Source organism: Ascaphus truei, chromosome 3 (genome assembly GCF_040206685.1).
Source record: "Ascaphus truei isolate aAscTru1 chromosome 3, aAscTru1.hap1, whole genome shotgun sequence".
Taxonomy (NCBI): Eukaryota; Metazoa; Chordata; class Amphibia; order Anura; family Ascaphidae; genus Ascaphus; species Ascaphus truei.
The window spans coordinates 246,855,423-247,989,522 of record NC_134485.1 but is presented as its reverse complement, the minus strand read 5'-3'; the positions used below and the strand labels follow the sequence as shown (position 1 = coordinate 247,989,522).

At 41.6% G+C, this 1,134,100-nt stretch overlaps 3 protein-coding genes, 1 long non-coding RNA gene and 1 pseudogene across 4 annotated transcripts in view; 3 read left to right on the top strand and 2 right to left on the bottom strand.

The window, feature by feature from the left end:
• Window positions 1-170,389: 170,389 nt before the first annotated feature.
• On the bottom strand, window positions 170,390-897,741 carry GABRG3 (gamma-aminobutyric acid type A receptor subunit gamma3). The gene is made up of 9 exons (XM_075590563.1): window positions 897,409-897,741; window positions 894,792-894,940; window positions 835,123-835,190; window positions 462,406-462,626; window positions 455,482-455,564; window positions 316,801-316,938; window positions 178,800-178,952; window positions 177,072-177,268; window positions 170,390-170,988 (listed from the first exon to the last, which is right to left on the bottom strand). Exons 1-9 carry the CDS (start codon window positions 897,459-897,461, stop codon window positions 170,710-170,712), a joined length of 1,341 nt encoding a protein of 446 aa, XP_075446678.1. The 5' UTR covers window positions 897,462-897,741; the 3' UTR covers window positions 170,390-170,709.
• Window positions 468,130-471,146, top strand: LOC142489563 (uncharacterized). Its single transcript, XR_012799884.1, has 3 exons — window positions 468,130-468,471; window positions 470,022-470,182; window positions 470,998-471,146. It is a non-coding gene; the product is annotated as an uncharacterized LOC142489563 (long non-coding RNA).
• Window positions 897,742-986,973: 89,232 nt separating the features above from the next.
• GABRA5 (gamma-aminobutyric acid type A receptor subunit alpha5) lies at window positions 986,974-1,126,310 on the bottom strand. Its single transcript, XM_075590562.1, has 10 exons — window positions 1,125,689-1,126,310; window positions 1,124,110-1,124,259; window positions 1,118,398-1,118,519; window positions 1,113,900-1,113,967; window positions 1,113,566-1,113,786; window positions 1,064,657-1,064,739; window positions 1,028,937-1,029,080; window positions 1,020,310-1,020,462; window positions 990,940-991,151; window positions 986,974-989,020 (listed from the first exon to the last, which is right to left on the bottom strand). Exons 2-10 carry the CDS (start codon window positions 1,124,193-1,124,195, stop codon window positions 988,691-988,693), a joined length of 1,419 nt encoding a protein of 472 aa, XP_075446677.1. The 5' UTR covers window positions 1,124,196-1,124,259; window positions 1,125,689-1,126,310; the 3' UTR covers window positions 986,974-988,690.
• The window catches only part of GABRB3 (gamma-aminobutyric acid type A receptor subunit beta3), a 463,256-nt gene continuing 349,862 nt past the window's right edge, over window positions 1,020,707-1,134,100 (top strand). Inside the window, exon 1 of the mRNA XM_075590560.1 lies at window positions 1,020,707-1,021,111. Coding sequence (XP_075446675.1) covers window positions 1,021,011-1,021,111 — 101 coding nt within the window. The 5' untranslated portion in view covers window positions 1,020,707-1,021,010. The remainder of the gene's footprint in view (window positions 1,021,112-1,134,100) is intronic.
• Window positions 1,059,447-1,059,965, top strand: LOC142489560 (small nuclear ribonucleoprotein F pseudogene; annotated as a pseudogene).

Here is a 1,134,100-nt window from a genome sequence, read left to right as displayed (position 1 = left end):
AAAAATACAGTACTCACCATACTGTACAGTATTGTACTAAATTTCCCATTCAGCTTGCGCTGGCGCCGGCCCACTTCCAGTCCAGCTTTCATCATTTTGCAGAGGGACTAGCCCACCTGTAGTCAGCGGGAAATCGCTTAGGTACATGCAAGCTTCATCAAAACTGGCTGCGAAATCCATCTCAGAGTTGTCACCGACGGCGGGACCATGATGATAAGCTGGTGCTGCTGCTGGTTCTGATTCTGGTTCTGGCGCATTGCTTGGCAGGGACTGTCGCTTCTTATTTCGTTTTAACACGACCCTTCGCCTTTTGCCGCCTCCATTATCATAGATACGGGAAAAACCCTGTGACACACACCAATACCCTCCAACAAATTGGGGCTCAATACGGTGAAAACAGGGGTCACTACATAACCTTTTCCTTATTGCATGCTTCCACAAATGAGGAGTTGGCGAAAATCTGTAAAAGTCATAATTTTCGATAAAATACTGATAAATTTGAACAACTGTTGCCATCTTATCCTCTGTTGCATTTATAGCGGCCCATATCAAATAAGCATAACTTCTGTCAGGTTTTTGGAACACGGGCTCCACTTGAACACTCATGTCTCTGTAGAATAGTGTAAGTGAAAATGATCTTTGTCTTTATTTAATACATTACTGTATGTAAAGCCTAAATTGATACATTTTTTGCAACTATTCCTTCAGTCTCAAGGACAAGTTACACAATAGCATACTGTACTGGGATAAAGTAACTTTTTTTTGGAAACGAAACAACTTGCAAAGGCCACACATTACTTAAGTCATGAGTTTATGCCATCTGGTGGACAATCGAAACATCGCAGCCTAGTAAATCATTCTCATTATCATTTAACAGATCAGGCCCCCGTCAGCCAGGCATGAACCGTGGCTGGGAAGGCAAACGCAACGAAGCATGCAAGAGGTGAGCAGCGGCGGATTCCAGGTTTCTGCCAGGTACAAACCAGGCATTTGCTCGAATAAAGTGTGTCGGTGCAGTACTGTACTGCTTTACTTACTTATTGAGTAAAGCAGTATGTGTTGCCAATTCTATGAGAGAATGTTGTGCTCCCAATAGCTAGACTTCCAAAGTAACAGTACATTTGCAAATCTATAAACATAAATTATGAAGCAATGGATAAAATGATAGAAAATGTGTTTTTAGTGCATATACAAATGTCGGACGACTCGGAATAGATGAGAGCTGCAGGAAGCCACAAGAAGTCAATGTTTCTTTATGTCTGGCTACCAATCGGTAGATCTGTATACCAATTTACAATATTGTATATTAAGGTACTGTATATACAATTTACCAATTTACCTGTATTCCAATTTACAATATATTAATGTTTACTTTACAAGCAAATCACCTTCACCTTTAACTATTGTCATGATATGTTAGAATACATATTTTCAAATGTGTTGGATATAAATGTGGACATACAGTATTTTAATTTTAATACTTTCCTATACTGTATGTTACCTCTTTTTCAGTTTCTGTTATGGATATGAAGATAATGAGTAAACTGCAAATAAAAAGTCACAGTAGCAACTGAAACACAAGAAACACAACAACATTTATATAGAATAAGCAAAATGCACATAAAACTTCTTGTCATAACTTAAATGGTAAAATAAGTTCCATAACTGTTAACATTATGGAGCTCAGATTAAATCTAAAGCGGGTTTCAACAGAAAACATTAATAAAAAGCATAGTCGCAAATGTGAATTAATTTGCTTTCTTCGAAAATAAAGATTTTGATTTGCCTGTAATAAAAATACATGCCACGACTGCTTTGAAATATGCAGTTTATGAAATAATAGAAAAGTTGGATAGCACTGTCTAGTTTCCTTTTAAAAGATTGTTTCCAATACTTATAATCACATTCATCATGAGATATACGTAGACAACATGACAGCTGCCATATCTTGATCATTCTGGAGGAATGTGTAAGTTTGTAAAAATGTAACACAATTTTAAAGTTACTAGTGCAGTATTGGAATTTAAAAATGCAGCAGCAGAATAAGATGTTTTAATGGACAGAGATACACCTCTCAAAAGTCATGTGTTTTACTTGACTTATATGTTGTTTGTCCTGGCATAGCAGTAAGTAGATTTACAATACGGTATCATTGTTTGCTATCATGAGTTTGATGAGTCTGTGTTATCAAAATAAAATAAAAGCAGCTTCATTACCTTAGCAGCTAGCTGTTAAGGTAATAAAGGGGTTAAATCTGAGTACCAGTTTTTTTTATGATAGAGAGGGTTTGGGAAGAGGGAAGGTTGCAGGAGGGGTTAACCCCTTCATTACCCTAGTGGTAGTAAGGTACCCACTACCTACCCGACAGGCCTTACCGCTGACCCTAGGGTCACTAACACCTTCACCCACCCCCTCTACCCCTAATAAACACTAAAATACAATACAAAAAACAATACGATCAAATACACAAGTCAATATCCTCCTCATCTTCAGTGTTCACCGACAGTAAAATAAAAAAAACTAACTACTGGCCTGTAACCCCTTAATCATCTTAGTGGTAATTAACGCTATGGTAATTAAGGGGTTAACCTCGCTCCCACTACCCACCCAGGAGGCCTTACCACCCTCCCTGGGGCAACTATCCACCCCCCTACACCCATTGATTGTCACAGTTGTAAACCATGCCCACAATATGGGCATCGGATGCCACTATGGAAATGAATAGGCAAACTAAAAAATTAAAACCACTAAATAAAATACATTACATTTAAATAAAATAAATAATTTGCAATAAGCCCATTGATTGTCACAGTGGTAAATCACACCCACAATATGGGCATGGATTTCCACTATGGCAATGAATGGGCAAGCAAAAATTTTAAAACAACCACTAAATAAAACACATTACATTTAAATAAAAAAAATATTTGCTTATAAACCTATTGATTGTCAGTGGTAAACCATGCTCATAATATAATTTTTGGTGACATCACTCCGAAAAAGAAAAGGCATCACATAGTAAATCCACCAATTGGATATGTGCTGTACCCTTTGTCAGTCAAATGTGACATCACAGGGTCAATTGGATATGGGCTGTACCCTTTGTCAGTCAAATGTGACATCACAGGGTCACAGATCTTATATAAGGCCTAGCATGTCTTATTTAACCCCAAGAAGCAATCAGATAAACATCTCCTGCACGTGGAGAAGAAGAAAAGAAAGAAGAAAAGAAAGAAGATCTACTCACAGGCTACTCCTCCTGAAGCAACTGAGCATCATGGACTTCTTCACATCATGCTGTTGAAGATCATTGTGTCGTGGGGCAAGAGTTGGTGCTGCTGTTGGATGAGGAGGATGAATGTTTATCCCGGCAAAGGTAAGAAACACATTGATTTTATTGTATTGTGTATTTCTGTTAGGATACCCATTGACTGGCAATGTGGTTATCCATGCCCCTTTGAGAGTATAGATAACCCCATTGACTATCAATCCATTTTTTGGCAAATGTTTTAGCTTTCCCATTCACTGCCATAGTTGCAATCCATGCCCATATCTTGGGCATGGATTGCAACTGTGAAAATCAATGGGTTTATTGGCAATTTTCTTTTGAAATTTAAATGTAATGTATTTTATTTAGTTGTTGTTTTTCATTTTTAGCTAGCCAATTCATTGCCATAGTTGCAATCCATGCTCATATTGTGGCATGATTTACCACTTTGACAATCAATTGTTTTATTTTAAAAAGTTTTTTTTTATTTAATTGTAAAAAAGTAATGTGTTTTATTTAGTGGTTGTTTTTCATTTTTAGCTTGCCCATTCATTGCCATAGTGACAGTCCATGCCCATATTGTGGGCATGATTTACCACTGTGACAATCATGGAAAGGGGGTTGGGGTAGTTGTCCTAGGTAGGGTGGTTAGGCCTCATGGGTGGGTAGCAGGAGGGGCGGTTACCCCCTTAATTATCATAGTGGTTTATAATTGATGCACGTACGCAGCACAAGTCTTATGTGTTGGGGCCCCGGCAGCCAAAAGGGGGGACAAGGCATAGAGCAGTCATCCCAGCAGGCCGGTGTGTGAGACCAGCTGAGTGCAGAGCAAGCATCTCACGCCATACTGCAGTGGGGTGAGATCAGCAGCAGTGTGAGACCAGACGGACACAGCATAAGGGTCTCCCACCATGCTAATTGCTGGACACATGGGGTCCTCAGCATTCAAAGCTAGTGGGATGTCTGACAGTCCATTTTTATATGGCTAAGAAATCACAGGGCAGGCACACTAAACCTTTAAGATGAGGCAGAGGCCCCAGAATGGGGATGTTGCCCCCATAAGGGCTGATATGCCTCAGCGATTTGTGTGTTGGCTCCCTCCTGCCCCCTGTCCACAGAGATATTGGAACATTGGACACATGCCCACTGGGAGGGGGGAGGGAGAAGGGTTTATATACCCTGTGCCCCATCCCAAAGTTGACTGGTTGTATATTTTCCCCCTCCATTCCCTGAAAATGGGAATGTTATTCTAACCATATCTTTTGTTTCTGTTACCAGATCCATCATCACAGATTTGGTGGAACTGTCAGGCCTGCCAGCTTAATGGCACTGGGAAATACCAAAGAACTAAGGCACCAATGTATGCGATTGGACCCTGTATTATAAGTTACTCAAAAATATTGGGCATGGCCGAAGGTGCCAACTTATGCGGCCGGGATGTATCCCTGTCCAAGGCTTAGGAAGCTGTGCTCAATCAGCCAAAAAGGGGACTAGGCCTGGAGCAGTAGTCCCAGCAGATCAGTGTGAGCTCAGCAGAGTGCGGCATAAGCATCTCCCGTCATATTGTTGTGGTGTGAGACCAGTTGGAAGCAGCGTTCTCCCGCCATGCTTTGCAGGACACACAGGGTCGCCTGTGTACAGGACTAGCAGGCTGGCTGGCAGTTTCATTTTTCAAACGTTGTTTATATAAATAAAGCTGTGACCTTATTTTACTTCCAAAAAACTGGTATGTCCGTTTTTATGTGGGGGTATGAAATCACTGGGTAGGCACACAGCCTTTAATAAAGAGCACAGAAAAAATACTACCTGGTTATTCTTTTTGGGAAAAGGCTTATTTGTTCCCCAGAAGAAGGTTTTAGTTAACCGGAGGAATTCAACTTTAAAATAACATTTGGTAAATTGCCCCTTTTCCTCATTTATTTTTTCATTGCTTTCTCTATTATAACTGATGTGGTGTAGTTTATTTTACTTCTTTTTATTCTTACTTTATGACTATTCAAAGTATGGAACATGAATATAAACAATTAAGTTGTTTTAGTCATAAGTATTAACAAAGCATTTAGCAATTACCACTGCTTGTGTAGTTCGTAAACTAATCAGTGTTTGATTCTATGCCAAAGCTCTTTGTTTAATATGTCATTGAATGTCTCTGTAATTTTCCACTGCACATATAACATTGTAAAAGTCAGCACCACATCAAACTTACTTGTTTTCTTTTTCAACTGATTTTTCTTTTTCCTAAACATAAAAGGCTGGAAGCTCTATTAAAATGCACATTTAAAGAACAATCTGTTTCATGTACGTAATACTAATTTCTTAACTGGAAAAAATAGAGATTTAATTCATTTACCCGGGCAGTTCAGCTTGCATTTTATTAATAAAAACTAGAAAAATTATAGACCGTCAGATTACCAGATTTTGCTTTGACTCAGAGAAGAGACAATATGACTGTTTCTGAAATTCTCAAGAGAAGGTATACAGTAGATGTAAATAAAAATAAAAATTGTACTGCTTTAGTCTAAAAGATGAAAACATATCTGAAAAAAATATCCTAAATTGCAATACTGTATTTTCAAAATGCAACATTTACCTGTAATTGCATCATTTTTAGAAATGTGCCAATGTCTTCAAAGTTACTCACATTTCTCTTACAGTATTGAAACGCTCAAAAGATGACCAATTTTGAGAAGTTTGCAAGAAGATGTGAAAATGAAAATCATTTTTTTTAATGTGTATGAATCTTTTTTTGTCGACACCATTTTCGCATTAACTTTTGTTAATTCTTGTTAATTCTTTTCAGGGAATCTCGTTTGGTTCACGAACTTCAGAGAAAATATTTACATCTCAAATTATTTTACCCCTTTTACTAACATCAATTATTTCCACCAGGTCCACCAAAATTATTTTACCCCTTTTACTAACATCAATTATTTCCACCAGATAACAATCTTGCTTATCCGTTTTCGTACATAATATATATATATATATATATATATATATATATATATATATATATATATATATATATATATATATATATACTGTGTATATATATATAATGTACGATAACGGATAGAAAGATTGTTATGTTTGATGCAGCTTCAAGCAGAAAATGTTAATTGTATCAAAACAAATGTATCTCTCTGTCTTGATATTTGAATCCATACTACAGTGCACAATGTAGCTGAATCGCATTGTTATTCTTCTATTCTTTTGGGAAAGAACATTCTGGATAAAAATATTAATTGTTTGTACAGTGAACGGGCACACATAAATGCACAAAGTACTGGTTAGTAAAAGATTACATAATTTAGTAAGAAAGTATTTTTTTTTTTTTATAACTTGTATTTTTTATTTTTGTGAAAATACAGCATATATACATCTTATTTACAGTATTGTGACATGCATTATTCATATCTCTTATGTATGGTAGCTGTACACAAACATTGTCATCAAAACAGAGTTATAAGCAACGACATAGACTTAAATAATAAATAAACATAAAGTAAAATTAGGTGGGGGGGTAAGAGGAAGAGGGTGGGGAGGGGGAGAGGAAGAGGGTGGGGAGGGGGAGAGGAAGGGTGGTAGGCAGCGGCTCTGATCAACGCTTCCGGGACCGATGTCTGGATTAATTTGTTGCTGCTGGGAGGTCTACTCCATTACCGGAGAACGCATCTAATTACTATTAAAGCAAAACGGTGGAACTCTCCACCCCAGGGATGTCTGTCTGGGCCAGCCAAGGCGTCCAGACTTTTAGGAAATTTTCGCCAGTGTCATTGACTAAACTTGTCAATTTTTCCATCTGGCATACGAACCAAATTCTATTCCGGATTTTGGGGATAACAGGAATTTCATTTTGTTTCCATAATGCTGCAATCTCGCACCGCACGGCTGTAGCAAAATGTGCTATTAGTTTAAGAGTTGCTTTTGAGAGGCCCTGTCGTGCTCTTCCCAAAAGGAAGAGACCGGGATCAAATGGGATGTCGAGGCCTAAAAGCCTCTGAAGCCAAATAATGATTTTTTTCCATAATGGAATCAGCCGGGGGCAGGACCACAGCATATGTAACAGAGTAAGAAAGTATTTTTAATCATTTCCTCAGTTCAGGATGCCTTGGAGTGTGTTGGTCTGTTCACGCTGAGGGAACAAATGCTGGTTATTGATCTTCTATCTGTAGTTCTGAAAAGAAATTATTTTCTCTTTGAAGATCAATTCTTTATACAGCATCAGGGGACTGCTATGGGGTCTAATGTCGCACCCACATATGCCAACATCTTCAGTACCTGCTCAGAAGCGGCTATAATCCCAGTAAGGGCCCACAGTAGATGGGGTTAAACAGATGTTACTCTGAAGGGGGTCCGAGTCCAATGCAAGTAATGCAACCAAGTACCAGTATATGCGCCTCCCTTTGAGTGTTAAGAGTAGGCACCTAGGAAAGCATCTTGTCAATAAGTAGCCTAGAGTATACAAAGCAACGTACAGCTATGTTGAGTACAGTATGTGTCCCTATGCCTGGGGACATGAATAAAGACTGAGTTGTACTACAAAAGTTCCTAGCATCCATAATTTTCACCCTTACTACCTCATCGTCCAGCCGCCTTAATCCAGTACCCTGAAGTGAAGTAAACTATTCTAAATTGCCAAATACTGAGCACCGATGTAAACTCCCTAGGAGCCGAACAGTTCTGTTTGTGACTTCCTGGGCAAAATGCTATTGCTATATCATCAGTTTTCCTGATTTGAATACAAAATGTACATATCACACAAATGCAGAATTGCATAAAACAAATGGCACCATGTTAATCAAAGGAAATTAATTAATTAAAGTACTGGAGTTATTGCCTTTTAATAACACTACTATATCTTTATTTGTTTCCCATGAGTTTTGCCTCATTTTTGTAGCTGGCAGACAAAACTTGGCTCTTTAACTTGAAGTGACCCTTGGACAGTCTGTCTCTGCTAATATAATTGCAGTTGCTCAGGCAGTAAAGGTTCATGTTTACACACTAACACTCACTATGAAGATAATGTAGTATAAATATATAATATAGATGTTATAAATCATTACAAAACGTATGGACATTTTTAAGTCTTTTTAGATATACAGTATTTAAAATTATGAGATGGTACAATTTTTGCCTTTCTACTTGTAATTTTTTTCTAAAATTGAAAATTCACTTGAGCGCTGCTTTTTGCATGATGCCTATGGTAAAGGTCAAGATTCAGGTCAGATATCAAGGGACACATAAAATCAGGGGAAAAAAACTGGTAACCTTAGCTGATTTATGTGAGTGTTTGAAAAGTAAAGAAGAACATCCCTGTCTACAACCTTTGGAGTATTTTGGCAAGTCATCAATATATCAGATGAATGCAATTCTCATACTGTATACTGTAACGTGATTCTGACAAGATGATACAGACTTCTGGATATACTTCCAAGAAGTAAATACCAGGTGGTACTTTAATTAAACCATGTCCTGTAACTATTTTTCAAAGTACAATTGCTTTTATAGTCACAGTTAAATCTATATCATCACTCTACATAATAAACATCATGTGATTGAAACAAGTCACAATAAAATCAATATAAGTAATTTAGGTCTTTCTTAAACAAACAAATGTATTTTCAAATGGATTTTCTGTATGCTTTATAAAAATGAAACGACTGAATGGTACCCTTCTCATATTATGTAGTCTTCCTGTCAACATTGCAAAATTATACAAACTGCTATGGGGCATTCTTATCCATGAGGCCTGCTGTTAAAATCATATCAATTTCTATCACCTCAAATGCTATACTTGTTGTTCCTAAAATAATAAAATAAACAGTTTAGCCCATATTTACAAAATGATGCAATGACACCTTTTAGCACCCGAAGACACCTTATGGCCAATTTAGTTGACTAGCCTGTAACCTGTCTTACGGTGATCCATTATTTAGTACTGTAAATATGGCCCTTGATTCTGTACTGAGAGAATAAAAATCAAGTAATTTTTTTGTTTTATCTAATGTGGGTGATATTAGATTCTAGTAGTATGTTAATTTATTTTCTTTTTACATTTGTTTTCCTCATGATGTGTATACTGTCAATTTTGAAATGCAAAATAGCCTACGTAAAGGTTGACATGAAAATGTACATGAATGCTTGCCAATGACTGGTAATGTCTATCTAAATTTAGAGAACAGGATTTGTGGATAACAACTGTTAAATACTGTATAAATATTACTTTGACAGATTTTTTTTGTAAATTGTTATCACACTTCAAAAGCTTAAACTTTAATGCTACAATTCTCTAAATTGGTATAGGCAAACCTGTTCCCAAAGCAGCGCTTGGATTATCACCATTGTCACGGTAGACCAGGCCTTTTAAAACATTTATATTTAAGGGATCAGTCACAAGGCAAAACAAGGCAGTGAAATTAAATTAGGTTTATTTGGATAAGACCTCAGAAACACACAGGAACACAAAATACAGAGAATATAAACACTTACTGGGGTCTGGGGGTTGAGATCTAGCCCTTTCCTAGTTGCAGGGTGCATGTTTCATCAAAAATGCATTTCTCTGTCTGTTCCGGTTGGTTCCAGCCTGCTGGCTAGGCTTCGCTATGCTTCTCTGTGTGAATAGCCCGCCAGATGCTCCTTGTCTCTTCAAATCTACACAGAGAGAGAGAGAGAGCTGCTACACTGCACTCCTTTATATAGGGCTTTCTCCATATCTAAATCATTGAGGGGGCTGTCAGTCAATTAGAGCATGGATTGTGGTTGTGTATTTAATGATAGGAGAGGAAAATTGTATTGTGTCTTTATTCAAAACTTGCCAATAGAAATTGTGCTATGCGTTTGAAACTGCAGCAACCATTTTCCTGGCTTGCCCCATACCTCCCACTGGGTAGGTTCCGCAATGTCTAGCTAGAACAAAAGCTTTCTACTCCAGATATCCTGTTCACAAACCTTCCCCCTCAATATGTTGCAATTAACACAGGAAATCACTATACTTGGGCTGGTGGCATTGAAATGCTAATTCACATCTGGCTGCTTTTTGTCCTGTATGCAGTTCAGCTCACAGCACAAACACAAGATGCATTGTAGTTTTAAAACACTTTAAAACAAACATTTGGTCCATAGAGCTTGCACTCTACAATTTGGGCCTAGAATGTGGGTCTGGGAACTGGGGTTCTAAAACCTTTTCTAGGACACCAGCCCCTACATCCAATATAGTAACAGTAACATTTGATCCCTAGAGCTGACACTCTAAAACTAGGATCTGCGAGCTGGGGTTCTAAAACCTGTGTTAGCATACAAGCCTTCTAGACCCAGCTCTCATACCTTGCTGGCAGGCAATACAGGTTAACCTTGTTTTCCCCCAAATATCACCTTTATCCCTCATGTTCCAGAAGTCTCTATTTCTCATAAGGGGCCACCCATACAAGGCTACCCACTTATAAGCTTGCACAAGCAGCCAAGGGACCATGAATCAAAGGGAATACAGCACAGAATGCATTAATTAGACCACTGGACATACATAGTTAACCCCACACACACGGTTCCTAGCTTAAAACCCTACGGGGGACAGTATAAAGGGAACATAATTAAAGGGCAACATGGTAAGGTACAATATTAGACCCAAGAGCTGACACTGAGCCCTTTCCATACAGTTTCAGGGGCAGCCAGCCGGGCTCCATCGTAATTAATGAAGGCCGGCTACCCCCTACCATCACAACCATACTGTGTAAATAACACCTTTGTGGCTGAATATCTAATGCCTCTTTTGTTGCTAATTATTGATAATAAAGTCCCTCCTGAGGGATTCCCTAGACATGTGGGCATTTAATTTAAGTCTATTCTATCAAAGCATCATAACTTTAATATTTAATTAATTAAATAAAGTGTTAATAGTGTACAATGTTATTTTCTTGTAATTGTTCTGTCACGGGGGATTCCTGTAGCGGGTAGAACCTCGGTGGCCGGAACAGTGGGAGCAGGCAAAGATTGTTGGGGTCACGGGCTGAGGTCAGTGGCAGGTGTCAAAACAGGAACATTGGGGTCACGTGCAGAGGTCAGAGGCAGGCAGCATGTAGGAACGTCGGGGTAACACGCAGAGGTCAGGGGCAGGCGTAAATGGTAACGTCAGGGTCATGTGGGGTACGGCAACAGGAAGGCAGGACCAGGACAGGGGAGCATGAACTGAGACTAGGGAGCAGGGACAGGTCTGGGACTTGCTAGCAGGAAACAGACTGGGGCAATCTAGTTAAATAGCAAGGGCCTTTAATATGAACAGGACTCCAATATAGAACAGGACTGGTACAGGAACAGATCAGAGACAGAAGCATGGGCATAGGAGTCTGACACAAAACAAAGGCAAGGGAGGAACAGGAAACAGAAACTATAAGGACAGAGAACAGGAGCAACAAAAGACAGACAGAGGAACCCGGAGAAGACAGAAACCAGCAGCACACCCAGTGGACAGAGAGAGGAACTGAGAAAGAGGTAGAACATGTTCATAAACAGAGTGATTTTCAATAATTTTACAGTATATGTGCAGTAATTTACTGGAACAGTCATTAATTTATTTTCCATATTTTGTACCTTAATAACACTCTTTTCCATCCAGTCTTTCAAGCATACTCATGAGAAAAGGAGGTAGCAAAGGTCCTAGGTAGACTGCAACCCCAAAAGCCACCACATCCTTGATTATCATACATTTTGGGGGGTTGTTTATGAAACCCCAAAAATCTGTGGAGGATGCTATATTCCAAAGCCTCCTAATGAATATGGTAAACCCAATGTGGGTACTGTGTGAATGACAAACAGCAACAGAGTCCGAAGCGCACTCTCATCCAGATGGGTATGAAAAACAGAGAAAAAGAAAAAAAAAGAAAATAGTGTAGCACTGTCAGAATTGCTAAAAAATCAGTAAGAAATATTTAGTGATACTACACTGGCGACACACTTTATTCGAGCTCGGCTAGTCCCACGAATTCGGGTATACTCGGGTGTATTGAGGTTTGTGACTGTTTTCTGCCCGAGTGCATTGCGTTATTTTCCAGGCAGGGATTGAAGCATTTTATTCCCGCTGGCTGCAATACTGCACAGTATATATATATATATACTGCATTACAATTCATGAATTTATGCCATCTGGTAGACACGCGAAGCATTGCAGCCTATTAAATCCTAATCATTATCATTTAACAGATCAGCCGCCCGTCAGCCAGGCATGAACCATGGCTGGGAAGGCAAACGCAACGGGGCTTGTCTGAGGTGAGGAGCGGCGCATTCCAGGTATCTGCCAGGTACATACTGGGTATTTGCTCGAATAAAGTGTGTCGCAGCAGTACTCACATTTTAAGTGAGAAATAGGCGTTATGGTTCTTCCGAGTAACCTACTCATATTGTGTAGTGAATCATCCACTGAAGGTGCAGGACATTCCCAGAAAGACAAGGCAGATGACAAAGGGATAATGTAGATAACTTTATGTGCAAAATTTTATAAAAACAGTAAACACTTAAAAGCAAATAAGTGACCGTGAGCAGTGGGACCCCCTGGGTCACAGAGTGGGGGTTAAAGTCCAGGAGAAGCCGTCTTACAGCAAGTTCTCATGGTGGCCGTCCACAAGAAGTCACTGCACTGCAGTTCAGACGTCATTGGTAGTCATCCACAGCTGCCTCTGCTCTATCAGCTTAGTCCAAGCTTGGTCAGTGTTGCTCCACACGTTTCGTCTGAATAGACTTCCTCAAGGGACATTGTGATACAAACCCTAATGTCCTCTCCTTCATATACTTGAAATTGGCACCTTTTTCGCCTGCTTTGTGGTTTGCGTCTCAACCGCTGCATTACTTCCGCCATTGTGTGCGTTCCAAGGGCATAAGACATCATTACCCCGGCCCACTAGCTCCCAGCCAATTTGTGTGTGATTGCCAAATACTGCACCGACACACTTTATTCGAGCAAATACCCAGTATGTACCTGGCAGATACCTGGAATGCGCCGCTCCTCACCTCTGACAAGCCCCGTTGTGTTTGCCTTCCCAGCCTGGGTTCATGCCTGGCTGACGGGCGGCTGATCTGTTAAATGATAATGATTAGGATTTAATAGGCTGCAATGCTTCGCGTGTCTACCACATGGCATAAATTCATGAATTGTAATGCAGTATATATATATATACTGTGCAGTATTACAGCCAGCGGGAATAAAATGCTTCAATCCCTGCCTGCAAAATACCTCAATGCACTCGGGCAGAAAACAGTCACAAACCTCAATACACCGGGTATACCCGAATTCGTGGGACTAGCCGAGCTCGAATAAAGTGTGTCGCCAGTGTACACTGCTCCACTGCTAGAGTCAATGTAGGGGAAGGTATCATAACAGATGGGAGTACATATGTGGCGCGCATCACCGGGCGAGGACACAAATAGGCAGAAAAAGGGGGCATACATAAATAAATGCCAAACCAATAAGCTAAAAGCATACTGTACATATAAAAGATAAGTAATAAGATCTCAATAACTAACTATGGTATAAAACTACATAAAACTTGATAAATCCTAAGATAGCCATAAAACATTTTGACAGTTATAGAAACATTATAAATGGACCCTAATAAAAGCGGGGGGAAATATAAATATTATAAAAGATACAAATATAATACAAAAAACACAATCTGGTAATAAAAAAAAGATCACGTTAGGAATGCATTAACATGAAATTCCACATTTAGGGCCTCATGCAGTAAGCGTTGATAAGGCTTTTTTCACCATTTTTCCGCCAAAATTGGGTTTGAGATTCAGTAAGCGCCGATAATTGCTTGATTTCGCCAGTTTTCGTTTCCGATAAATTTGTTATGGCCAGTCGCCTGCCGATAAGCCGGTTTTCGGCACTTTTCGCCACTTTTTTAATTAGGCTGTATTCAAGTAGCAAAATAAGCTTAACGGGGCTGATCGGCACTAAGAAATTGAGACTTCATGGCCAATTTGTCCCGCCAACTAAAGTTGGCAAGTTGGAGGGGAGAACGATCGCTAAGGTTGCCAGAACGGCACTTAGAAAAAAAAACTCTTCTGTACATCAATGGAGTCAATGGATCAGGGACGTATAACATTATAGTACTGTTTACGTTCTATTACTCACAATACAAATGTGTTTAGCATTACAGTGTGTGGGGCGTTCACTGCATTGTGTCACACCTGACGTTTATTATTTGCATAACATTGTACTTTTATATGTTTTCATCATTTGCGTGTCACATTACTCATCATGTGATGATGTGTCAATGGAAAAACCTATACTCAACTCTTAAATGAGAAGATCACATCATATCATACATGTTACTGAACTGTGCGACAATTTATTATATGATGTTACCCATGTCACACATCTAACACATCCACCGTATATTCATGTTGCTTTACATTAGACAATGCTTGTAATGTGTAACGCATCATCAAACGTTCATGTACATCTTTCTTCTCATTGTTACACGTTTCAAACTGATTCAATAGCAACTATCCTGATGCCATAAATGTATACATATGCACACGAGAATTAATTGTTGTGAACATGTGACACTAACATGGCAAATTAGACATGTTGCAGCAAACTTTTTCTACGTCAATCTCATGGTTTTAGCATAATTACATGACTGAGTGTTGCGTTCAGAAGTGGTACATGCATTACACATCACACTAATAATTTACAATGAATGCTTGTACAAAGCTTCACGTTACATCATTGAGAAATATCAGGATTGGCTGCTGAATACACAGAAATAATACTTCTTAGATCAAATGGATACAGCTGGGGAGCCAAGTACTTTAATATGTTAATGTAACACGTTGCATTTTACAAAGTCACCTGACATCATCACATAGCTATTTAAAGGACGGCCATTACCTGTTCATTCACAGCTACAGATTTCAAAATGTTGCGCATGTTTAGGAGACGTCGTAACATTCTTTTGCACGAGTGGCTTGCTGAAGAAGAGAATGACATAGGGCAAGGGAGGGACAGAGCCAGGGACAGTGACAGGGACAAGCACGCGGACATGACAGGGACAGGGAGAGGGACAGGGAGAGGGACAGGAGATGAGAGGAGAAGACAGAGGAGAGAAGTTGTGGCTCGTCCGCGTGTGTACAGGGAGAGAACCCTGTTAGATGGGATGAGTGAGGAGGAGATAGTAAGTCGCTATCGTTTGAGTTCAACAGCAATCTTATCTCTTTATGAAGAGATAAGGGGAGATTTAGATTTTTTGACAGCCAGAGGTTGTGCAGTCCCTGGGCTTGTTAAAATGCTGTGCTCATTACATTATCTTGCTTCCGCGTCATTCCAGACAACTGTGGGCATAGTGGGTGGGGTCTCGCAATCTACATTCTCGCGGGCCTTTACCCAGTTTCTCTATGCACTCAATAGACGCGCTAGGAATTATATTCATTTTCCTAAAGAGCAGACAGAGCGGCTGGAAGTCAGGAATGGCTTTTATACCATACCATGTGTGATGGGTGCAATCGATTGCACCCATGTTGCTTTGATTCCACCTAGTCAGAGTGAGCATGCTTACCGCAACCGTAAGCACTACCATTCCCTGAATGTACAGGTGGTATGCGATGCCACGATGAAGATAATGCATGTGGTAGCCAAATTCCCTGGTTCCAGTCACGATTCCTCTATCCTGAGGAACTCATCAGTCTTCCATGGTTTAGAAAAGGCCATTTTGGACCTGGTTGGCTGCTGGGTGAGTACATATTTGGATGTTGTAACACAAACCTCATTTTTGTTTAGGAATGATTTTATTTTAGAATGTTATCACTAATGTTACCTTATGTGTGCTCCATTGATTATAGGTGACTCAGGATACGGAATTAGGCCGTGGCTGTTGACCCCGGTGCTAAACCCTCAAACTGAAGCAGAGGAGAGGTACAATGCTGCCCATATATCTACGCGATCCGTTATAGAGAGGACATTTGGCCTTCTCAAAACAAGATTTAGGTGTCTCGACAAAACTGGTGGGGCTCTTCAATATAAGCCACAAAAAGTGTCTGATATTATCATTGCCTGTTGCATTGTGAACAATGTGGCACTCAGACATAATGTACAAGCAGACATAGGTCAGGCTTTGGTAGAGGAGCATCCCACCAATGTACCAGCTGAAAATGAACAAACAGCCAGTGGTGCGAGACACGCCAGAATGTCATAAATACTTTTTTTTCATGTAAGTAAATACATATATGTTCCTAGTACTACTTTTATATATTAATTATGTTATATTAACACTACATTTTTTAACATAACCTTCTGTTAGGACACAGATGAATATGGGTCGCACACCTTTCTCTTCTCTGCTGTGTGGACAAAGGCATGTGGCACCGGTATGTTATTCTTGCACAGGTTATATAATCCTTCTTCGAATGTAAATTAGTTGTGTGTATGTGAATACAACAGGTGTTACAAATGAGTAATTTCGTAATATTGTGTTGTTGATTATGCAAACACAATACACATAGTATGGCCATAGTCATTCATTCTTGCAGTATGGTTACATACAATGTTATTGTTACACTGTTACATGTGCATCAATATGATGTGTACACCAGGCTGCTTTTCATATTTTATGTGACAAAATATACATGGTGTTTCATATGTAACACCAAATAGACACTTTGGTGTGTTGCTTACGTTAATGAAGATGTCATGTCAATGTTTGCAATTTATATATTATTCCATTTTTTTATAGGTATGTCTCCTCTATGACTCATCATGGTATGTATATGAACTGACATCTGTCATAAGATGTGCCTACCTCTATATACGTATAATTATAGGATGTATAAACCCAACATAGTTGTCAACTTCAAATCTTACATACATCTTGTTTCTGTATCATGTACATGCGTTTAGCTACTATTAAGGTTTCATGTGCATTGTATTTGAAAATGATTAGTGACATGACAATACATTTAATGTATGTTCCCTTAAAAATTCCATTAATCTAATATAGGGGTGGGTGGAGAGAAGGGGATAAATGATGCTAGTTTTTTTCCTTAGGGGAGGTGATTAATCACGGATGCACATGAGTGATCATAACACTCCATGCATGAATGCCTGTAATCACACCAATGCTTTGTATATCTTATATGTTGCAATGTATGTGATTAGTAATGGTATCAATTAATTGTAAAGATTAGTTTTACATTGTCACATGTGTATGTATAAGTCACACATGTGTGTTGATGTGACCTACATGTAACAAGTGTCAAACTGTTAACACAAAGCAAAATATTTCACACATTTATTAGTAATTTTGCATAATTCATTTCACCCAATGACAATGTTGTTAATATACAGGCGGTCCTCGGTTATCCGACGCAATGCGTTACTCAAAATGGCGTCGGATAGCGAAGCGTCGTAAAGCGAAACCCGTTTTCTCATAGGAACACAGTTTAAATTAAACGTTCCGTTCCTGAAGGCATTTTTAATGCTAAAATACACAGAAAATGTTACTCAAGCAATAAGATATGCAGCACACACATAGATTATGATGTAAACATTATATTTATTGATTACAGAACTGTAAAATAAAACTATAAAAATAAAACTATGCTGTATTCTGTACAGAAATGTACACGAGCAAAAAAAAAAACACATCAATTATTGGAGGAAGATGATGGGGGGGGGAATCTTCAATAGACAACGGACTTTTTGGAGGTGATGTAGGTGCGGTTGAAGGTTTCGGCCTCTTGAAGAACCTCTTCATTGAAGTCTGGACAGATCCTTTCCTTTTCTGCGTGTAGATCTCTCTATAGCAGCTGATTTGGTTAGACACCCCACGACTGACTGTTGAACTCCGTTCAATGTTAGGGTCATTGTCCTCAAATATGGCCAGTGCGCTATCAATGTGCTTGAATGCCGCAGCCAACATTTTGCTAGACAAAGATTTACGTGGCTGTGGCTGTGCCACATCAGCAGATTGGTGGGCCTCCTCTTCAGCAATTTTTTGCTCCTCTAATTGCATGAGGTCTTCATTGCTCAACTCGTTAGAATGTGAGGCGAGCAACTCCTCAATATCCTCGGTTTCCACCTCCAAGTTAAGATCTCTGGCCATTTGCACAACAGTTTCTGTAACTTCTGCAACAGGGTAAGTATGTTTGAGGGCCTATTAGAGTCAGCTGTGTCCAATTTGGAGTTAACATCAAACAAGGCCTTTTGTGAGTTTACAAGGCCTGTAGTGTTACAACATATAATATATCTATTTATTCCAGTTCTACACTGAACATATTGAGGTCAGTAAGTAGTACTTGTATGAAACCTATTTAAATGGTGATCAAGGTGAGTGAATTATGTGCTTCATAATATTAGGCCCATATTGTTAAAGGGTCAGATCATGTATATTTCACTAACATAAGGCCTGTTTTCTTTCAATACTGTGTTTTCACAAGGCAGCATCATATATATATTGTGATAAAAAAACTCTAGACAAATTTACATGTTTAAAACATATATATTTTTTTAACTTGCATGTGAATAATATTAACATGCAATGACTACCTAAATTACCTACCAAACACACCCAAATACAATCTTTTGCAGCTAAGTGAATGTCAGCTTCTCTAAACATTGCAACTGTGTAATGTTGGACCATTACTGAACAGATGATTAATACATAAATATTAATAACATTATGCATTCATTCGGACTGTGAACATTTCCAAATCTTCACATGTACAAGGACATACTTGAATGTTTGGAAACAACAGGTCTTGATCATACATACAATATTCATTAGATAATCTCAAGTCAACAACACAAGGCCAAATACAGATTTACTTAATTAGAAAATTTATTCTTTTTTTTTCCTTTTTTGAGACCGAGTCACAGGCCTGCTTGTTGTCGGTTGGGTTTTTTTTTCCGTTTGGCAACAACTTTAAGCAAAACAGAGCCAGTTTGACTGGCCTGTGGCACTTCACGGGCAGGGCTTGTGGCCTGTGGCACTTCACGGGCAGGGCTTGTGGCCTGTGGCACTTCACGGGCAGGGCTTGTGGCCAGTGACACTTCACGGGCAGGGCTTGTGGGCAGTGACACTTCATGGGCAGGGCTTGTGGGAAGTGACACTTCACGGGCAGGGCTTGTGGGCAGTGACACTTCACGGGCTGGGCTTGTGGGCAGTGACACTTCACGGGCAGGGCTTGTGGGCAGTGGCAGTTGTGAACAAGTTGGTACACAGTGCACAACTGATGCTTGCTCCGTTTCATGTTTGTGTTTTTTAGTTTCTTTCCAAAAACTGGTCAGTAGTAACTGCTTGTGCATTTTTATTTTTGGTGCCTCCTATGTAGGTGTCAGCTCCAGATTTTCTACAGATGGCAGCAGTTGGATGTTGAGAGGAACATGCACAGAACTTTCAGCTACTGTACCGGTAACATCCTGACCTGGGGAATGAAGATCAGATGCATTGGGTGAAAAAGTAGCAGCATGTAAAGATCCATCCTCTGATGGGTTAAAGTTGAAATGATGTGCTGTTGTAGTCATTCTCAAGTGATTAGCTTGGGTTAGCTGAACAACTACTGCTTCTAATGTCGTGTTTAATTTTTGTATCTGTTTAGGAACTTCAATGAAGACTCTGTGGAGATTTGTGACAATTGTGATATCGTTTCTTCCTACAGTGATATCATCCTTTCGTGCACTGACATCATATCTGAATGGCGACGATTTTCTGCTTCAACAATTTTTTCTACAGAAGCTGCTATTGCTGCGTATGTGTTACTTGCTGGAGGAATTGCCTGTGTTACTCTTTGAATGGGAACCTCTTCATGCTCACTTGATTGCATTTCTGTGTCTTTGGCATCATCATGTTCTAAAAATAAACGAACACATGATGAAATGGCATGCTAATGTCTGCTGTTTTACTATGTAATTATACACTGTGATAACAACTAACACCTAACATGTTTCCATACGTTTTATGACGTCACATTAAAATGTACATTGACTTAAGAATTATGTTTCGACTCAGTGTGAAATAAGAATGAATGAAAGGTTGTTCAAACCTCACAACTCCTACATGATACTTTACATCACAAACACAATACATGTTCTCTTAAAAAAAAACTTCATTTTCAGTGACACTAAGTGATCCAATTTAAATAACATGTCAAAAACAATTAATTAACATGACAACATAACATATAGAAATGAACATATTATATGTCCTGCACCTCATACACTTCCTTCCAGGTGCGATGAGCTGCATGACCCCGGTGAAGACACTTGTTCAGTCTCAGGTGACACATGTCCTCCAAGAGCAACTATATAGAACAATAACATTAGTTGTTAATTGACATGTGTACATAATGAACATTGAGTTAGTTTATCTTGAGTATTTATGGCTAACTAACATCATCACTTCATGAACTGAAAATATGTGTGTGGCAAACTGAACATTATTCGTTTTAATAACAATGTACATGCCAGTGTACTTTGGACTTTTACTTCACTAACATACAACATACAATGTTTATGCAGTAATGCGTTTGCAAAATATTATTAATATTGGACATACAATGCATATGTTGTGCAGTAATATCACAATAATAATGTACATCACTATCATGAGATCAACGTTGACAATGCTTATCATTAAGTAGGTAATATTGGAAAAGTTATTGTTTTTGTTACAGGATATGTGTGCTACATTAATAGAAGCTGTTGCAGGGCTGAATGTGGCTGCCACTCAACAACACAACACATGCAGTGTGTCGCTCACAGATGCTACTGGTGTGATAATGTGGTGTTGATATAAGTTGAACAATAGATCTGAGTGAACGAATGTGTAACGTACGGTTTGATACATAATGGTTTGGTGGGTGAATTTGTACATAGAGTTACCATTTCAAATGACTGTGATTAACTTCTGTTTAGCTTGTCAGGTTTTAATAACTGTAGTCCCTCCCCCAAAAACTAAAATCACCCTGACCTTTCAATTAATTCAAGCAGCAGAAAATGGTGTCAACAAAGTTGACCGTAACATGACCCTGTTATTTGGCTGTGTGCACAACCCCACCCCCTGAGTTCACGTGTATGCTGTGATGACATATTAATTGCAGCTGCTTTAACACAATGGTAGATGAGCTAAATAGTAGTCTGAAGTGTGCTACCTATGAACACAATTACATAACATATGCAACGTGTGCCTCATTATGCTCTCTGTATATGACATGAAGCAAAAAAGTACCTTTTTATAAACAAAAGCAAATGTGTTAGTGCAAGTGATGTTTGTTGGCCGTTGCATGCAATATCTTCGATGCATGATTTGAAGAGGCAGTAATGTCGTGTTTGTAGGTGTTAAATAAATTAAATATAAATTACTATTATATATATGTATGTACTGCAACAGTACATAGTAATGTTTGCTCATTAGCATGTCTTAGACATGTGTGCTACCCTGTTGTTCCCCATCTTCTGGCAGCATAAATTGCTTCCACTGCAGCAAAGGATTGTGGGAGATGACATGCAAATGAGCACGCAGTGCCACGTGATATATTATTTACTGCTTTTAGTAGGACAACGAAATATAAATATATATTGTTAGATATATATATATATAGAGAGAGACATATATACATATATAGATGTAGGTATGCTTATATTGGTAAGAAAGTATAAATAGCAGCGGAAATTTCGAAAATAACTGTAACCAACGACACGCCTAGTACAGTAACATTTCTCACCTGGTGGAAATTCAGAGGAATAAATTCCGATGTCTCTGTCACCGGCCAAACCCTCCACGACGACGGGAAGTAATTTTTCCCGAAGCTGCTCCTCCAATGGAGTTAAGATGAGACGTTGAGCTGGCGGCCCACCTCCAGTGCCAGAAGCATGCAAGTGTTGTTCTTGTATTTTCCTTTTTAATTTTGCCCTAATATCGTCAAATCTCTTGCAACAATTATTCTTGTCCCTGACACAATTCCCACACGCATTCACACCAATTATTATTTCATTCCACTTTTCTTTTTTGCTTGCTGAACTTGTCCGCCCTTGAAATACATACAAAATATATGACGTTAATTCATAATAATAAAACAAACAATTTCCTACACTGCTAGCTGTTCCAAGAGATACCAAACATGCTGGTTTAGGTGTAATATGTGAAGCACATGAGCATTCACTTGTAACCATAGACATGTAAGGAAGCTTGCATTAATATTGTATGAAGTATGCGCAAATTGAACGACTGAGTGTTCTTGTCGTTGTAACGCATGATAAAAATATGTGTTTACAAAATAATTTACATTGATAGATATTATGGACCCATATTTGCATATTAACACACCTCACATGACCTAGGATCACATGTATTTGAAGAATGAATGCAAAGGTAAACTTACCTACTAAATGGCCAAACAGACTGTCATAGTGCTCCAAAATCCCAGTGACAAAAGCTATGTTTTCGTTGTCATTAAAGCGAGGATTACGTGGCTGCTCCACACGTTTCTTCCGAGCAGGTTTAGGCACAGAGATTGGCTGGTGCTGACTGGACTCTCCTTCTTCCAATGGAAGAGACTCCAAAAGCGGCCCACCAGCAAGCATGCCACCACTAGACACCCCATCAGCAACTGACCCACCAGCAGCACTCACAGTCACATCAACAGCACTCGCACTCCCAATAACAGCACTCGCACTCCCAGCAACAGCACTCGCACTCCCAGCAACAGCACTCAGCTGAACCCTAGGTTCACTCATACGTGTACTCACACGTCTAGCAGTACCACTCACACCAGCATCACTCTTCCCACGTTTTGCGTCCATACCTGTAGCACTCACAAAGAACAGAAAACAAATGTAAAGCCAATCACACTAAACACTTACACATACAAAACAAGACAAAGATGTAAACAAAACAACAAAGGACAAAGCTCTCACAATACACAACAACTCTCTCAGTCAATATGCAAATATTAAATCGCCCAGCTCTGTGCGTCTCTCTCTCTCTCACTCCCAACAACACAGAGAATGATTAACAGTAGACGTTGCCTTTAAATAGGCCGCGCTATCCAATACATGCTTGCTTCGCCTGATTCAGCAAGAAGTTTCATTGGCGAACCTAACAGCACCCCGCCATGCACGCCGATACACCTGTGTGTGATCGGCAAATCATCGTGAGAGTGGGCGGAAATGTTTTCGTCTTGATTCTGAAGGGATTCGGCACTTACTGCATACGGAGAGGGAAAATCGCCAACATCATGCCAAATCGGTACGCTTGGCCATTGCACTTTTTCGGCGCTTACTGCATAGAGCCCCTAGTCCTTTAGGTTGCAGTGTATTCAACTTAAAAATTCAAAATGACTCTTTCTGGGACAGTTGTAATCTTGCATCCTCTCCAATGGGGCAGAACCTGTTCTATCCCTAAATATATTAGCCCTTTGGGACAGAGTTGTGATATTTATTAAAATGCAGTGGGACGCAGTGGTTTTCTACACTTAATGTGATGTTTCTAACGTGTTCTAAAATCCTAGTTCTTAATGGCCGAATGGTCCTCCCTACATATTGTAGCCCACCAGGGCAAATATATATATATATCAACATGCGTACTTCTACAGTTAATAAATGTATTAAACTTGAATGTGTTGCCTGTAACATTAGATGTAATTGAATCAGTTTTCTTGTGAACATTTTGGCATGCCTTACAGGTAATGCATTTGTAAAAGCCCTTGAGTTTGTCTGTTAACCATGTCTCTTTGTTTTTGTTTATTCTTTTTAGAGCACTTGGTGCGAGAGAGTCTTTCAAGTTTGACCCCTGTGAAAACTACCTGTGGCTGTTCTGGAAGAAAGTCTGGAAGGAAGTCCTTAATAATTGGATCCTCCTTTAGAAAATGCCAATGTTTTTAATAATTTGTTTTATCTTATTAGATTCACAGATGATTCCTGTAATGAATGGGGTGAAGTTTTCCTTTGTTTCCTTCTTACCTGCATTCATAACTAATAGACTATCATAATTTATCTGTTCAACACTATTTTTAGCTGTTTTTATTAGTTTCGGATAATACTTATTTTCAATAAACCTCCTCCCCAGAGTCTCGGCTCTTTGATTATGTATTTCTATTTCTGAACAATTGCATTTTATTCTTCTTAGTTGTCGTCTGGGAATATTATTTAGCCATGATTTATGATGACAACTATTGTTTAGAATAAAATTATTGCAATCAACAGATTTAAAAAAAGGTTTTGGTCTGAATAGTTTTGTCTTTAATATATATGACCAAATCTAAAAAAGGAATCTCTGTCCTGCTAAAATTTATTGTAAAGGAGAGGTTAAGAGCATTAGTATTATGATAACTTAAAATAGATTTCAGTGTCGGTTCATCGCCATTCCATATTAAAACAATATTATCAATGTATCTCCGCCATGGGACCAGGTTCACGCCAAAGGGCTTATTGTGTAGGATAAAGTAATTCTCCCAATCCCTAGAAAGATATTTGCGATGCCACATTTCTGAAGATAAAAGTGATAATTTTAAAAGAAAGTAGTTGGGGCGTGGCCAAGACTCCGAGTTGAACAGCCGCAAGTCAGCTCAGCTCCGTTGGCACAGAGCAAATAACACTGCTCGCGCCGTCGAGCTCGATCCTCGGAAAGCCTCACAACCCGGGAGAAGGTCCCGCGTCTGGATCCCGACTCTGCGGGCAGTTTTGGGGGGTTACTCAGCACTGAATTGGCACTCGGGAGCCACAGATACATCCCGTGAGTCCCACAGTGCCAAGATTCAAGATGGCCACCGGACTAACAGTGCCACACTAACCCGCGGCCCGACCACACACAATTTCTATTGGCGGAACCCCTGAGGTGAGGGAGGATATCGCTCATAGCGGGGAGCTGAACAGGCCTAACAACCGCGCTATCTGCGCAACGGGACCTGTAGAGGCACAGAGGCGCGCTTACACTCTGACGGTGGTGAGGTAAGGGGTGGAGGAGAAAGGGATCGACGGGACAGTGGACACCTGACATTTAAAAGCTTCCCCTCCAGAGGCACGCAGCTATTGAATAACTGATTAGCCCAGAGTGACACACAGAACTTGTGCCGGTCCTCTTGTCATCGCAGCACAGCCCTGCTGAAGCTTTGGGTCGCAGCCCCCCACTCCCTCCCCCTCCTGAGTACAACCAGTTATTTAAACTGGAATACAGAATCACACAGCACTCATACTCCCTCCTCCCACCTCCCATCAAGATCGCAATTACAGAAACATTGCACACTGCTGGGGCCAAACTGAAGCAGATATTAGAAGTTGTTGACCGAAAACTGTGGGCTCACAATTGTGCAATCCTAATCCTGCATAAATCACTCTGGGTAGGACACACAAGAAAACAGTATACTCTAAAATGGCTGCCATAAATCTCTGAGCAGCTAACACTGCAGGACTGAAAAGTTACACTGCCACGCACACCAAATCCCCACACAATTCGAGAACACTCAAATAAATTCATGTAACTGTGGGACGTATGTGTGAGGGAGTGTAAACGTGGTTTTAGTAAAATTGAAGATTCTGGACTAGGACCCCCCAAGGAGACTTAAAATTAAAGTGTTTAAGTATAAAACTAAACAAGAGCGATTCGGTCTGTTTATTTTTTTTGTTTTTTTTGTTCAAGATATGCCTGAGAAATGGCTCCACCGAAAAAAAAAACGCCAAAGCCGGACGCCTCTTTATTTTTCAAACAAAAGAGCGATACACATTGGAAGAAGAGACCTGTTACTTTGCGTCTCAAAACGCGTAGGAAGTGTGGCACAACGCGGACACCATAGTGGAGTACTAGCTTGATGACGTCAGTAGGAACAGCTAAGCAGTGGTGATTCGAAGGTGTCAGCGTGATGAGGCAGACCAGCTTGACCGGAATCAAGCACCCACAGAAGAAAGAAGATCCGAGACGCATGTGAAAATTTCCACATTAAGGAACATGACCTAGCCACTTGATGTGAGTAGGTTTTCCATTTTTACCCATGGCGGAAGAGTGTTTGACCGAGCCAACTGCTGTCAATTGTATTTTATGTTGTGTTATCTTTGGGTGCACATAGTTGTATGTAATATATACAATTTTTTGTAGAGTGATATCTACATGTTGGTCCATATGCAGTATTAAATATTCTACATTTGCCAGTGTACCTGGTGTATATCGGTATTTTGTCCCTGGGTAATGCACTGTGTAGTGCGTATTATGTTTTTGTCTCCCATCTCTTGAGGTACTCATTATTCCCAGGATTCAAGTTTTTCACCAGAGACTACAACCAAGACCAACTGTGGTATATTTAGTCCTAAGCGCCAGAGAGGTCTGTTTTGTTCACAAATCCTTATCATCATACTAAATAATACATTATTTTATGCTACAATGTAAGTTCCTTGTCCAATACAGTTCAGTGTCCAAGGACAGGGATATATTAGTGATCTGAAGCTGCATTTGGGAGGAATGCAAAGACAGTGAGACAAGTAACATACACTATTTTCTGCCCCATCATTAGCAGCAATGCTTTGTGACAATAAAAGCCCACTTACCCCTTTTCATAGTCAGCATTCAGGGTGCTAGGCTTCCTCCCTGCACAGCACACACATGCAGTGTGCTGTGAAATCAAAATCGGCCAATCAGAGAGGCTCTGTCAGGCAGCGAGCATGCTTGGAGATGTAGTCTTTGGGTGTCAAAAGCCATAGGGGAAAAGACGGGCAACAAGAGCCCTATTTAAACAAATTCCTCAACACACAAACAAGCCGCCACCCTCCCCCACCCACCCCCCCAGAAGCTGATGAAGTAGGGAGAGAGCTAAAGATGCCGGGTATGTCCTCGCGAAACCCCTAATCGCAACCACCATTTTGTTTTAATTTTTTTTTATCGCGATCCCGGTTATAACGCGGTCTCATTCTGTGGCCCCAAGCACCGTATTATAACGGAGTTCAGCTGTATGTGTCAAGGAAGAAAGAAAGGAGCCCTAAGGGAGGAGGTAACAGCCCTGGAACTGAGTGTGCATTAAAGAGACCCTGGAGAATATTCAAGATAGGCAAGTAGATCTGAAAAACAGACCCAGGTGTAATCTCCACATAAAAAATATACTGTTCCAGAGGATGCAGAGCATGCAGATACTGTATATCCATTTTCCTCTTCAAAGAAAATTCATACATTTTTCCATGATAAAGAACAGGAGGAGTTTCTAAATTTAGTTAAGATTTAGATTTAGTTATCTAAATCTCAAGGCCCAGATGGCTTTTCAAGATAGTATTAGTGGAGCTTTGCAAAAACATATTGGGCCTCGTTCAGAGAAGGTTCATAAAAAAAAATTACCGGACCATTTAAATCACCCTGTCGCTGTTGATCGCCTCTTCTCCCTCTACCACTTGCCCTCTTGACCCCTTTCCCTCCCATCTCCTAAAACCTCTTGCTCCTACTACTGCTGCGGCCGAGTTTATTCGAGCATTTGTCCGGTCTCGGCCGCAGCAGTAACCTGGCGCGCGCCGGAGGGTGCCGGGCGCGCGCCGAAGCCGCGGCGGAGCGCCCTCCGATCGGGGCTTTCTCCATCCACTCGCCGGGTCCGCCGGGTCCCCCGGAACTCCCTGCCGCCGTCCCCCACATCGCGGGACACCAGGGCTCCCTCGGAGAGCCCTGGACACGCGTGCAGGGGGCGCAGGCTCCCGATGAAGCGTGACCGCGCGTCGGTGACGCGTGACCGCGCGTCGGTGACGCGCGGCACGCCGAGGGAGCGGGGCTAGCAAGCCGGGACATGTCCCGGCTTGCGGTACTAACCCTACTCAAATTAAACATGTCGCCAGTGTATAATACCTACACTCACGCATATTTTTAACTCCGTCCTCTGCTCTGGAACCTTTCCATCCTCCTTCAAACATGCAACAGTCATACCATTACTCAAGAACAGCAAGCTTGACCCTACCTGTCTTACTAACTATCGACCTGTCTCCCTCCTGCCTTTTGCCTCTAGACTCCTTGAACGTCTTGTATTCTCTCGCTTGCTCCATTTTCTCAACACCTATTGTCTCCTAGACCCTCTACAATCTGGCTTCTGCACTGCTCACTCCATGGAAACAGCCCTCACTAAAATAATGGAAGACCACCATGCTGCCAAAGACAGAGGTCATTACACTCTGCTCATATTACTCGACCTCTCTGCAGCATTTGACACTGTGTATCACCCTCTTCTCCTTCACATTCTCCATACTCTTGGTATTCGGAACAAAGCTCTATCCTGGATCTCATCCTACCTCTCCCATCGTACTTTCAGTGTCTCTTCTGCTAACACCTCCTCCTCTAATGATCTCTCTGTGGGGGTACCCCAGGGCTCTGTCCTGGGACCTCTTCTCTTTTCTCTGTACACACTCTCTCTAGGTGACCTAATAACATCTTTTGGGTTTAATTATCACCTCTATGCTGACGACACACAAATATACTTTTCAACACCTGATCTTACACCTGCTGTACAAACCAAAGTTTCTGAATGTCTCTCTGCTATATCATCCTGGATGCCCTCCGTCGCCTTAAACTCAACATGGCTAAAACAGAGCTCCTCATACTTCCTCCCAAACCTGGCCCTATTACTGCACCGACACACTTTATTCGAGCAAATACCCAGTATGTACCTGGCAGATACCTGGAATGCGCCGCTCCTCACCTCTGACAAGCCTCGTTGCGTTTGCCTTCCCAGCCTGGTTTCATGCCTGGCTGACGGGCGGCTGATCTGTTAAATGATAATGATTAGGATTTAATAGGCTGCAATGCTTCGCGTGTCTACCAGATGGCATAAATTCATGAATTGTAATGCAGTATATATATATATACTGTACAGTATTGCAGCCAGCGGAAATAAAATGCTTCAATCCCTGCCTGGAAAATACCTCAATGCACTCGGGCAGAAAACAGTCACAAACCCCAATACACCCGGGTATACCCGAATTCGTGGGACTAGCCGATCTTGAATAAAGTGTGTCGCCAGTGTAACTCCTTCCACATTACTGTTGAAACTACCATCAATCACCCAGTAGCCCAAGCATGCTGCCTAGGGGTCACAATCGACTCCTCTCTCACATTCGCCCTTCACATTCAAAACATTTATAAAACCTGTCGCTTTTTCCTCCGCAATATAACAAAGATACGCCCTTTCCTCTATTGCTCGACTGCTAAAACTCTGACTCAGGCCCTCATTCTCTCCCGTCTTCATTACTGTAACTTCCTGCTGTCCGGCCTTCCTGCCTCTCACCTGTCTCCCCTACAATCTATCCTAAACGCTGCCAGAATCACTCTACTCTTTCCTATAGTAGATCTGTCTCAGCATCTCCCCTCATGAAATCCCTCTCCTGGCTTCCGATCAAATTCCGCATCTCACACTCCATTCTTCTACTCACTTTTAAAGCTTTACACTCTTCTGCCCCTCCTTACATCTCAGCCCTAATTTCTCGTTATGCACCATCCAGACTCTTGCATTCTTCTCAAGGAAGTCTTCTTTCTACCCCCTTTGTATCTAAAGCCCTCTCCCACCTTAAACCTTTTTCACTGACTGCCCCATACCTCTGGAATGCCCTTCCTCTCAGTACCCGACTAGCACCCTCTCTATCCACCTTTAAGACCCACCTTAAGACACACTTGCTTAAAGAAGCATATGAATAGCACTGTGGATACTCTGAACACGATACATAAAGCTTGGGCCCTTGCAGACGCACTTACCAGAACTCCCTCCTACTGTGTCTGTACGTTCTCCCTACCTAACAATTAGACTGTAAGCTCCTCGGGGCAGGGACTCCTCTTCCTTAATGTTACTTTTATGTATTAAGCACTTATTCCCATGACCTGTTATTTATATTATCTGTTAATTATTTGATTACAGGTTCGTTCGCAATCCAGGGGAAGCATATAAGGGAAAAAAAACAAAAAACAATCTAAGTGTAGACAATAAAGCAAGTGTGAATTCATTCTGTGATATATTTTGGCTCTTATGCACAGCCTACTCACAAGATTCTAGTCTTAAACGGGCAACAGGGAGCAGTGTATGGACGAGAAGAAGAGCTCCTGGTTCAGAGCAGATGAAGACCTTCAATCTCAGCAAAACAGTGATGCATGAAAAAAAGAAGAATTATCCATAGTGCAGACCAATCATAAAAAAACTAACTTTATACAGTAGCGACATACTTTATCGCACTAAATGCCGGCGGCATGCCGGGATCTACCCCAGCTGCCGCCAGTAATATCCGCGCGCCGCCGCGTTTCCTACACGCACCCCCCCTCCACCTCGCGCGCAATTTACTATCCTTCCGGACCCCGAGCCCGGCTTCTGCTCTGCCCCTCTGCTTCCCCGCACCCCCGCTTACCTTAATTTGATGTCCAGGGGTGTCGGGGAAGCCTGGGGAAGCCGGAGAAGACGGGGAAGCCGGGCGCGCCTGTGACTGTGACGTCACAGTGCGCCGCCACGCGCCGCGGCTACCCGCTTCCCAGCCTCATACAGCCAGCGGCATTTGCTCGAATAAGAGCTGCCGCTGCTGTAGGACTTAAAAAATGCAAACTTACAATAAAAATAATCAAATAATACATGTATCACAACAGTGTCACTGCTTCTCTCTCCTGTGGTAGCCGCCCACAGGAGGAGAGAAGCAGTGACAGAGATTGCGGACCCCGAATCCGAAACCGGAAGTGACGTTTCGCGAACAACCGGATGTGACGTGACGCAACGCCTCTGAGAGAGACCAGGAAGCAGTGAGCTGACTACAGAGGCGCCTCATGAATCGATTGCGGACCGGAGGAGGGGGGTGAGCAAGGTGTCCACAGCAACTCTCTTCCATCACACTGTTGTGAGAAACCAGTCCCTGCCAGCTGGGTTCGAGCAGGGGTCTTAATTCAATTTATCTTAATATTGTCACGTTTTTGTCACGTTTTTTTATTTATCACCATCTTTATATCACTTGATTATTAAGTTTATTTACTTTATGTTTTAATGATCACTATTAGTGTAAGCGCCTTTTTCTTTCACTTTAACACAGCAATTATTTGATTACCACATGTATTACTACAGTGAAGCGCTATGTACATTAATGCGCTATATAAATAAAGACATACAATACAATACACCCTTTTTTTAATGAGCGTTGCTATCACGGTATTCAGAAAGCTTTCATTACCTGTCATAGCAAAATTCACAAAACGGGTGATAAGCCGGTGATCTGATGAACGACCCTCTGAAAAGGCCTTACCCGGCGAGTTGTATCTGCTGCAGAGAGAGCTTCTCTGAGAGAGCCGTGTCTCCCTGTGCAAATATCTGTCAGGAATCGGCATCCTCCGCTCTTCCCACACAGAGCACTCTCTCCCCTCAGGGAGTCCCTGGATACACAAAACAGTACTACCTTACCGACCTCTGAGGCTCCCCGCCCCTGCCGCAGTCGCGGGATCACTCCCCTCGGCGATTCCTCTGCTCAGCGCCGGGTGCGCCCACGCCCTCCCACGCGCACACCTGCACCATCCACTGGCTCGGTCCACGTGCGTACACGCGTTACGGAGCGCGCTTATTCTGCACACTCTTCTTCCCGTCCCCTGGACCTCAGTTTCCACCCCCGCACATCACACGAGCATACTCAGGTTACCAACAAGACTCTCAGTCTTTGCTCTACATAGTCTCTGTATGGAAGTACTTCTGGATTCTCTCAGTGTTTTCACAGGTTCTGACGCGGCTTGTACGACTACCCCCTCTGGCTCTCGATCTCGACACTCCTTGGACAACGCTCACTCTGGTTACCCCTTGAACACGGCTTGGACTACGACCTATCTCCGCTCTCCACTCCCTGACCTCGGCAAGGCATTCTTCACTCTATTTCTACAACCGGTACCGGCAAGTATTGTCTACCTTACTACACCTGGCCTGGCAACACTTATATACCACACTCCGGACACACTCCCTTTGCTGCGGGTGCGTGTATTACCACTTCCCCCTTCAGCTCAGGGGACGGGTCTGGTCTGCGGGCAGCACCGGCGTAACATTATTTCGAGCCCACAAGATGCAGACCAGACCGAACTTCAACAGTTTCTCTCCAATCTGCTTCAGCAAAACCAGGCCATGGCAGATCAAATTGTGGCACTTACACGCCAGGTCGCAGTACTCTCAGACCGAGTACCGACCGCGACCTTGCCAGATGTAAGCACCCACTCCGCAAGCGCAGTTAGCAGCTCCGATGTAAGGATTCCTCCCCCCAAGCCTTATGCAGGTGAACCGCAAGAATGTAGGGGTTTCCTAAACCAGTGTGAGGTGCAGTTTGAAATGGCTCCCCATCTCTACAATACTGGTCGCAAGAAGGTAGCCTACATTTATAACCTCCTCACTGGCAGCGCCCTAGCTTGGGCTTCCCCGGTGTGGGAGCGACGTTCTGATCTTACCCAAGATTACCCGGCATTTAAAGCAGAGTTCCAACAAGTATTCGATTCCCCCGCTCGTCGGGAGATAGCATCTATTTCTCTTCTCCAGATCACTCAAGGACGGCGAATGGTGACACAGTATGCTGTGGAATTCCAGACTCTAGCAGCCGAGACTAACTGGGGACAAGAGGCTCTCGTCTCCGTATTCTGGCAAGGCCTGACAGATCCCATCAAGGATGAACTCTCTCGCCAACCCAGGCTGGATAAATTGGAGGTCCTCATTGATTTGGCGCCCGAGTGGATCAACGTATCCAGGTACGCCGCTAAGAGCGTCAGCGCACTCGCTTCCATAACTTTCAAGTTCCGTTCTCCAGTACTCCGAGCAGCACTCCTGCTCCCCCAAGTGCTACCACACCTCTTCGTCCTGCACTAGAGTTGCCAGAGCCAATGCAATTGGGGGTACAACGCATCCGCACACCGATACGGCAGTTCCGCCATGCCGGGGGATTGCGTTTCTACTGCGGATCCATGGAGCATCTGGTTCGGGAGTGTCCACTGCGTCCGGGAAACGGGAACACCCAGTGAGTACAGAGGGGCTCTTTCTGGGTGTAATGTCTCCACGTCCCCTTCATAAAGGTGAACTACCTAAGAAACTTACATTTCCAGTCTCCCTTTCAGGCGATAAGTTCCAGACTTCTACCGCAGCTTTCATTGACTCAGGAGCTGGAGGAAACTTCGTGGACCTTGAATTCACCAGGTTAAACCGCATACCGCTCGTGAGGAAGAAGGTTCCCATCGCACTCGTCAGTATCGATGGATGTCCTCTTACCACGGCCCACATCTCCTTAGAGACGACCCCCTTGCTTCTGTCCTAACATCTGCACAAGGAGATCTTAGTTCTCGATGCCATTCACGCTCCTGGGATACCCATCACCCTTGGTCTTCCTTGGCTACAGCTTAACAATCCTCTCATTGACTGGACTTCCTCTGCTCCCATCTCCTGGAGGCCGAGGTCAGACAAGACTCATCAACTGCTGGCCAATACCTCTGTTCCCGAAGTTATTCTACCTTCTGTTTACCACCTATTCCGGGACGTTTTCAATAAGGTACATTCAGACATTTTGCCGCCACACAGGACTTACGATTGTCCGATCGATCTGGTTCCAGGTTACTCCCTACCCAAGTCCAAGACCTACCCCTTGTCATTACCAGAATCTCACGCTATGGATGAATATATCCAGGAGAATCTCAAGAAAGGCTTTATTCGTCACTCCAATTCCCCAGCAGGGGCTGGGTTTTTCTTCGTCAAGAAAATGGACGGGTCGTTGAGGCCTTGCATCGATTACAGGGGTTTGAACCACATAACTATCAAAAATCGTTACCCCCTTCCCCTTATTACCGAACTGTTCGATAAATTACAGGGTGCCAAGATTTTTTCCAAGTTGGATCTACGTGGTGCCTATAACCTGGTGCGCATCAGGAAGGGGGATGAATGGAAAACGGCCTTCAACACTAGTGGACAATACGAGTATCTTGTAATGCCTTTCAGCTTATGTAATGCTCCCGCTGTCTTCCAGGATTTCATCAACGACGTCTTTCGTAAGTACTCAATATTTTTGTTATAGTATACTTGGATGATATCCTGATTTTTTCCAAAGATCTCCAGTACCATATACGCCACACCTCCTACATCCTTTCCCGTCTCCGTGAACACCATTTGTACGCCAAACTGGAGAAGTACATTTCATCAGACCTGTACTACGTTCCTGGGGTACATCATTTCTGATGAGGGGTTTATGATGGACTCTGGTAAACTTCAAGCAGTCACTGAATGGCCAAGACCCAATTCTCTCAAGGCCATAAAACGTTTTTTAGGGTTCGCTAATTACTATCGTAAGTTTATACGGAGTTTTTCTACCATTGTGGCACCCCTCACTGCGCTCACCAAAAAAGGAGCTGATCCTTCTGCTTTGTCATCCGAGGCCATCTCCGCCTTCGAGACACTCAAGGAAGCTTTTATATCCGTACCTATTCTCCGTCATCCCAACATTGAACATCCCTTCGTCCTGGAGGTCGACGCTTCTGATTGAGGCGCTGGAGCCGTTCTTTCTCAGAGATCCACGCCTCAAGATAAGTTACATCCCTGTGCATATTTTTCCAAGAAATTCTCATCCACCGAGAGGAACTATGACGTGGGTAACAGGGAACTTCTGGCCGTGAAGATGGCTCTTCAAGAGTGGAGACACCTGCTGGAGGGGTCGAAAGAGCCGTTTACTATTCTCACGGACCACAAGAATCTTCTTTACATAGAGAACGCTCGACGCCGTGGTCCACGACAGGCTCGTTGGGCTCTTTTTTTTTCTCGATTCGATTTTCACCTTTCCTATATCCCCGGGACCAAGAACATAAAGGCAGACGCACTCTCCCGAATACATTCTTCTGAAGAGAGACCAGAGGAACCTTTGGAAACTATCCTTCCACATGAGAAGATTCTTGCCACGTCTTCTTTCAAGAATCTTGACAAGATTTTGCACTCCCAGAGACGCATTCCCAAGGACTTGGTCGTTCCCGACAACAAACTCTTCGTACCTTCCAAATTTGTTCCAGAGTTCCTGTTTTGGGGTCACTCCTATAAATCTGCAGGTCATCCAGGTTTTTTTTTTTTCCAACTTAAGTTTTTATTGGAAGATACATATGCAAACATTGTGTCACAACCCATTATGTCATTTCCAATTTTTTGGCAAATACAGTTATAAACAGTACGAACGCACTTCTACATACAAAGACACAGATACGACAAGACTAATGAGACGGGGGGAATGGGGTGGGGGGGGAGGGGGGGTAGAGAAAGTGATTCCGTCTATTTTGACCATCCTTGACCACCTCAAGATGGCAACCCGTACCTTGCTGACTCTAGACGAACCTACCCTTCTATCCCATTTCCATGCCTACTCATGGGGGCTGTCCGCTGACCGTACGTCTCTATGTCCTGTCACCTATCTGACCTTCAAAGGAGAACGCACCTGGATATATTAGTGCAATATCGTGGTGGCATCAACCCCCGGGATATCCACCTGGGCCAACCACGGTGCCCAGACTTTTAGATAATTTGCGCCGGAGTCATTAACCAAACTTGTTAATTGTTCCATCCGGCAAACACGCCAAATCCTATTTCTGATCTTTGGGATAATTGGTATATCTTGCTGCTTCCATAATGCTGCGATCTCGCATCTTGTGGCTGTAGCGAAATGCGCGATCAATTTATGCGCTGCATTCGACATACCCTGGATCCGTCTGCCCAGTATGAACAGCCACGGGTCCAGGTGGATCTCCAAACCGAGAATCCGCTGAATCCAGTCTCTAATCTGTTCCCAAATAGGGGCCACTTTTGGGCAAGACCACAGCATGTGTCGCAGATCCGCTGCCTCCCCACACTGTTTAGGACAGAGAGGGGAGTAGCCTCTCACAAATTTAGCTAAACGTGTTGGGGTGTAATACCACCGCATCAGGACTTTATATGCGTTCTCCTTTAATGTGGTGCAGATTGAGCTTTTCGCAGCCGCTTGTATAATGCTGTCCCACTCGTCGTCCTCTAGAGTCTCCCCGAGGTCTGCTTCCCAGTGTCCCATATAACTCAGTCTATTGTCGGTGGTCGTCTTCTGGCAGATCACTTCCCTGTACATTCTAGATGTGAGTCCCCTTGTGTCCGTGTCTCTGGAACACAGCTGCTCGAAATTTGTACGTGCCGGCCTAATTGGTGTTTTATTATAGAAATCTCTGATCTGGAGATACCTAAAGAATTCGCTATTTGGGATGTTTTTAGAGGATTTAATTTGGTCAAAGGATTGTATATACATGATGCCCTCCAGATCCTTAAGACGGGTTAACCCCTTTTGGGTCCAAATCAAGAAATTTTTGCTAATCAGGCCTGGAGCGAAGTCTGGATTGCCCACAATTGGTGTCATTAATGACGTTTTAGTAGTCAGCTGACAACGAAATTTCGTGGCCTCCCAAACTTTTAACGAATTGACCATGGACTGCAACGGTATTTCCATCTTGCGTATCCATCTTTTGGGCAGCCAGATTAAATTTCAGGTATCAATTGGTGCACAGCATTTCCTCTCCAACTCTACCCATCTCCGTAAGCTTGGGTCAGTGTGCCATTGAAGAATCTGCCCTAATTGGTCTGCTTTATAATAAGCTTGCAAGCAAGGCACCGCTAGCCCTCCTCGTATGGGACGTTTTAATATTCCCTTGGAAATTCTTGGGCTTTTCTTGTTCCAAATAAATTTCATTATGTGAGACTGTAGGGAGCGGATGTCTGCCTGTACCAACGGGACTGGGAGACTCTGGAAAAGATATAACATCCTTGGGAGGAGATTCATTTTCACGCTTTGTATCCTCCCAGGAAATACTCCCTTTCATCCAGGTCCTGAGATCCTCCCCCAAAGTCTTTATTACCCTGGGAAAGTTAGCCTTATATAATGTTTTGTAATCCCTTGTGAGATAAACCCCTAAATATTTGATAGCGGAGGGTTGCCATTTGAAATTAAAATTGAGGTCAATCAGCTTTTCCGTTTCTTTTGGGAGGTTGATGTTGAGGGCTTCCGATTTAGACTGATTGATCTTAAACCCCGAGATTTGGTTGAAAATACCTAGGATATTGAATAGATTTGGGAGAGATGTGAGAGGTTTGGCTAGTGTAAGAATAACATCGTCCGCGTATAAGGCGGCCTTATGCATTTGGTCTCCTATTGGGATCCCAGATATATCGGGATTATTTCTGATGTGCGCTGCTAAGGGTTCTATGCATAAGGCGAACAGCAAGGGCGATAGCGGGCACCCCTGCCTCGTGCCGCTTTTGATTTCAAATTGTTCTGAGGGGAAACCTTGGTATTTTACCCTTGCTGAGGGTTTCCTATACAGCGCTAGTATGGCCTGCAGGAGGCGTCCCTCAAAGCCAAATGCTCTCAGTGTTTCTGTTAGGTAGGGCCAGTCTATCCTATCGAAGGCTTTCTCTGCGTCCAGACTTAACACCATGGATTGTATGTTCTTCTGTTGGGCCAGATCAATGAGGTCAATAATTCTCCTGGTGTTATCTGCCGCCTGCCTGCCTCCGATAAACCCTACTTGATCCATATGGATTAACCCAGGAAGAACTCTACCCACCCTGTTGGCTATGAGTTTAGAGTATATTTTGATATCCGAATTGATCAGTGAAATGGGCCGGTAGCTCTTACAGTCTGCCGGGTCCTTTCCGGGTTTGTGGATCACAGAAATAGAGGCTTGGAGCATTTGTGCTGGGAATGAGGCCCCTGACAGAATTTCGTTGAATAACTTTAACAAATGGGGAGCTAATATTTTAATATATTTCTTGTAATATAAGTTTGAAAAGCCACCAGGGCCCGGGGCTTTAGCAGGTTTTAGCGCCTTTATGACCCCTGAGAGCTCCTCCATCGTGAAGTCCGACTGGAGTGCCTCCCTGTCACCTCTCTCCAATCTTGGAAGATTTGCCTCCCTTAGGAAGATCTTTAACGACTCCCTTGTTTTCAGATTATGGGTCACCTTGTCTCCATTGTAAAGAGTTTCATAATATTTCTTAAACTCCTCTACAATTTTCCCAGGGATGGAGGTAAGGTCCCCCTTGTGGTTACGGATTGCGTGAATGTGATAATTTGGAAGCTTATTTTTTAGCTTATTGGCAAGTAGTGTGTCAGGCTTGTTTGCTTTTTCATAAAATTTCCGTTGAGACCAGGCCAATTCCTTCTCAGCCTGGGCAGAAAGGAGGAGGTTAAGACTGGTTTTGGTGTCTAATACTTGACTCAGCGTGTGGGCACTTTTGTTTACTTTGTGCAGGGAGGAAAGCTCCGCTAGTTGTTTTTCTAGCTTCTGGATTTTTTCCTCCCTTACTCTTTTCCTTTTCGCGGCCAAATTCATTATGACCCCCCTGAGGGTAGCCTTATGGGCCTCCCACAGTGTGGAGTGTGTTGCCACACTCCCCTCATTCTCCTCAAAGTATTGTTTAATTTTTTCCCCGATTTCCGCCTGAAGGGCTGGAATCTTCAGCAATAACTCGTTTAATTTCCAGTTCGCTCTAGGTCTGTCTAGTGGGAATAGTGTGCACCGCAGCTCTATAGATGCATGGTCAGACCATGAAATATCATGGATCTCGGAGCGAGAGACCCCGGGGACCAATCTATTGGATACAAGGAAGTAATCAATCCTGCTATAGGTGTCGTGCGGGTGTGAGTAAAATGTAAATTCTTTCACTCCCTGGTGTTGTTCCCTCCATATGTCGAGTAGTTGGCAGTCCCTTAAACCTTTTTTAATTGTTAGTACGTCGGGTCTGTGTGATCTATTAGTAGTCGAGCATCTGTCAAGGTCGTCATGCAAAGCCCGATTCAGGTCCCCCGCTACAATAATACTGCCTCTGGCCACTTTACTAAGTTTCTCAAAGAATAAATTGAAGAAAGCTGAGGCCTTGTCATTGGGGGCATATATAGTTGCCAGAGTGACCGGGAAACCTTGTATTGTACCTCTTACTATGAGGAACCTCCCGTCTCGGTCCTTAAATGACTTGTCGGTCACAAAGGGGATACGCTTATGAATCAAAATGGCCACCCCTCGCTTTTTAACTTTCGCGGAGGACAGAAGGTGTGTCGTGTAATCCCTGTCAAGATATTTGGGACAATTGCCCTGTGAGAAATGTGTTTCCTGCAGGAATAAAATCTCTGCCCCTCTGCGTTTATAGTCCCGGAATGCGACACTTCGCTTCGCGGGGCTGTTAAACCCCTTAACATTGTGGGAAATTAATCTGAGTTCCTTACTCATTATTTCGTGTAAGTCGACATTTCTGCCAGTACCTTTTCTTGTCTCGGGCGGCTGGGTCGGGTCTAACGCCTCTTCTTTGTTTTATACCGATGCACTTCACTCTCTCACCTACAGAGATACAAGAGGGAATACACACACAAGGGAACACCGGGGAACACAAAAACCAAAACAACACACAGCATATTTTAGCACATGAAGACTCTTGCCGTCTCAGCGAGGAAGTCGTCCTGCCGAGGACCTTGCCTTTGGGTGCCCGGACTCCATGCCTGTCATCCGGGAGTAACTTGGGGGTGTTGTCGGCAACCCCCAGAGTCTTGTCCCAAAGGACTTCACCAGGGTCTTGGGGAACTCCCCTCCTCCCTAGTGCGCGGCCCATGCGGAAGTTGAAGCAGGTCACCTCCCCTCCCCCTGCCTCGCTTAACACCAATGTAAAATAATGAAACCTAACTCAGAATTTTGCTGCCAATGCCCCCCCAACCCTTAAATGCCCCCTTTCCTTTGCACTCTCCTACCCCTATCCGCGTCCTGATGTTGCAGATACCCTTGTCACTCTAACTGCTATCGTTTTCTGTCTATTTTCCGTCTGTCTACCCTCTCTTTTACTGCTTCTGCCATCTGCCTTTCTTTTCCTCTCCCTGTGTGACCTTCTTTCCTTCCCCTGCTCCCTTCCTACCTGCACCTATCCCTCTATTCACCTACTCTCCCCCCTCCTTATTCTCTACACCAACTCTGTCCCTCAACTCCTTCTGTCCTCCATCATCACTTCCTCCATTCTCACTTCTTCCAGTCTCCACTCACCCCTCCATCCAATCTCCTTCCCCTTCCAACCATCCTCTATCTTAACCTGCTCACTTCACCGTCCTCATCTTTCCCACCTCCTTGCCTATATCTCACCCCTTCCCTGCTTCGTGCTTTTACCTCATCACCCCATTCTTCCACTTTGTTCAGTTCCTTCCCTTTAGCCCTCTTTACCCAAGCCCCTCTAAACCTTCTTTATCTCTCCCTCATCTACCCTATCCTCTAGCCAGACCGTCTGTTTTCTCTGTGTCCTGAGTGCCCCTGCCCTCTATAGCTGGCCGCCACTACCGCTATAGACTGTGACCGGCTCCTTAACTTTAGATTTTTCAAAAGTCCCGCTTCCGCTCGGTGCGGTGTCTTTTTCTCGCCGGTGGGGCCTCTCCGGCACCTTCCAGCCACCTCATGGGGCCTCCGGCCATTATCCACCCCGGCGGTGACGTCATTTGCCTGCGTCGCCTGGGTCTGAGTCTCTGCCCCCTCCAAGATGGCGTCGTTCCATCCAGCTCCTTACTGTGTCGTGCTTCCGGGCGGCCGCCATTTTGGATTTCACTTTTCGGCCATGCGGATGTGTTGGTGCTTGCTCCTGTTTCCCGCTCTCCGCTCCCTTCCGGGTCCTGCGCTTCATCGTGGATTCCCACCAGCATGGGGATCATCGCCATCTTGAGCGTGGGGATGCCGCCACGAGGAAGGTAGGCCAAAAGTTTATGTTTTGTTTTAGCAGTGGTATCGTCCAGTGACTCTTGTGGATCGCTTCCGAGGATCTTTAACTTCAGTGCTCTGCGGTTCAGGGCTCCGCTTTCAGGGGGTGAGGGTTTGTTTGGGGGGTTACGCCGATGGGGTCGGGGGGCACTATCTCTGGCAGTTCAACCGGCTTTTCTAACCAAGCCATAACTTTAACTTGATAGTGAATTTATTTTATTAGTTGCGTATTACGCCTGCTCCGTGGCCCACTTCTCCCTGGGGGACTTCGGACGCTGCTCCCACGTGGGCTCCGGGTGTTGGCTGGCAGGCTCCCCGGCTACCGGGGCTTCTCCCAGGTCTAGTTTGTGCAGGAAAGCTTGACCTTCCTCTGCCTCCTTTAGCGTGTATGCTTTCCCGCCTCTGACTACCTGCAGACCGAAGGGGAAGGTCCACCTGTACCTAACCCCTTTGTCCCTCAGGATTTTTGTTACTGGTCCCAAGGTTCTGCAGCGGGCCAGCGTTGCGGGGGCTAGGTCTTGAAAGATGGACATCCTCGTTCCCTCATGTTCCACTGCCGGTAGTGGCCTCGTCTTGTGTAATACGGCCTCCTTAGTGCGATAGTGGTGCAGCCGTAGCACTATATCTCTGGGCTGTTCATTTAGGAGCGATTTAGCTCTTAGGGCTCTGTGGCACCTATCCATTACTAGGTGCTCCTTGGGGACCGCAGGGAGCAACGCTGTCAGCCACTGTGAGATGAACTCATCACAGTCCAGGACAGTTTTGGGGACCCCTCTGATCCGGAGGTTGTTGCGCCTGTCCCTATTCTCTGTGTCCTCCTGGCGCTCCCGCAATTCGTTTATCTGCTCTTGCAGGCCTGTGTACCTTCTGTCCTGTTTTTTGTATGCTTTGATCGATTGGTCCATCTTTGTTTACAAAATTCATGTACGTTCCCCCAGTCCTGACACCTCTCTCTTCAGGTCTTTAATCTCAGCCTGGAATAGAGTTTTGAGGTTGTTCCAAAGCTTATCTATGTCGCACTGTCTCACCGGCCTCTGTGTAGAGTTGTCCCGCTCCTCTCCTTCGCCGTCCTGCTCCGTTTCTGAGCCTGCATTTGAATATGGCACCATTTCTCCTCCCGCTCCACTTGTCCCTGCCCGTCTGAAATATTCCGGCAATACCTTCTTTTTGGTAGCTTTGGGGGCTTTTCTGGACATCCTGCGCTCTGTTTGGTATTTTATAGGTTTATTAGGTTTCAGCTGGCTTTGTTTCTTAAGCGAGGCACGGAGCTCCTAATCTATGCGACCATACTCCTTGCCCTCGCGCATGCACCTCCCGGTCATCCAGGTTTTAAGAAGACTACTGATCTAATTCGTCGGAATTTCTGGTGGCCAAGGATGTCTCAAAATATTCTGGAGTTTACCCGCGCCTGTCCCATGTGCACTCAAAGCAAGACACTCCGTCAAAAGCCTCAGGGTTTTCTGTTACCTCTTCCAGTTCCTGACCACCCCTAGTCCCACATTTCGATGGACTTCATCGTGGAGTTGCCCAGGTCCAGAGGAATGAACACTCTCTTGGTGGTCGTGGACAGGTTCTCGAAGATGTCGCATTTTATTTCACTTAAAGGATTACCCACCTCCCCCACCCTTGCTGATATCTTTACGGAGCAGATTTTCCAGATTCATGGGATCCCTTTGTCCATTGTTTCTGACAGAGGTTCTCAGTTTGTATCCAAATTTTGGAGAGCTTTCACGAAGAGATTGGGCATCTCTTCTTCTTTCTTGTAAGGATTATGGAGACACGCCGTTCACGGCGTGCCTCCCACTTACCTGCTGCCTCGCCTGACATCATCCTGACTCGCAGGGATGCCGGAGAGAGGCGCGCGAGCCCCTGCACTGTGCGCGCGCGCACACGTTCTTCTCTCTCTTCTGCCCTCGGATCAGGGCGTGGGGGTGCGCACGCAGCCGCAGGCGCTGCTACACAGAGGCGCGGCCACACGGAGGCGCAACCGCCTCTTAAAGGTACAGGTCCCAAGACTGTTGCTGCTATTGAATGCAGCCAGATTGCTGCCCTTTATGCCTCATCTCCTGGGACTCATAAGGGACCTATCCCTGCTACAGCTGGCTCCTTCTACACACCCCTTTATGGCTGCAATCCTATTGGACCCTCACTCCTTTATATACCTGCCAAAATCACTGGTTCTTTGGTTGAGCATAGTACCAGTTGTCCTTACCATTCTCTGCCTCCCTAGTTCTATTTTTACAGATCTCCTCGTGTATCAAACCGGCTTCCGCTACGTCTTCCTGTACCTCTGGCATCCCGAACTCGGCACACGGCAATTCGACTCTCCGCATCTCTGGCATCCCGACCCTGGCTTACGGTAAACAACAACGTCCCTCTCTCTAACCCTGGATTTGGCAAACGGCACTCTCTACCAACCGTACCTCTCCTGCCCCGATCCGGAATCCCCGACCAATCTACTTTCAAGACGTGTCCTCGTGGCTGTGGGTGGTGTTCCTACCTTCCCACCTCAGCACCGTGGTCCCGTCTCGTTTGTGGTGAGCACATCCTAACATTATGCTCAACCCAACAAACATGGACCAAGCTGAGGTGGAGCGGACTTTAAATGCCCATTCTGCTCTGTTTACCAGATTAGAGACTTATTTGGAGCAATCCGATAGACGCTTGGATACCATGCAGCAAAGCCTCCACTCTCTTACTCTTCAGGTCCGAACCCTCACTCGGCAATCTCCTCTCGTGGCACCTACTGCACAGCCTAACCCTTTTTCTTTATCTCCGTTCACTCCGGAACCACGTATTCCGCCACCAAGACATTATGCGGGGGATCCTCAAGGATGTCGGGGATTCATTAACCAATGTCTTGTACAATTTAGGCTCTCTCCCTCTCGCTTTGTGTCTTCTGTCTCCAGGGTCGGCTACATCTACTCCCTTCTCACCGACCAGGCACTGGCGTGGGCCTCTCCCATCTGGGAGCAACAGGGGGCGCTCACACAGGACATCGATCTCTTCGTTGAGGAATTCCGAAGAGTTTTTGACACACCAGCACGAAAGTTAACAGCAGCTTCTGCTCTTCACCACATTAACCAGGGAGACCGTTCGGTTGCTGTATATGCGGTGGAATTTCGCACTCTTGCTGCTGAAACAGGTTGGAACGATGACGCCCTATCTTCCGCGTTCTGGCAAGGATTATCGGAGACCCTAAAGGACGAGCTCGCCGCACGAGATCGTCCTACTAACCTAGAGGACTTAATCGCTCTGGCTATTCGGGTGGATCAACACCTGCTGGAACGTAAATATGCACGTTCTCATTATCGTTTAAGGGTTCCAAGAACTCTTGCACCCTCCTTCGTGGCTCCGTCACCTTCTTCCGGGGACATTCCTGAACCCATGCAGTTGGGGGGCAACCGACTATCTCCGGCTGAGAAGTTACGTAGGCGCACGGCCGGTCTTTGCATGTACTTTGGCAATTCCACTCACGCCGTGGCCCAGTGTCCCCTAAAACCGGGAAACGCCAGCTCCCACTGAGATCCGGGAGAGTTTCATTGGGAATACTGACCCCTTCTTCCATCCTCCAAAACATCCTTCCCACCAGGATAGTCTTACCTATAATACTGTCTGGAGAGGGGTTCCACACCCGGGCACGGGCGTTCATTGATTCCGGTTCGGCAGGTAATTTCATTGATGAAACTTTTGCTAGACAGAACAATATCCCTTTTGTCAACAAGGAGACGCCTGTAGGTCTGGAGGCCATCGATGGTCGACCTCTTAAGCCAGCATTTATCACGCTTCAGACAGTACCTCTCCTACTGCAGTTCGTGGACGTCCATACGGAGATCATTACTCTCGATGTCATCCACACGCTCTCTGCTGAGTTGATTTTGGGTCTTCCCTGGCTTCAACTTCATAATCCTCGCATCGACTGGACGGATCGGGAACCGGTTCAGTGGGCTCCTTCTTGTGCCAAGACATGTACCAGGGTTTTCCAGAGGATTGGAGGAGTGTCTACCATATCCGAGAAGATCAACTCCTTACCTTCTGTGTACTGGGATTTCCGTGACGTATTTGACAAAGCACGGTCTGAGGTACTACCGCCGCACCGCCCGTTTGATTGTCCCATTGACTTACTTCCTGGCGCACCTCTTCCCAGGGGAAGATCTTATCCTCTCTCTCTCCCAGAGACAAAGGCTATGAACACCTACATTGCCGAGAACTTGGAGAGGGGTTTCATCAGGAAGTCTTCCTCCCCGGTCGGAGCAGGTTTTTTCTTTGTCAAGAAGAAGGACGGATCTCTCCGTCCATGCATAGACTATCGGGGTTTGAATAATATCACTCGCAAAAATCGCTATCCCCTGCCTTTGATTCCAGAATTATTCGACCGCCTCCAGGGAGCAACCATCTTTTCTAAATTGGATCTGAGAGGTGCCTACAATTTAGTAAGGATACGAGAGGGGGACGAGTGGAAGACTGCTTTCAACACCCATGACGGCCACTACGAGTATCTTGTTATGCCTTTCGGGTTGTGCAATGCACCAGCAGTTTTCCAGGATTTTGTCAACGAGATCTTTCGGGACATTCTCAACACTTTTCTTATTGTTTATTTAGATGACATCCTCATCTTTTCTAAGACCGCTCAAGATCATATTAAACACGTTCAACAAGTACTATTACGTTTACGGGAGAACCATCTTTTTGCGAAATTGGAGAAGTGCCAGTTCCACCTTAAATCCGTGGCATTCTTGGGTTATGTTATCTCGGATTCCGGTTTCAAAATGGATCCGGAGAAACTTAAAGCTATCTTGGAGTGGCCTCTTCCGACTACTCTCAAAGCCGTGCAACGCTTTTTAGGTTTTGCGAATTATTATCGACGGTTCATCCGCAATTTTTCTGATACCGTATCCCCGATAACCGCCCTCACCAAGAAAGGGGCAGATCCGTCATCATGGTCAGGGACCGCTAAAGAAGCGTTTGAGAGTCTCAAGAAGGCTTTTGTGTCTGCTCCCATCCTCACCCACCCAGATCCTGGACTCCCGTTCACTTTGGAGGTAGATGCCTCGGACATTGGGGCCGGGGCTGTTCTGTCCCAGAGAACTTCTCCGTTAGCCAGACTGCATCCCTGTGCTTTTTTTTCTAAGAAATTCTCTTCCGCTGAACAGAATTATGATGTCGGAAATAGGGAGCTTTTGGCGATCAAATTGGAGTTGGAAGAGTGGAGACATTTCTTAGAGGGTACCGAGACACCTATTACCATCCTTACGGACCATAAGAACCTCCTTTACCTGGAGGGGGCACGTCGGTTGAATGCTCGACAAGCCCGCTGGGCTTTGTTTTTTTCACGATTTCATTTTCTTATTTCTTTTATTCCTGGCTCCAAGAACCTTAAGGCGGACGCTTTATCTCGACAATTTCTTGCGGATGACCGGTCCGAGGAACAGCTTGAGTCTATTATCCCCTCTAGTTGTATCTTGTCTGCCAACTCCTTTGAGGTCATGAGCAAAATTCAGTCGGAACAGTCACAGACTCCGAGGGGACTCAAGGTTCCGGAGGGAAGACTCTACACGGCATCTCAACACCGCAAGAAGGTTCTCGAGTGGTGTCATTCGTCTAAATCAGCAGGACACCCAGGGATACGGAAGACCAACGATCTAGTTCAACGTACCTTCTGGTGGCCAGAGAGTGCTAAAGACGTAGAGGAGTTTGTCAAAGCATGTAGCATTTGCGCTCGTAACAAGGTACCTCGTGTCAGACCCGCTGGTCTACTCCTTCCATTACCCATTCCAGATCGTCCCTGGAGTCATATCTCTATGGATTTCATTGTGGAACTTCCAGAATCCAAAGGGAAGAATACTATTTTAGTGGTCATTGATCGATTTTCCAAGCAGACGCACCTTGTTCCTTTGAGGGGTCTTCCAAATTCCCCCAGGCTGGCAGATGTGTTTATTCAGGAGATTTTTCGCCTTCACGGAGTTCCTTCTACCATTGTCTCTGACCGGGGCTCGCAATTCGTGTCAAAATTTTGGCGTGCCTTTTCCAAAAGGTTGGGAATCGCTCTTCACTTCTCCTCAGGATACCATCCACAGACAATGGGCAAACGGAGAGAGTCAATCAAAGCTTAGAACAATATCTCCGATGCTTCATCACGGATACTCAGGAGGACTGGGTGGATCTACTTCCTTGGGCCGAGTTTGTCTTGAACTCTCTCCGCAACGACTCTACCCAAGAATCTCCGTTCTTTATAAATTATGGATTCCATCCTTCCCGGTTACCCTTCTCTTCACTACCATCTGGGGTGCCAGCAGTGGACAAACACGTCTCTCACCTAAAGGTTTTGTGGTCTAAGATACAGGAGAACTTGAGGGTAGCTACAGGGAGACAGAAACTCCAAGCAGATCGCCTTCGACGACAAGTGCCGGAGTTCGTTCCAGGGGACACGGTGTGGCTTTCATCTAGGAATATCCGGTTGAAGGTTCCTACCATGAAGCTTGCTCCCAAGTTCCTCGGTCCCTTTCCCGTGGATAGGAGGATTAACCCTGTGGCTTACGAACTACGCCTTCCACCTTCTATGAAGATTTCACCAGTTTTTCATGTATCTTTACTCAAACCAGTGTTTCGCAGCCCTCGCTTTTCCAAGAAAACTTCTTCTCCACCTCCGATTATGATTTCGGGTCAACAGGAGTACGAGGTCCAGTTTGTCCTGGATTCAAGAAATTCCAGAGGAGGAGTACAATACCTGGTTCACTGGAGGGGGTTCGGTCCAGAGGAACGTTCTTGGATTCCTTACCGGGATCTTCACGCACCTCAACTTCTACGAGCTTTTCATCGAAGAAACCCTTCCAAGCCTTATCATGGTCGCCCGGAGGTCGCCCCTGAAGGGGGGGGTACTGTAAGGATTATGGAGACACGCCGTTCACGGCGTGCCTCCCACTTACCTGCTGCCTCGCCTGACATCATCCTGACTCGCAGGGATGCCGGAGAGAGGCGCGCGAGCCCCTGCACTGTGCGCGCGAGCACACGTTCTTCTCTCTCTTCTGCCCTCGGATCAGGGCGTGGGGGTGCGCACGCAGCCGCAGGCGCTGCTACACAGAGGCGCGGCCACACGGAGGCGCAACCGCCTCTTAAAGGTACAGGTCCCAAGACTGTTGCTGCTATTGAATGCAGCCAGATTGCTGCCCTTTATGCCTCATCTCCTGGGACTCATAAGGGACCTATCCCTGCTACAGCTGGCTCCTTCTACACACCCCTTTATGGCTGCAATCCTATTGGACCCTCACTCCTTTATATACCTGCCAAAATCACTGGTTCTTTGGTTGAGCATAGTACCAGTTGTCCTTACCATTCTCTGTCTCCCTAGTTCTATTTTTACAGATCTCCTCGTGTATCAAACCGGCTTCCGCTACGTCTTCCTGTACCTCTGGCATCCCGAACTCGGCACACGGCAATTCGACTCTCCGCATCTCTGGCATCCCGACCCTGGCTTACGGTAAACGACAACGTCCCTCTCTCTAACCCTGGATTTGGCAAACGGCACTCTCTACCAACCGTACCTCTCCTGCCCCGATCCGGAATCCCCGACCAATCTACTTTCAAGACGTGTCCTCGTGGCTGTGGGTGGTGTTCCTACCTTCCCACCTCAGCACCGTGGTCCCGTCTCGTTTGAGGTGAGCACATCCTAACATTTCTCTTCCGCCTATCATCCTCAGTCCAATGGGCAAATGGAGAGAATCAATCAATCCCTGGAGAAGTACCTGAGATGTTTCATATCCGATTTCCAGGATGATTGGGCTCAACTCCTTTCTTGGGCAGAGTATGCAGTCAATTCTGCCAAAAACAAGGCCACCCACGAGTCGCCCTTCTTTTTAAATTATGGGTTCCACCCTCCCTGCCTTCCCATCCCCAACATCCCTTCTGGAGTACCAGCCATAGATGAATGCATTTCTTCCCTCCAAACCGCATGGTCCAGGATTCAGTCTACCCTTCTCGACTCCTCTCGCAGATCGAAACTACTGGCCGATCGTCGTCGTCGTTCGGCGCCCAGTTACAAACCAGGGGATTTGGTATGGCTCTCCTCTAAGAATATCCACCTCAAGGTACCATCTCCTAAACTGGCACCTAAGTTCCTGGGTCCCTTCCCTATTTGTGAACAAATCAATCCTGTGGCATACCGGCTCCAACTACCACCCAGTATGAAGATTCCCAATGTCTTTCATGTGTCCCTCTTAAAACCATTTATCTCCAGTCACTTCTTTCCGGATCAGACTCATAAACCGGACCCCATTACTGTCCAAAATAACGAGGAATACGAAGTTCACTCTCTTTTGGATTCTCGCCTATCCAGGGGCGAGCTCCAGTTCTTGGTGCAGTGGAAGGGCTTTGGCCCTGAAGAGAGATCCTGGGTACCTTTAAAGGACATTCATGCCCCGGCCCTTATTAAGTCCTTCAGGAAAAAGTTTCCAGAGAAACCGTTCATGGACCGTCCTGAGGCCATTCCTGAAGAGGGGGGTACTGTCAGGAATCGGCATCCTCCGCACTCCCCACACAGAGCACTCTCTCCCCTCAGGGAGTCTCTGGACACACAAAACAGTCCTGCCTTACCGACCTCTGCGGCTCCCCGCCCCTGCCGCCGTCGCGGGATCACTCCCCTCGGCGATACCTCTGCTCAGCGCCAGGCGCGCCCACGCCCTCCCGCGCGCACACCTGCACCATCCACTGGCTCGGTCCACGCGCGTACACGCGTTACGGAGCACACTCATTCTGCACACTCTTCTTCCCGGACCTCAGGCTCCGCCCCCGCACACCACACGAGCATACTCAGTTTACCAACAAGACTCACCTGGCCTGTTATTCCTGCACCAATCTGCAGTATCTCCCTGTAGCTCTTCCTGTCCCGCCTCCGTTCCTAATTGGACCTTCCTGCTTTATCTAGCTCCTCTCTGCTCTCAGTCTTTGCTCAACATAGTCTCTGTATGGAAGTACTTCTGGATTCTCTCAGTGTTTTCACAGGTTCTGACACGGCTTGTACGACTACCCCCTCTGGCTCTCGATCTCGGTCTTGGTGCAAATATTAATGGATATCAGCTCTAGAGATTCCCGGCATCAATCCTATGAGGGGAAAATGCATTTTTTTTCTAAGTCCCATCTCGCCACTTCTCTGCAGGTTTCCAACACCTTTACACCAACTTTTTCTGGCGTGAGAATTTTGTGATAAAATCACCATTCTAGAGCGGTGATAGGCATTCATAGCCAAATCACTGCTACTAGAATTGCACGAGTTTATGAACATGCAGAAAAGTGGTGATTACTAATGTGCACATAAAAGGTGAAAGGGGACATCACCGTCAAGTCCAATTGGACAAAGGGACCGGATCGGAAAAAATGCCAAAATTGCTTTTATAGAGTTACCTTAGTACTGTATCAAAAAACCTCCTAATATTCAAACATATACTGCCAATTCAGTCAATCGAATGCTTTCTATGCGCCAGAGGACGCATAAGACCAAGGGAGTCTTTGTAAGTTGTGCGTAGTGTATCAAATATATATTTTTTTCTTGTCTTATCTGCGCTTGTTGTTTTGATACAAATCCAATCTGGTCAGGAGGTGTGAGATGCAGGATAATTTTGCCCAATCTTTAAGCCAAGACCATTGTATTTAATTTTGTGTTGGTATTAAGCAAGGAAATGGACCTATAGTTAGAACAGAATGTGTGATCTTTCCCTTCTTTAGGAATTGTGAAAATGGATGCCTGTAACATCTCTATAGAGAATTCCATACTGTTATTGAAAAGATCTGCAAAATGAGGAGATAATGGGCCTCATTCAGAAAGCGTTCATTAGCCACTTATCAAGCACTTATCACCCAAAATTCCTACTGCTATTTAGTAAGCAGTGATAAGTGGGTGATAAAAGACTGAATTGCTCAACAAAAATTGGTCATAAAAAAAATCACCGAGGCAGCGGTGATAAGCCAGTTATCACCACTTTTCAGCATGTTCATAAACTCGTGCAACTCTAGTAGCAGTGATTTGGCTATGAACACCTATCACCGCTCTAGAATGGTATTTTATCACAAAATGCTCACGCCAGAAAAAGTTGGCATAAAGGTGTTGGAAACCTGCAGAGAAGCGGCGAGATGGGACTTAGAAAAAAAAATGCATTTTTCCTGCATAGGATTGATGCCGGGAATCTCTGGAGCTGATATCCATTAATATTAGCACTAGAGACGCCTGGCATGAATCCTGTGCAATAAAAATGCATTTACAGTAAACTTCATTACCATAGCGGATAGCCTCAGGGACCCCCTACTTCCCGAGATACAGGCCCCGTTATGCGGGGCCAGTGTCACAGTAACTTATGACAAGATATAATATACACCAAATAACTGGGTTGAACTGAACGAGGCTTAGATATAATAAAGTATATTTATTCCTTAAATAGGTGAACACAGCAATATAGTACAATTAACAGGCAAGAAGATAACACTTACTTAGGGGTTGGGATGAAGAAGTATCAGATAGCAATTCTCCAGCAATCAGGTGACAATCAAGATGTAATCAGAAGACAAGGACTGTAGGGTTGACAACAGTTGATATACCTTTGTAACCCTATTCTTAACATTGAATACAGACTATTGGAGAACAATTATCTGTATCCAATCTCTAATGTGGGAACACAGTTTAACCCATGCCCCCCAGCTAGTTAGCCCATGCGTACTGGGACTCTGAGGGTCTCATTTCTGTAGCTCCACATTTAAATCAGGGGCGCCAGCCAGTCTACCAGTTGGAGTGTCTGCAGGATCATCCTTGTTTGTAGGTGTAAGTTATAACACTTACAAACCACTCTAGCTTCATGCTTCTCCGCCCTCATGTAAACAGTTAGAGTTGCGGATTCTTTTGATCAGTACTTGGTTCCTAGACTTTGGGTCACCCCCCTGACCATTTGCATTCCTTTGTGTGAAGGAATCTTCACGGGTTTTTGTCCCCGCTTTGGAAAACAACATTAAGGTTAAAAAACAAACATATTAAAATATCCGGTTCCCAGACCTTAATGCTGGTACTGGGACACTATAGGGTCCAAGTTTCAGCCCGCTGCGACCTTCAGAATCAGAGAAACACAAATACCACTTAAACCGTTTCATACTTTAACACAAAATTCTCCGCCGTAAAATAAATCACAGTTTTTCACTAAATCCCCATTGAAAACAACGGCTCTGTCGCCATAGACTTTCAATGGTAACCTGCCGCCATTGGCGGCTATGGGAGTCTGCCACCATAAACTTTCAACAGGGCATCGCCGCCATTGAAGCCTATGGGGTTTCTCCGCCATAGCCGGTCAATGGGAAACAGCCGCCATTGAAGTCTATGGGAAAAACTCACGAACATTTATGGTGGTCCATACTCCGTCGGGTTGGTCAGAGAGGGTCAGGAATGGTTTTGCAGCCATGCCGGAGCAGTGACTACAGGCACCCCAAACCATGGCCCTCTGGACCTTCCAGAACCGGAGATATGGGCTTATGATTTGTAGGGTTTCGGACTTAGCCGTTTTCTCGTGCTGCTTCTGCCGCCGCCATTGTAACCTATGGCGCGACCCGCTCTGCCAGCACAACCCTTTCCGGGGGTCCTGAATTCTTGGACCCAGTGGTGGTCGAGTAAGGGGAGGCCTAGGAAACTGGGGACAAAAAGAATTTTATTTCTGGGTGCCCTAGAACCTAAGATTCCCACGCCACTTGGCACTGAACTTGACCTAACAGTGATGAAAGCTCTTTTTCAGAAAATGTATCCGCTTTGCGGATTTGCGGTTTGGACGGCTGCCAACTCGTTCCTGGAAAGCGCCGTTGACGAATCTCCATTGAAGTCAATGAGCCCATTGACTTACAATGGGAAACCGCCGCTCCTCCTCTCGGACGCCACCTGCTGGTCTTCGAGGGAAACAGGTCCAAAACAGCTAGATCCGCCATTGAAATGAATGGAGCTCCAATGGCGGCCTATGGGACCCTGCAAAATGGTGCCTGAAAAGGCGGGAAAATTAAACAAAGGGCTATAATCACTATTCAACTATTAACCCTTGCCCTCCCGGATGGATCCCAGTGTGTGTGTGGTGCAGACACAGACATTATAATAAAACAAGGGAACAGGGGGAACATACATTTTCATGACATAGCAAGGTGTAAACCACATTCCTGGACCGCAGTCCAGTTAACCCCTTGCCTCCCTGGTTAGATCAGGGGGTGGCCATATGGGGTGCAACCCTTTAATACTGGGCCAATCCCCCTCTCCCTCTACACCTCCCCTTCTTAATGGGTGACCTGTGGCCCACTGGCCCTAACGGGGAGTGGGGCACTGCTGGCACCATTAATGAATTCAGTCTCAGAGGGATAGTCCTGATGTGAAAGTCCATCAGCATTGCTGTTTTCACTACCCTTTTTGTGCTGAATAGTAAACTCAAATTCTTGCAAGGCCAAGCTCCACCTTAGCAGCTTGGCATTCTCCCCTGATGCCCTCTGCAGCCAACTCAGGGGGTTGTGGTCTGTGAGGACCGTGAAAGCCCTTCCATACACATAGGGCTGGAGCTTTTTGAGTGCCCACACAATGGCCAAGCACTCTTTCTCAATGGTGGCATAGGCCACCTCCCTGGAGAGTAGTTTTCGACTGAGGTACACCACAGGGTGCTCTCTGCCGTCTTCCCCCACCTGGCTCAACACAGCCCCAATGCCATAGTCCGAGGCATCAGTCTGTATAAGGAAATGTTTGGTATAGTCCGGGGCAGCCAGTATGGGGGCCCCAGCAAGCGCAGTTTTCAGTGCCTGGAATGCAGTTTCACAGAGTCCAGGTGATAAGCACAGGCAGTTGCTTCTTAGTCAAATCAGTCAGGGGTTTGGCCACGGCGCTGTACTGTGGGACAAACTTCCTATAGTACCCTGCGGTGCCCAAAAATGCCATGACCTGTTTCGTGGTTTTGGGAACAGGCCACTGAACTATGGCTTCTACCTTGGCTGGCTCTGGTTTGAGGTGCCCTCCACCCACCCTGTGCCCTAAGTACAGTACCTCTGCCATCCCTACCATGCACTTAGTGGGTTTCAAGGTAAGCCCAGCCTCCCTGATCCTATCCTGCACCGCAGCTACATGTCCTAAGTGGGAGTCCCAGGAATTACTAAAGACAGCAATGTCATCCAAGTAAGCCCTGGCATAGCTCTGCATCCCTTCCAGTAACCTATTGACCAGGCGTTGGTAGGTAGCCGGGGCATTCTTCATCCCAAATGGCATCACTAAAATCTCATAGAGGCCACTTGGAGTGATGAATGCTGACTTCTCCCTAGCCTCCAGGGTCAGTGGGATTTGCCAATAGCCTTTGCTCAAATCCATGGTGGTCAGATATTTTGCCCCCCGCGAGTTCATCCAGTAACTCATCCATGCGGGGCATGGGGTAGGCATCTGACACCGTCCCAGCGTTGAGCAAGTCCACACAAAACCGGGTGGTCTTGTCCTTCTTAGAGACTAGAACTACCGGGCTTGCCCAAGGACTCTGGGACGGAGTAATTACCCCTAGGGTCAGCATCTCCTCTATCTCCCTCTCCATACTGGTCTTGACCTCTGCTGACACTCTATAAGCGTGCGAATGCAGAGGCTGCAGATCCCCTGTGTGCACTGGGTGTTTTGTGAGATGTGTGGTCCCTGGCATGTCAGTGAAGAGGGCGCTAAACTTAGCTAGCATGTCCCTGGCTTCTTCCTGCTGCCTAGCACTCAACTGTGCCCCTATCTCCACCTGTTCCACAGTGTTTCCCTGCCTAGCCTCCCCTAGGAGATCAGGCAGAGCATTGCTCGCCGGATCCTCCAGCAGTGGGCTACAAATGGCCATTAATGCTCCCATACTCGGTGCTCTGTATTCCTTCAACATATTAACGTGATATGTCTTATGCCTCTCAGGCTCTACATGTACAACGTAGTTGCGCTCATTCACCTTTTGGATGACCGGGTACGGTCCCGACCAGGCAGCCATCAAATTGTTCTCCCGAGTGGGTTTGAGAACAAGCACCTGCTGTCCTGGGATGAATTCTCTGCTACGGGCATGCCGGTCATACCATTGCTTCTGCTTGGTCTGAGCGGCCCTGAGGTGGTTCTGGGCCACCCCCATGAGCATTTCTAACTGGTCTCAGAGATCTACTACGTACTGGATCACTGAAGCATCAGTAGCAGTAGCCTCCCCTTCCCATCTCTCACGGAATAGGTCCAGAGGTCCACGTACCCTGCGGCCATATAGTAGCTCGAAGGGGGAGAAGCCTGTAGATTCCTGCGGTACCTCTCGGTAGGCAAACAGCAGGTGCTGTAGATTAATCTCCCAGTCTTTCCCCTCCGCCTCTATAAAGATCCGAAGCATCTGCTTCAGGGTACCGTTAAACCTCTCACATAATCCGTTTGTCTGGGGATGGTAAGGGGTAGTGCGCCGGTGCTGTACACCGCAGGCATCCCAGAGACAATGTAACAGTTCACTCATGAACTGCGACCCCTGATCAGTTAGGATCTCACTAGGGAAACCTACCCTAGAAAAAATGTTCAGCAATGCTGCTGCCACTATCTTGGCATCTATGGTGCCAAGCGCTATCGCCTCAGGGTACCGGGTGGCAAAATCCACCACCGTGAGGATATAGCGCTTCCCTGACCTGCTAGGAATCATAAGGGGTTCTACAAGATCCATCGCTACCTTCTGGAAGGGTTCCCCTATTATCGGTAGGGGTTTCAGGGGTGCCTTCACACGGTCGCCCGCCTTACCTACTCGCTGGCAGGCATCACAAGAGCGGCAGAAATTGCCCACATCTCGAGATGCCGTCGGCCAGTAGTAACGCTGTAATAACCGGGATCGCGTCCGGTTGACCCCCTGATGTCCCGCTAACGGAATAGAGTGAGCTACCTGTAACAGTTGCTGTCGGTACCCCTGGGGCACTACTAGCTGTCACTTACTGGTCAATCCCTCCTCTATCCCTGGGTTGCCTTCTTCTCTATACAGGAGTCCCTTATGTCATAGGCAGTGCTCAGTGCCCTCCCCTGCCTGAGACTCAGACGCCCGAAATCTCACGCCGCCCAGGGTAGGGTCTGTCTTCACTGCCTCCCTAAACTGGGCTCCTAATTCTGGCCACCCCCCAGTCATGTCATTGTCGGGAGAATGGGGAAGGGTGAGGGGGAACAGTAAGTCACTCTGTGCTTGCAACTGATCCTGGCTTACCTCCCCGGGCTCCTCTGCACCCTCCGCTAACGTTGGTCCCAAAGGCTGGGGGATTTGTGCCGCCGCCATTGCCGCTGTCTGGCTCTGGGTAACCGCCGCCACTGCAGCGGGTTTGGGCACTCGGTCGTAGGTGCAGGTCATTGGTCCCAGATCGTTGCCAAGAAGAACTTCAGCATCCAAACCGGGTAAAACCCCCACCTCCTGCACACCCTGGCCCTCCCCCCAATCCAAAAAGATCCTGGCCACTTGCAGGAAACGTGGCTCTCCGTCGGCCACAGTGATCTGCATCCCAGGGCATGGGAGCAATTCCTCTGGCCAGACCATATCAGGTCGGACCAGTGTCACTGCAGCTCCTGAATCCATCAAGCGACTGCTTGCTGGTCACCAACTGTGACCGGGGTGAGATGTCTGCTCAGGCTGTCCGTCTGCTGCAGGTCCACGCTGAGATGTCCTCCGCTCCTGGCTGTAGGCACCGATGAAACCGGGACAGGTGTTGCATGGGACATCTCGCTGGGAGTTGTTTCCATGACCGGTCCGGCCTCCTTGGTGGAAGCCAACCGCACGCGGACTACTGGATTCGCAGATGGCGTGCGTTGCCCCTGATGGGGTCCACCGGAACGCAGGGGTTCCGGGCAATCTGGTCTGATGTGACCAGGGCGGTTGCAATTGTAGCACCGGCGCTTGTGCCGGAGCTCCCCCGCCTTCGGTGGCCTGCTGCCCGCAGGCAGCCTCTGAGTCCATTGGGGGGAATTGGCAGACTTTTTGGCCAGGGCCGCCGCCATCTCCGCCTTGGCTACTGCTTTGGCGGGCATAAGGGCTCGGCTGGCCACATAGCCGCTTCGCCGCCTCATGGCTGGCCTCGCCGCCTCCTGATAAGTCTTGGGCTTTTTGTCATACACCCAAGACCTCACCGCCGGCGGGCACTGCTGCATGAGCTGCTCCTGAAAGATGAGGTACAGCAGGCGTTGGTAAGTCCTTGCCTCATATCCCTCCACCCAGTGTATCCCGTACAAAGCCATGCGGGTCACGTAGGTAACATAGGACTCTAGGGGCTGCCTCTCTTCCAGCCGGAATTTACAACAGTAGGCTTCAAGGGTAAAACCGTACTGAAACAATAACAGTTCTTTCAGGTGGTCATAGTCATCAGCATACTCATCTGGAAGCGCCATCATCGTCTGCTTAGCCAAGCCGGACAGTAAGGGGTCCAAACGTGCAAACCGATGCTGGGGAAGCATTTTGTACCGCCGGCACTGTGTTTCAAAGTTCTTTAAGAAACTGTCGATCTGATCAGTACCTTCCACGAACTTGGTGAGACTGTGCTGGTCCAGTTTGAGTTCATCTTTGTCGGGCTGGACAGGGGGGCAATAAGCGGGTCTGTTCACTGCCATAGTGATAAACTGCAGCCGCTCCTCCGGTGTCCCTCTGTCACCCCACGCAGTAATCAGTGCCAACATTTCAGGGGTGAACGGACTGGTAGACGCAGCAACCAGTACCCCTCCTGTTGCACTGCTCCCAGGAGGTGCACTTGTTCCCTCCCCGGGATTCTGCCGCCCCGGCACTGGGTTCCTTCCCTGATATCCGTGTGGCTGTATAAGGGCCAGCTGAGCTGTATCCTGAGGCTCTGCAAGCCGGGCTTCATTGTCACCGATTGCCTCAATCATGTCTGCGACCTCCTGGTTCTCCCAGGGCAGTTCATATTCACGGCACTTGTCTTTCAGCTGTGCTCGGCTCCTGATGTTGGATGAGCCTTCAGCCTTGCTCATGGTCCACGGTCACAGCAGTGAGGTGATGTTACAACTTGTGTTAACTGTTGCACTACCGTGTGTTCAATATCTTTAGTCCCAGGAACTCGCAATTCCCCTCAAGTTCCCAGTATATTACAAGGTCCCGCAGTACACTGTAATACAGGTTCAGTTCAATCCTGCCGCTGCCACCAGTTATTATAGAGCTTGTCACGGTAACTTATGACAATATATAATATACACCAAATAACTGGGTTGAACTGAACGAGGCTTAGATATAATAAAGTATATTTATTCCTTAAATAGGTGAACACAGCAATATAGTACAATTAACAGGCAAGAAGATAACACTTACTTAGGGGTTGGGATGAAGAAGTATCAGATAGCAATTCTCCAGCAATCAGGTGACAATCAAGATGTAATCAGAAGACAAGGACTGTAGGGTTGACAACAGTTGATATACCTTTGTAACCCTATTCTTAACATTGAATACAGACTATTGGAGAACAATTATCTGTATCCAATCTCTAACGTGGGAACACAGTTTAACCCATGCCCCCAAGCTAGTTAGCCCATGCGTACTGGGACTCTGAGGGTCTCATTTCTGTAGCCCCACATTTAAATCAGGGGCGCCAGCCAGTCTACCAGTTGGAGTATCTGCAGGATCTTCCTTGTTTGTAGGTGTAAGTTATAACACTTACAAACCACTCTAGCTTCATGCTTCTCTGCCCTCGTGTAAACAGTTAGAGTGGCAGATTCTTTTGATCAGTACTTGGTTCCTAGACTTTGGGTTGCCCCCCTGACCATTTGCATTCCTTTGTGTGAAGGAATCTTCACGGGTTTTTGTCCCCGCTTTGGAATACAATATTAAGGTTAAAACACAAACATATTAAAATATCCGGTTCCGTTGGGTCCAGCGGGTCCAAACTTCCCAGATCTTAATGCCGGAACTGGGACACTATAGGGTCCAAGTTTCAGCCCGCTGTGACCTTCAGTACCGGAGATACAAAAACACCACTTAAACCGTTTCATACTTTAACACAAAATTCTCCGCTGTAAAATAAATCACAGTTTTTCAGTAAATCCCCTTTGAATACAACGGGCTCTGCCGCCATAGACTTTCAATGGTAACCCGCCGCTCCTCCTCTCGGACGCCACCTGCTGGTCTTCGAGGGAAACAGGTCCAAAACAGCTAGTTCCGCCATTGAAATGAATGAAACTCCAATGGCGGCCTATGGGACCCTGCAAAATGGTGCCTGAAAAGGCGGGAAAATTAAACAAAAGGCTATAATCACTATTCAACTATTAACCCTTGCCCTCCCGGATGGATCCCAGTGCGTATGTGGTGCAGACACTGACATTATAATAAAACATGGGAACAGGGGGAACATACATTTTCATGACATAGCAAGGTGTAAACCACATTCCTGGATCACAGTCCAGTTAACCCCTTTCCTCCCTAGTGAGGTCAGGGGGTGGCGATATGGGGTGCAACCCCTTTAATACCGGGCCAATCCCCCTCTCCCTCTACAGCCAGTATCTCCTATGCATTTAAATGTCCCACATAACCATGGGAATAAAATGCATATTAGATACTGGCACCCCATAACGGGGCCTGTATCTCGGGAAGTAGGGGGTCCCTGATGCTGAAACCAATGCGGTTCAGCTCAGGAGACCCCCTGCTCATCTAAACTTTTTACATATAAATTTCGGGCAATATTTGCACAGGGAGACACGGCTCTCTCAGAGCAGCTCTCTCTGCAGCAGATACAACTCGCCGGGTAAGGCCTTTTCAGAGGGTCGTTCATCAGATCACCGGCTTATCACACGTTTTGTGAATTTTGCTATGACAGGTAATGAAGGCTTTCTGAATACCGTGATAGCAACGCTCATAAAAAGGGTGATTTAAATGGTCCGGTGATTTTTTTTATGAACCTTCTCTGAATGAGGCCCTTAGTGTCTCTCCCAAATCTGCCAAGAGTCTTAATTGAATTTAGTGCAATTTCAGACTTCAAAATTAACTCTGGCAAATCTAATATCATGCTGATGGAAAGACTCTCTAGTATTCTCAATGGAACTATCGCTAAATTTAAGAACACCTGATCCTCATGGATTCTATCTGAAATGACCCCTAACAGTGTAAATTAAGTGGAGGAAGTAGAGATATTCATGTACTGTATTACAAAATCTGTATATTTTTCTTATTGTAAATATGACTCAATGTGACTTTTGCATATTTGCCTTGTTCCCTGAATGTTTTCATTGTCTATACGACCAGTTGAAGCAATGTAATGAAGTTCTAATGTGCAACTATAAAACTTTTATACTTAAAATGTATCTTGTCCTTACAGCCCCTCCTTTTCTTTCTGCACCAATTCCCCTTCTTTTCCCTTTTTTTGATTAACTTGTATTAACATTTTCTTAAATCTTTCAATAAAAAAACAGTATAAAAAAGCAATTAATAAGATTAAACATGCTAATTTAATTTTATGTTAAAAAAGTTGTATATATTTATAACTCTGTTATGCTGCACACAGTTGAGTTAAGAAGAAGTTACATAACATAGTCTCTTATTCTGTAGGTTTCCATTGAGTAAGACATTGAAATTAATTACTGTAAAGTCAAGATTGCCTTAAAAAAGATTAATGTTGCTCAGACAATCAAATCTGGCATTTAAAGTCCAAGAAATATGTTTAACCTACATTAATCTAATTCACACAGGATTAAGTTAAGAATATATTTTATAAAGATTGTGCCAGAAAATATAAAAATGTTCCTAAGAAAGTTAATGTAATTTGATGTTCATTTAAATAATTAATTCTATTACATTCTAGCAATTAAATTCAGATTACCATATGTAAACTTTAACTTTAATTAATTAAGTAATGACACTTTCAAGCCTCTAGGCAATATGGAATATATTATGAAGAAAAATAAATCGGGGAATACTCTAAAATGGAGGTAAGTAGCACTAGCAATATCATATAAACAAAAAATATTTTTTATTTTAAAATGAAACCATGTAACCTTAATGTGATATACATTTTCCACATACAGTGTCTTGCTACATTACACTCCAAGTCTTGTTTTGTCTTTAATGATTATGTAAAAAAAAATAGTTTCTACTAAACTCAGTTTTAGCCTAATTTATTAGATTGTTTAGTGTGAAAGATGAGCGCAGAGAATTATGCATCGGAAGACCTCAGTCCTATTTACAGCTTCTTGTTCTTTTTCTCCATAAAGAGAAAAGCATATTTCTAAAAGATGAAGGATGAATGTACAGAGGCACTAATAGTATGTCATGTATGATGTAAAAAATGAAATTAAAAATACTTTTTAATAAGAGGGAAATGTCACATTCATTAAATATACACCCACGTTTTATTCCTTCTTAAATAAGGGGGAGATAATGTACAATCTACATTCATTCAAATTCAACTGTCTGCTTATGAATTTACAATTATGACTTTATTGCATCTGTACTCCCATTAGGCTCTGTAATAATCCAAATTTAGATATAAGAGAACAAGGTGTGTTTTAATCACTTTCAGAGACAAGCTAGGGCAAATACTGTATATGATCAATTTAACCGGAGTGCACCAGAACTATTATCAAATTAACATCTCTTTGGTATGTCCCTCTGTCTGTACTGTATATGAAGCTGATTTAGATTCTAACAATTTAGCATGAGTGTAACAGAACTATTATAAAATTAACATCTCTTCAGTATGTCCCTCTGAAGCTGATTTCACTTCTAATAATTCAACCGAACTACAGATATAGAAAGACCTACCGGGGCCTATTCTAGTGCTTCGATAACCAACTCATCAAGCTTTTTTGGCACTTCCTTTTTGATTTGGCAGATTTGCTATTCAGAAAGCTATGATAACCTGCCAAACTAGTATGGGGAGTGCATTTTCCCAAGCGGTCTGGCTTCAGGCCAAATACATTGAGCGAGGGCTTCAAAAAAGCCAAATAGCGCCATTTTGATAAGATCGTGCTATTCTAGTAGACACGATAATCTTATTGAGGCTCTGAAATAAAGAGCTTATCATAGATAAGAATGGATTTGAGATTTGGGCTTAGAGAACAAAATGCATTTTTACGGCATCTAATTGAAGGCGGGAGTCTCCGGAGCTGATACAAATTAATACCAACTCCAGAGACCTTCGGCTTCCATCTTATGCAATAAAAATACATTTACAGGCAGCTTCATTACCTTAGCGGCTAACTGCAAAGGCAAAAAAGGGGTTTAACTACTAGTGCCCAGTTTATTGTGGGTAGCAGGGGTGTGTGAAGGTGGTATTTGGCCCATGGTTGGTGTTTAGGCCTTGCGGGGGGTGGGGGTTGTGGGAGGGGTTAACCCCTTCATTACCTTAGTGGTTGCTACCACTAAAGTAATTAAGGGGTTAACCCCTCCTTCTGCCCACCCGGTAGGCATAAACACCCACCACGGGCAAAACACCACCTTCAGCCACCCTGTTATCCACAAAAAACATTAAAACACAATATTAGCCAATACACCCATTCATTACCATTGTGGTTAACTATGCCCTCAATGGGAGCAACGATAGCCCCAATGGGAATGAATGGACACCTCCTCTACCCACAACAACCATAATATTACAGTGCAGTATTGGTCAAAATTACCAAAATTACCACTATCCAGATCTGGATAATAGCTCATTTGCCCATTCAAAAGAAAACATTATCTAGCCAGCATAAAGTAAGTAAAAGCTCTACTTACCCTAGCCAGCCTCATCACTGTCCTCCATGTCCATGTCCTCCATGGGCAGCAACAGTATACAATTAAAATACAAACAAATGGGCACTAACCCCTTAAGTACTTTAGCAGTTAGTAACCGTTATAGTAATTAAGGGGTTAACCCCCCTCTGCCGCTACCCACAAGGCGGGCCTATCCACCCTAACCGGGCAACTACCACTACCAATTGAGGGGCAAAATGGTACAACATGTGCATGATTAGCCACTATGACAGTCAATGGGCAACCTAAAAAAAACAGCACCAAAAAGACACAACAATATTTAAAAACAAGCACCTAAAAAACACAACAATTAAATAAACTAAGCACCTAAACAACACAACAATTAAATAAGTCAAGCACCTAAACAACACATCAATTAAATAAACCAGGCACCTAAACAATACAACAATGAAAAAAGCACATAAAAAACACAAAAACAATCCATACAAACACATAACAATTAACTAAAAACTAGAAACAAAAATAAAAAACATAACAATGAATTAAAAACAAGCATTTGGCAAAAAATGCATTGCCTGTCACTATATTTATCTATAGCCCAAATTGGGCATAGATAAACACATTGGCAGTCAATCGTCAATCTAAAAAATCCAACAGCAAAAAAACTCAATTAAACAAACCAAGAATAAAAAAAACAGAATAAAAAAACAAGCAACAAAAAACACAATTAGAAAAACAAAGCAGTAAAAAAACAAATTACAAAAAAACAAAAATAAAAAAAAACACAATACAAAAACAAGATTCAAAAATACGCACTGAAAAAAATACCATCAATGTTTTTCTTACTTTTGACGTCTTCACCCTCCGATTCCTAGTCCATCAGCCACAGCATGAACATCTTGACACTTGACGCAATGATCCTCAACAGCCGGTAAATCCATCTTCTTCTTTATCTTCTTCTTTATATTCATCTTTATCTTAATCTGTATCTTCATCTGTCCATTTTTATCCATAGTAGTCCAAGAGCTGGTTGTTGTCTCGTCGGCTTCTTAAGGTCAAATGAGATGGGACAGGCCTCATACAGATGTCGCGGCCTTTATCCGATCATGTTATGGGTTTAATCCCATGGCACACCCGGGCTTGGTATGTGATTTCTTGATATTTAACCGCGTTAAGATGCAAGTTTACTAGTGTTTTAATCGAGTGCAGAAAATTGAATTTTAGCGTTGTCTGCAATACAGTCAAGAAACTCAAGTGGGCGGTTGCGACTTATTGTCTTTAAAATCTAATTGCAATGGAACTTGTTTTCATTCCCATACAGTACTTCAAGTGTGTGTGATTGTAATTTGAAGATTAAAAATATGAACACACCAAAAAGAATTTTTAATGAATTAAAATATTTTAGTTTAACAGGAGATAAAATGAATAATACAAAAATATAACGCTGCTTCTTCTTCCGAATGTAATATGTTTATTCCGCACATGCATTTATGTGAAAATGGAACCATGTAGAAACGCATATGCGTGTCATCAAATTTGTGTGCATGCGTGTCATTATGAAAGCTTGCTCAGAATAAAAATACTGTACTGTAAGATACTGTGCATTTCCACACAGAGTCGCTAGATATCTGCTGTACAATAATACTGCTGTTAGTGTATATAAATAGTAAAAAAAACTTTTATTTTGTAGTTGTATATACTGTAGTGCCCACTATTATTCTAACACAAATCAGTGGCAATCGCCAAAAAGACCCAGGTACACCCAGGTACATGCTGGATACATGCCTTAAACTTGCCTTAAACTAGACCCAGCATTTCTGCATTGATTAATGGCCCATACTGGACACCTAACAAGCTCCTATTGAACCCCCAAAATAACCACAACATATATATAAGCATATGAGTGTCACAGAGGAGTGCTACTGAGCATGGCAATATATATTTAAAATCAGAGACAGAACATAAAACACAGACAGAGCTCAGTTTTTAGCACATCCAGTGAAACTCATACACGGTTAAGTGCCTAAATATATATGTATAAATATCAAGTCAAATGGTCTTTTAGTTTAACATTTTTGGCCAAAATTGTTGTAAGCCCCTGAGCCAACTGCACGGCAGACCACAATTCAGGGGTCCCTAACGCTAATATAAATTCTTAATAACCTGTGTAGTAACAGGAAGAATGATTTATAGTAAATCTGTCAATATTAGTTGCAAAGTTCTAAGTCTGATTGAAGCTTTTATTAACCTGTACATTACCAGGAAAAGCACTCTGTATTAGAGTTGTCACAACCATACTGCAAGCCAGCAAGTTCCCCTGAGTGGACGATGCTATGGAGTGAGCCCTTAACCATTTAAATGTGGGAGGGGGTGAGCTACAATTAGGTAGGAGGTTGCCACCCTCCAATCAGCCAAGACTAGCTGAACAACAATTGTAAAACATACTGGACACCTAACAAGCTCCTATTGAACCCCCAAAATAACCACAACATATATATAAGCATATGAGTGTCACAGAGGAGTGCTACTGAGCATGGCAATATATATTTAAAATCAGAGACAGAACATAAAACACAGACAGAGCTCAGTTTTTAGCACATCCAGTGAAACTCATACACGGTACAGTGCCTAAATATATATGTATAAAGTAAATATCAAGTAAAATGGTCTTTTAGTTTAACATTTTTGGCCAAAATTGTTGTAAGCCCTTGAGCCAACTGCGCGGCAGACCACAATTCAGGTGTCCCTAACGCTAATATAATGGCTTTAGACACAAAATGTATAGTGCTACATTAAGCGTATGTAAACAGTAAATGCAACTTATTTTATAGATTTTTATTGTGTACAGAATTTCAAATATATATTTAGATACAGTATATTTAAATGACATTAGTTTTTATAGTACTACTGTAAGTGCATTAAAACACTAAAAGTAACTTAATTTCAAGATTTATATATATATAGAGATATTTGTCAATGAGATATTTATTTAAATGCCTTTACAACTTTACATTGCAGTATGTATAGTGCTACAGTACAGTAAGTATATCTAAACAGTAAATGCACCTTATTTGCAAGATGTTTATACTGTATACAGTACTGTACAGTATGTCAACAAGATATTTATATACAGTATATTTAAATGCCTTTAGTACTTTATGTATGTACAGTATAGTATAGTAGTAATAAGTGTATCTAAACAGTAAACATGCACACATCAAAAAGTATATTTAAAGAATGCTAAGTTTTATTTGTACAGGATAATAAAGGAAAAAAAAGAATAATAGAAAAATACAACATCGCCTCTTCTTCAAAATTTACAATTTTGTATTTTTCTTCTTCACACTGGCTGTGCTTCTTGGACATCTTGGTCTGTAAAGACAGAGACAATATTCTATATTAATAATCACACCATACATTATGCAATCCAGATTTTTTGGGTGTTTGGTGAGAAAGGGAATGACATGGGGAACAGTACATTATGACTACATTGTGACTACACATGAAAACTATTCAACCATGACGCCAGTACAGTACACTATTATACAGTATTTTCTGGGGGGGTTTTTGGGGTGGGAGGGGGGGTTGGCATGTATGGCAAGGGGTACAGCACTTTACATTAGGACTAGAGGTTTACATTAGGGTTTTTGAGGGTATGGGGGGAAGGGACATGGCTTGCATGTATTTGAGCACTGTGTCTTAACTGGCAGTATTGCTGGGAGAGTTCCCTGCACCAAGAGTGGGTTTTTACTGTGCGTTTTCTTCACCCAGCTCCAGACATGCACATGCAAAATAGAAATAGAAACAAATTAATCAACCATTACACCAGTCAAATCCATTATAATATCTTATGTTTTTTTAGGGGATTGGGGTAGAGAAAGCATGCATGGCATGGGGTACAGCACTTTGCATTAGGACTAGAGGTTTACATTAGGTTTTGTGGGGTTTGTGGGGAAGGGATATGCCATGCATGGATTTGAGCACTGTGTCTAACCTGGCAGTATTGCAGAGAGAGTTTCCTATACGTTGTCTTTGCCCAGCTCCAATGCGACAGAGGATAAGTGCTGCACACCAAGTAATGTAATAAGAAATGATACCGTGCTCCCATCCATGAACGAAAGGCTGCATCCAATCCACGGTATACAAAGAGAGATGAACAGGGCACACGGATTTGAAAATAGAAAATATTTATTAAAGCTAACACGACGTTTCGACTACAATGGTCTTTATCAAGTGAAAAAAATGGCTTAATGAACAAATCACAAGTGAACTCTTAAATAGCACCCATATTACCCACAATACTCACTGAACACATCAAACTTGATGCAACACAAATGCCTTTGGCTGCCTTCTCATCATCCATCGACATAAGGTAAGCCACTCCTCTCTTGTTATCATAATGTCCTGCATGGTAACCAATGAAAAAGTCCTGACTCAAAAGAGTCACGTGATCTGGATCCCCCGACATGTCATCTACTGGAACGCATGCATTGGTACCACCTGAGACTTTGGGGTGATACGCTGGTAATGGGAAAACCCCTCCAGTCCTGCAGATAGGGTCTGAGGAAGTAAGTTAGCCCTTACAATGGGATAGGGGTGTGTTATTTTGTATGTTTTAGTATGTTTTTCCTTGATAAAGGAACAGACGCAATAAAGCCAAGATATAATTTCACCCTATCGGTCTCCATTAAATGCACCTCTGTTCACATCTCTTACAGGTCATATGGTGTCAGAAGTTGGGATGAGATGTGGGCCATGAATTTCATAGGGGCCCAGAGAATGCCTGTGAATTTTTTGTGCTTTGGCTGCATACAGTTCCTGCAAACAGCCAGAGCAACAAAACAAAGAATCACGTGTAGAAGTGACAAGATTTAAAGGGCTAGTACATCCAGACAGGAAAATTACAACTGCACTGGAGAAAGCCACAATGCCACAGTTTGACTGGGAGGACTGTAACAGACGGTGACGCACACAAGGGACTGATGCTGTGACCAGAGTCTACCCCACCACTTGTGAAAAAAAACCTGCATGGGATTTTAAAATGGTCACCCAGCTGAAGTCAAACACAGACTCTGCAAGAATGGCAAAGAAAATGTGTTCCTGGTGTAAAGAGCCCAGCCACATTGAGCAGTGTCCCCTCAGACCTTATTCAGATGATGAGGATGATCTTTATGTGGCCCCAGAAAAAGGGCTGCAGCCAGAGGAATATTTTTTTTCAATGTGCCAAGTAACTGCAGCAGCATGCAATGCGCAGTGGTCACAAGGAAGGTATAGAAGGTTTTGTTAGCATGTGCACATCCAGTACCACTGATGAGAAAGAATGTGTACACAGAGCTGCTGATGTTTCAGAACCTACCAAAGTAAAGAAGAAAAATAATAAGTCTACAGAGACACCTGTGAGAGCTACAAACTCTGCAAGCAAAGTCTGTCCACCTGTAGGACTACCAGCTGGGGTTCTAGATAATACAGAGAAAATAGCTGCAATACTACCTCTTAAGGTCAGGAAGAAAAATACACCTGATAGCCCCAAAATGGGCGACAAGATGTGGTGTTCCTGTAATGAATCCTACCCCATGGAAGAGTGGCCCTTCCGGTCCTATGAGGATACGGATAAGGATGAAGATATCTCTTATGGGGAATCCGAACCGAGTCACACCCACAAAATACCCCAAGAATAGGGGAGGTGCCTAAACTTGGTACTCACTAAACAAACAGGTCTCTATGACCCCGAATATTCCTGCCAGCTAACGCAACAAAAGCCTGGTGGATACAGTGAAGCTGCTGAAGTTTCAAATAATGACAGAGACACCAGTATCCCAGACAGGGCCACCAACAGAAATCATGGGGCCCAGGACAAATGAAAGGAGCAGCCCCCCCCCCCCCAACCATATCGCAACTACCACGAAAAAAAAATATTTAGCAGCGCGCAACTTTTACTGTTTTCTTCTTATTGTAATATGGAGAAAACATTATAATGTAATCTGTTTATTTTTATATTTTCAACAAAAGACAGGGGACTGCCTGCCTTGACTGACTGCCTGGGTGGGTGACTGACTTAATGCCTGGTTCGGTGACTGACTGCCTGGGTGGGTGGGTGACTGACTGCCTGGGTGGGGTTGACTGCCTGGGTGGGTGACTGACTGCCTTGGTGGGTGACTGGGTGACTGGGTGACTGAGTGACTGGATGACTGAGTGACTGGATGACTGAGTGACTGGGTGACTGAGTGACTGGGTGACTGGGTGGGTGAGTGACTTTGTGCATGACTGGGTGGGTGAGTGGGTTGGTGACTGAGTGACTGGGTGGGTGACTGGGTGACTGGATGGGTGGCTGTGGGTGAGTGACAGGGTGGGTGAGTGACTGGGTGGATGAGTGACTTGGGTAGGTGAGTGATTGCCTGGGAGGGTGGGTGACTGAGTGACTTGACTGAGTGACTGGGTGGGTGGGGGACTGAGTGGCTGAGTGACTGGGTGGGTGGGTGAGTGACTTAGTGACTGGGTGGGTGACTGAGTGACTGGGTGAGTGAGTGAGTGACTTGTGTAGGTGAGTGATTGACTGGGAGGGTGGGTGACTTGACTGAGTGACTGGGTGGGTGACTGAGTGACTGGGTGGGTGGGTGAGGGACTTAGTGACTTGGTGGGTGGGTGACTGAGTGACTGGTTTGGGTGACTAAGTGACTGGGTGGGTGGCTGAGTGACTGGGTGGGTGGTTGACTGGGTGGGTGGATGGGTGGTTGACTGAGTGACTGGGTGGGTGACTGGGTGACTGGATGGGTGACTGTGGGTGAGTGACAGGGTGGGTGAGTGACTGGGTGGATGAGTGACTTGGGTAGGTGAGTGATTGCCTGGGAGGGTGGGTGACTGAGTGACTTGACTGAGTGACTGGATGGGTGGTTGGGGGACTGAGTGGCTGAGTGACTGGGTGGGTGGGTGAGTGACTTAGTGACTGGATGGGTGACTGAGTGACTGGGTGGGTGAGTGAGTGACTTGTGTAGGTGAGTGATTGACTGGGAGGGTGGGTGACTTGACTGAGTGACTGGGTGGGTGACTGAGTGACTGGGTGGGTGGGTGAGGGACTTAGTGACTTGGTGGGTGGGTGACTGAGTGACTGGTTTGGGTGACTGAGTGACTGGGTGGGTGGCTGAGTGACTGGGTGGGTGGTTGACTGGGTGGGTGGGTGAATGGTTGGGTTGTTGACTAGGTGGGTAGGTGACTGGATGAGTGGATGTGTGGGTGACTGAGTGACTGGGTGGGTGGCTGACTGAATGACTCATTGGGTGGATGGATAGGTGGGTGACTGAGTGACTGGGTGGGTGAATGACGACTGTGTGACTGTGTGAGTTTCTTGAGTTAGTGAGTGAATGGGTGGGTGGGTAAGTGAGTGACTGGGTGGGTGAGTGACTGGGTGTGTGGATGGGTGAGTGAGTGACTGGGTGGGTGGTTGTGTGAGTGACTGGATTGGGCATGAGTGACTGGGTGGGTGAGTGAGTGACTGGGTGGATGTGAGTGAATAACTGAGTGGGTGAGTGAGTGACTTGAGTGAGTGACACTTGAGTGAATGACTCCATCAGTGGGTGAGTGAGTGACTGGAGGAGTGAGTGACTGGGTGGGTGAGTGAGTGACTGGGTGGACGTGAGTGAATAACTGAGTGGGTGAGTGAGTGACTTGAGTGAGTGACACTTGAGTGAATGACTCCATCAGTGGGTGAGTGAGTGACTGGAGGAGTGAGTGACTGGGTGGGTGAGTGACTGGGTGGGTGGGTGGGTGAGTGAGTGGGTGGGTGAGAGTGTGAGTGGGTGGGTGGGTATGTGGGTGAGTGGGTGGATGGGTGAGTGGGTGGGTGAGTGAGTGTCTGGGTGGGTGAGTGAGTGACTGGGTGGGTGAGTTGGGTGGGTGAATTGGGCAATTGGGTGACTGCCTGGGTGGGTGACTGACCTTGACAGGTGTGTGCTGCTTTCTGCCCAGCCAGACGCTACCCCCCTGCCCCCAATATCCCCATGGCTCCTGCCCAGGGTGGGTGTGGGCAAGGCGGGCGCAGGAGGTGGGCAGATGGCAGCGGGGCGCGGGATGCTGGTGGCTGGGAGGGGGGGCGAGACTGCAGATTTCATGGCTGGAGGTAGGCGCGCAGGGGAAGCTGGGTTGGCGCACGTGGGCCCACCATGGCACTTCCCCTCCATCCCACGTTAGGAGCGGGGGGGAGTGGAGTGTGGGAGCGGGCCCACAGGCACAGGTTGGACACCCTGCTTGCCCTGTGCATGAGCACCGGGACCTTGGTTCTGCGCATGCGCACAGGGGGTCGCAGTCATTGTTTTTTTTTAAATTAAACAGGCCTGGCTAAGCAGGGGCCCCCTGATTCACCGGGCCCGGGATGCCAACACTGGCAAACCCCCCTGTTGGCAGCCCTGATCCCAGATGGGTCGGAGTTGTCCAAAATAAAAAGGTGGAAAAAGAAAAGCGGTGCTTCACTTGCCATGGAAGGAACAGACACTTCCCCAGATCCCGCTGAGAAAAAATGGGGTCTGAGATCCACTGCAACCTAGAGAAAATAGAGGATTAGTCACGCGGATTACAGAATATCCAGAGGGCTCAAGTCAGAAGTCGTGTAATCCGAAGAACTGTCTGTCCGGTGCAAACAGTGAGGAACCCTCAACCAACCATACCAAGGAAGCGGAGCCGGAACCAGTGAGTGATGATCCCTTGAACATCTGTGAAGATGCACTGCGCACTGCCAGGCATAACTCTGATCTGCTTTGTGAACGATTGAAACAGGAGATGGAAGCTAATGCCAGTCTACAGAGTGATCTGTTCTCAACCGCCTTTGACTGTGGGACAGTGATGAACACGGAGCATTGCTTACATAGTGACTTAGAGAACCGGATGACAGAGCTAAAGACAGCAAACGTTACTAATACTGCCATGGATGAAAAGCAGAGCCAATCTGATAGAATGATTGCTAATGTAAAACAGAAGTATGAGGAGGCACTGAAAAATATTAGTCTCTCTCAGCAAGAGGTTCGTAATTGTCATAGAGAGGTGGAAGTCTCTCAGAATGAGTTTTATGCTCTCCGCATAGAACTGAATGCCTCTCACCAGGAGGTCCGGACAGAGGTGGACATGTCGCAGAATGAAGTTCATACTCTCAGCATAGCACTGGATGCCTCACACAAGAGATCAGCAGTTGAATCACAGAACTGGAATTCTCAGACTCGCTGAGGAGGTGGACATCTCTCAAAAAGCTGTCTACAGTCTTAGGGCCTCATGCAGTAAGCGTTGATAAGGATTTTTTCGGCATTTTATAGCCAAAATTGGGTTTGAGATTCAGTAAGCGCCGATAAGTGCTTGATTTCGGCAGGTTTCGTAGCCGATAATTTTGTTATGGCCAGTCGGCTGCCGATAAGCCTGTTTTCGGCACTGATCGCCACTTTTTAAAATCGGCTGGATTCAAGTACCAAAATCAGCTTATCGGGGCTGAACGGCACTAGGAAATTGAGATGTTATGGCCAATTTCTCCCGCCAACTAAAGTTGGCAAGTTGGAGGGGAGAACGATCGCTAAGGCTGCCGGAACGGCACTTAGAAAAAAAAAATCTTCTGTACATCAATGGAGTCAATGGAGCGGGGACGTATAACAGTATAGTACTGTTTACGTTTCATTGCTCACAATACAAAGGTGATTTGCATTACAGTGTGGGGGGCATTCCCTGCATTGTGTCACAGCTGACGTGTATTATTTGCATAACATTGTACTTTTAGATGTTTTCATCATTTGCGTGTCACATTACTCATCATGTGATGATGTGTCAAGGGAAAATCCTATACTCAACTCTTAAAGGAGAACCTCACATCATATCACACATTTTACTGAACTGAGCGACAATTATTTATATGATGTTACACATGTCACACATCTAACACATACACCGTATATTCATGTTGCTTTACATTACACAATGCTTGTAATGTGTAACGCATCTTGAAACCTTCATGTACATCTTTCTTCTCATGTTTACATGTAGTTTGGGTCCTCCCTTTTTTCATGACGTCACTTATTGGACACTCAATCACATTGCATGTTTACATTGTAAACGTTGCATTACAAGCACTTCAACCTAACTTCTACACACATCTACAGTAATTAATCATTGTGACACCTTTCAAACTGATTCTATAGCAACTATCCTCATTACATAAATGCATGCATATGCACACGACAATTCATTGTTGTCAACATGTGACAATAACATGGCTAATTACACATGTTGCAGCAAACATTTTCCACGTCAATCTCAGGCTTTTTGTCTAATTACATGACTGACTGTTGCGTTCAGAAGTGTTACATGCATTGCACATTAAATTAAGTTTTTTAAAGCAATGTTTGTACAAAGCTTCACGTAACATCATTGTCAAATATCATGATTCCCTGCAGAATACACAGAACAAATACTTCTAAGATCAAGTGCAGACAGCTTGGGACAGAAGTACTTTAATATGTTAATGTAACACCTTGCATTTTACTATGTCACCTGACATCATCACATACCTATTTAAAGGACGCCCATTACCTGCTCATTCACAGCTACTCATTTCAAAATGTTGCGATTGTTTAGGAGACGGAGGAACATTCTTTTCCATGACATGCTTGCTGATCAAGAGAATGACATAGGGCAAGGGAGGGACAGAGCCAGGGACAGTGACAGGGACAGGCACGCGGATACGACAGGGACAGGGAGAGGGACAGGCCGAGGGACAGGTAGAGGGACAGGAGATCAGAGGAGAAGACAGAGGAGACAAGTTGTGCCTCGTCCGCGTGTTTACAGGGAGAGAACCCTGTTAGATGGGATGAGTGAGGAGGAGATAGTAAGTCGCTATCATTTGAGTTCAGCAGCAATCTTATCTCTTTATGAGGAGATAAGGGGAGATTTAGATTTTTTGACAGCCAGAGGTCGTGCAGTCCCTGGGCTTGTTAAAATGCTGTGCTCATTACATTATCTTGCTTCCGCGTCATTCCAGACAACTGTGGGCATAGTGGGCGGGTCTCGCAATCTACATTCTCGCGGGCCTTTACCCAGTTTCTCTATGCAATCATACGCGCTAGGAATTATATTCATTTTCCTACAGAGGCGACAGAGTGGCTGGAAGTCAGGACTGGCTTTTATAATATAGCAGGGATACTATGTGTGCTGGGTACAATCGATTGCACACATGTTGCTTTGATTGCACCTAGTCAGAGTGAGCATGTTTACCGCAATCGTAAGCACTACCATTCACTCAATGTACAGGTGGTATGTGATGCTACGATGAGGATAATAGAATCGGTGGATTGGTCAGCGCACGGGTTTTTCGCTCACAGGATGAAAAGAGAAAATGAGGGACACGTGATTAGTGTCAAGCCATACAAAACATTTAACTAGTAATATAATCTGGTTGTTTAAATTGAATAAAAAATGAATAAAAAATGCTTGGATAAAAAATCTTTTAAAACACTTTGTTAAAAGACTGAATTGGGGCTTGGATGCAGATGTCTAAGTAAAAATACTTCAATGGAAAAAAGGTTTCTGTGGTTGGTGGTGGTGTTAGCGATGGGAAATGGAAAATATAAAAATAAAAAATATATAAAAATATATATAGGGACTGTGGGGGCGGGTGATTGGCGCGCTTGTGTGCAGCCTGCTGCCAAACAGGGAAAGTGATGCTGCTTATGCAGTAAAAAACAGCCTGCTGTCTGGCAAAAGTGGTGATGCTGGTTTGGCAGTAATCGTTATGTTTGAGTGTTTGCCAGAAGCAGTGGTTTCCTCCTCCTCCTTCTGCTGGAGGTGGTATGCGGTGCTTGGTAAATGAAGTAAAACGGAGTTTTCTGGTGTAGGGGTGACTACCTACTCCTCCTTATGGAGGTGGTATGTAAGTAACTTCTCTCCCGGGTGCCCGATTCAAAGAAAAAAGGGCCGAAACCGGTGAGTGGGTTTAAGGTGAGTTTATTAAGTCATATACAGCAAAAAGAATAAAAACACTTACGATACAGCTTGGGCAATAGCCCAGCTACAGCCTGATCGTCCGATGGCGCTCCTCCGACCGGTGTATCCCCCGTGACCGCGTCCGATGGCGGGAACCGGAAGGGGAGGGCTTACCGGATGTCAACAGGTTGGCTGGGTCCTTCAGGTAATGGGCTCCGGCAGGGAACTACGCGTTTCGCAATGATGCTTCGTCAGGTTCCTGCCGGATGCCCTGGATCTTCCCTTTTTATAGGTCAAAGAAGCTGGTTAATTGATTGATTACAATCACTTGGTGTTCCATATAATTACGATATTAAAACAGCTTATACATCAATTGGTGGTCTTGTTTGTTTTATACATTGATTGTAATGAGCGAATGGGGGAAAAGAGGTAAATGCAATAAAGATGCAAAGTTTACACAGTAATGTAAAATGAGTCAAACAGTTAATTGTTTACATGTGGTGTCACTCCTCCATATATGATTGCCTTGAGCTTGATTGTTTCACATGTGGGTGTGCAATTAAGCACTCAAGAAAAATAAGAAATACAAAATACAAAATGCTCATAAAACAGTACATAATTCTTTATACAAGTTCATAAAAATGGGTGCTGTGACATAGTTACATTGTACTGAAGCCTTGTATTCGAATCCTCATATAGATATACATAGCTTTATACTATGCTTGTAGGTGGTTTAATAGTTAAGGGGATATGCGGTAAAAAGATATAAAATATAATTTAATATGGAATGAAGAAATTTGTCAGAGTGCATGTATGGTGACTGAATCACATCATACGTCTCTTCATTAAAATAAAATGCTTAATGGCTTTATATAAAACATGAAAAAAATGTATGCTAAAAAATGTATAAAAATTAGGGATAAAATATATGGTATCAGAATTGTGTGTTCCCAGGGTTCAATAAGAAATATGAATTTCAGGGATGTCTTTAAAGTGTATGAGTTTGTATTCATTAAAGACTTAAAGACTTAAAATACCTGGGTGTTCATGTACGTGCCGTGTCGGGGATTCGATTCCAGGGTCACAGTTATTAGTCACTCTATATCTGTGTGCTTAGTGGGTTAGGCTACACAGATGCTGATATTACAGTGCATGTTTGGTGGTACATTGAGAGGTAAGTTGTCACAAGTAGATCCTCATAGTTGCGCCGGTACTAGTGCAAAAGGGGGGGAAGAAAAAAGAGGGGATGCAGGGTGAAAAGTAGAAAGAGAGAAGGGAAATAAGGTATGGAAGGGGGAGGGAAGAGGGAGAAGGAGGGAGAAATGGAGGATAAGGTGGAGAGAGGGGGAGAAAAGGAGAGAAAACATGATTAGTACTGTGTATCTTGAATGAACGTAATCTTTACTCTAAAAATGCCCCAATATCTATATCAATGTTGAGTCCTAGGGGTGCTAGCGTTTTCAATTTGTAGATCCATAGAGTTTCCTTCTTGGCTAGTTTGGTTAGTCTATCGCCTCCTCGCCAGAGGGGTGGGATCTGTTCTATGGCTCTATAGGTGAGGCCGGAGGGGTCTCCTTGGTGTTTTATTGAAAAATGTTTGGACACGCTATGGGTCATTAGCTGCCGTCGAATGTTCCCAATATGCTCTAGTATTCGAACTTTTAAGGGTCGGCTGGTACGGCCGACATACTGTAGTCCACAGGGGCAGTTTAATAGATAAACTACGTGATAACTCTTGCAGTTGATGAACTGTGCAGTCTTAAATTGTTCACCTGTTGCTCTCGATGAGAAATTTATTTTGTCGCAGGAGCCCTGTTTGCAAGCTTTGCAGGTGCTGCACTTGAAAAAACCTTTTGCTGTTGATAGCCAATTGCTATCCTTTTTTGAGTTGTCTGTTCTGAACAGACTAGGTGCAAGCTTGGTTTTTATATTATCGGCTCGTTTAAAAATGACTCTTGGTCTTTCTGGGAGGTAATTTTTGAGGGTGTCATCCCCTAGTAAAAGATGCCAGTGTTTGTTTAATATTTGTTGAATTTTGCCCGAATCCTGGCTGTATTGGGTTAAGAATGGGGCATTGAAGTCTTCTCTTTTTTGTTTATTGGATGGTTTAAGAATGTCAGTTCTTTGCAGGAGGCCTGTTTTGTTAATGGATTCTTCTAATGTGTTTTTATTGTACCCTTTATTAATGAACCTATCTTTTAGGATCCCTGCTTGCTCTCTATAGACGTTATTGTCACTGCAATTTCGCTTAATTCGGCGGAATTGGCCTGGGGGTATGTTGGAAAGCCACTTTCTGTGGTGGCAGCTTGTTTTCAGTAGATAGTTATTGCAATCTACTTTCTTAAAGAATGTTTTTGTTTTGAGTGTGTTATTCTCAACATAGATGGTGAGATCTAAGAAGTCTACTGAGACTTTGTCTGTGCAAGCTGTGAATTTTAGATTTAGTTCGTTGGTATTGATATATTCCAGAAAACGTTTCAGATCTACTTCGCTTCCCTTCCAGATGAAGAGGATGTCATCAATATATCTTCGCCATAGCGCTAGATCTGCGCTGAATTCGTGTGGGGACCAAATAGTGTCTTGTTCCCAGATATCCATAAAAAGATTAGCGTAGCTGGGTGCGAATTTTGTACCCATTGCCGTTCCGCATTTTTGGAGGAAATGTTTCCCGTCGAAGTTGAAGAGGTTATGTTTTAAAATGAAGTTAATGCTTTCTAAGATAAATGTTTTTTGTTCTATGTGCATGTTTGGGTCGTTACTGAGTGTCCTATCTATAGCTGAGATGCCGTCTTCGTGGTTGATTGATGTGTATAGGGATGTCACATCGCATGTGCAAAGTATAAAGTCTGGGCTCCATGTTACTTGTTCTATCAGATTAATAGTTTGTGTTGTGTCTCTAAGATATGACTTCATCTCCGCAACATAAAATTGTAGGGAGATGTCTATGTATTCTGAGAGTCTTGAAGTGAGAGAGCCTATCCCCGAGATGATAGGTCTACCTGGGGGCGCTGTCAGGCTTTTGTGTATTTTGGGTAGGAAGTAGAAGATTGGCATCACGGGGAATTTTACATTTAGATATTGGTATTCTTTTTGATTAATAACCCCTAATGTTTTACCCTTGTCAATGTGATTTAAGTATTCTATGCAGAAGTTTTTGTGGGGGTTTGTTTTAAGATTCTCATATGTCGTAGTGTCCGAAAGGATCCTGTCTGCTTCTTGTCTGTAGAGGTGTCCATGATGACTACTCCCCCCCCTTTGTCTGCCTGTTTAATCGTTATTGAATTGTCATCTTCTAGTTGTTTTAGCGCGTTCTTTTCTTTGAGTGTTAGGTTGTGTTTGATTTTACTTCGGTTATCTTTAGTCAGTTTGTCGAAGTCTTCCTGTATTTTTTGATGAAATGTTTCTATGTTATGGCTTTTAGCCCAGCTTGGGTAGAATTTGGATTTTTCTTTCTATGGTGTTCATATTCCCTTGGTATCCATTCCCTAGAGGGAGCTTGTTTTTCATCGTGTCTGAATTTTACATACTTGCTGCTTCCGTTTTTGGCGCTTGATTTGGAGTAGTCTGTGTTGGATTTGTGGTTTGAAGTGTTAGGGACATTATCCGTGCTGGTGTCTCTGCTCTTATACTCGAATGTTCTCTTGCGCTCCCTTGGTGTGCTTGGTGTAATAGGAGTGATTTTCTGCCATCTTGGGTTTGAGCCGACTAGATAATCCTCCTCGTCTCTCGATGAGGATAATGCATGTGGTACCCAAATTCCCTTGTTCCAGTCACGATTCCTCTATCCTGAGGAACTCTTCAGTCTTCCATGCGTTCGAAGAGGGACATTTTGAACATGGTTGGCTGCTGGGTGAGTACAGATTTAGATGTTCTAACACAAAACACATTTATCTTTAGGAATGTTGTCATTGTAGAATCTTATCACTAATGTAAGCTTATGTGTGCTCCATTCATTATAGGTGACTCAGGATACGGAATTAGGCCGTGGCTCTTGACTCCGGTGCTAAACCCTCAAACTGAAGCAGAGGAGAGGTACAATGCAGCCCATATCTCTACAAGATCTGTTATAGAGAGGACATTTGGCCTACTCAAGACCAGATTTAGGTGTCTGGACAGAACATGTGGGGCTCTTCTATACAAGCCTCAAAAAGTGTCTGATGTTATCCTTGCCTGTTGCATTTTGCACAATGTTGCACTCAGGCACAATGTACAATCAGACCTAGCTGAGCCTTTGGTAGACGAGCATCCAACCCATGTAGCTGCTGAAAATGAACAAACAGCCAGTGGTGGCCAGACACGCCAGAATCTCATCAATTCCTTTTTTTCTTGTAAGTAAAAACATATATGTTCCTAGTACTACTTTTATAGATTAATTATGTTATATTAACAAGAATGTTTCTTTATATAACCTTCTGTTAGGACACAGATGAATATGGGTTGCACACCTTTCTTTTCTCTGCTGTGTGCACAAAGGGATGTGGCACCGGTATGTTATTGTTGCACAGGTTATATAATTCCTCTTCAATTGTACATTAGTTGTGTGTATGTGAATACAACTGGGGTAACAAAGCAGTAATATTTTAGCATTGTGTTGTTCCTTATGCTAACACAATACACATAGTATGGCCATAGTCATTCATTCTTGCAGTATGCTTACATACAATGTTATTGGTGCAGTGTAACATGTACATCCATATGATGTGTACACCAGGCTGCTTTACATTTTGAATGTGATTAAATATACATGGTGTTGCATATTTAACACCAAATACACACTTTGCTGTGTTGCTTACGGTACTGAAGATGGCATGTCAATGTTTGCAATTTATATATTGTTCCTTTGCATTATAGGTATATCTCCAGTATGACTGATCATGGTATGTATATTTGCTGACATCTGGCATAAGATGTGCCTACCTCAATATTCGTATAATTATTTGAAGTAAAAACCCAACATATTGGTTCAAAGAAAAATGTTACATATATGTACTTTCTGTATCATGTACATGCATTTAGCTACTATTGAGGTTTCATGTGCATTGTATTAGAAAATGATTACTCCCATTTCATCACATTTAATGTATGTTCCCTTATAAATTCCATTAATGTAATATAGAGGTGTTTGGAGAGAAGGGGATAACTGTACTTATTTGTTTACTTACGGGAGCTCATTCATCACGGATGCAATTGACTGATCATAACACTCCATGCATGAATGCCTGTAATCACAACAATGCGTGGTACATCTTATATTTAGCAATGTAGGTGATTATTAATGCTACAAATTATTTGTCAACATTAATTAAAATGTGTCACATGTGTATGTATAAGTCACACGTGTGTTGATGTGACCTACATGTAACAAGTGTCAAAGTGTAAACAAAACCACAATTGTGTCAAAAATTTTACTGTAATTTTGCTTTTCTAATTTCCCACAATGACAATGTTGGTAATATATTTGGAATGTCATTGACGTCACTTCATCATTATCATGATGATAATTATCAAGTATTCTCAAAATATAAACGTCAATCACGTGCACATTAGCATAGGCACACTTTTTAAGACAACTGTTTGTGTCTGTATCAATTTGTGTATGATCCATGTATAACACCGACAAATGATAACAGCAGGTTTATTATGGTAGCTTATATCATCATATTGACTGTAGTATGTATGTGTTGAACGTTTAATAAACACAGTAAACTATAGTTAGTTTGGTACATGAAATATACAAATAAACGTACTTCATTACATGATGTTGATGTAATATTCAGAACATCATGCATTGTAGGGGACCACAACATCTTGCCAATAACATTATTTGCTACAGTCCCAAACCATTTTATCAACATACCCATGTAACAAGAGATTTTTAACAAGAAATGGCTAGTTGGTTGTAAGTGTCCTTTACATTGGGAGAAGGAGTGGCTCAGTGAGTAAAGACACACACTGGCACTGAGAGAAGCAGGGGAGTCTGGTTCAATTCCCGGTGTCGGCTCCTTGTGACCTTGGGCAAGTCACTTTATCTCCCTATGCCTCAGGCGGCAAAAAAAACATTGTAAGCTCCACGGACCAGGGACCTCAGCCTGAAAAATGTGTTTGTAAAGCGCTGCGTACAACTAGCAGCGCTATACAAGAACATGCTCATATTATTATTATAATTATTATTATTGTTACATAGTTTCGACAGTCATACGTTCCATTACACAATAGAATACACAAATGTGTTAGCAGAGTGGGAATGGTTGTTATATATAAAACACACCATGGCCTAAAATGTTAGTAGTAATTAAAGAACACTCAAGAAAATTTCTAGTTGCACTCTTTTGCAACATCATTATGTTAATTAAGTGCTTATGCAATATAGGCATAAGGGTATCACATTTTTAATTGTTTGTTAATAAGCGCTGCAAGCAATATAAAATTAGTTCCAAATGTAGTATAGTAGTCGGTGGCTCCTCCTCACAATCATCTCATATAAAGGTAGACTCTTCTGAAATCATACATTGATCCGATTGTATCTTACCCGACATCTCTGAAATACAGCAAACACATGATGGTCAAAGATGGCACCTTACTATATATGTATCCGTGACAACGCGTTACACAGCTCTATATGATTGTGTACATACACACGTCAGTCACTTATATGTTAGAACTACAAGTGTACATCATAATGTAATGGTTAATTAAATTAGTAGCAGGCATAATTATGTATATGAAATTAACGTTGCCTGTATACTGAAAGATGTGCGCGCACATCTTAGTGTGCGCACGCACTTCACGCTTGGGTCGACTAACTGTTAGCGCATGCGCAAAGCAATGCGTACATTGTGCGTTCAATACATGATGAAAATAGCATTAACCATTAAATATTTATTTCAAATACAATTAAGGCGAAACTACATTCGTTCTAAACGAGCACATCTGTATTCTTTTTAAACAGACGTGTGTGGACAGAAAGCACGGCCTATAACACAATGCGCAAATGCAATACGTGTGACGTCATGTTAAGCCAGCGTGAAGCGCACGCAAACACTCCTCCCACTGAATTAACATTCGGCTAACGCCCAGTGTACGCCCACAAACACTGAGGCGCACGCATGACACAGTGCAGTTACCGTAAATATAACAAAACAACACAGCCAATAGGCTTTGACGCGCGAACGTCGCTTAGGGGCGGGACTTACATCCGTAATCCTTTTTAAGGACGCCTTGTCACATGACAAGGGTCCCACGTCATACGTGGTCGACCCGGTTTGTTTTTTGTAGATGTTGCATGATAACAAAACAGGTGTGTGTTACAGTTATGGTAACATGTTTATAATATGTTTAAAGGGATAGGAAAGTACATATATTTATTCCGTGAGCAATGTGTACTACTCTTTCAGGTTCTACTATATTGTAATAGGAAACAATGTGTTTGTGATCGCTACATGTTATGCAGTCTGCAATGTTACGCTGTATCCACGCATTTAAAGTCAAAATGGTGGTTACAAAAAAAAAACTTTTAACGCTGAGTCAACGCATAACGATTGTTATATTTACCATTCTTGTAGAAGTAACACTTCGTCTGCCTGCAACTGGTCGCTCCAGAAAACCAAGGCATTTGCATCCACGGTTGACCCAAACGCTGAATCCTGTATGACACACATCTCCTCCATGAAGCGCTCATAGGAATCGCCACTGCTTTCTTCAAACAATTGGTCCGGAGGTAGGTTCATTTCTTCGGGTACCCATTCAAATGCGTTTGCAGCAGAAAGGCTTTGTACAAAATCATAGTAGTTATGTTCTTGTAGAATGTGTGTTTCAGCAATGGAGGGTGCAGATATTGCAGCAGGTATCGATTCACACGGAACAGTAGTAGCGGATCCATTGCTATTGGCATTAGGAATAAATATGCCATTTAGCACAATATGTGTGCCGTCTTCCACGGTGAATTGTTTTTCCTTAGCAATCTTCCAAAAACCATACCTTTCTTGTAGCTTATCCTGCACACGTTCAAAACAGTCATTAGTTGATAAAGTGAATCTTACTGAGGATTTAAAATTTCGCGCACACCCAGGTTCTTGGTAATAAGGATACTTTGCTCTAATCAAATCATAGATTTGTCCCACGTTGGCTTTCTGGTCCGGACTTGACACAATCGCTTCTGCAATCATCAGTTTGTACCCCTTGTGTGGATGCATATTTGTCCATAAATCATCAGCCATTGCAGAGTATCAGAAATTATGTGTGCAGTTCTATGTTCTTTGCTCATAATAATGAAATGGTTCAAATGCTTACTATTTTGTGTCTTTCCTTTTCAAGGTCACACAATGTTTCAACTTGTACTCCTTGTTTCAAGCACCAATTGTAGGTCTAGAAATAATTGGTTTCACATTTGTGGTTTCTGACTGTGCCATTTGACTGACCAACATGTAGCAACTTTTATCTACTTTCTCAAAACATTTGTAGACTTTTAATTAAGAAACATTGTGGGTTGAGGAGAAAAACATTGTCCACTTTATGAAAATAGTGCTTACACAGCCATATAATGAAATACACACACACCTGCAAAAGTAAATATTTTTTTTTTCACATAAATTTCTGTGTCTATTTGAAAGTCTGGTTAACTCCCTGTCTGCATCAGAGTTTAAGTACGTGTGTATATGTAGATATATATATATATATATCTCTCATAAATATATCTATATATATAGATATATATATATAATGTCAGTAAAACCAAACTTTTAATGTGTGTGTATATTACAATATTTAAGGGTTTATATGTAAAGAGGGATTTTTTATACACTGGCGACACACTTTATCGCAGTGCGGCCAGATCCGCAAGCCGGGAGATTTCCCGGCTTGCTAGTGGCCGCCCCTCGGCGTGCCGCGCGTCATAGACGCGCGGTCACGCGTCTTCGGGAGCCTGCGCCCCCTGCACGCGCGTCCAGGGCTCCCCGAGGGAGCCCTGGTGTCCCGCGATCTGCGGGACGGCGGCAGGGGGTTCCGGGGGACCCGGCGGACCCGGCAGCGGGAGGGAGAGCGCCCCGATCGGAGGGCGCTCTTCCGCTGCTTCGGCGCGCGCCCGTCACACTCGGGCGCGCGCCAGGCTACTGCTGCGGCACAGAACGGGCAAATGCTCGAATAAACTGTGCCGCAGCAGTATTGGTGTGATTTATTTAAAGGTTTAAATAATAGAGGCTTAAAATTTGTTATGGCCTATTGCATTGACCTGTCTGGTAAATGTGATTTACCATCAAACAAGGTTTTTTTTTAATTTAGAAGGCCTGTAGTGTTACAACCAATAATATCTCTGTAATGCAGGTGTACACAGAACATATTGATGGCAGTAAGTAGGCCTTGTATGAAACCTATTTAAATGGTGATAAACATGAGTGAATTAAGTAATAAACATTTGTTTTAGGCCAATACTGTTATAGGCTCACAGTTAGTATAGTTCACAAACATTAGGCCTGTATTATTAAAATACTGTGTTTTCACAAGGAAGCATGAAGTGTATGTTTTCTGAAAATACATCTATACCAGTTTAGATAGTACAAATCATATAAACACTGTGTGTGTGTACATATTTCCATACATACTACATATATATTAGTATACATTCACAGATATGTTCTTGAAACAAGTACACATAAATGATTAAAGGACAACATTACAATGGGCAAGCAAGGTGAAGGTAAGTAATGTTTTACACTTAATCCTGCTGTACACGGACAAGAAAGATGTTTGCAGTTAAATAGATGTGTGTTTTTAATTGCATGTGAATAATATTAACATGCAATGATTACATCAAGTAACACACCCAAATACAAAGTTTTGCAGGTAAGTCAATGGCAGCTTCTCTAAACATAGCAACTGGCTCCTGGTGGACCATTACTGAACAGATGATTAATACATCAATATTAATAACACTTTTCATTAATGAGGACTGTTAACATTTCCAAAACTTCACGTGTACAAGAACATACTTGAAAGTTTGGAAACAACAGGTCTTCAGCATACATACAATATTCATTAGATAATCTGAACTCAACAAAACAAGGCCAAAGACATATTTAGTGAATTAAAACATTTTTTTTTTCCTTTTGAGAGCGAGTAACAGGCCTGCTTGATGTCTCTTGGATTTTCCTTTTTTGTTTAGCAACAACTTTAGGAAAAACAGAGCCACTTTGGGTTGCCTCTGGCACTTCACGGGCAGGGCTTGTGGCCTCTGGCACTTCACGGGCAGGGCTTGTGGCCAGCGACTGTTCACGGACAGGGCTTGTGGGCAGTGACTCACCGACAGGGCTTGTGGGCAGTGACTCACCGACAGGGCTTGTGGGCAGTGACTGTTCACGGACAGGGCTTGTGGCCAGTGACTGGTCACGGACAGGGCTTGTGGCCAGTGACTGGTCACGGACAGGGCTTGTGGGTAGTGACTCACCGACAGGACTTGTGCCCACTGACACATGTGAGCAAGTTGGTAGACACTGCACAACTGATGGTTGGTCCGTTTCATGTGTGGGTTTTTTTGTTTGTGTCCAAAAACTGGTCAGTAGTAACTGCTTGTGCTTTGTTGTTTTTGCCGCCTCCTTTGTAGGTGTCAGCTCCTGATTTTCTACAGATGGCAGCGGTAGGATGTCGTCAGGAACCTGCACAGAAATGTCTGCTACTTCACCGGTAACATTCCAACCTGGGGAATGAACATCAGATGCATGTGGTGAAAAATTACCAGCATGTAAAGATCCTGCCTGTGAGGTGTTGAAGTTGAAATTGGGTACAGTAGTCATTCTCAAGTAATTTGCTTGGGTTTGCTGCACAACCATTGCTTCTAATGACGTGTTTATTTTTTGCATTTGTTTAGGCACTTCAATGAAGACTCTGTGGAAATGTGCCAATTGTGATATCGTTTCTTCCTGCAGTGAAATCATCCTTTCGAGCACTGTCATCAGATCAGAATGGCGACGATTTTCAGCTTCTACAATTTTTCCCTCAGAAGCTACAATTGCATCGTATGTGTTACTTGATGGACGAATTGGCTGTGCAACTGTTTCAATGGGAACCTCTTCATGGTCACTTGGTTGCTTTTCTGTGTCTATGGTGGCATCATCATCATCTTCATCATCATCATCTTCATCATCATGTTCTAAAAATAAATGTACACATTATGAAATGGCATGTTAATCTCTGCTGTTTTACTATGTAATTATACTGTGTCATAAGTAACAACTAACATGTTTCCATACGTTTTATAACGTCCCATTAAAAACTACCTTGACTTACGAATAATGTTTGGACTCAGTATGAAATAAGAATGAATGAAAAGTTGTTCTAAACTCACAACTCCTACATGATACTTAACATCACAAACACAATACATGTTGTCTTAAACTTAATTTACACTGACACTAAGTAATCCTATTTAAAGAACATGTGCAAAACAAATAATGAACATGACAACATAACATATAGAAGTGCACATATTATATGGCCACCACCTCATACACCCACCTTCTAGGTGTGTTGAACTGCATGACCCAGGTGAAGACACTTGTTCCGTCTCAGGTGACACATGTCCTCCAGGGGCAACTATATATAACAATAACAGCAGTTGTACATTTACATGTGTAAATATTGAACAAACAGTTATTGTATGTTCTGTATTTATGAGTAACTAACAGCTTCAGTTCCTTAACCGAAAATGTGTGTGAGAAAGTGAACATAAATAGTTGTAATAACAATGTACATGCCTGTGTACTTAGAACTTTTGAGTTCCCTAACATACACCATACTATGTTTCTGCAGTAATGCGTTAGGATAAATTGATTACATTTGTAGATAAAAAAAATTGTTGTGTAGTCATATCAGTATCATAATGTACATAAGTATCATGAGATGAACATTCACAATGGTTATCATGAAGGTGGTCATATAGCAAAAAGATTCGTTTTTGGTAGAGGATATGTGTGGTACATTAATAGAAACTGTGGCACACCTGAATTTGGCTGTCACTCAACAACACAACACATGCAGTGTGTGATAATGTGTTGTTGATATCAGTTGAACTATAGATATGAGTGAACGAATGTGTGACATACGGTTTGATAAGTAATGACCTGTTGGGGGATTTAGTACCTAGAGTGAAGCTTTCTAATGAGTGTGATTACCTTCAGTTTTGCTAGTCAGGTTGTAAGAACGGTATTCCCTTCCCCAAAAACCCTAATCAGGCAGACCTTACAATTACTTCAAACAGGTGAAAATGGTGTGAACTAAGTTGACCGTAAGATGACCCTATAATTTGGGTGTGTGCTGAACCCACCCCCTCTGTTGACGTGTATGCTGTGATGACATATTCATTGCAGCTGCTTTAACACAATGGTAGGGGAGCAAAATAGTCGTCTGAAGTGTGCAAGTTATGAACACAATGACATAACATATGCTACGTGTGCCTCATTATGCTGTCTGTATATGACATAAAGCAAAAATGGACCTTTAATAAACAAGTAGACATTTGTTTGTGCTAGTCATGTTTGTAGGCCGTTGCATGCAATATATTCGATGCATGATTACAATAGCCAGTAATGTCGTGTTTGTATGAGTTAAATAAATAATATACAGAATAATATTATACATATTTATGTTCTGTAACAGTTCCCCATCTTCGCCCACCATAAATTGCTTCCACTGCAGCAAAGCATTGTGGGAATTCACATGCAAATGAGCACGCAATGCAACGTTGTATATTAGTTACTGCTTTTAGTAGGACTACAACATATATGTCTTATTTGACACATATATATATATATATATATATATATATATATAGAGAGAGAGAGAGAGAGAGAGAGAGAGAGAGAGAGAGAGAGAGAGAGAGAGAGAGAGAGAGAGAGAGAGAGAGAGAGAGAGAGAGAGAGAGAGAGAGAGAGAGAACAGACATATACATATATATATGTAGGTATGCTTATATTGGGAAGTCACTATAAAAAGCAGCGGAAATGTTTAAAATAACTGTAAGCAACGACACGCCTAGTACAGTAATATTTCTCACCTGGTGGAAATTGTGAGGGATAAATTCCGATGTCCCTGTCACCGGACAAACCCTCCACGACGACAGGAAGTAATTTTCCCCGAAGCAGCTCCTCCAATGGAGTTAATATCAGACGCTGTGGTGGCGGGCCACCTCCAGTGCCAGTAGCATGCACGCGTTGGTCTTGTATTTTCTTTTTTAATTTTGCCCTAATATCATCAAATCTCTTGCGACAATTCTCCTTGACCCTGACACGATTCCCACACGCATTGACACCAATTAGTATTGTGTTCCACATTTCTTTTTTGCTTGATGAACTTGTCCGCGCTTGAAAAACATACAAAATATATGACGTTAATTAATAATAATACAACCACCAGTTTCCTACACTGCTAGCTGTTCCAAGTGAAAGCAAACATGCTGTTTTAGGTGTAATATGTGAAGCACATGAGCATTCACTACTAAACCTATACATGTAAGCAAGGTTGCATTAATATTGTATGCAGTTATCGCAAATTGTACGCATGAGTTTTGTTGTCCTTGTAACGCATGATAAAAAGCTGTGTTTCCACACTAATTAACATAGAAAGATATTCTGTACCCATATTTGCATATTAACAAAACTCACATGACCTAGGATCACATGTATTTGAAGAATAAATGGAAAGGTACACTTACCTACTAAATGTCCATAGAGACTGTCATAGTGCTCCAGAATCCCAGTGACAAGAGCCCTATTTTCTTGGTCATTGAAGCGAGGATTACGTGGCTTCTCCACACGTTTCTTCCGAGCACGTTTAGGCTCAGAGCTTGGCTGGTGCTGACTGGACTCTCCTTCTTCCAATGGAAGAGACTCCAAAAGCTGGCCACCAGCAAGCACGCCACCACCAGACACCCCATCAGCAACTGAGCCACCAGCAGCACTCCCACTCCCAGCACCAGCACTTCCACTCCCAGCACCAGCACTCCCACTCCCAGCAACAGCACTCACACTCCTAGCAACAGCACTCACACTCCCAGCAACACCACTTGCAGCAACAGCACTCCCAGCAACAGCACTTCCACTCCCAGCACCAGCACTTCCACTCCCAGCAACAGCACTCCCACTCCCAGCAACAGCACTTGCACTTCTAGCAACAGCACTCCCCTGAACAGTACGTTCACTCTGACGCGTACTCGCACGAGTAGCACTACCACTCCCACCAGCATCACTCTTGCCACGCTTTGCGGGCATACTTACAGCACTCACAAAAAACAGAAAACAAATGTACAGCCAATCACACGAAACACTTCCACATAGAAAACAAGACAAAGATGTAAACAAAACAACAAAGGACAAAGCTCTCACAATACACAACAAGTCTCTCAGTCAATATGCAAATATTAAATCGCCCAGCTCTGTGCGTCTCTCTCTCTCACTCCCAACAACACAGAGAATGATTAACAGTACACGTTGCCTTTAAATATGGCGCGCTATCCAATACATGCTTGCTTCGCCTGATTCAGCAAGATTTTTGATTGGCCAACCTAACAGCACCCCGCCACGCACGCCGATACACCTGTGTGTGATCGGCAAATCATCGTGAGAGTGGGCGGATTTGTTTTCGGTTTCATTTTGAAGACATTCGGCACTTACTGCATACGGAGAGGGAAAATCGCCAATAACATGACTAATCGGTAAGCTTGCCGATTTCACATAATCGTCGCTTACTGCATGAGGCCCTAGCTTCTATTTCTCTGATTATCAGGTACAGAGTAATTTAACCCCTGCAGGTCAGCCTTATGAACCTCCCTTGGTAAATCCTTATAGTTCGTCAGTCAAGGTCACCTCCTTAGCTTCAGAGGATAAACCCCTTATGTCCTCTGACTCGGCTAAAATTCTCAGGGCTACCCCCCCTGAACTTTCGGCAATAATATTGGCTCCAGTTAAGAGTATTTTGGAGCCGTTTGTTTCTCTAAGTCTGTTCACAGAATCCCTACTCCTAGGTATTTCACTGATCCCGTCTGTTACTCAGAGAGCTGAAACCCCTGCTTCTGAGCATAGACCCCTTTTTGTGGAATCTGTTGTCGTTTCTGATGTCCCAGACACTCTTTCCCAAATACTCACTTCAGAGACCAGCACAGTCGTGGTTGCCCCACTTGCACTGTCTATGGTTCCCTTTTCTCAAATCCTAGGGTTTAAAGTGAACAGTACATATTATGTCCCTTTCCAAGTGACCCCTTCTGAGATCAGCATATCTGCTGTTGCTCCCTTTGAACAATTAAAGTCAGGGTTCCCCTTTTTGAAGGATCAAGTTTTCAAATGTAAAACTCCCTTTATCCCTTATTTTGTAAACCTGCAGTCCCTTCTCACTGTAGTTAAAGGTTCTCAAGCAGCCGCTGAGTTAAGCTCTGCCGCTGCAAAAACTTCTGTTGTAGAAGCAATCTTGCCTAGCTTACTTCTGTCTGTCCTTTCTGTGATGCCTATCACCTTTACTAAAATTTCTGTTTTGCAAGGTTTTTCTCCTATTAACTCTGTGATACCTGCAATTCCTTTAATTGGTTCCGAAAACCCTGTCACTAAGTTTCCCATGGAGTCTGATGCCCTCACTAGGGAGTCTCTGGGACCCAATTCTGAAACAAGCGCAATGTTTTCTGTTTTCATTACAAGCAAGATGTCCCTTGTTTCTATTGGAAAGTCTACCTCAGTTTCTCTCACGGATCATGCCACAGCCTCCGGGATCATTAAAAAATGACTTTAAGTCTGGGATGCCCATTCCTGTAATAATACTGTTTCACGCTGATTCACCCACAGTATTCGGGGTATCCACTAGTTACTGTATGTCTACTACCACGAACTCAGGGGTATCGCATTTGGAACTTTCCCTTTTTTCAAAAGATCCTGTCTTTAAGATGGACTTATATTTCTCTGTGTCTTCCACAATACTTGGGGTACTTGCTATTGACTGTCCTGTCCCAAAACTAGGGTTACCTCTCAAGTAGGTGCCTGGAGCTACCGATGTTAAAAACCCAATGTTTAAAACAGTAACAATTTGCATTGCTTCTCCCACAGTATCATGTGAAACCTGGGTACCTGGGACCTCCACTCCGAAGCCAAGCTCTAGTTCTCTGTCTTCTTTCTCTGTGTTGAAGGTACCCAGCTTTAACCCCAAGACTTTTTTCCCTAAAGCTGATGCACCGTTTAACTGCCTGCCTTTTTTTTGGATAAGATCTGTTTTCTCACCTTTCAAACAGACTCCTTACACGCAGGTCTCTGTGCGGTGCCCAAAGTGTCCTTTCTGGATGGCATTTGGCCTTTCTCTAAGACGAAGATACCCTTACTGGACCTCGTCACTTTACCTGAAGCGTCCGTCCCTATTCTCTATGGGTCCATTATGGGTATAGACATGCTTATTATGTCCTTCACCAAGGTCACAATTTCGGAGTTGATTCTCTCTAAAGATCACAAACCAAAGGAAGCGGATCCTTCTTCAACTGCCAGTACCATGACCACGGGTTGCATACACACTGCTACAGACTCTTCCAAATTGCCTAGGATAGCAACCCTGTTTTGTATCAAAAGTACCGCTGCTATAGTGTGTAGTGAACCCTCCCGCCCCATTCCCTCGCTAACCATCACCCGGATTTCCTTGGAAGCAAAAGACTTTCTCAACTTCCTCCGTGCTGATTTCACTAAAGACATTGCCTTCTCTGAAGACTCCTCTGCCAATTTTGTCCGACAATCTGTGTCCTGTGTCCCGTACTCTTGGACTATTACTATGCACCGGACACCTGGCTACTGTCCTTCTGATGTTCCCATTCCGGAGCCCTCAGGTCCCATTGTCCATGTACCAAGAACTGCAGTGCCACCGCTGTCTTTTTTGGCACTCGCCAATGTAGACCTGGATTGTGGACCTAATTCTCGCCGGAGACACTTCAGGAACAACTCAATGTCTCCCAGACCTATGAATGTTCCTGTCCACCAAGGCTTCTCACCCAGTGGTGGGGGTACTGTAAGGAATCACAACAAACTATGGTCTTTCAACGCCACCTCTCGCCTAAGGAAGTTTAGGAACAATTCCATGTCCCCCAAATCTGTGATGGTTCCTGTTCGTCCGGAGGTCTCACCTGAAGGGGGGGTACTGTAAGGAATCCACTACTGGCTTTGACTATAGCCTTGCAGAATCATGCAGTTGCAAGCTTCCCCTGGCAATCTAAGGCACATGTGCTGCCTCTCATTGCAGCTTCTGCCCTGTGCTACTTCATTGGAGGAATACTCACACACCCTCCTCCTGTGATTGGATCTCCCCCCTTTATATTCTAGGCGTTGGCACTGAACCAGTGCCGAGCATAACAATTCCTACCTCTATGTTACTGTCTCTGCCACAAACCACCTCAGGCCTCTCTCCTAGTGTTCTTACCTTCAAGTTCCTGAGTATCCAGAGGCCTGTTCCTGGACGTCTGTGCTGTAGCGTTGTTGCCAGCACTGGCCTGCTGCTATCTCCTTGCAGTGGCCTGCCTTGGACGTCTGTGCTGAAGCGTTGTTGCCAGCACTGGTAACTGCTGCATTCCCTCCTAGCAGTGGCTACCCTTCCTGTCCTGCGGCCTGCTGCTATCCTCCTGCAGTGGCCTGTTCCTGGACGTCTGTGCTGAAGCGTTGTTGCCAGCACTGGCCTGCTGCTATCTCCTTGCAGTGGCCTGCCCTGGACGTCTGTGCTGAAGCGTTGTTGCCAGCACTGGTATCTGCTGCATTCCCTCCTAGCAGTGGCTACCCTTCCTTTCCTGTGGCCTGCTGCTATCCTCTTGCAGTGGCCTGCCTTGGACTTCTGCGCTGAAGCGTTGGTTCTCCCCGACGCTGCCCTGCGGTGAACTTCGGCCAGCCTGCTGTCATGGGCCGAGGCCGCTCCTCGCGCAGAAGCCACTCCCGCGCTCACGCTCCTAAGCTGAAGCGGGGAACTCCTGTCTGCTTGTTGCCGATTCCTTCCTACGACTACGACCACCCGGATGTCTTCTATCCTGACCCTGCTTCGGCCATCGATTGTCCTGTCTTCTCCTACCCCGACTTTGGCTTCAATAACGCCGATGCTGCCTTCTCCAATCCTGACCCTGCGATGTACGACTACGAACTGCGCACTCCGGATCAGTCTGCGTGGACTAAGGTCGGTGATTATATAACCCCACCTCAGCCCCGCGGTCCGGTCCCGGTTTGTGGCGAGCATCGGCGTAACAGTTTATTTATTTTTAATATTACAGTAGGGCAACTCCGGAGCTGAAACACATTGATTTCAGGTCCGGGAACCTCCTACTTCCTGAGTTACAGGCCCCGTTATGGTGTGCCAGTATCCCGGTGGCCATGTTAAATTCTCCCACGTTGCAACCCACGTGATCGGGGCATTTAAACAAACCAGAGGGATACTGGCACCCCATAACGGGGCCTGTAACGAAGGAACCTGGGGTCCCCAGACCTGAAATCAATGTGGTTAAGCTCCGGAGACCCGCTGCTACAATACTGTAATATTAAAATAAAATAAAAGCAGCTTCATTACCTTAGCGGCTAACCACTAAGGCAATGAAGGGGATAGGGCAGACTCCCAGGTTTATTGGTAGACGGGGGGGTGAGTGAAGGGGATAATAGCCCCAGGATGGGTGGTTAGGCATACCTGGATTGTTATGTGATGGGTTACCCCTTCATTACCTTAGTGGTAGTAACAGCTAGTGTAATGTAAGGGTTAAACCCTCCCACTGCTCATCCAAGAGTCCTAACCAAACGGTATTACCCCTTCACTCAATCCCACTACTCCCAAACATTACAAAACAAGACTTCAATAACATACATTGAACATTGATCCTTACATTTTCCAGCAGCAGCAGAGAAACATATCAACACATAAGTGAGTTTTTGAAGTGAAACTTCCTTAGTGGCACCTCATTCGTGATGGGGCAAAAATGGATTGTGGAGACAGAAATGAAACGGATGTGACGTCAGTGCTGGCAGTTGAGGCCGGGCTGTGTTCTGGCTCAGCCCGACCCCAACACTGACATCACACCCGCTCCACAAATCAGATGCGGCGGCGGCGGCGATAGCCGCCGGCGCCCCCCCTAACGGCTGCTGCTCCCCCCACATGGCTGATCACATATGCGGCGGCGGCGGCGGCGATAGCCGCCGGCGCCGCTCCTAACGGCCGCCATTCCCCCCGCACATCCGCTGCCAAGCCGCGCATGCTCAGTAATCATGGGGACTGGGGGAAAGCCACGCATGCGCAGAAGCGGTTGGCAGCGGCGCTGTTCCCCGCCCGCTGCCACGGCTGTTGACATGTGTTGCCGTTCCCCGTCTGCTGCCCGGGACAGCAGAGACCGCCCGACCGGGACAGCCCCCCCCCACCCTTTCCTAACCTGAATGGGATCTCCCTCCCAGCCCACACATGGGCCCGCCTAACTTCCACTACCGCTGCCATGCCGCGCATGCGCAGAAGCGGCTGGCAGCGGCGCCATTCAGCCCTCCAGTGACGTGGGCGTTTGCGGGCCCCCCCAGGAAGCGGTGGTACAAAAACCGGGCGCAACCCGCGCGGACCCCCCCCCGGACCCCCCACACACTGACGGACCCCCCCGGACCCCCCACACACTGACGGACCCCCCCACACACTGACTGACCCCCTCAGACCCCCACACACACTGACTGACCCCCCCAGACCCCCACACACACTGACTGTCCCCCCCAGACCCCCACACATACTGACTGACCCCCCCCAGACCCCCACACACACTGACTGACCCCCCAGAGACCCACACACACTGACTGACCCCCCCAGACACACTGACTGACCCCCCCAGACCCCCACACACACTGACTGACCCCCCCAGACCCCCAAACACACTGACTGACCACCCCAGACCCCCACACACACTGACTGACCCCCCAGAGACCCACACACACTGACTGAACCCCCCAGACCCCCACATACACTGACTGACCCCCCCAGACCCCCGCACACACTGACTGACCCCCCCAGACCCCCACACACACTGACTGACCACCCCAGACCCCCACACACACTGACTGACCACCCCAGACCCCCACACACACTGACTGAACCCCCCAGACCCCCACACACACTGAATGAACCCCCCAGACCCCCACACACACTGACAGACCCCCACACACACTGCCTGACCCCCCCAGACCCCCACACACACACTGCCTGACCCCCCCCAGACCCCCACACACACTGCCTGACCCCCCCAGACCCCCACACACACACTGCCTGACCCCCCCCAGACCCCCACACACACTGACTGACCCCCCCAGACCCCCGCACACACTGACTGACCCCCCCAGACCCCCACACACACTGACTGACCACCCCAGACCCCCACACACACTGACTGACCACCCCAGACCCCCACACACACTGACTGAACCCCCCAGACCCCCACACACACTGACTGAACCCCCCAGACCCCCACACACACTGACAGACCCCCACACACACTGCCTGACCCCCCCAGACCCCCACACACACACTGCCTGACCCCCCCCAGACCCCCACACACACTGCCTGACCCCCCCAGACCCCCACACACACTGACCCCCCCAGAGCCCCACACACACTGACTGACCCCCCCAGACCCCCACACACTGACCCCCCCAGACCCCCACACACACTCACAGTCACACGCACACTCAGTCACACACACTCAGTCACACTCACACGCACACTCAGTCACACGTACACTCAGTCACACTCACAGTCACACACACACTCAGTCACACTCAGTCACATGCACACTCAGTCACACTCACAGTCAGACGCACACTCAGTCACACTCACAGTCAGACGCACACGCACAGTCAAACGCACACGCTCAGTCACACGCACACTCTCAGTCAAATGCACACGCTCAGTCACACGCACACTCTCAGTCACACGCACACTCAGTCACACGCACACTCTCAGTCACACGCACACTCTCAGTCACACGCACACTCTCAGTCACACGCACACTCTCAGTCACACGCACACTCTCAGTCACACGCACACTCTCAGTCACACGCACACTGTCACACGCGGAATTCACACTTAGTGCAAATAGCTAATACAGGGGATGTGTGCCGAGCACGCGCATTCTAAGTCAAATTTATTTGCGTTTTGTCATTGAGATTGTATTTTGATTTTTAATTAAAACATCACCAACACCAACACAAATACAATTTCTGTGACAAAAGTCAAAGAAGTTTCACTTACTATGCGCGTGCACAGCACACACAGCTTTTTTTCTCTCTTTTCTCTTTTTGGAGAGGTACGGATCATCGTTGGTAGAAGGTCAGGAGTTTAGAAGAGCGGAGTCCAAGAGATAGCCGGGGTCAGGAATAGAATAGCTAGGAACCAAGATTCAAGACAAGACTGTGGAGCCAAGGTAGCAGTGAACACTTCGAAACAACAAAGGTATATGCTCAGCTGATTTGCTAAAGGGCCGGCTGAACAATAAATAGGGGAGAGGAACCAATGAATAGACAGCCAGAGTGGAGGCGCGTCATCAGTGCAGGCTGTGATTGGATGTAGGGGTGCAGGAGACAGGTGTGGGAAGGTTTGCTGCCGAAGATTGAAGACGCAGTACATGCGCACGTTGAGTGCGTGCCGCACGCTGATGGCGCCACTGCTCAGGTGCAACATGGAGACGGAGCACTGAGATTCCACATTTACTACTGCACGTGATGAGCGCGCGCCAGTAATATGGCGGCTGGTGGTGGCTGGCCCAGATGACGTATTACAGGTGGCAGAAGAAGCAGAGCCCCCGGGGCAAGCGGGGAGCATTCCGAGAACGGCATGACACACCGATCCTTACATTACCTTGATGATCTCCTAATCTATTCTAAAACCCTAGAACAACATCATCAGCAGGGGAGGGTGGTCCTAAAACACCTCCTGGAGAACAATCTGTTTGCTTAATTCGAGAAATGCGAATTCAAGAAATCCTGTCTTTCTTTTCTCGGATACATCATCTCTGCCCAGGGCCTAGAAATGTATCCTGCCAAGGTTGCTGCTGTTCTGGACTAGCCAGTACCTAAGAGATTAAAAGCCATTCAAAGATTCTTGGGATTTGCAAATTATTACAGGCGATTCATTCGGGATATTTCCAAAATCGTTGCACACAACACAACTATGACAAAAAAACATGCAGATCACATGAACTGGTCTCCGCAGGCTCAGGCAGCTTTTCTGAAGCTCAAGAAACTTTTTTTTCTGCACCCATCCTGAAACACCCTGATCATCATCATCCTTTTATCGTCGAAGTGGATGCCTCTGACGTTGGAGCAGACACAGTCCTGTCACAGAGAAGTGAGTTTCAGGGTTGGTTACATCCACCTTCACCAGGAGGTTCTTTGATGTGGTCAGTGGTAACGCTACTCACAGCTCTAACAGAGAGTTCCAAAAAATAGACAATAATATAATATAAGTGTAGGCTGCTGAGGTAAGCAACGAGGGGAATCAAAAATTTTTACACTCGATACATTAATTCCTAAAGGGTTGAATACAGAGTGGGACCTTAAATACTTTTTTTAACATGTTCATGAATTTAGATTCAAATTGCATAATGTTTATGAATATTTACATCTGTTTTTTTTATTCAGCATTTGTTATGACCAATATAGTTTGGTAATCCTGTTGTTTATTTTAAAGCAATCACTTGTGATTATTATGATTATTTGTCTTATAGACATTAAGCATTATTTTTATGACTGCCATGACTACCCTTTGTTAACCTATCATATCACCCAATCAATCCCTTGTTATAATTCCTTTCCCCTCTTCCCCTCCCCCCTTTCCCTTTGTATTAATGGACTATACTATGTCTTTTTATAAACGTTATCATTATTATATGGGATTGCACCACTGAGAAATTACTCAAACATAAGAATTGTCTTTTTATGTTTTTGTAATTATATGAATTGTCTTATTCTTTATTTACTTTGATTATGATCAAGCATTTTGGTATGTTCCCTTTAATACTCATTGGTCGCCTTAACATCTACAGGTATATAAGCTGTTAAAGCTAGCCAATTAATGTAATATCAATCCATTCCAGCTGTGTGTTAATTGAACAGGAGGGGCTATATATATTAGATGTACCTTCAGTCCCCATTATCCCCCTTGAGAAAGGGCTCTGAGGAGCCTGAAACGCATAGGGTTGTTATGTATTAGTTTTTTGTTTGTTTCCTTATTTTCATTTTATGTAGTCTTATTAAAACTTTTTTAGCCCTCCACTTGGTGAGCTGATGGTGCATTTTTTGGGGGGCTTTGGCGATTCTACCTTCAAATCTTCATTACCATGCGGTTCTTTGATGTGGACATGAATCCAAGCTCACAGGCCACCCGGGGGTTCCTGAAAAATGTGAGCTCCTAGAGAGGACCTTTTGGTGGCCAGAATTCAAACAGAGATACAGCATCTCTGCCTGCAGTGTGTGTGCCCGAACTAAGGTTCCTTGAATACTTCCTTGTGGGCTTCTGCAGCCACTGCCTATTCCCCCCAGTCCTTGGACGCACCTTTCCATGGACTTTATTGTGGAACTTCCCCCCTCTCAAGGCATGACTATGATTTTGGTTATTTTGGATCGTTTTACTAAACAGGCTCAATTTGCACCCCTTAAAAAGCTTCCCTCCTCCCCGGAACTAGCAGACATCATGACCAAGGAGGTATTTCATATGAATGGAATGCCTTTAGCGAACGTTTCAGACAGGGGGTCTCAGTTCATCTCAAAAATTTGGAAGGAGTTATGCAGGCGATAAGGGATTGATCTCCATTTCTCATCTGCTTACCACCCACAATCTAATAAGCAAACTGAGCACACCAATCATTCCTTGGAGCAATACCTCAGGTGCTATACAAATGAACATCAGAATGATTGGGCAGAGCTCTTACCTCTTGCAGAGTTTGCCTGCAACAGTCTACCACATGACTCCCTGGGCTGTTCCCCATTTTTCGCATCTTGGGATTACCATCCTCGTACCCTTTCCCTTCATTCTCCACAAGCAGATGTTCCAGTGGCAGATACCAAGGCACAGAATTTACAGGCCCTTTGAAGGGCTTCAGTCAACACTTTGCTCGGCTACCGAGAAACAAAAGAAATCAGCGGATTCTGCACCGGAAGCCATCACACCCATACTGTGTCGGGGATAAGGTATGGCTTTGAACGCGAAACATCCATTTACAGTATGCCAAACTTCTGCTAAACTCGGACCACGGTTCATTGGTACAACATCATCCGGAAGAGAAATGAAGTCACCTTTCAGCTGGAACCCCATCCTCTTTAAAAATTCCCACCACTTTCCATGTGTACCTCCTGAAACCTGTGGTGAGGAATCACTTTTCTGAGGATCCTCCCCCTCCTAGTCCGGTAAATTTTGAGGGTCAAATTGAATACGACGTGCGGCAGATAACTCGTAACTCCAGAGGATTGATTCAATATCTGGTTGATTGGAAGGGGTATGGTCCTGAAGGAAAGGAGCTGGGTGAAGTCTCAGGATCTTCATGCTCAAGCTCTAGTCAAGACATACCATCGTCGTCAGCCAGAAAAACCAGTACCTGGCCACCCCAGAGTTTGACCCCAGAAGGGTGGGATACGTTTTTATAGAACAGTGATCAAGAATAGCAATTCAGCTGTCTTCAAATTCTTTGTAAGAAAACAAAAGGAAAGGGTATTTTTTATTCTCAAGCATCTGGATATTCTCTAGGACTTAATATAATTCTCTAGAGTTGTTATATCCCACCAGAAACAGACATTATGACTAAGCAACTTTTCAAATTTGGTAAAGAATAATGATGTCATTCTGGTCCTCATAAGAAATATAATTTACATTTTCAAAAACATAAACTGACTTCATTCTCCCTGCTGAGTCATCAGAGCAATTGAAGTCGTGTCTTTCTTTTGTATGTTATCCACATTTGTTGAAAAGGTTGAATCAGAATCAGCCATGATGTATTTTAGAAGAGAGATGGAAGCAAAGTCAAATACATGTACAAAGTCCTGTGGCAGAAAAATATATATTTATCTTATTGGTGGGTCTAAAAAATGCATGTAAAAAAAATTGTAGTAATGGAAAAACTGAACAAAAATGTACAGTATATATATATATATATATATATATATATATATATATATATATATATATATACATATGGAAACAACAGAGGAAAAGCAACCTTTAAATAGCACACGGACATAGATAGAAGTGTAACAAAATAAATTTATTAAAGTGAATAAAACAGGGATAAAGTTAAAAGGTGAGGGGGGCTCAACACTACCTAGACAATGTGGATCTGATTAGGACTCACAGAAAAAGAATGATGTGAGAAACAGGAGAGAGATTCCTTAGCTCACATTTGGGCTGACATTAGGAGAAAGAGGACTGCAGAGATTCCCTTAGCCCACAACTGGGCTGATCTGAAGAAAATATGATGTCATGATGCACACAAAAGGACATTATGCTGACAGCAAGACAAGGGGACAATACCTCTATACTTGGACACAGAGAGTGCCATAGCACACAAGGATGCTGACCCGGGAGAACAGTGAGGCTGTCCCTTACAGCTGCAACAACAGAAACAAATAAAACACTGCCTATATATGTATATATATTATGACACACAGAAATATCGCTCAACACTTAAATAAATTGTGTCCAAAACACCTGTTAATAAGTCATGAATTTTAAGAATAAACAGTGGTGCTAAAGGTTAAATGAATATGGAAACAACAGAGGAAAAGCAACCTTTAAATAGCACACGGACATAGATGGAAGTGTAACAAAAGAAATGTATTAAAGTGAATAAAACAGGGGATAAAGTTAAAAGGTGAGGGAGGCTCAACACTACCTAGACAATGTGGACCTGGAGGCAAGGGTCTAAGTTAAGATCCAAAGCAAGACATATACAGAGTACAGGTGGCTTTGTCTAAGCACACCTGCGTGACAATCAACCTGTACTGAGATCTTGTGACCACATATAAAATTATTAACCATATAATTTGATGCAATGGTTACATGTTGTGGGTACACAAGTTATAGAGGTAACAGAGTGCAAAATACGTCACCGCTCAGTAAGTAGATGTCACAGACAGAAGGTAGGTCAAAACTCCATGTCAGGTGGAAAAAGGTAGGGGCCCCCCTCAGCAAGACTCCCTCTCCAACGCGTTTCGACGGGAAACTGTCTTCTTCTGAGAGTGGTGAGGGGAGAAATGAACTAGCATTTATAGTGAAAATCATTACAGCAAAAATCGCGCCAAAATTGCAAGAATTGCAGGCAGCTGTGAGAGAAAGGAGTATTTACAAGTATGGCAGCGTCATAGGGTCTGTTGTACAAAGATTGCTCATCTCATTGGACTATTCTAGTCACATGTGCACACTAAGGTCAGCCCCTATGTAAATTAGGTGATGACGCGTGTGACGTCATCGCGTCACGAGCGTCATAGCGCATGGCCGAAATATCACCTCCCACTGAAGCCTATAACAGCCGCAAGTAAGGGAGAAAGTGGCAGAGATGTCAATTGCAAGAGACTGACTGTGATGTCCTTGCTTGCCAGGTCTAGGGGGAATAAGCATGACGTCATCACGTTGTGTAACTCCATACATGCGGTTGTCATGACAACCATGTAAACAGCAAAACCGGGCGATCTTACACCAGATGCAAGTAAAAAGGCACTCTAAAAGGCCCCAGGCAATGAATAAAGGAAGCTGCTGCTGGTAGAAACATTAAACAGCATGCTGTCCTGAGTTGATAAGACATATAAAGATGAGTATATGTGCAACAAACATCAGTATGATATATGTTTGTTGCTAAGTCTGGAAAGGTACATGCTTTATAAATGTCATATGCCATTACGTGAGGGTACCCCAATAAAGTGTTGTGGCAGCAATGTCAACAATGATACTTTCATGCTCCTAAATAGGAGAAAGTACGGTGAGCCAGGGGACTTATTAATTGAGGCATATGCATGTGCATTTGTGATCTAGTTTTTGATGAATACGTGCAATAATCTGCATATTTGATTAACACAGCAAGAAAGGCGCAGTTCAGTCATAGAAGCAGGTAAGTGCAAATACATATCCACTATGCTGAGCATGAGCCTGCAACAGATGCAATATCTAACGACCGTGCCGGGTTGCTGAAGTCTCATCCGGCTATCATCACATTATTAAGCCATAGGTAATTCAAATCTGAGATCTATGAGACTGCACCACAACTAAAATGACAAAGTTGCATAAACCAAGTGTGTATCACAAGATGAGACAATCTGTGGCTCTAAGAGTGAATGCAGACCAATGATTGTTCGAAAGCATTTTCAACCGTGTAATACGGACATAGTGGAACTGGAAAAGTCCTGGATAGAACATCACTGAAATTGGATCAGCCGGTGTGCAAAATTAATGCACTAACCAAAATCCATTGGGAGTTTTCTTGTCCTCAGCTGGATGAACAAACAATTGTTGAAGTAACGGAGCAATTCCCATAAGTACAATTCCCATAAGATGTAGAAGGAATCGTCACAATGCCTCTTGTCATGGGTTAAATATTAAATGAATAATTTCCACGGCTGTTCTTAATGTGGGAAGATGATCTCCATATGGTGTTCTACAGCAATCACTAGGGGGAACGAATGAAAAGTTTGGATGGGGGAAGGGTTATTCCAGCGGGGAACATGGTCTGGGCTTTTTGAATACAGTGAAGAATCGTAATAGCGAAACACAATCTTAGATGAGGGAATGATGGGACCTTGTCTGTTGAATCAGTGTCATCCATCGAAAACTGGTGTGATAGAGCATCCGCTTAAACATTCTTGGAACCCAGGCGGTAGGAGATGACGTAATTAAAGCGACAAAATGAGTGCCCATCTACCCTGGTGAAAGTTTAACCTGCGTGCCCCCTCGAGGTTTTCCAAGATTTTATTTTCCGTAAGAATCGTGGCTGGCACTGTAGTTCCCTCAAGGAAGTGTCTCCATTCCTCCAGTGCCATTTTAATGGCTAGATGTTTACGATTGCCCACATCATAGTTGTGTTCCGCAGGAGAAAACTTCTTAGCGAAGAAGGAACATGGATGTAACCATCAGATCAGCCCAGTTGTGGGCTAAGGGAATCTCTGCAGTCCTATTTCTCCTAATGTCAGCCTAAATGTGAGCTAAGGAATCTCTCTCCTGTTTCTCACATCATTCTTTTTCTAAGAGTCCTAATCAGGTCCACATTGTCTAGGTAGTGTTGAGCCCGTAGTGTTGAGCCCCCCTCACCTTTTAACTTTATCCCTGTTTTATTCACTTTAATAAATTTCTTTTGTTACACTTCTATCTATGTCCGTGTGCTATTTAAAGGTTGCTTTTCCTCTGTTGTTGAGCCAGGTGGAGTCTTGTTGATTGCCTGTGTGTAATTAACAAGAACACTGCTGGATTTAGAGGCAGTTTCTCTTAAACAATGATAAGTCCCTGTTACATACCTCCCCTGTTTGTGGGAAGCTTGGGCTTACCACAGCCAAATATATCCTTCCACTCTCACTAGATATATCCCTGCATCTCGAATGCGAGTGGATGGAGAATGAGAACCCTCAGTCCTGCTGGGATTGGAGACCTTTCTCCAGGTTAGTAATTTCTCCTCAAGATGGTGCTTGAGCTCAGCACTCTTCAGTCGCTCGAGGAGGACTTTTCCCAAGCACTGTCTTCAGACCACTTGCTCACGTATTTTCCCCTGCATTGAGCAATCTTTTCTTCCCTAAATTTAGGGTGACCACCTGCACCGGGTTCTCTAGCTATATTCACGGGTGGTTCAAGCTGGGTGAAGTTTTTACCCATACCGATTGACTCCCGTGCATCTCAGTTTGGTTGTTACCTAGTTTTGTACCTGTAGTGGTGTGAACACCAAAACAGTTCTGCCTCAGTCTAGCCAAAGACTGTATCTTTCTAGTGGCTATCTTCATTGTGATATGAAGCTTGGCCCTGGGGCCAAAGTAGAGTAGCATGACTGTATTGATATTGCACTTCTCAGTGATAATTCGGTTCTTCTTTCCTAATTTGTGTGGAAAGCAGATCGTAGTACTGAGATGGCATTGTGGGTGCGCTTATAGCAACGTACAACCTGTTTGGTTGTGATGTAGAACCTATATCTGGATTGAATCACACCAGCAGCTTCCTTCATTTTTTTTTTTTTTTTTTGCTGTATCTTTGCTGCAGACACTTCCAAAGATTTGGCTGGAGTAAGATTACAAACTGCTTCAAATGTCCATAATTCTTTCTTTGACGTTGCATTCTCCATATGGATTAGAGAAGGTACAGTAGGCTGCTTTATTCTGGCTTTTTAGCTGACAAGTTTTCATTCCTCTGTAGGCAGCTTGTATGGTGAGCGCTGCAAAGTGTTTGCGCATATTATATATATTTCTCATTCCAACCTTGCTTGGACAAGAGCTTTGTAGTACTTCTGAATAACTCTGCTGCTTTTCTCCCTTTTTAAAAAGTTTAGCTCATCAGCGACAGAATCCTGTTTCTGGAGATTGCTCAACAGATTCTTCATTATATTTTGGAGCTCTGCGGATTTCTTTGCTTGGGCCACAGCTGCTTGCCTAATTTTCTGGACCTTCTTGTGCTCTCTCTTGTACCGAGTCACCTGGCCTCTAAGCTTGGCCTCTAGCGATGCTCTGGTGAGGCTCAGGGTAGCCTTCACTTTGTCATGCTGCTTTGCGGGGCCAGACTGGGTAAGCAGACGTTCCTGCAGCACTTGTACTTCTTTAGCAGCCTGCAGATTTTCTTCCTTCAGACATCGCTGATTCTCTTCGGCAATCTGTAGGTATGCACGCAGACCTTGCAGTTGGTTCTGCAGTAGGTGATCTGCTCGTGTGCGTTGCTCCAATGCTTCTAACTGTTCATATTCAAATAGTTTCATAATTTTTTCAAGCTCATGAAGCGTGTCATTCTTTTCATTGATGTGGTCAGTCAAATCAGAATTTTTTGCTTTCAGCATTGTATTTTCTCTTATTACACTCTAATATTCAGGGCCTCCTTGTAGTTCTCCTTCCATTTACTCACGTCTGAGTTGAGATTCCCGGTCTCCTGGTATGAGACATCTATCTCTAGATTGATGGTGTGAAGCTCCTTCTGAGAGACTTTAAGATCCATACTAAGGGCCTCATGCAGTAAGCGACGATTATGTGAAATCGGCAAGCTTACCGATTAGTCATGAAATTGGCGATTTTCCCTCTCCGTATGCAGTAAGTGCCGAATGTCTTCAAAATGAAACCGAAAACAAATCCGCCCACTCTCACGATGATTTGCCGATCACACACAGGTGTATCGGCGTGCGTGGCGGGGTGCTGTTAGGTTGGCCAATCAAAAATCTTGCTGAATCAGGTGAAGCAAGCATGTATTGGATAGCGCGCCATATTTAAAGGCAACGTGTACTGTTAATCATTCTCTGTGTTGTTGGGAGTGAGAGAGAGAGAGACGCACAGAGCTGGGCGATTTAATATTTGCATATTGACTGAGAGACTTGTTGTGTATTGTGAGAGCTTTGTCTTTTGTTGTTTTGTTTACATCTTTGTCTTGTTTTCTATGTGGAAGTGTTTCGTGTGATTGGCTGTACATTTGTTTTCTGTTTTTTGTGAGTGCTGTAAGTATGCCCGCAAAGCGTGGGAAGAGTGATGCTGGTGGGAGTGGTAGTGCTACTCGTGCGAGTATGCGTCAGAGTGAACGTACTGTTCAGGGGAGTGCTGTTGCTAGGAGTGCGAGTGCTGTTGCTGGGAGTGGAAGTGCTGTTGCTGGGAGTGGAAGTGATGTTGCTGGGAGTGCTGTTGCTGCGAGTGGTGTTGCTGGGAGTGTGGGTGCTGTTGCTAGGAGTGTGAGTGCTGTTGATGGGAGTGGGAGTTCTGTTGCTGGGAGTGGGAGTGCTGGGAGTGGGAGTGCTGGTGCTGGGAGTGGGAGTGCTGGTGCTGGGAGTGGGAGTGCTGCTGGTGGCTCAGTTGCTGATGGGGTGTCTGGTGGTGGCGTGCTTGCTGGTGGCCAGCTTTTGGAGTCTCTTCCATTGGAAGAAGGAGAGTCCAGTCAGCACCAGCCAAGCTCTGAGCCTAAACGTGCTCGGAAGAAACGTGTGGAGAAGTCACGTAATCCTCGCTTCAATGACCAAGAAAATAGGGCTCTTGTCACTGGGATTCTGGAGCACTATGACAGTCTCTATGGACATTTAGTAGGTAAGTGTACCTTTCCATTTATTCTTCAAATACATGTGATCCTAGGTCATGTGAGTTTTGTTAATATGCAAATATGGGTACAGAATATCTTTCTATGTTAATTAGTGTGGAAACACTAGGACAACAAAACTCAGGCGTACAATTTGCGATAACTGCATACAATATTAATGCAACCTTGCTTACATGTATACACTGGCGACACACTTTATTCGAGCTCGGCTAGTCCCACGAATTCGGGTATACCCGGGTGTATTGAGGTTTGTGACTGTTTTCTGCCCGAGTGCATTGAGGTATTTTCCAGGCAGGGGTTGAAGCATTTTATTCCCGCTGGCTGCAATACTGCACAGTATATATATATATACTGCATTACAATTCATGAATTTATGCCATCTGGTAGACACGCGAAGCATTGCAGCCTATTAAATCCTAATCATTATCATTTAACAGATCAGCCGCCCGTCAGCCAGGCATGAACCCAGGCTGGGAAGGCAAACGCAACGGGGCTTGTCAGAGGTGAGGAGCGGCGCATTCCAGGTATCTGCCAGGTACATACTGGGTATTTGCTCGAATAAAGTGTGTCGGTGCAGTAGGTTTACTAGTGAATGCTCATGTGCTTCACATATTACACCTAAAACAGCATGTTTGCTTTCTCTTGGAACAGCTAGCAGTGTAGGAAACTGGTGGTTGTATTATTATTAATTAACGTAAAATATTTTGTATGTTTTTCAAGCGCGGACAAGTTCATCAAGCAAAAAAGAAATGTGGGACACAATAGTAATTGGTGTTAATGCGTGTGGGAATCGTGTCAGGATCAAGGAGAATTGTCGCAAGAGATTTGACGATATTAGGTCAAAATTAAAAAAGAAAATACAAGACCAACACGTGCATGCTACTGGCACTGGAGGTGGCCCGCCACCACAGCGTCTGATATTAACTCCATTGGAGGAGCGGCATCGGGGAAAATTACTTCCCGTCGTCGTGGAGGGTTTGTCCGGTGACAGGGACATCGGAATTTATCCCTCACAATTTCCACCAGGTGAGAAATATTACTGTACTAGGCGTGTCCTTGCTTACAGTTATTTTAAACATTTCCGCTGCTTTTTATAGTGACTTCCCAATATAAGCATACCTACATCTATATATGTATATGTCTGTTTCTCTCTCTCTCTCTCTCTCTCTCTCTCTCTCTCTCTCTCTCTCTCTCACTCTCACTGTGTCAAATTAGACATATATGTTGTAGTCCTACTAAAAGCAGTAACTAATATACAACGTTGCATTGCGTGCTCATTTGCATGTGAATTCCCACATTGCTTTGCTGCAGTGGAAGCAATTTATGGTGGGCGAAGATGGGGAACAACAGGATAGCACACATGTGTAACACATGCTAATGAGAAATTATTACTAGCTACTGTTACAGAACATAAATATGTATAATATTAATCTGTATTTTATTTATTTAACTCATACAAACACAACATTACTGGCTATTCTAATCATGCATCGAATATATTGCATGCAACGGCCTACAAACATCACTAGCACAAACAAATGTCTACTTTTTTATTAAAAGGTCCATTTTTGCTTTATGTCATATACAGACAGCATAATGAGGCACACGTAGCATATGTTATGTCATTGTGTTCATAACTTGCACACTTCAGACGACTATTTTGCTCCTCTACCATTGTGTTAAAGCAGCTGCAATGAATATGTCATCACAGCATACACGTCAACAGAGGGGGTGGGTTCAGCACACACCCAAATTACAGGGTCATCTTACGGTCAACTTAGTTCACACCATTTTCACCTGTTTGAAGTAATTGTAAGGTCTGCCTGATTAGGGTTTTTGGGGAAGGGAATACCGTTCTTACAACCTGACTAGCAAAACTGAAGATAATCACACTCATTTGAAAGCTTCACTCTAGGTACTAAATCCCCCAACAAGTCATTACTTATCAAACCGTACGTCACACATTCGTTCACTCATATCTATAGTTCAACTGATATCAACAACACATTATCACACACTGCATGTGTTGTGTTGTTGAGTGACAGCCACATTCAGGTGTGCCACACTTTCTATTAATGTACCACACATATCCTCTACCAAAAACGAATCTTTTTGCTATATGACCACCTTCATGATAACCATTGTGAATGTTCATCTCATGATACTTATGTACATTATGATACTGATATGACTATACAACAAATTTTTTTTATCTACAAATGTTATCAATTTATCCTAACGCATTACTGCAGAAACATAGTATGTTGTATGTTAGGGAACTCAAAAGTTCTAACTACACAGGCATGTACATTGTTATTACAACTATTTATGTTCACTTTCTCACACACATTTTCGGTTAAGGAACTGATGCTGTTAGTTACTCATAAATACAGAACATACAATAACTGTTTGTTCAATATTTACACATGTAAATGTACAACTGCTGTTATTGTTATATATAGTTGCCCCTGGAGGACATGTGTCACTTGAGACGGAACAAGTGTCTTCACCTGGGTCATGCAGTTCAACACACCTAGAAGGTGGGTGTATGAGGTGGTGGCCATATAATATGTGCACTTCTATATGTTATGTTGTCATGTTCATTATTTGTTTTGCACATGTTCTTTAAATAGGATTACTTAGTGTCAGTGAAAATTAAGTTTAAGACAACATGTATTGTGTTTGTGATGTTAAGTATCATGTAGGAGTTGTGAGTTTAGAACAACTTTTCATTCATTCTTATTTCATACTGAGTCCAAACATTATTCGTAAGTCAAGGTAGTTTTTAATGGGACGTTATAAAACGTATGGAAACATGTTAGTTGTTACTTATGACACAGTATAATTACATAGTAAAACAGCAGAGATTAACATGCCATTTCATAATGTGTACATTTAATTTTGAACATGATGTTGAAGATGATGATGAAGATGATGATGATGCCACCATAGACACAGAAAACCAACCAAGTGACCATGAAGAGGTTCCCATTTGAAACAGTTGCACAGCCAATTCGTCCATCAAGTAACACATACGATGCAATTGTAGCTTCTGAGGGAAAAATTGTGAAAGCTGAAAATCGTCGCCATTCTGATCTGATGACAGTGCTCGAAAGGATGATTTCACTGCAGGAACAAATGATATCACAATTGGCAAATCTCCACAGAGTCTTCATTGAAGGGCCTAAACAAATGCAAAAAATAAACACGTCATTAAAAGCAATGGTTGTGCAGCAAACCCAAGCAAATTACTTGAGAATGACTACTGTACCCAATTTCAACTTCAACACCTCACAGGCAGGATCTTTACATGCTGGTAATTTTTCACCACATGCATCTGATGTTCATTCCCCAGGTCGGAATATTACCGGTCAAGTAGCAGACATTTCTGTGCAGGTTCCTGACGACATCCTACCGCTGCCATCTGTAGAAAATCAGGAGCTGACACCTACAAAGGAGGCGGCAAAAACAACAAAGCACAAGCAGTTACTACTGACCAGTTTTTGGACACAAACAAAAAAACCCACACATGAAACGGACCAACCATCAGTTGTGCAGTGTCTACCATCTTGCTCACATGTGTCAGTGGGCACAAGCCCTGTCGGTGAGTCACTGCCCACAAGCCCTGTCCGTCAACAGTCACTGGCCACAAGCCCTGTCCGTGAACAGTCACTGCCCACAAGCCCTGTCGGTGAGTCACTGCCCACAAGCCCTGTCGGTGAGTCACTGCCCACAAACCTTGTCCGTGAACAGTCACTGGCCACAAGCCCTGCCCGTGAAGTGCCAGAGGCCACTCAAAGTGGCTCTGTTGTGCCTAAAGTTGTTGCTAAACGAAAAAGGAAAATCCAAGAGACAACAAGCAGGCCTGTTACTCGCTCTCAAAAGGAAAAAATAAATAAATGTTATAATTCACTAAATATGTCTTTGGTCTTGTTTTGTTGACTTCAGATTATCTAATGAATATTGTATGTATGCTGAAGACCTGTTGTTTCCAAACTTTCAAGTATGTTCTTGTACACGTGAAGTTTTGGAAATGTTAACAGTCCTCATTAATGAAAAGTGTTATTAATATTGATGTATTAATCATCTGTTCAGTAATGGTCCACCAGGAGCCAGTTGCTATGTTTAGAGAAGCTGCCATTGACTTACCTGCAAAACATTGTATTTGGGTGTGTTACTTGATGTAATCATTGCATGTTAATATTATTCACATGCAATTAAAAACACACATCTATTTAACTGCAAACATCTTTCTTGTCCGTGTACAGCAGGATTAAGTGTAAAACATTACTTACCTTCACCTTGCTTGCCCATTGTAATGTTGTCCTTTAATCATTTATGTGTTCTTGTTTCAAGAACATATCTGTGAATGTATACTAATATATATGTAGTATGTATGGATATATGTACTGCACCGACACACTTTATTCGAGCAAATACCCGGTATGTACCTGGCAGATACCTGGAATGCGCCGCTCCTCACCTCTGACAAGCCCCGTTGCGTTTGCCTTCCCAGCCTGGGTTCATGCCTGGCTGATGGGCGGCTGATTTGTTAAATGATAATGATTAGGATTTAATAGGCTGCAATGCTTCGTGTGTCTACCAGATGGCATAAATTCATGAATTGTAATGCAGTATATATATATATACTGTGCAGTATTGCAGCCAGCTGGAATAAAATGCTTCAATCCCTGCCTGGAAAATAACTCAATGCACTCGGGCAGAAAACAGTCACAAACCTCAATACACCCGGGTATACCCGAATTCGTGGGACTAGCCGAGCTCGAATAAAGTGTGTCGCCAGTGTACACACACACAGTGTTTATATGATTTGTACTATCTAAACTGGTATAGATGTATTTTCAGAAAACATACACTTCATGCTTCCTTATGAAAACACAGTATTTTAATAATACAGGCCTAATGTTTGTGAACTATACTAACTGTGAGCCTATAACAGTATTGGCCTAAAACAAATGTTTATTACTTAATTCACTCATGTTTATCACCATTTAAATAGGTTTCATACAAGGCCTACTTACTGCCATCAATATGTTCTGTGTACACCTGCATTACAGAGATATTATTGGTTGTAACACTACAGGCCTTCTAAATTAAAAAAAAACCTTGTTTGATGGTAAATCACATTTACCAGACAGGTCAATGCAATAGGCCATAACAATTTTTAAGCCTCTATTATTTTAACCTTTAAATAAATCACACCAATATAAAAATCCCTCTTTACATATAAACCCTTAAATATTGTAATATACACACACATTAAAAGTTTGGTTTTACTGACATTATATATATATATCTATATATATATAGATATATTTATGATATATATATATATATATATATATATATATATATATATATATACAGTGTTCGACAAACCTATACATTTGCTCGCCCCGGGCGAGTGGATTTAACCCCCGGGCGAGTAAATATTAGCCCAAGCAGCACACGTTTGGTACTAGGTGGCGAGTAGATTTTTTTGTGTGGCGAGTAGATTTTTTGGTGATTTGTCAACCACTGTATATATATATATATATATATATATATATATATATATATATATATATATATATATATATATATATATATATATATATATCTACATATACACACGTACTTAAACTCTGATGCAGACAGGGAGTTAACCAGACTTTCAAATAGACTCAGAAATTTATGTGAAAAAAAAATATTTACTTTTGCAGGTGTGTGTGTATTTCATTATATGGCGGTGTAAGCACTATTTTCATAAAGTGGACAATGTTTTTTTCCTCAACCCACAATGTTTCTTAATTAAAAGTCTACAAATGTTTTGAGAAAGTAGATAAAAGTTGCTACATGTTGGTCAGTCAAATGGCACAGTCAGAAACCACAAATGTGAAACCAATTATTTCTAGACCTACAATTGGTGCTTGAAACAAGGAGTACAAGTTGAAACATTGTGTGACCTTGAAAAGGAAAGACACAAAATAGTTAGCATTTGAACCATTTCATTATTATGAGCAAAGAACATAAAACTGCACACATCATTTCTGATACTCTGCAATGGCTGATGATTTATGTACAAATATGCATCCACACAAGGGGTACAAACTGATGATTGCAGAAGCGATTGTGTCAAGTCCGGACCAGAAAGCCAACGTGGGACAAATCTATGATTTGATTAGAGCAAAGTATCCTTATTACCAAGAACCGGGGTGTGCGCGAAAATTTAAATCCTCAGTAAGATTCACTTTATCAACTAATGACTGTTTTGAACGTGTGCAGGATAAGCTACAAGAAAGGTATGGTTTTTGGAAGATTGCTAAGGAAAAACAATTCACCGTGGAAGACGGCACACATATTGTGCTAAATGGCACATGCCTAATGCCAATAGCAATGGATCCGCTACTACTGTTCCGTGTGAATCGATACCTGCTGCAATATCTGCACCCTCCATTGCTGAAACACACATTCTACAAGAACATAACTACTATGATTTTGTACAAAGCCTTTCTGCTGCAAACGCATTCGAATGGGTACCCGAAGAAATTAACCTACCTCCGGACCAATTGTTTGAAGAAAGCAGTGGCGATTCCTATGAGCGCTTCATGGAGGAGATGTGTGTCATACAGGATTCAGCATTTGGGTCAACCGTGGATGCAAATGCCTTGGTTTTCTGGAGCGACCAGTTGCAGGCAGACGAAGTGTTACTTCTACAAGAATGGTAAATATAACAATCGTTATGCGTTGACTCAGCGTTAAAAGGTTATTTTTTTGTAACCACCATTTTGACTTTAAATGCGTGGATACAGCGTAACATTGCAGACTGCATAACATGTAGCGATCACAAACACATTGTTTCCTATTACAATATAGTAGAACCTGAAAGAGTAGTACACATTGCTCACGGAATAAATATATGTACTTTCCTATCCCTTTAAACATATTATAAACATGTTACCATAACTGTAACACACACCTGTTTTGTTATCATGCAACATCTACAAAAAACAAACCGGGTCGACCACGTATGACGTGGGACCCTTGTCATGTGCCAAGGCGTCCTTTAAAAGGATTACGGATGTAAGTCCCGCACCCAAGCGACGTGCGCGTGTCAAAGCCTATTGGCTGTGTTGTTTTGTTGTAGTTACGGTAACTGCACTGTGTCATGCGTGCGCCTCAGTGTTTGTGGGCGTACACTGGGCCTTAGCCGAATGTTAATTCAGTGGGAGGAGTGTTTGCGTGCGCTTCACGCTGGCTTAACATGACGTCACACGTATTGCATTTGCGCATTGTGTTATCGGCCGTGCTTTCTGTCCACACACGTCTGTTTAAAAAGAATACAGATGTACTCGTTTAGAACGAATGTATTTTCGCCTTCATTGTATTTGAAATAAATATTTAATGGTTAATGCTATTTTCAAAATGTATTGAACGCACAATGTACGCATTGCTTTGCGCATGCGCTAACAGTTAGTCGACCCAAGCGTGAAGTGCGTGCGCACACTAAGATGTGCGCGCACATTTTTCAGTATACAGGCAACGTTAATTTCATATACATAGTTATGCCTGCTACTAATTTAATTAACCATTACATTATGATGTACACTTGTAGTTCTAACATATATGTGACTGACGTGTGTATCTACACAATCATATAGAGCTGTGTAACGCGTTGTCACGGATACATATATAGTAAGGTGCCATCTTTGACCATCATCTGTTTGCTGTATTTCAGAGATGTCGGGGAAGATACAATCGGATCAATGTATGATTTCAGAAGAGTCTACCTTTATATGAGATGATTGTGAGGAGGAGCCACCGACTACTATACTACATATGGAACTAATTTTATATTGCTTGCAGCGCTTATTAACAAACAATTAAAAATGTGATACCCTTATGCCTATATTGCATAAGCACTTAATTAACATAATGATGTTGCAAAAGAGTGCAGCTAGAAATTTTCTTGCGTGTTCTTTAATTACTACTAACATTTTAGGCCATGGTGTGTTTTATATATAACAACCATTCCCACTCTGCAAACACATTTGTGTATTCTATTGTGTAATGGAACGTATGACTGTCGAACTATGTAACAATAATAATAATTATAATAATAATATGAGCATGTTCTTGTATAGCGCTGCTAGTTGTACGCAGCGCTTTACAGACACATTTTTCAGGCTGAGGTCCCTGGCCCATGGAGCTTACAATTTATTTTTTGCTGCCTGAGGCACAGGGAGATAAAGTGACTTGCCCAAGGTCACAAGGAGCCGACACCGGGAATTGAACCAGACTCCCCTGCTTCAAACTCTCAGTGCCAGTTTGTGTCTTTACTCTTGTTACATGGGTATGTTGATAAAATGGTTTGGGACTGTAGCAAATAAGGTTATTGGCAAGATGTTGTGGTCCCCTACAATGCATGATGTTCTGAATATTACATCAACATCATGTAATGAAGTACGTTTATGTGTATATTTCATGTACCAAACTAACTATAGTTTACTGTGTTTATTAAACGTTCAACACATACATACATCAATATGATGATATAAGCTACCATAATAAACCTGCTGTTATCATTTGTCGGTGTTATACATGGATCATACACAAATTGATACAGACACAAACAGTTGTCTTAAAAAGTGTGCCTATGCTAATGTGCACGTGATTGACGTTTATATTTTGAGAATACTTGATAATTATCATCATGATAATGATGAAGTGACGTCAATGACATTCCAAATATATTACCAACATTGTCATTGTGGGAAATTAGAAAAGCAAAATTACAGTAAATTTTTTGACACAATTGTGGTTTTGTTTACACTTTGACACTTGTTACATGTAGGTCACATCAACACACGTGTGACTTATACATACACATGTGACACATTTTAATTAATGTTGACAAATAATTTGTAGCATTAATAATCACCTACATTGCTAAATATAAGATGTACCACTCATTGTTGTGATTACAGGCATTCATGCATGGAGTGTTATGATCAGTCAATTGCATCCGTGATGAATGAGCTCCCGTAAGTAAAGGGATAAGTACAGTTATCCCCTTCTCTCCAAACACCTCTATATTACATTAATGGAATTTATAAGGGAACATACATTAAATGTGATCATTTTCTAATACAATGCACATGAAACCTCAATAGTAGCAAAATGCATGTACATGATACAGAAAGTACATATATGTAACATTTTTCTTTGAACCAATATGTTGGGTTTTTACTTCAAATAATTATACGAATATTGAGGTAGGCACATCTTATGCCAGATGTCAGCAAATATACATACCATGATCAGTCATACTGGAGATATACCTACTGCACCGACACACTTTATTCGAGCAAATACCCAGTATGTACCTGGCAGATACCTGTAATGCGCCGCTCCTCACCTCTGACAAGACCCGTTGCGTTTGCCTTCCCAGCCTGGGTTCATGCCTGGCTGACGGGCGGCTGATCTGTTAAATGATAATGATTAGGATTTAATAGGCTGCAATGCTTCGCGTGTCTACCAGATGGCATAAATTCATGAATTGTAATGCAGTATATATATATACTGTGCAGTATTGCAGCCAGCGGGAATAAAATGCTTCAATCCCTGCCTGGAAAATAACCCAATATACTCGGGCAGAAAACAGTCACAAACCTCAATACACCCGGTTATACCCGAATTCGTGGGACTAGCCGAGCTCGAATAAAGTGTGTCGCCAGTGTATAATGCAAAGGAACAATATATAAATTGCAAACATTGACATGCCATCTTCAGTACCGTAAGCAACACAGCAAAGTGTGTATTTGGTGTTAAATGTGCAACACCATGTATATTTAATCACATTCAAAATGTAAAGCAGCCTGGTGTACACATCATATGGATGTACATGTTACACTGCACCAATAACATTGTATGTAAGCATACTGCAAGAATGAATGACTATGGGCATACTATGTGTATTGTGTTTGCATAAGGAACAACACAATGGTAAAATATTACTGCTTTGTTACCCCAGTTGTATTCACATACACACAACTAATGTACAATTGAAGAGGGATTATATAACCTGTGCAACAATAACATACCAGTGCCACATCCCTTTGTGCACACAGCAGAGAAAAGAAAGGTGTGCAACCCATATTCATCTGTGTCCTAACAGAAGGTTATATAAAGAAACATTCTTGTTAATATAACATAATTAATCTATAAAAGTAGTACTAGGAACATATATGTTTTTACTTATAAGAAAAAAGGAATTGATGAGATTCTGGCGTGTCTGACCACCACTGGCTGTTTGTTCATTTTCAGCAGCTACATGGGTTGGATGCTCGTCTACCAAAGGCTCAGCTAGGTCTGATTGTACATTGTGCCTGAGTGCAACATTGTGCAAAATGCAACAGGCAAGGATAATATCAGACACTTTTTGAGGCTTGTATAGAAGAGCCCCACCAGTTCTGTCCAGACACCTAAATCTGGTCTTGAGTAGGCCAAATGTCCTCTCTATAACAGATCTTGTAGAGATATGGGCTGCATTGTACCTCTCCTCTGCTTCAGTTTGAGGGTTTAGCACCGGAGTCAAGAGCCATGGCCTAATTCCGTATCCTGAGTCACCTATAATGAATGGAGCACAGATAAGCTTACATTAGTGATAAGATTCTACAATGACAACATTCCTAAAGAAAAATGTGTTTTGTGTTAGAACATCTAAATCTGTACTCACCCAGCAGCCAACCATGTTCAAAATGTCCCTCTTCGAACGCATGGAAGACTGAAGAGTTCCTCAGGATAGAGGAATCGTGACTGGAACCAGGGAATTTGGGTACCACATGCATTATCCTCATCGTGGCATCACATACCAGCTGTACATTGAGTGAATGGTAGTGCTTACGATTGCGGTAAACATGCTCACTCTGACTAGGTGCAATCAAAGCAACATGTGTGCAATCGATTGCACCCAGCACACATGGTATCCCTGCTATATTATAAAAGCCAGTCCTGACTTCCAGCCACTCTGTCGCCTCTGTAGGAAAATGAATATAATTCCTAGCGCGTCTATTGTGTGCATAGAGAAACTGGGTAAAGGCCCGCGAGAATGTAGATTGCGAGACCCCGCCCACTATGCCCACAGTTGTCTGGAATGACGCGGAAGCAAGATAATGTAATGAGCACAGCATTTTAACAAGCCCAGGGACTGCACGACCTCTGGCTGTCAAAAAATCTAAATCTCCCCTTATCTCCTCATAAAGAGATAAGATTGCTGCTGAACTCAAACGATAGCGACTTACTATCTCCTCCTCACTCATCCCATCTAACAGGGTTCTCTCCCTGTACACACGCGGACGAGGCACAACTTGTCTCCTCTGTCTTCTCCTCTGATCTCCTGTCCCTCTACCTGTCCCTCGGCCTGTCCCTCTCCCTGTCCCTGTCGTATCCGCGTGCCTGTCCCTGTCACTGTCCCTGGCTCTGTCCCTCCCTTGCCCTATGTCATTCTCTTGATCAGCAAGCATGTCATGGAAAAGAATGTTCCTCCGTCTCCTAAACAATCGCAACATTTTGAAATGAGTAGCTGTGAATGAGCAGGTAATGGGCGTCCTTTAAATAGGTATGTGATGATGTCAGGTGACATAGTAAAATGCAAGGTGTTACATTAACATATTAAAGTACTTCTGTCCCAAGCTGTCTGCACTTGATCTTAGAAGTATTTGTTCTGTGTATTCTGCAGGGAATCATGATATTTGACAATGATGTTACGTGAAGCTTTGTACAAACATTGCTTTAAAAAACTTAATTTAATGTGCAATGCATGTAACACTTCTGAACGCAACAGTCAGTCATGTAATTAGACAAAAAGCCTGAGATTGACGTGGAAAATGTTTGCTGCAACATGTGTAATTAGCCATGTTATTGTCACATGTTGACAACAATGAATTGTCGTGTGCATATGCATGCATTTATGTAATGAGGATAGTTGCTATAGAATCAGTTTGAAAGGTGTCACAATGATTAATTACTGTAGATGTGTGTAGAAGTTAGGTTGAAGTGCTTGTAATGCAATGTTTACAATGTAAACATGCAATGTGATTGAGTGTCCAATAAGTGAAGTCATGAAAAAAGGGAGGACCCAAACTACATGTAAACATGAGAAGAAAGATGTACATGAAGGTTTCAAGATGCGTTACACATTACAAGCATTGTGTAATGTAAAGCAACATGAATATACGGTGTATGTGTTAGATGTGTGACATGTGTAACATCATATAAATAATTGTCACTCAGTTCAGTAAAATGTGTGATATGATGTGAGGTTCTCCTTTAAGAGTTGAGTATAGGATTTTCCCTTGACACATCATCACATGATGAGTAATGTGACACGCAAATGATGAAAACATCTAAAAGTACAATGTTATGCAAATAATACACGTCAGCTGTGACACAATGCAGGGAATGCCCCCCACACTGTAATGCAAATCACCTTTGTATTGTGAGCAATGAAACGTAAACAGTACTATACTGTTATACGTCCCCGCTCCATTGACTCCATTGATGTACAGAAGATTTTTTTTTTTCTAAGTGCCGTTCCGGCAGCCTTAGCGATCGTTCTCCCCTCCAACTTGCCAACTTTAGTTGGCGGGAGAAATTGGCCATAACATCTCAATTTCCTAGTGCCGATCAGCCCCGATAAGCTGATTTTGGTACTTGAATCCAGCCGATTTTAAAAAGTGGCGATCAGTGCCGAAAACAGGCTTATCAGCAGCCGACTGGCCATAACAAAATTATCGGCTACGAAACCTGCCGAAATCAAGCACTTATCGGCGCTTACTGAATCTCAAACCCAATTTTGGCTATAAAATGCTGAAAAAATCCTTATCAACGCTTACTGCATGAGGCCCCTAGTCTCCAAAAGGGAGGTCATAGGGGGTTCTGCTTCTTGCCCTAGGGACCTAACATTAGACTGCGGAATACTAGGGTTAGCAGTAGGGACCTCACAGAGCAGACTAGCAGGGGTTAAAACAGAAAAACCCTCGGAAACAGAGCTTAGAATCTTTGGGTTAGAAAAAGAGGGCAAACAGGATTCATTCTCTGGTGCTAGGGAAGACACACTGACCTGGGGAATGCAGGGATTTACAATGGGGGACTCATAGGCCTGACTAGCAGGGGTTAAGACCGGAATAGCCATGGGAACAGAACCCAGGGAGGTTAACTCATGATTGGGGAGTGTGGCAGCTTCTTCCTTAGTGGGCAGCGACAGAGAGATGGTTTGACCATTCTTAGAAGAGGGAGGTACCCCTACAGGTTTAGCAACAGGACTGGCAGCATAGAGAATCTGCCAAGCAGCAGCGTAGCTGGCAAGGAGGGGATCCTGTTCTATTATGTGAATATCTAGTGTTGAGGAAAGTACATGGAGTGTATCTTGAGACTGAGCCAACATGAGGAGGGCGCCCTGTTGTACTAGATGAATGTCCAGTGATGAGGCCAGGGCATAGAGTGCCTCTTGGGCGTCGGCCAGTTCCATAGGGTACACGTTATCCCAGGTTAAAGGGGAATCGGGGAGCGAACACAAGCGGCCAGAGACTGTTTTAAGTTCTGGATGCAGTAAGCCTTAATAAAGAGATCACAACGGCATTGTCTTTGCAAAGGGGTTAAACCTTCATACGTACACAGTTCATCAATCAGGGGTAGTACTTCACACAGATACTGGTCTTCAGAGTGGGACTGGTACGCAGGCCGGGACATAACTTCAGTTGGAAAATTGCCATCCCCCGCAACAGAGCGGTCCGGTTTTAATTGGCCGAGCATACTGTTACGCCGATGCTCGCCACAAACCTGGACCGGACCGCGGGGCTGAGGTGGAGTTATATAATCACCGACCTTAGTCCACGCAGACTGATCCGGAGTGCGCAGTTCGTAGTCGTACATCGCAGGGTCAGGATTGGAGAAGGCAGTATCGTCGTTATTGAAGCCAAAGTCGGGGTAGGAGAAGACAGGACAATCGATGGCCGAAGCAGGGTCAGGATAGAAGACATCCGGGTGGTCATAGTCGTAGCAAGGAATCGGCAACAAGCAGACAGGAGTTCCCCGCTTCAGGTTAGGAGCGTGAGCGCGGGAGTGGCTTCTGCGCGAGGAGCGGCCTCGGCCCATGACGCCGATCTCAGCATTTGGAGACAGCAGGCTGGCCGAAGTTCACCGCAGGGCAGCGTCGGGGAAAACCAACGCTTCAGCGCAGAAGTCCAAGGCAGGCCACTGCAAGAGGATAGCAGCAGGCCACAGGAAAGGAAGGGTAGCCACTGCTAGGAGGGAATGCAGCAGATACCAGTGCTGGCAACAACGCTTCAGCACAGACGTCCAGGGCAGGCCACTGCAAGGAGATAGCAGCAGGCCAGTGCTGGCAACAACGCTTCAGCACAGACGTCCAGGAACAGGCCACTGCAGGAGGATAGCAGCAGGCCGCAGGACAGGAAGGGTAGCCACTGCTAGGAGGGAATGCAGCAGTTACCAGTGCTGGCAACAACGCTTCAGCACAGACGTCCAGGGCAGGCCACTGCAAGGAGATAGCAGCAGGCCAGTGCTGGCAACCATGCTACAGCACAGACATCCAGGAACAGGCCTCTGGATACTCAGGAACTTGAAGGTAAGAACACTAGGAGAGAGGCCTGGGGTGGTTTGTGGCAGAGACAGTAACATAGAGGTAGGAATGGTTATGCTCGGCACTGGTTCAGTGCCGACGCCTAGAATATAAAGGGCGGAGATCCAATCACAGGAGGAGGGTGTGTGATTATTCCTCCAATGAAGTAGCACAGGGCAGAAGCTGCAATGAGAGGCAGCACATGTGCCTTAGATTGCCAGGGGAAGCTTGCAACTGCATGATTCTGCAAGGCTATAGTCAAAGCCAATAGTGGATTCCTTACATAAACCCCCCACGATCACCTGTTAGAGCTGCGCAGGTAGAGTGACTGATTCAATCTCTCTCTTAATGCGCATCTCTTACAGACAGGCAGACCCTGGTAGGATTCACACAGCAGGGACGTGCTGTGCTAATCCAATGGGTCACTATAGTCTGCTTCGGCCCAACTCTCGAGATATTGTGGCATAGTGCAGTTTTCATCTCGAGATGTGGTTGAATGTTGGTGGCTGCATCTGTAGATGAGATTGCCGTGATCTGGTCTAATAAGATTAAACTATATAGCATCCACACAGAATAATCCCAAAAAATACCATCAAGTTAAAGTTATGGCATTCGTTGAAAAACTAAGTTAAGTTGCCAGAAAAAGTACCCCCAGACCCCGCTGGTTCAGCGCCCCAAGCAAGCTGCCAGCCCCTGAAAGGAGAGAATTGAGCCCCACATCTCAGGAGTAACCGGTCCTCTGAAACGAGCCACAGCAGTCACCGGACGCTAAAGCTGTAAAAAAAAATAATAAACTTTCGGCCTACCTTCCTCATGGAGGCATCCCCACGCTCAAGATGGCGATGATACCTGCGTTGGCGGGAACCCACGGTGAGGCGCAGGACCCAGAAGGGAGCTGAGAGCGGGAATCAGGAGCAAGCACCCACACCTCCGCACTAATGAGATGCGCGATCCAAAATGGCGGCCGCCCGGAAGCGCGTCACAGGTTGGAACCGGAAGGAGCGGCGCCATCTTGCAGAGGGCATAGAGGTGGCCCCCGGCGGCACAGATGTATGACGTCACCGTCGGGGTCGGAGCTGGACGGAGGCCCCGCGAGTTGGCTACGAGGCACCGGATAATCCTCACCAGCGAAAAGAAGACACCCCACCAGGCGGGAGCGGGGTTTTTGAAAGTGAATAATACATTGAGCCAGCCATAAGACATAGCGGCAGAGGCAGTCAGACATAGAGGGCAGGGGCGCACAGGGAGCAACGAAGGCAGGCGGTCTGGCTTGAAGATAGAGTAGGTAAAGGAGGGATAGATAGGGAAAGGAGGGGCACTGGCTTTGTGGGATCGGTAAAAGGAAGACAGCATAGCAGAAGGTGTAGGAGGAGGAGAGAAAGCAGGTAGTAAGGAAGGGGAAAGACATAAGCAAGTGTTAGAGAACAAAGGGGAATGTGAGGAGAGAGAGGGAATAAGAGTAGGTAAGGAAATAGGGTAGAAGGAATGGGAAGAAGAATAGATAGAGGGGAGAGTGGTGACTGGCAGAAGTGAGACAGGGGGAAGTGATGTTAGGCGGCATAGGGGGTTGAAGGACAGTGATAGAGAGCGGAAGGTAAGTGGTTAGGGAGAGTAGATGAGTGGAGGGTCAGGTGCAGTTAGGAAGTGAGAAAGGGAGATAAGGAAGGTTAAGCAGAGATAGAATAGAGGAAGCCGATAAGAGCAGCAGGAGGGATGGGAAGACGGACAGGAAATGGAAATAGAAGGATGGCAGAGAGCTCGACAGGGGTTACAACAACAGTGGAAAGATAAAAGGGAGGGGAGTGTGCTGGGAGCTGGGAAATTTAAACTTTGGGGGCAGTCACTGGCAGAAAGTTAAGAGTTAGGTTTCATTATTATACACAAGGGTTGAGCGAGGCAGGAGTGAGGGGAGGCGACCTGCTTCAACATCCGCATGGGCAACGCACTAGGGAGGAGGAGGGTGTTCTCCAAGGCCCTAGTGTTGTCCTTTGGGGCAAGACTCTGGGGGATGCCGGCATCACCCCCAAGATACTCCCGGACTGCAGGAGGCGAGTTCAGGCACCCAAAGGCGATGACCTCGTCGAGAAGGCTACTTCGCCAAGACGGCGAGAGTCACCATGTTATAAAATATGCTGTGTGTTGTTTTTGTTTTTGTATCTCCCGGTGTTCCCTTGTGTGTGTACCCCCTTCTGTGTCTCCTTAGATGAGAGAGAGATGTGCAATGGTACAGGGCAGAGAGGAGGCTCTGAAAACGGCCCAGCTGCACGTGACGAGAAAAGTTCACGGCAGACACGTCGACCTACAGGCATCAATGAGTAAGGAACTCAGGTTAATATCCCACAACGTTTTAAAGGTTTAACAGCCCGGCAAAGTGAAGGGTCGCCTTCCGTGAATATAAACGTAAAGGGGCAGAAATTTTATTCCTGCAAGAAACGCATTTCTCACAGGGCAACTGCCCCAAGTTCCTTGATAAAGACTACAAGACACACCTTCTGTCCTCCGCGAAAGTTAAAAAACGAGGGGTGGCCATTTTAATCCATAAGCGTATACCATTTGTAACCGACAAGACATTTACGGACAGGGAGGGTAGGTTCCTCATAGTACGGGGCACAATACAAGGTCTCCCTATCACTCTGGCAACTATATATGCCCCTAATGATAAGGCCACAGCTTTCTTTAATATATTCTTTGGGAAACTTAGCAAAGTGGCAAGAGGAAATATTATCATAGCAGGGGACCTGAATAGGGCACTACATGAGGACCTTGACAGATGCTCAACCACTAATACATCACACAGACCCGACGTACTAACAATTAAAAAAGGGTTATGAGAATGCCAATTACTCGACATATGGAGGGAACAACATCAGGGAATGAAGGAGTATACATTCTACTCACACCCACACAACACCTATAGCAGGATTGATTACTTCCTTGTATCCAATAGAATAGTCCCCGGGGTCTCTCGCTCCAAGATCCATGATATTTCATGGTCTGACCATGCATCTATAGAGCTGCGGTGCACATTAATCCCACTGGACAGACCTAGAGCGAACTGGAAACTAAATGAAATACTGTTGAAGATCCCAGCCCTTCAGGCGGAAATTGGGGAAAAGCTCAAACAATACTTTGAGGAGAATAAGGGGAGTGTGGCAGCACACTCCACGCTGTGGGAGGCCCATTAGGCTACCCTCAGGGGGGTCATAATGAATCTGGCCGCTAAAAGGAAAAGAGAAAGAGAGGAAAAAATCCAGAAGCTAGAAACGCAACTAGCGGAGCTTTCCTCCCTTCACAAAGTAAACAAGAGTGCCCACACGCTGAGTCAAGTATTAGACACCAAAACCAGTCTTAACCTCCTCCTTTCCGCCCAGGCTGAGAAGGAATTGGTTTGGTCTCAACGGAAATTTTATGACAAAGCAAACAAGCCTGACACACTACTTGCCAACAAGCTAAAAAATAAGCTTCCAAATTATCACATTCACGCAATCCGTAACCACAAAATTGTAGAGGAGTTCAAAAAATATTATGAAACACTATACAATGGAGATAAGGTGGCCCACAATCTGAAAACAAGGGAGTCGTTAAAGACCTTCCTAAGAGAGGCAAACCTACCAATTTTGGAGAGAAGTGACAGGGAGGCACTCCAGTCGGATTTCACGATGGAGGAGCTCTCTGGGGTCATAAAGGAGCTAAAACCTGCTAAAGCCCCGGGTCCGGATGGCTTTTCAAACTTATACTACAAGAAATATATTAAAATCTTAGCCCCCCAAATGTTAAAGTTATTCAACGAAATTCTAGCAGGGGCCTCATTCCCAGCACAAATGCTCCAAGCCTCAATTTCTGTGATCCATAAACCCGGAAAGGACCCGGCAGACTGTAAGACCTACCGGCCCATTTCACTGATTAACTCGGACATTAAAATATACTCTAAACTCATAGCCAACAGGGTGGGTAGAGTTCTTCCCGGATTAATCCACACGGATCAGGTAGGGTTTATCGGAGGCAGGCAAGCGGCAGATAACACCAGGAGAATTTTTGACCTCATTGATCTGGCCCAAAAGAAAAACATACAATCCATGGTGTTAAGTCTGGATGCTGAGAAAGCCTTCGATAAGATAGATTGGCCCTATCTAACAGAAACATTGAGAGCATTTGGCTTTGAGGGACGCCTCCTGCAGGCCATCTTAGCGCTGTATAGGAACCCCACAGCAAGGGTGAGATACCAAGGTTTCCCCTCAGAACAATTTGAAATCAAAAGCGGCACAAGGCAGGGATGCCCGCTGTCGCCCTTGCTGTTCGCCTTATGCATAGAACCCTTAGCGGCACACATCAGAAATAACCCAGATATCTCTGGTATCCCAATAGGGGACCAAATGCACAAAGCCGCGTTATATGCGGACGATGTCATTCTTACGTTAGCTAAACCTCTCACGTCTCTCCCAAACATATTCAATATCCTAGGTAAATTCAATCAAATCTCGGGGTTTAAGATCAATCAGTCTAAATCGGAAGCCCTCAATCCTCAATATCAATCTACCAAAAGAAGTTGAAAAGCTGATTAACCTCAATTTTAATTTCAAATGGCAACCCTCCGCTATCAAATATTTAGTGGTTTATCTCACGAGGGATTACAAAACATTATATAAAGCTAATTTTCCCAGGGTCATAAATACACTGGGAGAGGATCTCAGGACCTGGAATAAAGGGAGTATTTCCTGGATTGGGAGGATACACAGCGTGAAAATGAACCTCTTCCCAAAGATGTTATATCTTTTCCAGGGTCTCCCTATCCCTTTGGCACAGGCAGACATCCTCTCCCTACAGTCACAAATAATGAAATTTATTTGGAATAAGAAAAACCCAAGAATTTCTAAGGGAATATTAAAACGTCCCACCATAACAGGAGGTCTAGCGGTGCCTTGCTTGCAGGTTTATTACAAAGCAGCCCAATTAGGGCAGATTCTCAAATGGCACACTGACCCAAGCTTACGGAGATGGGTAGAGTTGGAGAGGAAATGTTGTGCACCAATAGAAATCCGAAACTTAATCTGGCTACCCAAAGGAGGGGTACGCAAGATGGAAATACCGCTGCAGACCATGGTTAACTCATTAAAAGTTTGGGAGGCCATGAAATTTTGATGTCAGCTGACTACCAGAACGTCATTAATGACGCCAATTGTGGGCAATCCAGACTTCGCTCCAGGCCTGAATAGCAAAAACTTCTTGATTTGGACTCAAAAGGGGATAACCCGTCTTAAAGATCTGGAGGGCATTACGACCATACAATCCTTTGATCAAATTAAATCCTCTAACAATATCCCAAACAGCGAATACTTTAGGTACCTCCAAATCAGAGATTTCTATAATAAAACGCCAATTAGACCGGCACGAACAAATTTTGAGCAGCTGTGTTCCAGAGATACGGACACAAGGGGACTTACATCTAGAATGTACAGGGAAGTAATATGCCCGACGAAGCCCAACGAAGACAGACTGTGCTACTGCTGCGGCCGAGTTTATTTGAGCATTTGCCCGTTCTCGGCCGCAGCAGTAACCTGGCGCGTGCCAGAGGGTGCCGGGCGCGCGCCGAAGACACGGAGGAGCGCCCTCCGATCGGGGCTTTCTCTCTCCCGCTGCCGGATCCGCCGGGTCCCCCGGAACCCCCTGCCGCCGTCCCCCACATCGCGGGACACCAGGGCTCCCTCGGGGAGCCCTGGACGCGCGTGCAGGGGGCGCAGGCACCCGATGACGCTTGACCGCGCGTCACGCCGAGGGAGTGCGGCTAGCATGCCGGGGCATCCCCAGGCTTGCGGAGCTAGCCGCACTCAAATTAAGTGTGCCGGTAGTGTACATGAGACGCTGGGAAGAGGACTTAGGGGAGACATTAGAGGACGAGGAGTGGGACAGAATTATTCAGGCAGCTGCAAAAAGTTCAATCTGTACCACATTAAAAGAGAGCGCATATAAAGTCCTGATGCGGTGGTATTACACCCCAACCCGCTTAGCTAAATTTGTGAGAGGCTACTCCCCTCTCTGTCCTAAACAATGTGGGGAGGAAGCGGATCTGCGACACATGCTGTGGTCTTGCGCAGGAGTGGTCCCTATTTGGGAACAGATTAGAGAATGGATTCAACGGATTCTCAGTTTGGAGATCCCCCTGGACCCGTGGGTGTTCCTATTGGGCAGACGGATCCGGGGAATGTCAAATGCAGCGCATAAATTGATCGTGCATTTTGCAACAGCCACGAGATGCGAGATCGCAGCATTATGGAAGCAGCACGAAATCTCAATTATCCCTAAGATCAGAAACAGGATCTGGCATGTCTGCAGGATGGAACAATTAACAAGTTTGGTTAATGACTCCGGCACAAATTACCTAAAAGTCTGGGCACCGTGGTTGGCCCAGTTAGACATCCCAGGGGTGGATGCCACCACGATTTTGCACTAATATACACAGGTGCGTTCTCCTTTGACGGTCAGATAGGAGACGGAACGTAGAGACCTACGGTTAGCGGACAGCCCCATGAGTTTAGCCTAGGAAAGAGGACACAACGGAAGGTCTTGATACAGTCGGCGACAGTCTGGACGGCATTCCGATACTGTCAACTACGATCAAAGAAGATGGAAGCACTCTCTCCTCCCCCCCCTTCCCCCCACCCCAGTTCCCTCGTCTTGTTAGTCCCGTCGTATCTGTGTATTCGTCTGTAGATGTGTGTTCGTATTGTTCATAAATGTGTTTGCCTATAAGTAGAACTGATATAATGGGCTGTGACACAATGTTTGCACGTATATCTTCCAATAAAAATTTAAGTTGAAAAAAAATAAATATATAGCATCCAGATAGAACCATGAATATTTGTCTACAAATATTAATAGTGCTTACTTGTCAAACCGCAGTTATAATCCCTAGAGTAGCAGAGATGGCACCCATTTTATTCTAATCCAGTAGAGTGAGGTTGCCTATGATCTGCCAACTTTTTTTTAATGTCACCTGGCCTCAGTAACTTATAGCCCACAGAACAAATTATTACTTTGTGTTTGAAGTGCTTTTAAGGTTACAAATACAATCAACAAAATAGATATCCCTTTGAGGTATGCTATTCAGTGTCTGGAACTGGTTAATGGAACAGTGAATATTTTTGTCCCTGTTCTGTTATACCGTAGTCAATTTTGTGCATATCCATCATGTAGCACCAAAATGAGGGCATATACCTGTAGTAGCTCCCTCCTCCTGACTTCCTTGGATTTTTCATTGCCTCTGAAAAAACAAATCTGCAATTGCGGATTTTCCTTTTGGACAGTGATCCGCGGATCAAAGGAACTGATGAATTTGAGGCGGATCAAGTTTACAAAAAATATTCCCCCATCCCTATTTAATACTCTTATCTCAGCCTATGTCAAGACTCTACTCAATATATTATGTATCAATGTTGTTGTCAGGATTGCCTAGACCTCCTGCCTAGCCATAGCTTCCTTGTCCACTGGGTGTGCTGTTGTCTTCTGTTGGCTCTGGGTTCCTCTGTCTGTCTGTCTTCTTGTTGCTCCTGTCTCTGTCCTTTATAGCTTGCTTCCTGTCTGTTGCTTTTGCCTTTGCTTGCTAGTCAGACTCCTACAGTATGCTCATGCCTGTCTTTGATCCTGACCTGTTTCCTGTACCTGTATTGTAGTCTGCTCACAGTAAAGGTCCTTGCTAGTAATCTGGCTTGTCCCTGGTTATTCCTGCTCCCCGGTCTCAGTCCCTGCTCCCTGTTCTTAGTCCCTGTCCTGCCCCGCCTGTCCTGTTCCAGTCTCCTCGTTGCCGACCTCTGCTTGTACCTAACTTCGCTGCCTGCCGCCTGCCTCGGACCCCTGCTTGTGACCCCTACTACGCTCGTGCTGTTCCGGCCACCGAGATCCTACCCGCCACAGGAGTCTCCCGTGACAGAAAGCAAAGGCCACTTCTGGATCTCGCTGGAACAGATTCTTCTTCTGCCTGCACCCTTTCCTGCCTGCTGCAGCAGACCACATCCGCATGGTTGAAGATAAGTACTTTCGTTTCTTTTTTGGAAATCCAAGTTGGGATTTTGAAAGTTTTTTTTTGTTGCTGCTAAGTGTTCTGCAAGAATTATTGCGTTCATAACGAAAAAACATTTTTTCTGAGACTAGAACTGTTGCTACCGACTATTGCAGCTTTCTTTGAGATGTTTATTTTTGCAAAGGTTTCTGCAGGGTTTTTTGTGCCACTTTCTCCCTGAGAAGAATTCCCTTTTACAAAAAAAAAAAAAAAAAAAAAAAAAAAAAACCCTCCCTGCAGTACCTGTTTTTGCCATTTTCAGACTTTCATTACCTGGACAAGAATTGTCTCTGCATTGTGGGTGGGCCACTGCAGATTTTCAGACGTACATTTCTATTTAAGACGGTTACCTTGATTTACTGCTGTTCACAGGGTCTTTATTTCAAAAGACAAAAGTGCTCCCATTATTTTGTTGCTACATGCTTTGATTTTCTTGCATCTATAGTTTTTCATATGATTGGTTCTAAGGTTTCATGTTTACCTGCAAGTTCCCCTAAAGTTTGTTTCTCTGCAACTTATGATATCCCTACGCCTGATATCAAAGGTTTCAGATTTGACTGCAGGGTTCTCTGTCTGATATTCCTATGTCAAAAGTTTCAGATCTAACTACAAGTTTTCTCTGGATTCGTTTCCTGCTGTCTATGATATTTCTATGCCTGATATCAAAAGTTTCAGATTCAACTGCAGGTTTTCTTTGTCTATATGATATCCCTACGCCTGATGCATAAAGATTTAGATGTAACTGCAGGTTTTCTTTGTCTATATGATATCCCTACGCCTGATGCATAAAGATTTAGATGTAACTGCAGGTTTTCTCTGTCTGTATGATATCCCTACGCCTTATGCCTAAAAGATTCAGATATAACTGCAGGTTTCTCTGTCTATGTTTTTTCCTTGCATTTATAATCTCTGTGACTGATGTTAAAGTCTCAAAGGGTCAGCTCTCCTATCTTGTGTCTCTCTGTGTCTAATATTCCTGTTGTTCATTCTAATGCTTCTGCTTTAAAAACACATTTCCTCTTTACTGGTTTCTTGGGAAGTGTGGTTTAATTATGGCTCCCACTCAAACAGTCTTGAGCAGTAAATGTGAACACAGTACCACTGATTCTTCAGAACTTCTCAAAGCAAGGAAGAAGAAGAAGAAAAAGAAGGGAGGCATTACTGTGGAAGTTGCAGAAGAAATTAAGACTGAAAATTTAACCTCAGAGTCTGCATTTGATGAAAGAGATATGCTGCAGCTTAAGGCAACTCACAGACGTATCCCAAGAATAGTGGAAGAAAAGAAAGATGCCCCTTCTCAGACGCTTCAAGCCGCACAGAAAGCGATTGATTGTCTTTATGAACGTTTAGATAAGGAGCAAGAGGCCAAGACTGCACTACAAAGCTGTCTATCTTCAGCAATTGCTAAGTGTGTTCTCCAGGAGAAAGAAAGAGAGCAGTTGGAGAGGGACAGGGTAATCCTGTCAAGTAAGCTGGAGAAGGCCTATGCTGATAATGCGCAGTACCAGAGTTTCATGGCTCAAGTTGGCGCAAAACTGGAAGCCTCTGAGGAGAAGAATTGCCACTTCAACACAGAACTACGTTCTTTGAGAGAGATCTTCGAAGGGTTAAATAGCAGTTTTGAAATGGTAACCCAGGAGTGCAAGAATCTCTATGTCCAAGTCAGTGAAGGAGATAAGAAGCTCCATGAATTAGGAGAGGAGAAGAAACAGTTGGCCCAGGAAAAGTTAGACGTGCAGACAGCACTGCAGAATGCAGAGAGAGTGCTGCAAGAAGAACGTGTCTCCCTGGAGCGGCGCACACAAGCAGAAAATATGCTGCAGAGTCAGCTGCGAGAACTGCGTACACATCTGCAGGACACCAAAGAGAAATGGGTAAATGCTGTAGAAAAGCAGCGAGTTCTGCAGGAAGAAAGTTTCCAGACTGCCTACAAAATAAGTATGATGCAAGATTATTTGAGTACCCAATGTGTCCCCAAAGAACAGCATGAGGAGCTGAAGGCCACACTGAGCATAACCAGAGCCTCGCTGGAGGAAGAGCTAAAGCTAGCAGCTGAACACACATCTCAGCAGCTCACAGCGCTGCAGGCGCAGATCGCTGAGCTCAAGACACAGCTTGCCAAAAAGGAGGAGAGAGAGAAGGTTTCCGTCTGTCAAGTGGCTGGCCTGACACAGCGCTATGAGGTCAAAATGGCCGATGCCTGCAAATTATTGGACCACACAGCCCGTGATAAGGTCTGGCTGCAGCTGGAGCTGGACAATGCCCGGAAGGAGTACCGGCAGCTGCAGATCAGAAATGAAGAAGATGAAACATATTTAAGCTTTACTCCTGAGTCAGCTGGGAGATATGGAGTCGCGACTCAACTCCAAAGAAGCCGAACTGACAACTGCATTGAGTGGGAAAAGAAGTGCAGAAGGACAGCTTCAAGAGCTGAAAAATCAAATAGCTGGTCTTAATGAGACTTTAGGTGATACCACAAAACGGCAGTCACAAAAGGAGACCATGGAGCGTGAATTCTATGTTCCCACTTACACATGTGAAAAGTCTGCATCCGTCATTGATGCCCACATTCCTGATGTCCATGCCTCTGCAATGGAGTTGAACGTATCCATTGAGAAGTTCCAGATTCCAAAACTAAAAGAGATATATTGGTCACAAAAAGAGACCACGGAAAGTGAATATGTCCCCTCTGCCGCATGTGAAGAGCCTGATGTATCTGTGTCCGATGCCCCTGCTATGACGTTAGACGGATCCCTGGTGAAGTTCCTTGCTATGCCTAATATTCTTGATGCTGATGCCAACGCTCTTGCGATAAGGATAAATGCACCTCTCACAGATTTCCCATCAGCGCTTGACGTACACATTAAGTTGGCCTTCCATCAAGATGTCCCTGAAGAGCCTGGAAGGTTGTCCGGAGTTGTTGCTGATCCCTATGTTCCTGCAAAACTTGGAGTGTTGTCCGAAGGCCATCGTGAGTCGGCCTTCCATCAGGGACACCTTGCTAAACCAGGAGGGTTGTCAGGAGGATCTACTGGCTTCTCTGCCCCTGCTTTTGGGTTGAACGCACCCATTTGGAGGTTCCTTGCTGCACGAAATGTACCTGTGGAGTACCCTCTGCCCACTGACAAGCCACCAGAGGTGGGTCACCTTGAGTCGCCATTTCATCAAGGCCTCCGGGAAGAGCCTGGAGGATCGTCCGGAGAACGCTCTTGAGAGGGGGGAGTAATGTCAGGATTGCCTAGACCTCCTGCCTAGCCATAGCTTCCTTGTCCACTGGGTGTGCTGTTGTCTTCTGTTGGCTCTGGGTTCCTCTGTCTGTCTGTCTTCTTGTTGCTCCTGTCTCTGTCCTTTATAGCTTGCTTCCGGTCTGTTGCTTTTGCCTTTGCTTGCTAGTCAGACTCCTACAGTATGCTCATGCCTGTCTTTGATCCTGACCTGTTTCCTGTACCTGTATTGTAGTCTGCTCACAGTAAAGGTCCTTGCTAGTAATCTGGCTTGTCCCTGGTTATTCCTGCTCCCTGGTCTCAGTCCCTGCTCCCTGTTCTTAGTCCCTGTCCTGCCCCGCCTGTCCTGTTCCAGTCTCCTCGTTGCCGACCTCTGCTTGTACCTAACTTCGCTGCCTGCCTCGGACCCCTGCTTGTACTTGACTTCGCTGCCTGCCGCCTGCCTCGGACCTCTGCTTGTGACCCCTACTACGCTCGTGCTGTTCCGGCCACCGAGATCCTACCCGCCACAGGAGTCTCCCGTGACAGTTGTTTCCTCCCATTTCATGTTGTCATCCTGTCATGGCATTGGACTCTGGAGTCTAAACTTACGTCCCCTTCTGGTTGATCCTTTTTTGTATGTTCCTGTCTGTACCTCCATAAAAAAGATGAGATAGAGGGAGAGGATTGTTAGGATGAATATGTATTCCATTGTTCTCTAGGTTAATTAGATCTTAATTTTACTATTTTGTTCTGTTTTACAATACAGAATGTGTATTGTCTACCTCATTTGTTCATTCAAACAAGTTATAAACCTTATTTTCATAATCGACTGCGTCTCTATTAAACTTACATTATATGCCCCTATCTTTTTTGGAATTTATCAAGTTTTTCCTCCAACGGGGTTTTTAATGCCAGCACATCCGCAGTATTTAGGTTTTTTTTGTATCTCATTTTCAAGTTTCATAATCAGTTTTAATTGTTTTTGCAATGTTTCTATTGTGAGGATTATCAAGTCAAAGGACATTTATTAAAGATACAATACCATTTAGTACGGAAATCCATATTTTCTTTACAGTCGTTCGGTTGTAAACGGACTCTTAATCATTGTGGACTTCATTAGAGATGATGATACTCGGCTAATGTACAGTATTGCCATGTAATTCAATATTGATCTCTTTCTTAAGTTCTTTCTCAGGTTTATTGGAATAAATTGTTACATTTTCTTGTAAAAGAAAATCCCTTGAATCTTTTAGAGCTGCTGTGATAGTAGTAGCCTCCAAGGCACTGTATGACAGAACATTCATGGAGCTTTCAGGAAGGACCGGATGTAGGAAGGACATTTTGACTTACAAAAACAGACACATATTCATTAAATGAATAAAATATGATAAACCAACAAGCACTATATTACTTCCTAAATGTAAAAATAACACTTATGGGGTGCTTTCAGGGTTTAAGCAGAGATTTTTTAAATACAAGAACATAAAAATCCCTGGACAATACCACCCTCCTTATGAATACAACAAAAGACTGGGGTGCCCAATGCTACATCCAATTGACAAAACATATACAGTGGCGGTCGACCTGAGTCTAAGTCCGCTAGATCCGCGGCTCTCAGATTATCCCGGTTTGTTTCGCCCAGAGTGAACTGCGTTATTTTAGCGCTCGTGATTTTAGCATTTTATTCTCGGCGTCTGCAATACTGCAATGCCGTGTAAAAACTCAGGGGGGCGTTTGAGAGCTGTTGTCTTGGAAGTCTAATACCTTCGCGGTTCAACCTACGTCAATACACAGTCTGTGTGTGCGCGCGCAGTAATTGTAAATTTGCATATTTAAAGTATACATGCATTTGCAGTGCTGTGCTGCTGTACAGTATGTCTCATTTGAAAATTGTTGAAACGCATAGGCGGGTACAGTACTGTAAGAGTGTCACATTTCGGCATATACAGCGCTCTCCCCTCGCTCAGGATAATTAACTGCACTGCAGGGTATTTCAACTTCTTATCTTCTCTAAAATGCAGTACATCTCTCCCACACCATTACTTGAAAGTGTGTCTGGTTTCAATCACATTCCTGCTTGACAGCAGGTGATTACTACGCATGCGCCTGTTACTTCGCCCTCCACTGCTTGCTTGCTTGAGTGAGTGACCAAAAATAAATTTTAATTTTTTTTTTATTGTTATTTTTTTTTTTCTCCACAAGCCTGCAAAAACCATTTTACTGTATTACGATATTCAATCTGTGCTGTAGCTTTTGACTGCGACCCTGTGCGTTTGACTGCACATGGTTGATTTGTGTGCTTTTTACTGTACGTACTGTATTTGGGGGTGTATTATTATGATGAACTGTCTTTTGAAATTAAAGTATGTCTTTATCTTTGAACTTCATGCAGCTGTACCCTGTAGCCCCCTCCCCCACGAACACACACAAGACTAGCTCAAGGATTTGAAATTCCACGGAGTCATTAATTTTCTGAATCTTGACATTGTGTTCTTAATCCGTCCATAGCCGAGCTATAAAGCCTCACTGCGCCTGCATGTAATCCTTTTTGAGATGGGAGCTAACTGCTTACTGCGCATGACTCACCCAACCTCCCCCTCTCCACAGAGTCGTTCATTTTCGGAATCTTGACATTGTGTTCTTAATCCGTCCATAGCTGAGCTACAAAGCCTCACTGTGCCTGTGTGTAATCCTTTTTGAGATGGGAGCTAACTGCTTACTGTGCATGACTCACCCAACCCCCCCCTCTCCACAGAGTCATTCATTTTCGGAATCTTGACATTGTGTTGTTAATCCGTCCATAGCCGAGCTACAAAGCCTCACTGCGCCTGCGGGTAGTTCTCTTTGAGATGGGAACTTTGAGGCTTTGTTTAAGGCAATGCTTTGGAAAATCCCTTCTCGAACTTGATTTGCACAGAGCATCACCTCTCTATGCGCCTGTGTGTAATCCTCTTTCGGATGGGAGCTAGTTGATTCCTGCTAATGCGCCTGTAACTTCACCCACCACTGCTTGCTTGAGTGTCCCCAAATTTTTTTTTTTAATTATGATTTTTTAACTGTTATTTTATCCACAAGCCTGCAAAAACAATCTTGATATTACCATATTCAATCTGTGCGTTTGCCTGCACATGGTTGATTTGTGTGCTTTTTATGTACTTTATTTGGGGGTGTAGGGATCAAATTACAGTACTATGATGAACTGCCTTTTGAAATTACTGTACTGTACTCCACTCTATGTAATTTCTTTGAACTGCTGCACAACTAATCCTTCATCCCTCCCCCACGCACACCCAACTCTTATCGACAGACACCTCCACAGAGTCATTCATTTTCTGAATTTAGTCATTGTGTTTTTAATCCGTCCCTAGCCAAGCGTCAATCGCCTCACTGCGCCTGCGTGTACTCTAATCCTTTTTGAGATGGGAGCTTGCTGCTTACTGCGCATGAGTCACCCAACCCCCTCCACAGAGTCATTACTTTTCTGAATATTGCCATTGTGTTCTTAATCCATCCATAGCCGAGCTACAAAGCCTCACTGCGCCTGCGTGTAATCCTCTTGGAGATAGAAGCTAGCTGATTACTGCACATGACTCACCCCACCTCCCCCAACCCTTTGAGGCTTTGTTTACAGTAACGCTTTGGAAAATCCCTTCTCGAATTTGAAATGTAAATCTGGTTTGCACAGCATTGTGAGAATTGAGAGTTAAAAAAACCATTAACTGATTCATGTTGTTTTGTCATTCATTCTTATTCATTGGTGTACTGTAGGTGTGTGTGTGTGTGGGGGGGGGGTGTTGTCAATGATTATGATTAGCAGGAATGTAAATAAATATTTATTTTATTTTACCAGGAACCAAAAATACAAATAATACATAATGCAGTCTTTATTAAGTTCTTCTGGCAGATTGAAATTGGATAAACATTTAGAAAACATTTGTAAAACATGGATAAACATAAATAATGCACATTTATAAGAATATTATTTAATAATATATACTGTAATGTATAATATATATATATATATATATATAGTAATATTATTTTTTCCGTCTTTATCTTGTTCCTCATTCTGTGTACAGTACAGTAGTTCATTGAGAGAGGAGAGGTTTTGTGTACATCATTACTGCTGTTTATATACTGTACATTTGACTGTACAAACAGATTAGACTGGACACAACACCCCACCTCCCCCCAGGCCACACTTTTTCCTGAAATGACAAGAAAACAAAAATTAGTGCAGTTATTTGCATACTGTATTATGGCGTTGTGTGATGTGTAGTACTACTGTACTGTAGATGGCTGGTGCTGCTTTCTCTGCAAAGAAAAAAATTGAGCAGTTAGTAGGCAGTTACTAAACTACTGTCAATCTTGTCTATACTGGAACTAATATATGCTCTGACTACTGTTAAATACTATGTAACCAGATGGCTGGTGCTGCTCTCTCTGTAAAGAAAAAACTGTAACTACTGTATACTCTGACTATTAGGAACAAAAAAATCTGTGCCATACTTACCTGTATCATACTGTACTTACAATACTACAGTACAGTACTACTTTCCTGATGCTTGTCCATTACACGCGATCACAATGGGCAACACAGTCGCAATATGGTCTATATATTTATTGCAGCGTTCCACGGTGAGTACATCGTTCCAAAAACTCATTATCCCTTTCAACAACTCGTCCATTTTGGAGGGTTTCACCACTTTCCGGATATGGTCCTTCAGCTGATGCCAGACCATTTCGATCGGATTGAAGTCTGGTGATCTGTCATTGGAAAAAACGGACAATTACTTTCAGAGATACAGTGGGAAAAAAATGAGACACGGTTACTGCACTTACTCCGCTGGCGTCTTTACCAAGTTGATACCGCGCTCAAGGATATGCGCTGTTGACGCGGTGTGCTTCGGATCGTTGTCCTGGTAGAAACGGTGACCATCCGGGAACTCGCGTGTGATGTATTGCACTATCTCAGGGACAATGTTGTCTTGGAAGAAAGCTTTATTCATGATTCCTATAGCAAGAAAAGAAAAGTGCTCCAAAAACTGCACAATAGTACAGTACAGTGCATACAGTGAGGCTACACTAGGAAAGTACAGTGCATAAGGCTACATTATATTTTATATATTTTACCTTCAAAGATGACAATGCATCCTGGTCCACGCCTAGAGATGGCACACCGCACATGCAGCTTTACGGGGTGTTTTGGCCGCGGCTTCAAAGATATGCGGCCTTTTATGTGTAATGCAAAAGTTTCAAATCTCTCCAGCGACACAGACTCGTCAGTGAAGATGCAATCCTGGAAAGTTTCTCCACTGTCGATCCATGCCTGGGCCTGGAGCACTCTTTTTATTTTGTTTACGTCCCGTATCATGGGGTACGCTCTGTAATGACAAGGAATAAATAATTTTAGCGGTACAGTACAGTTTCCTAAACAACACTTTTACCTCCTGTACTGTCCTGTACTAACCTCACACGTCCTTATTTCCATCCAATGCTGCGTCTCATCTTCTTTATGCTGGTCTTGGATACAGTAAGATTGTGATTTTCCTGCAGAGAGTATTTGACCCTTAATGCACTCTTCTCATCATTCTCCTCACTTATTTTGTCTTCCAGAAGAGTTGTCTCCCTACAATGTAAAGAAAAATAATCCGGTAATTAAAAATATTAGAGACAGTAGATCAACAGGATACAATATATTGTTCTATTAATATGCAGCAATATAAAAAATATATATACTGTTGTAATATAAATATAATATATATATATACAGTATTGTTGTAATATATATATACAAAATATAGAAAATAAAAATACTGTTGTAATATAAATATAAATATAAAAATATATATACTGTTGTAATATAAATATAAATAGACAAAATATATATACTGTTATAATATAAATATAAATATACAAAATATATATACTGTTGTAATACACTGGCGGCACACTTTATTAGAGTGCGGCCAGTTCCGCAAGCCGCGAGATTACCCGGCTTGCTAGTGGCATCCCCTCGGCGTGCCGCGCGTCACCGATGCGCGGTCACGCGTCATCGGGTGCCTGCGCCCCCTGCACGCGCGTCCAGGGCTCCCCGATGGAGCCCTGGTGTCCTGCGATGTGGGGGACGGCGGCAGGGGGTTCCGGGGGACCCGGCGGACCCGGCAGCGGGAGGAAGAAAGCCCCGATCGGAGGGCGCTCCTCCGCTGCTATGGCGCGCGCCCGGCACCCTCCGGCGCGCGCCAGGTAACTGCTGCGGCCGAGAACGGGCAAATGCTCGAATAAACTCGGCCGCAGCAGTATAAATATAAATAGAAAAATATATATACTGTTGTAATATAAATATAAATATAAAAAAAATATATACTGTTGTAATATAAATATAAATATAAAAAATATATATACTGTTGTAATATAAATCTACAGAAATAACAAAAATATTAGATACAGTACTGTAGATCTACAGTACATTATTTAATATAAAAAAAATTTTTACGTTGTATAAATATACTTACGCGTTTGTTACCTTTGGTGCCCTTTTGCGTTCTCTGTTTTTTCCGTGTGCATGATAGCTCACGGTGGTTGCTGGCACAACGAGGCCAGAAGTAGCTAACCAGCGTTGGATAGCAGCAATTCGGTGTCCGCTCGTGTACATCTCCTTAATTCGCATGCTGAGATCCTTGGAAATCTTTTTAACAGACATTGCTGCGAGTAGAAAGAAATACATACACAAGAATGTATATTCGATGTTTAGTCTGTGTATTCAATGTGCAGTGAATCCACAAAATGGATGGTGTATTTATACGTTAATGACTCTCATTAGAGTACGCCCACTTTCAACACATGTACCTCGCCGCCATGCATAAAAGGTTACACACTTTGCATAGCCCACCACTCGATGATCTTTATCGGAACTTGCCCTTGTCCAGATACTGCATTATGCCATCTGCTTCCATGGATCAACCCCGATTCTATGGACGCAGGAACCCTCTCGCCTCTGCCGTGCCTGTCATGCAGAAAAGTGAAAGGCGGTTGCCATTTCCACGCCAAGGCAAAAGCGACAGGCTAAGGCCAATAAATAAAACCTTCTGCTGACCCCAAAGGCTAAGGGTTTTCATAGACGTCAGCCTAATTATGTCAAGAAGAAATACGGTGATGTACTCTCGACGCAAAATGAATGGCAGCCAACGCATCGAACCCGCAGACCACTTCCTCACATACGCTTTGACGACTCTGCCACCGCTGTCCTGGAAATCTTCAGCCCGTCTTCTCCACCCCTCGTCCTCGACGCTTCCGCCACCCTCCCGGAAACCAACAGGCCATCTTCTCCAGTTCTATCCGACAACGCTGCCGCTGGTGCCTCTGAAATCCATGGGTCACTTTCTCCTTTGCTCTTAAACGACTCTGCTTCTCGCCCGGAAATCCAAAGGTCTCTTTCTCCATCCCTCTTCGACGACGCTGCCGCTTCTCCTCTACCGGATATCCAAAGGTCACCTCCTCCACCCTTCTTCGACATCGCTGCCGTTTCTCTCCATGGAACCTCCATCTTATCCTCCGTTGCACCCATCCACCCAGATGTCCACAGCACGCCATGCACAAGAAGCAGCTCGTTAGACCGGATACTGAATGGGATAAGTGTGGATATCCCCGGGAACTCTATTGTGCTGGTAAAGATAGATCTGTTTCTGGAGTCCATGCTAAATGTGGAGCAACGGATGCTACATATGGATCAACGGATGCTAGATATGGATCAACGGATGCAACATATGGATCAACGGATGGATCGACGGATGGAGAAGATAAGGGCTGACATAGCGGGTATACATAATTTGCTCGCTGTTCATGCCTCTGTTTCCCCGACGCCGAGCAGGAGGGTGGCATGGATGTGCTGAATGGGAGCATCGACCCCCTTCCATCACCAAGCGCACCCCCTCCCCCAGAAGATGTCGTGTACATGTATGCCATTGAGGACGACATGACAACCCTGTCAAGACCATGCCAGGAGACAACACGGCAACCAAGCTGGTGCACCCCACAAGTATGCCTTGTTACTTTTTAAGCACCATGTGCCCTATTCTTTGTACTGCGACTGGGCCTTCAGAGTGAACTACGAAGGAAATCGCCTAAAAAAGGCGCTTCCAGACAATTTAAGAAAGACTATTCTGGGGGAATTGCGGCGCTTTTATACAATTACAGATCCTGTAATGAAAGGCGTTCGAGACTGCATTAATGGCGTTTTGCGCCATGCAAGGAATCGGCCATGGACGGACAATCTGGTGGACTTTCTGGTTTAATCACGGGTACTGTAAGACCATACTGTTGTGCTGAACTGTACTGTACATGTTTTGACCTGCTGTACTTAAATAAAGGAGATGTTGTTGTGTGTTTTTTAACTTGTATTTATACAGAAATGTTTTAACTTGCTGTACACACACACAGGACCTGCACAATTCTAGTCCCTGAGGGCCGCAAACAGACCCTGTTTTCAAGTTTGTCCTGAAAACCGGGTCTGTTTGCTGCCCTCGAGGACAGTCAGTGGTGCAGGCCTGACTGACTGTTTTGCGCACCATCCCACTGTACTGTATATGTTTCTTTAATAAAGGAGATGTTGCGTTTTGAATACTGTATTTTATGAATAAAGATTTTTTTAAATCATAGGTAAGACCATATTGTTGTGCTGAACTGTATTGTACATGTTTTGACCTGCTGTACTTAAATAAAGGAGATGTTATTGTGTGTTTTTTTAACTTGTATTTATACAGAAATGTTTTAATTTGCTGTATACACACACAGGACCTGCACAATTCCAGTCCCTGAGGGCCGCAAACAGACCCGGTTTTCAAAGTTGTCCTGAAAACCGGGCCTGTTTGCTGCCCTCGAGGAATGTACTAGTGCAGACTGTTTTGCACACCATCCCATTGTATATGTTTTGTTCTTTAATAAAGGAGATGTTGCGTTTTGTATATTTTATGAATAAAGAATTTGTTTTTATAACATGTGACTGTAAACCATACTGACTGACTGTAAATGTTTTTACTTTCTGTACATAAATATTTCCACTAGCAGTAAACCATACACCTGTTGATGTTTTGAATTGCTGTGCACTTAAAATGTTTCTACATTGTACAGTATTTGTAAATAAATGTTTTTGTACTTACTACACCAATAAAAGAACATGTTGATTTGTTTTACATTGTTCCATTGGCTCCTTTGCTACTGTAACAAAATACAGTGTTTCTAGAATGTACATTACTGTCCAGGCATACTGTACTGTATACTGTAGACATGTCAGTACAAGAGTATTAAAAAACATAGAAGACACACTGTACTGTATTGTATGTACTGACACTGTATAGAAGACACATACTGTATGTACAGTACTGTCATACAGAGGCGACCAGATTTATTTGAGTGCGGCTAGCTCCGCAAGCCGGGGGATGCCCCGGCATGCTAGCCGCACTCCCTCAGCGTGCCGCGCGTCATCGGCGTGCCGCGCGTCATCGACACGCGGTCACGCGTCATCGGGTGCCTGCGCCCCCTGCACGCGTGTCCAGGGCTCCCCGAGGGAGCCCTGGTGTCCCGCGATGTGGGGGACGGCGGCAGGGGATTCCGGGGGACCCGGCGGACCCGGCAGCGGGAAGGAGAAAGCCCCGATCGGAGGGCGTTCCTGAGCGGCTTCGGCGCGCGCCAGGCACATCCCGGCGTGCGCCTGGTTACTGCTGCGGCCGAGACCGGGCAAATGCTCGAATAAACTCGGCCGCAGCAGTACATGTAGAATAAATGCATAGTTTTTATTTTTTCAGGTTTATTACACAGTATACTGTATATAAAAAAGTATTGTATACTGTACGGCCGGAAAACATCAGCATACTGTTTCAGGTACAGTAGTCTATCCAAATCAATAACAACGGCCACTAAACTGTACACTCCGGTAAGTGGGTTATTAAATCCGATTCAGCAGGCATTGTTACACAAAGCGATATTATCCATCGAAATCCCTCCATTAGCCGTTTTCTTTTCTGAGGAAAAACAAAAAGAAAAGTTTTACTGTAATGGTCAGCCCCCTAAAGAAGTTCCCAGCCAGTCCCACCAATAATTTTCTCGGAGGGGCATCTCCTGTTCACATGCGCATGCACCTATCGTCGATGTAATGACACGCATATACGTTTCAAGAAGGTTCCAATGCGCCTGGCGTTCCACCAATTGTTCAGTATCTGCAGCACAGTACTGTAGAAGCCGCTCAGCCAATAATATTGCTTATAGGAGAATCGCTTGACTTTTGAATCGCGCCGATATTGATACTGTATTGTCAATATAAAAAAAACACAGAAAATAATACGGCAACAATACTCACCATAGAATTTCCCATTCAGCTGGCGCCGGCGCCGGGCCACTGCCAGTCCAGTGTTCTTGATCATCCACGTCGATAGTTTGCAGCGGGACTAGTCTACCTGTAGTTAGCTGATGAGGCTGGAAATTGCTTAAGTACATGCAAGCTTGATCGAAACCGAAATCCGGCTCAGGCTTGCTGGATAGACAGCAAGGGTTGTCACTGACGGTGGGACCGTTATTGGAAGCCGGTGCTGGTGCTGGTGCATAGCTTGGCAGCGACTGTCGTTTCTTAGTTGGTTTTAACACAACCTTTTGCCTTTTGCATGATCATAGATACAGGAAAAAGCCGGTGATACACACCAATACCCTCCAACAAATTGTGGCTCAATACGATAAAAACAGGGATCGCTACATAACCTTTTCCTTATTGCACGCTTCCACGTATGAGGAGCCGGCAAAAATTTGTAAAAGTCATAGTTTTCGATAAAATACTGATAAATTTGAACAACTATTGCGATCTTATCTGTTGCATTAATCGCGGCCCATATCAAATACGCGTAACTTCTGTCGGGTTTTTGGTAAACAGGCTGCACTTGAACACTCATGGCGACAGCTCTCTGGAGAATACTGTAACAGAAACTGGTCTTTGTCTTTATGTAATATGAAAAGCCTAAATTGATACATTTTTGCAACCTCTTCCTTCAGTCTCAAGGCCAATTTACAATAGCACACTGTGGTATCTTTTTTAAATTAAACACCTGCAAGTCGACACATTACTGAAGCGCATGCGCATTACAATTCATGAATATCTGCCACCTGGCAGACACGCGAAGAATTGCAACCTATTAAATCCGAACCATTCTCAATAAACGCATCAACCGTGCGTCAACCGCGCATGACCCGCGCACGACCCATGGCTGAGAACGCAAAATGAATGCGTCATGCTCCCGGTGAAGTGCGTCGCATTCCAGGAAAAAGCCAGGGAAAAACCGGCGATGTGTTAGAATAAAATGAGCCGCAGCAGTATGGTAATAAGTATAAAGTTTAAATACTTCAATAATAATAATAATTACTTGTTATTTAGTTAAACCCTTTGGCCAAAATGTCATAAGCCTGCATACCAAAGTCAAGGTATAACCAAATTAGTGCAGGTCCTACACTACACTGTGAACCCTTCCCTTGATGTGGTGGGTGTAGGAGCTTGAGCTAGCTGGGAATATGTGTTAATCAATTTCTGACTGGCAACAGTTGTTTGGAGATAGGTGGCACCTCCCCCCAGAGCTCACTCCTCCTCACCTTTTTAACTTGGGAGGTCTTTTCACTTTGCTGCAAGAACAGGATCTACTGTACTATGATTCTTTCCCCTCATACAGAGGTAAAAGGAAGGGTTCACAGGGTAGTGTAGGACCTATTCAAGGCTGAAGTCCACCAACGGTGAGTGAATGCCCCCCAAAGTCTCTGTAGTGCAAGACTCTACATGTTTCGTCTATTAGACATCCTCAGGGGCTAATCTAATGAAGTATCTGTCCCCCTCCTTTTTATGTGTACTGCCGCCATCCGAAATGTACTTGCGTCGCATCATGATTGATGTCATGGCGCTCTCCGACGTCCGAAGCATCATCACGTGTTGACGTTCCTGATGTCACGACGTTGCCTGAAGTTGTAAACATCCCGAGCATGATCCCTCGGCGAATTCCTCAAGGCAACGTTAGTTGTTTACAATTGTTTACAATGGTGTCATGGGAACTAGAACTAGCCCCTAAACTACCATAAGTACGCTACCTCATTATGCAATAATAGCCATAAATGAGGCTGCTGAACCACCAATGAGAGTAGAGTTATCCATACACAAACAAAGCAGCAAAATGTATACAGACATATAAGAAACATCACTTACTGTAGATGTTTAGCATATATTACAACACAATAAACAAGTAATTAAATTATTAAGATCTTCTAGTATACTACACTTAATAACTATTTTGGCTAGGAATAACATGTAAAACACAAAAAAATAGAATGTTAAAAGGTGGCTCTTCAATTAGAATTTTTAGAATATCTGAACATTAACGATCGGAACCTTAAATTTACTGAGACACCTACAGTAGTACCATTTTTAGATTTAGTTATTTATATATAATCAAATGCAATACACACCATGACTCACTTTAAGAGTATATACTGTAATAATTTCATTCTCAAAACTAGCTGTCATCATGAGAATTGGCTTAAAAATGTTCCATATGGCCAATTCAGGCGTGTTCGGAGAAATTGTTCACAGATCAATACATTTCAGGAGCAAGATAATAAAAAATGCACAAATGCGCACCAGGGATTAGTGGAAGGTAATTTATTAAAAATACACAAAAACTCTGAGGGGATCCAACCCCACCTCAGAACAGCTGTGCAGCTGGATGGCTAAGTACTACCAAGGAGAACACCTGATGGTGACTAAACCCTAAGCTGCACAGTATACAAATACAGTAAAATTTATATAAAAACACATGAAAGAAAAAAACAAACATGAAAACAACCTATCAACAGATTTGTATAGAAACCGCCATAAGGTTGGGCACTGGCAAGGGGAAATGGACACTCACACTGAGACAGTCAGCAGACTCGCGGTGGCTGCACAGGATCCGGATCTCAGCACCGCGGAGATGGAAAAAACGCTGCTGTCTCCTGCAGGCTCCGTCTCAGCTTACCAGCATACACGCGCAGGATGACCTGTCGTGACCTCTACGCGTTTCGTACCAAGTACTTCGTCAGGAGGTCACGTACAGCGTCATCCGCACGTATACTGATTGAATAAACCAGCCCCCTCAGAGAAACACCCTTACTTTGCCTAATTGCTACACTGATTAAAACACCTTGAAATAAGGTTACTAGGCAACAGGGTGTATGACAACTCATGTGGGGGATGTGTGCAAGTATAAATTAATCATTGCACTCACCCCTATGAAAAAATACAGGAAACAGACCTCTAACAACATAAATGATATACTATGTAAACAAATCATGCTGAAACCTGCTGACACCATGACTCACTTTAAGAGTATATACTGTAATAATTTCATTCTCAAAACTAGCTGTCATCATGAGAATTGGCTTAAAAATGTTCCATATGGCCAATTCAGGCGTGTTCGGAGAAATTGTTCACAGATCAATACATTTCAGGAGCAAGCACAAGTACTAGAAAATAGGTTTCTAGAGAAAAAATATAATTCTGTACTAGTTAAAGAAGCCAAAAATAGGGCTTTGCATCTAGACTGTGGTGGCTTGCTAGGTATCCCCCAAAAAAGAGAATCTAAGATTAATTGTATTCCTTTTATAACAAAGTATAATAGGGAATCCTACCAAATATAGAAAATAATACGCAAACACTGGCATGTCTTGAACCAGGATGATATTCTTAAAGACTCAGTGAAGTGACTGCTTATTGAGCGTGCAGCAGAATAAAAGGCTATGTGGGAGTGCTGTTTGTCCAGGTCCTGTGTTGTGACCCAGGGTGGTCTGGATGCCTACCTCAAAGACACTTATCTACAGTAAGTGCATTACTTTGTGTTTTGTAATAATTAAAGCAATTTATAGTATATTTGCTTTGTTTTTCTTGTATGTGGGATTCCGCTCCCTCTATTTTCCTTGTGGATCATTTGGGAAATCGTTTCTGGCGGTGTGATGCACTTTACCTGGATGATTTCTGAGTTAGTTACTGTACTCTATACAACCAAACTGCCTGATTGCCACGTGGAACACGTGAGTCTAACATTCAAAGATTAATCCAAACGTGTTTCAGATTGATATTCAGTGTTGCACTATTGATTGTTATTTATTTTTATGTTCCTGGATGAAATTTGCGCCCCTATATTTTCGCCAGCAAACCACACAGGACAGCTTGCTGAGCACTGCCTGCTCGCGGAATCCCTGCGACCAGCTTAATTGACATCAGAGTACTGTACACTATGACATTGAGGATATTTGGAAGAACTACAGGAGGACAATACAGATAAGATACTGATTGGGTGAGATGGTCCAAGGTCCAAGCCTCTTTTCTCTGATTTGGGAAGAATCAACAATAATTAACACAATAGAATGCTAAGGAAATTGAGCACACTAAATAATGTTGCTCCTCGCGTTTATTTTCTGTTTTTGATTTTTTTTTGCCACTTTGCACAATATTATTTTTTTGTATGGACTATAGTTGATTTCTTGTAATTATTTTGAGTTCTTCTTATACAGTACCTTTAATAGAGTAATTAAGGGCTTGTTACCTAATTAATAAATGTGCTTTATAAATTAATTATTTAGTGAGTGCTCGTTCCTACTTTTTGGTTATATTTGTGGATAATATTAGTGTGATATGATATTGTATGTGTGAGTCTATTCTGTTGAATTTAGGCTGTTGCTGCAGTGAGGGAGAGAGAGATATATTTTAGTTAATGTATATTAAGATAGTTTATATATATATTGAATAGTTTTGATTTTGAGTGGGCCTAAAAGGGGTTGAAAACAATATATGATATTTAAATATAATACAAATAGAGTGGAGGGTACAGTATTTTAAGAATACTGTATGTAAACACTTGTAGGTCAGTTACTATTTAAATTGACATTTTAATAGAGCATCATTTGTGGCTGAATTTCCCAGTCAGGAAAATGAAATGAAATGTCATCTAAAACAAAAGTCTACCAAAACTGGATTTTGTTTATTCAAAATATAATAAAGTTTAATACTAAAAGATGAGTTGTGTGAACAAACACAAAATGAATAAAAATAATCAGACAAGCAAAATATGTGTAAAAGTATTTTAAATCTAATGCACGGAATCTCAAATTAAGGACTATGAAGTAAATGTAATGTAGAGACTTTACTTGTAACCAGATATGTTACATTAATTTAAAAGTGCACAACAGTTTTTTTAAACAAATCACTTTACGTATATAGCCATGCATAATAATGGTATACTACTTTCCTCTCTGTTGGCAGTAAGTCCTGGTAAGTACAGGTATGCCAGCAGTAGTTATGGAGCTTTTCCCTCACACCCTGGTGAGGTGCCCTATGTATGGAGGGGAGTGGCTGTATGCTCTGAGTCCCTGGATAGTGACATCAGAGATGCGCCTGCCCCCTGAGGTATAAAGGGCCCAACACTGTCAGTTAGTGTTGTGTGTGTGAAGTAGTTGTAGAGTGTATGCTCCTGCATAAGGGATTGTAGGAACACTTTTGTGACCCTAGTGCAGTAACTAGCGGTCCAGGTTGACCAATCAAGTCTGTCTAAGCCACTCTGTGTCCAGGGACCTGGCACAGGGGTGATCTCCCTAGGAGAAGAGGGAGTCCCACTTCAATACGGGAGGGCGTACCTGGCAAAGGGACAGCACGAAGAGATGTGCGGCTAGAGCCGGAAGCTGCATGGGGCAGTCTGCTACATCCCAAGCTACAATAAAGATGGCCTTGTTAATGAAAATCCCACTGTGTGAGTGTGAGATTACTCTACAGTGGCAGTCACCACCGAGAAGGAGTTCCTCACCAGGACCATCTCCCTGTGGAAGCATAGATCCTGATGAGGTGGAGGCGCTGCCCATGATATAAGTTGGACTCGCACCCACTACCTCAGCTACCTGTCCTGATGACATCCCCTAATGCCATCAAGCGGGAGACTCAGGAGTCCTGTTACTTGCAGGTGCACCACCATACACGATCACGTAATGGGGACCGGTTAGACCACACGGGCCAATGTGAGATTGGGTGGGTCAGACAAGGGGGTCCAGCCATTACATTTGGAGGCGCTGCTGAGAGACCTGTCAACAGGACAGGCTTTTGCTAGGCACATATTAGGAAACAGGGAGAGTGTCTGCTGCCACTTTGTGCTGCGTGGGACGGAACCAGGGGTAGGCGGGGAGCTGCTGGAGCTGCAGTCCGCACAGACGCCTTAGGATCCTGCTGGGGTTAGTAGATCTGGAGCGGGAGGCTATTGCTGTTCTAGTCACCTTGAGGTAGCGCTAGCGGGGGACGCCTGAAGGGGTAAACTGGTAACTTAGGGCAGGAATTCTGGAAGGGTCCGCACTAGGCTAACCAACAGTAGGTAGACGACAAAAGTACTGCATGGAAGAGCCAGAGTACTCTAGTCTCCATTCCAGATCGCTTGACCAAGGAGCACAGACTGGAGGAAAGCCATACAGTAGACACAGAAAGAGTGAGCCTAGCCTGAGGTAGTGCAAACACGAGTCAGATCTACGTTAGGTACACAAGGTGGTGCACAAGGCATGTTTATTGTACTGATGTGGTAGCTGCCCCGCAGAGAGGAGCTCCATGTACAATAATCCAGTATACAGTGATCGAGAGAGAACCGTCAGAATGGAGGATCTGCAAAGAGCAGAAGGTCCAGGATGCCGGGCAGAGAGAACCATCAGAATGGAGGATTTGCAGAGCGCAGAAGGTCCAGGATGGCGGATAGAGGAAGAACACGCATATGACCTGTGCGTGGAAGAAGAACAAGCTACAGAAGAGACTTTTGTGAGCTTGTTGTGGAATGGCGTGAAAGCCGTGGCTGCGCCGTGTTTGTCCTGTCTATGTTCTCGGGAAAGTACCCTCGAGACTAGTGAGGACGACAGTGTTGCTAGATGGGAGGAACGAAATGGACTTTGTTATACACCAATATACAAACAGCCAGACGCTACCTCAAATATGAAGAAAGACAATACGAACCAAAACCAAGATGGCGGTTCCCACGTTCCCGAGACACCGCGTGGTCCAGCTGCAGAAAGTCTTGCAACTTTGCAGCTTGCTAATTGTTGGCCAGGATTGGCGCCAACGAGGAAGCCCCACCTTGCTGGGGAGTTTGGCGCAAAAGCTGGAGCCGCGCCCTCATGGACTTTGACTCACTCTGCACCTGTGCTGGGTCAGCCTACAAGTCTACGAGACATACCCCTAGTTTCAACCAGGGGGAGTGGTTTGCAGTTCCACTGGATGCCGATGGAGAAAGTAGGAGGAGGGGTTGCCAAACCAGCCCCTGCCCTCCAGTTGCGAAGAGCCATTGACCAGTACAGACCTCTGAAACGAGTGCCTCCGCTGGTGAATATGGCTGAAATTTCTGAGAAAATGGAACAGAGTCCCTTGATCTCTACACATCCCTACTCGGCTGCAGGAGGCTTCCTGATCATCCGTGTAGAGGTTGTGGAGACTGTGGCGTGTCTCTGCCTGCAGTGCAGACTGCCGGGCGGAGCCGTGGGCAGCGAGGCTCGATGCCCTCACTGTGGACTGCAGTATATGTGGCCCATGACAACTTTTGTGCCAGTACAAGCCGTGGGAGTGAAAGGAAATGTCCCGATGTCGGCAGCGGAGCTTCCGGGTGCACTATGGAGTGAGAGTGCAGGTTCCGAGGAGCAGGAATTGGGTCTGGTTCTCAAGACGGAGAAAAACAGCCATCGGAGGGGTGACCGAAGAGGAGCCCATCGGCGGTCTCCTACTGGGATGTCCCGCCCGAACTGTAAGTTGGAGTCCTCGGACGAGGAGTGTACAAGATTGTCTGATGCGCAGGACTTATTGTCAGGGCACCATACAAGTGGTACACCTTGGCGAGATGCTATCCCTCGTGGTGTGGAGACACGGAGTCGAGTGTCTCCAGTACCGCGACAACCCGCTCGCCGGAGTCCCACTGCCGTGGTGACTAGCGGGTCGGAAGGAGGTCGATCCACCCCGACACTGCGAAGTAGTAGGCTAGCACAGTGCTCGTCGCAGACCCAGGGGGTGGAGGTGAAAGAAGAGCGGGTCCAGGGCCAGACTGGATCGCGTGCAGACGGGCGTTGCCAGATGTCCTCGTGGAGGAAGAGGTCTCGATTTGGGACCCAACCCAAGATGGCGTCGAAGCACGTGTGTGCACGGAGGAGATTCCAGACGACCAGAGCGGCATCGAGTGGGAGATGATCGTGCCTCTGCGGTCGAGCAGCGGAAGTCGATCTCCTACTACCAGAAGGAGCGGGCGTTCGAGTCAGAGAGCAAGAAGCCCAGCTGCAGGAGAAAAGAAAGGACTTTGTGGCGTTATCAAGTCAGGTATTGCCGGGGAGCAGGTCGTAACCCTGCCAATACCTACAGTCCGGCCCCGTCCCCCAACCCTGTCCACTCCCAAAGTTAGCCTCAAGGCCCTAGATAAAGCTCCTGTCCCCGTCACTTTTTCATTTGGGTCCACTTCTAGCCTAGGGATGTCAGGGGATTCCCGGGGTCCTGCCGAGGATCGGACTGAAAGCCTGGACTGGGGAACTTCAGATGATGGATCGGAGGGAGGAGGGAGGATTTCCCGACAGGGGTCGGTACCTAGTGATTGTCCTAGTGTGTTAAGCATTACGGGTGGGAACAAATCACAGCACCGGGGAAAGGTTACGCCTTCTGAGGGTACTTCGGGGGTATCTTCGGGTGGGCCTGAAGAGGAAGAGCCACTAGAATCCAACTCAGAGGAGATACGGGAAACTAGATGGTGGGTGCCCCTATATGAGGGGTATGTCGCATGGATAGATCGCACCCGTTTCATTTTAGAAAGGGATGGGATAGTTGACCATTGGTGGGCTCCCGGGGAGTTTAGTGATGAGGCGTACCTCCAAGAGTTGAAAGTGAGGTGGAACCGAATTAACGGGGGGTTTATTAGGCCCAAAGGTTCTGAAGGATTAGAGGATCCTGTGGAATCAGATGAGCCCCTGTCAAGGGTGTTGCCGGGGAGGGCTGGGCAAGCTAAATTGACCCGGACCTGTCGAGCTGAGCGAGCTATTGCAGCAAAGTATAAGAGGTCTCATGGGCTTGAATACCCTTATGTCCCCGAACCTCTGATGAGAGAGATACACTGGCGACACACTTTATTCGAGCTCGGCTAGTCCAACGAATTCGGGTATACCCGGGTGTATTGAGGTTTGTGACTGTTTTCTGCCCGAGTGCATTGGGTTATTTTCCAGGCTGGGATTGAAGCATTTTATTCCCGCTGGCTGCAATACTGCACAGTATATATATACTGCATTACAATTCATGAATTTATGCCATCTGGTAGACACGCGAAGCATTGCAGCCTATTAAATCCTAATCATTATCATTTAACAGATCAGCCACCCGTCAACCAGGCATGAACCCAGGCTGGGAAGGCAAATGCAACGGGGCTTGTCAGAGGTGAGGAGCGGCGCATTCCAGGTATCTGCCAGGTACATACTGGGTATTTGCTCGAATAAAGTGTGTCGGTGCAGTAGAGGATAATCGAGAGAGGTGGCTCCTTACTGACATAGAGTACTACATTGTCAATAAGGGAGGGGCCATTAAGGGAATTCAGGCTGAGCAGAGGGTTTCCCAACTGATGAGGGTTTGGAAGATCGGGCGCAGTATTTACATGCACAAAGTGGTGTACTGTAATGAACGAAGCCTGCCCCGAGAGTATAGTGTGACAATCACCGATGCAGCGGGACGGGAGGTGAAGAAACCAGACCCTCGACACTATTATTAGGTCCCGAAATAGAGTGGTCTGTCTTTTCTTTAGTGCTCCCTGCTGGTCAGTGAGTGAAATGTTCTTACATTATTATGAAAATGTGATAAGGTTTGACGTGTAATTTGTGTGTTCTTTTGCAGTGTTTCCTGGCGCAAGGTACACCAAATTTAGGTCCCAGCCGGGACATTGGGGATTCACCAGGGGGAGTATATAGCCATGCATAATAATGGTATACTACTTTCCTCTCTGTTGGCAAGTACAGGTATGCCAGCAGTAGTTATGGAGCTTTTCCCTCACACCCTGGTGAGGTGCCCTATGTATGGAGGGGAGTGGCTGTATGCTCTGAGTCCCTGGATAGTGACATCAGAGATGCGCCTGCCCCCTGAGGTATAAAGGGCACAAAACTGCCAGTTAGTGTTGTGTGTGAAGTAGTTGGTAGAGTGTATGCTCCTGCATAAGGGATTGAAGGAACACTTTTGTGACCCTAGTGCAGTAACTAGCGGTCCAGGTTGACCAATCAAGTCTGTCTAAGCCACTCTGTGTCCAGGGACCTGGCACAGGGGTGATCTCCCTAGGAGAAGAGGGAGTCCCACTTCAATACGGGAGGGCGTACCTGGCAAAGGGACAGCACGAAGAGATGTGCGGCTAGAGCCGGCAGCTGCATGGGGCAGTCTGCTACATCCCAAGCTACAATAAAGATGGCCTTGTTAATGAAAACCTCACTGTGTGAGTGTGAGATTACTCTACAGTGGCAGTCACCACCGAGAAGGAGTTCCTCACCAGGACCATCTCCCTGCGGAAGCATAGATCCTGATGAGGTGGAGGCGCTGCACATGATGTAAGTTGGACTCGCACCCACTACCTCAGCTACCTGTCCTGATGACATCCCCTAATACCATCAAGCAGGAGACTCAGGAGTCCTGTTACTTGAAGGTGCACCACCATACACAATCACGTAATTGGGACCGGTTAGACCACATGGGCCAATGTGAGATTGGGTGGGTCAGACAAGGGGGTCCAGCCGTTACACGTATAAACGTAGTAATACATTTCAAATAGCACTTTAAATAGTGTATGAACACGTACCGTACAATGCTGCCTTTCTAATCATGTAAGGCCAAACATGGAGGTCATGTACCAACCTGGGTGTTAAAGCTATTCAGATCTTCATTTCTTCAAATGTAATGTGATGGCAAACCATTGCAAACAGTAAGACAAAGTGGTGCTTTATTAAACCATAGAGATTGCAGGGTATATTTACCAGTCTCATGGTTACAAAACTTAAAACATAATCAGCCACACATGTATTAAAGAAAATAACTCCTATTGAAAACTATGAGATTCTTTCCCTTGATAGAAATCTAGTACAGAACCTATTTTTTTTTTTTTTTTCCAAGTTCACAAAAGATCCAGGAGGCTTTCATATATAAACCTTTATATATCACATAATCAGTGCAGTTGAAATGCAAATCAAATAACCAAATAAAGAAAATGTGAAGGGATTAACAATTTCTCTTCGTTTGCTTTAGAGGGAACACAGTGCTAGGTAAATTATAGGCCACAGAATTTCAAGCCCAAGTGCTGTGACAGCGAAATGATGACATGTAAGGTGGCCAGACTTACAGTAGTATAGAGATGTGTGAACATTTTGCTCAAGTTTGCAAACTAGGTATAAAGTCATTTGTCCTTTTATTTTTTTTAGAAAAAGTTAATTATTTTTTTGAAGATTCGAGAAAACTATTCCCCAAACATTAGGTCAAATTGCAAAACACGACAATAAAAAAAAAGGTTAAAAACATATTTTATAATGTACTGTACATTGCCATTTTTACACTATTATGGCAACATTATTTTATTTTGAGCACTGTCACTTTTGTAAACATTTTGTGAAAATGCAAAATTTAAGAGAAATTCACCACCATTTTTGTCAAAGCCCATTTAAAGATATTCACACATCTCTTGCAGTTAATACTGTGTTTTATGCAGGTTATTGTTGAAAAAAATGCGTCTCCGATTCTACATATACTGTAGTACTGGAAGTCCAATGGCTGTCCAATGTATTTGCAGTATATTTCATGTAAATGTGATTAAAAAAAAGAGAAATTCAATGATTTTAATCTACCCTCCTATCAGATATCCTAGCTCCAGCAGTCACTATAAGTAGATGCTGTTATTAAGTATTAAACTGTGGAATAAGCATACTGTCTTTCTTCTATCTTTGTTTGGTGTATGTATAGTGTCTAAACCTTCCTCCAAAACAATATACTGTACTACTTTATATCATAAAATTAGGTTTTGTTTCTAATGTATTATTCTACAAAAATAGATACATCCTTCAAACTTGTTTACTTACCTATTTAATAAAAACAATTATTGAAAAATTTACATTAACATAATACATTAAATGTTGTTTGAACCCTTCAAATGCCAGATTGGTGTGCATTACAGCTTCTCTCTAGCACCAAAATGGCTCAAATGCAAGTGTTGACAAAAATGTATGTTTCGGAATTTAAATTTTTTTCATTTTGCACAACAGACATTGGACAAATGCAAATCATAATTTCATATTACATGTTAGCCATTTACAAAAATGGCACATACCAGACATAAAAAGTATCACATTCTGATAGGAACACATTCTAAAATTGTGAGAAACATCAATACCTGTCTTTATAATATATAGATCATATGAAAAAATACAAAACATTAATAATTTTAAATGTAAAATTATGCAATAAGACAACAGCATTAAAGAATGTCTAAATATTTTTTTTAAATAGCATAGATATGGATTTTGTGTCTCTTCCCTTAAGGCTTATAGGGGTAATTCAATATGTTCTAAAGCAGCCAACGGGACGTTATTGTCTGAAAACTCCCAAGAGTTCTTGGCCGATAACGGCGGGAACATCTGCTTCGTACTATATTGATTAACCCCCCTTAGATTGTCCCTGATGGAGAGCACTGCACCTCTATTGATTCACCATACTAAAAATAGTCTTTCATTCTAGTTTGATTAGTAATGTGATCAATGACATTTTAATAATGGAGTTTTAGCTACAAATGTAACAGACATTATTACCCCATTAACGCAGGTTAACACACAAAATAACCTGTGAAATAACTGCATGTTATCTCCTTAACTACTGTTTTCAATAGCACTACTGCTAAATAATGCAACAGCATTAACGCAACTCAGTGCGCTAAAAGGTGCAATAACATCTGGTCCATCTGTAATTCTTGTCTGATCGCTGTACTTTCAAATCAACGTTTATTCACTTATCGAGAACAGACCTTTTTCTCATTCATTATACAGTAGAGTTTTTTTCTTCAGGTTCTCACTTGTCTTGATTCAGATTTGATACTGACCCTATTGTAAATGCACTCAATTGACAGACTGTATTCACTACAATTAGTGCACTCTGCATTATCTCAAACTGCACTTACAAACAAGAGTTTTCTAGAGTTATTTTACTCATGCTTGCAATACAAGTTATATTGATAATTTAAGTGTAATTATAGGCATGCTTAGGGCCTCATGCAGAGAGCATCGTTATTTCAAAACTCGCCATTTTTTGTTCAATTTCGCGCAGAAAACGGCAGAAAATGGCGAGTTACGAAAAACGCGCCAATTTTTTTTTCCTATGTCTAAAACTCGCCTCGCGGCTGGCGAGAACCTCCATCTCGCCATTTTTAAAACTCTCCGAATGCAGGGCCTCATGCAGAGAGCATCGTTATTTCAAAACTCGCCATTTTTTGTTCAATTTCGCGCAGAAAACGGCAGAAAATGGCGAGTTACGAAAAACGCGCCAATTTTATTTTCCTATGTCTAAAACTCGCCTCGCGGCTGGCGAGAACCTCCATCTCGCCATTTTTAAAACTCTCCGAATGCAGAGAGGTGCGAACGGCATGTAGCGGCTGTTCGCGCCAAAAAATGGCGCGATTCTCGCATTTTTGCCGCGCCAGGAAAAGATGGCAAGATGGCGCTCGCCGCCTATAGTAAAGGGGGAAAAAAAGGCGCGAATTTGTTTTTACACGTTTCTGAAGCGCGCATCTCGCCAATTTAAACTCGCCACACGCATCCATGTTAAACATAGCAGAATTCGCACTTTTCTGCATATGGAGAATAAAACTCTCCAAAAAAGCTACTTTTTATGAAATTCGCCACTTTTAAAATTCTATGCTCTCTGCATGAGGCCCGCAGAGAGGTGCGAACGGCATGTAGCGGCTGTTCTAGCCAAAAAATGGCGCGATTCTCGCATTTTTGCCGCGCCAGGAAAAGATGGCAAGATGGCGCTCGCCGCCTATAGTAAAGGGGAAAAAAAAGGCGCAAATTTGTTTTTACACGTTTCTGAAGCGCGCATCTCGCCAATTTAAACTCGCCACACGCATCCATGTTAAACATAGCAGAATTCGCACTTTTCTGCATATGGAGAATAAAACTCTCCAAAAAAGCTACTTTTTATGAAATTCGCCAATTTTAAAATTCTATGCTCTCTGCATGAGGCCCTTAATATCATGTAATGAATAATTTTCTTTATCAGGATCTACTATTGCAAGAAAATTGTTAAATGCTGATGTGCATGTTTTGAACAGTGTAGCTGCAGGCAGAAGTAATTTACTGTTTAGACTTTTAAAGGGGCTATAGCAATGGGCCCTATACACATGTACAGAACTAACATGATATAAAGATTTCATTGTTTTGTGCTGTCTTGATTTTCTGTGCAGATAAAAAAATGCGAAGGGTGAATCTCAATGGGAGTTATTTTTTTTCAAAACACCTATCTGCAGATGCAAAACACTCCACTAGTCATAAAGGAAAAACATTACCATTCAAAGTAATGAGATTTACTTATTTGAAAACAAAATCAGTTTTGCAGATGGAAGAATTAAATAAATTACCTCTAATATTTCTATTTGGCAAAATAGAATGACTTAATTATTTTTTTTATTATTATTATTATTTTTTTTTAAACACCTAAAGAACAGACTAATGTATGTAGACAACCTGTAATGTAATATTTTGGTGTACACAGACTATTTAGTTCTAATTAGTTAGCAAAACCTACACACACAAAAAATTCCCTTTGCTCACATACTGTAACTAACTAAATTGCCCCCTTAAATGAATATACTGTAGCCATTTAGTTCTGTCTCTGTGTTGCTTTTTAATTACATTACATGTTAATGTAATGTGTAAACAAAAAGAGAAGCTGAGCTCAGAAAAGGCAATTTATGACATTTAGGGCCTTTTTTTAATATGACTCGAAATTTCCAATTGTGCTTAGATCGGGCAATGCAACTGGACATTGAAGTCAATTGTTAGAATTTCGAACCATTACTGGTGTGTGTAATATTACTGTGTCTAATTACTGTCCAATCTTTGATAAGATTTTGTACGTCAATCTGAATATCATGGAAAACAATAGAGAAAACTATAAGAATTTGTGCAGAATTATTTTTTCTGATTTATGCTCGTTTTACTTTAGCATTTGAGAGATACTGTATCAGCTTCTATAAAATAGCATGTTCGTTTCGTATAGGAAGTAATATATTTTATGTCTGTTGATTAAAAATAAATTTTAAATATATTAGCAAAAAATATGAGGACTTGTAAAAATTCTTTATTTTAAAATTGTGCTACTGCTGGACAGGGCATTTGTGAAAAGATTTGCACAAAAGATAATTAAAGATCATTAATAAATATGAAAAGTCAACCTTATCAGAGTTTCTCCTTTATAGCATACTGTATACACCAAGTTATATAAGAAGCATTGTTAGTTGGGATGTGAGAATATGTTGTTTTAAAAAAAAAACCTGAAACATAGATGTGTTTGAAATGTAGGTCTTAATCATTGTAGCAGGTTGGTCTAAATATTATCAACAAGTTACAAGGTAAAAATGATATCTTTATCATGTGACTGTTGACCTTGATGAGCAAGGGCCATGTACCAATATTCTAAAAACGTACAACGTATTGAGACTAATCAGAGTAAAGAGATCCCCCGACTGCTCCGGGGAGGGGCAGAATGACCTCATGCCAAGGTTAAGGGGGTTAATGTGTGAGGTGATGTTCACCTGTGTGAGCAGTAGGTCGGCTGCCATGGAGCTAGTGTACATAAGGGACGTCATTGGAAATTATGGCCTTTTCCTTCTGGAGCCATAATAAGGAGCTCATCACTCCCTAGGTTTGGTTGGTGAGATTTTCTTGAGATTCGCTGCTTGGCGGGGTAGTGTGCTGTTTTTAGTGTGGATCTTGGCTACATTATGTTGAGGTTGGTGTACAGTACCTCATATGAGGTGTTTAAGGTGAGAGGTGCTATGCTAGGTCAATGCAACCAATAAGTTTACCTCATGAAGTATGGTGTGTTTTGTTGAATCTTCTGTCTTATAGCAGAAGGGGGCACATTCAATGTGATGTTTGAAACATGGGCATCCCATTCACTCTTATGATACAGTGGGTGGAGTAAGCTAGTGTTGGGTTACTGCTTTGTATATTTGCACCTGTTGCAAGCCATGTTTAATAAAGCTGTGACAGTTTTCACTTCACGTTGTATCTCCCATATTTTGAGTGGCTATTGGGGGTGGGGAATAACACGAGATGTTGGAAGAGCAAGTATTGTGCACCAAAAATACATATGTGCAGGACTTCCAAATGTACATACAGTACTTGAATATTTTTTACATACCGTATGAAAGGTGGTTGTGTTTTTTTACATACTGCTACTGCTTTCCCTTACTGCTCTAGGTTGATACTTAAACAACTTGAGTTTCGTGATTTTCTAGTTTTAGGAAAATGAGCACATTTTAGAATTCTCATTTACATGTACTGTAAGTCAATTCTGTTATTATTGGGAACATCAACAATTAATAAGTATAAGTATATTTTACTGTTTACATTAGGCAGACTTTTAATAAAGTTTGCTGAATTTGTTCATGTTTATCTTCATTTTCTTTGATTAAGAAACATGCTTTTCACTTATGAAAAAACAAAGATATAAAACCTTAAAGGGTGCATCTACATTTAGGTATACAGATTATTCGAACAAATCACGGAGCCGCTTTCGTGTGCTCTGCTGTACTTCACGCGGCATTAACGCGGCGAATCGTCTCAGGCACACGTGTTTATCGTGATTGCTTTGTTTGAATTTCATGGATTCTGTTTCTTTGGGTGCAATGAAATGAATGAATTGCAATGTGTACATTACTGTGCTACTGTGTAAATTTCAGATGTTTAAAAACCAGAACACTAAAATGCCATTTTCTGCACTCGCCTTCACTCGCGTCTTAAGGCGGTACGGTTGGAAGAAATAACGCGCTATGACATGGGTATTCAGAGGTACACAACGCGTGAAGTGTTCGAATAATGTCCACTGCATCTGTAAGCTCTTCCTGTAGCTATAACAAACTTATTTTGGGTTAGGAAAAAGAGAATCACATACTCTGCTCATTGTATTGAAAGATATTGACATTGCTGAACAAAAATAGCTTACCAATGCAACTTAGAGTCCAAAAGTAAACATTTTAGACCCTGTGTTATATTCTACGCAGCCAATTTCTCATGCTTTAGAGGAGTTACAGTATGTTGAATGTAAATGATTGGGTACAACATATTTTCAAGGGAATAGATTAGGGGTTCATAGCCTAGTGAATGAAGGCCCTTGTTGAGTCATATTTTTGCTTTTTTTATTTGTTACTTTATGTAATTATAGATATATAACTATTGCTTCCAATTAATGTAAGAACTTATTATTCTATAAGTAAGCCTTGTGGCAGAATCCTGGGCAAGAAACTCTGCCTAGTCAAAAGCATACAGTTGTATCAAAACTCACTGTCTTCGGTGCCGTAGTCAAAGACGCAGAAGTCACTGGTCTTTAAAAATGTACCAATGTGCAAGTTCCTTATACAGATCTCCCTTGGAAACACAACAACAGATACTTTGATATATGTAATGCATATGCCATAATTCTGATGTAAAGCCGCATCTTTATGTTAGGGAAACTTCTGAGTTGTTTTCTAGTGAATGGATCTCAGAGACTTCTGTGCCCTGGTGATGCATCTTCACAGCACATTGAATTTGGACCTTAGAATGAAATATAGGGATAGATTCACTGAAAGCTCCAGTGGAATACTTGTACTGTATACAAGAAAAGAGACTGGAAGGCACAAATTGTAATCGAGTGTTCAGTGACTAATACATAAATGTAACCATGTGAAAAAAGATTGAATAAAAGTGATGCACACTAGAAACACAAAGTGAAGAGTTATAAAATCAAAGTGTGAGTGAAGTGCAAATCTCACTTAAAGTGATACACACAGATTAGTGTAAAAGTGCAAACAGTTAAGGAGTTATATCAACTCAAATAGTCATTCTAATTAAAGTGATCCAATACATGATTTTAAAAATCCTTCCTTGGGAAAATTAGTCTGCTGTTGTTCAATAATGATGGCTAGGCATCACAGATCAAGGATGAATACAAAAAAAATGCAAACACTCTCATAGTATAAGTATTTAAGTGTATAGTGTTATGCACATACAGCAAGATTAAATAAAACAAGCATTTGGGTATAAAAATCATTAAGGTGAATTCTCCAAAACTCCTCATGAAGTAGCATTAGGGCCACAAAACGTGTTGGATATCTTTGGGCACTATTTGTTACTATATGTAACTCGGGACATTCCATAACATTGCTGCACTTTTTGGCATTCAACATTAAGGACAGTTTTACTATGCGATCCTTCCTGGGCTTTTCATTTGGAGAGTTTGGCGGTGATGTGCGTCCCCGGGCGGGTTGCCCGAGGTGAAGTCATCTCTCTGGCTGTTCAAGTGGTGGGTTGTGGTGGATCCCCTTTTCTGGACTACAGGTGATTCCTTGAGAAAGATAATTGCCCAACACTGCTCTCGTGATTGCGGTCACCAGTAGTTTACCTCCGACTGCTATTGGGTTCCTGAATGGTTGCCGGCGTGAGGGTTTGCCCAATCCTGGAGAATTCACCTTCACGGTTTTTATACCCCAATGCTTGTTTACAGTAACTAATCTTGCAGTACGTGCATATCTTACCATTACTTGTGACCAACATTTTACTCTTAAATACTACAGTATACTATGACAGTTTTTGTACTTTTTTTCCTCTATTTTGTATCCACTTGTACTGTATATTAATATGTTGGCAATATGTTTCTTGCAAAACATGTAGAGTAGCATGTAATTGAAGAATATTCACAAAATTATTAATTAACTGAATTCCAGTTATGTCAGATAATCAGTTGTGTGAGAAAATATTGTAGCCTTACCATGTGCGTCAGGCTAGTAAAATAGATAGCTTCACTTTGTAAATATTAGCTACTTTATGCATAAGAACAAAGAGAGCGAAAAGTTCAGCCCTTGACTGCACTTACTTTCAATTCAATTAAAATTGGTACTCAGACTACCTCCTAAATAGATTAATTAGTTTAATGCACTTTAGATAGAAAATCTGTTCGTACAGTGTGGGTGTAGTCCCAGTTACAGATAAGCCACAAAGGGGTATACTCAGTATACTGTAGTTAGTGCAAAAGAGGATAATGAGTGGAAATAAAATCAAATTTATTTTAATCAGAATAAAATCATTAGTGCTTAACTAAATGGACATATGATTAAAACAGTTAAAAAATAATCAAAGGAACAGTGTGTGGAGATCCAGGTATACAGAACACAGTTGGGTCAATAGATGTAATGACTAGGATAGTTATCTATTATTGCTTGGAAGTTGAAGCAATAATAAGTGAATAGTTATCACAGTCAGCAGAGGTACTGATAATGACAATACTCTTACAATAATATTAATATGAGATGACAATAGTTGGTTGCTTCTGAAAATTAAGCAGACGCTGAGAAATAAGTCTGAGCAGTTTAGAAAATAGTGATATTCAGAGCAACCAGTCACCAAAATCAGTCTGAGATAGACCTTGTTTAATTGCCATTAAATATCTCGCTACTTGCAGATCTGGCTCTAATCAGAAGTAGTTACTGCAGTAATTTAAAAATTGTTGGGGCTCAGTGGATATTCAAAGTATACCATTCACTGAGTGTGGGAAATTCCCTGGCCCACTTGTGTGGCTCAATAGCTTAGTGAGAAGGTATACTTGAATTGGCTAAAATCCTGCCACTGTAGTACCACTACAGTGCCACTAAGCGCAAAACAAGAAAACAACCTTGGAGATAATTCCTAATCATTAGAGATAAACAAGCAACCGGTTTAGAGCAGTGGTGGGGAGAAGACTTTGTATCCTTTTATCTGGCAGACACATTGTTGCTGAATATCAATTATCTCACCAGATGCCGGTTTCCCACAATATATAGTAGGGACAGAAGCTGCAAGCATTTGTCACGCTTTGACAAAGCACTTTGGCATGAAACGCGTTAGGGAGCTCCGATGCCTGGCACTGTTACAGTATGTGTTTTTTGGTTCATTAAAACTTTTTTTTATCTCGATTCATGCCTCACTACTAATTTTTGTAGTGCTCCGCTACCACCACTTTCTTTATTACTGGATCTACTTTTTTATCTTAGATTGCGAGCTCTTGGGGCAGGGATTTCCTTTCCTATACATCTGATTTTGCTGCACTTATTGTATAATTATAATTCACTGTACTGTATTCTTTGTGAAGCGCTGAGTACACTTTTGACGCTATATAAATAAAGACATACAATACAATACAATACTTTTGCTGGAGCACACGCATGGAGGAGTTCCTCAGACGCCGCACCACAAGGAGAGTACACCATACTCAGTAATCATGAGTGCCTCATTAACTTTCTGCTTGTGGGTTACATTCGGGCCTGTGTGGTTACCGGGTTCCATCTGGGGTAGTTGCGGGAGAGGATTGAACCAGAGACTCACCTCGCCAGCGTGTCTCAGACGGCTTTCTCTCTCCCTCCCCCTAACCAGAGACGCTCGCGTCTCCACACTTGTTTGGCCATACCCTGCTAATTTTCCACACAAGATTTATACTCCTCTGGATAATGTGGAGACACCCCTACTTAGTTGAATGAGCTCCAGTCACAGGACATTCTTTATCTACTATTTATATAGAATCATTTGCAATTTTATGTATAATTATCAGGTGATCAGAAATTAACTCTAATTATTGTCATTAGAATGCTAATATGGCAATTCATGTACTAAGCCCAATCTAAACATTGACCCAAAGAAAAATGGGTGGGGGAGCTATTATATTAATGGGGATTTTTTCCCCCTCTGCAAAACAGGGGGTAGAGATAGTTGGTAAAGCCAAACAGCCAAAGCGTCATTGTCATATAGATTGGATTGCATACTGAACCAATATAGACAATAGTGTCTATACAATTGAGAGTAAAAGTGAGCTAATAATCACATAGCCAATTCAAATACGTGCTCAAAGGGTGTCCATATTTTCAGGTAATGGTTTACTAATATCAGATAAAGGGTGAAAAGACAAAGCCTTTGCTGAGTCTCTGGGCTTATAGTGTTTTGGGAGTGACTTTATGCATAGCCTAGCTGGGCACAGCCAGCCAGAAAAACCGATGTAGCAGACATTATTGAAGGAAATGTTATTACTTGCCATCCAAATCATGCAATGCTGTAATTCGCAGATCCATTTGTTTAAATAGAGCTGCTATAATTTGTATGATAGAACTTGTGGCAATGGTAATTTGTAATGACATGGTAAGGGGTACAATAACGTCTACATTTGTAGCTAAGAATGAAAATAACATACATATCAACTCTATAAAACATAATAATCCCTTTGTAGCCCAAGTAGCCAGAAGGGAATAGACAGTATAACTATTAAGGGGCTAACATGAGACGTACACAAGAACCTTTAATCTACAAAATATGCTGTACTTAATTCATTGGCAGAAGCATTTTAAGACCTTTAAAAGTCTCTCCAAGCCCATATAGACTAACATGTATAATAATCTATTTTCCATTCATAAGGGTGGACTGGGTGAATGAATCAGACAAAGTCTAAGCTAAACCACTATGTCTAAATGATATAGAACACATACAGTTGGGACCTCTATGACAAACAAACATATTATTAAAATAAATAGACACAGAGGGCTGCTTAAAAGATCCTTTAAACATTTCACATTTGTTTAAACCCCATCAGTGCCATCAAAGATGATTGTGCACTGGTTTAGCGTACTGTGAGGGTCTAGTTGTCCTTAATGGAACTGGAGAAGGTAAAAAAAATAAAGCCTACTGTACATTCCTCCAGATATCCCCCAGTGTGATGGGGAGGAAAGGGTTAATACCTGATTTGCCATTCATTATTGTTGTTGCCCCATCCCCGCCATTTTTATTCCCCATGTGCAGGTCATTCCCTGTCTGCGAGGGTAAAAGACAAGATGCATTGCTTGCCATACCCTCTAACCAACACATGATTGCAGATCTTAAATGTAAGGCAGGAGGTATTTTTTTGTAAGTCCAAGCAGGAATTACTTGGACCTCCAGCTGTGATATAGGTGAATGAGCTTCGGTATTTTTATGACCAAGCCTCAAAGGGCTGTAATTATTTTAATGATGGAGCCTCAAAAGGCTCCCACAGATTTAGAGTCCCCCTGTCTAAAAGAGTGTCAATTATGAAGAGACCCAGAGACCCATAATGTATACAATACTGGCATACTGATGCACAGCAGATGTCAGGCTAGTGACACCTTTAAGTCAGAGATCAGACACAGTGGCCTCAATAAATTGGTGTAGCCCAGGTATGCTAAGTGGCATGGGCGTCAACCTGACCCATGCGCCCTGCCCACCGGGCAGCCCTTTTGACCGGTCCTATGAACTGTGGGTCACTTGGCTATTTGTGGGGTTTTTTTTCCCCACGAGGGGATTGGATCCACATGTTAAAGATAGCTTTGGCCAGTCTATAACTGTGGCTCCCCAGGTATTTCCCAGTGTGATTCTTGAATTTTAATCCATGATGTAAAGATGCAAGGCTTTGTTCCAGTACAGCAGCAACCAGTCCAGGAGTGAAGGGGTTAACAACCACATAACCACAGGACTTTAAAAACCAAGGCTGCATTTCTTGCACTGGCAAGCAAAGGACAATTTCTTTCATTCCAAGGACAATTTCTTCCATTTCCTTATCCCAGTGAGTGTTGTTTTAAGTGTATTCTGCAGATGTCGTGTGTTTGTCTATTAAGGAAATAAATCACAATTTATTTTGCAACATGTTCTGTTCAATCAAGTACCCAGAAATATAAATGTGTTGATAAAAGTTGGTGTCATCGTGACACCCAGTTCTACACAATTTTACAAACCTCAGAAAACAAATCCAACAGATTGTGAAATCTTCTGTGCCCTATTGCCATGTAATCCCAAAGGGAAAAAAAGGAAAAATAAGACACATTTTCCCTGCATGAAAAACAAATTAATCTTAATAATAAAACCTTCTAAAAATGTAAAATACAGCCTAATCCACTCAGCCAGAGGGGCTTCTGCAATCTGAATCCATTTGTGTCCCTTAACCAAACTATCGTTAAAATAAATATATCCTCTCTCTTCTCAATTTCTTCAATAAACATTGAGTTTGGGATGGGACAAAAGGGGTCAAGATTGCCAATTTAATTTGCCTTCAAAAGGTGAAACTAAATAAAACTACTTCGGATTAGGTATTATTATTATATTATTATAGGTTTTATATTTTCCATTATTTCCTTTTATGGTACATGTCTTCATTTTAGATTACAGGTTCATTGGGACCAAGAAGATTTGACAATATGATTGATAAGTTGAATGGGTTTTAACACCCTGAAGAAATGATAGTACTGTCGTAGTTTAAATTCCAATCTTTAGCATTTAAGGCAACCTAATCCTTCATTTAGAACATCAATTAGACCTCGATGGGACTGAAAAGACTGCAGCCAATGTAAAATGTTTCTTGTATTTTGTAAACATTTCCTGATATCTATTGTAATGTTTTGTTTGTTTGCTTCAGGGATCTGTTATCTAGGGATGGGTGGAACAGTCCAAATCTGTTGCCCAGATTGTTTTGCCAAAACCATCCTGCCCACAGAGTGGATACCTAATACTCTGAATGGATTTATTTAAATCCATCATTTAACACAATCCGGTGGATTTTTAGGTACAGAAAGTTGGGGACAAAGAAAGAAATAAAGGCGTGAGAGGGGAGGACTATCTAATTTAATAAGTGTTGTATGTATATCCCCTCTAGTGTTCCACCAAATAAATTAGGGAGATATGCCTGTGCTGAAAAATGAGCACACATAAGGTCCCTGGCCGGTGAAATATGATAATGTTATGCAACGAATATCTAAATGAGTCCCATGATACACTTCCTAAAAGGATTTTCATAACAACTATGTAGTGTTAATAAGCCTAAGGTACCAACCATTTTAGTGGAATGGTGTGAGACCCAACCGGACTAGAACCCACAACCACTGCTTTGTGAGACCCCAGCACTAGCTGTATGAGCTAAACTAGCTAATGGCTAGCACCACACACTGTCTACTAAAGCATTCCTAGAGATATCTATTGTGTTGATTGAAACCTTGAAAGCACTTCAAGTACTCTACGAAGTAATAATATGTAATGAGGGCTATAATGTCCTGAGGTCAAGTGAGATTCAATACAATATGAACAGAACATGGGCTACCTCACTCTACTGGGTTATAAGAAAAGAGGTGCCACCTCCACTGCTGTAGCGATTACACAGTTATAACTGTGGTTCAATAAGCAAGCACTATTATTATTTGTAGTCAAATATTCTTGGCACTATCTGGATGTTATACATTTTCACCTTATGAAACTAGGTTTGTGCAACCTCGTTTATATACAGTAGATTGTACAGGGGGAATTAAATCCCTTCTATGTACTGTGACAACTCAGCCACTCTGCAAGGTCTTTTCTCCCAGATGATAGGCAGGAAACGTATGGTTTGCTTTACAGGTTTATTATAAACAGGGCAACAAGAAAACAAGAACAAATACATTACCTAACTCCTCTTTGGAGTGCTAACTAACACTTTGTTTGCAACTGTCTACAAGCTGGAGAGCTAAGTCCTTTCCCAGCCCAGAGCCCCGTACCTGTATATCAGCAGCAATCCCTATAGTCTCTCTCCCTCTCACACTGTCGGGGTGTGACTTTTGTCAAGGAAAAAGGCAGGGGTAATGAGCTGCCTGAACTGTTTTAAAGCCGCAGCCCATTTACTAGTCCTCACATGAGGATAAAAGGTATAATCCTTGGAAGGTGCTGGTCCTAAATACCTCCCTTCAATCACTTCACCTTTGGGTACATCACAGTGCCTATCTATTTAAGCAGATAGGGTCTCTTTCAGGTTTACTGCACCTCTGATGAAGCCAACATATGATTTGATGCATTTTGAATTTTCAATCTGCATTATCAAACAAGTTCTTAATCAGGAGTCTTTTGTTCTACAAATATAAACACAGGCTTTATTCATTCCTTATCATTTTTCATAAATTACAACTAAGCACTAGGTATCACTACAAGGACCAGTATACATTGTGGTTTGATCAATCTCAGATCTTGTCTTTTTATTCTTCACTTCATTCTGTCTCTTAATAAATGTATAACTTTTTAACTCAGTTAGGTTAATACATCACAGATACATTGTATTATGTTAATGTATGCTCTATTTTGCAGCTCTTTGGAGGTCCTTTTTCATTCGTTTTAATTGTATATGTATTGAAGTTACTTTGTCCAAGTCATTATACATCTCTAAGGGGTATTTTACCCAATTGGAGTATTTAGGAGAAAACGTCCTCTAAAAGATTATCTTTTTTCTCTCCATATTCTAATAGAGATTAAATAAAACAGGTTTTCTGACACACAAGTAAAAACAATGTGAATCACTGCAAATAATGCAGACACAGAGATAGCATACTATAAGAAAGGGAGCTTGTGACTTGAGTTAGTACTTCTAATCTTATAAAGACAATGGGACAAATTTACTAAGCAGTGTTCTCAATAAGCCATCTTTTGTTCTGGAATACATTACAACCTATTCAAATAAATGGACTGTAAGATGTCTTCCAGCATGAGAAGTTGTCTCATGGCAGAATAATGATTATTATATATGCTGCTCTATTCCTGAAGAGGATAAAGTGATTTGTACAGGTACTGTATGAGCACTCAATGAGAAGAAAAGCACAAAACTAAATAGGTTGTGGCATTGGTGCTAGCCATCAGCTGGCAGTGCTCACACTGCTAGAGCTGTTGTTCCGAATAACAGAGGTTGTTTGGGTTACATTTCTGATCCTGTTGGGTCTTACACCATACTCCATTCCTAAGGTGCCTTAGACTTCTCAGCCTAATAAAACTTTCCAGCAGTTTGTAGAGTTTTATTTCTTTTAAAATAAAGTATGTCCATTCAGTATTGGTCTGGCACTCTGGTATTTGGCACAGTAAATATTTGTGTCCCTGTTCTGTTACCCTGTAGCCACCTTTGTGAATAGCCTTCATGAAGCATCAACATGAATGCATATACCTGTAGTAGCTCCCTCTCCCTGGCTTCTTGTAAAAGCAGACCATTTCCACTTCCTGGTTGACATTTAATGTTCCTTTTGGAGCATGCCTGAAATACCTGTGAGATACACCAATAGCTAGAGTAGCTACATGTGTGAGCAGTGAGCAGCTCAAAAGTAGCACGTGACAGCAACAATCAGCTGGTTTAGCTCACACTTCTAGACGTGTGACCTAGAAAAGCAGTGGTTGCTGTGGGTTGTAGTCTTGTTGGATCTGATAGTATTCAAGTCTTTAGGTTAGTTTCCTCAATTTATTTGTGTGGATGTTTGAGGGGGATATACATACAACTGACAATCCTCATTATCTCTCTCTCGCAAACTGTGACTTAGCTATGAAAAGGGATCATTTCACCTGATTCACGATCTTGGGCAAAAGGATCACACATTTCTAATATGGACCTAAGAGTATCTGCAAGTAACAGTAGTATTCTAAACATTATAATGTGAAATGTAATGTTTCCAATTTTGGGAGCACTGTCACTGTGACACATTTTCTGTGCATATACTGTAGAGTCAACTATGGCTTTCATTTGTAGAAAGAATGTGTACATATTACTGCATATCCAGATGTATAAATTCAGTGTTATCTAAATTAGTTTTGTGCACAAGGAAACACTGCTGAATGGAGCCTGACTGCCCCAAAGTCAAGTAAACAGACCGCCCTGAAGGTATAAACACAGCAGGTCCCTGTTTCTGAATGGGACTCCCACTGCGTTAATCCTACCGGGCTGCCACCAATCTAAGAGCTCTGCAGAGAGATCAGAGAGAAGCAGTCCCTCTTTGTACCACTCCCGCTTCAAACCGATGTACTAAAAATAAACTAAAGCAACGCTTCATAACCTAATGGCTAACCGCTAAGCTAATGAAGGGGTTCAGCTCTCTGCCACACACCCCCATATCCCCCCCAGGTAACCATTAGCCCCCCCTCTAGATTAATTATCAAAATCCCTATTAGCCTAATGTGGCTAACAGTGATTTGGGGCATTAACCAAATTAAAATACACATACACTACAGTACAGTAATTACCAAAAAAATAAAATCCACTTGAAACATAAAACCATTGATTGTCACGTGGATTACTAGAGCCTCTCAATGGAGAGTCTAGATATTTCACACATTGGCAATCAATATTTAGCTTTAATTACCACAATGGTAATGAAGGGGTAACCCTTCTGCTACACACACACACCCTCCAGGAGGCCTAACCACCCTCCATGAGGGCAAGTTCCCCCATAACCCACCCTCTATGCCCCCAACACACACAGTAATGTGTCACAGCCCTATTAGCCAGATATGCCTTGTAATTCACAGTGACAATCAATGGTTTTATGTTTCAATTGTATTCATTTTTTGGGTAATTACTTTACCGTATGTGTATTTTATTTTGGTTAATGCCCCAAACCACTATTACCTTTTTTGGTCACCTTTCATAGCATTTCTGGAGTGTTCATATTCATAAAAAGAGGGTTTATGTAACTTAAAAAAAAACATGAATTTAGTTATTACACGTTGCAGTAAAATGAGAATTAGCATTCTATACTGAATACTGTATATATGTGTGTGCATCTTATCTCTTATCTCTTATATTTTGGGTACTTATTTGAGATGTCAAGAATTATTACAAATAAGTGCCAAAAGACATGACATGCTGTAAGTGCTGGACATACTGTATGTAAGAGACATTGGCTGTGGTGTCACAAAGAAATTTTAAAAATACCATAACATGATACACTGTAATGTTGTGACATGCTGCTGTACTGTATATCTCTCAAACACCACCATAAGCAATTGGGCAAATCATATCTATAGCAGCATACAATAATACATCTGTGTTAAATATTGTATGTTCCAGTTTGCAGTTGTATGTTAAAAATACATAGAATGGGGAGCATAATCATCCCTGAGCAATTCTGTGTACAGATAGTCTTTACATCCATCTCCACTGTTGTGTATGTTTAATTCCCCATAAAAAAACTGAAATTGATTAATCTAAGAAAGTGAGAAAATTAAGTTAGCTTAGCCACTTCATAGAAATTCTAGGGTGGTAGAAAGGTACATTTACTATTCCTTGTTTTAAAAAACCAATGTACAGTAGTCAATGAAAAATATGGATGAATTCTGTCAAGATTTTTATACGTTTCTGTCTGGGTTGTTTCCATTAGAAATAATGGAAATATACTCTTTGCCCTAAAGCTAACAACATATTTTCTAGCATTGTGTTACAAATCAGGTACAAAGGGTAAAAATGCTGACATTGACAGCATTACTAATATGTTTTAATGAATCCGTCCATGCCATCAGCTTTCATTTTGGAAAATGTATTCATTTTAATATATAAATTAAAGACAATTTTGAATAAAATGCGGAATTGTAACTTGCATGACTTTTTTCTTGACTGATGTTTTTCCAGTATAATTTTCTATGCCAAATATATATTTCAATATATAAGAATTTATAAGCATTGTTTTGTGGTAAAAAAATTATTTAGGAGTTACTAATAACATAACATTTCACAGTTCTCTCTAAATAAAGAGTTCTTTATTTACTGTATCTTTTCTTCTTTTCTCAGTTCCCATGAAAGTAATCCAATGCGTTTCCTGGTTGATTTGAGGTGAAATAGTCTTTTGTATTCTCTGGTATTACATGTTTGACTATTTGAAAATAACTCAGTCTTTGCCAGGACGGACTTTAAAGGTAGAGATATCCAACCCAGTAGACAAGGTTAAATAGCAGGAATGATGTTGGAAAAAATACTCTGGAATATGAGTCCAATTCTAAAAGGTCTATATGAATCCGACCTCTCCTCCATGAGCCAGATTTACATTCATCATAGCAACAAAAGAAGCTCTGACAGTCTTTACCATCCAGACACTCATAGACACAAGCCTCCTCAAACTCCTGCCAGTACATGGAATTGTTCAAAGTGATGATAGTAGGTGGTGGTCCCATGTCCAGAACAGAATAGTTCTGAGGAGAAGAAAAAACATTAATGAGCATGTGAAAGTACAGTAATCATCAGAATTGGCATGTTGCAAATTTAGAGTAGTCTACCAAATGAACAGATATTTAATATGGTGATCTAATATCAAGTTATTCTTTGCAAACGTCAACCATTTGGTATTTGCATTGTACGAAAAGTTTCTGTCCCTACTATTACAAAAAGGGACCCATTCACAGTAATATTGATGGGCTAAATTAGACAAATAAAAAATGTGAAACTTTTAAAAAATTTCAATGCTTTTTTTTTTTTTTTTTAACTTTTGTTGGCAAGCTACATTTTGGGAGTCATTCCAATAACTGTTCCCTTTGTGTGGGGATTTTATTTAAGGAAGTCAGTTATGTTTAAAGTAATTAGTCTCTTTCAGGGTCAAGGATTGTTACCCTCTCTGTGAAAAAAAAGACCAAAACATACAGTAGTTGGAAGGGAGATATTCTAGCACAGGGTTTTATACACACAGTTCTAGTAGTTTAAATGCAGATGTGAGAAGAAAAAATGGATGGAAATGATTACGATGCCTCCATATTTTATGCCTGGCCTTCTCTTTCTTTTCTTTCTAAACAAATGTACTTGTCAATCTTAGGTATTTTCCCACAATTCTCCTGATGCACTTTTTAAATGGATGTCTTTGCGTTGAACATTCGATTTTTACTGTAGAATAAGAGTCAAGGATTCCACGCTCGTGCTGTCTCAGGTATCGTGTAATTATACAGATCCCCTTGCTGCTGGAAGCATGGAGTCACTCCCCAAAGTCTCCTAAATCTCAGAAAAAAACGATAAAAATCTGCACGCAGCGCACTGGGGGTCGAAACAAATTGAATATTTAATACAGATCCCATGGACCTAACGGGTTAAAATAGCCAGCGTGTAACAAAATACTTTCTAATCTAAAGAAGTTACAAGTTGTGACAACCTAAGACTATAACAAACAGAATGAACATATATGTGACCACATGCAGTGACTACATAAGCCAATACAAAAACATAAACATATCAGTGCACTACAGTAATTCGAAAGGCAAATGAATGCCTGGAAAGATACAAGAAAGACCACAGAGGGGGAGGACAGATGCAAACTGTAAAGCTAAAGTAGCAGTAGGCCAAGGAGGGTGCTGGTGTAACAGTCCAAAATGCACCTTCACTGGGTAGTGGTCATGTTAGAAGCTGTCCACATGCATTAAATATCTCCTTCAGCCAATAGAAAATGGCAGTGGGAAAAAGACAAGCGCTGACACGGAGCTACTGATGTGTTCAAAGGTGTCAGTACTATGCATTAAGCGCAAGCACCGGGTAGCACTTATATATTTATTGTGTTGTTATTCAGCTTCCAGCAACATACAGTATATATGTATATACTTTTTGGTTTTAAAAGTCTTTGAATTATTTTGTGCTTGTGCTTTGTACATAGTACTGACACCTATGAACACATCAGTAGTTCCATGTCAGTGTTTGTCTTTTTAACACAGCCGATTTCTATTGGCTGAAGGGGATATTTAATTCATGTGGACAGCTTCTAACGTGAAGCACGCTGTTGCGAAATGCGTTGAGGTCACGTGGGGCTTTTCCAGCGCGCACACCCATTAGCTGAGGCAGAGACCGGCAAGCTGAAGAGGAGGTCACACACTACCAAGTGAAAGTGCAGTTCGGACTGTTACACCAGCACCCTCCTTGGCCTCCCGCTTCTTTAGCTTTACGGTTAGCATCTGTCCTCTCCCTCTGTGGTCTTCCTTATTTTTATCTTTCATGGCATTCATTTGTCTTTCGATATAGTGCACTTATATGTTTATGTTTTTGTATTGGCCTATGTAATCATTGCATGTGGTCAGCTTATGTCACATATATGTTTATTCTGTTTGTTATAGTGTTAGATTGTCACAACTTGTGACTTCTTTAGTTTAGAATGTATTTTGTTAATATGCTGGCAATTTTAACCTTTTAGGTCTATGGGACTTGTAATAAATATTTAATTTGTTTTGACCCCCGGTGCGCTGTATGCAGATTTTTACTGTAATAAATGTTATTCTTCCTTTTAGTAACACAACATCTAAATTTTGGGCTGTTCGTTTTACAAATCTGTAAAAATTGTTGCCAATCTACAGTATTATATTTATTGACAAACAGTCAAGGGGGGAATATGGCCATCAGTAACCTTGGAAAAGATTGATAAATTCCCTCCATAGATTTATTCCTACAGGTATGCTCTATAATCAAAGGTACAGTATATGTGCTTGTACAATATACTGTGACTAAAGAAAACTACTCCCACATGATAATAAATTATTCATAGACTCACAAAACTTCATTTATATATTTAGGGCTGTGTGCTTAGAGCATTCAGTGAGATGCACTGTATAAGAGTCTGTTTAAACAGTTTGATCCGTATTATTTCATAAATATTTTAACAGATAAGTATACAGTAGATGACTTTTAAATTGCTACTCTTGTCACTAAAAGACCATGTAAACAATAAATTACTTGAATTCTTGCTGGCTTCTGTCTTGAAGCAGTACATTTAAAATAAGAAAAGGAGAGACTATAATTCGTTTTTTTAACTTCTCTTAAAAGGTAAGGCATACGTTACTGTATTGTTTGCAAAATTGCATTTGAAAGTCTTTTTTCTGATCTCTATGAATGAAATTACCCTTTTTGTTTTAATTTTTTACATTTGATTACATAGCGTGTTTCCTATTTCTGTACAATAATGTTATCATGCATTATTACATAGAATATTAGAATATGTCAGATTTACACATTCATTAGATTGACACATGCAAAACGATGTTTATCTGCATTACTAGCCCTACACGAGTGAATGCTGCACTAGAGTAGAAGCGGTCCCGCATAGGATTATGGTTCCTTTTCTTTTCGTTTTGGTGCTTGTCTCGATATGTTTGCTAGATGTTGTCTATGGTTTTTGTAATGTAATGAGTAGAGCTGAACACAATGCTCAAAAACAAGACTTTGTACTGTAGGGCACTTCAATTTTTATCTTCTTGAAAACTAATGTCTGCCCCATTTTAAAATAATTATTTGTCCAGTACATGTAATTGTAGTTGCTAAATACATTAGTACTTTTTCTAAATTTAATGTACAATTACATATATTTTCAAAATTCCTCATTGTGATGTATTTCTGCGATTCCAATTTATCTTCAATTGTCTTTATCCTATAGCATAAAGGGTCATCATAAGAAACAACTGGTACTATACTTTCAATCCTATCTTCAAAACGTTATGTTCATTGACCAACAGTGTTGATCATGTGCAATTCCACTGGTAAGATTGAATGATCTGCAGTATGTTCCATTAAACCAAGTTTTAGCTAACAGTACCAGTTAGGACTATTACATATTAGAAAGTATATTTGTTAACAAGAAATAGAACAATAACACACTATAATATTCAATTTTTTATAGTTATATAACATCTTATTATGTCGCTTCTCCAGGAGCAGGTTTGAAGCAATTTCTGAATGCACCATAAATGACCAGTCTCAAAATGGTTTAAGACTTGTTCAAATCCCAGCATCAGCACCTTGAGACTTCGGGACAGTCACTGCATCATCTGTGCATTAGGCACCAAACCTTTAGACTGTAAGATCTATGGGACAGAACTATAAAAAAAAGTTTCTTTCTGGTATAATAATATCAGACAAATCTTGTCACTAATAGTAATTCATGACAAGGACATATACATCATAACAGATTTCTGGTCAGTCTCCATATAATTGATTTTTGAAAGGGTGTATCAAACCCATACGGTACATTAAGCAGCTTGCATAGTCAGCAAAAGCCATGACCGGGGGGGCATGGCACGCCGGGACATGATTGGCCGCTGATGCGGCCGTGGGCGGTACAGGGGAGTGGCCTAGTAAATTAAGCTGGCAGCTGGGAGGGAGGACGGGCACATGCTCTGGCTGCTGTTGTTTGTCATTATTGTATGTTCTGTGTGGGTAATGGGAAGGGGGGAAGCTCAAGGTTCCTTGGTCAAAAAAATTCCAGAAATTTTGTTTATCTTATTTGTAAAGCAAAACAAGCATATGAATATCCAATTGTACCCATCAAATTAAGCAACCCAGTAATCCTGGAAAACAGAAATTGCTATGCTGTACTCTCAAAGAAATAGTATATATATATATATATATATATATATATATATATATCAGAACCTTTCTTGAAAGCAATCTACAATTATGGCCTTAGAGATAATATACAGATGTAGCAGATGTTATTACCCCTGTTAAGGCGTTATACCATTTAAAAAAGGCTCTAGGTGTTACTATTTCGCATGTCAGCTGTCGCGGAGCAGCTATGTTCGTTATCGCAAATCTCCATTGTGCTGCAATGCCAGAAATGAACACGAGGTGGTAAAAAAGCTGCATACAGGTGCGACCACGAGTATTCTAAAACATGCCTTGGAAATTCTGGGGCAATATCCAGGTAATGCTGCCAACATTTCAGTGAAATTGCTGCAGACAGACTAATGGCCCATCGGATTAACACAGCGGGGGTCCCTGGCTGTCCCATTCAAACTGAATGGGACTGCCTGGGACCCCTGCTGTGTTAATCTGACGGGCCATTAGTTTTTCTGCAGAAATGTCACAGAAAAATTTGCAGCATTACTGGGGTATTGTTGGTGATTGACCCAGATTTTCCAAGACAAGTTTTAGAATACTCGTCGTCGCACCTGTACATTGTTGAATTGTAATGTGGGAAACCGAGTATGATCTGTGGAATGCATGTGCGTTCTACCGAGACACGTATATTCAATTCAATATTGTTAGAATTAGTAAAATGTACAGTTAACAATACATTCATGTGCATTCACTTGAATGGAAATTACTGCATTAATAATTGCAGCTTATCCTCTACTCCCACCATTTTCAATAATAGCCTCTGTCTCTGCTTGGGTCTATTTCTCACAAATACTATCATCTTCACCATGAATCTACAGTATTTATTAGATGACTAATAAATACAACATTTTCCTAAAGTTCCAGCTAATAGTACAGTATGTGTTGCAAATAAAATCCTATTGTGCTCTGCATCTATGACTGCATAACAAATACTAGAGGAGTAGAGATAGACAAACATTCCCCCAAAGATTGACTTCACTGGGGAATCAGTATATCTTTTCAAGTTCAAATGGTCATGGACATGTCTGAGTTCAGAAAAATCAGAGGCTCTTGAAAATAATACAGCTGAACCCATTATAACGCGGTGCTTGGGGTCCACCCGATGTGATTGCATTATAACTGGATCGTGGATTTTTTTTTGTCTGTTTCAGCTCTGGTTCCTGTCCCTGCCCCTGTTTGGATTCCCTTGGTTTGAACTTGAACTCTGCTTTGGACTTTGACTATGATGCCTTCTCCTGCCCTTGTACCCTGGCTTTCGGACATCACTACGCTGCTCTCTCCAATCCCTGGACTCTGGCTCTTGGACAATACCTTCTGACCTCTGGCACCCCGGACTCAGCAAGTATAACGTTAACCCTTACTCACCAGGCCTGGCAATACAACTACCACACTCCGGGCACACCCTCACTGCTGTGGGTGCATGTTATATCCTTACCCACCTCAGTACTGGGGACTGGCCAGGTCTGTGGGCATACAGGCATTACAGTGTGTGTAGAAGAGAGAGAGGAAGAGTGTGTTTGTAGAAGAGAGAGGGAGCATAAGGGGTAGATTGTGAGAGGGGGAGAGTGTGATAGGGGAAGTGTGAAGGGGAGAAGAAAGATGGGGAGAGACAAGAGAGACGGGGAGAGACATGAGAGCTAGGGGCAGAGACACGAGAGACATGGGATGGACACGAGAGACTGGGGGAGGGACAGGAGAGACAGGGTAACGAGAGACAGGAGAGCATGAGAAACAGGAAAGAATGAGAGATGGGGAAATGAGAAATGGGGGGGAATGAGACATGGGGTGAAAGGGTTGGGGTTCCCCAGAATTTCACAATCTAATTATTGGGTTCCTTAACCAAACAAAATCTGAAAAACACTGGTATGAGAGTTTACATTTCCGCCTGGCAAAAGTCTGAAAAACATTAACATCTTACCGATTTCTTCTTCTTGGTACATCTAGGCTTTTTGCAATTGGAATAGTAATTAAGTGCTGCATACTCCATCAATGCAGCAAATACAAATAAGAAACATACGGTCACAAATAGATCCATGGCTGTGACATATGAAACTCGTGGCAAGGATTTTCTTGCTATGGTACTTAGGGTTGTCATTGTCAGTACTGTAGTGATGCCTAAATATAAAAAAATATATAAAAGTTGGTTCAAAGGTAATGTTAATCATAAGAACAAACATTCAAAGTAACAAGAGATTTTATCTATAATACATTAAAACGTACAGTGCCAATAATATTCTTATGGAGTAATGAAAATCAAAACATAAAAGTCACAAGAGTAACTTAAAATATAGAATTTCACATAATTGGAAACCGCCAACGGGGTTATTAAAAAAAACTGTAGTAGTGCCACTAGTGGTACTCTCTCACGGAAACTCACAATTCACGATCTCATTTTAATGAATAACCCCTTAAATAGTTTTTAATGTAAAATAAATAAGACATTTTGAGTAATAAATGCTACTTTACCAAATTAACCAGATGACCAAAGAAGTGCATCACCTGAGATTCCAAAGGAACATACAAGTTTTACATGGGAAATGTGCTAATTTAAATAGTTTCAATACGTTTTACATATCTGAATTAGCATTTTCCCCAGATATCTCAGTTGTGTTCCTTTTTGTGCACAGATACAGTATCTCCATGTATTGTATAAAGGTGTATTTGGGGAGGTTTGCATTGTCATGGGAGAGCAGACTATTACACTGGAATCGCAATCACCAGACAGAACATAGGAGTTAAATAAAACAAGGTTTATTTTGTCCAAAGCCAACAGGGAGCAACACTACAAAAACACAGTTCCAACTCACCAGAAATGTTGTTTACGGGGCTCCTAGATAAATTTTATCTAAAACACTTCCATTTTGTTCTTGTTTTCTAATCTTCAAACACTTACTTAAGATTAGCCAAATTCTGTCTCATGCTTCCTCCCTATTATAATGCCACTTTTTTATGATTAAGTTTAAATTGTATTTAACATTTAATAAATTACATTCAATATAACTATGTGTGCATCATTTACTATGATAGGTGTTGATGATACTAGCAAAATACAGTATTAAGTGTATGGTTATAATTTATTAATAGGAAAGCAATAAATTAAACAGCATGTTACATGCAAATTGTATTTAAAATAATTAGCTTGGTGAAGTCATGCATTAATGCTGACCAGTTGATGTAAATGATAATTTCTAATACAAAAAAAAAATGTTATTTTCAATATTATGCCAATTTTCATATAATTGTGCAATACACAAATAAGCCATCCAACATTTTAAGAAAGAACAGATCATTAAAGGATTTGCATATGACACTGAGATTTTGAGAAAGAACATAATACAGATGTAGCAGACTTTACCGCTCCCGGTAATGCTACCTCAATATTTAAAGTAAAGATTAACGTGGCTGAATTGAAAACCATGGTAACGTGTGCATTATTTTCAGTGTTATTTCTTGCATCAACCTGCGTTAACGGGAGAATAATGCTTGCTACAGATGCAGTTTTTTCATGTCTCTGAATAGAGACATATATTCAATTTAGATCTTTGCTCTGAACATATACAGGTATTAATACCACTCAGGTTGGTTTCCTCAAGACATGTTTATACTGTATAACTACACATAAAATGAAATTAGGCAAATTCCTTACCTAATGCTGTCCGTGCTGGTGTGGCATCTTTTTTTATCCAAAATGATACCCAGGATAAAACAACTGTTAATATGCATGGGATGTATGTTTGAATAGTGAAGTATCCCATTCTTCTGCTTAAATCAAAGTATACAGTCATGACAATATAATCACCTGTTGAAACAAAGGAGAAAAACTATATTTTGTACACTGTTTTTACATAACTACTATAAAAGACAATTAGAAAGCACCTTCATAGAAGGGGTGATAATTCTTCCACCTTGTAGCACTCTTACACACTGTGTGAAATGAATTTCTAAATTAAGTATTCCTATTCCATGACATTTAGTTGAAGACATACTTGGGATGGTTGAGAACAGAGAAAGGTTTCTTGACATCTCTATGTCATCAATATATTGTAAGTTAAAGGAAGACTATTGTGTGAATGTCAGGTTTCTTGAAAACAGAAAACAACAAAGTAAAACACTTCAAATATAACAGAAAATTATCTTTTGTGACTCTCAACATGAAGCATACTGTACATAAGGAAAAAAAAAACTGAACAACTGGAATGATGCATCACTGGCTTAATGATCATGATGATAGAATTCTAAGCAAGCTGTATACCATTATAGCCCTTGTCCCCTTACCAGCGTGGGTCCCCGGCTATGGCGCGCTTCCCTGCAAACCCCCTTTCCCCTGGTTAGGTGCCGCGCGGTCAGCGAAGACGGTGCCGCGAGATAGCCGGCAGCAGAAGACGCAGGGAGACTTTGGCGGATCTCCACTGGTTGGCACTGCCATCCAGGCGGGCGCAACCATGTTGAAATGAACTGCTCGTGCGCGAACGTACGCGCATGCGCGGACGACTGCGGCAGCCATCTTGTGTGTGGCAAAATGGCCGCGCATGTGCAGCAGAGTGCCGGGAGTTGCGGCGGCCATCTTAGAGGTGGCAGACAGAGCGCAGGGGAATGTAGAAAGGCAGGGAGACCCCCTAGATGTTGCACATGTGCAGGAAAGTGGCGCGGCAGCCACTAGGATAGCGCAGGTGCAGATAGGAAAAGGAAGGCGCTATTAGAGAGGCGCCCATGTGGTCTCCATAGGCAAAAATCTCCTTTGGGAACTACAGTTCCCAGGAGGCATAGCTGCAGGCAGTCAGATGCTTTAGCTTAGCCAATAGGGCTGAGGAATCCTCCTGTTTAGGGGAGTATCTAGTTAGGGATATTAGCAGGCTTGCAGGAAGGAAGTCATGGAAGTCAGGGATGGGAGGAAGACAGGGGAGGAGGTAGGTGTGCAGGGGTCAGTGCCGGTTGCATGCGGTGATCGCAGCCTGCGTCTGGACTCAGACAGGCTATACAGTAAGAGATATTCTGTGGGTGAGACGCTCCACGAGGGAGACACCTAAAAAAGAGGCGGGACACCGTGGAGGCGGATTCCTGTTCCTTCATCAGACCCTTTTAGAAGATCTTTACACCCGGGTGCGGACGTATGCCCGGGCAGGTATCTATAAGTGCAACAACCATAAACATGTGAGCAGTGCTGCCACACATTTGGGGTGGGAACGAGCCAGGACGCTGGGATGCTGGTGCCGAGCACTCAATTATTGTGGGCACTGTGTGGTTAGGTTACTTTGGGGGCGGAAAGGCCAAGGGCCTGTACAAGGGGATATCGGTGCCCCTTGCACCCAACATATGTTATGTTATGTATAGAGCTGTTAGTACTCTGTATTATGTTATTGTGATGTATTGGGCGACCTGCCCATTCTACGGATGAGTGTTATAGACACTAACTATTACCCTTAGTAAATATAGTTGCATATACTTGGTGTGAGTGTTTACATATGGTGTATTCCCGGGAGGGACTTTCCTACAAACTGTGTGGATCCCTTCTAGATGGAGGCGCTATTGCATCATCTACACACCCAGGCTCCCAGTGGCAGAGGTTCAGGCCTCCAGGTTGCCAACAGGTAAAAAAGCAGTATCAGTAGTTATGGAGTATACTCCAACCTCACTTAGGGGGGGTACAAGGGCTACATTTGGAGGTGCTGCTGAGATCAAGACCTGGAGTGCCCTATATATATTTTTTTCCCAAATTTCCAAAAATGTTTGTAAAGTCCGGACACGAGGTCCTCGCCTTGGCCTTGAGGCAATATCTTAACCCCCGCAGTGTGGTGGCCTAGGAGGCCTTCCCGCAACTATACCCGTCATAAAGGTCTGGGATCATATGCGTAAAATTCCTGGGTGGCCGTACGCCTGTATCATAGATGAAGAACAAGATCCCACGTCCACGGGGATAATGATACTTTTCGTGGCAACCCACACTGGAGATATATGCCTATCAGAGGCACTGTCCACACTGTTTATGCCAGGGGGCCCGCCTGAGGTTTACCCCTTAGTCTACACTGACCCAGCGCCATGGCAACTTTCCCCAAGTCGGAAAAGTGCACATGCTGCTGCGCACAAGGCAACGCCAAATTGCCTTGCAGAAAGCTGCCGGGATTGGCACGAAACCCCGAGCCCCACACCCTGCAAGTGGGTGATTCAGTGCCGAAGCCCTTCATTTCTACTCCCCCTCAGATTTAACCAGGGGGAGGGATAACCATGAGGCTGACTTTGCCAATTCTGTCCACACAGAGGAGGGTTCCAACTGCTCTGACTTTCACCCTCGACTGTATAGAGTCATACGGGCCCCAAAGTTAGGCTCGCCCATGGTGGTATGTCCATGTGTATTAGAAGATTGGAATTTGTCTTGTGGCTGAATAGCCGACTTATCTACATTACCAATAGCACTCACGACAACAGGAGTAGATGGGAAGAATGCCTGCACTTCTGCCTGGTCGGTTGTGATTGCCCAGTCGGTGAATTGACCCGGGGGCCCAAGTGTACCGACTGCGAGGCGCAGTTCCTTAAACCCAGACTGCCGCAGTCTACAGAACCGACAGAAGAGGAGGAGGAGCCTGAACTCTCTACTAAAGTGAGTTACGCTGTTTATCAGTCTGTCCTTATCCCAGAGGCTTCAGGGGGCCCGTGTGTCCAAACCGATGTTCCAGACACTGCTCCAGATACTGTTGCAGACACTGTTACAGACACTGTTACAGACACTGTTACGGATACTGTTCCAGACCCTCTCCAAAGGGACGTCCAAGTTCTAGGACCGGAACCTCTACCCAGGCGGTCGACGCCGCTGCTAGTCAGCCTACCTCAGCTAGGGAGGTTGCAGAGGTCCCGTGCGCCCAAATGGACATTCTAGACTCGGCTAGAGAGCTGGAATCACCGATGTTGGAGCCACCGAAGAGTCACAGATGTCGGAACCCCAGATGTCGGTTCTGGACCCGGTTCCCGAGCAGGAACCTCAGATGCCAGAACCGCCGGGTGGGGTGACTGCCCAGGAAAAGTGGGGTGCACTTCCGCTAGTGTCACTGGAGAAAGACTGCTTACTGCTGATAGCCAACGGCGAAAACAAGGTACAGTACCCAGATGCTGTCCCCCTGTGGAAGTGTCTCTTCTCTCTCCTATCACTGACACTGATCAACCATCAGTGGTGTTGCGCCAACCAGCGGACCACTGCTGCAAAGACCAAGATCCAACTATCTCGGCGGATACAGACCCTGCTGTGGGTCCGTGTCCCCTAGATGAGGTGTATCCAGACGTGGCCGCGTGCCCTGCGGTGGGGCCGTGTGCCACCATAAGTATTACTGCGACTGAACTAAGTGTGATCCCGTGCGCTCCAACTCAATTGGCCCCAGAAGTGTCAATAGCAGGTCCCCAGGAGATTGAGGGGTGTGATATCCCCACTAGCCAGGCAGCGGTGTTTCCCACAGATGATCACTACCAGGCGGTAGAGGATCAACAGTATGTACCGGCCATCTACCAAGTGGAGGGACAATTCAACTCTACCCTGATCTCCAGTGCAGCCGAGGTGGTAACAGTCAGCATTCCTGATGACCTGCTGGCTACCGTGAATCAATGCAGTGGTAAGGTATCAACCCATTACCCCCTACAGGATGTGACAGGGACTTTGAGTACAGAGACATTGCTAATCACTCGCTTTACAGTGGAAGCCTCTCAAATGCTTATGGACAAAGACTGCGTTGTGAATGCCCCAGTGAAATTGGCCTCCCCTAAGCACAAAATGGTGTGCTCTATCTGCCATGTGGTGGCCCAAGGTAAGAGGCAGAACCTCCCGGTCTCCCATTACAAGGATACGGGTGACCAGGCAAGGGTCAATACCAAGGACCCCTTGCTATTTTCCCCACCCGGGGGAGGAAGTGACTCTAAACCAGAGACTACCATTCCAGTACTAGTGACTGACCAGGCAGTGATTCATAGCAATCAGAGGGAGGTACCCTCACCCAATCTGTTAGGGGCACTCCACTATGGGACTCAGCTGGCCTCGGGTATCACTGTGGGCTATCTTTTATGCACCATGATTGTCATTTTGATGTATGCCGCTGGTGATAAATTCTGCACATTAAGATGTATATATATTGCAATGTACTTTGTTTGTGCAGTCTTGTACTGTGCGATGCTCTTCCCCAAGCGGGGACGTTGGGTTTTTAATCGTACAATTTCCAGTTTCTCCATTAACAATTGTTCTTCAGGTTTACTTGCAGAGTTATTTTTTTTTATCAGAGAACAGTGTTTAAAAGGGTAGATTTGTTTGATTCTATGTATTTTATCCCCCCACAAAATAATATTTGACAGTTCAGTGCTAGAAGCAGGTTACAGAACTAATCATATCACACAATTATGTTTGAGGTGAGTCATTTTATTTCATTTGCAGGTGACTCTACAGATGTAAAAGGGACCATGTCAAAATAATAACAAGGAACTAGCTGAGAAGAAGAGGATGATGGCAGGACTTGCCAATTTTAGTAATGTCTTATATCACACCTCTTCAGCTGCAGCTTTACCCTTTTTCTCGATTCTGTTTTGATTTTTCTTTTCATCTCTTCCACATTTGTAATTCTTAGCACTCAAAGATTGTGGTTACCTAACTTGTGACTTGCAATACTACATTATATCATTTCTTAAAAATCCACTGACGTTGGGTTACTTTCCCAGATACAGCTTCTCGTTGGATTATAATAATTCTTTCCTGCACTTGTTGGTCCTCTTTGACCCAATGATGAAGCATCAACAAACAATAGAACAAGTTTCTTATATTAAAGAGTACATCAGAATACATGAAATTGAAGGAAAAAGCAATATGTTAAGTGGAAATGAACAAATTAGATATTTAATTGATGCAAGAAAAAGGGGAATAATATTGTATATATTTTTAAAAATCAAACATTGGTTGTGGCAATTTAGATGTTACCGTTAGTCATGTGCATATAGAATATTTCTTCAAAACTAATCTTACACAGCCATTAACGTTTGCCATTAACAAGAATGGTCATTGTGCGTACCTGGGGTCCAGGGGTCAGAGAAGGCAGAGGTCTGGGTACAAGCTGAGGCCAAAAGGTACAAGAAAGCAAGACAGAATGCACAGAGCAACAGCAGGGCAGCAGGATGCTTGAGGCAAGCACTACGTACATAAACAAAGTTTATTTCTCAGCCAGTTTGCATCAGGGCTGGCTGAGCATATAAGGAACAGGTAGCCAATGGGAGAGTAGCAGGGTGAAAGAGGATCGTGTGACGTCCAGACCTGAACAAACAATGGAACTCACCAGCCAAAAATTGAATAAAAAAACTTTATTAGGCTACATAAAAAATGTGAACATCCACAACCAGGAGAGGCTCAGGAGGAGACGTCAAAGCGGGGAACTGGGAATCCTGGATGAATGGTTTGATTAAAGAGGTGTGGAAGACTGAAGGAATCCTCATAGATGAAGGAATCCTCATAGATGCTGGCAACCATAGCCGGTAGGCCACCGGATTGACTTTTTCGATGGGCCAATATTCTTAGGTGTCAATTTTGCTGTGGGAACCTTCAGTCGAATATTTTTAGTGGACAGCCAAACTTTTTGTCCTTGGCTGTATGTTGGAGTTTCACGACAATGCCGGCCGGCCTGTTTCTTCTGTAAAGAGTCTGCCGTTCTGAGATTTTGCTGAATCCTTCCCCAAGACGCTTGCAGATGCAGAATCCTTTTATCCGCTGCTGGTACCCTGGAACTAGGTCCTGCAGTAGGAAGAGCCAAGGGAAGGAAGCCGTAGTTGGTGAAAAATGGTGAGTCCTGTGTCGTCTCATTACGAAGGTTGTTGTGGTAGAATTTGGCCCAAGGCAAGTGATCTGTCCAGTTGTCCTGGGTATCCGAAATGAAGCAATGGATTAACTTTTCAAGTGATTGATTTGTCTGCTCTGTCTGACCATTAGTCTGAGGATGATAGCCATAAGAGAAGTGAAGTGAGATCCCTAGTTGTTTGCAAAAGACCCGTCAAAACTTTGAGATAAATTGAGAGCCAGGATCAGACACAATAACTTAGGGGACCCCATGAAGACGGAACACCTCCTTGACGAAAATCTCAGATAATTTGAGGGCGTTAGGTAGACCCTTGAGGGGAATGAAATGGGCCTGCTTGGAAAATCGGTCAACCACCACCAGAATGGTATTCCTGCCTTTGGATACAGGAAGTTCAACGATGAAATCCATGGAAAGATGAGTCCATGGGCGATCCAGAATCGGGAGGGGTTGCAGTAACCCTGATGGTCTGTTATGGGGAGTCTTGTTTTGGGCACATGTCGAACATGCGGTGACAAATTTCTTTATGTCCTTACGCATTTCTAGGCCACCAAAAGGTCCATTCCAGAAGATCAACAGTTCTTCTTGTACCTGGATACCGGAGCTCTTAGACGAATTGCCCCATTCCAATACCTTTAACGATATGCTGGTGCAGTGAAGAGACGTCCCTCTGGAACTCAGAGACCCTCCGGAATATCAGACTGACCTCGCGCAATGTCCTCCTTAGAGTCAAATGTGTTAGCAGAGATTATACATGATGGGGGAAGTATGGTTTCCTCTCGGTCCCCAGCCTTGTCTTCCAAAAGAAATTGATGGGAGAGGGCATCTGCCTTCACGTTTTTAGAACCCGGTAGATATGAAAATATGAAATTAAAGTGAGAAAAGAAAAGTGGCCATCGAGCTTGTCGACCCCAATCAATGAGCGCCTTCAATGTATAGGAGGTTTTTATGATCCGTCAGTATAGTGATAGGATTTTCAATACCCTCGAGCAAATGCCCCCATTCTTCCAAGGCCATCTTGATGGCAGGGGAGGCGCTGAGACAGGTTTAGGAAAGAGTAGAGTGAGTCTGGCAGCAGCGTTTAGGATAGATTCAAGGGAAGACAGGTGAGAGGCAGGAAGGCCGGACAGCAGGTGGTTACAGTAATCGAGATGGGAGAGAATGAGGGCCTGAGTGCGAGTTTTAGCAATCGAGCAACAGAGAAAAGGGCGTATCTTTGTTATATTGCGGAGGAAAAAGCGACAGGTTTGAGATACGTTTTGAATGTGAGAGGAGAATGTGAGAGGAGTCAAGTGTGAATACCAGGCTGCGTGCTTGGGCTACTGGGTGAATGCGTAATGTTACCTAACAGTAATGTGGCAGGAGGTAGTAGGGCCAGGTTTTGTAGGAAGTATGAGGAGCTCTGTTTTTTCCATGTTAAATTTATGTCGGAGGGGGGCAATCCAGGATGATATTGCAGAGAGACATTCAGAAACGTTGGTCTGTACAGCAGGTGTAAGGTCAGGGGTTGAAAAGTAAATATGTGTGTCGTCAGCATAGAGGTGATATTTAAACCAAGAGATGTGATTAGTTCACCAAGAGAAAGTGTGTACAGAGAAAAAGAAGATGTCCAAGGACAGAGCCCTGGGGTACCCCACAGAGATATCAATAGAGGAGGGAGAGGTTTTAGCAGAAGAGACACTGAAAGTACAATTTCACAGTGTATTTTTGTCATATTGGATGTGCATTGGGCTTTTTTGTCTTTTGTTGTATACGTTTGACCACACTCAGTAGCACTCATTTTGAACAATTATATACATATATATATATATATATTATGTGGTGGGGTTTGGGGTTTCTTGAGCTTGCTGGGATTTTGTGTATTTATTAACTTTAATTTTAAGCCGGTCTCAGCTGTTTGGACGTTAGTGGCCCCTCCTCCCCAGGGTTTAAGCTCGTCCCTCCTCACTTTTCTAAGGTAGCAGGTTTTTTTCATGTTACTGGGTTTGGACAGATCCAATGTGGTCATTCTCCCTAAATAGAGGTAAATCAGGTAGTGTTTGGACCTGCTAATGGTCATGCCTTGATGTGGCTAGCAGGATTATAATGCTTTGGCCAAAGGGTTTAACTAAATGACCCCTTTACAAGAGAATATATAGGTATTTCCCTGTCTATTTTTGTCATATTGTATGTAGCATTGGGCTTTTTTGACTTTTGTTGTATACATTTGGCCACGCTCAGTAGCACTCCTTTTGGACACACACAAACACACACTCACACACATACACACATACACACACACACACACATACACACATACACACACACACATACAGTGGCGGCCGAGCTGAGTCTTCAGCGGCCGCCACCGCAATGTGCGGGCAGGCTCCGGGCAGACGCGGATGGTGACACGCGGCTGGTGACACGTGCCACGCGTCACTGTGGCGCCGATCACACGTTCCGCCGGCATCCCCGGGTAAGGGGACATGGGACAGGGGAATGGAGGGGAGATGCGGGAAGAGGGGGAGCAGAGGCAGCCAGGGGGTCAAGAGGGGAGAGGAAGACGCCCGAAGCTGCCGAAGCAGAGGCAGAGCAGCCAAGCAGCCAGGGGGTCGCGAGGGGAGGGGAAGATGCGGCTGAGCGCGGCCAAGTTATATATATATATACACACAGTATATCTATTATATATATAATATAAAAATATGGTGGGTTTTGGGGATTCTTGAGCTTGCTGTAATTTTGTGTTTATTAACCATATAAATGCAGCAATATTAAAACCTCAGTCTAGGCCACGAAAAAGTATGATCAATGTTAGTGGACTATAAATTGCCTCAAAGTTAAACATATTTATACTGTATATTACTATTTATACTATTAACATACTGAGTATGCAGGAAGTGGGTCTTTCTGTCTGTAAGAGCAATTCTGTATATATTTTATTTTAATTGTATTTTTAATATTGATTTTTTTAAATATAATCTTTATGATATACTACATTATAATGATTGTTCAAAGCACCCCTACTGAAAGTTTTTTTTTTTTACCTAATTCTTTATAAGGAAGCCAGTTATATTAGCAATTATTTATTTATTAGCCTAATAAAACAGATTTTTTTTTAAAGTTTACAGTTTAAAGCCATGTGCCATGTGCTTTGAAATGTCTACATTCTTTTTTCCTACAGTGTTTGTCTAGCGCTTCCATTCTCTCTGCATATTTGTTTCTCATCATCTTTTGCAAATGTCTCTGAGTTGAAATTAGTCTTTATAATTGCAGATAAGCACAGCAGAAGAATATCGGATGAAACGTATGTGCACCACAGTGGGACACATTCAAGGGAGAAAAAAGGAGAGAATAAACTGTATTTAAAATGTCAATGTTTAACAAAAAGTAAATTAAAAAAAAATACATTTACACTCTCATAGATATATAGTATATCAACATAACAAGTGAATTACACAGCAAAATAGTTTGCCACAGCGAACTGCCATTTGTCACTGAGGCTGTTTGTATTTACTCCTCTAGCGATTAACAGGCTTGCTCCTTTTCAGCAGATTTCTCAGAGGTACCCCGCTCTCTCATGGATCCATGTATCAGCTCTTATTCACAATAAAGAATATTGTACCTTTTTCTTCAGTAATTAAGAAGATGGAAACTCGGACACAGCCTACTTGTAATCTTCTGGCACGGTACTGTTTCACCAGTTTGTCCTGGTGCCTCTCACACACTGGTGGTGTGTTTTCCACTTTGCATTCCTGGAATCTGCGCCGAAAGCCTCTCTTTTATGTGAAAGCAGGATTAGTGACTGAAAATGAGACTTGCAGCACAGACCCCTGGAACACAGAGTGGAAAACACATGAGCAGTATGTGAGAGGTGCCAGGACAAACTAGAGAAATAGGAGCATTCCACAAGATTACAACTAGGCTGTGTCCAAGTTTCCATTTTGACTGGACTACTGAAGAAAACCTACCATATCTTTTATTGTGAACAGACACATGGATACGTGAGAGAGAGGGGTATCTGAGAAATCTGATGAACAGGAACAAGCCTGGTAACAGCTAGAAAAGTGAAAAAGCCTCAGGTCACTGTAGATTAGTTTGCTGGGTTATAAACTCCTTATGTTGATATACAACATATCTATGAGAATATAAATGCATTTTTATTTATTGTTTATTGACATTTTAAAAAGTTTTTTCCCAAAAAAGTTTCTCCTCCCCCCCCTCTTTTTCCCCCCTTGAATACAGTATGTACATTGTAAGCTTATTCGTCCTTGATTTTTGCTTTATTGGAAGCTACAGTATCTGTGGAAATCAGCACCTAAAAACATATTTTTCTATCTTTGACAATATTTTTTTTAAATAATATAATTCAGTTTTTATATTTGAAAACTTTGATATATGTTCTTTTATGCATTTTTATCACGTGTGACATAAATATGGATTTGTTTTCCCAAATATATTTCTTATTATTTTTCACAATATTTTTTAGCGCATTTACCCCTAGATTACACTAAACATAAAATGTTTCACTTAAGACTAATATTGTCTATAGAGTATAAATAGAATCGCTCTAGAGGAAGTTTTTGTTTTTCTATATTTGTGTATATTATGCCCAACAGAAAACAGAATAAGATGTTGTGGTTATTGACCATGGCCCAGATTCACGAAGCTCACGTGACATAACGTGATGTTTACCTCACGTTTTGCCACATACTTTATCTACAAAAGCCCAAAACATAATGTTAACTTGTTTTTTCTCTTGTGAAGAGTACTGCATTAACTATAATGGCTGTTAGTGATAATGATATGCAAATTAGATGTTCCGATACAGTAATGTTAACGCATAGACTTAATGTTCGGTTCTATTTTTCTATACTGTATACCATTTGAGTCCATAAGCACATGTAGACAATGTTATTGCACCCGCTGGGGTACTGCTGTGGGAAAAAATTGCGCAGAAGCCCTGCCCCCCTTCTCATGGGTAGCTAATTCAAAACAATGGGTGAATAAAGAAAAATTGGAGGCGCTAATGTTTATCTACAATATGGTGGTCAGGACGCACAACATTATAATTTGGTTGATTTCTGCTGCTTGGTTGAATGGTAGGGGATTCTCAATTTCCTAGAACAAGTGCAGAATGGATAGGAATAGAACACCCTAGCGCATGAAACTTTACCTACTAGTTTAACCCTCAATGTTCCTTAGAAACAATTGGTACAGAGATTTCCAAGGACAATACAATATGCAGATTCAAATATAAAATGTAATACAATTCAATAATTATACAAAAATTTATGACAAGCACCAAACGATTGGTTTTGTAAACATAAACCTTGTTCAAGCTTGAACACAATCATCAACAAACAGCAACAAACAGTAAATAAAATATCCTTATATTAAAGAATATCCTTATATTCTTAATAATAGAAGAACTATTAGATGCAATTGAATGGCATGTGGAAGATTGATTACCAAAAGGATCCTCAAAAGGTTAGGTTGCCTATCACCCTACGCGTTTCACTAAACACTTGGTTTTGTCAGGGGTTCAATCTACTGCAGTATGCGACACCTTTTTACTGATGCAGCGGCCGTTATTCGAACACATCACGCGTCATGTACATCGGAATTCCGATTTTAAACCGCGGGATGAATTCCAGCCTTCCCGCACTAAGATGCGAGCGCAGCGAGAGCAGAAAAACGAATTTTAGTGTTCTGGCTATTAAAAACATGAAATTTACACAGTAGCTCCGTAGCACAGTACTGTACACATTACAATTCATCCATTTTATTGCAAACGAAGAAACCGAATCCATGAAATTAAACAAAACATCCGCGATAAGCGCGGGTGTCTGGGGCGATTTGCCACGTTCATGCTGCGTGGGGAACAGCAGAGAACTCAAAATCGGCACCGAGATGTGTTCGAAAAACGGCCGCTGCATCAGTATATTGATCACAATTAGAGTATAGAAAGTTTTCTATACTGTACATAGTTTATTCTGTATTTGGCGTTTTCAATTATATGCATTTGGATGTTGGTTCATTAAAGCACTGGAATTTTCCTTCACTGGTTTCCAGCTGTGGAGTTAGAATCTCTTCAAAAACAATTAATTGTGATTGTATATATATATATATATATATATACACATATATATATATATATATATATATATACATATATATACACATATATATATATATATATATATATATACATATATATACATATATATATATACATATATATATATATATATATATATATATATATATATACATATATATATACATATATATATATATATATATATATATATATATATATACATATATATATATATATACATATATATATACATATATATATATAAAAATCAAAAATGAATAGACAATACCGTTCTGTGGCTAACGAAATTATTTTATTTTTGCGAGCTTTCGAGATACACTGATCTCTTCTTCCGGCCGTGTTACAATGAATAAAGCAAGAAAGGTTTAACTTTAAAACAGTGCATCTTGGAATGTTATCTGTAACTGAAATCTATCCCTCCCCCGTGTGCTGTATGTGATTTATGATTTGAGGTGTTAAATGGTCCCTGAATATTATTGATGTAAGAGTGTGTGTATGTATGTAAATGTAAATGGTGTGGGTAGATGTGGAAATGTAAAAGGGTGTTGAATTACTAAAATTGTGTGTAGATACTATGTGGTCCCTATTGGTATATTGGAATGGAATTACATAGAGTCTTTGTATGTGTAAGAGACAGCTGTGTGCATACATATAGCACAGTATGTATAAACATGGCCTTTAGCACTTACTGTATGGGAAGAGAGTTCTCTTGTGTCAGTAGTGAATCATGAAACTGCGGGTCTCGGTTTAAGCCATCGCTAAGTGTCCTGAATGATATGAATGATATGAATATGATTGCACACACAGCTGTCTCCCACACATACAAACACTCCATGCAGTTCCATCCCCACATACCAATAGGGACCACACAGTATCTGCACACACCTTCAGCAATGCAAACACCCTCCCACATCTCCACACCCAACCACACCACCGGTATACACACCCACTTAACACACCCCCTGCAAAGCGCTGCATACACTGTGGGTGCTCCATACATTTACACCTACATACAGTACATACACACACACGCACACACTCTCACATCACCAACACCCAGGGACCATCCAACACCTCACGCCACAAATCGCATACTGCACAGGGGGAGGGATATGTTTCTGTCACAGATACATTCCAAGATGCACTGTTTTCATGTTAAACCCTGCCTGCCTCATTTTCACTTGAAAACAGTGCATCTTGGAATGTATCTGTAACGGTATCGTCTATTCATTTTTGTTTATTGAAGCTCGGCTAACACGTTACTGATACATATATATATATATATATATATATATATATATATATATATATATATATATAATTATATATATAATTGTGGCAGGACGGCCTGTAGCCGAGGTCAGGGAACAGTCCACACGTATAGTTTCAGGATAATGAAAACGTTCAGTGGCTTTATTTCTCCACAGCATACATAACATGCGGGTACACTGTCCCTTTAAACAAAACAAATCCTGCTCCACATTGGGAGGACTGACTAACACACCAGACCTATCTAGCAGGCTGGCTGGCTAAACCATAACCAAACCGTAAGTGTCTTTGGAGCAGTCAGGAAAAACAAATGAACACGTCTCTTACTTTGGTTGCAGTAGTTAGCTTGATGTATCCGTCTGGCTAGCAGCACATATTGCCATGTGCTCTGGTCTAGGGCAGGCAGCTACTGCCAGTAACAACATCATCTTATACCTTGCTGCTTCTCAGGTGTCAGCTTACATCCTGATTACCTAGGTTCCACCTGAGTTAACCCTTATGAGTGCTGGATGAAGCACTCAGACATATGTCTCCCAGGCATAACTGATAGGGGTTGACTTCACCCTGTCACATACCTCCCCTGTTTGTGTGTGGCTAGTGTCCCACACGGCTGAAGCCCAACCCTCCACTCCTTCTCTTGACAAAAAAACAGCATTTCCATGGTCCTTTCCAGGTCTATGCTGAATATCAAAAGGGAAGGGTTGGAGGGCCATATACCACCTGGTCAACCTTGAGTTTGTGTCCTTCATGGTGTTTAACCACTTCAAGGGCGCATGGTCAGTGACCAGGGTGAAGTGTACTCCGGTGACATAATGTCTCAAGGCCTCAATTGCCCATTTTACAGCGAGGCACTCCTTCTCAATTACGGAATACCTCACTTCCCTTGGGAACAGCTTCTGGCTGATGAACAGTATGGGGTATTTAACACCATCAAATTGCTGGGACAGCACTGCTCCCAGTCCTACCTCTGAGGCATCCGTCTGGATGATGAAGGGTTCTTTAAAATCTGGGCTCCGAAGAGCCTGGCCCTCTGACAGGCACTTTTTTAGCATGTCAAAGGCATCTTGGCACTCCCAAGACCATTTAACTTGGGTCGAGGCACTCTTTTTTGTCAGATCTGTTAGGGGTGCAGAAATTTCTGAAAAAATGGGGATAAACCGCCTGTAATACCCTGCTAACCCCAAAAGGGAGCGGACCTGTGTCTTTGTCTGTGGGGTGGGGACTTCCGTTATGGCGGCCACCTTGCTAGCTAGTGGCCTTACTATCCCTCCACCAATAGCATAGCCCAAGTATTTTGTAGTGGACTTACCCAGGGCACATTTTTTTGGATTTGCAGTGAGCCCTGCTTCTCTTAAGGACGTTAGGACTGCCCTTAACCTTTTTATATGAGACTGTCAGTGTCTGCTATAGATGACAATGTCATCCAAGTAAACCGCGGCATATGCCCTATGGGGTCATAGTACCTTGTCCATTAATCTTTGGAACGTGGCTGGAGCCCCATGTAACCCAAATGGCATAGTGAGGAATTGGTATAAACCGAGAGGGGTAGCGAAGGCAGTTTTGCATTTGGATTCTTCCGCTAGAGGTATCTGCCAATATCCTTTCGTGAGATCTAGGGTGGAGATATACTCTGCTTTACTAAGCGAGTAAAGCAACTCATCCACCCTAGGCATTGGGTATGCATCAAATCTGGATACAGCATTTACCTTTCGCAGATCCACGCAAAACCTCACCTTCCCATCTGGTTTAGGGACCAACACTATACTGTAGGGCTACACCATTCGCTGTGGGACCCTCGATCACGCCCAATTCCAACATGTCTATTATCTCCCTCTCTACCAGGTCTTTTCGGCCCTCTGGCAATCTATAGGGACGGGACCGTACTTTTACGCCAGGTTCTGTCTCAATCCTATGGGACACTAAATCAGTCTGCCCTGGCAGTTCAGAAAAAACATCTGGGAACTGGTCACATAATTCTAGTAGGTCTGATCTTTGTTCCGTTGTTAACTGCCCTCCCATGGGAACCTGATGGTCATTGTACGTACTACCCTTTGGAAGCTGTGGACCCAAATCTGTCTCTCCTTCCCGAGGGTGGATGAACAGCGATCTCATCATTTTCCAGGGTTTTAGGAGGTTTACGTGGTAGATTTGTTTACCCTTCCTGGACCCTGGTTGAGAGATCTCATAGTTCACCTCCCAGGTGCGGCGGAGAACTTGGAAAGGACCCTGCCACTTCACCAGTTTACTTTCGGATGTGGGTAGTAGTTGCATCACTTGGTTCCCAGGTTGGAAGACCCTCAAGCGAGCATTTTGGTTGTACTGCCTTTGTTGACGTTCTTGAGCAGATTGGAGGTTTTCCTTAGCAAACTGACTTATCATGTCTAGGCGGTTTTTAAGGTCCATGACATACTGAAGGGTATTCTTGGAGGGGGAGGACTCCTCCTCCCAGGATTCCTTCAGTAGGTCGAGAATACCCCGAGGTTAGCGTCCATATAGGAGCTCAAACGGGGAGAAGCCTGTGGATGATTGGGGAACTTCTCGTACCGCAAACAACAGGAAAGGGAGAAGTTCATCCCAAGCTCTCTTTTCAGTGTCCACAAACTTTCTAAGCATGGTTTTTAAAGTACGGTTAAACCTCTCTACCAATCCATCAGTCTGAGGTTGGTAGACTGAGGTCCTGACGGATTTTACCTCCAATAACTTCAGGACATCCTGCATTAACTTTGCCATGAAATTTGTTCCCTGGTCAGTTAACATTACTTGGGGCAGTCCTACCCTAGAGAACAGTTCTAACAGCCTGTGAGCAACCTGTTTAGCAGTGGCTGATCTCAGAGGGAAGGCCTCAGGATATCTGGTGGCATAATCTACAAAAACGAGTATAAATTTATGTCCCTTCGCAGAGGGTTCTAAAGGTCCGACCAAATCTACCCCAATTCTCTCGAATGGGACGGCTACCAAGGGCAGAGGGACCAAGGGAGCCGGCTTCTGTCCTTTTTGGCTAGTTAACTAGCATTCAGGACATGTCTCACATAGTTTCATGATGTCACCATTTATGCCTGGCCAGTAAAACCGGGACGAGATGCGGTCCGTGGTCTTATCTCTGCCCAAATGACCACCCCATGGGAGAGTATGGGCTAGGGTGAACACTGTTTTAATCAACCCTTTAGGGACTAGCATCTGTCGAATGACCTCCCCTGTTTGTGTAACCTTATTCACACGATATAGAATGTCATTTAACAGTTCAAAATGTGGAAACACTCTTACACCTTGTTCGTCCATTATCTTGTTGTTAATCTGTACCACCTTCTCATATTGTCTAGCCAGAGCTGGGTCTTCCCTCTGCCTCTGACAGATGTCAGGAAGATCCAGGTCTGGCAAAATTCCCGTATCTATCTGTTCCCCACCCTGGTCATCTTCGGCAATGACCTGCAGTCTTTTGGGCTGACTAATGTTACCAAGAGTCCCAGCCTTTCTTAACCAGTCCTCTTTTTCCACACGTCTCTGTTTACGTGTCTTTGGAACGTGGTGTCTACGGGGAAAAATCTCTGGGGAAAAAGGAAACAAGTCTCCGGGCTTCTCCGGAATCAGAGAAGTAGGCTCCGTAGGAGTAGGGGCCAACAATGTTTCGAAGTAGGGCCAGTCTTGGCCAAGTAGAACAGGAGCAGGTAGCCAGGGAGCAACTCCCACTGGCAGGCTAGCCTCTTGATTCTTGATACGCAGTAGAACGTTCGTGGTCGGGTATCTCTTTGTATCCCCATGGATACATTCGATATTTCAAGGAGAGTCATAGGATAGTTTGTTGCTTGGAATAAGGCCCTCTAGGATCAGGATTTTTCCAGATCCCGAGTCCAGCATGGCTTTTTCTATTTTCCCCTCCAAAGATGCTGGGACTAACCATGGATTGTGGTCCCCTCGGAGAGAAGCTGTGGCAGTGGTTCTGCCATATGAACAGTCCATCTCATCATCTCCTGAGTCCGCAAACTCAGTCGTCAGCGGAAGCTCTCGACGGGGCTCGGTGTTTGGACCTCTCCGCTGTTGGATGGGATCCTCCCTTCTGGTTGGTGGAGGTATCCTCTCCACCGGCTGGGTGATGGAAGTCCAGGTTCTCGGGGAATACTGTGGGTGGCGGGCTCCCTTGAGTGATCCAATGGCCTCGGACCCGGGACGGGCGTCTCTGCGGGAATTTGTATCAGGAACCCTCCGAGAGGGGAAAGGGTCTTCCGATCAGGTTGACTGGACCTCCCGAGCTGGTGGGTTGTAGACCCCTCGATTGTCTGCTCGCCTGCCTCTGGTATCACCGGAAGCAATTGGTGTTTGCACGGACCGTTCCCAGCTATCCTGTTGGGTGTCGTCGCCAAGGAAGTTTTCCACCAAGCGGACCGCTGAATCCAGGGAAAATGCAGCGTGTCTTTTTACCCAGGAGCGGGAGGAGGGGGGCAGTATCTGTATGAACTGCTCGAGCACAAACTGTTCAAGGATCTCTGCCTTGGTATGCTTCTCCAGTTGTATCCACCTGGTACATAAGTCTACTAAGCGGTGGGCTACGACCCGGGGTCTGTCTCTCTTTGTATTTTTGACTGTCTGGAACCACTGACGGTAGGTCTCTGGAGTAAGGCCTAGGCGATCCAGAATAGCAGCCTTTAGTTGCTGATAGTCCATGACCTCGTCTGCTGGAAGAGCTTGATAGGCTGCCTGAGCTTCTCCTATGAGGAGTGGAGCCAGAGTCGTTACCCAGCGTTCAACTGTCCAGCCGTGGGCCGTGGCTACCCTTTCAAAAGTGAGGAGAAATGCCTCTGGGTCGTCGGTTGGCTTCATTTTGGGCAGCATCACTGGTGGGTTATTTGGAATCTCTGGTCTGCCTGGGGCTGGGCCTTCGACCAGCAGTTGGAGTAGCTTTTCCTCTCGCCGGGCCTGTTGCTCATCTTGCTGGGCTTGTCACTCAGTTTGCTGAGCTTGATGTTCTGCTTGCTTGGCCTGCCATTCTATTTGCTGGGCCTGTTGCTCAGCTTGCTTCTCTGCTAGCTGGAGCTGTTGCTCAAGGAACTGAAATGGAGACATTTTTTTTCCTTCTGTGTGGCCCTTCAGATACAGGGGCCGTCCGACATCCCACTTCTGACACCACTTGTGGCAGGACGGCCTGTAGCCGAGGTCAGGGAACAGTCCACACGTATAGTTCAGGATAATGAAAACGTTCAGTGGCTTTATTTCTCCACAGCATACATAACATGCGGGTACACTGTCCCTTTAAACAAAATAAATCCTGCTCCACATTGGGAGGACTGACTAACACACCAGGCCTATCTAGCAGGCTGGCTGGCTAAACCATAACCAAACCGTAAGTGTCTTTGGAGCAGTCAGGAAAAACAAATGAACACGTCTCTTACTTTGGTTGCAGTAGTTAGCTTGATCCGTCTGGCTAGCAGCACATATTGCCATGTTCTCTGGTCTAGGGCAGGCAGCTACTGCCAGTAACAACATCATCTTATACCTTGCTGCTTCTCAGGTGTCAGCTTACATCCTGATTACCTAGCTTCCACCTGAGTTAACCCTTATGAGTGCTGGATGAAGCACTCAGACATATGTCTCCCAGGCATAACTGATAGGGGTTGACTTCACCCTGTCCCAATAATATATATATACATATATATATATATATATACTTAGTTAAGTTATGGTGAGTAAAAAAAGTGCTTTTATATATATAAACCATGCGATACCGTTTGAAGCACGAGATCAGGAGACAGCACTCTGGTAAGTTTGATCACAAGTTTTTGTATTGAAAAAGACACATAAACTGACGTTTCGGTCCCCCATTGGGACCTTTCTCACTGGGGGACCGAAACGTCGCTTTATATGTCTTTTTCAATACAAAAACTTGTGATCAAACTTACCAGAGTGCTGTCTCCTGATCTCGTGCTTCAAACGGTATCGTATGGTTTATTATTGCTTTATAGGACAAGCACCCAATTTTTTCTACTTGCAAGTGGAGTTCAGGCTGTTTCTGTGGATTATATATATATATACAAGCAGTCCTCGGTTATCCAACAGAATCCGTTCTGGGAGTAGCGTTGGGTAGTGAAACCGTTGTAAAGTGAGTCCCATATTAATCTGTGGTGGTGAGCGTGGGATAACGCATTCCAGCGCTGGAAAACGGCCCATACGGTTGTGTTGGATATGCCATTCATTGTAAAGTGAAACGTTGGAAAGCTGCAACTTTTTGTATATAATATATAAGCATTCTACATGGAAGATTTTAACCATGGTAGTCATGGCACCGACGGAGTAATGTTGCGGGGGTCCCATTTGGAAACATGGACCCCCCACACTATGTCTCCACAGACTTTCACTTTTGTGTCTGTGCCACTGGAGGCCGTAAGTCTAGCTACATCTGTAGGTCATACCTAAACTTGGAATTACTCACATCCAGTCCCTGAAAAAGTGCTTTTGCAAGGTCTACAGTTACAGTATTAATTAATATTAATTAAATAATATTATAATATTATTATAATAAATAAATAATATTAGTGATTTAATTTGGCTTTATACCCCTGTCATATTTAACTGTAGTTAAAATCCTATTTTGGGGTCTGGATGAAAGTAACACATTTTTAATGTCATGTTACATGAAGCTAATGCAATGTTCTGCTACAATTACTGTACATGACGTTAAGTTTATATTAATGAGATGTTTTCGGGCCGTTCTTATAAAAATAGCATATAATTAGCTTTTGGATTTGCATTAACTTCAGGAAATTTGTTACTGTTTTAGGCAACCTCACATTATGAGACCTGATTTATTGGAGCTTTGTGGATTTAGTCCTAAAACTACAGTGGCCAGACTTACTGTTTTCAGTGCCGCAGACCAACATGCGGAAATCCGCATAACTAAAAATAGTACGTTTTGCGGTCCAGGTGAATTAATGCTGCAGGGGTTCATGCTTTGGAATGGGACAGCCGCAGTGTTAATTCAACCCTGGTCAGACAGTCTCAAGGAGCTGCACTGAGGTACACTGCACACAGAAGCAGTCTCCATGAGTGCAATGTCTCCATGGGCAGCTTTGGAGTAAGAAGCAGTCTCTGTGTCTGTCCAACCCCTTGATAATATAGATGACCGAGTATGGTTATTTATGTCATGATGGAGAATACTATAGGACCATAATCTGTCATCCACGTCATTAAGGGGATGTTCAGACAGTGTTAAATGTCGTGTCCAACCCTTTGATGATATAGATGACCGATTATGGACCTTTAGTTTCCTCTTTAAATAGTTTACCATATTCAATCATCTACATGATCAAGGGGTTGGACAAACACACAGACTGCTTCTTACCTTCAGAGCTACTCTGGGAGACTCTGCACTCATGGAGACTGTGTGATGATTTGTGTTTCTAACGTGGATGCCTCCTGAACTCACGGCCTGTTCGAAATGGCCAGCTATTCAGGAAGCCAGCCTCAGCGTGAAATTATAATTTATTTCCCCTGACTGCGCCCTTTAAAAGACCTTCATTCTTGCTCAGTCCTTGTCTGTGCAAAGTACTATGTACCTTGACTCCTGCTTTGATTCCTGTTTGCAGTTCTGACTCTTTTTGATCTCTGTTTGCCTTTGGACTTCTCTGCCTTGTGCGATACTTCATTCTCTTTCTGTTCCTCCATGGACACACCTGTCCATATATTTAATTATGGAGCTTCCCCGGAAGGTATCCCACTGCATGGCTTACCTACGCAGATTATCTCTGACAGGGATTCTCAATTCATTGTGAGATTCTGGAAGGCTTTCGCTCACAATTTGGGGATTGACCTCCACCTTTCTTCCACCAACCATCGGCACTCCAATGACCAGACTTTGATATGTCTCCCAGCACTAGGATGATTGAGTGGACCGCCAGTCTCAGGCAGATTTCACAATAAACTCCCTGTCCCAAGAATCTCTGAAGTGCTTTCCCTACTTTGCAGCACTAGGGTAACCAGACTACCCTTCCCTGCGACTCCTTGGCATTAGGTATCCCTGCGTCAAGTACCAGGCCGACGATCTGCAGGACCTCTTGAAGGGGATCAGGCGACTCTTTGCATGGCGGCGGAGATGCAGAGGAGAAGCACAGATAAATGCAGAAGGCCTTCTCCTGAATACTAAAGCAGGGAGGAGGTCTGGGTCTCGACGCCTAATTTGGACAGTTCTTTATAGGTCCTTAGAAGATCTGCCAAAATGTGAATGAAGTGGCCTTCCTAATTGGAACTTTTACCCTTCACTAAAAATATCCTCTTCTTTCCATATCTCTCTCCTAAAGTCGGTTATCCAGAACCATTTTAACGGTTCCATCCCCTTCAGTATCATATCATGGATGGCAAACCAGAGTATGTCGTTGAGATGATCATGGACTATCGTATCTCTAGAGGGTGCCTCCTGGTCAACTGGAGGGAGAACGGCCGTGAGGAGAAGAGCTGGTTCAAGGCTTGCCATGTGCATCCTCCTGCTGTGGTCAAGTTTTTCCACTGTGCCTTTTCTACCAAGCCCATCCCTAGGCATTCAGAGTGTGCCCCTAAAAGGTGAGATATGGTGTATTCGTATTCTCAACAAGCCTCCTGACCTCACTGCCTGTACCACGATGGCCACCTACAGAACTTGAAAGGGCAATTTATTGCACCTGACGTGTCCTTTAAAAGACCTTCATTCCTTCTCAGTCATTGGCTATGCAAAAGGATGTGTACCCTGGCTCCTCCTGTGATTCCTGTATGCTGTTCTGCCTGTTTTTGATCCCTGTTTGCCTTTGGACTACTCTGCCTTTCTCCTACCCAACCTAGGAACCATGACCTCAAATTAGCTACCACATCCTGCTCTGACCACAGAACCAGACTCCACTATGTGTACTCGTTTAGGATCCATATCCCAGGCACGGATCAGACTATGCTCCCTACGTCTGCCTAGCAAACACAACAGACTGCTTATGAGTGTGCCCTGAACCTCTTTGCAGCTCCTTCAGACTGTACAGTTGCTGTGTTAATGGTCTGATGGATTAATGCTGCAGGGGTCCCATTCATAAACAGGGAGCCCTGCCAAGTTAATCATTGCAGTTTTCTGGGCCGTGATCATGCGTTGTAATGGCACCACAAATGAATTTGGTTCCGAAAATAGTAAGTCTGGCCACGTTTGTGCATAGGTATAATAAGAGCAACAGGGGGTACTCATTAAACTACAATAGTGGGGATCGCATGGAAACTCTGACCCAAATCAGCCATATCACAGTTTAACCACTGTGTAGAGAAGACATCACAGTGGAGGTTGGGAGGTGTCCTGTGCAGAGGTAGCTAGTGACATTGTTCCTCCAAATAAAACCACATGTTCTGTCATAACATAGAATATGAAAGCGTTTCTATAGGATTCAATGGCAGTGCTGGGGCCGAGTATCCAAACATATCCTATCATAGTGCACCAAAGGGCAGAATAAAGCATACTATATCTTTACTGCAGTTAGCAAAATAAAATGATAGCAATATAATTAACCAGATATTTCAGGTATCTTTGAGGACTAGCAACATTGGGTAAATCCAAGGCAGTCAACAATAAATAAAATAAAATAGCGAGTATATCATTAAGTTGTCCTCAGACATTTTTTCAACTTTGTTTTAATTTCATTTCTTTTTTGTTTCTGAAAAGTTTCCAATATAATGTGATTGTTAAGAGTATTCGTATAGAAAACATGTCCCAGTTTAATAAATACTTTAATATCCTATTGGTGATTAATCACTCTGACAGCTGTTTACTGCAGTCAAACAGTACTTTCCTGATGCTATGTTGTCTCTTGTGGTTACTTGGTAGTTTACTAATAACACTCTCAACTGGCCATGACAACAGATGCTTTAAGGTTGAATGTATTCAAAGCCAACAGTGACCAACCATATACAAGCAGTTTCAAGCACAAATGTCTACTTTCAAAGCATACATTTTGTTGTAGCAGCCAATTCCAGATGATATACAGTATAATACAATACTAACAATAAATACATAAGTAAAGCAACAGCTTAAAAATGCATAATTTAGTATATGAATGTACTAATGTTCATGCAGGCTGTCGTTTGTTAAGCAAGACATGTGTCTGTGTGCTGAACAAGAATGGCCAGAGCCCATAAGGGCCCAGTCAGTGCAGGAGGGTGACCTTGATAAAGCAAGGGCCCCAGCTAGTCACCCAACCCCTCACCCCCTTTGTGAGGCTCAGGATGGCTGTCCTACTGTAGCTCTGTCCCCTTTTGGTTGTCTTGATTCCATGTATTGATGTCTATATTGTAAGCCAGTAAATAATCATGGCACGGTGTAATATGTCATGTGTTGTATTTACCTAATTGTAAGACCTGTTAAGGTACAGTTGATTGTTATTATCTCCTGATATGTTAAACCATACAATTCAAAGAGGGAAAGGGAGAGAGAGGGAGAGAGGGAGAGAGGGAGAGAGGGAGAGAGGGAGAGAGGGAGAGAGGGAGAGAGGGAGAGAGGGAGAGAGGGAGAGAGGGAGAGAGGGAGAGAGGGAGAGAGGGAGAGAGGGAGAGAGGGAGAGAGGGAGAGAGGGAACGGACGGATAATTAGCAAGATTAGATAGATAGGATAGATAGACTCTGTATTATTCCCTTTTACGCTTGTGTCTCCTGATTGTCTATGTCACTGATATATGTCTATGTCACTGGTACAATGCGAGTAGTCTCTTATGCTACTGTATCTCTGTTAATTTTCCCACTAGCCTTTCTGAATCCACCCTGTTATTATCTAACTTCCTCTCCATGGTCCTTATTCTGTAAGGTGTGATAGTGCAGGTGACGTGCTCTGGCATGAAAAACCTTATTAAAGTCAATGGGAATTTTCATGTGATAGCAGGTCATCTGTACTCACACCTTACAGAACAAGGGTCCATATCTATTGTAAATAGATACCTCCCCTCTACAATACTGTATATAATAGCCCCTGATGAAGAACCTAAGAGGTTTTAAAATCTTATAATGGATCAACTTGCTATTTGGTCCAATTTAAGGAACTTCATACTCCCTATCCCTCCTTTGTTACTTTACTACCATATTCATATAATTTAGAAATGTATGAATGTTTAGAGAGGTAATTTCAGGGATACAAAAACAAAGATTAAAAAAAGCAAATGGCACGGACATGATGAACCACATACTAAAGCAAACTACTGGATGGCAATGTGTACAATTGAAGACAGTATAAACTTACCCAGTTTGATGAATGGGCTTTCTATAAGAAAAAAAAATAGAGCTACTTCAAAAAGTGCTTTTTCATTTGTAATGACAAACTAAAATACCTGAAAATAAGCTTTAAATTGATTTGCTGCGAACTAAGGTGACATCAATAAAAAGTTGTATATTTTGTAATAGCAATCAAACAGGGCTTTAAAATAAGTATTGTATTTAGTAATGGCAAGTAAGTTTTGTGCTAATGATCTTTTCAAATTAAGCCAACCCCAATTATGAGGATGTGTTGCTCTAAGAATGCAGTGTCAAAGTAGTGCAAACCTTGGGTAAAAATGTATTACACCTGTATGATGTACTGTATGAAGCACTTTAGGAACCAAGAGTTTGATGAACACCTTGCTTGCCATCAAGAATGCAAAGGGAATGCTTAGGGTTGCCACATTTAAGCTGGTATAATATAGGACGCTGAAAACTTGTACTAGTGTGATGTTATAATTAGTGATGAATCATTTGCAAATGCATTGAGCTGAATGGTATGTCCTGCTTGACTGCTTTATTACTTTGTTTTTATCATCTCTGCTCTTGGCAGGGCGTGGAAAGACATGCGCTGAACTAACAAGTACAGTATAGGTGTGAGTGTCCTGTTATTATAAGATGACCATGCAGTGTCCTAACCCTATTATTTTAATAATTTAATAAGGCGCCATCTATCAGAAAAGCTAACTATTAAACTCAAGTAGAAATCAATTACATTTTTCTGACTGATTTCATCACAGTCATTTTAAGTTCAGGCATGTCATGTCAAGTTACTAAAATATGGGACAAGTCAATGAAATAAGGGACAATCCTGTATATACGGGATGTCTGGCATCCATTGGAATGTTGCACGTCTTTTTTTTTATCTGTTCATTATAGATGTGTGAATTTTTCATTGGCATTTCATTTGCCCTTTGGAAAAAAAAATAGTTTAAGCATACATGTTAAAGTTAGATTGTTTTCTTTGCCAAGCATTAAAAATAAATCTGCATTGCAAATGTGTCCGAATTTTTCTTTGTTTGTCAAATTTCTCTTAAATTTCACTCTAGTTTCTCTTACTACCGAGACTATAAATAGGGCACACGCCATTTGGCTTGTGAAGTTGTAATGAACTTTGAATTAGAGATGGGCGAATGTGTCAAAATTCGAATTCATTGCAGTGTTTTGAACAAAATTAGATTTGCAGTTAGAGATGGGTGAAACTTTTAAAATCCAATCCGCAGATTTTCCGTACTGGTTTGACCAAACTGTGATTTCCACACAGAAATCAGAAGGTGGTTAGGGCACTAAAGAAGAAAAATGAGAGAAACTTATTTGACTAGAGTCTCAAGTTCCTAAAGGATTTCCATAAGGCCTATATTGTCAAACATTAGGCACTTTGTGAGGATGATGGTATCCTGGTATCCTTGGTCAGGTCCAACACCATCAGAACCCTCAACTTCTGCTATTTCCGGCAGCAGCGCTATCAGTGTAAGCTAAACCAGCTGAGGAGTAGCACCATTGTCATAAGCAATTATTATATCTCCCAGGTATTACAAGTGTGGTCCTTTTTGGTACCAGCAACATGGAACTGGCAACCAGGAAGTAGAAGTGGTCTGCTTGTAAAGGAAGCTAGGGGAAGGGAGCTCAAAATTATATTTTGACAATGATGCTATTCAGCAGCTGGTTTACAGCTACTGCCTAGAATAGCAGAGGTTGTGGGTTCTGATCCTATTGGGCTTGACACCAGCACCCTATTCCTTGGAAGGTGCCTTAGACTTACCAAAATAGTTCTTAAAGAATTCCTTTGTGGAAGTGTAGGATGTAAGTCATTTAAATATACTTTGCATATCTACCAGGTGAGGTCCTTTTTGAGCCCATCTGCATATGTTATTTGGAGGGAGGTTTGAGGAGAGATATTTAAAATTTGAGACACTAATAAAATCTCTCTCTTCCGCTCTGCCTCTCCCAGGCTGGTAAGAAATGCCACAATCACAGCAAATTTGAATGTCGACAAAAAATGTGTCCATCTCTACTCTGGATGTGTTAATACCGACATATACAGTAGATGGTGAAAATAATACTACAGTATGTCTGAAAAAGAGGAGGATTGGGAAAGTGACATGGTGGTGGTAATCATCGGTGTGGTCCTGGTTATGGCAGGAAAAGACTAGTATGAAAATGGAGTAAACTGCTGGTACTAAAAATTAGGCATTGTAATTTAGCCCCAGCAACCTTTTCATAGTTACATAGTAACTTTTCATTTTAACAAAAATTAGCTGGAAGGGAGATTTTATTGTGATAATAATGGTTCTCAATACCAGTATTAACAGCTGTATGACCATTACTAGCAATCCCACTCTCTCCTCCTAAAAGTAGTGGTGGTGGTATTGTGGGTGGAAAACAGGGCTTCAGGATGGAACATGTTGTCCAAAAGAGAACTGTGTGTTGCTGGTCTATATTGAAGTGGTTCAAAGAGATTAGCCATCCATACCAGAATAAGTACAGTACACTGTACATTTGATAATGTGTGTCAGAAGAGAGAACTGGCACATATCTGAATGTTCTAGAGTTGAAACACCATATAATTATAGACAGACTGATACAGAGACTGAGAGGAGGACTCAGAGGGGGAATATTTTGCAAGCACTATGTGGCAGAGGCACCAGCAGAACTACTTGTGATGGAAGTGTCAGGGTCTGAGTCAGAGACATATTCCTCAGGAAAATATACAGATACATGTTTGGATTGCTGAACTGGCTCTAGGTCCTAAATTGCAAGACTCAGAAGGTGGAGATTGAAGGGATTCAGACAGAAATGGAGAAGGTGCAGTAGATGCTGTTGATGATGAAGATTGTACTAAAAGTGTGTGACGCTTAAACCGCCCGTGCAGGGGAGTGCAGCGACTGATGGTTATAAGGGAATAAATTATGTGATTTTACTACAAATGTCAGTTGTGTTGCTGCAGCTGAGAAGAAGAAGAAGATGATGGTGCTAGCTTTGTGATCAGCAGGTAGCCATGGCCACCACAACTAGTAGCATTAGTACTCCTGCTTATAAGCAATTAAAAAAAAGCTGAATTGTCACACCTATATATTCTATATTTCAAAGTAAAAAAAACACAGACACATGCCAGCGACCAACAATATAACTGCTTGCTGCAGAGAGTACGCACTTCTTGGCAGCAGCAGCCAATGCCATGTCATTTGCCATCATCAAGAGTGCATGGCCCTGGAAGTGGCAATATGGGGAGAGGTAAGAAAATCCTGTCAGCATCAGCAGCAATACATACAGTAGAATTACACAACATAAAACAGTTGAGGAGGAAGAGGATGAGGAGTATCATGATTATGAGGAATTTATTGCTGTTGGTTGTTGGTACAGCAGTGATAGCAAGAGCGAGATGTCAGCTATATCTTTCCCTATGATAGCTCTTCTATACCATTTTATGGGGTCCCAAATAATTCAGCACTTTACAGCAATGACAGCCTAATATGTAACATCCATGTTGGTACTGTACTTGTATGTCCAACTATTCCAACTCTGATCCAAGGGTGGGATAAAGAGCCTATAGAGTAAATGTGAATGAGAAGTCAGAGTCTGAGACTGACTGTACAAGCTAAATTATTAGCCAACCGTAGAGTGCATGGCCCTGTGGGTGACACGGCAGAGAGAGGCAAGAAAATCTGAGCAACCTCATCAGGACAAAGTATTACACAACCCAACTAAAGAAGTTGATAAGGAGGCTGATGATAAAGAATAGGAGGTTTATCGTACAGTAATTACGATATATATAATAGTGTTTTGTGTAATTGCTGCCACGGCAGCATTTGAGGTAGCATGTTAATATGAGGATTTGCTGGTTTTCTCTGTGTTGGAGACTAAGATTTGGCGAGGGTCAACTATGGTAGTAGCAGTCTTATCTATGTAATAATCCTCAGTTGATTCTGTACAGTATGTGTAGTGTCATTAGATGTTCGTGCTCTATCTGTCCAAGCACATCTGTTATTTGGACCGATGTGCGCAGGAAATGAACAGCTTGAGTTGCAAGTGGATACAGGGCTCAGTTCTAGCCTATTCCCAGTTCTAGCATGTTGTGGAACCTAATAAAAGATTTTTAATTGGTGTCCCTGTCGCCAACATAAGATGCACTACCTGACTATTCTACACCCAGCAACATCACTGCTGCTGCTCTTTCTGCTCCAGCTTCAGATGAGGAACCATGGGGTGGAGGTGGTGATGTGATGGATGTTCGAGAGGCAAGGCAGGAGGTTGAAACTGGTAAGAAAGCAGCAACGAGTACTTCTGGCTGTTACACAACTGCTAGAAGCTTGACTTAGTAAGTTGTACAAATCATTGCTGGAGTAGTTTAGGGTGATTGTGGTGGCTGTTCTAGTGAGCTTAGTGAGGATCATGCTTGGTAAGGTGAGGTGGAAGAGGACAGTGGTTTCTCTCCCAGACCTCACAGTTGTAGGCCAAAAGCTGATATTTAATTATGCTAACTTTGACAGCAGGCATCAAGTGGGTGTAGGCATGCATCCAAAGAAATCCATCCTTAGTGTAGGAATTCTTTGGCATTATGAGTGACTCTGTAGTGGTGTACTGTGTCCTATGTGATGCAGCCTTCTAGGAGTTCTGCTCATTGGATGAATTGTGTGGGAAGTTCCTGTCTGCTACTCCTGGATCGATTAGCCTGTCTGTTGAACCTCTTCCACACCCCACATGCACCATATACACCACCCCAGAAAGGACAGGGCAAGGGAGTGATAGCAAGACAGAGTGTGCAGCATAGGGTCTGGTGCCCATGAGGAGACTTTGAGCTCTATAATATGGAAGTACATAGTTTTATATTGTCTGTGCTGCGGGGACACAGTTAGTAGAGATGGCCTACAGTATATGAAGATGTGTGTTCAGGGGCTCTCATGAGAGACACCATACCCCTAACATTTCTGTTATTTGGAAGAGGGCAAAGCTAGCCTTACAGCACGGAGTAGCTAGTTTTTAGTTTTGTTTTCTTAGGCCTTGCCCCCGCTGCCTGCTACAGCGTCCGCTGTGGCGGACGCTGCGCTCACGAGAGCCCTCCCTGCAATGGCGCCGGGCCCGCTGCGAGGGGGGGCCGCAGCGCTCGCGCGAGAGCTACTCCTGCTCTCAATAGAATTGAGAGCAGGAACTCGCGTCGAGCGGCTAGACACGCCCCCCGGCGGTTCAGCCAATGAGGGCGAACCTGCCGGGTGACGTCATGGCCGCGCCCCCGTCACTCCTCCGCCACGCCCCCCCCCCCCGGTCCAGTGAGCTGCAGACCGGGGAATCGCCGGAACGCGCAGCCAAAAGCGCGGGCGCGCATTACAGCGCCGTTACCGGGGCCTTAGCCTTATTTACATAGGTGATGATAGAGATCCAACATTATCTTAATTTTCACCCTGAAAGCATTTGGCTCAGTCCCAATTTAATTTGTCTGGATTTCTCTGGTCTTACTCTTACTTTTTGTCCCTTATTGTTGGGGCATTGTCACTAGAGAGAACATGGAATTTGTAGCCAATCATGACAAATATGTGTACTATTTACTGATACTAGTTGCATCTTGCCCATTTTCCAGTCTTGGATTTTATTTTTATTTAGTTAGATGTAATTTTAATGGTGTTTTAAATAGTTTATTTCAGGGGCGTAGGGGGTGCTTTCTTTGTAATAGTGTCCTCTTTTTGGTAGTTAGATTTTGTCTGATGGTGGTTACTTTGAGCTTTCATTTATTTCCTAATGTTTTGGTTTTGGTGTTTTAATTGTGAATTGTGTTATTTATTTTGGATTGGATAAATTGATTGTTGGTAATTTATTTCTGTTTACTTATTGCTTTGTTTTTATTTTATTATTGTTTGGATGGCATTGGATCTTGTTTGTAATTGTTTCTTTCAGTTTAAGCATTGAATGGCATAGTGTTGCATGATGCACAGATTATTTGCATCATATACTGATGCAGCGGCCATTATTCGAACACATCTTGGCGCCGATTTTGAGTTCTCTGCTGTTCCGCACGCAGCATGAACGCGGCCAATCGCCCCAGACACCCGCGCTTATCGCGGATGTTTTGTTTGAATTTCATGGATTCTGTTTCTTCGTTTGCAATAAAATGGATGAATTGTAATGTGTACAGTACTGTGCTACAGTGCTACTGTGTCAATTTCATGTTTTTAATAGCCAGAACACTAAAATTCGTTTTTCTGCACTCGCCGCGCTCGCATCTTAGTGCATGGAGGCTGGAATTCATCCCGCGGTTTCAAATCGGGATTCCAATGTACATGACGCGTGAAGTGTTCGAATAACGGCTGCTGCATCTGTAACCACTGTACCATTCAATTGTTTCATTGGCATTTGTAGTATATTTAATTGGCTATGTGTTGTATTTTATTTTGAGATGTGCTGTATTTGATTTTGCAACGTGCTGTGTTTTATTTAGCTATGTGATGTTTTTATTTGGGCATGTTTTTGTAATACTTACACATTTCTTTGTATATTGGTTAATCATGCCTATATTACATATATTATAAATGGGCATGATGTACCCACTGTACAAATGAATGGGGGAAAGGTGGGGGTATTTGCCTGGGGATGGTGGTTAGGCCTCCCGGGTGGGTAGCGGGGCAGGGTGGGTTAACTCCTTAATTACTTTCACAATTATTAACCGCTAAGGTGATTAAGGGGATAGGGGACATTAGATTGTATTTGCTATGTATTTTTCTGGCAACGGAGGACAGGGACCTTGCATTATCCTGACGAGGACGCCCATCATACTGTAGGGGTAAGAAGAACGGTTTTATTTACCTTATATATGCTGGTTAATGTGTTTAATAATGGGCAAATAATCTATTATCCATATCTGGATAATAGTTATTTTGCCAATTACTGTACTGTATGTGTTTGGTGGTGGTGGTGGGTTGTTTGGTGGATGGGGGTGTATGTATGGAAATATATGACATGTTTATTTTTTAACATACAGGATTGGTACCTCAGGGCTGCGGGGACCCATGGAGACCACCTGAGGACCCCCGGACGCCCACGGGTACACCCTGCAGACCCACGGGGGACACCTGCTGGGAAAAACTTGGGTCCCACAGCTGTGGGGGCCCCGCGGACCTGCAATAACCACCCAAGGGCCCCAGATCCCCATGGGAACCACTCGAGGGCCCCCAGATCCCCAAAGGAACCACCAGAGGGCCCCTAAAAACCCATGGGTCCACCCGTGGACCCACGGGGACCACTGGGTGCACTGGACCTGAGGTGCACTGTGTGGCCTGCGAACACCCGTTGAGCCCACCGGGGAACCCCATTTGCTTGGGGTATTTAGCCTGTATTTTAAATAATAAATCATGTTTTTATTGAGGGCACAGGGGGTGGGTGGTGTATTGTTTATTAAATATTGTAATGTTTATTGTGGGGCCTAGGAGGTGGGTAGGCTGTTCTGTGTATTGTTTTTATTGTAGGTAGTGGTGTTGGGTGAAGGGGGTATTGTCCCTAAGGATGGGTGGTAAGGCCTACAGGGTGGGTAGTGGGGGTGGGTGGGTTAACCCCTTAATTACTATAGTGGTTACTAACTGCTAAGGTGATTAAGGGGTTAGGGGACATTGTCTTTTTTTATTCTTCTGTATTGTTTGTCACACCGGAGGGCATGGAAGGGATGAGGATGAGGACGGACTTCATCGTGGCAGCCTTGCAATGGTGAGTGCATGATTTATTTACTTTATTTATGCTGATTAATGTATTTCAAATGGGAAAATGCATTGTTATCCATATGTGGATAATAGTAATTTTGCCCATTACTGTACTGTATGTGTTAGGGGTAGGGGGGCGAGGTGGTTGAGGGTGTATTTATTTAAAACTATTTATGTATTTTTTATTTATTTATTTGGGCACAGGATTGGTACTGCAGGCAAGCGGGGACCCTCGGACAACTGTGGTGACCACCCGGGGGCCACCGCCAGCCTATTGTATAATTCCTGTACATCCCCACAAAAATTAAGCTATTTTATGTATGTTAGGGTAGATATAGGGTTGTTGGGGGCACAGGGGGTGGGTGTGTTGTATATTGCAATGTTTATTGGGGGCAATTGTCCCCATTAAACATGTTATTGTGCCTTAACCCCTTCATTGCCTTAGCAGATAGCCGCTAAGGTAAAGAAGCTGCTTTAATGCAATTTTTTTTAATAGTGTGCGGGAGCAGGGGGTCTCCTGAGCTGAACCACATTGATTTCTGGCTCAGGAACCCCCTTCTTCCTGAGTGACAGGCCCAGGGTCATCGGATGCCTGTGTCGCTGCCATCTTTATAGCGTTCACGTCATGTGACGTGTGGCATGTAAATAATGGGATAATTGCACCCCATATCTGGGCCTGCAACTCAGGTAGCATGGGGTCCCCGAGGCTGAAATCAATGCGGATCAGCTCAGGAGATCCTCTGCTCCCGCACACTATTAATAAAAATTACATTAATGCAGCTCCATTACTTTAGCGGATATCCGCTACAGTAATGAATTATTGTTTATTTATATGTGTGTTTTAATACTAGTGTAGATGTGTAAGGGGTCAAATGTGGAGCTTAGTTCATAGGCCCCCTAGAGATGGATATTTGGACTGTTTTTTTCCAAAAGGGTTTTTCTTTTCTATTTAAAATGTAAGGTTGTGGTAGATTCTCTGATTGCACACACCCAGCGTTGCCCACATCTAAAAATTATTGCTTTTATTTTTCATTTTATATTTAAAATTTGAAATTGCCAATGCAACATTAGCAACATTTTATGCTGGCAAATAATTCGGTAGAAATCAGTGGAAAAATTGTATTTCTAAATTATCACAAATTAGTTATTACTGTCTGAGGCAGTCATGTAGGGGGCAATATAAGTGCAAAATTGGGGCATATTCTTCCTGCCTCTTGTATTAAAGTATTTTGCTCTAATTTTTCACCCGTCTGTCCTAGTTTGCAACTTGGGGAGTTGGGAGGAGTGGGGAGGAGTTACATGGTGCACATATTATAATGAGATGTATCACATTGTGCATCTCTGTGCACCTTTCCTTTCGCCTTTTATGTGCCCCGAGAAACACTGCATATCTATAATGGTGTAAGGTTAAAATTCTGAGAAATTGTTTTTACGGTACATAGTGTATGCCAATGCAATTTTCCAAAAAACAGAGCAGTGCCTTTTTACGTTAATGCATAGACTCCCGAGTCTCCACTCTGTTATTTAATTTCTTTATTCCATGTAGAGATGGGAAAACCAGTCCAAATCTGTTTCCCGGATTGTTCTGAATTTACCATTCTAAATCCGTTCGGCGGTGTAAAATCCACTGACAGATTGTTACAGTTTCATACCCTTGCGGCCCGAGGACTGTAAGCACCTGTCATGGGAGACCACTTTTAACACCTTTACTTTCCGGGATCAATTCACTTGGCAGGGCACAGTAGTAGAATCAAATTGTTTTTTTTTCTGGTAAAACCAGCAGACAGACAATGGAACACAAAATACAGGGAACACACGCTTAACTGGAGACTGGGGGGAGTCTCTAGACTCACTATGTGCAGGGTGCCTGCTTCAGGAAGGATTACCCTGTCCGCTCCATGTCCAGGAACCACACAGCCCTTTCAATCGTATAGATACCTGGCTTACCCCGCTGACCGGGTCCTCGTTCGTATCAGACCTCGCTAGCACTTGTCCTCAGCTTGGCTAGACTTCTCCGGCACCTCAATGCCCAGTGCTTTGCTATTGCGAGCAAAGCACCTTTGAAAAGCCCACCTCTGCTTCACCGGACCAGGCCTAGGAATAATCATGATTGTCTCGTTTTCTTATCGGGGTGTCCCCTTACATAGACATCGGTGAGTCCCCTTACATAGACCTCAGTGTCCTATGTCTAACATGGAACAGGGACTGCTGACCAACCAGGGAACGGATCATAGTGAGACCACCACTCACAAATGGAGGTGACTTGTTGCCCCCGTCAGAACATGGGGGCATACCGAGGGGCTCAGGTAGCTGGCAAGCGGGAAATTCGAAATGGCCAATAAGAACTGTGCCGAGCAATGGCTTCCCCTGTCCAGCCCCATACCTCTCACTGGGTAGGCTCCACAGTGTCTGAGAGACCAAAGAGTCTCCCTCGTGGGGAGCCTTTGTTTCTGGACCTGGTTCTCCACCTTTCTCGCTCAAACAGATGGCCCAACGCCTCGCTATTTCCATCCTCCCTTTTGATCTATCTCTATGCAGACATCCTGGCTAAACGAATTACCAGGACTGCCTCCTAGAAATGAATACACATTTTAAAAACATATTTCTTCCTCTAACCTCGGCTTTGGGAGTTGGATGATAAACTTGGCTTTGCTTAAAGCTGCAGTTCAAGCTGCCGTTTTTTTTTAAGTGTTGTTTTTTTACTTCAATAGTTAAATGTTATAGTAATAGTTAATACCAGCTTACCCACTGAAGATCAAAGGTCAATCCGTTCTCGTTTGATTGATCAGTGAAGATTGGTGACATCATTACAAGTTGGTGTCTGATAAATGCCCCCTTTTTCAGTGTGAGTGAAATGCTTATGAATATTCATGAGCACTCCACTGACATGTGCAAGAGGGAGGGCAGGGCTCACAAAGGGGTGTGCCAGGTTTTGTGACAGGACACGAAGGGGCTGTGCCTTAGCAAATGGTTGCTATAGGAACGACATGCTTGTTAAAATAGAATACAAAAAAATTGGTCTTTCAAAGTTGTTTTTTTATAAACAGAAAATGCTAAAAGTATTTTTTCTTAATACAGAAGTAATTTATTAAAAAAAACACACATGCAGGATGCTGCTTGAACTGCAGCTTTAACATGCATAAGCGTACCCGCAAATCACACGTGATTCGCGGGTAAAATTGTGGGACAACCGGAAACGTTGTCCCACAACATTTTATACACATCTTAACACTTTTGCCCCCCAGTATCGACTATTAACGTCCCGTTCCCGAAGTCCCAGTTTTATTCAATAGCTGAAACACATAGAGGGTGATAACACACAAATTGCCCGGCTTAAAGTGCTGATAAACTATCGGGGAACCACATTTTGTTTAGGGGTAGCTAGCCAGACTTCACCTTTATTATAAAGGCTGGCTACCCCCACCGTCACAGCGGCCCAGGAGGATTAACTCTGTGGGGCTCCATGCCTCTGAATAGAACCCCACAGCATTAATCCTTTTGGACCATCTATAAGGAGAGCGTACCTTTCAGATGAGCTTTGCAGCCATCTGAAGCCATGTCTGCATCACTCTGTCTGGATCTGTATCCCCTCAACGCTGAACGTAAGAGATGCAAGGCTGTATTTTAATTCCTTCCCCCTAGATAATAATAATAATAATAGCATGTTCTTGTATGGAGCCGACACTGGGAATTGAACCAGACTCTCCTGCTTCAAACTCAGTGTCTTTACTCACTGAGCCACTCCTTCTCCAAAGGCCTGGCCCAAATATAGGGCTCTTCTTCATGAGGGGGAGGATATATGACCATATTTTGTCATCTACATTATCAAGGGGCTGGACAGTGCTATGTGTCCTGCTCAGCCCACTTGATGATGTAGATGACCAATTATGGACATATAACCTACCACTAATGATGTACTACATTATCCAGCGGGAAGGAATTACAATACAGTCCTGCATCTATTACCATCACTGCTGCAGGGACACTGATCCAAATGGAGAGATGCAGACACGGCTGCAGACGGATGTGAAAGATGATTATTGGTATCTCTCCTTACAGATGACCCATTCAAGCAGAGAATTAACACTGTGGGTCCCATTCAAAAGCATGGACCTCAACAGAATTAATCTTCCACGGCTATGGAAGGTCCACGATCGAGCCCTAGTTTTTTGCCCACAATCGGCGGGCCATTTATATCGTCATTTTTTGGAGCGTTGCTATCACGGTTTCAGAAAGCCTCAATTACCTGTCACAGCAAAATTCTCAAAACGGGCGTGTTGCCGCCAGCGATAGTATCGACCCTCTGAAAAGGCCTAATCTGGCAATTCATTTCTGCTGCAGAGAGAACTGCTCAGAGAGAGCCGCCTCTCCGAGTGAAAATCTCGCCCGAAATGTATGTTTTTTAATTTACATTTTATTCCTAGTGTAGATGGGCAGGGGGTCTCCGGAGCAGAACCGCGTTGGTTTGAGGTCGAGGGATCCCCTACTTCCCAAGATACAGGCCCCGTTATGGGGTGCCGGTATCTCCTATGCATTGGATTTCCACGTCACAGGACTGCGGGAACCCATGGAGACCACCTGGGTGTCACCGGATGCCCACGGGTACCACCTGAGGACCCCCGGATGCCCACGGGTACCACCTGCGGACTCACGTGGTCTACCTTTGGGGAAGAACCTGGGGCCCCACAGCTGTGGGAGCCACGAAGACCCAGAGGGACCACCCGAGGGCCCAAGACCACTGTGGGAACCGAGGGCCCCCAGTCCCCCGTGGGAAACACCCGAGGACTCCCGGACACCCATGGGTACCACCTGTGGACCCACGGGGAACACCTGAGGGGAATAACTGTGGGCCCCACAGCTGTGGGGGCCCTGTGGACCCAAAGGGACCACCCGAGGGCCCCAGACCCCTGTGGGAACAACCTGAGGACCCCAGACACCTGTGGGGATGACTCGTTGACCCCCAGACACCCGCGGGACCACCCATTGACCCCATTGGGCCCAGGGGTGCACTGTGTGGCCTGCGGACACCCGTTGGGCCCATCGATTGGCCTGGGGTATTAATCCTGTATGTTAAAAAATAAACCATGGTTTTAAAGTATGGGGGGGCACCGGGATGTGTGGTGTATTGGTGTTTATTAGATTTTGAAATGATTTATTGGGGGCCTAGGAAGTGGGTAGTGGGGCTGTTGTGTGATTGTTTGTAATGTGGGTAGCGGGGGTGGGTGAAGGGGGTATTAGCCCAAAGGATGGGTGTTTGGGCCTTGTGTGGGTGTAGCAGGAGGGGTTAACCCTTCATTACTGTAGCGTTATTAACTGCTATGGTAATGAAGGGGTTAAGTCCACCCGCAATCCCTCAGCAAGGCCTAAACACCCACTAAGGGCCAAATACCCCCTTCACCCACCCCTGCTACCCACAATAAGCCTGGCATGGGTGTTAACCCCTTCATTGCCATAGCGGTTAGCCGCTAAGGTATGCCTGTAAATGCATTTTTCCTGCTTCTGATTCATGCCGGGGTCTCCGGTGCTGGTATTAATGGGTATCTGCTCCGGCACCAATCCGATGCAGGAAAAAGGCCTGATTTTTTCTATCTCCCGTCTCACCGCTTGTTGCCGATCATCGCCAGCTTCTCCCCACCAACTTGCCATCTTTTCCTGGTGTTTGGATTTGGGGAGAAAATCGCCAGTCTAGTGCGTCGATAGGCGTCGATAACCTACTTGCGGCTACTAGAATTGCGTAAGTTTATGAACATTCAGAAAAGCGTCAATAAGTGGCATATCGTCGCTCCCTCTGCAATTTTTTTTGAACAAATTTTTGGGGGGTGATTCAACCTTTTATCGCCCACTTATCGCCGCTTACTAAATAGCAGTAGGCATATTGGGCGATAAGTGCTCGATAAGTAGCTTATGAATGCTTATTGCATAGTCACCCCAGTCTTTCAACATCTGTAGTACCAGTACTAGCACATTTTGTTGCAGTACAGCAAACAGTGTACTGTAGTAGTGCTGTTTTATTTTTGGAGGTAGTAACTAAACTACTGCACCGACACACTTTATTCGAGCAAATACCCAGTATGTACCTGGCAGATACCTGGAATGCGCCGCTCCTCACCTCTGACAAGCCTCGTTGCGTTTGCCTTCCCAGCCTGGGTTCATGCCTGGCTGACGGGCGGCTGATCTGTTAAATGATAATGATTAGGATTTAATAGGCTGAAATGCTTCTCGTGTCTACCAGATGGCATAAATTCATGAATTGTAATGCAGTATGTATATATATACTGTGCAGTATTGCAGCCAGCGGGAATAAAATGCTTCAATCCATGCTTGGAAAATACCTCAATGCACTCGGGCAGAAAACAGTCACAAACCTCAATACACCCGGGTATACCCGAATTCGTGGGACTAGCCGAGCTCGAATAAAGTGTGTCGCCAGTGTATAAGCAGCTAATGCTAAACAATGCCCCTATCTCTCTGTCATATTAGTACTACTAGTGTTGTGGCATTGTTGTGGTACTAAGCCAACTACTAGTATACTGGAGTTACTCCAATTAAGTGATGGGGGAGTTTTGGGGGGAGTTTTGGGGGGAGGGTGGGGGTTAAACTGTCACCTTACATATATACAATATCCCTCCCATGCAGTGTTTGCAATTAATCTGCCTTGCTATTGCAAATGCATACTTAGTAGAGATTGGCAAACCAGTCCAAATTTGTTTCCGTAGAATTTCTTTGGTCTTTCTTTTCAAAATCCGTTCCGTGGGGGAAACTCCGCACATGGATTGTTTAAAATTCAAACCTGTGCAGATAAACTAAAATTCCCCCATGTGGCAAGGTTATGCAGCTTTAACATACCTCCCTGGTGGGATTAACCTAAATCCATTCGGTGGATTTCTAATCCTTCGTTGTAATAGGAAAGAAAAGTATGATGGATTAATCCGTCGTAGGAAATTTACAAAAACCGTAGTGGATTAATTTGTTGTTAAAAATTACATTTGGAGTAGATTATTTTTGTAACAAAAATGTAACATTATCGATCATGAGCACATTTGTTTCTGTCACCAATCAAATAAATGCTATGCACATTCCTACACTGAGCTAGAAAGCATATGACTATTAATTAAATACAGTACATGTGATAGACAAGGAATGTGTGTGAATCATGCTGTACGTTGCCTAGTTTCACTGCTGCACCTAGTTTAAACCATTATCCCGCCACATACCCAACCTCTAATGCACTGGGACTTGGAGGGAGAGTGCAAGTTAGCAACCGCTCTATCACATTGTGTAATATTTTTAATAAAACATCAGGACTCCGAGCTGATTTTTATCAAAACTATGCATGCATACATTTTCATATCTATTGAATATGTTGCTGATGCAGATGCGGACTGTTTTTTTACATACTGAACAACATGGACGTTATGTAATTAGTAGGTGGCTGGCAGATGAAAAGTGTCAATTCTGACAGAGATGTTAAGGACGGGTGTAGCACTGCCTGCTTGGCCCAGCACAGATGGAACTAAATGGGCTGGATTGTTACCCAAAAGTCAACAAAAAATAGCAGGTCAACATTTAAAGACATGCAAATGGCTTTAGGTTAATGCCACCAAAGGTTTATTTTGAAGCTACACAACCGAGTCACATAAGGGTATTTTAACTAATCCACACGGATTGAAGTTGAAAGAATCCATCTGCGGATTTTACCCTGGGGAATGGATTTTGAAGGGAAAGCCCGTAAAATTCTGAAGTAATGGATTTGAACTAGTTTGCCCATCTTCAGTGTTTAGAGCCTTTGACATTATGCATGCTACACCATTTTTAAATGCAATCACATTTTGCTAGAGAATGTTGTTACATACAGACTTCAAGCAAGAATAAAATATGAAAATGAAAAGGCCATGAACCATAAAAAGGAAATTCAGTAAATTAAAAATAAAATAAACATAAGGACCCCTTATCCCCCCTGTTCCATTCCATAACTCTCCTGATCCACCAAGGATGCAAAGGGAAGCAACGGCATATGATTGTGCTACGGTACCTGCTGTGGAGTTACATATGTAGCATCCATTATTGCTCCCAATTGTGCATTGCAGTGGAACACGCACACAATGAGCCAGCAGGAGAAGACACCACTAGACATAGACGAAAAAGGGGAAGGCTACAACTTTATTGCACCTGGTTGCGCACATCAGCAGGTGTAATAATGTCTGCTACTGTAAATCTGTAAGCAATCCAAAGCTATGTCCTTTGTCCCACCATTCCCTTGCTCTACACCATTACTCACCAGAGGCCCAGGAAATAGTGGATAACCTATGTCTAGGTATATTGGTTAATCATGCCCAATATTATATGGGCATGATGTACCCACTGTACCAATGAATGGGTGAAGGGTGGGTGTAGTTCCCTGTGGAGGGCGGTTAGGCCTCCTTGGTGGGTAATGGCAGAGGGTGGGTTAACCCCTTAATTACTTTCATGGTTATTAACCGCTAAGGTGATTAAGGGGCTAGGGGACATTAGAATGTATTTTTGCTATGTATTTTTTTTGGCAACAGAGGACAGGGACCTGCAGTATCCTGATGAGGACACCCTTCACATTGCCAGGGTTAAGAAGAACTGTATTTATTTGCTTTATTTAGGCTGGCTAATGTGTTTAATAATGGGCAAATAATCTATTATCCATATCTGGATAATATTTATTTTGCCCGTTACTGTACTTCATGTGTTTTGGTGCGAGGGGGAAGGTATATTGATTTAAATGTAGGACATGTTTTATTTTTTACATACAGGAATGGTACCGCAAGGCAGCGGGGACCCATGGAGCCCACCTGAGAACCCCTGGATGCCCACAGGTACCACCTGAGGACCCACGGGGGACACCTGTGGGGAATAACTGGGGGCCCCACAGCTGTGGGGGCACCGCAGACCTGCAAGGACCACCTGAAGGCCCCCACACCCCCATGGGAACCACTCGAGGGCCCTCAGACCCCTGTGGGAACCACCTGAGGGCCCCCAAATACCTGTGGGGATGACAAGGGGCCACCAGACACCCACGGGAACCACCCATGGATGCAATTGGGGCCCATGGTGACCTGAAACTACCACCCGGAGGCCCCAGACACCCGTGGCACCCCTGAGGTGCCTGTGGACACCGTCGGGCCCACCGGGGACCCTCATCGGTCTGGGGTATTAATCCTGTATGTAAAAATAATCATGATTTTATGTGGGGCACAAGGGGTGGGTTGTGTATTGATGTTTATTAAATATGGTAATGTTTATTGTGGGCCTAAGAGGTGGGTAGTGGGGCTGTTATATGTATGGTTTTTATTGTGGGTAGTGGGGGGTGGGTGAAGGGGGTATTGTCCCCAAGATTGGGTGGTTAGGCTTACCAGGTGGGTAGTGGGTTACTAACCGCTAAGGTGATTAAGGGGTTAGGGGACATTAGATTGGTTTTTTTTATTCTTCTGTTTTGTTTGTAGCAACGGAGGACATGGATGGGATGAGGATGAGGACAGCCTTCATTGTGGCAGTCTGGCAGGGTTGAGTGCTAGATTTATTTACTTTATTTATGCTGCTTAATGTTGTATTTTAAATGGGCAAATGCACTATTATCCATATGTGGATAATAGTAATGTTGCCCATTATTGTACTGTATGTGTTAGGGGGAGAGGGGTGTATTTATTTAAATGTATTTATGTCTTTTTTATTTTTGTGGGGGCACAGGATTGGTACTGTAGGCAAGCGGGAACCCCCAGACACCTTCGGGACCACACAGGGACCCCTGTGGGGCCCCAGACACCTGCAGGGAACACCCGAGGGCCACCACCGGCCAATAGTATAATTTCTGTGCATAAAAAAAAATTAAGATATTTGATGTATGTTAAGGGGTATAGGGATTGTTGGGGGCACATGGGGTGGGTGTGTTGTACTGCTGCGACACACTTTATTCGAGCAAATACCCAGTATGTACCTGGCAGATACCTGGAATGCACCGCTTCTCACCTCTGACAAGCCCCGTTGCGTTTGCCTTCCCAGCCACGGTTCATGCCTGGCTGACGGGCGGCTGATCTGTTAAATGGTAATGATTAGGATTTAATAGGCTGCAATGCTTCGCGTGTCTACCAGATGGCATAAATTCATGAATTGTAATGCAGTATATATATATACTGTGCAGTATTGCAGCCAGTGGGAATAAAATGCTTCAATCCCTGCCTGGAAAATAACGCAATGCACTCGGGCAGAAAACAGTCACAAACCTCAATACACCCGAGTATACCCGAATTCGTGGGACTAGCCGAGCTCGAATAAAGTGTGTCGCCAGTGTATATTGCAATGTTTATTGGGGGCAATTGTCCCCAATAAACATGCTATTGTGCCTTAACCCCTTCATTGCCTTAGCGGATAGCCGCTAAGGTACTGTAGTGCCGACGATTATTCTAAAACAAACCTGGGGCAATCACCAAAAAGACCCAGGTACATGCTGGGTTCATGCTGGGTATAAGCTCGGTACATGCTTCAACATTTCACACATTTCTGCAGACAGAATTAATTAATAGCAAACTGAATGGGACTGCCAGGAACCCCTGCTGTGTTAATCCGATGGGCCATTAGCTTCTGCAGAAATGTCACTGAAATGTACCCAGCATGTACCCAGCATGTACCTGGCTAGTTTAAGGCAAGTTTAAGGCAAGTTTTAGAATACTCGTTGACTCGTCTGTAATAAAGCTGCTTTAATGTATTTTTTTTTTAATATTGTACTGGAGCAGGGGGTCTCCTGAGCTGAACCGGTTTGATTTCTGGCTCTGGGACTCCCTGATTCCCGAGTTACAGGCCTTGGTACGGGACATCGGATGCCAGTGTCGCCGCCATTTTTAAAGCGTCCACGTCGCGTGACATGCGACATGTAAACAATGGAGGAGATACTAACACCCCATATCTGGGCCTGTAACTTGGGAAGTTGGGGGTCTCCAAGGCTGAAATTAAAGTAGTTCAGCTCAGGAATCCCCCTGCTCCTGCACACTATTAATAAAAATGACATTAATGCAGCTTCATTACCATAGCGGATAGCCGCTCCGGTAATGAATTATTGTTTATTGATATGTGTGTTTTTATACTAGTGTACATGAGCAGGAGGTCTCCTGAGCGGAACCGCATTGGTTTCATTGAGTTGGAAAAATACCCTTGCGCTATCTCTGTATGGTGTGTATAAGTTGGTAGATAAATGAAATAAATAAAAAAGTATAATACGGCCTTTAGAATTCACGTGTTTTCTTGTGATGCCCACCTGTGACTCGGACCCCAACAGGATCTATCCAGGACCCTTAGAAGCAATGGAACACAGAAAGATGGGGGAGCACAGTGTGAGGCAGATAATGAATGGAGGAAAATTAATCTTCTTAACTGGTGACCAATGGGGTGAAGTCACCTCAATTGGTTCATCAGCTTGGGGATGTACTCAGTGAGCGGGAAAATACATATATGTCTATATGGAAATAAATGTATCACTTACACGGCCTTGTGTAAGTTCTATTACATCAAGGTATTTTTAATTTCCGGCTCTTCTGTGTTCCACCGCATTGGTTTCAGCCTCGGGGACCCCCTACTTCATGAGATACAGGCCCCGTTATGGGATGGGGTGCCGGCATCCCCCTGCAGAATATATATCCCCCGGTCACGTTATCGGGACATCTCCATGCATTGGAGAAACTGGCACCTCATAACGGGGCCTGTACAGTATCTCAGGAAGCTTGGTTCCCCGGACCGGAACCCAACGCAGTTCATTTCCAGAGAACCCCTGCTCACCTACACTAGTAATAAAATTGAAATCTTCAAATATTTTTATTTCTGACGCGATTATCACAGAGAGAAGTGGATCTCTCTCTGCAACAGATAGATCTCGCCGGGGGAGCCCTTCTCGGAGGGCAGGTCATCTCGGCGCCAGCAACTCGCCATATTTGCTAATGTTGCTCTCACTGATATTCGGGCCTTTCTGCATACTGTGAGAGCAACTCGGCAAAAACATAGCGAGTTCAAAACCCTGCCGATCATTTTTTTCAGCGCTTATTGCATGAGGTCCTTATTCGACTATTAGGCTATAGAGAAAGCAATCAAAGTAGCGCCTCAGAAGCAGTATAGCTAACAGCTGGCTGCCATATTGTTCTAGTCAAGGTCTTGAAGAAAAGGTACATTTTAATTTTGACAAAAAAAGATCAGACTTAGATTCAGGATAAGAATACCACTGCTATGTTAAATTAACCCTAACAAATCATCACATACTGTAGAGAATGTCAGATCACTTTGTGCACCCCAACATCTCAAATCTTTAATGCCTCCATTTTCACTACCACCATCACCCCCATAACATAGTGCACAAAAGACAAAAAACTACCTCAAGACATTGTCAAATAAAAGAAGCTGGATCACTTTCTGCACCCCAACATCTCAAATATTTAATGCCACCACCACAGCTCTGATCCATAACATTGCTCAGACAGGTGCAACTTTATGTACAAACATTGTCTAATTGAAAATATTTTTTTAGCCCATGTGTTTACCATGAAATATATGTTATGTCTTATGAATACAGTAAAACACCTTTGTGTTAGCTTCTTATTGTAAACCTGTGGACATGTTCAGTGTACAGTAATATGTATAGTACTATGTATAGTTTTTATATATTCGTTTGAATCCTAAACTACAACACGAAGGAGTAGGGAGTGATCACAGGACCATACTAATTGAATAAAGTAATTAAATACATGAATGAGGTAATCAAATTGTGGGTGCAAACTGTGAACTGAAAAGTGAATCAGAAAAAGGGAAGGGAAACACAAAATGAATGTGCCCCCTAAAAGAATTCACTAAGCTGCACACCAACAAAGTGTAAAAGTTAACTTTTAATAGATTTACTTAAAACATATATTACCAAAGATTTGTGTACTGTGAGTTTAAAAATAAATTAAATCAACTCTACCGAGCATCCGTGTCATCAAATGTATGATTATACTATCCCAATTAGCAACTAGATGTTGGTGGGATATAGAGGACAGGGGATGCTGTGAGTCAGGGTATTAACCCCTCTGGAGCAACTATGAGACCAGATGGTAAGTGTATATATATATGTACAAGTCAGCGACCAGTTGAAGGAATAAATATCCAGCTATCCTGCTATATTTAATATCACTAGGCACTTCAATGAAAAATTAAAAGTGTGTTGAAGTACATGTGCTTAAGTGATAGAGCTGACACATGCAGTGATAATGATAGTAAATTCACAACATGATGAAGCTAACACACACAGCAGTATTGAAGTGAGTTCACAGTAAAAGTTCTGTGAAAACACCTATCATGGAGAGCAGGAAACGCAGGCTCACTGACTGTAGAAATAGATGACTAACTACTAGGGTCTACACAGATAGAACCAGGAGACAGCAGACACTACATTAAAACAGCTCCAAGTAGGAGACTGATAACATTGCGCGTCCAACGCGCGTTTCCCTCCAGCAAAGGAGCTTCTTCAGGGACAAATTTGTTGTGAATTTACTATCATTATCACTGCATGTGTCAGCTCTATCACTTAAGCACATGTACTTCAACACACTTTGAATTTTTCATTGAAGTGCCTAGTGATATTAAATATAGCAGGATAGCTGGATATTTATTCCTTCAACTGGTCGCTGACTTGTACATATATATATATACACTTACCATCTGGTCTCACAGTTGCTCCAGAGGGGTTAATATCCTGACTCACAGCATCCCCTGTCCTCTATATCCCACCAACATCTAGTTGCTAATTGGGATAGTGTAATCATACATTTGATGACACGGATGCTCGGTAGAGTTGATTTAATTTATTTTTAAACTCTCAGTACACAAATCTTTGGTAATATATGTTTTAAGTAAATCTATTAAAAGTTAACTTTTACACTTCGTTGGTGTGCAGCTTAGTGAATTCTTTTAGGGGGCACATTCATTTTGTGTTTCCCCTTCCCTTTTTCTGAATCCTAAACTAGTGCATTTAAATTATACATGATATTTAACCTTGTTTATTCCTTAATATTAATTTAATTCTACAGTATTTGATATATTGGTTCAAAGGCTGATTTTGTCATATGCGGCTGCATGACATTTTGGTTTTTCTATTAACCTTCATTCTAATTTTTCCTAAATTACCAATTTTTGGCACATATCCAACTATAGTTCTAAGTGATTCCGCATACAGTACATTCAAAATGTAATTGTCAAGTTTCTAGTCAGCCCGTCAAAGGAATCGGCAGCATGTGCAGATAAATCTTATCTCATTACTGAATAAGCATTTTTCAACAACATTGAATTGACATTAGATAAATAGTCTAATAGATTTCATCCACTGGAAACTTCTGATTGGTAACTAAGTCAGGCAGCATCTACAAAGCAATGAAATCACACAATGTTCCTTGAAGCAAAATAATTCATGACAGATTCAGTATAACTAGAAAAAGATAATATCTTAAGGCAACAAATCTTCCAGATGAATAAAAATAGAAAAAATTCCTTCTCCTGAACAAAGCACATACAATGTATTTTCATTATTACTAATACAGACAAATAAAATAAGTTCGCTTAGTGAGGATATCACCTCTTCCGACATGAAACAAATAAACATATTACAATAATATACATTGTTTACCTATTTATGTTTGGTAACTATTGTGAATTGCACCTTTTTTGCAAATATTATTTTTTAATTCTTATCATCTTTCATTTAGACACAAATGCACTATTGATTTCTGTTTTTCCAAACAATAAATGGTTATTTAAAAATGTTGTTTGCCTACTGCGGTCTTTATCCATTATTTGGCTGATCCAAAATCAAAACCAGAAATACTGTAGACTTGTGAAAACAAATCTTCCAACTATGGATGTGCTTTGCCCTGTGGGCTACTAAGGGGTATGTACTGTAATGTATTTCAATTACTATTTTATCATCTATTTCTGGTTTAGCTTATCTTGTATATATGTATATTGTTCATTATATGCATAGTTAAGACAGGGCTAATGCCAACTTGGAGTAGGTTATAAAATATTTGCGGTATTTCTGGCGTTAGTTCCGTTCCGAAACATAATGGAACTTTAATAGCAAAAAATTCAGTATTTGGCATCTTTTTTTATCTGATCAGATATTTTTTACTTTTCCGATAAAATGTGTGTTATTTTTGGCGATGCAGTGTTGATGTATTGCATGATAAAAATAACCCACTTTTTTGTCAAAAAAAAGAGACACATTTTTGACTGTTTTGTTGTGATTATTTATACTGTGTATGCGTGTGTATGTGAGTATTGAATATACAATTTACTTGTTTTATTGTGGGATAGTTTTTGTATTGTTGATATTTGAGTGATAATGTTTGATTATGAGTGTATTTAATGAGGGGGTAGGAGAACAGATATATAGGTATAAAACAGATATATATATATAAAACAAAAAGAAGACAGCGCGGCTCCCATAGTATAATACTGTATAAAATAGTTTAATAAAAGTAATTGCTGCTAGATTTTGGACACTTACAATAGATCAAATAGTAATAGCAGTGGTTAAAAAAGATCTTGACACATCAACCGTAAGACCATCCGTTTGCCGATCCACGTGCAGTATGTCCAACAGACTCCCGTTGCGGATGCCAGGAAAGTGCGTGCGCACTCAATCTCTTCCTGGTATTCAAATCTCGTGAGAGTTGGTGACCGGGTGATACACAAGATCCAGGCACAGTAGAATAGGCTCCGTGCACTACTCCAATAGAAAAATGGAACGGACGGGCGCCAGAGTGATGGCAAATTAATTGCAAAAGTACTTTAAATGGAATTGATGTTTAAAGTCCAGTAATGACTCTTTCCCTACTCGTTTCATCGCTGCATGCGACTTCCTCAGGGGTACCATTTTTCTATTGGAGTAGTGCACGGAGCCTATTCTACTGTGCCTGGATCTTGTGCAGCACAGCCTCCTCCTCTACATGTTTCACGCACACAGGCGCTTCGTCTTCTTGGAGTAAGGAGGGTGCCTGCAAGCCCCATATTTAAAGCACAAACCCTCCAAGCAGGAGGTTAATTAAAATCATAACAGCTGTGAGCATCTAAGTGGAGAACTAATCTATTAAGCTAGCTGCATGGTAAAAATAGCAACATTATTAATATAAATCTCATTGAATCATAATATATTAAAGCACATATCAGAACAGTCTCTAAATGATGCTCATTGTATACAAACAATATAAAAGTTGAAAAAATAATAAAAACACATGTTGTAAATAGATGCTGCAAAGTGGATCTATGTGAACACAATCTGTCATTTTGTACTATAAATTGTGTTGTACTATTAGACTATGATAAACATGTATCACTAAACCCAAACGGAGACTGAAAAAGTGTGACCTAAAAGGAAAGAAAAAGAGGGATGAATGAGAAAGAGGGGAGGAGGTAGGAAAGGGGGGAGGGAGGGAAGGAGGGGGGGAAGGGAGAGGGGGAAAGGGGATAGGAAAAAGAAAAAAAAAGGGAAGAAGAAAAGAAAGAAAGAAAGAAAGAAAGAAAAGATTAAAGGAAGAAAAAGAAGAAAAAGACAAAGAGAAGAGGGGCAAAAAGAGCAGAAATAATTGTTACACTTAGAGAGTAAATAATATCACATTTGTAAAAAACGATGTTTATATGAACTTTGAAAAATGCAGTCATAAAAAACATCTCAGATCCCAATCAACATTCAGTCCATTGGGCTGTAACTTATTAAGGGTGAAGGTCCAGTGTGCTTCTCTTTGCTGAAGGATTTTTAACCTACCACCACCCCTTGGGGGTAAGGCAACTTGTTCTATTGCCACTCACTGGAATGACCCGGTACAGCCCAATGGACATGAATTGAGATGCCTAGACACAGGATGTAACATGTCATGACTACGGATCAATCTAAGGTGCTCTAGGATCCTAACCTTAGGCATACGACTGGTTAAGCCGACGTATTGTTTCGTGCACCGGCAAGTCAAAAGATAAATCACATAGTCAGAACGACATGAGATGAAAGAATAAATCTTAAATCTACGTGTCCCATCAGCATTGGAAAAATGAGTAGCTTGCAACATGTTTGGACAGACTTTGCATCTCCCACACTTATATGAACCCACAAGTTTGGAAAAGAATGTCCTAGTGTGCTGAATTGGTTTAAGCACACTAGGTGACAGTTTATTGCCCAAAGTAGGAGCCTTGCGGAAGACAATGCGTGGAGTACAGGTCCACGCATTGTCATCCGAAAGGCTCCTACTTTGGGCAATAAACTGTCACCTAGTGTGCTTAAACCAATTCAGCACACTAGGACACTCTTTCCCAAACTTGTGGGTTCATACAGTGGCGACCAACTTTATTCGAAGTTGGCTAGTTCCGCGAATTTCGGAATATCCCGGTGATGTGCGGTTTAGTAACGTTTTCTCCCGGGGTGTATTGCGTTATATCGCGCCTGTGATTTAAGCATTTTATTCCCGCTGGCTGCAATACTGCAATGCCGTGTAAAAACGCATGGGTGCGTTTGCGAGCTGTTGTCTTTGAAGCCGAGAAATTCATGAATTGTAATGCAGTATATACTGTATATATACAGTATATACTGTATAACAACAACCCCTATAACCCCTAACATACACATACAGTACTGTATATGCACATCAATGATACTATAGGCCGTCCCCTGGCGAGATGTGTTTGCAGCAGAGAGAGAACCGCTGCTCTCTCTGCGCAAACATCGGCACATTAAAAATTATTTAAAATACATTTTTATTCATAGTGTACATGTGCAGGGGGTCTCCGGAGCTGAACCGCGTTGGTTTCAGGTCCGGGGACCCCCTGCTCCCCGAGATACAGCCCCCTTTATGAGGTGCCGGTATCACTCTGCATTTAAAGGTCCCGATCACGTGACCGTGACATGTAAAAAAAGCAGAGGGATACCGGCACCCCCTAAAGGGGCCTGTATCTCGGGAAGCAGGGGGTCCCCGGACCTAAAACAAAAACATTTCTGCTCAGACCCTCTGCACATGTACAGTATGAATAAAACACATATATAAATAAACACTCGTTCCTTACCTTAGCGGCTATGTGCTATGGTAACGAAGCAGCATTTCTGTATTTTAATAATATTGTACAGTGAGCAGGGGGTTCCCTGAGCCAGAAATTAATGCTCAGGGGACCCCCTGCTCCTGCACAATATTATTAAAATACAGAAATGCTGCTTCATTACCATAGCTGATAGCCGCTAAGGCAATGAAGGGTTAAGGCAGAATAAACAATAAATACATTAAATACATATTTTTAATGTGTGTGTTAAACCTCCCTGCCTTGACTGTAACCTGTGTTAGACCCCCTCCCCCTATTGTGTGTGTTAAACTTCCCTGCCTTGACAAATCTATGTAAAACCCCTCCCCCTATTGTGTGTGTTAAACTTCCCTGCCTTGACTGTAATCTATGTAAAACCCACTCCCCTTATTGTGTCTGCTAAACTTCCCTGCTTTGACTAATCTGTGTAAGCCCCCCTCCCCCTATTGTGTCGGTTAAATTTCCCTGCCTGTGTTTCTGAGTGCAGTGTACTGTATGTAAATGTGGGGAGGGGGATCCCGTGTAAATAACCACACCCACACCCACTACCCACTACCCACTACCCACTACCCACAATAAAAAAAAATCACCCACAGCAGCAGCACAAAAAATAAATAAATAAATCTAAATAAATAAATAAATGATTATAAATAAATACATGTAAAATACATTTTTATTCATAGTGTAGATGTCCAGGGGGTCTCCGGAGCTGAACCGCATTGGTTTCAGGTCTGGGGACTCCCTGCTCCCCGAGATACAGACCCCTTTATGAGGTGCCGGTATCCCTCTGCATTTCATGGTCCCGATCACGTGACCGCGGCCTGTAAACCAAGCAGAGGGATACCGGCACCCCCTAAAGGGGCCTGTATCTCGGGGAGCAGGGGGTCCCCAGACCTAAAACCAAAGCGGTTCAGCTCCGGAGACCCCCTGCACATCTACACTATGAATAAAAATGTATTTTAAATGTATTTATTTCTATTCATTTATTTATTTAGATTTATTTATTAATTGTGCTGCTGCTGTGTGTGATTTTTTTTATTGTGGGTAGTGGGGGTGGATGAAGGGGGTATTAGCCCCATTGGTGGTTGTTTAGGGCTTGCGGGGGGGTAGCGGGTGCACTTAACCCCTTCACGACCGTAGCGGTATTAACTGCTATGGGCGTGAAGGGGTTAAGTGCACCCGCTACCCCCCCGCAAGTCCTAAACTCACACCAAAGGCCAAATACCCCCTTCACCCACCCCCGCTACCCACAATAAAAAAAATTCACGCACAGCAGCCCCACAATTAATAAATAAATCTAAATAAATAAATAAATACATGAAGATAAATATATATATATATATATATATATATATATATATATATATATATATATATATATATATCAACAATCCCTATACATATATCTATCTATCTATATCTATATCTATCTATCTATCTATCTATCTATCTATCTATATATATATATATATATATATATATATATATATATATATATATATATATATTACAGTATATACACACACATGATGAACCATACTGTCCAACAAATAACACTTCTCCATACAGACACACTACATTACAATGAATTTCCTTTAATAATCCTAACTGATCTTACAATCTAAATCATCAAATGACAAAGAAAAACCTCCCATTCCAATCAATACATTGCATTTACATTGTATTTATGATGCATAAAATCTATGCACCATATACATTCTGCAAATGAATGTGAACAATATCATTGCAAGCAAAATACAGATAACTCCAAACAAGTCAACTATTTTAACTAATCAAGTAAACAAAAATCAATATATAAGTACCAACCAGAATACAAAATTTAAAACCAACGCTAACCCTTACAATACCAAGGATTACATCTATCTAATTGTAAAAACATTATACTGTACACACATTGAAGCATTGCAATAAACAACATACAGTACAGTACATCCCCTGTATCTCCCTGCCTTGAGTGTAATCTGTGTAAAGCCCCCTCCCCCCTAATGTTTCTGTTAAATCTCTCTGCCTTCAGTGTAATCTGTTTAAAGCCCCCTCCCCCCTAATGTTTCTGTTAAATCTCCCTGCCTGTGTTGCTGTGAGTGCAGTGTATGTAAATGTGGGGAGGTGGGGGGGGGGCCGATGTGCATACTATGAGGTGTAACCACCCTCACCCCCTACCCACATACCGTTACCCCCCCCCCCTATCCTGGCCATGGCCCCTCCGCTTCTGCAAAACAGGCACAAAAATTAAAACATCCAAAGTAATGTCCCCTAACCCCTTAATCACCATAGCGGTTATTAACCGCTACAGTGATTAAGGGGTTAACCCACCCTCACCCACCACTCGGGATGCCTACATACCCTCCCACACTAACCCCCCCCCATGAGGCCTAACCACCCTCACCCAGTACCCACAAGGGAGGCCTACCCACATACCGTTGGGGAAACACCCCCCCCCACCCCCAGTACCCACAATAAAAACAACACAGTGACCCACAATAAACATCATTCTATTTCTTAAATACATTACCCACCCCCTGTGCCCCCCCATAAATACAAGATTTATCCTTTTACATACAGGGTTCATAATGCAGCCCCACGCGAGTACCCGGTGGGCTGGCGGGGCACCTGGACAGACCTACAGGGTACCAGCAGCCCTTTTTAAACAGGTTCTGGAGGCCTGCTTGTGGGTCCCGCCAGCACCATGGCCCCCAGGTGGTCTCCTTGTGTCACCGTGGGCCACAATTGGGTCCCCACGGTAGGCCCAAGGATGTCTGGGAGCCCCGGGTCAGACACACAGGTGTTTGCGGGGCCTCGGGTGGTTCCATCGGGGGTCTCGGGAACTCACGGGTGCGCACTACGGGTCGGTGGTGCCCCCACAGAAGTGGGACCACACAGCTTCATCCCCGCAGACTACAGGTTGGCGGTGCCCCCACAGAAGTGGGACCACACAGCTTCATCCCCGCATGTGTCACCCGTGGAACCACCAGCCTGATACCCGTGGGATACCCGAGGAAACCACAGGTGGTCTCCAGAGGTCCCACGCAGAACCACGGAACAAACCCTGAATGTAAAAAAAATAAACCTGGCCTATACATTCAATACATACACCCCCCCCCCCACCCCAACACCTACAGTACAATAATGTGCAAAATAACTATTATCCAGATATGGATAATAGATTAATTGCCCATTATTAAAAACATTAACTAGCATATTAAAATAAATAAAGTACTACTGACCTCATCAATACGAAGTGTCCGTCGCCAGCAACATCCTTGTCTTGTCCACAAAATACATTGCCAAAACAAAGCCAATACATTGCAATTACATTCAGATATCAATTAACCCCTTAAACACCTTATCAGATAATAACCGCAAAGGTAATTAAGGAGTTAAGCCACACTGGCCCGATACCCACCCTTCACCCATGAATTTGTACAGTGGCTTCATCATGCAACTATATATACAGTATATACACATATATATATATATATATATATATATATATATATATATATATATATACAGTGGTTGACAAATCACCAAAAAATCTACTCGCCACACAAATAAATCTACTCGCCACCTAGTACCAAACGTGTGCTGCTTGGGCCAATATTTACTCGCCCGGGGGTTAAATCCACTCGCCCGGGGCGAGCAAATGTATAGGTTTGTCGAACACTGTATATATATATATATATATGTATATATATATATATATGTATATATATATATATATATATATATATATATATATATATATATATATATACATGTATATATATACAGTGTTCGACAATTGTATACATTTACTCGCCAGGGGCGGGGGGATTTAACCCCCGGGCGAGTAAATATTGGCCCAAGCAGCACACGTGTTTTTTTTTTTAAATTCCCCCGTTCGCGCTGAAATTTCCCTGCTCGCGCTGAAAAAAAATAAAACTCCCCTACCTGACTTCTGATTGGCGCGCGCTCCAGGCTTTGTGGGCGCGCGGCCAGGCTCAATATGAGCCCGCCCCCAACGAGCGGCCATTCTGCCTGGAGCTCTGTTGGAGGGTAAGTACTCTCCATGCTGCGGCCCCTCTGCTCCTTCCCTGCGATCCCCCTTGTCCCCACATGGCTCCCTACTCCCCACCGCGGAAGCTCTCCTGTCCCCTGCTCCTGTCCCATTGCCCTGCTCCTGTCCCCTGCTCCTGTCCCCTCCTCCTGCTCCTGTCCCCTCCTCCTGCTCCCTTCCCCTCTTCCTGCTCCTGTCCCCTTCCCCTCCTCCTGTCCCCTTCCCCTCGATCCACCGATCGATGTCAGGGGCGGGAGGTCCCCGCTGCTGCAGCCCGGTTGGCTTGCGGGGGGGCTCGGCCCTCACCACGTGCCTCCCATGCGTCCCCTACCTTCATGATGGCGCAGCCGCCGCATGAGGTGGGGGGATGTCGGCCTGCCCCCCCCCCCCCCACGAGCGTCATGCCGCCGCGGGCTGGGGGGGAAGAAGCAGCCTGCAGCTTGGCCATGCACTGTGACATGCCGACGAGGGGAGCAGGGCAGTGGCGGCCACGGCGGGGCTGACTGTCACCTGGGGTGTCAACAAAAACACATAGAAGTTCCTCCTTGAATGCACTCAGAAAGGTAAATAAAGATGATATGGTAAATATAGTTAAAAACCTTTTAATCACATAAGTAGTAAAACATGTTTGTATAGAGGGGGATGGTAAAAATTCCAAGGCCAATCCCTACTAACAGACCAAGAGAATCTTCCAAAATATACACACGGAAGATAGTGTAAATGACAGTACATCACCTAGATGTGGATACGTAGACTGCAGGAGTCACCATGTACATCCTCAGACTTGGAAACCTGTCCTGTCCACAGTGTTCCTATTTACAAAACACCGTCAACCTCAAGAATTGAGGCTGATTGTACAGAATCTGAGGGGGTGATAAAGGAGCAGTCGATACGGTAATGAAGTATACCTACAGAATGTCAGTGAACCACATGAAGGTATAATGTATATCAACTCCAGAACAGGATAAAATCAACATAACATAAGGAAAAAGTAACATACAGTGAGAACAAAAAACCACACAAAAAAAAAATAGCTACGTGGCTTAGTGGTATAAAACTCTGCAAAAGGGCATGCACAAAGTGCGCTCTGCTGATGCCCAGAGGCACGGTTCTGTGACCGTATCCAGTTATAGCCTCATATGCTCAATAGGACAGTCAGCGCAGAGATGCATATATGGAGTCTCCTAGATAGAACCCACTGACTCTAATGGCAAAAAATCCCCCTTAGGTCACAATAAAGCATGCAGTGCAAGAAGTGTAATCCGTACTTTATGAAACACAGTTGTAATGTCACCATGTATATAAACCCCCAAGTCAGGTATACAGCGGGGGCCCTTAGTAAGGTAATGGCTATATGGGTGATATCCTATCCCAAATTGACAGGACACTGAAAAAGCGTGCTCATGCGCGAAACGTGCGTCAGGTGAACGGAACGTCATGACGTCATCATACTGAGTGGATGCCTTCCACAAGCGTTATGGGATCTCTGAATAGCTGCAAATACATCCGCTGACTCTTAACTCCGGTATCCTCCATGCAGGCACCCTGCCCCTACACTCTCCCTTACTACGGGATTGAGTTAAGCAGCACCGGACCTACACAGCATGTGCCGAGCTAAGTATACAATTTCTAAAATAGACGCAACAGTTAAAGGTGACTGTACCTTGTTGCTGTATACTACTGCTGTATACTCCTCAGCTGTGAGTCCAGACGGGCTTGTATGATAACAGTGTCCTGTCAATTTGGGATAGGATATCACCCATATAGCCATTACCTTACTAAGGGCCCCCGCTGTATACCTGACTTGGGGGTTTATATACATGGCGACATTACAACTGTGTTTCATAAAGTACGGATTACACTTCTTGCACTGCATGCTTTATTGTGACCTAAGGGGGATTTTTTGCCATTAGAGTCAGTGGGTTCTATCTAGGAGACTCCATATATGCATCTCTGCGCTGACTGTCCTATTGAGCATATGAGGCTATAACTGGATACGGTCACCGAACCGTGCCTCTGGGCATCAGCAAAGCACACTTTGTGCATGCCCTTTTGCAGAGTTTTATACCACTAAGCCACGTAGCTAGTGTTTTTTTTGTGTGGTTTTTTGTTCTCACTGTATGTTACTTTTTCCTCATGTTATGTTGATTTTATCCTGTTCTGGAGTTGATATACATTATACCTTCATGTGGTTCAATGACATTCTGTAGGTATACTTCATTACCGTATCGACTGCTCCTTTATCACCCCCTCAGATTCTGTACAATCAGCCTCAATTCTTGAGGTTGACGGTGTTTTGTAAATAGGAACACTGTGGACAGGACAGGTTTCCAAGTCTGAGGATGTACATGGTGACTCCTGCAGTCTACGTATCCACATCTAGGTGATGTACTGTCATTTACACTATCTTCCATGTGTATATTTTGGAAGATTCTCTTGGTCTGTTAGTAGGGATTGGCCTTGGAATTTTTACCATCCCCCTCTATACAAACATGTTTTACTACTTATGTGATTAAAAGGTTTTTAACTATATTTACCATATCATCTTTATTTACCTTTCTGAGTGCATTCAAGGAGGAACTTCTATGTGTTTTTGTTGTTACTACAGTCTCTATCTTCTTTTGCACCTGATTTTGGTTGTACTTTATTCAACATTACTTTATGCATGATTGTGCTGATGTGGGAGCCACCCTTCCCTTTCCCCCTCCCCTCTTCCCCACTCCCTGAATTACCTGTCACCTGGGGTGCCCAGTGGGGGATACCTCGCCACGTGCCTCCCACCCACCCTGCTGATTGGGGGGGGGGATGTCGGCCTGCCCCCCACACGAGCGGGAGATGGGCGCGGGTGGGTGGGGGATTTGCGTGGTGCTGGTCGCGGCCTTTCCTCCCCTGTGTGTGTGAGAATGTGTATGTGTGTGTGTGTGTGTGAGAATGTGTGTGTGTGTGTGTGTGTGAATGAATGTATGTGTGTATGGGATAATGTGTATGTGTGTGACACCAGAGGTCCCCCCCAGTCAGTAACCCCCCCCCAGTCAGTAACCCCCCCAGTCAGTAACCCCCCCAGTCAGTAACCTTCCCCCCAGTCAGTCACCCCCCCTGTCAGTCACCCCCCAGTCAGTGTCAGTCACCCCCCACCCCCAGTCAGTGTTAGTCACCCCCCACCCCCAGTCAGTGTCAGTCACCCCCCACCCCCAGTCAGTGTCAGTCACCCCCCCACCCCCAGTCAGTGTCAGTCACCCCCCCACCCCCAGTCAGTGTCAGTCACCCCCCCACCCCCAGTCAGTGTCAGTCACCCCCACCCCCAGTCAGTGTCAGTCACTCACCCACCCAGTCACCCCTGCCCCACCCAGCCACTCACACAGCAAACCACTCAACCAGCCAGTCACTCACCCAGCCTCTCTCTCTGTGTATCACCCACCCTCTGTGTGTGTCACCCACCGTTTCTCTCCTCTGTCTCCCCCACACTCTCTCTCCCCCCACACACTCTCTCTCCCCCCCCACACTCTCTCTCTCCCCCCCACACTCTCTCTCTCCCCCCCACACTCTCTCTCTCCCCCCCCCACACTCTCTCTCTCCCCCCCACACTCTTTCTCTCCCCCACACACTCTCTCTCTCTCTCCCACACACTCTCTCTCCCCCACACTCTCTCTCTCTCTCCCCCACACTCTCTCTCTCCCCACTCTCTCTCTCTCCCCCACACTCTCTCTCTCTCTCTCTCTCTCCCCCCCCCACACTCTCTCTCTCTCCCCCACACTCTCTCTCCCTCTCTCCCCCACTCTCTCTCTCTCCCCCACACTCTCTCTCTCTCCCCCACACTCTCTCTCTCCCCCCCCCCCCCACACTCTCTCTCTCTCTCCCACACTCTCTCTCTCTCCCACACACTCTCCCTCTCTCCCCCACACTCTCTCTACCTCTCTCCCCCACACTCTCTCTCCCTCTCTCCCCCACACGCTCTCTCCCTCTCTCCCCCACACTCTCTCTCCCTCTCTCCCCCACACTCTCTCTCCCTCTCTCCCCCACACTCTCTCTCCCTCTCTCCCCCACACTCTCTCTCCCTCTCTCCCCCACATTCTCTCTCACTCTCTCCAACACACTCTCTCTCACTCTCTCTCCCTCTCTCCCCCACACTCTCTCTCCCTCTTCCCCACACTCTCTCTCCCTCTTCCCCACACTCTCTCTCCCTCTTCCCCACACTCTCTCTCCCCCACACTCTCTCTCCCCCACACTCTCTCTCCCTCTTCCCCACACTCTCTCTCCCCACACTCTCTCTCTCCCCCACACTCTCTCTCTCCCCACACTCTCTCTCTCTCTCCCCCCCACTCTCTCTCTCTCTCCCCCCCACTCTCTCTCTCCCCCACACTCTCTCTCTCCCCCACACTCTCTCTCTCTCTCCCCCACACTCTCTCTCTCTCTCTCCCCCACACTCTCTCTCTCTCCCCCACACTCTCTCTCCCTCTCTCCCCCACACTCTCACTCCCTCTCCCCCACACTCTCTCTCTCCCCAACACTCTCTCTCCCTCTCCCCCACACTCTCTCTCCATCTTCCCCCCACTCTCTCTCTCCCCCCCACTCTCTCTCTCCCCCACACTCTCTCTCTCTCCCCCACACTCTCTCCCTCTCTCCCCCACACTCTCTCTCCCTCTCTCCCCCACACTCTCTCTCCCTCTCTCCCCCACACTCTCTCTCCCTCTCTCCCCCACACTCTCTCTCCCTCTCTCCCCCATACTCTCTCTCCCCCACACTCTCTCTCTCTCTCTCTCCCCACACTCTCTCTCCCTCTCTCCCCCACACTCTCTCTCCCTCTCCCCCACACTCTCTCTCCCTCTCTCCCCAACACTCTCTCTCCCTCTCCCCCACACTCTCTCTCCATCTTCCCCACACTCTCTCTCTCCCCCCCACACACTCTCTCTCTCTCCCCCACTCTCTCTCTGTCTCCCCCACACTCTCTCTCTCTCCCCCCCCACACTCTCTCTCTCTCCCCCACACTCTCTCCCTCTCTCCCCCACACTCTCTCTCCCTCTCTCCCCCACACTCTCTCTCCCTCTCTCCCCCACACTCTCTCTCCCTCTCTCCCCCACACTCTCTCTCCCTCTCTCCCCCACACTCTCTCTCACTCTCTCCCCACACTCTCTCTCACTCTCTCCCCCACACTCTCTCTCACTCTCTCTCCCTCTCTCCCCCACACTCTCTCCCTCTTCCCCACACTCTCTCTCCCTCTTCCCCACACTCTCTCTCCCTCTTCCCCACACTCTCTCTCTCCCCCACACTCTCTCTCCCTCTTCCCCACACTCTCTCTCCCCCACACTCTCTCTCCCCACACTCTCTCTCTCCCCCCACTCTCTCTCTCTTCTCCCCCACACTCTCTCTCTCTATCCCCCACACACTCTCTCTCTCTCTCCCCCACACTCTCTCTCTCTCCCTCTCTCTCTCTCTCCCCCACACTCTCTCTCTCTCTCTCTCTCCCACACTCTCTCTCCCTCTCTCCCCCACACTCTCTCTCCCTCTCCCCCACTCTCTCTCTCCCTCTCCCCAACACTCTCTCTCCCTCTCCCCAACACTCTCTCTCCCTCTCCCCCACACTCTCTCTCCATCTTCCCCACACTCTCTCTCTCCCCCCCACACTCTCCCCCCCCCCCCACTCTCTCTCTCTCTCTCTCTCTCTCCCACACTCTCTCTCTCTCCCCCACACTCTCCCCCCCCCCACACACTCTCTCTCTCTCTCTCCCCCACACTCTCTCTCTCTGTCACTCACACTCTGGATCTCTTATTTACCCTATATATCTGAACTGCCCTATACTACACCGAAATCTTAACTACCCTATACTGCTTTCTTCCAGATCTGGCTCAAGCTTCACACGGAAGACATCGGAACCCCCCCTAACCCAGAAGACAGGTAATGAACACCTCCCCAATGTATAACATTGCGGGAATGAGCATACCTGGACATTGAGGGACTGCGGATCAGGTAAGATCCCAGGTGGGATTGCTGCTTTAGATATTGTGAAGCGGGACATCCAGACATTGGTTAAGGGGTTCAGGAAACTAGTCATTCACATATGGCTTTTATTTCTAGATCCGACATTTACACACACAGATGTAACAAGGACTAATTGTAGTATAATGTAATACAATAAATACATTTGTCAAAAACAATGTTGTTCTGACTAGGAATTTATTAAATGTATTTTATTTATATATTTTATTTTAAAGCGGGGTTGGGGGTGGGGTTGGGGGTGGGACTAGGGGCGGGGTTGGGGGTGGGACTAGGTGGCGAGTAGATTTTTTGGTTGGGCGAGTAGATTTTTGGGTGATTTGTCGAACACTGTATATATATATACAGTGTATATATATATATATATATATACAGTATATACACACACATGATGAACCAATATACAAATAAATGTAGAAGGGTTATCAAAACCATACTGTCCTACAAATAACACTTCTCCATACAGACACACTACATTACAATGAATTTCCTTTAATAATCCTAACTGATCTTACAATCTAAATCATCAAATGACAAAGAAAAACCTCACATTCCAGTCAATACATTGCATTTACATTGTATAAATGATGCATAAAATCTATGCACCATATACATTCTGCAAATGAATGTTAACAATATCATTGCAAGCAAAATACAAACACTTCCAAACAAGTCAACTATTTTAACCAACTAAGTAAACAAAAATCAATTAGCAATCATTATTTACATCCCTAAACAATTGACAGTCCATCCCAAACAATGAACCAATTAACTAATTCACGCCTGGAGCAGAACAATTCAGCATGTGAAAAAAAATATAAGTACCAACCGGAATACAAACTTTAAAACCAAGGCTAGCCCTGACCTCCCTCAAACACACAATACAATATCAACAATGACATCTATCTAATTTTAAAATACTTTAAACTCACAATAAAGCATAGCTGCATAGTCAAATTAATTTAAAACACATCAAATCAAGCTTTTAAAACAACATCATTTCTTACCCTGTATGTATATATCTCTCTAGACATATATACATACATACATACAGTGGCAAGAAATGATATACCACAAAAAAAAAAAAACATGTTAAAAAAGCTTTAAAAAAAATTAACAAGTTAAATAAAATACATTTCTTTAGTTCACTTACCATTACTTGCCCCCACCGACTCCTGTTGCGCACCTTACTCACGAACCAATCCACGAACAGGAACCCATAAAATAATAAACCATACAAAAAAATAAACATTAAACTAAAAATCCAAATCAATCCACGGGTCTTCTATTTGTAATCCATCTTTATCTTCATCTGTATTCTTCTTTCTTCTATCTTCTTCCGGGCGGGGCAGGGTCTGCTTTCCATCTTCGGCCACGCCCTGGTCTTCTTTCTTGTCCGGAGGTCCTTCCTTCACGGCGTCTGGCTTCAAAATGAGACGACATAGGCTTTTAAAGGCCTATGACGTCACATTTTCGTCATATAGTTCCCACGGCCCTGATTGGGCCGTGAAAACCATGTTTTTTGGCCGATAAAAATAAAAATGATGACGTCACTTAAAGGCAATGACAGCACAGCCAATCAGAATTGGTTTTGCTTCAATTGCCTTTAAGATGACATCTTGAAAAGACACATGGCCGCCCTCACATGGTATGGTAGCCAATCAGAGCATGGGAACTCCATCCCTACTCTGATTGGCTCTAGTATACCATGTGACAGAGGCTTGGGGGGGAAAAGGATGTGACGTACTACAGCCAGTCAGAGTAGGGATGGAGTTCCCACGCTCTGATTGGCTCTAGTACCATGTGACAAGCTTTCAATGACGTCACATCCTTTTCCCCCCCAAGCCTCTGTCACATGGTATACTAGAGCCAATAAAGTATATAAAAAATATATATAAATAAATATAGCAGCCTAGTAAATCCTGAACCATTATTAATTAACACATCAACCGGGCATGACCCTGGCTGAGAGCCCGGCATGCTCCGGGTGAACAGTGTGACATTCCAGGAACATGCCAGGTACAAGCCGGTGATTACTTCGAATAAAAGCTGCCGGAGCAGTATAAGTGTGGGAGATGCAAAGTCTGTCCAAACATGTTGCAAGCTACTCATTTTTCCAATGCTGATGGGACACGTAGATTTAAGATTTATTCTTTCATCTCATATCGTTCTGACTATGTGATTTATCTTTTGACTTGCCGGTGCACGAAACAATATGTCGGCTTAACCAGTCGTATGCTTAAGGTTAGGATCCTAGAGCATCATAGATTGATCCGTAGCCATGACATGTTACATCCTGTGTCTAGGCATCTCAATTCATGTCCATTGGGCTGTACCGGGTCATTCCAGTGAGTGGCAATAGAACAAGTTGCCTTACCCCCAAGGGGTGGTGGTAGGTTAAAAATCCTTCAGCAAAGAGAAGCACACTGGACCTTCACCCTTAATAAGTTACAGCCCAATGGACTGAATGTTGATTGGGATCTGAGATGTTTTTTATGACTGCATTTTTCAAAGTTCATGTAAACATCGTTTTTTACAAATGTGATGTTATTTACTCTGTAAGTGTAACAATTATTTCTGCTTTTTTTGCCCCTCTTCTCTTTGTCTTTTTCTTCTTTTCTTCCTTTAATCTTTTCTTTCTTTCTTTTCTTCTTCCCTTTTTTTTCTTTTTCATATCCCCTTTCCCCCTCTCCCTTCCCCCCCTCCCCCTTTCCTACCCCCTCCTTCCTCCCCCCTTTCTCATTCATCCCTCTTTTTCAGTCCTTTTAGGTCAAACTTTTTCTGTCTCCATTTGGGTTTAGTGATACATGTTGATCATAGTCTAATAGTACAACACAATTTATAGTACAAAATGACAGATCATGTTCACATATATCCACTTTGCAGCATCTATTTAAAACATGTGTTTTTATTATTTTTTCAACTTTTGTCTTGTTTATATACAATGAGCATCATTTAGAGACCGTTTTTATATGTGCTTTAATATATTATGATTCAATGAGAATTATATTAATAATGTTGCTATGTGTTACCATGCAGCTAGCTTAATAGTTTAGTTCTCTACTTCATGCTCACAGCTGTTATGATTTTAATTAACCTCCTGCTTGGCGGGTTTGTGCTTTAAATATGGGGCTTGCAGGCACCCTCCTTACTCCAATACGAAGTGCCTGTGTGCGTGAAACATGTAGAGGAGGAGGCTGTGCTGCAGCCTGCTGCCTCCACTGTGTGTCTCCAATAAAGCTTTGATGTTGAATTTTGGATTGTGACGTCATTGGGCTGTTTTGCTGTTGCTCCGGATGCACCTCTCCCTAGTAACAAGATTAAAGTTGCTTTTAGTTGAGGTTACATAGCTAGGTAAGTTAATTCATTCAAGTTAGTTATTTAAATATATCTAGTCATAGTTTGATATTAGTTAGTTTACTTGACATTTTTGAAGTAATTTTTTTTTTATAAAAAAATCAGAGTTACATAGTAGATGATGTACAGATGTACTGTATGAAGACTTACTGTTTGAGCCGCGATTTTCAACTGCAACTGCGCTGCCCTGAGAACAGTAAACGGTCCAGGAGGATTAACTCTGCAGGATTCCATAATTGGGACCCCGCAGTGTTACTCCATTTGGGCAATCTCCTGGGAGAAAATACCGGTTCTGAGCTTTCAGATATACCATTCCACAGTGTTGTCACAATGATGGGAACTGTTCGCTGTAATTGCAGAGTTTAGCAAAGGAACCACCCCTGAGGAAGTCACATTAGTGACGTAACATGCATGGGACGTTTATTGTGATTTTGCACATTGGAATCCTGCAGATCATTGCCACTGCAGAGGTTAGCGGTGACTGTGACATTGGAATTTAGCTGTCAGTGTTTTAAGCTGTTGATCTGTATGGAGGAGAGAGAATGTGGATTTTTGGAAATCTTCCTTTTCTGAACTCTGCGATTACAGCTTGCATGTGCTTTTGGGACACTTCCCTTCATTGTGCCATCACTGTTAAGTGGTATATCTATACATCTAGTATCTCTACCTAAGACTCTGACACATGAAGCTACAGATGTAGCACGATGGTTGTTGGGCAGTCGGCATGGAATTTGCCACGTTACGATCAGGATTAACACAGCAGGGGCCCCTTCTTTTGAATGGCACTACCGCTGTGTGAATCGTACCGGGCTGCATGGTATGTAAAAGAGCGAAGTGAGAGTAAATAGTATCAATCCCTTGCTCTGGGCATCTCTAACAGGCGATCACATGGATTTTATTTTAATAACATACAGTATTATTGAAGCATGGGTCTCCGAAGAAAAACTGCATTAATTTCAACTCGGGGGACACCCTGCTTCCTGAGTTACAGGCCCTGGTATGGGGTGCCAGTATCTCCACAAAGTTTAAATATCCCGGTCACATGACACGGGAGAATTAAACATGTAGGGAGACACTGGCACTGCATACCGGGGCATGTACCCTGGGAAGCAGGGGGTCCAAGGGGACTGAAATTATACCATTACATTGTAGATGAGGTTGAAAAAAGACGTGTCCATTAAGTTCAACCTACAGCTGCAGCGGCCATTATTCAAACAAATCATGGCGCCGATTTCGTGTGCTCTGCTGTACTCTACGCAACATGAACGCGGCCAATCGCCCCAGGTTGCCCTGCGCTTATCGCGATTGCTTTGTTTGAATTTCATGGATTCTATTTCTTTGGGTGCAATGAAATGAATGAATTGCAATACGTACAGTACTGTGCTACTGTGTCAATTTAAGGTGTTTAAAAACCAGAACCCTAAAATGCCATTGTCTGCACTCGCCTCACTCGCGTCTTAAGGCGGTAAGGTTGGAAGACATCACGCGTCATGACATTGGTATTCCGATGTACACAACGCGTGAAGTGTTTTAATAATGGCCACTGCAGCTGTATGCTAAATTTAGACAACAGATACTTTATCCGATATTTATACTTACTTATTGATCCAGAGGAAGGCAAACAAAAAATCCCAGTGACATATCATCCAATGATATCTCATAAGGGAAAAAATAAATTCCTTCCTAACTCCAAGAATTGGCAATTGGATTACTCCCTGGATCAACATCCTTCCCATGTTTACTTATTTGGTATATCCCTGTATACCTTTCCTTTCTAAAAAGATGGCCAACCGTTTTTTGAACAAATCTTTTGTATCTACCATCACAGTCTCCATGGGTAATACATTCCACATTTTAACTGGACTTATTGTAAAGAACCCTTTCCTTTGTTGCTGGTGAAATCTCCTTTACTCCAACCTTAAGGGATAACCCCAAGTTCTTTGTACTGCCGTTGGGATAAATAGTTATTTTGAAAGCTCCTTTTACAGTCCCTGAATATATTTGTATAAATTATACAATATAATGAAAATTAAATAAGGGACACAGGGACTGTGTGATGTCACAGACACAGCTTGTCACACCAAGCCTATGGCGTAGAGGTAAAGTGTTGGTACCAGTATATGGAAGGACCTGAGTTTGATCCCTGCATGTTTATTATCTAAAATGTATTAATGTTCTATTTCCACATGGTGTAGTTGTGTGTATGTGTCCATTAGTCAATAAAGCATTGAGTTGAATGTTTAAAAAAAAAATTAAGCCGCACACGAGAGCTGATGGCTGCTGCAGAGAGGAGAGCATGTGGACACAGCTCTATGAAGTGAGGAGAGAGATGACAGATCTAGATGCCGGTAAGTCCTTGCGCGGCAAAATTTAGTTTTTCAAATCGGGAGCCACACTCAGACCGCGTTATAAGCGGATTCTTGTTTTAGCGGATCGTGCTATAACAGGGTTGAGCTGTACTTATTACCCAAGGGTATACACTGATAAGTGTGCTTTTCTAACAATGTTTTAAAGACTGCCCATTTATCGTCTAAATTTTCCCTGCAAAAACATCATCCTAATGTATTGCTTGTAGATTAGTCCTCAGTTTATTAAAACCTGCCTTTCTAAAGTTTAAGGTTTTTGTTGAACCCAAGTAATTTTGTTCAACTGGTAATTAATGCGGTTCAGCTCCGGAGACCCACTGTTTCAATACTATGTCAATACAATAAAATAAAAGCAGCTTCATTACCTTAGTGGCTTGTAGGGTGCAAGGCTAGGCATTCTGGGAAGGCTACGGGAGGGGTCAACTCCTTCATTACCTTGACTGTTGCTACCACTAAGGTAATGAAGGGGTTAACCCCTCCCACTACCCACCCGAAAGGCTTCATCACCTACCCCAGGGCAAATACCCCCTTCACACATGCACTCTAACCCCAACAACCCCCCCCCCCACATGCACACACACACAAAGAAATTGGCAAAAGCCCTAGTAGCCAAAAACAGTAAAATACATTCAGTAAAATACATAACAAATTAAAGTAATAAATGTTTTACTTACCCCGGCTTGGATGAATTTGTCCTCCTCTTCTGTCCGAACATGTAAGGGCCAATGTCCAACCATTAAAACAACAGTAACCCTTTAATTACCTTAGCGGTTACTACAGCTAAGGTAATGAAGAGGTTACTGGTGTTTTAATGGGAGGTGGAGGGTTGCAGGATGGGTAAACCCCTCCCTTACCGGTTTTAACCGCTAAGATAATGAAGGGATTCATCCCTTCCACAACCCACCCGGTAGACCGAACCACCCAACTACCCCCATCCCCCACCCCATCTACCCCATCACCATACACAGAAATGGGCAAAAGCACTAGTACCCAAATGGCTAATAACATTGTTGCCAATTCGTGATGGAAAAAAACAAAAAATACAAAATTAAATAAAAAAAACATTCTAATACAATATAACTAAAAATACTAGCCAAAAAAACAAACTGATTGAAGCTGTGGTTACCTATGCCCTCAAAGGGAGCACAGATAAAAGGGGGGGGGGGGAATCGCCCTTCTCTGCTGCTTGTGGTCTTGTATGAGTGCTCTGCTCCCTAACCACAGACAACCTAGCAGATTTGAGGACAATGAAAAGAGAAGACACAAAATCCTGTTATATTGGGAATTCACCCCTTGCATCCTTTTGTAGTATTTTTCATGTGTCAGTGTCTTTGTGTTTTTAGGCAAACTTTTAATCATGTTTTTTGCAATGTTTTTACTCATGTTCATTCATTGTTATATTTTTTTTATCATGTTTTAATAGTCATTTAAGTTCTGTTGTGCACTTTGACTCAGGGTTATTTTTTTAATCATTGTCATGTAATTTATGTGCATCATCACACTTGACATAAGCATTTGAGTGAGACTTTTATCATGCATAGTTTCATTTTCAAGTTTCTATCTCACTTTTCTATATATTTGTATATATATTCATCACCTCCCTCACATTCACCATCATTTATTATTTTTCTCCTTTGAATTATGTTATTGGTCTCTTGAGTTGAGATATTTACTAAATATATTTATGAATTATCACTATTAATTAATCACTTATCTATGATTAAATTATTTATCCATTCACTTACACTAATTTTTTTTATATATGAATGTATTATCTTTCACTGTATGATCAGTGATCAGTGATGTGTGTATATATTATATATATATATACTGTCACAAACTAATAGTAATGCAACACCCTCTTACATTTCTACACCTACCCACACCATTGTTACAGTATATACTTCCACTCCACGCATACCTTTTGTAAAGCACTATATACACACTGTGGGCACTTTATAAATACACACACACACACACACACACACACACACACACACACACACACACACACACACACACACATTCAGGGACCATTTAACACCTTAAGACATACTGTAAATCGCATACTGCACAGGGGGAGGGATAGGCTTCAGTCACAGATACATTCAAGATACACTATTTTTAAGTAAAAACCTCTCTTGCTTTATCCATTGTAACACCGCTGGAAGAAGAGAGTGTATCTCGAATGCGGGCACAAATGAAAGCATTTCGTTAGCCACAGTACGGTATCGTCTCTTCGTTTTTGATTTTTTTTATATATATATATATATATATATATATTTATTAAGGTTATGGTGGTTAAAAAAAGTGACTAAAACCCTCCACAGTAAAGCATAAAGCAACTGTAAATATTCCTGTATATTCATTTGCATGTCTTAGACAGGTCTGCAACCCTGTCTTTTACCATTATCACCCAGCACACAGCACTTCCACTGCAGCAAGGGATTCTGGGAAATGAAATGAAATGCAAATGAGCACACAGTGCCACCTTTTATCTCATGCTCACATTACATGAGCAACCCTTAGCCGATGCATGCTGCTTTAAACACAGCTTTTAAGCAAGGGCTTACTGACGTTGCATCTCCCAAGCCCTTGCTTAAAAGCTGTGTTTAAAGCAGCATGCACCGGCTAAGGATCATGTCACGGGAGACTCCTGTGGCGGGAAGGATCTCGGTGGCCGGAACAGCACGAGCGTAGTAGGGGTCACAATCAGAGGTCCGAGGCAGGCGGCAGATAGCGAGGTCGGCAACGAGGAGACTGGAACAGAACAGGGGAGCAGGGACAGGTCTGGGAGCAGGGACTGAGAACGGGAGCAAACAGGAACAAGCCAGATTACCAGCAAGGGCCTTTACTGCGAACAGACTCAAATACAGGTACAGGAACAGATCAGGATCAGAGGCATGTGCATAGGAGTCTGACTTGAAACAGAGGCAAGGGAGGAACAGGAAATGGAGGTTTATATATTCAGGCTGAGAGGGAGCACAGGTGCAGAGGTGTCAGGTATCAGAGTCTGGAATGTTCCTTAGTTTAGCAGCAGCAATCCCGGTGGACAAGTATAGGTACTGCAGGCTAGAACAAGACATTGAGAGTGGCAGCAGTCCCGGTGGCCAAGCATGGGTACAGCAGGCTAGAGAATATGACACATAGCACAGTTGCGTGTAAAACGCATTGAGGCAAACATCTTACATCCAAACTGATGTCCTCTGCGTCGAACCAGAAGCACGTGGGCTGATCCGGGACCCAGTGCAGAGGGTCTCCATTGCATAAACTTACAAATAGCAGGACCTTGATTGTATTGAGCGGCTTGTCTAGTTCTGCAAGATTGAGATACTTGTTGTTTTGGTGCACTGACTGTGCCTTCTGTTTTCATTGTCCCGAGATCTGGTTTGTTCTCCCTGGTGAGTGAATGGAGCACTCAAACAAGAACACTAGCAGCAGACAAGACGAGTTTTTACCAAAACGGTGTTGGAATCCATTTTTGAGAAACAACTAAGGAGTATTTCGCACGTGGAACTTTTCATTTACATATATACACACACATACAGTAGTAAACTTACTCACAGACAGCTGTTTCAACCTTTTGGGTCTCATCTGTATAAGGATGGTTACTGGGTTTGTAATGTGAAGCTGGTAGAGGGTACAACCAGACACAAAATATGTTTTGGCAGAAAAGAAAGATCAATGCGACTGCTTCTTCAAGTGAAAAACTCACCAGCTGATTTAGAAGTTAAAATCCATTTATTCAGCTACATAAAAACGGAAAAAGATAGGACATAACTCCTCCTCCCACGCATTTCACGCCCACTGCAGCGCTTTTTCAAGGAGTGTGAAATGCATGGGAGGAGGAGTTATGTGCTATCTTTTTACGTTTTTATGTAGCTGAATAAATGGATTTTAACTTCTAAATCAGCTGGTGAGTTTCCAACATTTTTTCACTTGGAGCGGCAGTCACATTGATCTTTCTTTTCTGCTGAATCTACTCTGATCGACGGACGCCACAAGGGGTATAGGAAGGTGAGATCTGACTCATTCAGAATCGCAGCGCGGAAGGAGAGGCGAGGAGGTGTTCCCTATTGAATGCGTGACTCCACACCACAACTGGCCAGGAGAAATGGGGTAAGAGGACTATCATAGCATCTATAGGGGTACACATACAGTATTAGTGGGGATCACCTGCTCTGTGTAAGCACCCCGCTACATTTGCACTATTATTACCCTCACCTTATGTCTCTCCATCTCCTAGTACTGGATATATTACTTCCACAACCCAGAACAAGCTCCAGCTTTATATATTTTTTATTGTGAATTATTATTCTTACTACATTCTTAAAGCTGATATTTGGTTTCATTTTCACAAAAAAAAGTTTTGCTGAGTAAAAAAGTGACAAAAACCCTACCCCATACAGTGTACAGCAAATACAAATTTCACTTGTTGTAATAAACTGGGAGAGGGAGCGGCTCAGTGAGTAAAGGCAATGAGAGTTTAAAGCAGGGGAGCCTGGTTCAATTCCCGGTGTCGGCTCCTTGTGATCTTGGGCAAGTCACTTCATCTCCCTGTGCCTCAGGTATGAACAAATAGATTGTAAGTTCCATGGGGCAGGGACCTGTGCCTGCAAAATGTCTCTGTAAAGCGCTGCGTAAAACTAGCGGCGCTATACAAGAACATGCTATTATTATTATTATCTGTATAATTTATTTATTTGTTTAAAATAATTGTAGGATATTTTTCTAACAGTTGCCATGATACAGACGCAGTAAGATTTTTTTAGCAGTATTCCAATGAAACTATAGAGGAAATTCCCATGGCCAGACTAATTGCCGATCAGGATTAATATAGTGGTTGTGCCTGCATCATAATGGGAATCCCGCTGTGTTAATCCTACTTGACCGCCAGAGACTGGAAGAGCTGACAGAAGCAGTCCCTCTCCCTGCACAACTCTAACAGGCAATCACACTGTAATATTTTATTTTAATTACATAGTATTGAAGCAGTGGGTCTCTGGAGCAGAACCTCATTCATTTCAGCTAAGGGGACTCCTTGCTTCCTGAAGTAAAGGCCCCAGTATGGGATGCCTAAATCTCCTGCAAGTTTAATTCTTCAGGGCCATTTAAATGTGCAATAGATAATGGCAACCCATACTGTTGTCTGTAACGCTGGAAGCAGGGGGTTCTCAGACCTGAAATTAATGCGGTTCAGCTCCAGAGACCCCCTGCTTCAATAATATGTAATTAAAATAATAATTCAAGTAGCTTAATTACCTTAGTGGCTAGTCGCTAAGGTAATGAAGGGGTTGACAGCATACCCCTGATGAAGTGGAGTAATCCGTGAAACGGGTAGGATGAAGTTACCATATCTTTACACCATCACAAGCCAGGGTGCATACTGTACACTGGCGACACACTTTATTCGAGCTCGGCTAGTCCCACGAATTCGGGTATACCCGGGTGTATTGAGGTTTGTGACTGTTTTCTGCCCGAGTGCATTGAGGTATTTTCCAGGCAGGGATTGAAGCATTTTATTCCCGCTGGCTGCAATACTGCACAGTATATATATATATACTGCATTACAATTCATGAATTTATGCCATCTGGTAGACACGCGAAGCATTGCAGCCTATTAAATCCTAATCATTATCATTTAACAGATCAGCCGCCCGTCAGCCAGGCATGAACCCAGGCTGGGAAGGCAAACGCAACGGGGCTTGTCAGAGGTGAGGAGCGGCGCATTCCAGGTATCTGCCAGGTACATACTGGGTATTTGCTCGAATAAAGTGTGTCGGTGCAGTAGGTGTGCACTTTATCCTCTTGGAGGATGCTTTGAACTAACTGTGCTATACCCGGAACCACCTTTTTTCCATCTACTCTTGTGAGAGCATGAGCGTGATCCAAGGCCAGCAGCAGTTCAGTCGTCGATAGTAGGGGAGAGAAGCGGCACCTGCACTCCGGCAGCCATAGGAGGACCTTTGCACACCATCGAGTCTGGATTAGATGCACCCAGGACTCCAAAGGTGTATGCATGAGAAGAGAGGCAGCTACTCCCTGTAAGGGTGCTTGCCTTAAACTACATGGTTATGTGCCGGGCTTGTTTAAGGCAAGTTTAAGGCATTTCTGCATTGACTAATGACCCATAGGATTAACCCAGCAGGGGTCCCTGGCAGTCCCATTCAGTTTGAATGGGACTGCCAAGGATCCCCGCTGTTAATCTGATGGGCCATTAATAAATGCAAAAATGTTGGTGCTAGTTTAAGGCAAGTTTAAGGCATGTATTCAGAATGTACAGAAGAACCAGGGGAGCGATGGTACCTTTAAAATAAAACAAAAACTACATGGTGCAATATTCTTGGATATAACACAATGATGTGGCTTCCAAGCAACTACCCACAGAGCTGGATGGGTGCTCAGACAAGCAGAAAACCAACAGGGTATACAGTCACAGACTTGAGCCAGTAGGAGGAGGTGCAATCTCAAGCAGAGAAAGAAACACACAGAGCCAGGAATAAAAACATACGATTTATCCACAAACAATAAAATTGAAGGCTTACAGGATCCCAATGGGATAACAGCATAGGATGTAGGTAATCACAAAATCACATCACACCGCCGCTGCCACTGCAAGCCGCCATACTGCATCTCTGTCAGGAGCCGATACGTCACTTCCGGTGTTCCGGCCGGTTGGAGATGACGTCACGGAATCCCCAGCAGTCTCTCTCCCTCTCAATCGTAGGGTCACGCTCTATGCGTTTTGCCGTTCTGAATGACGGCTTCGTCAGGAGTAGCAGTGACCTGCTAAAAGGGTCTTTATATAACCAGTAAAACAATCAATAACCCCTCCTCCTAAAGGTTAATTGATACAAACCATCCCTAGCTAATGGGTAGATGAACTAAATACCCTATTTTGCCAGAGGTAACAAAGTAGTCACAAAAATTTTATACAATTCTCTTAAAATAAATCAACCACAAATTAAAAAGATTTCTCCTTTCTTTTAATAAGGAAATAATCATGCTTTTAATAAAAATAATTGTACCAATACACAAAATTATTATATCAAAGCAATTATCTAAAATCAATATAATTAATACAATTTTAAACATAAACACATATTAATCCCTAATCTTATTGGCTCTTAGTATATTCCAAGAGACGACGATTGGTGAATCACGGAAATTAAATAAAGAAAATTAGTCAAGAAACAACATAAAAATTCTAATTCACATTACTCATATTATCTATATATCAAAACCTACATAAGAAATACATCAAACACATAAGTGTTGTATCAAGCACAAAGCAGATCACAAAGATGGATTTAAGCAAATATAGATCAATAAACATTTAAAGAAAAACGCCCAATTCAAAATCCACATTTAGGCCTTGAGGAACTAAGGTTTTTAATGAAAAAATCCAAAAGCTCTCTCTTTTCTTAAGTGCAACATTTCTGTCTCCACCCCTCCAATGGGGCAGCACATGTTCGAGCACTGTAAACCTCAGGCCTGATGTGTCACCCTGATGTTTTAGGATGAAATGGTGCGATAATAAATGGGTAGTAACCCCTCTTCTAACATTACCAATGTGTTCAAGAATACGTGTCCTTACAGGCCTGGTGGTTTGGCCTACATACTGTATTACTGGGCATTGTATGAGGTAAATTATGTAGTCCGTCTTACACGTGATATGTTGTTTTATTTGGAATTTTTGTTTAGAAATATTTGACATAAATCCAAATTTGTCATCGGCTCTGTGCCTGCATGCCGTACATGTTGTACAACCAAAAAATCCTTTTATTTGAGGTAACCATCTATTCCCTTCTTTTCTGATTTTTGGTAAGGCACTAGGTGCTAACTTATTTTTTAATGTATTAGCCTTTTTAAAGATTACCATTGGTAGTTCGGGAACTATGTCTCCCAATATTCAATCATTTTTGAAAATATGCCAATGTTTGCGTACTATTTTGACTATCCTTTCTGACTGTCTATTATAATTTGTGAGAAAAGAAAAATCTAAATTTTTATTGGACTTTATTTTGTCTTTCAAAAGGTCCTTTCTTTCTAGACCCCCTGCTTTTTCTACCGCATCTTGAATAATCTTATCCTCATAATTTGTTTCTTTAAATCTATTCTGCAAAAAAAGAGACTGTTTCTGAAAGGTGTTTGTATCAGAACAGTTTCTCCTAATTCTCCTTAGTTGTCCGTATGGCACACTTTGTAACCATTTGGGGTGATGGAAACTTAGAGGTGATATATAGTTATTAGTATCCACCTCTTTGAAGAAAGTCTGTGTGCTGATTGATCCATTATCAATGAGAACAGTTATATCCAGGAAATTAACCCTTTCTCGACTGTACTCACAGGTAAATTTAAGATTAAGTAGATTATCATTTAGATAATGGATGAATCTCCCCAGACTCTCTTCATCTCCTCTCCAGATAAAAAATATATCATCTATGTATCTCCGCCACAGGCACAAATCCACACCCAGCTCAACAATGGACCAAATATAGTCCTCCTCTCATGAACCCATGAAAAGGTTTGCGTAGCTGGGTGCAAATTTTGTGCCCATGGCGGTACCACACTTCTGGAGATAATATGCTCCCTCAAACATAAAATAATTATGTTCAAGAATAAACTTGATTCCATCCAGGATGAAGTTGGCCTGTTCATGGGGCATGTCAAGATCTCTCGACAATGCCCTATCTATAGCTTCATGTCCATCTCTATGACTAATGCATGTATATAAAGAAGTTATGTCACATGTTGCTAAGAACCACCCTTCTTCCCATACTTGACCATCCAAGATACGCAAGATGTCTGTCGTATTTTTAAGATATGACGGAAGCTTCTTGACATATTTTTGCAGGTAAGTATCTATATATGCAGATAGATTAGACATCAGGGAATCAATTCCCGCTATTATGGGTCTCCCAGGGGGGTTGGTAAGACTCTTATGGAGTTTAGGGAGGTAATAAAAAAATCTGTCTAATGGGGTGTTCCCTATCGAGAAAATTAAATTCACTCTCATTTATTACCTCCTCAGCTTTTTCTCTGTCTAGCAGTACTTTAAATTCATTCAAGAAATCTAATGTTAGATCCTTCTCTAATGACATATAGGTATCTTTATCACTTAAAATCCTATTAGACTCAATAATGTAGTCATCTCTATTAATAATAGCAACTCCCCCAACTTTATCGGCCTGTTTTATAACCACACTGGTATCTTCTTGAAGGGTTTTGAGTGCTTCTCGCTCACTTTTATTTAGATTGTTGTCAAATTTTTTTTATGACCGAGCTAATTCCTCAAAATTCCTCTGTACCAACTGGGCAAAAACTTCCAAATTCTTCCCTTTCATATGTTTTGGGTAAAATGTGGATGTCAGTTTTAACCCGGAGTGTACCAAAGTTGGTTTTCCTACCAAAGGTTGATCAATACTGATCCTCGGGAATCTATTTTTAAATTTTCATTTGTTCTCAGTTCTACCTCTTTTTGTCTAAAGAATGTTTTGATCGTGTTTCCTTAAAAATCTCTGAGCATCTATAAAGAGGCCGAAGCTGCTTGGACCCACAGTGGGGGCAAACTTCAGACCTCTGGAGATGAGAGATTTTTCAGATAGTACCTTAGAACTCAGATTAAAAATATTGTTGCCTATCTCTTGCTTTTTTTGAGGTATTTCTTTTTTTCCTCTTCCCCGTTTTTGTCGTTTCTTCTTCTTTTTTTCTTTTCCGAGGGGGGGTCCCTTTCCTTCATTGGAGCATAACGATTTGCTCCCTGAAAAGAAGTGGACCCTCCCTTCCCTAAAAAATCCTTATTATTTCCTAATTTCAGACCACCTTTTCGGAACATTTTATCTCTTTGAGCTTCTCTCTATTCCCTCCTATTGCTAATATTTATTTCCCCTTCTGAGTCACAATCTGTACTCATAGTTCTTTTAAGAGTTAACTCTATGCTTACCTTGGCTTTAGCCTGTCTCTAATATTAGAAGAGGGGTTAGAAGAGGGGTTACTACCCATTTATTATCGCACCATTTCATCCTAAAACATCAGGGTGACACATCAGGCCTGAGGTTTACAGTGCTCGAACATGTGCTGCCCCATTGGAGGGGTGGAGACAGAAATGTTGCACTTAAGAAAAGAGAGAGCTTTTGGATTTTTTTCATTAAAAACCTTAGTTCCTCAAGGCCTAAATGTGGATTTTGAATTGGGCGCTTTTCTTTAAATGTTTATTGATCTATATTTGCTTAAATCCATCTTTGTGATCTGCTTTGTGCTTGATACAACACTTATGTGTTTGATGTATTTCTTATGTAGGTTTTGATATATAGATAATATGAGTAATGTGAATTAGAATTTTTATGTTGTTTCTTGACTAATTTTCTTTATTTTATTTCCGTGATTCACCAATCGTCGTCCCTAGGAATATACTAAGAGCCAATAACATTAGGGATTAATATGTGTTTATGTTTAAAATTGTATTAATTATATTAATTTTAGATAATTGCTTTGATATAATAATTTTGTGTATTGGTACAATTATTTTTATTAAAAGCATGATTATTTCCTTATTAATAGAAAGGAGAAATCTCTTTAATTTGTGGTTGATTTATTTTAAGAGAATTGTATAAAAATTTTGTGACTACTTTGTTACCTCTGGCAAAATAGGGTATTTAGTTCATCTACCCATTAGCTAGGGATGGTTTGTATCAATTAACCTTTAGGAGGAGGGGTTATTGATTGTTTTAGTGGGTATATAAAGACCCTTTTAGCAGGTCACTGCTACTCCTGACGAAGCCGTCATTCAGAACGGCGAAACGCGTAGAGCGTGACCCTACGATTGAGAGGGAGAGAGACTGCTGGGGATTCCGTGACGTCATCTCCAACCGGCCGGAACACCGGAAGTGACGTATCGGCTCCTGACAGAGATGCAGTACGGCGGCTTGCAGTGGCAGCGGCGGCGTGATGTGATTTTGTGATCACCTAAACCCTATGCTGTTATCCCATTGGGATCCTGTAAGCCTTCAATTTTATTGTTTGTGGATAAATCGTATGTTTTTATTCCTGGCTCTGTGTGTGTCTTTCTCTGCTTGAGATTGCACCTCCTCCTACTGGCTCCAGTCTGTGACTGTATACCCTGTTGGTTTTCTGCTTGTTTGAGCTCCGTTCCAGCTCTCTGGGTAGTTGCTTGGAAGCCACATCATTGTGTTATATCCAAGAATATTGCACCATGTAGTTTTTGTTTTATTTTAAAGGTACAATCGCTCCCCTGGTTCTTCTGTGCTTATGACTATTCTTGGACCTTGAAACAGTCCTTCTAAGGGTTTGAGTGTCTTTTTGTCACTTTGCACTTTTATTATATACCTATTATACACTTGTTCATTTGTGTATTAAGTAGTATTCACTTGCACTTGTTAGAGTATTAGATCGCCATCATGTGTTGTTTGATGTATTCAGAATGTACCTGGGTCTTTTTGGCGATTGCCACTGGTTTGTGTTAGAATAGTCGCAGTCTCTGCTGTATCTCCTGTAAGTAAGATTTACATTTTCGCTGGAGTGGATTATATTGTGAAAAATGTACATGTTATTTTTTTAATGTTTATTAAATGTATCTTTTTAAATACTTTCTTGACTATTTCCTTAACCAATAAGTTCATATTGTTCTTCCTGTACAGTGTCACACTATGGGCCTCATGCACTAAAGTCCGATAGAAAAAATTGCCAGGGTTTTTAAATCGCCATTTTTAACAGCGTTGGTATCACGGAATGCAGAAAGCCCCGAATACCAGTGATAGCAACATTTGCAAAAATGGGGAGTAGCCGGCAGCATGAAGATCGGCCCTCCGAAAATGGATTACCCGGCGAATTGTTTCTGCTGCAGAGAGCGAGTCGTCTCTCTCTGCTCAAATCTCTCCGGAAATTAAAGTTGTTAAATTTTCATTTTAATACTAGTGTAGAGGAGCAGGGGGTCTCCATAGCAGAACCGCATTGATTGAGGTCTGGATTTGAGGTCCAGATTTGAGGTCCAGGGTCCCCCTGCTTCCCGAGATAAAGGCCCCATTATGGTGTGCCGGTATCTCCTATGCATTGAAATGTCCTGGTCACGTGACGCGGGGCATTTACATGCATAGGAGATACCGGCACTCCATAACAGGGCCTGTTATTTGGGAAGCAGGGGGTCCCCGAGGCTGAAATCAAAGCGGCTCAGCTCAGGAGACCCCTGCTCCCGCACACTATTAATAAAAATTACATTAAAGCAGATTAATTAACTTAGCGGATATCCACTAAGGCAATGAAGGGGTTAAACACCAGTGCTATGTTTATTGTGGGTAGCGGGGGTGGGTGAAAGTGATATTTGGCCCTTGGTGGGTGATTAGGCCTTGCAGGGGTCTTGCGGGTGGACAAAACCCCTTCATTACCATAGCAGTTAATACCGCTAAGGAAATGAAGGGGTTAACACCTCTCGCTACCAGCCGGTAGGCCTAAACACCCATCCTTGGAGCTAATACCCCCTTCACCCACCCCTGCTACCCACAATAAACACAAACACACAGAACAGCCCCACTATCCACCTCCTAGGCCCCCAATAAAATTACAATATCTAATAAACAACAATTCCCAACCCACCCCCTGTGCCCTCACATAAAACCATGATTTATTTTTAGACACAGGATTAATACACACAGGCCGGCGGGGGTCCCCAGGTCATCCCCTCGGGTGTCTGCAGGCCCACAGTTTACCCCGGGGGGTTCCCACGTGTGTCTGGGGGCCCTCAGGTTGTCCCAGCGAGGCTCCGTATGCCTCCTGGTGGTCCCTGCGGGTGTCTGGGGTCACTGGGTCATCCCCACGGGAGTCTGTGGGGCCCTCGTTTCCCCCCGCAGATATCCGTGGGTCCTCAGGTGGTCCCTGTGGGTCCTCACGTGGTCCCTGTGGGTACCCACTGGCCTGCGGTACCAATCCTGTATTTAAAAAAATAAACATGGCCTCCATTTCAATAAATACACCTCCCCCTTTCAAGCACACAGTAGAGTAATGGGCAAAATAACTATTATCCAGATATGGATAATAGATTATTTGCCCATTATTAAACACAACATTAGCCAGGCAGCATAAATAAAGTAAATAAAAACCATTCTACTTACTCCTGTCTATGTGAAGGGCATTCTCATCAGCATACTGCAGGGCCATGTCCTCAGTTGCCAGAAAGCATACATAATAAATACAATCTAATGGCCCTTAGCCCCTTAATCACCTTAGCGGTTAATAACCGCTATAGTAATTAAGGGGTTAACCAACCCTCCCCCCTACCCACTGGGAGGCCTAACCACCCACCCCGGACCCACTACACCCACCCGGTACCCATTGAGTGACATAGTAGTACATAATATCCATATAATATTGGCATGATAAGCTACTATAGCAGTCAATGGTCACAGTAATATAAAAACATGAATGTCAAAAATACACAAGATAAAACAGATACAACAAGCCCATAAACACCTATAAGGAACAATTCAAAGCACTTGCCAACCAAACAATTAACTAAATAAAACCACTAGCCATTCAATTAAAAAAATAAAACCACTAACAAATCAATTAAATAAATCACACCACAAGACCCAAATTAAATGTAATAGCTAAAACCACTGACCAACACTACAATTCATTAATACAACCACTAGTCAATACCTATTTAAACCATTAGCCAACAAAATACATCATTAAATAAAAACACAAAACAATCTAAACTTAAAAAAATAATTCAAGCCATCACACATCAAAAGAATTGAATCTAAACAATACAAATAAATAGAAAATATAACAGTCAAAAGAATAAATGCATTTGCAAAAAAATGCATTGGCTATTACTGTATTCATCTCTACCCTAAACAGGTACAAATTAATACATTAGCAGTTAATGGGCAAGGAAATACATTAAAAAAATAAAAATCCAATGAAAAAACCTGTAAAAATAAAAGTACATACATTCAATATTTTTTTTTTTTTATTATTTTTTTTTTTATAACTTTGATTTTATTGGGTGAAATACATCATACATGGTAACACCATCCATTGTCTACAGCGACATAACCGCATTTAGTTTTCTTTTTTATACAATCAACCAAAAACTTGACATACTAGACTCACAAGACGAACAGGGGAACATGACACACCAGCTAGCTAGCAAGGAGGGAAGGGGGGGAGGAGAGGGGGGGGCGGGGAGGCTCGAGGGGTGTTCCACCTATAATCTTCCATTCGGACGCTGTGTGTTACGTTAGTGTAGACCTCTCTCTCAGAGAACAATGACCACTTCGCTCCTACTGCTTCGGCTCCGACTGCCTCTTTCTGGGGGGGCCTATTCTAGCCTGGATCCCGCTCACTCTCCGTGTTCTCTGTCTCTAAACTGTCATGGATCCATTTCATTACCGGAGAATGCATTTACCGCTTATCATTGCAGGATTGTGGTGATATCTATTCCCGGGATGTCTGTCTGTGCCAGCCAGGGCTCCCAGACTTTTAGAAAATTTGAACCGGTATCGTTAACCAAACTCGTCAACTGTTCCATCCGGCACACAAACCAAATTCTGTTTCTAATCTTGGGAATAATTGGAATATCCGGTTGTTTCCATACTGCCGCGATCTCGCATCTGGTGGCAGTAGCCAGATGTGTGATCAATTTATGTGTGGCGTTTGATAGCCCCTCGACTCGTCTGCCCAATAGAAACAGCCACGGGTCTAAGGGGATCTCCACTTCTAACAGTCGTTGAAGCCAATCTTTAATTTCCTCCCAAATCGGGTTCATCTTCGTACAAGACCACAGCATATGGAATAAGTCCGCTCTGTCTCCGCACTGCTTGGGGCAGAGCGGAGAGTAGCCTTTGACAAATTTAGATAATTTAGTGGGCGTGTAATACCACCTCATCAGGACTTTATATGCGTTCTCCTTTAATGTGGTGCAGATAGAGCATTTGGCCGCCACCTGCAGGATCCTATCCCAGTCCTCGCCCTCTAATGTCTCTCCCAGGTCCGCTTCCCACTGTCTCATGTAGATAAGTTTGGGTTGGTCGTCCGTCTCCGGGCATACTACTTCCCTGTACATTCTAGAGGTTAGTCCCCTTGTGTCCGAATCTCTTGAACAGAGCTGCTCAAAATTTGTTCTCCGGGGCCGAATTGGGGCCTCGTTGTAGAAGGCCCTGATCTGGAGGTATCTAAAGAATTCAGTGTTTGGTATATTTTTCTCCTCTTTAATATGATCAAATGTTTTTATATATTGCCTGCCCTCCAGATCATTTAGACGGAGATACGCTGCTTGAATCCACTTTGAGAAAATAGAGCTATCCACGCCTGGAGCAAAGTTTGGGTTCCCCCATATGGGAGTCATCAGAGAGTTCAGGGATGTGAGATGGCACTTAAACTTAACAGCGTCCCAGGTCTTCAAGGAGCTGACCATGGTCTGCAGTGGAGTCCGCATAGCTGGCCGACTTTTTTTTGGCAGCCAGATTAGGTTCTTAATATCTACTGGTGCGCAACATTCTTTTTCTAATGCTACCCACCTCCGAAGATTCGGGTCTGTGTGCCACTGCATAATCTGGCTCAGCTGGGCTGCCTCGTAGTAGGCGAACAAGCATGGCACCCCTAACCCTCCTCTCATTTATTTTACCTTTAGAAGTGTTAGCCCTCCGAATCCCGGTGAATCAGGAACCTCTCGTCCGGTGACGTCACGAAACTCAATCCAACGCCATCGACCATGAAGATCCGGACCAGGTAACCAAAATCTTCTTTCTTTCAACTTGTATCATCTTCTTCTTTCTTCATCTGTGACTATTTCGTTCTTTTCTTTATCTTCTTTCTTCATCTGTCAATCCAATAACCGAATGTTAAATCCACGAGGTTGAAACGACAGCTTCTTGAGTTCAAATGAAGCATCACGGCCTTAAATATGGCCTGTGACATCACATTTGATTGTAAAATGGTTCTCACATCTCTGATTGGCTGTGAGAATCATGTTTTTTTTTTAAGTGACGTCATGTAAAGGAAGTGAAGCCAGCCAATCAGAATGGCTGTGCTTCCTTTCCCTTTAACATGACATTACTAAATCAAAATTGGCTGCCCTCACATGGTACTTCAGCCAATCAGATTGTGAGAACTATATCCCAATCTGATTGGCTGAAGTAACATGTGAAGCAGGCCATTTTGGATTTAGTGGTCATGTTAAAGGCAAAGGAAGCACAGCTATTCTGATTGGCTGGCTTCAGTCCATTTCATAACGTCACATAAAAAAAAGTTTTCACATCCAATCAAATGGCGTGTGAACTATTTACCGGCCAAATGTGATGTCACAGGCCATATTTAAGGCTGTGACGCCTCATTTGAGCCCAAGAAGCCGATGAGACAACATCGTGTTGTGGATCTACAATTGGGTTTTTGGATTGACAGATGATAAGAAAATAAAGAAATAATTACAGAAGAAGATAGAAGAAGCTGATTGAAGATCAAAGAAAGAAGAATTTGGGTACCTGATCAGGATCTTCATGATGGATGGCATCAGATGGAGTTTGAGGCCTTCCCGGTACGTGAGCATCCTGATTCCCTGAGAGTCGGAGGGCCAATGCTTCTAAAGGTAAGTAAAATATTGAATGTATGTAAATGTATTTATTTCCAGTTTTTTCGATTGGATATGTATTTTTTATGTTTTTCATTGCCCATTGACTGATAATGTATTAATCTGTAAACCATTAGGGTACAGATAAAAACATTATTAACCAATGCATTTTTTGGCAAATGCTTGCTTTGTATTGAGTGTTATTATTACTATTTCTGCTTTGTCTGTGGATATAATTCTTCCTTATATTGAATTTTTTTGTGCAATTGATTTTCATTTTTAATTAATGATGTCTTGTGTTGGTTCCTGTTTTAATGGATGTGTTGGCTAGTTGTTTTCTTCATTAATTGCTTTGATGGTTACTGGTTAAATTAATTAATTGTTTTGTTGGTTAGTGTTTCAATTAATTAATTGTTTTGTTGGTTAGTGCTTATATTAATTGCATTTGTTGGCTAGTGTTTTTATTTATTGAATTGGGGTGTTTAGGTGTTTGTGTATATTTTATTCTTGTGTCTTTTGGACATTCATGTATTTTGATTAGGGTGCCCATTGACTGCAAATGTAGCTTATCATGCCCATATTATATGGATATGATGTACTACTATGCCACTCAATGGGTACAGGGTGGTTATTGTAGTCTGGGGTGGGTGGTTAGGCCTCACGGGTAGGTATCTGGGCACTAATTACTATAGTGGTTATTAACCGCTGAGGTGATTAAGGGGTTAGGGCAATTAGATTGTATTTATTATGTATGCTTTCTGGCAACGAAAGACATGGACCTGCCGTATCCTGACGAGGACGTCCTTCCAATTGGCAGGGGTAAGTAGAACGGTTTAATTTACTTTATTTATGTTGGCTGGCTAATTTTGTGTTTATTAATGGGCAAATAATCTATTATCCATATCTGGATAATAGTTATTTTGCCCATTAATATACTGTATGTGTTTTGGGGGGGGTGTATTTATTGAAATGGAGGCCATGATTTATTTTTTTTAAATACAGAAATCACACCGTAGGCCAGCGGGGACACACAGGGACCACCCGAGGAACCTGGATGCCCACGGGGACCACCCAAAGACCCCCGGACACCCATGGGGACCACCTGAGAACCCACGGACACCTGCGGGGAGAACCGTGACCCGCAGGGACCACCCGAGGGCCACCAGATACCCGTGGGAATCACCCGAGTGCCCCCAGACACCCGTGGGAACCACCTGAGGGCCCCCAGACATCCTTGGTAACCCCCCTGGGCACACTGTGGGGCCTTGTGGACACACCTGGGTAAAAAAATTACTAATGGTTTAATGTGGTGGCACAGGGGGTTGGTGGGTTGTGTATTATTGTTTATTAGATATTGTTATGTTTATTGGGGGCCTAGGAGGTGGGTAGTAGGGCTGTTGTGTGTATTTCTTATATTGTGGGTAGTGATGGTGGGTGAAGGGGGTATTAGCCCCAAGGATGGGTGTTCAGGCCTACCGGCTGGGTTGCAGGAGGGGTTAACCCCTTCATTACGTTAGCGGTATTAACCGCTATGGTTATGAAGGGGTTAAATCAACCCACAATCCCCCGCAAGGCCTAAACATCCACCAAGGGCTAAATATCTCCTTCACCCACCCCCACTACCCACAATAAGCCTGGCACTTGTGGTTAACCCCGGTTAGTCGCTAAGATAATGAAGTTGCCTCTAAATACATTTTTATTGCCTGGGGGCTCCGGTGCTGATATTAATGATATCAGCGCTGGAGTCTTCCAGCATCAATCCGATGCAGGAAAAATGCATTTTATTTTCGAAGTGCCGTCTCGCCGCTTCTCCGCACCTTCTTGCCAACTTTTTGTGGCGAGGCAATTTGGAGAGGAAATCTCCATTCTAGAGCGGCGATCAGCCTCGATAAGCTGATCGGGGCTACTAGAATTTAATCGAGTTTGAGAAGCTGCCGATAAGCAGCGATAAGTGGCAAACCACAGCGCATTTGGCGTTTTTTTCTCTGCAAAAATATGTGCCGATTTGTACTCTTATCTAATCTTATCGCCAGCTTATTGGGTCTTACTGAGTCGCTGTAGGTTTTTTTTTGGTGAAAGCTGGCAATAAGAGGCTTATCGCTGCTTATTGCATGAAGCCCTGTGTTTTTTATGTTTCTTTTTTTCATATGTTGAGTTCAACCACGATTCCTTCATCAGCCATGGAGTAAATTGGACAATCACTTAAGGACAATGTTCACAGTTGTACTCGTTAGATTTAATGTTTAGATAATTTTTAATATGAATTATATTTGCACATTGGTTATATTAGCACGATTTGTATTTGCATACATTGCATTATTCACACTAGACGCCTCACAGTACTGTTTTTTCATTAATGAAGGGGTTAAACTGACATTTTGGTTTGTTGGGTAACAAGGGAACAACTACCCCAGGGTGGGTGGATAGGCCTCCAGGGAGGGATGTGGGGGAGGTTAATCCTTTAATTACCTTAGCGTTAGTAACCGCTAAGGTAATTAATGGGTTAACCCCTCTGGCTACCTACACGTGGGGTCTACCTGGGGCAATTATCCCCTTCACCTCCCTCTACCTCCACTCCCACTCCCCAATAGGAATAGCCAAATGCCCTAGCAGCCCTAGTAGTCCAATGGCGTTTTTGCACAATCAAACATACAGTAAAACAAAATACAACTTACCCCATTTCCCACCCGCCCCCCTACCACCATCACCGCATATACAAATTGGCAAAAAAAATAGTAGCCAAATGGTTATTATCGCTTCTGCCAATTTGTGATGCAAAAAATACACAATGAAATAAAATAACCATTAAAAGACAATGCAATTTAAAAACACACATTGATTGCCACTGTGGTTACCTATGCCCTCAATGGGGGGGCACAGACAGCTATATTGGCAATCAATGGGTGCCCTACTTCCCACACCCTCTACCCCCCCACAACACCAAGTAACTGATTAAATCCCTATTAGCCACATATGGCTTATAGCACTTTTGCCCATTAAAAAACAATTTTATTTAGATATTCTGTCATTCAAGACTGTATACATAAGGGGCAATTCTTTATGAGATTTATCATTATATCGCTACAAAGTACCCATTCTGTGACAACAAAAAGGGCTGGAAGAATTGTATTCGATACAACTTAAGCATTAATTGTTTTATTAGAATAGCATGCCCCGGCATGAGAGGCGACTACTGGGTACTACACATATCATGGATGGGTATGTTCGATTATGGCAATTGATTGAATAGACCTTTCCAAACCAGTCACTCTGATCTGCCCCCACGCAAGTACCTGTCCCCAACTGAGTACGTGCTCCAGTACCAATACCTGTATAGATCAACCAACTCTGTGTACATAATCAACTCGAACAACTTCGGGCACCACACTTCATCAACTCATACAACTTCTACAATGGGTTGCTGCCACCCAATTTTCAGCTTCTGCGTGAGAATAACTAATGTAAATGTAAGTTTGCATAGAACAGTCATTCCCAAATCACCCACATATGATTTCCATAGTACACGCATGGGCCTAAATTCAATTACCTACATACATGTATGCATTCCGTAGAACACACATGCGCCTAAATTCAAAGACGCATGCACATAAGTGGGAGTGATTAGTGTTCTTTAAACTGTTACGATTGTGCTCGCCACAAACCGGGACCGGACCGCGGGGCTGAGGTGGGGTTATATAATCACCGACCTTAGTCCGCGCAGACTGATCCGGAGTGCGCAGTTCGTAGTCGTACGTAGCAGGGTCAGGATTGGAGAAGGCAGCATCGTCGTTAATCAAGCAGGAGTTCGGCAACAGGTAGTCAGGAGTTCCCCGCTTCAGCTTAGGAGCGTGAGCGCGGGAGTGGCCTCTTCATGAGGAATGGCCTCGGCCCATGACGCCGGTCTCAGCAGGGGGAGACAGCAGGCTGGCCGAAGTACACCACAGGGCAGCGTCGGGAAACCAACGCTTCAGCACAGAAGTCAGGAACGGGCCCCCGCATGGAACTAGCAGGCGGCCTCAGGAAACAATGCTTCAGCAGAGAAGTCAGGAACGGGCCCCCGCATGGAACTAGCAGGCGGCCTCAGGAACTAGGGGCAAGAACCAGAAAGGTTAGTACACTAGGATACAAGCCAGGGTGGCTAGTGGCAGAGACAGTAACGTCCAGGGTAGGAATTTATGCTCGGCACTGTTTCAGTGCCAAAGCCCAGGATATAAAGGGCGGAGATCCAATCACGGGAGGAGGGTGTGTGAGTATTCCTCCAATGAAGAAGCACATGGCAGAAGCTGCAATGAGAGGCAGCACATGTGCCATTGATTGCCAGAGGAAGCTTTTGCAAATGCAGAAGTCTGCAAAAGCTATAATCAAAGCCAGGAGCATATTCCTTACAGTACCCCCCCCCCCCTTCAGGTGAGACCTCCGGTCGAACAGGGTCCATCACAGATTTGGGGGACATGGAGTTGTTTCTAAACCTTCTTAGGCGAGAGGTGGCATTGAAAGCCCATGGTTTGTTGGGATTCCTTACAGTACCTCCACCACTGGGTGAGAAGCCTGGTTGGACAGGACCATTCATAGGTCTGGGAGACATTGAGTTGTTCCTGAAGTGTCTCAGGCGAGATTTAGGTCCAAAATCCAGGTGTACATTGGCGAGTGCTGCAAGGAACAGTGGTGGCACTGCGGTTTTTGGTACATGGGCAATGGGACCAGGGGACTCTGGAATAGGGACATCAGAAGGGCAGCAGCCAGGTGTCCGGTGCATAGTATTAATACAAGAATACGGGACACAGGACACTGATTGTCAGATAAAAATTACATTGGGGAATCTGGGGCAGACAATGGCCTTGGTGGAATCAGCATGTAAGAAGTTGCGAGAGTCTTTAGCTCCCAAAGAATTCAGGGTGGTGGTTAGCGAGGGTATAGGGCGGGTGGGTTCACTGCAAGATATTGGAGCAGTAGTCTTGATACGAACCAGGCTTGTAATCCCAAGCAATTCGAGAGAGCTGGTAGTAGTGTTTACGTAATTGTTGGTTGTGGTACATGCAGTTGCAGGATCCACCTCCTTTGGCCTCTGAAATTTGGGGGGAATCAAATCCAAAGTTATGGTCTTGGGGAAGGGCATAGAAAGCATCACAGAGACAGTAGGGGACAGCACGTCCAAACCCATAGTGGGACCATCAAGAACAGGGATGGATGCCTCAGGCAAAGCAACGAGGTCCAGCATGAGTGTCTTCGTCCTAGAGAATGAAAACATGCAATCCAGAAAGGGCACTACAGACACCGCACAGAAACCTGCGAGTAAAGACTGTTTGAAAGGTGAGAAAACAGATCTTATCCGAGAAAGCAGGAAGCCAGGTAAGCGGTGCAACAGGTTTAGGATTAGAAGTCTTGGGGTTAATGCTGGGTACCTCCAACACAGAGAAGGGAAACAGAGAACCAGAGCTTGGCTTAGGAGTGGAGGTCCCAGATAACCAGGTCTCGCATGATACTGTGGGAGAAGCAATGCGAAATATTACTGTTTTAAACATAGGGTTCTTAACATCGGTAGTTCCAGGCACCTTCCTGAGAGGTAACCCTAGTTTTGCGACAGGACAGTCAATAGTAAGTACCCCAAGTCTTGTGGGAGACACAGAGAAATACAAGTCCATCTTAAAGACGGAGTTTTTTGAAAAAAGGGACACAGCGGGTATTACTGAAAGTTCCAAATGCGATACCCCTGAGTTCGTGGTAGTAGACATACAGTCAGTAGTGGATAACCCGAATACTGTGGGCGAATCAGCATGAAACAGTATTATTAAAGGAGTGGGCATCCCAGACTTAAAGTCATCTTTAATCATCCCGGAGGCTGTGGCATGATCCGTGAAAGAAACTGGGGTAGACTTTCCAATAGAAACAAGGAACATCTTGCTTGTCACTGAAGTGGGTGATTGAGAACCAGCAGGAACTGAACTAGCTACTGTAATAAGATCAGAGAACATTGTGCTTGTTTCTGAATTAGGTCCCTGAGAATCCCTAGTGAGGGCATCAGACTCCATAGGAGACTCAGTGATAGGGGTCTTAGAACCCATTACAGGAATTGCAGGTATCACAGACTTAATAGGAGAAATACCTTGCAAAACAGGAATCTTAGAAAAGGTGATAGGCATCTCACAGACTACCACAGAGGTGGAGAGCAGGCAGTCAGGCTCTACCTCAGGAGTCAGAGAGAAGCCAAGGGTTAACACAGGGAGTGCTGGGGAGACCCTAGAAGCTATAAGGGGAGACTCAGAGCGTAGTAAGGGATCAGGGACAGATAAGCTGATCTCTGAAGTGATAGCCTGAGGGACCGTAGAAGGGAGGCTAATAGCTGTCACCGGTCCCAAGGAGACAGACTTAGAGTCAACGACAGGAATAACAGATAGGAAAAACGGAAGTGAGATAGGGAAGGTTGCTTCTACAACAGAAGTTTTAGCAGCGGCAGAGCTTAACTCAGCGGCTGCTGGAAAACTTTTAACTACAGTGAGAAGGGACTGCAGGTTTACAAAATCAAGGGAAAAGGGAGTTTTAAATTTGAAAACCTGATCCTTCAAAAAGGAGGGCCCTAACTGTAATTGTACTAAGGGAGCAACAGCAGATACGCTGATCTCAGAAGGGGTCACTTGGAAAGGGGCATAATATGTACTGTTCGCTTCTAACCCTAGGATTTGAGAAGAGGAGAACACAGACAGTACAAGGGGGGCAACCACAACTGTGCTGGTCTCTGAAGTGGGTATTTGGGAAAGAGTGTCTGGGACATCAGAAACGACTACAGATTCCACAAAAAGGGGTCTATGCTCAGAAGCAGGGATTTCAGGTAGCTGAGTGACAGACTGGGTCAGCGACATACCTAGGAGTGGGGATTCTGCGAACAGGCTTAGGGAAACAAACGGTTCCAGAACACTTTTAACTGGAGCCAGTATTATTGCCGAAAGTTCAGGGGGCGTAGCCCCGAGAATTTTAGCTGAGTCAGGGGACATACGGGGTTCATCCTCTGAAGCTAAGGAGTTGTCCTTGTCTGGCGGACTACAGGGATTTACCATGGGAGGTTCATAGGGCTGACCTGCAGGGGTTAACATAGGAAAAACCTCAAGGGTTAAGTTAGGCTGTACCGGAGAATCAGGAAAAGATACGCTAGTCTCCGAGAGTGGGGACATAGGGTTTTCAGCTTCTTGCCCTAGAGACCTCAGCTTAGTCTGCGGGATACAAGGGTTAACAATGGGGACCTCAAATAGCAGACTAGCAGGGGTTAAAACCGAAATAACCTCCGGAACAGAGCTTAGAAATTCTGGTTTAGAAAGAGAGGGCAAACAGGATTCAATTTCTGGTGCTAGGGAAGACCCACTGACCTGGGGGATGCAAGGGTTTACAGTGGGGGACTCATAGGCCTGTCTAGCAGGGGTTAAGACAGGAATAACCTCGGGGAAAGAACCCAGGGAGGTTAACTCAGGACTAGGGACCGTGGCAGCTTCTTCCTTAGCGGGGAGTGACAGGGAGATGGTTTGGCCTTTCTTAGGAGTGGGTAGTAACCCCACAGGTTTAGAAACAGGACTGGTAGCATAGAAATTGTGATTAGAAAGTGCGTAGGCAGCGAGAAGAGGGTCCCGCTCACTTATGATTAAGTGAAGATCTTGGCATAACACACATGTGGCATCTAGAATCTGATCTAGAGTCTTTTGTTCTGAAGAGGACAAAACCCAGGACCGTTGGGAGAGCAGGGCCTGTTGAGACTTTCTTTCCTCATTAAATTGCTGAGATCTAGTAAGGAGTTCTTAACGAATCTGTCTTTCCTGAGGGGCTAAACCTTCATACAAGAACGCACTTTCAGGCGGAGGCAGTCTCTCAAACAGGTATGGTCTTCCAAACAGGGACTGGTCCGCAGCCTGGGACATAGGTACAGTAAAAAATGTACCCACCCCCGCCATGGCGCAGTCCGGTTTTGTGGGGCCGAGCATACTGTTACGATTGTGCTCGCCACAAAACGGGACCGGACCGCGGGGCTGAGGTGGGGTTATATAATCACCGACCATAGTCCGCGCAGACTGATCCGGAGTGCGCAGTTCGTAGTCGTACGTAGCAGGGTCAGGATTGGAGAAGGCAGCATCATCGTTATTCAAGCAGGAGTTCGGCAACAGGTAGTCAGGAGTTCCCCGCTTCAGCTTAGGAGCGTGAGCGCGGGAGTGGCCTCTTCGTGAGGAATGGCCTCGGCCCATGACGCCAGTCTCAGCAGGGGGAGACAGCAGGCTGGCCGAAGTACACCGCAGGGCAGCGTCGGGAAACCAACGCTTCAGCACAGAAGTCAGGAACGGGCCCCTGCATGGAACTAGCAGGCGGCCTCAGGAAACAACGCTTCAGCAGAGAAGTCAGTAATGGGCCCCCGCATGGAACTAGCAGGCAGCCTCAGGAACTAGGGGCAAGAACCAGAAAGGTTAGTACACCAGGATACAAGCCAGGGTGTCTAGTGGCAGAGACAGTAACGTCCAGGGTAGGAATTTATGCTCGGCACTGTTTCAGTGCCAAAGCCCAGGATATAAAGGGCGGAGATCCAATCACAGGAGGAGGGTGTGTGAGTATTCCTCCAATGATGAAGCACATGGCAGAAGCTGCAATGAGAGGCAGCACATGTGCCATTGATTGCCAGAGGAAGCTTTTGCAAATGCAGAAGTCTGCAAAAGCTATAATCAAAGCCAGGAGCGGATTCCTTACATAAACATTTCTTCTTGAGTTTTTATAAATTACAATCTCACAATTATTTTACAGATAAAAACTATACGAGAGACAGACAAAAGAAGAAGCTGTCAATTGAAGTCTTTTTTTTTTAATCTCTCAGTTCTAATTTACGCTATTAAAATTTTCAATAAAATTCTACTAACTTCTGTTACTTGCACATTATATTCAAATACATTATAGGCAAAGTGTAATATTTTCTACTCTTTTACTATATTAATACAGTAGTACTATATTAATCGAACTAGGCACATAGATACATGTACATTATTATACTTTTATACTATAAGAGCTTCACTGAAATATAAACTGCAAAACATTTTAACTGCAATATTGGGTTTCCTGTGTAATAGTGTATTACATGTATTGAGTACTGACATTAGGGATTTGGTCACAATACTGAAACAACGTGCCTACAGTATCTATTGCATAGTACCACCCCTCTCCCACTCCCTGCTTCCCCCAAGTTGAAATAACAGTGAAACAACAGTGACAAAGGTCTCAACAGTTTTTCCAGACTTTCGTTAATGTGAAGGCAATCCCCTCCATCTCCTTAAATTCAAAGACCTGCATATGCATTTCATAAAATACTCATGAAAACTAGAATACAATAATATTTTCTACTTTTTTTTACTATATTTATCAGAGTAGGCACATAGACATTAAAACAATGCTGTACATTGCTGTTTAATGATATAAAAGTTTAAATTAAGAGCGTTTCACTTAAATAAAAACCAATAAAATAATAAAATCAAATATTTTCAAATTTTTTTCCACAGAATTTTTATTGAGTTTTCAACAGAAATATACAGAAATAAAACATTCAAAGGTGGATGTTAGTGGAGAGGGGGGAGGAGGTTGGATACATAAAAGAAAAAAGGGGTATACAAGGGTGTAGTGGGGGAACAGCATCAAGGAACATCATCAAATCTTACTACTATATACATTTTTAGGGTTGAGCGGTGAGTACGGGTGTCGTGAAGCGACCTCCCCCAATGGTATAGAGAGTCGGACGGAGAAACTGGTTAAATGAGGAGAAGACGTCTTGGGTGGCCTATGAGAAGTTGCCCAGGGGATGACTGGGCTAATTATAATCAAAAAGTGGGACTGGTTGGTCTCGGGGGCTATAGGCTCAGAGACTCTAGGTCTACATGGGCAACCAGACCTTCTGGAAATTATGGTATGTGCCGTTTAGGAAGCTCGTCAGTTTTTCCATCGTATATATAAACCACAGCTTGTTTCTAATAGACAAAATTGGTGGCAATTTGTCCTGCTTCGCAATGGTCCATCTTGTCGCTGTGGTAATATGGTATATTCATTTTTTGCGGCCCTAGTGTGTTCTTGGAGAGACTTGTTTAGGAAAAACAGAAATGGGCCCAGGGGATCTCCGAGCCCAGGATCCACCGGATCCAGGATTTTACCTGTCTCTAAAAGTCCTGCACAGAACATATGCAGAAGGGAGGCCACTTCACCACAGCCTTTGGGACACATAGGGGAGTAGCCCGGGACATGTTTTGCAATATTCTAGGGTGTGTTGTACCAACGAGTCATGACGTTATATGCGTTTTCACAGATAGTTGAGCAAATAGAGCTTTTTGCTATGGCCTCAAAAATCTCCTCCCAGCCGTCAGACTCTAGCTCCTCTCCCAGATCAATCTCCCATTTTTTCTTAAAACTAGGCTTTTCTTGGGGTTCTACCGCTGAGAGGGAGAATTGGCCATAATGCCTCGAGATCAGCCTTTGGTGGGCGTCCGCTCCTAAACAATGTTTCTCAAATAATAAGATAGGTTCAGTGGGCTTAACTCTAGCATAGAAGGCCCTAATCTGAAGATAGTGGAAGATCTCACCCGATGGAATTCCTTTGTCCTCAACCAGTTTGTCAAAGGGAGTAATCCTAAAGTCGTGGCAAATGTCAAAATGTCTGTTAATGTTTGCTTGCCTCCAGTTTGTAAACAATAGTTTGGAGAACACTGGAGAGAAATCTTTGTTCCCAAATATGGGGTCATTAAAGAATTTGGGCTACTAAGCTTGTATTTGAATTTGAGCCTTTCCCACATTTTGAGAGAGTGTGTAATCGTTGGCAGGGACGGGTAAGTCAGAAGGCCTGCCCTGGAGGGAAGCCAGATAATCTTTTCTATAGGGATTGGATGTATAAGATGCGCCTCGAGGGAAACCCATCTCTTCTGAGTGATGGGTTGGTGTGCCAAGCCACCCACTGTCTGGCCTGTGCTGCCCTGTATTATGAGATGAGGCAGAGGAGTGCCAAGCTCGTGCTCTTGTGGGTCTAGTTAGCAACCTATGGTTAAGTCTAGGTCTCTTATTATTCCAAATTAATTTGGTAACTAAAGATTGGAGTTTGACTATGTCTGAGGGTATAATGGGAATAGGTTAACAACATAGAGAAAAGAACCCACTTAAAGTACTCAATGACCCCTATGAAGTGTAATGATAATATTAAAAATAATCTTTAATGCTAAACTAATTAAAATAATGGGTATTAAAATACATCAAATGACACACATATATGTTAACCCTAAGATGAGTATATATGACACTCCGGGTTAATGTAATAGAGGGACAGTTTGAGGTGAATTAGATCAAACGTGTCCAGAGAACTGATATGCAGTAGTCCATAATAGTGGTAGTTAGGTATGAGCAAAGGTGGGGGGGGGGGGCTGCAAAATCACCTATCTAGGTAAAAAATAGGTCTCAAGGTGATAGTAGTGGAAATGTGAGACTGGTCAAAACGTAGCTATATATAGGCACAAAATAAATGCACACCAATCAGTTTGTGCTCACTAGGTATATAATATATTGCTTCAATAATGGAAGATCAATACTGTATATTCTCCCACAAGTGACCACCTAGAAAAACAGCTAATAAACTCCAAACGAATAAAGAGATGGCTGTAATACACAGAACACAAATACTATGGCTAATAAGTTCCTATAAACGGTGTGGCTGTTGGTATACCTATGCACATATTCATGAATGTGCTACCACCGTTAGGAATGCTACTGCCACTAATATAGCTGTGTACAGTATAAGTATAACGAGACCTGTCTAGAGTGTCAAACAAGTCCCAGGGTGGACAACTGGGGAAATAGGAGATATGAGACTAATCGTAGTCCTACTAATAAGCAATATGTACACACTGATCAAAGGGTGCACTCAGCATATAATATATTAATCCACAAATGGATAGTCAGTCACACATACCCCACAAGCAAAACACCTAAAAATCAGATGATAAACTCCAGGATGTTATATAACTAGCTGTCAACAATTACTGTAACATAAATACCATGGCTACTAGATTCCTATGAACGGTGTGGCATGTGTATACCTGTGCACATATTCATGAATGCGCTTCCACCGTCAGGAGTGCTAATACTACTAATATAACAGTGTATCCAAAGAGTTAAAGCAGCCCCAACCTCACCTAACGCTGCCGAGTCACCACACAGACTCCTGCCCAGGATAGATGGGAGTAATGTGTGCAGTCTAGCAGCTGATTGCTCTGCAATTCAGAAGGCTGCCATGGAAGTCCTGACTGTGCGCGTGCATGTGACAGATGCCGACGCGCGCGTTTCGTGATTAGAAACACTTTCTCAAGGCTCAGTGTGAGGGGGAAATCCCATTGATCGTAATAAAGTTTATATACACTGGCGACACACTTTATTCGAGCTTGGCTAGTCCCACGAATTCGGGTATACCCGGGTGTATTGAGGTTTGTGACTGTTTTCTGCCCGAGTGCATTGAGGTATTTTCCAAGCAGGGATTGAAGCATTTTATTCCCGCTGGCTGCAATAATGCACAGTATATATATATATATACTGCATTACAATTCATGAATTTATGCCATCTGGTAGACACGCGAAGCATTGCAGCCTATTAAATCCTAATCATTATCATTTAACAGATCAGCCGCCCATCAGCCAGGCATGAACCCAGGCTGGGAAGGCAAATGCAACGGGGCTTGTCAGAGGTGAGGAGCGGCGCATTCCAGGTATCTGCCAGGTACATACCGGGTATTTGCTCGAATAAAGTGTGTCGGTGCAGTATGCATGGGTGTGTTTCAATTGGTTGGGAGCTTCACCCTAGTGGTGTGTCTATGCAGTGCTGCTGTATAGGCTCTAATACAGCACCATCAAGTAAACGCAGGCTGAGAGATCCTTCCCCTCCTTGTGGATAAGAGAGATAGAAGCCTGTAGCATGCTTGTAGGGAAAACAGCTCCTGCTTGGTGGCATTGTATAATGAGAGCAGGTAGGGGGAAAGAATATCGCAAAAATTTTTATAATATAAATTTGAGAACCCATCAGGGCCTGGGGCTTTGAGGATTTTATATTTTTAATTACCATTTGGACTTCTTTTAAAGTTATTTGCTGGTTGAGGGCTTCTTTTTGAGCCTCTGATAGAGAGGACAACTTGGCGGATTGAAGGTAATTTGCTATTTTAGCCCCTGTTTGGGTGTCGTGTAACACTTTTTCCCATTGTACAATTTGGAATAATAATCTTGGAATTCTCCCACTGTTGCTTTCGGGTTTGAGGCTAGGGAGCCTGATTGAAGTCTGATTGACTGAATACTGTAGGAGGGGTATCCATTTCAAAATTTGGCTGCCAAGAGAGAGTCCGCTTTATTAGCTTTCTCGAAGAACTTTCACTTTGACCAGTTAAGATTCTGCTCTGCGTTAGCAGTTAGAAACATATTGAGTTTCGCTCTAGAGTCTTTAAGAGTTTGCAAAGTGGCCATGGATTGGTTATTTTTATGCAATATAGAGAGAGCATCAATCTTGGTTTGGAGGGTGTCAATCCTCGTTTGTCAGGCTCTCTTTCTATTCGAAGCCAGAGATATAAGGTAGTCCCTTATTGTGGAGTTGTGCGCCTCGCACAGTACTGCCAATGATGACACAGAGCCTGCGTTGGTCAGGAAAAAAGCTTCTATTTCCATATTGATTGCTCCATGTACCTCAGGGACCTGGAGTAGAGATTCATTCAATCTCCAGGCAGACCTGGGAATTTTGATGTTTAGGTTTATGATTCTGTTATCTACTATTTTCTACTTTTTAACTATATTAATCAGAGTTGGCACAAAAAAATGTTTAATCCTTGTACTCCTCCTTTTTTTTTGAAGATGTGGCAGGCTGATCAACATCAACACCATGTTTGTGCAGGGAACACATTCAGAGATAATGGAGAATGAAGGTAATGCATTCTATTCAATTGGCAATACCTGTACTGCAATTTACTGTACTCTAATTAAAAAAAGTCATACTTTAAAAATACTTTTTCGTTATCTGAAATTTTTAGAGGAAAAGTGGTGGGTTACATTGAAATTAATGGGATATCATATGAAATGTACAGGAATAAGGGGATGGGTTACATTGCATTTAGATTAAAGACACACAATAGCACACTAATGCCGCCTATCATTACTGCAGAGTACTATGGCTGCTGTTAATTTCTATTTTTGTGGCCGCGGCTCATACGTGGCTGAGTTACGGTCACTGCATCTGCAAAATGCAAATAAATACGCCATTACAGGGACAGTAAGTCCCATAATCCCTTGAGTATAGGGCCCCTAGAAGGAGGTTACATGGCAGGCAGCAGCCATTCAATGTAGAGGCGGCTTGCCATGCAACCTGCTCTGTCTGTATTTGTTCCCTTGGAGGTAGGACATGTAGCAACTGCCCCTCTCTGTCCCCTGCACCCACTTACCCCTTCTTTTACACCCCCTCTGTCTCTGCAGCACTCACTGCCATCTGTCTTGCACCCCCGTCTCTCCCCCAATTCTGGACCCACTGCCCACTCTGCCTACTGCACTCCTCTCCTGCACCCACTTACCCCTTCTCCTTCACCCTCTGTCTCTCTCCGACATCCACTTCCCTCTGTCCACTGCCCCCCTGTACTGCACCCTCTTACTCCCATCTACACTCCCTTTCTTTATTGTACCCTCTGCCCTCTCTTATTCACCCACTTATCCCTGTTTTTGCAGTCACTGCTCTCTCTCTTTTTGACCCCTCTCCTGCACCTACATACCCCTGTCCTACAGCCGGTGTCCCTCTCTCTGCTCACTGCACCCACTGCCTTTTTATCCTTGCCAACTTACCCCTTCTCCTGCACTCCATGTCTCTTCTGCACTCACTGTCTGTCTCATACAACCACTGCCCCTCTCTCCATCTGTCGTGCCTTATTGATCTTTCTGACCTTCTGTCTCTGCCTTCTCTCCCTCTGTATCTCTCCTGAACTTCCTTCCCAATGTCTATGCTCACTGCCCCTTTCTCAGTCTCCCTTCATCCTGCAACCACTGCCCTTTATTATTTTATATTTAAGGATGAAGTTAATATAATATAAAAAAAAGGAAACTAGACTTCGTTTAGTAAGTTGAAATAGTAGTTTATTCTTTGTGTGCAATAATAAATACATAAATATAGCAGATATGTTGCACATTGATTTATTTATTTCCAAAACAAAAACATTGCACCCCTGGTTGAGTATATTCATGTGATCTAATAGGGAATATTTAACATTCCTATTGAAATGAAATATGCAACTAATTACTTTATAGTTATGGTTCAATTAATGTAAAGAAAAGAGGAAACTAGCGCACAGTCCAATGAAGTGGGTCCCAGGATAACAAAAATAAATGTTTATTGATGTGAAAACATCCAACAAATGGAGGAGAGCAACCTCCTATGCGTTTCGAACAGTAGTTCTTTGACATGGAGTATATTATGTTAGGCATGGCCTGTAGTATACTTGAAGAATAAGGGATATTTAATGTAAGCATGTCCCATATAGCTTATTGTGAGATTTACCCAGCACATCAACGAAGGAGTGACGTGCACATAATATTGTGATGTGTGATATACAGATGCAGCCACCAGTATTCAATGACTTGCCTGGGAAAATACTGTGGCTATCTCATAGTAAATGCTGCAACATTTCTGTGAGATTCTGCCACCAGACTAATGGCCCATTGGATTAACACAGTGGGGGTCCCTGCAGTCCCATTCCGTTGGAGCATATTGTAGCCCACAGGAACATTGTAGCAGATAGATGACAAACACAGAATGGCAGTCAATGTAAGAGCGGATATTATAAATCTGACGTGTTACATTAGAGGTAAGCGTGACTTGATTTGAACTGTGTTTACAGGCTGTGCAACACATACAGGTGAAAAAAACTTTTTTGCGAGATACCGCACCTGATGTTTTGTGTAAATTAGGGCAGCTAAGAGCTAGCCTCGATTGTAGATTAGAGGCTTTTTTAAATACATTAGAAAGTTTAGGGGGAAGGATATGAACCAATGTTGGATCTCTTAAGAGAATTGGCCAATGTTTACACAAGACCCTCCTAATGTCGGGGCCACAGAATTGTATTGCGTAATAAAGGAAACAGTATTTTTCCGACTGGGATCAACCCTATCCTTTTTGTACTCCAAAAGACTAGATCTCTCGATGTCCTGCACTTGTAGCAGGGTTTGAGAGAGTGACTCCTCAGAGTATTGTCTATTCAAAAATCTGGCTTTAAGTTCACTCGCCAGAGATGCAAACGCCTCATCACTTGAGCAATTGCGTCTCAGGTGAATGAACTGACCCTTAGGGATGTTACACAACCACTGTGGGTTGTGCTGACTATTGGCCAACACATAATTATTGGCCTGTACAGACTTAAAATGGGTTTTGGTATGTATATGTGACGATTCAGGGGATTCCTTCCCCTTGTTATGCTCCTGACATCACCCTCTCTGTCCCTTCCCCTGCCAACCTCCCTTCTCTTACCCACTCCGGTCCCGCTCTGGCAGCCTCTGACGCCATTCCCTTGCCTCAGCGCGCGCCCCACAAGTCTCGCGCACCCGCACGTTCCCTGAGCCCTGCGGTGACACTCCCCGCTCTCAGGTCCCCTCAGTGTCCGCTTCCATTCCCTCACCTCTGGTGGCTGTCCCCTCCGTTTCTCCATTCCCCTCCGCAGGTGTGTCCGCGGCGCGTCTCGTGACGCAGCCTGTGTGCGCGCACTCTCAGTTTACAGAGGGCGCGCGCACACGCTCCTTTTCTAAAGCTTGTCAGTCTCTGAACTCCTCCTCCCATGCCCTGCAAGCAATCTCTCTGTCTGACTCCCCTGTCTCCTCCTCTTCTCCTCCTGACCTATCCCTGCTGTCTCCCACTTCTTCCTCTGCTCCTCCTCTCTCTCCTATTGGTGTTCCCTCCTTTATAATCCCTGTCTGTCCTCTCTATCGTTGCTCTGCATAGTTCCTGTTATCCCTCTGTGTGCTGTCCTATGCTTTGCTCTCTCTGTGTTCCAGCCTGTACCTGTTCCTGCTTATCTTTGGATTCCCCTGCTTTTGACCCCTGCTCGTCCTCGACTACCCTGCTCTCTGTTACCCTTGAACCTTGCTACGAACTCTACTTTGCTGACCTCTGGAACCCTTGGACTTGGCTTACGAACTTGACTACTCTACTTTGGCGCACGAACTCGACCATTCTTACGTTAAACCACAAAGCCGTTGCAAGTATACTAACTATCTTCCAACAGGCCCAGCAACACCATACCACACTTCGGGCTTGCCCCCACTGCTGTGGGTGTGTGGTAATACCGTTCCCACCTCAGTATTGGGGTCTTGCCAGGTCTGCAGGCATACAGGCGTGACAGTATACAATTATCTGTAGATGTGATATTTAAATACAGAAAATTAATAGAACTAGAGTCAAAATGACAAGTAAATTTGAGATTCATATGTTATTATTAAGATAGGAAATTAAGTGATGTAACAAATCAATACTGCCATTCCACACAAACAATATGTCATCTATAAAGCGAAGCCAGAGCACCAGGTTTGCACCAAGGGGGCAGTTATTCCAAATGTAACTCTCCTCCCACTGCCCCATAAACAAGTTGGCATAGCTTGGTGCAAACCTGGGCCCTTCTCGTGCCACAGACCTGCAAATAAAACATTAAATTAAAAGAAAAATTATTGTGTGTTAAAATGAAATGAATAGAATCCAAAAGAAAATCCTTCAGAACTGATTACATGCTATTGTCCATATCTAGCGTGTGGCATATGGCTTGACAACCGAGAGTGTGGTCAATCGCCGTGTATAAAGATGTTACATCGCCGGTGACCCACACATAGCCCGGGAGCCACTCCAAATTGTGCAATGCTTGCAGCACATGGGTGGTATCACGCAGATAGGACTTCAAACGTAAAACATGAGGTTGTCAATAAAAATCAATGAATTGTGACAAATTGGAGGTTAGTGAACCAATGCCGGATATGATGGGTCTACCTGGTGGTTCTTGTAGGTTCTTTGAATTTTGGGAATGGTATAAAACAAGGGAATGCGGGGATGAATCATGTTTAAAAAGTCATATTCATCCTGTGTGATGGCTAAATTTGCCAGCCCGCGATTCAGAAGTGAGGTAAGTTCAGCAAGGAATTGAGATGTAGGATCAGCGGGTAAGGGGAGGTAAGTGGTGATGTCATCAAGTAGTCTCTTTGATTCCTGAATATAATAGTCTTTGTCCATCACTACTATACCTCCACCTTTGTCCGCTGATTTGATCACTATGGATTCATTTTTTTCCAACTGAACCAAAGCCATTTTTTTCCTGTTGGTTCCAGGACCACCCCGTGTACCTGTGCTATACTGTGATGTCATCAGCAAACCGCGCGACCAGTGGGTCTGTGTGCGCGGCAGTGATTTCTGTCGCAGCAGTGTGGAGTTCCGGATCATACGTGTGGCACCCCCCGTAGACCGTGCGGGCCTGTGAGTGCGGAGCGGTGCTTGTTCTGGTACCGTGAAGCTCTGGAGGACACGCAATTTCATCTTTTGCAGAGGTTTCCTGGTCTGGGAAGGAAGGACAGCTACTCTATGGGTCTAATTTATTCAGCCTTGCTGTAAGTAGGATTTCAATTTTACTTCTACTGGATGGTACTGCCTCATCAGTGTCTTTAGCCCAACGGACATTTGTTTGTTGTTTTATATTTAGTAATTGCATTTTATTAAAATTGTAATAATCTTTTAGTTATTCTTTTTCATTGTTTGTTTTTTTGAGTTGCACTATGATTTTTCCCTTTGTCTTTTTTGTTGTTTATGTGTGTTTGTCATCCTCGTGAGACTTCATTGAAGATTTCCCTCAGGATTGCTTGCTATCCCCGATTGGACTCTCTATTTGGACACTGAATGCTACTGTACAGTGTGGCTCAATGTCTGAAAAAAGGTGTCTAGACTGGCAGATAAAAAGTTCAGTGTGTACACGTACAGTATACAATATTCCATTGTTAAATGGCCTTGCTAACTCACAGACTTTATCTCATGGATGTGTTTAACATTTTATAGGAAGTCATAATGTATTTAACATTGACGTCAATTCTAGGTGTTGCATGGGACAGTACAGTACTGTAGGTGACATGATGGCTACCCCTATAGCACAAGACGGGTGTTAGTTTTGTGTATGTAACACCCTTTCCCCTATCCCTATTGGAAACAGCAGTTATTACAGTACTGGTGCTACACTGGCGACACACTTTATTCGAGCTCGGCTAGTCCCACGAATTCGGGTATACCCGGGTGTATTGAGGTTTGTGACTGTTTTCTGCCCGAGTGCATTGCGTTATTTTCCAGGCAGGGATTGAAGCATTTTATTCCCCCTGGCTGCAATACTGCACAGTATATATATATATATATATATACTGCATTACAATTCATGAATTTATGCCATCTGGTAGACACGCGAAGCATTGCAGCGTATTAAATCCTAATCATTATCATTTAACAGATCAGCCGCCCGTCAGCCAGGCATGAACCCAGGCTGGGAAGGCAAATGCAACGGGGCTTGTCAGAGGTGAGGAGCGGCGCATTCCAGGTATCTGCCAGGAACATACTGGGTATTTGCTCGAATAAAGTGTGTCGGTGCAGTACCTGTAGGCGTACAGAAGGCCCGTGCCTCCGCTCATATGGGAGCCTGGGGTTCTATATATATCTATATGGTGCAGCACCTCCAACTATTATAATCCTGGGTAATAGGATGGCTCCTCATAGGAACTCGTATACCTGGGTATACCTCAGTAACACACACAATCAAATACAATATAACTCCTTTACTGTGGTCCCACAGAAGGCATAGAATAATACCCACAACACAAGACACAGAAATAACAACAATAACAGTAATATATTCCTGGGGTAGCTGGCCCCAATAGTACCTAGGGTGCTCGGGCACCTGTAACCCAGTGTCCAGCAAGCAACCCCTCCCACTGTGTGTGTGAGGGCACTACCCTCTCCCTTTGCGTTGGTTCACAATACCTTCCTGGCTTAAGGCTCAGCCAGGCCAAACTTACCAGCAAGGGCAAGAATATCAGCAGGGTCCCACGCCGCAGGGTCTCCAACAAGAAGCCCCTCATGCCTTAAGGTCTGGTGATGGCTGATCCACAGGCCACCATGAGAAGCCTCCCTCTGAATTCCTATCTGCTCCTCTGTGCTCCCTCCCTAGCAGGAGCTACCTATTCATAGGGCCAGCCCTATACACTTCTCTGTGGGAGGGAAATCTATCTGGGGCTTAGGGGCAGGTTTGGGCCTAGTCCGGGAGCTTGGCAGGCTCCCTGGACACTAACTTCCTTTTTCCAGGCTCCAGATACTCTGGAAAGGTCACCCCTGTCTCGCAGAGGAAATCCTTTTTCTCTCAGCCCCTTCCTTCCGGTCGAGCCAACCCCAAGATGGCCACCGCATTACACAATACAGTGTCTGCAGGGCCAAGCCAACCATAACATGGCTGACACAATGCTGCTGCTTCTCCTGCTTTACGAAGCTGCTCTCCCCCAGGAGGTAAAAAGGTGGATACTTGCTAAACGTACATGATATTTTCTGCAATTAAATTTGAAACAGATAAGAAGGCAACACTATCTGAGATCTATGACTATATCATTGACAAGTATGAATACTTCAAATATTCACCATACGCATGGTTGGAATAATTGTATCCGGCACAATCTGTCTTTAAATGATTGCTTTTTTCATACACCTCCACGTCCGAGCAACAAAGTAGGTTGTTGGTCACTGCACCCATCTTTGTGGGTATGTTTGATCATGGCAACTTCAGAAAGAGAAAGATCGGGACCATCAGATTGAATAATTGTACTTCCAGAGCCGGTCCTTCCCGGCGGGTAGCTGTACCTCATTAGTGTTCAGTAGAACTGTTCATGATATTAGTGTTGTCCATGGTTATTTCGGTTTATATGCTGATAGTAAAATATTATTATTTAATACGTTGTTGTATATTATTCATATATGTTACTGCACAGGGTTATCCCACATAGTTAGGATCCCGAACAGGTGGAGGCGCTGTCATCTATCAAATCAGGTACACCCCAGGCTCCCAGCGACGGAGGTTCAGGCCTCCTGTGAGCCACAGGTTAATGCACCACAAACACCGTAGTCGCCTTATTTCCTAGGGGGTGGGGGAAAGTGCGCTACATATAGAATATATATACTCTAGAGATGTGTACATAACTATATAAAATAGTTACGGTGGACACTTATTCGGGTCACACGCAGCGGCACTTTCGGTGCGGGCATGTACATAATCAGGTAATATGGCAACGGGATATCTATTTTTTGACAAATGCGAAATGAATAAGAGAGACTTTGCCTCATCCTCTATGTGGTCATGAGCTCAATAAACTTAATTTGTTACTTTATTTGTGCTTTCCCTACTCCACGTTTTGCTGTGCACTGCCTTTCTGCTTTTTGCTTCATATTCTTCATTTAAATATACTTTGCATAACATTTAGCATATCATCCAGGTTACCTCAGGTGTGCTAATCTATGAGCACGAGTGTTTCACCTTAAGTTCTTTGGAGGGAGGTTTGAGGGGATATATACACAACTGGAGACACTAAAATTAACAACTCCTCCTTTCAACTTTAGCACTGAAAATTCTTGAAATTGTGCAGTTGGCCCACTTCTGCAATTTCAAATATAGTATACCAAAGTAGAAAGATGGAGAACATAGTCAATTAAATTCAACCAAATTACATATTTATGGTGTAATATAAATGTAATCTTACGTAAAACATTAGGTTTTTTTATTTACTTTGTAGATGCTAAATTGTTTACATTTATCTTGAGAGACATTTTCTTCATTAGCGTACAGTCACTGTTTTTGTTCCAGTTTTGTGTTAGAATACCGGAGTGTGTAATTGTCAGGATCACGCTGAAGCCCCGCCTCCCGGACTCCACCTTCCCAGGCACACGCGCAGTCCCCCTGCTAAGCGCGCGCACGGCCCCAAACAGACGCACGCCATGATGATGCCCAATCGCCCAGCTCCGCCGGCGCATCTGCTGTAAGTCGTATGTCACCTGCGCATGCACGCAGCGCACCTGCCATGCACGTCGCATGCCTTCCATGCATGCATGTCACACGAGATCTAAGACCAAGAAGACTCTCAGCAGCTGTGCCACACCTGAGTCATAGGTAACATCCTCCAATCGGTTATCCACTTCTAGTCCACTCCTCCCTGCTCTTTCCCAATTGGCTGCCTGTCCTTTCTTATATCCACTCAGCCCCCTGCTGGTTGCTGAGCATAGACTTTTGTTTTTGCACCATGCTCATTGCAGCCTGAGTACCTGTTCCTGTTGTCTTGAACTTTGTTGTGACCCTGCTTGTGCCTTACCCGTTCCCTCTGTACCCTGGACTATGGCTTGTCATCGGATTTCTGCTCTCTCCCTCCCACGACCTCGGCTAATGGATCACGACAATTCTACTCTCTCCAACTCCGGATCACGGCAATTACCTTAGTCTATGTATACTCTCCTACCCTGACCCGGCTACTCTGCTATCCGGACCAGTTCCCATGGTTTAGGGCGGTGGTTATATACATTCCTCACCTCAGCCCAGCGGTCTAGTCCAGGTTGTAGTGAGCATCCGTGACAGTAATCATTTAAGATGCTCTAGCATATTGATTCCATGGGTTTCAGTGGAGCCTACAATACACTGATTTGGAGGTCCTACAGTATCTGCTCTATTTACATGTCACCAATGGGTCAAAGGTGTGGGTACTATTTATATGTTATAAATTTACAGAACATGACATCAATAAAGTACATAAAAGCTAGGCGTTTTAAAAAGGTAGGTGGCATACTTTACACTATAACTGGCTTAGTCAATGCACTTTCAAATTATTGTTTCCAAGTACATTATGACTGTATAATTGTTCAATTGTAGATTAATTATGAGATATCTCTGGAATTTATTGTAAAGTTAACTAACTAGTGTGTCACTAGGTAGGGGTGATTCTACCTCAAATAGTGGGACAATTGTTATCCCAGGCTAATTTAGCTATTAATATTACTTTGAGTGCAGTTAACTGGGTTCTTTTCGTTAATCTTAGAGTTAACGTGTTGTGCCAAGTTAACTAACTAAACATAATGGGTTGTTAAAACAAATTAAACAAATTTACGAAGCACTTTTGAAGATATTTGCACAAATGTCGTAATATGACCCCAGGTCAAATTACCCTTTTCAGTGCCATTTCAACATATGTTTGCACATTTTAAGTAAGATTGAACCATTGCAAATAATACGTGTTAGAGAAATTTACTTAAAAAACATTGTGAAACACATTTGAAGACATTAACACATCTCCAATAATTAGTTACCAAAGTACTGTCTATTTAATATTGTACGATATATACCAGACTTCTACCATATACAGTATAACACTAAGCTATGTATTTTCTGAAACAGCAAAGAGGAATATGCATCATTGTTCTTCAATTGACTCAATGGGCATTTTTCCAGAAAACATATTCAGTATGCAAGAGAAAAAAACAATCCTCTCAACCTGATTTTATACAACTAATACATTGTGCAAGGTTTTTTTCTGGGCAGGAAAGAGATAGCGAAGGTGAAAATATAATAAAGGGCTGCAGATTATTCTATTTGTAAAATGAAAACAATACTGTATGTTGTGCTTAAATAAGGATTATTTAAGTAAACAACTATAATTGAACTCTAAGGGTACATTGTTCCCACCATAATGAATTACTGACGTGTGGCTTGACAGAGCAAAGTAGTTTACAGAATGGCTGATCATTTTATTGTTACCAGAGGTATTTTATGAGATTATTTATACATTTTCAGCTACTACAAGGAATGTATGTACACATGAATTAATTAATGATACTGTTGTTCATTCTAAACCTCACTGTTTTTGAGTTGTAATTTTACCTATTTTCCAAAATCACATTGTGGGCCTCATGCAGAGAGCAGCGAATTTAAAAATTGGAGAGTTTAATAAAAAGTAGCTTTTTTGGAGAGTTTTATTCTCCATATGCAGAAATGTGCGAATTCTGCAATGTTTGGCATTAATGCGTGTGGCGAGTTAGAATTGGAGAGATGCGCGCTGCAGAAATGTGTTAAAAAAAAATTGCGCATTTTTTTCCCCTTTCCTATAGGCAGCGGGAAAAAAAATTGCGCATTTTTTTTCCCCTTTCCTATAGGCAGCGAGCTCCATGTAATTGCCAACTTTTCTTGGCGAGGCAAATACTAGCAAATCACGCCATTTTCTTGGCGCGAACAGCCGCTAGATGCCGTTCACGGCTCTCTGCATTAGGATATTTTTAAAACTGGCGAGATGTAGGTTCTTGCCAGCCGCGCGGCGAGATTTTGAAAACAAAAAAAAAAATGGCGCGTTTTCCGTAACTCGCCATTTTCGGCAGTTTTCTGCGCGAATTTCCCAAAAAAATGGCGAGATTTGAAATAGCACTGCTCTCTGCATGAGGCCCTGTGTCTTATACAGTCAATTAAAACTGCTTAATGATACAGAGACACTATACAAAAATTATATTTACAGAGTACAGATCTCTAACCCTAATTTGCAAGCACATGTGAGACAGCAGCATGGTATTTTTCAGTTTACCATGTGTGGCAACTTCTTACATTACCACACATGGTAAAAATCCAAACTATGGGCCTCATGCAGAGAGCAGCGCTATTTCAAAACTCGCCATTTTTTGGGGAAATTCGCGCAGAAAACTGCCGAAAATGGCGAGTTACGGAAAACGCGCCATTTTTTTTTTTGTTTTCAAAATCTCGCCGCGCGGCTGGCAAGAACCTACATCTCGCCAGTTTTAAAAATATCCTAATGCAGAGAGCCGTGAACGGCATCTAGCGGCTGTTCGCGCCAAGAAAATGGCGTGATTTGCTAGTATTTGCCTCGCCAAGAAAAGTTGGCAATTACATGGAGCTCGCTGCCTATAGGAAAGGGGAAAAAAAATGCGCGATTTTTTTTAACACATTTCTGCAGCGCGCATCTCTCCAATTCTAACTCGCCACACGCATTAATGCCAAACATTGCAGAATTCGCACATTTCTGCATATGGAGAATAAAACTCTCCAAAAAAGCTACTTTTTATTAAACTCTCCAATTTTTAAATTCGCTGCTCTCTGCATGAGGCCCTATATTCTATAGGAACAAGGCCTAATATATGTAGACACATGTTGTATCTGCCCATCATATTGTAAGTCCTAAATCAGAATGTTAGAAATTGGAACTGAAGAAATATGGTAATGCTTTATCCTTGTAAGACGCCTGATTTGTGATGCAGTTGAAAGAGACAGCAGCTAAGGAAGAGCAGAGCATATTACAGATTAGCGAAAGACAAATAATGTACTTCAGACACTGCATATTGATTTTTTTATGCTTTAGCACATAAAACAACAGGGTGGAAAAGACCTTCTAAGCTAGTGCTCTGATCCTTATAACAACTTTTCTATGTGGGTGGACATTTTCATGTTCTGTGCATGCTAACAAATTGACCAAGTGTAATGAAATATCTTCTTCCTTGACCATTACATTACCATTAGATTGTGCTTCTAACGAAAAGAAAACTGCATCATGTGTCAAGCGTCTGCAATAAAATTGTGGCAATGCAGAGAAGCAAACCCACATTTGCCCCTTGTAGAATTTGAATCAAATGGCATTGTGACTAATAACTGTTATTGTACTCTATCTAAAGAAAAATATGTGGGGCTGCTTATACAAGTTCTTTTGGTACAAAGAAAAACTAACATATTTAATGGAAAGAGGGGGGGGGGGGTTCCATCAGAGTCTTTCCATTTTGTTGTTTTGTTTGGCTAAAACAGATATATTTATTTTAGGAAAAAATGAGAAAGAACAATACACATGTGAATTAAATGGGTCTAAAGAAAATAGAAACTGACTACTTTTTACATAATAAGTGAACATTTTACATTTGGAAATATTAAATCTTTCTACAGAAATAAGGACCATATTTACAAAGCAATGCTACTCCAAAGAAAACTGCTAGCTAGGCTTAGTAAACGTTTTAAACATTAAGAATATTCATTTTTTGTCTGTTTTGTTTAAAAAACTGGTTATCATATATTTATATGAATAAACACATCATTGCTCTTCATTTATTTTAATCTTAGACACATTTGCATCTTTAAAATGTTATAATTGTCCTACTTACCTCTTTTGTTACCATCTATTACTATACATTCCACCCAACATCTTGGTTTATGGGACTCTTATACAACATTATCAAATATTGTATTTGGTAACTATAGCAACTTTAAAAAAATTGTTTATAGTGTGAAAGGGCTGCTTGCACTTTTGTAGAAGTTAAATGCATGTTTGCTTTCTGGCATCAAGTGCACCACTTTTCTCTCTTTCTTTCTGTTTCTGTCTTTTTTTGCTGGGCCCAGCGATCTTTTTTTTTTGTTTGTTTCCTTTATCTGAAACTTTACTAACCTTTAATGTGGTGTCCTGAGGTCAGTCAGTACAATACAGGTCTAGTTTGTGTTAAACACTGTTTGATGTTACACAGCCATGGGCAGTCTCTGTTAAAAAGGAAAAGGGCGTTTTTTTCCTGCATACCATCCAGGGTGGATAATACTATGGTATGGGGGGGGGAATTAAAGTAAGTGATAATGAATGGAATTTATTTTGTAGAGTAAAGACATGCATGGGATGTTTGTAAAAGGTACTGTTTTTGGGGCTTGCTATAGAAAATTGTATGTTGTGTGAAGTGTATTATGTTTGCTAATTGTGTGAGTTTTGGGAGACAATTCCCCTGTGTGGTTTACCTAATTTGGTTTGGTCCAAATTAACCAGTAATAAAAGAGAGGGAGGGGGGGGGGGAGGGGAGGGGAGGGGAGGGGGAGGGGGAGGGGGAGGGGGGGAGGGGGGGAGGGGGAGGGGGAGGGGGGGGAGGGGGGGGGGGAGGGGGAGGGGGAGGGGGGGGAGGGGGAGGGGGAGGGGGGGGGGGGAGGGGGAGGGGGAGGGGGGGGAGGGGGAGGGGGAGGGGGGGAGGGGGGGGGAGGGGGAGGGGGAGGGGGGGGAGGGAGGGGGGGGAGGGGGGGGGGGGGGAGGGGGGGGGGGAGGGGAGGGGGGGGGAGGGGAGGGGGGGGGAGGGGGGGGGAGGGGGAGGGGGAGGGGGAGGGGGGGAGGGGGAGGGGGGGGGAGGGGGGGGGGGAGGGGGAGGGGGAGGGGGAGGGGGGGGGGGGGAGGGGGAGGGGGAGGGGGGAGGGGGAGGGGGAGGGGGAGGAGGGGGAGGGGGAGGGGGAGGAGGGGGAGGGGGAGGGGGGGAGGGGGAGGGGGGGGAGGGGGAGGGGGGGGGGAGGGGGGGGAGGGGGAGGGGGGGGGGGAGGGGGGGGGGGGGAGGGGGGGAGGGGGAGGGGGGGGAGGGGGAGGGGGGGGGGAGGGGGGGGGGAGGGGGGGGGGAGGGGGGGGGGGGAGGGGGGGGGGGGAGGGGGAGGGGGAGGGGGAGGGGGGGGGGAGGGGGGGGGGGAGGGGGGGAGGGGGAGGGGGGGGAGGGGGAGGGGGGGGGGAGGGGGGGGAGGGGGAGGGGGGGGGGAGGGGGGGGGGGGGAGGGGGGGGGGGGAGGGGGGGGGGGGGAGGGGGAGGGGGAGGGGGAGGGGGAGGGGGAGGGGGGGGGGGGGAGGGGGAGGGGGAGGGGGAGGAGGGGGAGGGGGAGGGGGGGGGGAGGGGGAGGGGGAGGGGGAGGGGGGGGGGGAGGGGGAGGGGGAGGGGGGGGGGGGAGGGGGAGGGGGGGGAGGGGGAGGGGGGGGGGGAGGGGGAGGGGGGAGGGGGGGAGGGGGGGGAGGGGGAGGGGGAGGGGGAGGGGGGGAGGGGGGGGGGGGGGGAGGGGGAGGGGGAGGGGGGGAGGGGGTTCTTTCCCTGGTGGCTTGCTGCTCGCCTTATTGCTGCTATGTGATATGAGGTTGTCTCTTTCTGCACTCCTTATTGCTGTTATGTGATATGAGGATGTCTGTGGGACTTCAGTGAAAGGATGCAAACTTTCTAATGCAGATATTGCTGGCTATTCTGTGGCTGGAGACATCACGCTGGGAGAACTGGTTGTTATACACCTGAATGTGGAAACCCTAATAAAAAGAAGGTTCAGAGAACAGCAAAAGCCTCTTTCATTCTTCTCAGGGTCTGATGCTGCTGCTCTTTAAATAAAGGCTGGGACTGACTCAACCTTTCACATATAGTACCTTATATTACATTAATGACATATTCCTTAATTGTAAAAAAGTGTAGAAATAGTATTTATTTTCTCTTATGGTTTACTCTTAATGTATAAAGATAATTGTACATTGATAGATTGTGTGTTCTATTTTATTAGCAATACGAATATTGTATAAAATGCTTTTTGTATAATTTAGTGTTGTGTCTCAGATTCCTCATTCACTCTACCCTCTACTGTTTTTCACTTTTCTTTTTATTACTCTGCGTTTTTCAGAAAGTAGTTATCAAGAGGATACTGTAATAGATTTTTGTAGGAGGTGCCATTTCAATGCACTTCTCAAGGTTAAAGCATGGCAGAGCTGAAATGCTTTCCGAACAAAACAAACCACTCACCCTGCTCTTTGATGTATAAAATACTGCAGAAGTACAGGACAGGCTAAGCTACTGTAATGTTTCTTCAGTGCACTTTGCTGTTAATGAGCATCAAATCTAGCCTGGTGAGACCCAGTCTAATGACATCTGTTAAACATTTCTGTACTCCCACCTCCTCAATTTTAGTTTTATGGCCAATATTTTTGACACGCTGAAGTTTTTCCAAACCTGTTTCTATTGCTGTTGGATGCCCAAACATGTATAATGCATTTTCTTGAGTTGTCAAAGCAAAGCAGTATGGAAATTTAGCTGAACTCCATTAAAATCTGTCCCTTCTCCTCCACTGATAAATAACAGATGACAGTGAAGAATCCAAATCTCCTGTCCAAAACTAATAAAAGCTGTCAGAAAAAAAAACAACACTTCTGTTTGTATTTATTGACAAAAAAGTTTTGGAGCTCCCTCTGCAATAGGTTGACCTGTATCTCTTTCAAGAACAATGTAGCATTAGAATGATGTGAGGAGGTGTTTTACTTTAGTACACTGACTGGATAATGACAGATAATGACAGATTATGACTTGGATTATTTTCCAAGAGGAAATGCAAAAGTACTATTTCCAATTAGTATTTTGTATTAATTAAAGAAGCCTCTCCTCAGTTTTTTTCTGAAATTATATATTATTTTTCTAAGGCCCTCTGGGAAACTCTTTCTTGTCTGGTAACTTTAGAAAATATAAAAGTCCAACTGTGAGCCAATTAATAAGAGGAATAACACATAATGCTGTGATACACAGCATTCTCCTCAGTGATATTTACTGCACTTTTGTGGCTTATCCACTTTAAGGGATCCATACTGAGAGAATTTTAAACATACATTTGGGGGCTGATGGGGGAGTTTAGCTAATATAGAAATGACAAGCCCTTTCACATGCTGTAAACCTTAAATAGAGTTGCAATATGTCTAATATGGATTGTATATGATAGAAATTACCAAGCCATTGCACATGTATATGCTTAATAGCTTTGTGTTAAATTCACTATAGTACATTGTCACAGGGCCTTAACCCCTGTCTAAATAGGGCTCCAAATAGAAAGTCTGTATCTGATTGATGAGTTCAGCAGGCAGCTGGTTAATTGCAGCTACAGACTATTAGCCAGTCTCCACCTGGCTCATCAGTCGGGTAGAAAGGCCTCCAGCTAAAACTACAGGGGATCTGTCTAGCACTAAGTAGGTGTGTGCTGTCAGAGAGGAATCCCAAGGAACAGAGCCTCTATTCCAGGATGCAGTGGACCCTGGAACCCGGTGAATAGATTTTCACCTGGCATTCTCGTGACAGTGTGAATTAAGATGGAAAACGTACTAATTGCCGGGAAGAGTTCATGTGATACAAACAACAATAAATTCAACAAATAATAAAGAAAATAGTATATCAACCAGTGTAATGCTGCTCAACCTTCACTGGACCTTCCCTAGTGGTCCTCAATGGTTGTTTTGGAGCGAGAATTCAGGGAGCGCAGATGACCGATAAATGCATTTTTAGCACTCTTTCCCCACCCCCTGAGAGATGTGTGGCTATGGTGTATGTATATGGTGCAATACCTGTAGAGCACAGGAGATCTGAGTCTCCGCTACTGGGAACCTGGGGTATACCTGAGTCGATATTCGGTCGGTAGCACCTGTACAGGATTCTATGATGTAGAATTTCGCCGTTACAGGACCCACATACAATAAAACACACACTTATGAAAGATAACCGTTTTACTGAACATAAATAACCTAGGATATATATATATATATATATTTATATATATATATACCACCAACCAGGACACACACGTACCCTCCAATGTTCCACTCCCCCACCCAAGGTGTGTGTGACAGCGTTGCCCCACTAAAATGTTTGAGTTGGTGCACTGATAGGGATGTTGTGTACCTGCCGGGTGATGCCACACCCGGGCGCGCTGATGCCACGATGCTGATACTGCGAAGCCTCCGCCTCTACGTTGGGTGGGTCCCTCGTGTCTTGTACCAACGTAAACAATGTCTTTATTAATGTAGGGCGATCTGTGTCCTGGACCACAGGCCGCAGCCACCGTGCGGTGTCTCCGTGTCCCTAACACTAATATTGCTTAGCAGGGCAGGGCCCCTATCTGAGGGCAAGTCCCTATAGCAGCCACAAACTATGTGGGAGTCGGGGCCAAGCTGGGGCATAATAGGGGGTATCTGGCCTAGATGTCACTGACATCTGCACATATAACTTACTCCTTCCTTGTCCCAGATTCAACTGCCACTCTCCTAACTGTCAGCTCAAACTTCAAGCACACCCAAAGTTCCAATCTCACCTCAGGAGTTTCTAGCAGTCCTATTGGCTGTACTGTGTCATGTGTTGTGTAGCCCCTGGGGCTGCTGGAACCTTTGCATGTGCAAACCTTTTCTGCGCATGCAAGCGCAGAAACAAAACGGCTACGCCCTTAACGGCTACCCGTGCCTGCAGCGGAGGTGGGGAGAGCTAAAGGGAGAACCGGGCTACATCCCCTGGTGGAAACCCAATGCCCTCACTTGGGAAAGTGTAACACAACAATACAGAAAGTTATATAATAAAAATACAATAAACTACATACAACTTAACACAATATGACTCTACATAATGTTGTACATTGCCGTAAACATTACTGTAACAGATTTCACTTTGCTACAAGCCCACTGCTGAGCCTCATAATGGGGTGCCCCGATTGAATCATAGGTCATTTCAGTTGGATGTGCCTAATTCTTTGACTCCACCAGAGCGGATCTTCAGCAACTCCTTCTAGGGAGTAATAAACAAAGTGATGAGGCTCAGCCTCTCCCATTGAGGGTATAAATGTCTCTGAATAGTCTCTCTGGGGCACGAAGCACAGGCTTCTAGGATTCAGAGGTTGACTCGTTGGAGCCACCCTGGTAGGTGTTGGTCGTCGGGGCCCTTTACCCGTAGCTCCCTTTGGGAGGTGCTCCATGACTTTGGGGTCCCCTTTGAGAGGGTCCCTCCACAGGATCCTCTACAGTCTCATTGACGGTTTCTTCATCATCTGTGTTTTCTTTGGTGGACTTATGGTTGGTGTCTTTGGCAACCTCCCCTTGTTCTGGCTCACCATCCAGTGGCATAGTCGGCATTTCGGACTCATCATCTTCCACTTGTGGAATAGGGAGAAGGTGGTTATTGTGCCACACACTTACCCAGCCATCTGCGTCTTTTTTGCGTAGACCGGGAGGCCCGGCATCAGCAATTCGACTCAAATACACCATCACGCCAATGGTCGGCTAATTTATGTTTCCCGGGGATGCCCAGGTTGTGGAGAAGCACGGCATCTCCAGGACGGATTTCCGGTGTCTGACCTTGTGATCATAGCACCTCTTGTTATTGGCGTTGAGCTGAGCAGAGAACTTCTCAGCCAGCTGGTAGGCCTGTTGCACGTATTTGAAATGCATCAGGTTGGCTACCCCCATCGGTTGATACCCTCAGACGCACACCAACGGGTAGCCTGGCTTCTCGCCCGTACATGAGAAAGTACGGGGAAAACCCGGTGGACTCATGGTGAGTACAGTTGTACGCATTTCCAAGGTTTCCACATGTCGGCTCCACTCAGACTTCTGAGCGCCTTTCAACGTGCTGAGCATAACCAGCAATGTGTGAGTATTTACCATTCTGGGGCTTCTCTCCCCTTAACCCTCCCGCGCCCACCTGTTCCCCATGGCACTCATGAGTGGAACGTAGCAGGGTCACTTATGCACGGCACGCGGGTACTGCGTGGGTTCCCTCACCTTCTCCTGTTCCTGGGCACAGGGCGCCCTCCCGATCTTCCATCCGCGTCGTGGTGCGCGACCCCTCCGCCGGTCTGCAGTCTATCCCAAGGCCCCGCCCCTGCTCTGACGTCGGGAGTTCCTCACGTGGTTGTGTTCTGCGCTCTGCCTCCGTACCGGTGGGTCCCGCCTCTGGTCTCCGCCCCTGCACTGCAATGGCATCGTGACGCACGGTGACGTCGCACGACCGGGTCGCCAACATTATGCGCGGGGTGTTCGCGTCACGGGCACACGCTCTGACGCGATATCAATAGGCTGTGCTATAGGACACTCCTACGTGCTCCAGCAGCCTATCAAGAACCGCAGTCCCACTTCCTGGTCGCCTCCCATTGGTGGGAGGTCCTATAAATATGCTCACAGAACTCTCAGCCTTTGCTGAGCATAACCTTGTTTGTGTGACGCTGTGACTCACTGCCTTGTGCCTGTCTACTCCTTGCTGCCTGACCCTGCCTGGATTCTACTTGTGACTTCTCCTGCACTGACCCTGGCTTTGGAATACGACAACGCTGCTCTCTCCTACACTGATCCTGGCTTTGGCATTATGACAACTCTACCTTCTCCAACCCCGACTCTGGCTATGTACCCAACGATCCGCTCCTCTACATCCCTGGACCTGGCAAGTATCACGTTAATGCTGTTTTCTGTAACCCTGATCTCTGTTTTCTGTAACCCTGATCTGGTCTGCACGACTATCCTACACTATAGACGTGCCCCTGCGGTTGTGGTTGGCATTATAAACAATTCCCTACCTCAGCCCAGCGGTCGCACCTCGTTTGTGGTGAGCTACGTGTTACAGTATGCTCGGCCACACAAACTTCGACCCCGCTGAGTTAGGAAGAATCCTGAGCACGCACGCCAACGTCCTGTCTAGTCTTGAGGATAAATGGGAATCTAACGACCAAAATCTGAGAACCCCCTGGGAGGACTTTAGAACTCTATCCCTCCACCTACAAGGGCCACTCATTAATCCCGTACCACCGGTCGATAGTAACACCACCATGTCTGCGTATCTGTCTGAACCATGTATCCCCACGCCTTATCGTTATGGGGGGAAATCCTCACAAATGTCTGGGTTTCCTTAACCAATGCTTTATTCATTTTTAGATGAATTCTTCTCGCTTTTCTTCTTCCTGCTCCAAGGTAGCTTTCATAATTTCTCTCCTTGTTGATGATGCTCTTGCCTGGGCTTCTTCCATCTGGGAGCGAAGATCCGATCTCACCCAAAGCATCTGAGCTTTTACCAAGGAGTTCTGCAGGGTGTTCGACACACCAGGTAGGAAAATCTCTGCTGCTTCTGCACTATTCGTTATTTCTCAGGGTAACCGCTCTTTTCCTTGTTATGCACTCGAGTTTAGGACGATCTCCGCGGAGATGGATTGGAACAGAGAATCTTTGTCTGCTGCATTCTGGCAGGGATTATCAGAGACTGTAAAAGATAAATTCGCTACCTATGATCGACATACCGACTTGGAGAATCTCATTGCTGTCTGCATCAAAGTAGACCATCGCACGAAATCTTCCAGGATAAACCCCAACCAGGTGGGTCAGTTTGAAGTCCCTGCTCTAGATCCCCCTGAACCTATGCAATTGGGAGTCACTGTGCTCTCACGCACTGAAAAACAACGCCGCATAGATGCTGGACTCTCTGTATTGTGGGGGTCCTGGACATTTCGCTTTCTCTTGCCCCAACAAGGTGTGAAATGCAAGGTTCCCATGAAACCTAGGGGAGTCTCACTGGGAACGATCTCTCTTTCCCCTATAGCTACTTCTAATCCCACAAAGATCCTTGTGCCCATCTCCTTGTCCGGCAAAAGATTTTCCATCTCCACTTTGGCCTTTCTTGATTCAGGAGCTGGGGGTAACTTTATTGATCAGAGTTTTGCAGAACACCACAAGATTCCGTTAGACCACAAGAAGAACCCTATCACCTTGGAGGCCATTGATGGTAGACCACTTCATGGTAGACCACAGCCTGCATTCATTTCGTTAGAGACCCAGATTATTCAGCTAAGGTCTGTAAATAACCATGTGGAAAATATCTCTTTGCATGCCATTCACACTCCCTCTATTGCAGTGATCCTGGGCCTACCCTGGTTACAGGTCCATAATCCATGGATTGATTGGTTGAGCAAGGAACCTATTCACTGGAGCCCATACTGCATTCAAAATTGTCTGGAAGCTTCTAACAGCGTTTGTGCCACCACCGTGTCTGCAGAAAAGGAAAGGTTATGATTGCCATAGGAATACTCAGACTTCAAGATGTCTTCGACAAAGTCAAGTCCGAAATACTTCCCCCGCATCGCCCTTACGATTGCCCCATCGAATTACTCCCGGGTACAACACCGCCTAGAGGAGCTTCATATCCCTTGTCCATGCGAGAGACAAAAGCCATGAAAGAGTATATCACTGAGAATCTTCTTAGGGGCTTCATCCGCAAATCCATATCTCCCGCTGGCGCCGGCTTTTTCTTCGTCAAGAAAAAAGATGGAACTTTGCGCCCTTGCATTGATTATCCTGGACTTAACAAAATTACTATTAAAAATCGCTATCCGCTTCCTCTCATTTCGGAACTTTTTGACCGCCTTCAAAATTTTCTCCAAACTAGATCTACGAGGGGAATAAAACCTTATCCGCATCCGCCAAGGAGACGAATGAAAAACTATGTTCAATACCCGGGATGGACACTATGAGTACTTGGTCATGCCTTTCGGTCTTTGTAATGCCCAAGCTGTGTTCCAGGATTTTGTCAATGAGATATTCAGAGACCTTCTCAATTCTTTTGTTATAGTATACATGGATAATATTCTGATTTTTTCCAAATCTCTTGAGGAACATGTAGCACATGTCAAACAAGTACTGCTTCTTCTACGAGAGAACCATTTATTCACTAAACTTGAAAAATGTCACTTTCAGCAATCCTCAACTGTTTTCTTAGGATACTGCTGCAGCACAGCTTGGTCTAACTAAAGACGGGAGCTGGCCGGGCACGTGACGGGCATGTCATTGAAAATTGCGTGCGCGCTCCCCGCACGTTACCCGGTCTATCCCGCGTCTCAATAGAAAAGCGCTATGGCGCTTTCTATTGAAAGCGCCTGAGGCGCTGGAAAGCGGCCGCGAACCTTCCCGATTCGCGGCGAAGTACTGCCGCACGGCGCCCGCATTTTTTTTTAACCGCGGTGACGGCCATATGAGGATAAACTCTGCCGCCACTGTACATCATCTCGGACTCTGGCCTCACGATGGATCCTGCCAAGGTCAAAGCAGTCCTGGATTGGCCCCAACCCACCACCCTCAAGGCCGTATAGCGCTTCCTGGGATTTTCCAATTATTATTGCAGGTTTATCCAGACATTTTCTTCTTTATTAGCCCCCCTGATGGCACTTACACAAAAAGGAGAAGATCCCTCGTCTTGGTCCTCTGCTGCTATGAAATCCTTTGATCTCTTAAAGAAGGCGTTCGTATCCACCCCGGTTCTGGTCCATCCTCATCCTAAGCTCCCCTTTACCCTTGAGGTGGATGCATTTGACAACGGCGTAGGCGCTGTTCTGTCTCAGAGGAAGGATCCTCAAGCCAGGTTGCACCCTTGTGCTTTTTTCTCCCAAAAAAAATCTGCGGCGGAATGTAACTACGATATCGGTAATCGCAAACTTGTGGCTATGAAACTTGCATTAGAAGAATGGAGACACCTTCTAGAGGGTACAGAGATGCTTACAACAATCCTTACAGATCACAAAAATCTGTTGTACATCGAAGGAGCTCGTCACCTAGGATCCCGCCTAGCCAGATGGTCACTCTTCTTTTCAAGGTTCAACTTTGTCATCTCCTACCTTCCTGGGACAAAAAATATAAAAGCGGATGCCCTGTCCCATCAATATTCACTGGAAGATAACTCCTAGGATCATCTCATGTCTATTCTTCCTTCCAAACTCATTCTTTCCTCCACTAACTTTGAGGCTTTATTGGATATAGTTCTACAGCAAAATCAGATCCCTGATAACCTTATGATCCCCGAGGGTCGCCTATTCACTTCTCCTTCTCTCTGCAAACAAGTCCTAGAATGGGGACACTCTTCTAAATCGGCAGGTCATCCCGGGCCAAAGAGGACATTGGATCTCATCTCCCGGAATTTCTGGTGGCCTCGGATGCAGAAGGATGTTAAGGACTTTGTACTTGCGTGCCCAACTTGTGCCAGGACTAAGACTTCTAGAAACCTCGCTGCCGGATTACTTCAGCCCTTGCTGGTCCTTGTTCTGCCATGGACACACTTATCCATGGATTTCGTGGTGGATTTACCCAATTTCAAAGGTATGAACACTATTCTCGTAGTAGTAGATCGGTTCTTCAAATAATCACATTTTATACCTCTCAAAGGTTTGTCTAGCTCCCCCAAACCTGCTGAAATATTAATCAAGGAGATCTTTCGTCTACATGGGTTTCCCACAGCGATTGTATCTGATCAAGGATAGCAGTTCATATCTAAATTTTGGTGCTCTTTTTGTCTCCAGTTAGGCATATCTCTTCAATTTTCTTCGGGGTATCATCCGCAGAACAATGGACAGACGGAAAGGACTAATCAGTCTTTAGAGCAATTTATTCGGTGCTTCGTGTCTGATTCCCAGGATGATTGGTTGGAACTTCTTCCTTGGGCAGAATTCGCACATAATAAGCTTCGTAGTGAATCAACCACGGAGTCTCCCTTCTTCATCAATTATGGATTCCATCAGGCTACTCTTCCCCTTACATTGGCTACCTCAGGGGTCTCTGCTGCCGACGACAGGATCAGGGAACTTCAAGCGCTATGGAGAAGGACCCAAAGGAACATCAAATCAGCTGTCGAGCGACAGAAACGTCAGGCCGATCGCCATCGCAGGCCAGCCAGTAAATTCAAGCCTGGTGACAAAGTCTGTCTGTCTTCAAAAAATATTAGGCTTAAGGTTCCGTCTATGAAATTCGCTCCCAGATTCCTTGGTCCATTCTCTATCTCTGAAAAAATCTTTACCTCCCTCCATGAGAATTCCTTCTGTTTTTCACGTATCCTTGCCCAAGCCGGTGATCCAGAATGCGCATTCTATTTCCGTTCCTCCCACCATTCCCGTTTTGGTACAGGGTCAGCCCAAATACGAGATCCAGTCCATCCTGGATTCCAAGTTCTCTCGTGGCTCCCTACATTACCTCGTCCACTGGAAATGATTCGGTCCTGAGGAGAGATCTTGGGTCCCCAGTCGTCAGATTCATGCCGCAAGGATGGTCAGGAATTTTGTTTGTTATTTTTAAGGGCTCTTAACTTAATTTGTTCCTGCTGGGGCATGTTGTTAGGATGATAGGTGGGAAATCTGTATCCTTGTGTCATGGTTTATAGGTCTCTTCTACTAATTTCTCTACAAGTTTCTATATGAGCCCCTTTGGTATACGTCAGATAAATAGTGGATCTTGTTCTTAAGCCTGAATCAACTGACCCGAAAAGAAAGGAAGATACATCATCATTGTGATGGTAGGGTGTAACCAGGCTCTCAAATGTTAAGCCCATTTTGTTACTTATATACTTGTAAAGTTCCCCCGCTACAGCTAGTGAATGTGCATAAAGGGAGTGGTGCTGCAAGGGGCAAATAAAGTGATATACTTTATACCGATAAACCACCAATTCTACTGTTGGTGTAAGAGGACATCATTGGGTGCATATCAACCTAGATTTGCAATTCACAAATCAATATCATACTACTGACTGCAACAATAGCAGCAAAGTAGAGGTACTGTGCTAGTGCACCTATTAGTATTTAATTACTGTGGCACTTCATACTGTATGTGGTCCTAATCACCATTCCTACTATCATACCAACCTCTAGTATATCACTCTATATGAGGGAAACTAGGGCCAGTGAGAATCCTAACATTGGACATTAATATTAATATAAACCATACACATCTCTGGAACTATAAATTCCACGAGTTGGAAGAACTTGGTACCATTTAATAATTGTTTTAACCCCATTGTTTTAATAAAGTTGTTTAATAAAGATAGTAATTTTAAATTAATCATCATCTCACACCGGAAAAGAGTGCTATCTACAGGGGTTCTGTCCACCTTCAAGTATATCCCATTTTGTTACCCCTGATCCGTGAAAAATTAGCTCTTGGTCCCAGTAACATTGTACAATGCCAATGTATGAATGTAATAAAAGTATTATTTGTGATTTCTCCTTTCTGAGCATGCCAGCAAGCAGGGTATGAGTTGCAAGGGGAGGGCTGCGGAGGAACCGTTGACAGAATGTGTCTAGGAGGTTGGGGTCAGGAGTTGGCAGTTCCCCCATAAATGTACCCGGGAATCATGTCTGACCCTTGGATAAATGTAGGCACATTGTCCCGGCAATAACTCCCTTGAAAACGCAAGCGCTACTCCCCACTAGGGTACCCTGCTTCAGATCACCCTCGAAAGGAGAAAGGGGCACCGGGATAAAACAAATATTTCTGTAGCTGAGGGAATCCCTAGGTTAAGGGGGGTACCCCAGCTAGTACCCAGGTGCCCCACAACCAGTATCGCATTTGTGGGTACCCCAACCATATTTAAGGTTGAGGGGGGACTCAGTAAGTCTGCTGGACATTGGAGTTCAAAGCAGTCAGAGGATGCCAGAGGTGAGAATAGCATTTGATCAGTGGGGAAAGGCAGAGTACCAGGTCTGGAGATCAATGGGAGTCGTCCTGGCTGCTACTTTTTCTGCCAGACCTGGTGGATCCTGTCCCAGCGGGTGGCATTGAGATAGCCAGGGAGAAAGGTGGCAAGTTTGTGCATGTCTCTTTGCTATTTAAGATTTCCCGCTGACCTGGCTTTTCTAGCGACTTGGCTCTGATTGGCTGCTGGGGAATTTTCTCACGAGTTGATTGGCTGCTGAGTTTTGTGAATGAAACTCAGAATATATTAAGAATCGATGAGCCAATCAGATTTGTAGTCTCCAGTAGTAAGAGCGTGGGCGAACTTTTCAAATTTGCTTCGGCGCGAATAGCAGAGCAACCAGATGTGATTACATACATATACGCTGTGCTCGACAAATGCACCCCCCTGATCGCCTGGGGTGAGTGCATTTAATCCCCTGGTGAGTGCATTTAACCCCATCGAGTGCCGCTGCTGTGCTGCGGCTCAGTTCAGGATGCCAGGATGTGATCAAACGGGTCACCTAGCAACGCGGGACGCCGGAAGAATAGCCCAGCCGCAGACATCCCTTAGAGGCACTGCAGTGACGCTATGCCACGCACCAACGCAGGCATGCTCTCCCGCACTAAAGATCTCCTAGCAACTGCCGGGACCAGAGGCAGAGAGAGGCCTGGAGATCGTGGCTTTGGCTGGATGTGTCTGCGGAGCGGCGCTGTGTGGCTGGAGGAAGTTGCTGCTGCTGCCTCCGTGTGAATCGTGGGCCAGGCGGACGGAGGGAGCTCCCCAGGCTGGATTCCCTCACTCTCATGGCAGGTAAAGAGGGAGGGGGGAGAGAGGGAGATGCAGCATACCACTCCAGTGAGCCGACTTCAGCCTTAAGAGCAGCCCTGCGGTCACTGCTGTATTTCATCTTCTGTCGGCACTGCTGATAACAGGGATAGAGGAATTTGTGAGGGTGGACACTCGCTCTCGCAGAGGGGAGGGGGTTGGTGTCTGTGTGTGTGTGTGTGTGTGTGTGTGTGTGTGTGTTTATGTGTGTGTGTAAGTGGGAGGGTATGTGTGAAAGTGGGAGAGTGTCACCCACCCTGTCTCCCTCTGTCTCCCTGTCTCCCTCTGTCTCACTTTCTGTCACACACTGTCTTCCTGTCAACCCCTGTCTCAACTTATCTCCCTCTGTCTCACCCTGTCACCTTCTGTCTCACCCTGTCACCCTCTGTCTCACGCTGTCACCCTCTGTCTCACCCTGTCACCCTCTGTCTCACCCTGTCACCCTCTGTCTCACCCTGTCACCCTCTGTCTCACCCTGTCACCTTCTGTCTCACCCTGTCACCCTCTGTCTCACGCTGTCACCCTCTGTCTCACCCTGTCACCCTCTGTCTCACCCTGTCACCCTCTGTCTCACCCTGTCACCCTTTGCCTCACCCTGTCACCCTCTGCCTCACCCTGTCACCCTCTGCCTCACCCTGTCACCCTCCGTCACGGACACTCTCTCTGTGTCACACACACACACACACACACACACACACACACACACACACACACACACACACACACACACACACACACACACACACACACACTCTTAACAAGGACTAATTGTAGTATAATGTAATACAATAAATAAACATATCAAAAACGAATGTTGTTCTTACTAGGAATTTATTCAATTTTTTTTAAAAGCGGGGCGGGACTAGGTGGCGAGTAGATTTTTTTGTTTGGCGAGTAGATTTTTGGGTGATTTGTCGACCCCTGCATTTATGTATATGGTTACTTTATGCTATTGGCTTTGCATTTTTCCTATGTTCATTTAAATGGTATTCATGCTGTGTTTTCTAAATCCTATTTGTGCTTCTTCAAGTGATTTTGTTTTGAGACAGTTGTTCTTTTGTTGAGGATATTATGCATTCTTCTAAGTATAATATTATTATAATAATTATTCACTATACAGTCATTTGTTTTCATTATTATTTTACATTTAATACTTCACTCAGCCATATAATCTATAATCAATATGTAGATTGAAATAACAATAACATATTTTTTACTTATTATTTGTATATTATGAACATATTAAATAGTCATATCATCTTCAGGTTATTTTCCCTGATAGTTCTGATGTACTATCTGTTCTTACTGATGAGTGTTGCTTTGAATTATTTCTATGTTAGTATGTATTTCTATCTGGGCATTGCGACCTCCCACCAGAGGCGCCGCTACTGTGCTCCCTATCATCATCTTTGGTGTCCCTTAACTTTGGGGACTCCCTTTAGAGGAACACAGGAAGCTGAGCTTTCTCATTGGGAGCTCACGCTATTTATTGGACCATCTTGCTGATATCCAATACTCGTTGACAAAGCGCTGCCAAGCATGAAACACGTAAGAGTCTGCCCATTGTGTTTTTTTTTCACTTGTTATGCTATTCATTGAGCAATAAACTTTCTCATCGTTATCTAGTCTACCATCTTTTTTTGCTGTGCACCGTGTCATCCCTCCCACAGGAGAGGACTTCCGCTATTGTTCCCAGCCAAGTGCATGCAGATTCTGGAGCAGTGGTGATCAAGGAGACGGTGTGTAATACCCCCTCATAGATCACACACATATTCAATTGCTTTTCAACTTGTGTTTTATACTCCAGGAGACTTCACACAGGTATCCTTTAGCCATGGATAGAGTTATGCTTGTCACTTTAGGGTGACTTCATCACTGTCCCCCAGTGTGTTCTGCTTAGGATGTGTGTCTCTCTTTCTTAGGAGTTGAACCATTTCATGACTGATGGACTTTGAAATGAACCGGAATTGCCTTTACATGCCTACATGTTTTTCTACAATTGGGTAAATCAATTGCATGAGTTCTTCACCCTATAAATACATATGTGCGCTGTTGTGTGGACTTGTTCCAGCTTCTTGTAAAGTAAATAAAATGGGCATTTACCCCTGCCAGGGTGAAGATCGTCATCATCCTCATCACAATCCTTGTCCTCAGTTGGCAGCAACATAATCAAAAATACAATCTATCCCCTTAATCACCTTAGCAGTTAGTAACCACTATAGTAATTAAGTGTGCGGAAGCAGGGGGTCACCTGAGCTGTAATTTGTGTTTGTTTTATTGTGTAGATTGTCAACAAAATTTAAGAAATTGGACATTAAACATTTGAACGTTCTGCAATTGTACAAAACTGGGAATATTATAATGCTCACCGCCGTTCCTGACTGTCACAAGGAGACTCCAGGATTGGGTAGCTACTTGATGGCCAGAACAGCAGGGGCAGGCAAAGATCATTGGGGTCACAGGCAGGGGTCCAGGCCAGGTGAGAAGGTTACGTGGTCGGGGTCACAGGCAGGCGGCAGATATCATAGATGGGGTCACAGGCAGAGGCCAGCAGCGAGGAGACAGGAACAGGACTTGGGAGCAGGACTGAGACCATGGAGCAGGAACAGATGGGGACAAGCCAAATTGTAGGCAAGGACCTTTAATGAGTTACCAGGACTCACACAGGAACAGAAAGGAACAGAAGAAGGGCAGGGCAGAAGGAGTCTGGACACAAAACAAAGGCAACCAGGAAATAGAAAACGGGAAGATATAAAGACAGGCAGAGACAGTAGACAGGAGAACCAAGAAGAGACAAACAGAGGAAAACCCAGAGCAGGCAGAAACAGCAGCACACCCAGTGGTCAGACAATGAACAGAAGTGGAGCTCCTAAACTGTGTCAAAATTATTCCTGACAATGACCCAGTGAGTACTATTGGTTCATAACCACTGGTTCACTTTTAGAAATAGACTATTAGGCCTGCCGCACCTGACCATGACCTAAGACCTCAAAATTACACACCTAGGCAAAACAGACCTCTCCAGTTATAACAAAAGTAACATCATCAACCATTACCTTTCCACCATACCTTATTTCTCATAGTCCTTTTTTAATATTTTTATTTTGCTCTCTTTTCCTTTTTTTACAATACAATACAACACTTCAAACAATAACATTACCCATCATCCCTTAACCCCCAAAAGGGATGTGTGGACAGTAAGATTATGTGGAGGTGATCTAGAAGAGAGAGAGAGGCACAAGGAACTCGCCTCTTAAATAGTCTACCCCTTCCTTCATCCTTTTCCTCCCTTCACTTACAGTAGACCTCTCCTTCCAGGGCCCCTTGGACCAATGGTCATGCCAGACCCCACCATTGGTTAGGGTTCCCTTTACAGTGCATTGCACAGTTTAGTCATTCAAATGCTTCCAAATGTCACATTGAAAATCAGCAAAACAAATTATAGGATGACAAAGATAGATTTTAACTAACAGGGTGGAAAAGCAAAATTATATAATGGACAAAACAGATTAAATATTTTTTCATTTGTAAGGGATTCAAAATGGGCTTCTACTTGTCCAAATACACTACAGAATAAAAACATTTAGTTACATTACATTGGTTGCAGCTGGCAGAACTCACCAACATTATTACTAAAATTATTTTTATTTGAGATACAGTATGTGTCAGCTCTCAACTACTTTAACGTATTTCCAGTGTCCCTTGCTGCGGGACCCCTATTAACCACCTGGATCTGACTGAATTAACTGTCAGGACAGTATGACATATTGGAAAGAGCAAATGTTTTGCCTCTTTTTTTCCCAGTGTGTCCTGAAAGATGTCTGTTTCTGGAAGGGTGCCAGAACCTGTAACTAACCTTGTCTGAAGTCAAACTTTGTATGTTGATTTTAACAAAAACATCTTATTAAAGTAGTTTCAAAGTTTATAAGGTAGATTCGCATAGATGATATTGTGTCTGTTGATTCAATCATCTGCTTTTGTCCCAGACATCAATACACCTTACTTACTGTATGTACAGTATATATGTGTGTATGCTAGTGACTCATATGCATATATTGACCATAACATCCATTGTTTTTAATGTTATGCTTTTAATGTAACGTTAAAATAATGCTAATGTCACTTACATTAGTGAGTACAGCTTTACTATTAGCTGCAATTTAAAACATGATGTGAATTGAATTTTTGGAGATTTGTGTTTGTAATTATATCTATATCTACTAACCCCCTTGTAAGTGCAGGTGGCTGACACACATACACTGCCCCTTTGCTGCAATAGGAAACTACAACTCCTACCTTGCTGCAGCATGGAGCCACATCCGGAACAAGAGCTTGCCATGGACAGGGTCTCAACCAATGAGATTATACTCTGCAGAGGTGGGAATAAGGAAGGAGCTCTCTAAGAGTCCCTGGCAGAACTGCAAAGGGAGAGCAGCTATAGCATAGCTGTACGAGCCTGAAGGTCTTCAGAAACGATTGCCTCTGACCCGGGGCCAGTGTGTGTCCCGCTAAAGAGAGCAGGTATTGACTGAAAAAAGAACAGCAAATCATGTAGGGAGGCCCAGGAGATTGTCGGAGTGAAAGCAGCATGGAGGAGCGAGCCCCACCGAAGGGAACTCTCAACGGGTTAAGCTAAAAGTGGTACTGAAGCATTTTGCGAAGTACAGGCCTGCTACACTTATTTGCATTAGTGAGCTCGAACGGTGTCAGCACCATCACACAGGCCATTATACAGCCTCACACACTGATACACACCAATGCTGCGTATAAAAGGGAGTGTTATGTTGATATCCATACTTGCTATATAAAAATTTTTTATATTACAAACATCATTGTAGTTGGTCTCCCAATTTCTAACCTAGCGCCATGTGCGGCATACCACCTAGAAATAGAGGACTCGGGCCCACACCCCAGCAACAGATAGGGGTCTGGGGCCAGGATAAAGATATATATAGACAAAGTCGCGGGCTCTGTATGCTGGAACTAGGGGCATGTGTGTGTTTTCCAGCATACAGTTAACCTGCTCCTGGAGAGGCTAGCTTCAGGTGTAGACAGTTAAGCCAGCAAGTCTAAATGAACAGGGATTTAAAGGCAGGAAGGAAGCTGTCACAAAGAGAATTTGTTTTTCCCCAAGAGGGTAGAGAGACTTTTCCCAACCAGGAGGGTCCCTGGTTGCTCTGGCCACTAGAACTGCCAAAGCAGGGCTGCTGGAATGAGCTGGGAATCACACCCAGGAAGAAACTTTGGCTGAAACTTAATAGGCCTGACTTCAAGGAACCAGCGTTCCACAGAATGCTGAGGGAGTAGAGCTGTCCTGTCAAGGTTGCTATATCCAGGGGGATTTTCCTAGACTCTTTTGAGACCGAGTTCCCACAACCTATCAGATAAGGACTTTGACATTATTATATATATTATCTTAAAATGTGTGTGTGTTTTGGGCAGGTAACCAGTTTAGCTGGCCAGGCAATTCGACAGGGACCTGCTGTGTAGTCAGTCTCCTAAAGTAGAGTAGGATTTTATTTTATGGTTTGGTTTTCTTAAAGGGACAGTGTGCTTAATGTCTAAGTGTCTTATTGACCCTGGCATGCCACTTTTTGGATTGGTTAGCGTTTTAAATTTTTTTTTTTTAATGGCTAGTGGTTGAAATAAATGAATTGTTTTCTTGGCTAGTGCTTTTATTTATTTAATTGATTGGTTGACTAGTGGTTTTATTTATTGAATAGTTTGCAGGGATAGGTGTTAATTTAATTGTATTGTTATGTTTTGGAATAATATAATTTTAATTATTTTGCTCTTTTGTGATAGATACATTTTTGTGATGTGTACTATTAGGCTATTTAGTTATTTTATTGTTGGGGTGTTTAGGTGCTTATTATTGTGTATTTTTGGCCTTAATGATTATTATTAGGTTGACCATTGAGTGTTATAGTGGCTTATCATGCCCATATTATATGGGTATGATATACCACTGTGCCAATCAATGGGTAGAGGATGGGTATAGTAGGTCCTGGGTGGGTGGTTAGGCCTCTTGGGTGGGTAGCAGGGTATGGGGGTTAAACCATTCATTACTATTGTGGTTATTAATCGCTAAGGTGATTAAGGGTTAGGGGCCATTAGATTGCATTTTTTATGTACGCTTGCTGGCAACGGAGGACATGGACCTGCAGTATGCTGATGAGGATGCCCTTCATGATGGCAGGTGTAAGTAGAATGCTTTATTTACTTTCTTTATGCTGGCTGGCTAATGTTTGATTTTATAATGGGCAAATTAGCTATTATCCATATCTGGATAATAGCATTTTGCCCGTTAATGTACTGTATGTGTTGTGGGGGGTAGTTGGGGGTAGAGGAGGTGGGTAGCAGGGTTGTTGTGTGTATTTTTGTTTATTGTGGGTAGAGGGATTGGGTGAAGGGACTAGTAGCCCCAAGGATGGATGTTTAGGCCAACCGGCTGGAAGTGGGAGGGCTTAACCCCTTCATTACCCTAGCAGCATTAACCGCCAAGGTAATGAAGGGGGTTAACTCCACCTGCAACCCCTCTGCAAAGCCTAAACACCTGCAAGGTCCAAATACCCCCTTCACCCACCCCCACTACCCACAAAAAATCATGCACTGGTGGTTAACCCCTTCATTGCCTGCGCGGTTAGCCGCTAAGGTTATGAAGTTGCCTGTAAAATATTTTTTTTTTCGCTTGGGATTCATGCCAGAGGCCTCCAGTGCTTATATTAATGGGTATCAGCTCCAGAGACTCCCAGCATCAATCCCATGCAGAAAAAAGTCATTTTATTTTAAAGTCCTCTCTCGTCGCCTTCTCAGCAGGTTCTCCCCAGGCTCACGCCAACTTTTCCTGGCGTGAGGATTTTGGTAGAAATTCACCATTCTAGAGTTGCGATTAGACTCAATTAACTAATCGAGACTACAAGAATTGCACGACTTTCAGAACCTGCCGATAAGTGGCTTATCGCCGCTCGCCCAGTGATGTGTCCTTGATGTCTGCAAAAATGAACGATGTATCGCCCACTTATCGAGGCTTACAAAATAGCAATAGGCATTTTGGCTGAAAAGGCCTCGCTAAGTTGGTTATCGAGGCTTATAGAATAGGCTCCTTAGACTCAATCTCTGTGATTAAACACCTTGGTTGTGCATTACTTAAAACAGAATGTAATGTGGCTTGATATTCCTTAGTGGGATCCCGGGGAAGTTTAATATATGATGCTGTGTCTGACAATAGGCGAACTGCTTCTTTAATGTACACTAGTCTGTCCTGTAGGACTATATATTTAACATAGTAACTACATGCCACATAATCACAATTAAGTATTTAGCAATCATTACTATATGGTTCATGCCCAATACACTGCTGTAAGAAATTTTAAAATGCATTGCTCATCAGTTAACATGTTATATATTTTTCTTTTTTAATTAGTATATATAGTCCATACAGCACAGGATAACATGGTGGTAATTAATATATAAATTGGGGGGTATAGTGGGGCATTGCAAGCTTTTTTTAGAGAGTTCATATCATTGCAACTTGTTGTGCAATTGAGTTATTTGATGTAAATGTATAGGGGATCTTAAGGACATTAAGAACATGTAATTGTTATTAATATTTAATGTTAGATCACTTACCAGCTTCCCCCTGATACCGTTCAGACGTATCTATAAGATTGGCAGATCAACTACTTGGGAAGTTTAACCTCAATCATCCAGCGTTGATGTAGCTTTAGAGTGAGTTCTTACTGTGGATCCTTCTTGCAGCTTTCGCATATTTCAGACATTTTTCTTTAAATTTCCTAATGTTGTCTGCCCATCTCATCTTCAGTATATCTGTTGTTCTCGCAGCATGGTAGAAAGAACCCAGCTAGTAGTGCACTCAAATGCCCATACAGTAGGTCAAATGTTGAATAGTGAATGAAATAAAAATAAATTTTTAATAGTAGTCCTAATTAAAACAGGTATTTCAAAACAGACGACAAATACTATGCTAAAGAATAAGTGCCTGGGTCTGCACAGTGACACAGTTACAGTACTAGCGGTAATTAAGTATCAAGGGTAAATCCCTCAGAGAGTGTATACTGTTACATCCGTAGAGATGATGCAAACAGCGGAAATATATGTCTGCATAGTTAGATATATACTGCGGATCTTATTAAATGTTCACTGAATAGTTATTCTACATCCTATGCTGAAGCAGAAACACCCTTTAGGGTGGACGTTAATAATTCTATGAACTGTAACATAGATCTAGATTAAATCCGTAACTTATAACCAACAGTAAGGAGGTAAGCTGCTGGAGTGAGCTCATTCAATGCAAATAAGCGTCAATGTTGCAATCATAGTGCTAATATGTACTGCTGCGGCCAGCTTCATTCTAATATTTATCCGTGTCTTCCCGTGGCTTTTTTCGGCTGGCGCCGAACTTGGCCGCGAGCCAGCCGCATCTCCCCCGCATCTTCCCCTCCCCTCGCGACCCCCTGGCTGCTCTGCCTCTGCTTCTCCGGGTTCCGGGGGCGCACAAACGCATCCCCCCCTTACCCCGCCACCCCCTTCAACCTTCGGGGATGCTGGCGGTTCCCTGGCACACGCGCACGCACCCTGGCACGCGTGACCGGCGCACCAGTGATGCGCGGCACGCGTCAGAAAATAAAAATCAGTCGCGTCTGCCCGCACATTGCGGTGGCGGACGTGGGGAATGAAAGCGGCCGCCACTGTAGTTGTAGTGAAACAACAAATATTCCAACCTATTCAGTTAACATACAAGCTAGTGAAGCAAATAGGCGTACCCAGAATGGCAGCTAAATCATGGTTAAAAATGTGATAATGTTACCATTAAATCAAGCTGGAACCATAGTATACATACTGTATGCCAGAGCTCATTGTAGGAATGGTGGTGTTAGCAGACCACTCACATCAAGGTTGCTACTTTTAAGTTAGCTGCCATATGGGTATTTTAGAAAGGTAGCTCTTGATGCCTGCAGCCTGTAGACATAATCACGGACCCACCAGGGCTAGTATAATAATGTGGTGTTAGGAACCACTAGCCTCAAAAAACGCCGCATTACAGTGAATTAACTGGCGTCTGTGTTGTTCTATTAGCTACATAAGACTGTCTGTCCACCCTCCCCCACCTTTCCCACTAGGTATATCTCACAGCATGACCAAGAGAATATACTGCCCCCAGCATATTTCTTTATATCCCATTTTTTACGGATGTATTGGTGCAATAGAAAAGTTACCCAAAAAGCTTTGCATAGTTGTCTATTATGCCTTTTTTGAGAATATAAATCTCCTCTGCTATAAACCTCTGGATCCTGATCCTACAGTACCTGTCTTCTCAGAGGGACCACTAGAAGATGCCTGTCATATCGTGCCTACAGTATTTCAAAAAGGTATTCGCTTGGAGTACTGGGCACAACTTCTGTTTATACTCAATTTGCCCATGTTGATTGTTTGTGATTTAGCACACAAGTGTGTTAAAGAAAGCTAGCGTGCGTGTGCCCTATCATTTGTATTGAGCATGGGTTGTATTAAATGTTAAAGATGCGGCATACTGTACGTTGTTAATGTGCATGAGTGATATATTTTGTCATTCCGCATGTGCAGAACTACTATATGGTTTAACGCACATGTGCGTTTGATGTTAATGCTAACATGTTTAAAGCACATAGGTGCAAAAGCCTCTTAAAAGAGACACCAATGTGTCTGCGAGTACCCCATAAAAATGTCCAACATTGAACAGACACATATGTCACATGCAGTATGTCATATATGTCACATATGTCCCAGCATTGCATATGCACATATATACAATGTATTGGAGAAAAGGAGGAAATACATAGCTAATGACCTTAATTATAGGAAACAATTCACCACCATTGTTTGTAACACCTTGGAACTTTAACATTATCTTACGAGCTATAGTAAATGTAAATACAACTTAATTATCCTATAATTCACACCATGACTGCAAACCACCTACCTAGCCTACAGACTGTAATAATTAGATCCCTCTCTGGTTCGTCTTTTTAAGCTAACATGACTTCCTTACCTCCATGAAACTATTAATCTTTTGTACTTAAGAAATCCCCTCTGCTCTCTACCCTATACCCTCTTTATAACTGTAACACTACTACTCCTCTCATTCAATGCAAGGACAAAGGTGGTGCCCCACATGCTACAGTATCTGTTGTACTGAGCAGTTACCATTCTACTGCTACCTCAACCAATTATTGCACTCATGCAGGCTCTCTGATCTCTTTCTATAAACATAACAGCACACTCCTTAAAAAAGACCCAACAAATGGAACGGCATTTAGTAATTATCTCTTAAACTTCCCATACTGACTCCAGCTTTGACTATGTTATACACCTGAGTTTGTATATTTAATTAGTACATCTGTGACAAACTGCTACAGAAGTTCCTGCTACAGAAGTTAGAGTGCTCCTCCGTGAGGAACTTTTCTATTTTGTATGCTCCGATGACCTACTGTAATAAACTACTTTTAAGTGACCCAGCAGCATCAGCTTGTCTTTCGGCGATATCACGGCGGCAGTGCACGGCGCTACTTCCCTTGGCTGGAATCTCTCCTTTCCTACAGAAGTTCCTGAAGTAATGCTTTTAGTTCACTTATCTGCTATGGACAGTGCAGATGTATGACTCATATGTACCAGCATCCTCAATTCGTGCCTGGAACATATGATTTACTATATTTAAGTGGAATTGATAACACTGCTTTCAAACAAATGTGATGCAGCTACTGTAAGTACGGATGGGGTGGACCGGCTGGGATGTTTACGGGGCTCTGTGCAGGGACAATTGTGGGGAGCCTCGGCTCTTACCTTCTCTGGCAGCATCTCCTCAGTGCCCCGGCATCATGGCTCCATGACGTCAAGTGGCGTGATGACGGAACCCTGCATGAAGAAATGCAGCCGGAGAAGGTAAGAGTTAAAGGTCCTACCCTCTCCCTTGGCAATCAGTTTAATTGTTGTGGGGAGAGCATGGGGCCTCTATAAGCATGGGGTTCAGTGCACAGGCACCATCAATGGCACCGTACCAAGCCGACCCTGGGCAGAACAGTCCAAATCTGTTTCCTCAGAATTCCATGGATCATTTTGACAAAATCCGCCCTTCCCACTAAAATCCATCTGCTAATTAGATAGGAGAATATAGGAGCACACCTGGGAGATATTATAATGGATATGCAAAGCATATTTAAATGTATCACAACACACACTTCTTAAAAAGATTCCCATACCAACTACTGTATATAGTTGATAAGCCTAAGTTACCAACCAAATTACTGGACTGGTGTCAAACCAAACAGGACTGGAAACCACAACCACTGCTTTTCTTTGCCACTACTCTAGCAGTGTGAGCTAAATTAGCTGATGGTTAGTATCACTGTCACATCGAGCTTTTGAGCTGCTCATGCATGCAGCTAATCAAGCTATTAGCGTTTCTCAGGTGTGCTCTACAAGGAACATTAAACTGCCAAACAGGAAGTTGAAGTGGACTGCTTTAAATGAAACCAAAGAGAGAAAGCTACAACTGTATGCCCTTTTTTTGGTACTACATAAAGGATATGCAGAAAGGTGGCTATGGTATAACAGAACAGGGACACAAATATTCACTGTGCCATCTGCCAGAGTTGCAGAAACATACTGAATTGAAATACTTTATTTAAAAAAACAAAAAACTTTAGAAACTACAGGAAAGGATTCCACTTGCTTTCCACAGCACAGAAACTGTTATTAGGTTAACAAGTCTACTTAACCTTAGGAATGGGGTATGGTGTCAGACTACAGGTGTTAAAACTACAGTATCTAAAAGAACATGAATAAGGTAGAGTAAAGCACTTGAAATTAATTTCTACCAACCGTGCACTTGCTTCCTTGACACTGAAATTCATGATCTAACCAGAAATTCAAGCAATGATTTTTTTCTTTGGCTATGTATCCACCAAGGACGCACGTTACACATATTTCTATATGTGTATACATATCTGAACACATATACTGTCATGTGATAAAGTATACCATATGTATATATTTTCCAAACTACAAATGTTGATTAATTTGTACTTTATCATTTAGATACTCAATCCTATGAACCTTGCTAGCAGCTACAGAACCAAAGAGAAAATATTTAATTACATTCACAAAAATAAGTACTGGAGTTCCCCTTCCCCCATTTTCCTTTGTTGCTCAACTAGACTTTCTCAGACTCTCTGATAAATGACCCCAACACACCAACCCACTGTATAAGATAAAGGCCTGTCTATCCCTATGATACATGAGCCATAGTCAAGACTCACAACTTTTCATCTAACAGTAGTTACAATCCAAACCCCAGCCACTAATGCCTATCTGGAAAAGACCAGAAGAGGCAGTTGAACGCCAATGAATTCCCACCTCCCCTGTGAGAATTGTTCCAAAGCAACCCATGACTAATGACCCCACGTGATCGTGGCTCAAATCAGTACCCAGCAGCCCCCTTCTGCCAACTTCTGCACCTGAGATGCTCACTACACCTGCTATTCGGTAGGGAAGAGAAGACAGATGCTGATATGTGCCAGACCTTCTCCTGGGCATGAGAACTGAAGAAGGTTAGACTGCAGAGCCTTAATCCTCCTCCCTTATCTCTGCTCAAAATTTAACACTCCACTCCCCAGAGAGGGTAAAAGGGGATGAGGGTTTCACCCAGGGGTCAAACGATCCTCTCCCCTATTGTGCAAGGGATACCACTAGTTGGAGTATGGTGGTAATATGGCAACCAAAATTAATCATTTATATAGTGAAAATTAGTTCAACATTTCCTGTCTTTAGAAAAAGAAAGTCAACTGAAATCAATTATTCAAAGTAAAATATGAAAGTACAAAAATTAAAAAATAAATCAAGTGCTGTGGGAGATTATAGCAATAAACATCGTCAAACAGATAATGAGTATGCGACATTCCAGAACTGAGATAATTTAGAGAGGTGAGAGAGAATAAATGGAATAGAGAGTAAGAAAAAAATGATGTGTGTGCAGTTTTGAAAGTACTGTATAATAATATAACAATATTTTCTTTCTATTTTAGGTGTTTGTTGTGTTTAAACCAGTAAATATATTTTGGTAAATTTAATTGAAATCACTTCCCTGTTATAAATGGGTTAGATTGAGAAACAAATCCCACTTCTTCACTTTGGGTCCTGGTTCATGAAGCGCAGTAGGAGATTAAATCACTGAAATATAAAGGCTCAGATACTGTACAGCTTTACTGGCGGTCAGTGAAAGAGAATTATGTTACTGTAGGTGAGATTAGGCTCTGTTTATATTTTGTAAAATGCAATAGGGTCTATGTACTGAGGCAATTTTTAATTTCCCCCCTCTATGCATCTAGGTATCAAGCATTTTGTTTTTGCCCATGATTGAGCTTGAATTTTGCCAGACTATAGAACAAGTGGTGAATATAACAGAATGAACCACATCCAATTTGTACAAGAAGTGCTTCCCTATAATAATGAAAATGATCTATCACTTATCGTAGAATTTGTATGTTATGGAAACACAATTCATTCTGTCTTTGCCTGAGTTGTTTTAAATACTGTACATAAAGACAAAATGTTGAAGTGTACATTTATACTATAAGGAACATTTACAAGATACAAGCAAGATAAGGGTTAGCAAAGGTATGCGACAGGGGACACCATGTCACCAGAGAAAATTGTTGAAGGCAATGAAATGGGCAGAAAAATGAATCAAAGACAATGGTGAATACATTAGTCAGCCATGTTTTCAAACCACAATGTTATTTTTTTTTAAATTTGCCACAAGTCCAGGAGACCTCCAGCGATAATCAGAGGATCAATAAAAAAGGTGGAACTCTATTTGAACCTCAGTAAGACCAAAGGGAGGACACTAAATATGTGAAATCTACAAAGATAAAAGTAGAAGAAATTGAGAATAGATAGTTTGAAATAAATCAATAGAAAAATAAAGATGGTTGGAGCATATTTAGAAGAAAAGGGACAATCTTTAAAGGGACCTTCCACTGTGCCTTAAGAGGAAATTATTTGACCAGCTTATTCTGCCTGCTCTCATGCATGGATGTGAAACTTGAACCCTAAATGTTGAGATAATTTAGATGCTTTAGAAAACTCCAAGTATGGAGAGATGTATGCTGGTTATTACCCAAAGAGGCAGGAAAATAAATAAATGGGATTGGAAGCAAATAAAAGTCTGTGAAATCATCATAAAGGGTGAACAAATTAAAATGGCATTGACCCGAACATATCACAAGATGAAATGACCATCCTAGGACAAAGATGATACTCAACTAGATTCGAAGGGGCACCAAACTAACAATATGAGGACCAAAACTAAAATGGAAGAATGAAATTAGGAAATTTGTTGGAGCCATGTAGAGAAGAAAGTCTTGCAACCACAGTACCTGGAGGATCATTAGGGAGGGCTTCACCCAGCAAGGAATTGACAAGGACTGATGATTGATGATGATGGTGATGGTGATGGTGATGGTGATGGTGATGGTGATGATGATGATGATGATGATGATGATGATGATGATGATGATGATGATGATGATGATGATGATGATGATGTATGGTATAATATTACCCAATAAGTTCCAGGTAGAATAACGCAGTTCATTAAAACAGGTGTAAATTATTGGACAAAAAATCACTCATCATCAACATCATTTATTTTGCTTTTTATTATTTTTGCTAAACATAAACCATATTATTTTATCATGCTTATCAAAATAGATTATAAATGGAATAAGTAAATATTTTACTACGAAGCAAAAAAATAAATCCATATTAAACTATGTTATTTTTGTACTTGAACTAATATTTTGGCCATAATTTAAAGACAAAGTAAAACCCCTATAATCAGAACCAAAACGTCAAATAGTTTTTGTGGCAAAACCAAAACATAAAAGGCTTGTGAGCCTTTTCACTCCCTGTGCATATCCATGACATGGCCAAAAATATAATTGTGGCAATTTTGGTCCCTTATTTTATGTGAAAAAATGAAAAGGAAAAATATGGGTAGTACTGTAGGATACCTTTTATTGGACTCACAATAGTTTGCAGTTAAACAAGCTTTTAAACCTCACAGAAGTCTTCCTCATTTGAATACATCTCTCTATTAATTCCTCATTTCTCAATTCTACTTTCTTACCTGCTGATGTTTTTATGATGTCAGTGGTGTTCCTGAGACCCATGAAGTCAAACTGATAAAGTCTCCAGGATTTCTGATTTGAAGTTTCCACTGAATTTTTTCTCCATCTGTAGATCATTTCATCCTTTGGATAACCATCTGTAAACACATAAATGTGCCCTTTAACAATCACATCAGGGAAATATTTAGTGTGTTTTTGTCTTCACATAAGTACCTTATGGAAGCTATGTTGTATAAAGGCATTCAAATGTGCATTTAGACATACAACATCATGAGCAAGAAAAGGTGTCCTATGGCCTATTCACTTAAATGGGCCATATGGTGTCTTCTGGCACCAGAACTTATACTTACCCCTCAGTGCTGCAGGTGCCCCTTACAGTCAATGAGCTAAACAAGTGTATTACATTTAATGCAGGTTAGTTTGAGTCAGTCAGATGTTTCTGACACACAGAATAGGAAAAAACATTCTCATTATGTACGTCTGCTAACTCCTCTTACTGTATACTGCATATAGTATATATTTCCTCATTGACACATTAACACTTTGAGCACATTTATAATGTAAGGGGGTAATTCTATTTGTTCCAAAGTGGCAGATTGGACCGTGTTCGGCCTAAAATCCACACTGACTTCAATGGGGATTTTTGGCTGAAAATAGAATGAAAGGCCACTTCGAACAATATAAAATAAGGCCTGTAGGGAAAGATTCCCTGACCTCCAGTATAGGTTAATGCCACCCCACATTTTCTGCTATTTAAGTTAGTGGTAGTTAAAGCGGGATCCCAATGTGTTAAATACTGGAGGTTAGTGAATCCCTTCCTAAGCATCGAGTTTATGGCAAAGAATCCAGTCTGTCTCTTTAAACATAGCCCAGCACGAGGGAGAATTTTGCTGGAGAGGAGAGTAAGAATATTTTGCATACCTGAGGGTTGTGGTGTTTCTGTCCATGACATTTCGTGCAATCTACCAACTTGCAACTTAATGAATACGGTGTACCACGTTTGGCCATTTCGCCGCAAGGAAGTCACTGCTGGCGTTTAGCCACCACTCACTTCAGGGACATCTCCTCACCGCCGGCTGCTTCACTGCTACGCCCCTAACTTTAGCCCTTAACCTAAAAACCAGTTACCCTGAGAACCTGCCCCCAGTCCCCTTACCATAAAAACCCCTGACCTTTACCTTACTCCAGTCCCTTTACCCTAACAACGTAACACCCTTAACCTAAAACCCCTAAGTTAAGCACTTAGATTAGTGGCTGCAGCGAGATGTCCCACTCAGTAATGAATAGTCCATTAATATGTAGTTTTGCTAGTTTGTCTCATTTGCACACGATATTTACATATCACATGGAATTTAATAGCTGGAACAATGTAAAAAAAACTATTCTGCATGGTTTGGACATGGGATAAGAGCTTAATGAATATAATGAAAGGCACATCATAAAGGCACACCAACCACAATTTAACAAATAGGCCCCAGAATGTACAGTAATAATTGCATTTTAAAAGGAGTATTTGGGGAAAAAAATATTTGCCAGAAGGTACATTGCCTATTTAGTAGCACTGTGAGCATGCAGAAAAAGCACAGGGATTTTAGAGCAACATAATTTAATGTGGGTGCTTTTTGGATAACTTTTTGAAATACATTTTTATTTATAAATGCAGCAATTATAACAAAATAGCCATAATTACAAGCCTAGAAAGATTTGTAGCCTTGGGTTAGTGTTCTCTTTGTGAAATGGTAATGTTTTTATTAAAACAAAGTGCAGCGATTTGCATAGAAAACCTTGTTATAACACATTTTTAGGGTATTACAACTTAAGACAAAACCATCTTCTGCCTTTATATCTTCTTTTGAGGTGTATTGGAATCCTTAAAGGCATATACATTTATATATTCTAATTTAAGTTTATGTATTAACATTTGTTCAAGGCCATGTGGCCCATGTGTGCAATTGTGCTGTTTGATGAAGAATGGTGTATTTATTTACAAATGTAGCAAGTAATGCAAAGAGTCCTCATTGTACAAAATTCTCACTCAGTTGTAGATGGAAGAGAGATGGTTTCGATTAAATAATTTTGTGCTATCTGGAATGCTATGGCCCTGGACAAACTGTAAAGCCATAACGTAGCTTTGTGCTTCGGACTTTGATGCACCATTTTCTGTAAAGGCAATAAAATAGGTGCATCAATCACAAGGGTTTTCCACTTTTGCAACAAGAACCACTGGTGATACATGAGGTACATAATGTGGTACCCTATACTATCATGGTATTTAAGAGGGTTATTCATTAAGGTTCCTTATGGGTCAATGCACCCGGTCCAGCATCAACTCCCATTCAAGTAAATAGGTGTGAACCCTAGATTGGGTACCTTAACCCATAACAAACCTTGACATACAGTATAATAGTGTCCTGTTGCTGTGGGAATAAAGGAAGGAGGCATAGAGAAAAAAATACAATATTAAGATTTTATTTACAAATAGTTCAATTAAAACTAAAGAAACATAAGCAAATACTGTATGTGCATAGGTATTGTACTCTGACACAAAACTTTGGTGGTACAGAACATTAGTTTGAACAAAAAGTATGTGTAGTACTCCACAAAGTGAAAATTGGAAATGATGTACTGATATCATGGTGCAAGAGAACTGGGAGGAACCTCAAACCCCCCCAAAAAGTCACATATACAATTGTTCCCAGCACGCAATGTAGAGGAGAATCAGGCAAAGGTCAAATGCAAATAAAGAATATATTGAATGAACATAAGTACATGCAACAAGCGGGACATCTCGCCTCTAGATAGGCTATGGAGAGTACAACTCATCAAGCAGAACTTGTGTACTGCACCGACACACTTTATTCGAGCAAATACCCAGTATGTACCTGGCAGATACCTGGAATGCGCCGCTCCTCACCTCTGACAAGCCCCGTTGCGTTTGCCTTCCCAGCCTGGGTTCATGCCTGGCTGACGGGCGGCTGATCTGTTAAATGATAATGATTAGGATTTAATAGGCTGCAATGCTTCGCGTGTCTACCAGATGGCATAAATTCATGAATTGTAATGCAGTATATATATATATATATATATATATATATATACTGTGCAGTATTGCAGCCAGCGGGAATAAAATGCTTCAATCCCTGCCTGGAAAATACCTCAATGCACTCGGGCAGAAAACAGTCACAAACCTCAATACACCCGGGTATACCCGAATTCGTGGGACTAGCCGAGCTCGAATAAAGTGTGTCGCCAGTGTATACAATATCAAAAATAGGGGGAGAGGAGGAGTGGAAGGAAAAGGGGGTGAACATACAAAAGAAAAAAGGGGAGGGAAAAAACTACATAAAACAAGCCTAAAAGATGAAGTGAAATATACAAGGGGGGCGACGTTTCGGGGCCTAAATCGCCCCTTCTGCATTCCCGTTCCCATAGACCTTTTGAGTCTATGTACTTACCTTATGAACCTCCATCCAAAACCTCTCATCTATATAAAGAACTAATATTTGAATATACTAACGGAATGGACTTGATACATTTAATGTAAAGAATGATAATCTCCAAAATACGCATGGAGACACAGAAAAACACCTAAATGTAGCACAAGTACACTTACTACAGTACTAGCAGAGTAAAAAAAAATCTTCTCTGTGTATCTCAAAACTACATAGACCAATTCAAATGCTAAATATAGCAATTGCACAAAATTACTCTTTATGGAACAAAACGTCTTTAGAACACAATTGTTAAATATTGCTATGATACACAATAATTTCTTAAATCACAAAATGCTATTAGAGCAAGAAAAGAGTAAAGAACATTACAAATCCTCAGTCGTACAGAGTAAAGAGCTGTCAGGTAGTCATCGGTGGCAGTCTGTTCTCCTCTCCGCCTATTTTTGATATTGTATACAGTAGTTCTGCTCGATGAGTTGTACTCTCCATATCCTATCTAGGGACAATTGCTTGTTGCATCTACTTATGCTCATTCAATATTTTCTTTATATGCATTTGCCCTTTGTCTGATTCTCATTTACATTGCATGCTGGGAACATTTGTATATACATAGAACATTAGTTTGTGTTTCACTGAAATGTTACAATAGAATAAATTAAGGTTGATTACCATTGTCAGAGTATGATGCAAACACAGGCTTTGGGCATTGACAAGTTTCACAATTTGTACAGTGTGTACTTTTGCTATGTTTCCCAAGCTTAAAGACCGTCTCCAAAGAGAACAATATATTATACACAGCACAACTGCATAAAGGTTACATTATGAGAATTGGCAAATAGAATGAAAAATTCCTAGCAGTTGTCCAAGGTGCAGAAATCTTGACTTGGATTTAATATAAAAAGGGAACTATGTGAAGGCTATATTATGGAAAAGTGAACCAAAGTTTTAAATGCTCTGACCTTGAACCCGTTCAATGCATTGTGTTTCAGTGCAATATTGATAATCCAGAGATACTCCCTTAGCCTAGGAGATGTATTCAATTAACACTATTGTGGGGCTAGCTAACCCGTCAGAGTCCCTATGCTTCAAATAGAGATGTGTACATAGTCCAAAAATATAAAAGATGGAGGTATTTACAACTAATTACATTGCAAATTTGTGTATGCATCCATGTTTTATTTTGTTCAATAGTATTTACTGTATGAGCACAAAATACAGTATTACACTTCATATGATATAGATATTTTTACATTGTTACATAAATCTGTTGACACTATAAGCAATATTATTGTTGCTTTTATAGTATTATGTTTTTATCCATCCAGAGTTTAAAATATTTGCTGGATAGAAACTTTAAATCATTTATTGATCCACATGTTTCTGAGATAGTAACTCTCTAGCAGCCCCACCAGTTCATTTGAAAGCCTAATTTATTTGTTATTCAGCAGACTTTTATGATAGCTATTTAGCTTTATATTCCAAATCTGATTTTATTTTATCTGGTTTATATTAGGAAACCACAGTGAAAGCATTAGCTTTGAAACCAAGACTAGAAAGAGCAGTTAATGGTTTGGAAAGAATAAGCTAAATGTTATCTGCATAAAGAGCTACTTTGTCTATGTTTGGCGTGAGTATTCTTATGATGATATTATTGTCACTACGTTTGAATGAATAGGTTCCATTATATGGTGACATAATTTCAGCTATGTCTGGCAAGTCCAAGTGAAATAGATGAGAAGGATGTCGGCCAATCTTCACTCTTGGAAAACTACAGTATCTTATAAAACAAAAATCAGTCCATTACAAGCTGTGATCTCAGCTGTACAGCCTTTTGAGTTTGAAAGCAAATGGATGCTGTTTCTTGATTCTCAGAAATGGACAGAGTGAGGTGTTCAGATGTTAATGGCATGTACTAAAAAAGAAATGGTATGTATTCCCCATCTTTGTGCCAACAAAAAGTAGAAGGTGCGGCAACATCGTCCTCTAAGTTGAACCTTGCATAAACCCTACAAAGTCTATTTACTGTATATTGTTATTGCATACTTATGTTGCTACTGTATGTAACAACCAAAAATGTATTTGACGCACAACGGTTGTTTCATTATATACTGTAAGTTCACAAAATGTATTATTTTTACAATATGGCTATTATAAATATTATTACAACAATAATTAATGTATATTTACAATGTACTAACACTGGTTATCAATTACAAATGCACATTTTGATTTAAATTGTATCAATTCGCTCTTCAACATGAGACAATGAATACAAATTAATTTAAAATAAATTATGCTTAATATGTATGAATGCTTCATATACAGTATACGATGCACATTTTATAGTTTGGATTATTTTTCAGAATGAAAATTGAACATACAGTAGAGCCCTAAATCTCGCTCTAGTCTGGAGATATGTGTTTTTAATGAGATGTTCCCGTTTCAGTAGAGGGTGGTATTAAATGTGTTTATTTTCCCTAATTTGCATTTTACATAATCATATTAACGTAATACAGGTAAATCAGACTGAAAATATCTGAACTAAATACATTCTATAAGATTTAAAAAAAATACTGTACACAATTTAACGACAAACAGCAGAAACCTTATGCCAAAACAGCTTTAAATCCCACAGTAACAAAAATGTTAAAAAGAATACAAGTACAGTAGCATTTAATGCATTTTATAGAAAAGATCTATTTTATTAGATATTGCTCATTGCAGCATTATATGGTCCTTTTATACAATATACAGTCAGTCATAAAAACGTGCGCTTTGTTTTAACAATAAACAAGAAATAGAAGGAGCACACAAAAGACTATGGTAGTGTCAAAAGACTTCAAAGTGTATTAAATCATCAGAGCCAACAACAAGGTAACGTTTCTGGACAAAGAGTCCCGTCTTCAGACCAAACACAGGTGTTTTGGTCTGAAGAAACGACTCTTTGTCCAGAAACGTTACCTTGTTATTGGCTCTGATGATTTAATACACTTTGAAGTCTTTTGACACTACCATAGTCTTTTGTGTGCTCCTTTTATTTCTTGTTTATTGCTATTACGTAGGATCCAGCTTTGGGACACCAGGATCAGCAGGAGGTAAGCACCAAAAGTGAAAACACTGTTAATTTATTTTTAAACAATGGTGTGCCATTTATACCTTCTCTTTTGCCGCTTTGTTTTAACAACATACTGTACTTCTTATACTGTAGTTATTGTATTGAGAACAAAAAACATGATCATGGTCACAAGGCATCAATGTTATTACTCTTTGAAAAAGCTTAGTGGCTTTAGGCAAATGCTTTACCGAAGCCATATTGTAAAATCGTCTCTACAGTTTTTATGGGGTACATGCATACCTACTGTAGTATATTTGCATTACAGTTCCAGTTAAAGCATTTGGTGGAGGAGGTAACTTTTTTGGTAATTCCTGGATTTAAAAAAAAAAAAAAAGCCAACAGTAGTTTCTAAAATAAATACAAATTTGATATACTGTAGGCTGTAATACATTTTAGGGGACCAACATTGGAGTTCTACATAGAATAAATTATATTGTATAGAGCTTTTAAAACCTTGCAGGTATGTTTTTCCAGTATACCCACCCCGGAATCCAGAGGCGGATTGGGCACTAAAAAAATGCAGCCAGAATCTGCCTTGGGATCCATCTGAAATACTCTTCCAGATTTTTAGAAAGAGAAGAGCAAATTAAATTATAGAGAGTTAATAGCAAATAATGTGCCGCTACCTAAATACTGTAGGTAACAGACATTAGCTTCCCTGAGTTTAACAGAAATTCTCAATGCTAATCAATCCCATCCCACACTTCCTAAAAAGATTTCCATAGTAGTGACCAGTGAGCAACTATAAAGTATGCTGTGACAGTGGTGCTACCCATCAGTGGATTTAGCACACAGAGCTGCTGTCCAGAATAACAAAGGTTGTGGTTTTAATTCTGTTGGACCAGACACCAGTACCTCACAAGCTACAGTACCTTAGACTTGTCAATTCAATACATTTTTTATGGACATCCTTTTAGGAAGTGTGGGATGTAACATTTAATTATACTTTGCATATTTCAATACCATATGTCCAAGGCTCCTAAGGTGTGTTTTGTTTTTTTAACACAGGGGTCTCTGTTATTTAGAGAGAGGTTTGAGGGGATACATAATCACACACACAAACACACACACACACACACACACACACACACACACACACACACACACACACACACACACACACACACACACACACACACACACACACACACACACACACACACACACACACACACACACACACACACACCTTGAGAGAGACTCTAGTAAATGCATGCACCACTACACCACTACCAAAGCCACAGATTTGTGAGGAGCTGTAAATCTGTCAGGCAGATTTTTAGTGATTGGGAAAGATCTGAATCTGCCTTTTTAAACTGAACTGCGGAAATTTGTGGATGAAAGGAAATGGCTAATCTGTGGCAGATTTGAATTCCGGTGAAAATTTTGCCCATCTCGATCGATGAAGAACTCTTAAATTAATCCACTAAAAGGTATAACAACCTACGTCCAATCTACTTTTCTCCAGGACTAATGTGGCTACTATAAGTAAATTATTGAAAAAAGGCAGTATATACATATACTGCACACATACAGTACACTGTATTTATTTAAATACCAGTAAATTAAATACAACACATTTCCATTGTAAGCACATGTTTATACTGTATGTTGATAAAAACTGACAGCATTTGTTTCACATATTTACAGTATAACACCTCTAAGAATAAGATGAAGACATAGATTTTAATGTGCATTCGAAACACTTTCATGGATATTTGCTAAACTAATATCAATTTTTAAAGAGCTAATTTTACAATGCATGCTTGTGGCTGAAGCATTTTAATACATAGAAAATCCCTGCCAAATGTTTATGTGGAATAACAACCGCTTAAGTACTGTACCACAGCAAGCACTGTGCTTTTTATACTTATTGCTAAGTTTAATTTTTCAATCATAACGAAATAATTTTCTGAAAACATTTACTAAGGGTTGTATCAGTAATAACAATAAAAATTAAATAATACACTTTTTAGGCAGAAAGAAAAAATATATAAAATGTATTAAAATATAATCCCCCTGGCATTTATGTGGAAGGTATTGAGCATTAAATCTGTGGGTAGGAAATAACAGTTGTCTTGGAATTTTAAAGAAACAAATGATGAGAGAAAGTTTACAATGTACAAAAAGGAACTCACCTGGGAACAAGGAAATATGCTAATGTAAATCATTTGAAGATTACATACATAGGAAATATGCTAATTTAGATATGCATGTTAGGTGTTTTCCTTTTTGTGCACATGTGTCTCTCCACGTATTGTATGAAGGTCTGTGTTGGGGATACACTGGCGACACACTTTATTCGAGCTCGGCTAGTCCCACGAATTTGGGTATACCCGGGTGTATTGAGGTTTGTGACTGTTTTCTGCCCGAGTGCATTGAGGTATTTTCCACGCAGGGATTGAAGCATTTTATTCCCGCTGGCTGCAATACTGCACAGTATATACATATATACTGCATTACAATTCATGAATTTATGCCATCTGGTAGACACGCGAAGCATTGCAGCCTATTAAATCCTAATCATTATCATTTAACAGATCAGCCGCCCGTCAGCCAGGCATGAACCCAGGCTGGGAAGGCAAACGCAACGGGGCTTGTCAGAGGTGAGGAGCGGCGCATTCCAGGTATCTGCCAGGTACATACTGGGTATTTGCTCGAATAAAGTGTGTCGGTGCAGTATATATACTGTACAGTATGTCACTTGGGACTTCCCAAAATTAGGCATTAAGTCTGTGCCAATAAAATACAGCAGGGGGCGTAGGATTCTCTGATGGGGGCGCGTGGGTTACAGAGGTCCTGCACGATTCCGGAAGGCATTTAAATTAAATGTCGGGGAAGCGGTGAAGGCCTCTCCCTTACCTTTGTTCAGACGTCTTCTGGTGACGAGTCACCATGGCAACGCGGCATCATGGCGCCAGAATGCCAGAGCCACGGAAAAGCGGGGGTGGGGGGGGAGGGGCACAGTGAAAAAAATATTGCATTCCCCTGAGATACAGTATACAATGAATGTGGTTTTACATACAATGATCTTTGTGGATATACGGTAATCTGAGTTTACCCGGCTTCAACATTTTTGGTCGATCTGTCGCCGTCGCACTTACTATAAGCGCTTGCGACGGAGTCAATGTATTTGTTTCGGAGCGACGTCACATCGCCATCGCAAGGCACTATAAGCGCAGCCTTACTGTCCAGGGCTGTCAGGGGCAGGGCATTGTGGAGACTAAACGCAGGAGCTCCGCGGCGCACCCAACAGGGGGGACACCATTTTGTTTTGCCAGGCGCATGCGCCGTAGCAGTCTTGCGCATGCGCAGTATGGCCTTGAGCGGCGGCCAGCTTAGAGCAGCCTCAGGGGCTGAAATACCACATGGGCACGAGAGCCAATAGGGCTCAAGGAGCCACAGATGCAGGATAGAAGGTTTCTGGCAGTTGCGACAGTTGCTGACAGTTGGAGCAGGGACACCAAGGGAGAAGATAGTGTCCGGGTGCCTGTGGCTCCCGGATTAGACCAGACTCCCCCCTAAGCCCAATATAGGCCCTAAGTCCCTTCCAGGTTTTAATTGCTGCAAGTATGGCCCCCAGATAGGGACGCTTCCCCGTAGCCACTACGCTAGTGTTGATAGTGATATTGAGTATCACCGTTGGTCAGATGCCACGCGGTGTGTGTGGCCTGTGGTCGTGGACCAGACCACAGGCACAATATAGACATTAAGGGACACCCTCCAACTGGAACTCCCTCAAGAGACGGATGCAGCAGGCGGAGAGAAAAGATCCGTATGGCCGCGTCTTGGGATCACTGTGCGGTTCTGCGGCTCCATCATCTCCATATACCCTTGTTTGGACAGAGACCAGGAAGTTACCCACGTGCACCAACAGCCACACACAGGGGGTAGCGCTACTCCACACACTTTGAGTTGGCTTGGTTCTGTGGACACCGGGTGGTTAGGTGCTCAGGGCGCAAATATGGTGTGGGTACTGTATGTGGGACTGTATTGTTATTTTGTTATAGATATATGTGTTAGTAAAGATAAGTAGTCATACCAGTGTAGGTGTACAGCAGAGACTGCGACTATTCTAACACAAACCAGTGGCAATCGCCAAAAAGACCCAGGAACACCCACGTACATTCTGAATACATGCCTTAAACTTGCCTTAAACTAGCCCCAGCATTTCTGCATTGATTATTGGCCCATCAGATTAATAGCGGGGGTCCCTGGCAGTCCCATTCAAACTGAATGGGACTGCCAGGGACCCCTGCTGTGTTAATCCTATGGGTCATTAGTCAATACAGAAATGCCTTAAACTTGCCTTAAACAAGCCCAGTACATACCCTGCACATACCCAGAATGTAACTGGGCTAGTTTAAGGCAAGCTTTAGAATAGTCGTGGTCTCGTCTGTATCTTTATTCATTAATGTATTTGTCCTGAAGAGGGGTTATCCTGCAATGCTAGGATCCCTCTCAGGTGGAGGCGCTGTATAGTGATAAAACGCGATCACCCCAGGGGCGGAGAATTAGGCCTTCTCTATACCAAACATGTATTCATTTCGCATTGTTCCCTTAGTCACGGGGAAAGGGGGCTACATATTTATAAAATCTGTGCAGCCTCTACTCTTCCTTTCTTGTGAATCCTCAGAGATGTACAGTACTATCGTGGGACATCATGAATCTGGCAAAATGTACCTATTTTTTTTCATTCAGCCTAGTAACAATTCCACAGCTGAGTTGAAGTTCGCAAGAGATTCACCAGGCATAAAGTCAATATGCTTAGATGATATGCAATGCAATTTCAGCCATTTGCACTACAGATGTACAGTAGCAAGACTTACTGTTCTCAGTGCCGTGATTTTGACTGTTCTGGTGCAGCTGCGCTGTGGCTACAGTTCTCGTGGCCTCAACGACAGTAAGCTGCCAAGGAGGATTAACAGCGGGATTCCATGCTTTTAAATGAGACCCACAGTGTTAATCCTTTCGGGCCATCTGCTGCAAGAGATATTACCAGTACCGTCCCTGTCTGCAGCCGCCTGCCCGCCGTGCTGAAGGTAGGATGCCGGGCTGTATTTCCGTCCCTATGGATGATGTAGATGCCCTAAATAGGTCTCTACATCATGAGTGAGTGGCTATATGGTCATATTTGAACAACAGGATCAGGAATGGACACAGTGTCCAGCCCTCTTGAGGCTGTAGATGACCATATATGGCCATATGGCCTCCCCCTCACGATGTTTAGACCAACTCAGGGGAGAGGACAGGGGCAGCAAGATCCAATTTGTTGAAGATAGAGAAGACTCTGAGGTCGTGAACAAAGGGTTTGATAAATTAGCTAAATTATTAAAAAAAGAAATCAGGAAACTATGGAATCTTACGTACCTGGAGGAATATGTCAAAGTTGGTAGGATACCTAGAGGGTTAAGGGTTTTCAAGAAAGCTTCCTTCGATTTAGAGGAGATTGAGTACAATGTTATGTGTGTGAAAATCCTAGACACCTGTGGGTTAGACTTAATCAACTCTTAATAAAACATCACAAACTCATCCTGACGCAACTAGATAAGGAGATTAATTCCATGAAATTAATATTGGAACCTCTAAAAGGATGCCAAACCTTTATTGATCGTAATAAAATACTATCAGAGGAAATTGACATTTTGGAAAAGAGTATTATGACCACAAAAAAAACAAAAAGTTTAAAAGAGATGAAGAAGACTATGCAGGGGGAAATAACAGAAAATGGGATAAGAGTAGTTACATCAGCGTCACGGCAGCAAGAAATGAATCAAGTCACTGTACACCTAAAAGGAATAGGTATGGGTCCACTAATACTCAGAAAGAGAAGAAACAGGAAGAAGGGGCCAGTGCTTGGTATCTTTCCCCCAAGGATAGACACACACGAGAAACTACACCAAGTAGAGACTCTAGAGTCATAAAAGAAGTTAGAAGATCTCAACAATGGGAAAGAGAATGGAATAGAAAAAGGCCCCACTACTCTAGACCTTATCAACAGGAGAGAGGTCGCTACGAGGGAGAAAGATACAGGCAAGATAACCAGGGGGGTTATGGAGGAGAATTCAGTAGTTATGGACGCTTTAAGGAACATGAAAGGAGTTATAGACACCAACAAGAGGAGAGAAATGAGCGACCTTATAGGCGGTATGAACAAGAGGACTTTAGAGAAAGGAGAGAGAGACCAAAAAGAAGGGAGTATGGCGAGGAACCCAGAAGGAGTCAAACACCGAATTGAAGTCCAATATGGGAAAGAGCAAGGAAAGGAACAGGGTGTCTTTTTTATGCCAAGGCCAGCCACCAATCACCCAAATACAAAACCGTTATACGAATCTAGGGGATCCAGGCCCTTCAGAGAACACACCAGTAAGAGGGAAAAAAAGAGAAAGAGAGGAAGAAGGAGGGCAACAGAAAAGAGTAACGAAGTAAAAGGAGTGTTTAACATCAGCAAAAGAACATTAACCACCACAGAAAACAATCTAATCAGGAAAGGAATACATTTGGCACTTTCATCTCAACTGAGCGGATTTAATATGTTTCTAGGTGCCAATAAGTTTCAGAGACAGCTCACTGTCAAAAGGTTCTTCCTAAATAGAGATGTAGCCAGTAGGGAAGTAAGAAACAGAGGGCAAAATTCCCAGGATATAAATCCTGAGGCTCGGGAGGAGTTCACACACTCCAAACTTAAAAACAGATTTAAATTCTATCCCAGTAACAACAGGGGCCATCACTTGGAGGTCTTCCACAAGCTGATCCAGAAAGACCTAGAAACATTAGCATGTAACAAATCTCAAATTAGAAGCAATTTAAGCAAAGCAGAAAAGGAATCTCTCAAAATACTAGCAGATGATTGGTCCATCACCATCAAGCCCGCTGACAAGGGTGGGGGAGTGGTAGTGATGAACACAGATTACTACCTCAAAGAGGCCAACAGTATACTGGGTGACCCAGATGTTTACCAAATAATGACATGCAATCCTTCTGGGGATTTTAAGATTGAATTGGATGATATCCTAAAAAGAGGTAGAGATAAGGGTATCTTAAACGATAAGTAATGGAGTTACATACAGAGTGAACATCCCATCCTAGCTATTTTTACTTTTTACCAAAGATCCACAAGTCTTTAGAGAACCCACCAGGTCGACCAATCATTTCTAGTATAGGTTCTCTAACACAAAACTTGTCAGAATATATTGACTTTTATCTCCAGAAATATGCAATATGCAGTAGGTCTTATCTAAAAGATACTACCCAAATTTTAAACATTTTATCTCATATTGTATGGCAGGATGATTACATCTGGCTACATGCGATGTGAAATCCTTGTACACCTGTATAAAACACAAAGATGGCCTAGAAGCAGTACAAAGGACCACGGAGAAGGATCCACTGATTTTAAAGGAACAGAGGGATTTTATTGTAGAAGGAATTTATTTTATTTTAACACATAATGCATTTTGGTTTAATGACATCTTATATCTACAGAAATGCGGCACCGGCATGGGGACCAGGTTCGCACCCAGTTATACAAATACAGCAGCGGCAGCTCTTATTCGAGCAAAAGCCGCTGGCTGTATGTGGCTGGGAAGCGGGTAGCCGCGGCGCGTGGCGGCGCACTGTGACGTCACAGTCACATGCGCGCCCGTCTTCCCCGTCTTCCCCGGCTTCCCCAGGCTTCCCCGACACCCCTGGAGATGACATTAAGGTAAGCGGGGGTTCGGGGAAGCAGAGTGGCAGAGCAGAAGGGGTACAGGGGTCCGGAAGCGTGTGTAAATTGCGCGCGATGGAGGAGGGGGGGTGAGTGGGGGAACGCGGCGGCGCGCGTGCATTACTGGCGGCAGCTGGGGCAGATCCCGGCATGCCGCCGGTATTTAGTGCAATAAGATATGTCGCTACTGTATATTTATGGCAGACTGGGAGGAAGACACCGTGTGGTCTCCTCACCCATTCAGTGCGAACCTGGTCCTCTGGTAACGCTTCATAGATGACATCTTTTTCATTTGGAAAAGGAGGAAGGAGGACCTGGATGTTTTTATTAAATACATTAACAAAAATAATAAGAATTTGAGTTAACTTCAGAAATAAGTCACGAGAGCATTAACTTCCTTGACTTAACTATATACATAGAAAATGACACTTTTAAAACAAAAGCATTCTTTAAAAATGTAGATGCAAACAATTATTTATTGAATAAGTGTTGGCATCACCCTAAATGGCTACGGAATATCCCTTATGGACAATTCCGTAGAATCAAGCGGAACTGCACTGACAATGAGGTATTTATTGAACAATCAAAAGTACTGGAAGAAAGATTTCTGGATTACCAAACTGAATTAATCCAAGCAGCATTTTCAAAAACCAAATCATTGCCTCGAGGCGAATTATTGAAAACCAGAACTGCCACAGAGGAGAAAAAGTGTGAAGTACTATTTATAACACAATATAATACTGAAGCCAAGAAAATAATCAACATCATTAATAAACATTGGCATGTGGTCAAGGCGGATCCAGTGCTAAAGGATTACTTGCCAGATAAGCCCAGAATTATTTTAAAAAAAAGCTGCTAGCATTAAGGCCAAACTGGCACCCAGTATACTACAAAAAGAAGCAACAGATAGGAGCCAAAATTGGCTCCCCAAACCAATTGGTTTTTATAGCTGCCTTACATGTAAGGCCTGTAAACATGCCTCCAAGGAAAATAATGAGTTTATATCTAACCAGACGAAAGAAAAGTTTAAAACTAAGCATTTCATAAACTGCAAAACCACATTTGTGGTATATCTGTTAGAGTGCCCATGTGGACTCCAGTACGTGGGACGCACCTCAAGACCTTTGAGGGTCCGCATACTGGAGCACATGGGCAATATTAGAAAGCAAATGCAGACACACAGTGTGTCCCGGCATTTCAGCACTGCACATGAAGGTAATCCACCAGGCCTGACCTTCGAGGAATACAAAAAGTTGAGAATCACTGGAGTGGGGGTGACAAACTTAAGAAACTATGCCAACAAGAAACTTATTGGACATACAAAATGAAAACTTTGGCCCCACTAAGATTGAATATAGATATAGACCTCAGGCCTTTTTATAGTTTCTAGCCCAACCAACCACCCGTGACTTGGTAGGGGTCACATAGGGTGGCTATTTGTCCCCATCCAGCACGCTGCTAATAGATATTTTAGATTACATGTATAATCATATTTCCTATTTTTCTGTATTTTATAAGATTTTATTTATCTTTTAATATATCATATATACATTTTTTATTTAATTTTACACTTTTTTATTCCAATTGATTTTATAAATAGACTCTCCAAACAATATTGTTTCCTATTATAATTGTCTCCTACAGTACATTAATCATTTTTAATCAGTTTTTATATTCATTTTTTATATCCAATTGAGCTCTAGAGGCAAATAAATTCGCTTGCTGCAATCCGTTTATACGGATACGTGTATAAGGTTTTTATGCATTTTTAGACAATCTTCTTATTCCATTTCCATTCTGCCTATTTCATATTTCTGTCAATCTAGAAACATTTTCTTTTACATCTAGGAATCAACATCCTCACCAACAACATCAAAGACCTGTGACAGCCAATATACATGCATTAGCACTATCAAGGGGGAGGGGGGCGGGAAGAGCCGTCTGTGCAATTGCTGAGTACATTTGGAATGCCCACTACAATCGGAGCTTCTACCCGGCAACCAGTGACATCAGTTCTTCGACGAATGCCGATTGGCCAGCATACATTTAAATACGCCAACAGAAGGGGGAACATTATCTACGAGCCTGAGGAAGCCTGAGGCGAAACGCGTTGCTCAGTTTTTTGGACCAGTGCGGAACCCGTAGTAACAAGCCTGTGACGCAAGCCCCAGATCTGGATGCGTATGAAGGGGCACAGACCTATAGCGAACACAGACTTGGACTCTCGGGGAGATCTGCACGTTTTTAACCATCTATGTAAGTGTTGTTTTTCTATTTGTCTTAATAAAACTCTGTCATTTCATTTGAAATTGACTTGTGGATTATCTACACCGAGGGGAAGTGAGGCTGAAGGAGCGCTAGCTGACACAGACCTTGCAGGAGGAGTCAAGCAAACCCTAATGTGCACTCACTCAGGGCCGTGTGAGTGTTTGTATATCCGTTTAACACATCCCTTATCCCTCACCTCACCCCACCCACCATCTATGCACCGGTCTTAGAAGTTTATCCAATCACCACCATGAAGCTAAAGATACCAATACAATTTGGGTGCTCACACAGGCCCATGTGAGTGTTTATTTAGTTATTTATATATTTCCATCCACCCTTTCCTATCCTGTGTGGAGTCCTGCACATCCATCAGAAAGCGTGTCATTCTACACAGAAATCAATGCATGATTATATTTTTTGCACCTATTGAAGAGTGTCTCAGTATCCCTCTCACCCTGTGCTCCCCCATTCTTTTCTTGTTTTCATTGTATGCTAGCTGGGCTGAGTGAATAACCTGCCCACCCCACAATGGAGCCTTATTACATATACAAGCAGAGTACACAAGGGAAAATAAACTGTTTTAAGGGGGGAAAAAAAACAAACATACTGTATACTTGACAGCCATTTTGGCTACATAAGATGGCCATATCAACCTATATCATAGGTCACCATCTTGACTGGTAGGGGCAACCAGCATGCTTAACCTTTAATATGCATGCCAGGCTGCCTCTACCATCACACTAGGGGGCCTATACTAGTAGCCTTGATGAGTTCGCTGCTACCTTGCAAGGTTTGGCATTTTCACGACTAACGGTTTGTTAGTTGATTTATCACGGTATTCAGAAACAATCTGAACCCAACTCAAACCATGCGGCAGGAAAATGCCTAAACCGCTCGGTGAAACAGAAAGACTCATCTCAGCCTCTCTTAAAGTTCTCACCATGTGATCTGACTGCAGAGCTGCACAGAGAGCCGCCTCTCCCTGCTCATATCTCAACAGCGATCGCAGTGTTTTTATTAAAAATCTATTGTGAGTGTATGTGAGCAGGGGGTCTCCGGAGCAGAACCACATTGATTTCAGGTCCGAGGACCCCCTGCTTCTCGAGATACAGGCCCGAACCTGAAATACACGCGGTTCTGCTACGGAGACTCCATGCTCACATAAAATACTATTACATTTTTTATTAAAACAGCTTCATTCTTTTGAAAGTTATTTTGATCTAATGTCACTGTTTGTTTCCAGAAGTTTGAATAAGAAACATTTTAAAAGTGGCGTTTAATGTGCTGTTATAAAGATAATTCCTTTAACTCCTATGTTGTTTTCACCAAAAAATAATAAAAACATTTGAAATAAAAAATATAAAAAACAGCTTCATTATCTTAGAGGCTAACCGCTAAGGCAATGAAGGGGTTAAACATGAATAGCATGTTTATTGGGGGCAGAGGGGGTGAATGAAGGGGGTAGTTGCCCCGGGTGGGTGGTTAGTCCTGCCAGGAAGGTTGCGGGAGTGGTTAACCCCTTCACTACCATAGCAGTGGGAACCGCTATGGTAATGAAGGGGTTAACCACACCCACAACCCCCCCGCAAGGCCTAAACACCCACCATGGGACAAATCCCACCTTCACCCACCCCCGATTCCCACAATAAAACGGGCCCTGGTAGTTAACCCCTTCATTGCCTTAGCGGTTAGCCGCTAAGTTAATGATGCTGCCTGTAAATGCATTTTTCATGGATCGGATTTATGCCGCGGGTCTCCGGTGCTGATATTAACCATCTGCTGACGAGAAGAATCTAGGATAAAATCGCAATTCCAGAGCCCCAATAAGGTAATTGAGGCTACTAGAATTGCACAATTTTATAAAAATTGAGATTTGGGGCTCCTCGCCAACTACCGCACGGCATATTTGGTCAGGAGCCAGAAATCACCATAAAATGCTTTCGCCACATGATTTAACCAACATATCGAGGCTTTCTGAATAGCTCAAAAGCCTCGATAAGTTAGTTATCGAGGCTACTAGAATAGGCCCCTAAGTATTAAGGCTCACTCACGCAGTCTAATGTCTAATATTGAAATTCAATCACACCACTACAGTCTCTCTCCCTGTAAATCTCTCTAGTCTCTTCTTTACCCTTTCCCTCCTGCTTCTGCAGAAACCAACACCCAAGACTCAGAAGGAAATCCAGCTGGTCATATGGCTCTTTAATGTACTTCTGTTTTTGCTCAATTTTGCACACTTACCGTTAATCCAAATTTGCATTTCTGGTTCTGCAAAACTTATATGATGCTGTTTCACTCGCTGTCTAGTAATGTTTAGCTGAAAGGTTAATAATTTGGCTGCATTATTAGCTCTTGAGGCTTGGAAAAATGTGTAGCAAGCAATCATATTAAAGAAAAAAAAGTGAAGAAAACATTCTGCACATGCCGACTTACACTTAAGACAAGATACAACTTTAATGTTTTTTTTCTTTGAAAGCAGGTAATACTGGATGTTCAGCGCTCGTGCTGCAGTTGATTGATAATGGAAAATCCCTTTGCTGCACGTGTGTGGAGCATCTCCCTAAGCAGCTCCCACCACAAGGTGGTCCCCCCTAAAAAAAGGGAAAAACACCCTGAAAAAAAAAATGCACACGATGCGCACCAGGGATAAAGTAATTGTCATTTATTAATAAAAATACACAAATAATACTGAGGGGATCCAACCCCACCTCAGTAACAATTGTTACACAGCTAGGTTACAGTGACCATATATATGAACCCTGAGATACCTATATCCCTAAACAGTATAACAGTATAACACATAAATTACAATAAAAATGAACAGTAAATATAAAACAATAATCCAAGATGGTTTAAGGAAAAACCGCCATAGAGGACTATCAAATAGCTGACAGGGGGAGACGGTTACTCACACTGAAGCAGAGATGCGGGTCCACGGTTACCGTTTGAAGATCTGGATCATGGCACCGCAGAGATGGAAACACCGCATGTGCTTCCTGCAGGCACCGTCTCAGCCCATCAGCAAACACGCGCAGGATGACCTGTCATGACCTCTACGCGTTTCGCACTACGTGCTTCATCAGGAGGTCACGCACAGCGTCATCCGCGCGTATTTGTATGGGCGGCAACCAATCGAATGGGATGGCCCAAGGCAAATACCCTGTGAGTGCCATAGACTGGCAAAAGTGATGTAAGCTCGTAAATAGAGCCATAGCTTTTAGGCACAACCCCCATAGACTACATGCATTGATCATGAAGTAATCAAAGCAAGGCGGATGGTGGTTAGCAAATAAAAAGCTACAGAGCATAGGACTATCATGCATAAAAAGGAAGAATAATATATATTATAATGGAAAAATCACACAGTATTAGTACATATACCAAAAAATATATATCATTATTAAAAAGGACTTCTACAATAAAAATTCTCAAAAAGTATTCATTAAACATTTCATTCATCACCTTAAAAATGGAGTTAATTCAATAAGTTCATTGAAACCAGTGGGGTATCTTGTTTGCATTTCATAAATCCAATACTGTTCCCGTTTTAATAAATGGTTTTCTCTATTTCCCTGTCTGATATTTAATGGTACACTTTCTAGTCCCTTAAATTTAATACAGCCAGGATAATAAATGTGAACCTCTTTAAAGTGTTTTAATAGCGGAGTAAATGGCATACCGTTGGCTATTATTTTTGGTATGTTTTTTACATTTCTTAAATGTTCTAACATACGCATCTTAAGTGGTCTTTTAGTCTTACCAATGTACTGTAAATTACAGCTACACTGCAAGACATAAACCACATGCGTTGTCAGACAATTAATGAAACTTTTCGTATTGTAAACAGATTTAGTAACACAAGACGTAACAGTTTTCTCTGTTTATACATTTATTAATAAAAATACACAAATAATACTGAGGGGATCCAACCCCACCTCAGTAACATGTTGGCCCCAAGCCAAGTCATCAGCAATACCATAATATCTGGTGATATTAAGAAACGTCTGGGAATTATGGGCACATATAAATCCGGAAAGTGCAAGGCGTGCAAACATATTAGCAAAGAGAAAACTGTTACGTCTTGTGTTACTAAATCTGTTTACAATACGAAAAGTTTCATTAATTGTCTGACAACGCATGTGGTCTATGTCTTGCAGTGTAGCTGTAATTTACAGTACATTGGTAAGACTAAAAGACCACTTAAGATGCGTATGTTAGAACATTTAAGAAATGTAAAAAACATACCAAAAATAATAGCCAAAGGTATGCCACTTACTCCGCTATTAAAACACTTTAAAGAGGTTCACAATAATGATCCTGGCTGTATTAAATTTAAGGGACTAGAAAGTGTACCATTAAATATCAGACAGGGAAATAGAGAAAATCATTTATTAAAACGGGAACAGTATTGGATTTATGAAATGCAAACAAGATACCCCACTGGTTTCAATGAACTTATTGAATTAACTCCATTTTTAAGGTGATGAATTAAATGTTTAATGAATACTTTTTGAGAATTTTTATTGTAGAAGTCCTTTTTAATAATGATATATATTTTTTGGTACAGTATATGTACTAATACTGTGTGATTTTTCCATTATAATATATATTATTCTTCCTTTTTATGCATGACAGTCCTATGCTCTGTCGCTTTTTATTTGCTAACCACCATCCGCCTTGCTTTGATTACTTCATGATCAATGCATGTAGTCTATGGGGGTTGTGCCTAATAGCTATGGCTCTATTTACGAGCTTACATCACTTTTGTCAGTCTATGGCACTCACAGGGTGTTTGCCTTGGGCCATCCCATTCGATTGGTTGCCGCCCATACAAATACGCGCGGATGACGCTGTGCGTGACCTCCTGATGAAGCACGTAGTGCGAAACGCGTAGAGGTCATGACAGGTCATCCTGCGCGTGTTTGCTGATGGGCTGAGATGGTGCCTGCAGGAAGCACATGCAGTGTTTCCATCTCTGCGGTGCCGTGATCCGGATCTTCATACGGTCACCGTGGACCCGCATCTCTGCTTCAGTGTGAGTAACCGTCTCCCCCTGTCAGCTATTTGATAGTCCTCTATGGCGGTTTTTCCTTAAACCATCTTGGATTATTGTTTTATATGTGTCGAGCCATTTCCTTCATGTGCACGGTAAAGATCCTAAAGGTCTAATATGTGTAGCCATAGAGGCTGTTATACCTAACTGGCGTGGAGGGGATAAGACAAGCATGTTAGGTAAGAGAGAATCCTTTTGGATTTACGAACTACAAACTTTAGCACCGTCTGGACTCAATATAGAATTTGACCTGAAGCCGTTCCTTCTTGACAGATGAGATAACCAGTCTCCTGGGCTGACAATGTAATCGCTGCAATGTACTGTAACCTGTGGTTCATTCCATTTTATGGTAAGGTCCGGGCATTCATGATGAGGATGGTTCAATAAGTAGGTAGTAATCACCATCACCTTTCTATTATTATTATATTATAATATTTATCATAATTTTATTATAATACTATACAACATATTTTAATTACTTATTTTCACCCAACACCATTCTTAGATGGTTATATTTCCTTTAACACTATTAATTTCCACTTCTAATACGTATCACTCTTATTTCCATCAGAAAGGTACGTTTTCACCATCACTAATAACTTTCACTTTCAATTATTTATTATTCCTATTTACAATATACACTCACTTATAAACTTCAAAGTATAGATATATACACAGTATTAGTTCACTTTAGGGATCATATTTGTGGTATATACTATCCCCTAGAAGGTCAAGTTCTGCTCAGCATACTTCTACATATCCCTAGCTTGGCCGGGTCTTAGCAATTTGATATACGAATAATAGGGTTAATAATTTTTTTTTTTTTTTTTTATATATATATTTTTTGTTAATCATATTTTTTGTTAAGCATTTTGTTTTATTCATATGTATACTATTAAATTTCTTTTCCTATCCATGAGGATATATAGGTATCAGATACACATCTGTATTTTATGTATTGCACTAATTGTTATATTCTTTTATTTCCTTTATATATGTTTTTTCTCTGTTGTATGTCATGTCCATGAGTGTCCACACGCTGAGTGTCCCAGTCCTTTCATCTGCGCATGATCAAGATCACAAGGATGCACTGTCTCTTTAAACCGGGACTATATATTTCGGGACTTACAGGGACTACTTTTCATTACTTTTAACCCCTGAGGAAGAAAGCAAGACTTTCGAAACGCGTAGGGTGGTTCTGTGAGGTCCCCAGGAAGCACATGCGGTGTTTCCATCTCTGCGGTGCCGTGATCCGGATCTTCATACGGTCACCGTGGACCCGCATCTCTGCTTCAGTGTGAGTAACCGTCTCCCCCTGTCAGCTATTTGATAGTCCTCTATGGCGGTTTTTCCTTAAACCATCTTGGATTATTGTTTTATATTTACTGTTCATTTTTATTGTAATTTATGTGTTATACTGTTATACTGTTTAGGGATATAGGTATCTCAGGGTTCATATATATGGTCACTGTAACCTAGCTGTGTAACAATTGTTACTGAGGTGGGGTTGGATCCCCTCAGTATTATTTGTGTATTTTTATTAATAAATGACAATTACTTAATCCCTGGTGCGCATTGTGTGCATTTTCTTTTTTTGGATTTTTTCTTTGATTTATCTGGGCAATTTTGTTTTTACTGGGTATTTATTTCTTGATATACTGACCCTATTCTTTCTATAGATGTTAAAAAATAAATATTCAAGGGAGAGTAATCAAGTAGCAATAGGAAGCAATGTAGATTAAACAGAAAATGTATTAATTCTCATCAATGAAATGGTTTCATATTTCTTCTGTAAGTAGTATCACAAAATGCAGCTGTTATCAATGTGGACGACTTATCATTGTAAGTATCCATTTTTGCCAAGAATATATGAGATAGCGGAAATTGCAAATGCTTTGCAAAGTCACTTTTAATGCAACTGTGACATACTGTATATACGGTAGCACTATCTGCAACAAGTTATCTGTGAATCACTTTCTACAAAAATTGTCGTTTTCTAAAATATGTTTACAGATTAAAGCAGCCCAGCTTCATTATGTGCATTTTTTTTTTAGATATCTTACATTTCTTAATGACAGATTCATGTGGTATTATTTGTGTTAGTAATGAGTCATTCAATTACAAATGCAACCGGCTTTAACACAAGATTTGGGTTAAATACAGTATATCCTAATTTTTCAAATGTAAAATGCATACAATAGTTGTACTGTATCACTTAAACACATCAGTTAATTTCAGTGGGGAATCTATTTGACAAGGGTGCAAAATGTATTTGACAAAGATCATTTTCAGAATGTACTGTATGATTCATTGAAGCTACAGTTACCGAAACGGTCTGAGGCAATAAGGTTAGAGGGCCAAGTGGTGAAGAGGCAAAGAAGAGCTGTAAAGTCACTTCCTCCCTTGAAATAAAAATAAAAGTGTCCAGATTGATAGAAAGAGACATTGGAAGGAAAGGTGTAGAAGAAGAAAAGGGTGGATAGTGAAAATAATCTTTTTTAGTCTACAAGTAATTATCTAGGCTTGGTGTAGTTAACAAAGAGAAGTAGGTTATGCATGGAAGACAGACAAGGGAGTCAAAGACAGATAAGTGGCCCAATTTAACACTGTTTGTTAATGTATTTTTTTGCAGTTTCTTTCTACATACTACTTCTGTCCCATAGTAAAAGAGTAATTATTAATAGTAAATTACTAAAATACTAAATGTCTAATCTAAATAATATTGACATCGTAAACAATTATTTTAGCTATTAAGAAAGCATGTTATCAAGGAGCAGTACAATATTCATTACCTAATACAAACTGATATTTTTGCTATAAGTGGACAGAACACACATCACATTTCAGAAGACCCCCCTAGTACTGAGGCAATGGTTAACATGACAGGTTGCTGAGCCTTAACTTTCACCATGTTTGAGTCCAACAGTAGATAGCCAGATTGTCACACCTAGTGCAGGTGCAGAAAGAAAGCATGTTGAGAGATCAGGTAAGTGTGTGAGGAGGTTCACTGAGAGCAGTAGAAAGGAGAAACCACTATGTTTTTTCCCCTTTCTAGCATGAAAAGAGGAAATAAACAGGGAGATACTGTACAAGTTTAAACTAGACTCATAAGTCAGCTATTCATTTTCATAAGGTATTATTTGAAAGATGTTCGTCACTGGTGTTTGAGCGTGTCTTCCAATGGTGTTGATGGTTAAATGGTTATCCATTAGCTGTGAGTGTGAGAAGCTAATGCTATGCTATGTACTTTTAACACTGGATTGTAAAGATACAGTATGTGATATTTTTGCACAAGTTTCTAAAACTGGTGAAAATTGAATGCGTAATGTTTTAAAACATATTGTGACATTGTCTGCATTCACCATGATTTACGTGGCCTAAAAATTCCCTTTCTATCTCTCTCCTTTACAACATTTTAAACAGCAATATATTTGCACCTCTACAATGTGCATAGTTACGGTCATTAATAGTTCAATGCATGTATGTTTAAAAGATAAAAAAAACCTATGACTTTATTTCTTTGTTGTTTGTTTAATATTGGGTTTGATAAGGAGACGTATGGGGAAGCAAAGACCTTCCTAGGTCATGGAAAAAACACTATCTTCAGCCCCTTCTGTGTCAAAAGTTTTTACAACTGCCAGGCAAAACGTTTGCATGGACCAGAAGAGGAGGAGTCCTCTTCTTCAGTCCCACTTAAAGCCAGATCGTGTTCTGCACTCCACAGGAGCGCAGAATGTGATATTCCCTAGAAACAGTAGCAGGGCCTTTAGGACATAGGTACTATGTCACACACCACTCATTCTAAACAGTATTACACCCAGATACAACTTATTTTTTCTAAAAAGGTGAATTAACGGTTTAAATATGGCATTTTCAATTTTTGTATGCCTGCTTACAAAAAGTTAAAGCAGAGCACACAAGCAGACACATAAAGTGGGGGTTCTTCCCCTTTTAATATTTGGGGTTTGCCCTCAGAACTACAAACTTCTTATCATCCCAAAGTATGACGATGGAGTAATCCCCTCCTTCAGAATATAGCAGTCTTATTGGAGTGAGAAAAGTGGGGGTATGTCATAAGGGCTGACTTGTATGAGGTTCATTGTACATCAATAGGGCACTTAATGGTTTAAACGAGATTCGTTGTACCATCTATATCACTACTGTATATGTGAAATAAATTCCATTCCACTCTAGGTGCCACATAGCATAAGGCTTGCACATGGTCTTCTTGATGCTGTCAGATGTACTATCCACGATGTTTTATGTAAAAAAAAGACTCACAATCAATCACTTCACCATCAAATTTAATTAAATAAAAGTATGTCAGCTAATTTCATGACTGGCATATTACATTATGTGTAGACCTTCAATTTTGAAAATAAAATGTCTAGGTACCTTTGCACCCTTTAACTTGAATGACAGCACTATAATTTTAACTATATTAAATATTCACAGATCAAACCAACAATTTGCATTTCTTTGTTACAAGGCTAATAACAAAAATACAGTATTTTCTGTCTTCCAGGAAAGCCATGCACCCACAACCTTTTTATCGTGTAGACAAATGCCACAAAAAGTACATTATCACATGAAATAAAAGGGATTTTATCAGTAATTTACAATCACCACTGTATGTGAGATCAATATAAACATGTTTTGGAAATGATCAGTTCACATAAAAAAAAATTATTTTTTTTAATTGACAGTAGATCTTTTAATAGTACTAGCTGGAACAGAAAGCATCTTCATAATATGCATAAACTTATCATGTATCTATGATATAAAATATATCTGTCACTGTTCAATGGGAAAATAAAGACATTCAAACTAAATGACAACATAAGATACTGTATCAATATAATATATTTTCAGATACTGCTAGATATATAGATAGATAATGTAAAGAGTTCCTTCTTCCAAGCAACCAAGCTACCAAAATATGACCTTTAAGTATTGGAAGGTCATACAACACATTACCTTATATCACTCTGCAGCCCCATTCTAGTATTGAGTAGATTATTGTAGCTTTGCACCTTTAAATGCTCTACTTCAGCCCCGAACTCACACAAGTCCTAACACAGGTAGGGCAGACACTGAAGTGGAACCTTGAAAGATAGATGGGGGATATGTACTGCATATAGAGTGTCGCAACCAGTAGCATTGCTCCAAAACTGGTGCAAATTGCGACATTATTTACTGTGTCTGCACAAAAGTGGTTTGCTCAATTTTTTTCCACAATTTACTCCCCTTGCATTACTGTAGTGCCGACGAGTATTCTAAAACAAATCTGGGGCAATCACCAACAAGACCCAGGTACATCCTGTTACATGCTGGGTACAAGCTGCAACATTTCAGTGACCTTTCTGTAGACAGACTAATGGCCTATCAGATTAACAGCGGGGGTCCCTGGCAGTCCCATTCAAACTGAATGGGACCGGGACTGCCAGGGTCCCCTGCTGTGTTAATCCGATGGGCCATTAGTCTCTGCAGAAATGTCACTGAAATGTTGCAGCATGTACCCAGCATGTACCTGGGTCTTGTAGGTTATACTGTAGCCCCCGATTTTGCAAGGCAAGTTTAAGGCAAGTTTTAGAATACTCGTCGGCGCACCTGTATGTGCTTTGAGGAATGGTTATATGTTATATAAATAAAGTTATTATTAAAAGGCGTTAGGGGATGATTCTCTGCACAATATTGTAATGAGATGTATCAAAAGTTGCACCTATAACTGATGCAGTGTATCCCTCTCTTTGCGCCCAAAAAAATCCATGAGGTTTAGGTGGCGTTAGCCTCTCCTACGGTACAATTAGATCTGTGACAAATGTAAGAAGCAAGATTTGAAAGATTCAAACAATGTGCACATTGGTACAGAGGCTCTTTGTTTGCTCAGTGTTTGATGCAAATGACACCAATTTTCTACATAATGTATCTCCCTTTGTATCAACTGCAGCAATCCTTTGTATTTAAAGTAGAAATGTTCTTGTGTTGGTGTCACGGGAGACCAATGATTTTAACACCAAAATACCCGGATCCTTTGATTGAGCAAAGAAAGAGATAAAATAAATTTTATTTTTTTTACAGAATGAACACAAAGAGATAAAATAAATTTAATTTTTTTTTACAGAATGAACACACACGATTATTTGCTTATACGTCTTAGTTACATATGCATTGCTCACCTCGCAGGAATTTCCTGCCAAACCTTTCCAAAGTACCGCAATTACAACTTGAGTGTTTCCCTCTGTTCCGGCCGTCTGAATGAAAATCCCCTTATGCCCATAATGTTGGAACCATTAAAATAGGGGGACTATCATTCATCAATTTTTATGAAACTTTATAAAAATTGCGTTATAACCTTTTTCATGATTTTACTCTCCCAGCAAATCTCAGCGCTCTAGGACCTTCCTAGCAGAAGTTAGCTAAACGCTATGCGTTGTGCTGTGGTCTGCTGGGTTTTAAAACCATTTTTCCTTTGCGCGGTTACAGGAAAACACTGCTATTGAAATACATTTCACAGTAGAAATAACATTGTTCTCGCCACCTTATACCTGGTGGGAGACACACAGACATTTTTTTATTAAAAACACAGTGTTATTGACATTACTGGGTTGAAGAGCTGACAATCACAATTCCCCAATATGGCTCAGGGGCACCCAGTCGGTCATAATACCTTTATTTACTGGCCTGGGTACCTCTTCACCGTTAAACCTCCCCACCTCAAAGCGTAGGGCTGTTACAACCACCCTGTCCGGTGGTTTAATGGGCCGGACAACTCTTGAGGTTAATTGTTTAACAGGACTGTCCTTGCGGGATAGTCCGTCCGCATTGACATGCTCGCTGCCTTTCTTGTGCTGGTTGGTGAAGTCAAATTCTTGCAGAGTAAGACTCCAGTGCAGCAGCTTGGCATTTTCCCCGGACACCCGTTGTAACCAACTAGGGGGGGTTATGGTCTGTGAGTACCGTGAATGAGCAACCGTATAGATAGGGCTGCAACTTGCGCAGTGCCCATACAATCTCCAGACACTCTTTTTCAATGGTGGCATAAGCCACTTCCCTGGGCAGCAATTTGTGGCTCAGGTACACCACAGGATGCTCTCCTCCCTCCTCCCCCACTTGGCTAAGCACAGCACCGATACCAAAGTCGGAGACATCGGTCTGCACCAAAATCATTTTGGAGTAGTCTGGTGCAGCTAGAATAGGGCACTGGCCAATGCGGGTTCTTCAATGCCTGAAACACAATTTTACAATCTGGAGACCAGACAACCAGAACTGAGAGTCGCTTCTGTGTCAAGTCAATCATGGGTTTGGCCACTGCACTATATTGAGGGACAAACTTCCTATAATAGTCAGCGGTGTCTAGACAAGCCATAACCTGCTTCTTTGTCTTGGGGATGGGCCACTGCACTATTTCCACAACCTTAGCTGTTTCAGTCTTCAGATGCCCTCCACCCACCCTGTGCCCTAGGTACAACACCTCAGCCATTCCTACCAAACACTTAGTGGGTTTCAAGGTAAACCCTGCTTCCATAATTCTGGCTAGCACCACTGCTACATCAACTATATGAGAATTCCATGAATTAATAAAGACAGCAATATCATCCAAGTATGTCCTTGCGTAACTCTGCATCCCTTCTAACAACCTATTGACCAGGCATTGGAAGGTAGCCGGGGCATTCTTCATCCCGAATGGCATTACTAGAAATTCATAGAGGCCACTCGAAGTGATGAAAGCTGACTTCTCCCTAGCCTCCTGGGTCAGGGGGTTTGCCAGTACCCTTTACTTAAATCCATGGTCGGCAGATAATTTGCCCCCGCGAGTTCATCTAGTAACTCATCTATGAGGGGCATGGGATAAGCATCTGAAACCATCCCTGCATTGAGCTGCGGGTAGTCCACACAGAAGCGGGTGGTCCCATTCTTCTTAGGCACAAGGACTACCGGACAAACCCAAGGGCTCTGGGATGGTACAATTACCCCTAGGGCCAGCATCTTTTCTACCTCCCTCTCTATACTGCCCTTCACCTCTGCAGATACCCGGTAGGCATACTAATGCAGAGTACGCATATCACCTGTGAGCACAGGATCCTCTGTAATATGCGTCCTGCCCGGCTTGTCCGAGAACAGAACCTTATGCTGTTCTAATCTAGCCCAGGCTACAGCTCCTAACTGCCTACTTGCCCGGCACCCTAACTCCACTAGCACCCCTCTAGGAAAACCTATCCTAGAAAAGATACCTAACACTGCCTTAGCTACTCTCTGAAACACTTTCCCCATTACCGGTACCGAGTTCAGGAGTATCCTCACATAATCACCCACCTTACCCACTTTCTGGCAGGCATCACCGGGGCGGAAGAACTCTGCAACTGCCCCTGATACCTCAGGCCAGGAGTAAGGCTGCAACAGCCGGGCTCTTGTCTGAGGGACCCTCTGATGCCCCGCTAGTGGAATTAAGTGGTTTACTGTACCTGCAATAACTGCTGCCTATACTCCCTGGGTACCACTAGCCGTCTTCTACCTATCCAGACTCTATCTAACCCGGTAGATCCTGGCATCCTGCACCAGAGCCCGCGGTACCACAGAAAGTGGTCTGTCCCCTCACTTTCCCGAGACTCGGACGCCCAAAGTCTCATACCTTCTAAGCTGCGGTCAGCTTTCACCATATCCCTAAACCCTGTTCCTAACACTAACCACCCACCCTGAGTCTCTAAGTCAGGGGGAACAGGAACAGGTAAAGGGAACAGTAAATCAGTCTCTGGTCGCGACTCAGTCTGGCTTACCTGTCTGGTGTCCGCAGAGACCGCTGGAACTGTTGGTCCCAAATACAGTGGGACAGGGATTTGTTCTGCTGATCCCTGATGACTGGTTCCTAGGAATTGCTGCAACATGAGCCAGCTCTGCTGTGAACACACAGGTTAAATGCCCCAGGTCATTGCAGAGCAAAACTGTGGCATCTAACCCAGGCAATACCCCCACCTCCCTCATGCCATGTCCGGCACCCCAATCCAAAAAGACCCAGGCAATCTGGAGTGACCACGGTCCTCCATCTGGCATGGTCACATGCATGGTCACTCAATGCCAAAAGTTTGCTATACATTTTACCTTTTGAGTGTTGGAGCGGTCACAGCACCATATTGCCATTACCCCTCAGGCACTCGCGATAACGTGCCCGCTTTTTCTGAGTAATCATGTGATCACTCAGTCAAGGTCACCAGAAGAGAGGAAATCCTCTTCTTCAGTCCCACTTAGTGCCAGATCGTGTTCTGCACTCCACAGGAGCACAGAATGTGATCTTTCCAAGAAACAGTAGCAGGGCATTTAGGACATAGGTACTATGTCACACACCACTCATTCTAAACAGTATTACACCCAGATGCAACTTATTTTTTCTAATTGTCATAAAAAGGTGAGTTAATGGTTTAAATTTGACATTTTCAATTTTTGTGTGCCTGCTTACTAAAAGTTAAATCAGAGCACACAAACAGACACATAAAGTGGGGGTACTTCCCCTTTTAATATTTGGGGTTTACCCTCAGAACTACAAACTTCTTATCATCCCAAAGTGTGACGATTGAGTAATCTGCTCCTTCAGAATATAGTAGTCTTTTTGGAGAGAGAAAAGTGGGGGGTATGTCATAAGGTCTGACTTGTATGAGGTTCATAGTACATCAAAAGGGCACTTAATGGTTTAAACGAGTCTCATTGTACCATCTATATCACTACTGTATACGTGAAATAAATTCCATTCCACTCTAGTTGCCATTTTGTGTGAGTTCACATAGCATAAGGCTTGCACATGGTCTTCTTGATGCTGTCAGATGTACTATCCACAATCTTGTATGTAAAAAAGACTCACAATCAATCACTTCGTAATCATATTTAATTAAATAAAAGTATGTCAGCTAATTTCATGACTGGCATATTACATTATGTGTAGTACTTCAATTTTGAAAATAAAATGTCTAGGTTCCTTTGCATCCTTTAACTTACCATCAATGAATGACAGGCACTATAATTTTAACTATATTAAAAATTCACAGATCAGACCAACCATTTGCATTGGTTTGTTACAAGGCTAATAACAAACATACAGTATTTTCTGTCTTCCAGGAAAGCCATGCACCCACAACCTTTTTATCGTGTAGACAAATGTCAGAAAAAGTACATTATGACATGAAATAGAACAAATTTTATCAGTAATTTACAATCATCACTGTATGTGAGATCAATATAAACATGTTTTGGAAATGATCAGTTCACATAAATATTTTTTCTTTTTTTTAATTGACAGTAAATCTTTTAATAGTACTACTGTAGCTGGATCAGAAAGCCTCTTCATAATATGCATACAACTTATAATGTAACTATGATGTAAAATATATCTGTCACTGTTCAATGGGAAAATAAAGACATTCAAACTAAATGACAACATAAGATACTGTATCAATATAATATATTTTCAGATACTGCTAGATATATTTATAGATAATGTAAAGAGTTCCTTCTTCCAAGCAACCAAGCTACCAAAATATGACCTTTAAGTATTAGAAGGTCATACAACATATTACTTTGTATCACTCTGCAGCCCCATTCTATTATTGAGCAGGTTATTGTAGAATTGCACCTTTAAATGCTCTACTTCAGCCCCGAACTCACACAAGTCCTAACACAGGTAGGGCAGACACAGAAGTGGAAACTTGAAAGATCGATGGGGGATATGTACTGTATAGAGTGTCGCAACCAAGAGCATTGCTCCAAAACTGGTGCAAATGACATTATTTACTGTGTCTGCACAAAAGAGGTTTGCTCAATATTTTTCCACAATTTAATCCCCTTGCACTGTGTGCTTTGAGGAATGGTTATATGGTTATATAAATAAAGTTATTATTAAAAGGCGTTAGGGGATGATAGTCTGCCGAATATTATAATGATATGTATCAAAAGTTGCACCTATAACTGATGCAGTGTATCCCTCTCTTTGCGCCCAAAAAAATCCATGAGGTTTAGGTGCTTTAGCCTCTCCTATGGTAGAATTAGATCTGTTAGGATCCAGGGCAGGAAGGGAGCGATGTCATCAGGAACACCCAGAAAGAAAAAACATATACAAAATCATGGTGCAGTGAGTTAACTAAAAAGAGTTCTGCAGTGAGAAAACTTGGCTCTTATAGATGGCCTACTTACAACAAGTAAGATAAAAAACAGCAAGTGGTTTAGAGGTGGTTCTTGGAGACTCCAACTTGCAGTGACAGGTTAATATGGCCGCAGCACTCAGCAGTGAATACTGGTATAGGGCTGGATGATATGTTCATGAAGGTTTCAACTCCCAGTCAGATACACGCAGTCATGCAGGAATAGAGAGAAACCATAGTGTTGACCAGAAAACACCAAACTTTATGATTAAAAATGCATAGGACATGTACTCACAATGTGATATACGATCAAATTCACGTAAGATTTTACTTGAGGCAGTTGGTCGGTACTCGGGAAGTAGTAACTCCAGTCCCTTCAGTATCCCTCCACGAGGGTGCCCCCTCGTCCGGTCGCGGATGGAGAGCGTCTGACGTCACGTCCGGGCCTTGGACTGACGACTTCCGGTTGGAGCGGATGGTAGAAGGGATGGTGGGATCGCAGTGCCGACACGGTGCCTTCGGTGATGGAACAGCTACCCAGACTGTGCTTCAGCTGTGCTGCTACTCGGCTCAACGCGTTTCGCTGTATGCAACAGCTTCCTCAGGAGCAATGATTACATCCCCAGTGGGTTCATATTATATAGTACACACAATTAAGTAAATAATTAAGAACAATCAAATAATTAATTACACACAGGTTCTCCCCATAAAGGGGTACATAATCTCTGTGGTCCAAAAATACGGCGCTTAAAATCTAAAAATTACATAAAATAAATTTATTAACTCGAAAAAATATATGCACAAACAAATATAAAGTCCCCAGTGCTATAAGTCCAAGATACCATGATCCTAAAGGAAGTCTCTGATCTTTAAGATGGTAGTTGGGCTTGGATAAAGATGCTCCAGATGGGATGGTGTCCTTAATGCAGACAGATACACCTTCTGAAATACAGATGACAGACACACCTGATTGCGCAGCGTATTTCTACAATCAGAGCCCTATCTAAGATTATGAAGAATCCTACTCACATAGTATACGCCAGTATGTTCAATGGAGAGAATCTGTAATGGCTCCCCTTCTCCTCTACTCCGCTCACGAACCCCACGTGGAGACAGCTTGCTGGGATTAACCTCAATCCTCAATGGCGTCAGGGATGGTTCCGTTGCGACACCCCAACAGATGTGAGATAAGATAGGCACAATATGGTGTAGTATGAAAAGACCTTTATTATATATATTATATATATATAGAAAATATTAGAATATTAAAAAATCATTAAATTAGCATAACTCAGTTCGTTGGGGGGAGGGATTGGAAGAGAGAGAGAGAGAGAAAGAACTAATTAGTAAAAGTATTGTCAAACACATAAAAATGGACTAGGAACAGCATATAATACTTAAAAGATATAAAAATTTAAATATATAAAAATTAGTATAAATAAGATATATATAAGTGCAAATAAGGATAAAATGATGATTACTAGAGGAAGGGTGTAATTTCAAAATCTACATTAAGACCATTGGGCATTAGAGTATTAAGTCTGTGTATCCAATACATCTCTCTTTTGCTAAGGTCTAAATCTCTATTGCGTCCTCTCCAGTGCTGTGCAACATGTTCAATAGCAGTAAACTTTAACCCTTGTGTACTGGAGTTGTGAAAGTTAGAAAAGTGCTTTGAAACATTATGTGTCTGGACACCGCTTCTAATATTACTTAGATGTTCTAAGATGCGTTTTTTTAATCGCTCTTGTTGTCTTTCCCACATATTGTAGCCCACATGGGCATTCAAATACATAGATTATATATTCAGTGTGGCAATTCATATATTGTTTTATTTTATAATCCTCATTTCTGTTATTACACTTAAATCCCTTTTTATCTTGTTGTCTATATTCACAGGCTTTGCAGGATGCGCAACCGTAGAATCCTTCCAATTTTTGGAACCATCCATTCTTTTTTATTTCCAATTTTTTTATTGCACTAGGCGCAATCATATTTTTCAAATTTCTTGCTTTTTTAAAAATCACCTTAGGATGTTTTGGGATTTCGTCCTTTAAAACTGGATCATTAAGCAGAACATGCCAGTGTTTGTTTATTATTTTACTAATTTTATTTGCTTCTTTATTAAAAGAGGTTAAAAATGCTGTGTCAAAGTTTGTGTTTGTGTTCGTATCTTTTTTCTTAGGCACTTTTAGATCCTTCCTATTTAAACGCTTGGCTTTTACAAGTGCTGTATCTAAAATGTCTGTTTTATAATATTTTTCTTTGAAGCGTTCTTTTAGTATATCACATTGATCATCGAATACTGCTTGATCAGTGCAGTTTCTGCGCATCCTTCTGAACTGGTTATAAGGAACGTTGTCCATCCATAAACGATGGTGACAGCTAGTGCGTAGGATATAATTATTGCTGTCAACGTCCTTATATATATTTAAATCTAAATAGTTTAGAGAGATTTTACTGGTTGTTGAAGTAAACTGCAGATTGTACGTATTGATGTTCATACTTGATAAGAATAACTGCTGTGGGGGTCCCGTGGACTCGTAGGGACAACCCGAGGGCCACAGACCCCCATGTGAACCACCCGAGGACCCTCAGACACCTGTGGGGTTGACCCGGGGACCCCCAGACACCCACGGGCCCACCCGTGGAGACCCCATTTGGGGCCCACGGTGACCCACGGGAACCACCTGGAGGCCCACGGTGCCTGGCGGGGACCACCCGTAGGCCTCTAGACCCTGTGTGAAACCCTTTGCTGGGCCACTGTGGGGCCTACGGACACCCGTCGAGACCACTGAGGACTTCCGTAGGTCTGGGGTATTAACCCTGTATGTGAAATAATAAATCATGATTTATGGGGGGGCACAGGGGGTGGGTGGGTTATGTATTGTTTATTAACTATTGTTATGTTTATTGTGGGTCTGTGTATTGTTTTGAATGTGGGTATTGGGGGTAAGGGGTATTGTCCCCAAGGGAGGGAGTGTAGGCCTCCCGGTGGGTAGGGTTGAGGGTAGTTAGGCCTCACAGGGGTGGGTAGTGGGGGGAGGGTGGTTAGGCCTCCCAGTGGTAGGTGAGGGTGGGTTAACCCTTAATGACTGTCACGGTTAATAACCGTACGTTGATTAAGGGGTTAGGGGACATTACATTGGCTCTTTTTATGCTTGTGTTTGTTTTTCAGCACCCGAGGGCATGGACGGTGATGAAGATGAGGATGGCCTTCATCGTGGCTGGCGGCCAAGGGTGAGTGCAAGATGTATTTATTTTATTTATTTGGATTTATGTATTTTAAATGGGCAAATGCACTTTTATCCATATGTGGATAATAGTTATTTTGGCCATTACTATTACTGTATGTGTTAGAGGGCGGGTGTGGGGAGGGGAGTGTATTTATTTAAAGTATTTATGTGTTTTTTAATTATTTTTTTGGGGCACAGAATTGGTATTGCGGGCAAGCGGGGACACCTGCAGGGAACATCTGAGGGCCACCACCAGCCTATAGTATCATTGCTGTGCATCCCCAAAATTACATAAATGTACTGTATGTTAGGGAGGTTTAGGGGTTGTTAGTGTATTACATATATATATATATATATATATATATATATATATATATATATATATATATATATATATATATATATATATATATATATATATATTGTGGGTAGTGGGGGTGGGTGCAGTGGGTATTAGGCCCAACAGTGGGTGTTTAGGCCTTGCGGGTGGGTAGCGGGAGGGCTTAACCCCTTCATGACCGTAGCGGTATTAACCGCTAAGTCCACCCGCATCCCCCCCGCAAGCCCTAAACACCCACCAAAGGCCAAATACCCCCTTCATCCACCCCCGCTCCCCACAATAAGCCTGCCCACAATAAGCCTGGTACTGGTGGTTAACCCCTTCATTGCCTTAGCGGTTACCCGCTAAGGTAATAAAGTGGGCCTTTTTCCTGCATCGGATGCATGGGGGGAGGGTGGGCTCCGGTGCTGAAATTAATGGGTATCAGCTCTGGAGCCCCCCGGCATCAATCCGAGGCAGGAAAAGAGACTGATTTTTTCAAAGTCCCCTCTCTCGCCGCTCAGCCCCAGCATCTTGCCAACTTTTTTTGGCGGAGCGATTTGGAGAAAATGTCTCCATTCTTGACCGCCGATCAGCGCCAAGATGCCAATCGGCACTACTAGAATACAGCGACTTTGAAAACTGGCGAGATAGGTCTTCTCGCCAAACGCACGGCGAGTTTTATTTTCCGCCCCCAAAAAACAGCGGATTTTGCCAATCTCGCCAGCTTTTCGGCATTTACTGAATTGCTTTAGGCATATTTGCAAAAAAAATGGCGAGATAGGGCTTATCGCCATTTCCTGCATATGTATGTTTGTTTTTTTCATATATTGGCTATAATAATGATTTAGATATTTAACTTCGTTATGCAGTCTGTTTTTAAAGCTGTTTGTTTTTAGGTCACTGCTGCACCATTTTTTCACTATTCTTATGAGGATGATGGTGTTTCATGATTGATGCAGCTGGCAATCAGGTATTTTTTACAATGTTAAGGTGTATAGGGTGAACTTTATCACTGTGCTTATTGGTGTGATCTTACTGTAGATACAACCATTAAACTTGATGATGTCACTTTTTTGGGCGGTGATTAGATACGTCCTCTTCACCTGTATCATGTAAAGCAGTTCACTTTAGTCATAGATATAAGGATAATTGTATTTACACCATTTTATCTTGACAAAGGTCAGTGTATTTGACCAAAACGTTGATCTGTGTGGATTCAAATTATTTTTCTTTTAAGAACTATGGAGTGCCAGTTCCTTCTTGTTTTAGGAGGATGTGTCCTGTACTAAAGAAAGCAAGACCTATTCTATAACACGTCATATACAGTAAAGTAGGCATCAGAGACTTACATTTCACACCAAACTACCAATTTGTTAGAGATTTACTTATTTAGCAGAAAAATCATTCCAAAATATATCCACATATTTTCAAGCCTATGCCCCTCAAATATCCTGCTGTTATTGTAATAGATATATGTGAGCATTTTATTCTCACTGCTGATTGAGGCATTATAGCATTAAAAGCCTGTTTGAAGGCAATAGGAGTTTCCACGTGATAGTGTCCTAATTGCACTATCGCAGTTTAATGACTAACCCCCTCTCTGTTATATTTAGGGGATTTAATAAGCCCCATGGTGTTTTTTTTATAATGTCTAATTTACCTAGATAATAGAAAAGACAGCTGTATTACAGTAGCAATCCCCCTCAAAATATTTATTTTCTTTAAATATTACCAAGGCTGATCTGAACCGCCCAATCATCTGAAAGTTCCTGATTCCCAAAGGTATTGTTGTATTGTTTTGCAGTTTTTGGACAAATGAAAGCCCCAACATCAGTTGGGATTCAGAGGGTGACAGATCTACTCCAGAGAACCTGAGCAGCGCAGAATGATGTATAAGAAACTGCCAGCAATTAGCAGTTTTAGTATAAGAACGGACTGTTCATTCTGTACAAAAAGAATGGCAAACAAGATAGGCTTAAACAGAAAGCCCAGAATGCAGAGTAGGATCAGTCTTATAGCTTTGTGCCAAATTTTCTCAGCATCTCCTCTTGGGTGTTTATATTCTACCTTAGAGTTGGTGTAGTCATGGCATGAAATCATAAATACAACTCATTGTTACTCTGCATTCATAGCATGTACACTAATTTGACAAAACAGCTTTAATTGTAGATATTCTGGTATACAATTTTCTTCTCAAATTCTTTCTATTTATTAAATACACTCTTGTATCAAAACTGCAAATTATAAAAGTAATGTATCTCATATTGTAAATCACAAAGTCAACTCTCAAATATTTTGGGGTAGATTGTATTGTATGTCTTTATTTATATAGCGCCATTAATGTACATAGCGCTTCACAGTGGTAATACATGTGGTAATGAAATAAATAACAGATAGTATAAATAAAGGTCATGGGAATAAGTGCTACAGGCATAAAAGTAACATTAAGGAAGAAGAGTCCCTGCTCCGAGGAGCTTACAGTCTAATTGGTAGGTAGGGAGAAGGTACAGAGACAGTAGGAGGGAATTCTGGTAAGTGCATCTGCAGGGGGCCAAGCTTTATGTAACATATGTCCAGTATTATCCCCAGTGCTATTCATACGCTTCTTTAAGCAAGTGTGTCTTAAGGTGGGTCTTAAAGGTGGATAGAGAGGGTGCTAGTCGGGTACTGAGGGGAAGGGCATTCCAGAGGTGTAGGGCAGTCAGTGAAAAAGGTTTAAGGCGGGAGAGGGCTTTAGATACAAAGGGGTAGAAAGAAGACATCCTTGAGAAGAACACAAGAGTCAGGATGGTGCATAATGAGAAATTAGGGCAGAGATGTAAGGAGGGGCAGAAGAGTGTAAAGCTTTAAAAGTGAGGAGAAGAATGGAGTGTGAGATGCGGGATTTGATCGGAAGCCAGGAGAGGGATTTCATGAGGGGAGATGCTGAGACAGATCTAGGAAAGTATAGAGTGAAAACTACAGACTTTAATTTTTGTCTCATGGCTCAGTTCTTTGACGGGGGAAATAAATAAATTGATGTGCCCATATGCTGACTGATATTCTTAACATGCACAGTAAATAAATGAACATTCCTTTAATCCCAAATTGAAATGTTATTTTATTTATTTATTTATAAAAATATTTTACTAGGAAGTAATACATTGAGAGTTACCTCTCGTTTTCAAGTAAGTCCTTGGCATAGAGTTAAAATGACAAATAGTACATGGCTACAAATACAGTTACATAAGTGAACAGGGTATACATTATATACAAGACATTGCATGCACAGTTAAAGATAATATATATTATGGGCGTATGTAACAGTTACAGATCAGATTAAAATGTGAGACAGGTTTGGTTTTGAAAGAACTTAAACTGGTGGTGGATGTGAGAGTCTCCGGTAGGTTGTTCCAGTTTTGGGGTGCACGGTAAGAGAAGGAGGAGAGCCGGATACTTTGTTGAGCCTTGGGATCATGAACAGTCTTTTGGAGTCAGATCTCAGATGATAAGTGATGCATGTGGTAGGGGTAAGGAGCTTGTTCAAATAGACTGGTAGCTTGCCCAGAAAGTATTTGAAGGCAAGACATGAAAGGTGAACTTTGCGCCTAAACTCAAGTGATGACCAATCTAGTTCTTTGAGCATTTCGCAGTGATGTGTGTTGTAGTTGCATTGGAGAACAAAAAGGCATATTGAATTGTAGAGGGTGTCAAGTTGGAAAATGGGTAAAAAAAACACTAGGATACATTGATTGTAACAAGTGAAGTATAAAAAATCTATATCTCTTTCAGCATTAATTTAATGATAAATATATTATTTTGTGCGGCTGACAGTATACAGTATAGACCAGATTCTGTTGTATTTGCCAATGTAACGTATTCTAGGTGGACAATTGAACTTGCAGGGAAAGGGTTGATAGGAAAGCAATAGGGAAACAGTGCACTTAATTAAGTACGTGTCAAGCTATACCTTTGATACAATATATACATAGTATTTCTCTTTACTAAAAAATGTAAGATAATAGACAACATATTTAATAATACTTACTGTATTATCTTCAGTATACATAGAGGAAAACTACCAAGTATTTATATTTCATGAAAAAATTCATGAAGTAGATCCTAGTTTGTCAAAGGACACACTGAATGTTACTGCTTCCTTGTGTCAGTGTGATTTATATGAGGTTTGCATTTGGCACAGTGCCTGGCAGATGTTATAAAGTCACATAGACAGATAGTCAGTAAGTGTTTGTAGATGTTTTGTTTCAAGTTATGAAAGTGTATATGCACAATGTTTCAAGAGGTGCATGTAGTAGAGGTTCTGACCATTGTTAAAATAATAATAATGTCAGATTTTTTTTTTACAGTAAGTGAGGTGCTACATTAATAATGGATTATTTAAAAAAAATGTTTTTTATATACTGTATAGGTTTGGATTTAAACATTTTTTTTGGACCATTGTGTTTCTCGCTGTAAATGCTACACAAGGTGTAAAATACTAACTGATTTGGGAGAGGGAGAACACATCCCCAACTGTGCCCTAAATACTGGATATTTGAAGTTGTGTTCATCTTAAAAATTAAAAAAATATTTGCATCTTAAAATTACAAAGAAAATATATGGTGTTTAGCATTGAAGTACATACATTCATCAATGTAGGTGATTAGGTTTTAACCATGCACCAAAAGATACAGAAACACATTATTCAACCAAAGTTCAAGTAAAACACAGAAAATGTACATGGGAGGATGGATTTATTTGCCCAATGCTGCGATTTATTAAACTCCAAAGTAGAGAATTGCGCCTGATCCAACATTAACTGACATTCAAGTAAATGTTGGATCTGGTGTGATACCATGCAACGGAGCTTGGCGAATCTCCCACTAAGAGTTCTATATATTTGTGGCTGACATCATGTCCACTGCAGGGTCATTATTTGATCAAATGTCATGCAATACAACAGCTCCATATACAACTAGTATTCAGCTTGGTGCTTGTGCAAATACTAATCTAGTAAGTAAAAGTACTTGTACCACTGGGGTAAAAATTGCTGAATGATCTTAAAACACGGCTCAGAAAAGTACTAAGGGTCATCATTTTCTTCAAGATAAGAGACAGCTATTGTTTTGAAAAGTCCAAAGACCTAACAACACATATGTATGTATGTATGTATGTATATATATATATATATATATATATATATATACAGTGTTCGACAAACCTATACATTTGCACGCCCCGGGCGAGTGGATTTACCATCGTGGCGAGCTCCTATTGGCCCAAGCAGCACACGTGTGGTACTAGGTGGCGAGTAGATTTTTTTGTTTTGCGAGTAGATTTATATACACACAGTGTGTGTGTGTGTGTGTGTGTGTGTGTGTGTGTGTGTGTGTGTGTGTGTGTGTGTGTATGTGTGTGTGTGTAGGGGATTATGTATAAAGTGTTGCTATAAGTGATTTTGTCATAAAACAGATGTACAGAAGAAAAAGCAAGTTAATGCCTTTCTGTGCGCATCAATGTATAAAACCTTATTTTTATGTGTTGTGAGCACATATGTATGTGCGTCAACATCTTTTTCAAATGGGAAAAAAAGCTGTGCACTGTTTGCACTTCCCACCACGGGATACCATCTCTTTGAACTAACGGAACAGTAGCACACTGACTACAGGACATATTACTGCCAAGTGTGAGTACTTTAAACTTCAAGCAGTTGATATTTTTTAAGTACTCTTAAGCCTATCTAGTCTAGCACCAGGGGAGTGATTTCAACATGAGGTTTTTGGTGGGGTCCGGTTATCCATTCAGTTTGGTCAGCTCGGTCATCCCACCATATTGCCTTTTATCCTGTCATTCCTCCCCTTAATTGGAGAATTATAGATGACTAGACAACTAGCAAGAATATTATTTGAAAGATACAATACTTGTACTCGTTTTTGACACTTTGTTACATTATGATGATCTGAAATTGCTACATTATTTTTGTTTTATGATGCTTCATGCTCACTTTTGAGCACAGATTCGGAGCTCCGCTCTATTTTTTCTCCTTGGGGTGACAGAGAGACTGCTTCTCTCTGGACTGCTGTACGAAACCCTTACAGGCTAGCTGACCTGGTAGGATTAATGCTGTGGGGTTCCTGCTTTAATCTTCACAGGTCACAAAATGTATTGTTTTCGGGGGCCACTTATTTTGGCATGTTGATCTGCGGCACAGGAAACAGTAAGTTTGGAAACATCTGTAGTTACTTGCATGCAACAAGCAATCACAAGAAAAAAATACTGATCAATATACCTTTAAACCAGTTCAATCCTATTACTGCTGCGGCCGAGTTTATTCGAGCATTTGCCCGTTCTCGGCCGCAGCAGTAACCTGGCGCGCGCCGGAGGGTGCCGGGCACGCGCCGAAGCAGCGGAGGAGCGCCCTCCGATCGGGGCTTTCTTCCTCCCGCTGCCGGGTCCGCCGGATCCCCCGGAACCCCCTGCCGCTGTCCCCCACATCGCGGGACACCAGGGCTCCCTCGGGGAGCCCTGGACGCGCGTGCAGGGGGCGCAGGCACCCGATGACGCGTGACCGCGCATCGGTGGTGCGCGGCACGCTGAGGGAGTGCGGCTAGCACGCCGGGGCATCCCCCGGCTTGCGGTGCTAGCCGTGCTTCAATAAAATGTGTCGTAGTGTAAAATAAATTGTTTTGCCGTGTCTGAGTTTTTGAAAATAGCCCAAAATTCTTACAGAATGATTAATAGCTAAGAGCTATAATAGTGAATTTGATTCTGAAGTCTTATTAGCTGACTATAAATAAGAGTAATCTTAAGAGTAATGTATCCTACAGATTGAGTATACTGTATAAGTGGTTAGAAGAGATATTAAGATCACTGGTAACCAAGCACCTCGCAAATTTATCACTGGTTAAATTTAATCTGTTTTTCAAATTCTGAGGATCCTACATAGTGACTGAGATATACTTTTGTGTGATCCTTTTTGAGCCTAGATTTATCTAGAAAAGTTCCTGTAGTTTAATAAATGCTATACATACTGTATCGAGAGCATGTCAGGACACAATAAAATTAAACACGTGAGTGCCTCAACTCCTGCAGAAGACCTTAAACTATGGGGTCATTTTTTGTTGCGGCAGCATTTCATTAATAAACAGCTATCTATTCAAAATAATTTTGTTTCTTTCATGAATGATGATAACTTCAAGTCAGGAGGTCCATCAACTGTTTGATTACTCATGTTGTATCCATGCTTTTTTGTGCTAGTGGACTACAATATTTGGGGTGGACCACACCTACCCTTAGAACTAGATTTTTAGAGCATAAATGAAATGTTCAGTAGTTAATGGAAACCCTATTCATAGTGTGTCCAAACACTTCACCCAGTGCCATAATAAGGACCCTAAAATCTTGAGAATTATTGGACTTGTATGTTTCCCCTTGCCTATATTGGGAGGAGACAGGTTCAAATCTTTATGCAAAAGAGACTCCATTGGGATTTTCAAATTAGGTACTCTTTGCTCCCAAGGTTTTAATGAGTGTCTTGACACTACTACTTTGGTTTGAATTCTCTCTCAGTATACTGTACTGTATTCTCCTTTTCATGCTTTTTTGTATTCATTTAGATCCACCATTTAAATATATCTTGTATTTTAATGTATAATTGTATGTATAGTGGTTTCCCTCCACTTTTTAAAAATTGTATTGAGGTATTTTATATACATTGTATGTCTATTACTTCTATTCATGTTTTATACATTACATCTAATTTTTCGTGTTTGGTATATATTATTTCTGCATTCATGTTGCCCTTATGACTTGCAATGATGGAGCATTTTGTTTACCTTGTTGCTGGGTTACCAGTAATTATTTAAATGCACTGGGTTGATTTTATCATAAAGAAGTCACCTAATTACGTGACCGAACGCGTTGGGTTACGTTACTGTTGTAACCAGGCCAACGTAAAAGAATGAGGTAACTGTTTGGGAGCTTTGTCCATGCAATATGTGGACTGTGAATACTACTAATGGGTCTTGTCTTCAGCAGTTTGACTAATGACGCTGTACATCTTTCCAACAGATTATTTATAGCTGAACGCTTTTACCTGACCCCTTATCAGAGTACTGCATATCTTCCTGTGTTTGGAATGTGCTGGCTGGTGACAGATTTTTTATCTCTCAAAATGTATTTATTCTAGTCTTTTGATTGCACCTTTTCTGTTTTGTTCTGTAGTAAATGTTGTACTAATTTACACTATTGAGTGTACACTTCTTATGTTTGATACAGATCGATATATAGTGACTGTCCCAGGATATTTTGCAGCTTTCGGTCCTATTTAGATCAGAAAGTGCAGCCAGAGTGTGAATGTGATACATCCCACAGTTTCAGTTGCTGAAGCTGGTGGATAGAAAAATCCAGACCAGACTTCACGATTAGAACAATTTCTCTCAGCTTTCCTCCTAATTGAAGAACAGGTACCTAAGCCAGTTAGCCTACTGCCTCTGCCTCACTCCTAGAGCCTGGTGCTGCCAGATCCCATGCAGGGGATGGGGGAGGGCCTTCCCTTCAAAGGTAAAAAAAACCCTTCTAAAGAAACCTATTATGAATGTTCTGTATTTCATATAAATGTTCTATATTTCATATAGTTGGAAAGCGGATAAGCCTAGAGAGGGAAATCTCTGTCTAGTAAGTGCTCCAATTGAGCAAGGTTTATTTTGTGATATATTTCAGTTAAAGTATCGCAGTCATCTTCTGGGACAGAATAAAGCAGGCAGAAGATGTTGTGCTGTGTATTATCTGTTTAGTTACCCTAAAACACAGTGTCATAAAGAGCCTGGACAGATAGCACGACAATTTAGAGAAACAGGTTGTCACAAATACACACACACAGACTGTGATACAATCACTAGCTCTAGGTGCAGGAATAGTGCAGCAAGTGGACTTTCCAGCATGCAGGGGGTTAAAGTCCTATGTAGAAGCATGCTGCAGCTGCAACTAATTGAGCAGAGAAAATTAGAGCACATGGGCTCATGTCAGTGCTCAAGAATGCATATCAGATATCAATAATATGTTGATAATAAATACATTTTGTATATATATATATAGAGCCCAACTCCATTATAACGCGATCCGCTACAATGCGTATTCACTTATAACGCAGTCAGAGCGTGGCTCCCGAATTAAAAACATCTCCAAGTTGTTTTTTTTTTAGCAAAATGGCCGCCGTGCGAGGATTTACTCTACATCTGCAGTTCTCTCCTCTCTGCAGCTCTCTCCTCTCTCCCTTCTTCATCAGGTTGCATCCACATTCGCGGCGCACATCTCCAAGGTTTTTTTTTTATAACATTCAACGCTTTATTGCTAATAGATGTCATTGACTCTGTTATCAAACTCAAGAGAGAGGAGAGAGCAGCAGAGAGGAGAGAGCAGCATATGCAGGGTAAGTCCTTGCACGGCGGCCATTTCGCAATCCTGGTTATAACGCAATCTCATTATGTGGACTCCGAGCACCGCGTTATAATGGGGTTCACACATACATATATATATATATATATATATATATATATATATATGCAAATCTCTTGATATAGAGAAATAATGATTCTCAGGTTAAGAAATTAAAGTATATGGCTAATGCCAAGTCATATGTGCTCCACAAGTGAGAGAGAAACACACATATGTACGACACCCTAAGGGGATGCCTGGGTCCTCCATGAGATAAGGACTATCTGGACCCTTTTACTGGCCTAGTATATCTCAACTCTAGGAGCTAGACTTGTACAAAGGTAAAAGCACTAAAAGTCCAGAACCAATGAAGTACTCACATCTAGATGAATGCAGCCCAAGATATGTGCATGCTTGCAGCCCAGATGAGTATCACAGAGGTAGCATTCCAAGGGGGGAAAGAATAGGCATTGCACTGACTGTTAAAAGCCAGAAAATAATGGAAGGAACAGGCTCAATAAAGCCAAGATATATTTTCTCCCAAATTGGTGTACATTATATATACCTCTGCCCACATCTCTTACATACGGTGTCAAAAGTTGGGGTGAGAGGTGGCACTAGAATTTCAAAGGGGCCTCAGAGACTGCTTGTGAAAATGTTTGTACCTTTTCATACATACAGTTCTTGCAACAGCCTGATAAATAAAACAAAGAATCACGTGCAGAAGGGACCAGAATTAAAGGGCTACACACCCAGGCAGGAAAACTACACTGCACTGGAGAAAGCCACAACACCAAAGTTTGACTGGGAGGACTGTGACAGATGGTGACTCATGCAAGGTACTGATGCTGTGACCAGAGTCTACCCCACAACTTGTGTGAAGAAAAAAATCCCATGGGATTTTTAAATGGCCGCCCATCTGAAGTCAAATACAGACTCTGCAAGAATGGGTAAGAAAATGTGTTCCTGGTGTAAAGAGCCCAGCCCCTCAGAGCAGTGTCCCTTCAGGCCTTATTTGGATGATGAGGATGATCCCTATGTGGCCCCAGAAAAAGGGCAACAGCCAGAGGAATATTTTTTACAATGTGCCAAGGAACTGCAGCAGCAAGCAATGCACTGTGGTAACAAGGAAAATGAAAGTTTTTCTTAGCAAGTGCACATCCAGCCTCACTGATGAGAAAGAATGTGTGCACAGTACTACTGATGTATCAGAATCTGCAAAAGTAAAGAAGAAGAAAAAGTCTACAGAGACGCCTGTGAGAGCTACGAAGTCTGCTCACCTGTAGGACTAGAAGATGGGGTTCTAGCGAATACAGATAAAACAGCAGTAATAGTACCTCCCGAGGTCAGGAAGAAAAATACACCTGATAGTACCAAAATGGAGGACAAGATGTGGCGTTCCTGTAATGAACCCTACCCCATGGAAGAGTGGCTCTTCCGGTCCTATGAGGATACGGATAAGGATGAAGATATTTCTTATGAGAAACCTGAACCGAGTCACACCCACAAAACACCCCAAGAATGGTGGAGGTACCTAATCTCGGTACGCACCAAACAAACAGGTCTCTATAACCCTGAATATTCCTGCCAGCTAACGCAACTGCAAGAAAAGCCTGGCGGATAGAGTGAAGCTGCTGAAGTTTCAAATAAAGACGGAGACCCCAGTATCCCTGATGGGACAGAGTCGTCCAAAACAAAAATGGCGGAAAAAGAAAAGTGGTGCTTCACTTACCGTGGAAGGAACAGACAAGTCTGCACATCCCACGGAGAAAAAGGGGGTCGGAGATGCCCTACTGTATATCCTAGATAAAATTGAGGATTTGTCACGCAGATGACAGAATACCCAGAGGTCCCAAGGCAGAAGTCGTGTAACCCAAAGAAGTTTCTGTCCAGTGTCAAAAGTGAGGAACCCTCAATCGACCATACCAGGGAAGCGGAGCCAGAACCAGTGAGTGACAATCCCTTGACCAGCCCTGAAGATGCACTGCAAGCTTCCAGGCATAAGTGTGATCTGCTCTGTAAATGATTGAAACAGGAGATGGAAGATAATGCCAGGCTACAGAGTGATCTGTTCTCAACCGCCTTTGACTGTGGAACAGTGATGAACAAGGAGCAACGCTTACGTAGTGACTTAGAGAACCGGATGACTGAGCTGAAGACCACAAACGCTACTATTACCGCCATGGATGAAAACAGAGCCAATCTGATAGAATGATTACTAATCTGAAACACAAGTATGAGGAGGTACTGAAAGAGATTAGTCTCTCTCAGCAGGAGGTTCGCAATTGCCATAGAGAGGTAGAAGTCTCTCAGAATGAATTTCAGAAAGAGGTGACATGTCGCAGAATGAGGCTCATACTTTCCGCATAGCACTGGATGCCTCACACCAAGAGATCAGCAGTTGCCGCACAGAACTGAAATTCTATAAAAAGGAACTTCCTAGTCTCGCAAGGACCTGGACATCTCAAAAAAAGCTGTCTACAGTCTAAGTATGGATCTTAAAGTCTCTCAGATGGAGCTTCGCACCCTCAACCTAGAGATAGAAGTCTCTCGCCAGGAGACCAGGAGTCTCAACTCAGAAGTGCGTAAATGGAAGGAGGACTACAAGGAGGCCCTGAATATTATAAACACTGTAAAAAGAGAAAATGCAAGGCTGAAAAAAGAACATTCTGATTTGACTGACCACGTCAATGAAAAGAATCAAAAGCTGCACAAGCTTGAAAAAAATAAAGAAACTATTGTCAGATGAAAAGTTAGAAGCATTGGAGCAGCGTACATAAGCAGAGCATATATTGCAGTGCAAGCTACAAGAGCTGCGTGCACATCTACAGAATGCCGAAGAGAAGCAGCGAACTCTGCAAGAAGAAAATCGACAGGCTGCTAAAGTACAAGTGCTGCAGGAACGTCTGATTACCCAGTGTGTCCCCGCAAAGAAGAATGAAAACTGAAGGCTACCCTGAGCATCAACAGAGCATCGCTAGAGGCCAAGCTTAGAGGCCAGGTGATGAGGTACAAGAGGGAGAACAAGAAGGTCCATAAACTGAAGCAAGCAGCTGTGGCCAGAGCGAATAAATCCGCAGAGCTCAAAAAATAATGAAGAATGTGTTGATCCACACTCAGAGCAAGCTCCAGAAACAGGATTATCTTGCTGATGAGCTAAACTTCTTAAAAAGGGAGAAAAGCAGCAGAGTAATTCAGAAGTACGGTAGAGACAGAAGTTAGCCTAAAGCTAACACAAGAACCCCAATTGCTGCACTCAAAGTGTGATATGAATACTGTAATGATAGGGGTATACAATAACCCACTAAAGGAGTAATTTATTTCTCCTTAAATCAACACATCAGGGTGAGTATTCTTTTCACAATTAAAATTAAATAACAACATTTTATTTCTATAATACACAACACTAACGTTTAAAAATATACACATAAAATAGATAAGATCCCCGGGTAGGCGGTAGATTTTTTGTATGTTTGCCTGGGTTATTCAGACATACTACAAAGCTCTGGTCCAAGCAAGGTTGGAAAGAGAAATGTATCTGTGCAAATGCTCTGCAGAGCTCACCATACATGCTGCCAACAGAGGAATTAAAACTCGTCAGCTAAATAGCCAGAAAAAAGCAGCCTGCCTTCTCCAATCCATATGGAGAATGCACGACAAAGAAAACAATAATGCAGTGTGCAATTTTGCTCCAGTCAAATGTTAGGAAGTATCTGCAGCAAAAATGCTACAAAAAAAATGAAGGAAGCTGCTTATGTGATTCAATCCAGATCTAGGTCTTATGTCACAACCAAGCAAGCTGTGCGTTGCTATAAGGGCAAGCAGTCAGAAGAAAGATTGTGCTTGGAAAAAGTCCTCCTTGAGCCACTGAAGAATGCTGAGCTCAAGCACCTTCTTGGGGAGACATTACTTACCTGGAGAAAGGGTTCCAATCCCAGCGGGACTGAGGGTTCTCGTACCACATCCACTCTTATTCGAGCTGCAGAGATATCTTGAGTGAGAGTGGAAAGCTTCGGCCATTGTAAGGCCAAGATTCCCACAAACAAGGGAGGTATATAACAGGGACTTATCCCTGTTTAAATAAAGCAACCTCAGAGGTCTAAGAATCCATCAGAGAGATATTGCAGCCACAATTAACTAGTCTCCACCTGGACTAATTATAGCTTGTAAAAAGCCTCATGTGAGACACAGGAGAGGTATTCCTTAGCTCACAATTGGTCTGACAAAGGAAAGTAGAGAAGCCTGCACGCAGACACTGTCTAGAGCGCAAGGGTGTGCTGAGATCAAAACACCCAGACACCCAGAGACCTACATTTCCTGGACACAGAGGACCCAGGAACCTGCCAGTGACAGACAGACAGGGCCACCTGCTTAAGGTACTTCCTGAGACTTTGGGGGGATAGGCTGGTAATGAGAATATCCCTCCACTCCTGCAGATATGGTCTGGGGAGATAAGTTAGCCCTTAGGGATAGTGGTTTGCTAGATTGTTGTTTTTGTATGTTTGCCTGGAAAAAGGAACAGGATCAATAAAGTCAAGATATAATTTTCCCAAATTGGTCTTCATTATATGTACCTCTGCACACATCTCTTACACAAACTCACAATCTCACAATCTTTATCTTTCATAATGCATTAATTTGTAAGTTCAACATTTCCAATACTCTATGTAAATAATTAGACTTAATTTTATTTTTTGAAACCCACATAAATCATTAAAATAGTAACCATATTGAACATACGGTAGGAAAGGTTAATGTTGCTTAAGCCATTATCATTATTTAGTCATTCATGCTTGCATGAATGTTAAAGGTAAGAGGGAAGACAGCCATTAACAACAACAACAACAATGTAATTTACGTTAATTCCACACTTATAGATTTCTCTGTCAGTAAGATGTTTGAACTTCTTGTGCTCAAAATTTCCCAAGCTGCAGATAACATCTCCATGAGGAGAGGTACATATGCGGCTTTATAATTCATATCAGTTCTGTCTTTTAAAGCAGTATTCTTGCCTATTGATTCTATTTGTTTGTTTTATTTCCACAATATTGAACCAGGAGACCCTATGTTTGTAGTCCCAGGGATCCCCAGTTCTTGTGATACTTACAGGGGTTCCTGCCTGGATTTTCAAAAATTTCATATCTTGTCCTCAAATAAGAATCTGCAACGCCAACCACTCCCCACTCGATGATGTTTAAACTCAATAATAGCCCTCAAAATAGGATTGGCAGCTATTTTGATTTCCCAGATCGAAGCGGACACACAGGTAATTCATTAAACTGGTAAGTATCTCAGGATCCGGGGAGGTTCTCACCTTCAGAGCACCTCCTGGTTACAATTCTGTAATAATCAAAAAAAAACAGTAGGGGGGATTGCTACTTCAATTTTTATAAACAGATAAGACATGTGCAGTAATTCTATTGGTAAAGAAATAGCAATTACAGCAGCTACTACTAATAAAGCCAATCTGTTTACTACATCTAGAATGAGCAGATCTGTCAGAAAGAATGGGGTGGGGAAATGTCTAAGTAATTTGTCTATATACCATTGTATACTGTATAAACAGTAGTTGACAAAATACTCACAATGGAAGCGCACAACTGTTTCAGCTTTACCCCATATGACAAACCACATAATTTAAAATATAGCTTTAAATTTAAAAAAAAAAATTACACTATAGAGTAGGTGATTGACAAAATTAGATCATGATTAAACTGATTAAAATTAGCTAATTTTGAGACAGGAGGTAACAATCCTTGAAACATCCTCCTTGGCGAAGAGTCAGTTACAGGCAGATACAGTATCTGCACAAAAAAACATCTCTGCAAGCCGCAGTTTGGGGCAGAACGGAGGGAAGAATAAACTCCTGACTGACAGCCCGATTTGTGGGCTCTCCTGCGCCCGAGCCGCTGCACAGAAAGCCTCAGGAAAGCTCCCATCTGCCTAGGCTCCCAGAAGCACCCAAGATGGCTGCCGACTATCGATCCCAAAACTGGCAGCACTTCCCTTGGCGAGACAGAGGACTCCGGTGAGGATGGACGCCCAAGGGAAGGCAGCAAAGCATGGACGTGCTCCAGGACCGCCGCAGGTGAGCGGGGTAGACAGACGGGAGGCAGAGCCTCACTGACTGCAGCTGACGGTGCAGAGCGGCAGGTCTAGAGTCCCGATCGCGGCACAAGCCTGACCTCCCAACCCTCCCCTGCACCCCTGCACCCCTGCCTTCCCCTGCCCTCCCCTGCCCGATATATGTTTGAGACACTTAAGGTTTTTGGAGTGAGAGGCAAATTTATGAACGCTATAGCCTCGCTACACAGGGAACCTACAGCTAAAGTATGCTACCTCAAATGCAAACAGATAAAATACATATCAGAAACGGCACACGACAAGGATGCCCTCTGTCACCCCTGCTTTTACCCTAGCGATAGAATCTTTAGCAGCTCAAATCAGATCGAACACGGATATCGGGGGGATAGAGGAAAAACAAAAAATATACAAGCCGTCATTGTTCGCCGATGATATATTATTAACGATATCAAGACCCCTAAACTCTCTGCCAAACCTATTCAGTAATCTATCACAGTTCCAGAAATGATCAGGGTTTAAAATAAATAATGACAAATCCTAAGCCTTAAATATAAACCTCCCAAAGAAACAATTAAAGCCTATAAAACTAAATTTTGATTTAAAATGGAAGACCCAAGCCATAAAGTACTTGGGTTATCCAATACACAGGACAACATATATGAGGCAAACAACCCAGCAATGATAAAAACATTGAAAAAAGAGTTAGAGGAATGGTCTAGATATCATATATCCTGGATAGGTAGAGTAAACACTATTACAATGAACCTACTACCAAGAATCTTTTATCTACTGCTGCGGCCAGCTTCAGTCTTACATTTACCCGTCTTATCCCGTGGCTTTTTTCGGGCTGGCGCCGAACTTGGCCGCGCGCCAGCTGCATCTTCCCCGCATCCTTCCCATCGTTTCCCTCCCCTCGCGACCTCCGCCTCTACTTCTCCGGGTCCCCCTCTGCTTTCCGGGTCCTCCACATCCCCCCTTACTCCACCACCACCTTCGGGGAACCCTGCCACGTGCGCCACGTGCGCCACGTGCGCACGCACCCTGGCACGCGTGACCGCGAATCAGTGACGCGCGGAACGCGTCGGCAAAAAAACCAAACCAGCCGCGTCTGCCCACACATTGCGGTGGTGGCCGCAGAAAACTCAGATCGGCCGCCACTGTATTTCACACATTACCAGTGCGGGTAAGCACTAGGGATATACACGAACTACAGACAAAAATCACAACATTTATATGGAACAACAAAAAAGCGAGAATAAAGTTACCCATACTCTAAAAATCCTAGGCAATTGGAGGTTTAGCTCTGCCACATTTATTGCAGTATTATCAAGTGGCTCATTTAGGCCAGTTGATCCACTGGGATGCTAACAAACAGAGGAAAAACTAGGTGGAAATTGAGTCTGATACGCTCTCAAGTTCAACTATAGATAGGATGTTATGGTTAACAAAGAAAGAACGACCCGAACTGACGGTGCCTCTGAAATCTATTACACACTCACTTAAAATGTAGGACTCTTTGAGATTCAAACATGAGCTTACTAACCTAAAATCTCAGATGACACCACTATTTGGGAATCCTAGCTTTGCCCCAAGCATGGAACCAACAGCTTTTAAAGATTGGAGTATGGCAGAAATAACAAGGGTAATAGATTTATGGACAAATAAAGAAATTAATGGGTTTGAGACAGTAATGAGAGAAATGGGGTTACATAAATCGGCCTTCTTTAGATATCTCCAACAAAGGGACCACATAAGAAGCAACCGCACATATAACGTCTATAAAGTATTTGAGGATAGGTGCCTCTCGAGGCAGGATAAGAAAGGCCTGATCTCAACAGTATACAACATATTAGCGATTGCCAGACCAGAAACTGAAACAAAACCCAAATTTATGACAAAGTGGAAAGAAGCGCTGGGAGAAGAATTAGATCAAGAAGAGTGGGATAATATATTTGAAGGGTTTGCAAGGAGTTCCCCAGGTGTCCTAATTAAAGAAAATGCATACAAAATGCTCCACCAATGGTATTACACCCCACTTAGATTGTCCACATTTTTTAGAAACTTTGGTCGTGAAGATGCGATCAGCAGGGATCGTTTGTACATACAGTATGTGGTGGACGTGTCCAAAGGTTACAAAGCTATGGCAGCCCACACATGGTATGGCACAGGCAATTCTCAGGTTTGCCTTCCTCTTAGATCGCTGGACAGCTTTGCTATGCAGACCAATTGAAAATATGGAAATAAATGAAAATAAGCTACTGACACCTTTGTGACATAGCTAAGGCCTGGAAACAGAAACAACAACCAGTTCTAGATGCAGTAAAAGCGAAACTTTGGAGGGTGTGTCTTATGGAAAAATTGACGGGGATACAAAATGACACAGTTTATAAATTCTTAAAAGTATGGGAACCATGGAGAATTTATATAGGGAACAGATATCTTACTATGGGAACTCTTCAAGTCGTAAAAACCCACAAATTAAAAAAGTATAACTTTTGAAGTAATCTCAGTGCAATGTGATCTGAACACGTATAAAACACCACGGCGGACCCAGAGGGTATTCCATGTCCCGTATTCCACAAAGGTATGATTATTAATATGTATCTACTATCACCACGATTGTAGAAATAAATTCTAAAAGGCAATTACATTTTTCCTTTCTTTTCTCCTCTTCTAGTATTATTAGTTGAGTTTTTGTATTAGTTATTTTATGTGCTGTTCTAACAGTGATGTCATTAATGTCTACCTCATTAAATGTGTTACATATGTATGTATACAAATGTATGTAAACTAAAAGTAACATGATACCCTCTTTTCTTTCTGTACCCCAACCCCCAACTTTTTCACAGAAAATTAAAATAACAAATGTATATATATATAATGTTTTTTTATTATATATACTGTATATATATATACACATATAGTGAATAAATGAGAACAAGGCACTCCATCAGGTAGATAAAGGTGGGTGCAAATCCTATATAAATCAAATAAGTAATACGATACCGTTTGAGCGAATATCAGAGGCAGCACTCCACAAGGTTGTCAAAAAAAGTTTTGTATTTAGTGTGACATAATAACCAACGTTTCGGTCCTCCACACGGGACCTTTCTTTCTTGAGAAAGGTCCCGTGTGGAGGACCGAAACGTTGGTTATTATGTTACACTAAATACAAAACTTTTTTTGACAACCTTGTGGAGTGCTGCCTCTGATATTCGCTCAAACGGTATCGTATTACTTATATATACATATATATATACATATATAATATATATGTATATGCAGTGTGTTTATAAAAGGGGAAATTGGCACCTTTTCCATAACATGTATTACTAATCACGCTATCTTGTGCCTCTTCTGGAATACAAATACAGTATGCTTTTCTTTTGCTCCTGTTGTGTGAAATACCAAATGTAAAACAAAGCAGGACAAGACAAAGCGTGTACTGTTCCAGAAAAAGAGGTCTGAGAAGTTACTGAAATCTCAAAGTCCTTATTACACTACACTTGTTGAATACATTATAGCTTTTTTTTAAAATACAGTTCCCTCAATTTATTTTTTTAGATATTTCATAACTTTAAAAAAAGCTATACTGTTATAGAAAGAAAATGTTTGTGTGTGTTTTTATATATACTGTAGGCTTACCTGTAAGATTGTACTGGATTGAAAGTCTCCTCTATTACTAATAGTGACCCATCTGCTATATTCAGATTCAACATTTAGGAAGTTTTATTGGATCAAATTGGTTCTATATGAGTCCCAGTTAAATGTCATAACTATATTTCCCAGGGAATAAAGATCAGGTGACTAATTGTCTTCATGACCGCTGACACCAATGGTCCTCCTCCTACTGGCAAGCTGCAGGAGGTTAAAGATAGTAAATGGAGCACCCATCGGGATTGCAGAACCGCTGCAGAAACAGACAATTAGTTGGGTTATATTTGTATAAGGATGGCCTTTAATGTAAATGTATACCTAACATCCCTTGAATAGAAAAAGAGATAGTACTAAAAAGGTTTACTTGTCTGGCCCTTACATTCATTAGATTATATCTGTAAATATAACTTAAATATTGCTAGACATAGTAAGCCCTTCAGTGCTACTGAGTTGATGTGTATCTGCATAGTACCAGACAAGTTAACCGTCATTACTCCTGCATTCGATGGGGCCTAGTCACTCTGATATTATTAATACAAAATTGCCTGAAAACAGCATGCAATTTGATTACAAAACTAGCACTTTGACAATATTCATTAAGAATTATCTATGCAGAAAAATAACACAGTTTGACATCTCATTTGTATGCGCTCTTCACCCGAATTGCTTCAATACCAGCAAGAACCTAACAGATAGAAATCATGCCTTCCTCTGGCTGGAGGTATAAGGCTTTTTCAGGAGAGAGAAAGATAGAGAAAGAGCAAATGGTGTTTAGTGGATATGCAAAATGTTAGGGAGAATAACTCCTTTCCATATCATTAGCACTAATAGCCAAAAAATGTAACCCTACAGTATTGAAGGAGTAAACCTGCATTACTGTAAGGTTATTCCTTTTAGTGTATAAGTGTTACTATTAACTCAACGTTTAGTTAGGTAAGCATTACACTAAATAGTCTTACGGAGCTTAGTATATCAAAAGGCTAGCCAACCTATTATATGTATAAACCATTTGGTATAAGCAGTTTGATTGCCACTGATTGGTGAATTAATTTCAGATTGAATCCAAATTCTATTTTTATTAGCTAATTTACATTATATAATATTTCAAATACAAATATTTCCACACAATTTATAGGGAAACTGCTTAACAGACCTCCGCATTTGAATGGTTTGTGCATTAAATTCAGCAGACAACCCACATCCTATGTAGGACTGATAAAGCAGTTTGACATTTACCACCATTTATAACTTCTTCCCCAAAGGCGGACATCTCCCCAAGAGCTCCCCCCCTCTGCACAGGACCAGCGGGCTAAGGGTTAACATTTGCTTGTACTTTGTGGAATGTCAACCCCACCCAACGGAATGTTAATGAGCAAAGAAGACAACTAACTTTGGGTTCACAGCTGCATTGAATCTCGACCACCCCAGTGTATATCTGCATTGCCACAGAGGTGGATAGCTTTTGGCACAGTGGCAGCTAAAGGGTGTGAGCCGTTTGCTGCTGTTCCCTGATGTTTGGTGATGATTGAATAGCTGCTCTATTTAAATCTGAAACTCACCAGCCCTTTATCCCTTGTACCCAAGAACTTTATCTGTCCATGAAATGCCTGTGAATTGACTGTACAAACTCTGTTCTTTTAATGTAACCATGTATTTTTATAAGTCTGTGCCCAGGACATACTTGAAAATGCGAGGTAACTCTCAATGTATTAGTTCCTGGTACAACATTTTTACAAATATTTTTTTTTTTAAATAAATAAATAAATGTCTCTATTCAAGTCAATTTCAGCTCTTAATTACATACAACTCCCCAACTGGATAAATAATGAATACATTTCTAAATTGTTATTTAGAAGGATGAAAGCCTTGATCCCGGCAAGGGCAAGTCACATTTATGGTATTTTATTTAATTGTGATTTTTTAGTGTACCCATTAATTTTATGGTTTGGCAGCAACCCTTTATTGGATTGTCTCTGGGGGGGCTACTGCCCTCAAGATGAGGACAGCCTTTATTCTGGCAGGGGTACAGTATTTACAGTACATTTATTTAGGGTCAACATTGATAGCAACATATGCAATCTATGCCCTCATTGAGGGCCTAGGTAGCCACAGTGAAAATCAATTTATAGGCTTTAGTTTTATTCTGTTATTTATTCTAATGTATATGTTGCTACATAGATTTATTTAATGCTTTTCCATCGACAAAACCGTATTAGCCACATTTGTCGAATAGGACTATTGCCCATTGCTGGGGGGGAGATGTAGTTTTTCTGAGGGTAGGGGGTTGGGCAATGAAGTTGGCCTGAGGTGGGTGGTTAGACCTCCTGGGGGTGGGATGGGATGGAGGCAGGGGTTAACATTATTAATGTATCATTTTTTATTATCGCTTAACATTGGTAGCCACATTGGCCCTCTAGGCCCCCCATTGAGGGCCTAGGTAGCCACAGTGACTATCATTGGATTAAAACAAATGATGATTTTTTTAAATGTAATTGTTTTAATGCATTTTTGTGGTCAAAAGCCCTATTAGTCCCATTTGGCTAATAAGGCTATTGGCCATTACTATAGGGGTGGCTTGTTGAGGGGGTGGAGGGTGGGTTATGGGGGTTGGTGCCCCAGTGAGGGAGGTTAGGCTGCAGGTTCTACTGCTATAACATACCATGCAGGCTAGTTAGTTTATTTGTATCAACCCTTTGGTTACCTTAGTGGCTTCCAAGGTGTTAAAACACAGGTCATGGCTACATTTCTTGTTGCCTAGTCCGTTATTCACTTTGTCTTCCTATATTGCTAAGGCAAGAACAAGGCCAAATAATTTTCTGCTACCTGGCGTTAGGTGCTTCCAGCTACTTAACACCAAGTATAACCATAACCTAAATAAAAAATGTGTTAACTACCACGTTAAATTTAACAGCCTGCTGAGGATATGCGTTGAGGGGGTCCACACCTGCTTTTCATATCATTAGCACAAATGTTTGTTAAAGTTAACGGCAGACCATTGTTACTTTAAGACAGCACTTAACGTTCGCTGTTAACACCTTGTCTGAAAGTGTCTGAAAAGATAGCTGAAATGACCTCAGACACAAAACCAACGAAAATGTAAGTCATGTGATTTTTCTCTGATTTGTAGATAATTGAAGCTGCCAAAATATTTGCGAGAATAACAGCTATAACCAGCATACTTTGTTAATGGCATTCTAGTTTTTAATTGAAGACCCATGTATGAGTGGGGATCTGCTTACACATTTATATCCCCAATGACAAACAACTCTAATTCAGAGTCAATGCTGTAGTACCTCAAAGACACAAACTGTTTTCATCCATCAGCATTCATATTTTATTTCAAAGTCAAAGCAAAAAGGAGTTATTTGTTGCTGTCTCTTTTAGCCATCTCTCATAATCGAATAACCAAAATGCATAAATTAATAAAGCTGTTCATCTTTTTCTATTATGGCCCATAAAACCAGTTAATTATACTTGCAAATACATGAAGAACAAGACAAGTGGTATCCGTATAAGTGGTATAGGAAAAGACAATAGCTCAAGTTACAGTGGTGTGTATATTGAATCAATAAATTACATACAACGTCATGAGGTTTTAATGAATTTGTTTGTATTACAATATATTCTCTGGCCATTTGAGATAAACGTGTGTGTTTTCAGTGTGCTTTCTATTATAGGTATACAGTTTTTCTATTTCTTTAATTGCCTGATCCACACATTCCAAATATAACCCCTGCTGTATAATTATGATGTCAGATATATTGACCCACAGTTACGTTGGTGAAGAATGTATATTTCTTAAATAAAACAATGTTATGTAAAATTAGTAATAACATTTGAAGTTGGGAAAAAGCATAAGGTTTCTACTGAGACATTTGTGTACCATTGCATAATATGCATATGCAGACAGTTAAAGATGAATAATGGAAATATAAAAATACATTTTCTTTGAATAATTGTCAAATCCTACAAATGAATGGAAGATATAACATTATGTACCTATGGATGACAAGTTACCTGAAAGTCCTTACACATTGTTTAGCTGTCAAAAAGGTAAAGGTCTCATGTCTTGAATAATGATAACACTCTGAAAGCTTTAACAGAGGCATTCAATCTAAATTTGATTTTCATTATATGCTGTAGAAAATCTTTCGCTCTCTTTCAGTATATACTGTATGTATTTATAAACACATTTTTTTTTTGCTGGAATAACTGGACCAGTTGCCTATATGAAGAATAGATGAAGGCCTCTGTTACAATGCTAAGAATGTATGTATCAGTAAATTAAACATGGCTTGAACAAAGCTGATTTTATGTTAATAATAGCATGTTCTTGTATAGCGCTACTAGTTTTACGTAACGCTTTACAGAGACAATTTACAGGCACAGTCCCTGCCCTGTGGAGCTTACACTCTATTTGTTGGTGCCTGAGGCACAGGGAGATAAAGTGACTTGCCCAAGGTCACAACATCAGGAATTGAAACAGGTTCCTCTGTTCCAAACTCAGTGCCAGTCAGTGTCTTTACTCACTGAGCTGCTCCTTCTCTCAATTTTAGATAAAGGTGTGGGTGTAAAGTTTGCTTTACATAATTACGAGTTTGATTCTCGGAAGTATTCAAGGTGTGTAATATCTCCCCCATCAGAGATTACAATAAATAGTTCCGATAAATAATACATACCACACATTCTATGACTACTACCTTCATAAATTGTTGTTGTTTTTTTTTTTTTTGTTTTTTTTTTGTTTTTACCAAGGTAATCCCTTTTCTGAGCAGCCACAAAAAAATTCCAGAAATAGTGACTGAAAAGAAATAACATTACATTGTAATTATAGAAAGGCGTGGTTTTTTTTCATGTGCTTGCTTTCAAAGCAGAAAATGTATCAATTGCACCCCTGTCACTGTCACACACTGTGTAGAGCATTAAATGTGACTTTCTGATCATTTAAACAGAAAATATTGTTCAGTTGTTACTTTACATTGTTCTTCAAGTCGATAGTAGTAACATTTCCAAACACTAATTTCCATAACAATGTTTATAGGATTGTTTTTTTTCTTCAGCTGACGTACACATTCTTTGTATATTGAAGTTGAAGAGCAGCACACAGCTGATCTTGAAGATTTCATGATTTGTGAGTTTTGGAATCTCTGGGAGCTGTAGTGTTCCAATACAGGTACAGACTTTCACAGCTCTGTTTGAAAAACTACAACTCCCTGAGCATTCCATTCTTTAACATATTACTGAAGTTTTCTTATGTTGATACCTGCGTGGAAGAAAAACAATAGGCATACATTTTCCGTGGATATTCTTCCAATTAGAAAACACTGTTGTTGTTTGCTGGAAAAACCCAATGTTGGTCATCGTGTGGTGTGCAAATGCCAATGCGTAAAACCATTATACTGTATCTATATACAGACGAGCCAATGAGTATTCTAAAACTTGCCTTAAATTTGCCTTAAACTAGCCAGGTACATGCTGTGTACTGTACATGCTGGGTGCATCAGTGAGAAAAAAAGCTGTATAGTGCTCAAACGAAGATCAATAGCTTATATAAGCACTTATTAAGTACAATGAATATCACCTGTGCAAATCCTTAAAGTATCACACAAATGTATAGACCAGTTGTCAAATAATGACTACACCACTATCCACTATGAATCGAATAGCTGGATGGAGTTCCACTTCTTGAATAGTAAAAACTCCCACTGGCTAGTGTCCAGACATATGAGCATCAATGTGGACAAGTAATGGGGTGTACAAGAGTAATATAACTCACATTTGTGTGGTCTTCTGTGTGATGTTCCTCCACAGGTGTGTGCTTCCGTTTCTCCACGAAATCCAAACAGGCAGGCAAACGAAAGTTGGAGCACCACTATGAACAGTAGAAAAATGAAAAAAACTGCAAGAGAGTGTGTCCCATAATAAAAACATTTAATGGATCAAAGCATCAGCTACAAAAAGGAGCCCACGGGGGCCTGTGGGCTCGTTTTGTAGTTGATGCTTTGATCCATTAAATGTTTTTATTATGGGACACACTCTCTTGCAGTTTTTTTTCTTTTTTCTACTGTTCATAGTGGTGCTCCAACTTTCCTTTGCCTGCCTGGGTACATTTCAGTGACATTTCTGCAGAGGCTAATGGCCCATTGGATTAACACAGCAGGGGATCCTGGCAATCCCATTCAGTTTGAATGGGACTGCCAGGGACCACCGCTGTTAATCCGATGGGCCATTAGTCTGTCTGCAGAAATGTGTGAAATGTTGCAGCATGTACCCATCATATACCCAGCATATACCCAGCATGTACCTGGGTCTTTTTGGAGATTGCCCCAGGTTTGTTTTAGAATAATCGTCGGATTACAGTACTGTATATTGTATATTAAAGTGGCAAAGAATGATTAGTACTATCAGTGCAGTGACATAATCTGCTCCGTTAATATTTGCAACAGTACTTTACAATTATTTTACGTATACATTATATTATATGTTGTAATTGCCGTATAAGTATTAATTTCAATAATAAGTTCTTCCTGTTTATTAATAGATAATGGTTATTTGTATTGACTAATGAAAAATAATAAGATTTTCATCGTGATGAAAATGTGCACTACTAAACTGTAAAAAGTATAAACATTATGGCAGGTGTATAAAGGCAATTTTAGAGCAAAAGTGGTGCAAAGAGAAAAATTAATGCGTGTTTATATGCATCATTGGTAAAGGGCACTTTGTTCCAATTTTGCCCTCTTTACGCAATCTTTTACAGTAACTGCACAATGTTTATAAAGTCCTCTTCCTAGTTTGATAATGATTTTAGTATGTTTTATATACACTTAGGGGCCAATGCAGTAAAGGTTCATTAAAATATTGCCCGGCCATGTAAATCGCCGTTTTTGTGAGCATTGCTATCAAGGTATTCAGAAAGTATCGATTACCTGTGATAGCAATTTTTTCAAAACGGGCAAGCTGCCGCCAGTGATAGGATCACCTCTCTGAAAAGGCCTAACCTGGCGATGTCTTTCTGCTGCAGAGAGAGTTGCTCAGGCAGAGTCGCTTCTCCCTGCACAAATCTCGCCCAAAATGTATGTTTGTTAATATATATTTTATGACTAGTGTAGATGAGCAGGGGGTCCCCTGAGCAGACCGCTTTGGTTTCAGGTCCGGGGACCTCTGCTTCCCGAGATACAGGCCTGTTATGGGGTGCCGGTATCTCCTATGAATGGAAATGTCCAGATAATGGGCCCGTGCATAGGAGATAATGGCACCCCATAGCGGGGCCTGTATCTCGGGAAGTACAGGCACATGTTTATTTTATAGGGGGTGTGTGACAGGGTGAATGAACGTCACCAGCCATAAACCTGGCAAACCTATGTTTAGGCTTGCAGTGCAGCAGTGATGAGGTTAAGTTTCAGTTGAGAAGGGCTGCTTAATTAGTCTGACCCCAGCTGCATAATCAAGGTGTTTTAAAACCCACAGGCTGTACACACATGCAAGCTAGCTGGTCAGGAGACAGGACTGAAATACTGAAGAGATTACTGCTATAAGGTCTGTTTTTCAAAGTGCATGTGTGATGAACTGTCTGTGTCCTGCATGCTGAAAAGAAGCTGCCTTGTTTTCTATGCTGAAGAGAAGTTATTTTGGTTTTGTCTGCTGAAGAGAAGCTATTTTGTTTTTGCATGCTGAAGAGAAGATATTTTGTTTTGTGTGCTGTATGTGTTTAAGGCTCAATAAAGAAGCCTTATCAAGAGAACCCGCGTGTGTGGTTGCATGTACCCTGCAACAGGGTGTAAAAATCTTAAGGCTGGTTTTGTAACCTTCCTGAAAATAGGATACCAAAAGGCTTCACTATTCAGGTGTATTTGTTTTAATAAAGAAAGAAAGAATCCCTTTAATGTGGCACTAGAGAGGTTCACCCTAATTAAAACTTAAATTTTATTATACCTGATTAAAATAAATTGTTTGGAATAACCACATACAAAAAACAAACATACAATGATATTAAAAGACGGAGAGGTGTGATAGGGTGTTTAGGGGAGGTATGATTATATATAATACCTCTCTATTGCCACATTAAAGGGATTCTTTCTTTCTTTATATTCACTATGTGTACACTCCCTGTGAGCACCACCCTCCCCTAGCAATTGTTTGGATTAGATTCCCTCCTCAGCTTGAGCAGAGTTCACAATCTGCAGCTTCCAACTGCATGCAGATTTCTTTTCTGTATTTGTTTTAAATTGGAGAACATTAAGGCTAGTACAGAACTTCAACAGTTCCCTATTACAATTGCTTTATGGACTATACCACTCCATCCAAAGACAAGGAAGGGCTATGTGTTTTTCGTACTTGTACTATATTTATTTGTATCTGATGGGTGGATGTATGTACAGTATGTATGTACAGTATGCATGTACAGTATGTCTTTATTTATATAGCACCATTAGTGTACATAGCGCTTCACAGTAGTAATACACGTGACAGTCATATAAATAACTAATAATACAAATAACAGGTCATGGGAATAAGTGCTTCAGACATAAAAGAAAAACTCGGAAGAGGAGTCCCTGCTCCGCGGAGCTTACAATCTAATTGGTATGTAGGAAGAATGTACAGAGACAGTAGGAGGGAATTCTGATATGTGCGTCTGCAGGGGGCCTAACGTTATGTATCATGTGTCCAGTATTATCCACGGTGCTACTCAAATGCTTCTTTAAGCAAGTGTGTCTTAAAGCGGATAGAGAGGTGCTAGTCGGGAATTGAGGGGAAGGGCTAATGCGAGGTGTGGGGCACTCAGTGAGAAAGGTTTAAGGCGGGAGAGGGCTTTAGAAACAAGGGGGTAGAGAGAAGACATCTTTGAGCAGAACGCAAGAGTCGAGATGGTGCATAGCGAGAAATAAGAGTTGAGATGTAAGGAGGGGCAGAAGAGTGTAAAGCTTTAAAAGTGACAAGGAGAATTGAGTGCGAGATGCGGGATTTAATAGGAAGCCAGGAGAGTGATTTGAGCAGGGGAGACACTGAGACAGATTTAGGAAAGAGTAGAGTGATTCTGGCAGCAGCGTTTAGAATAGAATGTAGGGGAGACAGGTGAAAGGCAGGAAGGCTGGACAACAGGAGGTTACAGTAATCGAGACGGGAGAGAATGAGGTCCTGAGTCAGAGTTTTAGCTGTCGAGCAACAGAGGAAAGGGCGTATCTTTGTAATATTGCGGAGGAAAAAGTGACAGGCTTTAGAAACATTTTGAATGTGAGAGGAGAATGTGAGAGAGTGAAAGATACTACTTCCAATGGTAATGTGGAAAGAGGAAGTAGGGCCAGGTTTGGGAGGAAGTATGAGGAGCTCTGTTTTTGCCATGTTAAGTTAAAGTTGGCAGGGAGCCATTCAGGATGATATTGCAGAGAGACATTAAGAAACTTTGGTCTGTACAGCAGGTGTAAGGTCAGGGTTTGAAAAGTAAATTTGAGTGTCGTTAGCATAGAGGTGATATTTAAACCCAAGAGATGTTATTAGGTCACCTACAGAGAGTGTGTACAGAGAAAAGAGAAGAGGTCCCAGGACAGAGCCCTGGGGTACCCCCACAGAGAGATTGAAAGAGGAGGAGAAGGTGGAGGAACGCAGCATGCGTGTGTGGGAATTTAGCCAGGTCTGAGGTTAGAAGGGCGAGGATGGCAGAGAGAAAGCTGGGCATGTAGATCGAGAGAGGAGGATAAGGCAAAGTTGTAGTTCCTGACCAGGTTGTCAGGGTCTGGAGAAGAACTGAGAGACGAGAGGGAGGAACATAATGTGGAATCAAAGGCTGGTAGGTTAATAGAGCACAGATTTCTGCAGAAACAAGGGGTAGATGGAGATGGAGAAGGGACGAAGCGAGATAGAAAATGAGATGAGGTGATGCTCAGAGAGAGGAAGGGGGGAAATGGAGAAATCAAAGAGAGAAAAGATAAGTGAAAACCAGATCTAGGTAGTGGCCATCCTTGTGGCTGCTGGCTGCAGAAGACTATTGAAGGCCAAAAGAGAAGAGGTTAGAGAGAGAAAGCAGGAAGCCCAAGGGAGAGAGGGGTCATCAATGTGGCAGTTGAAGTCAACATGGAGAAGAACAGGGGAGTCGGAGGAGAGAAAGAAAGAGAGCAAGGATTCAAAGTGAGAGAGAAAGGCAGAAGGGGGATGAGTAGAGGTAGGTGGGCGATAGATGATCGCCACGTGGACAGGGAGACGAGAGAAGATCTGGACAGTTTGAGCCTCAAAGGAGGGAAAAGCAAGAGAGGGAGGAATAGGAAGGGTTCGGTAACGGCAGAGAGAGGAGAGGAGGATCCCCACTCCTCCACCCCTGCCATCAGGGCACGGAGTGTGGGAGAAAGAAAGGCCACCATAAGATAGGGCAGCTTCCAGAGCAGAGTCAGACTGAGTGAGCCAGGTCTCAGTTCTAGCAAATAGGAGCAGAGAGTGAGAGAGAAAGAAGCCATGGACAGAGAGCAACTTGTTAGAAAGGGAGTGAACATTCCAAAAGGCACAGGAGAAAGGGAGAAAGTAGGGAGGGTGGCAGGGGATGAGGATGAGGTTGGATGGGTTGACACCAGAAGGAGTAGAAGTTGCTTTTGGCAGGCGAGGACGAGAGCATGTAGAAATAAGGCAGGGACCAGGATTGGGAGAGATATACAACAGAAGACAGGGGTGCCCAATGCTACATCAAATTGACAAAACATATATGGTAATGCGTATAAAGTTTAAAACTTGAATAATAATAGTAATTACTTGTTTCTTTAGTTAAACCCTTTGGCCAAAAAATCATAAGCCTGCATACCAAATGGGAGAGATATCCCCTGAAGCCAGGAGGAGAAGCATGGATAGAAACAGAATGTGTGAGGATGTTTTGTAGGGGTGTATTTTAGTGCAGGGGGTATAGCTGTGTAGTGATAGAGGGCGCAGGTGCAAAAGTAGTTCATGTGAACTTAGAAGTGGTGACGAAAGGAGAGATGGAGACATAATGAGGATGGTAGAAAGAAGTGCATCATTTGAAAACAAGTGAGGTCATAGCAAATACTGTATAAATAGTAAAGGCGGAATCACAGCAATAGTAAAGTGCTGAGATGTGCAGTCGGGGATAGATAATATCCACCTTCCAGCGTAGATCAAATTCAGGAATCAGGACCAGTAGGTGTTGTCCACTTGTTCACTCCTTTTGAACACCCTTTTAAACCCTAGAACTAACATTCTACTTTAAACCTGGCTACTTCAAACATGGCTGCAAACAACAAGGCTGCTGTGTGCTTAGTTATATACTTCTAAAATGTCAACCGGCTGGCCCAACCAACTTAATTAGCACATGTGAGGGACATTAATACAGGACTAGATATATATGGAAAGTGTACTTTTCTGTCTATGAGTATTTATTTCTATATATTTTGTTTTCTACCCATTACCATAACAATTTAGGGAACCAAGCTAACAAGCGATGAAATGACAGGTATTACAAGTGTACAAAATGCATAATGTGAGAGTCACAAGCTCTCATCCAATATGCTGACATGCTGTCTGTTTTAGGGAAGATTCTATACCTGGTCAGAGGAATGGAATTAGAAGCTTCTGTGACAAGGATAAGACGGTTTTAAAATACAGCTCAACCCATCATAGCGCGATCCGCTACAACACGGATCCGCCTATAACGCAGTCCGGGCTTGGCTCCCGTTTTCAAAGTTAAAAAAATATACATCTTTTTTTGCATAACATACAAGCTCCACTCACCCCCTCCCCCCCCCCCCATCACAATGGCTGACCCATGGTGTTGGATCCCCTGCATGCTGCTCCAGGTAAGTCCTGATCGCGACGGCCATTTTTTTCTTTGCGATCCCGGTTATAACGCGGTCTCATTCTGTGGACCCCGAGTACCGCGTTATAACGGGGTTCAGCTGTATATTTAACTGGGGCCACATATGGAGTTGTTGTAGCAACATATATTTGGATCAGCTGTCACCCACCAGTTTACATCACACAAGAGATGGGGATAAAAAACATTTTAAATGTTCACAAAAGTTGAAAAATGTGCGAAATGTTCACTTAAACTTTTCAGTAAAAATAAAGTTCTTGAGAAATCTATATTTGAAAATTCAGTCTCTCTCTCTCTCTCAGAAGCACTATTTCAGGATTAAAAATGATGGACAAATTTTTGGTTGAACTGTACGATTTTGCAACATTTTTAAAAACCACTATGGTAAAATTTCACTTGGTTCGCAAACTTAGGCGAAAGATTTGCACAACTATAAATTACATGTTTTATAGAAATACTAACTAGTCCAACTGATTAGCATAATGATTAGGAAGATATGTGCATGAGTGGAAATGACAGCAAATCCACAAAAGTAGGTTGGGTGGCAGGACAGAAAATGAGAAAGGAGTTTCCTCAGTATAATGATAGTTATACCGTAGTAGCAGTTTACTAGTAGCTGGAACAGTTAGAAGAACTGGACTTTATGGCCCATGGATCCTTACTTCTGTGAGAAAGCAATTGGTGGTAAGCTGCCCCGAAAGAATACATGGAACATGCACTGCTAACAAAAAAAAGTTACAACAGAATGTATTCATTTTGGGGCATTTTAGAATTCGACTGAAAGCTAAATTCAATATTTCATCAATATTTGGAATTATTCCATGGACCAAATAAAGGTGAAAATTTTGATTTTGATTTGCAAATGAATACAAAATAAATATATTTCATATTCACTCATTAAACTATTGTTACAGTAGGTCAATTGCATCACTTGTTGAAATGACGACGGGAGATCCCATGTCTATTGTTTTGGAATCAGCATTTCCTCCCAGGAGGAAACTATATGCCTAATACAGTATAATCTTGTCTGAGAAAAGAATGAATTCTACTTAAGATAATGTTAACATTTCATTACATTATGTAGGCTTACTGGAGTGATTATAGATTCACAAAGACACGATCCTAATAGAAACCTGCAGGTAAGAAAGACTGAAGAAATATTATATTAGCAACACCTGTGCTGTAATCCTACAAACATAGATGAAAATGTATTCACGGCAGGAATTCTTATTATCTGTAAAGTTTTATGTGTACGATGTCAATAAAAGATATATGTAAACAATATTTATTTGTAGTATTAATCTCAATATGGATATTGCCATCCTGCCACATGATAGCAAAGTTTGCTATTTGCATGCAGATTTTGCCATTGAAGGAATAAACACCTGGATAAAAATAATTGTAAGTCAATAATGCATGACTATTGTGCATATATAATTCGTAGTGTATTGTTCATTAAATAGGCAAAAATATTGCAGTAATGTTTTCTCCCAATGCTGAATAGTAAAACATATTTATCAACCTCTAGTGAATCTAGTCCATAGACTTTTTTGCATCTCCTTTTTTAAAGTATCTCTTTTGCTAGCTGTTGTGTGTATCAATATCTAGGAGGCTATATTACTTTAACTACTAGGTATTTCCTAACTGATTCAATTGGCTTTTCTCAGCTACCTTCTGTCAGGAAAGTACATCCTGCAAATCACAATATTTTAAGCACCTGTGGCATAGACATATAATCTATATTGGTATGGAAATAAGTCCTTAACAAAGATATAAATATGCTAAAATACTGAACAGAAAGAGACAAGTAAAATGTGCTAGAAAAAAATACTAATTGCTAATAAGACATGACAGAGATGAAGAGCATTAGAGCTATTATTTGATGTCCGGGGAGCATTTCATCCAAATACTTACTTCTAATTAGCTACTTTAAGGCTTAAGAAGAGACACAATTCCTTTGGGCTAATGTAGAAGCTGGTTAAAAGTGTTAATAAAATATTCCACTATTGTTAAAGTGTAAAAATAGCATACAACATTTCTAAGCTAGTTTAATCTATATATGTCTTTTACAATAATATATTTTATATTTTCTTTTTAATTGTAATTTTCCTCTTGTCTGCAGATGCCATCTTATCTAGAGATGTGCAAATGTCAGTCTTCAGTTCGGAGAAATGTTTGCATGGTAGCAAAACCTAACATATTTGTTTATGTTTTATATCTAATTTATATGTTGTATTTTTGCACTCAGAAATTTATTTTTGGCTGTTTTGCAAAAATTGGCAAACAAGTGGATTGTCCAATATTTGTGAACTTCAAATATTTCACATCTCTATTTTTAACATCACTGAGTGATCATACAAAATTGAGTGTCAGTAACAGTATGCATTAAATGGACTCGCATAATAGATTGTTCTGAAGAAATAGGCATATTGTACTGTGCACTGCTGTTTTACATCTTGTTTTAGCGTTACACACACACATAATCACTTTATATGAAAATTATACAAATAACTTTTTGTGTTCATCACTTTTATTTCCCTAACCAATCTCTGTAAAGGACTTTTTATTTATTTATAAAAATGTTTTACCAGGAAGTAATACATTGAGAGTTACCTCTCGTTTTCAAGTATGTCCTGGGCACAGAGTTAAAACAATACATGGTTACATTAAAAGAACAGAGGTTATACAGTCAATTCACAGACATTTCATGGACAGATAGAGTTGTAAAATTGGTTACCGGGGATAAAAGGGCTGGTGAGTTTCAGATTAAAAAAGAGAAGCTTTAATTTAAGATTGAAATAGCGAAGCTTCAACATCAGCAAACATAAGGAAATGGCCGCAAACGGCACACACCCTTTGGCTGCGGAAAAGGTTGTCCGCCTTTGGGGCGACGCGGATATACACTGAAGTGGTTCAAATTAAATGCAGCTGTGAATACAAGGTTCTTTGTGCCCTCTTGGCTCATTAGCATTCCAGTGGGTGGGTTTGATGTTCCACAAAGTACAAGCAAATGTTAACCCTTAGCATGCTAGTCTTGTGCAGAGGTAAGCAGCTCTTGGGGAGCCCCATCAGGGCCATGAGGCGACGCAGATGTACACTTGTTGTGTACAGATAAAAATATTTTTTTCACTGTCTGTCTCTTTCCATCTTATACCTTTAGATATGATCTACTGTAAATAATGGCAGATTTATCCCAGTGCTAACCTGAATGGCTTTTACTATATATTTTCGAATGTTGTTTGTCTGTTCGTTATGCATTTGGTCACCACTTACAATATTGTAACCACATTTTTGCATGATTCCTGAGATCAAGGAGCAGGTTGTTGGCTTTGTTGGAAATTGGATACCGTATGAGTTATTACAATTTTTCTAACAAGCTAGCAGCCACTGGGTGTTGTACCTGTAGTCTATGTATCTGGCACATTACATTATACTGGTCACATGGTAATGCACATAGCCTGATGATTGAGATAGCTATAAAGTCACTCAGAGAAGAAAGAAAGAGGAAGTCAGTTGGGACGTGAGGAGAAAGTAAGAATGCTGGAGAGAGGTGGAAAGAATTGGGGACATCATGGTATTAAAGGAAAGTGAAGGAGGAGTGGAAGATAAGGGAACGGGGAGAGCTTTTAAATGATGTAAAGAAAAAAGAATTTAGACAAGAACAATTGTATTCCATGTATAGCTCAGTACAATACAGGGGAACATGATATAAAGATAATTATTAATAAACACTGGGGAATATTAAGATAAGATCCTATCATTAAGTATTTTTTTTACCAGAATAACATATTTTTTTACTAGGGCTCCTAATTTGAACACTTCCCTGGCACTAAGCCCTCTAAAGATAGAGAAGACAGAGACAACAAATGAATGCAATTGGATAGGGCCTAAACCTTTTTGTTGTTTTTGTAAATGTACAAAATGCAAAGCATATAAACAAAATGCAAGGCATATAAACAGTACGAGAGTCATTTAAACTTAAACAGTTTTTGAATTGTTGATGTGAATTTCTTATGTACTTACTAGAATGTCCTTGTAAATTGCAATATGTGGGTAATCTTAGAGCATATGTGCAACATTGAAAAGGGTCTTCTTGTTCTTACCAACAGTGTGTACAAGATTTTAAGGCATTTCCTAATTCTGACCCCACTACATTGAAATACACAGCCATTGACAATAAGAACCATTGGAGGTGTGGGGATAGGAATAAAGATGTATCCCAAAGAAATGTATTCTGGATACATATACTGTAGTAGTTTAGAAACCCTAAGCCCCAGAGAAATGCAGAGTTTGGACCTTTATCTTTTTTTTAAAATCAACTATTCTTGGCTCCATGAATGTCCTACTATTGTGCTATATTTATTCCAAATTGTAAACATAAAGTTGGTTCTCTATATATACAGACCCTCCAAATAAATTAGGGATACATGCCTATGCTGAGAGAGGGGTGCACCTGAGGTACCCTGGGAGATAGGCTATGCAAAGTGTATTTAAATGCATCACATCCCACATGTTCTAAAAGGCTTTATACAGATGCAATCATCAGTATCCAATGAATTGCCTGGGAAAATACTGTTGCTATCTCACAGTAAATGCTGCAACATTTCTATGAGATTCTGCAGCCAGACAAATTACCCATTGGATTAACACAGCGGGGGTCCCTGCAGTCCCACTCAGTTTGAATGGGACCTTCAGGGATCCCCACTGTGTTAATACGATGGGCCATTAGTCTAGCTACAGAAATGTTGCAGTTTACTGGGAGATTGCCCCAGATTTTCCAAGGCATGTCCTCAGATACTGGTGGCTGCATCTGTATACCAACTCTATAGTGCTGATAAGCCTAAAAGGCACCTAATGACTGGAATGGTGTATTGGTATCAGATCCAACAAGACTAGAAGCCACAGCTACCACTTTTTTAGGCAGCAGCTCCAGCAGTGAGAGCTAAAACAGCTGATAGCCAGCAGTGTAGCCAGTGTCTACATAGCATATATAGGGGATATCTATTTGGTTGATTTTAACATTGAATGAACTTCAAGCACAAAGTAGTAATACGTACTGAGGGCTGTGAGATACAGAGGCCAGGTAAGATTAAATAAAACACAGGATTTCTGACACACACACACACACACACACACACACACACACACACACACACACACACACACACACACACACACACACACACACACACACACACACACACACACAAACAAGGTGAAGCACAGCAAATTAAGCAGATGCGGAGAGAAAGTAATATAACAAAGTAACCTTGAGTTAGTACTTATAATCTTATAATGGATAAAGACAGTTGACTGTATTTGCTAAGTAGTGTTCTGCCATAAGACACCTTTGGTGCTGCAATACATTAAAGCCTATTCAAATAATTAAACTGTAAAGTGTCTTCCCATGGCTTATTAGATATGCTTCTCTATCCCCAAAAAAGGTAAAGTGCTTTGTACAGGTAAATTGAGCAGTCATTGAGAAATAGAGCTCAAAAGTATGCTGTGACAGAGGCGTTAGCAATCAGATGTTGACCTGAAAAACAAATGTTGTGGGGGTTCAACTTCTGATCCTGTTGGGTCTGCCACCATAACCCATTCCTCATAAGGTGCATTAGACTTGTCAACTCAATAACACTGTGCTGTGGGAAGCCAGCGGAAACCCTTCCTTAGAGTTTTATTTATTTTAAAATAAAGTATTTCAATTCAATATGTGTCTGGCACTCCGGCAGATGGCACAGTGAATACATTTGTCCTTGTTCTGTTATACCATAGTCATTTTTGTGCATATCTGTCAAGTAGAACCAAATGAGTGCTCATACCTGCAGTAATTCCCCACCCGATTCCTTTAAAAGCAGACCACTTCCTGGTTGACAGTTTAATGTTACTTGTGGAGCACACCTGAGATATATGCCAATAGCTGGATTAGCTACGTGTCAGCAGTGAGCAGTGAAAAACAAAAGTATGTGACACTGATGCTATCCATCAGTTGGTTTAGCTTGCACTGCTAGAGCTGCTTCCTAGAAGAGCAGTGGTTGTGGGTTCTAGTCATGTTGGGATTGCTACCAGCACCCAATTAGTCATTAGGTGCCTTAGGCTTGTCAACTCTATATACAGATGCAGCGGCCGTTATTCGAACAAATCACGGAGCCTTTTCGTGTGCACTGCTGTACTCCACGTGGCATTAATGCGGCCAATCGCCCAAGGCACACGTGTTTATCGCCGTTGCTTTGTTTGAATTTCATGGATTGTGTGCAATTAAATGCAATGAAATAAATGAATTGTAATGTGTACAGTACTGTGCTATTGTAATCACCTTAGGTGTTATATGGGTTTCATCTAGGCACCGGTATATTGTGTCTTACTGTGCTACTGTGTCAATTTCAAAATAACTATTATCCAGATATGGATAATAAATTATTTGCCCTTTATTAAACACATCATTAGCCAGCCAGCATAAATAAAGTAAATAAAAACCATTCTACTTACCCCTACCAATGTGATGGATGTCCTCGTCATCATACTGCAGGTCCATGTCCTCCCTTTCCAGAAAGCATACGTAAAAAATACAATCTAATGGCCCCTAGCCCCTTAATCACTTTAGCGGTTAATAACCGGTATAGTAATTAAGGGGTTAACCCACCCTGCCCCGCTAGCCACCCAGGAGGCTTAACCACCCACCCCGGACCCACTATACCCACCATGTAACCATTGATTGTTATAGTAGTACATCATACTCATATAATATGGGCATAATAAGCTACTATAGCAGTCAATGGTCACTATTACAAAAGCCTGAATGTCCAAAATACACAATAATAAAACCTATACAACAAGCATCTAAACCCCCAAACTGTAAAATTAAAAGCAATACGCAATCAATCAATTACCTAAATAAAACCACTAGCCAATTGCTCATTATACAGTATATCATTTCCCAGTGTAAGCACAGCATCCTTTCTTTGTAATTGTCACATTTCTTTTTTGTTCTTAATCATATCATACTGATTACCCCAAAAAGATCCAAAAAATACTGCTGCGGCCACTTTCATTCTAACATTTGCCCGTAATTTCCCGGGGCTTAGTTCGGCTGGTGCCGAACTTGGCCGCGCGCCAGCCGCATCTCTTCCCTGCACTCCCCTCCCCTCGCGCGCATCTTCCTCTCCCCTGCCGACCCCCTAGCTGCTCCTGCTCTGCCCCTTCTGCCCCTGCATCTTCCCCGTAACCTCGCTTACCCCGCTTCAACCTTCAGGGGATGTCGGGGAAGCCGGGGAAGCGGGCGCGCCACGTGACACCGGCGCCACAGTGTTGCGCGGACAAGCCGCGTCACCCCACGCATTGCACGCGCACTGCGGTGGCGGCCGCATTAGAGTCAGCTCGGCCGCCACTGTATATAAAAATTATTAAAAGATTTTTTTTCTTTGGCCCGTGAAAATGTGTAGAATATACGTTGTGTCCCTCGTACTGAAAATTTTGGAGACCACTGCCTTAAAGGGACAGTGGGCCTGGTATTGTATTATTTAACCTCTGTAAATAAACCCTGTGTAAAGGAGTATAGAGTTTCCTGCCTTAATATGGGACCTAAGATACTGAGACGTGATGAAGATATATATATCTATATATATATATATATATATATATATATAGCAACTGTAAATATTCCTGTATATTCATTTGCATGTCTTAGACAGGTCTGCAACCCTGTCTTTCACCATTATCACCCAGCACACAGCACTTCCACTGCAGCAAGGGATTCTGGGAAATGACATGCAAATGAGCACACAGTGCTACCTTTTATCTCATGCTCTCATTACATGAACAACCCTTAGCCAATGCATGCTGCTTTAAACACAGCTTTTAAGCAAGGACTTGGGAGATGCAAAGTCAGTTAACCCACTCACAGACATGTTTCAACCTTGATGGGTATCATCAGTGTGAGGTTGGTTTCATACATTTGCTAATTTGAGATTAAAGAGTAGGTAATCACCACATGTATTAAAGGTTATGGTGGGTAAAAAAAAGTGACAAACACCCTCCACAGTATAGCAACTGTAAATATTCCTGTATATTCATTTGCATGTCTTAGACAGGTCTGCAACCCTGTCTTTCACCATTATCGCCGAGCACACAGCACTTCCACATGTCCTTATTTATATAGCCATATATACAGTATATACACACACACACACTATATAATCTATGTTCCCATGAACATCCTTGTATTGCACATTATTGTACATTACTTGGTAGTATAAAGTGAGCAAGCAAAAGATAGACTTCAGTATGTGGGTAATAAAAAATACATATCCAGGGGAAATGTTGCTTTGTTCACAGTCTCCTCAGCCGTCTAATAGTGATTTAAAGTTAGAGGTACAAAATCCCTCACAGAATTTATCAAAATGCTTCAGTGATGTATAATCGAGTTATACTATTCACATTTTCAAACCTGGGTCAATCCTTCCAGGACAATGTTCAAGTCTCCAAATTCCCTAATGTATAAAATTGCAAAGAGAAAATGAACATACAGTAGTGTAAACTATTTAATGCTAATAGACATAGGCAATAGATTAAACTATATTACAAAATGCCAGATCAAACAAGCAATAGACGTTGTCTTAACCAGGACACAAGCGCTTAGCAAAGTTGAAATTACTAATATATGCACAAAGCAGAGGGCGGAAACATCAGCGTTTACCTCTTTCAAGTGGCTGGTGGCCAATTTAAAGAGTTTGGCAATCCAGTTGAGCTTGGAAGATGGAGAGACGCGGAGTACATTTGTTCATTCAGCGTACCAGCCGGCTGTGGGACAAGCAGAGTGACAGAGCCATTTTGAAAGGCGCAGGTGTCTTGGTTAAAACACCCATTGCTTATTTAATCTGGCATCTTGTAAGTGTGTTTCATTTATTGCCTATGCTGGTTAGCATTAAATAGTTTATACCATGCCCATTTTCTTTGTGCAATTTTATAGGGAATTTGGCGACTTGAACATTGTCCAGGACGGATTGACACAGGCTTGAGAACGTGGATAGTATTACTTCCATTATACATCACGTATACTACAAGCACAAGTATAAATTCCCTGAGGGTGTTTGCATCTCTGTAACTTTACATTTATACCACTAAGGACATTTACTATACTCTATTTACTTGACCAAACAATGTGGTGCATTTCTAAATGCCTTTCTATCCATGAAAACACTTGTATTACTTTATACCACTAAGGACATTTACTAGACTTTATTTACTTGATCCAACAGTAGCGCGGGGGCAGGGGGGATCGCCTATAAAAGAGGTGTGATAATGTGTTGGCCCCACTGCCATTCTACCGATTGGAAGCTACTCTATCTGGCACTTTATGCATATCCTGCTGAAACACACCTGCGGGAGTAATAAAATTTGTTAATCTATAAAACACAGCTGTATAGAATGTTGCTATAGTTGCCAATATATTCACTAAGCTAACTATGTACATATGATTGGCAATACAAAATATATATGTCTCTTACAGTATATGCAGTAGAGTATCATGCACTACAGGTTACAGCTGCAAAACAGGAGATAAAAAATGCACCACAATCTCCCATTGCTCCCATTGGATCTTTGTTAAAACTCTAAGGGCCTTTGCAGTAAAGGTTCAAAAAAATATCGCCGGGCCATTTACAGTATATCGCCGGGCAATTTATACAGCTGTGGGGCCCCCGGTTCTTCCCCATAGGTGGCCCCTGTGGGTCAGCAGGTGGTACCTGTGAGCATCTGAGGGTCCTCGCGTGGTTCCCACGGGGGTCTGGGGCCCTTGGTCAGTCCCTGCGGGTCCGCAGGCCCCCACAGCTGTGAGGCCCCCAGTTCTTCCCAGCAGGTGTCCCCCATGGGTCCGCAGGTTGTACCCGTGGGCATCCAGGGGTCCTCGGGTGGTACCAGTGGGTGTCTGGCGATCCCAGGTGGTTTCCATGGTTCCCTGTAGACCTAAGGTACAAACCCTGTATGTAAAAAATAAAACATGTCCTACATGTTAATAAATCAACCCCCACCTCCCCCACCACCAAACACATACAGTACGTAATGAGCAAAATAACTATTATCCAGATATAAAAAAGGGGGGGGGATCCTCCGGTGCGTGGTTCCACTTGTGATACCAGGACACATAAAAAGGAAAAGGAAAAAGAAAAAAAACACAATCAGGGGTGGTTAAATACAAAAGATATAGATTGGATTCATCTATATAGGAAATAGACTCACATTAAAGCAGTGACTCTTCAATAGGGATGAGGGAAACTTCCTGATGGTACCTCAAAATTTAAGAAAAAAGGGAAATATAGTGTAACACCATTTATTAACAAAAAAATTTAAAAAGAGATTGAAAACTCACAAACGGCCAACAGTATATGGCAATGAGAAGGAATGCATCCAGACTGCACAAGCCATCCTCCAGGCGCTCTAGATGTCGGTGTGGGCTCTGCTTCGGCAATCAAGGTGTTCAATCCGCAAAGATGTACCAGCAAGGGCTGCAGCAGCTCCCCTTGCAGTCTCTCACAGGGCTGTCTGTGTGTGTGCCTTCAGATCCGTACAGCCGCAGCGTCTCTCACCCTCTCTGTGTCACTCTCAACAGTGTGTCTCTGGCACATTTAATTAAAAAATTAAAATATGTCGGCATTAAAAAATTACAATAAAGCAGCCAAATGACAAACACTTACATCCACATAATAAACAAACAGAAAAAATCACCACCAAAACAAAGCAAGAAATTCAAAAACAAGTATTGGCCTAATAATGTATTGATTTGTACCCTAAAGTGGTTCAGATTAATACATTATCAGTCAATGAGCAAAGAAAAAAAAAATACACATCCAATGGAAAAACCTGTAAAAAAATACATTTCCATACATTCAATATATTACTTACTTTTTGAAGTGTTGGCCCTCCGACTCCCGGGGAAACAGGAAGCTCACGTACCGCGAAGGCCCGAAACAGCATCCGATGCAATCCGCCATGAAGATCCGGATCAGGTACCCAATTCTTCTTTCTTTAATCCGCTTCGTCTATTCTCACTTGTAATTATTTATTTATCTTCTTTATCTTCTGTCTTCATCTGTCAATCCAAAAAAAACCATGGTAGATCCCAACCGATGTTGTCTTGTCATCTTTTTGGCCTCAAATGAGGCTCTACGACCTTTAATAGGGCTTGTGACGTCACATTTGGGTGTGAACTGGTTCAACAGCCATCTGATTGGCTGTTAAAACCATGTGCCGATTTTCATTTTTTTTAGTGACGTCGTTTAAAAGGGAATGATGCCAGCCAAACAGAATGGCTGTTCTTCATTTCCCTTTAACATGACATCACTAAGCCGGCGTTACATGGTATTTCAGCCAATCAGATCGTGGGAACCAATTCCCCAATCTCATTGGTTGTTGTACACCATTTAACTCCCTTTGGATGACGTCACATACTTGACATAAAATGACTCCGTCACATGGTGTACAACAACCAATCAAATTGGGGAATTGTTTCCCACGATCTGATTGGCTGAAATACCACGTGACACTGGCCATCTTGGATTTAGTGACGTCATGTTAAAGGGAAATGAAGCACCACCATTCTGATTGGCTGGCATCATTCTGTTTAAATGACGTCATTAACACAAAAAATTACAATCGGCACATGGTTTTACCAGCCAATCAGATGGCTGTTGAACCAGTTCATGCCCAAATGTGATGTCACAAGCCCTATTTATGGTCGGGACGCCTCATTTGAGCCGAAGAAGTCGACGAGACAACATCGGTTGGGATCTACCATGGAGTTTTTGGGATTGACAGATGAAGACAGAAGATTAAGAAAATACAGAAATAATGAAGAAGAAGCAGATTAAATATAGGAGAAAGAAGAATTGGGTAACTGATCCTGATCTTCAGGATGGGTGTTTAGGCCTTGTGGGCGGGTTGCGGGAAGGGGGTTAAACCTTCATTACCGTTGCGGTATTAACCGCAAAGGTAATGAAGGGGTTAAGGCCACTCGCAATCCCCCCGCAAGGCCTAAACACCCTCCAAGGGCCAAATACCCCTTCACCCTCCCCCGCTACCCACAATAAGCCTGGCACAGGTGGTTAACCCCTTCATTGCCTTAGTGGTTAGCCGCTAAGATAATTAAGTGGCTGTAAATGCATTTTTCCTGCATCTGATTCATACCGGGGGTGTCTGGTGCTGGTATTAATGTGTATCACCTCCGGAGACCCCCAGCATCAATCCGAGGCAGTAAAAAGGCCTGATTTCTTCTGTCCCATCTCTCCGCTTATCGCCGCTCATCGCCAGCTACTCCCCACCAACTTGCCAAATTTTCCTGGCATTTGGATTTGGGGAGAAAATTGCCATTCTAGAGCGGTGATAGGCGTCGATAACCTACTCGCTGCTACTTGAATTGCGCAAGTTTATGAACATTCAGAAAAGCGTTGATAAGTGGCTTATCACCGCTCAGTCGGCAATTTTGTTTTGAACAAATTTTTTTTTGCCGATTCAGGCCTTTATCGCCCATTTATCGATGCTTACTGAATATCAGGCCCTTAGTGACTTCCAAACTTCACCTCCAATATTTCTTATGATAAATGCAATGATTGCAAGAAAAAAGTCTGAAAAAGTGTTAAGAAAATAATCTCTAACAAAAAAGTTTAATTGTGTAATATTTTTACTTTTTATTAGAATGATATTTAATTAGATGTTACCCACACACCCCAGTTGGTGAGTTTACTTTTGCAATTGTTAAATAAAAACACACAATCTGGATAGATCTAATCAGTCAATATTATGGTTTTGTGTTTATCTGTTAAATATGTCAATTGCTAAAAATTGCTGATACTAAAATGGATCCAATCAGGGCATCCTAAAATTGTTTCACACAAAATCTTACCCTAGTAATCACCAAGAGAATGTGGATTAAATAATGTAATTAATCAGACACAGGAGATAAAAAAGTAATCTTAAAAATATTCAACACCCATTTTATTTGTAAATTGTAATCCTTTCTTGGAACTCATCATGCAAATGGAATCATTAGGCAGACATTCCATAATTTTACATGGAGACAATGACAGACTTTTATATCCATGAAGATGTAAAATAAAAAAATAGAATATACTGTATACAGTACATATATTTATGGGTTGCTACAATATATACATTTATTATACAATATGATAGATACCCTTTCATCGCTTTACACAGTATGAATTTTACCAAAAGAAAACAAGCGTTGTGCCAATTTAAACATGTGTCCAAAGATAGAAAAGGATAGAGGTTGCTGTTCTGAATTCTTATTCTTCAGCACTTTTGAAATGATGGAATGATTTTTGTGAGTTTTAGAACCAGCTAATTTTAAGAGACATGATACTTGGTGATTCCATTTTCTTAGTGGTCTAGATGTAGCTGTCCCCTGTGAGTGCAGAGATCCCGTGGTTGTCAAACCAAAATTCAAATGCTGTAAAAAAAATCATCCGATATGTGAACTTTTCTAGCTCACTAGGAAGATGATGCAGCTAGTTTAACTGTTAAAGTATTGTACTATGAATACTGATACAAAGTAACAGATAGTGAAATACATATTAGTGGCCAAGGTAGCATAGGACCTGCATAAGAAAAATCATCTTTCATCTTTGTCTTGAGGGGTGAAGGGGAGTTCTAACTACCGTAGTTTAGCTACAGTATAACATTGATCAGCTGTCATTCCAGAAATATTTACTATGTGCACATTTTTTGTGTGTCTTTTGATGAAACAGCTCAGTCTAAAAAGACAGAAACACATTTTCTTCTGCTATTTGAAAGAGTTAATTAAAATAACTAAGCTGCTAGTGAGAGGCTCAATGTAGAAAATAATTATAGGACTTTTACTGAGAAGCACATACTGTAAGTAGCATGTTCTACTGTGAATATATGATAAATCTGGATCTGCTATTACTATAAATTGCATTATAAAGGACCTCTTCTCATTTGGACTAGAATATTATATGTGTTGTAGCATTTATTTATTTCCCATCAAAATTATATTACTAGTATAGTTTTCAGTTAGAAACCATATTGTCCATTCAGTATAAACAAGATATCAGATACCATGAATTATAGATCAACGTATCAGCCAGCATCTATAAGCATCTGTTAGGATACGGTACAGGCGTTTGCTGCAAGTATATGTGTGTTGGTAAACACTGTAAGCAAGAACAAGAAGAAACAAGATATTGTAAAATATGCTGGGACAAGTATCATACTTTGTGTACTGGAGTAGCTCAATGGTAATGTAACAATCTATAAAGTGGGTGAACCCAGTTTTATTCCCAGTGTCGCCTCTCCTTGAAACCTTGGCAGAGTCACTTTATTTCCCTGCATGTCAGAAATGTAAATTAGATTCTAAGCTCTTTTGCCCAGTACTTATTGTGACTGTAAAATTCAGTCAGTGCTATATAGAAACTATTATTGTACAGTATCTATAATTTTACTGGTCTACAAATTGCTAAGCCTTACAGAGATTATGCTGAAAATGAAAAACAAAATAAATGAAGAATTTCTATATAGCAGACGCTTGACTAAATCAGTAAATACAGTGTAACTCCCACAGGATGCTATGAAACTGGACCCCATGATTTCAGTGCTGACACATACATACTATACTGTAGCTTTGCCTCACAGTAGGCTGAATTTATGGACTCCTATTGTACGTCTGATTATTTTAAACATCTGACTTTGCAGGGATCATTTGCTTTGGTGATATATGCTGATGCTCTTCTTCTTCGCTGTTAGAATCTTCAAATGAATGCAGTAGTTTGATATAATATAACTTATTTATATTTCCATTTTCTGGATTAAAAGGGCAAGTAGAGACTGTTCTATTACCGTTTTCAAAATTGTGCCTGAGAGGCTTTCAAAATATCACACAGGCACTGTACTCAAACAAGTTATAGGTGAATAAAAAAAGTGACAAAACCCCACCAGAGTACAGAGTACAGTAATGATATACTGTAGAACACTTATGAGCACATTCATGTCTCAGACTGGTCCCCACACCTGTTGAAACAAATAATCACACAGCATACCGTGCTTCCACTTCAGCAAGGAATTCTGAGTAATTTACTGTACTGTACATGAAAATGAACACTCATGCACTTTGACACAGGCTTTGCATTAAAAGCTATATGAAACAATATGCATTAGCTTGGCATAAAATGATCCATGTTAAAGTGATTAAGAAGCCAAAATTGATTCACAATGAATGCTCATTTGCATGACTTTACCCAGAATCCTTGACTCCACTGGAAACTTTGTGTGGTGTGTGATTATGGGTTAATGCAAGTTCAGGGATCCTGCCTGAGATGTAAACATGCTTAAAATGAAAGTGTTATTTATTATTAAAATAACACACCTAATAGAAGTGACATCATCCTGTCTGACAGAAGATTAATTGTCATTCTTTTCCCCATGGAATCCGCCATACAAGATTTTGAGGACCCATCTTACATTATTTTAAACTTTATCTTCTTGGTCTAATGGTCATGTTGCCTCACAAAAGAAAAAACAATCATGATCTCACCTATTATTATCACAGATCAACCCATGCTCCCACGACCGCCCCTGATCAGCGGATCCAATTTGTCAACCTCTGTGTAAAGAAGACATCAAGAGCTTCTTAAGCACTTTTTGAAAGCAATATTTCTACTGATTTATGTTCTTCCTTGCAGGGCTTCCAACTACATATTAAAAAAATACCTCACCAAGATTTGGAACATTGTGCAGACTTTAGGACCAGATTTGACCAGGGTGCCTCTCGCCAGCAGTTTCAATACTTCCTGTTTGAAGCTCATAACTAGAGATGGGCGAACCTGTTGGAATACATTCCACAGATTTTCCCTGTGTTCAGGATACCAATACGATCCACAACATTAAATCCGGAGTCGGATTGCATCATCTTAAAGTCGAGCAGAATCCGCTGCTGGCTAGAACCCACCGAAATCCATTCCACGGATTAAACGAAGTCCTAAACCAAAGGCATTTTTTTTTGCCATTTCCTGCCTGTTTTTCACATGCTTTCTTGTGAGGGAAGGGAAAGGGTACGTGGGAGAGGAGGTGGTGGGGAAGGAAGAGAGTGCAAGAAAAAGCAAGGAAGATTAGGGGAAAAAAAATATATTTAGTAGTAAAGAGCGAAAGAGAGAGATGGATTAGGGAGAGAGAAAAAGATACAAATAAATGAGACATCTTTTTCTAATTTTATTTTTTTATGAGTGGTGGTAGCCAAGGCAGGAGGGGCTCTGCTCTTTTCCCTCCTGTGGGACTGAGGAGGATTTTTTCTGCTTCAGTTAACAGTGAGGGTGGAACAGGTTGGTTGAAAAGTTAAAAAAACAAAGTTTTACAAATTATTGTTAATCGTTTTTATAAAAAAAATTGGTTACATTTACTTTTTATGGTACAGTAGATTAATCATTGTTTTATAGTTCAAGGCTGTTCCACAGTAGATGAGGTTGAAAAAAGACAGATATGTCCATCGTGATACATGTCCAACATGCCTGTAAAATTTAGACAGCAATAAAAAAAAGTAATACAGGCAATCCTGTGGGCTTTAGCTTTTTTCACACCTATTACATTTTATAATGTTTTTTCAATTAAAGGCTGTGTTAATGGTCTTTTTGCAAACTAAATGCCTTGTATAATTGCATTTTATGCCATTCAATCACTGACCTATTTAATAAATATAACTTCTACTACATAGTTGATTTATTACAAAGACACTGTACTAATACTAGTGGTCAATTATGTTAAAAAAAACAATTAAAACTAGTTCAACTTACTGTATGTTAAATTTTAAATCATGGCACCCAGCAATAATGACCACTCACTCTCCAATTATTTTTTTAGGGTCAGTTGTATATATTTTTTAACTTGTTGGAATCATATTATGTAAGAGTATGACATCAGATTCATAATAAAAGATTACATTGGATTTTGGTATGTTTTTCTCTGTGTGTGTGTGTGTGCTTAAATCAGACCGAGTCATGTCTGTGTAAAGTGCTGGCACAGTGCGAAGTCATGTGTCAAGTTTGTCAACATGGATGTTACATTGGTTGCTTTTGTAACAGTATTATTTTATACAGGTTTAATCATTGGTAATTGAATACTATTGCTTTTTTATGGACCAAATAGGAAAAGAAAACGATAGTACATAATCAAAGAATAAAAGAAACCGATAATTTACAAGTGCACTATCTAACTAGAATATACAGTGCACTAAATCAGAGAGGTAAAGGAAGTACGCTAAAAGTAAATATGGGGGTTACCGTCCACCCTGCCTGTGACACGCACTGGAAGGGAAGCAAACTCTAAACCATTGCAGTGGACTCCACGTAGCTGTACTCTTCCTGTAAATGAAAGTGCACAAGTGCCCAGTACAATGGCGATGTTCACATTGTTACCTCCCTTAGTTTTAAACATTGCTTCCAGGTGGTACATAGCCATCTTCGCTAATACCAGGAGCAGGTTAGTTAGGGGGTCCCTCCCAATTCCCTAGGCTTACTATCCTGACCAGGGCTGGGACACTAGACATCTCACATGTCCAAAGGTGGTACCCGTCTCTGAGGTGCAAGTTGCAAGCGACTGGGTCTGGGGACTTGACGTAGGGGAAAGGGGAATGGAAACAATTCTGCAGCACCTGTATGGGCTTGTCTCCCTCTGAGGGGAGTAGAGCAAAGCACAGGTTTTCAGTCTTGTAACAGATTCAGCGGCTTGCTGAGACTCCTGGGCATAGACTGGGAGTCCCTATTCTGGAACTTTGAAGGGGTTTAATTTCATGCTTCTCCATTTTGATAGCGAGTTCTCTCCTTTGTCTAGAGGAAGAGACTACTGCTATTCATCCCTGTCACTCAATATTTAATAATAAATTAAGAATTGGAGCAACCAAATACTGGATTTTGAAGGTTTTTTTTTCAATGCCCGAAATGGACTGTGCAAACCGTAAGTATCTATTTAACAATATGACATTGGATGCGCTATTGTAAGAGAGGGGTGGCAGGAGATAAACAACAAAACACAACAAGCCACTGACATGAGAGCAGGCATGCAGTGGCACTGAGACTCTGTGGCAACTTGCAGACATGTCAGTCTGAGACTGACCTTAGGCCCAGGACATAGTGCACTCAGCGTTGCTGAGCCGGGCTGAGCCGCGCTGAACAGATGCACAAAGCCCCTGCATCTGTTATCAGCGCGGCTATAGTTTCTCCCTCCGCATGCGTGCTGATGCGTGCGGAGGCTGAGAAACTTCCCAGAGAGTGGCAGGTTTGAAATTTGCTGCTCAGGGAAGCGTAGGAGCGGTCACGTGACTGCTCCCATCCAATGGGGCTGCAGCCGGTCCTACATAGGCAGCACAGAGGTATGTGTGTGTGTATGTGTATGTAGGAGGGGGGGGGAGCGGGTGATGTGTCCCCCTTCTGCCCTGATCCCTGTGCTTGTCTCCCTGCCAGCGTGGGAGATGGAGGGGTGTTGCGCTGCCCCCGTGGGGGGCGGGGGGGTGGGGGAGAAGGGGGGAGCGGGTGATGTGTCCCCTTCTGCCCCGATACCTGTGCCTGTCTCCCTGCCCGCGCGGGAGATGGAGGGGTGTTGTGTGTGTGTGTATCTGTATTTGTATGTGTGTGTGTGTGTGTATATGTGTGTGTCTGTGTGTGTCTGTGTATTGTGTGTGTGTGTGTGTGTGTGTGTATGTGTATGTGTGTGTGTAGGTGTGTGTGTGTCTGTGTCTGTGTCTGTGTCTGTGTCTGTGTGTGTGTGTGCATGTGTGCGTGTGTGTGTGTGCATGTGTGTGTGTGTGTGTGTGTGTGTGTGTGTGTGTGTATGTATGTGTGTGTGTGTGTGTGTATGTGTGTGCATATGTGTGTATATGTGTATGTATGTGTGTGCATGTGTGTGTGTATGTGTGTGCATGTGTGTGTGTATGTGTATGTATGCATGTGTGTGTGTGTGTGTATGTGTGTGCATGTGTGTGTGTATGTGTATGTATGCGTGTGTGTGTATGTATGTATGTGTGTGCGTGTGCGCGTGCGTGCGTGTGCGTGAATGTGAATATATTTATCAAAGTTGCACAATGTTAATAAATAATTTATTCTCACAACATGTCTTTTTTTTAATTTTTAAAATATTATAAAATATTATATAATATACACACACTCACACACACACACACACACACACAGGTTCCCCAGTGACACACAAACACACAGACCACTTCAAAGTGACACACACACACACTGACAGCTACCAAGTGACACACACAAACACAGTGATACCCGCCTCCCAAGCGCGCTTGCTGTCTCCTCTGCCAGGACAGCAAAAAGCTCCTGGCAGAGCGAGCGGCAGCAAGCAAGAGCGAGCAGCAGCAGCACCTAAGCGCTTACTATGTCCCAGGCCTATTAGTGCAACTTAAAAGCTTAGCTACATTTAGTTTACCTCAGACAGTCACTCTGACCAATTGTGTGAATTAATTATTGTTGCTACTGAACTATTCAACTTATTCAGTCAGTCACTCAATGACACTAAACTAGTGGATGCATTGATTCACACAGATATAACACTCAAAAAACAGTACTGACTTAGAGTTCTTAGCTTACTACTAATTATTGTCAGCAAAATGTTCACAAAAAAGGAGTGTTTGTTTTTGGGGCCCTTCCCTCCCACCAATGTTGTCCCGAGAGATGGAACAGTAACTGATTTAGGAGTTAGGAGTCAGACATACATATTTTAATAAATACAGCAAGCAAAGTGCTGTGCCAATGCCAATCAGCCAATGCTAACTCCACCTCTGCTACTAGTTGTGCTAATTAGCAACATCTCTGCTGTAGGCACTGATACTGGCGACTGGCAGACAGCTATTGTTACATGGTATTTTTAAAGTGCTATAGTACTGGTAGTGTTACAGTATAATCTTGTAATAATTTGTCCACTCATCCTAAGCCTCATGAATGCTAGGGCTGGGGTCAAACATTTCTGAGGAGTCCGATGTTGATTCATCTTGATAAAAATTAGCATTTCAACACTACTATGGGGCAGTTTTGTCCAGCGGTCATTTAGGATTGCACCACCTGCACTCAGACAACACTTGTATGTGGACAATTCAGCCAGTCCACTGCCATATTTGCAAGATCAGGTCATGTTTGTTTTAGCAGCTCAGTATTCAAGAGGATCAGAATCAGGAGGCAGGAATGAACTATACCCCATATACGCCTCCACCATGTCCATAGCACTAGAACTATTAGACCGCGCTTATAGTTAACGCGATAGCGCCGGGACCCGCTGCCAATACAAATACTTAATTTACCTTGAATGTTCGCTGCGATCGCATGACCAGCAACCTGACGGCAGAATCCAGGAGAGACAAATGAAATTGTCTCTCCAAGTGATGGCCACGTCCATTGAAGTGGTTGAGCCAATGAGGCCGAACCGCTAGTGTGACGGCATGCACTACGCCTCCCTCTCTCCTGAAAATTGCCTACAGCAGAGTGAGAAGCAGAGTGAGAAGCAGAGTTCATCGATCGCGTTACGGCAGGTGTGAGCCATGTGCACGCGTTTCGTCACGTGGCCGCGCTTCAACACATGCCCACGCAAGGTAACTATAAGCGCAGGATTAGAGCTGTTTGCTGCTTCTGTGCTGGTGTGAACCATGCCATAATGAGAAAGTGTGTCCCATACTAATGGGCCACATTTTCTGCTGCTGTACTGGTCATAAAAAAATATTTAAAAAATATTAAGAACTCTATAATCCAATGCCTTGATGGCTAAATCAACATGTATTACAAAAAAAAATGAAATTAATTAAATCACTAGGAGAAAGATAGGGTGAAGTGCATTGTAAAATTAGATAATCTTTCAAGGAAACTGTCCACTATGCCTTAAAAGGAGAGTTTCCGATAAGTGTATTCTGCCTGTGCTCCCATAGCAGATGTGAAACTTGAATCCTTAACAAAGAATTCATAAGCTTTAGACAACTCAAAGAACCAGAGAGAGAGATGTCTGCTGGGCATGGGTTTTTAAAGCAAACAAAAAAAAGTATATAACATTATTCCAAAGGTAAAAATAATAAAATAACAGTTGGTTGGCCATATCACAAAAAGAAATGACCATTGTTGCACGAAGATGTCACTCAAATGTATTTCAAGGGATATCAAAAGACCCAGAACATGACTTAAAAAGGGGAGGACGAAATTAGCAAATTTGTTGGAGCAACAAGGAGAAAAGAGACTTGAAATGAGAGTACCAGGATGATTATTGGGGAGGCCATCATATGTACTGACCAAGGCCCTTTGCACATGCCTTGCTGCAACAATTTGTCGTTGGAAATCAGGAGCGAGTGCAGTCTACACCTGGGACCGGGTGCCTTCCATAACCGGAGCCTTTCTTCTTCTGCTGCACTGCAAGTATATGCCTATTTGAGACAAGGAGTGAGTGCCCTTTCACCAGAGTTGGTTTCTTCATTTAGAACGGGACTGTTACTGCTCTTACATCTAGGAGCGGGTGCTGTCCCTACCGTTGATGTTCATGTGTATCTGAACCCCCGCTTGCTCATTCAAACATCGCTGCATGGGCGGATTCATTCACAGGAGCATGCATTAACCCTATGATGATCAAGGGAGCCTGGTAACTCTGTATCATTGGCACTTTTCATATATTCAGCAAATGTTTATACCTTATGGGTTTTTATATTTTTTTCTATATTTCTTTTTTTACAAAAAATATATCTTATGAGAATCTTGCACTTGTTTTTTTTTCTATCCTCACTACTTTCTGATGTACAATACTGAGCCATCTTTTTGACCAGCTGCATATTCTAACACCGCTTGGCTCTGATTGGCTGCTGGAGAATTGTCCCACGCGTTGATTGGCTGCTGAGTTTTGTGAATGAATCTTAGAATACTATAAGAATTTGTGAGTCAATCAGATTGTAGTTCTCCGGTAGTAAGAGTACAGGCAGGCTTTTCAAAGTTGCTTCTGCGTGAATAGCAGAACAACCAGCTTGGATTTCAAGCCTGAAAAGCTTGCCTGCCTGCCTGAGTCTAACTCACGACTTTTGCGGCCAAGTTCTCAGAAACTATCATAAAGGACGCGGCTGGGATTTTATGCCGATTTGACTTCCAGGAGATTTGGACTAACTGACGGTCAGGAGGGACCAAGTTCTCACAAGAGAACGTAGCGGTGGCGTGTGGAACTTTATGCCGATTTGGGTTCCAGGAGATTCCAGGTTAAGTCCCGGTCAGGTTAAAACTTGCCCAAAGAGTTCCCTGCACCTAAGAAAGTCTAGTTTTCGACCCCAGTCTCAAAGTAAGTGTGTCTTTTTGTCTGTATTTTGTGTATTATTGTGTGTAAGCGAATTTATGCCGAATAAATTACAATTTATTTCATTACCTTGTTTTGCTCAATGTATGATCGCGGTAAAAAGGTGTAAATAACCTGGTCTGCTGTGACAAGGATGAAATTTGTTTGGACAATAAGATTAAAATAAGTTGTAGTTTCTTTTACTTTTTCATATGTATGACATCATATCTTGGTCATATCAAAGGCAATCAACTGAAGACCCTGAGAAGCCCAACTTGTGCTGAAAAAAAAATACATTGTTTCCATAGGTACAAGTAAAAAAAAGGTATCACCTAATATTGAAGTACTCATTTACTCTGCACTTTAGGTACATATAAAGTCTCTCACAGTGATCATTGTTAAGAAAATGTACAGTAAGATTTTTAAAAAGGGCCTGGATGCGCAAATGGCAAATACCCTTGGTAACAAAAGGGTTAAATATGTTTTATATATTTAAACCACAATTACATATTATACAGTATACTGTAGCATGTATTTGTAAATTATAAAATCCAATATAATGTGGAATTCAACGGCCTATAATTTTTTCCTTTAGATATTCACTCTAAGCTTATTCTCCAGAACTATTTGTAATATAATTTGGAATTTAATTTTTAAATAGGTAATTTAATATTACTGTAAATATTAAAAGTCAAATCTTAGAAATTGACCTAATAACATATATGTTTCATTGGGAAACATATAATAATTCTGGAAACCAACAATGATTTATTTTTCACACCCATTGGATACTGTATTACACCAACTATTTTCCGAACATGTTTTAGAAAGACTTCAATACATGAAGTCAGCGTGATTTTATAACTAACAATTGCTCTCAACAACACATTTAATGCAATATAAAAACCTTTTACTGTCAGGTTTTAGATTTATACCAGCATGGCATTGATATAAAGCTGTTGGACTAATAATCAGTAGGGGCTATTTGCACAGAGATCACTATATGCTGCTTTCATCACTTTTCTTAACAGTAGAAAAAATATTTGAATGAGAGAAAGCTATCTACTTGTAACAGGGACTTATCACTGAGAGAAACTGCCTCTAAATCCAGCAGTGTGCTGGTTAATTGCACACAGGCAATCAGCCATACTCCACCTGGCTGATTAGGACTTTAAGAAAAGCCTCATGTGAGACACAGGAGAGAGATTCCTTAGCTCACATTTGGGCTGACATAAGCAGAAGGAGGATTCCAGAGATTTCCTTATCCCACAACTGGGCTGACCTGGGGAAAATATGACGTCTTGATGTACACAAAAGGACTGTATGCTGGCAGCAAGACAATGGGACAAGACCTCTATACCTGGAAACAGAGCGTGCCATAGCACCCAAGGATGATCCAGGAGAACAGAGAGGCCTTACCCTACAGCTACAACAGAAACAAATGAGACTTTCTTGTTGGACTGGTGTGTGTGTGTGTGTGTGTGTGTGTGTGTGTGTGTGTGTGTGTATATATATATATATATATATCTATATATATATATATATATATAGATATATATATATATATATATATATATATATCTATATATATATATATATATATATCTGTGTGTGTGTGTGTGTGTGTTTGTATGTATGTATTTATGTATACAGTATGTATGTATATGTATGTATTTGTATGTATGTATGTATATATATATATATATATATATATATATATATAAATATACAGTATATATATGTATGTATGTATGTATGTGTGTGTATGATGTATATGTATGTATATGTGTTTAGGGTGGTAACCAGCTTTGCTACCCACCCAGTTAGAAAGGGCTGGAGTATAAGTTTAGTTATTCTCCAAAGTGGAGTAGGCCTTTATTTTGTTTGTTTTGTATGTTTTGCCTTGTTAAAGGAACCGGCGCATTTCTTGAAGAAACGCAATATGGGGCTAAAGATCAAGAAGCGTCTGTGGCAGGCGAAGACGCAGATCAAGAACCAAACTCAGAGGAAGAAGTAGACACCCCACTCACTCGTAAAGAAATGTTGGTATTTGTTCAAGATATCAAAATTATTTTCACTCTGAAATATAAAGTATTCATCGCAGCCTCAAGGACAATATAGCATCTATAAAGGAACCATATTGCGGACTTAGAGGAGAAGGTAGATACCACTGCTCTTACTCAGGAGACCCAGGCTGAAGAAATTCATGAACTAAAAACTCAAGAGAAAATCATTTTTGAAAAATTGGAAGATTCAGAGACCCGGTCAAGATGTAATAATCTGCAGATTAGAGGAATACCGGAAGAAGTGGACAACGCCCAACTTGACACATACTGTATCTTAACCAGCTTTTTACGTCTGTTCTACCAGAAACATCGAGGGATAAAATGCAGATGGACAGAGCACACAGGCTCCATAGATCTAAAAATCTTGATCTACTGTAGCAAAGCCACGAGACATGATCACACGTTTGCATTACTTCCGTAACAAGGAAGAGATTTGAGAGCTGCTAGATCCATCCCAAAGATTGAGCAAGATAACGTCCAACTTCTTATCATCCCTGATTTGGCACAAATCACGCTGAATAAGTGGAAATGTATGCGCGGATCACCAATATACTGTGAAACAATAAAATTCGCTATCGCTGGGGATTCCCGTACAGGCTGCTGTTCACTTACCATGAAACAATGCATGTTCTTCTTTAACCAGAAGAAGATGAAGAAAAATTGAGATCACTAGGTTTACTTGAACCAGAGCATGTAGAGGCCCCCCATCGGGCTCATCTTCCACCTAAACCATAGCGCCCGGCATGGGTGAAGGTTCCAACTCCAAGGAAAAATCAGAGCTGATTGCACATTAAGAATCAAACTATTGTAAGACAGTATCTCAAGCTAAGATGCATTCTGGAAATAATTTAGAGGTTGATACTGTATGGTGTCCACTCTAGAAATGTTTTTCAAAGTTCAGTGGCTGACTTTATATTATATATTAGGTATTATAGGCTAAAGCGGTAAAATTCCAGGCATTACTGAAATCCTGTTAGGATACCGGTGTCTCTGCACCGTCCGCGCAACCCTCGGACTACCCAGGGCGCACAGTGGAACTTCCCCCTACCTGGGGGCTGTCAGCTCAGCCGTCGGCACGGTCCCGCTTCCCTCGGCCGCTCCGCCGCTCTGCCGCTCCGCCGCTGCTCCTCCTTCTCGGCGAGAGAGGCGGTCCTTCCGTCCCACGTGCGCGCGTGCGCCTCACTCCGGCACGGGCCGTGTGCACGCCCTGCTTACAGTGCACGCGCCTGCACCGTTCCCTTATCCTCCACTCCTGCTGTGAGACTCCGCCTCCCTACACCACACGGACACTTCCTGAGTTCCATAGGGCTCACCTGTGCACCTTCAGCTGCACCTATGTGGAGCTTCCTGCAGTCCTCCTGTTCCGCGCGCCAAACCTGATTGGTCTGTCATACCTTATCAGGCATCCCTGTTCCATCACTCATCGCTCGACATACTCTCTGCATGGAGCAAATGTACTATTCTCTGAGTAATTCCACAGATTCAGACACGGCTTTCTCGACTACCCTCTTTGGCTTGCGACCTCGGCACTCCTCGGACTTCGTATTACCTGGCACCCCTTGATCACGGCTTGGACCCCGACTCTTCTCCTCTCTCTGCTCCCTGACCTCAGCAAGGCTTCGACGATTCTACTCCAATACCCGGTACCGGCAAGTATTGTCTACGTTACCTATCTCAGGCCTGGCAACACTTTACTCCACACTCTGGACGCGCTCCCCTTGCTGCGGGTGCATGTATCCTTGCTAACCCTTTCAACACAGGGGACGGGTCTGGTCTGCGGGCAGCACCGGCGTAACAAATCCCTGCTCTCTGATTGGTTAAAATTCCGGGCATTATTCATTCAGTAATGCCCGGAATTTTTGCAGCTTGCAATGTGTTTATTTCCAATATGTTTATTTCTGGCCGATCAGCTTTCAGAATAGCTCTGAGACAGGGCAGGGGATTGGTCAGCTCTGGGAACAGCTTTGAGACAGGACAAGGGATTGGTCAGGAAGAAACAGCAGGCTGTGACTCCTCCCACTCCCTTTGTGAACAGAGCTGACAGACTATTGAGTTAAAGAGGGAGAGAGTGTGTAGCTGCAAAGTAAGTGTCTGCAGTGTTTGTGTTGCTGCAACTTCTGTATGTCTAATGTGTAGCTACAGTTTGTGTGTTGTATGTGTGAGTGTAGCTGCAGTTTGTGTGTGGAGCTGCATTTTGTGTGTTGTATGTGTGTGTTGCTGCAGTTTATGTGTAGCTGCAGTTTGTGTAGGTGCAGTTTGATTGTTGTATGTGTGTGTAGCTGCAGTTTGTATGTGTGTGTAGCTGCAGTTTGTGTAGGTGCAGTTTGTGTGTGTGTGTATAGCTGCAGTTTGTGTAGCTGCAGTTTGTGTGTGTGTGTGTGTGTGTGTGTGTGTGTGTGGCGGCAGTGTGTGTGTGTAGCTGCAGTTTGTGTGTGTGTGTGTAGCTGCAGTTTGTATGTGTAGCTGCAGTTAGTGTGTGTAGCTGCAGTGTGTGTGTGTAGCTGTGTGTGTGTAGCTGCAGTGTGTATGTGTAGCTGCAGTGTGTATGTGTAGCTGCAGTGTGTGTGTGTGTGTGTGTGTGTGTGTGTGTGTGTGTAGCTGCAGTTTGTGTGTGTGTTTGTGTATGTAGCTGCAGAGTTTGTGTATGTGTGTGTGTAGCAGCAGTGTGTGTGGTGCTGTTGTGTTGTGTGTGTGTGTGTGTTATTCACTCGCCCCTGAAGAATCTCCGTGTAGGAGGGAAACGCGTAGGGCGTTCGGCGTGGTGACGTCATCAGGAAGGGACTGGTGGGAGCCGGGTATCGTTGGTACACTGTATCTCTTGTCTCTGCTACAGACTTATTTTATTAGCTACTTTGTCTTTGTTCTACTGTTGGCTTCCACACTGTGGGTTTTGTTTATGGCTGTTGCGGTCTCAGTGCTATCTATTATGTATGCTAGACGGTTCAATGTTATGCACTGGATACATTGACTCATTAAATACTGACTTTCATATTGAGGGCTCTAGGCACCACACACTGCAAACTCAGTGCTATTATATACATATGAAGGCACAGTGTTTTGCAGCAGATACTTTGATTTACTAGCATTGTATGACGCAGATTGCTATATAGAAGACATTGTTTCATTAGCACTATAAGATTTAGACCGCATGTCCATACAGTATACCACAGCTTAACTTAGTGCTGCTTTTATTCATTTCAGCAGAGTGTTTAGTCGCAGCTGATCTCGTGCAACTACATTTTTTATTAGCTATATTTGTTATTGAATCATGTGCTGTGTATGTTATCGTCATCAGGCGTAGAATCAATCCACGTACCACCAACCTGGGATTGTGTTGTACCTACAGTGCTAATATTATGTTTCATCTGTTAAGAATAGCAGTATATTAATCTAGCTATAACACTGTTTGGTGCTACATTCTACAATTGCAGTTTGGCTTGATCGGTATGCTACGCTTGATGCCGCACAACACATATATGTCAATATAGGTACTATAGTCTTGCTAGTGGTGGTAATTTAGAGATCCTATGTTCTATATAATAGGCAACCCCAGGTGTTAATTAGCCCGTTTTTCCTTTAATGTATCTAGGTTAATTGTAATTGCGATATACACCCCAAGCCCAACCCTACCTCCCCACCACCCTTCCTTTATAAGTACATTGTGTGTATATAATAATTACTCTGTATGTAGAATTTATTTTAGCAAGAAATTTATTAAACGTTAAGTATTAACCGCCCAGGAGTGCATTTGAAAAATGAGCTACTAGTTGGATAGCGGAGGCACCAATATGCTTCTGCTCTCCAATTTTTTTTGTTAATCCATTAATATCAGCTCATCAACTGCACCCAACGTCACACTAGGCGTTTATGGGCACATCCACTTAAACATAACACTATTACTTTAGTGAGCTGTATACTTTGTTTGTATTTGAGTGTGTTTTTGTAGCAGCAGAGTTTGGATGTAGCTACAGAGTGTGTGTGTGTGTATGTGTACACACAGAGGGGGCAGCGGTGTTTGGATATAGATAGCTGCCGTGTAAGTGTATATAGAAGTGCTTTAATGTATTTGCCATTTTATTTTAATAAAAACCTATATAATTATACAAAAGTGTCATGAAATAAGCCTACATTAGCCTATAAAAGTAATAATCCCCTCAGAACAGGGCATTACTGGCCAATAATGCCCTGGGTGGGATAAAGTCCTTCGGCTTCGCCTCGGGCCTTCAACTCTTCCAGCTAGGTCGTTATTGGCCAGTAATGCCCTGTACTTCTGGCATTATTACTTAATTAAAGGTTATGTTCTATGTATATTTTTTATTCTTTTTCCCCCCCGATAAGTTAAATATAGGTTTTGAGATATCTGGAGACTGACTGCCAACTTGAACTAATTAAATTTTAAAAAACTGAGAAAAGAAAAGGTGATGTAAATAATTGCAATGTTTGATTCCCCCCTCCTCCACCTGGTTTTGATGTGTATACAATGCACCACGTATTCTATGGTGTATTTTTCTTTTTTTTCTTTCTGAAGGGTTTGCTCCTAAAAAAAGGAGCACTGCAATGCTCTGCCGTTGGGCCGTTGAAACCCCCCCTCCCCTTATTTACCATGTGAACTTGATTTTTTTTGCATCACAGGATCCATTTTGGTTGGTCCCCCCAAACAAAGTTTAGAAACCGGGGTCCTCTGTATATCCCACCCTACCTTATCTACCCTTTCCCCATGTCCAGTCATACAAGCATTTGTCATCATGTGCTTCAATTTGTGTATTCTTTGGTACAACTAATTTTTCTGATATGTATATGTTATAAATCTGTCCACTCACACTATATACCACTGAAACATTACCATGCCAATTAATATAATTTCTCAGGATACCAAAGGCCTAAACACCGCCGAAAAAGACGAATAGCTCTGTCGGAGGCCAAAGACTAGGGAGAGACATAATTATGTTACAAGAAACCCATTTGAAAAAAGGAGACCAGTCATTGCTTAAGTAATAATCCCCGAAGAACAGGCCAATAATGCCCTGGCTGGAAAATACATTAAATCACCTCTATATACAGTACACTTATACTGCAGCTATCTATATCCACACATGGCCACCCCCTCTGTGTACACACGTACACACACAGCAGCTCTACACACACACAAACTGCTGCTACACACAAACACTGCTGCTTCTACACACACATACAACACAACAGCACACCACACACACACACAGCTGTTGCTACACCCATAAACACTGCTGCTGACACTGACACACACACACCAACTCAACACACAACAAAGCACCTCTACACACAACACAGCAGCTCTATACACACACACAAACTGCTGCTATACACAAACTCTGCTGCTGCTACACACACATACAACACAACAGCACAGCACACCACACACACACACACACTAAGGCTGCTACACCAATAAACACTGCTGCTGACATGGACACACACACACTGGAGCTCTATAAACACACACACACACACACACACACACACACACACACACACACACACACACTGCAGCTCCACACACACACACACACACACACACACACACACACACACACACACACACACACACACACACACACACACACAACACAGCACCTCTACACACAGAGCAGCTCTACACACAACACAGCAGCTCTACACACACAAACTCTGCTGCTGGTGCTACACACACATACAAAACAACAGCACACCACACACACACACAAACACTGCTGCTGCTACACCCATAAACACAGCTACTGACAAATGAAAACCAAGAGTCTTTCTTCCAGGAGTTAACAAATGTAATACAATCTGTTCAGTAAGGCCTTCTAATCCTATCTGCAGATTTAAATGCAATAATGGATCCAAATTTAGATACATTTCCCAGCCCTCTACCATCACAAAAGATAGTTCCTTCCACTTGAGGACTTGTTTCCATGTCCAAAGAATTGATGCTGGTAGACTCCTGGAGATAAATGAATGTCAAGGTGAAGGATTTTTGTTTCTTCTCCCATCCCCATAATAGTTATACACGAATAGACTATATTTTTGTGGATCAATAAATCAACGATAATACTGTATCTCCTCAGCAACAATTGCCCCCTCTGCCTGGTCAGATCACTGTACACTTATGACTAAGCTGGAGGGTCTTACAACCAAATATAAAACGTAATCTTTAAAAAATCTTTATTGATGACCCTCAAACTCTTCAATTAATGGATGAGGAGCTGGCCCAATATTCCAAAATAAATATCTCCCCAGAGGTCTCCTCTTTTACCCTTTGGGAGGCACATAAAGCAGTGATTAGAGGCAAGTTGATTGATCTGGCTTCTTGGGAAAAAGAAAGAAAAAGCTAGGCAAATTGAAATACTAACACAGAAATTAACAGAACTAGAATCTATCCATAAAACAAATCCCTCCCAGAAAATTATAGATAAATAATTACAGTGAGGCCAATTAAATCTTCTATTGGTGAAAAATGCAGAGAAAGCTATATGATGGATCCAACAGAAATAGTATGAAAAAATCAATAAGGCAGATATATAATGCTTCACACTAGTAAACACAAAAACAACGAAGACCAAAATCCATAGTATATACACCAAAAACAGTCTGGTATCTCACAACTCTATAATTATAAGTGAAGCATTTAAAGAATATTATGCATGCCACTACAATTTGCCTGGACCAGTGGGAGACTCGGCTAAAAATAAAAGGACAAAAAAAACCATACTTTCTTAACAGAATGCTGACTTCCCACACTTAAACCAAATGATATAATAAACCTTAAAGCCATAGAGCCGCTTGAAATTTTGAAGGCAATTAAATCAATGAAAACTGGGTATGCCCCTGGTCCGGATGGATTTTCTAACCTTTATTACAAGAAATGTTCCACAATACTCCACCCATATTTAACAAATATATTTAATGAAATGCTCCTTGGCCTTTCCCCACCTAGAGATATGTTACGAGCAACTATAGTGTTAATCCCAACAGAGGGAAAGGACCCCCTGATGTGTTCTAGTTGCAGAACCATTTCCCTATTAAATACAGATCTAAAAATATATGCAAACATTTTGGCCACCAGAAATATTATCCCTAGACTAATTCATACGGATCAAGTGGGGTTTGTCTTGGGCAGACAAACCCTTGACAACACAAGGAGGACAGCTAATCTAATACATTTAGCAAAACAAACAGTATGTCCATCTCTTTTACTTTCATTAGACGCATAAAAAGAGGTCAATAGATTAGATTGGCAGTTTATGACGGCAACGCTCTCACAGATGGGATTCACACCAAAAATTCTAAATAGTATAAATACGTTATACTCTGCCCAAACGGCCATAGTGAAAACCAACAACTCTTTGTCTGACCCTTTCACAATATTAAATGGAACTAGACATGGGTGCCTGTTGCCCCCTTTGTTGTTTGCCTTGGCCATAGAACCACTAGCTTGCCGGATAAGAATGAATCCCAATATTATTGGTATTGCTGTCGAAAAGGAGGCGTTCAGGATACAAAATTAACCATACTAAATCCTTGGCCCTTTGTATAAACCTCCCTAAATAAATGGTAAAATTGGTAAAATTACTCCAACTTAATTTCAATTTTAAATGGAATCAGAACCATATTAAATATTTACTGTAGGTGCCCAAATAACTAAATTTTACACTACATTATACAATACAAATTTTAAACCTTTATTCGATCAAATAACAAAAGATCTGGCCACCTGGAACCCACACATAAAATCCTGGTTTGGAAGAATAGCAACTATTAAAATTAATATTCTACCTAGACTCCACTATCTTTTTCAAACCCTCCCAGTTAAAATCTGCCAGAAAGATCTAAATAATGTACAAAAGAAAATATTGAAATATTGAAATTCGTATGGCAAAATAGACACCCCAGAGTCTGCAAATACTGTATATTCTTTATAAATCTAAATCAAATTAACAAAAGAACTATAGAGCAGCTCAATTAGGGCAATTAATTAGTTGGCATGCAAACCCAACGGATAAAAGATGAAATTTGATTTGCTCCCCATTTGAAATAAGATTCTTCTTTGGCTTAACAAAAAATCTAGACCAGCTGGGACCTACAAGAACCCGGTGATATCTTTGCCTGTAATCTCTAGGACTCTCTTAAATCCAGGTTCCAGTTAACTGGCCTCCCTTCACTCATGCAACCTCTGTTTACAGACTCCTCCCTTCCTTTTTATATGAGTAACCAACAATCCAACCCTTGGATTCAAAAAGGACTCCAAAGAGTCAACAATATTCTTATTCATTGGAAGGTCCCCTCCTTTGCCTCATTACAAACTTGTCATGATATTCCCTCCTCTGAATTTTTTAGATTTCTCCAGGTCAGACACTGTATCCAATCTATCTACAAATTAAATCGATCCCCCGATCTAACTTTGTATGAGGATTTGTGTTTACAACAGTCCCTTACAAAAGGTATTATCTCCATGCTATACCATAACCCGACTCCCATTAAAAGCAACCAAACTTCTGATAAATACAGTATATGATGTCCTGGGAGAAAGATCATATATCGATCTTGATATATGGAAAGATATATGGGAGGCTGCCTCCAAAAAATCAATGTGTGTTGTGATCAAGGAGAATAAATACAAACTAATATTCAGATGGTAGAGAGAATAATCCGAAGGATCACGGCAGAGCACAACTGTGAAAAATGGGGGCTAAACACCAGCAATAAAGTTTAAAAAGTAGTCTTTAATCCATGGTAAGCGGGGAACATGCAATCAAGCACTCTGACGCGTTTCGGGCAGGGACGCCCTTTGTCAAAGAGTATGCTCGCGTCTGATAATGCTCGCACTGTTATAGAGGAGCCTCCGGCGGTGAGTGACGTGAAATGGAATGGCACGAAAATCCCCGCAGGCAAATCTGACTGGTGAAACCTGTCAGCCAATCAACAGCCTGCTGGTGGACGCACCCACCGGATAAGCGGAGGAACTCCCACAGCAGAGCAAAGCTATTACCATATCAAAACATCACGAACATAACAAAATACACAGAAAACATATTGCTAACGATCTAGCAACAAAATATGTTAAAACAATGAACTGATCTAATGCGAGGGAATGTGGTACGGAGTATACGATCTCTTCTCATACTGAGGGTCTAAGTATGAGTAGTCCCTTCTGACTAAAATAAATGAATACTGGTAATAGAGATGGTAAGCAGAGCTAACATGACAACGATATCCTGCTATGGAGGAAAAAGGGCATGTAATAGTAGTATATAGAGAGAGGAACAAATAAATAAACCTCTAACTAAGTGCCCTATCTAAACAAAGGTACATAGGAGTGCAAATCAAATCGATATTAATACATATATCACAATAATGCATACAAATTTCAGATACTAAAAAAAATATAAATATACATAAATGACATGACATAATACATGGTATATAATCAAGTTTTGTGTAGATGATCCGCTGATGGTCAACTAGGTAAGTATTAATAACGATGATGAAATGTGGAGTAGTTAAGAAATAGTTCCACATAATCTTGTATCCTAAAAGTGACAGAAAGGGATGTTAGTCACAAAGCTAAAGATAAAGTAACTAAATATATATATTATCATAAGAGCTCTGTTCTCCATCTGAATATAGGAAATATATTCGTAAGAGGTCTGTATCCCCTTGTAGGGTTAGCGTCAAGAATCATGAACATAGTGGAATTTAGAGCTATCTTAGAGTGGTCCCCATAGTACCCCAAGAGCCATTCATGTTCTAATATCTATATGTCAATGTAACTAGGGATGATTCAACAAAGGATACCAAAATAAAATTCATACTATAGGATCCAGATGAAGAAAGGGACACGACTAAATTCATGTTTTATATGTATATGAGATCCCAAGTGAAGATTGTCATTTTAAGAAGTGTTTTAATTCCCAATCAGTGTTCATGCCCTTGGGTGCCAAAGTCCCAAGGGCATAAATCCACTGCATTTCCTTACAGTTAAGGAGGGCTTCTCTATCTCCTCCTCTCACATTAGTGTATATATGCTCTATTGCACTAAATGAGAAGGTACTTAGTGACCCTTCAGGACAATCAGTGAAATGGCGTGCCACAGGAAATCTCTCATCTTTATTTCTAATGCTCCTCACATGTTCACTTATCCTGGTTTTAAGTGCTCTGATGGTAAGTGCTCTGACACTTCGTCAGTCCCACGTGACACGAAACGCGTAGGTGAGCCTATTGCATGCCGGGTACCAATGTGACGATGCTGTAAACCCAGTGCTGTCTTCACACAGAGCTGGGAGAACTACAAGTGGTTGCCGGTCTGGAGCTTCCCTTCGGCACACACCATCTGCGATCCGGAGGAGGGGGGGTGTCTGGACTACGGAGCTCCTGTTGTGGTTTTACCTGCCTGGTGTATTGGATCAACAAGATCCCATTTTATTGTAAGTTTTTGTACTTTTTTATATGTCTTTATAAACTGCTAGATGCATTTTTTGAACACTTAGTGATTCTTTCCCTTTTTTCTGCACCCCCATCCTTTTGTTTGTTTGTTGTGAGTCTTCTTTAGCCCCGCTGATCACGGGAGACGGGAGCAGCACTAAAGAGGGATCTCAGAGACTACCTTTGACGGCCAGCGCGCATTTAATACTGTACACTTCTGTATCTAAACTGATGCTAATTATATTGTATATGTACAAATGCTATATCCTACCTTTTCCCCTAATTCCTCCCCAAATGTGACTTTACCAGATCATATGGATCAATGTACACCCCCTCTTGTTCTTTTTTATGTTATTATGTTCCCTAAATTCTGAAAAATGTTTAATAAAAAATGTAAGTAATAAAAAAAAGGAACAGGCATAATAAAGCCAAGATATAAATTTACCCTATTAGGTCTCAATTAAATGTACAGATGCGGCGACCGTTATTTTAAGGCATCGCGGCGCCGTTTTCGTGTGCGCTGCTGTACTCCATGCGGCATGAACGCGGCCAATCACCCCAGGCATGCACGTTTATCGCGGTTGCTTTGTTTGAATTTTATGGGTGTGTGCAATTATATGCAATGAAATTAATGAATTGTAATGTGTACAGTACTGTGCTACTGTGTAATTTCAGGTGTTTACAAGCCACTACACTAAAATGCCATTTTATGCACTCGTCTGCACTCGCGTCTTAAGGCGGTACGGTTGGAAGTTATCCCGCACAATGACATGGGTATTCCAAGGTATACACCACGTGATTTCATAAAATTATGGCCGCTGCATCTGTTCCTCTGCACACATCTCTTACACTACTTTATGCATACAGTACGATAGTCAGAATATATGTGCATTTTGTGCACAGTAAAGGCTAAAAACACTGTGAACTTGAGCCTATTGCAGAGTTCTAAAAAATATACAGTGTTCACACCTGTAAATCTAGAGGCTTGTATGATGTAGTCAGGCAGACAACACATTAAGAGATATCATTTTTTAGCCCCCATGATTTAATCTATACTACTGTATAATACTCCATGCAAACCGTAATTCTCAAAAGCGACTCCATAAGCCCTCACGTATGAAGTGCTTATTGGAATGGAAGTTAGGAAATTTACACCAATTGCGTAATAGGATGGGATTTTTTCTTAAAATGTTGTTTATTTTCATCGTAGGGGATTGGCGTTGCAGTATACTCTTACTGTAAACTCTTACTTCAACGCTGGGGTTTACAAAAACGGCCTTGAGATGTGAGTAAACAGTACCTGTTCTCCTCCTCTCAGTGTCCTATGTGTCCTTCTCCCATACAGTTACAGTGCTCTACCTCTTGTACTCTCTTCCCTTGCACCCAATCTTCAAGACCCTCCTACAAAAAAGACTACATAAAACACTGCATACACACTTACCCTCTCCTAAATTTGGCCTATCAATGTACATTTTCATTTACTCTTTTTGGCTTTGTATGTCCCCCAATACACCAGATAGATTGTAAGCTCTTCAGAGACCCAATGTTTACTTCTACGCATTATGACCTAATTGTATAATTGTTTCTTCTATTCTGTCTTGTATAATATCTCTGTAAAGAGCTCTGTACCCTGGCTGTCACTATATAAATAGAAATATAATATATTGGCATATCTTGACACATGATTAATCCCTCTGTTATGGGTTTTCCAAATTGTTTTAATTTTCTCTTCTTTTTCCTCCACAAAATACATTTTTAAACTGCCAGCAGGGCCGCCGACATGGTGCTGAGCCGAGACAACTGTCCCTGACCTGGCCGCTGCGGAGGGCCTGGCCAGCTGGTGCTGAAAGTTCGTCCTGGGCAGAGATCCGGCCCAACATCCACGTTCTGCTGTCAGGCCTCTTTTGTCTGATGGGTCTAAGCATCCTCCTGCAGCAGCCTCTCTTATTTGCCCCTGCATGCTAAACGTTTTCCCCACCTGGAAGTCTGGCCCAACGTCTGGATTGGCGCCGTACCGGAGGCCTGGCCCAAGGTAAGGGGAGTGCATGTGATTAATTGGGGGGAAGGGGATTATTGTGTTGTATGGGAGGGGTTATTGTGTTTTATTAGGGGGATTATTGTGTTGTATTGGGGAGGGATTAATGTGTTGTATTGTGGAGGTTTTATGGTGTTGTATTGGGGGCTTATGGTATTGTATTGGGGGATTATTGCATTGTATTGGGAGGGTATTGTGTTGTATTAGGGGGGGAGTTATTGTGTTGTATTGGGTGGTTACTGAGTTGTAAAGAGGAAGGTGTTATTATGTTGTATTGGTGGAGGGGTTCGTGTGTTGTATTGTGGGGGTAATTGTGCTGTATTGTGGGGGGTTGTATTTGGGGGTTTATTGTGTTGTATTCTAGGTTATTGTGTTGTATTGGGGGGGTTATTGTGTTATCTTCGGGTGGTTATTGTGTTGTATTTGTGATGTTATAGTGTTGTATTGGGGGTTATTTTATTGTATGTGGGTGGTTATTTTGTTGTATTGGGTGGTTATTGTGTTTTGGGGGTGTTGTAGAGAGAGGTGGGGGTGTGGGAAAGAGATAGGTGTATGGAAGAGAGGTGGGGGTAGGGAGAGATGAGGGGGAGAGTGAGAGAGGTGAGGGGAAGAGAGGTATGGGGGTGGGGACAGAGGTGGGGAAGTGGGAGTGGGAGGTGGGGGAAGAGAGTGAGGTGTAGGGGGGGAGGAAGAGGGAGAGATAGGGGTGTGGGAGAGGTGGTGACATGAGGGAAAGAGAGAGGTGGGCTAGTATGAGAGGGTGGTGGTGTAAGAGAGGGAGTGGGAAAGATGAAGATATCAGAGATGGAGGGTCTTGCAAGGCTACGCACAGGGGGGGAGGGGAGGAGCCCAGTGGAAACTCTAGTCCTGGGCCCCGGGAAAGCTGTCTGCGGCCTTGACTGTCAGTACACACTGTTAGTAGTTATTATTTATTTGCTTCATGCAACATGCATTGGACTGTAAACTGACTGTACCATCTTTTTATCTTTGTTATATTTGTCTATAAAATTGTTGAAAACCAATAAACACATTTTTTGAAGAAATAAAGATACAAATATAATACAAAGATTTAAAAAGACAGAAAAATAGATATAATAATGCAAAGGCGGATAAAAAAAATTTGAAACATTGAAGACTGTGGCTACATCATTACTTGCCGGTTTCAAATACACTTTTTTTTTTATAGAGAAAAATAAAATGAGTACAATGTAGTGTGAATAGATCTAATGAGTGTGTAGTTTAAAGAACAAGTGTATGGATTAGGAACCTCTCACACTGTACAACCATGCTCAGTGACAAGCATTACATGAAATGTTTGAAATGTGTCAAGGCCATGGTGATTAGAGCTGATGTGCTCTAATGATCTCTGATAAATTGGACTGAAATATTTCAAAGGCTCAATAAAATTTAATGAAACTTGGCACCATAATGTTTTTATTAATAATGAAGGTTTTCTGGCAATAATATTGCTGAATAATAATTTGAATGGTGTTCAAAGAAAGATGGCAACAATAGGGACAAATATTGAAGAAAGGTGACACAGCTGAGCAGAGATAATTTAATAGGGAACTAACACAGTGATTTCAAGCTGCAATCTGTGTTGCTCAACTCACATATAGATTTATTGCCTGATATGCTTTTAAACTGCTGTCACACTTTCTTCAGTGACATGTTTCATTATTGAGATACCAATCTCTATAAACTAGGGTTTAACTGGTAGATTAAAATGACTTCCAGGTATTGCCATTCAAATCCCAAAAGACAAAGAAAAAATATTTATTTATGTTTTTTTTTGTAAAAGAAGGTGTATGCTTTGGGGAAAAGTCAACAGTATAACCAATATGACGGTTTAAAGCAACATTCCGACTTAAAACAGAACTGGAGTCATAACATAACCTGACACTTTATATTGTGCTGAATTTTTTCTAATTGTTAATTTTCTTAAATGTTTAATTTTTGTGTAGTTTTCACCAGTTTATCATTTCACTGACAGCAGCTGTTACCATTGCAGCCTCTGTCTCAATACATGTGAGGGGCGGCGAGACATAAAAAGCAGTTAAAGGGCGTTGCAATGGAAAAATTAAGGGAGGCATTTATTTTTTATGGTGATTGCATCAGATTGCTGCATTCAATGCAATTTGTCGGCTATCACTGTGATTTAACTACTATGCTAGAATTCCCTTAGTATTACGCAATACATTAAGAGTAGAAAGGGTTAATAGAGAGGACTATTGCATGCATGGACAGAAATGACAAACCCCTGAGAAAGCATTAACTCCATGTTAAATGCGTAGGGTGATAGAGGACTGGAATCAGGGACGGACGGCAAATCCCGGAAGTGATGTCAGAAACTGGCAGAGATGGCCACACTGACTCCACACACAGCACTGACTCCAAAACTTTGTATTGAAGCCTAAAAGCACTGGCAATCTGTGAGTTGCTAGGGGTTTATCCGGTTTTAAACTTTTATAAACTTTTTTCATATTTGCACCTTGAGACTGCTCTGTTTTCTTTCCACATATGATTATCCCAGTAAAAAAACTTCAAACCTGAGATGATACTTTATGAGCCTGTGGTCTGGGCACTTCATTTAAATGCAAATCTCACCATCAATACTGAAAGCTTTCAAAATCTGGACATACTTCACTATATCAATCTTTCCTTTATTTCTGAGGTTGTGCTGATATTTTTCTAGAACTATTCCCTGATTTTCTAATAGAGTTAAACATATTTTGAATATACAGTATCGTGAATTAAGCAAAAGTTTCATAATACTGTACTGTATGTGTGGGGAAGCCCATCTTGGCCTGGACTTTCACCGTTTCAATTTCTTCCCATGTAATGTGTGCGTCAAGTTTTTGTATCGTGTTGCGATTAATTGTTTTAATCTTTGTATCTCTTATGAAGTTTTCAACGCTTGTTTCTATTTGTGCATCATCTCTGTCCTGTGAGGCATCAATATTGTAGTAGAGTTTTTCATATAATTATCTAAACTCTTCTTTCATTATTTTTGCGTCATGTGTTATGTTACCATTCTGCCTTCAGAGGCTATTAATGTTGTATTGTTTTTAATTGGTTGGCTAGTAGTCTGTCCATTTTGTTCCCTTTCTCATGGTACTGTACCTGCGTTTTAAACAAATCAGTGATTTTTCTATTTTTTGTGTTAGTAGGTTAAATTTTCCTCTTGCTGCTATTAGTTCTGTAAAATGTGTTCCTGTCCCCTGAGCATTTGTGTGTTACTTCTAGCTCTTGAATGCTTATGTTTAATGTTAAGATTGATTTTTCTCTCACTTTTTTCCTAAGGGAAACATGTTGTATGAAGACTCCCCTAATTACACTTTTATGTGTTTCCCAGAGGGTTGCTTGGGATATATTTTTTGTGTCATTTTTGGTAAAGTAGTTTTTGAGGGCTTCCTCTATTATCAATACCACTATGCTATTTTTCAATAGTGTCTCTTGTAATCTGCATATCCAGATTTCTGTTCGTATTGACCCTAATCCCATGTCAATTTCTAGGGTTACTGGGGTATGGTCTGTAGAGATGGGTGCATTTTTTTGGCAAATTTGGATCTGCAGCGGATTGGCTGGTTCCTTTGGTCCACGGATTTCAGCGGATGAATATTAAAAAGGGCAATTCGCGTCTTACAGACTTTTTATTATTAGAACCAGTACACTCCATTGATTCTGCAACCTGTGGATGGATTTGTAGAATCCAAACCGCTGATTCACAATTAAGAATCAGCCAACGGATTGCTGAATCCGCTGATTGGATTCTACAAATCCATCCACGGGTTGTATCCAATGGAAGGTTCTAATGAATCCACGAGGATTGACACTGCCCAAATCCATTTGCAGATTTTACAGCATGAAATGGATTGTGGGGGTAACATCAGCAGGAATCCGGGAAAAGGATTTGGTTGGATTCGCCAAGCTCTAATGGCCTGACCACGTTATATTTCCGATTTCTACTTTCATATTTTGCCCATGTTAAGTTGATCAATGAAAAAGTAATCGATCCTGGAATAACTATTGTGTGGGTAAGAGTAAAATGTGTAGTCTTTTCCCGATGGATAGCAGAAAATATGAAGTGCAAACTTTATCTCAAGGTATATGTGAAAATAAAAATAGAAGAAAAACAGAGTGCAATATTGCTAGGAAAATATATTAAAGTGCTGGTAAAAACTATAGATGTTCAACTCACATGATGTGAGATAAAAACAAATGTTTTTATCACAAAGTGATATCTCCAAGTGGATCTAGGAGGTCTTCTGCGATACGTTTCAGAGGTCTAAGGTATATGAGAAGGAAAAAAAGGCAGGAGACAGTGCATATGCCGCTTTATGTAAAATACAAAATAGGGCAATGTAAGACCAAACCCACATGCTCCCAGACAAATAAAAGCAATTTGACCACTCTGGGTCCAGGTGTATGTCGACCGGAGATGCCACTCCTCAGCACTTATTACTAATAAAATGTCTTCACTTTTTTTTATAGTGAACTAGGGCTTTGCCTATGCACGCTTTGTGCACTAACCCTGCCCTACACAAAATAATGACGAATTTGACTTTTTTTCCCCCACCTTCTCCTCCTCCCTCCTTTTCTCTCTCTCCCACTTTCTCTTTCTATCCCCCACTTTCTCTCTCTATCTTCGCCCACTACTTTCTCTCCCTCCCCTTCATCTCTCCATTGCTTCTCTTTCATTTAATATCTTATGATATCATCAATTCTTCCCGCCTCTCTCTCCTCCAGCATTCTTGCTTTCTCATCGCATGTCAACTGACACACTCTTTATTTCTTTGTCTGCTTCCTGTCTAAATGCTACAGCTATCTGACCCCATATCTGCCAACAGGCTGTGTGCATTATGTCACTGATGCGCTTGGGGCAGAGAAAACTTCTTTATAATAAATGAGAGATAATACAAGTTTTTGTCTAACATTCTACTAGCACTACCAAGTAATACTGTAGTTGGAAATGTGCACATCTGTTTAGGTTCACGTCTATCATATTGTATTGTGACTTTCAGACAAACTCTTGTTATTTTGTGATTTGTCACTTTTACTAACAGTTCCAACATATAAAAAATCTGTGAAATGTTAATAACTCCATAAACTGTCATAATAAACTATAATAATACTGTACCATAACTAGCCCATATTAATACTTTAATAAAATAATGGTTTTAATTTGTTAATAGCCATATTTGCAGTAAAACATTGTCAGAATGTAAAATAAATCTGCCAATAGTTAGTGTAAAAATTGATTAGAGCAGTACAGGATCCTCTCATAGTGATGTTCTGTGTTACAGTACAATAAAGTTCACCCCAACATCTTACAGTAACTTTCCACACTCTGCAAGAAACTGCAGGTTGAAAAAATATGCTTCATAAGTTTAGCATAATAGGAAATTCAATATGATAGGTACCTAAAAGTGTAATTTTTGCTAACAATAATGCATTTAAAAATGATTTTAAAAAAAGCACACAAAACAACCACATTAAGTACAATTCGTAGAAAATGAATCAATGTCAATGTAAAAGTCACAGGCAGAAATAGGTCTCTATGCAACTTAGTTGTATGGTATTCGATGAAGGGATGAAGGCAGAGGCAAGAGTGCAGTTAGTGGATGCACAGTATATAGGGAGAAGGGACTGGAACAGCAGTACAATGGTTAGGTAAGATGAGGTTATGGTGTGGTGGTGGTGGTGGTGGTGGTGAAGGAAATGTTGGTGAGGTGTAGGAATATGCAAAGGTATAAAATAACGGCAATGTTAATAGAAGTACAGTATTAGCAGCACCACTTAGCGGTCCCCAAACAAAAAGGCCACTGGGGAACAACCATTTGGATGTAATCATATTTCAGGATGAACCCACAATGCACAATGTAGGATCAATGCACAAGTTAAAGCAGAAACACCCAGAAGCATGTATGAGTTTGTCATATAATCTTAGTATCTTGCCTTCTGATCATGTCATGCTTTAAAAAAAATATCTATACATGTATACAAATATATATTCCCCATTTATAGCTACTAAGGTTACCATGGGAAATTTCAGACTGCACTGGGCTCTGGCTCCATTTTAACTTCCTTGACACTTAGGCCCAGATATACTGTACACTTCGCTGGCACTGAGTTTGAAGCAGGGGAACCTGGTTCAATTCCCGGTGTCGGCTCCTTGTGACCTTGGGCAACTCACTTTATCTCCTTGTGCCTCAGGCACCAAAAACATAGATTGTAAGCTCCATGGGGCAGGGACCTGTGCCTGCAAAATGTCTCTGTAAATCACTACGTAAAACTAGCAGCGCTATACAAGAACATGATATACTGTATGTTAACTGAATGTAAAGTCATGTTAATAGTTATGCTTATCCACTAAAGAGAATAGCGTAATGTTATCCCAGTTTTATTGATTGAAATAACATGGTGTTATTTTTTACGTACTGTTAGTATAATGATATGCAAAAGAGATGTTTGCCCTAAGATTGCAGATTCAGTAAAGTCCATTAAGGTTAACACACGCAATGAATGTTAGATTAGTTAAGTCATACCTAAACTTAGCCTAAGGCCTCGGTCCCGCTGCGCTCGTTGGCGCGGGTGGCCACACGCGAGTTCCCCACCAACAGGGGAATCCTCCCGAGCCGGTCCCCCCTGGCGGCACAGCGCACTACACGCTGTGGCGCGTCAGCCGCTATGGGACACAAGAAAATGGTGATCCCTAGCGTTGACGCGTCACGTGGTGTGGCTGTGAGCCAATGGGGAGGGGAGGCTTCGGAAGGAGGAGAGGCTTCGGGGAGTGTGCAGTGAAAGCAGCGTGCCTGTCTGTGTGTGTGTCTGAGTGCGTGTGTGCCTGTCTGTGTGTGTGTCTGAGTGCGTGCGTGCCTGTCTGTGTGTGTGTATGTGTCTGAGTGCGTGAGTGCCTGCCTCTGTCTGTGTGTGTGTGTGCCTGAGTGCGTGAGTGCCTGCCTCTGTCTGTGTGTGTGTGTGTATAAGTGCATGAGTGCCTGCCTCTGTCTGTGTGTGTGTGTGTGTGTGTGTGTATGTGTGTGCCTGTGTGTGTGTGTGTGTGTGTGTGTGTGTGTATATGAGTGCCTGTGTGTGTGTGTGTGTGTGTGTATATGAGTGCCTGTGTGTGTGTGTGTGTGTGTTGCTTACCATCAGCAGCTCCAGCCCGAGTCCGTGGATGGAGGGGGGGAGAGTAGCGGGTCCCTCCGCTCAACCCACGCCCCCCCTCCCTGTCAAACATCCCACTCCCGCCCACCTCCTGCTCCCTACAGACCGCATATCGCGGTCTGTGTATGTCAGCGCACCGCCTGTCTGCAGTGCGGGCGCGCTGACTCTGGGAGCGGGGCCTTAGCCTTACTCACATACAGAGCAAGATAATCAGCTTTGTGTCACCCTATTTTCTCTTATTTAATGAAACTTATTGTATTTGGCCCTTAACATTTCAAACTTATATCTCCCAAAAAATATCATCAGGTATGTCCACATAATCCTTCTTTGCATAGTTTATTTGAGTCCCATCCATTTGGAGACCACAAAGTTACATTCTTCTTCTTTTATCCCTAATTTTCTTTCAAGAGACTTTCCGGAATCAAAATATTTCACCACCACTGTCATCCTTAGCATCTCTCTCCATCATTCTCCCCATCCACAGATTTTTTTCTCCATTTACCCCTCTATCTCTTCAGAATCCTTTTGATCAGAGCAAGAGTCAGTTCACGTACAGTATGGTTCAATACTACTGTGTCTCATGCACATATGCATTAAAAACCGGAATGAGGGCCTTTCCAACTCATTCCCTTCTTCAGAATTAATTTTAGATTGTACAAGCCTGGTACAGTATATACAGTATGTGCCTCTTCTTTATGGCATTACAGAAGTGATTAGATTTTTTACTACTATGAAGCCTCTGGTTGTAATTTCTATTTTATATAATTTATTCTATAATCTTTCTGAACCTTCTTGGTTTCTGTACCTATTATATACAGTATACAGTACTGTAAGTACAGTATGCTGTCAGGTCCAGCTGGTCCAGCCAAGGTTGTCCTGGCGACATTACAGTGTTATCCCTTGAAAGTAAAAATGAGATTAGAGAGTTTAGAGATGTGCTAAATAGTTGCTGAAGTTCACAAACAAGCAAAATGTGCACTTTTTTTCATGAAACATTTCAGAAACATTGATAGACTCTGCATGAAAAAAAGCATTAATAGCAAATGTGCCTACATTTAGGTCTCCTGAGCCGTTATATACTCTCATTTTTTATAAATTTCTGCAACATTTTGAACACTGTGACCTTTGGCGAAAATGATGGATTCAAAGAGAAACTCGTGAAAAAAATGTGAAGCACATTTGAAGACAAACACATATCTCTAGTAAATATGCTGAGACAGGACCCAGATTTGTAGAGACTTATAGGGTGATAAGGAATTTAGGAGTAATCAATAAAATATACGCAGTACCAAGTTTTTTCTCCCGTCTCTCCTTGTAGTTTCTGGGGAGGGTGCCCTGCTTCTTGCCTGATGAGTCTTATGATTTTTTAAACGGTTGGGGAAGGACTACCTTTCTAACCATTAAAGGTAAGTAACATGTAGATTTGATTTACCAATATTTTAATGGTAAATGAATTGTACATATGATTTAACCATACTTTCATAATTTGAATTTCCGTATTTATGTAGAGGATATGTTTTTATACAACACATAAGAAAAGAGTATGGAGGGAGCTAATGATCTAAATTTGCATAACTGGTGCAAAGCAACACCAGATTTATGAAAAAAGCATGCCAGCCAACAGAAAGTAGCCTGTATTGGAAATCTGTAGGATAACAAGAACAATGTTATCAGAAAAGTCAAGTTCTTTGAAGTAGGCCGTGACCTGAGACCAAATTAGCGACTGGATTGAGGCATGTGGTTAAGGAGTGGACAATAGAGAAGATGAAATAGTAAACCAGTGTGAATTGTAATTGGAGAAAAAAAGAAGTGCAAGCGCAAATAGCACTACTTATCTGTGTTTATGTTTACCCAGAAATCCACAGTGAAAATCAAGGTGACAATGTGATGATAATTAAAATATAAATTAATAATAAACTACTATCCTTGGAGAAAATGCTGCTCCCAAACAGGACTCAGACCCAGTCTAGACACAGAGATAGCAGAACATTTCAGGGTGCAAATTTCATCCAGGGACATAGAAAGAAAATAATACCAATAGTGCAAAACAGTATACACAATTTAAATATGAATAGGAGTTTCTGTGAATGTTCCACTCACATTTTCCATGTATAAATCAGGCAGTGGTGTTATATAGAGTAACCAACTCAGAAGGACATCTACTGTACAGTAGATAACCTCTTCATACATCCATAGCGAGTTCCGTGAGGTTTAAAAGAGAAGGGGGAGGGAAATCCCACATAGAAAAGACAAAGCAAATATAGTGAAGATTGCTTTTATATATGAAAAACAAAAAGTAATGGACTTACATAGGCATCTTTGAGATGCGCTTTTAAACCACCCTGAGTCACAGCACTGGAACTGGATAGCAGCACCTCCAATCAGCTTAAACGGCCGCTTCAGCAGTAGATGAAATCACAGGTTGAACATTTCTGAAACCAAATCTCAGCTGCAGTCCTCCAGCAGCAAACAAATGCCCTCCCAAATTTCATATGCTCAGAAAAACTCCGCCCTAGGCATTTTGTTCAAATTTTAAATTCGTCAGGGTATTTTTTTTTTTATCGGAATTGGGAACATGGTAAAATGAAAAGAGTAAGTTTAAGTGCACACGGTATGACAATGAAAGAAAGGATTTAAATTTAAAGAAATAGACTGAAGTGTAAACTCACAGTTCATACAAAGTGGGCTGGTCAGATATACTGTAGTTGGTCCGAGTTTTGAATGTGACATGAAATTAATGGTGCTGTTTATGTGATTTGTTGGGGTTTTGAAGGCATTATTGTGTGTACATGCACATCTTAAATTAAAAAAAAACAGTAAGTATGACTTGATTTTCAATCACTGAATTGTATTCTTGTATTGTGAAGGTAAAAAGCATCACCGTATAACAGTTTTTTTCATATGATAGCAAGTTTGTGTGACTAAAATATGTTTACTCGTGCACCAGTCTAGAAAATGCAAGTATCTGGCACCTCTCCACCTCTTCTCTCTAGGCTGCTGTTTACAATAAATGCTGTTAAATATACTGCAATTCCAGCATAATATACCAGTAGGTTGGAACAAAAGTGTAGTAAGATCATTGATCTTAGGTGTTTCAACAAAAAACAATAGAAGTTGTGGTTAGTGGGACTATATTTTTATCCCACCTTAAATCAGTATCCCAGTTGTAAAACCAGAGCATAACTGCAGTGAAGAAAAATATAACTCCAACAGATTCATCAAATGAAAGAATCCTATTACTTTCAATAGGTTCCTTGTCTATTTCTCAGTTTATGAGGGTCATCGGGATTTGTAGTGATGCCATTAGACTGTGAGATAAAACTGGCAGACATATAAAATATTTATTGAAAAAGGACACACTACCACTGTCCCCAACAAAGCTCAAACTAAAGCAAAACTACAAAATCAGGGTTCGGAAAGAAAGATCAATAGCATTCCCTTTGTACATATGTACAACTCAGTATCTAATAAGATTGAACAGTCAGTTAAACAGCCATGGCATATTATGGAAGGAGACAATGATATTGCTAGCAGCAGTAAGCAGAAACTACTGATGGTTTATAAGCGGAACACAAATCTTAGAGACCTACTGGTACAGACGGACCCTGTTGGTAAATACAGGAATGTGGCAAATTCTTTTACAACTAGAGAGGGTTGTTATCCATGTTAAAATTGTGATACATGCATTTTACCGATTCAGTGAACAAGCTTTTTTTCACTATATAGCACATTTTGTATGTAGCACTGGTAAGAAATAGGGCTATAGTTCTATCCTCCTCCTGTGTGTGAACTCTGCTAAGGGCAGATTGCCATGCATTGTCATGGATTTTCCCTGCTTATGACTCTGGGCTGTGTAAGTGAAGGGAGGTCACGTGACCCTGTGTCCAATCAAGAGACACAGGGGCGGTGCCTACTGGAGGCTTCATAGAGCAGTGTCACTTCCTATTTAGTTGGGAGTGAGGTGGCTGAGAGTTTCTGAGTGAGTTAGTGTTAGGAGTGAGCAGCTCATGATTAAAGCTGCTATAGCTATAGTTAGTGAGGTGGACCAAGTACCTCTCATCCTGCTTAGGGGGTGAGGGAAGAGCTACCCCACTCTGCCTTTTGTCCAGAGTGGCGGCAGGGACCATCACAAGGGAGAACAGTTAGTGGACTGTGCATCACTGTACCTGTTGGCTGCTGCTGCTGCCCAAGAGAATAAAGAGACTGCTGCTTCTAAATATAATCTTTGTGTGAGACTGGAATCTCTATATCCCTGGGAGGGGGATTTCTGTGGTAGGGATTCCACCCTGCATCCCTGGGGCTTACTACAGATAGAGGCGCTGCACCATTGAACGAGAACGAAGGAATTCACCCCAGTAACCTGTTCCTGTTGTCCCCCATGTCATCGCGGGAGACTCAGGCCCTCCTGTCGCCAGCAGGTATGCACCACACAGAGACATATAGCCAGACCCAGAACACCTTAGGGGACCTGATCTGCAATTGGGGGGGGGGAGTATGGGCTACAGTTGGAGGCGCTGCTGAGATAAACAGGACAGGAGTTCAGTGAAGCAGAGCTGAAAGTAATATGTACACTTTCAGAGCAAGCGCTGCAGAAAGATGGGCATTTTTGGAGACTAGGGGTAGTCAGGAGAGACAGTCCTCTCACACAGTACACCCTAGGTGCCCTAGGAGTGTGATGTAAATTTGGATACACTAGGCTATAGCTGTTCTAGTCGCCTTGAGGCAGATAGTGTAGGATTCCTTTGGGGGATGCCTGTTCTTCAGCATAGGGTCTGCACTATGAGTGGCCAAAAGTAGGTTGACGCCAGTACTTAGGAATGCCAAGTACACAAGCCAGTATCCAGAAAACACACCACAGAGTGCTTGTAATGAACCGTCAGCGAGTGCGGTGTACAAGGAGAGAGTTCTGCCTATCCTGGGGTATGCCATGTGTTATATTCATTGGTTAGAGCACCATTGAGAGTAGTAAGTGTCTAGGAACGAGTTGCACCATAGGCACTGAGAGTAGCGCTATCATGAGCTTAAAGGGCTCTCTAACATGTGCTCTGTGGGGCATGGAGGAGGTTAAACTGTCGACAGCTGCGCCATTCACTGCAACGTGGGTTGCAGCAGATCCAAAATGGCGACTCCCGCCAAGCCTAGATCGCGCAAGTGCTGCGTGCAAGCAGGCTGCAAGAGAAATGTGGCAAGAGATGTGCGAGGGTTTGGTGCCAAAACCAGAACCCCAGCCAAAAGAAGGGAGCGGCGCGAAAGCTGTAGCCACACCCACCTGTGCAATGACTGGCCGACGGACGAAGCCACGTCACCCAAAGAGAGAGAGTGCCCCTCCTCTACTTTCCACCAGAGGGAGGGGGCACACTGAGAACCAATCCCAACAGTCCTCCTCAGTGGAAGGAGGGACAGGAAGTGAGGCTGAGGAACTTCACTTCTGCTTGACTGGTGAAGGAGAAGGAGCTAAGTGCGAAACCCGCAAACTGAGCGCATCAACCCCTGCGCAAAAGATGGCTGACTTAAGCGTGACAACTTATCAGCTTCCAGGAGGCCTCCTGGTTGTGGAGGTTGATGGCCGAGAATATCTGCGGTGCCTGTGCATCCAATGCAGGTCACCCGGACTGGCCCCAAGTACTACGGCACAGTGCCAACAGTGTGGCACGTTCTACCTCTGGCCTATCGAGCCATGCCCTACAATAATGACCCCGTGAGATGCCTCTCCAGCGACGCTGATCGAGGTGGAGGAGGCGGATGCGAAGGCTGCCCTGGTCCCATATGTCACCCCTGTGGTAGGGACCCAGGCCCAGCCACCAAGAGATGTCCCGACGGAGGAGAGCGCGACCGCAGTGGAGGTACCGGAGCGGGCCCGTTTCGTACCAATACCCACTGGCGGTGCCGCAAGGACTTGAGGTGATTTCCCAGCAGAGGAGCCATTGCAGTCCTCGTCGGATGAGAAAGACAGCCTGTCATCGGTGGTGATGCGCCGGCCGGCGGACCACCCCAGCTGTAAAGAAGAAGTTCCACTTACCCCTGAGATGGAGCAGATAAGTCCGGAGACCCCCGATGTCGAGCGCTGGTGCGGCCTGAACCGCTTAGAAGTCCCACGGCCGTGGCGACTCCCAGTCCGGCGGAGATGGGAACCGAGACGCCTCCAGCGGAACCAACGAGCATCGCAAGACAGCAGAGTGGTAAGAGGACACCAGCACCCCCTTATTCCCGCCAGGTGAAGGAGGAACCTGTGGAGAGAGAAGGGCTTGAGGCCTACCTGCCCGTCTGCGATACTGATGGTCCACCGCCTCCCCTTCCGGTCCTCGACGCACTTCCGTTGCGGGACCCAGGAGCGGATGGAGATTCCACGATGACCAGCGATCACGTCACTTCCGGGTCAGATTGGCGCAGAGGCCCGGAAGCTTTGATTGCTTCAAAAAAGAGAGCTGGGCTGGAAGCAGAGTTCGAGGAGTTTAAGACTTAAGTAGCCAAGCGGGGAGCCTGAAGCGCTGCCGCAAGAGAAAGTAAGAGAGCACCCACCGGTCGTGGCATCGCCCGACTCAGAGACACTGTAATGGACTATGGCGATCCTATGGTCACCGCCCCTAGCGGCATTGCCCCGGCCACTGCCCCTGCCTTGTCACGTGTCATGCCACCGGGTCCTAGTGGGAGTAAGCTGGATAAAACGCCCAAGTTTTGAACTGATTGGCGGGATTGGGTGACAAATGATGAGGGTTCTGATGGGGAGATACCATTGTCAAGTGTTGTACATGTACCTAACCCCACTGTGTTTAATCCTGTTCCTAGAGGTAGGGCCCGAGGGTCCCAGTCTACTGCAAAAGCGGGTCCCGTAAGTCCCAAACCACCTAAGATTAATCCCACGGTTTATAAGAATGTCCTTAGAGGGAGGCGTAAAGGCTCGCACTCTACAGAGGCAGTGACATCCGGTGTATCCTCTAGAGCAGAGTCTTAGGAAGGTATGAGTGTGTCATACTCATATGAGCACCGAGATAAATGGTGGGCACCATTATTCACAGGGTATCATGAGGGGATGAACCGCACCAGATTTGTATTGATAAAGAAATATATTGTAGATCACTGGTGGGACGCAGACACCTATTCTCCACAGGAGGATGCCGATGAGTTAGATAACAGGTGGAGAGACATTATGCAGAAAGTAATTACACCCAAAGGCTCATATATTTTGTATGATGATATTGCGCCTGAGGAGCCAAAGTTCTGGGTACTGCCAGGAAAGGCTAGGAACCGGAACCTTACTAAGTTAAGTAGAGCAGATAGAGCCATAGCGGCGAGATACCGGCAACCTCATGGATATGAGTTTCCATACGTGCCAGAGCCGATAATGCAGGAGATCGAGGACCAGAGAAGCACCTGGCTCAGAGATGCAGTCCTTGAACACTTAAGAATTAAGTTTGGTAGCACTACCTACCTAAGGGAGGACAAAATATGTTCTGTGATGAAGGCTTGGAGTACAGGCAGGAACATACATATGCACAACATTTTGTACAGACCGGAGAATGGGCCTGTACAACCTTTCTTTGTTAAGATTGTGGATCATAATGGGCGGGAAGTGAAGAAGCCTGATCCCCGTCATTATTATTGAAGTTAAGGGTTCTCCATGTTGGGAGTTTCCCGCTATGTATGTCGCCATCATGGTGTTACAGTCTTGTGTACACAATATTGATTAATTATGTTTTGTATGTTCACAGATGTTCACCTACAGGATGGTCCAGCAAATTAGGTCCAAGTGGGGACCATTGGATTTCCACCTGAGGGAGAGTGTAGCCCTGGTAAGAATTGGGGCTATAGTTCTATCCTCCTCCTGTGTGTAAACTCTGCTAAGGTCAGATTGCCAGGAGTTGTCATGGGTTTTCCCTGCTTATGACATTGGGCTGTGAAAGTGAAGGGAGATCACGTGACCCTGTGTCCAATCAAGAGACACAGGGGCGGTGCCTACTGGAGGCTTCATAGAGCAGTGTCACTTCCTATTTAGTTGGGAGTGAGTTGGCTGGGAGTTTCTGAGTGAGTTAGTATTAGGAGTGAGCAGCTCATGATTAGAGCTGCTATAGCTATAGTTAGTGAGGTTGACCAAATACCTCTCATCCTGCTTAGGGGGTGAGGGAAGAGCTATCCCCACACTGGATGCCTTTTTGTCCAGAGTGGTGACAGGGACCATCACAAGGGAGAACAGTTAGTGGACTGTGCATCACTGTACCTGTTGGCTGTTGCTGCTGCCCAAGAGAATAAAGAGACTGCTGCTTCTAAAGATAATCCTTGTGTGAGACTGTAATCTCTCTATCCTGGGATGGGGATTTCTGTGTTAGGGATTCCACCCCGCATCCCTGGGGCTTACTACAGATGGAGGTGCTGCACCATAGAACGAGAACAAAGTCATTCACCCCAGTAACCTGTTCCTGTTGTCCCCCATGTCATCGCGGGAGACTCAGGCCCTCCTGTTGCCAGCAGGTATGCACCACACAGAGACATATAGCCAGACCCCAGAACACCTTAGGGGACCTGATCTGCGATTGGGGGGGGGGGGAGTATGGGCTATATGTACATACAGTATATTGTATATGCTGAAATGACCATGTTGCAAGACCAACATCTGCAAAACCAAAAGACAGTTTAGGTGGAGATTCATGGAACATAATAGGAGTATTAAATGCACCAAGGGGAGAAGCCTAATGGATATATACTCTCGACACTCTTGCATATAGTGCACCAATTGCACTAAACAAGGCAATAACTGTTTTGTTGAAACAAAGCGATAATGTATTATTTCTCCAAGTTTGGTGCACTATTTGCATTTCACAATAAAGTAATTCCCCTCTTTACATCTGAATATGGCATGATGTATCCACCAGAAGGCTTTTACTACATAATAGGTGATAGTATATGTCAGTGGCCATATGTATATGGATATAAATCTAAGTATATATAAATCTATACTTTGTATTCTTTATTTCTATAAACATTTTGACTTCCTAGTGTTGCTCATTGGCTTTCCATTGGGGCTAGTAACATACAGTTTGTCAATTGACACTATACTTCTGGTTCCCTGACTAGTGAAACCATATACTTTATAACTTGGAGCAACATATTGGGCATCTTTGACTACTTGGTAAACTGTAGCAGTCTGGAATAACATAATGCATTACTACAAGTATAACAATAAAACACATTTATAATTTCTGCAAACTCTAATATGTATGGGCTTCATTGCCTTTTGCATGTACCACGCCACATAAAAACGAACTTTCCCACGGGTCTCCCTTAAAAGATGGGATAGATGCCACAATTACTGGCTTAATCTTGGTTGTAATACAATACGTGTTTTGGGCGTTAAAACTGAAGGATAGTAGCAGGTTTTTAATAGTAGCCCTAGTTATAACAGTTGTTTTCAATTGGTATTTTAGCTCTTTTTATGGTTAGGCTCACTCTCCGCTCTAAGCTCCTTGTACACATCTAGAGTACTTTTTCTCTAAACCCTCTATCAACTATTTTATAGGTAACGTTACAATCCCTATTTCTATTTTGTGTAATTATCACTATAGCTATTAGATTATAATAGACTAGTTTCCAATGTATCTTTGCCTTGCAGGAACACTGTCCTATCTAGAGTCTAGAGTCTAGAATAACACAGGAGTACAGTAAATAGATGTGTCCCGTAGATTGCAGTTGCAAAATGTGACGGATACCAAATGAATATCTTTATCTCTTTATATGACATAATATGATAACAGTGTGTTTGCGTGTTCACAATAGATATCATAATCTACTGTAGGTGTCATAACTAATATGATTGTTAAAAAAACAAATTCTATAAAATGTTACAAAATACTATAAAATTTAATGAAACTAAAAAATACAATGAAGTAACAATATTACAAAGATCCAATGTGAAGTTATCCTTGTGGTTGCTGGCTGCAGTCCACTGTTGAAGGCCAAAAGAAGAGGTTAGAGAGAGAAAGCGGGCAGCGCAGGGGAGAGAGGGGTCATCAATGTGGCAGTTGAGGTCCCAAAGTAGAAGAACAGGAGAGTCTGAGGAGAGAAAGAAAGAGAGCCAGGATTCAAAGTGAAAGGGAAAGGCAGAAGGGGGATGAGTAGTGGTAGGTGGGCGATAGATAACCGCCACGTGGATAGGGAGAGGAGAGAAGATCTGGACAGTGTGGGCCTCAAAGGAGGGAAAAGCAAGAGAGGGGGGAATAGGAAGGGTTCGGTAACGACAGAGACAGGAGAGGAGGAGCCCCACACCTCCACCCCGGCCACCAGGGCGCAGAGTTTGGGAGGATGATAGGCCACCATAAGAGCGGGCAGCTTCCAGAGCAGAGCCAGACTGAGTGAGCCAAGTCTCAGTTATAGCAAATAGGAGCAGAGAGTGAGAGAGAAAGAAGTCATGGACAGAAAGGCACTTTTTAGAAAGGGGGCGAGCTTTACAAAGGAAACAAGAGAAAGGGGATAGAGGAGGGAAAGTGGTAGGGGATTGGTATGAGGTTGGAGGGATTGAAACCAGAAGGAGTAGAAGTTGCATTTGGCAGACGGGGACGAGATGTAGAAATAAGGCAGGAATGGGCGAGATATCCCCAGAAGCAAGGAGGAGAAGTATGGATAGAAAGAGATTATCTGAGGCTGATTTGTAGGGGTGTGTTTTAGTGCAGTAGGTATAGCTGTGTAGTGACAGAGGGCACAGGTAAGAAAGTAGTTCAAGTGAGCTGAGAAGTGGCAAAGAAAGGAGAGATGGAGATATATGAATAAAGTTGGAGACATGAGGCTGGTAGAAAGAACTGCATAATTTGAAAACAAGTGAGATCATAGCAAATATGAATAGGAAACGCGGCATCACAGCAATAGTTAAGTGATGAGGTATGCAGATAGATAATATCTCCACTTACCAACACAGAAACACACACCAACACAGAAACACACACTTACCAACACACACACACACACACACCAATGGACACATGGAACCAGGAGATCTAGAAAGGAACAGTTATGGAGAGATCTGCAGCGCCACCTGCTGCCTGGAAGTGTTAAGCAGCCCTGTTCTCTTGCTCCCTCCTACTGGCTATAGCTGTTCTGTGAAAAAATGAAAATGTGTGGTGCTTCTAAGAAAAACCTTTTGAGTATGAATATTGATTTCAATCACACAAACTGTTCCTGAGATGATAACCCCTTTTAATGAGATGAATGGGAAACTCACTCCTCCATATACTCTGACTAGTGGGCTACGGCCCCCACAAGCACTGTAGTAAGGGGCCACACTTATAATTTGAAAAAGTGTCCCAGCATATGTGTCAGATTGGAGTTAAACAAAATTCTGCAAAGTTCATAAAGAATTGACTCACTGTTTGGAGTGGATGTAATCCCATATGCTTCTTCTGCCAGATAGGGGTGTGCTTCCGATTTTCCTTAAGGCATAAACGTGAAGAACAGAGAAAAAACAGGCACTGTTGCTCAGGAAAAGGTAAAAAAAGTAATAAGCCAAGGAGAGGTTTGACCCTTAAAAAATTATATTTAATGGAGCCAGCATAGAAGTACAGCTACATAACAAGGTACACAGGACCCCCACCAACGCGTTTCGAGCGGAGCTCTTTATCAAGGTGACTGATATCTATACTCACCAGTCTGCTTTAAATACCCTTTAACATCTGCTGGTGTCCATTCACAAATCACTTCCTGGAACTCCCACGGAGTGATGCATGCGGAGTGACGTCAGCACGTTTTTTTACAATTTCATAACTTTATTGACAAAATGAACACAAACAATAAGAAAGGTTAAAAAGACATATACTATACATAAAAACGACATAGCAGCATGAGATATCATTTCCAATAGAGGAGAAACATACAACACAGCTTATGTTTAAAAAGAATTTTCATAAAGAAATGAAAATCTCCATTAAAAGAAAAGAAAAATTCATCCTAAACAGTGGTTGAGCTTAAATGTTTTTATAAGATGAAAGAGTTAATTTAAACTCAATAACGCTCGACCTCTAAGGTATCCACGGCATAGGGTAAATTAAAAGAAGTGTAATGAACTGTATTATTGGGGAGTGAAACCTAGTTCCATTATTTGATTATACCAGTAAATTTTATGATCTTAAAGTTTGTTAGTGATTCAGTATTTATTATATTAATTATATGTATGTATATATCCTAATAATTAAAAACTGAGAGAACCCTTTTGTATTGATCAATAAATTCAATAAAAAGTTTTTACAAGAGCTGACAATACACATCTGAATACACAGATGTGAAAAGAAATGTGAATAAACACATATATTAGTTCAGAGAGGGGGGGGGCTTCTAATTAGAATAAACCCTACAGATTGTTGTTACTTGGATTCTAGAGATTAAACACATCTTTAAGTGGATCATCAAAAATTCTGACCATAAACAATCATTTTGTTTATATTGTCCCAAATGGTATCCTAAACTACATATTCTTAAATACTTTTTACAATGTAAGTGTACATTTGGGTTTTAACATTGTTTACAAGTATTGCGTTAGTTATCAATACTCTTGTAAATACATACATTGTTATACAATTAATGTAGATAAGGTGCCAGATCCCAATCAGAGTTTAGGCCGTCAGGTATTCTAGTTTTCAAAGTAAAAATCCAATACAATTCTCTTTTGTCTAAGGATTCCATTCTATTGCCCCCTCTGACTGGAAGCGGCACCTGCTCTATTCCCATACAGGCATACCCCGCATTATCGTACGCAATGGGTCCAGAGCATGTATGTAAAGCGAAAATGTACTTAAAGTGAAGCACTACATTTTTTCCACTTATTGATGCATGTTCTGTACTGCAATCGTCATATACGTGCATAACTGATGTAAATAACACATTTGTAACAGGCTCTATAGTCTCCCCGCTTGCTCATAGCTTCGGTACAGGTAGGGAGCCGGTATTGCTTTTCATGACGTGCTGACAGGCGCATGCGTGAGCTGCCGTTTGCCTATTGGGCGATGTGTCCTTACTCGCGAGTGTACTTAAAGTGAGTGTCCTTAAACCGGGGTATGCCTGTATATGAGAATGTTTCATTTTTTTTAAATTTGCAATTAGTAAAGTGTTGTGCCACTGGGTGAGTTAGATCACCATTTCTTATCAATCTCATGTGTTCTCTGATTCGCACTTTTAGAGCACGTGATGTGCGTCCCACATATTGTTTACCACATCCGCAGCTTAAGACATAAACTACGAATGTGGTATCACAATTGATAAAGGATCTTACCAAAAACTCACATCCAGTGGCAAACGAAACAAATGTAGAGCCCGAGAGCATGTGTTTACATGAAATACAATTCAGGCATTTAAAACTTCCTTTTGGTAATTGTCTAGTATTTCCCTTTTTGCTGGAAAATAAACTGGGTGATACTGAGTTTGCAATGGTTTTTGCCTTTTTAAAGACAAATTGGGGACTCTCCAAGTAAACATTCTTTAATAGGGGATCTCATGAGAGAATCTCCCAATGTTTTTTAATGATATATTTTATTTGACCAACTTGGGTATTGTACTGTGTGATAAATAAAGGTTTATTTGCCTTGGTACTGATATTACTGTTTTTACATCTCTGTTTGTCCAATAGTTCATCTCTGGTGATTTTATTCACCTCCTCTAATGATTTTCCTAGATCTACTGGTGAGTAGCCTCTCTCCTGGAATCTTGATATGAGTTCGATAGCCTGTTTTTCAAAATCTTCTTTATTGGAACAAATCCTTTTCAAACGAATCAATTGTCCCTTAGGGATATTCCCAAGCAAAACCCTTCTATATTAAACAATATAACTAAAATGATTGTTTATGGTCAGAATTTTTGATGATCCACTTAAAGATGTGTTTAATCTCTAGAATCCAAGTAACAACAATCTGTAGGGTTTATTCTAATTAGAAGCCCCCCCCCTCTCTGAACTAATATATGTGTTTATTCACATTTCTTTTCACATCTGTGTATTCAGATGTGTATTGTCAGCTCTTGTAAAAACTTTTTATTGAATTTATTGATCAATACAAAAGGGTTCTCTCAGTTTTTAATTATTAGGTTATATACATACATATAATTAATATAAGAAATACTGAATCACTAACAAACTTTAAGATCATAAAATTTACTGGTATAATCAAATAATGGAACTAGGTTTCACTCCCCAATAATACAGTTCATTACACTTCTTTTAATTTACCCTATGCCGTGGATACCTTAGAGGTCGAGCGTTATTGAGTTTAAATAAACTCTTTCATCTTATAAAAACATTTAAGCTCAACCACTGTTTAGGATGAATTTTTCTTTTCTTTTAATGGAGATTTTCATTTCTTTATGAAAATTCTTTTTAAACATAAGCTGTGTTGTATGTTTCTCCTCTATTGGAAATGATATCTCATGCTGCTATGTCGTTTTTATGTATAGTATATGTCTTTTTAACCTTTCTTCTTGTTTGTGTTCATTTTGTCAATAAAGTTATGAAATTGTAAAAAAACGTGCTGACGTCACTCCGCATGCATCACTCCGTGGGAGTTCCAGGAAGTGATTTGCGAATGGACACCAGCACGATGTTAAAGGGTATTTAAAGCAGACTGGTGAGTATAGATATCAGTCACCTTGATAAAGAGCTCCGCTCGAAACGCGTTGGTGGGGGTCCTGTGTACCCCGTTATGTAGCTGTACTTGTATGCTGGCTCAATTAAATATAATTTTTTAAGGGTCAAACCTCTCCTTGGCTTATTACTTTTTTTTACTTTTTCCTGAGCAACAGTGCCTGTTTTTTCTCTGTTCTTCACATTTACAGCTGTTCTGTGATCAGCTCCGCACTCCGCAGCCGGCATCCTCTGCTCCAACCCACCCAAGCCAGTCTATCTGAAGAGAGAAAGATGGTCTGCCAATAGGGGGGAGAGCGGGCCCCCCAAGATTATGGGCCCCAGGCTTTGCCCTGGCTGCCTGGGCTATAGCTACACCCCTGACTCAGATCAGTTTCCCAATTAATAAAATAGCTTGGTTTAACAGTCTTGAACTGATTTTAGGATTTTAGATTAATTCGTTTTGTTTTTCTCCATCGGACTCTATCCTTCCAGCAAAATTAATTGTGCAAATTATCTCAGTACGGTCTACCTGCTGTAATTATTTACATTACTGCAAACATTAATGGGAAATAATTCCCTGGCTGCAGGAGTTGAAGTAACAATGTGAAACAGAGGAGGATTTGTCTGTCCATATGATTGTTAATGCCTCATGTAAATATATCCAATGCTCTTTCATATCCATATTATATTAGTCTTGAAATACTTCAAAGGAAGGGATTGAGCCCCCAGTGGTCAGGTCTACTGTAAAACTCTGCAAATATTATTAGCTTTCCAAACCAGGACATAATTGGTATTAAGACCTTGAGGAAATAAGGGACCATTACATATGGGGCTAAATAACAAGGTATGTGAGTTAAATGTATATATGTCTATTTATATAGCACCATTAATGCACATAGCTCCTCACAGCAGTAATACATATGGCAATCATATAAATAACAAATAATACAAATACTTAATGGGAAGAAGAGCTTCAGACATAAAAGTAACGTTTAGGATGTTACCAGACCCCATTTCAGACCACAACTTTGTTGCTCTTCTGTTACCCTTGACCCCGGATTGTTACCGACCTTCACTACCTCCTGCTTGCCGCCTGCCCTGACCTGACCTCTGCCTGTTTCCTAACCATCACTCTTTGTGTGGTAGCCTGTTCCAGCAACTGGACTCCAGCCTTGCATCTATCCCCTATGACATGTAGACAATCATCGAGAGAATGTTAATTTTAATATAATTGATTCTACCAAATCATGAGATGGCATAATCCCTCCAATTCTTTAAATCCTTCTGTATAGAGGGAAAGAGATAGTGACAGTTTTTTTTAAATAATTTATCTAATTGATGTGAAATGTTTTCCCCAAGATACGCAATATGGAAGTATACCCATTTAAAAATAAAGTTAGATTGAAATACATTTTGTGGTATAGTTAGGTTTAGTGCATGAGACAGAGAAATGTATATTGAAATGAAAAAGTTCCCCAAATAGTTTAATATCTCACATTATGTTTGTGATGGACATGATAGGATTGTGACAATAAGAAGAACAGCTGGTTTTAAAAAAATAGAGAGAGATTTCATTCTGGCTCACCAAATCCAAGCGATATGGAAAAGCTGCCTCAACCCCGCACATTTAGTAAAATACTTGCTACATTATTGTCACCACCTCAAGGCTGGTGAGATTGGCTGTTTGTTCTCTGTTAGACAGGGGCTCCGTACTGTAATTTTATTAATTTAATTACCATTTGCCATGCACTTGTCTAACTTTTCCATGTACTGCCTAACTAAATATTTTTGGGTCTTGAAGGGCCAACGTGAAGCCTAGTGTATTAGTGACCCACAATTCCCTTTTCTATATATAGTAATACTATAATAGTTTAAATATATGTGGTTTTTACCTAACAATCATTTTTCAGCTAAATATAGTGCCCCATGTGCTCACCCACCGCTCTCCTCTCTCCCTGACCTCACTGCCTGTGACTACCAGTCTGACCAAGCTCAATCATTCAACAATTCAGGCATTCCTCCCCCAGCTCTGATTGGCAGGGGGCCAAAAATGATGGGATGTTATTAACTATCAATATACAGTACTATAATATTTTTTTAAAATACCAGTATGCAACATAATAATAATAAAACATGTTCTTGTCTACTGCTATCTACGTTGTGCTGTACATATAATTCTTGAAAAAAGTTGTACACCTGCCATGTAGAATTCTTCACACCATCACCAGCACTCCTCTGACCTCCCTCACTCTCACAACTCCTCACACCTCTACCACCACTCCTCTCATGCTCCTCATGCGCTCACACACTCCACATGTCCACACTGACTTGCTGTGGCTGTGATCTTGTGATGTTTTGGTAATTCTACTGCAAATAAAAACCAAGACAGCATCACAGTTTGATTAATCTCACAGAATGCAAGATTATAATAGATTAAATGTTATACTGTAGATGCGAAAAAATTTATAGTATACAGCGAGATCCCAATATATTTCTGCTACTGTACAAATCTGCATTGTCAAATCGCATAATTTGACAGGGACAAACTTTTAGCTACTTGAATAAGCTCCATTACCTTTAATGCATCATAATCATCCAGGCTCATTAAGTACTGTTTGCCACCATATCTCTGTCACCTGCTTCTTGCTGTTTCAAGCTTTTTTGATAGAAACAGAATATCTTTTTTGAAAGAAATAGAAACTGCAAGATTTTAGACCAAAATTGGTGCTGCACTTGGTATCAGAAGTTTTCGTTAAGCATGAATGTCCCACCAGACAACATTACTGAAGTCACTTGTTAGATGAATAAATCTCCTTACCCTATCCAATATTCATAAATATTGAATTATTGCAGAACTTGACCTTAGAAGCCCTGCTGAGCTGTGAAAATGTGAATAGAATTAGTTTTATATTCATTGCTTCCATTTTTAGAAGCAAATGTTATTTCAAACAAAATATCAAAAAAGCTAAGAAATGTTACAATGGACAGACAAAGAAAGGAAACAGTTTTAAAAAGCTGAAAGGCGCAGCATGGACTTTTATTTTAGCTGATATTTTAATTGGCAAAAACACCAGATTTACTAAGTGAAATTCTTAGTAAAACTAATTTGCATGGCTGCACTGCTACATTTCATTATAATGCAAACTTGATGACCTTTTACTCTCGTTTCTTGTCCGTTTCATTCACTAGTCCACTCAGATAAATACAGACACCTTGGTTGCGTACAAATGTCCATAGCCTTTTATTAAACATAAACTAACACTCCTGGACCTGGTCAGCAAGTAGGCCCACCCAGTAACCCTGATAAATCTCACTACTACATGATGTAGTGAGCACTCTTGGTTCTTAACACCTGGGGTCACTCTTAGGCCCGTCGCACCTGGCACTGACCAAGGAGAGCATCCTTTGGACCCCTCCCATTTCTAAACATAAACCACCTGGGCAAAACTGACCAGTCCACACCCCTCCAATACTGAGGCGTTTGTACAGCTCAATTTTGCCTCGCCGCCGCCAAGAGCAGCGCTGCCTCCTTACAAACATCCTACAAACCCATATAAAAGAGCTAATACTATTCTGAATCAGAGAATTCCCTCTTCCTGATAAAGATCAGCACCACCAAACCATCTGAAGTCCAATCTCGGACCATAAAAGCCCTGCCGCCGGGAATGTTACCCTCACCTCCACAACCCAATGGGTCTCTCTGCCTATTACATCTGTAGGATTTACATCAGTTGGTTTGAGGTTAGTGGACCCTCTTCCCAGGGTTTAAGCTCACCCCACTTTTTAAGTAGCAGGTTTTTCCATGTACCTTTTGTAGGACAGGTCCACTGAGGCCCATTCTTCCTCCATCTGAGGTAAATGAGAATTTTCATAGGTAGCTTTAGGAGCTGCATACTGGTCATGCTGTGAAGTAGCTGCAGGCTTATAATGCTTTAGTCAAAGGATTTAACCAAGTGAAACATTTCTGTGCTCAACATCTGATTTCATGTGGTCCTATTATACCCCTTGTGTGTGTACTGTAGACTGAGGGTTTTCTATGTCCACCCAGGTTATCGTGTTAGACCGGCCGGTCATAGTGGTGGGAGGCCGATTGCATGCCTCCACACCCTCTATCTACAGTTGTCCATTTAGATTAGATTCATGGTTTATTATCAGAGGTAATTAATGATTTTTTGTATCTAAAGGTGTTAGCTATATTTGTCCAGACTTATGAGATACTGAAGATTGTTTGACCATATATGTTTGTATGATGTTACTAATAATACATTTAAAACTTTTGTATTCCTGAGTGCATCTGGTGGGATACTTTTTCTCCCTTTTGATCTCATTAATACATTATCCCTGCACTGTCAGCAGCTTTTTATTTGGCAGCTTATTTTGGTTTGATTTAGGTACTCTATATTTTAGAGGTCTGTTGTATCTCTCTCTCTCACTCTCTCTCCATTAATTTACATAGCACTTCACAGCAGTAATACACGTGTCAATCATATAAATAACAAATAATACAAATAACAGGTAATGGGAATAAGCGCTTCAGACATAGAAGTAACATTAGGAAAAGGAGACCCTGCTCCGTAGAGCTTACAATCTAATTAAGATCTTACAATCTAAATAATGTGGTGGGTTCTGAGGTTAGAGCTTGCTGGGATTGCGTGTTCATCTGTAGGATATGTAGGACCCAAATATTTGGGGCTTCCCTACATCTACATTCCCACTCACTGCCTTATCCATCAAGGTCAAGCCAACAAGACATCCTATTCACGCTCACTGGAGACGTCACCCTTATGAGCAAACTACTTCCCTGCACTGCTCACTTTAGTACTCTTCCCCTTCTTAATGTAATGAGATGCGTTGTACCCTTCACCTCTGCAAGACAGAGGCATAATTCTCCCAACTTACATTCCCCTTTTTTAATTGCCCAACATACTGTATACTCCAGGACTGAGATAGCTCCTCTACCATCATCTGCACAGGAACATTGGAGGGTGTGCTTCCAGCAGCACTTACCCCCAATAGCAGCCTGATGTGCTTCTCCACGGTGGGAGGGGGGATGGTGCTTCCTTTGCTTGTATGCTACTTCTTCCCACAGATGCCGCTTTTGCTGATCACCTCCTTGTGCCCATGCTGATGAGAAGCTCACTAAAAATAAATGATTCCTGAGGACAGAAGATTCCTGAAGACCGAGGGGGGAACCTTTTTGGGTAGGTCTTCAGAGGATGATAGAGGTAGGTCATGGGGTAACAGACCCTTAAATAACCTAGCACACTCTCCTCCTCCTTCCAACCCAGCACATCACTGCATGGCTGTTCAGGCCAAGGGTCATACACTCTTCCCCTTATTTGGTGTGGGCTTCCGTAATGAGACACATTGCGATGTTTAGTAATTTAGTAGCAGAAATTTCTAATTTTGTTTTTATGTACTGATAAAAGGTGGACATGACTATTTTTATGATTATTTCAATCTGAATAATGAAAGTTTGGAAGGAAAAATTAAAAAATGGAACCCTTCAAGACTAAAGCACAGGAATTTCCATATATGAAGTGGACACTAAACCCAGTATAATGTATTATTTAGAAACACATAATGACATAATGAATACAGCATTTTAAAAGTACAGATTACTTTGAAAAATGAGATAATGTTAGTGAATGAATTAGCATATTTAACCTACTGGTAGACTATTTTCCAGCTGGTATTTTAATGTACCAAAATTAAGTAAGTACTTAAAACATATGGAAAAGAACATTGACAATGCAACATAAATACATTTTACATTTGTGAACCATGTTAATCTACTTTATTCTGCAATTAAAGGAAAGTTTTACTTGATGCTTCCATCTGCAGTTGTTGAATATTAATGATGATATAGCCATTTTGTCTTATAATAAATTGATTCTGTAACGTAAAGCCCTCTCCATTCATTGTTCATTTTTTATGATTTAGAACAGAGCTAGAAACAGTTCTGGTATTTTCATTTTACTGGAGTAAACTAAAAACGTTCCAGAAGTGCGTAAAATATGGCAAGTATGAGGGTTGTGATGTCTGCATCATGTCGCAGTATCATTTAGTCCCAGATTAAGGCCGGAAACATTGTATTTCTCTACACAGGCTTTATTTACAGGGTTAAATAATACAATAACAGGCCCACCATCCCTTTAAGGAAAAACAAATCATAAAATAAACATCTACTCCTTCATAGGAGACTGACTAAACATGTACCTTCTGCCTTTTCTAACTGAGTGGCCAGCTAAGCTTGTTACCACCCCAAAACATGTACTATTATATATAAGTGGTATACACAATCTATAGGCAGAGCAATATAATGTGTATCTCTAATATGTTTCTGTTTGGGCTCCAGGTAATTCTCTTGGACCCTGCGAGAGTTCAGAGAATCCCTCTTCTCTGTAGTTTCAATGTTATGGACAGGACATCCCTGCTTGAACGCAGTCTCACTTCCTTCATTCTTCTTTCTGGGATTAAGACCCAGTCTGTCCCAGCAGACGCCGCGACCACCATCCAGCGGGTTTAGGGGACTGTGCCAACCTCTTCTTAGCTGGGGAGCTCTCTCTCTGTCCCCCTTCTCTAGGGAAAACAGTCTCTCTGTGTGCAGCTCTCTGTCTTTTATACTCCTGCTCACTCAGGTGACTAGGCTGATTAGCTGCACCTGTGGCTATCTTCTCCAGGGATGATTAACTGCTTGTATGCTGGAAATCTATACTAGCTGTACTATTCCAGCATCTATAGATAGTGATTGTATAACAGGTGTTTAATAAAAACGATATGTAATACTTACAGAAAATTGCTTCCATTTAATTAATTTAGATAAAGTAAAGGCCACTGAAAAAATAAATTTAAGTCAAAATAATTTGGAATAGGCAGTGGAATCACTTTGCTTATTTCTTGATTGGGGAAGCAAATTGGCCACCTTGTCAGCCTTCAAAAGTTGACATTACTGCTTTCTATTAGATTACCCTAAAAGCCAAAAAAGCTTTTTTATTTTCACGAGTGTACTGTATATAGCTTGGTTGAGATTATGTATAAATGAAATCAAAATCCTCGGGGCATTGCTAATTTAGTTCTTCTTTTAGTAACTCATTACAAATTCTACAAATGATTCAGTTAGTTAGATATTAGTGAGTACAAGTGAAGGGTGAGGCACTGTTTATTTAATTAATTCGTAAAGTCAAAGCTATAAGTTTTAAAGTTTTGAATATGTTCATTAGATTTTTTTTCCCCTAGCTTTGTAACATTTCTAAATCCCCCATACTAATCAAGTCAATGTTTGTTGACAAATGTTTTTGTTTTACTTGGCCACCATAAAAATGAAGGAAAGGAGGAGCACACAGGAGACTTGATTTGAGTTTTGAAAAACTTCAATAAGGTGTTCATAGCATCAGAGCTTTAGTACAGATAACGTTTCAGGACTAATGTGTCCCTTCCTCAGACCCAAGGAAGGGCACTTTAGTCCTGAAACGTTATCTGTACTAAAGCTCTGATGCTGTGAACACCTTATTAAAGTTTTTCAAAACTCAAATCAAGTCTCCTGTGTGCTCCTCCTTTCCTTCATTTTTGTGCCATTATCAGGTCCAGCCTTGAGACACCAGGACCATTGGGAGGTAAGCACCAGAAGCAGAATAATACTTGCATGTCTGTATTAACAGTGGTGTGCCATTTATTTCTATGATTGCTCTTACTTGGCCACCATAGGTTTTTGTGTGTGCCATGTGCCTCTTTCCTCTTTAACAAACATATATATACAGTATATATAAAAATCGTAGCTTCTGACTTTTATATATATATATATGTACAGATATATTATGTAGCTAGATATATTGTCATGTATTCGGCCAGGAAACCACAGTTGAAAGCTGCCTAACCACAGTCTGCTCGAAGCTTCCCCATGGCCAGACTAATTGCCCATCAGGATTAACACAACGGGGCTCCCTGCTTCTGAATGCAACTATCTCTTCGTTAATCCAACTTGACAGCATCAGTCTGGAAGAGCTGCGCAGTGTGAGCCACCCAAGGGCCCACAGGCATCTACGGTGACAACCTGAGGACCCCCAGACATCTGTGGGGACCACCCAAGGGCCCCAGACACCCGTGGGACCACCTGAGGGCCCCCGGACACCCACGGCCTCTGGTATCAATCATGTGGGGGTAGAGGAGGTGAGTATTAGTGGTTGTGTTTTTTTGTTTCAAATTTTTTTATTAGGCATTAATACAGTTTACATTGTTACAAATATATCTTGGCCTAATACAGGGTTTCTTTTCTGCTGTTGACATAGATAGTCTCGAAGTGGTTGTGTTTTTAATGTTTATTGTGGGTAGCGACTGTTTTAATATAAATGTTAGTACTAGTGTATTGTATCAGGGGGTCTCCGGAGCAGAACCGCGTTGATGTGAGGTCCGGGGACCCCCTGCTTCCCAATATACAGACCCCATTATGGGATGCCGGTATTTCCTAGGCATTTAAATGTCCCATGTCACGTGACCGTGGGAATAAAATGCATAGGAGATACCGGCACCCCATAATGGGGCCTGTATCTCGGGAAGCAGGGGATCCCCGGACCTGAAATCAATGTGGTTCTGTTCCGCAGACCTCCTGCTCATCTACACTAGTAATAAAATGTATACAGTATTAAAAAAACATACATTTCGGGTGAGATTTGTGCAAGGAGAGGCGGCTCTCTCTGAGCAGCTCTCTCTGCAGCTGAAAGGAATCGCCGGGTAAGGCCTTTTCATAGAGGCGATCTTCACGTCACTGGCTACACGCCCGTTTTGTGAATTTTGCTATCACAGGTCATCAAGGCTTTCTGAATACCGTGATAGCAACGCTCACAAAAATGTCAATTTAAATGGCCCGGCAATTTTTTTATGAACGCTTAGTGCATAGGCCCCAATATGTCATATCGTTTTGAAAAGTTAGAACGTTTTCATTTACAGATAAAGTAGGAACATACAGTAGAAGAGAGCGGATTTAATTTTTCTCTTATCCTAATGAATGCTGTCAGATTTATATATGCTGATTAGAGGACCAATTAGAAAAAGAGAAGAAGGAAATTAACCACAGAAAATAAGGAAAATAAAATAACTACTAAGTATTGAATTACAATGTTTTCTAACATTTTCAAACATTTCGTAATAAAAATTACCAATTATACACATTCTTACTATTAGTACACCAACATATTATTTTACCAGAAAATAAGTATGCACACGCCTTGGCGTCTACACTTGTATTGTGAGGAAATCAGAGGCATTGGAGGGAGAAGGAGAAATCCCTTTGTGATCTACTGTGCTTTGCCAATGTGCAGTTTGACAGCACTACATTTGTGAGTGGGACATTTTCCCTTTTACTTTTTTATTTGTTAATAAAATAAATAATCTGCACCATTGTAGTGGTGTATATTTTCTTGTAACCCCACACAAGTGATCAGCTACTCAGGCATCAAAGGAATTAAATAAATTAATTTTCTTTCATATGGTTTTGTAAAAAATCCCAGGACATTGCCCTATGGTACACATAAGTGGTATATCTCACCCTCCCACAATTGTATAGCTAGTGCTGATTAATGCTGATTTAAATGAATGTAGTAAAGGGTCAGGAGCGCACTCACATCTGGGGCCATATAAAAAAAAGAAGAAAACATATGCATATTCAGTAGTGCAAAAAGGTTTTGATAGACGTAATTTAAATAATTGATTTGCGATTCACTCACATGCTCCATGAGTGATCAGGGCTTTTTGGTTGTTAGGAGTGACCACCTCAGATGTTGATTTCATCAGTGATGTCTGTCAGGAAATAATAATGCAGAGAGACAGGGGGAGGATAATCCCATATATGGGAAAAGGAGGATAAAGGAAATAGTGCAAATAGCTTTATAACAGGAAAAATAAAATATTAAAAAGTATATACACTGGCGACACACTTTATTCGAGCTCGGCTAGTCCCACGAATTCGGGTATACCCGGGTGTATTGAGGTTTGTGACTGTTTTCTGCCCGAGTGCATTGAGGTATTTTCCAAGCAGGGATTGAAGCATTTTATTCCCGCTGGCTGCAATACTGCACAGTATATATATATAAACTGCATTACAATTCATGAATTTATGCCATCTGGTAGACACGCGAAGCATTGCAGCCTATTAAATCCTAATCATTATCATTTAACAGATCAGCCGCCCGTCAGCCAGGCATGAACCCAGGCTGGGAAGGCAAATGCAACGGGGCTTGTCAGAGGTGAGGAGCGGCGCATTCCAGGTATCTGCCAGGTACATACCGGGTATTTGTTCGAATAAAGTGTGTCGGTGCAGTACCTTTTTGCACTATACTGTATGCGTATGTTTTCTTCTTTTTTATATACCTCCGGATGTGAATGTACTCCTGACCCTTTTCTTCTACACCCTTATCTGGACTGGGATTGATTCAAGGAGCGGTATCTATTCAGAGGACTGTATAAATTTTATTTTTTTTACTATTGATTTTTACCTTCATACGTGTGATCACGAATTTATTGAATACGCTATTTGCGCTAGATTTTTTTGTCTTCACTTATGATTTAAATTAATGACCGCTTTTTTTTGTTTCATTAGTGGTTTTTACCACAGTTAATCAATTTTTCATGTAGACAAATGAGCTGCATATCGCAAACCATCTATGAATAAATAGTAAATGAGGTAGTAATTCCAAATAATATTGCCGTTCTCCTATTTCCTAGTAATGACACTTTTTTACACAGCTGTACAGACATAATGTGAATCTAGCCCATTAACCCTTATCAATTATGCAGTTAAGCCGCGTCCTCATGCTGGAAAAAATTAGAGTCCCGTTTATTTAAATAGAGCTGATAGATAAGAGCCTCACAGCCTACTGAATAGGGGCATTCATGAGAACCATGGCAACTTCATTGGAGAGCCAAACTGTGAAATGGTAACATGCATCATTTTTGTAAATTGTACATGCATTAATGTAAAGAAGAACAAGCACAGCAAGGACTAGAGATGCTCCAATTTTGTATGCAAATTTGGATCCTCAGCGGATCGGCTGGTTCTTTTGGTCTGCAGATTTCAGTGGATCAATGTCAAAAAGGGCGATTTGCATTTTGCACATTTTTTATTATTATTACCAATAAACTCCCTGGATTCCCTAACCTGTGGACGGATTTGTAGAATCCAATCCGCGGATTCAACAATCCGTTGTTGAATCTGGGGATTGGATTCTACAAATCCGTCTATGGGGCCTATGCAGAGAGCAGCGCTATTTCGAAATTCGCCATTTTTTGGAGAAAATCGCGCAGAAAGCAGCAGAAAATGGCGAGTTCCGAAAAACGCGCCAATTTTTCTTTTCTATTTGTAAAACTCGCCTCGCGGCTGGCGAGAACCTCAATCTCGCCAGTTTTAAAAATATCCGTATGCAGAGAGGCGCGAACGGCATCTAGCGGCTGTTCACGCCAATAAAATGGCGCGATTGTCTCCGTTTTGCCTCGCCAAAAAAAACTGCCGCTCGCGGCCATTGCAAAGGGAAAAAAAAAGGCGCAAATTTGTTTTAACACATTTCTGAAGCGCGCATCTCGCCAATTTAAACTCGCCACACGCATCCATGTTAAACATAGCAGAATTCGTACTTTTCTGCATATGGAGATTAAAACTCTCCAAAAAAGCTACTTTTTAATAAATTCGCCAATTTTAAAATTCGCTGCTCTCTGCATAGGCCCCTATGTGTTGTATCCAATGGCGGATTTTGATGAATCCGTGCAGGTCGAAACCGTCCAAATCCGTTTGCGAATTTTACATGGCAAAACAGATTTTGGGGGATACATCAGCGAAAATCTGGGAAACGGATTTGGGCAGTTTCGCCATCTCTAGCAAGGACTTTCATTAACAAGCATGCTATATTTCAAGTAATAAATCGGGTTTTTTTTAATTGTCTGCAGAAAACACACATTTCTGGATAGATGCCTTGGTTAATAGAAATAAATTGTGTTGGGGTATTTAAGGGGGGGGCACTTATCTACAGATAATTAGGAAGGAAGAGGATTGTGTTCCTCCCTTGCAGGATTTGGACTTGCATTTGTTACTGTGCTATGGTTAGGATTTCCATGGGATGTTCTCACTATTAAATGGGTTTAAGGTTCAGTGGACCTGTAGGTAGTGCCTGACGATATAATGGGGTCATGTCTGGCCAAGGGTAGTTGGCATGCACAACCCTATGGTTGGTAGGCATCTAGCCAGGAGGGCAGCTGATGAGGTATGTGCAAATCATGAGGATCATTAGCACGATGGATGGGAGCTACATAGTGTAAATATGGGATCCTCCTGTGTGTGTATTTGTTAAATAAATGTGTGACCGTTTAACCTTTTTATGGTGTTGTAGTGTTTTTATAAGACCAAACACTTTTTCCTCTTAATAAACAGAATATAACATGAAATATGAATATACATGTAATAACATCACACTTCTGTTAAATTCAGTTGCAAAGGCAAGTGAACATTATGAGCTACAAGACACTCTGCGGTACCATAGGACACCTAACTGTCCAATCATGTGAATTTATGTAAGGTTTCTTATGGAGTTGTAAGCTGCTTAGTAAATATGATGCAACAGTATTTCATTTTTCAAAAAGTCCAGTAAAAGAAAAAGCCCTTATATCAGTTACGGTACATCCCAAATTATCACCAAACATAAAAAATTCAGGAGGATTTGCAACAGACATGGAAGAATGTACTACTGTAAAGAACAACCACAGTTAAAACAACCTTTGTTTAGCCCTTGCAAAGTTACAAGTATTACTTTGCTATGCCGTAAAGTGATACTTACAGCTGGAGAAAATGAGTGGACAGGAGTGTTCATCCATTGGAAAGTTGTGCAGCTGTAGCTGGCATTCTGCATTGATGGTGAGTCTAAAATGAAACTATGTATCACTATCATAGTCCACTACCATTAAAAAAAAGCATGTGAAAGCAAACAATTATCCGTTAGCACTATGCAACATTGTGTACCTTTAATATTTAGTATATGTAATTTATACAATTAAATTGTTTGAAACACTTATGATCCTGTTAAACTGCAGTTCAAGCTGCCATTTAAATATATATATATATATTTTCCCATTTAGTATGTGCATCAATACAATCTGCACACTGACATGTGATTAGCTAAGTTGCAGAATGATCTGTTCTCCTGTAATCGATTGCTTGCTCCGGGTTATTTAATTCAGTTCTTGCACAGCATTTTGGGCAATGTAGTCCAACAATATGATGTGACTGGGCAGTTACTGGATACAATTGGTGCACTGCTAGAGAGAGGGTGGGGCTCAAGAGCCAGAGCCAATCAGAAGGGGAAGGGACTGTCACTTTGGAAATACTTCCTACATTAGAAACATTAAAAATATCTTTAAAACATTTTTTTTTAAATGCTACAAGTATTTTCTCATGGTACTGAACTGACTTATTAAAAAAAAAACACACATGTACAGTAGGATATTGTTTGAACTGCTGCTTTAACCAAGTACAACTTTTTGGGGTAGCTTTAACTACAGCAGACAACAAATTTGAATCATAACAAGCAATCTACAAACAGTTTCAGGTTTACATACAGTATACAGTATTAAACAGTATGAAACATGTAACTGGGAAATGTGTGAACTCTATAACATACATTACATTGGGGAAAGAAATGATTTTGGAACACCCATTTTTTTTGCAAAAGAAAACTCATAATGGCAAAAATAATAATAATAATAATAATAATAATAATAATAATAATAATAATCAGTAGTAAAAGAAGTCTACTAATGGTGATATTGGGTGAATATTTTTTGGCAAGCTCATCCAACATATATAACGTATGTAAGTATGTATATTTTTATTTATTTACAGTGTAGGCCAACCAATGTACTGTAAGCAACACTTTATAAAAGACACAAAACATTACAGGAAATTATAAATCAATTAGTACAACAAACAAAATCAGACAATACGAAGGGAAAATATTGCAATCTAAGCCTTATATCTAATGTTTTTAAGCTGTATACAGTAGTATTAAGACAAATGTTACTGTGATGTGAAAACATATGCAAGGAAAACAATAATAATATATCCATACAGATGAAAAAGCTGATTATATACAGTATGTTAGTCAAATATCTCTCACTTATCTTTTAAAGAATCAGATGTCTCTTTTGGATATACAGTTAGGTCCGGAAATAATTGGACACTGATACAAGTTTTGTTATTTCGGCTGTGTACCAAAAGAAATTCAAATTACAGTTAAATAATGAATATGGGCTTAAAGTGCAGCTTTAATTTGAGAGTATTCACATCCAAATTGGAGGAAGGGTTTAGGAATTACATCTCTTTAATATGTATCCCCCTTTTTTTCAAGGGACCAAAAGTAATTGGACAATTGACTTAAAAGCTGTTTCATGGACAGGTGTGGACTATTTCTTCGTTATTTCATCATCAATTAAGCAGGTAAAAGGTCTGGAGTTGATTCCAGGTGTGGCATTCGCATTTGGAAGCTGTTGCTGTGAACCCACAACATGCGGTCAAAGGAGCTCTAAATGCAAGGGAAACAGGGCATCCTTAGGTTGCAAAAAAAAAAAGAAAATCCATTAGAGAGATAGCAGGAACATTAGGAGTGGCCAAATCAACAGTTTGGTACATTCTGAGGAAAAAAAACGCACTAGTCAGCTCTGCAACACAAAAAGGCCTGTACGTCCACGGAAGACAACAGTGGCGGATGATCGTAGGATCCTTTTCATGGTAAAGAAAAACCCCTTCACAACATCCAGCCAAGTGAAGAACACTCTGCAGTAGGTAGGCATATCATTATCCAAGTCTACCATAAAGTGAAGACTTCACGAGAGCAAATACAGAGGGTTCACCACAAGGTGCAAACCATTCAAAAGCCTCAAGAATAGAAAGGCCAGATTAGACTTGGCCATACAATATCTAAAAAAGCCATCCCAGTTCTGGAACAGCATTCTTTGGACAGATGAAACTAAGATCAACCTGTATCAGAATGATGGGAAGAAAAAAGTATGGAGATGGCTTGGAACGGCTCATGATCCGAAGCATACCATGTCATCTGTAAAACACAGTGGAGGCAGTGTGATGGCATGGGCATGCATGGCTTACAATGGCACTGGGTCACTAGTGTTTATTGATGATGTTACAGAAGACAGAAGCAGCCGGATGAATTCTGAAGTGTATAGGGATATATTGTCTGCTCAGATTCAGCCAAATTCAGCGAAGTTGATTGGACGGTGCTTCACTTTAGAGTTGACAATGACCCAAAACATGCTGTGAAAGCAACCCAGGAGTTTTTTAAGGCCAAGAACTGGAATATTCTGCAATGGCCGAGTCAATCACCTGATCTCAACCCGATCGAGCATGCATTTCATTTGCTGAAAACAAAACTTAAGGCAGAAAGACCCATGAACAAACAACAACTGTAGACAGCTGCAGTAAAAGCCTGGCAACGCATCACAAAGGAGGAAAACCAGCGTTTGGTGATGTCCATGCGTTTCAGACTTCAAGCAGTCATTGCCTGCAAAGGATTCTCGACAAAGTATTAAAAATGAACAATTTATTTATGATTGTGTTAATTTGTCTAATTACATTTGAGCCCCTGAAATAAGGGGACAGTGTATGAAAATGGTTGCAATTCCTAAACGTTTCATACAATATTTTTGTTCAACCCCTTGAATTAAAGCTGAAAATCTGCACTTCTATTGAATCTCGGTTGTTTCGTTTAAAATCCATTGTTGTGGCGTACAGAGCCCAAATTATGAAAATTGTGTCAGTGTCCAATTATTTCCGGACCTAACTGTAGCTTCCTGTACCATTAATATACGATCTGCCATTGCAAGTAAAAATAAACGCAGCCCCACAAAAAAAGATTCACATGTATTGCATTCATTTAAAGGTTCTAACGGGTGTATTCATAAAACAGTAGTACTGCTCACAATGGAGGTTATTTATCAACGTCTCCCAGCTGCAGAAAACAGGGAAAAACTGGTGCAAAAACACTGAACTATATTTTTCAATCTAGAACATTCTATTGGTTCCAATGGAAGGAGAAACAGGTGCGTAAATCACATCAGGACATGTAAAAGAGAGTGAAGACACAAAATAGTGCAATATTGTCTACTTCAGCACAATAGCTTCAATGCTAGAAGTTCTATAAAATTTGCACTCACGTGTTTAACGTGAAATGATAGCATTGTGGTTATTCAAAGTAACCAACTTATATCTCCAGACAGGTACTTCAGATCCACATAGAGAGGGGGTAATTCGATATACAAAAGAGGGGAAAAGCAAAATAGTATAGTTCTGTTTTTAATGTTAAAAACACAAAGTATTCCACTTACATAAGCAAGTACTGGGCTGATTAACGTGAAATGATAGCGTTGTGGTTATTCAAAGTTACCAACTTATGTCTCCAGACAGGTACTCCAGATCCACATAGAGAGGGGGTAATTCCATATACAAAAGAGAGGAATAGCCCCTGAGGAAGAATTTACAGTGGAAACACGTTTTGGGTGACATCAGAGACCACTAAAGGAGCCCTTGTTGATGACATCAAGAGTGGAGGACAACTTTAATTAGCCCAGTACTTGCTGTGACGGCCGTGGAGCAGATGCTGTTGCTGTGAATAATTTGTCTGACCCTATGACCCAGTGTGGTCTGAATGCTCTCAAACAAAGGCACTTATGTAAGTGGAATACTTTGTGTTTTTAACATTAAAAACAGTACTATACTATTTTGCTTTTCCCCTCTTTTGTATATGGAATTACCCCTTCTCTATGTGGATCTGGAGTACCTGTCTGGAGACATAAGTTGGTAACTTTGTATAACCACAACGCTATCATTTCACGTTAAACCCGTGAGTGCAAATTTTATAGAACTTCTAGCATTGAAGCTAATGTGCTGAAGTAGACAATATTGCACTATTTTATGTCTTCACTCTCTTTTACATGTCCTGATTTGATTTGCGCACCTGTTTCTCCTTCGTTTGCTGATTGAATTTGGTTTGAATTCTACGTCAGGAGCTGCACTCATTAAGGATAGTATATCATCTGTGTTACCTTTTGATCTGTTGTGATATTATTTGCGCTTGATTTCTTTTCACATTGGTTCCAATGGGAATGGTTTTCTTTAATTAATCTTGCGCAATGTCTTTCAACTAGATTTGCAGCCAGGATGCAATGATAAATAGCCTCCAATGAGCTTAAATGTGCTATACAGTTACCAATATTTCCTAAATGCGTCTCTAAATCTGCTCTCTCAGGTCTGTCAATGTTATTGTAATCAAAAATACGACATGATGACATTACTAACTTGTCATTACTAATTAAAACGTGTATGCCTACTGTATCTACAGATTCTGAGAAAAAGTCAATTACCGAACTGTACTGCTATTAGTGTTTAAATTAAAATACACATAAATTACCATACCACAAGATTGTAATTACTATTATTATTATATTATTATTATTATTTTAAACACTGATTTATTCATTATTTATAAAATGAAGGCAACCTGTTTGTGAAAATTCATATAATTGCAAGTAAATGCTCAATATCATCAGACAACTTGCTATATAAGCAAAGGACTCATAAATCATGTCACTAGACCCTAAGCAAAACTTCTGAATTAATAGTTATTGAAGCAAACAAGTCTTTACCAGTATACAAAATCTTGAACAGGTGGATCAATTTCTACACAAGACTGTCCATTAGTTACTCTGTTTAGCTTTCTGTTGTGAAAGAACGTCATGAGATGTAGGTACTGTAGACAACAAGCTTCACCTTCTACTGCCGTAATGTGGTAATCAGTTAAGTATTTCATTGTTGTAGTACATGAGGACATATTTAGAATATATGATAATATAAACTTGCTGTTTAAAATACAGATTTGAAAATAGATATAATAAACACTGTGTTTTCATATGTGATGTGTAGTACCCAAGCGCTGTAACTTGTAGAAATAAAACTCATCCAGTCTATTTTGTTTATTGCAACATAACTAATTAAGAAAAAAGGTTCTAATATTTAAATAAAGATATATTGACCCTTATAGACCACATACGTATTCACAGGATGTTCAGTAGTCAACCTTTTATGAAGTTTTAAATTGCAGATATTATAATTCTGTATGAGAATATCCAAGTGAACAAACAAACAATGGATGAGCTCATTGGTAGAGCTGTTCTGAATAACAAAGGTTGGGTGGGTGCAACTTCTGATACTCTTGAATCTGACACAATTTCAAAGGTGCCTTAGACTTGTCAACCCAATAACACTTTGTGTGCTGTGGGAAGCAAGGGGAATAAATCCCTGCAGTTTGTATAGTTTTATTTATTTTAAAATAAAGTATGTAAATTCCATATTTGTCTGGTACTCTGGTAAATGGCACAGTAAATATTTTTGTCCCTGTTGTGTTATGCCATAGCCACCATTGTGAATATCCTTCATGTAGAATCAAAATGAGTGCATATACCTGTAGCAGCTACTGCCCCCTTGCTTCCTTTAAAAGTAGACCATTTTCACTTCCTGCTTGACAGTTTAATGTTCTTTGTAGAGCACACCTGAGATACCTGTGGTAGGCTAATAGCTGGATTAGCTACATGTAAGCGGCTCAAAAGTAGGATGTGAGAATGATACTCCAATCAGCATTTGCTCACACTGCTAGAGCTGCTGGCTAGAAAGGCCGTGGTAGTGGGTTCTAGTCCTGTTATTAGGCTGGTAACTTCGGCTTATCAACCTTATATATTTGGTATGGAAAACATTTTAGGAAGTGTGGGAGGGGACTCATATAAATACACTTTGCATAACCATTAGCATATCTCCCAGCCAGGTACCTCAGTTGTGCTCCTTTTCATCACAGGCACGTCTCCCAAATTTATTTGGAGAAATGCTTGAGGGGATATATACACAACTGGTGACCCCTAATAAAATTAGAACTAAATGAGTCAATGATACATTTAAATGAATCTGCAGACAGATTTTAGTGAGCGTGACGGATTTCATCATAATGAACTGTGGAATTCAGGAAAACGGATTAGGACTTTTCTGCCCACCCCTACTCCTGGGTACCTATTTTTACATTTGTATAATATCTATAGAGGGTAAGTAATTTTTGTAATTTGAATAGATGTCCTATTACGTTGTGTCAAAGGACAATCTCGTCTAACTTTGCTTCATCTGCATCTTCAAACAACATTTAGGTTTCTAATTAAAGTCATCCAGTTACATAAGTGGGACAAGAAGAGTGCATTAAATAGCATGAAACACCATCAGAAATACTGACTGACTGCCATTGACTTGAATGAAAGTTAATCCAGGATTGTGGTGCATTAACCCGTTCCAGACATTCTTGAATATTGTCCTTGGTAAGCGAAAAGCTAACATTTCTACAACAATTTCATTTGTGCAGCAGGGCAAGGTAAGTGAAACCTTTTTCTTCCACCACTCTGATACAGAAAGTTTGGCATATACTGTTTCTGCAATGATTTCAGTTGCAACTTTATTGCTAATAGTCAATATATTACACATCAGCATCAGTTTAATGAATAATCACCTTAATCACCTAATTCTGATCGCCACTTATATTAAAATGTCAGAATGTTAAATTACAGAAACAAGAAAAAGATCACAAAAAAAACATATTCAAAGTAAAAGAAAATTACTGTACTATATGTAATGAAAACTTAAGATGATTTCAGTTTAAATGTACCTTAATGTGTACAAAATTTTTCCATCATTCCATATTCGAAGAAGTTGGTTTGGTGTTGTAATCCAATGTGCTTCTGCTGTTTTTGAATTCCGGAAAATAGTATCAGGGATCCAGATTAATCCAACCATATTGCTATTGAGGGTTAAAATTTTCATGGTGCTGTTGAACCTGAGGCGACTGTCAGTCCATGTCTGAGCAAAAAATATGTCTATTTGGTATTCCTGTAAAAAAAATATATATATATATATAATCTTATTATAAAAAAATACTGTCTCCTTTTCTCTGCATTTTTAATGGACAATGAAAACAAATCCAATCAGCGCTTGATAAAAGTATCTTTAAAAATATCATACTGTAGTTAACATATGATTGGATGCACAGAAGATGGGGAGACATTTCTAAAAGTTGTAGTCCAGTTATTATTAAGGCAAAATATTTTCGTTTTTGCAGTAAGAGCAAATTTGGAACATTTAAAAAATTCACTCACAGAATTCCTACCACTGTATAAAGAAACACTGTATCATTTACGTAATTCAATTAAGTCTATATCTTGTCATAAATATACAAATTAAAAGGAAATGCAAATGGCAAACATTTATAAACTTCCTTCAATACTGTGGAGGAAACACAACTTTTTTTTTTTTAATTTCTGATGTCCAAATCCTTTGTGAGAATGCTTTAAAGAATACCTTATGCTTATATTATTTTCACAACATTTTCTTGCAACAGCCAACATATCTCCTTACAGGTGCACAAAAAGGGCAATTTCAAGTTCATTTTTAATTTGTGATCATTCCCAATATTGAGAGAAATTTAGAATTTTTTAACATAAATTAGTAGTCCTGATTCTCTGCGCTTACCTTAAACATGAAAATATTAAACACTACAACTTACAGTACGTTTCTGTCAAAAATGTGCAATTACTGCAATAGTGGGAAATGTTATTTTTCACCATAGTAAATAACAATTATGAATGTAAAAATAATGTGCATGTAGAGTCCCAAACAATCAGCTTCAGTTGGCCAGGAATTTGAGTAGCACCTTGTCATTACTAGAATCTGACATTGGTCACTTGGCCCAGCGTATCATACAGTATGTCAATCTTGTTGAGCATCTGGCAATCAGTATTCCTTCTCTAGGCCTTACAGGCAAAGAGTCATCTACAAGACCAGAAATCTGATTATCAGACAATTCAGTGTCTCAGTGTGAATCTCCATGGAAAAAGTATTTTTCTACATCCTAATATATGTTTGTTTTGTATGCATGTATGTAATGTATGCATATCTTTATTTATGACAAAATTAAAGGCATTGAAGGTGGAGAGAAAAGCTTATTTGCTGCTTATAAGGGATGGAAGAAGGTCTTATTCTCACCAATATCTCTCCTGGAACATTTGGTGCAATGTTCTCATATGCGTATATTTTCCGGACTTTTCAGGCAATATATTGAAACATTCATGCACATAAAAAAAAAACTTCCCAGGGCAAATTTCTTAATGCTGTTGGACACATACTGTACATATGTTGATGGAGTTGTATAGCGTGGGTTTCACTTTTTGCTGCCTAATGGCTTCTGATGCTCCTCAGCTCTGTTTGTATTTCCTCTGGAGTAGATGAAAATGGACTACAGAATAATGCCTGGGTACATTGCTACATGATATTAATTGTAATCCATAGGGGAACAGCTTGTTAAACCACTCAAAGGAACAGCATCCCAATATAGTATTTTGTAAATCTTCACCCACTAGAGTCTCAGTCATGGCGAATCAGGACTTGTATTGTATTGTATGTCTTTATTTATATAGCGCCATTAATGTACATAGTAGTAATACATGTGGTAATCAAATATTGGTTTCAAAACAATAGTAAGGAGTATAGCTTTTAGTCAGTCTTGGTCAGTAACGGTTACTTATAGCCTTGCATTGGATCCCTAGAAGCAGTAGGACAGCTACTATATGTAATTCCTACAGTATCTGTAATTCCTTTCTGAGTCGGGACCCAGGGTTAGAATCTGCAAATAAGTTGATCGCTGAAGTGGACATGCAACAGCAAGGTATACCTCTGCCTGTAGATGTCAAGACTAGAAATCTAACGTTTCCAGTTTAAATGCCGACAGAGTGTATGCATAAAATGACTGCAGCAGCATGAGAGCGAAAGAACATTTTTTTTAATTGTATACATAGAACGCACTGAATATTTGTATAGATAACCCAGTTTTGCAGGTGTGCTACATCTACTATACTTTACATGGTAATTTTCTAGAGGCCAGTATTTATTATCTTTAACATTTTACAGTTTTGGGGTCTGATGGCATCAAAGTGCAATTGAACCTTTTGCACTTCCGTCTCACGTAATTGCTGGTGGAGTGATCATCATGCGCCCATGCCCTAGATGCCTGAAACAGAAGGAAGAGAGGGGGCTTCACTTCAGTTTGGACCAGGCTGGCTCGACTGCATTATATTGAAGCAGTCAGCCCGATCTGTCTCTAGAAAACAAGTTAGGGCCCATGATGTACCTGGTATAGTATGACATAGGGTACTGTAAAGGTTAAAGTTCCTCATGCTGATGGTCTGGGTTAGTTTGATCTCCATATCATGTCACACACAGTACACAGACATGTTGCTAACATTTCAGAAAAATCTCTTTGCAAACGTATATGGGACTTCCCAAGTTGTAGAGCCTGTGCTACTGCGTATCGGATCAAACTAGCAGGCAGTGCTCTCATCAAAAGAGGGGTCTAGCTACTACTTTACAATATAGTGGTACAATTATTCAGCATGTTAGAGCTGTGCTGAGCTCCTCATGGCTTTTATATTGAGGCCAGTATTACCAGACCCCCCTATATATTTTGTGTTGGGGCCATTACTATTATTGTTGCATTTATTTGCTATATGACAATTTAGCTATATTTGCCTTAACAATAACCTGTCATGGGGCATTTTATCGCTAACACCTATTATTGATCTCAATTAGGGCTTGCTAGTATTGTATCACTTTATTTAACAACAGCAGCAAGTGTTCTGCAATCTAGTGGACATTGTATCTTGTGATCACAGTAAATGCACCACCATTTCATTTCACCTTACAGGTAGATTGGAACTTTCCATATTTCCATTCTATCTTATTATTGGGTAATGAGGGTGTGCTATATTAAGACACCATAACTAGAGTGTTAATCTAATTTCTTGCTCTAGTGGATCCATACCCTATAGATAGATATTGAATTTGGACTTATTACGGTATCATATCGAATTGTTGACACAGCTGTATACATACTTTACAGCTAGTCTTTATTTCCATTATATTGGGATAGCACAATGCAGCACACATTGATGCTTTATTGATTCGGGGTCACCTATGTTCGTGGAAGGCTATTGAACTACACCACACCCTAATTGGGTATTTTATAGTAGAATGCCTTTCATTATCCTTCCACATCAGGTACTCGGTACTCTTCATAGTGGTTATTATGCGCTTACCATACCTCCTGTTATTTTATGATTTTTGTAAGAGTGGTTTAAGGCTGCACTCCACAAAATAGAAAAAATGCATACAATTTACCGGTGCTGCTGGTTCAAGGAAGTACCTGCCATAAAATCCAAAGTACACTGAGGAAAAGAAGGGATCCAGCGCTCCACGGATTTCTGAATAAGAAAATTTATTGTGGCACAATAAATTTTCTTATTCAGAAATCCGCGGAGCGCTGGATCCCTTCTTTATCTCATTTTAGGATTTTTAACATACACACTACTAAATAATTTTCAGCATGTGTAGACATATATTAGCTTTAAATTTAATAAATACTGTTTTAAATAGCCGTGGTGTGCACCACAAGTGTGCTTCTTTTTAGAGGATAGCTGGGTATATTAGTTGCTCCTCTATTTTTGATAATATATATATATATAATACTATATATATATATATTATATATAATATATAAGGCAAAATCCTTGATTTGGTGGAATACAAAAATATTGCTAATGTGCATAAATGAAATCTATGCTTTAAGGTAGTGTTTTATTTTTCTCTAAGGATAGAATTGTAACAAATCCCAAGATAATTTAAAGTACAAGACAATAACGAGTTGACCCATACTGTATGTAACTGATGTATGCTTTTAAAATATCTCATGAATTATTGATTTTTAATTAGTCTACTCATTCTCCCTGTGCACAATTTACAAAATAGCAGCAACCCCCGCTAAAAGTTGCAGAATGATCAGAATCCTGTTGCTACTGTAGGTGTATCAGATTTTATAATTACATTGAATGCGAGTTTTATAAGATTAGTTATTTCAAGTAATAATGCTACAATGTCAATCAATTTGGAAAACATCAAGATAAAATAAAGCAATCACAAATTATAAATAATCTCTGAGAAAAATAATTGCATTGGCACAACCCACAATTCCTTATAGAATTATCAAATGTTCTATTCACCAAAACTGTGTATGTTTTAACAAACTGAAAGAACATGACCAATGTGAATGTCCTTGGTGAACGTCTCTGTTCTCGCCAACTTCCCCACTGCACCATAATTTATACACCTCTCTCCCAACAACTTCTTTTTCTTTTTCACCCATGACTCCCTGCCATCTCTTTCCCTGTAAAGTGTGTTAACCCTTAAGTTATTTGACTAACCTTAAAACTTGCCCCACAAATCAAGCATCCCAATAGTCTGCACTCATGGTTACTGTCCCACACTCAGTCACTCCTACCATAAATGATCACATTTTAATCTGGTCTGTAACTGTTTCATATGCCCATAATATATATTTTCTTTAACTGTGCATGCAATGTCTTGTATATAATGTATACCCTGTTCATTTATGTAACTGTATTTGTAACCAAGTATTATTTGTTTTACTCTGTGCCCAGGACATACTTGAAAACGTGAGGTAACTCTCAATGTATTACTTCCTGGTAAAATATTTTATAAATAAATAAATAAATAAATAAACAAATTGTGACCAAGCACTGCCATCTACAGCACTTATTCCATCACCTACTGTCTCTGTAAGTTCCCCATCAAACCTCTTAGATTGTAAGCTCTTTGGGGCAGGGATTTCCTTTCCTATTGTCTGATTTTGCTGCACGTATTGTATAATTCCCTGTACTGTATTATTTTTGAAGCGCTGAGTACACTTTTGTCGCTACATAAATAAAGACATACAATACAATATGTCCGTTATATGTTCATATTCCTATTTTTGTTGTCAATGCTGTTCAATTGCATATCATAAGTATAAATTTACCTATTAAAAAGTAACTTTTTTTGTAAAACCTTGTAATATTTTTCAAAATGTAAAGATGGAGATGAAATCTTTTATCTTCGATTGTTACGATGTTGTGCAGTAAAATAACAAATGAGAGAAGATGATATATTTTATTTGACAAACACACAGATGATAACGTACAAGCTCTCAAATGTGATAATGACATAGACAAACAGTAGACACTGGAGTAAGATCCTCTATATTGCATTGAGTGAAGATACTGTAGTGCTTGATAAAGGACCAACACCACTGTGTAGCTTTTGTATGTTCTGCTAATAAAATGTGTTTATCTATATATAGATGTAGCCAGGTCTCCCTCTTAACTTCAGGCTTCAGACCATATGTTGCCAGGCAACCAATAGTGTGGCTAGAATCTCCTGAGGGGAGATTGGAATGTTAGTTGAGCTGACAGTTAGGACTATTAGGGCAGTTTGAAGTTGGAAGCTGGACACTGAAGGGGTAGGGTGTGAGTGTGCAGGTGCCTGTGGCATCTGCACTAGGCCAGAGAACCCTGATAGGCCCCAGCTAGGCCCAACTCTACTCAGTTTGTGGCTGCTACAGGCACAGGCCCATAGATAGGGATACTGCCCCTGTAGCTTGTAATGAGGGACTCAGCGGCATCCTGGCCCTTGGTGGTCTGGGACCAGACCATCTCACGGAAGAGACTGTCCTTGAGGTGGACATCCCATGCAGGGACCACCCCACGAGGAAGCACCGGAGTCGCGGATCATCATTGGATCCATGTACCCCACCGCAGGATGCAGCGTGCCGGAGTGCGGATGAAACTGGCAGGTACCCCATGCACAAGTGCACCAACATACACTATAGTGGCAGCGCTGACTAGATACAAGGTTGAGGGGTTATATCCTTGTGGACACTAGAGTAGTTGGGTGCCCTAGGGCCCCGTCAGGTACTGTGGGGACTGTGAACAAGTGTGTCGGACACTGGGCCGGTGGTTATGGCATGTTAGGCCTGGTGGGTAGGCTGTAACCAGTAGTCATACTATCGTTCTGTAGTAAAGTTCTTACTTTATGTTTCACCCATTGTGTGTGGTTATTGTATAAGCTATGTATATAGGTCCAGTAACAGGTAATTCCACACAGTAGAATCCGTTACAGGTGGAGGCGCTGAAGAACACTGTACCAGTATACACTCCAGACTCCCTGCAGCGGAGGCTCAGACCTCCTGTGAGCTACAGTTATTGCACCACACACACCGTAGCCACACATACTCTAAGGGGGTGGGGGAAAGTGCGCTACATATATTTATATATATAAAATCTCAAATCGGACAGTATCAGTGCTCTTCCAATTAGAATTATAAATATATATTTAAATGTGTTACATTCTTAAAGTGAATACATACATTCTTACAGGCTAAACATGCAAACAAACGAACCTTTAAATAAATTGGCGTAATAAAAAAAGGGTAAAATCGTGCAAAAATAGTCTGAAGTAGGTCCACAAATCAGGTAGGATATTCAACATATTGTAAATCTGCAATGGAGTCAGGCATAAGGGGCTGCTTCTCTGGAGGTGAACTGCATCAAGACAGATTGCTACAAAACATAGACGAAGCGCGCACTCTTCACTGTGTGATAAAGTCCAAAAAAGTTCATTTGCTAAAAAGACGTTGGACAAATGCTCACTCACAAGGTATCAGATAAAAAATGGCATAGTATATTTAGCTGGCAATAGATTTTAGTGGACATCCATCTCATTGGTGATGCTCTTGAGTTGCTGTGGCAGTATTCGGTCATGTGAAATATATCAAAGTCCTCAGCGTCTGTATAAAGATCCAAATTGTATGCAAAATAAGTTATAATCAAGAACAAAATATTGCATGAGAGTTTTTGCCGAAATGAGTATTCACAATCACCTCCGAAGCTCAAAATCCATGCTGGTATCAAAGTGCAACTGTGCTCTGGAGTGGTAGTAACAAACAGGCAGTGAGAATGCAGAAGTCCACAAATGTCCCCACGGAGTATCCCCACATTCCTGTGCCAACAGTTCCCATGGGAATATTGGGACAAGATAGAAGTGTGAATGGTTGTTTTCACTATCACTTAAACTGAGCGTGCAATGTCTTGTATAGAATGTATACCCTGTTCACTTATGTAACTATGTATTTGTAACCATGCATTATTTGTCATCATAACTCTATGCTCAGGACATACTTGAAAATGAGAGGAAACTGTCAATGTATTACTTCTTGGTTAAACATTTTATAAATAAATAAGTGTGAATATGGTACCCACTCTAATAATTGTATGTTGTGTTTATTTACAAATGATATATACAAAATACCCTAGTGTTTAAAACTCTCTATATTGTGTTTTGTAGAGCTAACACACTCCTGCTCAGGCAGAGTAATGATGGGGAGGAGCATGGACAACCTCCTTGGCACCAGCTGGATGGGGACCATGATCTCAAAGTGGCTAGAGGAGGGGGATGGCAACTACCAGGGGCTGGATGGGGACTGAAATAAATGGATTACAGATCCCGTGAGTATAGTTGTCTATGTGTTGTACTAAGTGATCTCTGCAGTGCTGTCAGTGTATCAAGTGTAAAGTACTGCTTCATATATTAGTAAGTACAAAAAAAGATGGGGTAGTACTGTAAATACATTTTTGTTTCTGTAACGGTGTTACCCCCACGCAGTAGGAGATTTGGCTGAGTCATCCGCCAATGGTAGTGGGGACACAGGATCAGATTTCTGGGGTACATTACGTACATATCTTTAGCAGTGCAGCGCCTCCATCTGCCATAGGCTCCAGGGAACTAAAGATGATCTCCCACGGTAGAACCGATTACCTCTCCCCTAGTAAGATCACACACCAGGCCGGAGGTATAATATCAGGAACCGTTTATTGTCGCTCTCTGTGCAGCACAGTACACGGCAGGGTTCTGCCCAATATATCAACTGTCAGCTACTCACTGAAGGATGGACCCTGGACCTCTATTAGGGGCAGAGGTATGGTACACACTCACTCTCCTCTTAGGGGAAGAGGACCAGAGAAAGCCCAATAACCAGGCTCTTGGCTGTGTGACCTGCACCTCTCAAGTAGGTAGAGGCACTCCTGAATTTGGGGTGGCACTGCCCTTAAGTACAGACAGGAGGAGGGCATCAGCTCTGTCTCATGATTGGTCATGCCCAGGCCAGATGTTACCACCTCCCGCCATCACTCAAGTGGAGCTCCTCAGAGGGGAAACCCCTATATCAACTACTGGCAACCTGATTGTACATGGGCTTACTGCCAGTACAGGGGCAGAATAGTAGCCATCAAATGACCTAGCTACATTTCTTTTAAAACTACAGCCAGAAATTGATTTCTTACTCCTCCATGTGAAAACTGACATCCTCATCTTCATCCTACTCCGACGCAAGGCTAAGAACCCTGCCCAGTTCAGCAAGTACACCAGCCAAGAAGAGGGCCCTGTAGTTTAGAGAGGCTGGGAGGAAGTTAGGTGGTTGGAAGTTAAGTTTTTTTATATATGTTTTGTTTAATTAATAAATATTTTTCTTCTGTGAAAATATAATGTTGAAGTTCTTATGAATAACAAGTTGTATAAAACAACATACTGTGCAGTAAACAACAGTACTACAATATAACAGGTATAATTTAACTAAAAAATAACTATAGTTCACTCACCTCCATACCATTAACCAGTATTAACTACAGTACAGTATATTATTATTCAAATCTATATACAGTATAGCATTAGTCCCTTTGAAACAAGTGCGTCCGCTGTCTACAACTACACACAGAAACCAACAACAAAACAACAACATGGCAGAGGCATCTGCAGCCGCACCCGAGCTCCGTAGAGGTTTGTGGTCTATCACCCCTGTCCTGGTCACTATAGCAATAAATGGGTGTATGAGTCTAGCTTGAATTTTTATGTTGGCCACCTCTGGCTGCTAAATATCTTCAGTAGTTTGTGTCAGTGCCATTGTCCATTAGTTATGGCGAAGTTGTGAATTAAAAGGATTTTCCATATTTTATAGGGGGCGAGTCTGGAGAAGTGCAGTGCACGTTTTTGAAGGTCCTTCATACATTTTAGGTACCATTTAATGCCAAACCTATAGGGGTCAAACTGGAACCTCTATTTTTCTTTTGGAGCATGGGGTCCATTACCGGTCCAACATGTCCAAGTGAGCAATTGAGGTATATGTTTAAACTAACTGTGTCAGGTGCCATTTAGTAAGTGTATCTTTTTGTGATGTTGCTGTTGACAAGTTTTGGTCTGTATTACCATTTACAGATGAGGAAATGCAGCTGCGCTGATTGGAGTTGGTGCAATCGAAAAAAATGGGACTAGTCAGGTAGTGTTCTGTAATACAAAGTGCAATAGAAGTGAATACAGAACAACACATGACAATAATCTTTAGTTTGAATACATACGTGAATTCTACTGTTCAGTAAGTATTTCAAGAATGTACTATTTTCTCCAACAGGTTCAAAACAGGAACATACCGGCTGCTCAGTCCCCGGAAGAAAGGCGAGCCAGACAGTCCTTATGTGTGGAGGGTGGTTATGGTGTGTGTGTGTGTGTTGTGGGGAATGAAGCTTTTGTTATGGGAGAGTGGCTGTGGGTAGTGAGGGGGGGGGGAGTGTTATTGTGAAATCAAGGGTTTATTATATTGTATATGCATAACCACAGCTCACTCACCCCCTAACTAACCATTACATAATTCCACTCCATCTACCAGGCTCTTTTTTCTTTTCGTACTTTTGTAGGAACAAAATGGAAAGCCATTTTCAGTGTTTCAGTCTATACGATTCCATACTTGAAGTAAAGAAGTGTACAAACAGGACGGGACCACGAGGCTGAGGTGGGGATCTTGGAATACACCGACCTACAGATGCAGCAACGAGTATCCGAACACTTGCCTTTGAAAATTTGGGGCAATTTCCCAGTAATGCTGAAACATTTCTGTGACATTTTTGCAAATAGATTAATGACCCATCGGATTACACAGTTGGGGGTCCCTGGCAGTCTCATTCAGTTTGAATGGGACTGCCATGGACCCCCGCTGTGTTAATCCGATGGGCCATTAGTCAGTCTGCAGAAATCTCACAGAAATGTTGCAGCTTTACTGGGTTATTGCCCCAGATTTTCCCAGATAAGTGTTCGGATACTCGTGGCTGCATCAGTACAACCGCAAAACTGCATCCGGAGTGCAGAGTGGTAGTTGTGTAGCCGGGTCAGGGTAGGAGAGGTCAGAATGGTCGCGATACTCGCCATGGTCTAGGATTGGAGAAGTCGGATGTTTGTTGTGCATAGCCGGGGTCCAGGAGTAGAGAAGGTGGGGGTCCAAAAGCAAGCAGAGGTGAAGGATCAGAGATGGCAGAGGTCCAGGTACAATCCGAGGTCAGGGTACAACGAGAAGGCAACAAGCAGAATGCACCAGGCAAGGAAAGGCAGCAGAATACTTGAGGCAAGCACTTCATCACAATAGCAATGGTTAAGCTCAGCCAACTAGTAGCAGGGATGGCTGAGTATATAAGGAACTGACAGCCAATGGCATGGCTGCACAGGGCTGTAGGAGATGAGTAATCTGACACACTCTGTCCACATACAGGGGCGGAGTGTAGCAGGTGTGGAGTAATAATGAATGGCATTAACCCTACCTATGTCCCTGGTAACGTGACGCCAGCGCGTAGGTACCTGAGCACAAGTTGCATCATGGGACACATCGTGGGGGTGGAGCCTAAGCCCGATCCTGGTAGGGGTAGTGCGGCTCTTGCACGTAGCTTCCATGGGAAGCGCGTCACCCGAAACATCGCGGGATGCATCACGAGGGCGAAACCAAAGCCTGATCCATGCGGTGTCCTTCAGCCTGGCCACAAGGCGCCTGTGCGCAACCTCAGTGTGAGGCACGTCACCCTTCTCATCACGGGACGCATCAAGGGGGCGGGACCGAAACCCAATCCTTACAAGAAGCTTCCCCCATCAGCAGTTATTTTACTAATTGTGATATCGGCTTCCTTTATGTGATGGTGTCACAATGTTCATCCAGCTTCTGATGTTTGCACTTTTTTGATCTGTGCCTTTAGTGGAAAGTGCTAGACCCTGGTTGTACTGGTTTTTAGATACTTTCAAGGACATTGCATCTTTGCATCGTTGCCTTTACCAATCATTTTGGCTGCTGTTCAGTAGTTTAAGAGATATTTTCCTGATAGAAAAAAGAACATCGAAAAATTGCTATTACAGTATTTTTAGTCCAACCCTACCCTTCCCCACCCATTGTATTGGCCATGGTTGTAGCTTAATGCAACCCCCGCCCCCCCCCCCCCAAAAAAAAAAACCAACAACTGGGGCTTTGCATAGCCATTTGAATATCTCCCAACCGTGTACCTGAGGTGCACTTTGTTTCAGCAGTGGCATGTCTCCATAATTTATTTGGAGGGACGTCTGAGGGGATAAATATATATATATATATATATAACTGGAGACACTATCTAAATTACAAAAATCTCTCTCTCCCTCCCCCTCCATAATCCAAAATTCCAAAGGGAAGGACTCTAGGAACTATCTTGAGGAGGAAAAAGAAGCAAATGAGAACCATAGCAATTGAGCTTCCTTGTAAAACTGCTTCTGCATCTGGTACCTCAATCACAATCCCACCCAGCTAACCCCACCTCGGACCCTTCACACCCCACAAAGGATCAGCTCCAGTCTAAGTTTAACTGGTGCCTTGTTCATGGCATTGTCAGTGATTCTTTTTTACAATTTTTATGCCAGTACATCTTGCTGTGGCCAGACCTGTCACTGATTGTGCACAGGTACCGGAGTAGGAGCATAGACTGGACTTAATGGTCCCAAAAATGTACCTGGTGCTAATGGGAATAGACCATGTGGTGAGGGGCATGGATGGTCTCTATTTCCTTGAGGACAGATTGTGGCAAGAGAGAACATGACATTTGAAGGAAGTCTCTTCTCCCGCCTGTGTGCTTCCAAGCAATACCCAGATGGTGGGAAGCACATGCAGCCTGTACATACCATTCTGCTTATTCTGTGACTATGACATTGTGCCTATGACCCCTATGCAAGAAAAACTGCCAGAGTTGTCCCAATCTTCAAAAGTGGGAACAAAAACACTGTCTCAAACTACAGGACAATATCACTTCTCCCAATTCTATCCAAAGTCATGGAAAATTGTGTCCACTCCCAATTAAGCGATTATTATACCAAGACAAATTTCCCTATCCAATTCCAATCTGGCTTTCGCCCCAAACACTCCACCGTAACTACCCTGCTAAAAGTTTGCAATGAAATCAAGTGTGGAATGGAACGGGGACAACTCACTGGTGCAGTATTCCTAGATTTTGACAAGGCTTTTGATACAGTTGATCATGCTATCCTGCTTAACAAACTCCAGAGCTCTGGAATAGGGAAGCATGCTTTAAACTGGTTTCAGTCCTACCTATCGGGGAGATCCCAACATGTGTCCATCTCAGGCTCTAAATCCAACCCCCTGGATATCACCTGTTGTGTCCTGCAAGGCTTTGTTCTGGGGCCCCTACTCTTCTCAGTGTTCATCAATGATCTTGTAAGGAAGCCTCAATACATATGTATGCAGATGACACAAACCTATATGCACACAGCCATAGCCTCTCTGACCTTCAACACATACTTCAGTTTGACTTTTGAGACTCGAAAACTGGATTTCCCACAACAAACTGTTTTTAAACACTGACAAGACTGTAACAATGGTATTTGGGACCAAGACTAAATTTTTAAAGCTTCCAGCGACTGAGCTCCAGATTAGAACCAAGGCTAACACCACCTTAACTCCTGTCACTAGTTTTAAATACCTGGGCATATGGTTTGACTCCCAATTAACATTCGGGATGCAGATTGATACCCTGACAACCAAGTCCAATGCCAAACTAGGGGTACTTTACAGGAACAAATCCTCCCTAAGTCTCCTGGTCAGAAAGCGTATCGCACAGCAGATGCTAATGCCAATTATTTACTATGGAGACATAGTATATGGCTCAGCACCTCATACCCACCTTAGCAAACTTGACATCCTTTACAATTCAATTTGTCATTTTGTTCTCCAATGCAACTACAACACACATCACTGCGAAATGCTCAAAGAACTAGATTGGTCATCACTCGAGTCTAGGCGCAAAGTTCACCTTTCCAGTCTTGCCTTTAAATTCTTTATGGGCAAGCTACACAGTTATCTGAACAAGCTCCTCACCCCTACCACATGCAGCACTTATCATCTGAGATCAGACTCCAAAACACTGTTCATGGTCCCAAGGCTCAACAAAGTATCCGGCCGTTCCTCCTTCTCTTACCGTGCACCCCAAAACTGGAACAAACTACCAGAGACTCTCACATCCACCACCAGTTTAAGTTCTTTCAATTCTAAGGCTGTCTCACATTTTAATCTGGTCTGTAACTGTTTCATACGCCCATAATATATATTTTCTTTAACTGTGCATGCAATATCTTGTATATAATGTATACCCTGTTCATTTATGTAACTGTATTTGTAACCATGTATTATTTGTCTTAACTCTGTGCCCAGAACATACTTGAAAACGAGAGGTAACTCTCAATGTATTACTTCCTGGTAAAATATTTTATAAATAAATAAATATGCTACTGTCACTGACTTGAAAGAAACTGTCATCCTTGAGCATTACAGTATGTGTGACTGTTTGTCAATGTACACCTATGACAACTGAACCACAGAGGCATAAACAAACCTGTATCCCAGTCAGTTTAGATCCAGTAGATCACACCCCTCTTTCCATAATACCCAGGTAAACTTTGGAAAGATATGCTAGATGCTGCATGGGACAGCCACGTTGATCTGTCCAATTAAATTTCCAACATCATGTGCCTTCTAAACTTTATTCAGACTGATCCAGAAATGTGAACGTTGATGGCTACCGTGGTAAGAAGTCTATACCTAAAAATTTGTAGAGAGCAATTTTAGATGCAATTGGGAAGCATTATAAATACACTACTGCAAAATTCAAGAATGTGAAACACACCATTAATGGACTATTAGGGCATCTGAGGACTGTGGGCTGGAGTAATCAGTGACTGAAACTGATGAAAAGTTTACATTTTGTAATAAATACAGTTTATTGTTTAACTATGTCCAGGTGCAACTCAGTGTCACGGGGGACTCCTGTGGCGGGTAGGATCTCGGTGGCCGGAACAGCATGAGTGTAGTAGGGGTCACAAGCAGGGGTCCAAGGCAGGCAGCAGGTAGCGAAGTCAGGTACAAGCAGAGGTCCGAGGCAGGCGGCAGGTAGCGAAGTCAGGAAACCAGCAGAGGTCCGAGGCAGGCGGCAGGTAGCGAAGTCAGGTAACAAGCAGAGGTCGGCAACGAGGAGACCGGAACAGGACAGGGGAGCAAGGACAGGTCTGGGGGCAGGGACTGAGAACAGGAACAAACAGGGACAAGCCAGATTACCAGCAAGGGCTTTACTGTGAACATACTTCTATAATACAGGTACCGGTACAGAAACAGATCAGGATCAGAGGCATGTGCATAGGAGTCTGACTTCAAGCAAAGGCAAAGGAAACAGACAGGAAGCAGAGCTATAAGACAGAGAGAGGAGCAACAAGAAGAAAGACAGACAGACAGAGAGGAACCCAGAGGAAACAGAAGGCAGCAGCACACCCGGTGGACAAAGAAGAACTATGGCTAGGCTCCAGGTCTAGGAGACCCTCAGTATTTAAGTGTTGTTTGGGTGTGCTGATTTTTAATGATGCCAATGTTTTAATCCTCCTTTTGTAGATTGAGAAACCTTCTGAATGTCAACACTGCTCGTGTAGAACCCACATCCAGCGACACAGAGAACAACTGCTTTCTTGTCATCTCTTTGCATTGGTGCTCCGGCACACGTGCATTAATTGGATGAAACACACAGAGCATGATTTCCATTCAGCATGTGTAGCGTGCACATGTGCAGTAATTAAATAGAACATATACTGTGCATTCCATTCATTTGACATATACCTCTACCACACATGTGCACAAATTTAGTGGAATGCATTTCTATTTCACCCAGTATACATAGAGCATGCTGTGCAGCTGTATGTACAGTACAGACAAAGTAGCACAGCACTTAATTAATTATCTATCTCTTGTTTACCTTGCAGGTGGAACTGTACAGAGGTTCTAATTGTGAGGTTGTGTACCCAGAAGGTGCATCTATTCAGTTCTGAGTGAGAAACCATTAACAAACAGTAGTGGATAAAGAATTAAAAAGAGCGATGATCATGAGTCACACTGAAAATGCACTGCAAACTGCAAGGCATGACTGTTTTCTCCTCTATGAACAATTGGATAAGGAGCAATAAGCCAAGGCTGAGCTAGAGGTGTCTCTTTGCAGTGATCGCAAACTGTGTATCTTTGGAGAAAACAAAGCATCACTTGCAGAACGAGTTGAAGGACGCAACAACTAGTTTGGAGACAACAAACGCTGTTGTTGCCACCATGGACAAGAAGGAGAGAAAGTCTCATAACGTGGTTTTTGACTGAAAGTAGAGGTATGAGATCTCTCGGAAAGAGGTTTGCCGTCTCAGCACAGAGCTGAAACCCACTCGCCACAAGGTTCGCTGTCTCAGCACAGAGGTGTGTAAATCGATGGATTCTCGAGATGGATTTCTCGATGGATAAAACGGTGGCTATTGTTTCTCCAAAATTCCGCTCTTAACGTATTTTTGTCATCAGGTCTTTTTTACAATACATCATGGTTTAAACTCATTTCTTAGTACCTAGTAATTTTTGGAAGCTGCATTTTAACAAATAGTTTTCTAATTTTCACTAACTAACTTTTTACAAATTTACAGTGCTACAGTATACATGAACCTGAGGTTTAAATCCAAGTTGAAATGCATAACTTTAAGACTTCTAAATTTAGTCTTAAATAGTACCAGGTACAAAACCAGTTTTCAACAGTGTTTCTTTCATTTGAACTCCTGATAATACAGATAAAATAAATCCCTGACAATATCAGTCAAAGCTCATGCCTTATCAGTGCTTACCAGTGTTGTTCTCCAGATCTAAAACTTGGGAAGCAAAATAAACTTGTGCAGTTTGCTTTATTAAAGGTGTGAATTTACCAAAAGAAGACTGCAAGGAAAGTTTACATTTTACTGTTTATATTTTTATTGTACTTACGGATATACAGTAGTGTAAGTCAGTGTTTGCACTACATCTAATTCCTTGAACCACACTGTATCTTAAAGAGACAGTGTCAGTCTGCCACAAGACAGAGGGCATGTGTAGCCACAATTTAGGAATTATTTAGTCAAGCTGAATCTGTATATGTTATTTGCCTTGGATGGTTATCCCAATCCCAAAGTAATGTGGGAAAATGTTGCACACCAATAATCAAAAATAAATATCAGATACTAATACTGGAGCTCTCTTACTCGATGAGGGAAGGCCTTCTGCAATCCAGGTACAGGATGAACAAGAAAGGAAGAGTAGCAGCTCGAAGCATTTTATAAATGCAATCATTTATTGAAGCCAAATAAAGTGGCCATAATTTATTTGGCTTCAATAAGTTATTGCATGTATACAATCCATGGAGCCTCTACTCTTCCTTTTTTGTGTATCACCATCACAAAGCCATATTACTGTACATTTTGGGACTGCCGTAAAACACTACCTTATTTATTATGATGTTACATATAAATTCAAAATCAAACTGATAATGCAGAAAACCATAGAATGGTAATATGATTATAGTATAATATATTATTATTACACTTTTTGTGTGCATAAAAGCAAAATAGTGACACAATTAAGTGTTAGATTTATTATTAGGGAATTATTATATAACCATGATCCTGATGGTTTAAATCAGTGCTGGATTAGAAAACATTTTAAAGTGTACCTTTAGATGTTATATGCTTAAATGTTGATATTTGATCATTCTTAAGTCATTATATATATTAAGAATGATCAAATATCAACATTTAAGCATATAATATCTGTACTATATACAGTATAATAATATAATGTTATTAGCTTAGCTTTATAGTGAGATTCATAGTGAACAATTGCATTTAACTGTCAGAGCAACTGCAATTAAATAAGCAGGGGGGGACACAGACCGGGGCTGCTCGAAGGCTTTTCTTGGGCTGGAGTTGACCCACAGGCTGAAATTTGAAGAACCATGGTTTAAATTATTCTAAATTGATACATTGCAAGTGAGATGGTCTCCAGTGTTACAATGTTGCCTCGGGAACAGTGTATAATACTTTGACAATGGACGCATAATTTGCAATACATCATTCATATACAAACATACTAATTTAGTACCTGTCTTTAGCAACATTAGGAATTGGAAACTATTAATGATTCCACAGTATATGTTAAATTCTGCTGTAGCTCTAAAAATCTTTTGTTTAATCAAAAATCAGAAGCAAAGGGCATGTACTTATTTATCTTCCAGTCAAGGCTAATCTGTTTAAAGAAAGTTGTTTCTATGTCAACTACAGTATATACAGTAACACACCACTGCATTCAAACAGCTGATCATAAACATATCCATAAATAAGACTTGTTTATATGTCATTTATTAGGAATGCAAAATTCTAGATTGAAAAATAACAAGTAAACAAAACATTGTAATTCTAATTCATTCATACTTGTGATTTCATTTTGTATATTTGTCAGTCCATAAATTTCATGTTTGTGATTCATGGTGCAGTACATGAATAAAGCATGAAGAATTGAAGCATGGAAATTAGGCTTGAGTAATAGGGGAATGACCATGAATATTCATGTAAGTAATATTAGATACTTGTTCTATGGATTCACTAGAAGCTAGGTTAGATGATTAACGCAAATGATACATTTAAATGTCCCACACTAAAAAATAATACCAAGGACATGTTGCTAAACCTGAGTTCGAATTACTTTGCCTTCTAAATTCAATTAGAGGGTTTTTAGGTTACAGGGTACTATAAGGATTCCATATAATTCTAGTAAATAATGTGTCCCTTCAATTGATCTGGAATAGAAATGATTTAGTCTCCAATATAGGGAAGCAAATGGTTGAAGCAGATATAGATATGCAGTCTATCAAATTATTTTTTTTAAGAAGGATTGACACTACCAAATTGAAAGTATTGAAAATGCATACAAAAGATATCTTGAAAATGTGTTTGATTTCTCAGTAGACATTGAAACCTGTCCACATGCAGTTGTTTCCTTGAATCCAAACGAACCAAAATATGCAAAATATGCACAAAGCAGCGCACTGCCCAGGGACACAGGTGTATCAAAAGTAAAAAATAGATTTATTGTCAGTCAGACAGCAAACAAGGAGGTAAAGACCCTCCATTGTGTTTCACACAACAAGGTGCTTTATCAAGCAGTAAGGTACAGTACATTGGGGGGACCTTAATATACCTGGTATAACAAGTGTAGTGAATTAGTCAAATTTCGCGCCAAAAACGCGTGTACTGTATATGACGTCATCAGAGCAACCCTAATCATCCCTGTGTATGTGTATACCTAAAGACTTCAAGTCCCTCCCTAATCACGCCCTTCTGTGACGTAACCACCAATCTGCTTCCTGGCATGGCTAATCTGTGCGATCGGTACACTTTCCCCTTCACAGCGGAGATCCCCACACTCAATGGTGTGGATTAATACCTCTCCGCTGTGCTGATAGTAGTGCAAAATCCCCCCCGCTGCCAATACCTCAAAAACGGGGTAGCGCCGAAACAGCTGACGCGATCGTGAATAGACACGCCCCTTAGTGACATGAGCATTCAGTTGGTCTCTGACATCTATGGCTAAGACGGCAGGAACGCCCCCCCCTTCTCTCTCACAGATAGAAACCTGCTGTCATCGGGGTGGGTAGCGGCATTAACAACCATAGCAACCATAAATAACAATACGGGGCAAATGGTATTAACCCCATATGAGACCGTCTGATATGCTGAAGTCTGGTAAAAGGGGACGTATCAAGGACACTAATAACAAAATCTCAACAATAAATCTAACAATTGAGATACTTCAGGTCCCCCAATGAATAGATACAAGACACCTATACAGAAAAAACAGATATTAACATATTTAAAATAGAGCTGATAAATCTACTTTCCATAGTTAATCTTTATTATTTCTTTCTAACTCCCTATCCCAAAAGGAAGGAGAGAGAGAAGAATATATCTATACCCAGCTTTGATTATAACAAACACAAACAATAATAAAAACAATGTGTAGACACAATTCATATTAGTGATCACGTAATCTATTTCTATTTATGGTGTAATGTATTACCTCCTATTGTTGCAAGAAGAAGATTTATGCAGGATGAAGAACAACCAATATATCAATAAATCAAAATTACTCAAATTGGGGAACATTCCTTGAACAGTGTAAATTTAATCATACTTGGGGGGGGGGGGGGGGAGTATGGATAAAGCCAGGAATAATCAATGATTATATTTGGATATATTATATTTTATGTCAAAAAATGACTTAAATTCCATTCGGTGTTTAGACCACAGGGAAAGCGGGTCTTTAACATAAAGATCCAATATGCCTCCCTGCTGTCTAATAAATTGAGTTTGTCACCTCCTCGTTCTTTAAGTACTACTTTCTCAATCCCTCTAACTGTTAGATTATTAACACCACCTTGTCTGCATTCAGTGAAATGTTTTGATACTGGGTTTCTTTATCAACCTTAGATGTTCCATTATTCTCGTTTTTAGGGCCCTGGTTGTTTGACCCACTTAATTCAAACCGCAACGGCATGTCAGTAAATACACTACATAATTTGTATTGCAATTGATGTATGATTTAATGGGAAATGTTCTAGTCGAACTTGTGCCCGAAAAACGAGAAGATGGCATCATCACCGAGCAGATCTTACAACTCCCACATCGAAAAGAACCCCTACTATTGAATGTCATATTGGTAACTACAGGGGTTGTCACAATGCTGGGAGAGACTGCTGTCACTAGGGTATTAGCCCTTCTGTAGACAAAGCGAGGACCCATTTCAACAAACCCTTCCAGGCTATGATCCATGCGCAACACATCCCAATGTTTTCGTACTATTTTTTGAATTTGGGAACTATGTCTATTAAATTGCGTAATTAACATTGGGCTGGTGTCCATGTCACAAGATGTGATTCCCTGATCCTGGGTGGGATAGATTTCAATTGATTTTTGTTTCTTCGTTTTTTGTTATAACCACTTTGAGTTTGGAATAAGGATTGTCTATCCAATGATGCAATTTCATCAAAGGCTTTTTTTAACAATTCTAATTTATAACCTCTCTGTAAGAAGCGCTAGGTCAATTCCTCAGACGGCAGAACAAAATCGTCCCAATTGGAACAATTTCTCCTTAGTCTGAGGAATTGACCCTTAGGAATGCCCTTGATGACTGACCATGGATGGCAGCTGTCAGCTTTTAATAAAGTATTTCTAGTGTTCTCTTTTCTAAAGACATCTGTTTGGATGTTTTTATTTAGATCAATATACAGTATAGTAAAAGGTCCAGAAGGGTAATATGGTGCTCAAGTATGTAGTCCCATTACTTGTGATTGTTAAAGTCATTAATGAAGTAACCTCCTGGGACTTGAATACAGTACAACTATAAGAAGGGCTCCAGTTACCCTGAAGGCAGGGGTAGTTGCATGAAAACACCCACCCCTAACCTCATTGGGCTGGCCCCCAGTAGTACTAACAATTGAATGTGTAAATCACCAGGGTTACTCACAATCTGCGTGCTGTCGCCAGGGGGTAGTTTCTCTGTTCCTTCCATTCTAGTTCCACTTGCAAACAATGTATTAAAAATCCATGAAATGTCTATGAAAAAATGCACAGACCTGCTTTAGCCACCAACACAGACATCCAATCCAATAATGAAATGTGCTGTTTAATCATAGGACATCCAAAACGAGCTACCATGTAGGTAAGTAGACATACAAAAGGGTAATATGGTGCTCAAGTATGTAGTCCCATTACTTGTGATTGTTAAAGTCATTAATGAAGTAACCTCCTGGGACTTGAATACAGTGGGAGTTGCTTCAACCTACTCTGCAGTAAAAGGTCCAGGTAGTGAATATGGTGATAGTGAATATTGTGTGTGAATTTAAGGTTCTGATTAATATAATCAAAGAAAGTGTAAAGTGTTTCTAAGTCCCACATAGATTCCCACCACCCCATAAATAAATTAACATAAGAAGGTGCAAAACTCGTGCCCATAGCCGTGCCTTGTGATTGTAAATAAAACTTGTGATCAAACAGAAAATAATTGTGAGTAAGAAGAAATGTTATCGCATCCAAAATAAACGTGGTGTTAAATATATTGCTACCTGGGCCTTGCAAAAAATAACTGACTGCCGTCAAACCATGGTCATGATTGATAATTGAATATAATGAGGTCACATCCAAGGTAACCCAAATGGATTATGACCCCCATTTTTGATCTTTCAGTTGAGTGATAAGATCTCCAGAATCTAGAATGAATGATGGGATATCTCTCACATAGGGCTGCAAATACCTGTCAATGTATTTAGACAGACCATCTCCCAAAGATCCAATAGATGTTTCCTGGAATCAGTAGAACACTCTGTGTGGTAGTGTTCCTCAGTGCAGTGTTGTGGCAGCACCGTGAGATCTTTTAAGAGATACCTAATATGGGGAAGTACTAGTGCAAAATACATGAATTATTTGAATTTTTATAGCTCCCACCTTGTACAGAGTTATACAATTTTTATTTACATTACAATATAGTAACAGTCACCCAGAACTAATTGAACACTTTGCAGATTAATTTTTTGATGGGTTTTGAAATGAGAAAAAAAGGTGCTTGGCAGACATTGAGAGGGAGGGATAACTGGAATTTGATACATCTAGCCACCATCTACGATGAGATTGTCGTGAGACAGTTGGTGAGCTGGGATTGTACTGCAGAAGGGAGGTTTGATGTGGATAGGTACATGTGTGTGTAATCTGTATACAGGTGATTTTGAAAGCCAAATAAAATATTATTGGCACCAACGGCAAGTGTATAGAGAGAAAAGAGCAGAAGTGCCAGAACTGAGCATTGAGGTACACCAACTGATAGATAAACAGAGGAACAAGAGGCGGTAACACTAGATATACTAAAGCACTGAAGAGAAATGTAGGAATAAAGCCAGTAGAGGACTTTGTCCTGAACACTAACGTAGTGCTGAGTGTTAAGTAGAAGTTAGTGGTCTACATTATCAAAAGCTGCAGACAGGTCTAGAGTGAGAAGGAATTTATGTCCCTTGCATTTCGCAATACGGATGTCACTTATTATTTTTTGAGTGCTTTATCAGAAGAGTACGCTATACGAATATCTGATTGGAGAAGTTATTGAAGAGCATAGGAGCTGAGGAAAGAAATCATGGGGGAAGATACAAGCCATTCTAGAAGTTTAGAGGCACAAGACGGGAATGAAAGAGAGAGGTATTTAGATGGTTTGGTGGGATCAAGAGTGTTGCTTGTGAAAACAGATTTTACAGAAGCATGTTTAAAGGGGGAGAGACAATAATAGGTAATTAGCAGGACCGTTAATAATGTGTTAATTACCGCATTGTGATAATATTTCTATCATACTGTAGGCTTCTGTATCATTTATGTAACCCCCCATCTAATGGGTAACTAGCAGATTAGTGTATGTTTGGCCCTACCATGTGTTACCATAAGGATTCTTATATTACGGTAAAGTATTTAGGATAGGAAGAAGGTTCAAGAGACTACAGTGGCGACACACTTTATTCTAACTCGGCTAGCTCCGCGAATTTCAGAATATCCCGGTGATGTGCGGTTTTGTGTCGTTTTCGCCCGGGATGTATTGCGTTATTTTCGCGGCTGTGATTTAAACATTTTATTCCCGCTGTCTGCAATACTGCAATGCCGTGTAAAAACTCATGGGGGCGTTTGCGAGCTGTTGTCTTTGAAGCCGAGAAGCCGTCCCCTGAAATTCATGAATTGTAATGCAGAATATATATATATATATATATATATATATATATATATATATATATATATATATATATATACTGTATAACAACAACCCCTATAACCCCTAACATACACATACAGTACTGTATGTGCACATCAATGATACTATAGGCCGTCCCCTGGCGAGATGTGTTTGCAGCAGAGAGAGATCCGCTGCGCTCTCTGCGCAAACATCGGCACATTAAAAATTATTTAAAATACATTTTTATTCATAGTGTAGATGTGCAGGGGGTCTCCAGAGCTGAACAGCGTTGGTTTCAGGTCGGGGGACCCCCTGCTTCCCGAGATACAGGCCCCTTTATGAGGTGCCGGTATCCCTCTGTATTTAAGATCCCGATCACGTGACCACGGCATGTAAACCAAGCAGAGGGATACCGGCACCCTGTAAAGGGGCCTGTATCTCGGGGAGCAGGGGGTCCCTGACCTAAAACCACATTGGTTCAGCTCCGGAGACCCTCTGCACATCTACAGTATAAATAAAACACACACATCAATAAAGAATCGTTCCTTACCTTTGCGGCTATCTGCTATGGTAACGAAGCAGCATGAATGTATTTTTAATAATATTGTACAGTGAGCAGGGGGTTCCCTGAGCCAGAAATCAAAGCTCAAGGGACCCCCTGCTTGCTCCTGCACAATATTATTAAAATACAGAAATGCTGCTTCATTACCATAGCTGATAGCCGCTAAGGCAATAAAGGGGTTAACCCACCGTGCCCGCTTTATTGTGGGTAGCGGGGGTGGGTGAAGGGGGTATTTGGCCCTTGGTGTGAGTTTAGGACTGGCGGGGGGGTTGCGTTGGCACTTAACCCCTTCACGACCGTAGCAGTTAATACCGCTACCGTCATGAAGGGGTTAACCCCTCCCGCTACCCCCCCGCAAGCCCTAAACAACCACCGTTGGGGCTAATACCCCCTTCACCCACCCCCGCTACCCACAATAAAAAAATTCACACACATCAGCCGCCCAAAAAATAAATAAATAAATCTAAATAAATAAATAAATACATGAATATAAATAAATAAATTTAAAATACATTTTTATTCATAGTGTAGATGTGCAGGTGGTCTCCGGAGCTGAACCGCATTGGTTTCAGGTCGGGAGACCCCCTGCTTCCCGAGATACAGGCCCAGGGGGTACCGGTATCCCTTTGCATTTAAGGTCCCGATCACGTGACCGTGGCATGTAAACCAAGCAGAGGGATACCGGCACCCCCTAAAGGGGTTCATGGAGGATATGAGGAGAGGAGCCTCAGAAGAGGAAAAACGGTTCTACTCATGTAGCGGAGTCCCCCACCCTGCCTCTTGCTGGGGGGACTGCTCCACACGATCGGGGAGAAGTGGCGTTGGCCAATTTGGATTTGGCGTGTATGCTCAGTGTTACCAGCGTGGTGGCCATTTTAGTTTGGCTCCGCAAGGACCGAAACGGGATTACAAGTCCCAGAACCCTCGGGGGGAGGGTTTAACACATGGGCTAAACTGCAGATGTAGCAACGAGTATCACATTAATTCAGTTTGAATGAGACTGCCAGGTGCCCCTGCTGTGTTAATTCAATGGGCCATTAGTCTGTCTGCAGAAATGTCACAGAAATGTTGCAGCATTACCCCAGATTTTCCCAGGCAAGTGTTCGGATACTCATGGCTGCATCAATAGCTAAGAAGGAATGTAGACTAAAAGAACATGAAATCCTCTGCTGGCAGAAAGCCCGCGAGATCATTATAAAAATGGCGGACAAGGGCGAAGGGATCGTAATAATGGACCATTCATATTATATGAATGAAGCAGTAAGATTACTAGGGGATATTAGTACCTATCAAAAACTTCAAAGTAATCCCACGAATGAGTATAGGAAAGAATTGAGCAATTTGCTACAGATAGTAAAGTATTGAACAAAAGAAGAATTTAATTTTTTGGATAAAAAGGATCTGAAGATCCCTATTTTCTACTTTATCCCAAAGCTGAATAAAAACAGGACACCTCCGCCAGTTATAGCATCTCGTCCCTGGCAGTTAATCTATTGCAGTATATACTGTAGACCACTTTATGCAAAGGTATGTGATCAATTACCTTCATACATAAGGGACACGATACATGTCTTGGATCAACTAAGAATAAGATTACGTCACATCACTATGTACTGTGATAGAGCATCAGTTAGGACGAGAGGCCATTAAACGCATTCTGGAAAAAGATCGAGATATGCACGAATATCTGATTACCTTTCTGCTTGATGCATTTATGTTCATATTAGAACATAATAATTTCAACTTCAACAGGGAATTTTTCTTACAGGCCTATGGAACGGCGATGGGACCCAGATTCACACCAAGCTATGCCAACATCTTTATGGGTATATGGGAACGTGACTATATATGGTCCGGAAACCCATTTGGTGCGAATCTGGTGCTCTGGCACCATTTTAAAGACAACGTGCTGTTCATATGGGATGGCAATCAAGAGGATTTAGATACATTTATTAAACATATAACACATAGTAACTTTTTGAACTTGAAATGTACCTGCAAAACAAATCACCAATCGAATATTTTTTTTAATTTGGTGATTTTTTATAGAAAACAACAAAATTCATTCAAAACATATCATAAACTGACCGATGTTAACAATTTCCTACTCGCATCCAGCCATCATGATCCAAAGTGGATTAGTAATATCCCCTTGGTCAGTTTTCCCATCTATGTATAAATTGCTCACAAAATTATATTTTTAAAAAGCAAGCGGATGAATTAAAGATCAAGTTCATCAATAGAGGCTATAACAAGGAATTAGTACAAATGACCTATGATAAAGTAGAAGCTGCTGATAGAGACAAAATGATTGAATATAAAAAAAATTGTCATGTTCTGAGGAACAACTAAAAATCTTATTTATTATAGAATATACTGTAGTACTGTGGCACCAAAAATTAAACATGCTTTAAAAAAACTTGAGGAATATTAATGAGAGATGAGAATTTAAAACCAATCCTCCCACAAAACCCTCCTATCATCTTTAAGAGAGCACCAAATTTTAAGCAAGTTCTGGCACCAAGTCAAATTAAAGCTAAGGATTCGAAAACCTGGATAAAAGGTTTAAATGGTTATCATGTCTGCAATAACTACAATGGTTGCCAATACAGTTTTGGGGAGAAAACTAAATCAAACATGACAAATGAGGAGTACGATATAAGATCATTTATCAATTGTAGTAGCAACCATGTTGTGTATCTTCTTGAATGCTCATGCGGCCTGCAATATATAGGAAGAACAAGCAGGCCATTTAAAAGAAGATTAGCAGAGCATATTAACAATAAAAAGAAAGTTTGAAAACATAGTGTGTCGAATCATTTTTTGTTAGTTCACGGTCAGAACCCAGAAGGATTAGTGTGTAAGGGCATTGAACCTACACCCAAATTGGAGGGGGGGGGATAGAATAACCCAAATATCAAGAAGGGAAACCTACTGGATCTCTCAGTTAAAAAGCTGTCCCCCCTTGGCCTTAATTTGGACTATCATTTAGGATCATTCCTTATAGAATGATTCTGCATCTCTGTGTTGTGGTAATGTATTGATTTTTAATACTATATATACTGTATGTCAGTCAGTTTATCTCTCCACTGTCGAATATCATTGGTAGGGACCATTACATTACCACAAAAAAAGTCTCTTATCCGTTTCCATATTGTCTCTCATAGTGAATAAAGATTATATTATGTTCATTATAATGGACATGCTCAAAGATGGTTGATAGATAATGTGTATTTAATATGTGCATGAACCATTCTATCTGTAATCATGAAAGATAATATTGCTATTTAGGAAATAATTTACAAGTTTCATATCCATTTTCTGATAATCTCTCGTAATGAATATAGATTGAAGTATGTCAATTATAATGGTCATCTACATAGATACAGTAGTTAATGTGTATTGTGTGTTCATTTTGTGAATTTACTATTCTGTCTGTAATTATGAAGGATAATTTTGCTACTTACGACAGAATTGAATTTTTGCAATAAATTGTATGGTTGGTAAGGTAGGCAAGTATTCTTCAAAGGTTCAGGGGAGCGCCAGTGTTCACGTCATCATTATGTAAGAGAACAATAAAAGCAACATGGTATGGTACAGTTTCAACCTGGTGTAATTTTCTATAAGTGAAAAGTAATCCACTCACACTTTTCTCCTTTTCAATAAGGCAATACAGAGATACTCCTCTCTCTGAACGGAGCAATAAATCAGGAAATCCACAGATTAAACCCCTTGCTTCTCCTCTCCTTCGTGATAGATGTACCCAGGAAATAATAAGAGAATCCAATTGCGCAGTACGTCTCAAAATGTATTAAAGATTAGCAAATAAAAACATATAAATGTTCACGCACATTAGATATATATATGCAGTCATGGTACGAAATCCCGATCATAGGTGTAGATAGTTCACCGGTACACACTATTCGGCTCACTTCCACACCTCAGCTCCTGTCGGCGTCCCTTCCGGCTACGTGGGGTTGAGGGCGGAAAGGCTGTGCTGGAGAATCTCCGGCTGCCAGGACTTCGCGTCACACACTTACACACAATAATACTGTCAACGCAATTCATAAGGTTATATTGAAGTATGATGATTAGCCATATACAGATGCAGCGGCCGTTATTCGAACACTTCACGCATTGTATACCTCGGAATACCCATGTCATGGCGCGTGATTTCTTCAAACCTTCCTACCCCTTCCCACCTTAAGACATGAGTGCAGAAAATTGCATTTTAGTGTTAAACAGTGTTAAACACTGAAATTGACACAGTAGCACACTAGCACAGTACTGTACACATTACAATTCATTCATTTCTGCCACGGATACGAAACAGAATCCATTAAATTCAAACAAAGCAACAGCGATAAACACGTGTGCCTGGGGCGATTGGCCGTGTTAATGCCGCGTGGAATACAGCAGAGCACACGAAAACGGCTCCGTGATTTGTTTGAATAACGGCCGCTGCATCTGTATATGGAGTAGATACATAGAGTGCTGGTAAGTAGATAAGTATATAGTGCTGTTCTACACAAATATTGCTCAATGGACAATTAATAGACATCCTCTGTGTGGGCAATAAAAGGATGGGGATCCCATTAAAACGGAATTCCCCTGACGAAGCGGACAGGTGTCTGAGAAACGCGTAGGAATTGCGCATGTGCGGGTGTGAGCCAAATTGAAAATGCAGGCTCATCACATTGTACTGAACCGGCAAGAAGAGAGGAGGTTTGAGAAGAGCCCAGTCTGAACTGCAGTGCATAGAAGGTGAGTTGAGTAACATGGATCTAGGCGGCCCCTCGAAGGAACGTGACCACACGCTGACGTCAGAGCGGACGAACGTGGAAGTGGACACAGGTATCAACCCACAAGGGATGCTCTGAGAAATCTTCAAGCAGGACGGGCATATCGGAGCTTCTAATCGGCAGTTCCTGTCTTCTAAACAACCAGAGAAAAGGGGCTCGTGACGGACTAAAGGTTCCCACTGCATATTTTTATGTGGGACTCCATGAGTGAATTTCCAACTGTCTTTTTTATGTGATTTTTAGTACAGTTTTTTTATACGTTATTGTCCTATGGCTATTTTTAATTTCTTTTTAATGTGATATATAAGGCATTCATAATCATCTAATACCACAGTTCATGCCGAAGAGTGTATAAGTTAAGTTAATAGAAATTATCCTTCTCTATCACTTAACACTCATTCACGAGTATTAGTTATTCGTTGATAAGGTTGTATGCAATATCATCCACTGAATACATTTGGAAATACAATTAAGACTAAAGAAGGCACCTTAATATAGTCTTTGAAGAACACGCGGAGTAATACTCTTATAGATTGATTTTCTATCTGGATAAAGGTGTTGAAAGAGCACATTTTTATTGAAGCAATAATTCACATCTTTTCTCTATTAAGTAATTTCTTACCTAAATAGGTGCACATCACTGTGTTTAAATGACACAGGTTGTGTATATACTTTATTGAAGCAATATTGTATTGTTTTCTCTTTATGGTCATAAGAGAATAACAGCACCATCAACCAGAGTTCAAGTGCCAAGGAGGACTTTCTTTGTTCGTATTTCTATCAAGAAGGTTTTTGAACAAACCTTCAAGTCTTCTGAGTTGCAGGACACTGGACAATACATTCAATGGTATTGTAATAATGAAGTTGTATGCAATACTGTGATATGGCTTTTTGAGCGCTAAGGTTGTGTTTACATCACACATTGGTAGTTTGGGGGTTACTATCCACCCATAAAATAGTGAGTTTCTTATCCCGTCTGGATCAGGTGTACTTATACAAATGTTCATACCCCCCTACATCTACGTATATTTTGACCTATTGCCTGACATGTAACAGCATGACATGTAATGCTGGGCGCAACTGTTGGGTTTAGTTAGGGGAGAGTTTAACCCCCTCCTAAAGGGTTACTAGCAGTTTAGTGTATGTTGGGCCCCACCCTGTGTTACCATAAGGATTCTGACTTCACAGGAGATTACTTAGGATAGGGGGAAGGTTGTAGAGACTAGGTTCCTGGAGGATATGAAGAGAGGAGACTCAGGGAGAAGAGGAAATACTGTATGCTGGGTGGTAATGGTGAAAGACATGTGAATGTGCTCACAAGTGATCTTTTTATTTGCTATATTCAATACGGTGGAGGTTTCTTGTTGCCTTTTTCACCCACCATAACTTAAAACGTGATGGTAAACCCTACAGACTTGAAAATTGCAAAGCCAGCAGTACCACCAACTTCACACTGATGATACCCATTAAGTTTGATACATGTCTGTGAATGGTTTCTCTGGCTTTGCATCTGATTCCCATGCTGTGCTTTAAAGCTCTGTTAACAGCGAGCATTAGCTAATATGGGCTCCATGTAACAATGGTTTTTCAGGCAAAAGGTGACACGGTGTGCTCATTTGCATGTCATTTCCCAGAATCCCTTGCTGCAGTAGAAACACTGTATGCTGGGTGATAATGGTGAAAGGCAGGGTTGCAAACGTGCGTAAGACATGTGAATGTGTTCACAAGTGATCTTTTTATTTGATATATATATATAAAATGAGATATCCTCTAACACTACACACAGCACCAATGTACTAATGTAAATAAATAGATATATAAAAGGGGGAAATGTGCATGCCAATAAGGAACAAAAGCAGTTACTAAATTGCATCCAAAAGCTAATAAGGCAGGAAAATGCATAGCAGTCCAGGAATTAATACTTGTGGACACTGAGCCCTGTGGACAGTTAAATATTATACCACAAAGCAGTCCATGGATGTCCACAAAGTGTACACAGATTAAATAAATACTCATCCAGATCCTGTGTTGTGGTGAGCCATGATTAATCCGTCATCTGGCTGCAGCAGCATACACATACACCAGGACCTGGAGTTAAACCAAACACTGATGGAGCACAGTAACGCTTCTCCCTTCTGTAGTGCACAACAGCAGGATTGGTGGATGTACCACGTGACTCTAAAATGTGATGTTATAGGCTTTATATAACACCTGATATATCTTATTTGACAGGAAGAGGATCAAGAAATAACACATGGAAGAAGCAGAAAAGAAAGAAGATATCAAGAAAAGAAGAAGAAAGAAGAATAACTCACTGAAGGCTGCTCTTCAATCAACGGAGGATCCATGGCTTCGGGTCAAGTTGAGGATCCATCAACCTTCACCCCAGGATTCCATCACATTGGAAGAAGCAATCGGACCTTGATCTATTTGAACAGATTAACATTTTTTGTTTATTTTGTACTATTGGTCAGGGATTTATTGTTCATGATTAATTTGTGTTTTGTTTATTTTTGTGCCATCGGGAATGGATTATTTTGCATTGACTTAGCTTATTTAATTTTTTTGGTCATCGGTGTAGAGATGTTCAATAGCACACCATCAACAAAAAGAGAAATGTTGTATTCTTTCCCCCCACCCACCACAGAAATACCTGAGATATTGGGATTCAGCCAGACTAATGCAGCCAGGGAATCTTTAGACAATGCAAACAGGAGTTGAGAAAGAGGACAGCCCTGTTTAATGTCCTTAGCTAAATAAATTTGGTAATAGGGAAGCCCAGAATATCTAACCCTATCAGTCGTAGTCTTGTAGGCCCGTGAATTGTCATAATAAGCCTACCCACAAAACCCTTATACCTGGATCTTAAGACTTCAAATAAAGATCTTCAATCAAGCCAATCAAAGGCCTTATCTGCATCTAATGAAAGCAACATGGAAGATACTTTAGCAGTGATTGAACTGTGGATTCAATCATCATTATCATTATCTAAAGATTGCCTAGTAGGGATGAACTCAAATTGGCCATGATACACTAGCACTGATGCAAATTCATTTAAACGTTTGGCTAAAATCTTTGAAAATAGCTTCATATCAGTGATAATAACAATTAATTAATGATATATTAATAAGCTATGGTAATAGCTGGTGAAATTGGGTGCATCTATGCCCTTTTTCAGTATCAGGACAATATTACCTGATGCCATGGATTCGGAAACTAACGCCCCCTCTAAGATTGTATTAAGATGTATTATCCTGTGATCGATAGCTGAATCAGGGGTTATTTTATTCACTGTTAGGGCAGCACAGGAGTACCCAGGATGCAAATTTCTGTGTGGAAGATCATATGACCAGGCAGGCACTAGATATAATTGGGCAGATATAGAAAGGGCAAGGGCTCAAGAGCCAAAGCCTGTCTCAGAAGAGGAAGGGGGTGTGACTTTATAAATGGTCTCTATAGAAACAAAAAGGCTTATTACATTATTATACATTCAAAATGTCTTTAAAAATTGTTTAAAATGCTACACGTATTTTCTCACAGTACAGAACAGATTTATTTAAAAACAACGCATGTAGGATATTGCTTGAACTGCAGCTTTAAATCCTACTTGATCAGGAGTTTATTTAAAACACCATAACATCATCTGAATTTTAGACTTTTGTTGGGCATGGGTGTGTGGTGCTTACCTACATTAATGGGATCTATCCTATTAAATGTTTAACATCATATGGACATCACCGTTCATAATGAGAACGCCATTTCCTATAATCAAAGATGTGAGATGGAATTTAAAAAAAGGGACCTTTGGAGGCATTAAAAGCATAGCTATTGGCCAACGTTACCCCTTTATCGGTCTAAATCAGATCTGGTTTAAAAGGAATCTTATTATGTATTATAATAGCGACAACACTTTTTTTCAGCAAAGATGAGGGGAGGAATAACAGAGTACTGTTTATGAAAAAACGTGGCTGAAGAGCATCTGCTAAAGGGTGTCTCTTGCAGGAAACTTACATCTGATGCCTCCTCTTATAATTGGAAAGGGTCAGTCTGAGTTTTCGGGGTCAACCAAAGCCCTTAATGTTGTAAGAAATGAACTTCGGACTAGGCAGCAAAAGTTAACCTGAGGATGATGACGTGCCCATACCAATACCCCAATGCTGCCAGATTACATGCTTTGATAGGGAGAAGAACCACAAGGGGAGGATCAAAAATGGAAGAAAAAAAAAACATTTTTGGAGAAAATAAGGGTAACAATTGGAAACTAAGTACAGCTCAACCCTGTTATAACGCGATACATTACAACGCGAATCCGCTTATAACGCGGTGCAAACGTGGCTCCCAATTTTTGCATTTATGAATACTTTACAACACGATTATTGTTATCTTAAATATTTTATTGTACAATGCATACAATTGTACATTATTTCTAATGCGATCCGCTTATAATGCAATGTAATTCTTTGGACCCAAGCACAGCGTTATAAGGGGGTTGAGTTGTATATGTAAAAACAAACAAAAAAGGACCTGGGAATATACTTGAACCCAGGATTAGATTTACCATGCAAACTACCAAAACTGGCATGAAAAAAAGGGAAAGGCACAAAACCACTGCATCTCCTTCCCAAACATCCTAGGCATGGCTACAGTAGGAGGCACAAATACATTACCAAGGCATCATATTAATAAAGATCTGGAATAAGTTTCACAGGCACCCTGACCTAGTATAACTTTAAAACATATGTCAACATAAATACCCAACAGAGGAGCACTCAATGAAGGGCATCACCAAGGTGATACCGGAGAACATAGGTTGAATGGTGATTTGGTCCCCAGGTCGGTAGAAACGTGTTATAATAAGGGTCTCCCCTTACTGTAAATTATTCCGGGCTAATCCCAACACTACAAGAAAGAGAACATCTAGCAGAAATGTAAAAAATAATAAGTATGTTTTAATTGTTGATGAACACAACAATTAACATACACAACGACTGGAGGGTGAACCTTGTGTGAACACCTGCTAAGGGTGAACACCAGCTAAGGGGAGTGTGAGCACCTGCTAAGGTACAGTATGCAGGACATATTTGCAAGTGTAAAATTGGTAATAACATACAGTAATACAGGTTAATTTAAATAGCTGAGATAAGTGGCCCACAAGACAAATATGTTTAGCATTAGAGATGGGCAAATCCACCCAAATCCGTTTCCCGGACTTTCTCACATTTTCCTTTAGTGGTTTAGTAACCGCAAATGGATTTGGTCGGTTTTAATTCATGTTGATTCATCCAAAACCGCCATTGGATACAACCTGTAGATTCATTTGTAGAATCCAATCCACGGATTCAGCATTCCATTGACGTATTCTTAAGAATCCGCCAACAGATTGCTAAATCTGTGGATTGGATTATACAAATCCACTCACGGGTTGTGGAATCCGCGGACAGTTTTGGTAGAAATAATACAAATTCTGCCTAACACGTATTGCACTTTTTGAGATTGATCCGCTGAAATCTGTTGACCAAAGGAACCAGCCAATATGCTGTGGATACAAATTCTCCAAAAAAATTCATCCATCTCTACTTAGCAATGCCTACATTGCCAGGAATTACAACCTAATGTTAAGCTTAGCAGGCAGACACAAACTCTTAAAAACAGTGAATCCAGCCATCTGAGAAAAACACTTTCAACAAGTCATTAGCCTTTTGTTAAGTGAATAAAGGAAAAACTATAGGAGAACCCTTAAACATAAGTCCACACCGGATTATTAAACCCATGAGGAGTTCAATAGGTTGCTTTGTGTAACAAGTAAGTGTAGAACAACAATACAAGTAACAACATCTTTAAAGTAGCTTAAAACAGACTAAAGAACACTCAAAGACTAGAAGAGCTAGACAATGAGGGCACATACAGTACTTGTTCTACAGCAAGATAATATTGCTAGGGAGATACTGTAAGCACTTGCCTAAAGAAACCTATTTTAAAATGCTGGATGTAACAAAAACTAATATGCACTCCGAGACTGGCAAAGCCAGCCAAAGTCAGAAAAATTGTGTCACAATTATTTATTTATTTATATAAATTCTCGAGCATGTGATATTATGATATGGTAGTACTGTAGTTGTACAAATAAAAATACATCATCAGTCAACAGTACATATGATGATATTAGTATACTCAAGGGTCCCTAAGAAGGTGTCCCTTAATTTTCTCATTACCTATTCTCTCCTAGATCCTCTACAATCTTGCTTTCGCACTGCTCATTCCACCGAAACAACCCTCACCAAAATAACTAATGACCTCCATGCTGCCAAAGACAAAGATGATTACACTCTGCTCATATTACTCGACCTCTCTGCAGCCTTGGATACAGTGTAACAGGGCATAGAAGAGCACACAACCCTAATAGTGCAAAACTTTTTAATAGGAGTCAATAGCAGGTAATAAAAAACGTAATTACTAGATTGATGATTAAAAACAGCAATAACATGGAGTATGGGTTGCCCCAGTGGGTACTGCAATGTCTGTGGTCTCCCAGGAGCACTTATTGCTCCACGCAAACAGTTGCCTGGGTGATGGGGATTCCACCATCCTCTCACATCCACTTTCGGTCTGGTGACTTCACTTTTGGGGTCCTCGTGTCTGGGCGACATCCACGTCCGGGTTCCTCTGATTGTGCATTTGTAGCATGTGCTGTGGCTGTATCAGCAAGCAGCAGGTAGCCGGATAGCTGCTTCTGTCACCGGTGGATACTGTGTGCCACCATCTTCCTCTTAATATTCTCCATAATCTTGGTATCCGTAACAAAGATCTATCTTGGATTTCCTCTTACCTTTCCCATCATACTTTTAGTGTTTCATTTGCTTACACCTTCGCCTCCTCCTCTGTCAATCTCTTCTGTGGGTGTACCTCAGAGGTCTGACCTGGGACCTCTTCTCTTTTCTCTTTACACGCTTTCTCTAGGTGACCTTATCTTATATATTGAGTTCTAATATCACCTCTATGCTGATGACACGCACATTTACGTTTCAAACCCTGACCTGTAAGTTCTCCCCACTTACCACTTGATTGCAAACTCTTTGGGGCAGGGAATCCTTTTCCTATTGTTCGTCTGAAGCATTTATTCCAATTATGTGTTTAATATTGTGTGTATTAGTGCTGTAATCCATATGCATGAATATCGTTATATAAATAAAGTTATACATATGTGCAACAGGAACCTGGAGGCAACAAGTTCCCTCAGACTGATGATGCAGATAAGGGTCTTGGCATCTCCACTATCTGACAGATGGAGCACGTCAGCAGAAGAGATCCAGAGTTGAAATTCTGCCAGATAATCACCTCAGGAAAAATATACTGGGAGCATACGTGCAGCTGGTGAGCCCTGTATCGGACCCACACTTGATGGGGGGGGGGAATCCTCTTTGTTAGCCCCAAAATGTCACCTTTTTGCTGCAGTGGAGCACAGGCCCACTCGTTCAAGGATCCTTGATGGAGACTTGTGAGCCTTCCCTCATCCCTATCCCCACTGATACCTAATATTGTTGTTCTGAAGAGTTTTAGTGACCACATTGAGACTCCTACATATTTGAGAGGACCGTTCAGGGAACAGCTGCAATCTTGCCCCTTAAACCTCTATCACTGATTGATTCCTGGCTGTTGCCATAATATCTTCTTTAGCTTTAAAAAAGAAGTGTAGAGTGATATTCTTTGCGTTGTCCAGGTTGTGGTCTGGGCCCTGCCCAGGAGCAACTGTTAATTTCCTTTCAGCGTGTAAGGTCTCCTTTAAAATATTTCACTGCTTTTTGTATTTCTATTTGGAAATCAGTTTTGAGGTTATAATATAACTCATCAATGGCTCTTCCTCAATCTCCAAATCGGAGTGGCAATGTGGCGATTCCTAATCTTATAGCGAACGATCATGTTCCTGACACTTTTTAAAGAAATCTGATACTTCCTGGTAGGAAGTTTTGGGGGATTTTGATGACATTATAGAGATCTATGTCTAGTAAGAGATCGAAGCCTGAGATTTTTCTGCATGCAGATGCTTTATAGCACCAAGAGATCCCAGATATGTGCCTCCCAGAAGCAGAGCTGCACTAGAAGGTGTCCATGCAGTTTCCCCCTCCAAATATTGGTGCACATTTTTTTTAAGAGTACATGTCAAGGATAAGGTCATGGTTACATCAAGCATTTATTTAAACAATATATCTATAAAATTTAAAAAAAACTCACTAGAAAAGAAATCACAGCACATACAAATTTGGTTGTTTCCAATTTAAATCCAGGGGAACATGAGTGGAAATTAATGTAGATCTGAATTTACAAACAAATCTCAAATATTTATAGTACTGATAATTGCACGTACAATAAACATATCAAGTAGTCCGCTAAGAGATTTTTTATTTTTTTTTAGAACTTTAGATATGGAATGCATACATCGGTGGAATCACAAATTACTATAAATACAGGTGGGAGAGGGAGTAGGTGGTTAACACCTTTCATTGGACCAACAAGTAGTTGATATGTTAGTCCCTATCTCTCCTTTGATACTACACCAACACCCTCTCTCTCCTTTGGTACTACATGGAAGAAAGGTACAACACGGCTATCAACCCTTCTTTGTTATAAATGCAGATGACTTTTTACTTTTGTGGAGTAAAAGCAATCCCTCCCAATTGTAGCATTGATGCATTTTAATTACACTACTTTAAGATATTTGAGTGAATTAATTACTAGAAAATACCATAAATCGCCAGTCTCCTTAATTTCTCTATTTATCTCGCAGACAGTATATTTTCATTGTCAATGCAGCACAACCAGAATAGTGTCCAAATGCACTATTTATTATATCATATGCAGAGAAAAAGGTAAGCATGTTTTGGAGGGCATACAACCTCACTTTGTCAGAAATTACTGCATGCTAATTTAATAGGAAGGAGCATGACATTTCATTACATTTCTAATTGCAAAACATAGATCATTAAAGATCTTTAAACACTGTGAGAGAATAAAACCGTGGATCAAAATATACTGGGAATTGTGTATGCAACAAATAACATTTAAACTAGCCTCACACAGAATTGTTGAAATATTACTTAACAAAACAGTATTTATTGGTCTGGGATTTATTGACCCATGTTCTATTGTTAAGTGCTGAGGAATACATGTTAATTTACTACGCAACGTTTTATTGATTAAATGCAAATCTGTATGTCTCAGTTAGATTATAGGTCATTCTCACCTGTAAGGCATATATTTGACACAATATTAAAGCCTAATATTACTATAAAGCCACATGTTCTCCCCTTATTTATCCCCCGCAATGGTAATGTAAGTTTCAAACAAAAATGGAGATATACTATCATAGTTTAATAAATAATTAATAATATAGAGCAGCGGCAGCTTTTATTCGAAGTAATGACCGGCTTGTACCTGGCATGTTCCTGGAATGCCACACTCTTCACCCGGAGCATGCCGGGCTCCCAGCCAGGCGCATGCCTGGCTGACGCGCGGTTGATGTGTTAATTGATAATCGTTCAGGATTTACTAGGCTGCAATGCTTCGCGTGTCCTCCAGATGGCATAAATTAATGAATTGTAATGCAGTATATATATATATACAGTATATATATATATATATAAATATATATACATATATACATATATATATATATACTGTATAACAACAACCCCTATAACCCCTAATATACAGTACTGTACACATACAGTACTGTATATGCACATCAATGATACTATAGGCCGTCCCCTGGCGAGATGTGTTTGCAGCAGAGAGAGAACCGCTGCTCTCTCTGCGCAAACATCGGCACATTAAAAATTATTTAAAATACATTTTTATTCATAGTGTACATGTGCAGGGGGTCTCCGGAGCTGAACCGCATTGGTTTCAGGTCCGGGGACCCCCTGCTCCCCGAGATACAGCCCCCTTTATGAGGTGCCGGTATCCCTCTGCATTTAAAGGTCCCGATCACGTGACTGCGGCATGTAAACAAAGCAGAGGGATACCGGCACCCTCTAAAGGGGCCTGTATCTCGGGGAGCAGGGGGTCCCCGGACCTAAAACCAAAACGTTTCTGCTCCGGAGACCCTCTGCACATTTACAGTATGAATAATACACATATATAAATAAACACTCGTTCCTTACCTTAGCGGCTATGTGCTATGGTAACGAAGCAGCATAACTGTATTTTTAATAATATTGTACAGTGAGCAGGGGGTTCCCTGAGCCACAAATCAAAGCTCAGGGGACCCCCTGCTCCTGCACATTATTATTAAAAATACAGAAATGCTGCTTCATTACCATAGCTGATAGCCGCTAGGGCAATGAAGGGGTTAACCCACCGTGCCCGCTTTATTGTGGGTAGCAGGTGTGGGTGAAGGGGGTATTTGGCCCTTGGTGTGAGTTTAGGACTTGCGGGGGGGTTGCGGGTGCACTTAACCCCTTCACGGCCGTAGCAGTTAATACCGCTACGATCATGAAGGGGTTAACCCCTCCCGCTACCCCCCCACAAGCCCTAAACAACCATCGTTGGGGCTTATACCCCCTTCACCCACCCCCGCTACCCACAATAAAAAAAATTCACACACAGCAGCAGCACAATTAATAAATAAATAAATGAATATAAATAAATACATTTAAAATACATTTTTTATTCATAGTGTAGATGTACAGGGGGTCTCCGGAGCTGAACCGCGTTGGTTTCAGGTCCGGGGACCCCCTGCTCCCTGAGATACAGACACCTTTAAGGGGTTAAGTGCACCTGCAAACCCCACGCAAGTCCTAAACTCATACCAAGGGCCAAATACCCCCTTCACCCACCCCCGCTACCCACAATAAAGTGGGCACGGTGGGTTAACCCCTTCATTGCCTTAGCGGCTATCAGCTATGGTAATGAAGCAGCATTTCTGTATTTTAATAATATTGTGCAGTAGCAGGGGGTCCCCTGAGCATTAATTTCTGGCTCAGGGAACCCCCTGCTCACTGTACAATATTATTAAAAATACAGTCATGCTGCTTCGTTACCATAGCACATAGCCGCTAAGGTAAGGAACGAGTGTTTATTTATATATGTGTTTTATTCATTCTGTAGATGTGCAGAGGGTCTCCAGAGCTGAACCGCTGTGGTTTTAGGTCCGGGGACCCCCTGCTCCCCGAGATACAGGCCCCTTTAGGGGGTGCCGGTATCCCTCTGCTTTGTTTACATGCCGCAGTCACGTGATCGGGACCTTTAAATGCAGAGGGATACCGGCACCTCATAAAGGGGGCTGTATCTCGGGGAGCAGGGGGTCCCCGGACCTGAAACCAACGCGGTTCAGCTCCGGAGACACCCTGCACATGTACACTATGAATAAAAATGTATTTTAAATAATTTTTAATGTGCCGATGTTTGCGCAGAGAGAGCAGCAGTTTTCTCTCTGCTGCAAACACATCTCGCCAGGGGATGGCCTATAGTATCATTGATGTGCATATACAGTACTGTATGTGTATGTTAGGGGTTATAGGGGTTGTTGTTATACAGTATATACTGTATATATACAGTATATACTGCATTACAATTCATGAATTTCTCGGCTTCAAAGACAACAGCTCGCAAACGCCCTCATGCGTTTTTACACGGCATTGCAGTATTGCAGCCAGCGGGAATAAAATGCTTAAATCACGGGCGCGATATAACGCAATACACCCCGGGAGAAAACGTTACTAAACCGCACATCACCGGGATATTCCAAAATTCGCGGAACTAGCTAACTTCGAATAAAGTTGGTCGCCACTGTACAGCTGTCTATTTATGGGGAGAAATTTATACAGACACACTTGTGTTAAAAAAAAACGATATTTGATAAAAACTATGTATTATAGTCACACTATTATTAAGCTATAGATTTTTCAGTGATAACATAATGTTGTCATAGCAATTAAAGTACAGTTACAATTACTTTAATATTAAAGAACACAAAGTGGGTATAGTAATACAATTATATAGTTGTTAAAATATGTTGTAAAAAATATTGTTGATGCAAGAAAATTATAGTTATAATATTATTTACATCCTGCAAATTAGAAGAATAAAAACAAGATCTAAAATACAAGAAGTGAGGTCTTTTTTCTACATTTTATAAATGAAAAAACCCATAGGAACAATAATATTAATCCCAGGATTCAAAACAAATTGGCATTGTATATATATCAGTATATACAGGTGAACCCCGTTATAGCGCGGTCCTCGGGGTCCACCCGAGACCACTGCGTTAGTAATGGGGTCGCGGAAAAAAAATGGCCGCCGCGAAATTAAAAAAAAAATCGCCGCTGCATCACTGCTACCGCGTCTGCCGGAGGGAAAGCTGAGAACTCTCCCAGCGTTCCCAGACCCGGTGGGGCAGCGGCAACCACACACAGCTCTTACCTGGCATCTGGCAGCTCTGCTCCCCGTCTCTGTTAGTGTTAGGAATGCCCAGCATATCACTGCTGTGTTACGATCGCACTGCGCATGTGCATGGGATCGGCTTTCAAAGAAGAGACTACGGCGTCCCTGCTTTGTTTACATGAGCCATGTGCCGTGACGTCACATGACCCCGCTGGAACGGAACTGCAGAGGAGCAGGGGGAACAGGCAGCCCACATCTCACAAGCCGCACCGAGTGCAGCGAGTGCACAGAGCGCCCACAGAACACTGTGTGAACACCGTGTTTGAGAAGGGGGTTACTGTGAGTAGGGAGGGGGTTACAGTTTGAGCAGGGGGGATATTTTTAGCAGGAGGGTACTGTACTGTGAGCAGGGGGGGGGATACTGTGAGAGAGGGGGGGGTACTGTAAGCAGGGGGGGTACTGTGTGAGCATGGTGTATGGGGGATGTTTTGACCCACTTTTGCCCGACCACCCAAATTTTTTTTTTTTCATTTAAAAAAAAAAATTATTTAAAAAAAACGGGAGCCACGTGAAAACCGCGTTAGAACCGACTTCGCGTTATAATGGGTCGCGCTATAACGGGGTTTACCTGTATTTGTTTAAATTTTAAAGCTAGAAAGTTATAGGCATGGGCGTATTCCAGTAAGTCTGACATAGCTTCTTTTAAGAGACACAAGTCCCTATGCCTCATATTCACTAAAGGGTGTTAAGATCTAGCACATTCTAACTCCTGTTCGTCAAAAGTTAACGTATCGTTAGGTAGTTGATGGACATCTGAGGATCTACCCCTAATGGTCGATTCCTCTGCTGTCACTACTCACCACTATAAATAGATCAAAAATATGTTGAAGGAAATTAGACAATATAAAAATATAAAGAAAAATGTGGAGTATTTTGTAGTATGGTTGATATAAAGAGTGAAAAGAGGACCAATGTGACGAATTAGAAGGAATCTTGCAATATAAACAACATCATCTCTGTAAATGCTCTTCATTCTGGTTATTACCAATTCTTATTCTCCTACATAAAGACTGTGAATAGCCCAACATCCTTTTGGAAATACAGTAGCAACCATAACAAAAGTACTCGTGTCACCGTTTTTACACTTTTAAAGAAAACCTAAATTACCACTTCCGTTAGCCTAAATTATTTTCAAGATCTATAATTATTTCTGTAAATTATCTTTGTTCTATTGTACTTATTTTGTAACAAAAGAAGAAAACGCATATTGTAACATTTTGTAACAAATGTAACATTTTTAGAAATTATTTCATTTTTGGTTTTATATGTGGAATGGTTAACTTCAAAATGAATGGGTCAAAGTAAGTAACTGTTCGTTGTTTGTAAACACAGAAAAGGTTTGAAACTTGGCATGTTTGTTTTGTGTCAAAGACACTAGGAAAACTCATGCATACTGTAGAAGGCAACAATAATAATGTGAAAAGAACAAACAATAAGGGAGTACACAATTAACAATGAAATTTAAACAGAAAATGACTGTCAGATAATCGGTGGAGACTGAAGCTCTCCTATGTATAGTAAATGCCAAATCCAGTGCTCAAGGGGTATAAATCCCCAGTCAAAGCACTGAAACTGTAGCATATACAGCTGGATAAACTTCCAGGTACATGTGGGAAGTGTGAAATGTAAATATAAATAAATATATATTACTTACACGGCCCTGTGTGAGTAGCAATCCTATAATGGGGATATTTGCCTTGGACTTCTATGTAGAATGCCTCAGGTCCGGTCTTCGCAATGATCCCGTCTCAAATGGTGGTATGCATATTTCATTATTATGTTTCAAAACTATAATTTCTTATTATAGGAAACTGCAGACATTTTCTAAATACACCTGAACCTTTCCTGAACCAGATATCTCTCAATTGAAACCTTTTCATTATACTATAAAATTAAATGAACCATGTTTAACTCTTTCTATGCTAGAAGACCGGTGGCACTAGAGTAGATTGCGGTCATGGCCAGGCATCCAGTGACAACGAGTGGAGTCCTCCACTGCCATTCCCATAATGTTAAAGGCTCCTTACATCTGCTCAAGCAAATAAGAAAAAAAATGACTTTCCCTAAATGTCATAAGGGCCCTTAGAGTGGTGACCCTTATGATGTTCACGGAATACATTAAGGGCATCCAAAGGGTCGACAATTTCCTGTCAAGGAGAAAACTGTTTCACAGCCTACTAAATGGGGGCTATAGTGCCATTAATAAAGTAATGGTAACATGCATAATCTACCCACTGTCAATTTAGCTTCTTCTGTCATCACATCATCTTTAAGAGCCATCTGAACAATGATTTAAATAAAGCATTTTAATATATTATTATCACAATAATAACAAACAACACATGTACTATACTTTCTTGATTATAAGACATTCCCTCAATCAATACTTTCCATATATAAAAACATTAACCAGTAACTTCCATAGGCAGGAAAGACAAGAATTGTATCTGTAGCTGCCACCAACTTTCTTCACCCTGGTGGGGGCATTACCGATACAGAATTTGATACAGTAAGCTACAGTATCAGGAAAAAAACTGGTTTCATTAGGTCTTACTACTGTACTTAGAGAAAGATTCATAATTTCTATGTATAGGAATTCCCAGAAGCCCAATATTCTACATATTACTACAAATTGAAAATCATTCTCAAAAACCCTAGGCATTTGAGGAACCAATTCTTTGAATCAATCAATCTTTGAATCAATCGTTGGCAATATTTGTGGACCAATATCAATCAAATACTGTGACTTTATCTAGGGCTTATATACTGTAAGACACCTTTGATATCTTTGACAAAATTAAAGAGATTCCTCTGTTAGGAAAATATATAATCCTGGTTAGTATTGGCATGTCAAGTCTAAATACTGCCATCCCACAAGCCTGGAAGTTATTATATCTGACCACCAAATTCCAAAAGGGCAGAACACTAGTTAATATAATTCTCTTATTGTTACATTTCAATTTATTAAAGAACTACTTCAGATTTTAAATAACATGTTATTTAAAGATCACAGAAACAGCTATGGGTAGTAATATTTGCCTCCTGATTTGTTATCATGTACATTGCTAAATTTTAAGAAAACTATATTTATCCCACAAATTCTTTACTCGGGTATTTCCAATTGAATCTGCATGCAGTTGAATACCGTAAACCACTGATAGCAACTCAATAATTCATGCAGGCAGCAAACCATCACCCCACTTTTATTTAAGCATTACTCTTTTCTCAAAAAGTGAGGGAGACATGCATTACCAGTAGACCAGCAGAATTGCAATCTGCACTAATTTATCTATAGTAAGTAAAGCAAGTAAACAGATTTTGGATAAGACAATTATAAGGGAACTAAGGGCCTCATGCAGTAAGCACCGAAAAAGCACTCTCGGCAGGGGTTCAATATCGGCATGATTTTGGCGATTTGCCCTCACAGTATTCAGGAAGGGCCGAATCCCTGGCAAATCACTGTGAAAGCAACACGCCGAGTAGCCAGTGGCGAGACAGTCTGTCTGCCGATAACCTGGCGATCTGCTGCTCTATCTGCGCAAACATCGGCAAAATAATTTTTTTTAAATCAAATTGTATTCATAGTGTACATGTGCAGGGGGTCTCCGGAGCTGAACCGCATTGGTTTCAGGTCCGGGCACCCCCTGCTTCCTGAGATACAGGCCCCTTTATGAGGTGCCGGTATCCCTCTGCATTTAAATGTCCCGATCACGTGACCGCGGAATGTAAACAAAGCAGAGGGATACCGGCACCCCAGAAAGGGGCCTGTATCTCGGGAAGCAGGGGGTCCCCGGACCTAAAACCAAAGCGGTTCAGCTCCGGAGACCCTCTGCACATCTACACTATGAGTAAAACACACATATAAATAAACAATCATTCCTTACATTTGCGGCTATCTGCTATGGTAATGAAGCAGCATTAATGTATTTTTAATAATTGTGTACGTGAGCAGGGGGTCCTCTGAGCTGAACCGCATTGATTTGTGGATTCCTGGGTTACAGGCCCCGGTATGGGTCATCGGGTGCCAGTGTCGCCACCATCTTTATAGCATCCCATACGCGACGTGCCCGCTATAAAGATGGCGTTGACACTGGCACCGATGTCCCATACCGGGGCCTGTAACTCGGGAAGCAAGGGGTCCCTGAGCCAGAAATCAATGCGGTTCAGCTCAGGGGACCCCCCTGCTCCCGCCAATATTATTAAAAAACATTAATGCTGCTTCATTACCATAGCGGATAGCTGCTAAGGCAATGAAGGGGTTAAGGCATAATAGCATGTTTATTGGGGACAATTGCCCCCAATAAACATTGCAATAAACAACATACACCCCCTGTGCCCCCAACAACCCCTATACCCCATTACACTTATCACATTTGTGGGATGAACAGCAATGATACTATAGGCCGGCAGTGGCCCTCGGGTGTTCCCCGCAGGCCTGCAGTACCAATTCAGTGCACCCCCAAAAAAATTACAAAACATAAATACACCACCCTTAACACATACAGTATAGTAATGTGCAAAATTAATATTATCCACATATGGATTATAGTGAATTTGCCCATTTAAAATACATAAAGAACAATAAATACAATAAATACATATTGCACTCACCCATGTCCGGCTGGCACGATGAAGGCCATCCTCATCTTCATCACTGTCCATGCCCCCTCCGATGCTGCAAAACATAAACAAGAATAAAAACAGCCAATGTAATGTCCCCTAACCCCTTAATCACCATAGCGGTTATTAACCGCTACAGTCATTAAGGGGTTAACCCACCCTCATCCACCACTCGAGAGGCCTAAATACCCTCCCCCACTACCCCCCCACCCCGTGAGGCCTAACCACCCTCACTCACCCAATACCCAGCCGGAAGGCCTACCCACATACCCTTGGGGCCAATACCCTCTTCCCCCACACCCAGTACCCACAATAAAAACAATACACAGCCCCACAAGCATATATTTATTAAATACATAACCCACCCCCTGTGCCCCCCCATAAATACATGATTATTTTTTTTCCATACAGGGTTAATACCACGGGTAGGCCTGCGGCTGTCTGGGGGGCCCCGGTCAGACCCACGGGTGTCTGAGGGGCCTCGGGTGATTCCCATGGGTCCGCGGTGCCCCACAGATGTGGGGCCACCGGTTCTTCCCCGCAGGTGTCCCACGTGGACCCGGCAGCCGTTTTACCCATGAGAAGCCCAAGGAGACTGCAGGTGGTCTCCATAGGCCCCCCGCAGAACTGAGGAAACAACCCTGTATGTTAAAAAAATAAACATGTCCTTACCGGGGCCTGTAAACCGGGAAGCAGGGGTCCCTGATCCACAAATCAATGCGGTTCAGCTCAGAGGACCCCCTGCTCACGTACACTTTTATTAAAAATACATTAAATACACCCCCCAACACATACACTACAATAATGTGCAAAATAACTATTATCCAGATAGGGATAATAGATTATTTGCCAATTATTAAACACATTAACTAGCATAATAAAATAAATAAAGTTCTACTGACCTCATCAATAAGAAGCCCCCTCGCACAGAAAAATCTGTGCCCTCCGTTGCCAACAAAATACATAGACAATACATTGCAATTACATTTTGATATCAATTAACCCCTTAATCACCTTATCGGATAATAACCGCAAAGGCAATTAAGGGGTTAAGCCACCCTGGCCCGATACCCACCCTTCACCCATTATTTGTACAGTGGCTTCATCATGCAACTATAGATAGATAGATTGATAGATAGATAGATAGATAGATTGATAGATAGAAACACATGATGAACCAATATACGAAGAAATGTTTAAGGGTTAACAAAAACATGCACACATAAAAATACCACTCTCCATATCAGCCACAGTCAAACAAAATCATATTTCCTAATAAAATCATTATCATCTGCCAATCAAAAGCATCAAATGCCAATCAAAACATTGAATTTACATTATATACATGATGCATAAAATATGTGCACCATGTACACTCTGCCAATCAATGTTAACAAAAAAATATTCAACAGAAGATACAATGAAATCCAAACAAGTATACTATTTAAACCAAGCAGGCAGCCAAAATAAATTATCATTAATTAATCAAATCCCAAAACAATTAAAATACCATCCAAATCAATTACACAATTAACTCTTTTAATCGTTAAACAAACCCATTATCCAACAAAGTTAACATCTGACAAAATAGTAGTACCAACAAAAAACCACTATAAAAAAGCAAGACTCACCCAGACCTAAAGTATAGCATACAACACAAAAAATTACATCTATCTAATTAATAATTACATTACACACATTTAAGAATAGCAGCATAACAAAATACATTTACATAGTGCAAAACAAGGATTCCCAACAAAATCATTTCTTACCCTGTATGTATATATTGATAGAGCCATACATACTGCTGCGGCACATCTGAGTCTAACACATCGCCGGTTTTTCCTTGGCTTTTTCCTGGAATGCGACGCACTTCACCTGGAGCATGCCGCATTCATTTTGCATTCCCAGCCGCGGGTCATGCGCGGGTCATGTGCGGTTGACGCGCGGTTGATGCGTTTATTGAGAATGGTTCAGATTTAATAGGTTGCAATTCTTTGCGTGTCTGCCAGATGGCAGATATTCATGAATTGTAATGCGCATGCGCTTCAGTAATGTGTCGACTTGCAGGTGTTTCGTTTAAAAAAGATACCACAGTCTGCTATTGTAACTTGGCCTTGAGACTGAAGGAAGATGTTGCAAAAATGTATCAATTTAGGCTTTTCATATTAAAGAAAGACAAAGACCAGTTTCGGTTACAGTATTCTCCAGAGACCCGCCCGCAATGAGTGTTCAAGTGCAGCCCGTTTTCCAAAAACCCGACAGAAGTTACGCATATTTGATATGGGCCACGATTAATGCAACAGGTGATAAGATGGCAACAGTTGTTCAAATTTATCAGTATTTTATCGAAAACTATGACTTTTACAAATTTTCGGCAGCTCCTCAAACGTGGAAGCGTGCAATAAGGAAAAGGTTATGTAGCGATCCCTGTTTTTATCGTATTGAGCCACAATTTGTTGGAGGGTATTGGTGTGTATCACCGGCTTTTTCCTGTATCTATGATCATGCAGACAGCAAAAGGCGAAGGGTCGTGTTAAAACCAACTAAGAAACGACAGTCGCTGCCAAGCAATGCACCAGCACCGGCTTCCAATGACGGTCCCGCCGTCAGTGACAACCCTGCGCCTGAGCTGGATTTCGCGTGCAGTTTCGATAAAGCTTGCATGTACCTAAGCAATTTCCAGCCTCATCAGCTGACTAAAGGTGGACTAGTCCCGCTGCAAACTATCGACATGGATAATCAAGAACGCTGGACTGGCAGTGGACCGGAGCCGGCGCCAGCTGAATGGGAAATTTTATAGTGAGTATTGTTGCCGTATTATTTTCTGTGTTTTTTTTTTATTACAAAACAGTATCAATATCGGTGCGATTCAAAAGTCAAGCGATTCTCTTGTAAGCAATATTATTGGCTGAGCGGCTTCTACAGTACTGTACTGCAGATACTGAACTATTGGTGGAACGCTAGGCACATGCGCATTGGAACCTTCTTGAAACGCATACAGTACGCGTGTCATTACATCGACGGTAGGCGCATGCGCATGTGAACAGGAGACGCCCCCCAAGAAAATTATTGGTGGGACTGGTTGGGAACTTCTTTAGACCATTACAGTAAAACTTTTCTTTTTGTTTTTCCTCAGAAAAGAAAACAGCTAATGGAGGGATTTCGATGGATAATATCGCTTTGTGTAACAATGCCTGCACATTGCTGAATCGGATTTAAAAACCCACGTAATGGAGTCTACAGTTTAGTGGCTGATGTACACTATGCTGATGTTTTGCGGCCGTACAGTATACAATACTTTTTTATAAACAGTATACTGTGTAATAAACCCGAAAAAATAAAAATTATGCATTTATTCTACATGTATTACAGTACTGTACATACAGTGTGTCTTCTATACAGTGCCAGTACATACAGTACAGTACTGTACTGTACTGGTATACCCCGCATTAACGTACGCAATGGGACCGGAGCATGTATGTAAAGCGAAAATGTACTTAAAGTGAAGCACTACCTTTTCCCCACTTATCGATGCATGTACTGTACTACAATCGTTATATACGTGCATAACTCAAAATAAAGAAAAACCTGGCGCCAAATTGTCAGTGGAATGTCCTGTACTCCTCAAGGGATCCGCACACTTGCTTGACAGACCATGCAAAGAAAGAAACACAAACAAACAAAGATCATAGCGCAACACTGTAGGGTAAACAGTACTGCACTAATACACACAGACAGTTAAGAATCCTAGCGACATTTAAAACAACTATTTATTAAAAAGAACTATGCCAAGACAGACAATGGCAAATGCAAAGAACCGCAGGTCATCCGGAGCACAAAAATTGGAGCCCTACTTACATATAGCAAGGTTTAAACTCGCATGGTAGGAACAAGTCCTAGATACAGATGGTCTCCCTGGCGGGTGATGTCTCTGCTCCACTGCGGTTCAGACTCCAGTCAGTCCTTACGATGGTAACCGGAACAGCTCCGGCCGTGGAGGCTGGTGTGCGGGGTCCACAGCTCTGCACCGCATGTAGACACACGCCTCACTTCCTCCTCCGGAGCAACAGGAAGTCTCTGCGCGCCCGCGCGTGATAGTGCCTGTTGCCTTAAAGGAACAGCTGGCAGGCTGAAGTGAAAGTTGGGCTCCAAAGCCAAATGACCTTAAAACGTCCAAAGTCAGTCAAATAGTGGCAGTGCCACTAGCCCTACGCGTTTCGTAGATGTAACTCTACTTCCTCAGGGGCTGAAAACAATGATACATAGTGACACATAGATATACCCTAGCCAATTTAAATTAATTGATCATTTATAATTAAAACAGCCTGTATGTCATTAGTACCAAATCGCTACATGGACTCTTAGACATACATGACACCAAACACATAAAAGACACATAAAAACAACAGTACCAACATATGTCAAAGCATTTACATACCCTAATGTCATATGCATATTAAATAAACCAACAGTGGTATGAAGATATTCAAACTCTCCCCTTGGGTATAATTGATTGCTACACAAACTCCTTTCACTCTTAGTTCAGCAGGTGCTGCACTAATCACTAACATAGAAATTAACTCTCTCCTAACTTATATCACTAGACCAATCTATTTCCCTAGAAAAGAACCCAATTCAAAATCTATATTGAGACCATTGGGGGACAGGGTCTTCAGTTCATAGATCCAAAAGGCCTTACGTCTGTTTATATATTTAATAATGTCCCCACCTCTCCAATCTGGAGTACATAACTCAATGGGTTGACAGACCAGGCCCTTTGGGTCTCCGCCATGATGCAACAAAAAATGGTGGGACACACTGTGCGTTGTTAGACCTTTCTTTATATTATAGACGTGTTCGTATATACGTCTTTGAAAGGTTCTACCAGTGCGTCCCACATATTGCAAGCCACATGGGCATTGCAACACATAAATTACAAATTGTGATTTGCACGTGATGTGTGACATGATCTTGTACATTTTATCAGTAACATTAGATCTAAACTCAGTGTTACACCTGCTGTATTTACATGCTATACACTTTTTACATGGTTTGAACCCATTAGGGTAATTGTCATTTTATCCTTCCCTTGATGTAACGGACAACTGGGTGCCAATTTATTTTTAAAATTATTTGCTTTTTTAAAAATAATAGAAGGTCTCGGAGTTAATACCTGTGAAAGTGTAGCATCCTGTAGCAAAATTGGCCAGTGCTTGGCAAAGATGTTTCTTATTCTAGGGGCCATAGCATTATACTGTGTAATGAAAGAGATGTTATTCCTTCCTTGATCTAACCCTTTGTCTTTATATTGAAGGAGCTTATTCCTGTCCATATCTTGGACCAGGGATATTGTGCTCTCAAGTTCTTCAATAGGGTAATACCTTTCGAGAAACTTTTCCTTAAGGTCATCCGCCTGTACCGCAAATGACTCCAAATTTGAGCAATTGCGCCTCAGGCGGATGAACTGCCCTTTGGGGATATTCTTAATCCATTGCGGATTGTGGTGACTGTTGGCCATGACATAATTGTTGGCCTGTACAGGTTTAAAATACGTTTGAGTGTGTATTTGATCGTCAGTGATGTTAATATTGAGATCTAAGAAATTAATAGTATTCTTATCATATTGGCAAACAAATCTCAAATTTCGTTCGTTCGCATTAAGGTATAAAATAAATTCATCTAATAACTCCAAGTCCCCATCCCAAATAAAGATAACGTCATCAATGTAGCGCCGCCAGAGCACGAGGTTGGCACCAAATGGGCAATTATTCCAAATAACCTCCTTCTCCCATTGCCCCATAAAGATGTTCGCATAACTTGGTGCAAACCTCGTGCCCATAGCGGTGCCACATATCTGCAAATAATACTGCAAATTAAAACAAAAATAATTGTGAGTAAGTATAAACCTAATCCCATCCATCAGAAAGGCCTTAAGTGCTGTGGTCATAGTACTATCCTCCTCAAAGGCTGCTCTTATAGCCTCACATCCCAAATGGTGGTCTATAATGGTGTAGAGGGATGTGACATCTCCTGTTACCCATACATAGCTGGATTTCCAATCAATCTCACGCAGGACATGCAAAACTTGTGTAGTGTCTTTTAAGTGGGACTTTAATTTAACTACAAGTGGCTGTAAATAATAATCAATAAATTGGGATAAATTTGATGTGAGTGATTGAATTCCAGAAATAATAGGTCGACCTGGCGGGTGGTGAAGGTCCTTGTGAATTTTGGGAATAAAATAAAACAGTGGTATACGTGGGTGCAAATTATTTAAAAAGTCATACTCATCCTGCGTGATAGCTTGACTGGTCAGACCTCTATCTAAAAGGGCAACAAGCTCTGAATGGTAGATGTCCGTAGGGTCTTTGTCAAGGGGGAGGTAAGTGGCAGTGTCACCTAGCAATCTTAATGATTCTTGGACATAATAGGTACTGTCCATCACTACCACTCCCCCCCCCTTGTCAGCTGGTTTGATTACAATCGACTCGTTGCTGGCTAGTGATTTAACTGCCAATTTTTCTTCCAGATTAAGATTATCGTTTTTGATCTTGAAAGTGCGACTCGACTGTTCCAAATCTCTGGAGACCATTTCAACAAACGTGTTGACAAAGTGACCCTGGACAAACTTGGGATTGAAATTGGATTGCTTCTTAAAGGGAGTACTGCTGCATATATTGCTCATACTTCCTGATTCAATCTGGTTACTGATGGCATCTTTAGCAAAATATTTCTTTAAAGCTAGTTTTCTAGCGAATTTTTGCACATCAATAAACAGATTGAAACTGTTGGGCCCACACACAGGTGCGAATGTGAGTCCCTTTCCCAAGACTTTCTTTTCAGTGATATTCAGAGGATATTTGCTAATGTTAAAAATATTTTTACAGCTATCACTGTTACCAGATTTTAAGTTACTTCTTTTGTTCCTGCCTCCTCTTCTCCCTCTGACTCGTTTTTTCTTTTTTTGTGAGTATGAAGCAGAGAATCTAAAGGGGGTTTTGTAACTTTGGTGACCTTTACTTCCGGAAATATATGCTCCCTCTCCTTCCTCCACTCTAAAAAAGAGAGGGAGCATATATTTCCGGAAGTAAAGGTCACAACATAACACAACACAACACAAGTCAAAACATATACAGTGGGATGGTGTGCAAGACAGTCTGTACCAGTACAGTCCTCGAGGGCAGCAGACAGGCCCGTTTTTCAGGACAACCTTGAAAACCGTGCCTGTTTACGGCCCTCAGGGACTGGAATTGTGCAGGTCCTGTGTGTGTGTACAGCAAGTTAAAACATTTCTGTCTAAATACAAGTTAAAAAACACACAACAACATCTTCTTTATTTAAGTACAGCAGGTCAAAACATGTACAATACAGTTCAGCACAACAGTATGGTCTTACCTGTGATTAAAAAAATTCTTTATTCATAAAATACAGTATACAAAACGCAACATCTACTTTATTAAAGAAACATACAGTATACAGTACAGTGGGATGGTGTGCAAAACAGTCAGTCAGGCCTGCACCACTACAGTCCTCGAGGGCAGCAGACAGGCCCGGTTTTCAGGACAACCTTGAAAACCGTGCCTGTTTGCGGCCCTCAGGGACTGGAATTGTGCAGGTCCTGTGTGTGTGTGTACAGCAAGTTAAAACATTTCTGTATAAATACAAGTTAAAAAACACACAACAACATCTTCTTTATTTAAATACAGCAGGTCAAAACATGTACAGTACAGCACAGTTCAGCACAACAGTATGTTCTTACAGTTCCCGTGATTAATCCAGAAAGTCCACCACATTGTCCGTCCATGGCCGATTCCTTGCATGGCGCAAAACGCCATTAATGCAGTCTCGAACGCCTTTCATTACAGGATCTGTAATTGGATAAAAGCGCCACATTTCATCCAGAATGTTCTTTCTGAAATTGGCAGGAAGCACCTTTTTTTACGCGATTTCCGTCGTAGTTCACTTTGAAGGCCCAGTCGCAGTACAACGAGTAGGGAACATGGTGCTTAAAAAGTAACAAGGCATACTTGTGGGGTGCACCCGCACTCATCACCCTATACTTCTCCCTAAGCGCCGGTGTCAGATCATGCAGGGTGATGTCGGGCACCGTATCGATGCGAGCGAATGTAGGTCTTCTGCGAGTGGGTGTGGTAGGTTGTCTGGGAGGAAGCTTTCCTCCAGTCTTGGTCGCCGTGTTGTCTCCAGTCGTGGTCTTGATGGGGTTGTCATGTCCTCCTCAACGGCATACATGTACACTACATCTTCTGGTGGAGGGGGTGCGCTTGGTGATGGAAGGGGGTCGATGCTCCCATTTATCACATCCATGTCACCCCCCTGCTCCGGCGTCGGGGAAACAGGGGCATTAACACCGGGCAAACGATGTATACCCGCTATGTCAGCCTCTATCTTCTCCATCCGTCGATCCATCCGTTGATCCATATGTATCATCCGTTGATCCATATGTATCATCCGTTGATCCATATGTAGCATCCATTGCTCCACATTTAACATGGTCTCCAGATCTATCTTTGCTAGCACAATAGAGTTCCCGGGGAGATCCACACTTATCCCATTCAGCATCCGGTCTAACAAACTGCTTCTTGTGCATGGCGTGTGGACATTTGGGTGGATGGGTGCAACGGAGGATGAGATGGGGGTTCCATTGAGAGAAGCGGTAGCGACATCGAAGAAGGGTGGAGGAGGTGACCTGTGGATATCTGGTAGAGGAGAAGCGGCAGCGTCGTCGAAGAGGGATGGAGAAAGTGACATTTGGATTTCCGGGCGAGAAGCAGAGTCGTCTAAGAGCAAAGGAGAAAGTGACCAGTGGATTTCAGAGGCGGCAGCGTCGTCGGATAGAACCGGAGAAGATGGCCTGTGGGTTTCCGGGAGGGCGGCGACAGCGTCGAGGACGAGGGGTGGAGAAGACGGGCTGAAAATTTCCGGGACAGCGGTGGCAGAGTCGTCGAAGCGTTTGGGAGGAAGTGGTCTGCGGGTTCGATGGGTTGGCTGCCAATCGTTTTGCATCGAGAGTACATCACTGTATATCTTCTTGACATAATAAGGCTGACGTCTATGAAAACCCCTAGTCTTTGGGTCAGCAGAAGGTTTTCTTTTTTGGCCTTACACATGAACTCCTACCGCAGGAGGCGTAAACGAAGCACAGCCGAAGTAGAAAAACGATGGAAGGCTGATAAAGTGACTGAAAAGACTTTATTTGGCACAGTGTACTGACGGATCCTCTGACGCGTTTCAGCCCATCAGGACTTTGTCAAATAGTGGTCCGTCAGTGAAACAAACATCCTGATATAGTGTGTGTAAACCAAAGCACCTGTGTATGTTGCCCATCAACTGATGGGCAAAAGGTGCAAAGAATCACACAGCTATACAGTAACATGGTTGTATAAACAGTTACAATACAGTTAAAACCAGAGTCACATAATCTGAAGTGTGCATATATCAGACAAGAATAAACAGAATTTAAAAAAACAAATATAACACAATCACAAAGTGAACTGGTCAAGACTTAAAAACAAAATAAAAATAAAAAGATAAATATCAATGTATACACTGATGCTAGAATATAATAATAAAGTAAATAAATATATTACTATACCCATATATGAAACCAAATGTGACAAGAAATAGCAAAGATAATAATAATCATAATAATCATAACAGTATCTGCAGATAATAATCATAACAGTATCTGCAAATAATATTATAATATTGTTGAACCATAATTAAGGAATGATAATAAATGGTAGAAATTATAAAATAAATAATTGATAATAATTGATAATGAGGAAAGAAGGGAAGGGAGGGGAGGGAAAAGGAGGGGGGGGAGGAAAAGAGGGAGGGAGGGAAAGGGAAAGAAAGGAAGAAGGGGAGAAAACAAGAGAATACAGAATTAATCATGAAGGAAATGTTGTAATTCCCATTCCACATTTAAACCATGAGGTTGTAAAGTATTGAGAGAAAAGATCCATGACATTTCTTTTTTATTTAAGCGATTCAACCTATCGCCACCCCTAATGTTAGTAGGAATGTGTTCAACACCAAACAATCTAAAATTTCTTAATCCACCATGTGGGCATTGTGTAAAATGTTTAGACACTGGATGAAACATGTCCTGTTTATTGATGAGTCTTATATGTTCAGAAATTCTAATGTATACAGGTCTAATCGTCCTGCCCACATATTTACGATTACATCCACAGGTAATTACATAGATCACGTGGCTGGTATGGCAATTAATGAACGTAATGATCCTGTGTTTAATGTTAGGAAATAGTACATGCACTCTCTTGGTGGGTGAAGCATATTTGCAATATTTACAGTAACCACATTTGTGGAATCCCTTGGGTATGTTTCCTATGCGGGACTGACGTGTTGATTGGAAAGACTCCTAGAGATAGAAGAAGCTAATGTGTTGGCCTTCCTGAACGCGAATCTGGGTCCAGATTTAGTAAAGGACTCTAAATCAGAGTCCAATTTAACTATGTTCCAATGTTTGGAAACTATCTGTCTAATTTGTGATGCCTGTTTGCTGTACCTGGTAATAAATAATGGACTATCAGAAAATGCTTTTTTGTCCTTGATGTCCTTATGTTTGATCAAACTAGCTCGGTCTACAGACTCCGCATTCATGAAGGCCAAATCTATATCTTTCTGAGAATACACTCTTGACAAAAATTTCGAACTCAATGTTTTTGAATGTTGCAAAAATGTGTCTGGGTTAGAGCATAACCGTTTATATCTCAAAAATTGGTTAGGGTGACTGCTATTTGCATGTAGATAAGAATTCCTGGCATGAGGTTTGGTAAATATATCTGTTTGAATACCTGTGATTGGATCACCATGGATAGTCACATCAAGATAGTCAATTTTATAAATGTCAGTTTGAAACCTGAATTTTAGGTTAATATCATTAGAATTTATAATGTGAAAAAAGAGTGTAAACTATCTAAATCACCATCCCAAATGAAAATCAAATCGTCAATAAATCTTTTGTAAAAAATAATATTGGAACAAAACTTATTAATGCTACCATAAATGTGAACAGATTCCCACAAGCCCATAAAAAGATTGGCATATGAGGGTGCAAAGGAGGTCCCCATAGCCGTGCGTTGTTTTTGAAGAAAGAAATGTGAATCAAAAAGAAAATAATTATGTGTTAGTAAAAATAAAATGGAATCATTAATGAAAGTGATCTGTGCTATAGAAAGTGAAGATAACTGAAGTTAGTAATAAATGGCCTGTAGGCCGTGCTTGTGCTCTATAATAGTATAAAGTGATGTGACGTCCATGGTGACCCATCTATATCCATCTTTCCATACAATATTCTGTAAAGCAATCAATAAAGCTGTGGTGTCCTCAATGAATGAAGGCAAAGTACGTACAATTGGCTGAAGAAATTTATCAACATATCGTGAAACACCATCTCCCAAAGATCCAATACTGGAGACAATAGGTCGCCCCGGAGGGTTCTCCAGTGATTTATGGATCTTTGGGAGATGGTGGAACACCGGTATGACAGGAAAATCACATGCCAGGAATTGTCTCTCTTTATTATTTAAAACATATAGCACGTCACCTAGTTCAAGAAGTGTATTTAGCTCTCCAAGAAACATTTTTGTGGGGTCAGTTCTCAATCTGATATAAAAATCAGTGTCGCTCAGTAATCTTAGAGCTTCCTCTCTATATCTGACGGATGACTGCACGACTATTGCTCCCCCTTTATCAGCATTTTTTATAGTAATAGATTTATCATTCCTCAGCAGGTCTAAATCTATCCTCTCTTGTTTGGTAAGGTTATCGGATATGTGAAATTAATCTGAAAATGAATAACCTTTAGCCAATAGCCTCAGATCTCTGTCTACCAGCCTTTCAAAGGTCGAAACACATGGTCCCTTAGCATTATTGGGAATGAATGATGAACGTTTTTTTAGGCCAGAGTCTATGTGGCCAAAAAAAGGGGGGTCAATAGGAGCGCCAGTGCATCCCTCGTCATAAAGTAATTGCATATCAAAATTAAAAGCATTTTCTTCAAAAGAATAAACATTTCTATTGCATGCATCATTCTCAGAGTCATAGACATTACAGATAGTATTAGAACACTGAACAGTATTAATATTCTTGGAGAACAGTTTCTTTAGTGCCAATTTCCTCGTATATTTTTGGAGGTCAATAATAGTTGAAAATAAATCAAAGTCATCATGGGGAGCGAAATTAAGTCCCTTCTTCAATAGTAGCACTTGTTGTGGTGTCAAGACAATGTCAGAGATGTTAATCACATTACTTTTTGTGGGATCTAAGAGTATTTTTTCCTCTTGTTGTCGGAGCCATAGGGTTTTTCTGTTCTTCTTGCCCCTTCTGCACCTTTTGAGTTTTTTGTCTGGATATTGTCTGTGTTAGAGGAAGCAGATCTAGTTCGATCATCTCTAGAGCTCATCATATAGGTCTTGTCGAAGTAGCCACCATCAGACTCCCTATTAGCATGTTTGTCATGTGTGGAAAAAGACACTGACGGTCTATCATTAGTGTCTGAAGAATCTGTATCAAAACTGGATCTACGATCTGAGTGTGGTGACTTCAAAATAGACCTTTTATTAGACCTTTGAGCAGCATTATCTTCCTCTGATGACCATTTGCGAGGTGTTGAATGAGAAGGGGTTCTAGAACTAACAAAATCTCGAGTTGAGACGGGCCTCTCCCAGAAATAGACCTGATTTTTCTCATAGTCAGTCTTATTTCTAGAGAATTTGTCTTGTTTTTTTGCAACAACCCTTTTCTCCATTTTCTGCAACATGATCTAATCATTATGAGAAAATCTATCCATATCTTTAAATCTATATAGCTCTTTTTTCAAAGATTCACTTTCTGTAGTTAGAGATTTCTTCTCACTAATCTTAACACGAACAATCGCTTTTGCCTTGGCGTGGAAACGGCAACCGCCTTTCGCTTTTTCCGCATGACAGGCACGGCAGAGACGAGAGGGTTCCTGCGTCCATAGAATCGGGGTTGCTCCATGGAAGCAGGTGGCACAATGCAGTACAGTATCTGGACAAGGGCAAGTTCAGATAAAGATCATCGAGTAGTGGGCTATGCAAAGTGTGTAACCTTTTATGCATGGCGGCGAGGTACAGGTGCTGAAAGTGGGCGTATTCTAATGTGAGTCATTAACGTATAAATACACCATCCATTTTGTGGATTCACTGCACATTGAATACATATCGATTAAACATCGAATATACATTCTTGTGTTTGTATTTCTTTCTACTCGCAGCAATGGTTGTTAAAAAGATTTCCAAGGATCTCAGCATGCGAATTAAGGAGATGTACACGAGCGGACACCGAATTGCTGCTATCCAACGCTGGTTAGCTACTTCTGGCCTCGTTGTGCCAGCAACCACCGTGAGCTATCATGCACAAGGAAAAAACAGAGAACGCAAAAGGGCACCAAGGGTAACTAACGCGTAAGTATATTTATAAAACTTTTTAAAAAAATTTGATTCAAAAATGTACTGTACATCTACAGTACTGTATCTAATATTTTTGTTATTTCTGTAGATTTATATTACAATAGTATATATATTTTGTATATTTATATTTATATTACAACAGTATATATATTTTGTATATTTATATTACAACAGTGTATATATTTTGTATATTTATATTTATATTACAACAATATATATATTTTGTATATTTATATTTATATTACAACAGTATATATATATTTTGTATATTTATATTACAACAGTATACAGTATATATTTTATATATTTATATTACAACAGTGTATATATTTTGTATATTTATATTTATATTACAACAGTATATATATTTTGTATATTTATATTTCAACAGTTTTATATTGCTGCATACTGTATTAATAGAACAATATATTGTATCCTCTTGATCTACTCTAATTTTTTTACTTACCAGAATGTTTTTCTTTACATTGTAGGGAGACAACTCTTCTGGTGGACAAAATAAGTGAGGAGAATGATGAGAGGAGTGCATTAAGGGTCAAATACACTCTGCAGGAAAATCACAATCTCGCTGTATCCGAGACCAGCACAAAGAAGATGAGACGCAGAATTGGATGGAAATATGGACATGTGAGGTTAGTTCTGGACAGTACAGGAGGTAAAAGTGTTGTTTAGGAAACTGTACTGTACCGCTAAGATTATTTATTCCTTGTCATTACAGAGCGTACCCCATGATAAGGGACGCAAACAAAATTAAAAGAGTGGTCCAGGCCCAGGCATGGATCGACAGTGGGGAAACTTTCCAAGACTGCATCTTCACTGACGACTCTACTGTGTCGCTGGAGAGATTTGCAAGCTTTGCATTCCACAAAAAAGGCCGCATATCTTTGAAGCCGCGTCCAAAACACCCCGTGAAGCTGCATGTGTGGGGTGCCATCTCTAGGCGTGGACCAGGATGCATTGTCATCTTTGAAGGTAAAATATATCAAATATAATGTAGCCTTATGCACTGTACTTTACTAGTGTAGCCTTACTGTATGCACTGTACTGTACTATTGTGCAGTTTTTGGAGCACTTTTCTTTTCTTGCTATAGGAATCATGAATAAAGCTTTCTTCCAAGATAACATTGTCCCTGAGATTGTGGAATACATCACACGCAAATTCTCGAATGGTCACCGCTTCTACCAGGACAATGATCCGAAGCACACCGCGTCAACAGCGCATATCCTTGAGCGCGGTATCAACTGGGTGAGGACGCCAGTGGAGTAAGTGCGGTAACCGTGTCTCATTTGTTTCCCACAGTTTTTACTGTGTACTGTATCTCTTAAACTAATTGTCCTTTTTTTCCAATGACAGATCGCCAGACTTCAATCCGATCGAAATGGTCTGGCATCAGCTGAAGGACCATATCCGGAAAGTGGCGAAACCCTCCAAAGAGTTGTTGAAAGGCATAATTAGTTTTTGGAACGATGTACTCACCGTGGAACGCTGCAATAAATATATAGACCATATTGCCACTGTGTTGCCCATTGTCATCCCGCGTAATGGGCAAGCATCAGGAAAGTAGTACTGTGCTGTAGTATTGTAAGTACAGTATGATACAGGTAAGTATGGCACAGATTTTTTCTTTCCCAATAGTCAGAGTATACAGTAGTTACAGTTTTTTCTTTACAGAGAGAGCAGCTACAGTACATAGTATTTAACAGTAGTCAGAGTATATATTAGTTCCAGTATAGACTAGTTTGACAGTACTACAGTAACTGCCTACTAACTGCTCAATTTTTTTCATTCCAGAGAAAGCAGCACCAGCCATCTACAGTAGTACTACACATCACACAATGCAATAATACAGTACGCACATAACTGCACTAATTTTTTGTTTTCTTGTCAATTCAGGAAAAAAGGGTGGCCTGGGGGGAGGTGGGGTTTTGTGTCCAGTCTAATCTATTTGTACAGTAAAATGTACAGTATATTAAACAGCGGTAATGATGTACACAAAACCTCTCCTCTCTCAGTGAACTACTGTACTGTACACAGAATGAGGAACAAGATAAAGACGAAAAAAACAATATTACTATATATATATATTATACATTACAGTATATATTATTAAATAATATTCTTATAAATGTGCATTATTCATTTTTCCCCATGTTTTAGAAATGTTTTCTAAATGTTTATCCAATTTCAATCTGCCAAAAGAACTTAATAAAGATTGCATTATGTATTATTCATGATTATTTTTATATTTGTATTTTTTGGTTCCTGATAAAATAAAATAAATTTATTCACATTCCTGCTAGTCATAATCATTTACAACAACCACAACCCCCCCCCCCACCCCTACAGTACACCAATGAATCAGTTAATGTTTTTTTTAACTCTCAATTCTCACAATGCTGTGCAAATCGGATTTACATTTCAAAATCGAGAAGGGATTTTCCAAAGCGTTACCGTAAACAAAGCCTCAAAGGGTTGGAGGGGGGGGGGGTGATTACACGCAGGCGCATTGAGGCTTTGTAGCTCGGCTATGGACAGATTAAGAACACAATGGCAATATTCAGAAAATTAACGAGAGGGGGTTGGGTGACTCATGCGCAGTAAGCAGCAAGCTCCCATCTCTAAAAGGATTAGAGTACACGCAGGCGCAGCGAGGCGATTGACGCTCGGCTAGGGACGGATTGAAAACACAATGACTAACTAACTTCAGAAAATGAATGACTCTGTGGAGGTGTCTGTCGATATGAGTTTGTGTGTGCGTGGGGGAGGGATGAAGGATTAGTTGTGCAACAGTTCAAAGAAATAATATACTGTACTGTACTGTAGAGTACAGTAATTTCAAAAGGCAGTTCATCATAATACTGTAATTTGATCCCTACACCCCCCAAATACAGAACATAAAAAGCACACAAATCAACCATGTGCAGGCAAACGCACAGATTTAATATCATAATATCAAGATTGTTTTTGCAGGCTTGTGGATAAAATAACAGTTAAAAAATCATTATTAAATTTTTTTTGGGGGGCACTCAAGCAAGCAGTGGTGAGTGAAGTTACAGGCGCATCTCAAAGAGAAATACATGCAGGCACAGTGAGGCTTTATAGGTCGACTATGGACGGATTCAGAACACAATGGCAAGATTCAGTAAATTAATGACTCTGTGGAGAGGGGGGGTTGGGTGACTCATGCACAGTAAGCAGCTAGCTCCCATCTCTAAAAGAATTACACGCAGGTGCAGTGAGGCTTTGTAGGGCGGCTATGGACGGATTCAGAACACAATGGCAAGATTCAGTAATTAACGACTCTGTGGAGAGGGGGGGGGGTTGGATGACTCATTCGCAGTAAGCAGCTAGCTCCCATCTCCAAAATGATTACACGCAGGCGCAGTGAGGCTTTGTAGGTCGGCTATGGACGGATTAAGAACACAATGGCAATATTCAGAAAATTAACGATTCTGTGGAGAGAGGGGGTTGGGTGACTCATGCACAGTAAGCAGCAAACTCCCATCTCTAAAAGGATTAGAGTACACGCAGGCGCACTGAGGCTTTGTAGCTCGGCTATGGACGGATTAAGAACACAATGGCAAGATTCAGAAAATTAATGACTCCGTGGAATTTCAAATCCTTGAGCTAGCGTTCGTGGGGGAGGGGGCTGCAGGGTACAGCTGCATGAAGTTCAAAGCTAAAGACATACTTTGATTTCAAAAGGCAGTTCATCATAATAATACACCCCCAAATACAGTACGTAAAAAGCACACAAATCAACCATGTGCAGGGTCGCAGTCAAAAGCTACAGCACATATTGAATATCGTAATACAGTAAGATGGGTTTTGCAGTCTCTTGTGGAGAAAAAAAAATTACAATTAAATTTTTTTATGGTCAATCACTCAGGCAAGCAAGCAGTGGTGGGCAAAGTTACAGGCGCATGCGCAGTAAATTCCTGCTGTCAAGCAGGAATGTGATTGAAACCAGACACACGTTCAAAGGAATGGTGTGGGAGAGATGTACTGCATTGCACAGAAGATAAGAAGTTGAAATACCCTGCAGTGCAGTTAATTATCCTGAGCGAGGGGAGAGCGCTGTATATGCCGAAATGTGACACTGTTACAGTAATGTACACGCCTATGGGTTTCAACAATTTTCAAATGTGACATACCGTACAGCAGCACAGCACTGCAAATGCATGTATACTTTAAATATGCAAATTTACAATTACTGCGCGCACACACACAGACTGTGTACTGACGTAGGTTGAACCGCGAAGGTATTAGACTTCCAAGACAACAGCTCGCAAACGCCCCCCTGAGTTTTTACACAGCATTGCAGTATTGCAGACAGCGAGAATAAAATGCTAATATCACGAGCGCGAATATAACGCAGTTAACTCCGGGCGAAAACGAAAAAAAACCGCACCTAACCGGGATAATCTGAGAGCCGCGGATCTAGCCATCTTAGACTCAGATCGGTCGCCACTGTACTTACATACATACAGTGGCAAGAAATGATAATGGGATAATGGGCTTTTTTATAGTGGTTTTTTGTTGGTGAGTGAAGGTGGTTAGGCCTCACCGGGTGGGGGGGGGGTAGTGGGGGAGGGTATTTAGGCCTCCCGAGTGGTGGGTGAGGGTGGGTTAACCCCTTAATGACTGTAGCGGTAAATAACCGCTATGGTAATTAAGGGGTTAGGAGACATTACATTGGCTGTTTTTTTTTTGTTTATGTTTTGCAGCATTGGAGGGGGCATGGACAGTGATGAAGATGAGGATGGCTTTCATCGTGCCAGCCGGACATGGGTGAGTGCAATATGTAGTTATTGTATTTATTGTTCTTTATGTATTTTAAATGGGCAAATTCACTATAATCCATATGTGGATAATATTAATTTTGCACATTACTATACTGTATGTGTTAAGGGTGGATAGTTATGTGTTGTAATTTTTTTGGGGGTGCACTGAATTGGTACTGCTGGCCTGCGGGGAACACCTGAGGGCCACCGCCGGCCTATAGTATCATTGCTGTTCATCCCACAAATGTGATATATGTAATGGGGTATAGGGGTTGTTGGGGGCACAGGGGGTGTATGTTTATGTTTTGCAGCATCGGAGGGGGCATGGACGGTGTTGAAGATGAGGATGGCCTTCATTGTGGCAGCCGCACAAGGGTGAGTGCAATATGTATTTCATGTATTTATTGTTCTTTATGTATTTTAAATGGGCAAATGCACTTTTATCCATTTGTGGATAATAGTTATTGTGCCCATTACTATACTGTATGTGTTAAGGGGGGGTTGGGGTTTATGTGTTTTTAAGTATGAATGTGTTTTTAAATTAATTTGAGGGGCACAGAATTGGTACTGCAGGCCCGCGGGTAACACTCGAGGGCCCCCGCCGGCCTATAGTATCATTGCTGTGCATATATGTACTGTATGTTAGGGGGGTATAGGGGTTTTTGTTGTAATTATATATATATAATTCTGTTGCATACAATTGCCACACTCAGTAGCACTCATTTTGGCATATATATATATATATATATATTCATGATGTGGTGGATGTAGGAGTTTGAGCTATCTGGGAATATGTGTGTTGATCTATTTCTGACTCGTAACAGTCTATGGAGGTTAGGTGGCACCTCCACCCAGAGCTCGCCCCTCCCCGTCTTTTTAACTTGGGAGGCTCTGGCAACTTGCTGAATGGACAGGACTCACTGCAGTTCCTTCCCCTCATACAGAGGTAACAGGAAGGGTTCACAGTTTTAGTGTTTGGACCTGCAGTTTCGGTTTACCTTGACGTTGGTATGCAGGCTTACGACGCTTTGGCCAAAGGGTTTAAATAAAAAAACAAGTAATTACTATTATTATTCAAGTATTTAAACTTTATACTCATTACCATATATGTTTTGTCAATTTGATGTAGCATTGGGCACCAGTGTCTTCTGTTGTATACAATTGCCACGCTCAGTAACACTCATTTTGGCATAAATATATATTCATGATGTGGTGGATGTAGGAGTTTGAGCTATCTGGGAATATGTGTATATATATATATATATATATATTTATATATTTATTTATAAAGCAGAAAATAGCCGTGTTAGTCCAGTTGCGATAGTGCAGAATAAATGAGTTCTTCAGTATTAGGTGATACCTTTTTTATTTAACAATTTATGTCATAGGACAAGCTTTCGAGAGTTATCCTCTCTTCTTCAGGTCAGGCAATACTGATATACAAAGGATTCTATGGCTAAAACAGTGTAGAGAGAGGGAAAAAAAAACAGATATTTACTGTAGATAAGGTAGGGTGTTTATTTATATATAAATATTTATATATTTATTTAGTGTGGGGCTGTTGTGTGTGTATTTTTTTTATTGTGGGTAGCGGGGGGTGGCAGGATAACCTTGAAAACCGGGCCTGTTTGCGGCCCTCGGGGACTGCAATTGTGCAGATCCTGTGTGTACAGTAAGTAATTGAAAAATAGCGCCGCAATTCCTCAACAATAGTCCTTCTTAAATTTTCAGCAAGCGCCCTTTTTTCGCGATTTCTTTTGTAGTTCACTTTGTAGGCCCACCCGCAGTACACCAAGTAGGACACGTGGTGCTTACAAATTATCATGGCATACTTGTGGGGTAAACCAGCACTCATCACCCTATACTTTTCCCTGAGTGCCGAGTGCAGCTCGCGCAGGATGATGTCGGGCACCGTATCGATGCAAGCGTATGTAGGTTGGGTTCTGGGAGCGGGTGTTCTTCTGTGAGCGGGTGTGCTTGTGGAGGCGGGCGAGGGTAGATTGTCTGGGAGGAAGCTTTCCTCCTGTCTTGGTTGCCGTGTTGCCATGTTGTCTCCGGGCGTGGTCTTGACGGGGTTGTCATATTATCCTCCTCCTCAACGGCATACATGTACACAAAATCTTCTGGTGGAGGGGGTGCGCTTGGTGTTGGAAGGTGGTCGAAGGTCCCATTCACCGCATCCATGCCACCATCCTGCTCCGGCATCGGGGATACAGGGACATGAACAGCAAATTATGTATGTATGGAGAAAGTGACCCGTGGATTTCAGGGGAACCAGCGGCAGCGTCGTCGAAGGGCAGTGGCGAAGATGGCCTGTGGGTTTCCGGGAGAGCGGCGGCAGCGTAGTGGACGATTAGTGGAGAAGATGGGCTGTAGATTTCCGGGAGAGCGGCAGCAGAGTCGTCGAAGTGTATTGGAGGAAGTGGTCTGTGGGTTCGATGGGTTGGCTGCCATTTGTTTTGCGTTGAGTGTACATCACCGTATTTCTTCTTGTCATAATAAGGCTTACGTGTTTTAAAACCCTTAGCCTTTGGGGTCAGCAGAAGGTTTTCTTTATTAGCCTTAGCCTGTCGCTTTGGCCTTGGCTTGGAAACGGCTGCCGCCTTTCGCTTTTTCTGTGTGACAGGCACGGCAGAGGCGAGTGGCTTCCTGCGTCTGTAGAATCGCGGTTGATCCATGGAAGCAGATGGCAAAATGCAGTATCTTGACAAGGGCAAGTTCAGATACAGATCATCGAGTGGGAGGCTATGCAAAGTGTGTAACATTTTATGCATGGCGACGAGGTACAGGTGTTGAAAGTGGGCGTACTCTAATGTGAGTCATTAACGTATAAATACACCATCCATTTTGTGGATTCACTGCACATTGAATACACATCGACTAAACATCGAATATACATTCTTGTGTTTGTATTTCTTTCTACTTGCAGCAATGCCTGTTAAAAAGATTTCAAAGTATCTCAGCATGAGAATTAAGGAGATGTACACGAGCGGACACCAAATTGCAGATATCCAATGCTGGTTAGCTACTTCTGGCCTCGTTGTGCCATCAACCACCGTGTGCTATCATGCACACGGAAAAAACAAACAACGCACGAGGACACGAACGGTAACTAACGCGTAAGTATATTTATATAACTATATAATACAGTATATATATTGTTTATATTGCTGCATATTAATAGAACAATATATTGTGTAGATCTCTCTAATTTTATAGTTATTTCGTTATATAGAACAATATATTGTGTAGATCTATCTCATTGTATGCTATTTTTACTGCAAATGGTGTGCTGTACTTGTGGCCTACCGCACTGTAACTTACCGGATTGTTGTTTATCTGTAAATTGTAGGGAGACAACTCTTCTGGTCGACAAAATAAGTGAAGAGAATGATGAGAAGAGTGCATTAGGGTCAAATACACTCTGCCGCAAAATCACAATTTCACTGTCTCCGAGACCAGCATAAAGAAGATGAGATGCAGGATTGGATGGAAATATGGACGTGTGAGGTTAGTATTGGACAGTACAGGAGGTAAAAGCATTGTTTAAGAAACTGTACTGTACCTCTAAAATTATTTATTCCTTGTCATTACAGAGCATACCCTATGATAAGGGACGTTAACAAAATCAAGAGAGTGGTCCAGGCCCAGGCATGGATCGACAGTGGAGAAACTTTCCAGGATTGCATCTTCACTGACGAGTCTACTGTATCGCTGGAGAGATTTGCCACCTTTGCATTCCACAAAAAAGGTTGCATATCTATGAAGCCTTGTCCAAAACACCCAGTGAAGATGCATGTGTGGGGTACCATCTCTAGGTGTGGACCAGGATGCATCGTCATCTTTGAAGGTACAGTAAAATGTATGTCACACGCTTTTGCCTTACGCACTGTACTGTACTAGTGTGCAGTTTTTTGAGCACTTTTCTTTTCTTGTTATAGGAATCATGAATAAAGTTCCCGGATGGTCACCGTTTCTACCAGGACAACGATCCGAAGCACACCGCATCAACAGCACATATCTTTGAGCGCGGTATCAACTGGGTGAAGATGCCAGAGGAGTAAGTGCGGTAACCGTGTCTCATTTTTTCCCACTGATTTTACTGTTTACTGTATCTCTTAAACTAATTGTCCTTTTTTTCCCCCTCCAATGACAGATCACAAGATTTCAATCCTATCGAAATGGTCTGGCATCAGCTGAAGGACCATGTCCGAAAAGTCGTGAAACCCTCCAAAAAGCAAGGCATATTGAGTTTTTGGAACGATGTACTCACCGTGGAACGATGCAATAAATATATTGACCATATTGCGACTGTGTTGCCCATTGTGATCGCGCGTAATGGGCAAGCATCAGGAAAGTAGTATGGTATAGTACTGTACTGTAGTATTGTAAGTACAGTATGATACAGGTAAGTATGGCACAGGTTTTTTCTTTCCTAGTAGTCACAGTATACAGTAGTTCCAGTATAGACTAGTTTGACAGTACTAACTGTATACTGTAGTCCAATATGGAGTAGCTATACAGTACACAATGCCATAATACAGTATGCACCTAACTGCTCAATTTTTTTCTTTCCAGAGAGAGCAGCACCAGCCATCTGGTTACAAAGTATTTAACAGCAGTCACAGTATACAGTAGTTCCAGTATAGAGTAGTTTGACACTACTACACAGTACACAATGCCATAATACAGTATGCACATAACTGCACTCATTTTTAGTTTTCTTGTCTTTTCAGAAAAAAGGATGTCCTGGGAGTCTGTGTCATGTATCATGTAAAGTCTGTGAACTGTTTGTACAGTTAAGTGTACAGTATCTAAACTGCAGTCATGATGTACACAAAACCTTTCCTCTCTGTAAGAACTACTGTACTGTACACAGAATGAGGAAGATGATAAAGACGGAAAAAGTATATTACAATTTCCATCTGACAGAAGAACTTAATAAAGACTGCATTTTGTATTATTCATGATTATTTTTATATTGTTTTTTTTTGTTCCTGATAAAATAAAATAAATATTTATTTACATTCATGATAATCATAATGATTGACAACACTCCCCCCCCCCCACACCTACACCAAAGAAAAAGAAAGAATGACAAAAAGTGGTAATTTACTGCATGAACAACATGAATCAGATAATGGTTATTTTAACTCTCAATTCTCACAGTGCTGTGCAAATCAGATTTACATATCAAATTCGAGAAGGGATTTTCAAAAGCGTTACCGTAAACAAAGTCTCAAAGGGTTGGGGGGGGGGAATGGGTGAGTCATGCGCAGTAATCATCAACTAGCACCCATCCCAAAGAGGATTACACACAGGCGCAGCAGAGAGGTGATGCTCGGCTAGGGACGGATTAAAAACACAATGGCAAGCTTCAGAAACTGAATGACTCTGTAGAGGTGTCTGTCGATAAGAGTTTCAAATCCTTGAGCGAGCCTTGTGTGTGTGCTTGGGGGAGGGTGGTACAGGGTACAGCTGCATGAAGGATTAGCTGTACTGCAGTTCAAAGAAATGACATAATTTCAAAAGGCAGGTCAACATAATGTTTTGATCCCTACACCCTCAAATACAGTACATAAAAAGCACACAAATCAACCATGTGCAGTCAAACGCACAGGGTTGCAGTCAAAAGCCACAGCACAGATTGAATATCGGAATATCAAGTTGGTCTAGGCAGGTTTGTGGCGAAAATAAAAATATAAAAATGAAGAGAATTTTTTTTTTTTTGGTCACTCACTCTTGAACTTCGCAAGCAAGCAGTGGTGAATTTACAGGCGCATGCGCAGTAATCATGAGCTATCAAGCAGGAATGTGATTGAAACCAGAAAGACACACATTCAAAGGAATGGTGTGGGAGAGGTGTACTGCACTGTGGATAAGATAAGAAGTTGAAATACTGCAGTGCTGTAAATTAGCCTGTGTGTGCGGGGGCAAGCGAGGGGAAAGCGCTGTATATGCCGAAATGTGATACTGTAACAGCACACGCCTATGCATTTCAACAATTTTCAAATGAGACATACAGTACAGCACTGCAAATGCATGTATAAATATGCAAATTTACAATTACTGCGCGTACACACGCAGACTATGTACTGACGTAAGTTGAACTGCTAAAGTATTAGACTTTGAAGACAACACCTCGCGAACGCCCCCTGAGTTTTTAGACGGTATTGCAGTATTGCACACAGCGATAATAAAATGCTAATACATTACGAGCGCTAAAATACCGCAATATACTCCGGACAAAAAAAAACCATACTGCATCTGCCCGCGGTTATCAGAATTGTGCCGCACGAGGCTAAAGGCGGCCGCCACTGTACCATGTCACATACAGTAGCCCCATTTACTACAGTAGGAAGTCTTCTGCCATAAGAAACCTTCAAGTGCTGGAAAACACATGAAAGACCATTGACTTGAATGGTATGTTTGGCATCTTCCAGCACTGGCAAGTTCTTTGTGGAAAAAGACTGCTTAGTACAGGCCTGCACAACTCCAGACCTCGAGGGCCGCAAACAGGCCAGGTTTTCAGGATATCCCTACTTCAGCATAGCAGGCTCAATTAGTGACTCAGTATGACTGAGCCACTAATTGAGACAGCTGTGCTGAAGTAGGGATATCCTGAAAACCTGGCCTGTTTGCGGCCCTCGAGGACTGGAGTGGTGCTGGCCTGGTTTAGTATATATAGCGGTAGCTGGTCCAGCTATCTCACTAATTTCCCCTGCCACGTAAGTTCTAATAAGATGTAGACAGTGACAGGCTATGCGGTTTTCCCCCTCCTCATGCTGAATTCCTGAGTGAAAGGAGTGGAGTTGACACAGGGATCAGTGATAGCCACAAGTAGTACAGATACTGGGCCCTCCATCTTTGAGCTGCAGGAAGGAACTTCCTAAATCATAGCTAAGTTCAGCCCCTTAGGGATGAGACCTTGAGTTAGTTAGTTTTGGAGGAGGCTCCAGCCTGCTCCTACATGAGTAGGAGCTTGCAGTGTCTCCTCCTGGCTGGGAGTGAGACATGTGCTCAGCCCTCACGGGCTGAGGCACTAATCTTATCCAGCCAGGCCTCATAAATCCCCGCAGACCTGTACCATACAGAAGCCTGGGATCCACCCTATCCAACTGAAGCATGCGCTGCAATAACACCAGCAGTGGCTGCTGAAATAAAGAACATCCTCATTTGTACTTCTGGCTCCGCTGCAGTCTGTGTGGAGGGAGGTAAATGAGAATAAAGATTGTCATAGCAGGGACCCCCTTCAGTCATGCTGAAGCCCCCTATGTCTGAAGGCGCTGACACCGGGAAGAACAGAACCAGAAGGATCCCTTAAAGTCTGCCCTGAACCCCCACACCATCGCGGGAGACTCTTGTACCACGCAGGTTACAATCACCACACCAGGCAGTCACATAGCCATAATCTCCCAGAAGGATATATGTGCTACATATATATATGGCCCTTAGTCTTCAAGCTCTTTAGGGCAGGGACACCTATTTTGCTAATGTTTTCGTAATTGTACTTTTCCCTATTTTGTATCATATTTCTATTCAAACATTACAGTAAATGGTCTCGAGGAGACTTAAATGTATTTTGCACTAGGTTAAAAGAATCATTTTGCAAAGCATGTTCAAATTATATAAAACAACATTAAGAAGCTTCTGTAAATATCTGTGAACTATAAATTGTCTAGTACGCATGAAATGAATGCAGATTTGTTTTAATTTTTTGGATCATTGAGTTTACTGATAGCTTTTTGTTTTCATTGTTTTGGTAAAACATGAGGTAGCTAGTGCACTTTTGGATTGTAAATACTAACTAATTAGTCTAAAAAATACAGTCATACAGTATATATTATGTAACGGTGTTTCCCCCACCTGGTTGGAGATTTGGCTATTACTACGCATGTGGTGCATGATACCTGCTAGTAAACAGGAGGGCTGAGTCATCCGCCGATGGTAGTGGGTACACAGGATCAGGTTTCTGGGTTACATTATCCACATATCTTTAGCAGTGCAGCGCCTCCTTCAGGGAACTGAAGATGATCTCCCATGATAGAACCGATTACCTCTCCCCCAGTAAGATCACACACCAGGCCGGAGGTATAATAACAGGAACGGTTTATTGTTTCTCTCTGTGCAGCACAGTACACGGCAGGGTTCTACCCAATACAGCAACTGTCAGCTACTCACTGAAGGATGGTTCCTGGACCTTCACTACAGGCCAAGGGCACCCACAGCAGTCCCAGCTCTTCCCTGCCCCTCTATCAGAGGCAGAGGTATGGTACACACTCACTCTCCTCCGGAGGGAAGAGGACCAGAGTAGGCCCAGTAATCAGGCTCTTGGCTGTGTGACCTGCCCATCTCAAGTAGGTAGAGGGACTACCGGACTTGGGGTGACACTGCCCTTAAGTACAGCAAGAAGGAGGGCATCAGGTCTGTCTCATGATTGGTTATGCCCAGGTCTGATGTCACCAGCTCCCGCTGTCACTCAAGTGCAGCTCCTCGGAGGGGAAAACCCCATATCAACTACTGACAACCTGATTTTACCAGGGATTACTGCCAGTACAGGGGCAGAATAGTAGCCACCAGGTGACCTGGCTACAATTATATCACAGCTCATATTTACTGAGCGGTGCAAATCTTTAAGATACTTCCAATATTGATATGTAATATTTGTCCCTATTATGGCCCAGTATATTGCATTCCGGCACTGCTGACAAGAAGTTAATTCACAAGTTAACACTTTTTCAAGAATAGCTCATTGGTCAAATAAATTATATTGTAAGTATTACAGGCCTGGAAAACCAGATAGACTTTCGATAGTTCAATACCAGATCATGAGAACATAATTTAATTGGAAATAATTGACTTCAAGAAATTAAAAACGAAAACTGTATTTTGCCTGGTGGATTGACATTAAGTAATATGTGCGAATTGTGTTTAAAAAAAATTGTCATTCCAGTAATGTGTGTAGGTTGCGTAATTTTGTGTAAGTGTTGTAATTACAGTAGTATTACAGGCTAAGACTAATCCCTTCACTTCTGAAAGCTGATTGGCTGATTTCCAGGCATTATTCAAACAGTAATGGGCATGTCTAGCCAATGAGCTTTCACTTGTCAAACAGTGAGAGCAGCTCACAGACAGGTGAGGTGATAGGATAGCAGGCAACAGCCAGAGACTGATTCCTCCCCCTCCTGCCTGCATGTGAGCATTTTTTCCACACGTTTTCCAGTAAATTTGACAGCTGACTGGGGTCAAATTTCAAAGATTGGGAAATAGGGAAATTGCCAGGAAATCGGAATACTGTACAAAATGGGCACATCAAAATTCTGTGAGCTCTGCCAGGGCTCCCACTGCAGACGAGAGAGGAGAAGCCAGAATGCCACCTAACCAGCTTCTCTCCTGTACTGAGCTACTAAGGACACAAGTGATTCCTGGTAGGCTCTATAGCAAGGTACTTTGAGTATACATCTGCTGAGAGCTCCACATGGAGCCGTGGAGACTGGAGAGCAAGGTAGGGACAATCGCCCCTGCCTCCCCTTGCCACCGCTTTGCTCCTTGTCCCAACCGTCATTCCCTGGTCCCTCACTTTCATCCCTACTGCCCCCTGTCACCTCACTGCTCCCCTTGTCCCTCACTGCCCCCCTGTGATCACTTTAGCCCCCCCTTTAATCCCCTTAAACTCCATGTCACCTCCTTGGTCCCTCTTTATCCCTCCTGTCATCCCCTTTTCTCCTGCTGCTCCCCTGTTGCCCTTTGTCCCTTGCCTCTTGACCTCCCTATCACTCAACGTGTCACCCCTCCCCCTTTTTCCCCCTCTCCCCCATGTATCCCCCTCATCTGCCGGGAGGCAGAATCCCCCATTTGTCACCTCCTGTTTCCCTCTTCCCCATGTGTCACCCCCTCTTCATGAGTCATGTTATACTATGTGTCAGTGTATAGTGCTGGGAGGTTATACTCCGTGTCAATGTACAGTGCTGGGAGGTTATGCTCTTTGTCAATGTGTAGTGCTGTGAGGTTATACTCCAGGTCAATATGTAGTGCTGTGAGGTTATATTCGGTGCCAGTGTACAGTGCAATCAGGTTATGCTCTGTCAGTGTATAATGTCATCAGGTTATGCTCCAGGTCAGTGTATAGTTCTGCCTGGCTACATACTCTGTCGGAGTATAATGCAGTCTGGTTCTATACTCTGTGTCGATGTATACACTGATCCTGAGTATAACCTGACTATACTTGACACAGATATAACTAGACTGTATTAGTGCAATGCCAGGTCATCTCTATGACACGCAGCGCTTTGCGTGAATAATTAGTAATCCACCACCAAATCAAAATGCTCTACAGCCACATTCCTGGCAATACCTCTGGATATATTTATTATATATTACCATGATGAGATGGGGCTAGCATGTCACTCACTTTAACTTAGCCAGGATACAGGAGAGACACACAGACTCGCACACTGACTGCAGCAGGTTTATTACCTGCAATACAACCCATAGAGAGAAGGTATCACACAGAGACGTGTCTCTTGTCCTCCTGCAAATTACAACTTCTGTTAAATCTAATTATCATCGCCTTTTAAACACATTTTTGGAAAGGGAAAAGTGTCAGGAAATCAAATGTGGTCTCTTAGAAAAATGGGGTGTTATTTTTTTCAAATGTGGTCTCTTGACAGGGAAAAAATGGAAATGTAGGAATTGGACAAGGAAATTTGAAATATGAAAGTGGAAACAGTGCATGTGTGAGAGAGAGAGAGAGAGAGAGAGAGAGAGAGAGAGAGAGAGAGAGAGAGAGAGAGAGAGAGAGAGAAAGAGGTCCACAAAAGGAGATACTGAGGAGATAGAAGAGTTACTGTGTATGTGAGTTTAGAACATAAATGGGTGCTGCAGTGTCTGTGTGTGAGAAGATGGGGAGCGTGAGAGGGGTCTGTAGTGTGTGTGTGGGAGGGAGAGTTGACTGTCCTGTGTGTGAATGAGTGGGAAACGGGCCCGTGGAATGTGTGTCGGGGAGAGCTGTAGTGTGTGTGTGTGGGGGGAATGAGTGGAGTGTGTGTTTGGGGGAGGGGACTGGAGTGAGTGTGTGTGTGCGTGTGTGTGCATGTGTGAGTGTGTGTGAGTGTAGAAAATATAGAAGGGTTTACCTTTTTTTTGAAGTTCAAGAAAATGTGGAAAATCACGTTCATAAAAATCAATATGACTATACAGAAGTGTCTTTATTATTTATGAAAAAAGCCTACATTTAGCCTCTAATAGTAATAATCCCCTCATAACAGAGCATTACTGGCCAATAATGCCCTTGCTGGGTTAAAGGTATCAGCTTCACCTCGGGCCTTCAACTATTCCAGTCAGTAATGAACTATTCTTCGCGGATTATTACTTAAATATATCTTTAAAGGACAGGGCATTACCTGGCCATTAATGCCCTTGGTGGAGCAGGATTGCCTTGGGCATTTAACCTACCCAAGGCATTAATGGCCAGGTAACAATTGGTTAACTGGCTATGCAATGAAGCGAAAGGATGGGGTTTATCATACTGAGTTAAGTTACATAGCCAGTTAACCAACCCCACACTGATGAGACCCATTAAGGTCGAAACAGCTGTCTGTGGGTGGGTTTTCTGGCTATGCATCTTAACCCTGGCTGTGCTCAAAGCTGTGACCATGCAGCAAGCTTAAGCCTATAGGGAATCATGTATAAAATGGTTTTTGAAGCAAAAAGTGGCACTGTGTGCACATTTGCATGTCGTTTCCCAGAATCCCTTGCTGCAGTGGAAGTGCTGTGTGCTGGGTGATAATGGTGAAAGGCGGGGTTGCAGACCTGCCTAAGACATGCAAATGAGCATAAAGTATATTTACATTTGCTATATGCTTTGCTGTGGAGGGTTTTTGTCACTTTTTTTACTCACCATAACTTAACTCAGTATATATATATGAAAAAAGAGAAGAAAAAAGCGCCCGATCTTCGTGTGATAACGTATAAAAAATGTAATAAAACATGTGTGAAGACACACAGACCTGTTTTTCTCTGACTCCCCTGCGGATGGACCCCTCAATTGGAAGATCTTTACCCTTTGGACATTTTACTATCACAGTGTGGCATGGATGGTTTCATGGACTATGGTAACTGATGTGAACTGTTAACCATTGTTGATCCCATACTAACAGTCTCTTTTTGGTACTGTGCCTAATTTGCCTTGATTATACCAACTGCATTTACGGTGTATGTATATAACATATGTATTTGACATCATCATATACTGTATTAGGCAATTTGGTGTATGTGTTATCTATGCTAGCTGTGTGATTTTATATGAACTAGGGGTGAGGCCGGCCTTGTAGGTTCAATTGGTTATTGTTAACCCCTTGTTCTACATATATTTTGTGCTTGTAGGCTTTTTTCCCTTGCCTTGGTTATTAGGGGTCCATCAGTATCTTCATAGGGGATTTCCCCTGTCTGATACATATTCTATCACAGGAGGATGTCAGGGTTTGTTTTAATATTTTTTGTATTTTATGTTTGATTATTTGTGCTGTTAAATAAATCATAATTTTCTTTGATTTTTGTTCTGAGTATACTTGAGTGCTGAGTTGGGACGCTTTTCTTTTTCTTTTCATTGTTATATTACTTCTAATCCCTAGCACCGTTAGTGGTTATTATATTACTAATTTAAGTACTCATTATTTGCTTAGTCTGTTGCAGGCAGTTTGTCTTGTTGTAATATATTTACATATATTCATAAAAAACACAAATTGTATTTTGTTAGATTTGATTTAAGGCTATTTAAGATTATTATTGTTAATCTTTTGAGGATGGCATAGATACAATTTGTTATTATAAATAGTTCACTTGAGGAAAGCAATATACATTTAAATATAAGAATAGATCTTTTAGACCTGGAATCCACGTGTTAGACATTGTAAATATTATTCGCTGGAAAAATAAAAATAAAAATAAATATTAGATTGTCCAAAAATATTTATTGTTAATATTACATAATTGTTTTTTGTGTGTATATATATATATATATATATATATATATATATATATACAATTCATTATTTGTATCAGATGGTTCCACGTAAAAATGATCCCAACCTATATCCATAAGTATAAATTTTAATGAATGTAGGTGGTTGTATATGATATAAAGAATACATTTGGATCACATGAAATCCTAATAGATACATACAGAGATCAGAATACAAAACAAATAATTAAATGATAATTAACTCACGAGGTCCTAATAATAACATATAAAAACCAAAATAAAAATAAAATATATATATATATAGTGCCCCCTTTAGAAATAGATCATTTGATTTTATTTGTTTACTTTTATCTGATCAAGAAAATTATTGTTACATTTTTATGATATACTGTAACAAGGGATTTTATTTGACTTATACAGTACATCTTTGAGATCGGTTTCTATGGTAACCCTCTGACAATAGAAAAGGAGACAATCTTACATCATGAAAATATCCCCTATTGAAGCTATTGTTTGTGAAACGCAACAAAGAATCTGCACTTATCCATGCATGGGTGCTATCCTGTGGCTGCGACATAAGATACTCATTAGACACCCTGATGTTCGAATAGGGAAACTGAGCCTGCTACATGAAACAAAATACCACCACAGGGATACTGTACAGTATGTCAAAACTGATATGTCTAAAAAAAACATTTTGTGTGCAAGTGCTATGGTTTACTTTGCCACTGTAATTAAACCTTTAGCCTAGTATTTTAAACTACAAACTGCTCCTAGGCTTTTTGGTTAGGTTACGCTTAGCAGCTTTTTTTCTGGCATGCTGCTTGCAATCCTGCTGTGTAATACATTGTCATTAGACTGTTTATAGGTGCATTTTAGTACAATATGTATATAGTATCTGTGGTTCCTAGATTTTTGTCCCTTTCCTGCTTATTCTGTGCCCAGTCTTCAACATGATAGGGAAACAGGCTCAAGAACAGGCAGGCAAGGAAAAATAATGTAGAAGCATGTCTTGTCTTCAATAGTTCATCATCCACATCTTACTGTATATCCTTTAGAGAATGAACATTTTCTTTCACAACATCTAATATTATTGAGATTGTTTTTATCTTATTAAGTTCAATTTCATGTACCATTGTTTCTCTGTTACATTACTCATATTATTTTCAATGGACAGGCAACGTTTCCTTTTCACAAATACTATTTAAAAAAACTCAAGATAAAAAATATACAGAATAAATATGTAACACGTAATATAGTGTAAAAAGTGTGTAATGTTTTGAAAACAATTGTGAAACTAATCTATGATGCATCTTGAAAATAAAAATGTCAACACTTCTCTATAAAACAAAATCTATAACAAAAAAGTAGGGCACTCTGTTTGTAATGTAAATTATAATGGCCGGGACATAAATCCTAAAGGATTTGTAGGCTGAAATGTTGGTCTTTTAATAATGTTAAATAAATTCTGCAATACTTTGGATATCAATTTGAAGTGCCTGGAGATTTTTCAACTATTTCCAATACATGGACAGGTGGCTTCTTGTCTCTCTGGATGCACTTGGTAACTTCTTTTCAAACATATTATTATTGTTGTTGCATGTGGACATACCTACAGAAGATGTACCACAATGAACATTGTGCTTACCCATGGCTACCAACTTACAGCCCAGGCTTGCTGATAACCACACATGCATTTCACTGCTCCTATGGGTGTCACCCATTCCATAAAGAATTGGTGTAGAGGAACATGACACAGGGAAATGCTGGCTCTCATGCCATACTGACTGTCCCAGACTCCTAAATAGACAAAATTATCTTTTGACAATGAAGCTTGTACCTTGCACAGAAGAACAAAAACGGATTAATTAAAAAATAAATGTGTGCAGTAGATGTTGCAAAGTGTGTTCTTGGGTAAATAAAACAAAACATTACCTGTCACTAAGTCAGTGTCAACTCAAAATTAGATCAGACTAATAAATGGACTGTACCATAACAGGATTGGTTTCACTGCTATATACTGCTGGTATAGAGTAGAGAAAGACAGTGTACAGTATACTGTTACTCATTGGTAACCCAAAAGCGTTACCAAAACAACTGGTCTATATACAGTATATATGTATTTAATTTCTATCGTCTGTATGTGACGGTGAGGGGGTAACCAGACCATAAATAAAGATATTATGCCCGGCTGGTTACCTCTGAACCATATTTGGGTTTTAGAGTTTCAGTTCTTGAACCTGTTTGCTGTACATGCAATGTATGTAATTGTGCGACAATAAAGAATTTACTGTGTTTTACCTTTCCAGGTGTGCCAGCAAGCTGAGATTGCTAGGCTCTGAGTTTTGTCAGAATGTATCTAGGTAGCAGGGTTCCAGAGTTGCTGGATACCCCAAAAATGTACCTGGGAAACAGGTTGGATTCTCGGATACATTGAGACACATTGCTCCGGCAAAATCTCCCTTGAAAACCCTTGCACAACTCACTGCTAGTACTCCCTGCTTCAGCACAGACCAGAAAGGTAAATGGGGCATAGGGATGTGGGGTATCCCTGCAATGGTAAAGGGGCCCCTAGTATAAAGAGTGATGCCCAGTTAATGCCCTGATCACACAGAATCTGGTATAGGGGTTCTGGGGTTGCACCAACCATATACTGTATAAGGTTGCAAAGGTTTTTATGGAACCTAAGTCCGGATTTCAAGAAAGGAAGGAGATGCAACTCTGAGAATGGACCTAAGCATTTTTTAATTCTACCTTAGGACAGAAAAAATGTGGGAACAAATATTTTGTTTCAAAATGTTTTAGTAGTACATGTGTTTGTGTACGGTATTATAAGCTTGGGACTTCCAGGCCCATGGTTCCGAGAGACCATGTGGCTACCAAGCTTGGTGCCACCAAGGCTGCTCAGGTCCTGGACATGAAAGCCTTAGAGGATGTCAAGGTGGGAAAGCCATTTGGGCACCGGAGTTATGCTCAAGTACCACGTCCTTGGATGAATGGCGGTCCCAGACTGTGAGGAGCCTAACTCAGCAGGTGGCTTCTGACTGACAAGTGGCAGGTGTGTCAAGTTGGAACATGCCCTTGTCAGAATCTGAATCCGTGCTTGCCCGGCTTGGATAGACTGGCAACGCTCTGATTGGCTGGTAAGGATTTCTCCCACACTCGGATTGGCTGAGTATTTCATGAATGAATCGGAAATACTATAAGAAAGCAAGCTGCCAATCCATTTGCAAGATTCTAAGGGCCAAGACAGCAGCGGCAAATTCGAAATCACCAAAAGATGCTCATAGCGAAATAGACGTGAGCCGGCTTCAGAAATTTCAAGGCGAGAAATTTTCTATGACCCACTATTTGGTGCAAAGTTCTGAGAATAGAACGTAGCGATCGCGGCTGGGATTGCAAGCCTAAAAGAGTGCCAGGACGTTTGGTACCTTCTCCCGGTCAAGCGATTTCGGCATCTCCAGTGCAGATACAGCATTGGCATCAGGAACTTCATGCCGATTTGAGTTCCAGGACATTTCGGGCCAAGTCTCGGGAAACCTAAAGACTTTGTTTAATGGAGTGTTTCACCTAGGAAAGGTTAGTTTTGCAGCCCAGACCCCCAGTAAGTGTGTTTTCTCTTGTATTTTGTTATCCACTGTGTGTATGTCTGTTTCAATTGAATAAATGCCAATTTGTTTTACTATTTGGTTTTGCTCAGTGATATGATCCTGGTATAAAGGTGTAAATGCGTAGTCTCCCGTGACACTGTATCTCTCTCTTTTCTGTTTTTTCTTCTTTTCAGACATTGGTCTTTCATTTATATTATCTATGTCTCTCTCTCTCTCTCTCTCTCTCTGTGTGTCTCTCTCTCTGTGTCTCTCTCTGTGTCTCTCTCCTCTCTCTCTCTCCTCTCTCTCTCCTCTCTCTCTCTCTCTCCTTTCTCTCTCTTTCCTCTTTCTCCTCTCTCTCCCTCTCCTCTCTCTCTCTCTCCTCTCTCTCTCTCTCCTCTCTCTCTCTCCTCTCTCTCTCTCTCTCTCTCTCGCCTCTCTCGCCTCTCTCTCCTCTCTCTCCCTCTCCTCTCTCTCTCTCTCTCGCCTCTCTCTCTCTCCTCTCTCTCTCCTGTGTGTCTCTCTCTCTGTGTCTCTCTCTGTGTCTCTCTCCTCTCTCTCTCTCTCCTTTCTCTCTCTTTCCTCTTTCTCCTCTCTCTCCCTCTCCTCTCTCTCTCTCTCCTCTCTCTCTCTCCTCTCTCTCTCTCCTCTCTCTCTCTCTCGCCTCTCTCTCTCTCCTCTCTCTCTCCTGTGTGTGTCTCTATCCCTAGTCCCTAATCAAGCTGTTACGCTGATACAACTTGTTTCTTCCCCTGCCGATGGTGGCAAGGGAACAGAGAGTCATTTTTATACTACCTTGGAAATCACTCTAGCTCTGCCTTTGAACCAGAAAACAAAGTTAGGTTTGGCTTTGCTTTGGGTCCAGCGCAAAGATTTGGGCTTGCTGTCAAAATTGTGAATGTCCCAGATGATTTGGATCTGAATTGCTTTGGATGTGCTAACCGCAAAATTCAGAGCAATGTGAACTTTTGACATAAAATTAGACATTTGTTTAAATATAGAAAAGCATATTTGAAGACAATTGCACAACTCATTCCTAGATCTGCTAATTCTCCAGATCTCAACGCCTGGTTGAGATTCCCCTGCCTCCCAACAGTAGTTCACTTTTACTGTATGTGCTGGTAAAGTTAATGTAAAATCAAAGATGGCCACGTGGATCAACCAATAGGAAATAGCCATGTCATGCTCTGATGAGTTTGCACCCTCCTAAAATGTCCATGGGACTGAGGTTTGAATGGTAGCCATATTGATTTCCCAATCGGCACTAGAAGTTAATATTTTTGAAACTGAGGAGGATTCTTAGCATTGCTAGGATCCAAGAGACCTTGTTCAAATCTTGTAAAAAAAAAAAAGTTAAAATAAAGAGCTATAGTAGCAGGAACCAGAAGGATTTGTTACTATAAAATACTTTCCATCTGTTGTGATCACATTTTACACGGGACCAGTTGTACTTATTGCAAATGATGCATTTATTTTTTCAGTCTGTCTATAACTTTTCAGATTTACAACAGGAAGTGAATAAATTATGAGTAGTACTGTTGTGTTCTGACCTGAATAAACATATTCTTATTGTAAGAATAATATAAATAACTATAGATTCAATTCTGTAGCGGAAAAATCATAGTTGGGCTCCATAATTATACATATTCCCTGTCCAAATATTACGCAGATCATACTGTATGTTATACAGTATTAAGGTTTTATTTAAATTGGGTTAATCAAGTATGAATTTCTGTATATTTGTATATACAGAACACTTGCCTGCTGACAGCATTTTCTAGCACTCAGGACAGAGTATTTACCTGTGATCAAGGTGGTTGAGGAGGAGGTTTGGTGGTGAAGGGTAGTTCAGATGAAGGGGCCCTTTTACCTGGAATTCCAGTGGGCCCAGTAGAGCAGACAGAGGTGGGTCTGAGCCAACTGGCGGAAGGGATCAGACCAACCCAGGATCCAGTGGTGGACATTAACAGGAGTTAGGCCCAGGCACAACTCCCTCTCTAGGCCAAAGGGACCCCATTGAGATTGTGACACGTGCCTTAGTTCTTCTCCTCCAACCCCCCCCACCTCTCCCACACCAATTATGGGCAGTATAGTATTGTAACAATCCCTCACTATTTTGTCAGCTTTACATTTTCATTTTGGCAATCTTACAACTAGTTTAATTTTTCTTAAGGACATACCATGCTACATTTGCTTTATACTGTATATCTTCACTACTTATATGCAACTTCACATACAAAATCATAGGTCTATTTTGGATTAAATATGTTTTTCTAATACAAATCAAAATATTTGAGGTTCTGCTACTGTGCACATTAAAGTCAACGTCACAGGCTAATGTCATTCATTATTATCTCTGTGCTATCAAATACTTAAGGAATGTAAGAAAAATCCCTCTGAGACATTTTTAGCACTGAATAGATGCCAAATAGCAAGCATTTGAATTTGTAATGTCGAAAGGGTATGTTCACAGCAACTAGTTCAGAATCATACTTTATAATTTACAATGATAAAGTGAATGGCCTTCATCCAACACTAAAAGCACGTTCCCCCTGCAAGTTTTCCATTAACTTTCTCTGCTAACTTCATTAAAAACTTCATTTGTATCACTAAATTAAGATTAAGATACAGTACAGCAGTACTACAGATGGGTAAAACTGGGTGTATGAAATCAGAACCTTATATTTCAAAGCCAAATACAATACCTAAATACTAAAAAAAATAACAACTATAATGCCTCCTTCCTCCGTGGTTCGGACATGCGCAGAAGCGCCAGGTTTCAGGAGAGTGAAGCCGCAGGATCACCAGCTTCTCGCGGTGGCGTGGGGAGCTAATGGCGGCAAATTCAAAGATGCTTCAGTGAAGAAGCAGCACCGCATGGCTTGCGGGGATCAAGACAGCTGATAGAACGCACAGTGATATCAGGGACCACACAACGCGTTTCTGAAGCCTCTGCCTCCTTCCTCAGTGGTAAAATTGAATGAATAAAGTCCCTGTGTGTCCGTGTATTTATAGGAAAAGATTTAAAGGTACATAGTACCATTATAAAGTCCCGGACATGCGCAGTAAACATTTCTTAGACTGCGTCATGTATCAGCAACATGAACATAACAACAAAACAAAACATAATAATTAGCATAAGATAAATTGCACCTATGAAACATTCAACAAACATGTGATTATAAGCTGGAAGATATCAGCTTATAATAGGAAAAAACACAGGTCATGGATATAACAATCTGATTCATTAATGTCAGGGATATACAGCATGCAATCTATAATGATAGAGTGGCTCTTACCTAATATGATCGAATTCGATCTTAAATCCTTTCTGTTAGATAAATAAATGTTATTTCTTATTAGAATCACACATATAATATATATGTATATATATGTTTCCAATATATATATATTTATATATATTTCACACACTATATTATTAGGTATTATATAGATGCACATTGTTACCAATATATATATATATATATATATATATATATATATATATATATATATGTTTGTAATATGTATATATTTATATTTATATTTATATATTTCACACACTATATTATTAGTTATTATATAGATGCACTTTGTTATCAATTATATTATTCACTGTAGTGCACAGTAACATATGTAGTTTGACACTTGTCAATCGATTATATACTTAGATTATACTAATATTCATTTTCACACATCACTAGATATTATTTATATTAGGTATGAGTTAGGTCACTGTAACTAGCCACTCTATCATTATAGATTGCATGCTGTCTATCTATACTGTAGCTAGTAAACCTACCCACAGAAAGCTGTTTTGACCTTTTGGGTCCCTTCAGTGGGAGGATGGTTATACAAACTTTGCAATATGAAGTTGAGATAGGTTTCAACCACACCTTAAATGAGTTATTGTGCGTAAAAAAAAGTGAAGAAAAAGCCTCCACCATATAGTGTTCAGCAAATAAAAATATAATTTGTGAGCACATTCACATGTCGCAGACCGGTCTGCAACCCTGCTTTACACCCTTATCTCTTAGGCTACGGGCCCGGTGCTCTCTGCTGCCCGTGCGCCTGGCGGCCCGTGCACAGATTACAGCCTTGATATGCTGTCTGTACATGAGCTATGGAATGTGCGGGGGCGGGCCATGATGGGGGTGCGGCCATGGCAAGTCATATCTGCCCTTCCATTGGCTGCCTGCCGAGCATGTGACCGTGTCACGACAAAATTCTTGTCTTCCCTGCCAGTGTACGCGTCTCAGCGCTTTGTGCACCCACACACACACGGCCACTGGGGCCTGCCCCAAAGATGGCTGTGCTGTGGTGTGTGGCACGCAAGCCACAGCACACGTCGCAGCAGCCACTGGGGACCTGACCTTAGCATGCAATACTTCTACTGCAGTCAGGAATTTTGGGCATTCTTGATTCCAGTAATTAACAGATTTTTCTCTGGATCAGCATCCTTCCCATGTTTAATTATTTGGTATTTCCCTGTATACCTTTCCTTTCTAAAAAAAAATATGTCCAATCTTTATTGGAAGATATTTTTTGTATCTGCTTTCACAGTCTCCATGGGTAATGAATGCCACATATTAACTGAGCTTACTGTAAAGAACCCTTTCCTTGTTGCTGGTGAAATCTTCTTTCCTCCAACCTTAAGGGATGACCCCAAGTCCTTTATACTGCTGTTGGGATGAATAGTTCATTTGAAAGCTCCTTGTACTGTCCCCAAATATATTTGTATATAGTTATCATATCACCTTTTAGACGTCTCTTTTCTAATGTAAATAAATCTAATTTAGCTAGCCTCTCCTCATAAGATAGATTCATTTTTTTGCTGGTGAAATCTCCTTTCCTCCAACCTTAGGGGATCACCCCATGTCCTTTGTACTGTCCTTGAGATGTACAGTTCTTTTGAAAGTTACTTGAATTGACTGAATATATTTGTATATAAACAAATTTTATTTAGCTAGCCTTTCTTCATGTGAGATTTCCCATGTCCTCTTTATTAATTTGGTGCTTCTTTTTGAGTACTTTTTCTAGTTTTAGAATGTAATTTTTATGGAGCCGTTCCCAAGAGTGTACCCCATATTCAAGGTATGGTCTTACTATGAATTTATACAGTGGCATAACTAATTTTTCTTGTCTTCCATTAATACCACGTTTAATGCAAGATAATATCTAATCTGCCTTTGCAGCTGAAAGGGCGAACCCTTAAATCAATACAAGTTTTAACTTTATTTCAATGACAACCATGAAATTAACTAATGCTGTTGGCTTTTCAACCATATCGTACAATTTTTCTCCCTTTTCTTAAAGTCTGATTTACTCTGTCTTTAGTTAAAATCGACTCCGTTTGGTATATTAAAAGACTTATGGAGTCTATTATGTTATTACATTGCTCTTCCAAGCAACTCATTAAAAACATCAAAGAAGCCAGAGAAGATGTTTTAAGTATTGTTGCAACCTCACAGAAAACTTTTTCCCATTATCTTCGTGTCAAAGTAATTCAAAAACGTTGCAATTGGCATATAGTTTGCATAGTATCCACTGCTTGAAACATAATTAGATGACCTTAAATATCAAAAATGTGCTGACACTTTTGCTCTTCCGCATGCATTTAATTAGTCCTGAATACAAAGCCAATTTATCCCTTAATTTCTATAGTACTTTCTGGATTGTGTTTTGTAGTGTTCAATAAGATTGAATATGTTCTGCTTCCATTAAAAACCCTTTGGACATTACATCAAATTCTGTCTAATTTGTATATCTCTTTGATGAATAATTTTACCAAAACCTTCCAATCAGTTCCACCTCACATGTTCAAAATGTATTTACAGGAGTCATTATCATCATCATTTCTGCTGGGTAATATCTTTGCAAAATTACTCTTCTGAGTTTAGATAATAAGTTATACTAAGAAAAGCACAAACTATTTCTGTACAATCAGTTGGCCAAGTTCCTCTTCCAGAAATTCTGGTGAATTCTTTAGTGAAAACCATTTCTGTTATGATGCAAATAGAGAGGAAATTCACTGAAAACAACATACGGAATGGATCCGCCAAATATCCACTTACAAAAGTTATTTCATATCTTTTTTGTTTAATTGAAATAATAAAAAAAATATATATATATATATATATATATATATATATATATATATATATATATATATATATATATATATATTTGTTACAATGAACCAATCAAGATGTCTGAACAGTTATAAGACATATATCAGTATCTACTTTGTTTATCTCTGTTAGACATCCTGAAAATGTATTTACATAGCCAAAGAGATGATGCCCTTGCTGGGCATTTATGATACTAAAATAGAAAATATCATAAGGGTAATATCTTCAACATTAACTACTGTTCAGAATTTACATACATTACAAAGTGTTATTTTATGAAAGTGGCTTCAGCTATTTGACTTCATCATTTGATTCAACGAATGAAATACTGTAAGAAGACAAATACCAATGTTACCCTGCCGGCACGAGCTTGCGACTTGGTGAGTGTCAGTACAGTAGGAGGAGTTGGAGGAATGAGGGTTATATGGTGCACAGATAAGATATATCACAGTCTGCGTCTCTGCACCACTCTTTTTCTCTTTTAATTACCCAAAAATGTATCGTATCTTGAGTGGTGTACAGTAAGTCTAAAATTCTGCATCAGATATACAGTAAGACATAACTCTGCCCCCCAAAAAGAGTGCTTCAAAACACACTTTTCTCTACGTTGATACATAGATCTCAGAGACTTCAATCAGAGTATTACTACAAAAGACTGCATAATGTGCCCTTTACAATATTTACTTTCCTTGCATCCCTGTGTTCCTCATGAATTTAGTTCCTCCCTGCCCACCTTCTGCAAAATAATTAAATTGATTTAATTCTGCTTTTAAAATAATTGTTTATCTTCTCAAGCGTCCATTTTTTTAAATTGATCAGACTATTTAGCAAGTTAAGAACCAGTCTTTGTTCATTGTACAAAACGATGTTACATATTTTATACAGAATCTCTCAAATTAATTACTCACTGATAACTGAACAAGAACAACTATTCATGCTACTCATTGGGGTCTATGTATCAATGGAATATCGGCACAAACCGGGGTGATTATAATGAGATGTGTCACGTCACTGTGTATGTACCATTCTTTTTCCCTTTTATTTGCCCCTAAAAATCTGTCATATTCGAAGTGAGGTTTCTAACATGCTACAACAGATGTAAGCAACTGTCTCTGATATATAATATGTAATAATATAATTACTTGAATTCTGCTTTTAAAACATTTTGGTTTCTTCATAAGCATGTATTTTAAAAGTAATCATGCAATTATGCAGTTTTATATCCAAGCAATGTTCATGGTACAAAAGGATTTTACGCAAGCAAATAGCATTAAAGTAGTAGCATCTGCCTGCACACACTTTAATCCAGCCAAGCGATCAAACATATTAAACAAAAGATTATATGTCCAGGTTAGAGGCAAAATTGCTTTTAACCCACACACATTACATTATGGTCCCAATAAATGATGATGACGAGAATGATACTGAAAATGCGTTCTCACAAAAACACTGCAGTGTTAAATTTTATTTTGTGAAACATGCATCATATTAGTGTCATCAAGTGTGATGCACAAAGTTGTTATGTTCTCCTCCCAAATGTTTGGCCAAATATAATGAGAAATTTGCATTGCGGTTAAAAGTTTGTAAATTTTTTAATTATTTAATTCACAGATTGCAAAAGTGTATCCCCCCCAAAAAATGTCAACTTATTAAAACCTGGCAGCATCTTGAAACTTTGTCAATAGTTTGTCCTCCAACTAAATCATGAAACCCCCTGCGACAACCTCCACATTTGGCAAACTCTGACAAAACCACCCACACATTTCCAATGTTTGAGCATTGTTTTCAAGTTTTAAATGTAGTATGCAGAATTCACCAATTTGCCAATGTGGGTATAAGCTTCACACATCTCTTAATTATAACACCAAGAAAAAGCTGAAGTGAAAAAAAAAAAACTTGCATTAATATTATCTATTTAATCCTCCCTACAACATGAAATATAGTTTAGTACTGTACTGTAGGTTTGCATAGGAAAGGAATATATTTACAATACTTCTGAACCTTGTATGTTTTAATGATTTAAGTAGACCACCTGAGCAATTGTTTCTACTGTCCCTCCTCTTTGGTCACCAAGGAGTGGCTCAGTGAGTAACGACACTGACTGGCACTGAGAGTTTGAAGCAGGGGAGCCTGGTTCAATTCCCGGTGTCGTCTCCTTGTGACCTTGGGCAAGTCACTTTATCTCCCTGTGCCTCAGGCACCAAACACATAGATTGTAAGCTCCACGGGGCAGGGACCTGTGCCTGCAAAATGTCTCTGTAAAGCGCTACGTAAAACTAGCAGCACTATACAAGAACATGCTATTATTATTATTATTATTATTATTATCTTACTTTGTTACTGCACCTCAATTGAATATATGCAATACATGTCAATACTGTATGTGTACTAACATAAAATTAGCCATAGCCATAGCCCTGCTATTGGCAATTTAGAATCACTTCAAATACAGAATGTTTTCCACCATCAGAATTATCCTATTGCTATGCCTATGCAGTAGCGCTATAACATACTGTCATTTCAAACTATACAGTATCTTCATAGGCAAAATTAGATGTGTGGTGCTAAGGACCATACAGAACAAGCAAAATAATGCAATATGTATGAGTGGATACTCCAAAGACGAATGCTGGATAATATAATGCTCAAATAAGGACAGGTACTAGGTGTGGCCTCCTGGTTGGTTAACCAACAAATGATAATGCAATGAAAATGTGGTACTCAATAACAATACAGTATCTTCAACCTGTTTGTTTTTATAAGATTACATACAGATGCAGCTGCCGTTATTCGAACATTTCACGCATTGTATACCTCGGAATACCCATGTCATGGTGCATGAATTCTGCCAACCTTACCGCCTTAAGACGCGAGTGCAGAAAATGGCATTTTAGTGTTCTGGCTTTTACTGCACCGACACACTTTATTCGAGCAAATACCCAGTATGTACCTGGCAGATACCTGGAATGCGCCGCTCCTCACCTGTGACAAGCCCCGTTGCGTTTGCCTTCCCAGCCTGGGTTCATGCCTGGCTGACGAGCTGCTGATCTGTTAAATGATAATGATTAGGATTTAATAGGCAGCAATGCTTCGCGTGTCTACCAGATGGCATAAATTCATGAATTGTAATGCAGTATATATATATATACTGTGCAGTATTGCAGCCAGCGAGAATAAAATGCTTCAATCCCTGGCTGGAAAATAACCCAATGCACTCGGGCAGAAAACAGTCACAAACCTCAATACACCCGGGTGTACCCGAATTCGTGGGACTAGCCGAGCTCGAATAAAGTGTGTCGCCAGTGTAAACACCTGAAATTGACACAGTAGCACAGTACTGTACTTACAATTCATTCATTTTTGCCACAGACGTGAAGAATTGCATCCAAAGAAACAGAATCCATGAAATTCAAACAAATCAACCACGATAAACACGTGTGCCTGGTGTGATTGGCCGCGTGAATGCCACGTGGAATACAGCAGAGCACACGAAAACGGCTCTGTGAAATGTTCGAATAACGGCCCCTGCATCTGTACGTGGAAATTTCTCTGAGTTTGTTTTGCAAAATGTTTTAGATTTTCACAAACATATACACCCTTGTTAAGTTCTTGTATTTCACCCTCACCTTACACAGGAATAGGGAGTGATCTATGCAAAAAAGATTGCTATAGAAAACAAGTCATTTGCATGGACCTACCTCATAAATTGTGTTCTGTTTGTCGCGATTGGTCTCTCTCACCTCTCCCAGGCAGGCATATTTGAAGGGGAGTGAGGGAGACAGCGAGAGTGAGAAAACCAGAGACTCCTAATTGATAACCATTTTGTTGTCAGTGTGAAAGTGTTAATATCTGTATCTTCTTATATATCACCGACACGTTAGCATTTTCCACTTGTGGTGAGATACAGTATATTGAAATAATAATTATATACCAATACATTAGTATATTTTTTTGCATATATGTACGCATATTTTTGCCTACTGTATATAATTCCTATTTTGGATGTCACATGCAATTTGTTAGTACCTGATTCTCGATGCATAAAAAGATTAATGCCGGTTTACTGTCTGAATTTCAGAGCAAAAATCAGTCATATTCTGTAGGTTTCATTCTAGGTTTGTACTAGTTAAAGTTTAGGAAAATAGATCTTTTTTTCAACAGCAACTGCAAATTACATTATGTTAAAATTTTGTGATAAAACAGTTAACATGTTCAGTCATCGAAGGAACCACACATCACAGAAATGTATATATGGTCATATTTACTAAATGGTGCTAATTCAAAAGGCCCCTTTTTTTGCCTACTGAAGTTCAATAAATACGGTCCTAAACAGTATGGTCAATCAGCAGTGTTCATTTTTCAAGGTAGCACATTTTTTAGCAGAGGTCTGCAGATGTCTCACAGTCAGCTTCATAAAGCCTTTTGCTAACTTTTCAAAAAAATGACATATTCCCAAAGGTGTTTTGCATTTAGTGTTTATCAGTTTGACAGACAGATGGTCACTTGCTCAGCACACATGGCAATTACAAACACTTGCTGCCCAATTCAAGCTGTAGGCTGCCCAGTTTACTCCACTTTCTATCCATAGACACCACACCACAGTATCACTCACTATAAATAGAAATTGGAGAACCAGGCCAAATCCATTTTATGGAATTTCCTAAATTTTTTAGGCCAAATCCCCAGCAAAATCCGTCTGCGGATTGGGCACTAAAATGTCAAAATGGATCCAAATCCGACATTGTTGTATCCATTCGGATTGTTAAAAATCCACAGAAATTAATCCTCAGAGAGAGATAGAGGGAGATTCCCCCTGTGGATTACTCCGTGTCTGGATTTTTAACAATCCGTCATGGATTTCAGATTGCTCTCTAAAATAAAATATCCAAAACTTTTGATACCGATTTGTGGACATCCGTGGACCCAAAGAACCGACCGATCCAAAGGGGATCCAAATCCACAAAAAAAACGTCCATCTCTAACTATAAGTCCTTATTAACTTGAACTTCAGTAGGCTCACAGTGCATTTCTGTGTGTCTGTGCCCTATTTATTGTGTTTGCAGTGAATATTTTGGAGCATAATTTGCTTTGTTGTCCATAATTAGTTACTAGGGCACTAATTATAGTGGCAGATCAGTGGCTGAAAATTCAATTGGGAATTTCAGGAGAAAACATCCAGAAAGTTTGCTTAGGCTAGTATAAATTAGAAAGCTTAGTGAATATTTGTAATAGTTGGTGACATTGTGATAGTGAAAAAATGTACAGTTTTGCAAACTGTGAAAGTTGAACAGATACATGTAAAATTAATATTTTAATCTCTAGTGATGTTGTCCTTTCTTTAATGTATATGTTAACCTATAGTACAGTATATGGGATTTTCTGGTTCGCCTTTTTTTTCTATTGGAACATACAGTACCGACATATCTTATTGCAACAAATACCGGCGGCATGCCGGGATCTGCCCCAGCTGCCGCCAGTAATGCACGCGCGCCGCCGCGTTCCCCCACTCACCCCCCCTCCTCATCGCGCGCAATTTGCACACCCTTCCGGACTCCTGTACCCCTTCTGCTCTGCCCCTCTGCTTCCCCGAACCCCCGCTTGCCTTAATTTGATGTCCAGGGGTGTCGGGGAAGCCTGGGGAAGCCGGGGAAGATGGGGAAGCCGGGCGCGCATGTGACTGTGACGTCACAGTGCGCCGCCACGCGCCGCGGCTACCCGCTTCCCAGCCTCATACAGCCAGCGGCATTTGCTCGAATAAGAGCTGCCGCTGCTGTATACTTTTGAGTTTTGCACTATTCAGTGCTAAAAATGATAAATATTATAACTAGATAGTTACATAGTGTAAGGAATCCACTACTGGCTTTGACTGCAGCCTTGCAGACCTGTGCAGTTGCAGGCTTCCTCTGGCAATCCATGGCACAGGTGCTGCCTCTCATTGCAGCTTCTGCCCTGTGCTCTTTCATTGGAGGAATTCTCACACACCCTCCTCCTGTGATTGGATCTCCGCCCTTTATATTCTAGGCGTTGGCTCTGAACCAGCGCCGAGCATAACTATTCCTACCTCTATGTTACTGTCTCTGCCACAAACCACCCCAGGCCTCTCTCTTAGCGTTCTTACCTTCCAAGTTCCTGAGTATCCAGAGGCCTGGTCCTGGACGTCTGTGCTGAAGCGTTGTTGCCAGCACTGGCCTGCTGCTATCTCCTTGCAGTGGCCTACCCCGGACGTCTGTGCTGAAGCGTTGATGCCAGCACTGGTAACTGCTGCATTCCCTCCTAGCAGTGGCTACCCTTCCTGTCCAGTGGCCTGCCGCTATTCTCCTGTAGTGGCCTATCCTGGACGCCTGTGCTGAAGCGTTGATGCCAGCACTGGTAACTGCTGCATTCCCTCCTAGCAGTGGCTACCCTTCCTGTCCTGCGGCCTGCTGCTATTCTCCTGCAGTGGCCTATCCTGGACGCCTGTGCTGAAGCGTTGATGCCAGCACTGGTAACTGCTGCATTCCCTCCTAGCAGTGGCTACCCTTCCTGTCCTGCGGCCTGCTGCTATTCTCCTGCAGTGGCCTATCCTGGACGCCTCTGCTGAAGCGTTGATGCCAGCACTGGTAACTGCTGCATTCCCTCCTAGCAGTGGCTACCCTTCCTTTCCTGCGGCCTGCTGCGATCCTCTTGCAGTGGCCTGCCTTGGACTTCTGCGCTGAAGCGTTGGTTCTTCCCGACGCTGCCCTGCGGTGAACTTTGGCCAGCCTGCTGTCTCCTCCTGCTGAGATCGGCGTCATGGGCCGAGGCCGCTCCTCGCGTAGAAGCCACCCCCGCGCTCACGCTCCTAAGCTGAAGCGGGGCACTCCTGATTTCCTGTTGCCGAACTCCTGCTTCATTAACGACGATGCTGCCTTCTCCAATCCTGACCCTGCGATGTACGACTACGAACTGCGCACTCCGGATCAGTCTGCGTGGACTAAGGTCGGTGATTATATAACCCCACCTCAGCCCCGCGGTCCGGTCCCGGTTTGTGGCGAGCATCGGCGTAACACATAGTAATTACATAGTTACATAGTAGATGAGGCTGAAAAATCATAGTGTATGTCTATCAAGTTCAACCTATACTAAATTAAGATGACAGACACTTCATCCTATTTTGTATTTACAGTTTTTGATCCAGAGGAAGGCAAACAAACCCCACTTCCATCGCCCATCCCTTCCCCCCCCCCTGGTGAAACATCATCCAATGCTGTCTCATAATGGGAAAATTAAATTATTTCCTGGCTCCAAATAATGGCAATCAGAAACCTAGGAGAAATCAGTTGCATGCCATTTCAAAGACTGTTTTCTCTGTTTCCCAAATAAAGGTAACCCTCCTTCTCAACATCCACACAACCTGGTCCCTACTATAATCGAGGAGGGGACACATCGTTTTTCACACAACAGTAATGGCCAAACTCAGGGGCGGCAGGGAATTTTATGGACATAGAATTCGCCCAGAGCCATTCGGTACCTTTCATAGACAAGGAATCGCCAGAAAGGATGGAAGTCATTGATGGTTCACCTTTGAGCTCTGGACCTGCAACCCATGAAACAAGAGTAAAATATGCACTTACAGAATCGTTGTGCATAAATAGCAGAAGATATTATGGTTACGGCGGTTACTATTACTGTGGTCCAGGAGTAGTCTGTGTATGGAGTCCCTATTTCCTGCTGGCGCATCCGACCGACTGACCCGTCCAGTGGCACTATTTTAAATAGCTGATGAATAAATAGTTTTTTAATAGTATAATTAAAATGAATTTAATATTAAATATTAAGTCCTCTATAATTAAATAGAAAACAAGTGTCAGCTTGGGGCACTCAAAAACCTATGTGCTGAGTACAGCCTTAATAAAACTTGTACAATTAAAATAAATTCCACATAAAATACACATATACTGTAGATATAAATGAATAAAAACCATAGAGATTAAAAAGTCCAATCTTGTAGGTGCTGCTATCTTCAACAGGAAGCAACCCAAGCGTTCCACAAATAAACTATAGAAAGATAAAAAAGCAGAAAAGCTCACACCTCATAGTGCAGTATTCAAAGCTTTACTTTATGCACTTACAGAATGGTTGTGCATAAAGAGCAGAAGGTATTATGGTTACTGTGGTCCAGGAGTTGTCTGTGTATGGAGTCCCTTGCTCCTGCTGGCACGTCCGCCCGACTGACGTGTCCGGTGGCACTTCAGATCTCCTTGTGCTTCCGCATCAGATGGACGATGTGTCATTGCGTCACCACGCCGTGACATCACTCCTTGCCGAACGGCAGTCAAAGGATTGGGTATGGAGGGTGGATAAATCTGGAGCTAGTGCTACATGCTCCACCAGTTCTCCTTTCTTCTTCACACTAGTACCTGTTATGCCCATAGTGTTTCAATAGCCAATCAGAAAACACCCTACTAGTTTCGAGGCAGTTCCTCTTCATTTGGGGTGTGGTTTCTGTTGGCAAACTAGTCCCTTTTATATGTCTCCATTCTAATATTAATTATATTATTATGCAAATATTCTGTTAGATAATCTAAGCAACTAAATATATTCATAGAATTTTCTATTTAGAAAAGTGATATTATATATTTTTTAAATTATGTTGAATCACAGATCACATAAAAAGAGAGGAGCATCAATATTAAAACAATTAGTCTAATAAACAACATAATTGTAAATGTAGTCAATGACTTGAATGACCCTTAATACAGCTTGAGAATCAACTAATACTAAACACATACTAAAATTGTGTAAATCATTTACTGTAATTCGAATCTTTCATCTAAAATTAGAGATACAATTATAACCTGAAAATACTTCTAGAAATACTTTATAAATAATTTTAGTAATTTTTTAAAAACTATTTATTAGAATCATTTTAAACGGTTAAAATAATAGTATATTAAAATGACAACAAAAAGGAGGGTTTGAGTATGGACCCAGGCAAGATTCAAGCCGTGGTGGAATGGCCAACTCCTCGAAATGAGAGGGACATTCAGAGATTTGTGGACTTTGCTAATTTCTATAGACTTTTATTAAAAATTTCTGTGGCATTATTGTCCCAGAGAAAACGCGGGAGTTAGGGAGTGATCACAGAGCCACACAAATTGAAAGGGTATAAATGGATAATAATGGTAATCAAATATGCGGGTGCAAAACTGTGAACTGAAAGTGAATCAGAAAGGGAGGGGAAGGAGAACACAAATTGGGTGTGTCTCCTAAAAGAATTCACTATGCTGCACTCCTACATTACTTAAAATTTAACTTTTAATAGATTTACATGAAACATATATTACCAAAACGCTGTGTATAATGAATTAAAAATAAATTAAATTGACAATACCACGCATCCTTGTCAATGAATAAGCGTTGGAATAGTCTCAAACAACTGAATATAGTTGAGACTGCAAGACAAAGGACGCTAGTAGTCAGGGTATGAACCCCTCTGGGACACCTATGAGACCAAGTTGGTATATATATATATATATGTATGGCCTACTCAATGTGTGATCATATACTGGAAGTTCGGCAGTCCTGCTTTAACATATAAACCACATAGCACTTAAGGATAATAGTATATTACCATCCAGTAAATGTAATAGTGCAAATGATATTGTGGTATTGAGGGGAGGATGATTCACAGCATAGTGAAACAAATGTTCACAGCCTTTAAATCAGTGAATCATTATGCAGCACACTCCTCAATGCTGTATCATATAGAGAGCAGGAAAGCTGACACACAGAGTATTGATAAAATATATAGCCAGTAGTAGGTCCACATAGATAGAGCCAGGAGACTACAATCGTAGTCTGGATGGTAATATACTATTATCTTTAAGTGCTATGTGGTTTATATGTTAAAGCAGGACTGCCGAACTTCCAGTATATGATCACACATTGAGTAGGCCATACATATATATATATATATATACTAACTTGGTCTCATAGGTGTCCCAGAGGGGTTCATACCCTGACTACTAGCGTCCTTTGTCTTGCAGTCTCAACTATATTCAGTTGTTTGAGACTATTCCAACGCTTATTCATTGACAAGGATGCGTGGTATTGTCAATTTAATTTATTTTTAATTCATTATACACGGCGTTTTGGTAATATATGTTTTATGTAAATCTATTAAAAGTTAAATTTTAAGTAATGTAGGAGTGCAGCATAGTGAATTCTTTTAGGAGACACACCCAATTTGTGTTCTCCTTCCCCTCCCTTTCTGATGCATTATTGTCCCAATCACGGACTCACAAGAACTCCCCTTCCAATGGTTCCCTGAAGCAGATGCGACATTTGAACAGTTGAAGTAATTTTTCACATCTGCCCCTATCCTCATTCATCCAAATCCAGAACTACCATTTGTCATGGAAGTGGACGCATCCGACTCCGCTGTTGGTGCCATCCTTTCACAAAGAATTGGACCCAAGATGCTCCTTCATCGTTGAGCTTCCTATTTGTACCAAATCTCAACAGCCGAAAAGAATTATGATTTTGGAAAAAGGAACTTTTGGCGATAAAAGCCGCATTCTCAGAGTGGAGGCATTTACTTGAAGGGGCCAATCACTCAGCTACTGTCTTTATGGATCACAGGAACTTAGAATTAATTCGATCCGCAAAGAGACGCCTTGTCACAGTTATTACCTAATCCTTATTCAGAAAAAGCGCAAGAAGAACTATTCTACCAAAGAAAACTTTTCTGGGAGTTCCATTTTCCGCAGATCTCCTCGCACGAATTAAGGGAACCAACTCAAACGACCCTTTTCTATTCTACTATTTCTATGTGATGGTCTGTGGAACTATAAGGACCATCTGTTCGTCCCGAAGGAGGAAAGATTAGAAGTGCTCCAATTAATGCACGACTACTGACCCGCCGGTCACCCAGGTGTGCTGAAGACACAGGAACTGTTGCCTCTGTCTTTTTGGTGGCCTAAAATATCACAAGATATTAAAGAATATGTCCTCTCCTGTGAGCACTGTGCTAGGATCAAGACTCCTCGAGCATCCCCTGTGGGTTTGCTACAGCCTCTTCTGATTCCTACTCGTCCTTGGGTGTCCCTATCAATGGATTTTATTGTTGACCTACCCAGATCAAGTGGACAATACTATTCTTGTAATAGTAGAGCAATTTACAAAGGTGGCTCACTTCATTGCTGCACAGAATTTCCCATCTGCAGAACAGACAGCCAAGTCTGAAAGAGGTATTCTGGCCTCACGGGGCTGCAGATGAAATTGTATCTGATAGAGGGGTGCAATTCACTTCAAGATTTTGGAGAACTTTCTGTTCCTCTCTAGGAATCTGGTTAAATTTATCGTTTGGCTATCATCCACAATCGAATGGCTTGCCCGAAAGGACAAACCAGACTTTGGAGCAATATTTACGGTGTTTTTTTTGCCATCTCCAGAATGACTGGATTGACTTTCTTCCTCTAGCTTAGTTTTTGAACAACAACTCACATCATTCATCGACACAAAAGAGTCCATTCTTCTCAAATTTTGGATTTCATCCTACCTTCTTCCTCTTTTTCCATCTTCGGGTCCAATTCCGGCAGTTAAGTAGAAACTTGAGAGTCTGCGAGACGTCCAGGAGACCCTCAAAGAGACATTTCATGAGGCTCAAGTACGGTACAAAAAAGCAGCAGACCAACACCGCAGACCTTCCCCAGAGTTTCACGTTGGGTATAAGGTCTGGCTTTCAACGAGAAATTTACGATTGAAAGTTTCAACCGTTAAATTGGGATAAAAATACATTGGGTCATTCCGCATTTCTGCATTGATAAATCCAGTATCCGTTAGATTAGAACTCCCAGAGGCCATTAAAATACACCCATTTTTTCACATTTCCCTGAAACCATTCTGGGAGAGTCCATTTCCTGGACGGAGCCTTCCTCCCCCTGATCCTGTCCTGGTAGCCAATGAAGAAGAATTAATTGTGGAGAGAATTTTGGACTCCAGGTTACACCGAGGGAGATTACAGTACCTGGTCCACTGGGGGAGTGGGGGGGGTGTATGGCCCAGAGGAGAGGTCCTGGGAACCCAAAGTTTTTGTACATGCTCCACGACTAGTCCGACCCTTCCACCGGAGATACCCAGACAAGCCTAAGAAGGATCGTCTGGTGAATGCTCTTGGGAGGGGGAGTAATGTCATGTTCTTTCCTGCAGTGCCCATGCTTCTCCACCAGGACTACTGCTGCTCTGCTAGCTCTGTCAAGGAATATTCCAGACCCTGAAACCTGACACCCCTGCACCTTTTTTGAACCTCTCAGCCTGCCTATATAAACTTCGCCTACCTGTCTGTCAGTGCCTATTTATACTGGTTCCTCCAGGTCCTGCTAGGTTCTTGTGTTTGGTGCTGCTATTGCTATTGTCCTATTCCTGTCTATTCACAAGCAGAGGCTTGTTATCCCGACCATTCTATCTACCGCCTGCCTTTGACCTCTGCTTGAGCCCTTGACCTTGCTATCTGCTGCCTGCTTCTGACCTCTGCTTATGACCTCGACCATGCTCTCTCTCCCGCCTGCCTCTGACCAATGCTTGTGACCCTGAACACGCTATCTGCCGCATGCCTCTGATCTCTGCTTGCAACTTCAACCATGCTCCCTGCTGTTCCTGCCACTGGGATCCACTCCAGCCAAAGATCAACCCTTGATAGGTATACTGTATACTCATCCTTTTTAAAAAGATGTCCAACATTTTTGAAGATATCTATTGTATCTGCCATCACAGACTCCATGGGTAATGAAGTCCACATTTTAACTTCCCTTACTGTAAAGAACCCTTTCCTTTGTTGCTGGGGAAATCTCCCTTCTTCCAACCTTAAGGTATGACTCTGTGTCATTTGTACTGCCCTTAATATGAATCGTTATTTTTAAAGCTCTTTGTATTGACCTTGAATATATTTGTATATAATTATCATATCCCCTCTTAAATGCCTCTTTTCTAATGTAAACAAATCTAAATTAGCTAGCCTCTCCACATAAATCATATTTTCTATCCCATTTATTAATTTGGGGACTCTTCTCTGCACTTTTCCTAGTTCCATAAAGTATTTTTTATAGATGATTATGCATCGTCATAAAGCATTTGATTGTTAAGTAATTAGTATATCACTTTGGCAGAGAGAATAACATTGATTGAGACAAAATGTTGACATATAAAACTCAATTTTAACAAAATAGGAAACAATTTAGTTTTATGTAAAGCAATCTAGCTTACAGTAACATTTATTATAATTGTTTTGTTTTTGTTTTTTCATTTAAAATTGCTTTAATTATAAAACTAGAAAAGACAAAGGCCTATTGTAAAAAAAAGAAAAATGTCCATTAAAAATTGAATTTCAATCAATGTACAGATGACAGAGAAGATCGCAGAGTTTCCATAGGATTCAATGGCGGTGGTAACAGACTACCACAGAAAATACAGTTTCCCACCATAATGTGCCAGTTGGAGCAATACGTTTTGCTACATCTGCATAATGAATAATGCTTTTAAATGAAATATAGAACGAAATCTACTGTAGATCATTATGATGCAGGTTTTTATAGTTAGAGTAGAGGGAAAGATGGTTTGCTGCAATTTGTTGGAAATTTGACTTAGCACAACTGCAAAGCATTACCACTAGATCATTTGCATTGCACCAAGCAACTAAATAGTAATTTTGTTGAAGAAACTGCAATTTATCATAATACAATTAGCTGGAAGACGAATATATATTAGTTCTACTTTATGAAGATATTAGATCTGGAATCCCTGCTGTTTTTTTAGTGAATGCAAATTATTTGACTTGATACTTCATAAAAACAATTTATATTACGCATCTAATCATGACTGTTTATAGAGCACATAGAATGCATATGCATATTTTATAATAAATTGAAGAAGTGATAGAGGAGCCTGGACTAAAAAAACGACAATGCCACTCTGAATGAAACCGCTACACTGTACAATCATTACAATCATAGGGGACGGAAATGGCATAGTAAAAAAAGTGCATAGATGTGACTTTTTTTTCAAATTAATAAAAAAAAGGGAAAACAGATACATTATACACTGAGGACCACAGAGAGCTTGTCCCATTAAAAAATACTTTTATAATGCAAAACTGCTTTGGGACCAATTACTACAAAAGATCAGTCTGTTTATACACCTAAAGAGAATTACAGGTACAGCTGTAGATACCACGTTATTACCGCAAGTACAATTGAAAACAATGGTAATGCATGCAAGATTTACTGTTACTTCTTGCGTTTTTCTGCAAATTTCATATAAATCTATACTATTCCGTGGCAGATTTCCCATTAGGCCCGGGCCAAGGGCAGCAAAATTTTAGGGTGGCAAAAAATGGCCACCCCATATACTGTACATTTGATGTGCTCTCTGGCCTATTGGGCCTGATGGGAAGCACTTACGCTCCTACATGTTTCGTAGTACATAGACTACTTCATCAGGGAAGTAGGAAATAATTTCCTTGATGAAGTAGTCTATGTACTACGAAACACGTAGGATTGTTCACTTTATGCTTTGCCATTTCGTCCCACTCAACAACTGACGTGCAGCATACAATTGGCTCTCTGACAATCCGGTATGTCCACATTGTGTGGCGCTATACTGTGAACTCATCAGCCGCTGAGTGATAGCATTGTTATAGTGTGTTGGGCTGGATGTTTTTCTGTATGCACCAGTATTTTATTATACCCTGATTTGCCAGCTATGTAAATTCATGATCCCTTGACTGAACCTACATGACCAGCTTGCATGATACTTTGTGGTAAAGTCTCATGGCTCAGGTTACTCTGTTTGCTGTGCAAGGGGTTTAATTAAGAGTTTTTATTCAAACTGCAACGGACACTGCCTGCTGACTACCTAATTAGGAGAACTCCCTTCCCCTTTGTAAGGAATCGGGGAACACGTCCCTTGTGGCGTGTACCCTCCTTAACTTGCAATAGTACCGCAGCTGCCACTGCCTCCGCTCCCCTCTCCACCCGTGCGCGAACCCCCGCTCCAATTAAAGAGCGCGCATGCACCCGCTCCTCTTCTGCCTCTGTCACAGAGCTGGGCTCTGCCTCCTCTGACACACCGCGCCTCCCTCGCGCGGCGTGCACGTGTGATTCCGCACAACGATCCCCAGCTGCATGTCAAGCACTAAATTGCCCCTTGTCTCCTGTGACCTATCCCGCACCTCCACTCCTATTAGTTTCCTGTTACTACTTAGTTCTTGTTCCTGCTCTCAGTCAGTGCTCAGCATAACCTCTTGTAGCCTTGTTGCTTTCCACAGTTGTGCCTTGCCTTGATCCTGTCTTGTCTTGCAGTTTAACCTTTTGTGTACTGACCCGGCTTGTAAAGGAACCCCCTCTGTATATTGACCTCGGCTTACCCTCGACTACGGCGACTCCTCCAACTCTTGATCACGGCTACACGTAACTTGACCATTCTCCTATCTACACTCCCAGGCCACAGCTAAATGGACTTCTGCGATTCTACCATCTCCAACCCCAAGACCCGGCGAGTATATTGATTCACCCTCTCTCTCCAACCCAGACAACGCTAGACAATCCGCCTTCCAGGCATGCCTCCGCTGTTGTGGGTGCGTGGTTTTGTACTGTTCCACCTCAGTGCCGAGGTCTTGCCTTGTTTGTGGGTAGCGTGAGCGTTACACCCTTCTACATTGATGGAGACACGTTTGCTGTTTTTTCCTGCTCGGTGCTGGTAGCCCTGCAGTGTGTCTGATGGTCCTTCAGCAGGTCCAGTCTAAGTTCCAGCGGTGTCACCTGATCATCCTCTCTGGTGCAGTAAACCCATGTTAGAGTTACATGAAATAAGTAAAAGAACTTTATTGATGTATGCCTAATACTCACCTGTATATCGATTGGCACACATAAAATACAGCATACTTACTTCACTATGAGCGTTGTGCACTGTTTTTTTTTGTGTTTTTTTTTACTAGCTACTGAAACACCTGAGTAGATCAATAAACAAAAACCTTCTTACATATAGAGCTGGTTAGAAACATAAATTAAATACCTAACTACTTCTGTTTACTTTTCATTTTTAAATTTCAGTGTTCTTATAGTGTTCACAATTCCTATTTTTTTTATTTTTGAAATGCAATGGAAACCTATTAATCAACAATTACTTTGAGGCTCTCAAGTTGAAATACACTGTACTAGGCAAAAGGTAGCTTGATTATATTTATTTGCAGATATCAATAATTAACCTATAATAGCAGTTGAATACCTAAGTAAAATAATGAATTACAGTACTTTTCCATACAATAGGTTGCACCGGAAATTAAAGGAGTACAAATAATTAACTAGTGAATTTTAAAAAATCACCAGAATATGTTGCATAGATGGAATGCACTCAGTATAATATTTTTTTTAGAATCTCACCAGAACTCTAACCTTAACTTTATGAAAATCTCTAAATCTATCAATGTAATAAGATTAGGGCACAGCCTGTTAATTATATTTGTAATTGTAATCTAAATTCAAAGAGGCAATGGTCCAAATTTGGAATTGGTTTGGGGTTATGTTGTTTCCAGCGAAACGTACGTCGGCATTAAACGTACTGACGTCATAGGTGACGGTCTCCGAGACTCTCCGGTCCGTCATCTTCGCATACCGCTGTAACTAACTACTCCTTCCCTTGTGGAGGGATCGTTTGGTACACAGACCTCCAGTTTCTGTGCTTCTAGGAGGGGGGATTTAGGCGCAATATGTGCTGCAAGGGTTTACGATCAACTTTAGATCCAGTGGCAGCACAGTGTTAGACGTGACAGTCTGAGACATAGTGGCAGACAAAATCAGTCTGCTACATTGTCCAGTCACGCAGTGTGTATGTGCTCCCTGCTCTCTTTACCTTCACTGCCTTATTAGTTTGGTGATATTATAGGTTTATTTTCCTTTGTAAGGAGATTGTTTGAGTTAACTTTAACTCACAGCTAGACATTGTACTACGAGCACCTGTGAGGGCTTCCGGGCACAAGACGTTGTCATTAAGACATCTTGACAGACATTTCCAGTCTGCCAACCTGTCTGACTCGCAGCTCTGGAATTACAGACAAGACATAGTTTTAGGGTCCTTTGTATACCTTGGGACTATTCTAGATGGGTGTAGTCTGTCCTGCTCAGACACTACAATTACGGTTAGTACTTGTCTATATGGGCTATGACTCTATCCTAAGCAGTCTCTGTTTATGACCCACAAATCTCTGACTCATGATCTTTTGAGTCACTATCATCTCCTATTGGTGTGTGTTAATGTAGACATTATTATTTGTCTGCAGCAATGTTTCAGGTCAGCCACGGTACTATACCTTACAGAATTTAACATCTCGTTGGCTCCTGCACTCACCAGCAGATTCTGTCACTAATTAACATCCACCACCTCAGGCAGGTGAAGCTGTTTAGGGAGTACCTATTTGCTTTCAGTTGGACTGTTTATCCCACCCTCAATCTCCTTTTTAATTTTCGCCTTTTTGTTCAGGGTTACCTCACACAGACGGCATTTTTGCCACAAGATTCTTTATATCCATGCAGAACCTGAGTACTAATCTCACAAACACTTTAATACACCTCCTGGATTTCGTACTGAAACATAATTATTTTTTATTTAAAAATACTTATTATTTACAGATCAGAGGAACGGCTATGGGTGCAACATGTGCGCCCTCCTATGCGAATCTTTTCCTGGGGTGGTGGGAACGTGAAGAGGTCTTTTCGGAAGCCAATAGTGAGTACACGTCCCATGTGCTGTTGTGGTTGAGATACATCGATGATATTTTCATTCTTTGGCAGGGCACTGCATTACTGTTGAAACAGTTCATCGATGTTCTCAATCACAACAGCATTAATATCAGGCTCACTTACACCTCAAGTGCAACTAATGTAAAATACCTTGACCTCAGTATCAGTGTTGCCTCTGATGGTCGTATAGTGACCGATATCTTTTGGAAAACAACATCCTGCAATACTATACTGCACGCAAGCAGTTTTCATCCTGCGCATCAGATTAGGGGTATACCCAATGGTGAGTTTATCAGACTTCGCCGCAATTGCTCGACTATGGATACTTTTAACATCCAATCCATAGAAATGAGCAAAAGATTTAAGGCAAGGGTTTATAGTCAATCAGCCATAAAACGGGGTCTTAAAAATAGTCATAAACTTGACAGACAGACTCTATTACAACCTAAACCCAAATCCACACCAACTAAAACAATAAGGTTCATTGGAACTTACAACAACAAATGGAACAGTCTCAAAAACATCCTTCATAAACATTGGGACATACTTTTGGCAGATCAGGATCTCCGGGCAATTCTGGGTGACAGAGTTAGCATCACTAGTAGGAGAGCACCTAACCTAAAGAACCTGCTGGTCAGGAGTCATTACACTACCCCTCCAAAAGTTACTTTCCTCAATCAAGTAAATTTAAAAGGTTTCTACAAATGTGGACATTGTTCCGCGTGTAGACACATGAAGCAGACTGATGTCTTTCATAACACTAAAGGCACCAGAAACTTCAGAATCTTTTATTTTTTTAAACTGTAAATCCAAGAATATCATCTACCATCTGAACTGTCCCTGCGGCCTGATTTACATTGGCATGACCACCAGGGAACTTCGTGTAAGGGTTTTGGAGCACACACGTAACATTAAAAATGCAACTAAAGACCTGGCGTGCTTCAAAAAAATCACCAGTGTGGCACGCCATTTTCGTGATGTGCACAACTCTGACCCCTCATCCCTGGTGGCCTTTGCCATTGATAAAATCAACATAGGCATCCGCGGCGGTAATGTGGAGCAGCTCCTACTGCAAAAAGAATGCAGGTGGATAGTTCAATTAGGGACCATGATCCCAACTGGATTAAATGATTACCTCAGTTTTGCAATGTTCCTTTAGCTTTTTACTCATTCAGAGACTCTGTCTTGTTTTATGTAACTTACCCTGCCTTCCCTAGATTTCTTTCATTAAGTCTCAATTACAGCTTATGGTTCATCTCTCCTTTGATCCTCCATATTTTATGTTTCTGTGTAATATTATCAATATTTGGTATCTTACTTAGTAAAATGCTACTTCATTAGTCATCCCTTAAGATATTGTTAATATAATCAACCTTCAAATTAGTTCTACTTATATTTTTATTCATGCCTCCTTGCTTTACAATACTCTGCTTAGCAATTATGCTTATTTTAATCACATTATGTAATTTCCTGTGTCTTTTTATGTCTGTCTCTTTAAGGTTTACTGCCTCCAAAGTTCTGCTCACTTCCACATAGCAACAGATGACACATCTATTTTTCAGAATTTCCTATTGGCTGTTGGTCACGAGTGAACTTTTGGCGCGAAATCGGAGCCCTTTAAGAGTATTTGTTTATGCTGACACTGTACGCTCCCGGAAGAAGCCTTTTTGCCGAAACGGCCGTAGGAGCAGAGCTTTGACAGCACCCCCACCACCCTGTGACCCGTGTGCAACACCAGACTGCCTGAGATCCTCCTCTGTGATGTCGCTGATGCCATAAACATGAGACTATGGTATGTATTACAGGACTTTCTTGCTGCCTTACTGTGAGATGCTGGGACTTATCATATGACTCCCTCAGTGCCCTGCACATTATCTATCTGAGGTGCTCTATGTCCTTGGGCTATTCTCATAGAACTTTTGCTCATTACCTTTGAGCTTTGCATCTCTGGGGATTGCTCTCATGAGTGCTATTAGTGCAATATTTGGATTTTTCTCTCCTGCTGCTTACTCCATATGTGCAGCTTAGTCCGGGCATCATAATACAGAGCTCACTTGCAGTACATTATAGGGTCTAAATTTTTTTTGCATTTGCTATGTGTCTTACCATCTTTCACCATTATTAAGAGGTTTATGTATATTCAATAATATAACAATATGCAATAATATATTGTTATCTTGTTTTGGTTCTTACCAGACCTATTGTACCTCTTTGGTGTTTCTACGCTGTGTCACATAGTGATTTGTCATACGATCTGTGTGGGTCTGTTTTATGTGTTTTTTTATACTTTTTGCTAATAAAGTACATTTTTTTCTATTTATTATCTGATATCTGTTATCTGATTATTTAGTCAAATAGGGGTGATTTGACTGCGGCATCTTTTGTGTGTCTTATTTACCTCACACAGAGGTTTATCCACATACTTATATTTTATTTGAGGATTTCTCCGAATAAATTTTGATTTGAATTATTTCATCATTACATGTTAGATAAGATCTATTAACCTCCATTCAGGTTCACAGGTCAGCAGGATCATTTCACCAGCCGTTGAGTGCTCTCATTAAAGGGGTTCTTTTCTTCCAAGTTTTAGTTTAGTTTAATTTAGTACAGCATATTTCCACTTAGTGTATAGGGATCTATGTAGCCAGAGCCAGACTAAGTTTTGTTTCTGCCAGGAGCAGCCATGTAATCAAGCCCAGTCGTGTCATCCCAGAGCAATAAAAAACCCTTGCAGTAGGTGGTCAAATTCGCAATTATTGGAGCGCCCGCAGCGATGCCAGGGAAAGCAGCAGCTGTCACTTTTACTGAAGCCATTATTTTTGTGTTTTCTATACCACGGCTTCAGCAAAATTCTGGCTGCATCTGTACCTATAAGAGAAAATAAAGCAACCGCTCAACCGTAATAAATTATAGTACAATGGGTAGGTGGTTGTGTAGGGTGCATGGGGTAATGCAATAGATAGATACAAGAAATGATCCACGGTTCCAAAGAACAGGGTTCATTCACATGGCAATCTGCCTGTCCTGTTCTACATAATTAATATTTTTGGATGAAGTTAGAACTAATAATACTCATCTGTACAATATATGTACTTGACTTGTATGGATTCAAACCCCACCACCGAGGATTTTAACTATATTTGTTGACACTGTATATATTTCCACTAAGATAGCTATAAATTAATTAATAAAGTTTTATTATTTTTTGAGTTTTTCTGGCATGATCACTTGTCCTATGATTAGAAATTGATACCATTATTGATTTCAAGCCCAGGTGCACCACACTGTTTTTTCATCTAATGTCATTAGAAGACTATCTGTCTCTCTTATTATATGTTTTTTTGTGGATGAGTGCAAATTCGGCGAATCTTTCATGATTCTTCTTGGATCATTTCTCGTATGCATCGGTGCCTGTAAGCAGGGAGATTTACTTCACCTATAATAGTTTATGATGAAGATTAATTGGAGACAAAAATGTATAATATGCATCATGGAGCTCCCAGTGGCATATTTACTTCAGCTGTTCAAACCTCCCAACTCACAATCTGATGCAAAATGAGTTATGCCGCGTGGAGGTCTGAGAAGGTCTGCTGCAGACATAATGGCCCATAATGCAAATGTGTTCGGGACATTTACATGTATAGGAGATACAGGCACCCCATAACGGGGCCTGTATCTCGGGAAGCAAGGAGTCCCCGAACCTGAAATCAACGTGGTTCTGTTCCTGGGACCCCCTGCTACAATACTGTGGCGTTAGAATTTTATTAAAAACCCTGTGATCGCCTGTGAGAGGCAAGCAGTTAGAGTGACTGATTCAGCCTATCTCTTATTGCGCGTCACTTACAAACAGGCAGACCCCGCTAGGATTCACACAGCAGGAAACCCTGCTGTGTTAATCCAATGGGCCATTAGTCTGCCGGAACAAATTTTGAGAGAATCTCGTAACATTCTCAAAATTCAGTTCGAGAAATGTTTGAATAACAGCCGCTGCATCTGTATACGACAAAGGGCCAGATGAACTGGCAAATCAAGTTAGGTTACCTAAATAGGTAACGGATATTATTCTCCCTGAATTTAACAAGTATACACTTAGCTAATTATATGCAAAAACAATGGCAGTTGTCTAACAAATTGACATAGGATTAACATTGGGTTAATTTAGCATTATCTTGCATTTGCTTTACATAACCTGGGGGTTGGGGGAGAGAGACTTTCAATTTAGTAGTGTCTTCAGTTGTAAATATATTCACTCAATCCTCCCTCAATACATTGAAAAAGGAGCCCACCTCAAATACCTGGGAGTCATGCTAATGTGTCTCTATGTGAGGTGTTTGAAGGGAGGTTTCAGGGGATTTCTCCCTCATCCCTCTATATAACATTAGATTTACATTCCTGTGCTAACCTGAATGACCTTTAGTAGTGTGTGATGTTTGGGGAACACCTCTTTTGCATATCATTAGCACTAATGGCCAGAAACAAACTAATAGCCATACAGTATGTTATCTAACGAGTAGCAATGGGTTAATGTTAGGTTATTTACTTTAGTGGATAGGCATTATGATTAACCTAGTATTAATGTAGGTTAAGAAAAGGTTTTAATAGGCTAACAGAGCTGTTGTATCATACAATTTCCCTTTTCCTTTCTTTTAAACAATTTTTTATGTTGTATTGTTTGCAAAATATAATTATAAAAGTGAAGAAAAAAATATTATAGTTAAAGGGCATTTATGATTTTGGTTATCAATTTCAGCACAGGGGGAAAGGTGGCATTGCTTGCAGTCCTTCCTGGAGAACATACTATACAGTACATCATTCTTTAGTGCATGTCTAGTTTAACTGTTAAATGGAGTTCTAGCACTGTCAATAAAAATTGTATGTGGCCCTGAATTGAGCGGTAGAAATGCTCAAGATCAGTCATTTGGTAAGGATAGTAAATTGAGATAAATGAGTGGTTTACAAATCAAGAAACAAATGCATTTAAAATGTTCATTTCAAGACTGTTCTCTACAATGGACATTTCAGTCAAATCATAAACAAAAGATTACCGAATATACAACATTCTTTTGTAAGCATGGATTTTAATAGAATTGTTTGTCCATGAACAAGAACCATATCTTTTGTATTTTCTTGATTCATGAGTTCAAGTCAGAGCTTGCATGTTTGTAAATAGACACATCTTGTGTCTATGAAATTAATTGCTACAGTATAAAGGAAAACTAATGCAACCAAGCAAAGACATGTGCCTACACATTACAGATATAACATTGTATTTTTTTACGAATTCATGGGAATGGGAGGGTTTACCTTCACATTTCTGATCCACACCAACACATCTACTGCTCAGCCTTTGTCCATCATTTTTATGTTTTATATTTTCAGTGCTGGAAGGGTCTGCAAAGGTTTGCAAATCAATTTTGGGGGGATCTTTTGTTGCCAAAGGAGTTTAGCAGCATTATATGTTTCATCTATTATATTCCTCATATGAGTCAATTCCCATGAACCTTTTCATTTTTGTTTACATGCGGCTGGTACACTCTATATAGCACTAACAAACAGAGAAAATGTTTTAAGAAATGGCCAGGATTTTACAAAAGCCACTCTAAGAAAAGAAAGGTATATGAAAAATCAGCCACAGAGTTTGAGATGAAGAGAATGGGACATTTGCAATATAAAAAGAGACCCCCACTTGAGATCTGAGACAGAATGTAAGAATTACGTTACTTGAAAACTATAACTACATATGCAACTGTGGTAATATGGCAGATTGGAATATAGGTTAAAGTAAGAGAGCTTTTTTATTAAATATGATAATTATTGGTGGCAGTTTTGTCGGTTCAAAATCCATACTATGAGTACTTCAAAGTTCATTAAGAAGCTGGAGTTAAACTTTTTTTCCCCCCTTAACATGATACTGTACATTACTATACTACATGTCTCTTGTTTTTGTGACATTAAATAAAATATAACTTTACTCTTAGGTTCACAGATTTATCGGGCAATTCTGTAATGTTGAAGATACTCAATTTTTTTTGCTGAAAATACTTTGAAAAGCTGCTTCAGAGAACATAGAAGTAGCCCCTTTAAGGGGAGATTTATAGTTCAGGTCAGATTTTCCTGCACCTCAGGATGCGTTCCAGCAACCAACATACTTACAAAGTGTCTGGAAGGCGTCTTGTGACTGCTGGTATATACAGTATGGTCCAGCTCAGGAAGAAGTGGTGAGGTTAATGCATTTTTTATACTTAGCGACAGTAACCTCACTGCCATCTGCTTAAGTAGGCGCTTTGGATAAGCTACATTGCTAAAAAAAAAAACTGCATTACCGTCACAAAGGTAATTTAAACCAATTGATGTTATAGATGAGTCTTTTATGATTTATACAATATTGTATATTTTATTGTATTTGTAGCACTGTTTCCCCCTCACCTCCTCCCCACCTCCCCCAGTGAGAGACGCACAGCTTCTTCTACCTGTGTGTGGTGCAGATATCTGTTAGTATCAGGAGAGCTGAATTGGATCTGCGGTGGTATGGAGATCTAGACCAGGCTCAGGTTCTTTCTCTGTACAGGCAGTCCTCATTTTACAACGCTTCCTTTTACAACGAATGGCTTATCCAACGCTATGCAATGCATACCTATGTGTGTTTTTACAACTTCAAAATGGCTTATCCAACGCTCTTACGATGCTTTTCAAAGTTGTTTATGTGTATATTATGTATCCTGAGCTTCCACAAATACCTACTAGTTCCTCCCTTCCAGTTGAAGCTGAAGCCACAGTGACAGATATGATGGAAGGAAAAGCTGATGCCAGAGATAGGAACACCAATTCAAATCTTGTTTTGGGGTTCCATATTAGGCTTGAACTGGGCCCACCTTTCAAATCAATGTCGCCAACTACAGTATTAATGTGAGTCTGCAGTTCCAGCTCACACAGCTGTTAAAATAACAGCTGTGATTGTGTTGTGGAAGCATCAGTAGTTACTGCCATAAATGAAACACTAGAATCAGAAGTGGATGATGACCTGTAGTTCTGCCTAATGCTGCAATGGTAGCCCTGGGATAGTCTCTATCTCCTGTATAAGGGACAATCCCCATGCTACCTTACCACATATAAACTAGACCTGGTTCCAATTAGAGGAGTTAGGGGAAGTGGAATAACTATCTGTCCTATGACTCAACCAGTCCCTATATCCTCTAAGATGAACAGTAGCAGCAGAAGTCTCCTGACGCACTCATACCACAGGGTGTATGGAAACAGAACTATGGCTGCTGCTACTGCTATAGCTACCAGAAATGGTTACATCTATTGCTGATGGTGCTGTTGAGTTTGCCGCGCTAATGGAGTCTCTATAGCTGGAAAAATCCCTCTCCAGTTTCGCAGGAGGGACACTACCTGCCCTGCACCTATTGCCTGTCTCCCTCTATCTCCTTAATAATACAAAATATATAAACAAGTAAATAAAAAACATACCAAACAAAATATACTAAAATGAAAACAATTATATATGAAAGGATCAACAAAAGTTATCCCTCTCTCTATTTTTGTTTAATCTCTCTTTCCTTCTTAATTACTTCTCTGTTGTCCTGTCTTCTCTCCTTACTGTGTAAAACTATCAAGGTAAGTTCTCTCACCTTGATAAAGGTTGCAACCGAAACGTCAAATTCTTAGCTAATAAATTATCTTTTGCAAAGCCCGCTGTGCCCTCCTCTACATCCTTCATTACAGAAAACGTTTACTGAGCTACAGTGGCAAGAAAAATTTGAGAACACCAATGATAATTAGGGAAATTCATAGTTTTTCATGATAACCTTCATGATTCAAAACCAGTCTTTTCTTAAATATCCAATAAGGTTTATATTAACCAATTCCATGTCTTTTGAAACAAAATGATGTATGAATTAGATAAACAAAGAATAATTATGAGTCAGGGTATGTGCACACGTACGTGAAACCCTGGCTTTATCAGCTACATTAAAAGGGGATAATTAGAATCAGGGTTTTAAATAATTAGGTAGATCTTCAGGTGAGAGTTTGGGAGGCCCCAATCTATATAAAAATCAGAAACCTATGTCTTCACCATAGAGGTCTGTGGAAACACATCATGCTATGATCAATGGAAAGAGATGACTTTACCCAAGAGGGATAAGATAAAACTGATGATGATGAGAGAGAGAGAGAGAGAGAGAGAGAGAACACATAACACAGAAAAGCCTGCAACTAACTAGAAAAATGGTACAATATACAGCTAAACCCCGTTATAACGCGGGTCTCGGGGTCCACCCCGAGACCACCGTGTTACTAACGGGGTCGCGAAAAAAAAAATGGCCGCCGCTTTAATGCAGATTCATCCCGCGGGACAGGAGATGGGAGCGGGCATGTCCCTCCGCTCCCCGCTTCCCCCTGTCACCGCGTGAGAGGCCGCAAGGCAGGAGATGGGAGCGGGCATGTCCCTCCGCTCCCCGCTTCCCCCTGTCACCGCAGGAAAGCCCGCGGGGAAGGAGATGGGAGCGGGGATGTCCCTCCTGTCCCCGCTTACCTCTGATCCCTCCACGTGCCCGGTGCTCCCGCTGCCTGCATGGAGGTGGTAGCGGGGGGTTTCTTCTCCCCACCGCTGTCCCTGGCGCTCCCGCTGCCTGCGCGGGAGGAGGGGGGGGAGCGGGTGGTGGTGCTGGTCGCGGCCTTTCCTCTGCTACGACCCCACCCCCCGTCTGTGTAGAGTGAGAGAGTGTGTGTGTGTATGTATATATGGGAGAGAAAGTGTGTGTATGTGGGTGTGAGTGTGTGTAAGTGTCTGAGTGTGTGTGTAAGTGTGTGTAAGTGTGTGTAAGTGTCTGTGAGTGTCTAAGTGTGTGTAAGTGTGTGTAAGTGTCTGAGTGTGTGTGTAAGTGTCTGTGAGTGTGTGTAAGTGTCTGTGAGTGTGTGTGAGTGTGTGTGAGTGTGTGTGAGTGTGTGTGAGTGTGTGTGAGTGTCTGTGAGTGTCTGTTAGTGTGTGTAAGTGTGTGCAGTGTGTGTGCAGTGTGTCAGTGTGTGGAGTTTGAGCAATGACTAGTGTGTGTGCAGTGTGCAGTGTGTGTGCAGTGTGTCAGTGTGTGCAGTGTGAGCAATGAGGAGTGTGTGTGCAGTGTACAGTGTGTGTGCAGTCTGTGAGTGTGTGTAAGTGTGTGTAAGTGTGTGTGAGTGTCTGTGAGTGTCTAAGTGTGTGTAAGTGTCTGAATGTGTGAGAGTGTGTGTGAGTGTGAGTGTCTGTGAGTGTGTGCAGTGTGCAGTGTGTGTGCAGTGTGTCAGTGTGTGCAGTGTGAGCAATGAGCAGTGTGTGTGCAGTGTGCAGTGTGTGTGCAGTGTGCAGTGTGTGTGCAGTGTGTCAGTGTGTGCAGTGTGAGCAATGAGCAGTGTGTGTGCAGTGTGTCAGTGTGTGCAGTGTGCAGTGTGTGTGCAGTGTGTCAGTGTGTGCCGTGTGAGCAATGAGCAGTGTGTGTGCAGTGTGTCAGTGTGTGCAGTGTGAGCAATGAGCAGTGTGTGTGCAGTGTGCAGTGTGTGTGCAGTGTGTCAGTGTGTGCAGTGTGAGCAATGAGCAGTGTGTGTGCAGTGTGCAGTGTGTGTGCAGTGTGTGTGCAGTGTGTCAGTGTGTGCAGTGTGAGCAATGAGCAGTGTGTGTGCAGTGTGCAGTGTGTGTGCAGTGTGTGTGCAGTGTGTCAGTGTGTGCAATGTGAGCAATGAGCAGTGTGTGTGCAGTGTGTCAGTGTGTGCAGTGTGAGCAATGAGCAGTGTGTGTGCAGTGTGTCAGTGTGTGCAGTGTGAGCAATGAGCAGTGTGTGTGCAGTGTGCAGTGTGTGTGCAGTGTGAGCAATGAGCAGTGTGTGTGCAGTGTGCAGTGTGTGTGCAGTGTGTGCAGTGTGAGCAATGAGCAGTGTGTGTGCAGTGTGCAGTGTGTGTGCAGTGTGTGTGCAGTGTGTCAGTGTGTGCAATGTGAGCAATGAGCAGTGTGTGTGCAGTGTGTCAGTGTGTGCAGTGTGAGCAATGAGCAGTGTGTGTGCAGTGTGTCAGTGTGTGCAGTGTGAGCAATGAGCAGTGTGTGTGCAGTGTGCAGTGTGTGTGCAGTGTGTGTGCAGTGTGTCAGTGTGTGCAGTGTGAGCAATGAGCAGTGTGTGTGCAGTGTGCAGTGTGTGCAGTGTGGCAGTGTGAGCAATGAGCAGTGTGTGTGCAGTGAGTGTGTGCAGTGTGTGCAATGAGCAGTGTGTGTGCAGTGTGCAGTGTGTGTGCAGTGTGTGTGCAGTGTGTCAGTGTGTGCAGTGTGAGCAATGAGCAGTGTGTGTGCAGTGTGTCAGTGTGTGCAGTGTGAGCAATGAGCAGTGTGTGTGCAGTGTGTGTGCAGTGTGTCAGTGTGTGCAGTGTGAGCAATGAGCAGTGTGTGTGCAGTGTGCAGTGTGTGTGCAGTGTGTGTGCAGTGTGTCAGTGTGTGCAGTGTGAGCAATGAGCAGTGTGTGTGCAGTGTGCAGTGTGTGTGCTGTGTGGCAGTGTGAGCAATGAGCAGTGTGTGTGCAGTGAGTGTGTGCAGTGTGTGCAGTGTGTGCAGTGTGCAAAAAAAAAAAATTAAATTTTAAAAAAATTTTTTTTTTTTTTTTTTTTTAAAACGGGAGCCACGGGAAAACCGCGTTATAACCGAATCACGGTATAACGAGGCGCGTTATAACGGGGTTTAGCTGTATTTGCTTAAATCAAAAATAATTAATTACTGATAATAATAATTAACCTGATGACGGTGCTGGGGACAAAAAATATGGATACACCAAAAAAGAAAAGAAAAGAGTCCCACTAAAAGCACTCAAGCAATTGTAAATAATAAGTAGATTTATTCAAGGAAAAAACATGGATTACAAAAAAATATATTAAAACAGTCCCTTAGGAACCCTTGAGACAAGGACTTTAGCCTAAATACAATGTTGAAGATAAGTATATAATGTAAATTGCAAGGCAAGGCAAAACCTACAATAGAAACCTGCTCAATAATCTAAAGACCGGCCGGTCAAGTTAAGAACCTACTGTATGCTGGAAAACTACAAAAATAGTCTGCCTATATGCTGCTGAATAAATATACCAATGAAGTACCACTCAATCACAAATAAGAAGTGAGGGCTCAGCCATGGCCTGGGTGCCAGAGAATTGTTTAGTGGAGGAGAGGGGAGTGGGTGGGTTTAGGGGATGGTGGGCCCAGGAATCAAAATCAGCTGTAGACTGGGCCCCAGGGAGTTGTTTAGTGGAAAAAGACCGGAACAGAAAATGGATTTGACTTTCCTGTTAAGTATTGTACACTAAATGTGGTAATCTCCACATTATAGCAATTATTAGGAGGGTTATTTTATGGTTTAACCTAGAATTAAGGCTTACATTTTATAGCGCAGTACAATATCAAAGACATGACAATGACAAATTGATAGCACAGCTAATGATACAGCAAGTGAGTGTTGCTGCTCACAACCCTTAATCATGTGTAGGAAATAAAACTCACATGACAATTATATGAAACTTTTAAACATAAGGTCTGAAAGAATTTTAAAGGTAGCACATAATAAATTTGAATAGATGCAATTAGTAGACTGAAATGCAAACAAATGTAAAAAGCCATTTAAATGCAGGTAGAAATGCTGAATTTATTTATAATCATTTGTACTAATAATCATACAGTGAAACTTGTGATTATAATTAAGCTAAAAGCAGAGGTCTAATTTGTGAATGACTGTAAACTAGCTTTTCCTTACTTTGTTTTGATTTGACCATTTCCTCTATAAACCCTTGAAAGCTTTAAAGCTGAGTCAATATATTTTGATGTCCCTGGATCTTCTGTGAATTTACTTAAACTGAAACTGTCTATGCCTGATATTCGTTGATGAATATGGTAATTATTCTACAGATATAATATAAGTGAATGTACTCTACATATGCTGTATACTATATTATAATACATTATGAAGTCAGACTTAATGTACTTGAAACCATAGCATAAAATGCAAAAAGCTTCAGGGAAAGTGACAGCAGCTGCTTTCCCTGACACCACTGCGGGCGGTCAATTATTTCAGAATAATTAGCAAATATGGGTTACTTTTGGCAAAAATACTGGTGAATGTTTTGTGAATATTCACATAAATACTTTAGGAATTTCTCATTTGTATATCTGCAAATCAATAAACAGCCTTCATCTAACATACTGTGACATGAACTGGGGGATTTGTGTAGTGCAAATTATTACTGCAAACGAATGTCATTCATTTGTAAGGCTGTTACAGTATTTGTTTAACGTTTGTTTTTTCCATTATTTTGTTCTCTTTCCCTCTCCTGTTTACTCTAACACATTTTGTTTCCTTCACTTTGCAAAATACCAATTGGAATTTCAATCATGGAAATATCTGAGGACAGAAGAATTCCTCATGAATTGTTCAGGAATCTTTAAAAGACAGTGGAAGACTAGAACATGGGTATTCATTTACTGTACTGATTACTGTATGAGAAAAAGGTGATCTTTACATTTTGTCCAACTTGAAAACCTACCTGTATGGAAGAAAAAATAAATAAATCTATGCTCTATTTTCCATGTTTTCTTAGCAACTGGGATATTTCTATGATCTTCATCTGTTTGAAAGTGGACATTTCACAAATATTTTTGTAAAAATGTACACGCAGATACAGTATAACAGATTGAAAATCATGAGAATTTGAAAAAGAATAATAATGAATATGCTTGTATTGCATATAGTAGCAATCAATTAATCAATTTCTACTTTTTTCCTGAACATCTGCTTGATTGTGAGCGACGTCAACTATTGTATACTTACTATTTAAAATGAGTGATATGCATCATATCAGCATTTAGACCAGCGGTATCCAATACGTTCACCACTCACCACATGTGGCGAATAGAACACTGTGTTGTGGTGAACAGTGGCACAGGCAGAGCCGCTGACTTGGGCAGAGAGCCAGGACATCTGTCTGGCGGTTGTGGGCACTTGGCAGGCCAGTGCCTTCATTTACAGCATTATCCCTATGCACCGGAAGTTGGTCCAGCCTCTGCATTAACCTGCGTGATTGCCATGTGGCAATCGGAGTCCTCCCCCCAGGTAAGGTGAGGGGGTTATTATGTGTATTTGGGGCGTAAGGGGAGGGGTTATTATGTGAATTGGGGCATGGGGGGCTATTATGTGTTTTCGGAGTGTGTGGTGGGATGTGTTTTTGGGATGTGGGGGGTTATTAGATGTATTTGGGGTGTGGTGGGCGTTATATTTATTTGGGGTGTGGGGGGATTATTATGTGTATATGATGGGGGAGGAGGGAGAGGTGGGATGTGAGAGAGGTAGTGGGGTCTCGCAAGGCCGCCGACACGAAGCAGAGGGGAGGATTGGAAACTCTATTTCTGGGTCCTGGAAAAGTTGTCTGCAGCCTTGGGCACAGGCATGACTTGGCGGGCTTCATGACTTGCGAGCACGACACTATTGCGACTGGCACGAGAATGTGGTGAATATGGAAAGATGACAACCACAAGCGAGGCTATCTTTCAATTCCTATTGGACACCGATGATTTAGACTGATCTTTGGTTGTGCATGACACCACTAGAAAAGAGAAGAAATATTTTTTATTTTTCAAAAATGTATTTGTAAAATCCAACACTTGAACCTTTTTGGTGCGAGAGTAGCCTGCACTAAAGGGATTTTTTTTTATTATGACTAGATACGACTTTACAGAGTGTATTGTTCTTTGGCATTTTTTGTCTTTGTCTTGTAAGTGCTTTTTGTAGATAATTATAATAACATGCTGCTTCAATGCAGCACATCCAGACCTATAATTTTGTTTCTATTTTTAAGTATTTTATTCTTTCCAGGAGCTGGGAAGTCAAAGTACTATACGCACTTCAAAAAATATACTAAGCGAAATATGTCTGCAAGCTTAAAATATAGTTCATTGTTTTTAAAGGGAGGTCTAAATAAAATGTTTTCCTTGTTTTTTTTCTTTTTATGTGTTCATAGAAAATTATATAAAATAAACTTGTGGATATTGTTAATGTATGTACAATACGTATGTCTTTATATAGCACCATTAATGTACCTAGCGCTTCACAGTAGTAATACACGTGATAATCATATAAATAACAAATAACAAATAACTACAAATAACACATCATGGGAATAAGTGCATCAGACATAAAAGTAACAAGTGGAAGAGGAGTCCCTGCTCCGAAGAGATAACAATCTAATTGGTAGGGAGAACGTACAGAGACACTAGGAGGGCATTCTGGTAAGTGCGTCTGCAGGGGGCCAAGCTTTATGTATCGTGTATAGTATTAGCCACGGTGCTACTCATATGCTTATTTAAGCAAGTGTGTCTTAAGATGATCTTAAAGGTAGATAGAGAGGGTGCTAGTCGGGTATTGAAGGGAAGGGCATTCCAGAGGTTTGGGGCAGTCAATGAGAAAGGTTCAAGTAGTATGAGCAGAGTGTAATGACCTCTTTCTTTGGCAGCATGAAGGTCATTACTTATTTTAGTGAGGGCTGTTTCAGTGGAGTGAGCAGTGCGGAAGCCAGATTGTAGAGAGTCTAGGAGAGAATAGGTGTTGAGAAAATGGTGCAAACGAGAGAATACAAGACGTTCAATGAGTTTAGAGGCAAAAGGCAGGAGGGAGACAAGTTGATAATTAGAAAGACAGGTAGGGGCAAGCTTTCTGTTTTTGAGTAACTGTTGCATGTTTGAAGGTGGAGGGAAAGGTACCAGAGTAGAGGGAAGAGTTAAAACGTGTGTGAGCGTAGGGATTACAATAGGAGCAAGAGGTTTTAGGAGCTGGGTGGGAATGGGGTAAAAAGGGCAGGTAGGAGAAGAGGAGATCAGCAGTGACATCTCCTCCGAGACAGCGGATAAAAAGTCAAGGAAGGCAGGAGGAGAGTTAGGAAGGGGTATGGGATGGGAGGAGGAAACAGAGGGGATGTTCTGACATACAGTGGCGACACACTTAATCCTCATGTGGCTAGAGCCGCAAGCCGGGAGGTTTCCCGGCTTGCTTGTTTTTTTCCCTCGGCGTGCCGCACGTCATTGATGCGCGGTCACGCTTCATCGGGAGCGTGCGCGCATGGCGCGTGTGCCCATGGCTCCCCGAGGGAGCCCTGGGTTCCTCTAATGTGGGGGATGGCGGTGTGGGGCTCCGGGGGACCCGGTGGAACCGGACAGGGGAGGGGGGTACCTCGATCAGTGGACCGATCCTCCGAGGCTCCGGCGCACACACGGGACACCTCGGCGCGCGCCCGGTATCTGTCGCGGCCGAGACCGGGCAAATGTTAGAATAAACTCGGCCACGACAGTATGGTTTCCACCTTTTCTTTAATAGTCAGCAATGTCCTGAAGTGTGATGGCGTAAGAAGAGGAGTTAAGTTTAGATATGATAAGTTATAAGGCAGCATAATAGATATAGATATCAAATTATATAACTACATACTTTAGAGTTATTAATACCATATACCGCTTCCTTAAATGTTGCAATATCCTTCCTAGTGACAGATCATTTGTCATCAACTGTAAAGATACTGTATATAGCTTGGTCCCCCCTGGGTTCCCACTGGCCCTTTACCTCCTAGTGCGGGTGTCATTGGAGGTTGTGGGCAGACAGCCGTAGGTGCAGAGAAGCTGAAAGGGAGTGCGGGCAGTGCTTGGAGCGCTCCGGTGGCTCCACGGTGGGATGCCGACAGAGCGCTGCAATCTTGAATATGCACGCAAATGCGCAGTGATGTCTTGCGCATGTGCAGTGGCTTCCTAATTGCGGTGGCCATTTGGAGGAGAATTGCGCATGCGCAATAGCACCAGAGACTGGTGGCCATTATAGACCAAGCTCCGCATGGGAACTATATCTCCCAGAAAGCTCTGGGAGTGCTAGATATATGGCCCACAATAACCAATAGGACATCCAGATTCTCCTGCCAGTAAAGAAATACATTTGGTGCGCTTACCGAGCCACGCCACGTCGGAGCTCTCTTTCTCTCTCTCTCTCTCTCTCTCTCTCTCTCTCTCTCTCTCTCTCTCGTCACCTAAGTCATCAGTCACTCATATGTGCTCTGTAGAGTACACTTATTTTCATTCCCTGTACTTTATCTTCTTGATGTTTTATGATTACAGACAGATAGACAGTCATAAAGTTTGCCTTATACACCCCTGTAGACTCCAACTCTAACCCATAGAGACCAAGCCACTGGATCACGCTCTACTAGTCACTACCGACTCAAACTCCAATAGGCAAATGGTATATTTTATTATATCTGTATCCTATTTAATATATTTGAATTAAAAAAAATTCAAGCATAGTAGATGTCACTTTCCCCATGAAAATTTACAATCTTTTAGTTGCTAAAGCTTGGCAAAAATTTGTAAATGTTCCCAACTTTTTATGATCAAGTAAGTCATTTTTGTGAAAGATCCTCACATCTACCGATTGATGTTAGGGGTTCTTATTATCCCCTTCTGTCTCTGCAACTTCTCCCCACTTACCACTCACATCAGGGGTCTCCAAACTCTCTTACTCCCTTTTCTCTAAAAATATTGTAAAGTTCCATATACATTTCTATAATCCTAGAAATGAGAGCTTGTACACAATGTACCCTACCTGTTCTATACGTTGATTAATATTGAATGGAGAAAAGCCCCTTACAACACCTTCCAAATGTAGCAAATGTAGCAAACTTTACATGTGATATGCACCAGTCATAAATAAATATGTATCAGTATACCATGATAACCGTGTTTAACTTCTGACAGGATCACCTGAATTTCTGAAAATTTTTAATGTGAAATAATTTGATCTCTAAATAAAACAAAAATGTATAATATAGGATGTGTTCATTAGAAACTAAAGAATAAAAGATATAGTGCATATTTTGATTGCAAAGGTATTCCCACCAATTCCTCACTATTGCTCAGTGGCTTCACGGCTACCAATTCTTTAAACCGCTAACAGTTGCCACCATTTGGCTGATGGAATGGTGTGATAAAGGTATGTCAAACAGAACCATGGTCATCAAAATAAGGAGCAAAATCTAAACACACGAAACATGAATTATGTGATCATATGCATACATAAATGTTTAAGTAGAGACATAGTAAGTACTGTAGGGGTGTATTTAAAGATTGCTTGGTTGACAAAGAGAAGAGATCAGATAACAGAGTGGAGAAATATCTTCCAATATTACAGACAAAAAATGAACTTACCACGTTTAATATAAAAGATAGAGATTTTTTTTCAAAATGACCTAAAATCAATCAACAATGTCAGCTTAAAAAAGTGTATGTCATTTATGAGTGAGTGCAACAAATTATTGATGAGAAGGGAGTTGTTGTTTCCATGTTGTGTCTTTTCAATTTGTTTGAGATATTTTACAACCCTCTGCTCATCTGATCAGTTTATATTATTATATTTTTACACTTTATTTATCAAAGTGCTTTGTTTATTTTCCATCCTACTGCTTATTTTCATTCTAATGCTACAGATACAGAATATTCTTTTGAATTGTGATCTTTCCTGATCCTTTTATCTGATCAATGCACTTTTTTCCTTTACTTTCAAGTTTCCTTTTTGCACTATATTTTTATGAGTAGAGCAAAAAAATATATATAGAAGATGGTCCACACCTCCACTTTACAGTCAATTTAAAAACAAACTATAATCATATTCAATTATTTTGTTACCCAGGAAGAGCCAGAAGAAAGAAATAAGCCTTACACTGAGCCCAAATCAGAGGTAAAGTCGAAATACACATGAGCTCTGGCAGTAGCAAGTTTCAGACCTCTGAAGCAGTACCCTTGGCAGAGAGAGCCGGACCACCCATGAGGACTTGGGATCATTGCCAATATCCATGTAAGGCATCAAAAGAGACTGCAGATACTGACGGGCCAGCTTTATTCAAAGCTTGCCGGGATAAATGCGGGGCTTTTTTTTTTGTTTGAACGCGGTTTCACGCGCAGCGGCCGCTTCAACAGATAAGCGCTATTGGCGCTTATCATTGAAAGCACCCGCGGCGTGGGAAAAAAAAAAAAAAAAGCCACGCACCGCCGCGTTTAAAAAAAAAAACGGGGAGAAAGCCGCATTAGAGTAAAGGCAGCCGCGACTGTACGTAGACCCTTGTCCATGCAAGGTTTTAAAGAGCCAACTTGACCTGAACACGGAAGATCACTTGAAGCCAGTGCAGATCGTGCACGATGGGAGTAATATCCCATGCGAGAAACACATTTCAGCACCCGAGCTGCCACGTTATGCACAAGCTGGAGACTCCGCATCAGACACACCAGCTGTGTGGCATATAAGGCATTCTCACAGTCCCACTGCATCGAGACAAAGGCATGGATCAGGGACTCAAGGTTCATAGACAACATGAGTAGACACAAATTCTGAAGCAGCCCAAAAAGAATAAGAAGAAAACAGCCTTAACACCTGAGAGCACTTGGGCTCGCATGTTGAGACCCTTTTCAAAGAGGATGTTCAGGTTAAGAACCTGGGACACGGGCAGCAGATGTATTCCATTGCTTAGGGTTTTGTAGTTAGGTATCACATTTCATTGTTGCAACTATGTTTATATGCATTGAAGACTTATGGATACTTGCATAACTATATTTAACAACCTTCTGTGTTGCTATGATGTATATATGCATTGGTAATTAATAGGTATCTGTTTAACAATCTTTTTTATATACTGTATGTTATTTATGGGAGATATTTCCCTTACCTGTTCCTTTCCCCTTCCTTATAGTCCCCTTTTTTCTCCTGCTTCCCTGTTTTCTATGGGCCACTGATAAAGTGATTTATAGGTCTATGTTAGGTCCCAGTATATACTCTATAAAAAATTGTCTACTCCAGGGAGGAAGGGATTGAACCATAGTATAGAGCAGTGGTGCGCAAACTGGAGGGTGCGACCCCCAGGGTGGGCGCGAGACTGCCTGCGGGGGCGCGTGCGGTTTGCAGAGGCCACGCGCAGTTCCCGAAGGCACTTAAATTAAGTGCCGGGGGAGCTGCAGGGCCTCTGTAAACCTAACTTACCTTGGCTCCGGCGGATTCTCACATGCGTTGCCATGTCAACGTGGTGTCAAATGACGCTGCGAGATCATGTGACGTCACTTTACTATGGCAATGTGACATCATGACGCCGGACCCGATGCCAGAGCGGGGGTGAGAGGGGGCGCGAAGGTGAGGGGACCGCCGGCATGGGGGCACAGGGAAAAAAGATTGCGCCCCCCTGGTATAGAGTATGTAAAGTAGCTTTAGAGCAGTGTTTCCCAACTCCAGTCCTCAGGGTCAGGTTTTAAGGCTATCCCTACTCCAGCACAGGTGCTCAGTCAAAATGACTGTGCCACTGATTGACCCACCTGTGCTGGAGCAGGGATATTATTAAGGACTAGAGTTGGGAAACACTGCTTTAGAGAATGATCTACCGAACACCTTGATATGAGGCAGAGACAAGACAGAGGAGAATTGGCCAGGAACTGCACATATCGGAAGTTACAAGTATTGTTTGCAGACGATGCATAATACCAGAGGTGAGACCCTTCCCTAAGTCAGGAACCTACTCATTTTGATGCCCTTTGATTTTTTGATACGTTTTAAAGATTCAACACATTGCGAGTGTATACATACTTTAAAGTTATGGTGGGTGACCAACCTCACACTGATGATACCCATCAAGGTTAAAACATGTCTGTGAGTGGTCTGTACTTGCTTTGCTAGTCCCATGCTGTGCTTAAAAGCTGTGTGAAGGGCGATGCATCAGATTAAATGGGCTCCATGTGAATGGATATTCCAGGCAAAAGGTGACACATTGTGTGCTCATTTGCATGTCATTTCCCAGAATACCTTGCTGAAGTGGGAACACTGTATGCTAGGTGATAATGGTTGAAAGGCAGGGTTGCAGACCTGTCTAAGACATGTGAATGTTCTCACAAGTGATATTCTTTTTTGTATATATTTATATATATATATATTTTTATATATATATATATATATATATTTATATATAGATAGATAGATATACATATACAGTATACAGTATATACATACATATACTGTATATACTGTAGTAGACATCTGCGCTATTGATCTCTTCTTTCCTTATTTCCGCATTGTGAGATCTTCCTTGTGAGATTGCCTTCCCTGTTCTGTAAAATTGCCTTCATTGCTCTTGCTTTGATCACATGCAAGAGGAATTACACTAGAGGACCATCTGATCAACAGATTTTTCCATCTTTGATCATATATCATCTTCAGATGTACCTTTAACCCTTTATGAGTATATGTAGTAAGACTTACTACCTCCTGATCCGCGTCCAAAAAAGCAACAATTTATTTCTCCGGAGTTAGTGTCAGCTGTGGTTGCAAAACAGGGGGTCCATGCTTCTCTATTGGACCTCCCACAGTGATAATTCTCTGGTGCCGGGGACGCAAATTTCCCCAGTGCCGAAAACAGTAAATCATGCTACATCTGTATTTGCAATATTATTGTTTTATATTTATTCTGCTAACTGTTGCCTTAAAACCTAATTATGATGTTTTTCATATCGCTTGTGATATTCTTTTTCTTTTTTTCTTTCAATAACTCTATTGTCGTTTACATTCTTGTACTTCCGTGAAACACCCATTTTAAACTTTTGTTTGACTATGGTTGTTATGGTTCTCTGAAGTCATATTCATTGGTTTTCTTTGAGTCTATTCTCCTAATTCTTTTAATTAAAAGAAATATAGGACATTGAATTGCTTATAGAAAATGTGAAAGGGAATATTGGACACAAGGCATTCAGAGAAATAAAAGAATAATGAAAAGAGCTTGCCTTCATTGAAAATTGGAATTGAGAAACGGCAATACAAGAACATTTCATAAATAGTTGTACAAGTCATTTTAAAAGGTGCTAATTAAACAGGTTAAAACATGTGTTTATCTTAAATAAGAGGTGTAAATAAGACTAATAATAATATATATTCAATAACTATAAATTCTTCTTTGAATGATCTCTGATTTTTACATATTCATCATACACTGTTGGCACTATATATATATATATATATATATATATATATATATATATATATATATACATACACACACACACACACACACACACAGTTAGGTCCGGAAATAATTGGACACTGATACAAGTTTTGTTATTTTGGCTGTGTACCAAAATAAATTCAAGTTACAGTTAAATAATGAATATGGGCATAAAGTGCAGTCTATAAGCTTTATTTTGAGGGTATTCACATCCAAATTGGAGAAAGTGTTTAGAAATTACATGTCTTTAATATGTAGCCCCCTCTTTTTCAAGGGACCAAAAGTAATTGGACAAGCTGTTTCATGGACAGGTGTGGGCTATTCCTTCGTTATTTAATCATCAATTAAGCAGGTAAAAGGTCTGGAGTTAATTCCAGGTGTGGCATTCGCATTTGGAAGCTGTTGCTGTGAACCCACAACATGCGGTCAAAGGAGCTCTCAATGCAAGTGAAACAGGGCATCCTTAGGCTGCAAAAAAAAAAAAATACACCAGAGAGATAGCAGGAACATTAGGAGTGGCCAAATAACAGTTTGGTACATTCTGAGAAAAAAAAGAACGCACAGGTGAGCTCTGCAACACAAAAAGCCCTGGACGTCCATGGAAGACAACAGGGGTGGATGATTATAGGATCCTTTCCATGGTAAAGAAAACCCCCTTCACAACATCTAGCCAAGTGAAGAACACACTCCAGGAGGTAGGCATATCATTATCCAAGTCTACCATAAAGAGAAGACTTCACAAGAGCAAATACAGAGGGTTCACCACAAGGTGCAAACCATTCATATGTCTCAAGAATAGAAAGGCCAGATTAGACTTTGCCAAACAATATCTAAAAAAAGCCAACCCAGTTCTGGAACAGCATTCTTTGGACAGATGAAACTAAGATCAACCTGTACCAGAATGATGGCAAGAAAAAAGTATGGAGAAGGCTTGGAACGGCTCATGATCGAAGCATACCACATCATCTGTAAAACACTGTGGAGGCAGTGAGATGGCATGGGCATGCATGGCTTACAATGGCAGTGGGTCACTAGTGTTTATTGATGATGTGACAGAAGACAGAAGCAGCCGGATGAATTCTGAAGTGTATAGGGATATATTGTCTGCTCAGATTCAGCCAAATTCAGCGAAGTTGATTGGACGGCGTTTCACTTTACAGATGGACAATGACCCAAAACATACTGTGAAAGCAACCCAGGAGATTTTTTAAGGCAAAAAGTGGAATATTCTGCAATGGCCGAGTCAATCACCTGATCTCAACCCGATCCAGCTTGCATTTCACTTGCTGAAGACAAAACTTAAGGCAGAAATACCCACGAACAAACAACAACTGAAGACAGCAGCAGTAAAGGCCTGACAAAGCATCACAAAGGAGGAAACCCAGCGTTTGGTGATGTCCATGCGTTCCAGATTTCTAGCAGTCATTGCCTGCAAAGGATTCTCGAAAAAGTATTAAAAATTAACATTTTATTTATGATTGTGTTAATTTGTCCAATTACATTTGAGCCCCTGAAATAAGGGGACTGTGTATGAAAATGGTTGCAATTCCTAAACGTTTCATACAATATATTTTTGTTCAACCCCTTGAATTAAAGCTGAAAGTCTGCACTTCTATTGCATCTCGGTTGTTTCATTTCAAATCCATTGTGGTGGCGTACAAAGCCAAAATCTTGAAAATTGTGTCAGTGTCCAATTATTTCCGGACCTAACCGCGTATATATATATATATATATATATATATATATATATATATGCAAATATAGCTGTATGCTCATCTGCATGTCTTAGGCAGGTCTGCAACCCCGCCTTTCCCCATTATCACCCAGCATACAGCACTTCCACTGCAGCAAGGGATTCTGGGAAATGACATGCAAATGAGCACACAGTGTCACTTTTTGCCTCAATAACCATTTTTAACATGGTTCCCTATAGGCTTAAGCTTGCTGCATGGTCACAGCTTTGAGCACAGCCAGGGTTAAGGTGCATACCCAGAAAACCACCCATAGACAGCTGTTTCGACCTTGATGGGTCTCATCAGTGTGGGGTTGATTTTACTGGGAATGCAAGAGAGGCTAAGGGATAGGCTAAACCATAATATTGAGTTAAGTAATGGTGAGTAAAAAAAGTGACAAAAACCCTCCACAGGAAAGCAAATATGCAAATATAGCTGTATGCTCATCTGCATGTCTTAGGCAGGTCTGCAACCCCGCCTTTCCCCATTATCACCCAGCATACAGCACTTCCACTGCAGCAAGGGATTCTGGGAAATGACATGCAAATGAGCACACAGTGTCACTTTTTGCCTCAATAACCATTTTTAACATGGTTCCCTATAGGCTTAAGCTTGCTGCATGGTCACAGCTTTGAGCACAGCCAGGGTTAAGGTGCATACCCAGAAAACCACCCACAGAAAGCTGTTTCGACTTGATGGGTCTCATCAGTGTGGGGCCAAATAACAGTTTGGTACATTCTGAGAAAAAAAAGAACGCACAGGTGAGCTCTGCAACACAAAAAGCCCTGGACGTCCATGGAAGACAACAGGGGTGGATGATCATAGGATCCTTTCCATGGTAAAGAAAACCCCCTTCACAACATCTAGCCAAGTGAAGAACACACTCCAGGAGGTAGGCATATCATTATCCAAGTCTACCATAAAGAGAAGACTTCACAAGAGCAAATACAGAGGGTTCACCACAAGGTGCAAACCATTCATATGTCTCAAGAATAGAAAGGCCAGATTAGACTTTGCCAAACAATATCTAAAAAAAAGCCAACCCAGTTCTGGAACAGCATTCTTTGGACAGATGAAACTAAGATCAACCTGTACCAGAATGATGGGAAGAAAAAAGAATGGAGAAGGCTTGGAACGGCTCATGATCTGAAGCATACCACATCATCTGTAAAACACTGTGGAGGCAGTGTGATGGCATGGGCATGCATGGCTTACAATGGCAGTGGGTCACTAGTGTTTATTGATGACGTGACAGAAGACAGAAGCAGCCGGATGAATTCTGAAGTGTATAGGGATATATTGTCTGCTCAGATTCAGCCAAATTCAGCAAAGTTGATTGGACGGCGTTTCACTTTACAGATGGACAATGACCCAAAACATACTGTGAAAGCAACCCAGGAGATTTTTTAAGGGAAAAAAGTGGAATATTCTGCAATGGCCGAGTCAATCACCTGATCTCAACCCGATCCAGCTTGCATTTCACTTGCTGAAGATAAAACTTAAGGCAGAAATACCCACGAACAAACAACAACTGAAGACAGCAGCAGTAAAGGCCTGACAAAGCATCACAAAGGAGGAAACCCAGCGTTTGGTGATGTCCATGCGTTCCAGATTTCTAGCAGTCATTGCCTGCAAAGGATTCTCGAAAAAGTATTAAAAATTAACATTTTATTTATGATTGTGTTAATTTGTCCAATTACATTTGAGCTCCTGAAATAAGGGGACTGTGTATGAAAATGGTTGCAATTCCTAAACGTTTCATACAATATATTTTTGTTCAACCCCTTGAATTAAAGCTGAAAGTCTGCACTTCTATTGCATCTCGGTTGTTTCATTTCAAATCCATTGTGGTGGCGTACAAAACCAAAATCTTGAAAATTGTGTCAGTTTCCAATTATTTCCGGACCTAACCGTGTATATATATATATTGCTGCAGTGGAAGTGCTGTATGCTGGGTGATAATGGGGAAAGGCGGGGTTGCAGACCTGCCTAAGACATGCAGATGAGCATACAGCTATATTTGCATATTTGCTTTCCTGTGGAGGGTTTTTGTCACTTTTTTTACTCACCATAACTTAACTCAGTATTATGTTTTATATATATATATATATATATATATATATATATATATATATATATATATATATATATATATATATATATATTCATTCTGTTTGCACATAAATACACACCCGGTATAAATTTAGCATTTTAATAAAATATTGGAATTTCTGTTTTAAGAAAGTCACTTTAGGTAAGTTTTCGCAAATTTGAACGAGCTACAAAATGACCATGTTCGCCAGTTACTGTATGCACATGTCTAGTCATTATCATCACAATCAAAACAAACCTCTGGTTACCATATACTTTTTTACCCCCTCCAAGGAGCCTATTCTAGTAGGTTTGATAACCAACTCATCAAGGTTTTTGAGCAGTTCTCACCAAATATTGCTAGGTAGCTATTCAGAAAGCCTCAATGAGTTGCCAAACTCGTATAGGGACTGCATTTTCCTGAGCATTCCTGCTCTTGGACAAACTCACCGAGCGGGTGTTGCCAAATAGCCACAAATCACATTTTTTCCTTAATTGTCGCTATTCTAGTAGCTCCGTTGAGGTAATTGGAGCTCTGAAATAGCAGGACTTAGAGAAAAAAATGCATTTTTCCTGTATTGGATTGAAGCTGGGAGTCCGGAGCTGATACACATGAAGACCAGCTCGGAGACCCCGAGCTTCAATCCTATGCAATAAAAATACAATTACAGACAGCTTCATTACAATAGCGACTAACCGCTAAGGCAATGAAAGGGTTAACAACCAGTGCCCGTTTTATTGTGGGTAGTGGGGGTGGGTGAAGATGGTATTTGTCCCATGGTGGGTGTTTAGGCCTTGCAGGGCTAGCCGCTAAGTTACAGTAATGAAGCTGTTTTTATTTGAATTTGAATACTAGGGAGTGGAACAAGGGGGTCTCCTGAGCTGAACCGCATTGATTTCAGGTCCGGGGACCCCCTGCTTCCTGAGTTACAGGCACCGTTATGGGGGCCGGTATCCCCATGCAATGATTAAATCTCTTGCGTCACATGACCGGGACATAGAAACGCATGGGAGATACCGGGACCTGTAACTCGGGAAGCAGGGGGTCCCTGGACATGACATGAATGCATTAAGCTTTGGAGACCCCCTGCTCCTGCACACTAGTATTCAAATTAAAATAAAAACCCCGTGATCGCCTGTGAGAGCTGTGCAGGTAGAGGCATCACTTTGTGCAACTCAGATTGCGAGAAGCTCGCAGGGGGGAGAACATAGAAAAAAATCTGAGATCACTTTGCTGCTGCGCCGAGCGGTATTGCCATTTTCCTGCCTCACGGATTGAGATGGTATCAGATTCTTTCTGAATACCGTGATAACACAAATGACAAACCGTTCGGTGGGAACATTCCACATCATTCCAGCAAAATATTTAAAGCTACTAGAATAGGCCTCTAAGAATGCAACCTTTACTTCAGCTTAGCTGTTAGTGACTATCTCCAGCAGAATGCCATTTAAACTTCATGGGGGAAATTCCCTATGAGTAAAACAATTAATAGAGTGTTTGCTGCTAATGAGTTACAGTAAATGGCATTCAAGGCCTTAGCACATACTCAGAAAAAGGGGCGATACAATATCATAAAATGACTGTCTGGGACAAAGCCCCAATGATTAAATGGAAAAAACAAACAGCATGTGCAACACGGAAAAGTGCATCTAGCTAACTATTACTAAACTATTTAATAAGCCATAAAGTTGAAAAATACACAGTGCAGACATAGCCAATGTTATTGCACCCTTTATCGCAATGCTCTGAATCAGTTTACAACTGCTGGAATTGCAATCCTTGTTAAATTGTTGTTTTGCACCATCTTAATCAAAGAGGCTAAGGTTTAACATAAATGCCAACTTCTCCACATTTCTTGGCAACAGTTTCCTGCGACCTTCACTGTCAATACTGCAAGCAGTACTAAATATTATTTCAGATTAGACACTGAAGGTGAACATTTTAAATTGGACACAAACTCTGAAAACTGTAACCCATGTAGTCCAGTATGTATAACCCATGTAGTCCAGTATGTTAAGGCTTCTTTTATCTTTAAAATAGTAAGCTACTGTACAGAGATTAGAATAGTGTAATGATCCATGAGGCGCCGCGCGGTCGGCGCATGCAAAATTTACCCTCCATACATCCAGATACCAGCATCACTCCCAAACCTCACCCTGGAGCCTGTTATCATCATAGGAGAGTGCGTGCAGCCCGCACGGACCTAAATGCTAACTCCGCTGGCCCCGCCTCCCAGTTGCATCCACATGATGACATCGTTAGCGTGCGACACACGCGCAATACGCAGGGTTTAGGTGAAGGTGATTAAAGAAAAAAGAAGATTGGGGTACCTGAGCCGGATCTTCATGGCGGATGGCATCGGATGCTGTTGGAGGCCTTCAAGGTACGTGAGCTTCCTGTTTCCCTGGGAGTCGGAGGGCCACCGCTTCTAATGGTAAGTAATATATTTAATGTTTGTAAATGTCTCTTTTTACAGGTTTAATCTTTGGATGTGTTTGTTGATTTTTTTGGGGGAGGCACATTGACTGATAATATATTTATCGGTACCTCTTTAGGGTACAGATTAATACATTATTATGACAATATTTGGGTGGCATTTCTCGCTTGGTATTGGTGTTGCTTTTTGGCATTTCATGTATTATGTGGATGTCATTGTTTGTTTTTTCATGCTTAATGTAATTAAAGGTTTGCGATTGGTGTTCGTTTGTATTTAATGTTATATTATGTTAGCTAATGTGTTTTAGGGTTACTTCAGAGATTTTTAGAATTTCTTTCTTTCTATTTAACTGTTTAAATTCATTAATGTTGGAGTAATTCGTTGTTTACATTGGTTAGTGTTACTATTCATTTTTAGTTGGTTTCAGAATTAATTGTTTAGATTGGTTAATGGTTTAATTAATTCATTGTTGATGTTGCTATTGATTGTATTGATTGGATTAGCTGGCTACTGTTTGTGTTTAGTGACGTGTGATTTTTTGCAGTTTAGTTACATTTTATTATTGTGTGTCTTGTGTATTAATTTATTGTCATTAGGGTGCCCATTGAGTGCTATAGAGGCTTATCATGCCCATATTATAATTATATGGGTATGATGTACCACTATACTACTCAATGGGTATAGGGTGGGTATAGTCAATCAGGGTGGGTGCTTAGGCCTCCCGGGTTGGTATCGGGTCAGGGTGGGTTAACCCCTTAATGACTATAGTGGTTAGTAACCGCTAAGGTGATTAAGGGGTTAGGGGCCATTAGAATGTATTTATTTTGTAGATATGCTTCCTGGCAACGGAGGACAGATGGACCTGCTGTTGTTGTAAGTATAACTTTATTTATTTACTTTTTTTATGTATGCTAATGCAGTGTTTAATAATGGGCAAATAATCTATTATCCATATCTGGATAATAGTTATTTTGCCCATTACTGTACTGTATGGGTTTGGGCGGAGGGGGGGGGGGGGCGTGTATTGATGTTTTTTTAAAATATTTATTAATATACATTTCTTTAATAGTGTAGAGGTGCAGGGGGTCTCCGGAGCTGAACCACATTGGTTTTATGTTCAGGGACCCCCTGCTTCCCGAGATACAGGCACCTTTATGGGGTGCCGGTATCCCTCTGCATTGAAATGTCCCGCGTCACGTGACCGGGACATTTCCTTGCATAGGAGATACCAGCACCCCATAAAGAGGCCTGTATCTCGGGAAGCAGGTGGTCCCCGGACATAAAACCAATATGGTTCAGCTCCGGAGACCCCCTGCACCTCTACACTATTAAAGAAATGTATATTTAAATAAATAATTTTCGGGCGACATTTCAGCTGTGAGAGGCTGCTCTCTCAGAGCCGCTCTCTCTGCAGCAGAAATGAATCGCTGGTTTAGGCCTTTTCAGAGGCTCGATGCTGTCGCTGGCAGCAATTCGCCCGTTTTGGGCATTTTGCTATCACTGGTAATCGAGCCTTTCTGAATACCGTGATAGCAACGCCCAAAAAACAGTCATTTTAAATTCCCTGGTGATTTTTTTTATCAACCCTCTCTGAATAAGGCCCTATATATTTTCACTTGTAATATAATTTCTTACTTTAAGAATTATCACTGATTGGATTTAAGCACCACTTTAGGATAACATAGTTGTTTTTTTTTTTTAAATACTAATTAAACTACTCCATACCTTTTTACGTACAGGTTCGATTAATATTTCCAAGCAGTTGTCCCAGCACTTTTTGCCTGAAAGCTGCAGTCAAAGCAATATCCTACGTGTGTGTTATTTTTAATAAATCAGAAAATACTTGTGGCATTTAAAAAATACAAAAAATAACTCAAAATTACATTTGTAATGTATTATAATGTAACAAGCATTTTTTGTTTCTATAGCAACCAATTACAATTCATATCCCCTTCCTCTTCGGAAACAGGCTCTGGCACACCCATGTGAGCTCTGCTCTCTCTAGCAGTACTCCAATTGTATCTAGTGACTGGCTGGTCACATACTGTAATCTTCCCCACAGACCTTTGTATCTTTGGACCTGCTGCTGCACTGACAGCCATTTAGTGAACCCCGAGCCGAATCTTCGCTGATCAATCACAGGAGAACAGATCGATCGGCAACTTATCTAATTACTTATTATTGTGTGGATTGTAGTGGTGCACATATTAAAGGAAGAAAAAAAACACAGCAGCTCGGACTGCTGCTTTAAAATAAAACTCTAAAACATTTCATTGTCGATGTCATATTTGTTGGTCCTGAGCTACTGCTATTCCTTTGAGTGCACTTCTTAATCTACATGGCTACTCAGTGTTTAGTTTTTTTTTTATGAAACAGGAAATATATTTCACCAACTCCAAACCTGCTTGCCAGCTCGCTATCCATATTAAACTATTTATCATTTTAAAACGGTGTGCTTACATTTTGTGGTCCAGCAACATAAATGACTAATAAAATATTTTGAAACACATTATGAATAAATAAATAAACTGTGCGGCTTTAAAAAAAATAATAAAAAAAGGAATATTTATCCACTTGAGAACATTTGATCTTCCCACATGCTTCCCGATTGGAGACTGTATGTTACAGAATTTTAAATGTTGACATTATTAGGCCTTCACATTTTTTTTATTAACAAACAAAAATGTGTAACCCTTTGTATCCTGAACATATAAGTATACATTGTAAGTAAAAAAAATATTGAATAAATATCAAAAACAGATAATCGGAAGACAATAATTAAAGATTTCTACAAACGTATTGTTCTCTTTGGTGCTGTGGCTCTCAACCTGACTTTTTTAAATGGAATAAAACAGTAGCAATCTCAATTTTCTTTTATATCATCAACTTATACTAATAACTTATATAGCGTAATGGGTACAATATCCCAATCACACAAACTAGCATTGATGTACAGCATCACAAATTCATCAGACAATTACACAATCGGTGCTAATGTCAAGGGCGTGTTTGTTTGATTTTTATGTTTGACCTTTAGGCCAGGCAGGGAACGGGTACACTGGCGCTCATGCGCTGCGCCCTGCTAGGCCGGGTGATTCGTGTCCGGCTAGGCGCGCACGCGCCTGGGGGTGCGGCCACGACGTCACAGAGCTGGTTCACCCTCATTGGGCGAACCGCTCACGTGACGCGCTTGCGAGTGGCAAATTCTAATTTGTTTGCTCTGAGCGCCGAGCGGGCGCTTGCTCACGCTGGCCACACACAATGCCGCAATGTGTTTCATCGTGGCCAGCGTGAGCGCGCCCGCCCAGCACAACCCTGGACGAGGCCTTAGAATTGTCTTGATTTCTGGTTCTCTTCCTTCCTACTTTTCAAGACTCCAAACACAACCTTAGCTAAGAACGAAATGTTTCATACAGTAGAATCTCAGAGAAAAAACAACATACAGGATGATGACGTCAAAACCTGACAAATAAGCAGTACCAGCTTATAATCAAAAACTGTCCAACAAAGGTACAGTACTGTAAAAGACTTAAACTGGACTAAAACATTCTTCTTGTTATAATTATTTTTTATAATATTTTAGCTAGTCATAATTGTGAATATAGATGTTGTAATTACTATGTTTTGGACACGTTTGTATGTAGTATTTGCAGCAGATTTGTAATACAACGACACACTTTAAGGATGTAATTGGCGCCTGATAGAAAATACATTACACCAAGCATTTTACCCTTTACATGCATTTACTACTTGTCCCACCAGTTATTATATATAGTTTGAAAAAATAAATATTACAACCATCTCAGATATTTTCCCTCTTTTCCTTTTTTTCTACAATTATGCAACCATTACTAACACACTTACCAGAATTCCCTCCTACTGTCTCTCTACGTTCTTCCTACCTACCAATTCGATTGTAAGCTCTTCGAAGCAGGGACTCCTCTTCTGAAATGTTACTTTTATGTCTGAAGCACTTATTCCCATGACCTGTTATTTGTATTATTTGTTATGTATATGATTGTCACTTGTATTACTACCGTGAAGCGCTATGTACATTAATGGCACAATATAAATAAAGACATACATACATACAACCCTTACTAGGGAGATGTTATAAGGAATCTCTTATGCATGAATCCTAAAACTGGTCCTCTTTACAATTCACAATAAATGTCCCTTTGTGTATTTAATGGTGTACTGAGAGCTACTAAATATAAAGAGCTGCAAGGTTTTGTTTATTCCATTCATTTCATATAAAGGAACAAGGGAAAAAAAGCCTGCACTTTCTCAGAAAGAATAGCAATATGAGGGAGAACTGACTTGCCAGGTTTTATCCATATTATTTAAGGATAAGTACATGTTACACATAATAATGGATGGTTAGTCCTTTAACAAAAGACAGGTGGCCATGGTTTATTATAAAGCATGATGTCTTGCAAGTAAAGCACAAGCAAGTGCATCTGAAAATGATATGGTATACATTTAACAAAATCATGACATTGGAATTAAGTCAACCCATGATTAAATATACACAAATACAGTAATTAGAGAAAGAAAACACTTAAAAGTGGAATGCTAAGTTCAATCTTTTGTCTCTGAGTGGAGGAAAATGCATATCACCAATATAAAGGGACTTTTAGCAAAAGATTAAATGATTTGGAATAATCACTTCTGCAATTCTTGAACAATGATGGTCAGTGTGAATCCTGACGGTCCAAGGTATCAGTAAACAATGTTTGCAATTTAATCAGCCATGTATAAAATAACTGAAATAAATAGAAAGAATAGAATGGCTACAGAACGGTTCAATTCCAACTTCCTTTTTGCCATTGCTAAATTGTGTGTTCTACCTCCAAATTCACAGGCATATGTTATCCCTGTAAGTGCATTAACAAATAAATCACATTGTTATCACTGTTACTATGTTTTTATTTTTCGAAGTAGACTTTTTTATGCTACTGTAGCTTTGCAGCAAATCACAATCATTATCACGATAACATATGGATATATACCTGTGCTCAAAAGGGGCACAACTTAGATACCTGAAGATATGCTTATTAAATATGCAAAGTATATTTAAATGACTCACATAGCACACTACCTTAAAGATTTCCAAAAGACGCATACTGACAAGCCTTAGGCATCTTGTGATGAAGGGGGTACTGTGTCAGGCCCAAAAAGCTTTGCTGAACTGGAAGTTACTCAGAAAAGGGGATGCTAAGGGGAAGAGCTGGGAATCAGGATGGGGACGTGAGGTTGCTGGCATGGACCTGAGGGGAAATGTTGGAAGGGTTCTGCCTTGTTTTCAGCTCCAGCTGTTTAGACACCAAGGGCAAAGTAAAGGTATACAATGGAGTTTGGAGGGGCTCAGATATCCCGACGCCGAACTTGCCCATTTCGACTGATGCTAGAGAAAGTTATATCGGTATCCCGCAGGGATTAACACTGTGGGGGTCCGAAAGAGGAGAATACACTCCCCTGTGGCTGCCCACAGATTTGACCTTGCCTGGAGCTGCTGCATTTTGTTTCTTTTGCCTGGGTTCTGGGGAAGGTAAGTCTGGTTAGAGCTGTACCTCTAATTAACCATATTACTAATAGTAAGCCATGGTGCTGTACTATGATCCTAGAACTACTGTAAATAGGAGTTGAGACAGTGTTTTTAATAGTTAATGATTTGTTTATCAGTTAGTGTCATATTGATTGGGCAGGTTAAAGGAATATGTAGAAAAGTTAATGCAATTTACTTCTTGACCACCAACTTACACCAGTGTTAAGTTTATCAGACTTCAACCTGACAGATATAATTTACACAAAAAGGAGAATAGTGTTACTTACAGATGCAAACATTGCCATTTCCCAATAAGTATTCTGCATCGATTAACTCCAATTTCTGCTCTAATATCTAATTCTTAATTGCCCCAAAACACGACTACAGCAACGTTGATGAAAATAAGTTAGATAAATTGGCGTGCTTTTATTTTATTTTGTAAAATTAATGTTGCAATGCACATTTGCAGTCTTTAGATATCCAGTACAGAATATTGCCTACACTTTACACTGCATAATGATCAGTAGTATAATTTATTATTGCAATTTCTTCCAGCCAAGTAGAAGTTTTGTTTATACTGTATATACAGTACTTTACTACAGTTGATACATTGTTTAATGTTCCAAACAAAAGTCGCTGGAAAACAAAAGAAAGTAAAATGGATACATTTGCAGGGCTACATTTTTGAGTTTACGTACGTACTTTCCTAGACACAACACCCTTCATGCCAGAAGAGCTGCTAACTTCACAATTAGCTTCTGTCAGAAACCTTCTTTGATTCATGAGTTTTTCAATGATGGTTTTTGGATGTTAAAATGTCAAGGATGTTGTTATATGCTCACATTTTGTGTTCCATCCATCAATTCATTTAAGTTCTCAATGTTGTCTGGCTATGACATTGAGGGTTTCCTAAGCAATTGTAATAGAGGTGCCTGTTGTCAGGAAGGTCAAAGTCTACAGTATGTTTGATTGATAGACAGCCTAAAACCATTCTGCCTGTCCACTCAGTCTGCAAGTTAAATTAACTTATTTCAATTAAACTTAAAAACAGAAAACAAAAAGTTGCACAATAGAAAAGCTGAGTTGTGAGAGTCAGTCATGTTCATATGGTGTCGATATTAACAGGTTGAAAAAGAAACAGAGCAATATAAAACACAAAATAAAAAAAAACATCAATCCCAGATCAGGGCAGTTCTATACTGTATGTAATAGAGATAGGCGAGTTCAAGGGAGCCCTCCCAAGTCTGCTCTCTGGTTCGGGTCTGAAACCAGAGACAGAAAAGAAGTAAAACCTTGTTTCCTATTAATTTATATAAAGCTACATATTTTTCCAGCACAGCGAAGACCACAGTCTATTGAAAAGGCCAAAAAATCAACACAGGGCAGCCAATTAAAAAAACAGCTCTTATTTGTTTCATGACAAAATGGGGTTTGTGTACCCTTTGTATCAAGACAAAAGTAGTGCAATTGTTGATTAAAAAAAAGAAATAAATCTCTAAATAAATCAATTGGGTCTTTTTGTGATACATCTGGAGTAAAGTTTTTGACCCAGAATTGTACCATTTTCCCCTTGATAATGTACATTGATCTCAGTAGTAGAGATTTGCAAAACTATTCAAAATGCCGTCGCTAATTTCTTTTCCCCCCCACAATTTTGCTTCCATAAGAGACCTTTCGCCAAGCCTCAAATTGCTTATACAGTAATGTTGACACATTAGTCACGCGATTTTGCAATGACACAAGCTTTCAACAAAATACAGCTAAACCCCGTTATAACGCGGGTCTCGGGGTCCACCCCGAGACCACCGCGTTACTAACGGGGTCGCGAGAAAAAAAAATGGCCGCCGCGCTTTAGCGCATATTCATCCCGCGGGACAGGAGATGGGAACGGGCATGTCCCTCCGCTCCCCGCTTCCCCCTGTCACCGCGGGACAGGCCGCGGGGCAGGAGATGGGAGCGGGGATGTCCCTCCTGTCCCCGCTTCCCCCTGTCACCGCGGGACAGGCCGCGGGGCAGGAGATGGGAGCGGGATGTCCCTCCTGTCCCCGCTTCCCCCTGTCACCGCGGGACAGGCCGCGGGGCAGGAGATGGGAGCGGGGATGTCCCTCCTGTCCCCGCTTCCCCCTGTCACTGCGGGACAGGCCGCGGGGCAGGAGATGGTTGCGGGGATGTCCCTCAGGTCGCCGCTTACCTCAGATCCCGCTGCCTGCATGGAGGTGGTAGCGGGGGGTTTCTTCTCCCCACCGCTGTTCCTGGCGCTCCCGCTGCCTGCGCGGGAGGAGGGGGGGGAGCGGGTGGTGGTGCTGGTCGCGGCCTTTCCTCTGCTCCGACCCCACCCCCCGTCTGTGTAGAGTGAGAGAGTGTGTGTGTGTATGTATATATGGGAGAGAAAGTGTGTCTGTGTATATGGGTGTGTGTATGTGGGTGTGAGTGTGTGTAAGTGTCTGTGAGTGTGTGTAAGTGTCTGAGTGTGTGTAAGTGTGTGTAAGTGTGTGTAAGTGTGTGTGAGTGTCTGTGAGTGTCTAAGTGTGTCTAAGTGTGTGTGAGTGTGCGTGAGTGTGCGTAAGTGTGCGTAAGTGTGCGTGGGTGTGTGTGAGTATGTGTGAGTGTGCGTGAATGTGCGTAAGTGTGTGTGAGTGTCTGTGAGTGTCTGTAAGTGTGTGTGAGTGTGTGTGCAGTGTGTCAGTGTGTGCAGTGTGAGCAATGAGCAGTGTGTGTGCAGTGTGCAGTGTGTGTGCAGTGTGTCCAATGAGCAGTGTGTGTGCAGTGTGCAGTGTGTGTGCAGTGTGCAGTGTGTGTGCAGTGTGTGTGCAGTGTGAGCAATGAGCAGTGTGTGTGCAGTGTGCAGTGTGCAGTGTGTGCAGTATGAGCAGTGTGTGTGCAGTGTGCAGTGTGTGTGCAGTGTGTCAGTGTGAGCAATGAGCAGTGTGTGTGCAGTGAGTGTGTGCAGTGTGTGCAGTGTGTGCAGTGTGCAAAAAAAATAATGAAAAAAAAAAAATTTAATTTTTTTTTTTTTTTTTTTTAAACGGGAGCCACGGGAAAACCGCGTTATAACCGAATCGCGGTATAACGAGGCGCGTTATAACGGGGTTTAGCTGTATCACCAGACAGTGAGCAAAAATGTTATTGCCACTATTTATAGTCTCAGCATTAAGTGAATATAGCGATTTTTTTTTTTTTTAGCAAATTGCAATATTAGCAGAAATTACAATGCATATTGGCCAAAACAAAATAAAGCAGTGGTAAGGAAAACTGGAGATGTTATTGCCAAAAATGTGGAAATTTTTCGAGCTAACATCTACAGTTTTCGTTACCTCTGCGTGTCATATCTGGGCCATTGACTGAATACTTGCAAATCGTTTGCAATCTATGATTATATAGCCTTTATTTCATGCTAAAAAAGCACATTTTGTCTGGTTCACAACCTTGGCCGAAAGTTTATATACTCACTGGGGGCTATGTATCAAGGTATAAGTGGTGAAATTCTGGAACAAAACTAACTGCACCAGATGTATAAAATCATATTGATTTCAATTTGATTTTCTCATTGATTCATACTGTATACAGTACATATATTTGTATTTTTTTTTTTTTGCCACAAAGAGAGATATTGTGATAGGCATACAGAAGTTAATGTTATACACAAAAAAAAGATATTTGCAGCAATAACTGACCAGATTTTGTCATTAAAAAAAACCTTTAAAACAGCATGCAAGGGAAATTTCTGTGTTATCCCAGTAGGAAGGACCTGTGGCGTCTGTCCAGTCTCTTGGTATGCAGTGTCCTGCTCCACGTGATCTATCTCCTAGGAGACCGTATTGAAGACGTTTTTACACTATTAGGGGCTCTCTATGTGCTCTTCTACTCCCCTACTCTGCAGAATCCTTTTGGACAACAGGAGGTCTGGAACGCCTCTCTCGGAAGAAGATAGTATCCACCCCTACAGTGGACTTTTTTTTTACCTATCATGGACTATTACCACCACTTGCAAGAAAAAGCCCTAAGGTTTTAGTGCATATTCGATCTTTTCGCCAAACAATATGCAAAATTAATCATTTCAACCAATCTTGTACATCCCATTCAGAGTTTTTAGAAAATGTATCACTCACTCGTTTTGACTTTAGAACTTCTGTACACAGGACTCCCGACTTCACTTCCTCTTGTGTTCATGAACATCGTGTAGAGAAGCTTAGAAAAAAATCTCAGTTCCATTTGGAATTTTGCTTCCATTCATCATGTGATCGAGAAAGAATAAGGACACTTACAAAGCACTAACTGGCCCAATTGATTCACCTTTTTAAGGAGATTTTTGCTTTCTCCTTTGTGAGATGTATAGTTAAGTCAATTTCAATTTCAGAATATTTAAGTCAAGCATGTGCTGGAAACCCGATTGCTAAGTCTCAGAGATTCAAATATTAAACTAACCCTTTTATTTTTACTGTTACAAATGTTAATTCTACATTTTTAAATCCAATTAAAAATCAGTTCTATATTCATGGGCTCCTATACTGTATATGATCCACTCATGGATGGATACATTTAAAATAAATATACCATGTCACACTGTAAAAATGGAAATTGCTTTCATAACAGACTGTACTACGTTTGTCATTGAAGACTATGAAACAATTTTGTGAGTGCACTGTAAAGCTTTTTAAAAAAAACGTAGTTGTAAAATTGTGCACATCGTTTCCTACAATTGGTTCAGAAATGTTAAAATCTTTAAGTGTCACTTCAGTTTCCTATTTGATTTTGTTTTATTGCTATGCATGTTGCTGTCAAATACTGTAAACGCAGGTGCTATTTCAGGAGAAGGTTAGTGCTCACCTGCCAGTCTACAATGATATAGTTTTGATTAAGCTACTGTACTGTAGAGGCTAAAGCGGATGTAAACTGTATGACAATTTCTTACTTAAACTAAAACGGAGTCCCTCAGCATATATCATGATCTAACACAGTGCACCAAAGATATAATTCAATGAACAAAGTAGCACACAAATAAAGAATCTCTGTGCATTGTTTATTATATATATCTACAAATGTGACAAGCACTGACCATCTGCTTAACAAACACATAACCAGATATTGGCAGGAACTCTGAGGCCTCAGGGACATGTTGAGTATCTGTTGGTACTTCATGTGCATGAAGAGATGCCTGCTGAAATATTATCATATCGCTGGACCCCTCTGAAAACCTTTTCATTATCTCCTGCAGATTGTAATCCTTTAGCTATTTGCACAGCATTGTAGAAACAGGTGTTGCTGGCTTCTTCAGCAGAGACATTGAAACTTAACAATTGCACTCCAACCTTTTAAAAATGCTTCCACCCGATACTTCTTGCCCTGTTAAACAGACTGGGAAAAATAGATGTTTTCTAACAGAGTACTGCACAGTAGGACCTAAAGCTTGGTTTATACATGCTACTGTAGTGAGCCTGCCTAATCTGATGAATGCACTTGAGTATGTATATGAAATTATTTTACCACCAAGCAAAACTGCATTTGAAGAAAAACACATTATCATTACTTTCATTTATTAGTGCTGACTATGTTGGCATGAAAATTCTAAACAAGCTCTTTAAGATCCTGCCATGTACAGTATTAAATGCAGTCTCTAATGCTAAAAGGTTGGAACTTGGGTGGTTTCTGGCTAATCTGTAGCTTGATTCTTGAGTAAATGACATGTTTGTTTCACATACCCATGTGTTGTTTCCATATTTTAAAATTTTCGTAAATGACCTATAAAAATATTTGTCTTTCTTTGTACATGCATAATATGGACTTCAGACTTCTCAACTCCAGCTACCACTTCACCACTCGGTTAACATTTTAATAATACCAGAAGTCTTGTTAGACTGTAACTTGTTAGCCCCTGTTTGTAACTATGTAGCATATTTGTTGTCAAGTGAAGTGGTGTTTTAAAAATGAAAAGAGTTATTAATTGCAGAAATATAATGTAATATTGGAAAATGAGGTCTATCTTTACAATAGGGATCAAAAGTACTGCAAAACTGACACACATTAGGTACATTTCTCTATATCCCTCTTGATAAAAGGCGACTAAAACATTTTAATAGAGGGAGCGACACAAAGGAACATTTCCATGTATCACATGGTGTATCAGTGCGAGAGATTTTATTACAACTTGAGATACCAATATTTATTTGATAATTAACCTACATCTTCCACGCTAATAAACTTTTTATTTCTATCATACTCAAGCTTGATGCATCAGTGGGGAAATATATTAACAGTGGAGCAGAGTGATCTTTCATTTATTAGATAACTGGACCTTAGCACCATCTGCAAGTCCTAGCCTAAGGATTTTTCCAGTCAAAAATATCAACACTATACTGTAGCAGGAGATTTAGAACAAACAGCAGGCTTGTTTCTATAAACATACACAGTACCAATATGTCAAATATTGATGTTGTACAATATATCTGTAGTTTCGAAGAGGCAGATCATGTCTCAAACAATGCACATTAATATTAATGCATGGATTATTACATTATTTAATATATATATATTTTTAAATGTATGTATGTACAGTATGTATGTCTTTATTTATATAGCGCCATAAATGTGCATAGCGCTTCACAGCAGTAATACGTGACAATCATAAATAATAAATGATATAAATAACACAGAGGGTAGAAGTGCTTGAGACATAAAAGTAACATTTAGGAAGAGGAGTCCCTGCTCCGAAGAGCTTACAATCTAATTTTGTTGGTAAGAAGAACATACAGAGACAGTAGGAGGGCATTTTTGGTAAGTGCATCTGCAAGGAGAAAAGGTTAATGTATGATGTGTTATTTATCAGCCATGGAGCTACTCATATGCTTCTTTAATCAGGCATGTTTTAAGGTGTGTCTTAAAGGTGGATAGAGAGGGTGCTAGTTGGATATTGAGGGAAAGGTCATTCCAGAGGTGTCGGGCAGTCAGAGAGAAGGATTTAAGGCGGGAGAGGGCTTTAGATACAGAAGGAGTAGAGAGAAGACATCCTTGAGCAGAACGCAAGAGCCAGGATGGTGTATAGCGAGAAATTAGAGCTGAGATGTAAGGAGGAGCAGAAGAGTGTAAACTTTAAAAGTGAGGAGGAGAATTGAGTGTGTGATACGGGATTTGATAGGAAGCCAGGAGAGGAATTACAGCATGGGAGACGATGAGACAGATTTAGGAAAGAGTCGAGTGATTCTGGCAGCAGCATTAAGGATAGATTGTAGGGGAGACAGGTGAGAGGCAGGAAGGCCGGACAGCAGGAGGTTGCAGTAATCGAGACAGGAGAGAATGAGGGCCTGAGTCAAAGTTTTAGCAGTCGAATAACAAAGGAAAGGGTGTATCTTTGTAATTTTGCGGAGGAAAAAGCGACAGGTTTTAGAAACGTTCTGAATGTGGGAACAGAATATGAGAGAGGAGTCAAGTGTGACCCCCTAGGCTGCATGCTTGGGCTACTGGGTGAATGATGGTACTTCCAACAGTAATGTATAAGGAGGAAATAGGACCAGGTTTGGGAGGAAGTATGAGGAGCTCTGTTTTTGCCATTTTTGGTTTAAGTCGATGGAGGGCCATCCAGGATGATATAGTCGACAGACATTTAGAAACTTTAGTCTGTACAGCAGGTGTAAAGTCAGGGGAAGAAAAGTAAATTAGTGTGTCATCAGCATAGAGGTGATATTTGAACCCAAGAGATGAGATTAGGTCACCTAGAGAGAGTGTGTACAGAGAAAATAGGAGGGGTCCCAGGACAGAGCCCTGTGGTACCTCCACAGAGAGATCAATAGAGGAGGAGGTGTTTGCAAAAGAGACACTGGAAGTACGATGGGAGAGGTAAGAGGAGATCCAGGAAAGAGCTTTGTTAAGAATGCCAAGAGTATGGAGAATGTGAAGGAGAAGAGGGTGGTCCACAGTATCAAATGCTGCAGAGAGGTCGAGTAATATGAAAAGAGTGTAATGACCTCTGTCTTTGGCAGCATGGAGGTCATTAGTTATTTTAGTGAGGGCTGTTTCAGTGGAGTGAGCAGTGCGGAAGCCAGATTGTAGAGGGTCTAGGAGAGAATAGGTGTTGAGAAAATGGAGCAAGCAAGAGAATACAAAATGTTCAAGACGTTTAGAGACAAAAGGCAGGAGGGAGACAGGTCAATAGTTAGAAGGACAGGTAGGGTCAAGCTTGCTGTTTTGAGTAATGGTATGACCGTTGCATGTTTGAAGGAAGAAGGAAAGGTACCAGAGTAGAGGGAGGAGTTAAAAATGTGTGTGAGCATAGGGATTATAGTAGGAGCAAGAAGTTTTAGGAGATGGGATGGAATGGGGTTAAGAGGGCATGTAGTAGAGGAGAAGAGGAGAGCAGCTACGACACATCTTCCTCCGTGACAGCGGATCAAGAGTCAAGGAATGCAGGAGGAGAGTTAGGAAGAGGTGTTGGATGGGAGGAGGATACAGAAGGGATGGCCTGATGTACTGTATGGATTCTACCTTTTCCTTTAAATAGTCGGCAAAGTCCTGAGTTGAGATGGAGGAAGAAGCACAGGCAGCAGAGGGTGGTCTGGGTAGGGAGTCAAAGACAGAGAAGCGTCGGCGTGGGTTAGACTTGTGCGTGTTGATTAGTTCAGAAAAGTAGATTTGTTTAGCCTGAGAGAGGGCAGAGTTGAAACAGGATAGCATACAGTGGCGGCCGACTTTAGCCTCCTGCGGCTGCAACCGCAGGGTTTTTAAAAACGCGGCGGCGCGCGTTTTTTTTTTTTAGTTTTCCCGCGCTGCGGGCGCTTTCAATGATAAGCACCATTAGCGCTTAACTGATGAATGTGGCCGCCATGCGGGAAACTCCGCTAGAAATGGAGATATCGCCCGGATAAATGCGGGCAAGTTGGAGGTTAAAGGCGGGCGCAGCAGTAAATGTGTAGTTAAAGAAGTCTGCGAGAGTGTGAGATTTCCTCCAGAGGCGTTCAGATGAACGAGAACAGGAATGCAGCATGCGTGTGTGAATTTAGTACAAATGTTATTAATCAACGCTTTCTTGTAGTTCTACTATATCACAGTATATTTTAAGCCCCGTACAATATGAGACATGGTAACAACTAGAGATTGGTGAATAATTGCACAGAAAAAAAAAAAAATATTGGACATTCGCAACCTGGAGTAAAGGTTCCCCACCATTTGGCAAGTACCACTATCTCATTCAGCTTATAAAGGAAAATCAATTATTTCAAGAAACTATAAATAGATCACTAATGTGACAATATTTGTCCCATTTTGCAAAGGTGTGCACACATTGTAATAATGTAATACAGGCATACCCCGCTTTAGCGTACGCAATGGGACCGAAGCATGTATGTAAAGCGAAAATGTACTTAAAGTGAAGCACTACCTTTTTCCCACTTATCGATGCATGTACTGTACTGCAATCGTCATATATGTGCATAACTGATGTAAATAACGCATGTGTAACAGGCTCTATAGTCCCCCCGCTTGTGCACAGCTTCGGTACAGGTAGGGAGCTGGCATTGCTGTTCAGGACGTGACGACAGGTGCATGCGTGAGATGCAGTTTGCCTATTGGGCGATATGTACTTACTCGCCAGTGTACTTAAAGTGAGTGTCCTTAAACCGGGGTATGCCTGTAATAGTTTGTTATAGTAAAAATGTGTTTTTACAAAGTGCAATTTAATATTTTTCTAAGTTATGAGGTTGGTTGCAAAATGAACCAGGACCCCTACATACATATATAATACTGTGTAATTGAATATGCTAGAAATTAAGGGCTTCTTAAAGTTAGCGCACTGTCGTCTTTCTTTTGGCAACTAATTGGAAAAATCTGCATGCAAAATATGCAAATAATACCCTGCGAGATGCTTTCATAAATCAGTGTCAGTAACTGTAATGGTTTTTTCTCAACCATAACCATTCATTAGTTAACAATGGCTTTACATACTGGGATATATAAAGACAAACTCTGTGAGAGCTACAACAACAGTTGCATATCCATTAGCATATCTCCCAGGGTACCTCAGGTGTGTTCCTTTTTCTGAACAGGCATCTCTCCCTAATTTATTTGGAGGGAGGTTTGTGGGAATATATATATACAACTGGAGACACTACCAAGAAGAAATTGAACCCCCTAATCCCCCTCCCTCTGTAGCTAGTACAGTATTTCTAATGATAGTAAAAAAAAAAGTCGATTTGCCTTTTTGAGACTGATCCGTGGAGTTTTCAAATTCAAAGGAAAATGTGACCATCTCTACTAGTTATACAGTTACACAAGGCATGTATGAAACTCTGCTTTCATAATAATCTGTTGCTGGTTTTTTTTTTTTTTACCATCAATGCAGTCCGAAGACTTTATAAGGAAGTAATAAATGCAATGTACAGTACAGTGTCTATTTTATACGGAGACCTAACTGTCTCTATTTTTCACATACCTGTTGTAAAATAGATATTTGTTAACAGTAATGAGTGGATTGTTAAAAAGAATGTTTAATTTTCCCTGTATTTGTAATTTCATGATAACAAATTATATTTGTGCTCTCTTTTCCTATGATGTACTTACAATTAAACAATTACCAAAACTGAAATGCTAATCTTGATTTTCATAGCTTGCTGTACTTCCCCCTTCATCCATGTTCTCCTTTGTTTTAAGATGCATAGCTAAAATACCACTGTGCATGTGTAAGAAGGTCTGAGATTTTTTTCCCAATAAATCTGAACATTGCTGATACCCCATTTCAAAATCTTACAGCCCTCTCTTGGCCAAAACTGAACCTAGATACTATACAATACATAAAGCTCCACTGCAGAACAGAGCTACCTTTCACTTCACATACTGTAACACGTACCTTATTTTAACCCCTTCACTTAGAAGTTAGAAACAAAGAGGTTAGCTGATTTCAACAAGCACACAGTTTTAGCTCTAGTGTAATTTAACATGTCATTGATATTACCTTATGAATACTCATTCAAGTTTGTTACTCACTCATAGATGTTAATATTCCATTTAGGGCATAAAGCAAGTACAGGTAGAGATGGATTCAATCAGTAAAATCCTGGTAATTTATTGTCAAATATAAGTCAAGTATAAGTACAGTATTTTATCCTTTACAAAATATATCAATAACAAAGATTGAACCTATTTAACATTTCACTGTAATTTGCTTTGTTCTGAAGTGGAAATGTGCCATTAAGGATGATGGGATCTCTATTTTATAGATACATATGAGAATTAATTGTATTAATTTAAATGTAATACATTTGTAAAATACCAAAGAATACATATAGGGGCTTATGTATCAAAGCGAAATGGGCTCAAATCTGATGCAAAAAACGGCAAAAAAGCACACGGAGCATTCCGTATCAACAAAAAGGTAGTCATAGTAACACCCTAAAAAGGAAATTGTGTTCAAGACGGCCCCAAGGTGTATAGTAACTAATAGCGCAATATTACACAGCATGTGGGTATTTAAAAGAAACAACATATACACAGAGGGAATATATCATGACAATGCAAAGTTGAGTTTCTATGGATTTAAAAACAAAATATTAGCGTAAGTAAAGGTGCATGCTAAAGAACACATACATATTAAAAATAAAAGAATAGAAAGAAAGCCATCAGAATATATACTACTCCAAATGGAATGTGAAGCTACAAAGGTCATATAAAAAGGCAAGACAAATCTCAAATTGTGCCATCTATGATAATAAATATATAAGGTAGCTTATATATTATTGGAAAAAAGGGGGAGGGGGAATTAAAAGAAATTCTTATATAAAACCGTTTAAAACTGTAATATTATTTTAATGGTAAAAACATTACTTGAATAATAAAAAAATGGTAAAAAAATTACAAAACACAATCCATATTAAGAGGACACATAGCAATAGTGATATACAGTAGAAGTCTAAAATCTTAGTGGACAAGGAAGTTAAGGGGATGTTAGACTAAAAATGCATTAATGTCGAAGTCGACATTGACTCCCCTTGGTTGCAAAGTATTTAGGCAATCTATCCAGAAAGACTCTCTCTGAGATAATTTTAGGGTCCTATTTCTCTTGTTCCAATCGGTGAAGACTTGTTTTATTCCCAAGTATTGCAGACCTGCAGGATCTGAATTATGACTTCTTTTGAAATGCAAGGAATGAGTTTCCAAACCTTAGGTAATACTTCTGATATGCTCTAGAATTATCACCCTAAGTGGGTGAGTGGTTCTAACAACAGAATGTAGACCACAGGGGCATGTCAAAACATAGACACAATAAGTGCTTTGCAATTGATAAAACTCCTGATTTTAGAGATTTTACCACTCACATCATAAATAAATGTGTCTGTTTTTTCGAACCAAATTTGCAGGCCTTATATCTATCACATTTGAAAAAACCCTTAGGTTTTTCTGGTAACCACATCACATCTCTGTTTGTTTCCTCTTTTTTTTTAGAGCACTGGGAGCCAGATTATCTTTCAAATTCTGTGCTTTCATAAAGACCACTTGCGGTACATCTGGTGGAAAGTCTTTTAAAATTGGATCCTGCTTTAACACATGCTAGTGTTTGCGAATAGTAAGTTGTATGTTAGATGATTCTTTATTAAAACGAGTAGTAAAAGGAATACAAATTGGCTTTGTCTCTCTCTTCTTATTGTTAACTACAGTATAAGCAGGTTATCCCTGTTTTGGTCCCCTACTTTGTTGCTTTGATAATGTTGGTTCATAGTTTATCTCAATAATCTCTTCTTTAGGATTTTCACTTGTGAATGAAATTCATCCAAATCTGAGCAGTTCCTCCGTATTCGCCTGAACGGTCCGTATGGAATGTTATTTAACCATTTTATATGGTGATAACTAGTGTTCAAAATAAAATGATTACAGTTTACACTTTTAAAATGCGTTGTACTGTTAATTATATTATTTTCAATGTAAACACATAGATCAAAAAATGGGTTGTCATTTTTACTGTAATTAGTGGTAAAATTTAAATTAAGAACATTAGTGTTTAAATATTCAAAAAATGTAAATAAAAGATCCCGTTCCCCCTCCATAAACAAAGATATAATCAATATAGCGGCCCCAAAGGACCCGGTTTGCGTCAAAGGGATTATTGTGATAAATCAAGTCCTCCTCCAAGGCGCCTAGAAATAAATTGGCGTAGCTTGGCGCAGACTGGGCCCCATAGCTGTACCGCAAAGTTGTACAGAAAACTGACCTTCAAACCAAAAATAGTTATGGGTTAAAATATATTTAATTAATTCAGATCCTGCAGGTCTCCAATACTTGGGAATAGAACAAGTCTTAACCGATTGGAGCAGGGACAAAATTTCTGGATACACTGCCTGAATACTTGGCAACTAAGTAATGCATTTTTAGCCTAACATCCCCTTAACTACTTTGTCCACGTAAGAATTGTGTTTTCTATATCCCTATTGCTATGTGTCCTCTTAATATGGATTGTGTTTTGTAAAAACCAAACAATTTTTTTTTACCATTTTTTTATTATTCAAGTAATGTTTTTACCATTAAAATAATATTACAGTTTTAAACGGTTTTATATAAGAATTTCTTTTAATTCCCCCTTCCCCTTTTTTCCAATAATATATAAGCTATCTTATATATTTATTATCATACATGGCACTATTTGAGATGTGTCATGCCTTTTTATATGACCTTTGTAGCTTCACATTCCATTTGGAGTAGGATATATACTGATGGCTTTCTTTCTATCTTTCTATTCTTTTATTTTTAATATTTATGTGTTCTTTAGCATGCACCTTTACTTACGCTAATATTTTGTTTTTAAATCCATAGAAACTCAACTTTGCATTGTCTGGATCTATTCCCTCTGTATATTTGTTGTTTCTTTTAAATACCCAGATGCTGTGTAATATTGTGCTATTAGTTACTATACGCCTTGGGGCCGTCTTGAACACAATTCCCAGTTGAGGGTGTTACTATGACTACCTTTTTGTTGATACGGAGTGCTCCGTGTGCCGTGACGTCACCAACATAGACATGAGCAATGACATCACACGTAATCTGGCAACAGCGGGGCCTACAAATAAGGGAGAAACATCAGGACACAAAATTAACCATTGAGGAAGCTCTAACGGAGCAAAACGCATAGGGTGAGCAGACGTTTTGAAGACTACCTAGTGGCTGGTGGAATGCCTGGATGTTTTTCTGGCCAAGATTTGGTTCTTCCTTCCCTGGATATCACCATCTTTCTCTGTGGATGTCCATCGCAGTTGGAACACCAGTGAAAGAGGGAGAGCTGTTTCTCCTCCATTGTCTGATCCTGGATGGTCTCAACTCCTGTACATATACTTTGCCCCCCCCCCCTCCCAGGAGTTACCTATTTCCTTAATAATTTAACTTCATATAAAGCTACAGGTTATATTGCACCATATGTGTCTCTTTATCTTTATATACACCTGGATTTATTTGCACTCCTGATCTTCTGTTCCTGCCAGTTTATGGACTTAGATTGAGTCCACTTCCGGAGCAGCACTATTTCCAGAGGACTGTAAAATGTAATATTCCTACCACACAAGTGTGTTCATATGGTTGACTCTTAAATGGAATTTGCACTCATTTTCTTCTGCTTTCACTGTATAGTGTACAGCAAATAATGCCACTTTTGAGCACATTCACATGTCAGGTCCACAAACAATAGACGGAGTTCTTTTCATCGGCAACAGAGACAGAGACAGACAGAATTGGATTCAGATGATTTACCTCAATTGATGTTACATTTGGAAAGGTTGTTAGAGAGAGAAACAAGATTATGATGTGATGCAGCCAGTCTTGAGAAATATGTTAAATGATCAAGAATTCTAAGAGGATTCAGCTTGTTAAAACTCCTACACATACAGACGAGCCAACGAGTATTCTAAAACTTGCCTTAAAATAGCCAGGTACATGCTGGGTACATTTCAGTGACATTTCTGCAGAGGCTAATGGCCCATCGGATTAACACAGCAGAGGTTACTGGCAGTCCTATTCAGTTTGAATGGGACTCCCTATGTTAATCCGATGGGCCATTAGTCTGTCTGCAGAAATGTGTGAAATGTTGCAGCATGTACCCAGCATGTACCCAGCATGTACCCAGCATGTACCCAGCATGTACCCAGCATGTACCTGGGTCTTTTTGGAGATTGCCACAGGTTTGTTTTAGAATAATCGTCGGCACTACAGTAGTATTAATCTTAAATGTATAAGTGAATGTAACACAATATTGGATTCCTGTTCCTTAGAGCTGTTACACCTTTCCCTCCTGCTCAGGGAGATATGCATGTTACTGTGTTATGGTGCTACCTGTTAGGCTCACAAGAGGCCTAAGCCTCTGAATTTGGGGAGCCTGGGGTGGCTGGTTGAGCACCTCCAACTCTGAGGATCCCTGTGTTGACGGGATAGCCCCTCACGGGAACCGGTATGCCGATAGGATCTAGCTTAAATAACCACAATCCAAACAATATATAAGCAACACACATTACTACAGTGGCGGCCGCCTTTATCCTAATACGGCCGATTCGGCACAACTTTGATAACCGCGGGCAGATGCAGGGTTTTTTTTTTTTCCGGAATATGTGACGGTATTTTTGCGGTCGTTTAGGGGTCTATGCACTAAGCAGGGGAATCAGGAAAAAAAATCAGGCCTTTTTCCTGCCTGGGATTGATGCCGGAGGTCTCCAGAGCTGATACCCATTAATAGCAGCACCGGAGCCCCCCGGCATGCATCCGAGGCAGGAAAAATGCATTTAAAGGCCACTTCATTACCTTAACGGATAACCGCTAAGGTAATGAAGGGGTTAACCAGCCGTGCCAGGTTTATTGTGGTTAGCGGGGGTGGGTGAAGGGGGTATTTGGCCCTTGGTGGCTGTTTAGGGCTTGCGGGGGTTTGCGGGTGGACTTAACCCTTCATTGCCTTAACGGTTAATACCGCTACGGTCATGAATGGGTTAAGCCCTCCCACTACCCACCCGCAAGCTCTAAACAACCACCGTTTGGGCTAATACCCCCTTTACCCACCCCCGCTAACCACAATAAAAAAAATACACACACAACAGCCCCACACTAAATAAATAAATAAATATATATATATATATATATATATATATTCAAAAAATAAATAGATGATACCGTTCTGTGGCTAACAGATGTGTGGCCACCAGTTATTTGCCGCAGGGGCCCCCGTGGACCCGCCAGCCTGATACCCTTGAGAAGCCCGAGGATACCGCAGGTGGTCTCCAGAGGTCTCTCGCAGAACAAAAGGAACCAACCCAGTATGTAAAAATAAATAAACTGACCTATACATTCAATACATCAATCCCCCACCACCCCTCCCCGCCCAACACACATACAGTACAATAATGTGCAAAATAACTATTATCCAGATAGGGATAATAGATTATCTGCCCATTATTAAACACATTAAGTACATAATAAAATAACTAAAGTTCTACTGACCTCATCAATAAGAAGCCCCCGTCGCCAGCAAAATCCTTGTCCTCCGTTGCCAACAAAATACATAGCCAATAAATTGCAATTACATTCTGAGATCAATTAACCTCTTAATCACCTTATCGGATAATAACCGCAAAGGTAATTAAGGGGTTAAGCCACCCTGGCCCGATACCCGCCCTTCACCTATTCATTTATACAGTGGTTTCATCATGCAACTATATAGTATATATAGTTATAGAGAGAGAGAGAGAGAGAGAGAGAGAGAGAGATTTATATATATACATAATATATATATATATAATATATATAATTTATATATATACATAATATATATATATAATCAAAAAATAAATAGATGATACCGTTCTGTGGCTAACGAAATGCTTTTATTTGTGCGAGCTTTTGAGATACACTGATCTCTTCTTCCGGCGATGTTACAATGAATGAAGCAAAAGGTATACTTAAAAACAGTGTCTCTTGGAATGTTATCTTTGCTGTTCCTTCCCCCGGTGTGAATGTGTTTTATGGCTAGAGGTGTCAAAAGGTTACTGTGAAAGCAAGTGAAGAAAGAGTGTGTATGTGTATCAGTGTGAATAAAAATGAATTGAGAGCCCACAGTATATACAGTGCTTTACACAAGGTGTGTGTGGAGTGGGAGTGGATATAAATGGTGTGGGTGGGTGTGGAAATGTGAGAGTTTGTAGCACAACTAAAAGTGTGTGTGGATACTAAGTGGTCCCTATTGGTGTATAGGGATGGAAAAACAAGGAGTATTAGTATATGTGAGAGACAGCTGTGTGTGCATACATATAGCACAGTATGTACAGACATGGCCTTTAGCGCTCATGGGACGAGAGTTCACTGGTGTCAGTAATGACTTATAAAATTTCAATCTCTGTTTAGGCCACTGCTAAGTGTCCCGAACAGTTGCATAAATTTGTATTCATGCAACCATCTCTCTTTCAGTGTTTTAAGATTATGAGATATAGGCCATGTCTGTACATACTGTGCTATATGTATGCACACACAGCTGTCTCTCACACATACTTTTACTCCTTGTTTTTCCATCCTTATACACCAATAGGGACCACATAGTATCCACACACACTTTTAGTTGTGCTACTAACTCTCACATTTCCACACCCACCCACACCATTTATATCCCTCTCACTCCACACACACCTTGTGTAGAGCACTGTTTATACTGTGGGCTCTCCATTCATTTTTATTCACACTGATACACATACACACTCTTTCTTCACTTGCTTTCACAGTAACCTTTTGACACCTCTAGCCATAAAACACATTCACACCGGGGGAAGGAACAGCACAGATAACATTCCAAGAGACACTGATTTTAAGTATACCTTTAGCTTCATTCATTGTAACATCGCCGGAAGAAGACAGGACAGGGGCTAAACAAGAGAATGAACCTGCATCACCACAGCATCACACGCGGAACAAGAGACAGTCCTGTTGGCGAACATTTCTCTGACTCTGGCCATAAGATGAACGATCTGAGGGTTGCCATACTCAAAGGTAATCTTAAAACCCCGAAAGAGAGACGGTTGCATGAATACAAATTTATGCAACTGTTCGGGACACTTAGCAGTGGCCTAAACAGAGATCGAAATTTTATGAGTCATTACTGACACTAGCGAACTCTCTTCCCATGAGCGCTAAAGGCCATGTCTGTACATACTGTGCTATATGTATGCACACACAGCTGTCTCTCACACATACTAATACTCCTTATTTCTCCATCCATATACACCAATAGGGACCACATAGTATCCACACACACTTTTAGTTGTGCTACAAACTCTCACATTTCCACACCCACCCACACCATTTATATCCCTCTCACTCCACACACATCTTGTGTAGAGCACTGTTTATACTGTGGGCTCTCCATTCATTTTTATTCACACTGATACACATATACACTCTTTCTTCACTTGCTTTCAGTTACCCTTTGACACCTCTAGCCATAAAACACATCCACACCGGGGGAAGGACAAGCACAGATAACATTCCAAGAGACACTGTTTTCAAGTTATCCTTGCTTCATTCATTGTAACATCGCCGGAAGAAGAGATCAGTGTATCTCGAAAGCTCGCACAAATAAAAGCATTTCGTTAGCCACAGAACGGTATCATCTATTTATTTATTGATTATAGAAGCTCGGCTAACACGGTACTGATACCTCTACATGAAAATATGGAAGATACCACATTGTACCGCACCCAAATGAAGCTAAAGGATTTACTGAAAAAACAGGCACAACTAGACAGCGATATCATCTTCCTCAGCAAATGCAAGAAGGAGCATCTGATCCCGAAAGCACTCGTCCTCAAAAACCCACTTGCTACCACATACAACACAAAATTCTCCCAACAACTGTGCACCAGGAACTCAGAAAGATTAAGGAACCATCTCATCAGCATCTGTTACAGCAACAGGAGAAAGACAAAGGTGACAATAGACAGCATCCTGGAGACAGGAGAAATTCACACAGACACATGGAGAGGACTCCAAACATTCCATGAAAAACTCCTGAAGGGTCTAATTAGCAATAAGGAAAAGAAACTGCACAGACTGAGGCTAAGAATGAGATACTCTGCAGCAGCCAGCACAACAACTAATAATACAAACATTGACAGTCACCAAGAGCAGGACTGCACTGTTAACCTCTCAGATTACACACCTAATCAAGCAGATTCCTCAGTATTATCAAAGGGTCTCACATTCTGCCCTACCAAGCCTATGGACAAGATTGAGCTGTGCAGTGACCTAGAAGAATACTTCAGAAGGCTGCGTCTTAAGGAGTTCTTCCATGACAGACACAACCAAGATTATGCCAACACGGCAGAAGGAGAGCCGCTGCACATGAGCAGGGAGAAGCAAAAATCAAACTGGATCCCACAAACTGGGCGCAACCCCACATTGGACCGGTACATTGAAAGCTTCAGACACAGCGCCAAAACCACCATCCTGGACAAAGTAAGGAAACAAACATATAATCTGACACTGATGGAGAGGAGAGCCATAGAATCGCTAAAGGCCAACCACAACATAACAATCAAACCTGCAGACAAGGGAGGAGCAGTGGTCATAATGAACACCACAGACTACCTGCGGGAAGCACACAGGCAACTCTCTGATTCAAAGTACTACACCCAACTGCAGGAGGATCCAACTAAAAAATACATGCGAGAACTCTGACCTGATACCAGCTAACCCAAAACCTGGCACATTCTACATGCTCCCTAAAATTCACAAAGAGGGTAACCCTGGGCGCCCTATTATCTCTGGATCTGGCACACTTACCGAGAATATTTCTGGCTGGGTCGAGGGCATTCTAAAACCACTTGTCAGGAACATACCCAGCTATATCCAGGATACCACCGACCTGCTAAACAAACTGAATGCCATTGGCCCCCTCCCTACAGGAACACTACTAGCAACTATGGATGTAGAATCATTTTATACAAACATCCCCCACGAGGATGGGATTTCAGCCTGCAGATACTTTCTGGGATCGCAGGAACCACTCACAGAGACAGTGACTAAATGCATTGAATTTATTCTGACCCATAACTACTTCACATTTGAAAATGACACATACCTCCAGACAACCGGGACCGCTATGGGTACTCGGATGGCGCCACAGTATGCCAATCTGTTCTGCGCAAAACTGGAAAGTGACTTTCTGTCCACCTGTCACTTGAAACCCCTTACATACCTTTGCTACATCGAGGACATCCTCCTGATTTGGACCTCTGGCTAACAGGACCTCCTACAGTTCTATGACAACTTCAATACTTTCCACACGACCATCAACCTCAAACTCACCCATTCCCCGGATGAAGTACATTTTCTAGACACCACCATTACTATAAAGAACAACCAACTACAGACTTCTGTATACCGCAAACCTACAGACAGAGCCAGCTATTTGAGGGACAACAGCTTCCACCCGACACACACCAAACTTGCAACCATCTACAGTCAAGCCATACGATACAACCGGATATGCTCCGACACAGCAGACAGAGACCAGCGGATTAAAGCCTTGAGATCAGACTTTATAAACCATGGATATAACCACAGAATTGTAGACCAGCAAATTCACAAAGCCACCAGAATACCAAGAAGTGATCTCCTTGAATACAAACAGAAGGAGACAAGCGACAGGGTTCCTTTGGTGGTCACATATAACCCACACCTAGGAGCCCTACGCAAGATCGCCAGAAAACTACAACCCATCCTCCAGGAAGATACAAGACTGCAACAGGTCTTCCCTGAAGCACCCTTATTATCATACAGACAACCCCATAATCTCAAGAATATTATGGTGAGGAGTAAAGTATTCAGCAGTACAACTGAATGCGGGACAAAACCATGCCAGGACCTAAGATGCAAAACCTGCGCAATGCTCTACACAGCGGACACAATACAAATACCACACAAGAATCGGGAATACAAAATCAGAGGAGGGTTCACCTGTTCCTCCAGCAATGTCGTGTACCTCATCATGTGCATGAAATGCCCAGGGGGCTGCTACTACATAAGTGAGACAGGACAGGGGCTAAACAAGAGAATGAACCTGCATCGTCACAGCATCACACGCGGAACAAGAGACAGTCCTGTTGGCGAACATTTCTCTGACTCTGGCCATAAGATGAACGATCTGAGGGTTGCCATACTCAAAGGTAATCTTACAACCCCGAAAGAGAGACGGTTGCATGAATACAAATTTATGCAACTGTTCGGGACACTTAGCAGTGGCCTAAACAGAGATCGAAATTTTATGAGTCATTACTGACACTAGCGAACTCTCTTCCCATGAGCGCTAAAGGCCATGTCTGTACATACTGTGCTATATGTATGCACACACAGCTGTCTCTCACACATACTAATACTCCTTATTTCTCCATCCATATACACCAATAGGGACCACATAGTATCCACACACACTTTTAGTTGTGCTACAAACTCTCACATTTCCACACCCACCCACACCATTTATATCCCTCTCACTCCACACACATCTTGTGTAGAGCACTGTTTATACTGTGGGCTCTCCATTCATTTTTATTCACACTGATACACATACACACTCTTTCTTCACTTGCTTTCAGTTACCCTTTGACACCTCTAGCCATAAAACACATCCACACCGGGGGAAGGACAAGCACAGATAACATTCCAAGAGACACTGTTTTCAAGTTATCCTTGCTTCATTCATTGTAACATCGCCGGAAGAAGAGATCAGTGTATCTCGAAAGCTCGCACAAATAAAAGCATTTCGTTAGCCACAGAACGGTATCATCTATTTATTTTTTGATTATATATATATATATATATATATAAATATATATATATATATATATATACACACACAGTATATATATATATATACAGTTAGGTCCGGAAATAATTGGACATTAACACAATTTTCATAATTTTGGCTCTGTACGCCACCACAATGGATTTGAAATGAAATAACTGAGATGCAATAGAAGTGCAGACTTTCTGCTTTAATTCAAGGGGTTGAACAAAAATATATTGTATGAAACGTTTAGGAATTGCAACCATTTTCACACACAGTCCCCTTATTTCAGGGGCTCAAATGCAATTGGACAAATTAACACAATCATAAATAAAATGTTCATTTTTAATACTTTTTCGAGAATCCTTTGCAGACAATGAATGCTTGAAGTCTGGAATGCATGGACATCACCAAACGCTGGGTTTCCTCCTTTGTGATGCTTTGCTAGGCCTTTACTGCAGCTGTCTTCAGTTGTTGTTTGTTCATGGGTATTCTGCCTTAAGTTTTGTCTTCAGCAAGTGAAATGCATGCTCGATCAGGTGGAGATCAGGTGATTGACTCGGCCATTGCAGAATATTCCACTTCTTTGCCTTAAAAAACTCCTGGGTTGCTTTCGCAGTATGTTTTGGGTCATTGTCCATCTGTAAAGTGAAACGCCGTCCAATCAACTTCGCTGAATTTGGCTGAATCTGAGCAGACAATATATCTCTATACACGTCAGAATTAATCTGGCTGCTTCTGTCTTCTGTCACATCATCAATAAACACTAGTAACCCAGTGCCATTGTAAGCCATGCATGCCCATGCCATCACACTGCCTCCACCGTGTTTTACAGATGATGTGGTATGCTTCGGATCATGAGCCGTTCCAAGCCTTCTCCATACTTTTTTGTTCCCATCATTCTGGTACAGGTTGATCTTAGTTTCATCTGACCAAAAATGCTGTTCCAGAACTGGGCTGGCTTTTTTTGATATTGTTTGGCAAAGTCTAATCTGGCCTTTCTATTCTTGAGGCTTATGAATGATTTGCACCTTGTGGTGAACCCTGTGTATTTGCTCTCGTGAAGTCTTCTCTTTATGGTACACTTGGATAATGATATGCCTACCTCCTGGAGAGTGTTCTTCACTTGGATGGATGTTGTGAAGGGGTTTTTCTTTACCATGGAAAGGATCATATCCACCACTGTTGTCTTCCGTGGACGTCCAGGCCTTTTTGTGTTGCAGAGCTCACCAGTGCGTTCTTTTTTCTCGGAAAGTACTCAACTGTTGATTTAGCCACTCCTAATGTTCCTGCTATCTCTCTGATAGATTTTCTTTTTTTTTGCAGCCTAAGGATGCCCTGTTTCACTTGCATTGAGAGATCCTTTGACCGCATGTTGTGTGTTCACAGCAACAGCTTCCAAATGCGAATGCCACACCTGGAAACAACTCCAGACCTTTTACCTGCTTAATTGATGATGAAATAACAAAGGAATTGCCCACACCTGTCCATGAAACAGCTTTTGAGTCAATTGTCCAATTACTTTTGGTCCCTTGAAAAAGAGAGGGCTACATATTAATTAATTAATTCCTAAACCCTTTCTCCAATTTTGATGTGAATACTCTCAAATTAAAGCTGATAGACTGCACTTTAAGACCATATTCCTTATTTAACTGTAACTTTAATTTATTTTGGTACACAGCCGAAATAACAAAACTTGTATCAGTGTCCAATTATTTCCGGACCTAACTGTATATATATATATATATTTATTTATTTATTTAGTGTGGGGCTGTTGTGTGTGTATTTTTTTTATTGTGGTTAGCGGGGGTGGGTGAAGGGATTATTAGCCCCAATGGTGGTTGTTTAGGTCTTGCGGGTGGGTAGCGGGAGGGCTTAACCCCTTCATGACCATAGCGGTATTAACCACTAAGGTCGTGAAGGGGTTAAGTGCACCCGCAACCCCCCCGCGCAAGCCCTAAACAAGCAACAAGGGCCAAATACCCCCTTCACCACCCCCGCTAACCACAATAAACCTGGCACGGCTGGTTAACCCCTTCATTGCCTTAGCGGTTAACTGCTAAGGTAATGAAGTGGGCTTTAAATGCATTTTACCTGCCTCAGATGCATGCCGGGAGTCTCCGGTGCTGCTATTAATGGGTATCAGCTCCGGAGACCTCCGGCATCAATCCCAGGCAGGAAAAAGGCCTGAATGGGGTGAAGTGCGGTAAAGTGCGTGGCATTCTGAAAATAATCCCGGAAAAATGCGGTGATGTTGAAGAATAAAAGGGGCCATGGCTGTATGGTCACAAAGTACTCCCAGCAATGCAATACACACTGTAACAATACAGTTATAATACAGTATCCCCCACCAACTGAAGGTGCCCTTGGCACCAGGATCCCGATGTCCACAGAACAGTTGCACCCAAAATATATGTGAGGGCAGTGCTACCCTCCCATGGAGTGTTGGTGCACGTGATGGTATCTTCCTGGCTTACTCAGGTAAACCAGGGGATTTGTAGACAGGCTGAAAATGTGGTCCCATGATGTGGGGCCTCCAACACAATCACCTTCTCGCCTTACATCCCAAAATACCGCACGGTGGTTCTGCCAGGCCTAGGGAATCCTCCACTGCATTTCAATTGCTCCACTGAATTGTCCACACTTATGGAGCAAGTCCCTTAATAGGGTCAGCCCTACAAAACATCTGTTACAGGGGTAGGGGAAACTAGCTGGGGCCTATGGGGAATGAGTCTGGCCTAATCCGAGGGGCTTGACTAGCTCCCCGGACACTACCCCTCACTTTGCTGGATCCATCAGGACTGCCATGCCGTCTCCAGTTCACAGATATCCTGAACAGCAGGCCCTCCTCCTCTTACAGTGCAAACCTCAAAATGGCTGCTACCTTATACATAGTCCATAATAAATGTGACTGTGCCAACCACACATGGGACCGACACAGCTCACTAAACCCTCCCATGCGACGGGACCACTGTAAAGGAGGAGGCATATGAGGGTACACTTCTACAGAGCTTTTTAAGCTTTTAATTTATGGTTAAAAACATTAATTAAAATTAATAGATGCTGAAATGATTCAGTTTAAAAATAATGTTTTGTCTCTAGCTGACTTAAATCAATTGTCAGAAAGAAACACAAAGATTAATATGAACCTAGAAAAGTATGAGAGAAACATTTTGGTTACGAAACAACAATTTTAACAATGTCTCCCTGCAATGCTGAAAGTAAGATACAAGGCTGTATTTCCTTGAAAACCGCATGGATGATATACATGCCCTTATATTAGTATAGGTTAGGTACAGGGCCGTATTTCCTTGCCAAACCCCTGGATTATGCATTGTAGATGCCTTTATATTGGTCTCCACATCATGAGGGGGAGGCTATATGACCATATTTGGTCATCCACATCAAAAGGGGCTAATCTCCTGCCCAGGCCTTTGATGATGTGGATAACCAAATATAGTAATTTAGCCTCCCCCTCGTGATGTGGAGACCAATATAAAGGCATCTACAATGCATAATCCAGGGGTTTGGCAAGGAAATACGGCCCTGTACCTAACCTTCAGCATTGCAGGGAGACATTGTTAGAATTGAAGATTTATTTGAGTAATTTAAAGTGGGAATATTTGAGATATCAGAACCGGGCTTTCTTTGTCCTAGTTATCCTATCTTGCTAATTACAGTATGTATCACTTGCTAAAGATCCATAAATATCTCCAATCACCTCCAGGCCACCCTAATAGCTGGGATTAATTCCATCACCACTAATTTATCTTGTTATGTAGGTTGGTTGTTCAATTACCTGGTTTTCTTCATGACACTACAGCTATTTAGGGATTGTTAGAAAACAGTTTTGAAACCCAATTTTAGATTGGTAACCCTAGATGTCCAATCATTATATACATCTATTAGACATATGGATGATTTGGAGGCAGTTATCCATTTTTATATAGGGATGGCACCTTGCCACCAATAAAGGTTAAATTTATTTTGCAAAGCATATCCTTTACTCTTCAACATATTATTTCCTTTTTGAGACTAATTATTATTTATAGTTATGTGGCATTGGCACTCATTTTGTTCCAGATTTGCTAAATTATATATGTTTTATTTTTAGTTGAGTCACATTTCGAACTTTAATGCATCTCTACCACAGATTATTCTGTAGCGGTGATACATTGTTGATATTATTTGGATATAGGAGGGAGATGAAGCACCCCTGTTATCTTTTATAGATATACAGACAAGACCACGACTATTCTAAAGCTTGCCTTAAACTAGCCCGGTTATATTCTGGGTATGTGCTGGGTTTAACCTGGCTAGTTTAAGGCAAGTTTAAGGCATTTCTGCATTGACTAATGACCGATAGGATTAACACAGCAGGGGTCCCCGGCAGTCCCATTCAGGTTGAATGGTACTGCCATGGACCCCCGCTGTTAATCTGATGGGCCATTAATCAATGCAGAAATACTGGGTCTAGTTTAAGGCATGTATCCAGCATGTACCTGGGTGTACCTGGGTCTTTTTGGCGATTGCCACTGGTTTGTGTTAGAATATGTATACAGATAGAAACTGCATTAGTAATTAATGCAGAGATACCCTGCTCAACACACAGGAGAGGGAAAATGGGGGGGGGGAGGGCAAACAGTGTAAATGGGGTGGTGCTCACAGGGAAAAGGGGATAATGGTAAACTCAAACAGAAAAGAATCCCTATAATGTGGCACAGGAGCTGCCCTACTAGGTATAACTCTGGCAGCCCCACCAAAACTAAATATAGTAACAGAACAGGTTGTAGGTAGGAAGGGGAGGGAGGGGGGGAAAGAGGTGGGAAGGGGAGGGAGGGGAAAGAGGGGGGAAAGGGTGAGGGAGGGCGGGGGGAGGGAGTGGGGGAAGGGAGGGAGGGGGGAAGGGATCTAGGAGGGAGATGAAGCAGGATAGGCATACACTAAGGTCTGAGTGCTCTTGCTGCCCACGGATGCAGTCTGCGAAGCACGCAGACAGAACACAAGCCCACCCCTCTCCAATGGGCCGACGTCAGATGTACCCTACGTATGTTTCACCGTAACTGGCTTAATCGGGGGCGGGTTCCAGGAGCTCCTGATAAGGTTATATGCGCCAGCGTTGCCATAGTGACTAAACGCTGGCACCCTCTGATTGGTTGTAGTTATCCACCAATTGCAGCGCTTCTACAGATGACGCTCCCCACAAGTGTGGGCTTGTGTTCCGTCTGAGTGCTTCGCAGACTGCATCCGTTGGCAGCATGAGCACTCAGACCTTAGGGTATGTCTATTATTAATTTTTAAGATTAAGGAGAAATTGTTCGAATATGGAAGACTTTGATGGACAGACTTATGTTGAAAAACAGATTTTTGGAAAAAGGATATGATGATGCCACTCTGGTTCATAGGACAAACATAAAGGCTAAAGGCAGAGACAGGAAAAAAAAGATTTAAAATATAATAGATCAAAAAATGTAGATGATGCTATAAATAATGTTTACTAATTTCCAATGTGTATGACTAATTATACACATTTAAATGTTTATGAGATGTTATGTAAATATTGGATGATTCTTAAATTGCATCCTATTTTGAATACAGTAATACTAGAAAAAGACCAGACGTTTATAAAAAGAATCAAAATCTAACCAAAATTTTGGCCCCAAGTCTTATTAAAAATGATGTACCATCTGGGACATCTGGTTCACTTATTTTTGGTGCTTCCATTCCCAAAGGCAATTCTTTCTGTGGCCATTGCAAAGCTCTTTTTTAAAAAAGTCCAATTATTTTTATTCTAAAGATTCCACAGTTTAGAATACTCCTTGATAAAGGACCTACCGGTCCGAAACGCGTAGGAGGTGTGTTTTTCTGTCCCCAAGGGGGTGAAGATGTTATCAGCTATGCACTGGCTGTGCGCCATTTGTTCTTTTCTTGCTGCTTCTGGATTTCCCTGCATGGCTGGCACGCCAGAAACTATTCCTGGAGATGACGTGAGTGGGCAAGAGACTTTAAGACTGCAATACTGTTGCGGCAGCTTTTATTCTTACAAATCACCGGCTTTTACCTGGCTTGTTCCTGGAATGCCACGCTGTTCACCTGGAGCATGCCGTGCTCCTTTTGCCATCCCAGCCAGGGTCATGCCCGGCTGACGTGCGGTTGATGGGTTTATTGATAATGGTTCGGATTTAAATAGGCTGCAATGCTTCACGTATCCGCCAGATGGCAGAAATTCATGAATTGTAATACGCCGAATCAGTAATGTGTCGGCTTGCAGGTGTTTCGTTTAAAAAAGATACTGTACCACAGTGTGCCATTGTAACTTGGCCTTGGCCTTGAGACTGAAGGAAGAGTTGCCAAAATGTATCAATTTAGGCTTTTCATATTAAAGAAAGACAAAGACCAGTTTCAGTTTGTGTTAAACTATTCTCCAGAGACCCACTCGCCATGAGTGTTCAAGTGCAGCCTGCTTTCCAAAAACCTGACAGAAGTTACGCGTATTTGATATGGGCCGCGATTAATGCAACAGAGGATAAGATGGCAACAGTTGCTCAAATTTATCAGTATTTTATCGAAAACTATGACTTTTACAAATTTTTGCCAACTCCTCATACGTGGAAGCGTGCAGTAAGGAAAAGGTTATGTAGTGACCCCTGTTTTCACCGTATTGAGCCCCAATTTGTTGGAGGGTATTGGTGTGTATCACCGGGTTTTTCGCGTATCTATGATCATGGATGCGGCAAAAGGCAAAGGGATGTGTTAAAACCAACTAAGAAGCGACAGTCGCTGCCAAGCAATGCACCAGCACCAGCACCGGCTTCCAATGACAGTCCCACTGTCAGTGACAACCCTGAGCCTGAGCCTGAGGCTGAGCTGGATTTGGCGTGCAGTTTTGATGAAGCTTGCATGTACCTAAGCGATTTCCAGCCTCACCTGCTGACTACAGGTGGACTAGTCCCGCTGCCAACTATCGACGTGGATGATAAAGAAAGCTGGACTGGCAGTTGACCGGCGCCGGCGCAAGCTGAATGGGAAATTCAATGATGAGTACTGTCTTGTTGCCGTATTATTTTGGTGGGGCTGGCTGGGTACTTCTTTAGGGGGCTGACCATTACTGTACATTAAAACTTTTCTTTTTTTTCCTCAGAAAAGAAAACTGCTAATGGGGGGATTTCGATGGATAATATTGTACTGTATGCTGATGTTTTCCGGCCGTACAGTATACTGTGTAATAAACCCGAATAAATAAAACTATGCATTTATTCTACATATTCAGTATCGTTTCATTATGTGTCTTCCACAGTATACTGTACAGTGGTATACAGTGCCTAACATCTATGGGCAAAAATAATTTTATTCCTAGGTGCCCTAGAACAGAAGTTCCCACGCCAATTGTCCGTGAACTTGACCGCGACCCTAAGTAGTTCCCACGCCAATTGCGTGAATATAATGTAAAATAACCCGTTCTGTGGGTCTGAGCGGGTTGAAATTTACCTGGTCGTCATGCGGGAGGACCCCTGTCATAGTGGCAAAATATCAGCCTTGCACGACCCCCGGAACCGGAGGTACCAAAAGACAGTTTAAAAGCACATTACCAAAGAGGCTTTTTTTCTGCCATGCAAGCCAATGGCAGAAACCTGAACTTTAACATCACCCTGACTCCATTCTGTTGCCACGAGAGGGTCGCAATTTGCCATACAATCCTACCGCAACTAGGACTACATGGTCACCGAATCTGAGCCCTCTAGTTCGAACAGAACCAGAGTTGTGGGTTCCAGGTTTCTGCTCATTCTGACTTAGCCGGTTCAAAGCTTTCTCCGCCATTGCGCTCAATGGTAGGACCCTCCTCGCCGGCGTGACCCTTTCTCGCCGCCATTACTGCTCGGACCCTGTTTGGGTCAAGTGAGGGGGTTCCTAACATCTAGGGGCCAAATTAATTTTATTTCTAGGTGCCCTAGAACAGAAGTTCCCACGCCAATTGACCTAGTTCCCACGCCAATTGACGTATTTCCTACGCCAATTGCGCGACCAGGCAGTAAAAAAACAGTGCAGCAAGCCTCTACATTTGTTATACTGGCAAAGGAGCAAATGGAAACAATGTGAGGCAATTCAACATTTTCTTTTATTGGTGGAGTCAGTACAAAAACATTTATTTACAATGTTGAAACATTTAAAGTGCACAGGAATTCTAACCATCAACACACAATAATACATTCTGCAGCCTTTATTAAATTCTTCTGCCACAAAACATTTTTGGTGCATGGGGCACAGGGAGTTAAAGTGACTTGCTTTTTATGTACTGTATTTGGGGGTTGTCTTTGGGGGTTTATTCATCAAATTATTATGATGAACTGCCTTTTGAAATTACAGTGCTGTTAACTATTTCAGCCACACACCTCAAGAGTTTTTAATCCCTCCCTAGCCAAGCGTCAATCGGCTGAGTCACCCTAGCCTACCATCCCCCTCTCTCCACTGGGTCGTTGATCTTCTGCATATTGCCATTGTGTTCTTAATCCGCCCATAGCCGAGCTACAAACACTCAGCACGCCTGTGTCTAATCACACCATCCCCCTCCCCCAACCCTTAGAGGCCTGTTGTTTGAACGGTAATGCTTTCGAAAATCCCCTCTCGAATTTGAAATGTAAATCTGATGTGCACAGCACTGTGAGAATTGAGAGTACACTGATACAGTATTTCATCAGGGTGTGAAAATATTTGTCAGTCACTATGGTTTACAGTCACATGTTTTTAATACAATACAGTACATTCTTTAATATCTTTAAAATAAAAATATATAAATCCTGTATATACAGAAAGTATAATGTAACATAACCCGTTCTGTGGGTCTGAGCGGGTTGAAATTTACCTGGCCCTCATGCAGGAGGACCCTTGCCATAGTGGCAAAATATCAGCCTTGCACGACCCCCGGAACCGGAGGTATCAAAAGACAGTTTAAAAGCACATTACCACAGTGGCTTTTTTTCTGCCATGCAAGTCAATGGCAGAAACCTAAACTTTAACATTACCCTGACTCCGTTCTGTTGCCACGAGAGGGTCGCAATTTGCCATGCAATCCTGCCGCAACTAGGACTACATGGTCACCGAATCTGAGCCCTCTATGTCGAACAGAACCGGAGTTGTGGGTTCCAGGTTTCTGCTCATTCTGACTTAGCCGGTTCAAAGCTTTCTCCGCCATTGCGCTCAATGGTAGGACCCTCCTCGCCGGCGTGACCCTTTCTCGTCGCCATTACTGCTCGGAACCTTTTGGGGTCAAGTGAGGGGGTTCCTAACATCTAGGGGCAAAATGAATTTTATTTCTAGGTGCCCTAGAACAGAAGTTCCCACGCCAATTGACCTAGTTCCCACGCCAATTGCCGTAGTTCCTACGCCAATTGCGCGACCAGGCAGTAAAAAAACAGTGCAGCAAGCCTCTACATTTGTTACACTGGCAAAGGAGCAAATGGAAACAATGTGAGGCAATTCAACATGGTCTTTTATTGGTGGGGTCAGTACAAAAACATTTATTTACAAATACTGTACAATGTTGAAGCATTTTAAGTAACATCTCCTTTATTAAAGAAACCCAGTACTGTATACAATACAGTACAGTGGGATGGTGCGCAACACTGTCAGTCAGACCTGCACCAGTTCAGTCCTAGAGGGCAGCAAACAGGGCAGGTTTTCAGGGCAACATTGAGAACCGTGCCTGTTTGCGGCCCTCAGGGACTGGAGTTGTGCATGTCCTGTGAAAAAAAACACACAACAACATCTCCTTTGTTTAAGTACAGCAGGTACTGTAGGGCAAAACATGGAGAGTACAATACAGTTCAGCACAACAGTATGGTCTCACTGACAGTCCTCCACATTGTCCATCCATGGCCGATTCCTTGCATGGCACAAAACGCCATTAATGCAGTCTCTAACGCCTTTCATTACAGGATCTGTAACTGTATAAAAGCGCCGCAATTCTTCCACAATGTTTTTCCTTAAATTGGCAGGAAGGGCCTTTTTTACGCGATTCCCATCGTAGTTCACTTTGAACACCCACTCACAGTACAACGTGTAGGGAACATGGTGCTTAAAAATGATCAAGGCATACTTGTGGGGTGCACCAGCACTCATCACCCTATACTTCTCCCTAAGCGCCGCTGTCAGATCGTGCAGGGTGATGTCGGGCACTGTTTCGATGCGAGCGGGTGTAGGTTTTTTTTTGGAGCGGGTGCGCTTGTGGCGACGGGCGATAGTAGGATGTCTGGGAGGAAGCTTTCCTCCGGTCGTGGTCGCCGTGTTGTCTCCTGGCGTTGTCTTGACGGGGTTGTCATGTCCTCCTCAATGGCATACATGTACACTACATCTTGTGGTGGAGGAGGGGCGCTTGGTGATGGAAGGGGGTCGAAAGTCCCATTCATCACATCCATGTCACCCTCCTGCTCCTGCGTCGGGGAAACAGGGGCATTAGCACCGAGCAAATAATGTATGCCCGCAATGTCAGCCTCTATCTTCTCCATCCGTTGATCCATCCGTTGCTCCATTTGTAGCATCCGTTGCTCCACATTTAACTTTGTCTCCAGAAGCAGATCTATCTTTGCCAGCACAATAGAATTCCCGGGGAGATCCACACTTATCCCATTCAGGCTCCGGTCCAACGAGCTGCTTCTTGTGCATGGCGTCTGGACATCTGGGGGGATGGGTGCAACGGAGGATGAGATGGGGGTTCCATGGGGAGAAGCGGCATCGATGGAGAGTGGAGGAGGTGACCTGTGGATACCCAGTAGAGGACAAGCAGTAGCGTCGAAGAGGGATGGAAAAGGTGACCTTTGGATTTACAGGCGAGAAGCAGAGTCGTCTAAGAGCAAAGAAGAAAGTGACCCGTGGATTTCAGAGGCGGCAGCATCGTCAGATGGAACCGGAGAAGATGGGGGTGGAGAAGACGGGATGAAGATTTCCGGGACAGCTAAAGCAGAGTCGTCGAAGTATATGGGAGGAAGTGGTCTGCGGGTCCGATGGGTTGGCTGCCATTCGTTCTGCGTCGAGAGTACATCACCGTATATCTTCTTCACATAATGAGGCTTACGTCTAAGAAAACCCTTAACCTTTGGGGTCAGCAGAAGGTTCTCTTTATTGGCCTTAGCCTGTCGCTTTTGCCTTGGCATGGAAACGGCAACCGCCTTTTGCTTTTTCAGCATGACAGGCACGGCAGAGGTGAGTGGGTTCTTGCGTCCATAGAACCGGGGATGCTCCATGGAAGCAGGTGGCACAATGCAGTACAGTATCTGGACAAGGGCAAGTTCAGATAAAGATCCTGGAGTGGTGGCCTATGCAAAGTGTGTGACCTTTTATGCATGGCGGCCAGGCACAGGTGTTGAAAGTGGGCGTACTCTAATGTGAGTCATTACCGTATAAATACACCATCCATTTTGTGTATTGACTGCACATAGAATACACATCGACTAAACATCGAATATACATTCTTGTGTTTGTATTTCTTTCTACTCGCAGCAATGCCTGTTAAAAAGATTTCAAAGGATCTCAGCATGCGAATTAAGGAGATGTACAGGAGCGGACACCACATTGCTGCTATCCAACGCTGGTTAGCTACTTCTGACCTCGTTGTGCCATTAACCACCGTGAGCTATCATGCACAAGGAAAAAACAGAGACCGGAAAAAGGCACCAAGGGTAACTAACGCGTAAGTATATTTATAAAACTTAACAAAAAAAAAATATAGAAAACTGTATTGTACATCTACAGTACAGTTCTGTATCTACTGTAATACTTTTGTTATTTCTGTTGATTTATATTACAACATACTGTACAGTAGTTTGTCTATTTATATTTATAGTATAGCAGTATACATTTATTGTATATTTCAATTAATCTTACAACGGTATATACTGAATAGGATGTACAGTACTGTATATTTATATTACAACAGTATATTTATTTTGCATATTTATATTTATAGTACAACAGTATATATATTTTGTCTATTTATATTTATAGTACAGCAGTATACATTTTTTGTATATTTCAATGAATCTTACAACGGTATATACTGAATAGGATGTACAGTATTGTATATTTATATTTATATTACAACAGTATATTTATTTTGCATATTTATATTTATAGTGCAACAGTATATATATATATTGTCTATTTATATTTATAGTACAGCAGTATACATTTTTTGTATATTTCAATTAATCTTACAACGGTATATACTGAATAGGATGTACTGTATATTTATATTTATATTACAACAGTATATTTATTTTGTATATTTATATTTATTGTACAACAGTATATATATTTTGTCTATTTATATTTAATGTATATTACAACATTACTTTTATATACATTTTATATTGCTGCATATTAATAAAACAATATAATTTCTTTACATTGTAGGGAGACAACTGTTCTGGTGGACAAAATAAGTGAGGAGAATGATGAGAGGAGAGCATTAAGGGTTAAAAACACTCTGCAGGAAAAGCACAATCTGACTGTATCCGAGAGCAGCATAAAGAAGATGAGACGCAGCATTGGATGGAAATATGGACGTGTGAGGTTAGTACTGGACAGTACAGGAGGTAAAAGTGTTGTTTCGCAAACTGTACTGCACTGTGCCGCTAAAAATTTTTATTCCTTGTCATTACAGAGTGTATCCCATGATACGGGACGCAAACAAAATCAAAAGAGTGCTCCAGGCCCAAGCATGGATCGACAGCGGGGAGACTTTCCAGGATTGCATCTTCACTGATGAGTCTACTGTGTCGCTGGAGAGATTTGCACGATTTGCGTTCCACAAAAAAGGCCGCTTATCTTTGAAGCCGCGGCCAAAACACCCTGTGAAGCTGCATGTGTGGGGTGCCATCTCTAGGCGTGGACCGGGATGCATTGTCATCTTTGAAGGTAAAATTTATTAAATATAATGTCGCCTAATGCACTGTACTTGACTAGTGTTGCCTTACCGTATGCACTGTACTGTACTATTGTGCAGTTTTTTGAGCACTTTTCTTTTCTTGCTATAGGAATCATGAATAAAGCTTTCTTCCAAGACCACATTGTGCCCGAGATAGTGCAATACATCACACGCGACTTCCCCAATGGTCACCGCTTCTACCAGGACAACGATCCCAAACACACTGCGTCAACGGCGCATATCCTTGAGCGCGGCATCACCTGGGTGAAGACGCCAGCGGAGTAAGTGCAGTAGACCGTGTCCCATTTTTGTTCCCCACTGTTTTTAGCTCTTAAACCAATTGTCCTTTCTTTCCAATGACAGGTCGCCAGACTTCAATCCGATCGAAATGGTCTGGCATCAGCTGAAGGACCATATCTGGAAAGTGGTGAAACCCTCCAAAAAGGACGAGTTGTTGAAAGGCATACTGAATTTTTGGAACGATATACTCACCGTGGAACGCTGCAATAAATATATAGACCATATTGCCACTGTGTTGCCCATTGTCATCGCGCGTAATGGGCAAGCATCAGGAAAGTAGTACTGTGCTGTAGTATTGTAAGTACAGTATGTTACAGGTAAGTATGGCACAGATTTTTTCTTTCCAGATAGTAAGAGTATACAGTAGTTAGTTTTTTCTTTACAGAGAGAGCAGCACCAGCCATCAGGTTACAGTACATAGAATTTAACAGTAGTCAGAGTATACAGTAGTTCCAGTACAGTATACAGTACACTAGTTTGACAGTACTACAGTAACTGCCTACTAACTGCCCCATTTTTTTTCTTTCCAGAGAAAGCTGCACCAACCACCTACAGTAGTTCTGCCATAATACAGTACAGTAACTGCACTAATTTTTGGTTTTCTTGTCGTTCCAGGAAAAACGGTGGCCTAGGGGGATGGGGGCGTTGTGTCCAGTCAAATCTGCTTGTACAGTCAAATGTACAGTATATAAACAGCAGCAATGATGTACACAAAACCTCTCCTCTCTCAATGAACTACTGTACTGCAGACAGAATGAGGAAAAGATAAAGACTAAAGAAAAAATAATTTTACTATACAGTATATACAGTATATTATACAGTACATTACTGTACTGTACTGTACACTGTATACTGTAGTATTAAATAATATTCTTATAAATGTGCATTACTCATGTTTCCCCATGTTTTCCAAAGGTTTTCCAAATGGTTATCCAATTTCAAGCTGCCAAAATAACTTAATAAAGACTGCATTACTGTATGTATTATTCCTGATTATTTTTATATTTGTATTTTTTGGTTCCTGATAAAATAAAATAAATATTTATTCACTTTCCTGCGAATCATAATCATTGACAGCCACCCCTACAGTGCACCAATGAATTATTTTATTTATTTATTTTAAAATATTTTACCAGGATTTATATATTTTTATTTTAAAGATATTAAAGAATGTAGTGTATTGTATTAAAAACATGTGGCTGTAAACCATAGTGACTGACAAATATTTTCACACCCTGATGAAATACTGTATCAGTGTACTCTCAATTCTCACAGTGCTGTGCACATCAGATTTACATTTCAAATTCGAGAGGGGATTTTCGAAAGCATTACCGTTCAAACAACAGGCCTCTAAGGGTTGGGGAGGGGGATGGTGTGATTAGACGCAGGCGTGCTGAGTGTTTGTAGCTCGGCTATGGGCGGATTAAGAACACAATGGCAATATGCTTGGCTAGGGAGGGATTAAAAACTCTGGAGGTGTGTGGCTGAAATAGTTAACAGCACTGTAATTTCAAAAGGCAGTTCATCATAATAATTTGATGAATAAACCCCCAAAGACAACCCCAAAATACAGTACATAAAAAGCAAGTCACTGTAACTCCCTGTGCCCCATGCACCAAAAATGTTTTGTGGCAGAAGAATTTAATAAAGGCTGCAGTATGTATTATTGTGTGTTGATGGTTAGAATTGCTGTGCACTTTAAATGTTACAACATTGTACAGTATTTGTAAATAAATGTTTTTGTACTGACTCCACCAATAAAAGAACATGTTGAATTGCCTCACATTGTTTCCATCTGCTCCTTTGCCAGTGTAACAAATGTACTGTAGCGGCTTGCTGCACTGTTTTTTTACTGCCTGGTCGCGCAATTGGCGTAGGAACTACGGCAATTGGCGTGGGAACTAGGTCAATTGGCGTGGGAACTTCTGTTCTAGGGCACCTAGAAATAAAATTCATTTTGCCCCTAGATGTTAGGAACCCCCTCACTTGACCCCAACAGGGTCCGAGCATTAATGGCGGCGAGAAAGGGTCACGCCGGCGAGGAGGGTCCTACCATTGAGCGCAATGGCGGAGAAAGCTTTGAACAGGCTAAGTCAGAATGAGCAGAAACCTGGAACCCACAACTCCGGTTCTGTTCGACCTAGAGGGCTCAGATTCGGTGACCATGTAGTCCTAGTTGCGGCAGGATTGAATGGCAAATTGCGACCCTCTCGTGGCAACAGAACGGAGTCAGGATAATGTTAAAATTTAGGTTTCTGCCATTGACTTGCATGGCAGAAAAAAAGCCACTTTGGTAATGTGCTTTTAAACTGTCTTTTGGTATCTCCGGTTTCGGGGGTCGTATAAGGCTGATATTTTGCCACTATGGCAAGGGTCCTCCCGCATGAGGACAGGTAAATTTCAACCCGCTCAGACCCACAGAACGGGTTATTTTACATTATATTCGCGCAATTGGCGTGGGAACTACCTAGGGCCGCGGTCAAGTTCACGGGCAATTGGCGTGGGAACTTCTGTTCTAGGGCACCTAGGAATAAAAGTCTTTTTGCCCATAGATGTTAGGCACTGTATACCACTGTACAGTATACTGTGGAAGACACATAATGAAACGATACTGAATATGTAGAATAAATGCATAGTTTTATTTATTCGGGTTTATTACACAGTATACTGTACGGCCGGAAAACATCAGCATACAGTACAATATTATCCATCGAAATGCCCCCATTAGCCGTTTTCTTTTCTGAGGAAAAAAAAAGAAAAGTTTTAATGTACAGTAATGGTCAGCCCCCTAAAGAAGTACCCAGCCAGCCCCACCAAAATAATACGGCAACAAAACAGTACTCACCATAGAATTAAAATTAATTTTCCCCCAGATGTTAGGAACCCCCTCACTTCACCCCAACAGGGTCCGAGCATGTACAGTACTGTACTTTAAAATAAATTAAATATGCAATTTTACTATTACTGCGCACGCACGCACAGACTGTGTACTGTAGGTTGAACCGCGAAGGTATTAGACTTCAGAGACAACAGCTCGCAAACGCCCCCATGCGTTTTTACACGGCATTGCAGTATTGCAGCCAGCGGGAATAAAATGCTTAAATCACAGCCACGAAAATAACGCTATACACCCCGGGAGAAAACGACACAAAACCGCACATCACCGGGATCTTCTGAAATTCGCGGAGCTAGCCAAGTAAGAATAAAGTTGGTCGCCACTGTAGTTGAGTACTGTTATGTGTTTATTACAAGTGATTCACAGGTCTATATAATATACCCACTCCCACTGGTTTCTTCATGGAATGTATTATACTGTAAGAACAGTTTTATCTGGATGAAGTTGTCTGGGGTTGAGCACCCTATTTTTTTCTTACCTCACAGTTTAGAATAGAAAGCTTTATAAATTGTGCAGCAGAGTCCCCATCCTTACTTCCGGTGAGGGGGAAGTTTAACTTGGTTGCCTACCGGAACTACGCGCGAGAGGGGAGAGGTGGCCATTTCAGACTGCCGCGTATGCGTATGCGTAGTTGTGACCAGAGCGGTGGCAAGCTTTAATTGGCTTCAAAAGCCCAAAGAGACAACAATCCCAAGAATGCTTTGTGGGAATAGTGCGGTGGCCATCTTGGACTGTCTCCGCACAGCCTGAAGTGGGACTATGAGTCCCAGAATCCTTGGGGGGATGGAAATCACGTGGGCGGATCAACCAATGCCATGGATGCATTCCAAAGGAGCCGGATATCCTCTGCGGGTGAAAAGCCAAAGGAGAAGGTAGTGTCCAGGGAGTTATGCTTCCTGTACTAGGCCTAGACTTTGCCCCTAGGCCCCAGTTTGTCTCTGAGACACCTATAAAGGAGTATTGCCGGGAAGGCAACAGGTAGGGACTCTTCCCAGTAGTATTATTACCGTGACAGTGATAGGATGGCCACACTGTGCCACAGGACCCTGAGACATTGTGTGAGACCCTCCGGCTGGGGATCACACTGTGAGGAGGATCAGGACCCTTAGGAGAGAGGGGATTTGTGTTGGAGGCCCCGCTACATGTGATCCGCTCCAACACACCATGCCAAACATCTACAGGAGGTAGTGCTACCTCACATTTGGGTGGGATTGCTGGGACAGGACACAAAGGGTTATTGGTGCCACGGCACCCTCAGTACTTTTGGGGAACCACCAAGTTTTTGGGTCACTGCATTATACTGTCGGTATATTAGTGTGTGTTATCTGTGTTTGTGTTGTGTACAGTAAAGCTTAGTAATATACATTGTGTGGTGTATTGCTTATTACTGTGTATTGGTTCCTGTGAGGGGTTATTCCGCCAACGCTGGGATCCCTCATAGGTGGAGGCGCTGCACGCAAAAGAGAAATAACTTACCCCAGGCTCCCAGCGGTGGAGGCTTAGGCTTCCTGTGAGCAGACAGGTGCCGCAGCACACGCAGTTGCCCACGTAGTTCCCTTAGGTATAGGTAAAGGGGGCTACAATTGCAATACACAATTTGTGATTTAAATGCTTATTTATTCATTCAAATTTCAATATATTGGACAAACTATTAGAAAATTAAAGGTTTTGCATTTTATATATCAATTATAGCACAGAATAAACCATTAAGTCCTTTACTACCGTATATTTATTATATACTGTACGTATGTGTCTTTATTTATATAGCGCCATTAATGTACATAGCGCTTCACAGTAGTAATACACGTGACTATCGTATAAATAACAAATAATACAAATAACAGATCATGGGAATAAGTGCTTCAGACATAAAAGTAACATTTCAGAAGATGAGTCCCTGTTCTGAAGAGCTTACAATCTAATTGGTAGGTAGGAAGAACGTACAGAGACAGTAGGAGGGAATTCTGGTAAGGGGGCCAAGCTTTATATATCATGTGTATATTCTTAGCCACTGTGCTCCTCATATGCTTCTTTAAGCAAGTATGTCTTAAGGTGGGTCATAAAGGTGGCTAGAGAGGGTGCTAGTTGGGTATTGAGAGGAAGGGCATTCCAGAGGTGTGGGGCAATCTGTGAGAAAGGTTTAAGGTGGAAGAGGGCTTTAGATACAAAGGGGGTAGAGAGAAGGCATCCTTTAGCAGACCGCAAGAGTTGGGATGGTGCATAGTGAGAAATTAGATCTGAGATGTAGGGAGCGGCAGAAGAGTGTAAAGGTTTAAAAGTGGAGGAGAATTGAGTGCGAGATGCGGGATTTGAAAGGAAGTCAGGAGAATGATTTCAGCAGGGGAGACGCTGAGACAGATTTAGGAAAAAGTAGAGTGATTCTGGCAGCAGCGTTTAGGATAGATTGTATGGGAGACAGGTGAGAGGCAGGAAGGCCGGACAGCAGGAGGTTACAGTAATCGAGTCGGGAGGGAATGAGGGCCTGAGTCAGAGTTTTAGCAGTTGAGCAACAGAGGGAAGTGTGTATCTTTGCAATATTGTGGGGGGAAAATGACAGGTTTAAATACGTTTTGAATGTGAGAGGAGAATGTGAGAGGAGTCGAGTGTGACCCCGAGGCAGCGTGCTTTGGCTACTGAGTGAATGATAGTATTTCGGACAGTAATGTGGAAGTAGATAGTAGGGCCAAGTTTGGAAGGAAGTAGGAGCTCTGTTTTTGCCATGTTAAGTTTAAGTCGACGGAAGGTAATCCAGGATGATATCGCAGGGAGACAATCAGAAACTTTGGTCTGTACAGCAGGAATAAGGTCAGGGGTTGAAAAGTACATTTGTGTGTCATCAGCATGGAGGTGATATTTAAACTCAAGTGATGTGATTAGGTCACCTACAGAGAGTGTACAGAGAAAAGAGAAGAGGTCCCAGGACAGAGCCCAGGGGTACCCCCACAGAGAGATCAATAGAGGAGGTGGAGGTGTTAGCAGAAGAGACACTGAAAGTACGATAGGGGAGGTAAGATTTACATTTTACTGAAGATTAATTATTATTATTATTATTATTATTATTATTAAATAAACAGTTCAATTTAAATAATAAATAATATTCACCATGGTTATTTTGTTCTATATTTATGATTATATTTGTCATATGATCTTGTATGTATTTAATGAACTAAATACATCGATTAATAGGTAAGATTACTATTATCACTTTCAAATTGGAATTGTATATTATTTTTGTATTTATATTACAATTAGTTTTTACACACACGTGTCTGTCGCTTGTATTTTTGTAATATGTTCAATGCACTTGTATAATGTATTTATTTGGAATATATCAGAATGGGTCCTTTGAGAAATCAAATTGTTATGAGAGGTGTATATGTATCCTGTGGTGCATGTCTAAAACTTTTCCCTGGGCTAGCACTAGATGTGTGAATCCATAAAATAAAACAAAAAACATTATCAATGATGTAACACCTAATATTTGCCTTTTTTTAAATGTATAATCATTCACATATATGGATGGCCTTATTTAAGATATCATAATAATTAACCAAATAAACTAAAAATGAAAACAGACACACTTCATTCTTCAAGAATAATCTCTGACTGGTTAGCTTCACAATTCTTTCATAACGTAAAGTTACATCACATTATAAAGTAATCACATACTGTACAAAACAAAGAACTGAGTTCAACAACTTATCACATTATTTTCCTTTCAAATCCAAAGCCTCCCAGACTAATGTTTGCATTTAACAATAGGTCAGTCCTAACCTGCGTGTAGACATCTATGAGACCAGAGATTTAACTTTGGGAAATGTCACTCTAAGAATAAACATAATTACATTATTCCCTTCAGAATAAGGAGAAAGTAATGCTTACTCATCTACCATCTATTTACTCACCTGTGAAAATAAATAGGAATATGAAAGCACCACATACGAGTTAGAAAATTGTTTTTTTATTTCATGGCTGGCTAAGCTTCTTCATTTTAAAGGGATTACAATTGATACAACACACCAATGTGAAGAAATCAAATCAAGGAAAATGACAGTGCACATATTTCTATAAAAAGACATGTTGACAACACGTCTTTCTTTATGCTTCTATCATTTTCTCATTGTATTTAATTCTAGAGGACTGTAAGGAGTTTAGAGAAGTATATAGTATATGGAACAGGTGCAAAGTGCACAAATAAGTGTAAGTTATGCACCTTTAGCACAAAAAGATAATTATATTGGGTTTGTGATAATACGCTGTAACACAAGTAAACATTCATTATAAACAGTGCACAGTACCTGAAAGAAATATAACTAAGTGTTAAAAAAATAAGTTTATGATTAAGTATATAACCATGGTAATGAAACAATGAGACTGGCAGTTTACTGGTGCCAAGATGAAGTAGTATAATATAGTAAACATTTAATATTTTCACACAGTACACTAGAGAAGCAACCCGAGTCTTTGAAAGCTCTACACTCTATAATTTCATCTATGAAGAATTCTAATGTTTGTTCTCTGAAAGCTTTCCCAGATCGAATCTGAACTATCAAATTGAATTGCAAAGAATTGCTACTTACGTTTACCAGGTTAATGTGGAAGGTTTATACATAGGGAGAAGCAAATTAACACTCCCTTTTTTCTGTTGACAAGAATAATTATCATATTGAATAATGATGTGATATGCTATGACAATTTATTGGAGTTAGTGCTGCTGGCACGGGAGAAAGTCACAATGTGACAAATCAGTGACAGTTCTTCAGTACAAGTCCAGGAGCTCCACCTATAAGTAATGCTGTTCGAAACAGAGACCTAGATCTGTCTTATTTGGCAAAAGAGTAAGATGAGCAGACTGCCAACCTGGACTATCGCAGTGACTATTAAATGTTAATGAGATGCCTAATCATGAACACAAATGTCAATGCTACTATATATTCCAAAATGTTTTTTTAAGTATGTTTAAAATATGGCCTATAGTAACCAAAAAGGTATTTATTGTTGGAAAAGTATAGGTATCATAGATTTTTGTAATTCACTTGCTGAAGTATTATGTCATAGGCTCCTGCAGCAATGCACAGCTAAAATGTGAAAGATATATATTAAAAAAAAAAAAAGTCTAAATGAAGGGAAACATTCATGGATTTGTAAAAAGATGTGAACAGTTTAGATAGGTGATTGTTATTGTTAGAGTAAAAAGTAATATATGTAAAAGCATTAAAGTAGAAGCAAATGTAGGCTAACAAAAGCAAAGAGGAATAAAGCACAAAAGATGGCTACCCAATGTGAGATGAAGCTGAAAAAGCACCAGAAGGAAAGCAGGAAAAAATCAAATAAATATTTTACGGTGATTAGGTTAAAATGCAAATATGCATATGGACCAAAAATGGACTCCTGTTTAGAGATGTTCGCTTTGTAAAAGTAATAGCCCAAATTTTAAGAGCGAAAGTAATAGAAATTAATTAAAAAGGCAATGTCTATTGATATTTTAGCACTAAGGGAATTTGTTGCAAACTTGTTCTCAGAACTAAAAAGGGTGAAATTGGCAAAGTTCGCTGAATCAATGCGAAGAGTTTGCACATCTTTATTCCTGATGATTAACCAATGAGCAAGATTTCCAATATTTCTATTCTATGATGCAGAAGAAAAAGAGACGTTATCAGAATATAAATGGGATGATGTTTATTGTGATCAAAAATGAGAATAGCAAATATAGACAAATACAGTTGAGGAAGCAAAAGACTGTAACATCTTTTTTTTATGTTATTGGGGATTTAACTGATACTGTATAAAAGCAATTAGATGTCCTGAACACAAACAATAATTAGGGAATAAAACAGAGCAATGTTTTGCTAGAAACATTAGGTACTGTATGTGAATCAGTAAGGTAAAAATAGCCATGTTACAAAATATAGTCATATCATGGTTTCTTATTATAAAAATATCATTCAAGGCATCTTTCATTTAAATATTATTTTTTTTAAATTCTGAATACAAATGTGTGCCCTCCCCCCATATTTCATTTTAAACTACACATATAGATTTATTTTTTTTGGGGGGGGAGGATATCATTATAAAGGGAATAGACCCTTTCATAATAGTTTGTACAAAACTTTTAAATCCTGTACTCACTTAACTCTGAGCAATAATATTAAGTATTCCTGTCCACAACAGTGGCTTGATTGTGTATGTGGCATATATTGGACTTTAACTCTAGATAAAATTGTGACATTTTCAATATTTTATTAAACATTTGGGGGCCTTTTCAGGTAGCTTTGATAAGTGACTTATCAATACTTGTGAGCACTTTTTGAGCAAGTTTGTATGTGTAGCTATTCAGAAAGCTTGAAACCTGCTTCTTCTCGATCGATAGCACTCACACTCAGACAAATCAAGCGCTAGTTCCAAAAATGATCAAACTCAATTTTTTTGACAAATCAAGCTATTCATGTAGCTCCGAGATTCACATTACGGCTGCAACTCATAGGTTCTGCTCTCACCACCTGAAGGGTGGCGGGATGGGATCTGCGAAGTGACTCTGATAGAGAAAATGTATTCTTACTATATCGGATTGCAGTCGGGTGTCTCTAGAGCTGACACACATTAATACTAGGTCATGAGACCCCATGCATCAATACTATGTAGTAAAAATACATTTACAGGCAGCTTCATTACCTTAGTGGCTAAGGTAATGAAGGGGTTAAACACCAGTGCCCGGTTTGTTGTGGATAGATGGGGTTGGTGAAGGTTGGAGTTGCCCCAGGGGAGTGTTTAGGCCTACCGGGAAGTTTGAGGGAGGAGTTAATCCCTTCATTATCTTAGCGGTTACTACTTCTAAGGTAATGAAGGGGTTAACCCCATCCCATTACTTGCCCGGTTGGCCTAAACACTGACCATGGGCCAAATACCCCCTTCACCCACCCCCTCTATCCACAATAAACATTAAAATACAATACAACAAAAATACTATCCAATACAGCTACACTGGCGACACACTTTATTCGAGCTCGGCTAGTCCCACGAATTCGGGTATACCCGGGTGTATTGAGGTTTGTGACTGTTTTCTGCCCGAGTGCATTGAGGTATTTTCCAAGCAGGGATTGAAGCATTTTATTCCCGCTGGCTGCAATACTGCACAGTATATATATATATACTGCATTACAATTCATGAATTTATGCCATCTGGTAGACACGCGAAGCATTGCAGCCTATTAAATCCTAATCATTATCATTTAACAGATCAGCCACCCGTCAGCCAGGCATGAACCCAGGCTGGGAAGGCAAACGCAACTGGGCTTGTCAGAGGTGAGGAGCGGCGCATTCCAGGTATCTGCCAGGTACATACTGGGTATTTGCTCGAATAAAGTGTGTCGGTGCAGTAGTGATTGCCAGTTTGGTTACATATGCCCTCAATGGAAGCAAAGATAACCCCAATGGCAATGAATGGGCATCCTACTATCCACCCACTCTACCCCCAAAATCCCTGCCCCCCAACACATACAGTAATGGGCAAAATCCCTATTATTCAGATCTGGATAATAGATAATTTGCCCATTAAGAATAGAACATTACTCAGCCAACATATAGTAAATTAAAGTTGTACTTACCCCAGACAGGATGAACACCACCCTCATCCTCATCTTTGTCCTCCTCATCCACCATGGGCAGCAACATTCAGATAAAAAAAAACGAACTACTGGCCACTAAACCCTTAATTACCTTAGTGGTTAGTAACTGCTATAGTAATTAAGGGGTGAACACCTCCCACCACCCACCCGGGAGGCCTAACCACCCTTTTTAGGGCAACTAACCCCTACCCCACCCCCTCTACCTACTGAGTGTCACTGTGATAAGCCATATCGCAATGTGAGCAAACCTAAAAAAATGTTGATCTGATGGCTTGGGATATAGCTTGTGATAGCTTCCATTTTTTATTGATGTGACATCATCTTAAAGGGAGGGAATCCAGTCAATCAGGTAGCATATGCATCCACATATGGAAGCCATCACACGGTATATCCACCCATCGGATTGGTGGATGTACCATGTGATGCCTTTCCTTTTTAGGAGGGTGACATTACCAAAAAGGGTGGGAAGCATGCTACCTGATTGGCTTAATGTCACATCACACCAAAAAAGGAAAGGCATCACATAGTACTGCTGCAACACACTTTATTCGAGCAAATACCCAGTATGTACCTGGCAGATACCTGGAATGCGCCGCTCCTCACCTCAGACAAGCCCCGTTGCGTTTGCCTTCCCAGCCATGGTTCATGCCTGGCTGATGGGCGGCTGATCTGTTATATGATAATGATTAGGATTTAATAGGCTGCAATGCTTCGCGTGTCTACCAGATGGCATAAATTCATGAATTGTAATGCAGTATATATATATATATATATACTGTGCAGTATTGCAGCCAGCGGGAATAAAATGCTTCAATCCCTGCCTGGAAAATAACGCAATGCACTCGGGCAGAAAACAGTCACAAACCTCAATACACCCGAGTATACCCGAATTCGTGGGACTAGCCGAGCTCGAATAAAGTGTGTCGCCAGTGTACATCCACCAATCCGATAGGTGGGTGTACTATGTGATGGCTCCAATTTTTTTTTTTTGCTTAAGTGACGTCATCTTAAAGGCAGGGAAGCATATGCTACCTGATTAGCTGGCTTCCCTCCCTTTAAGATGATGCCACATTATTAAAAAATATGGAAGCCATCACATGGTGCATCCACCATTTGGATTGGTAAATGTACAATTTGTCTGTCAAATGTGACATCACAGGCCTTATACTTTATAAGGTCTGTCACGTCTCATTTGACCACAAAAAGCCATCGAATCAACATCTCCTGGACCTGTTGGAGAAGAAAGAGAAGAAAGAAGGAAGAAAGAAGAACTCACAGGAGACTCCTCTTCAAGCAACTGAGGATCATGGAATTCTTTGCATCATGCTGCTGAGGATCATTGCATCATGGGGCAGGAATTGGTGCTGATGTTTGATGAGGAGGATGAATCTTCTTACCCGGCAAATGTAAGAAATACACTGTATTTTATTTTATTGTGTATTTTTTTAGGATGCCCATTGACTGGCATCTGGTTTATCTATTCCCTTATTAGGGTACAGATAAGCAAATTGACAATCAATGCATTTCTTGCAAATGTTTGTTTTTATTTAATTGTAATGTTTTTTTATTTTGTGGTTGTTTATTTTAGGTTGCCCAGTTATTGCCATTGTGGCAATCAATGCCCATATCGTTGGCATGTTTTACCACAGTAAAGAAAAGAAAAAAGCAGTGCACTGCCAGGGAGCCAGGTGGTTAAAAAATTACTTGAATTTATTTAACACATAAACATCACCAAAGTTGGTAGTGCCAACCTCCTACGCGTTAACTGCAAGTGGATTCATTTTCATCTTGTTGGTTCACTTCAGGAGATACTTTATTATCATCTGACTGATTATTCACTCACGATATAGAACTAAACCCACTCCATAATAGAGCGCCACACCAGAGTCTGAATTATTATTATTGATATAGGATTGCATATATTCCAGACACTTTAGAGCACCCACTTCACTATATCTATATGGTTTACCACAGTGATAATCAATTGATTAATTTGCAAATGTTTGTTTTTATTGAATTGTAATGTATTTTATTATGTGGTTGTTTTTAATTGAATGTATTGTACTGTTATGTCAATGTTATTTTAATGTGTAATTATTAAAAAAAATTAAACAAATGGGCAAATGTGCTATTAGCTATTTTGGATACTAGTGCTTTTGCCCATTTGTTTGTGTGGTGATGGGAATGCAGGGGGTGAGGAATGGGCGTAGTTGTCCCGAGTAGGGTGTTGAGGCCACCCAGGTTGGTAGTGGGTGGGGCTAACCCGTTAATTACTATAGGAATTAATAACCACTACGGTAATCAAGGGGTCGGTAGCCAGTAATTAGTTCTTTAATTTGAATGTTGCTACAATGGAAATATAATGGAACGAAGATGAGGATGAGGGCGGCGTTCATCCTGGCAGGGGTAAATACCTGTGCCTGTAACTCGGGAAGCAGGGCATCATTGGGGCTAAAATTAATGCGGTTCAACTTCGGAGACTCCCTGCTTTAAAACCGTTATTAAAATAAAATAAAAACAGTGTGATCACCTGTAACAGCTATGCAGAGATGCAGCTCTCTCTGTACAGCTCTTAAAGACTGCAGGCAGATCGCAGGGGCAGAACTTAGAAACAGACACAGCTAAAGACACTGTTAAGTTGAGCAGTGTGACATTTTCCTACCGAACGGTATTTGACTTGCGATAACTCTTTCTGAATAACGTGACAACACAAATGTCAGACTGTGAGGTACGTCATGCCAAAACGTTCGATATGGCTGTGATTTTTATCGAAGCTACCTGAATAGGCCCCCTTGACTGTTAAGAGAGAGAATTTTATTTCTGAATGTCGCCATTTTTGCAAAATGTATACATTTATATTGACAGCATGTGCCCAAATTATTTTGGACTGGTTGAGGCAAACATAAAGAGGCCTACTCTAAGCATCTCAAATAGGTTTTTAGCTAAATATTGGAACATTTTAATTGGACCTCTGTGTGCCTGTATTCTAATCTCAAATATCTCCATCTGCATCAGCTGTGTTAAAAAAAATATTTTCATTTGTTTTGGTGTAGAGAAATGGACTACACTTCTTTTACAGATGTAAATAGCACGTACAAAAAAAATTATGTTTATGTCACCAAAAAGTGGAGAAAGTGCGTCAATATAGCCTGCCAACTTTAACTTGATTTAAATCCTAAAAAACTCTGTTAATTATGTTAGTGCAAAATAAAGTTGCTATGCATCACCCAAAAGGTATTTGAGGCAGTACAGATGTATCATTTTATAGGTTAACAAAATGTATTGTTTACACAATATTACAGTAATAATTGATATTTACTAATACTAGTTATAAATAACACAAATACAATGTAAAATAAAACAGAATGATGTATCAATAAGGTATTAAACTAATTTCAAATAATACATTATGCATCATAATGTATATATGAAAGTCTTCATACATGCAATGCACATTTTTGAAGGTTTGTAATGCTTTTTAGCAGTTACATTTTTGACGCAACACCAATTTGTATGTATGTATGCAGTCTTTATTTATATAGCACCATTAATGTACATACTGTAGCGAGCGCTTATTTGAAAAAATGTTTAGTACATAAGGCCCCAAAAAGGTTTAGCAAATGTAATTTGTATCAGATATATACATTTGGCCAAAAAAGGCAAATTTGGCATGAATGTTAACATGTGCACAAGCTTTTGTAATGTGTAAACATTTTAAACGATTTGGAAAACTTTTCACAAAAGAACTTGACAAATTTGCTCAACTTTAGTATTTGTCTACAGCAAATTCTAATCATCATATTGATCTATGGTCTATTCTTTCAGTCTGTCAACACAAGTGCTGATTAATAGTAGAACCTGGTATTGTTAATATATATTATTACAGAAATATACATTTTGTTTAAAATTCCAAATAATGCAATAGAAAAGCATCACAAAAACAATGGTAAGTTCTGCAAAATTTTACAAAGCAGTGAACCATGTAAATCATGCAGGAAAATGCAAGAAATGCAAGCATTTCTAAGAATGTGGTCATCAGTATTTATATTATCATGCAAGCTATCGTTTTCAATTTATTTATAGCATAAAAATGCTAATGAGCCTCCTGCAGGATTCCCCTACCAGTAACTGCAGCACTTAATTGTACAATAGCGGAGTGGACCAAAAACAAAATACAAGAATTATTTTTTGGGTATGTGTCTGATCTTTATAATTCTGTAGAAATATGCATATTCAATTCTGTACACTGGAGATTTTTAGTCCAGCTGATGCAATTTATGTGGATAATTTACTGTTGGCACCTGTATCTGGAAAAGAATCCCATTCTTGATTGCAAATTATCAGCTAAACCCACACAGCTTTTCCATCAATTTTTGGCTTACTAATCTTTCTTAGTCCCTTCACGTACATTTCCTATCATGCTACAGTAGTTTAATAAGAAATAAGAAGTTATGTCCTAATTCAGGCACAGAGTATTAAAGCTAAAATTAGTGCTACTCATTTTATACTGGTGGCCAAATACAAAAATAAGCACATATCAAAGATGTGTTTTTTTCCCATTCTTAACCAACTTCCATGATGGAGATAAAGGTATAACTTACACTGTAATTTGGTGTATGAAGCTTAAACTTTTCTTGGCAAATCAAAAAGTGTTCCTTCAACCTGTCTCTGATGGGAGCATTCCACCAACATGTATGATCCTCTACATTATAAAGTAGCAAGTACCACAGTAGAAGGGTTTTGAGAATGAAAGTACTGTAAACATAATGTAAACAATAGCACTTGGTAATTTGTTTGGTACACTACCACTATTCTTTTATAGCCAGTTCCAGAGCACATTGTATAAGACCTTGTGATTTTTTTAGTTTAACTTCTTTACGGGCCAGCTGCTTGACTGGTCTACTGATTTTCTTAACTGCTAATTGGATAATTATATAAATGAGGCATTTTACCAAATATTAAGTAATAATGAGTGCTATTAATCATTTAAAGAAAGTGCTCAAGCATCCCTTTAAACTCAGGTTGACTAATCCTGCCATAATATTTATTATAATAAAAGCAACAGCTGTCCGCTATCAATGTAGACCTAACAGGCTAACAATTGATTATGAGTAGCAATGGAATCAAGAGGATGGCTTCAAATAATAGTTATGATTTTATTGTGTCTAGTGCCTTTGGGAATACTGCATGCAAATTGTTCTGAAATAATGAGTTCCTTTTTGTTCCATGTATTTCTTTTAATAGCTTATTTAAATACTGCTACTGCTAAATGAATTGGTGATCACTTAGAATTAAAGGGAAAAAACGACTTATTATCCTACTTTGACTTGTTGTGCCTTAATTGCAAACTGAGACGCAGGGGGATAGCAAAGCATTTGCAAACCATGAATATTTGGCATTTTTTCACACAACAAAAGTCACAAATCAGTCAAAGCTAAGACACAGCATGATTAAAGTTCGCCACACATTTCAAGTAATGATCCTAACTCCCATCCACAGTCTAGAATATGGTTTTTGCCAGAGAGCAAAGGAAAAAATGCGAATAATTTATGCATTGGTACTGTGCTGCCGTTCACTGGTGAAACTGAAAATTGATGGTGAAAATGTTTAATTTCTAAGACTTAGAAGATCTGCCAACTAGTATGTCAGGAATCGATTTTTGGTATTAAAAAACGTTAAAAAGTTTGCACATGGATTTTGGAAAGTTTCGCACATCTCCAGTACCTTTGCATAACTCGAGTGTCACCCTAAGTTTATAAATTCAACCCTAACTGATTAAATACTTGAGACGTTTCTTACATATATTCATTCCTAAATATCACTCCATTCAGCAGCAGTCCTCAACTGACATTTTATAACTTGCTAAGAATGACATATTTCTGGGAAGGAATTACTTTTTGGAAATGTAATTAGGTCAAAAAGAATGATTTATGATCTTTCTTTAACAAACTCAAATGGGGTATGATTTGAAATGCCACCCAATATCAAAATAAATAATACACTAGTATGGCCAGATTGTTCTTGTTTGCTGCAGAAAAATGAAGCTAGATGGGATGTTCTATCAGTATATGTTTGCCTTAGTGCAAAAAGGTGTCTTAAGGATTTATGGGGCAATTCTAAATATGTTGAAGTGGCCGTTTGGGCTGTTTTTGGCCAAAAATCCCTTTAGACGTATAGCAATTTGTCATCCAAATACAGCTCGAAAATCTACTTTGGCATATACTGTATAGAATAGCCCTTAGAGCCCTTAGACCAAAAAGATGGTTGCCTCCATGAAATTTGATTATCACTATACAGTAATATACATCAAAATGTTAGTGTCGCTTGCTTGGCTGCTGTTTAGTTTTTAGTAAAACGTAGAATGGAAATGTATGGATAAATATTGTACTTATAATGTGGAAATAACATTTACTGTAAAAATAGTATTTCAGAAGAAACTTATTATGAGTTTACCCTCCCTTCTATTACAAACAAGGGGTAAATCCTCAGAAGGTCGCTAATTTTTTTAATGTTCTGTTATCTCAACTTAACGTATCCATAACGTATATCCTCAAAGGTGGTTAGCGTAGCCATGTCCTGCCATTTTCCTTAAACGAAATGGATTTTGCACAAAAAAAAATGGAAAACTTATCTTTAAAAAGTGAAAAAGACAGCAGGACAAAAAGCCTAAGCAAACAGACACTGCTGATAACCCCTGGGGAGTCTAACACCTCTGAAATCAGATACCCCAAGGAACTAAAGAGCCAAATGGCCAAGAAACGATTCAAGCAAAAGAAAATGTAGAAACTCTGTTTGCTGATTTTGCCAATAAAGAGTTTGTTTTTACAAAAACTAAAAACAAACTTACTTTTCTTTGCTGAATCCCCTGCAACCTGGCACACTGCAATGTGCAAACACTACACATATACAGTATCACAAAGAGAGAAATTAGTAATGGAAGACAACTAAGAATCCATGATATTGATGAGTCAGACAGCACTGTGTTAACTGCAAATGTTGATCACAATGGCACCATCACGGTCCAAGGCCGTGACAGCAGTCTATAGGAATTTGAGAGTATCTTCCATGTACTTAATATCCAGGCCAGAGTTGAAGAAAAGGAGCTCCCCTCAAATTAGAAAAACAGTGTGACAGACAGCAAATGAGTACACATAAAAAATGCAGTCCCAATCGGAAACACAGCAAGCAAAGATCACATCTAGCTCCAGCACATCATATCCACCCCCAAGCACTATCGCAGCCAGTCTGTCCCACCTGGAGAGGGACTTCACACTATTCATAGAAAACAACCCCGAGAGGTGAGCACTCACTAGCTAAGGGAAGAAATTAGTCAAATAAAAAAATGAATACATGGCAAATATGCAGGACCGAAAATCTACTATAATAACCCTGCAACAGGACAATAAGCAGATCAGAGATGAACTGAGGAAACTCGAAGATAAACATAAAATGAAAGTCTCAACCGATGAGAGCGAAAACACAAGGGGGTGACAACCAGCCCACAATCACTGATAACCTAAACCATCAAAGACAGGAGTCAGTAACACACAGCACAGAGCTTACCCCCAACTTAGACATAGATACACCAAGAACAAAGACAGACTCAACTCTAACCACTGGCTAAACAATAAACACTACTGTGCCCAAAACAACACAACAACTGGACCAGACAACAGGCAGTACAATACAGTACTATTCTATAAACTTCGATAGCAAACTCAGAGGATTTTGAGCAGTTCCCGTAAGATTTGGCAAGATTGCTATTCAGAAAGCTCCGATGACCTTCCAAACTCGTTCGGGAAGTGCATCTCCCCGAGCGGTAACTCTCCAGCTCAAACACACTGACTGGGAGCTGAAAAACAGCTCCAGATTAAATTTTTAATAAAATCACCCTATTCTAGTAGCTCTGATAATCTCATTGAGGCTCTAAACTAGCAAGCTTATCACAGATCTCATCTCGCTACCCTAAGGGCAAATAGGATTTAGAATTGTTTTTTATTGCATTGGATTGAAGCCGGGAGTCTCTGGAGCTGATATACATTGATATCAGCTCCGGAGAACACCTGCCTCCATTCTATGTAATAAAAATACATTTACAGCAGCTTTATTACCATAGCGGCTATCTGCTAAGGCAGTGAAAGGGTTAAACACTAGTGCCCTGTTTATTGGGGGTAGCGGGGGTGGGTGAAGGTGGTATTTGGCCCATGGTGGGTATTATGCCTACTGGGAGGGTAGCGGGAGGAGTTAACCCCTTCATTACCATAGTGGTTACTACCAAAAGGTTAATGAAGGGGTTAACCCCCCACTACCAACCCGGTAGGAATAAACACCCACTTTGGGCCAAATACCACCTTCACCCACCCCTGCCACCCCCAATAAACATTAAAGCCCAATACTAGCCAATACACCCATTGATTGCCAGTGTTGGTATCTATGCCCTCAATGGGAGAAAAGATAATCCCAATGGCAATGAATGGGCACCCACTCTACCCCCAACAACCCAGCCCCCACACACATACAGTGCAGTAATGGGCAGAATTACTATTATCCAGATCTGGATAATAGCTAATTTGCCAATTAAAAATAAAACATCATCCAGCCAGCATAAAGTAAATAAATCTTGCACTTACCACTGCCAGGATGAAGGCCGCCCTAGTCTTTCTCCTCGTCTTCCTCCCCGTCCTCCGTGGCAGCAAAATAATAATAAAAAACAAACTAATAGCCACTTAGCTCTTAATCACCTTAGCGGTTAGTAACCGCTATAGTAATTAAGGGATTAACCCCTTCCCCCGCTACTCTCCCTGGGGAAACTACCCCCACCCTCTAACCATTGATTGGCACAATGGTACACCATGCCCATATAATATGGGCAGGATTTGCTACTATAGCAGTCAATGGGCAACCTAAAAGAAAAACAGGAACCAAAAATACACAACAATCAAAAAAACAAATCGGAGGAGACGTCTCACATACCTGTGGTTTACAGTAAGATCCTAGTACCTGGCCAAAAACACAGAGGTGTGAAACGAAGCCGCCATTCAGGAGAAATCATAAAAGGGTACAAGGAGGAGCTTAAAAGCCAAATAAACACAATAAAGAGAAGAGATACCCACGTGGGCCTACAAAGGCTCCATGTTCATCCATCAATATTTCACATACTATGTGCAGCGTACATTCCCCCCTGCGACTACCCATATTACAAGCCAGCCATTTTCGAGATCCTGCAGACAGAGGCAATCCACTTTCAGACCCTGGGCTGATATGTAGAGATCTCAACGCCAGAACAGACAGAGAAAAGACTACATATCTACAGATGGAAATAACTACATTGGAAATGACACTTGTTGTCATAGCTCTATGATACTCCAAAGAAACAGCTATGACAGTGCAACAAAACAAGAATGGTAAAGAGCTGCGGAACCTGTGTCACGGTATGGAATTGTACATAATCAATGGACGGACAAAAGGGACTCTTTGGGCAGATACACATACAGCTCTGTGCTGGGCAGCAGTGTAGTGGATTACGCAATCACCAATATAGACCCACAAGCCATCAATGCTTCCACAGTTACACAAGCATCACCTCTATCAGACCACAATCAAATCTTGCTCTTTATTAAGAGACCAGACCAACCAAGCACAACACAAAAAACCCTCTTCAACCTCCATGCCCTGAAAGCCATCTACAAATGGACCAAACAGAGCCTTGTTATATACCGGTACACAGAAACAATCAACAGCCCAGATGTGGTAAACCTACTCCAAAGCTTCCAGAACACAAACTAAGAGCAGAACAAACATGGAGTAAACCTGGCAGTAAGAAATTTCAACAAAATATTCGATCCAATAGCAAGAATATCAAACCTGAAAAAATCAGCCAAAATAGACCAACAACAAAATCAAAGAAAAATGGTTTGATAATGAATGCAACACCCTTAGAAAAAGTCTACAAACAATGTAAAACACAAAACACAGAGACCCAAACAATACAAAACTACTAACAAGGTTCCACCAACATCTGAAGCACTTAAGGCACATCCTAAGAAAGAAAAAACACAACCACATCGCCAGAAAATTAGAATGAATTGAAGAAGCATTGCATGAGAATTCTTTTTGGCAATCTTGGAAATATCTTGATACAAACCAGAATAGCAGACACCTGGCTATCAGAATGGCAGCATTTAGAAAAACTACTTTGAGGACCTTTACCAAGAAATCCCAAAAGAAAACCTGACACAAGAACAAAAACAAATCCTCACCAAACAAGCAACACTAGAGAACATTATAAATGAAAACCATAGGATATTCCAATTACAATCGGCAAAATAAAATTAAAAAAAAAAACTAATAAAAACCTGGAAATCCAGTGGACCAGATGGCATTCTACATGAGATGCTGAAGTACAGCAACCCATTTATACAAGAAGCACTACTCAAAATGGTCAACATGGTCCTGGTGCTTGCCACTGCCCTGTACTGTGGAACCAAGGAATGATAAACCTTGGGGAAAATGTTCAACAGCATATTGAACAGCAGAATGCTCACCTTCCTGACAGAGCAGAGTTTACTGAGTAAGAACCAGACAGGCGTCCTGCCAAACCACTGCACCACAGATCACATCTACACCCTACACAGCCTGATCAATAAGCAAGTCTACAAGACCAACAAGGGCAAAATCTTTGCTTGCTTTATGGACGTTAAAAAGGAGAAGAGAAAAGTATGGCGGTTCACTGCCGTCCGTGTGGGTAATGAAAAAGTGCAACTGATAGGTTAAAAAGATAACTTTTAATGTGCACTAGACATATACAAAACTGCCACAAAAACTCTGACGCGTTTCGTCCTGTAACTAGGACTTTGTCAAAGAGTAACTGGTAATAGCACACAGTGACTCTTATGTGGTGGCGCCAAGCTACTGATTGGTTGTGCCTGATTGCGCCAAGCTTCTGATTGGTTAAACCTGATTAATACATCATCATAGACTCAGCTGATACATAATCAAACAATCAGGGTCAAGGTAAAAAGGAGAAAGAAATTAATTGTATCTTCTATAAGAAGAGAAAGGCGCCACCTCATGGGAGCCACAAGTGGCCACAGAAACATAAACGTGAATAATATTAAAAAAAAACATATACTGTAACAAAGGAAAAAAGGAAAAAAGAAAGAAAGGGATAAAATAGATTATATATATGCAAAAGAACCAGTAAATTTGTGGTGAAAATAAAAAGGTCTGTAACTTGTAAAAGACAAGACTTATCTCATAAATTAAATATATAATAATTCATAAACACCAATGAGGGATGAATGAATAGAATATTGACATTGTAATATTAAACAACAAAAGAAACAGTACATACAGATGTATATAATCTATTTTATCCCTTTTTTTCTTTTTTCCTTTTTTCCTTTGTTATATGTTTTTTTTATATTATTCACGTTTATGTTTCTGTGGCCACTTGTGCCTCCCGTGAGGTGGCGCCTTTCTCTAGGTAGTTTTGCCCATCCCTACTTATTACTAACCATGAGGGTTATTGCACTTAATTAAATTCAAAAATGTAATATTCTTTGCTGTAGCCAGTGGTCACTTTACACACTAGACCTTACTGAACACCTGCTGCATTCTCCTACATGATGGATAATAATTTGCTGGTATTTTGATACTTTGATCAACCTTTTATATATTAGGTCTGTCATACATTTGATACTATACCTTAGGTTCTATGGTACTAAAAAAAACATGGTCTGTGTCACAGTCGTGGTTCATATGTCATCATAACATTTTTCTGAATGTCAATGAAGTCATCCAAACCTGTAATTTATGCTACATACTATATCATACCCATATGGTTCTATTAGAAGTTCAGCTGTTTTTGTATTTACACACATCAATACTGACACATTGCTGTTGACCACTCTATACCCCAAAGTGTTATAATAGCAAATCCATGATAAGTAAATATAATAATTATACATGCCATCTGGTTTCCAACAAGTAGGATCACGTTCATGGAACTGTCCAGAACACCCATTACTTTCTTGCTGCTTTTCCTGTGAGAAGTCTTCTAATAGTGATAGTTTAAAAAACTGCCATATTAGTACAGGGAGGGAGACCTATTTTACTAGAGTCCCAAGTGCTATATATATTTCCTCAAACAACACATGGGAAAATGTGGACAAGAAGGAGCACACCTGAGATACATAAGATATATGAATAAAGTAGAAATAGCCATGTTAGTCCAGTTGCGAGTAAATTAGTACTTCAGCATTAGGTGATACCTTTTTTATTTGGACTAACAATAGATAATATAAAACAATCTTTGGAGAGATTTTAGAGAGTCCGCTCTCTCTCTCTGTCAGTGCAAGAAATTCTGATTTACAAAGATTCCATGAGTATAACACAGATGTAAAAAAAATAAGATAACAATCTAAGACATGAGATGTGGATAATTCATTGCAAAGGTGATGGTAATAAAATAAATAGAGGTTATAAATGGATGAAAGGGTTACTGAGAAAGGTGGAGAGCATCTTAGAATCTTTGTAAATCAGTATTGTTTGACCTGAGGAAAAGAGAGAACTCTCAAAAGCTTGTCTTTAAATACCTATTGTGAAGAGTGGCTGAGTGAGTAAAAACTCTGACTGTTAACAAGGACACCGAGCTTGAATCAGGGGAACCTGGTTCAATTCAGTGTCAGTTCCTTGCAACTTTGGGCAAGTCACTTTATCTCCCTGGGCCTGAGGTACCAACATATTAGATTGTAAGCTCATCTGCGCAGGGACTGTGTCTGGAAAAATTCCTATGTGCTGCGTATTGCACTGTACTGTAATTGTGAAGCCCTTTGTGTCCCATTGGGAGAAAAGTGCTACCGTATATGAAATAAAATTATTATTATTGTTAGCCCAAATAAAAAAGTTATAACCTAATACTGAAGTACTAATTTATTCTTCACTATGGCATATATGCAAATAGGATATGCAAAGTGTATCAAAATCACTGCTATTAGCATATATCTCAGGTGTGTTCCTTTTTGTACACAGGTGTGTCTCCATATACTGTATGTGTGTCTCTCCCTAAAACCCATATTTCAGGGTCTGTAACATTTGGATGAGTTGACTCGAATGTGTGAAGTGTCGGCCGGTGGTATTGTATACATTCAAACAAAGGTAGTGAAATATCACTTTTTAAATAAAATATTTGCACATTTAAACGTAAATAAACACCATACTTGCAGCAAAGGTGAATAATTTGCACATCTCTAGCTATAGCTGTCAACTTTTTCCACCTATCTTTAATGCATTAAAATGGGAGAACCATGACTGCTCAAGCCCACCAAGTAGATAATGCGGGCAAGAGCTCCTATTGTACATGTGCCTTGACCAATTTGATTGAAGGCGAGAGGGGTGCAGAGTGATTGTTGCTAAGAGAGGAAGAGTGGTGGCCATTTTGTAAATTAAGTAGTTAAAGAGTTCAAGAAGCTTAACAGTGTGCATGTATTGGAACTTAAGGGGTTAATTATATCCTGGACACTTGAAAATACTTAATTACTTTAATCTGCAGCATTTATAGTGGTTCCCTGGCAGCTACTCATGGTTGGAATGCTTTAATTTAAATACAACAAGCGCTAGCGCTGATGCGGCACTCTAACATGGAAAAGCGCACTGAAGTCAATAAGGTTTTCCTTGTCAGAGTGCTGGATCAGCACTATCGCAGTCTATACAATAAGGGCCATGGTGTCTGTCTGTATGTCAGAGTATGTGTGTCTGTGTCAGTGCATTACAGATATTGTGTCAGTCTATCACATGCACAGCCCCTCCATTCTCCCAACTCAACAAACCCCTGGCTTCTTAAAAATTCCGTCTGGATTGCAGGTTTTCATTTTTGTCAGCCACTGATGTTTTATTTATGCTACCGTAAAGTGATACATCCTCAATTTGTTCTTAACTGGCTATAACACTTTCTCAGAACAGAATCAGGACACATTCTAGGAAATATTGCTCTATTTTTATCCTTCGAACTTTACATATTAGATTTCTACTTTATGTCTGTGGTTCTCCGAGGATATGTCAGAAAGTCAACGTACTGGATTTTTTTCAAAATGTGGGTTATATTGATGCCATATCTAGGGTAGCATATAATGCTAAAAATTGTAAAATCATATTTTTGTCAGCATTAAATTATCGACCTTAATAATAATAATAATAATAATAATAATAATAATAATAATTAAACCTTATCAATCTAGTAAAAAAAGTAGTACAAAAAAGCTCCCCTGCTTTGTGGATACCAGTCAATGAGGATATTTTGAAAAGTATCTTGTTTCAGGGTCTGTGTGGAGGAGTATATATATTTTTTTTGCATAATTTTGCACATATTATAATTGTATATCACATATATATTTTCACTATATAACACTTTCACGTGCGCAGTAGTATTCATTACAGGTTTCACCAATATGTGTGCACTAGAATCCTGAGATTGAAGGATTCTTAGTTAATCACTTATCATTTTCACTAGCTTCGAGTGCCACTTCTGATTGTTCGTACTAGTAAAAATAAAAAAGTTGTCACTTCTGCATTTACAAGCCAAACAAAAAATGCTTTTAGATTTACATAAGTATGTTAAAAATATAGCACATCATTAATTCATATATTCAAAAAGTTTTGCTATAATTATACAGATGCATCATCAGTATTAGATCACTTGCCTTGGAAAATCCGGGGCAATCTCCCAATAAACTGCAACATTTCTGTAAAATTTCTGCAGCCAGACTAATGGCCCATCGGATTAACACAGCGGGGGGGCGGATGGGGGGGGGGGTCACTGCAGTCCCATTCAAACTGAATGGGTCTGCAGGGACCCCTGCTGTGTTAATCACATGGAAATAGGGAAGGATCCAGGCAAAGGGGCGGCTCTTTAAAAAATCTCCTAATCAGCAATGAAAACCAATGTTTCGACAGCCACACAGTCTTTATCAAGGTGAGGGCTGACAAACATATCACAACACACATATATATACCATATGTAAACCAACTCCAAGTCACTGCAGGTGTGTAATGGCGCAAAACCCTATGTCGCCGTGACATCACGGCCGCAATGTAGGTCCCTGCATGCGCTTCGCCTAACTCACATAAATTTGAGTCAGACGCGGCACAACGTCAATAGGGCCGCACACCACGGAAGGTTGGAACGCCCCCCCTCCACTGTCAAGACAACCAGATGCCGAATACTGTGCTTCTGACATACCAGAGCACTGTGTACGGGACTAGCTTTAGCAGCAGAGTTACAGTGACCCCAATTAAGGATAAGCCCCAAGGTGATAAAAACAGAGGAGAACACCTACTCTTATGCACAAATAGTACCACCAACATATTCCATAAGTATAGGGTGAATACAAACAAGTACAGTGTATATAAAGTATAGGGTGAATACAAACAAGTATTTAGTGTATATGAAAGCAGGGAAACAGTGAAAATCAAATGAACATATACAAATAAATAGAACCCTACATACTGTACATAACAAACTACATAAACAAACCAAATATAGCACAAACATAACAGAAGTATCACGAAGCAAGTTATAAACATCTCATATTAGAATAGAACTTACAGCATGCATATCGTTAAAGAATGAAGCAGACAGAGGTATATAGGCGCAGGTCCACCACTGTATTAATTCAGTCAACACCTTTCAAGAAAACATTTAAGGTTCACTTGTTCATTGAGTCCACCTACATTCAAAGAAATAATAAGTGAGTGGATCACTATCAATTTTTTCAAATAAGACACTTCACCATACTGGTCACACTATGTTTATTTCATTTTTATCTTTAATATATAAATAATTTACACAGACCCTGGAACGGTCTACAGAGGGTTAAACTAGAGCTGCGTTACATTTGTTTATCACATTATCGCTTGCACTATTGGTGGTGGTTATTTGGTTTTATAAGTTTTGTGTGAGAAAGTTTTTTTTTCCATTTATTATCACATGTAACTGCACTCGATCAATTTAGCATTCACTATTAATTTATTTCACCTGTGTTCATTGAAGATTACAATTTGTATACAACATTTATATTAATATTAGGAGCGCCCGATTACATATTTTTTTTTCTGTGAGTCAAGCATGTCAGATAAAAAACAAAAACACACAAAGCATGAAAACGTGTTGTATTTATTTATCGAATTTTCTCACTTAGTGCACAGAGCGCACACAAGCGCAATTGAAATTGAGTTTGACATGCACCAGTTTTGCTCTAAAGAAACATGTTTGCGACTCTAAATACATACTGTAGGCACTATAGTCTTATCTGCCTATCATGGCCATGTACACATGATATCATTTAATGTATTTTTTAACAAGTTTTAACAATTAAAAACTAAAAACACATTGACATACCTACAGTACATGGTGTTAATTGTGGCTGACTGGTTTAAGGTTTTTATGGTTTGGGATCCGTAACATGGTTTGGTGTTTATAGATTAAAGATGCGCAATGTTTTTGACATGCATAATATGTGACTTAAGTGCCCAAAATAAGCTCTTTTTTTTTCTGTATACTATAAAAGTGCTAGTAATTAATAACAAGTTGATATTTATATGATGGGACATTTTTTTTTACTGTTCATTACAAGAATTTCAATTGATGCCTCAAAATATGATTTGAAGAGGAAGTAAGAGCAGCACTGTTTACACACATTGTTTAAACCTTTAGCTAATGGAAACATTTGTAGTTTCCATTAGTGAAAAGGTTGGACTTTAATAACCATGAAGAAAATAAACACGTTCAGAATGCCAACATTGAAACAAGGATGGAAAATGGATATTCGGGTGTAATGTTTAGTGTAATAAAGACAAAAAACACATTTGGGGCGATATGCATCAAAGTCTCTCAGCTACAAAACTGAAGCAAAAACCTTACACCAGATTTATCAAGGAAAAGGTCCCATATGATACAACTCAGGGACCTATGTACTAAGACTGTATTTAAAAACAAAAGTGTGCATCAAATTTGAGCGTTAAAAAGTAAAACAAACGTTAAAAAAAAATGTGCGTCATAAGTATCATACATGACGCATAATTTGTTGTTTGAAATTATTTTTGATGCATGCATCCTGTTGAATACTTGATTAGCACAAATTAAATTGACATAGGATTATGTGTATTTTTTTAAATGCATAGCTAGCCTTAGTAAATATATATATGATTAGTGAGATATTATTAATAAAAAGATACAGAGAGCGCTCCAGGGATCAGTGTAAAGTTTGTATTAACAATAAACATAATCTAAAAAATCCCTTAAAGCACATTGTAAGGAGTTCACAGAAAAGCCAAGATAGATATCCGAAAGACCGCATATAGCATCATCCGCAGGGGCTCCGCGGGCTGGACTTCTGCTGGGTGAATTTCAGCCAGGGCGTTTATGTATGACCTAAGTCTCCCCTAGTAAGAGACTTAATTAAACGCTCCAGCTAAAATGGTTGTTAATGTTTTGCCTTGATAAATATGGTGCCTTTTTTGTAGTTTTGTAGCTATGGGACCTATGTACTAAGATTATATTTGTTTACATTTTGTGCTTCAAAATATCACTTCAATAAAGTAATGCAAACATTTATAGAATGTGCATTGTACATATTAAGACTTCATACAGTACATATAACGCCTAATCTGTTTGAAATTATTTTTGCATAGCTTCATGTTAATACTTGATTGCTACAGCATAAATGGAAACAGTTACTGTATGTGTATTTTGGTATAACTAGTGTTAGCAAATATCAATTGTTAGTGTAATATTATTTCGGTAGCCAGGTTGTAAAAATAATGGGATCTATGGGGCCTATTCTAGTAGCTCTGAAGTGTGTCAATCAGCTTCTAATGAGCCCTTTCCGATCGGATTGGTTAGTTATGCTGTACACCATTCTCACATGTATAATCCGTATCAAAAAAGGCTTTTTTAGAAGCGCTGTCACTGTGACTCCGCCAATCCCCTCGGTTTGTCAAAAAAGACTCCAACTCGCAATTTTTTTTTACGACAACTGCAATTCTTGTAGCTCTGTTATGCAAACCGCTTAAAAAAGCCCAAGGGTGGAGAGATTTGTATTGAGATTTACATCCAGAGCCTGAAATACGGGTTTATCTAAGAGATCAAAACCCATAAGTCGAACCTGGGATGGAGTTAGCACCACCTCAGGTCATTCCACTTCTAAAGTATAATCCGGGCGTTTTGGCTGTAAAACCATATGGTTTGTTACTTTTTATAGAAGTGGTTTAGAAGATGCGATTTTCACAAGAGAATAGGGTTTTTCTCACGTTTCCTTTTGCTACTTGTGAATATGTCAAACTGCGTGATTGGGCAATGACATCTTCAGAGCTATGAGAACAGGCCCCATGTATTAAGGCCATTTCGAAGTAAAACCAGGGCATTTTCAACCAGCACCTACGTATCACAATTTGCTCCAATTTTGCTCCTTCTGCCCTACTGCAGCTTGCTCCTTCGAGAGTGTGAAAAATGGAGCAGTGCGTTTAAACACTTTCTCTGCTTTGACACAATACATTTTGTTAGTCTATGCAATAAAACATGCGTGATGTCTCAAATAGATTTTTTGGGTTGCTACATAGACATTTCACACAGCGATAACAGTATTACCAGTCTTTCTAGGATCAAGTTGAACTTCGCAGGCAAGTTTTACGCATTTTCTCCTTTTGTTTGCTGGACAGAAACATTTTTTTTAGTACATACAATTTACATGTGTGTGCCAAGCCCAGGGCATGTCTGTTTACAAAAACAAATGAAAACAAATATTTTGTGGCACAGGTGGAGACATTTGAGCTTTTTACAAAGGTTCCCACAGGCTGAATTGAAATTGTTTGACATGCACCAAGTACTGTATGCGCTAAAAAGCTATTTGCGATGCGCAGTACATACAGTAGGTCCCATGGTCTGTAAAGTAATTTGCGATCTTACTCTAACTCTTATAATTCTAACTCTTTACTTGCATTACATTTTGTAACATTGTTCCTCGTCCATTTTTCAATATAGGATTAATTAAACATATAAATGCTGATTTATTATAGCAATGAAAAACAAGCCCAATTGTTTCTTTCATGCATCAATCCCTTCATTGAGTATTCTTGGCTGTGTATAGTACCTTTCACTGAATCATAATTACTAACATACTATGCATTTGGGAAACAAATATATGATATTATTTTGAATTGGCCCAAATGTATAAAAAAATTGAAGCGTTAGGGAATGCTTAACAAAATATTTCCATTGTGGGTGGCTCTAAAAATTCCTCAATGGTCACATTTTACTCAGATTTGTGAAACATCAAAATGTTCATTTTTATTTCTAAATATCATTATTTAATGACATACAAATAAAACAAATTAGGGATTATTTGGAGTGTGGTCTGGGTGATTACTTATTGTTTCTATACAAAGTTTTATTGGAGCAGCAATAATAAACACTGTACAGTGGTACATAAAAGCTTGTTGTCACTACTTTAAATTATCAATCACCGCTGGCCTAGAGGCAATCCACTCAATGCACAGTTATATATTTTCTACCAGCTGGAGGATGCCTTCTCTGAAGCGTATGTTTGTTATTGTGACAGTGATGTGGGTTGGCCTGCCAAGTTTACAGTTTTATGGATTTTTAGATACGTATGCTGTAGCAACACCATGCCATTTATATGAAATCTGACTTGAGTGGCTGTAAAAAAGCAAAAACGTTAAAAGCACATGGAATCATTTGTAAGACTTTACAATAGTGGTTCAACATATATTAGTATTTAAAAAAAGTAGCTGGGTAACAGTTAGAAGGGGTAGAAGGGGGACGAGGTAGAGGCAGTCCAGTTCTGAACTGACCCATCCATATAGATTTTCCATATTGAGTGAAGCTATTGGGAGAATCAGGGCAGGAATGGCAATTCCAAAAAATGAGTGATAGTGCGCAGCTAATACCGTGATAATGTGATAAGATAATGTGATAAAATACACAATTGTGAATAAAAAATTTATTAAACAATAGTGATGACCATGTAGGTGTAAATTCACAAACAGTGCATCTGCAGCCCTTCTTGGGGGGTGGCTCAACACCCCTGTGACTAGAGAAACAAAGAAAAGACAAGGCGCACAACGCACATAGTGAAATACAGTTTATAAAATTAATTAAACTAGAGGATAATAAGTTTTGCATACATCAATATGTATAAAATCAAGCATTTGATAAGTGGGGTTACCACACAGGGGAACAGCTGGACTCGTCAGACTTCATCCACTTTCAGAAGAGGAGCCGGAGACCCACGATCATCTGACCAGGTAAGGGGGGGCCCTCTGGATCCGTGAAGGGCACTCACTCTGTTCCTGGATGCTGAGATGTTGAATCCGCAGTGTGGATATACATACACGTCCCAATAACACGTGCAGTCTCCTCTGCTGTTGCCTTCTACTGCTACACGCCGGTAGCATGCTGCTGCGCCTCACGGGACGCCCGCTGATGACGTCACTGGTTAACCCACTCTATGCCTCCCCGGTTGCCATACGGCACTTTGTGCTAACACTGTGGACTTCATAGACATTGCATTGAGCTCTGCACTGTGAGAACAACCAGTGACGTCATCAGCGGGCGTCCCGTGAGGCGCAGCTGCGTGCTACCGGCGTGTAGCAGTAGAAGGCAACAGCAGAGGAGACTGCACGTGTTATTGGGACGTGTATGTATATCCACACTGCGGATTCAACATCTCAGCATCCAGGAACAGAGTAAGTGCCCTTCACGGATCCAGAGGGGCCCCCCCCTTACCTGGTCAGATGATCGTGGGTCTCCGGCTCCTCTTCTGAAAGTGGATGAAGTCTGACGAGTCCAGCTGTTCCCCTGTGTGGTAACCCCACTTATCAAATGCTTGATTTTATACATATTGATGTACGCAGAACAGATTATCCTCTAGTTTAATTAATTTTATAAACTGATTCCTCTAGCAGCCGGGGGAATAGTTCCTCCTGCACAGAGGGGACTAGGATACTCAGAGTCCAAGAAAGATTGTGGTGGCAAGGGACTCCATTGATAGGCTGTGGCAAGGCAGGGAAAAGCCCGCTGGGGCTCATGAGCTGCGCCCTGCTCGGCTGGGTGATTCATGGCCAGCTAGGCGTGCGCGGCCACGACGTCATAGAGCTGGTTCGTCCTCATTGGGCGAACCGCTCACGTGACGCGCTTGAGAGCGGCAAATTCAAATTTGCTTGCTCTGAGCGCTTGCTCACGTTGGCCACATACATTGCAGCAATATGTGTTTCATCGCGGCTAGCGTGAGGGCACCCGCCCGTTCAGCGCCACCCTGGACGAGGCCTCAGGAAGATAGATAGGGCAATCTGTTGCCATGGCTGCATGAACAGAACAGTTTGTTGTCACTCGGGGGCTTGAGTTTGGCGCATTGTGGATCAAATTGAAAGATTATTTGGGGGAGGGCTGGCATTAAATCAGCAGACTTGGTGCACGTTGGCACCATTGACAAAGTTAGAGAAAGATGGAGGGTCCTAAAAATGATTTCAGGGATCTAGGCCAAGTCAAGGATCTGCAGGTAGTATTTTCTGAAATAATACTAGTTGGCATGCACTACTCAAGGAAGACAGTCGGAGGTTAGGGAGATTAATGCATGGCTAAGACAGTGGTGTATGAAGGAGGGTTTGGGGTTTTTAGTGTGCTGGGACTCCTTTTTTGAGAGGTGACATCTTTATGGAATGGACAGATTGCACCTCAATAAAGAGGGATCATCAGTGCTATGGGGAAGAATGTTAAAAATGTTGAAGGAGATTTTAAACTAGGATGGAGGGGGAAGGGATAAGAAACAGATAATGAACTATATAGAACAGATAGGGATGGGGGGAAAAGAAAGGAGTGGTGGAGGTAGAATGGGGGCGTGTGAGTTTGGCAAGCAGGGAGACACCCATATTGAAGTTAGACAAATTCTAAAGACTAAACGTAATTGTGTAGAAGGGACGGAGCAGATAAGATAATAGAAAAGACTGAACAAAAAACCTTCAACCAGCTGCATCTCTCCTACATGGTGATATAAATACTTGCACTTATAGTTTTATGGGTTTGCGCTTTCGTTTCCTATTGAAAACAAAAACCCTTAAGTGCATGCTTGCTAATGCAAGAAGCCTGAGATCTAAAATGGATGAGCTTGAATTAATAGCTACAAGGGACCCTTGTAGATAGAAATTAGCAGTGGAGGTAAAAGTGCAAAGAAAATGTTTGCAGGGGTATGCTATAAACCAGGGGTGCGCAAACTGGGGGGCACAACAGTTTTTTTTGGGGGGTGCGGCAGTTACAGTTGCCCCGTGTTCTTCAGCAACATCACATGATCCCGAGGCGTCATTTGACACTCGTCGCCATGGCAACGCGGCAGCAAATGACATTGCGGGGACACGTGACATCATACTGGTGGTTGGTATGGATGACTATCCTCTTTAAAGGGGGAAGAGGAACTCCTAAATTCAGGAAATGCTATGCAATAAGTAGTTCCAATAAGCACCACCCCTGTGTCACTGTAATTGGACACAGAGCCTGATGACACTATGTGGGGGAATCCCCATGATTACTCCTGGCAAACCTGCCCTTACCAGGGATTATTGCACAGGAGGAGAAAGAACTATAACCCCAAAACTACACAGCGTTACATTAGATTTACATCGGTCTAAAAATGTAAAGTGTTTTACATCTACTCATACAGGTACCATTCACAACATTAATCATTTTATTCATTGTGATTGAAAAAATATCATATACCTTGTTCAGTGCCCCTGCAATAAGCAGTATATAGGTCGCACTACAAGGACATTAAAACTATGTTTTGCAGAACATATTACAAACATCCAGAAATTATTTTTACATCATAATTTGTCCAAGCATTTTTTTGAAGTTCACAACTGTAATCCTGCAGGCATTCTTTACATAGGAATAGATAAATTACTGAATAACTGGAGAGGAGGGGACACCACAAATGCCTTTTCCAGGCATTTATTTTAGCATTTTTAAAGCAATTAATATATGTATATTTATTATTGTTAAATTATTATTTGTAATATATGTCATACATGGGTTCTTAATCATATATTGTCTGCACTGTCACCTGCGTCATGCTCTTATTTGGTTGATAGAGGTGGTTCTGATCATGACCAATCACATTATGGTTCCACCTACAGTACTTAAGAGCCTTATGGAGGCGAGACCACATATCCATTGATAAAGTCTCTTAAGACGAAACGCGTAGGGCGACGGTAGTCTTGTCACCGAATTTTATTAGCCTTTTCTTGCCGCATGCCTTATTCAAGGCAATTGGGACTCTAAAACCACATTCCTCGGCTGATCGAACAAACGGAGGCATTTCCGGGTATAGACGTTGTAAAGTGACGTCATTGCGTAATCATCGCGTGACCTGGAGATCGAGGAGGAAGGGGTATGGAGCACAAGCGTCGGAGAACAGACGGCATCTTCCGTGCCACAGATCCTGGCAACTATCGGTTCCACTATTGCTGTTAAAGATTAGGATTTTATCCTGAAATGGCCATTTTTATCTGCCACATCGTAAGTAATATCTGTGCTTGTGCTGTGTGGAACTAAATATACTTACTTCACCATATTGGCTAGCTTTCTCGTTTTTTAGGTTCATTCCAGTTCCCGGATTTCACTTACTGGACTTTCATAGCACTTTATACATACAGGTGTTTTTAGTTTAAACATTTGTCTGCATTGGTTTGCGCCCTTTGTTTTTTCTTTCCTTTTATATTGATTGGTGTTGTGTGCACCCTACACATTCTGGCAGCATCCATTGCTTATCAGTTATATTGCGTGTTTATATCATTTACACACTTTATATATTTTCTTTGTGTTTTATACACACATTTGGTTGCTGCATTTGTAACACAGACAATTCTAAGACATGGAAGAATACCAAGCCATTATCTTTAACATGAGAGCACTAAGGGGGTTAAATCTATCAAATATTTTTGATGAAGACAATAATATTGATAATACTTTGGTAGAAATAGATAACCTCTCAGATACATTTTTTTTGCACTTGATAAACTCCTGACAAAGGAAGTTAAAGATTGGTGGGATATTGCTACTTTAGAAAAATATGTTTCAGTTAAGAAAATAGAAAGAGGGTAGTGCACACACTCAGATATTCAGGTGATAGTGGGGTACTTAGCTGCCGGTGCGCTGGTTCTGGGGAGCTCCTGAAGTCCCCAAAGTGGTCCAGAAGAGAAGAAGACGCAGGAACACGGTCTTAATCAGCAGTGAAAAGGGTTTAATGTGCCAAGAAATCCAACGTTTCGGCAGTAATACTGCCTTTCTCAAGGTGTAGGCTACCAGATACCAGTGAACAGCATATATTTATACAAATACCCCCCTTGGTACTCCCTCCCTGCTCAGCCTCACAGTCAAGACGTCGACGCCCACGTGATTACGTCAGCGCGCCTGCGTGGCGCTACGTGATGACGTCAGACATTGTGGTGCAGGTCCCTGGTAGCAGAGCACAGAGCTGCCCTGGGAGGATATCACTGCAACACCACACACCAGGATGTTGACGCCCCCATGAAGACATCAGCCCTTGGGGGAAACAGGGGTGGAGTAGTAGAGGGGGGGTAGGTCTCTACCAGTGCAGTACTCACGTGTGCTGTAGAGACATGGGAACACAATCTGAGCAGGGAGGATTGAGATCCCAATACATCTCAGTTAAGAGAATCCCTAGGGGACTGAGGGTTTTTAAAACACCTACTATTGATCCGATTGACGAGAAATATACCAATGAGTGGAATCAACAATTAGATGAGTGTTCATTTGAATTAATCAAACTTTTGATCACTCATAGGAAACAATCACTGACTAATGTTGAAGCATTAACAAATTACTTGTAAAATTGGAACCTAAATCATCAAATGATGAATATAACAAATTTGAGATTATTCTTAGAAATAAGATTCAGAAAATAGAAAAAGAGATGATACAGGTTAAAAAGAAAAAATTCAGGAGAGCCAAGGAGGACTACCTTAACAAGTGTTATCGAAATTGGAAGGACAGAGCACAGTCTACACAGAGAGATTTAAAGTAGATAATGCTCCATATAGAAGAGAACCCATATCTCATCAAGAGAATAGAAGCACTACATATCACCCTATCCCTAATGCGAAAAAACAGACATTTAAAAGGGAAAATCAAAAGATTTTAAGGGACAACATAAAAATGCATACAGTAAGAAATATGTTAAAACATATGGAGATATAATTAAAGGTAAAGAACCAACTAAAGATAGAGGAGGTAAAAAGGAAGACAAAAACGCCAGAGCGTAATGAATGTTCTAGATTTAATTCGGCCAATAAATTTACACCACTGGAGTGTTCATCTCCTTTTTTAGAGGTTACCAAAAAGATACCCAAAGGGAAAGAATACATAGAAGAGATGGAGAACACAAAAGAGTCGCTAGTGAGGAAAATCGAAAACTCATTAAACGAGGAAGAAGAGGGGGACAAAAAACAAAAATCAAGAAGGATAACAATATAGCTACAGTACTAAACAAGAATGGATCTTTAACTTGAGTAAAAAAATCTTAACTGATTAACAAAGTACAAGTTTTAAATAAAGGTCCCTCATTTGCCCCGACAAACAAAATGAGTGCATTTAACACCTATATTGACATGGGCAAATTTGTATGCAACCTTTAGTTGAAAAAATACTTTATTTAACAAAAATTACATAGTACAGTGGTATAAATATATTATATATTTTATTATATATATATATATATATAATATATATATATATATATATAAATATATATATATACACACACACACACACACACACACACAAAGGGCGCAAACCAATGCAGACACATACGCACACAAAGGGCACAAACCAATACAGACACACACATTGTTTTTTAAAATCTAGTGTTAAGATTCCAACTCATACAGAAAATCCTCTCTATGATTTTTAGATAGTTTTAAATAAGTTTCTGTATCTATCAGCAGTCTCAAGGGACTCGGCAATGTAGCTTTCCTTATTCAGGATCACTATGCCCCCTCCCTTATCTGCAGATTTGATTACGATTTGAACTATCTTCTCTTAACACATTAATTGCGTCATATTGTTTTTTTTATTTAGGTTTTTATTATATTTGTTTTGGTTCGATAATTTGTCCAAATCATCTTGTACACGTTTTTCAAATAAACAACCGCCCTTCAAATAACTAGGATAAAACAATGATTTCTTTTTGAAAGGAGTGTCACTAGTTATGGTGGGGGGTTTGGCATTTATACCACATGCAGGGATTGAACTCGGGACCTTCTGATACCAATGCATTGCCTCTTACCTCTACACCATAGGCTTGGTGTGACAAGATATGCCATATATAAATATATTTATCCTCTACAACACAGTGCCACAGAGTACATGTCAATGTTAAATGTTAAGTCTATTTCTAGATGTTGATGACATCACATAGCTTCTGTAATAATTAACAATGTCACAACAAGCCTATGGTGTAGAAGTAAGAGGCAAGGCATTGGTATCAGAAGGTCCTGAGTTCAATCCCTGAATGTGTTTTGTACAAAATGTATTAATGTTTAATTGTATGTCTGTGTCTGGTAGTCAATAAAGCATTGAATGTTTGAAAAAAACAATGGCACATGACGGAGAGAGAACAGAGAGAACAGAGAGAACAGAGAGAACAGAGAGAACAGAGAGAACAGAGAGAACAGAGAGAACAGAGAGAACAGAGAGAACAGAGAGAACAGAGAGAACAGAGAGAACAGAGAGAACAGAGAGAACAGAGAGAACAGAGAGAACAGAGAGAACAGAGAGAACAGAGAGAACAGAGAGAACAGAGAGAACAGAGAGAACAGAGATGACAATTCATGCTCACAGTCTACAACTGTAGTCTCCAACACTAATATCACTTGTATCACCACGGTACAGATACATCTATATCTATGTCTATATATATTCAACTGGAAAAACTTAATTAACATGTAGTCTGGGAATTTCGAAGTTAAGGTGAAATGCAAACTCAACTCCCCCCCCTCCTATGCTTTGATGATGTCATCATATAATGGAAGTCTCAATCAAACCTTAACTATGTATATACTACCACGCAACCATTATCTATAGCTAGATCTATACCTATAGCTAGATCTATATCTAAATCTATATCTATATCACGTTTATTATCATAAAAATACACATGTTCACAATTTGTTTTGCTAAATAGGCGGTTAAATTCCAGTTGAAGTGCCATCCAATTTACTTACACCATCTGATAAGACTGTATCTAGAAACATACATTAGCATATCCAACACATAAGACTGCTGTCAGATTTATTGGAATGATTTATATACATGTGTTATTACAGGCTCAGCTGTTAACACATTCAAGTCCTTCTTAATTTAATTGAAATAAATTATCTTTATTACACATCCATCAGAAATATTAAGAATGCTTCCAGGGATAAAGCTGAATAGATTATTCCCATAAGGAGTTATGAAATTGTGGTTGCACATACAATAGTATTTATAGAAAGAGAGAAAGTGCACCTCATGGAAATATATGACCCCTAAGCATTGTGACCACCTGCCAAAGGGTAGTGTTCTATGATTGTTTATTGTTGCCTATTTAAAACATGAAGTTAGTGTGACAATTCATGCTCAGAGGCTACTAGTCACCAACACTAATATCACTTGTAAATAATTTTGATGAGCAAATCAAAAATATACTGTACTAATCTTGTGGCCAAACTAAAGGGCCAAAGGACAAAAATGGGTAAGCAAAAAACAGTTCACAGCTTTCTGTTAACATTAGTATGCTTCTGTACCTGTAGTCACAGAAATACTGAAAAGCGGTAACCCTTTCTCACGCATAATTAAAAAGAATAACAAATTAAAAATCTCTTCACTGAAATTAAGATTAACCATATGAAAGCTATAATGAAAAACTGCAATGGTACCAGCACCACACGATGGTTCTTCAAATTACTATTATTGGTGTTTTCTTTCACTCATTTGCCTAAGCCAGTGCTTTACAGGAAATGATGATGGTGAGAATTAGTTAAAATGAGACACCTGCCTGCACTATAGAAAGCCATTTAGTATTATTGTGATTTAAGCATGTTTTCCAAATTTTCTGTAGCATATTGATATCCTATCACTGTTCACTTCAGGATTAGAGATACTGTTGGTGAATGTTTCAACACTGACTAACGTTTATTTTTGTATGCAAACGTTCAAAAAGAAACTTTAAGTGTAAGAAATTAGAGAGCAATTGTCTATTTTTGCTGCACAAACAACTGTATACTCACTGCTTTTTTCATTGCAAAAACACTTTTATATTTTTTTCAGACTTTTAGGAAATTTCAAAACAGGAATATATTTTTTTTATCTGTTGGCGGGGGTTATCTTTTATCTCTTAAAAAATATGCAACTTTGAATTTTGGAGCAAAATGTGCCTCTCTCTATTCAAGTCAGAACCACATTCAAATCTCTCGTCTATTTCTATAGATCCACTGCTTTACAGTAAATACAAATAAACACACTGATATAGAGTATGTCTTCTTCGTGTTGCTAGTTTGATACAAATGAAACAAAATAGTATGAGCCATATTTATTAAACAGTACCATATACTTATACTTTAACAAGACAATCCAAGTGGCACTTAAAATGGAAAAAAAATTTTTTTTTTAAATATATGGAGCATTTGATTACATTTTATTGAAAACTAATTACCTAAGCTGATGATCGATTCATTCTCCTGTGATTAATCAGCAAATATCCTGCTTCCCTGGGTTCACTAAATGGCCGCCTTTAATTTCAATCAATCCTTCAGTCAGTGTAACTCAGCAGCTATAATGTTACATATTACTAAGCTAATATTATTATCTATTGTTACAGTTTACAGCTCAAACTGCTGGGAAAATTGGCAACACATTATCACAAATTGGAAAGTGTTACAAAGATCTTACGGGGGAAGTGTGCTAAAACCTGCTATATAAATCAACGGATGCTCAGTATATTATAACTCATTAAAAATGGCATTAAGAGTTGAATAATAAAAATAAAATGCAGTATCATCTAATACTACAGAACTGATTTATTTTTAAAAACCACAGGTATGATATTGCTTGGATTCCCTTTTTAAGGCTTGCCATCATTTAGTAAATACAGCCCTATGTTTCTGCTCTCAACTAAAACATCATATTACTGTATGTACAATATGCCTCGTTCACTCTCTTTCACATGGCAGTTACTCATACCCAGGTCCATTCATCAGGTAATACATTTGCCTAAAGAAAAAATGTGAGTGATCCTGAAAGTTTGCACTCTTTTTTTTAAACTCAAATGTTATTGACATTTTCAAGGTAAGAGAAATGAAGAAAAACAACTCCTAGATCAGGGCTCTAGAGTATGTAAATACATTCATGATAAACAGTAAAATGTTCAGATGTTTTCAAAAATAGATTGATTTAAGAATAAACCATGATTTGTTTTTATGTCCAGGTGAATAAATGTGAGTACCCAATACGCAAAAGGTCATTGAGGCTCCCATTTGAGGGTGTGCTATAAAGTTGGTACGTTGAGGATGTCTGGAAATGAGTGAGTGGGGGTCCAAACCCCTAGATCCACTAACAACTAACCCCTGGAGCTAGACCAATAGCACATAAATTGCAAAGTCTATAATGAGTTTATACAGGGTACTCACAGCCTTGTATATCCTGGCACCTGGATGAAGCTTGCTCTAAGCCCGAAATAGTAGCAGGTAGTGTTCTCCCAAGGGGGAGGATATTGGAAGTGCACTGCGTACCAAATGAAGGAAACACTGTGTTTCAAGAGGAAAAATGCTGACGGATGCTGGATCGCTATATACAATTACTTTATTCGGCAAGCTGCAACATGTAAACTAACAGGGATCTCGAGAAGAACCTCTGACGCGTTTCGTGCATCTATGCACATTGTCAAAGACAAGGACAACTTGTCTTTGACAAGGTGCATGGATGCACGAAACGCATCAGAGGTTCTGCTCGAGATCCCTGTTAGTTTACATGTTGCAGCATGCCGAATACAGTAATTGTATATAGCGATCCAGCATCCGTCAGCATTTTTCCTCTTGGAACACAGTATTTTCTTCATTTGGTACGCAGTGCACCACCAATATCCTCCCCCTTGGGAGAACAGTTCCTGAAAATTTCAAGGGAAGGTGAAAATAAGCATTGGGGAAGGGTAGGAAACAAAAATATGGGAAAGGGGAGGGGGTACAGCCCAAAACATAAACATCTTGGTACATTAGCACATATAGACGGAGATTATTGAAAATAAAGTATTTTTAAACCACAATAAACACCTGCAACCTATGTGTCATAGTTTTCTTGACTAGTTGATCCTGCTTGTCATTCCCTTAGCCTTGGAGAGAATTACAGAGGACTTTTAAAGCATAATTGTATGAGAGTTTAAACCTGGGATAACTGATTGTAGGATCCAAAGCTGCCTCACCTTTTGGAACTGTCACCCTGTGTAGTCTCTTTGCCATCATATAAATTAGAATAGAAGGACTGAAATTCCTTACTTATAAACTCGAGTAGAAGTAAGGCAGCCTTATTTTAGCATGAATATCGTAGGGGGCTTGTCTATTCCTCAATTTGGATGCCAACATTGTGCTTGTTGGCCTTCTCATTGAATTTACGCTTTGTTCCATTAAGTGAATGCTCAGCTTGGGAAATTAGATATAGGTTTAGTTCAGCCTTTGGCTTTTTGAGCTTCTTTAAAGTGGCAGTCCTGCTGTCCCTTTGGAGTAATTTAGAAAGTTCGGAAATATTAGACTAAGTAACTTTGATTTTATCCTCCCTTTCCCTTTTTCTCCCCAACGCAATACCTATCAGTCTGCCCCTAAGTCCAGCTTTATGAGCTTCCCCCTTATGAGTGAAGGGGGATGATACACTACCCTTGTTAGTAGGAAAATAGAAAGATAATTCCAACATTTTCCATATCTCTGGGATCTTCAGCAAGGATTCATTTAGCTTCCACTGTGCATTTTGAGGATTTAGATGGGAGCATATAATTTCAATTACTTAGTAGCACTTTGAATTTTGACGCGAGTTATCTTAGAGAATAGTCTTGATGACGCAAAATTATAGTTGATACGGGATTACATTTTGTGAGAAAGGGGAAAGAATGTGTACTGTATTCCTTCAGGAGTGGGTTTAATTTTCTCCAGACATTTGAAAGTTGGATGTCCTTAATTCCTTTTGTTCAAAGCTTTAATATCCTCACTTCTGTGATTTGGGGGGGCGGTTTGGGGGGGTGGCAGATCTATCCATAACGGGATTCAATGCTACAGTAGATTGAAATCCCCGCCTAAAATAATCTGACCTTTTGCTACACTATCGAATATATTAAAGAATTTAGAAATGAAATTAGGGCAAGACTCATTTGGAGCATACAAGTCAGCTATTGTCAGGTACTGACCGTAAAGAGATCCAACTATTATCAGAAATCTGCCATCGTCATCAATTACTGAATCCATTGATTGGATTCTACAAATCCACAATGGATTGTATTCAATGGTGGATTTTGATGAATCTGCCTGGATTAAAACCAACCAAATCTGTTCGCGAATTTAACACAGCAAAACGGATTTAGGGTGGAAAATGCAAGACAATCCGGTAAACAGAATTGGACAGATTCACCCATGTCTAGTAATAAACATGCTCAATACAGATGAGAAATTGTGTGCGTCTCCCTAGTGGGAGGTAAAATAAAGAGGGGCAAAAGAGTAAAAAAGAGAATACTTTAAAAAACAGAATTAATATTTAGTTGTTGTTAACATTTGAGGGAGTAGGAATTCAGCAGGCTAGTGGGTGGGGAAGCTCTGGAGGCCCTTTATGAAACAAAGCATGCAAAGCTCCTCTGCTTTACTGTTTACTGTACATACTGCAACTATACCGAATGTCTCCAAAGACTACTGTATCAGTATTTTCCAGAGTGAGTCATTCACCGTAAAACTTTATTTGATATATTTGTATTCCTTAACTTACACCCAGCTGCAAATGCTGCTACTAATTCAACAAATACTGGAACCTGGATTGTCATGATGCTTTTTTGAGCCTCTTTCTCTTGGGTGTGCAATACCTGAAAGTTAGTAATTAGCTCCATGGAGACAGATGCATATTTACTGTGTTTTTTGCACTGTATAAGGAAAGAGATAATATATAGTGCGTTAAGAAATGATAAATCAGTTGAATAAAAGATAACACATTCCTCTGCATGTCATTATCATGAACAAGAAACACCTTTGTAATAATTGTATTATTATCATCATCATCATCATCATCATTTATTAATATTGTGCCAATATATTACCTACAGAGCAGGGTTGGAGGAGGAGGAGGAGGATGAAAACTCTGAAATGTCAAACAGTAATATACATTGCCTCAGGAGCTAACTACCTATAAGGAAGAGTAAGTGGAAACATACTGTGGAATAAGTGGAAACATACTGTACTTCTCACAAAATTGAGTTTGTTTAGGATACAGTAGCTGCTTGCTACTGTATTTGAAGGCGTTGGCATTGGGGAAGATGTAAATGGGATTGTGCAGAGATAGAGCTATGAAAGCCTGGTAGTGTGTGTGAAGATGGAAAGGCTTTATTATACATCTCAAATGTTTTAGCCAAGACCAATGTCATGTTCTAGCCTGCAGTACCCATATTTCTCCACCGGCACTGCTGGTGCTCTGCAATCTCTCTCAAGGAACATTCCAGACACTGAAACCTAACATCTGCACCTGTGCTCTACCCCTCACCCTGCCTTTATAAATGTCCCCTTCCTTTCTGTCAGTGCCTGTTTATACTGGTTCATCCAGCTTGTGCTAGGTTCCTGTGTTTGCTGCTGCTATTGCTGTTATCCTGTTTGTGTTTCCTTGCTGTGACCTCGACCACGCTATCTGCCGCCTGCCGCCAACCTCTGCTTGTGACCCCGACCATGCTCCCTGCTGTTCCTGCCCCTGGGATCCACTCTAGGCATTGATCAACCATTGACAGAATAAACAGGATCTACCATGGATTCCTCCGGAACAGACCTGACCCAGGCTCAGACAATTAATGACATGCAATGTACCATGGTTGGCTTCCAAGAACAACAAGGACATGTTTTCAACCATCTTGGTCATGTGGAAGAACATCGAGATGGTGGAAGATGGTGCCTGCTGGGAAGAACGTGTTGTCCACTTGGAAGAACAAGCCGTCTCTGCAGAAGCTAAAGTATGTGAACAGTGTGCAGCTCTAATCACTGCATCTGTTCAAAACATAGTGCCCCTGCAATCCGTGCCCCGTGTATCCCTTCCAGAAACATTTTTGGGGGAAAAACAATCTTTCCTGGATTTCTTTAATCAATGCATTCTGTTTATCATACAGCCCACCATCTATTATACCAACAAAGCCAAGGTTGGACTGATCATCACCCTGCTCAAGGATGAGACCCTTGCTTGGGTCTCTCCTCTGTGAGAACAGGATAACCCACAACTGGGGATCTCGAGGGATTTATCAAAGCCACAAGTCTGATTTTTGATGACCCAAACCGTGGTGCAACTATTGAAGCAACTTTGAACAACCTTCGTCAAGGAAGATGCTCGGCAGCTGAGTATGCCACCGAATTCTGGAGATGGGTTACCGATACTGGGTGGATTGAGGCCACTCATAGATATCATTTTCGGCAGGCTCTCTCCCAGCAAATCAAAGACGAACTAGCCCAGGTAGTGCCTACAGAGGGATTTGAGGAATTTGTCTGTTTATGCATTCAAATCGATCAAAGGCTTACTGAAAGACGATTGGAGAGACAGGGGTTCATGCCAAGCAACCCCAGGGTTAGAGATGTCAGTACTCCAAAACGTTCCAGGGAGACTGAGGAGGAACCGATGCAAGTAAACACATTGCAGTGACCTATTTCAACTGGAGAAAGAATTAGACGCCGAACAGAAGATCTCTGCTTGTATTGCGGAAATGATAGGCACTGTCTCGCCGATTCCCAAATAAGCCCAGGAGGTCTTCATTCCAGAGCCCTAGGAAAGATCAGCTGCACACCATTTCAAAGACTGTTTTCTCTGCTTCTCAAAATAAAGGTAAACCTCCTTCTCTACATCACACATCCTGGACCCTATTATAAATCGAGGAAGGAACACATCATTTTTCAAGAACAGTGATGGTTGACTCAGGGGTGGCAGGGAATTCTATGGACATAGAATTCGCCAAGAGCCATTCGGTACCTTTCATAGCCAAGGAATCGCCAGAAGTCGCTGACGGTTCTCCTTTGAGCTCTAAACCTGTTACCCATGAAACAAGTTATCTAACACCAATCATAGAGCCCAATCATCAGGAGAAGATTTCATTTAGTCTTATTCCTTCACCTTCCTAGAGTGTCTCCGAAAATACAAACTGTACATCAAATTAGAACAATGAAAATGTTAAAAGACCAGCATGCAATTCTTTGGTAATATCATCCCCCCTGAGGGTTTGAGTAAGAACCAAGGCAAGATTAAAGCCGTGGCAGAATGACCAATTCCTCAAAATGAGGACATTCAGAGATTTGTGGGCTTTGCTAATTTCTATAGACTGTTTATTAAAAATGTCTCTGGCATTATTGCCCCAATCACCCGATTCAAACGGAAAGAACTCCCCTTGAAATGGTCTCCGGAAGCGGATGAGGCATTTGAACAGTTGAAGTCACTTTTCACATCTGCTCCTATCATCATTCATCCAAATCCAGAACTACAGTACCATTTGTCATGAAAGTGAACACATCGAACTCCGCAGTTGGTGCCATCCTTTCACATTGAATTGGACCTAAGATGCTCCTTCATTCTTGCACTTTCTATTGGTACCAAATGTCAATAGCGGAAAGAAATTATGACATCGGAAACAAGGAACTTTTGGAGATAAAAGCTGCATTCTCAGAGTGGAGGCAATTACTTGAGGGGGCCAATCACCCCGTTACCGTCTTTACGGATCACATGAACTTAGAATTCATTCAATCCACAAAGAGACTCTGTGCAACAAGCCAGGTGGGTGCTATTCTTCGCAGGATTTCAGTTCCACATCTCATACCGCCCTGGCTCAAGAATGGGAAGGCTGATGCCTTGTCAGGGTTTTTACCTAATCCTTATTCAGATAAAGCACAAGAAGGAACTATTCTACCAAAGACAAATTTTCTGGGAGTTACGTTTTCCGCAGATCTTTTCGCACGAATTAAGGGAGCCTACTCAAACAACCCTTTTCTTGATAAACCTCCACCAGAAGTGGAACTATTTCTACGCGATGGTCTGTGGGACTATAAGGACTGTCTGTTAGTCCCTAAGGAGATAAGATTAGAAGTACTCCAATTAATGCACGACTCCCGACCCGCCCGTCAATCAGGAGTCCTCAAGACACAAGAACTGTTGTCCCGCTCTTTTTGGTGGGCTAAAATATCACAAGATGTTAAAGACTATTTCCTCTCCTATGAGACCTGTGCTAGGACCAAGACTCGTCGAGCATCCCCTGTGGGTTTTGACTCTTCCAATTCCTACTCGTCCTTGGGGGTCCATATCAATGGATCTTATTGTTGACCTACCCAGATCAAGTGTACATAATACCATTCTTGTAGTAGTAGATCACCTTACAAAGATGGCTCACTTCATTGCTGCACAGAATCTCCCTTCTGCAGAACAGACAGCCAAGTGGATCTTGAAAGAGTTATTCCGGCTTCACGGGGCTCCAGGTGAGATCGTATCTGATAGAGGGGTGCAATTCACTTCAAGATTTGAGAACTTTCTGTTCCTCTCTAGGAATCCGATTAAGTTAATCATCTGGCTATCATCCACAATCGAATGGCCAAACCGAAAGGACAAACCAGACTTTTGAGCAATACATACAGTGTTTTGTTTGCCATCTCATAGATGACTGGATTGATTTTCTACGTCTAGCTGAATTTTCGTACAACAACTCACATCATTAATCGACAAAAAAGAGTCCATTCTTCTCAAACTTTGGATTTCATCCTACCTTTATTCCTCGTTTTCCATTTCCAGGTCCAAGTCCGACAGTTACGGAAAAACTTGAGATTCTGTGAGACATCCAGGAGACCCTCAAAGAGACACTTCGCGAGGCTCAGGTAAGGTATAATAAAGGCAGCAGACCAACACCGCAGACCCTCCCCAGTGTTTCACATTGGGGATAAGGTCTGGCTTTCAACGAGGAATTTACGACTGAATGTTCCAACCATTAAATTGGGACAAAAATACATTGGGCCAATCCACATTTCTGCATTGATAAATCCAGTGTCCCTTAGATTAGAAATCCCAGAGGCCATTAAGATACACCCGGTTTTTCACATTTTCCTGCTGAAACCATTCCGGGAGAATCCATTTCTTGGATGGAGCCTTCCTGCCCCTGATCCTGTCCTGGTGGATAACAAAGAGGATTTCATTGTGGAGAGAATTTTGGACTCCAGGTTACACTGAGGGATACAGTACCTGGTCCACTGGGGGCGGGGGCTATGGCCCAGAGGAGAGGTTCTGGGAATCCAAAGACTTTGTACATGCTCCACGACTTGTCAGAGCCTTCCACCGGAGATATACAGACAAACCTAGGAAGGGTTGTTTGGAGAACGCTCTTGGGAGGTGGGAGTAATGTCATGTTCTAGCCAGCAGTAACCATGCTTCTCCACTGGGACAGCTGCTGCTCTGCTAAATCTCTCAAGGAACATTCCAAACCCTAAAACCTGACACCTCTGCACCTGTGCTCTAACTCTCAGCCTGCCTATATAAACTTCCCATTCCTCTCGGTCAGTGCCTGTTTATTCTGGTTCCTCCAGCTTGTGATAGGTTCCTGTGTTTGCTGCTGCTATTGCTTTTTTTCTGTTTGTCTCCTCCCTACCGACTTCTGCTTGTGACCTCGACCACGCTATCTGCTGCCTGCCTTCGACCTTTGCTTGTGACCCTGACCACGCTCCCTGCTGTTTCTGCTACTGCGATCAACTCCAGTCGTTATCAACCCTTGACAACCAATAACAGAGCAGCGGTAACCTCAGCAATATCAGCTACCGACTGCAAATTGCTGACACCCTCTGGCTACCACCAAAGGCTGCTAAATTTGCTGCGACTCGGTTTTATTTCTAAGAGCGACTGAGGTGAAGTGAAGACAGCTTAACAGCAAACAGATACCCACAGTACATAGAAGCAATGAGGAAGGAGGGGTTGATAATGATTTCCACTTCTTTGACATTCTGTCTTTACCTGATGATGTCCTGTCCATGCTGGGTAGTGGGCAGGAGAAGTGAAAGTCAAGCATAATTGGAGACTCTATTAGAGGGCCAACTTCAATGACTAGACAGGTATTATTTCTAACAGAATCAATGTAAGCAAATAATGGGGAAAAAAACTGATAATGTGCATTAAACGTTCCACAATTTTGTAGGGACAAGCAAATATTTTTCAGACACTGATACAATCCATACAGCCATATAAATATCTAAATGTGAAAACAGCATCAGTCATTCTTCGTAATGAAAATACTACAAAAAGTAAGCTTGTAGATTTATAAAGAAGATCATTCTGGGACTTAACTCTGGAAACAGCATGAAAAATGTAAGATACAGCAATACAGCAATACTGAACTGTCAGTTCTACTAGCATCAAACATACAACATGTATAGAAAACAAATTGAGCATCTCTCAACTGAGACATCTTTGTGCAATCTCTAGACTGAAGTTGGACAGATCACGTGGCAAATTGTGAATTACTCAGATAGGATGTGAAGTAATATTTTGGGCAACAGCAATTATTTTGGAATGATTTATTTACACAGGGAAAATAAGAAATCTTTACCCAGGGCTGCCAATAGCATTTGGGGAGTGGAGGGGACGTGTGATAGGTTTGTGGAGCCAGGGGGGTTAGCGGGCTCAGCTCCAGATGTCTCAGCTCTCAACCCCCGCCTGTTGACGACCCTGACTTTTAACCAAGAGAGTCATTGCCTTTTAAAACATTGATATAACAAGTACATTTTAGCTGAATTATTTATTTATTTATAAAATATTTTACCAGGAAGTAATACATTGAGAGTTACCTCTCGTTTTCAAGTATGTCCTGGGCACAGAGTAAAACAAATAATACATGATTACAAGTACAGTACATAAATGAACAAGGTATACATTATATACAAGACATTGCATGCACAGTTAAAGAAAATATATATTATGAGCGTATGAAACAGTTACAGACCAGGTTAAAATGTGAGACAGCCTTAGATTTGAAAGAACTTAAGCTGGTGGTGGATATGAGAGTCTCTGGTAGGTTGTTCCAGTTTTGGGGTGCACGGAAGGAGAAGGAGGAACGTCCGGATACTTTGTTGAGCCTTGGGACCATGAATAGTCTTTTGGAGTCAGATCTCAGGTGATAGGTGCTGCATGTGGTAGGGGTGAGGAGCTTGTTCAGGTAGCTGGGTAGCTTGCCCAGAAAGTATTTGAGGGTGAAACAGGAAAGGTGAACTTTGCGCCTAACAGGAGGCTTTGATTGATTGCTTTTAGCACTGCATTAAGGTTCTGGATTGGGTGCACTAAGAGGGTCATGTAAAAATGCTAAAATGAAACGCAAATTCGAAATAAGTATAGGTTGTGTGTATCAAATAAAATTATACACACCACAAAATGCATGTGATGGTACAAGGGAGCTGCCAGAGAGGCAATACATCTCATTGACAAAAATGAAGATCAAAAGTTTGTCTCTGGCCCCTCCAGTGAAAATGTGGGAAGGTGCGAGAAACTTTTGCACAAGTTCACAAAACATTTGACATTTGCCCCTGGAAAAACATTTGCACATATTTGCCCAAACTACTAAAAAGTAGTCTCTCTCTCACTTTTGTCTCTTGGCAAATATTGGCAAATGTCACCAGATTCTGAAGATGTATTACTGGTACACTGTAGAGCAAAATAAGGAAATTAAATGTAATTGTATATGTTTGCCAAAACTTTGGCACATATGCAATAATCTTAATTTTGTGAAACACATTGCACAAAACTCAGAAACATTCACTATCAGGAATATTTGATTTAATTGTCATAAAGTGGTCTTCATCAGGGAGGGGATATATTGTACTGTACAAATAATTGCAAATGCTGACATGTACCAGTGGATGCAATAGCATGGTAACCATGCCTTTTTATCACATCCGTCTAATGCACACACAATGGCAGCTGTTTCTGCTGGTGCCTTCTGTGTGCTTTGCTGCAATGCACCAGCGGAACAATAACGGCTGTTGCATCTGTACAGTATGTACAAAATACACCCTTATATTTGTTCAAACCTTGAAAAATGACAAATAGACCTGCATTTCATGGTTTCAGGCTCTAGAGAAAAAACCAGGTCCGCCACTTAAGCAACTTGATTTTTAGTCTGTTCGATATTATAAAATATACAAAGCTTGAGAATGAAATAATGTTAAAAGGTCTGTCTTTTGTCCCTAACAACTAACCACAAGGTTTGTCTCAAAGTTTTTTATTAGAAATGATGCTTAATGTAGAAAATGTTCTTGGATGGGATGAATACACCAAGTACAGCTCTAACTTATTTCCTCCAATCTATATCCTGAGATATAACCACCGTTAATACTACATCAAACTTTTAAAAAGAAATTAATATGAATACATCTACACTAGGCATAAATATCGACACACTAACAGGATATATTTGATAATACAGGACATCACCATATATCCCTCAGTAGGGATTAAGCCAACATACAAAAACAGATCCATATTTTTCTTTATTTATATCAATTTCTGCTCTAAATGTGGCTGACTAAAACCTATCTTTTATGTCGTGCCAAAAAAATGCACAAGAGTCTTATACAGATGCAGCAGCGGTTATTCGAACAAATCACGGCGCCGTTTTTGTGTGCGTTGCTGTACTCCATGCGGCATTAACGCAGCCAATAGCCCCAGGCACACGTGTTTATGGCGGTTGCTCTGTTTGAATTTCATGGATTCTGTTTCTTTGTGTGCAATGAAATGCAATGAAATGAATGAATTGTAATGTGTACAGTATTGTGCTACTGGGCTACTGTTTCAATTTCAGGTGTTTAAAAACCAGAACACTAAAATGCCATTTTCTCGCCTGCACTCGCGTCTAAAGGCGGCAAGGTTGGAAGAAATCCCGCGTCATGACATGGGTATTCCGAGGTATACAACGCGTGAAGTGTTTGATTAACGGCGGCTGCATCTGTACATCCACCAGGATGATGATACTGTCTGTTACAGTTTCCACCTGTCAACCCTTGCACCGGTACCGGTGGAGGGCCCACATGAACAGACATTATCACACGAAGTACTGCTTCATGTCTCCTTCTTAGATAGGAGACTCTTTTTGCTGAGGCAATGGGAAAAAAAACTCTCATCATCAATGCTCATCATCCTAGTGTCATCCCACAAATCATATCCTAGCAGCCTGTGGGAGTCATTAAAATTATTTACAACATTTATCATTTTGTTTTGTTTGTAAAGGGAATTTCATACTTGCACAAACCAGTGCTAAGACATTGGCAGTAAAACAAAAATGCATACAAAGCTTTAAATATATCTCAAATCAATTTTAAAAACATGGTTTGTCACAAAAGCATAACACTACTCAATGTTACTAGAACTGTGAAGAAATTGCTCCAATTGAGAGAAGAATCTCAGAGCTTAACCATGTTATACAATTACATTATCTCCAACAGGTATACCTGGTCTCTTTACAGTATGTATGAGCCCTTCTCATTCAAGTCAAAAGGAAGGAATTTACAATCTACATGACCTACTTTATCAAATGGCACTATAAATTACTTTTAGTTGCAAAAATGTTAATTATAATAATCCTTCTAAAGAACAGTTCATCATTGGGTTTCCATTTTCTATTTCCATTTCCTTACTCTTGTGGGCATGCATGAATTATTTGTTGGTGTTGAGCCAGTTTCTAAGAAAAGATTCACTGGAATACCTATGTGATACTGTAACAGGGACTTGTCACTGTTTAAAAAAAGCAGCCTCAGAGCTCTGAGTATCCAACAGAGAGATAGTTGATTGCAGCCACTCAATTAACTAGTCTCCACCTGGACTAATTAGAGCTCTGTAAAAGCCTCATGTGAGACACAGACCAGAGATTTCCTTAGCTCACATTTGGGCTGACCGAAGGAAAGCAGAGAAGCCTGCACACAGACATTGTCTTGAGCACAAAGGTGTGCGGAGATCAAGCCACCCAGAGACCTATATTTCCTCGACACAGAGGACCCAGGAACCTGCCAGAGATTGACATGGCGGGCCACCTGCTTAAGGTACCTCCTGAGACTTTGATCTGATAGGCTGGTAATGGGAATATCCCTCCAGTCCTGCAAATAGTGTCTGGGGAAGTAAGTTAGCCCTTACAAAGGGGTAGGGGTTTGTTATTTTGTTGTTTTTGTATGTTTTGCCTGGATAAAGGAACAGGCTCAATAAAGCCAAGACATAATTTCACACTAATTGATCTCCATTATATGAACCTTTGCACACATCTCTTACAGATACAAAACAACTGTTTTCTAAAATATTGGCAGTAAATAAAAATATATGTATTGTACTTATCCAAACATATTTCAATTGTTGAATCCTAGATTGTCTTTGTAAAAAAAAACAAAAAAAAACTTTCCTTAAAACAGCAGTCCAAGCTTCTTTATTGATCCATAAAAATGAACATGTCCTATGGTGAAACTATATATTTGAAATTACAACTCTTTCCTCCTTCTTCATTAGTTCTTACATGCATGTATAATTTAACAAAGTGCACCTGGTATGTAGATCCTTACTGTGTATGCCATGCTACCATTGTATAGTGACAATTATTTGAGTAATTCCCAAACTTTATATTTTTTCAGTAGAGAAGATTTAGATACATTTATAAATCCGGTTTTAGATGAAATAGGAACAGCCTTGCACGAATTGGTATTTGCAAGTGCATAGCATATGTCAGACATAGGTAAGACATAGCTCAATTGATAATTCCTGAATCCCCAAAAGGCGTAAATGAATGGAAATGTTGCTAGTCACATGATAGTTAAAGAAACGTTGAAAACAAAATGAAAGCTTATTTTAAAAACAGTAATCTGACCTTTGTATACCTTACTGTTCAGTATGTACCTAACAAATCCTGGAATGAGTGAGCTGCTCTTATAATTCTTGTACTGCTCTTATGCTTTTGAGGTGGCAGCAATATTTCTGATGTACCATGTAGGATATTGATGTTCTATGTGTTTCCCACACATTTAGAAGTAATCTAAAAATGCAGGAAACACATGCTACCATGTGGCCTCATGACAGCTCTTCTGTGAGTGCCCAAGCCTATATAATGGTTGAGCCTCTTAGATTATCGGCTCTTCAATCAACAGAGGCACAAGGGATTCCAACATCGTATTCCCAGTATGGCACTGGATTACAAACATGCTATCGGCCCTGGATACAGTATATTTTTAAGGGTTTTTTTTCCCCCATCAGATCTGAATTCATTTTTTATGGTTCTGAATGGGGTTTTTTATGGTAGTCATCAGGTTTTGGATGATTTTTTTATGGATTTGGTTGAGGTTTTTTATGGTGGTCATCGAGCTTTGGATTTATTTTTTATTGTTGTTTTTTTACGGTTGTGCATTGGTTCTTTATTGGATGGGTTCCGGGTGGCTTCAGCCGCAAATATGAGGATGGCATTCATCCCAGCTAAGGTAAGTAAGCCAATTTGCATTACAGGTTACCATTCATTGCCAATGTGGCTATATACAGTAGCCCACAATTTTTTTAACTATATTTTGTGTTGTATACAAGTATGACGTATTGATTTTTTACTTTTGAATAGCTGAAAGACCAAATAGCCAATTTGGCTAATAGGGTTATTGCCCATTAGTCTAGTGGGGTGGAGTATGTTTATTGTGGGTGGATGGGGGTACATGGGTGGGTAATGGGGGTAATTGGTCTTGGGTGGTTAGGCCTTCTGGGGTGAGGAGGGGAAGGGGTTGGAAATTGGTAAGCCAATTTGTATTACAGTTTACCATAGATTGCCAATAAGGCTATCATGGTTCCCATTGAGAGGGTCTAGGTATCCATCAAGGGCTTTATATTTTCAATTTATATAATTTATTATGTAGTGTTCTGTTTAATACAGGGGTTTTTTTTTTAATGGACAAAAGCCCTATTAGCCACATTTGCTTAATAGGGCTATTGTCCATTAGCCTAGATTGGGGTGGGGGTGTTAGGATTTTGGGGGGTTGGGGGTAGAGGGGGTGGGTGATGGGAGTGGTTGCCCCGGGGAGGATGGTTAAGCCCCCCAGGAGATGGTGTCAGGGGTTAACCCCTTGATTACCTTATTGGTTAATAAAGCATCGCATGAACATGCTTTACTAGCCACAATTTTTTTATTAGATTTGCTTAGCTCCAGTTTCTTGCTACGCAGTGCACCACATTTTTTGCCAAGTTTGGATCCTTTCTTTACTTGCCACTAAGGTGGCCAAGGGGGGTACAGTATGTAATGTCATTTTTAAAAAAAATATTATTCCCTTTGATTCCTGTGGTATACTTGGTAGCCACAGGCATCAAAGGGGTTAATGTTATTTCTACTATAGGGTTCTGCAATAATTCAGTTGACATTACAGTAGCCTATGGTAGAAATATTAGGGATGAGATCCCGATGTGGTAATAAACATGTTATTAACAGTAGCATTAATTGCCCCATCAAGACTATTGCACCTAGTAAATTATTATCACACTCTTGATGACCGCCGTCATAAAACTGCAATAATAAGACGCAAAGATTTTTTTTTTTAACCCGGTGTGATATTAACTATTTGGATGAGAGCGAGTGAAGTGAAGACATCAACTAAACTTTGTGACCATTTTGGATGTGTGTTTGTCTGTTTTTGTTTGTGTGCTCTCTCTCCACAGGCCAAACGCCTTGAACGATTTTCATGACATTTTGAGCGTAACTCTCTGCCATCCTGACTTAGATCTGCCAGAAGTTTCAAGCAAATTGGTGCACCTCCAATCTTGGAATAATTTTTTTTAGTTTTTTGACGTAAAAAAACAAAATTGTTCATGGCATCGACCGGATTCTTCATACAAAACATTGCATTTATTATTTTGCAACTAGTACTGCTTTTTCAGACAATTTGCTTCAAGCCGTTTCACAATGTCAGATCTTATCTTGCATTAAACAGGGAATGTAATGGAATGTTTAAACGCACCCAAGAACGGAAAACATTTGAACTCAGAATGATAAGACTCTTTGACACCAAAACAAGAGGACTTAATGCGAATATGGGGTTTCTTACACACTCACAGTTGTTTGTAATTATCCTGCCTACCTCTCTGCCAATGTTCTTATCCCACCTCCCCCCCATGCTGTTACTTGTCACCGTTTCATCAAACATCCATTTGTCATCCACCCTTATCTAAATCTGTTTTTTTCTGCTTTCCAAACCTCTGTTTTGCCATAGATTCCTTTGTAAACCAGTATTGATGACGTGAGGAAGAGAGGAGAACTCTTGAAAGTTGTCCTACTGCACTATTGCAACTGGACTAACACGGCTATTTTCGTTTTATACATAAATACATACACACACACTCACATACCCACATACCCTCACACACATACACACACTTCAGATTTCTACAATGCTCTTAGCACACTTAATGGTTTAAAAAAATGTTTATATATTATTACTGACAGAACAAGAGAAAAGCAGTTAAAGAGAAATGTCGATGATTAAATTGTCCTAATCTTTTTGCTGCTGATTTGACATTTTCATAAACTATTTAATCCCAGTTAATGATTGCATGCCAGTGGCTCAGTTATGTGCCATTGGTCATTCTTCACAAATGAAGACATATTTTTCATTCATTTTTAATCAAGCTAGAATCTTGCATTTCATGTGTAATAGACAATTACTGCTATTTAAAAAAATATATACAAAAACATTGAATCGTGTACTTCAGCATGACATATTTAATATAAAATGAAATACTGATTTTCTTTTCCTCTATGTAATTTAAACAAAGTTAAAATACATTATCGGCTAAATACTTTTGTAACACACTTCCCCCACCCCGTGGGAGATATGGCGGCTACGGTGGGTGTGGTGCGTTATCTGTGGCTCACAGAAGGGCAGAGCCTCTGCTGCTGGGAGCCTAGGGTGTGTGTTATCCGTCTGGTGATAGCGCCTCTTAACAATCATACCATGACCACGCCAACTAGGCCTCGCAGGGCCGTAACCCCACAATATCCTTCAACTAATGTCCCGCGTGATGGGTTATATCCCCAACATACTGAAGGGTCCTTGGGCACCCAACCACCCTGGTGTCCACAAGTTACAACCCACCCTAAGGTGTGTGACAGCGCTGCCCACAAGAACTAATGGTGTATGGTTGGTGCACTTGTAGTACCTGCCCAGGTGCTCCTACACCTGGGTATGGCGGAAAGGTAATGCGGATTCACTGATCCAGCGAAGTTGGCGTACTTCTACATTGGGTGGTATCCTGCATGGACGTGCCACCATTAGGACTGTCTCTTGTCAGCAGGGGGTAATCTAGTCCCAGACCACAAGATGCCAGGTTGCAGCTGCATCCTGTCTGTGTTTCTCACACTGGTACTTCAGGGCAGTGTCCCTATCTATGGGCATGTCCCTGGAGCAACCACAAGCTAAGGTGAGTCGGAGCATAGCTGGGGCCTAGGGGGGTCTCTGGCCTAGTGCAGGGGCCACAGACATCCTGCACACACAACCTACCCTATTCCTGTCCCAGCACCAACTGCCGTGGTCTTGGACACACAAAACGTATCAATACCAGGGAGCAGGGGAATCCGGCCTCGTGATTGGCTAATCTTAGCCACCTGATCCGGCAGCTCCAGTGGCTGCTGGGGATTGTAGTTACCTTGCGGGACCTATATGTAATGGCCGCTGCTCTTGGAGCTCATAGCGCATGCACAAGCTGTCATTCAAGATGGCGGCTCCCTGCAAAGGGAGCTACCGGGGACCTCCGGCGACCCGGTCGCCTTGCCTGACCACCTGCAACCCTCTTCATCACTACCGCCACTCGCCGAGTGCACGCGCACTCCTCTGCCGGCAGCCACGCACCCCAAAGGTAAGGGGGCAGAGAAGCCCAGAGGGGGAACCTGGCCACATTTCCCCCCTGGTGAAAATCCTAACGATCCCGCTTGGGAACAATGTAACATATACCATCACAGAAGTTATATAATGAAAATGCAACATATATACAACTTAACACATGTCTCTGCTTTACATGAGGTTTTACATCTCAGTAAACATTACAATCACAAATTTGATCTTACTTCGAGACCACTTCTGAGCCCAATTGTAGCATAGGTTACCCGGTTTGGAGGGTATCTAGCATGCTGGCTTCTGCGAAGCCCTTCTTCCACTCCCTCTGGGGAGTAAGGTACAAAATCCTGATGTTCAGCCTCTCCCATTGGGGGTACTAGTGTCTCTGAAAACTCTCTTTGTGGTACAAAGCAGAGACTTCTTGGGTCCAAAGAGTGGTTCATTGAAGCCACTGGAGTAGGCATTGTTTCTTGGGGCCCTTTACCCGAAGCTACTTCGGGAGGTGCCCCTTGGTTTCGGGGGGGCCCTTTGACAGGGTCCCTCCATAGGATGATGTTTCATTGACTGTCTCTTCACCGTCCATGGGATTCTCAGTGGTCTCGTTTATGGTGTTCTCGTTGTTTATCGATTGTTCCGGCTCACCGTCCAGTTGTGTAGCTGGTTTCTCTGGTTTGTCATCCCCCACTTGTGGGATAGGTAGGAGATGATTCCGGTGCCAGACAGTTACCTGGCCATCCGCTTCCTTTTTGCAGTAGACTGAGAGGCCCGGCATCTGGGACTCAACTTCGAACACTCCGTCTCGCCAATGGTCGGACAATTTATGTTTCCTGGGGATTCCGAGGTTACAGAGAAGCATGACATCTCTAGGACGAATCTCCCGATGTCTGACCTTATGGTCGTAGCGCCTTTTATTGTTGACGTTCAGCTGGGAAGAAGACTAACTGAAAAGCCTGTTGCAAGCTTTCCTGGAGTCATTGCACATATTTGAATTGCGTTGTATTGTGTACTCAATCTGTTGATACTCAGACGTACGTCTACCGGCAGCCTTGCTTTTCGACCGAACATGAGAAAATAAGGGGAGAATCTTATAGACTAGTGGCAGGTTCAATTATATACATGTACCAGTGTTTCCACATGCTTGCTCCACTCAATTTTCTGAGCGCCTTTCAGGGTACCATGCATATTGAGGAGAGTCCTGTTAAATCGCTCCGGCAGAGCGTCTCTCTCCGGATGGTACGGGGTAGTTCTGGACTTAGTTATGTTGAGGAGTTTGAGTAATTCCCTGATGATAATAAAAACAAAAGTAGAAGAATGCGCTCAGGATTGTGACATACAGAAGAATCAAGTGATATAGATATAGATATACTAAGTGAATTTACAATGTGATATACATAAAACGATGAATAAAGTGCTGTGTTCAACCATATAAATTAAAACCTGTTACTGGGTGTATACTGCTGCGGCCAAGTTTATTCGAGCATTTGCCCGTTCTTGGCCGCAGCAGTATCCTGGCGTGCGCCGGAGGGTGACGGGCGCGCGCCGAAGCAGCGGAAGAGCGCCCTCCGATCGGGGCGCTCTCCCTACCGCTGCCGGGTCCGCCGGGTCCCCCGGAACCCCCTGCCGCCGTCCCGCGAACGCGGGACACCAGGGCTCCCTCGGGGAGCCCTGGACGCGCGTGCAGGGGGCGCAGGCTCCCGATGACGCGTGACCACGCGTCGGTGACGCGCGGCACGCCGAGGGGCGGCCACTAGCAAGCCGGGAAATCTCCCGGCTTGCGGTACCGGCCACACTTTAATAAAGTGTGTCGATAGTGTAATGGAGGTATGCTGCTGTATTCCGTGGACTGGCTCCACAAACCACACGTACTAGATATAAACAAAAGAAAAAACAGCGCAAAACCTCATGGTGTAGTATTTAAAAAATATATATATATTGTGTGACAGCAGCTGAGTATCTCACGTACATCAAATTAGATATTTAAAAGCATGGCATGTTTTGGACATGTTACCACTCCGCTAAAGCAACAGCACACGACAGTCAAACCGATCAATGAGGTAGGTTCTTCTCTCTCACAAGGCGTCGTCTCTGCAACTGCTGCTGCTGTGTAGGTCGCAGGTAAGGGGGGGGGGGGGGGAGATGTTGACTTCAATCCGGGAACATTCTATGTCTCACTGGATGAGTGCGTCTGGTATACAGCAGACTTCTGATGACGTCATCAGAGTTCCGTCGCGTGTTGAAACCGGAAGAGGCTGAATAGAAATGTCCGTAAGGAAAATGTCATCACAATAAACTGCAATGTCCAGAGATGCCATCAAAGTGGCACTGGAATGGACGGAACTCTGATGACGTCATCAGAAGTCTGCTGCATACCGGACGCACGCATCCAGGGAGACATAGAATGTTCCCGGATTGAAGTCAACATCTTCCCCCGCTTACCTGCGACCTACACAGCGGCAGCAGTTGCAGAGACGACGCCTTGTGAGAGAGAAGAACCTACCTCATTGATCGGTTTGACTGTCGTGTGCTATTGTGGTAGCGGAGTGGTAACATGTCCATAACATGCCATGCTTTTTAATACCTAATTTGATGGACAGCACTCACCTGCTGTCACACAATATATATATTTTTTAAATACTACACCATGAGGTTTTGCGCTGTTTTTTCTTTTGTTTAATTCCCTGATGAGTTTATTCTCAAAGTCCCTGCCTTGGTCTGAATGTAGACGGTTGGGTAAACCATAGTGCACAAAGTATCGCTCCCACAGGATCTTCGCCACTGTGATGGCCTTCTGATCTTTAGAGGGGAAGGTTTGAGCATAGTGGATGTAATGGTCCGTGATGACCAACACGTTACTGATGGTTCGGGTGTCTGGTTCAATGTACAAGAAATCCATGCACACCAGGTCCATTGGACTTGTGCTCTTCAGGTGTGCCATTGGTGCAGCTCTGGTGGGGAGGTTCTTGAGCCAGATGCACCATGAGCACCGGTGGCAGTGTCGTTCTACTGACTCTCGCATCCGCGGCCAGAAGAACCAGTGTCGTATCAACCCAAAGGTCTTCTCTATGCTGAGATGGCCGTGGTCATCATGCAGTGATCGCAGGACCATATGTTGCAGGTTCCTGGGCAGGACCTGTTACCTTCTATCCGGGTGGTTATGGTACTGCACCACCCGATAGCGTAGACTATTGTCAATTTCAAATTTGTCCACTTGTCACATGAGTATGGCGACCATGTCGCTGGGGGCACGTTTTAGAATTTCAGCCTTGTTTTGCTAAACGGCCTGGCGGATAATGCCAGCCACTGGATCCCGTATTTGATATTGTTCGTGTCCCTGACAGTTTTCTCCATCAGCCGCAGCAATGTTGCGGGCGCTCCACAAATGCGTTGGGACATACGGTAAATTGGTAGAACCGCAGGAGACACACAAACACTGTCTTTTCCTTGTCTTCTGCACTCATCGGTACCTGGTAGTACCCAGATCTTAGGTCAGTACACTGAACCACTGGCTCCCCGACAGCGCGTTAAGAAGTTCTTCTATCCTTTAAAGAGAATATTGGTCTGGTTTGGTGCGATTATTTAGTGTTCGAAAATCCACACACAGGTAGACTGACCCATTCTTTTTCCTCACCACCACAATTGGTGATGCGTATGGGCTACGGGACTCTGTCATAATCCCCACCATCTCCATCTCCTGTAGAACATCTCTTATGTACTCCACATCTCGGGGGGTGATACTACAGGACCATTCTCGGAAGGGAGTGGTCTCGGAGTGGGAGTGGATGGTGTGTTGGGTGTTTCGGCTGCAGCCCACATCCATTTCGCTCGTACAGAATACTTCCCTTCTTTCTTCCAACTTGGCCGTCAGCTGCTCCCTCCACTCGGGGGACAGGGTCGAGGGTCGAGGGTCCAGGTCAAAGGCCAACCCAGACGGCTGGTCTGGTACCGTGACGGTGGTCAGTTGCGTGGCCATTGTCTCGACTGGAGCAACAGGATATATTCGCCCCAATTGTTGGCCTTGATCGAAGGACATGTGATAAGGGGAGATGTTCTGGATGAACACCTTGACCTTCCCCCACAGTTTGGAGGCCAATTCACGCACTTCGGGCACGAGCTTGTATCCTCTGTGAGCATCTTCCTCCGGCGTACTCTCTAGTGAGAAGAGGTGATCGGCCTTGTCTCTGCCCAGGTAACAGCACACTGAGACCATATGCTTTACTCCACCTGGTGGAATCTGGGGGGTTACCCCCGCTCGGAGGTTGTAGAGGTCCCCGTGTCTACCATGAGGTAGAAACCCATCCCTGCAGCTGGCGGAATCCCCTCTTTGCTGCTGGGCCCAGGACAGTTTTCCCAACAACCCCCCTCCCTGTCAGTGGGCCTAGGTGTGTATGCAAGGGGAGAGTTTCTTGGAGCTTCTGAAAATCCTTAGTTAAAGAGGTTATTTTTCACACGGTTCTTGTAGGTAGGGAAAGAATGAGTTTTGCAGATATTGCGAGCAAGGGCATTCCAGTGGTGAGCGGCAGCAAATGAGAGGTTTTAGGTGAGGGAGGGCTTTAATAAAAAAGGAACAGACAGAAGACATCTTTTAGTAGAACACAAGAGGCGAAAAGGGTTATAGCAAGAAATCAGGCCTGAGATATAAGGAGAGGATAATAAGAGGAAGAGGAGCGTACAGCTTAAAAAGAGAGAAGGATATTAATGGGACATAACAGAGCAGCAAGGAGATGGCTTTCAGTGTGAGAAAAACATAGATTTAGGAGAGTGTGAAGTGATTATCTCAGCAGTGTTAATGATAGATTGTAGAATAGGCCAGAAAGTAGATAATTAAAACTGGTTAGAATTAGGGTATGCATTAGCATTTTAACAATAGAAAAAATGTATATCTGTAGTCCTTCTTTATATAATAATAAAAAGTATATAATATATAATAATATTTACATTGATTATCGATATCCATAGAGACCAATAAAATAATGTGGCAAATTTGAAAATATACATAAAATAATTGGAATGTATGATAATATATATATAGCAAATAAAAAGATCCCTTGTGAGCACATTCACATGTCTTAGACAGATCTGCAACCCTGCGAGAATTAGCTTAGAAGGGTTCCATGTAAAAAAGGATTTTAGGCAAAAGGTGACACGGTGTGCTCATTTGCATGTCATTTCCCAGGATCCCTTGCTGCAGTGGAAGCACTGTATTCTAGATGATAATGGTGAAAGGCAGGGTTGCAGACCTGTCTAAAACATGAATGTGCTCACAAGTGATTTTTTTTTATTTGCTATATGCATTGTTGTCGTATGAACTAGGGCTCCAAAGTAGGCTGAGGCCTCGGCCATGTTACGTGCTTGCTGGCGGAAGCGCGCTGAGGCGCGCTCCCGCTCAGCACTGAGCCCCTACAGCCGCAATTAGAGCGGCTTTAGTAGGGGCTCACCTGCGCTTCCGCGCGCTTGCGGAAGCGCAGGTCTTGGGGGAATTTAAAATTCCCCCGCTTGCCGGCGAGACAGGCCGGTCACGTGAGCGGTTCGCCCAATGAGGGCGAACCAGCTCCGTGACGTCACTGGCCCGCCCCCGGCCAGTGACGCGCCCGCCCCCGGACCGCCCCCGGACCGCCCCCTGACGGCTGCTGAGAGCGCTTGCGGTAAGCAACCGCAAGGCCAGGGAAAGCACCCGCTTTCCCTGCGCCTCAGCGCGCCTCAGCACGCCAGCAGGGACCGTGGACTCGGCCTGATCCGGGAGCAACGCTTGGTAGCGCACCCGTCAGCTAGGAGCTGCAGTGTCCATGAGCTATTTGGAGCCCTAGTTCATACGAGCAAAATAACTAATTAGGACTCTGTGTATATGTGTTGGATACATTGGAGTTTATATATAACAACATACCTTTCATCCTAGAAAGACTATTTATTTCATCTGAACCATATGCACAGCTAAGTTCAAAATAACACTCAATGTGAAGATCAAAGATCCTCATTTGTACAGCATATGTCCAACCTTTTAATTATTTGTATTGTTTTTATTTCACTGTATATCTTATTCCCAAATTCAGTGGGTATATATGTCTGAATTTTATTACATTTACAATCATTATATGCTAGTAGGAGGGTGCGCACATCTTTCTGTTTTTTTCTCACATTTTATATATATATATATATATATATATATATATATATATATATATTTACAAAACAGTATGACATAATAATGGCTCTCTAATTAATATCCTCAACTACTCTTAAAAAAGTGTGTGTGTGTGTGTGTGTGTGTGTGTGTGTGTGTGTGTGTGTGTGTGTGTGTGTGTGTGTGTGTGTGTGTGTGTGTGTGTGTGTGTGTGTGTGTGTGTGTGTTAAAAATATTTTTTGAGATCTTAGTTATATAAATAGAACACTGAATGATAAATCCCATATTTATGTATCTACTGTACTATTGGAGAAAAAAGAGAATAGGTGCAAAACAGCGCTAGAATTATAAATATAAATGTTCAGGCAGCCAGGTGAAAGACTGGTAGTACAACCAGTCAGGGGAACAAATGAAAAAAAGAGGTTTAACCGGCGCCAAAAAAAGGGTAAATACCAGTCCTGTTATGACAGTCCAAATACAGTCCTTGGAATGATGAATGGTGATGATTCTCACCTCAGCAATGCATATATGAAAAAGAGAGAAAGAAAGAGAATAATGGTGCAGTAAATCAACACAGGAGGGGGAAGGAAGGGGGGGGGGGGAAACACAGATATTAGCAACAAAAACAACAAACAGAGCATACAAACATGAAACACAAGCACGGCCTAAAAAATAATACAAAGCTTATTTATTAGCGTGGACATGTGTATTAACCGCATCCGGAGGGGCAAAATTGCAACCCTACTTACGAAATGCTGGAAAGGTACAGGCAGATCTGCTGTAAGCAGCTGGGATTTCAGGATGGCGACCGGAGCACTTGTGCTGGCGTCTACACGTGACTGGGGAATCAGGCGGATGTCTCCGATGCCGAGGCCTCTGGGCGGACGTGACGTCACCCCCGTTGTGTACTCTCCACCGGCTCACAGGACTCCAGTCCTCCAGTCCTCCTTAACAGCCGCAATGTCGCCGTACCTCGGTTAAAACACTTGTAGGAGACTGCAGAATTTCTCCTTTGAAACTGCAGACTGTACCACAGTAAAAACACTCTAAAACTTGGAACTTCCCGACGCGTTTCGTACGCATGCGCGTACTTCTTCAAGGGATGTCCCTTGAAGAAGTACGCGCATGCGTACGAAACGCGTCGGGAAGTTCCAAGTTTTAGAGTGTTTTTACTGTGGTACAGTCTGCAGTTTCAAAGGAGAAATTCTGCAGTCTCCTACAAGTGTTTTAACCGAGGTACGGCGACATTGCGGCTGTTAAGGAGGACTGGAGGACTGGAGTCCTGTGAGCCGGTGGAGAGTACACAACGGGGGTGACGTCACGTCCGCCCAGAGGCCTCGGCATCGGAGACATCCGCCTGATTCCCCAGTCACGTGTAGACGCCAGCACAAGTGCTCCGGTCGCCATCCTGAAAGCCCAGCTGCTTACAGCAGATCTGCCTGTACCTTTCCAGCATTTCGTAAGTAGGGTTGCAATTTTGCCACTCCGGATGCGGTTAATACACATGTCCACGCTAATAAATAAGCTTTGTATTATTTTTTAGGCCGTGCTTGTGTTTCATGTTTGTATGCTCTGTTTGTTGTTTTTGTTGCTAATATCTGTGTTTCCCCCCCCCCCTTCCTTCCCCCTCCTGTGTTGATTTACTGCACCATTATTCTCTTTCTTTCTCTCTTTTTCATATATGCATTGCTGAGGTGAGAATCATCACCATTCATCATTCCAAGGACTGTATTTGGACTGTCATAACAGGACTGGTATTTACCCTTTTTTTGGCGCCGGTTAAACCTCTTTTTTTCTACTGTACTATTGGCATATCTGATAAAATGAAACCTAGATGCAGTACAGATAAAAATGAAAAAATACATCAAAGAATAAATTATATAATTTAATTTTAAAACAGGTCAAAAATCGACAAAAATCATTGAAACCCAATAGATACTTGGTCCAGAATTTAAAAATTCAAATGATTCCCTGTGTAGTAGCTGTATATCTCTATAATTAGACCTAATACTATTCACAATCAACCCTATAGCCAAGAAATGTACGGCATGTGGATTATAATTGTGTATCTTAAAAAGATGTTCAAGGAAGTGACTAAGAATTGTTCCTTTAGCTAAAACAATATTGTGCCCAATTCTTTTTAAAATCTTGCCTGAGGAGAACACTCCCCCAATAAAAAATGAACCATTAGCCTTCCTTTTGAACTAGTGGAGGGAGGATTAAGGTACTTTCTTTATTTGTATCATGTACAGTATGTACAGTACAGTTGAAAGGCTAAAGCTTTTATCTGTCTATTGGGGGAGTACTGTACCAAATCGTATCAATTTTAGCAGAATTTTAGTCTGGAAATGTCTGTCTTTTCACAGCCTTGTTTTGCTTGCTTAAAGAAACAAAAATCTGCATCCAACTCTCCGCCTCCTGCTCTGGTATGTTCTCTTTATTTTCACCTCAAATATATACAAATATCTATCCAAAATTCTGCTGCTAAAAATAATTTAACTTTCTTCCAAAACAGTTTCTGCTCATCTCTTCCTTAAATTCCTCTCCTGGCTTCTAATCAAATTTCAGATTATGCACAAAGTTCTCCTCCTTCCCTTCAAGGCTCCTCCCTACATACAGTATCAGCTTTGATCTCTACTCATCTCCTGTGTCCTACCCATAACGGTCTCTTTTCCACCCCTTCATCTCTACAGTTCTCAATTGCCTTAAGTAGAGAGATGTCGATGTAAAGCACAGCCACGAATTCCAAATCAGCATGGGACCGGAACAAATGATACAGGTGAACACTCCAATCTTGCAACAGGTCAGGTTTATTGCATGGTGGTGCAGCAAAAATAGGACTACACGAACGCACCTACGCGTTTCATGCACAAGGCACTTTATCAAGGATTTATGTGGAGGATTTCTAACCAATTTGGATGCATCACATCGCTCTCTTCTATCAATTGCCTTAAACCTTTTTCCCTCACTGTCCCTTACATGTGGAACTCCCTCACACTCTCATATACACAAACGTATACGCAAAGCATCTTCTCCCACTTTTAAGACAAACACTAAAGGCCTTATTCAGAGAGGGTTGATAAAAAATATCGCCAGGGAATTTAAAATGATTTTTTGGGTGTTGCTATCACGGTATTCAGAAAGCAAATTAATCACAGCCATTCTGATCGGCTGGCATCATTCCCTTTAACATGACTTCACTAAATCCAAGATGGCCGCTGTGTCACAAGGTATTTCAGCCAATCAGAGTGTGGAATTTGTTCCCACGATCTGATTGGCTGAAATACCATGTGACGCCGGCTTTGTGACGTCATCTTAAAGGCAAATGAAGCACAGCCATTCTAAATGGCTTGCATCATTCCCTTTAAGTGACGTCACGTAAAAAAAAATTAAAGTCGGAACATTGTTTTAACAGCCAATCAGGTGGCTGTTAATTATTTGGTGGCTAAATGTGACGTCACAAGCCCTATTTAAGGCTGTGACGCCTCATTTGAGCCCAAGAAGACGACGAGACAACATCGGTTGGGATCTACCATGGAGCTTTTTGGATTACAACAAAAAGATAGAAGATTAAGAAAATAAAGAAATGGTTACAGATGAAGATAGAAGAAGGTGATTAAAGAAAGAAAAAAGAAGATTTGGGTACCTGATCCGGATGGTATCTGATGCTGTTGGAGGGCTTCAAGGTACGTGAGCTTCCTGATAAACCGGGAGTCGGAGGGCCACCGCTTCTAATGGTAAGTAATATATTGAATGTTTGTAAATGTCTCTTTTTACAGGTTTCTTCATTGGATGTGTGTTTTGATTTTTTGGGGAGGCACAATGACTGATAATATATTAATCTGTACCACTTTAGGGTACAGATTAATACATTATTATGACAATATTTGGAGGGCATTACTCGCATGGTATTGCTGTTGCTTTTTTTCATTTCAGTTTATTATGTGGATGTGATTGTTTGTTTTTTCATGCTTTATGCTAATAAAAGGTTTGCGATTGGTGTTTGCTTGTAGTTAATGTTGTATTATGTTAGCTAATGTGTTTTATGGTTATTTCAGAGATTGTTTGAATGTATTTCTTTGTATTTTAATGGTTACATTCATTAATGTTGTAGTAATTAATTGTTTTGATTGGTTAGTGTTACTATTAATTTTGAGTTGGTTTAGGAATTCATTGGTTTGATTGGTTAATGGTTTAATTAATTCATTGTTGATGTTGCTATTGCTTGTATTGATTGGATTAACTGGCTACTGTTTTTAGTTAGTGAAGTGTGTTTTTTTGGAGTTTACTTATGTTTTATTATTGTGTGTCTGATGTATTACTGTACTGTAATTAGGGTGCCCATTGAGTGCTATAGAGGCTTATCATGCCCATATTATTATTATAATGGTATGATGTACCACAATACTACTCAATGGGTACAGGGTGGGTATAGTCAGTCCGGGGTGAGTGCTAAGGCCTCACGGGTGGGTGTAGGGGGTATTAGCCCTATGGATGGGTGTCTAGACCTTGCGGGTGGGTAGCGTTTGGGTTTACCCCTTTATTACCTTAGCGGTATTAACCGCTAAGGTAATGAAGGGGTTAAGTCCCCCCGCAACCCCCCCCGCAAGGCCTAAACAGCCACAAAGGGCCAAATTCCCCTTCACCCACCCTCTCTAACCACAGTAAGCCTGGCATTGGTGTTTAACCCCTTCATTGCCTTAGCGGTTAGCCGCTAAGGTAATGAAGTTGCTGTACATGCATTTTCCTGCATCGGATGCATGCCGGGGGGCTCCAGTGCTGGTATTAATGGATATCAGCTCCGGAGACCCCCGGCATCAATCCGAGGCAGGAAAAGGGCCTGATTTTTTCTAAGTCCTGACACATCGCAGCTCATGGAGGCCATCTCCCCACCAATTTACCCAAATTTTGTGGTGTATTGGATTTGGGGAGAAGAACGCCTTTTAGGGCTGCGATGGGCTGCGATAGGCCACAACAGCCGACTCGCGGGTATCTGAATTGCACGAGTTTATGATCCTTCAGAAAATGGTCGATAAGCGGCTGATCGCCGCTCAATTGGCAAATTTCTATTGGTGATAAAATTTTCAGTCGATACAGGCCGTTATCGAGCACTTATCGAGGCTTACTGAATACAAGTAGCCATTTTGGTCGATAAGTGCTCGATAAGGGCCTTATCGAGGCTTTCTGAATGAGGCCCTAAAACTCATCGGTTAAATGAAGCACTTCAATAGCCCAGAATCATGGCTACTGTCCCACACCCACAGTCACTCCTACCAAACATCGTAGCCAAGCACTGCCATCTTCTGCACTTATTCCCCCACCTGCTGTCTCTGTAAATCTCCCATCATACTACTTAGATTGTACGCTCTCTACGGCAGAGATTTAATTTTCTATTGTCTGATCTTGTTTGTTGCACTTATTGTACTATCATTTCCTATACTGTATTGTCTTTCTTGTAAAGTGCCAAGTAGAGATGTCAGTGCTGTAAATCAGGGTTGCGCAAACTGGGGGACGCGATACTTTTCTGGGGGGGGGGCGCGGCGGTTACAGAGGCCGCCCGCTGAGAGCGCGAAGCGTCTGTAAACTTACTTAACCGGCTTCAGTCACACGTCTCCATGGCAATGCGACATCAAATGATGCCACGGATCACGTGATGTGACATCACATGACCCCGCATCATCCTTTGACACCACATTAGAGGTGAGGGGGGTGCAACATAGGAGGACAGCAGGCATGGGGCTTACAGTGCAGGAAGTTTGTGCACCCTGCTGTAAATAAAGATATACATAGTGTTGAGAGAAGCCACAGCTACGGCATGCAATCCAATAAACTGCAACAGTACCAAATCTTTGTAATGGTCTTGTCTATATACACACGTGCCAATTAACCTTTTTCAACTGTTATTTTTCATGTCATGGCTACATCTGTACTTGCAGGGAATAGCACACAACCTCGACATTATAAAACTATAATAATCTCATAATAGCTTTCTCCTACATTTATGTCAAGATCACCTTGACCTGAATATTTAGGCTATAACAGAATCCATATACAGAGAACATATTTGACTAATGTCCAAAACTGGTTCTTGGAGCAACATCCTAGTGTAATTATATTAGAATTTAAATAGCTTAAGGGATCATTTCATTATTATTCAATGTACAGACACACAATTGTGAGTTATAAAAATCACTTCTGAACTATTGCACACATGCAGATAAAAGAAGAAGAGTTGCATAATATTGTTTGATTGTTTCACAGGACTTTCCATTAACAGTAGCAGCAAAAACTTGAGATCGAAATGTTGATTGAAAAACATTATATACATTACAGTATGTATATATTAGTACAGTTTAGTATGAATTAGTAAAGGCATCATTTTACATATCCTTGTATTATACTGTAGGTATTGCAAATAGTGGAAATCACACACCGCATGAAAAAATATGAACTTTTTACTAAATGGCTTGGTCATTCTAAGAGATTATAAGTACCAACATATAATAAAGCTCTTTATGTTCCAACATTCATGTTGGCCTCCTTATTTGACTAGTGTGAAAAAGGTGTGTTGGGCTAACCCTCCAATCAGCTAAGACCAGGCAACCTCCTACCTAATTTAAGCTCACCCCCTCCCACTTTTAAATGGTTAAAAGCTCACTCCATAGCATCTCCCACTCTTAGGGGAACTTGCCTGCTTGCAGTGTGATTGTGACAAATCTAATACAGAGTGCTTTTCCTGGTAATGTACAGGTTAATAAAAGCTTCAATCAGACTTAGAACTTTGCAACTAATTTTGACAGATTTATTATAAATCATTCTTCCTGGCAATGCATAGGTTATTAAAAATTTATATTAGTGTAGGGACCCTTGAGATTTGGTCTGCCGTGCAGTCGCTCAGGGGCTTACAACAATTTGGCCAAAATGTTAAACTACAAGACCATTTTATTTAATAGATATCAATACATGTATATTTAGGCACTGTACCGTGTATAAAGTTTCGCTGGATGTGCATTGAGCTCTGTCTGTGTTTCATGTTCGTCTCTGGTTTTAAATGTATATTGCCATGCTCAGTAGCACTCCTCTGTGACATTTATACGCTTATATATATGTTGTGGCTATTTTGGGGGTTCAATATGAGCTTGTGGGTGTTCTATATGTCTTACAATTATTGTTCAGCTGGTCTTAGCTGATTGGAGGGTGGCAACCTCCTACCTAAGTTAAGCTCACCCCCTCCCACTTTTAAATGGTTAAAAGCTCACTCCATAGCATCTCCCAATCTCAGGGGAACTTGCCTGCTTGCAGTGTGATTGTGACAAATCTAATACAGAGTGTTTTTCCTGGTTATGTACAGGTTAATAAAAGCTTCAATCAGACTTAGAACTTTGCAACTAATTTTGACAGATTTATTATAAATCATTCTTCCTGGCAATGCACAGGTTATTAAGAATTTATATTAGTGTAGGGACCCTTGAGATTTGGTCTGCCATGCAGTGGCTCAGGGGCTTACAACAATTTGGCCAAAATGTTAAACTAAAAGACCATTTTATTTAATAGATATCAATACATGTATATTTAGGCACTGTACCATGTATAAAGTTTCGCTGGATGTGCATTGAGCTCTGTCTGTGTTTCATCTTTGTCTCAGGTTTTAAATGTATATTGCCATGCTCAGTAGCACTCCTCTGTGACACTTATACGCTTATATATATGTTGTGGCTATTTTGGGGGTTCAATATGAGCTTGTGGGTGTTCTATATGTCTTACGAAACCAGCGATAGTATGGAATTAGAGACAGACACATTGGAAACACATTTTTCAAAATTAGAAAAATTGTTAAATCAGGAAATTAGACAAAAATGAGAGATTTTCACTTTAAAGAAATACTTAGAGCACAAAAGGATTCCTAGGGGGTTACGAAATCTTAAAGCACCCACTATAGATATGGAAAATGAAAGCTTCATGCGAGATTGGAATTTTCTATTAGATACCTGTTCGATAGGACTAATGCAATTACTAATCAAACATAGAAGCACTTTCTAGATAAAATAGATGGGGAAATTAATGCAATCAAAGACCAACTAGAACCATTCATGACACTATCTGAATATAAGACTTTAGAAGAAAGTCATTCAGAGGATGGCTAAACTCGGTAAAGAGGTTAAAATTGTTAAACAGAAAAAAAATTTACAGGATAAAAAAGACTATGATGAGGGCAAGGAGAGAAATTGGAAAAGGGAGAAAAGTGTTTCTACTATTGAGGTTATTGAGCCCAATGTAGAGCCCAATTCAGAATCCACTGTAGGTCCAGAAGTTTTAAAGTTAAAAAAGGGGCCTAATAATTCCAATGTGGAATCTGTGGAACAGGTAGATCCACACCATAAAATTGAAAAATCACAGGGGACAAAACGTGGTAAAAAAATCAAACTCTATCTTATTATATATTAGTGAAAGCACTGTATGCCTGTCTGCATCTTCCTGTGTCCCTACGGACAATCTGATTGCACCTTTGGCCTGTCACTCCAACTCAGGCCATGCCCGCCCCCGCACACCTCTCATTGGTCTGCGGTCCGCCCCCGCACAACTCTCATTGGTCTGCGGCCAACACCACTGCCACACTATCCAACCCCTCACTGACCTACACCACTGACACACTCTCCCACCACTCACTCAATGAGCTTTGGGAACGCTTGACAGCACCTAACCCTCACTGCTCTGAGAGATTTGCACCTAACCCTCACTGCTCTCAACCCAGAAAACCCTGACCGCCTGCTACCACGACAGAACTGCACAATCAGGTACACAGTCTTATTGCTTTCAGCACTGCAACATTCCACACCCTCACACAACACCACACACACCGCACGCTCACACCGCCTCTTACGGCCTACACTGCCAACACACCTCCCCTTCACCTCACCGCACTGTCTCATCCTCACCTCTCCAACGGACACCGCACACCCCCCCCGAGGCAGCAGTGCTCTGTAATCCCAACATTAACCCCCCCCCCCCGAGGCTACTGCACTGTGTGATCCCAACATCCCAACATTAACTCCACCACCACCCCCAGGCTACTGCGCTGTGTGATCCTCACATCACCAACGGACACTGCACGTGGACGCAGCTCCTCCGGAGATCACACCACACAGAACCAACATTAACCACCCCCCCCCCAGGCAACAGCGCTCGGTGATACCAACATTAACCCCCCCCCCCCCGAGGCAACAGTGCTGTGCAATCCCAACATTAACCCCCCCACCCTCCCCCCGAGGCTACTGCGCTCTGTGATACCAACATTAACAATACAACATTTACACATACTTATTCACACTTCACATCCCGGGCAACGCCGGGTCTCTCAGCTAGTCTATAATAAAGAGTGGTCTAGATTTGACCGTAGGGGAGATGACAGAGAATATACCTCTAGAGAACACCGTTAGAGATTACCTGTTCACAGACCAAGTGATAGAGACCAAATTTTCAGAGGTTACCATGAGAGATCCCCTATTTATAGATCATATGAGAGATCCAATGAACAACATAGGGGGTCCACTCATTTTTTAGAGTACCGCCGGGATCACGAACCATTGAAGGAACAGTGGAGAGAAAAGGGAAACCTACAAACAAAACAACATGGGAGAATAGAAAGAAAACGGTCAAGAATAGACGATGTAGAGGAAAGAGGGCAGGGACACGAAAGAGAAAGAAAAAGACAAGATGCAGGAAAAAACTGGTAGAAAAGAAAACTAGCATTTTTAATCTTAGTTCACATATATTAACACAAGCTGAAACTAAAGTCCTGGAAAAAGGCCTTAACTTTGCCCCAGTCCGTGGCCCAAACCCATTTGAACTCCATGTTGATGTACATAAATTCATGAGAAGGCTCACTTTGAAAAAATACTTTTTGAAAGATCCTGTGAGCAGAGCTTATAACACAGGGAGTCAAATCCCAAAGGGGAATATAGAAACTCCTCTAACACCGTTTAAAAATAAATCAACTTTCTACCCTAGAGCCATTAAAGGGAACTTCATCGACACATTTACAGATATGGTTTTAAGTGACCTTGAGAAGGCCGGGAATAACTTTAAATGTAAAAAACAAAATTTGACCAAAGAAGAGAAAGAGGCCATACGGTCCTTAACTGACAATAAAGACATTGTAATAAAGTCAGCGGACAAGGGGGGGGGGGGGGTCTGGTTGTGATGGACATTAGCTTATATAGGGAGGAGTCCAGTAGAATCCTAGGTGATAATTTGACCTATAAAAAACTAACTGGTAATCCAACAGAGCTCTTCCAGAGGGAGTTGTCCATTATTGTCCATAGAAAAGGGATTTGAGGATGAAGTCATCACTAAAAAAGAACTGGATTTTCTGAAGGTCAAACATCTGAGAATACCAGTGTTTTACTTCATCCCAAAAATCCATACGAATCCAACCAGACCCCCCGGCCGCCCAATCATATCAGGCATTGGCTCTCTTACGTCCAATTTAAGTCAATTTTTGGACCATATATTACAAAAATATGTGTTAGAAATTCCTTCATATTTAAGAGACACCTCCCATGTATTGAATTTAATTCAGGACTTGAGATGGGATGAACAACTGGTATGGGTCACATGTGATGTGGTGTCCTTATATACCGCCATCCAACTAATTGATGATTTGAGAGCGATTCAGCAAACATTAGAGGGGGATGTTAATGTTGAAGAGAATCTCAAATCTTTCATTCTGGGGGGAATAAACCACATTCTCACGCATAATTATTTTAACTATGATGGAGAATACTTCCTCCAGACATGCGGCACTGCGATGGGCACCAGGTTTGCACCCAGCTATGCTAATTTGTTCATGGCAATGTGGGAACGAAGCCACATATGGAACAACAACCCATATGGTGCAAACCTGGTGCTCTGGAAAAGATTCATTGATGATATGCTGTGTGTCTGGAGGGGCACAATGGAAGAGTTAGATTTGTTCAAATTGTATTTAAATGACAATCCCTTTAATATTAGATTTATATTTAGTAGTGATTGTAAGAGTATACATTTCTTGGACCTTACCCTGTATGTGGAAAATGGCTTGGTACACACTAAAACATACCACAAAGAGGTGGATGCAAATACATACCTTTTGGCATCTAGCCATCACAGCCCTAAGTGGATACAAAATATCCCGCAAGGACAGGCCCTAAGAATTAAAAGAAATTGCTCACAAGATCATGTATGTATTGAACAGTTAAATACTCTCAGAGATAAATTCATTGATAGAGATTATAATAGGGATAAAGTCAACCAAGCTCTTCTTACTATTAGAGATGTTGATAGGTCATCTCTCATTAATCCTCAAAAAAACAAAACGGACCACAGATGAGAATTCATCCCGTTTATTACTATGTTTAATAGTATGGCCCCTGAAATAAAGAAAATTATTAGTAAACATTGGGGGATTCTCCTTAGAGATCCAATTTTAAACCCTTTTCTACCAAATCATCCCCAGATTGTATATAAACGGGCTCAGAATTTGAAAAATAAACTAGCGCCCAGTTGTCCCCTTAGTGGGCCTAAACAAAATAACACGATGTGGCTAGCCAATTTAAAGGGCTATTTCACTTGTGGAAAATGTATAGGATGTTCCTATAGCCTTACGGGTAGCCAATTCCAGTCAGTTGTAACAGGCAATAGGTATGATATAGATACATTTATAAACTGCTAAAGCAGATTTTGTGTATACCTATTGGAATGTCCCTGCGGACTACAGTATGTGGGGAGGACTGGCAGAGTGCTGCAACGCAGGCTGGCAGAACATGTATACAATATTAAGAAAGGTTTGGAGACACACAGTGTCTCCAACCACTTTAAAATCAAACATAATCAGAACCCAGAGGGGCTTGTCTGTAGGAGAATAGAATGCCCAAAAGGCAACTGGAGGGGGGGTGACAGACACAACTATTTATCCAAAAGGGAGACCTTTTGGAACTATACTTTGAGAACTCTGTCACCCCATGGCCTAAATATAGAATTTGATCTGGCCTCCTTTTTGGTGGATTGAGTGGTCCCCATCCCCATCAGATCAACCAATCTGAGTTCATTTGCATATTCATTAACATGTATTAAGTTTAACATCTGTTTAATAATTATTCAATTGAATCATGATCCAATTATGAGTTGATAAGCAATGATATCACTTATTCTTGCCAGATATATTGCCACTTAATCCCAGGGTTTTGTTACCCTAGTGGCAGTGATCGTGCTGTAAATTATGGGTGCATTTTATTGTATTTTATGTAAATTGTCCAGGGGGGTGTACGACGCCCTTTATGGTATAAATAACACCAGTAGTTAGGAACTCCCCCATACCACTGATGAAGTGACCACTTTGAGTCACGAAACGCGTTTGGGGAAGGAGGAGTTGAGAGACTGAGGTGTCCGGTAGCAAGGAGAGTGGAGGGGGCGCCATCGCGTGACGTCAGTTAGTTGCGCAGAGACCGGCGTCAGGCACTGGAACTGAGAGCAGTGAGAGCGCGTTCAGCCCAGTGTACATCACCCCCCACCTGTAACAAGCTGCGGACGGCACATTGTCAGTTGTTCTGCAACAGCCTGGTTTATGTGAGTAAGCCTTTGGCTGTTTTTTACTGTTATTAAAGTTTTTTAGCAATCTGCACCATTATCTCCTATGTCATTTCCTTTCTGGTAACCCACGGAGATTACGATTGAGTGATCAGGCTGTGAGTTAACAGGAGAGTGAGCTGACTTAAGACTGACAACACGGGGGATTCGTGAAGTCCAGGAGAAGACGTTGGTAAAAGCACAGATTCTCTCAATGAACATAGCAACATTACTTTTGTAAGTTGATTACTTTTAAACCCTTTTGAGCCGTCTGTTGGTGCTTGTGGCTGCGCAATGGTTTCTTTTCCCTTGTATATTCCACTGCAGGAGGAACTTTGAAACACCAGCTAACAATTGATCCACCACTCTGTTTGCAATTGGAACATTAGGAGAACTTTCCCATTCTATATGGACATTACATTGGACTGGGGTATTGTTGTTATCTCTAGCGCCGGGTCACTGCATTGTTTTATTATTGTCTGTTAAATGAATTTGTGAGTTATTTGTTAGGCAGGGACCCCACGGCAGCTATCACTAAATCACACACAGGTTTAATGTCACCACCTTTATATAAGATTTGTATTTATACATATTAACGGTCACAGCGCTGAGCTTTAGGGTATTAATTCACCACACATTCACTTTGGTGTAAATGGATGTTTCGCATTGAGAGCAATACTTTATCCCTGATAGAGTATGGGTGTGATGGCCTCCAATGTTTATCTGCAGACTTTTTTTATCTCAGTAGCTTAGTGAAGTACCTGAATCCCCTTCCTAAGGTCCTGCAAGTTCTGTGCCCTGGTATCAGCCGCTGGAACACATGTTGCTGGAGAATTAAGTGGAAGGGTACAGGGATGGTGTCCCCATGCTATGAAAAAATGGAGAACAGCCCAGAGAGTCATGAGATAAACTGTTGGAGAGAAATTCTGCCAGTGGTTGAAGTTCTGCCCTATCATTCTGATGTTCATTAATGTAACATCTGAGGTATTGCTCCAAGGATTGGATGGTGTTCTCAGTTTGGTCATTGGAATGCAGGTGGTAGGCAGATGAAAAGTGAAGGTCAATGCCCTATCGCCTGCAGAATGCCTTCCAAAATGTCGAAAATATTTGGGACCCCCTGTCAGAGACGATCTGTAAAGCAGAGGAAATACCTCCTTGGTAATGATGTCTGCCATTTCAGAAGAAAAGGGAAGCTTTTAGGGGTACGAAATGAGCCTGTTTCGTAAAACGGTCAACAATAACCAGAATTGTCATCATATCCTGAGAGGGGGAAAAGTCCAAAATAAAGGACATTGATAGGTGCGTTCAAGGACCAGAGGGTATCGGCAATGGTTGCAGAAGCCCACAGGGCAGTGTTTGGGGAACCTTAGTTCGGGCACATACACAGCAGGCTAAGACAAAGTCCTATACCTCAGTTTTTAATTTTTGCCACCAAAATGTCCTCTCAAGAAGTTCACATGTCTTCTGAACCCCCGGGTGGCCTGCAAGTATGGATTTATGTCCCCATCGTAAGATCTCCTGCCAAAGTGAAGGAGGAATGAAAAGTTTGGATAGAGGAATGGCTATTCCAGCGGGCACCTTGATCTGGGCTTTTTGAATACGATGGAGGATCGTAATTGCTGACAACATTTTAGATGAGGGAATGATGTATATAGAATAGGTGTCGTCCGTGGAGAACTGGCGTAATAGAGCATCCGCCTTTATGTTTTTGGAACCCGGGTGGTAGGAGATTATGTAGTTGAAGCAGCTAAAAAAAAAGTGTCCATCTAGCCCGACTGGTGTTTAGCCTGCGTATCACCTCAAGGAATTCTTAGTTTATTATGGTCTGTAAGTATCGTGACTGGTATAGTGGTTCCCTCAAGAAGATGTCTCCATTCCTGCAGAGCCACTTTAACGGCTACGAGTTCACAATTGCCTATATCGTAATTGTGTTCCGCAAGGGTAAATTTCTTTGAGAAAAAGGAACATGGATGGAACCGACCCTGCAACTCGATTCTCTGTGACAGGACTGCACCTGCTCCAACATCAGATGCATCCACTTCGACTTTAAAAGGATGGCGAGGATCGCAGTGTTTCAAGATGGGTGCAGATGAAAAGATCTTACGCTTCAGAAATGCCGCCTAAGCCTGTGGAGACCAGTCCGTGTGATCTGCCAGTTTCTGTGGCTGTGATTGGTGCAATGATTTTGGAGAAGTCCCGTATGAATCGCCTGTAATAATTTGCGAAGCCCAGGCATCTCAGGATAGCTTTTAGTCCATAAGGTACTGGCCAATCCAGAACAGCAACAACCCTAGCAGGGTCCATTTCTAGGCCCTGGGCAGAAATGATGTATCCAAGAAAAGAAAGGCGTGATTTAGTGAACTCGCACTTCTTGAAATTCGCGAAGATGTTATCCAGGAGGCGTTTAAGGACCACGCTCACCTGCTGATGATGTTCTTCCATAGATTTAGAATAGATGAGGATATCGTCAAGGTATGTTCAATGTAGAAGAACCCCGCTTCAGCTGAGTACAAAGTAATAGTGTGGGGGTAGGGTGCTAATGGGTGATGTACTGTATAAGGTGAGTATTGAAGAAGTAAGAACCCACTATAAGCACTCAATACCCCCTGATGTATGATGTATAATGTGAAAATTAAAAATAATCTTTAATGCTATACTAATTAAAATAATGGGTGTTAAAATTCAACAAATGACACACATATATGATACCCTATGATGAATATATATGATATTCCGGGTAACGAAATAAGGCGACAATTTGAGGTTAATTGGATCAAACTGTCCCAGGGAGCCGGTATACAGTAATCCCTATTAGTGGTTAATTAGATGTACGCTGGTATCAGTGAGAGGCTGTTCAATACCTGTCTCGGGTGTCAGACAGGTCCCAGATAGTATAGGTGAAATGTGAAATTGATCATAATATGCTAGGTACAGACAAAAAGATCAGTATTTCAAACCAGTGTGTGCTCACTTTGCAAATCATAAATCCATAGGTGGAAAATATAGACTCTCTCTACAATCCAACATGTAGCCACCTAACAGCAACTGATTAGCTCCAGAATAGTAAAGGAGTAAAGGGGTTGAGCATGTTTATAATGCTCCCTCTGTGTTTCCCAGTCAGTACTAGTGGGGGACCCTTGGTCAGCGCTTGTTACACATCACACAATATCAATTTTATGATACACATCCATCACTTCACATAATATGTTATTCACGATTAATTATTCAACACATTAAATATACCACACGTAGTATTTGCAATTATGCTTATTGATATAGTCCACCATTTTAGTGGACAATTATATATTGGCCTCCTTCATAGGTCATATTTTGTACCTAGATTTGACATTAATATAACACCTGTCGGTACTACTTTTTTGTATTGGGAACAGTATCATTTAGAAGTCTGGTTTCATCCCTGTGCTATGAATTATAGGATCATTACCCTGTCTTTAGATATGCCAACAATGTTTATTTCTCTAGAATTGACACAGGTTAATCAATTGTCATTTAGGATTTTATCCATTCTGATCAATTATGTTTGAACAAGTAATAAAGGAATGTGAAACCCTAACTCAAGCGCTAAACCTATTAATGTGTGAATTACACGTGAACAAAACAAATACCAACTGTGATTAACAAGAGGTTAAAGCTGCCAAAGGTTTCCCACAAAGCAAATATCTCAATTTGCATACATGACCAAGAAAATATACGGAGGATACCTGGCGCTTAAAAGAGTCACTGTGTCCTTTTGAAAACAGTCCGTTCTTTAAATACTGTCTCAAAGTCCAAAACTTGAAGTGGATTGCTGTAGTTTTTCTTCACTGCTGCAGCTCTTCAACACATCTGAAACTGATAGAAGGGTACACCATTGCGCAGTACTACTGATGTTAGATGTTAACCCCTTACTGACAACTTCCCCAGTGTGGACTGAATACACTTACAGGAGTGTTTCTTTCAGGATACAGTGGAGACAATCTGTGCTTTATTCCCTTTCTGTTCTTTTGCACCACGAATCCCCTGGGTGCTTCCTCTGTCTCTTGGGATTTCGTGGTTCTCAGGATCACCCGAACTCCACGAGCCCCCAGACAAGGAATGAACAATTGCAAATACAGGGGGTCACAAATTTATTTAAAAAACGGCTTCAACAAGCCTAAAATTGGCTGGTAAGCCTGCACTAAAAACAATGAATGACTTACTTACATGTACTCACATGAATACATGTATAACAACACTTCATAAGGATGCCGTCCGCAGCTTGTGCCTCCTGTGTTTGCTCCGGATGAGAAGGGCTCTCTCACTGCACAAACTCCTCCGGTTGGTTGTAATAGAGTCTCTCCCCCCACCTGGCTGCGTTCCGGTTTGCAACCAAGGGTTCTGGCAGACTCCTCACCTCTCAAACACAGATGCTGCACTGCACCGCTCTCACGGGATCCTAGCTCCTCCCACCCTAACGCGTTTCGTGACGTAGGCACGCCACTTTCTCAAAGGAATGAGGAGTTACAGCTGATCTACCTTTAAATACCCTCTAGAGCTGATTGGCTATACAAGTGATGAGCTGATATGCAACACATGCTAGTATATACTAGTCCGCTTTTAACCACTGTGTATCTAAGGGAATTAACACCTTGGGATTCAAATACATCATAATGGGCAGACTTATAACTAAACATTGTACAGCATAATTGTCCATATAATCCTTTTAATAAAATCTATACTTACTAAAACGGACCAACCCTGTATAGATGGGGCCAAGGGCATTACTACAAAAAATAAAATAAAAAAGGGCATAGAATCTGTTTATTCTTTTAGAAATGAAGCCAGATCGAATTCTATGTTTAAACCTTTGGGGGCTAAGGTTTTTAAAGTATATATCCAAAAACTTTCTTTTTTGGACAGATTGTTTAGCCTGTCACCCCCCCTCCAATTAGGTTTAGGACAATCTATTCCTTTACATATTAGACCTTTAGGGTCCTGATTGTGGGCTAATCTGAAATGATTGGAGACACTATGTGTCTCCAGACCTCTTTTAATGTTATATATGTGTTCTGCTAATCTACGTGTCAGTGGTCTTCCTGTTCTTCCCACATACTGGAGTCCACATGGACACTGCAGGAGATATACACAGAACTTGCTTTTACAGTTAATAAATGTACCAATCTCATACGTCCTATTAGTTACAGCAGAACGGAAGCTGGTACACTTCTCACTAAAACTGCAAGCCGTGCACTTTCCACATACAAAGTAACCTTTAAAATCAGACAGCCAATTGGAAGGTTTATGCTTCAATCTATCATTTGGACAGCTTGGTGCTAGCGATGCTTTTAAATCATTAGCTTTCTTGTATATGATCTGTGGTTGTGGAGGTAAAACGGATTGTAATATGGGGTCTCGCAGAAGGATTCCCCAATGTTTTTTTATTGTTTTTGCTATTTCTGGGGCCATACTATTATATTTTGTAATAAAAGGTATGAATTCTCCTTCTTTGACTTTTTTTATTTTCTTACGATTTATGTCAATTAATAATGATCTATCTATCTGATTGACTTTCTCGATAGCTGTTTCTACTTTAAATTTATTATAATTCCGTGCCATAAATTTATGTTTTAAATCTTTGACCTGTTCCTCATATATATGTTTTTGAGAACAGTTTCTTTTTATTCTCAAGGCTTGTCCTTGTGGAATATTATCTACCCATCTTGGGTGATGATGACTGGACGCTAAGAGATAAGTGTTGGCATCCACTTCTTTGAAGTATGTTTTTGTGTGCACAACATGGTTCTCTACATACAAGGTAAGGTCTAGAAAATTTATGGACACAGGATGACTGTTAAAAGTGAATCTGATATTACAGGAGTTGGCATTTAGATAATCTTGGAACTCAGCTAGTTCATTTTGAGTGCCCCGCCAGACGCACAGCACATCGTCAATATATCTTTTCCAGAGCACCAGGTTCGCACCGAACGGATTATTCCCCCAAACCTGCCCATGTTCCCACATGGCCATGAACAGATTGGCATAGCTCGGTGCAAACCTGGTACCCATTGCGGTGCCGCACGTCTGGAGGAAGAACTGCCCATCATGACTGAAGTAATTGTGTTGGAGAATGTATCTAATGCCACTAAGAACAAACTCCATTAGTGCAGAACTTACTTCATTGTCCTGTTCCAATGCCATCCTAATTGCTTTTAAACCTGTTTCGTGCTCGATAATAGTGTATAGAGACACCACATCACATGTCACCCAAATGTAATCATCTTCCCAGGTGAGTTTTTCAACTATATTTAACACGTGTGTGGTGTCCCTTAAATACGACGGAACTTGTATGACATATTTCTGCAATATATGATCTAAGAATTGAGACAGGTTTGAGGTTAGGGAACCGATCCCCGAAATGATCGGTCTCCCCGGGGGTCTGATAGGGTCCTTGTGAAGTTTGGGGATGAAGTAAAACACTGGTATCTTTGGCTCTTCCACCATAAGAAAATCGTGTTCTTTTTTAGTTATTACATCATCCTCCAATCCTTTATTGATAAAGAGAGAGAGTTCTTTCTTAAATTGATCTGTGGGATTTCTCTCCAATTTTCTATATGTGATTTGATCACTAAGGATCCTATTGGATTCTTCCTGATAATAACTTGAATCCATAACTACCAGACCCCCCCCCTTATCAGCTGCTTTAATTACAATATTATTGTTCTCAGCTAAAATTCTAACTGTCTCCTTCTCTTCTTTGGTCAGATTATGTTTTTTAATTTTAAAGGAATCCCCCAATGTTTCCAAATCTCCAACAACCATATCTGTAAAGGTGTTTATAAAATTACCTTTCATTGCCCTTGGGTAAAATGTTGATTTGTTTTTAAATGGGGTAAGGGGAGGTTTAGTTGTAGTACCTGGACCTGACATGATTGATTCCCTACTGACCGGATCTCTCAAATAGTATTTCTTTAAAGTGAGTCTCCGAACGAACTTATGTACGTCCACATAAAGTTCAAACATGTTTGGCCCCCGCACAGGAGCGAACTTTAACCCTTTTTCCAGGACACTTGTTTCAATCTTTGTAAGATTATGTTTACTCAGATTGAAGACACTTGTCTTAGCTTCTACCAATTTCGCCCTGGATTTGATCTTTTTCTTTCTCTTGTGTGATCCTCCTCTTTTCCCTCTGAATTGTCTGCCCTTGACCTTTTTCTTTCTATTTTCCTGTTGTCCCCCCTTGTTTGTGTATGTTTTACTTCCCTCCATGGTTCTCGAAATGGTTCGTTGTCTCTGCGTCTCTCTAAAAAATGAGGGTGTCCCTGGTTAGTTCTACCCTGCGATCTATCATTGGAACTATATAATGGAGATCTATCTCTGTAATTCCTGAAGACTTGATTATCATCGTCTTCTTTGTACCTTTGAAAATCTGTCCTCAACCTATCATTTGTCTGTGCTTTATTTTTAAAGCTACCCTGTTGTTTTTCAGGTTGGGATCGCTGTTTAGGTTTTTCTTTGGTATTATCACTATGGTTAGAAATACGATGTAATTCTTTTTTATCCTCTTTAGTGATTGTTATATCTTCATCTGGAATGACCTCAATTATCTCCATATTAGATACACTTTTATCTCTTTTCCAATTTCTTTGTTTTCCTTCATCATAATCTTTCTTGTCCCTTATAAACTTTTTCTGCTTATTAAGTTTAACTTCTTTACTTAGTTTCTCCATTCTTGAGATAGTTCTTTCCTCTAAGGTTTTATATTCACTAAGTTCCATAAAGGGTTCTAATTGATCTTTAATTTTGTTTATTTCTTCATCTAAGATCTCCAGGGTAACACTTCTACGTTTAAGTAGTAGTGCAATAAGCCCTACTGAACAGGTATCTAAGATGTTATTCCATTCATCTAGAAAGATTTTATTATCTTGGTCGCTAGTGGGTGGTTTTTGAACCCTGAGACCCCTTGGAATTCTCTTGTGTTCTAAATATTTTTTAAGAGTGAAAACTTCCCATTTTTGTCTTACTTCTTGATTAAGTAATTTTTCTAATTTGGTGAATTGTGTGTCTAAACTTTCAGTGTCTGGATCCATGATTTCATTGGAATCTTCAATGAATCCCTGGAAATCCATATCAAATAGTGCTCTATTAGTGAATAAAGCCATAATGGCTGTGGTAAGCTGCTGTTGGGTGTGAGATGTGATCAATTAATAAAGGAATGTGAAACCCTAACTCAAGCGCTAAACCTATTAATGTGTGAATTACACGTGAACAAAACAAATACCAACTGTGATTAACAAGAGGTTAAAGCTGCCAAAGGTTTCCCACAAAGCAAATATCTCAATTTGCATACATGACCAAGAAAATATACGGAGGATACCTGGCGCTTAAAAGAGTCACTGTGTCCTTTTGAAAACAGTCCGTTCTTTAAATACTGTCTCAAAGTCCAAAACTTGAAGTGGATTGCTGTAGTTTTTCTTCACTGCTGCAGCTCTTCAACACATCTGAAACTGATAGAAGGGTACACCATTGCGCAGTACTACTGATGTTAGATGTTAACCCCTTACTGACAACTTCCCCAGTGTGGACTGAATACACTTACAGGAGTGTTTCTTTCAGGATACAGTGGAGACAATCTGTGCTTTATTCCCTTTCTGTTCTTTTGCACCACGAATCCCCTGGGTGCTTCCTCTGTCTCTTGGGATTTCGTGGTTCTCAGGATCACCCGAACTCCACGAGCCCCCAGACAAGGAATGAACAATTGCAAATAAAGGGGGTCACAAATTTATTTAAAAAACGGCTTCAACAAGCCTAAAATTGGCTGGTAAGCCTGCACTAAAAACAATGAATGACTTACTTACATGTACTCACATGAATACATGTATAACAACACTTCATAAGGATGCCGTCCGCAGCTTGTGCCTCCTGTGTTTGCTCCGGATGAGAAGGGCTCTCTCACTGCACAAACTCCTCCGGTTGGTTGTAATAGAGTCTCTCCCCCCACCTGGCTGCGTTCCGGTTTGCAACCAAGGGTTCTGGCAGACTCCTCACCTCTCAAACACAGATGCTGCACTGCACCGCTCTCACGGGATCCTAGCTCCTCCCACCCTAACGCGTTTCGTGACGTAGGCACGCCACTTTCTCAAAGGAATGAGGAGTTACAGCTGATCTACCTTTAAATACCCTCTAGAGCTGATTGGCTATACAAGTGATGAGCTGATATGCAACACATGCTAGTATATACTAGTCCGCTTTTAACCACTGTGTATCTAAGGGAATTAACACCTTGGGATTCAAATACATCATAATGGGCAGACTTATAACTAAACATTGTACAGCATAATTGTCCATATAATCCTTTTAATAAAATCTATACTTACTAAAACGGACCAACCCTGTATAGATGGGGCCAAGGGCATTACTACAAAAAATAAAATAAAAAAGGGCATAGAATCTGTTTATTCTTTTAGAAATGAAGCCAGATCGAATTCTATGTTTAAACCTTTGGGGGCTAAGGTTTTTAAAGTATATATCCAAAAACTTTCTTTTTTGGACAGATTGTTTAGCCTGTCACCCCCCCTCCAATTAGGTTTAGGACAATCTATTCCTTTACATATTAGACCTTTAGGGTCCTGATTGTGGGCTAATCTGAAATGATTGGAGACACTATGTGTCTCCAGACCTCTTTTAATGTTATATATGTGTTCTGCTAATCTACGTGTCAGTGGTCTTCCTGTTCTTCCCACATACTGGAGTCCACATGGACACTGCAGGAGATATACACAGAACTTGCTTTTACAGTTAATAAATGTACCAATCTCATACGTCCTATTAGTTACAGCAGAACGGAAGCTGGTACACTTCTCACTAAAACTGCAAGCCGTGCACTTTCCACATACAAAGTAACCTTTAAAATCAGACAGCCAATTGGAAGGTTTATGCTTCAATCTATCATTTGGACAGCTTGGTGCTAGCGATGCTTTTAAATCATTAGCTTTCTTGTATATGATCTGTGGTTGTGGAGGTAAAACGGATTGTAATATGGGGTCTCGCAGAAGGATTCCCCAATGTTTTTTTATTGTTTTTGCTATTTCTGGGGCCATACTATTATATTTTGTAATAAAAGGTATGAATTCTCCTTCTTTGACTTTTTTTATTTTCTTACGATTTATGTCAATTAATAATGATCTATCTATCTGATTGACTTTCTCGATAGCTGTTTCTACTTTAAATTTATTATAATTCCGTGCCATAAATTTATGTTTTAAATCTTTGACCTGTTCCTCATATATATGTTTTTGAGAACAGTTTCTTTTTATTCTCAAGGCTTGTCCTTGTGGAATATTATCTACCCATCTTGGGTGATGATGACTGGACGCTAAGAGATAAGTGTTGGCATCCACTTCTTTGAAGTATGTTTTTGTGTGCACAACATGGTTCTCTACATACAAGGTAAGGTCTAGAAAATTTATGGACACAGGATGACTGTTAAAAGTGAATCTGATATTACAGGAGTTGGCATTTAGATAATCTTGGAACTCAGCTAGTTCATTTTGAGTGCCCCGCCAGACGCACAGCACATCGTCAATATATCTTTTCCAGAGCACCAGGTTCGCACCGAACGGATTATTCCCCCAAACCTGCCCATGTTCCCACATGGCCATGAACAGATTGGCATAGCTCGGTGCAAACCTGGTACCCATTGCGGTGCCGCACGTCTGGAGGAAGAACTGCCCATCATGACTGAAGTAATTGTGTTGGAGAATGTATCTAATGCCACTAAGAACAAACTCCATTAGTGCAGAACTTACTTCATTGTCCTGTTCCAATGCCATCCTAATTGCTTTTAAACCTGTTTCGTGCTCGATAATAGTGTATAGAGACACCACATCACATGTCACCCAAATGTAATCATCTTCCCAGGTGAGTTTTTCAACTATATTTAACACGTGTGTGGTGTCCCTTAAATACGACGGAACTTGTATGACATATTTCTGCAATATATGATCTAAGAATTGAGACAGGTTTGAGGTTAGGGAACCGATCCCCGAAATGATCGGTCTCCCCGGGGGTCTGATAGGGTCCTTGTGAAGTTTGGGGATGAAGTAAAACACTGGTATCTTTGGCTCTTCCACCATAAGAAAATCGTGTTCTTTTTTAGTTATTACATCATCATGTTTGAACAAGACCCAATTTGGGATAAATCTGATATGTGAGTTTACAGCCAAAAGAATCTTTGGCTCTAATTATGTAATCATTATCCATTGTTTCATCTCTTTCTCAGTTAATATATGGAGAGATTTATTAATATGTTTCTCTCTTTTCAAGCTTGTTTTGTAATTTATATATGACATTTCACTAATTATTGTTAATATTAATTTAGTAGTTTTTAATTTATAGTTTATTATATGATTTGCACAATGTTGGTTATCACTTATATCATTATTTACATTAACATTTAATATTTAATTTGAATATATAAGTCTGTAGTTAGGATCTGTAGGATAATTATTACAATAGTTTATAAATTATTTTCTTAGTTTACACTTTAAATGTTATTAGAACAGTATGGTTGTCATTTATTTATATATTTGTCTTTATTTACAAAATTTAACTTTGTTTTGATTGTCATATCCTTTTTATGTATTTTATTTTGAATTCTACATATAGATTGTGTAGGATTACAAGTTCCACTCGTAGCAATATCATTGTTGCTGTTTTATATATGCCAAACCTGTATATGTTTTAGTATTAGTCATACTCTTATTGCACCAAGTATCGTTTTGATTTAATTAATGACACCAATCGAACTGAACACACCTGTGAGAAACGTTTTTAATTGGTCTGAGGGACTATTTAATACCAGACAGTTCTATTGGTATCCATCCCCTGATGAAATCCGCAGAGTCGGAAGAAACGCGTAGGGACAGTTACTATTGAAACTACGGTGGCTGACCTGCCTTGCACCAGTGAGAGATCGTGAAGACGCGAGTGAAGTCCTTCCGGGTTCCGGTTCCACATGCGAGAGAGCAATGGCGGACGCATGCTGCTAACAAGCTCCATACAAGTGGACTTTATCTATCCTGGAGCGTGCAACGTTCACAGATACTGGACACAAAACCATCCTGGATATCGTAGAGCGGAGGTGACCGTGGAGTCTTCAGTTGGTGCATAGGCTGGTCCCATAATATGCCTTATTTTATCAGACAAATTGTAAGTGTGCAATTGTCTTGTCCGTGATTTATTAAATTGTTCATCTGATTTTACACAAGGATCGGGCGCTTTTTCTCTTTTTTTTCTCTAATATATATATATATATATATATATATATATATATATATATATATATATATACCTCAATAGGATCATTAAAACACTCCCGATTCACACAAGAGAACAAATTCTGGACCTGATACCTGTTAACCCCGTACCTGGCACGTTCTTCATGCTACCTAAAATTCACAAAGAGGGTAACCCTGGGCACCCTATTATCTCTGGATTTGACACACTGACTGAGAATATTTCTGGCTGGGTGGAAGGCATTCTAAAACCACTTGTCAGGAACATACCCAGCTATATCCAAGACACTACCGACCTGCTAAACAAACCACTGCCCCCCTCCCAACAGGAACACTACTAGCAATCATGGATGTAGAATCACTTTGCACATACATCCCCCACGAAGATGGGATTTCAGCCTGCAGATACTTTCTGGGACCGCAGCAACCACTCACAGAGACAGTGACTAAATGCATCGAATTTATTCTGACCCATAACTACTTCACATTTGGAAAGGACACATACCGGGACTGGAAAGGACATCCAGATAACCGGGACTGCTACGTGTACTAAGATGGCGCCACACTATGCCAATCTGTTCTGCACAAAACTGGAAAGGGATTTTCTTTCCACCTGTCACTTGAAACCACTTAGATACCTTTGGTACATCGATAACATACTCCTGATTTGGACCTCTGGTGAACAGGACCTCATACAGTTCGATGAGAATTTCAATACGTTCCACCCGACCATCACCTTCAAACTTACCCATTCCCGGACGAATTCCATTTCTAGACACCACCATTACTATAAAGAACAACAACCACACACGTCTATTTACCGCAAACCTACAGGCAGAGCCAGCTATTTGAGGGACAACAGTGTCCACCCCACACACACTAAGCATACAACCATCTACAGTGAAGCCATACCATACAACTGGATATGCTCCGACACAGCAGACAGAGGCCACCGGATTACAGCTTTGAGATTGGATTTCATAAACCATGAATACAACCACAGAATTATAGACCAGCAAATCCACAAAGCCACCAGAATACCAAGAAGTGATCTCCTTGAATACAGAAAGAAAGAAACATGCAATAGGGTACCTTTGGTGGTCATATATAACCCACACCTAGAAGCAAGATCACCAATAAACTATAACCCATTCTCCAGGAAGATGCAAGACGGCAACAGGTCTTCACAGAAACACCTTTATTATCATATAGACCACCTCATAATCTCAAGGAAATTATGGTGAGGAGTAAAGTATTCAACAATACAACTGAATGCAGGACAAGACCATGCCAGTATGAAAGATGCAAAACCTGCGCTATGCTCCACACAGTGGGCGCAATACAAATACCACACAGGAATCTGGAGTACAGAATCAAAGGAAGGTTCACCTGTTCCTCCAGCAATGTCATGTACCTTATGTGCATGAAATGCCCAGGGGGCTGCTACTACATAGGTGAGACAGACAGGGGCTAAACAAGAGAATGAACCTGCATCGCCACAACATCACATGTGGAACAAGAGACAGTCGTGTTGCCGAACATTTCTCTGACTCTGGCCATAAGATGAACAATCTAAAGGTGGCCCTACTCAAAGGTAATCTCAGAACACCGAAAGAGAGACGGTTGCATGAATACAAATGTATTAAACTATTTGGGACACTGACTTGTGGCCTAAACCAAGACCGCAGTTTCATGTGCCACTACACAAGAGAACTCTCTTCCCATGAATGCTGATGCCCATGTCTATAAATACTGTGCTGTATGAATGCACACACATTGTGTCTTACACATACAAATGTACAATGCAATTCTATCCCTATATACAATAAAGACTACATAGTGGCCACAAATATTTATAGTAATGCAACACGCTCTTACATTTCAACATCCTTCAGCACCATTGGTATACACAACCCCTCCACAAACACCTTTTGTAAAGTGCTGTATACACTGTGGGCACTTCATAAATGTATATTTACACATATACACACATACACATACACACACACTCTTACATCACAAACATTCAGGGACCATTTAACACCTAATGTCATAAATCACATATTGCACAGGAGGGAGGGATAAGTTTCATCCACAGATTACATTTCAGGCTGTTTTAAAGTCAAACTTTCCTTGCTTTATCCATTGTAACACCGCCCGAAGAAGACATCAATGTATCTCGAAAGCTCACACAAATAAAAGCATTTCGTTAGCCACAGAACAGTATTTAGTTGTTGTTTTTGATTATTTAGAGGATTGAATCAGAGGGTCTCCAGAGCTGAACTTCATTCACTTCACCTTCGGGGACCACATGTTTCCCGAGATACACACCTCTTTAGGTACTGCTGGGATTTCTCTGCTGTTTAGATGTCCCTGGATGACATCATGGTTTCCCGTGTGACTGGATAATTTAAACCTGAGCAGGAGATACTAGCAGTACAGATTCTTAACATTCAGCTCTGATATTTTTTAGTACCCAACCGCAGGCAGGTTTTGGTTGAGAGGGATGGATTTGTCCCAAAAATTCTATGAAATTCCCAGAAATGGATTTGGACCGGTTCGCCCATCTCTAGTTAACACTAATAAATCATTAACCTTGTAAATGAATTAACCATTTGGATGCACCATCTGCATTTACTTGTCCTAAGCAAGTCCTGGCTTTTAATTTAATTATGGTTTACCATGTTCTCTGAGCTGCATGTAGCCTAATCATTTAACATTTAGGTTGCATATTGTTACTCTGATATCCAACACCTATGCAAAACTGGGTGTACTTTATAGGAGCAAATCCTCTCTAAGCCTGCTAGTCAAAAAGCACATCTCACAACAGATGCTAATGCCAATTATAGACATTGGGGACATAGTATATGGTACAGCACCCCTTACTCACCTTAGAAAACTAGACACGGTCTTCAGCTCAATATTCTGCTTTGTCCTACAATGTAACTACAACACAAATCACTGCAAAATGCTCCGAGAACTAAATTGGCTGTCCCTTGAGTTCACGCATAAAGTATTTTTTTTTTCTTTCTTGCCTTCAAATACTTTCTGGCAAGCTACCTGATTATCTGAACAAACTCATCACCCCTACCAAATGCAACACTTATCACCTGAGATCCGACTCAAAAAAACTGTTCACGGTTCCAAGGTTCAAGGTTCCTAAATAAAGCCCAGTTTGGGGATATTTAAAATTTCGTTTGCAATCAATTTGTAAAAATCTTGAATATCCTTCCAAAATCTATGTATGTTCTTGCAGGTTCGGCCAGAGATTGTAGGGCCCGAAGCAGTATGCTGGCAGCTCTGCCCCTCTAGTTTAAGTAGAACCGTGGGCGTATTGTACTAACCTGCTATCCCAGGTAATTCTTTGAAGTGCAGCCCTCCTCCTGCAGCATCATGACATTGCGATGTCATGTGACATTGCATTGTCATGGCAATGCATCGCCATGTGACATCACGGTGTCCTTTGATGTTGGGTCACCATGATGTAGGAGGAGGGCCGTACCAGAGAATGTAAGAACCCACTCTCACCACTATAGCACACACACAATTGGAGCGTGAGGCCCCAAAGGGGCGGAACCCAAGGCGCCCGCCTTCTGGCTGTACTTAAGGGCAGGACCACCCTAAATTTGGAGGGTGTTCCTTCCCTCTGAGGAAGGCAGGTCACACTTCCGGGAGCCTGAGATTAGGACCTACCCATGTGCTCTTCCCTGCGGGGAGGAGTGATTATGATCATACCTCTGCCTCCACAAGGGAGGTGGGAAAGAGCTAGGATGTGTGCAGATGCCCTTGGCCTGTAGTGACAGTCCAGGGACCATCTGCAGTGATAGCTGAGAGTAAAGAGACTGTAATCGGCAGAAGACTGCTGAGTAGATGTGTATTACTGCAAAGACTGTAGTGATAAACCGTTCCTGTTTGCAATATACTTCCATCCTGGTGTGTGATCTAACTGGGGGGAGAGTACACGTTCTACCATGGGAGATCATCTCCATACATCCCTGGAACCTATAGCAGATGGAGGCGCTGCACTGCTAAGTATTAGTGGGGTATGGACCCCAGAAGCCTGATCCTGTGCCCCAAAGTCCTTGCGGACGACTCAGCCCTCTTGTTATCAGCAGGTATGCACTACACACACTCTATAATGGCCCCTATCTGTGATTGGGGGGGGGGAGGGAGAGGGAAACACTATTACAGTTCCTTGAACATTTTCTGTATAGTTAAACTCTCTTCTAATACAGTTGTATGCATTGATGGTAGATAGTTTTGTATTATTTGGCATCTTGATCAAAGCATCAAAAATAATTATTAAAGTCACATTGTGACAGTTTACCACCTTTATCATGAGTGTGATGTCTAGCTTCTAATACTACATGGGGATTATTCTGCAGTAAATCCACCAAATCAGCCGATCTGGCTGTTCTAACATCGAAATTCCCCATGTACTTTAATAGAGAATTTCGTCCAAAAATGGCCCTGATTAGCCACTTTGGCGGATGTACAGTAGAATAAGCCCCAATATAAATGTTTGCATCTAAATTGTACTTTTCTATTAAATATTGGAAAGGATTTAATTGTCTACTTTTTCTAGGTAAATCTCCTATTTGTTCAACTCTTTTTTCTGCTCACAGAATTTTATAAAGGAAAATTTAGCTTGCAATTGAAAATCTTTTTTACCAATAAAGGAGATAAATAGTGAAAATCTTTTTAATGCTAATCTTTTGCAGGCAATTTACTGAGCTTTATACTGTATGGATTGATGGAAATGTATTTTCTTTAATCTCCCCATTAATATCATTAAGATCCATATGCAAAAGATAAGAAAGCTTAATGCTTTGTGTTAGTTGTTATTAGCATTTATTCACGGTGTGATTATTGTTGTCTCTGATCCAGTCCCTTGCATACCTGATTATTATAATCACGCAGATTTGGTCAATTATTTTCTTTTTTGTCTGTGGTTGTTATATTTTAAATATACAGATATTGGATTTTTACTTTTTCAAATGAATTGTTAGAAAACCTTATTTAGTTGTCTTATCTTTTTTCCTAAGTAATTTTGGGAGCATTGAGATATAAAATCTTTTGGAAAGTGTCTACTTTACTTACATATCTACAGTACCAAACAATGATAACTGCAAGATTGCCACATATTAAGATCTTGTGCTATTGTTTTTATTCTTAGGCTGCAGTCACGCTGCTGCTCAGCTCGCTCATGCTTGAGAGTGGTAATGTCACCAACTCTCCAAGCATGCGCGATCGGCTGTCCTGCAACAATTTTAGAGAAGGCGCAGGGGGGAGGGGAGAGGGTGGCATGGCTATTAATGGGTTGGGAGTCATTGGCTGGATCAGGGCTGTGTGTGTCTCTGTGTCTCTGTGTGTGTCTCTATTCTCTCCCTCCCCCTTCCCTTTCATTCTCCTTCCTCCCCTCCTCTCTCTCCCCCCTTCCATCCTCTCTCCCCTTCCATCTTCTCTCCCCTTCCCTCCTCCCTCTCCCCTCACCCCCTTCCCTCCTCTGCACCTTCCCTCCTCTCTCCCCCACTTCCCTCCTCTATCATCCCCCACTTCCCTTCTCTCTCCTCCTTCCCTCCTCTTTCTCCCCCACTTCCCTCCTCTCTCACCCCCCACTTCCCTCCTCTCTCCCCCTTCCCTCCTCTCTCACCCCCCACTTCCCTCCTCTCTCCCCCTTCCCTTCTCTCTTCCCCATTTCCCTCCTCCCCCCTTCCCTCCTCACTCCCCCTTCCATCCTCTCTCCCCCTTTCCCTCTCTCCCCCACTTCCCTCCACTTCCCCCTTACCTCCTCTCTCCCCCTTCCCTCGTCGCTCTCCCCTTCCCCTCTCTCCCCCTTCCCCTCTCTCTCCCCATTCCCCTCTCTCCCCCTTTCCCCTCTCTCCCCTTCCCCTCTCTCCCCCCTTCCTCTCTCCCCCCTTCCCCTCTCTCCCCCATTCCCCTCTCTCCTCCCCTTGCACTCTCTCCTCCCCTTGCACCCTCTCCTCCCCCCATCCACCTCTCCGCTCAGCCCCCCTTCCATCTCTCTCCACCCTGCCTCCCCACTTTCACCTCTCTCCACTGACCCCACCATTTCACCTGTCTCTACTCAGTCCCCCCTTCCACCTCTCTCCATTCAGCCTCCCCCATTCCCCTTCTCTCCACTCAGCCCCCCCCTTCCACCTCTCTGCTCAGCCTATACTGCCTCTCTCTGCCCATTGGTCAGAGCAGGGTCATGTGACCCTGTTCTGCGTTCAAAACTCAAATTGAACTGTCCCCCGAAGCCCAAACCTTGGGAGAGCATATGTGACTGTGCACGACCGCCGCGTGAGATGGGACGTGAAGATTAAACAAAAAACAAAAATACCCAAAGCTACTTCCATTGTGACAAAAATTCACAGTGCAATACCTATATATCTCTTGTAAAAAGGGTCATTTAGTTTAACCCTTTGGCCAAAGCATCTTAAACCTGCTGCCAATAACAAGGCATGACCAAAAGCAGGTCCTAACACTCACCTGGGTTAAAATTCTTATTTACCTGTTTAATTACAGGAAGAATGGTCACATTGGATCTGTCATAACCTGGCAAAATTAAACTGACCTGCCAACTTGGAAAGTGGGGTGGGGCAAGCTTAAACCTTAAGGGGAGGGGGCACTACCCTCCCATAGGCAACTGAGACCAGCTGCACATAGTTATCAAAATACACAGATTCCCAACAAGCTCTGAGAAACCCCAACCATTACCACATTATATATATATATATATATATATATATATATATATATATATATATATATATATATATATATATATGTGTGTGTGTGTGTGTGTGTGTGTCAAAAGGAGTGCTAGTGGGCGTGGCTAAATGTATACCACAAAAAAACAAAAATGTTCATTTTTGCCTTCACTATTGTCTCACTATTCTTCCCCCTCTATTTATCACCCACTTCTCACAATCCCTTCTTCTCATTCTTTCCCTTCATCCACTCTGTCTTCAACCCTCTCTCACTTTCCCTCGCTCTCTCTCCCATCTCTATCACGCTCCACCTCTTCCCTCTCTCTTTCTCCTCTCTTACACCCTAGCTCCTGCTCACTCTCCTCCTCTTTCTCCCTACCTCCCCTCTTCTCACCTCTCCCTCTTCCTCTCATTCTCCCCCTCCTTCTCTTCACTCAACCCCCTCCTTTCACTCTCTTCCTCCTCCTCTCAACCCCCATCTTCTTCACCCAATACCCACATCCTCACACGCACCCCACATCTTTTCCACTAAAAAAACCCTCCCCTCTCACTCTCCTGAATCACTTAATCCCCCTCTCACCCCTTCTCATCTCACCCCCTTCTCTCTCACTCAACCACACTTCTCTCACACTCAATCGCCCCACCTCTTCTCACACTCAATCTCCTCACCCAGCATAGTCAATTCACCTCACCACATTTATTTCCTTATATCCACATTTTTTTGCCCCTCCTTCACTCAACCCTCCTCCCCCACATTTTAAAATCACACACTTTTCCTCCCCATAATTTTATTTTACAGGGGGTGCCTTTGGTCCAATGTTGGTGAATGCAGAAGTTAGACTTGACTTCCGGGTGAGCCCAACTTCCGGCGCCAACAGGAGGGGGTGCAATGATTGGAATGAAGGCCCCTGCTGAAGCAGCTCGGGCTAGGCATCAAACAGAGGCTGCACGCAGAAGTTGGGCTCAACCAGTGGGCCGCTCTGTCCCCTCCTAGGTGATCTACTGCACGTTCTCTCTCCCACCTCTACTGATTCTTATAAGAGCCCTGATCCGAGTGGTTGGGGTGACTTTTCCATTCCCTTTCTTCGAAGTTCCTATCCTTTTCCTGATAGGCTTGTTGGTCTGTCTATAATCCCCATAGTTCTCTCTTCTTGAATCTCTGTCTATAACAATTTCTGTCTTATAGTTGTCCTTTGTCTCCCTCATTGAAGTAATGTTCCTCTGTTCTTTCCCTATCTCTTTGCTTAAGTCTTTCTCGTTCTCTTTTTAGAAGCTAGCAGATGTTTTGCTCCATGGTTTATTACTGGATCCCTTCCTTTCTCTTGAGACAATTTGTTGGCAATAAGTTCATTTTAGACCATAATGTCTTTTGATTCATTGGCACATATCTCCAGTAGTGCGGTACGGCAATGGGGACTAGGTTCTCACCAAGCTATGCCAATATCTTTATGTCCAACTGTGAAGTGGACAAGATTTAGTCAGAGCAGCCGTTTGGTGCAAACCTAGTCCTCTGGTGGCATTACATAGATGATGTACTATTCATCTGGAATGGGGAGTAAAGTAGATCTACTCTTTACTTTGCAGTGGAGAAAGACCACTATAGATTTTTTGAATCTGACCATTTTTTGTTGAAGATGAGGTCCTAAAACCCAAAACATTCTTCAAAAAAGTAGACTCGAACAACTATCTACTAAATTCGAGCTGCCATAAAAAACAATGGATTGAGAACATCCCTTTCGAGCAATTCTGTAGAATACGTAGGAACTGCACTGATACTGTTTTTAAAGAACAGACCAATGTACTGAAAGAAAGGTTTATTGATAGGAAGTATAGCCATGCATTAATTGAGGCAATAACGAAAGCAAGCACATTAAAAAGAGAGGACATGCTGGTGCTTAAGAAAAAGAGCAGACAATAGAGTAAATTACACCATTCATTACTAGATTCATGCTAGCAAAATTACACAGATCGTCAGGAAGCCTTGGCATCTTGTACAGAAAGACCCAGTGCTCAAGGGACATATATCAGACCAGCCAAAGGTAATTTTTATTAAAGCCGCAAGCCTCAAGAACAAACTGGCTCCCAGTACATTTAGGAAACAGATGGCTGAGACACCGTCTCATTGGCTACCAAAGCCTATTGGTTTCTTTGGTTGTCTTTAAAAGAGAAACTGCATTTTAAATCACATACTACTGGGGAAAATTTTGCCAATAAGGGCTTTATTAACCGCAGAACTACTTTTGTAGTGTATTTGGTGGAGTGCCCATTTGGACTTCAGTATGTTGGATGTACCTCAAGATCTCTGAGAGTCTGCATATAATATAGATATTGCACATGGGCAATATCAAGAAAGAACTGGCCACACACAGCCTTTCTTGCCACTTTGATAGGGTGCCTTTGGGGAATACGGCAGGACTAAAGTTTTGAGGGATAGAATTTATACCCCCAGAACTGGAGAGGTAGAGATAGGTTGACTAGCCTCTGCAGGAAAGAGACGTATTGGATTTAAAAATTGAAGACCCTTGTCCCACATGGTCTTAAATTGGACATAGATCTGGGGGCCTTTATCTAAACCTGTGAAGCCACTTTTTAACATTTTAGACATTTGTTATAATGTTTTATATATTTTTAACGTTTGAGTAGTTCTAGTAGTTAGTTTAAATATATATTCACGTCATTTTGGGATGATGAGAGTTTAGAGCGTTAGGCCCTAGTATCTATAACTAGAGAATCTACCGATTGTACTATATACTTTTATGACAGTAGCATCGATTTCTGATATCTCCTTTTTTATTATTTCATTTTATTTTTGCCTCAATCGTCTGGGGGCGGTTTATGGCTCATTATATCCATATCTACTTTTGTTATAGCAATAGCAGGTTCCATCTGGTGTTGATTTTTAGCGCCGATAATATATACAGTAATATATCTGCCACGGTTTATTCAGATTGTTATGCTTTTGGCATTTCCATTTCACACCTGTTAAGGGGTATTGTTCAATTGCAATTGTATCTTCCACTTCCCCAGTATTTCACCCTTTAAAAGTGGCATTGTTTAAACTACCATTTAGAACACAATGCCCTAATCTGCCAAAGTGGCTATTAATGATTCTCCCCAAAGAGATTGTTTGATCCAAGCACTGTGATTAACTGTACATTGCATATAATGTTTACGTTTGCATACAGTACATTAATTTTCTGCCACAGTTTATTCTAATTGATATGCACTTGGCATATCCATTCACCCCTTTTCAGGGTTTTTTTTCCTTTATCATTTACTTCCCCAACAATCCACCCCTTTTTAAGGGTATCATTTTATTTTTATTATACATTTTATTATAAATTTTATTATACATTTCCCCAGTTTGCCAGAGGAATTGCTTGACCCAGGTACTGAGATTGACTGTACAGATTGTATGAGGGTTATGCTTTAAAAAAAGAGTATTTACACATAGAACATCTAGTAAATATGGCACAGAGGTTGTAAAGGTACTATGAGTATATAAAAGTATGAGCTGTTACTAAGGGAATGTAACTGAAGCAACCCCTAATGAAGAATGACATACCAGTTCTAAGGGAAAAAAGGACTAGTTAAAGGTCCACAGCTGATATCACTTGATGATAATGAGTGAGGAGGGTATTTAAACCACAATACGGACATCAAGCTAATACATTGAGCCCGAGGAAGCCGCTCATATGACAAAACGCGTTGCTCTATTCAACGGGACATTTTTAGACCTTGGCAGCCACAGTAGTTGTCTGTCCCATCTGCGTGCTAGCAGCGTTCCCCAGCGGATGACCGGACGTGGTAGCAGGGAGCTGTGTGGATCGCAGAAGTGTCGGACTCAGCAGTGACTACCAAGGAGTTTTTAGATGTGAGTGTGTATGTGAATTTTGTTAATAAATGTATATATGTTTTTATTCTGATACACTCTCCATACTTACTTACTGATTGGGGGAACTCACCTTTGACGAGGGGACTGTTGATCCAGTACTGGGAGAAACAGCCAGCTGGGGACTACACAGAAGTTCCAACCATACAGCGGTGCAGTGTCTCCGAGGCTCCATGCCTCTGGATGATGCTTGCCCCAGATATTACAGGCCACCTGTTGGTCTAATCAAATGTTGCCAGGAGCTGGAGATGGCCACGCCCGATGGACAGGCTCATAGCCCTACTGCTCTCTTCCTCACCCAGAGCAGGACTGAGTAAATTTGGCACTGCACCTCATTAGGAAGCAGAAGGGCGGGCTCATGGTTTATACCTATACCTGATAGGCTTACACAGGCCATGAGTCACCACCTTACTTCTGTCCATCAGAGAGGAGCATGATGTGGGGGGTCACAAGCCAAAAGGATTAGCCCCTTACAGCCTGCAGCTAGCAGGACTTACATAACAGGGAGGGGAAAGACAGGCAGAAAAGACATACCCTGTTACATGAAGAATGATCCTGTGTTGGGAAATTCTATCCCTGTTAGACCACAGGTTTTGTTCAGAAGGGCTCCCAATATCAAAAATAAAGTGGCCCCAAATGTCCTACAGAATAAAAAAGTAGTCAGTCAAATTTGGTTGGAACCTCCCAAAGAGTTCTATGGTTGTACAAATTGCAAAGCATGCAATTTTAATTCTAATAAAATTGATCATTTTATATCCAGTGCCAATGGTAAGTCCTCTAAAATGAATAAACATATAAATTGTCACACACAATTTGTGGTATATCTCATGGAGTGCCCTTGCAGCCTCCAATATGTAGGCAATACTATCCGCCCATTGAGAACTCGTATTTTTGAGCATACACGGAACATCAAACTCATGACACATAGGGGGCTATGACTAAGCTCCGTAAAGTGGCTTTAAGAGCGGAAAGTGCTTTGCGAACGTGATATTCCGCTCAGCGCGATTCACAAAGCAACGCTAACAGGCACGTTCTTAAACTGCCTTTTTCCTGAAATTTTTCTAAGTCCCAACAAACCCGTACGATCAGCTAAATAAGCAGATTTCTGCCCTTCTGCGGGATTCTCTAAGCTACGCTAAGAGACCGTTCTTTAAAAACCCGGCGAACAAAACATGCCAGCCCAAGGCAGGCGGAAAAGAATCAGGACTTAGAAAATTTTCTTTGTTTACATTTTTTCAGGCACACCATCCATACAACAGGCCGGCAGGTGTCCCTGGCTGACCCCGCAGGGGTCCCCGAGGGAGGCCGGGGGTCCCGCGGTTGTCCCCAGCTGACCCAGCGGGGGTCCGGGGGTCCCCGGCTCACCAAGCGGGGGTCCCCGCAGCCATCTCGGGGTCCCCGCGGGCCCACAGTATCAATGTTGTGCCTCCAAAAAAATCAAAAATATTTCTAACTAAATACACCCCCCCCCCCCCCGCTACCTAACACATACAATACAGTAATGGGCAAAATTACTATTATCCACATATGGATAATAATGCATTTGCACATTACAAAAAAAATTTAAATGTATTTTTTTTTTTTATTTAATGCCCCTGAATTGATCTATGTCCCTATGGATATACATACATTCAGGGACACTGAATGGGTGTATTGTATGTGATTTGTGGATGTAAATGCATTGTTTTTTATGCTCTTTTATTGCCCCTGTATGTTATGTATATCTAGATGGATAGACATACAGGGATAATAAATTATTGTTTTGCTAATGTTTATGTTATTTTCATGTATTTCAAATGTATTTAGCAGATTTATTTATACATTGGTGTGTGTGTAATGTAATTTTTATTTAGTTACATGTAATTTTGAATGGTTTATTTCTGGTAGTTAGATTTGAATGATGGTGATTACTTTGAATTAGAATTTTTTTGGCAATAGTTTGGCTTTAGGAATTGAATAGTGAATTGTATAATTGATTTGGATTGTATTGTAATTGGTTTAGGAAATTGATTGATTGATGGTAAATTTATTTATGTTGCTTAGTTTCTATTTGATTTTGTGGATGGCATTGGTGGTTAGGGGACATTGTTCATAGTGTATTTTATTTTGAAATTGATTTTGCATAGTGTTACATGATGCACAGATTAATTGCATCATGTACACACTCAAATGCAATTCTTTGAGATTTGATATATATTTGTCTAGGTGCTGGTGTGTTGGGAGAGGAGCTATCATTTATTTTTAAAAGTGCTGGTGTTTTAATGTGAAGATGAAATGTGCTGCTTTTTTAATTTTATTGCAATGTGCTGATGTTGAGATTATGATTTCATGTTTTTATTTATACATGCTTATGTAATCCTTAACCATTTATTTGTATATTGGTGATATATATATATATATATATATATATATATATATATATATATATATATATATATATATATATATATCCCACTGTACAAATGAATGGGGGCATGGTGGGTTAACCCCTTAATGACTATAGTGGTTAATGACTGCTAAAGTGATTAAGGGATTAGGGGACATTACATTGACTCTTTTGATTGTTTTGTATGTTTTGTAGCACCAGAGGGATATGGGCAGGATGAAGATGAGGATGAAGACGGCCTTCGTCGTGGGTGCCTGGAAAAGGTAAGTGTAATATGTATTTACTGTATTTATTGTAATTTATATGTATTTAAAATGGGCAAATGCATTATTATCCATATGTGGATAATAGTAATTTTGCCCATTACTGTATTGTATGTGTTAGGGGGGGGGGAATGTGTGTTGTATATTGCTATGTTTATTGGGGGCAATTGTCCCCAATAAACATGCTATTGTGCCTTAACCCCTTCATTGCCTGAGCAGTTAGCCGCTAAGGTAATTAAGCTGCTCTAATGTATTTTTATTAATAGTGTGCGGGACCCTGAGCTGACCCGCATTGATTTCTGTCTCAGGGACCCCCTGCTTCCCGAGTTACAGGCCTCGGTTTGGGGCATCGGTGCCAGTGTCACCGCCATCTTTATAGCGTCCCCGTCGCGTCTTGGACGCTATAAAGATGGCGGTGACATTGGCCTCCGATGCCCCATACCGGGGCCTGTAACTCGGGAAGCAGAGGGTCTCTGAGGCAGAAATCAATGCGGGTCAGCTCAGGGGACCCCTGCTCCCGCACACTATTATTAAAATGTACATTAATGCAGCTTCATTACCATAGCAGATAGCCGCTAAGGTAAGGAATTATTGTTTATTGATGTGTGTGTTTTGATAGTAGTGTAGATGAGCAGGGGGTCTCCGGAGCTGAACCGCTTTGGTTTCAGCCTTGGGGACCCCCTACTTCAGGAGATACAGGCCCCGTTATGGGGTGCCAGTATCCCCTGCAGAATGTAAATGTCCCGGTCACGTGACGCGGAAGCTTGAAAGTGCAGGGGATACCGGCACCCCATAACGGGGCCTGTATCTCCTGAAGTAGGGGGTCCCTGGACCTGAAACCAATGCGGTTCAAATCCGGTGACTCCCTGTTCATTTACACTATTATTAAAATGATTTCATTTAGTGTACGATCGCCTGTAACAGCCTTGTATGGAGATGCCAAATCTCCACGCAAATGTTACATGCGGCTTTTTTTCCTATCAGCTATCGTACGTGAAGTTTCAGTGCGCTAGCCATGGGGGAAAAACAACATGCACAGTATGGCTGTTTTGAGCCCGTCCGATAGAAAATGGGCTGAAGGGCTAAGTGAATCGCGCCTCCGGCTTCATTTTTTTTCGGACGGGTTATTTTTTTCAGCCTGACGAATAATCACGGAGCTTAGTGCATAGGCCACATAGTGTTTCTAAACACTTTGCTTTAATGCATCATGCAGACCCTAAGGGGTTAATTTATCAAGGTATTGAGATTATGTTATCCTATTGGAGGGGTGGAAACAGAGATGTGGATTTAATAAAAAGGGAAACATTCTGGATTCATCAACTGGGTACCCTTATCCCATCTGGTTTAAATATTGATATAGATCTCAGTTTATTTTTATGATCATGTCCATTCCAGAATCCACATCTCAGTTTCGTATTCCTCTCCTGCTTACTGCAAACACATTTTCCCTATATGTGCTCATGTATACATTATGATATGTTATTCTGTATGTTTTTTCTGATCTAACATATGTTCCTTAACTATTGCAGTTTTAAATCCAGCTTCAGTGTTATACTGTATATGCATTTTAATTAGTTAATTATTTTAACTATACTGTATGTTGATTTTATATTAATATAGTGCTGGTGAATCCCTGAATCAGCATCCGGGTATTGAAACCAGGAGGCGCGAGGCCAGCCAATGGCAAGTGTTACCAGGAGGAGAGACGCATGAATACCTGTGAACGTGAGCGGGGGGTGAACGCTGAATATCTCAGACAGCATCTATTCTGGTCCCGAACACTACTTATGTGCCTGTTATTTCTTGACACCATGTGAGTGTGTAAATGCATTTATATACCTTCTTGATAAATCATTTATCAGTCTACTATATTGGGGCTTGTATTTTTTGTCCAAAAGGTTCCCACACATACAGAGGTACCGGTCATCTGTTGCCACTGATGAAAATGCTTAAAAGAATTGATAGATTGTGAGTACGCAGTCTATAGGTTACATTGAACTTTATTGATTTAAAATAGACATATTGCACTATTTTGTGTTTCTATTCTTATTCACATATCTGCGCTCCCCACCAACTGGACTACACATTTCTGAGGATTGAAGAAGCAATTCTGTTGAGGGTTTGAGCAGCACTTTATATAGTATTGTATATTTTATATTTATTTTCACATTTTTGCACATTGTTGCATTATTACTATTCATTATACCACGATCTGTGATCACTGAAATAATATTTAATTTTTTCACTTTTTACTACAGTGCGCAATTTAATAACACTTTTGGCACATGATATACCACTGTGCCAATCAATGGGTACAGGGTGGGTATAGTGGGTCCGGGGTGGATGGTTAGAGCTCACGGGTGGGCAGCAGGGGAAGGGTGATAACCCCTTAATTACTATAGCGGTTATTAACCGTTATGCTTATTAAGGGTTTAGGGACCATTAGATTGTATTACTTATTGTATTCTTTCTGGAAACGCAGGACATGGACCTGCAGTATGCTGATGATGATGTCCTTCATGATGGCAGGGGTAAGTTTAATGTTTTATTTACTTTATATATGCTGGCTGGCTAATGTTTGATTAATAATGGGCAAATGAGCTATTATCCATTTCTAGATAATAGTTATTTTGCTCATTATTATACTGTATGTGTTGGGGAGGGAGGGGGGTGTATTTATTGCAATGGATTCCACATTTTTTTTGCAACAGGATTGGTACCACAGGCCAGCGAGGACCCACGAGGACCACACGAGGAACACCCGGGGACCATCTATGGGGACCACCTGAGGACCCCCAGACACCCACTGGGACCACGTGAGGACCCCCGTACACCTGTGGGGATCACCCATGGCCTCTAGACATCCGTGGTGTCTACCCGAGGGCCCCCAGACACCCGCAGGGACCACCTGGAGGCCCACAGACACTTGCGGGTACCACCCAGGGACCCCTTGCGGCCTCTGATATCAATCCTGTGTATAATTTTTTTTTATGTGGGGGCACAGTTGGTGGGTGAGTTGTGTATTAGTGGTTAGCACATATTGTAATGTTTATTTGGGGCAGAGGGGGTGAGTTAAGGGTCAAGTACCTGCTTCACTCACCCCCTCTACCCCAATAAAGCTGTTGTTGTTCCTTAACTCCTTCATTTCCTTAGCGGTTAGCTGCTAAGGTAATGAAGTTGCCTGTAAATGCATTTTTATTGCATGGGATTCATGCCGGTGGCCTCCGGTGCTGATATCAATCCGATGCAGGAACAATGCATTTTTTTTTCTAAGTCCTCTCTCGCCGCGTATCAGCAGTTTCTCACCACCTTCCTGCCAACTTTTCCTGGCAAGACGATTTTGAGAGGAAATCTCTATTCTAGAGCCGCGATTAGTCTCGATAAGATAATCGGGGCAACTAGTACTGCACAAGTTAAAAAACCTGCCGTGTTTTATCGCTGCTCATTTGATGTTTTTTTTTCTCGGGAAAAATGTTTGTCGAAAGGGCTTTTATCACCGACTTATCAGGGCTTACTGAATAGCAGTAGGCACAAGTGACTTATTGGCGCTTAGTGCATAGGCCCCATAGTCGGACGCAAAAGCACTGATTTCATCACTGCTTTGTGAAACGGCCCCTGTGTATCTATTTGAAGTGAAGCCAGTTTGATCTTTTACAATGAGTTTAGGTCCAGAAGTAGTTTCGGAACTCTATTTGAAATTATCTGTAACTTAGTTATGATTTAAAAATCATGGTTAAGTAATGAGATTGATCTATATGAAGAAAATAAATATAAACTTTTAAACAAATAACCTAAGAACACTAACTCATAACGCTTTCAACAGAAAACTTTTCAAACTGCAATTTCACGTACTGTAAAAGCTAATCTATTTTAGCAATTTAGTCACTTTGTAGTGTGGTTTCGCTAGCATTTTATTGAACAGAACTTGTATTTGTTGCTTTGTGTTTTAGTTTGATCATATTTGAAGTGGCCCTTTACCTTTTCATGTGTGTCAACGAAGATAGTTTGTTATTGTCAAGGACAGAGTTTTTCCAAATATAGAAGGGAAAATCTATGACCTCCCTTTGCCGCTCTTACAGCTGAGATGTTCTGAAATATTACAAGTTTAAGACTCTTAAATTGAAGGTCATATGTTTTTCCATATGATTCTAGTAATCTCATTTTGGCTGCATAATTTAAGACGTTTGGTAGATTTTTGTTGTCTCGCTTGGCCAATTTAATAAGGTCTTTTCAAATTGTATTAATACACAAGATGGAACTATGAGCCTTATTCTAGTAGCTCCAAATTTGTCATTGCCAAACCACACGTTCACAAGAAGCGGAGTGAAATATATGGAAAAATGGTATTCTTAATTGCAAATCGGATTTTTTATATCGCTTCTATAAAAAGTGACAAACCGCCCGATTTGGACTTGCTTTAGGAGAAAAATAAACATGAAGGTGGTGCTAACACCCTCCAAAGTCTGATTTAGGGCTTGTGCATGGTGGTGGAGAAGGAGGAGGAGGAGCTTAGCTAAGAATGTAGAATTATACATTGCCACATGGTTTACATATAAAAAAACTATTTCTATGGCCAATTTTTAGTTTATCTGTTATGTGATCTCTCACAGTAGGGTCACCTTACAGAGAAGGCTGATATCAGTCAAGTATGAACTCTGATTATACTTCGTTAAAATTAGAATATTCATCTTATTAGAAAGTGTACCCTCATTCGCCAATTTTATTTTTTATTTTATTGTATCAAATGTGATCTTTCAGTTTCAATAGCTTTTAGAAATACTTCATTGTGACAGGGCTGCTTGTACTATTGTGTAAGTTAAATGCATGTTTGCTTTTTGGCATCAAGTGCACCACCTTTCTTTCTTTCTGTTTTGCTTTTTGCTGGTCCCAGCGATTTTTTTTTGTTTCCTTTATCTGAAACTTTACTAACCTTCAATGTGGTGTCCTGAGGTCAGTCAGTATAATGCAGGTATGGTTAATGTTAAACACAGTTTGATGTTACACAGCCATGGGCAGTCTCTGTTAAAAAGGAAAAGGGCGTTTCCTTCCTGCATATCATTCAGGTTAGATTATACCATGGTATGGGGGGGGGGGGATTAAAGTAAGTGATACTGAATGTCATTTATTTTGCAGAGTAAAGACATGCATGGGATGTTTGTGAAAGGTACTGTTTTGGGGGCATTCTATAGAAAATTGTATGTTGTGTGAAGTGTATTATGTTTGCTAATTGTGTGAGTTTTGGGAGACAATTCCCCTGTGTGGTTTACCTAATTTGGTTTGCGTCCAAATTAACCAGTAATAAAAGGGAGGGGGTTTCTTTCCCTGGTGGCCTGCTGCACTCCTTGTTGCTGCAGTGTGATATGAGGTTGTCTCTTTCTGCACTCCTTATTGCTGTTATGTGATATGAGGATGACTGTGGAACTTCAGTGAAAGGATGCAAACTTTCTAATGCAGATATTGCTGGCTATTCTGTGGCTGGAGACATCACACTGGGAGAACTGGTTGTTGTACACCTGAATGTGGAATCCCTAATAAAAAGAAGGTTCAGAGAACAGCAAAAGCCTCTTTCATTCTTCTCAGGGTCTGATGCTGCTGCTTCTTTAAATAAAGGCTGGGACTCAACCTTTCACATATGGTGGCAGCAGTGGGATAATGGATGCTGTACCCAACATTTAAACCCTATGGTCCCTGATGAAAAGGACACAAAGGAAGGTAGCAGCTCGTCCTAACAGACAAAGATATCCAGGTGTCCTGACCAGACAAGGGCTGATCAAGCAGAGGAGATTGGTGCAAGGCGTGGAGGTAATTATGGAGGATGACGAGGGATTGGAGGCCACTGGGGACGTTGGAGCCAAGCCCAAGACCCATACAGTGGAGGCAGTTAAAACTGGAGCTGAAGGAAAGGCGGACATTCTGAAGTGGCTGGTGGTCCAACAGGCAGAACAAGAGCAGCGGCGACAAGAGATGGAAGAGAGACGGCAGAGGGAACTAGAGAAACGCCGTGAGGAACAGGAGCGGTGATGGGCCACATAAGTAGAGCAACAGGAGAGACGTATAGATGATATGCAGAGGCAACAAACGCAGCAGATGACGGACTTGATGAAGCTCCTTCAAGCAGGAACCATAACACCGGCACCTGGGCCTATCATCCTCAAAGAGATCCGCTTAAATAAACTGAGCCCTGAGGATGACATTGAAGCTTTTCTCGTCATGTTTGAGAGGGTGGCCAGAGCCAGTCAGTGGCAAAGATCACAATGGGTAATGAGGCTAGTGCCCACACTGACCGGGAAGGCTCAGATGGCCTACAGTGCTCTAAGTCCAGGGGATGCCGAAGACTACGAGATGGTGAAAGAGGCCATTTACAGGCGATATAAAATCAACCCGGAGACGTTCAGGCAAAGATTCCGCAACCTCTGCTATAATCATTCAGAAGGGCCATGGGAGACTTACACCAAATTGATGGATCTTATGAATATGTGGATTAAGCTGACCGAGAAGACAAAAGAGGAAATTTTGGAGCTATTTGTCCTTGAGCAGTTCCTGGAGATTCTGCCACACGGTGCGCCACTGTGGGTACAGGAACATCGACCCAAAACTGGGGATAAAGCTATAGACCTGGCTGAGGACTATTTGGCAGCTCATCACGAACATGAGAGAAGACCAGTGGTAAGACCTCCTCCCCCGTCATCACATACACCATTACAGGAATCTTCATTTAGACAGGGGGCAGGTCGGAGCTCACATATACAGGATACACGAATATGCCATCTCTGTAAGAAACCAGGACACATAGCCAGAAATTGCCGACAAGGGAAGAATGGGCCAAGTACTATGATCACCAATGTTGGTGGATTTATTAAGGAAGTGACCATTGGAGGGAAAATGGTGAAGGCCCTCATAGACACTGGTAGTGAAAGTACTTTGGTAAAGAAAGGACACTTTTCCAAAGGGATACCAGTGGGCTCTCTGGACATACAATGCATCCATGGACATTATAAGCGGTGTCCAATCATTCCGCTGCCTATCACCGTGGGTACAGTTACACATGTAGTACATGCAGGGGTAGTAGAAAATATGCCCTACATGGTGATTCTGGGGCGGGACTTTCCAGGTCTGTTAGGACTATTGACACACTGTTCAGCAGTTACCACAAGGGCCCAAGAGAAGAAGCAGGCTGAAAAGGAGAAGGACGTGTCCTTGAGAACTTCTTTGGAGGGGCTTTTTCCTTTTCACCCAGAGATCTTTGGTGAAGAAGGGAGAGGCAGGAAATCCCGTAGGCAAAAAAAAAAGGACAAAGCACTCGGTCCTAGAGAATTAGGGGTGCAGGACTTGGACGAGGTCAATAATGTTTGGGGCAAGGATATTGTAGAGGCGCAACAGCAGGACAGCTCACTAAACCTTTTTTTCCAGCAGGTGGTATCCCAGACTGAAAAGATGAGCAAGTTTGGGCCTATACCATCATATGTATTACGGCAGGGTGTATTAACCAGGGTCCGCAAGGATTCTCAGTCTTCTTTGCAGGTGGAGCAGGTCATGGTGCCAAAAGTATTTCGGAAGGAGATTCTTCGGTTGGCACATGATGTTCCCATTGGGGGTCATATGGGCAGAGACAAGACCTTATGTAGAATATTAATGCATTTATTTTGGCATAAAGTACATAAGGATGTGGAGAATATTGTGCCTTTTGTCCTATATGCCAACAGGTGGCCCCAGTAAACATCATGGATCGGGGGAAATTGATTCCTATACCGGTAGTTGGGGAAGCTTTTGACCGGGTGGCCATGGATGTGGTAGGTCCTTTACAAAAAAGTTCTAAAGGTAATCAGTATATACTGGTACTACTGCTGCGGCCGAGTTTATTCGAGCATTTGCCCGTTCTCGGCCGCAGCAGTTACCTGGCGCGCGCCGGAGGGTGCCGGGCGCGCGCCGAAGCAGCGGAGGAGAGGCCCGCCGATCGCGGCTTCCCCCTCTCCTCTCCGGGTCTGCCGGGTCCCCCGGAACCCCCTGCCGCCATCCCCCACATCGCGGGACACCAGGGCTCCCTCGGGGAGCCTTGGACGTGCGTGCAGGGGGCGCAGGCACCCGGTGACGCACGGCATGCCGAGGGGATGCCACTTGCAAGCCGGGAAATCTCCCGGCTTGCGGTACTGGCCACACTGCAATAAAGTGTGTCGCCAGTGTATGTGATTACGTCACCAGGTATCCAGAAGCAATTCCCTTGCCCAGTGTTACTGCTAAGAATGTAGCGAATGCTCTTATTCAAGTATTTGCAAGCGTCGGAATCCCTCGTGAAATTCTCATGGATCAAATTTCATGTCAAACTTAATGAAAGAGGTGTATCAGTTGTTGGGAATCCAGACCCTACGTACATCCCCATATCATCCACAAACTGATGGTTTAGTAGAGAGGCTAAACGGGACACTAAAAAGGATGATTAGAAAGGTGGTAGGTGAGCAGCCTAACAAATGGGACCAGTGGTTGCCTTATTTATTGTTCTCATACAGGGAAGTACCACAAGCCTCAACAGGATTTTCCCCGTTTGAGCTACTTTATGGAAGGCAACCCCGGGGTCTGCTAGCATTAATCAAAGATTCCTGAGTGCAGCGGGATCCTTTGAGGGATAATGTAGTAGGATATATTACCCAGATGAGGGAAAGGATTATCCGGATGCAGGATCTGGCTAATGAAAATTTGAGGGAGGCTCAACAACATCAGAAAGTGTGGTATGACAAAAGTCCAGAGATAGGGCATTCCTTCCTGGGGATAAAGTGCTCCTCTTGTTGCCCGATAGAGAGAATAAACTTGTAGCTAGATGGCAAGGTCCATATACCATTGTGGAAAGAAAGGGGGCTGTGAACTACCAAGTAAGCATACCAGGAAGAAGGGACCAGTCTATATACCATGTTAATTTGTTAAAAGGTTGGAAAGAGAGAGAAAAATTGTCTTTGATGGTCCTGAAAGAGTGTGAACCTGATATGGCAGGTGAGGCATATCAGAGATTGCAGTTGGAAAGTAAGGAAGACGCAGTAACGTCTGGGGAGGAACATTCAACAAAGCAAAGGGATATGTTAGAGAAACTAGTTGCTTGGTATGCACATTTATTTACGAAAAGGCCAGGACGCACTACACAAGCAGTTCATAGGATAGAGACTGGGGATGCAAGACCTATCCATACCCGTCCCTATCGTATCCCTGAGAGGCAGAAAAGATAGTGGAAAAAGAAGTGCACCAAATGTTGGAAATGGGGTTATTGAGGTTTCCACCTCAGAATGGTGTTCCCCAATAGTGTTGGTACCTAAAAAGGATGGAACAGTACGATTCTGTGTAGATTTTTGAAAGTTAAATGAGGTGACCCGTTTTGATGCCTACCCTATGCCCCGCATTGATGAGCTTTTGGATCTAGTGGGTAAGGCACGTTATATCAGCACTTTGGACCTTACAAAAGGCTATTGGCAGATTCCGGTGGAAGAGTCACATAGGCCCAAGACAGATTTTGCCACCAACCAGGGGCTCTATCAATTTGTAACCATGCCATCCGGTTTGCATGGGGCCCCAGCGACCTTTCAAAGAATGATGAATAGGTTGTTAGTAGGGAGGGAACAGTTTGTAGCAGCTTATTTAGATGATGTAGTGATCTATAGCCCAGACTGGGAAAGTCACTTAAAACATCTAGAGGAGGTGGTTAATTTGATTGCAGAGGTTGGGTTAACCATAAACCCAAAGAAATGTGCCCTGGGTTTCACGCAAACTAGATATTTGGGATACATGTTAGGAAATGGAGAGGTGCGACCAGAGAATAGCAAAGTGAATGCTATTCGGGAAGCAGCAATACCTAGAACCAAAAAGGAGGTAAGATCCTTTCTTGGATTCGTAGGATATTATCGAAGGTTTATCCCTAACTTTTCATCCATAGCAGCCTCGCTGGCCAATTTAACTAAGAATAAGGAACATAATTTGGTGACCTGGACTCCAGAGTGTAATGCTGCATTTAATCAGTTCAAGGATATTTTATGCAGTGAACCAGTTTTGAAAAGTCCAGACTTCAAGTTACCATTTATTGTACACTGTGATGCATCAGAGGTGGGGCTAGGGGCAGTACTTAGCCAGGAAGTTGAAGGGGTGGAACACCCAGTTTTGTATATAAGCCGTAAGCTATATCCAAGAGAAACCAGATACAGTATGCCACGGTTGAGAAGGAATGTCTGGCAATAAAGTGGGCATTGGAAGTGTTGAGGTGTTACCTGTTGGGGCAGCAATTTTCACTAGTCACCGATCATCATGCACTTACGTGGCTAAATAATATGCAATGTAAAAATACCCGGGTTACCTGATGGTATCTAGCCCTGCAGCCATTTAAATTTACGGTATCATACCGACCTGGAAGTCAGCATCATAATGCAGATCATTTATCCCGATATGGGGCTGAAATAACTAGGAAGGAAGGTGCTGAGAAATAGCAAGATTGATGTTCAGGAACTTTAGTATATTTAGTTTTGACTACAGTAAATGTGGTTTTGTCTCATATAGAGCCTGGACATGGAACCTCTAGAGTGGGAGGGCGGAGGTTCCCTATTTCTCACCATAGGAGAGTAAAATTGCAGCACCCCTGTCTATTACAAAAGTATGTTGGAGATAAATCCTTACTGTTTTCCTCTTAAAGTGGGGGATATGTGACAGGGCTGCTTGTACTATTGTGTAAGTTAAATGCATGTTTGCTTTTTGGCATCAAGTGCACCACCTTTCTTTCTGTTTTGCTTTTTGCTGGGCCCAGCGATTTTTTTATTTGTTTCCCTTATCTGAAACTTTACTAACCTTTAATGTGGTGTCCTGAGGTCAGTCAGTATAATGCAGGTATGGTTAATGTTAAACACAGTTTGATATTACACAGCCATGGGCAGTCTCTGTTAAAAAGGAAAAGGGCGTTTCCTTCCTGCATATCATTCAGGGTAGATTATACCATGGTATGGGGGGGGGGGATTAAAGTAAGTGATACTGAATGTCATTTATTTTGCAGAGTAAAGACATGCATGGGATGTTTGTGAAAGGTACTGTTTTTTGGGGCTTGCTATAGAAAATTGTATGTTGTGGGAAGTGTTTTTTGTTTGCTAATTGCGTAAGTTTTTTGAGACAACTCCTCTGTGTGGTTTACTTTATTTGGTTTTGTCCTAATTAACCAGTAATAAAAGGGAGGGGGTTTCTTTCCCTGGGTCTCTTTTCTGCACTCCTTGTTGCTGCAGTGTGATATGAGGTTGTCTTTTTCTGCACTCCTTGTTGCTGCTATGTGATATGAGGTTGTCTTTTTCTGCACTCCTTGTTGCTGCTATGTGATATGAGGTTGTCTTTTTCTACACTCCTTGTTGCTGCTATGTGATATGAGGATGTCTGTGGAACTTCAGTGAAAGGATGCACACTTTCTAATGCAGATATTGCTGGCTACTCTGTGGCTGGAGACACCACGCTGGGGGAACTGGTTGTTGTACACCTGAATGTGGAATACCTAATAAAAAGAAGGTTCAGAGAACAGCAAAAGCCTCTTTCATTCTTCCCAGGGTCTGATGCTGCTGCCTCTTTAAATAAAAAGGCTGGGACTCAACCTTTCACATTCATATATTACATAATTTCTATAACCGCTTTCTCCAAATCTTTCTGTTTAAAGCAGTTTCATTTTTAATGCTGAAAAGGGTATTGGATGGTAACTGTTGCTTCCAGATAATTACAATATTAACATCTACTTTTTTATAATAGGTTTTTATGACAATTTTGTCGCCTTTAGCATTAATAATAAGTTCTAGAAATTCAATGTGACTAACTTTATATGTAAATTTCAGATTCATATCATAACTATTCAAGAATATTAAAAAAAATCAAGATTCCGAAAGATTTTTATTCCCTTTTCAGATTAACATAATATTTTCAATGAATATTTGATAAAAAAATATATTGTTTAAATATGAATTATTTATCCAAATATTTATAGTCGCCCAGTATCCGTTTAAAAATTCACAAACTTTGAACTGGGCCCTGTCTTTGAAGAACAGCACACTTGGACTTCTTGTAGTCCTTGGTGGATTTGAATGTTGGTGAAATTTTTACCCATCTATAAACAAAGCAATTAACACTCCAATGTACAATAAATGGTACAGACGAAAACTGTTTATAGTATATAGCTTAAAGATTGGAACATTGCACGATTAATGCTCTTCAGAATAAACAGGGTATTCATTTTCAATTAAATATTCTGGCTACTTCCATTAAGTATATTTCATACTAACTGGGAAATACAATAGTCTCACGGTGGCACAGTTCTGAAATGCATTTTGAGAAACATATTTTAAAAGAGCAAATGCTACATCTCAATATCTTTGACAGAGATCTGCACTAAAAACACTAAGCACAGTACAAATAAAAAAGTAAGGTATAAATTGATTTATTATAGCACAATGAGAAATCAATGTGCAATTGTGCTTCTTATTTAACAGTTCATAATAATAACTATTCTTTCTCAAGTGTTCCCACAATGGCACTTTATATTTTCTACAGTATATAGAAGGTTTTGTTTTGTACCTTTTCTATACAGATGTAGCAAGACTTACTGTCCCAGCACCGTGGCCTAAAAAGCAAATGGCCACAATGCTGGGGACAGTGTTTGTTGGGATCATACTGTGGGGGTCCATGCTGCGTTTTAATGGGACTTGCACTGGGTGAATCCTACAGGGCTGCTCCTCTCTGTAAGAAGTGCACTAAGTGTGAGACTGAATAAGTCACTCTACCTTCACACCTCTAATAGGACATCGCACAGCTTTTATTTTATTTATTTATTTATTTTAATTTTCTTTTGATAACAAAGTATTGAAGCAGGTGGTATCCAGAGCTGAATGGCATTAATTTCAGGTCTGGGGACACACTGCTTCCTGAGAGAGGGAGGAAAGGAGAGGGGAGCGCAAACCATGAAAAATAAAGGAATAAAGAATGCAAATAAATAAGAGCAATAGAACCTTCAGGTGCGCATATACAGCTGAAGGGAAGCAGTGCACAGATGTACAACAAAGAGGTGAGATGGTGTGTGTACAGTGAAGTGCACTGAACTCAGTGAAGATGACTGGGGTGTATAATGATAATAGAAGTAGTAACTTATACGGTGTAAGTTGATGCCCCAATGAAATCCCTGTATGCGCCGGTAACCTCTCCCCTTGGCAAACTCTTTCTCTCTCGTCACTCCCGGTGGACACTTCCCCGTGATGTAGATAGAAGTCTCCCTGTGTGAAGGATGATAAACATGTACGGAAATGTATACAGGACAGGAACACTATGGGGGTTTAAATAGGTTTAAATTTCTATTGCTCTTAAGGAGTGGCTCAGTGGCTAAAGACAATGACTGGCACTGAGTTTGAAGCAGGGGATCCTGGTCGGGTCGGGTCCTTGGGCAAGTCACTTTATCTCCCTGTACCTCAGCCCCAAAAAATAGATTGTAAGCTCCATGTGACTGGGACCTGTGCCTGCAAAAATCTCTGTAAAGCGCTAAGTAAAAATTAGCAGCGCTATACAAGAACATGCTATTATTATTATTTATTTGCATTCTTTATTCCTTTATTTTCCATGGTTTGCACTCCCATACTCTTCTATCACTACATGAGGATCGTGGGACGATCCTCTTCGGGTTGAGCTGCAGCAAAGGTTCTGGCCAGTATTGTGTATTTTGTTTTTGGCATATATTCGCATGTTTGCACTGCCAACATTGTTATTCACGTTTGAACCACTAGCGAGCGCCCCAGATATTTTCCATTCATCTTAAAGGGAGGAAAGTCAGCTAATCAGGAAGGATATGCTTTCCTCCCTTTAAGATAATGTCACCAGAAAAAAAGGTGTCTCACATGGTATATTTGCACCTTGATAAAGAGCGTTGCTCGAAACGCATTGGTGGGGGACCGTGGGCTCACTGTATGGTTATGGTTTGATCCATTAAAACTTTTTATGGGACACACACTCTCTCGCAGATTGTTTTTTCCAACCCTGTAATGCACCTTGATAAAGAGCGTTGCTCGAAACGCGTTGGTGGGGGCCCGTGGGCTCACTGTATGGTTATGGTTTGATCCATTAAAACTTTTTATGGGACACACACTCTCTCGCAGATTGTTTTTTCCAACCCTGTATTCAGTTGTGCTCCAACCTTCCTACACTGTTCACATGGTATATTTACCAATCCGATTGGTTGGCGTACCATATGATGGCTTTCAATTTTTTCAGGATGTGACGTCATCTTAAAGGGAGGGAAGGATATGCTACCTGATTGGCTGGCTTCCCTCACTGGGAAGGTGGGGTGTGGGCGTAGTTTTCCTGGGGAGGGTGGTTGGTTAGGCCTCCCAGTGGTAGCAGGATGGGGGGTTAAGACCTTAATTAACATAGTGAGTTTTCCCCCAAATGTACTGAGGTGCCCTGGGCACCTAAACACCCGGTGTCCACAGGAGCCACAATACATTCCGTGTGTGTGACAGTGCTGCCCACAGTAAGAGTGTCAACTGTTGATGCACTTGTTGTCTGTGATACCTGCTGTGTGCTCCAGCACCCAGTATCGCCAACTGAAGAAAGGGGTCTGTCCGGTCCCTCACCGTCAGCGATGGCATCCACCTCTATGTGGGGTGATCTCCTACTGGAGTGTCCCACCATGAAGATAGTCTCTTTCGGTGGTGGTCTGGTCCCAGACCACAGGCTGCAAATACTGTGCGGTGTCTTGCTGCTGTGTCCCTGACTCTGTACACACTACAGAGGGGCTGTACATGAAGTAACCACAATCTAGGTTGGAGTCGGGGCCTAGCTGGGGCCTATAAGGGGGTCTCTGGCCTAGTTCAGGGGCCACTGACACACTGATCACACCCTCACTGTTCCGTGTCCCAGCTCTGACTGGCTTGGCTCTCAGTGTGCTAAATGTAACAACCCTAGTGCAGGGGAATCCTAGCAGCTCTATTGGCTCTCTCGCGCCATGTGACCTATCTCCCAGAGGCTCATGGGAGCTGTAGTTTCCCTGTGGAGCTGCTGTGCGTAATGGCCACCATTCACACTATCTAATGAGCATGCGCGCCTCTGTCATGGCCGCCGCAACCCATACATGTTCTGTGCATGCGTGAGACGCCACTGTGCATGCGTGGCTAACAACAAGATGGTGACACCCTGCAAAGGGAGCCGCCACGGACCTCCGCCGACCAGCTCGCCATCCTGACCACCCGCATCACTCCCCCACATCTCCCCGCACTCACCACAGCCCCCGCTGCCAGCCGCAGCCACCCCAAGAGGTAAGGAGACAAAGGGGACCAAGGGTGGGACCTGGCTATATTTATAATGCTACAATTCAACGAGAGTGGAGTTTAGGATGCACATTAAAACTTTAAACCTTAAAGTTGCTTTATAACTCAATATAATAGTTTTCACCTTTTCAACCAAATTTAATAAATGTCGCACACACTATTATTAATAATAATAATAATGAGATCTTCTGAAATGATCAGTCCAACCGCTCTGTTAGAGGGGTCAGCCTGAACATTCACTAGACAACAAGCATGATTTTTTTTACCACGATGTACCTGGTATGTCAAAAAGGTCTTCTGGGGGTGGGATGTACCATGTTTTTTTAAGATTACAGTCACCTAACTAATTAGCACTGTCATTTAAAAAAAGAAGCTCATTTTTAAAGTCCCTGGGCTGTAAAACCGATGCAAAAATGACCAAACGTAATGAGGAAAACATTTAAATCAATGCTATTTTTTCTTCGATAAATATAGTGTCATTTTGATGCATCGGCTTTGCCCCAGTTTTACAGCCCAGAGACTTTGATAAAATTCATGCTGAGTTTTGTTGAAGTGTTGACTAGATCTTAAATCATTCATTTCATTATAAAATCAGTCTGTATTAGTGACATTCAAAAAGACTGCATGTTGTAAGTAACCTTTAAATGTTAAAATAGATGGCCATTGATCAAGTACAACGTTACCCTAGGGGAGGCGACATAGCATGCCTCCTACTTCAGTGAGAGACCAGATGGATCATCCAACTGGAGACAATGGCCCCTAAAAGACTGAATTAACATTTCTCTTTAGCCTGTTTCCTATGACATTGACCAGACTGCTGTTGGCCTTGTTTCCCAACCATGCAAACCCAGTCAGTAATCACTGAATGAGTGGCAAGCACCGATTGCATATACGCATGAGCATTCGGCAAGCACCTCTAACACATTCGTGGGGGGCAAGAGCTGGTCGCGCATTCCACCCCAGGCCTATCGTACATAATGGGAAATTTGCCACTGATCCCCCCTTCATCCAGAGCTCGTGACAGACTCTGATATTTCAACTCTACATGTTTCACCTGTCCGGGCTTCTTCAGGAATATTATGCTACGCTATCTGATCAAACAGGGCCTGTGTGAACTGGGCACTAATTTAACTTTATTGAAACCTAGAACTTAATTTGGGGACTTTTTTTATTGTGCACACCTCATTTTTCACTATCATTACCCTCTAATATTCTACACAACTTAAGCAAATTTGATTTGACTTTTGGGACTAATGAGTCCATCTAGTTTAATGGCCACGCTTGTTGAACAGCAATAAGCAACTGCTGTTTTCAAGTATGCTGTTACACTGGAGCTGAACTCCGGTGGCTTATCACATAAGCAGAAGAGATTCTCGTTGTGTCCAGGAGTCCTTGTTACAGATGCAGCAACGAGTATCTGAACACTTGCCTCAGGGGCAATCACCCAGTAATGCAGCAACATTTCAGTGACATTTCTGCAAACAGACGAATGGCCCATCGGATTAACACAGCGGGGGTCCCTGGCAGTCTCATTCAATTTGAATGGGACTGCCAGGGACCCCCGCTGTGTTAATCCGAAGGGCCATTAGTCTGTCTGCAGAAATGTCACAGAAATGTTGCAGAACTACTGGGGTATTGCCCCAGATTTTTCCAGGCAAGTGTTTGGATACTCGTGGCTGCATCAGTTTATACCCTGTGGATCACTATAATTAATGAAAGTTGCCTTCAAGCTGGTCTCTATGGCATTAACTATCCCAGAAAATGCTACTCTCAGTGACCCGACAGAGCGTATTGAATACTCATCTGGTAATCTTGCATCCTGTTACCATCATGAACCTTTCTGAGCTAATTTTCTATGCTACAGTATATATGATCAGCATTTCATGTATTTTATATTGCTTATCTATAGTGGTGATGTCATCTTTCTTTAAATTGTTTTGGTTTATATTTCAATATTATCATGTTTTGTTGTGTTTGTAAAGTCACACTTCAATTTTTTGGTTTCATTGAAAATCCCACATATTATGGAACCTGTAAAATACAGCTCTGACATCATACTGGAGGTAGCTGCAACAGGCAGTTTAAATTGGTTGCCTAGCAACTATTTTGGCTCCAGGCTGTACCCTCTTTTTTTTCACCTTGAGCATCATGGGTAAACAGGGAGTATTTAGTGGTGTCACAGCTTTTGTTTTTTTATCTTGAAAAGGGTCCATGTTGTTGGACCGAAACATTGATCCATTGATAAATTACTCACATCAGCAAGAACGTGTGAGTGCTGCATTTTTCTCATTTTGGGTAAGTAACCAAGCTACATAAATCAACACTTTTACATATCATAAATGGGTGAAATAGAACCATTCAGAGATAGGCATAGTCCCCATGAACCCTATCTTCAACTGTTAATATTTCATTAAATTAAGAATTTGTGAATACACAGTGAACAAGGTGTGATGTATGTGGGGGGATGTCATACAACACATTTGCAGATCAATAGATTCACCTTTTGCTTTTTTAATAATGACATGCAGTTTTTGCTTTAATAATCACTCCATTTCTGTTCTTTAGTATGAATATAATCTTTAGGTTCCAAGGAGCATTGCATGCTGGTTTTACAGTAGTTATCACTGCTGAAATCAGTTCATACTGTATTTCACAAATGATTTAGACAATTTTTATATACAAAGAGTGATATAACCATCATAACAAAAGGTTTTGCCTCCTACTAATAATTAGTACTCAGTTGTTCAGTTCGAAAAACTGATGTTCATCATTTGCTAACAGTCTTTGCTTGATAAGAATGTTTTAAAAGATATTCAGATTTCCGAACATTGCTTGGTTGCCAGGGACACAGAGTGACCTAGACATTTAAAAATAGACAAAGAATAGCATGTCATGTTTCTCATGAAGTATGTTTGTGAGTATTAATGGGAAAACAGCATCTGTAGACTGGTGAGCTTTCTCTTTCTACTTTGATTCTCAGTTTGTAAACTCATTTCAACATTTCATTTAGAAATCATATACATGTAGCCGAGTCCCCCTTTTTACCTCCGGTGCAGAGAGGGGTGAGGGGGGGAAGAGCTGCCTGCTGATTGGAGGCTGCCGGAGCGCTGCGCAGATCGGGAGTGTAGGGGCGGCTATTTTGGGCATTGCGCATGTGCAGAATGGCGAGGTGCGCATGCACAGTGTGAGAAGTGCGTCGGCCATCTTAGGTGGCTCCGCAGATGCAGCGCCAGACTACAAGTCCCAGGATCCTCTGGAGGAAATACCAAATGGGAAAGTCTGAGCCAATAGAGCTCTTGCAGCAGGAAAAACAGGATATCCTCTGCGGCTAAAAGCCTGCGGATAAGTGATGGAGGAGGCAACGGAGTAGGTAGTGTCCAGGGAGCAGTGCTTCACTGGGCTAGTCCTAGATCTTGCCCCTAGGTCCCAGCCAGTAATATATAATTTGATTAATAGGCTGAACATCAAAAGAGTGGCTATGAGCCCTTCTTAGTTAAACATAGCTGTTATAGTTAAAATTGAAGCTGATCAATAAAGAAAAACAGAAGTCACAATTAAAGTAAATATATTATTATATATATGTAGCCCTTTTTGTGAACCGGGCTGACCCACCCAATCTCACATTGGCCCCTTGTGGTCTAACCGGTCCCTTTCCTTGCGACACACCTCTTCTAAGGGACTACTGGTAACTGTATCACACCTGTGGCTCCAGGAGATCTGAGCCTCCGCTAACTGGGAACCTGGGGAAACCCTTACCATTTACCTGGTGCAGCGCCTCCACTTACCCAGGATCCCCGTTATGAAAGATAGCCCTGGGTAAGAAATACAATAACACACATATATAATACTAACACTTTACTGAACACACTTATAACACATTACATAACATCATGCTCTATCCGCATCACCTTAACCATATCACCTCAGCCCAATGTCTGGTGTTCCCACCCAGTGTCCTGTGATCCCCCACACCCAATGTCCCGTACTCCTACGGAGGTAGTGGGTGACTGCGCAGTCACTAAATTATCTATTAGGCCTGTTGGTGCACATGTGTAGAAATACCTTCCGAGCACTCCGATGCTCGGGCCTGCTACACTCTTCTAAAAGGGTCAGACGTGCGAAGCCTCCGTCTGATCCTATCCAGGTACTTCTCCCGGACCCCAACGAGGGTCCCACCGCTTCACGGAACACAACCGTCTCTCGGTAACACCACCGTCGCACGGGAACAGCAACCGCCGCTATCCCTATCTATCCCTAACGTGACAGGAACCCTAACCTAGGGCCTGTCCCTGATGAACCGCAACCTGGGGTGGCTTGGGGAAATCTCCTAGGGCCTGCGGAGTAATAACCTGCCCCCTCCCCTAGCTACCCAGTCCTATCTGTAACTACTAACTACTTGCTACTCCTAACAGCCTGCAGCAGACACACAGCTCTCACCGTCAGCCTGCAGACATCCACACACGCTGCACACACTGCGCCCAGTACATGCAGCGTGCACACACAGCAAACATTCCTACTCAACACAATACACCACACCTGGAACCCGCAGCAAATACCCACTGCTCACACTCTGTGCCTATTTGCCAGTGCGCACAGCACTACCCGCTGTGGCACTGCCAAACCTGCACCCTCACACACCTAAGGGTGACCTTCCCTATCTAGGGCCATCCCTCTTCAGTTACCCCCTGCCCTTACCGGGAATTGGGGCCTGCCTGGGGACCTAAGGAGAACCCTTACCTGGTACAGGAGCCACTCGCTCCCTGCACCCTTCCTTCTCCTTCCTCTGCCTCTTCCTGACTGACTCATGCAAAGCCCGGGAAATGTATCTCTTTTCCCGGGCTGAGCTTCCTCCAGCCCTATTGGCCGCAATCAGGCACCTGGTGCCTGTCTCCCTATGCCTCCTGGGAATTGTAGTTCCCAGGGGGCTGCTAAAGCATTGGGGCCGCGTGCGCGCTTCTCCCGCGCATGCGCGAACGCCTAATGGCCGCCGCAACCTCTCTCTTCCCTGTCCTGCCCTCGCGCGATCTCTCTGGGGCCTTCCCTGCACTTTCTGCCTACTGCGCATGCGCGAGCTAACGCGCAATGGCGGCGCCCTCTGCACAAGCCGCCGGGCCGGTGGCAACGCGATCGTGGCCTTAGCAATGGCCCGATCGCGTCCCCGGCAACCGGCCTGCGCCTCACAGTCCCGCTCTGCTCCCTGCACTGGCCCCCACCCTTGCGTAGTGCCGGCGGGTCCGTCGCAGCCTCCGGCGGCACCCGCTACCACACGGCACTCGCAGATGGGGGCCAGCAAGTAAATTTTTACCTCGGGGCTACATATACATATATACATATAGTGTACATATGCATACACACAAACACACAGCTCGACGAATGCATTCGCCCACTCATCACGACATCACCTAGCGTCCCGTTGTCGTGGCAACGCGCCATTTGCACACCAGTTGTATGGGTAGATACTGGAGTTTGAGGGAGAGACGCAGAAGAATGCCGGGAGATGATGCCGGTAAGACTCGCCAGCAGGTAAAGTGAGGAGTGTGAGAGAGGGAGCGGGTTTAGAATAAGACAATTTGGGGGGGGGGGGCAGTTTGAAATTTTAGAATCATTTTTGTCTGGGAAAAATCATATGGCCACTGGTGTCAGCTACACCCAGGCAGCCAACAGAGAGCTATGACATCATCATGAGATGAATTGCAGTAATTATGTGTACTACTGATGCAAAACAAAGGCCCTTATTATGTAAGATTTGATAAGAGCAGATGATGTGCTATCACAGGAAAAGCACTATTAAAGTCAATGGGACTTTCCATGGGATAGCACGTCATAAGCACTTATCACACCTTACAGAGTAAGGGCCAAAGACCCAGATCCACAAAAGGGGACTAACCTTTGTCTTCATTTTAATGCGAGTGAAGATATGCTAAAGTTATCAGTAGTACTGGGAATAGTCAGAAATAAAATATCTTAGCAATTGAGGGGTCATTGTTGCTTTGAGTGCTGTTCTTCAGCTCTGAGGGACCCCTAACTTATATAATGTTTTTTAAAAAATTGCTTTTCATGGGGATTGTTGCTTTAAAACTTTAGTGCCTTTATGAAATACCTAGTATGTTATGGGTAATTGCTGATGTTCTAGGCGTTGCTCTACAATGGAACAGACACCCCAATGAAAATGGAAGTTGACCTCGGGTCAGGCCTAGCATCTTTTCCCAGCTGCCGGTCATTACAGCTGCGCCCCAGCTCTCCCCCCGCTGCAGGCCTCCCTCACTGACACTGTCCCATGCTGAGCCTCTGACAGCAGCGCACATCGGGCTCTCTGACGTCACCTCGTGCCAGAAGCAAGCTGGGCTCAACTTCCGACATGCACCGGCATGAGAGGCCCAGCGTGTACCAGCATCAGAGGCTTGGCGTGTGTGACAGTGCCAGTGAGGATGACCCGCAGCTGGGGAGAGCTGCAACAAGAGGCCTAAGACCATCCCCTAGGTAGGTCAGTTTGAATTTATTTTGGAGGTGGGTTTTTTTTTGGTTCAAATAAAAAGAAAATTGGAGGGGATGGGAGGTTTGTATGTTTTTGGAGGGTTTGTATGTATTTGGGGGCTGGGGGGTTGTATATATTTGGGATGGGAAGATTTTTTGTATTTTGTGGGGAAGATTATGTGTGTGGGGCCAGGGGGATGGGGAGGAATGTGTGTGAGGAGGGAGGGATTGAGTGAGTGGGGTAATTGACGGAGGGGTGAATAATGAGAGGAGAGAGGGGATGTAAGAGAGGGGATGAGGGAGTAAGCGAGGAAGAGTTGGGGTAAGAGTGAGATCGAGGGGAGAGACGTACATGGGAAGAGGTGGGGGAAATAGAGGGGGCTCTAAAGACAGCCAACACAGGGGAGGGGCCTGGTCATAACTCTTGCCCTGGGCTCCGGGACATCTGTCTGCTGCCCTGAGTGGTGTTAACCTAAGAACATTTTAACCTATGTTAAACCTGTTTGCTACCATACAGTAGCTATAGATCCATAGATCAGTAGGCATCAGTGTGACATGTTGTTTAAGTTGAGCATAGTGTGCATTGTCTACTATATTAACCTACTGTATGCATGCAAGTCAACCAGAAAATCCATCTTGGTCTGATAAAGTGTCCCAGTTGTCTTGATAAAATATGATATATTGTTAACACGTAATTTAATTTTAATATGAACTTGATTCCAGTTCCACATTCCTGGCAGTGTCTTGGATACTACTGTATTGTGCAGTTGAGTTTGGCTTTCTTGAAAGAAATTCAAAATTGTTTTTCTTGACCGTATTTATCTTACCACAAATTTGTAGATGTTATCTAATGCTGGGCAGCTTCCTGCATGTCCACATTTGTATGACAAATGTGCAGTGAATTTGATTGGGGACATCTGTCTTCAGCATGCTTGCTCTTGCAGTCTGTTGCAGACTTGCTGCGTTTGTTGTCCCTTTTCTATGTTTTGCACATAGGTTTGTGAGCTCAATGCTTTTTCCTGTTTTCAAGAGTGTAAGATCTGCATCCTCTCAGATTACATAACTGTGTTGTTCAGATTATGTTCTTTTATATTTTATTTCCTCATCCATATAAAGAAATTGACGTTCTTGCTAATGGTGTTAGCCTGTTTACAAATTCATCTGTATTCAGATGGTCTGTGTATCTGTTCTGAACACATGTACCTGGCGTGTGACATTGATTCTTGGTCCAAAATACTGTCAGAGCTGTTTTGCACTGCTCATACGTTGTGGTTTTATCTGAAGGTACTGTACAATATATTGTCATAATTATCATATAGTTTGGCCCCAGCACAGGGGAGTAAGAGACCAGTCTTCCTTTTATCTTCACTCAATCCATGGCCTCTAAAAACTGTTCAAATCGTCCCAGCCATTCCATACTAATTCTGCTGGATTAATAGCATCTGTGCTATCAAATGCAGGTACAACGGACATCATCTCAGCCATGCTTCCTAAATATTTGATAGTTGTATTATTGTAGTTATTTTTTTCTATGCTCCTAGCACATAGATTGACACTGCAGATTTTCTCTCATTGAGGTTGTTTCTTTGCTACATTTAGTTTCACTTTTGCTGATGATACTAAATTGAGTAAGGAAGTAAAATCAGAGCAGGATGTAATTTCTCTCCAGAAGGACTTGGATAGACTGGAAACTTTGTCTGGTAAATGGCAGATGAGGTTTAATACATATAAATGTAAGGCTATGCATTTGGGAAACAATAATAAACAGGCAATTTACAAATTAACTGGGGATAAATTAGGAGAATCCTTAATGGGGAAGGATTTAGGAGTGCTTGTAGACAGCAGGCTTAGCAATAGTGCCCAAAATCATGCAGTAGCTGCAAAGGCAAACAAGATCTTATCTTCTATTAAACAGGCAAGGGAAGTAAACATAATTATGCCCCTTTATAATGCATTAGTAAGACCACACCTTGACTACAGAGTACAATTTGGGGCACCACTCCTTAGGAAATATATTATGGAACTAAAGAAAGTGCAGAGAAGAGTCACCAAATTAATAAAGGGGATGGATAATATGATTTATGAGGAAAGACTAACTAAATTAGATTTGTTCACATTAGAAAAGAGGCATTAAAGAGGGGGCATGATAACTATATACAAATATATTCAGGGACAATACAAGCAGCTTTCAAAAGAACTATTCATCCCAATGGCAGTACAAATGACACAGGGTCATTCCTTAAGGTTGGAGGAAAGGAGATTTCACCAGCAACAAAAAGAAATGGTTCTTTACAGTAAGGGCAGTTAAAATGTGGAATTTGTTACAAATGGAAACTGTGGTGGCAGATATAATAGATATCTTCAAAAAAAAGTTGGACATCTTTTTAGAAAGGAAAGGTATACCGGATATACCAAATAAGGTAAACATGAGACTAGTGTTTATCCAGGGAGTAATCTGATTGCCAATATCTGGAGTCAGGAAGGAATTTATTTCCCCTTATGAGACATCATTAGATGATATTTCACTGTTGTCTTTTGTTTGAATTCCTCTGGATCAATATACTGTAAGACCAAATATAAAATAAGTATATGTCGTCTAAATTTAGTACAGGATAAACTTGATGCGAGAGAGAAAGGAACCCTATCGATGCACACTCCTACTAATTGGAATAAAATTAATACATTTAGTGCTTCCGAAGGCATGAACTATACATTAAGTTAGAGAAATGGGAATTTGAAAAGACCTGAATGCAATTTCTCAGATATATGATCTCTCCCGAGGGACTGAGTATGGATGGTCATGATAGAATGTAGCACTCCTCTGTGACACTCATATGCTTATATATCTGTTGTGGTTATTTTGGGGGTTCAATAGGAGCTTGTTAGGTGTCCAGTATAGAATGTAGAATGGCCTGTTCCAAAAAATGACATTCAGAGGTTTGTGGGGTTCCCCAAATTCTACAGATGATATATTAGGAATTTCTCAGGCATAATTGCCCCAATTACAACCTTACCCAGAAAGGATCCCCATTCAAATGGACTCCTGAAGCCAATTTAGCATTTGAACGATTAAAGTCACTCTTTACCTCTGCCCCTATCCTCGTTCATCCAACCCCGAACTTCCATTCATCTTGGAGGTTGATGCATCTGACTCAGCGATTGGTTTTATTCTTTCTCAAAGAGTTGAGCAAACATTGCTCCTTCATCCATGCGCCTTTTACTCGTATCAGATGTCGGCAGCGGAAAGGAACTACAACATTGGAAACAAGGAACTCTTGGCTATAAAGCCTGCATTTTCAGAATGGAGATACTTACTTGAGGGGGCGAATCATCCAGTTACCGTTCTTATGGATCACAGGAACCTAGAATTTATTCTCTCAGCAAAAAGACTATCTGTCCGATAAGCTCAGAGGGCCTTGTTCTAAACACGTTTCAATTTTCACATTTCATATCATCCAGGCTTTAAAAATGGGAAGGCTGATTCCCTTTCTCAACTGACACTTAAACCTTCTACAGGAGACGAACAGCTGGAGACGATTCTACCAAAAACATATTTCCTACGCATCACGTTTTCACGTTTTCCTCTGACGTCCTTACCAGGATTAAAAAAGCCTATTCCAATGATTCCTTTCTTAACCCTCCACCCTCAACCCTCCACAAGATGCCGAACTGTTCCTATGGGATGGTTTATGGAACTTTAAAGACCGTCTGTTCACCTAAATTCTGGAGAAACTTCTGCTCTACCTTGGGAATCAGTTTAAATGTATCCTCCGGCTATCACCCTCAATCCAACGGCCAGACTGAAAGGACTAATCAAACCTGGAGCAATATTTACATTGTTTTGTTTGCTATCTCCAGGATGAGTGGGCTGCCTTCCTACCCTTAGCAGAGTTCTTTTATAATAATCACTCCTCAACGCAGCAGAGCCCATGCAAATTTTGGTTTTCACCCAATATTTCTTCCCCGCTTTCAGGTTTTTAGCCCCATTCCGGCAGTCACAGAGAAACTTGTGGCCCTACAAAAGATCCAAGAGACCCTAAAAGAGACACTTCAGGAGTCTCAAAAACGATACAAGAGAGCAGCAGATCAACAGCGCAGACCATCTCCGAAATTTATGGTTGGAGATAAGGTCTGGCTCTCGGTCCAAAACTTAAGACTGAAGATCCCCCCATCAAATTGGGCCAATAATTCATTGGCCCCTTCCAAAATTCGGCACTAGTTCATTCCGTGTCCTTCCGACTAGAACTTCCAGAATCCATGAAAGTGCACCCAGTATTCCACATTTCGCTTCTGAAGCCGTTCTGTGAGAACCCTTTTCATGGACGCAACCTTCCTCCTCCCGATCCTGTTCTAGTAGACAACGAGGAGGTGTTTATTGTGGAGAGGATCCTGGACTCCAGACTATTTCGGGGAAAACTCCAGTATCTGGTCCAGTGGGTGGACCAAGGTCCTGAGGGAAGGTCCTGGGAACCAGAAAATGTTGTCCATGCCCCACGGCTGGTCAAGGCCTTCCACTGGAGATACCCAGACAAACCTAGAAAAGGATCATCCAGAGGACGCTTTTTGAGTGAGGGCAGAGATGTCCCTGATGGCAGTTGAACTCTGGTCCTTCCTGCTCATATATGGCAGTTCTTCCTCACTGCCCCCATGACTGCTGATCCTGACTGCCTTAGTCTGCAGACAGCTCACTACAGATCATAATGAGATAATAACCTGCACCTGTCCCATGCCTCAAGCCTGACCTATATAAACCTCTATAAACCTATATAAACCTCTTCCTATTCCTCCATGCTTGTTTATACTGTTACTTCCTAGATAGACTAGATCACTGCCTTGCTGCTCATTGTTCCTGTTATCATTGCCAGACCCCTGCTTGCCCTTTCGACTATGCCTCTCGCCGCCTTCCTTGGACTTTTGAAAAAGAAAAGAAGAGAAAGCGCACACCTTCCTGGTGCAATAAAGTTTTTACTGTAAAAACGACACACAAAAAGAAATACACTCACAAGCATCCGTTAAAATAAGGCAACGGTTGGTTGGGTTGCCATCAGGTGCGCAATGTCCTCCTTCCGTAGGGTTACTGTGCCTGCTGCCACAGCGCATCTGCTGCTCCATGGAGCTCTGAGAGTGTCCGGTGTTTGCTTCCGCCCACGTAACCACTACTCGGTGCGTCACCACGTAACTCCTTCCTCCGTCAGTCTCACCGCCAGCCGGCAACACAGGGGTGATTGAATCACAACACAGACCACCTGAGTGATGCGCTCCCTTGCTTCCCCTCTGCGCTGGAAATGTTTTCTTTTTCTCTTAGTGACACTGGAGTGCTGGGTGGCATCCCAAATTGAGAGAGCAGCACCCTATCTTGGACTAACTGGACTATATTGAGTTACTGCTACTCCACAAGGTTTTTCCTATGATCAGCAATTAATCGATCACACAAGTGGTTGGTTAATCATTTATTTAATTGTGTAGTTTGAGCGCCTGTAGCTGAGGCTCTTTTTCTTCTGTAATTATATACATAAGCCCACTGTATAGGCATTTTATGTTTGTATATGTGTTAGGTTTTTAGCCTAAGTGTGTGGGTTGTCTCCCGTGTGAGCCTGGGAGATAAATCCACTTGGATAAATCCACTCAGATATAATTATTGTATTATATATGAACACAGTTATATTTTTTATGTATTTTGAATAGCATCAGCTTATACGTTTGTTTGCCTTGGACTTTTGCCTGTGACCCCGACTATGCCTCTTGCTGCCTGCCCTGCCATTTCCAGCTACTGGATCCACTCAACAGTTGTCGCAAGACTTGACAATGAACTCTACATGCCTTTGTGTCTGAACCCTGTTGGAAGTGCATGTCCTATCGTTTGGGAATTCTCCCTTTTAATAAATCCCCTATTATATTACAGATTTATGCTATGGAGCTTGTGCTTATTTTTGTTTCTTTTTCTGTAGGTATTTTTGTGGTTGGCTAAACCACATAAGAAGCTGCAGTTTGGCTCCAAGTTATCAGCTGTTTGGACTAATTACATCCGACTTTCCTCTCTGTTTACTACTATTCTGTGGTAATTGGTTGTGGTTGTTGGGATTTAAATAACTTGTTTTATTTACATTTATATTGTATTTATTTAGACTTTCATTGGCAATTGATTAATATTATTTATATCTATATTTAATTTCACATTGTCACAGTATTTGTAGTTACACTGACCTTGCACTACTTTTTGTTTGTGTATATATAAATATATCAAAAACGAAGATGATACCGTTCTATGGCAAGCAAAATGCTTTTATTTGTGCGAGCTTTTGAGATACACTGATCTCTTTTTCCAGCTGTGTTACAGTGGATTAAGCAAGAAAGGTTTTAACTTAAAAACAGTGCATCCTGGAATGTATCTGACTGAAACCTATTGTGTGTGTGTGTGTGTGTGTGTGTGTGTGTGTGTGTGTGTGTGTGTGTGTGTGTGTGTGTGTGTGTGTGTGTGTGTGTGTGTGTGTGTGTGTGTGTGTGTGTGTGTGTGTGTGTGTGTGTGTGTGTAGAGGTGCTGTGTTGTGTGTGTGTGTGTACCATAATACTGAGTTAAGTTATGGTGAGTAAAAAAAGTGACAAAAACCCTCCACAGGAAAGCAAATATGCAAATACAACTGTATGCTCATCTGCATGTCTTAGGCAGGTCTGCAACCCCACCTTTCACCATTATCACCCAGCATACAGCATTTCCACTGCAGCAAGGGGTTCTGGGAAATGACATGCAAATGAGCACGCAGTGCCACTTTTTGCTTCAAAAACCATTTTTAACATGGTTCCCTATAGGCTTAAGCTTCTTTGCATACCCAGTTAATCAACCCCACACTGATGAGACCCATTAAGGTCGAAACAGCTGTCTGTGAGTGGTTTTCTGGGTATGCACCTTAACCCTGGCTGTGCTCAAAGCTGTGACCATGCAGCAAGCTTAAGCCTATAGGGAACCATGTTAAAAATGGTTTTTGAAGCAAAAAGTGGCACTGCGTGCTCATTTGCATGTCATTTCCCAGAATCCCTTGCTGCAGTGGAAGTGCTGTATGCTGGGTGATAATGGTGAAAGGTGGGGTTGCAGACCTGCCTAAGACATGCAGATGAGCAAACAGTTGTATTTGCATATATATATATATATATATATATATATATATATATATATATATATAGTTTTCGTGTCTTTTTCAATACAAAGAACTTTTGATCAACTTACCTGAGTGCTGTCCCTTGATGTCGTGCTTCAACCGGTATCGTGTGGTCTATTATTGTGTTATGGGTTAAGCACCAAACTTTGTTTACAGTATTTTCAAGTGGAGTGCAGGGTGTTTTTTGGATTATATATATATATATATATATATATATATATATATATATATATAGCAAATGGAAATATTACTGTATGCTCATTTGCAAGTCATTGACAGGCGTGCAATGCTGCCTTTCACCATCACCCAACACACAGCACTTCCACTGCAGCAAGGGATTCTGGGAAATGACATGCAAATGAGCACACAGTGCCACCTTTTGCTTCAAAACCATTTAACATGGTCCCCTATAAGCTTAAGCTTGCTGCATTTCACAGCTTTGAGCACAGCCTGGGTTAAGATGCTTAGCCAGTGTGTGTATATACATATATGTGTATTACATATACATATTCACATACATATACATATTCACATACATCTACAAGTATGTTCTGGGCACAGAGTTATGATGACAATACATGGTTACATTAAATGAACAGGGTTATACCTTATATTCAAAGACATTGCATGAACAAGTAAACGGTAAGGATACTATATATTGTAGGCATATATACTGTAACAGTTACAGACCAGATTAAAATGTGACAGCTTTAGTTTAGAAAGAATTTAAACTGGTGGTGGCTTTGAGAGTCTCAGGTAGATTGTTTCAGTTGTGAGATTATGTGCCATATACTATGTATTAGCATCTGCTGTGTGTTGTGCTTTATGACCAGCTGGCTTAGGGAGGATTTGTTCCTATAAAGTACACCTAGATTGGCATAGGTTTTGGATGTCAGAGTATCAATGTGCAACCCAAATCTTAAATGGGAATCAAACCATATGCCCAGATATTTAAAACTAGTGATAGGGTTTTGATGGTATTAGAACTGGTCCTGATCTGAAGCTTTGTCATTAGTAGCTTTAGATATTTAGCTTTGGTCCCAAATACCATTGTTACAGTCTTGTCTGTGTTAAACTGTATTTCCCCCAAAAAATGCTTTTAAAGTCTTGAAAATTCAGATTGAAATACGTGTCCAAGGTCAGAGAGGCTAGGACTGTGTGTCATCCACATGTGTATTGAAGCTCCCTTACAAGCTGTAGGTAGATCATTGATGAAAGTGAAAGAAAGAACAAGCGCAAATAATATTACTAATAAATCAAAGTAACACAGCTGATATACTATCCTTAATGAGTGCAGCTCCCGACGTAGAATTCAAACCAAATTCAATCAGCAAACGAAGGAGAAACAAGTGCGCAAATCACATCAGGATATGGAAAAGAAAGTGAAAACACCAAATAGTGCAATATTGTCTGCTCTAACAGATAATTTCAATGCTGGAAATTCTATAAAGTTTGCACACTTGGTCTGAATGCTCTCAAACAAAGGCACTTATGTAAGTGAAATACCTTGTGTTTTTAACATTAAAAACAGTATTATACTATTTGCTTTCCCTCTTTTGTATATGGATTTCCCCCCCTCTATATGGATCTGGAGTACCTGTCTGGAGACATAAGTTGGTAACTTTGAACAACCACAACGCTTTCATTTCACGTTAAACACGTAAGTGCAAAGTTTATAGAATTTCCAGGATTGAAATTATCTGTTGGAGCAGACAATATTGCACTATTTTGTGTTTTCACTTTCTTTTCCATATCCTGATGTGATTTGCGCACCTGTTTCTCCTTCGTTTGCAGATCATTGATGAAGACTGAAAAAAGTAGGGTACCTAGAACAGAGCCTTGTGGAATACTGCAGGTGATATCCAAGGGGTTGGAGTTAGAGCCTGAGATAGGCAGATGTTGGGATCTACCAGATAGGTTAGAATGTAACCAGTTTAAAGCACATTGCCCTATTCCAGAGCACTGGAGTTTATTTAGCAAGATAACATGATCAACAATATCAAAAGCATGTTGCAAAACTAGGAATATTGCACCACTTAGATGTCCCAGTTCAAGATTGGAATTGGCTAGGGAAATTTCTCTTGGTATAGTAATCTCTTAATTGAGAGTAGACACATTTTCCCATGACTTTGTATAGTATTGAGAGAACAGAGTTTGGCCTGTAGTTGGAGACAGTGTTAGTTTAGCCTCTTTTGAAGACTTACGAATATAGCCTGCTAAGAAAATAGAGTTGATTAGGGAAGCAAGCAGTATGGCAGAGGCTGGAGCACTGAGTCATAGGAACTTTGATTGAAGTTGGTCAGGTCCACATTGGCTGCTTCGTTTTAATTTGCGGAGCGCTTGTGCAATCTCTTCAGATACTGGGACAAATTGAAAATGGTGGGCAGTGTTGGGAGAGAGTCGGGCTATGGTGCGTATGTTTTCCCACATTGAGCTTCATGTTTGTAGCTCGGGTTGTACTTTGCTAATAGGGAAGTATCACACCCCACAAAGTATTCATTAAATATGTTTGCAATGTCCGTGGGATTTGTCAGAGTTATATCATCCTTAATATATTACATGGTTGGTGATGGTTAGAAGGCGAGAATATATTGTTGATGACCATCCAGAAGTTTGCTGTATTTGATGTGTTCTGGTGAAAATTGTCAGAGTAATATTGGGCTTTTGCGTTTGTTTGCCTTGTGCCTTATTCCGCCGGTATCTGTAGTTATTAAGATCCTTGGTAGTGTCAGTTACTTTGTAGCTTTTCCATAAGATATCCCATAAATGGTAAAGTGCAATAAAGTCGTTTGTAACCTACAGAAGGTTTCAAGAACTCTTTTCGGAAATAATTAACCACAGAATCGGGGTCAGGTATCAAGTCGCTTCTATACCATGAGCAGTTGGTAAGACCGGACAGAAATTGTTGTGTCACAGGGGTTGATTAAAAATTCCGCCTGAAATTACCATAAAAATGTCAAAGAAACCAAATAGATTGAAATTATTAAATATCAATAATCCCTTGTTTTAATCTTCAAAAAAAAAAAGGATTAAAGGGAAAATTGTATTGTATGTCTTGGAAGGAATGTTACTTTAAAATATATAAGCTGTTTAGAAGTAAGAAAGCGGATGTCTTAAAGCAAATTAGTCTTTACTATCAGTAATTTACTTGACAAGGAAATCTGAATGAAAATGCAAGGTGCAAAATAACTCAAGTGAAAGTAATTACAGTAGTAGTAGTAGTACTGTAGTTCAGTCATGTACTTATAATAACAACTGGGCAATTACTCAACAATAATTGCTGTATTCAAACAAAAATAATGCCCTTTTATTACTTTTGACTATTTGCATAACTAACCCCTTTAGTATTGGTGGTGCCTGCAAAATACTGAAAAGCAAAACATAAAAAGTTAATTTAAGCTCTAATAGTTTTCATGATAATAGATGTGAGTTGAGTGCACACAGCCTCACCATGCACAAGGCACAGCAACTCCCTCTAGGAAAGAAGAGTTTAAATGAATTGTTTACATATTAAAAGCATCAGGTAGGAGACATGAAAATGCAGACTTGCCTGATGTGTTCCATAACAGAACACATCACTTTATCAGTCATGCTTTAAGTCATAATACCTCGGATGATGTGTTATGTTTTGGTTGTGCATTATGCCCCAAGCAAGTCTGAATTTTCATGTCCCCTGTGTGACACTTTTATTATGTAAATAATACATTTAGATTCTTATTGCCTAGAGGGAGTTACTGTGCCTTGTATATTTTGAGTCTGTCTGCTCTACGTGATTTATTAGCGAGTGGAGTTGATTATCTGGATGCACAGGGTTTTTGTTGATTGAAAATAATACAGTTTATGGATGACACGGTGCACCTAAAGGTATTATTGAAAGATGTATTAATAACATAAAATGATTACTTTAATTTATGTGAAAAAGCACCTTTAAATTCCTATGTAAATGTATTATCATAACAGTCAGATCTTCACTAATTAATAACACTGCACTCAAGATAAAAATAAAAAATGAAAAAAATATAGGAAACAGTTTTGCTTTTCTTTCCTTTGCTGTGTACTGTCATGAGATTCACAGTACGCTATATCTTCTAGCACGTTCACATGAGCACAACATCTGAAAACCTGCATTGTCTTCACTAAGTTACAATACACTACAGTTAGAAGATATTGTTAAAATGATGCTACATAAGAAAAATCAAAGTAATAGTGTGATGACATTGATGGGTATTGTTACATACAGTAGCTTGCCTTTCTATTGTGCTGTGTGGGAAACGGAAAGCAGGCTTTCCAGCTTTATTTTTGTCCCCACATGTTACAGTATTCCAAAGTGAGTTTTCCATTTTGTTTCTTGCTCCTGAAAAATGATTTGTTAGTTGGCCTACACTGCCAATGTTTAATATTGTTAAATGTCTTAATATTAATATTTTGTTTGTCAGACCTGCATTGGTTACACGATCTTTTTGTAAATCTGTTGAACTTGAGAATTGTACAGTTATTTAAGTTAATATAGCATATTTTACTTTTCCAACCCAATAAAATGATTTTACCTTAAAATGACCTGTGGACTAAAATGCAAAAACATAATTGGTTTCATGTATGGATTTTTCTGACAATAGGCCATCTGTACCGGCTTTTTCAGTGTCATTTCACTATTCCCTCTAAAAGAAGCATCTAAAAAAATACATGCAAAATAAATAGGAGCACCAGCAGGAGAAACAGCTGCAGCATGAAGGAAGGAAAGATGAGGGTATAAGTAAACAAGATCCTTTTTTACACATGCCGTATAATTTTAATTAGACCACAGATGTGGATGGCAAATACAAGGTAAATGATAAGAAAAGGACAGTTAGACAGAGCAATTAAGGCAAGTGAGGAAGAAAGTACAAGCAAAAAAAAAAAGGAGCAGAATGAAATGTAATGAAAACAACTGTCTGCTTTCAAAAGCTGACATTGAGGAAATGAATAGGAACTAGACAGAAATCAAACCACGAAAAGCAAAGAGACAAAAGCTAATACAAGATTCTATTCGAGGAGCAATATAATACTTGAGATAACAGAAAAGATTAAGACCCAAAGCAGAGAGTAGTCAAACATGACAACATTCCTTATTTCATCTTAAAAAAAAACCCAGAACCATGAACCTCAAAGAAAAAACACATGCCTTTTTGCTGCCCCTTCAAAGCATTTGATTATCTTTTTGTATATGTTAATGTTACTCAGTGGAAAAGAATTTATAAGTATATTTCTGTTATACAAGATGAAACAAGAGGTGCAGTAAAACATTGATAAATTGCTCAATGAGGATTACATTGTGCTTCTCCTTTTCAAATCCCAATGAATTGGTTTTCACTAGAATGTGTCATTATACGAACTCTCTCTTACAACAAAAATGTTGGTGTGCGCACAGACTGCACAAGAAATAATGAACTCTTACGGCAAATTGCACAAGGTCATAGATGAGGTAAACAGAGGGAGAAAAGAGCCAGGTTAAACAGGTATCAAGACAAGAGAACAGTATATCTGAACCTAACGTCAGTAATATGTGTCTGACTAAAGTTATGTTTTGTACATTCTGTGAGTTAATTATTTAATTTAAGAATTGTGTATTTTTGTGTTAAGTTTGAGCATCTGATTTATATATTTTTACTTATATATATTTTTTTCTTTTAAGTATAATTTAAACATGGACATTGTAATAATGTGTTGAAATATGTCATGTTTACCAGCAATGTTAGAAAATCAATAAAAAGAACAATGAGAAGAAATAATGAAACCGTCTGATTTACCAACATTTTGTTGTGTTTGATCTCCGGGTTGCACTGGAAAACCAACATGTCGGAGATTATATATTAAAGTTTCCCTGTATCAGAAAAAAATACAACACCATTTTCCTATACATCCATCTACAGATGTAGTAAAACTCACTGTCCCCAGTACCGTGACAAAGTGCGAGATTACAGCCACGTGAACACTTTGATTATAGCGGCTCGTTCTCAAGTCGGCTATATACCGGCCCAGTCAATGGGCAGAATTATTTGTGGGATTTACAGTAGAGGCAGCGATTATTCTAACAAAAACCAGTGGCAATTCCCCAAAAGACCCAGGTACACCCAGGTACATTCTGAATACATGCCTTAAACTTTCCTTAAACTAGCCCCAGCATTTCTGCATTGATTAATGGCCTATCAGATTAACAGCGGGGGTCCCTGGCAGTCCCATTCAAACTGAATTGGACTGCCAGGGATCCCTGCTGTGTTAATCCTATGGGTCGTTAGTCAATGCAGAAATGCCTTAAACGTGCCTCAAACGTGCCTCAAACTAGCCCAGAACATACCCAGAACATACCCAGCACATACCCAGAATGTAACCCGGCTAGTTTAAAGCAAGTGTTAGAATAATCGTTGCCTCTGCTGTATTTATGTAATTGCAATTCAGTATATGTCCAGCAGATGGTACACAGAATATCTTTGCACAAGGCCCACGCATGCACTGTCTACAACGACATTACATGTGTTTCTATACAATATACTGCTGCGGCCAAGTTTATTCGAGCATTTGCCCGTTCTTGGCCGCAGCAGTATCCTGGCGCGCGCCGGAGGGTGACGGGCGCGCGCCGAAGCAGCGGAAGAGCGCCCTCCGATCGGGGCGCTCTCCCTACCGCTGCCGGGTCTGCCGGGTCCCCCGGAACCCCCTGCCGCCGTCCTGCGATCGCGGGACACCAGGGCTCCCTCGGGGAGCCCTGGACGCGCGTGCAGGGGGCGCAGGCTCCCGATGACGCGTGACCGCGCGTCGGTGACGCGCGGCACGCCGAGGGGCGGCCACTAGCAAGCCGGGAAATCTCCCGGCTTGCGGATCTGGCCGCAGTGTGATAAAGTGTGTCGGTAGTGTACTGTACAACTTAAAAATGTCAATAGAAATGTCAAGAAGTATTTTTACTTAACAGATGAATTCTGATCAATTCAATGTAAACTTAATAAGTATTTTTTTTTTTTAATAGCGCAATTCAGGGTTTAATTTTAAAAGAATAGGACTGTTTTATGTAAATAATGTATTTCTGCTTGCATTTGCGTCGAATGTAGTTAATAGTTTCCTGCTATATACAGTATGTGACACATTGCTAGCCAGTAAGTTTATGCCATAAAAGTTTTTGCAATGAAAAAAAAAAATCTACTTTTACAGACACAGATTTGATACATCATTAAAATGTGTGCATCACATAACACCTCTCTAACTCCTCCTATTGCAACTCCCTCAACCACAAGCTGAAATACATGGCACAGAGTGTGGAGCAAAAAACACAAGATGAAAATTACACCATTTTAATATATTTGCTCCAAATTCCTTGATACATCACACCATCAAGCCTAATAGAGAGTCAACCAAGCCACAGCCTTGCACTGTCTCTACAACTACAATAGTGAATCATCTTACAGTCAAGAGAGGATCTGACCACTTACCCACTATGAATACAAGGGTCCTGGATAGATCCTGCTGGGGTTCCGAGTCACAAGAGGATACCACTCGAAAACCATTTACAGGCAGTATTACACCACTCTTTTTATACTTCCGCACATCAGATAAGCCACACAGAGATAGCGCCCGGTACCTTCTTAAACACACTTACCCACTATGGCTGTAACAAGCAATTTTTCAATGTACTGCATTTTTACAAATGTCACAGTTACATAAACATTCCCAGCAATTCAGCATACTATAGAAGACAATAGTTTTTTTTTCCTGCCTTGGTACGACACCACTGTTCAAAGTTCCAATACATGGGCTGTACATACAGTGTTATTAAGATTGCCACTTAGATGCTAAACTTTTTGGGAAGGGTCTCCCTTTGCTTTATGTTACCTGTAGTACTTATCCCCATTGTTTGTCATTTATTTACCTTGTATGGTCATTTTGTAAAGCGCTGTGTACATAGTTGGCACGGTATAAATCCGATTATACATAACATTATGTCTACTTTCTAAGGAAAGTTATTTATTTATAAAAATGCTTTAGCAGGAAGTAATGCACTGAAAGTAACCTCTCGTTTTTAAGTATGTCCTGGGCACAAAGTTATGGCTTCCTGCGCATGCTACATTTGCTAATTATTCTGTCATATTTTTATTTTATTTTCCTTGTGATCTTTTTTTTCATTATTGAAGACGCAGTCTTCAACAAAAATGGTTATAGTTGGGTACAAAGAATAACAATTTTTTTTATTGAAATCAACATTTATTGCAGCAAAAACTAGGACACAACCATGATTTAGTGATTAAACAAGCAGGCAAGCAGGCAAGGAGGAGGGGGAGTGTCATTATTAGTAAACAGTCTTATTTAAAGGAAGCCTATAATACGCTTGGAGACAGAAACACTTACGTTCTTAAGGGTGACCCTATCCAGCCATTATGGAATAAAATACTGTAGATGTATTTCTGAGTAGAAGCAGCATTACTATAACCCCAGCGTCAGTATAGTATTTAGGACTTCGGAGAAATTTTGTTCCTGTGTGAATTACTGTTTGTACTTTTGAATATTTTCTTTTGATGTGTTTATCAGTATCTCCTGCAAGTTTAAATGTCCCAGTCACATGACCAGGACATTAAAACTTGGAGGAGATACCGCCACCCAATATGGAGGCCTGTAATTCTGAAATCAGGGGGTCCTGGACCTGAAAGTAATGTGGTTCAGCTCCGGAGACACCGTGCTTCAATTCTACTGTATTTATGTAGCACCTTTTCCCCGTCACTGAAGGAACTACCATTACTGCTGTTACCAGTTTGGCTACCAGAAGGCCTGAGCCTCCGCCACTAGGAGCCTGGGGTGATCTCTTGTTCACCTCGATGCAGCGCCTCCACCTGAGAGGGATCCCAACGTGGTGGGATAAGTCTCTCAAAGGAACAATACCAATAATAATTACACACAGGGTATATAATAACTGGTTTTACTGAACGTAGGATAATCAACCTTTACCCCACAGTATATGGCCCACACACACAACCCCAATTCACAGGTGAGTGTCCCCAAAGTACATAGGATGCTTGGCACCACTACACCTGAAGTCCTTTTCCCAATGCCAGGGCCCACCCAAAAGTGTATGGAATAGTGCTATCCCATGAACCGTTGGTGCACTTGGTGTGGTACCTGCCCAGGTGCTCCAGCACCCGGGTACTGCTGAACAACAACCAGGGATCTGCTGATCCAGCGACGTCGTCATCCACCTCTATGTGGGGTGAACTCCACTGGAGGGTCTCACCTTTAAGAGTCTATATCGTGGGTGGTCTGGTCCCAGACCACAGGTCGCAATCACTGCTTGGCGTCTCACCGGTGCTATACTCTAACTATAGGCAGCTACTGGGGAAATATCCCTAGCTATGGACTTTCCCTCTAGCAGCCACAATCTGGAGTGAGTCAGGCCTAGCTTGGGCCTAAAGGGGGTATCTGGCCTAGTTTGGGACCCATCTGCACCCAGACACTATCTTATCCCTCTGCATCCCTGCAATGACTGGCGTGGTGTGCTGAGCACGCCAAATATATCTCCTTAGCTGTCTGTGATCTCAGGGACCCTATTTGCTCTGCTGCCTCCACGTGGTGCATGCCCTAGAGCATGCTGGGACTCGTAGTCCCTTTCGGAGCCTGCCCAAGGGCCACTGCACTACCCTAACCACGCACATGCGCACGGCTCATACGGTGCATGCGCAAAAGCAAGATTGGCTGCTGCCTGTGCTCCGCAGTACCGGAGCGACTACCTGTGCCTTCCCGAGTCCAGCCGCAGCTCTGGCGGCACCCGGACACCTCATTACTATCTGTCGCAGCCGCCTCCCTCCCACAGACAAGGAGGTAAGAGGGGAGCCTGACTACATTTAGTACAAATAAAAATGTAATTTAACATTTTAAAGAACTGTGTGGGGAGACACAGAGACAGGGGCTGCTTCTCTCTGCTCTCTATGTGCAGCTTTTCCAGACTGGTGCAACCTGGTAGGATTAATACAGCGGGAGTCCCATTCAGAAGCAGGGACCCTGTTGCGTTTATCCTTATGGGATATTCCCCCTGCACTGGGCCATGATCGGCCGTGACCACAGCTGTACCTGGGCTATGGTCCATCCACTCCAAGTGATGTGCAGGGTGAAACTGAATCTTGCTACATCTATAATGTATGTACGCAGGAGTTATTTGCGCTCTGATTTTTTCTGCCATGAACATGTTTATGCTTGAAGGAGACAGTGTGGTCTTAAACATTTTCTGATTACTACAGATGTAGCCATACTAGCTGCTGGGGAAGCCATGGAATTCTGACCATGGCACCCCCCGGCAGTGGGAAATCTTTTAGTGGGGGTACCTTTTGGAAGAGCAGATCGCGCTGTCACAGACGAGGCTTTTACTGTTCCCATAGCCGCGGCATTTCACATTTTGTGCTGCAGCTCCAGGGACTGTAAGTCTGGCTACATCCATGTCTCTGTTAGTCTGCTTTCTAACTGAACCCGGACTATACTTTTCCACACATACAGTAGTGTATGTTTAATAACTGGCACTTGTGCACTGTACGTGTTTCCGCTTTCTCAGCCCTTCTACTTCTTTTTAAGCACAGCATCTTATTTAATGCTCATTTAATCCTCAATCCAATTACACTCCTTCTTATTTTTATGGACAAACATTTCTAATGCTTGCTGACCATTCCTCTTGATGTTGAGAAAGAAAATATGAAGTAAACAAGCACTCACTTCTAGATTCAAGGAGATTGTTCCCGTGCCAGTCAGGAATTGCAAATCCAAGAAAATCCCCTAGCAAATATGCAAAAGTATAAACAGAACCTGGCGAAGATTAATGTTTCCCGAAAACGTTGTTTTTTTCTGCATTTAACTGCATACCTTTTGAATGTCTTAAGGACTTACTGTAGGTGAAACGTTGTTCCTGCATGAATTACTGTGTATACTTTTGAATATTTCCTCCTGATGTGTTCATTAATTTCCATTCCATTTCAACTAGTTAATTGAAGCCACTTTGGGTTCACCCATACCATCAAATGCCTCTTCCTTTAGTTAACTCATCTGTAATCTTCTTGACTTTTTTCAATTTGCCTCCAAATTATCAAATATGTTGATGTCCAAACAATGACAGATTCTCAATCATCACTCCGTTGACATTATGTCCAATTAGACTTCTATCCTACCTTAAACATAAATGCCATTGGTTTCTATTTTAATCAAAGGTTCTTTACCATCCTCATCTTCAAATTCTATGAAATCTTGCTCTCCCTGACAAGGTCCTATCCAAGATCCCCACTTATTTTTTTTAATCATTGTTTTAATGGTTTATAACCTTTCATTTTCTCTCAATGCAGACAGAATAGACTCATTTTCATAAAACTCAAATTTACTCTTTCACCCAGGATTTTATCCTTTGATAAATCTGGTGCAATTATCTGCAACCAGTTTAACCCTCATTTTGCAGCTGTAAGACTATGATAAATAGATTACTATATTTACAAAATGGGGCTGTGCAAACATGCATTTAAGGCAGTCATTGTTTCCTACAATTACATGACCACATCATCAGGCTGCTACTGCCAAATTTACCCAGCTGTTATTTATTAAAAAATGACTGCAAAAATGGTTTTCATACTGCCTTGATATTCATTATCATGTTCATTATACAGTATATATATATATATATATACAGGAATATTTACAGTTGCTCTATATATATATATATATATATATATATATATATAATCACTTAAATGCTTCACTACTGTACTCTCCATTCCTCCAGCAGCAGAAGTAGCCATAACTATTTATTCAGTTGTGTTAGTTCTGTCCAGAAATCATCCCATGAACTGTTTCTGTACATGGCCTCCAAAAAAAGTTTGCGTTGCGAACGCTCCGAGACGATTGCGGGAAAGGCCAGGACTCCATCTACAGGGAGAAGCAGTGTACCAGCGGTGGTACAGGTACCGGGCACCCTATATGTGTGAAGGGTCCAGGACATAGCACCTTACCGGCCTACCGAACTACGGGGGTACATACTTACTATTCTGGTATCCAGTCCGGCCGCGTGACCTGTTGTACTTCCGGGTCAGGGATCCAGAGACATTTGCTGTTCCTGTATCCAATGGAGATTACCGGAGTAGCTGACACCTCATCCAAGGGAGAGCAGCACACCAAGGGAGCCAGAGCAACACGTGGAGGCGAATGAGTATACTCATTACAGGCTTTTATTTATTGTTTGTTTGTGAGTGCATCTTTGTTGGACCTAATCTTTTTATTAAAAGTGTATTTTTTATGTTGCACTAGGATCGGGCGCTTTCTTTTCTTGTTGTTCGCAGATTCTGGGGAGGTCGTTGGTCCTTGTGGAGAGCTGCCAGATCCTATTTTTGAGCCCTTTTTTCCATTTTTGCTTTTTATTTCTATTTTCATTTTTTCATTTTTTTCATTAATATATATTTATCTTTTCTATTCATTTTTAATTTTCATTTGAGTTAAAATTGCTTTTTACCACAATAATACATTTTAATAATTGTAACAATGATTTAGGGTTCTTAACCATTTTAGGTTTATTTATTATGGTCCACCATTACACCCACTTATTATAAGCTTGTATAGTAAATACCAGTATTAATTCAGCTATTGAATTACCATCAATTTATGTTTAGTCGATCATTTTTGCTAATCAAGATTGTTTAATATCACTACTATATTCAGATCTCGAGTACCTGTTGAGCGCAGTCAATTTTTGTTTGTAATATATATATATATATATATATATATATATATATATATATATATATATATCACTTAAATGCTTCACTACTGTACTCTCCATTCCTCCAGCAGCAGAAGTAGCCATAACTATTTATTCAGTTGTGTTAGTTCTGTCCAGAAATCATCCCATGAACTGTTTCTGTACATGGCCTCCAAAAAAACAATAATAAATACGCCATAAATTGCGAGAGACCATTCCCAAATTTATATATTCTGAGTAAGGTCCAGCAACTGAAAAACACAGCATTTTGCTATTAAGATAATAGTGTTACTTTTGTTCCTTTTCTGGCATTTATAATGTGCCCTGCAAATACTGTTCTTTTGATAAGGGCGGCATCAATATACAGTAAGTTATCATCATAATGTTATCATTGAGAAAAATTGTTGTACAATTTGATTGCTGTTGACTGAGGAGGCAAAGGAATAATTCCCAGTTCCTTTTTCTTGCCATCATATGAAAACATATTTACTCTCTCTATATATTATATAGGACCCCTATATACAGTATTTGTTTGTGTACTTTGTCCATTACCATCATAATCCCATTCATTTGCTCATTAGATAACATTATGCCATGTATGTATATAACTAATGTACATTATTAGTGTTTTGGAAAGAGGAGTTTGTGTTTCCCAGAAGATGAATCTCACAGTGACACCTTCCTATGACTCCAAAAAAAGGATATAACATCAAAATATTAACTGAAAGAGATAAATAAATCCTAGGCATATACACAAGAAAGTCATACCAAATCATAAAAATCATTTATAAATTCAGACCGATACAGACTATAGTAAAAATCAACATTTATTCTATATCTCATCTAGCTAGAAGTACAGTATAATGTGTTTAAAGCTAACCACCAATCAACTTCAAATAAAGTACAGTATATCACCATTGAAAAGTATATAGATTTTAGCTTTATTTGGGAACTCAAGTTTTCTTTTCAGTGGACGATCCTAAATCTACCTGTGGTTTCTTGCCTCCTGCATACCTGGCCCATTTTTCCCATTAAAAGATCACATCATTGAGAAGATTTATGATCCCCAAGAGAAATTATAGGCCTCAGAATTTGTAAATTACCATCTCAATATAATGTGCAGATCTGAACAAAAACACACTTCAACATTTTGTTTCAAAACTATATGTACTGAAAATGGAACATTTTGCACAAAATGCATCTACCATTAAAAAGTAAATGTGCATTGCAAATTCATCAGAATTTCTTATTTCTTAATTTTCTCTGAAATGTTGCCATCGTTTGTCTTACTGTATAGACCAGGGGTCTCCAAATTCAGTCCTCAAGGGCCGCCAACAGGACGGCTTTTATGGATATCCCTTTTTCAGTATAGGTGGCTCAATCAGTGGCTCAGTCTTTGACTGCCCAGTGTACATCTGCGTTGCTCCAAAAGCGGACAGTCTTTGGTGCAGCTGAAGGGCAGCCATAGGGTGTGAGCCGTTTGCTGCTGTTTGGTGATGTTAAAGCTGCTCTATTTCAATCGGAAAATCACAAGCCCTTTACCCAATTTTCCAACTCTATCTGTCCATGAAATGTCTGTGAATTGACTGTTTAACCCTGTTCTTTTAATGTAACCATGTATTTTTATAGCTCTGTGCCTAGGACATACTTGAAAACGAGAGGTAACTCTCAATGTATTAATTCCTGGTAAAACATTTTTATAAATAAATATACAATTTTATGCAAATGCCACTGACTAAAACCTATAAGTGTTGCAGTAAACCATGACAACATTTTTTAATAATTGGCATCCAATTGCCAATTTAGAGCCTCTGTAATGCTGAATGTCTTTGTACGTTTAGATGAAGGAAAACCTTTGACAATCCAAATGAATGACCTCAATGGCTAATATAAAACTTAAAATTGTTCACCAAAATGTTGCACAACATTCAATGTGAAAGCAATTAGAATATTTCACTACAAATGAACTGAATGATGCATGTTCAAAATAGTTATGTCACCCTAACACTAACTATTTACCTTTGTAAATTTGTCAGAAAAACTGCATGTCACAATTTACCAGTAACAAACAAACTACAGGGTACGTACACTTTGTGGGAGTAATGGGTTCTTTTGCTTGGTGGCAAACCTTTTCCTTGAACAAAATTGTTCTTCTGGATTATTGTTACCTAGCGACAACTTGTGGGAGACTTACTATTAACCAGTAGTTGCTCCCAAATGTAATTCATAAAACTTTTATTAGTCTCAGTTAAAAATTTGGAGCTGTGAAGACTTGTAAATGAAATGTCTTTCCATAATAAATGGAGGATGTCTGTAACCTGTTTTTATTAACTTCCTAGACAATATTATGTACATATAATGGCATCAGTGTTACTGACTTATTTGATGGAAAATATATTTATTTATTTATAAAAATGTTTTACCAGGAAGTAATACATTGAGAGTTATCGCTCGTTTTCAAATACACTATGTCCTGGCAACAGTTATGATTACAATACATGGTTGCATTAAATGCATTAAATGAACAGTATAGCGCCCCTGACGAAGAGGACAAGGTCCTTGAAATGCGTAGGGCTGTTCCTGCTTATGGTTGCCTGTGTCTGTGCTAAGGACACTTGGATTATCACGCTGACATAGAGTTGCTGTATGTCTGGCTTGGAGGGGGAGCAACCCCCCGATCGACGACACAGATGCTGACGTCACGAGCTACGAGTCACGTGACGCGTGCAAGCAAAGGGAGGACACCAAGCGCCCAGCTAACAGACAGGAGGATTACTACTGTTCCAGCGGTCTTTCTAAGTACCGAAGTGCCTGTTACAACTTACAATTGTAAGAGTTTTTAACCGGTTTTTATTGTTATATAAATTGACTATAATACTCTATGGGCTTTTGCGCTTTTTTCTTTTTTGTCATTAAATGAACAGGGTAATACATTATATATAAAGTGATTTCATGAAAAGAAATATAATATACTGTATGTTATGGGCAAATATGTAACGAAAAAAACATCAATGCACACAGTGCACCCAGGATTAATAACGAAATTCGCAACACCGTGCGTGTTCAGAGGTATTGTGTACAATAATAAAATTATAAGCCAAAAGGTGATTATTTAAAATCACCAATAATGTAAACGAGACTCAAAAGAGACAACAAACTATAAGTAAAAAGTGTAACACAATATTTACTGATACACATATTCTATTAGTGTGTATTTTTTTTATGTAAAGGTAATTACAACTAATGGCATAACCACTGAAATAGTACAGATTGATGTAATAAAAAACTACCATGAGCACAGACAAACAACGTAACAATAACTCATTTGTGAACACACACACACACACACACAAAAGATAAACCACACTAGCGGATGCCAAGATACTGCCCGGGAAAAGTGAAAAGCGGGACTGCTATGATCTGTGCTGGTGTAACAGTACTGACTGCACCGATCAACAGCTGATTTTCTGTCCACTTCAGCTCCTAGGCGATCTGGCACCAGTCAATGGATGGGCGTGCTGAACAGCCTCACATGACCTCTACACGTTTCACAACAGCTTGCTTCATAAGAGGGTCACATCAGAGGCTATTCGGGCGCATTAAGTATCCCCTCCAGAAAATTGGCCAATATGAAAATACCCACAAGCACTAGCACAATGCAGCAGGAAAAAGAAATTAAATGCTGCTACAAGTGCTTAGATCAAACTGGGGGAAGGAAAGACAGGGCATTCGATGCCAGATAATAATCAAGGATTAATACATATAAATAATGGTGAATCTTATAACCACAAACCACCAAGGAATGATATAATACAAAGCACAAGGAGTTTCCACATCCACTAATGTGATTGTAAGGTCCGGGGGAACACCTCTCCCTAAGGGGGTTCTCCCCGAGACTTTACCTGTCTCTGCGCCAGCTCTGCCTTCTCGCCGCCGCAGGCGGGATCTCCCTTCTCCTCCGCTCCCCGCGGCAACTACTGAACCCGCGCATGCGCGCGCACGGCTGGGGAACCTTACGTCCTCCCTCAGGAGGAGTTCCTGCCCCCAGCTGGGGTCGCGCGTGTCTCTCCCGCGTGGCACACACGTCTGATGCGCGTGCACTGCCCACAAGCTGCACATTCAACACAGCTGTGGTAAGTTCTCCCTACCTATTACTATCTTCCCTGGGGCCGCACCCTTGTTACTCCCCCTCTCCCTATTGGTCCTTCCTCTTATTTATACCTTGCTCAGCCATTCATTCTTTGGCTGAGCATAGCTTTGTATGACCTGTATTTACCACGGTCGTGCCTGCCTCAGTTCCTGTCTCTTTGTCTCTTTAGTGATCCCTTGCGTACCGAACCGGCCTGGCTGTGGATCCGCTCTCGTCTCCTGCCCTTGGCTTGTATCCTGGATTTCTCGACCCCTTCACCTCGGTTTGCGGATTCCTACCTACCTCCCGGCTCTGGACCCCAGGCTCTCGGTACCACCTATCTTCTGGAATCTCCCTTCTCGTCTGGAGCGTATCTTACTTTATCTTATACTGCCAGACGGTTCCAGATGCCTATTTTCCACTTTCCAGGCATGTCCCCGTAGCTGTGGGTGCAGTTTGTTACCCATCTCACCTCAGTTTCGGGGTCCCTCCTTGTCCGTGGTGAGCACAGCATAACAGTGATATGGATAACCATAGTGCTAGACAGTTCAAACTAACTAAAGTGTACTCTACTAAACAGTGATATCCATATAAAGTTCTAAGAGAACAAGATAGCTTTACTGAAATGTGATAGTGATGATATACATGTGATAGATATCAGAGACTATACATTTTAAATGTACATGTGTTATCAACATATATTATAGTTTCTGATTTACAATTAGTCTTTCTACCTAAAATGAAACAAACTAATACTAGTGGAACAGGAGAAATAGGGGGAGCAAGGGATTAAAACATATGCACAATCGACGGTGATAAATAAAGTTTAAACAGGGGGCCAAAAAAGCCTCTAGGATGGACGGGGGATAAAATATAATAATGATAATAAAATACTCACACGGCCCTGTGTGAGTAAAGATGTATAGGGGTATCTTGTGAGGTAAAACCTAACCCTTCCAGGTAGGTGGTCAGATTAGGAATGACTGTAGAAAAGCAATAGTGGGATATTCCAATTACAATATAGTACTTACACGGCCCAGTGTAAGCAAGGATGTAGAAAGGTTTCTGTGGGGTACAGAAAATTAACCCATCCAGGTCGATTCCAGGAGCAGGGCACAAATAATAGGTTTCACATGGGGATTCCCCTCCATAGTGCTCACGTTAGAGCTCTTTCCTCTCCGGTCCAGCAATTAAGGGTAAGTGAGGCAAAGTATCAGCAGGGTGTCAGCATTGGTATAAAAAGAAAGCATTTATTACAAAATGAAAGACAGCCACAAATGCACTCACATAAAATATAGATCCCTGGCCCACCACCGTAGCAAGGGTCACGCGTCGCTTCACAGGCAGTCTGCTCTCCGCGTCCGGAGTGAGGAGAGATGGTAACTCCTATCCGGCTTGGCTGTTAGTGCGACTGCTTCCACTAGCTACGGAAGCCTCCGTAGTCCAAAAACATACAGTGAATTAGAGCAATGCGTTTCGCCGTGAAAACGGCTTCCTCAGGTTCAAAAAGTATGGTGGAAGGGGTCTTAACAGTTTATATAGACCCTTTTAAAAACTTGTTAATGATAGTTAGGGGAGATTCTTGCATATAGTCATCCCAATTACACTTATGTCACAGTAATAGTCCTGCTGCCCAACCAGTACATAGAGGGGCTGCTTCCAACTGAGATAGATACTCTAAACTGAAATATTGCTCCTTCATATTTTAATTAATTAATACTTTAATCCATTCCCATCATACTGATGGTTCTGATATGATCACCTTCAGGGTACATTTCCAATTATATAATAAAGCTCATATTTAAAAGTGATTCATTTAAGGAGCTTTTGTCAACCTCCAAACTTACATAAATACTAAACAACATTAATCTTAAGATATTCAGATCCATTAAAATACATTCTTTATACAATTCAAAATTAATACATTATAATTTCTCAAAAAACCTATTAATCTAACAATTAAAACCTAATAATACAAACAGCTAGTAAAACTAAACTTGCTTTAAAAAATATTTTAATTACATTTAAATAATTCTAAAATGGCAAAAAGCCTGAGACATACAAATGCTTTATACATGACCATGAAACACGGGTATAATCAAAAAGGTATTAATGTGCCAGTAGCTATTTATCCATGTATCGAGGATAAAAGAAGGAGGGGATAAAAGAAAAGATTTAGTGCTAGTAGTAATAGCATTGCAAAAGATCATTAATTTTTGCAGATAGGGACTGATCTTAATCTAAAAAGAGAAGGCCCAAGAAAAAAGTGTGCATATAGACAGTGTCCCTCTCTTATTTACACAAAAGCAGCAATATCTAGATCAACATTCAGACCGTGAGGGGTTAAGGTCTTCAACTGGTATATCCAGAATGTCTCCCTGTGCCAGAGACATCTGAGTCTGTCCCCCCTCTCCAGCTCTCTTCAAGCAGTTCCACTCCCCTGTATAGTAATCCTGAGGGGTCACCTCCATGGACCTGACTAAAGTGCAGGGGGATGCTATGAGTTGTTAATTTCCTCCTGATATTGCCTATGTGTTCCAGTATGCGGACCCTTAGACTTCTTGAGGTCCGGCCCACATACTGGAGACCACACGGGCATTCCAGCATATATACGACATAAGTCGTTTTGCAGTTGATAAATTGTTTTGTCTTAAAAGCTTTCTTAGTGGTGTTGGAGCTAAAATTCAATTTGTCCCTTGATGCATGCTTCCAGGCCTTGCAATTAAAACAATTAAAAAAGCTGACTGGTTTAGGCAACCAGTTAGTACTTGTTTCTATAGTCTCCTTTCTATACACGCTTGGAACCAGTTGCATTTTGATGTTATCAGCCCGTTTAAAGATCATGCGTGGGGTTTCTGGTAAGTGGTCCCGCAATACTATGTCCTTGCATAGAACATGCCAATGTTTTTTTAGGATATTGCTTATTTTATGAGCTTCGCGGTTATAGCGTGTGATGAAAGGCACTATATATTCTGTATTCTTTATTCTAGGTTTCGGCTTCATGAGTTCTTCCTTTGTTAGCTCTAGTGTTCTCAATAAAGCTTTCTCAATAATCTCGGGGTGATAATCCCGCTCCTCAAACTTTGCTTTCAAAAGGTTAGCTTGTTCATTGAACACCTTCACCTCTGTACAGTTACGTCTAATGCGACGAAGTTGGCCATAAGGTATGTTCCTTAGCCATCTTGGATGGTGGCAGCTGTTATTTAAGAGAAAGTTATTAGCATCGACCTCCTTGAAGTATGTCTTGGTTTTTATGGTGTTGTTCTCAATATATATTGTCAAATCAAGGAAGTTGATGCTTATTGGACTGCTCTCAGATGTAAAACTCAGGTTAACCTGGTTGTTATTGATATGACCCAAGAAGAGGTCCAAATCATCCTTGCTTCCATGCCAAATGAAGATCACATCATCGATGTACCTCTTCCATAGGACTAGTTTTGCTCCAAAAGGGTTACCCGCCCAGTTTTTAAAAGGGTCTATATCAACTGTTAAGACCCCTTCCACCATACTTTTTGAGCCTGAGGAAGCCATTTTCACGGCGAAACGCGTTGCTCTAATTCACTGTATGTTTTTGGACTACGGAGGCTTCCGTAGCTAGTGGAAGCAGTCGCACTAACCTCCAAGCTGGATAGGAGTTACCATCTCTCCTCACTCCGGACGCGGAGAGCAGACTGCCTGTGAAGCGACGCGTGACCCTAGCTACGGTGGTGGGCCAGGGATCTATATTTTATATGAGTGCATTTGTGGCTGTCTTTTATTTTGTAATAAACGCTTTCTTTTTATACCAATGCTGACACCCTGCTGATACTTTGCCTCACTTACCCTTAATTGCTGGACCGGAGAGGAAAGAGCTCTAACGTGAGCACTGTGGAGGGGATTCCCCATGTGAAACCTTGCCTGCCAGCAATTATTTGTGCCCTGCTCCTGGAATCGACCTGGATGGGTTAATTTTCTGTACCCCACAGAAACCTTTCTACATCCTTGCTTACACTGGGCCGTGTAAGTACTATATTGTTATTGGAATATCCCACTATTGCTTTTCTACCCTCATTCCTAATCTGACCACCTACCTGGAAGGGTTAGGTTTTACCTCACAAGATACCCCTATACATCTTTACTCACACAGGGCCGTGTGAGTATTTTATTATCGTTATTTTATCCCCCGTCCATCCTAGAGGCTTTTTTGGCCCCCTGTTTAAACTTTATTTATCACCGTCGATTGCGCATATGTTTTAATCCCTTGCTCCCCCTATTTCTCCTGTTCCACATTTATCAAGGGCTTTGGATATCCCTTTCTTGGTCGCAGCAGAGAGATCTACAAGTGTTACCTCTTACCATTCTGAGAGACTTCAATTGTTGGTTTGACCTAGTGTTTTAATTATATACTCCACCCTGACCCAATAATTAAAGGTAAGCGTCCGGTTTCCTTTTTTGCACTAAAACTAATACTAGTGCTCACCTTCATTTATGATTATAATACACAAAAATATGAATACAATAAATCAGTGAGTACATAGTATCATTACAATATACTAAATATTAATCCGTGTATAATATAAATAATATAAATAAGATTAATAAATGTGTAGCATAAATATAAATATAAATTGATATATCTATAAATGTTATTATATAGTGCAAAAGGCACATAATATAAACATGTAGATGACAATAATATTAATACATACATACACTATTAATTTAGACATGTGTATACATCTAACATGTGTAAAGTTAATGATCCAAATAGAAATCATCATATAAACAAGAATTAAACTGCTAAATTACCCAAAACAGTAAACATAACCTATTATCTAAAAAAAAAAAAAAAAACTGGTACATATTGATGCAAACTAATAGAGAACTAAATGAAAACTAAAAAGCTCAACTACAGAGAGCAGATACAGTAAATGTGAAGAAACCTCTATAGCTATAAACATCTATCTACAGAACAGTTATTAAAGAACAATTATTTAAGGAAAGGTGTGAGTTCTACATGCTCATTGAAACCCTCTGGATATCTTGATTTGAAAGTGTAAATCCAGAATTGTTCTATGATTAGATGTAGGTCTCTGTCTCCCTGTATCAATGCATTAGATATATGGTCTATACCATGCATTTAACTTGACTAGGGTCACAGTTATGCGTGTCTTTGAAATGCTTTAAAAGTGGTGTCAGCAGTAAATTCTTATCCATCAATTTCGGGATATTTTTTATATTTCGAAGATGTTCTAATATTCTGTTTTTTAATGAGCGCTTGGTCTTCCCAATATACTGTAGACCACAGTTGCACTCTATTACATATACCACATATTTTGTAAGACAATTAATAAAGCATTTCAATGGATAACTGTGGATGTCACATGTTTATCTGTTCCCATATGTTTGCACACTTTAGATCTGCCACACTTAAAATGTCCTACTATTCTCAATTGGGTTCTGATGTTCATGGGTTCTTCTTGTTGTGACTTTAATTGGCTTGGAGCAAGTATGCTCTTCATATTTGAGGCCCTTTTGAAAATGACATTAGGTCTGGGCTTCAACAGCGGGCCCAGTATCGGATCTAGCCACACGATTTTCCAATGTTTATTCAAGACCTTTTTGATTGTACTGTGTGCCCTCTTGAATCGTGTAATAAACATAGGTGTTCCACCAAAGGTTTTTTTCTTCTTTTTAATATCTGTTGTTTTTTGAGCATAGTGTTCTAATCATTTTTTGATTATATTGCAAAAGGGATGAACATTTTACCTTTTTAACTTTTTCTAAGGTTTGATATATCAAATCTTCTTTATATTCTTTATGGAGAAATCTATTTTTAAGAAATTGATCTTGTTCCAAAAAATACTGATCATTGGTACTATTTCTTTTCGGTCTTAAGAACTGATTGTACAGTATATTGTTGACCCATTTAGAATCATGCCAGCTGGTAGGGTGGAGGTATGAATTCACATTAGTGTCCTTAATGTGGGTCTTTATATGTATTTGATCTTTGTATATAAAGATTAAGATCCAAAAATTGGATGTTAGTGGTGCTGTTGATACCACTAAACCTCAAATTCCATTGGTTGTCATTCAGGACACTGACGAAGCTCAAATACAGTAAAACTCCTCATCTCCATCCAAGGTGATCAAAATATCTATGTACTGTACCTCCTCCATAGTTTCAGCTGCAGAGGAGATACATCTGTGACAAATAAAGGTTCCCACTGGCCCATATATCAATTGGAAAACTATGGGGCAAAAGTGGTCCCCATCGCTGTACCTAATATTTGTAAATAATAACTGGACTTGAACATAAAATAATTATGGTGTGAAATGAACTCAATAGATTTGAGAATTAATTCAGTTTGTATAGATGGCAACCGTTTATTAGATGCAAGGAAAAATTCAATGGCTTGGCATCCCTTATTATGAGGGATGCTGCTGTATAAAGCCTGTACATGCAAGGTTGCCAACCTATAATTTCCATTCCAATCAAACCCATCCAGTACCTGTAACACCACCGTGGTATCTTTCAAATAGGAAGGAAGTGCTGAAACAAAAGATTGTAAATAAAAATCCAAATATTGGGATAAATTGTATATATATATATAGAGAGAAAGAGATAGAGATAGAGATAGAGATAGAGATAGAGATAGAGATAGAGATAGAGAGAGAGAGAGAGAGAGAGAGAGAGAGAGAGAGAGAGAGAGAGAGAGAGAGAGAGAGAGATTTTTAACAGTTACAAACAAATTAAAATGTGAGACAGCTGAATTCTTGAAAGAACTTAGACTGGTGGCAACTTTGAGAGTTTCTGGTAGATTGTTCCAGCTGTGAGGTGCACGGTAAGAGAAGGAAGAGCAGCCATATTCTTTGTTGAACCTTGGGACCGTGAACAGTCTTTTGGTGTCAGATCTCAGGTGATAAGTGCTGTGTGTAGTAGGGGTGAGGAGTTTGTCCAGAAAGTATTTGAAGGCAAGACTGAAAAGACTAGTACTTTGTGCCTAGACTCAACCAATAGCCAATCTAGTTATTTGAGCATTTTGCAGTGATGTAGGACAAATATAGGAATATTGCACCAGTAAGTTGCCCCAATTCCATTACATACTGGATCTCATTGACGATTATTAAGAGAAAAGTTACCATGGAGTGTGTTGGGCAAAAGCAAGATTGGAGTTGGCTAAGGAAATTTGTCTTGGTATAGTAATCGCTTAATTGGGAGTGGACACATTTTTCCATGATATTGGATTATATTTGGAGAAGAGAGATTGGCCTGTAGTTGGAGACAGTGTTTTTGTCCCCAATTTTCAACATTGGGATAACTCTGGTCATTTTAAAGGTCTTTGGGATATGGCCTGTATACAAAATAGTTGATTATGGAGGCAAGCGGTATAGCAGTGGCTGGGGCACTGAGTCCACATTGGCTGCTTAGGTTTAATTTGAGGGGCGCTTGTGTAATCTCCTCTTCAGATACTGGGACAAATAGAAATGTGTAAGCACTGTTTGAGCGGGGGGGGGGGGTTATAGGGTTCGCCCAATTGGAGTTTCATTTTTGTTGTTCCAGATGTGCTTTGATCGTATGGAAGTAGAACACCCCACAAAGTATTAATTGAATGTGTTTGCTATGTCAGTGAGATTTGTCAGAGTAGTATCATCCTTTTTTTATTAGATGGTTGTTGATGATTAGAAAAAGTTCAAAGAGGGGACTGATCACAGCAAGTGATAGGGCTGGAGGCAGGTACCAATAAAAAAAGTATTTATTTAATTAAACAGCATAACAGCGGACAGATACAGGGTCCTCTGACGCGTTTCTCACCCGTCAGGCGCGTTATCAAAGAGTTGATGATTAGAAGGCTGAAGTATATTATTGATGACCTTCCAGAAGTTTGCTTAATTTGATGTATTTTGGTGAAGATAATCAGAGTAATATTGGGCTTGTGCTAGTCTTGTTAGCCTTGTGTATGTATTCCGCAGGTATCTATATTTATTAAGAGTCTTGGTAGTGCCAGAAAAAATCCAGGTGTTCTAATAATATTATGCCAGTAAAGTCCCATGGCAGGGAAACTTTATCCTTACAAAGCCAGCAATTTCAGCTGCACAAATACATATTCTCAGTTAGACAAAAACAAATCTTATGAAATCTTCACAAAACTCCCTCGTTTGATTTGCCTTAAAAACTGTTATATCATTGCCTAGTCACTGAACCTTTTTAAGTATTATATAAATAATATCTTAGTGACTGCAATCTACATTTTAAGGAATGCAACAAAAGTTTCTAGAGGGCAATCAAATTAGCAAAAATTGATAATGAATCAAGGATTGCAATAGAAAGTAAGATCGACCCTAAAAAGTTCTTTAAGTATGTATGTATGTCTTTATTTATATAGCAACAGGAAAGATGATCCAGGGCGCCACAGGTTTTTAGCAAAATAAATATGTATACTTGGATTGCTGCAGATAGGCGATTCTTGAACCAGGAGCTCCGGCATTGTGTGCAAGTATCACAATTTTTGCATTTATTTGCACTGTTTTGGTGTGCTTCATACCCACATACCTTTGTTTATTTATATAGCGCCATTAATGTACATAGCGCTTCACAGCAGTAATGCACGTGACAATCATATAAATAACAAATAATACAAATAATAGATCATGGGAATAAGTGCTTCAGAGCAAAGTAACATTTCGGAAAAGGAGTCCCTGCTCCAAAGAGCTTACAATCTAATTGTTTGGTAGGAAGAACGTACAGAGACAGTAGGAGGGTGTTCTGGTAAGTGCGTCTGCAAGGGGCCAAGGTTTGTGTATGAGGTGTAAATTATCAGCCATGGAGCTACCCATATGCTTCCTTAATCAGGTGTGTTTTGAGGTGGATCTTATAGGTGGATAGAGGATCTAGTTGGATATTGAGAGGAAGGGCATTCCAGAGGTGTGGGGCAGTCAATCAGAAAGTTTTAAAGGCGGGAGAGGGCTTTAGATACAAAAGGGGTAGAGAGAAGACATCCTTGAGCAGAACGCAAGAGTCAGGATGGTGCATAGCGAGAAATTAGGGCTGAGATGTAAGGAGGAGCAGAAAAATGTAAAGTTTTAAACGTGAGGAGGAGAATTGAGTATGTGATACGGGATATGATAGGAAGCCAGGAGAGGGATTTCAGCAGGGGAGATGGTGAGAGATTTCGGAAATAGAAGACTTATTCTGGCAGCAGCATTTAGATATATTGTAGGGGAGACAGGTGAGAGGCAGGAAAGCCGGACTGCAGGAGGTTACAGTAGTCGAGACGGGAGGGTCTGTGTCAGAGTTTTTGCAGTTGATCAAAAGAGGAAAGGGCGTCACGGCCTTAAATAGGGCTTGTGACGTTACATTTAGCCTCAAAATGGTTAACAGTCACCTGATTGGTTGTTAAAACCATGTTCCGACTTTAATTTTTTTTTTTTTACATGACGTCACTTAAAGGGAATGATGCCAGCCAATCAGAATGGCTGTGCTTCATTTGCCTTTAAGATGACTTCACTAAATCCAAGATGGCCGGCGTCACATGGTATTTCAGCCAATTAGAGTGTGGAATTGGTTCCCACGATCTGATTGGCTGAAATACCATGTGACGCCGGCTTCGTGACGTCATCTTAAAGGCAAATGAAGCACAGCCATTCTGATTGGCTGGCATCATTCCCTTTAAGTGACTTCATGTAAAAAAAAAATTAAGTCGGAACATGGTTTTAACAGCCAATCAGGTGGCTGTTAAGCATTTTGAGGCTGAATGTGACGTCACGAGCCCTATTTAAGGCCGTGACGCTTCATTTGAGCCCAAGAAGACGACGAGACAACAACGGTTGGGATTTACCATGGTTTTTTTTGGATTGACAGATGAAGATAGAAGATAAAGAAGATCAAGAAATAGTGACAGATGAAGATAGAAGAAGGTGATTAAAGAAAGAAAAAAGAAGATTTGGGTACCTGATCCGGATCTTCATGGCGGATGGCATCGGATGCTGTTGGAGGCCTTCAAGGTACGTGTGGTTCCTGTTACCCCGGGAGTCGGAGGGCCACCGCTTCTAATGCTAAGTAATATATTGAATGTTTGTAAACGTCTCTTTTTACAGGTTTTTTTCATTGGATGTGTTTGTTGATTTTTTGGGGGAGGCACATTTACTGATAATATATTAATCTGTACCACTTTAGGGTACAGATGAATACATTATTATGACAATATTTGGGGGGCATTTGTGGCTTGGTATTGTTGTTTGTTGTTTTAATTTCAATTTCTTATGTGGATGTGATTGTTTGTTTTTTTCCTGCTTAATGGTAATAAAATGTTTGCGATTGGTGTTCGTTTGTAGTTAATGTTGTATTATGTTAGCTAATGCGTTTTATGGTTATTTCAGATATTGTTTGAATTTATTTCCTTGTCTTTTAATGTTTGCATTCATTAATGTTGTAGTAATTCATTGGTTTGATTGGTTAGTGTTACTATTCATTTTGAGTTGGTTTAGGAATTAATTGTTTTGATTGGTTAATGGTTTAATTCATTCATTGTTGATGTTGTTATTGCTTGTATTCATTGTATTAGCTGGCTACTGTTTTTATTTACTTTATTTAGGTATGCTAATGCAGTGTTTAATAATGGGCAAATAATCTATTATCCATATCTGGATAATAGTTATTTTGCACAGTATTGTACTGTATGGGTTTGGGCGAAGGGGGGAGAGGGGGGTCATGTATTGATGTTTGTTAAATCTTTTTTTAATATACATGTGTTTCATAGTATAGATGTGCAGGGGGTCTCCGGAGCTGACCCGTGTTGGTTTTATGTCCGGGGACCCCCTGCTTCCCAAGATACAGGCACCTTTATGGGGTGCCGGTATCCCCTGCAGTTTCAAGCTTCCGCGTCACGTGACCGGGACATTGAAATTCTGCTGGAGATACCGGCACCCCATAATGTGGCCTGTATCTCCTGAAGTAGGGGGTCCTCGGACCTGAAACCAATGCGATTCAGCTCCAAGACACCCTGCTCATGTACACTATTATTAAAATGATTTTAATTAGTGTACGATCGCCTGTAACAGCCTTGCATGGAGATGGCAAATGTTACATGCGGCTTTTTTTTCTATTAGCTAGCTTATGTGAAGTTTAAGAACGCTATCAGGGGGGGAAAAAAGGAACACGTACGCTGTGGGTGTTTTGAGCGACTCGTTTCGTTTACCAAAGTAAACTTCTTCAGGCGTATATCTTCACCTTACATTGATAAACTGATAACAGGCCTCCCAACTTTCTCCTTTGCAATAAATCCAAATTTCAGCTGCTACAATAATTTAACTTTTCCCCAAAACAGTATCTGCTCATCTCCTCTTTAAATCCCTCTCCTCCCTTCCCATTACATTTTTGATCAACAACAAGGTTGTACTCCTTACCTTCAACGCTCTTCAATCCTCTGCTCCTCCATACATAATCAACTTTGATCTCTTATGCCCCTGCTTGTCTCCTGTGCTCTACCCATAACTGCCTCCTTTCTATCCCTTTCTCCTCTACTGCTCTCTTGCCTTAAGCCTTCTTCCCTTAGTGCCCCTCACAATGGAAATCCCTCACACTCAGTATACGCCAAGCACATTCCCTCCCCACCTTTAAGTCAAATTTAAAACTTGCCACTTAAATTAAGCATTCCATCAGTCTGGACACATGGCTACTGTCCCACACCCACCATTGCTCCCACCAACTATTATGGCCAAGCACTACCGTCTAATGAACTTATTCCCTCACCTGCTCTCTCTGTAAGTCCCCCAACATGCCACTTAGATTGTAAACTCTCCGGGTTAGGGATTTCCTTTCCTATTGTCTGATTTTCCTTGTTGTACTTATGTATTATAATTTCCTGTACTGTACTTTCTCTTTTGTAAAGTGCTGAATACAGCTGTGGGCACTATATAAGATATACAGAACATACTTACTTTTTGGGTGGGATTATAGTATTTATAGTCTCAGCATTATAGAGCTTGTGCCTAAAAAGTTTGCAGACTGGCGATTTGGGCGAATTAAAAATAGTAATTGGCTAAACTTGAAAATGTGCTGGCCAATGCTGAGTAAGATGCATCTTTTTCGTGAAAAAAGGATTGGTTTTGCATACTTTACAGCCTCATATCAAAGGTTTGCTCTGGTATTTAAAAAATGAGCTTCTTGGGGTTGTGTGAGTTGTTTAACTTATTGTCAGCTGGTCTCAGCTGCTGGAGGTTAATGGCCTATCCCTCCCAGGTGTCAAGCTCACCCATACCCACTGCCCTAGTTTGCAGGTCTCTTTCATTTACTGGATATGGATCCGATGTTTGTCCTTCTCCCTCCTCATAGAGGTAATGAGAATTTAAATCCTAATATAGGTGTATTAGTATTTTATCTGGTAGTGTTAGGACCTGTGAGCAGGGTCTGCCTTGATGTGTCTCACAGGCTTACGACGCTTTGGCCAAAGGGTTAAACTAAATGACCCTTTTTCAAGAGAATATATAAGTATTTTACTGTGTATTTTTGTCATATTGGAAGTGGCATTGGGCTTTTTTGTTCCACTATATAAGATATACAGAACATACTTACATTTTGAGTGGGATTATAGTATTTATAGTCTCAGCATTATGGAGCTCGTGCCTAAAAAGTTTGCAAACTGGAGATTTGGGATGAATTAAAAATAGTAATTGGCTAAACTTGAAGATTTGCTGGCCAATCCTGAGTAAGATGCATCTTTTTCGTGAAAAAAGGATTGGTTTTGTATACTTTGCAGCCTCACATGAAAGGTTTGCACATCCATAGTTACCATCAAGTGGGTTTATTTTCTATGTTTTAAGAGGGGTTGGCCCTGGCTTTGGATTTTAATTCTTGGTAGAAAATGACATGGGCTAACATTTTTGACTCGTTTTTTCCTGTTATTCCCTGGATTAAGGGACGAGCACCCACAATGGCTGTATATGTCATGACACCCACAGTAAACACTATAACAGACTGAAGAAGAGTTTAGTGGTGCCGAAAAAAAAAAAAAAGCCCGCATCTGCACGGGGTTTAAAAATACCCGCGGTGGCGGCCGCTTTAGACTCAGGGCGGCTGCCACTGTATTTGGGCATGTTGCCTTATGTTTCCGTGTCCAGGGCACCCAGGTAATGACATTAAGGTACCTTTGATATGTGCAGAACTCAAGACAATAAGCACCCTGCCTGACAGACAATGCTTCCCCAATCACGTATTTTGTTTCCCCCAGACTTTGCAGCAGCTCCCTGTGAGTGAGAAGTATATCCACTGCCGCCGTTCAGAATCTGTTAGTTATTGTTGGGATTTAGTTTCTTGTGTTGCTTGTCAGTGCAGTGGTTGGTAACTAGACCCTGGGCAGTGAGTTAGTCATGGTTATTGAGACTGTTTGTTTATTTTTCTTCTCTGATACGATTCACAGAGGACATTGAGGGTAAGCTCGTTTCAGCAGTGCCCTCCACCTAGCCAACTAGGATTTTTTCCCATATCCCAGTTGTGGTGAAGTATTGCTTGTACCTGTTATACTGTGTGTTCCTTACTATTACCTCTGGCTAAATAAACTCTGGTTTATTAAACACTTGCGTTCTGTCTAGGTGCTTGTATGATCCCTGGTAGTCCGATCAACCCTGATCAAGCCAAGGACAAATAGAATTTTGATGAGCATTTGGGTCAAATGCAATCTCACAGCATTATGTATACCAAAGCAACACCTAATTTTGTGCGATTTCTTAATTTGCAAAAAGAAAAAGCATATTGCATAGATCTACACAGCTAAAATGATTGAAGCATGGAGGAAGATCAAAAGGTCCTGGTATTGGACAACCAAGATTGACTCCAAATATTTGTAAGTTATATAAAGGTCATGGACTAAGATTAAAGTAGACATTCCTTTGACAGCCCTATGGTTAATCACTTGGAAATTGATGAGTCCAAGTCATGCTTTCAGGGCACATCAAAACCTGCCTAACAGGAACTGGACATTTGGCTTTACAGAACTAAACAAATTTGATGGGCCATCATGGGTCAATTACAGTACTTCTGAGCTATGTACAGAGACACAGTTTTAAATAAGTACTCACTTGATGCCATGGCCTTTGTTCAAGAAGGTGACATTTCACAGTGGAGGTATTTCAAATGAATGCTTGAGATAACTTTGGAAATACAGGAAAGCATTTAAATAACTTGCATTCAAAACATACAACTCTGCAACATATGCCCATGGCATGATTAATGAATAGTGAATTAATATTGTTGTCAACTTACGTATATGAACACTCATAACATAAAATAACCCACTACGTTAAGAAAGCTATATGTTAGGACCAATCAAATAAGTGATACAGTTTAATCTCACTAACAGAGATTGTGATTGAATCTAAAATCCAAATAGTATGAACTTTGTAGGCAAAGTAGTTATGTCACTGAATAAATATTTAAGATATTAACATAAATCCCTTTAGTAAGCTGCACGGCTTTTTAAATGGATTTTCTTAAGGTTAATATCATATTTAATAATATTTATCATGCCTGTTAAGTTCTTTCTGGTAAAAGACTCATCTGTCAAGCAGTCATGAACGTGAGAGCCCATAGGAGCTTACAGTACTGTATGTATCAAAGCTCCTTGACTATAACACGAAGATAATACTGTGGCAAGAAAAGGCATCAGATTTATTAAAGGAAAGACATTGCTATTTATTGGGCTTTGTCTTTCATAAATCTGATGCCATTTTGTGTTCTAGCAGCCTCATGACTTTCATACAGTATATATCCCCTATAGACTTAAGATATGGACACTAAATCATTTCTAAACGTATGAGTAATGTACAGTACCCCTCTTACAAGATATCATGCATTACTCCTAATCTCCAGCTAATTCATTTCTGAAGTATTTCTTGCAATGACAAAGGTGAAAATATATTCGGGTACAACACACTGCATTCAGAGTTTCTAATTGTCCCTATCTAGTTTAATAGTGCAATGCAGATGGATAGGAGTTGGGTTGCTACTGGAATATCAATATGGGGCAAAGGTGAGCAGTAAGTTATAATACTGAAAATAATGATTTTTAAGACATACAATGGGCAAGAATGATTTGAAAGACGGATATTGAAATTGTGTTTACATGAGGTTGCTGTGCAAACATTATTAAATCCTGAAAATCTATTATATTTTGTAGTACAATAATGCTGCCTTATGTACTGTTATTTTGTACAGTAATGGTAAAAATTAGCAGAACATGAGTTATCTTCTCCTTTGTGCAATCTTGAAATTGCATTTTAATATTAACGTTATGTTTGGACGGGGAGAGAGAGGCAAAGAGAAACAGAGAGACCTGTGAACAAATAAACACACTCGGAAACAATTCCCACAGATGTGCGCTATTCATTTAACTTTATTTATCTAAAAATGTTCTACCAATATAAATAATTTAAAATGGCTGTGTGCAGATGAAAATATAGTCACAGCAGAGACAAACACATGCATAACTGTACACAATCAGTAATATACAATATAAATCCTGACGTACGAATAAAGAGAAAAAGAGCAAAGTGCTAAGAGGTACGTCTAACCTATATATATATATATATTTATATGTATTTTGAGATTGTTGACAACTACTTTTTGGGGCTCAGTAGTGTTTTTCTGTTTTACAGATTCTGTTGTCATAGTCCGATATTACAATATTCTAATTATTAAATATTCTAATCAATATTTTTGAGTTGCCTATGCAGATGGTAATATATTAAGTAATACTGTAACATTTTGGCACTATAATGTATGTGCCGTTTTATGCAAATGTTATTACTTGGACCGACAAGGCCAATGACATTTGTAATAGAGAAGCAAGTCCGAATAGAGAGGAGGATATTGTAGGAGTTCCCAAGTTTAGTCAATGTTTTCAGATATTGAATAAACTATACATGACACATATGAGATTATGGTGGGATATTTCTAGTTTTGTTTAAAAGGAAATGAACCCCAGAGGGCTAAGGATAAAATTGCAGCATTCCCATCATATTATTGAGGATGTATTATTTTTTAAATGGGATGATATTTTGAGCAAATGTTCTTTGGAATTTATGACAACACTGAATGTATACGTGAAACAGTCTTTGTTATAAATAGAGAAAGAAATCTCATATGTCGATGAATCTATGAAACAACAAAGCTCTGCTAATTATGGTATATATATGTGTGAGGATCAGTGTTAGGCCCCGCTCTCGCGACCGGCCACGTGACAAATCGGGTGACGCGCCACAGTCCAGGAAAGCTATCAACAGGTCCCACGCCATCAGACAGAGGGATACCTCCAGGCTTGGGCTTAAGCCCCACCCCCGAGTCACGTCCCGTGACAACAGGGGTGCGCGTCACGTTTCAGGAGACCTTTCTCCAGCGCCACGTCATCAAGAGTGCACGAGGTGTTAACCACAACTCCACATCATCCTGGATCCCCTGTACCTGCTGCTTCCTCCGCCTCCGCTCCACCATTGTCCACTCACTAGCGAATGGGCAGTTCAGCTCATCGCTGATAGCTGCTCATTGGGCACCTGCCCTTTATATGCCCAGCCAGCCCTCTGGCAAAATGGCCGAGCATAATATTTCGTCATGAATGTAGTGCTTACCACAAAACCTCCGTTGCCTTGACTTGTTGCCTTGCGCATTCTGTTCTTTTTGTTCCTCAGTGTTTGACCTCGGCTTGTACCTGGACCCCCGACTTCTCTCTACCTCAACATCAGCTTGCATCTGGACCTCTACCATCACCACTCCTCTGGCTATCCTCTATGAACATCCAACCTCTCCAACCCCTGCCCACGGCGAGTACTACGACTACCCTCACTTCTCCAATCCTGACCCGGCTACATGACTATCACTCTGCACTCCGGACGTGCTCACACGGCTGGAGGTCAGTTATTACTAACATCCCCACCTCAGCCTCGTGGTCCCGTCCTGTTTGTAGTGAGCACCTGTAACAATATGAAAACAATTTTAAACATGATGGAAACATTCCAGCAGGTGATTACATCATGTAAACATAAGAAATTTAGCAGAGATCTTCAAGATTATCAACAAAACAATGTATACAGAATTAAGCATTATCAAGAAAGGAAACTATCAGGATCGTGATCCGCGACGTGCTTGGCGCACTTGTCACCTACCCCAACCCATGATTGGGCCCTCCGCTCCTTCCGTCAGCCATGTCGCTTTTCTTCCTTCTCCTGGGACATGCCGCCATGCTAGGTGCGTGCATCCTGTGCAGAGATTAATACCACTTTCTACGGTCCAGCCTCCAGACATCGCGGCAAAGTCATCGTTGTGCAGTGCACACATGCGGTGCGCGGTCTGCATGCACAGGCCGCATCATCATTCTGCTTCTTGGATCCTCCCCACACCTGTCTTCTGCACCCCTTCAGCCTATCACGGTCAGTCTTATTGACACGCCTCCTCTAACCTGTACCTCATTGGTTTCTGTCTCCTATATATGCTCAGCCGGCCCACTGACAAATCGGCTGAGCATAAACCTTCCTACGTGTGAAGTGTTCACTGCTACCCTTGCCTCCACAGTCTTGTCTTGCATTCCAGTTCCTAGTTCCTCTGCTTCTGACCTCAGCTATTCTTCAAGACTCCGCTCTTCTAAACTCCTGACCCCGGCTACCAACGACGATTCGCACCTCTCCAACCCTGACCTTGGCAAAGTACTATGACGATCTGCATCTCCTCTCCAATCCTGACCATGGCTAAGAACCTTCAATGATCCACACCTCTCCAACCTCGACATCGGCAAGTATCTCTGACTATCCATACCTCTCCAACCCTGACCCGGCTACCTCGACCTATCTACATTCCAGATGCGCCCACGCGGCTGTGGGTTGGTGTTATATACAATCCCCACCTCAGCCTCGCGGCCACGCCTTGTTTGTAGTGAGCACTCCATTACAGAAATATGATGGGGATACAGAATCTAAAATCATATTGATAATAGTGAAAATTCTTATTCTCAAAAGTTATATGGTCTATCCTGTAGTCTACCCAGTCAAAAGCCTCATCTTTTGGAGTGGGACCTAAACAAACAGAGGATGAAAGTAAAACAATGGACCTCCAAGGCAGATCTAGATGAAGACATCGGGGGAGTTACAGATTATAGATTCACAAATAGAGACAAACGACGACTGTCATTAAACTTGACAGGCAGTGAGCTGGATGAGAGTCACATGACTGTGCTGAAAAAAGGATTGACATTCTCACCTACAAAAAATGTTGTTGAATTGGATTGGGTAAAGATGTCAATCTCTTTGCTCGCATCTACTCCTTAATTTTTTTTAAATTATTAATAGAGATATAGATATAGAACATAATGGCATGTTATATCTAATAACTTGGGAAGAGGAGTGCTTGAGAGATATGGAACGTCTCTTAGATGAAAATAGTTTACATGATGATGTGAGTCAAGTTGATGAGGGATGTGATTTTATGACAGCACAGACCAAACTAAGACCTGCATCAATGTTTGTTGCAAGTATGCATATTAGTCCCAATATTGAGAAATTCACTAAAATGGTGACAAGGGATATTCAACAATTTCAAGTGACATCCGGAACAGAGAATTTAAAGGGTAAAGAACGCTTGGCATTGCAAAATGTACAATCTAGAAAGGACGTTTTTTAGAAAGCCCTCCGATAAGGGGGGCAATATTGTTCTTCTACCCAAAGAAATGTATGTAAAAGAGAATGCGAGATTATTGGAAGACATAGAATGTTATACGATTTTGAAATCTAACCCTACAGAGACATGAAAAAACACTAAAAAAAACTATTTATGGAAGCATTCAATACCAAACTTCTCTCTAAGCAAGAAATAGATTTTCTTAGAGCATAAGAACCTCACCAGACTCCGGGGAGACGGAAAGTCTCGGGAATAAGCAAACTCATGGAACAGTTGAGTCGTTATGTTGACCAAGTACTTAGAGAGTTGGTAAATACATTACCATTATATGTCTAAAACACTACAGATGTATTAAAAATAATCTATTATGTCACTCTAGATAGTAAAAGTTTGCTGGTTTCAGTTTCAATTGACATACAATAACTCTTTATGAGTATTGGTCATCAGCATGGTATTAAAGCAGTTAGCCATTTTTTTTATACCAGACGGTCTCAATGTATGTCTCATAATCTGTTTATTTTGGAAATATTGGATTATCTATTAACCTATAATTATTTCTTATTTCATGAGAAATACTATCTACAACACAGAGGCATAGCTACAGTATATAGACATGGGCATATTTTTTTTGCAAATATGGATTCGCAGCAGATCAGCCGTTTTCTTTGGTCCCCGGATTTCAGTGGATCAATTTTAAAAAGGGCGATTCATGGTTTGCGGATTTTTTATTATTATTACCAATACACTACGCGATTCGGCAACCTGTGGATGGCTTTGTAGAATCCAATCCGCGGATTCATCAATGCCATTGCCAGATTCTTAAGAATCCACCAACGGATCGCTGAATCCACGGAGAAGATTCTAGAAATACGTCCACGTGTTATATCCAATGGCGGTTCTTGATGAATCCACACGGATTAAAAACAACATCAGTTTGCAGATTTTACACTGCAAGATTGATTTTGGGGGTGAGGAAATGCGGGAAAATCCGGGAAACGGATTTGGTCGGTTTAGCCCATGTCTAATTCTGACCACACATGGTTGTGGGTTAGATACATCAATTACATTTTAAGGATCTGGGATGTATATGTACGTACATAGATTGCAGGAGTTTGTAACAATTCTTAGCTCTAATACTATTTATTTGAGACACAATGAAGGTTTACTATCTTTCCATTCATTTTCGAGATCTAAAGATTTTTAGTGAATCAGAAGGCAGCTTGTCATCCACAAAATTTCGTAAAGAGACAGCAACGAACCATCTTCTGTAAGCATCCCGTCACCATCCCATTCACCAGATAAAAGGAGTCCCCATGAGACAATTTGAGGATAGGCAATATTTCTCCACAGATGAATACTTTGAAATAAAGCTATTACTATAAAGCCAAGATTCAAAGAACGTGGCTATAGTAATCGGTTTGTTGACAAATACTATGAGATGTTAGGCCACGATACAAGAATTTCTATTGTCATTAAAAAAAAAGAAATCAGGATCGAGATCATAATCGATTTGTAAGTTTGTAAGTACTTACAATGCACAATGGTCACAATTGAGAGGCATTTTGTCTAGGCATTGGTCTCTATTATATGAAGACGAATATCTTCAGCTTTTAATTGGTACTAGTCTGCTGATGACCAGCAGAAGGTCTGAAAATCTGAGGGATATCCTGGTACAGTCACTATTCTACTGCTGGTATCGCTCAACTAAGGATAGAGTTCTGGGAACCTTTAAATGTGGACTTTGGGCCTGCCAATATAAAAAAGAACTACTATGTTTTCGATTATATTGATAATTCAAGAGAGTTTAAGATCTTTCACTACATAAATTGCCACACTAGTGCCATAATCTACCTGTTGACATGCTGTTGTGGGAAAAAAATATGTTTGGAAGACAGGATGTGAGATCCGAGTAAGAACACACCCCCTTGAGAAAGATCCCCTGAAGAGGATCGAAACGTTGGAATTTGTGTGAACACTCTGAATACAGTTTAATTAGACTTTACCTGGTGAGTGCTGTCTTTTTTATCACCTTGCTGGTGATTACATGCATTATCTTGGAGTGCACATGCAGTATATTAATTTGTGTTTACATCTGTCCATTTGGACTTATCAATATATGATGGTAACAAATACTGTATATATCTGGATCCCTAGAGGTTATATTATACAGTATTAGATGTGTGCATATGTGTATTTACGAGACACTTTTTTGGCTGCATTGACCAGGTCAATTAAAAAGGGTCCGAAAGGACCCATTTTAGGTTTGCAAACCTATGTACATTTGAGGTATAGGTGCACAGTACCTCTAGGTATTAGGTTATAAATAGGTTTAGGTTATTTATAGGTTAGAAGTACCTCTTAGCCCTTTGAATGCTCTTTTTCTCTTTATTCGCACGTCAGGATTTATATCGTATATTACTGATTGTGTACAGTTATGCATGTGTTTGTCTCTGCTGTATCTATATTTCCAACTGCACACAACCATTTGAAATGCTTTAAATTGATCAAATATTTTTTGATAAATAAAGTTAAATGAAGGGCTCACATCTGGGGGAGTTTTTCTCTATGTTGGTTTGTATGTTCATTATCTATTCCTTGACTGTGCTTCACCCAATTAGCAATTATATTGGGTTTTTATAAATACCTAATTAAGAGTGTTTGGGGGTCAGACCTGTGAACAAACCTGAGAAATATGCTAATTTGAATATGCAAAATATATTTTAATGATTCGAATAAGCATCTCTAAAAAAAAAAATCAGGATCTTTAGGTGTGACTTAACTAACAGCAAATTAAGTACCTGCGTTAACCATAATAGACCTTTGTGTATAGGCACGGTTAGGGGGAACGCCTGTTTTGCATATAATTATAATGTCCATAATAGTTAACACAATGCTTTTTCTGGCCGGAAAGTTATGTTATTAGGCTTTGAAGATGTACTTTAAGGCATAACGTGACATAAATTTAATGTCATGTTTAGTCACTTATAGGAGCTCTGTGGATTTGGCATTAGTGCTGAACCAAAATGTACGCATAGTAACTCCTATTGACCTGAATGGTTTCCATTTGTTAGTGCCTCATCTGAAGAAATGCACATTAGAATATAAACCCCATAGATATTCTTTGGTTTCCAATTAATGTGTGTAGAAATATTTATTGAATGCAAATTCATTTTATGATTTCTAAAATAAAATATTTTGTTTATTATACCTATAAAATGTAGCTACCTACAGTATAATCCCAATTCTTGTTCTGTAACAGGGAGATTAAGATGCCACCCAAAACAGAGATTTCTCTGGAGCTGTCAAGTGACTGTAACAGCTCTTTTACTCTGTGTATCATTTTCTTTGCTGAATTGCCAAAATGTATGCTGCTGTAATACCAGAGTACCTGGGAATGACCAGTCTGCTTGTAAGTACTGTATACTCTGAACTTCCTGTTACCATTGTATTGGTGCTGATGTGGCTGGATGACCATTAAAGTAAGAAAACAGATAGTTTGCAGCAGGAGTGTAATTCAGTGTGGTTTATTTTTTTCACATACTGAAAAAAAAACACTTTGTGGGAACACTGTCTCTTTAAGGCAAAGTAAAATAAAATCTACTCCACTCAGGAGTCTAATTAAACAAAATCACTGAACTACTAAGCTGGTTCCCAGTCAAACACAAGAATGTATATAAACAACACACAGAACCCCAGCAAGCTCATTTTAGGAATCCCTGAGCCCCCACAAAATATATATGTAAATAAGTGTCAAAAAGGAGAGCTATTAAGCGTGGCAAATGTATACAACAAGCGACAGAGAAGCCCAATGCTATATCCAATATGACAAAAATACACCTTAAAATACTTATATATTCTCTTGAAAAAGGTCATTTAGTTTAACCCTTTGGCCAAAGCATTATAAACAGAACTTGTACATATACCAAAGCATTGTAAGCCTGCAAGCCATGGCAAGGCAGACCCAATTTGCAGGTCCTAACACTACCAGATAAAATACTAATATACCTCTATTAGGATTAAAATTCTCATTTACCTCTATTAGGAAGGAGAAAGACCAACAGTTGATCTTTATTGAGTAGAATGAAAAAGACCTGCTGACTTGGGAAGTGGGGAGAGGTGAGTTTAAACCCTGGGAAGGGTGTAGCAGACGTTCAATTGATAGTCCTTGCCCTCACAGGGGTAGTAAACCAACAAGCACAGTAGTTTTGCAAGTTAGACTTCCAGACCCTCAGGACTTCAGACAGACAGCCTTCTCTCAGACTTCAGTCAGACACTGGCTGTATTCTCAGGGTGGCTTTTAAACCTTGCAGGTTAATTGGTTGCATCTCGAATCTGCTGCCAGCAGAAGTGAACCCCATCATGCTGGGAACAGATTCTAATCTACTGACATAGTATGCGTCTCTGACTATCACATATCCCCTTCCCCAGAATAACATTTATATGTGAAGCGGTCCTTGCTCAGAAGCTGTGTACTCTCTATAAAGTGGATTACAGGCTCTCTATTAAAATGCAGGACACCAGCTCTGTGCTTAAGAGTAAACCTAAAATGTTCCAAGGAAACAAACCGATGAGCGACTCTTGAGTTTTTGTCCATGGTCTGTTATCCAAGTGAAAGTTCTCCCCAATAAGAAGTGCTTTAAGGCCCCAGCTTCCCATTTAACTACCAAACATTCTTTCTCTACAGTAGCATATCTTTGCTCTCTGGATAGTAACGTACAACAGATATAATACTTGATGCTCTTCCTCCCCTACAAATTGAGTGACAACTGCTCCGGAGTATCTGTCTGTAAAAAAAAATGTGTTTTGTAAAGTCAAGGGACACTAAATGGGGATCACACAGTGCTGTGCTCAAGTCTGCCAAAACTGCCTCAGCATTAGTGTTCCTTTTCATTATATTTGGTGTTCGTGTGTTTATCAGGTTAGTGAGTGGAGCAGCCCTTGTTACAAAATACAGAATTAAATGCTGTAGTAGCCAACTGTGCGCAACAATGTTCCGACCTGCTTCTTCCTAAGCTGACGTGCCTAGTTTTCAATTGCCTTTACTTTATTGACTTGTGGTTTTACCAACCAAATCACCACAACATAGCCAAGGTATTTCACCTGTTCTAATCCAATTGAACCTTAAATATGATTTGGCTGTAAGACCTGCTTTCCTAGAAGTTTAAAATACAGCGTCTACCTTTTGTAGACAGCAGTCCCAGTCTTGTCTATGAATAACAACATCATCCAAGTATGCAGAAGCATACTTGCAGTGAGGTCGTAATAATTTGTTCATAAACCTTTAAAGGGCTCCGTTACGGCCAAATAATATACTGCTAAAGGCCTTAATGTGGTGCAAGGGCTGTTTTTTCCTTTGCAGATTCCATTAGAGTAGTAATTTGCCAATAACTTTTGTGAGGTCGTATGCTTAAGGATCTAGCCTTTGCTAATTTTTCAATTAACTTATGAATTTGAGGCATGGAATATGCATCACATTTATAGACTTCATTAACTTTCCTGTAGTCATTGCAGAATTGCACATAACAATGGGACTTGACCACTAGTTGTGCGATTCCTCAATCATTCCCAATGCTAACATTTCCCCACCTCTTCTGAATTGCTTCCATTTTTGCTTCTGGAATTCTATATGGTTCTGTGACTATGTCATGAAGAATCTCATGAATTCTCCCTGGTATACTTGAGTACACACCTTTATTTAATTTTAGCATTTCCTCCTGTTGCTCACTGCTGGATCTTGTGTATCCTTTATTTCAACAGCTAATCTATGACCATCATAAATATTTTCCTATCCTTCCATGGTTTTTGCAGTTTTTTCTGATAGACTTCTCTACTTTTTTGCAATCTGGCTGTCTGATTTAATAAATCAGAGGTCTTACAAATATGTTGCCAATGTTATTGCAACATTTGGCACTCTGCAGTGAGACAAATAATGCACCAGCGTGAGAGGCATCCATTGACTGGAATCAGCCGCACATGGGAAGAAAATGGGGCTATTGTGCTATTTTAACCATACAGTAGGAGCACGTCAGACATTGCAATAATGTTGGCTACATCTGTACCTGTTCAATAATCTCATTTGGCCATTGAATTCAGCCATGGTTACTAGTACTGTTACTCAATCCCCTGACTGGAAAATTGACACTGCAGTGTATTGCTTGTAGAATATACTGTAGGGAGCGCAGTATCATGCAAAAGATAAATTGTGCATGTAGTGCAATATCATACTGGCAAACAGTCTTAATAGAAATGATTGTTCAACAAGTGATCAGAGCGAAAGAAACCGACTTGCTTTGTGAGCCAAGTCCGTGGATTGGCTTTATCATTACAGAAAACACAGGGTGAGAGTCTAACCTTCAAATTAGGAGCTTTTTTGAAAATGAAGTCACCATATATCTGAGATCCAGTGGGGTGAAATACGTATTTCATTTCGCTCACCAACTGTGAGCCAACAAAAGGAAGCTTCAACTGATTACACTATTAAAGATTGTATTAGCCATTTGTTTTAATGATAATATGTATTGTTATTGTTTATTACATCAGGAGTGATCAGGAGTTGAAATAATATATATATATATATATATATATATATATATATATATATATATATATATATACAGTGGTTGACAAATCACCAAAAAATCTACTCGCCACACAAAAAAATCTACTCGCCACCTAGTACCAAACGTGTGCTGCTTGGGCCAATATTTACTCGTCCGGGGGTTAAATCCACTCGCCCGGGGCGAGCAAATGTATAGGTTTGTCGAACACTGTATATATATATATATATATATATATATATATATACTGTATATATATAAAAACAAACATCACAGCTTGCACTCAATGTACTGGTTCATATAGTCAGGTGCTAGTCTCAAATAATAGAAAAACAACATTACCATTCTCTCGTCCGGTAAAGAAAGACTGCACTCGGTTCAGTAATCATGAAAAACTGTATTGGGCATCTGAATAAAAAAGATAAGTCACCCAATCCAACGTTTCGGTCCTGGAATAGGACCTTTCTCAAGGGGGTGCCATTCAGCCATGGTTACTAGTACTGTTACTCAATCCCCTGACTGGAAAATTGACACTGCAGTGTATTGCTTGTAGAATATACTGTAGGGAGCGCAGTATCATGCAAAAGATAAATTGTGCATGTAGTGCAATATCATACTGGCAAACAGTCTTAATAGAAATGATTGTTCAACAAGTGATCAGAGCGAAAGAAACCGACTTGCTTTGTGAGCCAAGTCCGTGGATTGGCTTTATCATTACAGAAAACACAGGGTGAGAGTCTAACCTTCAAATTAGGAGCTTTTTTGAAAATGAAGTCACCATATATCTGAGATCCAGTGGGGTGAAATACGTATTTCATTTCGCTCACCAACTGTGAGCCAACAAAAGGAAGCTTCAACTGATTACACTATTAAAGATTGTATTAGCCATTTGTTTTAATGATAATATGTATTGTTATTGTTTATTACATCAGGAGTGATCAGGAGTTGAAATAATATATATATATATATATATATATATATATATATATATATATATATATATATATATATATATATATAAAAACAAACATCACAGCTTGCACTCAATGTACTGGTTCATATAGACAGGTGCTAGTCTCAAATAATAGAAAAACAACATTACCATTCTCTCGTCCGGTAAAGAAAGACTGCACTCGGTTCAGTAATCATGAAAAACTGTATTGGGCATCTGAATAAAAAAGATAAGTCACCCAATCTGACGTTTCGGTCCTGGAATAGGACCTTTCTCAAGGGGGTGCCATTCAGCCATGGTTACTAGTACTGTTACTCAATCCCCTGACTGGAAAATTGACACTGCAGTGTATTGCTTGTAGAATATACTGTAGGGAGCGCAGTATCATGCAAAAGATAAATTGTGCATGTAGTGCAATATCATACTGGCAAACAGTCTTAATAGAAATGATTGTTCAACAAGTGATCAGAGCGAAAGAAACCGACTTGCTTTGTGAGCCAAGTCCGTGGATTGGCTTTATCATTACAGAAAACACAGGGTGAGAGTCTAACCTTCAAATTAGGAGCTTTTTTGAAAATGAAGTCACCATATATCTGAGATCCAGTGGGGTGAAATACGTATTTCATTTCGCTCACCAACTGTGAGCCAACAAAAGGAAGCTTCAACTGATTACACTATTAAAGATTGTATTAGCCATTTGTTTTAATGATAATATGTATTGTTATTGTTTATTACATCAGGAGTGATCAGGAGTTGAAATAATATATATATATATATATATATATATATATATATATATATATATACTGTATATATATAAAAACAAACATCACAGCTTGCACTCAATGTACTGGTTCATATAGACAGGTGCTAGTCTCAAATAATAGAAAAACAACATTACCATTCTCTCGTCCGGTAAAGAAAGACTGCACTCGGTTCAGTAATCATGGAAAACTGTATTGGGCATCTGAATAAAAAAGATAAGTCACCCAATCTGACGTTTCGGTCCTGGAATAGGACCTTTCTCAAGGGGGTGCCATTCAGCCATGGTTACTAGTACTGTTACTCAATCCCCTGACTGGAAAATTGACACTGCAGTGTATTGCTTGTAGAATATACTGTAGGGAGCGCAGTATCATGCAAAAGATAAATTGTGCATGTAGTGCAATATCATACTGGCAAACAGTCTTAATAGAAATGATTGTTCAACAAGTGATCAGAGCGAAAGAAACCGACTTGCTTTGTGAGCCAAGTCCGTGGATTGGCTTTATCATTACAGAAAACACAGGGTGAGAGTCTAACCTTCAAATTAGGAGCTTTTTTGAAAATGAAGTCACCATATATCTGAGATCCAGTGGGGTGAAATACGTATTTCATTTCGCTCACCAACTGTGAGCCAACAAAAGGAAGCTTCAACTGATTACACTATTAAAGATTGTATTAGCCATTTGTTTTAATGATAATATGTATTGTTATTGTTTATTACATCAGGAGTGATCAGGAGTTGAAATAATATATATATATATATATATATATATATATATATATATATATATATATATATATATATATATATATATACAGTGGTTGACAAATCACCAAAAAATCTACTCGCCACACAAAAAAATCTACTCGCCACCTAGTACCAAACGTGTGCTGCTTGGGCCAATATTTACTCGTCCGGGGGTTAAATCCACTCGCCCGGGGCGAGCAAATGTATAGGTTTGTCGAACACTGTATATATATATATATATACATATATATATATATACTGTATATATATAAAAACAAACATCACAGATTGCACTCAATGTACTGGTTCATATAGACAGGTGCTAGTCTCAAATAATAGAAAAACAACATTACCATTCTCTCGTCCGGTAAAGAAAGACTGCACTCGGTTCAGTAATCATGAAAAACTGTATTGGGCATCTGAATAAAAAAGATAAGTCACCCAATCCAACGTTTCGGTCCTGGAATAGGACCTTTCTCAAGGGGGTGCCATTCAGCCATGGTTACTAGTACTGTTACTCAATCCCCTGACTGGAAAATTGACACTGCAGTGTATTGCTTGTAGAATATACTGTAGGGAGCGCAGTATCATGCAAAAGATAAATTGTGCATGTAGTGCAATATCATACTGGCAAACAGTCTTAATAGAAATGATTGTTCAACAAGTGATCAGAGCGAAAGAAACCGACTTGCTTTGTGAGCCAAGTCCGTGGATTGGCTTTATCATTACAGAAAACACAGGGTGAGAGTCTAACCTTCAAATTAGGAGCTTTTTTGAAAATGAAGTCACCATATATCTGAGATCCAGTGGGGTGAAATACGTATTTCATTTCGCTCACCAACTGTGAGCCAACAAAAGGAAGCTTCAACTGATTACACTATTAAAGATTGTATTAGCCATTTGTTTTAATGATAATATGTATTGTTATTGTTTATTACATCAGGAGTGATCAGGAGTTGAAATAATATATATATGTAGCCAGGTCATCTTTTTCCCCCTGCGACCCCCCCGGGCGCCTCCGTGGTCACGGACGCTGTCGGGTACTGCCAGCGGCAAGCGACAGACCCGACGGCCATTCAGGAGGGTGGGGGCCGAGGAGGGAGCTCGCCGGAGTGCAGGAGATCTCCGGCGGCTCTTGCACAGGGCGCCGCCATGTTGCGCCGGTTCGCGCATGCGCAGAGAGTCCCCGGCGGCCCGAGATAGTCGCGCATGCGCAGAAGATCGCGCGAGTGTAGGAGCCAGCCAGGAGAGTAGCGCGAGAGGTAGGGAGAGATTGCGGCGGCCATTAGGGGTTAGTGTAAGCACAGGGAAGGCGCGCACGCGGCCCCAATGTTACAGTAAGGGCCTTGGGACTACAATTCCCAGGAGGCATAGGGAGACAGGCACCAGGTGCCTCATAGGAGCCAATAGGGCTGCAGGACTGCCAGGAGAGCAAGTGGATACATTTGGCGGGCTTGCAGCTACGTTGTCAGTGAGAGGAAGGAGCAGTCAAGGGAAGGAGGTAGGGTACAGGAGCGAGGGACTCCCTGTACTAGGCCAGCACCCCCTTGGCCCAAGATGGCCCTGAGTCCCCCAGTAGTGTGAGTGTTGCCAGGGATAGCCCTCAGGATAGGGAACCTGTCACTTACTTTAGTTGGCACTGGGGAACAGAAGGGAAGATAGGGACAGCTGGGGGGTTTCATAGCGGTAACCAATCCGGGGAGCCATAGCCCAGGGTCCTGTTGTGAATTAGTGGCACGAGACAGCTGGGGGGTTCATAGCGGTAACCAGTCCGGGGAGCCATAGCCCAGGGTCCGTGTTGCGAGTGGCGAGGCCACTGGGGGGGTTTCATAGCGGTAACCAATCCGGGGAGCCATAGCCCAGGGCGGCGTTGCGCGTAGTACGAGGCAACTGGGGGGGGTTCATAGCGGTAACCAGTCCGGGGATCCATGGCCCAGGGCCCGTATTATGAGTAGGGTGGGTACAAGACCTACCTATATAGGATAGGCAACCCCGAAGGCCCTAGGAGAGTGACCCTTAAGCCACTTAAGGATGCTGTGCTATAGGGACGGCCTGTAGTGCAGGGTGTGTCACGTTGCTGTATCGTTAGTGAGGGACTCAGCGGATGCTGCGGTTCCAGTGAAGGAGTTCGGACCCACGTTAGGGTCACAGAGAATATCGCCAGGATAGGATCAGACGGATTCATCACGCGTCTGACCCTTTGTGAAGCGTTGCTGATCCGAGCACTGGAGTGCTCGGCAGGTATCTACAGTTCTAAGTGCACCACCGGGCCCTTAGCTTAATAGTGACTGCGCAGTCACCCATTGATTCTCTGCAGGAGTGCGGGACATTGGGTGGGGTTCTTTGGACACTGGGTGGGATCACCTAGTGTTGGGGGAATCATCCTGCGAGACGTCACGGTTAGTGTCTCCTCCTGAGAGGGACACAGGTTATGTTATGAATGTGATGTGTCGTATTACATGTTAGTAAAGTCCTTAGTTATTATACCCCATTGTGTATGTGATCATTGTGTTTGTCCTGCGAGGATTCACTTCCCCCTCTGGTGGGAGCCATCGCAGGTGGAGGCGCTGCACCTATTGAGTAAGTGGTTACCCCTAGTATAATTGCCCCAGGTTCCCCGTGGCGGAAGCTCAGCCCTCCTGCGAGCCAACAGGTAATGCACCACACCTGAGTAACAATATATGTTTCCTGCACTCACACAGTAGAATCTGCGATTGGGTGGGGGAATACCCGTTACATTTGGAGGCGCTGCTGAGATAGACCTGGGGTGCCCTATTTTCATTTTTTTCAAATTGTCCATTCATATTTTTCATCATGGCGGTGCCGTCACCGCAAGACGTCGATGACTGGGCCTTAGCGCGGCAATTATCCCCAAGGCGCGTGTTTGTAGTGGCCGGAGTATCCCATGATACGCAATTGTCCACTATGCGCGCCCAAGTAAGAACTTGCCCGGAATTGGCCACTGCCCGGGTGAAAGACTTAAGGCTGGATGCTGACGGCCGGGGGATTACCTATCTCCTGTGCACCACGCATGACATATGCCTAGAGACTGTTCCCCATGTATTAACACTCCCCGAGTCTTCCGCAGGGGACTGTCTCATGATCTATGCAAAAAGCTGCAGTGTAGTTGACAGGACTGTAGTTAAAATGGAGGCTCCTGCAGCAGGGGAGGCTAACAGTGAGTCCCACCTAAAATGGCGGCTCCCGCCAACTCAAGATGACACACGTGCTTCTGACTGCCAGGCTGCTCAGAAAAAGGTTACAGAAAACCATCCGGGACTGGCGGGAAAACCAGAGCCCCGCCCCCGTAATGTGAGTGACTCAGTGCCGAGCCAGAGCCATCCAGTGATAGAGCACACCCCTCCTTTAAATTCCACCAGGGGGAGTGAGCACAGTGAACAGCCATTAGACCCTTCTATTCACCAGGAGGAAGAGGAGGAGGAAGGCATTGTCGTGGACATGGAATATTTTCTTTCTGAGCAGGAAACCGAGATAGACTGTCAGGACATACACCCCAATATGTATGTGTCCTGGCGTGCGCCCGGAGTAGATTCTCTTCTCTTCATATGCTCCTGCCTGCAAGAAGCCCACGCTCAGGGAGCCAAAGTGTCTCGGTTATCCCTCGACTACAGGACCATCGAGGTGGAAGGAGAAATGGGCATACAGTGTTTTAGCCCCACTTGTAACTGTTCTAGAGAGACATTGACATGGTGGTCCTACTGTGAGTGTTGCGGTGTGCGGTTATTGAAGTCTATTGTTCCCCAGCATGCCGAACCAACAGAGGAATCACAGCATACAGAGCCTGCTGTGGGCCCGTGTGTCCTACCACGGCCAGTCCGGCCTACAGAGGTACCATCGGTCCCAGGCTTGGGATCAGTACCTGTTGACGACGACCAGGGTGAGTTGACTGCCCCAGGGGTGTTGGGTGTGAGCCTCCAGGTGACCGCGGAGCACGATAGCTTCTTAAGTCTGGACACCTGGGCGAATGGCTCCACTCGACATCGCGTCCTGGCGGAGGTGTCCCCCCTAGAAGATAGCTGTCCTGCAGTGCGAGTGGACCAGTACCCACTGCCTATCGTTCCAGAAGAAGAGAAACCCATCGCAAGCCAGCAGAGTGGTAAGGAACCCCCTTGCTCCCCACAGGCTCCGATGGAGGTGGCCGTGCAACAGGCCAGAGTTACGGTTCCTGATCTGAGTGAGAGCCCGTGCGCTCCAACCCAAATGGTCCCAGGACTGGGATCCAACGCTCCCGAGTTTAAGGACAGCAAGTGGACTGCCCCAGAAGTACAGGAGGCAGGTCCCGAGACAGCCGAGGTGGGAACTGACAGCGTCCCCGAGGACCTGTTGGCCACCGAGAATCACCGCAGGGGTAAGGTGTCTACTCTTTACCCCCTGCCAGGTGAAGCAGAGACTTTGAGTAAAGAGACAGTGTCCAGTTCTCGCTTCTCAGTGGAAGCTGAGCACGTATGTAGGGACAAGGACTATGTGGCAAAGGAGCTGGTAGAAGTTGCCTCCTTTGCGCCCAAGAAGAAGCGGCCCATTCGTCACGTAGTGGACCGAGGGAAAGGTCCTGGCCGCCTGGCCTGCTGCTTCCAGGCCATGGATGATCAAGTAAAGGTTGGTGTGAAGGACACTGCGCTATTCCTTCCACCAGGGGGAGGAAGTAGCACTGAAGCAGTGACTGTTACGCCAGAGTGTGCTTTCCGAGAGATTCACCCCGGGGAGGCTCACGGACGCAAAAGTGAGGTACCCCCATCTGATCAGTTAGGGGCACCCCACAAATGGTCTCAGCAAGCAGCTGATACTCAGCTGGCCTCGGGTAATAGTGGGTGTGATATGCCATGTAATTTTGCATTGTGTGAAAATGTGCCATGTTTTGAGGATGTTGCAGTCGATCTGTTAAGTGTACGGGGTATGCCATGCCATTTTTCAGTGTGTAAAATTGTACCATGTTATGTCGTTCCCCAAGCGAGGGCGTTGGGTTTTTCACCAGGGGGAGAGTGTAGCCAGGTCATCTTTTTCCCCCTGCGACCCCCCCGGGCGCCTCCGTGGTCACGGACGCTGTCGGGTACTGCCAGCGGCAAGCGACAGACCCGACGGCCATTCAGGAGGGTGGGGGCCGAGGAGGGAGCTCGCCGGAGTGCAGGAGATCTCCGGCGGCTCTTGCACAGGGCGCCGCCATGTTGCGCCGGTTCGCGCATGCGCAGAGAGTCCCCGGCGGCCCGAGATAGTCGCGCATGCGCAGAAGATCGCGCGAGTGTAGGAGCCAGCCAGGAGAGTAGCGCGAGAGGTAGGGAGAGATTGCGGCGGCCATTAGGGGTTAGTGTAAGCACAGGGAAGGCGCGCACGCGGCCCCAATGTTACAGTAAGGGCCTTGGGACTACAATTCCCAGGAGGCATAGGGAGACAGGCACCAGGTGCCTCATAGGAGCCAATAGGGCTGCAGGACTGCCAGGAGAGCAAGTGGATACATTTGGCGGGCTTGCAGCTACGTTGTCAGTGAGAGGAAGGAGCAGTCAAGGGAAGGAGGTAGGGTACAGGAGCGAGGGACTCCCTGTACTAGGCCAGCACCCCCTTGGCCCAAGATGGCCCTGAGTCCCCCAGTAGTGTGAGTGTTGCCAGGGATAGCCCTCAGGATAGGGAACCTGTCACTTACTTTAGTTGGCACTGGGGAACAGAAGGGAAGATAGGGACAGCTGGGGGGTTTCATAGCGGTAACCAATCCGGGGAGCCATAGCCCAGGGTCCTGTTGTGAATTAGTGGCACGAGACAGCTGGGGGGTTCATAGCGGTAACCAGTCCGGGGAGCCATAGCCCAGGGTCCGTGTTGCGAGTGGCGAGGCCACTGGGGGGGTTTCATAGCGGTAACCAATCCGGGGAGCCATAGCCCAGGGCGGCGTTGCGCGTAGTACGAGGCAACTGGGGGGGGTTCATAGCGGTAACCAGTCCGGGGATCCATGGCCCAGGGCCCGTATTATGAGTAGGGTGGGTACAAGACCTACCTATATAGGATAGGCAACCCCGAAGGCCCTAGGAGAGTGACCCTTAAGCCACTTAAGGATGCTGTGCTATAGGGACGGCCTGTAGTGCAGGGTGTGTCACGTTGCTGTATCGTTAGTGAGGGACTCAGCGGATGCTGCGGTTCCAGTGAAGGAGTTCGGACCCACGTTAGGGTCACAGAGAATATCGCCAGGATAGGATCAGACGGATTCATCACGCGTCTGACCCTTTGTGAAGCGTTGCTGATCCGAGCACTGGAGTGCTCGGCAGGTATCTACAGTTCTAAGTGCACCACCGGGCCCTTAGCTTAATAGTGACTGCGCAGTCACCCATTGATTCTCTGCAGGAGTGCGGGACATTGGGTGGGGTTCTTTGGACACTGGGTGGGATCACCTAGTGTTGGGGGAATCATCCTGCGAGACGTCACGGTTAGTGTCTCCTCCTGAGAGGGACACAGGTTATGTTATGAATGTGATGTGTCGTATTACATGTTAGTAAAGTCCTTAGTTATTATACCCCATTGTGTATGTGATCATTGTGTTTGTCCTGCGAGGATTCACTTCCCCCTCTGGTGGGAGCCATCGCAGGTGGAGGCGCTGCACCTATTGAGTAAGTGGTTACCCCTAGTATAATTGCCCCAGGTTCCCCGTGGCGGAAGCTCAGCCCTCCTGCGAGCCAACAGGTAATGCACCACACCTGAGTAACAATATATGTTTCCTGCACTCACACAGTAGAATCTGCGATTGGGTGGGGGAATACCCGTTACATATATATATATATATATATATATATATATATATATATATATATACACACTAGTCCATATATTAAGACTTTAGGTTATATGATGGTTTATCAAAATGCCATGCATTAATTGAATGATATGTAAAGGGATCATCAGAGTCTAATTATGACTGATTGACCGGGGTATATAACGAATCGGTCACACACTGTAGCATCATGGCTTCCTGACGAAGCAATTCTATTGTGAAACGCGTAGAAGATCCGTGACCCTTATGGAGCTGAGTGGCAGCCATAGGACGCCGAGGAACTGCCAGACCAATCAGCAGTAAGCTGTGAATGCGGAAGTGAAAAGAACACACAAGCGAAGGATCCCAGTCGACGCGAGGTCTAGGCTGCTGCAAACACTTCATTACTTGCCGCCGATGCAATTTTATATGTAAGTACAGAGTGCTGTACTATTTTTATATGTCAAATACATCGTTTTTACACACATTTTTTTTGTGTATGCTGATTCAATACGAGGGAGACTTCACACCAAAAGAGAGGGTTCCGGTTCTGGTTCCATTCACGGCAGATGTTCCCACCACACAAACAAGAGATCAACTACCACAAGTGTCCTTGAGAGAAGGGGATTCCTCCACAAAGATACCTTTACAGGTTCATATTCACTCTAGGCCATGTGAGCAGTGGCTTTGATCACTTGTTGAACAATCATTTCTATTAAGATGTTTTGCCAGTACGATATTGCACTATATGCACAATTTATCTTTTACATGATACTGCTCTCCCCATATTCTACAAGCAACTCACTTTAAGGATCGAAGGAAGATCTTAATTGGTCGAGCAGCATCATTTACATTTTTTATCACAATTTTCACTTTATTGACATTGTATATTGTTTTCATTGTATATTCACTTATTCACTTGATATCTACCTAAATAGTACAAGAGAGCGCCTCAGATTTCCTTTTTACATCCTGCAGTGTATTGTTTATAAACGGTTTGTTGGGTTCTTTGTGCCACATCTAGCTATTGTTAAACTACTGGGATAATCTGTGTGAACCGTTCGATATACTGTACTACTGTCCCGGCAAGCTCTATTCTAAAGCTTGCCAGGTGCATAGCGGGCTAGCCGCGGGTCTGTTCTCCATTTAAAAACGGAGTTTCCCGCGCGGCGGCCGCTTAAATAGATAAGCGCTAATGGCGCTTACTATTGAAAGCGCCTGAGGCGCGGGAAAACTGGACGGTTTTCGGCCGAAGACAGCCACGTGCCGCCCGTGCTATTTTTAAACTGCGAGGGCAGCCGCATTAGATTCAGCCCATCCGCTACTGTATATTGGATAACATTTTCCCCTTGTACAGACTGTTTTTCCCACTCATCTCTAACAATGGCTAATATTCCCCTTGTGTCTCCCATAGAGCAGTTCAAAATGGGACAATCTGTGGAGGACTGTGGGACTTTACAGATGGCAAATAGCAATTATGGTAGCAGAGAGTCCCAGTTCTTCCTATCTCAACTTATAGTACCACCTTAGACAACATTCTTTTCAGAGTCCTATTAAATCTCTCTACCAATCCATCTGTTTGAGGGTGGTACACAGATGTTCTTATGGTTATTAATTTAAAAAAGGACATACTGTACTGTAACTCTTTCATGAGTTAGGAACCAAAAGGCATACACTGGTCAAGCAAAATTTCTGTAGGAGTCTGCCAGCAGAAATGAACCTCATCATGCTAGGAACAGAGCACGTTCTAACCTTCTGTGGACATAGAAAGAATCTCTGATTCTGTCAAACTGTATCAAAGATTACAGTTACTTTTTGCATGGACTTGTGTCATATATTTGTTCCTTAGTAGAAACTCTAAAGAGTGTCTTTGTGATAAAGGAAAAATAATGGTATTTCTCAATGTAAGAAAATTATTTGTGACTAAAGTATAGTATTGATTTGAAACCAATAAACAGTTATATTTCCATAAGGTGGCTTTGGTTATTTTAAGATGGGAAAAATATGTTTTAGTTAACAATCAACATCAAAGTGTCACATTTAAAGTGTCTGTAGAATTAATTTTTGAGTTCTCTTTATGTTTTTTTTCTATATCTTTAATCATGGATGTATTCTGAATATCTGGACTAACATTCTGATTCATGTCTTCAAACAGGTATGTTTCTGTGAGCTGAATTCCTATCAATTGTAACAGAACTTAAAATCTAATGAACCATTTGGTATGTTTCTGTGAGTTGATTAGACAAACCCCTCCCTTAATTGTTAGTCTAATGCAATCAGAGTATTTACTGTAAGACAGTCTATCTTGGCTAGAGCATATGGCTGCTTGTAACATCAAAGTGTCACATTTAAAGTGTCTATAGAGTTAATTTTGGAGTTGAAATTGGAGGTGAAGATTAGAGGAAGATCTGGACTCTGCACAACAACAACTTTGCAACTGTGAGAACTTGACTTTCTAAATGCTGTGATTATTTGTACTCTTCCTATCCTCCAATAACTGGGAAGTCTCTCCTCCTGCATCTCACTATGCCTTCACTATTGCTTTTTCTGTTTACGGTTTCCTAACTCCTTTGTGAACATCTCTGTTCTCTCCAACTTCCCCGCTTCCCACTGCACCATTATTTATACACCTCTCTAACAACAACTTCTTTACCCCTCAATAAAAACACCCACACAAGTACTCTATTCACACCCTCTATCTACTCCTTCTTGCTGCTGGGGATCTCCCCTAAAATTGAACCCAGACATACACACCTGATCTCACCCACGCCTCCCTGCCATCTCTTCCCGTATAAATGGTGTTAACTTCCTGATTTAATACTGACTAACCTTAAAGCTCACCCCACAAATCAAGCATCCCAATAGCCTGCACTCATGGCTATTGTCCCACAGTCACTCCTACCATCCACTGTGGCCAAGATCTGCCATCTACAGCACTTATTGCCTCACCTGCTGTCTATGTAAGTCTCCCAATCATACCACTTAGATTGTAAGCTCTTCGGGGCATGGATTTCCTTTCCTATTGTCCTGGCTATACTTATTGTATTATTATAATTCCCCAGACTGTATTCTTTGTGAAGCGCTGAGTACACTTTTGCCGCTATATAAAGACATACAATACCATCATTAAAATTGGATATACACTGTTAAATATATATACACTATAGGGGCATATTTATTAAATTGTGTTAATTCCTGCTTACCTTCCATCCTATTTAGGTGATTGACCATTAATATATTCAAAAGCTCAGTAAGTGGTGTGTTTTTTATATTACTAAATAAATGCATTCATTTATTAGTAGATCTGTTATATCCTTAGTAAAATTAGTAAACATTTTGGAAGGGCATGTTCCAAAGTTTAAATTTTAAAATCTGGGACAACACTAGCCAAAACCCAAAAAAGGCTTATCCACAGATAATTTCATGGACAGAAATTGGCAAACATGCAGAAATGTTTGAATTTTCAAAAAAAATGCTACCTACAGGGCTTACTGTATTTCACGTCTTTCCATAATTTTTTTACAAATTCAAAAGCAAAGCTAAAGCATTTGGGCAAAAGCAATACCAAAACATGACATTGTGTTAGAGACAAAAGGATAACCAGAGAAAGTGTCCACCCTTAATAATCATAATACGCAATTAAAAATAATCATGTTATTGTTGTTTACCCACAGTTGCACATAAAAATGTAACTAGTCTATTTATGCTTGGAAAATCTCAGCAATAAATCTTTACAAATGCAGAATTGGCACAAAGCGAGTGTATGTTCTTGTTGATTTTCATTTTTCTTTATTATACTCTATATTTTTTTGCATACAGATGCAGCGGCCATAATTTTATGAAATTACACGGTTTATACCTCGGAATACCCATGTGATGGCGCGGGATTACTTCCAACTTCTCACATCCACCACCAGTTTAAGTTCTTTCAAAACTAAGGCTATCTCACATTTTTATCTGGTTTGTAACTGTTACACAAGCCTATAATATATATTATCTCTAACTGTGTATGCAATGTCTTGTATATAATGTATACCCTGCTCATTTATGTAACTGTATTTGTAACCATGTATTATTTGTCTTAACTCTGTGCCCAGGACATATTTGAAAACGAGAGGTAACTCTCAATGTATTACTTCCTGGTAAAACAATTTATAAATAAATAAATAAAAACCGTACCGCCTTAACACACGAGTGCAGAAAATGGCATTTTAGTGTTCTGGCTTTTAAACACCTGAAATTGACACAGTAGCACAGTAGCACAGTACTGTACACATTACAATTCATTCATTTCATTGCATATAATTGCACACAATCAATAAAATTCAAACAAAGCAACCGCGATAAACACGTGTGCCTGGAGCGATTGGTGGCATTAATGCCGCATGGAGTATGGCAGCGCACACGAAAACGGCGCCGCAATGCCTTAAAATAACGGCCGCTGCATCTGTAGCTTGTTTGAGTAAATCACTTAATCTTCAAGAGTTTTTAAAAACTTTACCATAATTATATATTATTTCATTATAAAATGTTTTACCTGGAAGTATTGAGAGTTACTGCTCGTTTTTAAGTATATCCTTGGCACAGAGTTATGGTGACAATACGTGGTTACATTAAATGAACAGGGTTATAACATTGCAAGAACAGTAGAGATAATATATGTTATAGAAGTATGTAACAGTTACAGACAAGAATAAAATGTGAGACATGTTTAGTTTTGAAAGAATAATTAAGAAATCAGATACCAACTTTAACAGATACCAATGTTCATGCATGTATAGTGATAAATCCTACTATTGAGGAGAATTTGAGCTATATGCCTTAACTTCACATATAGGAGTGTGTGGCCAATGTATGCTGGTTGTTTCACCATTACAGACCTACAGGCTAGTAATCTATGTACCTGTCGGTCTGGTGATATAGGGTATATGTGTATACAAGGGTGTGGACTCTATATATCTATAGTCTAAGTGTACATGGATTTATCTAGCTAATATTTGTCCACCCAATTACCCTACATACAATCATTTATATAAACATACTGAGCTCACACTCATAATGAAATAATAGCACTTCCATCCATGTGGGATCAGATGACTGACGACTAAACAATAGTTATCAAGTGGCTATTTCCACAGTTAATTCAATAGCATAACTGTGGTAACAAAATAGTGCATAATAGCCACCAATACTTCTGAATTAGCGTCTAGATCTAGCACACCGATACCTCCGTTTATTCATTTTTAATTTGTTTTAAACATTCGGTACTTTGTTCACTCCACTATAACCATATTTTAATTAGTTTAAATAAAAATTATTTTTAATTCAGCAGGGGTGTTTCTCTAGTGTGACATATTAGGGAGCTTTCCTTCTTTCTCTTTGTTCACAATATCCATTATCCCTAGTCAGCACCACCCCTACACCAGTTTGTGGAGTGTAACTTTTTGTTATAATAGTTGATTAATATACCCTTTTCTGGTGTTGTGCGGGGTATACACTGACCCCTTTGGGGGGTATCTCGTTCTGTGTACAATCAATTATACAATGAAATATAAAATACCTAATTGGTGCTATGGCTGTGATGTATATATAAATGCTGAAATTGTTTAAACTGGTGAATATAACTGGGTACATAGGAGGCTAAATACCATATTAGAAGATCACAAATTATATATATATATATATATATATATATATATATATATATATATATATATGTCTAAAAGCTGTGTTTAAAACAGCATGCATTGGCTTGAGGATTTGCTTGTGTAATACGAGCTTGAGACAAAAGGTGGCGCTGAGTGCTCATTTGCATGTCATTTCCCAGAATCCCTTGCTGCAGTAGAAGCGCTGTATGCTGGGCGATAATGGGGAAAGACAGGGTTGCAGACCTGTCTAAGACATGCAAATGAGCATACAGTAATATTTACAGTTGCTTTATGCTTTACTGTGGAGGGATTTTGTCATTTTTTTTACCCACCATAACCTTAATAATTGTGGTGATTACCTAGTCTATAGTCTCAAAACCAGCTTAGCCATTACAACCAACCTCAGACTGATGATACCCATCAAGGTTGAAACATGTCTGTGAGTGGGTTTAATTGCTTTGCATCTCATCCCAGCCTCTGTCTAAAAGCTGTGTTTAAAACAGCATGCATTGGCTTGAGGATTTGCTTGTGTAATACGAGCTTGAGACAAAAGGTGGCACTGAGTGCTCATTTGCATGTCATTTCCCAGAATCCCTTGCTGCAGTGGAAGCGTTGTATGCTGGGCGATAATGGGGAAAGACAGAGTTGCAGACCTGTCTAAGACATGCAAATGAACACATAGTAATATTTACAGTTGCTTTATGCTTTACTGTGGAGGGTTTTTGTCACTTTTTTTACCCACCATAACCTTAATAATTGTGGTGATTATATATATATAAATGTATTAATTATGTTTATTTGCTGAAATGTCACATCACAGCCATAGCACCGATTAGGTATGTTATATTTCATTGTATAATTGATTGTAATTAGATCAGTATCAAATAAACATTGAATGGGGAAGGGGGAGGTACACTCCTGAGGAAGCCGAATCGTCGATTGGCGAAACTCGTAGAGTGGTACCACCCAGATTGTGATGCGACTGTGGAGGAAGGTGCCCCTGTATGCACCGCGGCAGCCTAGCCGGAAGTGACGTCAACATCCGGGGACCAGTGACGCAGTGACGGAGCGTGTTCTGCAACGTACCCGTGTGGGGTCCAGCCGGAGCTTCCGACGGAGGTGGTGCGGTGAGAGGTGGCGTATAGCTTATCTCCCAGTGGTCACACTCAAGCTATTCATAGCTTACATGCTGTTTTTATTTGGCAACACTGTAAGTGTACAATTTTAAGGAGTTTTATAAAATGTTTTGTATCATCTGATCTGTGCTATGTGCGTACTCTTTTTTCTTGCTGAGGTCGCATTCTTCAAGTGAAGGAGCCATTCTGCAATACTGTTGTCCACAATCCATCCACTGCCATTTCTGCTTGAAAACCTATATTTTTCTGTGAGTAGGCTGCACATAGGAGCCAAGATTCACTAGGGATTATTCCGATTATTTTTGTACATCTGCACTTAGAATGTCTTTTTGTGTGTTTTTATCCCCCATGCTCCCCATGGATCATGAGAAAACTATTCTACGTTTTGGGGAAGAGTGAAGACAACCCCACCGGAGGGTAGAAGCAGGGGGGTGACACTTTAATATTGTTCTTTGCACTTACTTAATATTTTTGCACAATTATCACTTGAAGTCACAATTTAATTGTTTGATTAGTAAGCACTGTTTAGGGTGTTAGCGCCTCCTATATTCACCTATTTTGGCACATTATTACTAATAACTTTACATTATACCATAACTTTACAATATTTTATCTAGCGGCTCCTCTTTCAGAGGTACGATAATACAGTATGTGAATAGACAATACAGTAGCATTTTATTATAGTATAACTTTATCCGGTGATTCCCTCGGCAGCATCGGGTCCAGGTCTTCACCTGTGGCACCCCCCACACATCAGGACATCTGTGAGTGTGTTAACGGCATCGTGGATCTCTAGAGGCTGCGTAATACCAACTACCTACCAGGCTCCGGTTCCAGTCCAGGACATTGTGCTACGGGCTTATACCTAGCAGCTTTGCTGTAAGTAGGGTTTCAATTTTATCCCTACCGGATGTCAACGCTTTATTAGTGTCTCTAGCCCAACAATCAAGTGTTTGTTGTTTTTTATATTCATTTTAATTCATTTGCATTAAATTTGTAATTATTCTCATGTTAATCTTATCAGTGATTATTTGTTTTAGTTGTTTTTAGTTGCACTATGATCTTTTTCTTTTTTCTTTATTTGTGTGTTTGTCCTATTTGTTTGTTTGTCTTTCCATGAGACTTCATCGAAGATTCTACTCTGGATTTCCACTCAGCCATATTGGACTTTATATTTGGTCAGGCACTATTTGTAATTCTTTTTGGAGGCGCCAGTTTTTTTTGTTTTTATTGTCTATATTGGTTTGTGTGAACCTTTGTTCTTGGCAGCCCCCACTTTAACATTTAAAGTGTGTTTTATTTTATGTTAGTCACCCATGTGTTACTATTTTTATTTGTAGCATTAGCGCTGTTCCCACTGCCCTTCCCCTTTATCTTTATTTATTTATTTATTTATTTATTTATATAGTGCCATTCAGGTATATAGCGCTTCACAGCAGTAATACACGTGACATAATAATATAACAGTGGGAATAAGCGCTTCATAGATGAAAGTAACAATAGTAAAGGGATTCCTGCCCTGAAGAACTTACAATCTAAGTGGTAAGTGGCAGAACTTACAGACACAGTAAGAGGGAGTTATGGTCAGTGCGTCTGGAAGGGGCAAGGTCAGTGCATATGAGATATAGTAAGTATAGATGTAAAGTAAGTCTGTATCCCATCAATTTGAATCTCAAGTTAAGTAAGGATGGCTGACTGGCCAGATGTCTGTTACTCTGTCTGTTTATTTTAGTTTGTCGAGGGGTTTGACAAAATCATTAACCAGCCCATACTCCTGTCTGAGCCTCCTGTACACCGTTCTTTTAATATATAAAAGTAGAACTATAACTAGGATTAGGAGTATAATTAGTATATGCTCTTAAACAAAATTAACTTTGATGCACAACATTCAAAATGTAGCATTTATTTACAATATAGACTATTAAACGTATCAGTAAAACACAATTGATAATTAAAAGGTTTGGGTAGTGGGAGTATTTGCTGTAGGGATAGCCATATGACTCATATGTCAGAAACAATTCAATGCTCAGTGACAAAACGAAAAATATGACAGTATGTAGCACTCTAATATTAGAAGGCAGTGACCTCAAATCATTAATGGAGTGCTATATAAATGTATAGTCACTCTCCTATATTGTTTGTGATGAAGTGGCTAGGGGGCTAGGATACAATGATGTGCCCTAACTGTGTGTAGACTTGCAAAAAACAGAAATCAATAATGCTTCTCAATATTAATCCATTTTGAAAAGATGGACTGATGTTGCAATGTTGTCAACCTCAGTGAAAATGCAGTCACAAGTTAGAGTCTCAGCTATAGCTTTAAATGTGCTGTGCACAGATCTGTAACAAAGCTGCCTTTAATCCTAAATGGCAACAAAGCTGCTTTATAGTAGTAGCAGATACAGTATGTGGCAGATAGGGTATGCTCATATCAGCTGTCATGTCTTCCCTCTTAGAGGATCACGTGTGCTTTAGCAGATACGGGCTCACAATGATTATTAATACTCATAAATTAATCATTTATAAAGGCCCCAACATCAAATCTGCTCTGGCACTCCACTATCTCTGAAATCCCAACTTGAAAAGCCCTAGTGCTCAAAATTTCCAACTGCTAACACCCTAACGGCAGACCCATCATGACGTCCGCCTACGTCACTCTAACATGCTCAATGCATGTTTCACTCCAGCTACGGAGCTTCATCAGGAGTAAATGGTGTGCTGTCAGTATGGGATATATGTAGTGGTGCGTTGTCATGGTTACCACATTGTATTGGTTATTTAGTAGTCAGCATACACACTGCCAAGCCAGCATATAATGCAGGTTAATTAGTGCATAGTAATTATGTAGATGAAATCAAATATAGCAAATAAATTAGATAGGTAATGAAGGAAATTATATGTCAAAATATACTGGAAATGGTAATAAAACAAGAAAAGAAACACCCTATTAATAATGCTTGTTTCATCAATGCTATTTAATCAACAAAGGGTAAAACATTCATTGAGGCCATTCGGGCTACGGGTCCACAATTTGTATTTCCATTCGGCCTCAATGCAGCGTAATTTTTAATCAGTGTCTCCTCCCTATGTTGGGCACCTGAGATAATAAATGCCCAAAAAAGTTAAGCAGTCGATATTGCCATTATGAATAGGGTTCACATGTCTAGCGACCAGTGTCAAGTTCATGTTGGATAGAATTCATATGCTCCAAAATCCTCCTGTCATCTTTCCAGCATATCTTTACCACAGCTACAGTGCATGTAATTAGATAGATGACATTAACCATCCTACAATTTATAAATGTATAAATAGTAAACTGTTTGGTATTATCGCAATTTGGAAAGGTTTTGACAAGCAGAGCAGATTGGAGACAGATATCGGCCCGGTCATAATCTGTTTTACTGGCCCTCCTCCCACGACATGGTATCATGATGTCACAGCATCATGCAATGTTACATTGTCATGAAAACGAGATTTTGCAGGAGGAGATGCCCCTTCCGTACTAATTTCTATTGTCAATTTGAGATTGAAATTATTTTTGTTACGTGTTAAACAAATTAACGAAAGTCTCTCTGGGTCATTCTATGAAATCAGAAAATTATCTATGTACCTTATCCATATATCAATATGGTCAGTATACATAGAGAGTTCTGAATTGAAGACATGAATGTCCTCCCAGCAGCCCAGGTATAGATTAGCAAATGTTGGTGCACAGGCTGTTCCATATCATGCAAACAAAAGACGGGGTGCTCAATGCTACATCCAATTGACAAAACATATAAAGTAGTAAGTATAAAGTTGAAATACTTCAATAATAATATTTAGTTGGTTATTTAGTTAAACCCTTTGGCCAAAGCATCATAAGCCTGCATACCACGTCAAGGTATAACCAAAACATTTAAACTTTATACTTATTATTTTATACTTATTACTTATTAGTAATAAGTAATTACTTATTAGTACTTATTACTTTATATATTTTGTCAATTGGATGCAGCATTGGGCACCCCTGTCTTTTGTTTGTATACATTGGCCACGCTCAGTAGCACTCTTTTTGACATATATATATATATATATATATATATATATATACAGTGTTCAACAAACCTATACATTTGCACGTCCCGGGCGAGTGGATTTAACATCGTGGCGAGCTCCTATTGGCCCAAGCAGCACACGTGTGGTACTAGGTGGCGAGTAGATTTTTTTGTTCGTCAAGTAGATTTTTTGGTGATTTGTCGACCACTGTATTTATATATATATATATATATATATATATATATATATATATATATATATACAGTGGTCGACAAATCACCAAAAAATCTACTCGCCGAACAAAAAAATCTACTCGCCACCTAGTACCACACGTGTGCTGCTTGGGCCAATATATATATATATATAGTGGTGTTCCGTAGCATGCCCTGCAACTAATGGTAGTAATATCCAAAGGTAAAGTAGTTGTGTGTACAGTAGCGACATCTTTTATTGCACTGAATGCCGCCGGCAAGCCGGGATCTACCCCAGCTGCCGCCAGTAATAAACGCGCGCCGCCGCGTTTCCCCCACGCACCCCCCCTCCTCTTCGCGCGCAATTTACCCCCCCTTCCGGACCCCGAACCCGGCTTCTGCTCTGCCCCTCTGCTTCCCCGCACCCCCGCTTACCTTAATTTGATCTCCAGGGGTGTCGGGGAAGCCTGCGGAAGCCGGGGAAGACGGGGAAGCCGGGCGCGCATGTTACTGTGACGTCACAGTGCGCCGCCACGCGCCGCGGCTCCCCGCTTCCCAGACGCATGCAGCCGGCGGCTTTTACTCGAATAAAAGCTGCCGCTGCTGTAAGTACAAACGGCAGTCAGTCCAGAGTGAATTTATTATGTGCCATAAATCTACAATTCCTTGTGAATAGAAAAAGAGCGCAAATCTTTAGTCCATTCTCATGTCTGATGCTTTAAAGACTCGATGTCTAGACTAGCTAAAAAGGTTTCTGATGTTACTGTGATAACATTTAGTTTAATAAGAGTATCTTAAGTATCTTGAATGTAAGATGGAAAGCTAGCAACAAAGCTGCGTACAACTTTGTCGACATAAATACTGTTGTATTTGGGTAGACTGTTTTTGCACAACACAATCGATCTTGATCCTGGTAGTAACCGCTATAGTTATTAAGGTGGAAAACCTCCCTCCCCTGCTACCCATGCAGGAGGCCTTACCACCCTCCCCAAGGCAACTACCCCCACCCTCGCTATGCATTGATTGGCACAGTGTTAAACCATAGCCATAATATGGCAAGATTTGCCACTATGACAAATGAGCACGCTAAAAAAAAGCCACTAAATAAAACACATTACATATTTTTTTTTTTAAAGTTAGAAATGCCAATAAACCACTGTATTACACAATGGTACACCATGCCCATATAAAATAGGCATTCTGTGTCACTATGACAGTCAGTGGGCAACCTAAAAAAAAAATCCAAAACAATTAACTAAAACCAAGAACCACAAATCCAAAACAATTAAATAAAAATAAGAACCAAAAGTATAATACAATACATAACAATTAACTAAAAACAACATTTACCTAAAAATGCATTGCTTGTCACTGTTTATCTATGCCAGGGGTGTGCAAACTTCTTGAGCTGCGTCTCCCTGCTCGGTAGCCGCAGCGTTCAAGCCCCCCCCCCGCCCCCTTTGCAAAAGCTAGGCGTCAAATGACGTCGCTGGTCATGGTATGTCACATGACCCCGCGGCGTCATTTGATCCCATGTTGCCATGGCAACACATCGCCGAAGACCGGTAGAGAACAGGTAAGTGAGTTACAGAGGCCTCACGCCTCCTCGGCATTTAATTTAAATGCTGAGGGGAATAGCACAGGGCCACTGTAACAGCTGCGCTCCCCTAGAAATTCCCCGAGTCTGCGCACCGCTGGTCTATGCCATTAAAGGGGCACAGATTAACAGTCTCCAAACCAATACAACAGACTCATTAGATACTAGCTGACTTGAAAACAGCCAAAAAAGGTATCTCCATTTGTTTGACTGGAGCCACAGTGAAATACATGATAAAACTTGTGCAGTTAAACATTATCATGCGATAACGGGCACAATAAATCAATATTTAGAATAGAGGAGAGAAGATATTACGGGCAACAAAAGGAAAGATTCAGATACTGTAAGGTTAGTAAAAATTAATAATTGACTTCATTTGGAGACTGTGACAGCAGATATAATACTGTTAAGTTATCAAAGGATATGCTTTAACAAGTTACATTGAAACACAGAATAATGATCAAGGACAGTTATAAAGAAACAACCAAGTGAACTTTTATTCTTTTGCTTTCATCCTATGATTTAAATGGCTATCTGTCTGTGGATGAAAAGTTTATTTCTGTTCTTATAACGACATGTCAAGTTGTTCATCTTCTCATTTGCAATGCACTTCGACAAAAAAAAAACTTACCTACAGTATTTACTACATAAGTAACAGTTCTCCTAGACTAAAGTGATTAACAATGCACATTCAGGATAATGGAACAAACTAATTTAATGATGACACATAAAATATAGTCATTGCTGTCAAACAAAATATTAAATTGCCGTACTTTGACTAAATTGTAATCATTAAAACATTTAAATCCATACAAAATGGACATTTCAGAGGGACAAGATGGTGCAGAGGGTGGGCATGTGTTTCAGAGGGATGGAAGGGGAGAAGGAAGGAGGATGTGATCTGTAGGAGGGGGAGTGGCAGGGAGGGCATGTGATCCAGTGGCGCGGAGGGAAGGCATTTGATCCATAGGAGCTGGAGGGTTGGAAGGCATGTGATGTGGAGGAGCAGGAGGTAGGGCATATGATTTGGAGGAGTGGGTGCTGCAAGGAGGCAGAGCATGTGATCTGGAGGAGTAGAAGTGGCAGAGAGGGCATGTAATCTGGAGGAGCTAGAAGGGTGTGGAAGAGAGGGCATGTGTTGCAGAGGGGCAGCTGGGGAGCAAAGGGAAGGACGTGTTGTAGAGGGCCAGGGGGTAGATGATCATCCAGAAAATCAGGGCTCAGGCATCGATTTGAAATGGAGATTGGTCCATCAGATTGGCCAATTGGTAATTTTTGTATTGTTTTAATTTCCAATTAGATATACAGTACACAATCTTAGCAAGCTCAAAAACGTAGTCCCACAGTATTATATATTCATATTTAATTGTGCCAACTGAAGTGCTACTGGGAAGTCATTACTTTTTCCTTGTTATCTAGGGGAGTTCGCGATAGGGGGAACAACAGGAGTGCTGAATGTGATCTGTATGGAAGTGGAGGATCCCTATTATCCAGATCTGGATACTAGTGCATTTGCCCATTAAACAATAAAACATAACAAAAACATTATCCGGCCAGCATATAGTAAATAAAAGTTGTACTTACCACTGCCAGGATGACGGTCACCCTCGTCCTCCTCGTCTTCAGTGGGCACCAACAGTAAAATAAAAACCTAACTACTGACCTGTATCCCCTTAATCACCTTAGCAGTTATTAACCAGTATTGTAATTAAGGGGTTAACCCCCACCCCTGCTACCCACCCGGGAGGCCTAAACACCATCCCGGGGCAACTACCCCCAATGCCCCGCCGCCTCTAGGCATTGTCACTGTGGTAGTCTGGTCGCTGGGATTCCGCACACACAGATGAAAAAAAAAAAAAAGGACCCACACCATGACTCCAGCGCGACCAACCATAAAAATCAGGGGGGGAAATCAAAAGGCCTCTAATTTACAATGCTATTTTTAAGCATTTGGTGATAAACAGGCAACAAAACGGATAAATGTGTCTTTTTTAAATTGATACACTTCTCACAGAGCCTCTTAAGTAGCTTTCACCACAGCGTGCATCTTCACCGCTAGCACATTGGTGTGTACAGTATGAAGCAAGTAACTAATTTACCAACTACTTATTGAGCATCTTTATCAGTATTCACCATAGTGTTCATTTCTGCTGTGTTCGACAGTGAGTACACTAGTTCCATGAGATAAAATGATAACTTATATGTTTTTTAACCTGAAATTATTCCAGCAAAGTAAGGTGATTAATATAATTTTCTGTCACTACAACTGACATATGCACTGTCCTGCTGAGTAATTAAGACCAGCAGCATAGACAGACTTGATCACTATGATGAACTTGTATTATTATATTTCATTATGTCACTGTATTATAATAGTACTTTAATGTATAATTTCATTTGTTGCAAAACATACACTATTTTATGATACACACTTATCCTGGAACTCTGATACAATAAAGCTTAAGTTGTACTTTCTACTAATCTATCTAAAGTCAAACATTTACTTATCATTGGTGTGCACCACATGTTGGATTTTCCCCTCCCTGTGTATCTATTCGGTACACTTCAATTGTTCCTAAGTATGTCTTGGGACCTCCATTACTATCTCTAATATTTAGGCTGAGCGAGGTTTCTCTATACCATTTCTGAACCTTCCGCTGTGCCTTAAGAGTACATTTTTCGTACCTGTCTATTCTGTACGTGCTCAGGTATAGATGTGAAATTGGACCCTAAATGCAAAGATAATTCTGAAGCTTCACACAATACAACACAAAAAAGTATGGCAAAATATATGTTGGGTATTACCCGAAGAGACAGGGAAAATATTTAATTGGTTCAAAAACAAACAAAAGTCTGTGACATCATCACCAGGTTGAAGAAATTGAAATGGCAGTGGGTCAGACATACTGTATCGCATGAACTGACCATAATCGGACAAAGATGTTACTCAACTGGATTCCAAAGAAATTTAAAAGACAAAAACGACAAACAAAAGTAAGATGGGGGACGAAATCAGAACATTTGTTGGAGCAATGTGGAGAAGAGGCATGCAACCACAGTAACTGGAAGATAATTAGGGAGGCCTTCATCCAGCAGGGGACCAACAAGGACAGAAGATAATGATATATACATATACATAGCAAAAGAAGAGTGTAGTCACAGGTGAGGATAGTCAGTTTTATTGGGTTCATTACATAAAACCAACTTTATTCCCCTTTGTCTAAACTCTTTCTTTGATGATAATTGGGGTTCTGCCACATGCTCCCCCTTTATTAGTGCATGTATCTTCAAATACTTTTTGACATATTGGAGTGCCTTCTATCTATCTAATTACTTTGACGCAAATAAGAAGGTAATCAACCAGTAGAACCAGTGCAATATACTGTAGGTGGTAGACTTGATGGAATTCTAAATAAACTATATTATTTCATTTTTGCCTAAAGCAGCAGTTTTCCCTCTTGTGAAGACATTTGGGTTGTAAGAAAGAATAGTTTTTCCTTGTGAGAACCAAAAGTGCTGTAAATTTTAGAATAGTTATGTTACTGTTCCTACAGTAAGTCCTCCTCATGCCAGAACATACTGTAAGAAAACTCATGATGCCCCTCTAAAAATGGATGAGAATGGATGTTGGAATGTATCCAAAGTGTCTCATCCTTCCTGAGTCACAATACAGCAAATCACCATATAGATTGTTGTTCAAGATGTTTCACATTTGTTATTGATTTTTTATATAGGCCTGCCAGAACAACACAGTAGCTGTGAATCCAATGCTGGCTTGTAGACTTATTTGGCACCTGAAGCACAGTGACATGTTCAAGGTTACATGGAGATTCTGCAGTAATGAACTCAAGCCAGATCTTCTGGTACTCATAGTCACAGGAGATCAATTAGTAGCTTGCAGGGGTTTTAATCATAAATCGTATCACCAATTTACTGTGTTGTCACTGTTATAAAGCAAAGGAAATCCTGAAGTACATTCAGATGTGGGCCTTAAAATACATATATTTTAGTTTAAGTTACATTGTCATCTCTGAGGATTTGGAGCATGGAAAAACATCTTAAATGTGCTTTGATATATTGCATATCACCATATTAAACATTTTATTTTGGATCTCTAAAGTAGAGTAGGAGAATTCTGATAAAAAATACAATTACATTAAAAGGTTAATGTAAATGTAAAAACAATTTAAAGTACAATTAAATTAAGATGTATACTGTGATTAAAGTATGATTGTACCATGAAAAGATGTATTCTATTTATTTACAAACCTTCACTTCTTTTAGTTTTATGAGAAGAATAAATACTAAATGTCAAGTATTTGTAAGAAGGCAACTATAGTAGTAACCTTTTTTGACACTAGGTCAAAATGGTTTGCTATTATTATTATTATTGTTGTCCTTTGAAATCATTAATATTTGTGAAACACACATACATTAATTAATAAACACACATACTTTAATAAACACACATTAATGCATAAACACACGTGGGTAGCTTCCATCTTATTTATGGAGCTGCTGACTATCCCACATGCAAGACATTATTACAAAACTTTTCATGAGTCTATTTAAAGTTTATCTAAAGCATGACATTATAGAACAGTGGAGATTGAGCACAACTGTTTTTCCTCCTGTATTTTTCTCTACTAGTTCTTAAAATTGATGAACACTGTTGAGCAGAGTAGAGTGTGTCTTTAAATTACTGAAAGGCAAGCGGAAAAAATATATAGTTTGCGAAAAAGGAAGTAGGCATGACAGAGCATCGAAACATATAATTTTACAGAGACAGAATTAAATATGAAATATTAACCTTGGTGCAGTAACAATACAAAGGTCATCATTATGAGAGGAGAACAGAAGAAGAAAAACATGGAGCACATAGGTTCTAAATCTGGAAACAAGTGATGGCTTTTACCCCACAAGAATGGCTATAGCACTGTTAATTAATCTCTAAAAGTTTCTAAAATGCAAACAGCTAATGAAATAGGTTATGTTCATAATAAGAGGGGATATATATATATATATATATATAATTCTTCTGTGGTAATCCAATAGTGGGTTAATAATATATAGTATAAAGCATATGGTTAGGAAGAGGATATAGTGTACCGTACCCTGGTATAGAAGGAATTATTCTGTGTTTTACCCTGGTATGTAGTTGAAAAAGCATAAATAGATATTTGAAAAAAGAAATGCTTTATTAATAATAAACAGTGCATTTACAATTTCATATACAATCCTACAAGAACATTATCTGAATGCTATTTAAACATCTTAATTCACCCTCAAATTCGTACAACCTATTGTTACTACCTCAAAGTCCTATATTCAGGATACTTATGATTTTTTTGAACGGTTACAGGAGGCACCAAGGATCAATAGGGTCATCATTATGGTGAGCATGGATGTCTCTAGTCTTAACATTGTGATCCCTTATAAGGCAAGTCTGGAGGTGATAAAAGTAGCTCTGGTAGGATCAAATTAGGATCCAGGGCAGGAAGGGAGCAGTATTCCTCAGGAACACCCAGAAAAAAAATACAAAAATAATCATGGTGCAGTATTATAAAAAATTTGGGGTCAAACTGTGAAACTTGGCTCTTGTAGATAACCTACTTACAAAATGTAAGATTCAAAATAGCAGGTTTGTTTTTAAAGATGGGTCTTTGGGCACCTCAGCTTAGGACCGCAGCATACAATAGCATACATCAGTAAGGGCTGGTGGCAGGCAGGATGATGTTTTCACATCGGCATCAGCTCCCAATCAGTCATATGCAATCATACAGAGATGAAGGGAAACAATAGTGTTTTACCAGATAACACCAGATTTTATCAGAGAAATGTGTAAGAAATGTACTCACAATATATTAAATGAGCACATTCACATAGGGGTTTCTTTAGGCAGTAGATTAACGGCTCGGCAGATGAAAAAAGTCCTCCACTCCACTCACTAACCCTCCACGAGGGTGCCCCCTCATCCGGTGTCGGATGGATGGCGTCTGTCGTCACTTCCTGGCCTGGAGTTGACGACTTCCGGTAGGAGCGGGTAGATCGAAGGGGGAGAGGATCACCGGACCGCAGCTATGCCTCCGTGGATGCAGCAGATAGTCAGACTACCAGACTGTGAATTCAGCTGGGCTCTGCTAGCTGGCTGGACTTGCTTGGCTCAACGTGTTTCACTGCATACTGAGGAAGCTGCGGTATGCAGTGAAACACGTTGAGCCAAGCAAGTCCAGCCAGCTAGCAGAGCCCAGCTGAATTCACAGTGATAACTGCTATTAAATGTTAACATACTTTTTAATCACATATTACTTGATAGAAGAGTTTAGACTGTTTTATTGTATAATATTTTATTTACATGTTGCACTTCTCTATGTGGCGTTTTATCAGTCATTGGAATAAACTCACTGGCTAATGAACGACTTAACAAGCTCCTTACATCTGACGCAACTGCAAGTACTGAAGAAACAAATATGAACTGCAACAAAATGCAATCTTTTACATAATGCATAGAGCTCAATCTATATGTATGACACATTCATATGGAGAAAACCAGCATCCCAGAAAAAAAAATGGTAAAAGAATTCAATTATTTACAATCCGGTAATCAGAAATGTTATCACGTTTCATTTAACATAAATAAAAAACAGTATTGATGCTCAGATCAGGAATTAGGATGCATTATTATTAGCAAAAGTCTTACCATATTTATTGAAGACACTGGCCCAATGCTGTTGACATAAATGTCCACATCAATAACTGTTGGTTTAACTGTGGAAAGAAGCAAATAGCAGAAATGAATTACATGTTTTCTATTATAAACTGAGTGAGAAACAATGGCATATTAATGTAATCTCGTGAGATGTTCATGACCATAAATTGTGAAGCAAAATATGAATTATGTTTTCCAATCAATGATAACAATATCTCATCTTGTGAATAGAATTGTATGTATGTAACCAGTGAGATAATGGGTCATCAATAATCATAAAAATGTAACTAGAAATTGTGAAATTAAAAGGTTGTCTGAAATTCAAACTGCATGGTAGTTTCTTTCAGATAGTAGCTTAATGCTAGATTATTTATTTTACAATTTACAGACTAAAAACATTTTTGTACTGTTTTTAAAGATTCAACTATAGTATGAACCAGTATTTAAGGGTTTAAATCTGTGAATCATCTCATTAAAGAAGCAATTCGATCCAGACTTTTTTTGTTCACATTTTTTATTTACTTAATTGAACCCGTTTTGGAGATATAGTTTTATTGTGCTGGTTTTGAAATGAAAGAACTATAAATATAATGCAGACTGCAAATATAACAAAAACTAGGTACCCCTCCTAGAAGATAGGAAGGGAAGACAGAACCAAAATAGCATGCACTCACAGATCTAGTATGTTGGAATAACAGTAGCAATTCAGGGGCGCATTTAGATGCGGGGATGACCAAAGGTGCATTGAAGTGAAGCCCCTAAAACTAAATGTAATGTAATTGGCTAGATTTTAAATTATTTTAATGGGCACAAAAATAATATTGGGGGCACGACAAAAAATGTGTTTCAAATGTAGCATATCTAATAAGGATGTAGGTACCATCCACTATTGATTAGAAGCTGTAACAATGGAGATTGAGTCCACTGTGTGGAGACCACCAAAACACCAGTAATATTTGCCATGACATAAATCTAAAGGACCAATTATAGGCAAAATCTGGTCAGAGAAGTGCTATCACGTGAACTGGGTGTATTCAGTTTAAATATATTGCAGAGGGTTCCCCGCTACAGCAATGTAGTATAGAAATATGGTGTTATGAGAACTGTGCCTTGGGTAATGGTAATAATGGAAAAACAAAAGAGAGCTAGAAACCTAATAAGGCACTCAATTCCCAAAGCTGAATGTTAAGTGATATGAATTAAAAATTAATTTTATTGTTCATCAATTTAAAAGAATGGGGGTTAAAATCCACTGAAGGACACACACATAACAATCCTATGTCGAGTGCTGGATGTACTCTGGATTGAAAATGAACGAAACAATTGAGTGGAATTATATCAATGTTTCGAATGAAGGTACTGGTATACAGTTAACCTAAGAAATGAAGGTGTTGCTTCAACAGTAAGGGGTGTACAAACCATGAGTGATAAATGTAACAGACCATATGCAATGGTTGAACCACTAGGGTTAATGAATACCCTGTGACATAGTAGGATCAATACAGATAATTTCCTACAAGGAGTACTACTTAGCAACCAATGAAGTGATATACATAAGAGTTCCTGCGCATCTGGCTATTTGATATAGCTATTGTGAGAGACATAGTATCAATTATTCACCTTAATCTATGGTTGATGCCATGTGTCTGCCTTAAACTGAATACACCCAGTTCTTGTGATAGCACTTCTCTCACCAGATATTGCCTATAATTGGTCCTTTATATTTATGTTATGGACAAATATTACTGGTGTTTTGGTGGTCTCCACACAGTGGACTCAATCTCCATTGTTACAGCTTCTAATCAATAGTGGATGGTATCTAAATCCTTATTAGATTTGCTGTATTTTAAAAACATTTTTGTCGTGCCCCCATTATTTTTAGTTTTTTGCCCATTAAAATTATTTTAAGTCTACCCAATTACATTACATTTTGTCTTAGGGGCTTCACTTCAATGCACCTTTGGTCCTCCCCGCATCTAAATGCGCCCCTGAACGGCTACTGTTATTATTCCAACATACTAGATCTATGAGTGCATGCTATTTTGGTTCTATCTTCATTTCCAATCTTCTAGGAGGAGTACCTCTTTTTTGTTACGCTTGCATCACCATTGTGCACCCAGATCATCACACTTCATCAGGCATGTGGGAGGTATCTTTCTTCTATTTAGACCGCAAATATTCCTGCTACTGTCAGCAATAAAAAGACAAGTTTCAGCCCTAACAGCGGATTTATTGTTTCCCCAGTTTGTCCAGTCGATTCAAGACTAAAGCTCCTAATCGTCAAATACTGAAAAGCTCCAGTTCAGGTAAGATTGAAAAAAATACTAATACTGTAGCTAGGATTGTTACTGTAATAAATTAGACACCTATATGCATTTGTAACTATTTTTCCAAGGTAAATTTTTAAATGTAGTACCATTTTCAGGTACTTCCTTTTGTGCCGCGACATTGTTGCCATAATTAAATATGGCAGTGATTTTCAACCCTCCTCTCACGGAACCCCATTCAGGTCATGTTTTGCTGATATTGGTGATTTGGAACACCTTGATAAAGTCCTGTTGGATGAAACATGTTGGTGTGATTCCTACACCTTCATTGCTAAGCTGATTGTGCAATAACCACAATTTTACTACATCTGGAGTTGCCCTATCTGTTTTTGATCTACTGATGCAGATGCTGTGCTCCTTTCCTTCTACATATCCTCATGTTTTGCTGATAGCCAAGCAATGATCTTTCATGTACTTTCATGTTCATTAATTCTGCAAATCTAGAGAGCTAATACTTGAGTGCAAGCTACTGTATCATATTGTAACCTGTTTGTTACTCCACTTTCATGTACTCTAGGTGGATTATTTCTTTTAGAAAAAATGGCAAATCTGGCTGTTTTTGGACCAAATTCCCCATTGACTTCAATGTGGTATTTTGACCAACGAGTTCTAACAGTCCAGGGGGAGCATATGGGGAAAAAAGACAGAAACACAAGGCACAAAATCTAAGTGTAGATGTATAAGGAACCATAAAAAAGTATGCAAACTTGGCCCTATACCCAGCCTACTTACAAGAAGCAGGAGGTATCTGAGCAGTGTATATACAGTATGATGGTACAAACACTAATGGCAGGCGTAGTTCTCCTTGGTGTCACTCTAAGCAGGTATGCAGACATATATTTATGTAGAGAGAGGTACATGTGGAGAGAAAGGAACTTCATAGTGCAGATCAATGAGTATAAAAAAATTCTTTATGTAATACATAAAAAACGCACTTACAATAGTGCTAAAAAAGCCAAGCAGATAGACTTAAACAACAGGTGGATCACACTGATGTTAGTTTCACCGCCTTTTGAAATTGTGCTCCTCAGCGTACTTGCGGAGGTGATCCTCTCCCTGGTTCATCGCGTTCGTCGCGGCTATGATGTCACGTTCCTCCGATAGGTTTCCTGAGGCTAGAGACTGTCAGCGTGTGCACTGGCTGCCGCTCTGCATCCTGGAGATCCTCCCACCTACGCGTTTCACCCCAAATAAAGGTGTGGCTTCGTCAGGAGTAATCCTTTACTATATATATATATATATATATATCCAAAAAAAGAGAGAGAGCGCACGCCCCATAGCATAACACTGTTGTATATTTATTTAAAATAGGGGAAGGGAAGGAACAGGGGGGGGGGGGAATCAAACTCACAAGATGTAAGAATATAAAAGGCAGTTTGTGAATAATATCACCACCATCCGGTTCTGCTGGGCAAAATCACCTCCCGACCACTGATCAGGACGGCTGCAAACCGGATACCAGGGACGCCGCTACACCGTTTATCTGCTGCCCAAATTCAGCTCTCCACTTCCGAAATGGCCGCTTTCTTGATCAGCCCTTTGAGAAAGTCGCCGACTGGTGACGAAACGCGTCAGGGAAACTGAGAGCGCGATTACGTCACGAAGACACTGCGCACGCGCCTGAGGCCAGACACAGCGCGGGAAGAATACAGCGGCCATTTCGGAAGTGGAGAGCTGAATTTGGGCAGCAGATAAACGGTGTAGCGGCGTCCCTGGTATCCGGTTTGCAGCCGTCCTGATCAGTGGTCGGGAGGTGATTTTGCCCAGCAGAACCGGATGGTGGTGATATTATTCACAAACTGCCTTTTATATTCTTACATCTTGTGAGTTTGATTCCCCCCCCCCCCCTGTTCCTTCCCTTCCCCTATTTTAAATAAATATACAACAGTGTTATGCTATGGGGCGTGCGCTCTCTCTCTTTTTTTGCTTGTAGGTACTCGTGGAGGTGGTTTATCCCATTTGAGAGCAGCCGAAGACCCCCTTGTACACATCCATACCAATTCATATGGACTGACTATTGAAGGACTGGTTGGACTTTTTATATTTTTTTCATGTTTTTCATTTTTTAGCACTTTTTGTATTGTATATATATATATATTTTTTTAATAATATTTTTCATATTTGTTATATATTCTTTAAGGTGTTGTGTTATGTAGAATAGAATTTCTAATATCACGGTTAGGTATAAATTATCCATTATTGCACAATTGTAGTTTAAGTAAAATTTTAGGTACACTTTAAGAATCATATGCACTTTATTTATATAGAATCACTACAGTTCATTCACTTATAGTTCACCTAGTACTACTCTGGCGCCACATTTTTTTGTTCTTTTATATATATATATATATATACAGTGGTTGACAAATCACCAAAAAATCTACTCGCCACACAAAAAAATCTACTCGCCACCTAGTACCAAACGTGTGCTGCTTGGGCCAATATTTACTCGCCCGGGGGTTAAATCCACTCGCCCGGGGCGAGCAAATTTATAGGTTTGTCGAACACTGTATATATATATATATATATATATATATATATATATCGTATTCTGACCAACAGCAGCCTCTTAAACTGATATAGATTAGTACCCTTAGGCCCCTGTGGAGCAGTCTAGGACCTCTAGTCGCCAAATGACCAACGGCACTTGGCCTTGACTCACCCCACTGCCAGGACACTCACCCGCTGGCTGCTTCATTGCTAAGGTAAGTGACTTACCTTACCCTAAAAAACCCTAATCTTAACCCCTAATGATAACACTACCACCTACCCTCAAAATCTTAAACCATTAAACTAAAACCCTTTACACTAAGCCCTTACCCTAGCCACTAAATCAAAATTTAACACCCTAACATCTAAAACACCTAGAGTTAACCCCCCTACCCTAAATACAAAAACCACTACAGTTAGCGCCCTATCCTAAAACTAACCCCCCCACCCTAAAACGTACTTTCTGTGCAGAGCGGCTATGGCAGAGGGTTTCCCTGCAGCTAAACGCAGGTGAGGAGTTGGTCGTGGCGGGATGGCCACAACCAAATGTCCCATTCCGCCTATGGAGATGAACCTCAACAGTTAATTGCATTCTCCCCAGTTCTCCTACTTATTTATGTGGCATTAAGGCAGGTTAGGGATAAAAAAAAATGTAATATGTGTATTGTGACAGAGTCACTATCTCTGTATGCTGGAGTAGTGTAGCTAATGTGCTTTCCAGCATTCAGGCAGTTAAATTCCTCCTGGAGAGGCTAACTGCAGGTGCAACCAATTAAACCAGAATTCCTGAATGCACAGGAATTTTCAAAGTCAGGAAGTTATCAGTGAGAGATTGATATTCCCCAGCCAGGGGAGAGAGAGACTTCTCCACAACCAGGAGGATACTGTTTGGTCTGGTCCCCAGACCTGCAGGGAGCAGGGTCATGGGATCATCTGTGAATCCCACCCAGGAAACAGAAGCACCATGGGTGGGAACAAACTGCTGGACACAGCCCTGCTCCAGGGAACTGGCATCCTGACCTGAGGAGGAAGTGGAGCTCTGATGAGACCTGAGGGAGGCCTGGACTCACATGGGAAAGTGTTCCCCAACTCAGATAAGGACTGATATTATTCACTAATATTATGTTGTATGGTTTGGGGCTGGTAACTGGTTTTGCTGGCCAGCCAAGTAGATAGGGCCTATGCGGTCTAGCAAGTCACCTAAGGGGAGTAGATTTTTATTTTCTGGTTTCTGTTTTGCCTTAAAGGGACAGTGTACCTATTTGTTTTGTGTTTGTGGAGAATAAACCACTGAAGCTTAAAGCCCAAACCAGTGTTTGACTCTTACTGACCCCTCCCATGAGGCTGTCCTGCCACAATATATAGAAAGAGAGAGAGAGATCTGGTCTCTGGTTCCATTGCACCTCCAGAATACTCATTGGGCAGTCAGTCGGCTGCCTGCAGGGGAATTTTTGCCTCTCCATGGCGCGCTTTCATTCGCTATGGCTTAACACATTTGAATACATGTATGCAAAGGGTCATAATCACACTCACAAATGGAGATAAAAAAAAACAGCATGTGAAGATAAACTCTCATAATAACTTGCCTGCACATCTCGGGGTTAGGAAACAATCAGAAATCTTTTCCTGCCAAGTGCATATGTTTCCTGATTGTATTGGAGTCTGCGTTACAGGGAGATTTTATGGTGCGTGTGCTTCTGCTTTTCGTTTTGTAGAAATCATGTGGATATGGTTAAACTTAGAAGAAGCTACCTGAAGTCTCAATTCTTAAAGCAATATTGCTTTGCATAGAATGACATTTTTATTCTGTGACTGCACTCCTTTTTTGTTTTCATTGTTTCCTTGTTATTTTTTTAAATATTATATATTTTTTTTATTGATTGTTTTGTATATGTTTTCTGACACTAATCACTACTTCATGTGTATAAAGTTCCCTATTACATTACATAGTGCAACAACCGTTAAGTGAAAAACTTTTGGTTCCATTCTATTTTTGGTTTGTTACATCCTTGTAACCTTTTGATTGATTGTATCATTCATACTCCTTCTCACCTTCCAAGATCTATTATCTGGTATGAACTTGGATGGTTACCTGAACTCTGATTCCCTGGTGTATATTTTAACTAGAAAGGACTATCATGATGGGTCCCAACTGGGTTATTATATCATACTATTTCTACTTTTATGTATAGATATATTTTTCTTTATACTGTAGCAGATGACGCAATTCAGAGTATTGTGCAATATTCAGTTTTTATTCAATTAGTTATACCACTTTTATGAGTAAGTGTCTGTAGTTGAGTTATGTAAAGGTGTTTTACAATGTTTTTAATATTATTCATTTTTTGGTTGCACTTTATTGATTGTTGGTACACCTACAGTAGTGGAAGATATTAGAAGTTATTTCCAGTGTAACATGGTACTAGGTATGCTTTTTTTCTGTTACAGGGGATGTGCCCAGTGGGAGTCCAAACATAGCCTACAGAGTTAAAGAGTACTTTGATGTAACCTGTATATGGGCTCCAGCTTCTGCTGCCCATCTTATCCTGACTGGCTACATCACTCTCAGGGCTAGGTTGTGTTAAGTGGGGTTCTCTCCCATAGCCCGAGTTCGTTCACTGGTGCGGTTGCATTTGCACATGCGCAATGCTGTACTTATGTTGAACTGCACATGTGCGGACATCACATTATGATGTTTAGAACTCCGTGAACTATTTCATTTTAAAATACATGCCACATGTGCACGCACACCCGGCTGAGATCATTGTTGGGGGACACGTGCCACATTGCGCATGAGCACGAGCATGCACAGTAACTGATATATGTTGTTAGGAGCTCCGTGGACCCTCTGATGACACGGCACACAGCGCCAGCACAAGCGCTCAAGCATCCTAGCACGAATGTTTATTTATGAGAATCTGTGCTCTATAGTGCCCCCTGCACCACGGATAGCAGATTATTTGTTTATTTAAGTACTTTGATTAACACAGATGCACATGCGGAGTGGTCCTGTGAGAATGATCTCTTTGAGCCACCATACCCAGGTGGGCGTATCCTATTCTGGCACCATCATTGATTAAATAATTGTATGTCTCATTCACTATATATACTCAATGTGCTGCACATTGAGTTAGGAGCTTGATAAAGGACTGGGAGGTCCGAAACGTTGCTTCCCTTTTTCCTGTACTTGACCCCTTATGCTCACTTAATGCATTAAAACCTTATTTATATCCTACAGAGAGTGCTGCAGTTTTTTTATTTTGTTTATATAATATATATATGTAGCCAGGTCCCCCTCTGCCCGTTGCCCCTCCCTCACCTGGCTGGCGATCGCGGGTGCCGCCGAGCCAATGGCGGACCCGTCGGCGCTTGCAGGAGTGAGGGGCAGATGGAAACTGGTGCGGGGGTTGCCGGGGACGCGTGCGGGCGGTTGCCAAGGCCGCGATCGCATTGTCAGGGCTCCCAGCGCTCCCGAAGCAGGGCGGCGAGGGCGCCGCCATCTTCTATGTGTTCGCGCATGCGCAGTGAGTCCCCGCATGCGGCGGCCAGCCAGGGACATTGCGCATGCGCAGTGACAGCGCGCGAGAGGCAGCCAATCAGGGGAGGGCTCACAGTAGGGACTACATCTCCCATGTGACCCCAGGGAGCCAATAGGGATACATCATCCCCCTTGCAGGGGAGAATGGATACATTTCACGGGCTTGGAGCACGCTAGTCAGTCGGCGCCAGGAGCAGCTAGGGGAAGGAGGTAGGGTGCAGGAGTCAGTGACTCCCTGCACTAGGCCAGCATCCCCCTAGGCCCCAGATATCCCTGAGTCACCAGTAGTTGAGTGTTGTAGGGACAAGCCCCAGGTTAGGGACCCTGCCCCTTACTACACAGAGTCAGTTAGGGACACAGCGGACGCTGCGCGTCCATCCAGAGGTTTGGGCTCAGACCTCCGCTACCGCTGCAGTAGCCATCTGGGTGGGATCGCCCCGGACGGTAGTTCCTGGATTCGTCAGCCTTCGGATCCTTTGTGAAGCTCCTTGGCAGGCCCGGGCACTGGAGTGCTTGGCAGGTAACCATCAACAAGTGCACCAACGATCCTACATATATTATTATTGCGATTATTATTACGGGACTAGTGGCTGCGCAGTCACACATATCCTCTCCCTTTAAGGGTGCGGGACATATTGTGTGGGGTTATTGGACACGGGGTGGGATCACCCGATGTAGGTGGGAGCGTCCTGCGAGACGCAGTAGTCAGTGTCTCCTCTAGAGAGGGACACCTGTTGATTTATGAATAAGTACATGCTATGCAGTAAAGCCAGTTCTGTTTTACCACTGTTTGCTCAATGTGATTGTTTCCTGTGAGGGCCTCCTCCCACTCCGTTGGGATCCCTCCCAGGTGGAGGCGTTGCACCACGAGATCGTATTATATGTATGTACCCCAGGCTCCCCAAGCCGAGGCTAAGGCTCCTGAGAGCCACACAGGTTACACAGCAGGTAGTAGTGTCTGTATTCACAGGGAATACCAGTTACATATAACAAAAAGCAGAAGCGCTCCATAGTGTAAAAAGGCATAACAGATTTGAATACATGGATTCGAAGGGTATTAATCGCACTCACAAAGGGAGATAAAAAAAACAGCATGTGAAGAAACTCTCATAATTACTAGCCTGCACATCTCAGGGTTAGGAAACAATCAGAAATCTTTTAATGCAAAGTCCATGTGTTTCCTGATTGTATTGGTGTCTGCATAACAGGGAGATTTTATGGAGCGTGCGCTTCTGCTTTTCGTTTTATAGAAATCATGTGGATATGGTTAATCTGAGAAGAAGCTACCTGAAGTCTCAATTCTTAAAGCAATATTGCATTGCATAGAAGGACATTTTTATTCTGAGATTGCACTCCTTTTTTGTTTTCATTGTTTCCCTGTTATTTTTATTTATTATATATTTTTTTATTGATTGTATTGTATATGTTTTCTGACACTAATCACTACTTCATGTGTATAAAGTTCCCTATTACACTATTTAGTGTAACACCTGTTTAGTGAAAAACTCTTGGTTCAATTTTGTTTTTGGTTTCTTACACCCTAGGGCCATATCTGCTAAGGTTGCCAACAAGTCTGAATGCCATTTGGAGTACACAGAGTCTGTCCGTTTGATCCAGTGGGGAGTGAGCATAGGCTGAAGCCCAACCCCTGATTGACGGAGTGAGAGAGGTACGCGTTGAAATCACGAGCCATGTGACACAAGACGCGAAGTAGAATCAAGCCAGTTACCGAGAGGAGGGTAACAGTGACTGACAGGGAGCTCCCGGCAGGAAAACGAGAGGACTGCGATTGTTCCGGTGGATACTCCAATCCAGACCATTTCACATACAGTACTGATGTGCCCAATACCTACTTACTTTTGTAAGTGTTTTTAATCGTATTTCTTGAAATAATACTGACCATACTGCACTATGGGTTTTTGCGCTTTTTTTTCCTTTTCTCTTTTTCTATAGCTCCTATCAGGACCCGAGGGTTAGATCCAGTCTAAGAAGCAGCATAACTCATACATTGACTGAATTGGACTCTATGTTGTGTGTGTGTGTGTGTGTGTGTGTGTGTGTGTGTGTGTGTGTGTGTGTGTGTGTGTGTGTGTGTGTGTGTGTGTGTGTGTGTGTGTGTGTGTGTGTGTATGTGTGTGTGTGTGTCAGTACTGTGTTAGCCGAGCTTCAATAATCAAAAATGAATAGACGATACCGTTCTGTGGCTAACTAAATGCTTTTAGCCACAGAACGGTATCGTCTATTCATTTTGATTTTATATATATCAATTTGACTATATATATATATATTGATGTTTTTACAACATCTGAGGTAACAATACCCTAATATTATTGCATATTGTATATTAATTGTAATTATAGGTAAGAGCGCTAGCTGAACTGTGTATTATATACCTTCTAATATCATAAAGGGATGTATCCCTTAATTTAATATCTCAATTATCATATACCTTTAGGAATTGTCAGCAACTTTTGTGTTTTATATGTTGTTACATCCTTGTAACCTTTGATTGTATCATTCATACTCCTCTCCTTCTCACCTTGCAAGATCTATCATCATTATTTCACACTCCAATGGAGGAAATAAGTGTTGTTACACATTTTATTATCTATTTATTTTATTTTATATTTGATATATTGATACCAAACAGACACAGTATATACAACTGTGGATATAGATATTTAAAAATAAAATAGAAGAGCGCATACTCCTATTACTGTAAAAAAATATGGACAATTTATTAAAATACGGGACAACAATGTCCACTAACATATTAATAATACATATAGCATGAGAAAATAAAAAACATGAATAAACATCAATAATGAGATGGAGGAGATCATTTACCAATCAAAATACTGATAACTCCAACTGGAGGAGATATGATGTGAAGGAGGCAATAATGTAGGAGCTGGATGATGGTGTGTTGAACTGGCTATTATTTAACTGATTGATGGAAGTCCACCAGTACACATATAAATGCCAACCCATGGGATGAATAAATGTAAATAATCAGTCCAATATATGTAGATAGATAAAGTTATTCCTTATGAAATAAGGGGGCTGAGACGGTCTTACCACTCCTGTGTCGAGAAGACCAATTGCTGTTTATCCGCAAGTAGCGCAACAGTGTGCCCGCCAGTTAGGCTCTCAGTCCTATATCAGGGAGACAATTCACGCTTATCCGGGAGTATCACAATAGCGCACCTGTGGGCTGAACTTTCTGCCAGGTACATGGACAAAAAACGCCTGATGCAATTACTCAGACGTTCCTTCTGTTCCTATTGCAGGGAAACTCAGTGAAGCTGATCCGGGAAATTGAGCCAATGTTACCCCATCTGTGCTCCCCGCCGAGTGAGTGGTACAACAGCCTGCTAACCCCACTGAAGATTTCAAATGTCCACAAGTGAACGACAATGCCTGTGATGTCCCGTAGGTTTCTTTAGGGAAACAGGCAGCAGAACTGATTGGTAGATCCATCCGATATGCCGCCAAACAATTTCAAATGAACACACTCTCTCAGCTCCCAAATGCCTCCCTGTCAGAGGTAAGCAGGCAACAGTACCACTAGCTCTGCGGGGAGCCCAGCTGAACGTCTCACATTGACTCAATTTCCTGGATCAGCTTCACTGAGTTTGTAAAACTGTAGCGATGTTTAAGGGCGAAACACGAATCACGAATCACGAAGAATCCAATAAATCAAAAATAGAAAAGCAGGGTACCCAGGTAGCAATGAACTGAAAAAAAGGCATTATTTGAACATTAATGGGTAATATTCAATACAGAATGGTTCTCCCATGCGTTTCATGCAAGTGCTGCACTTTCTCAAGGAGAAAATTACCTATCACATCCTGTCTCGAAACATTTTGCCAACTGCCCACAGGGTAGTATTAAGAATTTTTCCTTTTCCGGTATTGAACATGCTCATGTCCCCCCTCAGGGATGGGATAGAATGGGCAGGTTGAATAGACGGGAGATGTATTGGATTTACAGTTTAGATACATTACATCCTCTAGGCATTAATATTGACTGGGAGTTAAAATATTTTTTTTATGATTTTTTCTATATTTCTTTCTATGAATATTTTTTTCTATAATTCATTTTTTATGATTTACAACCATGTAGATTCTCCACTTTATGACCCTTCTAGATGTCGGTATCCGTTTTTAAGTGGAGATTGTTTACGTATTATTTTCATATCTCATCATTTTTTACATTTCATACAATATATGGTTTGCTGACATTTTCGGTATTCCGTTATAGATATTGTTTTTCTGCCTTTCTTCAGGTAGAATTGCGCTACCTCTACTCAGGTTTAGTCCTCTTAAATGTTTTGTAAACAGAAGGAGATTGACATTATGTATAGAAGGTATCTTCAAATATGGGGATTTATGTGATTTTGATAGCTATATTTATTTGATTATAGGTTGATATGTTATATTACTTATAGGCAATATATGTTCATAAGTATATTTTAAACTTTTTATCAATTAAATATATGTGTCTGTTAGATGATATCAATGTCACTATCATATATTATCATTAATTATTCATGCATTGATATGTGTTTGTTTCAATAAGGGTTTAGTTTTAGTTCTACAAGGGTTTAGTTTTAGTTCTACCTTTTACTTATACACATTTGTATTTTTTTTATTTTATGCATACAATTTATTTGTATCTTTATCTATTTCCCTTTGTATGTCTTACTAGTAGTTAATGTTTAATTTATGTCAGTATTGATGAAAATTGAGTCCAGTCCGCGCTCTTGCTCTTTAGGATAGTGGAATGGTGGTTCCTCTCTAATCTCTTGCAGCTCTTAATGTTGAAGGTGTCTGCCCCCACCTCCAATATGGATCCCAGCAGGAAAACTCCAACAGCGATACCAAGTCCCAGGAAAAAAGAAAAAACACAAAAGCGCACCAAGATTGAGATATGATGTGTATTGACAACAAATAAAGATAATAATATGCACTTACATATATAAAAACTTTAATGGTCCAGATCACGATCGTCACTTCTATTGGTAGGGCAACAAATGGGATGAAGAGGGGGGTGATCTCAGTCTTCAGGAACAAGCCCCGCGCGCTGGGGCTGTATTCAGAGGCTGCGCTGCGTCTCTGCTTCACACGCTTGTCGGCGTGATGATCTGCGTAGTGCGCATGCGCGGCAAATGAGGCCCCCTATAGTAGTCCCGGAAGTGCCCGCCCGTTTTCCGTTTCGATCGAAAATGGCAATAAAAATAGCAATAAAAACACTTGTGTGAAGACTGGCTGTATGTGATAAACAGACCAGCGACACCCTTCGCTTTTTTTTTTTTTTTTTTTTACGCGTTTCGAATACAAAAGTATTCTTCCTCAGGCGATATCAGGGGCACCTGTTTGGGGTCCTTTATATACCACATAGATGATTGGTTAATACCAATAAAAGAACATCCAATTCGCTATTGGTTAAATAGAAAAGGGGGATGGTTCAAATTCACCAAGCCTGCCCCTTGATGTTAAAAAGAACAGGATATTGATGCTGTATTGCAGTGGTGGCACTTTGAGTAATATTTAGATAATAAGAGACAAAAGTGCCACTCACCAGTGGAAATATATAAAGAGATACCTACAGGTGGCCCTTTTGACAAGTGTCACATATAAAATAGTGAAGGGTGTCGCTGGTCTGTTTATCACATACAGCCAGTCTTCACACAAGTGTTTTTATTGCTATTTTTATTGCCATTTTCGATCGAAACGGAAAACGTTGCCCTACCAATAGAAGTGACGATCGTGATCTGGACCATTAAAGTTTTTATATATGTAAGTGCATATTATTATCTTTATTTGTTGTCAATACACATCATATCTCAATCTTGGTGCGCTTTTGTGTTTTTTCTTTTTTTCATGTCAGTATTGATGTTTGTATATTTATACGATCTCTCAATGAGATGGTATATTGTTTTGTATTAGGTTTTTTTTTAACTATTATACTCATTAAACTTTGCAGTAATGGTCAGCTGTGTTAACAAAGACTTATCCAATAGACTTTCATCTCTTTCATCTGTTAGAGCATGCACGCATGCACAATAATTTCCTTATGTCTAGGGCGTGATCCCTCAACTGACCAGTACTTAAACAGTATTTATATGAGAATAGGTTACTCTTTGATAAAGCGCCTCCACGGCGGAAAACGTGTCAGAGTATTTTTAAGATGTGTGTCTTTATTTTTGGCATAAATATTTAAAGTTTTTTGCCTCCAGCCCTTGCTTACAATTGCAGTGGTATCAGGTGATCCAAAATAGTATTTTCGAAATCTCAAACCATTGGCAACTTTGTCTCATCAAGCATGTTTAGAACAAACAAAACAAACATAAATAAAGGATATTTGCCTTTACTTAAAGGCTCACATAAGTGTGGACATTGCAATATTTTTCCTTATGTCCAAAAAACACAAACCTTTGAAAATAAAGACAAGACACACAAATACACCATCACATCCTTTATTACATGTCAGACAAGCTATGTAGTGCACTGTATCTTCTCACTTGTGGCTGCCTTAAACAATATGTAGGATTAACCACAAGGTTGCTAAAAAAACGCATTTTAGAGCACGCAAGATTAATTTCTAACCAGGATACTAACTAAGTGTTGAAATACTTTCTAGAATGTCAGTCAGGTTCTCTTCGGTCACTCAAATGTACAGCACTGAAACATATTCCCATTCCTAACAGAGGTGGCAATAGAACTAAGATATTGCATCAGAGAGAGGCATTTTGGATCTTCACATTGGGGACACTTCAACCCAATGGTCTTAATTCCGAATGGGATCGGAGCTGCTTCCTCTGATTCATAATTTTGCCTTACCTCTGTTATGAGTGGGATTACAATACTATAATAATGTCCTTCTCTGTTGCTAGTTTCCACAATGCAATTCAAACTGCCATTATACTAACCTTATATGTTCTAGAATTTATATATTTTCTTTTCTTCAAGTTCTTAGCAAGGATTATTTATACTCTGGGTACATACCCATTACTGTTTTTGTCTAAGTTATAGACAACTTAATCCTTTTTTTAATGGATATTAGTTTTTGATAAATATGGGTTTACATACCTGTACTAAATAGTCATTTGCTTGAAATAAAGAAAACAATATTCAATAGGTTGTATTTGGATTAATAGCTAATATATTAGCTAATATTAGAGATAAGATCCATTATGGATAATCCATGGTATATTGATATTTATTGTGTGTTTTTTGGTACATTCTATGTCTCAATTTAAACATGTTTCTTTTCACTTTAATACTTTCTTCAGTTTTGAAGCATTAATCACTATGCATCATCTGTTAGAATATATTAAAATATTCACTATGCTCTAATCTATATACTATGGCTGAATATATATTATATGTATACTATTCTATTTCTATATTAGTATAAACAGATAACTATATATTGATGCAGTAGAACCAGGATGACACATTGATTACTATCTATACTATACTAACTATATCTATTGATTTATTATCTATGGATTGTATATTGATATTGGTAATCAAGAGTGATTGTCTTTCTTTTTATATGTTTAAATTATTTGGTCTCAGTTTTTGTTATTTTAATATTTTTAATTAATTAAAATGTTTTCATACTGATATACCACAATCAGCTGTGACTGATGTGGTTTTCTTAATTATTCAGCACCTCTATATGTGCTTAGTTCTGGTTTGTTCACTACTCCTTGAGAAAGTACTGCACTTTGACAAAGTACAGAGGATGCACAAAATGCGTCAGAGTTTCTCCTAAAGATGACTTGCCTTTAGCTGATGTTGTTCTTGTTCATTAAATCCCTCATTGGAAATCGTGATCCAGCATCCGCTTTTTCTTCCTGTATCCGCAAACGCACAAGGTACATGTTCGTACGCAGTGCACCACCACCATCTTCCCCCTTGGGAGAAAATCTCATCTTGATACACACGCCGGGCTGAGAGCACGCTGGAACCAGAGGATCGCATATAACTGAGGTCGTGAGTACTAATCAAACATTATGAACTTGTTTAAATTTATGGTCTAGCTCTAAGTGTGTATTTCTATGATATTATTGAGTCAGGGGTCAGGTCTCCTTTTATAATATAGGCTTCCTTGACATCCCTTTTGTCTCATATCTATGCACACCTATATCAAAGAGCATTTATGACCCCAATTCAGAAGTATTCACACTTATAGACCTGGACTTTCCAACAATAGTGCCTTTCTGAGAGATGAATTGCTGAAGATATTATTATATAGCCTGTTACACGAATTCCGATGCATACTATATAACCATGAGCACTGGGGAGGAGTTGCTTCTCCATTTACTTCCTAATGGAGAAGGATTTAGGAGTGCTGGTAGACAGCAGGCTTAACAATAGTGCCCAAAGTCATGCAGTAGCTGCAAGGGCAAACAAGACCTTATCTTGCAGTAAATGGGCAATTGATGGAAGGGAAGTAAACATAATTATGCCCCTTTATAAAGCATTAGTAAAACCACACCTTGAATATGGAGTACAATTTGGGGCATCACTCCTTAGAAAAGACATTATGGAACTAGAGAGAGTACAGAGAAGAGCCGCAAAATTAATAAAGGGGATGGACAATCTAACTTATGAGGTGAGGCTAGCTAAGAAAAAAATCCTATGAAGGGACATAGGTAAGAAAAAAGGCCCCTAGTATAGCACTCCCAGTGTCTAGCTAAATTAGACTTATTTATATTAGAAAAAAGGCATCTACTGTAAGAGGCGATATGATAATTAAATAAAAATTTATTCGGGGACAGTACAAGGAGCTTTCAAAATAATTATTTATCCCAAGAACAGTACAAAGGACTCGGGGTCATCCCTTAAGGTTGGAGGTAAGGAGATTTCACCAGCAACAAAGGAAAGGGTTCTTTACAGCAAGGGCAGATAAAATGTGGAATTCATTACCCAAGGAGACTGTGACGGCAGATACAATAGATTTGTTAAAAAAAAAGTTTGGACATCTTTTTAGAAAGGAAAGGTATACAGGGATATAACAAATAAGTAAAAACGGGAAGGATGTTGATCCAGGGAGTAATCTGATTGCCAATTCTTGGAGTCGGGAAGGAATTTATTTTTCCCCTTATGAGATATCATTGGATTATATGCCACTGGGTTTTTTGTTTGCTTTCCTCTGGATTAATATACTGTAAGTATAGATATAGGATAAAGTATCTGTTGTCTAAATTTAGCATAGGTTGAACTTGATGGACGCATGTCTTTTTTCAACCTCATCTATGTAACTATATGCTTGAGTGGATTATTGTTTTCACATTTTCACGTCAGTTTAAAACAACAACACAATATCTGTTTCCTTCAACTTGCGTATGACATTTTTGGAGATCTTGAGACTTTGTAGATTAAAGGTCTGAAATCCTCAGTTATAATACATGTGAGTGTAAGAATCACTTCGTTTTCTTAACAATTTTGAAATTGATACTGCATTATATATAAATATATATTTTTTATTTATTTATTTATTTATTACCCTTTTTTGTTGTGCCCCCTTGTTCAAGAAATCTGCTACTAGGACTGACTGGACAGTTCGGTATTAGCAGCATCCAACAGTCAAGGAGTTGTCCAATAATTTATATACAGTATGATCCATTTGTTTATATTTTCCCTTTTATATTTGTAAACATCAATTCCCTGTATATTACAGCAGTGTGGTTTAATTGATTACAGGCATACCCCGCATTAACGTAAGCAATGGGACCGGAGCATGTATGTAAAGCGAAAATGTACTTAAAGTGAAGCCCTACCTTTCCCCACTTATCGATGCATGTACTGTACTGCAATCGTTATATACGTGCATAACTGATGTAAATAACGCATTTGTAACAGGCTCTATAGTCTCCCTGCTTGCGCACAGCTTCGGTACAGGTAGGGAGCCGGTATTGCTGTTCAGGACGTGATGACAGGCGCATGCGTGAGCTGCCGTTTGCCTATTGGGCGATATGTACTTACTCGCGAGTGTACTTAAAGTGAGTGTACTTAAAACGGGGTATGCCTGTATATCACAGATATTTACTTTTCTTCACTTCTTAAACACTTTTTGCTTTACATAGCACCCATGTTGTTTCTAGGAGCTACATTTGTGCCCGTATTTTAAACCTCTTTAGAATGGTACACAAGCTGACACACACGTGACCCGTGTGGTTCTTATAACAGTACGCAATATTTAAGTAGCATCGGCCCTTTAATTCAGCTATAGCATTATTGACCATTAATGTCCTGTTGAAGGGGATTACTACTAATATAGGATAAATAATGATAATACTCCCCCCACCCTCAATTGTCCCCTGACCTACTCCTGCTGTTCTAGGTGACTGACGAACCTCCCTACCAACCGCCACATGCTGACCTACTCCTGACAGCGCCAGAAAAGTGAGTAATGAATCCCTGCTCTCTGATTTGGCAAGATGCCAAAAATTCTATGCATTACTATTAATGCTACTATTAATAACTAATTAATGCTCAGAATCTTGACTTAGCAAAGAGCAGGGATTTCCATAATGCCCGTAATTGCAAACCATGTAGCCTATAATCTATATAAAAATATCACTTGTGAGCACATTTACTAGTACATATATCTCACACAGGTCTGCAACCCTGCTTTTCACCATTATCTCTTAGTATACAATGCTTCCACTGCAGCCAGGGATTCTGGGAAATTACATGTCATCTTTTAATTCTTATCCATTTTAACATGGATAATCTATGCCTGCCGTATTACACAGCTTTTCAGCACAGCCTAGGTTAAAAAAATTGCATAACATGTAAAACCTACTCAGACAGCTGTTTTGACCTTTAGGGCCTCATCAGTGTAAAGATGGTTAAAATGGCTTTGCAAAATATAGGTTTAAGCCTATAATCTGAAATATTTACTGCCCTTTATTACCTTCATTTTCAGAAGCACCAAATATGTGCATATGAAGTAGGTAAACTAACTGCTGTTCAGGTCTAGGGAATAGCGATTGTGTGAATGTGAGGGTGTGTAGTTTTTCCCTTATTTGCTGCACCTCTTCATTATTATATGCTTGAAATAAAAAGACAATTATGTACAGTATTTATTTCTGATGCATGTTTTAAAAAAATGTCAAAAAAGACAGAAAAGTTAGGTTGCACACAAAAGTGTTAAAGCAGATTATATAGTATCATTTGTGGAAAGAGAAGGTGCCGAAATGTTCAGCTCTGTATACTAGATATGTATAATTGTGTCAAGAGTATACAGAGCCAACGCTATAAGCAGTGCTTTCTGAAATTTCAATGCAATGAAAATAAATGAGAAACAATGGTTCATTCAATAATTGGCAATATAAGGCAACGGAAATCCTCCTCTGAAGAGCTTCAAATTGAATATAAATGATCTAAACCAGGTTCTGGGTAGCATCACTGTAATAGCATACTTTTAGCTGCTCACTCACTGCAGCTCACAGCTCATACGTATAGCCCCCTCCTCTTGACTTCTTTTAAATGCAGGCCACTTCCACTCTTGGTTGCCAGTTCAATGGTCCTTGTGCACAAAAAGGAGCACAGCTGAGATACCTGTGAGATGTGCTAACATCTGGATTAGCTACAGCTATGAACTGAAGAGCTCAAAATTATGCTACACACCTGCTGGATTCGTGCACAGCTGGCCAGAATAGCAGATTTTGTGGGTTCTAATCCTGTTGGATCTGACAATAGTACCCCATTCTTCACAAGGTGCCTTAGACTGTGTTGGTGGTCTTGCAAGCCCCCCCATTTCACACAAACTCACAAGCCTTCTCCTCTACCCCCCTCCCCATGTATCTCTCCCCCATGTCTCACTCTTATCCCTCTCTTTTCTTCACTCACTCTTGCCCCTCACCCCTCTCTCTTCCTCAATCCCTCTTACACCCTCTCTCTCCCCTCCCTTCCGCTATCACTCAATTACATCCCCTCCCTGTCACTCAAACCCACTCCCTCAATCCCCCTTCTCCTCCCATTTATTCCCCCCTCCTGGCCACACAATTCCCCCCACAAAATACATACAACACTACCCTCCCACCAAATACATAGATACACACATACAACACTACCCTCCGCCCTCACCAAACACATACTTACAACACTGGGGACAACATAAAGTGTTAATTATATTATTATTATTATTATTATTATTATATTGTTCTGGCACATTTAATTTCAAGGCACTTTTTGATTAAAATATCATGCAAACAAACTTTCAGGTCTCAAAAGTTTGCATTTAGTCACATTTTGTATTATTTGCATTGGATGAAGTTTTGTGTTATCCCCATCTAATTATATTAATTTCAGATGTTGATAGTTATTATTTAAACTACTACATGTCTGAATATAATCCACAGCTTTGATAATTGTTTGATTGTGCACATTTTTACCAGTATACTGTAAATACAAGTACTCTGGCGCTATTGACTCCACCCACTGACAAAGCACGTCGTCACTTTTGTCTGAATCATCATCACGCAAGCGTCAGTGTATTGTTGGTTGGAGATGCTGGAATCTCCTGATCAGCTGTTGACCAACCTGGCTGTTCAGAGGCTTGAATCGCAATTACTACCATCTCAGCGCTGCGCCCCGCCGAATGCAGGACGCCTCACCAGTAGATCAGCTGTTGAGTTTATCTCTGTGATCTCCAAAGTTCCCAAGTGCTGCGAGCAGTGTGTCCGGGGACCTGATGCACTGGGTTCCAACAGAATTACAGTACATTCTTTGAATCTCCAGCTCTCACTGGGACTTTATTGAGCTCATTTTTAACCTCTTAAATGTAAGTTTGTGATATGTTTGTGTGGTTTTTTTTTTTTTACACATTCTGCCATTCACTTCTGGTGTGTTGTCTATTTTTATCTTGAGACTCTAGTAAAATAGGACTCGGTCACTCACACATTTTGGGAAAATGCGTGGATCGGATTTAGGCAGTTTTGCCCATATCCAGAGCCAGCACACACTGATAGTGATTTGGGAGCTGGATTCCACCTGAGCTCTGTTCCCAAGCAAAGGTTTTTCGAGAAACCTACGTAGTACTGAACTACAAGTACTGTATGCATTAACACTATGATCCAGGGTAACAGGACTATCTCCCCACCGTCGTCTTATGTTTTTTCTACTTAGTTTCTGCATAATTTGGAAATCAGTGCTACTATACAGTAACACATTTTTAAATAATATTGTAAATGGACAGTGTCTAATTTATTTAAGCACATTTTTTTACTTTGCATAGCTCCCCCTGAATTATCAGAATAAGGCACTAGAAATGTATTCCTCTATGGACATTATTTATCAACCTAAATAGTTATATGCCATACTGTACCTGCTGGGCACTCATATAATCTGTTAATGCTGATCTACTATATCATATCTCTTCACAGTCTGTGTTTTTAAAATATGAACAAGCCAAACTCTTCCAGCCTTTTTTTTTTATATTGACAAGCATCTGTTCATTTAGCATTCATTCTTTGTATCTTTTTCAGTTTTACCTCACTCTTCTTGTGCTATACATTTATTACTAAAATTGCATCATCTGCTTATGTTACCAAAATTTTCTGAATACTATGAATAATATTATCTTTAATAATTACAAATGGATGAGGAAGTGCAACAGAAAATAAAAAAATAAATATTATGATAAAATTAATTTCCTAAATTTGCAGTTTAAGCTATGTTTATTTGGTCCATGGCTTGTTATCATATCAATGTGCATGAAGTTTAGATATGAAATGAACTGTTGACTGTATTTTAATGATAGCTATTTAGACTGCATTGTATTTAAAGATAACAGAAATTGCAAATTGCAATCTGCCTTGCATATAAATATAACATCAAGTATATTTAATTTATGAAAAAAGATAGTTTACTTTCCAAATAGTCATACAGTATGAAATCTTAATATAACACATGTAACCCTCCTTACCTGGCTATAAAGGAGGTCACACCAGATTGGGCATATACTGTACATACTGCACATTGGCAGTGCTCAATCTCTCAGGCCTTTGCAGGGTGCTGGGTATGTGCAGGCTGGGTGGGGATGCTTGAATAGAACAAGGATGGGTGCACGGAACGTTAATACACAAAAAGGAGCTTCATTTGATAGCCATCAATAAGGCTTCAAAGACACTGACATACTGGTTACTTGACAGAAACTCGTGGCAAACAATATAATTCTGGATTTCATCCCCTGGTAGCTCTCACTCCTACGCTGGGGAGGTACTTAAACTTGTTAGTCATAGTAAGGGATACATTTGCAGTCTCCTGCATGGGATTAGTAATACTCCACCCCTTGTCGAGTGGGCTCTTATGGCATACACTTTAGGCTCCTGATATATAGCGACCGGCTACTGTGTACTGCACACATCCTCCATACTTATATGATCAGGAAAGCACAAGGAATCTTCCGGTTGAGCAGGTCCAAGCATACTCTTGAGTCATTATGCCGACAACTCCTTACCAAATGCATGCTTCCTCCTTTTCAATAGCGGGAACAATTGAGGGCTTTCACTACTGATGCATACTTAATGGATACTTGTGACGGTGAAGGGGTAACCAGGTCAGAACGCGGAAGACCCTGCTTCTAGAATATAGGGTGGAGCTATATAAACCCTCAATACTCATTATAGTGTCATCACAGGTCACAAGACAATGGAGCGGTAATCCCTTTTGCATAGTCATCCTACATCATATGATGGGGGGGAGTAACTTGAGTGAGACCACACAGTTAACCTAGTAAGGCCTATAACCACTTTACTGAAATAGTAGTCCCCAAAAAGGGGGGCTACATACTCCCTTACCAAAACTAGAAAAGTGTGAAAAAATTGGCGTTATTGAATCCGCCTCGGAAGGGTTCTTATAATGGTATTCAATCACAATAAAAATAAAAAACAACATACATTCCATATTTTTACTTACCTTTAGATGTCTTCACCCTCCGAATCCTGGGGACACCGCATGCTCTCAAACCAATCCACGAACAGGAACCAGGTAAAAAAAAATCCAAAGTCTTTTTCTTCTTTCTTTTTCTTCTTTTGTAATTTGTAATCCAATTTCGTAACTTTCTTGAGTCTTCTGGGGTCTTCATCAGTATCTTCTTCTTCATCTGTATCTTTGGCAGGCACGCCCTTGTCCTCCTATAGGAGGAGGAGGTCCTCCCTCCTCGGCTTCTTGGCATAAAATGAGACTGCATAGGCTTATATAGGCCTATGACGTCATATTTTTGGCAAATGGTTCTCTTATTGGCCAGTGAAAACCATGTGCCTTTTTTTTTGGTGACGTTATGCAAAGGAAATGAAGCCAGCCAATCAGAATGGCTGTGCATCCTTTCCCTTTAACATAACAACATCATCAAAAGCAATATGGCCGGCATCACATGGTACTTGAGCCAATCAGATCGTGGGAACTATATCCCCAATCTGATTGGCTGTGGTAGACCATAATTGGTCAGAGAGTTTTTATTTATGAATTGAGCTGAGTTTGTTTGGGTGATGTGTGTTTTTAAGTTGAATTAAGCCTCCTCATTACTGAGGTGTCTTCTCACAGGCATTGGTTGCAGATTTTTCACTTATTTTTTTAATGGCATTCCTGGTTCCCCGGTGCCTCCAGACCTCCTCCTCTCTCCAGGGCTATTTTTGGGGGCACAGGGGGTGGGTTGTGTATTGGTGCTTACTAAATATTTTTAAATGTACATTTTATTACGAGTGTAGATGAATAGGGGGTCTCCGCAGCAGAACCGTGTTGTTTCAGGTCCGGAGAACCCCTACTTCCTGAGATACATGCCCCGTTATGGGGTGCCGGTATCTCCCATACATGTAAATGTCTCGCATCACGTGACTGGGACATTTCAATGCATGGGAGATACCGGCACCCCATAATTGGAACAGTATGACACCAATAACATATTTACAAATTCAAGAGTATACAGCTTTTCAAGTGTAATACAAATATAACCACAAGGGCAGAATATGGGCAGTGGGGGCAGTTGCTGTGTAATATAACACTGATCTATTTTAGAGCAGTGGGTATGTGAGATGGTACTTATATCTACACCAGAGGGACTCGTTTTAACAGTAATGGGCAGGGTCAGATTTCTTGCACCTTCCCCCTTTTCCATTGTACACTTACACATAATAAACCCTCTTAGACCCCTCATTGTCCACATATTTATCCCGATCCTTGTATATACTGTTGTTCGGCCTATGTTCCAGATCCGTGTCAGCTTGTCTACGCCGTTCTTCTTTGTTGAAGGAAGACATGGCCATGATGTGTAACATAGGCCTTCACCGTGTTCTTGATCCACTGACCCTGGATATCAACAATATCCATAACCCGCACAAGTACATAGGAATACTCATATCCCCAGCTGTCCTGGACTCTGTCTCTTACACCCCTTTTAGCTTGGCACAGCCATGTCAGATTCCAGCAGTGAGGTACCCCTGGTAGAACCCAAATGAATGGTTCGTCTGTCAAAGCCATGTCCCGCAAGACATCTTCATTGTAGAACAGCCTAATATCAATAGCGGTCAAATTCCTCTGGAATAGCCCTTCCACTCACGCACAACCTTACCCCCTATAACTACAGACATCTGTGTAAGCTCACTTTGGGTGGCATGCTTCATCACCACCCCTTCTTTCTAGAACCAGACAGGAAAAGGGGGAACCTGATGGCCACCATATGTGATCCCCTAAACATGTTGGACGATTATTGCGTGCTTCAGTAGGTTCTGATGCTTTAACCTTTTTGACATCTGCTCCTCCAAAGGAGATATTACTGGGCTCTGCTATGGACGAAAATGGTGAGATGTCCTCATTTATCTCCAGCACAGATGCTTCAACAGGTACTCTAATCGAAATAACTTTCATGGTTTGTTCCTCTCTGGGGGACATCTCAGGTCCCGTTCTCTCATCCTCCCTTGTGTGAACATTCGGGGGGAATTTCCCACCTCTGTCTCCTCAGCAGGTGCAGCTAGCCTGTGATATGGGGGAGGCGATTATATATCGATTCTGGGTAGTCGAGATAGAATATCCATCTCACTACTCACCGCAGAGAATATCATTTAGAACATTCTTGAAGTCCCTACAATTGGAGCTCTGTAGATAGCGTGTGCCAGATTCATCACATCGAGTCTTGTGTGCCAATATTCCTCCAGGGCGCCTGCAGAGTGTGCACACAGCCTGGAGAAACTTATTGCCTTGAACAGTTATCACAAAGAACAGAGTCCTATCTCATAGAACAGTCCTAAACAGGCGTGGCCATACTTTCGTGCCACTTCAGATAGACGGGTTCTCCACAATAGTTGCACCCCTGCCCCCTTTAGCAAAAATCTCTTAACTCTTACAAAACTCCCTCAGAGGCAAATTGGGCCCACTATACAGATGGTCTAGGCAGAATATCTTCTGCAATGCAATCTTCAATCCTCAATCCTGCAATCTCAGCTCCCAGTGCACAAAATAACATGAACTATGTCCTTAATAGATGACCCATGCACAAAAAGTTATACTGGCAGGAAATTACAACTTCTTTCTCTCTTACAAAGAGGAGAGTGGCTCAGTGAGTAACGACACTGACTGACACTGAGTTTGAAGCAGGGGAACCTGGTTCAAATCCCGGTGTCAGATCCTTGTGACCATGGGCAAGTCACTATCTCCCTGTGCCTCAGGCACCAAAAAACACAGATGTTATGCTCCACGGGGCAGGGACCTGTGCCTGTGAAATTTCTCTGTAAAGCGCTACGTAAAACTAGCAGCACTATACAAGAACATGCTATTATTATTTATTATTAAATGCTTTAGTGATGTCAAATAGTACTCAAGACTGTTATCTTGCAAAAATCAGCTCCTAATACATAGAAACTTGCAAAATACAGTAGTTTCTTTGACCAAAAAAACTTGCATAATTCTTTCTTATTCTTTGAAAACATGCATTACTTCTCTTTAGTGACAAAACTGTCTCTGATAAACAACTTGCCAAAAAGTCTTTAAAGCGGGTAAGGAGCAAAACCGTTTCAACGTGGGAATCACATAGGGGCCAATTCTAGTAGCTTTGATTACTTTGCTTCTATCTCGAATGGATTGGCATGACCCCATCGAACGGTTTGTCATTTGTGTTATCACAGTATTCAGACGTATCATATGTACGTCATGTATTAGATATAACTAAAGTGCAAAGCAATCTTGCAACATGATATACTGTGATATCTATCAGCATATCCTAGATATCGCACAATAGATAATTGTGGAGGAATGGGTAGGTTGAGCAAGCATGTGGTATTAAGGGGACAGATGCCTCAGATCACAATTGAACAATGCCAAGTATATAATAATGGTAAATCAAATAACTATAACAGAACAGTAGTACAATCCACATAGTTCATATCTAAATGGGAGCAACAAATGTTTCCACATATAAGTTGCCAACATGTATTGAACTTCTGCTAAATAGAGACAATCTAGAGTGAGAGGATTAAACACTTCCCTCAGCTTGTAGTAGGAACAAGCACAGATTCTATCTGACGCAAGCTTTGAAAGCCCACTTTGTAAGTAGGCATTTATTTGTTTTTAATAGGGCATCATATCTGGACTTTGCATACTGCACTATGGTGTCCCCCCCTCTTTTTGTATATTATGCATTAGGGTGAACGTTACCCGCAAGGAGGACACAATTTGAGCAGGACCCAAGAATTGACTTATTCTAGTTTTTAACGTTTCTGTGGACATTTGTTCATCACAGTGGCTATCTGTTTAGCATTGTCCATCAGGTATATGCGCCGGGGATTGCATTTTGTTTCACTATAACTCAAACCGCAGGCTGTGTATTATGCTGAGAAATGTACTCCCCATCAAGATACAATGTAACGCTTGCAACACTCCATACAACCAGTTCCATGAAGACATGGATCTTCTGGAGATTTTGCTATCTCGTCTCTTTGTGCTTTCTGAATAGCAACCTTGCAAAATTGTGCGAGAACTGCTCAAAATCCTCGATGAGTTGGTTACCGAAGCTACTAGAATAAGCCCCATAAAATTTCTGGGGAAAATCTCAAAACACTTGCTTTACTATCATGGGCAATCTCAGCTCCCAGTGCACAAAATAACATGAACTATGTCCTTAATAGATGACCCATGCACAAAAAGTTATACTGGCAGGAAATTACAACTTCTTTCTCTCTTACAAAGAGGAGAGTGGCTCAGTGAGTAACGACACTGACTGACACTGAGTTTGAAGCAGGGGAACCTGGTTCAAATCCCGGTGTCAGATCCTTGTGACCATGGGCAAGTCACTATCTCCCTGTGCCTCAGGCACCAAAAAACACAGATGTTATGCTCCACGGGGCAGGGACCTGTGCCTGTGAAATTTCTCTGTAAAGCGCTACGTAAAACTAGCAGCACTATACAAGAACATGCTATTATTATTTATTATTAAATGCTTTAGTGATTAATATCTTATACTTCAGTCCTCATTCACCGGACCATGTCAAATAGTACTCAAGACTGTTATCTTGCAAAAATCAGCTCCTAATACATAGAAACTTGCAAAATACAGTAGTTTCTTTGACCAAAAAAACTTGCATAATTCTTTCTTATTCTTTAAAAACATGCATTACTTCTCTTTAGTGACAAAACTGTCTCTGATAAACAACTTGCCAAAAAGTCTTTAAAGCGGGTAAGGAGCAAAACCGTTTCAACGTGGGAATCACATAGGGCCAATTCTAGTAGCTTTGATTACTTTGCTTCTATCTCGAATGGATTGGCATGACCCCATCGAACGGTTTGTCATTTGTGTTATCACATTATTCAGACGTATCATATGTACGTCATGTATTAGATATAACTAAAGTGCAAAGCAATCTTGCAACATGATATACTGTGATATCTATCAGCATATCCTAGATATCGCACAATAGATAATTGTGGAGGAATGGGTAGGTTGAGCAAGCATGTGGTATTAAGGGGACAGATACCTCAGATCACAATTGAACAATGCCAAGTATATAATAATGGTAAATCAAATAACTATAACAGAACAGCAGTACAATCCACATAGTTCATATCTAAATGGGAGCAACAAATGTTTCCACATATAAGTTGCCAACATGTATTGAACTTCTGCTAAATAGAGACAATCTAGAGTGAGAGGATTAAACACTTCCCTCAGCTTGTAGTAGGAACAAGCACAGATTCTATCTGACGCAAGCTTTGAAAGCCCACTTTGTAAGTAGGCATTTATTTGTTTTTAATAGGGCATCATATCTGGACTTTGCATACTGCACTATGGTGTCCCCCCCTCTTTTTGTATATTATGCATTAGGGTGAACGTTACCCGCAAGGAGGACACAATTTGAGCAGGACCCAAGAATTGACTTATTCTAGATTTTAACGTTTCTGTGGACATTTGTTCATCACAGTGGCTATCTGTTTAGCATTGTCCATCAGGTATATGCGCCGGGGATTGCATTTTGTTTCACTATAACTCAAACCGCAGGCTGTGTATTATGCTGAGAAATGTACTCCCCATCAAGATACAATGTAACGCTTGCAACACTCCATACAACCAGTTCCATGAAGACATGGATCTTCTGGAGATTTTGCTATCTCGTCTCTTTGTGCTTTCTGAATAGCAACCTTGCAAAATTGTGCGAGAACTGCTCAAAATCCTCGATGAGTTGGTTACCGAAGCTACTAGAATAAGCCCCATAAAATTTCTGGGGAAAATCTCAAAACACTTGCTTTACTATCATGGGCACCAAAAGGGGGGACCCCCGGGACTAGTGTCCCGGGCCTGGACAGTCAAGGGGCCCAGCCTCCCTGCCGGAAACCCTACAGTTTCCTCTGTCCAGGCAATCCACTTTCTATGGGCCACCCCCATCTGTCCCTCCCCTTGTTAGGCTCCGCGGGACTGCAGGGCTCTCCTGTGTATGGCCATGATGAACCAGCAGGTTCATCCAAGGGCCTCAGGTGAGCCCACATGCCCATGAATCCCATATACTACCCACCCAGGCACCTTGCCCCCCAATGTGTGTGTGTGTGTGTGTGTGTGTGTGTGTGTGTGTGTGTGTGTGTGTGTGTGTGTGTGTGTGTGTGTGTGTGTGTGTGTTTGGAGAGAGGGGCTTGTGTGTAGGTGTTTGTGAATTTGGAGAGTCAGGCTTATTGTGTGTGTATTTGAGGAGAGGTGTGTGTGTGTGTGTGTGTGTGTGTGTGTGTGTGTGTGTGTGTGTGTGTGTGTGTGTGTGTGTGTGTGTGTGTGTGTGTGTGTATTTGGGGAGGGGGGCATATTGTGTATGTATTTGTGATGGGGGCTTAGTGTGTGTGTACAGTATTTGGGGAGGGGGGCTAAGTGTGTGTATATGTATCTGGGTAGGCGGGGTGTGTGTGTGTGTGTGTGCGTGCGTGCGTGCGTGCGTGTGTGTGTGTGTGTGTGTATTTGGAGAGGGGATCTTAGTGTGTGTATGTGTGTGTATGTTAGTGTGTGTATTTGGGGAGGGGGGCTAAGTGTGTGTATATGTATCTGGGGAGGCGGGCTGTGTGTGTGTGTGTGTGTGTGTGTGTGTTTGGAGAGGGGATCTTAGTGTGTGTATGTGTGTGTATGTTTGTGTGTGTATTTTGGGGGGGGCTTAGTGTGTTTATGTATCTAGGGAGGCAGGCTGTGTGTGTTTGTGTGTGGCTCCAGTCTTATACTGGGGAGGTACTTAAACTTGCTACCTATAGTAAATTATAAACTGACAGTCTCTTGTATTGGATATGTAATGCTCCACCACTTGTTGAGTGTGCCCTTATGGCATACACTTTAGGCTCTTCATTTAGCAACCCGCTACTTTTGACTGTACACTTCCTACATACCTACAGTATTTGATCAGGAATGCACAAGGGACCTTCCGGTTGGGCCGGTCCAAACATACTTTGGAGTCACTCCTCATCAAAAGCATGTTTGAAAGTTGAATTACAACTGAATAATAAGAGCTGCATGTTTTATGTGGAGAAACATACATTCTTAGATGGAACTGACTACAAATAAAAGAATGATTAACTGAAGAGACAAAACAGTAAATATACAGTATTTTTAGTTGAGACATTTTACAGTCAAATCTTATGAGGTCACTCATTAGTTTGCTTCATGTATAAACCATACATAATCCAAAACAGGAGGAAAAAAATACAACCACAAGAAATATTTCTATTAAATGTAAGATTACATTAAGTTCATCATGCATTAACCGGAGGTTAATTGCAGTAAACAGAATAGGAAGCACTAGCAGAATAGTCTGTGATAGATTCTTGGAGCACTGGAGGGCACTAAAAATTGGAATATATGTCATCAATTCCAAAGCAACTTCCATCATAAATTTGACAATAATGTATAAAAAATTAAATTATGTGACATAAATCTCTCTATTGTTTCCACCTTCAGCCTGGTTCATAAGTCTGTAACAAATCTCTACCCCAGTTTTTCACTTTAACTTTATTTTTAACACTGTTGTCTAATCACTATCACAATGATATATGTTTCTCACACATTTTCTTCACTTATTCTGACCATTTCCTCCTCATATACTTTTCTAACTTGGTGGTTACTCACAATACAGTATTTATAAGTGAGGGATGTGAGATACCTAAACATTAAGTGATGTAAGCCAGTGTAAATACCTACCAAGACATGCACTGGTGCTGTAACAGACGGTAACAAACACAGTATATAAATACTGTACTGGAATATATATCAAGGTCCTTATAATAATTAGAAGAATCATTACTGTAGAGTGATCTAGGCTCATCTCAGGATACAGATAACAGAGTTTGCACTGAGTTTAGCATTTTTATGTTTTTAAAATTGTGCGGCTTTGGATTTCAATTTTTTTAATTTTTTTTGTAAATTTCTTCTGCAGGTTTCTGAGTGCATGATATCGGGTTCTGTTCTATTCTCATGTACATATTAATATGCTATCATTTCTTTAGTGTATTTTCCATAATCAGGCTGATGTATGCAAGTCCTCCCTTTGCCTATAAAAATAAAGCCTGTACAAGTTTATTTTTCTAACTTTAGTCATACAGTATACACAAAATATGTCTGCTTTATACATTCTAATTTTTAAAATGTCCATAAAGTAATAGTTTGTAACTACAGTAACTCAATGATACATGTACCTTCTTAATTTATATGTTGCTGTCAGATGAACAGCACATTGTGAAAGAAAATGCAACTTTCGTGGTGTTCTTCCTATGGCATTATGGTGAAAGTGCTCCCAAATGTACTAATTAAAATACCAAACTTAATACTGTATCACACTAATAATTTGTATACTACTTCATAACAGGAGTAATCCTTTTTTTTTGTAACTTAGATTTTATTGCAAATTTCAGACATAAGATACACTGTACAATACACAATACATGTAAACTGTAGAGTAATCTCAACTGTACATTGTTATATAACTTCAAAAAATCTCCGGCCTTTCGGGCCCTACTCAGCCGGAAATAACAACAATGATAGTAATAATAAATAATAATAAAATAATAATAATAATTTTAAAAAAAAGGGGGGGGGGGAGGGGGAGGGAAAGGTAGGGTGGGGGTGGGGGGGGGACACACCGCTCCGGGCACTACCCACTAATCCCCATCGACATATCACTGCCTTTCCTACATCGTCTTAGTCAGGTGGTCTCCGCAACTATCCTGTCTGTGTACCCGTGCTCTCATCTCAGTTCGGGATCTCACTCCCAGAGGAGAACGCATCTATAACTATCATAGCCATATTGTGTTGCTCCTTGGAACATGAATAAATATTCAATATTGTACTATACAAACTCCTGTTGCCCATCTTTTCCATCACCCAGTCGGCAATCGACAGCACCTTGGGGCATGCTAAATCTATGCTGATATCAAACACACAACTACATTGATGGAGCCTCCCTAGGGATCCTGGCAGGGACGGTTACAGTTGGAAATGTGAATTAGTTGTTTTGGATTCTCAGATTGTTGATCTGAAGAGTTAACTGGAAAGATTGAGGAACATGAACAATTTTGAACAGATTTTATTGCTCATTAAACTTGCACTGAATGGTAGTAGTGCTTCTGTGAAGGGTGGAGCTGTAGTAGAAAAGGTGGTACAGGTAGGAAGCTGGGTAACACTTAGCAGGGGAAGAATGATGATGTAAAAGAGGCAGGCCAGTTGTGAGCTGGTCCACCCCAATAGATTTGTCAGATTGTGTGAAGATATTGGGGAAGGGCAAAAATTTCAACAGTGGAGGAACTTTCCCTAGCTCTTATGGTACGGAAAAAAACAAGATTTTTTTTTATCGCTTACATCTAAGTTTCTGAAAGACTAATTCCACTGATGAACCAGATATAAAAAGACTCACTATCTAAGAGCCAATATGTTTATAAACCTATTCTTGCTGTCCACCAAGCACACCAGGTTATAATAATTACTTTGCACACAGGTGAATTCACCTCATTTGGATATGAGTATGAAAAAGAGGTTTGAGAACTACTGGCTTATACAGTACATCAACAGCATTGGACTGATTGATTTAATTTTACATATCAGAGGGGTGTGTGTATTGCCAAGACAATTTAATAAAATATGCTGTTCTCAAGATGTACATTTGAAGTTATTTGTCAGCCTTGTACCCAAAGCAATGAGGGTGAATCTGGTTAAAACACTGCAACTGAAATAGTGTTTTTAATGTACTAGCTTACTGAACTATGGGCCTTATTCAGAGAGGGTTGATAAAAAAATCGCCAGGGAATTTAAAATGACTGTTTTTTGGGCGTTGCTATCACGGTATTCAGAAAGGCTCGATTACCAGTGATAGCAAAATGCCCAAAACGGGCGAGTTGCTGCCAGCGAGAGCATCAACCCTCTGAAAAGGCCTAAACCGGCGATTCATTTCTGCTGCAGAGAGAGCTGCTCTGAGAGAGCCGCCTCTCCCAGCGGAAATGTCGCCCGAAAATTATTTATTTAAATATACATTTCTTTAATAGTGTAGAGGTGCAGGGGGTCTCCGGAGCTGAACCACGTTGGTTTTATGTCCGGGGACCCCCTGCTTCCCGAGATGCAGGCAACTTTATGGGGTGCCGGTATCTCCTATGCAAGGAAATGTCCCGGTCACGTGACGCGGGACATTTCAATGCAGAGGGATACCGGCACCCCATAAAGGTGCCTGTATCTCGGGAAGCAGGGGGTCCCCGGACATAAAACCAACGTGGTTCAGCTCCGGAGACCCCCTGCACCTCTACACTATTAAAGAAATGTATATTAATAAATATTTAAAAAAACATCAATACACGCCCCCCCCCCCCTCTCCGCCCAAACCCATACAGTACAGTAATGGGCAAAATAACTATTATCCAGATATGGATAATAGATTATTTGCCCATTATTAAACACTGCATTAGCATACATAAATAAAATAAATAAATAAAGTTATACTTACCACAACAGCAGGTCCCTCTGTCCTCCGTTGCCAGAAAGCATATAAACAAAATAAATACATTCTAATGGCCCCTAACCCCTTAATCACCTTAGCGGTTCTTAACCACTATAGTCATTAAGGGGTTAACCCACCCTGAGCCGGGAGGCCTAAGCACCCACCCCAGACTGACTATACCCACCCTATACCCATTGAGTAGTATAGTGGTACATAATACCCATATAATAATAATATGGGCATGATAAGCCTCTATAGCACTCAATGGGCACCCTAATCACAATACAGTAATATACAAGAAACACAGTAATAAAACATAACTAAACTCCAAAAAATCCCACGTCACTAAATAAAATCAGTAGCCAGCTAATCCAATTAATAGAAGCAATTACAACATCAACAATGAATTAATTAAACCATTACCCAATCAAACCAATTAATTTCTAAACCAACTCAAAAAGAATAGTAAGGCTGCGGTCCCAGTCACCGCCACAGCGCACGGCTCGGCGTGCGCTGTGCTATCAAGCCCCGCCCCCCCAGTCCAGCCGGTCCCAGTCCCTACCTTGTCGCGCACCTTTCCCCAGCGGTGCGCAACAGGTTTTCAGGGAGGCAGGAGAATTTTACCTCGACATCTGCGACAGGGGCGTGGCCGGCAGTTCAGCCAATAAGGGTGAACCAGCCGCAGGACGTCATGGCCACGCCCCTGCAAACCCACAGCCCCTCCCCCTCCCGTTGCAAATCTTCCCTCTCCTCCAGACCGCAGATCGCGGTGTAGCGCTGTGCACGCGACGCCTCCCCCCCCCCCCCCCCGCCGGGCGCGCGTGCCACAGTGAAGACTGGGGACTCAGCCTTACACTAACCAATCCAAACAATGAATTACTCCAACATTAATGAATGTAACCATTAAAAGACAAAGAAATAAATTAAAACAATCTCTGAAGTAACCATAAAGCACATTAGCTAACATAATATAACATTAAGTACAAGCGAACACCAATCGCAAACCTTTTATTACATTAAGCATAAACAAACAATCACATCCACATAATAAACTGCAATGAAAAATAGCAACAGCAATAACAAGCGAGAAATGCCCCCCAAATATTGTCATAATAATGTATTCATCCATACTCTAAAGAGGTACCGATTAATATATTATCAGTTAATGTGCCTCCCCCAAAAAATCAAAAAACACATCCAAAGATTAAACCTATAAAAAGAGACATTTACAAAAATTGAATATATTACTTACCATTAGAAGCGGTGGCCCTCCAACTCCCGGGGAAACAGGAAGCTCACGTACCTTGAAGGCCTCCAACAGCATCCGATGCCATCCGCCATGAAGATCCGGCTCAGGTACCCCAATCTTCTTTTTTCTTTCTTTAATCACCTTCTTCTATCTTCATCTGTCACCATTTCTTGATCTTCTTTATCTTCTTTCTTCATCTGTCAATCCAAAAAACCCCATGTTAAATCCCAGCTGATGCTGTCTCATCGGCTTCTTGGGCTCAAATGAGGCGTCACGGCCTTGAATAGGGCTTGTGACATCACATTTAGCCTCAAAATGGTTAACAGCCACCTGATTGGCTGTTAAAACCATGTTCCGACGTAAAAAAATTTTTTTGGACATGACGTCACTTAAAGGGAATGATGCCAGCCAATCAGAATGGCTGTGCTTCATTTACCTTTAAGATGACGTCACTAAATCCAAGATGGCCGGCGTCACAAAGTATTTCAGCCAATCAGATCGTGTGAACCAATTCCACACTCTGATTGGCTGAAATACCTTGTGACACAGCGGCCATCTTGGATTTAGTGACGTCATCTTAAAGGCAAATGAAGCACAGCCATTCTGATTGGCTGGCATCATTCCCTTTAAGTGACGTCAAGGCAAAAAAAAATTAAGTCGGAACATGGTTTTAACAGCCAATCAGGTGTCTGTTAACCATTTTTAGGGTAAATGTGACGTCACAAGCCATATTTAAGGCCGTGACGCCTCATTTGAGCCCAAGAAGCCGACGAGACAGCATCGGCTGGGCTTTAACATGGGGTATTTTGGATTGACAGATGAAGAAAGAAGATAAAGAAGAACAAGAAATGGTTACAGATGAAGATAGAAGAAGGTGATTAAAGAAAGAAAAAAGAAGATTGGGGTACCTGAGCCGGATCTTCATGGCGGATGGCATCGGATGCTGTTGGAGGCCTTCAAGGCATAGTGCTTCCTGTTTCCCCTGGAGTCGGAGGGCCATCGCTTCTAATGGTAAGTAATATATTCAATGTTTGTAAATGTCTCTTTTTACAGGTTTAATCTTTCTTTGGATGTGTTTTTTGATTTTTTGGGGGAGGCACATTGACTGATAATATATTAATGGTACCTCTTTAGGGTACAGATTAATACATTATTATGACAATATTTGGGGGGCATTTCTCGCTTGTTATTGTTTTTTTTCATTGCAGTTTATTATGTGGATGTGATTGTTTGCTTGTTCATGCTTAATGTAATAAAAGGTTTGCGATTGGTGTTCGCTTGTACTTAATGTTATATTATGTTAGCTAATATGTTTTATGGTTACTTCAGAGATTGTTTTAATTTATTTCTTTGAGTTTTAATGGTTACATTCATTAATGTTGGAGTAATTCATTGTTTGGATTGGTTAGTGTTACTATTCATTTTGAGTTGGTTTAGGAATTAATTGGTTTGATTGGGTAATGGTTGAATTAAGTCATTATTGATGTTGTAATTGCTTTTATTGATTGGATTAGCTGGCTACTGTTTTTATTTAGTGAAGTGTGTTTTTTTGGAGTTTAGTTACGTTTTATTACTGTGTGTCTTGTGTATTAATTTATAGTCATTAGGGTGCCCATTGAGTGCTATAGAGGCTTATCATGCCCATATTATTATTATATGGGTATGATGTACCACTATACTACTCAATGGGTATAGGGTGGGTATAGTCAGTCAGGGGTGTGTTCTTAGGCCTCACGGATGGGTGAAGGAGGTATTAGCCCTAAGGATGGGTGTTTAGACCTTGCGGGTGGGTAGCAGTTGGGTTAACCCCTTTATTACCTTAGCGGTATTAACCGCTAAAGTCATGAAGGGGTTAACTCCCCCCGCAACTCCCCCGCAATGCCTTAACACCCACTAAGGGCCAAATTCCCCCTTCACCCACCCTCGCTAGCCACAGTATTGTATTGTATTGTATGTTTCTTACAGTAAGCCTGGCACGGGTGTTTAACCCCTTCATTGCCTTAGCGGTTAGCCGCTAAGGTAATGAAGTTGCTGTACATGCATGTTTCCTGCCTCCGATGCATGCCGGGGGGGGTCCCCCGGCATCAATCCGAGGCAGGAAAGGAGCCTGATTTTTTCTAAGTCCCGACACATCGCTGCTCATCGACGCATCTCCCCACCAATTGACCAAAAATTTTGTGGTGAATTGGATTTGGGGAGAAGAACGCCTTTTAGGACTACGATGGGCTGTGATAGGCTGCAACAGCCGACTCACGGGTCTCTGAATTGCGCGAGTTTATCAACCCCCCGAAAATGGTTGATAAGCGGCTGGTCGCCGCTCAGTTGGCGAATTTTGGATGGTGATAAAATTTTGCGTCGATACAGGCCGTTATCGAGCACTTATCGAGGCTATCTGAATAAGAGTACCCATTTCGGGCGATAGTGCTCGATAAGGGCCTTATCGAGGCTTTCTGAATAAGGCCCTATGTCTTCCCCCCATGTTTTCTCACCTCCCGTACCTTTCACGCTTCCTATATATTTTAAAACCAGAGTGACCTATCACTTCAACATATCAAGAGCTATGAGCTATACTGTCTTTGGGGAAAACAAAAGTTCAGTTTACATAGATAAAATAAAATAAAAAAATATATATATATTATATTACAAATATACTACATTATGCTGTAAATGTAAATGACGAATCTCAGGGAACTTACAACACAATTTCTGTATAATATGTGGTGAGGATAACTGCTAAAAAATGTAGTCGCATGTCATGGAAGATGGCAAACGAGAAATACTGCATAAATATGATGTATTCAACATATGAGAACTTTATAACAAAAGTTGTTGTTTTTGTTAATGAATTTGTCAAAGTAAATTTCAATATTACTACCATTGCAAGAGAGCTTTAATAATAGATGGGGTTACTAAAGGCAAAATATTCAACCTCCCAAATAGACCTTTAAAAACCCTCAAATAACCGAGAAAATGAGAAGATACTGATAAATTACATAAACATTAATTTATGTTACTTCCCTGGAAACAGAGATTATATCTTTTTTTCTTTCCTACATTTTAAATGCTTGATTTCCTTAAGACCAAGAAACCATTTTTTGTTTTTCTAAATGAGGCGTAAATTGTATAAATAACCACAGGGATTTTTAGCTATAAATATAGATAATGAAGCTTCAGGGTACAAGCTTTCAATACTTAAATTATTGAAATGTTACTATTCTTCAGTCAAAAAGGCCAGTGTTATTCACTTCAATTTAATAAGAAACAAGTATATACTATACAATTATTCTCTAGTATGCGTATCATAATAAACATTCATCTTATCAATGTAATGTTTATGCACACCTAAAAATTAAGTACACGTTGTGTGTCATTGGGAATTTTTTTAATGATAAAGGCACATATTTAATAAGAAGTGTTATTCCATAAGGCACTTTTAGCACCGGAAGACACACTCACTTGAATGGGTCATATGGTATTTTCCGCTAACACTTTGTTCTTCAAGCAGCATGTAAAGAGTTTTTCAAGGATTTCTCTACTTCTTCCTCAGCCTCTTTCAAGATTTCAGTTGTAATGCGATCTTACCTAGGGACCTCCTATTCTTCATGAATTGTATTGCTTTTACCACCTTTTCTGGAATGACACATAGTATATAATTAGTGGTTTCTTCTCACTCTTCTTCTGCTGGATTATGCCCTGTTATCAGTGTTCCCATACAATGTCATGTACAATTCCTGAACTCTTTCTTTCTCTTTATAATAAGTGGCAGACTTTTATTGTTGATGCATTGTGTTGTTTGAGTGTGACGATTAGCTTTTTCCCAATCATAATTGTCTATTTTATCTTTTTTAAGCTTTTGTTATCGTCGATAGTCTTCTTCACCATATCACACTTACTGCACATTTTCTGATATCTTAAATTATACACTTGCTGATAGTCTTGCAAAGTTCTGCATATTCAATTCTTGTTCTTGTGTCTTGGGATGGCTCCTTTCTTATGATTTCCTTCGCATCTTCTTTCTCATCTGTTATTTTCTTATCCCTTTTTTTTTTAATGATCCGTCACGTTTTTTCTTCGCTTTCAACTAGAATCTTTATAAGATTTTCATAATTGTTTGTTAAAGTTCCCCAATTCATTTGAGCAAGCTAAAGTTAATTATAAGATTTGATTAAATAATCTGCAATTATTATTTAGGTTCCTGATGTTGATTGTTTTTGTCTTCTTTTTAATCAGTTTTCTTGTTTACAGCTTTTCATTAAGATGTAATTTGCTGAAGAGGTCACGTGACGACGGGGAGGTGAATGGCTGCTTAGTACCTGAGCTCCATTCCCACCGGCACTAGTTATTGAAATAACTACAGCAAAATCGCGACAACAGCAACACAACTAGCAGTAAAGAATCTCTAAATATACCAGGATGGCATCTAGCAAAGCAGTCCGAAGAAAAACTCAGACAGTTTCTACTTATTTTAAAAAAGGAGAGGCAGCACAGGGAGACAGACCTGAATCCCCTGCACAACCCACCATGGCAGACCCTGAGGGAGAAAATGCAAGCACTACGTCAGACGACCAGGAGGTAATGAGGCGCAAGGATATGAAAGCCTTCTGCGCTGAAATGAAGCAATTTTTTTAAACGGAACTTTGGGCTCTCAGGAAAGATATTGATGCCCTAGGGGAGCGGACAAATTCCCTAGAGGCTAAATCTGATGACACTGTCACTGCACTGGCACAAACCCAGAAACAAGTGACGAAGCTGGGGGACCAGGTCAGGTTCCTAGAGGAAAAGATCGAGGACTCTGAAAACAGGGACAGAAGAAGTAATATCCGTCTAAGGGGGGTCCCTGAGTCTGTCACAGATCCGGAGGAATTTGCCACCACGTGGCTAAAACAACTCTTCCCTGACAAGAAGAACCATGAGCTCCTGTTAGACAGATGTCATTGCGCCCTGAGAGGAGACCCCAGGCAGGGGATCCCCCAAGAGACATTGTTATCAGGTTCCACCATTACCGCACAAAAGAGGAGGTCTGCATGATATCACGGGACACTAAACATATGGAGTTTGATCAAGTGAGATTCCAGGTGTTCCAAGACCTGTCCCCTGCCACACTAGCCAAAAGAAAATCCCTAGCCCCCATTACAAAGATTCTGAGGGACCAGCAGATTAGGTACCGGTGGCTATTCCCATGTGCACTGATGGTGCTGCGGAATGGGGTAGCACATACCTTGAGACGTCTGAAGGATGGCGAGGGATTCCTGAGCAAGCTGGGAGCAGTGGGAGCAGTGGAGGTCTCGCAGGCATCCCCACGAGCAGACGCAGGAGACGCTGATGCACCCTTGCCCACGTGGAGCAGAGTGGGGGCTCATCGATCAGCTGCAGGGGAAGCGGGAGCAGCGGCGGCCGGCAACTGAGTCCTCACCCCATCCGGTGAACTATTTAGTTTAACCCTGAAGGAGGCCTCAAAAACACACCCTCCAGTGACTCAGTTATCCCCCAAATCCTGTGGTTGCCCTTTCGTTTCGGAGCGGGTCCGCCACTGACTTTTGGAGGGCAGCCATCTTACCTTCATCCTCCCCCATGCTCGGCGGGAATGGCTCTGGCTTTCGCGGGCTTTTGCCGCTGACGTCACTGTCAGGCGATGAGCCAGGAGCCGTACTCTCGTGAGAAGACGGCGCGGCCCCCAGTGACGCCGCACACACGGAGGGGAGACTGCCCAGGAGGCGGAGGGGGGCCGCAGCCTTGGATGTGCATAGCCGAGCTGTGGCTTGTGTCCCGTCTGCCTTTATCATGCACACATACATAAAAGAACGGGGGGGAAGAGAGAACAGATGGGGGGGTGAGAGAACGGATGGGGGGGGATGAGAGAACGATGGGTGGGGGATGAGAGAACGGATGGGGGGGATGATGAGAGAACGGATGGGGGGATGATGAGAGAACGGATGGGGGGGGATGATGAGAGAACGGATGGGGGGAGGGGATGAGAGAATGGATGGGGGGGATGAGAGAACGGATAGGGGGGGAAGAGAGAACAGATGGGGGGGATGAGAGAATAGAAGGGGGTGGAGAGAATAGAAGGGGGGGAGAATAGAAGGGGGAGAGAATAGATGGTGGGGTGGGGTGGGGGAGAGAACGGAAGGGGGGGAATGAACAGAAGGGGGGAGAAGTGAACAGAAGGGGGGAGAACGGAAGGGGGGGGAGAATGGAAGGGGGGGGAGAACAGAAAGGGGGGGAGAGAACGGATGGGGGGGGGAACAGAAGGGTATAGAGGGCACGTGTCAAACACAAGTACAAACAGCAACCCCAAAACGCTGTGTCGGCTAATATAGAGCTGGATACATGCGCTGGTGGAGGTGCATGGCTGAATGGGATGTGGGCCGTGGTTTGGCTTGGTTGTATGCGTCCGGGGTTGCGAGCTGTGTGTGTTGTGTGCTGTGTGTGTACTGCGTGTTGGATGTATGGGTATGGCCGTGTAAGTATGCCTGCTCTGTGGTATATAGGTGTGCAGTGTACATGATACCCCTAGGGCGCAGGGTGCATGCATACGGATATGCTTCTATATGCATGTGCACGCGGTTACATAGTTACATAGACACATCATAATTCAAACTCAAAAGATTCAGTTTACTTGACACCTTTTATCGTTGAGCCCTCCCTAATAAAGTTTCAATGGGGCTATATATGTTATACGGTATAGAATATATGTTGCATCTGTTGTAAATGTTATTGGTTATATATTTTATTTATGGTTCATATGTTATATAGGGTTAATAGGTTAAATATGTTCAGGATGTTAATAATAGGATTAAATAACTGAGTTCATTCAATTACGGGGTATATATATGTGTATATGTATGGATATATATATATATATAGTCATATAGATATAGGGATATGTAAATGCTGGGTATGTATATATATATATATATATATATATATATATGTAAGGATGTGCATATATATTAAAGGTTCCACGCTGTCAATTACATAGGCAGCGCCATATTGTCCCTGTTTGCCAGCGAAGTTACTGCGTACCAGTTGGGCTGCGCATGCGCGAGGGAAGCGCGCGAAGGGTAATATTAAGTAGAGACTTGGAGGGGGTTGAACTATGAACTCTGACTGTGAGAAGGTCAGCTGAGGCTGAGGACCAATGGGATGCGAGACTGTGTATGCAGGAACCGGATGCGTGTGGGCGGTGGGTCAGAGCAGCGAGGGAGGTGAAGGAGGAGGTTGGTGGAACCTCGTGTGCGAGAGCAGAGGGTCAGTGACCCGTCTGCTTAGGTAGGGTATGCCCACAGCCCCAGGAGCCTTTCCCCTGCCATCGTAGGGTGCTGTATTTGTAAGGACGCCCATAGTCGTCAGGGACGTTCCCCTTTAGTGAGGGTCATATGCGGAGCTGCGGAGCTGCGGAGCTGCGGCCGCCATCTTGGATTTCCCATCTGACGGTGCTGCAGAAGGGAGAGACGGCGCAAGGCTGGATTAACACCAGGGCCCCCTGTGGAGTGTCAAGGTCATCGTAGTGACCGGAAGGTATCCTTATCTACAAGTGCACCTACACCGGTCACCAGGCGCTGATCCCGCCTCCCACTAACTAATTGGGTTTCCTGAGAGAATGCATATGGTACCATACTTTACTGGTTATGAGACATACTCCTAAGGAGAGTGGCAGAGCCGCTTATGTACAGGACATTATCCCAATAAGGTGTGGCCGAGCCACGTTGTGTGTGTGTATGTAAATGTTATATGATAAGTCTGCATATCATTTGTTATTCATGTGTGATATAAAAAGGTTGCTGTTGCATACTGCTGTTGTTAGGTTCTTGCTCAGGGTATAATCTCTATAATGGGGATCCTGGGTGAGTGGAGGCGCTGCACCACAAGTGATAAAGGTATACCCCCAGGCTCCCAATATGCGGAGGCTCAGAGCTCCTGAAGCCACAGGTTTATGCACCGTAGTCCCTTAGTTCAGGTGTTCACAAAAAGGGCTACATTTGGAGGCGCTGCTGAGAGCTTAGACCTGGGGTGCCCCCACATTTTTTTGTCTCTATTGTGCAACCAACCCACATCATGTCGGTGCCCTCGGCGCTCGAGGTGCGCAAGTGGGCCCAACGGCGCGGGATTCCCTTGAACCGTGTTTTCGCGCTGGGCCATGTCCCCGCCATGATCTCGTTAGGCACAGTGACCGAGCAGGTCCGAAAGCTTCCTCTCCTGGACAATGCCCAAGTACAAGACCATTTTTATGACCGCGACCAGACCTGGCGCCGGATCTTGTATGCCACTGAACAAGATATATGCCCCGAGGCTTTGCCCCGTATACTGCTGCTGCCCGAGGCTCCGGGGGTGCGCTGTCCCATCGTCCAGGCGGACACCCCTGCGCCCCTGGCCACTTCCACCCCCCGGAGAGAGTATACCCCCACCGCTGGCGCCGCGACGGGAGGCCCCGACCACTCCCCTGACCGTGGCCTGCACCCTCACTGGCCCGCAGCCCTGAGCTTAGGCTCCTCCTCTACCCCGTCCGGCCTGCGGGTTAGCCTCAACCGACTTAGCCTATCAAGATTGGACGCTTACCCCGCTGTCGGGGATAGCTTACCGGGAGACACCTCTTTGCCCGCCTTAGCTGCCGTTATCCACAATACCACCCAGTCGCTCCAGTACAGGAAGTTAAAGGCCTTCTCCGGGGAGAAACCCACGCCCCAAGGGGAAGTAGGGATAGAGGACTGGCTGGATCATACCGAACAGGTACTACCTGAATGGACCTGCACGGACGCGGTCCGTAGACAGCACATCGTCGAGTGCTTACGGCCCCCCGCGTCCCACATGGTGCACTACTACCGAGACGACAACCCGGAAGCTGATGCGGCAGACCTCATCTACTGCCTAACCAAGGCGTATGGAGCTCCGGTGGACATGTATACTTTGATGTCGAAATTTCATGCGTTAGCCCAGAAGGAAGGGGAGATGGTATCCGATTTTCTCAGGCGACTACACCTGGATCTCTGGAATATGGTCAGGAAAGGCGTGTTGCCACGGAAAGAAGCCAACGGAATACGTACCACTCAGTTGCTGAGGGGCCTCCTACCCCTACACCCCGTGTCGGTGCGGGTCAGTAGCTGCATAACGCCCGGGCAAGCCCTGTCGTTTCACGACTTAATGGATCGGGTCCAAGCGCACGAGATGGTGTTGTTAGGGCGTGACTTAGCCACCGGGAAGAAGCCACCGCCCGGGGGTAAAGAAGCCAAGAAAGTGGACCCAAAGCCCGACGTGCCTGAACCTGGGGATCTCGATCCCGAGGATGTCCCCACCCCAGTGACACCCAGACCTCGTCCCCCGACTGGGCGAAGTCCCCCAACCAGGAGAGACGAGGCTTACCTCAGCCAAATGCAGTGTTACGCATGCGGAAAGATGGGACATTTACGGGCCCACTGCCCCACCTCGCGGAGGACGTCGTCCCGATCGGCGCAGTCGATGCCGTGCCGGCCCCTGGAGGATGAAAAGGTGTTGCCATCCTCTCCGAGCCCCCGAATTGGCCCCGCCTCCATTATTCGAGTGGTTATTGAGGGCATCTACGCCGCCGCATTATTGGATACGGGATCTCAAGTGACCATCGTGTATCGGCCCTTCTATGACCAACACCTACACCAACTACCGTTGCTATCTGCGGATGCCTTGCGACTACGGGGACTGAGTCATGAAGATTACCCCATAGACGGAGTAGTAAAGGTGCAGTTAGATATTCTCCAGCTGAATACTGGTAAACATCACCCCATGGAAGTGGAGGCCTTAGTGTGCCCCGAGCCGCAGGACCACCCCAGCGCCCCAATCATCTTGGGGACCAACGCTGACATTGTGCGCGCGGTATTCCGCCAGTTTTTGCAGGAAGCAGGAGAAGCCCCACTGCTGGCCCTAGCGGCCTGTCCCGCCCTCCAAGAGGTCTGCGGTAAAATTGCGACTGAGGAAGAGCATGGCGTCCTCTACAGCCAAGAATGGGGACTGACCCAGATTCCCCCGGGGGAAGGACGAATGATGGTCGCCGCTTGCCATTACCCCCGTCGACGGTCGGAGGATCAGCTCTTCACCTTGGAGAGTGTGGCCCAGGACGAACAACGTTTGGGCTACAAAGTACTAACCTCGGTCAAGGAATGGCCCGGGAAGATCCCGAAGCGCACCTGGGTGTATGTGCAGAATATATCCCCGTACCCGATGACTATTGACCGGCGGCAGACGCTAGGAAGGATATACCCGGTAACTTCCGAGGAGGAGGCCTCGACGGGACTAGCTGGGAGCTCGCCTACTACCATAGCGCCGGCATTGGAATTTGACTTTGGCGACTCGCCCCTCCCGGATGAGTGGAGGAAGAGGCTGCAGGATGAGCTACACGACCGAAGGGGTGTGTTCTCCACTGGTGACATGGATGTGGGGTGCAGTCGCAGTGCCCACCATACCATCCGAATGAGCGACGCCACCCCCTTCCGGGAGCGCTCCCGCCGGCTTGCCTCAAGGGATGTTGACGAAGTGAGGGGATTAATCGACGAGATGGAAACGGCTGGCATCGTGCGGGAATCTCGGAGCCCTTACGCCTCACCCATTGTGGTAGTCCGCAAGAAGAACGGGACGGTCCGTCTATGTGTGGATTACAGAACGCTGAATAACCGTACTATCCCCGACCAGTATACACTGCCCCGAATCGAGGACCTCCTGAATGCGTTAACCGGGAGTAAATGGTTCAGTGTGCTCGACCTCCGGTCCGGGTATTATCAAGTGCCCATGGGCCAGGAAGACCAAGAAAAAACGGCCTTCATCTGTCCCTTAGGGTTTTACCAGTTTACCCGCATGCCTCAAGGGATCTGCGGTGCCCCGGCCACGTTCCAGAGACTAATGGAAAAAACCCTCGGAGACCTTAACCCGCGAGAGTGCTTAGTGTACCTGGACGACATTATCGTGTTCGGGCGGACTCTAGAGGAGCATTCCGAGAGACTGATGAAGGTGCTGGATAGGCTTGAGGGGGAGGGCCTAAAACTGTCGCTAGACAAGTGCAAATTCTGTCGGACCTCTGTAACGTATGTGGGCCACATTGTGTCAGCTGATGGGGTGTCCACCGACCCAGGGAAGATCGAGGTGGTGATGAACTGGCCCAGACCTCAAAATGTTCAAGAGCTGCGGTCTTTCTTGGGGTTTTGTGGCTATTATCGGCGGTTCGTGGAGGGGTATTCCAGCAAGGCCAAGAGACTGAATGACCTTCTCAAGGTGTATCCGGGAGAAACCGGGAGAAAGGGGAGCTCGGCGCAGACACCCGTTGGGAAGACATGGACTCCAGAATGTGAACAGGCCTTCAAACACTTAAAGACCAGCCTCACTCAGGCCCCCGTCTTGGCCTACGCGGATCCTGAGCGAGACTATGACCTACATGTCGATGCTAGCCTCAGCGGGCTAGGAGCGGTTTTGCATCAGAAGTATGAGACCGGGCTACGTCCAGTGGCCTACGCGAGCCGAAGTTTAACCCCTAGCGAGCAGAATTACCCGGTCCATAAGTTGGAATTTTTGGCGCTAAAATGGGCGGTGGTGGACAAGCTGCACGATTATCTATATGGAGTACCGTTCGAAGTACGCACGGACAACAATCCCATGACCTATATCAATACGTCTGCCAAATTGGACGCCACCGGACACCGTTGGTTAGCTGCTCTAGCCAATTACCGGTTCAACCTTAAATACAAACCCGGACCCACCAACATAGGTGCCGACGCTCTGTCTCGTCGACCTGGTCTGCAATCCACCCCTGATGAGGAAGTCTGGGAGGAGATACCGGGCCCCGGGATTCGTGCTCTCTGTTCAGTAGCGGCGATAGTCGATGACAACGTAGCATTCTCGGAATTACGGGTGGTTGACTCGTTGGGATGTCATTCGCAGGCTGTTCCTCGGGCCTATCAAGGTCGAGACGGGATGAATATCAATGAAGATAATATCATAGCGTGGAAGGATCTAGTGCATTATCAGACACAAGACCCCATAGTGGAGCTAGCCCGTCAAGCTGTACAGCAAGATAATCCGTCTATACTGAAGCGGGCCCCCAAAGACTTGGTGAAGCTCCTGTTAAATGAGTTTGGGAAGTTTGAAATGGACAATTGTTTGTTATATCGGGTGATCTCCTATCATAACCATCCCGATCGGCGTCAGTTGTTTTTACCGGAACGTTTGAGAACACTAGTCCTCCGGGCCCTTCACGATGACCATGGTCACCTGGGCATTGACAAGACCTTTGGACTACTGCAGGATAGGTTCTATTGGCCGAGAATGAGGGAGTCAGTGGAGCAACATTGTAGGAAGTGTAATCGTTGTTTACAAAGGAAGACACTGCCTACCAGGGCGGCTCCTATGGCACACTTGAAAAGTTCGGGTCCCATGGATTTGGAGTGTATGGATTTTCTTTGTATCGAACCCGACAGTCGGGGAGTTAGTAATGTTCTGGTGATCACTGACAACTACACTAGGTACGCCCAAGCGTTCCCTACGAAAGACCAGAAGGCCGTAACGGTAGCCCGAGTACTATGGGAAAAATATTTCATTCACTATGGGTTACCAAATCGTCTTCACTCCGATCAGGGCCGGGATTTTGAAAGTACACTGATACGGGAGTTGCTCACCCTACTGAACGTTGCCAAGTCACGTACTACCCCGTACCACCCCGAAGGGGATGCCTTGCCCGAACGGTTCAATCGCACCTTGTTGGATATGTTGGGTACATTGACGAGCCCGCAAAAGACGGAGTGGAGTAAACAGGTTGAAGCATTGGTACATGCGTATAATTGTACCCGACATGAGTCCACTGGGTATACCCCGTATTTCTTGATGTTCGGAAGGGAAGCCCGGTTACCGGTGGATGTGCGCCTACAGATATCTACCGATGGGGTATCCAATAGGACGCATTTCCGATACGTTCAGCGACTAAAGGACAGTTTACAGTTGGCCTACAAATTGGCTGAGCGGACGACCGCACAATTGAATGCGGGGAATAAAAGGCGTTATGACCACAAAGTACGTTACAAGGAAATTCACCCCGGAGATGCGGTCCTTTTACGCAACTTAGGTGTTCCTGGGAAGCATAAATTGGCAGACCGGTGGCGGGAGGGTGTGTATGAGGTGGAGTCACAGATGCCGGGTCTTCCTGTGTACCGGATCAAGGATTCTGAAGGCCGCGTAAAAGTGTGGCATAGGAATCATCTGCTTCTCATACCTCAAGTAGGGACGGATGAATTGGAAGCCCCAGCCACTGCCCTAGATGGAGCAGTTGAATACACAGAGGATGGCTCAGAGACTATAAAAATTGCCACCTCTGAGGATACAATGGAGGGAACCTCTCAAAGGGGCCTTCCGGCCGTGGAGGCATCTCCCGATGGAGCCACGGGTAAAGAGCCTTTTGGCCCGAACATTGATCATTTGACTCCAGTGAGTCAGCCTCTAGACCCACAAAGTCCATGTTTTACACCCCAAAGAGACTGTGCTAATGCTGAACACCCCTCAAGGGTAGAGATGGAAATACCAGTTGAGACTGAGCACTCTGCAGAGGAAGCAGAGGAGGATCAACCCCGCCGAAGTCAAAGAAACAGTCAACCTCCCATGCGAATGGCATATGATCAGTTTGGGGTACCCCATTATGAGGCTCAGCAGTGGGCTCGGCATAGGATGCAAGCCATGATGGTACTGTTTAATGAGATGTGTAACCTAATCTAGGAAGAGAGGGTTGTGTACATAGTTAATATATATGTGGTTAGGTAGTCCAGCGGGGACGCTGGATTCTGGAGGGGGGAGAATGTAAGGATGTGCATATATATTAAAGGTTCCGCGCTGTCAATTACATAGGCAGCGCCATATTGTCCCTGTTTGCCAGCGAAGTTACTGCGTACCAGTTGGGCTGCGCATGCGCGAGGGAAGCGCGCGAAGGGTAATATTAAGTAGAGACTTGGAGGGGGTTGAACTATGAACTCTGACTGTGAGAAGGTCAGCTGAGGCTGAGGACCAATGGGATGCGAGACTGTGTATGCAGGAACCGGATGCGTGTGGGCGGTGGGTCAGAGCAGCGAGGGAGGTGAAGGAGGAGGTTGGCGGAACCTCGTGTGCGAGAGCAGAGGGTCAGTGACCCGTCTGCTTAGGTAGGGTATGCCCACAGCCCCAGGAGCCTTTCCCCTGCCATCGTAGGGTGCTGTATTTGTAAGGACGCCCATAGTCGTCAGGGACGTTCCCCTTTAGTGAGGGTCATATGCGGAGCTGCGGAGCTGCGGCCGCCATCTTGGATTTCCCATCTGACGGTGCTGCAGAAGGGAGAGACGGCGCAAGGCTGGATTAACACCAGGGCCCCCTGTGGAGTGTCAAGGTCATCGTAGTGACCGGAAGGTATCCTTATCTACAAGTGCACCTACACCGGTCACCAGGCGCTGATCCCGCCTCCCACTAACTAATTGGGTTTCCTGAGAGAATGCATATGGTACCATACTTTACTGGTTATGAGACATACTCCTAAGGAGAGTGGCAGAGCCGCTTATGTACAGGACATTATCCCAATAAGGTGTGGCCGAGCCACGTTGTGTGTGTGTATGTAAATGTTATATGATAAGTCTGCATATCATTTGTTATTCATGTGTGATATAAAAAGGTTGCTGTTGCATACTGCTGTTGTTAGGTTCTTGCTCAGGGTATAATCTCTATAATGGGGATCCTGGGTGAGTGGAGGCGCTGCACCACAAGTGATAAAGGTATACCCCCAGGCTCCCAATATGCGGAGGCTCAGAGCTCCTGAAGCCACAGGTTTATGCACCGTAGTCCCTTAGTTCAGGTGTTCACAAAAAGGGCTACATATATATATATGAAAGAAAAAAAAGAAAAGAAAACAGGCGCACACCTAGTGCATTAAAGTTTAACAATAATTTTATGGAACATTTAAAACCAGACAAATGCCCACTCACAAGTATAGCGGTTTTTCAATGCAGTTATGAGATAGGCCCTCATAAGCCAGTGGTGACGTTCGAGCCAGCAATTGTGTCCTCTCGTGCGCGGTCTCCTTCTACCGGAAGTGACGTTCACCCGGTCTGGTGTCCCGCACAAAACGGAAGTCCCTCCAGGAAACCGAGGCCTCGCCTGCCTGCCTCTAGCTGCTGCACCTCTAAAGCAGAGCAGGCATCTTTCCCACTGAGAGCGGATTGAGAGGAACGCAGCTTGTGGGAGGCTCGGCGAAGCAGATCAGTGGATACATCGTTTGGCTCTATTGGTGGTGCAGCAGCTAGAGGCAGGCAGGCGAGGCCTCGGTTTCCTGGAGGGACTTCCGTTTTGTGCGGGATACCAGACCGGGTGAACGTCACTTCCGGTAGAAGGAGACCGCGCACGAGAGGACACCATTGCTGGCTCGAACGTCACCACTGGCTTATGAGGGCCTATATCATAACTGCATTGAAAAACCGCTATACTTGTGAGTGGGCATTTGTCTGGTTTTAAATGTTCCATAAAATTATTGTTAAACTTTAATGCACTAGGTGTGCGCCTGTTTTCTTTTCTTTTTTTCTTTCATAGGTATTCCTAGGGAGTTGTGATCCCTCATAAACGGGCCGCCTATACCTGGATGCATTTATCTGGAACAGGACTCTGTGACTTTTAAGGTTTTATAAGTTTTTTGGAAAAAAGTTTTTATTTTTCTAATATTTTTTTACATTTTTTCATTTAAATTTTTATTTTATTCAGGTTAATTCCCATATAATAACTTATCTTTCCATATATATTTTTTATAATTATTTTGTTATGTATACTTTGTATTAAAATCAATACTGTTATTACACATTTTATCTTAGAACTACATAGGGTTTTTTATATACATATTTTTCTACCTTAGCCACCCCATAGGTTGTATTAACGCAGTTGGCTACTTACTCACAGTTAGGCAGGTTACTCCATTAGGCGCTCCTTTATTATTTTTGTTTTATATATATATATATATATATATATATATATATATATAGATATATGGATATGCACTCACTATAACTTAAGTACTGCTGCAAGTCGCTATGAAGTTAAAAAAATCACGCTGCAGTTTAAGGTTAAGTTGGTTATCAGTTATGCGCCGGTGGGATTCACCCACGACGTCGTACATGTGTTCCTCACATAGGTCCCTGACGAATCAGGACATTAAACAAGTCCCAGGGGGGTCGGTCCCGGGAAGGGAAAGCCGGCCGTTTTGGAAGGTCAGGCAAACCGACCTGCCCATTGGGCGTCAGACTCCCACTCGGGGGACCCCGAAGGGAGCGCTGGTTTTTCTTTTCTTTTTTTTCATTATTACAAAGCTGTTTAACTTATGTTTCAAATTTTGCTTTACCCCTTATGTGTTTTCCCTTGTACTGTCTCCTCCCTCCCTACCCCTCCCAATCCTTTCCCCATCCGGGGGAGGAGGCCGGCCTGGACGGAACACAAGAACTTTACCGGATGGCAACACCAAGGACGTCCGCCAGTTGAACAAGAGACAAAATGGACAGGGTGAGTCATCAAACGTTAGCTTGTTACACTTCTCACACATTAAGTGATGGCGTTAACCCTTATATCACATAACGTTAAGGGCTTTAATAGCCCAACCAAGAGAAAAATAGCTTTCACTGACTATAAAAGAAAACACGCAGATGTCCTAATGTTACAGGAGACTCATTTTAGCAAGACCAACGCACCTAAATTCCTAGACAAAGACTATGCCCAGTTCTACCTTTCCTCCACCGGTTAAAAAACGTGGGGTGGCCATCTTGTTCCATAATAAAATCCCATTTGTAGCCCAAACTATTAAAAGAGATACAGAGGGACGCTTTGTTATCCTAGTGGGTACGATACGGGAGCAATGCATCACAATAGCCACAATCTATGCCCCCTGCGAGCAGGACACAGTCTTCTTTGAAGACTTTTTTCGGACTCTACGCGCCGTTGCGAGGGGTGGCGTAATACTCGCAGGGGATATCAACATGGTCATGCAACCAAATCTAGACAGATCAGGGAATACGGGCGCGGTACATAAAAAGTGGGGACCTCTTTACGCAAGGGCCTCAAAGACAACCAACTGACTGACATATGGAGAGAACTACACCCGACTGATAGGGACATACGTTCTATTCCCACCCACACACGTTCTATTCCCACTCCTACAGCAGAATCGATTACTTTTTCGTCTCTTGTCAACTGGTTCCTCTGGTCTCCTGAGCTGGGATCCATGATATTTCATGGTCTGACCATGCACCGATAGAGCTAAGGTGCGAGCACATCCGAACAGGCAGACCAGGAGTGAACTGGAAGCTCAATTTATCAATCCTAAAAATCCCTGAGATTTATGAGACAATAAAGGAAGAAATAGTTAAATTCTTCCACACAAACACAGGCTCTGTAGATTCCCAGTTTGTATTATGGGAGGCTCACAAAGCGACGCTGAGGGGCATACTAATTAGCACCATAGCTAGGAGAAAACAGGAAAGGTACTCTAAAATTATGAAGCTTCTATTGAGATTACATTCCCTTACATCACACCATAAGAGTAACCCAGACCCGCAAACCCTACAAGAATTGAAATATACCAAAATTGAATTAAACATGTTGTTGACCTCCAGGGCAGATAACGCGCTGAGTTAGTCTAAGAGGAAATTTTACGAAAAAGCGAACAGGCTGGATACTATGCTGGCTCGAGCGTTAAGAGACAGACAAGTAAAGTTTAATATCCAAGCTATACGCTTAAAATCAGGCACCCCCACGGCCAACCCTAAGAAAATAGTAGAAGAATTTGGTTCGTTCTATGAAACATTATATAACGGAGAGAAAGTGGCACATAACGCTAAAACGAGCGAGAAGCTGAGAGATTTCTTAGCCAGCTCAAAACTAAGGAGATTGACAGAGGCAGAGAGAGAGGCAATGGGCGCTGATTTCTCTATAGAGGAGGTGTCACAAGCCATTAAGGAACTCAAACCCTCAAAAGCCCCAGGGCCAGATGGCTTCTCGGGGCTATACTATAAGAAATTTGCCAAAGTACTAGCCCCTAGGTTGCTCCACGTGTTCAATGCAATATTAGCAGGAGCCCCCATCCCCAGAGAGATGTTACAGGCGTCTATATCATTAATCCATAAACCAGGTAAAGATCCGCTGGATTGCAATAGTTATAGGCCCATATCCCTAATCAATACTGACATTAAAATATACGCTAAACTATTGGCCAATAGATTATGTCTAATACTACCCAGACTTATAGACCCAGATCAGGTCGGATTCATCAAAGGCAGACAGGCAGCGGACAATACCCGGCGATTTATTGATCTGGTAGAATTGGCCACTAAAAATAACACACAAAGTATGCTGTTAAGTCTGGATGCAGAAAAAGCTTTTGATAGGATAGACTGACCTTACCTGGAGGAGACGCTTGCGGCATTTGGCTTTGGGGATCAGGTGAGTAGAGCGATTCTCTCGCTGTACTCAGGACCTACCGCCAGGGTAATACACCAGGGCTTTCCATCTCTCCCCTTTCAAATTAAGAGTGGCACGAGACAGGGATGCCCATTATCCCCTCTTCTGTTCGCTCTATGTATAGAACCTCTGGCGGCGCAAATTAGAGACAACCTGTATATCTCAGGGTTAAACGTATATTCTCAAACACATAAAGTGGCCCTGTACGCAGATGATATCCTACTAATTATCTCAAAGCCCCTCACCTCCTTGCCAAACCTATTGGATTCATTGGACAGATTCTCGAACATTTCGGGATTTAAAATAAATCAAGCTAAATCTGAAGTCCTCAACATCAATCTCCCTAGACACATAGAGAAGTTATTGCAACTGAATTTTAACTTCCACTGGCAACAGAAATACATAAAATATCTAGGAGTCCAAATAACCAAGAACACCAAAGACATCTACAATGCAAATTACCCCAACCTAATTCGGACTTTGATAGCTGACCTCCATAAATGGTCCTCTATACGAATATCCTGGATAGGTAGGATACATAGCGTCAAAATGAACCTACTTCCCGTATCCTATACATTTTCCAGACGTTACCAGTGCCACTCAGACTGAAGGATTTGCTCTCACTTCAGTCTGCAATCTCTAAATTTATCTGGGGAGGGAAAAAAATGAGAGTCAACAAATTAAATATGAAAAGATCTGTCCTAGCGGGGGGCCTAGCGGTACCCTGCCTGCTCTCATATTACAAAGCGGCTCAATTAAGCCAAATTGTTCAATGGCAATCCAATCCACATCTAAAACGGTGGGTGGAATTAGAGGGTGCTGCCTGCACTCCTTTGAAAATACGCAACTTGATTTGGCTACCTAAAATAGCACGACAATCTGCTGACATGCCACTTTCCTCAATGACCAACTCGTTGTCTATCTGGGAGGCCAATAAGACTAAATACTCCATCACCACGAGTAATTCTTCAATGTCCCCAATTTGGAACAATCCCAAGTTCGCTCCTGGCCTACTAGAGGGAGATGCCTCAATTTGGAAACAAAAAGGTTATATATGAATCAAAGATCTTGAGGGATACAATAGCAAGATTAAAACGTTTGATCACGTCAGACTAGAAAAAGATATACCCCACTCAGACTTTTTTAGGTACCTCCAGCTCCGAGCATTTTATAACAAATTTGCCCCATACCCCCCCCCCCCCCCCCCCCCGACGTCATTCGAAAAGCTCTGTCTGGCAGAGACCGACACAAAGGGACTCACATCACAATTGTACAAGGAAGTAGTTGATTCTGCGAGCTCTAGACAACAGCCACCGTCATTTAGAACCCAATCGGAAAGAGACCTGGGAGAGACATTAGAAGACGACGAGTGGAACGCTATATATCTGGCCACGGCAAAAAGCTCCATATGTACCACACTAAAGGAGAACGCATATAAGGTCCTAATTTGGTGGTACCTCACCCCAATGAAATTAGCCAAGTTCGTGCCTGGATCCTCCTCGCTAGGCCCCCGGCAGTGCAGAGGATCGGCCGATCTGTTACATATGCTGTGGTCTTGCCCGCGGATCTCCCCACTATGGGAAGAAATTAGACATTGGATACAGAGGGTCTTCGACCTCACTATTCCCCCAGACCCATGGCTATTCCTCTTGAATAGACCACTAACGGGCCTGTCCAAAGCAAACAATAAACTAATAGCACATTTTGCATTAGCCACGAGGAGCGAGATCGCAGCACTAAGGAAACGCCCCGAAATGCCAAGTATCCCAAAGATTCGAAATCGATTGTGGTTTATCTGCCAGATGGAAAAGTTGACGAGTCTAGTTAACGACACTGGCACCAATTATCTCAAAGTATTGACGCCTTGGCTGGCGCAGACGGATATCCCCGGGGTTGAGAGGAACACAATCTGGCTATGATAGATGCAGGTGTGTTCTCCTTTAGGAGTGGAAACTCAGCTCACGACGACTACACAGACAAATAGACAGAAAGCCTACAGAGGTGATAAAATGGAGAGGACGCAACCCACAAAGAGCCTTACTAGGAGCGGTGGAGACCTAGCATGAGTGGATGCTCCTTTCTCGGCCGCGCCGCCCCTTACTCCCTCCCTACCCTCCCCATCCCTTCCTACCCTCTTTTTAAAAAAAAATTTTTTTTATTGATTTTGTTTTTGTGTTTGTCAATTTGAATTAATTATATTATGTGAATTATGTTATTATCTTTATTGCTAGTCCACCCAAAACAACCCGGTCGAGTAGGGCCCGAAAAACCGGGATATGTCTCACGAGCTGACATACGGTACTGTCTATAGCGGAGATTAACACTAAAAATGAATGTAATGTATACTGTATTCTGTATCACTTGTGTGGAAAAAATGCAATAAAATCTAAGTTACAAAAAAAAAAGATGTAATTCGCTGCGAACCAATCGCTGATAACTCCTTGTCACAATGGTTAAGGACTGTGCAGTCTTCAATCACATGTTTCTCCTTAGTTATAGTGTAATCAATGTCATTCCTTATTCTATTGAGTCCACTCCATGTCCATTTTCTATTTTGATTCTTCATGAAGAATTAATTCACGATGTAGATGTTTCCACATTCTGCAAAATCTATCAATCTGTCTCCACGTTAATTTATGTTGCCAGAACTATACTTACCAACTGATGCTTTGTCTTTCTGCTTGTCACCAATCTTTGCATTGAAATTACCCATAAGGATCCTCCACAAACTGTTTCTCCACTCATATTAACTATAAGTGTAAATTCTCACAAATAAGGGGTTTAGCCCCACAGAACCAATAACTCTGATTATAAGCAGAATTTGTACTACGCGTAAGGGTAATACAACTACCAGTTAATCACGACTTACTGTCGCGGCCGAGTTTATTCTAACATTTGCTCGGTCTCGGCCGCGACAGATACCGGGCGCGCGCCGAGGTTTCCCGTGCGCGCGCCGGAGCCTCGAAAGATCGGTCCTCCGATCGAGGCACCCCCCTCCCGTCTCCGGGTCCACCGGGTCCCCCGGAGCCCCCACCGCCATCCCCCACATTAGAGGAACCCAGGGCTCCCTCGGGGAGCCCTGGGCATACTCGCCATGCGCGCACACTCCCGTTGAAGCGTGACCGCGCATCGATGACGCGCGGCACGCCGAGGGAAAAAACCGAGCAAGCCGGGAAATCTCCCGGCTTGCGGCACTAGCCAAGTAAGAATAAAGTGTGCCGCCTCTCTACTCATTAAGTAGTTTAAAGAATGTCACAATAAGAACCCTTTAAGAAGATATTAATATTCATCTAACTATAAAACTTAAAGTTTAAGCTCATTTTGTAAAACTTTGAAAGACTATGTTAAAATACTTGTACGTGTATGATTTGTAAACAAAAAAGCATCCATTGTGATATTTCCGAACTAAATAGAAAATACATTTCAGAACCATTTTTTTATGAAGGATTGCTATGAAGAGCCACACATGGATATTTGTTTCTAGTCCGTATCCATATTTAAAATCAATAAACTTCTTCAGCATGTGAATTAAAGAGATATTACCAGATTTAACAACATCAACTTGCAGAACTGCTCCTGAAGTGAATGTCTTTGTATTAGTAACTGCTTGCAGGGCTTAGTCATTCTGCCTGACAGTCTTTGCTCAGTAACAAAACAGATACCTGTATGATTGCATCAAGATTCACAAAACAGATTTTAGCTATGACATATTGTACTTATACCATTTCATATCTATTGACCAAGTTAAAAACATTTTGTGGGGGTAGGGACTCAGAATAAAAGTCTATTGGGTCTTGCAAAAGTAATATGCGTCAGTGCAAGGATTAACCTAAACTCTGTATTTGTCAAATATAAGTTGAGGGAGCCCTTAAAAGCCATAGTTCCTGCAATTTTTGTCATCCATATCTTTGTAAACACTTTTATATTACCTTTATTCCTTCTACTACAATTGGCTTTTTGGCAATTTGACTATAATGTTTTGATACATGTGTGACCACCAGATAAAATCCTAAGGCTTAACTCTCTTACATGTATAGAGCCCATTCGAAAATGAGACTACAATAGGAGATTCCAAAATGGTGGCATGGCTAGTAATATTGCTTACAGTGAATACTAGTTCATAAGAGGGTGATTTTACTAGGCAATACAATTTGGGAATCCAGTGAGTAACATCATAGTGTTAGTTCTCCAGCATGGATAGCCAGACTTGGGCCTAGCTCCCATTCAACATGCTCGCCTTCCATCAGCACTGGATGTCATCAACTCATGAGCTGAAAGAAGAGACCATTGCTCCCTTGTTTAGACTCACCTCAGCCTATGCATCTGCCTTCTACAATTCTCCCTAACACCCTGGTATTCAGTGCTCCTTTCAGATGGGAGTCATGGAACCCTTCTCAATGGATAAGTTATTGCTATCAGCCTTTTGGCATGTTTAAAAAAGAATTTGGATTTTTTGCAACACTAAAGAACCACTAAATAGTGAGTAGTCAGCCTTGAAACTGAAATGCCATTTTATGACTTCATTATGACTGTGTATACTCTCCAAAATAATGAATACTGTACATCACATATAGAGATGGGCTAATCCACCCAAATCCTTTTCCCAGAATTTCACTGATGTTACGACCAAAATCAGTTTCATGGTGTCAAAGCCGCATACAGATTTGGGCAATATCAATCCATGTGGATTCATCAAAATCCGCCATTGGAAACAACCTGTGGATGGATTTGTAGAATCCAATCCGCGGATTCAGCAATCCGCGGATTCAGCAATCCGTTGGTGGATTCTTTAAGAATTCGCCAACAGATTGCTGAATTTGCGGATTGAATTCTGCAAATCTGTCCATGGGTTGTGAAATCCGTAGAGTGTTTTTGTAATAATAATAAAAAATACGCAAAACACAAATCGCCCTTTTCTTACATTGTTCTGCTGAAATCCATGGACAAAAAGGAACCAGCCAATCGGCTACGGATCCAAATTCGCAAAAAAAACTCCCCCATCTCTAATCACATATATAAACCCTTTAAAAGAAAACTGGTATCGGTATTACATTACATAAATACGATGCTGGATACATATTAGCAATGTAAAATGACACGAAAAGATTTCTCTGTTTCAAGGCCTAATAGTTTTGTTAGGTTGTATTTGTAGCATACAGTAGGTCAGTACATCCAGCTAAAGCATACTCCCCTTTCTAAAGTAACTGCACACAGGAAAATATCACCTAACAACCGTTTAACAAAAGCAGACATTTTCACATAATGAGCTTGGTGCGAGGGAGTTTGAAACATGTCTTTATAAGAAGCTTCTTTGTTAGTTAATTAAGCTTCCGTAGATAAGGGAAATGTATACAGTAGCATTCCTTTTTATTTATAATAGCTTTTGCTTTTGCCACTATCGTAAGAGTCAATTGTAACTGCATACAACAACAAGAAAACAATATTATGCATTGGATTTTTCTACATTACTTCTATTTTACCTTTTTCAACAATGAATAGTTCACACAGGTTCCTTCGGCCTATTCTATTCTTTAAATATTGAAACATACTGTAGGTAATACTGTGTTAATAGCAACCATATATGTCATTTATTATATATTTTAAATACTGTAGTAGGTTTCATTTCTGTGTTGCTAGTTGCGGATACACCGTAGCAGCCATTATGCTAAGGTCCCGCTGCATGTGCCGGCGCCCTCACTACGTGCAGACGGCACGTGAAAGGCACTTCACAACTATCTGCGGTCCGTCGCCGCTCGGGATTACAATTCTATTGCATCCCCTGCTGGCTGACGCGTCACAGCGCATAGTGAGCCGGGCAGTGAGGAGGGACTGGGGCCGGCTCGGGAGGAAGTCAGCAGCTGGTGAGTGGCACGCACGCGGCTGCGTGCGCGGTCGGATGCAGCGGGACCCAAGCCTTATTGTCTCTGTTAATGCATTGAAGTTCACAAATTATGCAATAAATATTATGTTTTAACCTGTTTGAAGGAAGCCACCGTTTGTTTGAACATAGCCACATTAAATATTGCATTATATATCGAACGATGAATGTGCAGCTGTGTTAAGGGGTGCAATAACGGCTGCTATATCTTTTATTACTTATCTTAAATTCAAGGATGGAGTGTTTGTAAAAAATTACATAAAATAACTCACTTCCAATGTCTGGTCTCAGCTTTTTGTCATACTCTTTCAATAACTTGTTGAGTATTAGCGTAGCATCTGTGTCTTGTGTTTTTGGAGCCAGTACCCATTTTTGGTTAATTGTTAAATCTTCATATTCATCATCTTCAATCTTCCTGGAGCTACAGTAATAAAATGTAAAACAATTATATTAGTTATAATGACATGTATATGTTTAAAAAAAAAACAATAAATGATAGTTAATTATTTGTTTTGGTTCTGTGCTTTGTTGATTATATACAGTACTTTCATTGTACAATTATTCAATAAATAATGGATAACATTCCGAAACAAAACAAATGATCGCACAAATTTACTTTCATAGTACCCATTTTACTGAAATGGGTAGTCTACTGATTATACAGTATGCTGAATCATGTTTGTATATTAAATACCATTTGTGTGGTGAAAAAAGTGTAGTAGATAGGAAAGCTATTAAAATCGGTCCATATTTGTGTAACGTCTTTCATATGTCACCTAGCTTATCTAATATATTCCATGTTGTATGGATTCCATAGGCTGATATCAATGTTTTACTATATTTACTTGTTCTCTTAATAAAAAATATATATATATATATATATATATATATATTCAAAATCTATTTACTAACCCATCTATACAGAAAATACTGCACTACAAGACTAAGATGAATGGATAAATAAAAATATTCTAATATCTAATATCTTATCATTGCATTTATAAATGATCTCTCTGCAAAGTCTCTTACATCTTGACATATTAAAAGATAGCGTAATAGGTATTTATTATTTATTTAGTTATGAAGAACTAAAAATATCCCTTGTACACAACTGTGAGAAGGTGCCAACCTAATAATTTCATTGCATAGTAAGAAAACTTCCTAAACCAATCACATATCTAACTAAAGCAACTGCTAGGAATTATAAAGATTGCATACCTTTCTTTTTTCCAAGATGGCTAAGTGTGTGATTTTATAATGGAAGTTATTTTACCTATTCAAGTTGGTAAGGTGAAGCAGATTATATGAAAAAGATACCCAAAAGACCTTAGTAAAAATGTATTTTTAGGGATACTGCATTGTTCTAAAACAAATTTTATTTATAAAACAAAGTAGTTTTTTGTTAGATGTGCTTAGTAGAATCCCCCAACATAAAAATACAGGTCAAACAACACAGCATATGGCTCATATGATTCATATCATTCATTTTTATATAACTTTTTAGTTACTGTACTATAGCTATAATTCAGATAAGTTAATTAATTCTATAAACAGCTTAAATATACTTATGTTATCATTTCTATTTTATTCATTGCATAACCTTGAAAATAAGCAAAACCGTTTAGTGAACTTCCAAAGTACAAGTCATCCCAAAAGATTTTAAAGTACAGTATGCAAGTGGTGGATAAAACAAGAGCAAGGATATGCATTCAAAATGCCAGTGCACTACAACCTTACTCATCACTAATTATAACAGAGTTGAGTTGGAAAAGGAATTCTGACTGGTGTACAGTTTATAAAAGAATTGGTATCCTTATCTTTGGCCTTACAGAAAAAGCTAGGAGGAAGTAACTAGACACAGTCACCACACTATTTCGTGTCTTATTTTGAACCAGATTTACATTGGTTCACATCGTTTCAAGACAAAGTATAGTATGTTGAGTATTAGAAATACAATCCTATACTGAGGTTATAGTCATATGATTACATTTATCAGCAAAAAAAAAAACTTACAATCAGATGTGCTGACAGGTGTCAATGTAATTTAATATTTTACATCAACAGTGTGTTTTATTTCATTTTCATGGATAGTAAAAAGCTGCAAATGTATGAAATGGTGTTCTCCTTTCGCCCTGGGCTTGTTGTACTGTATTCACCAAGCCTGGCTTCTATAAATATAATAAGTATTTTAATGATTTTGTAGCAAGATAATTAAATTACAATGTTCAGAAAATCACATTACACATATTGTATGGCTGCACTCTAATCGCTCTTTGATCTTTGCCAAGAAAGGTAATTTAAAGGAGACAGTCGAAACTGCAAGCTGCTGGTGACGGTGTGATATGAGTTGAGTACTGTACAGTAACTTGGCTCTCCTACAGTAGCTACAGGGTATTAGTTAATGCAAATTAAAATAGATCAAACGCAAAATAAACGATACATACGTTATTTTTTTACTTCAATTGAACTGTATATTGCTGAAAGGATGCAGAGCTGAGACACCAGATCGAAACAAGCTCCCTTAGCAATACTGTGAGATCATCCTTATATTGCTATTATGTCTTACCAGACACACTATTCAAATAACAGTAATTTTATAACTAGTAAACTACCTGTAAGCAAACAACTTTCTTAGAAAAGAGAAAGACAGGTACAGTATGCACTGGCTGTGAGCTGCCCCAATTCTTGTTAATACTGTATGAGTATAATAAATCACCTTCACAAGGTAGCGTAGCTTTGAATAGTATTCTGAATGATTTAAATGTTTAATAAATTAACAAAGGGGAAACCAGACTCACATAGATCCAGCGATTCACGTTCCTATTTCATCACATTTCCAAGCACAACAACAACAACAACTAACGTATTGTGAAACGTAGCAAGACTTACCAGGCTTGAAATACAGACAAAAAGAAGAAAACCAGTAGGAGCTTAGCAGACATGACTGCGAAGGATTTAATCAGGTGAACAATACAAAAGATACAGCATATGCTTAATGATCCAAACAAAAATAACCACAGGCAGAATTTCGTATTCTTGATCTTCCTTGTATTCCCATTTACAAAAAGAAGGCTTTTTACTTTTAATGCTCCCAATATAGAAACATGCTTCCAGATGTGAAAATAAGGCAAGCTTCCAAGTCCAATGCTAGTTTTATGCAGAGCGGGATCCTGCACTTTTATTGTAATGATAATCAGCTGCCCGAAATAATGCAGCTCCAATCCTCATGCTTCACTTAGTTACTGCCATGCACCTTGAACTGCACATACATGGTATAGTCCTGCAACTGGTAACCCACAGCAATGAAGCGCACAAGGCACAGTGTAAGTAGAACACAGATTTCCAAAGAGTAATAACACCTTCAGTTCCCGCAGGCTTCAAGGCGCCTGCAAGCCTTTCATGTCAGCACTGGAAGAGACCTAACTGGTCAAAAACAAGGGTTTAGATCCACAAGCACCATATTCCCGAATCCCCAGCAGCTGCAGTATCCGCAAAGTGTGCAACTATGATGCAAGATTGACCCTCCAAATAGAGCATTCCAAAAGCAGAAACAAGGAGAAAATAATGGCACTCAGTCGTATCTGCATCTTGAGTGTGAACATGATGACTGCTGCTGGACTCAATACATTTCCACTCATGTGATTCAGTTATACAGTACTTGCTATCCTCGCGGTTAGTAAACGATCCTTAAAAATAGAGGCGGAGTGATAGAGTCTGCGAGACATCATTGTGGATCTGTATGAGATCGGAACTTGACAAACGCAAAGCACACAGGGTGATAAATGTGTGCTGATAATGTTTATATTCCAGGAGGTAACCGGATCGCAGGGCTGAGTGAGGTAATGACTATACTGTCCATGAAATCTCAATGAATGAGCCACATCGAGACTACATTATAAATCTTCTGGATTGCAGGACCACCCAAAATACCATAACAGGAACTTAAATAAATCTTGAACCTCACATTATATTTATTTCAATAGTCCTCCTTTTATATTATATTAAGGAATTATTGTTATTCTTGTTATAGCTTTTTATGTGCATTCCAGTAAGGCAATCGCATTCAAATTGCATACTTATAACCACAACCTCTGAAGCTCAGCGTTGTCATCCTCTTGATGAGAGCTAATACAATGACGCTTACATACATACATCTTAACTTTATCAGAAAAGTAGCAGTTTAATGCAATGCTATTAGGAAAACATATGACATTTACACTGCATGGTGGGTCTGATAGGGAAAACAACATGTTTTGTACAGTTAGAGCTGGGATTGCTAACCTGCACAGAACATTAGCAAGAATGGTACAAGAGCTTAAAATGTCAATGTTGCCTCCATGTTTATCTTGCAAAATGATATCGATTATTGTATGGGTAAATATTAACTACCTTTTCAAAAACATGTTGGACAAGAGGACGGTTACACATATTGCAGCTCAGAATATGCTGTACTACATTTCTACTTAATGCCATCAGGTGGGATGTACTTAGTATTCTTGAAGTTAAAGATCTTATTAAAGGAGTTTGGAGTGAAAAAAATGAAATATACAGTAATAACTACAGCTAGTTTAGGGTGCCCTGCCCCTCTTGAACTTTGTGCTATCCTGAATGTGAATAATGCTTTATGGAGATGAACTGCACACAATTGTGATAACAGTTCAGGCTAATTGTTAAATTGATCTTTTAAGATGTTTTGAAACAGTCTTATAACTTCCGAATGCCAAATTCCTGACATGGCACATAGAGTAGTTGATTTTAGGAATATATTTTTCTAATCTTACTTTAAATAGTGTGAATTAAAGTGGTTTCCTACTCGATAATCATAACACGTCAATTATTTTTTTCATAGGATTTGGGAGAAAAGGTTGCTCGATCCATTCAGTAACAAAAGAGTTACATAGAAAATACTCAATATGTTTATTATCCCATTCAAATAGGTTAAGTCAGACAATGGTAGAGTGTATCCCCTTTTGATCGATTCCCCAGAATGTAGACTCCTAACGCTTAATCTCTCTCTCACTCTCTATATTTCAGCACCAGGAGCGTGGACTGCTCCTGTGCTCTGCTCATTATGCCCTCTCCCTTCACTCACAGGAGACTGAACAACAAAGCCTTGTTATGATAGTACTACGGGTACTTTATCTAACAAGGCTGCAAAATGTTACATATATATTGTTTCTATTATATACAATTAATATTAGAGTGAAGACTTTAGCGATCTATTTGCCAATTACTTGAATAGAAATAAATCTTGCTTGGACGCGCACACAACTTTCCAGCTCAATATTTGCAAATCATTCCTTGCCTACAGGATCCCCTTGCGGCTGATTAGGGGAATGCTTTCATACAGTAAATGCAATGTTTATCTGACAACAATAGCAGCAGCTAAAGCAACACGTTGTAATTCTTGCGCAGCAAAAATTGTTTTAATATCAAGCCTGCATTCGCCTTTATTCTGTCCTTAACCACGGTTTGTTTTTTTGTTTTTAAACTATTCAAAATCTTTATGTTTGAAATATTTTGAAGAGCTGGCAATCGGAGATACTCCAAAACATATGCTTCTGGCCAGTCGCCTAATGGAAATAAACCATACCTTCCATTTAACACACCTATTGAAATTAGCCTAATTTTGAATAAACGGTATCATAGCTATATCCCTTTTTGATTATTAGAATCCAATGTTTGAGCATTAATGTATTTTCCCTCACCAGAAGTAATTTCATGTTCTTGTATTTCTTAGTCCGGATACATAATCTTCATAGATTTTAAGAGGTGCAGAAATGTGGGTTCCCTGAGCACGACTCGCGGTCTGTCATCCTTGATACTTATTCACAAATCCTTACACATGTAGCATGTGGTTTCTGTGTATTTAGTAAGTGCACTGTTATAATTCCTGCATGGGTGATATCACAGGCACATACAGTACTGTAACCGGGATATGTGTTGTCTAGAGGTGGAGCATACGGTGGGCATCGTTATTGGTCACATAAATAATATTTCTGCATTTCTTGACTTTCATCCTGATTTAAGTTCATTCAAACAATCCCTTGGACATTATATATCATGAAATGTATCATTAATCTTGGGCTTGGGGTTTTCTGTCTTTTGCGTTATACCGCTGTGTGCTGGCTCAAGGTAGGACAGCTGATGTTCTGTTTGTGCAGCACTGGCTGACCTCTTGTCTGTATTGTGAAAAAATAAATAAACCGAATAATGTATGATTATTTAAACCACGGTGATAGTCCTTGTGTTCTAAAGCTTCAACCTGAGTATAAGCAGTGAAATACTCTGTTCTGCTATTTCTTTCTTTCTTGTTGATTGTAGGGATACTGTAACGTCTGTGTTCTGTATTTGGCAATTGCATCTATCTCTAGGCTGAAGAAATGGGAGAGTTTGAGGTTGCAAAGAGAAAAGAAACTGGGAACAAAAAACAGAGACTGAAATGAAGTGTAAAAATAACTACTTTCTTTTAGAACTTTTGTAGCAATCGTGTAAATTAGCAGAGCTTTTAAAATATTAGTTTACACAACTACACAACATACAATGCTAACAGTATGTGGACTTGTGCAACGCAAATAATTTACCACTGTATACATTATACTGTAGCTATATAGTGTACACTAGAGGGATAATCATACAAAAGTACATACAGGGTATACTGTAGGTAGTTGACGTTAAGAAGGTAAACATTACCAACATTGTACACTAATACCAGTTTTAGAGCAACATTTGTATTTCTTCTAGAAAATATATGTGTTGCTCTCACACTTTAAAACATTGTATGACAAAGTAGGATTATTTGCCTGTCTGAATAAGGTTTATAATTAACTAATGCTAGATCTGCAAAATATGTGTAAATCTGTATTGCTGTATAAAAGTAATGTCAAATCAGCAAATTTATTATGTATAATTTCAACTTTTATTCCCAAGATCTTTCTCTACTGCAGCGCAATACAGCAAGTTTAAGAGTACCCTAGGATGCTGTTAGGCAGCTTGAGCATTACATTTCGTGTTAATGTGAAGCTTCATGACAATAATTGTACAGTATATACTCAGTGTGCTTTATTTTACCCATGGAGCAAACTAAAAACACTGGCAGTAATATAAGCAGACATAGTGTAGAGCACATTGTTACAAGTTGGAGTTTTTCATTCATTATTAACTTGCTATTAATTTTCAATTTATCATTGTAACTCTAAACTGAAATTCCTCTGGATATGTTTAATATGCCTACTACAGACACTGGCACTTCAACATTTTTCAATTTAGTTTTAGAATTAAAGTAAGTTATATAATTAAATAGTAAGCCTTTTTATACCAATTTATACTTCCAAAAAGTAGAGATCACAATAATTTTTAAACAGTAATTTTACACCCAGAAATTGAGATGAATTATGCACGCAATAGAAGAATAGTCATTTACTTCATGAGTATGTCAAGGAAATACAACAGCTCCAAATAAACAAAAGTATGTCCACAAATTATAGTAGCTGTTCTGAAAATCTTAAGCCACATGTTCATCCTAAACTTAAATAGTACAGTAAATACATTATGCCATAATGCCAGCTTAGAGTTTGTCTTTCTTAAAAAAAACAAACAATGAAAAAACTTAGACCAAGGATTATGTACATATTTATTATTTTATTTATAAAATGTTTTACCACGAAGTGAAACATTGAGAGTTACCTCTCATTTTCAAGTATGTCCTGTACATAATTAATATGACAAATAATACATGGTTAAAAATACAGTTACATAAATGAACAGGGTACTGTATACATTATATACAATACATTACATGCACAGTTAGAGAGGATGTATATTATAGGCTTATGTAACAGTTACAGACCAGATTAAAATGTGAGACAGCCTTCGTTTTGAAAGAACTTAAACTGGTGGTGGATGTGAGAGTCTCCGGTAGGTTGTTCCAGTTTTGGGGTGCACGGTAAGGCCTGGGACCCGGTGCGCCCGGCGGCCCGGGCGGCCACACGCAAGTTCCCCACCAGCAGGGGAATCCTCCCGAGCCGGTCCCGGTCCCCCCTGGCTGCACAGCTCACTACACGCTATGACGCGTCAGCCGCTACGGGATACAAGAGAATGGTGGTCCCTAGCGTTGACGTGTCACATGGTGTGGCTGTAAGCCAATGAGGAGGGGAGGCTTTGGGAGGAGAGGCTTAGGGGAGTGGGGAGGAGTGTGGGGGGAAAGCAGCGTGAGTGCCTGTCTGTGTGTGTGTGTGTGTGTGTGTGTCTGAGTGCCTATCTGTGTTTGTGTATGTGTGTGCCTGAGTGAGTGAGTGCCTGCCTCTGTGTGTGTGTGTGTATGTGTATGAGTGCCTGCGTGTGTGTGTGTGTGTGTGTGTGTGTGTGTGTGTGTGTGTGTGTGTGTGTGTGTGTGCCTGCGTGTGTGTGTATGTGTGTGTCTGAGTGCGTGAGTGCCTGCCTCTGTCTGTGTGTCTGTGTGTGTGTGCCTGAGTGTGTGTGTGTGTGTGTCTGCGTGTGTGTATGAGTGCCAGCCCGAGCCCATGGAGGGAGGGATGGGGGGGAGAGTAGCGGGTCCTTCCACTCAAGCCACGCCCCCCCTCCCGCTCAAACCTCCCACTCCCGCCCACCTCCCGCTTCGGCTCCCGCTCACTACAGACCGCATATCGCGGTCTGTGTCTGTCAGCGCCCCGCCTGTCTGCAGTGCGGGCGCGCTGATGGAGGGAGCGGAGCCTTAGCCTAAGAGAAGGAGGAGTGGCCAGATACTTTGTTGAGCCTTGGGACGATGAACAATCTTTTGGAGTCTCATCTCAGATGATAAGTGCTGCATGTGGTAGGGGTGAGGAACTTTTTCAGATAGATGGGTAGCTTTCCCAGAAAGTATTTGAAGGTAAGACAGGAAAGGTGAACTTTGCACCTAGACTCGTGTGATGACCAATCTAGTTCTTTGAGCATTTCGCAGTGATGTGTGTTGTAGTTGCATTGGAGAACGAAATGACAAATTGAATTGTAGAGGGTATCACGTTTGCCAAGGTGAGTTTGGGATGCCGAGCCATATACTATATCTCCATAGTCTATAATTGGCATTAGCATCTGCTGTGCGATACGCTTTCTGACCAGCAGGCTAGGGAGGATTTGTTCCTGTAAAGTACACCTAGTTTGGCATAGGTTTTGGATGTCAGGGTATCAATGTGCATTCCGAATGTTAAGTGGGAGTCAAACCGTATGCCCAGGTATTTAAAACTAGTAACAGGAGTTAGGGTGGTGTTAGCGTTGGTTCTGATCTGGAGCTCAGTCACTGGAAGCTTTAAAAATGTAGTCTTGGTCCCAAGCACCATTGTTACAGTCTTGTCAGTGTTTAAAAACAGTTTGTATCTAGGTATGTAGATTTCTTTCTACAGCCGTTAGTCAAAGAACTTCCCTCATTTCTGAGAAACTCATTTGATCTACTCTCAGACATTAAGGACTTCACATGGTGTCATACTTTTACTTGGGTCACATTAGATGTGACCTCACTCTACACAATTATAGATCACACTAGGGGTATTAAAGTGGTTAGTCACTTTCTTAATCAATCTAATCTTCACTTGGCACAAATCACTTTTATTTTGGATTGTGTTATGTTTTTACTACAACACAATTATTTCCTATTCGACAATCAATATTTTTTACAGACACAGGGCACTGCTATGGGCACATCATTTGCACCTTTCTACGCTAATCTATTCATGGGCTTCTGGGAAACTTATCACATTTTCGGTGATACTAATCCTTATCGGTCATATATTAAATTTTATCGTTGCTATATTGACAACCTACTTTTGATTTGGTGTGTGGATTGACAGACACTCTTTTCATTCTTTGACTATTTAAACTCGAATGACTACAACCTTAAATTTACCTATACAGTTCATGATAACTATATCAACTATTTAGACTTACATCTTTATGTGGATACTAATCTCCATATAAAAACAGACATATACAGGAAAGAGAACTCGCGCAACTCCCTACTTAGAGCTAACAGTGCACACCCGAGACCACTTTTAAAGGGTATCCCCAAAAGCCAATTTTTACGACTTAGACGGATTTGCTCTACTGAGGAATCATTCAATATACAAGCAGAGCAACTCAAAATGAGGTTTAAAGCTTGGGGATACAGTGACGGTGTTCTAGAGCATGCACTTCAAAATTTTAAACAGATGAAAAGAATAGATATTCTAAAGAGACAAAAAACTGAGAACATTAATTTTCCTAGATTTCATGAACAAATATCAAAGACAAGTCAGGATAAAGAGATACCTCTCTTTATCACTACTTATTCTAAACAATCGGACCAGATAAGATCCATTCTCAATAAACATTGGGATGTTCTCCGATTAGATAGAGATCTAGATATCTATACTAAAATTAATCCTAAAAAGTCTATAGAAGAGCAAAGACCTTAGGAACTTACCTTTCACCTACAGTAGCATGTATAGACCCAATGATAAGAAAAACATTCGAATTCCGAATGGTTTCTTTAGGTGTGGTTCTTGCAATTTCTGCAAATACGCTTTACCTATTAAGTCTTTGAAGAATGTACATACTGGCCAAAAGTATAAGATTAAGGGCCTCATTCAGAAAGCCTCAATAAGGCCCTTATCGAGCACTTATCAACCAAAATGGCTACTCATATTCAGAAAGCCTCGATAAGTGCTCGATAACGGCCTGTATCGACACAAAATTTTATCACCAACAGAAATTCGCCAATTGAGCGGCGATCAGCCGCTTTTCGACCATTTTCTGAAGGATCATAAACTCGCGCGATTCAGATACCCACGAATCGGCTGTTGCGGCCTATCGCAGCCCTAAAAGGCGTTCTTCTCCCCAAATCCAATTCACCTCAAACTTATGGTAAATTGGTGGGGAGATGGCCTCGATGAGCTGCGATGTGTCGGGACTTAGAAAAAATCAGGCCCTTTTCCTGCCGGGGGTCTCCGGAGCTTATAGCCATTAATAGCAGCTCAGACCCCCCGGCATGCAACCAATGCAGGAAAAATGCATGTACAGCAACTTCATTACCTTAGCGGCGAACCGCTAAGGCAATGAAGGGGTTAAACACCCGTGCCAGGCTTACTGTAAAGACATACAATACAATACAATACTGTGGCTAGCGAGGGTGAGTGAAGGGGGAATTCGGCCTTAGTGGCTGTTTAGGTCTTGCGGGGGGGTTGCGGGGGGACTTAACCCCTTCATTACCTTAGCGGTTAATACCGCTAAGGTAATAAAGGGGTTAACCCAACCGCTACCCCCTCCCCCCGTGTAGAACCATGAAAAACAAAGATGATAGATTTCCAGTGGCTCGGCACGTTCTTAATTGCCCACAAGGATCAATAGATACATTCTCATTTAGTGCTATTGAACACGTATGTAGTCATCCTAGAGGAGGAGACAGAGAATCTCTCCTGAATTGCCGTGAGATGCACTGGATTTATACCCTTGGGACATTATCTCCCAAGGGTATGAACATTGACTGGGAATTAAAGCACTTCTTGAAATGACCAGTAAGTTACACCAAGTTTATATTACAGTATATTGCATGTATCTGCTATCATCATTTGACATGTTGCTTTCTCTGTGCTCCAACAAGTATCAATGAGCATTGAAATGTTCATGATCCAACATCAAAGATGTATATATTCATTATTAGTATTCTATTTATTTTTCATTAATTAAGGTGAATTATTTTATTATTTATTATTATTACATATTTTCTTTTATAGCCTGATTTCTTATTGATTATTTTTTGTATAGATTTCTTTTGTCCATATTTTGGTTATAGATTTATTACTCCTCATTACTTGTTTTGTATCTGCCTTCTACATTGTTCAGAGATATCTTCTTTTGATATCTCTCTCTAGCGAACTGTGAATCAGAATATCAGTATGAGTTACATTTCTGTTACATTTTCTCATAGATACATATTTACATCAAAGGTATTGCTCAAGGCATCCTCTTCCTCGCCAGATCCTTCTAAAAGATCGCTTGTTTTTAATCTGTTTCATTTTTCGTTTTAGTTTATGTTTTATACATGTTTCATACGTCTGTGTATTGTTATTTGTTGCAGTACACGGACTCTGTGCAATCTGACTTACACTGCCCCCCAGCTCGAGCATTTACTACGTAAGTTCTTACATTCTATTGGCTCTTTTCGTGAGCCAATCATACCGTAGTTTGGCGATTTCGCGCCACTGAACGCACACGTCATGCATCAGCTGGAGGCGGGGGGACGTCTATATCAGCTGCCGCATATGCGATGTGTAAATTTTCTCTTTGATAAAGGGCGACGGCCCGAAACGCATAAGAGTTTTACCTATCCCAAACCATGCTGTATACCATGGATTAAAGGACTTTTAACCGCTTACTGTATATTGGTGTCTAGTCCCCTTCTTTCATTGCTGTGCTCCATCTTTCCTGTGGGAGATTTTTTCCTGCTTGACTTCACACGTGATGCACGCCAACGGACCTACTACCTCTCCACTGTGAGTACCCCACTCCGATCACTACGGATTGGGTCTTCATTACTAGTCTGTCCTTCTCCAGGGGGACGTTGATTACTGTCACATAAGGGGGTCAGGCATTTATCGCTGACCCATACCTTGTTGTACAGGTCCCCCACATCTTTGGAGTGTTCATTGGGACATTGTATAAAGCTTTACTCAAGATGGATTTTAATAGGTTCATTCCTGTGTTTATTGTTCAGGTTATTATTGCATATATATGGATACCAATTCCCCACAGCTGAGCTTGGAATTTGGGAACTCTGCTCCTATTACCTGTTTAAAAACAGTTTGTTTTGGTAAATCCAGTTTTCGAGTCTCAAAATGCTGCTCAAAATGCTCAAAATATATGGTGCTTAATAGAAATTGGAGGATAGCAGTTGGTGTAACAATTTGCTTCATACTTTGAGGTTAATTCCCAAAGCTGTTGTAGCAGTATCATGTACCTCAAGCAGCTAAAAACACAGTACAGTTACCATGACCTAATAAAGAAGTCCCAAAGCATAAGCCTGCTTGTGAAATAAAAGAGGGGGTCAATTCTACAATAATAAGTCACTGATACAAATTCCTAGAAATCAATATAGTGAACTGTATGTGTTGTGTCACACATACAATTTACAGTTTAATAGACAGTGAATATACTGAAGTTGAAAAATTTGTTTTACTTAATGGAAATATCAAACTACTGATTGAACCCATTAATGTTTTGCTTGCCTCTCCTGCAGCAAAAGGGTTCAAATGGGTTATATCCGGTTGTATTGTGTACAGTGATATTCATTTACACCATGCTCTGCTCTTCATCCTAACATGAGTTGGTAATTTATTAGAAAATAAAAGTCACTATAGTAATGTTCAATTTATAATGTCTCATCATTTACTAGATTACATTTTCTACCAGACTTGCTGTGAGTGGCAAATGATGCAGTTCCGTCTCTAGGCCTTCCCATCATGCTTCTAATTACCACAGGATAATTCCTTTGTGCAGCACTTGAGAGAACCCTCAAATGTGTAAAACAAACTTTATTAATAAACTTTAAAATATATACTGTATGTTTGGGAATAACAACGACGAACAGAAGAAAAAGTAGTAAAATCAATTAAAAATGGAGAATGGCGTGTTGGCGTATAAATGCACCCTGTAACAGTGACTTATCACTGTTGGAAAGAAACTGCGTCTAAATCCAGCAGTGTGCTGGTTAATTGCACACAGGCAATCAACCAGACTCCACCTGGCTGATTAGGACTTTTAGAAAAAGCCTGGTCTGAGAAAAAGGAAGGAGATTCTTTAGCTCACAAGGGAGTTGACATAAGGAAAAGGAGGGCTGTGTTCTGGAAGCAAGGCAAAGGGGACCAGACCTCTATGCCTGGACCCTCAAAGCAATCTACCCGGACACCACTGACCTGAAGGGCCACCTGCATTAAGGTACTGCTGAGACTTTGGGGTGATAAGTGGGTAAAGGGATATTCCCCCTAGCCTTGCAGAGAGGAACTGGGGAAGTAAATTAGCCCTTACACAGGGATAGGTGTATATTGTTTTATGTATATTTTTGATTGCTGTATTGTTTAAAGGAACAGGCATTAAAGCCTTATTTTAATTTCACCTTAAACATGGTCTCCATTGCATACCTCTGCACACATATATTATATATGGTGTTAGAAGTGGGATGAGAGGTGGTCCTTAAAGTTCAAAGGGGCCCAGGGACTGCCTGTGAAAAAATGTTATGCTTTACCTGCATAACTTCCTGCAACAGTCTGAGCAACAAAACATGTGCAGAAATGACCAGAATTAAAGGGCTACACATCCAGGCAGGAAAACCACACTGCATTGGAGAAAGCCACAACACTAAAGTTTGACTGTGAGGACTGCAACAGACGGTGACTCACACAAGGGACTGATGCTGTGACCAGAGTCTACCCCACCACTTGTGAAAAAATACATGAGATTTTAAAATGGCCACCCAGCTGAAGTCAAATACAGACTCTGAAAGAATGGGGAAGAAAATGTGTTGCTGGTGTAAAGAGCCCAGCCACATGGAGCAGTGTCCCTTCAGGCCATATTTGGATGATGAGGATGATCCCCACATGGCCCCAGAAAAAGGGCAACAGCCAGAGGAATATTTTTTTCAATGATCCAAGGAACTGCAGCAACAAGCAATGCACTGTGGTCACAAGGAAGGTACAGAAGTTTTACTTAGCAAGTGCATATCCAGTGTCACTGATGAGGAAGAATGTGTGCACTGTACTGCTGATGTTTCAAAACATACCAAAGTAAAGAAGAAAAAGTCTACAGAGATGCCTGTTAGAGCTACAAAGTCTGCAAGCAAAGTCTGCCCACCTGTAGGACTACCAGCTAGGGTTCTAGCGAATACAGTGAAAACAGCTGCAATAGCACCTCCCGAGGTCAGGAAGAAAATACACCTGATAGCCCCAAAATGGAGGACAATATGTGGAGTTCCTGTAATGAACCCTACCCCACGGAAGAGTGGTCTTTCCGGGCCTATGAGGCTAAGGATGAAGGTATCTCTTCTGGGGAACCTGAAACAAAATTCACCCACAAAACACCCATAGGATGGTGGAAGTGCCTAAACTCGGTATGCACCAAACAAACAGGTCTCTATAACCCCGAAAATTCCTGCCAACTAATGCAATTGCAAGAAAAGCATGGTGGATCCTGTGAAACTGCTGAAGTTTCAAACCTAGAAGGAGACCCCAGTACCCCTTGAACGGAGTCATCCAAAGCAAAAAGGAGTCACAAGAAAAAGAAATGAGGTTCTCCACTTACTATGGAAGGATCAGACACGTCCGCAGATCCCGCAGAGGAAAAGGGGGCCCAAGATGCCCTGCAGCCTAGAGGAAATGGAGAATTCATCCCGCGGATGACGGATTCCAGAGGGCCCAAGGCAGAAGTCGTGTATCCCAAAGAAGTGTCTGTCTGGTGCTGACAGTGAGAAACCCTCAAACTATACCAGGGAAATTAAGCCGGAACCAGTGAGTGATGATCCCTTGACCAGCCCTGGAGATGCCCTGCAAAATTCCAGGCATGACTGTGAACAATTAAAACTGAAGAGAGAACATAATGCTGAGCTACAGAAGACTGTGCTCACAATTTACTCTTTGGCCAAGACTGAATTAGAGGATCTAAAGACTGCGCTAGATACTGCGAGCACAACTAATACCACCCTGATGGAAAAACAAAGCAAATCTATTAGAATGATTGCTAATCTGAAACAGAAGTATGAGGAGGCACTGAAAGATATTAGTCTCTCTCAGCAAGAGGTTCGCAATTGCCATAGATAGGTGGAAGTCTCTCAGAATGGGGTTCAAACTCTCCGCATAGAACTTAATACCTCACACCATGAGGTCAACAGTGTCTGGACAGAGGTGGACATATCACAGAATGAGGTTCATACTCTGCATAGTACTGGATGCCTCACAACAAGAGATCAACATTTGACTCACAGAACTGGAAGTCTTTAAAAAGGAATGCTGGACATCTTTCAAAAATCTATCCTCAGTCTTAGTATGGATCTTAAAGTCTCTCAGAAGGAGCTTCAGACCCTCAACCTAGAGATAGAGGTCTCACGCCAGGAGACCGGGAGTCTCAAATCAGAAGTGCGTAAATGGAAGAAAGACTACAAGGAGGCCCTGAATATTACAAACACTGTAAAAAGGGAAAATACAAGGTCGAAAGAAGAAAAGTTTAATGTGACTGACCACGTCAATAAAAAAAAGGAAAAGCTGCATGAGCTACAAAAAATAAAGAAACTATTGGTAGATGAAAAGTTTGAAGCATTGGAGCAACACACACAAACAGAGCAGCTATTGCATAACCAACTGCAATGTCTGTGTACGCACCTTCAGAATGCCAAGGAGAAGCAGCGAACTCTGCAGGAAGAAAATCTGCAGACTGTTAAAGAAGTACAAGTGCTGCAGGAACAGCTGATTACCCAGTGGGTCCCCGCAGAGCAGCATGACAAACTGAAGGATACCCTGAACATCACCAGAGCTTTGCTGGAGGCAAAGCTTAGAGGCCAGGTGACTCAGTACAAGAGGGAGCACAAGAAGGTTCAGAAACTGAGGCAAGCAGCTGCGGCCCTAGTGAAGAAATTCACAGTGCTCCACAATATAATGAAGGATATGTGGAAGCAAGCTCAGAGAAAGCAGAGTGAAGAGACAAAAACTCTGAGAGGAGAATTGCAGGATGCACTCAAGAAACAGAGTTCTCTCGCTGATTAGTTGAACTTGCAGCAAAGCCTAGAAGTTGAAGAGCTAAAGCTGGCAGCTAAACACACATCCCAGCAACTTGCAGCTCTACAGACGCAGATTGCTGAGCTCAAAATACTGCTCGCAAAAAAAGGGAGAGAGTGAAGAGGTGTCTGTTCACCAAGGGGCCAGCCTGACACTGCTCTATGAGGCCAAGATGGCCGATGCCAACAAATTGCTGGACCACATGGACAATGAAAGGGCCCGGCTGCAGCTGGAGCTGGACAACGTCGGAGAGGGGCACCAGCAGCTGGATATCAGAAATAGAGAAAAAGAAACAGATTTAAGCCTTGCACTGAGTCAACTGGGAGATGTGGAATTGCAACTCAATTCCAAAGAAGCTGAATGGCAACTGCATTGCGTAGAAAAGAAGTGCAGAAGGACAGCTTCAAGAGATGAAAACTCAAATACAGTAGCTAATCTTGAACGTTCTTTAAGTGATACCATGAAATGGCATGAGTCTAGGATAGTAGAAATAGATTCCGGACATCAGATAGAATTTTGAAGTAAGCTGACAAAGGCTTTGCAAGACCTGAGCAAGGGTTATAAGGAATGGACATTTAGGGCCTCATTCTGTAAGCATCGATAAGGCACTTATCGACCACTTATTGGCTAAAATGCCAACTCGTATTCAGTAAGCCTCGATAAGTGGCCGATAACAGCCTGTATCGTTGCAAAATCTTATGACCAAAACAAAATCGCCATTCAATTGAGCGGCGATCAGCCACTTATCGACCATTTTCGGAATTATCATAAACTTGCGTGATTCTAGTAGCCGCGATTCGCCTATTGAATTGATTTTTTTTTTAAAAGGCGATCTTCTCCCAATCCAATACGGCTCCAAATTTTGGCAGATTGGTGGGAAGATGCGTCGATGAGCTGCGATAAGTGGGGACTTAGAAAAAATCAGGCCCTTTTCCTGCCTCGGATTGATGCCTGGGGTCTCCGGAGCTGATAGCCATTAATACCAGCACCGGAGCCCCCCGGCATGCATCCGATGCAGGAAAAATGCATTTACAGAAACTTCATTACCTTAGGCTAACCGCTAAGGCAATGAAGCGGTTAAAAACCTGTGCCAGGCTTACTGTGACTAGCGAGGGTGGGTGAAGGGGGAATTTGGCCCTTAGAGCCTGTTTAGGCCTTGCGGGGGGTTGCGGGGGACTTAACCCCTTCATTACTGTAGCAGTTAATACCGCAAAGGTAATAAAGGGGTTAACCCAACCACTACCCACCCGCAAGGTCTAGAGCTTGGGCATCCTTAGGGCTAATACCCCATTCACCCACCTGGGAGGCCTAAGCACCCACCCCGGATTGACTATACCCACCCTGTACCCATTCAGTAGAATAGTGGAACATCATACCCATATAATAATAATATGGGCATGATAAGCCTCTATAGCACTCAATGGGCACCCTAATTACAATACATTAATGCACCAGACACACAATAATAAAACATAACTCCAAAATGACAATGGGAGTATTAACCCCTATGTAGGGAAAAGATTATCTCCTCACATATATGAGTACTCCCCTATTTTTAGTCACACTCCACTGCTAATATTTGAATTCCCTTGTATATATTCCACACCCAGTGTGTTATTTTTGCAGATATTAATAAATTAGTTTTTGTTTTTCCTACTCACTATGACTGGTTATATAGGATACTATCCTGGATCACTGTTATCCTAGCAATAATTACATCACATGAGTGCAATTGTGAGGGATTCTTGTGGGGATAGGATATTCTACAACCTACCTCCTATGTGTGTATATAGTATTCAATCATTCCCTTGTGCACGTGTGATATCTTTTATTTACTAAGTTGTTATAATAGGAGAGCGGTGGATCTTGTTATATTTTGAAATTGTTATCATTAAGGTATAACAAAAAGGACTCTAGTGTTTCTAAATCACCTTTCCATAGAAATTCAATATGTATCGTCGATATATCTCCGCCATAGTACCAGGTTCGTACTGAGTTTCCAAATCGTATTCTATTCCCAAACTTCCATGAATAGATTGGCATAGCTTGGTGCGAACCTTGAACCCATGGCCAGTCCTCTGACTTGTAAATTATATTTGCCATTAAAATTGAAAACATTATTTGTAAGGATAAACTGAATTCCATCAAGGATGAATAGTCCCTGCTCTTTTTCTATCATATCTCTCTCCAAAGTACTTCTAATAGCTTCACAACCCTGGGTGGGGTCTATCACCATATATATGGAGGCCACATCACAGGTTCCAAATATATACTCTAGCTTCCATCCAGATCTTATATTATTTTTAATACTGGTGTAGTGCGCCAAAGGTATTATGGTAAATCAACAAAATACATTTGCAAAAAAAGTCAATATTTTGACTTAGATTAGAAGTAAGAGACTCAATACCCAATATGTTGTGTCTCCTTGGTGGTCTGTCTTTCTTTTTATGTATCTTGGGGAGGAAGTAGAACATTGGGATTCTTGATTATTCTTTTAAGATATATTTACATTTACCACTATTCTGTACTCCATTAAGTTAACCCAATATTTGTAATTCTTTCAAATCCAAAATGTGATAGGCATCAGCATCACTAAGGATCCTGAATAGGGTTAAACAGACTTGTGAGGTACTTATTGTCCCCCTAGTGATCTCCTCTTACGTGGCTTCCTTTTGGATAAAGATAAAGAAAAGGCAGGACCTAGTACAATATGAAGAGTACAATATACTCTTCATAGAGTAAGCCACTTCTAAGTAGTAACTCATCCATTATAACCACCCCACCACCTTTATGGGCTGTTTTTATTACAAAGTCAGAGTTTTTCATAAGATTTCATAGAGCTTTATGTTCCTCTCTATTAAATTGTTCCTCTCTTTATCTGTTTTTTTCCTTCAGTTTTTCTCGATCTAACTTTATGGACTGATGGAATACTTAAATAAAATGTTCTTTGTAAAAACTAGGGTAGAAAGTAGATTTTGGTTTCAATTCTGTATGTTTAAAAGGATTCTTAGGTACCATAATTTCCTCAATGGGCCTTACTTGTGGTATTGTAATAACGTGTGTATTCTTTAAAATGTAGCTCTCTTTCATAAGGAAATGCCTTTTTAATGTCAACTTTCTGACAAATTTGTTAGCATCCACAAAGAGTTCAAAATTATTTGGGACCCTTGTGGGTGCAAATAAAAGTCCCTTCAAAATCAGACCAATTTGTGTTTGTGTAGCTTTGCTAATGTTGAATATCCCTTATTTTCTCTTGTTTCTCATGTAGCCCCCTTTCCCTATGACTAAGGGAACTACACGTGCTGAATATGCCCGTGGCTCACAGGAGACCTAAGTCTCCGCTGCTGGGGACTGTACCAGCAAATGGGATACGAGCACTGCGAGGAACAGGATATCCTCCACGTGCAGAAATCCTACGAGTCAGTCTAGATGGAGCCAAAGGAGAAGATAGTATCCAGGGAGCAGTGCTTCCTGGGCTAGACCTAGACCTTGCCCCTAGACCCCAGTTAGGTCCTGAGACATGAGTTGAAGAGTATTGCAGGGAAGGCCCCTGATAAGGACTCTTACCCTTATTGTTATTTATGCACCGGTGACCGGATAGCCACTCTATGCCCTGCAGCCTGGGACCAGGTCACAGCATCCAGAGACATTGTGTGAGACCTTCCTCTGGAGCTTACCCCACAAGACGGATGAGGACCCTTAGGAGAGAGGGGATTTGTGTTGGAGGCCCTGTTGCATGGGACCCGCTCAACTCACTACACCAAGCAGTACCTGGATATTGGAGTACCCAGCAAGGTTATTACCATTATTGCATGTGTGTATGTGTTAGTAGGTGTATATAGTAAACCTTAGTTACATACATTGTGTGGTGTATTATTCTTTACTTGATAAAGCGCCACAGGGGGCGTGAAACGCGTGGGAGGAGAGTTTATTCACAGTTTGTTCCTGTTTTTTATGTAGGTTAAATAAATTGTTTTTATTTGCCTTTTGCTGGTTAGCTTCCTTATTTTTTTGCCTTGTGGAGCAGCTGTTAGTTTGATCTATTTTTTGTTCCTCTCCCTCCAGATAGGACACATTTTAAATCATTTTAAATCTCCATTAGCTCCTTTGTAACCAATCCCAATGTCTATACCAACAATTTTTTAAACGGCAGCCAGCTCCTGTAAAAGGACTGACCAACCTTCCAAACTGAAGCTGCTGGCTTACTACCACAGTTTATCCTAGGTCCAACAAAGAATACGTTTAGGATAAAAATATAGCCAAATTACCATGGCTCTTATGCTCACTGATGGCACTTCCCTTCAACCAAACCTTTCCCACTGATTCTTTGGCACTGCAATTTCCCCCCCCAAATGGCATTGGCCATCATTGAACAACAAACAAACCTTTTTAAACCCATTAGCTGACTGCCAGGTGTATTGCAGACTGCTGGATGCACACACAACAGGAGAGGGACACTGTGATATCATTAATGACAATTACAAATATATATCCTGAACCCCCTGAACTTGTTTAAAGCAACATGTTTAGCCATAATGCTGAGCACTCGCTGTAATAGGATCCTTCTCGTCTATCTTGCAAGTAACATACCATATCCCTTCAACCAGTCACCAAGTCTTTGGAGTTTCCATCTTTTTAGACTCCTCATTTTATCTAACATTGACTTGTGTTCTTTATATCTAGGCAGTAATGTTAAAATATCAACAACTTCCTCGTGCCATATTTTTGCTAAATGAATCTTAAGAGGGCTGGCAACACAAACGTAGCACTCCTTCAACCTAGTGTCAGGATGTCTTGTTCTTCCCCTTTTGACTTGTTTGATGTGCTGGCCTGTTCCACTGTCAGTTATACTCCTGCCCCCCCCCCCCCCTTATTACTACCAGCTGTCACATTAGCTCGCCGTGACATTGTTGCAATAGACCCTTGTTCTGGTAGCAACGCTCTATGAACTCAACAGACTCACTGCTGATTCCTATAAACTGCCTGTCTAGCATGACAGCCCTGCTCTGATGCTCATTTTTAATCTCACAATCAACAAATAGCTTTCTCCTTACATTTTTGAAGATTCACAAATGTCTTAAAAAATGGCAATAACTTTCACAATGTAAACTTAGAAAGGTTCACAAATATCTATTTTCTCTTACTATAATCACACGCCATGATTAGGGTTATCGTTCGCAACACTCCTTTTCCTCAAGTAGCCTGACGATTATTTGATGACAGGCAGATTTCAATAATATTTTCCTCAATCCAAACAAAGCATTCAACACTGGTGAAGTAATTATTGTGCTAAAAATAATAATGTATCAATCATGTGAAAAACCCATTCCATGATTAGCTTTCAGGAATCAAGGAGTCAAGCCTGCTGAATCAATTATTTTTCCACTCTACTTATCATGTACGTTGCAGCTATGAGATTGAGTTGAACATGTTTTCAATGGAATGCACTTTAAAAGGCCAATCTTCAGTTCTGATAATACATTCAATACTGAGAGATACATGTAGAACAAATAAAGAACTTTTATGCACTTATCAACTTCATACATTTGAACATATATGCTGAGGATCGACTATGACCAAAAAAAATCATAATCAATTGCTAATAATTATTTTGTTGACTTAAATTTTGCAGTTCCTTAACTGTTCCATGTTTTTTGTTACTGCCATGTACAATCCTATGATGCTTTATGGTCAACCCATACTTCAGTGTGATAATGTGTCACTTTAGCATACATTATTTTATAGAGTATGCATTGTGGCAGGATGACCGTGGTTAGTGAGGAGGCAACGCAGTTCTTCTAGTGAAATAATCTGCTGGGGTGTTTATTTGTCCATAAACATAACAAAACAATGGGTGCTCTGTCCCTTTAAGTTAAACAAAAAACATACAACAAAAGCCTATCCCCGTTAGGGAAGCTAACTAAACAAGGTTAAGCCTATCTACCTGGCTGGTTAGCTGAACTAGACCAGACCAACAATACTTGGTGATACCACTTGGCTCTTTACCTGGGAGCTTTATTCAATTTGGGACAGCATACGTCTGACCAACCTGGGTCTGCCTGTCAGCTCTACTCTGTCCTCTCTCAGTGTGTGAGAGAGACTGCTGCCCCAGAGGCATTTCTTCTTCCCTTTTTAAAGCAGATGAGTTCACTAAAATAGGATCACCTGTGGCCTGTCCTACTAGTGGAGTTAACTCATCACATACTGGAAAGCAGGTATAATGCCACCTCCTACTAACATATACAGAGTCGATGACTCTGGCACAGCATGTAGAATATTTAATTTTCAGGAATCTAATACTCTATTTAATTACAGTATGTGTGCAACTGAAACTAGTTTGCTTTTTGGCACAAAAAGTTATCAGGAGACTGATCATAAAACCCCACAATTGCTCAAGATACAGAGTTGAAAACCTTCAGGACATATGACGTACTATACCAAATGCAGTCAGAGTTGCTATGATTCTTTTTCATCTATAACACTATATAATGTTAAAGATTGTAAGATCTGCGAGGGAAATATTTCCTTTTCTATTGTCTGATTTGTGTTGTTGTTGCACTTATTGTATTATATTGTACTGTTACGGTACTGTTTCTTTTGTAAAGTTCCGAGTACACTTTGGGCGTTATATAAATAAAGAAATACATACATAAATGTTAAGTACTAATTACTTTTCTCAAAATAGGCTTGGCAATATACCAGTAAAATAATTGAACTAGTTCAGAAAAATAATAAAAATAGGTATTGAAAAATTAAAAAAATAATTTTAATTTTTTGATTCACAAAATGTGCATGTATACATATTTTGTGCATGGCTTTATACATATCAGTCACAGATATTGATTGAAAGTGATTTTTTTTAATGATCATGTGTGGTTATCAGTAGTAAACTGGTTCACATTGCATCAAGACTGTGAGTCTGAGAGTCATCTGTCTACTGATCTTCTAGTGCACCCAGGCTACATACTGTACTTATTAACTTATTAACATTGCAGATTTCAAGACAATGCAAAGAATAATATACACACAAAGACAGAGAGGCTTCAGAAAACTTGAAATACCACAACCGCTCTATATTCCTACTAGCATCTCCTTTGCCCCTTTCCTTTCTTCTCCATTACTCCTATCCCTCAACTTCTCCTCTTCAATCATCCAAACCTTTCATCCATATGTTCCAAACTAACACACAATGAATCACCAAACACACAGACTCATCAAGTAACTAAAGCTCAAACTCACAAAAACAATAAATCACTAGAAAACAAATGTACAATCTGAGCAAATCAAACTGACATGGCGTCTCTCACATGCAGTCCGTGTTAATCAAAAATCTTAGTGCCTGTTGGGTACCCCGTCGGTAGATACCCTCAGACGTATATCTACAGGAAGTCGTGCTTCTCGCCTGAACTTTAGAAAGTAGGGAGTGTATCCCGTAGACTCGTGGCGGGTGCAGATATAGGCGTGGACCAATGAATTCACGTGCCTACTCCACTCGATCTTCTGCTAAACTTTTAGGGTTTTAGAGCATGTCCCTCGGGGTGGTGATATTTAGCAATTTCAGCAACTCCCGGATAAGGCTTCTTCCAAAGTCCCAGCCTTCATCTGAATGTAGGTGATTGGGTAGGCTGTAATGTATAAAGTACCGCTCCCAGAGAATCTTCGCCACCGTGATGGCCTTCTGGTATTTGGTGGGGAAGGCTGAGTGAAATGGTCTGTGATCACTAGTATGTTGCCGATGGCATGGACATCTGGTTCGATACATAGAAAGTCCATGCATACGAGGTCCAGGGGACCGAGCTCTTCAGATAAGCCTTTGGAGCAGCTCTGGTAGGGTGTGTCTTTCGTTGGATGCACCGTGAGCATCGGCGGCAATGGTGTTCTACCAACTCTCTCATCCGAGGCCAAAGAACCTGTCACGTATTAAGCCGAAGGTCTTGCCCACTCCATGATGCCCATGGTCATTGTGTAGCGATCGAAGAACCATATGCTGTAGGTTCCTGGGTAGAACCAGTTGCCTTCTATCTGGGTGGTTATGGTATTGAACCACCCGATAGAGTAAACACTTGTCTATGTCGAATTTGTCCATTTTACGCATTAGTATTGCGACCGTGTCGCTGGGAGCACGTTTCACTAATGAGGGTTTGTCCTGCTGGACAGCCTAGCAGATAGCTCCAGCCACTGGATCCTGTACCTGGTACTGCACCAGATCTTTCCAGGTGATGATCTTTTCTGGGGTGATATTCATTCCATCTGGGTGCCAATAGGGCACAGGGATAGCCTTAAATTGACATCCCAATGAATCTGTGACCCTCAGTTCTGAGAAGGTCACTTTATCTTCCACGATGACTGTGGTTGAGCACATAGCCTGCATCCCTGGAGTTTGAGAGAGCCGCCAGCTATCTGTGACCTGTGGCATCCAGTTTGGCAGAAGTCAATATGTACATAAACAGATTGTTGTCTATACATACTTAGAAGGTGACTCCATACAGATAGTCATGGCGTTTGTCCTCAATTGCTCACATGAGAGCGAGGAATTCCAACTTGTGGATGGGATCATTTTGCTCACTGGGGTCAAGCTACGACTGACATAGGCTATGGGCCGGAGGCCTGCCAGGTACTTTTGGTACAAGACCGCACCTAGGCCGTTGAAGCTCACATTCACATGAAGGATGTAGAGCTGCTCGGGATCGGCGTAAGCGAGAACGGGTGCCTCTGTTAAGCTTTTCTTTAGGCCAATGAATGCCTTTCACAGGCGGCCATCAACTTGTAGTTGAACGGCAGTCGCGCAGAGGTGGCTTTCCGCCCTGTATCCACGGTGAATATCTTGAGAAGTTTGTTGAGGACCTTTGCTTTGCTCGAATATCCCTACGCAAAGCGGCGATAGTAACCGCAGAATCCTAAGAAGGAGCCTAACATTTTTGGGTCTTGTCCAGTTCACCATGGATTCGACTTTGGCTGGGTCCGTAGCTTTCCCATCCACTGATGTGTGACAGAACCGGCACATCAGCTTCAAGCCTTCCTTGCCCAACCGATCCAGCACTTTCAGAAGTCGTTCTTTGTGTTCCTCCAGAGTCTTGCCGAAGATGATGATATTGTCCAGTTAGAATAAGCACTCCCGTGGGTTCATGTCGCCGATTGTCTTCTCCATTAAACGCTGTAACGTTGCCGGTGCACCACAAATACCTTGGGGCATGCGGGTGAACTGGTCGAAGCCCTGGGGACATACTGTCTTCTCTTGATCTTCTGCACTCATTGGTACCTGGTAGTACCCAGATCTCAGGTCCAGTACACTGAACCACTGGCTCCCCAACAGTGCATTGAGAATTTCTTCAATCTGTGGAAGAGTATGCTGGTCGGGTATGGTGCTGTTGTTCAAGGTCCGATAGTCGACACACAATCGGACCAACCCATTCTTCTTCTGCAGCCCCACGATAGTTGACGTGTAGGGGCTACGGGATTCTGTCACAATGCCCGCAGTCTCCAATTCTTGTAGAACGTCTCTCACGTCTTCCACATCTCTGGGAGCGATGCGACGAGTACGCTCCCAGAAGGGCATGGTATCACTTAGCCAGATGGTGTGCTGGGAGTTTCGGCTACACCCCATGTCCATTTCGCTGGTGGAGAACGCGTTCTTCCAACTTGGCTGTTAGCCGATCCCTCCACTTGGCAGATAGGATTAATTCCCCGAAGTCAAATGCCATCCCAGCTGGTTGATCTTGCACTGCCGCAGTGTTCACTTGAGCGGTCAGCATCTCGATGGGGTAACTGGGTATATCCTACCCAACCGCTGTCCTTGGTTGAGGGGCATGGTGTAAGGAGAGATGTTTTAGATACACACCTTGATCTTCCCGGGCAGTAAGGACTTCATTCTCGTACCTTCGGCACAAGCTTGTAGCTGCAGTAGGCGTCTTCCTCTGGTGTACTCTGTGGAGAATAGATGATCGGCTTCGTCTCGGCCCGGATAGCAGCATGCTGCGTACATGATCCTGCGTACATGATCTTCACTCCCCCTGGTGGAATCTCGGTCAACCCCTTGGTGTGGTTGAAAAGGTCCCCATATCCTTCCTGGGTCGAGACCTTACAACACTCTTTAAGAATCAGATGTATCCGTGTCGATGACAGGGGTTGTTCTCCAGTCTCCTGTAGGTTGGCTTGGAACACCGCTCGCACCACATCGGCGTTGGTCCCTAAGATTATGGGAGAGCTTGGATGTTCGCGGGGCTCGGGGCATATCAAAGCCTCCACATCCATGATGTGAGACTTGCCTGTGTTCAGCTGTGGAATCTCTAGTCGTATCTTTATCACGCCATTGATGGGGTAATCCTCATTGCTGAGTCCCCACAACCATCTTGTCGGCCAACTGTAAAGGCAGATGTTTAAGATGTGGGTCATAGAAGGGGCAGTATACAATTGTCATTTTAGATCCGGTGTGCAGCAAAGCCCATGCATAGATGCCTTTTCTTCCAGAATCCTTATGATCGTGGCCGGTCCCACTCGACTGCAGGCTTCCGGTTGGGGTGCTTCATCGATCATAGGCGTTAGGGTGCCCTCCAATGGCAGGAGGGGGGAAGTGTCTGTTGGTGGCGCCATGAGGGTCATGACCTTAGGGTTGTGCTTCTTAAGCTTCGGACTTTCCTTGGAGAAGTGTCCACCTTGACCAGAGTTGTAGAAGCGGTTAGTGCAATCCTCCCACCACTGGATGGAAGAACTAATCTTCTAGGCGGTGGGGAGATCTGCCGGATCTGCCTCTGGGGAGTGGGATCTTCAGATTTCACTTTGCCAAAGGACTGTTCTCCTGGAGTCTTCGGAACTGACATCACTTTAGTTTCTTCTTTGCGGGGCTCCTTAGACTTCTTAGGACGGTGGAAGTGTAGTTGCACCTCTTGCTTCCTTATATGATCCATCAACTCTATAAAGCTAGGGGTGTCGTGGCCCAAGGGGCTCCTCGCATCATGAGAGCCACCAGATGTGAGGGTAGGGATTCATTCATGAGTTGTTTAAATCAGCACTCGTTTACTACCGTGGTGGCGATAATTTTCTTGGAGAGCAATCGCCATCTTTAAACGGCGTGTAAATGCGGACAGTTCTTCTTCCTCTTTCTGGCGAAGAGCACGGAATTGGGCCAGGAGTTCATCCTTGTCCTCATTGGCAGTATAGGCCTGAGTGAGGTGTTCAACTAGCTCTTGGGCGGCGGTTTCTCCCTTGGTCTCGCAAAGCATTTGTACCAGTTGAGTGGCTGAGGGCCGTAGACATACGATTATTTGGTGTCGCTTTATGGCCCCGGAGCAGGACCATTTGTTGAGCACATGTAGGGTGTGTTCCTTCCAGGTGCCAAACGCTTCCTCACCGATAGGGGTGGGAGTTAGGCCAGAGAATGCTTTGAGTTTGTGGTAGGGTAGCGCCGGGACCAACTGATGTATTTTCTCTGACAGTTGTTGTAGAGCTGTCACGAATAGCTGAGCTCTACCTGCACGCAAGCACTGTGGTGGCTTTCTTCAGACCTTTCACTGCCCGCTTTACTCCGGCTAAGGCTTCCTGAGGAATGGGGAGGAGTACATGCCCGACATTCCTCCATGCTTGGAGCATCACTAAGGGCCTCTGTTCGGGTGCTCAGTTTTGGGTAGATAAGTCGGCTTCTACTGGGTGGGGCTTCAGGAAGCTGCAGGAACTTTGGGGCATACAGTGACAATCAACCAGGAGCGTACTCCACTGGATATCTGTGTCCCATTTAGCGGCCATATATATGGACTTTTGTGAATCCCGGTATCTGTCTCAGTGCTGTTTGCAAGCTGGGCAAGGGTAGGGATACTGGGACCTGACTAATGGCGACCAAGTGGCGGGGAGATGCGTGGTGCCGTAGAGCCCACTTGTGGACGCTCTGGCGGAATGGTAGAGGCATGGTCCCTAATTTGGTCTGACTGCTTTTAAATTAGATTGGGCACCCCAGGTCTGAGAATCTCAGCAGCGCCTCCAAATGTAGCGCTGTTTTCCCCCACCCTGTGTGAGATGTGCCGGCTACTGAGTGTGTGGTGCTTTACCTGTTGTCTCAGTAGACCAGGGCTTACCAACAAATTATACCGGGATTCTGGACACAAGATAAGTAAAATAAATTGTAATTTATTTCCATTTAAGACAAGCACACAATACTTCACAATTACAGTCAATATACACTTACTGGGATGGGATAACGAAATAAAATGTCCACAGAACGAATCAAAGTCTCTGGGTACCCCTGCATGCATGCAAGTGGGTGCGCGGTTTGAGTCCTGCAACAGTCCTTTGCTAGGGGCGCAACTTGCCAGCCCGCTACCTCCGCCAAAAAGAATGTTTGTAAAGTCCTTACGGGATTCGTTCGGGAATCCTTAGCTCAAACGAATTGTGGAAGAGGGTGCAAATCTTCGTTACAATGCAGGTTAACCCCTCACACTCCGGAACCGCTGGCACTGTAACTTGGATGTTTCTTGGAAAAGCTTAGATGAATCTGACTGGGACTGGGCTGCAGGCATTTTTATAGGGTTTAGGGTCTTATACCTAACATATACACCCAATCCTCTCGTGGGAATAATTTTCCCCACCTATCCCCGACTTGCCAGTACCTTACAAAGAGGGCAGAAGTTGCATCTCGGTTTGCACAGAACATGTGCTAACCTCACACCTGAGCTGCTTAGCATACCGGGCCCAACCCCTTACATGGCGACAGTAAGTCTGGGGTTTGGCTACCAAGTGTGAAGTGCCCATACTTCCCACCGGTATCTGGCAATTAACAATATTCTGGCCACCTTAACACCTAGGGTCTCTGAGGCTTTTCATCTCCAAACTTCTCATTCACACTGGGGCACCACCTTAGCAGGGTGCCTTTTGATGTTCGGAGATGAAAAATCCCTCAGCTCATTCATCCATAACATATGGGCATGTTAATGGACTCAGGACAGGAAAGGATTCTTGCCTGTGCAATTTAAAACACCATAAAATACAGTTTATTTATAAATGTATGTTCTGCTTATGCAACACTTATAAACCTTATATAATTGTTCATGGTTTCTTTTTACCTAGCTGCACTCCAAAAATTAGAATGCTAGCTCTTTCCTAACGCAAGTTATCCACTTAATTGAACGGGCTCTCTGATGTTGGTTGAGGTTTGACCTATAATCGGTCTGGGTTACAAGCCGGCATACAATGTATCCGTGCTGGCTTTGATCAGTAACCGCAGACGCACGCCAACAATTTCAGCTTAAGTGGTTAATGAGCCTGGTGGATACATTTTGACAAGAAGGCACTTCATCTAGACCGCAAACCACTTATCCAATTGACTTTGTGGTTTAGAGGTCTATGGCTTAGGAAGTGATACCTATACTTCAAAGCGGCCACCCATTCACAGTCACGCTTCTTCACCTAGCGCTTGGTTGAGTGCTAGAGGCTCCCCCTTGTGTCACAAATATAGTTAGCACATAGTTCATTCATTCCACAGCAGCTAGCTGCTAAGCTGCAAAATAGGAACAATAAAGGTAGTGAAGGGGAAAACATAGGCTGAGGGTTGCAATACATTTTAACCCCTTCTGTTCCAACACGGTTTAGGGTTAACACGCCGGGCATAATACCTTAATGATTGGCCTGGTTACCCCTCTCACCACCACACCTGTGGCTCACAGGAGGCCTGGGCCTCTGCTGCTTGGAGCCTGGGGTGTACCTGATCCATCTGGTGACAGCACCTCCTCCTATGAGGGATCCTAGCTATAGTGGATAACCCCGTCACAGGACAATATTCCCAGTAACACACACCAGGGTATGGTATAACGGTATTTACTAGGCAGAGACTTAGAAAACACATATAATATGCAACAACACCTTACAAGATGTATATTGGTATATCCACATTGTATTCAAACAGCACTTTGGTGCAGCACCCAGTGCTGCACGCCGACTGAAGACAGAGATCTGTCCTGTACCACGGCTTCACCATCAGCGATGGCGTCTGCCTCTATGTGGGGTGGTATCCAGCTGGATTGTCACACCATAATAGTCACTCTCTGTGTGGTGATCTGGTCCCAGACCACCAGATGCCAGGTCACCGCCGCGTCCTGGATGTGTCCCTCATGCTTGGTACTACAGAGGCAGTGTCCCTATTTACTGGGCCTATCCCTGCAGCAGCCACAAGCTCAAAGGGGGAGTCGGGGCCTATCTGGGGTCTAAGGGGGTCTCTGGCCTAGTGCACACTACCCTCACCCTTCCTTGTCCCAGTTCCGACTGGTGAGCTCCTCAGCGCGCCAAATGTAACAATTCAGGGAGCAGGGGAATCCGGCCAAGCAATTGGCTGTTTCTAGCAGCCCCAGGGGCTGCTGGGGATTGTAGTTCCCCTGCGGAGTTACAGTTAACATGGCCGCCGCTGTCTGACGCTAGTGCGCATGTGCATAGGTGTAATGGCCGCCACATACTTTGCGCATGCGCAAACCATCTGCCCATGCACACACATCAGCAATGGAAACAAAAAGAAAACAGCGCACAACGCCAAATAGTGAAGTAAGTAATAGAATGTATTACAATGTTAAAGGGGTAATAAATCTGCGTACATCAGATAGAAATAACATGTGCATTTAGTGCATAACACACTGGTTACCACTCTGTAGCTGTAAAACAGGACGGTCTGGCACTCAGCTGTCTCTGCAGGAGCCTCTATGATGGTTCTGGGGCATGGGATCCTTCATGCACTCCTCACACAGCAGGACGCTGCTCACAAGGGGATTCCTTTCAAGCAGCCTGGTAATACTGCAGATTCAGACACTTAGTGGGACCGCTCCTCAACCGGCGATATACTGCCTCCAGGGGAATTCCCCTACAGTCCCCCGTCTCTCCTGTGTAGATTTGCTGCTTTTCCCAGCTGCTATGATCTTAGGGCAGTCCAGAGCTGTTGGAATTGCTCTGCAAACACTTCCGCAGCTGCAGGGGCTTACACAGTGTGCCACGATGCCGCTCCGTCACGTGGTATAGCGGAGTGACGTCACAGTTCTCGTGGCAATGAATATAGGCAAAATTATGGCATTAATACATCCAACATGTTTCGTAGATCTAACTACTTCTTCAGTTAGATCTACGAAACATGTTGGATGTATTAATGCCATAATTTTGCCTATATTCATCCTTTGGATTTGTATCACTATCAGCTTATATTGGCTGCCACCGTGCTAACTGAGCGATTTCTGCGCCGGTAAGAGACTGTAAGGGACTCTCCTTCTTCCTCCCTATTGATTCCTCCATTGCCACGAGAACTGTGACGTCACTCCGCTATACCACGTGACGGAGCGGCATCGTGGCACGCTGTGTAAGCCCCTGCAGCTGCGGAAGTGTTTGCAGAGCAATTCCAACAGCTCTGGACTGCCCTAAGATCATAGCAGCTGGGAAAAGCAGCAAATCTACACAGGAGAGATGGGGGACTGTAGGGGAATTCCCCTGGAGGCAGTATATCGCCGGTTGAGGAGCGGTCCCACTAAGTGTCTGAATCTGCAGTATTACCAGGCTGCTTGAAAGGAATCCCCTTGTGAGCAGCGTCCTGCTGTGTGAGGAGTGCATGAAGGATCCCATGCCCCAGAACCATCATAGAGGCTCCTGCAGAGACAGCTGAGTGCCAGACCGTCCTGTTTTACAGCTACAGAGTGGTAACCAGTGTGTTATGCACTAAATGCACATGTTATTTCTATCTGATGTACGCAGATTTATTACCCCTTTAACATTGTAATACATTCTATTACTTACTTCACTATTTGGCGTTGTGCGCTGTTTTCTTTTTGTTTCCATTTCTTAGAGTGTGTGGGGTGCTGAGCCACCCCTAATGTTTATAGCAGCAGATGCCCTTATCAACCACACGGTTATGTTATAATTTAATTATTTAATCACTTATTCACTGTGGTATTGTGGTTTACTTTATTTATATATGGTTTAGTCACTGCACTGTTTTCAATTATAAGGAGATAGATAGTAGCGCACAGTTTATTTCTGTTTTTACACACATCAGCAACATGGCGGCGCCCTGCAAAGGGAGCCGCCGGGAGCCTTCGTGAACTCAGTCACTTCCCTAATTGCTGCAACGCTCCAGTGGTTCCCCCGCTGTAGCTGAGGTAATCGGGGAACCGAGGGGGGACCAGGGGACCCAGGCATTCAGCATGTCTTACTGTACTTGAAAGTAGCATTACTCACACCAAGACCCAGAGGGAGAGTGAGAGTGTTCAGTTTTTTCACAGGTTTTTCTCCATGTATTGTACTGTATAATGGAATGTTTCGGAATGTATACGTGTACAGTATAGCCGATGATAGGGGAACACCTTTTTTGGATATCATTAGCACTAACGTTCGTTATAGTTAATGCAATGTTCTTTCTGGAAGAAAACAAATACCAAATGCAGTCAGAATTGTTATTCATCTTTAACATTATATAATGTTAAAGAATGATAATACAATACGCGCAACAAACGATATCAGACAATAGGAAAGGAAATCTCTGTCAGAGAGTTGACAATCTTGAACATTGTCGTAGGGACGGCTTTAAGCTTTGCAGGGCCCAAGGCGGCATGCTGACAGCAGGGCTCCCTTTGTGAAAAAAGTTAAGGGGACTTACCATGAAGAGCGGCTCTCCTCCGGCTGCATTGCGGCGTCATGATGTCACGGCAACATAGCAACGTGTCCATCATATCACATTGCGGTGTCATTTGACGTCGGTCACCATGGAAACATGACACTACAGGAGGTTGCCTACTTCAGAGCGGGTAAAACCAAAAGCCACACACACACCTACCTCTCAGTGACAAGCATCTGGGGACCCGATGCTCCCTCTACTCCCTTCTGTAGGACCACTTGTCAGGCAGAAGTTGGATCCCACAACCTAGAGGAGGAGGGAGCTGGAGGAGGGAGGGCCCCTTGCTCCCTCCTCCAGCTCTCCCTTCCTGATGGCCAGAAATTGGATGCCGGCACAAAGAGGAGGAGAGAGCGGACTGAGCATGAGGCCCACAAAAGGTGCTGGGCCCAAGGCAGCCTTGCTCGCTTTGGCCGAAGGCTGTCCCTAGATAAATAAGGATCTTAGCAACTCTGATTGCATTAGGTATTTGTTTTCTTCTAGAAAGTGCATTGCATTAACTTTAACGGACATACAAATTATATACAAAAGAGGTGTTCCCCAAATAACAACAAAAAAAAAGAATGTATGGGGAGCAAACAAAAACAAACAGAAAGTGAATATGTGTATAAAGATAATGGCTTACACTATACAGTAGTTTGTACTGACGCGAGTGCGAGTTCACCATAGACCTAGCCTAATGGACAATAGAAATTTCTCTCCATAAATTATCATTGATATTTCTGTCATGGTATGATTTAAAGGTTCACTTTTATAAACCTCAGAAATCAAATTTTCAATAGTTGAGTTGTCCATAGTCTCACAGGAAGCAAGCACAACTCAACTGACAAAGGTAATTTGAACAGTATCCAGGCAGAATACCTTACTACATTTTCATTGGCTGTTAGCCGCTAACATGACCAGACTGTCTCGGTGCAATAGCAAACAAGTTTGTCTCCTTGTATCTCACGTGCACGTGCAAGCACGCGCTCACCATGGCCATGCGCTTTGGAATTCACATGTTTGTTTGTAGCGTGAGCTATGTAGCTCACTCCGTATCTTGCATTATGGACGAGCCTTAGAATCTACATCTCTCCTGGAGGCTACAAATCTCGAGGCTTATATTTTATCTCTGTTTGTGAGTTGCCATTTTTCTTTCAATACATTGTTTATTTTTATGGTATCACACTATTGCTTTTTTTCTTTCCTTATTTCTATTAGTCCACCAGTTCTGGAACCAATAGGTTCATATATGATTTATTCCAGCGTCCAGTTGCAAACTACTGTATAGTGTAAGCCATTATCTTTATACACATACTGAATTCACTTTCGGTTTTGTTTGTGCCCCATACTTACTTTTGTTTGTATTTCCTAGACACAGGGAATGTGTTTTTTGGGTGCTGCATCAACACCTCACATTTATCAATTGTCATACCCACACCCTTGTTTGTTATATTATTAATTTGCGCTTAATTTCCCTTTGCTGTTCCCCTAAGAACACCTGTAGTGTACACATATATCTCCCCAAACAACACTTCTTTATATAACTGTAACAGTGTTTCCCCCATCCGGTGGGAGATGTGGCCATTACGGATCGTGTGGTGCATGATATCTACTGGTAATAGGAGGGCTGAGATGTCCGCAGGTTTTAGTGGGGACAGGATTTTGGGGTTCATACCCTACATATCTCTTTAGGTCCAGGGAACTAAAGGTGATCTCCCACAGTAGAACTATTACCTCTCCCCCCAGTAAAGTCACGTACCAGGCAGGAGGTATAACAGGAACGGTTTATTATCTCTTCTGTAAAGCACAGTAACAAGCAGGCTTCTGCCCGATGCAGTACTTCTCAGCTACACTGAAGGATGGTCCCTGGACCATCACTACAGGCCCAGGGCACCCACAGCCAACCTAGCTCTTCCCTGCCTCCCTAGCAGAGGCAGAGGTATGGTCTACACTCAATCTCCCCCGGAGGGAAGAGGACTAGAGAAGGCCCAATACTCAGTCTCTCCAATGTGTAACCTGCCTTCCTCAAGTGGGGAAAGGCACTCCCAAATTTGGGTGGTACCTGCCCTTAAGTACAGCTAGGAGGAGGGCACCAGGTCTGTCTCATGATTGGTCATGCCCAGGCCTGATGTCACCGCCTCCCGCATCACTCAAGTGAAGCAACAAGGAGGGGAAAACCTCATATCAACTACTGACATGACCTGCTTATACCAGGGCTTACTGCCAGGAGGGAAGCAAACTAGTAGCCACAGATGGCATGGCTACACAACACAAGGAGAAAAACCTGTGAGAAAATCTGAACTCTCTCTGAAATGATGTATATAATTTTGCATATAATTAGCTCTGTGGATATGCTCTGACACCAGGGAAAATAACATCTACTACTGATTTTGATCATGGCCCATTATGAGCCCTTAGTTAACGGACCTCTGTGGATCTATGCCAGTGTTTCTTAAAACATTTTTAGTGAATTGAAGCATTGCAAAAGATTGTTATGCAAATACTAATATAGATACTGTCAAATTATTGTGCAAAAATGCTCATGATTCCAGTACTTTAACAATAATTTTATCAAATAAAATCTTATAGTGCTTACACGCAAATGCTTTAGATATGAAAGATAGACAAAATGAAAATAGCCTGGATGTATATTGTCATTTTTATGCTAGCAGAAAGCCATATAAATATAGTAAGTAGGAAAAGGAAAGCAATCATGTCAAGATGAATGACTTTTCTCACTGGATCTAAACTTGGTTTGGAAGACAAATGATTTACCAGAAAGTATTCAGATTCATTTATATGCTAAATTTAATAAAAATTCTGCCTGAATTGGTACTGAAATGTCAGACCATGTGCAGTTACTGTAGGTCGCTTCCTGATTAAGAGGTAATTGCAGAAAATATCCTTATTACAAGATTAGCTCTGTGACGTCAAAATAGAATGGAGAATTAGAAAGTTAGAAGAAACAGTGTTTTGAAGAACAACTTCCATTGTACCCAGAAATTGATCAATTTAGGTCTGTTGCTAAATACTGTTTATTTTTCTGTGTTTGTTGGCTAAGCCATAGATACATGGAATCATCTTAAAATTAGTTTTTTTTTCTGTAATCTCTGTTGCTTTCAATTAATCTATTCCTTGTTGATTGCAGTTCAGTTCCCAGACCATAGCAAAAGGTTGAGACCAATGTTTTCTTATCAGTACAAAAAGATATCTCTAGTTAGGTAGTTGGGAATACAACAGTTCTTAATCAACACCATTTCACTGACTCCTTCCAATCAGTTAAAAGACAGTGGTTAAATTATGAGTGGTAATGTGGGAATAGTGCCTGTCACAAAGCAGTAATAAATTAGTGGAATGTTGAAAAGTCAGATCAATGTTTCAATACAGTAGGTGACTCGTGTTTGAACACCAATGCTGGATTGAAATGTATTTAACTCAGTGCTAATGTGTCTTTACATAGTGTAGAGGTGATGTTTTGCTTTAATTTTAAATTGGCTCACAAATTAGTTCCACATATGTTTATTTCTAATTTATCTACTTCAGAGGCAGTACTCATACGCTACGCTACTCCTTCAGCATGCAATTTACTACAATAAATTATACTTATTATCTATAGACTACAGTACTGAAGAAAATTGTCACAAAGTGATATGCATACTTCTTATAACCTTCCCATGTATAGAATTTTCTCCAATTCAAAACAACTAAGAAGTAAGAAAAGGCAAGTTTGAGGATTTAAAATCCAAATTTGAAGTTTGTTCAAAAGTTTTAGTTTAATTTAAAAAGGAACTTTCAAATTGGAGAGCAATTTGAGCCAAACCCCATGCGCAACAGTTTTTTGGGTTGTTGTGTTTTTCTTTTTTTTATAAAAATGAGCAAACCTTTGAGTACGAGAATGAAAAAAAAAAACCCTGAACTTTTATGAAAAGTCCACATTTAGAAAACATTTGTGCTCTGTTACAGTAAGACTGAGAAGAGAAGTGGGTGATCTGAGTAAGCTTTTTATACAGGCACAAAGATGCACAAAATAACAGAGCTTAAGCTGCAGCATATAAACAAACAAAAATAAGTTCTTAGCAGGTTTTTTTCCAGAGAGGGCAGTTCAAGTCCAAGATATACATAGAGCAAAAGTAAGTGTTTCAATTGTAACAGACCTTGTTGCAGGCTTCTCTCCCTCCTGAGATCCAGTGTGTCTGTGGTTCAGGCAGGGCCCTTGAATAAGTCAGAGCTCTGGGCTTTTAAAGCCCATTAATGAGGCAGCTTGGACTGGTTAATAAATCTGAGCTGTTTCTCAAGCTGGAATTTACCAGGTAACGTCTGGACTCCAGACCTACACATAAGACTCCCATGCATAATATTGGGATAGTGTATCCTCCCTGTCACATTCTTCCCCTATTCAAGTGAGACTGGGGCCCCACACAGCTGAAGCTCAACCCTCCACCCCTTCTCGAGATAGGAAATCAGCTTTTGCGTTTTCCTACCCAGGCCTGTGCTGAATCTCAAACGAGAAGGGCTGGAGGGCCCTATACTGCCTGGTTAGTTTAGCATTGGAGTCTTTCATTGAATTTAACCACTTTAGGGGAGTTTGATTCATCACCAGGTAAAATGGACTCCTGCCAGGTAATGCATTGAGGCCTCAATCACCCACTTCACTGCCAGGCATTAATTTTCAATCACTAAGTAGTTAATTTGCCTTGGAAATAATTTATTGCTCTGGAAAAGGATTGTGTGTTCTATACCCTCAAATTTTTGTGACAGATCTGCCCCATGTCCTATTTCTGAGGCATTGATTTGTATAAGAAAGGGTCTATTGAAATCTGGACTTCTAAGGGCCGGACCCTCGGATATATACACTGTTACCTCCTTGAAGGGTCCCTGGCACTCTCTAGACCATACCACTTGGGCAGGGGAACACGTTTTTGTGAGGACTGTTAGGAGTGCCATAATTGCAGGGTAATTTGGGATAAAGTACCGGTAATAACCTGCTAAACCTAACAGGGCGTGTACATGTGTCTTTGTCCATGGAGTTGGGACTTCCTTCAGGGTTGCTACTTAACTAGCTAGTGGCCTTTCTAATCTACCCACAATGGCATATCCTAGGTATTTTGTTTCTACCTTCCCAAGGCACATTTCTTAGGATTGCGGCAAGCATTGCCTCTCTTAGGGACCTGAGGACAGCTTTTAGCCTGTTTAGATGGACCAACCAGGGTTTACTATAGATGACGATGTCATCTATACATCCTTTGGACCTTAGGAGGTCGCATAAGCCCTATGAGGTCATAGCACTTTATCCATTAGCCTCTGGAAGGTGGCCGGGGCTCCATGAAGACCGGATGGCATAGTCACAAATTAGTACAAACCCAGGTATGTGACAAAAGCAGTTTGGTGTCTTCCTCCAAAGGTATTTTGCAGTATCTTTTTGTGAGGTCAAGCATAGATATGTACTATGCCATGCCAAGGGAGTCCAGCAGTTCTTCCACCCTTGGCATTGGGTACATCCTAAACCTGGATACCACATTGACGTTTCAGAGGTCCACACAAAACTTCACCTTCCCATCTGGTTTAGGTAACCAAAAAGAGGGAATGGACCTAATATGCTGGTGCTGCTAAAGTCACATATAGGGGCTAGATGTACCCAAAATCCACTTAACGAGAAAGGCAACTCACTTATTGTATTTGCAATATAAAGTCATATACAGGATAATATGATTGGACTCACCCTGGGTGGGGGGCTGGTGAACAGGATGAAGCAAAACACAAGAGATGAATTGTCCACGAACAAAACACTCATGGGTTAATAAAAGCCGCAAACTGCTGCCCTTACCCTGCCCGGTGTCTGTAATATCCTTTGTCACGGCTCACTTTAGATCGTTCCGTACGAAGTGATGAAGAGCCGTGAAGATCCAGTAGAAGTTTCCCTCTGGCACATTTCCCACGACAAGAAGGTGGCAGTGGCGTCTTGAGTCACGCCGATACTGCGCCCGTGTGGAGGTAACCGCTGGGTCCAACCCGGCGAACGCCGTCTCCTGCAGGGAGGAATGAAGAGCGATGCGTTCCAGCATGCAATGCGCTCCGGCGCCTCTACACGTTTGAAGGGGGTGGCGCCAGCATAGCCAAAGCTGGAAAACAATAGTGAGGAGCCTGCGTGCGTGCACCAGCCGATATAGATGCAGTCAGGAAGTAAAACGATGGTGGTCACAGCAATTGGAGTTCAGCCAGAGTAAAATAAAATCAGCTTTAATAAATTATATGCTGCACATCACAGAAGAAAACTCTGACGCGTTTCGTTCCTATGTGGAACTTTATCAAAGAGTAAAGAACCCTTATCACATAGACTCCCTTATATAGGTGGTAACCCAATCTGATTGGATCTTCCAGAACAGAAACCTGGTGTTATCAATCAGTCTAATGAGCTAGCAGCGTCCAAACAGATTTGATACAGAGAGTCAATGTGAAACAATTATAAACAAAATACATATAACAAAAAACGAATAAAAAATCTAAATAAAAATAAAAAAAGGGAAAAAAACAATAATTCGATGTGAAGCATAAATAGAATAATTCAATTAACCATATATGGAAAAATGAAAAGAGATATATATAATGAAATATAATAACTAATAAATGTACTTTGTAAAATATATAATAATTGAAATAATGAGTACCTAAGTAATATATATATAAATCTAAGGATAACACATTACAGACAGATACATGTCATATACCACATAAAAATATAAAGAAGATGTATTGGAACACACTCCTTCTACTCTCCCAAATCCCACCGGTTTAGAGGAAGTGTTTTAACTCCCAATCCATGTTAATTCCATGTGGGTGGAGAGTATTAAGAGTGTATATCCAATACATCTCCTGTTTGTTGAGTGTATTCTCCCTATTGCCCCCTCTTGGGTGGCAAGGTATGTGTTCAATGGCAGAGAAAGAGAAATTGACAATGCCTCCATTGGGACATTGGGAGAAGTGTCTTGCCACCGGATGAAGCAAATCACCCTTCCTGATGAGACGTACGTGTTCTGCTATTCTAACCTTAAGTGGTCTTGTCGTGCGGCCCACATATTTTAATCCACATTTGCAATAAAGTACATATATGACAAAACTAATATTGCAGTTAAGAAAATTCTTAATATAATATTTTCTTGAATCATTGTTGAACAATATTTATTTATTTATTTATTTTATTTATAAAATATTTTACCAGGAAGTAATACATTGAGAGTTACCTCTCGTTTTCAAGTATGTCCTGGGCACAGAGTAAAACAAATAGTACATGGTTACAAGTACAGTTACATAAATGAACAAGGTATACATTATATACAAGACATTGCATGCACAGTTAAAGAAAATGTATATTATGAGCGTATGGAACAGTTACAGACCAGATTAAAGTGTGAGACAGCCTTAGATTTGAAAGAACTTAAGCTGGTGATGGATATGAGAGTCTCTGGTAGGTTGTTCCAGTTTTGGGGTGCACGGAAGGAGAAGGAGGAACGTCCGGATACTTTGTTGAGCCTTGGGACCATGAATAGTCTTTTGGAGTCTGATCTCAGGTGATAGGTGATACATTTAGTTGGAAGGGCATATTGGCACATTGCACATTTACCGCATTTGAAGAATCCTCTGGGAATACCTTTAACCTTGGGAAAGTTAGACCTACTATCAAAAGGGTTCTTTACTCTTTGATAAAGTTCCACATAGGAACGAAACGCGTCAGATGTGCAGCATATAATTTATTAAAGCTGATTTTATTTTACTCTGGCTGAACTCCAATTGCTGTGACCATCTGGTTTAGGGACCATTACTTTTAAACAACACCATTCACAGCATGATTCCCCAATCATGCCCAGATTTTGCATTTCTTGAACCTCTTTTTCTATTAGGACGTTACGGTTTTACAGCAACCTGAAGGGGCAGTTAAATGCTTTCACACCAGGTTATGTCTCTATCCTGTGTTACACTAAATTTGTTTGCCATGGGAAATCGGAAAAGACATCCCTAAACTGTTCTTAAGTTAACTGCGCTGCCATAGAGATTTGGCAGGCCTCAAAGGTGTTCCATTGTGGAGGAAGAGGACCCAGATCAATTTCCTCCTCCACCGGGTGGATGAACAGCGATCTCTTCACTTTTCAGGGTTTCAGTAAGTTTACATGGTAAATTTGTATAGCCTTCCTGGTGGTTGAGAGATCTCATAATTGACGTCACCTGTGCTGTGGTGCAGACAGACAGACAGGGTGAAGTCAGCTACTAATAGTTATGACTGGAAGACATACATCTGAGACCTTAATCCAGCACTCAGAGGGTTAACCCAGGAGGAATTGTTGGGTAATCAGGAGGAAGCAGACACAACCAGACAACCAGTTGATGAGATATAAGGAAGCCATTGCTTGTAAGCAAGTCGCTGCCTCATACTACAGAGCTATCCTAGTCAGGCTGCTATGCTGATGGATAACCAAACCTCTTTCTAAAGGACAGTAAGACTTTAATATTGTTTCCGGACTGTTGTAATATATGTTAAAAGGTTGGGATCTGGAGATAGCCAGCCAGCCTGATAGATAGGGCTTGGATTGTGAGTAAGTTCTCCCAATGTGGAGTAGATGTTATTTTGCTGCTATATTTTGTGTTGCCTTAAAGGGACAGTGTGCCCAAATGTTTCTTTCTACTGTGGAGAAATAAAACCACTTAACATTTGCGTTAACCTGAAACTACACGTGTGGACTATTGACTGACCTCGCTTACAGGCCGTCCTGCCACAGGTGGTGTCTGAAGTGGGATAAGGACTGTATCCCACGGGCCACACACTGGGGAAAAAATGGAGCAAATGTTTTCTCAGTTCCTGGAGCAACAGGTCCAGCTAGCAGAGAAACAGGCCCAGCAAACAGAATGGCTGATTAAACAGCAATCAGAAAACCAAGCCCAGCAAGCTGAGCAACAGGCCCAGCGAGATTAGAGGCAGGCAGTTCATACAAATACTGCCCCCCTCCTCCCGCTCCTGGGTAAAAAGGCATGCTGTAATTTCCCTGGACTCAGCGGTCCGCTTGGTGGAAAATTTTCTTGGCGACGACAGCCAACAGGATATCTGGGATCGGTCCGTGTAAACACCAGCTGCTTCCAGTGATGCCAGAGGCTGGAGAACTGACAATTGAGGGGTCTACCACCCGACAGCTCGGGAGGTCCAGTCAACCTGATCGGAAGACCCTTTACCATCTCGCAGGGGTCCTGGTACCAATTCCCGCAGAGATGCCCGTCCGGATCCGAGGCCATTGGACTACCAAAGGGAGGATGCCACCCACAGTATTCCCCGAGAGCCTGGACTCCCGGCATCCATATGGTGGAGAGGATTCCACCATCAAACAGAAGGGAGGATCCTATCCCACAGCGGAGAGGTCCAAACACCGAACCCAGTCGAGAGCCCCAGCTGATGACCGAGTTTGCTGACTCAGGAGAGGATGAGATGGATAGTTCATATGGCAAAACCACTGCCAATGCTTCTCTTCGAGGGGACCACGATCCGTGGTTGGTCCCAGCATCTCTTGAGGGAAAAACAGTAAAAGCCCTGGTGGACTTGGGATCTGGAAAAACCCTGATCCTAGAAGGCCTAATTCCAAACAACTAACTAGGGAAAAATTGGGGAGTGACCCCCATATAAACCTGGGGCTACTAAAACCAAGGTTGTGGATATATCAGTTCATAAAAACAGGAGAAAGACACCACTTTGTCATGAGGAACTGCTATAAAAGCTAGGAAACTTCATCCGTTTAGAACTAATGCAGGGTTGGGGGCTAGAGAACGCCGGTAGAAGTACAGATGGACATGTCCAGAGAAATGCCCAAAGGTAAGTCCATATAATCTGGTTATAAACCTCACCTGCACCCTGTGTCCTGTGGTGTTTAAATCAGCGGTCAGTACTCGCGATATGCCTGCGTGATCTGCCTGTGTTGCTGATAATTGAGCAGCGCGGTTGCCAGCTGCTGGTGGTGTCGGCGTGCTCCAGCCGAAAGTAACGAGCAAGGTAGAGAAAAAAGAAAATGACGCGGCGGTCACAGCTCCTCCAATCAGCCAAACGCATTGAAAAAATAAAAAACTTTATTAATTAGACAAAGTGAACATCAGCAAGGAGACACTCTGACGCGTTTCGTCCAGGTTTGGACTTTATCAAAGATAAGGTCCAAACCCGGACGAAACGCGTCAGAGTGTCTCCTTGCTGATGTTCACTTTGTCTAATTAATAAAGTTTTTTATTTTTTCAATGCGTTTGGCTGATTGGAGGAGCTGTGACCGCCGCGTCATTTTCTTTTTTCTCTACCAAACAACCAACTATCCTATGACTCTCCATGGAATATCGAATGTATCCATGGGGATACAAAGAAATACCCGACGGCGAACATTCTTCTGTGTATCAAGGATCAAGAGGCTAGCCTATGAGTGGGAGTTGCTCCCTGGCTACCTGCCCCTGTTCTACTTTGCCGAGACTGGCCCTACTTTGGAACATTGTTGGCCCCTACTCATATGGAGCCTACTCCTCCGGTACCAGAGAAGCCCGGGACTTGTTCCCTTTTTTCACAGAGATTTTTCCCCATAGACACTGCATCCTAAAGACGCGTAAACAGAGACGTGCGGAAAAAGAGGACTAGTTTAGAAAGGCTGGGACTCTAGGTAACCTTAGTCAGCCCAACAAACTCCCAGTAATGGCGGGAAATGACCAGGATGGGGAACAGATAGATACGGGAGTTTTGCCAGACCTGGATCTTCCTGACTTCCGTCAGAGGCAGAGGGAGGACCCAGCGCTAGCTAGACAATATGAGAAGGTGGTACGGGTCAACGATAACAAAGTGCATGAACAAAGTGTAAGGGTGTTTCCAAATTTCGAACTATTGAATGACATCCTATATCGTGTGAATAAGGTTACACAAACAGGGGAGATCATTAGCCCATTAGCCGGACCCATTAGCCGGACAAAGTATATTATCTAGACACCACCATTACTATAAAGAACAACCAACTACACACTTCTGCATACCGCAAACCTACAGACAGAGCCAGCTATTTGAGGGACAACAGCTTCCACACGACACGCACTAAGCATGCAACCATCTACAGTCAAGCCATACGATACAACCGGATATGCTCCGACACAGCAGACAGAGGATAGCGGATTACAGCCTTGAGATTGGATTTCATAAACTGTGGATATAACAACAGAATTGTAGACTAGCAAATACACAAAGCCACCAGAATACCAAGAAGTGTTCTCCTTGAATACAGACAGAAAGAGAGAAGCGACAGGGTACCTTTGGAGGTCACATATAACCCACATCTAGAAGCCCTACACAAGATCACCAGGGAACTACAACTCATTCTCCAGGAAGATACAACTGCAGCAGGTCTTCCCTGAAACACCCTTATTATCATACAGACAACCTCATAATCTCAAGAAAATGATGGTGAGGAGTAAAGTATTCAACAGTACAACTGAATTCAGGACAAAACCATGCCAGGACACAAGATGCAAAACCTGCACAATGCTCCACACAGCGGGCACAATACAAATACATCCCAGGAATCTGAAGTACAACATCAGAGGAAGGTTCACCTGTTCCTCCAGCAATGTCGTGTACCTTATCATGTGCATGAAATGCCCAAGGGTACTGCTACTACATAGGTGAGACGAGACAGGGGCTAAACAAGAGAATGAATCTGCATCTCCACAGCATCACAAGTGAAACAAGAGACAGTCCTGTTGGCAAACATTTCTCTGACTCTGGCCATTAGATGAACGATCTGAAGGTTGCCATACTCATAGGTAATCTTAGAACACTGAAAGAGAGACTGTTGCATGAATACAAATGTATGCAACTGTTCAGGACACTTAGCGGTGACCTAAACGAGACTAAATCTTCATGAGTCACTAACCTAACACAAGAGAACTCTCTTCCCATGAGTGCTAAAGGCCATGTCTATACATACTGCGCAATATGAATGCACACACAGATGTCTCTTACACATACATATGAACAATATAATTCTATCCCTATATACCAATAGGGACCACATAGTATCTACACACACTTTTAGTAATGCAACACCCTCTTACATTTCCACACCTACCCACACCATTGGTATACACTCCCACTCCACACACCTTTTGTAAAGCGCTGTATACACTGTGGGCACTTTATAAATTTACATACATACACACTATCTTACATCACTACATTCAGGGACTATTTAACACCTCAAGTCATAAATCGCATACAGCACAGGGGGGGGGGATCGATTTCAGTAACAGATATCATTCCAAGATGCACTATTTTTAAGCTAAACCTTGCTTGCTTTATTCATTGTAACAACGCCAGAAGAAGAGATCAGTGTATCTTGAAAGCTCACACAAATAAAAGCATTTTGTTAGCCACAGAACGGTATTGTCTATTAATTTTTTATTATATATATATACTGTATATACAAAAAAGAGGGGAAAAACAGCGGTTAATTTAGAATAGTGAATAATGATCAGTGGAATATTGAGAGCAAGGTGTAATAGAGGAAGGTGCATAACATGTTCCTTTATCGACACAAGAATTTATTTTACATCTCATTCCTTCCAATGGTGAAACCTTTTTAGTTAAAGGTTTCATCAATTGTCAGACTACATTTGTAGTTTAACTTATCACATGTGGATGCGGCCTACAATACGGAGGCTGCACCACTAGACCACTTTCAACTCGGTTTTTGGAGCATAGGAGAAATATATTGCATGGTGTTACAAACCACTATCCAAGCACTTTCTCCGTTGCCATGACAAAGGTACTGTTGGTCTTAATGTGATGGGCCTTGAGCACATACCTAATTCACTCCTTGCGGGAGAGAGGGTACAGGTGCTTTCACATAGGGAGACCTTCTGAATCTTAAAGCTTAATAGTTTGGCTCCAGGAGGTCTCAATGAAAATTTGGACACTAGCACCATTGTGTAGTATCCATCTTTTCTTGTTCTCTGGTTTGTCTTTGTCATGACTCAATCTTTTCATAATTAATTATGCCTACTATTATCACTCATTGTATGTGTTTTTCTTGTGGAACATACAATTTTTGTGTGTGCACAGGTGTTCACGCAATGTATAGATCTTATTGCAGTTATAGTTTCTTTTCTATTCTCAAAACCATTTGTTATGTTATAATTTAATAGTACTATTCAATTGTTATATTGTTGGTTGATTTAATATTATTATGTTTTGTGTATATATATTATGCTACAGCCGCAGCCCCTTTAATCCTCCTGCTTACCCGTAAAAATGCGGGGATGTTCTCCGTTTGTCATGGAGTTTCCCGCGCGTCAGCCGCATTGACGCATAAGTGCTAATGGCGCTTAACATTGAAAGCGCCCATGGCGCCCAAAACAGCCGAAAAGGGCCCGCATCTGCCCGCGATTTCGAAAATCGCAGGGAAACGGCCACAGGAGTTTAAAGGCGGCCGCCTTTTTTTTCCCGAAAATCGCAGGGAAACGGCCACAGGAGTTTAAAGGCGGCCGCATTTTCTACCAATTATGCTTCAATGACCACTATATATGTGTTTCAGCTGCCACTCTTCAAGACACACCCCTGATGAAGTTAGCACCTTGTCTGATGAAACGCGTAGGGTTTTGGTCATTTTAATCACCCACCTGCTATTGAGGACTCCCTGCTAAGCATTCACTGTGGGACGGGAGAAGAAGACTAGAGGAGACACAAAGTTGCGGTGTTTTACATCTTGGAGTATGGAGTACGGATTTGAAGCAAGGCAGCCAGTGCTCATGGAATCAGATGTTCATTCTAAAAGAGTGTGAAGTCCTCGTGTAGTTAAAGTACACGATGGACTGGAGTTTGGCTGCACAGTCATCCCTCCCTCCATCCTCACAACCTTCCCCCATTCCATCGGGGCAGTATTCACTTGTGAATAACCTAATTTAGGGATTCATTTCCGGACCAGCATAATTGAGGTTTCCTTGTGTGGGAGGCACAGCTGACAGACCACCTACTACCATCACTCACGAGCGGACATTGGTGAGATTATACTGAGCACTGCACATGTACTTGTAACTTATCGGAACTGTATATCATATCCATTTCTTTCCCTCTGGACTCTTTCATGTGATTAATTATCACAGTATCATCTGTTTGATCTCCCCCTATTAAGTTAGTACCTTGTTTATTGTGTGTATGCTATTAGCAAGTCTGTCCTCCTCAACTGAGTATCAGCTTGTATTGGGTTGATTTGTTTTTTAAGTAGTATTGTCATGTAGCCGGGACCCCCTTTCCACTCTTTTTGGTTGTTATGGGTGGGTATGCTGCAGTTAAGGAACATTCCGATAACGGAGGTTCCGCGTAAGGGAGCCGCCATGTTGTGGCTGGCGTCAGCGCAGACTTAGCTTAGCAGAGGTTGCGCATGCGCAGAGCGAGGGTGAGATAAAGCCCGCGAAGGAGGTAGAGCACGACGGGTCCCAGCAGCCCCCGCGTGTCCCCGTGATGCGCCTGGACCAATGAGGTGCGAGGCCAGGAGGAAAAGGAAGTGGTTGCGCGCACGTGAGGTCAGAGTTGTGTGGAGAGGAAAGGAGAAGGAGCTTCGGTGTGGGGAGACAGACCGCACCCTACCTAGGCCGCATGCCCCAGGCCCAGTTAGGCCCTGAGTCCCCGTAGAGACAAGCGGAGCTAGGGACTGGCCATAGTTAGTTTCCGACTCCCTTTATTGCCACACTATCATCCCCGGGACAGTTCTAAGTGGGCGGGAAATCTGGGCTCAGACCCCGCTATCGAGCCGCAGCGTGTTTGGGTGTGATCGCCCTAGACACCTACGGGTGACGTCATCTACACCTCGCTGATCCTTTGTGAAGATTGTAGCCGTATGTACACGAGTGAAACAAGAAGTTTAACCCATCAGGTGCTCAGAAGAATGAAAGGTGCTGATGTATGTTATTTCAAGCATAATCATTGATGTTGGTTATAACAAACTCCACACGAGTACACATTTAAACATTGTCCTTCCCAGCAGCTGGCTCCAACTAAGCACTAGTAACAAAATCACAGTTCACTGAGTAAAGAGCATACAGTCCTCCTCACGATATGTATTCAATCTGCAGATGTGGGACATAAAGCAGAGAAACAGGACATTGCGCAGTATATTTAATTGCCAATAGTGCCCTTATTTTCTAAGCTCAATGAGATGCCTACTTACTAGAAGTAGATAGGATGCATGCAGGGGAGAGAATCTGTGCTTGGAGCCTTCTGGTTCTCGGTCGCCTTTGGTGTAACACGAACCCCTCGTGGTGTCCTCCGCTTCCGTAGATGTTAGGAAGGTCTCCCTTTCAGGAACGTAGTCTCCTGGATCAGCTTCAGGATTCCTTCAGCCTCATATTTCCTCCAGTGGGGATAAAAGAGGGCAAAGGATTGCGCAGTAATAAAAAAACTTTAATGACGCCTACCTAAAACAGATAAAATACTCACAAAAGACGGTGAGTGTAAAAACAAAGAAGTGCCCGACCCAGCACACCCCAAACGCCGCACTCAGTCTTTGAATGTCCTTCTCGGTGCCGCGTGTACCTCGCGAGATTCCGGCGCGGTTTGGATTACGTCACTGTCTCCTCTTCAATGACTAGCAGCTAGAGTGTGTGGGGCAGTACCTCTTAGGCTCCTCCCTACGTGTTTCGTGACGGGGAACGTCACTTCGTCAGGGGATTGTGGAGCCTCGTCAATCCCATGTGCAATATATAGCCCGAGTTTAACCCCTTATGTACAGGAGCCACTTTGGACCAAGAATGACAGGGTGATTCAACTTCCTGATAATTACCATCAGAAGGGTATAAGCTTAATCACCTCTGAAGCGACTCCCAGACTCACTTATGAATCGTGGGATCACTTAAAATGCATAAACAGTAAAATTGTATAAAAATCATATCATAATATACAATGATAAAATAACATTGGATGAGAAAATAATTATTAACATTACATCAAAGAAATGATGCTAAATCGAAATCGATGTTTAACCCTTTAGGGGAGAGGGTCTTGAGAGTATAGATTCAGAAGGTTTCTTGTTGTGAAACCCTCTGTAATCTATCCCCCCCTCTAATACCCACCTTGGGGCAATCTATGCCGATACATGTGAGCCCCTCTGGAGATTGATTATGGTGCAATTTAAAATGGTTGGAAACACTATGTGTTTCCAAACCATTTTTAATATTGTACACATGTTCGGCAAATCTTCGTTTCAGTGGTCTCCCCGTCCTGCCCACATATTGTAATTTACAGGGACATTCTAAAAGGTAAACACAGAAATTAGATTTGCAATTAATGAATGAACGGATTTCAAAACTTTTACCGGTTACATTGGATTTGAATTCTTTACATTTTGATCCATAACTACAATCAATGCACTTTTTACAGGGGAAATAACCTTTAAGTTCTTTTAACCACATTGTTTGTCCCAATCCTTGATGTTTCTTAGGGCAACTAGAGGCCAGCTGGGATTTAAAGTTTTGAGCTTTTTTATACACAATTTGCGGTTTGTCAGGTAGTATAGATTGTAGAATAGGATCTCTTTGTAGGATCCCCCAGTGTTTATTAAACACTTTTGATATCTCCCTGGACATACCGTTAAATTGTGTAATGAAAGGGAGAAATACTTTATTTGTATTTGCAGCTACTTTTTTAACTGGATGGATCAAGGAAGCTCTTTCTGTGTTGTTAGCTTGATCAATAGCATTTTTAACAACTTTACCATTGTATTTCCTATCTTTAAACTTATTGCCCATGTCCTCAATTTGCTCCTTATACACTTCCACTTGTGAACAGTTTCTTTTTACCCTAATTGCTTGTCCTTTTGGAATATTTTTTAACCATTGGGGATGGTGGTGGCTAGATGCTAAGACATAGGAGTTGGCATTCACCTCTTTGTAATAAGTTTTAGTGTGTATCTCATTATTAACAGTGTAGAGAGTTAGATCTAGAAAGTTTATAGACTGTGGACTAGTACTAAATGTAAATTGTAAATTGTATATTATAATCGTTTGTATTGAGATGTTCTTTGAAGGCCTCTAGTTCTTCTTTGGTGCCCCTCCAGACGCATAGCACATCATCGATGTAGCGTTTCCAAAGTACCAGGTTTGCACCATATGGGTTGTGGTTTTGGATGTAGTTTTCTTCCCACATACCCATAAAATGTTAGCATAACTTGGTGCAAACCTGGTACCCATCGCGGTGCCACATGTCTGGAGGTAGTAGCAGCCATCATGAGAAAAATAGTTGTGGGTAAGTATGTACCTAATGGCCTCTATGATGAATATTCTAACTGAGGATTCCATATTGGTATCTTTATTCAAAACCCACTCTATGGCCTTCAGACCCATTTCATGGTCTATAATGGTGTAAAGGGACACCACGTCGCATGTGACCCAGATTAGATCTTTTTCCCATGAAAGATCTTCAATGGTCCGCAACACATGCGACGTGTCCTTGAGATGTGATGGTATTTCTACCACATACTTCTGTAATAGATGATCCACAAATTGAGATAGGTTAGATGTTAGGGACCCTACCCCTGAGATGATGGGTCTACCTGGGGGTTTCAAGGGATTTTTGTGGATCTTCGGGATAAAATAGAAGAGTGGTATTTTAGGTTGTTCTATTAATAAGAACTCCAACTCTTTTTTGCTGATAATACCCGTATCATACCCTTTTGCCAGCCATTCTGATAACTGAATACCATATTCCTTGGTGGGGTTACTTTTCAGTGTTTTATAGGTTTCCCTATCACTTAGTATTCGTTGGGATTCTTCCTGATAGTAGTCCCTGTTCATGACTACTATCCCGCCACCTTTATCAGCTGGCTTGATCACTATCTGATTATTATTAGATAATGAGTTGACTGCTACCTTCTCATTTGTGGTCATATTTTGTTTTTTACATTTGAAGTCTTGGCTCAAGTTTTCTAAGTCTCCTATAACCATTTCCGCAAAGGTGTCTATAAACTTCCCTTTACACATCTTAGGGTAAAATGTTGAGCCTTTCTTAAATGCAGTCAGTGGGGACTTCACTGCATTTGTACTTGCTGTGTCCATGTTAACAGCTCTAGTGACTGCATCTTTGATGAAATATTTCTTTAGTGTTAACTTCCTAACATATGTATGTACATCAATAAATGTTTTAAACATGTTAGGTCCCTGGACCTGAGCAAAAGTGAGTCCCTTTTCTAGTACTTTTGTCTCAACATCTGAAAGTTTGTGATCACTAAGGTTAAAGATATTCTGTTTTTTTACCAATCTCTGCCTGCATTTATTCTTTTTCTGTTTTCTTGTTCCTCCTCTCTTTCCTCGGAGACGTCTGCTCGTGATCTTTTTCTTTCTAACTCCCTGGGTCCTTGCCACTCTCTCCTGCTCTCTCTCCTGGCTTCGTGAAAGGGCTTGTGACCTCTGCGTTGCTCTAAAAAAGGAGAAACAAATCTTTTATTATTTTCTCCATCTCTATCTTCTCTTTCATTTTATCTCCATAGTGGTGATCTCTCCCTATATTTTCTGCAAGTTTGATCTCCCTCAGATGTCTGTGATCTAAATGATTCATATCTTGTATGACTATTTTCTGGATTCTTCAGAACTTTTGTATCTTTTTTATCTCTTTTATCAGTCTTTGTCTCATTCTTCTTACTTTGAACATGTTTGGAATTGGAGTTTTTATGAGACACTTTACTAGTTTTAATTACCGGTGGTACTGTACTGATTACTCCTTCTACATTATCTGTTGAGACCGTCACCTGCTCTCTTTTCCAGTTACATTGTTTATTTTCGTCATAATCTTTTTTATCTCTTGCAAATTTAATTTGCTTATTCAATTTAGTTTCTCTATCCAATTTTTCTATTCTTAAAATCACTTTGTCCTCTAGTTCCTTATATTCCTTTAGTTCCATGAATGGTTCCAGATTCTCCTTAATTTTAAAATTCTTCCTTGATCCATCCGGTTAAAAAAGTAGCTGCAAATACAAATAAAGTATTTCTCCCTTTCATTACACAATTTAACGGTATGTCCAGGGAGATATCAAAAGTGTTTAATAAACACTGGGGGATCCTACAAAGAGATCCTATTCTACAATCTATACTACCTGACAAACCGCAAATTGTGTATAAAAAAGCTCAAAACTTTAAATCCCAGCTGGCCCCTAGTTGCCCTAAGAAACATCAAGGATTGGGACAAACAATGTGGTTAAAAGAACTTAAAGGTTATTTCCCCTGTAAAAAGTGCATTGATTGTAGTTATGGATCAAAATGTAAAGAATTCAAATCTAATGTAACCGGTAAAAGTTTTGAAATCCGTTCATTCATTAATTGCAAATCTAATTTCTGTGTTTACCTTTTAGAATGTCCCTGTAAATTACAATATGTGGGCAGGACGGGGAGACCACTGAAACGAAGATTTGCCGAACATGTGTACAATATTAAAAATGGTTTGGAAACACACAGTGTTTCCAACCATTTTAAATTGCACCATAATCAATCTCCAGAGGGGCTCACATGTATCGGCATAGATTGCCCCAAGGTGGGTATTAGAGGGGGGGATAGATTACAGAGGGTTTCACAACAAGAAACCTTCTGGATCTATACTCTCAAGACCCTCTCCCCTAAAGGGTTAAACATCGATTTCGATTTAGCATCATTTCTTTGATGTAATGTTAATAATTATTTTCTCATCCAATGTTATTTTATCATTGTATATTATGATATGATTTTTATACAATTTTACTGTTTATGCATTTTAAGTGATCCCACGATTCATAAGTGAGTCTGGGAGTCGCTTCAGAGGTGATTAAGCTTATACCCTTCTGATGGTAATTATCAGGAAGTTGAATCACCCTGTCATTCTTGGTCCAAAGTGGCTCCTGTACATAAGGGGTTAAACTCGGGCTATATATTGCACATGGGATTGACGAGGCTCCACAATCCCCTGACGAAGTGACGTTCCCCGTCACGAAACGCGTAGGGAGGAGCCTAAGAGGTACTGCCCCACACACTCTAGCTGCTAGTCATTGAAGAGGAGACAGTGACGTAATCCAAACCGCGCCGGAATCTCGCGAGGTACACGCGGCACCGAGAAGGACATTCAAAGACTGAGTGCGGCGTTTGGGGTGTGCTGGGTCGGGCACTTCTTTGTTTTTACACTCACCGTCTTTTGTGAGTATTTTATCTGTTTTAGGTAGGCGTCATTAAAGTTTTTTTATTACTGCGCAATCCTTTGCCCTCTTTTATCCCCACTGGAGGAAATATGACGCTGAAGGAATCCTGAAGCTGATCCAGGAGACTACGTTCCTGAAAGGGAGACCTTCCTAACATCTACGGAAGCGGAGGACACCACGAGGGGTTCGTGTTACACCAAAGGCGACCGAGAACCAGAAGGCTCCAAGCACAGATTCTCTCCCCTGCATGCATCCTATCTACTTCTAGTAAGTAGGCATCTCATTGAGCTTAGAAAATAAGGGCACTATTGGCAATTAAATATACTGCGCAATGTCCTGTTTCTCTGCTTTATGTCACACATCTGCATGTTGAATACATATCGTGAGGAGGACTGTATGCTCTTTACTCAGTGAACTGTGATTTTGATACCATCTATCATCAGCTGACCACCCAGGGTTGGGACAAACATTCTGTATTTATTTGGACTTTAATATCACTTCACTGTATTTACACAAGCGCCAGGTTTATGTCTATTTTTGTATTTGCATTCTTGTCTTGAGGTTTATTTTGGGATATTCCTTAGTAGATTACCAGGCTGCTTTAGTTGTGCACTGCACTATTTAATTCATATATGCACTGCATAGTTATCCTTCAGGTATAGCGCTTGTCACAGTATATTTTGTATTTTTAAGCACTAGTAACACTGAGATAGAAAGACTCACTTTTTGGATGAAGTGGATGATACCGTGACCTTCTGATCCTTATCGCTTGTTGACCCGCCAGATCTTTAGTGATCACTTTGGTCTCACTATGATCCTTCGCCCAGTAGAGACTGTAAAATCAGTATGTGGCGTCATAAACCCACGACATGATGAAGACCTCTTCTTGCCGCCAACCCTCCTGCAACTGCTCTGTCGCAGTGGGTGGTCGCGTGACCGGCGGCTGTGACGTCACTCAGGATCAACGGGGAACAGCGGGGAAAAGCGGTGAACAGCGGTGAACAGCGGTGAACAGCAGGGAAGACAACAGCAACCCGGCGTGCTTGCAGCAGACAATGAAGCAGAGGAAGTTACAGGCGCAGCACAGCCAAAATGGACAAACGAAGGAAGGCTGATGGACTAACTAGAAAAGCTTTACCGGTGGGCCTGACGGGTCACTTCACAGACATACAGTAGCCCAGCACCATTTTATAAAAAGGGTCTGGTGGCCTGCGGGTGGTCCCTGCCAGGCGCCATGGTCCACCAGGTGGTCTCCGCGGGTCACCGTGGGCCACAATGGGGTCTCCACAGTAGGCCTGCGGATGTCTGGGGTGCCCCGGATCAGACCCATAGGTGTCTGAGGGGCCTCAGGTGGTTCCCACGGGGGTCTGGGGACCCACGGGTGGTCCCTACGGGTCCGCGGTGCCCCCACATATGTGGGGCCACCGGGTCTTCCCTGCAGGTGTCCCCTGTGGACCCGGCAGCCTGGTACCTGTGAGAAGCCCGAGGAGACTGCAGGTGGTCTCCATAGGTCCCCCACAGACCAAAAGGAACCAACCCTGTATGTAAAAAAAATAAACATGTCCTATACATTAAATACATAACCCCCCCCCCCTCCACAACACATACAGTACACTAATGTGCAAAATAACTATTATCCAGATAGGGATAATAGATTATTTGCCCATTATTAAACACATTAAGTAGCATAATAAAATAACTAAAGTTCTACTCACCTCATCAATAAGAAGCCCCCTCGCCAGCAAAATCCATGTCCTCCGTTGCCAATAAAATACATAGCCAATACATTGCAATTACATTCAGATATCAATTAACCCCTTAATCACCTTATCAGATAATAACCGCTAAGGTAATTAAGGGGTTAAGCCACCCTGGCCCGATACCCACCCTTCACCCATTCATTTGTACAGTGGCTTCATCATGCAACTATATCTATATATACACACAAATACATATATATATATATATATATATATATATATATATATATATATATATACATATAAATATAAATATATACATATATATGTATATAGAGATAGATAGATAGATAGATAGATAGATAGATAGATAGATAGATAGATAGATAGATACACACATGACGAACCAATATACAAAGAAATGTTTAAAGGGTTATCAAAAACATGCTCTACTAAAAATACCACTTCTCCATATCAGACACAGCACAATAAAATCATAATTCCTAAAAAAAATCAAATCTCATTTCCAATCAAAAGCATCAAATGCCAATCAAAACATTACATTTATATTGTATACATGATGCATACAATCTATGCACCATGTACACTCTGCCAATGAATGCTAACAATAAAGTATTCCAAACAAAATACCATTATATCCAAACAAGTATACTATTTAAACCAAGCAAGTCACCATAAATCAATTAGCATTCATTAATCAAATCACAAAACAATTAAAATACCATCCATAACAATTACACAATTAACTATTTCAATTGTTAAACAGAACAAGTTACAATCAAATATAAGTGCCCAAAAGAATACAATATACAAAAACAAGCTTCACCCTGACATAAAGTACTGAATACAACACCAAAAATTACATCTATCTAATTCCAAAAAACATTACACACACATTTATGCATAGCAGCATAGCCAAAATAATTTTAAACACAGCAATACAAGCATTTCCTAACAAACCATTTCTTACTCTGTATGTATATATCGATCTAGAGATCTAGACATACATACATACATACATACATACATACATACATACATACATACATACATACAATGGCAAGAAATGATCTTTAAAAAAAAAATCACATGTAAAAAAAACATAAAAACATGTACAAATTTAAAAAAAAATACATTTCTTTTGTTGGCTTACCATTACTTGAACCACTCACCGACTCCTGTTGAACCGCTTACTCTCGAACCAATCCACGCACAGGAACCCATAAAATAATAAACCATAAAAAAATAAACCATAAAATAATAAACCATAAAATAATAAACCATAACAATCCATGGGTCTTCTAATTGTAATCCATCTTCATCTGTATTCTTCTTTGTTGTATCTTCTTCCGCTCTCTTCCGGGGTCTTCTTCTCTTCTTCGGCCACGCCCTGGTCTTCTTTATTCTGTAGGAGGTCCTTCCTCCTCGGCGTCTGCCTTCAAAATGAGACGACATAGGCTTTTATAGGCCTATGATGTCACATTGTCGTCATACTGTATGGTTCCCACGGCCCTGATTGGGCCGTGAAAAATGTGATTTTGGGGGAAAAAAATTTTTTTGATGATGTAATTTAAAGGCAATGACGCCAGCCAATCAGAATGGCTGTGCTTCATTTGCCTTTAAGATGACGTCATGAAAAGAAAGATGGCCGGCCTCACATGGCATGGTAGCCAATCAGAGCGTGGGAACTACATCCCTACTCTGATTGGCTCTAGTAGACCAGAGGCTTTGGGGAGAAAGCCTGTCACATGGTACTTACCTTTGCGGTTATTATCCGATAAGGTGATTAAGGGGTTAATTGATATCAGAATGTAATTGCAATGCATTGGCTCTGTATTTTGATGGCAACGGAGGACATGGATTTTGCTGGCGAGGGGGCTTCTTATTGATGAGGTGAGTAGAACTTTAGTTATTTTATTATACTAAGTAATGTGTTTAATAATGGGCAAATAATCTATTATCCCTATCTGGATAATAGTTATTTGGCACATTATTATACTGTATGTGTTGTGGGGGGGGGGGGGATTTATGTATTTAATGTATAGGACATGTTTATTTTTTTTACATACAGGGTTGGTTCCTTTTGGTCTGCGGGGGACCTATGGAGACCACCTGCAGTCTCCTCGGGCTTCTCACGGGTACCAGGCTGCCGGGTCCACGGGGGACACCTGCGGGGAAGAACCGGTGGCCCCACATCTGTGGGGGCACCGCGGACCCGTAGGGACCACCCGTGGGTCCCCAGACCCCCGTGGGAACCACCCGAGGCCCCTCAGACACCTGTGGGTCTGACCCGGGCCCTGCAGACATCCGCGGGCCTACCGTGGAGACCCCATTGTGGCCCACGGTGACCCGCGGAGACCACCTGGTGGACCATGGCGCCTGGCGTGGACCACCCACAGGAGTCCAGACCCTTTTTGAAAAATGGTGCTGGGCTACTGTATGTCTGTGAGGTGACCCGTCAGGCCCACCGGGGACTCCCGTGGGCCTGGGGTATTAATCCTGTATGTAATTAATAAATCATGTATTTATGGGGGGACCCAGGGGGTTGGTTATGTATTTAATAAATAGAATGATGTTTATTTTGGGGCAGTGTATTGTTTTTATTGTGGTTACTGGGGGTGGGTGGAGGGGGTATTGGCCCCAAGGGTAAGTGGGTAGGCCTCGTGGCTGGGTATTGGGTGAGGGTGGTTAGGCCTCACGGGGTGGGGGGGTAGTGGGGAAGGGTATGTAGGCCTCCCGAGTGGTGGGTGAGGGTGGGTTAACCCCTTAATGACTGTAGCGGTTAATAATATGGTGATTAAGGGGTTAAGGGACATTACATTGGCTGTTTTTATTCTTGTTTATGTTTTGCAGCATCGGAGGGGGCATGGACGGTTATGAAGATGAGGATGGCCTTCACCGTGGCATTGGGTGAGTGCTATATGTATTTATTGTATTTATTGTTCTTTATGTGTTTTAAATGGGCAAATGCACTATTATCCATTTGTGGATATTAGCAATTGTATTGTATTGTAAGTCTTTATTTATATAGCGCCATAAATGTACATAGCGCTTCACAGTAGTAATACATATCATATAAATAACAGATAATATAAATAACAGATCATGGGAATAAGTGCTTCAGACATACTGTAAAAGTAACATTAAGGAAGGAGTCCCTGCTCTGAGGAGCTTACAATCTAATTGGTAGGTAGGGAGAACGTACAGAGACAATAGGAGGGAATTCTAGTAAGTGCGTCTGCAGGGGGCCAAGCTTTATGTATCATGTGTCCATGATTATCCAGTGCTATTCATATGCTTCTTTAAGCAGATGTGTCTTAAGTTGAGTCTTAAAGGTTGATAGCGAGGGGGCTAGTTGGGTATTGAGGGGAAGGGCATTCCAGAGGTGTGGGGCAGAAAGTGAGAAAGGTTTAAGGCGGGAGAGAGCTTTAGATACAAAGGGGGTAGAAAGAAGACATCCTTGAGAAGAACGCAAGAGTCGGGATGGTGCATAGTGAGAAATTAGGGCTGAGATGTAAGGAGGGGCAGAAGAATGTAGAGCTTTAAAAGTGAGCAGGAGAATTGAGTGTGAGATACGGGATTTAATCGGAAGCCAGGAGAGGGATTTCAGGAGGGGAGATGTGGAGACAGATTTAGGAAAGAGTAGAGTGATTCTGGCAGCAGCGTTTAGGATAGATTGTAGGGGAGACAGGTGAGAGGCAGGAAGGCCAGACAGCAGGAGGTTGCAGTAATCGAGACGTGAGGGAATGAGGACCTGAGTCAGAGTTTTAGCAGTTGAGTAACAGAGGAAAGGGCGTATCTTTGTGATATTGCGGAGGAAAAAGCGACAAGTTTTAGAAACGTTTTGAATATGAGAGGAGAATGAGAGAGGAATCAAGTGTAACTCCTAGGCAGCGTGCTTGGGCTACTGGGTGAATGATTGTATTTCCAATAGTAATGTGGAAGGAGGTAGTAGGGCCAGGTTTGGGAGGAAGTATAAGGAGCTCTGTTTTTGCCATGTTAAGTTTCAGTCGGCGGATGGCCATCCAGGATGATATTCCAGTGAGGCATTCAGAAACTTTGGTCTGTATAGCAGGTGTAAGGTCAGGGGTTGAAAGGTAAATTTGTGTGTTGTCAGCATAAGGGTGATATTTAAACCCAAAAGATGTGATTAGGTCACCTAGAGAGAGTGTGTAGAGAGAAAAGAGAAGGGGTCCCAGGACAGAGCCCTGGGGTACCCCCACAGAGAGATCAATAGAGGAGGAGGAGGTGTTAGCAAAAGAGACACTGAAGGTACGATGGGAGAGGTAAGAGGAGATCCAGGATAAAGCTTTGTTCCGAATACCAAGAGTATGGAGAATGTGAAGGAGAAGAGGGTGGTCCACGGTGTCGAATGCTGCAGAGAGGTCGAGTAATATGAGCAGAGTGTAATGACCTCTGTCTTTGGCAGCATGGAGGTCGTCAGTTATTTTAGTGAGGGCTGTTTCAATAGAGTGAGCAGTGCGGAAGCCAGATTGTAGAGGGTCTAGGAGAGAATAGGTGTTGAGAAAGTGTAGCAATCGAGAGAATACAAGACGTTCAAGGAGTTTGGAGGCAAAAGGCAGGAGGGAGACAGGTCGATAGTTAGAAGGACAGGTAGGGTCAAGCTTGCTGTTTTTGAGTAATGGTATAACGGTTGCATGCTTGAAGGAGGATGGAAAGGTACCAGAGTAGAGGGAAGAGTTAAAGATCTGTGTGAGCATGGGGATTATAGAAGGAGCAAGAGGTTTTAGGGGATGGGAGGGAATGGGATCAAGAGGGCAAGTGGGAGAGGGAGAAGAGGAGATCAGCAGTGACACATCCTCCTCTGAGATAGCGGAAAAAGAATCAAGAAAGGCAGGAGGAGAGTTGGGAAGCATTGTGGGATGGGAGGAGGCAACAGATGGGATGTTCTGCCGTATGGATTCCACCTTTCCTTTAAAAAGTCAGCAAAGTCCTGAGGTGAGATGGAGGAAGAAGAGGAGGCAGCTGAGGGTGGTCTGAGTAGAGAGTCAAAGACAGAAAAAAGACGGCGTGGGTTAGACTTGTGTGTGTTGATTAGTGATGAAAAGTAGGTTTGTTTAGCCTGAGAGAGGGCAGAGTTGAAACAGGATAGCATAAATTTGTGGTGAATGAAGTCTGCGAGCGTATGAGATTTCCTCCAGAGGCGTTAAGAGGAACGAGTGGAGGAACGCGGCATGCGTGTGTGGGAGTTTAGCCAGGGTCTGGGGTTAGAAGGGCGAGGACGGCAGAGAGAAAGCGGGGCATGAAGATCAAGAGAGGAAGATAAGGCAGAGTTGTAGTTCCTGACCAGGTTGTCAGGGTCTGAAGCAGAACTGAGAGAGGAGAGGGAGGAGCGTAAAGTGGAATCAAGAGCTGGTAGGTTAATAGAGCGCAGGTTTCTGCAAAAATGAGGGCGAGGTGGAGATGGAGATGGAGAGAAGCGAGAGAGCGAAAATGAGATGAGGTGATGGTCAGAGAGAGGAAAAGGGGAAATGGAGAAATCGGAGAGAAATTTTTAGTGAAAACCAGGTCTAGGTAGTGTCCATCCTTGTGGGTGCTGGCTTCAGTCCACTGTTGAAGGCCAAAGGAAGAGGTTAGAGAAAGAAAGCGGGAAGCCCAAGGGAGAGAGGGGTCATCAATGTGGCAATTGAAGTCCCCAAGGAGAAGAACAGGGGAGTCTGAGGAGAGAAACAAAGAGAGCCAAGATTCAAAGTGAGAGAGAAAGGCAGAAGGGGGATGAGTAGAGGAAGGTGGGCGATAGATGACCACCACATGGACCGGGAGAGGAGAGAATATCTGGACTGTGTGAACCTCAAAGGAGGGAAAAGCAAGAGAGGGAGGAATAGGAACGGTTCGGTAGCGGCAGAGAGAGGAGAGCAGGAGCCCCACGCCTCCACCCCTGCCATCAGGGCACGGAGTGTGGAAGAAGGAAAGGCCACCATAAGAGAGGGCAGCTTCCAGAGCAGAGTCAGACTGAGTGAGCCAGGTCTCAGTTATGGCAAATAGGAGCAAAGAGTGAGAGAGAAAGAAGTCATGCACAGAGAGGAACTTGTTAGAGAGGGAGCGAGCATTCCAAAGGGCACAGGAGAAAGGGAGAGAGGAGGGAGGGTGGCAGGGGATGGGTAAGAGGTTGGAGGGGTTTACACCAGAAGGAGTAGAAGTTGCATGTGGAAGGCGAGGACGAGAGCATGTAGAAATAAGGCAGGGACCAGGATTGGGAGAGATATCCCCAGAAGCGAGTTGGAGAAGCATGGACAGAAAGAGAATGTGTGAGGATGATTTGTAGGGGTGTGTTTCAGTGCAGGAGGTATAGCTGTATGGTGACAGAGGGCGCAGGTAAGAGAGGAGTTCATGTGAACTGAGAAGTGGTGAAGTAAGGAGAGATTGCGAAATATGAATAGAGTTAGAGACATGATGAGGCTGGTGGAAGGAAGTGCATAATTTGAAAATAAGTGAGGTTACTGCAAATATAAAAAGTAAAGGCGGCATCACAGCAATAGTAATGTGTTGAGATGTGCAGTCTGGGATGATATACTCCCTTCCAGCGTAGTTCAAATGCAGGAATCAGAAGCAGTAGATGGTGTCCACTTTTTCCACTTCTTTTTGAACTTCCTTTTTTAAACTTCCACACTACTTTAAAGATTTCTAATTAAAAGCATTTCTGCTTAGAAGCAAATACTGCAGGCAGCAATGGCTGTTGTGAGTTTACTTATATACTCTTACAAGGTCACCTGGATGGACTAAACAACTTAATTAGCATGTGAGGGACGTTACAGCAAATGGTTTGAAAGACGAATTAAATTAAGACACAGCAGGGTATGATGATTGCAGGACAGACATACAATTTGAGATGTTTTTACCTAAATTGAACTAAATAGGCAGCAGGGTATGATGATTGCAGGACAGACAGACAATTTGAGATGTTTTTACCTAAATTGAACTAAATAGGCAGCAGGGTATGATGATTGCAGGACAGACAGATAATTTGAGATGTTCCCATTACTATACTGTATGTGTTAGGGGTGTGGGGGGGGATATTTCTTTATAAATATGTATGTGTTTTGACATTAATTGGGGGGGCACAGAATTGGTACTGCAGGCCCGCGGGTAACACCCGAGGGCCCCCGCCGCCTATAGTATCATTGATGTGCATATATGTGTATGTTAGGGGGATATAGGGGTTGCTGGTGTAATATATATATATATATATATATATATATATATTTAGTGTAGGGCTGGTGTGTGTGTATTTTTTTTATTGTGGGTAGCGGGGGTGGCCGAAGTGGGTATTAGCCCCAATGGTGGGTTTTTTAGTGCTTGCGGGTGGGTAGCGAGAGGGCTTATCCCCTTCATGACCGTAGCGGTATTAACCGCTAAGGTCGTGAAGGGGTTAAGTGCTCCCGCAACCCCCCGCAAGCCCTAAACAACCACCAAGGGCCAAATACCCGCTTCACCCACCCCCGCTACCCACAATAAACCTGGCATGGCTGGTTAACCCCTTCATTGCCTTAGCGGTTAGCCGCTAAGGTAATGAAGTGGGCTTTAAATGCATTTTTCCTGCCTCAGATGCATGCCGGGGGGCTCCGTTTCTGATATTAATGGGTATCAGCTCCGGAGACCCCCGGCATCAATCCAAGCTAGGAAAAGGGCCTGATTTTTTCTAAGTGTCGACCTTGCCGATGCTTCTCCACCACCAACTTGCCAACTTTAGTTGGCGGGACGAATTGTCATTCAAATCTCAAATCTAGAGTGCCGATCAGCAGCGAAAAGCTGATCGGGGCTACTAGAATTCAGACGATTTCAAAAAGTGCCGAAAAGTGGCTTATCGGCACTCGCATGCCAATAAGTTTTTATCGGGAACAAAAATTGCTGATTTTGGCCACTTTTCGGCGCTAACTGAATCGGAAAGGCATTTTTTGCGGAAAAATGGCGAAAAAAGGCTTTTTGCCGCTTACTGCATGAGGCCCTAAATCTCCAAATGCTCAATGAAAAGGATTTTTCCCCAGAGGACAATTTCAATGTTTCAGTACTATTCTTAGTTTATATGGGTGGCCACTGGGCATGTACTTGCATTGACTTCCCAATGGGCCTTAAGTGGGGTGCTTTGATTGGTATCCCCCTATCTAGACCAATTTACACTACACCTCCTATTATATATAGTGCACTATTTTTTATGGTACAGTTGCACTGATTTCTGCTTTACTTTTAGTTTTAAGCCTTCTCTGTTCTGGTTGGTTTAAATAATCAACCAGATGTTCGTAACTTTTAATTGGCTGGTCTTGCCAGCCGATCATGCTAAGGCTTAAAAATAGACCTAGTTTATGTGGATGGTTCATACAAATTATTATGACTAATAATACTCTATTTCAATACACTTTAAACTAGAACAAATATTTTATGTGTATCTGTATATACAATGGTAGAAGTATTAATAATAATGCAAAAAAAATAGTCATTTCGACCATATAATTCAAAATTCCCCTAACACCTTGAGTGACCTATTAACATACAACAAACGTCATGACGGCCGTCACATTGCAGGCCCTTCTGAGATACAAAAGGACATGACGTACAGCTTATGTTTTCTATGGGAGATTGCGACCAGCGCTCCAACAGGCGAAACGGGTCCTCACCTTCTGTTTACATCCCAGCAGTCACATGACTTGACGGAGGGAGTCTGTGTGTTTGGTACATCCTACCCTCTGGCACTTTAAAGGCTAAATGTGAACTTAATATCACTGCTGAAGACACCTGCCATTATTTCCACTGCAATGATTTACAGCAGGGGTGTGCAAACTGTGGGGTGCGGTGCGACAGCTTTGTTAGGCCTCGGTCCCGCTGCGCTCGTTGGCGCGGGCGGCAATGTCGCGAGTTCCCCACCAGCAGGGGAATCCTCGCAAGCCGGTCCCGGTCCCCACTGGCTGCACAGCTGACTACACCAGAGAATGGTGTTTCCTAGCGTTGACGCGTGACGTGTGTGGCTGTGAGCCAATGGGGAGGGGAGGCTTCGGGAGGAGGAGAGGCTTCGGGGAGCGGGGAGGAGTGTGGAGTGAAAGCAGGTGAGTGCCTGTCTGTGTGTGTGTCCCTGTCTGTGTGTGTATGTGTGTGCCCGAGTGCGTGAGTGCCTGCCTCTGTCTGTGTGTGTGTGTGTGTATGAGTGCGTGAGTGCCTGCCTGTGTGTGTGTGTGTGTGTATGAGTGCGTGAGTGCCTGCCTGTGTGTGTGTGTGTGTGTATGAGTGCGTGAGTGCCTGCCTGTTTGTGTGTGCGCTCGTGTGTGTGTATGAGTGCGTGAGTGTGTGTATGAATGAGTGCCTGCGTGTGTGTGTTTAAACTTACTTTCCAGCTCCAGCCCGAGTCCGTGGAGGGAGGGGGGGGAGAGTAGCGGGTCCCTCCGCTCAAGCCACGCCCCCCCTACCTGTCAAACCGCCCACCACCCGCCCACTCCCGCTCCCTACAGACCGCATATCGCGGTCTGTGTATCTCAGCGCACCGCCTGTCAGCAGTGCGGGTGCGCTGACTCTGGGAGCGGGGCCTTAGCCTTAGGAAAAACATTCCCATTTAATAGGAATATCTTGATTGATAGATCTGGTGAATTGTTTTTTCACCAATTTTATCCTGGCTTTGCGTTTAAAAAAAAAAAAAAAAGGATCTAAAAATGACTTAAAGCTGCAGTTCAGTCAATATCCTGCATGTGTGTTTTTTTTAATAAATCAGTTCTGTAGTAAGAAAAAATACTTTTAGCATTTTCTGTTTTTAAAAAAACAACTTTTAAAGACCAATTTTCTTGTATTCTATTTTAACAGCCATTTGCTAAGGCACTGCCCCTTCATGTCCTGTCACAAGCCCTGGCACACCCCTTTGTCAGCCCTGCCCTCCCTCTAGCACATGTCAATGCAGGATTGCTCATGAATATTCATGAGCTTCCACTGACAGACAAGCAGAATATAAACAGATCCCTTCACTAATTATGTCACCAAATTTCGACCTATCAATACATGGAGAACGAATTGACCTGCAGCTATACAGTTCTTTAGGTAATTAGAGATTGCACACATAAAACTATTGAAGTAAAAAAATAAATTTAAAAAAAAAACTGAACTGCAGCTTTAAGAGAGACCCATAATTGCTGTATGGCAGAATTTGGTCATATGTGTCTATATAGCAATAACAAGTTTCTCTTGTTTTATTTAGTTTTAGTATAGTATTTTACTTATTGTGTGTAATTAATACATTTTTGGGATTCTTTGCATGTTTGCACTGAATTTTAAATTGTCTATACTCTCATGATGCTTATACTGTATAAGTATATAGCATATTGTAATATAATGTAAAGGCTACTACATTGCCCTTTAAGTATATACATTTAATGCAACACTGTAACCTATTATGCTATTATACATTAGCTATTATGTCTATTAGAAGACTAGGCTGTTCACTTGGCTATCTTCCTTCCTATTGGTTATACTATCATCCAATGAGAGGCTTAGATAGGCTTTTTATAGCGAATGTTATTCTCAATACACTCTTGATGAAACCTTTGACAAGGTGAAACACGTTGAGTGTGACCAGTGAAGAGATAGTGGGAGGTGAGACACAGCGCGACCTACCTACTTGCCAATCCGCCTCCATCTCCATCTGAGGATTCCATTGAGAGGCGCGAGGACGGATGATGCTAGCCCTACAGTGTGTAGACGCTGAGAATTTGCTGCTGCAGCTGCTGCCGGCGTCAATCTTAGGTCAATATGCTTGATTGTAGCTAGCACCATGTGAGTGTATCTTATCATTTACTCATCCCAGATAAAAAAAACTTTATCAGTCTGCGCTATGTTCCGTTTCCTTATTATATTCCACTAAGGTTCCTGCGAATGCTGTCCCTATACCTGCTGATGCGTTTGGGTATTACAGAGCAAAGAAACCTTTACATACAATGCTTATACTTAGAAATTTGTGAGTACAAATTTCTTTGGGTTTATTGAAAGGGATCTATTGACGATTATCATTTTTAAAGACATATTACACTATTTGTTGTGTTCTTTTTTTCTATATATATTTGGCGCTCCTCGAAACACCTGGACACCTGAAATATCTTGGATGAGAAAGCAATCCACATTAAGGGTTGAAGCTGCAATTGATTATTTGTTTGTACTGGAATTTATCAATTCACATTCCCTTTATATCATTGTGAAATATAAATCTTAAAAAAGAAAATACCAAGTGATATAAAAGTGCATACAGTATGCACTTTTCTATCACTTGGTATTTTCTTTTTTAAGATTTATATCACTGAATAGAATTAACCGCCACTTTATAACATATTTTCTTCACACGGCATTAAATTGATGCAACATTTTTATTGGGTATATATTGATAAGTTATAAACGTTGTTTTTTTTTTATTAAAGTCTCCCAAATATAAACTGGGGCAAAACCAATGCAAACGATTTGCACCAAATTTATCAAATAAAACATCCCTTTGCTCTTCTCCTCTGATGAAACACTGTTGTAAACACATAAGGAGTTCAATCTCTGTAATTCTACCTCTGCTTGGGTGCAGTTTTAATTTATGCAATAAAAGATACTGCATGTTTTAAGCATTATTGAAGTTTTTTTTTGTAGCCAGATCTGTGGAGTTCTTATTGGACATAGTCAGTAGTGTATATTGGTGCTTCACCATACTGCTGCGGCACAGTTTATTCGAGCATTTGCCCGTTCTGTGCCGCAGCAGTAGCCTGGCGCGCGCCCGAGTGTGACGGGCGCGCGCCGAAGCAGCGGAAGAGCGCCCTCCGATCGGGGCGCTCTCCCTCCCGCTGCCGGGTCCGCCGGGTCCCCCGGAACCCCCTGCCGCTGTCCCGCGATCGCGGGACACCAGGGCTCCCTCGGGGAGCCCCTGGACGTGCGTGCAGGGGGCGCACGCTCCCGAAGACGCGTGACCGCGCGTCTATGACGCGCGGCACGCCGAGGGGCGGCCACTAGCAAGCCGGGAAATCTCCCGGCTTGCGGATCTGGCCGCAGTGCAATTAAATGTGTCGCCAGTGTAGATAGCTCATAAATGATATATATCATATTGGATCCAAGTTCAAGGACATGTAGAATAATCCATCCATAACATCCCAGGGTGAAAAACAAGAGGCCTGGTGGTGCCCACGCGGGTACCCCAAAATAGGTCTCCTATAATGGTATATACCACCCTTGGGGAAATATATCAGTCAGTCCAGCACTGGGAGGTAATAGTATGGAGGGGCATAAGCCCTTTACCTTCCTTGGTGGTGTCCTTGAAGGGTGGTTCCGATCCAGCGTGCAATCCTCTCAGGGTACATACAAGCAGCAAGGGTGTAGAGGAGCACAGCAACGTTTCCTGGCAGCATACCAGCTAGTGGACCGCCAAAATCAGGGTAACTCCAAACAGGGAATAGTATTAAAAGGATTTTGGCGGTCCACTAGCTGGTATGCTGCCAGGAAACGTTGCTGTGCTCCTGGATCCAATATATCATTTATGAGCTATCTATGGTGAAGCACCAATATACACTACTGACTTGTTTACACCAGAAACTTTGGTTGCACCCAAGATTCAAAGCTCAATTTCTACTTTATGGAAGGGTAACTCCTGGGATTGTATTATAAATAATTTTTTTGTCCTTTAAATACATATATTGGACAAAGGTCAGTATTCTACTATAACCTCATTGCTATAAGAAATAATCACGTAAAGTACCTGATTTTATTAGAAGATAAGCACATATAGTACTAATAGCAATACTAAAAGGTTATACACAATGGATTCTCAAGAATCAGCACAAGAAGACTCACCTGAGAATGATGCCCTTGATTATGCATGCAATTATTTCAACCAAAATACTAGATCTGCTAAAGCTCAGAGACTGTTTGATACCCAACCTGAAGTCATATGTGACGATATAACAGATCTTAGTGACCATTTTGCTAAGTTACAACGTCTGCTATCTACAGATACTAGATTATTTTGGGACATCATCTCACTAGAAAACTACACTAAATCTAAGCGTATCCCTAGAGGATTGAGAATAAAAAAGTCACCCACTTTCGGCTTTGTAAATTCAGAGTTTGAGAATGACTGGAAGACTATTCTTAACGAATGCTCTTTTAAATTGATAGAATTAATTACTTCACTCAAGATAAAGGAAAAAAATTCTGTAGAAAAGAAGCTAAATCTCTACAAAAAAAGATAATGAAATTTTCTAAGATGAGTGGCTATCAAGATCATGACCAGTCTCTAGAGAAAGCCATAAAAGATCTGGACAAAGATATCTCTAGAAAAAAGCAAATAAAATACGAGCGGGATAAATTGGATTATGAACACAACCAGGTGTATGCATGGGAAAAAGTAAACCAATCAAGAAGGCCCAATAGACCACAGACAGGTTCCTCTACACCTAACAATAAATCCGCTAATAAATACTGGTCAAAGAAATCAATTCTCAAAAAAACATCTTCTACTGATGATTTGCATATCACTGATTATGATACATCTGACACTGACACTTTGGGACATTCTGTATCGTTCTCGGAGAGACGAGACATGCAATATCAACAACAAAAACCTAAGGGGCAACGCAATCCCTGGGGGAGGGATGGCTCGGACCGAGACTATAGACAACATGATGGGCACCACTCAGAATTCGAGGCCAGTCGACCTTCAAAAAACGAAAGGCGACCAGAAGGGGCAACAAAAGACCGAAGCAAAGAGTCCACGAAAAAACGCAAAATGAACACTTAAATGGGGAACTGTCAGGAAGTGATGGAGTCATAAATATTTCAAAGGTGGAATTGTCACCAGATGAAATCTCCCTTTTGAACAAAGGGCTTAAATTTGCCCCCAACTCTGACTTCCAAATATTTGATACTGTAGTGGACCTACACAAATTTATTAGAAAATGCACCCTTAAGAAATTCTTCAGAGATAAGAACAAAAATGTTTCGGAGACACCTAGAGATGCAGACAATGGGAGTGTTGATTTATTGAATAACATGTCTAATATGCTTTCTTTTAGGGAATCATGTGTCATTCAGGACATGGAAGAATTGAATGGGGTGGACACGGAAGACATCGATCCCGATACCTTTCTAGGTAGGAGGGATTCGGGTCTGAAGAAAAAATCCCATTTCTTTCCTTCATTTACAAAGGGTAAATTCTTAACTACATTTGAAAATCTTGTTGAAAGAGACCTTATCCTTCTACATAAGGGCTTTACCTTTCTCCAGCATTTGATCACTCTAGTAATAACTTGACGAGGAATGAACAAAAAGCACTCAGTGATTTAAAATCTAATACATCACTAATTATTAAAAATGCTGATAAAGGGGGAGCGGTTGTAGTGCAGCATAGGGATGACTATCACAGGGAGGCTTTACGCCAGCTCTGTGATACTTGTTCCTATGCTGTGCTGCAATCGGATCCCACAAACAGGTTCCTCAAAGAACTGAGGAATCTGCTTGATGAGGGTCTAATGTTGTGTGTCCTCTCTGACAATGAAAAGGAATTTCTGTACAACTCCACTCCCACCACGGCCGTGTTTCATCATCTCCCGAAGATCCACAAATCATTAGTCTCCCCTCCAGGGAGACCTATTATATCTAGTATTGGGTCTTTGGGAGATGGTGTCTCACGATATGTGGATTCTTTTCTGCAACCGCTGGTTCGGTCGCTACCCTCCTTTATCCTTGACAGTGGGGATCTCCTTAAGCAAATTGATAATATCATATGGAAAAAGAATTGTTTATGGGTGACTCTTGACGTCACGTCGTTGTATACAGTTATATCCCATTTGCAAGGGGTGACAGCTGTTAGACATTTTCTCAATCGCTCTGATCTCTCACATGCACAATCGGCTTTTATTATAGATTGTATTTGGTTTTTACTCACGCACAATTATTTTTTGTTTGATGGGGTTCACTATCTCCAGACACGTGGAACGGCTATGGGGACAAGTTTTGCCCCCCTCATATGCCAACCTTTTTATGGGTTGGTGGGAGTCGATCCACGTGTTTGGAGAAGTGAACACTTATAGGGAGTACATTTTATTTTACCGTCGTTTTATCGACGATCTACTGTTTATTTGGGATGGTGATGTCACTACGTTATTATTATTTATTGAGACACTTAACACTAACAACTTCAATCTTAAATTCACATACACTTTCAACTATCATCACATACACTACCTTGATTTATATCTTTATATTAATAACTCACTTAAAATCAACACAGATGTGTTCCGCAAACCGAATTCTCGGAACACCTTCTTGCGCGCTAACAGCTGCCACCCCAAAGCCCTGATTAGAAGTATACCATAGGGCCAACTAATACGACTCCGACGCAATTGTTCCACTAATGAGTCCTTTGATATCCAGCTCAAGGATCTATATGACCGCTTTATTAAGCGGGGCTACAATCACTTTGACCTAGTTAGAACCATTGGAGAGGTCTCAGCCATGGACAGGAGAGACCTACTCAAGCGGTCCCCAAGAAAGCCCATTCTGGATGAGTGTCCACTTTTTATCACCCCCTACAGCAAACAGGGAGAACAGATAAAGAATATCTTGAAAAAACATTGGTCTGTTCTATGTTTAGACCCTGTCTTAACACCAATAATCTCATCAGGTCCAAGAGTAGTTTTCAAAAAAGCTAGAACTCTAGCCAATACTCTTTCACCAAGCCTCTTTAATAAAGCCACAATAAATCACGCAAACCTACCAAAAGGGACATTCAAATGCAATAAATGTAAAATATGTCCAAAAATGAAACAAGGTAATACATTTACATCTACTGTAAATAGAACCATTCATAATAATAGGATGTTTATCAACTATAATTCAACCTTTGTTGTCTATCTTATTACGTGTGGGTGCGGATGCCAATACGTAGGCCGTACGACCAGATGTCTCAAAACCAGGATGATGGAGCACTTCAGGCTCATATGTAAAGGAGGTCTCAGTCACCCTGTCTCTAAACACTTTTCTTGCTGTAACAGAGGGGGTTCCACCAATTTTTCTTTCCAGGGCATTGAAATAGTTACTCCCTCAATTCGAGGGGGTGACAGAACCCTACAGTTGGATCGCCGTGAGGCATTCTGGATCTTTACATTAAGGACCAGGGTGCCTCACGGTACAGTATGAACATTGACTGGGATCTCACACATTTTTTATAGCTGTTTTTCCTCAGTTCAGTAACTTACATATGGGTCTGAGGTGCTTATGATCATTCGGGTCAAATCATCTCCTATATTTGTAAACAATGACATTTATATTTTATATCTCTAATGATCATGTTTAATCAGTAAATGTTGTTTCCTCTATATATGTTTGGATTTCTGTGCCTCTCTAGTGACCATACACTTAAGAGATTACGGGCCTCATGCAGTAAGCGACGATTATGTGAAATCGGCAAGCTTACCGATTAGTCATGTTATTGGCGATTTTCCCTCTCTGTATGCAGTAAGTGCCGAATACATTCAAAATCAAGCCGAAAACAAATCCGCCCACTCTCACGATGATTTGCCGATCACACACAGGTGTATCGGCGTGCGTGGCGGGGTGCTGTTAGGTTGCCCAATCACAAATCTTGCTGAATCAGGCGAACCAAGCATGTATTGGATAGCGCGCCATATTTAAAGGCAACGTGTACTGGTAATCATTCTCTGTGTTGTTGGGAGTGAGAGAGAGAGAGACGCACAGAGCTGGGCGATTTAATATTTGCATATTGACTGAGAGACTTGTTGTGTATTGGGAGAGCTTTGTCCTTTGTAGTTTTGTTTACATCTTTGTCTTGTTTTATATGTGGAAGTGTTTCGTGTGATTGGCTGTACATTTGTTGTCTGTTTTTTGTGAGTGCTGTAAGTATGCCAGCAAAGCGTGGGAAGAGTGATGCTGGTGGGAGTGGGAGTGCTACTCGTGCGAGTACGCGTCGGAGTGAACGTACTGTTCAGGGGAGTGATGTTGCTATTAGTGCGAGTGCTGTTGCTGGGAGTGGGAGTGCTGTTGCTGGGAGTGGGATTGCTGTTGCTGCGAGTGTTGTTGCTGGGAGTGCGAGTGCTGTTGCTGGGAGTGGGAGTGCTGTTGCTGGGAGTGCGAGTGCTGTTGCTGGGAGTGGGAGTGCTGGTGCTGGGAGTGGGAGTGCTGCTGGTGGCGCAGTTGCTGATGGGGTGTCTGGTGGTGGCGTGCCTGCTGGTGGGCAGCTTTTGGAGTCTCTTCCATTGGAAGAAGGAGAGCCCAGTCAGCACCAGCCAAGCTCTGAGCCTAAACCTGGTCGGAAGAAACGTGTGGAGAAGCCACGTAATCCTCGCTTCAATGACCAGGAAAATAGAGCTCTTGTCACTGGGATTCTGGAGCACTATGACAGTCTCTATGGACATTTATTAGGTAAGTGTACCTTTCCATTTATTCTTCAAATACATGTTATCCCAGGGCACAGCCGTTCAATTAGCGATAACTGCATTAAATATGAATGCAAGCTTGCTTACATGTCTAGTTTTAGTAGTGAATGCTCATGTGCTTCACATATTACACGTCAAACAGCATGTTTTCTATCTCTTGGAACAGCTGTGTGTGTGTATGTATATATAGTACTATCTAAACTGGTATAGATGTATTTACAAAAAACATACACTTCATGCTTCCTTGTGAGAACACAGTATTTTAATAATACAGGCCTAATGTTTGTGAACTATACTACCTGTGAGCCTATAACAGTATTGGGCTTAAACACATTTTTATTACTTAATTCACTCATGTTTATCACCATTTAAATAGGTTTCATACAAGGGATACTTACTGGCATCAATATGTTGTGTGTACTCCTGTATTATATATATATATATATATATATATATATATATATATATATATATATATATATATATATATATATTATTGGTTTTAACACTACAGCCCTTCTAAATTAAAAAGAAACATTTTGTGATGCTAAATCACATTTACCAGACAGGTCAATGCAATAGGCCATAAAAGTTTAAGCCTCTATTATGTTAACCTTTAAATAAATCACACCAATATAAAAATCCCTCTTTACATATAAGCCCTTAAAAATTGTAATATACACACACAGACATGTACAGTTTGTTTTTACAGACATATTGTTATATATATATATATATATATATATATATAGCAGTATTTATATATATATATATAGCAGTATATATATATATATATATATATATATAGCAGTATATATATATATATATATATATATATATATATATAGCAGTATATATATATATATATATATAACAGTATATATATAGCAGTATATATATATATATATATATATATATATATATATATATATATTTATGAGAGAGATATATATATAGACACGTAGTTAAACTGATGCAGACAGGGAGTTAACCAGACTTTCAAATACACACAGAAATTTATGAGGAAAAAAAACATTTACTTTTGCAGGTGTGTGTGTGTATTTCATTATATGGCTGTGTAAGCACTATTTTCAGACAGTGGACACTGTTTTTTTTTCCTCAACCCACAATGTTTCTTAATTAAAAGTCTAGCAATGTTGTGAGAAAGTAGATAACAAAATGATACATGCTGGTCTTACAAACGCCTATCACAAACCACAAACGTGAAACCAATTATTTCTACACATCCAATTGGTGCTTCAAACAAGGAGTACAAGTTGATACTTTTTATGACCTTGAAAAGTTAAGACAGCAAATAGTTAGCAATTGACCAGTTTCATTCTTATGAGCAAAGAACAGAGAACTGCAGACATCTTTTCTGTTAATCTGCAATGGCTGATGAATAATTAAAAAATATGCATCCGCACAAAGGATACAAATTCATGATAGCACAAGCGATTTTGTCCGCGTCGGGACACAAAGCAAACACGGGCCAAATCTATGATTTGATTAGAGCCAAGTATCCTTATTACCAAGAACGTGGGCATGCGCGAAATTTTAAATCCTCAGTAAGATTCACTTTATCAACTAATGACTGTTTTGAACGTGTGCAGGATAAGCTACAAGACAGGTATGGTTTTTGGAAGCTTGCTAAGGATAAACATTTCACCGTGAAAGAGGGCACACATATTGTGCTAAATGGCATATTTATTCCTAATGCCAATAGCAATGGATCCGCTACTACTGTTCCGTGTGAATCGATACCTGCTGCAATATCTGCACCCTCCATTCCTGAAACCCACATTGTACAAGAACATAACTACTATGATTATGTACCAAGCCTTTCAGCTGAAAAGGCATTGGAATGGGTACCCGAAGAAATGAACCTACCTCCGGACCAATTGTTTGAAGAAAGCTGTGGCGATTCCTATGAGCGCTTCATGGAGGAGATGTGTGTCATACAGGATTCAGCATTTGGGTCAAGCGTGGATGAAAATGCCTTGTTTTTCTGGAGCGAGCAGTTGCAGCCAGACGAAGTGTTAATTCTACAAGAATGGTAAATATAACAAGCGTTATGCGTTGACTGTGCGTTTATTTTTTAAAATTTTTTTTCCGAACCACCATTTTCACTTTAAATGCGTGGATACACCGTTACATTGCAGACTGCATAACATGTAGCGATCACAAACAAATTGTTTCCTATTACAATATAGTAGAACCTGAAAGAGTAGTACACATTGCTGACGGAATAAATATACGTACTTTCCTATCCATTTAAACATATTAGCAACATGTTACCATAACTCTAACACATACCTGTGTTGTTATCATGCAACATCTACAAAATACAAAACCGGGGCCACCACGTATGACGTGGGACCCTTGTCATGTGCCAAGGCGTCCTTAAAAAGGATTACGGATGTAAGTCCCGCCCCCAAACGACGTGCGCGCGTCAAAGCCTATTGGCTGTGTTGTTTTGTTATAGTTACGGTAACTGCAGTGTGTCATGCGTGCGGCTCAGTGTTTGTAGGCGTACACTGGGCGTTAGCCGAATGTTAATTGAGTGGGAGGAGTGTTTGCGTGCGCTTCACGCTGCCTTAACATGACGTCACACGTATTGCATTTGCGCATTGTGTTATCGGCCGTGCTTTCTGTCCACACACGTCTGTTTAAAAAGAATACAGATGTACTCGTTTAGAACGAATGTAGTTTCGCCTTCATAGTATTTGAAATAAATATTTTATGGTTTATGTATTGAACGCACAACGTACGCATTGTTTTGCACATGCGCTAACAGTTAGTCGACCCAAGCGTGAAGTGCGTGCGCACACTAAGATGTGCACGCACATTTTTCAGTATACTGGCAACGTTCACTTCATATACATAGTTATGCCTGCTAATAATTTAATGAAAGATTACATAATGATGTACACTTGTAGTTCTAACATATAAGTGACTGACGTGTGTATGTACACAATCATATAGAGCTGTGTAACGCGTTGTCATGGATACATACATAGTGGTGCCATCATCATCTTTGACCATCATGTGTTTGCTGTATTTCAGAGATGTCGGGGAAGATACAATCGGATCAATGTATGATTTCAGAAGAGTCTACCTTTATATGAGATGATTGTGAGGAGGAGCCACCGACTACTATACTACATATGGAACTAATTTTATATTGCTTGCAGCGCTTATTAACAAACAATTAAAAATGTGATACCCTTATGCCTATATTGCATAAGCACTTAATTAACATAATGATGTTGCAAACGAGTGCCTAATGAATTTTTATTGAGTCTTCTTTAATTACTACTAGCATTTTATGGCATGGTGTGTTTTATATATAACAACCATTCCCACTCTGCTAACACATTTGTGTATTATATTGTGTAATGGAACGTATGACTGTCGAAACTATGTAACAATAATAATAATAATATGAGCATGTTCATGTATAGCGTTGCTAGTTGTACACAGCGCTTTACAGACACATTTTTCAGGCTGAGGTCCCTGGCCCATGGAGCGTACAATTTATTTTTTGCCGCCTGAGGCACAGGGAGATAAAGTGACTTGGCCAAGGTCACAAGGAGCCGACACCAGGATTTGAACCAGAACTCCCCTGCTTCAAACTCTCAGTGCCAGTGTGTGTCTTTACTCACTGAGCCACTCCTTCTCCCAATGTAAAGAACACTTACAACCAACTAGCCATTTCTTGTTAAAAATCTCTTGTTACATGGGTATGTTGATAAAATGGTTTGGGACTGTAGCAAATAATGTTATTGCCTAGATGTTGTGGTCCCCTACAATGCATGATGTTCAGAATATTACATCAACATCATGTAATGAAGTACGTTTCTGTGTATATTTCATTAACCTAACTAACTATAGTTTACTGTGTTTATTAAACGTTCTAAAAATAAATAGTACAGTCAATATGATGATATAAGCTACCATAATAAACCTGCTGTTATCATTTGTCGGTGTTATACATGGATCCTACACAAATTGATACAGACACAAACAGTTGTCTTAAAAAGTGTGCCTATGCTAATGTGCACGTGATTGACGTTTACATTGTGAGAATACTTGATAATTATCATCATGATAATGATGAAGTGACGTGAATGACATTCCAAATATATTACTAACATTGTCATAGTGGGAACTTAGAAATGCAACATTACAGTAACATTTGCGACAAAATTGTGGTTTCTGTTAACAGTTTGACACTTGGTACATGTAGGACACATCCACACACGTGTGACTTATACATACACATGTCACAAATTTAAATTAATGTTGACTATTAATTCCTAGCATTAATAAACACCTACATTGCTACATATAAGATGTACTACGCATTGTTGTGATTACAGGCATTCATGCATGGAGTGTTATGATTAGTCAATTGCATCCGTGATGAATGAGCTCCCGTATGTAAACAAATAAGTACAGTTATCCCCTTTTCTCCAAACACCTCTATATTACATTAATGGAATTTATAAGGAAACATACATAAAATGTGATGAAATGGGAGTAATCATTTTCTAATACAATGCACATGAAACCTCAAGAGTAGCTAAATGCATATACATGATACAGAAAGTACATGTATGTAACATTTGTCTTTAAACCAATATGTTGGGTTTTTACTTCAAATAATTATAGGAAGATTTAGGTAGGCACATCTTATGAGAGATGTCAGCAAATATACATACCATGATCAGTCATACTGGAGATATACCTATAATGCAATGGAACAATATTTAAATTGCAAACATTGACATGCCATCTTCAGTACCGTAAGCAACACAGCAAAGTGTGTATTTGGTGTTCAATGTGCAACACCATGTATATTTAATGACATTCAAAATGTAAAGCAGGCTGGTGTACACATCATATGGATGTACATGTTACACTGCACCAATAACATTGTATGTAAGCATACTGCAAGAATGAATGACTATGCCCATACTATGTGTATTGTGTTAGCATAAGGAACAACACAATGCTAAAATATTAGTGCTTTGTTACCCCAGTTGTATTCACATACACACAACTAATGTACAATTGAAGAGGGATTATATAACCTGTGCAACAATAACATACCGGTGCCACATCCCTTTGTGTACACAGCAGAGAAAAGAAAGGTGTGCAACCCATATTCATCTGTGTCCTAACAGAAGGTTATATAAAAAAACATTATTGTTAATATAACATAATTTAACTATAAAAGTAGTACTAGGAACATATATGTTTTTACTTACAAGAAAAAAATGAATTGATGAGATTCTGGCGTGTCTGGCCACCACTGGCTGTTTGTTCATTTTCAGCAGCTACATGGGTGGGATGCTCGTCTACCAAAGGCTCAGCTAGGTCTGATTGTACATTGTGCCTGAGTGCAACATTGTGCAAAATGCAACAGGCAAGGATAATATCAGACACTTTTTGAGGCTTGTATAGAAGAGCCCCACCAGTTCTGTCCAGACACCTAAATCTGGTCTTGAGTAGTCCAAATGTCCTCTCTATAACAGATCTTGTAGAGATATGGGCTGCATTGTACCTCTCCTCTGCTTCAGTTTGAGGGTTTAGCACCGGAGTCAAGAGCCACGGCCTAATTCCGTATCCCGAGTCACCTATAATCAATGGAGCACACATAAGCTTACATTAGTGATAAGATTCTACAATGCCAACATTCCTAAAGAAAAATGTGTTTTGAGTTAGAACATCTAAATCTGTACTCACCCAGCAGCCAACCATGTTCAAAATGTCCCTCTTCGAACGCATGGAAGACTGAAGAGTTCCTCAGGATAGAGGAATCGTGACTGGAACCAGGGAATTTGGGTACCACATGCATTATCCTCATCGTGGCATCACATACCACCTGTACATTGAGTGAATGGTAGTGCTTACGATTGCGGTAAACATGCTCACTCTGACTAGGTGCAATCAAAGCAACATGTGTGCAATCGATTGCACCCAGCACACATGGTATCCCTGCTATATTATAAAAGCCAGTCCTGACTTCCAGCCACTCTGTCGCCTCTGTAGGAAAATGAATATAATTCCTAGCGCGTCTATTGAGTGCATAGAGAAACTGGGTAAAGGCCCGCGAGAATGTAAATTGCGAGACCCCGCCCACTATGCCCACAGTTGTCTGGAATGACGCGGACGCAAGATAATGTAATGAGCACAGCATTTTAACAAGCCCAGGGACTGCACGACCTCTGGCTGTCAAAAAATCTAAATCTCCCCTTATCTCCTCATAAAGAGATAAGATTGCTGCTGAACTCAAACGATAGCGACTTACTATCTCCTCCTCACTCATCCCATCTAACAGGGTTCTCTCCCTGTACACACGTGGACGAGGCACAACTTGTCTCCTCTGTCTTCTCCTCTGATCTCCTGTCCCTCTACCTGTCCCTCTCCCTGTCCCTGTCGTATCCGCGTGCCTGTCCCTGTCACTGTCCCTCGGTCTGTCCCTCCCTTGCCCTATATCATTCTCTTGATCAGCAAGCATGTCATAGAAAAGAATGTTCCTCCGTCTCCTAAACAATCGCAACATTTTGAAATGAGTAGCTGTGAATGAGCAGGTAATGGGCGTCCTTTAAATAGGTATGTGATGATGTCAGGTGACATAGTAAAATGCAAGGTGTTACATTAACATAATAAAGTACTTCTGTGCCAAGCTGTGTGCAGTTGATCTTAGAAGTATTTGTTGTGTGTATTCTGCAGGGAATGATGATATTTGCCAATGATGTGACGTGAAGCTTTGTACAAACATTGCTTGAAAATAAATAGTTTCATGTGCAATGCATGTAACACTTGTGAACGCAACAGTCAGTCATGTAATTAGACAAAAAGGCTGAGATTGACGTGGGACAAGTTTGCTGTAACATGTGTAATTAGCCATGTTATTGTCACATGTTGACAACAATGAATTGTCGTGTGCATATGCATGCATTTCTGTAATGAGGATAGTTGCTATAGAATGAGTTTACAAGGTGTCACAATGATTAATTACTGTACATGTGTGTAGAAGTTAGGTTGAAGTGCTTGTAATGCAACGGTTACAATGTAAACATGCAATGTGATTGAGCGTTCAATAAGTGACGTCATGAAAATAGGGAGGACCCAAAACTAGATGTAAACATGAGAATAAAGATGTACATGAACGTTTAAAGATGCGTCACACATTACAAGCATTGTGTAATGTAAAGGAACATGAATATACGGTGTATGTGTGACATGTGTGACATGTGTAACATCATGTAAATAATTGTCGCTCAGTTCAGTAAAATGTGTGATATGATGTGAGGTTCTCCTTTAAGAGTTGAGTATAGTATTTTCCCTTGACACATCATCACATGATGAGTAATGTGACACGCAAATGCTGAAAACATGTAAAAGTACAATGTTATGCAAATAATACACGTCAGCTGTGACACAATGCAGGGAATGCCCCCCACACTGTAATGCAAATGACTTTTGTATTGTGAGCAATGAAACGTAAACAGTACTATACTGTTATACGTCCCCGCTCCATAGACTCCATTGATGTACAGAAGATTTTTTTTTTCTAAGTGCCGTTCCGGCAGCGTTAGCGATCGTTCTCCCCTCCAACTTGCCAACTTTAGTTGGCGGGAGAAATTGGCCATAACATCTCAATTTCGTAGTGCCGATCAGCCCCGATAAGCTGATTTTGGTACTTGAATCCAGCCGATTTAAAAAAGTGGCGATCAGTGGCGAAAACAGGCTTATCGGCAGCCGACTGGCCATAACAAAATTATCGGCTACGAAACCTGCCGAAATCAAGCACTTATCGGCGCTTACTGAATCTCAAACCCAATTTTGGCTATAAAATGCCGAAAAAATCCTTATCAACGCTTACTGCATGAGGCCCTACATCTATACATGTTTCCGCAAAAACACAATCATGTATTATTAAGGGTTTAATCATTTGTTTTTCTTCTTTTTTAATTTTTTTGACAATAAGTTAGATTACATTCTCTTTAAATAATATCAATCCTATATAGATATCTATATTCAGCACTTTTTAAAATAAGTTTCTTTGATTAATTGTTATCACGATATATCTTTTGGTTTTCTGTTATAGATATCTCCGCTTTGATTATTTTTGGTCTAAACAAAGCTCTTCTCAATCACCTATGTTATAAGTTATCATGAGTATTTCTGTGCACTTGTTATATTGTCTGCTGGATCCAATACAAAGCACTAATTGATACACTAAATTATAGATTATACTTAATCTATCTATACTATCTTTAGTATATGATTCCAGCTTTAACAATATATTGAGATGGGGAATGAGAGTTCCATGTTCCCTTAGCATCCTCTGATACATGTACCTATATACCTAATGTGGTGCCCGGAATTAGTTTTAGTAATCACTACCACTAGTGTATAATACTCAATATACATTTGTAGGCACTAATTTAATTTTATTTCATTTTCATTCAATTTGATTACTTCTAACCTGGTTCCCATATTAAGTATATATTTTAACCTTGTTTACTTATATTTTTTTCATGTTTTTCATTTCTTTCACTTGTTATTGATTGCTCTTGTCTGTCCTCCTCTCTTTCTAAGAGGACAGGCTCAGTCTTCTATCCATTGGTTTTGTCTACATGAATTGTCAGTGTACATCAATGTGTTTGATGTAGTTTTTTTTTATTCAAGTTTTAACATTCAATTGTATTGCCTTCTCAGCCAATCGCGGCGTTTGTGTTCGTCTTCTCCATTCTGGGCGTGAGTTAGGAGTCTGGCTCGCATCACAGCAGCGACGGGACCATCAGTCGCATGGAGATGACGTCACGGATGCCGCGATTTTGGCGCGAAAAGGTTTGTGAATATAAGGATGCACTTATGAACCTCTAGTTACACCTTGAGAAAGTCCTTTACGGACGAAACGCGTAGGTGCGTCCCTACCATTGCTGTCTATATACTGACCATTAAAGTATCCTTTTAATACTATTCCCTGTTTGGAGTTACCCTGATTTTGGCGGTCCACTAGCTGGTATGCTGCCAGGAAATGTTGCTGTGCTCCTCTACACCCTTGCTGCTTATTGGACATAGACCTATATATCAAGCCTGATTTCACCCTTCAAATTATGCTTATTGTTACTGATTTGGATTTAGGAATAGGGTAAAGAGAGAAATAAGAGGAATTCGGGAGCAGTTGCAGAGCACACATATTATAATGGGTTCTATGAACGTTTACATGCAATGCTATTTGTTTTTATTTTATCTACAGCAAACATTTCTGCTAGATAAATGTTTTTATAAACTAACAGATACCACTAGATATAGGAATCTTGGTCTATAGGTTTCTTACATTGGATGCTGCTGCGGGGTAACGATGCGTCAGTGAGAAGTAGATTAACTTCCTAGATATTTGGTAGTTGGCCCCCAGCATCTTTAAAATCACATACAGAGTATACATATTATTGTGAATGACTCTGAAACTTTACACAGGCTAGTGACCTTATAATCCACCCAACAGAAGCAAAGAACTAGAAGCTCTGTCAAATAAACCCTATCAATTTATAGATACGTGCAGGTTTTCAAATGCAAGCAGATATATCACTATGGTCTTTTAGAACATTTTCCCCTGGCTCAGTATAATCCAAGTTAATTTGGTGGTGAAAAATAAATTACCATCAGAAACTATTGCAATTATACTATACCAAACTAATCCTGATACAACAAGATAAACTGCCATGGAATTCGAATCAACTGATACTGTTTGCTATTTTTTTTTAAAGCTTACTAGTGAGGCAGACATAAAATTAGCCCTTTTAAAGACATCAGTAGATATTACTTTATTTACTTAATCATCAGTTTACTTTCCAATCTTGTTCTTTTTCCACAGCAATTTAAACATAAATTGTGTGTAAGTGATAAAATGTATCAAAATGTATTGATTAATACTATACACTGCTATTAAGAAACCAATTCAAAATCTCCTCAGTGGACTTTTTTCTAAAAATTGATTGACATATTTGCAATTGCTTTTTTTGCTTGACAAATTAGAGGTATATTAAGCCACACAGTAAAAAATCACAAGGTTCAGTCCTACTTATGTATTTGTTTTGCAAATACAAGTACTTCGTATCCAAAATACTATATTCCCTACCGCACTCAAAAATATTTCCCGGCACAAATAATTGTTAAAACAAAAGATACATAATATTTACACCAAGACAAAAATAAAAGCATAAAGTTTCGGCGGTAACCCGTGACGGTGAGGGGGTACCCAGGCCAATAATAAAGGTATTATGCCCGGCTGGGTGACCCTGAGCCATATTGGGGAGTTTGAAGTGTCAGCTCTGTAACCCAGTTATGGCATGTGAACTGTATTTTAATAAAGATGTATGTATATGTATGCCAACCAGCGGAGATTCGCAGGGCGTGAGTTTCCGGGATGATTTTACGGTAGTGCTTATTGGTTCCTGTAGGAGCTCAAATGCTTGGTCCCTTTTTATTATAAGTTCATACTTCCAGAGGTAACCACACAAAGGGGAATATGATAACTAAGGTATATTTCTCAAATTAAGTTCCGCATGTATAGACACAATAATCCCTGGAGATATCTAGTGATTTTACGGTAAAATGTTGCCAGGGTGTGTTTGGGTAGAAGGGGGCCAGACTTGCTGGTTACCCCGAAACATGTACCCAAGAATCCTACAAGATTCCCGGACACATGAAGACACAGACCACCGGACAAAATCCTCCCTTGGGAGCAGTTAGCGGCTCACCGGCAGATCTCCCTGCTTCAGCACAGAACAGTAAGACTGGGCAGGGGGAAATCACATTCCGGGTCAGTGAGAAAATATTGTGCGCAGCTAAACTCTACTATAAAGCAATAGTGAACTAGTGTTAATGTGAATATAATGCACTATGCATAATCTTATCCAACCGTGAAAATATATATATATAATAATTGTAACATACAATAACCATGTGAGGTCTTGAAAGCGCCTGCAGCCGTATCAAATAGGAGTAGCTCAATAGCACTAAGAGAACAAAAACAAAAGTGCAAACCCGCAATAGTGAAGTATATCAAATTATTTTATCTAAATAGTAAGGAAAGTAATCTGCATTAATCAGGTAAATAGAACAAGCACAGTGTATGTAAATAACACAATTGTTACCACACAGCAAAACTGGAGATACAAGCTGGAACCGAACCCTCTGGCGAATGATCACAGGTGGTGTTTGGACGTCATCACAGCTCCTCAGGGATGGTGGTAAATTATATGATTAGTCCATCTTGGGGTGCACGTCTCCTTCAGGGGAACCTCTCCAGGGCAGATGGAGAGGTTCCCCTGAATGACCATTGCAAACATAGAGACCATGAGATCCGACTTCAGCAGAGACCATAGAGGCAGAAGCAACCAAGCAAGAGGCAGTGAGAGCGCCGTTCCAAACCAGTAGTGACAAGATGACTCCCATGCAAGTTGCGGACAGCATTCTATGATCATTTTTAACTCAATTTGTCAGAGTGAGTGTTCATTTGGCTATTGCAGCGGTGTTTTAATAAAATATTGTTTGTACTGTCTACACCATCTTTTGCCTTTACTCTCTCAATTGGGGCCACTTGCAATTGGACACATCTGAAACCACTCCGGTCACCAGAGATTGAGGAACTACACGTGGGATTCGTGTCAGCAGCAAAGAAGGGGACAAAGTACAGATTCTCTCAATACACTGCAACAAGAGCAATCTTGAGGAACATCAAGTATTGGGCCAGACAAGAGAAATTTCATACTCTATTATTCATCCACTACTTGGACTTTCCAGGGGATTTTTTCAAGAGATTGTATATTCTATGGACTATGTGTCATTAAGTGCCAGGTATCCCTTTATTCTTCACTTGCTGTAAATAATATGTATCTTGTTTCAAGAACTACTTTGTTCAGGGAAATACATTTGAGTGCGGAGGAGATTATAGTTGTAATTTTACAACTATATACTGTATAGATAATTTTGTAATTACATGAAAAGCAGTGTGGAGTCCCTGTCTATCTCAAGACCAGCACTTTGGAAAAGGTCACAAGAGAAAAAAAGTGATTCGGTGAGTGCAGCATTACCAGTATAAATTGAGGTTGATCATTCAAGATATACTGCAGCAAATACATTTTCAAGTTCTGGCCAGAAAGCTATGCTCTGAACGACATAACAAAAACTCTAAATATAACATATGGTACAGGTTTTGTTAAAGTCTGCATAAATTACTATATATTCATCACGAAATACAATGGGGCCTGTAATGATATTAAAAAGATTCTCATAAAACATTGGGGGATCATATTAAATGATCCTATCATAGGAAAAACATTACAAAACAAACCAGGGATTGTTTTCAAAAGAGCGAAAAACTTGAAGAATGTTTTAGCTCCCACTATTTTAAAACAAAGTAAAACTGGACTGAATGAAACAGGAACTGATCAAAACACATGGTTACCGTCATGCCCAGGTGGCTGTTATAAATGTGGATGTACTAATTGTTTAACCTGCAAACACATTAAAAATAAGTGTACTGAGTTTGTATCCAACGTAACAGGAGAAAAATTTAGAATAAAACAGTTCATCAACTGCAATACGACATACGTTGTTTATCTGCTCAGTTGTCCTTGCGGCATTTATTATATAGGCCGCACAAAGAGAAGTTTAAAGGAACGCTTTACTGAACATAGGAGAAACATCTTAAGAGGCTTCCTTGGACATGGGGTTTCACGTCATTTTTTAACAGCCCACAATAAAGATATAGGAGGATTATCCATTGTGGGTATTGAACACATTAGTCACACAACCATGAGGGGTGACAGACTTTTAAAACTTAGGAAACAGGAGACCTACTGGATTTTCAAATTACAAACAATGAGTCCAGTGGGACTGAATGAAGAGCTGGATCTTTTAGCTTTTCAATAATTGTTATCTGTCTCATAAACCATTTATCTATTGAGGGTTTAAATTATTTCAATATTTTATCTGATTTTAAATGTTTAAAATTTTATTTATGAGTGTTTAATACATTATCTATTTCATGTATTGATTTTTTGTAATCAGGTTAGCTAGTTATTCATTTAATATATTTGTGGGTTATATTATGTGTTTTAATTGTGTAGCTAATTTATTAATAAATAATACATATTGATGAATTCATTTGTTTAATAATGACTAACACTGATAGATTTATAAAAGAATGTATTTTCAATTTAAATTTTATCAAATTATTAATATTAAAATATTTGTAAATTATTATATATTGTAATGAAACTTTTTCTTTTATTATGTTTTTTTGTTCAAGCATTGTTGTTTTTTTTTTTTTCCTTTTTTTGACATGAACCAGTCATTTATATCAGTAGCACCAGTGCATCAAGATAATAGATTGATTGGACCAATATTGAAGTTCATTATCACACTAATTGAGCCATTGCAATTAACTTGGCTATAAATCAACATGGCACTGGTGCAATGATATCCCTGACGAAGCCTTTTGGTGAAACGCGTAGGAGGAGGAGCAATAGGGTGTTTGCTTCCATATAGTGCAGTGCAGTGGAGTGGAGTAGAGCTGTCAGCACCATACGCTGGGCTCCAGCTGATCAAAACCCGTTTGCCTGGTCATCGGCAGCCAGCAGGAGAGCTAACAGACGAAGCCCAGAGACTACCGGGAAGGGTCTGTGCGTCACAGCCGGAAGTGACATCAGACCCGGACACCCGGAGGGCTGTCTGCTATCGTGCGCCCTAGCGCTTCTGAGCAGCTTGCTACGGAGCAGATTTCGGGGCTAAAGAATACTACTGGACCCCAACGGACCAAAGTGGATCAAGGGTGAGCATATTGAGCATTGTCTCAACCCTGGGGTACCCCCGGCTTTCTACCTAAAACCTGCCCGGGCAGTGCACAGATTGCAAGACTTAGATTAACTATCGGGCGACTCCCGTTTCTAACTCCTTGAAGACCAACCAAGTGCAATTGCACTTACAGCTTCATCTGCACAGTTTTTAATATTACTATTAATGTATTGATTTTCATGTTGTTGTTGTCCTAGAGGGCTATCCCTGGGACACGATATAATAAAGATATAGAGTTTGACACCAACCCTGTATTGACTGCGCTTCTAACTTACTTTTTCTTTGTTGCCACGCATTTATCAGGGACTAGGGGTTCCCTGTTTTAAGAAGCTGCATCATTCATTGGGTTGTGTCCGTCTCACTCATATATATATTCTTTTTAGCAATACCCTATACGCACCGGACTGGTTCATGTCACAAGTTTTTTGTTTTTATAATATTTTTTTTTAATATATATATACATTTTATTGTCAATCCTGCTCATTGCCCATATTCATAGTAACATCCCATTTGGCGCACATTTTTTTCTTTTTTTTTTCTTGTATGTTCCAATTACCTCAAGTGCTGCCGTATGGGTTGTTATTTCTGAATATCTGGTTCATTATTCCAATAGGAACATTATTTTATACAATTGAGTGTTTAAAGAATTTCTGTATAAAAGTCCCTCTGTTAATATCTCATTGACCAATGGCGAGCTTCAGAACAGGAAGTGATAGATTGAATAGAAGAAATAGACATCTCATTGGTGAAAAACGTATTAATACTACAACAATTGTAGAAGAAGATGTATGTGATCTCTCTTCTGAGTTTGTCAGATTAGAGAACCTCCTGAAACTGGAGGCTCGCCACTGGTGGGATGTATATTTCCTTAAAAAATACCTACAAGAGGGAAGAGCCCCAAGAGGCCTTAGGCTCTTGAAAAACCCTACATTTGAAGATTCTGAATTTACAAAATCATGGAATGAAATCTTAGATGTTAGTACCTTTGCCCTTATGAGATTACTCATCACATATAGGGAAAAGGTTTTGGAAAATCTAGCTGAGGAAATAGATCAGCTACAAAGTGAACTAAAATTGTTTAGCGATACGATTGAATTTAACGATTTGATGGAAATTACAGATTTGAATCTTGAGAGATTTGAAGAAGAATTAATATCTTCCAAAAATAATAAGTTTGAAAGGGATTATATAGATTATTCCACCAACAAACAAAGAAATTGGACAAAGAAACATGAGAAAAATGATAAATTTAGACCCAAGAACAATATGAAGAATCTATATCAGTCTCGGGGTAGGTCCTATCAAACTTCCATTGGAAGGGCCAACCCTGTTATTGAACAATCATATAGAAACCCCAGTGACTCAGGGAGGAATGTAGCTGCCCCACAAAAATCTAAAAGTAGGGAAATTGAGAAACCCAATTATAGGCCCTTGAATACCAATTCGGTAGTACCCAATAGGGGAGGTTACTCAACACCTAAGGATATAGGCCAGGATTCATTTAGACCAACCTCTGATACATTTAGAATAAATGAGGTCTCACATATTGAAGGGAATCTAGGAGCTAGACCAAAGACAAGGTCTGGTTTTCTGGAAAGTTTATAAAATACACCAAGTGGGTCTTTTTTAGAGAAAGGAAGGAGCGGAAAGAGGATAATGCACCCAAACCAAAAACAGAAGAAAGACCCAGATTTAACAGAAGCTCGGGAGAAGGAAATGCTACTCCTGGAAAAGAGAAAGAAGCAACTAGTACAAACACAGAAAGATCTAAAAAAGTTAGAAAGAGAGGTAGCAGAGGGGGCAAAGAGGTTCAAAGAAAGAGACAATGCAAAATAGCCAGGGAAACCAATAAGGGAAGTATTTTTAACCTGTCTAGCTTTCCCCTTACAGTAGACCAAAGTAGAGTATTGGAGAAAGGCCTCTCTTTCGCCCCAACCAGTGGACCAGTTTTATTTGATTTATTTATTGACCTGCACAGGTTTACAAGAAAATTAACACTAAAGCGACATTTTCTTAAGAACGGTATTAAAAATGTTCCAATATACGACAGTTCTGTGCAGGAAAAAGAAAAAGAATGCTTAGCATCAATGGTTGCACTCTTGGAGGAGAATGAGGGGCCTTTGGAAACAGAGCTAATCTTGAATCCAATGGGAATCCAGAAAGGAACAATACATTCTAACTTTAAACCCAGGTCTAACTATAATCCAACTCAGTCTAAAGGTCCTAATGTAGAGGTATTTTTTGATCTTGTTCTGAAAGACATGGAGACTCTTTGTGAGCACCCTCCTAAAACAAGACCTAACCTTACACCAACAGAGGTGAAAGCTGTTGATGATTTGAAAAATAATCAAAATATCATTATCCGCCAAGCAGATAAAGGTGGAGGGATAGTAATACAGGATAGAATTGACTATGTATCTGAAGCCTTTAGAATTTTGGGAGATGGGGAGTCATATTCCTCTCTCAATACAGACCCGCTAATTATTTTCCAAAAAAATCTTTTACAATTATTAAAAGATGGGAAACAACAAGGTGTACTGAATCAATCAGAGTTTAAATTCCTCTATGTGGAAAATCCTAGTACACCAATAATGTATCACCTACCCAAGATTCATAAGAGCCTTACAAACCCGCCAGGTCGCCCGATTATATCGGGAGTAAACTCTCTAACTTCAAACTTGTCCGAATTTGTTGACTCGTTCCTTCAAACACATGTAAAAAATTTGAAATCTTACACAAGAGATACCAAACACATTTTAGATATATTGGGGAACATGAAATGGGCTGACGATCTTATATGGGTAACCTGTGACGTCACTGCACTTTATACAAGTATTATCCATGAGAAGGGAATAGAAGCAGTTGACTATTTTTTAAAACAGGACCCCTTTATGAGCAATGAGCAACGATCGTTTATAATAGAAAGTATAGATTTTATTTTAAAAAATAATTATTTTTTATTCGATAACAAATTTTACATTCAGAGAATTGGAACGGCTATGGGGACCAAATTTGCTCCCAGTTTTGCCAATCTTTTTATGGGTAAATGGGAGATAGAGAACATTTGGCAGAACAATCCCTTTTTTAACAACATTTATTTTTACAAACGGTTCATAGATGACCTTTTAATAATATGGAAGGGTACACAAGAAGAGCTTTTACAATTTTATATTTATTTGAATGATAATGAAGTAAACCTACAGTTCACCCATGAACACCATCCAGTCACTATCAATTTTTTAGATTTAGTTTTATTTAGTGAGGGGGATAAAATTTTAACCAAAACGTTTTTTAAAAAAGTAGATGCCAACAGCTATCTAGAGCGGACAAGTAATCATTCTAAGGCCTGGATCAATAATATACCCTATGGGCAATTTTTAAGAATATTTAGGAATTGCTCAAAAGAATCGGATTTTAAGGAACAAGCAGATGCACTTTATAAGAAATTTTTAGCCAAAGGGTATAATAAAGACAGATTGGATGCAGCACTTTTAAAGGTGAAGGGACAAAATAGACTGTGTCTGATACAAGATAAACAAATCTCTAAAAAATCAGACCAGGTAGAAAGCACGAATCCCAAAGATGGAGATAACTGTTTATTCATCACGAAATACAATGGGGCCTGTAATGATATTAAAAAGATTCTCATAAAACATTGGGGGATCATATTAAATGATCCTATCATAGGAAAAACATTACAAAACAAACCAGGGATTGTTTTCAAAAGAGCGAAAAACTTGAAGAATGTTTTAGCTCCCACTATTTTAAAACAAAGTAAAACTGGACTGAATGAAACAGGAACTGATCAAAACACATGGTTACCGTCATGCCCAGGTGGCTGTTATAAATGTGGACGTACTAATTGTTTAACCTGCAAACACATTAAAAATAAGTGTACTGAGTTTGTATCCAACGTAACAGGAGAAAAATTTAGAATAAAACAGTTCATCAACTGCAATACGACATACGTTGTTTATCTGCTCAGTTGTCCTTGCGGCATTTATTATATAGGCCGCACAAAGAGAAGTTTAAAGGAACGCTTTACTGAACATAGGAGAAACATCTTAAGAGGCTTCCTTGGACATGGGGTTTCACGTCATTTTTTAACAGCCCACAATAAAGATATAGGAGGATTATCCATTGTGGGTATTGAACACATTAGTCACACAACCATGAGGGGTAACAGACTTTTAAAACTTAGGAAACAGGAGACCTACTGGATTTTCAAATTACAAACAATGAGTCCAGTGGGACTGAATGAAGAGCTGGATCTTTTAGCTTTTCAATAATTGTTATCTGTCTCATAAACCATTTATCTATTGAGGGTTTAAATTATTTCAATATTTTATCTGATTTTAAATGTTTAAAATTTTATTTATGAGTGTTTAATACATTATCTATTTCATGTATTGATTTTTTGTAATCAGGTTAGCTAGTTATTCATTTAATATATTTGTGGGTTATATTATGTGTTTTAACTGTGTAGCTAATTTATTAATAAATAATACATATTGATGAATTCATTTGTTTAATAATGACTAACACTGATAGATTTATAAAAGAATGTATTTTCAATTTAAATTTTATTAAATTATTAATATTAAAATATTTGTAAATTATTATATATTGTAATGAAACTTTTTCTTTTATTATGTTTTTTTGTTCAAGCATTGTTGTTTTTTTTTTCTTTTTTTTTCTTCCTTTTTTTGACATGAACCAGTCATTTATATCAGTAGCACCAGTGCATCAAGATAATAGATTGATTGGACCAATATTGAAGTTCATTATCACACTAATTGAGCCATTGCAATTAACTTGGCTATAAATCAACATGGCACTGGTGCAATGATATCCCTGACGAAGCCTTTTGGTGAAACGCGTAGGAGGAGGAGCAATAGGGTGTTTGCTTCCATATAGTGCAGTACAGTGGAGTGGAGTAGAGCTGTCAGCACCATACGCTGGGCTCCAGCTGATCAAAACCCGTTTGCCTGGTCATCGGCAGCCAGCAGGAGGAGGAGAGCTAACAGACGAAGCCCAGAGACTACCGGGAAGGGTCTGTGCGTCACAGCCGGAAGTGACATCAGACCCGGACACCCGGAGGGCTGTCTGCTATCGTGCGCCCTAGCGCTTCTGAGCAGCTTGCTACGGAGCAGATTTCGGGGCTAAAGAATACTACTGGACCCCAACGGACCAAAGTGGATCAAGGGTGAGCATATTGAGCATTGTCTCAACCCTGGGGTACCCCCGGCTTTCTACCTAAAACCTGCCCGGGCAGTGCACAGATTGCAAGAATTAGATTAACTATCGGGCGACTCCCGTTTCTAACTCCTTGAAGACCAACCAAGTGCAATTGCACTTACAGCTTCATCTGCACAGTTTTTAATATTACTATTAATGTATTGATTTTCATGTTGTTGTTGTCCTAGAGGGCTATCCCTGGGACACGATATAATAAAGATATAGAGTTTGACACCAACCCTGTATTGACTGCGCTTCTAACTTACTTTTTCTTTGTTGCCACGCATTTATCAGGGACTAGGGGTTCCCTGTTTTAAGAAGCTGCATCATTCATTGGGTTGTGTCCGTCTCACTCATATATATATTCTTTTTAGCAATACCCTATACGCACCGGACTGGTTCATGTCACAAGTTTTTTGTTTTTATAATATTTTTTTTTTTTATATATATATACATTTTATTGTCAATCCTGCTCATTGCCCATATTCATAGTAACATCCCATTTGGCGCACATTTTTTTTTTTTCCTTGTAAATTACTATATATACACTATATGAGAAAACAATGCAGAGTTCATCCAACGTTAAGTGATATGGCTGAATTATACCATTGTTCTTAGTACACGCAAAGTCAGCCAATTTTATTTGAAATTAATATTGAAATAAAAGAGAAAATTACAAGTTTCATGATGATATATCTGATCAGTATAAATAATGAAACATAATCCTGAGAAACAAAAACAAACAAAAGGGTATGACAAAAACAAACAAAAGGATATGGGATATTGTAAATTAAATAGTACCTTAAAACTGCAGTAAAATTAGAGAAAAAATAAAGCAGCTCAATTTCTTTCTTTAATATAAAGAATTACGTGTTTAGGTTGTTCATTTTCCATTCACATATTATAGTTTGAGCATATATAATTGATTAGCCAACCAAAGATGCAATCTATGTAATTTATATTCTTTTGTATCATCTTGTCTAAACATGACTTGGATAATTTACACCTGAAAATAATCCAGAAGTGTAATTACTATTTTCCTTTGTATTAAAATTATCCTTTTAATTACTTTATGTCTCAAGATTCAATCATTTAAATAAAAACACGGAAGGACAATATTTTCACGGTGGGGAAAAAAATAACCAGATTCATCAATAAAATTATAATGTAAATAATGTTTGCAGAGGAATTGAACTGAAATAAAACTTTAAATTCTGCCATATTGCCCCTAAATATTTAAGGTTAAGGCAGACAACTCATACTCGTTATCCGAGAATCTCACACATTTTTAGCATTAGCCTCCTCACAGTCGTCAAAGGAGTCTCACTGGCAAAAAAACAGCAGTTTTTCATTCAAATTGCATTTGTTGGTCCAGCTTTCACAAGTCCCACTGATGAACCCCACTTGTCTAGAATAGTACGTACTGTATGTACATTTATAATTATAGCTATGCAACTTTTACTATTCATTAACCAACTAGTTAAAAGGCTAATTTAGCATTGTTTAACTATAATTTCCTTTACACTAATTACTTCAAAGTGAAGTGCAATAAACATGCCAATATAGTATGTACAATAGTTAGAATTGATGACATTTTGATATCTCGTTAGCGTATTCTTTATATAAGCAATTCAATGCGATTACAGTACATTACCTGTACAAAAGTTATCTTGGTAGCCTACAAAGGGTCCTATGAACCCACAGCACATTAACATACTAATAAACGGTTTTCTAAATACTTAAGAAAAAATACCTTGGCAGCAGAAGGTACATGATTTTTGTGTGCCAAAAACATTCCAATATTTAACGTTTTTGAAGGCAATGTATATAGCTCTGCATTGTACTGGTAATTTGCTCCTAACAACAATGTTACAATATATGTGTATTAATATATTTCTATCCTACACTGCATCATATCTGCATGCAGCAGTTTGCTAGGTGTCAAGGAACTACTGTAGCTCTTGTCCACATAAAAATATATTTATATGCTTAAGAAAATTGCACATGGCTGTATTGTTTACAGCATTCTATCAGAATATATCACATAACTATAGATTAAAGCCATGAGAAGTATAAAAACAGATAAGTAATATACTTGAAAATGTTAAAAAAAATCACAATGTAATAACTGTAAAGTGGAAATGTAAATTAAGCTAGGTGTCAGAAGATTCCTTTGTTACAGTAACAATCTGATTGCCTTGAAATGTATGAGGTCAAACGTTCAACAGAACAAATATAGTCTATTTCAATGACAATTCATGCACACACAAAAAAAAAAACTTAAATATTGCACAAAGAAAGTCTTCTGACCTAGATTTTTCCTTGGTATAGTCAACTTTACAGATATGGCTCAAATATGTATTGGTAATACTTGAGATGATTTGGACGAAGCAGCCCCTTTGATGACAGGTTCCCTGTTTAAATATGTAGCCCAGTAAACCAAGTTGAAAGTTCCAAACATGACAGGAAAAACTATCCGAGACATTTTGTCAATCTTACTGACGCTGTTATAAGTCTTTTTGTTTTCAGTGCTCTTCTCTTCCACAGTCTTGATATGGATGGATGCAGGATTTGAGATGACTGATGAAGCTAGGTCTTTAGAAATGTTGGGTGTGTAAGTTATTCTTCCACCACTGTATTTATTGATAGGTTTTCTTCCGAACGATTCTTGTTCTTTCTTCTGTATGGCAAAATAACAAAAACAAAATATAGCATGTTGGAGATCACAAGAGCAAAGTAACAACCTTCTAGAATTGTACTTTAAAAAGGAAATACATTTAAAGCAATACAAATATCATGATGTTGTAGTAAACACATTCTTGTTCTTGTAGGCGAAAGAAGTCTAGGGGGTGTAAAATGGGTAAACCTCCTTTAAATACTAATGACAGCTCCTTGCGACCATGGGCTATATTCACGAAACTACATTTATGTCAATACAAAATCGACCATAAATGGCATGGCATTTCACTGAATAAAAATCTTGCAGTATTCATTAGGAATTATCTATGAATAATAATACTACTAATAATAATACTATTAATAATCTATTGACGTATATATCTCCAAATAGATTAAACTATACTTAAAGCGGTGACATAACTGGGAAATATGCTATGTAAAATATATTTAAATTTATATATTTTCCATGTTACTCAGGTAAATATGGGTATAATATATTTATATATATTTAATTGTGCCAACTGGAGTGCTACTGGGATAGTATCCAGAAATATACAACACTAAACAAAGAAGCCCCATTAAACATTCAATATGGCAAATTATTTCATTCATTTTTAGATTTTTTTTTTTCTTAAGTAAGTAAAGTCATTTAGTTCAATATTTTGTCCAAAATGTGTTAAGCCTGCAACTGCGTCAAGGGAGAGTCTTTCTGCAGGTTCCTACACTGCCAATTTATACTGTGCCTTTTGCATTTCCTCCACTACATAGAGAGAAGAGGAAAGTAAACAATGATACAGTCTATAGTATGGGATGCGTGAAATGTATGCAGGGCCTAAGGGGTTAATATTTAGAAGCTCTATATGTGCTGTGTGTGAGCTATAGTGCAGTTAAAACTGGTTCAGACAGAGTTTCCCTAAGAATTGTAGTGAAAAAAACGTAAAAAAAAAAAAAAACATTGGAGTGACAATATATATATATATATATATATATATATATATATATATATATATATATATATATATATATACTTCCCATGCTGATTGCTAAACAGCAAAGGTAATCTCTACATTCTCCAGAAGGAAGACATTTCTCAATGACTATTGCTACTACTGTATATCTGTGTGCTTGGACATGCTGAATAAATTTGGTGTTGGCTGGGAGAACTTAAGCTGTGGGTCTGGGTTTTGATTTGCCAATTTGTAAATTATGATTTCGAATTGTAAATTGTTTTACAACAGAAAGAAAAGACTATGGCAGCATGTGACCAATATATCTCACTCCCCGATACGTAATTATATAGTTGATTTTCTCATTTTCAAACTCAACTTTTTAAGCCAGGGAAAAATCTTAAACCCTGCAAATCACAATGCCATCTTAACATATACCATTATTCTCTGGCAATAAGATGAAGCTAAAATGGACTACGTAATATGATAAATGTATTTTAAATTCTGAAAAAAAAATCTTAAACTTCTATAAAGTAATACATAGATTTGTTTTGTTAACCAGTGCTAATAAACTTTTCTGGAAGCATACCACATTATTGTAGGCTGGCTATGCAGCAAAACGAAATATACAGTTTTTAGCTACATGAAAAAAAGACAGACCCTGAACTCCATAAACCATTATATATATTGTATCATATTACATTGTAATACTATACATATAACCATGGACGTGTGTTGGTGTTGGCATTGGATTGACATATTAAACCTATATATATGGGCTGTATTATTCCACAAGTTTTTTATTATTTCGGCACATATGAAAACAGTTGAGCAGGTACAGTAGGTTTTACTGCCAGGGCTCAACTGCTAATCTATTTTAGATTTACCGAGACAATTGCAAAATAAATAATCATGAGTGAATACATTTTCATAATTTGTGTACAGTATTACTACTAATTAATAATATAGGCACCTTTATTTTTGCCTCTTCAAGAGCTTTCTTTCCATCCCAGGCCCAGCTTCTTTTTGTAAAGTAGTTCACTGTTGCAAATTCAATCAGTGCAGAAAAAACAAAGGCGTAGCACACAGCTATAAACCAGTCCATTGCAGTTGCATAAGCAACTTTTGGCAGCGAGTTCCGTGCGCTGATACTCAGGGTTGTCATTGTTAACACGGTGGTAACACCTTCAAAAGAAAAGTAAATGATATTCAATAGCAGGAACATTTAATGCAGTCTTGTAAAGTAGATCCTTAAAAGTTATACTGTCCCCTGATGAACATATATTTTAGAACATATACAATCTAGGGACAGTCAGCACTACTAATACACATATATATGTAACCCCTCTTTATTTTACCTCAGATTATATGGCCTATCACTAAAGTGGGAGTCTGAGTCCTATGGTTACTGTTTAATTCTTATAGTGTGTGGTACATGTTGTGTGAGACTGTAGTGACTAGACACAACACAGTGGTAATGAATTATAACAAGCTTTATATACTCCTAAAGCTATAATTTGTGGTGTTACATATCTCATATGACTCAATATGGCGACTCTTAATCTCAGAAACACGCCATACACATATATACTTAAACAAACTATACCAACAGTGTGAACACTGCGCAAACAAATAATAACTTTTATCTCTGTTCGGCCTCCCAATCATGGGGTACTGGCCTGTAGATCTTGGTGTGCTAGCACAATTGTTGATGCTCATAAACTGTGTGTGTGTGGTGCTTCCCAAAGATCAAACTGTGATGGCAATATAACTGCAGTTTATATCCTTTGTGGGTTAGCTCACCCACCCCAACCTGGTGTAATTCCTGCACACCAGGGCTCCCTAATCTCTCTCTTTAGTAGTCTCTGCCTGACTGTTTCCCTCTGCACTGTCAGGTCCTTATCTCTGCTGGGCCCTGCTGCATGCCTACGGAGTTTGAGCTTCCGATCTATGTTACAGCACCGGGTTACCGGTGTGGCGTGTGGACGGACAGTCGGAGAAGCTGTACAACTCCCCTCTGGTGATACCTAACAACGGAGTGATTCACATCGCAAAAATCCAGGATCAGTAGATTGTGGACCAAACCTGGTGTGTTCACGGCAAAGTGCTTAGCAGGGGGGAATTGCCCATCAGGATTAACAAAGTAGGGATCCCCGATTCTGAATGAGACTCCCGCTGTGTTAGTTCTACCAGGCTGCATCAGTCTGGAAGATATGCGCAGTGAGAGTAGACAGAATCAGTCTGTCACACAGACTGCAAATCCCATTCAGACGCAGGTACCCTCGCTGTGTTAATCCCGATGGGCCATTAAGTCACCTTACTGAGAGCGCAAGCACACGCGAGCACAGATGAAAAAAACACGGTGCCGCAGCGGATTTAGGTGTGGCAGCACTACCAACCATAGTGCTGTCTGTATATTGCTATTTATAGTTGTTACCTATATTGAGGAGGTCTCGGAGATGGACCTGTATAAATATACATTACTCCATGTTGCATATAATAATATATATTGGATGACTTTATGATTTATGTGTGATCCTTAATTGCTTATTGACAGGTTTTAACAAACGTCTTCTTGTTTTTATTCTAATTGATTGATTGTGATGTCATAGGTGAGCGCTACTGTATATATTTTCAGTGTCATAAATATTTTCAGTACTCCTTGACAAAGCACCCTAGTGAAATGCATGGGAGGCTTTTTTCTTGACAATTGTTGTCACTGTTTTTAATCTGTCTATGATCGAATAAAGCTGTAATTATATTTTTTCATCAGTCGGGTTCACATGTTTTTATTATAATATTGCTTACAGTGCTCCATTTTCTTCCATTATTCGCTATTCATTATCTGACTTAGAAGCACACCTACGGAGACACACACACCCTCACGCTGCACTCTCGAGAGTGCTTTCACCACTGCTAGCAGCACAATCTGGCACCACCAGCACCAGAGATCCCAAAAAGGACGAACACAGGAGGTAAACATACATATCTGCCCTCCCATCCGAGTGTGACCAGGAGAGGTGCGGTTTGTTTGAGGTGGTTCTAAATACTTAAGTCTCCACTATGTTAACAAGATTACTTTGAGCTGCACGCAGTCTCAAGTCTCGCTTTACTTTCTCTAGAGCACAGGACAGTTTTCACTTTTCTCTTTTCAATTAATGCTATATCCAAGTTGTTTCTGTATATCCACTGTTATTTACAAAGCATCACTGTCATAAGGCAAATATTGGCTTATTAACAATAATGTTACCTCTTCAGGGCTGGAGCTGCAAGAAGTGTAGGGTTAGAAATACACTATTTTTAAAAGACAGATACAATATTTATTTCAGGCCCCTTAAAGATGCAATCCAACTGACACTTTAAAAAAACAATAATAATTTGTTTTGTTTTAATATATGCAACCTTTTATTACCTTTAATGAAAAATAATTACCTAAGCTGCCGATAGATTTGTTCTCCTGGGATCGATCAGCAAAGATCCTGGTTCTCAGGGTTCACTAAATGGCTGCCCTTCAGTTTCAATCAATCCTTAAGTCAGTGTAACTCAGCAGCTAAAATGTATCTTTATATTACTAAGGTAACTATATATTGTTACAGTTTGCAGGCAAACTGCTGGGAAAATTGGCAACAAATTATCACAAACAGAAAAGTGTTGCAATAACTTGCATTGCTGAGGAAGTGGGCTAAAACCTGCTATAGAAATCAAAGGATACTCAGTATATTTAAACTCATTAAACATTTAAATACAGAAAAGGAGGCAGCACACCATACATATAATATATACGTTTAAACAGTTACAGTAAGGTGCATAGGAACAACCTACATGCCATCATGATGGGTGAAGAGTAAATCAATATCAACAAGAGGCAAGAAAAAGCATTGGAGAATTTAGAAAAAGTATACAAAATGCATTACACAGCTATGTATAAAATCAATATTATCCCAATCTGCTTGATTTGATTTGCAGAATGAGAGTGCAAATTTTTATATTGATTTTATAAATAAAAGTCAGAACAATCTGCACTATGTCTTGTGCCTTTTTTCATCCTGCTAAGGTCCCATCATATTGATTCCAGGGGGATTTGGATGTTAACCACCAATCTAACAAAGATACCTTTACATACACGAGTCCTTTGAGAAATCTGTAAGTTGAAATCTCATTGGGCTATTTTGTTCTAAGAACCATACCACTTGAACAGACATATTTGCACTATATGCTTGTGTTTGTTTTCTTCTATATATACCTGCGCTCCCCAGTATCCAGTTACCTGTATGCCGTATACCTGTCAGAGAGTTTTGTTTATAAACTGTCTCATGTGTGCACCTGTACACCAATAAACTCACTTGTTATTCTGTGACTTGAACTTTAACCTTGTATTTTTTTATTCACGCTTTCACAAGAAAGATTTTCTACTTAAAAACAGTGTATCCTGGAATGTATCTGACTGAAGCCTATCCCTCCCCCCTGTGCAGTATGTGATTTACTGTATGACTTAAGGTGTTAAATGGTCCCTGAATGTTAGTGATGTAAGAGTATGTATGTATGTGTGTGTGTGTGTGTGTGTGTGTGTGTGTGTATATGCCTATGTATGTGTGTAAATATAAATGTATAAAGAGGCCACATTGTATACAGCTCTTTACAAAAGTTGTGTGTGGGAGTGTATACCAATGGTGTGGGTAGGTGTAGAAATGTAAGAGGGTGTTGCATTACTATTAATGTTTGTAGATACTATGTGATCCCAATTGGTACTGTATATAGGGATAGAATTACATTGTACATATGTTTGTGTAAGAGACAGCTGTGTGTGCATTCATATTACAGTATGTATAGACATGACCTTTAGCACTCATGGGAAGAGAGTTCTCGTGTCAGGGTAGTGACTCATAAAGCTGTAGTCTCGTTTAGGCCACCACAAAGTGTCTTGAAATGTTGCATAAATTTGTATTCATGCAACAGTCTCTCTTTTTGTGTTCTAAGTTTTTGAGTATGGCCAAACTGGCACCCAGGTTCATTGGACCCTTTTCCATAATAGAGAAGGTCAATTTGAGCCATCCCTGAGGAAGGTCCTGCCAGGACCGAAACGTTGGGTTTATAGTGTGCTGTTTTGTCACTGCTAATACATGTCTTTTTGCTATATCTGAGTGTTGCTGCTTTTGTGCCTTCTCTTAGGGTTTATATATATATATACACTGTTTGACAAATCACCCAAAAATCTACTCGCCCAACCAAAAAATCTACTCGCCACCTAGTCCCGCCCCCAACCCCGCCTTAAAATAAAATATATAAATAAAATACATTTAATAAATTCCTAGTCAGAACAACATTCATTTTTGACATAAATATATTTATTGTATTACATTATACTACAATTAGTCCTTGTTACGTGTGTGTGTCTGTGTGTGTGTAAATGTCGATCTAGAATAAAAGCCAGGTGCGAATGACTAGTTTCCTGAACCCCTTAACCAGTGTCTGGACATCCCCGCTTCACAATATCTAAAGCAGCAATCCCACCTGGGATCTTACCTGATTCGCAGTCCCTCAATGTCCAGGTACCCTCATTCCCGCAATGTTATACATTGGAGGGGTGTGTTCCCTACCTGTCTTCTGGGTTAGGGGGGGGGGGGGGTCCAATGTCTTCCGTGTGAAGCTTGAGTCAGATCTGGAAGAAAGCAGTATAGGTTATTTCGGTGTAGTATAGGGCAGTTGAGATATATAGGGTAAATAAGAGATCCAGAAACAGAGTGTGAGACAGACACAGAGGGGGTGAGAGAGAGAGGGGGTGAGTGAGAGAGAGGGAGGGTGAGTGAGAGAGGGTGAGTGAGAGAGGGTGAGAGAGAGAGAGGGTGAGAGAGAGAGGGTGAGAGAGAGAGGGTGAGAGAGAGACAGGGGGCGTGATGACGGGGGACGTGATTGGGTGGGGTGACGGGGTGATTGGGTGGGGTGACTGGGGTGATTGGGTGGGGTGACTGGGGTGATTGGGGGGGTGGAATGATGTGACACTTCTGGTATCCTACACACACTCCCATACACACACTCTCTCCCATGCACACACACACACACACTCTCCCATGCACACACACACACACACACACACTCTCCCATGCACACACACACACACACACACACACACACACACACACACACACACACACACACACACACACACACACACACACACACACACACACACACACACACTCTCTCCCATGCACACACACTCTCCCATGCACACACACACACTCTCCCATGCACACACACACTCTCCCATATACACACACACACACACACACACTCTCCCATATACATACACACACATACACACTCCCATACACACACACACTCCCACACACAACCATATACACACACACTCTCCCATATACACACACATACTCCCATATACACATACTCCCATTTACACACACACTCCCATATACACACACACACTCTCATATACACACACACACACACACACACTCCTATATACACACACACACACACTCCCATATACTGTACACACACACACACACACACACACCCATATACTGTACACACACACACACACACACAAACACTCCCATATACACATACACGACAGGGGGAAGAAGAGGAAAGGCCGCGCGTCCGAGCACCACCACCACTGCCTCCCCCCGCGACCATCTTCCGGCCTGCTCGGGCAGCCACGAGACCGTGGGGAAATGGAGACCAAGGAGGTAAGGGGGGAACACCCCCGCTACTATCTCAAGCCCAGGGATCGGGGAGAGAAGGGGGGGACACCCCCACTACCATCACCCGCCCCGCGAGTATCGGGGGAAGCGGGAAGTGGCGCGGGACCAGAGAGAGAAGGGGGGGACACCTCCACTACCATTACCCGCCCCGCGAGTATCGGGGGAAGCGGGAAGTGGCGCGGGACCGGAGAGAGAAGGGGGGGACACCCCCACTACCATCACCCGCGGCGCGAGTATCGGGGGAAGCGGGAAGTGGCGCGGTACCGGGGAGAGAAGGGGGGGACACCCCCACTACCATCACCCGCCCCGCGAGTATTGGGGGAAGCGGGAAGTGGCGCGGGACCGGGGAGAGAAGGGGGGGGGGGACACCCCAGTACCATCACCCGCCCTGCGAGTATGGGGGGAAGCGGGAAGTGGCGCGGGACCGGGGAGAGAAGGGGGGGACACCCCCACTACCATCACCTGCCCCTCGGCGCGAGTATCTCGGGGGGGAAGCAGGGAAACACCTTGGCCTGCAGGGAAGGAGCAGAGGGGCCGCAGGATGGAGGATTAGAGTACTTACTCTGCAACATATCTCCGGCCAGAAAGAATGGCCGCTCGTTGGGGGCGGGCTCATATAGAGCCTGGCCGCGCGCCCACAAAGCCTGGGAGCGCACGCCAATCAGCTGTCAGGTAGGGGGAGTTTTTTTGTTTTCAGGCAGCGCGAACAGGGAAAATTAAAAAAAACAAACACGTGTGCTGCTTGGGCCAATATTTACTCGCCCAGAGGTTAAACCCCGGGCGTGTAAATGTATAGGATTGTCGAACACTGTATATATATATATATATATATATATAAAAGTATACATTACCGCATAGCAGCAAAAAGGGAGACAGCACTCAGGTGAATGAAAATAAATGTATTAAATACAGCACATAACTCCATTTATAATATTTTATAGTAATGTCCGGAAATAATTGGACACTGATACAAGTTTTGTTATTTCGGCTGTGTACCAAAATACATTCAAGTTACAGTTAAATAATAAATATGGGCTTAAAGTGAAGTCTATCCGCTTTAATTTGAGGGTATTCACATCTAAATTTGAGGGAGGGTTTATGAATTACATCTCTTTAATATGTAGCCCCCTCTTTTTCAAGGGACCAACAGTAATTGGACAATTGCGTCAAAAGCTGTTTCATGGACAGGTTTGGGCTATTCCTTCGTTATTTCATCATCAATTAAGCAGGTAAAAGGTCTGGAGTTGATTCCAGGTGTGTCATTTGCATTTTGAAGCTGTTGCTGTGAACTCACAACATGCGGTCAAAGGCTGCAAAAAAAAAAGAAAATCCATCAGAGAGATAGCAGGAACATTAGGAGTGGCCAAATCAACAGTTTGGTACATTCTGAGAAAAAAAGAACGCACTGGTGAGCTCTGCAACACATAAAGGCCTGAACGTCCACGGAAGACAACAGTGGTGGATGATCGTAGGATCCTTTCCATGGTAAAGAAAACCCCCCACACATTGCCAGGTAGCTCAAACTCCTACACCCACCACATCATGAATATATATTTATGCCAAAATGAGTGCTACTGAGCGTAGCAAATGTATACAACAAAAGACAGGGGTTCCCAATGCTACATCAAATTGACAAAACATATGTGGTAATAAGTATAAAGTTTAAATACTTCAATAATAATAGTAATTACTTGTTTTTTTTTAGTTAAACCCTTTGGCCAAAGCGTCATAAGCCTGCATACCAAACGTCAAGGTAAACCAAAAATGCAGGTCCTAACACTAAAACTGTGAACCCTTCCTTTTATCTCTGTATGAGGTGAAGCAACTGCAGTGAGCCCTGTCCATTCAGCAAATTGCCAGAACCTCCCAAGTTAAAAAAGTGGGGAGGGGTGAGCTCTGGGAGGAGGTGCCACCTACCTCCATTTAACTGTTACCGGTCAGAAATTGATTAACACACACACATTCCCAGGTAGCTCAAACTCCTACACCCACCACATCATGAATACTGTATATATTTATGCCAAAATGAGTGCTACTGAGCGTGGCAAATGTATATAACAAAAGACAGGGGTGCCCAATGCTACATCAAATTGACAAAACATATATGGTAATAAGTATAAAGTTTAAATACTTCAATAATAATAGTAATTACTTGGGAGGTTCTGACAATTTGCTGAATGGACGGGACTAACTGCAGTTGCTTCCCCTCATACAGAGGTAAAAGGAAGGATTAACAGTTTTAGTTTTAGGACCTGCATTTTTGGTTTACCTTGACGTTTGGTATGCAGGCTTACGACGCTTTGGCCAAAGGGTTTAACTAAAGAAACAAGAAATTACTATTATTATTGAAGTATTTAAACTTTATACTTATTACCATATATGTTTTGTTAATTTGATATAGCATTGGGCACCCCTGTCTTTTGTTGTATAAAGAAAAACCCCTTCACAACATCCAGCCAAGTGAAGAACACTCTCCAGGAGGCAGGCATATCATTATCCAAGTCTACCATAAAGAGAAGACTTCACGGGAGCAAATACAGAGGGTTGACCGCAAGGTGCAAACCATTCATAAGCCTCAAGAATAGAAAGGCCAGATTAGACTTTGCCAAACAATATCTAAAAAAGCCAGCCCAGTTCTGGAACAGCATTTTTTGGACAGATGAAACTAAGATCAACCTGTACCAGAATGATGGGAAGAAAAAAAGTATGGTGAAGGCTTGAAACGGCTCATGATCCGAAGCATACCACATCATCTGTAAAACACAGTGGAGGCAGTGTGATGGCATGGGCATGCATGCCTTACAATGGCACTTGGTCACTAGTGTTTATTGATAATGTGACAGAAGACAGAAGCAGCCGGATAAATTCTGAAGTGCATAGGGATATATTGTCTGCTCAGATTCAGCCAAATTCAACGAAGTTGATTGGACGGCGCTTCACTTTACAGATGGACAATGACCCAAAACATACTGCAAAAGCAACCCAGGAGTCTTTTAAGGCAAAGAAGTGGAATATTCTGCAATGGCCGAGTCAATCACCTGATCTCAACCCAATCGAGCATGCATTTCACTTGCTGAAGACAAAACTTAAGGCAGAAAGACCCACGAACAAACAACAACTGAAGACAGCTGCAGTAAAGGCCTGGCAAAGCATCACAAAGGAGGAAACCCAGCGTTTGGTGATGTCCATGCGTTCCAGACTTCAAGCAGTCATTGCCTGCAAAGGATTCTCGACAAGTATTAAAAATGAATATTTTATTTATGATTGTGTTAATTTGTCCAATTACATTTGAGCTCCTGAAATAAGGGCACTGTGTATGAAAATGGTTGCAATTCCTAAACGTTTCATACAATATTTTTGTTCAACCCCTTGAATTAAAGCTGAAAGTCTGCACTTCTATTGCATATCGGTTGTTTCATTTCAAATCTATTTTGGTGGCGTACAGAGCCAAAATTATGAAAACTGTGTCAGTGTCCAATTATTTCCGGACCTAACTGTATATGTTCTAATATAACAATACTGCTTTATTTTACAGGTCATATGTTATTTTATGATGGGTGATCAGAATCAAGAAAAATACATAACTGATTTATTTAAAAAAATTATATTGCATGAACTCCTCCTAAAACACTGATGTAGATGAAACAGAATCAATTTGTTATAAAAATATACATTTAAAAAGTTATCTGTTATACGAAATTCAATAAATTAACAATAATCCTCCTTTATTAGGGCTGTAAGGATATGTTTATATAAAGATTAGTGTAAAATAACTATTATATTACTAAAAATAGCTACCGGAATGGGACATTTGGTCATGGTCATGTCTACGCGACCAAGTCTCCGCTGGCCTTCAATCGCAGATGGACTGTCCACTGTCGCCACCACTCTGCCAAAGGACACTGACCTACCACTCACTTCTACGATAAAGTTCTAGTGGTTAGGGTAAGGTGTTAACTTTAGGTGTTTTAGTGGTTTAGTGGTTTTAGAGGGTAACATTAGGGATTTCAGTAATTAGTGTAGGGGCTTTGGGTAAGGGTTTTTAAGGTAAAAGGTGAAGGTTTTTAGGATAGGGGGTAATGTTAGTATTAGGGGTTAAGATTAGGGTTTTGAGGTCAAGGGTTAAGGTTAGGGACTTACCTTAGTTGCGAAGTGGCCAGAGGGCGAGTGTCCTGGCTGTGAGATGATTTGCAGCTTAGCGTCGGTGGTCATTTGTTCACGCCGAAATGGCAGCAACAAGATGTCCTAGACCGATAGCTACTTCCATTGGCTATTATTAAATGTTTTATCAGCACAAAACTATACTGTTCAATTATTTTATTGTGCTTGCAAACTATATGCATTAAGATGACTGATGCAACATGGTACAGTATAGACACAAAAAGGATTGAATTGGTACGTAAGCATGCTCGGACTGCCACTGATTTAACATCATATCTCAGGTGGGCACTGGCGTCATGGTGGGTACTTAAAGCAGCAATCCAAATTTCTCACAATTCTTTTTTCTTACCTAAATTGGGTTATCCCCTGGAGCTGATCCATGGTATCCAAGGCTCTCCTGGTTCCCAATTACTGAGCTATATTGTCCATTGGGCAACAAAACATTGGGATAGATGGAACATCATCGGGATATCCTACAGCCATGCTTGTAGTTTATTTATGTTAAAAGAAACTACAAATATCTCAGGAATTTGGGGGTCCAGGAAGTCAGATCACCTGGGATAAGCTCAGAGAGGAATTGCTGTTTTAAAGTCCATATTAGCCAAGTGTCCTGATATGACTGGAATATTTGTAAAACCTTGGGTAAACTTAAGTCTGACCATATCTGCCATTGCAGTCTGTCTGTGAGTGAGTGAGGCTGCAGGCTCAATCTGCTCTGTCTTTATAAGTATGTGTATGAGTGCATAAGTGTTTGCAATTATGAGTATTAACATATGTGAGTGCATGCATGTGTGAGTACGTATATACCCATCAGTGGGGCCTATTCTGGTAGAGAATTTTGGGCACTTTTCAAATGAGTTTGCATATGTAGCAATTCGGAAACCTTCTATAACATGCCAATATGAGAAATATGATAACTACTGGCCACTAACCCCTTAATTACCTTAGCGGTCAGTAACTGCTATAGTAATTATGAGATTAATCCCCCCCTCCCCTTATACCCACCCGGAAGGCCTAACCACTCTCCAAGGGGCAATTACCCCCACTCCCTCTACCCCCATCACCACACATACAAATGGGCAAAGGCACAAGCAGCCAAAAATGGCTAATAGCACATTTCCCCCTTTGTTTGCAAAACAAAAATAATACACAATAAAATAACATTGGCATACATTACAGTACAATACATTACACTTGCCAATAAATCCATTGATTGTGACTGTGGTAAACCATACCCACAATATGCAATTGAACAATTGCAAATATACAATATACTGCTATCCCGAGCAGTATTAACATGTTCCTACCTCATGGTTTCTGACTTGGGACAATTCTTTCTGAATACCATGATAACACAAATGTCAGCCCGTGAGGTAGGGTCATGCCAAACTGTTCGATTTGGCAGTGATTTTATCGAAGCTACTAGTATAAGCCCCTCTAAATGAATGTATGAGCTTGATAATGTATGCATGTGTGCAAGCCTCGTTAAACTTTTTTTTGGATGCTGTGGCCCTTGATAACCCAGTATTACTTGATGTGAGTAAAGAACTGCCAGCTTTGTGTGATCTAGGACTTGTACCACCAGCATAAATATAGATTTTTATATTCTAACTTGAGCAAATCTGTATTGTTTAGATTTAAATAGTAAATAATATATTTAAATAATATATTGGTTTATAATTGGAATACAGTGTTATTTAACAATAAAATCCTTTAATATGGAAAATCAAAAATCATCATTTAAAAGCACAGCAAGAAAACTACTCTTCAAGTAAGTTAAGAGTCATATTTATTTGCTGGTACAGCTAGTTATCTCTGGATCCTGCCGCCAGCTCCTGTATTAACTGTTCTGTTTGGTTTCTGACCTTATCTTGCATCTGGCTCCTGCTTTGCTCCTGTATCCATGTGACCTCCTGAACTTCTGACCACCTCTCTGCATAGCACTTTGGACCTCGACCTTATAACATTCTGGTACTACTGCAGTTTGCCCTGCTTAGCTACTGGTCCTAGAACATTCAGGCAAACGTCTCCAGCCACTGGTATCTCCCATCCCAGCTCATACCCAGCTGGTCTGCCCTGCAGAAGACTGCACTAGTCTTGGCTTATTTACCTAACAGCAACCTAGCAATACTGAAATACAACAAAATATGTGATTTCATATTTTGTAGCTAGAACAGACATAAAGAATATAGTAAATCCCATTTCAGAATTGTTGCATTTCTGACTTATTTTGTGTATTTTGTGGATAACAATTTCTATGAATTGTGCTTTCAAATAATGTAATTGTGCAGTACACCACCAACCAGTGACCATAATAAAGAAACAAAAATCATAATCTCTAAGTTATATCATAGTCTTCAGCACTTTATGGTTCTTTTCAATTATTTCAACAAGAAATTGCTTTAGTCTAATTTGTATAGTAATGATTCTGGCATGTACAAGTACATCCTTGACACCTTAAAAAGCAAGTAAGTCAAAAGTACGAAGAACAAGCAATAGGATTGTACCTTACAGTTTAATACAATTGAACAAAAGCATAAACTTTCATTGAACAAAAGCATTAAGTTCATACTGCTACTGGTCATTATTAAAAAAAGAAATGATAAACGTACAAACATTTGTGTTCTCTTGATATAAAAAAATTGAGTATACGCAGATCCCAGGGCTATAAAGTTGACTCTTCCGTAAGTCTACTCAATTCCGTAATGTTTGTGTTACTTGCTACTCTAAATTCTCCCCCGATCAACGGGCAAACTGGATATGACAAAAACACAAATTAGAGCTCACAGAAGAACTGTATCACTACAAATTAATTTATAAAAGGTAAATAAAACTTGTTAAAAACTTACATGGAAAAATGTAAAAGGCCATAAGGACTAACGTCATCGTCCCAAACCGAGGAAAATATCTTAATTGAGTGCGGTTACCGGGTTGTCTGGTACAAATGATTCCACAAAGCAGGGATAGTCCAGAATAAACCTAACCGCCTGGTGTGGATATGGTCAGCAACCGTGTGGAAACATTGTGCGTCTGACATCAGAGCGTGGTGACAACTACCTCAACGCATTTCGTGTAACATACACTTCTGATGAATAAATTAATATTTACTGAAACAGTCCTGTGCGCTCTTTTTTGTGTTCTCTGTATAGAAGTATTTATTGCTAAACATTAACTGTATTCCCTATGTTTTTTCTCCCCATTCTGTTACGTGTAAAAAATCTCACACACAGAAAAATAACAAAGCAATGCATTTTCTTCTACATACTGTAAGCTTTCAGAATTTGCCATTGCTGACACCAGCAATGGCAACATTTCCAGAGAAATAACAACGTATTGATCTAAAGACAGCAAGGAAATTATTGTTACTTTTTGTACTTCTTGCTTTGTGATAAATCAAGAAGAGTATAAAAGCAGGGATTTGATTTAACAAATCTCAACGTTTATCGAACTCACAAATAGAGCACTCAATTCTTTTGATGATGCATCGTAATGATACCAAGGGCCAGATCTACAGAGATCTATTAACTCAGGGCTCAAAATGTCACGTTGCCAAAAACATTATTTTCCCTGAGATTAACACACATCTATAAAGCTAAGGAGAGAAAAGAAGAGGCTGATTCTTATAAAGTACCAAGGGGTATATCCTCAGAGCTCCGGTCATTTTGACCTAATAACGTTATGTTCCCAAAATAGGGAACAGACGTTATTTTTCTTCTGATTAATGGGGATCCTCAAAGCTAATAAGATTCAAAAATAACATTAATTCTTCAAAGTTAACTGTGATTTTCATGTCTCAGAGACATGTTCTATAAGGCCGAATCCATGGTTACCACGAGTGGTATGGCGCGCACGTACAATCAAAATACAGTGCTGTCCTTAGAGCGCGCGACCGCACGCACGATGAGAAGTGCCGGTGCTCGCTATGTGCGAGGAAACAAATACATTTGTTTCTGTCATGCGACGGACGGATCATGTGAGCGGTTCGCCCCAATAAGGGCGAACCAGCTCTGTGACATCACAACCATGACACGCCCCCTCGTCACATCCACCGAGGGAAAAAAATCGCTCAAGCTAGAGGAGTGCATGAAGCCACGCGCATGGTCACGCGCACACACCCACCATGGACATGGCCTAATACAATGCACATGCGCATTGGTCAAACTTTAGTGTGCGTTATTAAGGCAGCGCTATTAACAGAGATTTTCATGAGCGTTATCAAAAGCTAATGCAATTCTTGTTATACAGTACCATTGACAAATGTATCATTTTTACACTTATTAACTTTTTTGATTTATTATATGGCATATAATGTAATAATGACTGTATAAAGCATGATTGTACAATGATGTATATCCATACATACCTGAACAATATTAATTAATATGTAATTGTTATCATTTATTTTATTATAATTAATGGTACATTCATAAAAATGAAATATTAATTTATATTGTTGAGGTATTTATGGATGCACTATTGTACACCCATACTTTATACAGTCATTATTACATTATATAGCCTATTAATAGACAAAAGTGAGAAGCGCATGCTCCATAGCACAGAAAATTGGGAAAAAAATTAGTAAAAATCTGTAGAAGTGACAAATGCCCACTCACTAGAAATCAGATACAAAGTGCAGCATTAGAACAACAGTGCTAGTTACCAATCATCAGATGAGAGATGTATGAAAAGGACCGCCGACTGAGGGTGGGGGGTGAAGAGCCGGGACAGCTGGAAGTTCAGCGTCCAGACAGCCGGGCCCCTGGTTGCCACCGGACCCCGGCTCTCCCCAGCTCCTGCGGGCCTGCCTCTCTCCCCTAACATTAATGGGGGTCTGAGGATCTCCGTTGTTAGGCAAGCTGCTCATTACCATATAATTTGCATATGAGTAAGTCCAAGTTCAATTAAAATATAAGGATGCGTTATTTTTAAGGAAAATACCAGGACATCGTTGCACTAAGCACCCTTTGGACGACTACGCTCGTGACATGAACAAATTCATTAAGTGCAAAAGTCTGGCCATACTGTGCCTTAAGCAACCAACGCAGTAGTGCCGCAGAATTTGGAGGAAACAAATCCATTTGATTTTCCATGTGACGGCCGTGTCACGTGAACCGTTGAACCGTGACGTCACGGCCATGCCTCTCCATCCCGTGTGGCAATAGAGGAAACACAACGCTCAGCGACAGCCTCGCGAATTGCAGGACTGTTACGCGTGCGTGCGGACTATGGCTACAGCCTAACACATAAAGTACGTGCTGCACTGATAATAATACTGTAGTAGTATCCACATGTTCTTAATGCAGCGTACTTTCCCTGTGTCTAAGGGAAACTATGCGGGCGACTACGCCTGTTGCTCACAGGAGGCCTAAGCCTCCGCCACTGGGGGCCTGGGGTGAGCGCTTTCTCCTTTAGTGCAGTGCCTCCACCTATGAGGGATCCCAGCATTGGCCGGATAACCCCACACAGTAATTACTACAGTAATGAATACACACACAAGGTATATAATGAGCATTTACTGAACTCACATCAATAACTATAGTAACAATGCCCCAATGCAATACCCACACAATATATCACACTGATACAACAACACAATGTGGTGGCCCAATGTTCTCCCAAAGTCCTGAGGGTGCCCTAGGCACCTAACCACCAAATATCCACAGAACAGTATCACTCCCAAATATGAGGTAGCACTACCCCCCTTGTGTGGTGATGGTGAACGGTGGGTACCTTCCTGGCTACGACCAGACCAGGGATTTGTGTAGGCCATCTAGTAGCAGAGCCGCATCCGTTGTCTCACGACACAAGGTCTGCAAAATCCCCTCTCGCCTTACGAGTGATGGTCCGCCTTGTGGGGGAGCTCCAGCATGAGTGTCTCCCATAATGTCTATAGGCCTTGCCTGGTCCCAGGTCACCGCATGGTCGTCCGGTCACCAGTGCAATACTACTGCAACAGTACTAAGGGGAGCGTCCCTATCTGCCTCCTTCCCTACAAGACTGTACTGTTTGGAGGGATCAGGGCCTAACTGGGGCCTTGGGCATGAGTCCTGGCCTAGTCCAGGGTAGCGCTGCTTCCTTGACACTGCCTGTCTCCTTGCTTTCCCCTGTCCGACTGATGCTTGGCTGTCTTCGCTCCAAATCTCTATCCCTTACTTTCTTCTCTGCTTGGAGCCCTATTGGCGCCGACTGCCCATGTGGTCATCCCACTAAAGGATCTTGGGACCCATTGTCCCAAAAACAAAAACAGTAACATCTATACAAGAGACAGATTTTTTTGCTGGTGCTTCGGGGAGTAGATAAATTGGTCATAAGCTTGAATAATTCTGCTTTGGCAGGAGAATGTGAAATAATATAAGATAATGCTTAATGTTGCAGTATGTTCATTCTCAGAGAGACTAATTATTAGGGGGAAAAAGTATCTAGTCTTCCACCTTTAGTCGTCCACCTTTAGGTTAGACCTTACTTGCAACACGGATAAATAATAACCTACTTACTAAAAGCTATTGCTCACAAACAAAACATACATTAAAAAAAAACAGGCTTTAATTTAGTCGATATCACGTTTTTGGTTTCTCAAGAGTAGTATGCACACAGATACATATCTTATTACTTTAAGTAATTTATTTCTACACTATGTGTCTCCCTCTTTGCCAACATCCCACCAAACACTTCAGAAATCAGAGAGTAACTGCTTTCATGCATTACAATTGTGATGGAAAGATAACATCACTTAATAGGACAGGTCATGGTTATAAACGTGCTCTGCAATTCATTTGCAGGCAGTAGAATACACAAAGTAGTGTTACAACAATATGTTAAATCAAGAAGATACTGGAGTAAGAGAGTATATCCACGTAGGAGCCGAAGCACAGCCACACCAATGGAGAATAGGACACGAAAGTTCTTTCAAGAATTTATTAGCTAAAAAGGCATAAGGACAGACATCCTAATAGCACTCTGACATGTTTCACGCACAGGGCACTTTTTGATAAAGTGCCCTGTGCGTGAAACATGTCAGAGTGCTATTAGGATATCTGTCCTTATGCCTTTTTAGCTAATAAATTCTTGAAAGAACTTTCGTGTCCTATTCTCCATTGGTGTGGCTGTGCTTCGGCTCCTACGTGGATATACTCTCTTGCTGATTACCTGCCTGGATGCACGCCGGTCTGGATACGCTGTGCAGAGGCTTTTCCTGCCTTATTGTTCACGCCCCGCTCCAGCTGCTTTGGTTCACGGCAACCTACCCCTTGGAGGATTTCAGCGGTTCCTGAGCTGAGGAGGACGCACTTATGGACGGCGACGACATCACGCAGGGTGCCATGGAGTCAGCGTGATTGCCTGACCAACACCCGGTGAATACTACCACGAGTGACGCCGCGCTTACCTACCTCCAGGATCTTCGCAGGGGAACCGTCACCAAATGTGAAGGATCGGGGCTCCGGTTTGATTGGGTCTTACCGGTCTGAAGTTGCGTGAGTAAAGCAACCATTGCCTGCTGTATACGAGCGGTTATTGAATATAACCCTTTATTGCCATTGCGCTTGAGACATTGAAAAAAGCACTTACAAACCACGCACTTGCAGACTTTCATCATAGACCCTTCAAGTACTGGACATATGTCTTTATATTACAGCATTTGATTCCAGCGTGACACCACTATTACTGTTTTTAGAGCTCTGGATATTTTGGTCTTTTTTTAGACCAATTTTCTTCTAAGATACTGGAGTACTCACACTGATCAGGAATTATATTGTAAAAAAAAACCAGTGTATAACATAATACTGTACCACAGTGTGCACTGTCAGAACCAATGTAGTGACAAAGAAAAGGATGGCTTAGTTAAAGTAAAATCATGGAAGCCCCTTGTATACAGTACTTTACATGCAAACAATGTTTGGAATATTCGAATGGCAGTCTATAGTCACATATTTACTATGGAACGGAGAACACCACGGAAACACCCAGCTCAAGATACAGTATGTCTGTATCATTGTGTATCATTCCTAGTTCTATGGAAATGAATTTTAACTTTTTATAGTAATGCTAGTGCTTGGTTCTGTTTTGCTATTTTAATAGAAACATTGGCCCAATTGTAATATGTTGCAATACTATTTTCTCCTTTTCGGAGAAGATTTAAAAACATTCAAGGAGGAAATGGCTTTACTGATTTTGAACAGGTACAATTATGTGCAGGTGATGTGGGTTCTGTGCAAGTAGGCACTAAAGAAAATCAAACCCTACAGGAACAATGCAGAAGAAATTAAGTTATATATTATATAAAATATAAGACTCTGTTGCCCTAAGAACTGATGCGGTCTGTGTTTTTATTTTCTTTCAAATAGTTAAGCTACATTTCACTGCTTTTAATATTGCATCAGCTGACCTTCAAACTTTTAAAATTGTATTTTTCTCTTGCATTATTTATCGTAAATATCCTTTAGCTCCTTAGATTCCATGCTATTAGTAACAAATGTTTGTTTTCCAAGTGCCTATTTACACCTCTCCAAACACTGATACTCCTACAGTATATTGTTTTCCCAAGCAAACATTCAAGATGAACATGTTCCATTAGTATTTGCACATTTGCACTCCCAATACACATCCACAAGTTTAGCTCATTATTAAATTCACCCATTGGATACATTGCCACCTCTGGAAAGTGGAAAGGAGATACACAACCATGACACTTTTAGTTAATGCTGATAGCATTTCCAAAAGTACATTTTTTTTCTCCAAACATTTTTATTAGGCATTGGTAAGTTTTACAGACATTGCAGTACAAATATGACCTAATACAATAAAGGTTTTTTTGGTTTGGATAGAGACCGTTGGGGGCATCGCCCCGGAGAGGGGTCGCAACCCCAGGACCGCATCGTGGTCCAGAGATCTAGAGAGAGTAGAAAAAGAGTAGGAAAGAGGGGGGAGGGGGGAGGAAGGGAAAGGAAGATACTAAGGGGGACGACGACCCCCTACCCCGGCCGCCGGAACTCCTTCATCCATATTCAGAATCTTTTCTTTGTTCATTTTACCGTATAAAATGAAATTTGGTCAAGGTTAATGGGACAGCCAGGGCTCCCAAATTATATAGAAACCTTCTGTCAAGTGTTTTAGAAAGGCTGTCAGCCTTTCCATAGACATGACCTCATTTAGTCTTTTCTTTACATTTTGTTTTGTGGGGGGAGACACCTTCTTCCAAGAGGACGCCACTGAGCATCTTGCCGCTGTAAGAATAAAGGAGATTAATTTCCATACTGGGCAATCAATTTCTTCTATTGGTCTGCCCAGTAGGTAGGTCTGTGGATCAATGGTAATTGTAGATCAGAAGCCAGGAGGTAGATTTGTTTTAATTTCGCTGGAGTAAGATACCAGGGATACATTATCTTATATATATTTTCCTTGATTGTGGTACAAATGGAAATTCCTGGTGCCGAGTCCCATATTTCTTCCCAGCCCTCTCTGTCAATAACCATATTCAATTCCGCTGCCCATTTGAGTATATAATCATGTGTGGGGAGGTTCTCTGGGTTCTCCATCCCAGCGTATATTTTTGTTATTAGACCTTTTTGATGTGTGCCAACCTGGCAAAACTTCTCAAACTTTGTGAGAGGGGGAAATTTTAACGTTGGGGACATTTTTTGCAGGAAGTGCCGAATTTGGAGATATTTGAACGTTTCCATTTCTGGAGCGTCAAATTTGGTTTGTAAATCTTGGAAGCTCTGGAGCCTTCCATCGCTCAACAGGTCAGAGACCGCTCTGATCACCTTTGATTTAAATTGAACAAATTGTTTTGGCTCACATCCGGGGGGGGGGGGGGGGGAACTTAGAGTTGTTGAAAATTGGAGTGAGCTGTGAGCCGGATGATGAGAACTGGAATTTAGTTTTAGCCAGACTTCCCAGGTGTGTCTCATCGCACCTGGTTCAAATTTATGCGCCGCCATATCCCCTCTATCCATACACCAAAAACAAGCAGGCAGAGAAGGCGTTTTGGAGTACTGAGACTCAATTTCTAGCCAACAGTACTGGTCTGAATCCGAGTTCCACATAACCGCCTGTATTAATTGGGCTGCTTGATAGTATTTTGAGACGTCTGGGACTCCAAGGCCACCCCCTGCCCTTGGCGACATTAGAACCGATCTGGCGACTCTGGGTCTCTTTCCCTCCCAGATAAATTAAAATATTTTGTTATGTATATTTTTCAATTCAGAGCCAAAGACCCGGATTGGGAGAGTCTGAAAAAAATATAATAATCTGGGGAGTACATTCATTTTAACCGAGATCATTCTCCCGGTCCATGAGATTTGGTATCCTTCCCATTTATCCAGATCCTTCTTAATTTTCTCAAGAAGGGTTGGATAATTATGTTGGTATAGAGAGCGGAATTCCTTTGATACATTTACTCCCAAATATTTGATGTATGAAGGGCTCCATCTGTAATTGAAATTTAGTTTTAATAGTTGTATCTCTGGCTCTGTTAGGTTTACTGCACCGACACACTTTATTCGAGCAAATACCCAGTATGTACCTGGCAGATACCTGGAATGCGCCGCTCCTCACCTCTGACAAGCCCCGTTGCGTTTGCCTTCCCAGCCTGGGTTCATGCCTGGCTGACGGGCGGCTGATCTGTTAAATGATAATGATTAGGATTTAAGAGGCTGTAATGCTTCGCGTGTCTACCGATGGCATAAATTCATGAATTGTAATGCAGTATATATATATATACTGTGCAGTATTGCAGCCAGCGGGAATAAAATGCTTCAATCCCTGCCTGGAAAATAACCCAATGCACTCGGGCAGAAAACAGTCACAAACCTCAATACACCCGGGTATACCCGAATTCGTGGGACTAGCCGAGCTCGAATAAAGTGTGTCGCCAGTGTAGGTCTTCTGATTTATCATTATTAATTTTGTAGCCTGATATTTTGCTGAAGTATAACTGTTCTTTATGGAGGTTGGGAAGGGAAGTCAGGGGATGCGTCAATGTTAGAATAACATCATCGGCAAATAGTGAAATTTTATAGTTTGTTTCTCCAATTAATACGCCCTGAATATTTATATTGGCTCATATTTTAGACGCCAGGGGTTCGAATGTTAAAGTGAAAAGAAGAGGGGACAAAGGACATCCCTGTCTCGTTCCATTTTTTATTTCAAAATTCTTTGCAGCCCCACCCGGGAGTTTAACCACCGCGGAGGGGCTGCGGTAGAGCGCTCTGACTCCCACTAAGAATGAATCTTTAAAACCGAATTCCTGCATTGTTTTATCAAGAAATAGCCAATCAATTCTGTCGAACGCCTTCTCTGCATCTAGACTTAAAACCGCTTTGGTGTCTGTGAGACGGGCATGGTCAACTGTGTTTATAATCTTGCAGATATTGTCTGAGGCTTGCCTACCTGAGACAAACCCCACTTGATCAATGTTTATCAATCTGGGTAAAATTGGGTTCAATCTATTAGCTAAAATGTTGTTGTATAGTTTGAGGTCGTTATTTAAAAGGGAAATGGGACGGCAGCTCCCGCATTGCAGTGGGTCTCTACCTTCTTTGTGTATTATAGCGAGGTTAGCTTGGGTCATTGATGGTGGGATTGGGTTGCCTTCCATGAAAGAGTTGAATAGGCGTAGCAGATGGGTAGACAGGGTCGGGAAAAACCTTTTGTAATAGGCATTGGAGAAGCCATCAGGGCCAGCGGCTTTGGAGATCTTTAGCGTCTTTATTGCGTTCGCTTGCTCCTTTTGTGTTATTTTTGTGTTGAGTAGTAGATTTTCCTCCTCGGTCAATGACGGTAGGTGGCAGCGGGATAGGTAATCCCTAATTGTTTCGGAAGCTGGAGTCTTAGTGTTTCCGTCTTGGGTTTTAAGGTTGTGTAAAATTAGGTAAATTCTTCCGCGATTTTTTTGTCGTTATATATTATTTCACCAGACCTGCTCTTGATCGCTGTGATTTGAGAGCGTTTCTGTATGCCTCTTAATTTGCTAGCCAAAAGTCTGTCGGCCTTATTGCCCTGATCGTAGTACTTCTGGTTAGTCCATTTGAGGGCCGTTTCTACATCTTCTAATTGGATCTGTTTTAGCTCATTTCTGGCAGTGGTTAATGTTTTGTAGATTTTTTTAGAAGGGTTGGTTTTGTGCTGCTGTTCCAGCTTTATAATATTGTCTGTTAAATCTTTTAATAATTTCGTCTTGACCTTCTTTCTGTGGGATGCAATGGAGATAAAATTTCCCCTGATTGCTGCCTTATGGGCTTCCCACAGCACTGGGAGGAGGGGCGGGGGAGAAGGAGGGGGGGGAAGGAAGGAGGGGGAAGCATACATAAATACATTTAATATAATATAGATCTTTGTGCTTGGGTGAGGAAAGCACACCTTACAAAGGCATATACCATTATCGATAATGAGCGTTGCAACAGGACATAATATGGTTACTGATTGAAGCTATACACCTGGAATGGGCGAAGGGGGGGAACAGGGGGGGGTGAGGAGGAACGGAGGAGGGGGAAGGGAGGACGGGGATGAAGGGGGGGTGAGGGGAGACATTGTTTATCGATCAACAGTGCACAGTATTGTTTATGGTTTATATTGATTATAATGTGAAAAACTAGAGCCTTTTTGATATTGAACTCATCAACAGATTACCAATAAACAAGTGATTAATACCATTAAACTGGGTTAGCAGAATGAGCTGATCATCTTCCTAGAGGAGGGGTAGGGGAAGGGGATGAATGGATCTAATTATACCTAAACCCATGTTTAACATACAGTGGCGGCCACCTTTAGCCTCCTGCGGCCGTTTCAGCGCGACTTTTAAAACCGCGGGCAGATGCAGCATGTCCCGGCATTTAAAGCCGCGGCCGCGTGCATTGTACAGTATTAGCGTATTAGCGCTGTGCTTATTTAATTGTTTTCAACTGCTTTCAACATTACAGTCTCACAGTTATGTGAGGTCTGTATTAGAGGTACACAAGCAAGCTTCTGTAAAATTAAGGGCGGCGTGCGTGCAACTTTATGGGCGGCGTGCTGTATACAAACTTTCACTGATAACTACAGTACTATTGGCGCTGTCTCGGCATGAATGCGGCATGAACACAGTGAAGTGCTTGGCATCCGATAAAAAATACCCAAATAAACCGGATGTTGGAGAATAAAAGGGGCCGTGACAGTATGGGCAGTGGCTCCTAACATTATAAACAGCTATATAAATCTGCCCTATACAGTAAGTACTTCGGGTCTGAGACAGTACTTTGGGCGCGTGCAGGGGATTGGGACTTTCAATGGGATAGCAGTAAAATCACGCAATTCCGCTCTGAACGTGGGGGGGTGGAAACCACCCTCAGATGGCTGCAAACTTATTTACAATAAACCCCAGAGGACCGCTAGCCTCGTGAGGGTCAGTGAAACATCCCCTGACCGTCTTTTGGGTGTCGGCCGGCAGGTGCTTACGAGCAAGTGGGTCCACAGTCAGACAGCAGTTCCCGGAGGTAGGTGGTGGGGGTACTCACAGTTGAGGGTCCTCTGACACGGAGCTGAAAATCTCCCCCCTCCCCCCCACACGACATCCCGCAAACCAGTTATTCCCTCAACCAGTAACAGGCGAAGGCTCCGAGTCAGGTGAGCTGCGGAAAACAAAACTACTCTGGGGATTCAGAACCCGAGCCGACTATCGGCTTCAATCACCCAACTCTTAGCTTCCACCAAATGTCGGGCAGGCCGCTGGGTGATTTTCTGGAGGAGACATTCGGCTGGAGCCGCAATTTCCCTCTGCGGTGGCAGAACATCTGTTGATCCCAGGAGGCCGGGGATCGGAGGGACTCCAAGAGGTAGAGTGCACATGAGTATCAGCCGACCGCTGATGACCGGCTGACTCTTGCTCAGGGAGCCCCGGCGGTAGTCGTAAGGACTCGAGAGTGTGACAACGGTTGAACCGGGAGACAGGGGATCACGAGCTAGCCTCACTTGTTCCTGATCTGGAGTTGCGCGGCAATTCTCCTCACGGGCCGGGTATTGTTGCTCTCGTCATCTTCAATCTGCGCGGATGCTGGTGGGGGGGTAGGACAACCAGGTGGATGGTGGAGTCAGGCCCAAGGCTCGAACGTACGGGACCATGTCCTCGGGGTGCCGTATTGTAAGGTATTTACCTCCATTATTCGCTGTTAACTTGAACGGGAAGTCCCAGCGGTATTTCACTTCACTCTCGAGGAGAAATTAAGTTAGGGGCTTCATCTCCCGTCTTCGGCTGATAGTAATTCTTGACAGATCGTTAAAGATCTGGAGGGGCTCGTTCTGGAAGGTCAGTGTCTTTCCCTCGGCAGGCCACTATGATTCTTTCTTTGGTTGTACAGTATAGCTATGCAACCCGACAATTATGTCGCCCCTTCAGTTGGGGTCTTCCGAGCGTGGGCCCAGAGCGTGATGGGCCGTCAATTTCCAGGTCCCTGTCCTCGATGGAGCCGCAGATCGAGATAAATATATCGACCAGGTATATTTAGAGGTGACCAGGAAGAACCGCCTCGGGGACATTGCGGATGCGCAAATTCTGACGTCTGTCCTGGTTCTCCAGGCTGTCTTTCAGGTGGAGTTGGATGGAGCAAAGGAGCACAGCAATCAGAAGAAATCCTGAATTCTTCTGAAATCCTGAATTCTTCTGAAATCCTGAGATTTGAATCACCCTGTCCCTAAACATTTCACCCATTGTCCCAAAGGGGGAACTAAAAACTTTACATTCCAGGGCATTGAGTTCATTCCACCACTACCTCGGGGAGAGAATAGAACCAAAAGATTGGATCAACGTGGGGCATTCTGGATCTTTACATTAGGAACCAGGGTGCCTCATGGTATGAATATAGATTGGGACCTTTCCCATTTTCTCTGACTGATATATTTCAGTCACTCTGATCAATCATTCATAGAAGTTATTCTATAATATATTAATGATGATGTCTTGTATTAACCTTATTAATTATCATAGTTGTGATTTATATACCACCGAACAGTCCCTATGAGCATATACTGTATATGAAGTTCTAATAGTAATATATACATTATTAATGACACTACTTACCTATATCAAGAAGGTAGTTATATTTATATAAGTATCATGAGAATTGGATTTATTTATCTTACCAATTCTATGTAATCCATGTAGGTGAAAATTGCTAACTGGCAATCACATACACTGAATCTATGTTCTATCTATGTAATCATTAATACATTCATTCTACTTATAACATAGTTATGGGCCATTTATATATGTATATATTGCCGTATATTTACTTTGTGCCTGTGATTGTTTAACATGTTCTTCTTGCATGTATTTATATTACTCTTAGGTTATTTACTTTATCCCGTTTAGATCAGTTTGATGTTATGTATGTGTACCTTGTACGTTATGTTTATAAATAAAGTTTTTTCACTTTTAACATTTTTTTCCACTTTCAGCCCAGCATGAGCAGCTCGGTACATTTTTGATGTATCTGTTTATAGCTTTATTCGTAAAAAAATGTATTCAACATGCATTCTTTATTCACTTAGCTTCAGGGCCGGAATACCAATTAGGCACAGTATGCTGTGCCTAGGGGCCCCCAAGGGGGCCACATTTAGGGTGGGAGCACCTGGAGAACTGTTCCTGGCTTAAGGCATAGCATTTTGCTAACGGCTTCCTACACTGGGCTCCGCGCTGTCAGAGCCCCACCCCGTCATTGCTACATGTGCAGGGGCTTCTGTGAATTGTAGTCCAGCCCAAGATTCCATGTTTGAACAGTGTAAGCACCAGAAAGATCACATGACAGGCATCAGTCAGTCAGAACAGAGGCACCCAGTTCTGTACTAATTCTTATAGGGAGGTAGGACCTGTACCCCTTGTGTTTCTCTTTCCTGCATTTCACTGCTTCTTTTCTCTGCCTAGTGCACATCCTACCACAATCTCTCTCTCCCTCCTACACTCACTGCTTCCCTCTGTCTCACCCTCCTGTCCCTGCCTTCCGTATCCACTTCCTCACTCTCCCTCCCACCTGCACCCTCTCCCTCCCAATTGCACCCACTGCCTCCCTCCCTCCCACTTGCACCCACTGCTTGTCTCACTCCCACTTGCACCCACTGCCTGTCTCACTCCCACCTGCACCCACTCCCACCATGACCTACTGCCCGTCTCCCTTCCACCTGCTCCCATTGCCCCTCTCCCTTCCACTACCCCTCTCCCTCCCATCTGCTCCTCTCCCTCCCACCTGCATCCACTGTCTGTCTCCCTCCCACCTGCATCCACTGCCTGTCTCCCTCCCACCTGCATCCACTGCCTGTCTCCCTCCCACCTGCTCCCACTGCCTGTCTCCCTCCCACCTGCATCCACTGCCTGTCTCCCTCCCACCTGCATCCACTGCCTGTCTCCCTCCCACCTGCTCCCACTGCCTGTCTCCCTCCCACCTGCATCTGCTGCCTCTCTCCCTCCCACCTGCGCTCACTGTCGCTTTCCCTCCCACCTGCACCCACTGCACCCCTCCCTCCAACTGCTACTCTGTCTAACTCTCGTGCACACACTTTTTGTAGGAACAGTGCAAGTTCTACAGCGCAGAAGGCATACTCATTTATTATATATTATGTGTACACATATATATTATATATATAATATATATACACATACACACCACCATTCTAGCCCAAGGGTAAAAAAAAAAGTGGGATTTAAAGCAGGTTGTCTCCTATTTATAAATTCTCTCATTACCATTAGGCCAGAGAGCAAGAACGGGGCGTCTCTTACCTTCTCCGGAGTTGCCCTCTTCCTGCAGCATTACATTGTCATGGTGCCGTAACACTGCAGGTAGAGGGCCCCCAAAGCCTTGGTGCCTAGGGGCCCCAGAGGGTCTTAATCTGGCACTGATTACATGTACTGCAACAAACTAACTTGAATCCAATGCAAGAAGTAGATACAGCATTTTGCAGTTAGACTTTTGTGTCCAAATTTTGCAGAGCAAGTACACACAACTACATTTTGAAAGCTGCAGTTCAGTGTTTTTTTTTTTATTTCTTTTTTTACTACAATAGTTTCATGTGGGCAATCTCTAATTACCTAAAGAACTGCATAGCTGCCGGTCAATTCGTTCTCCATCTATTGATCGGCAAAGTTTGGCGACATCTTTAAATATGGGGAATGTAAATCGTTGCTATAGGAACAAGCATGCTTGTTAAAATAGAATACAAGAAAATTGGTCTTTCAAAGTTGTTGTTTTTAAAACAGAAAATGCTAAAAGTATTTTTTCTTACTACAGAACTGATTTATTAAAAAAAACACACATGCAGGATATTGACTGAACTGCAGCTTGAATGGGCAATACAGTGTCATCCAGCACTTACTAATACTTAGTAAATATGGTCTTGTACAGTATTTCTAGGCTTGATTTTATTTTACTTGGTAAACCACTAGCGGCAGGTGAAATACTTCAGATAGCAGGACTAGTTTTGTGCTTGCGGTTGGTCATTAAAGATACTGTAGCAATGCTTCAGAAAAGTTGATTTTGACTTTAAATGAGCTTGCGATAAAATTCTAAATCTACTAAACATTTTCTTAATGTATTCCTCAGATAGTTGCTCAATTTCAGTGTACATCTTTTTACTAGGGCATGGCCTCTGTCTTCTTTGTATGTCCACTATTTATTTTAATAAAGTATTTATTTATACATTTTCATCAGAATGTAGTAAAAGGTTAAGGAACAGATGGAATATGTAAAAAAAAATAAAACATGACCAGGTTTCAGTCCATAACCTAGTTTGGTATTGCAGAAGATTAATAAAAGGATGTGTGGGTACATCTGTTGGATAGACATAATACATAAGATAAACAGTGTAAGGAAGCCCAAGCTCATCACAAAGCATGTACAGTAATCTACTAATGAAAGGAACACCAGTTTAAAAGAAGCAGGTACGGTACTCAGAACAGTATATAAACTAAAACTAGAAATACGTAATACATCAATAATGCATTCCTCCACTGTGTTTTTAGTAAGCTGGAGTAATTTATTACAAGCATCTCTTAGAATCCACTTATGTGTTTATTTTAGGGAGTTAAAAACACTGATACCATGTGTGTGAACTTGACCCAATTCTCCTAATGAATTCCTTGCAGTTTATAAGTAAATTGAACATTTGAAGGGAGGCTAATTGTTCATTTACAGGGTCACAGAATCTGTGCATTTGTTTTTCAGGAAACCTGGGGTCTATTTTGCTTTAAGCACAATACTCATGAATGATGTTTTTAGGCCAAGTTTAATATTTTTGGCACTTTTTTTGCAAGCCACAAATGTCTAGAATTTCACAGTGGTTTAGTACACATTTTATAGTACAGTAGCTGCAATCAGATAAGAGCATAAAGCACAATATTGCATTCTTACAATATTCATTTGTTATATGTTGCTACATACTGTATTTATATTTAAAAAAAATCTACTATTTTTGAGAAATAAGCCTAAATATGTTAGAAACAAAGCTTCAATACATACAACAATTAAATCTGTATTCCGTTTAGAGGTGACAGATATATATTTTTCATAATAATGAATTCCTTTGTTGTTAAAATAGCTTTTTTCTATTCTAATCATTCCTCTCATTTTCAACACAAGTAATGTCCTAGCTCCTGTACAATACTCGTTCATCTGATCCTCTGCAAAGGGAATTTAAAAGACTGGTGATTATCAGGCAAAGAGCTGAGATTAAAAGAGGGCTGTTGTAATGTTTAAAGTGGTGATTACACCCTGTCTAATTGCCTGAGAGAATAGGAAAACTGGACAACATTTGTTCTTAAAGTCCATTTAGTATACAGTATTCAAAAATATATTTTCAATTGTAATTTCACAGACAAGGTGTGCTTTTTCATACATTAAGTTGCCATCAGAAGAAGGTTCTCTTAAAGTAATGCATGTATTATGTGGGATCTAATTTGTAAAATAGTCACGGTGTTTTAGAAGACAAGTGCTACAAGTATATTCAGTAAGATTTAGATCTTAACAAAAAAAAAACAGCACTGGAACATAGCTGTACATCTGTACTTCAAAAAGCAATTATGATGCAGAAAACACTTTTAAATATTTCTATGGCTTGAAAGTAATTACCTTTATGTTCTAGCTATCATTCTGACAGTGACAATGCAAGAAGATACACAGGAAAGAAAACACACATATTAAAATAAAAGCTATACCACAATGTAGCAAAGTTGGGGGGAAAAGCTAAATATACATTGAATATTATTTCCCTCTGCCACTGTGAGACTGAAACAATCATTTTATTGCACATTTCCTTTGCAGATAAAACAGTCTATCTGATCCAGTTTAGAAAATATCCCCTGGTTTGTGCTTGAAAAAGAACATAATGAGGTGTCACTGAACCTTATGTCCGGTACAGTATATACAGTAGAAGTGCAACTACAAAGGGAAAGAGTTTAACAATATTGTAGTTATTTATTTAGGAGACTGTGTACTTACCAAACACTGTTCTAGCTGGGACCGATTCTCTGTTTAACCAAAATGACACTTGTGACAGGATGACAGTCATTATACACGGAAGATAAGTTTGAATGACAAAATACCCGATTTTCCTTTTTAAATGAAAGTGTGCTGTCATCACAGTATATTCACCTACGAAATAACGTACATTTAATTAGGGGCAATAAAAGAAACAAATACATACAACGAATTTCCACGAGGACGACAAAATATGCAATGAAATAGTATGAAATCGCATCATATTGAACATTTTGTTAGAAACAAATGAGTGTGCTGAACGTATAAAAGTGATTACTGGCCGGCTGGGAGCATGATGATGAGGTTCAGAAAATCCATTGATGACTGGTGCTTTCCCTGTGCAAAATCGGATTTCTGTATTTTACTAATCCCTGGTTACAATCTGTGTCCTGCTCTTTGTGATCCAGCCTGCAATCAGACTCCTTCCTACCCAGATGTATATAGGCCTGGACTTTTACTTACTGTTATAAGAAGAAGAAGAAAACAACCAACAACGTTTATTTGTGGACGGAAATACAGTAGCTGGACGCACAATCAGTGTCTGGAGAGCTGGGTGCAAATGTGTGAATTTGTTCCCGTTGCCTGACCTTCCCTTGCAGACCTCCCGAGAAGTCTCTGCTGAGATCAGGACCCTATCAATAACTGCAGCAAGTTCAAAGGAGATGTCCAAATATGTTTTCTGCATGTTCTCTTTGGTTGTGTTTAAAGCAAGAGGCGAATTACCATTCATTGCAGAAAACAATGCAGCCATGATGGTAAACTGGTAAGTGGCTATCCTCCTATTCCATTGTATGTTTACACACTTGGTATTTTATTAGATCTAGGGAGTAATTCTTAGATGCACATGCACTGTACGTGGTACTTATATGACTTTCAGTAACTTGTTCTGGCTTTTGGGAAGAGTGAACAGCTTCTTGTAGGTGCAATTAGTATGACTACACAGTCTGTGACTCCTCCTTGTATTATTTAAGTAAATGCACTTTCTTTGTTGAATGAATAGTCATGGAAAGGTATTCACTCCTCTGTGCTTGCCTAGGGAGTGCAGTATTTTGATCCGATCCCAAAATAGAAACAGATTGCCATCTGGTTTGCGCCTTTACGAGGTGTTATGGAATTAGACAGCAAAGCCACCGGGGTTATCAGGGGTTTTCCCGCGTGTGGCTGAGTGTTACAAGTCAGTATAGAAACCTGTTACCTTCACATGGCTGCTAATCCTCCTCTCTGCAACACGGATCCTGTTATACAGTATATACTGTACGGTCGCCATTTATGCATGTAGTGTTCCTATCACAGGCACTCACAGATCTGGGTGCACCTTTACGCGAAGGATCCGTTTCTCAGCAGGCTGTGGATTGAGGCACTGGCCTCGAGTATTTTATATAACAAGTTAGGCTGTATCTGCCCTGGTGCCACTGCCACGTGATGCCCACATCACCTGCTCCTCCCCCTGCACTCTCAGATCAGGCCTGGGAAGCACAGAGCTGCCAGACCGGCCCGTTTATAAGCAGCGATCAGCACGTGTAACCGCCGGATTAGACCTTTCTTTCCATCTAATGCTCATACGTACATCTGGCGGCAGTGCTGTCACACACTGAGGTCATGGGAGGGATTGCGTGGCTACAATACCTTCTCCTCAGCCACGTGTTTGCTGGAATAAATTCTGCAGCTCAGAGCTGGAAGCCACTCCAGGTGTCTAGTGCAGCTCGTGTAATGCCCACAAATAGCGTCTGTACAGACCCAGTGGTAAAAGTGTGATTGAATGGTACCAGGACTGCTGCTTTTGTTTATTTGTTGAATAATGTTCTACTTTCAATTAAAAAAAGGGGATTACCTTTTTTTTATTTAAATACCCCCTTGTCTTCTTGTGTCATTGCTCTCTACTGTAAAATGTACTGTGCTATATTCTCTGTGTCGGGTGCGCAAACTTGCTGCGCCCCCCTGCCTGCTCTGCGCCAGTGTTGTGCTCCGTTACCTTTAATCCACGTCAAATGTCGCAGCGGGGTCATGTGACGTCACATGACCCGCGTCGCGTTGCCATGTCAACACATCGCCTGAATCCGGCTTAAGGCTGGGGCCATAGAGGGGTGGAGCAGTGCTGAGGCGCGCTGACGCTGAGGCTCGCCTGCTGAAGCTGTGCGATTCCATGCACATGCAGGTGAGCCAGCGGGCGCGATCGGGAGGCGGGGGGAGGTGGTGGGAGGCGGGGCAGTGACGTTGCTGGGCCAATCGCCTGCGACGCACTGACGTCAACGTCACGGCGCCGTGACGTTGATGCTGCTTTGCGCTGATTGGATGTTTTCAGCCGACAGCGTGCTGAAAAACAGCTTGGCTGTCGGCTGAAAAATCCAGCGCCTCAGCACGTCTGCGGATGCTCGCGTGAGCCCCCTCTAAAGACATCCTCATTGAGGATGCAGGGGCTCAGCGCTGAGCGTCCGCACGGCTCAGCACGGCTTGACCTTCTATGGACGCAGCCTAATTCAGGTGAGTGAGCTATAGAGTCCTCGTGCTGAAGAGCGCGGGGCCTCTGTAACCGCCGGCACGCCCCCCAGTTTCTGCACCCCTGCCCTGGGGAATTCCTTTTGCTACAAGCAGGCCTCCCTGGCAAACAAAGGGTGGGAGCACATTAACATCATGGGACCTATGTACTAATATCTACAATCTCAATAGTTTTTATTTTATTTATAATGTGTTTGTAAATAAAAAATAAGTGTAATTTTATTTATAGTTGCCATATTGTGAAAATAGTAAATTTTGTTAACCTACAGTATACAGTATAATGAAACATCCATGCTGCATCACACACATTTTTGGTTAATACATTGCAACCTGAAAGCACAGTCCCCCTTTTTATTTAATTTTTTATTATTTTAATATGTAAAGCATGTGACAATGTAAATTATCAACTAAACTTGCAATCATTTGGTAGTCTTGTTATAAATCAGTAATAAGCCTCATTGTGTGCCTAACGTAATGGTCGCCTTCTAACTTTGCACTGTAGTCTGTGAAATGGTGCAGCTGATATGTAACATTATATTACCAAGTATAACACATTATTGTTACTGCTTTCAGAGTAATAGACAGACTGCTGTTGGAACACAGCAACATATCTGTTTATGATACTTTGTTGCTACAGGGCAGAGCTAAAAAAAACTGTCAAAGCTGCTTTCAAAAGAGAAAAATGAGAATGATATGATTTTCTGAATGGTTGCTGTAGCAACAAAGGATGATCAGTACATTAAAAAAACACATTAAAAAGGACATGAGAAGTTTAGTAAAAAAATGCAAACAGTATTATCTATATTGTTCTCTCTAGGTTGAGCAGGCATCTTTCTCATTTTTTTGCTATATTTTAATGTACGTTCTTCTTTTCAAGAAAAACATACAGGCACACATTAAATAAAAATATACAATTAATGTCAATGTTTTAATTTGTTTGTCATACCACATTTATATTTGTATTTTCTTTACAATTAAATTTACACAAAAAAATTATCAGGTACAACAGGGACTAAATGTCAACCTTTTAAAAAAAAATGTTATACTAGTATTAGAGAATATCTATTTTCAGTTTGATATTTTATTATAGCCATACTATGAAATGAACATATTACATTATGTAAATATGTACATGTAGCAGACGTTATTACTTACAGTATTAGCAATGCATTAATGCTACTGCGTTTTTACAGCAAGTTTTATCGCAAGTACCATTGAAAATAATATTAATGCATGATATACAGTGGTGTGAAAAAGAAAGTACACCCTCTTTGAATTCTATAGTTTTACATATCAGGACATAATAACAATAAAAAAATTAGGTAAATACAACCTCAGATGAACAACAACACATGACATATTACACTGTGTCATGATTTATTTAACAAAAATAAAGCCAAAATGGAGAAGCCATGTGTGAAAAACTAAGTATACCTTATGATTCAATAGCTTGCAGAACCACCTTTAGCAGCAATAACTTGAAGTAATCATTTTCTGTATGACTTTATCAGTCTCTCACATCATGGTGGAGGAATTTTGGCCCACTCTTCTTTACAACATTGCTTCAGTTCATTGAGGTTTTTGGGCATTTGTTTATGCACAGCTCTCTTAAGGTCCAGCCATAGCATTTCGATCGAGTCGAGGTCTGGACTTTGACTGGGCCATTGCAACACCTTGATTCTTTTCTTTTTCAGCCTTTCTGTTGTAGATTTGCTGGTGTGCTTGGGATCATTGTCCTGTTGCATGACCAAATTTCGGCCAAGCTTTAGCTATCGGACAGATGGCCTCACATTTGACTCTAGAATACTTTGGTATACAGAGGAGTTCATGGTCGACTCAATGACTGCAAGGTTCCCAGGTCCTGTGGCTGCAAAACAAACCCAAATCATCACCCCTCCACCACGTGCTTGACAGTTGGTATGAGGTGTTTGTGCTGATATGCTGTGTTTGGTTTTCGCCCACGTGGCGCTGTGCATTATGGCCAAACATCTCCACTTTGGTCTCGACTGTCCAAAGGACATTGTTCCAGAAGTCTTGTGGTTTGTTCAGATGCAACTTTGAAAACCTACGGTAAGCCGTGCTGCCATGTTCTTTTTAGAGAGAAGAGGCTTTCTCCTGGTAACCCTTTCAAACAAAGAATACTTGTTCAGTCTTTTTCTAATTGTACTGTCATGAACTTTAACATTTAACATGCTAACTGAGGCCTGTAGAGTCTAAGATGTAACTCTTGGGTATTTTGCAATTTCCCTGAGCATTGCACGGTCTGACCTTGGGGTGAATTTGCTGGGACGTCCACTCCTGGGAAGATTGGCAACTGTCTTGAATATTTTCCACTTTTGAATAATCTTTCTCACTGTAGAATGATGGACTTTAAATTGTTTGGAAATTGTCTTATAACCCTTCCCAGATTGATGGGCAGCAACAATTGCTTCTCTAAGATCATTGCTGATGTCTTTCCTCCTTGGCATTGTGTTAACACACACCTGAATGCTCCAGACCAGCAAACTGCTAAAAAGTCATCTTTTATAGGAGGTGGTCACACTTGCTGATGATCAATTAATCAAGGGCATTTGATTAGCAGCACCTGTCTGCTACTTAGCATCTTAATTCCTATGGAAGCAGTAAGGGTGTACATAATTTTTCACACATAGCTTCTCCATTTTGGTTTTATTTTTGTTAAATTAAATAAAATCATGACACGGTGTAATATGTCATGTGTTGTTATTCATCTGAGGTTGTATTTACCTAATTTTAAGACCTGCTGTTATTATGTCCTGATATGTAAAACCATAGAATTTAAAGAGGGTGTACTTTCTTTTTCACACAACTGTATCTGTTTAGTGCACATGATATTTCCTACGGGTTTTTTTTTCTTGCATTTTTTGGGGTAATACTGTCTGCTACATCTGTATATAATGAAACATCCATGCTGTATTTTGGTACTGTATGTGCTCAATATATAAACTGACTTCATAGGATTTATGCAAGGAAAACCTTGGGGATTAGTGAAGCTGTTTCTATGAACGTTTTGATGTACATGTACAAATTGTTATAATACATACAGTATAGTGTACACAGGTGCATCATGTGCATTATTACTGCTCAATCTTTTTTTAATACCTGTTTGTGCCAATATAAATAAAATTAAAAACTGATGCTTCTCGTGCACAATGATTTAAAAAAAAAAACTAGTACTGTACATAAAATCACGTACAGTACAAGCAATATGCGTTTTGGTTTTGTTGCACTAATTAGACGCCAGACATTGTATTTGCGAGGCTTAGTACGTATAGTACATAGACCCAAAGAGAGCATTGACCGGGAGTCATCAAAGAGCGATTCGCGCTTTCGCCATGGAATCGGCAATACCTGTCAATGGTATATATCCCAGATTCTACAACGATAGCACAAATTGGGTTTTGATGCATCCCGGCCACAGTTGTATCCATATTTACTCTTCCTGACCCACTGCCTTCCCCTAACGTTGTCTGTGTCTTCCAAATGTCAATGCAGAGTTGTGTAATCTACAACCATGAAATAAGCACGTCCATGTATTCCTTCTCCCAATTGCACAAAGTGCATGTGTGTGTCTTCCACAAGCCCGATTCATCATATTGTAACATGCAGCAATTAAACAGCAGTCAATGACTCATATAATAATATGCAAATAAGCACACTGCATCAGTCCCTTTTTCTTCTATATGTATGTATATCTTTATGTACTGTATATAGCGCCATACAGGTTGAAAGTGCTTTACAATACACAACATAATATTATAACACAAAATGGGAATAAGCGCTTCAGACATAAAACAATAGGAAAAGGAGTCCCTGCTCTTAAGAGTTTACAATCTTAGGCTGGGGCCATGGTACTGCAGACCGTGCGGAGGCGTCTGCATGCTGAGCGAACAGACTGCCTTAAGGCAGCGTTCACGCACATGCGGCGTGTGGGCGCATCCGCGCGGAAGCAGGAGGGGCGCGCGTTGCTTGAGAAATCAGTTAAACTGATTTCTCAGCGCGACAGACAGGTCATGTAAGCAGTTCGCCCAATGAGGGCGAACCAGCTCCGTGACGTCACTAGGAACGTCCCCAGGAACACCCCCCCACGTCCCATCCACCATGGCCAGGGAAAGCCTCCGCGTGCCCCCGCACGGGAGAAGGCACCATGGCCCCAGCCTAAGTGTTAAGTGGGGAGAACTTACAGAGGCAGAAGGAGGGTGTTCTAGTCAGTACAGTATCAGAAAATATACTTTACAATATGAAACAAGAAAACATTTCAAAAGTGACGCACTCTGTGTCTGCATCCAAAATGCTACCTACAGTTTAATCACTTATTTGACATGTACACTACCGACACACTTTATTGAAGTGTGGTCGGTACCGCAAGCCGGGAAATCTCCCGGCTTGCTAGTGGCCGCCCCTCGGCGTGCCGCGCGTCATAGACGCGCGGTCACGCGTCATCGGGAGCGTGCGCCCCCTGCACGCGTGTCCAGGGGCTCCCCGAGGGAGCCCTGGTGTCCCGCGATCGCGGGACAGCGGCAGGGGGTTCCGGGGGACCCGGCGGACCCGGCAGCGGTAGGGAGAGCGCCCCGATCGGAGGGCGCTCTTCCGCTGCTTCGGCGCGCGCCCGTCACACTCGGGCGCGCGCCAGGCTACTGCTGCGGCACAGAACGGGCAAATGCTCGAATAAACTGTGCCGCAGCAGTAGCAATGTAATAATAATATTATAAGAACGTAGTCAGTGAGTTGCTACTCCAACATTACTGTATACAACTAAGCATGTATATAAAAAAAACAATTGGGCAAGTACTGTAAATACTGTAATTATACAGTAAACAATAAAATGTTTGAAATTAATCAAATATTGTGTAGTTAGTAAATATAACAGAATATCAAGATATATACTTTGAGATGATGCACTAGATCAGAGATATGCCTCACCTGCAACATAGGTTTATTACACAAGGAATGAAAAATATCTATCAAGAGGCAATTACAGCCTGTAATGTGCAGGCACTGTGTGAAATAAGGTGGCTGTGTACCAAGGGGCAGTTTTAGCCTGTATTATGAAGGCACTATGTAAAACAAGGTACATGTGTACCACCCCTGTCGGGTAACCTTAAAGTCTTGTGGAAAACCTAATTAGGTGTCTTTAACAGTCAAATGGAAATGTCTATAAAAGACAAGGGTATACTACTGTAGATCTTTCCAGAGCATGAGAGTCACACGCTGAATATGTTTACAACTGTAAACCATGATCCAAAGTCCTGGTGCAGGGTATACAAAATGTCAGCGTAATAATGTAATGCAATGTTTACGGGCATTACACGCCCTTCTTCTGGCCCAAACCCACAAAGAACAAAAATATGGTACTTCCCTATGATAGTAATCCTCTGAACGTGTCCGTAAAAGTCGAACAGCTGTATAGTGCAAATCCATTGCTCTGCTGTGAGCTGCAAATCCATTGCTCTGCTGTGAGCTGCAAATCCATTGCTCTGCTGTGAGCTGCAAATCCATTGCTCTGTTGTGAGCTGCAAATCCATTGCTCTGTTGGCCTGCTCCATTATACCCTGGTTCGCGACTCCGGATTTGCACCATACAGCAACTTCACCTTATTTAGCGGACATTTTGTATACCCTGCACCAGGACTTTGGTGGAACTTTGTTTACAGTTGGAAACATATTCAGCTCATGACTCTCTGGGAGGATCTAGTGTGCAGGTGCGGAATATCTCTGATCTAGTGCATCATCCCAAAGTATATACAGTATCTTGATATTTTGTTATATTTATCAAATACACAATGCTTGATTGATTTGAAATATTATATTGTTTACTGTATTCATCGAGTGCTGGGACCCCGCACATCTTCCTCTTGAATATTTGGGGCCCAAAGGGGGGTCCTTGATCCCATGCACCACTATTCACTTAATAACACTGAGGATATCAGAAGTGTTGTCTGACTTGTTGTATATACTGTAGGTATGCTAAAAATAAAAATATTTAACAAACATTTTTTGGTGTCAAAGTCACAAAACATACGAAGTATAGGGAGTGTGGAACAAAGGAAAAGTAATGCTATGCATATTTCTAACCTGTACTTGTGCTGATGTTTTCCATTCCTACAGTTTGACCAATTAAATGGTACTGATTTAGGCGAGAACCATCTTCTGCGACGACCACAGATTTGTGAGATATATTAGTCCACTCATACCTCAGTTCTGAATTAGGATATGCATCTGTAAGGGAGAACCATACATAATACATTAGGACTGAGTTTTCAGTTTAGCAGTAAAACATATTTAAAATAACATTCAAGAGCATGTTGTGCCCGGACTTATTAAATAAAGTGTGATAGTGCTGATACGACACGAATGCACATAAAGTCCCATAGACTTGAATTGGAGTTTCTGTTTGGTAGTGCTAAATTAGCATCATCACACTTTATTGAATAAGCCCCTAAGGATGTTATTCATTAAACTGCAATAGTAACTACAATGGGAGTCTTCATGTGATAGTACTCCAATCTTAATTTAGGAGCTAGAGCCCAAAGAATGACTCTGTATACCCATGTAGTCATAAATTAGTTAGGGCATATATAACTCAATACAAAATTACATTACACAAACATAGAAACAGAATTTGACCTCGCAAAAAAACCCCACTTAAGCCACCTAAAATGATTTCTCACATTAAACAGCAGCTCTTAGTTATCCAGTATCCACAACCTTTTTCTGAATTGTACTGTTTGTCTCTTTAACCTCTGTAAGTGTTTAGATTGTGAGCTCTCCAGTTCAGAGACATCACTATCACATTGTTTCCCTTCATAGTATGTGCAGCACGCTTGTACTGATACCTTACTTTTTTGTTTAACTGAGAAGTATGACAATTGAGCAGTCCTTCAGACTGACATCTACCAAATGCTCTGGTAAGTAATTACCATAATTGCTGAATCCAATCAGACAGATTAATACTGTAATTAGCAGATTCTACCCAGTGGACAAAAAAATAAATCCAGAGACATACAGTATAGCAAGTTTGCCTCACTTCCATAAATTGATTGTTAGTCCAATTGCTTTCTCAGACATTCAGTACAAGCATCGATGTGATAAAGTATACTGAATTGCCCATAACTTGTCAAACTGTACTGTATGGTATATTGTTCGCAATGCTTTGGATTGGATATAGAACAGTAGAAGCACTACATAAAGATGAAACTGTAGAGATAATAGCACCTTCCTAAATTAATAGGCTCATATGTAATTTGATGATACATACAAATTGTAAATGTATTGTATAGAATCAATGTTTCAACCCTGTGTTGGAACTTTCCTAGGGGATTAACGTAAATAATATACAATACTGCAATTGATCATGAAAATTAGCACTGCCCACAGAGATGCGCGGGATGTAATGTAAGAGAACCTTAAGTGACACAAATGTTTAAAAAACAGCTTGAAGATTTTAATCGTTATTAAGTAGGTATTTTAAATTCTAAGGCCGCGTTTATAGTGCCGGTGATGGCGATGCGACCGATAACGTCACCCGTCGTCGTCGCCGAAAGTTTCACTTAGGTTTGGAGCGACGTTGGTGGCGACAAGGCCAGTGACGTCACGAAGGTGGCGGGCAGAGTGCAGTAGGCGCTCTGTGATTGGTGTAGAGACAGTCACATGTGGCGACTGTCTCTCCCAAAATCAAATTTCAATGGCTTAAAAAAATGTTGTGGCTCCATCGCTCTGTCGCCGTCACGCTTACTATAAGTGCATGCGATGGATCCAATGTATTTGTTTTGGCGCGACGTCGCTGTCGCCGGGCACTATAAGCGCAGTTTAAGCTTTGAATTATGTATAAGCCATCCATAGGGGGCAATGATAAAGGCAAAGGCCAGTGATGTAAGAGTGAAGACTACTGAAAGCTACCATGAATGAGAGTAATGGAGTGGTAAAGCTTAGCACCCATTAATGGATGTTGGCCTAAACGAGTACTCGTGAAGAGCTTTCCATCAATGGATTACATGACTGGATAGCAAAAAGGTTGTAGGAGACAGTGTAACAAATGGATGGATAATTTTGAATCACATATACAGTCTTTTACAGAATCACTTTTTCAGTCTTATTCTGCCATATTGTACTCTGTTTTGTAGTGAACAGCACTCAAGTTAATACCATCATTTGTAAACCCAAACTGCAATTTATTTTTGTGACTTCCTGCAATGCCTCTTCCCTACAGACTCACAGTTTATTTTGTGGCTAGCTCATTCTCATTACTCACTTTTTTCTCAATTGCATCACCATCCCCATAGAACCATTAGCATGTACAACCAAATGTCATTAAGATGATATTTACACATTTGCATATTTTCTGTTATTCAGCACAACACCCAAGAAAATGAACTTTTATAATAGAATGTAGGTCACACTTCAGTTTATTTGCATGCAGCTATTTATCTCCATTTATTACTAAGATGGTTGACATCTGCAGGCCAAATCACAGTAATTTGCTAAACTAATGAGACCATAATAAGCCATTTTAAATTCATAATTTAGACGTAAAAAGTTATTTCTCAACGTTGATGAAATCTTAATTATAAGAAACAGTAATATCATGTAACCAATCCAACAGAGAACATTAATAATGCAAAGTTGTAATTAATAACATATTTCCCAGTAGATAGGTATACTTTTCTCTACTTTGAGTTATGCAAGTGATCTCTACAGATATCGTGAAACTGAATGCCTGCACTTTTCAATGGCCTAAGAGATTGGAAACTTTTAAAGACCAATCCATTCATAAAAGTCACCTCTGAGCAGCCCAAAATATATCTAAACAATCATTACCATTGTAATGTGTTTCCATAAACAGATGTAATCATCTCCAAAAGTTCACTGTGAAGTTTTTGCTTTCGTGGGAACACTGTAATTCAGTATTACTGTATATCAATAACTTATTGATCTATTTTAATTTGGTCGGCTAATGACAACATTTTTACCTCCCAAGAGAAGAATGGGATTAACTAGAGGGGATATTTTTCCCGTGGAAGCGGAGGTTCCACACATTTGGTTCTATGTATCCAGAGGTACTTTTATTAATATGTCTGAAACGCGACGTATTTATGAAGTGTATTTCTACTGTTTTACAATTTGGTGCATGCGGTGCCAGAATTCTGCGCAACAAAAAGACTTGCGCCACCTTTAAGGTGATGGAGAAAACCAATACATGAAACCGTCAAGAAAAGTAACGCAAGACGCACATTTGTTAATACATAGACCTGCGCCAATATGCAAATGCAACTCCACCTATCCACTGCCACTTGCTCCATAAATCCCTCATCGCAGGCAGGCGCAGCAATACCTGAAAATTGCTCAGCTCAAATTATCATATATACGCTGCCCGGTGCAGGTATATATCAGAGTTGCATCAAAATAATGACTTTGATACATACAGTAGAGCCCATAGTCTTATATAAAGATGGTAAAATCATCAAAAAGCAATTTGTTAATTTCAAATGAAAACTTTTTTTAAAGTAAAATACTACTGCTTTTTTTCATATTTCTTTACTTAAAAACAGCCATTATTTCACTTTGGTGAGATTACTTTAATATCTCATACAGCAGGGGTGTGCAAACTTCCTGTGATGCGCCCGCCCCCCCTGTCTTCTACCCCTGGGTCGTGCACACTCTTACCTTTAATGCGGTGTCAAATTACGTCGCAGGGTCATGTGATGTCACGTGATCCCGCGGCTTCATTTGACACCACATTGCCATGGTGACAGGCATCAAATGACACTGCGGGGTCATATGATGTCACATTACATGACCCTGTGGCACTATTTGACGCCCATCGCCATGGAGACGCGTGGACCAAAGCCTGGTAAGTGAGTTTACAGAGGCCTCGCGCTAAAGCCTGTCATACAGGACTATGTACTGAAGTGCAGAAACAGGAACAAAAACAGACAAAGCAATACTTTCCAGCAGGTTGAAATGATCAAAAAAGCAGGGAGAGTGATAAAGGTATCACCTTGATACCACCTTGATAAAGAGCTAACGCTTGAAACATGTAGGTCAGGGCTGCACAACATACGGCCCGCGGTCCGCATGCGTCCCGTCTGGCCTCTCTGTGCGGCCCTCGTTGACTCTGGCCGGGCGCCAGTTAATGAAATAAATTAAAAAAAAAAAAAGTTTAAAAAAATTGGGTCGATTCATCCCTCCTCCCTCCCAGCCCCCTCCCTCCCAGCCCCCTCCCCCTCCCTCCCAGCCCCCTCCCTCTCCCTCCCAGCCCCCGGGTTTTGCAGTGCGCGGGGGCAGCAGCAGCATGAGGAGGATGCGTGTTTTTTTCTTCAATAGCAGGCTGCCGTGGAGGTCAGAACATGCCGGGGGCGGGGCTTAGTACCGGGGAGGAGAGGATGTGCTGAGCTCATCTAAGAGAGGTGTGGGTGGGTAAAACGGGCTGGTGGGGGGTGGGTGTGTAAAACGGGCTGGTGGGGGGTGGGTGTGTAAAACGGGCTGGTGGGGGGTGGGTGTGTAAAACGGGCTGGTGGGGGGTGGGTGTGAAAAACGGGCTGGTGGGGGGTGGGTGTAAAAAACGGGCTGGTGGGGGGTGGGTGTGTAAAACGGGCTGGTGGGGGGTGGGTGTGAAAAACGGGCTGGTGGGGGGTGGGTGTGTAAAACGGGCTGGTGGGGGATGGGTGTGTAAAACGGGCTGGTGGGGGGTGGGTGTGAAAAACAGGCTGGTGGGGGGTGGGCTGCTGACATGTGAGGGGGGGTGGGCTGCTGACATGTGAGGGGGTGGGCTGCTGACATGTGAGGGTGGGTGGGCTGCTGACATGTGAGGGGGGGGTGGGCTGCTGAAATGTGAGGGGGGGTGGGCTGCTGACATGTGAGGGGGGGGTGGGCTGCTGACATGTGAGGGGGGGGTGGGCTGCTGACATGTGGGGGGGGGTGGGCTGCTGACATGTGAGGGGGGGGTGGGCTGCTGACATGTGAGGGGGGGGTGGGCTGCTGACATGTGAGGGGGGGTGGGCTGCTGACATGTGAGGGGGGGTGGGCTGCTGACATGTGAGGGGGGGGTGGGCTGCTGACATGTGAGGGGGGGTGGGCTGCTGACATGTGAGGGGGGGTGGGCTGCTGACATGTGAGGGGGGGTGGGCTGCTGACATGTGAGGGGGGGTGGGCTGCTGACATGTGAGGGGGGTGGGCTGCTGACATGTGAGGGGGGTTGGGCTGCTGACATGTGAGGGGGGGGGGTGGTCTGCTGACATGTGAGGGGGGGTGGGCTGCTGACATGTGAGAGGGGGTGGGCTGCTGACATGTGAGGGGGGTGAGCTGCTGACATGTGAGGGGGGTGGGCTGCTGACATGTGAGGGGGGGCGGGCTGCTGACATGTGAGGGGGGGTGGGCTGCTGACATGTGAGGGGGGTGGGCTGCTGACATGTGAGAGGGGGTGGGCTGCTGACATGTGAGGGGGGGTGAGCTTCTGACATGTGAGGGGGGGCTGCTGACATGTGAGGGGGGGTGGGCTGCTGACATGTGAGGGGGGTGGGCTGCTGACATGTGAGGGGGGGGGCTGCTGACATGTGAGGGGGGGGTGGGCTGCTGACATGTGAGGGGGGGGCTGCTGACATGTGAGGGGGGGGGCTGCTGACATGTGGGGGAGGTGCTGACATGTGGGGGGGCTGCTGACATGTGAGGGGGGGGCTGCTGACATGTGAGGGGGGGGCTGCTGACATGTGAGGGGCAGGGGGGGGAGTGATGTGAGGTGCAGGGAGGGGAAGTGATGTGAGGTGCAGCGGGGGGGAAGTGATGTGAGGTGCAGGGGGGGAAGTGATGTGAGGTGCAGGGGGGGGAGAGTGATGTAAGGTACAGGGGGGGAGAGTGATGTGAGGTGCAGGGGGAGGGCGAGAGTGATGTGAGTTGCAGGGGGAGGGTGTGATGTGAGTTGCAGGGGGGGGAGTGTCATATTGAGGGGAGGGGTAAAGAGTGTCATATTGAGGGGAGGGGTAAAGAGTGTCATATTGAGGGGAGGGGGAGAGTCATATTGAGGGGAGGGGGAGAGAGTGTCATATTGAGGGAAGAGAGACATGGGGGGGATGCTGACTTGTGGGGGGGGGGGGATGCTGACATGGAATGGGCTGGGGGGATGTGGAGGGGGGTATTGTGTGTTTGATGTGGAGGGGGGTATTGTGTGGGTGAGGGTGAGAGATGGTGGTATGAGAGATAGATGGGGAGTATCGTAAAGATTGATAGTGAGGGGTTCTGGGGGAGATATGAGGATGAGGATGATGATGATGAGAGGTGATGGAGGAGAGATGATGATGATGATGATGATGATGATGATGATGATGATGATGATGATGATGATGATGATGATTTAACCCGTGCGGCCCAAATTTTTTTTCCTTGGAGCAGTTCGGCCCTTCTCACTTTACGAGTTGGGCAGGCATGATTTAGGTGGAGGCTTTTTTTTTTTCCTGTGTATGCTGTATGTATCCATGCTGCTAATAAATTAGCTCTGTTTTTCACTTTGGGAACACTCTCCCTGCTTTTTTGATAATTTCTACCTGCTGGAAAGTAGTGCTTTGTCTTTTTTGGTTCCTGTTTCTGCATTTGAATTAAGACATCAGCACACCTGTACCTGAGGACGTGGAGGACGTTAATCATCACCCAAGGATGCTGCACTACATGTGAGTCTCTTCTACCATTCATCACACTATATTATTTCATATATGTGTCTGGACACTTTATTGTGTGTACCTTACTACAGTGCCATGTGGGATACTACCAGTTGATTGGTTTCATAGGAGATTACCTCATCTATTGATACCTTAAGGGTACTCTAGCTAAAAGATTCTAATTATCTTTATTGCATATACTTGCTCACGCTGAGCATTACACAATTTGTTTATCAATATGTACTGAAGTGGCAAGCTTCCAAATTACAGCACTGAAAGCAGAAGAAATAAAAAATACTACTATATATGCTATTCATAAAGCAGCAGTAGTTCTAGTTAATGACATTTACAGTATTGTATAGTAATGGATATTATAGAATTATGCACTGTGATCCCGATCCCTATTTACCAGCCGATCCTATTTCATTTGGCACCTTTAAGTGAATGGGTTGTAACGTGTCTTCTGGTGCTGGATGCTGGAAGGTGCCTAATAGAAAAGATTTGTCTAGTAAATATAAATGGTAAATATAAATTAAATAACATAATTATCACAAGATATTTATGGTACAGCATTGGACACTTGTTTTCGGGTTAGCGCTTGTTAGTAAAATGTGATTTCTTGTTTTTCTTCAACAAAGAGAGAGAAGAGAGAGCAAAGATAGAGAGCAAAGAGAGAGCCAAGAGAGAGCAAAGAGAGCAGAGAGAGAGAGACAGCAAAGAAAGCGATAGAGGGCGAAAAGAGAGAGAGAGCAAAGAGAGAGAGAGAGACGTGAGGGGACTGAAATTTTTGTCCCCCGGTGGCCCGCACATGTCTAGCTACGCCACTGATATAATGAATGTTGCTGTGTGGAGTTAATAGCTGGATGGTGTTTGTTGGGCCCCACCCTGTGTTACCATGGGTATACTGATGACAGAAGGGATATAAAAGATAGGGGTAAAGGGTCCCCGGAAGACAAGAGGAGAGGAGCCTTGGGGAGAGTAGATAAGGATGTTCAAAAAGGAATATCACAGACCCAGCCCCCTGCTTTATTATGTTGTAGATAGGGACAGTGCGCCTTTAAGTTAGGATCCCAGAAGAAGGCTAATGGAGTCCAACATATATACAAGATAGGAAAACAGCATGGCACAAAGTGCCTCAGGAAACAAGGATCCCGGATGTTGGCGGATCAGCTCTAAGTGCGGATCTGCATTAATAATCCTCTCAGTCTATATAGCAGCTCCCAAACAGGCCAACGGTATTGTGGTCACTTGCAAAGGACCAACCAAGATTTCCATATGGGCTTAGAGTAACCAATATACCGATAATGATCCCGAAGCAACAAAGGGGAACCGGGTCCACACAAGTAGAGCACCTACAGTAAGTCAAAACACCTCCATTTGAGTGTTACGAGTGGGCCCTAATGGAAGCATCGCATTTATGTACGTCTGTTATAAAACCCGTACAACGTTGTCATGTGGGTGTGAGTGGTCCCCGTGCCGGGGACACAAATACAAGACAGTTGTACTACAAAAGTTCCTGGTGCCCATTATTTTCCATCCTTGCTACCTCTTCACCCAGTGTATATATATATATATATATATATATACTGAGTTAAGTTATGGTGAGTAAAAAAAGTGACAAAAACCCTCGACAGCAAAGCATATATGGAAATATAGCCAGTAAACCCCACACTGATGAGACCCATTAAGGTTGAAACAGCTGTCTGTGGGTGGGTTTACTGGCTCTGCATCTTAACCCTGGCTGTGCATAAAGCTGTGACCATGCAGCAAGCTTAAGCCTATGGGGGACCATGTTTAAAATGGTTTTGAAGCAAAAAGTGGCACTGTGTGCTCATTTGCATGTAATTTCCCAGAAGCCCTTGCTGCAGTGGAAGTGCTGTGTGCTGGGTGATAATGGTGAAAGGCGGGGTTGCAGACCTGCTAAGACATGCAAATGAGCATACAGTTATATTTCCATTTATATATATATATATGATACTTCACCAAAATCAAATGAATAGGGAAGGAGACACAGCACTACAGGTACTGTAGATGAAAAAAAAACGTTGTTTAAATCCATATCCACAGTTATCCAATGTTTTTAGGGTGAAGGGGCCCTGAGATGGCTCAGAAACATTGTCAAAGCATTAGATGCTTATTATTTATTTATTTATCAAATGTTTTACCAGGAAGTAATACATTGAGAGTTACCTCTCGTTTTCAAGTATGTCCTGGGCATAGAGTTAAGATGACAAATAATACATGGTTACAAATACAGTTACATAAGGGAACAGGGTATACATTATATTCAAGATATTGCATGCACAGTTAAAGATAATATATATTATAGGCGTATGTAACACTTACAGACAAGATTAAAATGTGAGACAGCTTTAGTTTTGAAAGAACTTAAACTGGTGGTGGCTGTGAGAGTCTCCGGTAGGTTGTTCCAGTTTTGGGGTGCACGGTAAGAGAAGGAGGAGTGGCCGGATACTGTGTTGAGCCTTGGGACCATGAACAGTCTTTTGGAGTCAGATCTCAGATGATGAGTGCTGCATGTGGTAGGGGTGAAGAGCTTCTTCAGATTGATTGGTATATTGCCCAGAAAGTATTTGAAGGCAAGACAGGAAAGGTGAACTTTGAGCCTAGACTCAAGTGATGACCAATTGTCTGTATTTCACTTTACACCGCCATCACAAACAAGGAAGCAGAATCCTTTGAAGCTATAGATAATTGGTTGAATCTTTTAGGTTTTTATCATAATATACAGTAATAGTATAGTAAGTGAATGTTATCATCAATATTGACATATAGTTTAGTAGTTTAATTGTTGCATGAACTGCAATTATGCTATTGAAAAATTGTAAACTGCTACAGTATATTAATCCACTTTCAAGGGAATTCTAATGATCTCATGAGGACTGTAACTTCCATAATAAGTACAGTACAATACAATTATGATTAAGCAATCTATTAAACTTCAGCTGCCATTTCCTGACATAAATAAACTATGAATTGCTGGTCATTTTTATTGGAGATACCCATCATGTAAAATCCCTGTATGTAACATTTCAAATCAGCTTGATACTGTAGTTTTATAAAGCACTCAAAAATATCTATATCCATTAGAAGTACAGTTCTTTTTCTAAAGTGAAAGTGGTCACATATGATTAAAGTGTGTTTAACTGTGCCTCATAATGAGATTAAATCATTTATTACACCACACGTGTTATAAACCATTAAAAAAAAAGAAAATTGTGCATTTTTTGTGTGTTCATGAAAGTGGAGCACTGGAGCTGATTTCAGATTGTACTGTATATGGTGTGCGTCTCAGTTTGAAGATTTCTTCATCTTTTGGAAGTTTTGGACTTAATTTCCGGAGTGTGTGGATCTACTTTTTAGATTAAACAATATATGACTTTTCTCAAATCGAGCGTTCTTTAGCTTGCTTGTTTTCATTGTTAAATCCCATCTAGTGTCTTCTACAACCCTGCTCTATTCACATAGAAAATGACAGGTCCAAGGGAATACCTGCTCATTACTGATTACTGTGCAATTTATTCCCTCATCCAATTGTACTGTTCCGCTTTTGTTTACGTTTACTTTCAGTACATTGCACTGTTTGTTTATTTTTCACTTGAATTGAGATTCTGAACATTAAGGAGTTGTATGGTTTCTTGAGCCTAGCTAAAAATTTTATAAAGTAATTAAACAATGAAAAAGATTTAAAGTGGGCACCAAGTCAAAAACGAGTTATTTGTTGAAAAGCAAAACCTTTGGTCAGTTTATTTGGTTAATTTGCATCACATTCCTATATGTGGTATAAATGTGTATAACGTAACACTAGTTTATTCCAGCTGCAAACTAATAAAAAGTGTACAGTAGTTTAGTATAACATTATTTTAGCACATATTTTATGATTGTGCTAACATCTTGGCCTTCCATAAATTATACTCAACATGCACTTACAGAGAAGCCTTCACATACAAAAATATGATCGCTGTGCGTAAGCGTTTCAGTTACTTCAACCACTTTTTCCAGCGAATGGGTACTTTATTGTGCTAATGTTGTTATAATCACATTTTAACACAACATTAGTTGTGATATATATATATATATATATATATATATATATATATATATATATATACAGATATATATATATATATACAGATATCATGCTTAATTATATGGCTAAAACCTGTAATGATTTTATTTGTAAATATTTACTTTACTTATTATTGCTCAAATAACCATTGAAATCAGTTATCCTTAAGTATAACCCATATGTAATGGAATGCAATTTTATTTTACTTAGCCATCCTTCACACTAACTTTAAAGAGTTCATCAGATCAGGAAGTGCTGTAGTGTACAGACAGATTGGTTACAATCATGGAGTCACATCAAAGCTGGATTACTGAAGCAACGAAACTGATCATGTTACACAGTGGTCTAATCTTAAAACTAAACATGCTGAGGGCTAGTTCACCAGTCCTGGCTGTGCTCCAGCACCTACTCTATGTGGTTGCTAGGGAGTGGCCTCTATATTTAAATTGCTGTTGTAAAACAATTTGTTCATCCAAATATGTTTAAATTACTGTATGTCACAGGAATCATTTGCTTTTTCCATTTCTGAATAAACAAGTTCTTACTTAATAAAACCGATCAGAGACATTTTATTGGCCACTCTCCACATAAAGAGAATAGGCAGTGCAAGCTTTTCCACAAGAGTGAAATAGGGAAATTAGTTTAGTACGCCAGTTATTTCTCTTTTCTTTCAGATACATTTACTGAGAATCAAATTACTAACTGCAACTCATTGGTGTAGAGTTGGACAATCTAAATATTTAATCTAATCTAATATTCTAATATTTTACAGCACTAATACAGGCTAAACAGGTTATACAATTCAGCCCCGTTATAGTGCGGTCCTCGGGGGCCACCCGATCTGACCGCGCTATAACCGGGGTCGCGCTAATTAAAAACAAATGGCCGCTGCGCGCCCGATCGGGAGGGTGGATGAGGTGAGTGAGGCGCGGGCAGCCGCAAACATCCCACGCAGCCACCGTACTTCCCCCAGCATTTCCTTTGCCCTTCCCCCAGCAGCCTCGCTTCTACCAGCACCGATTCCCCCCCCCCCCCCCCGAATCCCGCCAGCAGCCCTGCACCCCAGCCAGGCACCGATCCCCCCAGCCCGGCACCACCCAGCCCCGCACCCCAGCCCGGCGCCGATCCCCCCCAACAACAGCCCCACACCCCAGCCCAGCACCGATCCCCCCCGCCAGCAGCCCCACACCCCAGCCCGGCACCGATCCCCCCCGCCAGCAGCCCCACACCCCAGCCCGGCACCGATCCCCTCCACCAGCATCCCCGCACCCCAGCCCGGCACCGATCCACCCAGCCCGCACCAATCACCACCCCCCTCCCAGCCCTGACCCCGGCAGGCAGCCCCACGATGCCCCAGCAGCTGAAAACGGAGGTACGGGGGTAGGGGAGGGGGCTGTGAGTGTGTGCAGTGTGCTCTGAGTGTGTGCAGTGTGCTGTGCAGTGTGTGCAGTGTGCTGTGAGTGTGTGCAGTGTGCTGTGAGTGTGTGCAGTGTACTGTGAGTGTGTGCAGTGTGTGCAAAAAAAATACATTTTTTTTACATTTCGGGGTCCACGCTCAAACCGCATTATAAGTGGATCCGCGTTATAGCGGATCGTGCTATAACGGGGTTGAGCTGTATATATAAAACGGAAATGGCCGTGTTAGTCCAGTTGCGATATTGCAGAATAAATGAGTTCTTCAGTATTAGGTGATACCTTTTTTTTTTGGACTAACAATTTATGTCATAGGACAAACTTTCAAGAGTTCTCCTCTCTTCCTTAGGTCGGCAAGACTGATTAACAAAATAATATGGCTAAAACAGTGTAAGGCAGAGCAGGAAGAAAAAAAAAACAAAAGATATGTACTATAGATAAGGTAGTGTGAAAAGTGTTTGAAGCCATGAAAGGGTGACAAGGAACAGCATGGAGGGAGAGGGGGATGCTGGGGGGGAGGGGGTAAGAAGAAGGTGTGGATAAGAAAAAAGGCAGGCAGGATAATTATAAACAATTCTGATAGTGTGTGAGAAACCCCATATCCGCATTAAGTCTTTTTGTTTTGGTGTCAAAGAGTCTTATCATTCTGAGTTCAAATGTTTTCCGTTCTTGGGTGTGTTTGAACATTCCATTGAGGATTTTGGTTTTTAAATCATTTATGGAATGATCTGGTAGTGAGAAATGATGTCCCACAGGTGAGCAGTATCTTCCTTCTTCATGGTGTTGTATAGAGTGTCTGTGCATATTCATTCTGAAGCTTTTGGCTGGTTTCCCCAACGCAGCATCCTTGGTCACATTTGTTGCATTGAATCATATACATCACGTTCCTGGATGAGCAGCAGTATGATTCTTTAACATCGAGTGTTCCATTGTTGTAACTGGCTGTGGGATTTTGGCATATATGTTTGCAGAGTGTCACGCTGTGCAGCCCGCAGACCAGACCAGTCCCCTGTACTGAGGTGGGATGTAGAGTATACGCACCGACAGCAGAGGGGGCGTGTCCGGGATGTGGTGTAGTAGTAGCGTAGCCAGGCCTGGATGTAGATAAACAATGGTCAAGTACTTGCAGAGTCCGAGGATATAGAAAGTTCCGTAGTCAAAATCCGTAGCAGAGTCCGAGGGTCTTAGAGGTTAGAGAAGTCTGTAGGAAAGCCGAGTTCAGGAGCCAGAGGGGGTATTCAGACGAGCTGGGTCAGTAGCTGTAAGGAATAAACACAAGAGAGCATGACACAGGTTCCAGGTAACACAGGTAGCAAGGAGCTATGCAGAGCAAGGAAGTGAAGGCAAAGCAGGATATTTAAAGCAAAAGTGACTAATCCGGACAAGGGGCACGGCTGAGGCATGTCGAGGAGCTGCTCGTGAGTGGCTGAGAGACCAGGAAGTAGTAGAGCACAGCTGAGAGTCTGTAACACTAGTGCCAGAATCCAAGATGGCGGCGACAGAGTTCAAGGTATGCACTGGGCGGCGGCATGGGTAGCGACGGGGGGCAGGGACAGCTGCCGCTGCAGTACTGGTAGTGGGTAAGGAGGGGTCACGCCGCAAGGGACATGGCCCCGATTCCTTACAGTACCCACCCCCCTCAGGTCAGGATCGACCTCAGGACGATCCATCCAAGACTTCTGTGGAAATTTCTTGTGGAAGCGATTGAGTAGAGCTGGAGCATGAATGTCTTCCCTTGATATCCAGGAACGCTCTTCTGGACCATAGCCCTTCCAATGTACAAGGAACTGTACTTTTCCCCTGGATATACGGGAATCCACAATGGACTGTACCTCAAATTCAGAGTGTCCTTGGACCGTAACAGGGTTGGGTTTGCGGGCTTTTGCAGGGAAGCGATTGCTCTGAACGAAAGGCTTGAGCAGGGATACATGGAACGCATTGGGAATGTTCATGGATGAAGGCAACTGTAAGAGGAACGTGACAGGATTGATTTGTTCCTGAATCAAGAAAGGCCCCAAAAACCTAGGCGCCAATGCCAATTTCGGGGTAGGAGTCTTCAGTCTTATATTTTTTGCTGAGAGCCAGACTCTGTCCCCTGGCTTGTAATTGGGAGCCTGTTGACGACAATGATCTGCTTTAGATTTGAACCTCTGAGCTGCCCTAAGGAGTGCAGATTGGATCTTGATCCATGAGTTCTGTAGAGTGGTTATCCGTTCATCGGCTGCTGGCACTCCTGAGGGAGTGTTGGAGATTGGAAGCCGACTTGGATGAAAGCCGTAATTCACGAAAAATGGAGATTCTTGCGTAGATTCATTACGGAGAGAATTGGAAGCAAATTCCGCCCATGGTAACAGATCAACCCAATTATCTTGGGTATCAGAAATAAAGCATCGTAGATACTGTTTAAGGCTTTGATTAAGTCTCTCAGTTTGCCCATTAGTTTGGGATGATAGCCTGAAGAGAAGGATAAGGCCATACCAAGCCTCTTGGAGAAAGCACGCCAAAACCTTGATATGAATTGCGATCCTCGGTCAGAAACTATGGACGTAGGGATCCCGTGGATACGAAACACTTCTTTGGTAAAAATATCTGCCAGGGTGGGAGAGGAGGGAAGACCCTTGAGGGGAACAAAATGGGCCTGTTTCGAAAATCGGTCTATTATGACCAAAATGGTAGACATACCTCTGGAGGGCGGAAGATCTACAATAAAATCCATTTAAATATGTGACCATGGACGATCAGGTACTGGAAGAGGCATGAATAACCCGGAAGTTTTTTGATGAAGAGTCTTATTCTGTGCACAAACTGGACAAGCGCGTGTAAATTCGTGAATGAGTCTTGCCATATTAGGCCACCAAAAGGTGTGCTTAATGAGATCCAAAGTTCTCTTGAAGTCGGAATGGCCTGCTGACCGGACGGAGTGACCCCATTCCAAGATCTTCTGACGAAACTTGAGGGCGGCATAAAGAGTTCCTTCCGGTACCTCTAGACCACTCGGAATCTGTTACTGGGCTTCTACGATCTTTTCAAGAATATCAAAAGAGTTGGCGGAGACTATGAATTTCGAAGGTACAATTGTTTCTGGGATTTCTTCGGATTTTTCCTTAGGGGAAAATTGTCTGGACAAGGCATCAGCTTTTATGTTCTTCGTGCCGGGGATGTATGATAAAGTATAATTACATCTTGAAAAAAAAAGGGCCCAGCGGGCTTGACGAGATCCTAGACGACGTGCACTTTCGATATAGAGAAGATTCTTATGATCTGTCAAAATAGCAATTGGTTCGCGGGAGCCTTCCAGGAGGTGTCGCAACTCCTGTAAAGCCATCTTGATAGCCAGGAGTTCTCTATTGCCGACATCATAGTTCTTTTCAGCAGGGGAGAATTTTTTCGAAAAAAATCCACATGGGTGCAATTTATCTTGAGGGGGAGTCTCTGGGAGAGGATGGCACCCGCACCACAATCAGAGGCGTCCACTTCTAACGTAAACGGAAGACTAGTATCAGGATGACGAAGGATGGGTGCCGAAACAAAAGCTTGCTTCAAGGTTTCAAAGGCGGAGATGGCCTCCGGAGACTACACAGATGGGTCGACTCCCTTCTTAGTAAGCGCAGTGATGGGAGCCACAGTGGTAGAAAAATTCCGGATGAATTTCCTATAGTAATTGGAAACCCCAAAAAACGCTGAATGGCCTTAAGGGAATTGGGCAGGGGCCAATCCAAACAGCCTTAAGTTTTTCTGGGCCCATCGAAAATCCTTTATCCAAAATGATATAGCCTAAGAAGGCGGTAGAAGATTGATGAAAAATAAATTTCTCGAGCTTTGCGTAGAGATTATTGACTGTCACGGGAGACTCCTGTGGCGGGTAGGATCTCGGTGGCCGGAACAGCAGGAAGCGAAGTAGGGGTCACAAGCAGGGGTCCGAGGCAGGCGGCAGGTAGCGAAGTCAGGTAACAAGCAGGGGTCTAAGGCAGGCGGCAGGTAGCGAAGTCAGGTAACAAGAAGGGGTCCGATGCAGACGGCAGGTAGCGAAGTCAGGTAACAAGCAGAGGTCGGCAACGAGGAGACTGGAACAGGACAGGCGGGGCAGGACAGGTCCGGGAGCAGGGACTGAGAACGGGGAGCAGGGACTGAGAACGGGGAGCAGGGAGTGAGACCGGGGAGCAGGGACTGAGATCGGGGAGCAGGGACTGAGACCGGGGAGCAAGGAACAAACAGGGACAAGCCAGATTACTAGCAAGGGCCTTTACTGTGAACAGACTACAAATACAGGTACAGGTACAGGAACAGATCAGAAATCAAAGACAGGCATGTGCAAAGGAGTCTGACTTGAAGCAAAGGCAATTGAACCAACCAGGAAGCAGAAGCTATAAAGGACAGAGACAGGAGCAACAAGAAGACAGACAGAGGAGCCCAGAGGAAACAGAAGACAGCAGCACACCCAGTGGACAAAGAAGAACTAAGGCTAGGCAAGAGGTCTAGGAGACCCTGACATTACTCCCCCCTCTCAAGAGCGTTCTCCGGACGATCCTCCAGGCTCTTCAGGGAAACCTTGATGGAAGGCCAACTTAATGTGTACGTCAAGTGCTGATGGGAAATCTGTGAGAGGTGCATTTATCCTCATCACAAGAGCGTTGGCATCAGCATCAAGAACATTAGGCATAGCAAGGAACTTCACCAGGGATCCGTCTAACATCATAGCAGGGGCATCAGGAACAGATACATCAGGCTCTTCACATGCGGCAGAGGGGACATATTCACTTTTTGTGGTCTCTTTTTGTGACCAAATATATCTCTTTTAGTTTTGGAATCTGGAACTTCCCAATGGATACGTTCAACTCCATTGCAGAGGCATGGACATCAGGAATGTGGGCATCAAGGACGGGTGCAGACTTTTCACATGGGTAAGTGGGAACATAGAATTCACGCTCCATGGTCTCCTTTTGTGACTGCCGTTTCGTGGTATCACCTAAATTCTCATTAAGACCAGCTATTTGAGTTTTCAGCTCTTGAAGCTGTCCTTCTGCACTTCTTTTCCCACTCAATGCAGTTGTCAGTTCGGCTTCTTTGGAGTTGAGTCGCGACTCCATATCTCCCAGCTGACTTAGAGTAAAGCTTAAATATGATGCATCTTCTTCATTTCTGATCTGCAGCTGCCGGTACTCCTCCTGGGCATTGTACAGCTCCAGCTGCAGCCGGACCTTATCACGGCTGTGTGGTCCAATAATTTGCAGGCATCGGCCATTTTGACCTCATAGCGCTGTGTCAGGCCAGCCACTTGACAGACGGACACCTTCTCTTTCTCCTCCTTTTTGGCAAGCTGTGTCTTGAGCTCAGCGATCTGCGCCTGCAGCGCTGTGAGTTGCTGAGATGTGTGTTCAGCTGCTAGCTTTAGCTCTTCCTCCAGCGAGGCTCTGGTTATGGTCAGTGTGGCCTTCAGCTCCTCATGCTGTTCTTTGGGGACACACTGGGTACTCAAATAATCTTGCAGCATCTTTATTTTGTAGGCAGTCTGGAAACTTTCTTACTGCAGAACTCGCTGCTTTTCTTCAGCATTCACCCATTTCTCCTTGGTGTCCTGCAGATGTGTACGCAGTTCTCGCAGCTGACTCTGCAGCATATTTTCTGCTTGTGTGCGCCGCTCCAGGGAGATACGTTCTTCTTGCAGCACTCTCTCTGCATTCTGCAGTGCTGTTTGCACGTCTAACTTTTCCTGGCCCAACTGTTTCTTCTCCTCTCCTAATTCATGGAGTTTCTTATCTCCTTCCCTGACTTGGACATAGAGATTCTTGCACTCTTGGGTTACAGTTTCAAAACTGATATTAAACCTTCGAAGATTTCTCTCAATGAACATAGTTCTGTGTTGAAGTGGCAACTCTTCTCCTTAGAGGCTTCCAGCTCTGTAGTAAGCCTGTGAACCTCTTTCTGAGATGCTTCCAGTGCTGCGTCAATTTGAGCCATGAAAGTCTGGTACTGGGCAGAATCAGCGTAGGCCTTCTCCAGCTTACTTGACAAGATCAACCTGTCATTCTCAACTGATATTTTTCTTTTTCCCAGTCACCCTCTGCTTTTTCCAGCGCTAATTGCATGCTTGACTTTTCTTCTATCAATAGTCTCTTCTCCTCTTCTGATTCATGGAGTCTTTTATCTCCTTCACTGGCTTGGACAGAGAAGTTCTTACTCATTTGGTTTATAGTTTCAAACCTACTATTTAACTCTTCGGAGGCATCTCTCATAGAACGTATCTCTGTTTTCAAGTAGCATCTCTCCTCCCGAACGACTTCCATCTCTTTTTTGAAGTAGCAAATCGCCTCCTGGGAGACTTTAAGCTCTGTATTAAGCCTGTCAATTTCCTTCATAGAGATTTCCAGGAATTCGTTACTTTTAGAAGCGAGGCGCCGATTCTCAGCAGCATCAGTATATGCCTTCTCCAGCTCACCTGACATGACATCCAGGTCACTCTCCAACTGCTCTTTTTCTTTCTCCTGAAGAACACACTTAGCAATTGCTGAGGATAGACAGCTTTGTAGTGCAGCGTTGGCTTCTTGCTCCTTATCTAAACGTCCATAAAGACAATCAATCGCTTTCAGTGCAGCTTGAAGCGTCTGAGTAGGGGCATCTTTCTTTTCTTCCACTATTCTTGGGATACGTCTGTGAGTTGCCTTAAGCTGCAGCATATCTCTTTCATCAAATGCAGACTCTGAGGTTAAATTTTCATTCTTAATTCCTTCTGCAACTTCCACAGTAATGCCTCCCTTCTTTTTCTTCTTCTTCTTTGCTTTGAGAAGTTCTGAAGAATCAGTGGTACTGTGTTCACATTTACTGCTCAAGACTGTTTGAGTGAGAGGCATAATTTCAGACATGGGGAAACCACACTTCCCAAGAAACCAGTGTAGAGGAAATGTGTTTTTAAAGCAGAAGCATTAGAATGAACAACAGGAATATTAGACACAGAGAGACACAAGATAGGAGAGCTGACCTTTTGAGACTTTAGCATCAGTCACGGAGATTTATAAATGCAAGGAAAAAACATAGACAGAGAAACCTGTAGTTATATCTGAAACTTTAGAAATCAGGCGTAGGGATATCATAGAGACAGAGAGAACCTGCAGTTTAAATCTGAAACTTTAGACATCAGGCGTAGGGATATCATACAGACATAGAAAACCTGCAGTTTAAATCTGAAACTTCTGAAATCAGGCATAGAAATATCATAGACAGCAGGAAACTACTACAGAGAAAATTTGCAGTGTGATCTGAAACTTTTGACATCAGACATAGGAATATCAGACAGAACCTTGCAGTTAAATCTAAAACTTTAGATATCAGGCGTAGGGATATCATACAGAGAAATCTGCAGTTAAATCTGAAACTTTAGATATCAGGCATATAAATATCATAGACAGCAGGAAACTAATACAGAGAAAACTTGCAGTTAGATCTGAAACTTTTGACATCGGACATAGGAATATCAGACAGAGAACCTTGCAGTTAAATCTGAAACTTTTGAACCAATCATAGGAAGAACTACAGATTGCAAGAAAAAATCACAGTATGCAGTAACAAAATAATGGAAGCACTCTTGTCTTTTGAAATGGGAACCCTGTGAACAGCAGTGGTCCAACCAGGGATGCAGAGACAAGCCTTGTTCAGGGAATGAAAAGTCAGAGTCTAAAAAGGTGGCAACAGGTACTGCAAGGGTTAACCCATGCACTGCACATAAGAAAAATCTCAAAGAAAGGTGCACTAGTCTCTGCAGCAACAGTTCTAGTCTCAGCAAAAATGTTTTTTCGTTATGAACGCAATACTTCTTGCAGAACACTTAGCAGCAAAAAAAAAACCTTTCAAGATCCCAACTTGGATTTCCAAAAAAGAAACGAAAGTACTTATCTTCAACCATGCGGATGTGGTCTGCTGCAGCAGGCAGGAAAGGGTGCAGGCAGAAGAAGAATCTGTTCCAGCGAGATCCAGAAGTGGCCTTTGCTTTCTGTCACGGGAGACTCCTGTGGCGGGTAGGATCTCGGTGGCCGGAACAGCAGGAAGCGAAGTAGGGGTCACAAGCAGGGGTCCGAGGCAGGCGGCAGGTAGCGAAGTCAGGTAACAAGCAGGGGTCCGAGGCAGGCGGCAGGTAGCGAAGTCAGGTAACAAGCAGAGGTCGGCAACGAGGAGACTGGAACAGGACAGGCGGGGCAGGACAGGTCCGGGAGCAGGGACTGAGAATGGGGAGCAGGGACTGAGACCGGGGAGCAGGGACTGAGACCGGGGAGCAGGGACTGAGACCGGGGAGCAAGGAACAAACAGGGACAGCCAGATTACTAGCAAGGGCCTTTACTGTGAACAGACTACAAATACAGGTACAGGTACAGGAACAGATTAGGAATCAAAGACAGGCATGTGCAAAGGAGTCTGACTTGAAGCAAAGGCAATTGAACCAACCAGGAAGCAGAAGCTATAAAGGACAGAGACAAGAGCAACAAGAAGACAGACAGACAGAGGAGCCCAGAGGAAACAGAAGACAGCAGCACACCCAGTGGACAAAGAAGAACTAAGGCTAGGCAGGAGGTCTAGGAGACCCTGACATTGACACGGTGACGAGAGAGGACAAGTCTAGTATGCTGGACATGATCTTGAAGATTCCCAGAAAAAATTAGAATGTCGTCAAGGTAAATAATTACGAAGGAATTGAGGACATCGCGGTAGATAACATTCATAAAATCCTGAAAGACAGCAGGAGCATTGCATAAACCAAATGGCATCACGAGATACTCGTAGTGTCCGCTTCTTGTATTGAAGGCGGTCTTCCATTCATCGCCTTCTCGAATACAAATGAGGCTGTAGACTCCTCGGAGGTCTAGCTTGGATATTTTTTTGGCCCCTTGAAGCCTATCAAACAGTTCTGAAATCAGAGGCAGGGGATACCGGTTTTTGACAGTAATGAGATTGAGACCCCGGTAGTCAATGCATGGTCTCAGAGATCCATCCTTTTTCTTCACAAAAAAGAAACTAGCACCGGCAGGAGACGAAGAGTTGCGATGAACCCCTTCTCAAGATTCTCTTTGATGTAGGTTGCCATGGCTTCAGTCTCTGGGAGAGACGAAGGGTAGGACTTAGACTTTGGCAGGACGGCACCAGGGACCAGATCAATGGGACAATCATAGGGTCTATGAGGAGCCAGGACGTCTGACTGAGACTTAGTGAAAACATCGATGTAATCAGCATATACTTCGGGAACAGTGGAATTGCTATCAGAAGGTGTTTCCATTCCCGCGATAACTGTGGCAGGAGCTATGACCGGCGAGGATGAGGCATCTGACTCTGGCTCCCATTGAATTGGTTTGCAGTCCCTCCAATCTATGCATGGGTTGTGATGCTGTAACTACGGTAACCCTAGGATAACTGAAACATCAGGAGAGTGTATTATGTCAAAGGAGATAATCTCAGTGTGAGAACCGGCAGATAAAGTGAGAGGAAGAGTCTCTAACGTGATAAAAGCAGTTGCAAAGGACATCCATCAATAACCTCAAGTCCAATTGGTGCTTTCTTGGAGATAAGAGAAATGTTGTTACGGGTGGCGAACTCTTGGTCCACAAAATTACCACCAGAGCCTGAATCGAGAAAAGCAGCAGTAGTTACACGAAAAATCGGGCCTTCGAGCGAAACTGGGAGCATAATCCTCTTAGGGAGTTCCTCTTTAGAGAGGGAGCAAGAAGAAATTGATCCAAGGGTAAGTCCCTCTTGCATGGCTGGTCCTGTTTGTTCCTTGGGCCTCAAAGGACAAAAACGTACCACATGATCTGGTGATCCACAATAATAGCATAGGCCCTAATTCTGGCAGCGAACCCTCTCGGCCGTCCTGTCAGGAGTACGGATCCGCTGACTGCCGATCTGCATGTGTTCCACAGCATCAGGAACAGGCCGAAAAAACGGAGGAGGCCTAGGATAAGGAGAGTCAGTAGGCACGAACCTGGGATGTTGGCGTTCGTGACGTCGCTCCTGGAGGCACAGATCCACGCGTATGCATTGTGCGATCAAATCCTCCAATGCTTGGGGTCGGGGCTGGACTACAAGTTCATCCTTTACAGATTCGGACAAACCTGCCACAATATAGCTGAAAGTGCCTCTTCGTTCCAACGAGTCTCTGCTGCGACGGTCCAGAATTCCAGTACATATTTGGCTACGGACCTACGACCCTGAGACAAATGAACTAAAGAAGAGGCAGCAGTATCTTTACGAACAGGAATATCAAATACCTGCTGGAATTCTTGGCGGAAAAGCTGGTAATCCGACGTGGTCTCCGGACGCAGCTCCCTGATGGGAGAAGCCCAGGCCAAGGCATCCCCTGTTAAGAGAGAGTAAACATAGGCTACCTTGGTGCGTCCGTTTGGAAAGAGGCTTGGGGATATTTCAAACTGAATTTCACACTGGTTTAAAAACCCTCGACAGGCCAGAGGGTCACCCGCATATGCTTTAGGCGTAGGGATTGTTAAAGGTGCGGCTGCTGCTGGTGGCGGAGTGGGCTGTAGTGAGAGAGTGGATAGTTGTTGAATCAAACAGGTAATCTGCTCTCCAAAAGTTTGGATGCATTGTGCAAGGGACATAATTAGCTCCCCCACCTCAGCCAGGTCTGCATTTGGGCTCTGCATAATGTCACGCTGTGCAGCCCGCAGACCAGACCAGTCCCCTGTACTGAGGTGGGATGTAGAGTATACGCACCGACAGCAGAGGGGGCGTGTCCGTGATGTGGCGTAGTAGCGTAGCTAGGCCTGGATGTAGATAAAGAATGGTCAAGTACTTGCCGAGTCCGAGGATAAAGAAAGTTCCGTAGTCAAAATCCGTAGCAGAGTCTGAGGGTCTTTAGAGTTTAGAGTAGTCTGTAGGAAAGCCGAGTTCAGGAGCCAGAGGGGGTATTCAGATGAGCCGGGTCAGTAGCTGTAAGGAATAAACACAAGAGAGCATGACACAGGTTCCAGGCAACACAGGTAGCAAGGAGCTATGCAGAGCAAGGAAGTGAAGGCAAAGCACGATATTTAAAGCGACAGTGACCAATCCGGGCGAGGGGCATGGCGGGGGCGTGTCGAGGAGCTGCTCGTGAGTGGCTGAAAGACCAGGAAGTAGTAGAGCACAGCTGAGAGTCTGTAACACTAGTGCCAGAATCCAAGATGGCGACGGCAGAGTTCAAGGTATGCACTGGGCGGCGGCATGGGTAGCGACGGGGGGCAGGGGCAGCAGCCGCTGTAGTACTGGTAGTGGGTAAGGAGGGGTCATGCCGCAAGGGACGTGGCCCCCGATTCCTTACACAGAGTTGGCAACATGCGTTGTTGCACGGTTTTGTTCCATTGTCAGTGTCTTTAAGTTCGTTATGAAGTTTTCTGTTGACTAACAGAACAGAAATTAGTCAACAGAAAACTTCTAACGAATCAGAATCAGTGAGTTGGTTGCATTGAGCAAGATTAAAAGAGAACAAACATTGCGCAGTATGTTTGAACAAACACTGGTTATTTGAAAGCTGAGTTATCTAAAATGCCTACTTACTAGAAGTGGCTAGATCACATGCAGGGGAGAGAAACTGTTCTTTGTGCCTTCTTGATCCTGGAAGCCTCGGTTATATCACGAACCCCTCGTGGTATCCGGTGTCTCCGTGGATCCTGAAAAGCTGTCTCTTCAAATCTTGTCTTTGAGGAATCCTGCACCTTTTTCTTCGTTTAAGGAACAGAAAAAGGACAGAGGATTGCGCAGCACAATAAAAACTTTTAATGACGCCTTCCTAAAAACATAGATAAAAAATACTCACAAGAGAAGGTGAGTATGCATACAATATAGAAGTGCTCGGCCCAGCACATACAAACACAGCCGCCTCAGGCACTGAGAGTCCGTTCAAACACCGCGTGTACCTCGCGTGTTTCCGGCGCTCTTGGGTGACGTCACCGTCTTCAGTATGACTGGCAGCCGGGATGTCGGGAGGAGCCTAAGAAGCAGTGTCCCAGACATCCCGGCTGCCAGTCATACTGAAGACGGTGACGTCACCCAAGAGCGCCGGAAACACGCGAGGTACACGCGGTGTTTGAACGGACTCTCAGTGCCTGAGGCGGCTGTGTTTGTATGTGCTGGGCCGAGCACTTCTATATTGTATGCATACTCACCTTCTCTTGTGAGTATTTTTTATCTATGTTTTTAGGAAGGCGTCATTAAAAGTTTTTATTGTGCTGCGCAATCCTCTGTCCTTTTTCTGTTCCTTAAACGAAGAAAAAGGTGCAGGATTCCTCAAAGACAAGATTTGAAGAGACAGCTTTTCAGGATCCACGGAGACACCGGATACCACGAGGGGTTCGTGATATAACCGAGGCTTCCAGGATCAAGAAGGCACAAAGAACAGTTTCTCTCCCCTGCATGTGATCTAGCCACTTCTAGTAAGTAGGCATTTTAGATAACTCAGCTTTCAATTAACCAGTGTTTGTTCAAACATACTGCGCAATGTTTGTTCTCTTTGCTTGATATTTCACATATGCAGGATCAAGTCCATCCCATGAGAAGAACTGCTTGTTGCCCCTATGAACTGTGAACTGGGTTCGTTTCTCAAAAGCCACTCAAGGTTGTAAAATTGGAACTACAGTATCACCTTATCACTTATTCATTTGGGACTTTTTCATTACACATATATGCGCCAGGTTTTGTATCTATTTTTGTGTTTATTGATTATGTTTTGAGATATATGAGATGTCTCAATAGATTACCAGGCAGCTTAGTTATTTAGTATAATATTGTTAATAGTAGGTTTAGCGCTTGTCACAGTATTTTTGTATTTAAGATTAAAAGAGGACGTATTCAGAACGAGGATATTTTAATTGCCGTGGCATCTGTAAAAATTGTAATTCGTAAGTCAAAGACATATTCATTGGGAAAAGGCGTTATCGTTATTTGCTTTGTGGGGCAGGTATTGTCTGTTTGGGTTGGTGAGGGATTTTGGGAACCAAGGTCAGAAGGGGACGGTACATTTTTGTTGCATTTGGATAGGTATTAACTAACAAAGTATCAGTTTAATAGAGTTATTAAATTGTGTTTGGGAACATTAGGAGTGGACCCGTGTGATTTTGGCACACACTCATTAAGAATCGTTGCAGCTACTGAGGTGGCTTGTCTTGGGCTGCAGGAGTGGGAAGTGATGCATTTAGAAAGATGGAAATCGCATATATAAAAGTTATGTTCGTACGCATCTGGTGAAATGAGTATATATGGGTTTTGGGTTATTCCTTTATTCCTTTTTATTTAGGTAGGGCCTCTCCATCAGTGTGGAATATCGGCCATTCCTGTGTTTACTGGGCAGCAAAGTGAGCAGAAGGATGGCCTTATGGTAGGAATCTTGGTGTAAGTGCAGCCAGGATAAGATGGGGAGGCATTAGGGGTTTATGTTGGATTCAGGTATTTCCTGAGGTTATCTTTATATGGAGCATAGTTAAGAGTCCCGTGATTTTAGTGGTACATGCGGTGGGAATGACTTGAATCAATTAAAAACATTTTAACTGATGAATACAATGAAGCATCATTTGGCTAAATGTTTGGCAGTATTTTCAAAAATAGTCTTGGTGTAGTTGGAAAATATTCTGAGGGCTTTTTGGAAGAATGTAAGGGATTGGTTTGCATTGGAAAGGTGTAAAAGAAAAGTCAACACTTGGATTTCTCGTTTTGTACGTAAAGTAAGTGGCGTGGTTGTGAGACAAAGAATTGGAGAGAGATAATAGGAACTTGTTGCAGAAAGATAGTGTCCATCTTAATGATATTTGTTTCGATATATGGAATTGAAAGGGTGCTGATTGTGGGTGAGCATTTCAAGGTTGATATGGACTCACTGGTGCTGGGATGTCATTGCTATTTCTATGCAGTTAAGGTGTTCAATGTTTTTTTTAGCCCTTAATGGTGCATGGTAACGTAGCGACAGTGCAGGTAGCTTTGTGGATCGCTTGCGCTAACCTTTGGATAGTCTGTTTACTTACATGCCCACTGGCTTTCAAGCCAGTGGCTGGCATATGTTTAAATCTGCTTTAAATATGTTAATCTTCTGGATGACAAGGGCTATGGTTTTTATAATAAATGCTGTGGCCGTTTTCATTCAAATAATGAGTCGCCCATTTATATTAAAGTTGGGTGGAATGGCTGGAGTAAATTGAGCAATCAAGAGGGAAATGGGATAACAATGGAAAAGTAAATAATCATTGCAACTCTGCAAAAAGTTAAAAAAAAGGAAGGGGGGGGGGGACACACAGATAATGAAGTCACCACCTAGAGATAACCTCCCAAACTAGCACTCCTATAAGATGTAGGCAAAATTAAAACAACCATTTAATCTTGGATAAAATTGGTGTCAAAAGGAAGAGTTATTAATGTGTTTTGTCCAGATCACTGAAATTTGATTGAAATGTGCTCAATTATGTGACAGGTAATAAGTACCAGTTTCCATTCATACTACCTGCCACACTATTTTTAATGTTGCTGTAGTGAGGGGACAGATTTTTGTATACCAATAAGCCTTTCGACTACTTGTGGTTACTGTAAATATATGGGCAAACAGTAGCTAGGCTTCTCCCCCCTCCTGTGAATGTCAGTGTTTGGCAACCCACCTCCAAATACTGGGACACACTTTGGCTTCATTAAGAGGCATTGTAATAAGACAATAAACATGGAAGCACGAGAGCTCCTGAAGGGTTAATCTCATCCGGATACATCTCTTAACCCTAGGCTTTTTATTTAGCCAATATAAGAATAGATGCTAAGCTGAAGATCTTTTAAATCTTTAAAGAAAATTGGAATAGGGAGAGGGCGAAAAGCTATAAAATGCATGGCACAATATTCATTTCAACAGCACAGATTTTGGCAATAAAGGAAATGCAATACTTGTTCCAATTCACAAGGTTCTAGTTTAGAGTTTTTCAGTTCTGGCATATTAGCTTCATAAAGTGTTGAATGTGGGGTCTATGTATCAAGGCAAAATCCTGGAGGGACAAATTGTGTGTGTGTGTGTGTGTGTGTGTGTGTGTGTGTGTGTGTGTATAGATAGATAGATAGATAGATAGATAGATAGATAGATAGATAGATAGATAGATAGATAGATAGATATTGATGCCCACACCACATTGTAGCATCTTTTAGTCCCAGATAAAGGCAGAAAACGTCGTACTTCTCTTACATGGGGTTTATTTACAGGGATTAAATCATATGCTAACAGGCCCACCATCCCTTTAAATCAAAACAACACATAAAAATAACACATATTCCCTTTAGGGAAAGCTAACTACACCATAGCTTTCGCCCTTACTAACTGCATGGCCAGCTAAGCTGGTTCCCAAGCCAAAACATGCCCAGGCATATGCAAAAATATAACACAGTTGCTGCATACAACAATAAAGTGTTTTTGCTTATCTGTCAGTCCTTTGGAGCAGACGTCCCTGCTTCAGCACGGCCTTGTTGTCCTTTCTTGATAGGGGAACTCAGCCCCACGTTGAGCCCAGAGAAACTCCTCTGTAGATCCTCTGTAACCAGCTTTCGCAGCTGGGGAGTACTTCTATCTCCCCCTCCCCCTCCCCTTCTCTGGGGAAAACAGTCTCTCAGCATAGCAGCTTTCAGGCTGTCTTTTAAACCGCTTCGTTGTTCACTCAGACCAGGCTGATTAACTCCATTAGTTAGCAGCTGCTGCTGGCATCTCTTTGAGGAATTAACTCTCTGTGGACTGGAAAGTACACTTACTGCACTGTTCCAGTCCCTAGAGGACAGTGATGGTATATATATATATATATATATATATATATATATAAAACAGTTGGCAGTCCTATAGGTGCTGGTAGGCTGTAGGTGCATGTCCCATATAGATAATATGTTCATACGTTACCGTTCCGAGGTCTGGTTGCATTCCCCTGAGGAAGATCCCGTTTTGGAGGACCGAAACATTGTTTTTTTGATGTATCACTGTCTTCACTAATACACTTGAGTTGAAGTATTTTTAACAGAGTGCTGTCTCTTGATTACCAGACCTCGGAACGGTAACTCATGTCATCTGCATACATGAGTATTGAAGCTCCCTTACAAGCTGAAGGACGATCATGGTGAACACTGAGAAGAGTAGGGGCCCCAGAACAGAGCCTTGCGGGACACCACAGGTGATTTCCAAGGGGTTGGAGTTAGAGTCTGAGATAGACACATGTTGGGATCTACCTGATAGGTAGGTAGGAATGAAACCAGTTTAAAGCATGCTTCCCTATTCCAGAGCAGTGGAGTTTGTTAAGCAGGATAACATGATCAAGAGTATCAAAAGCCTTTGTGAAATCTAGGAATATTGCACCAGTGAGTTGTCCCAGTTCCATTCCACACTCGATCTCATTGCAAACTTTTACCAGGGTAGTTACCATAGAGTGTTTGGGGCGAAAGCCAGATTGGAATTAGCTAGGGAAATTTGTCTTGGCATAGTAATCACTTAATTGGAAGTGAACACATTTTTCCATGACTTTGGATAGTATTGTGAGAAGAGAGAAGAGAGACAGTGTTTTTGTCCCCAATTTTGAAGATTGGGACAACTCTGGCAGTTTTCCAGGTCTTAGGGATATGGCCTGCAGACAGAATAGAGTTGACTATGGAAGCAATTGGTTTGGCAATGGCTGGGGCACCAAGTCTTAGGAACGTAGATTGCAGTAAATCAGGTCCACACTGGCTGCTTAGTTTTAATTTGAGGAGCGCTTGTGTAATCTCCTCTTCAGATACTGGGACAAACTGAAAATTGTGAGCAGTATAGCGAGAGGGTGGGGCTATAGGGTTACTCACAGAATGTGTCGCTATCTATGATTCCTTATATTATTGTAGTGATTTATTTAAAGTTATATCTTAGTCTCCATACATTGTTGTTTTACATTAGGCTTGAGTGCCCACAACTGGGATTTATTTTTCTCTGTTCAATTTACTGTACAATACTAAGTAAACCCTTTCCTGAATAAGTGAAATATATTCAAATGTAGCAAATGGCTGAAACACTACAGTAATGATGACAAAAATGTTAAGCAAAGTAAAAAAGCAAGAACAATAATAATGATAAATACAGGGGTCAAGGAAAAAGGGTAATGAGAAGGCTCAATCCGTTGCCACAGTAGACCATCCCTTAATTATTTATGACCAGCATCACAAATATTTTATACTTACAAAAGGGTACTGATCTTATTACTGTATATTGTTTTGTTTTTCAATAGATACATTACTGTTAACAGCAACAGTGGAGTTTGTTACTATAGTTGCATAGATGTTCTTAGAATATTTATTATTTTTTAGCTTTGTATAAACTAGACTAACACCAAATTTTATGATGTGTAGAATGAAAGCCAGAGCTTTCAAAACCTAGCAGATTCACTTAAGATTTATAGTACCACTACAGATTAAACATAAGAGCAATAAATTGGGAACTTTAAAGTCCAAAAAGATGAAAACTAAATAGTGCACTAAAATAACAGCAGTATTGGAATGTGGTACCACCTGATTCAAATGGGCCGCCCGCAGGGAGTGATCACAGTGTCAGAGTGCACCACAGGTGCCGTAGGTGATCTGGGATTGCCGCGGTCTACAAAGGGGGTAGATTTTTCTGCAGAGACATGGGAAAGTAGTAAGTCAGCTGTTCTAGCTCCCAGGATATGCAGCTCCCAATAATCAGGCCACACCTCATGGCTCAGTCCCCATTCTCCAGGTCCTTAAGACCTGCCTGTATGTTGTCTTTGGATGCCAAAGAAAGGTAATTCCCCACTTATATTTGACACCTCTATTATGGATGACTTCATTTTGACTTGACATCACGAGAGAAGACTGCGGTCCAACAAACACTCTGGCCTAGCAGTGGAGGGGGAAGTGAGACAGCAAGTGAGTCGCAGTACCCCTCAGGATCCCAGCAGCAACTCACTAGCTTTGCCTAAACACACACCTGAATACATCTTCACTCTATGAGGGTTGAAAAACAGAGGGCACAAAATCTGCTCAAGAGATCTGTGACTTATTTCACATCTCTTTCAACTTGCCCAGCCAGTAAACATCATAGATTCCAGAAGCACACAGTGTTGCCATTCCCCATATCACTTATACCAATTTAACACAACTCAAAGTGTTTCCACCAATACTGGGATATACACTAAAGAACTTATCATTTTTGGATTTTCTAACAAGTAGTTCTAAGTGGATGCACCTGTTATACTAGGGTGGACATTAGAAGATCTTTAAGATTGTTATCCCTGTATATGCAAATACAATATATGTATGCTTAATCATTTTGCAAGTAACAAGTGTTTGTTTTAACCGGCCCCTATTAGGGCATTTTTTTAATTAAGTTTTATGAGTTTAAATGTTATTTGGTTTATTTATTACCCAGCGTGGATAATTTCATATTTTTGTATTTTATTTTCAGAACTATTAGGCTTTTGATATGATTAAAAGTATATTTGAGACTCCGGCAGTGTGTTCAACGGACGCTCCGGGGAGGAATTTTTTTTCTTTGTACGCAGTTGATCCAGGGATCAACAGCGGCAATATCACCATGAGTTTACCATTGCACCCCAAACCCTTTCTCAATGGCCTCACGGGTAAACCAGTAATGGTAAAGCTGAAGTAGGGTATGGAGTACAAGGGCTACCTGGTTTCTGTGGATGGATATATGAACATGCAGCTTGAAAACACTGAAGAATACATAGATGGTGCCTTGTCTGGACATCTTGGAGAAGTTTTAATAAGGTGTAACAATGTGTTATATATATATGTGGCGTAGAAGAGGAGGAAGAAGATGGAGAGATGAGAGAATAAATTCACGTTCTTCACATTTTGATTTTGTATATTTCTGCAGAAAAAGAAACTACTTTCATTTGTTTTGAAGGCAATTTTTTTTTACACAACTTTCTTTTACCTGTCTCTTTTTGTGTGTTAACAATAAAAGAAACTGCATTGTAATAATAATAATAATAATAATAAAAAAAGTATATTTGTATCGCACACATTTAGAGTGTGGGCTCATTTGAAATCTCTTGACCTCTAAGAACTAGGGTTCTTTTTTTTTTTTTTAACTTTCTGTTTATTTGTTTTTGCATAAATATCATACATTCAAAATGTTATTGCCATAACAGGGGAGACAAAATCCATTCAGGACATACAACATTTAACAGACAAAGGGATGGGAAGACAACAGGACATGAACGAAAAAAGGAGGGAGGGAAAGAAAGGGGGGGGGGCTAGAGAAGGGTATGCCACATCTCTTCCTATTCTCATCGATCCGTTGATCGCCACTGACGCTTTCCATTTTGCTTATATCCACATGTGCTGATGTACCCGCCTGTTCCTGGATCCCTGTAGGGTTCTTTTTTAACTGATTCCGTGCGCAGGAGTATATATAACTTTTTTCTTTCTGTATACATAGGGAATTGAAGATTCCCTGCTATATACTCCAGCAGCAGGCGTCATTTTCTCCTATATAGTGAGTATAATACCAACTCTACCATTGTTACAAGTCCATCCATATTTACAGGTTTGACTACAGTTCAGGTGCAAGTAAATGGTAATCAATCATGTGTGCACCAGCAAAGTAATCATATCTGTTATCGTGCCAGTCGGTTCTATCACCCAGACCAGAAAAGGTGTTGTTGATTTTTCTCAGTGCTTTATGTAGCTCTTTTTCAAATGTATTTTTTATGTTGGTAAACATGTCTTCAGGGTCTTTCCTGGTGCATGCATGATTTGCTTCCTCTAGGTATGACTAAGAGTCTGACTGCATGTGGCGAGGTGCCAGTATCCTCAGGGTGTGGTGTACCATCTCGCTATCTAAAGTCAGGAATATATTGTTTTTTTTTATTTATTTTTATTTTATGAGGCATCTGGAGAGTGTAGGTATGAATTGCTTCAGTATAAGCCTGTTCAGCAATGCTTTATGTTTGCTGATGAGAATGGACGCCAAACTAAACGACATTATTTTGATCAATTGTACACTTACGAGGAAAAAAATGAAATATAGCTACACAGCTACTGTATATGTTTTCATACTAGCATGTGATAAATAGCATACAACATAGGCTTTACTTGGTTGTAGAATGCATGTTTAATATGAACACTATAGACCAGAGGTGTCAAACATAAGGTCTGGGCTATATGAGGTCCGCCGAGCACTTTTGTCCATCCCGCAGAGCAGGACCAGGGTTACAGCCCGGGGCGTCAGCTTTATCAACACATTTTGCAGGGAGATAGAGGATAGCCACTGCATGTTCTACCTCCCACATTACCACGCTCAACTCTAGCAGGAACTATCATGAGGCTTGCCATGCCAATAGTAGTGCCTGGTTAGCTTTTATGTGTTCCTGCTTCTGTGACCACGTACCACCCTGAGTCACACTGATTTCACCTCAACTGCTCTGCATAATCAGAGCCATCGGATCTGCTCTGGGAGACATTGCTGTTGAGGATATGTAGTAGGGGAGGGGGGGAAAGAAAGTAAGATGGGAGGGACGGTGAAAGTAATAGGGGAGGGGGGGAAGGTAAGAGAGGAGGGTGTAGTTATGGGGAGTGGGATGTGAGTAAGAGGGGAGAGGGGTGTAAGTAATAGAGGAGGGGTGTAAGTAAGAGGGGAGGGAGTGTAAGTAAGGAGAGAGGGGTGGTGTAAATAAGAGGGGAGGAGTGTAAGCAAGAGGGAGGAATAAAAGTGGGAGCGGGAGTAAGAGAAGAGAGTGGAGTAAGAGAGGGAGAGAGAGGGGTGGGGTGGGTAAGAGAGTGGGGGAGTAAGAGAAAGTGGAGGCGCTAAGAGAGAGTGGCGGGGGAGAGGGTCAGTAACATATAGAGGAGAAGCAGGTGAGAAGAACATGGGAGTAGAAGCTGGTGAGGAGGGGATCATGTGGGGGGAGAAGCTGGTGAGGAGAGGAGAATGTAGGGAGAAGCAGGAGAGAAGAGCATGTGGGGGGATAAGATTGCTTAAAGCTGACATCTAGCATACAGTATGTTTGCATATTTGCAAATGTGCATATTTTTTAAATCTATGGCTCGAATGAAGTACAATGAAATCTAATCAGGCCCATCATATGAAGTGAGTTTGACATCCCTGCTATAGACTGTAAAAGAGATATAGGTCAATATTTATGAAGCTGTGATATTTCCACTGCAGTGAATGGGTTGCAAGTTGTGTCATATTGCAGAGGGCTTAGTAAATATGGACTATTATGATTTACAGTTGGCAGACATAGGTCACGCAGAAAGGGACAATTACCTGTGGCCATATAGCTGTGGCCATTTCACTGCGGCTATTCAGCCGCTGAGGGTCAGTTGGCTGTGGACGTTTAGCCATGGTCATTTCGGACCTGAGGTAGGTGTTACAGTTGTTAGGGTTAGCAGCAGTAAACTAACCTGGTAGCCAACTGGCCATGGCTAATTCTCTTAGACGCTGGGTAAACTGACTGACCAACTTAATCACCCATATACTAATATTTTGATGACATTACTATTGAATAAACCCAATCTGCAATTCTTATATATCTAGCTTGTTACATAGCTACTAAATGTGCTTAATGTATGTACAGTATGTATATCTTTATTTGTATAGTGCCATCATTGTACAGTACATAGTGCTTTACAGCAGTAATACATGGGACATAATAGGAGACATAATAATAGGAATAAGCTCTTCAGACGTAAAAGTAAACATTAGGAAAAGGTGTCTTAAGTGGTAAGTAGGGAGAATTTACAGAGACAGTAGGAGGGTGTATGGTAAGTGTCTTTGAGATGTAAAGTACAAGCCAAGGGAGCCACCCAAAGGTTTCAATAAAGAGGTGTATTTTAAGATGCATCTTAAAGGTGGATAGAGAGGGTGCCAGTCGGATATTGAGGGGAATGGCATTCCAGAGGTGTGTGCAGTGAGGGAGAGGTTTTAGGCAGAAGAGAGCTCTACATTAAAAGGTGTAGACTGAAGACTACATTGAGAAGTGTAAGAGATGTGTGCAGAGGTACATATAATGGAGATCGATTTGGGTGAAATTATATCTTGGCTTTATTGAGCTTGTTCCTTTATCCAGCAAAAAAACATACAAAAACAACAAAATATCAAATCTGTATCCCTTTGTAAGGGCTAACTTATTTCCCCAGACCCTATCTGCAGGACTGGAGGGATATTCCCATTACCAGCCTATCACCCCAAAGTCTCAGGATGTACCTTAAGCAGGTAGCCCTCCATGTCAGCCTCTGACAGGTTCCTGGGTCCTCGGTGTCCATGTAATATAGGTCTCTGGGTGTCTGAGTGCCTTGATCTCAGCAGAACCTTTGTGCTCAAGACAGTGTCTGTGTGCAGGCTTCTCTGTTCTCCTTCTGTCAGCCCAAATGTGTGCTAAGGAATCTCTCTCCTGTGTCTCAGATGAGGCTTTTTACAGAGCTCTAATTAGTCCAGGTGGAGACTAGTTAATTGAGTGGCTGCAATTAACTATCTCTCTGCTGAATTCTCAGAGCTCTGGGGCTGCTTTATTTAAACAGGGATACTGTACTGTATGTCCCTGTTACAATCAGAAAGCAAGAGTTGGGAAGGTGTATAGCGAGAAGTTAGGGCTGAGATGTAAAGAGGGGCAGAAGAGTGTAAAGTCTTAAAAGTGAGGAGGAGAATTTTGTAAGTAATTGGGGATGTTGTAGAAAGCCAGGGGATGGATTTCATCATGAGAGATGCTGAGACAGATGTAGGAAAAAGCAAAGTGATTCTAGCAGCACAACAGCTGCAGCTGCATCAGCAGCTATACATTGAAGAGGAGTAAGGTGAGAGGCAGGGAGGCCAAACAGTAGAAGGCTAAAAAAGCCAAGACGGGAGAGGAGGAGGGTCTGCGTTAGAGTTTCAGCAGTAAAGAGACAGAGAAAAGAGTATATCTTTGCAATGTTACATAGGAAACATTAACAGTTTTTTTTCAACATTGTGAATGTGAGAGGAGTCAAATGTGACTCATGCAGCGTGCTTGTGATACTGGGTGTATGATAGTGCTTCAAACAGTAATGGAAACGTTGGCATTGGGGCCAGGCTTGGGAGGAAGTATGAAGAGCTCCATCTTTCACATGCTAAGTCTGTTTAGTCAGCCGAGGTCAACCAGGATGTTATAGGTGAGAGAAATTCAGAGACATTGATCAGTACAGCTGGTGTAAGGTCATGGGTTGAAAAACAAATGTGTGTGTCATCAGCATACAGATTATATTTTAACCCCAAAAATGTAATAAGGTCACCTATAGAGAGTGTGTTGAGAGAAAAGGATCCAGGGCAGTCTTGTGGGGTACACCGACATAGATATCAACAGAGGAGGGGTATTAGCAAATAAGAAACTGGAAGTGTGATGGAAGAGGTAAGAGGACATCCAGGAGAGAGCTCTGTTACAGATACCAAGTGTATGGAGAAAGTGAAGGATAGGCAAATTCACATGTTCTATTGAGTGCTCTACAGCCTGATCAGCAAAAGATTAGTTGTCATTATTCAGGTTAGGCACCTACAGTATGTATTTTCCTGAAAGAAAACTAGTTTGTCCAAGAAATGCGCAAGGTAAAGTGCAAGGGAAATCAGATTAGCATAAACAAGGAAAAAAGCACAGTAATCAAAAAGTCCTGTGTTAAAAAAAGAGATAAGTAAAATATGTTGATCATAAGTAACTTACAGCTTCCAAATTTTAGAGGGCATGCATGAGCGTCCATAGGGAAGTCTTCTAGTTGCATGGGGCATTCAGCTGAGATTGTCAGTCTGTCCAAATCATAGGAAGAAAAACACAGAATTATTCAGAAATCCTGATACTGGATATTTGATCTTTATACATGTGTTTACAGATAGCAACTGTTCCAACAGTAAAAGAAGCCTGAGTTATAACAATATTCCTTGTGAATTCAAACATCTAATCCTTGCTTGCTACACTTTATTAGCATACCTTAGTAGATATTTATGTAAAAAGAATTCAGAGTATTAAAGCAGCATTTCTTCCTGCCAAGGCAGTTTTTAAATATTTGTTTATACTTACCATGGGAGACCCATTGCAAAATGAAATTACCACATTATTACTGCATGGGATGCCGTGGTAGACTATATTCACCAGAAAATGCACAATATTTCAGGAAATTATAATAGTCATCAATACAGTAGCATAATTTCAAGCTTGAAGTTTTGTCCCAAAGTTACAAAATGGTACTAAAGCTACAGTGCTATTCGTTTGCGTGGCAACGAATGGGATCTAGGTTTAAGCATCACTTAGTGAGTTTGAGCCTTAGAGACATAGGTTTTAAATTACTCTCTTAACATAATTTAACAGAATAAAGGCTACAAAAGATGCTGTCCCATCTAACAACATAGCGTACTGTGTGGTGGAGCTACAATACAGTGAAGAGCTCAGGCATGTAACATATTACCTACCATTTCAAAAAGATTCTTTAATAGATCGAGGGATGACTAAAAGCTTTGTAAATTGAGGACTCAAGGAGCAATGGTACATTAACAAATATCACATAATATATGTAATGGGTATTCCCTCTATCCCAATCACAGATACCGTGTGTGTGGGTGGAAACCTATGTGTTACCAGGTGTGGTGCGTTATACCTGTCAGGTTCACAGGAGGCCTGAGCCTCCGCCAGTGAGAGCCTGGGGTGAATCCTCTGGAACGTTCTCAGTTGCAGCGCCTCCACCTGTGTAGGGTTCTAGGGATGTAGAAGGTTGCCTACACAGGACCCGCATATACAATAACCAAATACACAGGAATGTATATAACCACTTTACTGTAAACGCATAATAATCACACACTTATAATACTAATACTTCCCCTAGAGGGTAACTCCACAATATAGCTCAGTCCCAAGTGTCTTTCACTCCACTAGGAGTGTACCTACCCACCACCGTGTACCCCCACACCGTGTCCACAGCCTAACCCCTTTGTCCCATGGTCAGCGCTGCCGGAGCTTCGGATTTGGACGCCCCCATTTGTAGGATAGCCTGAGCTAGCATTCGGATTTCATCCCCAGGTTTAGAGGACGAGCTGGCAATACTTAACGGTGGACTGTAGTCTGTGGGAGCCGCCCGGTCGGCCCCGCAATAACTTTCAGGAGGGGAAGGTGATGTATGCATAGCAGCCTCTTGTAAGTTCGTGTGAGAGCTGCGGGGTTCAGATTTTATAGGCAGTTCAGAGTCTACTCTACAGAGTCAACAATAGAGCAGGAACCGGTTGGCCTCGCGAGCCACAAGCTGGACGGGCCCCGGTCTTCAGTTATATCTTGCCCTATACTCACTAACACAGAGCAACACTCCTGGTTCGCATCCTTACATCGCTCCAACACTTTTATTTTGGCAGCATCCCAGATATTTGGGTGCTGCCTCAAGGCCATTTGTATTGACGAGGATGGAGTATCAACAGGAACCCGGCTCACTGCGAGCGTGTGGAGCGGCGGCACTTGCAGCTCCACGGCCCAGTCATACACTTCTGAGCGTAACGGGGACGGTAATGGTGGTGACATACTTAATAACTGAGGGGGGCACCCCAGGTCTGATATCAGCAGCGCCTCCAAATGTAACGGGTATTCCCTCTATCCCAATCACAGATACCGTGTGTGTGAGTGGAAACCTATGTGTTACCAGGTGTGGTGCGTTATACCTGTCAGGCTCACAGGAGCCTGAGCCTCCGCCAGTGAGAGCCTGGGTGAATCCTCTGGAACATTCTCAGTTTCAGCGCCTCCACCCGTGTATGGTTCTAGGGATGTAGAAGGTTGCCTACACAGGACCCGCATATACAATAACCACATACACAGGAATGTATATAACCACTTTACTGTAAACGCAGAATAATCACACACTTATAATACTAATACTTCCCCTAGAGGGTAACTCCACAATATAACTCAGTCTCAAGTGTATTTCACTCCACTAGGAGTGTACCTACCCACCACCGTGTACCCCCACACCGTGTCCACAGCCTAACCCCTTTGTCCTGTGGTCAGCGCTGCCACTATGTGTAATTATAAGATGTATAGGATACGTTGGTGCACTTAGAAAGGTACCTGCCGAGCGCTCCTGCACTCGGGCCTGCAAGCAACTTCGAAAAGGATCTGCCGCTTGGTGATCCCGTCTGATCCGGTGTTTCCTCGCACGAGTGTCCGCCAGGGGTGATCCCACCCTGGAGATAGTCTCTGTCTCTTTGGGGCAAAGACTTGAGCCCAAGTCTCTTCTTGTAGAACACAGCGTCCGCTGTGTCCCTATCTAACACAAGTACTACTGTGACAGGGTCCCTAACCTATAGCCTGTCCCTGTAGCACCACAAGCTGGGGAGTTCAAGACCTACCTGGGGCATAGGGGGTTACTGGCCTAATGCAGTGGGTCACTGACTCCTGCACTCACCTCCTTCCCCTAGCTCTTCCCGGTCTTTACTGCCTAGCATGGGCTCAGAGCGCGAAATGTATTACAAACCCTGCTGCAGGGCAATCCTAAACCCTATTGCCTCCCTGGTGTCACATGGGGCGCTGCTGAGGCTCATGGGACTTGTAGTCCCTTCCAAGAGCCTTCCCTGGTAGTCTAGCATTCGCGCGCTGCAACTGCGCATGCGCCACTATTCAGGGCCGCCGGGGACTCACTGCGCATGAGCGAACTTGCGCAACATGGCGGCGCCCTGCACGGGAGCTGCCGGGGACCGCTGGAGCGCCAGAGCGCTCCCTGCTCAGCCCCCACCCTCCAGATTGGCCGTTGGGTCAGCACCCACCAACGATCCCGGCCATGGAGGTAATGGGGGTCGCAGAGCAACGAGGGGTGACCTGGCTACATCATCCCCCCTGGTAAAATCTCCAACGTCCCCGCTTGGAACACAACTTACTACTATACACAAACGTTATATAATAAAAATGCATCTTAACGAATATAACTTAGCACATTGCATCAACTTTAAACGATGTTACACAATTCTGTGAGCATCACAATCACAGATTGTATTCTGCTCCGATACCACTGCTGAGCCTCATAATGGGGTGCCCCAATTTGATCATAGGTTACCCGATTTGGAGGGTACCTGACTCTTTGGCTCCGTCGAAGCTGTTCTTCTGCAACTCCCTCGGGGGAGTAATAAACTCAGTCCTGAGGCTCAGCCTCTTCCCTTGAGGGGAGAATTGTCTCTGAACAGTCTCTGTTCGGCACAAAGCATGGGCTGTGTGGATGCAAAGGCTGGCCTGTCGGTGCCACCTTAGTAGGGGTTGGCCTACGGGGCCCTTTACCCGTAGCTCCTCCGGGAGATGCCCCTTCTGCTGAATAGCCCCTTTGAGAGGGTCCTTCCATAGGGTCTTCAGGAGTTTCAGAGTGGGTTTCGTTATTTACAGTCTCTTGACCCATCTCTGCTAAGTCGGACTCACCGTTGAGCGGTGTGGCCAGTATTTCCTCTTCCTCATCTCCCACTTGTGGAATGGGGAGAAGAAGGTTACGGTGCCATACCTTTACCCGGCCTTCAGTGTCTTTAATGCGATAGACCGAGAGGCCAGGCATCTGAGATTCTATTTCATAGACCCCGTCTCTCCATCGATCGGCCAATTTGTGTTTTCCGGGGATTCCCAGATTCCCGAAGCAACACAGCGTCTCCAGGACTAAGCTCCCGATATTTGACCTTATGATCGTATCGTCTCTTATTGTCAGCATTCAGCTTAGCTGTAGACTTCTCAGCCTGTTGATAGGCCTGCTGCAAGCTGTCTTTAAGTCTTTGCACGTATTTGAAATGGGTAGCATTATGTATCCCATCCGTCGAGACTCTAAGACGTACGTCCACTGGCAGGTTCGCCTCTCGCCCAAACATGAGGATGTAGGGAGAGAATCCAGTTGACTCTTGTCGGGTACAGTTGTACGCATGAACCAAGGCCTCTACATGTCGACTCCATTCAGTCTTCTGAGCACCCTGTAGAGTCCCGAGCATGTCCCGTAGGGTTCGATTAAATCATTCTGGCAACGCATCTCCCTCAGGATGGTACGGGGTTGTTCGTGATTTAGCAATGTTCAGCATTTTGAGCAATTCTCGGATCAGAGTGCTCTCAAAATCCCGACCTTGGTCTGAGTGGAGGCGGTTTGGAAGACCATAGTGAACGAAGTACTTCTCCCATAATATCTTCGCCACTGTGATAGCTTTCTGATCTTTAGTGGGGAAGGCTTGGGCATACCGGGTGTAATTGTCCGTGATGACCAGCACGTTGCATATTCCTCGGCTATCCGGCTCAATGCACAGAAAGTCCATACACACAAGGTCCATGGGGCCAGAACTTTTCAGATGGCCCATAGGCGCTGCTCTAGTAGGTAGGGTCTTACGTTGGATACACCGAGTACAACGGCGACAGTGTTGTTTTACAGCCTCTCGCATCTTGGGCCAGAAAAAGCGGTATCGGACCAACCCAAAGGTCTTCTCTACACCGAGATGTCCATGCTCATCATGTAGGGACTTCAACACCATGTATTGCAAGTTCTTAGGGAGGACTATTTGTCTATTGGGGTGATTGTGGTATGGCACCACCCGATAGAGTAAGCAGTTGTCTATTTCAAATTTGTCTGCTTCCCGCATGAGCAAAGCAACCAAGTCTTTGGGCACATGCTTCAAGAGAGCTGGGTTCTTTTTTTCCACGGCTTGCCTAATAATACTAACTACAGAGTGCTATATTTGATAGTCTACTAGATCTTTCCACCGTAGTACTTTGTCATGAGTTATGTGCATTCCTATTGGATCGCAGAAGGCTGCGGGGATGGCCTGCGACTGGTATCACAAGGAATCGGCAACCCGTAATTCGGAGAAGGCCACTTGGTCGTTGATGATGGCTGCAGTGCTACACATGGCACGCACCCCTGGTGCCGGGAGTTCCTCCCATTTCTCATCATCTGGAGTAGCACTCAACCCGGGTTGTCTGGACAGGGCATCAGCCCCTACATTCAAAGGTCCCGGCTTATATTTCAGGGAGAAGCGGTAATTGTATAAGGCTGCCAGCTGTCGGTGCCCTGCTGCGTCCAATTTGGCCGAGGTATTGACGTACGTGAGGGGATTGTTGTCCGTCCTTACCTCAAACGTAACACCGTACAGGTAGTCGTGGAGCTTTTCCGAGATGGCCCATTTGAGGGCCAGGAATTCCAACTTGTGAACAGGGTATATCTGGGTGTCAAACTGCGGCTAATGTAGGCCACTGGTCGAAGGCCCTCGGGGTGCTTTTGGTGCAAGACGGCGCCCAAGCCATTTAGACTGGCGTCCACATGCAGAATGTATGGTTGTTCTGGATCAGCATACGCAAGCACTGGCGCTTCAGTCAGACTTTTCTTCAACTTCAGGAAGGCCCATTCACACTCAGGCGTCCATTTATCGCAAAACGGTTGACGGGCCGACGTGGCCTTCCTTCCTGTATCTTCGGGGTATATCTTCAATAGATTGTTCAGGGGTTTAGCTCGACTAGAGTACCCTTCAACGAAGCGACGGTAATACCCGCAGAACCCCAGGAAGGATCGCAGCTCCGTGACATTCTCGGGACGAGGCCAGTTCACGACCGCTTCTACTTTGGCTGGGTCGGTGGCGATTCCTTGAGCAGACATGATGTGCCCCCACGTAGGTCACCGAGGTGTGGCAAAACCTGCACTTGTCTAGGGACAATTTCAAAACTTCCTTCCCAAGGTGGTCTATCACTTTAAGCAGCCTCTCTTCGTGCTCTTCCAGAGTCCTTCCGAAGACAATGATGTCGTCCAGGTAAACGAGACACTCCCGAGGGTTCATGTCCCCGATAGTCTTCTCCATCAGTCATTGGAAGGTAGCAGGGGCCCCACATATATCTTGTGGCATACGAATAAATTGATAGGACCCCAACGGACAGACGAAGGCTGTTTTCTCCTGATCCTCTGCATTCATGGGCACCTGATAGTACCCTGATCGTAGATCGAGCACACTGAACCACTGGCTTCCGTTCAGAGCATTCAGAATCTCTTCAATGCGAGGAATGTTGTACTGGTCCGGTATCGTACGGTTGTTCAGGGTCCGATTGTCGACACACAGTCGTACTGACCCATTCTTCTTCCTTACCACCACTATGGGAGAGGCGTAAGGACTCTGAGACTCCTTCAATATCCCAGCGGTCTCCATTTCTTGCGAAACGTTCCTTACATCGTCCACATCCCTAGGGGCGATGCGAGGATAGCGTTCACGGAACGGAGTGGCGTCACTCAGTCTAATGGTATGTTGAGCGCTGCGACTGCACCCCACATCCATCTCACTCGTGGAGAACACCGTCCGTCGTTTATTCAACTGGGTTGTCAGCCGCTCTTTCCACTCAGTTGGCAACGTCGACTCGCCGAAGTTGAAGTCTAGGCCGACTAACTGCTCACTTGCGGCTGCCGCATTCACCTGGGGCGTTGGTTCCACAGGGCTAACCGGATATATGCAACCCAGGCTCTGTCCGGCATCAAGTTCCATCGGGAATGGAGAGAGATTCTGCACATATACGTAAGTTCGTAGAGGGATTTTAGTCGCCCACTCCCTCACTTCGGGTAGTACACGATAAGAAAAACCAAAAAAATGTAAAAGCGCCGTATGGGATGTTAGTGTGAATATGGGCACTGAAGCAAAAAATAAAAACAAAAAACAAAAAACAAAAAATCATGTGACATGAACCAGTCCGGTGCAAATAAGGGTTTGCTAAGAATAAATATATGTATAAATGAAATTAAGATAATCACAACCCGGTGGTAGATGCAGCTTCTTGTAGTAGGGAACCCCCAGTCCCTAATGTGAACGTGACAACAGAAAGTAGAAAGTGAGAAGCGCAGTCAATGGGGGTTGTGATTAAACTAATGTTCTTTATTGAATAAACTTGTCCCAGGGAAATCCCTCTAGGACAACAATGATAAAAAGTCAATACATGAATGGTAATAAAAATAGTGCAAATAGAGTGGGTATACGGTAACACTTGGTTGGTCTCCAGGGGATAGAAAACGGGAGTAGCCCGATGGATAGTCTTAATCCTGTAGATTGTGCACTGCCCGGGCAGGTATTAATGAAGAGGGGTACCCCAGGGTTGAGACAATGTTTGAATACGCTCACCCTTTTTGGTACTACAGCTCCTTAACGGTCTTGTTTTCCCTCCGGTCACGAAAACCGCTCTGGTGCACACAGCTTGAATGTGCTGCAACTCGCAATATCACGCAGCCCTCCGGGTGTCCGGGTGTCCGGGTGTCCGGGTCTGATGCTGCTTAAAGCAGGTGGCCCTTCAGATCAGTGGTGTCCAGCTGTCTTGGTGTGCTTGAGGGTGAGTACACGATACCCTCTCTGAGCTTCTTCCTCCGGGGTACTCTCCAGAGAGAAGAGCTGATAGTTCTCATCTCGCTCGGGGTAACAGCACCAGACGTCCATTCGTTGCACTCCCCCTGGTAAAATGGTCGTCAGTCCGCGTTGACGATTGTAGAGATCCCCATGACGCTCTAGGACATATACCCGGTTGCACTCCTCTCGTAGCACGGGATCTAGGAGCGAATTGGCCAGCGGCAACTCGTTGGTCTCTTTCAGATATGCTCTGATAACAGCTTGTACTATATCAGTATTGGTTCCCAAGATGATCGGATACTTGCATTGGTCTTGGGGCTCTGGGCATATCAATTGCCGCTACATGCATAGGGTGTCTCTTGCCGGTGTTCAGTTGGAGTATTTCCAGTTGAACCCTTACAATCCCATCGATGGGGTAGTCTTCATTACTTAACCCCCTTACCTTCATATGTTCGGCCGACCTCAGGGGGCAGTGTCTAAGGTGCTGGTCATAGAACTTGCGGTATAAAATGGTCACTTGGGATCCGGTGTCCAGTAAGGCAGAGGCGTAGATTCCTTCCAGTACAACAAGCACTATGGCTGAGGGGCCTACTTGACGGTAAGCATCCTCGGGTAAGGTGTCATCACTTGGGCCGGAGTCAGAAGGAGCCTCTTCGGGTCCAGCAGGGGTCTCTGGATCAGACTCTGCCAGTCGCACGCAGCAGACCATCGCCCGGGCTGAATTCCCTCTATTGGGAGGTTTTTCCTCCGGGGGGGTCCTCCCTTTCTGGACAGTCACTGGAGAAGTGACCCTTCTTACCGCAGTTATAGCAAACGACTTCTCTGCGTTCAGGACGACCCCTGTACGGAGAAGATGGTTTCCCGGATGGTCTATATTTGGAGACCAGAATCTTGGGAGAGGCCTCCTCTTCCTGAATTGGAGGTTTCTTGGCCTTTGGCGCAGAAGCCCCCTGAGGTTCATTCTTTGTAGGCTCCTTAGTCTTCTTGGAAGTATGCAGCCGGGCATAGACCTCATGTTCTTTTATCTCATCTATTAGCTCCTCCCAGGTAGGGGGGTCACCTCGCATCAGAGAACGCCTCATCATGAGTACAATATGATGTTTGGGAAAAGCTCCAGCCAGGAATTGCGCGCAGCGGTACTCATCCACCTCGCTTGCAGTAATACGTTTACGCTTACGTAGCTCCCATAAGACCGCTTGAATCCTCTGTAGGAAATCAGATAGATCCTCTCACTCTTTTTGGCAAAGGTTGTAGTATCTCTTCATCAATTGTCCTATGTCTCCGGTTCGCCGGTAAGCCCGCACAAGAGTCTCTAGCATCTGATGCGCGGTAACGTCCGCATGCTGATCTTTATACATCTGTATTGTGGTGGATGCGGGAGGACGTAGGCATTCCATTATGCGTTGCCGCTTCACCAACTCAGAGCATGTCCATTCTTCTAGGACCTGAGAAGTGTATTCTCTCCAGACTTCAAACGCTTCTTCGCCAGTCGGGGTCGGCTTAGTCCCTGAAAAGATCTTTAACTTGCGATACTGCTGTGAGGCCGGAGCTTCGGATTTAGATGCCCCCATTTGTAGGATAGCCTGAGCTAGCATTCGGATTTCATCCCCAGGTTTAGAGGACGTGCTGGCAATACTTAACGGTGGACTCTAGTCTGTGGGAGCCGCCCGGTCGGCCCCGCAATAACTTTCAGGAGGGGAAGGTGATGTATGCATAGCAGCCTCTTGTAAGTTCGTGTGAGAGCTGCGGGGTTCAGATTTTATAGGCAGTTCAGGGTAGACAACAATACAGCAGGAACCGGTTGGCCTCGCGAGCCACAACTGGACGGGCCCCGGTCTTCAGTTATATCTTGCCCTATACTCACTAACACAGAGCAACACTCCTGGTCCGCATCCTTACGTCGCTCCAACACTTTTATTTTGGCTGCATCCCGGATATTTGGGTGCTGCCTCAAGGCCATTTGTATTGACGAGGATGGAGTATCAACAGGAACCCGGCTCACCGCGAGCGTGTGGAGTGGCGGCACTTGCAGCTTCACGGCCCAGTCATACACTTCTGAGCGTGACGGGGACGGTAATGGTGGTGACATACTTAATAACTGAGGGGGGCATCCCAGGTCTGATATCTCAACAGTGCCTCCAAATGTAACGGGTATTCCCTCTATCCCAATCACAGATACCATGTGTGTGGGTGGAAACCTATGTGTTACCAGGTGTGGTGCGTTATACCTGTCAGGCTCACAGGAGGCCTGAGCCTCTGCCAGTGAGAGCCTGGGTGAATCCTCTGGAACGTTCTCGGTTTCAGCGCCTCCACCTGTGTAGGGTTCTAGGGATGTAGAAGGTTGCCTACACAGGACCCGCATATACAATAACCACATACACAGGAATGTATATAACCACTTTACTGTAAATGCAGAATAATCACACACTTATAATACTAATACTTCCCCACAGCCTAACCCCTTTGTCCCGTGGTCAGCGCTGCCACTATGTGTAATTATAAGATGTATAGGATACGTTGGTGCACTTAGGAAGGTACCTGCCGAGCGCTCCTGCACTCGGGCCTGCAAGCAACTTCGAAAAGGATCTGCCGCTTGGTGATCCCGTCGGATCCGGTGTTTCCTTGCACGAGTGTCCGCCAGGGGCGATCCCACCCTGAAGATAGTCTCTGTCTCTTTGGGGCACAGACTTGAGCCCAAGTCTCTTTTCGGACAACGCAGCATCCGCTGTGTCCCTATCTAACACTAGTAATACTGTGACAGGGTCCCTAACCCAGGGCCTGTCCCTGTAGCACCACAAGCTGGGGAGTTCAAGACCTATCTGGGGCCTAGGGGGTTACTGGCCTAATGCAGTGGGTCACTGACCCCTGCACTCACCTCCTTCCCCTAGCTCTTCCCAGTCTTGACTGCCTAGCGTGGGCTCAGCGCGCGATATGTATCAAAAACCCTGCTGCAGGGCAATCCTAAGCCCTATTGGCTCCCTGGTGTCACATGGGGCACTGCTGAGGCTCATGGGACTTGTAGTCCCTTCCAAGAGCCTTCCCTGGTAGGCTAGCGTTCTCGTGCTGCAACTGCGCATGCGCCACTATTCAGGGCCGCCGGGGACTCACTGCGCATGCGCGAACTTGCGCAACATGGCGGCGCCCTGCACGGGAACCGCCGGGGACCGCTGGAGCACTCCCTGCTCAGCCCCCACCCTCCAGATTGGCCGTTGGGTCTGCCGCTTGGCTCCGGCAGCACCCACCAACGATCCCGGCCACGGAGGTAATGGGGGTCGCAGAGCAACGAGGGGTGACCTGGCTACATATATAATAGTCGCTGCTTTAATTAGAGCCTCACAACTAAAGAAACTAAGCATCGCAAATGTAATGTTCGGTATTAAATTGATGCATGAAAACCAAGAAATATATTGCACATTTGTGCATCTATGTACTAACCCTTTCCACCCTATATGACACCTTAACATCAAAACATTTTTTAGTCAGGTACTGTATATTGGCACAAACATGTGTCATGCTCATGACGCACAAATGTAAATGGTATGGACTACAAATAATTGTATATCTGTCCCAAAAACAACTTGGTACTGCATCAAAAAAGTTGAACCTGGCGCAAATCCTAACAAGTCTATTTATACTGTTAGAGTAGAATTAGGTTAGTGGTTTAAGTTGCTATGTAACAATGTTTAAATAAAATGACGTGGCACGGTGGCTTCATCATATACTTTAACAAAAGGTATTCTTTTCACATTACGGCTATTGTAAAATATATTAAACAAATATGTGATCTACAGTAATACTAGTAATAAAAGAAGTTTCCATTTTATCAATCATGTGTGCAACATGACGCGATGCATCATAGCATATGTAAGAAGTCACATCATTTTATTAACCCTTTGGAGGCCCTCTAGTCGTAGCACCCAGGGCCCCCATGACATAGTAGTTACGTCATAAATTTCCTGCTCATTTTTCTAGGGGAGATGGCATTATGCGCAGAACACAATCTAACTATGTGGAATGGAAGAAGGAGAGACCCTCCTCTTTACTCTTCCGTGATCACTGACGGAGAGGTCATGTGATCGCGAGTGCCGGCACTCAAAGGGTTAAAGTGTGTACTTTTTATTTTGCATTATAATATTGATGCAAAAACACATTTAAAATATCATGTTAGGACCCTAAATTAGGAAAGAGCAGCTGTTCCAAAGTTGCAGCAATTAAGACGGAATTATAAAGTAGTTTTTTCAAAATAACAGTGTCAGCCATTTTTTAGTAAATAGGGATTTATTTATTCCTCATCTGTGTTTACTCTGTTCAATGACAGAGGGGGCTTGCATTACATTGCTTTGGATTAACCTTTTCAGAACTGGAGGGGTTCATTCATTTCTGGCAGATAGTTCCTTCAGTTCAACAGTAAAGTGCTTTTAATGAAAAAATATTCACTTGCTGAGCTGTAATCCATTTAAATTGTGGGTATTCAAAGTCTTGACATTGCGCAAGAAATGTATACCATGTATTTTTGTGTCTATTAAACGTGCCACATAATGAAGAATCTGAAATTAATTATTTAATGGTTAAAACTGACTGCAAAGAGTATAGTATGTAAATGTTTGCATCTATCATGGACCCTACAATATAGGGAGAAGGGAATGTATTATATTTTATATAATACATTTATTTAAAGGGCCAGCAATTATGTAATTTATGTTTTTCTTATGTTTTATTAATTGCATTAGCAAATAAAACACAAGTGATATATATATCTCAGTAGTATCCCAAACCTCCCTATAGTTAGAACATTGTAGCTCTAGAAGTACAGTATGTGTATGATTCTATCACATGGACAGTTCTGCTACAGTTAAACTAATATGAACAAATGGTTCATTCTGTAACCGAGCTCAGTTTCCTGGAGGGACTTCCTTTTGCGGGGCACCAGACCGGGTGGACGTCACTTCCGGTAGAAGGAGACCGCGCAACGTGTGTGTAGGAGAGGACACCATTGCTGACCCGGACGCTACCACTGGCTTATGAGGGCCTGTCTCATAACTGCATATATTACCGTTACACTTGTGAGTGGGCATTTCTCTGTTTTTAATGTTCCATTGTTATACTTTAATGCACTAGGTGTGCGCCTGTTTTTTTCTCTTTTCTTCCACATATATGTGTATATATATATATATATATATATATATATATATATATATATATATATATGCATGATTTAGAAGCAGGAAAGTAACCGATGGGGCGGCTACATACAGAGAACAAAAGCTCAGTGTCAGAAAGACACATGGTATTCTCGGCCCTGTTCGTCGCCATCTTCAGATTCTTGCGAGTGCAGCGCTTCCTTTCTGAAAAAGTGGGACACATCCCAAATAGGCTGCCGTTTCATCTTGGGAGGTATCTTTTCTTCCTCCCCGGGTTCTTGGAGTAAGGGAATAAGTGGAAAAGCTACGATCGGAGGAACGGAACTCTCGTGAGATCGTGTGACGTCATCACGTCCTGCGGATGTCCCGGATGAACACAGAGGACGGGAGATGCCGGTATTAGATGGGAGCTCTATCTGAAGCCTCGACTGTCTGCATCAGAAGATCGTTTGAGACCCCAAAGTACCGTGAGTACTGAGAGTACAATAGGTACAGTGAGAGACCCAAGCAGGGCTCACTTAAAACGGGGACCATATCCAGTCCTAGGAAACTGTGGGCACTATAAGTAGTGCAGGTGCAAAGAGTGACGTCATTAGAGCTCACGGCTACTCGAACTGTGTATATACAATACCTCATACCTGGATAAAAACACAGGTGCATCGTTAAAGACTGTCAAAAACCAGCTTTATATTAGTAATCCCTATGAGTGTGAGATACTCTGAATTCTCAACCATTTTATGAGAACTCACAAAGTGTGAGTTTTTTACTTACCATTATTATATTCATTTTTAATAAACTGTGTTACACTATTTGTATGTTTTTTACCTTTCTTTATATGCAACGCTACGTACGAGATAACACTGGGCTGTGAAGTACGTGCCATTGGATGTTCCAGAGTTTCCATACTGTTCCAGATCCCAGAGTGGATATAAGCTCGAATCAATTCATTCACTGTGAGTGCATATCGTACCATTAAGGGGTTAAATTGTTAGAACATACTACCCTATGTTTCTTTTTCTTGTCTCCATTTGCGCCTAGGTCAATCTTTTGGAATATATATATATATATATATATATATATATATATATATATATATATATATATCCAATAAAGAATATCACTTGTGAGCACATTCACATGTCTCAGACATGTCTGCACCCCTGCCTTTCAACCATTATCACCTAGCATACAGTGCTCCCACTGCAGCAAGGGATTCTGGGAAATGACATGCAAATGAGCACACAATGTGTCACCTTTTGCCTGGAATATCCATACACATGGAGCCCATTTATTTATATATATATAAATATGGTCGTTGTTGCATATATATATATATATATATATATATATATATATATATATATATATATATATATATATATCTATCAAATTGACCCCTTAGTGTCTTTTAATACAAACAATATGCAACCAGGGTCTTACAATACCATTACTATACTATTCAATCAGTATATTTCATACCTTTGTATATCTACTGAATTAACAGCTTGTGTACCTCTGCTGGAAAAAAACAAACTGCATTGTATGCGTGGTAATGTTACTCCAAAGTGGCAAGCATTGGGCAACAAGAGACCGAGGAGAATTAAAAATACTAAATTGAAATTGAGGCATGTTATCCTCTAGGCAATCTCTAGCTTCCCAACGGATACCCATTTACCATTCTTAATGGAATGTACTTTCACTTCAGTGGCATGAAACTAAATGAGCATTCTGGTTGCCTGCTTGCTACTGATTTGATTCTATAATGTGAGATCCAGACACTTTGGCTGATAGGAAAAGTGAGTGTTTAAGAGGTAGTTGATGTACATAAATGCATGAAAGGCATGAAATGGTTGTATGCAAATGTATAGTGTTAAAGTGCTCCAGTCTGTAGGAAAAGGGATGCTAAGCCTTTTTAGCACACGCAGATTGGATGTGTGGTTAATGCTGCATTTCATGTTTAGGAGGAATGAGGGAATAGTTTTCTCTCCTCCTGAAAATGTTATTAGGGTGGGGTACTTGGGTTCCAGTATTTTATTTTTGGCCTATGCTATGGGGGAAAAAAAGCTTTAAACATAGATTGATTTAGCTGTGCATTTTTTAGATTAAGGGTACTTAGATTATATTTACATATTTTTTGTGCGTCAAAATTTTAGTGCAAAAAAGTAATAGAAAACATCATAAAACGTGTGTCGTATGTATGAACACTTCATACATATCATGCATAATTTGATGTTTTACATTATTTTTGACACGTCATGTTGAATACCTGATGGGTACAATTTAAATAAAAACAAAATTCTGTGTTTTTTTTTTCTTCAAAATGTGTGAGTAAATATCAATTATTAGTGCCATATTATGTAGAATAGCGATATTGCGAAAAATATTACATTTTGTTAACCTATACAATGAAGCATCCATACTGCATCAATTACATATTTGGATTTATACAAATAGTAGCATCTTCCTTCTGCGCTTACTCTGTTAACAGACGTTATCGGGTTATAACCAGTTGGACTTGGCAGACAATTTTGATGCACTTTCTTCAGTATTTTTTGCACACAGAAGCATTATTTTTGAGTACATACCCTTTACATCTGTTCGCCTTGCACAGTCAATTTGTGTGTTGGAAAAAAAATAAAAATCCATCTTTTTGGCACCCCTGCCGCAGACTGATAGATTTTAGATTAGTACATAGGTGTGTACAGGCACAATTTCAAATGAGCTTTCCCCCATCCCAATTTTGAGCCGCTTCGTACAAAGACCCTCATTTCCCTTTTCAGAGACTTGAACAAAACAAACTAGAAGGTAAATATGAATAAATAACTTTTGGCATATATATTTTATTTTTATATAGCTGTGGGTGAGGTGTAGTCATTGCAACACATCTTGTGTCTCTTTTAGTGATACTATAATGAAAAAAACATGGTTACCAATTTGTCTTCTGGTGTTGCATCGACAATACCCTGTGTTTAGCAATTGGAAAAACAAACGTGCCAAATTGTGTGGAACTTCCTGATGCATTTTGTATAACAGCTAGTTTATTGCTGATAGTCACCCAGTGTACAGTATAGTATGTAACTATTTATTTCACTTACCAAAATTAATTCTGTTCAACTTCATACAAAACGATACATACTTTGATTATGAATACATTGCAAAGTGCTTATAAAGAAAAACTATATATTTGCACTGATATTGACATGTTAATTGTTGGGTTGTGATTGGTTGATTGATTTGGAAAGTAACTAAGTGGCTGGGGATCTAAGTTGAAGTTTCACTATACACATATTCTAATTGGATACACTGGATAAAATTCAACATCTGCTTTGTTGTATATCCCTGTTTTCCTTATATTTAAAAAAGTATGGAAATTCAGAGGTTGATCCAAGAAATGTCTTACTTTTGATGCAATCCAAAGCAGGTGACACTGACCGGAGAACCCCCAGAATTAAAATGTGTGGCAGTACAAAATACACTCCATTAAACCAATATGATTTCTGTGATGTTTATATGTTTTTATAGATCATCCAAAGCTAAAATTATAATGATGTATGAACAGAATGAAGACATGCTTTAAATATAATACTGCAAAGCAAGAATAAACAGAACAGTGCAAACATTATAACACAGCTATACTCAACTGCATCTAGAAAAACACAGTAAGAAAGACTTTAATGCCATCTAGTGAACTTTTGAGATAGTTTTATTTTCTTGACTATTTTGAGCTGCAGTAGATCAGGGGTGCGCAAAGTTTTTACCTTGTGCACCCCCTGCCTGCTCTCCCCCACTGCTCGTGCCACCTTATCTGGTCTGAAGCATCAAATGATGCTGTGAGTCATGTGACGTCACATGACCCCACGGCGTCATTTGACGCTGCATTGCCATGGTGCTGATTCGCAGAAGCCGACTGTATCATGGTAAGTGAAGTTGCAGAGGCCTTGCGCACCAGGTCCGCCGGGATTTCATTTAAATTCCTTGGGGATGAGCGCGGGGCCTCTGTAACTGCCGCACATCCCCACCAAAAAATATAGTGCCCCACTGGGGGGGGGGGGCGGCGTTAATCCCAGATTGTGCACACCTGCAGTAGATGGTTAGTAAAAGATTTACCTTTAAGATAATCAGGGATATATTTTTAATTTAGTTTTATGTAATTTTAAATGCTAATACATTTAGTATAGAAAGAAGAACGCACAAGGTGCACCAAGGGTGAAAGAATTGTATTAAACAAAAGCAGATAAATGTAAATATCCACTTACATGTAAAAAAAATCATAAAATGTGTGTCGTATGTATGAACACTTCATACATATCATGCATAATTTGATGTTTTACATTATTTTTGACACATCATGTTGAATACCTGATGGTACTCCAATAAAATAAAATAAGAGTAGATCTCCTTGTTGTCCTGTCCGTGTGTGTCCAGCTCTACGGTAATCTGCTGGCAGAGACTTGTGTTCACACTCGCTAGGAACAGCTGAGACTTGACGTCTCACAGCCTCTCTCAGTCACTTCCGGGTTCGCACACAGCAGCCCCTTAGGCCTGGGACCCGGTGCGCCCAGCGGTGCGGGCGGCCACACGCGAGTTCCCCACCAGCAGGGGAATCCTCCCCAGCCGGTCCCAGTCCCCCCTGGCTGCACAGCTCACTACACGCTGTGACGCGTCAGCCGCTACGGGATACAAGAGAATGGTGATCCCTAGCGTTGACGCGTCACGTGGTGTGGCTGTGAGCCAATGAGGAGGGGAGGCTTCGGGAGGAGGAGAGGCTTCGGGGAGCGGGGAGGAGTGTGGGGTTAAAGCAGCGTGAGTGCCTGTCTGTGTGTGTGTATGTGTGTGTCTGAGTGCCTATCTGTGTTTGTGTATGTGTGTGCCTGAGTGCCTGCCTCTGTGTGTGTGTGTGTGTATGTGTATGAGTGCCTGCCTGCGTGCGTGTGTGTGTGTGAGAGAGTGCCTGCGTGTGTGTGTGTGTGTGTCTGAGTGCGTCAGTGCCTGCCTCTGTCTGTCTGTGTGTGTGTCTGTGTGTGTGTGTGTGTGTCTGCGTGTGTGTATGAGTGCCAGCCCGAGCACGTGGAGGGAGGGAGGGGTGGGAGAGTAGCGGGTCCCTCCGCTCAAGCCACGCCTCTCCTTCCGCTCAAACCTCCCACTCCCGCCCACCTCCCGCTCCGGCTCCCGCTCCCTACAGACCGCATATCGCGGTCTGTGTCTGTCAGCGCCCCGCCTGTCTGCAGTGCGGGAGCGCTGACGGAGGGAGCAGGGCCTTAGCCTTATGTAGTGGCCGGATGTAATCGCTCCGTCCAAACTCATGAACCAGCAACCAGAAACCCGCATTAGGTACTCTCCAATAGGACAGCCTAACCAGCACAGCACACACAATGAAGCACAGGGGCAACACCAAGGAGACTCAACAATGGAACAACTATACCACTACACGTTTCGCTCACACATGAGCTTCATCAGGTGTAATGAGTGTCGTCGAGATCAGTCTTTAAGTGGGTGTAAATTGCTAATTGAATATAATAAATGAATTCCTTGAATGCATATCATAAACTCAAAAATGACAAAATAAAATACATAATGGATTACACAAATAATGAGAATCCAATGAACACTACATATATACATATATACTAAAGATAACAATCTGAAGTGTTTGTTGTAATAATAAAACACGGGGTATCAAAGATGACTGATATTTGAATAAAAATCATTCAAAAGAAAAAAGAATATAAAATTAATCATGACGTTCCATAATTCCAGAAGAAAAAAAAAATATATATATATGACAACGTACTAGATGCAGAAGGTAATGGAAAAGAGGAGGAAGAAAAATAAAATTTGCAAATAGTGAAGTGGGGGGAGGGGAGGAGAGAGCGGGAGGAAGGAAAGGGGGGAAGGGAGAAGGGAAAGGGGAGAAGGGAGTAGAAAAAAGAGCGGAACATAAAAAAAGAGGGGGTGGAAAGAGAAGGGGGGAGGAAAACAGGGGGAGGGGGAAGGGAGGCAAGATGGGGAAGAGGGAGGAAGGAAATAGGTTGGAACAAGGAAAAAGAAAAAATGGGTTACATTCAGTATAGCTGATACAGTATTTTTTGTCTGAAATGCAGTTTTAAAGGCTGTTTGGTACCCTGGATGTTTGGGTGATCTGTGGAAAAGACTCAAAATAACTTGCATAATTGTGCCTCCAGTGTACACTCAAATTCACTAATGGCAGAATTTAATTTGTTTAGGTGACAAATATGCAGATCGCAAACGTTTTCAGCAGCTTCAAGCAGATTTCTTTTTTCTTTTCTGTTAATTTGTCTTTATACAAAATGGCCTATATTTATTACCTTCGGGCATTGGAAGACAATCAAGACACCTTGCAGCTCATTGAAGTGGATGAGACATATGGTACTTTCTGGCACTGGTGGATATCTTATGGTATAGCACTGCTTAGTAAATATGGGTCTGTATATTTTATTGGGTTTATAAACTCACCAATTCTAAGACAGGCAGCTAGTACCAGGATTATGCCTGTCCTACAGTATGTAACATTTAGCGTGTGAGATGCATTTTAATGCTTTCACACATTGTGTGAAAAATAGGGAAAAAAATTCAAAACGATAGTTGTCCTTCTCATAGTAATCCAAGTACAAAAATTCTGATGCTGCAGAAACAGGATCACCGCCCTTCCCTTACTGTTCACCCTCCTGTGCTTTTGCTCCCTCTCATCTTACAGTACATCTAGCAAACAAACTAAACGTTTAAGTATGGCCTTAGGATTTTTGTTGCTGTCATATTTCACGTTCTAGGCTTGAAGTCAAATGAAAGGAAACGTGTAGCAATTATAACAATTTATGCAGCCACCCTTAAGCTCATTGTATCCCATATGAGTCTGTCAAGAAATGTGGATGTTTACTGTCCGCTAAAGTTTTTAACTTGTGTCACTGTGCCTTTGGATTATTCTATTGGGCGTTAAGAGGCAGTGGAAAAATATGCATCCAGGCTACCAGAAACCCAGCGAAGTTAGGCTGGTTGCCTATTCCTGTCAGTGTCATGTCGGGCATAGACCGACTGTTTGCCAGTTCTTTCCCCTTTGCATATCTATGCACCCAGAGCCCGCATCCAGTAGTCCATATTAAACATAGGATGCCCTTATTGAGCAAGTCGTCTGTGTTTCTGTGCCCTTCCTTGTCGCCACCAATTCAATCAATGTACCTGGGCCGAATGCAGAACTCAGGACAGTCGGCACCCGCCCTGAGGAACAATTCAGGCCCTATTGCGTCTTTTGTCCCCACTCCCAGACTGCCAGTCATCTCCCTAATTGACTAGTGATATAACTATGGCCCTCTCCCAAGTATCAGTGTTCCCCACTTGTCAGTCTTTGTAAAGACTGTGTGTTCCTGCTAGACTTTGTAAAGGCTTTGTGCAACCGGTGTGGTATCTGTGTGGTGTCGCGGTCTGGGCGCGGAATAGGATATTTGGTCACAGCCTTCTTGCCACGACCAAGTCTCCGCCATCATTTGGCTGCAGGGGGACGCTCTGCCACAGCGGCTCTACCGCTGGAGCCTCCACCGATGGCTGCTTCTACTTTAAGGTAAGTTTTAGGGTAGGGGGTTAACTTTTTAGGGGTTTAGCTGTTAGGGTAGAGGGTTATAATTGGGTTTAAGATTAGGGTGTTTTTTTTTAGTAACGGCTAAGGTTAGTGACTTCATTTAGTGGTGAAGCAGCCGGTGGCAGAGGATCCCTGCGGCGAGGGCACTTACAGCAAACTGTCGATGGAGATTTGGTTGCGGCAAAACAGCTGCGATCAAATGTCCTAGACCGGTCTTACTGTCAGTCTGTTTAAGTCTTTTTTTAAAAGAAAAGACAGAAATGCCCAATGCTACATCCAATATGACAAAAATACACAGTGAAATACCTATATATTCTCTTGAAAAAGAGTCATTTAGTTAAACCCTTTGGCCAAAGCGTTATAAGCCTGCTAGCCATATCAAGGCATGACTATTAGCAGGTCCTAACACTACCTGATTAAAATTCTCATTTACCTCTGTATTTGCAGGGAGATCTGTCCAAACCCAGTAATCCACTGTAATAATTCTCCCTCCAAATATAGAGGTAAATGAGAATTTTAATCAGGTAGTGTTAGGACCTGAAAATTTGGTCATGCCTTGATGTGGCTTGCAGGCTTATAATACTTATAGGTTTGTTGCATACATTTGGTCATGCCTTGATGTGGCTTGCAGGCTTATAATACTTATAGGTTTGTTGCATACATTTGGCCACGTTCAGTAGCTCTCCTTTTGACACACACATACATATATATTATGTGGTATGTTTTGGGGTTTCTTGAACTTGCTGTGATTCTGTGTGTTTAAGTCTTTTTTATGACTGGTTTCCCTTACATGAGAAAGGATTTACATTGTACCTGTACTCCAAAGCAAAAAGGAGGCAAGTTTCCTGGGCAGCACCTTCCAGCTAGTGAGATTAGGTATTTCCCGTTAACCCCGTGTGCCAGTAAGGCATCATTGTGATGTTATGTACTGTGTGATTTACTGTTAGCTTTAGCTAAATAAATTCTAGTTTATTAAACTCTTGATTTCTGTCTGTTGATTCCACTATCGCTGGCAGTCCGATCAACCATTATTGTCACAGGAGCCTAAGCATCACAAACAGTTTTTTTTGCACAAGATTGGCGCATATCAAAACTCAATTTCAATTGCCTTTGTGTGCATCTATGTACAGTACTAAGCTCACATTTTTCCACCTGCGTCAGATGTATCACATTTTTTTTAATTTGTTTTGGTGGACAGAAATGCACTTAACATACATATTTTAATGCTATGTACTAAACATTTCTGTGCACCAAACAATCTATTTACAGTGGTCAAAATTGTCTGCCAAGTTCAGACTCTTAATAGTGTTAGAGACTAGAGTTGAATTAAGTTGCTACAGATGCAGCGGCCGTTATTCAAACAAATCACAGAGCCGTTTTCGTGTGCGCTGCTGTACTTCACGCGGCATTAATGAGGCCAATCACCCCAGACACACGTGTTTATCGCGGTTGCTTTGTTAGAATTTCATGGATTCTGTTTCTTTGTGTGCAATGAAATGAATGAATTGTAATGTGTACAGTACTGTGCTACTGTGTCAATTTCAGGTGTTTAAAAGCCAGAACACTAAAATGCCATTTTTTGCACTCGCCTGCACTCGTGTCTTAAGGCGGTACGGTTGGAAATAATCCCGTGCCATCAAATGGGTATTCCGAGGTATACAACGCGTGAAGTGTTTGAATAACGGCCACTGCATCTGTATGTATGACTCCTGAAATGTATTTGACACAACAAAAATGTTTCATTTTATAGGTATTTCTTTCACAGTATGGCTATTATAAAAAATATGGCACTAATAATTGATATTTACTAATACAAGTTATATATTAAAAAAATACACAACTCTGTTTTAATTTAAATAGTATCAATCATGAGGGCTGTGTAAAAAATAATTCCAAACAACAAATTATGTGTCATGTACTGTATGAAGCTTTTATACATATGACACATTTTTTGAAGCTTTATATTACTTTTTAGTGCTCAAAATTTGATGCACAAAAAAATGTAAAATTACATCCTAGTACATTCTGTAGGCCCTTAAGGAGAGGATTTCTGCACTACAAGATGCTACTGCTGTATTTACAGGTGTATAGGCTTCACTGCTCCTGTTAATGTAATGCATTGAGAAAAAAAAATATTGGGTGCATTAATAATATTTAAATATGTAACATTATTTACTAAACGCTCGTGGCCACACTGCTGTTTTTGCAAAGTATCTTCCAAACCAAAGACTTATACTGCTGTAAAGCTGCATTGACGCCATAGACAAAATGTACTGTAAACACATGGAAATGCATGCCTTATAAATCACAGACTCATGTATACATTATATGATGTTTTAATGTATTGTAATATTAATTTAAATAAATATGATAGTACAATGTTTTGTATTTTCATTATATGTATAATACAATACCATAAAAGTATGCTAATTTTGTTATTGTCATACTATATCTTCTGTTGCAGACAGAAAATGATCATGTAAGGTAATTGAATTTAGATGTAGAGCTTGCAAGTTACCAGGGCATGCAACGCTGCTTCTCTTACCGATTCGAGGAAAAATGATTGGGTCTGAATACATTCATTAGTGTATTTAAATGTAGCCAGGTCCCCCTCTGTGCGTCGGGACCCCCTCTCTGTACCCACCTTTGCGGCCGGTAGCGGAGTTGCGAGGGTGCGGGTGCGCACCTTCCGGTGTGCGTGTGGCAGTGATCGGCAGGTGTCGGGACTCCAGGGGTCAGCCGGTGGTTGCGCAGGGGGTGTGCATCGCAGGAGACTCCCGGCGGCTCCCGTGCAGGGCGCCACCATCTTGCGCGAGTTCACGCATGCGCAGTTGGAGCTCCTGCGGTGGTTACCAGTTGCACATGCGCGAGGACAAGCGCGCGAAGGGCTAGCCTACCAGGGAAGGCTCTTGGAAGGGATTACAAGTCCCATGAGCCTCAGCAGCGCCCCACATGACGCCAGGGAGTCAATAGGGCTGGAGTATCTCCCTGCTCTCAGAGTTTGATACAAATTCGCGCGCTGAGCCAAGTGAGTCAGGACCAGGAAGAGCTAGCAGTAAGAGGTGAGTGCAGGGGTCTGTGACCCACTGCATTAGGCTAGCAGCCCCCTAGGCCCCAGTTAGGTCCTGAGCCATACTGTCAGCTTGTTGTGCTATAGGGACAGGCCCTAGGTAGGGACTCTGCCCCATTATCTGTTTGGTAGTCAGGGACACAGTGCTACGCAGCACAGCCCGGCAAGGTGGCTTCTGGGCTCAGAACGCCACCAAAGACACAGAGATTCACGGTGATATTATCCACGCCGGAATTCACCCCACGCGGTGGCGGATGACGGCGTCGGACCGGACGGAATCCCTGTCGTAGTCTGCGGAACCCGAGGCCGGAGCCCCGGGCAGGTATCATTCTACAAGTGCACCAACACTGTACAGCAATGCAAGAAACACGCCTAAAGGGCGGGGGTATCACTTGGGGACACTTACGTGGTAGAGTGGCCAAGGGCCCTGTATAGTACACTTGGACACGGTGTGGGGGGAGAACGGTGGTTGGGAAGGACACTACTCTCAATGAGAGCGAGTATTGTTATGATCCATATAGAGTATAAGTATACATATGTGCATGTGTTCAGTAAAGACCGTTCTGTTTATACCAGTGAGTATTATTGTGTTGTGTCCTGTGAGGGACTCCTCCCGCTCCATCGGGATCCCTCCAAGGTGGAGGCGTTGCACCACGAGATATTGGGATATATATATGTACTCCAGGCTCTCCATGTAGAGGCTTAGGCTCCTGAGGGCCACACAGGTAAATACAGCATTAGTAGCGTCTGTATTCACAGGGAATACACGTTACATAAAAATAAAATGTAAATTACTATAAATAATAAAGGGCAACCGTGGTATTTGTACAAGAAAGAGTGAACCATGGGAAACCAAGGTATCTTGTGGTCTCTTTTATTCAAATCATAAGGGGCAGTTCTCCTTACTTATCATATTGGACCTTTCTGCTGATTTTGACACTCTTGATTATGCCCTCCTTCTGCACACCCTCCATTCTTTTGGCCTCCATGTCACTGCCCTTACCTAATGTACTTCTTAACTATCTGACAGCACTTTTAGTGTTTGCTCTGCTGATACATCCTCCTCTTCACTCCTACTTACAGTTGGTGTATCCCAGGGCTCTGTTCTGGAACCTACTCTTCTTCATTAACACTTCTTCCTATAGTAAACTAATAGTCATTCGGTTTTCATCATCTCTGTGTTGATAATACTAAAATCTACCTCTCCTCTCTTGATCTTTCCCCTTCTATCCAGTCTCATGTTTCAAACTGTCCTTCTGCTATGTTCTGAAAAATAACATAATGTTTTCTCCTTCTAACTCCACACCTATAACCAGTTTCTCGCTTGCAATGGACGACTCCATAAAAATCGCCATACCCCAAGCTAAATGCCTAGCTGTCATTCTTGACTCTTTCCTCTCTTTCATCCAGCCCATTCAGTACCTCTCCAAATATTGTTGTTTTCACCTTCACTATATTGCTAAAATACATCCCTTCCCCATGGAACAATTCCCCAAAAGTCTTATTCACGCACTCATTGTATCCTGACTGGACTATTGCAACCTGTTCCCCTTCTGTCTCCTCTCCACTCCATTCTAAATGATGCTATCAGACTCATTTACCTCACCACCAGCTCTTCTTCTGCCCCACTATCCAAGTCATTACATTGACTACCTTTACCCTACAGACTAGAGATGTGTGAAATATTCGCCAACATTTGGCATTTATTTGCAAGTGCAAATAAAATATTTTTTAATTCGTCTGACTTTAAAAAGAATTTTAACATTTCTACGAATGTTTGCAATTCCGCCAGTGGCCACTATTCGCACATTTGTCCTAAACATTACAGTAGATTCGCCTAAACCATGAAATAGCTTTTTACTGGAGATGAGAGGAAAAAGCATATTTCAGGATCTGGGTGAATTGAATGTTTAGGACAAATGTGCGAATAGTGGCCACCGGTGGCATTGCATACATTTGCACATTTATTTTTAGCAACATTTGAGTATTTGTCGATGTTAACAAACATATAGAAAAATATTTGTGGGAGACGGATTTTGACACATTCGTCCATGATACAGAATCACATTCAAGACACTTGTGCTAACCTACAAAGCTATACATAACACTGCTTCTCTCTACATCCATTAGCTAATTCCAAGTCTACATCCCTTATTACTTCCTCTCACTCCCGCCTCTAAGACTTCTTCCATGCTGCACCCTGACTCTAGAATTCTCTACCACACAATCAGACTCAACCATACCATACAAACTAGAAAAACTATTCATAGAGCTACTCTAATCAGGTCCAAAGTGTTAAAGTGCAACAAACTATTATAATACTGTATATATATATATATTTTTTTTAAAATATACTAAACAAATAAAATGACCAGTGTCATACAGTAATGTATTATGAACTGTTAAAATAAAAACAACAGATAGTGCACAGCTGGTGTAGCACTATAAATTCACCTTCCCCTGCCATGCATACATTTAAAAGTTTCCTAAACACACCCTTTTCTAGGATGCGCATAATGAACACTCTCCTGACTTCTTTCTAATACTTTCATCCTTGAAGTCCTGATGTGGATAGCCAAAGATAAGAAAGTCAAACCGCGCTCTTGCTTCCTAACAGGATCTCGTAGTGGATCAACTCTTCCCTCTTGCAGCTGATGTGATGTGAAGGCACCCCTCCTCCACAGGTCGCGTCGCAGGATGGCTCCAAACGCGGGCAATAGCAGGGAATGAAACACAAAAGCGCACCGAGGGTCAAGATTTAATTAAAACATGTTAGTAGTAGTAACAATAAAAACTTACATATAAGGGTAAGTACATCCAGTATTCAGGTGCAGAGGAAACAGTCCTGGTGGTGTCCTGGGCATAAGACCCTTGCTGAGAAACTCACACACAATATTCATTGTCTCCACTCCCCATGTTTCAGATTGTAAGCGCCTTGTAGGAGCTACCTGTCAGGATCGCCACCAGGCTCTGCCCCCAGCACGCGTCATGCGGCTGTACCTCTGACATTCACACGGCTGCGCAATGCTTCATCAGCGGAGGCGCGCTCCCGCAGTATCACCACAGCACCCACTCTGCGTCGCACTCCTCGTACACGCGCACGCCGCACGCCAACGAACACTAGCAGCATCAGCTGTGTTACACCAGTAGCCAATCCTGCACTACCCTATCGGCTCGTGGCTTATGTGTGAGGTCATCATCTGCTAGTTCCTGATTGGTGCTTTCCCCTTTAAATACCTTCCTGTTTCACTTTCACTTTGCTGGACCTAAATACTGTTGTGCTGTGCTTGCTGCTTCTTGGATCTTGTCTGTTCCTGTGCCTTGCCTAACTCGTGTTGTGACCCCTGCTTGTACCTGGACCTGTCTCTTCTCTACCCCTGGACTTCGGCTTGTTATTGGACCCCCGCTCTCTCCTCTCCTTGAGCACGGCTTCAGATAACGATGATTCTTCTCTCTCCTCTCCTCGATCACGGCTTCGGATACGACGATTCTTCTCTCTCCATCCCGGATCACGGCAAGTACCACGGCTTCCCCGAACTCTCCTGCCCCAACCCAGCTCCACGACTCCGACAACGCATTCCGGACCTGGCTCCGTGGTTGTAGGGCAGCGGTTATATACATCCCCACCTCAGCCCCGCGGTCTAGTCCTGTTTGTGGTGAGCGCAGCGTGACACTATGTCCAGCCACACAAACTCAGACCCCGCTAAGGTGGGGTTAGGCCGGTTCCCCTCTGAAAACTTGGTCCTCTGTGAAAACCGGTCCCAGTCTGTAAATCAGCCCCTGTCTGAAGATCAGTATATATTTGAGAGACTACCTCCGCCTGAAACCTAGTCCCTGTTTTTTGGCCTAACCCCGTCTGGGAAAGAGCTCCGTAAAGAACTCCTGATTAAGGCCCAGCGCCTTAGGGAGTTAAAACAGACTATGATCTCCTATGTTCCTGCCCCTGGCTCCCCTGTGACCTGGGAAAACGTAAATCCTGTGAAACTGGCGCAGAATCAAGATACCTTTCATAAATTATCCCTGTCTTTGGACCAGTACATAAGAGAGCAGGATCCTATCCTCGCTTGCGACGCTGCTTTGGGACTGCTTCCCTGCGCTACCAGTCCTGTTGCTAAACCCCTGGATTTACCTCCTTCTGGTAATTACCAAGCTGACTTTGTTCCTCTTAAAGCACCAACGCTAGATGAACCTAGGCAACTAGAAGGGACCAGGCTTTCGTTTGGTGAGAGGCAGCGCAGACGACGCGCAGGTCTATGCCTATACTGCGGGAACAATGGGCACCTACTGGCTACCTGCCCGCTGAGACCGGGAAAACTCCACAACCCAGTAAAAGTCGGGAGGATCACGCCGGGCACCGCATCCTCACCACCCTTGCAACCTTCCACTAGGATCAACCTCCCCATCACCATTTCCGGAGAGACCTTCCGAGTCACGACACAGGGCTTTCTGGACTCCGGGTCGGGGGGAAAATTTATTGACCAAGAAATCGCGGAGAGACACCGAATACCCTTGGTACTTAAGGATCGTCCCGTGGCTCTCGAAGCGATAGATGGCCGTCCGCTGCAACCCACGTTCATCTCCCTTCAGACTGTACCCATCCAGATTTTGACCGGGGAGTCTCACTCCGAGACTATACAATTGGACGCCATTCATGCCCGCTCGGCAGACGTCATACTGGGGCTTCCGTGGCTGCGGACACACAACCCCCTAATCGTCTTTGCCTATCCGCTGGAGCCCTCAATGTCAGAAGCATTGCTTACCCCCTTCAAAGACTTTGGCGGGAGTATCTGTACCTGATCCAGACAGAGTACAACTTCCAGTAGAATACGAAGACTTCCGGGATGTGTTCAACAAACAGCAAGCAGAGGAACTTCCACCACATCGCCCGTATGACTGCCCCATCGATTTGTTGCCCGGTGCCATTCCGCCTATAGGTTGCTCCTATCCACTGTCTCTGCCTGAGACTAAAGCTATGAAAGACTACATTCAGGAGAATCTTCAGAGGGGTTTTATTCAAAAATCTTCCTCACCTGCTGGCGCAGGCTTCTTTTTTGTAAAAAAGAAGGATGGCTCGCTCCGCCCTTGTATTGACTATCGCGGCCTCAACAAGATTACCGTAAAGAATCGTTATCCTCTCCCGTTAATCTCCGAAATGTTCGATAGACTACAAGGCGCCAACATCTTTACCAAGTTGGATCTACGAGGGGCCTACAACTTGGTAAGGATTCGTCAGGGAGATGAGTGGAAGACGGCCTTCAATACTCGTGATGGGCACTACGAGTACCTAGTGATGCCGTTTGGTCTCTGCAATGCGCCAGCTGTATTTCAAGACTTCGTTAATGAAATCTTCAGGGACCTGTTAGACCAACATGTAATCGTGTACCTGGGTGACATTTTGATCTACTCCAAAGACATTCAGGAACATCCAGTACATGTTAAACAAGTTCTTCAAAGGCTACAGGAGAATAAGCTCTTTGCCGAACTGGAGAAATGCCACTTTCATCAGTCTTCAACCTCCTTCCTCGGTTACATTATTTCGGACACCGGACTCGCCATGGATCCCGACAAGGTCAAGGCAGTTACTCGTGACAGGAGTTGGTGGTGGCTACAAGCTGTGCAGATATACTTTGCCTACCTGGGAGCCTCTCACCCCCGCAGATGACTACACACAGAGATTTCTTTCCCACGTATGGTTGCTTTGTTTAATTCTGTAAGTGCATTTCCTTTGGGCTGCAGTTTTTTAATAAATGTACTATTTTGTTTAAACAGTTACATGCTATGGAGCTTGCGCTTCTGTTTGTTTTTTTGTTCATATATATATATATATATATATATATATATATATTAGAAAAAGAGAGGAGAGAGCGCACGCCCCATAGCGTAAAATAGTAAATTTAATGAGGGGATGGGGAGAGGGGGGATAAAAATGCACTTACAAAAGTACAAATAAAACAGGCATTGCGTGATATAATCACCACCATCCGGTTACTTGTCTCTGTCCTTATGGTGAAATCCGCTCTCAATGCAGGATGGGCAACGTCCCTGCAGAAGTCTCCAGCAGATTTCCAGGGCCAGTAGAAGTGAATCGTTGATTTGAGAGTCCAAGAAGGTTAACTCCGAAATGCCAGGCCTCTGTAACACCAGCGCATGGATCGGTCCACACCAGCACTCTATGATGACGTAGTGTCAATGCGTCCTACGTGATGACGCTTCCCTGACGCGTTTTGTCACTCTCGAGCAACTTTCTCAAAGGGCAGTATGGAGAGGAGGTGCGGCTTGCATTTAAATACACAATCTGATGCTATTGATTGAAAAGCACGCCTCTCCTCAGCTGGAAGGTGCTAAGCGCTGATTGTAATGTTAGTAACAGTTAAATCTAAAAAACTAAATATGCCTTGTTGTAATATTAACCATTTGAATTGGAGAAGATAGACTAAAAGGATTAAACCATAGATACTGAGGATACTCAACCTTGGAATATGTCAGATGAGAATAAATGTCATGTACCCGGGTCCCTCTGGGTCTCTTTAGCACCTATGTTGCCTCCTCCTATATTTAGTGGTTATATAGCTATCTCTCTATTTAGGGTATTGTTTACCACATATTGACATCTGTTTACTGCATTATACGTATTATATATATGTTACTATGCAAGTCAACTACCAATGACATTTTACTTAACTCTTCAGGTTAACCTTTTTTGGCTGACTTGTATGTTTAATTTCTGGTCTATAATTGTCATATATATTTTATGCATTGGTTGAAGCGTCTAATACTATATGCTATAACATACTTGGTCTTTAGGATTAAAATTGTGAATCCTTATCTATGTGTGCTCTGGCATATATAGGGGTTAATCCAACCCTAATACTCATCATGTGTATCTCATTACTAATCCTCTGCCTCCTATGATCTTATTGGTCATGTGTACTATATAACTGTATGTAATGCCTATGCTACTAACTCCTGATGAAGTCTCGCTTGAGACGAAACGCGTAGAGATTGCTGTGGAGCCTACTGTCCAGGTTATATATTTTATTTGCACTCATCTACATTATTGCACTCCTGCTGCTTTGCTAGCATTTTGCTACCAGCCATTCAGACATTCAAGTTCCTGTTTACACTGTGAACTCTCCCCGGCTGAAACCTCGCTGACATCATCGAGTTCACGCCAGACTCTATTCAGTGTATGCTCTGTGTAGCACCGGAGAGAGGGGAAGGCGGCGTCCCTCGTGGCTTTCGGTCCCTGCCAGGACCTAGAGGGGCTATTGTGGCAAGACACACCGCGGACATCACACCGAAGTCCTCCTCCTTGGGTTTCTGCGTCTGAATGGGCTGAGTTGTACTCAAAAACGCATTTTTTTCAGCTTTGTTTGTGAGTGTGCATTTTTATCCCTTACTCCATAAATTTATTGTTATACAATTTTACGCTATGACTGTGCCTGTTTTTTCTGTGTTTTTGTAGATATATATATATATATATATATATATATATATGCAAATACAACTGTATGCTCATCTGCATGTCTTAGGCAGGTCTGCAACCCCACCTTTCACCACTATCACCCAGCATACAGCACTTTCACTGCAGCAAGGGATTCTGGGAAATGACATGCAAATGAGCACACAGTGCCACTTTTTGCCTCAAAAACCATTTTTAACATGGTTCCCTATAGGCTTAAGCTTGCTGCATGTATACTTAGTTAAGTTATGGTGAGTAAAAAAAGTGACAAAAACCCTCCACAGCAAAGCATATAGCAAATATTCCTGTATGCTCATTTGCATGTCTTAGGCAGGTCTGCAACCCCGCCTTTCACCATTATCACCCAGCACACAGCACTTCCACTGCAGCAAGGGATTCTGGGAAATGACATGCAAATGGGCACACAGTGTCACCTTTTGCTTCAAAACCATTTTTAACATGGTTCCCTATAGGCTTAAGCTTGCTGCATGGCCACAGCTTTAAGCACAGCCAGGGTTAAGATGCATAGCCAGAAAATCCACCCACAGACAGCTTTTTCGACCTTAATGGGTTTCCTCAGTGTGGGGTTGGTTAACTGGTTATGCAATGAAGCAATGAGTATGGGTTTACCATACTTAGTTAAGTTATGGTGAGTAAAAATTTTCCCAGAATCCCTTGCTGCAGTGGAAGTGCTGTGTGCTGGGTGATAATGGTGAAAGGCTGGGTTGCAGACCTGCCTAAGACATATATAAAAATAAATAAAATATATTGGGGAAGGTATTATATACAGTGGTGAAAATAGTAAAAAAAAAGTTTGTGAACCTCTTAGGATTTTTACATATTTCACATATTTCAAACCTAAACTGTTATTAGATTTTAATCCAAGTCTTATTAATAGATAAAGATAACCTGATCAAACAAATTACAGAATAACATGATACTTTTCAACATTTATTTATCCACAAATGATTCAACATTCAATATCCATGTGTGAAAAATTATGTAAACCTTTAGATTAAGTTCCTGGTGGCGCCCCTTTGAGCAGCAATGACTTCAACTAAGCGTTTCCTGTAACTGCTGGTCAGTCTCTCACATCGGTTATGAGGAATTTTGGCCCATTCCTCCTTATAGAACTGCCTCAACTCTGTGACATTTGCGGGCTTCCTGCATGGACAGCTAGCTTCAGGTCTTGCCACAAAATTTCAATGGGGTTTAGCTCTGGAGTTTGACTAGGCCATTCTAAAATGCAGAATTTCTTCTTTTGCAGCCATTTTTTTGTAGATCTGCTTGTATCTTTAGGATCATTGTCTTGCTGCATGACCCACTTTCGCTTCATTTTTGTTCAGTCTTTTTCTGATAGTTGAGTCATGAACACGCACATCAGCCAAGGCGAGAGTGGCCTGTAGATCCTTGGATGTTACTCAGGGGTTCTTTGTGATATCCTGGGTGATTAGCTGGTTATTTTGGCAGGACGACCGCTCCTGGGTAGAGTGATTGTGTTCTTGAACTTTCTCCATTTGTAGACTATCTGCCTGAGAGTGGTGTTGCCCCAAATCCTTAGAAATGGTTTTGTAACCCTTTCTAGACTGATGAGCATCAATAACTGCTTTTCTGAGGTCCACAGAGATGTTTTTTGATCGTGGCATGACATGTTTCCACACACCTGTATGGTAAAATCAAACTCACAAAGTTTATGATCTTTAAATACTGTATGGTGGAGCCACCCAAACTCATCCCTGAAGATATAACTATTTATTTAACCACCTGATTCCAATTATCCCCTTTAATTTAGCTGATAAAATCAAAGTTTCACTTACTTTCACATTCCCCCGACTCTTAATTACTAGTTGTTTGTCTAACCTGAGGAGGGGGAAATCCCCATAGGACAGCCTGTCATTGTCTGTGTGTTCCTAGAACTTACATGACAGAGAAGGTAGAGAGATAGGAGAGAGAGAGAGAGGGAGAGAGGGAGAGAGAGAGAGAGAGAGACTGACTGACTGACTGACTGACTGTATATCTAAATATTAATGAGAGGCAAAAAAGATCAGATTTTGAAAAGAAAAAAATTCCTGCAACAAATTAGGGGGTTGGGGAAAAACAGCCTCAAAACTGAAACACAGAAATATTTTAGAACCAATACCAAAATCAAAACACCAGTGAAAGTGCCCCATAGTACTTTTTATCCCCAGTGTTTAATAATGTGAGAAGCAGGTTGGCGTACAGTTTGCAATGTTCTAACTTTCTTTTAGATGAAAGAAAGTTACTGCATTATTAATTATTTATGTTAAATGACTTTTCTCGATATTTAATATAGGCTAATGAGTCTAAATGTACATGTCATTGCCATTTAGGAGCAAAACTGGTTCCATATGAAAAGAAAATCAAACTTCTGAGATCTTCATTTAGGATTTTACAATACATTGATAGTCTACGAAATGGTCAGTTAAACGTTTACTGACAGTTTTGTAAAATATATTTTATTTTGTTTCTTATATATATTTATTTTAAATGTTTTAGTTAAAAACAAGAATAATACTGAAGTGTACTATTTATAGCCTCCAACAGCTTTTGCTGCTTATAGCAATGATTATATTCATGCAATCAATTCAGGTGTGCATAGGCTGTCCTCTAGTGGAGAAAATTATGTACTTGAAAATATAACACAAATTTAGGCTTAGATCCACATACTGTAGCTCCATTAACTGACTTTATGTGACGCTAACCTAACTTAACATCACGTTAAGCCTTACCACACATCTACAAAGGCTAATAATGTAACATTAATGTGTGTTTTGTGTTAGAAAGAGAATTGCATTAACAAAATTGACCGTTAGTGAGACGTTCCCCACAAAAATTCACATATCCAATGAAGTCCATTAAGTTTACCACAGGGAGTTGACTTTACGTTACATTTGCAAAGTCAAACTTAAACTTGCCATTACTCCCATCCAGGCCAAGGACAAGAAATTGACACATAGGGGGCTATGCACTAAGCTCCGAGCTTTCGCGCCGGCCTGAAAAAAATTAGCACGTCCGATAAAAAATGAAGCCGGCGGCGCGATTCACTAAGGCCCTCAGCCCATTTTTTATCGGACGTGCCCAAAACTGGCTTATGGTGCGTGCAATGTATTTCCCCCCTGCTATCGCACTTACAGTTCCCGTACGCTAGCTGATAGAAAAAAAAGCCGCTTGTAACATTTGCATGGAGATTTGCCATCTCCATGCAAGGCTGTTACAGGCGATCGTACAATAAATAAATACATTTTAATTATAGTGTACATGAGCAGGGGGTCTCCCGAGCTGAACAGTTTTGGTTTCAGGTCCGAGGACCCCCTACTTCAAGAGATACAGGCCCCGTTATGGGGTGCCGATATCCCCTGCAGAATTTCAATGTCCCGGTCACGTGACGCGGACGCCTGAAAGTGTAGGGGATACCGGCACCCCATAATGGGGCCTGTATCTCCTGAAGTAGGGAGTCCTCGGACCTGAAACCAATGTGGGTCAGCTCCGGAGACCCCCTGCACATCTACACTATAATTAAAATGTATATTTAAAAAAGAATTAACAAACATCAATACACGACCCCCCTCCCGCCCTCCGCCCTAACACATACAGTACAATAATGTGCAAAATAACTATTATCCAGATATGGATAATAGATTATTTGCCCATTATTAAACACTGCATTAGCATACCTAAATAAAGTCAATAAAAACAGCAGCCAGCTAATCCAATGAATACAAGCAGTAACAACATCAACAATTATTTAATTAAACCATTAACCAATGAAACCAATTAATTCCTAAACCAACTCAAAATGAATAGTAACACTAACCAATCAAACCAATTAATTACAACAACATTAATGAATGTAAACATTAAAAGACAAATAAATACATTCAAACAATCTCTGAAAGAACCATAAAACGCATTAGCCAACATAATACAACATTAACTACAAACGAACACCAATCGCAAACATTTTATAACATTAAGCAGCAAAAAAAAAAACAATTACATCCACATAAAAAACTGACATTAAAAAAAACAACAGCAATACCAAGCCAGAAATGCCCCCCAAATATTGTAATAATAATGTATTAATCTGTATCCTAAAGTGATACAGATTAATATATTATCAGTCAATGTGCCTCCCCAAAAAATCAACAATCACATCCAATGAAAAAACCTGTAAAAAAGACATTTACAAACATGGAATATATTACTTACCATCAGAAGCGGTGGCCCTCCGACTCCCGGGGAAACAGGAAGCTCACGTACCTTGAAGGCCTCCAACAGCATCCGATGCCATCCGCCATGAAGATCCGGCTCAGGTACCCCAATCTTCTTTTTTCTTTCTTTAATCACCTTCTTCTATCTTCATCTGTCACCATTTCTTGATCTTCTTTATCTTCTTTCTTCATCTGTCAATCCAAAATACCCCATGTTAAATCCCAGCCGATGCTGTCTCGTCGGCTTCTTGGGCTCAAATGAGGCGTCACGGCCTTAAATTGGGCTTGTGACGTCACATTTAGCCTCAAAATGGTTAACAGCCACATGATTGGCTGTTCAAACCATGTTCCGACTTTAAAACATTTTTTTTGACATGACGTCACTTAAAGGGAATGATGCCAGCCAATCAGAATGGCTGTGCTTCATTTGCCTTTAAGATGACGTCACGAAGCCGGCGTCACATGGTATTTCAACCAATCAGATTTTGGGAACCAATTCCACACTCTGATTGGCTGAAATACCATGTGACGCCGGCCATCTTGGATTTCGTGACATCATCTTAAAGGCTAATGCGTTTTATGGTTCTTTCAGAGATTGTTTGAATGTATTTATTCGTCTTTTAATGTTTACATTCATTAATGTTGTTGTAATTAATTGGTTTCATTGGTTAGTGTTACTATTCATTTTGAGTTGGTTTAGGAATTAATTGGTTTCATTGGTTAATGGTTTAATTAAATAATTGTTGATGTTGTTACTGCTTGTATTCATTGGATTAGCTGGCTGCTGTTTTTATTGACTTTATTTAGGTATGCTAATGCAGTGTTTAATAATGGGCAAATAATCTATTATCCATATCTGGATAACAGTTATTTTGCACATTATTGTACTGTATGTGTTAGGGGGGTGTATTTAGTTAGAAATATTGTTTACTATTTTTGTTGGCACAACATTGGTACCGCAGGCCCGCGGGTACCCCGGGACTCCCGCGGGGACACCGGGACGGCCGCGGGGTCAGCCAGGGACGCCCGCGCGACCCCCGGCCTCCCTCGGGGGCCCCTGCGGGGTCAGCCGGGGACACCCGCCGGCCTGTTGTATTGGTTTTGCGCCTGCAAAAAGGTAAACAAAGAATTTTTTCTAAGTCCAGCTTTTTTTATCACCTGCCTTTAGCTGGTTAGCTTTATTCAGCGCAACTTTCTCGTACGATCAGTTTGTGTTGCTTAGTGAATCCCGCAGAAGGGCAGAATTCAGCGCAAACAGCTGATCGTACGAGCAAAATTGGACTTTGAAAAAATTTCAAGAAAAAGCCAGTTTTAGAGCGCAAAGTGCCTGTTTGTGCGGCTTAGTGCATAGCGCTCGGCGGAACTTCACGTTCAGCACTTTGCGCTCTTAAAATGACTTATCACTGCTTTGTGCATAGCCCCCATAGAGAGATGCCCCTAAACATAACTGAGATAGCTAAACAATGTGTTCCTCCATATCCTGCATCCCCACCACCACTATTTTGCAGAGTCTGGATGGGTGACATACTTAATGTCACATTATTGGAGGCTAACGCAACGTTGAGCTACTGTATACAATGTTAATCCTATGCTAATGAGATGTAGAATGGCTGTTATTTTTGCATATAATTAACTGTGGATATGCACTTGAGGAAAATAATATCTGTTACGGTTTTAGGTAATGTCACATTGCTGTATAAGCCCTGGTTTAACTAAACTTTGTAGATTTATCCCTTAAAGAGTTGAGTAGTGGTGACCATTCCTGACCCACAATGGCCATTTAGTGAATGCCTGCTACTGCGAGATAATAAATATTATCATGCTTAATGACCATTGTGAATTCTTATATAACAGAGTACTGTGAGGGCAATTATACTAACTACCAAATTCATCCACCATGTCTGCACTGTTCAGCAATGCAGCTTTAGTCTTATTTACTATAAGAATTCTGTCATACTATTTGGTAAAACAGTAGAGCCATCATAATAACAGTAGAACTGTGTTGTTTCTCTTTCAAAGAAAAGGCCAAAAACTGATTTAGACTATGGTACTTTAAATGTAAAAAGAACGGCACATACAATTATATAATCAAATCTTTTGATACAGGGAAATAATTTTATTTTCCATACCTGCATAGAAATGAAGGCTCGCCGTAAAAGAAGCACATTATGTAAGGTAAAAATACTTATGCAAACATGGACAACAAGTCTAAGGGGGTCATGCACTAAGCTCCGTTAAGTCACTTTAAGAGCGCAAAGTGCTCTTATAACGTGATGTTGCGCTGAACACGATGCACTAAGCAATGCAAACAGGCACTTTGCACTCTAAAAATGACTTTGTTCCGGAATTTTTTCTAAGTCCAACTTTGCTCGTTCGTTACCCTGTTTGCGTTAAATTCTGCCCTTAAGCGGGATGCACTGAGCAATGCAACCTTAGCGTATGCGAAAGTTGCGTTCAACAGAACACGTCAGCTCAAAGTAGACGCAAAAAAAGCTGGACTTAAAAAAAATTATTGCTTTACATTTTTGCATGCGCAAAACCCATACAACAGGCCGGCGCGTGTCCCCGGCTGACCCCGCGGGGGTCCCCGAGGGAGCCCGGGGTTCGCGCGGGGGTCCCCGCGGGAGTGCGGGGGTTCCTGCGGGAGTCCCGGGGTACTCGCGGGAATCCCGGGGTACCCGCGGGCCTGCGGTACCAATGTTGCGCCGCCAAAAATAATAAACAATATTTATAACTAAATACACCCCCCTAACACATACGATACAGTAATGGGCAAAATTACTATTATCCACATATGGATAATAATGCATTTGCCCATTTTAAACACATATAACTTTCAATAAATACAGTAAAAACATATTACACTTACCTTTTACAGGCACCCATGATGAAGGGCGTCTTCATCCTCATCTTCATCCAGCCCATGTCCCTCCGGTGCTGCAAAACATACACAAGAATAAAAACAGCCAATGTAATGTCCCCTAACCCCTTAATCATCTTAGCGGTTATTAACCGCTACAGTCATTAAGAAGTTAACCCACCCTCACCCACCACTCGGGAGGCCTACATACCCTCCCCCACTACCCCCCCACCCCGTGAGGCCTAACCACCCTCACCCACTACCCAGCCGGGAGGCCTACCCACATACCCTTGGGGCCAATACCCCCTTCCCCCACCCCCAGTACCCACAATAAAAACAATACACAGCCCCACAATAAACATCATTATATTTATTAAATACATAATCGCATCCCCGGCCTCACTTTTTAACGGACATGCTTTTTTTGAACATCAGAACGCAAAGCCATTGAGCTTAGTGCATAGCCCCCTAAATCTTTTGCACAGATTTCCATCACGCATTTTCCCAAAATCTGTTCCGCACTCCAGAATCCAAATGTAGTTTGGGAGATAAAAAAGTCAGTTGAAAACCTCAGAATCCAGCGAAAGGACACATCGACAGACCCCGTAACAATTGCAGACGGTGCAGATTCCAGATGACGCCCGGGGTCGGGCAAGGTTCGACACAGAGCGAACAAGGGGAACAGGCATGGCCCAGTCCACCGCCAAGATTACTTCCCCCGGGGTCGCCGAGGGCGGGTAAGAAGCTTGCAGCATTGAAAAGGGGCCGGTTGCGAGACAGGATAAGCACGTTTACAGGTTGGTTAGCAAAGGTACGTGCAAAGGAACAAGCGGGGTGAGAAATCCCAGATAGTGCTGGACAGTGGCGGCCTGCAGCTTCGGAGGTGGTGCATGTCCGGGACCTGGAGATGGATAGCGCAGCAGAGAAAGCGATTCTCAGGGCATCTTTAATAAGCAAGTTGAGTAACTGCTGCTTCGGGCGCGATTTGTGGAGAGCACATCCCCAAGTGGAATGGTAAGGACAGACCAGGCTGGTAGATGAGCATGGGACATGCTGCTAGGCATGCCAGGCGGGATAAACGTATTTAAGTTTGCGGGAGGTCTTGGAGAGGGTTCTGGCAGGGTTGGCGGTACGGGCCTAGTTTACGGGGGGTTAAATAGGCCCGTCGGTGGCGGCTCTTGGGGGTAGGTGCTTGTTCTTGCCAGACTGGGAGCTGGGCCGTTTGAGCCTGGGGGGAGTACGAGTGGGTAAGGTCAGTTATCCATGACCTCGAGAGCCCGCTCGCGTAGGGGACGAGGTCAGCGGTTTGAGGGCTGGCTGACCATCCCCTCCCCCACATGTCAGAGGGGCACTCTGGCAGGGAGTGCATTTACCCCTCTTAGGTTTTCTGTATAAATAAATAGCTGTGGCCATTTTACCTCCAGTTTCTGTTTCCTGTCTTTATTTGTACGTTACATGTGGGTACGAGACGGGGTGAGAGGGGAACTGCCTGGCAACCTCCCTGGTCATGGATTTTCCCAAAATCTGTTCCGCACTACAGAATCCAAAAGTCAGTTGAAAACCTCAGAATCCGGCCTCCAAGCAGATTCTATGTCAACACTTTTTTGAGAGAGTGGAGACTGATGTTAATAGAGTCTCAAATTGTATTTATATCCCCTGAAACCACCCTCAAATAAAATAGGGAGTGACATCTGTGTTTAAAAAATAGCACACCATAGATACCTGGGAGATTTGTAAAGTATATTTAAATAACTCACATCCCACAGTTTCTAAATGAGTTCCATAAGAACTTGAAAGGAATGGAAGGCGGGCACTGCTAACTTGGTAGTAAGGAACTAAACTCAATCTAAAAAAAAATGAGGTTTATTCACATCGGACAAACACACATCTCTCCAAAAAAACTCTGACGCGTTTCGTACCACGCAGGGTACTTTGTCAAAAAGTACCCTGCATGGTACAAAACGTGTCAGAGCTTTTTGGAGAGATGTGTGTTTGTCCGATGTGAATAAACCTCATTTTTTTGGAGATTGCGTTTAGTTCCTTACTACCAGGTTAGCAGTGCCCGCCTTCCATTCCTTTTTATTTTCACTTTGTATCCCGGCTGGAGTGTGCCACAGGTTCAAAGGCAATCAGCTGCTGTTCTTCCTAATGTGAGTACTCTCTATTTTGGGCTTCTTTAGACTCAGTGTGGTATACCAGGGATAGTTGGGGGTTGCGGGGGCAGGGGAGCACTTTCTCATCGGGTGGTTCTCTTTGCAGGGAGCGCTCCGCTCTGGATAGCTGCCCCACCCCTGCTATATTCACTCTCTACCTTGCTACATAGCCACACATGCATTGGGTTTTATATGATCTCTTTTATGCGATCTTTCATTAATCCCATTGTTTTTTCTGTGTCCAAATGGCCATGGTCGTCATGTAGGGAATGTAGGACCACTTGTCTATACCGGTACGGAAGTACCAGTTGCTTAGTTACCAGGAAGAAAGCAAAGGATTGGTGGGACAGCGGATCCATAAAAAAGTACAATGGAACTCACAAGCAATTGCAAAAATTAAAAAGATTATACCGGTTATTTCTATTATATTGTTGTTTTCTTGAACTTTTATCCGGCTATTTTTGTTTGCTTAGTTAGCATGTGCTGCTTTTTCTTAGCAACTGTGAACATTACCCACTCTTAAGCACCAGGTTATCCCATTGCTTCACAAGGAGTCGACTTTCTGGGTGTTTTCTGGCGACTTCTGGTCCTTCAGGGCTGACCAAACTTTTATCAAGCCTGGGTCTGTCTGTTGGGCTTGGGATAGATCCTGGCAGTTTAGTCGGGCTAATCCCCCATAGTCAACTCTGCGGGGTGAGAGTACACTAAGGGAACCTTAGTTCCCCAGACTGTCAGCCACTCTATTCGGATTTGCAGTTGTGACCTGCCTTGGCACTTCTAGTTGATCGCACAATGCGTGCACTCCAGCTGCGGCAATGTCACTCCAGTGTCCATCCTTGACTTGAGCATCCAGTGAATTTGACACAATACATCTGCTTCAATATTTTGTTTTCCAGGCCTGTTCTTTAGTCTGAAGTTGCAAGAAGCCAATGCTGCTAACCACCTGTGACCCGTGGCTTTCAGCTTTGCTGATTTTAGAATATAAGTAAGAAGGTTGTTGTCTGTGTGTACTAAAAAATTGTTTCCATATATTTAGTCATGTAGTTTGTCCACTACCACCCATTTCAATGCTAAAACTCCAGTTTGTGCACTGAGTAACTTCTTTCTGACATGCACCAACCCCAGGCTCACAAATGCTACTGGTCTTAGTCCCTTGGGGGTGTTCTTGGTATAGCACTTCTCCCAACCCATCTAGACTGGCAACTACATGCAGAACGTAGGGCTTTTGTGGATCTGCAAGCGCGAGTACTGGTGCCTTTATAAGGCAGGCCTTTATGACTTGGAAAGCCTCTTCGCACTTATGAGTCATCTATTCCCAATTGGCTCATTCTTTTAAAATATTCTTGACTGGTGGCCCCAGAGGCCATGCTACTGTACATCCTTTTGGTTGAGGATAACCTTTTGTCAACTGTGTCAATGGCTGTACTATGGCTGACAAGTTGTTCACGAACCGTCTAATATCTGCAGAACCCCAGGAAGGGCCGCAACTCTGTCAGCTGGGTATGCTTTGGCCAAGATGCAATGGCCTCTAACTTAGAGGGATTGGTAGCCACTCCTATTTCTGATACGATGTGTCATACATACGTGACAGACATCCAGCAGAAATGCACTTGTCAACTGACAATTTTAGTCCACTTTCACTTAATAGATCTAATACCTTCATCAATCATTCCTGGTGTTCCTCCAAAGTTTTTCCGAATACTATGATATCATCCAGATATACCAATACTTCAAGTAGATTCATATCTCCCACTAGCCTGTGTAAACATAGCTGGGGCCCCTGACACTCCTTTTGGCATGCACTCAAATTGGTAAAACCTCAAAGAGCATATAAACACAGTCTTTTATTTATCATACTTGCTCATTGGGATCTGGTAATTACCACTACGAAGATCCAAGACTGAAAACAATTTGCTCCAGTGAGGCAATCCAATGCATCTTCTATACGTGGCATTGTTTACTGGTCTGGGATGGTTCCTTTATTCAGTGTGTTGTAGTCAATGCACATTCTCACCACTCCACTCTTTTTCCGGGCCACCACTATGGGTCATTGTGACAGAGCGGACTGTAGGCGAGGTCAGTTAAGAGTCCACAAGCTGTATTGATGCCAGCCCAAAACATGCACAACTATAGTATCTGTTTTTCCTTTCTGTATGGACATCACTCCAGCCTTTACTAATAGTCCTCCATGGTAACCCCCATGGGGTGGACTGTCAATCAGGAAAGTGGTCCCTTCTATGTTTCTTGAGTGTCAGTTTTCCAGTTATCTTCTGTGCACTGTTGGAGGAACTTGCATTGAACGGGTCCTACCCACATAATCTCCCCAAAGGTCCCCTCACTCTGAGCCTTGTCCTTTTCTTACATCGGCTGATAAGCCTTCAAACACAAAGGGTGGATGGTCAATATCCAGTCATAATCATTGCCACCCACGGTCTGGCACCTCTTAGCTACAGTAATTGTCTAAAACTATTTGCGTTCGTGCCAATTATAACCCCTGTCTCTTTTTTGTTATGAACTTACGTGCATATGAGGACCACTAACGTCAATGGTCCTTCCACTCCCATTACTTTCTTGGAAAAGTCAAGCTTCATAGATAAGGGTAACTAGCGTCACTGATGTCCCAAATGACTAAGCCTTCCAACGGTTGTAATAGCAGGTGTTTCAGGTACCAACTGTACCGTGGCTTGAAGATGATGGATACTTGGGATCCACTGTCCAGTAGGACATCGCATACTTGTCCTTCGATCTTTGATTGTACTCGGGCTGAGGGACCCAGTAGTCCCTTGGATAAGTGCGGAGTGGCATGATCTCTTGCGGGAGCTGTTTGGACAGCTTCTTTCTGCACTCAGGACCCTCGTTCATTTCCTGACTGTGGCTGGGAGCAGATGAACTGCTTAATCACCCTCTGGGTATTCTCTATTTCAGCAACTGTTTGCATAGTGGCCATCTTTTCTACACCTACAGTATAACAGAAGTTTGACCCTTCCCGACTGGGTTCGTAGCTCCTCCGTGTTTTTCTCCCCCCTCTAGGGTCAGCTCCATACAGGGTTGCCACCCTGCTTTTCTGGGTAGATTTTCCCATTCATTCTCAATAGATTCATCCACCATTTGCATGGCAGCCATCACTCTTGGCATCCCACCGGCTAACACACCTGCCTTTCCTGACCCTGGTCATTCTTCACTATTTCTGTCTGGGGTCGCCCCTCATGGCAGTATCTTCTCTACTAATTTTCCCCGGACAGGAGATTGCATGATCCATTCTTCCTCATCTCTTATTTCTTTTAATAGTTCTAGGAATTTTGGTGGAGATTCCTTCCACTCTCTGAGTCGTAGGCCAACAGTCATGATATCTCCTGGGAGTACTCCCTGCATCAGTTGCTCCACTCTGACGCAATCAACCCGTCAAGGGTGACACCCTTTCTTTGTCTTACTTTCAGCAAACCACTTCAAGTCTGCACAAATAGTTGGATAGTTTCTCAACCTCTTGCTGGTACATGCCTCTGAAAAGGAAATACAGTTCCTCCCCACTCTCCAGGGTGCCGAATGTGTGTTCTAGGGCCTGTAGATACTCACCAGGTGTGCTAACTTAATTTCCTTCCCTAATGGCTCTGATTATAGCTAATGTGGGCCCCTTAAGGCTTTCCGCAATCTGGATCTTCTTATTCTGATCTAAGCCCCCCTCCCCCATTCCTGTACCATCTGCATGGCCTGCTCTATCCCAGGGGTGCGCAAAGTTTTTGAGCTGCGCCCCGTGTACTAGTCCCAGCGCCCACGCCCCCCCTCTCCTGTGACCGCATGTCAAATGTGATGTCACGTGGCCCAACAGCCGCATTTGACATGCGTTAACATGATGACGCATCACATGACCCGGCGGTGTACTTGACGCATCGTTATAATGGCGACGTGACCAGAAGCTGGCTAAATCCCGGTAAGTTGAGGTTGCAGAGGCCTCGCACGATCCCCCGGCATTTAATTGAAATACCTCAGGGAACAGCGTGGGGCCATGGCAACTGCCGCGCCCCCCCCCAAAAAATCCTGTTCCCCATAGTTTGCGCACCTTTGCGCTATCCAACTCTTAAAATCGTCTTCACTACCGTGGGGTTGGGCATACCCCAGAGAACATCTCTAATCTTTGATAGTAGTGATCCCCCTGGCTAGACTACATACATTTTTTTACTACCTGTCCCATGGCAGTGATAATGCCTCAGGGGAAGTGGGGGCATATTCTGTGGTGGAGGTAGGGATTTTGGGGAACAGTTCAATTCGGACTTCATCTATAATGGCACCGTCCTTGGCTAATAACTCTCTGATCTTTTCTCCTATAGTGGGTCCTACCATGTTTCTCTGGCCAGGGCAGGCTTACACATTATACTGTAGCAATATCCCAAACTTCATGGTCGCCCCTGCAATACTATAAAGCACTTTTACAGGATCAATATCATTATCACATGTACACAATACAAAGGCAATTAGTTTCTTAAAACACATCATTTTTCCCTGCATCTCGGGTGGTCCCCACGCCGGGGAAGCCCTATTCCTTCCTTAATACTAGCATCATCAGTCGTATCGGGGACAGTTAACAGTAATGCCTAATTAGGGTCCAGGCCTTCTCATATGCACCACCCACTTAAAATAGCAGCCACCATAAAGGGAATTGTAAAATAGCGTCTAGTGTTCTCGCGACAGATGTGGAGCTTGGCAGGTGTATTGCCCTACTTAGTAAATCACAGCCTGTGCCTCAAATGTAACCCCTCCTTTAATTATGTCAGACTAATACCCATGCTGAGGCGGGGGCCTGAGTTCTACTCCCAATTATGGCCTGTGTGTTCCCACTAGCTGGGTCCGCGACCACAAGTCTGAATATAGGACACGACACTGGACTGTAAATAACCAAAGAAGCATTTATATATTCAACTGCTATAACCACAACAATATAAGCATAACTGGGATCCTTTGTGTGAGGATCATTCAAATACAATTGCAGTACTTATAATGTGCTGCGCAATTGTGTGTGTTAGTGTCCGCAACCCTGTGTTGTAAAGGGCCAGTGTGTAGGCGCTAGCACATAACATTGGAGCTCTTATATTTAGTGTGGTACCGTGGCAGGGCTGTCTCTTCACAAAGACTTTGGTACCCTTTTCTGTAGTGAGGATTCCCTCTGCTTGCTTAGTCTGGTGGGCTGTTGCTCCACTTGTACTCCACTCAGGGAGCCTGTCTGTGGCCTTGCCAGCCTGTTGTTCTTGCTGCTATTGTGTAAGGGTTCCAGTCCTGGGTTTGGCTGGAACTCACCCTTACATGGTGCTAGAGGTTCCAGGCAAATCTCTCCCTAAACTGAGCAATTGGGAACAGCTGTTTTTGGACTTATACTGCGGTTTGCCTTGTTGCTGCCTTCTCTGCCGCTCTGCCCCTATTGGCTGTCCATGCTATTTAGGGTAAGCCCCTTCCACCAGGAAGGGGCTGAGCATAACACTTTCTTTCTGTGTAACCTGTGCTTTGCCTGTCTGCAGTATATTTGCAATAACATATAAAGTATATTTAGCTTCCAGAGACCTATACCCTGCTTCATGAGGCCTTCCCTGTGCTGAAGCCCCTGCACTGAAGCTTCTCTTTTCCGGAGGCCTTTCCTGTGCTGAAGCACCTGCGCTGGATCTCCTACGCTGTAGCTTCCCTGTTCCTGAGGCCATTCGTGTGCTGAAGCACCTGAGCTGGATCCCCTGTGCTAAAGCTTCTCTAATTCTGGAGGCCTTCCCTGTGCTGGATCTCCTGCACTGAAGCTTCTGTATTCCGGAGGTCTTCCCTCGGCTGAAGCTTCTCTATTCCTGAGCCCTTCCCTGCACTGGATCTCCTGCGCTGAAGCTTCTCTCTTCTTGAGGTCTTCACTGTGCTGAAGCCCCTATGCTGAAGCCTTCCCTGATGCTGACCCCAGCCTATGACCTCGACCATCGCTCCTGTGCTGCCTGCCCTGACCCCAGCCTGGATATTGATTAAGCTGCTCTCTCCAATCCTGATCCAGCTTCCCACGACTACGGAATCTGCAATCTGGACCCGGCTTCGCGGCTCCAGGTCGGTGTTTCCATTAACCCACCTCAGCTCTGCGGTCCGCTACTCGTTTGTGGTGAACACATCCGTTACATGATGGCAGTGTTCTGTTGTTGCTGGGCAGACAGGGCTTACAAGTGTAATTTTTTTTTTTAAATATCTACCTTTTGAGACTGATCTGCAGATAAAAGGAACTGACAAATCCATGGGGGATTCGAATTCTGGTGACAATTTTGCCTAACTCTTTCTACTGCACATTGGGAGTGACTTATCAAAGTTTCATATCTACAGAATTGGGGCAAATTTATCAAAGAAAAGAAATCACATTAAAAGCAGTTTAATGTTTTCCTTTAATAATTTTGGTGCAGTATTTTGCCCCAGTTTTGCCTTGACTTTGCATTGTATTGTATTGTATGTCTTTATTTATATTGCGTCAAAAATGTACTCAGCGCTTTACAAAGAATACAGTACAGGGAATTAAAATAATACATTAAAATCAGACAATAGGGAAGAAAATCCCTGCCCCAAAGAGCTTACAATCAAGAAGATGTTGCTACATAACCCTCCTATACTGTATAACAATTCTCCATATGGGTTACTATTGGAAGCATCGCAAAATTGGTACAATTGGGATGATTTTTCAAAGTCTTTCTGCTGTGGAACTGAGGTAAGTATAGTGTAAAAAACAGCACCAGATTTATCAAAGCAAAACATTCAATTTACATCAATTAAGGGTGCGTTTTTAAATACATCTGATACACAACCCCCAAAGTAGCTATTTACATCCATATTCAAAGGCACATTTTTAAAATACATCCTTACAATTATCGTTTAAATGCAAAAATACCAAGTGTAGGAGCTTGATACATTTTTAGCAGTGTATTTTAGTTGAGCTGGGAATGTAAGCATCTTCAATCTCATACTTGTGTTAAATATGGTAAGTTTTCAACTGAATATTGAATACAGGCATACCCCGCATTAACGTACGCAATGGGACCGGAGCATGTATGTAAAGCGAAAATGTACTTAAAGTGAAGCACTACCTTTTCCCACTTATCGATGCATGTACTGTACTGCAATCGTTATATACGTGCATAACTGATGTAAATAATGCATTTATAACAGGCTCTATAGTCTCCCTGCTTGCGCACCGCTTCGGTACAGGTAGGGAGCCGATATTGCTGTTCAGGACGTGATGACAGGCGCATGCGTGAGCTGCCGTTTGCCTATTGGGCGATATGTACTTACTCGCGAGTGTACTTAAAGTGAGTGTACTTAAAGCGGGGTATGCCTGTAGTGGAAACCACAAGAATCAGCCATAATATGCCCTGTAGCTGAGCACAGTTTAGTGAAAGTTTAATTTGCCCTGATTACAGGCTGCATAGATATAACCATGGGAAAACAATGTCAATGTAACTGAAATGAAGGCTACATCGACATACATTAGGTTGAAATGCTATTGTTATTTAGCCTTCACAGAAACAATGTGGAATATGGTGCATTGATTTATACTGTAGTGTACAGTAAAATATAAACACTAATGATTTATACAATAGCAAACCTTATTCTATTGACTAGATTTACTCACACTTTGATCTGGTAGTTTATAAACATGCAAAACATTTTATGATTGCTGCCTCTAGCACTGCATTTCTTTGCACCTTTGTTTCTTAGCAACCTTAGCAACTTAACAAAACAGTGACGTACTCATACAAACAGCAATTCATATGGATTGTATTCTTGTCCTAATGATTTTGAGGAGGGGGGGCTATTCCTACCCACACGAGTAGCTTGTGGACATTAATGAATTAATAATGCAATACGGATAGGTTACTATAGGTAGGGATTCCATTTCAGTTTTTGGGGGGCGGGTACTGGGAGAATCTTTCACTAGGAAACTAAAATTAGAATGTTTATTTTTTCATTTTCAACCATGTCAGTGAAATGAAATAGTGCTGAAATAGTGAAAACTACTGCATGGAATGCCCATTCAAGTCAATTGGACTTCCTTTGCGATGTTGCTCAAGTCAGCACTATCTCACATAATTGAATAAGCCCGTTAGTGAAAACTCAATCAAAGTAGAAGTGTGAGGGAAAAATCTCCAAGCATGATTTACAAAAAATCCCAATAGTTGCCATTTTAAAAAAGGCTTCAAAAAAATGTTTTGAAATCAATATTTTTCTAGGATTGAAATCTACTAGAGTATTTTGTAATGTTATATATGACAGCACCTTAAAACTGAAAAAGGCTCAAGTTAATCCTGTATTATGATTTCATGTGGTTTGAACCTTCCTAAATAGTGTTCCTGTCATTAGGATGCCTTAACATGAGGACTTTAGAAACCCTCTATATGGCATTATCAGATAATAACACAACTTCTAAGTATATGTCGTGCTTTGCTGAAACAGGCAATCATATTTTAAATAAACATTGCAACATACAGCAAAATAAAAATGAGAGACACTGAATAAAAAGTTCATTATGTGCCCCCCTTCCCCACCTCTCCCAACACTTTTTCTTATTATATACCCCACAATTTATTTGAAAATTAATGTTTAAAAAAAAAAAAAAAAAAAAGTATAATTAAGACACAATATTTTTTGGTAATAATTGAAGATAATTACTTTTTTTTGGTAATAATTTAACTAATTTTTATGGCTCATATGTCAGTGCAGTTAGCATCTTTCTCAACTTCATTGGAAAATAATGTTCCATCCACAATGAAAGTATCTTACCTCATGGTGTAAAGCAATGTGCCATCATCCTCAAGACGCAGTAGTTTGTTAGGAGTCGTTATGTTGTGAGCTATTGATTTTTTGCCGTTATGAAAAAATGTATCAGGTGTCCAGATTTTACTAGCCAACAGATTATTAAGGGCAAGACGTTGCATTGGTCCTTGAAAACGAAGCCGTTCATCTTTCCAGCTTTGACGAAAAAACACATCAATAGTATATTCCTGTCAAACAGAAAATTGTAACAAAGAACATTGGAATAATTGAAAGTTGAATTCGAATTTATGTGATTTAGCGGATAATGCTAAATTAACTCTAAGCCTTTACTGAAACATACCATTTCTGTGTCTGATACTGGTCCGAAGCTGGTAACATAAATGTCTGTTTTCACCTGAGTTATTCGCTCTGAAAAATAAACATGAATGGTTTAAGAATATGGATTAAGTACATTGTACTCTTATGTAATTGAATTGAGCTACAATCAAAAATACGAAAACAAATATAGTGACATTCTCAATAAATTGTTTAGGTTACCAAGTTCACTCAGTGCAAGTTTTATTGTAGCATTGATTCAGTGGTGAAATTATGATAGGTTTCTTTTAGTATTTTTACATTTATAATGTTGCATTACTTCCATTGATTGCTGTGAAAATTGGCATTTTCTACCACAGTACAAAAAAAGTGTCATACAAAAGAGCATTCCTATCAACTTACTCCAGATTTTAGGTCAGGCTTGTCCTAGTTTTTAACCTCACACCCTGAATCATTTTAATTTCCTTATTTTAAGATGCAGAGCTACAAATACTTGAATTATGTGTAGTTGTTAAAAAAAAAAACCTCAGCCAAAGTATCCTCTTAAATCTGTTTTACAGCAGTTGAAATGTCTGAGGAATTGAGGATGGTGAAGGAAAGGGGATTAAAGGTGACAGAGGGTGTATAGATTAGGATAATGTGGAGTTAATATGGGAAATAGACGTTGGAGGTAGGATAGTGACAGAACAGGAGAAGTAATGAAAGAGGAATAGATGAGTCATAAAGGATACTGGGGACATGTTGGATCATTGCAAAATAAGAGGAAATAGGTGAAAAGAATGGATGAGAAAAAGGGTGAAGTTGAGGAGGGTGGGGTTTGTGATGATGGGTTTTAGGGGCAAAGGAGTGGAGAAAATAAAATAAAGAAGTTAGCTAGGTGAGGTTCAAAAGACCCATAATTAGATTGTAAGCTCTTCGGAGCAGGGACTCCTTTCCCTAAATGTCCTAAGATGTTGGTTGAAGAAGGTTGTATTATTTCACAAAGTCTTTTGTATTTATCTCAAAACTGTCATGTACTGTAATCTAATTAAAAAAGTCATACTTTCAAAATACCTTTTTAGTCATTTGAAGTTTTTAGGGGAATAAGTGGTGGGTTACATTGAAATAAATGGGATATCATATGAAATGAATGGAAATAAGGGTTGGGTTACATTGCATTTAGATTAAAGACACACTAGCATACGAGCGATGCCTATCATTACTGTAGAGAACTACTGCTGACACTAAAACTCAGTCCCAATCACCCTGCAAACTGTAAATAATTGTTGGGGATTTAGATTTAGCATCTCGCGGTCACGCTGGCAGTAAATCTTAATACATCTGTAGGAAAGGGAGCATTCAGTATCTTAAGGAATAGGCACAGGGCATGCCTTCATGTTGCAACTATAGCAGCCACTCTATTACACCAGGCTTGGCACAGTAGTGCCACCTGTACCCTCTGTGATATGTGTGACAGACATCATTTATCTGGTGTTATAATTGTCGCTATGGTAAAATTGCATTCCATGTATTAAAAATGGTTATTAAATCTGACATACTTACAAGGGAAGTATCATATATATGATCAGCTACAGGGAACAGTTAAAGTTTAGTACCAGTCCACTTGAAATATAGCTCTTTCGAGGTCTTAGTAATCATCTTTTCTCTAAACGTCATCCGCGTTGGTACAGTAATTGTTGCTATGCAGCTTAGTTGTTGCCGGTTTTGACATGAATGTGACCATGGGGATTAAATGCAGTTAAGTGTCCTAAAAAGTGTTTCTAAATTTGTTATTCCCTTCTTAACCTACTCTATACAAGCAACTGTATGCCCCTGTAATTCCTGATCAGCAAAAGCTTTTATTTAATCTAGAAACAAAGTGGGATGCTTATCGGGGATATGCTCACCACATGATTGTTGAAGAGTTGGATGTTTCTCCAAAAATAAAACAAAGAAAAATTATTTTAAAGAGCACTGAAAAGCAGCGTGCATTTTTCAAATAAAACTATGAATAATTCTATGTATCCATGTTTGGACTTAAGGGGTGGTTATATAAAGCTTTTCAAGCTATACTGTGCTTCATCAATCAATGTATTAACTGTTTAAGGGCAATGTCTGCCTTGCTACACAATAGATGGGTTAATCAATTGATTGCTAAAGGCATTTTGATGTTTTGTTACAGTATGATAGATCCTTGTACAGTATGAAACTCTCTTGCTCAGTTCAAATCAAAAGGCTCTACAACACGGTTAAACATCTGTCCAATTGTGAAGGATGGTTGTATTCCAAAAGTTATGAAAAATGAAGAATGACAAGATACAATAACATGTTATTATTATTATTATTATTAAGAATGATTTACTAAAAAAAAAAAACTTTCATTCCTGACACTGTATGGCTATGGTATAAAGTTGCAAATTAGTATTACAGATGTAGTCAATCTCACCATCTTCATTGCCGCAACCCTGCAACTGTCGCGGCCCGGACAGACTAATACTGCGCGGGTCGGATTCAGAAGTATGGACCCCAACAGCTCGGTCACATTAGACACTGTACACAGCGTAAGGGACATTTGCTTTTTAATCTGTGCCACTGGAGACAATACGTCTTGCTACAGTACATCTGTATGTCTAGTTAGAATTTAAAGCCATAAAGCTCTATATACAATTACAACAGAACAGTGTATTTTCAATTGTAGCTGCACTTTTTTCAAAACAGATTTAAAATGAATTTACTGGGTGAGTTGAATGCTAATTTTAAAGTTACTGTTAGGCTCAAATAAATATATTGATAACTATGAAGCATATACATCTAGTAATTACAGTCTGAATTTGAACTTCATTAAATGTAATTTTCTGCTTTATTTGAATGACCGTTCTTGGACGAGCACAATGCGACCATTGGCAGTGAACCATAATGAATAAGGCCCTAAATCCTCTAAATGGATCAGCCCTGTTTTTTGGAAATTTGTAAACTCTGATCTCTGTGACATGATCAGCATATAGACTAGGAGGCTATACTGTATATATACACAATCTAGTGCAATTCCAATGCCAAAAAAATGGTACTACAGTATATACATCACAGAAAAGATTACATTGTTTTCAATTGTTTTTTTTCTTTGAAAAAACTGGTGCTTTAAAACATTGTGGTCAAAATTGGATTGATACTGTACATTCTTGTATCACAATTGTAAAAGCGGCATTTTTCTGAAACAAATGATACATTGTATCACACAAAAGAAACATACTTTCTAAAATAGACATATTTCTATGTTCAAGTACCGCAATGTACCTTCAATGTTATTTCTGATAATGATATTCCATTTATGTTATACTTTCTGACATTATTATTATTGTTATTAATTTATGATCTTTTATTCGTAAGATGATAACATATTCTACAGCACAGTGCAATGCGAAAGGAGAACACTAACTTTGTAAAACAAAACAAGTACAATTAAGACAAACTGAGACATTAAGAAAGTGTCTGTTTAGAGGCACTTACAGTCTAAAAATATAGTACCAATAATTTTTTATGATACATGAACAAAGGCAATGATTGTAAATTATACATTTGGAGGTTATAAATTGAGCTACAAAAATTACTGTTGTGGCATTACAGTGATGCAAAGAGATGTATTTAGCAAGTAGTTAAGGAGGTTCTTGAAGCTAATCGGGTGTCAATTTCGGTATGCATTTTAAACCATTTGTTTTCTTACTAGTTTACCTGTGACGGTAACATGGTGTTACTGACAGATTGATCAAATGTAAAAGACCCACCAGGGTTAGTCCACAAATCTCCAAAAGAGGAGGGCACTCAAAGATTTGTGTAAAAATATATAAAAAAAGTTAATTTATTAATATATCATACACAGCAGAACACACAAATACATTAAAAACCATAAACAAAATCACAAGAAAATCCCCACTGAATTACTAATAATGTGAACACAATTATTAATATAATGTCACAGAGCGATAAATCCTGAGGGGCGTGTACATGGTCCCCCTCAGGAGATATATACCAAAATACCTGGATACTAAAAAGGAAGTATTCACATAAATATAAATTAAAACCACACGATATAACAAGAATATCACTCAACTGAAGTTAGAATAATGGGTTCAAAAATTTCAAATCACAGCAGCACTACTGGCTCACTGAATCAGGAATGCTGAGTCGGCAAGTGAGCAGTACAGATACCCTAGGTGAATATCAGTGTGGGAAAGTGCAGTGGTGATCAAATTCTAATATCAGCCGTCACAATGTCCAATGCTCTCCAGAGTTGTAGGGGCAATTGCTTGTGACGTCACCCAAATATAGTTTGATAAGTAGACCTCTACGAGACTTATTTTATATGATCAGAAGTGGCCGATCGGGCTGTTTTCAGCAGAAATTCTCCATTCATTTAAATGGGACAGTTCAGCCAAAAACAGCCTGATCGGCAAATTCAGCACATATTAAATCAACCCTTTAGTGTTAATGGACAGAACAAATAAGATGATATAACAAAGTATAAGCCTGTTGAGAAATAATTTTACCTCCGAGTCCAGGCCGAAGTCTGTTGTCATAACCATCAAGCAGACCATCAAGTATTCGAGTAAATATGGTGATGTTATCATTAGTGTCATCTTTGATTGAAGCAGTAGTCATTTGAGATAAACTATTTAAAAAAGATGTAAAAGTCATTTTTTGTCAGCAATATCAGCATCACATTTCTTAAACTTTGTACATGAAAGCACTCATCTAATGAATATATATATATATATATATATATATATATATATATATATATATATATATATATATATATACAGACATACATGCATACATATATATATGTGTGTGTGTGTGTATGTATATATGTTCAGTACTCAAAGTAGGACATCACTATACCACAGTTAATTCTGAAATATGCATGTCAAATGCAAAATGGCAGTATCCTCATTTGAGTTGGCTGGTAATATTGGCTCAGCACTCATGTTCTTACCAGGTTTATTATCCAGGCTTTTTTTTTGTAATTGTTGTCCCGTTATCTATTACACTGAGTTTGAATAAACAGAAACAAATCAGTACTGTTTTTTTTCTCTCTCTCTTCTGACTGTATGAATCCAGCATCCCTGGAATTTGCTCACATTCTAAGCATGTGCCAAAGGTGGAATTCGGATAACACTAAGGAAGTGATTTTCCGTATCTTCCACCTAAAATCTATTAAACACACAGATTAAAAAAGAAACTACTGTATGGGTCTTTCATCACTAGGTTCAATGGTAAAGTGGAACTGTGAAACAGAAGCTATCATGTACAAGATTAGGGATCTTCAGTATTTTTAAATGAATGGTTTTATTTGTGGATATTTATTATATGTTTTACAACTCAAAGATATACAGCAGTATAACTCTGAAATTTGAAATAGCTGGGTTTATGTTATTCTATATAGATGAGGATGATCCAATCTTTACAAGACTGTAACAGCCTTTAGAACTTCATAAACTTGAAATATTGATATGTTTAACTTCCCTAGGTACTAAAATGTATAAAAATATACACTCCAGAAGAAATTGCTGGACTGGCATACTTTAAATTATTCCTTGTATGACTTTTAGATCAGAGGCTAAAAATCCACATACAGTACTATGATTCAAAAAAGACTACATTCATTATATTTTTTTTACTTTTCCCCTTTACATTTGAACATGTAACAATGATTGCATTATTATCCCTTTGGTGTTGGTGCACAGTGCACTTGCATTCAAATGTTAGCTATTAATATAAGTATGTCTCTAAAAACAGCACCAGTTGATTGATTTTCAGTGAATATCCTGGGAGAAATCTGATTGACAATATTTGGCGTTGGGGAGGAATTTATTTTCCCCTTATGAGATATCATTGGATGATGTTTCACTGGGGTTTTTTGTTTGCCTTCCTCTGGATCAATATACATAGTCAGCACTTGCCGATCCACTGCTGGATCATGGCATCCCCTATGATCTTCCAGGTACTGTGGTTGCAAGCTTCTCTTTTTCACATTGCTAGAACACATTTTCTGATTTCATCCTTCCATCTTACTTTTGGTCATCGTCTTGGTATTTTAATGTCTCTTGGAATCCAGGCAAGTATCATCTTTGTCCAATGATGGTAATTTCTTCTTGCGATATGTCCGGACCACTGCTATTTTAATTTCTTCACCCTTGTGATGATGTCACAGACTTTTGTTTGGTTTTGAACCCATTCATTCTCTTTCCTGACTCTTTGGGTAATACCCAGCATACATCTTTACATACTCCTTTGCATTGTCTGAATCTTTTGAATTATCTTTGCATTTAGGGTCCACGTTTGACATCCATACGTGAGTACATGCAGAACACACTGGTTGAAAACATTCTTCTTGAGGCACAGTGCAAGGTTTCTCGAATTATTGTCTTGTTTCTTCCAAATTTGCTGCATCCCATTTTAATTTGTCTATTGATTTCATTCAAGATGTTCCCATCCATTGTTATTTGCCAGCCAAGATAGACATAGTCTTCGACTTCTTCTAGTTCTATTCCATTTATTTAAATTTTTGCTGACTTCACCCATTTGTTGAACATCTTGGTCTTTGATCTTACTGAGATTCATATGGAGGCCCACATTCTTATTCGCTTTGGCGGGTTGTCCAATTTGTCGCTGCAGGTCTTCTGGACTTGTGGCAAAAATAACAATGTAATCTACATATCGTAGGTCTCAATATTAAACTTTATTTTGATTTATTTTTCTACCCAATCTAATATCTTGAAAAATTCTTCAAGCTCTGCACAGATCTTGGGCTGCACTCAGCCCCAGGAGGGGCTGAAGACATGTCTCACTCCCAGCTCAGATGAACTTGAACTAACTGTAATTTGGACACTTCCTCCCTAAGGCACAGTTGGGCAGGGCACAGGGTCTGCACCATGATCGGCTGTACACAGACTCCAGTTCACCTCCACCCCTGTCACTCAGAGGCAGCATGAGATGGGGTAAACCCACAGGATAGCCTGACACTGCCTGTAGCTATCAGGACTTACGTGACAGAAGGCAGAGAGTATCGTCTGGACCAGCCATGGCTACATACACATCTAGCAGCATCGCCATTGGTTGATTGAACCAAAGACACCTGCACTACATTTTTTTAAAACATTTTACAGAATGTCATAACCAAAATCCTATGGGGATAATTTGTATAGGTATTGAAAAACTTTCTCCAAATTGGAGAGGAGGAGACACCATTAATGAGATTTCTAGATTAGAAACAAGGTGGATACACACTATGAAAACCTTTGTCCTCTTTGGACTAAACGCAGAAATAGATCTGGGTGCGTTTCTAATCAATGAAATATTATTCATCTCATTTTTGTTAGTCCATTTGTTTCTTTCTTTTTATCCATTATTAAATTAATGTTTTAATGTCTCCTTGGGATTTTGGTTTTCTCTGGTTTAATTTTCTGTCACTTACAGTAGTTGTGGGTTTTCACTTTGTTATATTTATATTTTTATTCAGAACTTGAATGATTCAAAAGCCAGGAGGGAGTTGCTGATTTACCTTCAGATTATTTGTTTGATAACATATATCCACACTGTAAGGTTCTTGCCAGTTAAAATGGGCCAGGGACCTTAGGTTGTCTCGGGCACCTGTAAGGTTCTTAAACTCAATACGGGCCGGGGACCTCAGGTCAGCCGGCCGTAACTGGAAACAGTGTTGCTCAACCCGGGGAGACTTAACCATGCCCTGGGCTGTTGGATCTCATTCTGATGACGTATGAGTACTCGGTAGATGAAGAAAAAGATGCACACTGGGTAATTCTGATTCCTCATCTCAACTTTATTACGGAAAAGCAATACTATTTATACAGAGAAATAAGTTGTTAATTGGAGGCGTAAATTAGAGGCGTAACAATATTAGCATATTACTAAATAACAGCTTAGCTGGGGACTTTTCATTTAGCCTTGGTTACTGTAAACAAAACTTGCGGTTAAGCCGCTTCTAAGGAAAACACAGTACTGGTATACGACCAGCAACACAACTCTACTTCTACTGAAAACAACAAGCAGAAGCTGATAAAACTGACTGCATATCTGGAGGTCGCTTTTCTGCTTAGATGTATCATTTAATTCAGGGAAAAGTTCAAGCAGACAAGATGGACATTCTGCTACACCCTTTCACACACTGCCTGATTTTATCTGCTACATTGTAAGTAGCCAATTTTCTATTGCATAAAATTGTCTTTTAGTACTTCACTATTGTGTCTTCTTTTCATTCTCTTTAGGACCACAAGCGGTTGGAACTTTGTTACTATCTTGGACACCTTCCGTATATTGTTTATATTATTTATTATTTATTGGTAATCTAATTTACACACTTTATTCATTTATTCTCTCTCTCTCTCTCTCTCTCTCTCTCTCTCTCTCTCTCTTTCTCTTTCTCTCTCTCTCTCTCTCTCTATATATATATATATATATATATATATATGTATATATATAATTGTAAACTGTGTATATATATATATATGTATATATATATATATAATATTGTAAAATGAAACTTGACATTAGCTACAATCTTTTGTGGAGGTCACTTTTAATTGAGAAGGTCTAACCCACCCATCCCATGAGTGAAGTGTCCCTCTGTCTTCTTCTGCAATGATGGCCCAAACATACAAGTTATACATTTTGGAATAACACCATTTTGCTCCAAAGTTTCCCAAGTTTTGAAGACTGATACATAGACCCTATAACTGATTGTTGCTTTTAAACACATTTCAGATACATTCAAATTAAGGTATACCTTTGAAGTATGAAGACGCAATACTATAAACCAACTTAGAAGAACCAAGGTCTAGTTTCAACTCTGCATTACATTGAACAAGTAATTTAATTTTACTGTACTGTGCCTCAGTCAAGAAAATATATTTTATAAGCTCTTCAGAGACGTGTTTCAAAGTGTCTAGATATTGTGTGCCATATTGAGTATTGTTTCAGTGCTATTAAATACATATTTTATTACAAACTGTTTTCATATCTGATTGGAACCAATCTCCATTTAAACCCAGACAACTACTGTATTAACTTCAAATTCTTCGCTGTAGAGTAGAGTGCACTTTTTTAAAAGTGTTTTGGAACATATTAACAGCTCAGAATGTTGGGGTTTAATACCCATAAATGAGCAGCCCCCACTTTTTAGGTATATATATATATATTAGGTATCTGAACTGAGCCGTACCATGGTCCCTGAACCTCTAGAGACCTCCGGTTTCCAAAATATTGGTTTGACTAATAATGGCACCATAATTACTTTGCAATCAATTTACCTGGGACTTTGACTACTGGCAAACAGTCTTATCACCAAAAGACATAAGAATACACCCCTCCAAAGCAATTTGCAATTAAAATAGTAAAAGTTAAAAAAAAAATACTTATCCTTATTTCATTTTTTTTTTAAATGTGTCAATTAAATCAATGTAACCTATTTAACATGCCACTGTCCTCAGTTCATCATAGGTACAGTAGGACTGCCACTTAAAATACAGTGTGGGCATAGATAGGTGTATCTGTACTGGTGCTGGAGGGATAGTCTAATTTACTAAAGAATACTGGATTTAGGAAAATCTGTCTATATGCTTTGTTATTTTATAATTGAGCTGGTTAATGAGATGGTAGGCTACTTTTCTATTTTTCCAGTTGAGATTCCCCTCAGTGTCTAGCATAAATAAAAGGCTGCAATCTATGCTATTGCAATCTGACAATCATTTTACTTTAGGGCTGAAGCTACCTGACTATGCCTGTCAACAATGTAGGTAATATTAATTTGAGTGTATAGATTATATCATTCTTCAAATTTACTGTTCATTTGATGTCTAAAATAATGGATCGGATATAGGGAATCAGATTTGATATAGCTCTGTAGTACCTAGTGGTGCCAAAATAGTAAACCTTAAATTAAGATTTCTTTCCAATTATCGAATATAAACCCAGACTCGTCTTGAATTATTGAGCGTAACTCATCAGATCCATGCAGTAATTTTCTAATGGGCTACAATAGACATAGTTGAAATATGTCTCATTTAATTCTGTCTGGGTTAATTCATGTTGTCATTAAAATACCGCTGAGGTTAACACAAATTTAGCAGTTAATGCACATTATTGCGATGTGGTTGTGATCAATACCAAATAACTTCCATATAACATAACTTTTAACTGAGGCAGACAAATAGCTGGAAATAATACAGTACACTACTTACCTGAACTGAATGTCTAAACTCAGAATGAAGCAGAAGACAAATATGTTTTTGATGAGGAAAGTAACTGACTTAACTTTATTTTCCATCTCCAATGATGTACTGTATAATTACTTAGGTAAGTAGAGAATGGGGGTGCATTCCACCTCGACCCTACAATGACAATAAGATACACAGATATACATGAGAGGCACATGCAGACATGGTGAATATTTCTGAAGTTTCAAGTACAGTAACATTTAAGGTCAAAGTTAGTATTCGTCTGGATTACTGCACACAGAGATGTTTTCTCTGGAACACAAAGCATTATTCTAAAAAGTGATCTTTATTACTGTTATTTTGGGATTGTATGATTGGAGCAATAAATAAATGGCATGTTTAAGAGATTTTTTAACAGTCAACTGAAATATTAACATTCAAAAAGGATATATACTCTTCAGCCACATTGTAAGTGACATGAGTATACATGCTAACTCATTATTATTATTAAAACCATGCAATGATTATAGGATAACAATCCTTCCGAAATCAATGAAAGTGGTTATATTACAACCTGTTTTATAATGATTACTTATACAATTTGTTTTGGGTAAGCATTGCACTCAGTCATTTATCATATCAAGCCGGCCATTGAGCAGCATTAACTTTGTCCCTTTAATAAGAACATTTGAGCCTTATCTGCTACAGTATTATATTCTTATTCTTTGCAATGATTAATTTCCCAGAAATCAGATGCATTTTATGGAAGTACCAATGAAGGGAGCTGTCCACGGGGGAAGTGCTTAATGCCTGTCTGCATTACTATATACAGTACAGTATGTGCACCATTTTTGGTCTACAGCTGTCAGTTTTCATGCTTCCTCTGTCTAAATTAATGCCATATTTAAAACAAAACGGCTGTTTTCACTACATGCAGTATATGCTCCCTATACAAATGCGATTACACTATCTCGGCACAATAAACCTTATCACCATCATAGCGTAGCACTCTTTTTACACTCAACCGAGGCTGCAGCTTCTATTATACAAAGGTCAGCCGCAGATATTTTGCAGAAGAAACATGCTGTAAATAACATACTCTGCCTAATCGGCAACATATTCTAAAGCACACTGTATTTATTCTATTTAAATACATGTTGTCTACGATGAACCCTGAACAAGGCTGCACATCACACAGTATTGTATTGTTGCATGCACACCACTCGCAGTGGAACATGACAATGCTCCGGTCTGACGCGTCTTCAAATGTATTCCCCTGCCAAGCATTATTGAGCGGAACCTGCTACTTGATTCTTTTATAACAAGTTTTCAGGGGTACTATTGTATTTCATCTGAAAGAATGGAGGGGGGTCCCTGCTGCTCCATCAGCAGCAGCACCGCCTGCGCCCAGCCTCATCCTCCCAGACTTGTCCCTCAGCAGGTGCTCGGCACTTATTGCAGCATTCGCAGTCTAGGAGATCCACATACACTTCCTAAGCAGACAGTCGCATCAATTGCTTTACACGTCCTGGAGCTAAAGGAGCATCAACGCTACAGTTGTTCAGCAAGAGAAAAGAAAGAAAACACACACGCGATTGCTTACCGAATATGCTTTGTTTGGGGTTTTATTGGGGCCTTAGTTATTGGCAGATGTTCTTCATGTCGGTGCCTTGAGCTAGCCTTGGTTAGGCTCTCACCATGGTTGTCCTCCAGCCTTGGACCTCGTCCCTCGGTACTAGTAGTGTGTGTGGGAGCTCACGGTGTTAGGGCTGCTGGCTGCTGGTGGCCCTACAGTCCCTGACAGAGCTCAGCTCCTCCCTCCGGGATGAACAGCTTGCCAGTCCCTGTATCAGTGAACAAGTGTTTTTGCAATGATCTATATCTCTCTCTTTCAGTACATCCCTTTGGCCGCGGGCTCCAGTCACTTTTAAGGCTGGGATTTCTATAGAGTGGTGGATCCGATGGTGTCCATCCCCCCTAATAACCAGCTTCATAATGAGCTCCCTGGAGAGTCCCAGAAGTTGAAAGAATGAAGCGGCTCGGACAAAGCTGGCTGCCAAATTCCCGCCAAGTAAGAACCAGCAACATCTCCAGACTCCTCCACCAGGGGCATTGAACCCAGTCTCTCCACCCTAAGCATCATTCATGTCCCTATCCATTCGTGTCATTGATGTGCTCGGTGTAGCAATATTGCTATTGATCCCCATGGTGCTTAACGCAGGCATTGCAAATGGAGAGACGTGGGGCTGTAGATAAAATAAATTTATATGGTATAAATCCTACAATGTGTATTGCATTTTTAATCAGTAGATCAATCATCCCTTTGAGGTCTTTCTAGTTGCACAGGTCAGGACGCGTTGTCTCTTACTGTGTGCGCGATCTTTTCAGGTCCCCAAATTTTAGACCAGGTGTCTCATTATTTACAGTAGTCTGTGGTTGTTTTCGCCGCATTCATGATAACATATCAACCGTATATTCCTTGCTTTGTCCTTTGCTGAAGGAAGTACACGTCTTCTTACAGTAGCTGAATACGGTATATGCATACATATTTGTGTGTGTGTGTGTGTGTGTGTGTGTGTGTGTGTGTGTGTTCCTTATCACAATCAAGGGACACTTTTACTAATGCATTTCCCTGTGTAACAATTGGTGCACTTGTTAGCAGCTTAAATACAATCATCGCGATGAAGACAGAAACACACTTAACCCATTAAGCGCTGGAGTGGCCAGCTGCTCTTTTTACACATTGTAAAGTACCCCATGACTTAAATTGAAAATAAAGTAGTTGCCATTCCTAATATATATGTGGCATGCTAATTTATCAATGTCATGTAGGTATTTTTTTCTCACAAACTTGAATATGGCAAATATTCTTGGGGGCATATATTCTCAATGAATATTGATATGAAAGACAAAATCAAAGAGAGTAGTCATCAAAAGCTCACATAGGAAGGGAATAGCATACTTTTTGAAAATAGTGAATATAGAAATATGAATTCGGCAGCAAAATATGATATTAAATATACGTTTGATTTCCTGATGGTGGAGTATGGTTAGAAACATTTCTCAATGCAACATTTTGTGTCAGCAATATTTCTCTTTGAATGTGAAACGAAATAGCCAAGATGTAGTCTGAAAATACACCAGTAGGGGGTAATGTAGCTCCATAAAAGAATGAGATTATTTTATTTATGGATAGTAGATGATTTCAATGTGACATTTCTACACTCATCTGCTGGTGGAGCAATTGCACCATAACATATATTGTACACGTCTTCCCAGTCCTGCTGAAGAACAAAGCAGGAGATTGCAACTAACTTCATCCCTTTCATATTCACTGACCAGTGCACTTGGAAGATAAATTATCTGCACTAGGTGTTCATTTAGTGCATATTGGACACCTGACTTTTTGACCTTATAAGCCTTAGCTTCATTTGTTACATTACCTGTTTGAAAAAATGAAAACTTCAGATGGAACCTAAGAACTTGTGCTTTACTGTAGGAAGTAATAATAATAGCATGTTCTTGTATAGCACTGCTAGTTGTACGCAGCGCTTTACAGAGACATTTTACAGGCACTTTACAGAGACATTTTACAGGCGTGGGTCCCTGCCCCGTGGAGCTTACAATCAATGTTTTGGTGCCTGGGGTACAGGGAGATAAAGTGACTTGCCCAAGTTCACAAGGAGCCGACACCGGGAATTGAACCAGGCTCGCCTGCTTCAAACTCAGTGCCAGTCAGTGTCATTACTTTCTAATGAACATGACACATGAATCTTGAAGTCACTTAGTCTCACTAATATCAATACTACATTTAATAACGTTTCCACTGAACTTTTTTATTAAAGTCTATACAGTATGAATGTCATAAGCATGTAATTTTCTTACAAAACAATCGATATTGACAGCTGCACATTGTGGATTTACAGCTATATTTGCTTAAAGAATGAATGACTGAATTAAGTTATAATTAATTTGATCAAAATCAACCAAGAGAAAAGTATTATTGCACAAATTACACATGGCACGAGAATCTGCTCCTTGCAATTTACAGAATATTCTTACATTCTGCATTCTACATTCTTCTTTCATTCTGAATAATAGATTGCATTTTACACCTACAATTAGTCTGCATCTAGAGGGAAAGCTCCACAACTCCTTACCCTATAAGTGCATTGCAGTGAAAGGTTACTTCACTGACCATAGTTACCATATGTTTACTGCTTATACCACAGAAAAACACAGTACAGTAATGTTCTGTCATTTTTACCCAGTCACATTACTGCCTCTCACACATTGTAAGTATTTACTCCTAAAGAATCCTAAAATAGCTCAGCAGATGATATATTCCTATTAAAACATAGGCATTCAAATATAAAAACTACAGGTGTTAGCAGCATTTATCAGAAATGTGTAAAGGAAATGCACTACATGTGATAATAAGAATATCTCATGTGATTGCTGCCAGCTTTCTTTTCTACATGTTGTAGAAAAAGATTATGCAATATTACTTTATTATAGCCCTGAAAACCTGATACATGAGGAGGCCTTTTCACCAGATGGCCCAGTTTAAACTTATTTTTTTGTGAATGTTGAAACATACATATTTTAAATTCAGTGGTATGGATGTTGCATGTTATAGATAATGAGGAAATATTGAGATGTTTCTCAAGATTTAGATAGGTAGAATGCATAACATTGTAAACAGGGCTTTAATAACTCTGAGTTATATCATATTTGTATGAAATGAAGAAAAGGAATTTCAAAACAAACCAGCAAGTTGATTGTGTACTATCAGTTGCCAAAGAGATTCATGCAGTTTGTCTTCTGAACATGACAGTGTTACATTTCTGTAAGACTAGCACAGTCATATATTTGGAGGCCCTTCATTATCTCACCCATTATTTTCACAAACACAATTTTGACCATCCTCAGGCAAAGTTGAATGTTCAAACTAAAATGGTTTGAAATAAAGATTGTACAGGCATACCCCGGTTTAAGGACACTCACTTTAAGGACACTCGCAAGTAAGGACATATCACCCAATAGGCAAACGGCAGCTCGCGCATGCGCCTGTCAGCATGTCCTTAACAGCAATACAGGCTCCCTACCTGTACCGAAGCTGTGCGCAAGCGGGGAGACTATAGAGCCTGTTACACATGCGTTATTTACATCAGTTATGAACATATATGACGATTGCCGTACAGTACATGCATCGATAAGTGGGAAAAAGGTAGTGCTTCACTTTAAGTACATTTTCGCTTTACATACATGCTCTGGACCCATTGCGTACGTTAATGCGGGGTATGTCTGTATATCTTTTCCTCACCTTTGCAGCCCATGTTACAGGCTAATTCCCATCCCATGAGTCCTTTGCAAACTAAAAAAAAGTGTGTGTGGCATGAATTTATGTTTCATCTGTGAGGACTGAGTACTTGTTTTAGAATTAACCTTTGCATAAGATTACATGAACTGAATACTGGGGCATTCATTGACCTTAACTCATACTGTATTTACTATACTGTATGTGAACTAAAGAAGGTGTGGGAATTCCTGAGCTAATTTTCAATGTCTATGAACTGAACGTGGGGGTGGGAATTGGCTTAGGTTAATATTCAACATATCAATAATGTTTATATTTGCCTGGGGGTAACATTCAATCTTTGCAAACTGAATACTAGGATGGTAATCAATTTACACGAAATTTGCACTAAATACTGGGAGAATAATTGGCTTGCGTCAATATTTACCTTCTCAGACCTATGCTGGGATTTTTCCTGAGTCATCATTTTTTGTTTAATAACACATGAAGGGAGAAATGTCATTGAATAATGTTCACCCTCTTGAACTGAGTACTGGGGTTGTGTTGGTCAAAGAGGCTGAGAGTAAGCCTTATTCAATTCTTGACTGATGAAAGTATCGTAGGCTAATGCTCACAGGGGTTAAAATTAACCTACTGAAAGGTTAATGACTAAGGTGAGAATTATTCTGCAACACTCATGCGTTATATCCCATGCCTTTTGTATCTGGTTGTGCTTATTTGGTATGTATCACTGTTTATGTAATTTAAATCTCTCTCTATCCCCATTGTACTGTGCTGCAGAATATGTTGGTGCTTTACAAATAAACAATAATAATAACTTTCATGTTTCAAGGACACAGATAAGTAGGGACACAGAGTTCTTAGTCAAACACAAATTACAATGTACACGTCATTTAATTTTATTTCTTACCTTACATGGATATTTTGGGACTATAGGCAATTGCTCAGGTATTTTAAAGCTTTCTGGGACGATGATTAAAGGGACAATACATATAGGTGAGACAATTTCTGATCTGGGAAGTTTAGGCTAGAGAATGCACTAAGGTGTAGGCAAACTGACAAATAACCATATACTGTATGTTTTAATGGCTCCAGAACACTGGAGCATTAGAGTCAGAATTGATGTATTTAATTAAAATGCAATTGGTGCTTATCCAGAACTTGCAAATGTCACAGATATGGGTTAGGGGCATAATGAGGGCACAATTATAGTGCAGTCCTTGGATAACCAAATAATAATCAACCCTGAATATTCTCACAATTTAGCTGAATTTTGATTTCAAAATTCAGTATGTGCATGGGTTTGGGTAAAATAAGTGGGTCTGAAAAAGTATTGGGATTTATGATGACACGTGGATTAACAGTTCTTTAACACATTGCTGTTGAGTGCCCCAAACAATTCTAACGTTGCCATTAGGGGGAGTGCATGGAGTAAGAAGACATCTGCAGAGTACTGTGCGGAAGTTTAATAAGTATAAATGTGAGATGAGGAGAGGAAACAGAGCTGAGCAGATGGCGACACAGATAAACATGCTTATACATGCTTACTTAAAGAGGAACAAGCTGTAACATATTGCAGTTAATGACACAAATGCTTCCCTAACTAATATTAATAAACACTTTTCCAAGACAAAATGTTTAACTCTACATTTCAACATCTTAAAGTCACTTTATCTCCCTGTGCCCCAGGCACAAAAATCATAGATTGTAAGCTCATCTGGGCAGGCACGGTGTCTGTAAAATTCCTAAATGCCACGTACAGCGCACTATACTGTAATTGTGAAGCGCTTTGTATCCCATTGGGAGAAAAGCGCTATAAGAAATAAAGTTATTATTATATTATTATTATTAAAGGGTAATTTCACTTGATGCAAAAAAATTTTTTTTTCTCAAAGGTAAACTATTTATTTATTTGGATTCTATAATAGTTTTTAATTTCTCAAAAAAGCTTCCCTGTTCTCAAAATGTTGATGTAATTTTATTATGATGATCCTTAAAAGGTTTACTATTGCAAATATCGTAAAAAATGATTCTCAAGTCTGCCTTCTGTCACTTATTTTAATGTAACTGCACGTTTGTTTATTAATGTGCTATTTGGGGTAAGATTTTCAGACCTTTCAACATTTATTAAATGATCAAACAAGTATTACAACTGGTATATGTCGATTTATTTTCCTTTTATAGCATATGTTGCTACATTCACTGCACCATTAAAGAAGAAATAGGTGTTTCAATGTATATGTCAATCTACAATAAAGAATCATTAAAAAAAATGTTAAAAAGAAAAAGGAAATACTACAGAATGACAAATTCAACATAGCAATTATTTAAAATACCAAGTTACAAATTTTCAGATTGAACATATCAACTCATACACAGATGCAGCGGCCGTTATTCGAACAAATCACAGTGCCGTTTTCGTGTTTATCGCGGTTGCTTTGTTTAAATTTCATGGATTGTGTGCAATTAAATGCAATGAAATGAATGAATTGTAATGTGTACAGTACTGTGCTACTGTGTCAATTTCAGGTGTTTAAAAGCCAGAACACTAAAATGCCATTTTCTGCACTCGCGTCTTAAGGCGGTACAGTTGGAAGAAATCCCGCGCCATGACATGGGTATTCCGAGGTATTGTAATGCCGCCACCCACGACGCCCGCTGCGGCTCTTACCTCTGCTGTCGGGGCGCGCGGCGTCCGGTCCCGTGGCCTCTCCTCTCTCCCTGCAGCCCCTGCTGCTCATGCGCGCCGCCGGGGCAGACCCCCGCGCGTGTCTACAGTTCCGTCTTTTCCTCCCGGCAGACTCAATTCGCCCCTTCCGTCGCGCGCGTCGCGCGCACACACCACTATGTTCATCTCCACTGCCGCCAATGTACTTGTTCCTCCCACACCTGTCCTGCATCCTGCCTCAGCCTATCAGCGCTCTACCTTCATCTGACATCACCGCTGGGGGTTCTCATTGGCTCCTATCAGTATATAGTGCCTCCAGCCCTGAGCTGATTGCTGAGCATAGTCAGTCTTTAGTTGTGCTTGCTACAAGCCACTTCGCAGTCTACTCTTGTCTTCCGTTACAGACCCTTGCTTGAATCTGGACTACCGAGCTCTGGCACCCTCGAACCCCGGCTCGCCCTACGGACTTCTACCTTCTCCTCGACTTTGGCTTTGGACCCCGACTACTATTGATCTCTCCGACCCCGAATCTGGCAAGTACCTCTACGACTCTACACTCTCCTGTCCCGAAACAGGCTATCCACACGACTCTGCTTACCGGACCCGCTCACGCGGCTGTAGGGCGGTGGTTTTCCTGTATCCCCACCTCGGCCTCGCGGTCCAGTCCGGTTTGTGGTGAGCACTCCTATAGTTCCGTGACAGGTATACACCGCGTGAAGTGTTTCAATAACGGCCGCTGCATCTATATATCACACTGATTGGGCAGAAGTTTGTTGATGCTAATTAGGAAAATAATGTCACTAGGAAATTTAAATGTCCACGTTCTTTCCTTTTTGTAGTCCTACTAAAATATAGATTTCTGCTACTGTACAGTAATTTATAAATTTCTACTGTGAAGGTAGCAAATTGTAAATCAGTATAAACTTGACTCAAAGATGAAGGGGTCCAGATGCTTTTTTTTCTGAATGTAAGTGCAGTTGAATTAAATGGTATCTTCTTACAGAGCCTAGTAAATTGGTCCCCATAATTACAAATATTATAATTATATAATTAGTGTACAGTATGTATCTCACCTATGACTATAACAAGTTGTGGCTTATGCCATAAAGAAACGACAGGTATGTAAAGAAAGAAACTCAGCACACTATTCTGTGAGATTTTGTACATTTCCATTGTTAATAAAACGGCTACAACTGTAAAAAAATATGTAATTCGTGAAAGTCTTTCAAACATTTTACGACAAGAGTAGCTCTCAAACGTTCTACATGTCTGCTTAATATGTTTGGCATTACATTCTATTTTGCTTGTCGTAGCACTATTTCCTGTGTTAGAAGTATGACTTGAATCATATTGTGAGAACTAACAGTAGCACCAATGGTAATGAATCCATTGAGACTTACAAAGTCAGCCTGAAAAATGGTGCTGTCAGTCAGAATAGCTGTTGTCTTCCAAATGGAAGCCTTTATTTGATGAAAAATAAAAAGCTCATCTTTCACGGTTGCTGAGAAATACCTGAATGTAAAAATCCTTGGAAAATTAAAAAAAAAAACCCTTACCTAAACAATACACAAAAGTATGAGCAAAGCACAGTGAATTTTTCGATGAGTAGCTGTATTTACAGTCGATACAAATAGATATGTTTATGCTGCAGAAAATTATTTTACACGGCTTGTTTAGTTTTCAAATATAAAGGAAACAAGTATGGTGAGGGTATTCATTATTATTATTATTTAAGGTTGCATTTTAATTTTTTTGCGCATGTATCGAATAGATTGGAATGTTTATACGTACCGCTTGCTCAAAATGGCGCAAGAAATATATGAACATGTATATTTTAGGAATATTATCATATATAGAAATGTTACATTTTGTATACGTATTTTTAAATGAGGAGGGTATTTTTCTGCTTCATTTCATTTTCACTGTTCAGATGTATGACAATAGTCAGTTTTAGTGCAGTCTACTTTTAAATGACTATATATTTCATTTAGTTGAACTGTCATGTAATCTGTGGCTTTAAATATACT

Excerpts from the sequence above, each read along its gene's own strand:
- GABRG3 (XM_075590563.1), bottom strand. The coding sequence starts at position 897,461 with ATGTCTGCTAAGCTCCTACTGGTTTTCTTCTTTTTGTCTGTATTTCAA. Across the intron at positions 455,565-462,405 it reads AAAATTTTGTACACATTAAG|ACTCACCATCAATGCAGAAT; the intron begins GTACATTTAAAC and ends GTTTCATTTTAG. Across the intron at positions 316,939-455,481 it reads TCCACTCATTTTCTCCAGCT|ATGGTTATCCAAAGGATGAA; the intron begins GTAAGTATCACT and ends ATGTGTTTACAG.
- GABRA5 (XM_075590562.1), bottom strand. The coding sequence starts at position 1,124,195 with ATGGAAAATAAAGTTAAGTCAGTTACTTTCCTCATCAAAAACATATTT. Across the intron at positions 1,113,787-1,113,899 it reads CAGTATCAGACACAGAAATG|GAATATACTATTGATGTGTT; the intron begins GTATGTTTCAGT and ends TCTGTTTGACAG. Across the intron at positions 989,021-990,939 it reads TTGAAGAGGCAAAAATAAAG|AAGAAAGAACAAGAATCGTT; the intron begins GTGCCTATATTA and ends TTTGCCATACAG.